Source organism: Lynx rufus, unplaced genomic scaffold, assembly GCF_022079265.1.
Source record: "Lynx rufus isolate CCGP_SWC_20201006 ecotype Redwood Valley unplaced genomic scaffold, mLynRuf1.p SCAF_9, whole genome shotgun sequence".
In the NCBI taxonomy this organism is placed as follows: Eukaryota; Metazoa; Chordata; class Mammalia; order Carnivora; family Felidae; genus Lynx; species Lynx rufus.
Genome location: NW_025814897.1, coordinates 76,349,373 through 77,502,805, shown reverse-complemented (window position 1 = coordinate 77,502,805; position 1,153,433 = coordinate 76,349,373). Strand labels below are relative to the sequence as shown.

Below are 1,153,433 nucleotides of genomic sequence, written 5' to 3'. Positions count from 1 at the left end.
ATGTTCCTTTTTGCTCTCGATTATGCTCATCCTTATCCTTAGCCATCAGGAGAAAGAAAATAACTTGCAGACATTTTGATAGGAGATCATTTCACCATAAAATGTATTTGGACACACAATTAAAAAAATAAAGTCTCTGTAGCTCAAAGGCAGATAAGCTACTAGCCATAAAACCAATGCTCTATGAACCCACAGACACAAAAAATAATTATACCCTAGTCACTAAGCCAATATCTAAAACTATAGATCTCTCTTGGACTCCCTTGTGATTTTAGATAGGGTCTGTATCTTCATCCAACTTAATGTTGCAAAAGCTAGTTAAATCAACAAATTACCAAGACCTTTTCTAACTGCTCTAGTTAAGAGTTTGACACTGTTTGTATTTTAAGCCTATTTGAATTAGTGAAAAAAAATCTTGCCATACTTGTACAGTTTTTGCTTATCTCTTTCCAATTTTCTTGGATAGTCACTATATATTTGGCAGCCAGCTTTTTTCCTGAATACTAGAAATAGTATACTAGAAATAGAATACTAGAAAATAGGCCACTTTATTTTATTTTAATTTGTTTTAGGGCTTCTTCAGTATGCAATGTCTATGCTAAGTGAGTGAATATGGTTTAATGAAGAGACCAAAGAATTTGAAATATGAAAGATTTGGGATTAAATTCTAGTACTGTCACTTCTTAGCTATAAGACTTTGGGGAAGGATCCAACTAAAGTTTCCTCATCTATAAAATGGTGATAATATCCATTCTTTCTTATGAAGGTGAATATGAGGATGATCTGAGTTTACATGTGTATCACGTTAGCACAATGCCTGACATAGCATATGTACTCAGCATATGGCAGTCATTAATCCACTGTTGGCTGGAACAATATTCAAAATATTTAAAATCACTATGACACAGGACATCCAATCAGTATGGGCGCCAACTTTAACAACAGAGACTGTCTGCTAGGTTGTATTAACTGATTAGCTCCAAGTAATAGGAAGCAGAAGGGATAAAATTGGAAAAAGCAGTTGGGAGAAATGATTTTTTTTTAATGTTTACTTATATTTGAGAGAGAGAGAGAGAGAGAGAGCAAGCAGGGGAGGGGCAGAGAGAGAGAGAGAGCATCTAAAGCAGGCTTCAGGCTCTGAGCCATCAGCACAGAGCCCGACACAGGACTCCAATTTGTGAACTGTGAGATCGTGACTTGAGCAAAGTCAGATGCTTAACCAACTGACCCACCAAGGTGCTCCTGGGAGAAATATAATGAAGTCCTCATTTTGTGTCTAGAAGAGCACTTAAGAGTGCTTCTGGACCCTTTACCAGGAGCCAAAGTACAGAAACCTGCAGCCCAGCCAGGGAGCAGCCTCTTTCCCAAGGTTGCTCAGCTTTAGAACTTGATTTTATTTATTTATTTATTATTTATTTATTTATTTTGAGAGAGAGAGAAAGAGAGAGAATTTATTTATTTATTTATTTATTTATTTATTTATTTATTTATTTTGTATTTGTTTTGAGAAAGAGAGAGAGAGAGAGAGAGAGAGAATGGGCAGGGAAGGGGAAGAGAGAGAGGAGAGAAAATCCCAGGCAGGCTCCAGCTCCACGCTCTGTGCAGAGCCAACCCAGGGCTCCATCTCACAACTGTGAGCTGAAATCAAGAGTTGGACACTTAACCAGCTGAGCCACCTGGGCACCTCAAGAACTTGATTTTAAAACTTTGTCTATGGGGCACCTAGGTGGCTCGGTTGGTTAAGCATCCAACTTCAGCTCAGGTCATGATCTCATGGTTCATGGGTACGAGCCCTGCATCCGGCTCGGTGCTGACAGCTCAGAGCCTGGAGCCTGCTTCGGATTCTCTGTCTCCTCTCTCTCTCTCTGTCCTTCCCCTGCTCGCCCTCTGTCTCTCCCTCAAAAATAAATAGACATGAAAATAAAATTATATAAAATAGAATATTCTAGAATATTCTAGAATATTCTAGAATAGAATAGAATAGAATAGAATAGAATAGAATAGAATAAAACAAAACTTCGTCTATCAGACTCCAAAACCCTTGCCCTTTCTTCCACACTGAAATTGATGACTTTATCTCTCCTCAAGTTTCAGATTCTAAAAGGGTACCATCACTTTCTTGGTCCAGTGGATTTCAAAATTGCATTCCTTGAAATATTACATTTCTGTGGAAATGATTAAAATTCTCCTAGAAAAAGTATAATGGAAGCTGAAGGGCAGAGTTATGTGTCTCCTGGAACACGGGCCTTCAACTTCAACTAGAACCTTCATCTCTTTCTTATACTATTTCATCCTACATAAAAAGGTTTTATTGTTTTAAAAAACGAATGTTGAGAATCCACTGCTCTATTCCAAACTCTTTTCTTTGTTCCTGCTTGTATCTCAGTGCAGCCTCAATCTAGGTCCTTGTCCATACATTTGGGTTTTTCAGCTCTCTGTGGCCTGGATCTCTGGTCACTACATGGCTGATTCTTATGCTGGAGTTCGTACTTCCCTTTAAGTTCAGAAAACTCACCTCAGCTTTACTACCCAAACTCTGAATCTCATTTGCCCCCATCTTGTGTGTTATTCTAAGAAAATACATTCAAACTCTGGTTTTCTTCTCAGGACTTCATGTGACATAGGGTCTATTTTCTCAATTTTCAGAGCCTCTGTCTTGATTGTTACTTACTCCACTCTCTGGCCAAGCCCCTGGCTTTGCATTTAGTTTATCTTGACTTACTGATATCAAAGGCAAGCCCATATTTTCTAATTTCAAGACAGATCTGGAGGACAACATGTCTAATACCTTAAAAGTGGCTCCTTTAAGCCAAGACATTATCTGCTGGAATTAAAGTTTTCAACATCATGAGGTTCCCCCCCTCCTCCAGTTCTACTTATTATTAGTTCTTTGATTCTTTTCCCCCTCACTTTGGCCCCTGCCTAGGACTCAAACTCTAATGACCATTCCACTGAAATCTCTCAACATCATCCATGCTGACTGCAGTCTGATGAGAGGGGAGGGCATTGACAAGGTGTTTGTAGTGGCAACCGGGACTGTTGAGGTGCTAATGTGGACATTTGAGAAGCCAAAGACATGCTGATAGTCCTACAGCCAGCATCTGCCACAGAGACAGCCCAGCCTGCAGCCAACTCCTGCTCCAGCTACCACACCAACCGGTTCACTTAAGTTCAGGAAAATCTGTGATTACAGGATAAATCAGTACAGATAAATCTGTAGTCACAGGGATGGGGTGGGAGCTGCTCCAGCCATGGAGGGCAGCCATGGGTCCACAGCAGTGAATTGGGGCCCTTCTTACCTCTGTGCCAACCTATCCATTGGTCCCCACATATGAGGTGTATAGCATGAGATATTTACAGCAGCAGCTTAGCTAAAACATTTTCTACTCTCTGTATGATAGTTTGGATGGTTTCTTTTAACACGTGTCCATATTCACTCATCTTTTGCTTTGCAGTGTCTAATCTGCTAAAAAGCTCTTTTGGTGGATTTTTTTTTTCATTCTATTCTATTTTTCAGTTCTGGAAATTCCATTTGTCTCTTTTCTGTAGTTTCTATTTCTTAGATGAGATTTTCCCATTTCTTTTTTCATTGGGAGTTTTTGTAAGTACTTAAGTGTATGTATGTGTGTATGTATGTATGTGTATATATGAATGAAATAGATTCTTTCAGGTCCTCTTCTTGTTAATTCCAATGACTGTGCTATTGCTGCATGTTACTGTTGATTGTTTGTTCTCCTGGTGTGGGTCACATTTTCCCGTTTCTGAGCATGTCTGGTAAATTTTAACTTTGTAATGGCCATAATGAGTATTACAGTGTTGAAAGAGGCGAATTTTTTTTTTCGCCTTAGAGAATGCTGAGTTTTGCTCTGGCAACCCACTAATATGTTGGAGAATCAGCTTAATACCACTGAACCCTGGTTTGAATCTTTGTAGGATTGATCCAGAAGAGCCCTTATTCTAATGCTAGCATTGCATTACTTCTAAGGTGTGGCCTTGCTAGGGTATCAACAAAATAATGTCTGGAGTGTCAAATTAGGTCTTTCCAGTCTCTCCACTCTGGCTGATTCCAGTGCTGTGTCACCTCCATTGGCTCTATTCAGTTCATACCTCCCAGTAGCTGTTCTCTGCCATACCGTGCAGAGTTTCACTGTATCAACACTCAGCTTAATATTTGGCCAAAACCTCAAAGTCACTGCCATACAAGTTTATAGAACTTATTTTATGCACAAAAATTCTCTTCTATGTTACCTAATCTTGTAAAATCTGCATATATTTGTTTATACAGTTTAATGAGACTACTGTGCTCTCTGTTTGGACTCACTGCCCTCTTCAGCGCTTTGGAAGTAGATCTAACTCTGTGTGATTTCCTTCTCCCAAGCATCCCTGTGATGTTGTCCAATATTTTATTATTTTCTTATTTTTTTAATGATTTTTAAAAATATTATTTATTTATTTTTGAGAAAAAGAGTGAGAGCAGAGGAGGAGAGACAGAAAATCCTGTGCTGTTACCGCAGAGCCCAATGTGGGGCTCAAACTCATGAACCACAAGATTGTGACCTGAGCAGAAACCAAGAGTTGAACACTTAACCAGCTGAGCCACCCAGGTGCTCCTGTGGTCCAATACTTTAAAATGTAGCTTCATATATTTTTCCCACTTTTTTTTAGTTGTTTCTGATGGAAGGATATCTACTTAGAGACTTTACTTTTGTATTTATCATTCGTCTAATTGTTTCAAAGAACTCTAGCTGGTTTTCTTTGACCTTCTTCGTTATAGTTTCTTATGGGCTGGACAGGAATCTATATCTTATTGAAAATTTTAAATAACTGACTTTACATTTAAAATTTTAGTAGTCCAATAAATTCAGATCCACAAAAGTGAGATCTTGTTTTGGGATCCAGAAAATCGAGATGGTGATAAATGTCTAAGGGTGCTATTTCCCACAAATATAATAAGAATATGATTCTGGAAAGTAAAAACATTAAAACACCTCCATCTTTCTGGACAGTGGTGAAACAGGATTTCTGTGATCTACATTAAACTCAGTCAAGAAGAAAAATTTTGAAAAGAGCTTGCTAAAGTCTCTTTTGTTTTCTTTCGACTTCAGATGTATAAAAACAGTGTCTAAGTTTCAATGGATAGATACTGACTTGGACATTTGTTTGTGTTGTTATTGTTGTTACCCTATGATCCTCAGGAATTCACAACTTCTAGGTCCCATATTACTGCCCCCATCAACTTTATTGCAATTATTTGTTTTCAAGTTGCCTGTGTGGATTGTGAGATGTCCAATAAACATTACTTGAGCAGAACCAAGCATTCATGGCCTAAAGGATTTCAGTGCAGTTTAAGAACCTCTATATAGCTCTAAAACCATTGACAAGGTACTGACCAGGAAATCTAGCTTACCAACTCTTCAACTAAAGTGTTCTAAGAATATAGAGGTGTCAATAAAATGTTATGCTTCTAAACAAGATATTCCTCTCTCATGTACTCCGTAAAGTACTTATAGAGGACTAATGTAATTGTTAAGAAAGCACAATACTTCCTCTGAATAGTATTTTTGTAATGCAGATTCTGCAAAAGTCAACCCCAGCTTTTGAAAGTAATGTGTGTAATTTAAGCAAACAGCAGAACAGACACTTCCTGAAAGTGGAGAAGGGTATTGCTTATTGCAATTCTAATAGCTGCAGAACCTCACTATAGAATATTGTTATTCTCATCATTGTGAATCTTGTTCTTCTCTGTTTAAACCAGGAGTAGAGCTTGATATAACTGTGACTCACAGAATGAAATAAATACTTGATGCAGCCTCTCAAGATTAATTCAGAAGATGGAGTCATCAGGCAGCTGGATAATGCTTTCCTTCCTTTTCTTCCCACCTTTGTCCTTCTTCCTTCTCTTTTCTACAATATAGAACCTTGGGTACTCATATAACTTTCCGATTCAGCTTACTTATTTGCCAGCTAGACAAAGTAAAAGATATTTCATGGTTTCATTTTTTTATTCTGATGATTATGGGTCCTTGAAATGAAGTTCAAAGTTCAAAGCAGTTTATGAAACCATTGAATGCTGAGGCTAACCCCATCTCAATGGCAAGTCATGAAGAAATGAATAAAAATATCTGTGGTGTAAGAGGTCATACTAACTTTACATTTATTATTATTTTATTATTTTATTACTTTATATTTGCATACCAGTCAGGATTCTATCAGACAGACAGAATCAGTAGGAGTACGTATTAAAAGATATTTTGCAAGATACTCATTTAAGGGACTGTGGAGACTGTCAAGGCAAGTCTGAAATCTCTAGGGCAGGCTGTCAGGAAGGGCAGGCTAGAACTCTGGGATGAGCTGAAGTTGCTATTCATGATGGAATTTCTTCTTGCTCAGGAAATGTGCTCATGAGGCAAGGCCTTTCCACTGATTGAATCAAGACCACCCAGATTATGTAGGATAATCTTTCTTACTTAAAGTTAACTGATTGTGGACCTTAATCATGCCTACAAAATACTTCTACTGCAGCAGCTTGATTGAATAAATGCAGACTGTTGCCTACTGAAGTGGAGAGATAAAAGTCATCATTACCATTTGTATTACAATAGTCTTTATTTTTCACACCAGTTTAATAGTTGTATACTTTCTTAGTAAAATAGGAATTTAAAAATTATAATTGGTTCTTCAAAATAATTTTCTGAAATTTTTATGGGTCCATAAAAGCCAAAAGTCTAGCAGCCACTGCTGAAGCATAAGATTCTTCCTTGCATTCGCATTCCACAGATGGGAAGATACTGAACCCCCAAGAGATACTTTATTCATAAATCAAGGGTAATAAATATTAATTACTTTTAGGGAGTTTAATCTACTAGTATATTGGCTTACCTTGTTACCTTTTAGGTTAAATTAGATTGTATCAGTTTTCTATTGCTGCATGATGAATTATGGCAGTGAATAATGAATATCCATAATGAATTATTCTTTCACAGTTTTCTGTGGGTCAGAAGTCAGGGCACAGACTTCTGCTCAGGGTCTCACTAGGCTCAAATCATGGTGTTGTCTGAGGCTGTGGTATTCTTCATAGGAAATTTGGTATTCCCTTATAAATTCACTGGTTGTTGGCAGAATTTAGTTCATAGTGGTTGTAGAAATGAGGTCTTTGGCTCCTAGGCCTGCCCACCATTTCCTGAAATGTTATTTTCTCCACAACATGGAATATTGCTTCTTCAAGGCTGGCAGGAGAGAATCTATGATGGTTCTTATCATTTTGACTTCCATCTCTGACCTCTGAACCATTCTTTAATGGACTCACCTAATTAGGATAGGCCCACCCATTATAAACTCTTTTGATTAATTTACTATTAATAAATTAGGGGCCTTAAATGCATCTACAAAATCACTTCACCTTTACCACATAACACAGCCTAATCAGGGGAGTGATATCTGCTCATATTCACAGGTTCTGCCTACATTCAAGCAGAGAGGGTTATATAGTGCATGGACACAGAGGGGCAGACATCTTGAGAGTCATTTTAGAATTTTGGGTACCACAGGGTCAAGTACTTTTTCAATACTATCTTATTATTTACTTTAACTTGGGGCAAGGTGAAAGTAAGAAGAGAAAATTTAATTCATTCCATTCAGTACATTTGGGAAGGTACTGAACCGAATAAAATAGGTTAAAATTAGGCTTATAAAAGCAGTAATCACCGAGCATTATTTTGTAATAGATTTTGTTCAAATAAATCAATGTGTAATGGAACCTAGATAGTATTAAACTGTAAAAAGTACAGAGATTTTTACAAGCTCTAGAGATAATCATAAGAAAATGGGATATAGATCATAGACTGACATTTTTGCATCTTCTCAGCCTATGAAATTGGGCAGCTAGATTTGCTAAAGGGTAAGGTTTCTTCTCATTTGGCTGTCATTCAAATACACAATTGTTCATCGTGAAAATTTTTTAAGTATAATGAGGCTGGATGTGATGAAATTAGAGCAACAGTCAATTAGAATATGGGTGAGCAGTTCTTGTCTCAAAGTTCAAAGATAAGCACTATTTCATATCTTCTTTGGCTTTCATTCTTCTCCCCAGCAGTGGAGTTATGAAGCTAAAGAAGTAAAACATCAGGGTCTCCCACTTGCCCCTTCCAAGACCCTAGAGACCTTTGTGATATGCCCATAGGGTTATATACTTCCATAAAAAATTTTAAAATACAATATTTCAATGCAATAGGTTAAGACTGTTGTCTCTTTTCACTCCAACTTCCCCTTTCTTATACTGGATGGGATGGAAAGATCTATGAGCATGTTTAGAAACAGTAAAGTGGAAGTTGAATTGAGGGTCCATTTATTTGGGACTTGGTGTGATATATGTACATGGCTTATAGTCATCTGGCATAGTTATTCCACATCATCCCAGGAAAACAATAGCTTCCAGGTGCATTCTTACCACTCACCCTGCTAGCTCACACAGGAATATGACATAAGGACTTCGACAACAAACCTTCTGTTTTTTTTAAATTTTTTTAAATGTTTTTGTTATTTATTTTTGAAGGAGAGAGAGAGGCAGAGAATGAGAGGGGGAGGAGCAGAGAGAGAGGGAGACACAGAATCCCAAGCAGGCTCTAAGCTGTCAGCACAGAGCCCAATGCGGGGCTCAAACTCACAAACTGAGATGATGACCTGAGCCAAAGTCGGACACTCAACAGACTGAGCCACGCAGGCTCCTCTTGACAACAAACCTTCTAATGAGGGTTAACAACTAAAAGAATATTTAAGATCTGTCACTTTAAGTAAAGAAGACTTGATATGCTTTGAAATATGTCAGCTCGTGTATGAAAGATACTTGACCAACAGTTCCCCAATTTGACCAAAATTTGCAAACACTTATACAACACAACTAAAAACAAATCATAAAGCTGAAATAAATGTTTTTAAATTATTATTTTTTTTCTGCTCAATCATGCTTAAGGCCAAACTTTTTTTAGCAATATTCTACTTACTACTGTCTGTAGAAAATGATATTATAAAACCATTGTTATCTTGCGGCACCTGGGTGGCTCAGTCAGTTAAGTGTCCAACTCTTGATTTCAGCTCAAGTCATGATCTGATGGTTCATGAGTTTGAGCCCCACATCGGACTCTGGGCTGACAGTGCAGAGCCTGCTTGGTATTCTTTCTCCATCTCTCTCTGCCCCTCCTTCTCCTATGCGTGCATGCTCTCTCTCTTTCTCTCTCTCTCTCTCAAAAATAAAATAAATAAAACTTTAAAAAATAAAACCACTGTTTTGTCAAGAGGTAATCAGTGAGTATATAAATAATCAAATAATAAATGAACAAACTCATATATGAGATAATAAAAATTGCTAAATAAAACAAAATGTTATATTTATGTTTCTGTGATCTTTTTCATATTTGTCATATTTTTACAAAATTAATTTCTTTTTTATTTTTCTAAATAAGTATTTGCTTTCATATTTAATTTTTTCTTTATACTTTTATATTATTTTTCTTAGGGACTCTAAATCTTATAAGCTTTATTTAGACTTCTCTAAATCTGAACTTACCCCTAAATGTTCCACTTTGTTATCCCAAAGAACACATTTTATAGAAGGTCATAACCACTCTCTAATAATGCTGTGCTATTTTATGACTATATATTTTGTATTGACATGGAGCATTTGCTTTCTTTTGTTTTCCTATACAGTTAAACACCAAGCAGCTCTCTAAATTTTGCTGTGGCTTAACTTCTTTAAATATCAATTCCCTTATTTGTAAAATTGGCATCCACTTGCTTATATCATATAGCAAGCCCCAAATAAATGTAACTGTCCTTGTTTTTTCACTATTACTATTGTCATTATTATTCTAATAAGTGGTAGACTTTTAAATAAAGGTTTTCACTTATAGTTGAAGGAGGTTAGCCAAGTAAACATTCAAAAAATAAGATTAGCAAATAAAGGTAAAATTAGAATAATTTCCTGAATGAGTTAGACTTCTAGATAAAAGAAAGTGTTCGAGATAACTTGACTCTAATAAGGGATTACGGTTCTTGCCTCCAATATTTTTTCCTAACATGGCTTCTCTTAGGCAGTGCTAGCTGTACCCTGGGCATAAGCATGTTGATTGAACTGATCTCATTAATACTGTTAACATACTTGGCCTGTTCACACAAATGCAGAAATTGGTGTAGTGAACAATCTATTTGTGCAGTAGGATGCATAAAGGTGGTGATTAAAGAGTGGGAGACTCAGGGAGTTTGCTCCAAACTTCAAAAGAAATATGGGCTTAGAAATATTATCTGTGTCTTCAGAGGGAAAAGGGGCTGAAAACAGCTATAAAATGCACCTATAAAGGAAAATCATTTGGGGGCGCCTGGGTGGCTCAGTTGGTTGGGCATCCAACTTGGGCTCAGGTCGTGATCTTGCAGTCTGTGAGTTCAAGCACCATGTCGGGCTCTGCACTGACAGTTCAGAGCCTGGAGCCTGCTTCAGATTCTGTCTCTGGCTCTCTCTGCCCCTCCCCCACTCTCACTGTGTCTCTCTCTCCATAATAATAATAATAATAATAATAATAATAATAAAATAATAATAATAATAATAAAATTAATAAAATTTAAAAAAGGAAAATCATTTGGAATTTAAGTCGATAGCTAAAAACATGGTTATATCTCACATTTGTGTGGCAATTTGTTGCTTTCTACGTTGTTTTCACAAACATCATGCCATGTCATTCATTCAAAAACAAAATAGGGATGATACAGAGATGATGGATGTGTTGTATCTGGTGATTGTTCAGTATCTCACAGATGGAGCTCGTGCCTTCTTTTACTGATGGGGGTGTGCAGTAACTGGGCACACATGACCTCGTAGTGAACAATGACAAGCGAAAAGGGGAAAGGAAGGGATCAAGGAAAGAGTAAATTCTAGTGAGGGTCAAGTAGAAAATTGGCATTTCAGCACATCCTATCTGATTCGGAGTGACTCTTTTTGGCCATTCTCAGTGGAGGCTTGGGCTGGGCTTAGTGGAAACACCCTCTCTGTGGGTTATGCCAGGGTTAGACAGGTTGCACCGCTAAACTGAAAGGATGAAAGCATTTAGAAGAGGTAATCCAAAGCAGTATAATTTGGAGAAAAGCAAATAGCTATGGAGAAGAGTCAAGGTCAAAGGTTATAGCCAGTGAAAAATACAGAGTCCAAAGGGCAAGACAAGACAGAAATGAGACATTAAATGTTCTGGCTGTATCACAAAAGTCACTAACAGGTTGGAATTACACATAATGAAAAGTGAAGGAACAAGGTTCAGAAATAAGGCTTTTAAGGTTTGTGTTTGTACTGGCCTTTCATAGTGGGTTCAGGAGAAGCATGTGGTAGGTGTTAACATGGCTTGAAGAGATAATATAGTTCAGGCAGTAACTAAATATTTCTCTAGACCAATAGTTTTCTAACTTTTGTTGGTAGTGAAGCCCTTTCTTCAAATGACTCTTTTGCAGAAAGCTCATATACAGATGGATAAAAGGAGAATTGATCTTACTCAGGTAGAAGCAAAATTCAGGGTTGTGCCACTGGCCATCAGCTGGGCCCACAGTGCTTTGGGACCCCCTGGGTACCTTCCCAGAATATTAGGTCTTGCCTGATTTGAAAACCACACTTCTAGATTTTCTAAGACTTGTCCTTATCAAGTCAGATAAATAGAAAGCTATATATCTGGGCTTTATTAAATTGATTTCTAATACATCACTGACCAGTGATTTAATATGCCTTGAGTTTTAATTAAGGATCAGCATAAGAAGCAACCATGATAAGCATTTATCTTTAGCAGAACTACGTTGAAACATTGTCCACTTTCTTGCTTAGTTTCTCAGAAAGATTTCATGGGATATTTCTCTTAGAATTTAAGACTCCAGGTCTGGCCAGGCCTGATTTTTTCCCCCCTTTGTGATGAAAGGTATGATCTGATAGTGGTAAGCACCCCCTCATTTCTTAAATGATTTTATTCTAAACAACTCGGTTAATTAAAATTTGATATTCAGGGGCACCTGGGTGGCTCAGTCAGTTAAGCATCCCACTTTGGCTCAGGTCATGACCTCACAGTTTGTGGGTTTGAGCCCTGCGTGGGGCTTTATACTGACAGCTCAGAGTATAGAGCCTGGTTTGGATTCTGTGTCCCCCTCTCTCTCTGCCCCTCCCCCACTCATGCTCTCTCTCTTCCTCTCTGTCTCAAAACTGAATACACATTAAAGTTTTTTTAAATTTAATTTTCAATACAATATTTATTCAGAAAATTACTTTTGATGAATTCTGTTTGTCAGTTTCAGTATAAAGTCTATGGAAACAGACATGAATTTGGTTCATGCTGTCATTTTCCCTGTGCATTGCTCTGCCCCGGTCTCATTGGCCTCCTGTTCTCAAACCCGCCAACTTTCCTTCTGTATCAGACCATGTCCCCTTCTCTGTCCTCTCACAGAGCCTCACTGGCTGGCTCCTTCTCATCCTTCAGATCTTGTTTCAAGAACCATCTTGTCAGAGGGATCATCTCTGCTTTAACATTGCTTTTTCCCATCTATGTCACTATCACTTCATGGATTGCTTTGCTACAGACATGCAATAAATATTTCTTGATTAAACAAACACACACACACACACACACACACACACACACACACACACACACAAACCCTGGAAAATGAAAACTTAATTCCTATCACCAGCATCTCCCTATATTGGGTAAAAACAAACATACAAACAACAAATAAATAATATTATAAACTCTGTAATGAAAAGATGGGACCAAGGGCTACTGATACAAGTAATGTCTATGCCAGAGAATTTGGGGCAAAGGCAAAAACAGTTGAGTTGAGTTTTGGTGGATGAATAGAAGGTCACCAAACAGGGAAATAAGAGAATGCTCTTCTAGGTAAGAAGGGGAAAGGGGACCCAAAATACAGAGCTGGGGAAGGGCAGAGGGAAAATTTCAGGGAGGTAAGGTACTATGAGGTTTGGGATTTTGCAAACAATGCTGAAAAGCATGAACTTTATTCTGTAATAGCTGAGTAATTTTGCAGGATTTTAAGTGAACGAGCATCATGATTCCATCTTAAGATAAAAACAATGTTGGGTTTGTGCAACAGCTGAAAGAAGAAGAGAATGGGTCTTTCTCAGCCTCTTCTGAGGGGAGGGGAGCAGAATTTCAGTCAAAAGGGAAAATGTCCCTTTGAAGCAGGGTTGAGGGCCATTTGTACAGATTTTTTAAATAAACATACATACAATGAGCTTAAAAATATGAGCCACATAAAAAGTCCAAGTGACGGGGCGCCTGGGTGGCACAGTCGGTTAAGCGTCCGACTTCAGCCAGGTCACGATCTCGCGGTCCGTGAGTTCGAGCCCCGCGTCAGGCTCTGGGCTGATGGCTCGGAGCCTGGAGCCTGTTTCTGATTCTGTGTCTCCCTCTCTCTCTGCCCCTCCCCCGTTCATGCTCTGTATCTCTCTGTCCCAAAAATAAATAAACGTTGAAAAAAAAAATTAAAAAAAAAAAAAAAAAAAGAAAAAGTCCAAGTGACATAAAACTATCAGTAAAAAAGGTGAGGGACATGACATCTCTAATTACAAAGGCTTTTCTTTTTTTTTTTAAATTTTTAAGTTTACTTATTTCTTTTGAGAGTGACAGAGACAGTGCAAGTGGAAGAGGGACAGAGAGAGAGGGAGACACACACACACACACAGAGAGAGAGAGAGAGAGAGAGAGAGAGAGAGAGAATCCCAAGCAGGCTCTGCACTGCCAGCACAAAGCATGATATGGAGCTTGAACCCACGAATCTTGAATTCATGACCTGAGCCGAAACCAAGAGTCAGACACTTAACTGAGCCATCCAGGTGGCCCAAATTGCAAAGGCTTTTCTAGCTTAAAGACAAGTGGGAACCGTTTTTATTTATTTTTTTCTCAATTTTTATTTAATTTATTTTTTAAATTTACATCCAAGTTAGCATATAGCGCACGATGATTTCAGGAGTAGATTCCTTAATGCCCCTTAACCATTTAGCCCATCCCCCCTCCCACAACCCCTCCAGAAACCTTCTATTTGTTCTCCATATTTAAGAGTCTCTTATGTTTTTGTCCCCCTCCCTGTTTTTATATTATTTTTGCTTCCTTTCCCTTATGTTCATCTGCTTTGTATCTTAAAGTCCTCATATGAGTGAACTCATATGATATTTGTCTTTCTCTGACTTATTTCACTTAGCATAATACCCTCTAGTTCCATCCACGTAGTTGCAAATGACAAGATTTCAGTCTTTTTTATTGCCAAGTAATACTCCACTGTATGTGTGTGTGTGTGTGTGTGTGTGTGTGTGTGTGTGTATACCACATCTTCTTTATCCATTCATCCATCAATGAACATTTTCGCTCTTTCCATACTTTGGCTATTGTTGATAATGCTGCTAGAAACATTGCAGTGCATGTGCCCCCTTTGAAACAGCATCCTTGTATCCCTTGGATAAATACCTAGTAGTGCAATTGCTGGGTCTTCGGGTAGTTCTGTTTTTAGTTTTCTGAGGAACCTCCATCCTGTTTTCCAGAGTGGCTGCACCAGCTTGCATTGCCACCAACAATGCAAAAGAGATCCTCTTCCTCCTCATCCTCGCCAACATCTGTTGTTGCCTGAGTTGTTCATGTTAGCCATTCTGACAGGTGTAAGGTAGTATCTCATTGTGGTTTTGATTTGTATTTCCCTGATGATGAGTGATATTGAGCATTTTTTCATGCATCGGTTGGCCATCTGGATGTCTTCTTTGGAGAAGTGTCTATGCATGTCTTTTGCCTGTTTCTTCACTGGATTATTTGTTTTTTGGGTGTTAAGTTTGAGAAGTTCTTTATAGATTTTGGATACTAACCCTTTATCTGATATGTCATTTGCAAAAATCTTCTCCCATTCTGTCAGTTGCCTTTTAGTTTTGCTGATTGTTTCCTTCACTGTGCAGAAGCTTTTTATTTTGATGAGGTCCCAGTAGTTCATTTTTGCTTTTGTTTCCCTTGCCTCCAGAGATGTGTTGAGTAATAAATTGCTGCAGCCAAAGTCAAAGAGGTTTTGCCTGCTTTCTCCTCGAGGATTTTGAAGGCTTCCTGTCTTACATTTTGGTGTTTCATCCATTTTGAGTTTATTTTTGTGTGTGGTATAAGAAAGTAGTCCAGGTTCATTCTTCTGCATGTCGCTATCCAGTTTTCCCAGAGCCACTTGCTGAAGAGACTGTCTTTATTCTATTGGATATTCTTTCCTGCTTTGTCAAAGATTGGTTGGCCATATGTTTGTGGGTCCATTTCTGGGTTCTCTATTCCATTCCATTGATCTGAGTGTCTGTTCTTGTGCCAGTACCCTGCTGTCTTGATGATTACAGCTTTGTAATACAGCTTAAAGTCCGGGAGTGTGATGCCTCCCAGCTTCAGTTTTCTTTTTCAAGATTTCTTTGGCTCTTCAGGGTCTTTTCTGATTCCATACAAATTTTAGGATTGTTTGTTCTAGCTCTGTGAAGAATGCTGGTGTTATTTTGATAGGGATTGCATTGAATATGTAGATTGCTTTGGGAGTATTGACATTTTAACAATATTTGTTTTTCCTATCCAGGAGTATGGAATATCTTTCCATTTTTTGTGTGTCTTCTTCAATGTCTTTCATAAGCTTTCTGTAGTTTTCAGTGGATAGATTTTTCACCTCTTTGACTAGATTTATTCTTAGTAAAGTGGCAGTATATAAAATCAATGCCCAGAAGTCAGCTGCATTCCTATACACCAACATGAAGCAACAGAAAGAGAAATCAAGGAATCGATCCCATTTACATTTGCACCAAAAACCATAGTTTTCAAGGTTTACCCTAAAACACCTCAGTCTTCATGACCACTTAGTCAAATCTTTTCTTTCAGATGCGCTTTCATGTCACGTTCTAGCCTGCAGCTTAGGACTTCTGTTGGAAACATGAATAAGCCCTGATGTATGTGGTTACTAACAAATTCTCATGTAATTTTCATACTGTATGGCCACTTTACCATTTATACTGGAAAGAATGATCCCTTTTCCCTGACTGCCACTACCCAAGAGACTCAACTTCCAATTATTTCCCAATATTTACTCAATGGATAATCATCATCACATTAACTTTCAGTCATGCAATGTGTAATTAAAATGTAAATCAAGGGTGCCTGGGTGGCTCAGTCAGTTGAGCATCCAGCTTCAGCTCAGGTCATGATCTCATGGTTTGTGAGTTCAATCCCTGCATCAGGCTTTGTGCTGACAGCTCAGAGCCTGGGACCTGTTTCGGATTCTGTGTCTCCCTCCCTCTCTGCTCCTCCCCGCTCATGCCCTGTCTCTGTCTCTGTCTCTCTCTCAAAAATAAATAAACATTAAAAAATTAAAAAAAAATTTTTTAAATGTAAATCAATAAAATGCCATTGTGGCTAGCCACACTAACACTTACAAACGGTTAAATAGCAACTGAATGAAAAGAACCATTTTTTGTGTTTACATTTAACACAATTGTGAGGGTTCTCTCCTAGAAAATCTATATAATTTATATGCTGATTTGAACTGTCTGATGCAAGACTCATGCAATAACTACCATTGACCCTTGTACAATGCAGAGATTAGGGGCGTCAACCCCTGTGCAGTTGAAAATACACACACAACTTTGACTCCCCCCAAACTTCACTAAAAGCCTAAGACCAAAGGCCTTATCAACAACATAAATAGTTTATACATATTTGTATATGTATTACATATAGTACTCTTACAATAAAATAAACTAGAGAAAAGAAAACCACAAGGAAGAGAAAATATATTTATGGTACTGTACTGTATTTATTTAAGAAAAAAATCAGTGTACAAATGGAGCCACACAGTTCAAACCTGTTTTGTTCAAGGGTTAACTGTACTTTTATATAAAAGAAACTTTTTGTAAAATATCTCACAATGTTTAACTAACCTCTCTAGGATTTGTGGTGGCCTTTCTTTGCAACCTGGGGCCTAAAAAATAGGTTGAGACTTTTCTTAAGGCTGTTTCTGGAAGAGTCACCTGTTTCTTCTCCTTCCCTGGAATGTTGATTCCTTTTACGGTTCTGGTCAAGACTTCAGGAATTGACTGAAGCAGCTACTGGCCTTCCTTCTACTCTTGCCCCTCCTATGTTCTATTTCATGTACTGAAGCCAGAGTGGTATCTTTGAAGCATAAATCAGATCATGTTATTGCCTTGTTTAAGATTCTCCATTGGTTTCCCATTATGTTCAGAATAACTCCCAATGTCCTTGAAATAGCCAATTCTGATATCCTGGGGGTTGTAAAATTACAAATGAAGTTGTGTTTTTCAAAAGATTTTCAGGATGCCTGAGTGACTCAGTCAGTTGAGAGTTCGACTCTTGATTTCAGCTCAAGTCATGATCCTAGGCTCCTGGGATTTAGCCCCACCTCACGGTGGGTGCGGAGCCTGCTTGGGATCCTCTCTCTCCCTCTGTCCCCTGCCGCTTGCACTCTCTCTAAAAAAATAAAAATAAATAAAAAAGACTTTTTAATATATATGGACATAATCATATCCATTTTCTACTTAGATCTATTAATATATGATTAATATATATCATAATAGGTTTCAAAATACTGAACAAATAACACATTCTTCTAATAAATCTTACTTGATCATGGGGTATTATATTATTCTTGTCATGTTGGGTTCTATTAAAAGTGTTTTCTTTATTTTTTAAGTTTATTTACTTTGAGAGCCAGAGAGTGGGGGAGGGGCAGAGAGAGAGAGAGACAGAGAAAGAGAGAATCCCAAGCAAGCTCCCTGTTCTCATCTTGGTGCCCAATACAGGGCTGGATCTCACAAATGGTGAGATCATGACCTGAGCAGAAATCAAGAGTTGGACGCTTAACCAAGTGAGCCATGCAGGCACCCCTTGTTTTTATATGTGATATCAGTGTATAATTTTCCTTCTTTCTGCAATTTTTATCAAGTTTAGGAATTAAGGTTTAAAAAAGGAATTTGAAAACATCCTTTGTTTTCTAAAGTTCTGGAGCAATTTATGTATCATTGGGACTATGCAGTGTTTGGAGATTGGTAGAATCCAACTGTGATACTATCCAGGCCTGAGTTTATTTGTTGTTCTTTTTTTTTTTCAATATATGAAATTTATTGTCAAATTGGTTTCCATACAACACCCAGTGCTCATCCCAAAAGGTGCCCTCCTCAATACCCATCACCCACCCTCCCCTCCCTCCCACCCCCCATCAACCCTCAGTTTGTTCTCAGTTTTTAACAGTCTCCTATGCTTTGGATCTCTATTTGTTGTTCTTAAAACACTGTTTCTTCAATGGGAATTGATGTGGTTAAGGTCTTCCATCTCTGCTGTGATCTCGATCTATATAGTCTCATGATTTTACATATTCCTTCTGTTTCAATCTTTCTTTTCTCCTTGTCACTTCTTAGTTTGTATAGTTGAGATTTCTTTTTCCTTGGATTGACTAGTAGTTTGTCTTCTTTGTTCATCAAAAAACAAGATTTTGATTTATTAAATTACGTCTATTGATTTTTCTATGTTCCACCTTAATTTTTGCTTTTAATTTAATCACATGCTTATTTCTATTTTTTTTGGTGGGGGGGGCTGCATTATTCTCTTTTTTCCCTAGTATTTTAGTTGGGGCCAACTTCACTATTTTCACTTAATTCACTGGTTATTGAATTTGTTTTTTTATTTTTTCTTTGATCATTTAAAACATGTCCCATTGATTCTTGTCATTATTCGGTTTCAAAAATTCTATAATTTTGTTTCTTATTTTCCCTTCCAGCCAAGATTTATTACATGCCTTTTTAATTTTTAGGTTGAAGCATTTTCTTTTGTTTTTATAGTGCTATGAGTTTCTAGTCTTATTACATTGTGACCAATGTGTAGTATTTCTACTTTATAGAACTTACTAATGTATTTTGTGCCCTTCATATGACTAATGTTTTTAAGTTTATTTATTTGAGAGGGAGTGCGCACAAGTGGGGGAAGGGCAGAGAGGGGCAGGGAGAGAATCCTAAGCAGGCTCCACACTGTCAGCGCAGAGCCTGACACAGGACTCGTACCCACGAACGTGAGATGATGACCTGAGTCAAAGTCAGATGCTTAAACAACTGAGCCACCCATGCGCCCCCATATGACTAATTTTTGTTCCAAGTGTTTTTGAAGTGTATTCTCTATTATCAGGATTCCCAGTTCCATATACAGCCATAAGACTGCCTTTATTCACCATATTGTTTAGATCTTCCATATTCTTGTTTAATTTGTGGGCACTTGATCTGTTTTGTACAGAATGGCATCTAAAACTATTCTATTATTAACATATTTTTATCTATGTATTCTCCTATGTCCTACAGACTTTGCATTATAGAGTTCCTATCATTTTTTTTTTGGTACAGATATTCATAACCATTATATACTCATTCTGGATTGTGGTTTTTAGCATTCATAAGTGTCCTTTGTTGAATTTGATACTTCTTAATGTAAATTCGATTTTGAAATCAGTGGAGAAATGCTGTCTTATTGTTTCCATTTGCCTAGTATAACTTTGCCCAGGCTTTTATTTTTTACCCTTTCTGAATTGTTTTTTAGGTGTTTCTCAAGTATGCAGATTATATTTGGATCTTTGTTTCCTTCAAGTTGAAAATTTTTCTTTTACTAGATAACTTAAGCCTATTCACTTTTATTGATATGACTGATATATTAAGTCATATTATTTTAAAATCTTTGGATTAGGCAAGACCTCAATGATCATATGGCTGAAATATTTACTAGAAGTCTTAATGTGTTAAATCAATTCAGAGACTAAATCAGACACTCTTGTAGCCTCCCCAAACTCTTAATTAGAATGGTAGAACATAAGTAATATATATGGATATGATATTGTCATGTGCATTTTTAGAGCGATTCTTCATTTTCCCTTTTCCCCAATAATATGAGCAATTTGAAAGCAGGCATCTTCATGCACATTCTCCTCCCCACGTCTCCTCATTCTGCTATCACATGCATGCAAACCTTTGGAGTACCAGGCACGTGGTAGGTGCTCGGTAAATATTTGTTAAATAATTAATACATGAATAACTCACGGAAAGGAGCCTCTTGAAAGTTAATTATATTTATTAAATTATGTGAGTTCATTGTTCCATTTCCTGTGGAGGAAAATTATAGACATATACAAGACATTTATCTTCCTGGTTTGGGCAGAAAATCGTCTAATTGTTTTATCCTGTTTTCATATAAATGGTTTCAGTATAACAGTTTCCAAGGTCATATAACTCTTAAGTGTTCAGATATGAACCCACATTTGTTAAACTGCCCTGCCTAGTCTTTTAACCTTACCACAAAATCACATCTCATTTGGAAAAAATTATACTGCTGTCCTGGTTCCTCAACACATACATTCTCATAACACTTGGCATATGATTCAGATCCCAGCCTCCACCTTATTATTTTGACTAACATAATTGCTCTTTTCAATGAACCCTGGGGATCTGAAATTATGTTGATTTATTGGCTCCTTAGAAAAGCACTGGTACCCCTGACTTGATAGTGAGACCTCCCTGGCATGCTTTCCCTCAGCTCTTTGTGTGCTGATTTTGTTTCCAGAAAGGACGACAGAGGTTTTAACTTTCATTTTGGATCATTAATTTCACTAAGTCATTTGGGCAGCAGGGTGCTTAAAGCTTCCTCAGCAATTTCAATGAAAGAAAGCTTTGAAAGTGCCTCAGTTGGATGCTTCTTATTCTAAGCTAGAGGCTTTCATTAGAAATAGACCACACTGTCCGTGGAAGATTTACAAGTATGTGATTGAACTGGGAATGACAGATACGGTTATGTGTGAGACTCTCACAGATGCATAGGTGAAAAGACAATCATTTCCAAAATGCCATGAAATGATATTGGAAATTTAATTAACAACAACAACAAAAAAAGCTATTGGAGGAGTGTCTATTGTGTCCAAGTAGGATATTCCTACCAACCAGATGGAAGAATTAAACGTTATAAAAATACAAAGCAATGATTAAAGATGACTGTGGTGATCATTAAATTTTTAAAATTTATTTATTTTCAGAGAGATAGAGATAGCATGCATGGGGGAGGGGCAGAGAAAGAGAGACAGACAGACAGACAGACAGAGACAGAGAATCCCAAGCAGGCTCTGCACTATCAGCACAGAGCCCGATGTGGGGCTCAAACTCACAAAACTGTGACATCATACAACCTGAACTGAAACCAAGAGTCAGACACTTAACTGACTAAGCCACCCAGGCACCCCAGTAATCATTTAAAAATCATTAAAATAGTTTTCTATTAAAAAAGCTATTTCATTGTTTAAAATATTTACAATATACTGATTAGTAAAAGAGGGGGAAAAATAATGCCTCAGCTGATAAGACTTTGGTATTACAATCTTCTGAACTTTTTAAAGAATTCTTAATGAATATATGTTTTTGATTTGAGATCTTATATTTTACTCAGTATACCCTTTTCACTGTACCCCATAAGTTTTAATATGTTGTATCTTAACTTTCATTCATTTTGATTGATTGATTGATTGATTGATTGATTGATTTGAGAGAGAGAGCATGTAGGTGACTGGAAGGGAGGGAGGAAGGGAGAGAGAGACAGAGACAGAGAGAGAGAGAGAGAGAGAGAGAATCCTAAGCAGACTGCACATTCAGTGCAGAGCTCAACACAGGGCTCAATCCCACAACCCTATATTATGACCTGAGCCAAAATCAAGAGTCAGATGCTCAACTAACTGAGCCCTCCAATCACCTGCATTTTGGAATGTTTTTAAATTTAGTTTATGATTTCTTATCTGATCCATTGATTATTTAGAAGTATGTTGCTTAATTTGCACATTTGTGTACTTCCTAGAGGTATTTCCATTATTTCGGATTTCATTCCATTGTGATTGGAGACAGTACTTTGTATGATTTCAACCTTTTTAATTTTACTAAGCCTGTTTTATGGCCTAGCAAATGATGTATTCTAGAGAATGTTTTATGTGTACTTGAGAAGAATTTGTATTATGCTTCTTGACTGGAATGTTCTATATATGTGTGTTAATCTAGTGAGTTTATAATGTTCAAATCATCTATTTCGTTTTGGTCTTCCACATACTTATTATAACAATTATTAAAATTAGATTATTGAAGTCTCCAACCATTATTACATTATCCATTTCTCCCTTTAGTTCTGTCAGATATTGCTTCATATATTTTGGAGCTCTGTTATTAGATGTATTTATGTTTCCAAAAACTATAACTTCCTAATAAATTGACCCTTTTTATTACTATAAAATGCCCTTCATAGTCACTAGTATCAATTTTTAAAGTCTGGTCTTCTTATATTGCCTTTTCCTACCCCAACCCTACAAGTGCCATACAGTGGGTTCAATGGCAACACAGTATTCTCAGCCTGTCATACTTGGCACAAAGCCTCTGCCCTATAAATGAGGGCCATGTGGGGAAAGGAGTTCCTGACTTCTCAGTTGCATAAACCTGGAATTTGGCCTTTGCAACATGGAGCTTGGGGAAATATGAAAAGATGGTAACTTGTCTCTCTGAAGGAGTTCCCACAGTCCTTGAATGGAAACTTTGGGAAGTGAGAGCCCCATTTTCTTGGCCTGACCTACCTCGAGTGGAACTTTCATCATGCTGAATTGCAGTGGGAAAGTGAATCATGGCTCAAGAGTCAGAGACTCTTACTATTTTTATAAGACTATATAGATTTTTTTAATAAACGTGTATTCATTTGCTGCATAATCGGGAAAAATTTTAAGTATTAAATAGTTATTAATATTATTGTTATTTTTATAATTTTTTATAAGTTATAGTTTTTTGGTTGATGTGGTTTTTTGTTTTGTTTTGTTTTGTTTTTTGTTTTGCTGCAAAGTGGTTTCATATTCTTTATACTGTCGTCATTCCAGAGGCTATTGTCTAGCTCATTTCATGTAATAATTTGCCTCTTCTGCATAAATTAGCTAGAGTTGGTTTTTACTGATTGCATTTAAGAAGTTTAAATCGCACACACCCGTGCACACACACACACACACACACACACAGAAACACAAAAAATGGCCAAACTGAATCATTACTTTATGTATTTATATACTACCTATATATTTATATACTTTATATATTTCTGTTGGAATATATGCTCTTTAGTGAAAAGTAATAAAGCTCTCTGTTTTTAATGTTTATTTATTTTTGAGAGAGAGAGAGAGAGACAGACAGACAGACAGCATGAGTGGGGGAGGGGCAGAGAGAGAGGGAGACACAGAATCCAAAGCAGCCTCCAGGCTCTGAGCTGTCAGCGCAGAGCCCAACACGGGGCTCTCATGAACCACGAGATCGTGACCTGAGCCAAAGTCAGATGCTTAACTGACTGAGCCACCCACATGCTCCATAAAGCTCTTTTTTTTTTCTTTTTCATTTAATTCATAGGTAATTGAGCATTTTTATTGGTTTTAACAAACCAATAAAAAGGAAAAATTGAACTTCTGAGGAAATAAATCAAATGTTAAGATGTGATTTCTGTCCCTTAATGGTGGGCAGGAGGAGGCCTATGCTGTTGAATAGGATATTTTAGGGATCATAATAATATAACATTCATGTGTGTATGTATATATATATATATATATATATATTTAAATTACAAAGGAATCATGCTGCATATATATTACATATTATGATTTCTTAAACTTAATGAATTATGAATATTTTATAATCCAGTGGCAATTCATGTTGGATTTTTAACTTTGTATCCCTACATGTACTGTGGGAGGTCTATGAACTTTCTGGCATTTTATGCCAAACTCTGGGTATAAATTTAGGTCAATTCATTTACGTTTTAGAACAGGAAAGGGCCTATGGTATTCATCTGACTCTAAAAAATGGTTTGTGACCCTCAAATGTTTAATATTATAATGTACAATGTACATATAATGTACAAAAATAACTAAATAGTATTCCCTTTTGCCTTTTATTGACATATGGTAACCAATTATTTATATAGGAAGTATATTGGTTCTGATTTTATTCTTATGACAAATGATGGCATGAACAGCCATTCTTTAGACCATTTTTTAAAAATAAATGTTTATTTATTTTTGAGAGAGAGCATGAGCAGGGGAGGTGCAGAGAGAGAATGGGGAACAGAGGATCCGAAGCAGGCTCTGTGCTGACAGCAGCAAAGCACGGCTTGAACCCATGAACCGTGAGATCATGACCTGAGCTGAAGTCAGATGCTCAACTGACTGACCCTTCAGGCACCCTCTTTAGACCATGTTTGAACACAGCCTCCTTAAAATTAATTCCTAGGATTAAAATTTTCCTGAGAAAACATACGAACATTTTAAGGCTTTTGATATGTTTTGCTAAAATTATCCTCTAGAATTGTTGTCACCTTTTTTCCTGAAAATTCTACAACCTAGCTAATTTGACAGATTAAAAATGGTTCCTGTGTTTTTAGTCACATGTGAGTGAAAGCCAGCCATCCCAATGAGACTTACGGACTTCTGCTCCTCTCCTGCTATGGATATGATACATAAACTCCTTCCACTGCAACAATATTAAAAAACTCAGCTTTAACTGCAAATATCTCTTAGGGATGGCAGCCAGCCGCATTCATTGTAGTGCTTACCTGCTGTGGATCCGTGCAGGGTAGAGGCTGGCCTCATCATCCTTAGAATTCCTCATGACATACTCCTAGAGGCAGCTATCTCTCAGCTACACCACAGAATACATGCATTTATAGCTTTGGCACACAGCCCCTGGCTTTTGCCTGCTGCTGGGATACAAACACTTCTGTACCATTGGAGATCCTCTGCTGTGATGAAAACGTTGTCAAATAAATAGAAGGCCAGATAAAGAGGTATGCTACCTGCCTGTGTAACATGTTGACATTATGGGAAATATGTATAGGCCTCTACAACTATCTTTGCCCAAGATACGAAGTCCTTTCCTTCATAATATTCATTTTGAATAAGAATTTTAAGGAACCAACTTTAAGATCTACAGTTATCCAGAATTTTAAGGGACTTGTAAGTTTTCTTTCTATGTGTAACTGCACACACGATAAAGTTTTTTGATGACATTGCAAGTAGTAATTTCTAGACTTGAAGAGTTTTAGTTTTATAGGTTTTCCAGTTCAACATCTGAGTATCTAAGTGCAATTGATGATAGAGTTTTGAACAAAAAGACCCACTTTCTGTCTCCCATTTATTGATGTTTATGACTTTTTCCCTGTCTCACATAGCCAACAACTCTCTGGCATTTTCATGCATTTCTTCCCGTGTAAACTTGGAATCACAGAAGTGACACCTTTTTTTCAGCTTTTTTTTTTTCAAAGCTAAGTGATAGATATATTTCGTAATACTTCAGTGGAATATGCCTGACTGAAAGAAACATCAAAGATTCTCTCACTAAAGCACAAAGAAAACATTCTGAACATCTATTATCTGACTCTATTATTTTTTAATGTAAAGCAGAATGTTTAAATTTCTATTGTTCATGAGTTAATGTAAAATAAAAATGCCTTTGAACTTTCCAGGTGGGAATTTTCAATTGTCTTTTTATCCCATTTTCATTCCCATTGTGGTCCATAAAATGCTGGATGAAGCAAGTTTATTTCAAAAATTGAAGTGAAATAAATTTCTCCCTTTGTTGATTTTAGAGAAGTTTATAGAGTTTAATTAAACCGTGAAGAAGAGTAAAGACTCTCAAAGAAAACTGAGTAGCAGCAGAGCATTCTGTTTGAGAGCATAGCCTCTAGAATGGTGCAGACCGAGATTTGAACCTGATTTCTGCCAAAAACTACCAAGGATCTGTCTTTGTTAAGTTACTTTATCTCTCTGAATCTCAGCTTCCTGAATATGTTTAAAAGGGTATATTAATAGGGGTGCCTGGTTGGCTCAGTTGGTTAAATGTCCACCTCTTGGTTTCAACTTAGGTCATGATCTCACGGTTCGTGGGTTCGAGTTCGATGTTCAGCATTGAGCTGCCAGTGCTGAGCCTGCTTGAGATTCTCTCTCTCTCTCTCTGCTCCTCTCCTGTTGTCATTCTCTCTCTCTCTCTCTCTCTCTCTCTCTCTCTCTCTCTCAAAACAAATAAACTTTTTAAAAAATAGGTATATTAATCCTAACCATATACACTGTTATAAGGATTGACTCAGACAATTATTTGAAGATATTAAGAGCATTATAGGATCTCTGGCATATAGATGTCTTTCCATAAAGGACAACTAACATCTTTGCATATATCAGGTGCTCAGTAAAGGCTTGCTTAATGATAGAATACAACATCTTTCCTAAGGAACCAAGATTGAGAGTAAAGTTTCAATTTTGCCCTTCCACATTGTACAGAATATGTGAAAAAAAAATCAAGAGGTCTTCCTTCTTGCCTGGTGCTCTCCATTGGTGTAGTCTCCTGCACTGCACACTTAGAAATTTCCAAGAAGATTTTCTCTGCCACCATTATAGTCTCTAGTTAATTTCATACTGTCTGTGGTAAAATGGATCTGTAATAACCGTCTCTGAGATCACCTACCAGCCTGACTGCTGCTGCCTCATATTTTGATTGCTTTTATTTGGTATTTCTTCAAGTATCTTGAGGGAAATAATATGAAGAATTATTGAAATTCATATTAATATATATTTTTTAGAATTTTAAAAGTGCTTCCTTCAGCCTTGTGTCTTGTAATCCTTAGATGAACTTGCAAAGTCTCCCATTCATGGATGAAGAAATTGAGATTGCAAGAAGTTGTGACACATAGTTACGTGTCTGTAGAAAGTAGCAGAGCTTGTATCTCCTAATTTCTAGTTCACTGACTGTTCTCTCCATTTTAGCCCCCGAATTCCTCAGACCTACCCATATTGCAAGAATTACGACCATGGAATGAGTTCCTAGAGGGCTTCCTCTGCCTAATGCTCAAATGTTGAATTACAGTCATTCCCTTTGAGGTAAAAGCTTTCCTTAAGGGGCAGCTCTCCCCGGGAGAAGAAATCCTAATTTCTGAACTTTATTTGTGGTGCTCATATGAAGATTCTGAAAGCAGATTTACAGTTGAAACAAATACATGGGTGTGGGAAGCCAGAGCATAGAAGGCTTGGAAGTCGGCCATTTTCTCCATTACGAATTGGCCTGGACTTTTATTTCCCTTTCCTTGTGCATATTTTCAGAGAAGCCTACTCAAGGAAAAAGGCAGAAACAAAACCAATCTTTAATGCTTTCCAACGTTATGCCAAACTCTTTCAGTCTATTTTTTTGCCTTCATTTGATTTTCAAATCACATTCATGTGGTAGGTAGCATTATCTTTCCCTACGAGTTGCATAAGGTAACAGAGGGACAAGGATGCTAACTTGCCCACAGTCATCTTTCCATTAAGTGTCAGAGTCAGGATAAGAATCCATATTGGTCTAAATGTGACGCTTGTGATTAGTCTAAGAATATTAGCTGCTATTATGTTCATGCTAGGTTTTCTCAGAATCTGAATACGAGGTTATTAGTGACTATAAGAGCTTTCGCCATAAATCATAAGCAGTGCTGTTTGACAAATGTTAAGTGAAACTTTGGACTGTCTCTTCCTCACCTGCACAATGAATAAATAATGCCCTTCCTCTGGCTCCACAATATGCAAAGATGGAAGCCAAGATGCTTATAGTCTCACTCCCTGCTATCATTCTTTACAGATAATAATTTAGCTCTCATGTGCCAATCAACATTCAAGGCATAGGGCTTGGTATTAAAATATGAAAAAGATTTAAATAGCCAGCAGAAGTTTGAAATTACAAATTCCTCAGTTGATGGTACATTATATTGTGTGACCACTTAAAAACCAAGATTTCCTAGTAAAACAAAACAAAACAAACAAAAAATCCGAACAGAAACACTTTTCAGTAGTAAGGTGTTTCATAACTTTCAAAGGCTCCCCATTTCTAAGAGGTCAAAGTTCTTGTTCCTGGTTCTATACATCTCACCTAAATACCCTTTTGTAGCTAATTTCCTAGTTACTTCACTCCAGCATTGTTAATATTTTGTCCATTCTTTAGTACCTTTATGTTGTTTTTTCTCCCTTGCCTAGAATTCCTTCAATGTCACTGACTGTCCCCATGGCGACAAATCCTACTCTTTATAAGAACTCATACCACCTGTATCACATTGCTTAAGTATCGAGAACACCTGTGTCAGTAAGACTTAACTGTTTATTACTGGAAGATTTTAAACTGATAAATAACTTCACTGTTTGCTTCAGGATATTCTTCCCTGTCCATTTATCTGAACAAACAGTTTGCTCATCTGGGCAAACAGTTCTCATAGGATGATGGATTGCTCAACTAGGCAAATAGCTTGATTTTCAAGCAAGCAGTTTACTTATCAAGGCTTGCTTCAAGATGCTCGCCATGCTGTGTCACCAATCTTAAGCAATTATGTCAGGTTTCTGTCCCAGTCACAGTTACTTACCATTAAAGGCCTGATTTAAATGACTAGAGCTTAAATCCTAAACCTTATAAGTATCTTTGACTGTAAGAAATTACTAAGGCTCTGTCAAGGTGCTGTTAACTGGTTTCATAAACTTAACTTTGCTTATTTCAATCCATTATTGTGGGGTTTTTCCTTAAGTCCATAGTCAATAATAAAATACTATGTTATGCAGAATTATTCCAGAGGCAAAAAAGGCAAAAAAAAAAAAAAAAAAAAAAAAGAAGAAGACGAAGAAAGAAAGAAACCTAACTGAAATTCATTTGAAACAAAAAAGGGAATATTTTGGCCCACATAACTAAAGGTCCACAGAATCAGGACTTAAAGGGACATTTAAACATTGTCACCAGTGGGCACCTGGGTGGCTCAGTTGGTTAGTTGTCTGACTAGAGCTCAGGTCATGCTTTCACATGGGTTCAAGCCTTGAATTGGGTTCTCTTCTGTCAGTGCAGAGCCTTCTTCAGATCCCCTGTCTTCCTCGCTCTCTGCTCCTCCCCCACTAGTTCTCTATCTCAAAAATAAATAAATATTTTTTAAAAATTGTCACCAGAACTCAACTCTGCTCTGTCAGACTTTACGCCTGGATGGCTTCTTCCCAGGTCAGCTTTCTTATTATAGAATAGGTTGTTTGCAGTTGACTCCTAGCCTACAATCTCTCTAAGTTGAATTTTTCCCAAAACAGACTTTGAAAAACAGTTTCAAGTCCAAGTAATTTATCTGAGAGGTACAGGAGACATCAGTAGGAACTGGGGAAGCAGGACATGGAAGGTAAAGGAACAAATAGGGAGTGCATTATAAATCAACTGCCACCTTGGGCAACCGAAGTCCTACCCTGAAGGGCAACAATGTAAAAATACATGTCACAGTTATACCACCTAAAGGACCAGGAAGATTGGACCCTTGTACACCAGCTAGTATTGGTTGTTGTTTATGAGAAGAGTGTCCAGGCTGAGGTACATGAGGCTGCTGGAACAGACTTAAATGGCTTTAGATAAAGCCCTTAGGCAGGAACCAAATGTAAATATCCACTAGTAGGAGCTGGCAGACTTGCAGTGAAGCCACAAGGCCCTGGGGATATGGGCAGTGCCCCTCAAAAAACTACCATACTCAGACCTCAAACCCTCAGCATTTACAAAAGTCAAGTCATTTTTCTTAGGACCGGATCAAGTTACATGCCTTGACAGAATCAATCACTGCACAAACTACAGGCTTAGTGATATCAGCTATAAATAGCAGAGTAAGGACTTCCAAAAATCCTATCATTCATAAAAGCAATAAGAACACTGGCAGAAATCATCACAATCAATGTTTTCAGAACTCTGGATATTAGCTAAAAGTTTTCAGCCACCTGGGGAGCATTCATTCAAGAAAAAGTTCTCGATAGGGGAAGAACAGTAAGATTTATAGTATTTTAACCTCTCCTATTCCCATCCTTCTCTTCTAAGCTCCACACCAACATCAAAAACTAACATACCACAATCATGTGGGCAAATAGCAGTCTGGAACCACTGGAAGGAAAAGAATAAGATTGAAGCTTCTTACAGTCTGCTCAGAGAATTGCTATTATTTTCCCTATTACACATAAATATGGCTTTATTGTATGAGCCAATGATTCAACTCAAATCATAGAGCCAACATAATTTACATCCTATATTCCCATAAAAACTCGTACATGAATGTTCATGATAGCATCAGTCTTATAGCTAAAAAGTGAAATGCCCATTGGAATGCCAGGGTGGCTCAGTTGGTTAAGCATCTGACTTTGGTTCAGGTCATGATGTCACAGTTCAAGGGTCTGAGCCTCATGTTGGACTCTGGGCTTACAGCTCAGAGGTTGGAGCCTGCTTTGAATTCTGTGCCTCCCTGCCCCCCACCTTCTCTGGCCCTCCCCTGCTATGTTCTCTCTCTCTCTCTCTCTCTCTCTCTCTCTCTCCCTCCCTCCCTCCCTGTCCCTCCCTCCCTCAAAAATAAATAATTTCTTAAAAAGTGGAGTGCCCATCAACTGATAAATGAATGAACAAAATGTACTATTACCATATAGTGGAATATGATTCAGCCATAAAAAGGAATGAGATATTGATACTACAACATGGATAAGCCTTGAAAATATTCTGTTAAGTGAAAGAAGATAGATATAAAATATTATATATTATATGATTCCATTTGTATGAAACATCCATACAGGAAAATCTATGGAGACAGAAAGTAGATTAGTGGTTGTCAAGGGCTGATGGTGGATGGGAATGAGGAACAACTGCTAATAGGTACGAGGTATTTTTGGGGTGAGGGGATGATAAAATTCTTCTGGAACTAGATATTAGTGATGGTTGCACAGCTCGGTAAATATGCTGAAGATCAAAGAACTATAGCCTTTAAAAGAATGAATTCTGTGGAATGTATGTCTCAATTTCTTAAAAAAAATATTCAAAAAATTTTACAGTGCTCTGTTTTGTCGGGCCTGGGTTAAATCCCTACTCCTGTGGGAGGAGGGAAGTCCCAGCATGAGCTGACAGTGGAGTGGTTACAAAGGAAATTCAAGGTGCTGTTACCAGAAGAAAGGGGAGTGGGTGTTGAACTAGCAAAAACAAGAAATATTTTTCTATTCTGGCCATCTCATCAAAGGATAATCCCACAAACCCTTTGGTCAGAGCCCTTTGTCAGTGCTGCCAGTTCTACTGGTACGTTTATTAAAGGACTGTTTTCTTGCTACAAAGTTGCCACATGCTCCAATGTTGTTTTTCGCCATTTCAGGTGTTAAGACCCTGTTGGTTTCGCATCTTTCTCAGATATCTGTATCCCAAATCACCTCTCTCTCTCTGTAGCAACAATAGTAGCAATCATGGAGAGTCCAGTGTTCTCATTACTAAAAACCCTCCAAACAAGGTAGGTTTCTCCCCAAATTCTTATGCAAACAATTAGTGTAAATATGCTCTGAGTGATGGAGGAGAGTGATGGTAGACCCCTAAGCTAATTTCTTCCTAATGTTCAGCTGAGTCCCTTCTTGCTACATTAGCATGGATGGGAAAAGTAACCCTGTCTCCTGACTTTCTCTATCAGGTATCCTTCAATAGAAAGTCCTATAACTGAGCATGTGAACATGGATGTTGAAAAGGAAAAAATTAGCCAAAAAACCCCCCCCCAAAACCAAACCAAACCAAACCAAACCAAAACAAAACAAAACAAAAACAAACAAAAAAACCTTATTTCTTCAAAATGTAAGCATAAAATGGTTAGCCAATGTTCTGGGTTATTGAATTTTGGATATCTGTATACATTCTTTCAAATATAATGCAATATACCAAAATAACCAATTATCTTTAAATGTTCATTTTGTAGGTGTTTAGTAGAGTTGGAAAAGAACACAACCATGACTGGTAATAGGAGCTTGGAAATTACATTGGTAAGTAATTAAAACTATTCTCTGTTGCATGGAATTTTCTAAACTTTTTCTGTTCATTGACATTGTCCTTGTCCAGAGTGTGAAAGTTTTGTCTCAAAGGAATAAACAAAAGAAAGAAAACTATTGTCTCCAAATCTGAAGTTCCATTTTTGTGCTTAAAAAGAGAAAAGAAAAAAGAAAAAGCTACACATTCTGAATAACTCTGAAGTGAAAATTTTCTCTCCTTTTTAGTAAATGTGTCTTAAAATGCAATAATGTAGCAAAGAATGGGCCAAATTCACTTCCTGAAACCAATTTTTATTGTGCTATCAAAAGCACAATATTGTGCACAACATTTATTGTGATAGTAAGATTTTTATCTTTTGCGTGGATATTGGGAAATCAGCCAGTGCATGGAAAAAGATGAAGGCAAGGGTATTGGTGTCAGAGCATAAATAAAGCTGGTGCTTGAATGATCTATTTTCTCTTTGGTTTGCACTTACTTGCAATACCTTGAAAGCACAAAAGGTGCTTAGTCCCAAACACAAACAGCCAAAGATTGATTATGGAAATGGCACTTGACATAGAACAAAAATTGATGGATGGTGGAGAAGGATACTGATACTGAGTCATTGACATATTGTTTCCGAGCATGAATGCTTATTTATTTTTTTTAGTCTGATACAATGAATTGGAAAGTGCATTTCTGAGAGGATTAGGGAAGAGACTGAGAGTTTGTACATATTTCTCTGATGGCTTTTTTTTTTAAGATTTTATTTTTAAGTAGTCTCTATATCCAATGTAAGGCTCAGACTTACAACCCCCAAGATCAAGAGTTACATGCTCTACCTACTAAGCCAGCCATGTGCCCCAGTGGCTTTTTATCTTAACAGTGGTGCTGCCCACAAGTTGAATGGTAATCAGATATGATTTGATTTCTGCTTCAAAATCAAATCAGATACACTGTAGAAAAAGTACTACCTGAACATTTTCCTGATCTTTAAACTTAATGGGACTAAGAATACTACTCCACTTAAAAAGAAAAAAAATGACTATTGAAACTCAAAGTTTGAATATTTTGAAAATAAATATGTTCTACTCTAAAAAATAGAATCAGGCCAAGATGCTGTAAATACACACAAATCGCCATAATCTTATCGTGGAAAGAAATTATGTGGATTTGAATTTATAGACCCTTCAGAATGTGGAAGGACTAAGCTCATTAAATTTAGAGGAGCTGAGTATAAACATCTCACGCACTTTACCTTCTAATGTAAGCTCATTTTTTCAGTCGATTTGCTCCTTCATGATGCCCTACTCTTAAATCTTGCCTCCTTGCCCTGTTCAAAAAATTCTGCCTCTTCTTTCTATCCCTGTGATGATTTTAACTTATCCACATAGTACTCACTATTCAAAATAGAGTTAAAGAGCTATCTTCCCCATAAAAACTTCTCTGAGCCCATATTTATTTATCCTTTTTTTTAATTTTATTTTAACATTTATTTAATTTTGGGAGAGAGTGCATATGCACGCAAGTGCAAGCAGGTGAGGTGCAGACAGAGAGAGGAAGACAGATTCCAAAGTGGGTTCCATGCTGACAGCAGAGAGCCCAATGTGGGGCTTGAACTCACAAACCATGAGATCATGACCTGAGCAGAAGTCAGACACTTAACCAACTAAGCCACTCAGGCAGCCCTATTTATCCTTATTTTATGAATTTCCACAGCCTTCATTCTCTGTACCACTCATCAAACACTTATGTATTTTTACTCTTTGCAATCCAATTCTGTCAGTGTAACTGTGACCACCCAATACTCAGACCAGATTTAATTGGTATTGAAATCCAGTGAAAGATAAAAGTGTTCTTGAAAGGGAATTGGAAGTTTTAGGTCATCAGAACCGCTGTGTCAAACTTTAGATGTTGCCTCAATTTCCCAGGGTTGATCAGATTCCAACAAAAGAACAGGGACTGATATCTTTGAAGAAATGTTTTGTAGCATAAATTTTGCAGTGTCTTCCCATTACTGATGAAATATGTCCAGACCCCTCAGCTTAAAGTATGGCATTCAAGCACCAGAAAGAAGTCCATTGTGGCCAGAGATGGGTGAATCAGAGAAAGAAGGGCAGAAGAAAAGGCCACAAAGTCAGCACAGGAACAGTTTGTATAGGATTTTATAGGTTAATGGAAGGACATAGGTTTATCATGAGGGAGATAAAACAGTGAAGCAGCTTGAGAAGTGGTAAAATCTGACTTATGTTTGCAAGTCTCCAAGATTTTATTTGGCCAGATCAACTTGAGGGATTAGTTACAACTTACAAAGTTAGGGAAGATTGTGGAGAGATAAGTTTGGGTAGATAGGAACAGTGAATCAGGAGTTCAGTCTTAAGGTTCAAAAGGCATATTAGATATCTAAATGGAGATATTATGTGGGCCATAACTGTATGGAGCTCAGTGAAAAGGTCCAAGTGGAGATGTAAATTTGGGAGTACGTGTACACTTGGATGGTTTTAAAAATGATGAGCCTGAATGAGATTACATAAGAAAAGAGCACAGAGAGAGAAGACATCCAAGGAATGAGCCCTGAATCATTTCCATGATTAATGGTTAGGGGCATGAAAAGAATCAACAAGGAGACTAAGAAGGGCCTCTAGTAAAGCACTAGAAAATTAGGAAAGAATAGTGACCCAGAAGCTACGTGAAGAAAGATTGTTTAAGAATGAAACTATGATCAAATGTGTCAAATGCAGCTCCATTGCATAAGGTGAAAACAAAGAAATGTCCAAGGATTTAGCAACATGGAAGCCACTAGAGTTCTTCACAAGTCCTGTCACAAGTGATAGGGAATGGTGGGAGAAAGGTCAGAAAACAATACATTCAAGAGTGAATGCAAGTAGAGGAACTTGAGATAGGGTGCATAGACAGCTATGTCAAAAGGTTTGCCTTCAAAGGGGGAAAATGGCACTATAGCTGGAGATGGGGAGTGGAATTAAGGGGCAACATTTATGATGTAATCTTCTGAAACAAATTAAAATGGTGGTGGACATGACCCAAGAAAGAAGTAAAAAATGATGCAGAAGCTGAAGCAATATTCTTGAGGAGGCAAAAAGAGAGAAACACTGAAGAAAAAAAAAAAGAGGAAGCATCTCCTTCAGAGTCAAGGTAGGGCATAGGGGTTGGGTATAGTATATAGGTACAGATGAAGGTGGGTTGGTAGCAAGTGGTGAGAATGTATGGAACTTCTCTTCCAATGCTTCTACTTTTCAAGTATTTATGTTGTATTTATGTCAATTATGAGCAAAGAGAGGAAAGTAGGTGTTGAAGATTTGAGGAGAAAAGAATACAGTGGAAAATAGTTTACTTATCTAGCTGAGGGAGGAAATGAGTGATTAAAGAAGCAGTTTTAAAGTTGTCGCTGGGGGGCTCCTACAGACCCACAAGGGCCTTTACATGGGTCTGGAAGGTCAAAACTATTTTCACTATAATATCATTGGGGCGCCTGGGTGGCTCAGTTGGTTAAGTGTCTGACTCCTGGTTTCAGCCCAGGTCATGATCTCATGGTTTGTGAGTTCAAGCCCCACGTCAGGCTCTGCAGTGACAAGGTGGAGCCTGCTTGGGTTCTCACTCCCTCTCTCTCTGCCCCTCCTCTGCTCTCTCTCTCTCTCAAAATAAATTTTAAAAAGCATTAAAAAAATAATATTATTATTTGCTTTTCCACTCTCATTCTCTTGTCAGTATACACTGGAATTTTTCAAAGACAGCATAACATATGGGGCGCCTGGATGGCTCAGTCGGTTGGGCGTCTGACTTCCACTCAGGTCATGATCTCATGGCTCATGAGAGCCCACATTGGGCTCTGCTGACAGCTCAGAGCCTGGAGCCTGCTTCGGATTCTGTGTCTCCCTCTCTCTCTGCCCCTTCCCCACTCACACTCTGTCTCTTTCTGTTTCAAAAATAAATAAACATTAAAAAAAGATAGCATGACATATGGTAGTGCAAGAGATTCAGTGCAGATGCAGACAGGGGAATCTAGCTGTCTTCTCTTAAGCCAGACACTGCAGAGATTTGCAAAGTATAAAATAATACTCTTTTCATCAACTTTTTTTGTTGTTGCAAGGTAGAATTTATTATTCATAACATATTTATGTTAACGTGTAAAGGATTTATTTTATTCTTAAATATATTAAGAAATGTTTCAAATGTTCTCTACTTTAATTTCTAATATAACAAATATTGGTAGATACAACCCACATAAGTAGAAGCTCTTGATTATATAAATTTTTGGAGAAGAGGGTCTTGAAACAAAATTTCAGAAACTATTGAACTACAGAAATTTAGTTTGATTCCTGTGTCACACTTAAAGTGCTCTTAAAAGGAGTGATTATATATTTAAAATAAAGCCAGAAAAAACAATCCGACAATTTGTATGGAGCCACAAAAGACCTGAATAACCAAAAAAAAAATCTTGAGAAAGAAGAACAAAACTGAGAGCATCACACTTCCTGATTTCAAACTATATTACAAAACTATCATAATTAAAACAACATAGTATAGGCGTAAAAACAGATGTGTTGATTAATGGAACAAATGGCACAGAAGTAAACCCATGCGTATATGGTCAATCAATTTATAACAAACTAGCTAAGGATATGCAATGAGGAAAGGATAGTCTCTTCAATAAATGATGTTGGGAAAACTGGAGAGACACATGAAAAAGAATGAAACTGGAACCCTATCTTACATCATACACAAAAATAAAGATTTGAACATAAGACTTGAAACCATAAAACTTCTAGATAAAAACATAGGTGATAAACTCCTTAACATTTGTCTTAGGAATGATTTTTGGATTTGAAACCAAAAGCAAAGATATCAGAAGTAAAATAAACTAGTGTGACTACGTGAAACTAAAAAGCTTTTGCACAGAGAAAGAAACCATCAACAAAATGAAAAGACAACCTATGGTATGAGAGAAAATATTTGCAAATTGTATGCCTGATAAGTGGTTAATATCCAAAATAGATAAATAATTCATATAACTCAATAGCAAAAAAAATACAATTTAAAAATGGGCAGAGTAACTGACATTTTTTCCAAAGGAGATATACAAATGGCCAACAGGTACATGAAAATGTGCTCAATATCACTGATCATCAGGGAAACACAACTCAAGACCATAATGAGATGCCACCTCACACCTGCTAGAATAGCTGTCACCAAAAGATAATATGCACACCTCAGTGGCTCAGTTGGTTAAGCATCCCACTCTTGATTTTGGTTCAGGTCAGGTCATGATCTAACAGTTCGCCAGTTTGCCCCATATGGGTCTCCATGTTGACAGTACAGAACCTACTTGGGATCTTCTCTCTCTCCTTCTCTCTCTGCCCCACCCCTGCTCTCTCTCTTTCTTAAAATAAATAAATAAACTAAAAAAAGACAACTGATAACAAGTGTTATCAAGGATGGGGAGAAGAGGGAACTCTTACACACTGTTGGTGGGAATATAAATGGAACAGCCACTATGGAATACAGTACAGAGTTTCCTCAAAAAATTAAAAATAGAGCTACCATATGATCCAGGATTTCCACTTTTGGGCATATCTTCAAGGGAAATTAAACCGGTATTTCAAAGAGATATCTGCATCCCCATATTAGCTGCAGCATTATTTACAATAACCGAGACATGGAAACAACCTAAGTGTCCATCGACAGATGAGTGGATAAAGACATGTGGTGCATGTATATATGTGTGTGTATACACATATATGTAAATATACACATATATTTATTCACACACATATATGTATATGTACATATACTATATACATATATGTGTACATACATACATATATATATATATACACACACACACACACCGTATATTATTCATCCATAAAAAGAAGGAAGGAAATCCTGTCATTTACAATAACATGAATGAAACTTGAGGGCATTATGCTAAGTGAAATAAGCCAGACAGAAAAAGACAAATATTGTATGACCTCACCTTATGTGTGGAATCTAAAGAAACCAAACTCTAAGAAACAGAGAACAAACTGATGGTTGCCAGAAGTAGAGGCAGGGGAGGGAAGGGATGGAGAAAATGTGTGAAGATAATCATAAGGTACAAGCTTCCAGCTAGAAGATAAATAAGTTCTAGGGATGTAATATACAGCAGGATGACTATAGTTAACAACACTGTAATGCATATTCAAAAGTTGAACATTGCTAAGAGAGTAGATCTTAAAAGTTCTCATGACAAAAGAGAAATGTGTAACAATGTGGGTGATGGATTTTAACTAAGGTTATTGTAGTGATGATTTTGCAATATAGACATTTATCAAGTCATTATGTTGTACCGCTTAAATTAATACAAAGTTGTATGTCAATTATATCTCAATAAAATGGGAAAAATAATGGAGCATTGAAATTATCCAAGGCTAGATTTTGCCAAGAATTGGCTTCAGGTCAGTGAATGGATTACTGAACAGAATGGAAAATGAGATCTTTGGAGAAGAGTAGGTTATGGAAACTGTCAAGAACTAAGATACTGATCTATATGCAAACCTCTTTAAGGAAGGAGAGAAGACAGAGGAGGAGATAAGGTTGTAAATGTGAAGCTCTGGAAGGAGCTTCTAGTCACCAAAAGGTCAGGGCTATTTGGGAATTTCAGAGCCCCACCAATGGGGAGAATCATGAAGACCCACCTGTGGTGAGGCAGATGTGTTAGTAACCTCCCCAGCCTCCATCACATATCCTTGGGAAAGTGCCTCAACCTCCCTAATCCTCAATTTTCTTACTATGAATTGGGTAGATTAGTTATAGGGTGATCATAAAAATAAATGAGATAACATGTATCAACAATGTACTACAATGCTTGACACCTAGTAAGCACTTAAAATACATTAGCCATCATCATTATGATTATCTCATCAGCAAAATTATTCTCTCCTTGAGGAAAAGCATCCTGTTTCAGCCACATTGATGTCCCCCTATGTAACTGTGATCGTGCTGGGTATTACGAATGTTTGTTAAATTGAATTTGTATGTCTCACTCATTTTTTACTTCAATCAGCATTTTTCTTTTTTTCTTTTTTTCTTTCTTTCTTTCTCTCTTTCTCTCTTTCTTTCTTTCTTTCTTTGTTCAGAAAATGGTAGTAAATGAGACATTTGAAGGTATACCTTATCTCCTAGGACACTCATCAGTACCCAGTAGCAGGCCAAGAAATGCTTATTTGCCTGAAAACACTAATCTCCTATGCTTTGGAGTCTCCGTAACACAAGGATAATGATACAGTACATGTTTTTAATGGTTTCTGAGTCTGTAGATGAATGTAGCACTAACATTAAATTGTCACCAAATTTAAACTAGATCCTCTTTAATGCAAGATGCCTCATAAACTGTTGTTTTTCTATTTAAGTCCAAAGCAAACCTACAGTTTTACCTTGTAATGAATGTTTTACCCAAGGAATTTTATATTTGGGTTCAGAATTGTGTCTTTTTCCATAATATTTTTAATATGTCTATGATTCACCATAATATGTAATTTTAAGGGCACAAATGTGACTTGAAAATGAAAAACACATTACTTTCCATAAAATCAAGTGCTTTACTATATTTTGCCATTTTTTTGTCATCTCCAATTTTGTTTTTGAACACTTGATTTTGGCCAATGCCTCAGTCTTCTGTTGCTAAGATCACACATCTCTAAGTGATGAGAGATGGGACATTAGGGAGAATAAAGGACATTAATAATAACAGTAGTCATCATATCATGTATTTATTGAGTGCTTACTGTGTGACACAATTTATTTTTTAATACATTTAATTCTCCCAGAAGCCCTAAGACAGAGAGGTACTCTTATTGGCTTCATTACGCAGATCAGAAAACTGAAGCAGAATCATACAGCTAACAAGTGAGCAGCCAAGATTCAAACCCAAGTAATGTAATTAGCGCAGTCACATTTTCAACCAAGATCTGAATGCTTTGACACTATCCACTGCCACCTCTTTGATATGCACTTATTTCTAGGTGGCACTGTACTCACATCTTGATATTTAACATCGCTTGTGTCTTTTAAAAGGCCTTGAACTAATTATAAAGTTTATTTTAAGACTGCTTTTTTTTTATATCTGAGGGGACTTCCGCATGTGCTAGATAAGTATTAACCAAATAAAAAAAAAAAGGAATTAATCAGAAAGTACATTCTGAGAGTGATTTTCACCCTTCAGTGAGATGGTCAACTATTCCTTTGTAGTGAGGTTGTTGGACGATGAAAGCTGAAAGCTTGGTGGAGTAATTCTTTTTTTTTTAAGTTTATTTATTTTGAGAGAGGGGGACAAAGACGGGGAGAGAGAGATCCCAAGCAGGCTCCGTGCTGTCAGCAGAGCCTTATGTGGGGCCCAATCCCACAAGCTGTGAGATCATGACCTGAGCCTAAATCAAGTTAGATGCTTAACTGACTGAGCCACCCAGGCACCCCTGGGGTAATTATTCAAGTGTGGTTGTAATGGAATTTCACTGAATATGTATAAGATTTTGTCTTATGGAGATATATTTGTTATTATGATTTAAGTAGTTTAAGGGGAAAAATCTACACACCCTAGATAAATGATTGGGTTTCAAAGTGACCCAAAACTTGAGATAACCTAATTCCAGGCTTAAATGCTTCCTAATTTCATTAATTTTTTGTATATCAAAAATGTTCAAAGGAAAGTAGAAATATCTATTATAGGGACAGAAAAAAATATGATTCCTGGATTCAGTGGAATGAACACTGAATTGGAAGCTCCAAAATATTCTTTCAAATTTCTGCTTTGCCTTTAAGTAGTTGATTCTCTTGGGGGAAAAAATGTCTGTATTTTCTTTTATAAAAAAAATTTTTGGGCTAGATGCTCCACTGTTCTTTCCAACATCTATTCTAGTATTTCCTTATCACTGATACTCAATGTACAATAAATACATCTGTTACTCTCTCTCACTTTTTTCTTCCTCGCTTCATCCCTCTTTTCCTTCCTTTCTCCCTCTTTTCCTTCCTTCCTTTTCTTTCTTTTTTCTTTCTTTCTTTCTCTTTCTTTCTTCTTTCTTTCTTTCTTTCTTTCTTTCTTTCTTTCTTTCTTTCTTTCCTTTTTTTGAATCTCATGTCTGTAGTCCTTTCAAAATAAATGAGAATTTCAGTTTCCAGATGGTTTCCTCTAATGGTTTTTAAGGAACATACATCTGAAAATTAGGACTTAGAATTGGGAAGCAAGTGAACCATATAATAGTTTAACCACCATATGAAGAACATCATTTGTCATAACCATTCAATATATCATCCATGAGCTACCATACATTTTATATTCATGAGTTTATTGAATTAAATACTAAATAATTGGCTTATATCTAAATATTCACCTTTTGAGAAATAGAATTATGATCTTTTTGAAATAGACCCTGTTTGGGGACCACATTTTATTATAGTATCATAAATCCATAATCCATTAGCAAATGTATTTAAACAGGTAAGTTTTTAAGCCTTTGAAAGACTTATGCCCCTGAGCATTACTCTTCCATTTTTTCCCCCTAACTTCTCATGATCAGTTCAGGTTAGCATAATAAGAGAATGCCAGATAAATGCATGAGGCTTACAATTCTTCTGACAAATTTATTCCAAGGTTTTCTGAAATGACCCAACTTTCCCACCCACAATTTAATCCTGATAAAGTGTCAGTGAAACTAAAATAGATACAAGGCTTATTTCTGAGTAATATGGCTGACTGAACAATGTAAGTGGACAGTTATTGATTACCTGTCTAAACTGATTGACACTAATTTTAATAAGCGGGGACCTTTCTCTCTTCTTTAAGACAGTTGTTCATGAGGTTCAAGACTTTATTTCTCCATTAAGACTAATAGAATGACTTGCTGACTTTTTCTAAGGCTTTCTATGGTCAGAGAAACAAATTATTATGAAAGCCCAGAAGCTGAATTGTAATTTTATAAAGATGCTTTTGGTCTTTTAATGTTTGATTTGCTGTTTGACTGCTTTCCAGATAATTAAAATGTTCTACATCCAAGCCCCAAATGTGAACTAAAGGACCTCTGAGTATTTCACCTTCAGTAATGTGGATCATTGTTAGTTATGAGATTGTATTTACTGGTGCTGTGTAAAAATAGCTGGCAAGTGAGCAAATTAACTGAAAACAAGTCTGCAAGCCAAAGAATGCAGCTTGCATTTGTGACACCAACTTGATAAGAAATTATATATATAACAAACGCATGTGTTATAAAGCCATACCTCTTCTATCTACACAATAATTTTTGAAAATATCTTTGACAGCTAAAAATAGGATGATAAATGGGAGGTCCAAATACAGATAGTGGTTAAATCAGCCAGTTTAATGACTCTCCCTCTTTCCACTACCACCTCTGCTCCTTATTTTAATCATTGGATCATGGACCAAAAGTTGGAATGAGGGCTCCTATTGCAAACAATAGCATCAAAAATTAATACCAATTAGCTTGATCTTGAGGGGATAAAGCTCTGTAATAAAGGGATGAATCATTAGAACATGCTGAGTTAGTTTCATCTTTCTCCCTTCTGGGAACCTAGCATTTAAATGAGATGATTACATTCCAATTTGTGCTCCTGCAAAAGCAACGAATTTGATTGTATTTGTTGCTTACTTCTGAGAAGAGAGCATGATAGCTAGTGTATTTCCCCACATATGATTAGTAATGAAGGTGTCCATTTTCATTTCATCTTTGCAAAGAAACAGCCTTGCCAAATGCTCCCACCTGCAAGTATGTTTACTAACTCCTCATTTTCTTCTCTAATTACTCCTTGATTGTGGGGTAAATTCTCCAAGCTGTAGTGCAAAAGAAATCATTGTCTTTTTATCACCTCCCTGGGGAATTCATTCTACTTGTTTACTGATGTGTATGGCTGACTGACTAAAGTGATTTCTAATTAGAATATATGAAATAATCATTGGTCTATCTAGAGCCATAATTAATGCATTAGGAAATTTTTACTGAGCGTTAAGATAGGTATTAGCATAAATGAGTTTATTTTATCTGCTTTGAAACACAAAGGATACCTTTTAGATACAGTGTTTACTAAAACAGAGCGATAATTTTATGGCAATTTGCTATAATCATTATTGCATGTCATTGAAAATATAGATTATTGTCTCTAGACTCCCTTCTACATAATGTACCACAGTGAAAAGAAAAAAAAAGCTGGTTTGATACCTTAGTAAAATGTAAGTGAAGGCTTAAGGAAAGAAAAAATTCAATTGTTTTTCTGTAGTGCTTTGTTGATAATTGATATGATCTTTACTTAGCATTTTCCTGGGCTTGAGGGAAAAAAGAACCCTACTAAGGAAATTTTATATTCACTTGGGAAGGTGATCAACATCTTTTGATTGCTTTAATTATATGTTTCTGGGTAGGAGATTGTAAAGGTTTGAAGCTAAGGACACAGAAGGATCAAGGGCCTCAAGGAAAAAGCTGACTGCTGGCTGCCAAGGGGTTCACAAGATGTCCTTGGCTTGGAGAATTCAGCATGGTCCAGAGGGTGGCCTTCATTCAGCCTTGCCAGTCCACAGATACAATTTTGTTAGCATATTGAGAGCATATCTGTCTTTTTGGAATGAATTCCCACAAATCAAGCTCCAGATAAATGATGTAAAAAGCAAAGGCTATCATATTGAGTTACAGTGAGAAATTTAACTGTCATAAAGCTGAGCACATTTGCATCAATATGACCAGTTCATCCCCTCACTAAGAAAATCTTCATGGGAAGTGAAATTACTCACTGAGTTTGATTGCTGAGCACGGAAAAGGGTCAGGTCAGTCAGTGAGTTGTACGATTTTGTGTATCACCAGACATACTCTTTGATGTCTTAATGAAACCATGTCCACAGTAGAGATCAGTTTGCCACAGGGACTGGGCTGTGGGGACCTATATCAAGACACCACTTCATAGTAGATGGGGGAGGGCAGGTATTACCAGTGTTTACTGCTCCAACCCTTCCTTTCTGCACTTCCTTGCAAATATGCAGCTTCCTAATTGACACATTCCTCTATGGAGAAGTTAATCCCTTGGGTCAAGTCCTTGCGAGTTTTTCCATCTCTTTCCAACATTTTTGCAAATCTTGGATCTCTGAAATTATGTAGCAACTCTACATTTTAACTATCAGAGGTCATAACTTTTTATAATTTCTTGTAGGAGAATCTATTGACCCATGTTAAATTTCTTCATATAAAAATCTTTTGAAAAAAGGAATATTCTTAGGACAGTCTCAGTTATATAATTGTTAGAACTGAAAAGTCAAAGATAATTTTGCCAAGAAGCCATTGTCGCAGCACATACACGCATGCTCTATTTTTGACACTGGCCTTCAATACTCTCCCTACTCTGCCATTTCTATACTCCTCTTTGTGGTTTTTCAGTTGCTCTCCTTTATTCCCTTTCTCTGCCCTAGCCCTCACACACATATATACCACATCAAGGAATTCAGGAGGAAGGGGCTTTACTGACGGTCAGGGTAGTCTTGTGGAAAGCTCCCTGCACCGGCATTCAGAATGCTGGAATTCTAAGTTGTAACTCTGCCACTAACCAGCACTACTCCTGGCAAAGACTTAACCTTTCCCGAACTTCAGTCTCCTTATCTTTAAAAGTGGGTTTGGACCTGGCAAAATTGTAATATGTCATTGAAATTTCAGTGTGAAGTAATTTTGTGAATTGTTGACAATTAAGGAGGAATGAAATGCTGATGAAATTCAGTCCCTGATCTGAGAGAGACAGTGATTTGAAAGTTATGTTTCTCCCTAGAGATAGCCTTCTTTGAATGCTTATGGAAATAATCTTCAAAGTAGATTGTATCTATTATATCTATTACTTTTGTTTGCCCCAAATTCCTTGTTTCTTTCTTCAGGAACATCCTTCCTGTGGAGAACCTAGTGTAGGAAGACTTTCCTACACAGTTCATGTCTCTTACTGATCCCAAACTACTCATTCCACTATTGTTTGGTTCCTTCTTACTTGCTTTTTAGAATCAGCCCACTTACCAGCTTCATTTCCTACCCTTTTCCCACCTCCAGCTGGAATTCACCCCATTGACTCTCTCGCTGTTCTCAGCATAACAGCCCGTGCCCTTCATGACTGAATGTCTTTGCACATGCTGTTCCCTCTCTGTTCCTACCCCGTCTTCAAAATCCTGACTCAATTTCAGTAGTGAGCCATTGGCATAGCCCTCCATGACTTCCCACACAGGTAGAATCAGTCACTCTTTCTCTTTGTACCTAACCTGTACCTCCCTATAGACTCTCCAGTATAGCACATCTCACCCTGCACTGAAATTACAACTGCACTGTTCAAGTAATAAGCAAAGTGCCAAGCAAAATTTCACCTGGCTTCTTACTCTTCTTCAGCAAGTCGTAGCTTATACCTATATGACTCTACAACAGATCTATTGGAAAGCATGAGCATCCAGGCTACCTAACTCTGCTATGTTTCACACATCTGAAAACCTTAGTCTCCTGAAGTTATAATGTACCAATATTCATAATTTAATTGAGCACTTACTATGTCTAAGGTGCTATATTAAAAATATATGTGCCTTTTTTTCTCATTGCCACGTAGTAGTCCATTGTGTATATAAACCACAATTTCTTTATCCATTCATCAGTTGATGGGCATTTAGGCTCTTTCCATAATTTGGCTATTGTTGAGAGTGCTGCTATGAACATTGGGGTACAAGTGCCCCTATGCATCAGTACTCCTGTATCCCTTGGGTAAATTCCTAGCAGTGCTATTGCTGGGTCATAGGGTAGGTCTATTTTTAATTTTCTGAGGAACCTCCACACTGCTTTCCAGAGCGGCTGCACCAATTTGCATTCCCACCAACAGTGCAAGAGGGTTCCCGTTTCTCCACATCCTCTCCAGCATCTATAGTCTCCTGATTTGTTCATTTTGGCCACTCTGACTGGTGTGAGGTGATACCTGAGTGTGGTTTTGATTTGTATTTCTCTGATAAGGAGCGACGCTGAACATCTTAACAGGAACCCATGGGGGAGGGGAAGGAAAAAAAAAAAAAAAAGGACGTTAGAGTGGGAGAGAGCCAAAGCATAAGAGACTGTTAAAAACTGAGAACAAACTGAGGGTTGATGGGGGGTGGGAGGGAGGGGAGGGTGGGTGATGGGTATTGAGGAGGGCACCTTTTGGGATGAGCACTGGGTGTTGTATGGAAACCAATTTGTCAATAAATTTCATATATAAAAAAAAATATGTGCCTTATCCCATTCAATATTTCCCACTTGAGAGATAAGGAAATTAGGCTTAGAGAGTTTAGCAATTTGTTTTTTGTTTTTGTTTTTGTTTTTGTTTTTCCTGCAACTTCACTTTAATGAAATTTAGACCAGGAACCATGGTTCTGGTCTGATCTGGGTCCAGAGGTTAACCAATGACTGCTCACTCAAGCCCTTAGAGAACCTTGCTTGAGCCTGAGTCATTCTTTGTGTGGAAGGTCCTCTGAGTCTGCTCCTGTATTGATTTGAGCTGTGGTTTTTCTGCAAATTAAGACCTCTGGCAATCCTGAAGACCCAGAAAAGATAGACTCATCTTGTCCAGATCTTAACATCCAAATTAATCTTGAAATTGAACCTTCTTTGAATCCTCTGAATCATAATGATCCTCAGGCTTCAGTTAGCCAGAAGATCAAGGAAGAACTAACTAGAGTTTAAAAGGAAAGGGGAAGGCACTTTCAGCTAGAGCAAAGCTTTGAACACTGAGAACAAGTCTGAGCCACAGTGGGTTGTGACAGCTATTGTTTGGATCAGAGAAGGCTTTTTGAATCCATGGTCAGCAGCTCTTGGTGTGAAAATAACAGTTAAAATAACAGCTGCCCCCACACTCTGCTAACTCCTAGCCACTCTAGCTTGTGAACATGGCCGGCTCCTGTTGGAGCCAGAGCCAGCTTTTCAGAACCATGGCCAGCAGCAGCCCCACACACTAACAGCCCCTGAATAGAATCTCCTCTGTCCTGGAGCAGTTCTTTGTTAACATTGCATTGAAAATCACTCCGCAATATAACCCCTACTCATCTGGATACTTGGCTGTTACAGAACTTTTTTTTTAAATTGTATATACAATTTTTTTTATTTTTTTTATATATATGAAATTTATTGACAAATTGGTTTCCATACTAAATGTCCATCAACTGATGAATGGATAAAGAAATTGTGGTATATATACACAAAACTTTTTTTGTCTTAATATAGTAAGTCTGTCACTTTCCAGCCTTTCAAAGGAGGTGTGGCATATCACGATCTCAATCAGGATTTTACAAGGAGTGTCACTGCTCTCTGGGAGAGAATGATGATGTCCTGTAGATCACATGTCCTGTAGATCACATGTCCTGTGACCATGACCTGATTCCCAGTGTCTGATCTGCTCTGCAGATCATATGATCTCCTGAATATGGATAAATATTGAATCATGACATTTCCTGACTCTGTTACGTAGCAAACAGAAGTCAGTAGAAAGACACCAGAAGTGAGGGACCAAGGAAGTGAGTTTGGCTACATCGTTTCTTACATAACCTCTGCCAGACTATTTCCTATTCATAATAAAGCACTTTTTTCTAATAGTCTGTGACTCAGACAGAATGCTTGTCCCCTGCATTATCACAGTATTATTCATAATACTTTTTGAGTGCATACTATCTGCAAGGCACTATGCTAAATGCTTTATGTGTATCATCTCATTAATTCTCATAACTTTAGTTCTGTAAGATAGATAATGATATTGGCCCAATTTTATGTCTATGACTGAAATTTAGAGAGATTAAGGAACTTACTAAATGTTATGTATGCATCAGGTGGTGGAGCCAGGAATTGTGAAACTATTCTTCCAGACACTGTGCTATATTGAGAGCTTTTCATTTTAGCCTCTTCTCTCCTTCATGACTTCTTTCAAAGATGGAAACAGATTTGATTTTTAGAATATGCCTCATATGGATATTGGTGATCTCATGTCTCATTTGGTTTGTGATTTTGGCCTAGGCAAGTTTCAGCTAGAGAGTTTAGCAATTTGACCAGGGACACACAGCTAGTGACTCAGTGGAACTAAGATCCAAACTAAGTGGATTAACTTGAGTCAATGCTTACAACACTGAGTCTATGCTTACAACACAACACTGTCTTCTACTCATCATCTATACTCCTACAAACTCCCTTCTCTGCATTTCCTCCTCTTTGACCTCCCCCGAATCCTTCTCTCATCCCCTTCTATTTCTACTATGCCTTCTGGAACCCTCTGCAATGCAAATACCCTTATTTTAATCTTTTGATGTAAAATGTACTTTCCCTTTGTTCTAACCAAACCTGACTCCCTCTCTGTAAGTCTTATTCCCCCTTGTCCCCATTTTAGGAGAAGTGCTCATCCTCCCTTAGTCCACATACCTATGGTATGGTTTCTAGAACAATGTTCCTTCTCTCTTTTGTAAAATTCCCTCTTCCTTCAATGTGTATGCTGCCATGTTCTATTACTTTTTACCCCTCCGTATTACTGTCTTCTGTTGACATACATTGCTGCCTGACATTTTTTTCCTATTCAAGTATTTCTATCCTCTTCAGAGCCTTTAAAATTCTAGGTAGATAACCTATTTAACACCCAGCTCACTGTTGCTTCTCTAACTCACTCTACTGACCATTGATTCCATCCCATTTCAACCAGATAAATACTAAAACATGCCATCTTGGGCCACCTTCTACCCACAAAATCTAACCATTTTATATGTCAGAGTTTAACTACAACCTTCAATCCTTCTAGGTGTCTCCAGCTGACTTATTCTTCCACTGTATATGGTCCTCCATTTCCTTCACCGTCTAATGGCCAATCATTCCACCTCTCAGCTTGTCAGCTCCCACCCACTCAGGTTCTCCTCCCTACCTGCCTAGACTTCATAGTTAAATATCTGAATCACTTTCTCACTAAAGCTATCAATTTCCAGACTCTTTTAGGTTTATGCGGCATCTTTCCAGGAAATGGCAACACTAAATCGTTAGTACATCTGTCCTCTCTGCATCTTGGGGCTTCTGGAGAATATTATACTGTAGTTATTATAAATGCTCATACCAGGGCAAGATAGTGGGGGGGGGTTGTTTGTTTGTTTTGTTTTGTTTTGTTTTTAACTGAAATGTGGGGCGCCTGGGTGGCTCAGTTGGTTAAGCATCCAACTTTGGCTCAGGTCATGATCTCACGGTTTGTGAGTTTGAGCCCCGTGTCGGGCTCTGTGCTGACTGCTCAGATCCTGGAGCCTGTTCTGGATTCTGTCTGCCTTTCTCTCTATCCCTTCCCCACTCACACTGTCTCTGTCTCTCTCAAAAATAAATAAACACTAAAAAATTTTAACTGAAATGCTATACATGCACTGTAAGCACCTCTAAGGGACGTGCAGCCTGTCCCAGGTAAGAGGATTTCCCCTTCCCCAGATCCACGTATATATTTCTTATCAAAAGATCACTGGAAAAACTCTAACTTTTCACTGTTAATTTTTATGTGGCTTTGAGAAAAAAATCTCTGCTGTTCTCTATGCCTCATACTAAAAACTGAGGTTACTAAGTGACTTTAAAATTCATATATTGTACGAGTTTCCTTTTCACAAGTTCATGGGAACAATTTCCCATGAACCATTAGACTTGCAGAAGAATATTTTTCCATTAAATTAATCTGATAATTGTCTCAATAATCCGCTCAGGTGTGTACCTGTGAAATGTTTGCATGTGTGTACATATATATATACATACAGATACAGAATTGTATGTAGACCAATATTTCCAAAATTTTATCTAAGCTGAAAAGCTTTGAAAACCAATGTTTACCATAATGGGAAGCTAAACCCTTTGCAGTTCTCGATTGTGTAATGTGACTGCTTTGACAACCCTTTAGGCAGTGAGATCCCATACCTTGTGGTGTGATCCCTCATCTAAATCTTCTGAAACGGAGAGAGATGTCTATGAGTTTTAATTCATACTGCAGGACCTAAAAGTTTTAGATAATGTTTGTAATTATTAAAACAAATAGCACAATTCTAGAAAAGAAAGGTGGATAGAGACTTAGCAGGTAGGGAATGGGGAGAGAGGGAAGAGAGAAGCATGAGAACAGGAAAGAATGATCTGATCATTGCAACCTCATGTGTTCAGGGGAGCATTGGAACAGAGGGGAATTTGTTGCATTTCATCGTCATAACCAGACACTAGAGATCTTCAGTGCAAGCAGTAGGACACAGAAGGAGGCTACTTGTAAAGATCACTTAATTATCAGGTAAGAATTTGTTTGGTGAACTCCAGATACAAAACATATTTATTTATTTATTCAGTAAAGGCAGTTTTAGGGTTTTAGGGTTTTAGGGTTCTCCTTACCTATGTGTTTTCACAAGATCCCCAGAGCTTACTGTTCTGGAAAAATAGAAGACGAGGAGTTCTTAGTCCTTAGCAGTTACTATCATTACTATTGTTCTCTCTGCTACACAGTCCTCCTGTGGCGTACTGGTTGTCCACCATCTGTTGGGCACTGCTTCTCTGAATAAGCTACATAGATAAATTCTGCACTGTGGTCCTTTTCTGATTATAAGCTCAGCCATGGTCTGACCCATGCTACTGCTAGGGTAATAGCCATTAATTTCAGTCTTCCACAGATATCCACATAGCCAGCACCCCCTTAAAATAACAAAGGAGTAAACCCTAGATCTCCATTTATTTTCCAGAATTCGAGTGGTAAGCAGTGGAGATGTTATTTGAACCTAGGGGACTCCAAGACTCATACTCTTATCCACAGCTAGATAGCATAAATCTGAAGGGTTGAGGCATTCTGTCTCTTTTATACAAGTCCAAAGGAACTATAATAGATATGTTCAAATTGACAATTTTAAGACCTACTTTCTTAGCAAGTTTCAAATTTGCAATAGTGTTAACTATGGTCATCACACTGTATGTTAAATCTCCATAACTTATTTATTTTATAACTGAAAGTTGGTACCTCTTGACACCCTTCACTCATTTTGCCCACCCCTCACTCCATGCCTCTGGCAACCACCAATCTGTTCTCTGTTTCTAGGAGTTAGTTAGTTAGTTAGTTAGTTAGTTAGTTTGTTTTAGATTCCACATATAAGTGAGAGCATAGGGTTATTTGTCTTCTTCTGACCTACTTCACTTAGCATAATGCCCTCAAGTTTCATCCATATTGCCATAAATGGCAAGATCTCATTCTTTTTTATGGCTGAGTAGCACTCCATTTGTGTACACACCACATTTTCTTGAGCCATTCATCCATTGATGGACACTTAGCTTGTTTCCATATCTTGGCCACTGTAAATAATGCTGCAATGAACATGGGGATGCATATAATTTTCTGAATTCATGTTTTCATTTTCATCTTTAAAAGAGGCTCATAAAGAAGTTTTAATAAAAAATATTTTTCATTAATTATTTCTTCTCTCAGGAGCTCCCTGGAACTCCTTATACCACTATTCTGGAAGTCAGCTCTATGAGAAATTAATATTCATTGAGAAATTATGCTTTTAAGCACTGAAATAAGATCTTTGCATCCTTTATATCTTTTCATACTTAAAACAATCCTAAGAAGTAGCTACTAATATTATTCCTATTGTATAGAGGAGGAGGCTAAGCCCACAGATGTTAAGTCATTTGCCTGAGCTCCTTTGGGTGCCAGACTTCTGACTTGCACCCAGGATGATCCATCCTAATCCCCATATTTCTGGTCACATCATCACTGCTGCCTCCCATGCTCTACTACTCTGCCTTAAGAGTTAATTCTAAGAGTGAGGGAAAGAAAGATATAACTAATGGACATATTCAGTGCCAGGGTTTTTCCATGAATGGGTTGTTCTGTGGAACTTGCCTGTGCCGCAAGAACTTAACTAAGTGGTTTCTGGGGAAGCCAAGCCAGCTGCTGGGAAATTGTGCCCTTGTTTGGAGAATCAGGTCCCTTTTTTATTTCTGCCAGCAGTCTTTGGGATTTCTATATTCTGATTTGATTCTGCATTCAACGTATAATTGCAATACAAGATTGAAAATGCTGTTTACAATGTAATTCTAAAGTAGTTTATACTTTTGCATAATTGAAATGGCTTGCTTGAAACAGCTCACTGCACCCAAATATGCCTACTTAGCTAAGCGGGAGGACTTCCAAGTCTATTCTTTACAAAACATTAGAGCAACTAGACAGAGTGTACCCTGTTGCTGGCTGAGTGTTTCTAGTGTTCTTATGTCAAGGTTGTCCAGTTTAGGGTGATCATTCCTTCCTGTTCATTAGCATAGTATTGTAGGAAGGTGCATTTATGACTTTATTAATGAAAACCACTCCTTAATTGAAGACAATTGTCAAAATATGTCAAAAATTTTAGAGTTTTCCAGATGCAAGTTTTTTCATCACTTCTCAAAGACAGCCCAACAGTTCATATTGCCAACATAAAATTATAATCCTTTCTGGGATGAATTCTCCAACTTTTTTCAAAATACACTTCATGGAAATAAGTGATATGGATATTCTGTAGTCTTATCTAGTTTCTTTTTCTCTTCAAGATTAGTTTCCATGCAGTTTCAGCCTCTAAACCTTAATAAACAGATATGTCTTGGTCACCAAAGATTTATAGAACACCATGAACACCATGCTAAGCACTGGAAAAAAAATACCATGTAAAACATTGTCCTCAACCTCCAGATCAAGGATGTTATGTTAGTTTTAGGAAGATAGCAGCACATGTTTGAAAGAAGTTCAAAGTTCAAATTCCAGCTTTAATACTTACTAATGACAGGACTTTCAGCAAGTTATTTAACCTTTCTGAGTCTTAATTTCTTCATCAATAAAATGAGCCACACTAATAATTATTTTGAAACTATTTATGATTTAAGCAATTTGTATAAAATTTATGTAAAAATTAGCACCATATCAGACACAGAGTAGAGTGTATACTTCTGGTGATAATGATAATAGTGATGTAATAATCATCTTTATTATTTTATATACATATATATATATGTATATATATATATACACACACACACACACGTATGATGAATACTATACATTTTCAATGGCAATGCCAAATTCAAAGCTAATTTCAGGTTCTGAGTTTTTAAATATATTAATGCATAAAAATATAAGTGATAAGATTAAATATTTTTAACTTCAAATAACTAATACTATTTATGCATGAAATGCTGGTGGGTATAAATCAAAGCATCCAACTTTCGTTTATCAAGTTAACCCGAAGTTAATCTGATTACACATCTGAGAGTCTAAGGAATGGCAGTGGAAAGGGATGGAATATTGATATTTAGTAAGATGTAGAAATCATAAGAAGACGTTAAAAATAACACTAGAGCAGACGTTTGGTCACTGAGGACCTCGGATTTCAGTTGAGACTCTAATTGTTTCTAGCTTTGTGACTTAAGCACCTAATGAAATCTCCTTCTTCCTCAGTTTCCTCATTTTGAGAAAAGGTGTAATATGTATAAAATGCTCAGCATGGGACCTGAAAAGAGTAACTGCTCAAAAATTGGAAATTCTTGTTCTCTTAGCTATTTTTTACGTTATTAATTGGATTGAAATTTGGTTTGCATTTCTGACCAAGAAACATCAATCAAAATATATCCCTGGGTTTCATAGGTTCAGAAACTCGGGCAGTGATAGATGGGTACCAAAAACTGGATTAGGATGCCCTCATGAGATATCTAGTGAAAAGTGATACTGTGCCAGACTCCTGAGCCACAGGCACTGTGAGAAGAAATTAATTTTTGTGTTGTTTTAAGAAACTAAGCTAGTGGTAATTTGTTATGCAGCAAAAGAAAATTAATACAAAGCTCACGACAAAGAAGTGCAGATTTGCTATGTTGGACTTCACATTTAAAGACCCGAATAGGTGTAAATGTACCATAACTGAGCATTTGTATGTGCATTATACGTTTTTAATTAGAACATGATGAATTTCTCATACAGCTAATAAACCAAGGCCTCGTAAATGTGCATATATGTGAAGTAGGTTTGACTTCCACCTTCCAAGGAGCTAAGAAGTTAGTGGGTGGAATACACATGGTCCTAAATTTAAAAATATATAAAGTGGGGTGCCTGGGTGGCTCAGTTGGTTAAGCATCCAACTTCGGTTCAGATCACGATCTCACAGTTCGTGGGTTCAAGGTCCGCATCGGGCTCTGTGCTGACAACTCAGAGTCTGGAGCCTGCTTTGGATTCTATGTCTTCCTGTCTCTCTCTCTTAAAAATAAATAAGCATTAAAAAACTTTAATAAAAAATATACGAAGTGAACAATTAAGGTAGGACAGAAAAGGTGCTAAGTATGTACTAAGGAAGGAGGTATCCATTTTCCTAAGCTACCAGGTAAGATAGTGGCTCCATAGTATAGATGAAAGGCTCAAAAATCAGACTCCAGAGACATTGCAATGATTAGAGGCTTCTCTTCTGGGCTTTACTTTCATTTCCACAGAAATCACTTATACCACATTTCAATTTGTGAACAACAAAGCACATCTTTGTTCCAATTTGGGGGAGGGGTATTCAGTAAATGTATTATTGGCCTGAAATCATAAGAGTAATAGATTAATTCACCATCCCTTTTGGCTTGCATAAGAGCCCAAATGCAACAGAATCTGATGTCATAATAAAAAATTATATAAATAATACTGAAAAAGCACTGCCCATGGAAAATAATATAAACAGTCGTATGTGAAGGATGCTACCCTAATTTCTGAAACTCCTTCTTTATTCTTCTCATTTTCAGTGGAATCTAATTATATGCCCCTGAATGATAGGCATTCTATGAAAAGGGTGGAAAATGGCAATAAAAAGCTTATGTGGCACTAATGGATGCAATTCATGTTTAACCCTCCCTCCCCCCCATTAATTTCCAAATCATGGAGTTGCAGTAATTTATGATCATTACTCTACAATTTAGTGCTGCTTCCCCATGCCTTAACATAATGCTTGCTCCTCCTAACCTCACTTACCAGGATGAAAACAATGAGAAGGCTAACAATCCTGCATGAGAATGTGCATTTAACAGGAATAAATTGGCAATCCTATTGGGGTTTTCGCTTTACATAAAGAGCTGAGATTTTCATGCTAGGGGAAAAAAAGGTAACAACTCATTTGGAAATTCTAGTTTCTAAGTAGATTATGATTTGGAAGAGGCAGAAAATCTATCATTTCTAAAAACTATTTGTAAAGAAATGGTCAAGAAGTCAGTTCATTCTTTCATGCATCCATTCAATCTACATCCATTTCTACATATAACATCTGCTGAGGGTAAACTCTGCTGGCTGTTGAAAAGATAAATATGGCTAAGATATGTTTCCTATCTTTAAGAGCTCTCAATTAAGAGGAGAGAATTATGTGCCCATATTACTAAGACCAAAATGATAGGAACTATATGGAATTTGAGGGCACAGGAGGCATATACTTGATTCAGACTGGGAACGGAAAGAAAGGCTATTTTGTGTAGAAAGTGCTCCCTAGGAGCTTTTAGGCATGCCTACCATGACAATATAGGATCATTAGAATGGGTTTCAGGGGAGCTGAGGATAATTATTTTACAGCTATGGTAGCTCAATGTGCCTTTTGTGTGAAACTGACTAGAAAGGATTGGGCAGATGATTGGCTTCCATGACCAGAGTCAAACAAGCAAGGGATATGTGCTATTCTTAAGTATCATCCAACATTTAGAATAGGGGAAGAAACTCAGCCTAGCTTTGTCTGGGACAGTGGTTGTGCTCTCCAGAGGGTGTTACCTAACTCAACCCTGGGGAGATGGGACATGGGCTACTTATTGCATAAGAAGCAATATGAGTTGGGTCACTGGAATAAAATAATAAATAGGGAATGTTTGAGTTTTAATACAAAGAGAATTAAGTCTATTGACACACCAACAGATGAATAGGGAAAGAAGAGCTAGTTCATGGAAGTTAAGAGGCACTCAAATCACTCCAACTAAACATGAACTAAGCAAAAAACAGTGTCCTATCTATGCAAATACAGTTTTAAATGAACTTCCCCCTTTTAACCATAAACCCTTCATATATTTAAAAAATAAGGAACGACTTCTCACTCCTCAGTATGTAGTCTCTTAAACACAGAATAACCTAGGATAGTGGCAGGCTAAAAGGTCCAGGGGTCCTTAAGTAGTGCCAGAGATTGGAATGCTGAAAGCAGCCCCCACTCCAAATCCAGATCATTACTACATATATACTACAAATTTTACCTGACTGATAAGTTATAAGAAAAAGGAAATATAAAATGAACTTAATGATAACCATTAGGGATACCTCATTCAAGAAAAAGAGGCATTGAAACATGAATTCTAAGAAAACTGTGGTGGCCAGACTAAACTAAATCAAATATCCTGTTGGCTGATTCAAACAAGGTATATGTATTAGGTTAGTTTTCCTAGACAGAACCAGAGATGGGGATTCTGCCACAAATGATTCTCTTGGGTTGTTTGTTTGTTTGTTTGTTTGTTTTGTTTTGTTTTGTTTTTGAGGTTTTATTTTATTTTTTTAATATATGAAATTTATTGTCAAATTAGTTTCCATACAACACCCAGTGCTCATCCCAAAAGATGCCCTCTTCAATGCCCATCACCTACCCTCCCCTCCCTCCCACCCCCCATCAACCCTCAGTTTGTTCTCAGTTTTTAAGAGTCTCTTATGCTTTGGCTCTCTCCCACTCTAACCTCTTTTTTTTTCCTTCCCCTCCCCCATGGGTTTCTGTTAAGTTTCTCAGGATCCACATAAGAGTGAAAACATATGGTATCTGTCTTTCTCTGTATGGCTTATTTCACTTAGCATAACACTCTCCAGTTCCATCCACGTTGCTACAAAGGGCCATATTTCATTCTTTCTCATTGCCACGTAGTACTCCACTGTGTATATAAACCACAATTTCTTTATCCATTCATCAGTTGATGGACATTTAGGCCTTTTCCACAATTTGGCTTTTGTGTTGCTATAAACATTGGGGTACAAGTGCCTCTATGCATCAGTACTCCTGTATTTCTTGGGTAAATTCCTGGCAGTGCTACTGCTGGGTCATAGGGTAGGTCTATTTTTAATTTTTTGAGGAACCTCCACACTGTTTTCCAGAGTGGCTGCACCAGTTTGCATTCCACTGTTGGTGGGAATACAAATGATTCTCTTGTGCAACAGAGCGCTTTTGGGAGAAAACTTTAAGGAAGTCAAGGTGAGAGAAGATGAGCAAAATGGCGGTTGACTTTAGCTTCCTTTGACCCAAAGATAAATGCTTAGTAAAACTCACTTTAGTCTATATTTTTGATACAACTAGAATTCTGACCTCATCACCACATAATTCTTTATTTAATTAATTAATTTAGAGAGAGCACAAGTGGAGAAGGGATAGAGAGAGAAAGAATCCCAAGCAAGCTTCACGCTGTCAGCATGGAGCCTGATGTGGCGCTTGAACCCACGAACCATGAGATCATGACCTGAGCTGAAACCAAGAGTCAAACACTTAACTGACTAAGCCACCCAGGTGCCCCACTACATAATTCTTTTTAATAATACCAGTCAATATCTATATTTTACTGTTAAACTCTTCAAATCTTCTTATGGAAGCAGGATATAAATACTAAAAATATTATATAAATATTTTTCCTAAATACATACACATTTTTATATGCTACATAGTTTTATATACACATTATATAAGTATACTTTTTCGAGTAGGCTCCATGCCCAACATGGAGCCCAACATGGGGCTTGAACTCATGATCCTAAGGATTAAGACCTAAGCTGAGATCAAGAGTTGGACACTTAACCAACTGAGCCACCCTGGCCTGGTGCCCCTATACTTATTTTTGTATATATTTGTAAATACAAAACTTTTTTATATTTGTAGTTGGTTATACAAAACAAATACATTTTTGCACATATAAATATATATATACTTATAAATGTACTCATGTTAATTTAAAACTGTATAAATATATACATATATACTCTAAAATGGGTCATCAGATTAACAAAATTTAGCTTCAATGTAAAAGATGTTTGCACTATCATCCCAAGTCTGTTTTTGCAAGAATTAGAAGTTTTCATCAAATAAGTTTTTACTGAAAACCTCAAAAATATTAATATACCCATGTTTTTATTAATCAGCAAAGCCGAACGATGCAGGATTTTCCACTTAGTGTATAGACAAACTGATGGGTACATGGATGGAAAAATTGATTGATTGTTTGTTTTATTCATTTAGTAATTAAGAAATACTGAAAGTCCATTGCTAGACTCAGAAATTAAAAATGAGTAAGTCTCTGCCTTGCCTTTGAGGAGCTCAGTATAGTGGGAAAGTTAGAAAGTGATCAAGTATAATTAATTGTGTTAAATGCAAAAGAGCCTCTGCGATGCAAGCACAGAGAATATTAGTAGTTACCAATTAATCCCCCATTAGATGCAATAATAATAGCTATGAATTGATGTACTTTTACTAGGAATCAGGGCTAAATCCTTTATCTGAGTTAATCTCAGATACCCTGTACAATAATCTTATGGAATTAGCTACTGAAAGTAAGTAAATTTAGCAATGTTAAGTAATTTGCTTAGAGTCAAACTGCTTGTATTTGTTGCAAAAATAGTTCTGTCTTCTGCAATCAAAGACATCTCCCTGGAGAGAAGATATTTGATCCAGGTTTTTAGATATAAATAACAACTTTCCTAAATATGAGTTTGGATTCGAATGAAGACTGGATAAAAATACACTGTAAACTTTTAATGTACAGCTAGATAAAGGTTTGGTGTTAATATGGATATATTTAACTTCCCACTGACCTTTCTTTTTCTTTTTTTAAATATAATTGACATTCTATTGGTTTCATGTGTACAACAATGGTTCGACATTTGTATTTACTGCAAATTGATCACAATAATAAGTGTAGTTACCGTCTGTTACCATAGACTGTTAATACAACATTATTGACTACATTCTGCATGTTACACATTACATTCCCATGACTTATTTATTTTATAACTGGAAGTTTTTACTTTTTGATCCTCCTCACCCTTTTTACCACCTCAATGCCCTTCCCCTCTGGCAACCACAAGTTTTTTCTCTGTATGTAGGAGTCTTGGTTTTGTTTTGTTTTGTGTTTTAAATTCCACTTAGAAGTAAAATCATGTGGTATTTATCTTGGTCTGACTTATTTCACTTAGTATACTGCCCTATACTATACCATATTGTTACAGATGGCAATATTTAATTCTTTTTATGGCTCAATAGAATTCCACTATGTATATTATATATATATATAATATACATAAAGCTATATATATTATATTCCATTATATATAACTATAATACAATATATATAATATAATATAATATAATATAATATAATCACATTTTCTTTATCCATTCATCTATTGATGGACACAGGTTGTTTCCATATCTTAGCTATTATAAATAATAAATGGACATACAAGTATATATATGTTTCTGAATTACAGTTTTCGTTTAAGTTGGATAGATACTAGAAGTGGAATTGCTGGATCATATGGTAGTTCTAGTTTTAATTTTTTGAAGCTCCCTAGTATTTTCCACAGTGGTTGCACCAATTTACATTCCCACCAACAATGTACAAGGGTTTCCTTTTCTCCATATCCTCTCCAGCACTTGTTATTTCTTGTCTTTGTGATAATAGCCCATTCTGACAAATGTGAGGTAATATCTCATTGTGGTTTGATATGCATTTCTCTGATGATTAGTGATGTTGAGCATCCTTTCATGTGCCAGTTGGCCACCTATATGTTCTCTTTGGAAAAATGTCTATTTGGTCCTTTGCCCATTTTTTAATCAGCTTGTTTGGGTTTGTTTTTATTGTTGTCATTGAGTTGTATGAGTTCTTAATATGTTTTGGATTTTGCCCTCTTATTGGATACATGATTTGCAAATACCATCTTCCATTCAGTAGGCTGCTTTTTCATTTTGTTGATTATTCCCTCGGCTGGGCAGGAGCCTTTTAGTCTAATGCAACCCCGTGTATTTGTTTTCACTTTTGTTGCCCTTGCCTTTAGAGTCTGATCCAAAACAAACAAACACACACATTGCTAAGACTGATGTCAAGGACCTTACAGACTATGTTTTCTTCTAGAATTTTTTTGGTTTCATCACTCTGTGTGTTCTTAGTTCTGAAGTGAGCCTCTTGTAGGCAGCATATAGAGGAGTTATGTTTTCTAATCAACCACTCTGTGCCTTTTTGATTAGAGAATTTAGTGCACTTACATTGAAAGTAATTATTAATAGGCATGTACCATTGTCATTTTATTATTTGTTTCTGGCTATTTTTATAATTTTCTCTGTTCCTTTTTTCTTCTTTTTCTTTCTTCAGTTTTGATAACATTCTTTGGTGTTATGTTTAGCTTCCTTTCTTATTTTCTTTTATGCATTTGCTATAACTTTTTCTTTGTGGTTAATATGAGGTTTACATATACTGTCTTATGTATTTAACCATCTATTTTAAGTTGGTAGCAATGTAAATTTGAACACATTCCAAAGCTCTACATTTTTAATTTTCCCTCATATTTTAAGTTTTTTAGGCACTTACATCTTTTTATTTTAAGTATCCCTTAGCTAATTATTATAGTTTTAGTAAATTTTACTACTTTTGTCTTTTGACTTTCATTCTAGCTTAATGTTGAAAAAAATTTCAACCAAGGATAATCCACCTGACTAGGTTTCTTCCTTTCAGCACTTTGAACATGTTATACCACTCCCTTTGGCCTGTGAAGTTGTTGCTGAAAAATCAGCTAATGGGGTTTCTCTTATATTTAACAATTGTTATTCTCTTTCCTTCCCTAAAATTACCTCTTTTTCTTTAATTTTGACATTTTAATTATATTTTCTTGATGTGGATTTCCTTGGGTTCATCTTATTTGGAATTTTCTGGGCTTTCTGGGCCTGTATGTCTGTTTTCTAGGACATATATTCTAGGACACCTATAATACAAATGTCACTCCACTTGATGTTGTTCCTAGATCCCTCAAGTTATCTTCTCTTTAAAATTTCTTTTTCTTTTTGATGTTCTGTCTGGGTGAGTTATATTGCTTTATCTTCCAGCTCCTTGATCCATTCTTCTGCTTCATCCAGTCTGCTATTGGACCTCTCTGGTGTATTTTTCAGTTCAGTTGCTATATTCTTAAGTTTTGAGACTTCTGTTTGGTACTTTCTTATATTTCTGGCCCTTTACTGAAGTTCTCATTATGTTTACCCATTCTTTTTCCAAGTCTGAGCATTACATTGAACTTTTTATCATCTCCATTTTACCTATCTCCATTTTATTAAGGTCTTTTTCTGAGGTTTTATCTTATTCTCTCATTTAGAACATATTATATGTCTCATTTTGATTATCAACATTTGTTTCTATGCATTAGGCAAAAGAGCTACCTCTCCCAGCCTTGAAGGAGGGACCTTGTAAAGAAGATGACTTAGAAGCACAATCCTCCTGGCCCCCAAAACCAGGTGCTTAAGGGGCATCCTCTGTGTGGGCTTTGCATAGCCATCAACTGGCAGAGCCGTGGTTGCAGGGGAGCAGGGTGTGCCCAGCAGTGCTAGCATTTTGGAGGGAGATTGCCAAAATAGTGCCCAACAACACCAACTCTATAGCAAGGTAGAATGAGAGAGGAAAATGGCACCCACTAGCACTTTTTTTGCTGAGAGAATCCCAAAAACTTCTTGCTTACCCAGCAGTTGCATTAAGATTAATAAGTGTTACATTAAATGTTGTCTTTCCATATGTGAATTTATATATACAAACCTAAAAATAATTATATTATTATTATATTATTATATATACTAAATATTATTTTAAGATAATTATAAATATAAATCTATAGATTCACCATGTTCTATATAAAGAATGTGAAGTTCATCAATTCTTTTTCATCCTGCCTAGAAAATATAAGCACCCAAGGCTTTACTTCCAATCTTCCATCTTTCATTTTATGGTTGCCTAGTATTTTAGTTTGTTTTTCCTTTTATTTTTATTTAGATGTATATTTAATTTTCACTCACAGATTGAAACCCAAGGCTCCAATTTTTATTTTATGCCTATTTGCTCCTCATCACCAAATTGTACACAAATGCATACCAATATATAACTGCAGGGTAAGATTTATATTGTTTTCACTGTATAGTTAGTAGATTTATTTCATGAATATATATTAATAAATCAAGTTTATAAGATGAATTTTTATAGACTTTTATTTTTATATATTTTAAATCAACTTTTATTCTTAAAGTAATACATGCAGATGGTTTAAAAACTTAAATAATACACAAAAGCTTCTAACAAATATAGCCATTCCCATCACTCTCCTACTCCTGCCTTTGGAAATGCTCCTTCTAATTATTTCTTTGGATTGCCTCTTCTCTTATTTACTTTTTAAATTGTGAACACATGCACACACACACACACACACACACACACACACACTCTCTCTCTCATCTCTTGAATTGTCTACCATACTGATTGGCACAGTATTATGGTATAAGGTAAAAATATCTTACCTTTCTTATGGCTATAATTCCCTCCCTCACCCATCCAATATAATTAATTGTATTGTAACTTTTAGTTAAGTTAATATTTGGTGTTTTAATTATAACTTTTTTTTAATTGATGAAGCAATTTGCCTTTCTTGAACATCTTTTGATTATTTACTGGAGTTAGTGATTTTTAATTTTCTTATGCTTCTTGCCAAATATCTTCACTCCATCCAATAATTCTGTAAAAAACATTTGAGGTAGTATTTCAAGAGTCAGATCTGTCAGGTAAGATAGTCACTCAGAAATAAACTCCTTAACTACTCCATTCTCCTGCTACAAAGTTGACTTAAAAAAAAATAGATGACTTTTTCTACCCTCATGCTGGATGGATATTTGGGCTGGATTTTAGATTCTAGATTGAAAAACAATTTTCTGTCCAAATTTTTAATATGTGGCTTTGTTGTCTTTAGGTTTCTGACTTTAAGAAGTCAGAAATTGTTCCTATTTCTTTGGGGTCCTATGATAGCACAAATCTCTATCGTTTCTCCTTAGTCATCTCAGGTTGGATGGAGCTGATGAAAGATTATAGAAAAGTTTGGGTTAGTCAAGTAGAGAGTGAATTCCAAAAGATTTAAAAATTGACTAAAATGGAAATAGAGTATGAGGTAAACAAGAGATGTAGAAAAGTACCATTACCTTTATTACCAATAACACTGAAATAGGAGACTGTGGCTTAGGTCTATGTGTGGCAACAATCACTTTCCTAATAATAAACCCAGCGAGTAAACATATTTACATGCCCCTTCATAACTGTGCTAAAAAATAATTCTCCTATAACTTGGAACATGGGGAGGGGGGGCAAAGACAGGGTTTCTGATGGAAACTAGCTCCCAAAGAAAAAGGGAAGAGGAAGAAGTGAGGCCATGCATGCCCAGATACTATTCCTAAATATACATTCAGGCTTCACTCCCTTCCCCAAGATATGAATAAAATGAGGAGGCAGAGAAAAACCCAAATTTACATTAAATGTTGTCCTTCCATATATGAATTAGTTTCCTAGAGCAGCTACAACAAATGATCACAAACTCGGTGGCTTAAAACAACAGAAATTTAATCTCTTACAGTTCTAGAGGTCAGAAGTCTTAAATCCAGATGTCAGTAGGGCTGCAGTTTCTCTGAAGGAAGGCTCCACTGAGAGTAATTCCTCTCCCTTGGTAAATGGGTATGAGAACACCTTGCCAAGAGAGACCCAACTTTTTTGAGATGTTTTGATATACCTTCTTCTGTGTAGATGCTGAGCCCCCAGAGTCTGAAAATGGACCTGTTGACGCCTAGACTTTAAAGAAGTCAGGAGCTCTCTGTTTGAGACTGGCAGAGAGATTTGTTTTGCATTTAAAGGAAGAACAAGTGGGAAGGAAGAGGCTTATATTGGCATGAAGCAACAAGAGGAGAAAAGACACCATGGCAGTGGTGATGGAGTGGAGGGCTATAGAGAGACCTTGAGGGAGAGAGAAATGACCAAGGAGATTTTGTGGTTCTTAACTGTGGTGTATGTTGTGATGTTGTCCTACCTCATCTCCTTAGGGGAATCTCAGTAAAGTCTACAGTGGCATTAGTGTATCAGGGGACAGAGGGTTTTTCTGGAAAAAACAAGGAGGTGGTAAGCTTTGGTTCCAGACTGGCACAAAGTTAAATCAGAGACTATTCACTTGGGAGCAGGAGTCAGAGGACAAGGTGACACTGATTCTGGGGACCAATAGCAACAAAGTTTAAACTAGAATGACTGATATATAAGATCATGGAAATATCCTTGTAAAAGGACAAAGTAGAAATTTTCTTTGTCTTTGAATTGCCAATCAATCAGTCAATCAAACTTATGCCTAACAAAATCAACATGAAGATTTTCTATCACAATTGTGGGCACATAAAAGGAATTCGTTATTAATCTTCTTCTAATTTTATACCAGGATAAAATAGCAGCTGATGAAACCAGCTTAGAGTCCATAGCTTAGCTTTTTAGTAAAATCCTTGCCAGTTACTTAAAAGCTCTGCAATTTCCCACGTGTCTCCATGAACCCAAATATCCAGGTTTTTTTGTGTCTGAACTAAAGCATCGAAGTAATGATGGAGGGAGTTGCTTAATATTACACTTTATTACTGCTACATTTTCTTGATCAGCAGCAGCAAATACAACACTCTGCTGTAATGCCACTATATTTTACTGGTCAGCCTAATTTTTTCTTACTACAAATTCTTTCTTACTTTCAAATTCTCTCTTCTCAAACTTCTACCCTTCCCAACTTGTCACTCATCCTCAGTGGATTTCCTTACATACTCTATGGGAAAAATCAAACTCATCAGATAAGAGCTCCCTCAATTTCTTGCTATCACAACCTTAAATTTAACTACTTCTAAACCCATTACTTCCTTAGCTTTTCCTATTAAAATAAATCTATCTATTTCATCCTTTCTACCCTTTTTGGGAGGTTGTCTTCTCCTGCCTTTTCTGGATATCTGCAGTATCAGTTTTCTCTAATTTTAGTTTATCCCTATTAATGTGTTCTTCCTGTTGGTATTTGAAAATGCTCAAAATCAAAACTAAACAAAATAAAACCTACCCCATTTCCCTTTTCTTCCACTTTATCTATATCTTCCTGTTAAGAGCCAAATATTTGAAAAATATCTGTGCTTTGTATCTCCAAAGTTTTCACCAACATCATATATCTCAATTTATTTGAAATGGTATCTGCTTCAACAATCAATTCCCAGCGATGCTATCCCCTGAGTTCCTGATGAGCTGGAGTTAATCAGGCTCCTAATTTGTGCCCTCATTGCATCATGTAACTTTTATTTATTGTTCATAACCCAGTTTCATATTATGTGTGTATTTGTTTGACTTTTTCTATGAATAACTGTCTCCCCACACTAAACCTAAGGTTTATGTGGATAAGAACTGTGGCTGTCTTTGCTTACCATTGTGTCATCAATGCCTATAACAGTGCCTAACATATAGTAAGATGTTAAAAATTGTTGTTGAAAAGTTATGACGAGTCGTAGGATCAACATAAACTTCATTTCATGCCACAGTTAAGAGCCAAGATTTAGTTTATCCTTTGTCTATTGCCAATGATGTTTGAGTGTCCGGTGTGTACTGAAAAGAAGTGGGCTATTGCTATAAAAGATAGGTTTTCAAGGGAAACCTTCCTGGGAAGGATTGCAACCTTGCCCTCATCCCATTCAAATATTTCAATTTTATTGCAATCTTGCTTTTGTTTAGAACAATTCATTCATTCATTTAAATATTATTATTTAGTACTTAATAACTGAAAAAAACATTTTGCCAATCACTGAATTAAATGTGCCTGTTTTTTCCAGAAAAATTCTCTCTGATTCTTTGCTTTTACAGAGAGATGCCACCATCCCTCATGTTATCCTTTTCATAGGACCTGTGTTAAAACAATGCATTAAATGTTCACTCCTGTTTGCCTCACAGAGGCCCAGATAAATGTTTGGATGGCAATGGTGTAATTATCTTTGATTAGTGACTGAGCTTCCTAACCCCCCTTCCTTCATTTTATATGACAACAACAAAAAGAGAGGAAGTAGATGTTGATTATGAGGCACTAATGTAGAGCATTTATGCATTGCTATAATTCCTCTCATGAATATGCATAGTTTGTGCATCAGTTGTTGTTCTCAACAGTATAGAAGGTACCTCAACCAATGCTATACTCATTTAGGATTAGAAAACAGACGGAGATATTGGAAAGCAATTCTGGAGAAAATATTGGGTGGAAGCCAAACTCTCTTGCTTGTGCTCCATATGGAAGTGGTCCCTAGGCCTTTCATCATATAAAACGTGGCTGCTGATTTAAGATACCAACAAAGGAGTTATAGAAATCTTTAGTGGCAGCCTGGAATAACGCTGATGTTGGGGTATAATGCAACAACATTCAGAGGCAAAACAGTACAGTGGAAAGGCTCTGGCTTCAGGCAGCCCTGATTTCAAATTCTACTTCTGTTGCTTTCTAGTTGGGTTAGCTTAGGTAGACAATTAGCCTTTTTGGGCTTCAATATCCCCACTTGCAAAACTGTAATGATAATGTCAGCTCTCAGGATGTGTATTCAAATTAAAAGAAAAAATACATTTAAGATTCATATATATATATATATACACACACACACACACACACACACACACACACACACTCAGCTAATGTTTGTGGGATGAAATCTAAAGCATGTTGGTGACATTTCATTTCAATACATCTCATAAGTTACTATTGTTTTAAAGATGTATTTATTTGAGAGAGAAAATGAGTGGGGGAGAGGGAGAGGGAGGGAGAGAGAGAAAGAGAGAGAGACAGAGAGAGAGAGAATATCTCAAGCAGACTCCATGCTCAGCACAGAGCCTGATGCAGGGCTTGATCCTACAACTGTGGGATCATGACCTGAACTGAAATCAAGAGTCAGAAGCTCAACCAACTGAGCCCCCCAGGCACCCCACATCTCATATTATGAAAAATATACATTGTCTAAAAAATTGGCCTAGTTGAAACTATTTTGTTCTCTCTTAGTCAACTGGCAAGTATTTTACCTGTTATCAGAATCCTGCCCCCTCCATAAAACCAAAGTTCTTTCTCTCATTTACTCTATCCTAGATGCAATAGATTATTTCACATACATATTAAGTCCACATCTCCCTTCCTGAGAATTTTCTATCACCAGATTAACTAGCAGAAATGCAAGCCCGTCCTCTGCTCTGTTGGCTTTGTCCCCATCCCTGCTACAGCAGGTATTGTCTGCACCAGCAGACAATACCTGACATAGGATTGCCAGGTAAAGTACACGATGCTCGGTGAAATTTGAGTTTCAGGTAACATATAAATGTAGCATAAATATGTCCCAAATGTTGCATGCACACATTTATTGGCTAAATCTGGCAAGTTTAACCTGACACAAAAAGAGTCCATCAGATTTTCTCCCCCCAGGATTTGGAATTGGGATATAAAAGTCCAGTTAGTCCACAATGTATGTTGGAACTGGTAGATCATGTAAATCAGACTGTGGACAATGAGAAGTAAAGCAAGCTGGTATACAGAAGCAAAAGGAAGAATAATACAGACAGTGAGGTTGAGAGGCCACATGGCCATAGAGAGATGGAGAGAGTTACTCCAGGTTTAACCTACTATTTCCTTCATTCACTTCTTTCCAAATCCAGACTTTATACTTTCTGCTACTGCATTCCATGAAATGACCCTGTATCTAATAAATTCCCTTCTTTGTTTAGTTAGGTGCAATGAATTTTTGCCTCTTGCAAGAAATATTCCCATCATTAAAGGATCAGTTTTAATTCACTAACTATACCCTATCCTACCATGTCCAATAGGGTTCAGAAGAGCCAGAATCCAAAACTGTTTATCATTTGGCATGGAAGATTGCCAACCTGCAGACCTGTGCCTTTACCTGCGTCCAGAAAACACAACGTGAAAATTGTAATTAGAATTAGTAAAATCTATGATTTTATTCAAATTGAGAATGTTTTGAAATATTTTAGATTTTGAGAGAGAAGAAGAGACATTATTTGGGGAGAAGCAGAAAGCCTATTTTTTAATAAGCATTTAAGCATCAGGATATGATTTTTCCTGAGTTCTGTCATCTGATAAATGTCTTTAAATATTAGTTAGAAAATCAGATTTCAGCCCAATTAGGCCTGGCCAAACTAGCCTTTCAGTTCACTTCAGTTCCTCATTCTTTCCCACATCAGATCTTTACAATTGCCATTCTGTCTTCTGGTGAGTCTTTCCAGAGAATCATGGTTGTATCTGAAAACTTTAGTTGTTAATAATTTAAGGAACATTAATGTTCATGTCCTTCTGTTTCTTTTTCCTCCCTACCTCTTGTTGTATTTTATGTTGTTTCCCTACCCAAGAACCTGAGATTACTAGTGGCTGTATCAATATCAAAAGTATTCATAGACTAGTAAATTGTAATGATATTTAATATATTTTTCATTTTGAACACAAATTAAAACATCGATTAAGTATAAATAGGCCAGGGGCACCTGGGTGGCGCAGTCGGTTAAGCGTCCGACTTCAGCCAGGTCACGATCTCGCGGTCTGTGAGTTCGAGCCCCGCGTCGGGCTCTGGGCTGATGGCTCAGAGCCTGGAGCCTGTTTCCGATTCTGTGTCTCCCTCTCTCTCTGCCCCTCCCCTGTTCGTGCTCTGTCTCTCTCTGTCCCAAAAATAAATAAACGTTGAAAAAAAATTTTTTTTTAAAAAAAGTATAGATAGGCTGAATAGTAATGAAAGAGGTTATGGGAAAATGAACTGAAACATCTAGGATAATGTTATCTTGTATTTTATTTATTTATTCACTTCTTGTACATCTTTAATTATCCATTGTTTGTCAGGCATCTACTTTTTTGTTAAAAATTAGAAGATCATGCATAAGAAATTATTCCTGTGTTGAAATAACTGGCAGGCTAATGGCAGAGAGAGTCAAGTAGGCAGATAATTTAGGGTTGATTGAGAAAAAAAAAATGATGGAAGAAACAACACCTACAGAAATGAAGAGAGTAAAACAAGTAAAGAAGGGAAATGAAAACACTTTCAAGCAGAGAAAATAACACTTTCAAACTGTCAGAGGCCTAAGAGCACAGAGAAGAACTTGGAAACTAAAAAACATGTGATGAATCCAAGCTAGAATACTGCTTTATTCATTCAACAATGCATCTTGGGACAGAGTGAAGTCTGGAGTAGAAGCAGAAGGGCAGGTCAAAAGGGGCTTTGGGTACATGATAAGAAGTTCAGAATCTGTTCTGACAGGGGAAGATTTTAAGCAGAAGAGAGACATAATCAGATTTGCATTCTAACAGGATCACTTGGGTGGCACACGGGAACGCTTTTAGGAAGGAAGAGACTTATTGCAGAAAATCTGATTATTCCAGTATAACAGGCAGACATGATGCCTGCCTAGAGTAGGACAGTGGTGAGCTAGCAGTTATGTGTGTGCTAGAGGGTGGGCTGGGTACTAAGGGAGTAGAACAAACACATCTTGGTGACTTCTTATTAGGATGGGAAAAGAGAGAGGATACAGTCTGCTGTGACTTCCAGAGTTCTGACTTGGACGACTGAGGACATGTTAGGGCATTTCTCTCTGTTTCTTTTTCTTTCTTTCTTTCTTTCTTTCTTTCTTTCTTTCTTTCTTTCCTTCCTTCCTTCCTTCCTTCCTTCCTTCCTTCCTTCTTTTCTCTCTTTTCTTTCTTTTCTTTCTTTTTTTTTTAAATTTATTTATTTATTTATTTTAATGTGAAATTTATTGTCAAATTGGTTTCCATACAACACCCAGTGCTCATCCCAACAGGTGTCCTCCTCAATGCCCATCACCCACTTTCCCATCCCTCCCACCCCCCATCAGCCCTCAGTTTGTTCTCAGTTCTTAAGAGTCTCTTATGGTTTGCCTCCTTCCCTCTATGCAATTTTTCCCCCCTTCCCCTCCGCCATGGTCTTCTGTTAAGTTTCTCAGGATCCATCCACATAAAAGTGAAAATATATGGTATCTGTCTTTCTCTGTATCACTTATTTCACTTAGCATAACACTCTCCAGTTCCATACACATTACTACAGAAGGCCATATTTCATTCTTTGTCATTTCCAAGTAGTATTCCATTCTCTCTGTTTCTTTCTACCTCTCTTTCTGTCTGTTTGTCTCTGTCAGTCATACCCCCTCACTCTGTCTCTCTCTCTCTCTCTCTCTCTCTCTCACACACACACACACACACACACACACACCAGTCTAGAAAGATAAACTGGTTTGAGCAAAGGCAAAGAAGTCATTGTTAAATGTGCCATTTAAGGTACTTTGGGGTAACCAGGGAGAAGTGTGCAGCAAACATATTTGAACATAAGGGGCTGGAGCTAAGGAGAGAGAAATACACAGGAATGATGGCTGATCATCACTAGTGTGTCCTCGCTATGCACCATGGAGCATTTTTTATAGTAAAAACTATATATAAATTTGAGTTATAGCAGTGATTTCTGAATTTTTAGAAAGGGGATTATATCTTTGGAGTTCTAAAGCGAATATAAGTACATTTCAGAAAATGCAGAGTCAGCTTATCAATAAAAGAGTGTCAAGGACTCATTATTTACCTTCCTCTTTCTCTCCTTTCTGTATGTCTTCTCTTTTTCTTTTTTTCTTTTCAAATTTTGCCTCCCCCTACCTCACACTTCCTTTCTGTCTTGTTCCTTCTATAGACACCATTAATTACAGGGCATTTCAAGTCACCCACTGTTCAAAACAAAAGTTGATTTTAATAATTTGGGAGAACACTTGAATATGTATATCCCAAAGGCTTATGGGAACCTCATGGGAAACATGTATCTCAGTGTGATCCCCTTTCTTCTCATTTATCATGTCAAGAAGGCAATATAGAGTTCAGCACAGAGATGTATGCAGATTCTGGGCTTAATGAAAATGAGTCTTCCATTTTACCAGTGTCTCTCAGGCCAGACCAAACTCCACCCTGCTAATTTAAACTTTTTGGTTAGATCATGAGAGCAGTTAAAGAAATCACAGTGCCTGTCTGACGTGATATAACCTTTCTAAGCTAAATGTTCGAAATACTTAAAAGCTTCCAATTCTGAATGAGTAGATCATAGAAACTTGAACTCAATTTTCCTTCCTTTCTCCCTGTCCACGGCCCCAAGCTATTGTAGAAAGACCAGATCACATTCAAAAGTCTCTTTTAACTATAAAAAGAACACACCCTAGAGTATCTGCTCTTCTCAAAATGTTTCTTCAGGCTATCTCTGGGGCTTTGTGAAATCAAAGAGAACTTTTAGCTTGAGAGTGTGCAAACAGGACTTTGAAATTCATACACTCCTTTCCAGTAGTTTGGTTTGGAGCAAACTGCCTGGTTTTCTAGCCCTTGGGATTGTCCTAGTCCTGAAAAGCTTCTGTATCTTAGTGGAAAAGATAAGAAAAGGATAGTGAAAAGGATTAACATTTCAGGAACACCTTTCTAAGCCAGGCGTTTTTATGCTTTTACTTGTACATACATCCTCTCATGAAATCTTTATACTCATACCGCCAGGTGGGTTGTACTACCTCTGGTTTAAAATGGAGAAAGCCAAGAGTTAGGGAGTTGAGTGACTCATCTGAGGTCACACATCTTGTTAACAGCAAGCCAAAATCCCACCCCAGCTGTGAGCACCACTGAAGTGTTCTGACTCCCATATTTTCATGCTGAACACTTGATGAAATATTCTACCTAAGGAAAGCTTATTTTCAGATAGGTACATCTGTGAGAGCCATAGGGAATCCATTTGAAAGAATTACTAAAAATAGGAGGAAAACATGTAAAACAATGCTGCAGATGTTTCCAGATGTTTCTGTTTAGCTCCTGAGACAATACTTTTGTGGAAGACAAGTTGTTAACAATGTGTTCCTTGCTACAGCAAAATCTTGGACAGCAAAAGATTGTGAACTGTTACTTAATCATCCACAGATAACAGGTGTTAGAGGATTTAGAATGCTTTGGAATTAACTGCTTCAGCCTGGGAGCTTTGCCTTTCTTCACGGTTACCAGATAAACTTTATTACTCCTGTGGAAAGCTGAGAACTTTCATGAACCTCTGTGGTCATGGTGTGCTGGTAAGTGCTTAACAGTGGACTCTGTGAGAAAAAAGAAAGGAGCTCCCTGGTTTGTAGCATTTACTGATTTCCGTGGTGTAAGTACTCCCCCCATGGCTAATTTCAAGCTGTCAACAAGACGTCACTAAACATGGAGATGGGAAGAGGTGCTCTGTAGCTCATCACTATATAATATTTCCTTATAAATAATCAAAAGAGCATAGATAATAGCAAAAATAATTAAGAGGTGATAAATTTTGAGTATTTATGAACTTTTTAAAAATGTGATTTGTTTAGGGTCTCCTGGGTGGCTCAGTTGATTGAGCGTCTGACTTCAGCACAGGTCATGATCTCGCAGTTGACAAATCTGAGCCCCGTGTCCATCTCTGTGCTGACAGCTCAGGGCCTAGAGCCTGCTTCAGATTCTGTGGCCCCCTCTCTCTATGCCCCTCCCCCGTTCATGCTCTGTCTCAAAAATAAATATAACCATTAAATTGTTTTAATGTGATTTGTTTATATATATACATATATATTTTAATTTTTAATAATGGCTGTGCTTAAAAATCGACTTTTAAAAATCCTGAAAATGTAAGTCTGCTCTTAGGAGTTGGCACGAGACAGCTCTAGCGCTCCATCCTGATGCTTTTATTCTACTTTTGGCTTCTCTGGGCGCATCTCCTTTCAGTCTGTTCCTATCAGCACTCCATACTATTCAGCTGTCTGCCTGCTTTGTCTCCCGTCAAAATTGGCCTGTCCAGCGTTCCCTCTTTAACTGTATGGAGTGATAGCTATGTTTGAAAATTGTCTAATAGATTAACTAGCCCCAAAGCATTTATAGCCTTAACCCCATGCATAAGAATAGTAATTTCTTAATTGAAATGAATGGTTGGCTAATGGTAGAAATTTCAGGGACCATAGCATAGCAGTGGGTAAATATCTTAGGCTGGCAGAAGTTCTCAGTAACCTGAAAATTACAAGGACCACCTAGTCATCAATGCATAATATAGGCCTTAATTCCAGATAGCCAATGCCATTGTCATGTGATATTCAAGTCATCCAATTTTTTTTTCATTTTTTCACTTTTCTCTTTGAGAGGGAAAGTGAGTGGGGGAGAGGGGCAGAGGGACACAGAGAGAGAGTCTTAAGCAGGCTCCATGCTCAGCACAGAGCCCCACATGGTGCTTGATCCAAACGACACTGGGATCATGACCTGAGCAGAAGTCAAGAGTTGGACACTCAACTGACTGAGCCACCCAGATGCCCCCAATTTTTAGTTTAACATAAAACCAGTTCTGGATTTATATGAAATCAAACTCAATAGTTCTAATGCTTCATCTCAAATTTCTTGAGTAAAGTGGTCTTTCAACTCTGCTTTGACTGAACTGATAAACTGCAGATGTCATCAAGAATTTAAATAAATAAAAAGCCTAAAATGGCTTCTAGATCTTAGATCTAGAAGGGATGCTGTCAGGTTATTGAGGTAGAATGAGTTGAGACCTTTTTTTTTTTTAATTTCTTTTGAAAGAGAAAGAGGGGAAGGGCAGAGAGAGAGAGAAGGAGAGACAGAATCCCAAGTAGGCTCTGTGCTGTCAGCGCATGGCCCACCACGGGGCTCAAACTCACAAACTGAGATCACGACTTGAGCCGAAATCAAGAGTCAGACATGTAACCAACTGAGACATCCAGGTAACCTGAGATCGTTTTTCAAAAATAGGACAGTGCTTTGATCATTCCAGACGTGTGAGAGTCTCTTTCTTTAAAGTCCAGAGGAAGATAATTAACAGCTGCTCTTGTTCAAGTTCAAGGAAGAAACTTGCTCAGCAATAGAAATTACTTCTTCATTATCCATCCAAATTCAGTCCTTCATCCTTTAGTCTCTTCTGCTTTACTTTAAATTTCATACTCTTCTCCCATTGACACAATTGAGAAGCATTGGACATTGCCATCTGAGGTTATAAAGCAGTCATCTCTTGAAGATTGTTAATTAGGCTGCTTGCTACCCTTCTCTTTCCATGTTTGAACAAACTCAATCCCTTTTACTTTTCCATGGCAATCTTATTTTCATGTTTCCCTCTGTGCAAACATTTCAATCTCTTTGAAACTAATTACATGGTGAGGATTTACCATCACCATCACCACACACCTACCCATATTCATTTTTTTTGCTAACTGCTGTAGCATTTCACTTCTGGGATTCCATGAATGGCAGCAACCTGTTGGCACCAAGAAAACTGAACCATCCCCTGAACCGACTTATAACTATGCGTCTCCTCTTTGCTACCTTAAAGACCGAAAGAGGAAATCTGGAGCCTGCGGCTAGTATGCATCTGTCAGGAAACCAATGATACCAAGAGGTGACTGACAACAAAGTCCACAGGGGGATATGCAGATTCTCTTGCAGAAATGGTAGTGGTTGTAATATCAGCTGTGAAATGTTCTAATCTTAGTGTTATTAATAATGATGTGGGGCGCCTGGGTAGCTCAGTCAGTTAAGTGTCCGACTTCAGCTCAGGTCATGGTCTTACAGCTTGTGGGTTTGAGCCCTGCATGGGGCTCCATGCTGACAGCTCAGAGCCTGGAGCCTGCTTCGGATTCTGTTGTCTCCCTCTCTCTCTGCCCCTCCCAAGCTTGCACTTGCACTCTGTCTCTCTCTCTCTCTCTCTCTTTCTCTCAAAAATAAATATTTAAATTAAAAAAATAATGATGCTATTTAACAAAGAAAGCACTGAACTGAACTTGATCACTTTTAATATTATATTCAATATAATTGACCTATAGTAGAGGTCAGGAGATTTGGTTTAATCTTGGCTCTGTCTTGATGGGTGACTTGAAAAATTTAATGCCATAAATATTATGAAGCACCTACATCATGTAGAGCAACATGTGTAGTACTAGGAATGAAAAATAAATGTCTTCTACTTTCAAAGTACCTATGCTGAGGTGGGTCAAATTAATCTCATTTCCAAGATTTATAAAATTAGGGTTGACATTAGATTAAATGATCTCCAGGGTCACTTTGAATTTCATATTACCAGTACTCGAGTAGCATAATCTTGAACATTGTTTGCCATTTAATTTCTTTTCTTGTTTATGAAGAAACTTAGAAGTCCACAAGTTACTTTCACCAACAATCTTGAAACCAATAAGCTGCTGTGACCTTAAAAACTTTCCCAACACATCCAAGCCTCAGGTCCCTCACTAGCAATGTCAGAATATTAATATCTACTTCTCAAAGATGAAAGAGCCAGAGGAAATCATTTAAGCAATCACTGGCACATAGGAAGTACTCAATAAATTATAGCTATTATTAAAATAGTTAATAGATTTTTTAGAAGGATGAAATAAGATAATTTATATGAATTACCTAGTACAGTGTTGAATACATAGAAAGCTCACAAATATGAGAGTTAATCTTATTGGATTATTATTGCTATTATTTTAAACCATACTCATTATCTCATTTACATTCATTAAATTCATTTACAAACCCATATGTGAATTTTTAGTATATATTGAGAATTAGACTCATAGAAAATAAGCTACTTGTTCAAGATTACACAGTTTCACCTTCAAAAAAAAAACAAAAAAAAAAAAGCCTGGGGCGCCTGGGTGGCTCAGTCGGTTAAGCGTCCGACTTCGGCTCAGGTCATGATCTCACGGTCTGTGAGTTCGAGCCCCGCATCGGGCTCTGTGCTGACAGCTCAGAGCCTGGAGCCTGTTTCGGATTCTGTGTCTCCCTCTCTCTCTGACCCTCTCCTGTTCATGCTCTGTCTCTCTCTGTCTCAAAAATAAATAAACATTTAAAAAAATGCTAAAATAGGAGAGGAAATAAGGAAAATGTTGAGTTTAGAAAGAACATGACACTCCAACAATTATTAAAGTACAAAATCAGTTTGGCTGATCAACCTCAATCTCTGGTGGAAGACCAGAGTTCTGCCTGTAATCACAGGTAGTGAAGGCATGTGAGTGTCATTTCCTTCGCTCCATCAACACATTCCTGACCACTACAACCAGGCACTGTGCTGATGGTGGGGATGTAGTGAGAATAGGTCTCTGTTTCCATGAAGCTAAAAGTCTAGCAAAGGAGAAGTGTAATAGCCAAATTATGACCCCCAAATTGCAACTTGGATCTAGGAGAAGGTATGTTTGTATGAGTAGGAGGCTTTGGACAACAAGTGAGAGAACTTTTACATGAGTAAGTGTTTACTGAGCCACCAAATTCTGGGGAATAAATAGGAATTGTTGAGGTGATGGGAGACCTGAGAGAAACACACGATGGAGGGAACATAGTGTGTCCTAGTAATAAGAAACCATGACAAGAGCAACGAGGCAAAGGTCAGAGTGATGTGAAAAGAAACTGAGAAAGAAAGGGTCTGGAGGAAGCAAGAGTATAACATCTTGTGTTTCTTGTTACATAATCAGTCTTTATCACAAAAGCAACAAGAAACCACCAAAGGTATAACTTGCTGGGGATATGATCAGACTTATGTTTTGTGAAGTGCAATAAGGGTGTGACGGGAAGAAACAATTGGCGTGTATAAGTTTGTTATTCAAAGGGACAGCTCCAACTATCCCTAGATTTGACCTGATAAGGGATAGGGCTATAACATACAGAATAACACGTTACCCATGTCAAAATTCTTCTCCCATCACTAGGGCCTCTTAAGACCCTGGTAATATAGAGAAAATAAAAATCATTATAGATCACCAGTTCTTTAATTAACCTGATGTCTGGCAGGATGTCCTCAAATGTGTTTCAAAGGACATTCCAATGCCACAATATTTTTGCCAATAGCTGTGCTGACATCACATCATTAATTTATTTTTTCATTCATTTATTTATTCAGTGAATATATATTGACAGTCTATTAAACCCACAGTGTTTTAGGTCATAAGAGTTCATCCATACATTAAGAAACAAAAACCTCTTTCTTCAGGTAGCTTATCTCTTCATGAGAGTATGGAGGCAATAAACAAATAAAATAAGGTAAATCTCAGATGACAAATCTGTCAGATTATGATTAGTGCTCTGAAGAAACATAGAGTGCCAGAGAGGAAATATGCCGCAAGAGAAAACATCACTGAAATGATGATATTTAAGCAAAGAACTAGAGGTAGATATCTAGGGGAGGTGGAGTGTATTTATTGAGAATATATAGCATGTGAAAAGGCTCTGGGTTGGGAAGATGTTAAGGGAACTTCAAAGAAGCCAGTGTGTCTGGAGCAGAGTGAATGAAACAGAATGTACCAAATGAAGTCAGAGAGATAATGGGGGTGGGAGCAGGTTATGCAGGAATTTGGAGACCCTTCTTAGAGCTTTAGATTTTATAATTTATATGCAAAACCATGGGAGATTTGTTAATGCCACAATTGGAATTTAATATTATATTGGATTGGAATTTAATATTATAACAATTACTCTGCCTGCTGAGAAGAGAGATGGGAATAAGCAAAGAGTGGAAGAAGGACAATTAGGTAAAAGGTAATTGGTGTAATACAGGTAAGAGAAAATGGTTACTTGAATCAGATTGGGAACAATGGGTGGAACAAGACGTGTCAGATTTTGGATATATTCTGTAGGCAGAACAAAAAGGACTTGGCAATATATCAGATTTGGGAGGTAAGATGAATAAAAATGACTATAAGATCTTTGATCTGAGCAACTCAATGGAGCTCCCATACAGGAAGTGGGAAGATGATGGAAGAGCAGGTTTTAGAGGAAAGAGCTGGAGTTTGATTTTGGACTTATTAAGTCTGTTTTGCCTATTAGATACCAAAATGGTGATTTTGAATTGCCAATTGGATATATGAATCTGGAGTTCAGAGGACAAGCCTGTCGTTAAGATTAGAATTTGGGGACCCTCAGCTTTGTCATTGATTGAGATCACCAAGGAGATGAGTGTAAACAAAGAAGAGGTCCTAAGTGTGATCACTACGTCATTCAGTGTCTTATGATAAGGGGGATGAGGGAGAATACACAAAGAATAAGAACTAGTTGCCAGTTTTATAGGAGGATAATTAGGGACTATTTTACCTTGAATTCAAATGAATAACTTGCATCAAAAAGGAAGGAGTGATCAACTAAATTAAAAATGATAGATCAAAGAAGGTAAGGGCAGAGAGTTGACCAACCACATCCTCCAGGGCATGTGGGTAGAAAGGCTTCTGAAATTTGTCCCTCACAGCAGTTTTATGACTCCAAGTATTTCAGAATTACCGCAAGAATCATAAGAATAAGTATGCCTTCCTGTGTATACTTCCAATCCAACATCCACATATCAAAGATGCCAGTGGAGGGACATAGGCAATATTTGCTTTTCTCTTATCTACACTATTAATCAAAATGGGTTATAACTATCCTTAAGCAAGAGTGTCTGCAGCCCCTATCCTTGAGATAAAGATTCTTCGTTTTCTTTTTTTTAATTAGAGTGCAGAAGATAGTCATTATGATAAAAAAAAAACTATTGAGTTTTAGGGGAAAATGTAAGATTCATAGTTCTAATACCAAAAAAGAGCAGATGGAGGCAGTTATATAAATCCTGTACCATTCAAGCTCAAGAACCAGCAAAGTTTATTCTAATTGTGTTTGAATATTCTCCTTTCTAAGTTAGTTAAACAAAAGAGTGAACTTTAACAAAATGGGTTTAAAAAAAGATTTCTGCTTCTTTGCTTTCAAGTGAGATGACTTAGTGACATAAATGGAAGATGCTGAGATTTTTGCACATGCGGACAAGCCTAGGGTAACTGCATCTGCAGCGGAGCCCATTCTTGCCCCTCCATTAAGATCTGGTTGTCTTTATTTTCTGGAATCAGGTTGATTCGTATCTCTGACCTGCCCACGTTGTCTTTCAAACTTTGAGTATTGCTTGTTAACAAACATACACTTTAATTTCCTCATCAGGAAAAGGGGATAATATATAATATACCTCAATAGGATTTTACAAGGATAAAATATATGCAAAACATGTTGAGTAATGCTTGGCCTAAGAAGTGGCTTGTTCAAAAAGGACCCCAGAAATACACTGGGTGTTAATGAGGCAGTACTTGGAAAGGTGATGGTAGATAGGAAGAACAAATATGGCCAACTCTAAAGTTATCCCTAAGGTCTACCCTGGCACCTAACTATATGTATCTCTCTTCAGTCATGGCTAATAAGCATCTAGATGTCATCTTTATACACTTCACAGTCAAAGAAGGGATACCTCAAAGACTAGGATTTGCTTATGTAATATGTCGGAATGGGAATTTAAAATATCAAAGTGCTAAATGATTTCAAAGATGAACTTCATTATCCATATTCACCCTTCAGGATAAGGGAGAGGTTCCATGGAGGTCCTTCCTTCTCAACCTGTTATTGCCCATCCTCCAAAACAGATCCCCTCTACTCTGCTACAAATTGCTCAGCAGAATGGGGGTCTCATAAATAAAGGTTTCAAATCTGTTAGCCATCAAACAAACAAAATCAGACACTAAGATGTTAATTGGGTAGAGCAGAAAGGCCTTTGAGGAAATGAGTCTGAGAGCCGGAGGAATTTGCGTCTGTATTTCTTAAATTTCCAGAGCTTTGTGGCCTTAGGCAAGTTGCTGAACTTTTAACATTAAGGCTCCCCATCTGTGAAAGTGAGATCATTTTATCTATATCTTAAGACTGCTCTATGATTTGAATTGAATAAAATGTTTAAATGCTCAATATACAACTTGACACAAAGTAAGTGCTCAATAAATGCTCTAGTCATATGTCTTTTGTGCAACTTGGATTTGAATGAGTTGTGCTTGTAACTAGCCCAGTCACTAGACTGAAAGCACCTGGAAAGTGATGACCATCTCTTACTTCTCGTTGCATCCCAATTAGTTTACAGTTCACTGTTTGCTCAAAATAAATCATACATGCTTTTAAATAAAATCAAACATTTGCTATTGGATAGTGACCTATATAGACATACACTAAAATAATTTTACTTTATTCTCAGATTACAGTTGGCTGCAGAGCAATTAGCTTTAATAAATTAGTACTATTACTTTCCAAAAAAAAAAAAAAAGTCATCCTTGATCTAATTCAAGATTGCATTGAGCCTGGCTTGCTGCTCACCAGGACAGGCCAGGAATGGGCAATACTCAGTAGAATATTGACACTAACTAGAAGGGCTCATTGACGAATGATTGTGTCCAAAGGGTACAGCAATCTTAACTTGCGTAACATTCAAAAATAAGAAATCTGAGATGACACTGGGGTTGAAAAAGTAGGGCGAGAATAGTACTAAGTAATCTGGTATAGGAGTTATTTGAAAGCTCATAGGGACGGCTTGTTCTAATGTGCCTTAAGATCTCATCTATAGAATTATATTTAGGGTCATCACTGTAGCCTCAGCATGGTGGAGGAAGAGCAAGGCAGGGCTCTTCGACTTTTTGGGAACCAAGACCTATCTTCTATTTTCTCACAGGTATGGGTACAAAGCATTTAGCTTAAAGGACTCATCTTCCTTTTCTGAGTTTCCTTGGCCCTATCAGCATCCTGGGGTAACTTCAAAGAAAAAAAAGAAGAAAAATCTCAGGTGATTTTTCCAGAGTCACATAATGTGAAAATAGGCAGTTCAAATAAAATACTGGAAGAGAATTGCAGAAGAGGGTATAAGGACAATAAAACACAATCCTCTGAATGAGTTTTAGAAAAGAAAAATTCAGAAGTACAAGCAGAACAAGGGCATTCCTTGTCAGGATTGATCTATCCCAAACATGATAGTGTATCCACAGAATAGATAGTGCCATAACCAGCAGAGGCTAATGCAACTGAGACTGGGTTTGTAGTGAAGAAAATTATGGATTCAGCTCAAAGGTAAAAGAAGGCTGCAGAAGCTGAGTGAAATCTTAATAGAGTTTGCAATGAGTGCAACATATTGTTAATCTTTTATCTCAAATAAAGTGAGGTCATTCCTCAAAGCAATTCAACAACATTGTAATTTGAGTAAATATTATTTATTTTCAAGCATTATTATCTGTATATAAACCTATATATGCCTTGCTAACATTTTAAACTAGTATCATTAAGTTTCTCCACAGCACATTATTAGGTAGATATCATTAGGTTATAGTAGTAACAGTTTTCTGTTCATCTAGTATTTTGATTAGTTCAAATATATTAAATACATAAACTCCCTAAATCTGTAACATACCTTTGAATAAAGGAACCAAGATTTTTATCACCTTTCTACACTGAGTCACAGAGCAGTCAAATCATTATCCAAGGTCATGTAATAGGACAAATTTCAGCTCTGTTGAATCTTCCCACAAAGGTTACAATCAATAGTATTACTATAATTTAACAGGATTTTTATTTTATTTTTTCAATATGACTACTCTTTAGTAGAGTGATTTATTTCTTTATATTTATTATTTCAACAATCATGATATGGCTCTTACCTCACAGATACTCTCTGAAAGTCTTAATGAGAGTGTGTGTGTGTGTGTGTTTGTGTGTGTGTGGTGGCGAAATGGAGAAAATTGTGTTGTAAAACTAAAACAGAAAATTATCTCTTTTTTACACATCTGTGCTATCTTCATGAGGTTCTCATAAGTCACTTTAAGTAATGAGAAAATAAGAACATTAACCCAGCAAGATACTTTATCTGAAAAGATAAGGGAACTAGCTTATTTGTAGCAACAGTAGTATCTGTTGGATGAGCTTTTTGTCAAGGTTGAAATTGTTCATTATTAAAAATTTTACATTTCCCAAATATAAGGGACTAATTTCAAAATGGGGTTATAGATAAGAGATTTAGTATCTAAAAAGACTGCAGGTCTAGCAAGATTGAGGGCACATAGTCAAATGTAATTTTCGATATATAATTGGGCTGTTAAAATCTGGAAAGGTTAAATTCAGAATAGTTCAGGAAAAAAATGGAAAGGTCTTAGGTCAAAGACTCATCAAGCAACACAAGAACACTTTAGGGCTATCTCAGGCATTACCTATGGTATTAAGCATAGAGCCTTTCTTTCCCTGCTATAAATTTTTTGGTAGCTGAGGTCTTTCTTCTATTTCCATAATTCTGGATACAGAAGATTTAACATAAAGGGATGACCCACCCTCCTTTACTGGGTCACCCTGGCTCTATCAGCATCCTTAGGTAACTTCAAAAACTATGGCAGAATCTCAGGAGATTGTTGGAGCCACGCAGTGGTCAGCATAAAATGAGAATCTCATAGTACACCCATCCAAGATTTTCTCAAACATGTGTAAGCCATAATGTTTTATTAATTTTCCAAATCCTTGGCCAATTCTGACCCTGTCAATAGAAACATGATGGGATTTCAGACTATATTTATTTGGTGCCTTTATATCATTATCATCACATTATCATCACAAATTCTATCTTCACAATAATCATCAAAAACATAATTTATCAATGGATTATCTTGTGCCTGGTCATTTTACATCAAATATGTAATTTAAAACCCCTGCAATAACTTAAATAGCATGTGCTGTTGTTTCCATTTAACAGGGAAGCAAATAGAGGCTGCGAGTGATAAGATAACATGCCCAAGTTTACACATTAACAGGAACTAGAGCATGGATATGACTAGGCAGTTTTACTGCAGAGTCAATGCCCTGTTACCACTAGTACAAACTGTCTTACATGGCTAAGCTATCTAAGTTTAGATGGACTGTTCATATGTTCCAGGTACTGAGCTAAGCCTATTACATATATTAACTATTTAATACTTTCCCCAAACATCCTGAGATGAATCTAGTAGTACTCTCATTTTACAGATAAGGTAATATAGGGATATGACAGAAAACAAATTACTTTTCCAAGGTCCCACTGTTAATAAGTTGAAGAGACAGGATTCATGTTCAGACCATCTATTTCCAAAGCCCATGGATGAGTTCTAAACATTAACCATCATTGGATATGAATAGGTCCCAGTTATAGATATACTGTAGGTTGTATGCCAAGACATTACATTTGAGATTCAATGAAGTAAAAAGCTCATGGAAGAGGGCCCCTCAGTGACACATGCCTCAGATTCCAGTGGGGATAAAGAACATCCCTTTAGGCAGATCCTAGCTGCCTACACAGTTAAGTATCCAGGATACCTAGGCATCTGGCACCACCAAAAGTAGCCCTCACATTCAAGGGACTTAGGAGGAATAGAATATAGAATTTTTTTAAAGTACAAAGACTCTATGATACATCATCATGTTCCTAATGTACATGATTCTCATCAGCATGGCACTGTTAGTAACTTGATTCTAGTTTAGGAATAGATAGGACTTGCACATGAACTTCCACAGAATGACTAGTGGCCATGAGGACATTGTGTAAAGAAGTCTCCTCTGGCCTCCTCTGACTTCACTGGGGAGGATCTCTGTGAGGCTTGCCATGGGCACAGGGAGTGGGCATAGTAGGAGAAGGAACTGGAAGAGTGACTGTTCCCATGATACACATCACTATCTCTTCCTTAAACCTCAAGACTGCCCAAATCACTAATATTCCTGATTCTTTGCACGTGGTTGGTGCCATTTAATTCTCTATCATCTGTCTCAAAGGAGTAGCTTCATGAACCTCTTAATTCTTTCAAGAGTCTAGTTCAGAGAAATTCCCTTACTAACCCAGAAATCTTTCCACTGGAATTCCCATACACTTTTTTCCTGGTTTTCAGCCCAAGGAACACAGCTCAAATCCCACTATTCATAAGGACAAGATGATTGAATCATCAGATTATGAATTCTAGTTAGGTAGAATCTTCTATATTTACTCAAATAAGTTCATGCCTTCCATTTCATCCCCTGATGGGCATCAGAACTGGCTTGAAAGCTGACCCAAAAATATAATAGTCAGTTGTGCTATTAGAAATATTTACCTGTTAGCATAAAACCTTTCATGCATTGGATGTGTGTGTGTGTGTGTGTGTGTGTGTGTGTGTGTGTGTGTGTATGTGTGAGAGAGAGAGAGAGAGAGAGAGAGAGACAGAGCTGTGCCTTAATGTTAAAGACAGACAGATGATGATAAATACATAGATAGAAAGAGAGAGGGAGGAGAAGAGAGAAAGAGAAAGGGAAGGAGTGAGAGAGAGGGGGAGAGAGAGAAAGAGAGGAATGAGGAAGGAAGGAAGGAAGGAAGGAAGGAAGGAAGGAAGGATGGATTAACCAATAAGGAATTGTAGAGCTAGGGTAGATTTAGCATAGAAGCAGAGAAGAATATGAAAGACAACTAATATTGAATGCCTATCATGTGTAAAATAAAATATGTGCTAGATTCCTTATATACTGTGCTCAATGGTCACAACAATACTGTGAAATCAGAGGTCAAGAACATGGTCACTGGAGCCAAACTGCTTGGGTTTGAATCCTACCTCCAATACTTCTAGCATTATGACTTTAAACACATTAACCTCATTGTTTCTCAGTCCTCTAGAGAATGTGGATAATAATGTTACTATTTCACAGGGTTATTGAGTCCTTAGAACAATGTCTGGCTCAAAACAAGTATTATATGAATATTAGTTATTGATATTATTACATTGAAATTAGCCAGGGATATCACAAAGTGGTAATGAATCCTGATCTAATTCCAAAGAACTAAATCTGAAATGATCCAAGAATAATCCTCAAAATTTAATTTTTTACATTATTTTCCTTTATGTTATCCACTATCAATTCAACAAATATCAGTGAGCACCTACTATGTACTAGGCACTTAGAGTACACCAGTGAACAAAAGAAGACAAAGATCCCTGCCCTTTTGGAGATAATCTTCTAGCTGAGGTCTAGGGAAGGCATACAGTAAACAATAATCATAATAAGTAAGTAAAATACATATTATATTGGAAAAGAGATAATTGTTATAGAAAAAAAAGCAGTAAAGTGGTAGAATCCAGGAGAGCAGGTAAGGTGCAAATCAGAATTTTAAATATTGTCATCAAAATAAATAAGAAAATGAGGACACTTTTTTGCTTTAAACTTCTTCATGGTAAATAGTAATTGTTCCCAGTGGTAATTGTTAATCTTAGCTAAACATTGAAGAAATTAGGATATCTGTTACAGTAGTTTGGAATAAACAAACATGAATTTGAATACTGTTCCCAGAACTTAACTAGTATATGGCTTCGGGCAAGTCCTTTTTTTTTTTTTTTTTTTTTACATTTATTTATTTTTGATAGAGACAGAGCACAGTGGGGGAGGGGCAGAGAGAGAAGGAGACATAGAATCCAAAGCAGGCTCCAGGCTCTGAGCTGTCAGCACAGAGCCCAACACAGGGCTTGAACTCACAAACCGTGAAATCATGACCTGAGCTGAAGTTGGAGGCTCAACCAACTAAGCCACCCAGGGGCCCCTGGGCAAGTCTTTAAACCTCAATTCTTTCACCTATAAAGAGAGATAATAACATCTACAATGCAGAGTTGCTAAAAAGATTAAATAAGATAATTTAAGTGAGGTGATTTTCTCAGTGCTTATTAAGTACTCTCTGACTACAGTTAATGATATAGCCATGGCCCTATATATGATGCTAAAATGTGACATAGGGATCTAGGGTTCACCATATTTAAAGCTCCAGTGTCTTGTGCGTGAAGATGTTATTTTAATCTACCCATGGATGAAAAAGCATGATGCAGTTTATTTTATTTTTTTTATTATTTTTTTAACGTTTATTTATTTTTGAGACAGAGAGAGACAGAGCATGAATGGGGGAGGGTCAGAGAGAGAGGGAGACACAGAATCTGAAGCAGGCTCCAGGCTCTGAGCTGTCAGCACAGAGCCCGACACAGGGCTCGAACTCACAGACTGTGAGATCATGACCCGAGCTGAAGTCGGATGCTCAACCGACTGAGCCACTCAGGTGCCCCGCATGATGCAGTTTAAATTCCTGGGCAAGGATCAGAGATTGGAAGTTCCTGCAGAAAGAGCATATTGTGACCACCACCATAGACCCAAAAGCCTGACACTTCAGAATATGAACCCAAGACTGGAAGTCATGAACGGAGCCCTTCTTATAAGCCATTCACTGGATTATCCTTTGCACACTTACCTGCATTCCTGAGTTTAGGCTTTGTTTTAAAGTAAAAGCCTGTTCTACTGGGGACTTGCTTTATCATGGCTACCGTCTTCCACTAACCTGAGGGAAATGAATGTGTCCTAAATTTTACTTTGGAAAAAAGTGCAACCTAATTTCTATAGAGAAAGACAGAATAAATGAGATTTGTTCATATAAAATCTGAAATATATGCCCTGTGTGCTCACTGTGTGAGGAGATTGGGCCCTAATGGTTTTCTATTGTAAATTCTCTAACAAAAATAAAAAGTCCCTCTTTCACCTAGGACAGCTAGTAAATGGAATTGGATTGGTTTGAGTACTCTACTCATGATAGGGGAAAGTAGGTCTTCAAATGATTTGCACTTGTATTCTTTGTTACTAAGCTACATAGTAGTGAATTCCCAACTGGAACTGAATATTTATTTGTTATATGGTGAGACATCCAGATCCTATTCCCCCTAAATGAAATTTCCATTTTGATTTAGATTTTAATTAAGTTTCTTTAGGAGTCTTTATCTTACCATAGATATTTGAATCAAAGTACCTTTTATTTTCATTTATTTGTATTAGGGCTTCAGTATTTCTTCTCTACAAGACACAATTGTTGTAGACTGATGGAGTATAGCTAGCATGCAATGTATCTGATGAGTAGCAACTTTGGAGATCAAGCAGGAGATCCCCACCATAAGTCATGTGTTAAGTTCCTTGATGCCAGAGAGATATTTATATTTTATATTGTCATGCGTAATTAAAAGTTACATATTTCAGGAGGGTGGGTGGCTTGGGGAGGAGGCAAAACATTACCTTTGTTAAGTAGCTACTATATGTCCCACGCATTAGGCTAAGCACTTTATATATGTAATTAACTCATTCCAAATAGCCTAATGTTATATTCGCAAGGCTAAATGTCAAATTAGAGAGGCTATCATTTCACAGAGCTGGAAATAGGTTATTCTGGGTTTTCAACTAGTTTTGCAACCCCTCCCCTCACAAAAAACTCTTCTCCTTGTACTGTACCGTGATAAATCTGACATTACTCGATTTATGTATGTGTTTTTCAGTCAAAATATTGGAACAATTGCAAGGGAGCCCACTTTTTCTTTGTGAAAGACGTGAACTTAACTGCAATGTGTTCAGGATTCATAATACACCTGTTGCACACAAGACACCCACCTGCCACTCATGCAGTGCTAAGTCATACCATTTCCTTGGTTTTAAATCCCACCAATTATGTGCCAAACTTCTCACATAATATACCTTTTCAAATCATTTTTTACTTCTTTTTTGTGATAAAATACATATATAAAATTTATGGTTTTAACCACTTGAAGTGTGCAGTTCAGTGGCGTCAACTACATGCATAATGTACGACCATTGCTACTGTGCAGTTCCAGAACTTTTTCACTGTTCCCCAAAGGAAACCTTGCACCAGTCACTCATTTGCTTCTTTCCTTAGCCCCTAGAAACCATTAATCTCCTGCCTCTATGGATTTGTGTATTCTGGATATTTCATATAAATGGAATCATACAATGTGTGACCTTTGTGACTGGCTTCTTTCACTTAGTATATTTTTAAGTTTCCCCTATGTTGTAGCACATGTTCTATCACTTTTTATTGGTGAATAATATTCCATCAGATAGCTATATCATTTATGTTTACCCATTCATCACTTGGTAGCATTTAAGGAGAGGGGAGAGATACTATACATTAAATGTATAAATTAATTGAAAGAGGCATCCACATCTTCAAAAGGTTGGGATTGAAGTATTGGGATCATTTACTGAAAAATTCGAGCTGTGTCCCTTTGTGTATTATTTTATAGGGTTGAATCAGAGACTGGATATAGTGGCTGTTCTAATATATTTTTGTTTATTGGTTAAACAAATATATTTTCATGTTAAAAAATCATTAGGGAAAAAGAGCTAGCAAATAAATGAGCCAAATTTCTGCTTACCTGACACCTGTTCTGGGGTTTCATAAATCCTAGGAAAGCCATATATGCCCCTTCCAGATGCCAGAAAAGTGCTGATTTAATTTGCATCCCTGCTGTGAAATATAAAATACATAGGAAATTAAAATGTGCATCCTACTGATGAATGCTCGAAGCAGCATTATTTATGATATCCCCAAACTGGAAACAACTCACACAGCCATGCACAGGTAAATGGATAAACAAGTTGTGTAACAGCCATATCATATACTACTCAGCAATAAAAAGGATCAAGCTGTTGAGACCTACAACAGTGTGGATGGATCCTAAAATAATTATGTTGAATGAAAAAAGTCAGATTTTTAAAAGAGTGCATACTGTATGATTCCATTTTGATAAAACTCTAGAAAATGCAAACTAATCTATACCAACAAAAAGCACATCAGTGGGTTTTGGGTAAGATGAATGGGGAGGGGCTAAAGGGAGGAGTTAAGAGAACAAGAGGGGAGCCTGAGTGGCTCAGTCCGTTAAGCACCTGGCTTTGGCTCAGGTCATGATCTCACAGTTCATGGGTTCAAGCCCCGCATCTGGCTCTGTGCTGACAGCTCGGAGCCTGGAGCCTGCTTTGGATGCTGTGTCTCCTTCTCTCTGCCCCTCCCTTGCTCACACTCTGTCTCCTTCAGTATCTCAAAAATAAACAAATGTTATTTTTTTTTTAACAGAACAAGAAATCTCTCAGGAATGAGGAGTATGTTTATTCTCTTGATTGTGGTGATAGTTTCACAAGAGTATACATATGTCAAAACTTAAGTTTTTAAGTTTATTTATTTTGTGTGTGTGTGAGAGAGAGAGGGGGTAGAGGGGCAGAGAGGGAGAGGGAGAGAGAGAATCCTAAGCAGGCTTCCTGCTGTCAGTGCAGAGCCCAAAGCAGGGCTTGATCTCATGAACCGTGAGATCATGACCTGAGTTGAATTAAAGAGTCAGGTGCTTAACCAAGTGAGTCACCCAGGTGCCCCTAAAATTATACACTTTAAAAATGTGCAGGGGCACCTGGGTGGCTCAGTCGGTTAAGTATACAACTTTGGCTCAGGTCAGGATCTCACTGTTTGTGGGTTCAAGCCCTGCATCAGGCTCTGTGCTGACAGCTCAAAACCTGGAGCCTGCTTCAGATTCTGTGTCTCCCTTTCTCTCTTCCCCTCCCCCACTCACTCTCTGTTTCTCTCTCAAAAAAATTTTCTTGTTAATGTTCAGTTTATTATATCTCAATTAGACCTTAATAGAACTGTTTTTAAAAAATACACAAGTAAAAAAATAAACACATAAATAAGTAAATGCAGGTTCCAAATTATGCCTGTGAATGACTTTCATCCAGATAAAAAAGTGAGACAAGTTATTACTATTAGTAAAAAGAGAGGGGACTATAGCTGGCAATTAGCACTTTTTATTTTATTCATTCTGTTATTGAAGTATAGTTGACACAAAATAGCAATTATTTTTTTAAATTTATTTATTTTTGAAAGAGAATACAAGGAGGGGAGGTCAGAGAGAAGAGGGAGACACAAAATGTAAAGCAGGCTCCAAGCTGTCAGCACAGAGCCTGACATGGGGCTCGAGCCCACAAACTGGGAGACCATGACTTGAGCTGAAGTCAGATGCTTAACTGACTGAGCCACCTACGTGCCTAAGCAATTATGATTTTTAATAGGAGCACTAAGACCCATCCTATTGGCTATGTAGAGGGAAACAATTTCAAGTATACACAATCTGCTGATTGAGTTCTTTGGTAATAAGTAGGAGCCTATGATTAGGCTCCCAATTTTTTTTTTTAAATTTTTTTTCAACGTTTATTTATTTTTGGGACAGAGAGAGACAGAGCATGAATGGGGGAGGGGCAGAGAGAGAGGGAGACACAGAATCGGAAGCAGGCTCCAGGCTCTGAGCCATCAGCTCAGAGCCCGACGCGGGGCTCGAACTCACGGACCGCGAGATCGTGACCTGGCTGAAGTCGGACGCTTAACCGACTGCGCCACCCAGGCGCCCCTAGGCTCCCAATTTTTAACCTTACCAAAAGTGTCCATGCACTCCATTTCTCCATGAGAATTAAAAAAAAAAAAAATTACAGGACCGGATGCCTGGGTGGCTCAGACCCTTAAGCAACTGACTTCGGTTCAGGTCATGATCTCATGGTCTGTGAGTCGAGCCCTGTGTTGGGCTCTGTGCTGACAGCTCAGAGCCTTGCACCTGCTTTGGATTATATGTCTCCCTCTGTCTCTCATGCTCTGTCTCTCTCTGTCTCTCAAAAATAAATAAACATTGAAAAAAATTGTTTTAATTACAGGACCAATGGGTCTATCTTACTATCATAAGCAAATTAAAGCTGGAAAGCATACCCACACAGAAAACAGTCATACTGTGATGCTACTTTTGGGCAGCTAGACATACCACAAACCTGGTTAATTCAGGATTGAGCCTGATAAGTCAGTAGTGAGCCTGATAAGTCAGCCTGAGTAGGTCAAAAATGCATAATCCACTTATGTACATGAAGAAAGGAAAGTGTTCAGCAGAATAAATTAGTACTGAACTTGAGCCTACAGCTTTCTGGTTTTACCCAGTCTAAACAATGGAATCTTGAAAAAATGGTCAGGTATGCAGATTTTATAAGTAACCAGAGTGTTTCCTTAGCATGGGATTTTAGAAAGAACAGAAAATCATTTACTGAGGATGAAGACACCATACCGAGAATCATGCTGATGGTACAGAGTCCAACCCAACCAGCTTTAAACCATGTTTGATGTGTTTCTACCCTAATCTTAGTCTCCTTCACCTAGGAAAGTGGATTCATAACACAGACAGCTAAGGATATAGATCTGACCCATTTTAAAAACATTTTGTACCCCGCTGGTGTGAATACTCTGAGACCTTACTCTTATAATGTCTCTTCTTGCATTAGGACCTCTAGTGTAGTTGTTTGTTCTTAGTCATTTCGTGTTAATCTCCAGAATGTGTGCTGCTAGAGCACTGTTTAAGTTGTTTTGGTTTTAATTCAAGCTATCTTTTTAATTTAATTGTCTTTTAGGATCAGCATTAATTTCCCGTTCCCTGTCCTGTGCCCTCGTTCTTCTTCATTATCCCCTTGCATGCACATGCACACACACACACACACACACACACACACACACACACAACACCTCAATGGGAATATTCACTTTTTGCTTCAAGTCTTGCTGAAAACCCATTGCCTATTGGGCAGAAACATGGAAACATCAATACCACAATACCTACTTATACAACTCCACTTCCTGTTGCCCTGGCAATAGTAGCTCAGGGAGTTATTACTTATCCCTTCATTATGGGATTTTTGCAAGCAGAGTGGGAATCTCCTCTACATATTGGAGGTCAGGGTGCTGTGCCCACTTGTATCTCGCACAGAGTAATTTTCTCCCAGTGCTGGATCCCAATATTCTAATTATGTCTCAGCTATAGGAAAAAAGAGTGCTTCATCCTACAACGTGTTTCAAATGAAATTTTTAAAACCCACATCAGGCAAGAGACATACTGAACAGAAAATATTATCTAGAATTTCCAATGTCTCTGCCTTTTGATTTCCATGTGCTTTGGTAATTGGAAGGGGAACAGATGGTGACAATCTCATTGAATATGGTGTGCCCATTATAATAGCCCATGCTGCCAAGCAATTCTTCACAAGCAAAGGATACATTAAAAGGGACTGTGGCTTTCAAAAACCGATGATGAGCTCTGTGGGCCGGGGATTAAGCAGGGGGTAGAATGGACAGTTTATGGCTCTTAGATGCAGCTGTTTTGTAAAACTCACAACACCTGTTGCAATCCACAGAGGAGGAAAAGGGAGGCATCAAAGTGGATGCTGGTCTGACCCATTATTAGCACACAACTCCAGCTCAGAAAAGCATCCAGATCTTTTCTCAGTGAAGCCCTTTAATTCTGGCACTCCCTGAGGATGAAGAAAAACAACACCCAACTATGTGTATGCTTCATATTTTGAAAAAGGAGCCAATTCAACCACAGGCAACCCTGTACAAAATATGCATGGAAATGGTTTTGTTCTGACTCATTGGATGACTTTCAGGATCAGGCAACAGGTAGTTGTTGAAATAACCCACCTTTCCACATCTACTGTCTCACTGCAAAAATCCTCTCTAATTATTATAGCAAGTGCAACAACTTAAAATGAAATTCAATTAATAATTCATAAAATGCCACAGGTGAATGGAAATCAACATGCTTGTAAATACTCTGCCTTTGTACATTTTCCAGTTTGCTAGGAGTCTTACAGAGACTTAATTAAGCATTCTTGGGTTCTACTTGATACGGTGGCATTTGTTATCAATTTATAGGTTTGAATTTGCAAGACAAGCAATCAAGAGGCTAGTTATTTCCTTCTGGGTGTTTTGCACATAATTGGAATAGGCAGAAAGAGAGGGGAGGTGGCAGTGGGTTCTGCTGATGTGTGTATGAGAAACACTGTCTTTTTCCCTACCAAAAGAAACAGTATTCCACTCATAAAACAAAACAGAAAACTTCTCTGCTCCCCATTATATGTATGCATGAAACTTATTTGTATTGCTTACATGTTCCATTTCCCCCTTTATATCCACACTTACAAGAAGTCTCTTTTTTAAATAGAACCAGGCAGAGATTAATATTTATTTTTTGATGACAAAAATTGTGCATGCTTACTTACTAAATAAAGTGGGACCACCAGGAATAAGAAAACACAGAAAAGCACAAATTTGTACAAGTCTGTCCATTTTACATTTTGATGTATTTTTCCAGTTTTGTTTCCTACACATAGGTTTTCAAACATATTTAAAAACCATGACAGAGATATAAGTCTGAATGCTTTATTTTATACATACACTTTGTGAATGAATATTTAAATTGTTGAATAATATTCTATTGTTTAGACATTATCCATTTACAATTTTTTTAATATAATTTATTATCAAATTGGCTAACATACAGTGTGTAAAGTGTGCTCTTGGTTTTTGGGGTAGATTCCCATGGCTCATCACTTACATACAACACCCAGTGCTCATCCCAGCAAGTGCCTTCCTCAATGCTTATCACTCATTTTCCGCTCTCCCCCATCCCCCCCATCAACCCTCAGATTGTTCTCTGTATTTAAGGGTCTCTTATGGTTTGCCTCCCTCCTTCTCTGTAAAATTACCCATTAAAAAAAATTCATTGTATTTAAAAAAAAAATTAATGTTTAGTTTTGAGAGAGAGAGCATGAGCAGGTTAGGAACAAAGAGAGAGGGAGACATAGAATCCAAAGCAGGCTCCAGGCTCTGAGCTGTCAGCATAGAACCCGATGCAGGGTTCGAATCCATGAACCATGAGATCGTGACCTGAGCTGAAGTCAGAGGAGGCTCAAAAGACTGAGCCACCAAGGCACCCCAAAAACACTCATTGTATTTTTGAATATTTAAGAAGTTTTTAAATGTTCTGATGTTATAAATAATACTCTGATGGAGAGTTTTGTGCCCAAGACCTTTCTAGATTACAATTATTTATTTAGAAACAAATTTCAAATTTAGACTTTATATTTTCAAAAGTGTTGCAATTTTACACCCCATTAGCAATTTATGAAAGCTACCATGAATATGTTTACATGAATATATTAAAATGTTTACATATTTGATAAGCAAAAGTGGTACTTCATTTGCATTTGCATTTCTTTGATGACTAGTGAGGTTGAGTATTTTTCCACTTGTTTGTAGTCTAATTTTTTCTGTTATGAATTGTCCGTGTCTTTTGCGTATTTCTCTGTTAGAGGCCTTGCGTTCTTCCCTTGGCATGAGTGCTCTGTACTGTAGTACAGGTGCTGTCATATTTGATGTTTGTTATTCCCTAAGTTGTTGCTTTCCTTTTAATTTTGGTTATTAAATTTAAATTTGCTTAGATCAATGTTAGTCTTTTCTTTTACACTTATTCTGGGACTTTTAAGCTTAGAAAGTCCCCACTGACATCCACATTCAGAAGCTCTACAGTTGAGGAAAAGATTATATGGATTATTTTTATGTATTTAACCCTTAATCGATCCAAAATGTATATTCTTGATAAACTGTGGAAACCAATATGGATTAATTCTTCTCCAAGTGTTAATCAGCAGTCCCAACAGCAGTTACTAAATAATATTTCTCTTTGCCTCTGATTGGGAATGCTTCCATAAAACACACACGCACATGCACACACACTCACACACACACACACAATAAAGATAATTTATTTCTGTTCCTTTCACACAGTGAAGTTACCCCAATATGAAGGATTACTGCCTTAAACTCAGATGTTACTAGGGCTGAGACTCTTGTCAGAGCGTTCTATGTGCTGAGCCAGGCCTGCTCAATGCTACCTAGATGAATATCAGAGTTCACCATTTCCCCTTGAGCCCTTCATATTAGAAGTGTGCACTACCCAACTCTCTTGAGTCAGCTCCCTAATCTCAGCAATGCCATTTCTGTTTCACCTATCCCCATCAACTTTCAACAATGTTTTCTCTGAAGTGACAACATACTATCCAAATGAGCCTCCCTCCAAACCCAAAGGATGGTTCAGGGACTTAAAAACATCCAATGTAGACTGTCCCCCAACCCTGGCCAGGAAGAAATCCAAGACTAATTATTTTCCCATTCTCCTATCCAAATCTGTATCTATTTTCTATTCCCATAGGGAAGATCACACTCTCTACTTAGCCCAGTAGCAACTAATCTATCAAACCAAACTTCAAATCTGACACTAAATATGCATCAGAGGCCACTATGTCTGACATATTAGCTTCCCATTGCTGCCATAACAAATTTCTCCAAGCCATAAACTTAGTGACCTAAAACAAAACAAATTTATTCTCTTATGGTTCTGGAAGTTAGAAATCTGACCTAGATTTCAATGGGTTAAATTAAGATGTTAAAAAGGCTGTTACCCTTCTAGGTCCTGGGAAGAATTCATTTCTTTTCCCAGCTTCCAGAAGCCACCTTCATTCTTTGGCTTATGGTCCCTTACTACATTTTCAAAGCCAACTGCCTACAATATTCAAGTCTCTCTCTGATTCTTCTTCCTCTTGGTTTTATTTAGAAAGATCCTTGTGATTACATTGGGCTTACTTTGATAATCCAGGATAATCTCCCCATCTCAAAATCTTTTTTTTTTTATTTTTTTTACATTTATTTATTTTTCAGAGACAGAGACAGAACCCAAGCAGGGGAGGAGCAGAGAGAGGAGACACAGAATCCAAAACAGGATCCAGGCTCTGAGCAAGCTGTCAGCACAGAGCACAATGCAGAACTTGAACCCACGAACCGTAAGATCATGACAAAGTCGGACACTCAACCGACTGAGCCACCCAGGTGCCCCTCTGTCTCAAATCTTTAATCACGTCTGCAAAGTCTCTTTTGCCGTGAAAAGCAACCTGTTCACAGGTTACAGGGATTAGGAAGTGGGTTAATATTTAGACTTTTTTAATGTTTAGTTTTGACAGAGAGATTGAGAGAGAGTATGAGCAGGGGAGGGGCAGAGAAACAGGGAGACAGTATCCGAAGCAGGCTCTGCACTGAGAACAAAGAGCCCACTGCAAAGCTTCAACTCATGAACCATAAGATCATGACCTGAGCCAAAGTTGGATGCTTAATGGACTGGGCCACCCAGGTGCCTGGGCTGATATTTAGATATCATTGTCCTGCCTACCGCTCTAAAGTTGGAGTGAGAAAACAATGACTCCATAGACGTGATGATTTCTGGTCACAAACAGGATCAGTATGGTCATAATTAAGTGTGTGTGTGTGTATATATATATATATATATATATATATATATATATATATATATATGTGGGGGGGGTTGCCCATTTTATTCTTCCATTAGTTTTTCTTTTACTCTTTCCAGAGAGACAACGTAGAAGTATTTAATTGACTATTTGGTAGTAACAGAATGTCCTATTTATTCCTTGACTCTGAGTCTTACTGACTGGCAAGTTACTTAACAAATATGCCATGTCTCAATTTTCTTATGTATAACATGGTGATAATAAAAGCATTTTTGGGGCGCCTGGGTGGCTCGGTTGGTTGAGCGTCCGACTTCGGCTCAGGTCATGATCTCACGGTCTGTGAGTTCGAGCCCCGCGTCGGGCTCTGTGCTGACAGCTCAGAGCCTGGAGCCTGTTTCGGATTCTGTGTCTCCCTCTCTCTCTGCCCCTCCCCTGTTCATGCTCTGTCTCTCTCTGTCTCAAAAATAAATAAACGTTAAAAAAAAAAAAAAAGCATCTTTGTCACAGAGATTCTGTGTCCATAAAATGAATTCATTCATGTAGAGAGCTTAGAAAAATGTCTAATAGATAAAAAATACTCAAAAAGTTAGCTGCTGTCATCCTCATCATCAGCATTATCATTACTTATTCTCTTAATAAATATTTTTCTAAGTCTGGGTATAAGGCTATGTACTAGGATTTATATGCACTTTTTTCCTCAAAGCTCTCAAAATCTAGGAAAAGTGACAGGCACTTAAATAACTGAGTGACAAGCCATACTTTACTAAAGCGAAACCATTTATAGATCCACAGAAAAATGCATAACTGATACTGAGGCCATTGCACTGTGTGGTGTGTGTTTGGTGGGGAGCAGAGGGCAGTGGAAGAGGAAATCTTCAATGAAGATGTGTCATTTAAGTTATGCATGGAATGTTGGCAGTATGAAGAGTGAAGACTTTAACGTGTGCTTAAGTCTTCTCTCTCTTAGCATAATCAGTTTGATCCTACATTGGCTTGCAAAACACCTATAATTATTGGCCTCATCCTGATTGCATATGCAGTGGGAAAGAGACTTAATATAAAACAGAAGAGAATTGCCGTCACCAAGGAGACAAGGCTTACATGCTCAAAACCATGAAGACACATGTGTCTGCCTTCTTACTTTGGGAATAATCAAAAGAAAGCCTGGAGGGAGCAAGAAGATTTAATTTTTCCAGAATACTGAAATAACCAATCCATAGTATACAAAGGAAGCCTTTCATTTTGTGAGTGAGGCTGAAATCTAGATTTGTCTAAACTTCTAGCTCTTAGATGGAAGACCCATAGTGAATCCTGGTCACGTGATGCTTGATCAAGCGCTCTTTGGGCAAAAGTAAGGTGCTTCAGCTTCAAGCTATAATCTTTAACAAGTTTTCCTCGGTCCTGCCCACATTTTTACTAGCATAATACACACTTCTGACACAGCTTCACTGCCTTGGTTAAGGATAACTACTCTGCTGATGTCCTGAATAGGCATCTTTACTTTCAATATTGAATTTTTAATAATTTAATAATTGACCATAAATAATAAATCATTGTAAGAAGTGCAGGGCCTTTGCTTCTTGCTTCAAGATGTGTGTGTGTGTTCAAAGAATGAAACATTCATTCAGGCTCACATGAGACTCTGTGGCTATTGTTATCAGCACAGAGATTTAAAATGGTTCAATAACTCGCTCAAGTTTACATTTCTAGCAAGTGGAGGAGCCATGATTTGAACCTATTTCTGCCTGTTTGAAGAATGTGTAACCTTACAAGTTTAATATGGTGATGGATGAGTCTGTTTCCTAATTTAAAAGTTTTCAAAGATGAATGGGATATTGAAGAGGGGAAAAAAAAACCACTGAACCTTTATTGATTCTATTGTTGTGGCTATTTTTTTCCCCAGCAAGATCCAAGAAAGGAGCACCCCTCAGCTAGACCCAATTTAGGTCAAGTGGGAGACCAAGGAAGATGATGATTAATATGCTCTTCATTGACAGAGGCAATCAGTGCCTTCCTTTCAGTCTGCTCTCTAGAAAAATACAGCCAGAGGAACATGTTACTGGCTGCCCAGCAAAAGTGCACAGGAAATAACGGTCATCTCATCAAACCATCGTCTCCAACAGCTGACCTCTCAAATGGTCTCACCTTTGATAACAAAGAAGTTTTTATTTTTATTTTATTTTTTTTAGTTTAAATTCAAGTTAGTTAACATATAGTGTAGTGTTGGTTTCAGGGGAAGAATTTAATGATTCATCACTTACATACAACACCCAGGGCCTCATCCCAACAAGTGCCATCTTGAATGCCCATCACCCACTTAGCCCATCCCCCCCCCACCTCCCGTCCAGCAACCCTCAGAACAAATAACTTTTTTTTTTAAGTTGCTAAATATCTGGTAATTTGTGAGACATCACTCTTGTTACAAATATTATATGGGGGGGCGCCTGGGTGGCGCAGTCGGTTAAGCGTCCGACTTCAGCCAGGTCACGATCTCTCGGTCTGTGAGTTCGAGCCCCGCGTCGGGCTCTGGGCTGATGGCTCGGAGCCTGGAGCCTGTTTCCGATTCTGTGTCTCCCTCTCTCTCTGCTCCTCGCCCGTTCATGCTCTGTCTCTCTCTGTCCCAAAAAAAATAAATAAACGTTGAAAAAAAAATTTAAAAAAAAACAAAAAAACAAAAAAAAACAAATATTATATGGGATTTAAAGTTCACTTCTCTTGAATACCTCACTAATATTTTCTCAGAAAGGGCATAAACAGCAATAATGTTCCACATGACTTCATTTTATTTTTGTCTGCATAGAATCTTGCTTTGTCCCAAGTCCTTCTTTTTAATATTGTCTCCATTTATTCTAGTAATTGTTTAAGAATGGTGGTGAACTCTGGACTTATCAGAACTTTTATTCTTAGAGAAGATATATCATAACATTATTATGTCTATGTAGGTTAGAATGTTTATTATTACAGTTAAGGAAAGACCAAAGACAGTGGTAGTGTGCCTTCCAGTAGGTGAAGATCTGTCACGTGAAGAGGACAGATATGCTGTTCCTAGGACCAGCAGCAAAATTCACGGAAAGATAGAACCTTTGGAGAAAGCCTTTGGGCAGGCAAAGCATGTTATGAGGAGGCAGGTTTGAGGTCAGACAAGGAAATATATTTTTTCAATAATTTTTTAAATGTTTATTTAGTTTTGAGAGAGAGAGAGAGAGAGGCATAGAGACATGAAGACACAGAATCTGAAGCAAGTTCCAGGCTCCAGGCTCCAGGCTCTGAGCTGTCAGCACAAAGCTTGACGCGGGGTTGAATCCATGAACTGCAAGATCATGACCTGAGCCAAAGTTGGACCCTTAACTGACTGAGCCACCAAGGTGTGCCAGACAGGGAAATATTTTTTACAAGTGGTAAAATTGTATTCTACAACAAAATCTGCTTCCTCATGAGGTAATGAGCCTTTCATCATGAGAAGTATGTAAGCTGAGGAGGAAAGATTATCTGCTGGGAATGATATAGAGAATATTCCTACATTGATAAGAAATTGGAACAAGTGACATCTAAGGCCCTTTCCAACTCTGAGCTTATGAGTCTGTGTTGTAAACTATAGAGAATAGAAAGATATCTATGTCTAAGATATGGCTAGCATAGCCAAAATCTTTTATATAAACACTTTTTTGCCTATAGGTACTAAAAAACCTTGCTTAATTAAGAATTTCCTCATTAATAAATGAACAATTGACAATTCATAGTTGTCAAATGATAGTATCTAGAATATTGAAAGAAAGAAGAGTGCTGAGAAAGAAGTCTTTTTTTTTCCCTTTTTGCTACAATACAGCAAGCCAATTTATCAACAACCTTTTTTTTTTTTTTAATCCCTTTGTTCTCTCCAGGAAGCTCTTGGAGACAACAGTGAAAAAAGGAGGCGAGTCTTGAGGAGTGTCTAAATTTACCAGACCAAATTCAGCAATTTTGGTAACAGCAAGTTATTCATAGAAAAACTTGAGCATTTGAAAGTTGGAAACTGATTCATCTTTCCCCACATTCTTAACACACAACTAGTTATACATTGTTGTATAGCAAAACTTTGTGACTTTAAGCAACACAGAAAAGGTGAAGGGGGATGGGAGGTACAGGTTTCTGGTTAAGTAAAGAATAAGTCACAGGAATAAAAGGCACAGCATAGGGAATATAGTCAATGTACTGTTAATAGTGATGTATCAGGACAGATGGTAGCTGCATTTGTGAACACAACATAACATATGAACTTGTGGAATCTGTTGTATACCTGACGCAAATGTAACATTGTGTGTCAACTGTACTCAAATAAACAAACACACTTAAATTTAACTCACAATGCAATTCGAATTGGGTTTAGCTAAACTGTTCTGTGGCTCTCTGTTAGCCTTTCTCACTGAGTTCACTGCGAGTCACTTGGATGTCTCTGCTTATGTTGGTGAGCTGTGAACTTGTCATGGGGGCAAATGGGTCATGATTCTCTCAGATTCAGCAAGCTAGTCTCAGAGATGGTAGTAGCTGTCTAAAGGTAGGAAGAGAGAGCAAGCCCCAAAGTACAAGCACTTTTCAAACCTCTGCCTCATCACCTTTGCTATTACCTTACTGAACTAAGCAAATGGCGTGGGTTTAATTGTGTCTTTCCAAAATTAATAGGTGGAAGTCCTAACTTCCAATACCCTCACAATGTGAACTTATTTGGAATTAAGTTTGTTGCAGATTTAATCAGCTAAATTAAGATGAGGTCATATTGGAGTAGAGTGGGTGACTAATCCAATATGACATTAAAAATATGATGTAATCCACTATGTCCTTATAAAAAGGGGAAATTTAGAGATAGACACACACACACACACAGGGAGAACACCATGAAGACTGGTATCATGTTACCACAAGCTAAGGAACTAACAGAAGTTAGAAGAGAGGCCTGGAACAGATTCTTTCCTAGCATCTTCAAAAGGAACTTGGCCCTTCTGATATCTCTTGGTCTCAGGCTTCTAACCCTTAGATTTGTGACACAATAGGTTTGTGTTTTTTTAGGTCACCCAGTTTGGGGTACTCTGCTGTGGCAGCCCTAGAAGACCAACACAGGAAGTCACATACCAAGTCCAGAGTCAGTATGGGACTGACCAAGAGCATGGATACAGGCAAGCATGAGCAAACTGGGGACCAATTCTGCAATAATACACCCCAGAGAGTAAAGTGGTAGGAGCCTCTATACCATTCCTAGTATATTCAACTAAGTATGTGCATACAAATAGCTGTGTTTTAAAATTATTTTTAATCCTTCCTCTGTATTGCTATGCCATCAACTTGACCCATAGGTTCATTTGTTTGTTTCTTTCTTTTAATTTTAGGGATTATTTTTAAAAAATTAATATTATTTCAGAATTGAAATTATTATTTACAAATTATTTACATTGTTTATACTGTCCCAGATTCCCATCTATAAAACAAAGCGTATTCTAGGAATTTTAACTTTTATGCCTATTCCTACCCTGGGGGCAGAAGTGACCTATAGCTTGCTAGCAAACCGGAGTCCTTTCCTTCTTTATTTTTTTTTTTTAATTTTTTTTTCAACGTTTTTATTTATTTTTGGGACAGAGAGAGACAGAGCATGAATGGGGGAGGGGCAGAGAGAGAGGGAGACACAGAATCGGAAACAGGCTCCAGGCTCTGAGCCATCAGCCCAGAGCCTGACGCGGGGCTCGAACTCACGGACCGCGAGATCGTGACCTGGCTGAAGTCGGACGCTTAACCGACTGCGCCACCCAGGCGCCCCAGTCCTTTCCTTCTTTATACCAACCTTTATTATAGCCCTCACCACACTGAATTGTAATTCTTGAACATTTCTATTTCCTTCCTAATCTTATAAGCGTTGCAATGACAGAAGTCATGTCTTAATTTTCTTTGTCTTTAATGCCTAGCTCAGATATTCATTCACTTAATTCTTTATAAAGTCAGAAAGTATTTCTTCAGGGCCTACAATGTGCTAGCACTTGGGGACAGAATGATGAAGAAGACAGACATGACTTCTGTACTTATAGGGCCTAAATTCTCAGTCCTTAAAAGACAGTCCCTAAAAGGATAGCTATGACAAATAAAGTATGGTGAATATTACAGAGGAGGAAGAAAGTGCTCTATAAATGCTTATTCAAATTAATGTTTTGATGCCAAAGCACTGCTTGGATAATTCTCATTATATTTACCTCTGTATGGTTGAATAGGACTTAGAATAGAATTTGAAATCACTAGTGTAGCTGAATTTGTGTTTTGGAAATTTCCTAATCTTTGCCCCCATTGAACTGAGAATGACCAATCACATAGCTGTCATGAGGAACAGAGCTGGCCTGGGGAATAGACAGTTTTTCAAATGACACTTTCTACAGTGTTGCTGTACAAGTTAGTCACATGTAAGCAGCAGAAAGAACGTCAGATTAAATGGGACAAGGGGCAAGAGTAATAAATATGGAAATTAATAAAAAGAAAAGCCAGCACCATTCAACAGATTAAGTCTGTTTACTTCTTACAGGAGGAGCCCAGGTCCCTTTAGTCACAGAAGTTAACGGGAACAGGAGCAAAGTAAGACTCTTCAATTATTCACGGACACACATCAGTAACAAGCAATTATTGCATTTGGTTATAGGGATGCAGTTGGCTTCAGACATGGAACCAGATGTCTTTACAGAAACTCATACAACCTCCAGAAGAAGATAGCATCAATGTCTAAGTAACAGCCATTGCATCCAATCTGTATATCCTGACAGTGTAATCCAGCCTGTCTCCATTCTGGCTGCACATTAGAATCACAGGAGTACAAAATAATAATAATAATAATAATAATAATAATAATGTCACAGACGATCCCTCTGGTTCTGATTTAATTGGCCTCCAGGGGGCTCTGAGCATCATGTTTTTAAAAAATACTCAGTGAGACCTTCCAATGTGCAGCCAGGTTGAGAACAATTGAGGTGGCCATCTGAGATCACCTTCGGATAAAAGTGATGAATAGAATCTTATTAACATTTATTTAACCTCTTTGCCATTTGTATTAAAATGACAATGAACCAATACTCCCAGTGGGGGTCATTGCTGGAATACTTGTTGGTACTCGAAAGTACTCATATGACCAGTACTGCTGATTCATCCTGCAATTTTGAGGAAGTCATTTGATGTCTCAATTTCCCCATCTGTATAAAGGAGGCATTGGCCTAGATGAGAGTCACAAATCAAAATGCCTACAGCAGAACAAAAGAGTATGGACTCTGGAGTCAGGTAGCCTGGATTCAAGTACCTTTTGCTAATACCATCTATATGCACTTGGTCAAGTTGTTTAAGTTCTTTCTACCTTAGTTTATTTCCATTTCTATAAAAGGGAAGTATTTTACTGCCGCAGACGGTTGTTATAAAAGTTAAATGAATTAATATACACAAAGTGCTTGCCGACAGTGCCCAGCTAGTGTTGTGATCATTTGCAAGGTAGTATAGCTTATAAGCATGAGCTGTGGAAATTAATTTATATTGTGTGAGCCATGATAGTTTACTTCTAAATAAGTCTTAACTTACTCTGAGTAAAACACTCCTCCTGGAGGGTTGTGTGGGCTGAATAGTTAATACAGGTAAAGCACTTGGACACTGACAAGTAGCGAACCTTGCTTAATAATTGAGCTTAATAACCCAGTGAATGCCACCTATTCTGTTATTATTTAGAACAGGGCAAGGCAGGTAAAGTAAATACTTGAAATGGCAGGAAGCCTCACATGCTAACCTAGGATGCTAATACTAAGCTTCAGTTGACTTCTGCCAAGCCAGGTCTTCTGATCTTTACCAGAAAAAGATTTTTATCTGAAATCTCTGGATTTATAATATTGACCACTAAATAATTTAAGTAATCATGTGAAACGAACAGGTCCAGTATCATCAGTTTGTAACTTATGGTCTAAGTTGTTTGGGGAACCTTTCTAGCAGCAGAACACTTAGCTGCAATTCTCAAATCCTCTCCAAATGGTATAGTTACACAGTGACTCTCTAATCACCCAGGAACTTGTTAGATAATGCAAATCCCTGAGTCCCATGCCAGACCTAATGAATCAGAAGCTCTGGGGGTGGTGCCCAGTCATCTGTTTTAACAAGCCCTCCTCAGATTGTGATGCATCCTCCACCACTTGAACCACTGGTCCAGTAGCAGTTCAAAGCATCTCTTTGAAAGAGATTTAAATCCCAGCTCCAAAGCCCAGGAGCTGTGCAACTTTGGTCAAGTTGGATGAGGTCTCTGAGGCTGTGATCTAGCAGAGTGTGGTTAGAAGATAAATACAAATTGCCCCTTTCAATTTGGTCCTTCCTTTCTGTTTTTATGAGAAAAGTCACCATCTTTCTGCCTGTTATTCCTTTACTTTCAGGATCATAGTCCTGGCAATTAAAATGTGCAACCATTGCCTTCCAGGAGTTTAATTCAGTAGCAGTCTACACATACATGAAACAACAGCTCTCAAAAACAGAAACAAAACACTTTCTGATGTGTTCTGGAAAGCTCTCAAGACACCAGAGCAGTTACATCCTAGTGCCTTGGCTACTTTCATTTCCAGACTCTTGTTTACAGGGAATTTCCATCTGTGATGATTAGGCTTCTGATATCTAAGGACCCATAAAGCACCTTCTCCCTTCTCAATCCTTACTTTTTGGACAGGTCTCATTTTCTTTTCTTTTGTTGTAAAACATCAAAGCAGTAGTAAAACAGTGAACTTATTCAGCTAGTAATTTAGATCTTTATATTGGCTCATAAAGAAACATAAAGTCAAAGAACAACTCTGCAATCCTAAACCACATGGATGATACAAGAAAAATGGAAGAAAATTACACTAGTTTTCCCTTTCAGCCCTCACCTCCCTCAGTTTCCCGCTTTTGGGAGAGGAGACATGCAATGAATAGAGGGCAAGGAAGGTACAGGAACACAGATACTAAGTCTTGCAAAAAACTGCAAAAGGCACTTAGTTCCCAAACATGAATATTCAGTGAGAATTAACTGGAAAGAGGTCTATTAAAAACAAATACAGGTTCCTGGGCAACACTCCCGATTTACTAAATTGTAGATGGTTACAATGGAACTTCAGAATCTGAATTTTGTTTTTAAACTCTGACAGAGTGGATTGGTATTTGGAAATCTTAATCTAGTTGCTCCTGCTTATTTAATGCTCTGGTCTCCATTTGAATAGTCAGAGAGACAGGAAACTCCTTACCAAAAGAGTAATATGCTAGTATGTCCATGAATCTGGGTTCTGAGCCAGACTGCCTGACTCTGCCACTATAGCTGCACAATCATGACCTTCAACACTTTACTCATCTCTGTGTTCCTCCATGCCTTAGCTACAAAATGGGTCTGATGCATGTTTTAGTACCTGCAAGAGTTTCCTGTGGCTGCCATTACAAATTACTGCAAATATAGTGGCTTGGAATAACAGACATGTAAACTCTCACAGCTCTGGAGGCCAGAAGTCTGAAATCAAGGAGGCAGTAGGCCTACCCTCCTCTGGAGACTCTAAAACAATGTCCTTTCTTGCCTCTTCCAGCTTCTGGTGCCTGTCAGGCTTCCTCGGCTTCCTTGTCTTGTGGTCACATTACTTCAATCTCTGCCTCTATCATTACATAAACTTCTCTGATCTGTGTCTCCCACAAGGACACATGTCATTTGATTTAAGGACCACTCTGAAAATCAGGGTGATCTTTTCATCTCAAGATGTTTAAAAGAGAATTTTTAAAAAAGAAACCATTCATAGGTTCAGGGGATTAAGACATGGGCTTGTTTTTTGGGGTTCCATCATTCAACTCACCAAAGCACCCAAAGAGCTAAAGCATTTAGTAAAGTGCTTAGTATGTACTTGGTACATGGCAAGCGCTCTATAAATATTATTCCCAGTCCCTCATGCAGTCTCTCTCATATTTGGGGACCTTTGACTCTAGAAATCTCTGCTTTATCTTGAATTAAAATAGCTCTGTCATATTCCCTTTTTAGCCCCAGTCCTGCCTTCTGGGGTCAATTAGGCCATCCAAATTGCATCTTCCACATGACAGCCCTTAAATAATTTGAAAGCATAGTTCACATTTTCAAAGACTTGATGGCAAACACATTCACGTGAATGGCGTCTTTCTCGACTCCCTCTGAGAGGAAGCATCTCTAACCTTTGTTGTTTATCTCCCTCCCACATTAGGAAATGTTAGCTTCAGTTAATATAAATGAGTTTAGGATGGCATTCCAAAGACCTTTGTAATAAATAAAAGCTCTGCTCCTCTCTGAAGTTTTCAATTCTAAAAATAAGAAGCCTGCAACCTGGACAAAGTATATACAGTTAATAATTAGGGCTACATCATATGAATTTCTAGAGCTAAAACAGTGATTTTCTTGGAAGAGAGATTAACATGACATGCTACTACCTCTATCAGAAATGATCAGAAGAGAGGGTAAAGACCTAATCCAATGTTATCTCAAACTAAAAGATTAATACATCTTTTTTTTTTCAACGTTTTTTTTTTTATTTTTTTTTATTTTTGGGACAGAGAGAGACAGAGCATGAATTGGGGAGGGGCAGAGAGAGAGGGAGGCACAGAATCGGAAACAGGCTCCAGGCTCCGAGCCATCAGCCCAGAGCCTGACGCGGGGCTCGAACTCACGGAGCGCGAGATTGTGACCTGGCTGAAGTCGGACGCTTAACCGACTGCGCCACCCAGGCGCCCCTAAAAGATTAATACATCTTAAGAAATAATATAAACAACCAATTCTGACAAAAAGTAAGGTTTGGTTACTAGACATGTAAAGACCCAAATAAAAATACATAATAATAATAATAATAATAATAATAATAATAAACAGGTTTTTTTCTAATTCCTAAAAATTCCCATCAGACAACATAAGTATTGGACTGAATAAGGGACTGTCTAGCATGAGAAAAAGTAAGAGCTAAATTTCTAGACTAGCTCCCATCCCTTAAAATTCCTACCTCAGGACTGCACGTCTTATAGTGTATCCACATGTGGGAACTAAGTGCCTTTTAAAAAACTACAAGTTTTTTGCAACCCTGAGTATCTGTATCCCTATACCTCTTCTTGCCCTCTACTCATTGTCTATCTTTTGTCCCTTTTAAAAGCAGGACAGACTTCGGCTCGGGTCATGACCTCATGGTTTGTGAGTTCAAGCCCCACGTTGGGCTCTGTGTTGACAGCTCAGAGCCTGGAGCCTGCTTTGAATTCTGTGTCTCCCTCTCTCTCTCTGCCCCTCCCCTGTTCACACTCTGTCTCTCTCTGTCTCTCAAAAATGAATAGATGTTTTAAAAAAATGAAAGCAGGACACTGAGGGAGGTCAGGGCTGAACAGGAAAATTACCTTGAGATGATCACTTTGACCACTGGTTTCACCAGCAGTAACAATACAAGGCCATCGTCTCCACCAAGAGACACTGTCCTGTCTCAGACCACTACACTCACTGTAGCATCTTTCTCCTGTTTAATTATTCCAGCAATTATTCCCTGCAGTGAGACTGTGATACCCAGCATATAAATCTCATCAAAGCACTAAGGCTGGGGCGCCTGGGTGGCTCAGTCAGTTAGGCGGCCGACTTCGGCTCAGGTCATGATCTCGCAGTCCGTGAGTTCAAGCCCCGCGTCGGGCTCTGTGCCGACAGCTCAGAGCCTGGATCCTGTTTCAGATTCTGTGTCTCCCTCTCTCTCTCTGACCCTCCCCCGTTCATGCTCTGTCTCTCTCTGTCTCAAAAATAAATAAACATTAAAAAAAATTAAAAAAAAAAAAGCACCAAGGCTACATTTGTGGAAAAAAAAGACAGGGAGAGGGTTGGGGTGAGCATGGAGGGGTTAGAGCGAAAAGAGAAATGAAGAAAAACAGGGAAAAGAGGGAAAAGACTGGGCTGGGAGGAGAGATTGAGGAGAGAGAGGGAGAAGCAAAGCATGTCAGAGACAGACTGCAGAGAGAGAGGGCTAGATGCTGGGCAGGGAAGGGAAGAGGGGAAGGGGAATATGTCATGGAAGAAGGTCCTGGAAGAGAGATTAGCAGGAAGACAAAGGGGAAGGGAAAAGAGAGAGAGACTCAAATAGCCTCCTAACTCCTGTCACTTTTAGTAGGGTTTAGATTAGATAAGTGATGTTTTAACTTCTTTATTCTCCTACAGAGCTTGAAACTAACTGAGAGATAGTCACTGGAGTCAGCCGGACAGATATCAAAATGTCAACTTGATAATGGTTAAAGCTAAAAGACAAATCTGGATCTACATCTGCCTCCAACCCAGCACTGAACTTTCCCCATCCCCAGCAGGAGGTGCTGGGTACTGTAGCAGCAGCCCCACCCCCTCCCCAAGGGACAGCCTGCCCTCCATGCCATACTTACGACACGGTGCAGGGCTGGGCAGCACACATGCTTTTGGAAAATAGGAAGCTCAGCTGGAAAGCCCAAAGGACTTCTTTCTCACAGACCTGCCAATCAGGTAAGCCACACTGACTCCAGGTGGAAAGTCAGGAGGGTTACTTTGATGAGAGGTTCTCTCTCCTGTTAGCAGCTGTGTATTGAAATCACCCCACTGCTGTATTGGCTCCAGATTTCAGGGATCCTAAAGTACTGGGACTATATTCAACCCTCATTTTTATCCCCAATACCTGGCATTAGTTCTAACCTATGAGCAGCACTCAGGAACTGAATTCTTGTTGAATGAGTGACTGATTCCATTCTAAGATCTAAAGAGGCAAAGAATGAAGTGCAAAGAGTTAGTGGCCTAAGGTGAAAAGCTTGGACTTTGGAACTGGGCCAAAGTGGGGTAAAATTTCAGTTCTAGCATTTAGGAGCTGTGCGGTCCTGGCAATTCTTGAACTGTTCTTAAAAATTAGGGGGCGCCTGGGTGCTCAGTGATTGAGCGTCTGACTCTTGATATCAGCTCAGGTCGTGATCTTGCGGTCATGGGATGGAGCTCTATGGTAGTCTCTGCACTGAGCATGGAGCCTGCTTGGGTTTCTCTCTCTCCCTCTCTCTCTGCCCCTCCCCTGCTCATGTGCTCATGCTGTTTCTTTTTTTCTTTCAAAATAAATGGATAAACATTACAAAAAAAATAGTACCCACTGTTATGAAAATAAAACGTGATTAAAAACAACAACAACGAAATGTTGGCAGAGAGTTGTCACTTGTTTGTTTCTCTCTCACTCTTTGGTTTGTTTCGTCAGGCATCTTGTAGCTAAACCTCTTTTATCTTCAGGCTAAGTCCCCTAAGAGGTGGAATCAAGGGCTTCTTCCCACTGCGGAAGTTGCCAGAAGGGCAGATATTCCTGCATTCCACTCCCGGATGGGAGGGCAAGAGTCTATGGCCTAAGCCTGAGTAACCAGATGCTTCTGCCTGAGACTGCCAATGAAAAAAGATGTAGGGAGAGCTAGAGATTATTCCTGATGACAGCAGCATGGTCTACCATCCCGTGTTGCCACAGCGAGATCAGTGGTGATCTAGTAGTGAGATCTCATAATGAATTCTAGTCACTCTTTTAGTGGCATGGCTTTGTGTTTCTTAGTGTTGGAGATGTCATCAAAAAGAAGTGAATGGGAGGCCGTGGGTGAGTCAGTCGGTTAAATATCTGACTTCAGCTCAGGTCATGGTCCCATGGTTTGTGAGTTTGAGCCCCATGTGGGGCTCTCCGCCCTCAGCACAGTGTCTTCTTCAGATGCTCTATCTCCCTCTTTCTCTGTCCCTTCGTGCCCACCTCTCTCTCTGTCAAAAATAAATAAACATTGGGGCACCTGGGTGGCTCAGTCGGTTGAGCGTCCAACTTCGGCTCAGGTCATGATCTCACCGTCTGTGGGTTCGAGCCCCGCATCGGGCTCTGTGCTGACAGCTCAGAGCCTGGAGCCTGTTTCAGATTCTGTGTCTCCCTCTTTTTCTGACCCTTCCCTGTTCATGCTCTCTCTCTGTCTCAAAAATAAATGAATGTTAAAAAAATTTTTTTAATAAATAAATAAATAAATAAATAAATAAACATAAAAAAAATACAAAACATTTTAAAAAATGGAGTACCTGCCCATTGACCTGTGAGCTGGACCCAGGTACTTGGAGGCTCCTTATCCCCTCCCTTGTCCTTGGAATGTGGATTCTGCTGCCCCAAGAGCACAGCCTTGAGATAGTGATATGGTGCTGAGAACACCTGCACAGTAGACCTGACTGAACCTAGTGAAGACCTCTGTAAACTTTTAGATCTGGTAGACAGGTGTAGGGATCCATTTGTCTTGCTGCCTCCCAAGAGAAGCCTCATATGTTAGTCCTGTTTGCTTATTAAAACTGCCACTTGCCAGCCTGGAGTGGCCAGCCTCTTTCGTCAGTCTCTCCCTGTCCTCTGGGTTCAGGAAGCTCCAGGAAGCGTTCGAAACCAACGCTTAGCTACTGCTCCATTCCCTGACCTCATTGTCTCCCCTCCTTGCTCCCTGAATTTTTGTGGGTGTGTGTCACTCAAAGTATTTTAATAAACTCCTTTCTTTTCAGCTGAAGTTGGCTAGAATTATGAATTAAGTATGTCATTTGAAAAAAAATAGGAAATAAAGATCGTTATTCACAAAGAGAGCAACAGAAGGCTATCTGGCCTATTTGTGATTCAGAAAAAATTCTATTTGTCTATTGTGATTCAGAAAAAAAATTCACACATAGCAAATATTCCATCTGGAACTGTCCTTCCTTTGGGAACTTGCATACATGGGGAGTTTCAGAAAACTTTGTCCAAAACCCACTAGAAAAAAGAGACTCAGTTTAAATGACTCTCTACCAATCTCCCTTTGACCAGTTCCAAGAAGCCTCATTCTGTAGGACAGCCCCAACAGTCCCCAGCAAAGATTCTCCACGTTAAATGTATTGTCCCTTATACTTTGAAGCACAGTTTGGAAAGTGAACTGCTTGAGCACTGCAGTAAAGTCTAAGTTATAATGTAAGCACATCTCAGTAAAGATGACAGCCAGGTCTACCTTCCTGCAACGAGTCAGGGTTAGGATAAACTGTCAAACAATGTAGCAGAGCATACAGCACCTCGATAAGCCACAAATGCATATATAGGATAATGGCACAGATGGAAGAAAATGATTAAAAAGAAACTATCTTTAATTTCCCTTAAATTAAGTCACCTGTACTAGGACAATAGTGTATATATAAAGAAATTTCAGCATTTATGACCACAGAGTAAGTACATTAAAATGCATTCATGGAGGAAGGAATAAAGAGAATATTTCTTTCCTAAAGAAATAAATGACATCATGAAATCATCTTTCTTGGGGTGCCTGGGGGCTCAGTTGGTTAAGTGTCCCACTTCAATTCAGGTCGTGACTCGTGGTTCGTGAATTCGAGCCCCATGTGGGGCTCAGTGCTGCCAGCTTAGGAGCCTGCTTGGGATTCTGTGTCTCCCTCTGTCTCTCTCTGCACCCCCCACCCACCCCTGCTTGTGTGCTCTCTCTCTCTCTCAAGTAAACATCAAAACATTTTTTTAAAAAAGAAATGATCTTTCTTGCAATCCTTAATTTGTCCCTGGTAGTCAATGAAAACAAAGCCAAGTTTCCTGCATTTTATTAATCCTCTTAGGAAATTCAAGGTCATTGCTTAGGGTATGGGAAATATTTGTCTTTTTACTGACAATATGGCACAAAATAAGATCTCCACTAGACACTGCTTGAACACTTTAGAAAAAGCTTCACTTTGACATCAGGGCTGGGGTGCTGAGTCTCATTAAGATAGTCAAGGATTGTTGTGGCAGTTCAGGATGACTGTGAGATTTGAAGCATCCTGAGGATGGACCCTGCTGTGCTAACAGCAAGTGGGACCTACTCAGCTCTTCTAAGAAAGCCTATTGTAAAATCAAATGTACAGAGAAGAGCAATCTGGCCTCTCAGAGCAGAAGTTCAAAAAGGGGCTGGAAGTCAAAGAAAGTCAAAAAAAGAAGCTCATTATAAAAATCTATACCCCGTGGGTGATGCTTTTGTATATATTCATCAGCTGCATACAATATTTAATTAAATGTGTTCTCTCACCTCTAGCTATTTTTTTTGTACTGAATTAAAATTGAATTAGGACAGTAAAACCAGTGGAATTAATTTAGGGCCTCTATTTTGGGAACTATGTGCTGTATAAAGTCAAGTGTTAGTAAGAAATGCTGGCCCAAAAAGTCCTTGCCATATGGGGGAACCTGTAGGCAGTTCATGCTTCAGAAATCTGTGGGACAGGCTGGATTTGTAGAGTTTATGGACTAGAAAATGTTAAGTGATCCATCCCTAGGGGAGGAGTGGCCTTAAGGACACATGTGGCTTCACGTAGTGATGGAAATTGTGTCTAAAAGCCTAATTGCTATGGCAGGTAATAAACTATGGTTATCTCCAGGATAATTTTCCTGGACATCCTGAGGTTTGTAATGTGCTTTTGCTATGTACTACCTTTAGCAAACTGTAATTCCCCTGTGACACAGTTGTTTTTGGTCTCTCACCTCTCTCTATTAAAGGCAAGGATTACAGATACTTTGTTCTTATATTATTAGTGCTTATCACAATTCCTTACCCATAATAGATACTTGGATAGTTACTGAAAAAAAGAAGAGTAGGCAGAAGAAAGAGATCAAGGAAAAGGAAGGAAGGAAGGAAGGAAGGAAGGAAGGAAGGAAGGAAGGAAAGAAGGGAAGAAGGAAGGGAAGGGAAGGGAAGGGGAATCCAAAATGTACCTAGGTCTGGAGTCAGCAACATCAGAAAGTTCCAGGAATCAGTAAGTTTTCAAGAGGCAAGATAAATTAGTTGCATGTAGAGATAGAAAGGTAACCACCAATATGATAACTTGGTTGCAGAGACATAGCCATGAACTGAGATTAAGGAAGAAACTTTCCAGGGCCTGTTAAGAATAATAAGAGAGAGAAATCCCATCCTTAACAAGAAGGAGAGTGTGGGTTAGACTGCATGGGTGACATCAGGAAGAAGGGGGAAGATCAAGTATTTTAATAAGGACATGGGAGCAGAATTTAGAATAGAACAAGTGTCAAAGGTAATTATTTTCACAATATTTTGTTTCTTCACATCCTTTAAATCGACTTACTCCCTTTTCTTTTGTTTATTAAGATGTTAGTTACACACAATAAAATTCACTAATTGAGAACTTCTGCTCCTAAAAATATTCTCTTAAGAAAATGATACAATCAACCAAGTCTGGGAGAAGACATTTGAAAATCACTTATCTGATAGAGGACTGGTATTCAGAATATATAAAGTACCTCCAATACTCAGTAATTAAAAAACCAAGTGACCCAATTAAAATGGGCCAAAATGTGTTAAACACTTCCTCAAAGATGTATGAAAAGCAAATAAATGCATGGAAAGATATCCATCATCATTTAGTCTTTATGGAAATGCAAAAAAAAAAAAAAAAACCCAAACAACACAATTCAAAAATGAACAAAAGACTTGAATAGACATTTCCCCAAATAAGATATACAAATGGCGAATAAGCACATGAAAAGATGCTCAGAGTTACTAATCATTAGGGAAATATAAATCCAAACTACAGTGACATACTACCTCATACTGGTAGTAGGCTAGGATACTGGATTAGGATGGCTACTATAAAAAAAAAAACAAAAAACACCAAACAAAAAAAATAATAAATGTTGGCAAGGATGTAGAGAAATTGGCACTCTTGTGCACTCTTAATGGGAATGTAAAGTGGTGTAGCCACTCTGGGAAAGAGTATAATTACCCAAAAATTTAAAAATAGGATTACCGTGTGATCCAGCAACTCCACTTCTGGGAAGATACTCAGAAGAATTGAAAGCAGGATCTTAAAGAAATATTTGTACACCCACGTTCACAGCAGCATTATCCCCACACTAAAATATAGGAGCAACTCCACTGTCCGTTGACAAGTAAATGGAAAAACAAAATGTGTGCGTACAATAGAATGTTATTCAGCTTTTAAGAAAGGAAAGAAACTCTGGCATATACTACAACATGAATTAAAGTTGAGGACTTTTTGCTAAGTGAAATAAGCCGGTCACAAAAAGGAAAAATATTGTATGATTCCAGCTACATGAGATATGTAGAGTTGCCAAATTCATAGAGGCAGGAAGTAGAATGGTAGTTGCCGGGAAAGAGGGAGTTATTATTTAATGTGTACAGAATTGCAGTTTTACAAGAGGAAAAGAGTCTCTTGATGATAACACATTATGAATATATATATATATATATATATGATATCATTGAACTGTACACATAAAGATGGTTAAGATGATAAATTTTTTATTTACATATTTTACCACAATAAAAAAATTGGAAAAAATACAATGAGATGGCACTGCACATCTATTGGATTGTCTAAAATTTTTATTTTTTTATTTTTTAATGATTTATTATTTATTTTTGAGAGAGAGAGAGAGAGAGAGAGAGAGAGAGGCAGAGCATGAACAGGGAGGGGCAGAGAGAGAGACACACACAGAATCTGAAGCAGCTCCAGACTCTGAGCTGTCAGCACAGAGCCCGAGGCAGGGCTCGAACTCATGAACTATGAGATCATGACCTGAGCTGAAGTCAGATGCTTAACCGACTGAGCCACCCAGGCATCCCGATTGTCTAAAATTTTTAAACTAACCATTCCACACATTAACAAGGATGTAGAACAATTAGATGTACACAGTACTGGTGAGGATGTGGCATCCCATAAAAACTATGAAAACTAGAAATTTCTTAAAAGCTTAAATATGCACCTATCATATAACACAGCCATTCCACTTTAGGTATACCTATAAAAAAGTGGAAGTTGTGTATCTGAGGCCTTTCTTCCTTCTCTAGGAAGGCCTGGATTGCTATATACTTTCCTGTTATGACCTCCTTTGCTGCATCCCAGAGGTTTTGGGTTGTGGTGGTACTATTTTCATTGCCTTCCATATACTTTTTTTGCCTTCCATATACTTTTTAATTTCCTCTTTAACTTCCTGGTTAGCCCATTCATTCTTTAGTAGGATGTTCTTTAGTCTCCAAGTATTTGTTACATTTCCAAATTTTTTCTTGTGGTTGATTTCAAGTTTCATAGTATTTGGTCTGAAAATATGCACAGTATGATCTTGATCTTTTTGTACCTGTTGATGACTGAGTTGTGTCCCACTATATGGTCTATTCTGGAGAATGTTCCATGTGCACTGGAGAAGAATGTATATTCTGCTCCTTTAGGATGAAATGTTCTGAATATATCTGTTAAGTCCATCTGGTCCAGTGTGTCATTCAAAGCCATTGTTTCCTTATTGATTTTTTGATTACATGATCTGTCCATTGCTGGGAGTGAGGTATTGAAGTCTCCTACTATTATGGTATTAGTATCGATGAGTTTCTTTATATGTGTGATTAATTGATTTATATATTTGGGTGCTTCCATATTTGGTGCATAAATGTTTACAGTTGTAAGGTCTTCTTGGTGGATAGACCCCTTGATTATAATATAATGCCCTTCTGCGTATCTTGATACAGTCTTTATTTTAAAGTCTAGATTGTCTGATATAAGTATGGCTACTCATGTTTTGTTTTGTCAACCATTAGCATGATAGATGTTTCTCCATCCCCTTATTTTCAATCTGAAGGTGTCTTTAGGTGTAACGTGGGTCTCTTGTAAAGAGCATATAGATGGATCTTGTTTTCTTATCCATTCTGTTATCCTATGTCTTTTGATTGCAGCATTGACCCCATTGACATTTAGAGTGAGTACTGAATGATATGAATTTATTGCCATTATGATGCTTGTAGAGTTGGAGTTTCTGGTGGTGTTCTCTGGTCCTTTCTAGTCTTTTTTGCTTTTGGTCTTTTTTTTTTTCATCTTTTCTCCCCTCAGAGAGTTGCCCTTAAAATATCTTGCAGGGCTGGTTTAGTGGTCACGACCTCCTTTAATTTTTGTTAGTCTGGGAAACTTTTAATCTCTCCTTCTATTTCGAATGACAGCCTTGCTGGATGAAGAATTCTTGGCTGCATATTTTGCTGATTCAGCACATTGAATATATCCTGCTACTCCTTTCTGGCCTGCCAGGTTTCTAGGTATCCTGCAAACCTGATCTCTTCCCTCGTAGTTAAGGACTTTTTTCCCTTGCTGCTTTCATGATTCTCTCCTTGCCTCACTATTTTGTGAATTTGACTATGATATGTCTTGTTGATGGTCGGTTTTTGTTGAGTCTAATGGGAGTCTTCTGTGCTTCCTGGATTTTGATGTCTGTGTCTTTCCCCAGGTTAGGAAAGTTTTCCGCTATGATTTGCTCACCTAACCTTTTACTCCCATTTTCTCTCTCTTTATCCTCTGGGACCCCTATGATTCTGATGTTGTTCCTTTTTAATGAGTCACTGATTTCTCTAATTCTTAAATCGTGCTCTGTTGCCTTAATCTCCCTCTTTTTTCTGCTTCATTATTCTCTATAAATTTGTCCTCTATATCACTGATTCTCTGTTCTGCCTCATCCATCCTTGCCGCCGCGGCAACCATCCATGATTGCAGCTCAGTTATAGCATTTATTTCATTCTGACTGTCTTTTAGTTCTTTTATCTCTGCAGAAAGCGATTCTAATCTATTTTTGACTCCAGCTAGTATTCTTATTATCGTGATTCTAAATTCTGGTTCCCACATCTTGCTTGTATCTATGTTGGTTAAATCCCTGGCTGTTGTTTTTTTCGTGCTCTTTCTTTTGCGGTGAATTCCTTCTGTTTGTCATTTTGAAGGGAGAAAAGGAATTAATGAGGTAGAAAAAATAAAATTAAAATAAATTAAAATTAAAAAATACTAAAATTAAAAAATTAAAAACACGCACACACACAAAAAATCAAATAAATGATGCTAGATCCTAGTTGGGTTTTGGTCTGGGTGTTGAAACTGGTTTGACAGATTAGAGAAAAAAAGGGCAGGGAAAGGAAATCATCTGAGAATTTGAAAAAAATGAATACACAGAAGTAGAGTAAAATGAAATGATGGGAGTAAAGTAGAATTTGAAAAAATTTGCACAAAAGTAAAGAATATAGTAGAAAAAAATTAAAGGAAAACATTTTTAATAAAAATTAAAAATAAAAAGGAATTTTTTCTCTTTCTGTACAAGAAAAACAAAAGTAATGAAAAAGGGAAAAAAGGGGGGGAGGAAATCATTTGAAAATTTGAAAAAGTAAATAATACACTGTAGTATACTAAAATAAAATGATGGAAGTAAAATAGGATTTGAAAAAATTTACACAAAAGTAAATAATATAGGAAAAAATTAAAGAAAAATATTTTTAATAAAAATTGAAAATAAAAATGAATTTTTCTTTCTGTATTCAAGAAAAAGAAAAGAAATGAAAAAGAGAAAAAAGAAAGAAAGAAAATTGAATAGATGGACCTGCTAACAGATTGAAATAGGACTGAAATTATTTTGCTTTCCTCTAGAAGTCAGACTATGAAGCACTTTATAGTCCATAAACTAAGTAGACTATGAGATTTGTGTTCTTGAAGAGTGAGGTTGGCCCAGTTGGGCGTGGCTCAGTGTAACGGCTCCGTTCTCCACTATATGGTGCTGCTAACCTACTGGGGTGGCGCTCATAAGTGTGTATGCGCATGTACAGGAGCAATGAAAATGGCATCACCCACCTACCCAGTCTCGAGTATCGAATCTCTGTTCTCCCCGATCAGTAATCTCACACCCGTCCTCTGTCTTCAAGTTTCGTCCATTCCCTGCTTTTTCACTGTCCATGACCAAGCCCCAGGCAGCATCTCTCCCCCGAGTTTAGTCTCAGATGCGGCTGTTTTCCCTGGCCCCTTAACTTCTGAAGGACTGCAGCTTTGACCTGTTCCACCCCTCTGTGGGAGGGTCTCACCAAGCAATGGCCAAATGAGCAATGGCTGAGTGTTGGCTGCACCCAGGAACTCTTGCTGGACCCTGCTGCTGCCGGTGCTCTGAGACTGTGGCCAGGTGCCAGCCCGCCCCAGAAAATGTTCGCGAGACAGTGTAGCAGCAGCATTTCAGGGATTATGGAAGATCACGACACACATCTGGCACCAGTCTTCACCCTTAACAACCTTGTTCCAGCACCAGCGAATGTGGCCATTCTCTGGGGTCTTCTTAGACCAGGTGGCTTCAAAAGTCTCTACCAAATGTCCTTCCAGCAGTGGAACTGCTTTTCACTGTGTGGCCCGAGAACCTCCTGGACCCCACTCTGTTCCTGGGGATTCGCCCTTCCCACCAGTGCACCGCCAGGTATCAAGCTGCGGAGTTGCACACTTTGTACTCCCCTTGTTTACAGTCTTGATGGAATTTAAACCCTCTCCTTTCTCCTTTCTCCCTTTTTAGTTTAGTCCCTGTGGCTGTTTCCAATTTTCCGCTTTCTCTCCAGCTGCTTTTGGGGAGGGCTGCTTTTCCCGTATTCCCCTTCCCCCCACCCCCGTCTCAGTCCTCTCTCCACCCTCAAAAGCACCTCCCTGCCTGCTGTGGCTTCTCACTCCCCAGGTTCACCGCTCTTCCCTGTGCACCTGCTGAATTCTGTGGTTCAGGTTGTGCAGATTGTTGTATTAATCTTCCAATCAGTTTTCTAGGTTTGCAGGATGGTTTAGTGTTGGCCTTGCTGTATTTCATGGATGTGAGACGTGCAAAAAACTTCTTGCTGTTCTGCCATCTTGGCTCCTCCCCAGAAAATAAACCTTAAAAGATATGTTAAGTAATGTCTATGCTTTACCCTGCTGTTTAGTGATGCAATAGGGATTTGAACCATTGTCTGTCTGGTAATCAAAGCCTGTGGTTATTCAGCTGGCATGCTGCTGGACTGTCAGGTATATAGTACCTTCACGAATATAAGGAATTATTTCTATTGCTATTATAAGCCTATTGCTATTATCATTTCCTATTGAGTGAAATCGTGCGTCTACACTTACTTTAAAGTTTTTACATCTCTTCTCATTAGTTTGTCTTGATATTGCCACACAGAAATGTTAAAGTATCTTTGGTTATGGTCATAAAGATGATTTTTTACAATGTGTTCAAAGAAAATGGAATAAAATTCAATATGCTAGCATTAATTTCTTCTAAGTTGTAAAATATGTTCTAATTGGCTTTGTTCTAATAGGGGTGCAACGTCATCTGTCCACAGCGATTTAGAGTAATAAGTAAAATATGGTTAAGCTAATAACATTTAATAACTAACTATTTGGAATCTTTAAAAAAATAATAGATGACCATTAGTTCATTCTGGTGAATAGAAAAGTTGTTAGACATACCAAATTTTGTAAATTGAGAAATGTGATGAGATATGAGATAAAATTCCAAAAGCAAGGACACATGTGTCAACATGAAGCTGTAAACTACAGCCTTGACTATGATGGGCAGTACAAATTCATTAGAATCTCCACTATTCTATGAATCTCAAGAGGTAGTAGCTTGATTGTGAAGAAAGGCACATTAATTTTTGGCTGACTTAAGCATATTAACTTTTTCTTTGTTCCATCATATGTGCCTACCAGTAGTGAGAAAAAATGCAAATGTCTTTAATCTCTTTCCTCCTGCTAGAGAATAAGTTAATACAAACAAACAAAAAAGCTGCAGATCACATGATCAGATGAGGTGTACAACTACCAGGAGTGATTTGGAGAGCAGTTTGGACCAATTAAATTTGTTGTGGTAGAGAACACAGACTTCAAGATTACAGACTACATTTGAATCCTTATCCTAACACATACTAGCAGTATAAGTTAAGGAAATTTATTTAAGCTTTATGCCTTCCTTTTCTTAGTTATAAAATGATGCTAATAATTTTCCCTATTTATAGAATTTGGGAAAATCAAATAATATGATTTATCGTTATTTTATTTGAAAGTACTTATATAGTGCTTATTATGTACTAGACTGTATTCTTTGCCCTTTACAAATATGAGCTCATTTAATCTTGATACTGCTTATAAAGTATTTATAATAGTGCCTGGCAAAATTTGATGCTCAGTACATAGCATCATTCTTGTTTTCTGATTCTAATGGCCTAGGCTTATTTAAGAAAATTTATAAAGTGCATTTAGTTATAAAGAAGGATATAAAAAAATTACTTCCATAGATTCAAAAGAAACCATTTGAAATATTTAGGCATATTTCTCTTAATCTTTCCCTTTATTGGTAAAAGCAGAGCTTATACATGTTATACAGTTTTATCCTGCCTTTGATGTTTACTTTGTGTCTTTTTAAAATTTTAACTAAATGTTTGATTTCCAGATAATTATAGATTCACATGCAATTGTAATAAATAATACAAAGATTTCTCATATACCCTTTCTGCAATTTTCCAAAATGGACATACATTGCAAAACTATAGTAAAATATCACAGCCAGGATACTGACATTGATATAGTCAAGATACAGAACAGCTCCATCACTACAGACATCCCCACATATGCCCTTTTACAGCCACACCCACTGTTCTCCCACCCACTACATTCTACCCACCCTGTCTAGTGTTCCCAGGCAACCACTAATCTCATCTTCATTTCTGTAATTTTGTCATTTCAAAAGGTAATATATGTGGAATAATAGTATTTAAGCTGTGGGTGTTGGCTTTTTTACTCAGAATAATGTTCTGAAGTTTCAACCATGTTGTAGTTTTTTAAAATATTTCATATCTTTTTACCACCGTGTAGTATTTCATGGCATAGATGGACCAGAGCTTGTTCAAGCATTCTCTTGCGAAGGACATCTGGGATGTTTCCAGTTTGGGCTGTGATGAATAAATCTGCTATGAACATTTGTATACATGTTTTTCTGTGAACATAATATTACATTTCTACAGAATAAATGTCCTTCTGTATAAGCCCTGGGCTGTATGTTAGTTGTATGTTTAGTTTAGTTTAGTTTTTTGCTTGTTGATTTTGGTTTGTTTGTTTTAACTTTTTTTTTATTTTAAAGAGAGAAAAAGAGAGTGCACTAGCAGGAGAGATGGGAAGAGGGAGAGAAAAGAGAGATTGAATCTTAACCAGGCTCCACGCTCAGGACAGAGCCTGACACAGGGCTCAATCCCATGACCCTGGGATCATGACCCTAGCTAAAATTGAGTCAGCTGCTCAACAGACTGAGCCACCCATGCACCCCATGCTTAGGTTTTGTTTTGTTTTGTTTTTAAGAAGCTGCCAGACTGCTTTTTCAGAAAGGTTGTACCATTTTATATTCCCATCAGAAATCTGTGAATCTATGAACATAAAGAATTCTGGACCTGGGAATTTCTTTTTTGAGATTTTACAAAATTATGAATATAATTTTATTAATAGTTATAAGGTATAATTACATACATAATTAGATAATTAGAAGTCCAATCACTGTCTGGGACACTGAACCAATACAATTTAAAATATATAGATGGCAAGAGAAATAGAATGCAGGGATAGGGAATAAAAGAGGTTTGCCTTTCATGCACATGTTCCTCCCTCCTCAGAACACTACATATAACTAAGATTATATTGTTCTAGTTACTACTTTGTTCTTTCCTGGGATGATTGCTTTCCCTTTATAGGAGTCTATTTTTAGACCTCTTAATAAGTATTTATAGTTTTCAACATATAATTCATACATGTTTCATATTACTGTAATTGTTTGTATTCCTCAGTGTTGTTGTTTGAATTATTATTTTTACTAGTTCTTTTAATTTTCTCTTGCTAGTGTATAGTACAGTATTTTGTTTTTGTTTTTGGGTGTAGATTTTATTTCAGTCAGGGTATTAAACAATCTTATAATTTTCTCCCTGTTGGTTTTATTGAGTTTTATAAGAAGACAATTAAATCTCTTGCAAGTACTAATAATTCTGTCTGTTTTAGAAAAGTAGAGAAAAAAGATAATTTTATTGCTTGTTACTTGTTTTATGCCTTACTTTACTTTTTAAAACCTCTAACAGTGTTAGGTAAAATGGTTATTTGTGATTTCACTGGAAGTGCCTCTGGTATTTATTAAGCAGGAGATTGGTAGTTTGAGAAAAAGAAATCTTTGTTCCACCATGTAAGTTGGTTAGTAACCCTCCTGGAACTTTCCCAGGTGTATTCTGAAACTGACCGCTGTACTCAGAGGGCAGGGAGAGAACTGAGAAAGAGGCAGGCCACTCCAGGCTGTTGGTGGCAATGTTTAATAATAGCAAAGGGAACTTGCATACGAGGCTTGTCTTGGACAAGAGCAAGATGCATGGGTCCTACACCGGTCAACCAGATCTTAAAAGGTTATATACAGGCCCTGACTGGGCTCAGTCGTGTATGCCATCAGGTGTTTTCAACACCATATCACCATCTCAAAGCTGTGTCCTTCGAGCAGCCCCTGGGAACTAGAAAAGACAGCAGGACCCACATTCCAAGGACCGGGTAGGGGATGAGGCACCTCCATGTGCTTGGGGCCAGCTCGTGGGTCAATCAGCAATCATGTCTTTTTGATGATGTTCCCCAACTGAAGTATCTTCAGTCTAAAAATGGAGCTATGCATTATATTTTTTAAAATAACAAAAAAGGAGAGTTTCTAGATACAGGCTGATAGAATCTTAATACTTTAAAGAATTCCCCCAAATCCAATAAAAATTAAGTTAATGTTAGGTGGACCCCAAATCTTTCCTATGTAAATGCAATCTGGGGCGCCTGGGTGGCTCAGTAGGTTAAGTGTCTGACTTCAGCTCAGGTCATGATCTCAGAGTTCATGAGTTGGAGCCCCACATAGGGCTCTGTGCTGACAGCTCAGAGCCTAGAGCCTGCTTCAGATTCTGTATCTCTCTCCCCTCACTCTCTCTCTCTCTCTCAAAAATAAATAAACATTAAAAAAATTTTTTTAAACCCCACAATCTGGAGACATTTACAGAACTACTAAGGAAAATATGTGGGACTCCACAGTTCTATACCTAGCTAAGTGGCTGTTTATGCAGTTAGCAATGCCTTCTGAAGCACATCATATTTTCTAAGTATATACACTTTTAAAATTTTTCTTAACTTCGCAATTTTATGAAATAAGTATATTTTAGTGTAACACTACTTCATTGAAACTTCAGAGAAGATTCTTTGAACTTCAGATTCTTTTCATCTTTCTGGAATGTCCCCCCTGTTTACCTATCTTTACAGATTTCTATTTGCCTCCTAGTGGCTTATAGTGAACCAGAAGCTGAATTCATTTCTGGTAGAGGAGTCTGCTAAAATAAAACCGTTCACCTGCTAGATTCTGATCAAAAGAAATATTTAGTCAATTATTAATATGGGGAACCAGTAGCTGCAGGAGCAGAAGAGCATCAGTAATTCTCAAAGAGGGGCCCTAACACCAAGCTTTATGCTCTGCTTAGTGTGCATGTTTGTACCAGAAACAAAACTCAGGTGTTCTCCCATGAAGCTGCTTGTTGGGGTGGAAAAGCAGAGATAGACAATGCATGAATCAACAGCATGGCAGTGTTCCCATTAAACTGTATTTTCTCAAACAGGTAGCAGGCCAGATCTTTACATTGATTCCTCTATAGGTACTGAGTTACCATGTGGGGAACTTTGAGAGTCTCCACAGAATCATAAGACATTATCTCCAATAGGAGGGAGTTTGTGATCTGTTAGGGAAGAAATAAAATGCAATGATATGACATAATAAAATAATATAGTGAGGATCAATGGTTGCTAACTTTAAAATGTTGTAGGACTTTTCTGAAACAATTGATCCACATGGGAAAGTTGTTACTGATGGGGCAGATTAACTGGGTCTTAAAAGAGTTGTTTGAGGGGCGCCTGGGTGGCGCAGTCGGTTAAGCGTCCGACTTCAGCCAGGTCACGATCTCGCGGTCCGTGAGTTCGAGCCCCGCGTCAGGCTCTGGGCTGATGGCTTAGAGCCTGGAGCCTGTTTCCGATTCTGTGTCTCCCTCTCTCTCTGCCCCTCCCCCGTTCATGCTCTGTCTCTCTCTGTCCCAAAAATAAATAAACGTTGAAAAAAAAATTTTAAAAGAGTTGTTTGAATTAGGGAGACAACATAGGACAGAGCAAGAGTTTAAGTGTGAAATTCAGAGACAAAGATTGAATCCTTGCTCTTGTGCTTGCTCGCTCTATGATATTGGGCAAATATTATGGGACTGAACATTTATGTCCCTCCAAAATTCATATGTTGAATTCCTAACCCCTAACATGATAGAGATGGTAGCCTTGATTAGGTCATGATGGTGGAGCCCTCATGAATGGGATTAGTGCCCTTTTAAAAGAGACCTGAGGGGTGCCTGTGTGGCTCCGTTGGTTGAGAGTCTGACTCTTGGTTTAAGTTCATGATCTCACAGTTCATGTATTCGAACCCCACATCAGGTTCTATGCTGACAGTGTAGAGCCTGCTTGGGATTCTCTCTCTCTCTCTCTCTCTCTCTCTCTCTCTCTCTCTCTCTCCCCCTGCCCTTCTTCTACTCTCTTTCTCTTTCAAAATAAATAAATTAACATTTAACAAATAAATAAATAAAAGATACCCCAGAGAGCAACTTTTGAGGACACAGGAAGAAGACAGCACTCCGTGAAACAGAAAGCAGGTTTTCACCAGAAACCAAATCTGTGGACATGTTGATCTTGGACTTCCCAAATTCTGCAACAGTGAAAAACAAATGTTTGTTGCTTAAACCTCCCAGTCTATGGTACTTTTGTTACAGGAGTCTAAACAGATTGAAACAGTAAGTTATTCAGTCTCTTCAATTATCTCATCGATAAGCTTGTATCAAAACATTTAACTCATAGAATTGTAGTAAGAAAGAGGAAACATAAATTTAAGCAGCTGGTTCACAGTAGTTTCAATGAAAAACTCAGGCATTTATTGAATTGCCTACAATATGTCACATATCGTTCTTAGCTGTTGAAGATATAATAATGTACTACACAGAGAAAGTATTATTAGGGGATGGATGTGTTAATTAACTCAATGGGGGAGTCCTTTCACAATGTAAACATGTATCAAATCATCATGTTGTACACTTTAAATATGTTACAATATTATTTGTAAATCATACTTCAGTAAAGCTAAGAAAACCAGAGAAAAATACCTGAGGAAATTTATATTCTAGGACCTCATAAACTATGTTTATGATCATTCTATTATCCCCATTGTTTTTAATCTTTAAAATATGAGTTCAAGTGTAGAAATCTAGCATAAACAAACAATACAGAACTAAGAACAAATATGGACATGAGTGCTCTTGTGTAGAAAGTATAAAAACCTAATTGGAATTGCCACCTTAAACAGTGTTACCATGTATAGCCATGTAAGCTATACAATGTACAGAGAGCTATTTAGCATAAAAGCCCAAAGACTGTTACAGATGTCTGAGAGATAACGTTCCATTTTGTGAGAGAGGTTAAAAAAAAGACCTGAACATCAACCAATCTAAGGAGTTTGAACTAAAAGTATCAAGGAGCTCAGAGCATCCAAGCCCTCATACCAAAGCAGGAATTTTCATTCTCCCTTTAGATGTTGCTAGTGCTCACCTGCAAATTGCAGATACATTTCAGTCATGAAGAGCAGCCATGCCCAGAGACAAGCTGATTTCTGCTCTTATTCCGCACTGTACATAGTGGCAGTTGTTATTCAAATGGTTATTCAACTAGTGGGCACAACCAGAATTAGAACAGCTCTGCCTATGTTAAGATGATAGATACAGCAAAGCCAGATGATACCTACATACAAACTTAGTTATTGATGAACAAATTAAGAAGTAATCCATAATGTATTCCCATCAATTGTTTCATTTCCCATCAATTTTATTCCCATCAATAGTTGCTACTTTCTAATGCTTCATACTGAAAGTATCAAATATTTATGTTTAATTCATTATCCATTCATTTTCTTATTCATAGATTTATTAAGCAACTGACTATTGAGTAATTACTATATTCCAGACAAATTCTAGGAACTGGGACACAAAAATGGAAAAAAAAATGGATGAAAATCCCTGCTGTCTTGGGACTTAATTTATTTCCTTCCTTCCTTCCATTCTTATTTCCTTCCTTCCTTCATATTTTTTATCTTCTTTATTTAAAAATAATGCAGTTACTAAAACTAAAACAATTAAAATAGATACAATTAAATAGGAATATGAACAAAAACATCTGCTTTAAGTTAGAGTTGAGGAGTACACACCAGACCTTCATTCCTGTTGAAACAAGAAAAGCCAGCCAAACAAGCAAACAAAACAAACAAAACAAAAACCCATACATTTTGATGGGGCTAGTTAAGATAGGTAGATGCAAAGACATTTGCTGAATTAAACTCCCATAAGAAATAAGCCTTTAGTAGGTATGCAAGAAGTCATTCAGCCATACTGGTGGTAGTGAATGTCTGGGTTGGGTACAGTTTGGCAGGCAAGTGAGACTGAGCATTAAATTATGGTGCGGGCTAGTGGGATGGTCCCTTGAAGAAGCCCAAACACAAAAATTAACCATTCAGCCTGACAATTCTCCCCTCTACTACATCCCTTGCAAAATTTTGTTGGACAAGTGACAGACGAAAGGGAACTAGAAATTAGTAAGCAATCAGGTGCTTTGGTGTATATTTCTAGCGCTCAGATGCAGACTCCCTGTCAGAACTGAATTCAGAGGAAACCAAAACTATCTGAAAATGAAGCCCACTCCTCCTCCTTAGCGCTAGTAAGATGACAAGGGCATTGCTGGTAACAGGAAGTAACGATTGATCAAATCACAGGTGGATTCAGCATAATTGTAACTGTAGTCCAGCCCAGCTTAATTCAACTCCAGGAGAAAACAGAATGAACAGCCTCTTGCCCTGCCAGAGAACAAAGGCTTATAGTCTCTTTGAAATAAATAAGACAAAACAGAATAAAACAAAATGTGATACTTTACATTATTCTATGATGAACAATATTCAGAATATAATAAAAATTATGAGACATGCAAAGAGGCAGGAAATTTTTATCTTTACTCAAAGAAAAACAGTAAATAGGGGCACCTGGGAGTCAGTTAAGCATTCAACTTCGGCTCAGGTCATGATCTCACAGTCCATGAGTTCGAGCCCCACATCTGGCTCTGTGCTGACAGCTCAGAGTCTGGAGGCTGCTTCAGATTCTGTGTCTCCTTCTCTCTCTGCCCCTTCCCCACTCTCTCTCTCCCTCTCTCTCTCAAAGTTAAATACACATTAAAGAAACAGTAAATAGAAATTGGAACTTAAATATTTATCAACAGGGAAAATAAACAGGTTGTGGTATATTCTTACAATGAAATACTACTTGTACTAAAAGAAACAAATGATGATACACATAACATTAACACACCTCAAAAACATGTTGAGCCATAAAAGCTAAACACAGTAGAATACGTGCTCTATTATTCTATCCACATAAAGTTTTAGGAAAGGCAAATCCATTTTTTTTTTTAATTTTTTTTTTTCAACGTTTATTTATTTTTGGGACAGAGAGAGACAGAGCATGAACGGGGGAGGGGCAGAGAGAGAGGGAGACACAGAATCGGAAACAGGCTCCAGGCTCTGAGCCATCAGCCCAGAGCCTGACGCGGGGCTCGAACTCACGGACTGCGAGATCGTGACCTGGCTGAAGTCGGACGCTTAACCGACTGCGCCACCCAGGCGCCCCTGCAAATCCATTTTTTAATGCTAGAAAGGGAGAAGTGGCTACCTCTTTGGGTAGAGGAGGGTAGATTGACTAAAAAGTGATATGAAAGGGCTTCCAGGGACGATGGAAATACTATATATCTTGCTTGGGAGGTGGCTCATGGGTGGGTATACATTTGTCAAAATTCGTTGAAATATACACTTAACAGAAGTCCATGTCACTGGTTTTAAATGTCACTTTAATTTAAAAATTGAAAAAGAAATAATATAGATAAAAATAAAACTTGAAAATCATTACCAATGAAAGTAAAGTAGATTTATTAAGAAGGTTAACACTGGAGGAGGAAACCAGAATTCAGATTGGCTTTGTCATATCCAATAACAATAGTTCACAAGCTTTCATATCTGCCAATTCCTACTTAGAGTATTCGATTGGAACTTGCAGAAAGAGGAGGCAGCACACTCCTGTTTGGCATGTTTGTCTACTTATGGGTCTGCTCTGATTCTGAGGAATCTCTTCCCGTTTCCATTATGCCCTACGTCTACAGCATGGCCTCCCATCTGCATCGCCTTTCTCCTGTGTCTTTATGTACCCTCCAATCATTTTCCCAAGGATCTCCCCCTTTTCTTACATGTGACTCATTTTCCTTCTCTAAAGCTTTAGCTATTTTCAGGAATGTACATTTAAAAAATATTGAAAGGAACGCCTCAACAGACTTTCCTCAACAGTCTAGTTTTGAAGATGAGCTCAGAGGAATACAATCCACAGGATGACTGAAAGGAGAGAGTTTGAACAGATGTAGTTGGAGAGCAGAAGGGAATTTTTGCTAACTCAATTTTCCTCCAGTGTTAGAGGCAAGTGAGGTAACATTAATGGAGTAATTTTGGATGCCCGCATCTATGTTCATAATTATTTTTAATATTGAAGCTGTTGTGTTCTTAGAAGCAAATAATAGAATCCATTCTGTTCAGGTTAAAAACATGAACTTATGAAGGAGTATTTGTAGTTCATGAAATTACTAGAAGGTTTGGGGAAACCAACCCAAGTCTAAGCTTTCAAGAACCACCTTCCAGAATGAGAAAGATGCTGCCTCCTCCAAATCAATCCAGAGCCACACTTTCTCTGCTACCTCTCATACAGGCCTGAATCTAGCCTGTTTCCCCCTGTAGTTAAGCTCTGAAAAAGAAATCTGGGATGGAATAATATGCTATTGGCAGAAACTAAACCAACTGCTTGCATCTTAGTTGTGAGGCAGCCTGGGAGTTTTGCTTTTTTTTTTTTTTTTTTTTTTTTTAGTGTAACCTGACGTTGTGAGAACATATAATATGGTAAGATTCTAAATCTAGAAAAGGTGTTCAAAAGTCTTGGGAAGACACATGTCTACTACAAATACATGGTCATATTTCATGCTTGCAAGACTCCCTTGTCATCTCCATTTTTCTAAAGATAAACAGTGGCCCTGAGAAATTAATATGCCCCAAAGCACACAGACAAAAATGGATGGAATAAGATTTGAACTCATCTGTTTATCACAAAAAGATTATGATCTCTTTGTGTTGTCTTCTAGTCTATGGAGGATGAAAACACTCTACCCAGACACAAGCTGGTGAGAAGAGTCTGAACATCTCATGCTGGGGTGTCTTTCTTAAACAATGACATTTCTTCTGGCTTTTATTTACTGGTTATTTTTTTTTAATTTTTATGTTTTTATTTATTTTTGAGAGACAGAAAATGAGTGGGGGAGGGGCAGAGACAGAGGGAGACACAGAATCTGAAGCAGGCTCCAGGCTAGCATAGAGCCTGATGCAGGGCTTGAACTCACAAACCACAAGATCATGGACCCAAGTCAAAGTCAGACACTTAACCGACTGAGCCACCCAGGTGCCCCTACTGGTTATTTTTTAAGCTAATAATGAAAGGAATGAGATGATGAAATCTAGGGAAATTTTTTGCATTCCAAATGTAAGCACCCTACCAACACAACAGAGACTAGATGTATGATTTTCAGTTCCAAATTGGTGCTCAATTAGGGCCATTTTACTTACCTTCAGTCTTGAGGTTGGAAAGACTTTATTTCTATAGTGCAGGAAGTAACATTTATTTGCCAGACACATAATTGGATATAATTCACAACTACAGTAAATTATAATAAAAGTCACCTTGGTATGTGACTAGTATTTCTGAATGTTTCCCCAATTTTAACTCCAGCATTGCAAAAACTAAAGTGATTTTTTTTTTTTTTTTAGTAATTAGTAAGTCTTTGTACAAACCTAGAACAAGGATCCAATTACTGGGGACTCTTTTTAATACAAGTTCTTGGTACTCTTACCATATTGTGTTACCTAAAGAATATTACTACTTTCTATGCTGATAGAACAACAAAAACATCTGCTCAAAGTCTTTACTCAGAAACTCCTCACATGGGCTGTTGGGTAAGATTCACATATTAAAGAAGTAACTGATTTTCCTAGAAACAAAAACCAAAACCACTAAACAAAAACTCTTACTCTTCAGAAGAGTTGGGTATCAGATAACTCCATATTAGATTATTAGAATACAGAAAAGATCCTAGCCACCATGGAGGATAGAGCAGACCTTTCAACTTGAGGATAATCTTTGCGCTTTCTCTAATTCATGCTGCGAATGATGTTTAGAAAGAAAAAAAAGAACTGGATTTAAGTCAGACTAATTGATTTCATAGTTATACCACTTGGATGTCCTTAGGTAAATTGCTCAGCATCTCCAAGTGTAGGTGTCCTCATCTTATAAATGAGCAGGATACTGTGATGTTGGGCCAAAAGTGATTGTGCTCATGAAAGTAATTTAACGTGCTCCCGCGATTTCCTTCTTTTCCACATCATCAACTGCTCCTACTCTAATGGATCTTGAGACAGAGAGGAGGAGGGAGAGGAGGAGGAAGAAGAGAAGAAAGGATGGAAGGGGGGGAGAAACAGAGGGAGGGAGGAACAGACAGTGAAAGGAGGAGGGACCCACATTTCTCATTAGCTAACACTCCTCACTAGTATCCAGTACCCTGGCCTATGTGCTGTTTTGAACACATTGAGTATGGTCCTCTTCTCAAATTGATGTACTATGTACTCCCTCTTCCTGAAAGCCTTTTTCTCTCTATATTCTTTTGACTGACTTTTTTTTTAAACCAAATTTGAGTCCCTGCTCAAATATTGCCTGAGCTCCACTAGGCATGAACTTTTAGATTTTTTTGCATTACCGTATTCCCCAGTAGCTCAAACAACATGTGGCACATAGTTAATAAGCACTTATTGAATAAATGACAGGATTTCATTAACAAAATTAATAGATTTAAAATTCTTTAAGTTTTCAATTGCCTATTAATGCTTTGGAAAATTCTGGGTCTGTGCTGGTGGTAATTTCTTTACTCATCTCTTTACCAACTTGATAATGAATACATGCGTTGTACTTTACTTGTAAAAATGCCAATTTGGCTCCCAGAGTGAGGCTTCTTGTAAATCACACAGTAGAAAATGTTTTTCTATGATTTTCAAAGATTTATCCTTGCCTCTTTATAATTAAAACTTAACTGTTTAGTGTCCCATCATTTCCTGATTTGCTTAATTAATTAATCAATTAATTAATCACTACACGCCAAGGTTTAATAAGACATCCATGTTATCTCTCTTAGGTAACTGGCTTGCATATTAAAGTAGCTGTGCCTTTATTTACTTGCTCCTTTACCCATTGGTCGCAACTTTGCTATATAGTAGAAACACCTGGTGAATTTAAGTAATCTCCAGGCCCAGTTTGCACCCCATACCAATTAAATCAAAATGGCTGAGAGTGGTAGCCAGGTGTCAGTATTTCTTTAATCCCTAGGCAATCCCAATGTACAGCAAAGTTCGAGACCCATTCCCTTAAATTAAATGAATAGGAGTTTCTAACACCGGAGGGAAATTAATAATTTGTGATTCTCTTTCCTCCTAGAAAGGTTAATACTTCAACATATTCTTGTTCTCATATAGGAGCTAGTCTTCTGCTTTTCCATGGAAAGTATAGCATACCCATAGAATATACCTTGCATATCTCTAAAATGCGAACTTATGGATGTACTCTGAGGGCTCCTTCCTGCCTTTGGGTCTCAGTTCCCACCTGTCCCTCTGAATGGAGTGTCCTTATTACAATCTATCCTTGTTGATAGACATATTTTAAAACCTTGTACATATGGTGCCTCCTATTTTATTCCTTCTTTCCCTATCAGAATTAAGCTTACCATAGTTAGTCATTATTCTTCTTGTCCCTCGTTTATCACAGTCTGGTATCCGTCAGTGAATTGGGTTAAGTCATTATGTTTGGACTGAGTTTAATCATCTGTTAAATGAGGGGGTTGGGACTTGAACTCTCACCTCTTTTCTGGTTCTAAATTGGTATGAGTTCTTGTATCCTGCATGCTCTCCTAGGAAAAACAGGCTTTGTCATTCCCATGTATGCTGAGTATCACAGCACACCAGTTTTCAGCTGAAAATTGCTTTTTGGTTTCTGTCAGGAGTACAATTCCATACATACATCTTTCTTTTCTCAAAAAATAACAGTAGTAATTGTGATGATATTTGATATATGTGTATATATATGTGAATATATACACATCCACACATGTATATATACCATACGTATACGCCATATATATATATATATATATATATACACACATATATATACGTGTGTGTGTGTGTGTGTGTGTGTGTGTGTGTATATATATATATATATATATATATATATATATATCAGAAGTATACCACTTGGCAATTCCTGTGTATGTATATATGTGTATATAGACACACCATATGTATACATCATAACTATAATATATATATTATACACACACATATCTGTTATAAACCACTTGACAATTCAAGCGGCACTTTTACATATGTTTGTTTTTTTTTTTCATTTTACTCATATTAACAACATACAAGATAGGTGGGCAGGTAAGCATTGCACCATCTTGCAGGTAATTAAGACTCAAGAAGGTCAAGTGATTTCCACAAGGCCTCATATCACTAATGTGACAGGGCTTTTTCTGCAATGGTGTCTTCTACTTTCTTAGTTCAGAGTTGTCTCTATTCTACCAGAGCTCCTTCTTAATTTTATAAAAGAATAAATAGGACATCCACTGACTGTGGTCTACTTTACTCCATATTGTCCATTATTTTTCCTCAGAATTGGGAACTTAAAACTGAAGACAATGTCAAGGTTTGGGAGTTTGTGTGTGACTAGCTTTGAGAAACTAAAGTCATATGCTATTTGTGTGACCTCCACATACTGATGAATATCTGAACCAGGGAAAGTGTCCTTCAGTTTTCTCTGTCAAATCAAGCATATCTGACACTAGTTGTTCTTCTCTGTCAGGCATTTCACAGCTTTGTGCCTCAGAAATCCAAATTCCTGTCATCCCTCAACTGTCTCTCAGCAGGGCACTTTATTTTCAAGTTAACAATAATGTAGATGTTCCTTGAAAAGAGGATGGGTAGTTACTGCTAAGTAGAGTTTATAGAAGAGGAAGAGACTCCTTAAACAATCTTCTACCATATTAGCATTGGATTTTAACCTTTACAAAGTGATCTCCCATGCATTATTCCCATTCAACAAATAAGGAAACAGAGGCCTCAGACTGCACAGTCATAAGATCAGAAATGATAGAGTCAAGATAATTGCCCATGTTTTCTGGTGGCTAATCCAAATGAGAACAGAATGATGAATTGCCTATCCCACTCCATTCTAATGATGAAGAGGATTTTTTTTTTATTGATTGCTCTCTTCTGGGCTTAAAACTAAGTTTTTCCAAGCAAAGATTTGGATACTCTATACCAAACACAACCAAAACAATTTGTGCCCAAATCAAGAAACTTTGGGCTCAGCTAGTGCCTTTGTAGAATATTTATTGCCATTTTTATGCTTTCCATATTTTTCCTTTTTAAGCTTTTATGTAACCATCAAGTATAGGTGTATAGGCTTTGTCTAAAAATTGATTGTTAATTATAGATGATGAGTAGGAGGGTAGGTGTGAGTGTAAAGGAGTGTATAAGGGAGGCTTGTGGTGATGGAACATTTCTGTATCTTTATTGTGGTGATGGTTATACTTGTGATGAAATTGTAAAGAATTAGAGAACTAAACAGATACACACACACACAACACATACACACACATATACACACATTCAATTTGGCATGTAAAACTGGTGAACTCTGAAAAAAGTCTATAGATTATAACAGTATCCATTTTCTGGTTTGATATTGTACTGTATTATACAAGGTGGTACCAATGGGGGGAAATTGGGCGAAAGGTACACCGAAAGTTCCCATAAATTTTTACAACTTTCTGTAAATCTATAAATTTAAAAACATTTGAAATATAGATGATGAATTAGAATTTCCAATTTAAAAAAAAAAGGAAATTGGATTGTTCTATAGAAGTGAAATTTTGGTAGTGCAAATTTCTGAGTTAAGCCATGAGGGATCTCGGTGATGTCTTTCTGTCATTAGGAGGATGGAGTTGATTTGTAGGGGATGGAGTTTGCCAGTTGAAGCTCTATCAAATGCTGTGGAACTGAAGAACCAATGTAAATGGGTTCAAATCCAGGTTCTGCTGATTACTAGATATGTAACTTCAGAGAATTTACCTCGCTTCTTTGAACCTCAATCTCCCCATCCATAAAATGAGGCTATAAATGTATCTTTTTCATAGAGTTAGGGCATAAATAAGTAATCATATTGCAACATATAAGTATATCAAATCAACACAGTGCACATCTTACACTTACACAATGCTGTATGTCAAATGTATTTCAATAAAAATGTTATATATAAATTACTTAAAAGAATTATAAGGATACGTATGTGTATGGATAGATAGATAGATAGATAGATAGATAGCGTTCAATGAAATTTTACGGTGATCATTGTTGTTTTAACTCCGTTTCTCTGAGTAGAATTAATGTAGCATTTTTTGTGTTGAATAGAAGAAGAGTTAGGGAATTATCTTGAGTGTTCAAGCAGTTTTTCTCTAACTTGACTGAAACAACAGTCCTTGGTCCTACACAGTCCTTGTAAGGTAGTCTGGAGCTGAGACACACCAGGAGGTGGATTGGGATGTAAGGTACCCAATATCACTCAGATCAGCTTCTCCTGTATCTGAGAAGATTCCTTTTATCTGCCCCTTTTTCTGTGTTAAAGCATCCAAGTCACCTTTATGGGGACATACAACACTTAAACATTGTCTTCATTTCCAGTGAGATAACGAAGAGGGATAGCATGCACAGATAAACATGCACCAATTATAAAATTATATGTAAAAATGCTTGTATACAAAACACGTAACACTTCATCAGGAGATCTTTGGTTCTATATTAGCTAATGCCATTCATTAATAACTCTTTGAAAAAGGGCAATGATTGACAAAGCAGAGTAATTGGAGGTGGAGGAATTTTCTTGGAGTGTAGGCCTTGGAGTGTATTGTAGGGGAGAGAGGTAGTGATTCACTGAAGTGTTCTGGGATGTTGCTGGGCATCCAGATATGTTAAGGGAAGGATGTTGATAGGAAAATGCATGGGAATTAGATGGTAGAAATTGCATAGTTGGTGGAAAGGTACTATTCTGGGACTCCAGAAATCAGTTTTTGAATCTTCCTTATGCCAATTACCTATTAGTACAGCAACTTTAGATGCAGTTACATGACATAATTATGGCTCAGTATCATTATATGTATAATGGGGACAATAAGATGTATTTACCACATTCTGTGAAATTCAAATGCTTCGTCATGTGAAATAATGAATGTGAATATGCTTCATGGACTATTGAGTGTCTCTTTATATTGGGACTTTCTTAGTCACTTTTACTCAGACAAGGCCTTCTTAATATAACAGCATAGGTGTCTGCATTACTCTGTGTGGGGACCCTCTAAATTTCTTTTCTTTAAAAGTGGCCTTAAAGATTTTTTCTTAATGATATTTGTCTTATATTGGTAACTGGCTATCTCAACTCAAGAGAATATTATCCTCTTGAATCATCTAATTCTGTAGGATAAGTATTTTATTTTGTAAACTCTTTTAATGTTCATCACAAATGAGTCAGATAATGCTTATTTCCATTTCACATACAGGAAAACTGATGTTTAGATAAACTCAGTTACTCATAATTACACATCTGACAAGTGGTAGATTTGTATTCTCATCAATCTGGCTGCAAAACCTGTCATGTTTCTACTGTTCTCTAAGGTCAAGGTAGTGTATCTTGTACCAAAGTCACATCATCTTCACGCAAATTATCTTAAATCAAACAAAAATAACCTGGACCATAATTACACCTGAAAAGATTACAAATACTAAAATTGACAGATATAAAATATAAAACAAATCTTTTACATGTTTAAATGCTTATTTATTTTTGAGAGAGAGAGAGAGAGAGAGTGCAGGGGAGGGCAAAGAGAGAGAGGGAGACAGAGTATCCCAAGCAGGCTCCGTGCTGTCAGCTCAGAGTCCAAGGCGTGGCTCCCAATTCACAAACCATGAGATCATGGCCTGCTTGGGTTTCTCTCTCTCCCTCTCTCTCTAGGACCCTCCTTCACTCCCACAGGCATGCATGTGCATGCTTTCTCTCTTTCTCTCAAAATAAATAAAAATTTAAAATAAGAGTCAGATTTTAAAATATTCAAATAAAACAAAAACCTGATCACCTTCAAAGGACTGACATAGACTAAGAGCTGACTTCTCAACAGTAAGAGGGGATGCCAGATAATGTTTTCGATGTGTTGAGTGAAAGTAGCTCCCAACATAATTTTTTTCCCTCTGTAAAATGTATTTGAAGAGTCAGAGCAAACTACTTTCCAGTTAAAGACAAAATGAAGGCATATGTTCTCGTTAACTATTGCTGTATAATAAGTTATTCCAAAACCTAGTGACATAAAACAACTATCATTTGATTATATCACACAGTTTTTGTGGGTCAGGAATAGGATGGGCTAGAGTGATTATCCTGCTCTTCATGACCTGAAATGGAGTCACTTGGTGGTACTTCGCTTGTGACTGGGAAGGTCTGAAGGGTCCAGATGACTTCCCTCACATTTCTGGTGCTTTTGGGGTAGAGGTAGAGCTGGAAAGCTGAGCTCTGCCACACTACACCCCTCTCCATGTAGTCATCCATCCTCTACATGTGGTCTCTCTGGCAAGGTAGGCATACTTACTCCATATCACCACAGGGCCCTTAGAGAGCATGACAGAAGGTTCTAGTTGTCAGAAATGCCCAGAAATGGCGTGGTATTACTACTAGATTGGGACTTTCTACTACAGTTCTACCACAATGTGCTGAACAGAACTGTCACAAGCCAGCCCAGATCCAAATGAGAAAAATTATCTCCACGTCTTCATAGGAAGAGCATGAAAGGATTTAGTGATCTTTATTCCATCACAGATTTTAGGCAGAGACAACTTGATTCCAAATGGAAAGTCAGAGCTGTAAAAAGGAATTATGAATAAAGAAACTAATAATATCTGGGTATATCTAAAATATACAAAATTAGTGTATAACACATGTACAAAACAAAGATAGTGTATTACACATGTAAAAAGTGAAAAGAGAGAAAACTAAAGTATACAACAAAAATAATGAATAAGTAGAGAGAAGATGAAGAGAATTAAAATACTCTGAGGTCTTTGTATTATTATTCAAAGAAACAAAAAGATGTTAATTAATTGCTTTCATAAGGGAAATATGTACGCAAAACTTCAGGGTAACTTCTAAAATACTAAAAACAGGTTGTATAGCTCTCAATCAGTAAAGAAAAAGAAAAGGGTTGAGAATAAACCTATTTATTATGAAAGAGAGGAATAAAAAGCATATAATAGCAAAGAGGAGACAAAAGAAAGCAGAAAGTAAAATGGAAAAAAATCCAACTATGTCAGCAATTATAAGTGTAAATGGACTAATTACATTATCTTAAAATCTGACTATACATTGTTCATAAGAAACACAACTAAAACATAATAATAAAAATAAAATATACAAATAATTTCAATTCCCTATAATGGCAGCATACTGTTAGAAAATATAATTTACAAAAAACAGAAAATGTAACTTATAAATTTATATAATTTATAGATAAAAATATAATTTACACAATTTACATTAGTAATAAATATATAAAGTCTTTAAGAATAAACTTAATACAAGATGTACAAGCTATGTACAGGAGAAGACTATAAATTTTTACTTAAAGACTTAAAAAACCTAGGAGTGTCTGGGTGGCTCAGTCGGTTAAGCATCCCACTCTGGATTTTAGCTTAGGTGTCTCTCTCTCTCTCTCTCTCTCTTTCTCTCTCTCCCTCCCTCCCCCTTCCCCTTACTCTCTCTCTCTTAAGATAAATAAAGATTTTTTTTTTAAAAAAGACCTAAATAATTGGAGAGCTTTATCATGTTATTAAAATGGAAGTCTCAATATTGTAAAGGTACAGTTCTCCCAAATTGATTTATAAATCCAGTGTAAAGCCAACCAAATCCCAAGAAATTTAATCTTGTTTGTTTGTATTAACTTCTCAGGTGATCCTAAATTTTAAATTAAAGATCAAAGGGCCAGGAAGAATCAAAGGACTCTTGAAAAGAAAGGAAAAGGTTATGATTCAGAAAGCTAACACATCCAAATATCACAACTTATAAAACTTTACTAATTATGACAATATGATGTTAGTACAAAGACAGGTAAAACCAGTATCAATGGAGTCCAACAGCAGATCAACTATACATAGAAACCTGGTTTGTAATTGGCAGGAACAGAAAGGCAGTAGTACAGCACCTCAGGCTCTGGCTTTAAAGGTTCAAAGTGCTCTGGATGCAACAGTTCTCAGGCCTCCTCATAACAATTGGCTGGACCAAAGATGGGGCTGGGGATGCATGCTCCTGGAAAGACCCTTCCAACCCTGTCCTCAATACTCAGACCCTCAGCGTCAGTCAGGAACAAATGAGTAAAACAGAAATGGCCCTAGCTGTTTAAAAACAGGAAAAATTTAATACATGGAAATGCTTACAAAGATGTTCGAAGGATTGGAAGAATCTAATTCTGAAGTGATTACACACACGCACCCCCAAAATAAAAAACCCTGCTCATCCTGAGTCACTGTCCATCACAGTAAATGATATCTAATTACTCAGCTGCTCAGGCCCAAATCCTCAGAGTCATCCTTGCTTCCTCTTTCTCTCTAACCTTACATCAAATCCATCCACAAAAACTTGTTGGCTCTACCTTCAAAACTTACCCAGAATTCAGTTAATTCTTACCACATCCTCTGTTACCTCCCTGTTTGACTTCCAACAGTGGTACTCCCTCTTGCTGCCTCTGCCCACCAGCAATGTGTTCTCAACACAGCAGCCAGATGTTAGTAAATGGTGCTATCCACTGGATACCTCTGTTCTCTCTCCAGCACATAGAAAGATTGTACTTCTCTGCCCCCTTGAAACCTAAATGGATGTGCCATTTCCATTGGCCAGTTAAATGAGAATGGCAATGATGAGTAACTTCTACACATCACATATGAATGGAAGCTCCAGTGGCTGGCACATCTTTTGACTAGTCTTTTTGTCACTGTCATGGAAACTAGCAGCATTCACAATGCTAACTACTCTGCCAATCTGGGTCCTGAAGTAAGGGGAACATGGACTGTAGTACCTAGATAATGTGTAATGAGTGTAACATGGGGCAAGAACAAAACATTCATGATTTGAGGTTACTGAAAATACGAGGTTACTTATTACCAAATTATAGTATTTCTGACTGATATTCATTTATGGATACAGTGATCAATGTAATTCAGATCATGTCATACTTCAGAGGCTTATAAACTTGGCCCCATGTTCCCTCTATGAACTCGTTTTCTTTTTTTTTTTTTTCTTTTTTTAAAGTTATTTAATTTTGAGAGAGAGAGAGCATGAGCAGGGAAGGGACAGAGAGAGAGGGAGACACAGAATCTGAAGCAGGCTCCAGGCTCTGAACTGTCAGCACAGAGCCCCACACGGGGCTCAAACTCATGAACCATGAGATCATGACCTCAGCCGAAGTCAGACACTTAACTGACTGAGCCACTCAGGCGCCCCTATGAACTCATTTTATATCTTCTCCTTGCTCACATTCTCCAGACAGACTGCTCTCCTGAACATACCAGGCACACTTCGGCCTCTGGAGTTTTGTGTTTGCTCTTCGTGTCTGAAATATTACCCCACCACCCCAGACATTCACATAACTTGTTCCTTCACTTTCTTCAAATCTTTCCTCTAATGGTAGCTTCTTAGTAAAGTCTCTCCTGATAATCCCATGAGAAAATCCCTCCAAACCCACATTTCCTATTTTCCTCTTTTTATTTCCTTCATAGCAATGATTACCATCAAAAAAAGTCAGTTTTACTTTTATTTGTATATTTGTTATTAGCTGTTACCTATTCCCTCAACTAAAATGAAGGCTCCCTTTGAGTAGGCGTTTTAATCTACTTTGTTTCCTCTGGTTCCCTAATCCCTATGGTGGTGCCAGAAATATATTAACCACTCAGTGAACATAAGCTGAATGGATGAATACCAGGGGTGGCATCGGAAGGGAGGAAAGAAATAAAAGCTTATAATAAATGATGTTAGGACAAGTGCCTGTGTATATTAAGCCAAAAAGGAAACTGGACTCAAACACTATATCACATACAAAATCAGGTCCAGCCAGATAGAAAAATTCAATTTGAAAGGCAAAAGTATTCAATTTTAGAAGTCTACATAAAAGCATTTTATGTGCCAGGGAAAGATTTCATAAATAAATAAACAAAAGGACAGAGCACAAAAGAAATTACTGAAAGATTTACCTACCATAAAATTAAGAACTTCTGTTTATTAAACATCATAGAGAGAATGAAAAGATAAGTGAAAAATAGGAAGAAATAGTTTCATTATATATATAATGATAAACTAATAAGAAGAACAATTCAATAGAAAAATAGTGAATAACAGACACTTCACTAAAGGACAAACATGCAATAAAAGGTCAATTAACGTCCAAAAATGTGCTCCTTTTCATAAGTAATCAGGTAAATGTAAATTAAACCACAGTATTATCCTATTTTGCATCCTCCAGATGCACAAAAATGTTAATGCCTGACAATATCCAGCACTGGTGAAAATGTGGAAGGCCTGAAATTAGTGTGCAAATACTTTAAAGAACAATTTGGCAAAAATTTCGTAAAGTTGAAAATGTAAATACCCTATGAAACCACAAATATATGAATATGTTACATAAATGTATGACTATATTATGAATATACATAAACTCTCACTCATATACTCCCTGTAATATGTGTGGGAATGGTCGTATATAAGAATATTCATAGCAAAATTGCAAAAGGACAAGAACCACACAAGTTTCCATTGACCAGAAAATGATAAATAAACTGTGGCATGTTCATATAATTGAATCATATAGAGTAATGAAGATAAATCAATTATAGCTATAAATATCAACATGGATAAATATTACAAATATGCTGTAGAGGAAAACATATAAATCACAAAACAATCCACACCAAATGATTCCATTTACACATGATTCAAAACCACTTAAAGTAAACAATACCTCACGTCAACCTAAAATTGAGTACAATGTTTATGATTACTTCCAATGAGGGAGGATGTAGAATCAAATCTAGAAGAAGCAGAGAGGAAATTTCAAATGAAATTGTTTTGTTATGGTTTTTTTCTTCTTAAAATAGATGGTTAGAATATAGGTTTTTCTTTGTTGTTATTTATATTAATTTACATATATCTTTATAAAAATTATTTCAGATCTATTCAACATATAATAAAGACGTTTTTAAATGTCTTTGCACTTAAATGTCATTGCATTTGAACGCACCTTTCAGAAAATGCTATATTTATTTGCCACAATAACAAGCAGGAAACCTTTTGATTATCCAATTGTTTCGTATCTCTTTGGGCAGACTGAAACTGTGCCACTCAGCATTATAAACTGCAAGTAAAGGCCTTTTGAGAAAGGCAACAAATCAGAAATGCAAAATGCCATTTCTGATTAATTTATGAAAACGAAGTTTTCAGTCTACAAGAACCAGGGGCAAAACAAAACAATAACTCAACAGGGGTCCATGAGCCCCGAAGTGTGGCGCTTGGTCATGTGTAACTATTTATCACTCCGGGTCTCAAATCTGAATGCTATCAATCATGCTGCTTGCCAGGGCACCAACTGAATATAAATTGGCCTTTCTGGGCATCAATAGGCCTCGTTCTACCAAGTGATTTGATAGTTCTTTTATTTTAAAACACTTAGGATGGATTATAGAATGAAAGCACACACTTTGGAGCAGTTTAGAAAAATCAATTCAACCACACTTAAGGACAAAGAAAAATCCTTCTGTTCTTTCTGGTGACATATCTTACTCAATAGAATAGTCCCGTGGAGATGCAAATACTTGTACAAGGTAAATTTCGACAGCAATGTGATCATTAGCACATGTATCGTCACGATATTTGCACACCGTGAACCTGTACATTTTCTCCAATGATGCGGGGAGTGCTTAAAACATTTTTGGAACTCTCACCAGGGAATAGGTTCTCAAACCTTGAATAAATTTTTACAGTGTAGGAGTGTATTTCTTTGCTTTTCAGAAAATGCCAAAAATCCTTTGGAACCAAAGTTAGACAACAAAAGGAGTTTTCAAGGACAGGGAATTCTCCATTTAACTTATACACAAGAGGCAGCTTTGTGGAGAAACTAGTTTTGTATGTTAATAAAGTGTCACTGACGCCAATTCCCCATGACAGGGTAGATGTAGCAGAAAATCTAGACTTCGGATTCAGGTCTCAAAGGCAATCCTCCCTCTGCCTGTACCAGGTCCAGAGCAAATGACAAATTACTGAACACTTCAGGTCTCAACTAACCCCCCCCACCCCTCAAATGAGGATGCATATGGCTACCTTGAAGGATTGTTATGACAATTACAAAAACATACACATGGCTTCTAACACATAATAGTCTTTAATAAATGACAAATGCAAGTAAAATGAAAACAGTTGTAGTAAATCAAATTCTGAGCTCTTGAATTTAGGCAATACTGAATAGCAGTTACTTAGCTGAGCTTTAGTTAGATTCACCTGAATTTAAGTCACAGGTTCTCTCTGATAGGTAATTTACATAATTTTCAGAAAGCTCTTTAATGTTGGCAAGACTCTGAAAAATGGGATTCTATCAGTGTTGATTTGGCATAACAATAATCATATAGATATTTATTATTAAAATGGAATTATAGGAAATTCAAGTAAAGTAGAGATTTTAAACTTTTAAGGTTTATCTCATTCATAAAAGAGGTGCATGACTTAAAGCAGCTTGGCTTGGAAGGCCAAGGCATGGACATATAGGTTTTCCTCTTTAGCTTTCCAAGGCCATGCAGAGTAAAAGTAATAGAGAGTGTACTCTGGATCAGGAGAGTCTGGGAATGAGTCTGCCTCTGTCACCTCACTAGCTGTATAACCTTGGGCAAGGTGCTTAAATTCTCTGTGGGTCTCCCTACCCTCAAGAATCCACTTGGGGTTGGGGGCCTAAGGCTTATACAATTGTGAAAGTGTCCTTTAGGGAAATGCATACAAAATTACAATGTAAACTTGGGGACCTGATTCTGAGATTTAAGCTTTGTTAACTCCAGGGTAAATTTGCCTCTGAAACCTTATAGAGTTTGGGGAGTGGGGGTGGGAATCAAATATAAATGTTTTGAACTGTGCCTGGAGCAGCTACCACTATGGAAGTGTTTGTTGTTATCTCAAGGCCACAAAGATATCTCTAGACCCTCTCTATCTCTTAAAGAAATCTTTCAAGTAGAAAAGAAGAAATAGGTCTGTTTTCCTCTACCAACCTACATTATATATTTCAGATTGTCATGGCATGCTAAATGCTTAGCTATGCCCAGGACAGTACTGATTATGGGTGGGTGCTAAAGACAAAAACAAACAAAACAAACACCTAAAAAACAGTAACTTATACAAGGATAAGAAAAGATCCCAGGGGCGCCTTGGTGGCTCAGTCGGTTGAGCATCCGACTTTGGCTCAGGTCATGATCTCACAGCTCGTGAGTTCGAGCTTTGTGTCGGGCTCTGTGCTGACAGCTTGGAGCCTGAAGCCTGCTTCTGATTCTGTGTCTCCTTCTCTCTCTGCCCCTAACCCACTTGCATTCTGTCTCTGTCTCTCTCAAAAATAAACATTAAAAAAAAAAAAAGATCCCAGAGAACCCTCTTTCACTGTTGGTAGGAATGCAAACTGGTGCAGCTGCTCTGGAAAATAGTGTGGAAGTTCCTCAAAAAATTAAAAATAGATCTACCCTATGACCCAGCAATAGCTCTACTAGCTATTTATCTAAGGGATGCAGGAGTGCTGATGCATAGGAGCACTTGTACCCAAATGTTAATAGCAGCACTTGGAATAGCCAAAGTATGGAAAGAACATAAATGTCCATCAACTGATGAATGGATAAAGAAGATGTGGTTTATATATACAATGGAATACTACTTGGCAATGAGAAAGAATCAAATCATGCCATTTGTAGCAACATGGGTGAGACCTGAAGGTATTATGCTGAGTGAAATAAGTAAGTCAGAGAAAGACAGATATCATATGCTTTCACTCATATGTGGATCTTGAGAAACTTAACAAAACCATGAGGGAAGGGAAGAGGAAAAATAGTTACAAACAGAGAGGGAGGGAGGCAAGTCATAAGAGAATCTTAAACACAGAGAACAAACTGAGGGTGAATGGGGGATGGGAGACAGGGGAAAATGGGTGATGGGCATTGAGGAGGGCATTTGTTGGGATGAGCACTGGGTGTTGTATGTCAGCGATGAACCACAGGAATCTACCCCCAAAACCGAGAGCACCCTTTACACACTTTATTGTAGCCAGTTTGATAATAAATTGTATTAAAAAAAAAAAAAAGATCCCAGAACTCCCATGGGCAAATCACCTTGCTAAAGGGTCTCCTCCCTTTTCTTACTTGAGGTTAGAGTGTTTAGTGGGAAGGCCAGGGAGAGTATTGTGCCTCTCCCAGGCTCACAGAGGCGATGCTCAGGAAAGTTAGTTAACTTTTTGGCTTCACCCTCCATTCCCCTTTACACCCCACCTCACTTCCACCCTCCGTGGTTAACCTCCACACCTAAGGAATAAATCTGACCAAAATAGCTTGTTCCACAGTGTTCTGATTGTCATTAATTTTGTGTTCTCTTCTATGTCATGCATTAATTTGTACAGAGGCAACAGGAGGTGATGATTAATACATAAAGTACTTTTAACTACTGTTTAACAGAACTAAAGAAGAAAATTAACTACTGTCTGGAAGCTAGGTAAAGCACATAGGGTCATATGTTTGATCATTTTTTTCCAGATAGAAAAATTTTTTTACTGCCCTCATGTGTTTATCTGTTTTGAGCCTAAAAAGCAAGAACTATCCAATTGGCCTCTATCAGCTTTCAACTACAGAATCTGTAACTGAATGGATATATTCTATTTTTTTGAGATTTACCAGGTTTATCAAAATTTCTGCTCTACTAATAAATGACATTCTTCACTAAATATAACTCCAAAGCATAGAACAGGTACTGGATTGACTTCCTGGGTGGACTTTGAAAACATTCTTTCTATATAAGAAATGAAGGTCTTGCTCCTGAACAGCAGGTTTGTCCTATCCGATCAAATACAATTTACTGTCAAATGTGACATTTCTGGCATGACTATGGTTATAACTCTGGTTTCTCCATTTAGATCTTGGTAGAAATGAAGTCAGATTCTTATTGCACCTTTGCAAATAACTACATTATCATGGAAGCATGGAAATTAAAGGGAGTTAGTAAAGACCCAGATAATTTTGCAAAGTCAGACATGCTCTCTTTTCTCTTCTCTTCTTTTCTTTTGTTTTCTTTTTTTTTAATTTTTTAAATGTTTATTTATGTATTTTGAGAGAGAGAGAGTGAGTGCAAGTGGGGGAGGGACAGAGAGAGAGGGAGACAGATGAGCCATGAGATCGTGACCTGAGCTTAAATCAAGAAGTAGGATGTTCAACTACGCCATGCAGGTGCCCCAGATATTAATTTTTAAGACATCTCTTTGGTGGCAGGAAGAACACAGAAAAGACCATCCTTATATTTACTGAAATATAATATATCAGGTGATTTCTGAAGTTTTGCTTATTTTTCATAACAGGATTCCAAGTTAAATATCAATATGCCCATCTTACAAATGAGCAAGTTCAAGTTCATAAAGGGTAACTCACTACTCCAGTGTCACACACATCTTTAGGAGCTGGAACACAGTTCTACAAATCTATAGATACATATCTAGATATAGATATAAGACAATATGTTCATTTACATATGTTCTTTCCCCAATTAATTATATTATACATATTTTAAGCAGCTTGTCTTTTCCACTTAGCCTCATAGCCCAGCATATGAATTTGCATTCCTTTATAGATTATAACCTGGCATATTTTTAAAGTTTAATAATTATGTATATTGTTTGCTATATATGAATATTCTGTTCATATCATTCACCATTTCTCTATTCATTAGTAATACTTCATTCTATATCAAAGATATAAAGCAGGATAGTCAAGGATTTAGTACAAAAGTAACATCAGCACAAAACAACTATTCTAAATACTAAATAAAAAAGGAGAGTGAATGAAACAGAGTCTGGTAAAGAGTATATCATTTTTAAAAATATAATTTATTGTTAAATTGGCTAACATACAGTGTGTAAAATTCTGTATTTTCTACAGAATCATCATCTTGAGGTTCTTCTGATGATTCATTAGCTTGTAATATACATTACATTTTCTAATAAAATATTTTTCCTGAATTCTGAGGATGAGTTGAAATAAGTTTCAAGAAATTTCCCTTTAGTGTTCACATGTATATCCAGCTATATTAAGGTTTAAAGATAAGTCAAGATGAATGAAATGGGTTTCTCCTAAAGCCCACTAAAAAACAGAACCATATAACAATACCATCAATATGCAACAATAACAATACAATTAGATTTTTTCATTAGTTTAATTCAGTTCTGCAAAATTAGTGCCTATTTGAGAAGCTATACTATAATACTAAATTGTGTACAAAAATGCCAATGAAAACTATTGTAGGGATGGCATAGGGTAATCAGAGTTAAAGCATTGTTAAATCCTTTCATTGTTTAGAATTATAGAAAAGACAAGGATAAATTTTAGACTTCATAAAGTTAAGTATAGATGATAACATTTCAAGGATAATTGTTTGGAAATCAGTGATAAAAAGTTGGAAGAGGAAGAGAGAAAAAAAGAAGTGAGGCAAAGAATAATGCCATTAATAAAAGAGAATGTACTGGAGCGCCTGGGTGGCTCAGTTAGTTGAGCGTCCGACTTCGCTCAGGTCACGATCTCATGGTCCGTGAGTTCGAGCCCCACATCGGGCTCTGTGCTGACAGCTCAGAGCCTGGAGCCTGCTTCAGATTCTGTGTCTCCCTCTCTCTCTGGCCCTCCCCCCATTCATGCTCTGTCTCTCTCTGTCTCAAAAATAAATAAATGTTAAAAAAAAATTTTTTTTTAAATAAAAGAATGTACTAAGGAAGGGAAAAATAAGCATTGAAAAGGTAAGGCAAAAAAAGGTCAAAATGGGAACTATGAATTAGAGATTAAGGGATGTGGAGGATAGGATGAGAAGGCTTAGCACAAATCCATTTGTGATTCCGGAAGAAAAAATGAAAAACAGGAAAAAATCCAGATATGTGTGTAATGATAATAAATATAACTGCTCTAATTTTTCTTATGTAGTACAGATTTGTAGAACATTTCATGTCAGAAAGTTCTATTGGACAGCACTGTTTCTATTCAGGTATATGGACACTGTGCATAAAGAGGTTAAGACAAAAATGTTCATAGTCAAGTATTCAAACAAACAGACAAGCAAATAACCTGCATATTTACCTACAGAATAAGGAAACATCCACTGTGACTAATACAAACAATGTAATAGTAAACAATAGTGAAGAGAAAAGAAAATCAGCTACAAATATCAGCATGAAAGACTCACAATATTAAGTTAAAAAGTAGATTGCAAATAGTATATACAGTATGGTACAATTTATATAGAGACAGAACCCATATAAAATTAGGCAGCACATTGTTTAGAACTCTATCAGGGAAATAATGAATAAAAAATTCGAGATAGCTTGTATCTCAGGTGAGAAGAAGATGATCAAAAAGGGGAATTAAATCAGAGGGGAATCCTCTTAATATAAATCATTATTCTTTTTCTTTTGCTGCATTGTATGTACAAGGAACCGTAAGGGTACATTGTCAATAGTTTTATATGTATAAAATATTTCATTGTGAAATAATAGTGCATGGTGGTTTTTTTTTTTTAAGACATTGAGTGTACCTCCTTTTTTTTCTTCTAAATGTTTATTTTTGAGAGAGACAGACAGACACAGAGTGTGAGCGGGGGCGGGGAGAGAGAGAGGGAGACACAGAATCCGAAGCAGGCTCCAGGCTCTGAGCTCCGAGCTGTCAGCACAGAGCCTGATGTAGGTCTTGAACCCACGAACCACAAGATCATGACCTGAGTCGAAGTTGGACGCTTAACCAACTGAACCACCCAGGCGCCCCTAGTGTATCTCCCTTAACTTTGACATGACAATTTTCAGATAGATATCATAATCAAAATATTTTAGACTGGGGTGCCTGGGTGGCTCAGTTGGTGGAATGACCTACTCTTGATTTCTGCTGGGTCATGATCTCACAGTCATGGGATAGAGCCCTGCGTGGGGCACCATGCTGAGTGTGGGGTCTCCTTAGGATTCTCTCTCTCTCTCTCTCTCTCTCCCCCAAAAGTCTATACATATCTATATTTATCTAATATATATCTCTATTTATATCCATATCTATTAGAGTAATTTTGATATTTATAGTTTTTTAAATCAGACTAAGGGTTGAAACTTCTCAAATGATTTTTAATAATCAATTGGGATGTTTACTTTTTGACCTATTTACATGATTTAGATTACAAAACAATAAATCATATTTGCAATTCAGTAGTGAATCCTACTTTCTTTTTGGTGCATTATTCTCTTGATGTGCTGTTGGATTTGATCCACCAGCATTTTATTTTGAATACTTATAAGTCTCTTTGATCCATGCTTTCCTTTTATGTGCCATCTTTGTAATGTTTTGAAATCAGTTGTACTTGCTTCATGACGTGAATTGACCCAATTTACATCTTTTATATTTCTGGAAAAAATAGATTTATATAGCACAGGGATTGACTATTACAAGGTGAAAAGACTCCAAAATGAAAACATCTGACCACAAAAGACTTTTAGAAAAATTCTTAGAAAACCTTTAAAATATTTAGCATGATTATTCAAATATTGTTTTCCAACTTTATGCTATTTGTTAATTAATTAATTAATTGTTTGAGTTGTAAAGGTCATTTTTATGTTTTTATTTTTTTAGGTGACTTATTTATTTATTTTTATTATTTCATTTATTTTTTTTAATTTACATCCAAGTTAGTTAGCATATAGTGCTATAATGATTTCAGGAGGAGTTTCCTTAAAGCCCCTTACCCATTTACCCATCCCCCCTCTCCATAACCCCTCCAGTAACCCTGCTTGGTCTCCATATTTTTTTTAATGAATAAGCATGGCTGTGTTCCAAGAAAACTTTATTTATGAATACTAAATGTGAATTTCATAGATTGTCTACCATGCCACAATATATTATTCTTATTTTGATTTTTAAAAAATATTTTATTATTTTTCTTTTGAATTTCACTTTTATTTATTATTATTTTTTTTTAATTTACATCCAAGTTAGTTAGCATATAGTGCAACAATAATTTCAGGAGTAGATTCCTTAATGCCTCTTACCCATTTAGCCCATGCCCCCTCCTATACCCCTACCAGTAACCCTCTGTTTCTTCTCCATATTTAAGAGTCTCTTAGTTTTGTCCCACACCCTGTTTTTAGATTACTTTTGTTTCCCTTCACTTATGTTCATCTGTTTTGTATCTTAAAGTCCTCATATGAATGAAGTCATTTGATATTTGTCTTTCTCTGACTGTATAATTTTTCTTAGCATAATATCCTGTAGTTCCAACCACATAGCTGCAAATGACAAGATTTCATTCCTTTTGATTGCCAAGTAATACTCCATTGTGTGTATATGTGTGTGTCTGTGTGTATATACATATATACATGTGTGTGTATATACATATATGTATATATATATATATGTGTGTGTATATGTATATATATGTGTGTATATATATCACATCTTCTTTATCCACTCATCTATCAATTGACATTTGAGCTCATCCATACTTTGGCTATTGGTGACAGAGCTTCTATAAACGTCGGGTGAATGTGCGCCTTCAAAACAGCATACCTGTATCCCTTGGGTAAATACCTAGTAGTGCAATTGCTGGGTCATAAAGTAGTTCTATTTTTAATTTTTTAAGGAACGTCCATACTGTTTTCCAGAGTGGCTGCTCCAGTTTGCATTCCCAACAGCAGTGCAAAAGAGATCCTCTTTCTCTACATCCTCGCCAAGATCTGTTGTTGCCTGAGTTGTTAATGTTAGCCATTCTAACAGGAGTGAGGTGGTATCTCATTGTGGTGTTGATTGTATTTCCCTGATGATGAGTGATGTAGAGCATTTTTTCATGTGTCAGTTGGCCATCTGGATGTCTATGGAGAAGTGTCTATGCATGTCTTTTGCCCATTTCTTTACCGGATTATTTGGTGTTTTGGGGGTGTCGAGTTTGATAAGTTCTTTATAGGTTTTGGATACTAGCTCTTTATCTGATATGTCGTTTGCAAATACCTTCTCCCATTCCGTTGGTTGCCTTTTAGTTTTGCTGGTTGTTTCCGTCGCTGTGCAGAAGCTTTTTATTTTGATGAGGTCCCAATAGTTCATTTTTGCTTTTGTTTCCCTTGCCTCCAGAGACTTGTTGAGTAAAAAGTTGCTGCAGCCAGGATCAAAGAGGTTTTTTCCTGCTTTCTCCTCGAGGATTTTGATGGCTTCCTGTCTTACATTTAGGTCTTTCATCCATTTTGAGTTTATTTTTGTGTATGGTATAAAGAAAGTGGTCCAGATTCATGCTTCTGCATGTCCAATTTTCCCAGGACCACTTGCTGAAGAGACTGTCTTTATTCTATTGGGTATTCTTCCCTGCTTTGTCAAAGATTAGTTGGCCATACGTTTGTGGGTCCATTTCTGGGTTCTCTATTGTGTTCCATTGATCTGAATGTCTACTTTTGTGCCAGTACCATACTGTCTTGATGATTACAGATTTGTAGTACAGCTTGAAGTCCGTGATTTGTGATGCCTCCAGCTTTGGTTTTCTTTTTCAAGTTTGCTTTGACTATTCGGGGTCTTTTCTGGTTCCATACAACTTTTAGGATTGTCTCTTCTACCTCTGTGAAGAATGCTGGTGTTATTTTGATAGGGATTGCATTAAATATGTAGATTGCTCTGGGTAGTATTGACATTTTAACTATACTTTTTCTTCCTATCCAGGAGCATGGAATATTTTTCCAAGACTTTTTGGTGTCTTCTTCAATGTGTTTCATAAGCTTTCTATAGTTTTCAGTGTATATATATTTCACCTCTTTGATGAGATTTATTCCCACATATTTTATGGGTTTGGGGGCAACTGTAAATGGGACCAATTCTTGATTTCTCTTTCTGTTGCTTCATTATTGGTGTGTAGGAATATAACCAATTTCTGTGTATTTATTTTATATCCTGCGACTTTGCTGAATCCATGGATCAGTTCTAGCAGTTTTTTGGTGGAATCTTTTGGGTTTTCTTTTTTTTTTTTTAATTTTTTTTTCAACGTTTATTTATTTTTGGGACAGAGAGAGACAGAGCATGAATGGGGGAGGGGCAGAGAGAGAGGGAGACACAGAATCGGAAACAGGCTCCAGGCTCTGAGCCATCAGCCCAGAGCCTGACGCGGGGCTCGAACTCACGGACCGCAAGATCGTGACCTGGCTGAAGTCGGACGCTTAACCGACTGTGCCACCCAGGCGCCCCTGGGTTTTCAATATAGAGTATCATGTCATCTGTGAAGAGTGAATGTTTGACCTCCTCCTGGCTGATTTGGATGCCTTTAATTTCTTTGTGTTGTCTGATTGCTGAGGCTAAGACTTCCAATACAATGTTGAATAACAGTGGCAGGAGTGGCCATCCCTGTCTTGTTCCTGACCTTACGGGGAAAGCTCTGTTTTTCCCCATTGAGGATGATATTAGCATTGACGCTTTCATGTATGACTTTTATGATCTCAAGGTATGCTCCTTCTATCCCTACTTTCTTGAGGGTTTTATATCAAGAAAGGATGCTATATTTTGTCAAATGTTTTCTCTGCATATATTGAAAGGATCATGGGGTTCTTGTCCTTGATTTTATTGATGTGATGAGTCACATTGAATGTTTTGTGGATATTGAACCAGCCCTGCATCCAAGGTATAAATCCTACTTGGTCGTGGTGAATAATTTTTTTAATGTATTGTTGGATCTGGTAGGCTAATATCTTGTTGAGGAATTTTGCCTCCATGTTCATCAGGGAAATTGGTGTATAGTTCTTCTTTTTAGCGGGGTCTTTGTCTGGTTTTGGAATTAAGGTAATGCTGTCTTCATAGAAAGAGTTTGGAACTTTTCCTTCCATTTCTGTGTTGTGGAACAGTTTCAAGAGAATAGGTGTGAACTCTTCTTAAATGTTTGCTAGAATTCCCCTGGAAAGCCATCTGGTCCTGGACTCTGTTTTTGGGGGGAGATTTTTGATTACTAATTTGATTTCTTTACTGGTTATGGGTCTGTTCACGTTTTCTATTTCTTCCTGTTTCATTTTTGGTAGTGTATATGTTTCTAGGAATTTGTCCATTTCATCCAGATAGCCCATTTTATTGGCATATATTGGCCCATTGTGCTGTCTTATTATCGTTTGTGTTTCTGCTGTGTTGGTTGTGATCTCTCCTCTTTCATTCTTGATTTTATTTGGGTCCTTCACTTTTTCTTTTTGGTCAAACTGGGTAGGGGTTTCTTAATTTTGGTAATTCTTTCAAAGAAATAGCTTATGGTTTCATTGATCTATTCTGTTTGTTTTGTTTGTTTTTGGTTTGAAATGCATTGATTTCTGTTCTAATCTTTATTATTTCCTGTCATCTGCTGTTTTGGGGTTTTATTTGCTGTTCTTATTCCAGCTTTTTAAGGTGTAAGGTTAGGTTGTGTATCTGAGACCTTTCTTCCTTCTTCTGGAAGACCTGGATTGCCCTATACTTCCCTCTCATCACCTCCTTTGCTGCATCCCAGAGATTTTTGGCTGTGGTGTTATCATTTTCATTGGCTTCCATATACTTTTTAATTTCTCTTTAACTTCTTGGTTAGCCCATTCATTCTTTAGTAGGATGTTTTTTAGTCTCCAAGTATTTGTTATCTTTCCAAATTTTTTCTTGTGGTTGGTTTTGAGTTTCATAGTGTTGTGGTCTGAAAATATCCACAATATGATCTCAATCTTTTTGTATTTGTTGAGTGCTGATTTGTGTCCCAGTATGTGATCTATTCTGGAGAACTTTCCATGTGCAATGGAGAAGAATGTGTATTCCGCTGCTAGGATGAAATGTTCTGAATATATCTGTTAAGTCCATATGGTCCAGTGTGTCATTCAAAACCATTGTTTCCTTGTTGATGTTCTGTTTAGCTGATCTATCCATTTCTCTAAGTGGGGTGTTGAAGTCCATTACTATTATGGTATTATTATCAATGAGTTTCTTTATGTTTGTGATTAAATGATTTATATATTTGGGTGCTTCCATCTTTTGAGCATAAATGTTTACAATTGTTAGGTCTTCTTGGTGGATGGACCCCTTAATCATGATATAATGCCATTCTTCGTCTCTTGTTACAGTCGTTAACGTCTAGATTGTCTGATATAAGTATGGCTACTCCAGCTTTGTTTTGTCGACCATTAGCATGATACATGGTTCTCTATCCCCTTACTTTCCATCTGAAGGTGTCTTTAGGTCTAACGTGGGTCTATTGTAAACAGCATATAGATGAATCTTGTTTTCTGAATTATTCTGTTACTTTCTCTCCTTTGATTGGAGCATTTAGTCCTTTGATGTTTAAAGTGAGTACTGAAAGATATGAGTTTTTGCCATTATGTTGCTTGTAGAGTTGGAGTCTGATGGTATTCTCTGGTCCTTTATAATCTCTGTTGCTTTTGGCCTTTTGTTTTTTTCCATCTTTTCTCCCCTTGGAGAGTCCCCCTTAAAATTTCTTGCAGGGCTGGTTTAGTGTTCATGAAGTCTTTTATCTTTTGTTTGTCTGGAAAGTTTTTTATCTCTCCTTCTATCTTGAATGGCAGCCTTGCTGGATAAACAATTCTTTGCTACATATTTTTCTGATTCAGCACATTGAATATGTCCTGCCACTTCTTTCTGGCCTGCTACGTTTCTGTGGATAGGTCTGCTGCAAACCTGATCTCTCTTCCCTTGTAGGTTAAGGACTTTTTTTCCCTTGTTGCTTTCATAATTCTCTCCTTGCCTGAGTATTTTGTGAATTTGACTATGGTATGCCTTGTTGATGGCCTTTTTTTTTTTAATCTAATGGGAGTCCTCTATGCTTCCTGGAGTTTGATGTCTGTGTCTTTCCCCGGATTAGGAAAGTTTTCCACTATGATTTGTTCACATAACCCTTTTACCCCCTTTTTCTCTCTCTTCATCCTCTGGGACCCCTATGATTCTGATTTGCTCCTTTTTAATGAGTCACTGATTTCTCTAATTCTTAAATGCTCTTTTGCCTTAGTCTCCCTCTTTTTTCCTGCTTCATCATTCTCCATAAGTTTGTCTTCTATATTGCTGATTCTCTTCTCTGTCTTTTCCATCCTTGCCACCAGGGCATCCATTCAAGATTGCAACTCAGTTGTAGCATTTTTATTTCATCCTGACTAGGTTTTACTTCTTTTATCTCTGCAGAAAGGGATTCTAATCTATTTTCAACCCCAACTAGTATTCTTATTATCATGAATCTAAATTCTGGTTCAAACAACTTGCTTGTTTCTGTGCTGATTAAGTCTCTGGCTGTAATTTCTTCCTGCTTTCTTCTGGGGTGAATTTGTTCATTTTGTCATTTTGAAGGAAGAAAAGGAATTAATAAAGTAAAAAATTTTAAAAATTAAATACAACAGAAAAAATTATATAAATGATGCTAGATTCTAGGTGTATTATGGTCTGGTTTTTGAAAGTAGTTTGATAGATTAGAGAAAAAAAGGAAAGATAAAAGAAAAAAGGAAAAAGAAAAAGAAAAAAGGGAAAACGTTTGAATATTTGAAAACATGAATACAATGAAATAGAATAAAATGAAATTATGCAAGTAAAATAGAATTTGAAAAATTTACAAAAGAGTAAAAAATATAGCAGAAAAAATTAAATGAAATATTTTTAATAAAAATTGAAACTAAAAACAATTTTTTCTCTTTCTTTCTGTATTCTAGAAAAAGAAAAGAAAAAGACAAAAATATTGAATAGATGGACCAGTGAACAGACTGAAATACGATTGAAATTATATCATTTTCTCCTAAAAGTCAAACTATGGAACACCTTATAGTCCATAAACTAAGCAGGCAAAGAGACTTGTGTTCCTGAAAAACAGCGTTGTCTAGGTCGGGCGGGGCTTAGTGTAACAGCTCTGTTCTTCACTAGATGGCGCTGCTTAACTTACTGGGGTGGATTGTTGTGGTACTTGTACGTGTGTATGCATATGCACAAGAGGGGTGAAAATGGTGTCACCCAGCTACCCAGTCTCTAGTATCAGAAGTCTGTTCTCCCGGATCAGCAATCATGCACCCATCCTCTGTCTCCAGCTTCTGTTCACTTCCTGCTTTTACACTGTCTATGACCAAGCCATCAGGTTGCCAGGTGGCACCTCCCTCCTGAGTTTTATCTCAGATGCAGTTGTGTTTCCCAGCCCCTCACTTCTGAGGGACTGTGGCTTTGTCCCGCTCAGACCTTCTGGGGAAGGGTCTTGCAGAGCAATGGCCAGGTGCCAGCCACATTCAGGAATGTTTGAGGGACCATGTTGCTGTCAAGGCCCAGAGACTGTGGCTGGGTGCCAGCCCGTCTCCAGAAAATGTTCACGCCATGGTGTAGCAGCAGCGTTTCAGGGATTATGGTAAGTCACATCTGACACCAGATGGCATCTCCCTACAGCTGTTTCCACTCTTCCACTTTCTCTCCAGCTGCTTTGGGGGGGGTGTGCTTTTCCCATACTCTCCCCAACCCCCCCCCATCTCTGTCATCTCCCCACAATCAAAAATAGCTCCCTGTCCTCTGCAGCTTCTCTCTCCCCCAGTTCACCTCTCCATGCCACATACCCGCTGAGTTCTGTGGTTCAAGTTGTACAGATTGTTGTGTGAATCCTCAAATCAATTTTCTGGATGTGTAGAATGGTTTAGTGTTGATCAGGCTGTATTTCATGGATACGATATGCAAAAAAGACTTCCATGCTGTTCCACTATCTTGGCCCCTCCCCTTTATCAATGTATTTTAAAACAACGTCGCTTTTCATGTTAACATAAACAATAACATTTTTAATTAAAAATTCTATTTTAGGGGTGCTTGAGTGTCTCTGTTGCTTGAGCATCCCACTTCAGCTCAGGTCATGATCTCGTGGTTTGTGGGTTTGAGCCCCACATCAGGCTCACTGCTGTCAGTGCAAAGCCTGGTTTGAGTCCTCTGTCCCCCTCTCTCTGTCCCTCCCTGGCTTGATCTCAAAAATAAATAAACATTAAATTTTTTTCTATTTTAAAAAAGAAAAAAATTAGCAAGAAGGAAAATTAGTGACATTGTTTTTTACCTTTTTGCATTTGTCTTTAATGTCTGACTTACTGGAAGACCCTGGATGCTTATATCTGCTTCTGCATTCAATCTGCTGTGATATCACATGTCAGACAGTTTCTGGAAAACTCTACTGTGTACATCCAAGACGTTGGGAGTCAGAAGGGCAAATAACATCTGAGTATTATTATGAAAATAATGTTGAAGATGCAGGTCCCCTGAGAGAGTTTTGGGCTGCCCAGAAATTTGGTACCAAAGTGAGACTGTGGAAGATTTCCAAGGTCTCTTCAGGAGGCTAACTTCTGTTCCTGACATAAAGTCTGTCTGGAATCAGTCTTTGATAAAATAATAGTGGGAAAAGAAATAAAAATACCATTATACAGATGTATGACTTTTCAGTGTGAATCATCCCTAGAGAATAGGTAGAGATGGGAGCAAGGAGAATGTGGAAGACTTGAGGGTTTTAAAAAAATGATTCATTAAAACTTTTATATAATTAGTGATCTCTATGTAATTATTAATAATATTCTTCAAAAATTTCCCAGGTTCCCACAGTCATTCAGTGCCATAGCCAGAATGAGAACATTGTTCTTCTGATCTACTAACCAGGTGCTCTTTCACTTATTTCATTTTTACTTTCCTGTAAAGGGAGCCAAAATACAACAATCAAATTCAAGAGTTTTGCTGGAGCAACTCATGTTTTTATATAAAATCAGGATAAGTGCATGTACCGGAGAGGGAGCTTTGTAAATAGAATTGCGCTGCTTTGGAGACCTTCAGCAGCTCTCTCCCCTTTGAGTCTCTGCTCTCTCCTATGTAGGATGTAGATAATAATAGTAAATGCTTAAAATTGTTGCAAGGAAATTACTGATCACAGTGGTAATATTCACTGAATGTGCTTGAGAAAGTTTAGTTTCTTCCTAAACCTAAAAATTGTATACTATCACGACTGAACATCTATGGCACTCTATAGCCAAGCTCCTTAGTGTAATTTTTTTCCTAGAATAAATTTTGCCTCTGAAGGAATAAAGGCTAGAAACACCAGGAAAGCAAAACTCTGAATTGCATAGGCCCAAAACATAAACTCTCTGTAGGGTCGGAAGGAATTCAAAGTTAAAAAAAAAAAAATCTCTATTCCTTAGCTTATTGAGTGAGTTGGGGTTTGTTTACAAAGCAAGAACTTCTTATGGATGGCCAGAGGAAAGGAGATACATGTTCAGCTTATAAGGCTGACAAAGTATTGTGAATTCCCTACAAAGTAAGCTGCCTAAATCTCTATGAGGTCAGAGGTCTCTGCTTGCTCTCCATTTTAGCCTATGTTTACAGGTCAAGCATAATTTACACGTCACTTATTAACATTTTACATAATGGATGATTGGAATAGCTAGAAAAGTTTACTGAAAATATATAGAAGCAGCCAACAGTGACAAGAAGGGCCCTAATGTTCTAGAACACCTACTTTCTGCTAGGCACTTAAAAGTAAAAGCTATCCAACAGATTTCATTAAGAATTCTGTAAAGTATCGCTTCTCGGCCTTTTGGCTAAGATCAAGTGAAGAATTCTGTAAAGTAGATTTTATTGTTCACATTTCACAGACATGAAAGTAAAACTCAGAGATGTTAAATAATTTGCCCAAGGCCCATAGTCTGTCTATCTGGATCAAATTCTTGTGCTTATTCCATCTCACATCTTTGCTTCTGGGTATGAAAGGTACTTGCAAATCAATGAAGGGTAGTCATGATGAAAGGAGAAATTTGACTGATCTGTTGGCCTAAAGGGATAAAACCAAATGCATTTAAGTTTCAACTTATAGAGATGGATTTCTGCTCAAGAAAGAACTATGTTATATAACAGTAGAAAATAAAGTGGGACAATTTGGGAGGTAAGCACAAAGCACTGAATGGTCGATTGGCAATGGGAATGTAAACTGACACCTCCTGACAATGATTTAGAAGAGAATAAATGAATTTTATTTTTCAAAATAAATTTTGAAATACTTCCTAATCTAGAGACTTTATTTTTAAAAAGTGATACTTTTTCTATGAAACACTTGCTAACTCCTCTCACCTGTAATATCCTCTCTTTTTGTTCTGGGTTCTTTGAGCAAAACCAGGAATCACATGTAAGAAATAGAGATTGTCTAGTTCCATACTATGAGTCTGGACATAAAAGGAACTGAGGAATAAAAGAGTGGTCTTCTTTCTGAGGGATAGTTGGTCCCAAAGAGTAAAACCAACCAACGGTGAGGAATAGTATTACTACTTCTGCCAAATGGGTTGGACCTTTTTTAAACAGCTTTATTGAGATATGATTCATATACCATACAATTTACCCATTTAAAGGGTACAATTCAATGTCTTTTAGTATAATCACAGAATTGTATATCCATCATCACAACCAACTTTATCATATTTTTATTATCTCAGAAGCTCCCCACTTTAGCTCCCACCCACAAATCCCATCACTGCTCCAGTCCTAGGCAAATAATAGTCTACCTCCTGTCTCTAAAGATTTACCTATTTTGGACACTGTAATAGAAAGAGAATCACAAAATATGTGGTCCTTTGTGATTGTTTTTTTTCACTCAGTATAATATTTTCAAGGTGTATCTATGTTATAGCGTGTATCAGTACTTAATTTCTTTTTTATTGTAAAATTTTATTCAATATATAGATATGAATGGGTGCTGGATTTTGTCAAATACTTTTTCCCTGTGTATTGAAGTGACCATGAAATTTTTGTCCTTTATTATATACATGTGGTATGTTATGTTAATTTATTTTGTGATATTAAACCAACCTTGCATTACTAAGCTAGATTCCCACATGGCCATTGTGTATAATCCTTTCTTATATATTGCTTGGCTCAATTTTCTAGTATTTTGTTGGGGTTTTGCATCTATATTTATAAGAGTGAAATTATAAGTAAACATTTTGCCACTGAAGAAAATTCTAGGTAGGAAATCATTATGTTAATATTTCTGGCATATGGTTTAAGCTGATTCAGATTATATAAATGGCATTCCAATCGCTACTTAAACTCAGTCCTTAAAAATATTTTAGGAGTGACTTTTTCCAAGGTAGTAATTTAAATAACACTACAGCCCCATTGCTTGTGTTATGGATTTCATCAGAATGTGTAATTACTTACCCTGCAGAGAGATAATGGGCTATCCTTGTCTGGTGATGACAGAGGCAAAGAAAGATAATAATTAGAAGCACAAACCTTCAGACTAAAACACATAGATATGAACCCTGGGGTTTACAACTATTAGCCATAGGACACTGGGATATTCACTCAGTCTTTGAGTGTTTAGTTTCCTCACCCATAATATGGGAGTAATAATAAAACTCAACTCAGTTTTGTTAAAAGGATTGCACAGTATTTAACACAGTTTTATATACCTGTATATACTAAGAACGTAATAAATGTTAGTGCATATTGTGAAATAAGCCAAACCACTAGGACCGCTCACAATCACTTGAAGCCCCAGTGGTCTGAGAGACACACACCATTGAAGAGCATATGGAAGAATCATAGAATATTTATTAATAAATGGTCCTTATAGATAAGCAAGTTCAATCCTATCATAATAAATGAGAAACTGAGGCCCAGAAAGAAGAAATGGCATTCCTAAATTCACAAAAATTTGCCATAAAGCTGGGAGAAAAATTTACAATTTCTGACTTTTGGGATGCCCCATTTATGAACATCTTTATATTTGTGGACTCTAACCATGTATCTTCAAGCCAAATTAACCTACCCAATCTTGGTATAGTCACTTAGAAATTAAGACATATTACAGTCACCTAAGTAGTGTTTATGGCAACTACTCAAGACTCTTCTACCTTGACAGTTTACACTGAAGGAGTACATGTGCCTCTGTATGAAATACATCTAGATGGGAATTCTGGTTTTGCTACTTAAGAGCTGCATGACCTTTAGGCAAGCACTTTAGCTTAAGTCCCAATTTCCTCAACTATATCTTGAACAACCCTAATACATATGTGGCTCACACATTTTCCTAGAAGATTAACATATGCAAATATATGTAAGAACTTAACATAACGGCTGGCAAGAACAACCTTGCTTTTTGTTTTTTTCTTCTTTTGCTATTTTTAAACTGTCCCTACACGCATGTGGTTTGTTTCATAGTCTTACAATCTCAAAATGTTTTTTTAGACTCAGTGCTTGCTATTGGTATCCTCTCTCAACTTTCCTTAAAAACTTTGGAGTCCAAGTAAAATCTTGGATTGTGAGTTACTTGTCCCCCGAGTGTTCTGCAAGGTGAACAAACATTTTAATAAGTTTTAACTTGATAAGTGAGTGATCTCTTGTAATACGAGTAGTATATGATGCTGAACATCACATGATCAGAATTGAGCCAATGGTTCTTGAAATTCACTTTGATATACAAGTGCTTTGGATTACAAGCATATTTCTGGAATGAATTATGCTTGCAAACCGAGGTTTTACTGTACTTTCACTTCTGCTGCTTTTACTCTGGCTCATCTAACCTCTCTGAGACAATCCATTCCCTGAGATGATCCACTGACTAGTGCTCAAACTAAGTACTCACAACCACTTGCAGAAAAATGACAAAGTCGTAGAGAAAGTAAGTCACCAGTCACATAATCAAGCACTTTTTTGTGTCTCTACTAAGTTTATCATAACAAACAAACTGTAAATTTGGTGGTCTCCACTCATGTTATTAATGAGGTGCTTTTTCACAATGCTTTTGCTTCCATGGTCATCTTGTAAAATTATATTGAATTTTATTCCTCTTTTCCAATCAGTGGTAGTGCAGATGGTCCATTTAATTCCAATTATTTTTCCCCCGAGGGATATGCCCCAGTTAGACCTCAGCTGTTTTCCATGTAGTTAAAAGCACCTTTCTCTTTTTCATGCCTCTCTTCTGAATAGCTGCCTTGAACATGATCAAGAGTCACTCTGCCTAAATGCATCTTAACCTGCATTGCATTAAGAGATGATGCAATGTAATTTTCAAGCATATAGACTTGATTGCTCAGGGCTTCCTTTCTTAGTTCTGATTATTGGAGCTGGGAAGTGTGTGCTAGGGAAGGAGCTTAGTTTTTATATCTCATTCAAAAACAAAACGTCAGTAAAACGATCTCTAATTCAGAACCAGGGACTATTCCTTTCCTGATTAGGTGAATTGATACAGAAAACTTCAAAGATCAGTTGGGATTAAAAAAGTAAAGACCTTCATTTTGCCAGGTCAGGTCTTCTACAAAGTTACTGCCAGATATAAGCTTGTAGAAAGCAAAGAGAAGCATTAATGAGCAAGCCTGAAGCCCACATGCTGCTGATTGGGGTGTTCCTTGTGGTATCCAACCTAATTGCACACATCTGGCTTGCTACCAGATTCCGCTAGCCTCTGTAAATTCAATAAGGATGATGGTTTAGTTTAATTATAAATAACTAAATATGCAAGTAATTGAGGAAAGATCCTTGATGGTGTTGGGGGTAAAATCACCAGAGAAGCAGGAAAGACTGAGTAATAAGTGAATGTTTTAAGAGACCTGAAACTTATCTTGTGAAATTTAAATTTTAGCTAAGTACACAATTGACTTCCTTCACTAGAAAGAGAAAATACACAAAGGGGAAGAAATTATTGGTCCAAACATTAAATCACACGTAAGGATATTTTGTACTTCGGGATATTTCCTTCTTGGCTTGGAGTAGACATACTAGAAAGTGAAAGGGCTTTGTCTCTACCTATGTGATGACTATGGCACTTGAATCCTCTGACAGTGATTTGTCTCATCTGTGAACTGGGCATAAACTGTTTTTCATCTCAAGCAGTTACTTTGAAAACATGTATCTAGGTTAGATAGCAATTCTTCAACGAATGTGTATTTCTTCCCTTTCATCTCCTTCCCTTGGAAACCAATCTTCTCCAAACAACATGTTTCTATATAGTGACTTGTTCAAGTTAACTCTGCATTCTCCCCTTCATTCATGGCTGAACTATTATTGAGGCTTACTAAGAGCAAAGTCTTGTGCTCAGTGCTAATGATTAAAATAGAATATTCCATGTTTTTAGAAGTTCACAGGCTAGTAGACAGACATGTCATAGAAATAGACAAGCAACCAAATTTTATTTAATTTGTCATTCACCTACTAAGTACATACACAGTACCTGCTATAACTCTCATCTAAGCATTGAAAATAGAGCTATGAACAAGTAGTCTAAGAACCCTGACTTCATGGAGTTTACATTCTGGCAAGGAGGCATGAAAAAATCATAGCAAACACTGAAGATGATAAATGTTAGGAAGAAAGATAAAGCAGGGAAAGGGAATAGGAAGGCTTGGGAGCAAGGGTTTGCAATTTTAAATAGTCAAGAATAACCTCCTTGACACGTTGACATAAGCACACCTAAGGTGAGGGGGCATGTCATGTAGAAATCTGAGGAAAAGCATTCCAGGCGGAAGGATCAGCCATGCAAAGACCTTGAATAAAACTGTTCCCGAAGTGTCTCATGAATAGCAGAAGCTCAGTGTGACTGGAGCACAAGAAATGGGGGTAGAGGGGAGGAGGAACAGGAGAAGACACCAGGTGGTAAACAGAAGCCAGATCATATACAGCTGAAGGCCATTGTTGGGAGTTCGGCTCTACCTCTAAGTGAAATAGAAAACCATAGGAGAGTTTTTAGCAGAAAGGTGACTGACGTAGATTTTAAAAGGCCCATTCTGGCCACTGAGTAGCCAACAGCTTGTAAATAAATCAGAATAAAAACAGGGATACCAGTTAGGAGACTGGTACAGTAATTCTGTGTGGTGGTTAAAAAGAGTCAACTACACTGACATTGGGAGGCATTGCCAGATTCTGGGTAATTCTTACAGACAAGTCTAGAGGGCTGCCAAAGTAAATAAATGTGGAGAGTGAGAGAGTTGTCAAGGAAGAATCTGCATGATTTGGCTTAAGCAACTTTAGACATGGGGTTGTCATTAACTTAAATGGGGGAAAACTCAGGTAAAAGAGGGAACAGAGGCAGAAGAAAGAGGGGGACTCTCAGAAGCCCAGTTTGAGACATGTAATATTTAGCAAATTACAGTGCTATGTATAGGACATATGAGGGTGCAAAGGAGAAATACTTATTTCTGGGTCAGAAAAAGCAAACTTAAGTTGGGTAGTTGTCTTCATTAAAGTCATCCAGAACAAAACTCACTTTTACTTTTGGATTTCATCAAATGCCCTTTTTTTATTAGTCCCTCACCTCCTAGCCAACCTGACTTCCACATTCCATTCAAGGTCTTTTGCATAAAGCCATCTTATGTCTTCCATTTTTCTGAATCCTTCCAGAACAACCCTTCACTTTGCAGTCTTAGAACACAAAATCCAGAACTTGATTGGAATTTTGCCAATACGTGTTTTCCTAGATTCTTCTTCAGTGGTTTCTTATTCCCTACCTTCCAACCTAAGACTCCTTGAGAGCAAGAGCACGTATGCCCCATCTTTTCTACCTTCTTGTAGTCCCCTCACACTCTTTTTGTCAATGGTTTTTGTTCACACCAGGTTTCTAGACTGTGTCACAAATGCAAAGAGAGCAAGTAAGGCACACCTTTCTTAGGTTCTCTTGCCCAGCCTCATGCTTCTCCCTCCCAGGCTATTGCTACTTGTTGGTTGCCTCTGTGCCTCAGTGATGTGGGCTGCACACTGGCCATGCCATTCAATCACCAGAGGCCAATCAGTTGCAGATCAGTCTCCAAGTGCTCCTGTCATGCCACACTACAGTGTGTGGGACCTGGCTGCCACTCACCATCTAGCTGGATGATGCAACCCTGAAATACAGGGAAAGTCATTTCCTAAAAGGAGAATTTCAACAAGTAGGAGACAGGAGATGGAAGGAATCTAGGAAGAAAAATTCTCTATCCCTTCTTCCCTCTAATGGCCTGTTTTGAGGTTTCTCAGCACAACACCCAGAAATAATTCCAAGTAACTAATGGCTGCACTAGCCAGGAGACCAACTGATTGTCTTGGAACACTAAAATAAAATATGTCAATACATTACAGGTTCTGAAGAATTTGTAGTACCACTGGACTGTGGAAAGCATTCTTTGTCACACAACATCTAATATCATCCTGGAGCACACACTTTGAGAAGTTGTGCTTTAAATTATCCTCAAGAGTCACAGTCCAGACATGTGAGAGGAGCAGCTGGGAGTCCCCTCCCTGCTTCAGTCTCTAACTTTAACTCCCCTTGCTCCAGTGGGTCTACAGCAGCTCTGCAGGAGAATGAGGGGTGAGCAACAGAAAGATGGATCAGCCTAAGGCACTGTGGGTCATGAGCCTTGCAAAGTCTCCAATGAGGCAAAATGCTTCAAGGCAATATTGAGGAGGAGAACAAGGATACGTTTTTAGAACGAGAATACATTTTTTAGACTTGATTTGCATGCTTCTGACAGATAGTTGCTATGTGTGTGGGCATCATTCAGAGAGTGGTTGCAAATTTTCTGGGTAAGAACAAGGATTCTGCCTGTTTATTAGAAAGTTTCTGTACTTTGACTCCAACTACTATGGATGAGGAAGTATGTGGTGTTCCTGAGAACTCCAAAGAAGGGTTTATGGCCCTTCTGAATGTATTTTTCTGTAGAACATCCAGTGTGGATCACTTTTCACATTGCTACCTTAGCTAACAATCTGCAGTTCAGGCCTCTGATACAGAAACATGAACACCAGGGAACTTGAGCCACAGAGAACATAAGAAACCTGTTTCTACCAGACCATGGATTAGCCCATTGACCATCAGTGTGTTTCACAAGAACCATGACCTGTAGGAGAAACATTCATCCTTGGGAAAGCATTTCTCAATCCATCACAAACACTTTTTCTTACTTTTAAGGGATTTCATTACTAAGCATTTGGTTGCTGATTGGAAGTAGATAGGTAATTTTATGTACCTCTGAGTTTGGAGAAAACATTACATTTTCTTCCTCAGTTATCCATTAGGCATGCATGGTAACCATGAATGGTTTTTAAGGACATTTTAAGTCTTCTGACCAGAGAGGATGAAATGTGCATGAGTTGTGACATAGTGCAGAGAGAACGTAAGAGGTTCCACCGTAGAATGTTTTCAAATAAATAAAGCATTAATGGAGGAAAAAATAGAAACCTTCTTAAGATTCTGCTTGCCTGAAACACAAATCTGTGAATATCATTCTGTGTGCTTAGCCAATCTCTTGACATTGTTAGAACAGTAACAGCAGTGGTGCTAATAGCATCTACTGAGACCTCATTCTGGGCCAGGCACCAACTCAAAAGCTATGGTTCATATTACCTTCAAACTCCACTTCAGGAACAACTGCTCCATCATTGGTTGGGGCTGCTCCAAACATAGCTCTAATCAGGACAACTGCAGATGAAACAGATACCCATGTGGGGTTATTTTGTTTTGTTTTGTTTTGTTTTGTTTTGTTTTGTTGTGTTGTGTTGTGTTGTGTTTTGTTGTGTTTTTGTCACGTAAAGGTTGCCAATCTGGGTCACAGACCATCGCCCTCACAATTGTACAATAATTAACCTCTTGGTGTTTCACTTAAGTAGTCCCTTTCCCTCAGCGTGTTAAGCATTATTTCATATTCTATTATCGGTGTCTGTTTGCATTTGGTGCAGCTGTTTCATTATTAATGTAAAGGAGCAATTCAGAATTTCATGATTAATTTTAATGTAGATCTTCCTTCTGTAAATAATTGATGAGAAAGATGATCAGAGCAGTACCAAAGCAGGAGCTGATATTCTCTCTGTCAACTCCTATCTTCCCATATGCATCCATTTTCACATTTCCCCTGAGAACCTTCATTTGGTTGCGGGTGTTTTGTATTCCCTAACTTCTTGTCATTTAGTTCTTTGGTTATATGGATACAAATCCTATGATAGCTTCATAAAGAAAATAAAACACAATTCTCCCCCATCTTTCTCCAACTATTTATAGGAAGAAAACCTGAGGCAGCAGAAATAAAGTTATTTTTATCCTCCCGGGTTACTGAAACCAGTGGCAAATGAGTTAGGGGGAATTGGAGACAGCAAAAACAAGTTACGTCTGTACAGCACATTGCACAGTGTTTTTAAAATTAAAGAGCGAGGTGCCAGGGCTCATAGCTCCGTAAATTATAAGATATCTCATTCTTCCTTCCTTCCTGGGCCATTCTCCCTTCGCTGCTGCATTTGTAATCACTGGCATGTGTTCTTTGCCTGGAGTCTGGTATAGGTTCCAAGCATTGCTGGAGAAGAGACTGCCAGCCTGTCAACACTACAGGACACAGCACCCTTCCAATGCACACTTGTATTTTTATGATAAAAGGTTGAAGTGGGTTAGAATCTAGGAACTACATACTCTGTTGGAGTCAATGATAGGAATAACCTAAGAGATACGTAAAAGTCACGGGTTTCCTGGTACACATGTTTGTCCCACTTGCCATTGGATCTGGTCTCAGCCTTCTTAGGACTTCCTGGTTCTCATTCTGGAATATTAGCCTCATTTGGCTCTCCATCTTTCCTTGTCCAACTTACAGAGCAGAGGCCTCATTTGACTCTGGCTTCAGATCTGTTTGTGGCAATTAATCCCCTCCTACTTCCACCCTTGTCTCTTCATCCATCTGGATGTACTCATATTATTCATGGAGTCCAGCTTCAGGCCAAAATCCTGTGTGTGATCCTCCAGGCCTGACCCTGACAGTTATAAGGTTTTGCCTGGCTGGCCTCAAAAGAGGGTGCTGCTTTCCCCACAACAGACTCTGTGCACAGCCAGTGCATTGTGGCTTTCTGGAAGGAGTGGCAGTTGAGGACTCAGTTCACCAGCCCCACGAGGCCAGCTGTGCTCATATGAATAGAGTATCCACATTCCTAACTCAGAGGCTTCCCAGACTCTTTAAGGACGGAGTGAGGGAAGGACTTGACCTAGGCAATTTTTCCCCTCTGACTCAGTACTTTTTTTTTTTGCATTTATTATTTATTTTTTTTAATATATGAAATTTATTGTCAAATTGGTTTCCATACAACACCCAGTGCTCATCCCAAAAGGTGCCCTCCTCAATACCCATCACCCACCCTCCCCTCCCTCCCACCCCCCATCAACCCTCAGTTTGTTCTCAGTTTTTAAGAGTCTCTTATGCTTTGGCTCTCTCCCACCCCAACCTCTTTTTTTTTTTCCTTCCCCTCCCCCATGGGTTTCTGTTAAGTTTCTCAGGATCCACATAAGAGTGAACACATATGGTATCTGTCTTTCTCTGTATGGCTTATTTCACTTAGCATAACACTTTTCAGTTCCATCCACGTTGCTACAAATGGCCATATGTCATTCTTTTTCATTGCCACATAGTACTCCATTGTGTGTATAAACCACAATTTCTTTATCCATTCATCAGTTGATGGACATTTAGGCTCTTTCCATAATTTGGCTATTGTTGAGTGACTCAGTACTTTTTCATCCCTAGCCCTTTACTCTGTCTGTCTCCTGCCCTACCCCCAACCCTGGGTTGATAAAAAAAGCAGAGATATTTTGTGCTGCTCCCTGACAGTGAAATAATCCCTCCAGCTCACTGCTGTCATCTGACTCTAGCAGTTTCTTTTCATGGGGAAAATGGCACCCTGGATAGCCATTGCCTTTTTCTTTATCTCTTGTCTGTTTTGTCACACTAAGGGAATAGAGGCTTGACTGTAACTGTGAGTTGGCTCATTGACCTAATTGACTATCTCCAACCCTTGACAAATGGGCACAGTAAGCAGGGTGGTCAATAGAACAGTATACCATTTTGGAAGAACAAAAAGCCAGAGTATTATTCAGATCACCTCACAGGTGGGCTGCAGGAGTGCTAGCAGGTTGTTTACAAACACTTTTCAGTTCACTGGTCCTTCTCTTTAGCCCTGGATGCTGTGGCTGAACTCACCCAATAGGTCAAATTAGAAATCCAAGAAAACTGAGGAGCAGGCCCTAACCACTGCTTAGGTCCTCTGACAATGAGACCAGAAACCATCGGGGGCTCTGAGCGAAGTTGTGCCTCATAACTATTATTAACTCTAAGCAGCTCTCTGTTGCTAGTAATGCCTATAGTACAAAAGGTTGCTGAGACTCATGACTTCATTAAAAAAAAAAAATAGTGCCTCTGAGGGCTTGCCCAGTGGCCAAAAGAGACCTTAGAAATCTGGTTATCTTGTCTTCTGTTAATGGAGGTCATCTTGTTCAATTTAGGGAGGGAGCGTAGTGTCTTGTGGCTGTGTTACCACAGATCCCCTCCTTCAGGCTGCCAAAGACAGCCGAACATTGTCCAGTGGCTGAATAGGCCTATGCTGCACTCACTCAGGCTTCATGGTACAATGGAGAGGAGACTCCTCAAAAGGCTTCCAGAACCTTTCACCTCAGTTTGATCATCAAAAAAAAAAGGGTGATGTAAGTCTGACAACTGGGCTTCCAGGCCCAAAGCCACACAGTGCATTTTGGGGGTAGGGCATTTGTGCCTTCCAGCCACTGACTTCTGGGTGTGACCATTTCCCCATGGAAGCCAGGACTGTGACCAAACTGGCCCACCCTGCACTACCCCAGGGGGCCCAGCAGGGAACAACTTCCTGCCTACTTACCCCAAGCTTACTGGTCTACCTGATTCTCTGCTCCCACCCTCCTCCAGATAATTCATGGCCAGACACCAATCAAGTCATGAGGGACCCCATGGGCAGCCACCTTGGGGTATGGACATGAAGGCCTCTGTGATTGACACAAGAACTATTCCTGGTGCTCTACCCAATGGGCCCAGATATGAGTCAGAGAGCCCTGACGACCCTTACTCAGACTTCTCAGCTTTCACAAATAATCAGGATTAGGGGTTAGGCTAAGGAAAAATATGCCCCCTGGGTAAACCAGAAACACTATGTCAAGGTCAAAGTTCCATGGGAGGTGGAGGAGAATTGAACTTCTTGGGATTTTGGCATCCTGGTGCACAGATGGCTATAATTCCTGCATCCCCTGGCACTAAGCTAAGGGAAAGAAGATAATGCTCTTTGGTTTTTGATCTGAAGCCACTACCAGGAACTTTGCCTAGGGCCAGCTATGGGTGGGTTCCTTCATGTCCTTAAGATCTCCATTGTTATGGCTCCCACTACTGAATACTTTATTTCTGTAGATACACCATCCACATGCATTCTCACTTGCCTTCATCCCCAAGTCCTGATGGAAAAATCCTGCAATGAGGGTCATCTTAGCAAAGTATGTGGAGGACTGAGATTGCTCTGTGACTAATGGACTTGTCATTTGGTTGGGCTACTAAGTTGTCTTGGCATATAAAATAAGCCCTGCCCTGTGGGGAGATGTTTGGGTAAAAATCAGCTCTACTCCTTATAGGCTCTTTGTTAACCTATGTGGCTTCTTATCAAAAAAGCCCCTGCATTGACCATACAGACCACTCATGTCAGCTAAACCTGGAGATTGCCTTCTAGCTCCATGAGAGGATGGCCCATGGAAATTCAGACACCATCCCAGACTGGGTTTACATGCATGGACTATCACTGATGTGAGAAGATGCAAAACATAGCATGAAAAAGCTATCCTATTGGCCAGATCCTGGCCTTGGCGCAAAATCTTGTCCCAAAGATCTTTTGAACCAACAGGCCAATACTCTCAATGCTCAGTGTGTTCCAGTCTATGAAGAGGTAACCCATGCTTTTCATCTGGATCCTCCACCTGGGTGGAGTTGAGGGTCCAGCTTGAGGCCAAAATCCATGCATGACCCTTCAAGATTGACTAGAGACAATAGAAGGTTTTGCCTCATGAGAGTAGCCTGTCCTCCCCACACCAGACTTGGTGCATAGCCCTGTGCATTGCAGCTTTCTGGAAGGAGCTGTGATCCAGGATGTGTGCTTCCCAAGCCAGCTGAGCTCATATACATGTCTGCTTTCCTAGCCCAGACACCTGTATTCAGAGGCCTCCTTCAGGCACTTCAGCTGAGCCACTTTTCTCCACTCAAACACAGTACTTTTTTACCCCTAGCCTTCTGCCTATCCCTTCTCCCAAACCCCAGTCCTTAAAAAGGCAGGGGCCTCATTAGATGTTCCACAGCAATAAGAAATGCCTCTTCCACACCTCCCCCCAACTTGGGTGTACTGCCTGTAATCAGCCTCTCCCTGGTCTGTGCTGTTCTGTGGTGAAAAATAGAACACTAAATAGTCAGTGTCTTTTCTTTTGCCTCTTGCCTGCACTGTTGCTATAAGTGAATAATGGCCTGTTACTTTGGTTTGGCTCACTGTCCTAATTTATGATCTCCACACCTGACTGCCCAACAATTTGTTCCTGGGTTACAACCCCCATCACTCAAGATGAGACCATAATGTATTTGAAGACATGAATATAAATAATAATTTTTTGAATCAGCATGCATTTACTGAGCAACTATTATGTTCCAGATGCTGAAAAATACTGGAAATTTGTCAGTGACAATTACACATTATCATACTAGTACAGATATGAGTCATTTATAGCCAGAAACAAATATAATGCCACTGAGCAAGGGAAATACAGAGACTCTGCAATCGTATACATAAATGGACTTGAGACATAAATGTGCTTCCACAGTAAGGTAATTTCTGTTCAAGTGGCATGGTGAAAAGGCGGCGGGGGGGTGGGAGGTAGGAAAAATGCTCTGGGCCAATAGAGGAGTGGGTATGAAAAATGAGACATGAAAGAGAACATGGAATTTTATTTATTTGTTTGCCTATTTATTTATCATTTGAGAAAGAGAGAGAGAGAGAGAGAGAGAGAAAGAGAGAGAGAGAAACCAAGCACGGGAGGGGCAGAGAGAGAGGGAGAGAGAGAACCCCAAGTAAGCTCCACACTGTCAGTGTAGAGCCCCACACAGGGCTCCAACTTAAGAGCCAAAATCGAGAGTCTGACATTTAACAGTCTAAGCTACCCAGGTACCCTAAACATGGCATTTTTAAAAACAGAAATATATGTTTTATATATTTTGAGATATATATGTTTTATGAAACGTCATGTTCCCTTTCATAGGTATGCGTGTAGCCAGAATATAGAGTTTAAGGGAGAAAGGAGGAAGCAGTGAATATGAAGGGATAGGCAGGCCCATATCAGGACACATTATACAGTGATCAAGATTTCAGTGTGGCATTCAATCCATAGTGTTTCAGGGAAAGCCTTCAAATTATGGATTTTAAATATTTTATTTTATTTTAAATTTTATTTATTTGTTTCTGAGAGAGAGAGAGGCAGAAAGAGAGAGACAGAGAATCCCAAGAAGACTCCATGCTATCAACACAGAGGCTGACATGGGGTTTGAACCCATGAACCGTGAGATCATGACCTGAGCCTAAATCAAGAGTTGGACACTTCACCAACTGAGCCACCCAGGCACCCCTAAATATTTAAAAATATACTATCTTATTTAATACCCACAACCTCCCTTTAAGGATGACAGTGTGCAGAATAGTATAATACATTCTTATAGAAAGGAGAAATTAGATGTCCCTGAAATGTGTGGCCTTTCTGACCTAGTCATAGTCACACAGCTGATAAATGTTAAAACTGGGAGTCCAGCCTAAGTCTCTATATTTAAAAGCCACTACTATCCACTGTCTCATATTATATTGTTCTCCCTAAGTCTGGTACTTGTTTGGAGAGATCCCTCTGACTTTGGGGGCATGGAAAAGGACAGTTTTTTCTAAATTCCTTATATGTCACTAATTCCCAGAAAGTAACTGTACAACTTTTTTATTCAAATTAGGGATCCTGTTCTGATAAGGATGGGAAGACAGACTTAAACTCAAAGGATCTGTTGTCCCATCTCATTTCCTGTGCCACTTTTGGTTATATTCTCTATGGTTCCTCTTTTATTCCAATAGTTCCCATTGGACTATTAGGAATAATGGCCACACCAATTATTCCTGATTACCTAAGTGCTGCTTCCTCCTCTTCTCTTGCCAGAGTAGAATTACTTAATCTCTCTGGGCCCACAACAGTAGTCACATTTAGTAATGTATTATCAGAGGGTCATTGGTTATTTTCAAATTCAATCAGACCTACTTATAAAGGAGTAAAAGCAGTTGAGGGCAATGGCCTTCACATTTTTTCACCATGATCTATAGTAAGAATAATATCTTAAATCATAATCTAGTACACACATGTAATAACACTAGTAGTAGAAATTGAAAAAAGTTTAAAAATAGTAATGAGTGCTTCCTATGTGCATGCTAAGTATGGTGCCTTTATATAAGCATATATAAATATATAAGCATATGGTGCCTTTATATAAGCATATATAAATATATATATTAATTTCTTGAATTTTCTCAATAACTTTATGAGGTGGTCATTATTATTAACTGTAATTTACAGATAAGGAACCTGAGGCATGGAAAGGTAAAGTAAGTTATACAAGGTCTTGCAGTTGGCAAATGGCAGATCCAGGATCAGAACTCAAGTGACCTGGCTCCAGAATCTGTGCTCCCAGACATTATATGATGTTGATACATACACACACACACACACACACACACACACACACACACATTTTTTAGAGCAGCATTTACACTACTTCATGGTGTATAATGCACTTGGATGTTTTCTATTTTACATTGTCTAATGAAAGTTTAGACTCACAAAACTAATTTCATAACCACTTGGGTCCCTGTATGATGCATAGAAGTGGAGAGTGTCTCTGGCATTGCACAGGACAGTGTAGTGACCCTGATGCTAATGCCTTGACACAGGAAGTTTGTACAATTCTGGCCAAGTGTTTAAGACCTTCAGCTTCAAAATCAGACAGATCTCACCTATACTACCAATTTAGCTGTGTCTTAACTCTATGATCTTAAGAAAGTCCTATTTAAGTTGCAACTTTTTAAAAATGTTTACAACTTCTTTTTTTTTAATGTTTTGTGTATTATTTATTTTGAGAGAGAGAGAGTATGAGCAGGGTAAGGGCAGAGAGTGACAGGGAGACAGAATCCAAAGCAGGCTCCAGGCTCTGAGCTGTCAGCACAGAGCCCAATGCGGGCTCGAACTCATGAACTGTGAGATCATGACCAGAGCTGAAAACAAGAGTCAGACTCTTAACCGACTGAGCCACCCAAGTGTCCCTAAGCTGCAACTTTTATGACTATCTGTCTCATAGGTTTAGTAAGAGAATGAATTATGTAACTAGTTACTTCATTTAATTAAATTCCTTCATTTAATTAAAAATCTAGCAGAAAATCCCAGCTATATTTATTCTCAAAATTGGAGTAGATGCTATTTTGTTTACGATTTTTGGCATGGTCTTGATTTGATTAAGTCCAACTGGGAATTTTGAGATTAGACTAGGCTAAAGACAGAAGGGGCTACCTCAAGATCTGCACCAACAGGTTGGAAGCAGAAACTATAGCCACAGGGTGAGGCTGTTTTTACTGGGGATTCATGCATTAGGTGAGGCTGGATTTGAAGTAGAGACTCTGAAGATACCAGTAAGTGAGGGATGCACCAGAACTAGCCCTATGTCCACCAGCATCCTCAGCCATTAGTGAGGCTCCATGCAAGCCCTGTAGTATCCTTAGGTGTCATGCCTCACTCAATGCCAGCTCCACTGGCACAGGAATGAACTCGACTGATGAGAAAACGCTAAGAGATATGAGCTATTCTTAGACCTGATCTTGTGATCTAAGCGCAAGCTTAACCACTATTTAGATGAACCTGGACAAGTCTCTTAGGAAAACTCAGACACCATTTTCTTGTACATAAAATAATATTTGTCTAAACTCCACAGGGCTTTTGTGGGAATTTATAGGTAGTAATTATTACAGACAAGGAAACTGACATGGTGAAAAGCTAGTTAGTTTTCCAATAATGGAGAGCTAGTAAGATCACAGCTCTTTATTTTGGAAATGTTTATTGAATACCTGTTATATTAAGGCACAGTGTTTTTAAAGGATGGAGCATAATACCAGTCAAATAGTAGTCACATGATATAGTTTCTTCTCTTTCTCTATTTGCCACAAATCTCTCAATGCAACTACAAACAGATCCTGGGTGGTTGGTGGTAAATCAGGTGGCAGATTTCTCAGTGCTCTAGACTGCATTTATATCAGAAAATGCTGGGGGAGACTTTTCCTAAGTCATTATTACCTTTAGTAAAACAAGACAAAACAAAAACAAGGGAATTGTGGTTCAGTGTGGATTTCATATAAAATAATACTTCAGCATTTTCCTAAAGCGACTGTCAGAATTTTTCATTAAACCAGATGGAAAATTTTCATAATTTAAGAAGTTCCCACTTAAGGATATCTTTTCCCGTTTTCAAAACTGTATTTCTCTAAACAAAGGGTGATGGAGCCTATGAAAATTAAAACTTTCACAAAATGTTGTGAAAGAGAATGTTCGCCACACCAGCTTTTATGAAGCAAAATCATGGAACAATTTGTATGTCCAACAATAAGAGATTAAATAATGGTATGTGTTACTATGTGTCTAGTACTTTCAAGACAATCAATAAATATTCACTGAATGAATATATAAATATATAAATACATATAAAAGGTACTCCTCATGTCTGAATTTTTTTTTTATTCTCAGATTGGTTAACATATAGTGTAGTCTTGGCTTCAGGAATAGAAACCGGTGATTCATCTTTTACATGTAACACCAACAAGTGCTCACACTGACAAGTAGCCTTCTCAATGCCTATCACTCATTTCTCCGTCTCCCCAACCCCCACCCCATCAACCCTCAGTTTGTTCTCTGTATTTAAGAGTCTCTTATGATTTGCTTCCTGCCCTGTTTTTATCTTATTTTTCCTTTCCTTCCCCTATGATCATCTGTTAAATTTCTCACCTTCCACATATGAGTGAGATCATGTGATATCTGCCTTTCTCTGCCTGACTTATTTTGCTTAGCATAATACCCTCCAGTTCTGTCCACGTTGTTGCAAATGACAAGATTTCATTCTTTTTCATCACTGAATAGTACTCCGTTGTATATATAAACCACATCTTCTTAATCCATTCAACAGTTGATGGACATTTGGCTCTTTCTATAATTTGGCTATTGTTGAGACTGCTGCTATAAACATTGGGGTGCATGTGCCTCTTCGAATCAGCACTCCTGTATCCTTCGGATATATTCCTAGTAGTGAAATTTCTGGGTCATAGGGTAATTCTATTTTTAATTTTTTGAGGAAGCTCCACACTGTTATCCAGAGTGGCTGCACCAGTTTGCATTCCTACCAATGGTGCAAGAGGGTTCCCCTTTCCCCTCATCCTCACCAAGAGCTGTTGTTTCTGGAGTTACTAATTTGAACCACTCTGACCACTGTAAAGTGGTATCTCATTATGGTTTTGATTTGTATTTCCCTGATGATGAGCGATGTTGAGCATCTTTTCATGTGTCTGCTTGCCATCTGGATCTTTTTTGGAAAAGTATCTATTCATGTCTTCTGCCCATTTCTTCACTGGATTATTTGTTTTTTGGGTGTTGAGTTTGGCAAGTTCTTTATAGATTTTTGATACTAAACCTTTATCTCATATGTCATTTGCAAACATCTTATTTTTAAAAGAAAATATGAAATAATTAAAATTAAATATATTATATATTACATAACAGGTATGCAATACAATAATATATGGGCATGTATAGATGTAGGTGGTAGGATAATGGGTGTTTTCTATATCTTTTTTTGGACTCTTCAGATTTTCAACAGTGAATTTTATGTGGGATATAAAGAAAACTAGCATTTTTTTAAAGAAGGTATACTTAGAAAAACCCATAAGCTCATCAAAAGTCTTGGCAGTTTAGCTGTTCTAGCTTAGTTACTGTTCTAGCTTACACAAATGTTTTCAGCTTAACTCATCAAATACTCTGAATGCCTACTAGTAAGTAAACTAGGTAATGTTGCTTCAACAGTGAATAAATGAGAACCTCTGACTTTGATAGACTTAAGACCTAATGAAAGAGATATAATGACATATATAGAGAATTTAACCCATGATGCTATGCTATGCAAACACAGAAGAAGCCCAGGGAAGGAATTCAAAACAGGCTTCTTAGAGGAGAAGATGCTGGAGTTGAATCCTGAATAATCATAAATAACCCAGTGAAAAGAAGTGGAAAAACATTTTGCAACAAAGAAGCATTCAAAGTGTAATCTGGACATATTCAACCACCCCAAGACAGGAGTGTGGTTCAGGAAAAACAAGCAAAACTTTGTGAGAGTTTTGACCCATTAATGATTTATTCCAATTGAACGTGAGATGTCAGGATTAGCCACAGAAGCTCAAAAGAAAAAAATAAAGTTGTAAACAGCCACAAGGTGCCCAGTTGGGCTATGTGGGAAGGAGAATGGGGTGTTGTCATCACAGGGCCAGATCATCCTAGATAGATGCCACACAAGAACATTAGTTCCTGATGCCACCCTGTTGTCCCTGCCCAACTGTTGCCTGAGGGGTACACAGTCACCAGTGGTTGGGTGTGTAATTCTAACCCCCATTTCACATGGCTGAGGATGACTCTACCGAGCTATGCACACCCTAGAAAGACACTATGCAGCTTTCACTTCCACTGCTTTCACCCAAGCACATAGAAGAATGTCTTGCACAGAGTAGGTTCTATGCAGAATAGTAAGTGTTTGTTAAATAATGGGTGAGTGAACAAATGAATTCAAAATATGAGAACAAACAATAATAACTGACAGACTATCAGGCACAGTGTTTCTCAATGGAATGGAATAGTAGTTCCAATGAATATTAATACATGCCGGCTAAGCAAGAAACAGAGAGAGAGGGAGAGGGAGAGAGAAGAAGAGAGACAGGATGAGAGAGACAGAGACAGAGAGAGAGAGAAAGAGAGAGAATTTTAACCAGTTTTTATTTATTTATTTTTTCAATATATGAAATTTATTGTCAAATTGGTTTCCATACAACACCCAGTGCTCATCCCAAAAGGTGCCCTCCTCAATACCCATCACCCACCCTCCTCTCCCTCCCACCCCCCATCAACCCTCAGTTTGTTCTCAGTTTTTAAGAGTCTCTTATGCTTTGGCTCTCTACCACTCTAACCTCTTTTTTTTTTTTTTCCCTTCCCCTCCCCCATGGGTTCCTGTTAAGTTTCTCAGGATCCACATAAGAGTGAAACCATATGGTATCTGTCTTTCTCTGTATGGCTTATTTTCATTTAGCAGCACACTCTCCAGTTCCATCCACGTTGCTACAAAGGGCCATATTTCGTTCTTTCTCATTGCCATGTAGTACTCCATTGTGTACATAAACCACAATTTCTTTATCCATTTGTCAGTTGATGGACATTTAGGCTCTTTCCATAATTTGGCTATTGAGAGTGCTGCTATAAACATTGGGGTACAAGTGCCCCTATGCATCAGTACTCCTGTATCCCTTGGATAAATTCCTAGCAGTGCTATTGCTGGGTCATAGGGTAGGTCTATTTTTAATTTTCTGAGGAACCTCCACACTGCTTTCCAGAGCGGCTGCACCAATTTGCATTCCCAACAACAGTGCAAGAGGGTTCCCGTTTCTCCACATCCTCTCCAGCATCTATAGTCTCCTGATTTGTTCATTTTGGCCACTCTGACTGGCGTGAGATGATACCTGAGTGTGGTTTTGATTTGTATTTCCCTGATAAGGAGCGACGCTGAACATCTTTTCATGTGCCTATTGGCCATCTGGATGTCTTCTTTAGAGAAGTGTCTATTCATGTTTTCTGCCCATTTCTTCACTGGGTTATTTGTTTTTCGGGTGTGGAGTTTGGTGAGCTCTTTATAGATTTTGGATACTAGCCCTTTGTCCAATATGTCATTTGCAAATATCTTTTCCCATTCCGTTGGTTGCCTTTTAGTTTTGTTGGTTGTTTCCTTTGCTGTGCAGAAGCTTTTTGTCTTCATAAGGTCCCAGTAATTCACTTTTGCTTTTAATTCCCTTGCCTTTGGGGATGTGTCGAGTAAGAGATTGCTACGGCTGAGGTCAGAGAGGTCTTTTCCTGCTTTCTCCTCTAAGGTTCTGATGGTTTCCTGTCTCACATTTAGGTCCTTTATCCATTTTGAGTTTATTTTTGTAAATGGTGTGAGAAAGTGGTCTAGTTTCAACCTTCTGCATGTTGCTGTCCAGTTCTCCCAGCACCATTTGTTAAAGAGGCTGTCTTTTTTCCATTGGATGTTCTTTCCTGCTTTGTCAAAGATGAGTTGGCCATACGTTTGTGGGTCTAGTTCTGGGGTTTCTATTCTATTCCATTGGTCTGTGTGTCTGTTTTTGTGCCAATACCATGCTGTCTTGATGATTACAGCTTTGTAGTAGAGGCTAAAGTCTGGGATTGTGATGCCTCCTCCTTTGGTCTTCTTCTTCAAAATTACTTTGGCTATTCGGGGCCTTTTGTGGTTCCATATGAATTTTAGGATTGCTTGTTCTAATTTCGAGAAGAATGCTGGTGCAATTTTGATTGGGATTGCATTGAATGTGTAGATAGCTTTGGGTAGTATTGACATTTTGACAATATTTATTTTTCCAATCCATGAGCAGGGAATGTCTTTCCATTTCTTTAAATCTTCTTCAATTACCTTCATAAGCTTTCTATAGTTTTCAGCATACAGATCCTTTACATCTTTGGTTAGATTTATTCCTAGGTATTTTATGCTTCTTGGTGCAATTGTGAATGGGATCAGTTTCTTTATTTGTCTTTCTGTTGCTTCGTTGTTAGTGTATAAGAATGCAACTGGTTTCTGTACATTGATTTTGTATCCTGCAACTTTGCTGAATTCATGTATCAGTTCTACAGGCTTTTGGTGGAGTCTATCGGATTTTCCATGTATAATATCATGTCATCTGCAAAAAGCGAAAGCTTGACTTCATCTTTGCCAATTTTGATGCCTTTGATTTCCTTTTGTTGTCTGATTGCTGATGCTAGAACTTCCAGCACTATGTTAAACAACAGCGGTGAGAGTGGGCATCCCTGTCGTGTTCCTGATCTCAGGGAAAAAGCTCTCAGTTTTTCCCCATTGAGGATGATGTTAGCTGTGGGCTTTTCATAAATGGCTTTTATGATCTTTAAGTATGTTCCTTCTATCCCGACTTTCTCAAGGGTTTTTATTAAGAAAGGGTGCTGGATTTTGTCAAAGGCCTTTTCTGCATCCATTGACAGGATCATATGGTTCTTCTCTTTTTTTTTGTTAATGTGATGTATCACGTTGATTGATTTGCGAATGTTGAACCAGCCCTGCATCCCAGGAATGAATCCCACTTGATCATGGTGAATAATTCTTTTTATATGCTGTTGAATTCGATTTGCTAGTATCTTATTGAGAATTTTTGCATCCATATTCATCAGGGATATTGGCCTGTAGTTCTCTTTTTTTACTGGGTCTCTGTCTGGTTTAGGAATCAAAGTAATACTGGCTTCATAGAATGAGTCTGGAAGTTTTCCTTCCCTTTCTATTTCTTGGAATAGCTTGAGAAGGATAGGTATTATCTCTGCTTTAAACGTCTGGTAGAACTCCCCTGGGAAGCCATCTGGTCCTGGACTCTTATTTGTTGGGAGATTTTTGATAACCGATTCAATTTCTTCGCTGGTTATGGGTCTGTTCAAGCTTTCTATTTCCTCCTGATTGAGTTTTGGAAGAGTGTGGGTGTTTAGGAATTTGTCCATTTCTTCCAGGTTGTCCAATTTGTTGGCATATAGTTTTTCATAGTATTCCCTGATAATTGTATCTCTGAGGGATTGGTTGTAATAATTCCATTTTCATTCATGATTTTATCTATTTGGGTCATCTCCCTTTTCTTTTTGAGAAGCCTGGCTAGAGGTTTGTCAATTTTGTTTATTTTTTCAAAAAACCAACTCTTGGTTTCGTTGATCTGCTCTACAGTTTTTTTTAAGATTCTATATTGTTTATTTCTGCTCTGATCTTTATTATTTCTCTTCTTCTTCTGGGTTTAGGCTGCCTTTGCTGTTCTGCTTCTATTTCCTTTAGGTGTGCTGTTAGATTTTGTATTTGGGATTTTTCTTGTTTCTTGAGATAGGCCTGGATTGCAATGTATTTTCCTCTCAGGACTGCCTTCACTGCATCCCAAAGCATTTGGATTGTTGTATTTTCTTTTTTGTTTGTTTCCATATATTTTTTAATTTCTTCTCTAATTGCCTGGTTGACCCATTCATTGTTTAGTAGGGTGTTCTGTAACCTCCATGCTTTTGGAGGGTTTCCAGACTTTTTCCTGTGGTTGATTTCAAGCTTCATAGCATTGTGGTCTGAAAGTATGCATGGTATAATTTCAATTCTTGTATACTTATGAAGGGCTGTTTTGTGACCCAGTATATGATCTATCTTGGAGAATGTTCCATGTGCACTCAAGAAGAAAGTATATTCTGTTGCTTTGGGATGCAGAGTTCTAAATATATCTGTCAAGTGCATCTGATCCAATGTCTCATTCAGGGCCCTTGTTTCTTTATTGACCATGTGTCTAGATGATCTATCCATTTCTGTAAGTGGAGTGTTAAAGTCCCCTGCAATTACCACATTGTTATCAATAAGGTTGCTTGTGTTTATGAGTAATTGTTTTATATATTTAGGGGCTCTGGTATTCGGCACATAGACATTTATAATTGTTAGCTCTTCCTGGTGGATAGACCCTGTAATTATTATATAATGCCCTTCTTCATCTCTTGTTACAGCCTTTAATTTAAAATCTAGTTTGTCTGATATAAGTATGGCCACTCCAGCTTTCTTTTGGCTTCCAGTAGCATGATAAATAGTTCTCCATCCCCTCACTCTCAATCTAAAGGTGTCCTCAGGTCTAAAATGAGTCTCTTGTAGACAGCAAATAGATGGGTCTTGTTTTTTTATCCATTCTGATACCCTATGTCTTTTGGTTGGCGCATTTAATCCATTTACATTCAGTGTTATTATAGAAAGATACGGGTTTAGAGTCATTGTCATGTCTGTATGCTTTATGCTTGTAGTGATGTCTCTGGTACTTTGTCTCACAGGGTCCCCCTTAGGATCTCTTGTAGGGCTGGTTTAGTGGTGACGAATTCCTTCAGTTTTTGTTTGTTTGGGAAGACCTTTATCTCTCCTTCTATTCTAAATGACAGACTTGCTGGATAAAGGATTCTTGGCTGCATATTTTTTCTGTTTAACACATTGAAGATCTCGTGCCAATCCTTTCTGGCCTGCCAACTTTCAAAAGAGAGATCAGTCACGAGTCTTATAGGTCTCCCTTTATATGTGAGGGCACGTTTATCCCTTGCTGCTTTCAGAATTGTCTTTTTATCCTTGTATTTTGCCAGTTTCACTATGATATGTCATGCAGAAGATCGATTCAAGTTACGTCTGAAGGGAGTTCTCTGTGCCTCTTGGATTTCAATGCCTTTTTCCTTCCCCACTTCAGGGAAGTTCTCAGCTATTATTTCCTCAAGTACACCTTCAGCACCTTTCCCTCTCTCTTCCTCCTCTGGGATACCAATTATGCGTATATTATTTCTTTTTAGTGTATCACTTAGTTCTCTAATTTTCCCCTCATACTCCTGGATTTTTTTATCTCTCTTTTTCTCAGCTTCCTCTTTTTCCGTAATTTTATCTTCTAGTTCACCTATTCTCTCCTCTGCCTCTTCAATCCGAGCTGTGGTCATTTCCATTTTATTTTGCATCTCGTTTAAAGCATTTTTCAGCTCCTCGTGACTGTTCCTTAGTCCCTTGATCTCTGTAGCAAGAGATTCTCTGCTGTCCTCTATACTGTTTTCAAGCTCATCAATTAATTTTATGACTATTATTCTAAATTCACTTTCTGTTATATTATTTAAATCCTTTTGATCAGTTCATTAGCTGTTGTTATTTCCTGGAGATTCTTTTGAGGGGAATTCTTCCGTTTGGTCATTTTGGATAGTCCCTGGAGTGGTGCGGACCTGCAGGGCACTTCCCCTGTGCTGTGGTGTATAACTGGAGTTGGTGGGCGGGGCCGCAGTCAGTCCTGATGTCTGCCCCCAGCCCACCACTGGGGCCACAGTCAGACTGGTGTGTGCCTTCTCTTCCCCTCTCCTAGGGGTGGGATTCACTGTGGGGTGGCGTGGCCTGTCTGGGCTACTTGCACACTGTCAGGCTTGTGGTGCTGGGGATCTGGCGTATTAGCTGGGGTGGGTAGGCAAGGTGCACAGGGGAAGGAGGGGCAGGCTTAGCTAGCTTCTCCTTAGGTGATCCACTTCAGGAGGGGCCCTTGGCAGCGGGAGGGAGTCAGATCCGCTGCCGGAGGGGTGGCTCCGCAGAAGCACAGCGTTGGGTGTTTGCACGGAGCAAGCAAGTTCCCTAGCAGGGACTGGTCCCCTTTGGGATTTTGGCTGGGGGATGGGCGAGGGAGATGGCGCTGGTTAGTGCCTTTGTTCCCCTCCAAACTGAGCTCTGTCGTCCAGGGGCTCAGCAACTCTCCCTCCTTTGTCCTCCAGCCTTCCCGCTTTCTGAGCAGAGCTGTTAACATATGACCTCCCAGATGCTAAGTTGCGCTTCCTGTCGGAACACACTCCATCTGGCCCCTCCGCTTTTGCCAGCCAGACTCAGGGGCTCTGCTTGGCCAGCAGGCTGCCCCTCCGGCCTGGCTCCCTCCAGCCAGTCCGTGCAGCGCGCACCACCTCTCTGCCCTTCCTACCCTCTTCCATGGACCTCTTGTCTGTGCTTGGCTCCCGAGACTCCGTTCTGCTAGTCTTCTGGTGGCTTCTGGGTTATTTAGGCAGGTGTAGGTGGAATCTAAGTGATCAGCAGGACGTGCAGTGAGCCCAGCGTCCTCCTATGCTGCCATCTTCCTCTTTAACCAGTTTTTAGGTGAAAAAGAGGGCTTAAACAGAATTCAATGTATTTTTTATTGTAAGAAATTTTGAAAACCTAACATACATTATACAGTGTTTTCCCACGTATTAAACCAATCCTCCCTAATTTTATAGACAAGATTAAGGAGATACTGATCTACAGAACATAACAACTTAGTTGACGAATTTGTCCTCTGAATTAGTGCTTCTCATGTGTAATTGTGCATATGATTCAAGTAAAGGTTTTGTTAAAATGAAGATTCTGGTTAAGTAAGTCTGGCAAGAGACCTACAATCCTGCATGTCTAACAAGTTCCTTAGTGATGCTGATGCCACTATGTTCAAGAAATCAATTTGTCCTCTGATTAGGCTAAGGGAAAGTGGAGAATCAAGTATCTCTCCGAGGGTTTTGACCTGATGAGTTGGGCAATGTTGGTGCCATTCACTGAGATGGAAAATCCTGATTGAGGAATCAGTGTGAGGACAGAAATTGATTTTTGCTTTAAACACATTGAGTTTGAGTATTAGGTACTCAAGGAAGACTTTGTGATGATGCCTGAATCCAAAGCTTTATGAGACCAGGAATGGAGGTATGAATTCAAGAGTCAATGGTATTGAGATAATATTAAACCATGGAGCTTATGGATATTATGTATGAATAGAGTATAAGTCAAGAAGAGGTTTGAAAATTAGGGGTCTGACTTTTTAGGGTGAAAGGAAGAAGTGGCAACAAAGAAGAATAAATAAGAACAGGATAATTGAAGTAGGAGGAAAACCAGGATATGAAGGTGTCCTGAAATTCAAGAAATGAAAGCATTTTAAATAGTGAACAACTGTGAGAAATATTGCCTAAGACAATTTATCATTGCATTTGGCAAGATTAAAAATATTGGTGATTGTATTAGTTATCTATTGCTGCATAACAAAGTACCCTAAAACCTAGTAGCTTAACACAATGAATATTTATTATTTTTACATGGTTTCTGGGGCTCAGGATTCTAACAGTTCAGCTAGATGGTTCTGGCTTAAGGTTTCTCATGAGGTTACACTCAGATATTGGCTGGGGCCCTAGTTCTCTGAAGGTTCTCTGCAGAGGATCTGATATCACGTTCATTTACATGGGCATTGGCAGGCTTTAGACCCTTACTACCTGTTGGCCTCATTCCTGAGTTCCTCACCATGTGGATAGCTTTCCATATAGGTGGCTTGTTTGTTCTCCTGTGATAGCTGGGTCCTCTCAGAGTCAGTGAGAGAAATAGAGAACATGATGGCCAACATGAAAACTGCAGCCTTTGCAACTCAATCTCATAACTGACATACCATACCTTCTGCTATGTGTTATCAAAGGGACCAAGAATGGGACAATGCAGAAGGGTGCATAGACACTGCACAATAGTAGGATGTGGGAATCATGGAGGACCACTTTGGAGGCTAGCTACCGCAGTGACTTTTCCAGAACTGTCCAGTGTCATGTTGGGGACTAAAGCCCAAAGAGGTTACAATGAAAAGAAAATAAAGGATGAGAATGTAGAGATAAATAATATGGATATTTCTTTTATGATGTTTAACAGAAGAGGAGAGCAGAATATTGGGGCAGTGCTGAAAGAAGATGTGGAATCAAAAAATATTTTGTTTTCCTCTTTCTTTAGTATTCTCAGAGGGATTAATCCAGTGGAGCAAGTTTTGGACGTTTGAAATTAGAGGAACAAAATATATGCTACAGACAGTACTGGACTAGTTGTCAGCAGAGGTGGATTCTAGTTCTTGGACTGTCACTAGCCAAGTAACCTTAGGCAAATTACTTCTTGGAGCTCAGCTAAATAACTGATGAAATGAAAATGATAGTGTACCTGTTCCAGATGCTCTTATAAGGTGCAATTGATATTATGTATGTAAAAGTGTTTTATGAACAGGAAAGAGCCCTCCTAGTGTGAGGGAAACCAGCAGCTACTCATCCATTTGTTTTTACCAGTAGTCATTTTCCTAAGAGAAATTTGGCTTTGTCCATAGGGACCCCCTCTGCACAGAACAGCTGTGTCCCGATCATCCAGTTGGTAGTACATGACTTTTATTCAACTTGCAATATAAGTAGATGTACTTCTGGTATTTTATTTTATTTTTTTTTTATTTACATCCAAGTCAGTTAGCATATAGTGCAACAATGATTGCAGGAGTAGATTCCTTAATGCCCCTTACCCATTTAGCCCATTTCCCTACTCACAACCCCACCAGTAAACCCCTCCCTCTGTTTCTTGTCCATATTTAAGAGTCTCTTATGCTTTTCCCCCTCCCTGTTTTTATATTATTTTTGCTTCCGTTCCTTTATATTTATCTGTTTTGTATCTTAAAGTCCTCATATGAGTGAAGTCATATGATATTTGTCCTTCTCATACTAATTATGCTTAGCATAATACCCTCTAGTTCCATCCACGTAGTTGCAAATGGAAAGATTTCATTCTTTTAGATTTCTGAGCAATACTCCATTATATATATATGATATATATATGTTATATATATCATATATATATAGTGGCATATATATATCATATATATATATCATATATATATATCATATATATATATCATATATATATATCATATATATATATCATATATATATATCATATATATATATATCATATATATATATCATATATATATATCATATATATAATACCACATCTTCTTTATATATATATTATATATATATATGTTATATATATTATATATATATAATGGCATATATATTATATTATATATATATATGTTATATATATTATATATATAATGGCATATATATATCATGTATATATATTATATATATGATATATATAATATATATATATCATATATATAATACCACATCTTCTTTATCCATTCATCCATTGATGGACATTTGGGCTCTTTCCATGCTTTGGCTATTGTTGATAGTGCTGCTATAAACATTGGGGTGCATGTGCCCCTTCAAAACAGCATACATGAATTCTTTGGATAAATACCTAGTAGTGCAATTGCTGGGTTGTAGTGTAGTTCTATTTTTCATTTTTTGAGGAACTTCCATTCTGTTTTCCAAAGTGGCTGCACCAGTTTGCATTCCCACCAGCAGTGCAAAACAGAACCTCTTTCTCCACATCCTCGCCAATATCTGTTGTTGCTTGAGTTGTTCATGTTAGCCATTCTGACAGGTGAGAGGTGGTATCTCATTGTGGTTTTGATTTATATTTCCCTGATGATGAGTGGCATAGAGCATTTTTCATGTGTCGATTGGCCATCTGGATGTCTTCTTTGGAGAAGTGTCTATGCGTATCTTTTCCCCATTTCTTCACTGGATTATTTGGTTTTTTGAGTGTTGAGTTTGGTAAGTTCTTTATAGATTTTGGATACTAATCCTTTACCTGATATGTGGTTTGCAAATACCTTCTCCCATTCCGTCAGTTGCCCTTTAGTTTTGCTAATTGTTCCCTTCACTGTGCAGAAGATTTTATTTTGATGAGGTCCCAATAGTTCATTTTTGCTTTTGTTTCCCTTGCCTCCAGAGACTTGTTGAGTAAGAAGTTGCTGCAGCCAAGATCAAAGAGGTTTTTGCCTGCTTTCCCCTCGAGGATTTTGATGGCTTCCTGTCTTACATTTAGGTCTTTCATCCATTTTGAGTTTATTTTGTGTATGGTGTAAGAAAGTGGTCCAGGTTCATTCTTCTGCATGTCACTATCCAGTTTCCCAGTACCACTTGCTGAAGAGACTGTGTTTTTTCTATTGGATATTCTTTCCTGCTTTGTCAAAGATTAGTTGGCCATATGTTTGTGGGTCTATTTCTGGGTTCTCTATTGTGTTCCATTCATCTGAATGTCTACTTTTCTGCCAGTACCATACTGTCTTGATGATTACAGATTTGTAGTACAGCTTGAAGTCTGTGATTTGTGATGCCTCCACCTTTGGTTTTCATTTTCAAGATTGCTTTGACTATTCGGGGTCTTTTCTAATTCCATACAACTTTTAGGATTGTCTGTCTGCCTCTGTGAAGAATGCTGATGTTATTTTGATAGGTATTGCTTCAATATGTAGATTGCTTTGGGTAGTATTCACATGTTAACTATATTTGTTCTTCCTACCCAGGAGCGTGGAATAGCTTTCCAAGATTTTTTTGTGTCTTCTTCAATGTCTTTCATAAGCTTTCTGTAGTTTTCAGTGTATATATTTTTCACCTCGTTGGTGAGATTTCTTCCCACGTATTTTATGGTTTTTGGTGCAATTGTAAATGGGATCAATTCCTTGATTTCTCTTTTTGTTATTTCATTATTGGTGTAAGGAATGCAACCAGTTTCTGTGTATTTATTTTATATCCTGCGACTTTGCTGAATCCATGGATCAGTTCTAGCAGTTTTTTGGTGGACTCTTTTGGGTTTCAATATAGAGTATCATGTCATCTGCGAAGAGTGAAAGTTTGACTTCCTCCTGGCTGATTTGTATGCCTTTTCTTTGTTTGTGTTGTCTGACTGCTGAGGCTAAGACTTCCAATACTATGTTGAATAACAGTGGCAGGAGTGGTCATCCCTGTCTTGTTGCTGACCTTACGGGGAAAGCTCTCAGTTTTTTCCCATCGAGGATGATATTGGCATTGAGACTTTCATATATGGCTTTTATGATCTCAAGGTATGCTCCTTCTATCCCTACTTTCTTGAGGGTTTTTATCAAGAAAGGATGCTGTATTTTGTCAAATGTTTTCTATGCATATATTGAAAGGATCATGGGGTTCTTGTCCTGGCTTTTATTGATGTGATGAGTCACATTGATTGTTTTGTGGATATTGAACCAGCCCTGCATCCCAGGTATAAATCCCACTTTGTCGTGGTGAATAATTTTTTTAATGTATTGTTGGATCTGGTAGGCTAATATCTTGTTGAGGATTTTTGCATCCCTGTTCATCAGGGAGATTGGTCTTAGTTCTCCTTTTTAGTGGGGTCTTTGTCTGGTTTTGGAATCAAGGTAATGCTGTCTTCATAGAAAGAGTTTGGAACTTTTCCTTCCATTTCTGTGTTGTGGAACAGTTTCAAGAGTAGGTGTGAACTCTTCCTTGAATGTTTGCTAGAATTCCCCTGGAAAGCCATCTGGTCCTGGACTCTGGCTTTTTTGGGAGATTTTTGATTACTAATTCGATTTCTTTACTGGTTATGGGTCTGTTCACATTTTCTATATCTTCCTGTTTCAGTTTTGGTAGTATACATGTTTCTAGGAATTTTTCCATTTCTTCCAGATAGCCCATTTTATTGGTGTATAATTGTCCATAGTATTACCTTATTATTGTTTTTATTTCTGCTGTGTTGGTTGTGATCTCTTTCATTCTTGATTTTATTTATTTGGGTCCTTCACTTTTTCTTTTTAATCAAACTGGGTAGGGGTTTATCAATTTTGTTAATTGTTTTAAGGCACAAGCTTCTGGTTTCATTGATCTGTTTTACTGTTTTTGTTTTGTTTTGTTTTGTTTTGATAGCAGTGATTTCTGCTCTAATCTTTACTATTTCCTGTCTTCTGCTGGTTTTGGGTTTTATTTGCTGTTCTTTTTCCAGCTCTTTAAGGTGTAAGGTTAGGTTGTGTATCTGAGACCTTTCTTCCTTCTCTAGGAAAGCTTGTATTGCTATATACTTCCCTCTCATGATCAACTTTGCTGTGTCCCAGAGGTTTTGCGCTGTGGTGTTATCATTTTCATTGGCTTCCATGTAGTTTTTCATTTCCTCTTTAACTTCTTGGTTAGCCCATTCATTCGTTAGTAGGATGTTCTTTAGTCTCCAAGTATTTGTTATCTTTCCAAATTTTTTCTTGTGGTTGGTTTCAAGTTTCACAGTGTTGTTGAGGACTGATTTATGTACCAGTATGTGATATATTCTGTAGAACATTCCATGTGCACTGGAGAAGAAGGTGTATTCCACTGCTTTACCATAAATGTTCTGAATATATCTGTTAAGTCCATCTGGTCCAGTGTGTCATTCAAAACCATTGTTCCTTGTTGATGTTCTATTTAACTGATCTGTCCATTGCTCAAGTAGGGTGTTGAAGTCCATTACTATTATGATATTATTATTATTGAGTTTCTTTATGTTTGTGGTTAATTGATTTATATATTTGGGTGCTTACATCTTTGGAGCATGAATGTTTACAATTGTTAGGTCTTGGTGGATATACCCCTTAATTATGATATAATGCCATTCTTTATCTTTTTTTACAGTGTTTAAAGTCTAGATTGTCTGATATAAGTATGGCTACTCATGCTTTTTTTTGTCGACCATTAGCATGGTAGGTGGTTCTCCATTTCCTTAGTTTCAATCTGAAGGTGTCTTTAGGTGTAACGTGGGTATCTTGTAAAGAGCATATAGATGGATCTTGTTTTCTTCTCTACTCTGTTACCCTATGTCTGTTGATTGGAGCATTGAGTCCATTGAAGTTCAGAGTGAGTACTGAAAGATATGAAGTTATTGCCATTATGACGCTTGTAGAGTTGGATAGAGTTGGAGTTTCTGGTGGTGTACTCTGGTCTTTTCTAGTCTTTGTTGCTTTTGGTCTTTTTTTTTTTTTTTGTCTTTTCTCCCTTTAGAGAGTCCTCCTTAAAATTTCTTGCAGGGCTGGTTTAGTGTTCATGAACTCTTTTAATTTTTGTTTGTCTGGGAAACTTTTAATCTCTCCTATTTTGAATGACAGCCTTGCTGGATAAATAATTCTTGGCTGCATGTTTTTCTGATTCAGCACATTGAATATATCCTGCCACTCCTTTCTGGCCTGCTATGTTTCTGTGATTAGGTCTGCTGCAAACCTGATCTCTCTTCCCTTGTAGAATAAGGACTGTTTTTCCCTTGCTGCTTTCATGATTCATTCTTTGCCTGAGTGTTTTGTGAATTTTACTATGATATGCCTTGTTGATGGCCTTTTTTTATTTTTGTTTTTTTTTTAATCTAATGGGAGTCCTCTGTGCTTTCTGGATTTTGATGTCTGTGTCTTTCCCCAGGTTAGGAAATTTTCTGCTATGATTTGCTCACATAACCATTGTACCCCTTTCTCTTTATCTTCTGGGACCCCTCTGATTCTGATGTTGTTCCTTTTTAATGAGTCACTGATTTCTCTAATTCTTAAATCATGCCCTTTTGCCTTAGTCTCCCTCTATTTTTCTGCTTCATTATTCTCCATAAGTTTGTCTTCTATATCGCTTATTCTCTGCTTGTCTCATTCATCCTTGCCACCACGGCATACATTCAAGATTGGAGCTCAGTTACAACATTTTTATTTCATCATGAATACTTTTTACTTCTTTTACCTCTGCAGAAAGGGACGCTAATCTATTTTTTTACCCCAGTTACTATTCTTATTATCATGATTCTAAATTCTGGTTCAGACATCTTGTTTGTATCTGTGTTGATTGAGTCTCTGGCTGTCCTTTCTTCCTTGGCTTTCTTCTGGGGTGAATTTCTTCATTTTGTCAGTTTGAAGGAAGATAAGGAATTAGTAAGGTAAAAAAAAATTAAAATTAAAAATTAAAAACAATACACAAAAAATCAAATAAATGATGCTATATTGTAGGTGTATTTTGGTCTGGTTGTTGAAACAACCTTGATAGATGAAAGATAAGAAAAGGAAAAAAAAGAAAAAGAAAAAAAGGAAAACGTTTCAAATTCTGAAAAAATGAATACAATGAAATAGAATAAAATGAAATTATGGAAGTAATATAGAATTTGAAAATTTTACACAAAGGTAAAAAATATAGTAGAAAAAATTAAAGAAAAGTATTTTTAATAAAAATTGAAAAAATAAAGAGCTTTCCCATCCCACCCACAGGCCATTCCTAGACCAGAGTGGGTCTGAGGAAGTTGAGGGGCCACTTCCCGGCTGCACCATTTTTGCAAGCCGATCAGGAAAGTACTGGTCAGAGAGGCATCATCAGCATCACTAAGAAGTTTGGTGGGAGCTCTCCTCTACAGGCCTGGCATAAAGTATATTTTACTGAGTTCCCATCACCGAATTTTCTTGCACCACACAAAAGCCCAATATTGTGCTTCTGTGAATCCATCCCTCGGAGAGGCCTGCCTCCCTCCCGATGATGCAGGGCCCCTCCCACAGGGGACCACCAATGGCAAAACGAGCTAAGCCAGCCACTCCCGCCAGGTGCATCTTGCGGATCCACCCCAGCTAATACGTCCTTGGCCAGATCCCATCAAACCAGCACCACAAGCCTGGCAGTGTGTGGGTAGCCCAGACAGGGGCCAAACCGCTCCACAGTGAGTCCTGCCCCTAGGAGAGAGGAAGATAAGGTACACACCAGTCTGATTGTAGAACCAGCGGTGGGCTAGGGGCAGACATCGGGTCTGACTGTGGCCCCACCCACCAACACAAGTTACTCTGGACAGCACAGGGGAAGTGCCCTGCAATTTGGAGCTACCACAGGGACTACACAAAATGACAAAACGGACAAATTCTCCTCAAAAGAAACTCCAGAAAGTGGTGACAGCTAATGAATTGATCAAAACCGATTTAAGCAATATAACGGAAAAAGAATTTAGAATAATAGTCATAAAACTAATCGCTGGGCTTGAAAAAAGCATAGAGGACAGCAGAGAATCTATTGCTACAGAGATCAAGGGACTAAGAAATCATCATGAGGAGATAAAAAGTGCTATAAATGAGGTGCAAAATAAAATGGAGGTGGCCATAGCATGGATTGAAGAGGCAGAGGAGAGAATAGGTGAATTAGAAGATAAAATTATGGAAAAAGAGGAAGCTGAGAAAAAGAGAGATAAAAACATCCAGGATATGAAGGGAGAATTTGAGAACTGATGCAATCAAATGGAACCATACCCATATCATAGGAATTCCAGAAGAAGAAGAGAGATAAGGGCTGAGGGGTACTTGAACAAATCATAGCTGAGAACTTCCCTGATCTGGGGAAGGAAAAAGGCATTGAAATCCAAGAGGCACAGAGAACTCCCTTCAGACGTAACTTGAATCAATCTTCTGCACCACATATCATAGTGAAACTGGCAAAATACAAGGATAAAGAGAAAATTCTGAAAGCAACTAGGGATAAACATGCTCCAACTTACAAAGATAGACACATAAGAATAGTGGCCGACCTATCTACTGAAACTTGGTAGGCCAGAAAGAAATGGTAGGAAACCTTCAATGTGATGAACAGAAAAAAATATGCAGCTGGGAATCCTTTTTCCAGCAAGTCTGTCTTTCACAAAGAAGGAGAGATAAAGGTTTTCCCAAACAAACAAAAATTGAAGGAATTCATCACCACTAAACCAGCCCTACAAGAGAGATCCTAAGGGGGATTCTGTGAGTGAAATGTTGCAAGGATCACAAAGTACCAGAGAAATCATTACAAGCATGAAACTTAAACACACTGCAATGACTCTAAACCCATATCTTTCCATAATAACACTGAATGTAAATGGACTAAATGCTCCAACCAAGACATAGGGTATCAGAATGGATAAAAAAAAAAAAACAAGGCCCATCTATTTGCTGTCTACATGAGACTCATTTTAGACCTGAGGACACCTTCAGATTGAGAGTGAGGGGATGGAGAACTATTTATCATGCCACTGGAAGTCAAAAGAAAGCTGGAGTAGCCATACTTATATCAGACAAACTAGACTTTAAATTAAAGCTTGTAACAAGAGATGAAGAAGGGCATTATATAATCATTACAGAGCCTATCCATCAGGAAGAGCTAACAATTATAAATGTCTATGCACTGAATATGAGAGCCCACAAATATATAAACGATTAGTCACAAACATAAGCAACCTTATTGATAAGAATGTGGTTATTGCAGAGGACTTTAATACCCCACTTACAACAATGGATAGATCAACTAGACACAGGATCAATAAACAAACAAAGGCCTTGAATGATACATTGGATCCGATGGATTTGACACATATATTTAGAGCTCTGCATCCCAAAGCAACAGAATATACTTTCTTCTTGAGTGCACATGGAACATTCTCCAAGATAGATCGCATAGTGGGTCACAAAACAGCCCTTCATAAGTATAAAAGAATTGAGATCATACCATGCACACTTTCAGACCACAATGCTATGAAACTTGAAATCAATCACGGGAAAAAGTCTGGAAAACCTCCAAAAGCATGGAGGTTAAAGAACACCCTACTAAACAATGAATGGGTCAGCCAGGCAATTAGGGAAGAAATTAAAAAATAGATGGAAACAAATGAAAATGAAAATACAACAATCCAAATGCTTTGGGATATAGAGAAGGCAGTCCTGGGAGGAAAATACATTGCAATCCAGACCCATCTCAAGAAACAAGAAAATCCCAAATACAAAATCTAACAGCACACTTAAATGAAATAGAAGCAGAACAGCAAAGACACCCCAAACCCAGCAGAAGAAGAGAAATAATAAAGATCAGAGCAGAAATAAACAATATAGAATCTAAAAAAAACTGTAGAGCAGACCAATGAAACCAACAGTTGGTTTTTTGAAAAAAATAAACAAAATTGATAAACCTCCAGCCAGGCTTCTCAAAAGAAAAGGGAGAGGACCCAAAGAGATAAAATCATGAATGAAAATGGAATGATTACAGCCAATTCCTCAGAAATACACACAATTATCAGGGAATACTATGAGAAATTATATGCCAACAAACTGGACAACCTGGAAGAAATGGACAAATGCCTAAGCACCCACCCACTTCCAAAACTCAAGCAGGAAGAAGTAGAAAACTTGAACAGACCCATAACCAGCAAAGAAATTGAATCAGTTATCAAAAATCTCGCAACAAATAAGAGTCCAGGACCAGATGGCTTCCCTGGGGAATTGTACCAGACATTTAAAGCAGCGATTATACCTATCCTTCTCAAGCTGTTCCAAAAAATAGAAAGGGAAGGAAAACTTCCAGACCCCTTCTCTGAAGCCAGCATTACTTTGATCCCCAAATCAGTCAGAGACCCAGGAAAAAAGAGAACTACAGGCCAATATCCCTGATGAATATGGATGCAAAAATTGTCAGCAAGATACCAGCAAATCGAATTCAACAGCATACAAAAAGAATTATTCGCCATGATCAAGTGAGATTCATTCCTGGGCTGCAGGGCTGGTTCAACATTCGCAAATCAGTCAATGTGATACATCACATTGATAAAAGAAAAGATAAGAACCATATGATCCTGTCAATCGATGCAGAAAATTCATTTGACAAAATTCAGCACCCTTCCTCAATAAAAACCCTCGCGAAAGTCGGGATAGAAGGAACATACTTAAACATCATAAAAGCCAGTTATGAAAAGCCCACAGCTAATATCATCCTCAATGGGGAAAAACTGAGAGCTTTCCGCCTGAGATCAGGAACACGACAGGGATGTCCACTCTCACCGCTGCTGTTTAACATGGTGTTGGAAGTTCTAGCATCAGCAATCAGACAACAAAAGGAAATCAAAGGCATCCAAATGGACAAAGATGAAGTTCAGCTTTCACTTTCTGCAGATGACATGATCTTATACATGGAAAACCCGACAGACTCCACCAAAAGTCTGCCAGAACTGATACATGAATTCAGCAAAGTCGCAGGATACAAAACTAATATGCAGAATTCAGTTGCATTCTTATACACTAATAATGAAGCACCAGAAAGACAAATGAAGAAACTGATCCCATTCACAACTGCACCAAGAATCATAAAATACCTAGGAATAAACCTAACCAAAGATGTAAAAGATCTGTATGCTGAAAACTATAGAAAACTTATGAAGGAAATTGAAGAAGATACAAAGAAATGGAAAAACCTTCCATGCTCATGGATTGGAAGATAAAATATCGTTAAAATGTCAATTCTACCCAAAGCAATCTACACAGTCAATGCAATCCCAGTCAAAATTGCATGAGCATTCTTCTTGAAGCTAGAACCAGCAATCCTAAAATTTGTATGGAACCCCAATAGACCCTGAGTAGCCAAAGAAATAGTGAAGAAGAAGACCAAAGCGGGAGGCATCACAATCCCAGACTTTAGCCTCTACTACAACACTGTAATCATCAAGGCAGCATGGTATTAGCACAAAAACAGACACATCGACCAATGAAATACAATAGAGACTCCAGAATTGGACCCACAGAAGTATGGCCAACTAATCTTTGACAAAGCAGGAAAGAATATCCAATGGAAAAAAGACAGTCTCTTTAATAAATGGTGCTGGGAGAACTGGACAGCAACATGCAGAAGAATGAAACTAGACCACTTGCTTACACCATTCACAAACATAAACTCAAAATGGATGAAGGACCTGAATGTGAGACAGCAAACCATCAAAACCCTAGAGGAGAAAGGGGGAAAAAGCCTCTCTGACCTCAGCTGCAGCAATTTCTTACTTGACACATCTCCAAAGGCAAGGGAATTAAAAGCAAAAATGAACTATTGGGACCTCATGAAGATAAAAAAGCTTTTGCACTACAAAGGAAGTAATCAACAAAACTAAAAGGCAACCAATGGCATGGGAAAAGATATTTACCAATGACATATCAGACAAAGGGCTAGTATCCAAAACCTATAAACAACACACCAAACTCCACACCTGAGAAACAAATAATCCAGTGAAGAAATGGGCAGAAGACATGAATAGACACTTCTCTAAAGAAGACTTACAGATGGCCTACAGGCACATGAAATGATGCTCCATATCACTCCTCATCATGGATGTAAAAATCAAAACCACACTGAGATACCACCTCATGCAAGTCAGAGTAGCTAAAGTCAACAAATCAGGAGACTAAATGCTAGCAAGAATGTGGAGAAACGGGGACCCTCTTGCACTGTTGGTGGGAATGCAAACTGGTGTAGCCACTCTGGATAACAGTGTGGAGGTTCCTCAAAAAATTAAAAATAGATCTTCACTATGACCCAGCAATAGCACTGCTAGGAATTTACCCAAGGGATACAGCAGTGCTGATGCATAGGGGCACCTGTACCCCAATGTTTATAGCAGCACTTCCAACAATAGCTAAACTATGGAAAGAGCCTAAATGTCCATCAACTGATGAATGGATAAAGAAATTGTGGTTTATATACACAGTGGAGTACTACTTGGCAATGAGAAAAATGAAATATGGCCTTGTGGAGCAACATGGATGGAACTGGAGAGGTTTATTCTAAGTGAAATAAGTCATCAGAGTAAGACAGATGCCATATGTTTTCACTCCTATGTGGATCCTGAGAAACCTAACAGAAGACCATGGGGGAATGGAATGGAAAAAAAAAAAAAAGTTAGAGAGGGAGGGAGCCAAACCATAAGAGACTCTTAAAAACTGAGAGTAAACTGAGGGTTGATGAGGGGTTGGAAGGAGGGGAAAGTGAGTGATGGGCATTGAGGAGGGCACTTGTTGAGATGAGCACTGAGTGTTGTATGGAAACCAATTTGACAACAAATTTCATATTAAAAATAAATAAATTAATTAATTTTAAAAATTGAAAATAAAAATATTTTTCCTTTCATATGAAGAAAAAAGAAAAAATAATTGAATAGATGGACAGAGTGAGTACAATTGAAGTTACATCATTTTCTGCTAGAAGTCAAATCATGTGGCACTTTATATTCCGTAAACTAAGCAGGTGAAGAGACTTGTGTTTCTGAAGAAGAAAGTTGGCCAGGTTGGGCGGGGCTTAGTGTAACACCTAGTTTCTCCACTAGACGGCGCTGCTAGCCTCCTGGGGTGGATTGTTGCAGTGCTTGTAGGTGTGTATGCGCTTGAGCGGGAGGGTTGGAAGTGGCGTCCCCCAGCTACCAGTCTCTAGTACCCGAAGTCTGTTCTTCCTGATCAGTAACTCTGCACCTGTCCTTCGTCTCCGGCTTCCTTCCATTCCCCGCTTTTATACCGTCCGTGGCCAAGCTGTCAGGTTGCCAGGCGGCACCTTCCTCCTGACTTTTATCTCAGATGCGGCTGTGTTCCCCAGGCCCCTCAGTTTTGAGGGATTGTGGCTTTGTGCCTCTCAGACCTTCTGGGGGAGAGTCTCACCGAGCAATGGCGGGGTTCCGGCCACACCCAGGAATGTTTGAGGGACCGTGCTGCTGCCAAGGCCCAGAGACTGTGGCTGGATACCAGACTGTCCCCAGAAAATGTTCACGCCGTCGTGTAGCAGCAGCGCTTCAGGGATTATGGTAAGTCATAACACACATCTGACACCAGATGGCATCTCCCTGCAGCTGTTTCCACTCTTCCACTTTCTCTCCAGCTGCTTTGGGGTGGGGGTATGCTTTCCCCATACTCACCACCCACCCCCATCTCTGTCCTCTCCCCATAATCAAAAATAGCTCCCTGCCCTCTGCAGCTTCTCTCTCCCCCAGTTCACCTTTCTTTGCCACCTACCCTCTGAGTTCTGTGGTTCAGGTTGTGCAGATTGTTGTGTGAATCCTCAAATCAGTTTTCTAGGTGTGTAGAATGGTTTAGTGTTGATCTGGCTGTATTTCATGGACGCAAGATGCAAAAAAAACTTCCTTGCTGTTCCGCTATCTTGGCTCCTCCCCCTGTACTTCTGGTATTTTTAATAGAAAAAAAAATTCAGACCCACCATGGTTTAATTTCCAAAATGTGATTAAAGAACATGATTTATGGGGCACCGACCAAAGGCTCTGTGGTTTGTTTGCCCCTCACAGTCATTGCTGGCAACACATTACACTCATCTGAGAACTTTTTAAAAAAATACCTTTCTGTGTAATTTAGCTGCAGAGGTTATGATTTAATTTATCTGGGATGGCATGTGTTCAGCAGTATTTTCTTAAAGTACTTCACGTGTTTCTAATCTGCAGTCAGGGTAAGAACCACTGGTCTAAATTATGTATGATCTACCTCTGTTCTGAGCTGGATCATCAGAATCCCACACTTGCTGCATCATATCACTCAAACTCAAATTCTCTCTGGGAAATTTTAAGTGGTTTAATGTGTTCATAATTGGAATGATGGCTGCTAGCCTACACTGAGAGGCATTACATGAATCAGTTCTTTTAAACTTATTCTATATTTAGAAAAAAGATTTTGCTCATTATGTTACAGGGTATCCCATCTTTTAAAAAAATGGGAGAAAATGTGTCCTTCTGAAACCATGTAAAAGTTGCTTTTCTGAAGCCACTGGTTCATTTTCTGGCTTTTGACCACTCTGAACCATGAAAACAATAATGTTTCTCTATGCCCATTGGTTGCTAGAAAGCTTGAAGGTAACTTTGCTCTCTGCCTAATGCAAGAAGCAAACCATTACTGTATTAAATTGTTTTCAGCCCACCTGAATTTTCCAACCTCCATTTTCTTCTGCCTCCATTTTCTTCTGCCTCCATTTTCTTCTCAAATTTCCTGCACCTACCAAAATATATGTGTTATTTTAACCATCTTATATCTTTCTGAGAACAAGGTAGGCTATGTTCAAACCAATTGGTAAACTAAAAATCTACATTGATGGTTCTATTCTTTAGGTTATAAGCTAAAATATCTAATTCAATTCTCTTATTTTCATGGAAATAAGATGATCTGTTCTCCAACTTCAGAAAGAAATTTGGATGGCTTAAGTGTTTTTAAATTCTGCAGTCTCTAGTCACTTTGAAAGCACAAGTATACCAGATTTGTAGAACAAAGGGAAACCATGCAACTCAGAGATGGTCTATGAGAGACCATCAGACTCTTTCTTAACCTTGTCTTTCTATTGTGTGTCTTTCCCATGGACATTTTCTCCTTTGAAAATGTGTTTTACATGTTGAAAAGGACAATGTTTTCAGCAAGAAGTAAGCCTAGTAGAGATATAAATCTCTCTCTCTGAACATTTAATACACCTGCTGTCTCTTTCTGCTCAGGGGTATTTTCTCTCAGGTGAATTTTAAAATTTAGTCCTAATCCAATTCAGTCAGACTACCTGGAAGGAAGACCTTAGGTTAAGTCTGTTCCATATTAATGTGAAGAAATAACTGGCTCACCACCAGGTATCCAAGCAGAGTAGCCAAAATGGGAACACTGAGTTGCTTTCAGATAATTTAATTAGCAAACATAGCAAGTGTCTGTGTTTGGTGGTGGGGTGTGGTTAGTGGAAGATTCGACTAGCATTTTCAATATCCTTTCAGCTCTTTAATTAGTGCCACTGAAATGACCTACAGTCCCACTGTAAACAAAATGACACTGTAATCCAGGAAGCGTTAAAGTCTGTGTTTATGTAACATGTCCCAGATGTATGCTGAGTTAAATCTAGGAGTTGTGAGAAAAGCAAATCATAGCCTTATACCTTAGAAATCTTCTAGAATTAAGAAAACAAAATTCTCATCTTGAATTCCATTTTGGCTTTTTGGCAAAATAGAAGGCTGCCTGGCTGAGTAGTTGGGTTTAGTGAACGAGCAGGGAATTTCTTACCATGTATCATCTAACTAGTACCTGCCAAGAAAGCTGTGTTCACCTTTTCTAATTGTCAACCTTTCCTTGTTTCTCTCTGCTTTTGTTGCTCCCAGCTTTCCCCAGCTGTGTCAATTGCCAGATTCTAAGTGCTCTCTACCATTGTTATATCTGGTGTGTGATGAATGCCTAGAAGGGCTGCTAGGGTCTTCTGGGAAGTGCTGGGGACTTTCAGGAGTTGCCAGATGCAAGGAGGCAACCAAGAAGCAACAGATGCTGTGACTTAAATTTGTATCCTCTCTCTTGTTAATACCAATTAAGTAGTGGCCACATTTCTTCTCATATTAATATCAAAAGAACATCCACAAACTCATCTATTTTATTATATCGATCCTGTTATGAGGAGGGGTTTGTTGTTCACTTCAAGTGTTAATCATTTCCCATTTGAAAGGCCATTTTCAACTTTGTTCAAATACCTAGTATTTCCACACTTTCTGATGTGTGAATTCTAATGTTTCAATTTAAGTTTAAAATGGCACAGTTCTAATAGAATTCTAATCAATGCTAATCCTACACATTTTTGTATGCAGTGATCATTCCTACTGGGCACAATTCTGTTTTGGAAAAATGACCAAGGCAAAAATCAGTAAACATGTTAAGTTGATAAAGATCTGACAAGCATTGTTGATCTCATGATGCTATTTATTGGTCCTCTGCCAAAAAAAAAAAAGTATATTTCTATTTACAAAAAAAAGTAAATATATAAATTAAAAGAACACGTATATGAAACTAAGTAGCTGAGTTTTGATTGCTTAAACAATGACATACAATTGTATGTTCTCTTGGCTGTAATTCATTTGAAATATAAATATTTTTCTATTTTTGTCATTTAATTTGAGTTACATTCAAGTATCAAGGTGCTGACCTCTTTTTCCAGATAGACACAGTGGTTGTGTGGCCATGGGAAGACTTTGCAATGAAGTGACACTAGAGCTACATCCTGAATGAATGAAAGCCAACCATACAATGACCTGGGTAAAATGCATCCCAGTGGATAGTCAACTGGTATCACATAGGCCCTTAGGTGGGGCAGAGTTTCCTCCTGTGAGGGTCAGAAGGAGAATTAGAGGTTTGTAAGCAAGGGGGTGACGGGTAAGAGACAACTATGGAAAGGGACAAGATACTAATAAGAAGTAAAACCCATGGGATAAAGTTTGGATTTTATTCTAAGAACCGAGGTAAGCCATTGGCAGGTAAAATTTTCTAAGAGATCCCCAAAATAAACTCTATTATTTAGGGTCCCAACAGGAGGTGGAAATATTCAGTAGGCATACCATCACCATTTAGTGCAGGTGAAAATCTGATTAATTGTGATACCACTGCATGCCATGCATTACCAGCATCCAATTTGCCATTGGCAACGTGTTCAACTCTGCATTCAAGCTCAAGGACATCTCCAAACCTATCTGCAATCTCATCTTGGATGGTGTGGGCTTTGGTACCAATTTCTATAGCTACAAGAGGAGAAATAAATCATACTAGCACTTTTAGTGGAAAGAATTCACTATCAGGATAGTGAACTACATGTTCAACTAACTAGGTGACTAAAAGTGTAAAAAAAAAAAAGACAAAAAAGTTTATTCTAAGGTAATGACTGCAGGAAGCAGCTACCCTGATTGGACTGGACAAGAGCAGGAGGTTGGGCTTATCAAAGCCTGAAGGAGGGGTCCTGGGAGTGGAAACTCAGAACTGTGAGGAGATTGTTGCCTGGGTTGTGCTGGCAGCACTGGTTCTGTGAGCCTGCAATCCAGCTCTCTGTGGAGGGAAGGCCAGTAGCTGCTGTGGATGTCTTCAGAGGGCTTGATGAGGCTCTGAGACTGCAAACTGGACTCAGCTGCTCCTTTGGAAGCCACTGCTGCCATGCAGGTGAAGAAGCATTGATGATGTGCTGACCGTAAGAACAGAAAACATAAAGAACAGTCGAGAAAGGAAGGAACAAGTTGATGTCAATTCTTCTCACTCTTGAAAAGATGAGGTTCGCACAAAGTGTCCCCATCATGTGGAGCAAAGCATAGAAGTTGCTGAAAGACAGAAACAGATGACGTGTCCCAGGAATGTAATGCAGGACAAATTAGTACAGCAGATAAGAGATACTGACTATGGCCCCCCACTCCCTAAGCTGAGCACTAGACCTCTCACCCCAAATTAATTGACTACCCTCCTTTAAAGTTTCTCTAAGAGGCTTTGGAGTTCCAGATTCATCAACCCCTACAATTCATGTGATTCTGCTTATGCTGAGCCTTCTCCCAGACCCAGGTCACACAGGTCATCCAGACAGAGAAGGCCTAGGTGGTTGCTGGCCTCAGAGTGGCCCTAGGACAAACACAGGGCCTTTTCCTTCTCACTGCTCTCATTCTCCCTGCTCATCAGTTTATTAGATTAGAGCCATTGCACTGACTGCTAATCAGAAAATAGTTGGTTTAGCCTCAGGTGGTCATTTTAGGTAATTAGCTCAGGCATCTAACACCTGATTCTTCATCTTCGGAGGCAAAATTTCATGCTTATGGGTGCATCTATTACGATTAGCACAACCTGCTGTGTCTTTTGTTCACATTCAATATCATCGAAGGCATCCTCGCTATTTTGAGCCTGGATTGACTTTGTCCCAAGAGGTCCAGAGGCAAGTGTCCTTCAGAAACTTCTCCCAAGTTCCTGGGGGCATTAAGCACATGCCAGTCACCAGCTCACAAAACTGGTCTCTGCATGTCCAGCTTTCTAGGAGGAAGGCAGGTAGCGACAGAAGCCAAGAGATCAGAATATAACATTTTCTAAAAAAAGAAACTGAGGTAGGCAATATTTTCCAAAAGAAAAGTGTGTACTAGGTTATCCTTAAAATTATCCCGAAAGGAAGTGTGGAACCAGAAATTCAAGTCTACCTGGCCAAAATACTCATACCCTTTTCACCATACCAAGTCAACTACCCCATGCGGTGGGACGAGGGTGGGAGCATATGGGTTGTTAAAGAACATCACTCACACTGTGAATACTTGTCTTGGGTCTTCTTTCATATCTCATCAACTCTTTAGGGGAAACAAAAGCCCAGATGAAAGTCCTTGGCTATATATGATGACTTAATATCCCACACGCTTCCCTTTTAAAAGTTTTTTTTTCTTTTAAACCACAACAAAGATTGCAGTGCAAATGACTTTCCTCTATGAGTTCTTTAAAGCTGAGATGTTGCTAAAGTCTTAATTTGGAGGAGGCCTAATTGCAATCTGAGTGTGTTTAGAGAAACATCTGGACCAACAGTATTCCTTGCAAGGATGCACTAGTTTCCGTTGATTTTTCATGCTGCTCACAGGTAAACTCTATATTCAATTTGCAAGTTTTCTCTCAGCTCTGGACTGATAAGGAGTCCTGTGATTTAATCTAACAGGGTAAGCAAAAGGTCTTCATGCTACAGATTAGAAATACGGCTTCCTTAAAGGAATGGGGAGCTCGAAAGATAACCACCCTGAAATCTCCCTCTGCACAAGGTGCTGAGGCATAGCACCAAAACAGCAGCAAGATTGCAGAGGTAGCTTAGCCTAAAGCTTTCATCACAGTGGCGGTGGCGGTGGGGGTAGAGTCAGGGGAGATGGACATGACAGCAAGCTTACCTTTTCAATGTTTTCAAAAGGAAATCATTAAAATTGAAGAGATCCAATAATAATAAGGCTTCTTTTGGTTTGCACACATTTTCTTTGTGTCTTTTTCAAAATCTCCGTGGATAGCAGAGATAATTACTCCGGAAAGTCAGTCTTAAAGGCTAACTGGAAAAGCTCAAGCCCAGGAATCAAGAAACCATGTTTCTTGTGTTTTGTGAATATCCTTTTCTTTTACCTTTGTTTTTAAAAAAAATATATAATTTTATTTGATCTTCACAAAAGTCCCAGAAAGTGGAGAAGGGATATTGTCCTCATTTAGAGATTAAAAGCACTGAAATTTACAGGTTATGCCTAGAGCAGAGATTAAGTGGCAAAGCTAAACTTTTGTCCAGAAGGCTTGGCCCACACTTTCCTTTTATTAAGCTGCTTAAGGTGAAGACCATTCATCATCAAAGACGTGGTTACATCAATAGCTACAAGGAACCAAGGGCTCACAGGGGAAAATATTAAGTACTCATTCCATACAGACTCATTTAATCTTCACTAAAACCGCATATAATGTTCCTTGGTTACATCGTACAGAGTAAACCCCTCAAGAAAACTAACTGAATGTAACAATGTGGAACCTGAACCAGAAAGCCCTTCAGGTAGGTAAATTATCCTTACTATAGAGTGGTGGTAAGGATCAGAGTTTGGTATCAAATGCACCTGGCTATGGACCACAGGTCAAGTACTTATTCAATGTATAACAGCCTGGGGCAAATTATTTCACCAGCTTGAGCTTTCCTTCCCTCATCTGTAAAAGGGGCAAATGACAATGCATTGCCTTGTTTCATGCATCCTTGGTTAAAGCTAAGATCTGTGTTTCCCAACATCCTTTTCACCACATGGCTCTAGGTTATTGGCCAAAAGAAGAACTTACTTGGGATTGGGAAGATGAAGTGAAGGAGAAGTCATCACTTTTAGTACATCACCATGATCAGACATGCTCAAGGATGAATGTGGAAATGTCTGGTGGTTTCAGCTTGTTCTATCTTCCATTCCACATCTAACTCATTTTCCTAGTTGCTGGCCCTGATGACCAACAGAGGCTGCAGGCCTACCACCAGGTGTTTGGCTGTGACTCACAAAAGCAATAGCAAAGCAGAGAGCAGTATCCCATAGAGCTACCCTACTACAGGCCTGTTTCAGTGGCCAGATGTGCTTGGCATCTTGCAACAATCTGAAAGATGTGTCCATCTGTACCAGTCCCTCAGGCTGACTGGTCAGTGATGGTTTCTCTGGTATCCTCATACCCTTCTCTTTCAGATTTTGACTTTCTCAGCTCCTCTCATAATTGTGTAAGGTCTAGTTCATATAACGAATGCCTTAATTCCTTAGTATTTACGATGACTCTTTTCCTGTCTCTGCCTTGACTACGTGAAAGATCTCTACGGTTGTCTAACGACTGAATAATGCTGTGTAACAAAACTTGGTATGTGGTAAAGGCACAATAGATGGTACTTGTGATTATTGTTATCTAAATGTTAGATGAACTTCAGCTCATTATGCTTTTCCTTCTCTTTATGCTTCTGCTCTATTATGTTCCCTCTATCAGATATCGTCTTTGTAACTTCAGCTTGCACATGGGGATAGCTTTCCATTTATGTCTTCTTCAATTTCTTTCATCAATGTGTTATAATTTTTACTGTACATTATCTTTATGTGGAGTAAATCATTATCTACTTACTCCACAGAACCTGTTTGAACAACAGCTAAAAAGCACTGAGAAAGAGAGAGAAAGAATCAATCCAAAAAAACAAAGAAACTCAAAAAACAAACACAGCCCCAAGAATTCCAGAACAAGGTAGATTAGATGTTGTAGCCATGGACATCCGTTTGTTGTTTTCTTTTTTTTTTTAATTAAGTCTATTTATTTATTTATTTATTTAGAGCATGCACAAGCAGGTGAGGGGCAGAGAGAGAGGGAGAGAGAGAATCTCAAGCAGGCTTCACACTGTCAGCACAGAGCCTGATGCTGGGATCGATCCCATGTCTGTGAGATCATGACCTGAGCTGAAATCAGGAGTCAGGCCCTCAACCAAATGAGCCACCCAGTCACCCTGTTTTATTTTTAAAAGCTTCTCTTGCATATATTAAAATGGCCATATGCCCCCGCCCTGCCATTTTCTTTCTGTTAAAGTAAAGTAGAGAATTCCACTGAGTGATTTTCAAATGTTAAACTAATCTTGCATTCTTGGAATAAACCCCACTTAGATATAATGTGTTTGCCTTTTTATATATGCTGGAATTTCATATGTAATTTTTGAAAGATGTTTGTGTTAAGGTTATAACTTCTTGAGATGTTTAGTGATTATTTTTCTTTTCTAATATTCATTTACAGCTATAAATTTCCCACAAGGTATTGCTTTATATGGATACATCATATTTTCATTATTTTATAATCATTTCAAAATATTTTATGATATTCTTTTTGATCTCTTTCATCCACTGGTAATTTAGAAGGGTTTTACTTTAGTTGTAAACATTTGAATATTTTATTCTTATTTTTCTATTATTGATTTCTAGTTTAATTTCACTATGGTAAGATATATTCTATGATTTAATCCTTAATGTTTCTTAAAGCTTCATTTACATCACAACGTTTAGTCTATTTTGGTAAATAAATATTAGTGATAAATATTATGACACCCTAAGTTTATAATGATAAATTTCAGTAGAATTTATGGTTGATTTCATATTATGCTCTTTAATTAGGTTACTAAGTAGGAGACCAGTAAAAACATGTTTATAACTATGACCAACAAGATGAGTTTTATGCTACGAATTAGAACAGGTCTCTTAATTTCAGCCAATTCTTTGTTGCAGGTTGCTATCCTTGGCCTGTAGCAGTATTCTTGGCTTTTATCCATTAGGTACTGTTAGCAGTCCTCTGATCCCCCATGTGACAATCAAAAGTGTCACCAGACATTGCCAAATGTCCCTGGAGGGGCAAAATCACCTCTTGTTGTGAACTACTGATCTATATAAACAACCATGCTTTTATAAAACCAGTGTACCTAGATAGATCTATTTTTATTATAAAATAGTCTGGGTTTTATTGTGAGAGCATGGCTGCATATCCAACAGTAATTACTATTTCTAGCTGAAGGCATGTGCAGTAATACTTGCATGACAGAGCAAAGCAATAAACAAATCTAAATAATTTAAATGAAACCATATTTATGTCTGTCAAGAACAAGCTCTAGATTTCAAGATGATGTAAACATTGATGAGGAATAGCCATTGATCTCTGAATGAAAATAAATGCTATAAAAACAAATCTCTGGAGAAAGAGAGGGTGAACTTCATGGAAACCAAATGTTAAACCTGAACATGTAGTGCATTTCTCTGCCTAAGCTTTGCCTGAGGATTTGGTCCTTTCTAAACAAACCACCCACGGTGAGTTTATGAACAAACTGAAAGCTTGATTGTACTAGCATATATTTGGTGATAAGGAATATAGCAATGTCTTAATTACTAAGTAATATCTATATTATCTTGGTAATATGTTCTAAGCCCTCTTCCTGGAGGTTCTACATTAGAAAAAAGAGCATAAGATTTCTATATAAAATGTTAACTGGATGGTATGCAACATATCAAAATGCTCCAATAGCTAGGAAACAAATGTAAGAATTGTATGTGTCATGGGTCGGAACTATGTGATACATACTATTCTATGCTTGGATAGATATCACAATCCAATGTGGTATTGCTTTTCCAAGGTGCCTGCATGTGTCCTCAGCATCCTTTTCAGTATGAGATTCCAGGAAGCTACCACCATTGGATCAGAGTGAGGGAACATTTTGTCATCTCTGCATCCTTATATATGGCCTTTAGATTCTTATTCTTCTCCTCATACTCCACTTCTCATTTATCAATGAACTTTGAGAGGAGAAAGGGCATCTGTTTACTCTCTAAAACAATACAGCTTCTCTGTTTGAGGATACAACATGGACCACCAGGTTGGGGTGACAGGGTTTAGGAACCCTGTTCTGAACAGTGATATAGCTGTTGCAGCTAGAGAACAAATTGGTTTTCGAATATAAATACACTCTTCTGGTGAGAGGCTATAATATTTTCCCAAATTGAAAGTAACCCTCCTAGCTATATGAGTTGTGGATGCCAACCATGGAAACACTGGTTTGTCTTGGCATAAATTGATTGTGTTGCCCAGTATCACACAAAATCGTCCAGCTTATCAATAGAATCAATGGCGGAATGTATGGGGACTCAGAGCACATCCAACAGGAGGGAGAAAATCTTGCTAGAGGAGTGACTCAGAGATCCATGTAGTCTTCCCTGACAGAATGCCAACTGCATGAGAGAAAGGGGAGGGAAAAAAGCTTTGATTAAAGAAGAAAGACAATGGGGAACCTGGGTGGCTCAATCCTTATGCACCTGACTTTTGACTTTGGCTCAGCTCATGATCTCAACTCGTGACATGAGACAGAGTCCCACATGGGGTTCTGCACTGACAACACAGAGCCTGCTTAAGATTCTCTTTCTCCCCCCTCTCTCTCTGCCTCTCCCCAGCTTGTGCATTCTCCCAAAGAAGGAGGAGAAAGACAAAAACAGGTTTTTCTCCAAATCAGTGCAAAGTCTTCGCTGAAGAATCATTTTCAAGCTGTGTTTCTGTATCTTAATACTTTTCCTTTTTCAAGAAATACAAGCCCAGAAAAGAGCTTATATTTTGTCATGGAAATGACAAATTGTTAAGAGCCCCAGAGTGCTTCTTTAGCATTGTGAGGTAAAAGCCAATTATGCATTATTCCAAAATAAGAGCAGTAGCGAAGAATTGAGGAAGTAACACCTAAACGACTGGAAAATAAACAGGGAGAATTGTGAACTTTTTAATGTGGAGTTTTTAGCCTGAGCTCAAGTTATAAATATCAGCAAATGTTCTACCGTGCTTTGTTGCATGCCTCTAGTGCAATTTGTTTAGTGCTTCGAGATATGAGACAGCCATATATTTTACTCTCACTGCTAGTAGCCAATTTGCAAGAAAGCAAGTAATATAAAAATGGCTATTTACTCTGTTACAAGTGGTATAGTCCATTATCACTCTCCACTGATGTCGTTACAAGGATAGCAAATCAATAATCAGTTCTCATTCCCTAACTCTGTAAACCATCTGCTTCCATTATTATATACCAGGCTCAGTTTGAATACAACCTTTACTGCTATGCTAGAAGCTGATTCATTTGCTAAGACCACAAACATCACCAGGGGAAAATTATTCCTTAATTACCTTTCTCCAAAATTTAAATGGTTAAGTGCTAAGGAATTTCTTTGCAATAGGGGAAACTGAAATTACAAGACATTGTAAATGTATCACCAAAGAGAAAGATTTTGAATTGTCAAATTACAGAGTCCATCTTGCACAGCTTTTTCTGAATTAAGATTGCTCAACTAAACATTGGCTTTACATGGGAAGCTTCGGTTAGACATTTTATCACAGCCAATGGGATATTGCTTCCGGAACAGCCATTGAGATCAAGTATACACAATCCTGAAAACTAAGATGGAAATTGTTGGATACATTGCAGATTTTTTAAAAAATCGCTAGAAACCCAAGATTATGAAATAATTTCTTTGTTTTATTTTGTTTAAGTGGTGATTCTCAGCCTTCATTCTGCCTGATAGAGAACATGTCAACTAGTAGCTTCCAGGTAGATTCACTACAATTCTAGGTTTTCTTAGTCAATTCACATTTTAAATTCTGTCACCACCCTCCCCAAACCCAGTCTTCTCTTTCCTCTTTCCAGGGTTCATTACTGAATCCTGAGTGTCATAACTTACAAATGTTAGGGTAGGGCAACCATTCTAGTATCAGTATTCTGTTTTATGTTTTTAAGCATCTTTTAAGATGCTGCTTGTTATATCTCGTCTCAAGTGTGTTCCTTTCAGGCAGGCAGCACACAAAGAAAACCAGAGGAACAGAGATGAGCCTATCTTGATTTCTTGTCAACTTCCATTTACGTTTCAGGTGTTCTCCTTCTGGTGTTCAGGCTCTCTCTTACAGCTAATTTCTGTGCCCCCTTTCCACAGGCAGAGGAGTAATCAATTGCTGTTTTTTTGTCACTGTAGGACTATGGGTGGAGCCAGAGCAGAGAAAATATTCACACTGCAACTACCACCCACCTTCCTATTTTTTTTAATATGAAATTTATTGTCAAATTGGTTTCCATACTCAGTACTCATCCCAACAGGTGCCCTCCTCAATGCCCATCACCCACTTTCCCCTCCCTCCCACCCCTCATCAACCCTCAGTTTATTCTCAGTTTTTAAGAGTCTCTTATGGTTTGGGTCCCTCCCTCTTTTTTTTTTCCCTACCCTCCCCCATGGTCTACTGTTAGTTTCTCAGGATCCACATAGGAGTGAAAACATATAGTATCAGTCTTTCTCTGCCTGACTTATTTCACTTAGCATAACACTCTCCAATTCCATCCAAGTTGCCCCAAAAGGCCATATTTCATTCTTTCTCATTGCCAAGTAGTATTCCATTGTGTATATAAACCACAATCTCTTTATCCATTCATCAGTTGATGGACATTTAGGCTCTTTCCATAGTTTGGCTATTGTTGAAAATGCTGCTATAAACATTGGCATACAAGTGCCCCTATGCACCAGCACTCTTGTATCCCTTGGGTAAATTCCTAGCAGTGCTATTGCTGGGTCATAGGGAAGGTCTATTTTTAATTTTTTGAGGAACCTCCACACTGTTATCCAGAGTGGCTGCACCAGTTTACATTCCCACCAACAGTGCAAGAGGGTTCTCTTTTTTCCACATCCTCTCCAGCATCTATAGTCTCCTGATTTGTTCATTTTAGCTACCCTGACTGGTGTGAGGTGATAGTGTGGTTTTGATTGGTATTTCCCTGATGAGGGGTGACATGGAGCATCTTTTCATGTGCCTGTTGGCCATCTGTAAGTCTTCTTTAGAGAAGTGTCTATTCATGTCTTCTGCCCATTTCTTCACTGGATTATTTGTTTTTTGGGTGTGGAGTTTGGTGAGTTCTTTATAGGTTTTGGATACTAGCCCTTTGTCCGATATGTCATTTGCAAATATCGTCTCCCATTCCATTGGTTTCCTTTTAGTTTTGTTGATTATTTCCTTTGTAGTGCAAAAGCTTTTTTATCTTCATGAGGTCCCAATAGTTCATTTTTGCTTTTAATTCCCTTGCCTTTGGGGATGTGTCAAGTAAGAAATTGCTGCAGCTGAGGTCAGAGGGTATTTTTTCCTGCTTTCTCCTCTAGGGTTTTGATGGTTTCCTGTCTCACATTCAGGTCCTTCATCCATTTTGAGTTTATGTTTGTGAATGGTGTAAGCAAGTGGTCTAGTTTCATTCTTCTGCATGTTGCTGTCCAGTTCTCCCACCACGATTTATTAAAGAGACTGTCTTTTTTCCATTGGATACTCTTTCCTGCTTTGTCAAAGATTAATTGGCCATACTTCTGTGGGTCCAATTCAGGAGTCTCTATTCTATTCCATTGGCCTATGCATCTGTTTTTGTGCCAATACCATGCTGTCTTGATGGTTCCAGCGTTGTAGTAGAGGCTAAAGTCTGGGATTGTGATGCTTCCCACTTTGGTCTTCTTCTTCACCATTTCTTTGGCTATTCGGGGTCTTTTGGGGTTCCATACAAATTTTAGGATTGCTGGTTCTAGCTTTGAGAAGAATGCTGGTGCAATTTTGATTGGGACTGCATTGAATGTGTAGAGTGCTTTTGGTAGTATTGACATTTGAACAATATTTACTCTTCTAATCCGTGAGCATGGAAGGTTTTTCCATTTCTTTGTATCTTCTTCAATTTCCTTCATAAGTTTCTATAGTTTTCAGCATACAGATCTTTTACATCTTTGGTTAGGTTTATTCCTAGGTATTTTATGATTCTTGGTGCAGTTGTGAATGGGATCAGTTTCTTCATTTGTCTTTCTGGTGCTTCATTATTAGTGTATAAGAATGCAACTGAATTCTGCATATTAGTTTTGTATCCTGCGACTTTGCTGAATTCATGTATCAGTTCTGGCAGACTTTTGGTGGAGTCTGTCGGATTTTCCATGTATAAGATCATGTCATCTGCAGAAAGTGAAAGCTGAACTTCATCTTTGTCCATTTGGATGCCTTTGATTTCCTTTTGTTGTCTGATTGCTGATGCTAGAACTTCCAACACCATGTTAAACAGCAGTGGTGAGAGTGGACATCCCTGTCGTGTTCCTGATCTCAGGCGGAAAGCTCTCAGTTTTTCCCCATTGAGGATGATATTAGCTGTGGGCTTTTCATAACTGGCTTTTATGATGTTTAAGTATGTTCCTTCTATCCCGACTTTCGCGAGGGTTTTTATTGAGGAAGGGTGCTGAATTTTGTCAAATGAATTTTCTGCATCGATTGACAGGATCATATGGTTCTTATCTTTTCTTTTATCAATGTGATGTATCACATTGACTGATTTGCGAATGTTGAACCAGCCCTGCAGCCCAGGAATGAATCTCACTTGATCATGGCGAATAATTCTTTTTGTATGCTGTTGAATTCGATTTGCTGGTATCTTGCTGACAATTTTTGCATCCATATTCATCAGGGATATTGGCCTGTAGTTCTCTTTTTTCCTGGGTCTCTGACTGATTTGGGGATCAAAGTAATGCTGGCTTCAGAGAAGGGGTCTGGAAGTTTTCCTTCCCTTTCTATTTTTTTGGAACAGCTTGAGAAGGATAGGTATAATCGCTGCTTTAAATGTCTGGTACAATTCCCCAGGGAAGCCATCTGGTCCTGGACTCTTATTTGTTGAGATATTTTTGATAACTGATTCAATTTCTTTGCTGGTTATGGGTCTGTTCAAGTTTTCTACTTCTTCCTGCTTGAGTTTTGGAAGTGGGTGGGTGCTTAGGCATTTGTCCATTTCTTCCAGGTTGTCCAGTTTGTTGGCATATAATTTCTCATAGTATTCCCTGATAATTGTGTGTATTTCTGAGGAATTGGCTGTAATCATTCCATTTTCATTCATGATTTTATCTCTTTGGGTCCTCTCCCTTTTCTTTTGAGAAGCCTGGCTGGAGGTTTATCAATTTTGTTTATTTTTTTCAAAAAACCAACTGTTGGTTTCATTGGTCTGCTCTACAGTTTTTTTTTTTAGATTCTATATTGTTTATTTCTGCTCTGATCTTTATTATTTCTCTTCTTCTGCTGGGTTTGGGGTGTCTTTGCTGTTCTGCTTCTATTTCCTTTAAGTGTGCTGTTAGATTTTGTATTTGGGATTTTCTTGTTTCTTGAGATGGGTCTGGATTGCAATGTATTTTCCTCCCAGGACTGCCTTCTCTATATCCCAAAGCATTTGGATTGTTGTATTTTCATTTTCATTTGTTTCCATCTATTTTTTAATTTCTTCCCTAATTGCCTGGCTGACCCATTCATTGTTTAGTAGGGTGTTCTTTAACCTCCATGCTTTTGGAGGTTTTCCAGACTTTTTCCCGTGATTGATTTCAAGTTTCATAGCATTGTGGTCTGAAAGTGTGCATGGTATGATCTCAATTCTTTTATACTTATGAAGGGCTGTTTTGTGACCCAGTATGCGATCTATCTTGGAGAATGTTCCATGTGTACTCAAGAAAAAAGTATATTCTGTTGCTTTGGGATTCAGAGCTCTAAATATATGTGTCAAGTCCATCAGATCCAATGTATCATTCAAGGCCCTTGTTTGTTTATTGATCCTGTGTCTAGTTGATCTATCCATTGTTGTAAGTGGGGTATTAAAGTCCTCTGCAATAACCACATTCTTATCAATAAGGTTGCTAATGTTTGTGATTAATCGTTTATGTATTTGTGGGCTCTCGTATTTGGCGCATAGACACTTATAGTTGTTAGCTCTTCCTGATGGATAGACCCTGTAATGATTATATAATGCCCTTCTTCATCTCTTGTTACAACCTTTAATTTAAAGTCTAGTTTGTCTGCTATAGGTATGGCTACTCCAGCTTTCTTTTGACTTCCAGTAGCATGACCCCTCACTTTCAATCTGAAGGTGTCCTCAGGTCTAAAATGAGTCTCTTGTAGACAACAAATAGATGGGTCCTGTGTTTTATCCATTCTGATACCCTATGTCTTTTGTTTGGATCATTTAGTCCATTTACATTCAGTGTTATTATGGAAAGATATGGGTTTAGAGTCATTGCAGTATCTGTAGGTTTTGTGCTTGTAGTGATGTCTCTAGTACTTTGTGGTCCTTGCAGCATTTCACTCACAGAATCCACCTTAGGATCTCTTGTAGGACTGGTTTAGTGGTGATGAATTCCTTCAGTTTTTGTTTGTTTGGGAAGACCTTTATCTCTCCTTCTATTCTGAATGACAGACTTGCTGGATAAAGGATTCTCGGCTGTGTATTTTTTCTCTTCCTCACATTGAAGATTTCCTGCCATTCCTTTCTGGCCTGCCAAGTTTCGGTAGATAGGTTTGCCACTATTCTTATGTGTCTACCTTTGTAAGTTAGAGCGTGTTTATCCCTAGCTGCTTTCAAATTTTCTCTTTATCCTTGTATTTTGCCAGTTTCACTATGATATGTCATGCAGAAGATCAATTCAAGTTATGTCTGAAGGGAGTCCTGTCCCTCTTGGATTTCAATGCCTTTTTCCTTCTCCAGATCAGGGAAGTTCTCAGCTATGATTTGTTCAAGTATACCTTCATCCCCTTTCTCTCTGTCTTCCTCCTCTGGAATCCCTATTATATGGATATTGTTCTGTTTGATTGCATCACTGAATTCTCTAATTCTCCCCTTATAGTCCTGGATGTTTTTATCTCTCTTTTTCTCAGCTTCCTCTTTTTCCATAATTTTATCTTCTAATTCACCTATTCTCTCTTCCGCTTCTTCAATCCGTGCTATGGCCGCCTCCATTTTATTTTGCACCTCATTTATAGCATTTTGTAGCTTCTCATGACTATTTCTTAGTCCCTTGATCTCTGTAGCAAAGATTCTCTTTTGTTCTATGTGCTTTTTTGAAGCCCAGAAATTAGTTTTATGACCATCATCCTAAATTCTTGTTCCATCATACTGCTTAAATCTGTTTTGATCAATTCGTTAGCTGTCGCTACTTCCTGGAGTTTCTTTTGAAGAGAATTCTTCTGTTTTGTCATTTTTGGTAGTCCTGCATTAGCTCCAAAATGCAGGGCACTTCCCCTGTGCTGTCTGGAGTAACTTGTGTTGGTGGGCAGGGCTGCAGTCAGACCCAATGTCTGCCCCCAGCCCACTGCTGGGGCTGCAGTCAGACTGGTGTGTACCTTATCTTCCCCTCTTCCAGGGGCAGGAATCACTGTGGAGTAGTGTGGCCCCGTCTGGGCTACTTGCACACTGCCAGGCTTGTTGTGCTGCTTCGATTGGATCTGGCCAAGGGCATATTAGCCGGGGTGGATCCACAAGGTGAACAGGGGAGGGAGGGGCAGGCTTAGCTCCCTTTGCCATCAGTGGTCCCCTGTAGGAAGGGCCCTGCAGCACTGGGAGGGAGGATCCACAGAAGCACAGCATTGGGCGTTTGCATGGTGCAAGCAAGTTTGGTGATGGGCACTGTTTCCCTTTGGCATTTCAGCTGGGGGATGGGAGAGGGATATGGTGCTTGCCAGAGCCTTTGTTCCCCACTGAGCTGAGCTCTGTCTTCCGGGGCTCAACACCTCTCCCTCACACTGTCCTCTCACCCTCCCACTCTCCAAGCAGAGCTGTTGAGTTTTAACATTCCAGATGTTATGTCCCACTGGCTGTCAGAACTCATGGAGTCTGGCCCCTCCACTTTTGCAAGCCAGACTTTGGGGGCTCTGCCTTGCGGGCGGGCTGCCCCTCACTGCCCTGGCTCCCTCCTGCCAGTCTGTGTAGCGTGCACCGCCTCTCTCCCCTTCCTACCCTCTTCCGTGGGCTTCTTGTCTATGCTTGGCTCCAGAGAGTCCATTCTGGCAGTTTTCTGGGTTATTTAGGCAGATGTGGGTAGAATCTAAGTGATCAGCAGGATGAGGTAAGCCAGCCATCTTCCATCAGACATGTGTAATTTCTAATATGTCCTGATTTAATCTGTTCAGGCTTTTAATAATGGAATTCATGATTTGAAACATTTATTCTGTTTCCTACACTACCAATCCTTATATAATAGGTGTCCTATGTGCATGGAAGTGTAGGAAAGGCATCTATAAATGGGTTAGTATGAGAAAGAACAAGCTTTTTATTTTTTTATTTTTTAACGTTTATTTTTTTTTTGAGACAGAGAGAGACAGAGGATGAACATGGGAGGGGCAGAGAGAGAGGGAGACACAGAATCGGAAGCAGGCTCCAGGCTCTGAGTGGTCAGCACAGAGCCCGATGCGGGGCTTGAACTCAGGGACTGTGAGATCATGACCTGAGCTGAAGTTGGACGCCTAACCGACCAAGCCACCCAGGCACCCCAAGAACAAGCTTCTTAATACTTAGATTCCTGCTTCAGGCAAAGGTTAATTGGTAATTTATATGTGTCATCTCAGAAGAAAGGACAATCCTATCATAGCCTTTATTATACTCAACCAGTAAAAAGTAATTGTTTTTCACCTTGGTCCCTTATCAGATTGAAACTATTTCAAAGGCAAGTCTTCAACATTTCCTTTATTTTTTTTGGAGGGATGAGATACCATCTTTATTTAAAATAAAACATGCACTGAAACAATCCTAACTTCTAAGTGAATAGTTAATGAATTAACTTGTATAAAACCACACCTATCAAGATTAGAATGATGTAAGCATACCAGAGACCCTGACGTCCTCCTGTGTTGCCTTCCTGATTACAAACCCCTGCTTCACTCTATAGGTTTATCATCTTAATTTTAAAGATAATCACATTTAAGTATATATGTGTATACACACATACCATAATATTAGTTTTGCATATTTTGAACTTCATGTAGATGGAATCATTCTGTATATGTTTTTGTGTGTGTCTTCTTTTGTTCAAATTTATGTTCTTAAGATAAGCTATGTTGTTTTTGCAGCTGCATTCATCTATTTGTGTTGATGTATACAATTTCACTTTATACAAACATACTACATTTTAAATCCACACTAGTGTTAATAAATTTTTTTGTGCACTTCCAGTTTCAGGGCATTTTGAGCAATGCTGTTATGAACATTCTTATCCATGTATCTTGATCCTCAAAATCACAAGTTTCTTTAGGGTAAATACCTAACATTGAAACTCTTGGGACATAGAATATATGTATCATTAGTACTAGAAGGTAAGGCCAGCTTTTACAAAAATGTAAAAATTTATACTTCCAGCAGTATAAGATTGTTTCTGTAACCCTAAACATCTTATAGTTCTTGTCAGATTTTTAAATTTTTGTCCGTCTAAGTAGGGATGTACTAATCATTTCTTGTGACTTTAATTTGCAATTTCCTGACTAAGAATGAGACTGAATCCCCTTTTACACGCTGTTGGCTTTAACTTTAATCTTTGTTGAAATGCCCATTCAAGTTCATTGCTAATTTTTCTTTTGGGTGTATGTCTTTTTCTTAATGGATCACAAAATGTATTTATAAATTTGAATACAGCCCCTTTTGTTGATGATGCATGCCTCTCTCCTCACTTACTTGCCTTTTCACATTGTTATAGTGATTTGTAATGAACGAATTTAGTTTTAATATGGTCAGGTGTATTCATTTTCTTCTCTATACTTAGGTGCTTTTTATAGCTTATTGTACAAAACTATGACAATATTCTCATTTGCTCACATTTGGATCTTTGATCTGGAATTTGTTTTGTGTATGGTGTAAAGTAGTGAACCAACTTTCCTTCACATGAATATGCAATTCCTTCAGCACTATTTATTGAAAAGCAGAGCTCTTATCCATTGCTTTGCTTTGCAATGCCCCCTTTATAAAAATTGGAATCCATATATGTGCGTCTATTTCTTGGCTTGCTGTTCTCTTCTAATGATTTGTCAATAACACATTCTTTTTTTTTTCAATTTATTTTTGTAATTTACATCCAAGTTAGTTAGCATATAGTGCAACAAGGATTGCAGGAGTAGATTCCTTAATGCCCCTTGCCCATTTAGCCCATGTCCCCACTCACAATCCCTCCAGTAACCCTCTGTTTCTTCTCCATATTTAAGAATCTCTTATGTTTTGCCCCCTCCCTGTTTTTATACTACTTTTGCTTCCCTTCTATTATGTTCATCTCTTTTGTCTCTTAAAGTCCTCATATGAGTGAAGTCATATGATTTTTCTGTTTCTCTGACTAATTTCGCTTAGCATAATACCCACTAGTTCTATTCATGTAGTTGCAAATGGCAAGATTTCATTCTTTTTGATTGCCAAGTAATACTCCATATTGTGTGAGTGTGTATGTATGTATATATATACACACATATACATACACACACACACACACACACCACATCTTCTTTATCCATTCATCCATTGATGGACATTTGGGCTCTTTCCATGCTTTGGCTATTGTTGATAGTGTTGCTATAAACATTGGGGTGCATGTGTCCCTTCGAAACAGAATACCTGTATCTCTTGGATAAATACCTAGTAATGCAATTGCTGCATCGTAGGGTAGTTCTATTTTTAGGTTTTTGAGGAAATTCCATACTGTTTTCCACAGTGGCTGCACCAGTTTGTATTCTCACCAGCAGTGCAAAAGAGATCCTTTTTCTCCACATCCTCGCCAACATCTGTTGTTGCCTGAGTTGTTCATGTTAGCCATTCTGACAGGTGTGAAGTAAAATCTTATTGTGGTTTTGATTTTTTCCCTGATGATGAGTGATGTTGAGGATTTTTTCATGTGTTGGTTGGTCATCTGGATGTCTTCTTTGGAGAAGTAACTATTTATGTCTTTTTCCCATCTCTTCACTGGATTGTTTCTTTTTTGAGTGTTGAGTTTGATAAGTTCTTTATAGATTTTGTATACTAACTGTTTATCTGATATGTCATTTGCAAGTAACTTCTTCCATTCTGTCGGTTGCCTTTTACTATTTTGATTGTTTCCTTTGCTGTGGAAAAATAGAAATACCCTACGACCCACAGGCTTTTTATTGTGATGAGGTCCAAATAGTTCATTTTTGCTTTTGTTTCCCTTGCCTCCAGAGACTTGTTGAGTAAGAAGTTGCTGCAGCCAAGATCAAAGAGGTTTTGCCTGCTTTCCCCTCGAGGATTTTAGTAACTTCTTGTCTTACATTTAGATCTTTCATCCATTTTGAGTTTATTTTTGTGTATGTTGTAAGAAAGTGGTCAAGGTTCATTCTTCTGTATGTCGCTGTCCAGTTTATCCAGCGCCACTTGCTGAAGAGACTGTCTTTTTTCTATTGGATATTCTTTCCTGCTTTGTCAAAGATTAGTTGGCCATATGCTTGTGGGTCCATTTCTGGGTTCTCTATTGTGTTCCATTGATCTGAATGTCTACTTTTCTGCCAGTACCATACTGTCTTGATGATTACAGATTTGTAATACAGCTTGAAGTCCATGATTTGTGATGCCTCCAGCTTTGGTTTTCTTTTTCAAGTTTGCTTTGACTATTCGAGGTCTTTTCTGATTCCATACAACTTTTAGGATTGTCTGCCTCTGTGAAGAATGCTGATGTTATTTTGATAGGTATTGCTTCAATACGTAGATTGCTTTGGGTAGTATTCACATGTTAACTATATTTGTTCTTCCTACCCAGGAGCGTGGAATAGCTTTCCAAGATTTTTTGTGTCTTCTTCAATGTCTTTCATAAGCTTTCTGTAGTTTTCAGTGTATATATTTTTCACCTCGTTGGTGAGATTTCTTCCCACGTATTTTATGGTTTTTGGTGCAATTGTAAATGGGATCAATTCCTTGATTTCTCTTTTTGTTGTTTCATTATTGGTGTAAGGAATGCAACCAGTTTCTGTGCGTTGATTTTATATCCTGCGACTTTGCTGAATCCATGGATCAGTTCTAGCAGTTTTTTGGTGGAATCTTTTGGGTTTCAATATAGAATATCATGTCATCTGTGAAGAGTGAAAGTTTGACTTCCTCCTGGCTGATTTGTATGCCTTTTCTTTGTTTGTGTTGTCTGATTGCTGAGGCTAAGACTTCCAATACTATGTTGAATAACAGTGGCAGGAGTGGTCATCCCTGTCTTGTTCCTGACCTTACGGGGAAAGCTCTCAGTTTTTTCCCATCGAGGATGATATTGGCATTGAGACTTTCATATATGGCTTTTATGATCTCAAGGTATGCTCCTTCTATCCCTACTTTCTTGAGGGTTTTTTATCAAGAAAGGATGCTGTATTTTGTCAAATGTTTTCTCTGCATATATTGAAAGGATCATGGGATTCTTGTCCTGGCTTTTATTGATGTGATGAGTCACATTGATTGTTTTGTGGATATTGAACCAGTCCTGCATCACAGGTATAAATCCCACTTGGTCGTGGTGAATAATTTTTTTAATGTATTGTTGGATCTGGTAGGCTAATATCTTGTTGAGGATTTTGCATCCATGTTCATCAGGGAGATTGGTCTATAGTTCTCCTTTTTAGTGGGGTCTTTGTCTGGTTTTGGAATCAAGGTAATGCTGTCTTCATAGAAAGAGTTTGGAACTTTCCTTCCATTTCTGTGTTGTGGAACAGTTTCAAGAGAATAGGTGTGAACTCTTCCTTAAATGTTTGCTAGAATTCCCCTGGAAAGCCATCTGGTCCTGGACTCTGTTTTTTAGGGGAGATTTTTGATTACTAATTTGATTTCTTTACTGGTTATGGGTCTGTTCATATTTTCTATTTCTTCCTGTTTCAGTTTTGGTAGTGTATATGTTTCTAGGAGTTTGTCTATTTCATCCAGATAGCCCAATTTGTTGGTGTATAATTGCCCATAGTATTGCCTTATTATTGTTTTTATTTCTGCTGTGTTGGTTGTTAACTCTACTCTTTCTTTCTTGATTTTATTTATTTGGGTATTTTCCTTTTTCCTTTTGATCAAACTTGCGAGTGGTTTATCAATTTCTTAAGATCTTTCAAAGAGATCTGGTTAAGATCTGGTTTCATTGATCTGTTCTAATGTTTTTTGTTTGTTTGCTTGTTTTTGTTTTGATAGCATTAATTTGTGCTCTAATCTTTATTATTCTCTGTCTTCTGCTGGTTTTGGGTTTTATTTGCTGTTCTTTTTTCCAGCTCTTTAAGGTGTAAGGTTAGGTTGTGTATCTGAGACCTTGCTTTCCCTCTTTTGGAAGGCCTGGATTGCCCTATACTTCCCTCTCATCACCGCCTTTGCTGAGTCCCAGAGGTTTTGGGCTGTGGTGTTATCATTTTCATTGGCTTCCATGTAGTTTTTAATTTCCTCTTTAACTTCTTTGTTAGCCCATTCATCCTTTAGTAGGATATTCTTTAGTCTCCAAGTATTTACTATCTTTCCAATTTTTTTCTTGTAGTTGGTTTCAAGTGTTATAGCATTGTGGTCTGAAAATATGCACAGTATGATCTCAATCTTTTTGTACTTGGTGAGGGCTGATTTGTGTCCCGGTATGTGATCTATTCTGGAGAACGTTCCATGTGTATTGGAAAAGAATGTGTATTCTGCTTTAGGATGAATTGTTCTGAATATATATGTTGTCCATCTGGTCCAGTGTGTCATTCAAAGCCATTGTTTCCTTGTTGATGCTTTGATTACATGATCTGTCCATTGCTTACGTGGGGTGGTGAAGTCCCCTAGTATTATGGTATTATTATCAATGAGTTTCTTTATGTTTGTGATTGATTTATATATTTGGTTGCTTACATCTTTGGAGCATAAATGTTTACAATTGTTGGGTCTTCTTGGTGGATAGACCCCCTAATTATGATATAATGCCCTTCTTCACCTCTTGTTACAGTCTTTAAAGTCTAGATTGTCTGATATAAGTATGGCTACTCTAGCTTTGTTTGTCGACCATCAGCATGATAGATGGTCTTCCATTCCCTTATATCAATCTGAAGGTGTCTTTAGGTCTAAAGTGGGTCTCTTGTAAACAGCATATAGATGGATTTTGTTTCCTTATCCATTCTGCCACCCCATGTCTGTTGATTGGAGCATTGAGTCCATTGAAGTTTAGAGTGAGTACTGAGAGATATGAATTTATTGCCATTATGTTGTTTGTAGAATTGGAGTTTCTGGTGGTGTTCTCTGGTCCTTTCTAGTCTTTGTTCCTTCTGGTCTTTTTTTTTATTTCCATCTTTTCTCCCCTTAGAGAGTCCTCCTTAAAATTTCTTGCAGGGCTGGTTTAGTGTTCATGAACTCTTTTAATTTTTGTTTGTTGGGAAACTTTTAATCTCTCCTTCTATTTTGAATGACAGCCTTGCTGGAAAATAATTCTTAGCTGCATGTTTTTCTGATTCAGCACATTGAATATATCCTGCCACTCCTTTCTGGCCTGCTACGTTTCTGTGGATAGGTCTGCTGCAAACCTGATCTCTCTTCCCTTGTAGAATAAGGACTGTTTTTCCCTTGCTGCTTTCATGATTCATTCCTTGCCTGAGTGTTTTGTGAATTTTACTATGATATGCCTTGTTGATGGCCGTTTTTTGGGTTTTTTTTTTTTTGTTTTTTGTTTTGTTTTGTTTTGTTTTTTTAATCTAATGGGCGTCCTCTGTGCTTTCTGGATTTTGATGTCTGTATCTTTCGTCAGGTTAGGAAAGTTTCCTGCTATGATTTGCTCACATAACCCTTGTACCCCTTTTTCTTTATCTTCTGGGACCCCTCTGATTCTGATCTTGTTCATTTTTAATGAGTCACTGATTTCTCTAATTCTTAAATCATGCCTTTTTGCCTTAGTCTCCCTCTATTTTTCTGTTTCATTATTCTCCATAAGTTTGTCTTCTATATCGCTTATTCTCTGCTTGTGTCATTCATCCTTGCCACCACGGCATCCATTCAAGATTGCAGGTCAGTTACTGCATTTTTATTTTATCCTTACTAGCTTTTACTTCTTTTATCTCTGTAGAGAGGGATTCTAATTTATTTTCGACCCCAGCTCGTATTCTTATTATCGTGATTCTAAATTCTGGTTCAGACATCTTGTTTGTATCTGTGTTGATTAAGTCCCTGGCTGTCCTTTCTTCCTCGTCTTTTTTTGGAGTGAATTTCTTCATTTTGTTATTTTGAAGGAAGAAAAGGAATTAATAAGGCAAACAAATTAAAATTAAAAAAAATTGAAAACAACACACACACACAAATCAAATAAATGATGCTAGATCTTAAGGGTGGTTTTTTTTGGTCTTTTTAAAAGAGCTTGACAGATTAGAGAAAAAAGGGGGGGAAAGAAAAAGAAAAAGTTTGAAAATTTGAAAAAAATGAATACAATGAAATAGATTAAAATGAACTGATGGAAGTCAAATAGAATTTTAAAAATTTACAAAAATGTAAAAAATACAGAAGAAAAGAATTATAAGTATTTGAATAAAAATTGAAAATGAAAATATTTTCTCTTTATGTATTCTAGAAAAAGAAAAGAAACGAAAGGACAAAGATAATTGATATACCAGGGAACAGACTGAAATATGATTGAAATTACATTGTTTTCCCCTAGAAGTCAAGCTATCAAGCAATTTATAATCCATAAACTAAGCAGGCAGAGAGACTAGTGGTATTCCTGAAGAGCGAAGTTTGCTAGGTTGGGCAGGGCTTAATGTAACGGCCCCGTTTTCCACTAGATGGCACTGCTTAGCTTACTGGGGTGGATTGTTGTGGTGCTTTAGGCATGTATGCACATACACGGGAGGGGTGAAAATGGTGTCACCCAGCTACCCAGTCTCTAGTATCAGAACTCTGTTCTCCCCAGTCAGCAATAATGCACCTGTCCTTTGTTTCTGGCTTCCATCTGCTCCCTGCTTTTACACTGTCTGTGACCAAGCTGTCAGGTTTCCAGGTCGCTCCTCCTTCCTGAGTTTTGTCTCAGATGCTATGTTTCCCAACCCCTCACTTCTGAGGGACTGTGACTTTGTGCCACTCAGACCTTTTGGGGGAGGGTCTCCTGCACCCAGGAATGCTGTGGGACCATGCTGCTGCCAGTGCCCAGAGACCGTGGCCTGGTGCCAGCCTACCCCAGAAAATGTTAATGCAATCACATAGCAGCAGGGTTTCAGGGATTATGGCAAATCACAACATGCATCTCACACCAGAATTCACCCTTAATGACCTTGTTCCAACCCCAGCGAATGTGGTTGTTCTCTGGGGTCTGCTGGGACTGGGTGGCCACATAGCCTCTACCAAATGTCCTCCCAGCAGGGAACCACCTCTATGGCCCAAGGACCACCAGACCTCACTCTGCTCCTGGGGAATTGCCCTTCCCACGAGAGCACCATCAGGTATCGAGCTGAGGGGCTTCAGACTCTGCATTACTCCTGTTTATAGAGTATTTTTGGAATTTAAACCCTTTCCTTTTTCCCTTTTTAGTTCAGTCCCTGTGGCTGTTTCCACTTTTCTACTTTGCCTCCAGCTGCTTTTGGGGGGTGTTTTTCCTGTACTCTTCCCCCGTCTCCATCCTCTCTATGCACGCAAAAACAGCTCCCTGCCCTTTGAGGCTTCTCTCTCCCCCAGTTCACCTCTCCATGCCAGGTACCTGCTGAGTTCTGTGGTTCAGTTTTGTGCAGATTGTTGTGTTAATCCTCAAATCAGTTTTCTAGGTGTTCAGGATGGTTTAATGTTGACCTGGCTGTATTTCATGGATGTGAGAAGCAAAAAAAACTTCCATGCTGTTCCACCATCTTCGCTCCTCCCCCAATATCACACATTCTTAATTGCTGTTGCTTTATAGTAAACAATGACATATGATGGAACAAGTCTTTTACCTCATTATTTTCTTCTGACATATCTTGATTATTATTTGTCATTAAATATCTGTAAAAATGTTACAATTACTTGCCAAAACACAATTTGGGGTTTTGATTGGGATAATATTGATTCCTTATACCAATTTGAGAAAAAATTATAATTATAAAATTTTGACTCTTCAAATCCTTAAATATATTACATCTCTTACTTTGTGTTCATTTTTTTCTCAGTAAAATTTTATTATTCTCCCTTGAAGGAATTTCAAAAGTTTTGTTAGACTCTACTAGATATTTACTAGATTTTGATGGTGCTATAAGTCTTATTTAGTTTTTAGTTGTTTTTGTTTAACCTATTCATAGCTAGAATGTAGTACTAAAATTTATTTTTCTATCTTGATTTCATAACGAATTTTGCATAACTTTCTTGTTTAATAATTTAAACCATATGTTAGTAATTATTCATAATTTATAAAAAATTAATAATTTACCTCTTCTAATTATTCTTCTATAGATTCTTTTAGATGTTCCATGAATATAATATTAATTAAAATTTTGATAATTTAATAAACATTCTTTTCTAATTCTTATATTTTTTGTATCATTTTATTCCCAGTTCAGTGTTAAAACTTAACATTTGAAATTAAATAGAAATGGTAATGTGGATATCATTGTCACATTCCAGGTCACAAAGGGAGAATTTTTAATATTTCACAATGTAATATTATATTTACACTACTTCAGTTGTAGTTGTGTTTTGGCAGATCAATGAAATCCTCCTTTATTCTTAGTTTTGTATTTTCTTTTAATATTAATGGATGTTAAATATTATCAAGCATTTTTTCTGCCTCTATTGAGTATTGAGATATGCTTTTTCTCCTCTAATCTGTAAATAAGATGAATTATACCAACTTATTTGCTATAGTTAAATCACTTTTCATTCTTGAGATATTAATCTTGGATAAGATGTATCATCATTTTCACATACATATTTCTGGATTCAGTCTTCTAATGTTATGTTTAGGATCAGTTTTGGGTGACTGTCAAAGGAAAACCTCAGTTTTTCCTCCTATGAGTCTTTCTCCTGGGAGTCTCCTTTGGTACTTACACAGCACACTTCACTTCTGACACTTCTGGTCACCAAATGTGTGAGGGTTTTTCCCACAGCAAGCAATTCTCCACAATACCAGCTGGCTGTCCTATAATTTAACTCAGTTCTGACACTGTCTTCCTGAAGGTAGTGTCAGATCCCACAGGTGAAGGGCTTAGTGGTGCAAGACTCTTCCTATACACTTCAGATGCCAATTGCAAGCAGTAGGTACCCAGGTTATCCACAAACTCTGTCCAATTTGGTGACATATCAGAGATTCCTATGACCCCAGCCTCAGTTTCACTAATTTGCCAGAGCAGCTCACAGAACTCAAAAACACTTATGTTTAACAGTTTATTAAAAGATATGATAAAGGATACAGATGAATACCCAGAAGAAGAGATACATGGGATGAGGTCTGAACACAGGAGCTTCTGTCCCTTAGAGTAGTGGCACATCACCCTCCTCAGGTGGATGTGTTCACCAGCCTGAAAGCTTATGAGCACCATACTATTGGGATTTTAGGGAGGCTTCCTTACATAAGCATGACCAATTATTAACTCCATTTCCAGCTCTCTCTGGAGGATGGCGGTGGGGCTGAAAATTCCAAGCTTCTAATCATGGCTTGGTCTTTCTGGGGACCAGTCCCTGTCAGGAGCCTTCCAGGAGCCCATTCAGAGCCTCAGTAGAAGAAAAGATGGTTCTAGTGCTCTTACCACTTAGTAATTGACAGGTGTTTTAGGAGTCCTGTGTCAATGTTGGTTTACAACCTTGGAAGTTCCCTGGATAAAATCTAAAACTGGCCCCATACTAGAGACCAAAGAAAAATACAGGTCACTCCACATTGATAGGTGGCAGGTTTAATAAGCAAGGAAACATAATACACAGTTTGGGGCAGTCACAAGACAAGTAGATATCTACACCTGCCCACCAGAATCTTAAAAGTTTATGTAGAGGTCTTAATGGGGTTCAGTCACATGTACTGTCCAGATGTTCTCAACAACACCTTACTCTCTTAAGGCTATATCCTTGAAATGCCTCCTAATGTGGGGATTGTGGATGGAGCACACATTCCAAGGAAAGGGGAGGGGATGAGGAGCCTCCTATTGGCTGGGTCCAGCTCATATTTCAACCAACAGTCACATCCTCTTAATGGCCCCCTCTGATAGTCAGGAATGGGGTCAAAGACCAAATATTAGAACAAGAGATGCTTCTAGTACTCTTATTACGTAATTGCAAGGGTTTCCAGAGCTCCGTGGCAGGAACTGGGGGCCGAGACCAATGCATAGTTTCTATTATCTCGCAGTGGCTTTGTCCTTTAATTTTTTTTATAGTATCCTTGTTGGGTTTTAGTATTAACATTATGCTAGCATCACTCATATTCCTTTTTTTGAATAGTTTACATAAAATTAAAATTATTTCTTCCTTGAATGCTTGGGAGAATTTAATGGGACAAAGTTGGCCTAGAGTTCATTTTTGAGAAGGATTTGAGCATGAGTTTACATTTTTTTATTTATCTATTTTTTTATATATATGAAATTTATTGACAAATTGGTTTCCATACAACACCCAGTGCTCATCCCAAAAGGTGCCCTCCTCAATACCCATCACCCACCCTCCCCTCCCTCCCACCCCGCATCAACCCTCAGTTTGTTCTCAGTTTTTAACAGTCTCTTATGCTTTGGCTCTCTCCCACTCTAACCTCTTTTTTTTTTTCCCTTCCCCTCCCCCATGGGTTCCTGTTAAGTTTCTCAGGATCCACATAAGAGTGAAACCATATGGTATCTGTCTTTCTCTGTATGGCTTATTTCACTTAGCATTACACTCTCCAGTTCCATCCACGTTGCTACAAAAGGCCATATTTCATTTTTTCTCATTGCCACATAGTATTCCATTGTGTATATATACCACAATTTCTTTATCCATTCATCAGTTGATGGACATTTAGGCTCTTTCCATAATTTGGCTATTGTTGACAGTGCTGCTATGAACATTGGGGTACAAGTGCCCCTATGCATCAGTACTCCTGTATCCCTTGGATAAATTCCTAGCAGTGCTATTGCTGGGTCATAGGGTAGGTCTATTTTTAATTTTCTGAGGAACCTCCACACTGCTTTCCAGAGCGGCTGCACCAATTTGCATTCCCACCAACAGTGAAAGAGGGTTCCCGTTTCTCCACATCCTCTCCAGCATCTATAGTCTCCTGATTTGTTCATTTTGGCCACTCTGACTGGCGTGAGGTGATACCTGAGTGTGGTTTTGATTTGTATTTCCCTGATGAGGAGCGACGCTGAACATCTTTTCATGTGCCTATTGGCCATCTGGATGTCTTCTTTAGAGAAGTGTCTATTCATGTTTTCTGCCCATTTCTTCACTGGGTTATTTGTTTTTCGGGTGTGGAGTTTGGTGAGCTCTTTATAGATTTTGGATACTAGCCCTTTGTCCGATATGTCATTTGCAAATATCTTTTCCCATTCCGTTGGTTGCCTTTTAGTTTTGTTGGTTGTTTCCTTTGCTGTGCAGAAGCTTTTTGTCTTCATAAGGTCCCAGTAATTCACTTTTGCTTTTAATTCCCTTGCCTTTGGGGATGTGTCGAGTAAGAGATTGCTACGGCTGAGGTCAGAGAGGTCTTTTCCTGCTTTCTCCTCTAAGGTTCTGATGGTTTCCTGTCTCACATTTAGGTCCTTTATCCATTTTGAGTTTATTTTTGTAAATGGTGTGAGAAAGTGGTCTAGTTTCAACCTTCTGCATGTTGCTGTCCAGTTCTCCCAGCACCATTTGTTAAAGAGGCTGTCTTTTTTCCATTGGATGTTCTTTCCTGCTTTGTCAAAGATCAGTTGGCCATACGTTTGTGGGTCTAGTTATGGGGTTTCTATTCTATTCCATTGGTCTGTGTGTCTGTTTTTGTGCCAATACCATGCTGTCTTGATGATTACAGCTTTGTAGTAGAGGCTAAAGTCTGGGATTGTGATGCCTCCTGCTTTGGTCTTCTTCTTCAAAATTCCTTTGGCAATTCGGGGCCTTTTGTGGTTCCATATGAATTTTAGGATTGTTCTAATTTCGAGAAGAATGCTGGTGCAATTTTGATTGGGATTGCATTGAATGTGTAGATAGCTTTGGGTAGTATTGACATTTTGACAATATTTATTTTTCCAATCCATGAGCAGGGAATGTCTTTCCATTTCTTTAAATCTTCTTCAATTACCTTCATAAGCTTTCTATAGTTTTCAGCATACACATCCTTTACATCTTTGGTTAGATTTATTCCTAGGTATTTTATGCTTCTTGGTGCAATTGTGAATGGGATCAGTTTCTTTATTTGTCTTTCTGTTGCTTCATTGTTAGTGTATAAGAATGCAACTGATTTCTGTACATTGATTTTGTATCCTGCAACTTTGCTGAATTCATGTATCAGTTCTAGCAGACTTTTGGTGGAGTCTATCGGATTTTCCATGTATAATATCATGTCATCTGCAAAAAGTGAAAGCTTGACTTCATCTTTGCCAATTTTGATGCCTTTGATTTCCTTTTGTTGTCTGATTGCTGATGCTAGAACTTCCAGCACTATGTTAAACAACAGCGGTGAGAGTGGGCATCCCTGTCGTGTTCCTGATCTCAGGGAAAAAGCTCTCAGTTTTTCCCCATTGAGGATGATGTTAGCTGTGGGCTTTTCATAACTGGCTTTTATGATGTTTAAGTATGTTCCTTCTATCCCGACTTTCTCAAGGGTTTTTATTAAGAAAGGGTGCTGGATTTTGTCAAAGGCCTTTTCTGCATCGATTGACAGGATCATATGGTTCTTCTCTTTTTTTTTGTTAATGTGATGTATCACGTTGATTGATTTGCGAATGTTGAACCAGCCCTGCATCCCAGGAATGAATCCCACTTGATCATGGTGAATCATTCTTTTTATATGCCGTTGAATTCGATTTGCTAGTATCTTATTGAGAATTTTTGCATCCATATTCATCAGGGATATTGGCCTGTAGTTCTCTTTTTTTACTGGGTCTCTGTCTGGTTTAGGAATCAAAGTAATACTGGCTTCATAGAATGAGTCTGGAAGTTTTCCTTCCCTTTCTATTTCTTGGAATAGCTTGAGAAGGATAGGTATTATCTCTGCTTTAAACGTCTGGTAGAACTCCCCTGGGAAGCCATCTGGTCCTGGACTCTTATTTGTTGGGAGATTTTTGATAACCAATTCAATTTCTTCGCTGGTTATGGGTCTGTTCAAGCTTTCTTTTTCCTCCTGATTGAGTTTTGGAAGAGTGTGGGTGTTCAGGAATTTGTCCATTTCTTCCAGGTTGTCCAATTTGTTGGCATATAATTTTTCATAGTATTCCCTGGTAATTGTTTGTATCTCTGAGGGATTGGTTGTAATAATTCCATTTTCATTCATGATTTTATCTATTTGGGTCATCTCCCTTTTCTTTTTGAGAAGCCTGGCTAGCGGTTTGTCAATTTTGTTTATTTTTTCAAAAAACCAACTCTTGGTTTCGTTGATCTGCTCTACAGTTTTTTTTGGTTCTATATTGTTTATTTCTGCTCTGATCTTTATTATTTCTCTTCTTCTGCTGGGTTTAGGCTGCCTTTGCTGTTCTGCTTCTATTTCCTTTAGGTGTGCTGTTAGATTTTGTATTTGGGATTTTTCTTGTTTCTTGAGATAGGCCTGGATTGCAATGTATTTTCCTCTCAGGACTGCCTTCGCTGCGTCCCAAAGCGTTTGGATTGTTGTATTTTCATTTTCGTTTGTTTCCATATATTTTTAAATTTCTTCTCTAATTGCCTGGTTGACCCACTCATTCGTTAGTAGGGTGTTCTTTAACCTCCATGCTTTTGGAGGTTTTCCAGACTTTTTCCTGTGGTTGATTTCAAGCTTCATAGCATTGTGGTCTGAAAGTATGCATGGTATAATTTCAATTCTTGTAAACTTATGAAGGGCTGTTTTGTGACCCAGTATATGATCTATCTTGGAGAATGTTCCATGTGCACTCGAGAAGAAAGTATATTCTGTTGCTTTGAGATGCAGAGTTCTAAATATATCTGTCAAGTCCATCTGATCCAATGTCTCATTCAGGGCCCTTGTTTCTTTTTTTTTTTTTTTTTAAATTTTTCTTTTTTCAATGTTTATTTATTTTTGGGACAGAGAGAGACAGAGCATGAACAGGGGAGGGGCAGAGAAAGAGGGAGACACAGAATAGGAAACAGGCTCCAGGCTCTGAGCCATCAGCCCAGAGCCTGACGCGGGGCTCGAACTCACGGACCGCGAGATCGTGACCTGGCTGAAGTCAGACGCTTAACCGACTGCGCCACCCAGGCGCCCCTCAGGGCCCTTGTTTCTTTATTGACCGTGTGTCTAGATGATCTATCCATTTCTGTAAGTGGGGTGTTAAAGTCCCCAGCAATTACCACATTCTTATCAATAAGGTTGCTTATGTTTATGAGTAATTGTTTTATATATTTGGGGGCTCCGGTATTCGGCGCATAGACATTTATAATTGTTAGCTCTTCCTGATGGATAGACCCTGTAACTATTATATAATGTCCTTCTTCATCTCTTGTTACAGCCTTTAATTTAAAGTCTAGTTTGTCTGATATAAGTATGGCCACTCCAGCTTTCTTTTGGCTTCCAGTAGCATGATAAATAGTTCTCCATCCCCTCACTCTCAATCTAAAGGTGTCCTCAGGTCTAAAATGAGTCTCTTGTAGACAGCAAATAGATGGGTCTTGTTTTTTTATCCATTCTGATACCCTATGTCTTTTGGTTGGCGCATTTAATCCATTTACATTCAGTGTTATTATAGAAAGATACGGGTTTAGAGTCATTGTGATGTCTGTATGTTTTATGCTTGTAGTGATGTCTCTGGTACTTTGTCTCACAGGGTCCCCCTTAGGATCTCTTGTAGGGCTGGTTTAGTGGTGACAAATTCCTTCAGTTTTTGTTTGTTTGGGAAGACCTTTATCTCTCCTTCTATTCTAAATGACAGACTTGCTGGATAAAGGATTCTCGGCTGCATATTTTTTCTGTCTAGCACCCTGAAAATCTCGTGCCAATTCTTTCTGGCCTGCCAAGTTTCAAAAGAGAGATCAGTCACGAGTCTTATAGGTCTCCCTTTATATGTGAGGGCACGTTTACCCCTTGCTGCTTTCAGAATTTTCTCTTTATCCTTGTATTTTGCCAGTTTCACTATGATATGGCGTGCAGAAAATCAATTCAAGTTACGTCTGAAGGGAGTTCTCTGTGCCTCTTGGATTTCAATGCCTTTTTCCTTCCCCAGTTCAGGGAAGTTCTCAGCTATTATTTCTTCAAGTACCCTTTAAGCACCTTTCCCTCTCTCTTCCTCCTCTGGGATACCAATTATGCATATATTATTTCTTTTTAGTGTATCACTTAGTTCTCTAATTTTCCCCTCATACTCCTGGATTTTTTTATCTCTCTTTTTCTCAGCTTCTTCTTTTTCCATAACTTTATCTTCTAGTTCACCTATTCTCTCCTCTGCCTCTTCCATCCGAGCCGTGGTGGTTTCCATTTTGTTTTGCATTTCCTTTAAAGCGTTTTTCAGCTCCTCGTGACTGTTCCTTAGTCCCTTGATCTCTGTAGCAAGAGATTCTCTGCTGTCCTGTATACTGTTTTCCAGCCCAGCGATTAGTTTTATGACTATTATTCTAAATTCACTTTCTTTTATATTATTTAAATCCTTTTTTGATCAGCTCATTAGCTGTTGTTATTTCCTGGAGATTCTTCTGAGGGGAATTCTTCCGCTTGGTCATTTTGGATAGTCCCTGGTGTGGTGAGGACCTGCAGGGCACTTCCCCTGTGCTGTGGTGTATAACTGGAGTTGGTGGGTGGGGCCGCAGTCAATCCTGATGTCTGCCCCCAGCCCACCGCTGGGGCCACAGTCAGACTGGTGTGTGCTTTCTCTTCCTCTCTCCTAGGGGCGGGATTCACTGTGGGGTGGCGTGGCCTGTCTGGGCTACTTGCACACTGCCAGGCTTGTGATGCTGGGGATCTGGCGTATTAGCTGGGGTGGGAAGGCAAGGTGCACAGGGGAAGGAGGGGCAGGCTTAGCTCGCTTCTCCTTAGGTGATCCACTTCAGGAGGGGCCCTGTGGCAGCCGGAGGGAGTCAGATCCGCTGCCGGAGGTTTGGCTCCGCAGAAGCACAGAGTTGTGTGTTTGCGCGGAGCGAGCAATTTCCCTGGCCGGAACCGGTTCCCTTTGGGATTTTGGCTGGGGGATGGGCGGGGGAGATGGCGCTGGCGAGCGCCTTTGTTCCCTGCCAAACTGAGCTCTGTCGTCCGGGGGCTCCGCATCTCACCCTCCCTTTGTCCTCCAGCCTTCCCGCTTTCCGAGCAGAGCTGTTAACTTATGACCTCCCAGACGCTAAGTCGCGCTTGCTGTCAGAACACAGTCCGTCAGGCCCCTCCGCTTTTGCAAGCTGTACTCGGGGGCTCTGCTTGGCTGGCGAGCCGCCCCTCCACCCCGGCTCCCTCCCGCCAGTCCGTGGAGCGCGCACCGCCTCACCGCCCTTCCTACCCTCTTCCGTGGGCCTCTCGTCTGTACTTGGGTCCGGTGACTCCGTTCTGCTAATCCTCTGGTGGTTTTCTGGGTTATTTAGGCAGGTGTAGGTGGAATCTAAGTGATCGGCAGGACGCGCGGTGAGCCCAGCGTCCTCCTACGCCGCCATCTTCCTGTCTCTCCCGAGTTTACATTTTTAAAAGGATATAAAGTATGTAGGTGATCTACTTCTTTTGTCACTTAGTAAGTGTTTGCAATATCCTCTTTTTTTTCTTTTAAAACTGCAGCATCTCTTGTGATGTCACTTTATTTCCTGATGATAATTATATGTGCTTTCTTCTCTCATCTCTCTCACCTTGGTAGATCTCATCAGAGGTATAGTGGTCTTATCAGATATCCAAGAATTACTGCCTGTGTTGATCCTTTTTATTAAATGTTTGCTTTATTTTTATTTTCAGTTTTTTAATATTCTCCTTCTCCTTTCTTTTAATTTTCACCGTCTTCCTTTGATACATTTTTTCTAACTTCATGATATGTGTTCTTATCTTGTTAAATTTAATCTTTCTTCATTACAATGTATTCATCTGTGGTTATAATGTCCCCTCTACTTAACTGCTGCATCCCACAAATCTGAACATATGGTATTTTTATTAAGTTCAAAATAATTTTAATATGCATTATGCTATCCATTCCAATAGATAAGATGCTCTTACTTCAGCTAGTTAGAAATAGTTTTAATTTACAAACACATAGTAATGTTTTTAAATTGATTTTCAGCCTAATTCCATGGTTGTTCAGACAATACATCACATATAAATCCAATCTTTAAAAAAATTATCGAGACTTGAATTATGAACCAATGTATGGTCAATTTTGGTAAACATTTTGTTTGTGCTTAAAAAGACCTTGTGTTCTGAGGTTTTGGGATACCATGTTCTATATAATTCTTTTAAGTCAATTTGTTTCTATACCAAACACTTTATAGTTGTTGCACCTGCTTTGAAGGCTCTTTTCCTATACATTTGCATGGACACTGGTTCATTTCACTCAGACCTATGCTTACAGATGGTCTCCTCAGCCAGATCTTCCCTCACTACCCTGTGTTATTTTTCTTGAACCCTGAGAGTACATTATGTCTGTTTGCTTATTATCAATCTCCCTAACTGTAATAGAAACTCCTTCAGGCAAACACATCTCCCCTCTTATTTACTGTGCTACTGTGCTATCCCCAACACCCCCAACACTTGAAAAGTATTACATACTTTTCAATAAATGTGTTTTGAATGATTAAGTGAATGAATTAAAATTAATACCCAACAGAGAACTCACTATGTATGTATGTATGTATGTATGTATGTATGTGCATGTAAATATCCATAGTATAAAAGCTTAACCCCACTTTTTTCCTTCAATAGATTTGGCATTGCTCACATAGGCACAGGTTAAATATGGAGGAGGAAATGGAGAATAAGAAGATTCTGTTATAGAGATCATCTAAAGCAGGTATTCAATAAATATTTGCTGTATAGACTTTTTAAAATTTATTTATTTATTTCTAGAGGGAGAGAGACCTGGGGCAGGGCGCAAGAGATAGAACCCCAAACAGGCTCCACACTATTAGCACAGAGACTGAAGTGGGACTCAAACTCACGAACCATGAGATCATGACCTGAGCTGACACCAAGAGTTGGATGCTTAACCCACTGAGCCACCCAGACACCCCTGCTGTATTAAATAAATAAAATTGACACCAAAGAAGAATGAAAAGAAAGAGGAAAAGGAAGGAGGAGAGAACAAGTTGTAAACTGAATAAAAGATGACACTGACAGGATGTAACTTGCTGTTCCTTTTTTGTAGAAGCACCTGACTTCTTTTGCCCATTTACCTGCTACATCGCAAGAGAGAAGGAATTACTAATATGATTAGTCAGGTAAGGAAAGAAGCTACATGCATGCAAAGCTCAGTCCTTTCCTCCCTCCTTGCATTTTGGCACTAGTCTCCCTGCAGACAATGTGCGTTCTATCCTGTTTCTTCATGCATTAAATTTCACAGTGGCAAGCTCTGCACGTGTGGGAGATCTGATTTTGTCCAAAACCACATGAGTAAATCTACTTAATTCTGGGAATTAATTTTATGAAGCCACTACTGCTATGCACCCAATTCTCCAAACAGTTCTATCTGAAATAATCCAAAATTTTAAATCTCTTTTTTGTTTCTTTACTATTGTTCAGTTGCTTCCAAACTCAGAGAACAGTTTCAATAAACTTAGGATTCTCTATAGTGTATTTTCACTGATATGCATCAGCAGTTCTAAGGTATATCTTTCAAACAAGACTTCCAAAATGACTGAAACCGTGAATTTCTATAAAAACAAGACCAGACTGAGAAAGCTGAAGGAGGAAGCAAAATAAGTTCCTGTTTCAGAAATTCAGCCAATTTGCGATGTCAGTCTTTTCCCATTCCATTAATCAACTATGTTAAATGTCCTCAAGCTGTCTACACAGGCAAAATGAAATGCAGTGATGCAGCAATTACTCATCTAGCAAGTTTAGACACAGAAAAAGACAACACACTAAGAATATAACAGGGATTTGCTAGAACAAATTACTCTTTGAGTTCTAAGTTATCCTTACAAATAGTCTATTTCTAAGTAAGTCCTTCATAGAGGCTTCTGACCAACTGGATTGGAGAAGACTCTAGTGAACTAAGCCATTCAAGACATGCTCATCTATAGTAGTGAGTATAAACACAACTAGAAATGAAAGTCTTTGGAAGTAAAGGATAGCGTCAGGTGGTGGTCCAGTGTAATGCAATGCTAATAAGGAAGTTTGGTAGGAGGGCTACTTCATGCAGACTTTTTCAATCAGAACTTTTAGTGACAACAATATCACCAGGGGTATTACAAAAGTGTAAATGTAGCTAAATGCCAAATTTTGGAGGAGACAGAGAGAGAGAGGGAGAGAATCTTTTACTAAGTCTTATCTCAGACACCCTGTGGTCTCTTACATACTGTAGAAACTGTTCAAGAAGGCAGCTAGCTCTCTGTCTAAACATGTCAGTATATTGTCAATCGTGCAATAGCAAGTGCCCTCTAACTTTCACTCAGGAACTATGTTTTTCTTTTCAAATATATGCCCATATGAAATGTTACATGATTTGCCACTTTAACATGACAAAATTTAAATCATTTCTGCCACGAATAGTGATGCCCTTTGGGAACCTACTTTAGAAGTGGTGGAGGAAATACATACAGAGGTTAATGACACAATATGTCAAACTGTGTCGTTGAAAGTGAGACTTAACTTCCTTAGATCATTAAATTTCAACAAAGATAACATTTTCTTATCTCTTTGTAACTTGTATCACTGGCAAATGTTACTGGCTGCCATCCAAGGGAAAGATGACCCTGTTTCTTTCAAAAGTGTGCATAACGGTATGGTGTGTCAGCAACCATATCTTTGAAAATAGATGCTTGAGTTTTACTATTTATGTGCTGCACAGATATGCCATATCTGTGGTTTTATTGAGAAAATGGGCTGATGGAGCAAACTGGTCAATCAGCCCTTTGGGGAACCTGCCATTTGCTGATTTGTTCTCATAGTCCTCTTTGGTCCTTCCCTTGTTGTATTACATTTGCAAACTTCCTTTTCCCTCTGACTTGTAGATAGGTTGTATTAAAGGGAAGCATCAGAAGACTAGAATGTAGGAGGAGAGAAGAAGCCAGGTTTTTCTCTTGTCTCTGCCTTGAGCAATGTCCTCTGTCACTCTAGCTATCACCAGACAGGCTTTGTGGTTCCTATTCCAACATGGCAGCCCCCACCTTGCTTCCGGCTTCTGCCATTTGGCCCTGGTTCTGGATCCTGCACTTTGCTAACACTACGTCCTCTTGTTATCCTTCCAAAAGCTTCAAGATGCTGTTAATCTCTGATTTGGTTTCCTCTGTTTAGCTTCAGAGTTATTCCAACACATGTGTAAATAATCTCCTGTATTAAATTCCTTCTGCTGGAAATATCTAACGTGGTTCCCATTTTGTTTTGTTTTGTTTTGTTTTTCTCTCTCTGGACCCCGATTGAAACATTCAGTGATCAGAGGAAAAAGGACAAAGTGAGGTTGGGTAACATAGTGGAAAAATAATTTAGGTGAACAGAAGAAGCAAAATTGAAAAATTATTTTCTAGTGTAGGAAGAGGAAAAGCATAATGGGGTCCCTTGGTCAGATAAAGTTTAACTCTTCTGGTAGATTCATCCCAAATCTGCCTCTTGGGAACTCTGCAACCTTAAGGAGTATTATTTAATCTCTCTCTGCTTCAGTTTCCTCATTAGTAAAATGGAGTTAAAAATAATACCTCTGCCAAAGGTTTATTGTGACCATTAAGGAAATTACCAGCAATGCTAGTTCATAGCAAGACATTAATAAATGTTAGTTACAGTAAGCCCTTTTACCTTTTTAGTGTTGTAGTGACACTTAGGAGCTTCTTGGTTAGTTTTAGTTTATTTACACTGCAAATAGATATTGAAATTATCTTAAGTAAGGAAGTAGAATAATACATGAATAGAAAATTGCATAAAGGAATAAACAAACACATGTATGCCTGAAACAATTAAAGAGAGAATAAGTGCATACGTTCCCTATCTTCAGAGACAATCTTGGGAATACAGTTGATTCTTCAAGTACACTCTCTTTATCCTCAGCATGAAGACTGGAGGGGAGATGATCTCTGGCCTGTTTACTCACACCTTCCTCCATTATTTAAACCTTCATGCCGCTTTTCTTTCACCCTTCCACTTAGTCAAAAACACACTTTCTAACCTCAACTGACAATATTCTGCTAGAGCTTTTACAGCCTTAGAAACCCAAAGTAGCAAGGACATAAGGACAGAGGCCAAGGTAAGAAGAATGTATTGTAAAGGACTATAACCGGAAAGTTTCGTCAGTCTTTTTTGTTTGTTTGTTTTTTCTGGGATCACCTGTGCTCTGCTTTCCATAATGTTGCTTTTTCTTCAAGTGTGCTTGACCTGTCATTCTTTAGTCTTCTTGGCTCCTTTATTTCAAAAGACCTGAAGCAAAATTCTAGAGTATTTAACACTTCTGTGGCAGATGCTCATGGTCCAGGAAGTTGTCATGGTCATCAGGATCTTACTTGAAATGTCAACACTAAAGTATTTTTTCCCATTTTTAATTTCAAACTTGGATTATGAAATCATTTTTCCTGCTCATTGTCCAACTCTTTCATATGTTCACAAACAAGACCCTCCAAAACTTGGCCCCTGTTTCTCTCTTCAAATGTCCTTACCATCTCCCCCTACTTTCCATTTCACAATTATGTCCCAGAAGTATGGAACCACCTATGGATGCCACTCTATCACTCTCCCAGGTATTCTCCCATGTTATTCTCATCTTCTGGAACACTATTTATTGCAGTATTCCCTTGGATATTTTCATCTCCACCCAGTCCTTTTTTTTTTTTTTTTAAATTTTTTTTTCAACGTTTATTTATTTTTGGGACAGAGAGAGACAGAGCATGAACGGGCGAGGGGCAGAGAGAGAGGGAGACACAGAATCGGAAACAGGCTCCAGGCTCTGAGCCATCAGCCCAGAGCCTGACGCGGGGCTCGAACTCACGGACCGCGAGATCGTGACCTGGCTGAAGTCGGACGCTTAACCGACTGCGCCACCCAGGCGCCCCTCCACCCAGTCCTTTTAAGGACTTCCCTGACAACTTTTTACCCAAAAAGGATGAGTTAAGGTTTCCTCCTTTCTACTCCCTTAGCATCTTATGGTGGCCTCAGTTGCAACCCTTAGCACACCGATTTTAAAGTCCTAGTCTATAACCCCTTACACATTTTAAACTTCTTCAGAAACAAGGGCCATTATTCCTTCATTCTCTTCCTTTCCTGATCAACACACAGTTGGCACATAATAAATACTTGTGGCTGCAAACCAGGTCAAACTTTGTGTTCAAAAAATCTTAGCCCTAGAGATTCAATCTACAATTTCCCCCCTATAATGTACACAACCTGAGTGCTTATTTTTGTTGTTTCTTCCTTAAATTATCTAAATAATTCTATCAGGAAAAGATAATTGAAGCATCTCACACCTGTGCTTTTAATATTATGTGAGCTGCTTCCTTCCTCTAAAAACAATACCTACACTTTATCAAATCTATCTCTGGGAAATAATAGTCATTTGTTGATTCTTTGCCTTTGACAATGAGTATTAAAATCTGGGAGGGAAAGGAAGTGACTTACCTGTTTCAGTCACTCATTGGGACTCTTTTAGCAAGCCTTCATTCTGAACTCTTGCATTTGGTTTTTACCAATCTCCATGGAATATAGTTGAGTTGTGAGCACTCAGTGGCTACTGGCTGATCTGACTTGACTGTACCACTGCAATACAGACCACCTGACAGCCTTCATGGACATGAACACATACATGGTAAGAGCTGGGAGATTTGTGGAAGCCACCAAAATAGGGAAAATTTGAATTAATCTACTCAGTCTCATCTGTTGTTCAAAACTCTCTTCGTCCTGTTATTTGAAAAGTGCCACCAAGCATATTATTTCTTCAGAAACTCCTTCCATTTCTTAAGTGTGCAGAGGAATAGGGTATTCTGCATGTGCCTTCAAAGGTTAAATGTTTCTTTCCTTGAAGGTTTTCCTAGGGAAACAATACCCAGCCTTTTCAGCTGCATAATATTTGTCAGATCAAATGACTTCAAATTACCTGACTGCTCTTCACCATTAGATTTTGGTCCTTCGGCCAGTAGATAATCATTTCCAATCATTACCTACCTACTGTCGTCTATCGACAACACACCCGTTTATCATTGTTCCACTGCCCCACACAACCTGACAGCAGAATTCAAGTGCAGAGCAGTTGTAAGATTTACCTGGCTTGTTAGCAGTTTGTCATCCTTTTAGAATTTTTTCCTCCCTCAAAGCACCTTCAGATGTTTAAGTTACTCATTCATATCCTTGGAGGGAGGAAAAAGAAAACTGGATAAGCCGTGTATTTTCTTGATGGCTCATCAATATAGCTAAGATGTTTTGAACTCTCAAGAAAGGCATAACTCAATTTCTGGCCAGCAATTTACGCAGTTGCCTAAGAGGGTGAGGCAAGAGAGGGCAAGGCATCTGAGGGCGTCAGTATGAGAAAAAACGTCAAAGGAGATTTTCCAAATAACTACTATTCATTGAGCACCTATAACGTTTATGAACTTCATAAAATCCCTCTTTGGTGTGTGGTATTAATCCCCTTTTTTGGTAAACAAGGATGTTGCTTTTTAGACAGGTTAGTAACTTGGTCACAGTTGACTGGACTAAGAAGGGAAAAAACTGGGATTCAAACCCAGGCTTGTTTGGCTCCAAGACATATGCTTTTTCCACTTTGTCTTGTGTCTCCCTGGTATGGTTTGTCTTCATTATTCTTCCGCTTGTCATTTTGTTCCCCACTCTGTACGGTGCTGGTGGCTTCGTTCAGACTCACTACGGCATCAAAATCATGTGCTGTGACTTCATCCCCTTGCACCAAACTCTCTTGTTAGACACCTCTTACCTTATAACAGTGCAGCACATCTGCTCAAGTGTCAGCAAACTTCAACTGATGCCATTTCTTTCTTTCTTCATTTTCTGTTGCTGACCCCCAGTCTCCTACACACCTGCTGACCGCCCCCCGATTATGCTACCAGATCTTCAGGAATGCCTTATTTGTCTAGTTCCAACTGTACTGTAACACCACCACCAGTTACTGCTCATGCCTTGCTTCCCAGAGCTCCTTAAAAATAGCTCGCCTAGTCTTTGTCTTAAACATTAGCAAAACGAATGCCCAGCCTTAGGAGCTGTTTTACCCAGCAATGTCTTCTTCAATAGTGTAATGCTGTGTATTGTACCCTTTTGTCTGGAAGTGACTTCTTTTTCCTCCGAATGCCTGTACCTTGCCATTTTCATTCCTGTTTCCCCAGATAACATTGTCCAAAATAGGTGTTCAGTAAAATAACATTCGATACCTAGAATACATATAAGTTCATAAATAATTGAAAGGAAAAGCATAAACTATTGGCAGCTGGTTTCTTAATGAAGAGAGTTCTTTGGAGCCAGACATATGCATGTGCTCAGGGAGGACATTCTCAAGATACTACAATTCTCATTGTCTTTAGTTTGGGGGCTCCAAAGCTTGAGCCAGATACACTGATTTGTTATATGAGCATTTAAGCCACTTCATGCTCTCACTTTTGCTATTGTGCATTGCATGGGAAGTTCTCAAAGGCCAGTTAAACTATTTTCTTGGTCTGAGTTCCCCTGTTTTACTCTTAAAGTTTGAATTTTCACAATATATCATTTCTTTCATGCTCCAGACAGTGGGCATTTTTTTTTTTTTACTAGTTTTGCCCATTGTGGGGGGAGAGTGATTTCTCGTCTTTTCTTAGATTGCTATGTAAAGTGACTAGAAAGATAAATCTCCCCACTGAAAGGCAGTGTGATTAAACCATCTAGATCCAGACTAGAAGGGCAGATGATGAACAGGCTTCTGCCAGGGACTGGACAGCTGGATGCATTTCACAGCTCACAATGCAACCCTACTCATGAGAACAAATGAAGAGTCACAGGTCTGCAGGAAGGCAGAAGCAGGATGGTTGCAGACAGCTGAATGTAACTACCCATCTTCCATAGAAAGTGAAAGTGAAAATTAACAGCTGTTGAATCTTGGAGTGAGATGGCCTTCTCGCCATGCACGTGCCAGGCATAGCAAGGTCCTACTGCGAATTACAGTTAAAATTGTGGTCCTACTAGAACCAGAATGCATCTCAGGTCCTGTACAACCCAGTCCACATCACTCAGCCTGACATAAAAGGCTATTCTAATCTTTACTCATGCTGCCTACTTTCAGTACCCACTCTCCTCCAGCCGATTTCATTCCTTGTCCTTATTCTGGGAAAACCTTCCTGTTCCTAATCCTTCAAGACAACTTCAAGTCTTCCTTTCTAAATATTTCCCAGCTACTCCATATAGCTTTAGTTTCAGAAGCACAGAACCCCTACACAGAGCTGTGTGTTATAAAACATGTTCATGTCTTCATTTTCTCATCAGTAGAATGTGGATCACTATCCCCAGGCTTTAGGAGTGGTTTAAGTATGAAATGAGACAACATTTGTGTGCCACTTAGTACCATCCTTATTAGATAGCACATTAATTCTATATTAGTCCTCTTCTCTCAGCTCCAAAAATATAGAGCCTGTTAGGTTGCCCATTAAACATTAATTTGATAATTAATTAAAATAGGTTTGTGAGTCTATTTCCTGGTACAAAATGCCTACACATCTTCACAATGCCCAGAGATAGGTTCTTTTAAACTACCTTTGAATGAGATGAAGGGAAGAATGTGTGATAAACTATAATTTAACCAACACCACTGCACAATCCAGAGAGGAAATTGATATGCTATAGTGCCATCAGGTATACTAGGGAGATCTGTTACCTTGGTGAGAAAAGGGAGATATTTGCAACACATACTCACATACAGGGCTTAAAGACCATTAGTCTCAAGCTTTATCTGGAGTACTGTTAAGTCTGAGAGAGAAACCTGAAATTGACTTTCACAGAATTAATGAAGATTTTACAATGTGCTTGAAATTCCAGATAAATATCTGACGGACTATTTTTTTGTTGTATGGTCAGAAGGTTTTTCTTTTTCCAGAAGTCCTTTTTAAAAAGAGAAATGAGCATTTAGCTGAACTTTCTACTTCTTAATTTTTGCAATGTTGTTGATGGACTGTGAATGGACACCAAGTACTATCCAAGCATTATTGACTAAAGCCAAGCATCCATGACCTCATCATTCCCTTAGTTTTTATAATTGCCTACTGGATTCCTTTCATGGTTTTTTTTTCTCCCTTAGACCATAAATTTAATTTTCTGCAGAAAATAATTACTGGAATATGTAAGTTCCAGCCTATTGGTCCCTTGGACACTGTAGATGGAAGGGCGTCTTCTCTAAATGGGAGTGAGGATTACACAGACATCGTTCTACCCCAGTGCATGAGAAAGAAGGACTCACAACTCTTTGACACATACAGGGGTTAAATCAAGATTTGTTTTCTGGCCTTCTTGATCAAAGTGTGCTAAACTGAATTGTGGCTTCCCAAAAGTTATGTCCACATTCTAATCCCCAGAACGTGTGAATGTTACCTTCTTTAAAAAGGGCGTTTTGCAAATGTAATTAAGGGTTTCGAGAAGAACTCCTGTGTTATTAGGTTGACCCTAAATCCAATGATGAAAATCCCTGTAAGAGACACCTAGAATAGAGACAAACAGAGAAGAGGAGGAGGCGAAAATGTGGCCAAGGTGGCAGAGAATGGTGTTGCAGCCACAAACCAAGATCAAGTAGAGCCATATGAAGCTGGAAAAGGCAAAGGATTCTCCCTTGGAGTCTCTGGAGGGAGAATGGCTCTGTTGATACTTTCATACCTTTCGCCTTTAAAACTGTGAGAAAATAAATTCCCGTTTTAAGACACCAGCTTTGTGATAATTTGTCATAGCAGCCACAGGGGACTCATACCCAAGGCTAGTTTTAGTCTGATACTCTCCAATATCACTTTTCACTCTCTTTGATAGCAAAGAATTTTAAGTCTGTTTTATTTATACTGATTGTCCACATTTTTTCTCACCCGTTGAGTAACAGAGAGAAATGACAAACATTTCTTTCTCGGATGTACTGCAGCTGCCAAGATGCTCTGCCATTGTTAATGAGAAGGTATTCTGTGTTTCTCTTTATCTCTGCAGATGACACTCCAAGAGCCTGCCAGCAGGTCATATGCTTTCTGCTGCCATAGCCTACCTGGGGTACCCTCGTCTGCTAGGATTTGTCAGGTTGTGAATCAGAGTGAAGCTGGAACAGGAAAGACTGTGAGTCTAGTTGTCTTGTTCCTCCACCAAGCGCGACAACACTTAGTCATCGTCAGTGCACTTGTGTGAATTAATCCATATCTGTGGCTTGGGAAATGAACAGTTTTGATAAAAAGTAACATATTCCTATTTTAAGCCTTCCAAATGAGTACTTTCTACACACGCATCATTGGTTTCAGAAATGGAAATATTTAAGATTACAAATGATGCCTTCTAAAAGGTAGGATGCTGATGTTCCACTCATTTAAGAAGTGTTCTAGTTCCAGTAGAATTGAACTAATCAGCAGAAATGTCAATACACACACTTTGCAGAGGCAGATATAGAACACACCAAGGAAATTCTGGGGCTTAGATACCATTCAATGCCATACGATTAAAGTGAATGATAAATGGGAGGGAGGGGGAGAGGGGGTAAAGAGAAAAGCAACTGTTTTGCTGACCTATAAATTCTGAAGTAGCATTAGTTAACTGAAGGGTTTCCTGTGGCTCTCAACCAGAGGTCTGTGACAAATTGATTCTACGAGCTACATCAGTCCACCAACATGTTTTGTATGTCCTGAATTCATTCTTTTAAAGTTGGATTCAGAATTTAAGACTCATAACATCACACAGTAAAATCCCAATTTGCAGCTTCTCTGAATAAAGTGAAAATCCTGGGTCCATATAGTCGACTATCAACAATTGGCTCACAATATACTGAGACCTTTGAGATGCACTATTTATGTCACTGTACTCCCTCCAACTTACTCTGGGTACTTTTCTACAGTGTCCCCAATAATAGTTGAGGTTTAAAAATCTGATTAAAACCTTTGTCAGTCTGATTTCTAGTGCAGTGACTCATTCCTTCAATGCCGTTTTCAAATTTTATATGTAAAATTATCTAAGAAAAATTCTTCCCTGGCCCACAATAGAATCATTAAAGCTCTGTTCACAGACATGATTGAAGGTAATACTTCACCATTTGTAAATATGGAATGTAGTACCCCAGATTTTTGTTCTATTTTCTTTACAGTATCTTCATTTCCAAAGCTGCATGGTGTTTGATGTTTTGATCAAAAGAATATATTTTTATTTTGCATTTAAAAGAAGTATTCCCACCTCCCTCCTTTATATTCATTTGCCTCTTTACTAAAGCAATAGTGTGGGGTGCCTGGGCAGCTCAGTTGTTTAAACATCTGACTCAATTTCTGCTCAGGTCATGGGATCCATGGTGACAGTGTGGAGCCTGCTTGGGATTCTTTCTCTCTCTGACCATCTCCCGCTCATGATCTCTCTCTCTCTCAAAATAAACATTAAAAAATGTAAATGGGCAAATGAATAATATCAGAAAGCAGACTATACGCAAGATCGCCTTTCAGTGCCAGGTTTTGTAGTATTCTGATGGGTGTGTGTGTGTGTTAACTTTAAGGAGTACAGTAAAACCTTAGATTGCGAGTAACTTGCTGATGCTTGGTCTCAGGCTCTGGTGTCTGGCATAAATTAACTTTTAAGAATGTTGGAAGGTGCCCACAACTGGAACTACTGTATTTTTTTGTCACTTCAAAACACCTATGGATAGTCCTTTGCTTTTCCATACAAGAGTAAGCTTAGGAATGCTTTGCTTCATTCTAGGCCAGGCTGCCTACAGATATAAACCCTTTCCTCTGCTGCCTTATTGACAGTTACATTAAATACAGTATATGACAAGAGTTTATTGTATACAGTGTCCCCCATGCAAAAAAGATTCCATTGAGCCAACAGGTAGCAGTGGTTCTATTAGTGATAATGAAAGTCGTCCTACACAATAACCCTCCTCTCTCTTGTCTCCCTTATACCAGCCATGAAGGTTTTCAGAGGTAAGTGCAGGTTAATTTATTTTGCTTTATATTTTATATGTTCTTTATTATTTTGTATTATATTGCAGTATTATAATCATTTTTATATGAATATTTTGGAGTTGTGGAATGAGTCATCCGAGTTTCCATTATTTTTTATGGGGAAATTCACTTTGATATACAGGTGCTTTGGATGACAAGCATGTTTCTGGAATGAATTGTGCTCACAAAAATTGTATTTTAAAATTTTCCTATAGAGCATGAGATTGGGTAAAATGGCTTGTTACTACTGTGGGTTTAGGCATGCTGTCAGATGGCTTTTAATTAGAATGTTTCTCAGTTCTTAGTACCTGAATTTCATAAAGCAGTATCACAATCAGGAGGAATACAGAACACAGAGACAATTACAGATATTGAAGTTCCTCCATGATTGTCTTTTAATGTCATCCATTTAGAAGGAGTAAGAAAAGCTCACTTGAAAATGAAATGTGGGAAAACATTTGGGGTCATTAGCAGGACGGCACAGGGCAAACCGTGTGGATTGGGTGGTAGCTCTAGGTCTATGATGAATTATGAACTCTGGGCAAGTCACTTAACCTGAGTGTTGGTTTCATCTGTAGAGGTGAAGATGAAGTTCAGGTCAATGACTTTGAAACCGTGCTGTTGAAGTTTGTGAGCTATGGTGTGGCATGTGTGAAGGGGTTCTCAACCCTTGCTCCAAACAGAGAAACTGCTTTTACTGAATTTTTATATTGGAGCACAGAATACATTTTGATTTTTCAAACAGGTCTTACCGCTTAAGAACATTTGAAAGCCACTAGAGTGGATTGTCTCCACTCTCTGATGATAACTTTTTGATACTGTAAAAGATGATTATGAATTCAATTTTTACAATTAATTGAAGATATACTCTATGCAAGGCACTATGCTGGATGGTATAAGATGAAGATTGTACATAGGCTAGCCTATATAGTCTGTTAAAAGTCCACAATAGTGACATAAGCACAGAAGTATAAAGCTCAGAAGAGGGGAAGTCTGGTGATATGTATGTATGTATGTGTGTGTGTGTGTGTGTGTATATATATATATATACACACACACACACATAGACATATTATATATGAATATAAATATTAAAATATATGCATTATAGGTCACACATGAATATATATATTGATATTCTACTTATTATAAAACATATAATACACATGCATATATGCATATATTTCATATGCAACATAGAAGAATGAGGTAAATTTTGTTTTAATAGATTTATCTAGTTCATAGAACTTTCATCTCCCCATATTCTACTCTCCTGAATCACAATGTTTTGACACTATAGGTAATTGGAAGGTAGCTAAACACTTATGTATTGATCATTGTTTCTTACCAGACTGTGCGTTAGCTTCTTGACCCTTGTGGTGGAGCAGACAATGGTTAGGGTCTGTAAGGAGGCAGATCTGTTAAATATAGTTTTGTTTCATTAAATGGACACCCATTTTACATTCCACATCATAGAACAAGACTTAACCAAATTCCATCAAGAGATTTACCACATTTTTTTTAAAAAGTAACTTTTGTAAAATTTCTGAATCAAGAAGGTATTTCAAGCAGTTATTTCAACTGGATCCCCTAATAGATTCAAAGATCCTCAACACCTCTAAAGGCTCACATAATGGTGAACTTTAACGACAATTTTTTTCATCTTTATTTTCTGAGCAGAGCGTAGCAGAGTATCTTATGTATAAAGCACTCAATAATTTTTGATAAGAAAATGTCATCAATTATTTGATAGGAAGCAAACCCCTTATTGATAGGAGCTGGCAGTAGTGTAAATTGTGCTACTAAATATCAATAACATGTTATCAACTTGGCACAGGTTACATTTACTCACCAGATCTAAAATGAAACGAAGAAAATACTGACATTTTAGGATTGTAGTTGTATAAAAACAAAACAAAAAAAAACACCCTATTTTAGGATGAGCCATCAACACTGATGGCTGTGCAATAAAGACAGTGGTGAAATTTCGAAAATTCATTGGTAAAAATGGAAACCCATTCTAAAATACACAGCAGTGTTAGTCATTTTCTTTACCAGAGGCTGGTGAACTTTTTCTGTAGAGGGCAAGACCAAGTGAGCCACGAGGTCTCTGTTGGAACTACTCAGTTCTGCCATTCTACCTCTTCAGCAGTAGAGAATGTATTAATGGTCCCTGCTGTGTTCCAGGGAAGTATAGAAGCAGATTTAGCACCAGGGCCATAATTTGCCAACACTGACCTATACAGTTATGAATGATTCTCGTAAATGTCTTAGTTTTTCCAATGAAGATTAATTTTTTAATTTTAATAATTTTAAATTAACATTTTTTAAAAAATTAATTTTTTTTGTTAATGTGATTCATTTTTCAGAGACAGACACACACAGAATCTGAAGCAGGCTCCAGGATCTGAGCTGTCAGCACAGAGCCTGACGCAGGGCTCAAACTCACAAACTGCAGGATCGTGACCTGAGCCATCCAGGTGCCCCTTAAGATTTTTTTTTTAATACTGGGTCATAAATATTTTCTTTATTATTTTTAAGAGAGAGAGAGAGACAGAGAAGCAGAGAGTAAGCAGGGGTAGGGCAGGGAGAGGGGGAGACACAGAATCTGAAGCAGGCTCCGAGCTGTCAGCACAGAGCCTGATGCGGGGCTCAAACTCGTGAACCACAAGATCATGACCTGACTGAAGTCGGATGCTCAACTGACTGAGCCACCCAGGCACCCATATTTTTAAAAGAATCATTTTCAAGTTTTCCATTCCATGATTGCATTTAAGGAGTTAAAGGAGAGATATCTTCTAACTTAGCACATTTTAACAGTAGTTGTCAAATACAGTAAACTATTGACATAATTTAATTCACATGGAATTAATTTCATGTAGTGAACTCCATCTTTGCAAAAATATTTGATATTGAGTAGAATCTCTGGCAAATATCAATGAAAAATGGTAATCTGAGCTTGTCATTTTTTTTTTTCAACGTTTATTTATTTTTGGGACAGAGAGAGACAGAGCATGAACGGGGGAGGGGCAGAGAGAGAGGGAGGCACAGAATCGGAAACAGGCTCCAGGCTCCGAGCCATCAGCCCAGAGCCTGACGCGGGGCTCGAACTCACGGACCGCGAGATCGTGACCTGGCTGAAGTCGGACGCTTAACCGACTGCGCCACCCAGGTGCCCCACGAGCTTGTCATTTTTAATGAATAATTTTATTATTTTGGGGGATTTAAAATATTGTTAGCATGAATGACTTAACATCTTTTTTGATACTAGGAAAGTGAATAAAACTTCATGAAACAACTTGGTTCAGAATAATGAATTCAAGAGCCTTAGGTATTATAAACCACTATGACGTGATTTAACTGAAACTACAACCTAAGTTTGAATTCTCAGCTCAGATAAAATGTTATTTACACATTTTATTCGTTTTGTACCACTCAATAACTGCCAACTCTTAAAAATATGCTGGTGGCTCAAATAAAAACATTCACTGTTCTAAAAGAACTATTGAACATACAAGTAACTTTTCTTAAAGGTGCATCCTTCACCACCTGAGAGGTGGTGTGGTCTAGAAGAAAATAGCACTGGGCAGGCATTAGGAGAGCTGGCCACCAGTCCCAACATGATATAAGTCAACCAAACTGTTGTTCAGGAGCCATTAATTTACTATTCTGTAATGCAGGAACGTAATGTAATGTAGGAATTACACCATTCACCTGTGCTAGGATGATAACTTGAATTAATAGATATGCAAGTCCCTTGTAAGTTATCAATTTTTCAGTGCCTGGAAAGGTGGTAAGTATTGCTGCTTCTAAATTGTGACTTAAGCTTTTGTCTTATTTGCAAGAGGGAGGAGAAAGTTCTTTTAACAATAATTATATAATCATGTTTGTGGCCTTGCCCCTCTTTACTATATCAGAATTTCTTTCACCTTGTTTAAACTGAATGAGTAAGCATCTAAGTGTGTTCAACAGTCTGAAATGTAAGTATGATTCAGTTAGACTCTACATACATTCATCAAAACATTTCACACGGGTCTCGATACTAAGTATGCAGTGGATGGGACAGAATCACAACAGGCAACTTTATTTGTAGAATTTGACCCAAAACTCAAGAAAAAAATAAAAAGAGCCGAGTCTCTATTATGTTAGTACACAAAATAAACCAAAAAACACATCAACATTTACCATGAGATCATTTAAATGTATTTGCAAATGATTTGATGAGGGAAACGTGATTTACAACACGGGAAACTTCTTATAACAACCACTGTAGGTCACCTAGACTAGGTATAACAACCACTGTAGGTCACCTAGACTAGGTTAGCAAGAATGAACAAAGTGATAGATCCAAAAGGCAACCCCCAAACACCTTCCTCAGATGGAGACTTTGGTAATTGTGGTAAAAAACAAAACAAAACACCAATTCCTGTTCTTCACCATGCTGGATGGTCATTTCGTCCATTTTTCTCCCGCAATGATGAGTCCATTTTAAATACTTCAATTATTATGAAGACACTCCAAATCCACAGAACAGCAGACACTTCCATTCTGTGCATCAAGACAAAAGCGTTAGCCAACTGAGACAGAGGATATAAATCAATCAGCAGTGTGCATTTTCATATCCAAAATGACCATCTCCATTTTGAGATAAGCTCCATGAATGCTACTGAAAAACTACCAGAAAAATGCTAGAGGAGGTGGGGGAAGGAAAGACATAGGAGATCCTCTTGAGTCCCTTTGCTAGCTCCTGCTGGCAGTGCAAGTTTATACCTCCCAAACCATGTTTGGGATTCGTCCCCTGTATTTCCAGGTTGTTCACGCAACTTAGTCACCGGACTTATTCTAAATAAAATTGTTTTCAAAAACATACCCCTCAAAGATAATTTGTCATTGACAAAGCAAATCAAAAGTAGAAGAACATGAAGGCAACTCCAAAATGGGTTCCAGAAAGGTTTGCATAATAGGAACAGAGTCTCTCAGTGGTGACTATGAAGGGAACAGTACATATTTAGATATATAAATTAATGGAAATTAATGTTAATACACCTTGATAATCTCCCTAAATGAATCTCAAACCTGACCTCAAAGAAATACTAATACATTACACAGGTCTCCACATCCCCTGGTCGCTAAGTTTACTGGGGCTTGAAAGTACACACGGGACTGTGGCTCTTTTGCTATGTGCAGGTTGATATTGGCCTTTTCCTATTGGGGCTGAATTTAAAGATGGTACTTTCCAGAAAAAAGAAAAGAATCCACCTTTAGAACAGCCATAAAGAGATGACTTGGGAGCCTTCCACTGATAGCTGAGCCAGGATTTGACAGAACCAAATAGACTAATATTTTAAATGTGCTTCATCAGGAGAATCTTCAATGTTTTGGCAGAGATGGCTGCCTAACCCCAGCTTCAAGTCAGCTGTAGCCATAGCTCTTCTCAAGCTTTGTAGGGAGGAAGGGGTCAGTTTTTAATATCAAAGACGTATGAGGATCGCTCATGGGAATTCCTCCAAAATGACAGGAAAATAATCACAATTAAATCCTGCAGCAAGAGCTTCAAGTCCCTGCATTAGATACTGTGATAATTAAAGCAAACAACTTCATAGAGCACTTTCTTCTAACACTGACAGTTTCATGAAAGGGCTTTTAAATTTTTCCAGCATGAAAAAGAGATCTTTTTTCTTTCTTTCCTTTTTAATATGCAGGTCAAAATAGCTTAAATCAGCCATAATTGGACCTAGTGTCAATTGTTAAAATTCTGTAGTTCAAAGGCAAGAGAGAGGACTGTTTTAGTCCATGTTCATTTGGAATTTATCTATATACACAGTGTGGCTCCGATCCGCTCAGACATATTAACCTCCCTTGAGATGGAAATGCCTGCCTGTGTTTCCATCATGCCCCTCAGAACCTGTGCATTTAGAAACATCAGGAATGAACCTCCCGCAGGTACTCTGTGACAACTGTTCAAGGCCCAGTTGTCCTCAGGACATCCAATTACCTTGCATTTGCAAGTTGTGCAGGGAGATCCAGCCATTGTCCACACTGCGCCGCTCAGCCTTGAAATGCCATAGCTGTCCAGACAAGTTTTTCTGATGTCGTAGGCAATGTTATCAGCCAGGCAGGGGTCACTGACACAGCGGGGACAACACTCCCCTTCCAACATGGCTGTGTACTCACAGCTCAGATTGGGGCAAGTGAGTGGCCAACAGTCTACCTCTCCTTCCTGTAGAGAGAGAGCCAGAAATGGTTTATCTTTATTCTTATGAACAATTATGCTCCCAAAGTCCCGCCGGGGGTGGGGAGGGACAGTAATTATCATCACTGTCCTCACTGTATGTTTCTACTTCCACCTTTATGGGTATAATGTGCTTCCTCCTTGAAGAGCTCCTATAGATTAGATATCACCTCCTCCATGGTACTTTTGCTGACTGTCTATACTGCAGCCTGAGAAAGAGGCAGGTCCACATCTGTGTACCAATGGCACCCCATAACTATTTTTTATCATCACATTTATGTTCCTTATCAGTACAACTCCAGATTAAGTTTTGAGCATTTAGGCTTTGGGCTTGTTTCTTTATCTCCCTGATGCTTAGCACAGTTTTGGTCAAAAAAATGCTAATTGAATGAACAAATAAGTGCATAGGTGATAAGGTGATGGCTAGTGTCTTAAGAGAAATTAACTTCTCTTAAGGTCAAAGCGGAACCTGAAGCACTGTAATATTTCAACAACATCATAAACTGAGTTCTTAGTATCAAATTTAAAATTGAGACTGGGAGAACTACTTCAGAATGGTTTTGAATGTGACATTTAGCTAGTGACATCACTAACATGTAGCAAGGTATGGAACACAGATGGAACCTCTGTGTGTTTCAGAGTCTGGCAACTGTGGCTCCACTGAGCTGCCTATAACTATTTCTCTAGCCGCCTCTTCAGTTATCATGGAAATTCATTATAATTTATGAAAACTCACGCCTAACGATTTGGTCAGCTACATAACAGACAAGGTCTATCATGCTCACCATTATATCATCCAGAGTCTATTTAGTAAATATGACCCACAGTATACTCAAATAATTATTAAGCTACGTGTTCAACATCTTCAGTTTTCCCAGGAGATATTAGCCTTAGGGGCTAGGGATGGACATGGAAACACTTCTGAAATTCAATGAAAATTTCATGTCTGAAATTAATCCCAATTCTTCTAAGTGCCTGATGACTGACTTCTTGAAAAAGAAATGCAATTTTCCAGACTGATATAGTTGTGTTGGGTTCAGTTGCCCTCATATGGGAGCTTGAAAAAAAAATGGCTTTGATTTGAATATATCTGAATTCTACTCCTCAGTATTAGGGGTGATTCAGAAGAATGTATTCTACTAAGATGATCTGCACATTCACCAGGAGACTTTAGAAAATCTGAGAGAAATTTACAGTACAATTTCTCTAAATGCTTATTTTCATACAGTATTCACGGACTAAATCACTAATTTTAGAAAATGTTAAAGTATGGAATGCTGCTTATAGGTTCTATTACAAGTAGACTTGGTTGTGACTTGGTTCCAATAGTTATGACTCCCTCAAAGAAGGAACATAAGATTCACTAGGATTATATAGCCTAACAGTCTTTGCATCCTTTGAAAACTTTGTGGTATGATTTGAAAGAGAAAGAACTAGGTCCAGAAATTAAGCCTTTTCTTCGGACATTCTCAGATCTGATTATACCATTAGTATCTTTATATGAAGATCCAAAATTACCTCTACTTGTTCTATATGAAGGTTTAGCATCTGAAACATCTAGAAAATGTTATCAGTAGTGACTTCTGTATGCTAAGTACCTTCTATGTGCCAAGCACTGTATTTGCACTTCACATATGTTCTCTCATCTTCCTGACAGCCCTACAAAATTGGTATTCCACTTGTGTACAAGGAAAGAATGATCAGTGCAAGGTGAGGATTTGCCTGAGTTAATAACACAGAGCTAGCAGGTGGGAGAAGCAAGAATGAATTCTAAGTCTCTATGACTCCATCCCTGATATTTCTACCATGTTCTGTTATGTCTCCTATTGAAACTTTTAATGGTTAGGTCCCAAGAAATCAAAGATTTGGCTCTTTAAGAACTACAAGTCCCGGTCAAGGCTTTGAAAGTTTTCTATCATGCAGAGATTTTGCTTCATCTGGATTTGCCAAAAAGTAGGTGTAAACTAACATAAGTTGAGCCAAATCTGACCCATAAACACATTCTTTTAGTCTTGTATATTGATTTTTTTGTTTTGTGTTTTAATTCCAGGACAGTTAACATACACTGTTATATTGGTTTCAGATATACAGTATAGTGATTTCAACTATTCCATACGTCACCCAGTGCTCATCAGAAGTGCACTCCTTTGTCCCCGTCAGCTATATCACCCATCCCCCCACCCTGTCTTTGCATATTGTTTTAAATAGTAGAATCTGAATGTCTTTAGGCAGAGCATATGCCCCGTAGTAGCCACAAGACTCAAGTTTCCTGAATAGGATCAAAAATAGCAGAAACTAAAACCCATAAGCAACTGAGTTTGCAACCTTTCCAGAGTAAAAGGAGAAAACATTCTAAGGGAAGCTGACATACCAGACACCGGCACTGCTGGCAGCTATGAGTCCAATTGTCTCCGCTTCGATAGAGCTTGTGTCCTTTTTGATCTAAACATTGGCTTGTGACCCTGGTGTCACACTCTGGGCAACAGAAAAGGTCAACGCTTGGATTCTGGCAATCACAAGCTGTCCGTCGGCAGAAGATCTTTCCATCCTGTTTAGAGATGAGGTTAAGGAGGTTACATCATTAGGGAAACAAGGTGGCTGCACTAGGAAAGGGAAACCTTAGAGCACATAGGAAGGATTTCTTAGAGTCCAAGTACTCCCCTGTCCACCTTTCATTTTGTTTAAAACAGATGCACGTGTGTGCACTCACACATATACACACCCTGTCTTTCCCTAACTTTGCCTGCAGATCAGCTCATGTAAAAATGGAGATATTTCTGGGGCGCCTGGGTGGCTCAGTCGGTTAAGCGTCTGACTTCAACTCAGGTCACGATCTCGCGGTCCGTGAGTTCGAGCCCCACGTGGGGCTCTGGGCTGACGGCTGGGACCCTGGAGCCTGCTTCCGATTCTGTGTGTGTCTCTCTCTCTGCCCCTCCCCGGTTCATGCTCTGTCTCTCTCTGTCTCAAAAATAAATAAACGTTAAAAAATGGAGATATTTCTAAATTCAAAAAGTTGTATGTTCCTTGAAACTCTTTTTTTCTTAAATGTTCCCAAAAAATTACATTTCTAAGTAAAATTACAATTAAACCAAGGATTTAAAAATGCATATATGTTCAAGAACTCGTTTAATGGGAAAACTATGCTCCTGTGTTTTTCCCAGTTTACAATGATACCACCAAATGCATTAAAATGTATTCATCTAATTTTATCTCTGTCTCAACTCTGGGAGGAAGTCTGACTTTACCCTTTTTTACAGAAAAATTAACTGAGGCCAAGAGAGGCTAAATGACTTATCCAGTATGGAGTTAAAGATCTCTAAGGAGCATCACCAGGGCTTCTGGTTTCAAAACAATTTTTCTTCTACAAGATAGGCTTTAGGCTATTTATTACAAGGGGCTATATCAGGTGCCCCTTACACCCTAGGTGTCCAAATAATAGGCACAGTACAATTTCTGGAGTAATGGCCCTGAACACTCGTAAAGACTTGAAGTTCAACAGCACTCAAACATTAACACAGTACATTTGCAGGGGTGCCTGGGTGGCTCAGTAGGTTAAGCCTCTGACTTTGGCTCAGGTCATGGTCTCATGGTTGGTTGGTTCGAGCCCTATGTCGGGCTCTGCGCTGATAGCTAAGAGCCTGGAGCCTACTTTAGCTTCTGTCTCTCTCTCTGCCCCTCCCCTGCTTGTGCTCACTCTTTCTCTCTCTCAAAAATAAAATACAAAAAAATGATAAAAATAAAATACAAAAAAATGATTGTACATTTGCAGCATGCACCCATTATACATCTGTTGCTTACAATAACTTCTCACTTCAGACAATGAAGACGCTGAAAATGTAAGACGTGTGGCCACCATGTGTGGTTATGACTGCTTTGCTGAATATTTAAAAACTAAAGAATCTCAGAGCCAGGACACATAACCAAGCTTCCTGGGTCTACACTTGAAACTTCTCTAGAGCAACCATATCAAGTCATCAAGCCTATGCTTGATGTTCTCCAGTCTCAAGGAAGCCACTACTATGGAAGGCATTCAATGTATATATCTCTATTCATGTATGAACGTTAAAAACTGGACTTCTTGTTGCCTCTATCCACTGATATTTGTTCACACTGTTGCTAATCACAGAACTCCCAATCCCCTCTGCTACACTTTCAACTTTCAACTCTTCCGTTTGTAGAAGAGAGCATTATGTTTCCACTGAATCATCTCATCTCTGGATTATCTCTTAATTTTTTGACTAGTACCACTAGTTTTGAATCCTTTCATTGTTATAGTTGTCTTCTTCTTCAACAGTTTAAGTATTTCCAATATAATAATAACAATACTCTACCTTGATTTTAACATTTATTTTGTGCCATACATTGTGCTGTCTTTTATATGCATTAGCACATTTAATCTTTTAAGGTTATTTTAATTTTTGAGACATACACACACACACACACACAAAGGATCTGACGCAGCCTCCACGCTAACAGCAGAGAGCCCGATATGAGGCTTAAACCCAGAAATCACGAGATTGTGACCTGGATCTGAAGTTGGATACTTAACCCATGAGCCACCCAGGCATCCCAGCACATTTAGTCTTGATAAATCTGTGGAGTACAATTTACACTCCATTTCTCAAATGAGGTAGCTGAGTAAAAGAACTAAATATAATTCTTCAGTAACAGTCTGACCAGCAGTGAATTGGGACTCATGGTCACCTTGTTTTAAGCTCTATGTGTTCTTTAAAGTAGCCTGGTTTCAATATTTACTTCCCTACTTACTATGGTATGTCATGATGTTGATTTATATTGAACTTAATGAAGACTAAAACCTCATTAAGCACTATCCCTATCTTGTGTACTCAGTTGTTTGGGGGCAGCAACTATAACACCTGATATTTATCCTTATTGTATTTTACCTTGTTAGATTCATTTCATCTCTCTTCCTGTCACAATGTTTTCTAAATGCTGTTTCTGTCATCCACCATAGTTCGTCCTCCTTCATAGCCTAGTGACATCTGCAAACTTGATGGCTCTGCCCTCAGGGTCTTCATCTACTTCATCAATAACAATGTTGAATAGGACAGCGTTCACTGAGACAAGTTTACTGTCAGCTGAAGTGGAAATCTTTAAATGCTTTACATTTTTTTATGGAGAATGGAAAGGAGACCTGCTGGCTGTGTATATAACGACATAACAGGTTGAAAAATGCTTTTCCTCAAAGCATGTGCATTTTAGCTACTTTTGCATAAAATGACAAGAAATAATTTTCTAACTATCAAGGGATGACAGATTATACAAACACACACTCAAGTTAAGCAAATGCATTGAGTCAGAGATTATAATTAGTCTGGACAAAGGACTCTCCAGATTCTAGGACTCTTCCAACAATAGGCCCTTATTTTAACTCAGTTATATATTTTGCTCGTGTAACCATTGCCCAGAATGACTCTCTAGTGATTTATTTTAACCAACAGAAGTTGAAAAAAAGTAACAGTAGCTACCATATAAAATCATATGGTCAGGTCAGCTACCGAGGTCACAGTATTACTCTCCCCAAGTATAGAATGATTGGGCCTCCATAACCTAAAAGCTCTATCCACAAACCACGGTAAACCGGGATGCATTGCTTTAGAAGAGGCTATTGTACCACAGGCAATAAGGCCCAATCAGAATGTTAGGTTTCTCTCTGAATGTGGGGATTAAAAGAATGAATAAGAATAAGTGGATAGCCTCCAGGGTTAGTGCAAAATAAAGCAATTTCCTATCTCATCAATTATGTGAAAATGCCAAACAGGCCCCTCTTAGGTTCTAACATATTTTAGAACAATGGCTATGTTCATTCTGCCTTTTGAATTACAGAATAACTGTCAAGAAAATCATTTTTAATAATGAAAATGTCACAGGTGGCTCCATTAATTCAATGAGAATGCCATTACAAAACCTCAGCTAACAGAACACAGCCACACTAGCATCTAAACTTGGCAAGACAATTGAGCTCAAAGTTGGTGAGTAATCTTTCTCATGCTAGATCTCTGGGGTCATTCCCAGAGCCTGACCTCAGTCCTAGCTGGATTGGTCAGAACAAGCCCCATCTAAATGCCAAAGATGTATTTTTTCACCCTTCTGCTGTAGAAGCTAAATGCTTTTATGTAATTTTGTAATGGATTTCAGCTATAAACAATGACTACTATATTATTTATATTGCTCCTGAATTTTAAGAAGCAGGGACATACACTTTCCCATCAAATAAAAAAGGGATTTATTCTTACACCATGGAAAGTTACAGGTTTTATACTATAAATTACACATTTTATTACTGAATTGTTAACACATTATTTACTCCAAATTGCATAATATCACTTTTCTGCCACAGTTTTGAAACTTTTAAATCAAGAAGGTGGAGGTCTTGGGGTGCCTGGGTGGCTCAGTTTGTTATGTGTCTGACTTGATTTCAGCTCAGGTCATGATCTCACAGTTCATGAGACCAAACCGAACATCAGGCTCTGTGCTGACAGTGTGGAGCCTGCTTGGGATTCTGTCTGTCTGTCTGTCTCTCTCTCTCTCTCTCTCTTTCTCGCTGCCCCTCCCCAACTTACGCACATATGCACACTCTCTCTTAAAATAAGTAAATAAAAACTTAGGTAAGATTATTTATGTAAATTCAATTATAATATAACCTGGGTTTGGCAAACTGACACCTACAGTCTAAATTCAGCCAGTCACCTGTTTCTGGAAATAAAGTTTTATTAAAACACACCTTCCCTTGTTCATTTACATATTTCCTTTGGCTGTTTTCACACTCTAATGGCAGAGTTCAGTACATGAGACAGAGACCTGACAGTTATGCAAAGACCATCTGGCCCTTCATAGAAAACATTTTTTGATCTTTGATATAAAGAGTAAAATTAAGAGTGGTACTCTAGACCCATCTATTCTACCTTCTCACATACAAATTTTTGTGTTGTGATATCCAGTCTTTACAAAATATTAATTTGGCTTCAGGTTACACCACACAACCAGCCCTCTCTAATTAGCACTTCTCTAATAAAACTCTTAACAGTCATTGATTCCAAATGTCTCATTTTAATGAAGAGGAAATCAGGTCCAGAGAGGGGAAAGCACTTCTCTCACAGAGCAAATTAATGACAAAACAGGAAACAGACCTCACTCCAGACATTCATAGCAATGATTTTCCAATATGCTAAAGGGTAGGATAAAAGGACTTCACACAACTCAAATCAGAAGGATTCTTGAGGCAATCGTTCTCAAATGTGGTCCTCTGACAAGCAGCATTAGAATCTCCTGGAAACTACTTAGAAATGCAAATTGTTGTGCCCAAACCCAGACTCACCAAACAAGAAAGTCTATGGGGTAGACTCAGTGATCAAAGTTTCACAAACCCTCCAGGGGATTCTGGTCCAAGGAAGAGTTTGACACCTCTGATGGAGAAACAAAGCAATGAAAAGGCAGGATTTGGAACTACATGCAGTAGAAGTATGAAGTGAGGAGAACAGAAAAGAAGACCCTGTTCCTTGACAGGACCCCTAGAGTTTTGAGGGTGAACTAAATTTGCCAATTTGTTCATGTTTCAAAGAAAAGGAAGCACAGCCAACTCCTTCCATCAAGAACACCCTAGAGAGGAAGGTATTGACAATGTCACTGGTTAGGTTTAGAGAGCAAAGCAAAGCATTTTTAGGAGTAAACTGCAGGATTTCAGAAAGCTAACCTCTACCCTGGCCCCAGGCACAAGCTGATTCATCCCTGTTCTTCACTCTACGAATGGGTGCCACAGGGAGAACGGCAGGGTTATTTTATTGTCAGCTCCTTGCAGACAGGGCTTTCTTCTTGCCTGAAGGAAACACAGGAACCCCTTAGGTTTCCCTAATCTGGCCACCTTCCTCAGTTTCTGAGCAAAGGCTTGTATGAGGCCAGGTCACGTGGTCAGCATTCCAGACAATCTCATGGCAAAGATCCTCTCCACTTTACCCTTCTTCTGTGTTGCCACAGGAATTTGGCCCTCCACTTGCAGAGCGCAGGTGGTTATTTATGGTATCTATTTCCCTATCCATCTCTAGTACTACATTTAGTTAAAGGATGAATGCTATTCACTTTTCAACTAAGAAAATGAACAAAACAAAACAATCCTGCAGGCAGCACAGAAATAAAATCTGGTCCTCACAGCTTGTTTTCTCCCACTGGATTTTCCAGTTACTACTAGAAGTAGATGAAGGTGTAGGAATAAATGCAAGCCTAACTTGCAACCCTGGCTCCTTCTCTGATCATTGGCACCGGAACACTTTTGAGCCAGGAAAATGGGGCAGTTAAGTTGCAAATATGCCACTCTGGAGCTTCTGCCCACAGAATGAGGGCACACATGGCCACAGGGAGTGAGTGTCTGACATTATCATTTATCAAGACCCATGACTTAATTTCAGTGTTATCTTTCATGTGATCTGTCTCTAACCCTCCTTCGGGTTCTCATCTTTACTCTCCTGAACCTTCAATTCAGTCTAAGTGGTACCTCTCCATTTAGTTTGGATCTCCTCAGTCCTTCTACTGTGCTGTCGATCAGACTTTGGTTGGGCCATGCCAATCCTCAACAAAAAGTCACTCATGATACTCTGCTGCCCACAGAATAAAGTCTGAATTCCACTGTCTGGCTCTATCTGTAACCTTTCTCTCTTGGCTTATTATCAGTTATCCCCCTCCCATACTCTTCTTTTTTTCTGATATTCTAAGCCCACCATTTACTTCATATTTTTCTTAACACATGCAATGTTTCTGCATCTTTGTTCTTGCTATTCCCTCTGCTTGGGATTCACTTTCCGCACATCTCTACTTGGCTAAATTTCTCATCCTTGAAGGTCTCACTCAAAGGTCAATTCCTCTGTGACATCTTTCCTTATTCCTTTCTGCATCCTCCTAGAATACAATAATACTTCCCTTTTCCATGTCCCTATAACAAATCATTCATGACTACAGGGGCATGTCAGGTGACTGTGTATCCATTTGTCTGTTCATCTCCATAATCAACAATATAATATGACCACTCATACTAAAATGCTGCAGTTTCTAGGAAGTTAAAAACCTGAGACCTCTCTATCTTCCCATGTAGCACAGGTAGAAAATAAAGATGTCTCCTAAGGCTCTGGACAAATTTATGGATGGAAGAGCCACAGATGGGCATCTGTGAAAAGAAACTGGGATATAACTAAGATTTAGAGGTCAAGCCTAAAGAGACCACCATTTTTCACTCTGTGGTCTGGATAATGCTAGAAGAACATGGGTTCCAAGCAATTTAGCAATCTTTCTGGGCCTAATCAACTAAGTGGTCTAAAGATGCATAAAATTACTGTCACTGTTAAGGAAGCACATGGCATCTAAACAAAATCCCAAATCCATTTGGGTCTACTGTTATTGCCGAACTCCATTAAGTTGTGGACATGTTTCAAGACTTCTTTTTCAATTGGCATGAAACACTAGTAGCTAACCTGGTGTACTGACTCTCAAGGGGGAAAGAGGCCTTTAAAAGAACTTTGAGTCTTCTTTGGTAAGTGATTAGTCATGGAGAGACAGCTCTCTGCAAGTCTCTGAGCTAGGTACTTCAAATTTATCTTGATCTTAATTCACTCTCACAGCAGATGTGTCTGCAGATATTAACCCAGTCTTACTGATAAAAAACATGGCTCAGAAACATGAATCTTGCAGAGTTCACAGAACCACACCCATGTGGAGCAGTAAGGCCGGGAACCCATTTCTCTAACTAGAGACCTTGGAATTTTGTCATGGATATCTCGGTTTCAGGTCTACTGCCACCACTTACTTGTGTGAAACTTGAGTGTCTTGTTTCTTCTGTAAAGTAATAATAATATTTACTTCATGAGGTTGTTTTCAAAGTATGAGAAGATACTTATAAGTACCAGACACAAAAAAAATGTTCCCTCATTTCTACCTCCATGCTTAGGACAGAAGGAAGATCCTGGGGCTGAGGAAGAGATTGCCAAACCGGATCTATACAGAATTATCCAATAACATTGTTCCCCCTACCCTCTCTTCCCCACCAGTTGTCTTAATTTCCATGTGTCCTTTATAAATCATATTAACTTTTCTAAATCTTATCAGAACTTCAGATAATATGTGGCTAAGTTACAGGAGAAATTATTTGGGCTATACTATGTACTATCATTCAATAGTACCTATTTAAACGCCCTTCTTCATGGATGTCCTAATTATTTATTGCAGTTTCTTTATCTTTTTCTTGTCATGGTAAGCCTGACCATAAATTATATATTGAACCAGGGGCACCTGGGTGGCTCAGTCGGTTAAGCGTCTGACTTCATTTCAGGTCATCATCTCACATTTCTTGAGTTTGAGTCTTGTTTTGAGCTCTATGCTGACAGCTCCGAGCCTGGAGCCTGCTTCAGATTCTGTCCTGTCTCTCTCTGCCCTTCCCCCACTCACTCACTGACTCTCTCTCTCTCTCAAATATAATATTAAAAAAAACTTATATAGAGAGCCAGCCAAAAACTAGGGAAAGAATTTGAAAGTTTTCACTCCAAGTTTACCATTTTTTCTAGTATTTATCAATCCTTTCTGTTGAATATTTATCATATTAACATAATATTTATAATAGTGATTCAATATAATAATTTTCAGGGTGTCTGGGTGGCTCAGTTGGTTAAGCATCTGTCTCTTGATTTCGGCTCAGATCATGGTATCATGGTTGTGAGTTCAAGCCCCACGTCAGGCTCTGTGCTTGAAATCCTCTCTCTCCCTCTTTCTGCCCCTCCCCTGCTCTCTCTCTCAAAATAAATATACTTAAAATAATTTAGCATTATAATTTTCATGCTGTATTTCATATTTAAAATATATAAAATAACACAATTAGATGACAGAATACAAAAGCAATAAATATTCAGCATAGGTTTGAACCTTTCCATGTAAAACTTATGTTTTAAGAAAAATTCCTACTGTTATGTACGTAAAATTAATGGACTCAAAAGACTAATGCTGGTGTACTCAGCTCTATAGTGATATTCAGACATCCTGAAGTGCCTGACATTTTTAAGCAGGTGTTAGAATAGCTGAAAACCTTGTGGAAAAATGCCATGTTGTGAAATCCGGGTTACTTTTAAACCATTTAAATATTTAAACCCTCAAATATGAAATTGACCCAAATTATCACTCTTTGTATTGTAGAGAATTTGAAAGAATAATTTGTACATGATGACATACTAATCCTATTTCAATGTATAATATGCAAAGAAATGTATACATAATACTTATTGTAAAGTAAATGTAGAAATGCCAGCTGCTGGCAAGAAACAAAAAAGAAAATCCTGGAAAGGATTTGAAAGGTCTATATGAATAATGATACTAAGCCACAAACTAAAACATTTTGGAAAGGGTGAGAGAGAAATACTGAGGGCATAAATGTCACTAGCAGTTTCCAGACTTACAGAATTTTAGAGACAGAAAGAATTTGATTATCATCTAGCCAATTGTACAGCTGAGGAAAAAGGCTCTGATGCTAAGTTGTTTGCTCAAGGTCACAAAGCCAATTACTAGCAATGCCTGGAATAGAATCCAGGTCTTCTCATTCCTGGTGGAATGCCTTGAAGTTGCATATTCCAAGGAGTTTAAGGGAAGAGAAAAGAACCCAAGAATAAGAGTAGAGTGAGAAAGGTTGATTTCTGGCTTTGTCTAGGTTTAAATTCAACGTTCTTCTAAGTCTAAATGAGGGAGATGATATTCCATCTTCCAAGTATAATATAGGAATCATATAGCAGAGTATTTATTTTGAATACTATCTAAAGAGGCGTATTGTCCTTGGATAATATAAACACTGGGTCAAAATAAGATAAAAGCACTTTAATTTAGTGGCTAATATAATCTAGGGGAAAATGCACCAATTTCACCTTTAGCATGCCAGGACACATTTCATTTATAGTCTCTCTTTGAAGGACAATTTTGAAGCATCGTAAAGAAGTTATTAATCTCTTTATGATATGACAACACTGGTTGTGTATGAGATTGAGTGGCTTCTGACATCTGGCTTGTATAGTTTTTTTCTCTTCATAGTCCTACATTCTTTGATTCTTCTTTTAATATGCATTCCATCAACTAAAGCCTACAATGTAAGAAGTATTTGTGAGTGCCTAGCTCAAAGACTTTCCCTACCATAGTCTGCAAATAATTTTTCCACTGTCTTTTGGCATCTTGAGTTTTGGAGGAAAGTCTGAAGCCAACCTGAAATTTCCCAGGATACGCTGACCTTATGCTGTCCTGATGCTTATGGCACTAGTACTGGTCCTGATGGCTTTATACTGATTGGTCTTGTTATAGTAAGAGAATCCTTTTGGTGTACAAATCAGTCATCCTTCTCCTTTATCTATGAAATTGGTTTTGTTGCATTTGTTGTGTTCTCTTCAGGAAAACCCACTACGTGTTAAATCATTACTGTCAGCTTCCGTATCTGTCACGTAATCATATTTCTTCTCCACCTTTCCCTTTCATACTTAGTGGGTTTTCCCCCTCATCTCTGTGGCAGCAGTACTGGTTTGATTCCAAGAAGCTTCTGAGGTAGTCTTCATAGTGCAGAGATTTTCCCCTCAGTTCATTCTCCAGGAGCTGCTTTCCTTCTTCTCGTTTAATGCTCTTGCCTTTTTGTCTATCTTGTTGGAATTCTTGCTTTAATTGCTTTGAGGGTCTCAAGAAGTTTTATCTAAATGTTTCTTCAAATGTATGATCTAATTTTGTTCAAGTAAGTATTCTTAATTTGTACTCCACACTCCCATTTTTGTAATATCTATGCCTAACTCCCATGTTTGTTTGTTTGTTTTCTTTCTGGTCATCATTGAATGAAGGTGGCTCTTTCTGAAACTGCCTGAGAATTTCATGATGCTGCCACTTTTTCTCCTGATCACCTGAGCATTTTTAAAATTTCTAATTGAAGTATAGTTGACATACAATAATATATTATTTTCGGGTGTACAGCATAGTGATTTTATAATTCTATACATTACTCAATACTCTCACCACAATAAGTATAGTCATCATCTGTCACCATATCATATTATCACCATATTATTGACTATATTCCCTATGCTCTACTTTTCGTTTCCATGTTATTTATTTTATAACTAGTTTACACCTCTTAATCTCTATCTCTAATTTCACCCATCTGCTCAACCCCCTCTCCTCTAGCAACCATCAGTTCTCTTTATTATAAGGTTTCTTTTTTTGTTCATTTTTTTTTCCAGATCCCACATGAGTTAAATCATATGGTATTTATCTTTATTTGACTTAGCCTAATACTCTCCAGGTCCACCCATGTAGTTGTAAATGGCCAGATTTCATTCTTTTTCATGGTTGGGTAATATTCCAACATTTCATACATGCACATGCATACCAAATCTTCTTTACCCATTCATCTATCAGTGGACACTTGGTTTGCTTCCATATCTTGGCTACATTAAATAATGTGGCAATAAATACAGGAGTGCATATATATTTCCAACTTAGCATTTTCATTTTCTTTGGGTAAATACCCAGTAGAATTACTGGATTATAGGGTATTTCTATTTTTAATTTTTGAGTAACTTCCACAGTGGTTGCACCAATATACATCCCGACCAAGAGTACAGAAGGGTTTCCTTTTCTTCATATACTTGACAACATTTGTTATTTCTCGTCTCTGATACTGGCCATTCTTACTGGTATGATGTGATATCTCATTGTGGTTTTGATTTGCATTTCCCTGATGATTAATGATGCTGAGCATCTTTTCATGTGCCTACTGTCCATGTGTATGTCCTATTTGGAAAATGTCTACTCAGATATTTGCCCATTTTTAATCAGATTATTTTTGGTGATCAGTATCTGTTCTTTGTATATTATGATATCTCTTTATCAGATATATTATTTGCAATATCTTCTCTCATTCAGTATACCTTTCCATTTTATTGCTGGTTTCCTTTGTTGTGCCAAAGGCTTTTATTTGTTACAGTCCTAATAGTTTATTTTTGCTTTCGTTTCCTTTAGCATGAGGAGACATGTCTAGAAAAATATTGCTAAGGCTGATGGCAAAGAAATTACTGCCTATATGTTCTTTTAGGAATTTTATGGCTTCAGGTCTCCTATTTCGTTCTTTAATCCATTTCAAGTTATTTTTGTATATAAGTGTAAGAAAGTGATCCAGTTTCACTCTTTTGCATGTAGCTGTCCGATTTTCTCAACATAATTTATTAAAGAGACTGCCACCTTTGTTGTAGGTTAACTGACCATATGACTGTGGATACATTTCTGGTCTCTCTATTCTGTTCCAGTGACCTATGTCTGTTTCTGTGCAAGTACCACACTGTTTTGATCAATATAGCTTTATGGTATATCTGAAATCTGGGATTGTGATACCTCCAGCTGTGTTCTTTTTCAAGTTTGCTTTGGCTATTTGGGGTCTTTTGTGGTTCCATAAAAATTTTAGGGTTATTTGTTCTAGTTTTATGAAAAATACTAGGGACTTCCCTGAATCCGTAGACTGTTTGACTCTGCTTCTTTGAATAGTAAACCTTGACCCTTTGCTGGCTTGTATAATTCTGCTATTATGTGATTCAGTTTTATTTGAATTTGAAAACAAGAGTATGGTTTAACAGCCAGTATTTCTGTCTCAATCTTGACTTCTTAGCCTCAAAGATGATGATGCCATTATAGTCCATTTGGATGCTTATGTGTTGGAGCTACTACTTATGAAATTGGATTAAAATATTTCTAGATGCAAATAATAGAAAAAAGCAGGGTCACAAATTCATTTTTTTGAGAATGATCTACAGAATTTGATTTAGGGTTTTTAATTTAGTTTCTTTTTTAAAGAACTTTTTGGAGATTTTTTTAACTTAGCTTCTTTTTAAAAAAAAGTTTTATTTCTTTTGAGAGAGAGAGAGAGAGAGAGAGAGAGAGAGAGAGAGAGAGAACATGAGAGTTGAGCGGGGCTAGGGAGGCAGTTCAGAGAGGGAGAGAGAGAATCTCAAACAGGCTCTTTGCTGTCAGCACAGAACCCAATGCAGAGCTCAAGCTCACAAACTGAGATTATGATTTGAGTCAAAACCAAGGGTCGGACGGACACTTAACTCACCAAGCCACTCAGGCACCCCTTTAATTTGTCTCCTAAATCAAAGCTGTCCTCTCCTTCCACAAGTTCTTGGAAGCTATGCTATTAATGAGTAATAAATGCAATTGGAAAACAAAGAAACAAAGAAGGAAATCTTCCTTGCACTTTATTCATAAGGTGGTGGGGTGGTGATAGAGGTGCCATTATATTAACAATATAAGGTTACAAGGATTGTTCATTTTTTTGTGGAATTTCAGTCTAATCCTCTGACTTTGGCAAGAGTTTAAAGAGTCAAAGCAGAATAAATCAACTTATATTGCTTGGATTATTAGCATAATTAATTAATGAAACTTTGGGAAGTTTTAATGATTGCTAAGTTCCCTCCCATGGGCCTAAATAAAACAAAAACTGAAAAAGATATTTTGGTTTCACACACTACTCAAGACTCAACAAAAATCTCTTATTGATTCCAGAGACTGGGGCTCTGCAAATCCTAAAAAGGATTTCCGGGTCAGGTTGTGATCATCCTCGTAAGTTTGGGAAAAACAATATTTTCTAGAAAAGCACTAATAAAGGAATTCCTTCTTGTTTTGCTGGCTGAATGGAGACCTAACTGCCAACCTTTGCTATATACCTTTCTCAACTATTTTAAACCACAACAAGCTTTTCTTTCTGTTAAAAACTTTGCCCTTTGTGTCACTAATACAGTACTAAGGTTACAGTTTGAGCTCAATCAGGTTAGATTGCCTATTTAATCAGTTTTAAATACATGAGCAGATATCATCTGTGGAGAGTTATAGGACTTGTGGCAGAATAAGAAAACTATGAAATTTGGGGCAAACTACTAGAGTTCAAGTCCCAGCTTGGATATTTATGTATTGTGATATTTAGGGTACATTACTTGCCCTAAAACTCAGAAACTGTATCTTTCAAAGCTGTGCTATAAGAATTAAGTGTGATGCTGTTTTTAAATTACAGGGTGCTTGGAACAGAGGAGGTGCTCAGTAAATGGGGTCACTGGACCTGTGTTTGGATGTGTGGAACCAGATGCATGTATAAGGTAAAAAGTGAGCATGATGGAGTAATGATCTAAACACTTGGTAATGTAGCTCTCCTAAATGGGTGCTCCCAGGTCCTTTGGAGATGTGGTAGACTTGAAGACAGGTGAATGAAGGTTCATTGACACTCTATTCCCAGGGAGCTCTCTGAATTTATCAGGACACCAGCTCCCTAAGAGACGACTAAACAAGTCATTTCTTGTGGTTCCCATGCCCATAAAGCCCAAGATTAAAAAGTCCCATCCACAGACATAAAAATACAATGCAAGAGCTACAGTAAAGCAGTTTCAAAGGAAAATGAATAAGCAAGATCAACAAAAGAAAAAATAAAGCACAAGGAAATCAAACATTTTAATAGGCCCATTTTGCAAAGCATAAAGCTAAAACCGGGGGATGACAGGCTTATTTTCATAAGCATTAAACTCACTTCCAAACAACTTAATGTAAGAAATAGCCAGCCCAGCAGTGAGAACAGAAAGAAGACATCATTTATCAGAAGGCCTCATACTATCATTTCCATTTGTTGAGAACAGAGGTCCACCTATCTCTGACCGCTGGAAGCAAGCCTATGTGCCTTGCTTTTCTGGATGATGTTACCACAAAAATAAGCAAGTTCATGCAGGTGATCATTTCAGGCAAAGAGTAGTTTTAATCAGCAAGTCTGTGTAAGTGTGGAATGAGAGCTCATTAAATCTCTCACCCAACCAACCTGAAAGGCACTGCAGGCTCTCGGTGGGAGCACCAACATTGGTTTCTCTGCCCTACTCCCCCCGTGCTCTGCAGTCTCTTCTCAACTGCACACCTCACTTCTCACTAATGGCATGATCAATTCAAAACAGGTTTGCCTGCCACTCAGCATCATCATTAGCTGTAGCATGGATTAGAATGAGAGAAGCCTTTTCAGAAACTACAGGAGACCAGCAAGTCAACACCTGGGGAAAAGAGGTGGGGCGGAAGAGAAGAGTGAAGGGAGGAAAAGAACAGTTACAATTCCTGCCGCACTGTATTAGTCTCACCTTGCAGGAACAGACAGAGCACCTGTCTTCTTTCAAGGTCCACACTTGTCCATTGCGCTTCAGTCCTCCTTCATGAGGGCAGTCACCAGAGCAGGAGGGCCCAGAGGGACAGAGGCAGTCAAAGCCCCCTGCCAGGTTGATGCAGGCAGAATCATTCCAACAGGTATGGGTTCTTAAGGCACATTCATCAATGTCTGCAATAAAGAAGGCACAGAGCTTTACAATTTAGCCAAGACTGTGATTAGAAAATAGTCATTTACAATAGCATTAATATTACTGAGCATTTACTTTGTGCCAAGCTGTTCACATGCATTATCTCATTTACTCTGCAAAGCAGCTCTGTGTAGGAAAATCTGTTCCTATATTTTGCAAATAATGAAGCTGAGGCTCATAGAAATGAAATAGCATGCCTACGGTCATATAGCTAATAGGTGGCAGGTCTCATACTCAAACCTGCAGCTGTTGGACTCCAATTACTAAATTATCCAGTAGCAGCTCTAATCCAGTTTTAGGATATTCTCGAGAGCTGTACCATCTAGAGGCCATAAATAGTCCTAATTCATTAACAGTGGGGATACACCCTATACAGATCTGGGTCTTTTAGAAAAGGTGTGAATAGATCATCCACTGAGTAGGAATAAGTGGGCAATTAGGGCAACCTTGAACCAATCAGACTCCCCCAGATCCTGGGGCCAAGGGTGAAAGAAGAGGGACTAATTCTTGGTAGTTGCCTTGCCTAATCAAATCCTCTCCATCCTAATGGTCAGAAGCATTTTTGTCCCCAGAAAAAAACATCTTAGAGCTATGGTGCATATAGCACGGATGAGGATGGAAGACACACATATATCTTACGGTTTTTTAGTGACAGCTAAATATGGAGGGAAAGCAAAAATCCAGTCAGCTTTCCCAGACATTCAAAGCTTGAGTGACCTTAACATCTCAAACACATAGCTGTCCAGTCCTGGATTGAGCCTCTTCCCAGTGGGCAATCTATTACTTCAAAAGGCAGCCAATTCCATCGGATAACTCTTTTAGAAATGTCTTCCTTAAATGAAATGAAATATATTTTCCTAGAACTCCTACTTATTGGTGCTAGTTCTGACACCACTCAAGAAAAGTCAACTTGAGTTTTCTTATTTGTGACAATCTTTACACAATTTAAAGATATTGGTCATTTGTTTATCATAGTCTTGTACTCCACTGGTCAATCTAGTGCTCTGTCCTTCAAATATCCTTCAGATGATCCTTCTGTGCACAAGGTTTTTTTGAACACTAGGTATTATAAATGTTAACAATGACATTTAAGACATTGTCCTTATGTAGGTGACAAGGAGAAACACTAGAAGGACATATAGGTAACTATTGTTAGGCATCTGATCAGGAAGTTTAATCCCTATAGTAAGTTAAAATAAGAACATTATAAATTGGGGTGCTTGGGTGGCTCAGTTGGTTAAGCGTCCGACTTAGGCTCAGGTCATGATCTCACGGTTTGTGAGTTCAAGTCCCGTATTGGGGTTTCTGCTGTCATTTCAGAGCCCACCTCAAATCCTCTGTTCCCTAATCTCTGCCCCAGAGATTTTTGTTTAAACAAACGTAAAAAAAAAAAAAAAAAAAAAGAACAGTATGAATTAACTTACTCTACTTCCTAAATTTCATGTTAAATATGTATAGGTTGTGGGCATTTGGTTAAGGGTTATGAGCTAAATTAAAGAAAAAATAATTCTAAGTGGCATTTTCTCCTAAAGTACTCAAAGCAACAGTGCTTAAAGGCATAATATATATTTACTGTTAGTGCTTTATACTTATATAGTGTGTCAAAGTTTTTTGAAGCTTTTACAGGAGTTATGCCATATAATTGCAAGACGGAAATACTTTCGTTTTACAAAATAAGAAACTAAGGCACAGAGATGAATAAGTGGTCACACACCTAGTACCACGTTGAAGCAAAGGTGGTATCCTGGGCCTTCTAACACATGCTCTAGAGTTCTTTTCTGAACCAACTCAAGGTCTAAAGTCATCTTTCAGAATACTAGAATGTTCTGTGGTTTTATCTACTTTCAACTATTAACCCTCTAGATATTGCAACCCACTTCCAAGCATAAGATCTTATATGGATCCTCTTTAGTATCCTTAGTTGAAATTCTGAGAATTACATAATTACTCAAAGTTTTCTATAATTTTGCAACTACTGTGACTTAAAAATAATGAGAAATAAATGACCTATCTTCTATTACTGACTGCATGCACTGTTGGAAAATTTGGCTTCACAGTAAAGGTACAAAGTAGAAAATGTTATGGAGTTCAAATACTTTATTCCAAGATTTATTTTTGTCTTTGTCTCATTAAATGTAGTCTCAGTCAAGACATTTAGTTAATTAACAACTATTCCTCTTTTTGTTGTTGTTGTTAAGTTTATTTATTTATTTTGAGACAGACAAGCACACAAGCAGGGGAGGGGCAGAGAGAGAGGGGGTTGGAGGATGTGAAGCGGGCTCTGCGTTGACAGCAGAGAGCTCGATGAGGGGTTGGAATTCACAAACCATGAGATCATGACCTGAGCCAGTCAGACACTTAACCGACTGAGCCACCCAGGCACCCCATGATTCCTCCTTTAAAAACTGTGGAAATGAACCCAAATTATAATACCCAGATTCCCAGTCAACTACAATCTGACCTCAGTTATGTCTTTACTGTTCCATTGTGTCCATGCTATTCTCCACACATTTGACCATATGGTGCTCCTACCTGGAAACCTTTCTTGTCTCCCAAGTCTTCTTATTCTAACTCTTCTCAATTAAGGGTGGCATTGGATGTGGGAGTCAGGCAACCCATGTTTGAAAACAAGTTCTCAATTTAATTGAGTGCTTACTACATAAAAGGCATTTTACATATCACTGTATGTCCTTGGTCACATTATTTAGCCTCTCTGACACTTATTTATCCCCTGTTTAAAACCATACCCAATGAATTTCTGGTCTTTTAAAAATTGTAGATAACATAAGAATTCACATATTTCTTAATGTAAAGAATGTGGATATTTAAGACAAAGTTCAAGCCCTACCTCCTCAATTAAGCATCTCCCAATATTATGCCAATTCATAGTAATCAGTCACTTCCTTAAACTCCCACTGCAGTGACAACGTTGGTGGTAGATCCTATCTTGGAACAATACTAAACTGATATGTTTGCATTATCCTCACTCCTTGGCTTTTGATCAAAGTGGCAATGAAAATATTTGGTCTTACTCTTCTCTAATCACATATACAATCTAGTTTGGATGTCTGGGAGATACAGATAGAGAGTAACTTGATAGATAACACATGGAATCATAAAAAATAATATTCAGATTTCTCTGAACTCTGTGTTAACTCAAATCTTCACACCAGTCCCTGACTACTACATTAGCCTCCTATCTGGTCTCCCTGACTCCAGCGACTTCTCACTCTAATCCAATGATTTTCAATTGTGGGCTCAGTAGACACATTTGAGGAGCTCTTAACAAGTACTGGTGCCTGGGCTCACCGCCACTAGAGACTGATTTAATTGGTGTATAAAGTAGGATCCAGATATTGGGGCTCTGTTCAGTCAGATGAGAATGACTGCTCTAAATACCTTCCTCAAGGGACTGGTGTTCTAAAAAGCAAATTTGTCCATATCACGCCCCTGCTTACCACCTCTCAGTCGTCCTCTGATGTCTATAATAGATGATTTAAGCTCCCAGCATATAAGCCTTGATCTAACATTCCAGTTGTTAGCTTCTGTCTCTTCCCCTTTTTGTCCAAAAGCAATGGGTTATCCACAAAGAGTCCATGTTGTTTCCTCTATGCCTTTTCTCATTATGGGAGTACTCTCCCTCTCCCTTCTCTCCTTCCTCTTAGTCTGCATGGAATGGGTTGGTGTATAAATTAATTTACAAAGTAAGCAGTTCCCTTCCTATAATATCTTCATTCCTATGTCATGTTCAAAATCAAGATCAAGCATCACCATTCTTCATTCTGTGAAAGAGTCACTATTGACTCTGTACTCTATATACAATGCTATCCTTGCATTTAGCTCTTACACACTTAATATATCCATCTCCATAGATAGATAGTGAGCTCACTGAGAACAAGGACTAAATCTTTTTTCCTTATTCTCTTCTCAGTGCCAAGTACTACAGAAAGCACTGTGGTTGTACAATGTTTTCACTTAACTTACTTAATCCGGGAAGTTTATAGACCATTACTATTATAAAGCCGATTTTACTAAAATTTGGTCTCTTGGGTGTTCAGAAAGCAGAAGACAGAACCACAACCTTCCCCTTCAGGGAACACATTTTATTGTTAAGTTTTCATCTGGGGAAGCCTATAAGTCTGGTTTATAGTATAATAAATATGGCAAAATAGTAACCACACTGAAACAGGAAGGCAACCTTCCCTCCTCCCTCCCCACTCCAGCTTCCTGTCAAATGCATGAGGACAAGGACAGAGGAAGGCCCATTAACAAAGCACTTCAGAAAATCTCTGGAAGAGTAATTTCAAGATTCCAACCAGTAGCTGCAAAAGAATCTTTAACTTAAGGTCTTCTCTGAAATCCTCTCTAAATTGGCAATTAATGGCCAACTATAACACGCTTTTCTAACATTTAATTATTTTTTTCATTTACAAAGTTGTAAGCATATTGGCAGTGTTTCTCTCTCAATTAAGAAACCTGAGCATAAAGATGAACACACCTAGTGTGCGCAAAAAAAACCTGGATTTGCTTTTGCTGCTCCAAAATGAAAGGATTTTGCAGTTGAATATAGGACCATATTGTCTACAAAGTTCCATGTAATTGCTTTACTTATGACACAGAAATCTAATTCAGCTTCCATGCAGTTTAACAGATTTATGGAAAGCCAGATGTTAGCAATTATGGAAACCAACATCATTCATATTCTTGGTAATACAGACCTGTTTGCTCTGCACAAAGCGAACTTAATCTATTATACATATCCCAAGGCATCCAAAGGGAGGAGGCACCCTATTTACATATTGCAACTGTTGTTCTCTGCTGAGCAAACACAAAGACATTCACCCATGATACTTACCAAAATCATCTGACAGGCCTCCAATGACAAAGAGGCAATGAAACAAAAATCAGGCAAAATATTCCATACTCAAATCTATAATCATTAAAGTGTACTTGTTTTTTCTTATTGTAAGTAATGGCTTTTTGTGATTTCCTTGTGTTTCTCCTTGTAAATTCATTATTTAAATGTTCCATGCTCAGATGAGAATTTCCTCAATAAAATTCTATGGCTAAGCTTACATTAGAACTAATTCTCTTGCATTGACATTTTCACAATTTCTGAAAGCTGTTATTATTATACTCAATTTTGCTGTTAAAAAAAGTCTGGTTGTGCCTAGTCAATCTGCTTTGTTCTTTAATTTGAGGTTCTTAGGTTATTTGGGCATGTAAGAAAACACAATGCAGAAATGTTTATATCAGCAGCAATCAAACCAATCCCAACCTAGCCTCGAACAGTTTCCCTACCCTTCGAGAAAAATGGCTCTGCAGAAATTTTAATAGCATAACAACTGTAATGGTACCTGCCTCAGGAGCTAAAAGTTCTGCAGGTTGATTTCAGAGATCAAGAGAAACATTTTTGTCAGGGGTTTGGTAGCAGGTCAATTTTTTCATTATCCCATATTCCACTTTCTTGAATAACTTTCATATCCCATCTAGTCTTCCTTTCAAACTCAAAACAGGTGATGTGTCAGAAAACAAAATTTAACCTGGGGTTTGAATATCCAGCTGTGTGTGTTCTGACTTGGAAATCATTACCAGACATTAATAGCTTGGAAATGAGAACAGAGCTTGGGGGTTTATTAATGATAGACCAGATAGAGTGCAGCTGCCTCTCCCATAGCTAAAGTAACATTGCCTCTTTTACAGTGGCAGTGAGAAAATGACAGGGAAAAATATACACACTGCGCATCAGCAAAATTAAGTGGAAACAAACAAACAAACAAACAAAAAACAAAACAGGAAATCCAAGGTCTGAAGTGGCTTACAAAATACAAAGCTAATGAAATTTTAACCTGCACAGAAAGTTTCAGGTCCCAAACTAGAACATAGACTATTAAAGATGGGGTTGATACACATTGGAACCATCAGAAGCGCTCCATCAGCATGAAGAGGGATTAAACTCATGTCAGTTTAATGAAACATGAGGTGTTCAGCCTGAAAAGGTAAAGACTAAAAGAAAAGTAAGCTACAGCTTGGTCTCTTTGAGATGCTGTTATGTACCCCTTGGGAAGAAGTTCCAACGTCCCTCCAGTGTTAACTCCTCTTTGTTCCAGCCTCCTCCAGGAAGAAACCCTTTCCTACAGTGTGTCTCTTACCATCAGTGTGTAATTCTGTTACTCTCCAATGAGTCTTCCCTTTTTCCTTTAACTGAGCAGACCCTCTCTTTAAGCAAAGGAAAAAGAAAAACACCTTGTTTGGGCTCACCCTTTCCTAAGCCATTCCCTAGATCCAGGTCTTTTTTTCCTCAGTGTCCACCACTGGCAACTACCTCCATTTACACATCTTCACCCTCTCCTAAATGTTTGCAAGCTTCCATATGACCCTCTCTATGGAGCCTAAATCCTGAAATTTCTCACAATTCTTAGTTTGCAAAATCATCACCCTTTAATAAATTATAATATTTGTTATATTATAACAACTCAAAATTATGGAAAGAGCCTAAATGTCCTTCAACTGATGAATGGATAAAGAAATTGTTGTTTATATACACAATGGAATACTAGGCAATGAGAAAGAATGAAATATGGCCTTTTGTAGCAACTTGGATGGAGCTGGAGAGTGTTATGCTAAGTGAAATAAGTCATACAGAGAAAGATACCATCTGTTTTCACTCTTATGTGGATCCTGAGAAACTTAACAGAAGACCATGGGGGAGGGGAAGGAAAAAAAAAAGTTGGAGAGGAAGGGAGCCAAACCATAAAAGACTCTTAAAAACTGAGAACAATCTGAGGGTTGATGGGGGGTGGGAGGGAGGGGAAAGTGGGTGATGGGCATTGAGGAGGGCATCTGTTGGGATGATTACTGGGTGTTGTATGGAAACCAATTTGACAATAAATTTCATATTAAAAAAATTAAAAAAATGAAAAAAAGTTACAATATTTATTATTTCAGTCTAAATGCTCTCTTCTTGACCCTTGTGGGGTATGACAGTGCCCTGTTCATCTTCTTACCTCTTTATTCCTCCAATCACTAATCATCAATCATTAATTTACTAACTACAAATATATTTATTGAGCATCTACTCTTTCCTAGACATAGTGCTAGGGACCGGGGATAAAATAGGCAAATACAGATACGGTCCAACAAGTAAGGACCCTGTGTGGAGACGTCTCCAATTTTTCTAAGGTTCCATCTCTGGTTGTTGCTTTCTTCCCCCTCAGAGGAAGCAGCATAACATACCAACGAAAAGCCTAAGTTTTGGAATCCAGCAGCTTTAGGTGCCAGTTAATGTGACCAGTTGTCCCAGTTGGTCTAGGACTGAGGGAGTCCCTGAGATAGGTGACTTTCAGTGCTAAACCTAGGAAAGTTCTAGGCAAATGGAGACAAATGAGTCACCTGCACCTTAGTCCCATCCCTGCAACTGTAGTAGATTTACCTAACATTTCTGAACCTTGGTCCTATCATTTGAAAAGTGTGGATAAAAAAATACCTCCAGGGATAATCTGATAATTTGAGTAAGCATATAAGACAATGCTTATCATGTAGTAATTTCTCAAAAATGATTAGCTGCTATTATCATTGTTCTTGTTCATACTGTGTCTGTATTTTTCCTCTTTCATAGCATTCATTTCATCTCATGAATTCCCTTGGCCCATCTTTTCAGGATATACTCAAATCCTTAACACCAGTCCTGAGCTCTTTATAAGCTGACACCTTCATCTGTTCACTGAGGATTTCCTCTTGAATTCTAAATTCTCACACAAATTCTCATGGATTTGATCAGTACGTTGGCCAGCCAAAGCCAGAAATGCTAACACTCTAAGCTCTCCCTGAACCCTGATCAGTAAATCTGGTGTTAATATTGACTATTATTTTTTTAATTTTTTTTAAGTTTATTTTTGAGACAGAGAGAGACAGAGCATGAACTGGGGAGGGTCAGAGAGAGAGGGAGACACAGAATCGGAAGAGGCTCCAGGCTCTGAGCCATCAGCCCAGAGCCCGACGCGGGGCTCGAACTCACGGAACGCGAGATCGTGACCTGAGCTGAAGTCGGATGCCTAAACCGACTGAGCCACCCAGGCGCCCCTCAGTGACTATTATTAAAAGGATATAGTTTTTTTTTTTTTTTTTTTTGACACTTGATGAAGGTGGCTTGGTCACAGACCACATTTATAGGCTGTGCAAATTTGGGTGTTCTAATGCAGATGGAGAAAACAATTCATTCTAGGTTAGAAAACAAGAGTAGCAAAAAAGCAGAATAGCTTCCTAAATTAACCAAGTTGGTTTACGTTCTGCCATGAATAACTCATGCTTCTTTACTTAGTGATTAAATGTGTTCAAAATCAATACGATTCTGACCAGTGGCGAAAATAAAAAATCTATAAATATTGAAATACTTGCTATCCAAAGAGAATTTTACTGCATACAGAGGCTACAGTGCTGATGCCAGCAACCCTAGATTTCTGTTTTTATATATCTGCTTATAGGTTAGAGGGTGGATTATGTTCTAGCGGCCTCTGCATCCCTGAGTGGAACAGTTATGTTTTACAAGTTGCTAAATGCCTAACACTGGGCCATACATGTTCTATTGTTATATTCATTTTATCGTGTAACAAAATTTCACCCTCAACTGAAAAAAATTACCCTCTTCCACTTTAATTTTATATCTCCTTTATGTTACCTTGTATGCAGAGCTGTGTTTTCTATCTTCCTTATTCATTCAGAAGGCAAATTCTGGTCTTATGTATCTTTGTGTTTCCCACAGCATCTTTATAGGGTCTGTTTCTTACTAAGAAATGCATAAACGTGTTAAATTTGAATCTGGTTGAGCTGTGATTTAAAAAAAAACCCTGTCCTTCAGGGACCTCCGTTTTCTCTTTGGTAAAGTATAGGAGTTGTAGAAGGTATTTTCTGAGATCTTGTCCATTTCCAGATGGTATGATTACTTTTTCCTTTGTAGGACTGAGCCTCTAATTCCAGTGTTAGAATATGAGTGGTAATAGATGGAGAACAGGAAAGAGGAGAATGGAAGAACCCAGCTTCAGGAGGACAAAGAGATTTTTTAGAATTAAACAGTTTGCTTAGACAGTCAATATTTATTGAAACACCTGTCTCTCTTAATGAGTGTTTACAAGCAGGTGCCAAAGAGGGAAAGTAATGAAGAGAGAAACATGGTTTTTCTGTCTGCATTGAAGCCTTGGACAATGTAATCCTTGGGGACAAATACACATGGGGAATCCAGGTGGGGTGAAACCGAAACTATTTTGACAAATCATTCTTTCAAACAAATTGTCAGATGAGAAAGAATTTCTTCTGTATTCTGTGCCAAGGGAAGATTTTAGGCACAGACAGGTTACAAAATAATTTCATTTACTACCAGAAACATCCTACAATTTACATAGAATTCAAAGGTCAAAAAAAAAAAAAGAAAGAAAGAAAACAAAAAAAAAGAAAAACACCCACCTGGGTGGCTCAGTCAGTTGACCGTCTGACTCTTGATTTTGGCTCAGGTCATGATCTCACAGTTCGTGAGTTTGAGCCCTATGTTGGGCTCTGAACTGACAGCACAGATCTGCTTGGGATTCTCTCTCTTCCTCTCTCTCTTCCCCTCCCTAAAGTCACTCTCTCACTCTCAAAAATAAATAAACAAACAAACATTATAAAAACCAAACATTGTCAATGGTACAATTCTAAAACCAGATCTCAGTCTAAAGAACAAGAGGGTCAGATTACAGCACCTAAGAATTTAGAACCTTCTATGCCTATTATTTATTGTCTCCTTCTACCACTCTGTTTATTTTGATCCCTAACCTCTAGGAAGTTGTCAAGTTCTTCCAAAAACTCTTTTCCACTAGAAGGAGAGTTAGGACACTGATGAAGGATAACAATTTGGACAACTGTGCTAAGAAGGCCAGTATCTACTGAGAGAACCAACAAGCTAAAAATAAACCTTAATGTCATCTCATGGTGTGTTTTCTTGGATGATCTCTTTTTTTGGATCTTCTTCTCTTCATATTGCTTCTCCTAATTAACTGAATTAGTGAAAACAGATTTAGGGCTGCCTTCTATTTTGAAGGGAAATTCTCTGGAAGGATCTAGAAGGCATTTGGTGGAGTCAAGGGAAAATGAAACAAGGAGTAAAAGATTTCAGCCCACTCTGCTCTATGCTTTTAGGAGACAAGTTCTGTTTATTATGATTTTTTTTCTGTGTTTTTTACCCTAAGGGAGGTAAAACTATAAAGACCAAAATTATGTTGGTTTCCAAGGAAAAGCAAAGGAGGCCACTAACATAGATTCTCTCTTTGAGCAAACTCTCATCAGGCTCCTCTGAGCCCTCCTCTTGACTGGGCCTCAACCTTGGCCTATAAACACAGCAGACTCTCAGCACAAATTATTTTGTCCACCACATCCCTCCATGTTAAAACGTTTGAACAAAGAGTAGCATAGCTTTTACATTCAAGAGTGGATCATTAAGATCACGGCTCAACCCCCCCTTAGGTTCCTGCATGGGAAGGCTCACAGCTGCCCAGAAAGCTCCCTATTTATTTCAGCCAACACCTGTACATAGTATGGCACCTGTGTCCGGTCTCTGTGGAAGATTAGGAGCATAACTTCAACAAGAACTGGTTAATAAACCCAGATGGGATTCACCTGGACCAATGGCCTTTCCTGCTTTCTGTAAATTTCCCCTTCTCCTGGCTCTACTCAAGCCCCCACTATTCTCCCCACCCCAACTCCTTCAATCTCCTTTTAAAAAGCCCAGTAACCTTGCACAAATCCAAGTTGAGTTCAATTCATGCTGGACCTTCTTCCGTGCTGTAATAATTGTTATTGACTAAAATCTGTCCTTACCACTCAGTAAAGAAAGTATAAAGTTTTCTTTATACTTGACACCACTCAAGCTGCTAGAGGATAAACAAAATGAATTGTTGCAGTTCCTCTGTGGTCCAGCTCAGCTCCTCAGAGTAAGTAGCAATTAGGGACCAATGTCCTCATTCATAACAGAAATGATTTCTAAGTCCCTTTATTAATTTAGTTATTCAACAACTATTTATTGAGCACATAGGATAGGCCAGTAATTGTTCTAGGCATTGGGAATACCACAGCAAATAAAATAGAATTCTTGCTCCTGGGAATGTTAAATTTTAACAGGGTGAGGCAGATAATCTCTTCCGTGTATCTGACTCAGGGACCTGCAGAAGCTTTGGTGTCCCTGCCATCCCCAGGTACTTTTATTGCATCATTATTAACACATCTTTGTGAAACAAAGATTTGTATCATTTTATTGTGTATAATGATAATTTACAATACTTATACCCATATTCTTCAAAGTTTCAAAATCCTTTAAAGTTCATGATTTAGTTCTTTAAAAAAAAAAAAAAACCACGTAGAATGTGAGCCTTACCATCATCTCTACTCAAAAGATAATTGAACTGAGGGTCAAATAATCATTGCTTCTCAAATGTTTCTACCAAATTTACCTCTATGGCAGAACGGAATGACCACCCATTTCTCAGAATCCTGGACATACACAAAGGGGAAACAGTGAGTCTGAAATTATTTGAAGCTTAATGTTTTCTATTAGAAACTATTTTTGTCTGCCCCTCTATATTCAGACTGTTTTGATAGATCCTTTTTTTCTCAAACCACTGAGTAGAATAAGATTCCTCTTTTAGATTGATGTATCTTCTCATGTAGCAGCATGCTTTCAGTGACAATTGTACCCCAGTATAAGAAGCACAGCAGAAGGCAACACATGGTCAAGTAACAACATGCATAGGGCCATATGGCCAGTAAGTTCCTGAGTCAGGATGCAAATACAGGCATCTTGACTTTAGGTCAGGCTTGTCATCATGTGGTAGGGTCTCCTCCCTAAGAAAAGAAAAGGGATAAAAAAAGCCAAAACCCTCAAGGCAACCTGGCTACACGCGTATGTGACATCTCTTACGACCTTGTAACATGAGACCATTTAATCAGACTGCAGGCTTGTGTGTTACCATATATGGGAGACAAAGAAGTAGAAAAAATATAAAAAACTACACCACGTGGTATTCAGGGGTTCAGTTTTTCGGGTACAAACCTAACAGCCATGTTGGCACGAATAAAGTTGCTTCCTGGAAAGAGAAGCTTCGGTGTCACAATTCTCTGTGTGAGAATCCTGCTACAATCATACTATGGGGGGTTACCAATTCTACAGAAAATGAATATAGTGATATCTTGCAAAGGCTAAATGGTCAATTTCCAATACACCAACTGGTCCACAGATTCTCAAAGTATTAATTAATGCTCACTATATGTAAAAATTATTATTAAAAATAATAAAACAAGGACAGCAAGCTTCCTCTCTAAAAAACATAATAGTTAATGGGACCAATTAGAATCCTCACCACCTACTCTAGGAATGCGGCTTACACTCCTCTCTGTTTCTATTGCTGGGGCCATTATAATAGCATCTTAACTGTTTTCTCTGCTGATATCTCCTCAAACATTAACAACCTGATCATACCACTCTCTCATCTCAAGAATTTTTTTTTAAGCAGGAAAATGACCCACTTGGAGTTGTTACAAAGCAACCATCCAGGAATCTACAGAAAATTAAACTTGAACCCATATTCTATGTAGATATTGCCTCTAAACTGACTGCTTCGGTAAGTCACTTCACAACTTCTCGGCTGAGAAATTGTTACTTGCTGTGTGGTAGACCTCTGTGTTCTTCATTTTATCCTTCTGTAAAATGGGGAATCATACCCCAATAGCAGGGTTGTTGTGAGAACTTTAGTACAAAATGTGATCACACAGTAGCTGCGTGTTAAGGATCACGATCAATAGACAGCTAATTCTGTCTCGCTTTTCTCTGAAGAGACATTCCAAGCAAAAGGAATAGGAAGAGCAAAACCGCATAGGTGTGGAAAATCACAATGATACACATATGAGAGAGGGTTTAAAATCGTGTAAGAAATACTACTTATTTACAGCTAAATATTTATAGCAATTTATACAGGTCAATAGTTCAACATTGAGAGACAGTGATATTGTGAAGTAAGATTCACAACTTTCAGCTCCTTAGCTTAGAAAACAAGACCCTTTATCATCTGGCTTCTAGCTCTATTTACAAGGCTCCTTTCTTGTTCCCCACCTACAACACACTCACATATATATCAAGTACTTTATCCACCCTGGAAATGTCACCACCCTTTGGACACATTTAGATCTCTTTCATGACTCTGCTCCAATCAGACTGCTATTCCTGCCTGGAAAACTTACTTTAATATCTACTCTTCCCTGGAAAAAATTCCTTCTTATCCTATAAACTTGGTGAAAAAAAAATCCTACTTTCTGTGAAAGATTCCTATGTACATTGCCATCCCCATATGCCCTCACCCAAAAAAACATTTTTTTTTCCTACGATTCTTATTTTTATTTATTTATATATCTAACTGTTCGACAGTTCATCCTCCCCCAATTCCTGCCCCTTCCTATTTCCCAGTTTCAGACCAGAAGGGTGAAATGTGTGTCTCACTGTGTGCCTAAAACTTAGCACATGGACCAGCACAGACCAGACCCTCTCAACAGTTGCTCACTGAAAAGGTGAATGGTGATTTTTATGTTGACAGTGCTTTGTTTGGTTTGAGTATAATCGTTTAAAATTCCCTGCTCGTAAATCCAGAGGTAAATATTTCACAGCAGCATAAGTAATCTCAGACTAAAACAAACAATTCAATATTTATTTCAAAGAAGTCATAGATGCTGATCTCTGAGTTGTTGCACAGACATGATCTTTGGTTCTAAGACATCCAAGCCAGAAATTTCTGTGATGAAACAATTGTTTACACTGTGCTATAAGAGGCAGGAAGCTGACACCTACATGTAATTAATTCAATACCAAAAAGTGTTCAGAAACCGAGAAAGGCAAGTGAACATCCCCTGAGATCAAACTGTAGATCCCCAGGTGAAAAACAACAAGAAGTTAAATCAGGGTGGTGACTGGAAACACCGAGGCTGGATCCTGGTATTTCAGTGGTGGTTTTTACATGGCTGGGGGAAGATCTGTGACTCTAGTGAAAAATTATGGTTCCCCTTCCTCCAAAGGATTCATGTAGACACAAATACACAAACTTGCATTCAGTTTCAGGGCATTCACAGAGCCCTCTGAAGGCTTTCAATGAAACCTCCAAGACAGCGATCGTCAAATGTGAGTGGGCATCAGAATCAACTAAATGGGGCTTGTTAAAAAAAACAGATCACCAGCCCAGACCCCAGACTTGCTGAGTTAGTAAGGTCTGGGATGAGGTAGAAAGTTTTCATTTACAACAACTTTCCAGGCGATGCTGCTGCTACTGGTCTAAGGATCACACTTCTAGAACCACTGCCCTAAGCTACATGGAATTGAGTTCACAAAAAGTAATGTTAGGAAACTCTTTTTTAGGAATACTGCACTCATTTTGTTGTCACCCAGTTGAGACTATCAACTATTCAGGACAAAAGTAAAACAACAACAACAACAACAACAACAACAAAAACCCAAGTCATTTCAAACATACTAAAGATTTGGCACATTGCAAGCTTCAAGATTCTATGCAGTAGAAAATCAAAGTTGCCTCTACTGTACCTTAATCCTTCCAAAAAAGGCCAAGTTCACAATGACAGGGAAGACTTAAAGAAAACTGGAACTGCACTGCAAAGCACCTTTTCAGGGAACACACCAGCCTTTTCCTTCTGTGTTACCCAACTGCTACTCCCTCCATACCAGGCCCCTGCATGCTCTACACTCCTTACATGTTTCCCTTTCTCAGAACTCCCACTGGAACTGTTCACGCAATGCAAAATCGTCCTCCATGGCCTCTGGAACCATGCGCCATCACTCTTTACGGCCCCAGAGTCTAAATAAGCACCAGGCATCTAAGTATTGCTTTTGAATTCCTGTGACCCAAGACATCACAGTACCAAGTCTTCATTTACCACAGTGTTAATGCAATCTTTTGGATGATTATTACCAAACAAGAGGTCAGGAGAGCAATATGAAAAGGAGATAAAATATCCATTCCAAAGTGAAATATATTTATCAAAAATATAGAGGCTGGCATTATAGGGCTTAGGGACAAACCAGCAATATCCCAATAAGCCTTTGGGAGATCACTCAATAGAGGAGAGTTCAGTGATTTCATTTTTAACGACCACAGTAAAAAAGAAAGTCATAGACAAAAAGCCACATTCTTTACAACAAAACTCAATGACAGTATAAAAACTACAGGTACTTAAAGGACAAGTAGTATGCTCAATAACCTGTTGTTATAGAACTTGAAAAAAGCCCTCTTTTGAGCAGATCATTATTCAATGATACTGAATAAATGAGGTTTTCTGGAAATTCCTAAAGCAGGCTATTTTCATCCTTGAGTTTTCATTTAGTCTATTCTATAGAGTACCAAATCCACTTCAGGACACTAATGTCTAGTAAAGGCTCTGACAAGTCTTGCAGTTAGTACACCAGGTTAATTATATTTCATTTAGGATTTTCCAAATATATTTGCTACTAAAACCTTTCTCTGAAAAATACCCTAGCATTAGTGTCTAGCTGTAGACTTTGCCAAATGCTCTGCTTGAAGTCTTGCCCCACTTCTGTTTATACAAAGTATATATATAAAAGTATATATATATCCTATAAAGCACAGCTGTTCTTCCTAGTTCAATGCAGCTGGGGAAAGGAGGTAGCAAACCACTCAGGCCTCAGCAGCTGAGCCAAGGATGAGCTGGCTTGTTCACCTGCACTGCTACTGCTCTTCAGGTATGCCTGCCATTTGAACTCAGGAGCTTTTGATCCCCCCGACTGCAACTGGCCATCACGGAGCAATACTAGACGTTCCCATAGCCTTGGGGCCAGCTCTGGGCAGAGGAGCATGTTGATGTATGCAGGTGGCTTCTCAGATGGCCACCATCATTTGTTGAGATACATGAGGCTCTCCTGAATACACTGTCATGGAGTCAAATCTTAGTTTCTCGTGTACACACGTGTAAAACAAACTAAATTTAAAAATCATGGACTTGATGTATCTGCAAGCATACAGTGAAAGTAGAAGATGGTGTGATTATCTGAATGATCATCACTTAATCTAATCCTTTCATAAATTATCTTTAACTAATACACAATTGACTGGGGCAATTGGGGGAGCAGAAATAACATGGGCTCTTTCACACACGGACAAGCTACCTGTGTTTCCCCTCACTTGCTACCTATTTCACAAAGGAGTTTTGGAGGTTAACTGGCACATGGTTGGCATTTGATAAATAAAAATATTAATGTTACCATTTGTGTAGCAAGACTTTAGCAGGCAATAAAGCAATATTTTGTTGCTTAATATTTCAAAAATATTAAACATGTAAACTCTTTGAAAAGATGTTGGTTAACACTTTCAGGAAAAAGAAAGCTGCCAATAAATAGCTTTATGACCGTGAATAATTTATTGAATATCTCAGTGTGCCTCAGTTTGCCTATTATGCAGAGATTATAATTATACTTACCTGATAGAATTGTTTTGAGGATGAAATGAGTTAGAAAATATAAAGCTCTAAGAAAAGTGCCATCACATGAAGTTATCAAGTAATCTTAACTACTACTAATACACCAAAACCTTCCCACCTTTCATGTCTAATTATCACCATGTGGTTACAGTGATGGTTCTCTCTGATCACTCTCTTTCCCAATTACCTATTTTATAGTTTTGACCACATAATTTTGCAGTTAATTATAACCTGTTTCAGAATGCTATTGGTTGTTTCATGTATATTGGTTTTTATCTCCAACTTGGTGTTTTAAAGTTTCCTACGGGATGGAAAAAAAAAAAGTCCCTAAGAGATGGATTTTCTGCATCTTCCACATCACCTGTCTCAGTGCTAAGACCACTGCAGGCTAATTTTTATGGATAGAAAATTTGTAACATTGGTATGCTTATAAAGGGTTTTATAATTGTTTGTTCAAATAGCTTATTTTCAACTTCTTCCTTTTTGCCCATGTGATCTTCACCTGAATGAGAAGTGACGTTCCCTGGCTCCCCATATAACAAAGAACTGCTCCAAAGCACAAGTCCACAGTTGTTTTATCTGCTCTACGGCTGATCACAGCTGCTGTTAGGAAGGTATTTGAACATTGTCACCAAAAAAGATACTAAATAGGGCCAAGGTGGCCTACAGAACAGACCCTCTAATTAGTTTGAGATCCTGTTAGAATAATTCCCAAAAAGTGTCTGGTTTTAGTCTGAAACTGAAGTGGAGAACAGTGCATAGGCCCGCTGTGTCAGCCCAGAAAGGCTAAAGGTGACCACGAACCTCAGGTTCATACCTGAGTTTAGTGCAATGAATTCTACTCTGACATCATTGTGTGAAGTATTTATCACCAAAACTTGAGTAGGTGCATTGACCTTTCCTGAGCAGCCTCTAGAATATATTCAATTTATCTTATGTGCTGATCTGCTCCAGGCTTACATATGTAGGTATGTATGGCTGGACTTGAAGGGGAGCAGGAAGCTTCCTGAGAGTCCAAAGGGACTCATTTTCACTTGCTTTCACTTGACTCACATCTGCAATTGTGTGTTAAGATCCACTGTGAGGCCATGCTCAGGTATGCAGAATATCACTTCTATTAGAGGTTGGCAAATGTTCTTAACCTCTTCATCTTGCATCCTGACTATACCAATCTCTTTTTGTATCCATTCCCTACCCAGGTGCTATCTGCAACTGGTCTGTCAATTTGATCCATTTTGGTGACATGTGGCAATTGTTTGTCACACAACTGAGGTCCTTAAGTCACAAACCACACTTCATACTGTTTCTAGCTAGAAACAGCTCCATGGGCCAGGTGGCATCTGCCTTTGGGAAGGCTCTTCAATAATAGAAAATCTATTATTTGGGGCGCCTGGGTGGCTCAGTTGGTTAAGCGTCCGACTTCGGCTCAGGTCATGATCTCACGGTCCGTGAGTTCGAGCCCCGCGTCGGGCTCTGTGCTGACAGCTCAGAGCCTGGAGCCTGCTTCAGATTCTGTGTCTGCTCTCTCTGACCCTCCCCCGTTCATGCTCTGTCTCTCTCTGTCTCAAAAATAAATAAACAAACAAACAAAAAAAGAAAATCTATTATCTGGCTGAAAACCAAATCTAAAGTTTCTAAAGTTCTTTGGCAACAAATATCAATTTTGAAGTCAATGAGACCTCACTAAATACTAACAAGGAAGAGTGGGGTGTTGTTTAACTGAAAATACTTTCATATGCAAGGGGGGCATCCTTATTTGCAAAGAGAGAAAATCCAATGACTATCCCAAGATTGGGGTGTATGCCTCTGTCTGAAGTCATCTTAGTCTGAAACAGCCTGGTCCACAACGATGCTTTTACCACCCTAGCATGCCTCTACTCTGAAATAGAAAAAAAAAAGCACATTTGAGCCTACTTTCTTAAGGATTTTTTTGAATGCAACTTTCTTTCATATTAGAACAATTTGTATAACTCATGTTTCCATTTTGGCTCTGGACACCAGGATAGTCACAAGCGTCTTTGCTGACTTTGATGGTAACTAGAACTTCCTTATTTTTCAAATATTTTTATTTTAATAACTCTGTTGAATATGTTTTCTTTATATATAGAAGTAATTGCTTCTAAGAGGCAGAGGATAAATAAACGAATGGAAAAAATCAGTATAAGTTAGTTGAAAATCTATCCACCAGGGGCACCTGGGTGGCTCAGTTGGTTAAGCATCTGACTCTTGGTTTTGGCTCAGGTCATGTTCTCATGGTTCCTGGGTTCGAGCCCCGCATCAGGCCCACACTAGTAGTGTGGAGACTGCCTGGGATTCTTTGCCTCCCTCTCTCTCTGCCCCTACCCTGCTCTCTTTCTCTCTCAAAACAAATAAATGAACATTAAAAAAAAATCTATCCACCACCATTTCTCATACTCTTTATTCCCAACCCTTTCCTTTGCTTTTTCTACTCTGGATTCATATGGTGAAAAATGCAGCAAAGGTAATGATATCAGTGGATAGCCAGCTGTTAAAAACCTGCCACCTTGACATCCTGTCCCCCGGTCTAGCAGGATGACCCAAGACACAGGCCGTGAGTCCACCCAATGCAATAATTCCCCCGTGCTGTTGATTCACACAGAATGTACCAAACTGTCCATCTGGGTCTCATTCATTGTCTCTCATTTTCTCTTTGCCTTGTCTCCTGGAATTCCAGCTTCCCTGCTTAACATCTTCAGTCATGGGCTTATAGCTGGCCTCCTGCCTTACCGAAAGCATTGCAGTGTTAATATATCAAAGGCAGAAGCTTTGGGTTCACACAGATCTGCAGTATGGTCTCTGTGCCATTTCTCAGATGTGGAATTTGGGACAAATTATCTTAATCCTGAGACCTTATCTTCCTCATCTTTAAAATAGTAAGAGGTCTTCCCACTTACTGGAGTTGTGAGAACTGAATTAGATAATGCATGAAACTCCCTGGCACAGTGTCTGGCACACAGCATGGGTTTTCAGTTCGTGATAATGGCTGAGAGCTACCAAGCACTTAAAACACAAGTGCTGAATGCTTTTTTCCCCTGTTAGCTTATGTAATCCTCACAATTACTCCACAGCAATTTATGAAGATGGCACTTCTGTAAATTGCTTAGAGCAGTGTCTGGCACCAAGTAAGCTCTCAATAAATGTTAGCTCTTATTAGTATTACTGTTGCTGTCTTCATTTGACAGGTGAGGGATTTGAGGTGAAGTGAGGTTAAATGTTGACTATTATTATCTACTACTTGCCAGGATATTTGCATATAAGAACACTTCTACTACAAAAAATTCGACCAGCAAGTATTATTTTAATCATTGTATGCCAAGGAAACTAAGGATTAGAGAGGTTAAACATCTGGCCAAATGCCACTCAGCTAGAAAGTGGCCAAGTTGGGATTTGATTCCAGGCTTATATGCACTTGAAACCTTCCTCCCCTCTGTATCACACTGTCACCCACTAAGCCTTCATAACTCCCACCCATCAGGAAGCACATCCAGGTCCTAGCCCTTTTTATCTCCACTCCCATGAGAACCAGGCACTGGGCAGTGAGAGCAGAACCCAAACCATTCTCAGAACATTTCAATCCACCCTAACCTATGAACAAGTTAAAAGTGAAATCTTCCCGAGTGATTCCAACAGAACCTTTTCTGGCTGTTTTATGTTTCTTTGCAAGCTGATGACAGTTGCAGCAGCTGTTCTGACAAGTAAATCCTTGTTGGCTTGTTTCCAGTGATCAGAGAGCAGACTCCAGGGTCTGGGGACCTGCCTCACTCAAGCAAGTTCTACAGAAGCAGCATTAATAGAGGCCGAGGAGCCATGCCCCATAAGAAGAGTCGTATGTCACCCCTCAGTATGCTGCTTCATCAACAAAACAAATTCTACTGGAATTTGAAAATTCTGTTCAATAAAAACAACAACCAATGTGTGACTAATACAATTCAATACAAATCTATAAAGGATATCAAAGTATCAAAATATCAACCAACTAATGGAGAGGACAAGGCTTATCTGGCAAGTTCCATAAGAGATTGCAAATAAATGGCCATGGGGATGCATAGAAGGGAGATGATGAAGATGAAGATGAAGATGAAGATGCTGATGATGAAGATGATCTTATAGAAATTCTATGATGGTAGTTCTCTAAATTAACTCAATATTCTTTCTACTGACTTGGAGACTTTAAAAAAACCACAACAGATGACTCTGTCTATGTCCCCCAAAAAGTCAACTAAATCAGAATCTCCAGGTGTGCTGGCCCATCATAAGTATTTTTTTTTTAAAGCTACTCAGGTGAATCTACTGTGAAACAGGTTTGAGAATCACTGGTTTAGGAAGCAGGACTTCATCAGGATTTTGACAACTGGAAATGAGGACAGAAGGATGGTCAGAGAGAAGCATACAAGTAAAGGACTTAAGGAAAGAGAGTCCAGGGTTTGGGAAGAATGGAAGAGGGATTTGAGCAGGCTAGCAGATCCATGCACAGTGAGAGAGGAACCAGAGGAAAATAAAGTTTCATTTGCAGGAGCAAGATCATGGAGACTGACATCGAGGGAGTTTGAATCTCCTTTTCAAAATATGTAAACCCCTGCTCTTTACATATGCCATTGTTAATTATACACTAGTTCCTATTTCTAGATGACCCAGATAATTATGTCTAGATAAAAAAGCAACAGCTCAAAACTTCTATGTTGCAACTGGGAATCCCTGACTCCCACTACCGCATCTAAACAAAGAGCACGCTGCACTGCACCCTACGGTAGCCACTGTAGGTAATCGTCCTGTGTGTAAATACCATTGGGCAAAGTTTTGTATGCACAGCTCTCCTGGAATTATAAAAATAAACAAGCATATGAGAAAGGGGCAGATAGACACACAGTCTGTTAGACTCCTCAGTAATGCTGATTCTGTCTGCCTCTATAATACCTAAGACTTATCGTTTCTTCAATTAGATGATGCACTTTAGGAGAAAGAGGCAAATGTTAAGCATTTTTCTCATGACATAGTAAATGTGCATGTGTGCTGGTTCTTCTGACATCAGTAACATGCAATGCTTACAGCAACTGATGCATCGATCAGGTGTTATTATTTCCATCTGACAAAAATGGCATGGAGTGGCATGCAACTGTTCTCCTGGACTGCCTCATTTTGGCTTCTAACAAATGCCATTCCCAATATTATTTCAGGAAAAAGCATAGTTGAATCTACGTTGTCAAACACCTTTATAAAAAGTTTTATAGGTTGTTTCAGATGCTATTTCTTTATGTGTAAGAATTAATAGATGATGTTATTTAGGGCCTGGTGTGATAGAATAATTTCCAATGCTATTAAGGTGTATTTTGATGATTCAGAATATTTCAGGTCATAAATCACTCAAGAAGAGAGATCTTACCTGATTCATACCCACATTCCCAAAACTCTTAACACAATGCTAGTGTGATGGCTGTTCTCAATAATTTTTTTTTCTGAAATAAAACTCACATGATTTTGTGATATTTAACATCTTATGTATTAACCACCATCCACACAACTAGTTATGCCAAGCCAAACAGAAAATAAATCCGACTTGATATGGTTTTTATTACTTCTAGTCCTTCAAACATTTGACATATATGCATTACTTATCCCATTTGTACCTACACTGTTCTAGGGGCCGGAGGGACAGTGGCAAAATATGAACAAGGTCTCTGTCCTCAATTTGTACCCTTGTGGCAAAAGACAGTTACACACACAGGTATGTACAACAAATTGAGAATTAAAAATGTTACAAAAGATAGCAAAGAGAGTGATTTAGTGAAGTCACCAGAAAAGGACTACTTCAGATAAAATGGTCAGGGAGTGGGATTTGAGCTGAGAATTATATAAAGAAAAAAGACAGCCATATAATGACAGGCAATGAGTGTTCCAGACAGAACAGCAAAGGCAAAAGCTCTGAAACTGGCTGAGTTCATTGTACGTTCAAGGCATGAAAAGATTAAAAAGGCTAACATCGATAGGAGTTAAATCCAAGAAGTAGGTAGAGGCAATATTACCTAAAGCCTCGAAGTCCACATGAAGATTTTAGAAATTTATTTTTCATTCAGTGGGAAGGCATTAGAAAGGTGTAATACAAAAATGAAATGATCTGACATATATATATGTTGCACCATGAACAGAACAGAGCACCATGAGAGCACCATGAACAGAGTGCTCTCAACTACCAAAGAAAAACTGAATGATGGCCAGACTTCTGTTCTTATTAAGACCCATTCACAAAGTTACTTCCAAAAGTGTGGAAATGAAAGGGCATTCAGATTAAGAATTACCTGAATTTAAAATGCCACTAATAGGGGCGCCTGGGTGGCGCAGTCGGTTAAGCGTCCGACTTCAGCCAGGTCACGATCTCGCGGTCCGTGGGTTCGAGCCCCGCGTCGGGCTCTGGGCTCACGGCTCAGAGCCTGGAGCCTGTTTCCGATTCTGTGTCTCCCTCTCTCTCTGCCCCTCCCCCGTTCATGCTCTGTCTCTCTCTGTCCCAAAAAAATAAATAAACGTTGGAAAAAAAAATAAAATATGCTTTAAAAAAAATAAAATAAAAAAAAATAAAATAAAATGCCACTAATAAAAACAACTCTACTGCCTTGTCAAGGAATCGAGTTTGCTATAGTTTTCCTGTGCAGAACAGAGATCAGTTCATGGAAGAAGAAAGTGCCTCCTCAGGGAGGGCAGGAGATTTGATCCCCAGGCATTCAACTTAGCATGGAAGAGAAGAATCCACAGATGAGGTGACCATGACATCTGTCAACTGAATGGGGACATTTATGGGAGTCACAGGGTGCTATGGATAATTACATCAGAACAACAGGCATAAACTGGAACTGTACCTGGTATCTGGGGTGTAGAGTTACCCTTCATTTAGGCTTGAGTCTCAACCTGTATCGAACCAACTATGTGGCTAGGAACAAGGTGTCACCTTTCTGAGACTGAATTTCTTTATCAGGCACATGAAGTGGTTGCATTTTTCTCAGTGACTGAATACTAACTAACTACTAAAGGGTCTTACTGAAGAGACAGAAGAATGAAGTCCATTTCACACTCACAGAACAAATACACTGACAGTGGTACAGCATGTCAAGCCACAGAAACATACATCAGGGTAAAGCTACAGTTAGCAGAGGACAAGAGTGAGAGCTCCTATGAAGACATCAAAAAATGCCTCATGGGGGTCTCGTGGCACATGAGCTGAATTGAGGAAAAATAACAGAAATTTGTATATGAATCAACATGATCAAAGAAAAGATAGGATCATCTTCGATTCAAAGTTCTGTTCTCTCCCAGCCAGAAGGGAGAGCATAAGCAAAGGCACATAAGTGTGCAAGGCCATGGCAGGTCCAAGCAGTTATAAAATTGGTTTAACTAGGTGATCTCTCAGCCCCTTTATCCAATAAAAAGCCAAGAGTCTCCCATTTAGTGAGGTCAAATACACTGTTTAAAAATGACATTTTTATTTTTAGTGCCCAAATATAACACCACATATGTCAGTATTCCATCTCTCTACCTCCATTTCTCAGTAACAACTGCCATTCTATCTATGCCTATTCACGTAACATTTATTCACACTGAGGTACACACATACAGAAGTTCTTGGCCAATGTAAAGGAAGTATCTGAAGACCCAGGATAAATGTAAACCTCTCCCTAAGGTCACAGATCTTTATTTTAAGAATAAAAGAAACATATACAGAGCCGGGGGCAGAGTGCTGAATATGTAGGAAGATTTAAGATAACAGTAACTAACATTCAGTCCACATTTAACAGGTGTCAATTCAACTAGTTCTCCCAGCACTCCTCTGACCTAGATAGAACATTTCCATTTTTCAGATGAGATAACTGAGGTGTGGACTAGATAAGATCTTGGCACAGGGAACTTAGAAATGACAGAGCTAGACTCTGACTGCAGGGAGTCTGGCTCTAGGATCCATGCTTTTCACAACTACACTGCATGCCTCTCAACAGTGGCGTCAAACTGTGGTGGACAGTTCACGCTGTGCACCCACTGTTCCTAATTCATCTTTACTGTAAAACAACCTCAGGGGAGAAGTTGGGAAAAACAGAAAAACATTAGATGGATCTCAGTAGCAACCATTAAAAAAAAAGATATGCAACGAGCAAAGACAAGAGAATGAATGAATTTTCAAAATCAAATTCGCATTTTCTAATTCAGCAGTCTGGACCCAAAGCCAGAATGCTTGCCCTTTAGGTCTGTCCAAATCAGCCTAAAGAATTTAGCTGAGTTCACAGGACATGACATAAGTGGAATGGCCAAGGTTCTCACGGAAACAATTAGAGTTTTGATCAGTTGTTTGTATTTTATGAAAGTTGTAGGGTCTTGAAGAAGAAAAACTGTTAATTTCCTCTGTTCAGCATTTAACAGAATCTTAAGTAGAACAGTGGTGAAAGGAAACTTTGTAAGGATGATGGTGGTAATAACAATAATAAGGTTAATGCAGCTATATTATGTTTGCATAACAATGTAAAGCTTACAATTTTTAAATGTGTGGTATCCCACTTAATCCTGGCAACACATATATATCATTATTCTACTTTTATCACTTTCACAGAAGAAGGCTCACAGAGGTGCAGTATAAGAGCTGGAATTTAAACTAAACTTTCTCAGTCTAGTAGTATTTCTTCTTCTCCCACTTCTGTTTCTCAAACTGTTAAAAATTTCAGCAAGCCATCATGATTTTACTTCAAAAGAACTAAAAGCCACAGCATACAGACTCAGGCTTTGATACTCTGACTGCCCCAGTTTCCATATAAAAATCCTAAAACCCCACACTGCATAATCCCTACCTAATCCCTGAATTGTTGAGGGAGGAAATTTGAAAACTAATGAGTTTAACCAGCAAGGGGTCATATTTTAACACGGAACCTGAAAAGAGTGCCAAAGCAGGCTGCCCCTCCTGCAAAGGTCCAGAAGGATGAGGGCATGACTAAAAGCTGCTTACCAATACAGGACTCCCCGGACAGTGAATAGGTCCCATCGTCATGGAAACCGCTTCTGCACTCACAGTGGTACCACCCTGGCAGGTTAACGCAGCGGGAATGGTTGTGGCACTCAATGATTCCCTCTGTGCATTCATCAATATCTGCCTCAGAGAAAAACACAAGCCCACCAGGACATTAAATTCTTTTGACACTAACCTTTCAGTAAACACCTAAAACATGCTCATGTCAACATAGCAGTTAAAACTGGTTAGTCACCCAAAATGAAAGTCGCAGGAAAAATCAAATCCCATTTTTACCCCCGAATCCAAACAAATTGAATGCTATGGGTGTGTTCTCATATACTAAATAATAAATGAGAGCTGATGATCATGAAGACATCCTATCCTGTTTTGTTGGCTTCTGCATAATCAAAAAGTAAATTGAGGATGTTTGGCACACTTTAGATATTGAGTATATATGGCTTTTTCTTTATGGTTTCCCAAACAGTAATTCCAGATATTGTGTGCTGCTCCTTGGAAATATCTATGAATAAATAAGCTCAGGAAACTCTAGGTTAAATAGTGTTAAACGGGTTTCTTTTGTACAGCGGTATCAAAGAGACAGCATATTCATATGTCTTGCAAAGCTCAGAAAGAAGAAGAATACTACGCACTGTTTTCCAAATTTCTGTGCCTGAGGGTTACTTTTTCTTGGGATACCTCTAGGATCCTGTGAGACTAATGTTTTGGAAAGCATAGTTGGGTAACTACTGCTCCAATTACTTTATTTACAATTTTTTAAATATTTATTTTTGAGAGAGAGAAAGAGAGAGAGAGAGGCGGGTAGAGAGACAGGTACACACGGAGAATCCAAAGCAAGCTCCAGGCTCTGAGCTGTCAGCACAGAGCCTGACGCCAGGCTTGAACTCACAGACGGCAAGATCATGACCTGAGCCAAAGTTGGATGCTTAACCCACTGAGTCACCCAGATGCCCCTGTTCAGAATTCTTTTAAAGCTTAAGTACTTGATTTATGAGAGTCAATGAGAGATCCTCATTCTTCAAATCATTCCTGATGGAAGGACATGTTCTGGGCTTTGTTTGCTCTAGGATCTGGCTTTTTCACATAAGCAAATGCCTAGATCATGCACAGATTCTCTAGCCCAGAGGCTTGCCTCTGAGCTGAAGGAGTTGACACCACTGTAGAAAGACGAGCTGTCAATTGTCATGCCAGGGTCAGCTCATTTTTAGAGAATCTCTCCATGTAATTATTTGTTGGAATATAGCAATTGTTGCCTGGGAATCTTTTACCAGTTCTCCTGTTAATATCTTAACTATGACAGTCTTATACAAATAGAAATCTAATTAATATTGGGATATAACACATCACGAATAAAACACATTTTGGAATCTTTTTCAGCAGTGCCCTGCTGTAGGCATCATCTCAGGGGCAATCAGCTACCAGTGTTTCTATTACCTTGACATGTCCTAAGGTGTGCACAGGGCTGTGAATGTAGCTTGCAACCTGTCAGTCTCATGTCATGGCATCCCAGCCAAGTAAAGAGAGAAAAAGTGCAGCTCTTTATACGAGGCAAATCCAGCTTTGTGTTGTTGCTGTTGTTGTTGCCGGCTGCCATCTTCCTCCTTTACGATTTGTTATCCTACAGTCCTTCTAGTTCTTTGACACATAGCATCCCTTAGGTTTCTTTTGCCTCATTATTTTTTTCATTTTAATTTCAGTATAGTTAACATACAGCATTATATTAATTTCAGGTGTACAACATATTGATTCAACAATGCTATACATTACTCAGTGCTCATAATGATAAGTGTACTCTTTAATCCCCATCAGCTATTTCATGCATCCCCCCTCCCCCCTCTGGTAACATGAGTTTTTTCTCTGTAGTTAAAAGTCTGTTTTTTGGTTTTCTCTTTTTTTTCACTTCCTTGTTTGTTTCTTAAATTTCACACATGAGTGAAATTATATAGTATTTGTCTTTCTCTGACTTATTTTGCTTACCATTATACTCTCTAGCTCCATCCATGTCATTGCAAATGGCAAGATTTTATTCTTTTATGGCTGAATAATACTCCATTGTATATATATATACCACATCTCTGTCCATTCATCCATAAATGGACACTTGCTTGGGCTATTTCCATAATTTGGCTATGGTAAAATACATACACTGAAATACTAATACGACATCATGCTGCAATAAACATGGGGGTTGGTGGGGGCATGTATCCTTTTGAGTTAGTGCTTTTGTATTTTGGGGGATAAAAAACCCAGTAGAGTGATCACTGGATCATAGGGTGATTCCATTCTTAAATTTCTGAGGAATGTCCATAGTGTTTTTCACAGTGGCTGCACCAGTTTGCATTCCCAATACATGAGGGTTCCTTTTTCTCCACATCCTCACCAACACTAGTTCTTTCTTGTGTTGTTGATTTTAGCCATTCTGACAGGTGTGAGGTGATATCTCATTGTAGTTTTGATTTGAATTTCCCTCATGATGAGTAACATTGATCACTCATGATCTCTTCATGAGTTTCTCTTCTGTTTGTCATCTGTATGTCTTCTTTGGAGAAATGTCTGTTCATGTCTTCTGCCCAATTTTTTAATATATTTTTTTAAATGTTTATTCACTTTTTGAGAGACAGAGACAGAGTATGAGCAGGGCAGGGGCAAAGAGAGAGGGAGACATGGAATCCGAAGCAGGTTTCAGGTTCTGAGCTGTCAGCACAGAGCCTGATGCGGGGCTTGAACTCGCGAACCATGAGATCATGACCTGAGCCAAAGTCGGATGCTTAACCAACTAAGCCACCCAGGCGCCCCTTCTGCCAAATTTTTATATTGGATTATTTGTTTTTTGGGTGTTGAATTGTATTATTTCTTTAAAAAATTTTTTAAATTATTTATATGAGAGAGAGACAGAGACAGAGAGAACGAGTGGGGAAGGGGGGCAGGGAGAGGCTCAGGGCCAGCATGGAGCCTGATACAGGGCTTGAATTCACGAACTGTGAGATCATGACCTGAGCTGAAGCCAAGAGTCAGACAGTCAACCAACTGAGCCACCCAGGCACCCCTGTATTAGTTCTTTATGTATTTTGGATACTAACCCTTTATTGGATATGTCATTTGAAAATATTTTCCCCCATTTCATAGGTTGCCTTTTAGTTTTGTTGACTGTTTCCTTCACTGTGCAGAAACTTTTATTTTGAAGTAGTCACAATAGTTTATTTTTGCATTTAATTACCTTGCCTCAGAAGACATAGCCAGAAAATGTTGCTATGGCCAATTACAGAGACATGACTGGCTATGCTCACTTCTAGGATTTATATGGCTTAAGGCCTCACATTTATGTCCTTAATCCATTGTGACTTTATTTTTGTATATGGTACAAGAAAGCAGTCCCGGTTTTTTTCCATGTAGCTGTCCAGTTTTCCCAGCAACATTTGAAGAGACTGTTTCCCATTGTATAGTCTTTCCTCCTTTGTTGAAAATTAATTGACTATATAGCTGTGGGTTTATTTCTGGCCTTTCTATTCTGTTCCATTGATCTTTGTGTCTTTTTTATGCCAGTGCCATACTGTTCGACTACTTCAACTTTGTAATATAACTTTAAGTCTGGAATTGTGATACCTCCAGTTTTGTTACTCTTTTTGTGAGATTACATTGGCCTTTTGGGGTCTTTTGCAGTTACAGGCAAATTATAGGATTGCTTGTTCTGGTTCTGTGAAAAATCCTATTGGAATTTTGATAGGGATTGCATTAAATGTGTAGATTGCTTTGGGTAGTATAGACATTTAAACAGTATTTGTTCTTCCAACCCGTGAGCATGGAATACCTTTCCATTTGTTTGTGTCATCTTCACTTTCTTTCATTAGTGTTTTACAGTTTTCAGAGTACAGGTCTTTTACTTCTTCAGACAAGTTTATTCCTAGGTATTTTATTATTTTTGGTGCAACTGTAAATGGGATTGTTTTCATTACACTCTCTGCTGTTTCATTATTAGCCTATAGGAATGCAACAGATTTCTGTACACTGATTTTGTATCCTATGATATTAGTGAATTCATTTATCACTTCTAGTAATTTTGTAGAGGAATCTTTTGGGTCTTCTATATATAGGATCATGTCATCTGCAAATAGTGAAAGTTTTACTTTTTCCTTACCAATATGAAGGTCTTTTATTTCTTTTGTTGTCTTATTGCTATTACTAGGACTTCTATTACTATATTTAATAAAAGTGGTGAGAGTGGACACCCTTATTTTGTTCCTGAACTTAGGGTAAAGGCTCTTGGTTTTTCCCATTATGATGTTCACTGTGGGTTTTTCATATAAGGCTTTTATTATGTTGAGGTATGTTTCATGTAAATCTACTTTGTTGAGATTTTTTTTTCAAATAATGAGTGAATGTTGTACTTTGTCAAATGCTTTTTCTATATCTATTGACATGATCATGTGATTTTTATACTCTTATTGATGTGATGTGTTACACTGATTGGTTTGTGAATGTTGAGCCACTATTGCATCCCAGGAAAAAATCCCACCTGATCATGGTAAATGATTTTTTAAATGTATTGTTGGATTTGATTTGCTAGTATTTTGTTACAATTTTTGCATCTCTGTTCATCAGTGACGTTGGCCTATAGTTCTCTTTTTTGGTGTTAACTTTATCTGGTTATCATATTAGGGTGATGATGGCCTCATAGAATGAATTTGGTACCTTTCCTTCCTCTTCTACTTATTGGAATCATTTGGGAAGAATAGGTATTAACTCTTGTTTAAATGTTTGGTAAAGTTTGCCTATTCAGCCATCTGGTCCTGGACTTTTGTTTGTTGAGAGTTATTCTGTTTCTTCCTCCTTAAGTTTTGGTAGGGTATATGTTTCTAGAAATTTATCCATTTCTTCTAGGTTGTCCAATTTGTTAGCATAAATTATTTCATAGTATTATCTTACAATTGTGTGTGTGTGTGTGTGTGTGTGTGTGTGTGTGTATGTGTATCTGTGAGGTTAGTTGTTATTTCTCTTTTCATTGTGATGTTGTTTGAGTCCTCTTTTTGGGGGGGATGAGTATGGCTGAGGTTTATCAATTTTGTTGATCTTTTCAAAGAATCAGCTCCTGGTTTCATTGTTCTGTTCTATTGTTTTTCAGTTTCTACATCATTGATTTCTGCTTTTATTTGTAACTATTTACTTTCTTCTGCTGGCTTCAGTTTTTTTTTTCTAGCTCCTTTAGGTATAAAGTTAGGTTTTTTTATTTGTGATTTTTCTTGCTCTTGAGGTAAGCCTGTGTTGCTATAAATTTGTCTCAGAACTTCTTTTGCTGCATCCCAAATACTCTGGACCATTGTATTTTAATTTTCACTTGTTTCCATGTATTTTTTAACTTCTTTTATTTTCTGGTTGACCCATTCATTGTTTACTAACATGTTATTTAACTTCAATGTATTTGTACTCTCTCAAGACTTTTTCGTGTGGTTGATTTCTAGTTTTATAGAGTTGGGTCAGAAAAGACACACAGTATGAACTGGATCTTTTTGAATTCATTGAAATTCCTTTTGTGGCCAATTTGTGATCTATTCTAAAGAAAGTTCAATGTTCCCTTAAAAAGAATGTGTATTCTGCTTTAAGATGGAATGTTGTGAATGTATCTGCTAAATCCACCTGGTCCAGTGTGTCATTCAAAGCTACTGTTTCCTGATAGAGGATGGTGGGGAAGATGGAGGCATAGGAGGATGCTGGGCTCACCTTCTCCTGCTGATACCTTAGATTCCACCCACATCAGCCTAAATAACCCATAAAACTACTGGAAGACTAGCAGAATGGACTCTCCAGAGGCAAGTGTAGACAAGAGACACACGGAAGAGGGTAGGAAGGGCGGAAAGGCAGTACATGCTACACAGACTGGTAGGAGGGAGCCAGGGTGGTGGAGGGGCAGCCTGCTGGCAAGGCAGAGCCCCCAAAGTCTGGCTTGCAAAAGTGGAGGGGCTGGACTCCATGAGTTCTGACAGCCAGCGAGTGGGACTTAACATCTGGAATGTTAAAAGTCAACAGCTCTGCTCTTGAGAGCAGTGAGGGTGAGAGGATGCCTGGAGGGAGAGTTGTTGAGCCCCGGAAGGACAGAAATCGGTGGGGGAACAAAGGCGCTGCCAAGAGCCATCTCCCTCTCCCACCCCCCAGCTACATTCCAACGTGAACCAGTTCCCATCAATGAACCTGCTAGCACCACAAGTACACACAACGCTGTGCTTCTGTGGATCCATCCCTCCCATGGGACTGCCTCCCTCCAAATGCAGGACCCTTCTCACAAGGGACCACCCAATGGCAAAGCGAGTTAAGCCTGCCCATCCTGCCCCTGTGCAACTTGCAGATCCACCCTGGCTAATACGCCCTTGGCCAGATCCCATCAGAGCAGCACCACAAGCCTAGCAGTGTGCAGGTAGCCCAGACAGGGGTCATACCACTCCACAATTCCTGCCCCTGGGAGAGAGGAAGATAAGGTACACACCAGTGGCCCCTGAGGTAGGCTGGGGGAAGACACTGGGTCTGACTGCAGCCCCACCCACCAACACAAGATACTCTGGACAGCACAGGGGAAGTGCCCTGCAGTATGGAGCTACTGCAGGGACTACACAAAATGACGAAATGGAAGAATTCTCCTCAAAAGAAATGCCAGGAAGTAGCGACAGCTAACAAATTGATCAAAAACGATTTAAGCAATATAATGGAAGAAGAATTTAGAATAATGGTCATAAAACTAATCGCTGGCTTGAAAAAAGGATAGAGGACAGGAGAGAATCTATTGCTACAGAGATCAAGGGACTAAGAAATAGTCACAAGAAACTAAAAAATGCTATAAATGAGGTGCAAAATAAAATGGAGGTGGCCATAGCACGGATTGAAGAGGCAGAGGAGAGAATAGGTGAATTAGAAGATAAAATTATGGAAAAAGAGGAAGCTGAGAAAAAGAGAGATAAAAACATCCAGGAGTATGAGGGGAGAATTAGAGAACTAAGTGATGCAATCAAACGGAACAATATCCATATCATAGGAATTCGAGAAGAAGAAGAGAGACAGAAAGGGGCTGAAAGTGTACTTGAACAAATCATAGCTGAGAACTTCCCTGATCTGGGGAAGGAAAAAGGCATTGAAATCCAAGAGGCACAGAGAACTCCCTTCAGACGTAACTTGAATCAATCTTCTGCACAACCTATCATAGTGAAACTGGCAAAATACAAGGATAAAGAGAAAATTCTGAAAGCAGCTAGGGGTAAACATGCTCTAACTTACAAAGGTAGACACATAAGAATAGTGGCTGACCTATCTACAGAAACTTGGCATGCCAGAATGGAATGGCAGGAAAACTTCAATGTGATGAACAGAAAAAATAGGCAGCAGAGAATCCTTTATCCAGCAAGTCTGTCTTTCAGAATAGGAGAGATAAAGGTTTTCCCAAACAAACAAAAACTGAAGGAATTCATCACTAAACCAGCCCTACAAGAAAGATCATAAGGGGGATTCTGTGAGTGAAATGCTGCAAGGAACATAAAGTACCAGAGACATCATTACAAGCATGAAACCTACAGACATCACAATGATTCTAAACCCATATCTTTCCATAATAACACTGAATGTAAATGGACTAAATGCTGCAACCAAAAGACAAGGTATCAGAATGGATTAAAAAAACAAGACCCATCTATTTGCTGTCTACAAGAGACTCATTTTAGACCTAAGGACACCTTCAGATTGAAAGTGAGGGGATGGAGAACTATCTATCATGCTACTGGGAGTCAAAAGAAAGCTGGAGTAGCCATACTTATAGCAGACAAACTAGACTTTATTTATTTATTTTTTTTTCAACGTTTATTTATTTTTGGGACAGAGAGAGACAGAGCATGAACAGGGGAGGGGCAGAGAGAGAGGGAGACACAGAATCGGAAACAGGCTCCAGGCTCTGAGCCATCAGCCCAGAGCCCGACGCGGGGCTCGAACTCCCGGACCGCGAGATCGTGACCTGGCTGAAGTCGGACGCTTAACCGACTGCGCCACCCAGGCGCCCCAGACAAACTAGACTTTAAATTAAAGGTTGTAACAAGAGATGAAGAAGGGCATTATATAATCATTACAGGGTCTATCCATCAGGAAGAGCTAACAATTATAAATGCCTATATGCTGAATACGGGAGCCCCCAAATATATACAACAATTACAAACATAAGCAACCTTATTGATAAGAATGTGGTAATTGCAGGGGACTTTAATACTCCACGTACAACAATGGATAGATCAACTAGACACAGGATCAATAAAGAAACAAGGACCCTGAATGATACATTGGATCAAATGGACTTGACAGATATATTTAGAGCTCTGCATCCCAAAGCAACAGAATATACATTCTTCTCGAGTGCATATGGAACATTCTCCAAGATAGATCACATACTGGGTCACAAAACAGCCCTTCATAAGTATAAAAGAATTGAGATCATACCATGCACACTTTCAGACCACAATAATATGAAACTTGAAATCAATCATGGGAAAAAGTCTGGAAAACCTCCAAAAGCATGGAGGTTAAAGAACACCCTACTAAACAATGAATGGGTCAACCAGGCAATTAGGGAAGAAATTAAAAAAATAGATGGAAACAAATGCAAATGAAAGTACAACAATCCAAACGCTTTGGGATATAGAGAAGGCAGTCCTGAGAGGAAAATACATTGCAATCCAGGCCTATCTCAAGAAACAAGAAAATCCCAAATATAAAATCTAACCACACACCTAAAGGAAATAGAAGCAGAACAGCAAAGACACCCCAAACCCAGCAGAAGAAGAGAAATAATAAATATCAGAGCAGAAATAAACAATATAGAATCTAAAAAAACTGTAGAGCAGACCAATGAAACCAAGAGTTGGTTTGTTGAAAAAATAAACAAAACTGATAAACCTCTAGCCTCTAGCCAGACTTCTCAAAACAAAAAGGGAGAGGACCCAAAGAGATAAAATCATGAATGAAAATGGAATGATTACAGCCAATTCCTCAGAAATACACACAATTATCAGGGAATACTATGAGAAATTATATGCCAACAAACTGGACAACCTGGAAGAAATGGACAAATGCCTAATCACCCACCCACTTCCCAAACTCAAACAGGAAGAAATAGAAAACTTGAACAGACCCATAACCAATGAAGAAATTGAATCAGTTATCAAAAATCTCTCAACAAATAAGAGTCCAGGACCAGATGGCTTCCCTGGGGAATTGTACCAGACATTTAAAGCAGAGATAATACCTATCCTTCTCAAGCTGTTCCAAAAAATAGAAAGGGAAGGAAAACTTCCAGACTCCTTCTATGAAGCCAGCATTACTTTGATTCCCAAACTAGTCAGAGACCCAGGAAAAAAAGAGAATTACAGGCCAATATTCCTGATGAATATGGATGCAAAAATTCTCAACAAGATACCAGCAAATCGAATTCAACAGCATACAAAAAAAAAAAATTATTCGCCATGATCAAGTGAGATTCATTCCTGGGCTGCAGGGCTGGTTCAACATTTGCAAATCAATCAATGTGATACATCACATTAATGAAAGAAAAGATAAGAACCATATGATCCTGTCAATCGATGCAGAAAAAGCAGTTGACAAAATTTAGCATATTTTCTTCATAAAAACCCTCGAGAAAGTCAGGATAGAAGAAACATACTTAAACATCGTAAAAGCCAATAATGAAAAGCCCACAGCTAATATCATCCTCAATGGGGAAAAACTGAGAGCTTTCCCCCTGAGATCAGGAACACGACAGGGATGTCCACTCTCACTGCTGTTGTTTAACATAGTGTTGGAAGTCCTAGCATCAGCAACCAGACAACAAAAGGAAATCAAAGGCATCAAAATTGGCAAAGATAAAGTCAAGCTTTCGCTTTTTCCAGATGACATGATATTATACATGGAAAACCTGATTGACTCCACTGAAAGTCTGCTAGAACTGATACATGAGTTCAGCAAAGTCACAGGATACAAAACTAATGTACAGAATTCAGTTGCATTCTTATACACTAATAATGAAGCACCAGAAAGACAAATGAAGAAACTGATCCCATTCACAATTGCACTAAGAGTCATAAAATACCTAGGGATAAACCTAACCAAAGATGTAAAAGATCTGTATGCTGAAAACTATAGAAAGCTTATGAAGGAAATTGAAGAAGATACAAAGAAATGGAAAAACCTTCTGTGCTCACGGATTGAAAGAGTAAATATTGTTCAAATGTCAATACTACCCAAAGCTATGTACACATTCAATGCAATCCCAATCAAAATTGCACCAGCATTCTTCTCGAAGCCAGAAGAAGCAATCCTAAAATCTGTTTGGAACCACAAAAGACCCCGAATAGCCAAAGTAATTTTGAAGAAGAAGACTAAAGCAGGAGGCATCCCAATCCCAGACTTTAGCCTCTACTACAAAGCTGTAGTCAGCAAGACAGCATGGTATTGGCACAAAAACAGATGCATAGACCAATGGAATAGAATAGAGACTCCAGAATTGGACCCACAAAAGTATGGCTAGCTAATCTTTGACAAAGCAGGAAAGATACCCAATGGAAAAGACAGTCTCTTTAACAAATGGTGCTGGGAGAACTGGGCAGCAACATGCAGAAGAATGAAACTAGACCACTTGCTTACACCATTCAGAAAGATGAACTCAACATGGATGAAGGACCTGAATGTGACACAGGAAACCACCAAAATCCTAGAGGAGAAAGCAGGAAAAAAACCTTTGACCTCAGCTGCAGCAATTTCTTACTTGACACATCTCCAAAGGCAAGGGAATTAAAAGCAAAAAAGAACTAGTGGGACCTCATGAAGATAAAAACTTCTGCACTGCAAAGGAAACAATCAACAAAACTAAAAGGCAACCGATGGAATGGGAAAAGATATTTGCAAATGACTTATCAGACAAAGGGCTAGTATCCAAAACCTGTAAAGAACTCACCAAACCCCACAACCGAAAAACAAATAATCCCATGAAGAAATGGGCAGAAGACATGAATAGACACTTTTTAAAGAAGAAATCCAGATGGCCAACAGGCACATGAAAGGATGCTTCACGTCACTCCTCATCAAGGAAATACAAATCAAAACCACACTGAGATATCACCTCATGCCAGTCAGAGTGGCTAAAATGAACAAATCAGGAGACTATAGATGCTGGCGAGGATGTGGAGAAACAGGAACCCTCTTGCACTGTTGGTGGGAATGTAAACTGGTGCAGCCACTCTGGAAACAGTGTGGAGGTTCCTCAAAAAATTAAAAATAGACCTACCCCTATGACCCAGCAATAGCAATGCTAGGAATTTACCCAAGGGATACAGGAGTGCTGATGCATAGGGACACTTGTACCCCAATGTTTATAGCAGCACTTTCAACAATAGCCAAACTATGGAAAGAGCCTAAATGTCCATCAACTGATGAATGGATAAAGAAATTGTGGTTTATATACACAATGGAATACTACTTGGCAACGAGAAAAATTAAATATGGCCTTTTGGAACAACGTGGATGGAACTGGAGAGTGGTATGCTAAGTGAAATAAGTCATCAGAGAAAGACGGATACCATATGTTTTCACTCTAATGTGGATACTGAGAAATTTAACATACGACCATAGGGGAGGGGAAGGGAAAAAAAAGAAAATGTTAGAGAGGGAGGGAGGCAAACCATAAGAGCCTCTCAAAAACTGAGAATAAACTGAAGGTTGATGGGGGTGGGAGGGAGGGGAAAGTGGATGATGAGCATTGAGGAGGGCACCTGTTGGGATGAGCACTGGGTGTTGTATGGAAACCAACTTGACAATAAATTTCATATTAAAAAAATAAATAAAAGCCCTAGTTAAACATACAAACAAACAAACAAACAAAGCTACTGTTTCCTTGTTGTTTTTCTGTTTGGATGATATGTCCATTAATGTACGTGGGGTGTCCACTATTAATTTGTTACTGTTGATTACTTCTTTTATGTTTGTTATTTTGGTGCTTTCATGTTGGGTGTTTAAATATTTACAACTGTTTATCTTCATGTTGTCTCCATTATTATCACATAGTGTTCTTATTTATCGCCTGTTACAGTCTTTGTTCCAAAGTCTATTTTGCCTGATGTAAGTATTGCTACCCATGCTTTGCCATCCACTTGTATGACAAATGTTTCTCTATCCCCCCACTTTCAATCTGCAGGTGCCTTTCTTTAGTTTTTATTTGTCTGAGAATCTATCTCTCCTATTTTGAACAATACCCTTGCTGCATAGAGTATTCTTGGCTGCAGATTTTTCCCTTTTAGCACCTTGAATATATCATGATACTCTCTCTTCGGGCATGTAACGTTTCTGTTGAAAAATCACATGAAAGACTTATGGGATTTCCCTTGTATCTAACTCTTTTCTCTTGCTGCTTTTAATTTTTTATCAATACTTTTTAATTACCATTTTAATTACTATATGTCTTGGTGTGGATGTCTTTGTGATGATTTTCTTGGGTGGATCTCTGTGTCACCTGGATCTGGATATCTGTTTCCTTCCCCAGATTCAGGAAATTTTCAGCTATTATTTCTTTGAGTAAATTTTCTCCCCCCTTTTCTCTCTCTTCTTCCAGGAGCCCTATAATGCAAATGTGATTTTGCTTGATGGAGTCACTGAGTTCCCTAAGGCTAGTCCCAATTTGCATAATTTTCCCCCTCTCATTTCTTCAGGTGATTACTTTCATTACTCTGTCTTCCAGGTCATTAATTCATTCTTCTGGTTTTTCTAGCTTTCTCTAGCTATTTATTCCATCAAGTATACTTTAAAATTTCATTAATTGTATTATCTCTGATTGGTCTATCTTTTCTCTTTGTTAAATGTCCTCCATTTGAAGTGATGTCCTCTGCTCTTTTCTCAAGTCCAGCGAGTATCTTTATGATCATTACTTTAAATTCTATCAGGCATATTACTTGTCTCTTTTTCAATTAGGTCTCTTGCTATGATTTGGTCCTATTATTTTCTTAAAGATATATTCCTTCCCCTCCTCATTTTGTCTAACTCTCTGTATCTGTTTCTGTGTGTTAGTAAAGTCAGCTCTGTCTTTTGTCTTGAAGGTAATGGCCTTATGAAGAAGAGGTCCTATAGTGTCTTGGAGTGCAGTGTTCCCTGCTCCTTAGGATCTGCTGCTTCAGGGACTGTCTCCTATAGGCGTTGGGTGTACCCTGCTGTAGCCCTGGCCTTTTCTTCCTTCAGTTTAATTGTCTGAAGAGGCTCTCTTTGCCGGTTGTGGATAGTGTTTGGTTCCCAGCTGGGTAGGGCCTGTTTTAATAAGTTGTGTTCTGATCTGCTTGCAAAATGCAACCTGCTGTCACCACCACCAGAATTAAGGTCCTGCAGTAAGTGCTATTGAGGAGATGGGGTGCTGGCAAAATTTAGGCTAATCTTCTGGGTAATGCAGTGCTGGGACTGAGGCAAGATTTAGTAGAAATATTTGATCTGCCTAAGTGTGGGGTCAGGGCTTGGTGCAAGCATGTTTGCTGGTGAGTATTGGCACCACCCTGGTTCCCGCAGGTGGCCCTATGTTTATGTTGAGGGGAACAGGTAGAAATGGCTTGCGCCAACTCCTTTGTTCCTGAAGGGTGTCTCTCTGTGTTCCCTGCCTCTCTGGGACAGTCTCTGAGATGAGTAAATCAGTCTCCTTCCCATGTGTCCCAGGCCTTTTTCAAACTTTTACTTCTATGCTTTATCTCTGTGGGTTGTTTATGTGTTGTTTCTTTAAGGGCAAGGCCTCAGCTTCCTAAAGCCCTCTGAACTACTCCAGAGTGGAGCCTGCTGATTTTTAAAATTTCAGGCTTTAAGTATTACTGGTTGTAAGAACTCATGAAATTCAGCCCCTCTCACTTTCAAAGCCAAATGTTATAGGGATTTCTCTTCCCCAGTGTGACTATTTCTCACCCTTCTCCACAACCCAGGCTCTCTCTGGACCACAGGTGGTGAAGGTCCATTTTTCTCCCAAACCACATCACCACCCTTCCTACCTTCTTCCATGTGGCCTGTTCTCTACTTTTGGTGATTGAGTTTGTTCTGCCAGTCTTCAGGTTATTTATGCTGATGTGAGTGTTACCTATTTGTGGGGCAAAGTGAGTTTAGGGTCCTCTTAGTCAGCTACCTTCCCAGATCCCACTTGCATCCCTTAGGTTTCTAAATGTCATCAGCCCAAAGGACCCAGGCTTCTGTGGCACCTTCCGTTATGGCTGTCAGGTTGTCATGTATTATAAATCCCTAGAAAATTAATCTTAAACAGCTATGTTGTAATTTCTGAAATTTTACAGATGGGTGTTTTGGAGGACACACCTTGGATCACTTAGAATTTCAAAAATTGAAACAGAGAGGTAACTTGAGGCTATGCCTCAGAAACAAAGGGCTAGTCCCAGCTTATGGAGTCAGTTTAGCATTTTTAAATGCAGTCACTGAGAGAAACAAGGGTAATGAGAAGACTGATTTTCAGAGATAGCTTCTCCATGTTAAGGCTGAAAGACAACTGTCTGCAATGGAGCAGCGACAAATTCTACCTAAGATAACGATTTCCAAAGCCCCCAGAGAGGCAGTCATGACCCCCCAAACATCCTGTCAGCATCTAGACTGCCGACAGTCTTCAGGTAACAACTGTCCAGGTAGTCAGCATTTTAAGAAATGAGGGAATACACAAGCCAAACCTTCTCAGATAACCAAAATAATCGCATGTCCTGATTGACCTGGGACAAGCCTAGTTTACACCTGCTGCCCATGTCCTTCTCAAAAGCATACCAGTTTGGAGGATAAATTATCTGAACATCTTTCAATAATTCCTCCAGCCCTCAATTCAATGTTCAGGTTCAGAGGAGCAAGAGTGGCAAATCACGTGCAAATATTTTTTTTGCCAGTTCACAGATATTTATGTTCTCAGAATGAAATAATATCTGAGACTATTAAAGGCTTCTATAATTAGGCAGGACAGAAGTTGTCTGTGTGGCACGAGGGATGCTAACAAGAGAATGAAGACAACCAGATGGTTATATCTATGACTGCCCCCAGAAACACTGAGGAACCCCTGGCTTGCAATGAAAATGAGTAACGTGGTAGAGATGCCCCTTGCCTGGCAGCTGCACTGCCCGTAGCAGATTCTGGTGACTCAATGGGAATAACCAGGGTTCCTCACATACTGGCATCTGGTAACAAAGCTGCACATTTCTGTTCTGTAAGGTCTACAATGTAAGCTAACATTTTCATTTTATATGCAACCAGGCTACACGTGAACAGTGCTCACATTTTCATGGTGTTCATAAACCTGGCTGTTTTTTCTACATAGTCACAGTAGTATTAAAAGCAACGCCTGCAAACCCAAATACAGAAAACACTTAGATGCTTTTCAGTGACACTTGGGGGACTTTAAAAATAATAAATGGGTTGTGCTGCCTTTGTCCTCAGAGATTGGTTCCTCCCAGTCAGCACCTGCCACAGGCAAACAAACAAGACAGATGCTCTGGAAATAGGGTTTCTGTGAGTTCACTATGGAATCCAACTCTTTCTCAATGAATTCTGATTAACTACTGTAAGCTTGTGTTGGGGAAATTCATTGAGAGGACATAACTGCTGATTAGAGACCTGGACATAGACAGAGATCAGGACAGAGATCAGGACATAACTGATCCGAGACCTGGACCCAGGCAATCAGGTGTTCCTCACTCCCTCTCCTTTCCTTGGAATATATATTCTGCCCACTGTTCCCAGAGAGAGAGAGAGAGCTGTTTTAAGGACACAGCCTTGAGAAAGCAATGTGTTAAGACCATATGGACAGTATACATGACTGAGCCCAGTGAAGGCCTCGATATAAACTTTTAAGATTCTGGCAGATGGGTGTGGAGATCTACTCATCTTGTAGCTAGCTGCTCATGACAAGCCTTGTATGTTAAATTCCTTTGTCTATGAAACCTACCACCTACTGATTTTCAGTAGTCTGCCTCCTTCTTCAGCCTCTCCCTGCCCTATGTGTATGGGAAGCCTGGCTGCATCACCCAATGTGTTACCTATTCCAAAGGAAACAGATAAAAAAATATATATATATATCATTTTTCCTTCCTATACCAAGTCCTAGAATTTTGTTTAAACCTCAGTTTAACCCAGAACAGATCTGAAAATGTGGCAGAGGAAACAATAGATGCTGGGAGATTCTTAAGAGTGGAACCTAACAGTATTCATTTCTGTATCCTTAGTGCTACATGTCTGCTATGTAAAAGCTCACATTATAACCTGGGTCACACAGCAAGCAAATGGTGAAACCAGGTTCAGAACTAGCTAGAATGTGTATTTGTCTCTACTCTATCATATCATCTTGTTGACAAATGAAGAAAGGAAGATTTGCACAAAGATATAGCATTTATTTAATTATCTAATGCTTGTTGAGCTGAAAGTATGATGTGCTAAAGAGGATATTTGTGTTGTGGTAGATGCAAAAGGAAAGACATTATTCTGGAAATCCCAGGGCTCATGATCAAGGGAAGGAGGTGTACATGAGCATCCTTTAAACCCCAACCAGTATCACCTTCTCCAACTCCTCCAGACACCCAGGTCCTCCCTCCCCTAGTGGCTCAGTATATATGCACACATCTATTTAAGCACATGTCTTGCTCCATGCCAGTAATTCCCCTTTTATGCCCTTCATTCAAATGCAAATTTCCCCAAGAACAGAGACAGCATCTTAGAATTACATTTACAGTAAGAGAATATCAAGTAATATGAAGGTATTCAATAACAGTCTGAAAAGGAATGAATGTAAAAATAAATGACCATGGGCTGAATGAAAGGAACAATAAAAGAGTGCCTGAACAGATTCAAAGTACCACAAGATTTCCTGCTGTTTGCAAAGCACAAAGATACAATGTCAATTCATAGAACTAAATATAATGGGGTTAGTTTAATCTTTATGTGTTATTTACCTCTAAAGGGCACCATGTAGTTTCCATTTAACGCTTTGTTTCTACGTCTAATCTTTAGAGAGTTTTTCAAGGCAGCATAATAGGCAACAAAAAGACACAGAGCTCCTACTGCCGTCAATCAACAACACTACCTGTACCTGGAGGTTTTTATCACAATGAAATCCAAGTGACTACCAAAGTTTTTTGTTTGTTTCATTGTTTGTTTTAGAGGGGGGGAGGGGCAAAGGGAGAGTGAGGGAGAGAATCTTAAGCAGGCTCCACACTCGGCTATAACCCTGAGATCATGACCTGAGTCAAAATCAAGAGTCAGACATTTAACCAACTGAGCCACCCAGGCACCACCCCCCCCCCCCCGCCAAAGGTTTTTTCATAGGATATGTCCTAAGGAACACCTTGAATCCTATTTGGAATGTACAATAAACTTGCTATCAAAAGCCTTTCACAAATAAATCCTTGGATTCTTGTATAAATCTATACTCTTGAGTTGGATGAGTCTCTTCCTTCATCTGATCTCTTCTGTCTCAGATATGCTATCTGAAAATTAACAAAATCAATAAAGTTTATCTCAAAGCTTATTTTCAAAGAGATACTATTGTAGTTCACAGTGAAGTAGAGGCTCAAGATGCAGTTGGGTTTTATCTTTTCTCAGGATTTCTAGAGTCAGGAGGTTGAGACATGAGAAAAACTGTGACACTTTCAATGACTCAACACAACTATATTGAGCACACATATATGAAATGATGTACATCACACCCTGTGATAGAGACGAAAGCAAAGTGTCCTGTGCCCCATGCACTTACAGTCTATCAGAGCAAACTGGAATGTTAACAACAACAAAAAAGATAATGATGGTTAATAGAATATGGACTTTGGAGACAAGCATGACTTCAAATTCCTGCTCACCAACACACTATATATTGTAAAGATTTTTCCAAATCTTTGTCTTCTCATCTGTAGATGTTGGGAAAATAAAGTCAAACTTTATAGGATTAATGAACAAAAAAGACTCTTAAGCAAAACCTATTCTATTTCTCCTATTATACAGAATACTAACCTTGAACTCTATACACTGCTAAAAAACAGAAAACAAAAAATTAATGCTAACTTGTACTCAAAAAACTGATTAGGGTGCAGAGGTGATTTCTGGATCTTTAAAAATATTCATTTGGATTTTGATTCATTTGAATTTTGAGATAATGGTGACATTGTAAAACACTCAGGAGTAGAATCTGAATGTATCATATACACCCCATAAAAACATGGGTTCTCTCCCCCCAAAAAGTCACATGAATTTAAGTGGAATCAATATCATTAAGTGCCAAAAATCTAGTAAACACAAACCTGATTATTAGCTAATATTGGCTGACTTCCAGGATTGTACTGAACATATAGCATGCATCAGAATGTTTCAGGGAAAATAAAAAGATACGTAAATGAAACAGAGAGACTATGTCAAAGGAACAGGCTAGCTCTTTATCTCCTCTTTGTGGACTCCCTATGGTGTGTCCGGGGAACACCTCCTTTGCAGTCGAGTGAGGCCATGTTTCTGAGATCTAGCTCTAGAACTAGAAGTAATGTCATTTCAGTATGGTCCACAAAAATGTCTCATGAATGTCCTTACTATTTCTATCTGCCCACAGAGGGCTACAATACAAGGAAATCTTGGAAGCCACAAATGGCTTAAAAATGGTAAAGCCTTTGTCTGCCTGGTTCCCTGCATGATTATGCAGAGTGGAACCCTTCCACAGACCTGGAACAGTCATGGACTGTTTCTATGAGCAGAAATACGTTTATCTCCTATGAGGCACCACACTGTTTGAGGTTGTTTTATTGCTCCAGCCAGTATTTCCTACCTGTTTTGATAAACCTCTTTCCATATTAAGTGGAAAGACTGCAGAGGTCAGAAGTCATGTGGACACAATCTCTAAAAATAAAAACAAGTAAACAAGGAAAAAAAACCCTCAGCACCAATCACAGATCATGTAGACAGCAAAAGAGGTGGGAGAGAAGTTTTGTTTTAGAATGTGACACAGTTGTAGTCAGATGCACTTGAGTTTGAATCTTGGCTCTGTTAATTCCTAGTTGTGGGACTAAGCAAGTTATTTATCTTTTTTCAGCTTCAGTTTCCTTGGTTCTTAAATGAAGATGGTTTTACCTAGCTCATAATGTTGCTTAAAGGATTGAATGAGATCAATGTAAAGCTACTCTATAGAGCCAGGCAGGCATTCATTAGGCTTGCAATAATTAACATTCTCTCATTTTTATTCCTTATTTGGTCACAGAGGAGCTATGTGTTCATGCCAAGACAGTCCAAGTCTCCAGGCCTCCATTCTTACAAGAAAAATGAAAAGATCTTGTTATAGCCTACCTCAGTGCTCTTCTAGGTTTAATACCCCAGAAGATGGGAGATCTAGGCTTTGGGATTATGCCTTCTTCTGCTACTAGCCAACTGAATGGTTGCTATAAGTTTTAAGAAACCTCAGTTTCTTCCTTAGTCAAATTAAAAAAATACGTTTTGTGTGTATCAAAAACAAAGCTCCAATAAGATATGAATAAACCCTGGAGTCAATTAACTGCTACACAAATTATATGGTGACATCATTCTTACTGTTTCTTCTTTGCAAGTTCTGATTATCAACTAGTTTTTAGTCCATTAAACGTAAAGGTACTGGCTATTAACAATGGTGCCAATGGCAATGGTGATAGGGCTCTCTGTCTTCTTTAAATATCCTTCTTTACTGACTCATCACAAGAGAATCAGCCTCTTGCTGGTTGAACCCTTCCAATTTTATCTCTGAAGTCTTTCTTTTATGGCTAAAAAGTCATTCCCAAATTCTTCCATAGAGAGCCAATCCATTTGCACCCTAACTCTTCTCTCTAGTCTGGAGGCTCTCTGGTCCACATCTCTAAACTGGCCTCTAACACAAGTTCATGCACACATTTACTACTGCCTACAGATTAGCTAACCTCAGGGGTCTCTCTTCCTTCTGCCCAAAGCATTTCATGACATGTATCTTTCTACATTTCAAAGTCATTTGCCTCCTCAGCACACCTTCCCTGCTCTCATTCCTCACAATCAATGAGTAAAAGGTCAAAGTTCTTTTGATGGCTTACAAAGTTACATGACCTGTCTGTTCTTATCTCTATAAATTCATCAAACACTATTTCCTTTGCTAGCCACAGCAGCTACACTGGCTTCCTAGCTATTCCTCAGGCATACTAAGCCTGCTCTGGCCTTGGCACATATTGTTCGTATATGCTGTTCTTTCTGCCTAGAGTGTTCTCTAGGATAGCTCCTGTGTTTAATCTCTCAACCTCTGAGTCTTTGTTCATATATCCATCTTCTCAGCAAGCCTTTTCCTGGCCACTGTCTCCAAAATGACAACCATGCTTATCCCAGCTCAAATATTCCCTATCTTCTCTCTTGCATTTACTGCCACCTAATTGCTTTGTATTTTACGTGTATATCTTAACTGTCTCCGTTTCCTTGCCTTCATAAGAAGGTAAGCCCCATGGGAGTAATATGATTATATAAGAACAGAATTGGACCTTAAATTTAGTGGGCACAAAATGAATACTTGCTGGAAGAGGGACAGAAGAAGGGAATGAAGATACACTGGAAATTCCTTCTTTGACGTGGTTTACTAACCTGCTTTATATTCACTCTTGAGATCTGTTGCCAACACCATGCTCTAGTTTCTTATTTTCTCAGACCTGAATGAATGCAATGTCTGCTGGAATGTCTTTCAGTCACTGACCTCTCCAGTCCATATAAATATTAAGTTAATGTTCCCCAAATATTAAGTTAGTCCCCAAACTGATGACTCAGCAACACTTAGTTAAAATAACACTACCTATTCTGGCATTTGATAGTTACTTGAGCTTAGGTAAGTCACTTTCCAACTCGATACATCAATTCTTTTATTTTTATAATAAGCAAAGATCAAATAGGTCAGTGTTTTTTAACCAGTACTGTAGAGAGTACTAAGTTTCCATGGAGATTCTCTTTTAGAAAATTTTTTTAACATTTATTCATTTTTGAGAGACAGAGAGAGACAGAATATGAGCAAGGGAGGGGCAGAGAGAGGGAGATACAGAATCTGAAGCAGACTCCAGGCTCTGAGCTGTCAGCACAGAGCCCAACCAGGACTGGAACCCATAAACCATGAGATCCTGACCTGAGATGAAATCGGGCACTCAACTGACTAAGCCACCCAGGCGCCCCTTCATGGAAGTTTTCTTAAGCAGATCAGTTGAATCTCCAGATAGGTCCACCTTGAGTGATCATTGAGAAGCTATACATCTCTGTAGCATAGATCTATTAAAGTTTTACTGCTATGAACTTTAATCACTTAAAAAAATAAAATAAAAAAACACACTGAACAAGATCATATTCACTCCCAGCCTGAAGTTTTTATGATTCTGTGATTTCATTCTATTTTGTTCCCCCAGTACTTACAAATGATCATTACTATAAAAGCCTCCCACTAGGCATTCAAAACAAAAATAATCTGATGTCACTTTACCTACCATTTTGCTTTTATTTCTCAGAGTTACTAGCCTTTACACACTCTGGTCTGGTTGCCTGAGTATCTCCATATTCTATATGCAATTTCATCTCATGTTTCCCAGCCTGCATGTGATTGTTTTACTTAATTAAAATCCAAGAACAAACATTAAATAGACAAAGAAGCCCACTTTCTTTTCCCTGAATTCCTATGGTGTTTAAAAATTCTACTTCCCTATTTAACTCTTACATCTATCATATTTTAGAATATTCTGCTTTTTGCTATAGTTTCTCTCACTACCAAATAGAATTTTAAAACTTCTACCTGTTAATTTTTGGTCTCAGGCATTCTGACAAATGCTTTATATTCACTACTTCATTTGATCCTCTGAATAGCTCTGATATAACTTGAACAACCTTAATTTTATAGAAAATGGAGGCTTAGATGTTTAAATAATATGCTCATAGTAAAACATCTGGAATGTAGGAGAGTGGGAATTTAAACCAATGTCTATTTGACACCAAAATACATACTATTAGCCATTATAACATATAGTCTCTGCATATTTTAAAGATAGCAGCTTCTCTCCCCCTCTTTCCCTCCCTCCCTCCCTCTCTCTCTCCCCCACCTGCTCCCCTCCGCCCCCCCACCCAGCTTATCAACAACAGAAATTTATTTTTCACAGTTCTGGAACTGGAAGTATGGAGATCAGGATGCCAGCATGGTTGGGTTCTAGTGAGAACTCTCTTCTGGGTTGCAGACTGTCTACTTCTCATGGTAGTCTCACAAAACATTTCTCTTTTATCATCACCCATGGCTAAGTACCATTTTAGGCCCACCGCTGATCTAATTCATTGTTAGCAATGGATTTCCCTGTGAAATATTTCAATGGAAATATCAGCCAATGATTCCAGAGTGGGCAGAGTTTGGAGTCTGAGACTAACTGATTCAACTGCCTTCTATAATGAAAATAAACTCCTCAGAAGAAAACTATATCTCTACCAAGAAGGAACATAATACCCAATACACAATAAAGAAAGCATTATACACATAAAGAAATAAGAAAATGTGACCCATGCCAAAGAGAGAAAGCAGATAATAGAAACCAAACCCAATCTTATCCAGATGTTTGATTTAGTAGGTAGAACTTAAAAAAAAATTAGGGGCGCCTGGGTGGTTCAGTCAATTAGGCGTCCAACTCTGGCTCTGGTCATGGTCTTACAGTTTGTGGATTCAGGCTCTGTGTGGGCTCTGTGATGACAGCCCAGGGTCTGGAACCTGCTTTGGATTCTGTATGTCCCTTTCTGTCTGCACCTACCCCACTCATGCTCTGTCTCTCTCTGTCTCTCAAAAATAAATAAAAATGTTAAAAAAAATTAAAAATGTGTTCAAGGACTGAAATAAAAACAGAGTTGAAAACTGAATAGATTTTTACTTTTAATGAAGATGAGGTTCTACATGGTGTCCAAGTATTCAGTAGAGTACTGATGAGAAAATATGAGTGATTAAAATACCCAAATCTGGAGAAAGACAACCAGAAGGGATTAGAGAAAAATAGTACCTGGGCTCACATAGGGAGGTAAGAGTGCATACTTCCATAAACTGGATGGAATTTTTTTTAAGTTTATTTATTTATTTTTAGAGAGAGAGAGAGAACTCAAGAGAGAGCATGTGTACACATGAGCAGGGGACAGGCAAAGAGAGAGTGAGAGACAGAGAATCCCAAGCAGGCTCTGTACTGTCATCGCAAAGCCCGAAGCAGGGCTTGAACTCATGAACCATGAGATCATGACCTGCGCCAGAATCCAAGTTGGACACTTAGCCAAATGAGCTACCAAGGTACCCCCGGACTAGAAATTCTAATTCACTGGATAATACTAGATCGAGTACACTAAAAGATCTTGCCTCAGTAGTGCAGAATAATTAGCCCTATATTAAATACTGCTCTGGCCCCAACAAAAAATCTTAAAAGCAATATCCAAAAGGATCTAATTGTGTATAAGTGTCTTAACTGTGGCCAAGAAACAAAGCTTAGGAATACTTATAAAAATACAAAAATATCCAGTATCCACACAAGGTCAAATCAACATTGGCTGGCATCCTATCAAAGATTATTAGCATGAATGGAAACAGGAAAGTTTAACTAAAAATGAAGAGGAAAATAAATCATTTGACACTAACACAAAACTAACACAGATGTTAGAATTAAAGATAAAACATTACAACAGTTATTATAACTATTCATATGTTTAAAAAGCTAACCAGGGATGTTAAGAGTGTGTGTGTGTGTGTGTGTGTACACATACAAATAGGATATTATATATAGAGAGAATATATATACAGACACACATATAACTAAATCAAGCTACTAGAGATAAAAGCTACAATGTATGGGATGAGAAATAATCTGAATGGGGCTATTGGCAGGTAAGATATTTCAGAAGAAAAGATTAGAGAACTTCAAGATAGAGAAATAGAAACTACCTAAAATGAATGCAAAGGAATAAAAAAAAATTAAAAGGGAATCAATGAACTATGATTGAAAATTAAGTAGCTTAATACATCTGTAATTGAAATCCTTGAATGAGGAGCAGGAAGATAGGGAAAAACTTGAGGAAATATACTTGAAATGTCTTGAAAACTATAAGCAAACAGACCCATTAAGTTTAATGAGCCCCAACTTCAAGAGATAAGAAGAAAAAAACATGAAGGCACGCCATATTAAACTTTCCCAAATCAGTGATAAAGTTAAAAAAAACAAATCTTAAAAGCAATCAGAAAAAAAGACATGTTACATGTAGAGGAACAAAGATAAGAATGTCAGCAGATTTCTTTGGTAAAATAACACCAGGGAAAAGACAGTGAAGTAATAGCTTTAAGACAATAAAAGAAAGAAAGAAAATAAAAACTGTCAACTTAGGATCCTATACCTCGTAAAAATAAATTTTAAAAAATGAGGTAAAATAAACCTTTCAGATCTATAAAACCTGAAAGAAAATCACTTGCCTTTTTTTGCACTACATCAAATGTTAAAGGGAATTCTTCAGCAGAAGGAAAATGATAACAGATAAAAATAAAGCTGTACATAAAAGAATAATACTGGAAACAAAATTATTTCTTTTTTTTTTTTAAATTTTTTTTTTCAACGTTTATTTATTTTTGGGACAGAGAGAGACAGAGCATGAATGGGGGAGGGGCAGAGAGAGAGGGAGACACAGAATCGGAAACAGGTTTTTTTTTTAAATTTTTTTTCAACGTTTTTTATTTATTTTTGGGACAGAGAGAGACAGAGCATGAACAGGGGAGGGGCAGAGAGAGAGGGAGACACAGAATCGGAAACAGGCTCCAGGCTCTGAGCCATCAGCCCAGAGCCTGACGCGGGGCTCGAACTCAGGGACCATGAGATCGTGACCTGGCTGAAGTCGGACGCTTAACCGACTGCACCACCCAGGCGCCCAACAAAATTATTTTCTCATTAATTTTTTGAAATTAATTTTTATTTAAAAATTTTAATTTTAACTTGTTTTCTTATTATTTAAGCCTCTTTAAAGGAATTTTGGCTGCTTATGCAAAAACAATATATTCTTGGGTTTAATTCATGGAATAAAATGTATGACAACAATATTAAGTTGAACAGGGAAAAAATGGAAGTTTACTATTGTAAGTTTCTTATATTATAGACGCAGTAGTATAACATCACTTAGACTAGAGTCACTTACAGATGTATACTATAAACACAAAAGGCACCAGTAAAATAAAAGATTTATAAGTAGTAAGGAAATATGGAGACAAAGGAATTCTAAAAAATACTCACTGCAAAAAAAAATACATTAAAAAGGAGCAAAAGGGAACAAAGAACAGATGGAGCAAATAGAAATCAAATAGCAAGATGACAGACTTTAACCATATCAATAATCACATTAAGTGTAAATGGTTATACATCCAAAATTCCATATGCAGTAAAACAACTTCTTAAAAAAAGGTAACATAAAGATATTTTCAGATAAACTAAAACAGTGAATCACAGCATGCTGAATGGCGCTGTAAGAAATACTGAAAGAAGTTCTTAAGACAGAAGGAGAAAGGAACCAGATGGTATCTCAGATCTAGTGGAAGAATAAAGCACATTACCAATGATAAATTGATGTGAAAATATAAAAAAGATAGGGATTTTCCTTTTTAATTCTCTTGTTTAAAATACAAATGACTTTAAATAAAAAATTACAACACTATTATAGAATCCACAATGTATGTAGATGTAACAAATAACAATAGCAAAAGGAACAGGTAAGTGGTAAATAAAACTACACTGAAGTATTACAAAATTAATTTTAAGCAGTCTGTGAAAAGTGGGACTATATTGATCTAGTACATTAGTAACTCAAAGTAGATGGATAAATTAAAGACGCTTAGAAGATCCCAAGAAGACCCACTAAAAACAATGAAAAAAAAATCATTTGATTAACCCCCCCAAAAAGCATAAATAAAAGGAATAGAACAATAAAACCAAATGAGACAAATAGAAAAGAAACTGCAAAATGGTAAATTCAAATCTAAATTCAATATTGCAAATATTGATATTTGCAATAAATGTATATAGGTTTTCAGGGAAGACAGCAGAGTAGGAGAATCCTAAACTCACCTCATCCCAAGAATATAACTAGATAGCACCTTCATCAGTGTAATTAACCCAGAAAATGATCTGAAGACTGGTAGAACAGACCCTACAGAGCTAAAAGTAGAGTAGAGGCCAATCAGAAAGGGTAAGAAAGGGCAGAGACATGTTGGGGAGCTAAAGAGACCCACAGGAGTGTCCAAGGAAGGGAAGGGCATGGAGGGTGTGGAGAGGGAAAAGGAAGACGCTCCCACACCTCAGGCATGGGGACCTTGGGCAGGAGGAGGATGACCCCTATAACATTTGGCTTTGAAAACCAAAGGGGCTGAATTTCATGAGTTCTTACAATCAGCAGGGCTCAGCTGGAACTTTAAAAATTGGCTCTAGGAGAGCCAGGAAGGTAAGAGGAAAAATAGTCCTTGCCCTTAAAGAATCAGCACAACAAAAAGTCCCACTGAGGTACAGCATAGAAGCAGCAATTTGGAAAACACCTGTATTTATTTACCATTGGCAGAGCCTGTGCTAGAGGGGCTGGGATCTGTGGGTGACTTCTCAAAAAAAAAGTGCAGACAGGTGCCATGTCCCTCCCTCACACCCCAGCCTATATACATGGACATCTGTGGGAGCCAGTGCAGTTCAACACTCTACACCTAGCTTGCTAACAGTGCTCTTTTCCCCACACTCTCCTGTGGATAAGGAACCTCCAGTCATGGTGCTCTTGGTAGAAATTTTCCAGAACAGATGCAGGTCCCCTCCCACAGTGGACAATACATCTGCTCTCATGAGCCCTGGGGTAGGAGTTTTCTAAAGTGGCTCCAGGTCCCCTCCCACAGTGAACCTGGGCAAACCTAGCTAACACAGCATGATCTGCCCCCACATTCTCCTGGGGACTTGCTCCCTTCCATCCACCCTTGGCTGGAATGCATCTAGAGTTGTGTCACAAGGCTGACAGTGAGCAAGCAGCACTGATGGACCAGCACCACTCCAAAGTGACTCCTGCCCCAGGGAGGGGGGGAAATGACCACATACACCAGTCCAACTGCAGTTCCAGCAAACTGACGAGCCCACCAAAGAAAGCTTCTAATGGGACAACACAGGAATATGTCCTTCAGTTGGGTGCTACTTCATCTCTGGCAAACACCTGGTCTCAATTAACTCAAGTCCAGGGAAGCCTGAGACTGGCCCACTAACAACACAGTGAGAAAACATTGCTTATTACAGGCAAAGAGAGACAATGCAGATAACTGGACTGAAGACACAAGCAGTTCAGCCACAACAGTAGGATGCATGCAACACTCTAGGAGACACCTCTGAAGTGCCAGAGTCTTGTGTACAGGCACTACACTGCAGGGGACTACAGAACCTCTTCTTCATGTGGCTATTACCTTCAAGACAAGTCATACAGCTCACTTTTGTAAGGCATGGAAATAGAGAGAGACTAAAAGAGAAGACAGAGGAATATGTCCCAAATGAAAGAACAGGACAAAACCACAGCAAGAGACCTAAACAAAAGAGAGATAAGTTACATGCCTGATAGAAAATTTAAAGCAATGGTCATAAAGAGGATTTGAGAAAAGAGTGGGAGACCTTAGTGAGACCCTCAACAAAAAGAGAGAAAACATAAAAAAGAACCAATCAGAGACAGAGAACTCAGTAATTGAAAGTAAAAATACACTACACAGAATACATTAGAGAAAGCAGAAGAATGAATCAGTAACCTGGAGGATAGGCTTATGGAAAACAATCAAGCTGAACAGAAGAAAGAAGAAATAAACAAAAATATACTAAAGGAAATCTGCAACATCATCAAGTATAATACTATTTGCATTAAAGGGATCCCAGAAGGAGAGGAGAAAGAAAAGGGGACAGAAAATTTATTTTAAGAAATAACAGATGAAAACTTCCTGAATCTAGGGAGAAAACAGAAATCCAGATCCAGGAGGCAGAGAATCCTCAACAAAATCAACACAAGGAACACACATGAACAACACCATGAAACACAATAATTAAAAGGGCAAAAAGTAGTGATAAAGACAATTTTAAAAGCAGCAAGAGCAAATAGAATAGTTACATACAAAGGAAATCCCATACAGCTATCAGCTGATTTTTCAGCAGAAACTTTGCAGGCCAGAAGGGAGTAGCATCATATATTCAAAGTACTGAAAGAAAAAAAAAAAACCCTGCAACCAAGCATATTATATTCAGTAAGGATATCATTCAGAATATAAGAAGAGTTAAAGGGTCTCTCAGACAAAAGTTAAAGGAATTCATGGGCACTAAACCAGGCCTTCAAGAAATGTTAAAGAGGTATTCTTTCTTTGGAAAGGAAAGACCACAGGAGTAAGAAAAGGAGAAACCACAAAACAGTAAAATAAAATATGTCTATAAAATCAGTCAACGGATTCACAAAATAAAAGGCTGCAAAGTATGACATGTTATACCTAAGACATGGGCGGGGAGAGGAGCAAATAGCTTTAAACTTAAGTGACCATCAACTTAATAAAGACTGCTATATGCATAAGTTATTATATATAAACCTAATGGTATCACAAATCAAAAACCAATAGTAGATGTACAAAAAACCCACTAACAGATATGCAAACGAGGTGGGGGTGGGAAGGAATCCAAGTATATCACTAAAGAAAGCCAGGAAACCAAGAGAGAAGAGACAAATATAAGGAAGGAACAGGGAAGAACTACAAAAACACCCATGAAACAAGCAACAAAGTGGCAATAAGTACATACATATCAACAGTTACATTGAATGTAAATGGACTAAATACTCCAATCAAAAGACACAGGCTGACAGAATGGATAAAAAGCAAGACTGATCTACATACTGCCTACAAGAGACTCATTTCAGACCTAAAGACAAATACTGATTGAAAATGAGAGGATGGAAAAGCATTTATCATGCAAATAGAAGTGAAAAGAAAGCTAAGGTAGCAATACTTACACTGGACAAAATAGACTTAAAACAAAGACTGTAACAAGCAATAAAGAAGGACACTATACAGTAATAAAGCAGACAATTCAACAAGAAGACATAACAATTATAAATATTTATGCACCAAAAGTGAAAGCACCCAAATGCATAAAGCAGTTAATAACAAACATAAAAGAAGTAATCTAGAGTAATACAATAATAGTAACGGACTTCATCCCTACTATTACATCAATAGACAGATCGTCTAAAAGAAAATAGACAAGTAAACAATGGCTTTGAATGACACACTAGACGAGATAGATTTAACAGACATAGAACATTCCCTCGTAAAGCAACAGGGTACACATTCTTTTCAAGTGCACATGGAACATTCTCCAGAATAGATCACATGTTAGGTCGCAAAACAAGTCTCAACAAATTCAAAAAGACTGAAATTATACCATGCATCTTTTCTGACCAAAATGCTATGAAACTAGAAATCAACCACATGAAAAAAATCTGGAAAGAGCACAAATGCATTGAGGTTAAGTAACATGCTACTAAACAATGAATGTGTGAACCAAGAAATCAAAGAAAAAATCAAAATTATATGGAGGTAAACAAAAATGAAAACACAAGGATCCAAATCTTTGGGATGCATCAAAAGCTATTCTAAGAGGAGAGTTTACAGCAATACAGGGTTACATCAAGAAGCAAACAAAACAAAACAAAAACAAAACAAAACAAAACAAAACAAAAAACACCAAACACTACAGGTCAATATCCTTGATGAAAATAGGTACAAATAATCTTCAACAAAAAATTAGCAAACCAAGTTAAATAACACCTTCAAAAAAATCGTTCACCATGATCAAGTGGGACTTATCCCTGGGATGCAAAGTGGTTCAATATTTGCAAATCAATCAACATGATACATCAAAGAGAAAGGTTGAAAACCATATAATCATTTCAACAGATACAGAAAAAGCATTTGACAAAGTACACCCATTCATTATAAAAACCCTTAACAAAGTAGGTTTAGAGGGAATATGCCTCAGCATAATAAAGGCCATATATGGAAAGCCCACAGTGAACATCATACTCAACGGGGAAAAACCGAGAGCTTTTCCCAAATATCAGGAACAAGACGAGCATATTCACTCTCACCACTTTTACTCAACAAAGTACTGGAAGTCTTAGAGCAATTAGACAACCAGAAGAAATAAAAGGCATCTAAACTAGTAAGAAAGAAGTAAAACTCACTATTTGCAGATGACATGATAATATATACAAAAAACCTGAAAGGCTCCACCAAAAAACTACTAGAACTGATAAATGAATTTGTAAGATCGAAGGATATAAATGCAATGTACAGAAATCCTTGGCATTTCTATAAGTAATTAGAAAGCAGCAGAAAGAGAAATTAAGAAAACAGTCCCATTTACAATTGCACCCAAAATAATAAAATATCTAGGTATTCCTTAATCTAGGATGTGAAAGACCTGTCCTCTGAAAACTATAAAATACTCATGAAAGAAATCAAAGACAACACAAAGAAATGGAAAAACATTCCATGCTCGTGGACTAGAAGAACAAATATCGTTAAAATGTCCATACTACGTAAGCTATCTACAGATTCAATGCAATACCTGTCAAAATACCAACAGTATTTTCATAGAACTAGAACAAACAATCCTAAAATTTGTATAGAACAAAGTAATATTAGGAAAGAACAAAACTATGGGGTGCCTAGGAGGCTCAGTTGTTTAAGCATCTGAGTTTGGCTCAGGTTATGATCTCATGGTTCGTGGGTCCGAGCCCCACATCAGACTCTGTGCTGACAGCTCAGAGCCTGGAGCCTGCTTCTGATTCTGTGTCTCCCACTCTCTCTGTGCTTCCCTGGCTCGTGCTCTATTTCTCTCTTTCTCAAAAATAAATAAACATTCAAAACCATTTAAAAAATTTAAAAAAATAAAGAACAAAACTGGAAGTATCACAGTCCCAGGTTTCAAGATATACTACGAATCTGTAATAATCAAAACAGTATGATATTGGCACAAAAAACAGACACATAGATCAATGGAACAGAATACAGAGCTCAGAAATAAACCTACAATTATGTGGTCAATTTATCTTCAATAAAGGGCAAAAAACTACAATGAGAAAGAGTCTTTTCAACAAATGGTGCTGGGAAAATTGGACAGCTACATGCAAAAGAAATGCAATTGGACCATTTTCTTAAATAAACTCAAAATGGATTAGGGACTTAATTGTGAGGCTTGAAACTATAAAAACTGTAGAGGAGAGCAGAAGCAGTAATTTCTCTGACATTAGCTGTAGCAACATTTTTCTAGATAGGTCTCCTGAGGCAAGGGAACAAAAGCAAAAATAAACTACATCAAAACAAAAAGTTTCTACATAGCAAAGGAAACAACAGAATGACAATCTACTGAATAGAAGAAGATATTTGCAAATGGCATATCTGATAAAGGGTTAGTATCCAAAATATATCAAGAACTGATACAGCTGAACACCATAAAACTAAATAACCCAATTAAAAATGGGCAGAAGACATGAATAGATATTTCTACAAAGAAGACATCTAGATGGCAAACAGCCTCATGAAGAGATGCTCAACATCAGTCATAATCAGCAAAATTCAAATCAAAACCACGATAAGATATCACCTCACACCTGTCAGAATGTCTAAAAACAACAAGACAAGAAACAAGTGTTGTTGAGGGTACGGAGAAAAAGGAACCTTCCTGCACTGTTGGTGGGAATGCAAACTGGTACAATCACTGTGGAAAAGTTTGGAGGTTCCACAAAAAATTAAAACTAGGATTACCATACGATCCAGTAATCATACTACTAGGTATTTACCCAAAGAATACAAAAATACTAATTCAAAAATATATATGCACCCCCATATTTACTGCACCATTATTTTCAATAGCCAAATTATGCAAGCAGCCCAAGTGTCCATCAAAGAATGAATGGATGAAGAAGATATGGTGTATATATATATACACACACAATGGTCTCAGTCACAGCCATAAAATGAAAGAAATCTTGCCATTTGCAACATGGATGGAACTAGAGCATATAATGCTAAGCGAATTAAGCCAGAGAAAGATACAAACCATATAATTTCCCTCCTATATAGAATTTAAGAAATAACAAAAATAAAATTTAAAAAGAGACAACCAAGAAACAGACTCTTAGAATAAGTTGATGGTGACCAGAGAGAAGGTAGATAGGGGGATGTGTGAAACAGATGAAAGCAATTCAAAGGACACTTATCTTGAAGAGCACTGAGTAATGTATAGAATTATTCAAAGTGTATTGCACACTTGAAACTAATATAACACTGTTAACTACACTGGAATTATAAAAAAAATGTATATATATTAAACACTCAGCTGAAGGCAAAGGTTATCAGGCTAGATAAAAAAAGAAGACCCAATTATATACGGTCTTCAAGGGAAACACTATAAATACAAAATTAGAAACAACTTAAAATAGAAGTATGGAAAAAGATATACCATGTAGATATCAACAACAGAAAGGTGGAATAGCTATATATATATATACATATATATATACACACACACAATTTTTCATATTTACCGAGATATAACAAATAAAATTGTAACATATTTAAAGTGTACAACATGATGATTTGATTATGTATAAAGTGTGTGAAAGGATGGATTAGCTGTATGAGAAAAAAGTCTTCAGGATAAGGAAAATTAGCAAAGATTAAAAAAAATTTCATAAGACTCAGTTCATCAGGAAGATATACCAATCTTAAATATTAAAAGTGCTTAATAGCATAGCTTCAAAATACACAAAAGATCTAAAGGGAAAAGTACATATGTGCAGAGATTTTAACATCCATATTTCAGTAAATGATAGAATAGACAGAAAAAATATCAGTAAGAATATAAACCTAAAAAACTCACTGACATTTATTGAACATCATACTCAATTAATGCAGCATACATATTTTTTTTTGCAAATGCACACGGAATGTTGGCCAATATATAACACAAATGTTTAATAAAACAATCTCAAAAAATTTCAAAAGACTGAAATCCTACAGTGTTCTCTGTCCACTAACATTAAATTGGAAATAAAATAACAAAACATATCCAGAAAAGGTGAAAATATTTAGAAATTACACCACTTCAAAAAGCCCATAGAAAAAAAGACATCACAAGGAAAGCATGAAATACTGTAAACTGAATTTTAAAAAACACAACACGTTACAATCGGTGGGAATTAGCTACAGCAATGTCTAGACACAAAGGTATGGCTGCAATGTTTATATTTGGAAAAAGAAAAGTTTAATCCAATGATAAAACTTTTTACTGTAAAACAACTAGTAAAAGTATGGCAAATAGATTTTTACACTATATCTGGTCCTTCCGGCAGGGCTGGTATATGTGAAGCACGGTTAGTCACATCATAGGAACCTCTCAAAGACTATTATACTAGAAGGGATATTTCTTTCTTTCTTTTTTTTTTTTTACCATTTATTTTTTTAAGAGACTGAGAGAGACAGAACATGAGCAGGGGAGGGGAAGAGAGAGAGGGAGACACAGAATCTAAAGTAGGCTCCAGGCTGGGAGCTGTCAGCACAGAGCCCCATGCGGGGCTTGAACCCATGAAGAGTGAGATCATGACCTGAGCTTAAGTCGGACACCTAACCCACTGAGCCACCCAGGCGCCCCTAGAAGGGATATTTCTTAATATAACCTGATGCACAAGAACCAAATGCAAATTTTTGATACTAAGAATTAGATGAAACACAAAAATATGATTCTGCATATCACAACCAAAAAAAAAAAAAAAGAGTCATGGACAAGGGTTGGAGGGGTAACTGTGAAATACAGGTCTACGAGAATGGAAAGCAGGTCAGTATGGGGTGTAGGCAGCAGGCACAGGAAAGAGGCACAGGAATTAGTACTTAGTAAATCGTGCTGAAACACCTTTTGACTTTGGACTGCTAGTTGCAAGTTGTATTTTAACCTTGCTTAACACTCCCTCCCCTGAAACATACTGTCTCACATAATGGAAAAGTCCAGTGGCCCTTGGATCTATGCAATCTAGGTATATCAAACAATATCATTGGGATATAGAATGCCTCTTCTTTCCATTCTGCTCTTCCAGCACATTAGCTTCATTTCAAGCCAGAGCCTTGCCATGCAGTGCCTCCAGCTGTTCTAGATTAACATAATTCTAAACCTATTGAAAGAGATTCTTTTTTTAAATTTTTTATTAAAAATAATTTTTTATGTTTATTCATTTTTGAAAGAGAGAGACAGAGCACAAGCAGGGGTGGGGCAGAGAGAGAAGGGGACACAGAATCTGAAGCAGGCTCCAAACTCTGAGCTGTCAGCACAGAGTCCGACGTGGGGCTCGAACTCACGAACTGCGAGATCATGACCTGAGCTGAAGTTGGATGCTCAACCAACTGAGCCACCCAGGCGCCCCTATTGAAAGAGATTCTTAACAAGCATTGCCAAAAATCTATGATTTGAGCTTCATTAGTCACAATTTGGTCACTTGCTGAGTTCTGAAGTAATTACTGTGGCTATGTCTGGATTACCAGTCTATTCTTGGAGCAAGATGTAAAATCAGCTCCATCTGAGATATCTTGAACTGAGAATGGAGTTCAATTGAGTATTTATGCAACAACTGCAGTATACTGTGAGATGGATATACTGGTTTATGAAACCATGCTACTCAGGATAATCTTCAAGCTTCTGTTTGGAATGCTTCTGAGGATGAAAGGGCACCTTCAATTTTCTGTTCTTCTCTGGGTATCAGGTCAAAGTTCTTGGTATCTGTGTCCATTGTTATCAAGAAGGCAAATAAAGCATCCAATGTCATTCTCTGAACCAAGCATAAATTTTTTAAAGTTTCTTTTTGAGAAAGAGAGAGAAAGAGAGAGAGAGAGAGAGAGAGAGAGAGAGAGAGAGAGAGAGAAAGGACAAGAGTGTGTGTGTGTGTGGGGGGGGGGGGGTGGTGTGCAGAGAGAAACAGACACAGAATCTGAAGCAGGCTCCAAGCTCTGAGCTGTCAGCATAGAGCCCGATGACAAGGGCTCAAACTCGCGAACCATTAAATCATGACTGAGCTACCCAGATGCCCCATCTGAACTAAGTATAAAAGAAGCCTCTTTGAGGACTCTAGCAAGGTAGTAATGTACATTTCCTACCCTTACGGGTCATATAATGTGTTCTGGCAATTCTCTGGGGATCATTTCATTCCATGATCACCATTTAACTGGAACCTTGTTGTGTAACTAGTATGGTGTCAACTACTCTAAATGTTTTAAAATTCTACTATCAACCTTGTATAGAGCAAACATTTGTGACTGACTCATCGTCTGCATCCTCCCAACTGCTGTGCCAATCATTCATCTATTTTCTGTTGATTCGGTATCTGCTTTTCCTCTGCTAACTCCTCACAGTTATATTTCTTAGACTCTTGCTAACTGGATTTTGATTACGTGTGGCTGGTTCGAGGCTGGCGACTTGGAAGGGAAGGAAGGAGGGAGGAAGAGAGAAGCAGGATATTTCTTCCCATATGCTCCACCTTGCTGGCATCTCTGACAACAGCTATGTTTTCTCAGCACAAGCTATGGTAGTGGCTCCCTGAGATGCTCATTTCTAGATTACTCCAACTCCCCCCCGTTGTTCATTAAGCTGTTCTAACACTTTTGTAAATAATTCTCTCTATTATCTCCCCAGAATTATCTACTGAGGTATCTCCATTGTCTTCCCATGTTAACTTTGACTTGTTTACATAAAGAGTAGTAATTCCATAATCTCAGAAAAGAGTAGCACCCTTATCAGAGCCCCAGGGATTGAATCACTCCTGATCTAAATAAGTGGTTCAAAGAGTGATCTTTGGACCAGCAGCATTAACATCAGCAGGGAATATTTTGGAAATGAAAATGATCAGACCCAACTCCAGCATAATGAACCAACTACTCTGGAGGTAGAGCTGAACAATGTGTATTTTAACAAGCTGGACAGAATCATCCTAAGGGCCATACTTTGAGAATGATAGGTCTATAATAATAAGGCTATCCCTCGTCCTTTCCCAGTGACATGTCTACATCTGGGCATGTGACCAACTTCTGGCCAGTGAGAAGTAAAAGAAAGTCTGCTGGGGATGGAAATGAGAGTGAGGTTGCCTTTCATGGTAAAAATAACAGAATTTCTGACACACTCATTTAGCAATCTGGGTGGAAGAGTCGGTAAGTGGAGGTGTAGCCATCTTGGTACTATGGGAGAAAATGCAGTAAAATCATGGACACACCAAACTAGCCTTCTGGTAACACTGAACTGCTGAGCCAACCATGGAGCTACATACTGCCAACTTGCTTATCATGAGATGTAATTAACAATTTTCTTATTAAGTCACACTTACCTGAGTTTTCTGCTACTTACATCCAAAATTCTAAGTAATACAACATTCTATTTTGCAGATAAGAAAACCAAGCCCAGAGTGAATAATTTCCATAAAGCAATAGATCTAGTACATAATATGCTAAGACTCAAACTTATTTGTTTTTAGATCCCAAAAGTTCAATAAGCTACTCTACCTTTCAATACACCACACTGTCTTTCTCACCAAACTGCATGCCTGATGTGATGAGGGAACCAAAATAGCTATGTTTTACTTTTCACCCTCATGCTATTATATCTAGTCCTGAGTATCTTTATCGATTTAAGAATTCTAGGTTAAGATACTAATGAAGTCATCTTGAACAAGTCTTTGTTTTCCTGCTTTTAAGTAGGAGGAACGTTTATTCTTGCAAGATGTCCCTATCCCAAGGACAGGTCCATGCTTTGAGTATTCTAAAAGACTATATTATCCATAATGGAGGTATTTACGCAGACATGATACATAAGATAATTTACCTCCAAATAAAACAGAGAGGCTTCAGCTCCCAATGAAAAATGAAGAACTTAAATCAGTCCTTTAGAAAACTTTCCCATATTTCTGTCATCATCTGATTATACCCAGAGAAAATTCTTTTTTGTTGTGTAATGGCAGGATAGCAACCATCATATAATGAAAAAGTTATTTGTGGGAGAAAAAAAAGCTTTTGTCAAATTCACAGTGTTATAATTTGTGTTTCTGAAAGGGAGAAAAGTATCTTTTTCTCTCTTCTGTGAGTTGGGAGAAGAAATGCATAAGAGAACAGATAGAAGGACCTAGGGTTAAGATACCCCAAAAGCATTGAGGGGGTATCTTGGCTGGTCATGACTTCATAGAGTCCTAGATACATATGATTTGAAAATGTCTTTGTAGGACTATTCCTGCTATCAAAGGATCCAGACCCAGAGCTGGCCCCTACTGAGTCAAACTGACAACCTGTGACTTGGGAAGTTCTGAGTCAAGACTAAGAAACTACAACTGGAAACAAAGAAAATGAATGATTTCTCTTTGAATAAACAATCATTCAACTTAAGAAACTGTTTAGACAGACTACTAACAGCATTTCACACAGGATGAGGATCAGTCGAAAACAAATTAGAGGATACTGTCATTGCCTACAGTTGCCATATATTTCTTTTCAATGCCTAGAGAGAAACAACTCCTTTCAGTTCTGTGGTTAGCCATTGTAATGTTGGTGATGATGAACAATTTCTAAATTTCCTGTGCTTAGAAATCACTGAATCATAGAGCGACAAAGGAATGGAATTTTTATATGCTACTATATTCAAGGACATACACTACAAAAATTAGAAGATCCAAGCAGGCAATCTAAATGAATGATGAAGCCCAGGCATTAGTAAACTGGTGAAAGTACATGCCCTGCCTATGGGGAGTTGCTGTTGCTTAACTCTGGGAAACATCACCATTATCATTCCATGGTGGACTTTGATACATACGGTTTGAAAATGTCTTTGTAGGACTATTCCTGCTCAGCAAAGACTGCTCCCTCATCCTTCATCACTGGTTAAGTCTGCCTGTAAGGTTGGTTTTATTCTTATTTTTTAAAAACACCAGTTGGGCCAATACGGGACAGAGAAAATGCAACATTTTTTTCATCAAACTTGAGCTCTCAGTTTGCAAACTGAGTCCAATTACCATCCTTTTATATGTAGGAAAATTAAGTACCAATAAGAGACTTATCAAAGGTCTCCAGGCTGGATTAACAAATCCTTAATAGCATAAATCAATTCAAAGGCTGTTTAAAGAGTAGCAATGCCAAATTGCTACACATATTTTACACACACACACACACACACACACACACACACACACACACATAAATTTATCACGTGTCCAGAAATTTTGATATATACCGAATATAAAAAAGGAAGAGAATAAACATTTCTTCAATGTCTATTCAGTGCCCAGGCACCATGTTTTAGTCTCCATGGCAGCTTGAGAAGCACAATTTACTCTCCCTTCTCCCTATTTTACATATCAAGAAATCCAGGAGTATAGTCACTTTCTCAAGGCCACAGGATAGTACATGATAGAGCTGGGATTCAAGAGCAAGTCTATCTAATGCCAAATATTCTGGCCCTCTTACTAATACAATGTTGCCTCTTCTACCTCCTTCTGTGACATTGTAAGTAACCACTCATGGTCTCTTCCCTGGAGGATGTCACAGTCTGTTGGGGTAGACACACATAGAAAAAAAACCCACTTCTCATGGAAACCCAGGGCCAACTACACGGAGAAACGATAGCATTTGCAGGGACACATCCAGGGCCAGCTTCACTTTCTCTCCTTCCCTAACCTGCAGTGAATCAAGCGCAGGTACCAACCTACCCACTGCTATCTCCAGAGAATGTTCTGGCTTCAAACTCAGACCATAGAGTATCTGAGGGAGTCTTTTTGATGTGAAATGCTGTACCTTGTGGGCTTGGCAATAACGATCTCTTAGGGCATGTGTAGCACAGAACCATATCCAATGTGCTATAACATACAGTATCTTGCTTGATCCACACAGTTCCACAGTGAGGTGGGACCTTTAGAATTCAGAGTCTCCCTTCAAGCATGAAGAAACAGAGGCTCAGAGACAAAGTACTCAGAGAAGAGAAGCCCTGCCTCCTAGCTATGTTCTTTGTAGCCTAATATGCTACATCTTCAGGCATTTGGGGAGAGAAAAAAAGGAAATCAGTGGCAGGAAAGAAGAGGAAAGTTCCCCCAGACATGGGGACTGGATTCCTACTGGTGATATGTCTATGGGCTCCTCTCAGCTGAGCACTCACTCTTGTGTCTTTTCTCTTTATTTTTTTTCCTTTTTTTTCAATATATGAAGTTTATTGTCAAATTGGTTTCCATACAACACCCAGTGTTCGTGTCTTTTCTCTTTCAGCAATCGGTACAAGCTACTTCCATCTGCCCCTCCTCTCCCTCGTCCCTTGGCTTGCACCAAAGACTGAGATTTGGGGAAGTAGGTAGAAACACAGCAGCCACAGAAGTCCACAGATGGTTTCTATTGAGGGCTACACAAAGGTCAGTCCTGTAAAAGTGATGCAAATGTCTAAGGTATAATTAAAAAGCAAACATAAAAGAAGAATTCTTAAATGATTGAATTTTCCATCCAAGATTGGCCAGGAAGAGTCAAGTCTTCCGTCAGAGCATTTCACTATTTCTGGTGGCTTCACCTTCAGCCCTAGCAACCTTCAAGCTACAGGAAACCCTTTTCCTAAGAAGGATTCCATCAACCTACTGCTGTCATCGCAATCGCTGGAACCACCTTCATCACTTAACTCCTTGCTTCCCAATAATGATACTGGCAAAGGAAGAAATACATTGAGAACCAGTCCTCAACAAAATGAAGTCCTAAAGGCAGGGCTTTCCTGTCACAAACAAAACTGTACAACTCCCTGTGCCACACTTACTTCTGTGGACTTATAACAGATGACCCAAACAGTCAGCCCTGGAGCAAGAAAGCCCACACACCTTGTATGGATTTGGTTGGCACACAGGGAGTAATATTAATTTTGTTAATGTTTATTTTTGAGAGAGGGAGAAAGACAGACAGATTAGACAGAGAGTGAGCAAGGAGACACATTCTGAAGCAGGCTGCAGGCTCTGAGCTGTGAGCACAGAGCCTGATGTGGGGCTCGAACTTACAAACCGTGAGATCATGACCTGAGCCGAAGTCTGACACTCAACTGACTGAGCCACCCAGGCACCCCAACAGTTGTATTTAACAACTGAGCCAGATGCCAACATTAAGAACCTGGGGTTTTCCCATATAGGTTCTGGATTCCTGGCACCTTAAAAAAATTAATCTGTCATGGAGCCTGCTTTGGATTCTGTGTCTCCCTCTCTCTCTGCCCCTCCCCTACTCATGCTCTGTCTCTCTCTGTCTCTCAAAAATAAATGTTAAAAAAAAATTTTTTTAAAAGAAGAGGCTGCCCTTGTGGTGGCAAGGGCAACAAGATCTCTAAACTTTTCGAAGAGGCAACTGTGACATTATGAATACTTTTAGCATGCAATCTCTATATGAATATTTTTAAATACAAACATATACAAAGGTTAAAATATAAAATCATAATGCAGAATACTTTAACAATTTAAATGAGCAATGTTAACTACACTGCTTTCACAAAATGTTTGCTTTAATGTATTATTTTTAATATTTGTAAAATGATGGAATATGTTTAGTTGTTTCTGAAAATCTTTTTTTTTTTTTTTTTTTTTTGAGAGAGAGAGCATATGAACAGGAATAAGGGGCAGAGAGACAGAATCTTAAGGGAGTTCTGGTAGCAGGGATCAATCCCATGACCCTGGGTGACCTGAGCCAGAATCAAGAGCCACCCAGACACCCCTGAAAATCTTTCTTTTAATCTTGTTCCACTTTATATACTAATTAACTGATGTCACATCAATGGTTTGCAATCAAATCATTTACAATTAAAAATTAGTAAAGTTTTGGGGCACCTGGGTGGTCAGTTGGTTAAGCATCCAATTTTGGCTCAGGTCATGACCTCATGGTTCATGAGTGATCTCACGGATCTTCTGTGAGCTTGGAGCCCACTTTGGATCCTCTGTCTCCCTCTCTCTCTGCCTCTCCCCCACTCATGCACACATGCTCTCTCTCACAAAAATAAATATTAAAAAAGTTAGTAAAGTTTTGTTTTTATTTTTTATAAAATAAAAACTAATATAAATAGAAATTCTAGTAATTCAATACCAATGGATTGATATAGCACATGCATGGCATGCTGTAAGGCAGAGGGGGGATGTCCTATTACCGTTCTAATACTTGCCAGGGACAATGGAATCAGGGCATCTCAGACTCTGAAATTCATGTTCTTGAGTCAACCAGAACCAAGCTTGAACTCTGCCTCTACCTCTTACTGGTTAGAAAACCATGTATTATCTGTTTCAATCCAAGGGAATAAAAGGGAGAAAATGATGACTATATCATTGTAATATTTCAGTAAGATGATACCTGCAAATTGATTGTTGAATTCACAGCCTATGTTCAATAGCAGCTTTTATTTTTCTAAATTTTATTGTTTATACTCTATTTTCACTTATTTAACAACACAATTATCCCTGACAGACTCAGTCTTGGGCATCTCTTTGTGAAATCTTGACAATTCTGTTTCTTTACTTCCTCCTTTTCTGTTTATATGTATTTTTTAAATTAAAAAAAAATGACTTCTGCCAATGGAATAATAAAGAACTGCATCATCAAAATCTAGCCAGTTTTTCTTTTCAGATATCTAGCCACCAATGCCCCCTCCCAAAGGGGGCATTCACAAAGAAATGACTTTGCAAAAGCAAAAGACCAACTTCATACTATTTTTGGGAAAATGAAAATACCCTTACAAGTTAACAAAAGTGAATGTATAGTAAATGCTCTTCCCCTTAATCAAGCCTCATTTCACAGGCATTAATTTTTCCTGTGGTGTTGACTACAATTCAGTAAATGGTGAGGGGGGAAAGTTATAACCTAATTGAACATCAGGGACTGACTGATTGACATTGGCAAGTTCCTCTGCTGTGGCAGCAACAGCAGGACTTCCTGGGGTCCCAGACCTCAGCTGCCTGTGGACTTAATGCTTGAGAATAAATTTTGTATCCAATCACCTTGAATGCTTATTTTGATTAGTCAAATAGGGGTCATTAACCCCACTCTGTTCCTCTAAAATGGCCGAGTATGCTTTTCATGTATACCCCACCAATCAGCTACATACCAGCAACCTGCTTGGGTGTTCAAGGCAGTGGATCTGGTGAGGCGGAATGCAAATGGGCTTTTTGGTTTACATCAGGTGCACAGATTACACCCCGCCCCCCGCCCCCCGCTGCCAAAAGCATGTAAGCTTATATTTTCAGATGGTTTGGGATTGAATTCATAGAAATGTTCTTTCCTTATTTACTGTATGGTTTTGGATTCATCCTCATCTTCAAAAGAGACATAACGAAAAAACCAGACATAATAATTCTCGCCTTGTAGACTTTTTGTTGAGTATTAAATGAAACTTGTACTATTTGTAGTTAGTGAATAAAAATGTTGGTTTCTTTTACCCCTTTGCTACCAGGATACAAAGATGCATAAGACTTCTTTCTGCATTTTAGGAGTTCACATTCTTTGGAGGAGACAAGTACATATATAATTAAAACATTAGACAATAATATAGTTATAAGTCAAACACAGTAAGTACCAAACCAAAGCTCAAACGTCATCCTAACAGTAAAACGCTGGGGTGGTATACTCCATGACAACATGATTTCAAATATAATGTTATTTCTGAGTGGCAATTGGTGCTCATGCGCTGACAAGCCTTTATTTTCAAACAGAATAAAGCGCTTATCTTTTTGGGAGGTGGAAAGAGAAGAGAATGTAAGGCCAGCAGTAAACAAGAACCGACCCTGCTTTGAGAATGAGAATGGGTCCCATGTGCCCAATACTCTCTTAGGTCTGTCTTCTGGGATCATGAACAATCCTCAATGAGCACCAACTCACTAGGACATTTCTGGAACAGCTGCGATGTTCCAGCCAAGACAAGGAACGAGAAGTATTTTCAATGTGACATTGAAGCCAGAGGACAATCGCCACCAGGTGGCACCAAGCAGCAGCAAAGTCTGGATGAAATTAAATCCTGGAGCTGTCTCACCTGGGTAGGCTCATATTTTAAGCCCACTTTCTCCAATATGTGGGTTTTACTGTATTTGGATTTTGTAGAAGTTTTGAACTGTATTACAATTCCCTGTAAGATCTGGACTTACCCCTTTTCTCATCACATTCCACTCTCCCCTTAGTTCACTGCACTCTAGACAACCTAGCCTTCTCCAATCCATCATCTAGCAAAAAAAAACATCCCTAGAGATTATGCATTACTGGTCTCTTCTTCCTAGAACACTGTTAATAAACACAACAAGCAACTTCTATTATTTAGGTCTCACCTCCAATGCCATCATCTCAAAGAATCATTCTTGACCGCCATTTGTGAAGTAGCTTTCTCTGTTCAGTCTCTCTCTATTCCATGACCATGCTTTCTTTTCTTCACGGCATTAGTCAGTATCTGGTGATCTGGCATATACATTTGTACATTGTCTCTTTTCCTACACTACAGTATAAGCTCATGAAAGTGGGAACTCCTCTTTCTTATTTACCATTACATCCCCACAGCCTTCTAGATGGTTGTTGATAGGAATGGCAAGCTCAGTGGAAGGCTGCTTTGGGTCACTGCCCGCACCATGCTGGGGCATGCAAAGTAAGCCAAGTAGTGACTCCACAGGGAAAGCACAAACAATAAAGTTGTAGGAAACCAAGGTGGGTTGGAGAACCTAAACAAGGCCATATTCCCGTGAACACACTTGTTGGAGTATATTGGAGATAATATCTTAATAATGATAGTGAAAACAACAACCACCAGCACATATTAAGTGCTTACTCTACCAAGCACTACATGTATTAGCTTATTTAACCCTCTCAACAACCTGATGATATAAATATTATTATTACCCCTATTTTACAGATGAGGAGAAGTTATGGGACTTGCTCAAAATTATGCAGCTAAAAAGATGAAGGAAGTGAGATATAAACCATGAGAGTCTATTTCCATTCTCTTAACTAAAACTCTCTTTCAAATGAAGCCATGGAAATAACAAACACACATCAAAGTTAATTTTTAAAAATACATGATTTTTTATTAGGGATAAAGAGAAAGCCCATGAGAGGGGGAGGGGGGGGGAGGGGGAGAGGGGGGGAGGGGGAGGGGGAGGGGGAGGGAGAGAGAGGGAGAGGGGGAGAGGGGGAGAGGGGGAGAGGAAGAGGGAGAGGAAGAGGGAGAGGAAGAGGGAGAGGCAGAGGGAGGGAGGGAGGGAGGGAGAGAGAGAGAGAGAGAGAGGGGAAGAGACAGAGAGAATCTTAAGCAGCCTTCACACTCAGCACAGAGCCTGATCTCAAGATCAGATCACAGAGCAGGCTCGATCTCAAGACCCTGGGATCATGACCTGAGAAGAAATCAAGAGTCAAACACTCAACTGAGCCACCCAGGCACCCCAAAAGTTACTCTTAAAGAGAAAGAATGGCTATTGAGGTCTCAGCTAGGAGAGACAGGCACGGCTGACAAGTCAAGAAGAGGTAGGGCAAGTCACATAATAGGAAGATCACATGCAGGGCAGTTAAAAGAACAGTAAATAATAAAGCAAGAGGGTTGAGGTGAATAAAGAACTCTTGAGAGGGCTCAAAAGCTCAGTTGGGGGGAAAAAGTACTCACACACAGGTGTACCTTTAAATATGTTCTGCCAGGTTTGAATCATGGCATTTTGGCAGATTTGAGCATGAACAAATGAACTGTAGTTTGTCTCCTGAAATTATGTCCAGGTTTAGCCCGCAACAAATGTTTATACATTAACTGAACCAGAGAATTGTGAGAGAGTAAGACTGACACCAAGAAAAAAAGACTAGATTGAGCTTTTCTACATGCTTCTATATAATTCAAGTAAGGGGCAGATATGGGAATTTTTCCAGATCTGCTTAAGAAAATGCTTTACAAATTCCACAGAGAATATATAAATTGCATTTGGATTCTGTGCTCTACTTCACCATGGTTATTTATGGTGTTTATTGAATACAGCCACTATTCTCTGCCTCCCTGCACATTTATAAATACAATTTGTAAAAAGCATACATTATGGGTTATGATCTATAATTGAAACAAGATGTGACCAGTCGTGCATTCACCCACATTACAGAATGACATAAAATCATCCTGGCTCACTCCTAGCAGGCTGGAGAGGTCTTCTCATTCAACACAAGTGCCTGAGATGTTATTAGGCCTCAGTCCATGGACTTTTCAATGAAACTTTCAGCTCATGGGTTATCACTGTGTACATGGATTCACTAATAGATCAAACCCAAGGATTAACAATATACACCATAGTAGTAAATCCACAGCAGTTTGGGAATTAATTTTAATCACCATCAAGGCAATGAGAAAAGTAACAATCTTTTTGGCTCACTTATATAGATGCCTGTCATTTTTATGAAATTCTAAGGTAATCCAAAAAAGTATAAAAGATAATACAATAAAATCTCCAATATCCCAGCACCCAGTTAATAAAAGTTACTAATACAGGTGAAGACACCTCGTAAAGCTACCTTACCACATCTTCCTAGAATTAACATGCTGAAAGCAGTTTTATCACTCCCATGAACTTCTTTATGTATGAGTCCCTAAACAATGTGTACTGCTCTAAATGACGTAAACAGCATCAGGCTGCAGATATTTTTCTAACTTATTTTATCACTCAATATTGTTTTGGCATTTAGTGATGTTGAGAGGAGTAAGCCTACTTTGTTCAATTTCTATTATTTCATTCTTTATTTGATGGAGATTTAGCTCCCGGATTTTTGCAATCACTATCAATGAAGTTATGAACATTGGTTTTTGGGTTCTTGTGTGCATGTCCAAGAGTTTCTCAAGTATATTTCTATAAGTGAAATTTCTGGGTAAGAGAGTATGTGCAGTCACCTTTACCAAAGTACTAAAGAATTCTCCAAAGTGCTTATAAATTTATATAAATACATGCTCCAGCAAAAGTGTGCAATTTTTCCTATTGTTTCATGGCTTTGTCAATACTTGGTATCGTCAGAAGTTTTGTTACCACAGTGGGTGTGAAATACTATTTCATTGTCGTTTTATTTAGATTTACCTGATTACTAGTGAAACTGAACATCTTTCCATATTTCTTCTTTCTATAACTTATGCTTATAATTTTTGTCCACTTTGTTTTCTTTTTATATAGATGTAAAAATTTTAAATATCTACATATTATTTTTGTTGGTTTATAGATTTTGCAAATGTCTCCATTTATATAGCTTATATATTCACTTTTCTGAGAAGGTGGTTTGATGAATTGAAGGCAATTTATGATAATGTAAAATGATTTTCAATATTTTCTCTTTGTTGTATCTTTTTAGGGGGTTTCTATTGATTCACCATTGAATATGACACTTGCTATAGGTTTTAGTACAGATTCTGTACCTCAGTTGCTAATATCTTTTTTCTTTAACACGGTAAATGAATTTTATTGAAAGCTTTTTCTCTTTGAGAAGATTCTAAATATTTATTTCCTTGTATCATGTAATGTAATTATATTGTTATATTTAAATATTGCTAAATTATCCTTGAATTTCTAGGAAAAGGCAACCTGTTAATGAGATTACAAAAAAAATCATTTCAGGTTGTTTTACTTACATTTTTTCTGAAAAAAATTTAAAACATGGGTGATAGGAAACTGATTTTCTCATGTATTTCATCAAAGTTTTCAAATTATAACATAAAATTATTATTTTAAAAAATGTTTATTTACCCTGAGAGAGAGCACACACAGGGGAGAGAATCCCAAGCAGGCTCGTGCTGCCAGCACACAGCCTGACACAGGAATTGAACCCATGACCTGCTAGATCATGACCTGAGTCCAAATCAAGAGTCAGCACTCAACCAACTAAGCCACCCAGGTGCCCCTAAAATTTGTTTTCAGAAATATTTATTGGATTTATATTTAAGTCTCAGGTTTTACTTCTAATAATGATTATTTTTATACCTTGTCTCTTTTGTCCTTGATTAGTGCCACTAGGATTTGGTTTATAAATCCTTCCAAAAAAATAGCTTTAGCTTTGATCATTTAGAAATTTTCATTTGATTTAGTTTTGCTATCTTTATTTCTTTTCCTTTGATTCACTGTTTTGTTCTGTAGTTCTTTTTGTTAACTCCATAAGTTGAATGCTTTTATCATTAATTTTAGTCTTTCTTCTATTCTCACAAAAGATCTGAGGTACCTCAAAAAGCCTTATCAGCTATATTCAACAAATTTAATTAGCTATTACAATTCCTGAATTATCTGTTGGGATCCAATAATTCTATTTTCTGAAACCCTTGTACATGTTATCTGTTGTTCATTATTTTTCTGACTCCAATTCATATTAGATAGAAATGTTGAATGGAAGATTTTGTTCAATGGCACTATATCTGTGGGAACCTGGTAGGACCAGAGTTCGTGGTGAGTTTTTCCAGGAAGAATGAGCTTTTGTCCCAGGAAGATAAATCTTTAAAAAAAAAAAAAAAAACTTTAACCTAATGTTTAAAATTTGGTTTCTCCCAGATCACAAATGTAACATAAATCCAAACTTTTTTTTAGAAATGTATTTTATATGAAGGAAAAGATAGTCAATGAAGAAGAAAAAAACTGAAGAACCACTTTGTTCAGGATGTCCCAGTCACTATAACTTGATAGAAAGAAATGAATAGTCCTGAGTCCATTCTGACTTTGCTTCTTGCCAACTGTGACCTTGAACAAGTTTCTTTTACTAGTTAGAATGTGAGCCTGATTATTTGTGTCTAAAAGTATGAAGAACATATTATTACATTGAGAAGTTGAAGATTAAATGTACAAAACATAAACCCACCTGAGTGTCCAGAAAATAATGCATGTTCAATATGTGATGTGATAAAAACGTGTTTTGTTCTTCCATTTCTTCTTTGGGAAAGAGAGAATGACACTGTAGCCACTGAAAGGACCCCCAGTCTATGGTCTCTCTGGCCATGATCCTAAAACAATGCTACTTATTCAACAAATACTTATTAACTATCTCCTCCATGCTAAGCAGTGAAAAACAGGGTTACATGGTAGGAAACATCAGAATGGGTCTAATACCTTTCTGTAGAATTAGAACTTAACAGACTCAAATTGGTAAGTGTTTTGAACTAATAATGCTCACTATCCTGTATGCTTTGAATATATGATCATCCTTAATATTTCCATCAATCACATGACACATTTGTGTGATTTGCCAGATGATGAAATGAATGTTCCAAATCACACAGTGAGAACGCATCGAAGCTGGTTAAAACTCATGCCATTTCACTTCAAATCCTACTTCAAACGTCTTAAACGGTGGCTTCTACTAGGAGTACAAAATTATCAGGACCTATTAGGCCAGAAAGGCACAAACACATCATCCCAACTATCCTTCAGTGCTATGACTTGGGGCAAAGGTGGACCTGTGAGTTGTTGGGTCAACTAGGGGCAATACCATGCTGAACATCAACTGCACTGTGCCTCTGTAGTTCTGGATCACCATTATCAGGCTGCTTTAAGTTTTCTGAGAATGTCAGAATAAACTCATAAATTAGAAAATGGCAGCCAAATTGACAATTCTATTTTTTTCTTTTTCAACTTTTTATTTCAGTTACAGTTAACATAGTTCAATACTAGTTTCAGGTGTAGAATTTAGTGAATCATCACTTACATACAAGACTGACACAGTGCTCTCCCCTTTAACCCATCCCCCTGCCCATCTTGCCTCTCCAGCAACCCTCAGTTTGTTCTCTACAATTAAGAGTCTGTTTTCTGTTTGTCTTTTTTTTTCACTTATGTTTATCTCTTTTGATTATTAAATTCCATATATGAGTGAAATCACATGGTATTTGTCTTTCTCTGATTTACTCATTTTGCTTAGCATTGATACTCTCAAGCTTCATTTAGTCATTGCAAATGGCAAGATTTCATTCTTGTCCATGGCTGGGTGATATTCCATTCTGTATATATACCACATCTTCTTTATCCATTCATCAGCTGATGGACATTTGGGCTCTTTTTATAATTTGGCTATGGTTGACAATGCTATACTTCAGGGTGCATGTGTCCCTTTGAATCAGTATTTTTGTATCCTTTGGGTAAATACCTAGTAGTGCAACTGCTGGATTGGAGGGTAGTTCTATTTTTAACTTTTTGAGGAACCTCCATACTGTTTTCCAGAGTGGCTGCATGAGTTTGCATTTCCACCAACAGTAAAAAGAAGGTCCCCTATTCACTGCATTGTTGCCCACATCTTTTTTTACTGTGTTGTTAATCTTAGCCATTCTGACAGGTTTGAGGTAGTATCTCATTGTAGTCTTGATTTGTATTTCCCTGATGATCAGTGATGCTTAGCATCTTTTCATGTGTCTGTTAGCCATCTGGATGATTTCTTTGGAAAACTGTTTATTTCATGTCTTCATCCCATTTTTTACCTGGATTATTTGTTTTTTGGGCATTGCATTTGGTAAGTTCTTTATAGGTTTTGAATACTAACCCTTTATCAGTTATATCATTTGCAATTATCTTCTCCCATTCTGTTGGTTGCCTTTTAGTTTTGTTGACTGTTTCCTTTGCTGTGCAGAAGCTTTTTATCTTGATGAAGTCCCAACAGTTCATTTTTGCTTTTGTCTCCCTTGCCTCTGGAGATGTGTCTAGTAAGAAGTTGCTGCAACCGATGTCAAAGAGGTGGCTGCCTGTGTTCTCAAGGATTTTGATGGTTTCCTGTCTCACATTTAGGTCTTTCATCTATGTTGAATTTATTTTTGTGTATGGTATAAGAAAGCAGTCCAGTTTTCCCAACATTTGTTGAAGAGTCTTTTTCCAATTGTATATTCTTTCCTGCTTTGTCAAAGGTTACGTGAGCAATACTTGTGCATCCATTTCAGGATTTTCTATTCTGTTTCACTGATCTCTGTGTCTGTTTTGTTCCATACTGTTTGATTACTACAGCTTTATTATGTAACTTGAAATCCAGAATTGTGATGTCTCCAGCTTTGCTTTTGTTTTTCAAGGTTTCTTTGGCTATTTTGGGTCTTTTGTGATTCCATACAAATTTTAGGTTTGTTTGTTCTAGCTCCTTGAAAAATGCTGGTGGTATTTTGATGGATGTTGCATTAATGTATAGATTGCTTTAGGTAGTATAGGCATTTTAATAATATTTGTTCTTCCAATCTGTGTCACCTTCAATTTCTCTCATCAGTGTTTTGTAGTATTCAGAGTATAGGTCTTTCATCTCTTTGTTATTCTTAGATATCTTATTGTTTTGGTGCAACTGAAAATGGGACTTAATTTTTCTTTCTGGTGCTTCATTATTGGTGTATAGAAATGCAACAGATTTATGTACACTGATTTTGTATCCTGTGAATTTATTTATCAGTCCTCACAGTTTTTTTTGGTGGAGTCTTTTGGGTTTTCTTTTTTTTTTCATATTTATTTGAGAAAAAGTGAGAGAGAGAGGGCATGTGAAAGTGGGGGAGGGGTAGAGAGAAAGGGAGAGGGAGAATCCCAAGCAGATTCTGCCAGTGCAGGGCTTGAACTCACAAAGAGCGAGATTATGACCTGAGCTGAAATTAAGAGTCAGACACTAAATCAACTGAGCACCCAGGCACCCCAAGTTTTCTATTTAGAGTATCATAGATATCCTCTGCAAATAGTGTAAGTTTGACTTCTTCCTTATTTTTTTTTTAATTAATGTTTATCTACTTTTGAGAGAGAGAGGGAGGGAAGGAGGGAGGGAGGAAGGAGAGGGCAGAGAGAGAGAGGCAAGAGCAGAGAGAGAGAGGGAGACACAGAATCTGAAGCGTGCTCCAGGCTCCATACTGCTAGCACAGAGTCCTGACGTGGGGCTCAAACTCATGGACTGCAAGATCATGACCGGAGCTGAAGTCAGACACTTAACTGACTGAGCCATCCACATGCTCCTACTTCTTCCTTGTTGATTTGGATGTTTTTTATTTCTTTTTGTTGTCTGCTTGCTGAGACTAAGACTTCCAGTGCTATGTTAAATAACAGCGGTGAGAGTGAACATCCCTGTCTTGTTCCTGACTGTAGAGGAAAAGCTCTCAGTTTTCCCCCACTGAAGATGATATTAGTTGTTTTTCTTATATGGTCTTTAGTATAATGAGGTATGCTCCCTCTCTCCCTAGTTTCTTTAGGTTTTTTTAAATCAAGAATGGATGTTGTACTTTGTCAAATGCTTTTTCTACAACTATTGAAAGGATCATGTGGTTCTTATCCTTTCTTTTATTAATGTGGTATATCACATTGATTGATTTGTAAATATTGAATCTCCCCTGCAACCCAGGAATAAATCCCAATTGTTCATGGTAAAGGATTCTTTTAATATTCTGTTGGATTCAATTTGCTAGTATTTTTGAGAATTTTTGCATTAATGCTCATCAGGGATATTGGCCTGTAGTTCCCTTTTTTCGTGGGATCTTTATCTGATTATGGAATCAGGATAATGCTGGCCTCATAGAATGAATTTGGAGTTTTTCCTTCCTCTTCTATTTTTTGGAATAGTTTCAGAAAAATAGGTGTTAACTCTTCTTTAAATGTTTAGTAGATTTCTCCTATGGAGTCACCTGGCCCTGGACTTTTGTTTGTTGGGAGATTCTTGATTACTGATTCAATTTTTTGCTAGTTATCAGGCTATTCAAGTTTTTTTTATTTCTTCCTTTTTCAGTTTTGGTAGTTTATATGCTTCTAGGAATTCATCCAATTCTTCCAGATTGCCCAATTTGTTGGCATATAATTTTTTATAATATTCTTTTATAATTGTTTGTATTTCTGTGGTTTTGGTCATTTTTTCCTCCTCTCATTTGTGGTTTTATTAATTTTGGTGCTTTCTCTTTTCTGTTAAATCTGGCTAGGGGTTTATCAATTTCATTAAGTTTTTCAAAGAACCAGTTCCTGGTTTCATGGATCTATTCTACTGTGCTTTCTGTTTGTTTCTATATCATTTATTTTGTCTCTAATCTTTATTATTTCCCTTCTTCTGACTTTAGGCTTTATTTGTTGTTCTTTTTCTACCTCCTTTATTTGTAAAGTTAGGTTGCATTGAGATTTTTCTTGCTTCTTGAGGTAGACCTGTATTGCTATATACTTCCCTCTTAGGACCACTTATGCTGCATCCCAAAGGTTTTGGACCATAATGTTTTCATTTTCATTTGTTTATATGTGGTATCTTTTTAATTTTTTAATTTCCTGCTTGACCCATTTATTCTTTAGTAGGGTGTTGTTTAACCTTCATGTATTTGTGGTCTTATTAAATTTTCCCCTGTGGTTGACTTCAAATTTCATAGCGTTGTGGTCTGAAAATATGGATAGTATTATCTCAATATTTTTGTGTTTGTTGAGGCTAGATTTGTGATTTGGTATGTGATCTGTTCTGGAGAATGTACCATGTGCACTCAAAAAGAATGTGTATTCTGCTGCTGTAGGATGAAATGTTCTGAATATATCTGTTAAGTTTATCTGGTCAATTGTGTCATTCAAAGCCATTGTTTCCTTATTGAGTTCCTGCTTAGACAATCTATTAATGTAAGTGATGTGTTAAAGCCCCCACTATTATTGTATTATTATCAATGAGATTCTTTATGTTATTATTTTATATATTCGGTTTCTTCCAAGTTGAGGGCATAAATATTTACAATTATTAGATCTTCTTGGTGGATAGACCCTTTATTATGATGTAGTTCCCTTCTTCATCTCATGTTACAGTCTTTGGTTTAAATTCTAGTTTGCCTGATATAAGTATTGCTTTCTTTTGACATCTGTTTGCATGGTAAATGTTTCTCCACTCCATCACTTTCAATCTGAAGGTGTCTTTAGGTATAAAATGAGTCTCTTGTAGGCAGCATATACATGGCTCTTGTTTTTTATCCTTCTGACACCCTAGGTCTTTTGATTGGAGCATTAAGTCCAATTTCATTCAGATAATTATTGACAGATACAAATTTAGTGCCATTTTATTACTTGTTTTGTCATTGTTTCTGAAGATTTTCTGTTTCTTTCTAGTCTTTGTCACTTTTTCTCTTTCTTTCCCACTTAAAGGGTCCCCTTTAATATTTCTTGCAAGCCTGATTTAGTGGTCACAAACTTCTTTAGGTTTTGTTTGTCTGAGAAACTCTTTATCTCTCCTGTTCTGAATGATAGCTTTGCTGGATGGAGGATTCTTGGCTGCAGATTGTCCCCATTTGGCACATTGAATATATCACGCTGCTCTCTTCTGGTCAGCAAAGTATCTGGGGAGAGATCTGCTGCTAACTTTGTCTTCCCCTGTAAGTTGGGGAGTTCTTTTGTCTTGCTGCTTTAAGGATTATTTTCTTTATTTCTATATTTTCCAAATTTAATTACAATATGTCTTGGTGTTGGTCTGCTTTTGTTGATTTTGATGGAGTTCTCTGTCCCTCCTGGATTTATAAGTCTGTTTCCTTCCCTAGATTAGTAAACTTTTCAGCTATAATTTCCTCAAATAAGCCTTCTGCCACCTTTTCTCTCTTTTCTTCTTCTGGGACTCCTATAGTACAAATTCTATCACAATTCATGGAGTCACTGAGTTCCCTAAGTCTGCTATCATGATCTAAAATTTTTCTTACCCTCTCTTGTTCAACTTCATTATTTTCCATAATTCTATTTTCTATATCATATTAATTCTTCTGCTTCTTCCATCCATGTGGTCATTACATCCAGTTGGTTTTGAATCTTTGTTATTACATTTTTCATTTCAGCCTGATTGGTGTTTTAAGCTCTTTTTATCTCTGCACTTGAGCTATCCCTGATGTCTTCTATGCTTTTTCTGAAACCCAGCTAGTATCCTTGTGAGTGCTGCTTTAAATTTTGGATCAGGCATATCACTTACATCTGTTTCAATTAGATCCCTGGCAATGACCTTTCCTTCTTCTTTCTTTTGGGTTGAATTCCTCCATCTTGACGTTTTGTCTAGGTCTCAGTCATCTTCTCTGTGTTAGGAAAACGTTTTATGTTTCCTTCCCCTGAGACTAATGGCTTTATGAAGAAGAGGGCATATAATGTCCAGGGCCTAGTGCTTTGGGAAGTGTCCCTGGTGAATGCTGTGTGCACTTTGCTGCTATGTAATGTCTGGTCTATCTCTCAGGTTAATCCTCTGCAGTGTTTTTCCTTGCCAGGAAACACTTGCAAGGGGAAGTTTTGGACCTTGGCCAGAGTGTGGCCAGTTTTAACTAGTTGTGTTCTGGTCTGCATGTTGAAGACATTTGATTTTGTTTCCAGTAGAGCTTAATATTTGCATAACTCTATAGTCAGTGGATGGTGTGTATGGGATTTTGCTCTGGCCTTCTGGGATAGGGGCTCACTGAGCTGGTTCTCAGGAACACTTGCCCAAGAAAAGCAGTGCTGGCAGACCTCAGGGGGGCAGGGCTTGGTGTAAGCAGATTAAGCAGAGTGTTGGCACTGTGCTATTTATTGAAGTTAGTTTATGCTGAGGGGAAGAAGAGGGAAACGGTGCCAGTCAATTCCTTTATCCTCAGGGAGGGGCGTTCATGCTTATTGCTGTCAGAAAAGCCCTCCCAGAAGAGCCAATAATTTCCCCTTGTGCATCCTAGGTATTGTTCAGATCACTGTTTTCACATTGTGTTCAGGTTGCTAGTCTGTCTGGAGCAGTGCAGGGGACTTTGGACTCTATCCCAGGAAGGCTGGCTGACTTTTAAAACTCCAAAATTTAAGGACCTGGTGTGGTGGGGACTTGCACTGGTCTTCTGGGAGAGGGTCTTGCCATGCTGGCATTGATACAGATTTGACTCAGAAGGGCAGCTGAAGCCAGAGCACAGGAATGTAGGATTTGGAGCAAAGCACACTAAAGAGCCAGTGTCCACGTTAGCCGCTCTCAGCAGGTGCCACTGTACCTACACTGAAGGGCAAGGGAGATAAATGTGACCTGCTGGCTCCTTTGTTCCCAGAGAGGCAACACCCTCTCTCTCAGATGCACTCCAAGAAGAGGGAACCATCTCTCTCAGTTCGTTTTAGGTGATCCTCCTATTGTGGCATCTGCTCCCCTGGGTTATCTGCCTGCTTTCCCTACATGACTACTGCAATGCCTTGAGAGCTCTATACCAGCCTCACTGTGGACCTCTAAAACTCCTGTCTTTGAGCCTCACTGGTTGCAAAAACTCAAAAACCAGCCCTTCTCATATTTCCCAGTCAATGGCCTCGGGGAAGTGTTGACCTTGTGGAACCCCCCATGCTCCTCTATCTGCAACCAGCACTCCCCCCCTCCACAGCACCCACAATCCATTTCTCCCCCAAACCCTGTCTCTGCACCTCCTACCTTCTATGATGTGACCTCTTTTTTCCCTCTAGCTGTTCAGTTTGTTCTGTCAGCCCTCAGATCAATTTCTTGGGTATTCAGTATGATTTGATATTCATCTAGCTGTGTTGCAGGGATGAAGCAAGCCTAGGGTCCTCCTACTATTCTGTCAGCTCCTTGACAATTCTTTAAAGTATAATAATCCAACCCATTTTGAGTGATCTTCCAAAATAAATCCTTATTTTAAGATAGCATACCTATTTTGCAAAAATGTGTTTTTCCACACATGCACCATTATGATTTTTTAAATTAATTTCCAGCCTGTCTTATCATGTAAAGATATTCCTATTATGAGACTCTGGCATGGTGCTGGTGGCTCTGCACTGACCACATGGTTTTTGAATTTTGGTGTATGCACACACAGGAAAACCTAGACTTCCAACCTCTATTCAATCATCATTCATTTAATGAAAGGCTATGATTAAGAACAAGACACATAACACATATATAGGAAAGACATGGCCTTCACACTTGAGATTTCATAGTTTAGTGGAGGAGAAATAGACAAACAATTATATAATAACAGACAATAATTACATTTAGAAAAATTCCCAAATAATAGACAAATAATTACATTTAGAATAAAATATTCTGTAAGTTAAAGTCAAGGGGATGATTCTTATAAGGTGATATCCCAAGTCAGTATGACAAGGAAATTTTAGCTCATTTATCTCACTTATTGATTATTTTAGAAAACTCTTCACTATAGAAAATTTTAACTCTGAATCCCACGATATTGAAACAATCCGAGGAAGAGATACCAAGGGTGTTAGCCATGGAGTCTGGAGAAAGGAAGGATTTAAGTGTGGAATCAATGGGATTTGATGGCAGGCCGGGGAGAGACAAGAATGAGAAGCTGAACATGATTTTGGAATCTCTGCTTTGAGACAGAGAGTGGATAAGTTTAAAATAACTAAAAACTCCTTGAAATTAAAACTACAGTAGTTTACATCCTCTCTGGAAGCCAAACGAAAAGCAGAAAAATGACCAAATGCCTATGACCAGGATAAAGGCAAGATGAGAAAGAATCAGCAATTTTGAAAACCAACTTTCCCACAGCGTATTATAGGTACATCGTGATAAGCATCAAGTTAATTAAGACAAGCATGACAAAGGCACCCTGCAAGTTTATTCAATCATGCACATACATTGAAGTCAGATGGTAGAAGCTGTGTAAGTAGAGGAAAGTAAATAGGCCTGTGATCAAAAGACATGAGTTCTAACTCCTGCCCCACTGTTTACTCACCTAAGCATCTGCCTCTGCATCTGAGTACATGAAATAATCTCAGCATAGTGCTGATGTGAAGATCTAATATGATAATGGATGTGAATGCACATGTCAACTAAAAAGACCTTGACAAATGTGAGTTATTATTAAGATAGTGTTCTCACAATAAAAGATAAATGCACTTAGGAGAAAGCACCCTAGCTTCCAATTACCCTGTCAAAATATCTACTGGACACTTACATGTCAGTCAACTGCTTTAAGCCCTGGAGGACAAACAAGGTCCCAGCTCCATGACAGACAGAGAATACCTAGCCAGGATTCGCACAGTGAGAAAGGAAAAAGTCACCAGTTATTCACTAATTCGGTGTGGCTTGGGCAAAGAAAAATCCCTGATGAACATTCAGCTCAGTAGTTACTGGATTTAGCACTGTGCAGGAGACACAATACATATCTCTCAGTAACATCACAGCATTCCAAAATTGGAATCAAGGAAAAATATGGAGGTGAAATGGGTTCAAGGATTAACTATTGGATGTCAAAAAGTAGAAAAAAGAGCCAACCATCACACCCACAAAACAGAATCCAAAATTAAGAACTAGATTGGGCAAGTGAAGCACCTGTATATGGTGTAAGTCTGAGGAACTAGGGCACGGTTTGAATTAGGCATCATTTGCAGGGTCTGACAGAGAATAGCTTTTAAATGAATGGGTTTACACTCAATCAAGTTGAGAAGTAATATAAAAGTTACCTATTACCTGAAATTCCTTCAGAAAGGAACTGAGCCTAGTAAGGGATTGACCCTGGCCTTGTAGTAAACACACCATTGGGACCTTGCCTCTAACTCTCCAGAGAAATGTAAGACTGTCCTCTGTGCTGCAAGCGTCAGCTCTCAGGTTGAGGCATCCTCCTGTGCTATCTAGAGCGGTGCTGCCCAGTTGAAACATAATATGAGCTAGATGTGGAATATCTAATTTTCTGGAAACCACATTTAAAAAGTTAAAAGAAATGACTTAAATTAATTACAGTAATATATTTTATTTCACTCACTCTATCTAAAGTAGTATTATTTCAACATGGAATCAATATAAAACATTTATCCATGAGACACCAGACACATCATAAGAAGCCAACAGTCATACTCCAACAATGACTATCATTTTAACATGATGCAATACAGTGAAATACAGTCTAAGCACCATGAAGTTGTGTTAAAGGGAAAGTATTTTACCCTGCATCAGTTTTAAAATTTTAGTGAAACAAATTTGTTAAAAATTAAGTTGCTCAGTTGCACTGGCCATATTTCGAATGGTAGGCTAGTGGCTACCATTTTGGACAGCACCGTCTAGAGTTTAGCAGGAGTATTAGAACTTCAAGGCAACTTAATGATCATGAGATTCAGTCTCCCTAGTTTACACATGCTTATGATAAAGGAAGGAGACTGCATCAAGTATTGTGCTGTACTGACACAAGTTTTATCACTGTACACTCCAATAACCCTAAGGAGGATTCTCACAACTGAGGAGATTGAAACTGATACAGATACAAGGGCTTGCCTGAGACAAACAGCAAAAGTACTATAGAATAAGACAAACTCAGAATTTCTCATTATTTTTTGCTGAAAAACTCACTTCCTTATTTGATTACAACATTGGTATATGCACATGTCTCAAACCCTGTGTTGTTTTTAATATGAAATTTAATGTCAAATTGGTTTCCATACAACACCCAGTGCTCATCCCAACAGGTGCCCTCCTCAATGCCCATCACCCACTTTCCCCTCCCTCCCACCCCCCATCAACTCTCAGTTTATTCTCCGTTTTTAAGAGTCTCTTATGGTTTTCCCCATCCCCTCCCCCATGGTCTTCTGTTAAGTTTCTAAGGATCCACATAAGAGAGAAAACATATGGTATCTGTCTTTCTCTGCCTGACTTATTTCACTTAGCATCACACTCTCCAGTTCCATCCACATTGCTACAAAATGCCATATTTCATTCTTTCTCATTGCCAAGTAGTATTCCATTGTATACATAAACCACATCTTCTTTATCCATTCTTCAGTTGACTGACATGTGTGTGGTTGAGAGAGGAGTTTTAATGTACTCTGAGAAGATAGCAGAAACCTGAGACTCTCTTCATACTCATTCCTGTTTCCTGCATTTTCCTGCCTGTCATTCAAGATATGTTGTTTGTGTTCTTTCTTTGGGAACAAAGCACAGAAAAGCAATCATTCTATGAACATAAACAGCAACCAGCTTTCCAAAGACCTGTTAGAGGAGGAAAACCATGCACATTTGCTATACCAGTTTTGTCACTCCTTTGTACAGTCACAGTGTGGGTGTGTAGCCAGCAAGGGTCACTGTGATATATCTGCTTGCCAAAAGGATCCTAAAACTCAAAAGTGTCTGAGAGACAGGAAACTTTCATGAAGACCATGAAGAATAAGGCACTACAAGGCAAGAGATATATTTTTGGCAGAAATTCCTTCAAAAAAAAAAAACCTGAATAAGATTCTGATGAGCCAGGCTGCAGGAACACCAGGAGTGCTTAGTTTCTCCAGGGCCATGTGGTAAATGTTGATGATAAAAGAGTTGCCTGAATCTGGTGGAGAACATTCCAAACAATCAGGGGGAGAAAAAATGCAGAAACTAGTTTTTAAAGCAAATTCCTGCCTTCTACAGTATTTTAAAATGAATAGATGATGGGGTTTAAAGCCAGAAGATCTTGCTAGAATCCTACCGCTCCCTTGTCATGTGGCATCTCTCTATTCCTCAGTTTTCCCATATAACCTGGAATCAAACAATCAATAGAAGTTCCTCAGTCAAGACTAGTTACTCATCCAGAGTAACATCCTCCTATCCTATACTGGTAATTCTTATTCACCTCTCCATTCTTTGTGATTTTGATCATACCACCTCCTACTTCCATAATTGATAATATTGTCAGTAATATATCAATGGAGTGGCACCTGTAGAAAATCAGTCAATGTAAATCAGAAACCACTAGCATCTGGCTTCCAAGGCTTCAGCAGATTCTGTGCCTGGGAGAGTTGGCAACACATATAACAAAAAGGCAGGATTTCAAAGCTATGGTCACTGTCAAAGACAGAGAGCAAGAGTGTTAATGAGCTTTGTCAAGGGCTGATGTGGGACAAGATTAAACTTCTGGGACTTGGAAGAAAAGTATGAAATATTGACAAAGAGGGATGTGCTAGAGTGGAGCTCGAACATGTAAATACATTGGTTCCTAGACACTATATGCATATGTCTTACTCTACTTAGTTCATTTACCCCATCACAAATAGATCATTACTCAGGTGAATGGTGGACTAAGGCCACAAACTGGAGATTCTGACCTACTCCAGAATATCCTTGGCTGAAAAGTAATAAGCTAGAACTCCATTTTTGTCATTCATGACAGATATATAGTAATCACAGCAGATGAGATGAATCAGTTTAAATCCCAATATGGGATTTAATATGGGCACATATTATTGCCCATAGTCCATTACACATTCTTTTGTCCAGTTAATTGTTAACAACTTAAATAATGGGGTTGCCTGCTATTTGGCCTCATGGCATAATCAGATGAGATATGCAAATGAAGTGAAATAGTTGTCACAATGTCTTCCATATTAATAAATGCCAAGAAAAAGTAAGCCCTCCAATGTAACTTGTTAATGTGACTCTTTATACACAGTATCCAGGAAGTGTGAGCCAACCTCTACCTAACACCCGGTCACATGCAAGATAATCACTGCAGCTGTACGCCAGTACAAAATCAAATATTCTCAGTGGTTTTCTAGTTGACCAAGAATGAAAATGATAGGGCAATAGAACCAGTCTTTATTAAACTGCCAAACCCATAAGAGACAAAAAATTTCTAACCATGGAAAAAATTTGAAATAATATTATCAGTAAGAGAAAATCACAAAAACTCACACAAAACACACACACACAAAACACACACACACACACAATTATGCATATTGGCAGAGTCATATTTACCTGCAGGGACTAATTTACATTAAAATATTATTACATGACAATGTTCATAGATGGTAAGACACATCCTCGACCACCATCAGGACAGTGACTGACAAAAATTAACCCTCTATAACAGTTAAAATACTTCAACACTCTGTACATTAGACTTTGACACAGGGGAGAAAAGCAATGCTGAAATAAGTCAGAAAATAGGACTTTAAGCCCTGTCTTATATTTACTAATTGTAAATATGATGTTGGATCTCAGTTTCTTTTTTCTAATTGAGAAAATAAATGCTTTCTTCGCAGAGTAAGAATAAAGTTCGAATGAGATATCTGAAAACACATTGTAAACAAACTATAAAGAGTTTATAAACATAATATTTCATGTAAAGCTTCCAACAATACCCTAAGATGCTTAGTATTATGTCATTGTTAATAAGGATAAATTTTAACATAGGTATGCTGCACAAAATCCATATTGGGACTAGAGCAGTGGTTCCAGGTACTAGAAATAAAAAGAAAGTGTAAATAATTGCCACCCAAATGTATATACATTTCAAAGACAAAGCAAATTATTGAGAACGCAGTTTCAATTGATTATTAATATTGTGGGAGGAATAAAACACTAAAGCTATCAAAGGCAAATGATAAAGCAGGTATTCCTAAATAAGCTAATATCTTGCATAAAGAGCAAACAAGTTTAAGGGACATAATAATTAGATAGCATATTCTGCTTTAGTGCTTGGTGAGAATTGAGAAATAATTTAAGGAGACTTATAAAACTTATTACTGGAACTATTTTTGGGTCAAACAGTACACTCTAAAGTAGCATATGTAAGAATTCTGATGAGAGGGGAAATCTCAAATTCTATAAGGTTTTGGAAGCAGTATGTTCTTACTAAGTAGTCACAGTTAATGAAGCTAGTGTAATTACCTGGTGAAGTAGATGCCATAAAAAGGAAGATAACCCTTTAATGCCATGCTGAACTTGTTTTTTTTTAATAATTTACTTATTTTTCAGATAAAAGTAATAAATTATCATTACATAAAATTTGGAATAAAAGATTATAGAAAGATAAAGGCCTAAAAGTATCCCTTTTCCCTCCTCTTTCAACTCCAATCCATCCAATTATGTCTTCTCATGAGGAATGCAGGACTGATTATGGCAACTAGTCAGGCCCTTGTAGATGTCAGCAAGCTATATCAGGATCTAGAGTCCCAACTTAAATTGTGGACATATGCTTTCCCATCCTAGGTTTGAAATGTAATTAGACTGGTGCTAGATAGACTTGAGACAAGGATAAAAACAAAATGATTCCTGGAAATTGTGGTATTATGATCCTTGGACTCATATGAGGAAGGACATTATTACACTTATGCAAATAACCCAGAAGCACCTGCTATTCTCTGCCCTTGAGAATCATGAGAAGCAGAGTTGGAGGGTTGAATCCTCTTACACCAAGAGTAGGAGAATGCTCATCTTGACAGCAGGGTTGACCAACACAAAGAACCTTCCTCCCATTGCTTCAATAGTTAACTTACAACTTGCCAAAACTCACACTATTTCTGGCAATGGGAGCAGAGACAGCTAGCCATCCCAATAAACAAACTTGGATTCTATGAAAAAACTAAGAAGAAATTTTCAAAATAAAACAAGGTGGGAAATGCATGCTGCCAGATAACCTATAGTTTTTCAAAATTATAGTAAACAAAACAATGTTTAGATAACCTATAGTTTTTCAAAATGATAGTAAACAAAACAATGTTTAGATAACCTATAGTTTTTCAAAATGATAGTAAACAAAACAGTGTTATTGGGCTATTGTTATATGAAGAGCAAATAAATCAATGAAGCAAATAGATCAATGAAGCAAACGGATCAATGAATATGGAATATCTGGAAATAGACTTAATAATATGTAGGACTGTGATTATAATGAAGTATTACAGAATACAGGTGCACTAGTCAAGTACATGGGACAACTGACTATTCCTATAGAGCAGAAGCAGTAAATAGGTCTCTATTTCACACCAAACGAAAAAGAATTCTAATGTATTAAAGACTTAAATAACAAATGCAAAATTGTGTAACACTGAGAAGAAAAAAGTGAGATAATGCCTTCGTGAACCATGTATGAAAGGAATTCTGAACTATGATGTAAACAAAAAACTTAATCAAAAGAAAATAACGAAACAGCATTAATAATGTAACAAGATGTTTTATGAACCAAGATATTCACAAGGATGACATAAAACAAAGAATTAGTATCTATTATGCAATTAAAAATCTTATAAATCCATAGGAAAAATATTAATGACAATATAAACATGAACAGTAACTACATACTGGAAATAAACTGAATGGCCAACAAATTAATGAAAAGATATTCGTTCTCTATATCAATCATGGAAATGCAAATAAACACAACAATAAGAAACTAATGTATATGTCAGATTAGAAAATCTGTCCATACTAAATATTAGTGAAATGTGTATAAAATCAACTCTCATATGTTGGTTTAAATTGGTAAAACTCTCTGGAGAATAATTTGTCAATATCTAATAAAATTGAAGATAGTACTACCCTATGATGCAATAATTCCAACTCTAGATAAGTACCCTAAAGAAATTCCTGCAAAAGCTTACAAGGGGACTTCCACAAGGATATAATTATGACACTCTATGTAATATTAACATTGGAAACAACCTAAATACTGATCACCAGAAGAATGTAAACTAAACAGTATCTACTTGAAATAGAATATTATACAGCAATTAAAAAGCATTAGAAATCCATCTACCTATATGTATATATCTAAAAAAAAGAGTGAATGAAAATTGTAGATAGAAAAAAATCCAAGAAGATGGTGGTGGAAAAGGAGGAGTGTAGGCTCATCTCATCCCACAAATACAACTAGACAACTATCATATCATCCTAAATACCCTAGAAATCAACCTGAAGATTGACAGAACAAACTCCACAACTAAAGGAGAGAAGAGGCCACATAAAAAAGGTAGTAATTGCTGAGATGTGGTTTAAGGGAGAAATGGATCATGGGTACTCCTGAGGGGAGGGAGCTGTGGTCACAGAAAAGGGCAAGAGAGAAGAGGACATGAAGAATGCATAAGGAGGATGATTCCCAAAGACATTGGCTTAGATGGGGCGCGTGGGTGGCTCAGTTGGGTGAGCATCCAACTCTTGATTTTGGCTCAGGCATGGTCTCCTGGTTTGTGAATTCAAGCCCCACAATGGGCTCTGCATTGACAGTGTTGAGCCTGCTTGGGATTCTCTCTCTCCCTCTCTCTATGCTCCTGTCCTGCTCGCTCTCTCTCTCTCTCAAAATAAAGAAAGAAAGAAAAAAAGACATTGACTTGGAAAATGGGGGGGGGGGGCTAAATTTCATGAGTTCTTGCAACCAATAGGGTATAAAGCCTAAAGTTATAAAGGTCAGTGGTACTGGCTGGGAGAGAGCCCAGAGGGCACTGCACTGCTCCTGCAGAAAAGGCAAGCCAACAACAGGGGCAGACAGCATGAAACAGAAACCTGAGAAATGTCTGAGGCCCACAGTGGGGAGATTATTCACTCGTCTCAGAGCAAATCCCTGAGGGGTAGCCCTCACAGAGACACCTCCCCTAGAACAAAGGAGCTGGTTGACCCCATTTCCCTCTTCCATCCTTCGGTATAAACACAGAGTGACCTGCTGGAAGCAGTGCAACACCAACAGTGGCTGCCTAATTTGCTTACACTAAATCCCAAGCCCCTGCACTCTGGAGGGACTGCCCTTCTCAGTCACACTTGCCCTAGTCCCAGTGTGTGGACCCTTCCCCTAGAAGACCAGTAAAAGCTTATGATCATGCCATGTTTCCCTACCAGAGAGTTCTGCAGGGCCTCAGTTCTGGTGTCAGGTATCATTTAACAAGCAGACCAGAGCACACCTAATTAAAACTGGCCACATTCAGGCCAGGGATCAAACACTACCCAGGTAGGCAAGGAGAGCCTCTGCAGAAAAATGACCTGAAGAACAGAGCAGCCAAAACAAAACAGCAGAGGGCATGGAGCACGCAGCAGAGACACTCCCTGAAGTGCTAGGCCCTGGGCACTACATGGCATCTTCTTCAAAAAAACATTACTTTCAGAAGAAGGAGATGTAAGTGGCTTTTCTAACACAGAGAAGAAGGCAGAGACTTAGACTAAATGCCAAGATGGATATTTACTCAAATGAAAGATAAGATAAGGCCATGGCCAGAGATCTAAGTGAAACAGATATAAACAATATGCCTGATGGAGAATTTAAAGCAACAATAATAAGGATACTCACTGGGCTTGAGAAAAGAATAGAAGATGTCAGTGAGGCTCTTACCACAGTGATAAAAGAGTTAAAAAAGAATCAGTCAAAGATGAGGAATGCAATAACCAAGATTTTGGAAACAGCCTTAATACAATGAACAAAGTCCGGAGGAGGAAATGAAGGAATTAGTGACCTAGAAGACAAGATAATGAAAAATAATAAAGCTGAACAAAAGAGAGAAAGAAGAATTTTCCAATATGAGAATAAATATAGAGAATTCAGTGACTCCATCAAATGTAATAACATTTGTACTATAAGAGTCTCAAAAGAAATAGGATAAAAAGGGACAGAAAACTTATTTCAAGAAATAATAGAAAACATCCCTAATCTAGGGAAGGAAATAGATATCTATTTCTAGGAGGCACAGAGAACCCTCCAAAAAATCAACAAAAGCAGGCCAACACTAAACATATTGTAATTAAATTTGCAAAATAAAGCAATAAAAAAATCTTAAAACAGCAAGACAAAAAAAAAAAAAAGTCCTTAATTTACAAGAGAAAACCCATAAGGCTAGCAGATTTCTCAGTAGACAACTTGGCAATCCAGAAGGGAGTGGCATGCTATCTTCAAAGTTCTGAATGGGAAAATCTGTAGCCAGGAATACTCTATCATTCAGAAAAGAAAGGGAGATTAAGAGTTTTTCAGACAAAAACTAAAGGGGATCTTGACCACTAAACCAGCCCTATAAGAAACGTTAAAGGAGAATCTTTGGGAAAGAAAGACTGAAAATGACAGAAAGAAGAAAGGATCAGAGAAAATCTCCAGAAACAACAAGTAATAAAAATGGCAATAAATACGTATCTATCAATAATTACTTTAAATATAAAGGACTAACCACTCCTATCAGAAGTTATAGGGTGTCAGAATGGATAAGAAAACAAAAACAAAAACCAAACAAGACTCACCAATATGTTGCCTACAAGAGACTCATTTCTAGACCTAAAGATACGTGCACATTGAAAGTGAGGTGATAGAAAAATATTTATCGTGTATATGGATGTCAAAAGAAAGCTGTAGTAGCAATACTTATCTTGGACAAAGACACAAAGAAAGGCATTATATAATCATACGGGGGACAATCCAACAAGAAGCTATAACAACCGCAAATAACTGTGTACCCAACATGAAGTCACACAAATATGTAAAATAATAACAAACATAAAGGAACTAATTGATAATAAGACAATAATAGTAGGGGACTTTAACAACCCACTTGCATCAGTGCACAGATCATCTAAACAGAAAGTCAACAAGGAAACAATGGCTTTGAAGGACACACTGGATGAGATAGACTTGACAGATATATTCAGAATATTCTACTCTATAGCAGAATACACATTCTTTTCACGTGCACATGGAACATTCTCCAGAAGAGATCACATATTAAGTCAAAAACAGGCCTCAACAAATACAAAAATACTGAACTCATACAATGCACCTGTTATGACCACAACACTATGAAACTTGAAGTCAATCACATAAATACACGCACACACCAAAAAAAAATTGGGAAAACCAAAAATACACAGAATTAAACAACATGTTACTAAATAATGAATAGGTCAAGCATGAAATTAAAGAAGAAATTTAAAAATACACAGAAACAAAACAAAAACACAATAGTCCAAAATCTTTGGGATGCAGCAAAAGTGGTCCCAAGAGGGAAATTTATGGCAATAGCCTACCCCAAGAAGCACAAAAAAATCTCAAAAAAACAACCTAACTTTTCACCTAAAGGATCTAGAGAAAGAACAAGACATGAAGCCTAAAGACAGAAGAAAAAAGGAAATAATAAACATTAGAGCAGAAATTAATGGTATAGAAAAAAAAAAACAAATAAAACAGATCAATGAACCAGGAACCAGTTCTTTGAAAAAATATAAATAAATGAAACTGATAAACCCTTAGTCAGACTTATCAAAAAGAAAACAGAAAGGACCCAAATAAATAAAATCCTAAATAAGAGAGGAGAAATATTATAAAAGAATTTTATGAAAAACTATAGGTCAACAATTTGGACAACCTGGAACAAATGGACACATTTCTAGAAACATATAAAGTATCAAAACTGAAAGTGAAGAAACAGAAAACTTGAACAACAGACTGATAACCAGCAAAGAAACTGAATCAGTAAAACAAACAAAAAAACCAAAACAAACAAACAAACAAACAAACAAACAAACCCTTCCAACAAACAGAAGTCTAGGGCCAGAGGACTTCAGAGGGGAATTCTACCAAACAAAGAACAGTTAATACCCATCCTTCTCAAACTATTATAAAAAATAGAAAAGGAATGACTACCTCCAAATTCATTCTGTAAGACCAGTATTCATTCTATAAGACCCTGATACAAAAACCAGATAAAGAAACCGCTAAAAAAGAGAACTACAGGCCAATATCCCTGATTAACACAGATGCAAAAATTCTCAATACAAGGAAACCAAATCCTTCAAAAAAGTCATTTACCAGGATCAAGAGGGATTTACATCTGGGTTCCAAGGGTCACTCAATATTTATAAATCAATCAACATGATATATGACATTACTAAAGAAAGGATAAGAACAATATGATCCTCTCAATAGCTGTGGAAAAAGCATCTGACAAAGTACAACATCCATTCATGATAAAAACCCTCAACAAAGTAGGCTTAGAGGGAACATACCACATAATACTAAAGACCATCTATGAAAAACCCGCAGCTAATCTCATTCTCAATGACGAAAAACTGAGAGCCGTTCCTCTATTGTCAGGAACAAGACAGGGATGTCCATTTTCACCACTGTTTTTTTAAACACAGTACTAGCCACAGCAATCAGAACAAAAAGAAATAAAAAGCATCCAAACAGGCAGGAAGAAGTCAAGTCAAACTTACACTATTTGCAGATGACATGATACTCTACATGGAAAGCCCAAAAGACTCCACCAAAAAACTGCTAGGACTAATAAATGAATTCAGTAAAATCACAGGATACAAAATCAGTGTACCTAAGTCTATTGCATTTCTATATACCAATAATGAAGCACCAGAAAGAGAAATTAAGGAATCAATTCCATTTTCAATTGCACGAAAAACAATAAGATACCTAAGAATAAACCTAACCAAAGAAATGAAAGACCTGTACTCTCAATACTACTGAACACTAATGAGAGAAATTGAAGATGACAGAAAGAAATGCAAAGACAAACCAGGCCCATGGATTGGAAGAACAAATATTGTTAAAATGTCTATACTACCTAAAGCAATCTATACATTCAATGCAATCTCCATCAAAATACCACCATCGTTTTTTACAGAGCTGGAACAAACAAACCTAAAATTTGCATGGGACCACAAAAGGCCCAAAATAGACAAAGCAATCTTGAGAAAGAAAAACAAAGCTGGAGGCATCACAATTCTGGACTTCAAGGTATATTACAAAGCTGTAGTGATCAAGACTGTATGGTCCTGCGGGCTCTGTGCTGACAGCTCAGAGCCTGAAGCCTGCTTCAGATTCTGTGTCTCCTTCTCTCTCTGCCCCTCCCCCATTCGCGCTCTATCTCTATCTCTCAAAAATAAATAAATGTAAAAAAAAATTTTTTTTAATAAAAAAAAAAGAAGACCGTCTGGTCCTGGAACAAAAATACACAAATATATCAAAAGAACAAAATAGCAAATCCAGAAATGAACAAACAACGATATGGTCATTTAATCTTTGACAAAGCAGTAAAGAATATCCAATGGGAAAAAGACAGTCTTTTCAACAGATGGTACTGAGAAAATGGGACAGCAACATGTAAAAGAATAAAAATGGATGGCTTTTACACCATACAAAGAAATAAATTAAAAGTGGATTAAAGACCTAAATGTGGGACCGGAAATCATCTAAATTCCTACAGGAATACACAGGTAGTAACCTCTTTGTCATCAACGGTAGCAACCACTTTCTAGATATGCCTCCTTAGGCAAGGGAAACTAAAGCAAAAATGAACTATTGGGACTTCATCAAGATAAAAAGCTCCTGCAAAGTGAAAGAAAGAATCAACAAAAATAAAAGGCAACCTTGAGAATGGATGAAGATGTGTGCAAATGACAACACTGGTAAAGGGTTAGTATCCAAAACCTCTAAAGAATGTCTAAAACTCAATACTGCAAAACAAGCTAATCCAATTAAAAAATAACAAGAGACATGTATAGACATTTTTCCAAGGAAGACATTGAGATGGCCAACACACTTGAAAAGATGTTCAACTTCACTTATCATTAGGAAATACAAATCAAAACTACAGTGTGACATCACTTCACACCTATCGGAATAGTTAAAATTAACAACACAAGAAATAATGGGTGCTGGTGAGGATGTGGAGAATGAAGAACCTTCCTGCACTTTTCGTGAGAATGTAAACTGGTGCATCTACTCTAGAGAAAAGTATGGTAGTTCCTCAAAAAGTTAAAAATAGCACTACCTGCAACCCAATAATTGTAGTACTGGGTTATTTACCCAAAGGATACAAAAATACTACTTCAAAGGGAAACAGTCACTCCGATGTTTGCAGCAGCATTATCTATAATACCAAATTACGGAAAGAGACCAAGTGTCCATTGACCAATGCAATCAGAAAACAAAAGAAAATCAAAGGAACAAAAATTGGCAAAGATGAAGTTAAGCTTTCGCTTTTTGCAGATGACATCATACTATACATGGAAAACCCAACAGACTCCACCAAAAGTCTGCTAGAACTGATACATGAATTCAGCAAAGTCGTAGGATACAAAATTAATGTGCAGAATTCAGTTGCACTCTTATACACTAATAATGAAGCAACAGAAAGACAAGTAAAGGAACTGATCCCATTCACAATTGCACCAAGAATCATAAAATACCTAGGGATAAACCTAACCAAAGATGTAAAAGATCTGTATGCTGAAAACTATAGAAAGCTTATGAATGGAATTGAAGAAGATACAAAGAAATGGAAAAACATTCTGTGCTCATGGATTGGAAGAATAAATATTGTTAAAATGTCAATACTACCCAAAGCAATCTACATATTCAATGCAATCCCAATCAAAATTGCACCAGCATTCTTCTCGAAGCCAGAACAAGCAATCCTAAAATTTGTATGGAACCACAAAAGACCCTGAACAACCAAAGTAATATTAAAGAAGATGACCAAAGCGGGAGGCATCACAATCCCAGACTTTAGCCTCTACTACAACGCTGTAATCATCAAGACAGCATGGTATTGGCACAAAAACAGACACATTGACCAATGGATTAGAAGAGAGACTCCAGAATTGGACCCACAAATGTATGGCCAACAACTAATCTTTGACAAAGCAGGAAAGAATATCCAATGGAAAAAAAGACAGTCTCTTTAACAAATGGTGCTGGGAGAACTGGACAGCAACATGCAGAAAAATGAAACTAGACCACTTGCTTACACCATTCACAAATATAAACTCAACATGGATGAAGGACCTGAATGTGACACAGGAAACCACCAAAACCCTAGAGGAGAAAGGGGGAAAAAGCCTCTCTGACCTCAGCTGCAGCAATTTCTTACTTGACACATCTCCAAAGGCAAGGGAATTAAAAGCAAAAATGAACTATTGGGACCTCATGAAGATATAAAGCTTCTGCACTGCAAAGGAAACAATCAACAAAACTAAAAGGCAACCGATGGAATGGGAAAAGATATTTGCAAATGACTTATCAGACAAAGGGCTAGTATCCAAAACCTGTAAAGAACTCACCAAACTCCACATCCGAAAAACAAATAATCCAGTGAAGAAATGGGCAGAAGACATGAATAGACACTTCTCTAAAGAAGACATCCAGATGGCCAATAGGTACATGAAAAGATACTCCACGTCACTCCTCATCAGGGAAATACAAATCAAAACCCTGCTGAGATGTCACCTCACGCCAGTCAGAGTGGCTAAAGTGAACAAATCAGGAGACTATAGATGCTGGCGAGGATGTGGCGACATGGGAACCCTCTTTCACTGTTGGTAGGAAGCAAACTGGTGCAGCCACTCTGGAAACAGTGTGGAGGTTCCTCAAAAAATTAAAAATAGACCTACCCTATGACCCAGCAATAGCAATGCTGGGAATTTACCCAAGGGATACAGGAGTGCTGATGCATAGGGGCACTTGTACCCCAATGTTTATAGCAGCACTTTCAACAATAGCCAAACTATGGAGAGAGCCTAAATGTCCATCAACTGATGAATGGATAAAGAAATTGTGGTTTATATACACAATGGAATACTACGTGGCAATGAGAAAGAATGAAATATGGCCTTTTGGAGCAATGTGGATGGAACTGGAGAATGGTATGCTAAGTGAAATAAGTCATCAGAGAAAGACAGATACCATATGTTTTCACTCTAATGTGGATCCTGAGAAACTTAACATAAGACCATAGGGGAGGGGAAGGGAAAAAAAGAAAATGTTAGGGATGGAGGGAGGCAAACTATAAGAGACTCTTAAAAACTGAGAATAAACTGAAGGTTGATGGGGGTGAGAGGGAAGGGAAAGTGGATGATGGGCATTGAGGAGGGCACCTGTTGGGATGAGCCCTGGGGTGTTGTATGGAAACCAATTTGACAATTAATTTCATATTAAAAAAATAAATAAATGCCCTAGTTAAACATACAAACAAACTAACAAACAAACAAATAAAGCTACTGTTTTCTTGTTGTTTTTCTGTTTGGATGATCTGTCCATTAATGTACGTGGGGTGTCCACTATTAATTTGTTACTGTTGATTACTTCTTTTATGTTTGTTATTTTGGTGCTTTCATGTTGGATGTTTAAATTTTACAACTGTTTATCTTCATGTTGTCTCCATTTTTATTTATTATATAGTATCTTCTTTATCGCATGGGATTTACCTAAGGGATACAGGGGTGCTGATGCATAGGGGCACTTGTACCCCAATGTTTATAGCAGCACTTTCAACAATAGACAAATTAGGGAAAGAGCCTAAATGTCCATCAACTGATGAATGGATAAAGAAATTGTGGTTTATATACACAATGGAATACGACTTGGAAACGAGAAAGAATGAAATATAGCCTTTTGTAGCAATGTGGATGGAACTGGAGAGTGTGATACTAAGTGAAATAAGCCATACAGAGAAAGACAGATACCATATGTTTTCACTCTTATGTGGATCCTGAGAAACTTAACAGAAGACCATGGGGGGGGGAGGGGAAAACCATAAGAAACTCTTAAAAACTGAGAATAAACTGAGAGTTGATGGGGGGTGGGAGGGAGGGGAAAGTGGGTGATGGGCATTGAGGAGGGCACCTGTTGGGATGAGCATTGGGTGTTGTATGGAAACCAATTTGACAATAAATTTCATATTAAAAAAATAAACAAATCAATAAAAATAAAAAAATAAAAGAATCTTGGTACATGAAATCTTTTATGTTTTTCTTTATATTTTTTGTGTGGTTGTACTGTATCATTAAAATGTAAACAAGAAAGAATTAAAATAATGGGCCAAAATTTACCAGGCTATGCAAACAAAGTTGTAATGGGAACACTGGCATCAGATACGTTGTAATTTAAGAATAAGATATAAGATGTAATAAAATTTAAAAATTAAGGAAAAACCCTGCTAAGAATATATTACAGGAATACACCTGGGTACAGCATAAAACAAAGCAAGTAATTATAAAGAGGAAATTCAATTATGAATGCAAGTGAATTTAATGTAAAATTATTGTTGAAAATCTTATAATACTTCCTTAATAACTGGAAAGATGTAATATATATAAGAATAGAAAAATATTGATGATAAAAATTAAGTTTATATGTGTATACATTATATATTTTATATATTTAATAGCTTATAAATCAATAATACATTTTATCTGTGAGAGACATAAACTTGATTAGGCCTTTGGTATTTAATAAAAAATATTTTTAAAGCAAACATTTTATAGTTCACAATTTCTAATATAATACAATTAAATGAGAAATGATGAATTTTAAAACTATTTAATGCTTATTAACTACCTGAAATTAAGAAAGACTTTCGTCAACCAGCTTTGGACCGAAAGAAAAATTAAATCTGAAATTCTATAATATTTCTATCCAGAAAACAAAAGTTGAAAACTTTAGTAAAAAAATTGTGGGATATGGCTAGAGAAAAAGACCTGCATTTAAATTTTTAAAAAATGGTCAAATAAGAAATAAAAAATTTTTAAATAAAAAAACAGAATGAGTCTGTTTAAAAGCTAACATTTGTGAAATTAAATTAAAAAATAAAAATACAAGAAAGAAATTGCCAGATGCCTAATTATCAAGTAAGCGCAAAATCAATACAACTAAGAATAGAAAAAGGCATAATCACAGATATTAAAAGATTAAAATAATTATATGAGAAACCTCGGTAACTGATGTGTAAATCCTAAGGAAATGGATATGTTTTCAAAAAAAGCAATTACTATAATTGTCCATAAAAAAATGTATTGAAAAGAATGCATCTTATAAGAGATTGGAAAAGTGAAAAAATTCTATCATTTTCAAAGGCTTTCAGATTACATGACCGTATAGATAAGTCTATTGACATTTTAAAAAACAATTAATCTTAATATAGTTTATGTTTCTGCATTAAGAGTAAGGAATGACAGCTCTCAAATGTAGTTTATAAAGTAGCATCACCAGGTGTAGATAAATAAAAAACCATAGACTAGCTCATGTAAGAATGAAAATTCTAAATTCTTTCATTAAAATTCTATATATTAATACAGTATACAGAAACATATCAGAGATGTGAATAGACATTTCTCCAAAGAACATGTGCAAACAGCCAATAAGCACACGAAAAGATGCTCAAAATCATTAGCCATCTGGGAAATGCAAACCAAAACCATAATGCAATACCACTTCATAACCACTAGGACAGCTATAATCAGAAAGCCAGATAATAAGTGTTGGTGATGATGAACCACTCATACATTGCTGGTAGGAATGTAAAATGGTACATGCAGCCAACTGTGTAAAATAGTTTGGTAGTTACTCAAATAGTTACATGCAGAATTATCACATGACCCATTAATTCTACTAGTAGATATAAACACAAGAGAATTAAGGCACCCAGGGGTGCCTGGGTGGCTCAGTCGGTTAAGTGACTGACTCTTGATTTCGGCTCAAGTCATGATTTCACAGTTCATGAGTCTGAGCCCCATGTCAGGCCCTGTGCTGACAGTGCAGAGCCTGCCTGGGATATAATTTTTATTCTCATTCTCTCTCTCTCTCTCTCTCACTCCCCCTTCTTCCCTACCTCCCTCCTGTACCCTCCCTCAAAATACATAAATAAACTTAAAATATATATATATACACACACACACACACACACACACATACTTACATATGTATACTTATATATACATATATTTATAAATGTATACATATATTTTGATAAATATATATATTTAAAAAAAGACTTGTACAGAAATATTTATAGTGGCTTTATTCATAATAAATGTGTGGAAGCAACTCAAAATCAATTAACTGATGAACCAACAAACAAACGTCACATACACACATGCATGCACATGTACACAACGGACTACTATTTGTCCATGGAAAGCAATGAGGTGCTCATACATACTAAAACATGGATAAACCTTGACAAGATTACTTTTACTGAAAGAAGCCACACAGGAAAGCCCACATACTGTATGATTCTATTAAAATGCAATATCCAGACTAGGCAAATCCAGAGAGCCAGGAAGTAGCACAGTGTTTGCCAGAGGTTGAGGGGAAGGGGTTAAGGAGAAGGGGTAATGGGTGTGACTGCTTAAAAGATTTGCAGTTTCTTTTTCAGGTGATAAAGGTATTCTGAAATCAGAAATTGGCAATGGCTGCACAACTTTGTGACTGGATGAAAAACCCACTGACAAACATATAGGGAATTTATGGTATTTGAACTGTATCACTGAAAAATATGTTTTTAAAAAGAGAATATACTATGAATAAGCTGGGTTGAGTCAAAGAATAAAAAAGATGATTCAACATCACTAATAAAGAAAACAATCAACACAATCCTCAGCATCACTACAATATGGGAGAGAAATCAATAGATGCAGACTTTTAGGGCTTGCTTTTTTTCCAATGAAAATATTTTAATAACACTCATTCATGTGGTCAGAAATATCTGTTGTTTATTTCTAATAATTACATTAATCTTAATTTATATTGTATTGTATGAATATACCATACTTTATCCATCTATTCTTCCATTAATGAATATTTAGACTGGTTATAATTTATTGCCATTATAAATAATACTGATGATATAGATCTCCAGAACACTTATATAGGAGTATCTCTAGGATAAACCGAGGAGTAGGATTACTAGGTGGCAGGACAAGCACATATTTTACAAAATATATAGTATGATGCCATTTCTCTAAAGTGCAAAAACCAGTAAAAATATAGAACATATTTATTTAAGTGTGAGTGTTTGTGTTGAAATGATTTTTAAATGCAAAGGAAAAATAAATATGCAATTCTGGAAAGACTTTGCACCCAAGGAAAAGGGACAAAAAAGAACAGAACACTGAGCAATGAGCAAGAATAAGATAACTTTAAATTACGGGTAATGTTCTTTTTATTTTAAGTTGGGCAGTTTATTCATGAATGTTTACTTTATATGCCTCCCGACATATTTGATGCATTACAAATGCTCTTTTCTAAGAATATTCTAAAACAATAAATGTTTAAACGACATTTGATAAAATTTGGTTAACTATCCCAACTAAAACTCTACGTAGATTTAGAAAAGTACCTGGCTGTGCTAACGTCTATCTACTAAAACACAGCAGCAGCAATCTCGATGGATAGAGATTTGTTGAAAAATAAACAGTCAGACTTGGCCATTATCATTATTTTTCAGTAGAATTTCTTTTTTACATTTCAGCCAGAAAAGGGACAAATGTAAAGTTTTGCAAATATCAGAGAAGATTATTTGAATTTACTTATTTATTTTGAAAGAGCAAGAGAGCAAACATGAGCAGGGGAGGGGCAGAGAGAGAATCTCAAGCAGGCTCCTCACTATCGGCACTGAGCGTGATGCAGGTCTTGATCTCAGGAACCCTGAGATCATGACTTGAGCCACTTAATCTTAAATTAACCGACATAACCTTAAATTAACTGACTTAACTGACTGAGTCACCCAGATGCCCTCAGAGAAGATTATTTAAAATGTCTTTGTTGGGGGGCATGGGTGGCTCAGTCGGTTAAGTGTCTGACTCTTTTTTAAAAATTTTTTTTAATGCTTGTTTATTTTTGTGAGAGAGACAGACAAAGAGAGAGGGAGAGAGAAAGAGAGAGAGCGAGCATGAGTGGGGGAGGAGCAGAGAGAGAGGGAGACACAGAATCGGAAGGAGGCTCCAGGCTCCAACCTGTCAGCACAAAGCCCACCACAGGGATCCAACGCAGGGACTCGCGAGATCATGACCTGAGCCTAAGTTGGATGCTTAACCAACTGAGCCACCCAGGCGCCCCTAAGTGTCCAACTCTTGATGTCAGCCCAGATCACAATCTTGTGGTTCACGTGATCAAGCCTCAGGCCAACTCTACGCTGACAGTGTGGAGCCTGCTTGGGATTCTCTGTCTCTCTCTCTCACTGTCCCTCCTCTCTGCTTGTGCACTTGTTTTCTCTCAAACTAAAACAAAACAAAACAAAAAGCTTAAAATATGTCTTTGTTAATAATATATATAAATAGTTCTGGTTAAATAAATATCTATCATACACAAAATAAATCACTTAAGTATAAAAGTACTGCTGTTTCACAATATATGTACAGTGATGATTACTGGACAATTGTTTTGGCTGACAATAAAGTGAATGTTATCAATGAGGCAAAGACTGAGTAAACTGGTTTGTCCAAACCATGCAATATCATTTAATACCACTACAATGAATGAGCCTATTAACTTGAAGAATATATCACACAAAACTGGCATTTTTGTAAGTCAAAAGCAGTTGGAGACTGGCAGTTTCATATTGATATCCATGTATCTGTATATATAATATATACTTACATAGGTATATATAGACATATATATCAAATGCTACACACATATTCATATGTATATACGTAATACAAACATATGTATATAAACAGAAACCTATACTTACATAATATGGAAGTGTCTATTTGTAAATGTGTATATTAGGTGGTTACATGGGAAGGAGGTCCAATGGTAGAAATAAGTGAAAGAAAGGAAAAAAGAGAGAGAAAAAAAATACTCAAAAAAACACAAAGTTGCCCAGCATTAAACCAGCATTATGAATACTTTTTTAGGGGGTGCCTGGGTGGCTCGATCAGTTAAATATCCAATTTTGGCTCAGGTCATGATCTCGCAGTCCATGAGTTCCAGCCCTGCATTGGATTTTGTGCTGACAACTCAGAGCCTGGAGCCTGCTTCAGATTCCTTGTCTCCCTCTCTCTCTGCTCTTCCCCCACTCATGCACTGTCTCTCTCTCTCTCAAAAATAAATAAATATTAAAAACATTAAAATAAAATAAAAACCTTTAAAAAAAAGTATATAACACAAGTCTATATGCAAAAATAAATGGCCATGGTTTCTCAGGGTATGGGGAAATGAATTTTATTTTTCTCTTTAGGTGCTTATGTTTAAATTTATTGTATTAGGAAGTGTTTTCTTTGTTTTTAGGAAACAAAGTTTTAGGAAAAAAAGCTAAGGACCATTTACATTATAGATCAAAAAGTGCGGAAAGCTTGGACATTTATGCGACAAAAAAAGCAGGGAGAAAATCACCCTTAAATTCCACTACCCAAGCTAACCACTATTAACATTCATATGCATTCTTTTATAATGAAGAGATATGCTATATATACCATTCCATAATTTGCTTATTTACTTAACATTATATCAAAATATTACAGCCATACAATATTTCATTATTTGGGCATTCTAATTAACTTCATTATACTTAATGCTAAAAAATACCTGGTTACTTTCATTTATACTCTTTTGATTAACGACTAGCAGCAAAAGGTACATTTTCCATATAAATACTAGTTTACATTTCATAGTTTCCCTAGGAAATCCTCCTAAAAATAAAATCCTGACTCCTAAGTTGTGAAGATGTTTTAAATTCTTTTTAAAACTTTGTTTAACTGTTTACTTATTTTTGAGGGAGAAAGAGAAAGCACAAATGGGATAGGAGCAGAGAAAGGGAAAGAGGGAGAGAGAGAGAGGGAGAGAGGGAGAGGGAGAGGGGGAGAGAGAGAGAGAGAGAGAGAGAGAGAGAGAGAGAGAGAGAGAGAGATAATGTCTCAAGCAGGCTCCTTGCTGTCAGCACAGAGCCCACACGGGCTCGAACTCACAGTGAGATCATAACCTGAGCCAAAATCGAGAATCTGATGCTTAACTGACTGAGGTACCCAAGCACCCCCAAATTTTTAAAAATTCTTAATACTTATTGAAGAATTGCTTTACTAGCTGTTTTACATGGTAGCTAAATTAGTTGATTAATTACTGCCCAAATGTGCACCCCTGCCTCAGACATGATAGTATTTAGATCATTGTATTTGGGAGATCCAGACCTACACTTAAGTGGACAACCACAAATAACCCTGCGCAACAATTCATTCAGTTAGGTTGTTGAAGTTGTACACTGTAGGAAGCTTATATTGGCACATGCTTCAAACAAGAAATTTTTCCATCCTTTCTTGGGGGTACAGAGTAGTGCACAAAAAACATTGGCTTTCCCAGGAAGGGGCCTTTCCAACTGCACTCGTGCTGAAGTGATTTGGCCTCTAAGTAATTAAACAAGTGGAGTTCTTTTACACTAACAAAAGGTTAATTTGATCTTATTTTCGGCACTTGAGTGAATTTGGCTTTCACTTGTAGTACACAACAGCTGTACTACAGGTACTTGTTAGAATTTCAGAACATAGTGCTGGAAAGGCAGTGGCAGGCATTCCTTTACTATCTATTAAGATTATAGATGCCAAATAGGATTCATAATAAGGCCAGCCACCATTCATCATATGGGATCCATAAATCCAGGAGTATACAGAAATGAGTTTTCTGATGTTTAAAAATTGTATGATAATTTTGTTTTGTTCCATTTAATGATAATCCTTTAAAAATGTCACATTCCTGAGGTTAAAAGACACCACATTCTCTTGTAGTGGTAAACTGCAATTGAGCAATATTTTTCACAAAAGAAGTATTCAATTCTTAAGTAACTATTATTCTAACTAGTAACTAAACCTTGTGACAAGCTTGGCCACATTCCAAGGAAATAATGGGGACAAGAAAGAGTAAAAGGAACACCTCTCCATTTTGCCTCACTGCTAGAATTTTGATAATCACTTTATCAGTCATAGATGCATGCAGACTTTGTTTACCCTTTATAATACTGTACTAATTATTTAGAATATCCAATATGGGATATGTATCTGTTTGTTAAATACTCATTCATCCTTAAAGATTCTTCAGATATTAACCATCCATATTATTATAGTCTATAGACTTTGGTGGCCCTAGTAGAAGTTCAAGTCCCCTCTGGCATGTAAAATGAGATAATGTAATTCTTTCGACATCAGATGCTGTTCAGACTGCAGAACATCTGAGATGTTGACAAATTTTTGGTTGGAAATGTTTGGCATAAAAGTCAAGAAGTATACAAAACTCTGTAAAAGGTGGATATCAAAAGCCTTCCTTCCTTGTATAGATTTAAAAGAAGCATGTTTTATCATCGATATGAGAGAGGAGTTAAAATGTTAGAGAGTGTAAAAAAATTAGAGACCACCTTGAAACTTCTGGTGTCCCTGTTCCATGGAGAGTCAGCGTTAAGAGGATAATAAAAAATTCCAATGTACGCTACATAGACTACAGTTTTGTTCTTTTCAGGATGATTCTGGAACTTTCAAGAGTTCTCAGGGGCGCCTAGGTGGCGCAGTCGGTTAAGCGTCCGACTTCAGCCAGGTCACGATCTCGCGGTCCGTGAGTTCGAGCCCCGCGTCAGGCTCTGGGCTGATGGCTCAGAGCCTGGAGCCTGTTTCCGATTCTGTGTCTCCTTCTCTCTCTGCCCCTCCCCCGTTCATGCTCTGTCTCTCTCTGTCCCAAAAATAAATAAACGTTGAAAAAAAAAAAATTAAAAAAAAAAAAAAAAAAAAACAACAGAGTTCTCAGTTGTTGAGATAAAGACCACAACGCATACTAGCAACCTGCCCACTACCCTCCTAGTTCGGTTTTCATATTCAGATAGAATAACCATTCACAAGCCTGGCTATACCTTGCAACAAACAGAAATGCCCATGCACCACACCCAGAGATTTGGATTCCAATAGTCTCATTTGAATCATTGACTTCAGGGTTTGTTTTTTTGTTTTTTTTTTTTTAAGCTCCCCAGGAAATTCCAATGTACAAGCATGACTGAGGGCCACTGAGCTTGAACACTGGATGGTAAGCAACCTGCCCTCACTGAGTTCATAACTTAGTGAAAATGGAAGTTATCTAGTGCCTACCCTACAATGTCTCCTCCTACTACCACCACAATAATTTGTATAAAGCTAGCTAGCATTTGCCATGTTAGCATATGTCATGTGCATCAACCATAAGCATAACCTAGTGTTTCCATTTTTCACAAGAGAAGAGGAAAATCTCTTTAGCAGATACTTATCACCCATTCATGGTGAACCAGGTACTATTTGGGGCATCAGGGGCTTAACCCAGATTAAGAGGCAAAACATTTTGAAAAATATTGAGCCACCAGCTATCCAGATCCTGCCTCTGACAAGCACAAAGGCAGGGGAGTTTTCTCCTTGACTCCAGCCTCAGTGTCTACTATTGTTAGCAAGAGAAATCTATTTCATCTGCTTATGCTCTTAGGAAATAATCCAAAAGGTCTTGGAAAAACAGTAAGAATGTATTTCCACTTTAATGCAACCCTTCCATTACTCTTTCAGTTACCAACATCAATCACGCTTGAAGACCATTAGTAAGTCATGCTGCAATCTTCACATGCCCAAATTAAAGAACCCATCTCCTCTAACCTTTTCCTCAGAGCAATGACCTCATGGACCTTTCATCATCTTCACTGTTCTTTTCTGAGCTCTCTCCCACAGTCATTAAGTCCTGTATGAATAGAAATGATGAATAATGCACATAAGCCCTTTATGAAGGGGTCTTTGTAGTTGGCCTTATAGGCTCTTTGAATCAGGACAGACTTTACCTGTAAGGCATTCAAATTAGAGGAATTTAATATTTTGTACAGCCTGATTTTGATTTAAACACCATTTATTAAGCACTTACTATGTGCTAAGCAGTATCTTAGGGGACTTTCACATGTCATCTCACTGAATATTTACAATGGCTTTTGGAGGAAGGCACTGTAAATTCCTCTTTTATTGAGGAATAAACTAAAGCTTGAAGAAGTTAAGAGACAGGTGATCTATCTAAGACCATCGAGCCAAGAGCCAGAAAAGCAGCTGTGAAGAAAGACGTAAAAGGCAGCAAGCTACAACAGTAAAAACTCAGTTTGAGGGCTATTACCCTGACTATTCATACCACTCTACTTGGTATAGGAGGGAAATATTAAGGAAAATACTAAGTCAAAGCTATTTGAAGGGAATGGAATACCATAACGTTATAATTGGCTGAACTACTTATTTCTCCTCTCTCAGGGGTACTGGTCAGGCACATGCATAACACTAATGAGCAATTTTTAGAGGTGAAGAACAGACTCCCTCCCACCCTACACACAGGGGAGCTTTAAACAGGCACTCATTGCAGAGCAGTCCAGTCAAATTCCTGGTAGCCAGAGAGGTCTGAAGGCTGTTTTAACTCAAAGAAGGAATTACTGCCCAGGATTTTCTGTTAAAGAAGTGTGACAATTTAGTACGTTTGTGGCTGACACTGTCAAGTCAAATGGAGTCTAATAGTTTTCCTTACAAAAGAGTCTTCCAGGTTGTGTGACAGGTTCTTCCCAGACAGTTAAGATGTCCTACTTCCCTGCCCTATTTGACTAGGTCCTGCTGCTACAACCTCCCACTTGACTGATTTGCAATTTTTCTTGATGGGAACAGGAAGATAATTTATAGGAACAGTAGCCTTGATCCATTCTTGGTCATGGAATGGTTAAAATAAAACTAGCTCCTAGGCTTAGGACAGCTTAAAATTTTGCTGATCCTAAAGCCAACAGTAACAGCTTCAGGAAAACCTATATTTCATAAAGGGAAGGATTTTTATTGTTGTAGCGGATGGAATCAATTATTAGACATTTGTTGTTTTCCAAAGTCCCCAATTATGCCCTAATTAAATTTGGGAGACAGGGGAAAAAAAGGAATTTTACACCAGAGGTTTCTAGACCAACTCAATTGTTCAAGGGTGAGTTCCTCTCACTTTTGCATCAGAGTGAAGAAACCAACAAGGGGAAGACAGCCAGGGTAGGGAGACTGGCACAGAGCCATAGAAAGCACAACACACAAGGAAAAGCTGAATGACCTGAAGATGTTTTCCCTGGAGAAAAAAAAAAAAAAAAGACTTAGGACTGTGGGGAGAGGTGATATAAAAGTGGGAGAATTAGAATTTTATCATCTTTTCATCAAAGTCAATCCCCATGATATCAATATATTAGCATAAAAGAAGTTGTTGAAAAGGCTTCCTTCTGGATTAACTGTCTTTGAGAAAAGTGATGCTCCCTTTGCTTTATCCAGTTTATTTTCTGGTGTGCCTTCCTGATGGGCCACAAAAAGGCACAGACTGAACAGCGCCAAATAACATAGTAAGTTACCCTTTATTAATTTCTCTTTCCATCTTTCTGGTAACAAGAAGTAGGGCTCAATTTCTAACACTTCCTAATAATTCTTATGAACAGAGAAAAAGGCCTATCGCCATAGGAATTGATAGAGCACAGGCAGAATTGCTAATATTGTTTCAGATCTATAAATGTATGTATTTTTACCTAATGACCTGTTTAAGGCAAGTGAAAATGGGTGCCCATTTCTGGTAGTGATAAACAAAGTATCCTTGTTATATAAACTTATTTAAGTATAAAAATTAACTAAAAAGAAATTATTAGTAACTAATAATTTAGTAATAATTAATAATTAGTAAGTAATTGTACAGTTGCAACTCAGATGATGTCACAGATGTAGCAACATTGTTAAGGTATTACGTACACACAATGAGATTCAAAAATGCTTGAGTACTTGATAAGACAGCTTCTTGAGAGTAGAGACTTTGAAGCAGTGAGTGGCTTGGTGGCTGTTTCATAGGATACTCTGTAGTAACTCCCATACTGGATAGAGGCCAGACCTCTGATATATCTTCAATCTTGAGATGTAATTCTTTGCTCTATTTCCTTGAATCTCTATTATTCAAATTTTGCTATGCTAACAAAGAAACTCAATGTCTCTTAATGGATCAAAACAGTGACAATAAACCATTTGTTTCTAGTACATACTACATGAAGGCTGAAACTCAGTTCAGGCTTTGTTCCAGACATACTACAAATCTGCTCCACATGTCTTCTCATTTTGAACATCAGGATGGGAAAGCAGCCCCTTTGTACAATATGCTTCTTCTAGTAGCAGGGAGCTTCTCCTTGGATGCAACCTATATCTTATGGACTCACATACTAATGGCCAAAGCAAGTCACAAGGCCAGTATTGGCAATGGAGCCTACCGGAGGCCCTGTAAGTGATGTGACAAAGGATACAGATGTAGATTCCTCTTGGAGTGGAAAGGAAATGGATAGCTATGAACAACATTGCAATTTACCACAGAACCATTCAGGCTGGGAATATGTGGAACATAATTAAAATTTTCTCAGCAGGATTAAACTTTAGACATCGATGCTTGCTATTAAAATAATACTGAGATATGGCTCTGTCATGTCTTCACATAATTAAAAAAGCATAGATAAAATAAATAGAAGAGCTTCTAATAAAGTTGGGTTACGACAAATGTTAACATGAAGCAAAGGAAAAATTTAGGGCATTAAGATATATTTTGCTTTTAACTTTTTTTTTTCTTTCTCCTTTTGTTTTTCTCAAATGCAGGCTATAAGGCAACTGATCATATCAGAAAGCGGAAGGAACATGGAGACTCACTTCCCAGATATACATGACATTGAAAGAATCCCTTTCTACTCTGGGTTTCTAAGATGCCTTCCAGCTTGGATATGCATTGAACTGATATAAGAGATGTGGGAAAAAAAACACTGTCAAATAGAGAATTAGTATTATTAGTATCAGCTAAAGTTAATACACTTGGTGTATTAATTAATGATTACTATGTGTAGTAAAATATCCACAATTATTCTACGGAAGATGACAGCCACAGGTTAAGAGATGACCACTCTAGGCAGAAGATACAGAAGTACAAAGACCTCAAGGAAGCAACAAAATGATTATAGTCAATGAACAAAGCTGATGTGACTAAAGCAACTTAAACAATGAGACAGTGATAGGAGATGAGAGAAAATAAAGAGGTAAACAGAGGCCAGATTATCCAGGATCTCACAGGCCCAGGTTAAGATTACACTTTAATGTGAGTGGGATGATGATGTGCCAGGAGGTAGTTTTGTAAAGGAGAAATTTCCTACAAATATTACATGGTATCTAATGTTATTTAAGAAATTTAAATATCTATTTGCCTTCCTTGTCCCCTGTAAAATAAAGCATCCTTTTAGAATATCTGGATAAACACTTTGAACCATGAGGCTCTTGGAACACAACTTTTCAAGGGATATTTTGTCTTAATACGGAGTTAGTAGAATGAGCAGATTTCTAAGTCTTTTGACTCAAACTACAGGGTGCCCCATGTAAACCTCACAATCCACACCCTCCCCCAACATTTGTCTGCCAAATAATTAACTGGCTACATGCAAATTATCTTTCCCACAAAAAATAGATCCAGCTCAGGGTTTCTTGTGCTCAGTAACATTTGACAAAGGGAATGCCAAGTTACCTATAGATCTCTCTCTACTCTAAGGGAATGTTGATTATCTCTTACTTCCCTAAAGCACCAACAGGCATCTGATCATCTAATACTGTATGAGTAGAATTGAGGTCACATCACAGAGATTTTTGTTAAAAAATGAACAAGTAAATGAATGATATAGAAGACGAGTGTTATTTCAGCATGGACACATCAACAGATTAACTAGTTGGCCACCTAGCATATTCATCCAAAACACAACTAATGACTTTGATCCGGGAAAATGAATGGAAAAGGGTTGAAGAGGTTAGGGCTTAAGGACTGTTGGCCTAGAGGCTCAGAGGCATGGGGCAGAAATGAGGGAACTGATGGCAACCTGACATTTCTCTCATTCCTCCCACCTAGAAATTTGGCTCCATCCCAACACTCTTACATTCTTTTAAGAGTCCAGTTCAAATGCTGTCATAGTCATGAAGATTCCCTGATTCCCCAGCAGGAAAAATTTCTCATCCGAACTTCTATATACATATCTGTGCCTCTCTACGACACCAAGCACTTCCTACCTTGGACTATAGTCACCTTTCTGCCCTTTACATTTTGCCTCACCTAGTGTTATAAGAACAACTTGAGACTAAGTTTGATTGATCTTTGTATCTCTATTCTCTAATTTGGGGAGCTTTGAACAGTGCCTTATCCATAGTAGATCGACAGCACTTTATCATGTAATAACTAGGAATAATATGGATGATTTAAATGGAAGGAAGGGAAGGAGTAAGCAGAATGAAAGAAGGAATTGTTAGCAATATTTGACTGTTTCTTCTAGGATGCTTCTTTCACCTCAGCAGATATCAACAACACAGATTCTTCACATTGTTCAAGAAAAGCAGAGCTTGTCATATTTTTTCCAGGAAGCAATCCCCAATTTTTCATACCAACCCACCTGACTTGATTCAAATATTACACTGATCCTTCTCCTTCTCTCAGTATAATGAAGTAACAAGACAAATATACAAGTAAAGGAAAGGTTTATTTTCCAAGAGGCATCTCAGAGTATGCTCTCAACAGTTAACTGCAAACTTGGCAGTGGGTAAAGGCCAAGGAGTGATTTATGACTCAATAACAATTGAAAGAGTAATGTGCTTAGTGGCATGAGTTAAAATAATGTTGTAATGTTCCAAATCTTTAAAGTTCAACAATGTAGGATAAGGGAAAGCAAGTTGTACCTGATAAGCAGACAGTGTCTCAGGTATCTGGAAATAAAATCAAACTAATGATGAACGGAGTTGAAGGGAGAAGGGAGTTTGGTAATCAGGCAAAAGAGTAAATTGAATTTTTCAGGAGACTGGAGGTATTGCTGAACAATGGGACATAGCTGGGGAGAGAAATTCTGAAACAAAACAAAACAACACAGTGAGCCTTGTGTCTTCCTTCTAGGAGCTTAGACAGCTCGAAGGCCATCAGGAAAAAAAAAAAATACCAACCTTGTTCTCCACTGACTCTAATGCTGAAGTCACTCCAGAAATTGAACTCAATTGAATGCCATGGTCTCTAGGACTAGACTGCAGTAATTGTTTTAAACCTTTTTTTCTATTTGTTGACAGAGCCAAAATGGACCCTTGTTATGAAACAAAAAATTTTCTTATATTTCAATTAAAACTTCAAATACTCAATTAGGAGCCTAAATCTACTGTTTTTCTCCCCACCACCCACATATGCATGTATATGAATAGGTCTTTAAGTAATGTATTCAGTGAAGTAATGAAAAGCATGAACCTGGGAATCACACAGAACTGGTTTATTGTCTCCAGTTTGCCTCTTTATAGCTATTGACCTGAGATAAAATCCTAAGCTTAACAAGCCTTTCTTTTTTTTTTTTAATGTTTATTTTTATTTTTGAGGGAAAGACAGCAAGCATCAGCAGGAGAGGTGAAGAGAGAGAGACAGAGAATCTGAAGCAGGTTTTGTGCTGACTGCAGAGAGCCCAATGTGGGGCTCAAATGTACAAGCTGTGATATCCTAGCCTGAGCTGAAGACAGATGCTTAACCGGCTGAGGCACCCAGGTGCCCCTCTTTATTTTTATAATGAGAATAATGATGGCATTTTCCTCCCTGAATTGTTGTGACTATTAAATAAGAAATGTAACATGCTCATCACAGAAAACCATAAATGGTAGCTATCATATTAAACACATTAATTTAATCTTTGAAATTATTTTCAGTTCTTTAAAGTATATCATTAAAGGGAAATCTCATGCTAATGCCATTTATTTACCAATATTTTTAGCTCACTACATAGGAAACATGGATCTTTGGATCAGAAAGACCTGGAAATAAATCAGAAAGGAACACAGACTGAAGTAATTTTATTAAAGTGTATTCTAGTGGTCAAGATCAAAAAAGTGGCAAGGCTGATAATTTTATCTTAGGCTCAATTTTATTCATCTTCCTCAAGCTACTTTCTCTAACCCTTGTGAATTCATTTCTATGCCTGTAATCTTTTTAAAATATAGAGAAAAAGACCATTTATGAGAGAGAGAGAGAGAGAGAGAGAGAAAAGAGTGATATACAATGTGATCCATGTATACAGCCATTTTTTCTTTGCAGATTCCTGACTTCAAGGAATGAGAAACTCCAGCAAATGCAAGAAAGTAAATCTGGGAAGAATTTTCCTGAAAGTTTTTGTAGTTTTAAATAGATATGTTGTATTTTAGAAGACTGGGGTCTCAGCCTTTCTGAATATAATGATGAGGACTGTGGACAATTACCATTTATAAGTGATTATTATGTACATCTGCTTAACTGTGCCAGATGCTGACAATATCAGAATAAGTAAGGCGTGAGGAGTTCATGATCTGTACAGAGGAGAAACACTTAAATGAATGTCCACACAGTGTGGTAAGTCCTGGTCATAAAGATGCACAGACTGCCAGGTATTGGACAGGCACTATCACTGAGCTGGAGCTAGTAGGAAATGTATTAGAATGGGTGACAGAGGAGCCAAGTCTGCAAAGAGCAGGGGGATAATAGATACATACGACACAGCTTAAAATGATGGCCAAAAATATGAAAACAGGTGTATGGGAGACCCATATGTATGGCCGGAATACATGGTTCAAGATAAGAGAAGGCAAAAGGTGAGACCAGAAAACTTAAGGTATCACATTAAGGATACTGAATTTTACCCTCTTGAGCCTAGGCAAAGGGAGCCATTGAGGCTTTAATCAGCAAAGTGTTATGATCATATTTAAATTTTAGATGCATTTTGCTGGAGATAGTAATCTAAGAAAGATTACTTTTTGGTACCAGCTTTGGTCATGCTGTTTTATATATCTTCACCTCAATTCTCCATCTACAAAATGGGAACCAAAGGGTCCTTACCTCATAACATAGTGGTAAGAGTTAAATGAGTTCTTGGGGCACCTGGGAGGCTGTAAGGTCAGTTAAGTGTCTGACTCTTGGTTTTGGCTCAGGTCATGATCTCATGGTTTGTGGGATCAATAGTGCTGAGCCTGCTTGGGATTCTCTCTCCCTCCCTCCTCTCTCTCTCTCTCTCTCTCTCTCTCAGTAAAATAAACATTAAAAAAAAAGAGTTAAATGAGTTCATGTAGAAAATCACATAGTCAAGTACCTGGCACAGAGTAGTCCCTCAGTAAGTCTTAGATACTGTTTGCCTTTTATGGATGAATGCTGGAAACTATGAATCAAATTCCACCCTTCATTCAACAGTTGAAATGAACTCAAAGAAGGGGTGATATACGTCATTAGTGATAACACTTGCATTCAGAAAGACCTATTGTGTGTCTCCCTCTAATTTAAAATCTAAAATTAAAGTCAAAAGGGAAAAATCTGGCAATCTGCAAATGCACAAAGGACTATCTAATCTCTTCTTTTTTTTTAATTTTATTTATTTGTTTGTTTCTTTGTTTAGAGAGTGAGCAAGCGAGCAGGGGAGGGGCAGAGATAGGAAGAGACAGAATCCCAAGCAGGCTCCACACTGTTAGCAAGGAGTCCCATGCAGGGCTCAAACTCACAAACCATGAGATCATGACCTGAGCCAAAATCCAGAGTTGGGTGCCTGACTGAGCCACTTGGGTGTCTCTATCAAATCTCTTTTTTTTTTTTAATTTTTTTAACGTTTATTCATTTTTGAGAGATAGAGAGAGACAGAGCATGAGTGGGGAAGGGGCAGAGAGAGGGAGACACAGAATTTGAAACCGGTTCCAGGCTTTGAGCTATCAGCACAGAACCCAATGTGGGGCTCGAACTCACAAACTGTGAGATCAGGACCTGAGCCAAGGTCAGACGCTCAACTGACTGCACTACCCAGGCGTCCCTCTATCAAATCTCTTCTTAAACAGAGCAGTGGTACTTACACTTTCACAATGTCTTAGAATTCAACATGCTGCAGCCCAACATCCTCTACTTCCTTAGTGCACTTTACTCATCTCAAGCACAATTCTTACTCTACTGCATTATCACCAGTGTCATTTGTGTGTACGAAGACATCCCTGGGCCTTGAGCAGCTTGAAATCAGGTTCCCTATCTATGCATCCTTAAGCCTATAAAAATGTGTGCCATACAGATGGTCTTCAATTCTTGTTAGTTTAATGAGTATGGATAATTTGCATTTTAATTCAAATATAAGTGAAAGGGAATGGGGAATGAAGTCCATCTTTCCAGGTTCTTCTCCAAACTACAAAGAGCTATGGCAAACGTTACAGTGAGAATAATGGGGTTAGTAGAAATCTCCTAATTTCTTTTGAAAATATGGAATTTTAGGGCTGGATGAAAATCCAGGACCATTTTTCAACTGAGGCTGCAAGACTTTGTTTAGGTGGAGGGAGGATACTAGGTACTTCTGCAAAACCTTTCCTTGCAAGTGGAGTTCATTTAACACTGTCATCATTTCTAGGACTCATAAAACATCTACTGAAAAAAACAAAATCGTACTATAATTACACAAGATTTGGACTTCTGGTTGTATGGCAGCAATTTTGCCACACCAAGATACATCTCTTTGGTATATTACTTATTCTAAGCTGTTTATTTTTTAGAAATTGCAGACACAAGAGAAGCTTGAAAAGCTGGATAAATGTTACCCTTTTGTAAGAGATCTTTTCATGTATAAGGGAAATTCTCATTTGTAAGGGTGCCTCCCTCAGTACCAGGAAGAGGGGAATGATTCTAAATCTCTAGAGGGGCACTTGGGTGGCTCAGTTGGTTAAGCGTCTGACTCTTGGTTTTGGCTCAGGTCATGATCTCTCTCAGTTCATGAGTTTGAGCCCTTCATCGGGCGCTGTGCTTACAGTGCAGAGCCTGCTTGGGATCTCTCCCTCTCTCTTTGCCCCTGCTCCACTCACTCTGTCTCTCTCAAAATTAATAAGCTTAAAAAACATTTTAAATCTCTAGAGACTATTATAGATGGAGAAGACATGTACTTAAATCTTAAAGTTGTTACTTTACCCTGTTTACTGTGCTTTTCTTGGTAACTTCCCATAACTGACTTCCCACCCCTAATGTCTTTTTTTGTCTTTAGCTAGAGATGGTGTTTAAGGTGATGACTTTGGTCACTTCAGTAAACTACTCAGTTTTCTTGTGTCTCTTGCATGTGTATGCAGGTATACATGTTATTAGATTTTTTTTTTTAATTTTCTCCTGCTAATCTACCTCATGTCAATTTGATTCTTAGATCAACTAGGAGAACCTTTCAAGGTACTAAAAAAATAAAAATAAAAAGATAGGTCTAAGGTAGAGTCATTTGCCCCCAAGACAACAAAACCAAGACTAATTGCAGTTTCAACCTGTCCAGGAATAGAATTTTAAGCCAAACAATTGAGAATTTTCTGGTCAGCACCTATGAGGTAATCTGACACAAGAGTTCCGTCCATCTCCCAAAGGAAGAGAAGTTAATCTGCATATTAAGACCTCCTGCCTTTCCCCTAAGGGAGGATGACCATGGTAAAACAATCCTTTCTTTTCTTTTGCTAATAACTCCCAGCCCACCCTCTTTTGTATAAAACCCTTCCATTTTGTACAACTCCTTGGAGTATCTACTTGCTAGATGGGATGCTACCTCATTCATTAATTGCTTAATAAATCCACTTAGATGTCAGATCTACTTAGTTCAATTTTGTGTTTTAACAAAGGGTACAGGGAGATGTTTTTTCCTCCACAACATACTCCTCCTACTTACATGTTATGTTACTTTAGAAAAAAATGTGGTTCTGGATGTGTATTGATGGAAAGTAAGTAGACCCCTAAAAATTCCAGGTAGTTTTATCTATAATCTGACTAACCTGTACTCCTATTTCTATTACGATAGAGATCCTTGGCATTCCTGGTAAGTCCTGGAAATGTCTGTTTTCCTTGCACATGCATGAATGGCATCTGGCTAAAAAGTCCAGAATCCCCAACAGAAAAATATCTTGCACCTCAAAGCAGAGAAGTGCTATTTCAGATCTGTTCACTGTCTTTCCAGGCAGAGTTCCTCAGGAGAACTCGGGTTCATCAGTAAGTTTAGCAGGCCTGCTGTGTTCTGCAAACATGCTTTCAGATAAAAAATAATCCCTTCCATTAACAGAATCTGTCTCTGGGTGGACATCCAATTTCTCTATCTTTCCTGCAGGGCATCATGTTTCCTGGGTCTTCTCTGTATCACCCTCAGCCCAGGTATACCTTTCTGGTGTAGAGAGGATTCTTAAATGTTATCAATCTTGGTCCTTTTAGGTAGCTCTCAATTCTATCCAAGCCACTTCATCTTTTTTTCACTTCCAGCCAAGGAGTAATTTGTTATTGAATTGACAAGTATAAATTTACCAGTCTTAGAAGCAAATTGAGACTGGGTATAGATTATTCATACTTTAACTGAAATGTAAGTACCTAAAAATCTGGTTATTGGCAAATTATTGGCCCCAAATAATACTATTACAATAGAGCATCACTATATAAGGTTAGGAAAAAAAAAAAATCACAAGAAATGAAGCTGATATTCTATGTGGAAAGCAAAGGCAGAAAGAAATGGTAGATAAAATTAAATTTCCTTATAACCTGTAGCCCATTGACAAATACTTGAGGCAGGCAGAGTATAACATTTCTCCAGGAACTCCCTACTGTCTTAATGTTAATGCCATGCCAGAGAGAAAAACAACCTTACCTTAACAACACTTAGGCCTCCAGAATCCTGTGAGTTTTCTTTAGCATATGAAAATCCTTTTGGAAACTTCCTCTTGACTTTACCTCCTCCAACTCCCAAGTATAAAATCAGTCACTCCTCGTATTCCTGGCTCAGCTCTAGCCCATGCCTCCTGTCCCTGTGCTTTAATAAAATCAACTTTTTGCACCAAAGATGTCTTAGGAATTTTTTCGTGGCCATCACCTCTGAACCCCAATATTTCCATATCAATATTGATATAACTAATAATGACTTACAATTAAGAATCAAGAATAACAGGGGCGCCTGGGTGGCGCAGTCGGTTAAGCGTCCGACTTCAGCCAGGTCACGATCTCGTGGTCTGTGAGTTCGAGCCCCGCGTCAGGCTCTGGGCTGATGGCTCAGAGCCTGGAGCCTGTTTCCGATTCTGTGTCTCCCTCTCTCTCTGCCCCTCCCCCGTTCATGCTCTGTCTCTCTCTGTCCCAAAAAATAAATAAACGTTGAAAAAAAAAAAAATTTAAAAAAAAAAAAAAAAAAAAGAATCAAGAATAACAGTAATTAAAACCCATAACCAGCTTAAAACACTTCTGTTAACAAAGCATCATCCTGAAACCAACACATTAACAAATAAATGATTGACCGTTCTACTCTAAGAAAACTCCAGCTAACCTGATTTATGAGCCAGCCGGTTTTGCAGAAGTTGACAGACCACTGATAAGACTAGTTAAGACTGGAGCAAACTGGAAAAATTATTGCAGTTGCACAGAAGGAGCCAAGAGTAAAGGAAACTCCATGAAGACATAGGCTGAGATCTCCCCCCATTTGTCTTAACTGGTGTCATCATCTTTTGTACACATAACCATGGACAAGTATGTTACTGGGTGGTGCCCGTGCAGTGATATCTTTCCTCTTATTCCACCTTCTTCCAACCTCCAATCACCTACATCTACCCCCTCCAAACCCTGCCCCCTCTAAAATCCCATAGATAGTAAGCTCCCCTACTCTTAGGGAGGCAGATTTGAGAAATTTTCTCCTATTTCTTTGTTTGGTGCCCCGCATGAAACCCTTTTTCTCTGTTGCAAAATCAGTGTCAGTGTTTGGCTTACTGTGCATCAGGCAATGGACCCTTATCTGGTAACAGTTCCCTCAAATTGTGAGAATTTCGTCTGTGACTTGAGAAGTGTTTCAACACGGCCAGGTGTTAGCCAGATATCTCAGTAGAATAATGAACTGTCTCTTGAACAAACTTGAAAAATGTCTAGCTTTACGATATAGCAATCATTAAAAACAAAAAACATCTTATAGCTTATTAATTGCTATGGCACTAAGAACAATTCCATTTTTGGCTTCTTCTTAGTCTAGTAGGGAGCTTGCTGGTGAGGCTTAAGACAGAGCAAGAGAGAGTGTGTATACATCTCTGTTGCATTTTTTTTCTATTTTACTTTTTAAAAATGTTTTAATATTTATTCTTGAGACAGAGAGACAAAGAGAAAGGGGGGAGAGGCAATGCGAGAGAGGGAGACACAGAATCTGAAGCAGGCTCCAGGCTCTGAGCTGTCAGCACAGAGCCCAATGTGGGGTTTGAACTCACAAACTGTGAGATCATGACATGAGCTGAAATTGGACGCTTAACCGACTGAGCAACCCAGATGCCCTTACATCTCTGTTTTAGAGTTATTTTCAAATTGTGTTTACTGTAGCCTTCAAGGTTGTATGAGGATTCAGGGGGAGAAAAAGTGGGCTGGAGAAACCTCTTGTTATCAGCTTTACCCAGAACAACTCTGATTTCATTGATATAAACTCAAGAGTTTCAAATGCTTCTCATTCATCTGCCTCCGTAGCTCTGCATCTGATCATGCCCCATGCACCTCATTCCTAGCAAGTATTTGTAATGCTTTCTATGTTACCCTGAAATGAAATTTAAAAATAATTTAAACTACCTATACACATATTCTGTAAAAAATCAACATAAACTCTAAATTTAAGATACAAAAAGAAAGTTATGATATATAATATGTAAAAGGCTGGGAATGGCTACCCTAGAAAATGTAATTAAGCAGTTAGATGCTTACTCCTGCTAAGTTCATATTTAAGTGAAATAATACAACATTCAACTGATTTATTTTCAACACTTTTCCTTCCAGTTGATATTTTTAAGAAGACATAAATATGCATATCCATATATATGTCATAATCACCAGGCATGCTTGGATAGGATTTTCTAAGATAAAGTGAGAGCACTCACTTTGTGCCAAGTACTGCTCTAAGCACATTACATTATTGATTCATCTAACTGTCACAACACTGAGAGAGATAGATACTTTTACCATTTCCAAGGTATAACTAAGGGAAGTGAGACACAAACTGGTTAAGTACTTGGCCAAAGTCACACAAAGCTAGATGTGTAGCATCTGGGATGCAAAGCCAGGCAGACTGGCTCCAGAATTTTTTATTTTAACCTTTTTGTTATGTTTCTTGGTGAACAGTTTCTAGTAAAGCTCCTAAGAAAGCAAAAAATACACTCTTCCCCCAATTAGCCCAGTTCTTGCATTTCTGGAAGATGTAGAATATATTTAAACTGTGTAATAAATACTACCTGTCATATGTAAAATAGGATTGGATTCTAGGCTCAGATACTTAATAACTGCTTTTTCATCTATGTGAATGTCTGGGGAAATATTCATACTGTAGAAGAGGAAATTTTGCCACCCCAAGATACAACTCTTTGGCATAATCCTTATTCTAAACTTATTATTTATAAGAAACTGCATATACAAAAGAAGCTCTAAAAATGGAGAAATTACCCATTGTAAAAGACATTTACATGTATACAGGAAACCTCTACTTGTAAAAAGTGTCTCCTTCAGTACCAGATGAGGATGACTCTAAATCTCTAGAAACTGTTATCAATAGAGAAGGCATGGACTTAAATCTGTATAACATCTTTACCCTTGTTTACTGTGCTTTTCCTGGTAAACTCCCATAACTGACTCCCAATCCCCAACAGCTTCTGTCTTTAGCTGGAAATACTATTAAAGGTGATAGCTTTCGACACTTCAGTGAGTTACTCAGTTTTCCTGGTTCTCTCTCACGTATGTAGTAATTACACAAGTTATTAAATTTTTGTTTGATTTTCTCCTGTTGATCTGTCTCACATCAAATTAATTCTTAGACCAGCTAGAAGATATTTGAAAGAGAAATTTTTTTTTCCTCCCTAACAATATCCATCATGTAGGATATGGTATAAGTCTTCAATGTCTAGAGCCATCCTCCACACTTATCAGGACATCTGACATCCCTGACTCCTACCAACTAAGTAACAATAGTACCACCCTTCTAATTATTAAAACCAAAATTATCACCACAGATTTCCAAAATTATTCCCAGTGGTAGGTTCTCCTCCTGCTAATTATTAATATCTAAATTCTGTTGCCTCTTAGAGCCTCAGAGGACATCTTATTCTCTCCCCAAATTAAACCAAAGAAGCTCTGTTTTCATCCATTTTATTCACTGGGGTTCTAGGCAAGATTTTGCCTAGGAAAAAGATCTTTTTGCTACTTAAAAAAAAAAGTTTTAAAATACTGCTCCAGACTAGGACTCATTGCTCATGTGTTTTCAGTGGGAATAACAGAAACACCTGTCTGCAGTCCCTACCATCTGTTCCTGTCTTCTCTAGATGAGCACACTGTTAATGCCTCAATCAACTGTCACAACAGAGTTGAGGTGACAAGCTGCAGGCACAGCTAGAATGAACTCAACCCCGGATATTGCTCGGTATCTTGACTGATACCCACTGGGCCCGTGTGTGGATCCACACCTGTGTGCCTCTCAGGACTTCAGCTTGTTGGGTGCCATGTCTGATCCTTTGGGCCTCAATGGTCCTATGGAATACTGGGAGTCTGTTCTGCCACTAGAGTTTCATCTGAAGGATACTGAATTGGACTGGAAGCAAAAATACACTTGCTATTGCTAATAGTGTCCTGGAGTAGGGATCAAGAGACAGTTCTCTGTCACTAATTAATTGTGTGGCCTTGAGCAAATTATTCCAACCTCTCTGGGTTTCAGTCTCTTCGTGTGTAAAATAAAACTGGATTTCAAGGTTCCCAAAGCCTTTTTCATCTCTGGCCCTCTCCACTTCTCTGATCCTCATAGTCAGCTGAAGGTAGAAAGGTAATGTGTACAACTCCAAGGCAAGGTCAGATGTACAGTCAGCTGAAGATGAGCAAGAAATACTTATCTTGGGCTAAGACTTGCATTTTTTACATGCAAGTAAGCTGGGGATATTTTGACCTCTTTAAAGTATCAGCAGGAGATGGTAGCTCAAGGGAACAGACAGAATAGTATGAGCAATAGCAGTGATATCAATGCTTCAAGGAAGATGTGTTTTAGAATGAGCTTTTGCCTGGATTTTATTGTCTACTTTCCAATGCATCCTCCTTGCTCCCTTCTTCTTTATACCAGAAAATAATTTGTCTTTGAGGCTTTTCAAGGAATTAAAAAATAAAAACCAAAGTGAATGAATAAGGCTCAAGGAGGAAGAAGAAAAAAACTGAGGCAGGAGGGAATTTTATAAGACGATGATTGAAATGTCAAGTGTTGCTTCTCAGAAAGAAAATGAAAATGCTATAATAAATTCTGGACAGTTGCCAAATGCTATTGTCAGGAGATGGTTAGGAGAACATCACAGCAAATTAGGGGCTGAGTTTTCAGGGAATCTTAAGCATATTGCATTTAGAAACAGGTCAGGGCTCAGAGTGGGAAGCTTCAGTTTGGGTGCCAGCTTGGTCTCTTACTAATTGGGTGATTTGGGGCAAATTACATATATATTTGGGGATCTCAGTTTCCTCATTGTAAAACATTACTATTGATCATATTTCCTAGTATTAACTGTCATATTTTCTATTTGTAGAACACCTTTCAAAATTTATGTCTTTGTTATTGTCTGAAATTCTGAAATAAATAGAAGGGGAGCTGCTTTAGGGCCCTTGCTATTTCCTGCCCACTGATCTCCAAGGTGGCTTCTAGATCACCTCTTCAAGAGCCTTAGGAATGCTTGAAAACCATCAGATTACATCCCCCTAAGGCCTCTTCTAGGCTCAGTTACTCTTTATGTACTCAACAAATGTTTACTGTGAGCCTCATCCACATCAGACAGTGGTAGACATTGAGTATATAACATAATCATGACATCATACCTGCCCTTCCAGAATTTTGTCTAATACTCACCAAATTGGCTTCTAATTATTTGCTTTTTCATTCAGGGTACCTCCAGGGAGAGCCTGGAATCCAATGAATGAAAGTATCCCTAGGTAATTATAGTTCTCCATATAAATTATTAAACTGGTATCTGCTTATACATTAGCCTCCTACAACTAGCTTCACATGATCTCATCACTAAGAGTATGTGCTAACAAATACTGAATTTCAGATTATGCAAGTCTGTGAAGAAGAGAGAGCTCAGATTGTGGTGAAGCCAGTATAGTAAGCACCTATTTGCAAGGTCCTACAACACCAGAGTCAGTACCCATGTTCAATAATCCTCTGTTATAATTGGCCTGTTAGTCCCAATATTTTGTGGTATTTTCAGAGGCAGCAAAGCCCCCTACTAATTTGCAGACAGCTAAGATGCCTCATGTGAAGTCCAGTGATCAAGATATATGGTAAAGCTAGGGAATGTCTTCTGGCATCCTAAGAGAAAAATAACTACAAATTAATAAGACTGGTACTCTCCTGAGCTTCTCAAATTGGCCCTGGGCTGTTATTCTAATTTTTTTTTTTTTTTAGCCATGGATATATCCCTAGAATATATGTCTAGGACCAAAGTAGATTATGGTGAAGGATAATAGTTATCAAATGTGGTAATTTAAAAATATAGTCAAAGCTTCTTTGAGACTTTCTAGCAAGAGGCAGTTGTTTACCGTACCTACTCTTGATTCTGGGAAGGCTGTGACTGCTTCTACTTTTGGAGCATGAAGAGAAGTGAATTTATGTGGTATCCAAATCTAGGTTATACAGGCTACTATTTACTAAAATATTGAATTTGGATACCTGCACACCATACAAGAAACCCAACTACTCTGAGGGCACCATGCTGTGAGGAAGCCCAAGTCATATGAAGATACCACATGTAATTGCACCGGTCAATAGTCCCAGCTGAGCTTAGCCTTTAAGTCATACCAGCCCAGGCTCCAGACATGTGAGAAATGAAGGTTAAAGATTATTCTAGATTCAGCCATTCAAGCCACATCCAGTATTTAGAGTTTTCTAGTTGAGGCCTCAGATATCATGGAATAGAGACAAGACCACCACCCCCCAATTCCTACTTGGCCTTATCTGAAGTTTTGATCCAAGGAGCCAGGAGAAGCATTAAAATGTCATTGTTTTATGCTACTAAGAGGTGAGGTGATTTGTTATGCAGTAATAGATGACCAAAATAACATATGAAGCTCTCAGTGACACGTATGGTTCTTATCCCTTAGCTTAGGAATTCAGAAAAGAAATCGTTCTTGAGTAGACTCTACCAAACTAAAGACAGAGGACACATCTGTTGTGGAAATACAGAACCTTTACAAAATTCCCCATGACTTAGATACTCAGTCCCCAACAACTAGAAAGCATAACATTAGGGTAGGAAACAAAATAGTCCTGAGTTGTAAAAGGAGAAAGTCCCACATTTGTCCATACTGCTCTGTAACCCTCATTAATGAGGCTGATACTGGGCTCTAGTTCAATATAGCCAAAAATTAATTTGCTACAAATAAATATACTAAAAATCATGCTATCAAATGACCAATTCTCCAAAAACCATCAAATACCTTACACTAGGTGTTGGATAACTCACTGCTCTCGTTTTGCTAAAAAGGAGGAAGTAGAACCAACCATCACCCAAATGGCAGAACAGGTTATCCCCTTTGAGTACACTGTTAATCCATTTTCACTCCTGGACACGGATCCAGCACCATGCTTTGGAAGGGCAGGCAGAAAAGAGTTCCTAGAGCTGGGCTCCATAGTACAGTTAAGGTAATTTTGGATAGGTTCTAGACAATTACTAAACAAATATATCAAAGAACCCATTAAAATTGATGACATATTCCAGTCACACTTTTTCCTGCAGTGGTTACTTGATTCATTCAGCCCAACGTAAATGATATCCAAACTGCTACTCCACTCAGGGATAGGAGCTTTGCTGTGATGAAAGTTTTTACCTTTGGCAATTTCAGAGAGTAATGGGGTGGAAAGGAAAAGAAGCACCCAACTCTCAAACTGTGTCAAGTTTGGGTCTCCGGGAATATGCACACTAGCCTATGTTAGCAGATATGGACAGTTTCTTGGCAACATGTGCGCAAATGAGGCTACTTTAACTCTGAGAAGTCACCATTGTGAAATGAGAACCCAGCTTCTGACAGTATGTACATGATGGACAATGGATCAAGAAGAAACCTATACAAGACAGGTAAACCAAGCCTTGGTAAAATGGAGTGACAGATTCCACAGTAGCTCCTCCTCATATCCAAATGTGGTGCTTCAAACCATACGACACCCCTCTGTATGAATCAAATCAATTTTTTGGACCATTATATGGTTTCCATATCCCAATAAAGGAATCCTCTTAACACCAGAGGAATGCCCAGTCTTAAGGAAAAAGAAAAAACACAAATAACAACAAAAGTATTCATTGTAATCATTCTTCCTTAAATTCACAAAACCACAAACCCAGCTAAAATAAGGAATTGTGTTTAATAGCTGATTGGGCTAAGCCAAGTAGCAAGTATGGCTTACTGGTATCCATCATGAGGCAGTAAGTAGATTCCTTCACATAAATAATTAAAAAAAACCCAAATGGAATGTAGCAATGCTTGCTGCCTTCCTACTTATATTTATTTGACTCCGTATGATTTTCTTTAATTCCAATTGTATCAATCTACACACTAAAAAGAGTTCCATGGACCCATTTAATAAAATTCTCCCATTTGAACCAAAATGTCCATTCTATTATTGGTCTTTTAAACTCAGCAGGCTTACCCACACAGAAGACCATGAGTGACAGATAAAAGCAAGCCCCTGACAGCTTCCAGCAGCCTACAAAAATGCTCTACACTTCTCCCAGTTTATTCTCAGCTCACTGCTCTTGCTTTTGGCTCTGTTTCCTAGCTTTTCCTTGGCTTCCACACTTTCCCTGGCCTTTGGGAATATACCACTCTAGGGGGTTCCCTTTTTAGTTTCTTGGTCTTCACTTTCTATTCAGCATCCACTGAACTACACTAGCTGATTAAATCCCAAAGTAGCATTGTGATTACACAAACTGGCTGTCTTTAAATCAGCTTCCATTGCTTCTTAGTTTTGTTATCTTCAGCAAGATGCTTAAACTCTCCACATCTCTGTCTTCTCAGCTTCAAAATAGTGTGGATAGTAATACTGACCCCTGAAGGATGTTGTAAGAATTAAGACTTTATAGTTAAAAGTCCAAAGATGGAACCCAGCTTATTTTGATCACCTAATAAATGTCAATCTGCTCCTAACTCTAAGCCACCAAGTAGAGAGAGACTGTAATCTTGTATCAGTGTTCCCTAAAGTGTTCTTTTTTTTTTTTTAATATATGAAATTGTTCTAAGAAACTTTGATTCCTTAAGACATGAATACGTTTCATAGGGGAGAAAGGTCTACCATTAAACATATTGGGAAATAATACATTAAATAAAATCAAACTGATTTAAGTTCAGGACAACCCAAACCTTTATTGTAAAAATAGGTTGTCCTTGATCCTCAAGATAGAAATTTAAGAATTAAAAAAAAAATTGAATTGTCACAAGGGGTGGAGAAAATGACTGAATATTGCATACTGATAACCTCTAGGGCTGTTTTATATTCAGGCTTCATATGTTAACTTCAGGTGAATTTTTGAGGACTTGCCTGGTACCAGGAATTGTGCATTGTTTATCCAAATGCATATTCTTATTTATTTTTCGTATCAACCTTGTGAAAATAAGAATTATCCTCACTTTATAGATTAGAAAACTAAGGCTTAGGGAAGACAGATGTTATGTCCATGCTAATAAGTGGTTAAGCCTGAAATCAAACCCAAGTCGTCTGACTCTAACCCAGTCTTCACTGAATGACTCAACTTCCCACATCACTGAGTGTTTCTCTTAATAATTTAGAGCATTTGCTCTCTGAGATAATTAGTGAGCTATGAGATGTTTCTGTGTTTCAGAAGTAATTGTTATCAATTATGGAATTATTAACAATGCTTCCCATCTGCCTCTAGTTTCCAGCTAAGAATGTTAATTAAAACACAAACCCATCCAGGAATTTGGGGAATTTATGACCAAATATATGTACCAATGATTCTGGTAAAAATGCCCAGCATGAGTTCAGTAAATAATACAGATATTGATTTTACATTTCACTACACGTCGATAATTCTTCCTTCAGAAAATTATATTACCTCAATGACAACATGAGGAAGCTGTGGGTATTTCCCTCCACAAGTAATTCATCTAGTTCACCTATATGTGCCTCCAGACTAATATATATTATCATATTTTTATATGCATCCTACTGACACATAAGCTACAGAAGAGAGATTATACCACCTCAAAGACTCTCACCAAATTTTTGGAGCAAAAAAATAGAACCAGGCTCATGATAGAACTTGAGGCGTTAGCCTTTTAGCAACCTAAAGTATACGTCCACATCACCGAGGGATAAGACATTAGAGAAAACAACCAAATTCATCCCCAACTATGTAAAAAGAGCTTTACTTAAGGGTAGATGCACCCAAGCTGCTCTGTCATACCTAATTCCTGTCAGGAAAATATCCTGTTCCATGGCTACCTCAAAATAACAATCCCTCTGGGAATGGAGTTTAAAAGTCAGCTCGGGGCGCCTGGGTGGCGCAGTCGGTTAAGCGTCCGACTTCAGCCAGGTCACGATCTCGCGGTCTGTGAGTTCGAGCCCCGCGTCAGGCTCTGCGCTGATGGCTCAGAGCCTGGAGCCTGTTTCCGATTCTGTGTCTCCCTCTCTCTCTGCCCCTCCCCCCTTCATGCTCTGTCTCTCTGTCCCAAAAATAAATAAACGTTGAAAAAAAAAAAAATAAAGGTCAGCTCATCATTTCCAATAACCATGACAGAATTAACTTGAAAAAGCACCATAAAATCATCTCCACATTTTGCCATGTGAGTACTGAGCAAAGATGGCAGGCCTCTAATATGCTGGCTTCTCAGAATACTTAGGGTTCAGTTGTTCTCGTCTCAGGGATCACAGCAAAATCAGTGGGAGTAATATCTGTCATGCCTGCCATCTTTAGTCACCAGCCAGTACACCATTCCTTCTCATTAACAAACCTCTTGTGACTCACAACCATCTACCATTGTGTACATTTTCTCATTATGTTCTTTCACCCATTTCTGGCCTTTACAGATACTGTCCATTATGCTCACTGGAACCCCTGCTCCAAGGTCGATAGACCCCAATCTACCACATCCTCAGCTCTTCCCAATCCCTCTCCCTCCTGGTGTGGACTCATTAATTTTATATTCATTCATCTATAGGGTGAGAATGAGTTCTCATTCAACATTAATTGTGCATCAGGCAATGTTCTACACATGGGACTACAACTTGCTTCTTCTTTAAGAAAATCCCTCTTCCTACGTCCCCATGCAAATAAAATCCAGGGTCATTCTCTTAGTGCTCTTTACTAATCCTAGATTTTGATTTCATTGGTCTTCATGCAAACCTTCATCCATTGAGGTTCATGTCATTTCACTTGCCCACCTCTGCTCTACCTCACATTTCTATCACCAAGAGATCCTCTGGCGACTCCATTTCATCTACTAAGCACTCTGAAGCATGCCTCACAGTCTTCATCTCCACTCTTGGTTTTTATCATCACAAAGATGGTTTAATCATTTTTTTCATAGAACTTTCGACAGCTCATCTAACCACATAACTTTAAAATCCTCACCCTTCTTGATGCCAACAAATTGTATCACCTTTCCCCTTTGACCCTTTTCACTATATCCTTACCCTCCTCAAGTCCTGCAGTCTCTCCTTCCACCTTTCCTTTCTTGTGAAAACTCTGTAATTTATATCAAGCTTAGATCCTATTTAGCTTCATTTATTGCCAAACACCTTCAAAACTTTCAAATCCTACTCTTTCTGTTGACTTGCCTTACTAAACCATAACTTTCAATTAATCCAACCTTCTCTCCTTTTGTTTCCTACACCAAGGCACGCAACTGCATTTGGAGAAAATGATATAATTTTGTGAACTGGTAGCACTCCAAATAAGTGATCTTAAGAAGACCCTTGGTACCATTCAGCCATTTCTTTTTCTTATTGTCTCCAGTCAGCTTCAATTTCCTTACAGTGCTATTATATGTTTTAAGTCTCTCCTTATCAAGGTTACTCAGCTCCTCTCTGCAGAAGGCTGGGGACTGCACTATGGTGACAAATAGAACTGGGCATGAATCTCAGCTCCACCATGTCCTAGTGTGTGGAGAAAGTTTTTACTTTCTCCAAGGCTTGGTTTGCTTATCTTTAAAAGTAGCTACTGTGAGTATTAAAAACATATAACACAGGACACAAAATTAGCTTTCAGTATATGTTATTGATATTGGGTGGTTGTGATGGTGATACTGAAGATTTACCTCTCATTAAATGGAAAAAAAAAACTCTTTTCCTTTCTTTCCCTACATCCACAAATATCCTTTTATTTCTCATTTAGGTAGAGGTATCTCTCTACCTAAAGTTATTTTTTAGGTCACTACTGTAATCTAATCTTCTTAAGTCTGTGCTTAAATATTTCTCAATTTTCTAGTTTATTCCTACTCATTTCTATATTTTTTCATTTAAGTGTTATATTTCTATTTTCAACATGTGAATCACTCTCTATATTCAGCTTTTTTCTTCATTTCTCATTTTTCACTCAACAGGGTAATTGCAAGAGCATTTTGCCCAATAATTTGAAAGTCACTGAAAATAGGATTTTGAATGGTTGTTTAATACTCTATGAATACACTATAATTTATATAACTATGCCTCCTTTGCTGGGCATAAGGATTGTTTCCATTTTTCATTAATATAAATGATGCTGTGATTATTATCTGTGTACATGAATCTTTATCTGCATGTCTGATTCTACCTATAGAGTAAAATTTATAGAATTTTAGGGTCAAAAACTACATTTTTTAAGGCTCTTTACACATATCATCAAATTGCTTTTCAGAAAGATTACGCCAGTGTATACACCCGCCAGCTGTGTATGAAAGAGATCTCACTATACTCACACTGCCATTAAGAATGTTTCCTGCTAAATTTTCAACATTTCCTTTTCTACTAGCTCTTAAAACAGAGGCTAAAAATATACTTAAGTGTTTCACTTTCTAAAAATAATAATTTCCTACCTAGGGTCTCTCTTTGGGTATGCTCTTACTCTTCTTCCCTTCACAGACAGGTTTCCTGGGGAGTGATTAGTTTTCAGCTTTGGTTTCTATTACCTAATCTTCCTACTGTCATCTTAATGGGGACCTCATGTCTCCACTTCACAACTGTTACCAATGACGATCTAACTACCCAGTCCAATGGAGTCTTCTGTCATTTATCACATATTAAATTTAAGCATGTAACACTGTTAACTTTTCCTCTAGAAATTCTCAATTCCCTTGACTTCTGAGATACAAATTTCTTCTATTTTTTCTCATTTCTCTCTAACCATTCTTACCCTATTGTAGGTAGTCTATTCCTCCTCACCTTTCCTCTCAATTATTTAACCAACACTAATGGCTTTGGCAACAATCTATAAATCCTAAAACTTTACATTTAGTCCAACTTCTCCTGTGAACGATAGCAAGAACATTATACTCCCATATCATTTGGATTTCATTAAGTGGATATCCTGGAGAACCTAAGGTCTGAAACTCTAAGATCAAATTCACCTTTCCCCCCAAAACTTCCTACTTTAGTATTGACTGTTTTGGTGAAGAGCACCCCTGTCCATGCTTATGTTTGAGAAAGCAATCTGGAAATACTGAATTTACTTCACTGAATTTTACAGGATAACGTTCAACCCTACCATTCAATCTTGTTTCCAACTGTATTCACCTCCATCACACCCTGACTCCTTTAAATATTTGTGTATACTTTGGAGCACACAAATGTGATTCATGTAGCTATGACTTTTCCATTTTTTTCCCCATGATGTTCTACCCACAAAACATACAACACACCAACCTACCCAGCAAAAAGCTACTCAATTTTCAGAATTAGGACTACAGAAAATTCCTTGGTCAAGACTTTCTGCTTGCTCAGCTAGAACTCGCCCTTTCTTCCTTTGTGCTTGAAATCCAACACTTACATATCTAGTTCTATTTAGTCTTGGAACATTTCCCTGAATTTATTTATTTACATATTTTCCCGTTCTACTACACTGCCAGCCCTTTAAGGGAAGCATCCTTTGCTTGTCTTTGTAACTCTATCAAGAGGATTTTTCAACGGATTATAAGATTTATCCTGGCCTTCTGAAGTCAATACATCAGGTTAAAAGAAATTGTATCTTTAAAAAGAGTCACCTTTTTAAAGAATCTTTATCTGGTCTCACAATCTCATGGAAAACAAGTGTATATCTTCCTCTGTTGTCTTGCTACCTAAGGACGAACGTAGGTTCTTATTCATCTTTTTGTTTCTATAAAGTGTAGCTTAATAGATTTCCAGTGAATACCTGTTCATAAACGTGATTGTCAAAAGTGACAAGATCAATATGAAGAAAATATTACCAAAACCTACCGAGAGAATACCTTTACTCTACCCTAAAAAGAAATGCATTCTTGCACTAAAAAACTTTTTGTCTTTGTTTGTTTGTTTGTTTATTTGTTTTTGTAAAGTAACTTGGACTATAGAGAACAGGCAGGGCAGGGCAGTGATTCCTAGAGAAAAAAAAAGAGAAAGTCCTGTTATTTCTAGCATTCTGCCAGCATTCAGGCTACAGTGTAGAAAGAAAAAGAAGGCAAATATGTCAAACAGCAGATTAGGTACCGCAAATGATAAATCAGTAAAACTGAAGACACAGCAATAGAGTCTACCCACAATGACACAAAAAAGAGAAAAAAAATGAAAAGAATCTGCCTGAGTAGCCTGTAGAGCAAGATAGCAGACAAATAACTAGAGTTCAGGGAAAAAGAAGTGAAAGGGGTTCAGAAAATAACTTATTTGAAAAAATAATGGCTTAATTATAGTCATAATTTTTCCAAAGTTGATGAAAACCATAGCATTACTACCTATAAACTCAACAAACCCCAAATAGAAGGATATTAACAATAACAACAACAAAACCCACCGAAGCACATATTGATCAAATGGATAAAAACCAGGGATAAAAATGTATCTTAAAAAGCCTCCATATTAACACATACATAATCATATAAAAGGAAAATATGATAAGAATGATCTCTTATTTTTCATCAAAAACCATTCAAACAAGAAAGACAAGCTAATTTTTTAAAGTACTGAAAGGAAAAAACTGTCAACTTTTAATTCTACATTCAGTGAAATATCTTTCAATAATGAAGTTGTAAAAAGGCATTTTCAGGTAAACAAAAGCTGAGAGAATGCATTACCAACCAAGTTACAGAAAAATGAATGTTTAAAGAAATTCTTCACACAGAAGAAATTTGGATCCTAAAAGAGAAAAGATTGAAAAGTTCTGGAAATGGTAAACATATGAATAAATATGAAAGGCACTTTTTTCTCATTTTTAGCTTTAAAAAATTGGCTGCCTTTAAAAACCTAATATTTATATGTTTTAGAGTTTACAACATATGTAGGAATAAAATGTATGACAAAAATAGCACAGAGGATAAATAGGGGAAAACAGAAGTTTATTACTGTAAAGTGTAAAAGAACCTGTGATAACTTCTTATACTATATGTGAAGCAAATTAATGGTAGTTGGTATGATGGTAAATTGTGAGAAGTTAAAGATATATACTGTAATCCCTGGAGCACCATCTAAAAAAATAAAATAAAGAGTTACAGCTAACAAGAAAGAGGACAAAATGGAATCATAAAAATAATCCTAAGTAAAGTGGGAAAAATAGGGGCAAGGTTATGAAGAACCGATGATATAAGTAAAATACAAATAGCAGTATGGATAAAATAGCAATAGATTAAATGCAACCATAAAAATAATTGCATTAAATGCAAATAGCCTAACTAGCCCATTAAAAGGCAGAGACTGTGAGACTGGATAAAAAAACTAAGACTCGACCGGAAGATGGCGGCATAGGAGGACGCTGGGCTCACTGCCCGTCCTGCTGATCACTTAGATTCCGCCTACACCTGCCTAACTAACCCAGAAAACCACCAGAAGACTAGCAGAATGGAGTCTCCGGAGCCAAGCGCAGACGAGAGGCCCACGGAAGAGGGTAGGAAGGGCGGAGAGGCGGTGCACACTCCACGGGCTGGCGGGAGGGAGCCGGGCAGAGGGGTAGCCTGCCGGCCAAGCAGAGCCCCCGAGTCTGGCTTCCAAAAGCAGAGGGGCTGGAGGGAGTGTGTTCCAACAGGAAGCGTGACTTAGCATCTGGGAGGTCATAAGTTAACAACTCTGCTCGGAAAGCGGGAATGCTGGAGGACAAAAGGAGGGAGAGTTGCTGAGCCCCGGGATGACAGAGCTCAGTTTGGTGGGGAACAAAGGCGCTCGCCAGCGCCATCTCCCTCGCCCATCCCCCAGCCAAAATCCCAAAGGGAACCAGTTCCTGCCAGGGAACTTGCTTGCTCGGAGCAAACACCCAGTGCTGTGCTTCTGCGGAGCCACCCCTCCAGCAGCGGGTCTGACTCCCTCCGGCTGCCACAGGGCCCCTCCTGAAGTGGATCACCTAAGGAGAAGCGAGCTAAGCCTGCCCCTCATGCCCCCGTGCACCTTGCCTACCCACCCCAGCTAATATGCCAGATCCCCAGCACCACAAGCCTGGCAGTGTGCAAGTAGCCCAGACGGGCCACACCACCCCACAGTGAATCCCGCCCCTAGGAGAGGGGAAGAGAAGGCACACACCAGTCTGACTGTGGCCCCAGTGGTGGGCTGGGGGCAGACATCAGGTAAGACTGCGGCTCCGCCACCAACTCCAGTTATACACCACAGCACAGGGGAAGTGCCCTGCAGGTCCGCACCACTCCAGGGACTATCCAAAATGACCAAACGGAAGAATTCCCCTCAGAAGAACCTCCAGGAAATAACAACAGCTAGTGAACTTAACAAAAAGGATTTAAATAAAATAAAAGAAAGTGAATTTAGAATAACAGTCATAAAATTAATCGCTGGGCTTGAAAACAGTATAGAGGACAGCAGAGAATCTCTTGCTATAGAGATCAAGGGACTAAGGAACAGTCACGAGGAGCTGAAAAACGCTTTAAACGACATGCAAAACAAAATGGAAATGACCATGGCTCGGATTGAAGAGGCAAAGGAGAGAATAGGTGAAGTAGAAGATAAAGTTATGGAAAAAGAGGAAGCTGAGAAAAAGAGAGATAAAAAAAATCCAGGAGTATGAGGGAAAAATTAGAGAACTAAGTGATACACTAAAAAGAAATAATCTACACATAATTGGTATCCCAGAGGAGGAAGAGAGAGGGAAAGGTGCTGAAGGGGTACTTGAAGAAATAATAGCTGAGAACTTCCCTGAACTGGGGAAGGAAAAAGGCATTGAAATCCAAGAGGCACAGAGAACTCCCTTCAGACGTAACTTGAATTGAACTTCTGCACGACATATCATAGTGAAACTGGCAAAATACAAGGATAAAGAGACAATTCTGAAAGCAGCAAGGGGTAAACGTGCCCTCACATATAAAGGGAGACCTATAAGACTCGTGACTGATCTCTCTTTTGAAACTTGGCAGGCCAGAAAGGATTGGCACGAGATCTTTAATGTGCTGAACAGAAAAAATATGCAGCCGAGAATCCTTTATCCAGCAAGTCTGTCATTTAGAATAGAAGGAGAGATAAAGGTCTTCCCAAACAAAAACTGAAGGAATTTGTCACCACTAAACCAGCCCTACAAGAGATCCTAAGGGGGATCCTGTGAGACAAAGTACCAGAGACATCACTACAAGCATAAAGCATACAGACATGACAATGACTCTAAACCCGTATCTTTCTATAATAACACTGAATGTAAATGGATTAAATGCGCCAACCAAAAGACATAGGGTATCAGAATGGATAAAAAAACAAGACCCATCTATTTGCTGTCTACAAGAGACTCATTTTAGATCTGAGGACACCTTTAGATTGAGAGTGAGGGGATGGAGAACTATTTATCATGCTACTGGAAGCCAAAAGAAAGCTGGAGTGGCCATACTTATATCAGACAAACTAGACTTTAAATTAAAGGCTGTAACAAGAGATAAAGAAGGGCATTATATAATCATTACAGGGTCTATCCACCAGGAAGAGCTAACAATTATAAATGTCTATGCGCCGAATACCGGAGCCCCCAAATATATAAAACAATTACTCATAAACATAAGCAACCTTGTTGATAAGAATGTGGTAATTGCAGGGGACTTTCACACCCCACTTACAGAAATGGATAGATCATCTAGACACACGGTCAATAAAGAAACAAGGGCCCTGAATGAGACATTGGATCAGATGGACTTGACAGATATATTTAGAACTCTGCATCCCAAAGCAACAGAATATACTTTCTTCTCGAGTGCACATGGAACATTCTCCAAGATAGATCATATACTGGGTCACAAAACAGCCCTTCATAAGTATACAAGAATTGAAATTATACCATGCATACTTTCAGACCACAATGCTATGAAGCTTGAAATCAACCACAGGAAAAAGTCTGGAAAACCTCCAAAAGCATGGAGGTTAAAGACACCCTACTAAAGAATGAGTGGGTCAACCAGGCAATTAGAAAAGAAATTAAAAAATATATGGAAACAAACGAAAATGAAAATACAACAATCCAAACGCTTTGGGATGCAGCGAAGGCAGTCCTGAGAGGAAAATACATCGCAATCCAGGCCTATCTCAAGAAACAAGAAAAATCCCAAATACAAAATCTAACAGCACACCTAAAGGAAATAGAAGCAGAACAGCAAAGGCAGCCTAAACCCAGCAGAAGAAGAGAAATAATAAATATCAGAGCAGAAATGAACAATATAGAATCTAAAAAAAACTGTAGAGCAGATCAACGAAACCAAGAGTTGGTTTTTTTGAAAAAATTAACAAAATTGACAAACCTCTAGCCAGGCTTCTCAAAAAGAAAAGGGAGATGACCCAAATAGATAAAATCATGAATGAAAATGGAATTATTACAACCAATCCCTCAGAGATACAAACAATTATCAGGGAATACTATGAAAAATTATATGCCAACAAATTGGACAACCTGGAAGAAATGGACAAATTCCTGAACACCCACACTCTTCCAAAACTCAATCAGGAGGAAATAGAAAGCTTGAACAGACCCATAACCAGCGAAGAAATTGAATCGGTTATCAAAAATCTCCCAACAAATAAGAGTCCAGGACCAGATGGCTTCCCAGGGCAGTTCTACCAGACATTTAAAGTAGAGATAATACCTATCCTTCTCAAGCTATTCCAAGAAATAGAAAGGGAAGGAAAACTTCCAGACTCATTCTATGAAGCCAGTATTACTTTGATTCCTAAACCAGACAGAGACCCAGTAAAAAAAGAGAACTACAGGCCAATATCCCTGATGAATATGGATGCCAAAATTCTCAATAAGATACTAGCAAATCGAATTCAACAGCATATAAAAAGAATTATTCACCATGATCAAGTGGGATTCATTCCTGGGATGCAGGGCTGGTTCAACATTCACAAATCAATCAGTGTGATACATCACATTAATAAAAGAAAAGATAACAACCATGTGATCCTGTCAATCTATGCAGAAAAGGCCTTTGACAAAATCCAGCACCCTTTCTTAATAAAAACCCTTGAGAAGGAACATACTTAAACATCAATAAAAGCCATTTATGAAAAGCCCACAGCTAACATCATCCTCAATGGGGAAAAACTGAGAGCTTTTTCCCTGAGATCAGGAACACGACAGGGATGTCCACTCTCACCGCCGTTGCTTAACATAGTGTTGGAAGTTCTAGCATCAGCAATCAGACAACAGAAGGAAATCAAAGGCATCAAAATTGGCAAAGATGAAGTCAAACTTTTGCTTTTTGCCGATGACATGATATTATACATGGAAAATCCGACAGACTCCACCAAAAGTCTGCTAGAACTGATACATGAACTCAGCAAAGTTGCAGGATACAAAATCAATGTACAGAAATCAGTTGCATTCTTATACACTAACAATGAAGCAACAGAAAGATCCCATTCACAATTGCACCAAGAAGCATAAAATACCTAGGAATAAATCTAACCAAAGATGTAAAAGATCTGTATGCTGAAACTATAGAAAACTTATGAAGGAAATTGAAGAAGATACAAAGAAATGGAAAGACATTCCCTGCTCATGGATTGGAAGAATAAATATTGTCAAAATGTCAATACTACCCAAAGCTATCTACACATTCAATGCAATACCAATCAAAATTGCACCACCATTCTTCTCGAAGCTAGAACAAGCAATCCTAAAATTCATATAGAACCACAAAAGGCCCCGAATAGCCAAAGGAATTTTGAAGAAGAAGACCAAATCAGGAGGAATCACAATCCCAGACTTTAGCCTCTACTACAAAGCTGTAATCAGCAAGACAGCATGGTATTGGCACAAAAACAGACACATAGACCAATGCAATAGAATAGAAACCCCAGAACTAGACCCACAAACGTATGGCCAACTAATCTTTGACAAAGCAGGAAAGAACATCCAGTGGAAAAAAGTCTCTTTAAATTTTTTTTTTCAACGTTTATTTATTTTTGGGACAGAGAGAGACAGAGCATGAACGGGGAAGGGTCAGAGAGAGGGAGACACAGAATCGGAAACAGGCTCCAGGCTCTGAGCCATCAGCCCAGAGCCTGACGCGGGGCTCGAACTCACGGACCGCGAGATCGTGACCTGGCTGAAGTCGGACGCTTAACCGACTGCGCCACCCAGGCGCCCCAAAAGTCTCTTTAACAAATGGTGCTGGGAGAACTGGACAGCAACATGCAGAAGGTTGAAACTAGACCACCTTCTCAGACCATTCACAAAAATAAACTCAAAATGGATAAAGGACCTGAATGTGAGACATGAAACCATGAAAACCCTAGAGGAGAAAGCAGGAAAAGACCTCTCTGACCTCAGCCGTAGCAATCTCTTACTTGACACATCCCCAAAGGCAAGGGAATTAAACGCAAAATGAATTAGTGGGACCTTATGAGATAAAAAGCTTCTGCACAGCAAAGGAAACAACCAACAAAACTAAAAGGCAACCAACGGGATGGGAAAAGATATTTGCAAATGACATATCGGACAAAGGGCTAGTATCCAAAAATCTATAAAGAGCTCACCAAACTCCACACCCGAAAAACAAATAACCCAGTGAAGAAATGGGCAGAAAACATGAATAGACACTTCTCTAAAGAAGACATCCGGATGGCCAACAGGCACATGAAAAGATGCTCAACGTCGCTCCTTATCAGGGAAATACAAATCAAAACCACACTCAGATATCACCTCATGCCAGTCAGAGTGGCCAAAATGAAGAAATCAGGAGACTATAGATGCTGGAGAGGATGTGGAGACACGGGAAACCTCTTGCACTGTTGTTGGGAATGCAAATTGGTGCAGCCGCTCTGGAAAGCAGTGTGGAGGTTCCTCAGAAAATTAAAAATAGACCTACCCTATGACCCAGCAATAGCACTGCTAGGAATTTACCCAAGGGATACAGGAGTACTGATGCATAGGGGCACCTGTACCCCAATGTTTATAGCAGCACTCTCAACAATAGCCAAATTATGGAAAGAGCCTAAATGTCCATTCAACTGATGAATGGATAAAGAAATTGTGGTTTATATACACAATGGAGTACTAAGTGACAATGAGAAAGAATGAAATATGGCCCTTTGTAGCAACGTGGATGGAACTGGAGAGTGTGGTGCTAAGTGAAATAAGCCATACAGAGAAAGACAGATACCATATGTTTTCACTCTTATGTGGATCCTGAGAAACTTAACAGAAACCCATGGGGGAGGGGAAGGAACAAAAAAAAAAGAGGTTAGAGTGGGAGAAAGCCAAAGCATAAGAGACTGTTAAAAACTGAGAACAAACTGAGGGTTGATGGGGGGTGGGAGGGAGAGGAGGGTGGGTGATGGGTATTGAGGAGGGCACCTTTTGGGATGAGTACTGGGTGTTGTATGGAAACCAGTTTGACAATAAATTTCATATATTGAAAAAACAAAACAAAAGAAAACAAAAATAAAAGAGACATCTCTGGCACCAATATTTTAAATTTTTTATGTATATGACATCCTAAAAAAAAAACAAAAAAAAAAACTAAGACTCTATTATGTGCTATTAAAGTTAGTCACTGAAATACAAAGACACAGATATAAGAGATATACCATGCATATAGTAATTAAAAGAAAGCTACAGTAACCATAGTGATATCAGACAAAGTAGACTTCAAAACAAGTAATAAGGAGGCATATTAGGTAATGATCATAAAGGTCAATTAATCAATAAGAGAGAATGGATTCTAAACGTGCATGCTCGTACTAACAGATTCAAAGTACATGATGCAAATAACTGATAGAACTTTAGGAAGAAATACACAAATCTATAATTACAGTTGATATTTAAAACTAGTTTTTTAATAATGATGGAACAAGCAGACAATAAATTAGTAATGACACTGAATACTTTCAAAACACTATCAGCCAATCTGCTCTACTTGACATCTATAAAATCCTCCACCCCAAGTTCCTTTGAAGCACCCATTGAACATTTAACCAATTAGACAATATTCTGGACTATTAAATAATTCTCAATAAATAAAAAAATATTTAAGTCAGATAGATAATGTTCTAAGACAAAATCCAAATTAAAATGGAAGTAAATAGGGGCGCCTGGGTGGCTCAGTCGGTTAAGTGTCCAACTTGAGCTCAGGTCATGATCTCACACTCTGTGAGTTCGAGCCCCTCATCAGGCTCTGTGCTGACAGCTCAGAGCCTGGAGCCTGATTCAGATTCTGTGTCTCCCTCTCTCTCTGCCCCTCCCCTGCTCATGCTCTGTCTCTCTCTCTGTTTCAAAAATAAATAAAAAAACATTAAAAAAATTTTAATGGAATTAAATAATAAAAATGTATATGGAATATTCCAAAATATTTGGAAACTCAACATACAAACACACATATCCACCCACCCACCCATGGATAAAAGAGAAAGTCACAGGTAAAATAATAACATCATTTGAATGAAATAAAAATTAAAACAAATTATGAAAACTTATGGAATGCTGCTAAAGCAATGATTAAAAGGAAATTTATAGTACTGAATGGCCACATATGAAAAGAGAGATGTCAAATCAATGATCTAAGCTTCTACCCTAAGATTTAAAAATAAGAACAAATTATATTCAGAGTAAACAGAAAGAAGGAAATAATAAAGAGCAGCAATTAGTAATACAGGAAATGGATAACCAATAGAGAAAAATTAGTAACTTCAAAATTCATTACTTTGCAAAGGTCAGTGAAATGAATAAACCTCTAGGCAGAATTATTAAGAGGAAATAAAGGACAAACTACAAGTACAAATTTTAGAGAGGTCAAATCAATAATCAGGTGATATAAACAACTATAAATTAAACAACTTAGATCAAATGAACAATTCCTTGAAAGACATCAACTAGTAAGGTCATTCAAGAGAAAAATAAATAGCTTTCACTTCTGGCCAAAATAAAGTAATAGGGGCTAGGTTTGCCCACCTGCTATAACCAAAATACCCCGGCAAAGTACATGAAATGACCATTTTTTAGACATTTGATATCAAGCACTGAAAGACAGTGAGTATATTTTGCATTGAGAGTTTTCATCTTTCAAATAAAGGGACTTCTTACTTCACATACACTGTGAAGAACAAATGAGGATTTATATGCAAAAATCTCTAGTGTGACAGAAACATTAATAAATGTTTCTCAACTTTTCCTGTTTAGTTGTTTTCCTGTTTGCAATAATTAACTTCCACATGCCAAAAGAAAGAATATTATGTGTACTACTTCAGGCACAAAAGTAGTTCTGACTGCAATTAAGTACCACATTTAGACAATGTTGCCCTATTTTTTACGTAAACACATACACATGTGTATAAACATGTACACACACACACACACACACACACACACACACCCCACAAAGGAAATAATTAAGAAACTTCTGAAAAGGATTTTATTTCTTAGGGGAGAAAAATCAGTTTCCCTATTTATTGGCTCCAAACATTTTAGCACCTGTCAGGCTGAGTTAAAATATATGTCATTGTCTTTTAGACCACCGAATATCACTAAATGTGAATTCCTGATTCTATTTTCCCAGAATAGTTTACACGTTTTTGAAGGAACTGAACCTAAATGGAATTGCCAAGTTGGTAGTCTGAACACAGCCTCTGAAGAAGAGCCTCCTTATAATGTAGGCCACAATTATTTTATAGCAATGTATTTGGATAATTGTCTTTGGGAGAAACATAGGCTTTAGAATCACAATATCCTCAAACTTAATCCCATTTCTAATTCTTACTAGTTTTGAGTTCTTGAACCAATGCATCTCACTCAGCCTTAATTGCATAATCAGTAAAGTGACATATCAGCCTTCCTAATGTTTTTCAAAGAACTAAATCAGAAGATATAAATGAAGTATTTAGTACAATGCATGGTAAAAACATCTATTCATTTCCTACTATTTCTAAAATATATATGCAGATATTTAACAAAATACATGCGTTTCAATAATCAATGTATTCTAAATACAAAATGAAAGGAAGGTCACTGTAATATGAATGCTGAAAGAGGGACTATTCAAATTATTTCATTAGTGAGGGGAAAATTCAACAAGAGGATGTAACAATTGCAAATATCCATGCACCCAACACAGGCATACCCAAACACATAAACAGTTAATAACAAACATAAAGAAAGGAACTAAATGATACTGGCACAATAATAGTAGGGAACTTTAACACCCCACTTACATGGATGGAAAGATCATCCAAACAAAAAGGAAATGGTGACTTTGAATGACATACTGGGCCAGAAGGATTTAACAGATATATTCAGAACATTCCACCCTAAAACAGAAAACTAAACATTCTTTTCAAGTTCGCATGGAATATGTTCTAGAATGGATTCTATATTACTCCACAAAACAAGTCTAAACAAACTCAAAAAAAGGAAGACATACCATGCATCTTCTCTGACCACAATGCTATGAAACTAGCAATCAAGTACAAGAAAAAGTCTGGGAAGAGCACAAATACATTGAAGTTAAACAGACTACTAAACAATGAATGAGTCAACCAATAAATCAAAGAAGAAATCAAAAAGTACATGGAAACAAAGGAAAATAAAAACACAATGATCCAAAACCTTTGTGTTCCAACAAAAGAAGTCCTAAGAGGGAAGTTTGTAGCAACACAGGCCTACCTCAAGAAGCAAGAAAAAAATCTGAACAAACAACATAACCCTACTCCAATAGGAGCTAGAGAAAGAACAAATAAAATCCCAAACCAGCAGAAGGAAAAATAATAAAGATCAGAGCAGAAATAAATTATATAAAAACTAAAACAAACAAACAAAAGATCAGTGAAACCAAAGGCTGGTTATTTCAAAAGATCGACAAAATTGATAAACTAACCAGACTCATCAAGGGAAAGTCCTCACATAAAATCACAAATGAAAGAGGAGAAATAACAAACAACATTACAGATACACAATTGTTAAGAGAATATTATGAAAAACTACATGTCAACAAATGAGACAATCTAGAAGAAATGGAAAAATTCCTAGAAACATATAACCTACCAAAACTAAATCAGGAAAAAATAGAAAATTTGAACAGATTACCAGCAAAGAGATAGAATCAGTAATCAAAAAACTCCCAATGAACAAAAGTCCAGGACCACATGGCTTCACAGGTGAATTCTACCAAATATTTAAGAATTAGTAACTATTCTTCCCAAACTATTCCAAAAAAATAGAAGGAAAACTTCCAAACTCCTTCTATGAGGCCAATATCACCTGATACCAAAACCAAATAAAGACACAAACATGTACACACACAAACACATACACACAGACAGAACTATAGGTCACTATCTCTGATGAACATAGATGCAGAAATCCTCAACAAAATAATAGCAAAGCGAATCCAACAATACATAAAAAAATATCATTCACCACAATAAAGATGGATTTATTCCCAAAAGGCAAAGGTGGTTCAATATTCACAAATCAGTCAACATGACATGTCTCATCAATAAGAGAAAGGATAAACCCTTATTATCATTTAAATAGATGCAGAAAAAGCATTTGACAGAGTGCAACATGTATTCATCCATAAAAGCCCTAACAAAGTAGGTTTAGAGGGACATATCTCAACGAAAAGGCCATATATGAAAAACCCACAGCTAACATGATACTCAGCAGGAAAAAAACTGAGAGTTTCCCTTAAGGTCATGAACAAGACAAGGATTTCCACTCTCAGCATTTAGATTCAACATACTATTGGAAGTCCTAGCCACAGCAATTAGACAACAAAAAGGAATAAACGACATCAAAATTGGTAAGGAAGAAGTAAAACTTTCACTATTTGCAGATCACACGATACCAAATATAGAAAACCCAAAAGACTACACCAAAAAAAACCCTACTAAAACTGATAAATGAATTCAGTAAAGTCACAGGTACAAAATCAATGTGCAGAAATCTGTTGCATTTCTATACACTAATAATGAAGCATTATAAATAGAAATTAAGAAAACAATCCCATTTACAATTGCACCAAAAACAGTATGATACCTAGAAATGAACCTAACCAAAGAAATGAAAGAACTGCACTGAAAACTACAAAACACTGATGAAAGTTTCTTTCACTGATGAAAGACACTGAAGACATAAAGAAATGCAAAAACATTCTTTGCTCATGGAATCAAAGAACAAATATTGTTAAAATGTCTATGCTACTCAAAGAAGTCTATAGATTTAATGCAACCCCTATCAAAATACCAAAAGCATTTTTGTGCAGAACTAGAATATTAAAATTTATATGGAACCACAAAAGACCCTGAATAACCAAAGCAACTTTGAAAAAGAAAAGCATAGCCAGAAGTATCTTAATCCCAGACTTCAAGTTATATTATAAAGCTGTAGTAAACAAACCAGTATGGTACCAACACAAAAATAGACAAGAGAAGAAAACAGTATGGCACTGTACAAAAATAGATCAATGGAACAGAAGAGAAAACCTGGAAGTAAACCCAATTATAATTATATGATCAATTAATCTTCAACAAGGCAGAAAATAATACCCAATGGGAAAGAGTCTCTTCAACAAATAGTGTTGAGAAAACTGGTCAGCTACATGCAAAAGAATGAAATTGGACCACTTTTTTTTATAACATGCATGAAAATAAATTCAAAATAGATTAAAGACCTAACTGTGAGACCTGAAACCATAAAATTCCTAGAGAAGAGAACACGGAGCAATTGCTCAGATTATCAGGCATAGCAACACTTTTCTAGATGTATCTCCTAAGGCAAGGAAAACAAAAGCATAAAAAACTTATTGGAAATATATCAAAATAAAAAACTTCTGTGCAGTGAAGGTAACAATCAACAAAACTAAAAGACAACCTACAGAATGAGTGAAGATATTTGCAAGCGACATACCTGATAAAGAGTATCTAACATATATAAAGAGCAAATACGACTCAACACCCAAAAGACAATCCAATTAAAATTGGGCAGAAGATATGTACAGACATTTCTCCAAAGAAGACATCCAGATGGCCAACAGACACGTGAAAAGATGCCTAACGGCACATCAGTCATCATCAGGAAAATGCAAATCAAAACTACGAGATATCACCTCACAACCGTCCAAATAGCTAAAATGAACAACACAACAAAAAACTAGTATTGGCATGGATGTGAAGAAAAAGGAAACCTCATGCACTATTGGTAGGAATGCAAAGTGGTGTAGCCACCGTGGAAAATGGTATGGAGGTTCATAAAAGGATTAAAAATAGCGCTATCCTATGACCCAATAAGCACATCACTAGGTATTTAACCCCAAAATACAAGAACACTAATTCAAAGGGATACACTTACATCCTTAGGCTTATTGTAGCATTATTTACAACAGCCAAATTATGGAAGCAGCCCAAGTGTCCATCAATAGATGAATGGATAAAGAAGTGGTATGCATATATATATATATATATATATATATATATATATATACACACACATACATACACACACAATGGAGTATTATTCAGACACCAAAAAATAATAGAATCTTGCCATTTACAAGGACATGGATGGAGATAGAGAGTATAATGCTTAGTGAAATAAGTGAGACAAAGACAAATACCATATGCTTTCATTCATATGTGTGGAATTTAAGAAACAAAACAAAGGAACAAAGGAAAAAAAAAAAAGAGATAAACCTGAACAGACTCTTAACTATAGAGAACAGATGGTTACCAAAGGAGAAATGGGTGGGGCAATGTGTGAAATAGTTGATGGGGATTAAGGAGTACACTTGTGATGAGCACTGGGTGATGTATGGAATTCCTGAATCACTATATTGTATATCTGAAACTAATGTAATACTGTATGTTAACAAAACTGAAATTAAAAATATTTTGTTAGCAATAATATATACAGAAGGAGCCCACGTTGTGTATAGTTCCACTCTTCCTTTCCTGTGTGTCAAATTTTGTTTTCTTCCATGTATGTGAGTCAACATACAGCCTTTCTTCCAAACTCATCATGTAGACTTAAAATTAATATGATAGTGTTTCAGGATAGAATTTGTGTCTCCAGCAGCTTTGTGCAATAGTAACTTTTTTTATTGTCAACTGTACTTTTAAAGTACAAAGGATATCTAAGATATGACTCCATCATCTGTAATTTTCATCCAGATTGTAACTAGTATCATCAGATGACGTATCAATTATACCAGCTTATCCCTCAATAGGATAAATCATATTTCTTTCTATAACTATAAATACCAATATTCAAAGTGTGATGCATTTTCAAAACACACTCTATAGACTAAGCCTGAAAGTATTTCTTTTTTAAATTAACAATGTTTCTTGGTCTTTAAAGATCTGCAGAAAATTCATTGGATATCTCCCAGATTTATCCCACAGAGTGATTACATGAAATTATAATGAAAAGAAAAGGACACAGATGGCTCACTTCTTTTTGAGCTGTGCTATCAGATCAAAAGAGTCTATATATTTTTGGATGGATATTTTGATTTTTAAAATTAAATGAACAATAATAAAATAAAAGATTTCTCCTTTTCCGACCTCCCAGAAACTACAGATGTATCACAACTATTCATTCTCATTAGTGTTAACAGGTCACCAACAAGGCAAAAGGGAAATGTGTTGGAAAGCTTTTTTAAAAAAAAAATAAAATAATTCTGAAACAGAAAAAATATAGAGGGTTCACTCTACCTTATTTCAAGGCTTATTATTAAGTAACAATGATAAATTCCTATAGTGCTGGTTTCAAGATAGACAAATAGATCAATGAAAAAGAAGAGAGAGTCCAGAAATAGGCTAACTTATACATGGCCAACTCACTTCTGACAAGGGTGCAAAGGCAATTCAATAGAGAAAGGTTAGCCTTTACAACAAATGATGATGGAAGAATCAATATCCACATCCAAAAGAAAAAGAAAACCCTGATCCATACTTTTCCTCATTTACAAAAAGTTAACTCAAAATGTATCATATGCTTACATACAAACAAACAAAAAAAAAACATTAAAATTTCTAAAGGAAAACACTGGAGAATATCGTTATGACAATAGGTTAGTCAAACATTACCTAGATGAAACACCAAAAGCACAATCTATAAAAAAAATACATTGGACTTCATCAAAATTATAAACTTCTCTTCAAAGAAACTAAAAAGGCAATCCACATACTGGAAGAAAATATTTACAAAGTATATATCAGATAAAGGAATTTATCCATATAAGGACCACTCAGTTTTTGTAAAAAAGCCCAATTAAAAAAATGAATAAAAGAGAACAGAAACTTGACAATACAAGATATATGAATGGCAAGAAAAAAAAACACATGGATGCATGCCAAACATAATTAGTCATTAAGAAAATTCAGATTATAACCACACAAAATAGCGAGATACCACTAGAAATGAGGAATAATTATTCCGAGTGAAATGCATCAGACCAAAAAAAGAGTACACATTACGTGGTACCACTGATACAGAACTCTAGAAAATGGAACTAACATAGTAAGAGAAAACAGATGAGTGATTTTTGGTTGGAGGGGAAGCAGAGAAGAGTGGAAGAGAAAATCACATAGACAGATGAGGAAGCTTTAGGGTTGATTTATACTTTTACCATCCTAATTGTGGTAATGGTTTTACAGGTCTGTATCTATATAAAAACTTACCATATTTTACACTTGAAATAGCTGCTTTTTCTATGTCAATTAGACCTCAATAATGTGCTAAAGATAATACATACATACATGTATGTGTCTGTCTGTCTGTCTTTGGTGAATTTTGCACATACATTTGATTAATAGTATGCAACACTTAAACTAATAATTACAAATAAATTATAATAACATGATTTTAAGAAGGATTAGCAGATTAAAACAAAACATACAGACTTACTGGGTAAAATATGAACAAAATGCAAAGAAAATGTAAGGAAATGTAATGAATAGTAACATCAAACTTTCTAAGATCAGTAAGATGGATTCTTTCATTAGAAATATGTTTTTAATTGAATTTCAATTGTAAATTAGCAAAGACTCAAAATAATGAAATTATCCCATGTTGGTGGCATGCTGAAATGGGCATTTTCTTATCCAGCTGGTGGGAGTATTAATAAGTATAAATCCTAAGGACAACAATTTGGCTGTGTATAATAACATCCTTCAATTTGTGCACCCTTCTGGAACAATTTCCAGAAATTTTATTCAAGGATCAGGTCAAAAAATATGCAGAGATGAAGTAATTCCTCAGCTAGTAAGCCATCAAAATGTTCTTTGCTGTTCACCAGTAAGAAACTGCTTAGGGTGATGACAATGTAGGTCTGTTGCCTAAAAATATATTCATTATATTCTGTTAAGGGGAAAAGTTTAAAACTTCTTTGTAGCATGATTTCATTTTTAGTTTTAAAATGTGCCATCATTTCTTATGTTGTCAGGAGGTTGCTATCGAGAGAAATGTGTATATGTACATATGGAGAAATGTAATTGTACCTATGAAATGTTAGGGTGTCTCTGGTTGGAAGGACAAAGAGTGATAATTATTTTTCTATTTATGACTTGATATATGCTGAATGTTCCACAATAAAACTGCTCATTTTATAATAAAAAAAGAAAATTTCCATTTTCAATGAAATAAAAATTTAAAATAACCCTCCATTTCAACTATGAAGAAAATTAAAAAAGACAAAAGACCCTCCAATTTCATGCCTATCATGTTTCTCTTCGCACCAGGAGCTCTTTAGGTAAACAAGGGCACACATTCAATAATACAAATACTGAACATCATTCATTAAGCACTAGCCATCCTAGTACTTTATAATTAGGATACAAAAAGGAAGGGTACAATGAAAACAAATAACAAAAAGCAAAAGACAACAAACATTTCTTACAGGGAATAAAGCTAATTGTGGCCAGTTTCTACTCCAGGGTCTTAGATTATCCGTGTCTTCATCCATATTCACTGTTTCCACTGCTAGTCTCACCTCTCATGTAGGTAAACTCTCCAGTGTGGTGCTGAGGTGTCAATGTCATGTGATGCCTCAGCTCCAATGCTGCCCTAGGGCCTGACTCCTTTCAATCCTGTGCTGAACAGAGACTTGTACAAAATATCTCTGAAGACAAGAGATGCTTCTGCTGAACCTATCAGAGTTCCATGCACATAATAGGTGCCCAATTAATATATGTGAAATAACTCAATATGCTTAATATCTGAGGGACTTTATCTAAATGCCCCCAAAACCTAATTGCAGTGCTTGATATAGGTGGACTACCGTGAATAACTGAATTTCTTGTTTAATTAAAATTCATTTAGTCCACTTTCTTTCCTGTCTTCAACAAGTGCTTGCTGAGTGTGCCTCTTCTGAGAGGTTTATGGTGCTAAGTGTTAGAGAATGATCAGTGATCAGGATGAAGAGGAACAATGCAATTATGAAACTGTTGGATGGAGACAAACCAGGAAGGATATGGCTACGGTTAATAAAGGGTTGATTCATAGGATTCCAGAAGCGGGACTCTGAATCACAACCCTAGGAAATTGGAATAGGCTTCTTATAATAGATTTATCTAAACTGACACCTGAAGAACGAATAGGCATTAACCAAGTACACAGGTGCCAGGGTGAATCCTGTAAGCCATTTTTTAAAAAAATCAGTCAATTTTCTTTTTTATTTTAGTAACTGAAATAAAAATAAGTATTTTCTGATGACTTGGGATCAGAGTAAAGAACTTCAAGATGAACTTCTATTACAGGGGCCTATAGATAGATATTTCTATTTGTTAGTTATTTTGATTAAATAATGTATTTTCATTTTTAAAATGGAATGTTAAAAGTAACAGCAAAACTCCTGCTTATACATTCCATGTAGCTGGACTTTTCTTAATCAAGTTTTCATGGTGTATCCAATGAAGAAACAAGGTCAAAATTAACTTAGTGCAGATCTACTTGTTTAGCCAAAGTATTAACAAAACATCTTGCTGAAGATGTGCTGCATACTGATGCCAGATTTATTAAATTAAATGACAAGGACAGAGAACTAACATTTATAAAGAAACACAAGTGCCAAATAATTAACACACATAATTTCAATTTTCACGGCTTCCCTGAGAAGCAGGTATCTCTGTCCCCAATTTACAGCTGGAAAACCACCATGTGGGAGTTAGGATTTAAGTACAAATCTCTTTCAAGGAGGAGCTTGGAAGGATGGGAAGAGGAGGAGAGACATGAAGAACATAATCCCATTTATAATTGCACCAGAAGTAATAAAATACCCAAAAATTTTAATAAAACTTATTAAATTTAATAAAATAAAGCCAGATGGCTTCCTAGGAGAATTCTACCAGATATTTAAAGAAGGGCCAAAACATATTCTTCTCAAACTGTTCCAAAAAATAGAAATGGAAGGAAGACTTCCAAACTCATTTCTATGAGGCCAGCATTACCTTGATTCCAAAACCAGACAAAGACCCCACTAAAATATACAATTACAGGTCAATATCCCTGATGAACATGGATGCAAAACCTCTCAACATGATACTAGCAAATTGAACTCAACAATACATTAAAAGAATTATTCACCATGACCAAGTGAGATTTATTCCTGGGCTGCAAGCCTGGTTCAATATTCACAAATTAATCAATGTGAAACACCACATTAATAAAATAAAGGAATAAGAACCCTATGATCCTCTCAATAGATGCAGAAAAAGTATTTGACAAAACACAGCATCCATTCTTGATAAAAACCCTCAACAAAGTAGGGATATATGGAACATACCTCAACATCATAAAGGCCATCTATAAAGACCCAGAGCTAATATCATCCTCAGTGGGGAAAACCTGAGAGCCTTTCCCCTGTGGTCAGGAACAAGACAAGACAGGATGTCCACTATTTAATATGGTACTGAAGTCTTAGCCTCAGCAAACAGAAAACAAAAATAAATAAAAGGCATCCAAATTGGCAATGAAGAAGTCAAACTTTCACTATTTATAGACAACATGATACTCTATGTAGAAAACCTGAAAGACTCCACCAAAAAATATCTAGAACTAATATGTGAATTCAGCAAAGTTGCAAAATATAAAATAAAAAAACAGAAATGTGTTGTATTTCTTTATACTAGTATTGAAGCAACAGAAAAACAAATCAAGGAATGAATCCCATTTGCAATTATACCTAATACAACTAGAGACCCAGGAATAAAGCTAAGGAGATAAAACACCTGTTCTCTGAAAAAATATAGAATACATATGAAAGAAATTAAAGAGGACATAAATAAATGGAAAAACATTCTATGCTCATGGATTGGATGAACAAACACTGTGAAATGTCTATATTATTCAAAGCACTCCACACACTTAATGCAATTCAAATCAAAATACCACCAGCATTTTTCACAGAGCTAGAACGAACAATCCTAAAATCTGTATGGAACCACAAAAGACCCTAAATAGCCAAAGCAATGTTGAAAAGGAAAAACAAAACTGAAGGCATCACAATTCCATATTTAAGCTATATTACAGAGCTGCAGTAATCAACAGTATCGTACCAGCACAAAAACAGACACTTAGATTGATGGAACAAAATAGAAAATCCAGAAATGGACCCACAACTATATGGTTAAGTCACCTCTAACAATGCAGGAAAGAATGGCCAATGGAAAAAAGACAAACTCTTAAACAAATGATGTTGGGAAAACTGGACAGCAACATGCAGAAGAATAAAAACGGAGCGCTTTCTTACACCATACATAAAAATAAATTCAAAATGGATGAATGACCTAATGTGAGACAGAAAACAATCAAAATTCTAGAGGAGAACATAGATAGTAACTTCTTCGACCTTGGCTGGGGAAACTTTTGACTAGACATGTCGCCAAAGGCAAGGGAAACAAAAGCAAAGATGAACTATTGGGACTTCATCAAGATAAAAAGCTTCTGCACAGTGAGGAAACTACAACAAAACTAAAAGGCAGCCTACAGAATGGGAGAAGAGATTTGCAAACAAGATACCCGATAAAGGGTTAGTATCCAAAATCTATAAAAAAAAAAAACTATCAAAATCAACACCCCCCCCCAAAAAAATAACCCAGTTAAGAAATGGGCATAAGACATAAACAAATACTTTTCCAAAGAGACATCCAGATAGCTAACACACACATGAAAAATGCCCAACATCAATTATCATCAGGGAAATACAAATCAAAACCATGATAAGATACCACCTCAGGCCTGTCAGAATGACTAATATTAACAACAGAGGTGAGGATATGGAGAAAGAGAACCCTCTTGCACTGCTGGTGAGAATGCAAGCTCATTCAGCTACTCTGAAGAACACTACGGAGGTTCCTCAAAAAGTTAAAAATAGAAGTACCCTATTATCCAGCAATTCTACTACAAAGAATTTACCCAAAGGATACAAAATAATAGATTTGAAGGGGTACATGCACCCTGATGTTTATAGTAGCATTATAAACAATCATCACACTATAGAGAGAGCCCAAATGTCCACCAACTGGTGAATGGATAAAGAAGATATGATAGATAAACATACGGGAATATTACTCAGTCATCAAAAATAAAATCCTGCCATTTGCAATGACGTGGATAGAGCTAAAGTGTATTATGCTAAGTGAAATAAGTCAGCCAGAGAAAGATGAATACCATATGATTTCACTCATATGTGGAATTTAAGAAGCAAAACAGATGAATATATGGGAAGGGGTTAAAAAGAGAGAGAGAGAGAGAGAGAGAGGGAGACAAATCATAAGAGGCTGTTAAAGACGGAGAACAAACTAAGGGTTGATGGAGGGGGGATGGGCTAAATGGGTGAAGGGTATTTGTTATGGAATACACTTGTTATGACGAGCACTGGGTGTCATATCAAAGTAATGAATCATTAAATTCTACTCTTGAAATGAATATTGCACTATGTGCAAGCTAACTAGAATTTAAATAAAAATTTGAAAACAAAAAAATAACATATGAAACTCAATACCCAAAAAACAGAATCCAATTAAAAAATAGGCAGAAGTCATGAACAGACATTTCTCCAGAGACGACATTCAGAGCACCAACAGACACAGGAAAAGATGCTCATCATCCCTTACCAGCAGGGAAATGGAAATCAAAAGTACAATGAGACATCACCTCACACCTGTCAGAATGGCAAAAATCAACAACACAAGAAATAGCAAGTGCTGGCAAGAATGCAGAGAAAAAGGAACCCTTAAGTACTATTGGTGAGAATGCAAAGTAGCCACTCTAGAAAACAGTATGGAGGTTTATCAAAAAGTTTAAAAATACAACTACCTTATGATATAGCAATTGTACTACTGGGTATTTACTCAAAAAATACAAGAACACTAATTCAAAGGATGCATGCACCCTATGTTTAGTGCAGAATTATTTACAATAGCCAGGCTATGGAAGCAGCCCAAGTGTCCATTGATTGATGAATGGATAAAGAAGAGGTGGGGTGTGTGTGTGTGTGTGTGTGTGTGTGTAATGGAATATTATTCAGCCACAAAAAGAATGAAATCTTGGCATCTGCAACAACATGGATGGAGCTAGAGTATAATGCTTAGCAAAATAAGTCAGTCACAGAAAGAGAAATACCATATGACACTCCTATGTGGAATTAAAAAAAACAACAAAACAAAACAAATGAGCAAAGGGAAAATAAAAGAGAAATCCACAAACAGGCTCTTAATTATAGAGAGCTGATGGTTACCATAGGGGAGAGGAATGGATGGTAGGGAGAGTTAAATAGGTGATGGCAATTTAGAAGTGTGTTCATCATGATGAGCACAGAGTAATGTATGGAAATAGTGAATCACTATATTGTACACCTGAAACCAATACACCTGAAACGAATTCCAGTATGTTAACTGGAATTAAAAATAAGAAAAGAAAAATCACATCTCATGCTAAAAGCTACATCATCACACAGCCTTTAATGATTGTACATATAATCACAGAATACATGAAAATACAAAGTACAAAGCATGATCTTCACTCCAGAGAACTATGTGTTACAGCCAAGAAAATAAAGCACACCAAAGTTAATCTAGAACACAACAAAGTATGTCAGGTGACAAATGAGCGGTAAACATACTCACATGGCCCAGAATGAGAAAAGATACGCCATTTCAGTGTTGTCCTAGAAAACATTATAAATAGGTACTTCAAACTAGGCAACTTTCTGAAAGGCAGAACAAGAAGAACATGTGAGACAGAAGAAACAAGGGAAGCCAAAGTTTGATTTGGGAAAGCAAAAGTGGTTTAGAAATGATCCTAGTAAGCAAGATGTGAACAGTAAGATGGGAGAGATTTAACAACAAAGGAGTTCCAAAGGTTTGCAAAGACGCAGAAGCTCTGTACAACTGTAACTACAGATAATACCTATCAAGTCCTGCTTTTCATAAATTTTACAGATCTTTTAACAACTCGGTCAACTAAGTCTGGTTGTCGGAGGTAAAATCCCGTAACGAATATTCTGGTTGATGAACAATAAATGAAAGTTGCAGACTCTTCTGAGGAAGGCAAGCAGTCATGTGACCTCAACACTGCAGAAACTGCTCTCACAAAGTTGTGCTCATGTCTTTGTCTTTCCCAAATTCCAGGGGCTTGTTCCCCTCATTCTCCTTGACTGCAGCACTGGATGCTTGCTTGTTGCTGCTTCCTTCTTGACACACAAATTCTTCTGCTACCAACACACTTTAACAGTGAAATAATAAACATTTTCACACCTCCTGTGTTTCAGGCCCTAACAATGTTCTTTCTGTGCTCTGTAGAGAGAAATTCTTCTTTATTCTAGTCACACTTCTGGAAAAAAATAAAGCCTCCTCAAAGGAAAAAAATTTTTTCATTCTTCACGAAAGTTCAGTTTTGTGCTCTAAATAGTGTATTATTAGCAACAAATTGTGGGGCGCCTGGGTGGCTCACTCGGTTAAGCGTCTGACTTCGGCTCAGGTCGTGATCTCGCGGTCCAGGAGTTCAAGCCCCGCGTTGGGCTCTGTGCTGACAGCTCAGAGCCTGGAGCCTGTTTCGGATTCTGTGTCTCCCTCTCTCTCTGCCCCTCCCCCGTTCATGCTCTGTCTCTCTCTGTCTCAAAAATAAATAAATATTAAAAAAAAAGACCTAAAAAAATTGTGAGACAGCTCAAGAATGTGATTTAATAACAAATTGACAAAATGGGTAGTACCAAAAATGGGTAGCTAGAAATGGTCATAAATGAGTGGCTTTAGGAAATTCCAGAAAGAGGAGAAAAATCTAGTAAAATGCTTACCACTTTGGAGAATGGAATGGATGAAAACCATCTTTAAGTCATACCCAACACCTAAAACACTGAAGCTGAATATGGTCAAATTGGGATGCTCCCCTTCCTTGGCTAAATCCAAGAAGGTATAATATTAACGAGAAACAGTCCTTAAAGTAGGAGCCTAGGCTCCAGAAGACATCAATTATTTATTATGCTTTACCTCAGTTAACATTGATCAAGTGACCACAGTAACAATTTGGGCCTTATTGCTTCCCCCTCCCTTCTAAACCAGCTCTGCCTGCCTCTGCTAGTGCCATTTGAGTCCTCTCTGTACATATGTAATCAACCAGTGATCAGAAATAAACCTTCTTCTATATAATCAGAAGATATTATATACATTTATTGAGGTCCTCTGCACATTTTATAATCAGATTGCTTGTTTTTTTGTTTTTGTTTCGGTATTGAGTCGTGTAAGTTCTTTAATACATTTTGGATATTAACTGGTTATCAAATACATCATCTGCAAGTATCTTCTCCCATTCAGTAGGTTGTCCTTTTGTTTTGTTGATGGTTTCCTTTGTTGTGCAAAAGCTTTTTTTTTTTAATTTTTTTTTAATGTTTATTTATTTTTGAGACAGAGAGAGACAGAGCATGAACGGGGGAGGGCCAGAAAGAGAGGGAGACACAGAATCTGAAGCAGGCTCCAGGCTCCGAGCTGCCAGCACAGAGCCTGACGCGGGGTTCGAACTCACGGACCGTGAGATCATGACCTGAGCCGAAGTCGGACGCTTAACCGACTGAGCCACCCAGGCGCCCCGAAAAGCTTTTTATTTTGATGTAGTCCCAATAGGTTTTGTTTGTTTTTGTTGCTTTCCTTTCCCTTGTCTTAGGAGACAGATCTAGAAAAATGGTGCCATGGCCAATGTCAGAGAAATCACTGTCTTTGTGCTCTCTACTAGGATTTTTATGGTTTCATGTCTCATATTTAGGTCTTTAACCCATTCTGCATTTATTTTTAAGAAAGTGGTCCAGTTTCATTCTTTTGCAGGTACCTGTCCCAGTACCACTTCTTGAAAAGACTATCTTTTCGTCATTATATATTCTTGCCTCCTTTGTTATGGATTAATTGGCCTTATTATTGTAGGTTAATTTCTGGATTTTCTACACTGTTCCATTGATCTTTGTGTCTCTTTTTGTGCCAGTACCATATTGTTTGGATTATTACAGCTTTGTAATATATCCTGAAATCTGGGATTGTGATACCTCCAGCTTTGCTTCTTTTTTTCAAGATTGCTCTCACAATTCGTGGTCTTCTGTGGTTCCATACAAATTTTATTATTATTTGTTCTAGTCCTGTGAAAAATGCTGTTGGTATTTTGATAGGGATTGCACTGAATCTGTACACTGCCTTGGGAATATGGACATTTTAACAGTATCAATTCTTGCAATCCGTGAGCACAGAGTATCTTCCCATTTGTTAGTGTCATCTTCAATTTCTTTCATCAGTTGTTGTAGTTTTTAGAGTACAAATCTTTCACCTCTTTGGTTAAGTTTATTCCTAGTTTGTTAAATTTATTCTTTTTGGTGCAACTGTAAATGTTTTTCTTTTTTTATTTCTCTTTCTGCTACTTTGTTATTAGTATATGGAAACACTACCGGCTTTGCACAGTGGCAGTATCGTAACCAATGAGGTTTATCCGAAGCATGACTATTGCTAGTAGAAACACTACCAATTTCTGGATACTAATTTTGTATCCTACCACTTTACTCAATTACTTCTAGTAGTTTTTTGGTGGAGTCTTTCAAATTTTCTATGCATAGCATCATGTCATCTGTGGACAGTGACAGTTTAACTTCATTACTAATATGAGTGCTTCTTATTTCTTTTTCTTGTCTGACCATTGTGGCTAGGACTTCCACTACTATGTTGAATAAAAGTGGCCAAGAGTGGACATCTTTGTCTTGTTCTTGACCTTAGAGGAAAAGCTCTCAGTTTTTCACCATTGAGTATGGTTTTAGCTGTGGGGTTTTCATATATCTCCTTTATTATGTTGAGGTATGGTCTCTCTAACTCAGCTCTTGACCCCTTTCCCTCTTCCTCCATGAATGACCTGGATTGAAATATGTCTTATTCTTGTGGATTATTCATTTCCTAATATTTTATAATACCCAGGGTTGGGATCTACCTTCAGAACGAAAGGCTAGAAGTTCAGTTAGTGTCTTTCCACCTGTCTCAATATCCACTAACTTTCTTCTTCCATGTCATGGTGTTTTACTACATCTTAGGTCTCATTATTCTCAGTAGACTTGTCCATAGCCTAGATTCCCACTTGTGTGTTTTTCCCATACCCTCCTTTACCTTTTGAGCCATACCTCCTCCTTCCATTACTTCAAGTTTAGTCTGTGTCCCACTTAAACCCTAAGCTGTAGTTGACAGGACTGTCTCTGGATTTCAGTCTCTCCTATGGTGTCCTGTCTCCCATGAACCAACCTTACAAGTCTATGATACGGTACGTAGGAAATGCTTATTTGACTTTCTTTGGATTCAGTCATTACCACTGATGTTACCTATATAAAATTTAGTGGGAAAAGTAAAAAGGAGAATTAACAATTCATAGCCACTTCATACAGCCCTACTGAGGCACACAAAGAGGTTTGTGCTATATAGTTTAAAGGATGTATTGATGTATATAAATAGGTATATATAAATATGTATATGTATATAAATTGACGTATATAAAAGACATATTCCTCATCATGTTTAATTATGTGGGAGGCAGGTAAAAAAGAGACAAGAAAAAGAAATTATGTTTTTAACCAAATAATAATTTTATGTTGTTGAAACTGTCTCTATTTTTAATGTCAAGTATTTAGTGAATCCAGTGAATTATGAGACATTATACATTTTGAGCTCAAACACAGTTTTCAAAATTTGCTCTCAATAGCAGACAAGATTATTGTTTTATACACAAACAATAGTAAGAATAACTCCTCTTTCCAAGAGGCTTTTGTTTAACTATTTTCCTTTCTTGTCTTTGTAATATAAAATATCAAGATTAGGGCAAAATTATCCAACCAGACAACAAATCCAAGTATGTGCATTTTTAATGCTGTGACTGTTGACCACAGGTGCAGATTTCTCAAACAGAACAAAACAGACTTGAAAAAAGGTTTTATTTATTTATTTTGAGGGGGTGGGGGGAAGAGAGTGTGGTAGAAGGGCAGAGAGGGAGGGAGGGAGGGAGGGAGAGAATCCCAAGCAGGCTCTGTGCTATCAGCGTGGAGCCAGTGCAGGGCTCCATTTTACCAACCACAAGATCATGACCTCAGCTGAAATCAACAGTCAGATGCTCAACTGACTGAGCCATCCAGATGTCCCCAAAACACACTTTTTATTTAGTACATTTACTTGAATCTCTTAAGAAAGGGAAAATTGACGATTTTGCCCAACTGAGATGTGAAGAGAGGATATGACTGTGGAGTGCTCATGGAAGTATTTAAAACAAGCTTTGGGAAGGATTTTTGGAGCCTCATCCCAAAATAGCACATACTGTCAGCAACTAGATTCTCTTTAATGAGTTATGACAAATGAATGGGGAATGAGAAGCTTACAGAAAATACAGGGCTACAGGAGATGTAAAATAAGAATAGAAATTTTATACCAAGGGCTTTTATCTATCTATATAAAATATGTAGTAACAGAATTAATTAAGCTGCCTTTTTTTCCTTTTTCTTTCTGTTTTACTTTCCTGCATTAAACCAAAATATAGTAATTATTATCAGGAAAGAACTGGATGGAAGGTGGTTTATTCTCATAGTGACAATAAGTTTTCTGTTTTCTGGTAATCCTGCCAATGATTTTGTAAAGTATTTCTTGATTGTCCTGGCATGCTCATTACTGTATTACATGTTGTGAGGGATAAATACAGACTTGGTTCCTGTCTACGGGAAACATCATGGCATTTGGGTGATAAAGTAGATAAGTCTAAAATGACCAAAAACTACACAAGAGTGTATATGAACTCATGGTTTGGGCAGGTGATCCTACAAGAGCTACTGAAGTCTTTTTAGCACCATCTGGTGGGAAGAGAGAGAAGCTGATGAGTCTCCAGGCTTCCTGTCAACTGGGGAAATCAATAATCTGGTCCAGATGGCCAAAGAGATGGAACTATTTTTACCATAATTTGAGGCTAATCAAATACTAAAGAGAAAGGTCATTTGTGGGGTGAGGCATAGAAAACATGAACAAGTCTAAGGAACCAATAATCTAAGGAAGGTTACATGTCCTTGGTTAGGATTATCAGAGCAAGACTAAAATTAATTCCTGGGAGTTTGAGGAATGAAGTACAAAAGCTGACAAGAGTAAGTTGTAGAAGGCTGACAATTTTCACCTGATATCTGCCCTGACTTTAATATTAAGGCAAAGGTGTTCTCCTCCTAAACAATCTCACATAAATTTGTTCAGTGATCATAATAGTATGAGACCAAAGTAATATCGCAGTTAAATCATGTATGAGCACAGTTATGAATACAGCACAAACAAACCCCAAACATTCCCCACTCTCAGGTAACAATGACTACACTGCTTCTTAACCAATTATAGCTTTATATCCACTCAATTTCTAATTCACAGATAACAGTTGCTAAGGTACCCCAATCATGCATTTGTCCCTTCCTCCTTGAAGCACTCAATCCAGAAGAGACCTCTCCTTCCTTGAAACCTCCACAAATCACCTCATACAAACCAAAATCACATAAAAGCCATGCCCTAAAATTTTCTTGAAGTAACTACCTCTTGAAAAAATGTCCAATATCTCTATTGCAGCAAGTAGTAAATCCAACTACTTGACTAGAGTTATATCCTGGTGTCCTTTATCTGTCAGGATTTGAGCTGAGTGATGTAAGGTTTAGGGCTGCGAAGGGTTTGCTCTAAGAGTCAACAATGACAGGTATATTTGCTCCAGGTTCCTTAAAAAAATACTAGTATAATAAGAACTAATACCATCAGTGTGTGAAATTCATTTTTTTTTGTATTTTCTTACTTATCTTTAGGGATAACATGAGATCATGTACCTTCACAGTAGGTAGAATCAACCAAACAGGACATTGCAAAGCTAATGAGTCACTCAGTAGACAGGCATGTTTGCTATTAGGCTCTCTGTAGAGCATACACGGACGGGTAAGAAGTTTGGATGGTCCTTATACGCGAACTTTCAGTACACTTAAGCCAAATCTAAAACAGCTTTCATTTTATTCCTGAGAATTTACTGTATGCTAGACACCACTATAAGTGCTCTATGTAGGATCTTATTCATTCATAAAACAGCCCTACAAAGAAGATGCAAGGATTTTCCCAATTTTGTAGATGGAACATACCCCCAGCAGGATAGGGACAGTGCATAATAATTAGAATAAAAAATTTTGTAGATGAGAAGAACACTGAAGTACACAGCAGCAAAGAAAAATAGCCCAGAGTCACACATCTAAGGAGTAAAGGTGTGTTCCAGGCAAAACCCCAAGCGGTTCCAATTCAGAGCCCACCATTCATAAACACTTAGCTGTATTCCTGTTAAAGACCGTTAACGGCACAAGACATAGGTGGTCATGCATGCAAGTGTGCAGAAGTAGTTTGAGCTGAATGGCAAAGGGAGAGGAGAGAAGGGAGACAGAGCAGGACATGGGTGATGGCCACTCAGAACCCAGGATTCCCTTTTGGTGCTAGCACAGAAGGAGACCCCTCTCAACTATAGCAAAACTTCTGCAGATCACACTTGGGAAAAATGGATAATTTTCTAATGACAGACCGCTCACTATTCTAACCTCATTATGGTAAATCTGTATAAAAGGTCTAAACCCTAACTCCTGCCTTCCAGGCATATTACAGGTATAAGAACTGATATCTGTTTTTTAAGAATCTTGTATTTATATCTTTTTTAAACAAACACTTACCAAGTCCTATTATGTGCTAGACATCATGCAAGATACACGAGACATATCACTGAACAAAACATATCAACAGATCTGCTCTAGTGAAACATACCTCCAGCAGGATAGGGACAGTGCATGATAATTAGAATAAAAAATTAGATAATGTAGAATTCTGAGAACAGTTAACAGGCACTGGGAGTACTAGGGGTGACTCAAGGGAACACGCTGCAATATTAAATAGGGAGCCAGGACAGGCCTCTCTGAGAAGGTAAGACACAAGCATAAATTTGAATGAAGTAGAGGAATTCAGCCAAGCAGATATTGGCAGGAAGAAAGCAGGTATCTCAAATGTCCTTCTGAATCAAGAGCACCATTAAATTAAAATGTAGTCTGTTCCATAAGTTGAAAGAATTAGGTCAAATGCGTTTTGAATTTAGAAGTCACCCAAAGATTTTTTTAAATATACATATAGTTTCCCCCCTAATCATCTGCATCTTGTTTTGAAATTGATTGAGGACCTCCTATACTCCAGACCATAGTTGTAAAGGATACAGAAATGAATAGGACTTGAAAAGTCCCTTCAAGTTGCTACCTCTGGTTGGGAGGAATAACGGTAAAAGAGTGTGACAAACAAGGAAATGGAAATATCGAAGTGTCGCAGCGGGCTGAGGAATGGTGAGGTGTGCATACTCCTGAAGTTAGGTAGGATTTCTGTTGGCTTGTGCTGCAGGATGAGGTGTTTTCTATTTTGCTACGTATTATCTGAAGTTCATGACGCCTGAATGTGATCCCTTTTCACCCCACGGATAATGTTCTATGATCTAAAAGGCACTGCATTGTCTCTCAGAAGGTCCAGGTTCTTTTACGGGGGATGAAATGCCTATCTGGGGTGGTAACAGAGCATTTCATCACAAAACATTTCCCTAAAACAAGTTATAATGTTCAAATAGCCTCTAAACAAAGCAAAATAGCAATTTAAATTTAAGATTAGTTGTAGAAGATTAAAAAAAATTTTTTTAATGTTTATTTATTTTTGAGAGACAGAGCATGAAGAGGAGAGGAGCAGAGAGACAGGGAGACAGAATCAAAAGCAGGCTCCAGGCTCCGAGCTGTCAGCACAGAGCCCGTCGCGGGGCTTGAACTCACAAACTGCAAGATCGTGACCTGAGCCGAAATCAGATACTTAACAGACTGAGCCATGCAGGTGCCCTTAGTTGTAGAAGATCTTAGATGAAATGACTAAATGTCCTGTTTTCCAATGTGCATGAAGTAGAAAAAAATGCTCAAAAGAATTCACAGCATTCTCATTCATAAAATACTCCAAAACCACACACACACACACACACACACACACACACACACACACACACACACCCCAAGTAGGAGATGTCTTTAGCCAAAATAAGTACAACTTTAAAAATATAGTGGAAATATCAAAACATAGTGGAAAACCAAAGGGACGCAAGAATGATCAAAAAAGTTGGATTTCATGTAAGCTTTTCATTGTAAAGATAGAACAAATATAGTCAATAGATTATTTTAACAGGCAGCGTATCTAGGCAGGTGGCATGTTTAGTTGTGATACCAATAGCTTAATATCTTTTGTCCTCCATGTACCTGCTTCAGGGATTCATGTTATCTGCCAGGAAGCACTGAGGAAGGCAAACACCTGTGACAATGGATGAAGAGAGCATGTAACAAGCATCTAAGCTGTCCCAAGAACTGTATAGAAATTTTGCTTCTTTTATCTCATCTTCACAACTAAGAGAGACATTACTTTTATCATTTTACAGATCAACCAATCAAGGGACTAAGGCAGAGAAGCACTAGGATCTTCTCCTGTCTTTAAGGAAATGGTGCCCCTGAGGTTTTCAGTGTTCCCAGCAAAGGCACTCTCTGAAATCTTGTGAACCCACATCCCAAACACCAACTTGGTCAATTTATCTTACAGACAAGTAAGAGACTATCCTGCTTACCGCCTTTTCTAACCAGTAAACATGCAAAGGTTTTGTCATCAATCCAGTCGACAAGGGAAAATGCATCATAATATATTTTCCTCTTCAAAAGTGACTTCCAAATGATGTGGCATTTGAATTTCAAAGCTGGCGCAGCTCGGAATGTGTGGGTTTGGAATAGCAAACTTTCTTGGAATAACAAGTCATACTTTTGCTACCCGCTGCACTGAAGTCGTGTTGTTTACAGCCAAGACAAGATTGAAGCCTCTTTGCCTGACATGGTTTCCATACCCATAATAGATTAGCTTCCACATTCATATGCTGGTTTTTAAAAAGTCAAAAATTTTCCCCTTTATCAGTATAAAAGCTAAAATAGGAAACTCAGATTCAAACCCTTTTTTTGAATATCTGCTATGACATTTGTATCATCTTACATTCCTCCCAACTTGTCGGTGTTACTTTAATATTTAAGCCCATGAGCTTTATAGAATTGTCTTCAAGATGTTTTAAAACATTTTTGACTTTTCAGTTTAATATTGAGTGTTCTAAAATCACTATTTCAGTGAACAAAGCAATCAAAGTATTAAACCAATTTCTTTCTTCTTGCATGAGCAAATTAAAAACGCTTCCTGTGAATGTAAAAGTGGAACTCATGTTAGCTTTAAAATTTCTATATCATTAGGAATTATTGGACCAGAGAATCAAAATGAACCAGTGTGGGATCCAAGGCCTCAAGTGTTGTCTATGAATCAGACACTGCAATATGGAGGCTTATCATGGAAGTGACCATGAACCTATTAATCCCCACATACAAAATTCCAATAGCAACACTAATAGGTCTAAACACCTGATGAGAACATCCATAGATCTTTCACAAGTTATCACAGACAACAAAGTCATTTCATGGTGCTGCTTTTCATACCTTCCAGAACACCTACATCACAATGCATGTGCTTTAACAGGCACTGGGCCATACTCTATCATCTGTGAATTAGATGCATTTTCCTTCTCTTCCTTTCTCAGCACTTTCTCACAGACATCACCACATCTCTTCTAAACAGTAGCAGGTCAGCTATGATGGGTGGTTCTTATGGTTCCTTTAAGAAAGCAAAATGTGTCTAAGTAAAAATCCTATGAATATAGATGTTTTGTTGAGGTTTTCAAGTAAAGCAGGATTATTATTCTTTTCAATCTGAAACATTCTATCAGAGGAAAAAAATAAATGGGAAGGTTGGAGGAAAAGTGAAAGAAATAAGCGTTTTTGGAATGTTTATCCATCAGTAACTAAATCCAAATCCTTTGGCCAGGTTTAAAATAATAATTTCATCAGAAACCCCAAATGAATTCATGGCTTCAAAGACTTAAATTGGCTGAGAATGGCACCAGAAAAACACCTTTGTTTCACTCCTTTGCCAGAAAAGTATATGTGCTAATGATTATTCTCCATGAAGGAACATAACCCTGGCTTTACTGGGGACTCTAGGAAAATGGACAAAACATGTTAGCTCCCATGTTCTCCCTCCACCACGGAATACTAACACCCTGTTAACTCTCCCTTACTTCTCTCTCAAGGAAGTTCTGTTCTAGTAAGTCTGTTCACTGAAAATCTGTACCATTTTATCTACAAGACAACAATTTCTACCTATGATTATAGATACGTGCATACGCGGCTTTTTCTACCTACCTTCAGCACTAGCTGATTAAGAGCACAAACCAGGTCAGATTCATCAGTATAACCTTCTCTCACCTGTATCTGACTTCTTCTGATTCCTCTTCACCCCTTTACCAGATCCTGATTGAACAGCTCTTCCACATTGGTGTAAGATCAATTTACTATAATAAAACCCCTGTTGTTATAATATTTACAATAGCTCATCTTTCTTTCCCTAACTGGACCCTGACTGATGTATACTCCACTGATGTTGGGCTTGACCATGTAATTTGACCAGTGACAGATTAGAGACTGAAACACAGAGAATTTAAATGTTCTTGCTTGAGCTGGATTAGCCACCACCATGAGAATGTGTATAAAAAGCTGAAAGTCCAAAAACAATGAATAAGTATCTGGAATATACCTAAACCTAACCAGTACCTGAAGTCCAGCTGGTTTTTGCTGAAACCATCAGAGCCCTAGCCAACCTGCAGGCCTGGGTGAGTCCGAAAAAAATAATGTCTGCTGTTGTAAGCCTTTGTGTTTTAGAATTGTTTACCACATAGAATTATTCCAACAATAATTGATAAACACAGTCACAGAAGTTAACAATTTTTATAAAGTTGGAATTTGCATCCAGGTCTCAAATCCAAGTCCAGAATGCCACTTACACTGTCTTGGCATCCAATGATTCAGTAAGCCTAATCACTGGGGCATAAGAGAACTATAAATTACTTTAAAAATATTATATAATTGAGCTAAGTAGACTGAAATCATTGTAATCATCACAGACAGTTCATATCACTGCCAACGTTGGCAATTGTCATGAGGAGTACATCACAATTACACAGGGAAATCTATTCCCAGTAGCTGGTCGTATGGTACTGTGTTTAGTGACTGACATCACCAACAGTGATTCAACTGCAGAATCAACCTGCTGAATACAGTACAAAAGTACCTTGTTAAAAGTATACATAATTATATAATGAGCTTTGAGATTTTGAAGGCGAAATAATGCATGTGCCTATACAAAGATAGGCAATTTCTGCTAGCATTATCTCCTCAAGAACATTTCAAACGCCATTTTCCATGAGCAGCCCTAAAAGTATCTTCTTTTCTCATATTAATCTGTGATTTATGATGCTCATAAAATTGTAATAACGATTATGCATTCATTCATTTTTCAGCCAGAATTTCATTTATTCAACCACTATATATTGTATGCCAGGGATTTTACTAGATTCTGGGATAAATGATGAATGAGACACAGAATTCAGCCTAAGTAGATCATATGGCAACTGCATGCCACTGTACTCGTACCGTGAATGCAGAGCACAGAGACTAGAGCTGGCAATTGTCCCTCCCATGCTCAGCCATTTAATTTTACAATGTAAGAATATGGTTGAAAACTTAATTGCTTGTAAACGTTTAAAAATTTTTTTGAGTTTATTTATTTATCCTGAGAGAGACAGAGACAGCATGAGTGGGGAGGGGCAGAAAGCGAGGGAGAATCCCAAGCAGGGATTGCCAGCACAGAACCTGAAACTGTGAGATGGTGTCCTGACCAAAACCAAGAGTCGGCGCTTAACCGACTGGGCCACAGGTGCCCCAAAAACTTAATTTCAAGGAAGAGTAGAATTCCTAAGAGGAATGGAATTATTAAAAAAGGGGGAAAAAGTGACAGAAAGGTTTTCTCCTCTCCAATCTTACTGTATTTCTTTTAACATTTTTTTTTTTTTTTTGAGAGACAGAGAGAGACAGAGAGAGGGAGACAGAAGATCCCAAGTTGGCTTTGCGCTGACAGCAGCAAGCCCCATGCAGGGCTCGAAACCATGAACTGCGAAATCATGACCTGAGCTGAAGTTTCACACTCAACCGACTGAGCCGCTCAGGGGCCCCTCAGTGTATTTATGCATTTCTACATAATATATTAACACATAATATATCAACAGTGTTAAGAGCATCAACTCTTTCCCATTTCTGACTCTTAGCCCCTAAATGTAAGCATATTCTTCATTTTAGCTATGCCTTCTGGTATTTACTTCCACAGTTATAAATAGCTTGTTTTTAAATGCTCATTTCCCAATTTTACTAATTGTTAACACTGTTACTTGATGTCCCCGTTTGGAAGACGAAGACACCTATTTGTTTTCTTCTACTTGCATGCTCTAACACAGTTTATCTCAAATTTTGTCAAAATTTAGAGTTTACGTTATTATAACTATGTAAACATTGTTTTTTGTTGGCACAAGTTAATTTTATAATTATTTTTCCCCATCCTATAAAATTTCTCTCCTGTGGATACTCATTTTGGCAAATTCCATGTATTCCATGATTTACAACCTCACTTTAGAGGAGCACATCCTTAGTAGCTTCCTAAGAAAGAAGACATGGAGGTACTTTTGGGAATTGGCTTCAATATCGAGCACTGTCTTTATCTTTATAATTGATTAATACGTAGGTAGTTGCAGAACTATGGACTAAACTTCCCTCAAAAGTGTCTTTATCTTTTTACTTGTTTCCTATTGCTTCTGTGGCAAATTGCCACAAGCATAAAACAACACAAGTATATCATTTCAATCATTCTGGAGATCAGAAATCTAAAATAGGTGAGAGACTGCATTCCTTCTATAGTCTCTGGGGGGGAGAATCCATTTCCTTGCCTTTTCCAGCTTCTAAAAGCTGCCTACATTCTTTGGTTCACTATCCTCTTCCAGCAGTGACATCACTCAAACATTGCCTGTGTTCAAATCTTGTCTGATTCTGATCCTCCTTCTTCCCCCTTATAAGGACTTTCTGTTTACATTTGGTCCACCCCATCAATTCAGGATAATTTCCCCACCTCAAGGTCCTTAATTTAATAACATCTGCAAAATCCTTTTTGCTACAGAAAGTAATATATTCACAGGTTTGTAGAATTTGGACATGGACAACTTTGGTAGAACATTAGTCTGCCTACAATACTTTTCATTACTAACTGATATTTAGTTGTGTATACAACTGTGGTCTCTAACTTCCCTCAAGATTCTGAGTACATTCTTCTATTGTCTTCTAGTTTCTAATACTAGTGGTGGGAAGTCAATGCCATTCAGATTCTATATCCTTCATATATGACCTGTTTTCTTTTCTGGAAGCATTTAGAATCTTCTCTTTTTTTCTGTTTAAAAAAGTCATACAATGGTATGACTTTTAATTGTACCTATTTAGTGAGTTCTTCATGTGTGAAAATTCATGTTCTTGCATTCTGGGGAATTTTATTCATTAAATCTTGGTTAATATTCTTCTCTTAATGTTTTCTGCCTTCTCTTTCAGTAACTTCCATTATCCAGAATTAACCTTCTGAACATATCCTCTAATTTTTCTTATTTTTGTCCCCCCATTTTCCTTTTCTTTTTTCTTCTTTTTTGGCCTTTATCCTCTTTCCTTGAGATATCTTCAAATTATCTTCCAACTAGTCTAATGAACTTTTGTATTTTTATCATATTTTTCTAATTTCTATAAATTCTTTCTTATTCTTTGCATGTTTCATTTTATAGCATGTTATTGTTTCATAAATGCAATGTTTTTTCATCTTTCTGCAAATATTATAGACTTTCCTTGGGCATTTTTTTTCTGTTCACACTCATTCTCTGTGGATTTCTTTTATCCATTTTGATTGTTTTGTTTCTGTCTTTCATTGTTTTAGGCTTTTCTGGCTACTTTGTTGTTATAAGATATTCAAATTCTAGTATGCCTAAGGGTCTTTTATTTTGAGATCGTCATTGTTGTCAGAAAGCAATCACTGTCATCGCCTGGAGAAGTAAATGCCAGACTGCCAAGCAGGGGGAAGGAATTAGAGATGCGGCAATTTTACGAGTTCGCCTGTGCTTACTTCCTTTGATTTTCTTTTTACATCCTCACCCTGCCTTTTGCTGCACCTTGTGTTCCCACGTCTGGAGGTTTCCTGGAACAATTTCTCATAAGAGCAAACCTTCAGTCTTCTGACGGGAGGGAAAGATGAAGCCTCTGTGTGCAAATGGGAGGGAAGGGAACCTGTGTTGGGGGGGGGGGGTGTCTCACTGCTTCTTAAACAAGTTTTTATCCAATTCTCCTGTGTTTATCCCCCCACTTGATCTTCATCTTCAGGGGTAGCATATGGTACGAATTCCTAAATCTTCCTAGATGTTAAGTAACTATGCAAACACTTCAGGGTCATTTTTCTGTGATCTGCTATCAGGTTATTTGTCCATATAACCTGTATCCTCTGTTCTCAGCCACTCGGATAGCCTCTCCTTTTTATACTTGTGGATTTGTGCCATTTTCTTATCCCTTTATCATCATTTATATAATTTTGTTCCTTTCCCAGGGATATGAGGACATATGCAGATAAAAATGCGTATGTTTAATCTACCATGCTTAATTTGAATCCTCTTGCATTTAGTTTAATATTAAATGAGTAGGTAAATACTGCAGGCACACCTTCATTTTGCAAAAAAGAATGAGACTCAAAGACAGAATTCTTAACGAGATGTGCTTTGTATATATGAAAGCTAAATTTCTCTTAGACTGAATGAATTACTCTCTTTATCAACTTCCAAAGCTATATATTTGCTCTCTCCCATGTATACTCCTACTTACATATTTTCCTTTTCCTTCTTCAAAATGAAACCTAGATGTTTTTTTCCCTAAGGGATTAAGATTATATTCCATAGTCATATTATAAACATGTGCATCAAACTCATAGTTTCAGTGAAAACTTCTCTTTCTTGGGACCAGCAATACAGAATCATCAGAGAAGAGTGTCAGGTTTCTCAATGAATTACAGTATTTGCTTTTGATGGTAATGCTGCAAAAATATGAGAAAAGTTGAATTCATGACTGTGACTCTATTTCTGTGACCCATCAAAACTCTTCGATCTGCAATTTAGCAGTTTCTCTCTGATACCCCGGTTAACATTTAATTGTCTCAGTATCATACAAACAAAAGTGATGGTTTCCATGACAACTGATGTAGAAACTTACGGATAGGATTTTTTTTTTTTCCAATTTTATGTGGCAATTTCAGAACTCTGAAAATGGTCTCAGTTAAGATGCAAAAAGCTCATTTTGGACTTTTTTTTTTTTTTATCATAGAAAGCCCTTTTTCTCACTGCCTTTCACCCTTACCAAGATTTGCTGCCTCTATTTTATGTACTTGGGTAGCACAATTGGCCCTCAAGTACAAGGGGACTTGGTCAAAAGCATTATATTACAGTGCAGTGTAACTAAAGGAATCCCAATCTTCCCCTCATTTCATCCAGACTTCCTTGAACAGGCAAATGTGAACAGGGATCTTTAAGTGGAAAAGCAGGTGGAGGGGTGTCTAGGTGGCTCAGTATGTTAAACATCTGACTTTGGCTCAGGTCATGATTTTGTGGTTCATGGGTTGGAGCCCTGTGTCAGGTTCTGTGCTGACAGCTCACAGCCTGGAGCCTACTTCGGATTCTGTGTCTCCCTCTCTCTCTGCCCCTCCCCCCCTCAAAAATAAACGTTAGAATATTTTGAGCGGAAAAGCAGGTGGGAATATTCCTCTCTGTTCTTGGAAAGTATGCCAGTTATCTTAGGGAAGGTATGCTGCAGTAATAAACAGTCCTAGTATCTGTGTCTTTATAGCAATAGTGGTTTAATTCTCATTCATTTAACATGTTTGTGCAGGTTGCCTGCAGCTCTACTCTCATCCTCTCCACTCCGGAATCCAGACAGAATGAACAACCTGTATTTCAGACATGCTATCCTCAAGGCACAGAGAAAAAAAAGCTGAATCATGCAATGGCTTTTAAAGCTGTGGTTTGATGGGGGGGTGCAGGGCAGAGGGGAAAATGGGGTATTGAGGAGGGCACTTGTTGGGGTGAGCACTGGGTGTTGTATGTAAGCAAGGAATCATGGGAATCTACACCTAAATCCAAGAGCACACTGTATACACTGTATGTTGGCCAATGTGACAATAAATTATATTTAAAAAAAAAAAAGCTTCATATCAGAAGTGACACAAGTTGCTTCCATTTATATTCCATTGGCCAACTCAAGTCATATGACTTATGATGTCATCAGAGTGGGAAGTATAATTCTTTGAGGAGGAGAAACCTAATAAGGAATGGTTGAGGAAAAACCTGAAAGGAAAGGGCCCCCCAAAAAAGGGGGAGGAAAAAATTTTGAACTAATAATATAATCTACTACAGGGAAGAAGATACTTTTTTTTTTTTAATTTGCGGAAGGGGGTTCTCACTGATTTTCTGGCTTAAAAAAAGCCCTTATCCTGGCTGGCACTGTCTTTCTTCTAATAAGACAAAGATACTTGGGTCTCTGATCTCAACTACTAGACTTAAGTATCAAAACATTTCAAAGCTGCCTAATTATAATTGGTGCCCCTGTGCCCTACTAAATTCCTTGAAAGAAACGGATTGTTTCTTTGTATCCATGGTATCAAACTTTGTATTTGCTGCAAATAAATATTTATTGGACTGAGCTGAATGGCATTGCCAGAGAAGAATAAGTTCTAGTACATCTTTATTCATCTGTTCATTCACTCATTTATTCATTCATTCATTCATTTTTGTAAACCTCATTTATTTAAAAGCCACTGAAAACATACCATGCATAAATAAAAGACACAGCATTTGTCTTTAAGGAGTACATAGGCTAGGGGAATCAATTTTTTTTTTAATTTTCTCTAAAATGTCTCAAAAACATTTTACAGTTCTTGTGAAAAGATATACTGCTTACATTTATCATGAAGGATAGCCTTAAGTTAGGGCTGGAAGAATGGAAATAAAGGAAATACAGACTAAAAAGACAACAGAAAAGATAAATGAAACTTAGAACTTGTTCTTTGAAAAGATAAAACTGACAAAACTCTAGCTACACTCACCAAGAAAAAGAGGGCTGAGATAAATAAAATCAGAAATGAAAGAGAAGTTACAACTGATACCACAGAAATACAAAAGATCATGAGAGAGTACTGTGAACAATTACATGCCAACAAGTTGGACAACCAAGAAGAAATGGATAAATTTCTGGAAAAATACAATTTTCTAAGACTGAATCATGAAGAAATATAAATCTCAGTAGACCAATTACTAGTTAGAAGACTGAATCAATAATCAAAAACCTCCCAACAAGTAAAGTCCATGAACAGATGGTCTCAGTGGTGAATTATACCAAATAATCAAAGAATATTTAATACTTATTCTTCTCAAACTCTTCCAAAAATTGAAGAGGAGGAAATGCTTTCAAATTCATTTTACAACGCCAGCATTACCCTGATACAAAACCCAGAAAAGGACGCCACAAAAATAAGAAAATTATAGGTCGATATCGCCGATAAATACAGATACAAAAATCCTCAATAAAATATTAGCAAACTGAACTCAATAATCCATTAAAAGGATCATACACTATGATTAAGTGGACTTTATTCCAGCGATGTAAGAAGGGTTCAACATCTGCAAATAAGTCAATGTGATACACATTACAAAATGAAGAATAAAAAGCATATGTTCCTCTCAACAGATATAGAAAAGCATGCGACAAAATTCAACATCCATTTATGATAAGAGCTCTCAACAAAGTGAGTATACAGGTAACATATCTTGCCATAATAAAGGCCATATAGGACAAACCCACAGGTAGCATCATTCTCAATGGTAAAATGTTGAAAGCTTTTCCTCCAAGATCTGGAATAAAGCAAGGATGTCCATTCTTGCCACTTTTATTCAACATAGTATTGGAAGTCCAAGCCAGAGCAATTAGGCAAGAAAAATTAAAGGCATCCAAATTGGAAAGGAAGAAGTAAAACAGTCACCATTCACAAATTACATGATACAGAAAACCCTAAAGACACCACCAACAAACTGTTAGAAGAATCAAATTCACTATAGTTGCAAGGTATGAAATCAATATACAAAATCTGTTGCATTTCTGTATACTAACAAACTATCAAAAAGAGAAATTAAGATAACAAACTCATTTACAATTGTATCAAAAAGAATACCTGGTAACAAGTTTAACCAAGGAGCTGAAGGACCTGTCCCCTGAAAATTATGACACTGATCACAGAAATTGAAGATACAACTACATGGGAATTTATCCCATGCTCATGAACTGAGAGAATAATGTCAAAATGTCTATATTATCAAAAGCCACCTACAGATTCAAAGCAATCCCTATCAAAATTACCATGGTATATTTCAGAGAAATAGAACAAATAATCGTAAAACTGTTAAGGAACCACAAAAGACTGGAATAAATGCAATCTTAAGAAAGAACAAGGAAGCTGAAGGCATCATGTCCCTGATTACAAAGCTACAGTAACAATATGGTATTAGCATAAAAACAGACATATACACTAATGGAACAGAACAGAGAGCCCAGAAATAAGCTCAGGCATATATGTTTAATTAATTTATGACAAAGGAGCTAAGAATATGCAATGGGGAAAGGACAGTCTCTTGAATAAGTGGTGTTGGAAAAACTGGACAGCCACATGCAAAAGAAAGAAAGAAAGAAAGAAAGAAAGAAAGAAAGAAAGAAAGAAAGAAAGAAAGAAAGAAAGAAAGAGAAAGAATGAAACTAGACTACTATCCTACATCACACACAAAAATTAAGTCGGAATTAATTAAAGACTCAAATGCAAGACCTGAAGACCTTGTAACTCGAAGAAGAAAACATAGGAAGTAAGCTCCTCGATATCATTCTTGGTGATGATTTTTGGGATCTGACTCCAAAAGCACTGGCAACAAGAGCAAAAATACATCAGTCGAACTATATCAGACTAAAAAGCTTCTGTACTACAACAAGAAAAAAACACCAACAAAATGAAAAGGCAACCTCTTGAATCAGAGACACTACTTGCAAATCATATATCCCAGGAAGGGTTAATATCTCAAAAACATAAATAACTCATAAAACTCAACAGCAAAGCAAAAACAACAGAACCCCCCAAAAATCAATTAAAAATGGGCAGAGGATCTGAATAGACACTTTTTCCCAAAGATGACACAGATGACCAAGAGACACATGCAAAGATGCCTAACATCACTAATAATCAGAGAAATGCAATACTGTAATGAGATACCACCTCACACCTGTCAGAATGGCTAAAATCAAAAACACAAGAAACAACAAGTATTTGCAAGGATGTGGAGAAATGGGAACCCTGGAGCATTGTTGGTGGGGATGCAAACTGGTGCAGCCTCTGTGGAAAACAGTAGGAAGCTCCCTCAAAATGTTAAAAAGAATTACCCTACGATCCAGTCATCATACTCCTGGGTATTTACCCCCCTAAAACAAAAATTCAAAGGGATACATGCACTCCTATGTTTATTGCAGCATTATTTACAATAGCCAAATTAAGGAAGCAGCCCCAGTGTCCATCAGTACATGAATGGATAAAGAAGAAGTGGTATGTATACGTAATGGAATACGATCCAGCCATAAAAACCAGTGACATCTTGCCATTTGCAACAAAATGGATAGGACTAGAAAGTATAATGCTAAGCAAAATAAGTCAGAGAAAGACAAATGCCATATAGTCTCACTCATGTGGAATTTACGAAACAAAACAAATGAATAAAGAAAAAAGAGACAAACCAAGAAACTGATGGTTACCAGAGGGGAGATGGGTGGGGCGATGGGTAAAATAGGTGAAGGGGATTAAGAGTATACTCATTATGATGAGCACTGAGTAACATACAGAATTCTTGAATCACTATCTTGTACGCTTGCAACTAATATAACACTGTATGCTAACTATGATAAAATTAACAACAATCACAAAAAAATCAGGCCTGACTATGGTAAGAAACCAGATAGGAGAGTTAGCATAGGGTCAGATATTGGGGGTGAGGAGAAGGGAGTGCCCATGACAATCATCTAATCCTGGAGATAACCAATCAAGCCTTCCCAAACCACCAACTCCTTTGTTCCTTTTTAAATGTTGCATATATAAACCTCATGTGATAAAACCAGTCTCACTCATAATAACACTAACAGGTACATCACAGATCATTTGCTAGTCAGAAGGAAAATAACCTACAGATTCATAATTGGGAGATAAGCAAATCATCATGTTTTGGTTTGGGAAGCTCTTTAAACAAGGATTCTGAATTTTTTAAATCAAGAAATCTCTGATATAAAAACCAACAAATACGTGGGATGTATATGAAACTTTAAATAATGCATGGGGACATCTCTTAGTAATTTGTGAGTCAATGTCACAAAAAAGGTACCAAAGGCAGCAACTTATTAATGCACATCTGGCACACCACATTGTTAAAATAAAAACTTTAATAATTATTATAAGTGAAGGAGGAGGAGGAGGAGGACAAGGAAAGAGGAGGAAAAGGAAGGAAACGGGGGAGGGAGGAGGAAGAGGAGAAGAACGGAAACAGCAAGAACAAGAAGACAGTAGCAACAAGCATGAGCAGTAGCAGTAGCAGCAAATGTTCATGTAACAGCACATTCTAGACTCTAAGTTCTTTACGCATATTAAGTTATTCAACAGTAAGAGGCAGTGTGTCCTACTCCATGAACTTGGAGCCATGCTATCTGGATTTGTGTCCCCACTTACCAGCTATAGAACTTGAACAAATTATGCAATTTCTTACTGTGTTGTTTTCCTTACCTATGGAAAGGGATAAACTCATAATTTTTGTGAGGATTAGACAGGCTAAAGAAATCACCAACATGAAATAAAGGACAGAATCTAAATGAACTAAAATGCACTTTACGCAACGGTTGTCCTGACTCGACTAAATGTCAAAGGAAAACAAAGGTCCTAGCATTTACGCAACAGGTGTTCCAGCAAATGGAGATCAGTGAAGCTGCCCACAAGTTGCCTCCAGTGCCATTCTGTTTGGATCACTTGTCACCAGCCTCCTGATTTAGATGGAGGATTCCGAAGATCCAATTTCCATTATGTGGTTTTTGTGTCAGAGTAGCAGAGAAAGATTCTGTTTCTAAACACCACCACCTTAAGATCATCCAGTTTGAGTGAAGGGAAAGTGGGAAGATAGAAAATCCACTCAGCGTTCTGTTACCTGAATTTTCTTCAAAGAATTCTGACTTTAGGGCACCTGGGTGGCTCAGTCAGTTAAATGTCTGACTCTTGATTTCAGCTCAGATCATGATCTCATGGTTTGTGAGCTCGAGCCCTATGTCGGGCTCTGCACTGACAGCACAGAGACTGCTTAGGATTCTCTTTCTCTCTCCCTCTCTCTCTGCTCTCCCCCCTCCCCTCTCACACATACACACACTATCTCTCCATCTCTCAAAATAAATAAGTAAACATTTAAAAAATAATAATTCTGGCCCTATTACATGATCTGAAAAAGATATTTGCAATCAAGGGTCAATTTTATCTTCTTTTTTCCTTCTCATTTTCCTTTGCAAATGACTAATTAATGTAGGGAGTATAGGCACAGAGGCTGAATGACTTTTGAAGGGAAAACGAAAGTCCACAAAGGCCAACATTTATGAAACCAGCCCTTCACTACTAGGGAGAGAGCCCCACCCCAAGGTTAGAAGCACTAGGTTGTCCCATCCAAGGTAATATTCATTTTAGCCCATCACGCTGCTATGAGGACCAATTTTTTAATCTCTGTCTTAACTCATTCCAAGCCTGAACAAGGCAGATCACCTGCGGTCGAGAAGTGGGCAGAGAAACAATCATCTGTGTTTTTAGTGGAGTCAGCATTTGGAGACAACTTACCTAGAGTTTTATTTTCTCTCTGAAGAAAGGTATTTGCTTCCTAAAGTGCTGTAGCAGCAGGGGCTCCAGGAGACCAAAACATTGCCTTGTTCAGTCTTTGCAATAGGCATAATTTCTTTGGAAGCACACAACACGAGAAGTCGGTTTACCAAGAGGCTTCCCTACATCCCCTGCCACCCCCTCCTGCAGACTGTGGAAACCCAGTGAATGTAATCTAATCTAATTAGTGACAACTAAAATGTCACTTGGCATGGGTCTCTGAGTCCCAAACACATGGCTTCTACGTCTGTTTTCAAGTGTTAGTGCCAGAGATGGAAAAACTCCAACCCTTCTCCTTTGCTTAACCTTCTTTTAGTAAGGCATATGAAAGGCAAACATGTTAGGCAATACTTTCTTGCAAAGTAAGGGATTAAAAATCCCAGATTGGGTGCTCCCCTGTCCCTAAAAGGAAAGACATCATAGTGACAAAGTTACTACCCTAAACCAGTCCTGTAAAAAAAAAAAAAAAATCAGGAGGAAAGCAAAGGAATGAGAAGCCAAACAAAGGCAAGAAACAGAGATCAATAAACCTAGCATCATCATTACATTTTTAATCTGGACGCACACAGATTCAATAAAACGAGAAACCTGTCAATCAAACTGCTAAAGAAATGAGATGGCCTGGTGTTATCAAACTCATACTGCGAAATTCAATCCTTTTTAAGTCTGAGAAAAAGGAACTTACCCTACTTTACCTAAATCACTTGTTTCTCTCTGGGGCAACTAGCTTCACGGAAGCCACAGGCTGTGCACCTCTGAACACAGCTGGCAGCAAAGGTGCATTTACCCATCTTTTCTAACGACTCTGCTCTTCCTTTCCGTACAGTTGCTGAGAACAAGGGCAAGGGAAGGTAGAAGCAATGATGCTACATTTGTGCCTTCAGGGGTAAGTTTCCCAGACAAGTTCAGCTTCTTTAGTCACAGCTCTAACTCATTTAGTTTCAGATAGTTAGAACAGCCCTGAAGGAGTGAGCAGCATTTACTTGGCATGGTTAACTGAGTAATTCAGGTGGTACTTCCAGGATTATCTTGATGTTATGGTTTTCTTCATTTTCTGCTGATGCCTCCCTTTGGGGGCACTTCTTTATTCTTTAATGCCTCATTCTAAGCTTCAACAAGTGGAAGGGGGGATGGAAACCATTGTAGTAAATGTGGTCGTCCATTAGAAGCTCAGGGTGCGAAGGAAGAGCTCCTCACTGAGAAAGGTTGAAACTATTCCAGAATTATCTGTGGAGTCCTTTTACCCGAAGTAACCCATATTAGAGATTTGATAACCAAAGGCTCACTTAAAAATAGCCCTATTCCCACTCTGCAAAATGTCCTTTAAACTCCAAAGGGTGCAGTGAAAGGAAGCAAAACAATAAAAAGAAAAGATTAACATATTTATGAAAGATCTGGAGATTTAGAAGGGGGTTGATCAGGTATAACGGAAACCAAATCACACCTGGTTTGTCTTTTGCTGTATCAGTGATTCTAAGGCTATGATCCATGGATGCCCATGGGATAGCCTAGCAAGTCACTAAAGTCCTTACTCCTTCTCAAACATGCTCAGGGTATATATGCAAATATTTCAGAGGAGATTATTCATAGCTTCCATCAACTTCCCAAAGCAGAATATGTGTGTGAGGGAAAGAGAGAGAGAGAGAATCAGAGTGTAAAAAACGTGAATACCCTGCATACTACTCTACTCCCACCAGTTCTTTCTTCCTTGACCCACTCCTCTCCCTTACCCCTCATTCATAAATATATTCAAATTAACTTGATTTCCAGAGACCCTTTACCAGACCCAGCGGCACAGAACTCTCATGCATCTTCCACCTGCTTTAAGCTCATTAAACATATAATTAGTCTCTCTGGACGATAATCATAGTTGCTCAAGTTCATGAATTTCTTTCTCCCTAATCTCTAATTCCAGGTAGGTTTGTGCCGTAAGGCTTCAGAAAGACCAGTCTGTCATTAAACGGAGGGCTGTAAAGATTTTACTACCATCGTGCGCAACAAAAGCCTTGATCATGCTATTATTGCCTCTATAGCAGGAACATAAACCAAAATGCCGTTTACATGCCCCCGCTGAGGCCCCTGACTTCCTGACAGCTGACGAAGTATGTCCTGCATTTTACCTCTGGAGAGACTGGTTCAAATTGTGTCAGGTCATAGGAGAAAATAAATGTTGATATCTTGCCATAGAGCCTCAAAAAATATTTTTCTACATCAGAGGAATTGCTCTGCCATTCCACATGGATGACAAACAACTAATATTTCAGGAGGTTGGTGACAAGGCAGTTGGGATGCCTTGGAATAGGTATCCAGACAAAAACAAGCCCAAATAAGGAGAGATACGTGAAGCCACATGTCAAAATATCTGGGTTCCTATTTGAGTCTCTTCGTTAATCCAGTGTGAGGCTGAGGCAAAACACCTAACCTTTCTGGGACTTCATAAAAGTAAGATGAGGAGATAGGGACTGGTTAAAGATTTATTTAAGCTCATCTTGCTAAAAATCCAAATTTTTCTTCAAATGTACATTGGGGTAGGTGCTGAAAGCCCGTTTACTACATCTCACTACTCCCTCCAGCAACCCCTGTCATTTCTTCATAATATAGTTTCAAAACTGCTTTAGTAGGTAGTTCACCCAGATTTGACATCCTGGGTTATAGTTTTCCTTGCATCCCATCTCTGAGAATTCTGGATGACTCAGCAGTCCTGAACAGCTGTCATCTAGTGACACTGATACTTAACAACAGTGACAGCAAACCACTGCAAGGGACTGAGGTACCCTCTGAATTGGCAATTAGAGTTTTATTAGATTTAATAAAGTTTCTCATGCGTTGGGGGACTGCACACTTTTTTTATTACCCAAAGTACTGATCACCTGGAATACTACATTCCATACACACGGGGGAGGAAAGAGAGTGTATCATAATCAAAGGCCAGGATCGCTGCCCAGGATTGTCTGCTGAACTAGAGACTACAGGTAAATTAAAAAAAAAAAAATTTAATGTTTATTTTTGAGAGAGAGAGCGAGCGAGCAAGTGGGGTAGGGCCAGAGAGAAAGGGGGACAGAAGCTGGTGCAGGTCTCAAATTCACAAACAGTGAGAACATGACCTGAGCCGAAGTGGGACATTTAACCTACTAAGCCACCCAGGCACCCCAGGTTTTTGGTAACTTCTTAAATGTTGCATCAGAAGTGAGAGCCTCCCTCACCTTAGCCTAGTTTCAGGATGAGATGGCTGTGGATCCCAAATCACTTTTTAACACATCTCCACTCAAGTGTTTATACTCTCCCCCACCCCGACTATGGGTGATTGTTACTTATTGTTAGACACATATTGAGGAGGAGTGAACAGTAGGCAAACAGTCCTCAAGCAATTTCCTGAGCACTGTAAAAAAGGCAAAGCCCACAGATGGGTTTACAAAACCTCAATGAAACCACAAAGTGTTCTTTGGTCGCTCACTTGTGGTTGATGTCTCTCACTCTCTCCCTCCATACATGGCAGGATACCAACACTTTCCTTGCCTTTCTCGAATGTCTACTGTATGGCGGACAGGCTAGGCACTTTACACAAGTCCCATTTAATTCCCTCAACTTGGAAATTAGATATTCTATTTCCTTCCAGGTGAGGAAAATGAGAAGCAGAAAGTTCTGTACCTCCCTTGAGGTTAGGATACTAATTTGTGAGGGAACCGATGTTTGACTTTGGGTAATTTGACCTCCAGATTGGTACTATCTCTGTCACATCTGGTATATTAAGAGAAACAGAATGGCCAGGCTATATTCTCTTCAGAAAATATCGCCATATATACCATCTGCTGGGGGAGGGAGGGGAAGAAATTGTGGGTTTACATTAAGCCAATTCTCTCCACAACGAAATTCCTGTTTATCAGCCACCAGCGCATAGTGTCTCTAATCCCACAGTCGGCACACACCGTATGCTCTAGTGCAGTGGAGGGAGCTTGCCAAGCACACGACACCACAGGGACTTCATGGTAGGCAAACTTGTATCAAATATTCTCTCCACTGAGATAAGGAAGACGCAAATCATTTTCGTGATCAAACAGCATGAAGCTTTTAAATAGGCAGAGATTACATATTACATCTTATTGCTGGAAATCTCAATAAAGATACCATAAACACAAATCTACACATATAACAAATCACACTTAACTGTGACGGGTATCTGATTTATGTTAGGTTATAAATCACTGAATTATATGAATATAGTGCTGGAATGGAGCCCAGAGCAGGAAATGTTTAAAAAAAATAAAATTAAAAATATAAATAAAAACGATAGCGAAAGAAATCTCTCCTTTCCTTTCCCTACTCCACTCCCTCTCTCAGTTTTAAAGCACAACATGATAGAACCTGAAATTTACTCAGGATGTATTCCCTCCATTGGCAATGTACTTTGCCAATAACTAAAGGCTTTTCTGTTTACCATAGAATAGAAATGAATTATACAAGTAGTGAATACTCAATGCATCATAGACATTAATCTTCTTGTTCTCTCAAATAGGTTTGTTTTCTTGCATCTACGTGATGGAACAATGAAAAAGGAAAAGCAGTTGACATTTCCATTGTATCAGAAGGAAAAAAAGAGTCCCACATAAAAAAGAAGGGGGAAAATAAGATAATGCATAAAGTAGTTAAGAACAGTGATAAAGCAAGCTCACTTTGTTGCTTTTTAAACACTCATCTGAATTATGTAAAAACAAGCTCATTTTGTTGCTTTTTAAACACTCATCTGAAATATGTAAAAGCAAGCTCATTTTGTTGTTTTTTAAACATTCATCTGAAATATGTAATTACTGTAAGTATTACTTTTAACAGAAATGAAATCTTAACAGAATTTATATCCTAAATTTAAAAGCACAAAACCCATTTGAATGGGGGTATTTTCCTGACTTTCATTAATTCTTTACTGCCTTCTTTCATTCTTTGTATGCTTATTGTCATGTGTGTATGTGTGTGCCCATGAGAGAGTGACACATAACATGTTCCTCCAAATGTCAAGTTATGACCTGTAAGAAGGGGACAGATTACATCTAGGCCAGTGTCTGCTCACCTAAGATAACAATCTGACCAGCTGTAATGGGAATAAGTGTCATGTCAAAATAACAACCTTCTAATTTGCAGATTGGAAATCAATGCTCACACTGAAACATGTGTTTTGATTTTCAGGTTCTTTAATAGGCTAGTTGCCTTTCTTAATGATCAAGCATCTATATCTCTTTAAGTAGGGCTAGGGAAAACTGCAGCAAAAAGAGTCAAAGCCCTGGAACATGTGGCCTCCCTTCCTTTTTAGCTTAAAACAGTGTGCTGACCAAAGCAAATGGAGAATTAGGAGATAGGCAGTCCTCAGTCAAAGCTCTGGAAGATTCTTACAGCTGTGCTGTGTCCAAGGCCAAGTACTAGGTATAAAGAGTAGCAGGAGCTACTATAATGAGGATACCAGTTTAGTTCCATTTTGCATGGTGATTCTAATTAGTTGGAAGTGGCCTCCTTGAGTGTTATGTTAGAGGGATTCTAAGGTAGTACCCGGGATCCCAGTAAAGAGAACTTCAGTGAACTCATGCTGTCTTCCATGGGCGTAGTAATCATATGTATGCCTAGTACTTGCCACCCCTATATGTGCAATTAACAACTCTCTGTATCACAAGGAAGGGGAATTACATTAGAAGCATATAAGACACTTCTTAAGGGTTCTAAAGGAGAGAGTGAGTAATCAAACCCAGTGATTCTAGTGAAGAATCATTAAATACTTTACAGAGGAGAGGACACTTGAAATGGATTATAGAAAGTTAAAAGGATTTCAACTGGTAAAGAAGAGGAAAGTATTTTTGGGTAGAGGAAACTGTAGAGACAAGACAGAAACATCAATGTCCAAAGACTGGAGAAATAATGAATGGTTTTGTTAAGAGGGCAAGGTAAATAAATGCATAAGAGTGATGAGAGATAGAGTAGCAATGTTAATCTGGGGAGATCCTGGATAAGGCATTGATACAGTGTAAAAGTGTTATTATCAGTTTTGACAGATAATGGGGATCCACTGAAGAATTCCAAGGGGTAGAGTCAGACGATTATAGTTGGGCTTCAGAATGATGAATCCGGCAAACAATTCACAGAATAAAATTGATGGAGAGATCTTTATAGAAAATAGACCTGGCCACTGCAACACTGTAAACTCGGGGTATTCAAATGCTGAGAAAAGGATAGAATATTTCAAGAGAGAATTCAGAGAATTTGCTGGATGTTATTATGTAAAATAAGTACTTTTTATAAAGGTTGAACTTTTGAGCCTGATAAAAAGTAGTATTAACAGAAATAAGCAAAAATAAGGCTCATTGCCTAATTCTGGTGTCAGACATCAATTTAAAAGACCTTGGACAAGATGCTTGATTTCTCTAACTCATTCCCTCACCTGTACAAAGAATATACTCCTTACTGTATAAGAGTGTTTGAATATTAAGACGTAAATAATCTGCTTGCTGTGGTAATTATTAGAAAATTCAGGAAAAGGCGTGCCTCAGGAATAATTTGGTTGCCACGGACAAAACCCCATATAAATAAATTCAAGAGAAAGTATTATTAAATAAGAACATGTAGAGAACTTTCAGAACCCAATACATTAAGTATTGCTGATCTCCCCGGGAACTAGGCAATCAAGAAATTTACTCTTCCATCTCTCTCATTGTCTTCTTTCTTCTCTTACTAAAAACTGACTTCCTCTACAAAGCTCTTATTTCTGCTTCTCTGTGAATTTAGTTTTCCTAGCATCAACTCTGTTCCTATATGCATATGACCTTAAAGTTTGTGTGGCCAGCACAGCCTTACTGACTCATTCTCTTTTCTGCATCCTGTTTTGAAATCTCTGGAAGACAGAATCCAGTTGGCTCCACTTGTGTTCAGTGTCCGTCTTGGCTCAGCAGGCATCCTCCTGGGTCTTGGAACTAAAATTGGTTATAGGTCCATAATTTCTGGCTGTGGCCAAAGGCAGTATTCCAAAAAAATGAGTTAGTGGGAAGAGAAATGGGGATTTTTAGCAGAAAGAATTAGTTCAGGACAAGAAAGGATGACATGTCCATTTTTGACTAGGTCAAGGGTCTTTCAACACAGTGAGAAGCCAATTTCAAAACAGCATGTGTATCTAGAGTTTGGAAAGGATTAGGTCCAGGAACATAGACTGGTAAGTTAGCTCCTTAGGAGGTGATAATTGACACTGCAGAGGAGCTAATGAAAATCCTAGGGAAACATATAGCACCTGAAAAGAACAGTTTTTTTGGTCAACTTTCTTATGGCCCAGAATCTGATTTCGTATATTACCTTCATTGGAAACATCTTCACTGACCTCAATTACGTCAGGCTACAGACCTTTGTGTTCTGTTATTCCAGAACACAACAACAGGTCTGAAATATAACACACACACACACACACACACACACACACACACACAGAATCCTGTTTCTTTTTATAATGGTAAAAACAAAACTACAAAACAGACTAACCAAAGCTATTCCTATATTCTTTGCAAAATTAGGTGGGGCTATCCATTTGGTCATTGTCAGGATACTAAACAAGCCATCATTAAAATGTGTGATGGCAATTCCAAGAGGAGACCAAGAAGCAGCAAGGCCTAGGGCAGCAATATAGTTTGTGTGACCAAAGAGGAACTTGGTGGGGCCAACTGGTCTATGGGTAGAACCACACAACCATCAGAAGTCATACTGAAAGTGCCCTAGGGATCATGAGACTCGGGGTCTGCACAGATTTTTACTGCAAAACCTTTCTTCAAATACAAAGTTGCTTGCCATGCACTAATCTAAGCGATGAATAGGCATGACACCTCAGGCTCAAGTAGGAGGGGAGGCCTAAGAGTAAGCTCTTTGGCTCCCACCTCACCCCAAGTGACTAGTAAGGTGACTTTGCTAAAACCCTCGAGCTCCAATAAGCAGAAGAATTTGAAAGCCGATGACAAAGACTGATCCCTCTCATGCCACTGAGGAAAGTCCTCTGGCCTGAGATTCAGGTGACCCAGGTACAGATCCTAACAGTAGTACTGAGTCTTGGGTAATGAAATTTGGAGTAAAAAACAAATATATACATATACATATATATACACCTTATATATCGTTATATATATATATATCATATATATTACATATCATATATATATCATATATATATATATGATATATAATATATATATGATATATATATCAAGTTTAATCCCAGTGCTGGGCCATACCAGTGATGAATAGCTAAGCCTCTTCATTTATTATTTTTCATCTTCATCATTATTATTTCTGTTTACATGGGCTCTCATGATGACTCAATAGTAAGAAGTGTCATTCTACAGTGCCTGGCATTACAGCAAGCCCTCAGAAAAGTAGTTATAAGTCTTCTTGCTTCTTGACCAAGTCCTAACATCTTTGGTCTTAAATTTGCCTGTAAGATGAAAAATTAGGACTAGATGAACCCAAATCAGAATTTCTAGGGGTTTATAAAGCTGAACTGGACAAGGTAAGTCAGAAAATCCTATCCTACTACAATTGTTCCAGTAGGGACCACATACTCAAAAATTCCTGATAAAGCCTTTGAACTGTACTACTCTGCCCTCTCAATTTTATCTGAAAGCAACTAATTGAAGAACAGCAATAATTAAGTCAGTCTGCTGGTACATTTTGTTTTTTGTTGTTTAATTTTTTTAATGTTTATTTTTTGAGAGAGAGAGAGAGCACAAGCAGGGAAGGGGCAGAGAGACAGGGAGACACAGAATCGGAAGCAGGCTCCAGGATCTGAGCTGTCAGCACAGAACCTGACGTGGGGTTCGAACTCACCAACAGAGAGATCATGACCTGAGCCAAAGTCGGATACTTAACCGACTGAGCCACCCAAGCACCCCAGCTGGTACATTTTGAGTGTGTGACCTACTATGGATCAAGTAGAAGAAAATATGATATAGCATAAATGAAAAACATGGTAGGAAAATGTGTTAGATATTGTTTACAATCTCTTTCTTGTATTCCCCCCCTTTATTCCTTCTAAAAATAGCTAGGTTCTTTCTATATTTCAGGCCTGAGAAAGTAACTTGCAGGTCGCACACTCTCTCTGAAAATTGAAGTTCAGCAACAAGGTTGAACAAATGCATCTGGGGAGGCAGGGAAATCCCAGAGCTTTTGATTGCAGAGGTAGAAGCAGGAAAGAGAGATCTTTTATGCAACATTGATAAAGAAATGGAAGAGGATGCATTACACAGATGGTGGAAGGCTTTATCTACTCATTATCAGCAACCTACAGAAAAAAACAGCTAGAATTTCTGGAGATAGCTGAATGATGTGCCTGCGGAGACAGGACTCTAAAAACTGGGCTCCTAACTTTGAAAAGATTCTTATTTTCCATGCTCAAATACACACTCGTTGCTTTTGCATGTTCAACTCTGTTCTTCTGATAACATTCTTGACTTTCTATTATGGACTTCTCCCACTCTCAGTACCAAGGATTCATGCAGAATGATCTATCAGCAACACTTAACCTAAACATTGCAATGAAAGCCAATTAAGGACACATTTGTTGGAAGAGCTAAAGAACTCTTTTATATCCACTAGTAGGACCAGCAACTGAAAATGGGTGCCTCGGGTGGCCAGCAGCACACATTTCACCATGAGGCAAGAGCCCACTGGTAATGAAATTTAGCCCAGATGAAAACAGATATGAGAGACATAAAGACTCTTAAAATTGTTTGAGCACCTTTATCTATCAACATCCTAGCACTGCCCAGTGTAGACTATACAACATGTTCAAATGCTTTTTGGGGTCCATAAGACCCCGAGATCTTCATAGGACTCTAGGAAGGAATCTTCTTTATTAAAGACTGAATTCCCACCAGTCTACATAATGGGGGCTCAGAATAGGAATATGATTTAAGATAATAAAAACAGAGTATGTGGCTTTTCCTATACACCTGAGGCTATGTGGAACAATTTAACACCCATTTCAGCAGCAAAGAATGTCCTCCACAGGAGGTCAGCTACGTCTTCCCTGATTCTTTTGGTGGCTTCCCTACAGATACTGATAACTGAGCCACTGCTCAATTCTTCAGGCATCGGCCAATATCAATAGGGGCCAGCTAATTCTTAACTGCTCTCACCTCTGCATGATCATATAATTAAAAGACAGCTGCAATGATCAGCTCTATGTCATGGTGACTGTAGAGGTGAATGGGAAAGGTACAGAAACCAATAGGCTTTACATGCTGCTGATGGAAGACCTTTCTTCAGATGACTTCTTAGGTTAAAGAACTGTAGCTCAGCCACAGGAGACAAAGCCTTATTTACTCTTTAGTAGAGTGGTAAGAGACCAGTATTCCAAGAGCATCTTCTAGAATAAAGGTAAATTTTTAAAATAAAGAATGGATATTTCCATCAAACATTAGAGGACTCTCTACTTCCAGGTATCCTTTTTAATTCTGCCTTTCTCCTTGGATGGCCACACCTAATGGAGTGAGACTACATTATAAGGAAATCTAGATGTACAGGCCAGAGCTGGCACAGCATAAATTTGTGACATTGCCTGAGAATTTATCATTAGAACACTGGCATTTCATTCCAAAATTGTAATTTCTATCAAATGCAAATATTGTGGGTGGATCTCTAGCCTAAATTCTCCAATACTTACAAATGAGAGTATCCAGTTAGGTGACAGTATCCGATAGTATCCAGAATGAGGAAAACAGAAGACTGAAAATATGGATAGAGACCAAAAAAGAATGGTTCTAGAGTGTGGTTTTCAAACTCACGTGCATCAGATTTTCAGGGTGGTTGACACCAAGAAAGCTGGATGAGAAGCCAAGCATTAGAATGGCTGTTGCTTGATAACTAAAAGGACTCGAAGCCAAGGTGAATTATAAAAGTCTACATCTGTATAAATGATTAAATCTGAGATCAAATTTGAATATCTTTTCTAACATTTAAATGGCAAACTCTTTCCCTGTTTAAAAATTAAATCAAAGAAGAGGGATGGAAACTAATTTAAAAATATGCTATTTTGAAGGCACAGTTCCACACCTACTCTGTCCTATTTATTCCCCACTACAAAGTTGTGAAGTAGAGTTTATTATTCCATTTTAAATTTTAAGTTCAGAGCAATCATAGGAGTTTGCAAATATCACAGTCACTGGCAGATGGGGAGGCAGGATGCATACCCAGGATGCCTGACTTGAAATTCACTCTCCTTCTGCTCCAGCCACAGGTGCTTTGTGTGCCCAATGAATGGGTTAAGTCAAAAATGCTACAGAGTGGGCCTTGCTCTCTCTGATTGAACATGCTATAACCCCTTTCCTTAAGTTTCAGTGATGCAGGTTTCCTCTAGTCAGCTACAGTCTAACAGACCCTTAGTACAGTTCTGAGGTTATGAACCACCCCTGCCCCAGAAGACACTCAGAATAATTTTTTAGGTCGATTTTCACTTTCTAGGGAATGTAACCATAGGGAAGATAGTACAACTTACCCACATTGCTGATGTTAGCAGGACACAGGACAAATACCTAACACATAAGGTCTTACAGTCCTCACCTGGGCACCAGCTTGCCATGTAAGCATTTTGCATTTAAGTATTTGGAAAAAAGAGATTTTGTTTTACATTTTTTCAAAGTAACAAAACAAAATCTTCCCAAATGCCCCTTTTAATTATCTGTTGTTGTTGTTTTTCCCTAATGTACCCTGGACAGCTTCATAGTTTGTGGCTGACTTACACTGGGTGAAACAGATATTTTTCTTCTCAAGGAGCTCTGGCTGAAGATTCTATATCGTCAATCCAATAAAAATCTTTTACATTTTCACTGAAAAGATACTTTGTATGTTCTATTAAGATGGCTTTATAGCAAGTGGTATTTCAGCTTTAACAGCCGATGCTACAGAAAGGGTTGTATAATTTGAAGTAGAAAGGAATAGAGACTAAATATGGTGCTTTTCTTTGCCATATTCTTTCTATAGCTCCAAGACGTTCGAAGACACACTGTGAAATGTGTCACTGCTGCCATCACTGGTGTCTGAAGTGTGTTATTTTCTGTTTGACTGACAGGCCCTTTCAAAGTCAGTATCTCTCTTCCTCTCCCTCTTCTCCACCTCCTTCCCTCCCTCTCATCTCTCTTCTTAACATTCTCTGTCTTCTTAGGATTCCTACACCTAGTGCTTTATCATGGCAGTGATTTGGACAGGGACCATTAACCATGGAACGAGGGGAGATATGGAGAGAGAAGAGCTAAAAGCATCACAGTCATATGAGAAGATACATGTGAAAGGGCAACATATTAATGAAGCGGAACATCTCACTCTCCTTTATTTGTGGCCTAGACCAGTCATAAGTACATGACCATTGAGCTTTCTAATGGGATCTGATTTTGGGCAGAGCACAAACGAAAGTTACCCTCCATTCAAGAAATGGAGAGACACACAGAGGGCACTGCAGATTCATCAACTTTAGAGATAACAGGAAATTGGCAGGAGGGCTGTGAATATACATATATATGGTGGCAGACTTAATGACCCCAATAAACCTGGTGGCGTGAAGGTATATGTCAAATCCAAAAGGGTAAGTTAAACGGGGAACAAATTTAAGATTAGCCACTTTGCTGCTAGGAAGCTGTTACATGGAAGGGACCAATAGCTGAATTACAAGGAGGCAGATTGCATCTGAAAATAGGAATTACTATAAAAATTTGATGAAATGTGCTGCTTCAGTGGGAATGAGTTCCTTTCACAGAAAACAAACCACCACCACCACCACCACAAACAGACTAGAATGAATTCATAAGGAAACAAGCTTTGGATGGAGTGGGGGATGGGGTAGGTAGTGAATAACAGATCTGCTGTTAATCTCCAATCTTGAGATTCTAGAAAGGATTCTATGAATCAAACTACAGTTTTGTTAAAGTTGACGTTCTTAGAGAAGCATGAAAATTAAGGGAGGAAAGAAACAGAACTAAAAGTTACTTTAAAGTCATATCTAATCAGAGTAGGCCACCTGCAACACATACACAAATAATCTTTCATATCTGCACAGACATTCCATCTGCGAAATTCTAAACTAGTGGGAAATGCTACTTGGTAGCAGCTATGAGAAAGAAACGTACTTGTCCAGGGTAGGGATGCCAGTCATGTTCCTTTCTTGTGGTAACACCACCGTGTCTATCAACTTCCCGTTTCAGCATCACAGCTTTCACAGATGGGAGACCCTAACACAGCAACAGACAGTGCAGTGCAGCAGAAACCAGGCTCTGTAGCTGGCATGCCTTAACTCAAACCCTGGACCTGCCACATTTCACCTTAACCTAGGTTAAATGACTTATTACCTCTGTCTCAGTTCTCTCATCCCTCATCTGTAAGGGGACACTTCCTGTCTGCATTTTGATGCACAAATAGCAAATACATGGAAAAATATGGGAAATAGAGAAAACATGGAAATACATGGAAAATATATGGAAAAGCACTTGAATATGCATCTGATATGGTGAGTGCTCAACAAATGTTATCTACGATAATTTTTATTTATCCTTTAAAAATTCATTTGGCCACTGTTATTTTAACTTGACAAGTGAGGAAACTAAAACCCAAAGAAGGTATGGGACTTGCCCAATGATACACAAAGTTAAGTGATGAAATAAGAATTCAAAGTCATCTCTAGCCTCATCCTAAAACCCATGCTTTTCTTAGCTATTTACCTTAAGTTCTACCAAATGACAATAACTGAATACCATCAAAATGGGATAGTCAACAACACAGCTTGACAAAATGCATACTTACTAATAATGAAACCAAACACCCAATTCACTGTTTCTTAGCTACTCGCCAGTCATGGAGTATTTTGTCCACTTGTGGACATATGACTGACCTCAAATAGGTTTCATATTCTATCACCATCCCTAATCCTTTCTTTTCCTTGGGCCTTTATGGCTAATTTCAAGAGAAGCATGTGGAAATACAGCTGTCACACTTACTGACGTCGTCTGAGTTTTTTTTTCCTTCAAAAGAGAGATGACTTTTATCTCTAGCAACATACAAATCAGAATATTGTGATGATATAATAACTACTGAATAAATGAATTATTTGAGGGTTATTAGTTTCCATTAGTGCTATGAAAAATCAATGACTCTATGTTCTCCACTTATAGTGTAAGGAATCAGAAAGAAAGAGAAATGGAGAAATGAGTATACAAGGTAAAAATGGAATAGGAGTCACCTTTTTAAACAAATAAATATTCATATAAGTCAAAACAAAAAGTAGATTTTTAAACACCATCTAAAGGGATTTAGAATTCAGTTCAGAAGCCATTTTCTTGAGTATCTATTGTGTACCAGACACTGTAAGGGTCATGTGGCCAATGATAAAACAGATTTATTCTCTGTTGTAATGAGATCTTGTCCTCCTTCCAACTGCCTTCCTCACACTGGACCTCTCTGAGGCTACACAAGGATCTCTGCCTTTGCCTGAGGCCAGTGTCCTTTGATCCTCCTGTTGATGCTAATTCTCTCCAACATAAATAGGTGGCACCTCTTACATCTCTGTCTCACCAAGCAAGTACGTCTAGTCCCATGGCTCCAGAAACTTTGCATAAAGCTAAACTCATGCACATTTATGAATCATCTAATGTGACAGCAGAGATAGGGAGTGAATCATACAAGGTTTTCAGATTGCTAGAAAAGGAAGAACCACAAATGTCATATTTTTAATGAAAATTTGAAGAAAGAGAGAGGCTCAGGGGACATAGTCTGTACAGGTTCAGAGACTGGTGCTTGGAACTACAGTGCACAGCTACAAAGCCCACCCATGGGCAGTCCAATGAAAGACACAGTGAGTAAGCTAAGTCTATTATTATTTTTGTTATTACTATTAATTATAAAACTCTTCTGTAAAAAGTAATGGTTTATGATTTGCTATTAATATAAAAACAAGACATAGTCTAATATCTATAGTCTGGACTAACTTGTTAATTACAAATATGTTTTAAAGTTGATACAGAATTTGTATGCTTTACATAAATACAACATTAATGTTTAATATATATAATTTTATTTTAGTTTTTTTAAGTTTGTTTATTTATTTAAGTAATCTCTACATCCAACGTGGGGCTCAAACTCACAACCCCAAGATCAAGAGCCACATGCTCTTCTGACTGAGCCAGCCATGTTCCCCAAGTATGCATAATTTTAGATAATTTAAATGTGGTTTTAGAGAACATATGGCTGTAAAATACTACTTGTGTAGTTATATAAGGTTTGGGGTAAATGAACATTTATTATATAATTTATATATTTTACAGGACTCAAAATTATAAAATATGCATATTTTTAAATTGAACTTTTTTAGAAGGTGCACATACATAATTATGCTAAGTGAAAGGAAACAGAGTACCATCAGTATTTTCTCCCTTGGTATAAAGGTTATGAATAATTTAAATTTTCTCTTTACTTTTCCATACTTTCCATATTTCTAAAGAAAATATATTATTTTTTTAACTCACAAAAATCAGTGGAACCTTTTAAAATATATGAAAAACGGTGAATTCATGCATGCCAAAGGCTTAGCCAGTCCTCACTTCTTTGACACTGATATGTTAATTTTTAAAAGAATTACAGATCGCGTATGTACTTTGCACAAAAATATGAGTGCAATATTTACTGTGGTCTTTATAGCCCTCATACATATGTATGTATATACACACACATACATTTCTTATACATGTACATACACACATACACGCACACATATTTTTTCATATTTATGGTCCCAAAATAGAACTTTTTGTATCAGAAGTAATACATCAAAGACTCACTGCAAACGTAATTAATGAAAAAAACCTTATGATACATTTTTTTTTTTTTTTTACGACCGGGAACAAAATGATCATGTCCCATTTCTGCCACTATTTAACATCATTCTAATATATACTCCTTAAAATCAATAAGGGAAAGATAGAAGCCACAATAGAAAAGTGGGCAAAACAGATCAATAGGTAATTTTTTAAAAAGATAATCTAAAGTCTAGGAAGCATAGGAAGAGATACTCAAACTCATTAGTACTTTGCAAAACCAAAAGTTAACAATGATCAATCACTTACATATATCAGATTGGCAAAGAGACACCTGGACAATGCTACATATACATTGGCATGATCCTGCACTGTCAAAAGAAGTGTGGTCTGATGCAGCGATTGTGGAAACAATCTGCTATTACTTCATCAGACAGAGTTTACTGATATATCTTCACCCATCACTTTAACCCTTTTTTGGTCTATGTTCCCAGGAGATTTTCACACAGGTTCACAAGGGGACAGTTCAGAGGCTGTTGATAGTAACAGTGGCTGTGGTTGAGGGGGGATGGTGACTGTGTGGGTTTTATTTTGGAGGGAAAGGTAAGAGAACACGATGGGGGCACAGAAATAGTACCTTACCATGAAGCATTGCCAGTCAAAGTGACCTTTTAAGCAAACAGGGCAATCAATCTAAATTTTGTATTTAAACAAAGGTGCTGAGTTTTTAAAAGGAAAGAATGGTACTATATACAGCATTTTATACCACTTAAATAAACTACAAATCAAAATGCAAAGAACTGAAATTCACATATAAAGGAACACATATGAGTAAAGAGAACTATTGGGTACATTAAACGGTTGTGTAGTAGAGTGAGGAATGAGAATAGGGAGCAGTGACAGAAGAGATTAAATAAATGCACAAGAGAGAACGTACAGTAATAGCATGATGGTGTGAGGCAACTGAGATGATTAATTCATCTTCCTGCATCGAGCTTAATATAAGGAAATCTAATCCCACCTACCTTTCAAAGTAGACAGCTCAGCTCTCACAAGACGTTCCTGTAATTCCACACTGTAATATTCTGTTTATGCCATTCTGTGTGGAATGCTGCTTCTCTACTGCGAGTTGGAAGTGTCGGGATCATTCCTTAAGGTTCTATCCAAACACCTATCATTCATGACAATTTTCTTGATCCTTCCTCCATTCCCCCAAAACAGAAGTAATACTCTGCCTCTAAAATCCTACCAGAGCTTTTTTTGTGACTCTTGTACAGAATTTATCACTTTAAAATCATGTATTAATAATTATTTATATGCCTCTCTTATCTCCCAAGATAGCTCATGATCTGGATTTATGTTAAGTCATTTTTGCACAGAGCAAGAACTTGGTAACTATTTATGGGCTAAATGAAGACACACCGATTCTGCAATTCACAAGTGGCCCTAGCTGCCCAGTCTTTCTTTGTATGTCTTTAGACCTTTCTTTAGAAATTCTTTGTGCTACTGGGATGAAATCCATTTCTGCTTTTACTTAGCATTCTGAAGCCAATTTTTACTTAAAAAGGAATCACAGATTATAATGTTTTATATGTGAACGGGTCAGGTAATTCTACAAAAGAGATTTTGCTTACTGGTAGTAACTGCTTTAGAAAACATGTGCATCCCAGGCTCCCTTCCTATAAGCTTAGTTCCCTTTATATTTTTCTTCTTGGGAAAAAGGTAACACTGCAGGTGGTGAGCAAGCTCACAGAGTATGGCTTACTGATACTTTGATGACAAGTATCAGGGCAAAAATTAATTTACATGAAGGAGGCTTCATCGTCAGAAGTATGTGCATGTGGAAACTGCTTCTGCCAAAACTCACAACTGGATGTTTCTGGGATTAAATAAGGGACTGAAAAGACATTTAAAGTCTGTATGAAATGACCTGGTCTCTCTAGATTAGATTTCATCTCAGCTAGTATTTTTTTTTCCTTTCCTAATCAATAAATTCTCATACTTGGTTGATTTTGGGGATTGATGTTTCTTTTTTATTATTTTTTCAGGTTCCTTCATCTGTGTGCCTTCGATTCAGGTATTATTTTCAGAGAGGCCAATGTAATTTCTACTGGTGTCAAAAAGTAGAACTATGTTCTTAATATTTCATGCTTTTCAAAGTTCTACATTGTAACATGACCTGTGATATTTCCCATTGAGTGTTAAATAATGGACGAATTACTATTACTAGAACAATAGAAGGGATTCCACTCTATCATGAAAAAATTTGTCCACAGTCACTGATGCCATTTTAGTGAGGGAAGTGAGCCCTAGAAATTGAATGAGTCATTTAAGTCAATGTTAGAGAGAAGGATTTCTTTGGTCTTTTGCCCCAGGGACCAAAACAGGATTTTCTTTCTCAGTATTTTATTTGGCCACATATAGATTTAAAAGTTAGAAAAGTATTGTTACTAGCCTGCTAAAATCATTTAATAATCTGCTTGATCTCTCTCAGAAGAGATACTTGACTTTCCTAAATATGATTAAGTTTCATTTCAAACCACCTCATTTTTATTACAAATACAGAATTCTTCTCACTTGGAGATCTCACTCTCCAGAAATGAGGAATTTTGATCAGTTACAAAGAGATGGCAGACATGAAGAGACTAGAGCAATCAGTTACCACAGACAACTCTTCTCAGTGTTCATTGGGATTTCCCCCTCATATCTTGTTCACTTTCCGGGAAAGCTGCTCACATTTTATCCCCCATTTTTCTATTTCTTAGTGGTTTTCAGTACACTTTCACGGGAGTTTTCCCAATCTAGCTGCTTCCAAATAAAACTATGAAGTGCATCTTAATTCTCTCAAAACCACATAATTCTCCTTGTATTTATCTCTACAAAGTAGCTCATTAGCTCTAAACAAACCCATACCATCTGGTCCTATTAAAATTGGTGGCCTAGTAGCCTTTATGCCAGAAACTAGTAATCCTTATTCCTTCTAGGTAGAGAAACTTGTAGGTGGAGGACAGACACACTTTCAATGTATTTCCTTAAGTTTGTAGAGTATCTGAGTATTCTAATGTATATAAGCATTATGTCCTGAAAATATTAATTAATATTTAAATTTTAAAATATGGTTGACTCTTAAGAGTTTATTTCGGGTAACAATAGTCAGAAATGGCATTATCAAATTATAAAATTTTGGCTACATATTAATGAGTTTCTGTGTCTTCCCTCCCAAGACACATAATCAATTAACCCAGGTACAAAATACTCTGCCTTTAAAATGATTTTGTGCTGGAGACTACAGATGAATTCTGCTCACACACTTTATATACAAGAACAGCTGTGTCCATAAAATCCCATAAGAAAAAGTTTTTTTCTGCCCAGGACGGGCACCTAAAATTCTAAAGAATAACAAACACGTACACACATGAGTTCTGCATATATTATTTATGCTAATACTCTATGAGAGATGGTGTAGGAGAATTGAAAAAAAAAACACACAGATCTTAGAAGCAGGCAGCCTTCGGTTTGAATTCCAGTTTCCCTGTGCTTATTGGCACTTAACCTTAGATGATTTTCTTAGAGTTTCTAGGCTTCAGTTTTCATGATTTCAAATGGGGGGTAAGAATAATGTCTAATCTTGTAGGAGGAGCCTGGGAATTAAAGGAGTTCATTTACAGAAGTGCTTTGAACAATCCAGACAAGGGCAAAGTATTCAATCAGTGATTGACATCTTGCCCACAAAGAGAGGACTTCTGTTCTCACATAATCCTTCTACCCCTATTTCTCTCTCTTCCTCCTCTGGGACCCCTATGATTCTGATGTTGTTCCTTTTTAATGAGTCACTGATTTCTCTAATTCTTAAATTGTGCTCTTTTGCTTTAATCTCCCTCTTTTTTCCTGCTTCATTATTCTCCATAAATTTGTCCTCTATATTGCTGATTCTCTGTTCTGCCTCATCCATCCTTGCTGCCGTGGCAACCATTTGAGATTGCAGCTCAGTTACAGCATTTTTTATTTCATCCTGACTAGCTTTTGTTTCTTTTATCTCCACAGAAAGGGATTCTAATCTATTTTCGACTCCAGCTAGTATTCTTATTATTGTGATTCTAAATTCTGGTTCACATCTTGCTTGCATCTGTGTTGGTTAAGTCCCTGACTGTCGCTTCTTCCTGCTCCTTCTTTTGGGGTGAATTCCTCCGTTTCATCATTTTGAAGGAAGAAAAGGAATTAATGAGGTAGAAAAAATTAAAATTAAAAAAATTAAAATTAAAAAATACTAAAATTAAAAAATTAAACACACACACACACACAAATCGAATAAATGGTGCTAGATCATAGGTGTGTTTTGGTCTGGGTGTTGAAAGTGGCTTGATTAGAGAAAAAAGGGGAGAAAAAGAAAAAAAAGAGAAAAAAACAAATCGTTTGAAAATTTGAAACAATGAATACACTGAAGTAGAATAAAATGAAATGATGGAAGTAAAATAGAATTTGAAAAAATTTACTCAAAAGTATAAAAAAAGTAGAAAAAAATTAAAAATATTTTTAATAAAAATTGAAAATAAAAATGAATTTTTTCTCTTTCTGCTGAATTCTGTGGTTCAGGTTGTACAGATTGTTGTGTTAATCCTCAGATAAGTTTTCTAGGTGTGCGGGATGGTTTAGTGTCAGTCTGGCTGTATTTCATGGATGTGAGGGACACAAAAAACTTCCATGTTATTCCACCATCTTGGCTCCTCTACAGAGGACTTCCATTCTAATGGTTACACTCTAACTTCATCCAGGCTTCTCTACTGCCCCCAGGCCTTGGTTGGATTCTATTCTATTGACCAAACCATTGATCTCCAACAAGTTTTACCAACACCCAGACCTGAGAGGGTTGACCTATTGTGAACAGTACTACTAGGACAGGATATAAATTTACCCACCAGTCTTCCCAAACTCCCATCACAATCACTTAATAGTTGAAGTAAACTACTACATAGTCCCCTCTCAATATTGCCTTCTGAATCATATCATTCTTCCCATCATTTCTCAATCGTAACCTCATTAATCCATGGCAGTATATTTGTGAGATTCTGCACTGACAGTGCATAGCCTGATTTGGGGATTTGACTCACAAACCATGAGAACATGACCTGAGCCAAAGTCAGATGCTTAACTAAGTGAGATACCCATGCATCCCTATTTGTGAGATTCAAATCCACATACCTTACCAGAATGTAGTTTTTGTACATACAAATCAGTGTTTGTAATGCCAGCCTTCCTGTGACTAAATGTTTTGTGAATGTTAGGCAGACAACAAATACATTAAAAAGTGCATTTGCTTTTTAAAATGAAATTTGTTTTTAGAGTCACAAAGCTGCTCTTGTCTAAATAATCTGCTCATAAGCCATGGAATTTCTTTTAGCTTTACTATTTTTTATTCAGGATTAATTGTTTGCAGTTTAACTCCTATTTTTTTAATCGAACAAAGGGTATTCAATTGCAATTATCCTCCCCAAATTTAATTTTGCTCTTCTGCGCCCAAAGCTATCAAAGCTTTTGACCCTTAGGTCTTTCTATATTATTTTTCAGTTCTCCCTGGTATTTGTAACTTACACTAAGGACCATCTGTAGATTTAATTAACTTGTTGAATCTTTCTTCTTCCAAATCATTAATGAAGTTGTTAAATAAGTCTGAACCCAGTGCTCATCTCTGTGGTATCTTGATGGTCCTTCAACCCCAATTATGTACTACATTTCCCTCTACCATTTTCTCTTATTTACATTCTCTCGGTCATTTCCCAAGCCACTGAAAGGCTCACTTCCAAATCACCTAATACTGTATTTCAAATGAAATGTCATGTGAAATAGGTCTTGATTTTTTAAAACCCTGACTTAACTATCCTTAGTGGAAGAGTAATTTATAGTCCCAATTTCCCATAACATCCTGCCAATTTAAGGGAATAATTCAGACATTTAACATTTCAAATAATGCTCTATTGGTCTTTGAAATTAAATAGATATTCCACTTCCAAAAGGGAAATGTCCATCCTTTCAGGAAGTCTCTTCTGATATATATTTTTACAGACAGTAGATGTCATGGGATACTTATAAATAGTATCTCTTCTCCCAATCTTATTTCTTCAAAAAAAATTATATTTTATAGCATCTAACTGCATATTCAGTTATAATACTGTTACTGTATACACATTTCCATGTTAACCTGGATTCCTTATTACTTTTCATCTATGACTAAGAAACAATTTCAGAACTGAGGGGCTACTTTCCAGCTAAAGACACTAGATTGAATACTCACATTTGCCTCTACTGTCTCCATCAAACACTCATAAAATAATATTAGAGATAAATTATGAAGATCATAAACCCTCAAAGACAAAGCACATTGGAGAAGAGACAAAGTCAACATAATTTTGGAAGCTAGGAAAGAGACGAATGAGTGTTAACTCACACTCAGAAGACATGAGAAAAAAATGACTCACAGCCTGCAGTGGAGGAAGCAAAGAAGCTACTTGATTCGCACCACCCAACACAGAAATTGGTGGCATCATCTATCTCTGGAATTGCTCGCAGAGAGTAAGGCAAGGGGGAAAATTAATTGGAAATTATGTAAGCAGTTAGAATCCTCAGCGATGCTCCTTCACCCTTCTAGACTGCTGTTTTTCTCCAACTCCATCAAAGATTAGAGTTTTATTTCCAGCAGAGGGTACCACAAAACCTGGAAGACAGCTGGGAGCAAAGATACTATAGGGACAAGGGCAGGTTGCCCCAAGATGAGCCATTTTGGCATAAAAATTATTTTGGGTTAAAGAGCAATCCAAACTCAGCAAATTCAGGAAAAGCTCCTAAACCTCCTCCTCAACTGCCTCTAAGAAGTTTTGATAGAGGACCAGCTCCAGGAAGAGAGCCATAACCAAAGATAACTACATTATGATATGAACTAGGCATGGTACATAGGGAGGAACCTAGCAAGGCCTGTTTGATCACAGTCCTCTATGCTCCATTGTTTCTAAGTTTGGCCCAGCAAACATTTGTTTACTAATCGTTTCTCTTTTTCATCTTCCCATGAATTGCATTCCTTTCCTTCAAGTTACAAATCCTTACTCCCTCCCTCTCCTTAGTTCAGAATGACATAATACCTCATGCTGCCTCAATGTCTCTGGAATCTCATGTCTGTGTGGACTGCCTGTACATATGAAATTAAATTTGATTTTCTCCTGTTAACCAGTCTCATGTCAACTTGATTTTTAGTCCACCTAGAAGGACCTTGAAGGGCAGAAGAAATTCTTCTTCCCTGACAATACCACACTAAAAATAAGGGGATTAGCCTCCTACCTGGCTCTCAGAATGCAAGCAATGAATTATAACTTCCCTAGAAATTTAACTATTTCCTTCCATTAGACTGGAAGAATCTTCTGTGTAAGATTGGAACAGCTCAAAATGAATGAGCCTAAAATCATTTACATCAATATCCCATACAGCTAAACTGAGGTTTCCACCAATATTTTAACGTCTCACTCATAAAAATGAGCAGGTAGCTAAGGCTACCAGATGCATGAGAAAAGGCACAGATGAACAAACAAACAGAAAAAAAATCATGATAGAGAAAACAGACATATTAATTTAAAAAACTTTAAAAACTCTTGGTATCTGCTAAAAAATGAAGAAGATATTATCTACAAGATTTGGAAACAATATAAAAAGAGTATTGAAAAACAGTAGTGAAACAGGACAGCAGAAATGAATAACAATAAATCTGGAAGATAAAGTTGATGAAATAACTCTGCCTCCCAAAGACAAGTGAAATAAAAAGGAGAAACAGATGAAAAATGAAGCAGGAGTAATCAATTAGTCCAATCTAAAGGTCTATCACCCAAATAGTAGGAATTCCAGAAATAAAGAACAAAGATAATTCAAGGGAGTAAAATATCAAGGATTTTTTTTTATCCCAGAAACAAAACCAGGAATTTTCAAACTGAAAGGCTCTTCAAAGTTCTCAGTATGTTGGTTTAACGATAGGCCCTCACAAAGGCACATCATCATCAAATTATATAACATGGACAAAAAAAGTCCAGAATTTTTAAGAAAAAGAAAAGTAGATGCCATACCAATAATCAAGAATAGAATGGCACTGCACTTCTCAAAAGTTACACTGAAAAATTAAAACAGAGTTACTTCTAAAATGTTAAAAAAAATATTCTTTGTAATCTACAATTTTAAAGCCATCCAAACTATCAACTAACTACAAACGTAGAGTAAAAACATTTTCAGACATGCAACATTTGAACAATTTATCTTCCAGGCACTTTCTCTCAGGAAGCCAATTAAACATCTTTTCTATAAAAATGAGGTTGTAATCCAAAAATGAGACACAGGCAGGATTTAGGAAACAGAAGATCCAATAAGAAATAGATGATGTAGAAAGGCGATCCAAAGAAACAGTTGTGTTAGACAACTACCAGGATAGAATGGAGGAGGTCAGAAGACTTTGGAAAAACTTCCTTTGAATTAAACTTATAAAATATAAAATGCATTTCAATGTGTTGGGGGGAGGATATTATTATTTAAAGAAATTTTAGGATTGAATCAATGTTGAGTGAATGAAAAACTGGGTGGATAAACAATACCAAAAATGAGGTAATAATTAAATCCAGATACAGAAAGTATTTGTGTAATATAGAAGAACTAATGATAGCTAACTGTCTAGCTCAAGTATAAAGGTCATTTACATTGACATATTAAGGTGAACACTGAGAAATGATAATCACAATCAAAGATGAGGGAAACGGGAAGTGTGTGTGTGTCTATGCCTGCACTGTGGGTGAGAAGTTGAGAAAGAGATGAATCTTTTGTCTTCCAAGGTGGTCAACAGATAATGACTAAAATGGAGAAACCAAGAAATGATAATATATTATTATTAAAGATATGAGGAAGAAAATGAAGTACTCTAGAGAGAAGGAATGGAGTAGGACCAGAGGAAAGAATTGCTGTGTGTTTTGTTGTTTTTTTTTTTTTCATAAGCAGCCATGTAGAACCATTTGACTTTTTAAACTCGGTGCATTAGCAAAGAACAGATAGTTCAACAAACAAAAACAGCAAAAGACTAAGTACTACATAAAGTAGCAAAATCAAATGGACAATGAACATATAATACATGTTCATCAGAGAAGTGCACATTAAAACCATAATATTGGGTGCCTGGGTGGTTCAGTAGGTTAAGTGTCCAACTCTCGGTTTCAGCTCAGATCATGATCTCATGGTTTGTGAGATTAAGCCCTGCCTCAGGCTCCATACAGACAGCATGGAACCTGCTTGGGATTCTCTCTCTCCATCCTTCTCTGTCCCCCCCCCACCACTCTCTCTTTCTTTCCTAAAATAAATAAACAACAAAAAAATCACAAAATATAGTACCACAACAGAAATAAGGATGAAATAAAAAAGAAAGTACTTAAGTACTAATAAAGTCGTGGTGTAACTGGAATTTTCACTTATCACTACTGGAATATAAATAAGTACAACCACTTTGGGAAATAGTTTGGTACTCTCTGTTACTCTGTTACAACTGAACCTAAGCATACCTAGCAATTCTATAGATATACCCATATATGGAATTTTTTGTATATAGTCACCCAAAAACATGTGCAAGAATATTTATTGTAGCAAAATAAGCAAAATTATAAAGAATTCAAATGTCCAAGGATAGAATGGATGCATACATTTTGGCATATCCAACAGAATAGAATGCCATTCCAGAAGAATTTAAAAACTACAGCTGTAAGCAACAGCATGGGTAAATCCTACATATCGAATGTCCAACAAAAGAAGTCAGACAAAAGTAGTCATATATTGATTCCATTTGTATGATGTTCAAAAAGAGACAAAAGTAGTCTATGGTGTTAGAATGGCTCATCTTGTTGGGGTCTTGGAAGAGGAAGGGAGACAGGACTTCTGGGATGCAGATCATCTTCTCTTTTTAAATTTTGGCTCTGTTCAAAGATTTTTTTAACTTATGAAAATTCAGTGAGTTATATATTTGTTTTGTGTTCTTTTCCATCCACGTATCACATTTAAATAAAAGCTTATTATCTTTTTTGTGTGTTTTCTGGACTTTCTGCTTTTCCCTCTTCCTGCACTCCCAGGATTGTTTCAGGGCTTTGAGATCACCCTTAAATAAGAGAAGCTGGAATGCGACATTTATCAAAGGTTTTTACTAGACAACTCTGCTAAATATTACAGAAACTGAACAGAGAAAGGGAGAGTGACTTAAATAAATTAGTTTTCAGAAATCCCTTCAACAATGCAGAAAGCCAAGAACTTACATTAGAACAAAAGAAACTACCTATTGTGCTATAGAAGCAAATTTCAATCTCAAACCTAACAGCTATTGGAGCTTCATTTTCCTCACCTATAAAATGAGGATAATAGTAGTATCTACCTTATAATCCATTTAAGTAATCACTATAGGAGGTGGCACATAGTCGCCTCAAAAATATTGGCAAAGGGTATGTTCATAGACTGAAGAATAGGGAAAGGGTTTCTCTTAGATGCCCAGCACTTGTATGCTAATAACTATCAAAACATAAAAAAGTTCACTTCATGAAAATGTATTTACTTGACATTAAAGTTTTCCTTGATAAAAAAAAAAATGAAAGCTGTTAAATCACAAAAAGATCTGCAGATATAAACAAAACAGATACCAGATCTCATATAATCCTTGCTTACAAACTATCTGTTCAGAGATCTTGTTTCTTTCTGATTTTTAAAGTTCCATTTTTCTGAGGATGTGTTATGTCACACCTTAACATGTGAGAGGTTTTTTTTTTTTTTTAGAATAGTATCCTTATTATTAATCTCTGCTGGAGTGGCATCACTGAGAGGCTCACATTGTTTTTATTCTACTTCAAGTGAAAAGGTTGGAGTGGGGGATCTGAAAGCCCTCTATTGGAAGAGCGGCTCAATGTTTATAACTCCCTGAACTCGGAAAACTCATTTGAACGTACAGGAACATGTTTTCTTTGTAAGATTTAAAGGATGCTTATTTCACAATGGTTTCTTGAGATGCTCTAAAACAAAAATGGCTTTGAAAGATTCTGTCACTGAAGAGTTGTATTAGCTACAACTGATAACATTGCTTTCATATACAGAAGCTATAGAGGGCAGTGTGTATACTGCTGATTCTTTACAACCTACTAATTTATTATCATCTACTATTTACTTATTGGACCTTCTCTCGTTCTTACAACATTGTGAGATTCTTGCAGCTTAAGAAGTTATATAACGTGGTCAGTGACACGTGGAGAGTGGCTGAGTTTGTCCAGGTTGAAAAGTTGTACTGTGCCCCATTGTCCTGATGTAAGAACACGCTAAAGGTAAAAAATGTATTACAGTGGCACTTCCTTCTGGCACTTTCAAGATTAAACCCCGATGTTAATGAGTTTGGGAAAAAGAAATGAACAATCTTCTAAATGAAAGACTACGGCTGGCAGGACAAAATAATGAAGTAAATTTTTTAAAGTATGGAATTTTAAACCACCAGAGAAGAATTCAAGTCCCAGATACCCTCCCTTATCAGCTTTACAAACTTGAACAACTCCTTTAATCTCTTAGCCTCTATCCCCTCATCAGTAAAACCAAGATGATAATACAGCTATTATAGGATTAAAAGAGAGATACCATAGTGCCTGGAAACAAGCAATGGAGACTGTAAAGACCTGTCCTCCATGAAATACGTCTATTATACCAGTCCAATTCTAAAGAACAGAGTGTAAACTAAAGTAGAGGAAAGCTAGTCTCTCAAACCATCAATGTGATGGTTTACAGAGGTAGGTGGTTTACAGAGGAATCATGGTGGTACCCTCAGAATTCAGAGTTCAGTTAAAAAAAAAAAAAAAAAAGAGCCACACACACCAGAGATGAGCTCTGAAAAACTGTCAAAGCCTTTTTAATCAGCTTTGCCTTTCTGAAAAGGATAGCAAAGGATGGTGTTTAAAAGCCTGGGCTTTGAAGCACAAGAACCACTTAAACCACAGCTCTGACCACTTGTTAGCCCTATAATCTTGGGTGTATTACGTGACCGTTCTTAATCTCAGTTTACTCAGTAAATGAGGATAATCATTCACTTACACAGTAAGTATGTTTTAAGTGCATGCTAAGTGCCGGGCACAATGCTGAGAGCCAAAGCTACGGCAGCAAACACTGACAGAAGTCTCTGTCATCATGGTCGTCAGCCTTCCACTGGGGAAAGACATGCTAAACAAGACAGATGAGTGATATATCCAATGTCTTAAATGGTTATAAGTACAGTGAAGGCGGAAAAAAAGACAATGGAAATGCTGTTTGGGGCAAAATTTGGGGGTTGCAATTTTAAGAGACTGGCAGGCAAGGCCTCCCCGACAAGAGGTATTTGAGTTGAGACCTGAAGGATGTAAAGAAATGAGGCATGTAGGGGCGCCTGGGTGGCTCAGTCGGTTAAGCGGCTGACTTTGGCTTAGGTCATGATCTCGCGGTCCGTGAGTTCGAGCCCTGCGTCAGGCTCTGTGCTGACAGCTCAGAGCCTGGAGCCTGTTTCAGATTCTGTGTCTCCCTCTCTCTGACCCTCCCCCATTCATGCTCTGTCTCTCTCTGTCTCAAAAATAAATAAATGTTAAAAAAAAAAAAAGAAATGAGGCATGTATATGAAGAACAGTCCAGAAAGAGAGAACACAAGGAGCAAAAGTCCTGAGGTATGCTTGAAAAATGGTGAGTGGGAATAGTAGACAGAGTCCTCAGATGGAATTAGATAAAAATACGGGACTTGAAGATGCTAATCAAGGACTGGCTTCTGGGTTATGAGGTTTAGAGAACATATGTCAAGTGCTTAACACAAGATCTAGCCTAAGCATTAAATAAGAAGTATGGAGGCACCTGGGTAGCTCAGTCAGTTAAGTGTCTGACCCTTAATTTCGGCTCAGGTCATGATCTCATGGTTTTTGAGATCAAGCCGTGCATCAGACTCTGCAGTCAGTGCAAGAGTCCATGGGGATTCTCTGTCTCCCTTTTTGTCCCTTCCCTGCTTGCACTCTCTCTCTCAAAATAAACACGTGATAATAATAATAGGAAGAAGAAGGAGAAGAAGAAGAAGAAGAAGAAGAAGAAGAAGAAGAAGAAGAAGTAGTAGTTGTTGTTGCTAAAGAGTTTCTTCACCATTCTGACTACAGTCTTCAGAGACTAGAGAAATTCTGCAAGAGACATTGAGAAAAATTATGTAGAAAAAGAAATGTAAACGTCTCCAAAATGCTAATGTTATTATACCAGTCTAATTCTAAAGAACACATAAGTGACTGTGGCGTTTTTCCGTATATCTGAATACCAAGCATCTGGAAAAATTAAAGCTTGCCATTAGTTGCTTGGCATCATTTACTGAATGAAAGAGAGTGTCATAATAATTTGCTGACAGTAAATCAGAAAGTACTTAGAAGTATAGTTATAGTTCTTTAACTGTTTCATTCAAGTGGTCCAATCCAGAAGGGACTCCTTGTCAATTTAAGAACCTGGGAAATGTATTTGGCCACACTTACTGGGGTCAGCGATGTGCTCTGATAGGCCAGGGATAGTCTGCAGGGGGAAAGGGTAAAACGTACCATCCAGTTAATGTACCAAAGTTTTTTCCATAGATGCTAGTGCTTCTGTCATTCAGAAACATGTTACACAAATCCCATATGATCTCATTTATATTTCTTATCATTAACACCTTGGTGTGAGAAGAATAGGACCAGCAGGACAGGAATGGAAACAAAATGATTAGGGCATGTATAATTTTGGTTTTAAGATGCTGTGGGATAATAATTGCTGTATCAAATTAGTACTTTGTAGGTTTTTGGGAGTCAGGGGAGAGAAGTTAAACATATATGTCACCTATGCCTCAGGGATGGGTGGTAGGAAGAAAGGGGAGAGACAGCAAGTCAAGAGGCAGTCTTTTGTGATACATGCTATGAAAGGGAAATCCAGATTGCTATGAAGAATGCTGGAAGGGGACTGACCTTGACTAAGGAGTGGGAAGCTATTTCTGAACAATAGCTTAAGTTAAGACCTACGTGAAAGAATGAGGGAAGCTGGGGACTGGGTAGTGGGTAAGAAGGAAAGTGGAGAAAGAGAAAGCCAAGAGTTCTAGATACAGCAAATATCAGAGGCAGAGATCTGAGTGTGAAAGACTTGCTCTGAGAAAATCTGAAAAAGGACAATGATTCTAAGGTGGAAAGGGGAAGTAGCTGAGAGAGAGTCATTGATACTAACGAAAGGAGGCCAGGGTTTATGCCAAGGGCACCGAAGACCATTTAAAGTTTTTCAGCACAGATATAATTTGATTGTATTTATATCTTATACGGTTTATATTGGCTGTAATACAGGAAGAACTGTTGTTTCTTGTTTGTTTTTTTTAATGAGGAAGGAACAGGACTTGGGGTCTACAGATTTGCCTTCTAATCAATCTAGGCCAAAATCATTCCAGTAGTTTAGACTAGGCAGTAGGATGGAGAAGGGAAAAAAAAAAAAAAAAAAAAAAAAAAAAAAGAACGCAGTGACTGATTGAATGGGCAAGTGAGCGCAAAAGAGAAGTCAAGGATAACTTTTACTCTATATGACCTAAAAAGGTCAGGGATGAAGGTGTGTCACTGACAACAATAATTTTCTCATTCTCCCTGAGATGTGCCCTGATGACAGTGTTGTCTTTGGAGACTGCCACAAAATGTAAGTGATTCTTATTACCTATTGATTCAATAAATATTCTGACCAATTGCTGTGTGCCAGACACTGTGCTAGGTACTGGAGACGTAGTGGCAATAAGACCAACCCTCACTCCCCCCTGCTCCCCCCCACACCGCACCGTGGAGTTAACACTCTGGCTAGGCAGTCAGACCATACCAAAAAAAAAACAAAAGACAAAAAACAAAAGAAAACACCCCAAAGCAAAACAATCATCATGTCAGAAAGTGATAAAGGCTCTGAAGACAAGACAGTGACCAGGAAGAGGGATGAGGGTCTCTCTGAGGAGATACCTCTTTTTTTTTTGTTTGTTTGTTTTTTAATGTTTATTTTAGAGAGAGAGAGAGATCGAGTACAAGTTGGGGAGGGGCAGAGAGAGAGGGAGACACAGAATCTGAAACAGGCTCCAAACTCTGAGCTGTCAGCACAGAGCCTGACATGGGGCTTGAACTCAGGAACAGAGACCTGAGCCGAGGTTGGATGCTTAACCGAATGAGCCACCCAGGCTCTCCGTCTCTGAGGAGATAACTCTTGAACAAATACTTACATGACATGAAGGAGACAAAAATTCTATGCAAACCAAATATTAAGGGAAACATGACTAGTACGTTCAGAAAATCAAGGAGACCACTGTGTGTGGATAAGAAGGCATACAAGTGAAGGGGAGTACAATGAATGAAGGGGGCAGACAGGTAACAGGTAGGGGGCACAGAACATGTAGTCTCAGAGATCATGGTAATGATTTTGACTTTTCCTGTGTGAAAATAGGGAGCCATGGAGGACTTGAGACAGAGGAGTCACTAGATCCAGATTATATAATATTGTCCCCTTGATTACTTTGTTGAAAAGAGACTCTAACTGCACCATAGTGAAAGAGAGGTTAAAGCCTGGTTTTTGTTTTTGTTTTTGTTTTAACGTTTACTTATTTTTGAGAGAGAGACAGCATGTGAGTGGGGGAGGGGCAGAGAGAGAGGGAGACACAGAATGCGAAGCAGGCTCCAGGCTCTGAGCTGTCAGCACAGAGCCCGACGTGGGGCTCAAACCCATGAACTGCGAGATCATGACCTGAGCCGAAGTTGGCCGTTTAATCATCAGAGCCACCCAGGCACCCGGGTTAAAGCCTGTTTTTACATTCATCTAGAGGAGAGATGATTATATCATGTGCAAGAGCAGTGGTGGTAGAGATGTAAAGTTTGGGTGCTAGATGTATTTTGGAGGCAGCACCAAGATTTAGATATGCCCTGAAAAAGAAAAGTCAAGGACAAGTTCAAGATCTTAATCCAGGGAATGTGAAAGACTAGATCCTGCCATCAGCCAGAATAAGGAAGACCAGAGGAGGAGAAATGTGAGAGGGAGAAGGATTGGAGGTATACTAGGTTATTGGAGACCCTCAATAACCACTCTTTTCTATTATTCTAAATTAATATCATATATTTGTGATCAACACATATAAGTCTGTGTGTTGCCAGCAGAGAGAACATTATCAACCAGAGCTTGGGGATTTGTAAAAAATAAATAGATAAAATACACATTTCACTGATCAGAAGTAGTTTAGAACAGGCAGGAATTTAAGATGTATGTGAAGGAGGAGGAGTAAAGCTAGAGGGGTAGGCAGAGAGCAGGCATGGGGGTCTTTATATATCACGCCTTGCAATCTGGCTTTATCTCACAAGCACTGAGAAGGTACTGAAAAGTTTTCTTAGCAAGGTATTCTTTAACAAAATAAAATCATGATAAGAAAACCTTTCAGTACCTCCTCAGCGCTTAGAAGATAAAGTGTCCCCTCATGGACTCAATCTACTTTAGCTAAAATTGTGGCCACTTGTAGATAACTTTAAGGTCTCTGTTAAACTGGAGAATGCTTTAAAATCACATTAGCCCACCAAGCCAGAAACGGCTTATCTCCTCAACCATTACCAGAATGAATGCATACATCTTGATGTTTGATTCATCATATTTTGGACCCAAGTGGACATTTTCAGGCAACCACCATTCCTAATCAGTGGATTCTATTAGAAGAGAGTGATGCAAATCGCAAGAGTTATATTTCTCCTCAGTCTATTGGCTTCGATTAATCTTTTTCCACATGATCTATAGTGCAATACATAGTCTTAGATACAAAGAATTCTTAGATACTAGTTACTATGGCAAGCTCGTAATTTCTGGGTTCCAGTTGGTCATATTTTCACAGACACTTCATTTCCTTTCTGGTTAGCCATTGTGCTTCAAGTTATGGTGGTGTCTGTATTCCGCAGGGCATAGGATTAAAGAGGAATATATGAACCAAACTCCTGACTTTCACAGTTCAGTAGTGTGAGCTTTCCTGGTGGGAGCAGGCACTGCTTGTCATATAAGTAGTCAGGAATTATTTTCTGCCTTACTAACTAGACAAGGTAATACCTAATAGCTTTCATTTATCTGATGGGGAATGTCAATCTATTACAAATACGGCTCCCTTCACTTTGCTTTCTGGAAAGGCATTCTGACAATGGTACTGGAAATTCACAAAATTTTTAAACTAATGGCATTTCTGTCTTCCATCCTCAGTATGATACACTTTAAATTAGATGTCTTTTATTTATTTTTTTTAAAGTGTATTCATTTTGAGAGAGTGTGAGCTAGCATGAGTGCGGTAGGGGCAGAGAAAGGTGGGAAGAAAGAGAGAGAAAGAGAGAAAGAATATCCCTAGCAGACTCTGCTGCTAGTGCAGGAGTCCAAAGCGAGGTTTGAACTCACGAATTGTGAGATTAGGACCTGAGTCGAAATGAAGAGTCAGACGCTTGACCCACTGAGCCACCTAGGTTCCCTGAAATTAGGTATCTTTTAAATGAGATTTCAAAGGGAGTTATTACAAGTTGAAATTTACAAAATGATAACAGTGGACCATGTGAAATTGAAGGTCCTTGACTGTACTCATCCATTTATCAAGTATTTACTGAACTCAAATGTAATAGGATATTTAAACTGGACTTTTCCCATGTCAGAGTGTTGGCAGATGATAATATATTAAGGATTTCTATATTCCAAAGCTGAGTGCTCGACTACCTTTATAACACTTCCAAAACCAGCTATGCTTACATTAACCATTAACCACCTTACATCTCTGTAAACAAAGGCCTAGAGATGTAGCAAGAGATGTGGGCAAGGCCAAAAGTGAGGATCTTGTTAGAGAAAGCTGTTTGGCATGCTGTCAGTTCTAGGTCACTTTTGAGGGTGGGTATGGGGATAGAGGTAAGAACTTTCTCTGAAAACTCATCTAAGGGTGACAGACTTCAAGTACACCTAGAAATGTCCCCTGGATGGTGAGGGACATAGTAACTGGCATTTGACATGCCTCAAAAGTCTAAAGGTCAGTGCCTGGATCTATGGGTGCCTCAGCCACATAGCACAACAAAAACAAACAAAAACTACATCAAGAGAGGGCTGCACTTGGGCCGATGGAGGGGAAAGGTATCGTTTCCTACAGAAGAGAGTCAGAGCTTCCACTTAATCATATGTGAATCCTGCAGAGCAAAGGATCCACAACAGGGGAGGGGACCTTCACAAACTTAGAGCTGCAGAAGGGTGAAAGGATTGCCCATGTCAGAGGAACTTCATTTGGAAATCCCTAGTGACCAAAGACCCTCACCAAAGCGCCTCATGAGGCAAACACTAGCCACTGCACATCATCTCCCATCCAGAAAGCCTCAAGGCTGGAAGACCACTGTACCTGTTATGTGAGGCTGTGTCCTCTTTCCTATAAATCTCTCTCACCCTGAGGAGGATTGATGATATATATGAACTTTAAAATTGGATATTGAAGGGAAAAGGAGGGAAGTTGCCCATACCTGGCTTCTTACTGCAGACTTCTCAGACTGAAGCAGGTCAATGAGTGTGAACAGTAAAAAGCTTCTACTTGGCATTAACACAATATTGACTTAATTGCTTAACTGAGATAATTTTTGGTCCTTAAAGCCCCCAATAACACAAGGACCTGATAAGCCATAGTGAGATCAACATCTTCCCAGCATTCTATCTGTGTATAGTGCATGTGTGTCTGTGCATAAAAATTGGACTCCTATTGAACATGCCATTTTTAATTCATAATGTCTAAGGCACACCAGATACCAGGAAATTTTAAAAATACTTTCCTTTTTTGTTTTTTAATTTAGTTATTTAGGGGCGCCTGAGTGGCTCAGTCAGTTAAGCAGCTGCCTTCAGCTCAGGTCATAATGATGGTTTGTGGGTTTGAGCCCTGCATCGGGCTCTCTGCTGTCTGTGCAGAGCCTGCTTCGGATCCTCTGTCCCCCTTTCTCTCTGCCCCTCCCTCACTTGTGTTCTCTCTCTCTCCCTCTCTCTCAAAAATAAACAAAATTTTATAAATAAAAAAAAGTTATGTATTTATTTTTGGAGGGAAGGGGTAGAGAGAGGGAGAAAGAATCCCATGCAGGCTCTGAGCTGTCAGAATAGAGCCCAATGTGGGCCTTGATCCAACAAATGGTGATATCATGACCTGAGCCAAAATCAAGAATCAGATGCTTAACCAAATAAGTCACCCAGGTGCCTTAAAAATACTTTCCAGTGGGGCAGTACTGTTTTTATGCATATTTTTTAAATCAAGAAAGGAAGGCACAAAAGATTGAAGTAACTTTCCAAGATGATAGAGTAAGGCCTTAGAATTAGACAGAATGTTCCAGAGTTTATGTTCTTGACTGTACATTATATCCCCCATCTCATTAAATACTCTTCTTCCTTCATAGGTTTGAAAGGTCCCATACAATCGTTGCCTATAATTTATTCCACTAATTCTCCACTGTTATAAATCTAGGTTTCTTCCAATGTATTATTTTTTTTTAATTTTTTTTTCAACGTTTATTTATTTTTGGGACAGAGAGAGACAGAGCATGAACGGGGGAGGGGCAGAGAGAGAGGGAGACACAGAATCGGAAACAGGCTCCAGGCTCTGAGCCATCAGCCCAGAGCCCGACGCGGGGCTCGAACTCACGGACCGCGAGATCGTGACCTGGCCGAAGTCGGACGCTTAACCGACTGCGCCACCCAGGCTCCCCTCTTCCAATGTATTATTATTTAAAATACCATCCTTTGAAGATTGTAGGTATGTCCTCAAACCTCATTTATGTGTCCATCTCTGATTATTCTCTCAGTATAAATTCCTAGGCAAGCTTGATGAATGAGTTCAGACCACTTTCAGAGTTTTCTAAGAAGATTACTCTCATTTTACACTAAAAAACTAATGTTGCCCCCATCACATAGCTAGTAAAGCATAGAATTTGGGAATAGCATCCAGGTTTCCTGATGCCGAACTGAGAATCAGAATGTTTGTTTTTCCTATGTGAATTTGGAGAATCCACAAAGGTATAAGGAAATATTTGTAGATGGAACTGTGGGTAGCCTTTTCAATGACGTCTCACATCTGCCTAGGTACAAAGTCATCTATGCTATCAAGAATATTGTGAGAACCTGGTGTGAAATCTTCAACACCAACAAATGGGAAACAAACAATGGCAAAAAAAAAATAATAATTCCCAAGTGTCCTTGGGGAAGTAGCCTATTGTTTCTGAATCTCAGTTTTATTACTCGTAAATTGAGAACAGAATTAATGATAAATATCATTTACAGATACCTATTGTATGCCAGGCACTCTACCAAGTGATTTAAATAGATTATTTCATTTAATCTCACCATAATATTATGAAATAAATGATAGCGATATTCCTTTTTTAGTGGTAAACAAGCTTAGAAACATTACGTATATCTGATATCATATCATATATTCTGAAACCCCAACTTAAAATGAGCTAGTGTGGCTTCAGAGATTGTACTCTTTATCCCTATTTTCTTTATTCTCTTCCTGCCTTAGGCACACCAAAAATTTTGCAAGGAATATGTAAAAACAATGCACATAAGGAAGTAGGAAATTATGGCTCATTCTTCACAGGAAAACATAATTTATTTGGCCTCCTATAGAACTCGTTTGGTTCAACTGCCCTTGGACACAAATAATGTGATCAAGAGGAAACAGATTAGGGGCACCTGGGTGGCTCAGTCGGTTAAGCGTCTGACTTCAGCTCACGTCATGATCTCACGGTTCATGGGTTCAAGCCCCATGTTGGGCTCTGTGCTGACAGCTTAGAGCCTGGAGCCTGCTTCAGATTCTGTGTCTCCCTCTCTCTCTGCCCCTTCCCCAACTCGCACTCTGTGCTTCTCTCTCTCAAAAATAAACATTAAAAAAATTTTTTAAAAGAGGAAACATTACTGGAAGGTGTATGAACTTTGGATTTAGTAATACATGGGTCAGAACCCCAACTCCACTAGTGACTGGCTGAATACATACATATGTGTTCTCGTAGATGTTCAAAAGGCTGAAACTAGCTGCCTCACAAGAAGTAAATGAAAAACTTTGGGGACTTACAATAGATGGGAGATGGGCTAATGTAAGTTTCACTTCACAGAGGCTAATTCGTGAAGCAGATCTATTATCAGAACTTAGGCCTCTGTCCTTTACTCCAGTCCTCTATACTACCCTCTATACTACTAACCTAATTTATAGTCCATATCCCTATTTGTGAACAAAAGGTATCACTCCCAAAAGTTGTACTGATATGACTTGAAAACTTGCTCTGTATCAGGGAGATGAGAATGAAAAATGGCTTGAGAAATTTTTCCCCATGCCTGAAACCAGACAAAATGGCGACCCTGGCAGGTAAAGGACAGGGTTTTGACATAGCTCCAAATAGCTCCAAGACTTAAGTGGCAACCAGCATTTTGGAGCCATGGGAAAGTATGTTAGATATCAGGCTGAATTTCTCCATCATAGCTGAAAGAAGAAGAAAAGTTGAGTGGGTGGAATTGAGGACAGGAAGAAGGTACCAAACAAGGTACTCAAGGTGAATGATCTTAGTGATGGTGGGTCTGGGCCCGTCTCTCCCTCCACTACAATGCCTCTTCTCTGCTATTCTCTATTTCTGGAAACCTTCAGAGAAGTGAACAGCTCCTCAAACCAATTCCCAGTCATCTAACTTTAATGAAATTTTAATAGAGCATCTGTGTGGTTCAACTCAGAGAAACCTCAGATCCTTATATTTCCCTTTTAAGTGATGCCACAAAAGCACTGCTTACTCAAGCAGCTATTGGTTGTACAACAGCAGCAATTTTAGGAATAGAAGCTGCCATTTACCAAGTCTGCACCATGTGACAGACAACCAGAGAAAGCTCATGATGAGAAACGGTAAATAAATCTCCTGACTGCTAGGAATTCGAAGGGGCACATTTACACTCTCTTTCCACATGCCTTCCCCACAGTCTCGTAATACCTGGAGAAGAAACTGAAAAAATACTCTCTTTTCCACTGACAGAATGGAACTATTATCCATCTTCTTAAAAGCTCTAAAAGTTTTTCCTGAAACAAGAGTGGGCAGGGAAAATGCATACAGATGAATGCCAGCAGAGCTCTCTCAAAATCAGAGCAATATTTAAAATTTGGAAGACTACAGAAGTCTTTGTTTCTTTTTACTTGGTGGATAGATAACATACTCAGGGCAAACTGCTACCCTCTGTCTCTATGTCTGCAAGTCCCTGTGGCACAGGGAAAAGAACAAATTATCTGGCAAAAAAGTCATTTCCCTTAAAGGAAAAGCTAAAAGACTCCCCCCTCCCCCCATAACTAAGAAAAATGAAGTCCTTTATGTGATTTTTTTATGTTCTTTGTAGCAAGAAATTATTTTTAAAAGTTTAAAATAAACACAAATAATATTTATTATATTAGAAAATCCAGATAATCAAAATAAGAAAATAGTTATTGGACATTATATTGCCAATGGATAACACACTTAAACTTTTTGCTATTTATTGATTTCCCTGAATATTCTTAAAATTTTTTTTTGTTTTTTAATGCTTATTTATTTCTGAGAGAGAGACAGTACATGTGTGTGCATGCATACAAGCGGAGAAGGTTGGGGGCTGGGAGGATGGGCAGAGGATCCAAAGCGGACTCCACACTGACAGCAGAGAACCCAACACAGGGCTCAAACTCATGAACCGCGAGATTATGACCTGAGCAGTCATCAGATGCTAAACCGACTGAGCCACCCAGGTGCCCCCCCCCACAACTGAATATTCTTGATCAGGTACTTAATATACTTTGGTAAGGTTTTCAGATTATGAGAGGTTCAATGGTTATGTGAGTTTATTGAACAATATTTACAATAAAGGAACCCATTTCTGAAGCAATGTGGGAGAAAGTCAAGGTCTGCTAATTTTAGGATATCAGTATAATATCTCTATAATTTTTTACATTAGACTATGGTCTAGCCTATAGTTTGATAAGTACTGTCCAACTTTGTCTGATTCACAAGATCCTGGTTATAAGTGCTTGGGTATACAGCTTAGAATTCATGAAATATACAAGTAGGAAAATGTAGTTAAATTAGATGCCTTGTCTGTACCACCACCAGATGAGAACATCTTCATTTATATCCCAGTCAAAACGTTTTCTAAAACTGACTGCCTAGTATCGTCAGAGAGAAATCATTTTAGAGAATATTCCATTTACGATGTGTGTGTGTCTAAGTTTTATATTATGAGACATTATCTTCTTACTACACATACTAAAGCACTTTGTAAAAAGAAAAAGAAAGAATAAAGGGTTTTCTCTTCCTTTAGAACACAAAGGTTAGAGTAACTTACTTGTTGAGTGCGGTTAGAGCATTCACCTGTTTGTTCTGTCGGGGTGAGAAAGTAGACCAAGCTTCCACATCAACCTGGTGCCTATGACAATAAGAAGGTGCATCTCACAGAGCACATGGTGGATATAAGCCAGATTCCGGTTCTTGGATGGTCAAGAATTTTCTAATTATAGTGGCTCTGAGCACTTCTAAAAATGTTTTATCTGCCAAAAAATGCTTATAAGTTGTATATTATCAACTAGTACTGAGATACATTTACCTAAAATACATATGTGTGTGTGCATACATACATAAAATTTTTGTAAAGATTTTTAAAAATGCTACATCTTAACCTGGTGTTGTCAGTAGGCATTAATTCTGCCTCCCAGGCAATATTTGGCAATGTCAAGAGACATTTCTGCTTGTCCTGGCTGGGGATGACCCAGTTAGTGGTATTTGGTGGGTACAGAGTCCAGTGATGCTGCTAAATAACCCACAATGCACAGGACAGCCCTCCACAACCAAGAACTATCTGGTCCACAAGGTCACTATTGTCAAGTTCATGAAACCTTTAACTGGACATAATTTGATACCTTATATGTACTGTCTACTTGTTCTTGCTTGCACATTTGCTTAATGCCAAGTAGAAAGCTTATTCTCATTCACTTCTCAGAAGATGATGTTCTGCTGTTTTCTGGTAGGTTACCTATTTTTGGATTTAGTGCAGCTCCTTGATTTCACACTGAAAAGTCTCTGGGAGGACTTTGTGTTGTTTCATTTTGTTTTATGTTCATTTTGTTTCATTTTAGGATAGCTGCTCTATCCTTAAAAAGTAGCAAAATGACTTCTGATTCTTCACTCATCTCTCATTACACATCTCAATGTTTATGCTGAAACCAAATCAAAGGTAAGGGCATAGAGAAGGACCAACATAATATACTGTCCAAAAACCAAGGAAAATAAAATTTTGCTTATCCTGAGTGGGGTTATAAAAAGCTTACATTTACTAAAATCTCATCAATAGAAGATAAATGCAGGGTTATCTTTGTGGTAACATAAAAAAACACAGGTGGGAGTCTTAACTTCATTAAATTCTAGACAGGCATTTTTTTTAACAAATTATTTCAATGATTTAACTAAATGTACTTATGTTCTGAAAGGCTGAATATCACAATGGATAAAACCAATAATGGGGGGGGGCAATGGAAACATTTTTAAGACGAAACATAAGTGAATTCTATATAGCTTGAATGGGACCGTTTAATTAGCCCTGAAATTGAAACAAACCAAATAAAAGATGTAGTCTAATCATGCTATGAGACATTCATAATGTGTTTGCATTTTCCCTTGTACTCTGAGACTCAAGGCATCCAACATCACTATTCAAAGGCAAACAGAATTACTTAATGCTTCTTGCTAATGATCAATGTGACAAAATAATTCAGATAAGATATGGCATAGGTTTTCAGTGTTTATCCTAAATTCATCTAGATCCCTTGCACACAACTGACTGGAAAATGTATACTTGATCCTACTCACAAAAAATCTCACAGAATTAGAATACTGGCCAGCATTACGGGGCACCAGGGTGGCTTAGTTGGTTAAGCATCTGACTTGGGCTCAGGTTATGATATCACAGTTTGTGAGTTCGAGCCCCACATTGGGCTCTGTGCTGACAGCATGGAGTCTGGAGCCCACTTTGAGTTCTGGGTCTCTCCTTCTCTCTATGCCCCTCCCCTGCCCCTGCTCACACCCTGTCTCTCTCTCTCTCAAAAAGAAGTAAACATTAAAAAAAAAAAAAAGAATACTGGCCAGCATTTAATGGAATGGCTTTGCTACTGACGGCAGATAGCATCACACGTGGAGAACCTTGTTTATTTTTTTAACCTTATAATAACTGCAAAGATTCATGAAAATGCAATTGTCAATCTCAAATTTAACAACCATAACATTTATGTAGGAACCCATGTCCTGCCTGTCCTTGTTTCGTTTTTCCCCTGGTCTTTTCTCCTTCATCTCTATTTTTCCTGCTCCACGTTATGGACCAGAACATAAGCACTGATTCAGTTAACCCCTTATCAAGCAGAGAAAAGGCCAGAGGTCAAATCAACAAGTCATCAGAAACGACAGTTAATTTTTCACGAGCGGCCATTGACTCGGGCATTGGTCTAAGATAAATGCTCTCCCCTAATTCTTTAAAAGGTAAAAAGAGTAAGAACTTTACAGATGTTCTGGCTAAATATCTCAATAACAATTTAACAATTAGTTTATAACAGCAACCTGAAGTGCCTGGTGAAAGTACAGATTTGTGGGCCCTCGCCCAGACGTCCTGATTCACCAGGTCTGGGGTGGTAGCCCAGGAGTCTGGATTTTAACAGGAAGTCCATGTATTATCCTTGAGAAACACACACAAGGGTTTGTACCACAGGCTTTGTGCAATGCAACTTATATTTCATTCTCAGTTCTAATAGTGGCTCTGTAGCACTGCAGAAGTGGCTAGAGAAGCTGCCAACCTGGATAAAGCTTTAGTTTACCATCTGTAAAATGGGAGCAGGGATATCAATCTCTTTTGTGTGTTAATATTAAAGCACTCATTTTAAAGGCCTGACACATAACTGGTACATGATAAATGGTCTATTGGTAGGAGTGGTATCCATCATTATCAACATCATCACCATCACCATTCTGTCCCCATTAATCCCTGGATACTCATTTTAGGGAAACACAGCAGTTCTAGAGGAAAAAATGGGAAACCTTCAGATTTTTTTTTTAATTTTAGAAAACGTAATCAAAATCAAATGTACTACAGTAAAGACATGTGTGCTAAGTTACCATTTGGTGTCTTTGCTTTTGGCAAGAATATTTCAGCTCTGTGGGGTAATGTTCTCATATGCTGCTCAGAAGTAGAACTTGGCTTCTTGACACATTCTTCTTAAGGATAAGCCAATTAATATTATTTAATAAATGTGACTTGATTTGTGGATAATATCACAAAATTTGGAAACGATGGTGTGCATGTCATTGACTTCCTTGTTGAATAATTTATGTAAATTTTGAAATATTTTTATAAAGACTCAGGCTGCCTTATAAATATATAGGTAGTACAATGTAGTCTGTTGGACAGTTTGGGCTCATTAAAAATATGAAAACTTTAAACATGAAGGAAAGGAGCTTTGCTTCGATCTTTGGCATTACAGGAAGACACCCTCAAACTCATCAACTAAGAGGAATAATGATGACAACATCGTGTTTCCATTTTTCTATGCTCTTCTATGGTAAGTGTCAAGTGTGACACTCCCTTCTCAGAAAAACACAATACAGTGGTTTGACCCTAACAAAACTCATGGGCAAATACACTGAAATGTTCATCCTTACATGGCATAAACCCCTTGCCTGCACTGACTGCACACACTGGCACACTGACATCGAATGGCACTTTTCACTCACACAAAGGTAGGAGGACGTCTTCAATTAATAAGAGAGCTGGATTTCACCAGATAGCACCAAGTGTAAACATTACATTTATTGCCAATAGAAAGATGCACATAATGGAATCTTACCAATACTAATCGGCTTATATTATCAGGTCCATGAACGATAATGTTCATTATAAACCAATATTAGAATAAAATTCCAAGCACACCAATAAACCTGCTGCTAGAGTTATTTAATGTGCTTTTACGCAAAGAGCATGTGGTTCTAATCTAGATTCTGTTGATGCAGCAGATTGTTACAACTCCAATAGTTGCATGTTATGCTACCCAATAGATGATAAGTTGGGCAGGTCAGTTCATCAGGCTTTATCTCCAATTAGCACTAAAAATGCACACAGCAAACTATAGCAGAGAAAAGACTCGACCTTGCTAAATTAGACACGCTGGAGAGCGGGCAAATGAAGCCCTATTTTCAAAGGGAGGATCCCTGATACTCTGTAATCAAAATGTACCCTCTTTGGAAGAGGAACACCTACCATCAAAACATAAGGTACCAAGTTAACCCACAGTACCATACTTAGAGAAAGAGTTTCATTCTCTATGAAAGATTCTCTCTCTGTCTCCACTCCCTATCCTCCCAAAATAACAAAACAGGCAAGGTTACCTTTCTCACAGTGGCTTCCTGTGAATCCAGAAGGACAGACGCATTTGTTAGGAGACACACATGTTCCACCGTACCTGCAGCCCTCTTGGCAGAAAGCTGTCACAAAAAAAAAATAATAATAAATAATAATAATAGTAAGAGATTTCTCTTAGATAAGATGGCAATAAGGAAACTCATGGTGAACAGCATGAACACAGAAACAATTCTTTCTTCGTTGCAGAAAGAATACTTATGTGTTGACATATTTAAAAGTTTCTGTATACAAAAAGAAATAAACATAATACCTATTTCACTGGTTTATATGAAATCAATTGAAATAATGGATATTAAGTATTTAGCACAGGGCTGGCATGTGCTAAGGGGTAGTTAGTATGAGCAACTATTACTATTGCTATTATTCTGATTATTGATAAATTTTAAATCAAATAGGAAACTAGAAAGGATAGGGTAGGGTCAAAGGCAAAGGCATTTTATTTTATTTTTTTAAACATTTATTTATTATTGAAAGACAGTGAGAGATAGAGCATGAGCATGGAAGGGGCAGAGAGAGGAGGAGACACAGAATCTGAAGTAAGCTCCAGGCTCCGAGCTGTCAGCACAGAACCCGACGCGGGGCTCGAACCCACAAACCGCGAGACCGTGACCTGATCTGAAGTCGGATGCTCAACTGACTGAGCCACCCAGGTGCCCCAAACGCAAAGGCATTTTAAATACGATTTTGAAACTACTCTTTGTAACTATTTTTAAAACATCTTTTATTATAATAAAAACATTTGTATATTACTTTAAAAGATTTGGAATAGTCTATATAATTTTTGATGACATAAATTTAACTAAGTGCTTACTGTTGAATATTTAAGATGTTTCCAACAATTCGATAGTAAAACATTACCTTGTCCTTATAGCTAAAATGCTCAATACACCTCAAATTATTCCTTTAGGAGAAATGCTTCAATGTGCAAATGCTGTTTCAAAGGATGTATTCTTTGTTAAGTCTTTTGATAAACCAAACCCAACTCAGTGCTGCCCTGTTAACCTTCAGAGACCAGGTTGGTTTCCCATATTACCCACTATCTGTATAGCTCCATGAACCCCTCCTTAGCAGTACCACCTATAATTGTTCACTTATGTATAATTAGTTACCACCTTCTATTTCATCCACTGGCCTGTAAGACCCATCAGGACAAGTAACTGGATTGTTCTTGCTCCCCACTGTACTGTAGTTTTAGAACCTGAGCACACGGTAGTTGCTGAATGAACTGACCTATATTCTGCAGATTATTCTGACAAGAAAATTCTTTTTCTAACAATTCCTCAACACTTCCATGCTGGATAATTTATGATCAAACCCTTCAGCATAACCCATAATATAGTGTACCAAAACTGCAAAATTTGTCATTAATGAAGATGATTGCAACTTGTTACCACTGAGTTTCTTTCATTCACAAGAGACCTAGGTGAGCAAATGCTTTTAATTGCTGCTAGAAATATGCCACACTGGAAAAATGTCATCGTTATATTTTGCCATCATCACCCAAATAATATGGGTTTAACTTTTAAAAAGCTACATAAAAACCTCTGGAGAGTTGAACACTAGTTCAAATACATAGAACTTCTCACAATATTACCATTTTCCACATCATTTAACATCCCCTGGATAATTTAACATTCTGTAGCTTAGTAATTAATCGTGAGCTCCTTTGCATCTGTCAGAGGACAGACAGCGTGTACCTTGCTATTCAAATACGATTTCCCATTTTCTAGCATCTTAGTACCCTAAGACTATGCAAAACACATTTGGACCACATCAGCCTTGGTATGTTCATCACAAACCAATATGTATATAAACATATGCATACAAACGTATACAAAATCTCTTGCAAAATCACACATTTGGCCTCTGGTGACTGACATTTCAAGTAGGATATTTAACATATAGCTCTGCACCAGAGCTAGTAACAAAAAATAAAGTGTTGTTGCAGGCTGAAATGGCAGATGGAAAGCTGGTAAGGAGCAGTTTCAAGTGACCCCAAAAGACGACAGGAATTAGGAAGCAAGAAGCTCAGCTTGGGTTTCTTTAGTGAAACAAACAGCACTTGGGCCAGAGCTGTATGCGCATGCGCACACACACTTAAACAGATTCCTAATAATATGCGTGCGTGCTCCTGACTTACTCAACTCTTATGAAGAAATGATCGAGGTTTTGTGGCAAGCATAATGTTTGTAATGTTCTAAGAATGCAGATGTCATAATAAATAGGGTGCTGTGAGGACGAAATGAATTAGTGTTTGTAAGGGCCTTTAAACAGTGTGTGGCACATAGTGTTAAATAACTATTTTGTTAAATAAAATTGATTGATGGCAATATTGTCATGACGGTGAAGCACGGAGTGGGAACAAATTGCCTAATACCCAGACAATATAAGCCCATTCGACAAGGAGTAGGGCTTCCCCAAGATGGGTTAAAGGCATCCCTTGTTGTTTATGCTTGATTTAGTTTCTAATAATGGTAGTAGTGACCTTTATCATGGAAATGACAGATAGGTGTTACTGTTTCTTTCACAAAAAAGGTAAAAGCAGGGCTCAAAAACAAAGTACCCTGTCTAAGGCCACTCAGGTAGCAAAGCAGGAGAGCAAAGATTCAAGCAGACTTCTTTGGCTATAGGCCTTGCCTTTTCTTTATATGTTACAGTGCAGGTTAATCTGCAATCTGGTATTCACATGGGCAGCTTTGTTCTTTTTTGGATAGTTCCATAAGGGCTAAGTAAATGGTCTATAAATTGAAAGAAAAAATAAATATGTCCAAATTGCACGTATGGCACCAAAGAAGGGGGGTAGGGAGCTGTTCATGCTCATCTTATCTAATCTCCATTTGTGTCTGAGCCTAGTCACAATTTACGAAATCTAGGCACACGGTACTTTTTGATGGACTTTATCTGGAACAGAAATTCATTACCTACTCAAACCTCAGAGAGTATGACAAAGTAATTAAAAAAAAAAAAAACAGAAAAGCAAATAAAGAAGGAACATATCATCCAAAACTTGAACTACCCGAAATCAAGATCAATGCAAAGTATTTCTTTGAATACTTTACAAGACATCAAAAGACACTGGCATCCTAAACTAAAGGTTGTGGATAGATTATTTATATCTGGTTCTTCTTGATCAACTATCAGCCCAACATTTCAAAAACAAAGATTCTGATGCTCAGAGGACCTATAATTTTGCACAGCATTACTTAGTGGATGGTATAACCAAAACAAAAAGCTAAGTCAGCACTACATTTCTTTCCAGTTTCTGGGAAGACAGGATAGGAGAACCACATGACTCAAACCCTTGTTCTGCATTTAATAGCTATGTCACCTACAGCAAATTATTTCACTTCTCTGGACCTCAGAGAACAAAACAAACAATAATGACAAAAACACCTACACTGTGCAGGTTACATTGAACTGCCAATGCAAACCACCCAGCACAGGGCACTACAGGTATAGTGTGCTCAGGACCTGGAGGTGACTGTTGTTATTTATCACTAGGATTCTGTTTTCCCAAAGAACACTACTATCATGCACCGGTTTTTGTTCTAGATGTGCCAAGGATTACACAGAAAAGATCCCTATGCCATGGAGCTTATTCTTTAATGAAGGCTCATGGTCATTCCTTCCTTGACTTGATGAGTTTAGTTCTATCACATGGTTTACAGTGAAACTTGGAATCATAGCTACTTTGCAAACTCAGGAAAACTCAGGCATCGTGGGTATGTTGCTCTTTTGTCAACCACTAATTCGAAGCATGACTTGAATAGATTACAAATATGCAATGAAATTAAAAACCTGATTCTGCCATTACAATGCCATTTGTTATTAATGTCATACCCTGGGGGAGATGTTGCCCTGGACCAACTCTGAAATGGTATTATTCTGTTTTTGAAGGGACTCTCTTCATTGTGCAAGAAAACCAGAAAACTCAAAATTGAGGGAGCATTAATCCACAGAAAGACTACTTGTTTTATATTCAAAAAGTCTCAGCATGTGAAACAAAACTTGGACATGTAGGGAACAAAATGAGAATATAGGTTTGCAGATGCCCAGTATCATCATCATGTGTTCAATGTGACAATGCTGGTTTTACACTAACAAAAAAGTAATAACCATTCAAGGTCCAAACACTTTGTAGGATCCTCAGAAAGTTTTCTGGGCATATATTTAGTTTCCAGGGATACTCAGTATGCTGACAAAATATAAGGAAACATACAAGTTTCATTCAGCACCATCTGATAAAAGGAAACTCTTTTCTTTCCTCCTGGTTTCCTTGAGGAAGCATTTTCCTCGAGCTCATTTCTGACCTGTGCAGGCAGAGGAATTAAGTTCTGTTGGTAAATTTGGGGAGAATATGTATCAGGGTGATGATTCTCAGGTAGGAGAAGCAGGAAACAAGGCTGGAAGCACCATTAGAAGTATGTAATTTTTACATTTCTAGCTTTGTTTTGGACAGTTACTAGATGTGAATTACAGCCTTTAAAAATAACCATCAAGATACCTCAATAAATAATAGCTGACTACCATGGACCAATGATTACATGGTATTATGAGCCAATGATTATAATTAAGTTGATTATGTGCACCTAAAACCCCAAATGGGGAGGAAATATTTAAAACCTATTCATGCTTACCAAAACTCCATGGCCACCCCCACTTCTTTCTTGGGAATGAGCTGCCTTCATTCAGATGGAATCAATTTTCCTTACCTCCCAGATGATGCCTTCCTCCCTGGAACCTGGTTGGTAAGTCAGCCTTCTTCTGTGTTCATTCTTAGCAAACTAACTTGTCTTACCGACTTAAACTCATCTTCTTCAACCCAGCTGTCAGTAACAAAGGTGATATCACCTCTATGTTTGCTTTTTGGTTTATTCCTCATTTCTTTCAGAACATGGTACATATCAAAGACCCTCTCAAACATGTCTGGTTGTCACAGATGGCAGGTAGGGTCAGTGCGGTAATGACATTTGGTGGGTAGAGGACAGGGATGTTGCTAAACGTCTTGTAATGCATAGGTTGGCCCTGCATAACAAAGAATTATCTGGCCCAAAATGTCAACAGTGTTGAGACTGAGAAACTCTGCTCCAACTGTACAATGTAAGTCTATTAGGTGTCTCCAGGAGCAAAATTCTGTTACTTTAACCCTTTTTTTTTTTCCATTTCTATCTCCTTAATCTCTTCCCCCCTGCAAAAAAACAGTTAAAATGCAGAAAAAACCTAAGAATAAAATCATCCAGATGGCTAGTCTGATACATAAAACCAAACATCCAGATGTCTACAACTCTCCATTTTCATATTATTCTGGTCTTAAGCACACAGTATACTGCACAAGTTGATATTTAACTATTGCCTCCAGGTCACCATCACCCCTATTACTTACTATGTGTGTTTGTATCCACAACTGTAACAGCTCTTTGCACTCTCCTTTTCAACACTAATAATACTAACAATAGTAATGGTGAATTCCATTTATGGAAGACCTATTAAGGCCTTAAAGACTATATTCCATTTCATCCTAACAGCAGCAGCACTGTGGATTAGCCATGTTATCCTCATTGTCAGATGAGAAAGCTGGCTTAGAGAAGTGGAAGGTCACACTGCTAAGTGGTAATCTGGGTTTTGAGTCCAGCATCAATCACCTCTTTCTAAGTCATTACCATTTTGAGCTTGCCCACCTACTGTGTGCAGAAAATATGCTGGGTGCTGAGAAGTCTATAGCTAGGTGAGAGATGGCAGAGACATCTAAAACACATATAAAACCAAGAATAAAATGCAATAAATGCTATGATAGCAATATGAATAAAATGTCGACAGAAAATAGAAGACAATGTGATAAATTGTGCATGATGGACTTAGGGCAAAGCTTTTCAACAGAGCTGGCATTTGAGTTGGGTCTGGAGGAATGAATGGGATTTTTGCCAAGAAGAGAAGCACAGGAAAAGGGACACTTCAGGTCAAGGTTTGTCCTGCGGAAAGGTATTGAATAGAAGATGAAAATGAGTCAGTGTTTATAACTCACATCAAGGTTAGAGATGGAGCATTAGAAGAAAATGCAGTTAGTCATGCAGGCAAACAGGAGCATGTTAGCACCTGCAAACCATCCTCTCCATCTTCCCATTTCCCATCCACTTCCTGGATTTGTTAGTGACCTCAAGGCACAGTAGTGTACTGCCTGGATATCTGCATACAGACTCTTTTGTTCTGTCCATCATTCTAGTTATTTGGTTTAACATAATGCTTTGCTAATCTTTTTTACTACTCTAAATAGTAGGCTGTAAGTTTTATTCAGAAACCTTCACATACACACAACCAGTAATATAAAATTGACTCTCAGTATGTGTAATGCATTCCGATGTTTTCTACTGTATTGACTTCCATTGCATTGCTTTGCACTGTACTCTATTCTCTATCATTTTTAAAACAAGCTATCATTCAATGACTTACTTCTCCAGCCCACTAAACCTGCACTTTAAACTAGGCACTTATTTCACACATCCTTGGTAATCACTGTATTCTTCTAGTCCACAGCATTCTGTGACAGTATGTGGGGCCACAGAGTCACTTTTAGATTAATCTTCAGATTTTGGTCTTAGCTCTAGAAAGAGTGATACAAGTAAATGTTGCTATTCTCTAGGGATATAGTTGCAACAGAGGCCATGTGGCCTGAAAAGTCAAAATATTTACTATATGAGCCTTTATTGAAAATCTCTTTCAGAGGAAAAAGTAGTTGGGAATGACCAAGGTTGAAAGGAGAGATAGTGCATCCTTTTGCATTTTGTTTTGGAGGGGAGAGGCGGGGTGAGGCTGTATATATGCTTCTCTGACTGGACTGTGAGATTCTTAAGGATGAGGGTCATGTTGTTTGCAATTCTGCCTTCCTCTCTATCATCTTGAATTCTGGTGATATTAAACCTGTGTATTTTGGTAGAGTACATCAATTATGTAAAGAAAACAAAGTTTGAGAAGTCAGTTTTGTGTCATGAACTGTATCATGAAATTTGAGATCAACATTTGACCAAGTCAGATCAATTCAGTTTTAAAAATGGATCATTTACTATGTGTTCAGACACTAGACACTCTAGTAAGACATGATCCCTATCCTCCAGAATCTGAAAGTCTATTATAACGATTCTCCCTGAGGCAATCCTCCCCTCCCCAGGGGATACCTGGCAATGTCTGGAGGCATTTTCCGGGGTCACAAATGGGGGAGTGCAGTGGTGGGTGTACTGGTGGGCAGAGACCAGGAATGCTGCTGCTGAACATCCTGCATGCACAGGACAGCCCCAAAGCAAAGAATTATCCAGCTCAACATGTCAACAGTGTCAAAGGTTAGCAAAGGTAGACAGTCCTTTTTATTTAGTCATTCAACAGATACTTACTGAATACCCTCTGTGCCAAAGATTATTCTGAGAACCAAGAATTACAAAGAATAGATAAAAAATACTTCAACTTATGGCTCTATATTCTAGTGGGAGAATATATACAATAACAAAATAAGCATGTAAGTGACACAGTAAGGTAGATGATGACAAGCGATATAGTGAAAACCACAAGAGAGCAAGAGAGTGGGGTAGGGGGAGGTGACAGCGGGGGAGGTTTACAGTTAAACAGGGCAATTGTGGAAGGTGTAGCTGAGCAGGTGACAGCTGAGTAAAGACACAAGCAGAGAAGGAGTGAGCCATCAAGCAGAAAAGTGTTCCAAGCAGAGGTTACAGCAAGTGCAGAAGCCCTGAGGGATAGAGTGTACAGATCACGTCGTGCTTTATATATCCTAGCAATACGGCCTGCGCAAACGTCTTTCTAGAAGATCAAAAAGAGGTCCACACAACAGCAGATGCCTAAGCTAAATCAGAAAAACAGTAAGGAACAAGGCAGGTTGGGGCCAAGGAGGGTCAAGTCAGGGGTGGGGAGCAAGAGCACATGCAGAAGGACAGACGCATGGAGCACCACTGGTGGAACCAGAGGAGCACAGAGCTTGCTGGGAGATGGGCCATAAGGAAGGAGATACAGTGACTGTGACACAGTGACTGTAGCTGGTATTCTTTTTTTTTTTTTTAATGTTTATTTATGTTCCAGAGAGAGAGTGTGTGTGAGCATGGGAGGGGCAGAGAGAGGGAGACACAGAATCTTAAGCAGGCTCCAGGCTCCAATCTGTCAGCGCAGAGCCTGACGTGGGGCTCAAACCCACAAACCATGAAATCATGACCTGAGCCGAAGTCAGACGCTTAACCCACTGAGCCACCCAGGCAACTCCCCCACCTTTTTTTTTTTTTTAAATATTTGTGAGAGAGAGAGAGAGAGAGAGAGAGAGAGAGAGCGCACAAGTGGAGGAGGGACAGAGAGTGGGGGACAGAGGATCTGAAACAGGCTCTTCACTGACAGCACAGAGCCCGACACAGGGCTTGAACTCATGAGCCGTGAGATTATGACCTGAGCTGGAGTCCGACACTCAACTGACTGAGTCACCCAGGTGCCCCTGTAGCTGGTATTCTACTAACCCAGGCTTTGGGCTATTTCACTGAAGAGCCACTTCTACTTTGCCTTCCTCCTCAGGTACTCACCGCTCTTACGAATGATTCAGAACTGCCAATATTGTCTTATTTTCCTGCAATTCCAATTTCATTCAGAATAAAACTGGTGGCTTTTTCCTAGGAAAGCACAGACAAAATGCTGAATATGAATAAGTTTCTTGAGTTTAAAGTCTCTGAAATGTAGAAATGGAAGAATCACATAAAAGGAAGAGCAATGCAGCAAAAAAATCTCTAAAAACTTGGGAATGAGGAATATTCGGCCCTGATTTTTTGCACGTAGGGGTCAATCATTCACACATTAAACAACATGGGTGTCTGTGGAATTCTTGCATAGAGCCTACGGCTTGGTGCGTGGTTATGACTCTGGAAACAGGTCTAGGTTCCAGTCCCGGTTCCAACCCTTATTAGCTGATTGATTCTCACCCCTCAGCTTGGGTGAGATATAACTGACATTAAAAAAAAAAAAAAAAGCATTGTGTACATTTAAGGTGTAAAATATGTTGATTTATTACATGTTTATATTACAAAAGGATTGCCACCATGACCTTATTTTGAAAATTGCTTAGGGGCGCCTGGGTGGCGCAGTCGGTTAAGCGTCCGACTTCAGCCAGGTCACGATCTCACGGTCCGTGAGTTCGAGCCCCGCGTCAGGCTCTGGGCTGATGGCTCGGAGCCTGGAGCCTGTTTCCAATTCTGTGTCTCCCTCTCTCTCTGCCCCTCCCCCGTTCATGCTCTGTCTCTCTCTGTCCCAAAAATAAATAAAAACTTTAGAAAAAAAAAAAAAAAGAAAATTGCTTAATCTCCTTAAGCACCAAATTCCTTATCTGTATAGTTAGGTCAATAAGAGAACCTATGGCACGCTGATATTACTGGGATTAAATAAATAGTGCATATAAAGTATTTTTCACCGTGCCCATGAACATAAGTGCACAATAATGGTCAGTTCCTCTTAAATCTGTCAGTCTCTTAATATAGGTTAGAGACTATAGGACTAACCTATAGGTTAGGACTAACCTATAGGTTAGGACTAACCTATATTAATATAGGTTAATATAGTCTCTTAGGTTAATATAGTCTCTTAGTGCAGCAATTTCTTCCCAAATGTGAAAACTTGTGATCTGTCTTCCCTAACTGGCATATAAACTGATGCCAGAGTTCAGGAGAGTTTGTTGAAGACTAGAATCAATAGGAAGGAAAATAATAAGGGATTAAGACAAAAACCTAAGAAGAGGAACAGAGTAAGAGTTGGTGTTCAAATCTCAAAAAGCAAAATTCAGGAAGCTAGTTAAGGATGTCCCACAATGTAAAAAACTAAGACAACAGCCAAGTTTTATCTTTGCAACAAAAACTCTGAAAGCAATTCAAAATGTGGTGTTCAGCATTTACAGGAGTGCTAAAAATGGGATCCTGAAAGTGCTATCTGTGAAAAGCAGTTGAGGAGAATGCCCAGGGTGAGGAGGTCAGAAGGTTTCCTGCTGCAGGCCATATTGGAGTCAAGACCTATATTATACTGTGACCTCTGGAGGTCACGGTCTGGAAACTTTTAAGAAACAAATTCCAGTAACCTCTCCCCGGGAAAAGCATTCTGTGATTTTATATAACCACATGGAATGAGATGTTAAACCTTGAGTGAGATATGAATCCAGGCTGCAGTGATAGTAGCTGGGTCATCTGGGTGGAGCTGAGCTCTTGAGAGGGTTTTTCCATTTCCTACCTCCACCTTGAAATTGGAGCGATTTCTCAGACTCATAAAGCATTCTGTGCTTTGGTTTAAAAAGCGCTCCACAAGAATCTCAAAAGGCAATCTGCAATGGAACCATTCTGTAATGAATGAGGACATGAAGAGGACAGGAACTAGATGACATGCCCAAGCAAAAGTTAATTACAAGGCAGAGACTGAGAATTCCAGAATTTCTCCCCAATGGGAGAAAGCTTGTTTGCGTTTTTAAAGGAGTGGAGAGGGAAAGAGAGAGGGTAGAAATAAGGGAGGAGGGAAAGATGAAAGGAGAAAAAGAAGGAAGAACTGCAGCGTTTGCAGTTCTCCCCACTCCTGCCCTTTCAAATACCTAACACAGATGGACATCTGGACGGTCAGATGACTGGCTCTGGGACATGGGCAGCCTGGCTACAAATCTCCGGTCTTTTTCTAGCTGTGTAACCTAGAACTTACCGAGACACATTTGTAAACCTTATCTTCCTCATGGAAAAATGGGAAATTAAAACAGCACTTTCTTTATATGGTTGTCATGAGAAAAAAAATTTACTGCAGGTTAAGCGTTTACAGTCAGGTGCTCAAAAGATAATAATTATTGATATTATTATCATTAGTTACATACACAGAGAGGAAATCTATCTAGGGGAAAAAAGACACTGACTTGGGGAACTAAAGGTAAATGAAATGAAACCCTACCTCACAGGGTTATCACACTGTTGTTTGTATTTTGTTGAAGAGGTATAATTTTTCAATTCCATGCTTCAAGTTCCCAAGGAAGGAATACAGAATTAGAATTATTAATTACCATGTTGTAGAATGCAAAGAATTCCAAAGAGCTCTGCTTGCTGGAGGATTGAAAAACATATATTTGACCTTTCTTTGGCTGTCTTCAAAGTCAAAGCCCAGGGTCCTCTTAAGTGAGCTTGTCTGATTAATGGCTGGCTTCATGCTGCACATACCCGCCAGGCCTCGAGCCTTCACCACTGCCTGGTTATCTGTCTTTCTAGATGTTTAGTGATAGCTCACCTACAACACTAGCTGCCCTCATTCCTGAGCTAATATTATTTTTGAAATATCTAGGCTCAAGTCCCTCAAAATGTATTTCTAATTTATAGAGCACAGTGGAGGTAAAACAGCACAGTCCCTAGAATCAGAGATACCTGGATTCAGTCACTAGCTGTGTGACCTTCAGCAAGTTACAAGCCTTCTCTGAGCCTCAGTTTGCCCACTTGTGAGATGAAGACATGACTACCTCTTCTTCAAGTTGGGGTGAAGGTTAAATGACAGGATAAATACAACAGCAAGTGGCACAGAGCCTGTACACTGCCTTCCTCTGCAGAAGGCTTCCTTGCCACTTTTCACCAGCAGCCTTATCCCACCAGATGCAGTTCCCCAAACATGCTGAGCTTGCTTGCATATTCATCTGGTGAGCCCACACGATACCGAACATGCCGGGATGAGGCAAGCCACCACTGCTGTTTCCTGAGGGTGCTATATAGGACTTTCTTTCTTATATAAAGACACCAATCACTGGATTTAGAGCCCCTGCTAAATCCAGGATGGTACCACCTTAAGGTAAGATTTGCAAATCTTAACTAGATTTGCGAAGACCCCATTTCTAAAGGTCACATTCACAGGTATTAGGGGTTAGGACCTAGAATATCTTTCAGGGGGCCACTATTCGACCTACTCCAGGTATCCTCCTTTCTTCCTCCAGAGGACCTTTAGCACATTTCATCATAGCACTTATCGTACTGTCCTCTAACCATCTTCTCACTAATCTGTTTGACCTAATAGATTTGAACTTCTCAAGCAAACAGACCATGTCCTTCATCTCTCTGTCTCCAGTTCCAAGTGTAGCTCCTGGCACATAATACACACTCAATCGCTCCTTACTGAATAAATAAATTACAAATCACAGAGTAGACTTCTAAAACCAGCAAAGGATTTAGTGGAGTATCACCAGGAAGTTTAACCTTCCCATTATCATTGGTGAAAACAATCAAGTGTTTGCATCTAATGTCGGGCTTTTACAAATGCGTTGGCTTCTATTTTCAACAGAATGCAACACAGGGTCAATGAAATTATATACCTATGCATTGAGCAATGGAGAAGAATTCTTAACCATAAGAACAGAGGCATTTGTTCCATATTAGTTGTTTCCAAACTTAAAATCTACATCAAGAGTTAAATCATTTCCTTCTTTTGTTAGCCATTCATGGTGGTGTCGTTTTCCACTTGCCATTTTTCAAGAGTGCAATCAGGACCCTTCAACCTGCAGAATGATACCTTATGCAATAGTCATACCCAAGAAATTACTGGAGTGAGAAAATATTTTCAAAGCAGTAAGCAAGACAAAAAAGGTAGCCAGATAAAGTGAATGAGATAACCATTCAAAAGTGTGTTTTTATTGTGTCTCAAATTAGGAAAAAAGGAATTGATGATCGGTAGATATAAAAGCTGAGAACTTGAGAAGTAGGAGACAGGAAAGAAAGAGAAGGAAGACAAGAGATTGGCTATAGCAACAGAAGCCATGCCAAAGAGAAGAAGAAGGTGTAGAGGGCTGATGATGTTTCTCAACATGGAGATGAGAAGAGCACAGACAGAGGAGACAGAGGGGATCCAGTCTCTCAGACTAGGAGTCCCCTGAGCTCATAGGAGCAACCTTCTGGGCATGACTCCAGAGATGTCCCACTATCTATCAGACTTATGGAATCTGACGGCTAGATAGAGGCAGCAAGTAAAAGGATGGTCTCATTTATTTCAAGAGTCACAGAGAAAATGCTAATGATTACCATCTAGCGGATTGTGAAACATTTAATGAAAGGCCAAACTAATTCATGTTCATTTTATTGGTTTCATAGGACAGTGCTGTGATCAGTAATACCAGATACAGCCATACTGAGGACACAGTGATGGCCACTACAGTAGAGTATCAAGCTTAACTGTGATACAATAATTTACTTTGTAGCATTACAAAGCAGCAAACACAAAAAGGTACCTCTATCAAAGACAATGTAACACAGACATTCCCAAACTCAAACGATCAAAAACATTTGGTTCACTGATAAATGAAAGGGGGGAGATTTTTCCCAAGAAAACATAATAGACTAAGTTCTGTGTCCACCCCCCACCTGCAAAAGAGTCTCAAAGACAAAGCACTATAGATAAAAACAACAATAATCAGAACACCATGAAGTTTCAAAACCATTTTCTAGGGTTTCAGCAACCTCTTTCCTGAATGTAGTACATTCCCTGAACAGTTTTTCATGCTGATAAAACTAAGGTTGATGTTGCCAATACTTGCCAAACAGAGTCAGGCAGGTGCTGGCGAATTACATTTCCCTGCAACTATACAGAAAATGGACAGGTTGACTTTTCTCAGATGCGTTAATGCTGTCAGCCTTCATAAAATACCATCACTGATGAGCGGTAAATTTCATCAATTACAGTCATCTACGGCATCACACACATACCTTCTGCTTTCAAAGCAAAAACAATTGGTTTCTTCCTGCTGTGTTCTTTTAACACTCATCTAAGGGTTGTGGGTCTAACAGAGAATCACCCTCCATCATTCCACACACACACACACACAGTCACCATGTCCTTGTGTCCTCTCCTCCCCATTTCATTGCTACTTGTTTAGACATGTATCATTTCCAAGTACCCCATTCCTCTTCTTAAAAACTTATGAAGACTCATTTTCATCCAAAGAAGTCTTCCTTGGAATGCTACACAAAGCCATCATAATCTGACTCCACTCTGACTTTCCTCAAGTTTTTTTTCAATATTTCTCAATATGTTTTACCTAATTCTACCATAAACAAAATTCTCTCCTAGAACACTACATAGTATTTCACATGATTCTCCACCCTGTAATGCCCTTGCCTCACTTATCAATTCATCCTTCAAGACCTAGTTCAAATGGCATACCTTATATCGGGATTTCCCAGGCCCAGATATTTCTTCTATTTTGCTGTAATCACAGCCCTTAGAAAAAGCACTGCACATTTACTATATCCAGAAAGTGCATTAATCATTTAATACTGTTTATATCTTTTAACCCCACTCCAAAGTGCTATAAGGTAGGTGTATTATTTTGACTTTATAAATAAGGAAATAGAGGCTTAAAGAGGCCAAATACCTTTCAAATTTACATAGCTCTCATGTGATGAAGCACCTTTTACACTGTTTTCAAATGATTGGTTTACATGTAATTTATTACTATCTAAGCTTACAAAGGAGCCAGAGCCCTGAAATCCTCATTTCTGTATTTCTCCCAGGGCCCAGCATGGGGACTGCTACACATTAGATAAATGGACACCATGTGTTTAATAACTGGAAGGATGACAAGAACAAAGAACATTCTTTGCTCTAATCTGTACTACCTTGTTTTTGTATTTTGTCTTGTGTCCAAAGTCTTGATCATACTTAAGAAACAGATCAAAGAAAATAACTTCATCATGTTTCTGCCACCTAATGTTACCTTAATGATTCCTTCTGAGGAAAGGGGTCTTACTCTACACAGAAAGACATTTCCCTGAAGACATTTCTACCCAACTGACACAGCAATACTTCACTCTGCCTCTGAACTGCAGCCATATTGAGTCATTTTGATACTCCATGTTCAACCAGCCCCTGTTGTCTCTACCTGTTCAGGTTAGAAGCCTTATCCTCCACTCTCTTTCCAGCTCTTAAGAGCTTAACCCTCTTTTGAACCAATTACCTCAAGCACAACCTAGATACTCCTTCTAGGCACATATTATTCCATAGGCTCTATGTGCCACCACTGCCAATGTAAAACACTTGGTGAGTAGTTTATACTCGGACTTCAGAATTCTGCCTGGTAAAACCTACCCTGAGCTCAGCTCAAAACTTCTAAGAGAGATTAAATGGCTAGAGATTTCTTGCTAGCAATAATGACTTAGTGCTTAATGATATGTGTGTCTATCATTCTGCTAAAAGGTACAATTGAATATCTCTGGGGAAATCACACTTCTGGGTAAATATCTTCTTATGATTCTACTCCTTAAAGAAGCCAAGTTCTTTCCCACTTTAGGGTCTTTTTGTGTGTTGTTCCCTTTGCCTAGAATATTCTTTTTCAAGCTGTTCAGATGGCTCACAGCCTCATTTCATTCTGACCTCTACTCAAATGCTACTGCTTCGGAAATCCCTTCCAAAAATGGGACCTAAATGAGACCACTGCCACTCGATGCCTTCACCCTACTTTATGTTTCTTCACAGCATTTGTCTCCCCAACATGTCACAGTGTTTGTGGCAGTGGTGGAGCAGCATGGTTGCAATTTACAAACACTTAATCTTGGCCAAAGGGTATTCTATGTACTTTGCATGAATTGGGTATGTAATCTCCACAACTAGCTAACAGTTGGTTATTTCTATTATATACCATGTTGGAGACAAGAACACAAACATATAGAAGTAATTTACCTCCAATCGTCCAGATAGTACACAGCTTGTGAGTAGGATATAGAAGGATAAATAGGAGTTTTTTAGGTGAATAAGATGGAGCAAGACATTTTGGTACATGTTGTGAATATATACATATTTTTGTTTTTGTCTGTTCATTATCCATTCTCCTTTTATAGTAGCACCATGTACTGTTTTATTTCAGAAATCCCTCTTATCTCTACTCTTAGTTCTTGTGGTTTGGGTTGAGTTCATTGCATGTTCTATTCCTAAGAATGGATATATATAACTAAGCCAATTCAAAGAGAACATGTTCTTTATGCTATTGTGGGGTTGGGGTGGTAGGAAGTGCCGTCATTTCAATGGAACTGCTGAGCTAATATAAGTGTAAAACTGCCAAAGGTTATTTTTCCTTCCACTTGAGAGCTGCCTGAGATAGAAATCTAACATAGAAAACTTCAGACTGTAGGAATGGGGTGAGTGTGAGGGTGAGTGTGAGGGTGAGTGTGAGGGTGAGGGGGAGTGAGGGAGGGAGGGAGGAGGGAGAGAGTGAGAGAGAGTGAGAGAGAGTGAGAGAGAGAGAGAGAGAGAGAGAGAGATTTTTCTCATATTAATGTGGAAACCTTGAGTCCAGCAATGCCTTTTCTATCCCTTCCATGTTAGTTTAATGAACCAATAAATTCCCAGCAATGCTTTAGCCAGTTTGAGTTGGGTTAGTATCACCTCTAACTGATATATTTCTTACTAATACAGCAAAAACAGGCTTCCACGTACTGGGAACTTCAACTAAGTTAGTATTGGTGGACCCTAAAGTGCTATGAAAAAAAGGGAAAGGAGATGAGGCTGGAGGCAGAAGCAGTCTGTAAGCTTAAGTGGATAAAAACTGATACGATATTAAGGTGCCTGCCACTGCTATTGCTCGTAGTACAGAACTTACAGTTAAGGTTTCACGTGCTGTGAACAGTGCAGAGAACATCAACAGCCACAGTGAAGAAACTGCTCTGAAACACGAGGAATTCTCTGGAAGAAGACATTTTTTAGGAAGAGTATTTAGAGCAGTCAGCAAACCCACATTGCCCCAGAAGTCATGTAGCATTGATACTGCATGCTAGAGTAGACAAGAAACAGCTCAGGAGTGTGAAATATGATGGCTTTGAACACAACCAGGACTGTGGTCAGAAGGCATGTGTTCACAACCCCAGTATTTTTTCCTGATCATATAGCAACTGGGTGGCCTTCACTTTGCACTCTGGAAATGGAGGGAATGACCCCCTACCCTATCAATGTCACAGGGTTTCAGAGAGGTCCAAAGAAGATACGGATTTTCAAATGCCTTGGAAATTGTAAAGCTCCCTACAAATTGCATTACTGTTAAAGTAGTCAGGTGATCAGAGACAGAGTATAAGTTTTGACATTCATTTTCTGTGTGTTCCCGATCAAGTCATTAAACCCTTGGGGTTTCATCTCACTTCTTTTTAAGATACCGAAACTCAATGGTATTAACATGTTCTTTCCAACTAGAACATTATTTTCGTAATTCTCCAAGTCTGCACTTCCCCTTTGTGGAAAGACATCAATCGCCTAAGTTTATAAAGTGGCAAATTGGGATTTTCCAGAAAGCAAAAGCCAAGCTATTTCTGAAGTCAGAGTCCAATCCCAGGTAAGTACCATAGCCCAGCAGCATCTACAGCTTTAACACTGATAACAGAAGCATAATTCCCAGTGTTAATTCAAAGCAACAAATGAGGTAAATTCGCACGACTAGTGGGTTGAATAAAGCAGTTAGTTCACTATGCATTCGAGAAATATTTCCATATAAATTCTTACAATTAAACTTCTGGCACTTAAAAGATTAAATTACAAAGAAAATTCACTTACAGTTGACACATCATTTCCTGGAGAAGCAGAATAGCCGAGGTGTTCATAATACAACAACTATCATTACATAGCATGTTCACAGCCAAAAACTGCTTTGAAATTCACTGAAACAATGTGATAAGGAAGTCAGGCATTATCCCCATTGCTAAGGTAGGAAAACTGATGCTCTGGATATAACCTGACTTACACTCAAAACACATAGTAGGTGGAACTGCTAGAAATTTCTACTTTGGGTCTTTTGATTTCCGAGTCTCTATGGCTATATTCCTTCATGGCAGCCACTGTACCAGGGTTGCTATTAGATGCCATGACTTTTCATTTTATGTTATGCAAACAGAAGAGACTGTTGAGTTTTTGAAGGGGTGGGATAAAAAAAAAAAAAAAAAACGCTTGTTATGAGAGGTCTAGACCAACTGAGTGCCATTCAGCAGAGTTCAGATGAGTGTGCTGTCTGGGTTTACACACCCAAATACACATCACACAATGCTATTGCTTCTGTACCAAATTTCAGGCCCAATGCCCACATGTGTGATTGATGGAACTCAATTAATACTTCTCTCTGCCGCCTGATTTCTTAGTGACACCACGTTATCCCAGCATGTTACAGCTGCCCTGAAATCTCCTCACTGGCTCCTGCTACAATTGGGTATTGATTGAAAAATTCTATTACTGTACTTAGTTACACAGCTTTCAATAAACAGGTCACAGACGGCACTGTGGCTGGTTTCAAGGAGAGCTGAAAGACCTGAGGGCAATGAGATACCTAAGAAAATTAGCAAGAAGCCTTAAATGCTCAGGCGGAAGGCACAGATCTCCTTATCGGCATGTGACCTGGTAATTTAGTAAGTACCGACTCGCTTCTGGTCCTCAGATGAGGCACACCTGCTGGATACAAAATTAAAAATATTTAGCCTAATGGTACTTCAAACCAAAACAAGAACTAAGGGCTTGGCAGGTGATGGTTTGGAGAGGCTAACACTCCCAGTTCAATTAATATTGAGCAAGCCCTTTATCCTAGGCATCAAGCTAGATGGAAATATTAAGAAACAGAAAAAAATGATTCCCATTATCAAGAGTTGGCAAACTACAACCCACAGGCCAAATCCAGCCTGCTATCTATTTTTTGTGAATAAAGTTTTTTTTGGAATACTGTCAAGGTCATTTGCATATTGTCTTTGACTGTTTTGCTGCGATGACAGAGTTGAGTAGTTGTGGCAGAGACCACATGCCCCACCGAAGTTAAAATATTTATGACCTGGCTTTTTACAGGGAAAAACAAACAAACAAACAAAGCCAAAAAAAAAAAAAAACCCAAAAAACAAAACTTTGCTGACCTGTGGGCTAGACTGCTGTGGGAGCAACAGGTACCAATGGATAGTTTGAATATAACATTCTACATTTCTGACAGAACACAGGGTGATAAGAAACCTTTAAGGAAGGGTACTTAGGCTTTCCATAGGGTGCCAGGCGGAGCCTAACAGCTTGAGCTATTTCTGAAAGAATGAATGGGTTTGGCTAAGTGAAGAAAGATAAAGGGTGGGAAGCTATAAGCAGGAGCACCTGTGCAAGGAAGATTGCAAAGTAATAGAACGAGATCATGCTGGTGCATGAAATGCCATCTACATAGGAGCTGCTGAACTACGTGAGTCTCAAAAGGAAGGTAGGAACCTAGTCACAAAGAGTCTTATATGTTATACTGAAAGTCTGGGCTTTATCTAATCCTAGGCTATCAAAGGGATTAAATAAGGGGATAGTCAAATTAGTATTTTGGATAGATCTCTTTTGGAGTAAAAAGGCGGTAACATGGATGGATCTAGGGAGTTCATATGTGGAATTTAAGAAACCAAACAAATGAACAAAGATCAAAGGAGACAATCCAAGAAAGAGACTCTTAATAATAGAGAGCAAATTGGTGGCTACCAGAGAGGAGGTGGGGGTGGGGATGGGTGAAATAGGTGATGGGATTAAAGAGTACACTTACCACAGTGAGCACTAAGTAATGTACTGCATTATTGAATCATTATATTGTACACTCATAGACACTAATAAAACTAATAGAACTAATAGAACACTGTATGTTAACTATACTGAAATTAAGAAAATAATAAAGTAAAATTACACTAAGGGAGTATGAATTGAAAGAGACAATTACAAGCTGTTAGACACTGGAGATAATTCAGTGGTCCAAATGACAGATATTACAGGTCTAGGCTCTGCTTGCAGTAAAATTTCCATTCAGTAATATCAAAAGAAAGAGACTAGTGAAGAGGAAGGTGGTATTTTCCTTAAAAAAGTGATGCTAGAGGTGTCTGGGTGGCTCAGTCGGTTAAGCGGCTGACTTCGGCTCAGGTCATGATCTCGCGGTCTGTGGGTTCATACCCCACGTCAGGCTCTGTGCTGACAGCTCAGAGCCTGGAGCCTGTTTCGGATTCTGTGTCTCCCTCTTTCTCTGACCCTCCCCTGTTCATGCTCTCTCTCTCTCTGTCTCAAATATAAATAAATGTTAAAAAAAAAAATGATGCTAACCAAAAACATAGCCAGCATCTCTGACTGGCTTTTATGCATCTAATCTAAGCAGGGGCATAGAAAATCACTGGCAGGAGTCTTAGGCCGATGCTCAATGTAATAAAGGAAAGAGGAGGAACATAACTGAAAATGTGCTCTGTGTCAGACATAGTGCCAGCTTCTTCACATAGGTCTTACTTGACTCTGCAGAAATAAATAAATAAAGCAAGCAAGCAAGTATACCCATTTTAAAATGAAGGAAAGGGTCTCCTTTGGGATTGTATCAATACACTCCCTGGTAGGGACCCTAGAACATGACAGGCACTCGACAACATTTGGTGTCTTCCTTATTGGAATGCCCCGACACATCATCCTTACCGAGTCCAACAGCTTTCTCATTCCACAGATGATTTTATATACCTCCTTTTACCTAAGCTTTTTGCAGGTATTCAAGATTCAGTGGAGACAGGATGGAACTAGCCTTGGCATCACAGACATTATAATGCATGGTACTGGGTTGCGGGAGTTTGGTCGGGAAGCAAAAATCAGAGATTCTGAGTCAATTCTAGATTTTTATCATTTATATACACAAACAAGCTCACACGGCCCCCTAACTACAGAGCTATGTGGAAACAATGAACAAAGAAAATGAGACCTCAATTGGTTTCTTCTCAAAAAGAAAAGGTATTATTAAGTTTACAAGTTTCTTTATCTGAAGCTCTAAACTCCACGTAAGGTTGGTTACTGTCTCCTCCACACCTGCGCAAATGATACTGTCACGTGTTAAAGGAATCAAACAAGGAAGCCATTAGACTGAGGTGACATCCCTGTACCTACAGATTATGCAACCATGTGAAAACCTGAGCCAGAGTCAATTCCTGTCAGCACCTCAAGGTTAAGAAGTGAAAACTTAAGAACAACCGATCACAACCAGCCAAGTAGGCTTTCCCAAATAAGGCAAGCACTTAAGCTATCGCCAATCAAATGATTTCCTTGTTTTGCTTCCCTGTGTGGTCTATAGAAGCCTTTCCCTTAGTTCCTTGTCAGCAGAGTGCTGCTCCATTTGAATTGATGTGTGCTCAAATAAACTCTCATAAATTTTCAGGTGCCTCAGTTTATCTCTTAACACGAGGGAGGGGGTTCCAAGAGCTACTTGGTTCAGCATTTAACATAGCGTGATGTACAAATAAGCACTTAATAAATGCCTTTTCATGGGGATAATGGCTTGGTCTGGGGAATAGTTTGAACGACTGGCCATGTGTACTTAGCTGGAGAAATTATCTTTCCTTACCCTCCAGTATCAATTCACTCCCAATTAATACCATTCATCACATATACTCCAGACTCCCACAGTCATAAACTCTGATTACTTTGTCTGAATTACCAACATGGGGCCTTGTTCACAAATGCCTGAGCTTCCATTTGGAATAAGACTCCCCTTTGCCTGCCACAAATCCATTGGTGAGAATTCAAAAATATGTACAGAATACACTAAATAGGAATTGGTGCCTTTCTGGTGATGGCAGGAAGCCACACAGCTAAACACAGCTCCCCGGAGCCAATAATTTATTTTGCAGTTCTAGAAGCTTATGATGTGACTCTCCCTTTCCTGAACCGTTACAATAGAGATGTATAATATGCAACATTCTGCCTTACGGGATTCCTAGTGTTTTATAAATTAGACTTGTCTTGCTTAAAATCATGAGCTTTTCCAAGAAAAGGGTATATCATATCTCTTCTTTATCAGCACCCAACCCAGGGATAACCACACACATATTAAATTCAAATTAGGAGTCAAAGTTATATTATCTTACGTTTATGGAAAAAGAGCCTGGGACAAGTTTGAATGGTTCTGACAGGGAGTTGGTACAATCGAGTGAAAGCAGGAAAGAATGAGAGTGAATGAAAAGAGAAGTAGAGAAGTAGGTGTGTCAATTTGCCAGCACTGCAATAAAAAGGTACCACAAATTGGATGGCTTAAACTACAAAATTTTATTGCTCATAGTTCCAGGAGGCCAGAAGATCAAGATGAAGGGCTGGTAGGTACTTCCAAGGACTGTGAAGGAGAATGTGTTTTCTGCCCTTCTCTCTTAGCTTGTGGTGGTTTGCTGGCAATCTTTGGCATTCCTGGGCTTGTAAAAAACATCATCTCAAACTCTGCCTTCATCTTCATATGGTATTGTGTGTGTGTGTTGTGTATTCAAGTTTCCCATCTTTATAGAGACACAAGTCATATCAGATTAGGGGCCCACCACACTCTACTATCACCTTATTTTAACTACATTACATCAGCAATGATGCTATTTCCAAATGAAGTCACGTTCTGAGTTATTGGGGGTTAGGACTTCATGAATTTTGGGGGTATGCAATTCAACCTACAACAATAGCTGTGGTATTGTCATATAACAAAAACGTATCTATATCTGTATATCTATATCTGTCTGGTCTTCATCCAGTTCTTGGCACATAATTCCTAAAACCCTTGTAATTTTCTAAATAACAGCTATAGGGGCATCTTTAAAAAAATATTTAGTTTTGTTCCCAGCTCCAGAGCTTAAACATAAACTGGGTGTAATCTGTTATTCGTAATGAATTCCCTTCACCCACACCTGAGTTTATGTTAATGAGGTGACTTTTGAAAAGCCCTAAGGATAGGGCTGGCTGCTAAGGGTAACCAACCACATGATTAGCTGGATAGAATTTTCAGCCCTGCTCTGCCCCACTTCACCCCACCTCTAAGGAGGGGAGAGGAGCTGAAGATTGAGTTCAATCACCAATGGCCAATGACTTCATCAACCATGCCTACATGAAGCCTCCGTAAAAACCCAAAAGGATGGGGTTTGGAGAGCTTCCAGGCTGGTGAAAAAGTGAAAGTCCAGGAAGGGTAGAGCTCAGAGAGGGGACTGAAGTTTTCTTACCCTTTCCTACATACTCTGCCCCATGCACCTCCTCCATCTGACTATTCTTGAGTTATACTCTTTTATAATGAATGAGTTATCTCGTAAGTAAACCATTTCCCTGAGTTCTGTGAGCCACTCTAGCAAATTAACCAAACTTGAGGATGGGGTCACAGGAACCTCTGATTTATAGCACAGGGGACAACCTTGACTTGGAATTGGCATCGGATGTTACAGTAGAAGGTGAAGTCTTTTGGGACTGAACGCCTAACCTACAGAATCTATCTCCAAGTAGACAGTGTCAGACACCCCGCTGGTATTGTAGAGTTGCTTGGTATGGGGATACTCCACACACCACACACACACATTTTGTGACCAAAAATGTTAGGAGTACAGTGAGAGTCAAGGAGAAGCATGAGTCTTTCCTTTATAGTACATAAAGCAAAAAGAACATGGTGCATGATGATCTGACCATATTTTCCCAAGAAAATACCACTGATTTCTTGGTGACATGGGATATGTCAGAAAAGCCAGTATAGAATCTCTGCATCTTAGAACCATCTATATGATGGGGAGCAAAGAAAACAAATCCTGCATTATCTCTTTATGATTCCTTTCTTCTCTTGGTCAAAGTTTGCTCAAAGGAACATTAACTACTCTGTAATTCTAGCTGAAGTCATCCTGCCCTTGTGAAGGTACTGGGGAAGCTAGAGTTTCCATGGGTCTAGTTAGGTTGGACTTAGACACAGAAGCTGCTACAGGTGCTCCCAGAGGTAGACCTAAGGCTGTCACTTAATCCCAAAATAGGTGAGAGAATCAGTAAATTATGACCGGTGGCTAGAATTCTAAGACAGAGAGAACGACAGGAGCCATTGCCCAGCTATTCAAGCCAGGAAGCATGGCAAATAGCCAAGACCCAGAGAACAGATGGGCCCTGAGAGCCTTGGGAGGTACATAAACTAGGACTGGTAAACACGTATTTAAAAACACAGCAAAACATGATTATCAGCATTGGCACCAATATGATGAGAATTAATGTACTGATATGGAGAATTAGAAATGAGTGAGTGTATTCATTTCCTAAGACTGACATAACAAACTATACAAACTTTGTAGCTTAAGACAACAGAAATGTATTCTCTCACAGTTCTGTAGGCTAGAAGGCTGAAATCAAGGTATTGGCAGGGCCATGCTCTCTCCAACGTCTCTAGGGTCTGTCCTTCCTTGCCTGTTTCAGCTTTTTGTGGTGGCCAACAAACCTCAGCATTCTAGAATTTGTAGATGAGTAACTCTAATCACTGTCCCTGTCTTCATATTACCATCTTGTTTTGTGTGCCTGTCTTCCTCTTCATATAAGACACCAATTATACTGGATTTGGGTCACCCTAATGACCTCATTCTAGCTTGATTACATCTGTAAAGACTCTACTTCCAAATAAGGTAACATTAACAGGAACTGGGGGTAAGAGCGTTAATAATGTTTGGGGGATGGGGCACAATTCACTCATAACGGTGAGGCTAAGAGGCATAGGGTTCTAAAAATAGATTTATTCCTGATTACTTGCTCAATCTCAGGTGTGTCTTTAAATCTCTTCAAACTGCAAATTCCACCTCTGTAAATGAGGTTAGTGGCTCTTAATATTTTAGAGATTGGCCCTTCTCCATAAAATGCACAAAGCTAAATACATACAAATGTTTCAGGGGGTTCACAGGCCTCCTGAAGCCCATCCCTGCACCCCTGAGACTAATCTTTGTCCCAACTGATCAAGATCTCTTCCTTCTTTGCCTATTTACAGTTTTATTGTTTATTTACATGCTTTATTAACATTTCACTGAAGGTTTATGAACTTTTCCAAGTCCGATAACAGGAATAGCTCTCTTTATACATTGAAAAAAGAAAGGAAATGCTTCTTTCCTCCTTGCAAGACTATCAATGCCAAGTATTTCAAGGGACAAATGATGCTGTATATTTTCTGATAAGATGGAGTACCTTTGTTCCTATAAGCCTGGGGTAAAGTCTCATGAAACAGAAGGGCAGTTAAGGGTCTGTAATCCACCCTCAGAAATTCTGGGGTAAATAACCTCAGAAGCTTTGATGGATCTGGACCTTATACCTTCTCCTGGACCAGATGATCTCACACATTTTAGGCTTCACTCAGAACCCCGTATCCAGCCAGCAAAGTCTGAGAACCTCTGACACAATGTACATACCTATTTAAAATATGCACGATGGACAATCCTTTATGTTTTCACTAATGTCCTTCAATTGCAATTGCTCTTTCTAAAGCAAGAAAATTACAATTACTTTAAGTCTTTAAGACATGGCCTAGCAAAGTGCTCTGATTAGCATTTAGCAAATGCTACTGGGTGTAAAACACCACTGAATCAATGTCCTCAACACATTACCGGTAGAAGTCGTATGACATACATTTTTTTTTTTAATTTTTTTTTCAACGTTTATTTATTTTGGGACAGAGAGAGACAGAGCATGAATGGGGGAGGGGCAAAGAGAGAGGGAGACACAGAATCGGAAACAGGCTCCAGGCTCTGAGCCATCAGCCCAGAGCCTGACGCGGGGCTCGAACTCACGGACCGCGAGATCGTGACCTGGCCGAAGTCGGACGCTTAACCGGCTGCGCCACCCAGGCGCCCCCGTATGACATACATTTTTAAAAATATTGCACTTTCTGCTCATCACATCTCTCTTACAAGACTGTAAGCAACTGGAGGTTAGGAATCACGTTTAATTCTTATTTATTCCTCAACTTAGAAACCACCTGGCACATAACAGCTAAGCTGGGACAAGGATGAGGCAAGAGAAACCTGTAAGGCACATAACTGAGGAGGCACTCACCCTTAGAATCATCCAAGTGCCCTACAAAATAAATATATCACTTGTTAAAGAGTGTCTGAAAGAAGAGGAAACAAGTCAGATGAAGGAATACCAGATTGGAAGAAAATCAGGAAGAGAAGAATGTAAAGTGGGAGGTGAAAAAGTAGGGTGGCAGAAAGAAGAGAGGGAAGAAATCATAGTTAACAGTTCAGAGACATCATTCATCAAATAAGCACCAAATCTTCTACATTTCTCAGCCTCTACTTCAGTTGGCTGGGGTCATGTGATTAATTCTAGTCAATAGGTTGTAAGCAGAAGTGACAGGTGTCATAAGAGAGTTGGGGTGTCTTGTCTACCCCTCCTTTCTGTTGTCATAGTTATCTTGGAAGCCCTGTGGACCACAGGGCATAACTATAAGATAGACAAGGGTGACTCAGTGCACATCAGACTTTATGGCAATAAGAAATAAACTTCTGTGGTATAATCTACTGAGACTGTGTGCTTTACTACCAGGATGGCATAGCCTTTCTATCCTGATTAATAAAATGACACACCGAAAGTAATGAATGGAGTTATATTGATTTTTTACATTATCTTTGATTGAGGAGGAAAACAAAAAGGGTCCAGAGAACAACCTTTATTATGAATAAATTACACAGACTGACGACTACTCCCTGGCTCCCTCCTTTTCAGTTCCATTTTTTTTTTTTTTTTAGGAAATACTATACTCAATGCTCCCAAGCCAAGTACCTTGAAAACTGCATTTCATTGAGAAGAAACTGAGCACCTGCCTAGCCCCAGCTTGCAGGACTTCTCTGCATGGAAACAACTTACAGGAGAGCCCCTTCTCACAAATCTATTCATCACATGCTGTTTAACTGAGAATACTTGCTGACTTTTCAAATGCAAAATTGGTCTCAAATTTCGACCTACTTATTTCTTTATTTAGGCTTTACCCTATCAGAATCTCAATGAGATCTTCAAAAAGAATATCTTTTATTTCCTGTGATTTTTTTGGAATTTAACTTGCTCTTGCTATGATCCTTGAATGTAAATGTAATAACCTCAGCAATTAGAAGTTTTAAAGGGCCACCTGAGTAAAGCAATGAAAAACAGGCAGGAAACTTTTTAAACTCTAAATAGGAAATATTTTATTTTCATATGCTTACTATATTTGTATACTATGTGTACATGTATGAGACTCAGTAAGTATAGTGCCCAAACCAACACAGTAGAATCTAGTTGACCTGAATTCTAGTGCTATCTATGCCTGTTATAAATTTGTGATCTTGAGCAAATCAGTTAAACTGTTTCTGTTTTGTTTTACAAGAATTTGGGGACAATCCGGCAAGACTGAAAAGCATGGTGGCAAGATCCTAAATTCTGAATTGCACAGTCCTGAGAATGAAACCTTGCTTCCCCATTTATCAGTTCTGGCTTGGACCAGTCACTGGCCTCTACAAACCTCATGTGGCTCAGCTGTACAGATGAGGATAAGTTACCTCCATATAGTAAACTTCAACAAAGTAATATATGTGAAAAGGTTTGACACAGGGAAGTAATACCAAATAAATGTGTTTCGGTAAGTGCTACACAGATGTAGAGTGTTATTATTATTCATATGCACACAAAAGTTCTAGTTAATATTCAAGGGCGAGTTGATGTCATACTGAGGAAGTTTATGAGAAAGTATTTGCTATCACTATTACAGTTTTGATAATAAAGGCCAAGCTAAAGAATGTTAAAATGTTTAAATGTTAAATGTTAAAATGTATTGGATAATATGCATTACCTACTGTTACATAAATGTCAGTTGATTTTGCATGGAACTGGCATGAAAAAAAAACTTGGGATACACTGTGGTAAGACCTAATATTCAAACAGAACTGAAGCAAACTTTGCTCAAGAATGGAAGGCATTTGAGTATATCATCTCTGCCTTTGGGCTTAATTGTGATTAGACATATGAACTGATCTGATTAAGACAGTATGTGCAAGTTCACATAACTAGTATCTATGAATCTCTGTTTTCTCCTATGCCAAATGTGGAAATCAATAGTACCTAACTTGCTGTTGACGAGACTATCATAAAGAAAAGAGCTAAATCACTTAGCAGAGGGAAGACTCCATACAATAAACAATGGCCAGAAGCCATGGTTTCTGTAGCTATGTGGGGATTAAGACTGTACTTGCCGGAATCAGACTGAAACCACAATTTATTGGGTGCTCGATCTTTAAGTATTGCTTAAACTGTCTTGGTATCTGTGTCTTTACCTAAAAAAAATGGGGAAAATATATCCACTTCATAGGGTTCATATGAGAATTAGATGAGCTAATACATGGAAAATGTTGAGAATGGTATCTGACTTCCAGTCAGTAAGCAATGTGGGGACAATGATGATCATTAGGGCAGGTTAAAATTTACTTCAAAAACAAAACAAAATAAAACAAAACAAAACAGGGGCACCTGGGTGGCTTGGTTGGTTAGGCTACTTCGTTCGGCTCAGGTCATGACCTCGAGGTCTGTGAGTTCGAACCCCGCCTTAGGCTCCGTGCTGACAGCTCAGAGCCTGGAGCCTGCTTTAGATTCTGATTCTCCTTCTCTCTCTCTGCCCCTCCTTTGCTCATGTTCTCTCTCTCTCTCTCTCTCTCTCTCTCTCTCTCTCTCTCTCTCTCTCCTCTCTCTCAAAAATAAATAAGCATTAAAAAAAATTTTTTTAATTTAAAACAAAACAAATAAAAGAGCATTAGATGCTATCTCTCAAAAGGGAAAAATAAAAGCTTTCACTTCCACCTTCCATTGGAAAATGAAGAAGAGGTAGATGGAAACAGGGAGGAATTGGGAGTGGGAGGTAAGGGCTCATCTGTAAATCCCTGTGGAAGCCTCTTCTGCAAGTTAGGCTATAGATGGGATACAGCTGGTCCTCAGGGTGGCAACTGGCATCATTAGGTCAACTGAACACTCAAAGGCTTTGCCACCACTGCCCAGCAATTTTTGGTAACTGTGATGGAAATGCTTCGTCATTTACAAAGCAGAACACAAATACTACTTTTGGTACTATTGCTAGCCAATGCCACACCTATAGGATATTTCTCACTCATTTTTCCAACAGATATTTAGTCACTGCTTTCCCGCTGTGTGCCAGCTACTATCCTAGGCTTTGGGAATGCAGCAGTGAACAAAATACCACAATCTTGCAGTCATGCAACTTGCAATCTAGGGAGGAGATGGACATGATAAAAAGATGCACACACATCCCCCAAAAATACAAAACTGCAAATCTGAAAACCTCTGTGAAGGAAGGAGACGGGGCTGGTAAAGCGTTTAAGAGCATAAGCTGTGGAGACTGCGTTCAAATCTTGGCCCTCCCATTTATAAATAGTGTAACTCTGGGCTGATAACTTCTCTATACCCTAGAAATTCTTTTGCAAATAGAGATAATGAATTACTTTATAAGGTAATTGAGGAAATCCAATGAAATAACACATGTAAGTAAAGGAATTAGTACCTAGAACACAGCAAGTGCTCAGAATAGTAGTTATATTACTTGAATTGCAGGAGTTTCATGGACAGGCTCTTTGTTCACTTTGTTAAACAAATACATCCATATGGTAAAACACACACACACACACACACACACACACACACACAACATTAAGATCATCATTCAACTGTTCTTTTTTAATTTGTTAAGATGTATCTGCCATCATATACAAAACATGTGTTGACCACATTTTCACTTTCTAACTGGATATTGTGTAGAAATGGATTCAAGTTTTTAGGGAAGAAAAGGACTGAGTATGCCATCAGCTTTATGTGGCCATCTTCAAGCAGGCAGCTTCCCAGCTGCCCTGACAGTGAGGATCTATCCTTTTCTGAAAGATCTCCTGAGAAGGGGACATTTTAATCTACATTGGCAGATAACAAATAAATGGTATTGAAAATTTCACACCCAGGTGAAGGGTGATGCTTAATCCAAAGTGATTTATGACTTGAGTCACATGGTTATTATTGACAATTCCTTGATTAGATCTTTGGCATTTTCCCCAGTCATAGCTTTTTTTCCCTAGTTTAAGTAAGACACAATCAGAAAAAGTCAGACACTGAGACGATTAAGGGGAAAGTGGGAGAAAAAAAAAAAGCAAGAGAGGAAAAGAGAAATAAAGGAAATATTTGATAGTCAAACTGACTTCATTTGGATTTATTTTTCTCCTTTTCTAGTTCTCAGTGTAACTGCAAAAAAAAAATAGAGGTATCTATAAGAACATTTGAATTAAAACTTACAGTAGTATGAATAAAATTCAGAATATTTTAAAGTGTTTCAGGCATTTTAAGTAACATTAAAAAAAATCTTGGCTTTTGTATTTGGCGAGATTATTAATATCATGAATTTTACAACATAGTAAATGTTGTCTTGTTTTCTAATTGAATTTGATTGGTCTTTAGGGGCCTTTCCAAATAGCTTAGTGTGTACACAGAAGAGATCATGCCTCTGATTCTATTAAGTAAAAATAGATTTTTTTTTTTAACCCATGAAACAATGGAGAATCTAAACTAACACCTTTGCTAATCCTGGTCTAAGACAGCTAGGTATTTTACCTGTTTTCTTCTCTTCCTTGGTCTGCGCCCTCAGTATCTGCTCTCAATCTCCCTCCAGCTGCCTCTGCAGACACAGCCCAGCATAATGATGGATGGACCAACCCAGCTGTTATTACAGAATCTACACAACTGCACAAACTAAACCACTACACTCCCCAGGACACTGTATGAAAACTAACTAAATGGTTAAATCCTCTTTGAGAGGAGACACATAGATGACCAAATCAAAATACCAAAAATGTACTGGTAAGCATGACTGCATGTATCCCATTTGTTTTTGAACTCTATGAAAACATGATGCAAAGACTGATATACATGGAGTTAGAGAAAGATGGAAACACTCTGCACTAAGAGAAGGGTGACCATTAACATTCCCTGGGTAAGGATACAATGCCCAACAGACTATATTGTGCATTACATACTTGGTCTAATCAGGGATCAGCAGACTACAGCCTGCCATATGTTTTTGTAAGACCCATGTGACCCAAGGATAGTTTTCCATTAAAAAAAATTTAAGTTTATTTATTTATTTTTGGGACAGAGAGAGAGAGAGAGAGAGAGAGAGAGAGTGAGTGAGTGCCCAAGTCAGGGAGGGACAGAGAGAGAGAAGGAGACACAGAATCTAAAGCAGGCTGCATGCTCCAAGTTGTCAGCACAGAGCCTGATGCAGGGCTGGAACCCATGAACCATGACCTGAGCCGAATGAGCCAAATGAGCCACCCAGGCGCCTCTGGTTTTTCACTTTTTAATGTAAAATATAAAAAAGACTATTGGCTATTTGGGAAGAACAATTACTCATTGTGTGTACTGGCCTGAAAATCCTAAAATATTTACTCTCTGTCCTTTTGCAGAAAAATACTGCAAACCACTGGTCTGCACTATCCATCACCCATGACACCTTGCATTTCTCCTTTACCACATTCACTATACATGTGCTCACTTAATTTATCGTCCATCTATCCCTCTAGATAAACATTCCTTGAGGGTAGAAACAAAGACAAGCTCTGTGATTTTTACACAGCTGTGTCTCCAGCACCAAACACAGCACCTAATGCATAGAAATCATTCAAGTTTGATAAAAAAAAGTTAATAAATGAATAAATTCACATGCAGGACTTTCTCCGGCCTAACAGCAAAGTGGAAACCAAAGAGAAGAAGGAAACTGCCTAAAATTGCACAGCAAAAGAGTGAAGAAAAAGGATTTTCAATTCAGTGATTCATACTCCTATTCCAGTGCATTTTCACTACAAGCTTCCTTTGAGCAAAGCAGGAAAGAGCCAATTTTGTCTAATATGGTTTACACATGTGTCTACAGAGAATAGATAAACCAAACAGAGCACTTACCGGGATAGGGGAAGTCATGCAAACAATGCCAGCTATCCTTTCTCTCCCCATTATCCACCCTCTTCCCCACCCAGTGCTTCCATGCTCAGTATATCTCTGTACAAAGGTCAGGAAATGAATCTATGGTAATTCATGGTAAGAGTAAGTCAGAGAGACACATATAGGGGAGCCACCTAGTGATGCCAAATGTATGCATACATACTTATAATCACACAATTTGTATTGTTCTGCTTATTATAACGAGAGGAAAGGCTAGATCATACTCCTTCATCCTGGCCCAAACACGTCACTCAAACTGCATCTCTCCATCTCTTTGTACTTCTTTCACCACTCCAATCACAATAATAGTGAGCACAGTGGTGATGTGTCAGGAACTGGTTTATCTACATGGTCTGATTTCACATTAAACACAACCTAAAAAGAATGGAGTTGAAGATCACAAAGGTCATAAGTGGTAGAACCAGAATTCAAACATAGGTCTTTCAGACTGCGAGTCTGGTCATTGTAACCACTGCCTTAAATTACAACTACCCAGTTTAGCTGCTGCTTTGTTCCTTCATGTCCTCATTTCCATTTTTATTGATTTTATGCATTTTTTATCTTTTGAAAAGAAACTTACAGTATGATCTGTCATAATCTCATATTACCCAAGAATGACCTTAAGTCTATGATACAGGATATGCATGAACTCTAAAATAATTGATAATAACATTTAACCACTTTTCAGCGTCATTTAATTAATTTCTTTATACATTTTTTCTACAAATGATTTGAATGAAATTGGAATAAAAGACATACAAAACCATCTTATAAAAATACCCAAGCTTATCTCAGTAGAACTACAATTAAATAGAAAAAAATGAAGCCCCCCCCAAAAAAAACCCATTAAAGAAACTCTAGGCCAATGCTTAAATCTCTAATTGGAAGAGATTACAAAGTCAATACCAATAGATTCAGTTATGTAAAAATTAAAATATGAAGATCTTAAAACAGCACATAATAATGTAAAGGTAAATGATATAAAAGGAAACTATCTGCTAATCTAATAGACAAAAGTCAAGTTTTCAGAATTTCAAAGTGCTCACTCCAATAAATAAGAAAAACACTAAGTTAAAAAACAATGGACAAGACATCTTATGATGACAGTTTAGATGACCTAACACTATCTCTCCTACCATAAACAACTATGCCTGTATAAAAGAGATAAAACAACTATTTTCAGATTTCAAACAATGGGAAGCACAGGTGATAAGGCCCCATGGAAGAAAAACAAATAAGGTAATTCCTAAGATTGCCTCAATCTGTAGGCAACGGTGTAGGACAAGGAAACTCAGGCAGAGCACAGAACCATTCATGGGGTTATGGGCCAAAGATTCGAGTTTGAGGAAGTAGAGGTAATTGGAATTTGAGGGTACAGTGTCCCAGAGGAGGAAAGTGAACAGAGAAGAATTTGGAAATCTGCATAGGGACCCCCTTGAATCTTTGTACACAAAGCTGGGCATCCTTGGAGAAATACTCCAAGTAGCCAGCCAAAGAAGAACTAATGGAGCATTGTTACCTGAAGAAGTTTTTGCAGTTTAATAGGGTTGAAAGACATTCAGGTTCTGACCAGAAAAAGTTGAGAGATCTTGTTGAATACTCAGAGAATTTTGTAGAGTCCCCCAAAGGACCAACTTTAGAAATAGGGTTAAATTATCTCTAGGGTAAAGGCTATATTAGATTCATTCAAACTAAGCTTAAAAACAAGCCTTAACAGGCCACAGGAAGAGGGAACACCAAGCACTGCCTAAAGGAAGGATTTCATTTAGAAGAATGTGGAAAATTTCAAGCTTTAGGGTACACTCAAAAAAAGAAATGGAGATTTTGATGGGAAGCAATAAAAAGGAGGCCGGTACCTCCATATGAACAATAAAGCTAAACCACAGGTGAGCAATTTTACCAGAGAGAATCAGGAAAGAGACAGCAAAGGAGAGACTTCCCCTGGTCAGAATATACTTCAAAGACTGGCCTCAAAATATTCTAGCTAAGGAGTCTGAAATTAAGTGAATCAAATTGAGGAGCAAGTTATATTCCATAGCATTGTCAAAAACAGAGCAATCAACTAGAAATCAGTGGAGCCTAATACCCGTTTGTGTTACAAACAGAGGCAGGGAGCTTATAAGAGAAATTAGAGTCAAAGAGAACCCTGATAAAATACCTGTCTCCCAGGGTGACTATGAGCATACTCAAGGCTACACCTCTGAGGAGCATGATCAGTGGCTTCACACTATGGGGGAAATTGGCTTCACTAAAAGTGTTTAAACACATAAAGCAAATGACCAAAAAAAGGAAAAATCATAAGAAGCCTTGGAGGAGGAGATTGATATCCAAGGTTGCTATAATATATTATCTAAAATGGGTACTTTTTCACCTAAAACATCATGAGATACTCCACACTCAAGAAAACAGAAAAGTGAAACCTACACCCAGAAAAAATACTGAAAAAGCAAGGAAAAGAAACTCCCTATGGGAAGGCTAAGGTTTTACACTTAAAGCCTCCAAAGCAGTTACAATAAATACATCTAAAGTCCTAAAGAAAGCCTTGTTTTTTTTTTTTAATTTTTTTTTTCAACGTTTATTTATTTTTGGGACAGAGCGAGACAGAGCATGAACGGGGGAGGGGCAGAGAGAGAGGGAGACACAGAATCGGAAACAGGCTCCAGGCTCTGAGCCATCAGCCCAGAGCCTGACGCGGGGCTCGAACTCACGGACCGCGAGATCGTGACCTGGCTGAAGTCGGACGCTTAACCGACTGTGCCACCCAGGCGCCCCAAGAAAGCCTTGTTTTTAAAGGAAGGTATGATGACAAAGTCTCATCAAATACAGAATGTCAATAAAGAGATAAAAAAAAAATACTTAAAGAATCAAAGAAAAAGTCTGTAGTAGAATATTACAAATGAAAAATGTGCTAGGTTCCTCACACAGGATTTGAGTTGGCAGAAGAATCGAAATACTTACAGAAAGATCAAAAGAGATCATGAGGTCTGAAGAACAGAGAAAAAAACTGAAAAAAAAAAAAAAGAACAGACGCATAATTTTTTAAAAAAATTTTAATGTTTATTTTTGAGAGACACAGAGTGTGAGTGGGGAAGGGGCAGAGAGAGAGAGAGAGAGAGAGAGAGAGATACAGAATCTGAAATAAGCTCCAGGCTCTGGGCTATCAGCACAGAGCCCAATGCAGGGCTCGAACTCAGGAATGGCGAGATCATGACCTAGGCTGAAGTCAGACGCTTAATGGACTGAGCCACCCAGGAGCTCCCAAACAGCCTCATAATTAAAAGTCACCATTAAGTACACAATATTTGCATAACTGAGAGTACCAGAGGAGAGGAAAAAGTAAAAGCAACAGAAAAACATTGGAAGATATGGTTACAACTTCCCAAATTTGATGAAAAATATTAATCTACACATCCAAAAAGCTCAACGAAGTAAAAAAGATAAACACAAAGAAATTCATACCAGTCAGATCATAGAAAAAGGGTTGAAAAAAGATGACAAATAAAAAGATCTGGATAGCAAAGGAAAATGACTCATCATGTAGAAGAAAAAAAAAATCTCAGTAAGATTAACAGCTGACATCTCAGAAACAATGGAGATCAAAGGACAGTGAAAAGACATACTTAAAGTGCTAAAAGAATAAAAATGCCTATCTTCTTTTTTAAAGTGTATTTATTTTGAGAGAGGAAGAAAGAGTGCAAATGGGGGAGGGGAGAGAATGGGGGTGGGGGGAAGAGGGAGACAGAGGATCCCAAGCAGGTTCTGTGTGTGGTCAGTGTTCAAAGCCCGATAAGGAGATCGAACTCACAAAACTGTGAGATCATGACCTGAGCCAAAATCAAGAGTACGTAACTTAACCAACTGAGCCACCCAAAAGCCCCTCAAAATGCCAAACAATCTTACATCAAATAAAAATATTTCATGAATAGACATTTTTCCAAAGAAAATATACAAAAGGCCAAAGTACAAGAAAAGATGCTTCACATCACTAGTCATTAGGGAAATGCAAATTAAAACCACAGTGAGGTATCACCTCATACCTGTTAGAATGGCTAGCATCAAAATGACAAGAGGAGAAACCCTGGTGAGGATTCGGAAAAAAGGGAATATTCATGCACTGCTTGTGGAAAGGTAAATTGGGACAGATGCTATGGAAGACCCTATGGGGATTCTGCAAAACAGTGAGAATAAAAGTACTACATGGTACAGAAATTCCACTTCTGTCAATATACTGAAAGGACATAAAAATACCAACACTAACTTTCAAAGATATCTGCAAACTCATGTTCACAGCACCATTATTTACAATAATAACCAAAACATGGAAATGACCTAAGAGTCCATCAACAGACAAATGGATAAAAAAGTTGTGAGATACACACATACACACAATGGAATTTTATTTAGCCAAAAAAATGAGGAAACCCTGGTATTTCCAACAATATGGATGGACCGTGAAGCCATTATACTAAGTGAAATAAATCAGATGGAGAAGACAAATATTACATGGAATCTAAAACTAACTCCAACAAACTCATAGGAAAAGAAATTAGATTTGTGGTTACCGGAAGGGGGGGTGGGGGTTGAGGGAATGGGAAAATGGGGGAAGGCACTCAAAATGTACAAGTGCCACTTATAAAATGAGTACGAGGAATGTAATGTATAACATGAACACTACAGCTCACATTGTGGTGTGATATACAGGAAAGTTGTTGAGAGTGGAGCCCCATATTTCCCATTATGAGGAGAATTTATTTTTTCCTTTTCATTGTATCTATATGAGATGAAGCTATTGTGGCAATCACTTCACAATACACGTAAGTCAACTCATCATGCTGTTCCTTAAATTTACATAGTAATCTATGTGACTTATCAATAAAACTGGGGGAAAGGATTAGATAACAAAAAAGTTTCTGCTAATGAAGAAAAATAAAGACATTTCCAGAAAAACAAAACAGAGAGGATCTGTTGCTAGCCAACTCATTTTCAAGAACTACTAAAGTAAGCTGTTCAGTTTAAAAGTGACCTCGAGGTCCAACTCTTGATTTTGACTCTGCACTGATAGTGCAGAGCCTGCTTAGAATTATCTTTCTTCCTCTATCTGTCCCTCCCCTACTCACTCTCTCTCTCTCCCTCTCTCAAAAATAAACAACAAAAAAGTGACCTCAAATGAAATTCTCATCTACATAAAAAAGTAACAGAATTCTTATTCATGTATAAAATTGTATACTTATAGAATTACAATATAGTATATATGCATATTCTCCTTTTTCTCTTGATTTAAGATCCAATTGTATAAAACTGTGTATGGGATGCCTGGATGGCTCAGTCAGTTGAGCGTCTGACTCTTGATTTCGGCTCAGGTCATGATCTCAGGGTTGTGAGATTGAGCCCTGCATTGGGCTCAGTGTTGAAAAAGGAGCTTCTTTGGGATGCTCTCTCTCCATCTCTGCCCCTCCCAGTTTGCATGCTCTCTCTCTCTCTCTCTCTCTCTCTCTCCCTCTCTCTTAAAAAAATTCTTTTTAAACAATATATATGGAATTGTATCATCAGGCCTATACAGTATGAAACTATAATGTATTTGACAGTAACCACACAAAGGTGAGTGAGAACAAAGCTGTACCGGGCAAGAGGAATTACATTTGATGGTAACTGAAATCCACAGAAATAAAGAGAACCAAAATATGGCCAAGAAAACTTTATAACAAAACTTTATATAATTGCTCTTTTTATATAAAATTGCTTTCTTCTCTCAGTTATATTAAAAGACATAAAATTATATAAAGAAATAATTACAACCATGTATTGTTGAGTTGACATATATGTAAGATGTAAAATAATGGCACAAAAGGAGGTGGGACTGGAGCTATGTATAAGTAACATTTCTACATAGCACTGTAATTAAATGAGTATAAATCTGACATAGATTCTTCTAAGATGCATATGTAAGTCTTAAACCAACCACTAAAAAGGCAACTCAAAAGGTCTAAGTGAAAAAGTCATTAAAATGCTACAACAGAAAATATTCACTTAATTCAAAAGAAAGCATTAAGAAGAAATAGAGTAGGGACACAGGCATATATAAAATGAAAAGTGAAATGGAAGACATAAATCCAACTATTAAAATAACAATAAATGTGAATATATTAGACATCCAGTTATATGACAAAAGTTTTCAGTCTGGAGTAAAAAAAAAAAAAAAAAAAAAGCAAAAGCAAAACAAAGAAAAAGAAAAAACAAGCCAGAGGACAAAAGAATTGCCTATAATTCTATCCCCAGCAAAAAATATCCTCCAAAACAGCTCAACACCAAAAATTAAACAAAATAACACAAAAAACAAGTAACCTGATTAAAAAGTGGGCAGAAGATCTGAAGAGACAGGTTTCCAAATAAAATATAGAGAAGGCCAGCAGATATTTGGAAAGATGCTCATCAGGAGTCATCAGGGAAATGCAAATCAGAACCACAATGAGATACCACCTCACACCTGTCATAATGACTAGTGTCAAAAGACAAGAAATAAGAAGTGGTGACAAGGATGTGGGAAAAAGGGAACTCTCATGCACTGTTGATGGGAGCGTCAACTGGTGCAGCCACTATGAAAAATGGTATGCAGCTGCCTGAAATACTTCAAAATAGAAATACCACATGATCCAGCAATGCCACTTCTAGGTAGTTACCTGAAGAAAACGAAAACACTACTTTGAAAACATGTATACATATACTCTTATGTTTATTGCAGCATTATGTACAATAGCCTAGATGTGGAATCAACCTGTGTCCATCAATACATAAATGGATAAAAAGGGATTTTATATATATAAATGGAATATCGCTCAACCATAAAAAAGAATAAAGAATAAAATCTTGCCATTTGGGACAACATAGATAGATGATGGTATTATGTTAAGTGAAATAAGTCAGCGAAAGACAAATACTATATAATTTCACTCACATTTGGAATCTAGAAAGCAAAAATGAACAAACAAAAAAAAGCAGAAACGGACTCATAACAAAATACCCTTCAAAAATGTAAGCAACAGTAATGAATTTTTCAGGTTGACAAAAGCTGAGATTTCACCAGCACAGCTATATTTTGTTAAAAGAAGTTCTTCAGGAAGAAGAAAATGCCAAACTGAAAATTAATTCTAAAGTTCAGGGATGGCAAATATGTGGGCAAACAAAGTATTTTTACTTATTTTTAATTTTTTCAAGTTAATGGACAATTTAAAACAAAGATAACAATAATGTATTTCAGGGTTTATAACACGAGTAGACATAAAATGTATGACAGTAAGATATTGGGAGGAGGAAACTGAAGTATATACTCTTTAACAAGATTTTAAGCATGAACTAGTAGGGCAGTATTTCAAGTTTGTCTATGGTTAAGTTAAAGACGCATATTACAAGCCATAGTGTAACCACTGGAAAAAAAATATCAAAAAGAGATTCTATCCATCTAAAAAGGCAGCAGAACAGGAGTAAAGGAGTAAAGAATAGTTAGAACAAATATAAAACAAACAGCAAGACTGTAGATTTCAACCTGAAAAGAGCCTTAGCATGAGTATTAATTCCAGCTTTACTCCTAATTGTCAAACAAAACAAACCCACTGGAAAACTGGAAGCAGCCCAAACGTCCATCAGTGGAAGACTGGACCAACAAATTTTGGTATATCCATGCCAATAAATACAATGGAATGTTCATCAATAAAATGGGATAAACTATTGATACACTGAACCACATGGATGAACCTCAAAAACATTATCCTGAGCTTCCAGCGGCTTGTTACAAAACAGTTACACGGTGTATAGTTCTATTTATATGAAATTCCAGTGCAGGAAAGATTCTTGTGAAACAAATCAGAACAGTGATTGCCTCTGAGTGGAGTCAGTGACTGAAAAGGGACATGGGGAAATTTGGTGGACTGACAGGCATGACTTACAGCTTGACAGTGATGAGATTAAACAAGTATAGGCAGGGGCGCCTGGGTGGCGCAGTCGGTTAAGCGTCCGACTTCAGCCAGGTCACGATCTTGCAGTCCGTGAGTTCGAGCCCCGCGTCAGGCTCTGGGCTGATGGCTCAGAGCCTGGAGCCTGTTTCCGATTCTGTGTCTCCCTCTCTCTCTGCCCCTCCCCTGTTCATGCTCTGTCTCTCTCTGTCCCAAAAATAAATAAAAACGTTGAAAAAAAAAAAAAAAACAAGTATAGGCATTTTTCACAGGTTGAAAAGTACATTTATGATCTGTGTACTTTATTATATGCAAATAATACCTCAATTTAAAAATACTTATAAAACAGGCAAAAAAAATTTTAACATAAGAAGCCATGCAAAGACAAATATACAAATGGGAAAAAAAATACCAACCTTATTAGTAATCAAAAGGTTCATTAATTTAAAACAATGGACTACTGGGGCACCTGGGTGGCTCAGTCGGTTAAGCATCTGACTCTTGGTTTTAGCTCCGGTTCACGAATTCAAGCTCCACATCAGGCTCTGTGCTGGCAGCACGGAGCCTGCTTGGGATTCTCTGTCTCCCTTCTTTCTGTCCCTTGCCCACTCATGCTCTCTCTCAAAACAAGTAAGTTAAAAACAAAAACCAGAATAAAACAACGGACTACTAATTTTTAACCCTCAAAGCAGCAACAAACTTAGCAGACACTATCCAATGCTGAAAAAGAACGGCAAGACAGCATTCTCATGCAATACTGGTGAGAAACTAAATTGGGTTAGCTGTTGTGGAAAGTTCTGATCAAATTATTCTATTTTCAAAGCATTTATTCAGAGGAAATGAATCAGAGATGTAGACAAAGATGAACATAAATAGATCTCATCTGAAGCATTATTTACAACCGGGCAGCATTGGAAACAACCTAAGGGTTTAATAAATTCCAAGAGGCAAAAGTCAGAAAACAGAATTATACATTTATTAGAACAAAACATGATACATAAAAGAAAAAAAAAGTAGACTGGAAAGAAATGGTTAAATTTCAGTTGTATTTGTACTGTTTCATATTTTTCAAGTTTTTACAAAGATTTCTTTCTCTGAGCAGGGAAAGAAACTCCTATTTAAGAAGGCACACAGAAAGACTAAAAAAGAGAAAGTCAGAATCAATTTCCAAAAATAGAATGTAAATATGCTATTAAAAAATAAGCAAATGGAAGATGATTCTTGACAGAAAGGGAAGAAAATGCATGTATGTTACATATAACTCTCTTTAACCTAAAGGAGAAAGAAAATGCATTTCTCAGCGAAGATTAAATGTTTCCAAGAACTCCCTAACGTTTGCCTTCCTGTTCTAACTTCTGGCTCTCAGCCGGTTTTCCCCCTCCCACCTGCCTACTGCATTTCCCCTTTTGTTACTTGTGTCTGGAACTTACAGGCACCTACTAAACATCAATGTTGTCCGAAAACCTGTCATCTGTTTCAAGGAAGTTGCCACCAAGGCTTCTCTGGGAAGCAGGAACTTTGACCAGCACCACATTACCTGAAGAATGTATAGAAAAGAAATAGAAGGAAATGTAAGATCCCTCACAGGAAGTTGACAGTATTACTCTTGAGATTTGAGATGGAAGCTCCTTTAAAATTTTCATTAATGTCTGAAACACTTACAAATGATTCTCCATGCAGGGCTCAAAGGGATATAAGAGAAAATAAAGTAGAAGCAAATGCTCCTTTGTCTGAATCCCAATTCTGCCATTTACTAGCTAAGTGAATTGGACATCTCTCTTAAGTTGTTAAGGCTGGGATCCTCACCCGCAAAATGGGGTAATAATGACTATTTCATATGGTTGTGGTGAAGTTCAAATAACATGGTGTTAGCAGTTTCCAGCACCATGACTGGCCCCACAGGCAGGTGATATAGGTCAATTTCCTAAATAAAATGTTGATCTTCCCCTTTGGGAACTTACAACCTAGCAGAAGATGTGAATATTTACGTAAGAAATGACCATCCAAGGAAAAAGCAGTGTAAAAGCAAGTTCTTCAGAACTGGAGAAAGGAGGGATTATTTTCAGTTTGGAGTTAGGAGATGGGCAGTAAACACCAGCAGGATACCACATATTTTTACTGACCCTGACTCCTGCAGGCAATGTTCTAGTTTTAAGATTCAATGGGGAACATACTCCTTACTCCCAGGGGAACCTATATGCTACTAGAAGGTGTCAGATAATAAACATTTATACAAACGAATAAGTACATTTCAGATAGTAGCAACGTGATGTAAAATAAAAGAGGGTAATATGGCAGAGAGACTTGAAGCTCGTCCAACAAGCTAGTCAGTAAAGGCTTTTTTGAGGTGACATTTTAGCTGAGCTGTAAAACAGGGTAGTCGTCTTGGAGCCATGCCAGAGATAACATGAGAGGCAATACCAAAAGTACCATGGCTAAAGCAGAACACCCAACAGAGCTAAATGTCTCACTGAATATAAAGGTGTTTCCTAGGTCGCTAAGAATTGGGATGAAAACAAAATGGCATCCATGATGAATAGAAACAGAGAAGACAACCAGAAATTAAATATCACAAAAGGATTGGCTACATGACTACTTCCTTCTCCCCTGCCCGTGTTAGCAGCTTCTCAAGGAGGTGCTGTGAGAAAAAAACTTCACAGAGAGAACAGCTAGTGAGCTTTAAACACAGTGTTCTACCCCACTGGGTAAATAGTCCCTATCTGGGATCCCTTGTTTTTAGGCCTCTCAGCCTCAGTTTACAAATCCATTAGGTTAGCGCAATAATTTCTCCATCAAGCAAAATGGAGACCAACCTACTAGTAAAAAAGCCACTTCACAAGCCGCAAGTGCTTTGACTGTGTTGTTGTATCCTGACAAAATAAGGGTGATTACTTTTTCTTTCCAGTTAAGCTCCATGAGTTAGGGAATTTTAAAGAGCTCTTTGATGACTGAGTGAAGCAGTTTTATTCCAGGCTGAATTGGCCTATCACTTCTTCATATAACAACGGCTTGTGCTTCTATCCTAAGGGGGCACTTTTGATTCACTTAAAGGACAGCAGAGGGTCTAATGCATCATGGAGGCAGAGCAAGAAATTGGGAGAGATTGCCCGCTTAGGCAAAGAGGGAGGAACAACCATCCCAGAGGGCAATGGGGTATTTGCTCAGCAGCCCAAGGAATAAATATATATGTATTTTAATCATCCAAAGCAAGTGGAAGGCAGATGTGGCTTACCCTTGAGAAACTCTCCTTGGCGGCCTGGTTTTATGGAACCAGACATAGCTAGTGGGTTATGAAATCAATTATGAAATGAATTTCTTGGATCATGGTCAACACCTCTACAAAAATAAATAAAATAGACTTGAACAGAATACATTATTCAAGAGCATAGAAGTAATAATATTTTTATGAAAACTTTGGTCTGACATGTATATATATGTGTGTATGCTTATATACTGGCACAACGTAAAATATATTTCTTATATATATTATATATATTCTGATGATAGTAAAAAAAAAAAAAAATCAAAGCCACTGTTGTAGGGGACATCCTCTCCTAAAGCAGACCCATAGGTGTATGCCCTCCAATCCCAGGGCATATACATACTTCATTCACAAACTCAGAATCAGAGCATTTGAGCTAGAAGGTACCAAGGCTACCTTCTAAACATGGTATTTTGCAGATGTGGAAATGAGCTAAGGAAGTAAAATTACTTTCCCAAGATGGTAAGGGGTTCAAGACACGAAGCAAATTCTAACTCACAGTCTAGTGATCTTTACCCTATAAAGTTATTGCTTAACATTGGAAAGGAATTGTTCTGAGAATCAGAGGTGTCACTCAAAAGAGGGAAGCTGTCTTAGAGTCGAGGAGCACAGAACCCACCATTCCATGGGACTTCCCTGCCCACATATCCCACAGAAAGCGAGTACAGTGTGGCTCATTTTGGACACATCTGTTCCTTTCAATGTGTCATGTCTTCCTTGGGAACTACCTCAAAGATAAGATCTCCGGGTTTGGTGTTTGGAAACAATATGGTTTAAGAGTTAAGAGCTCAAATGAGGCAGTCACACAGACCTGGGTTCAAATCCTACTGCTCTATAAGCCCCGCCCCGTGAAGATGTTATATCCTTCTTGTGTACTGCTGTATCCTCAATACCTTATACTGCATGTGAGACTGTGCAGGGCCCCATGCAGATTTGTGGAGACCAGGGAAAGGACTCCTGGGTCTGCCACTCACTACCCGTGTGACCTGGATAAGTGACTGCACATCACTGAGCCTCAGCATTCTCATCTCTGACACGGAAATACTCGTAGGGTTAGAGAATCGAGTCAGAGAATACAGATCCAGAATTTAGCACAGTTCCCAGACTTTTGCAAACAGTAAGTAACAGCTGTTATAACTAGCTCTCTCCTATTTCTTGTTCAATGGTTTTTGACTTTAAACTCAGCGGAGCCCCGCTCCCCTTTTTTTAGGATAATAAATATATAAGAGATTAAAAGCAAAACTCTGGAGTGCTACTGGCTGGCCTTCCTCTTGCTCCCAGCAATGGCCCCTGATTCACCTCTGAGGAATCCCAGAATTGATCAGAATTCTGCATGAAAATTACTCCCTTGGGCCATGACCTTTCCCTCTCCCGGCAGGATTACTGCTGAGGCTGTTATGGATAGCTGAGGCCAGGCAGGAAATGAAGCCCTGCAATGAGCACCTGTCAGAGCTACATAATTACCAATCTTCCTGCAGACAGCAGCCCATTGCTCATGTGCAGCACAGAAGATGCATTCTCAGAGCCAGGGAGTTGCAGAGTAACAAAAAACATCAAGTCCTGTAAAGGAAGACAACAGATGAAGGAGGAGCTCTCAAACCAACCCTAGGACCTACAGAAATGAATGTCAGAGTCATGTGCAATTCTACTAAATTTCCGGAATTTATTGATGGCCCCGTGTCTAACAGCTTCCTCCAGGCACACATTTGCATATGGAAATGTGCAATGCTTTTTATTCATTCTCGTTTCTTTCTTAACGTTAAATTAACTGGGCCAATAAACCGCAGGAAGTATTACTTGAGATCTGACTTCAATCACTATTAACATAAAATATTTAAGTGTGCATGGAAAGCATACTTCAGGGGGCTTGTCGTAGAGAGCAGCAAGTAGAAAAGAAAGAACTTCCTGTCAGGTAAGGGAAGGTGTTTAATGCTGTTCTTCAGAGGGCAATGGGACCAAATGGAAGCAAATATGGTAGCTTCTCCTCCACTAGGAAGAGTCAGAGACACCAGGAGAGCCATTACGAGTCTAGGCTCTCCCGGGATAAACTCTGCGGCTTGAGCCAACCTCTTCAGTACAGCTTTGTCTGTCAGTGGGAATTCTACCGTCTACTTTCCAGGGACACTCTGAGCACAGGATAATGGATGAGCAAGGACATGGAGCCCCTTGCCAGCACAGCACCGCATTCACACCAATATTTTCAGTATTTATTCTGATCCTTCATCACCATCTCAGGGAAGCTGTTAGTGCCTCTCAGACTGTATCAGGGTGATGTAAGTGCAGAATGTAAGGTTCTAAACATTCTAGTGAAGGATGAGGGCTTCCAAACTCTTCCCATGCTCTCTGGAGCAGTTTGCTGAGCAGTTTAACATGAGATTTCCAGAGGGTAAAGGAAAATAATTATCGTAATTACTATAAATAATGCCAATGACATAGTCTCATGTTCAAATATATTTGCTTTAAACGGGACCTTGAGCCAATGCTGTGAATAAAAACATGCCTGTTGTCAGTTGGAGGAGAGGAAAGAGGATGCCAGCCTGTCCCAGTTTGGCAGTGGGGCGCTGGCAGGAGTACAGATATCTGCAGGAGACACCAAGCCTGGTGATATACTATCCAGCATCTTTTTGGGGGTTTTTGAGGTGTATCCCAAGCCCCTTTAGCCCCTCCCTCCCATCAGACTTCATACTCCCAGGTTCTATTCCCTCTGTTTCCTGCCGAATTTTATCAACTAGCTCAAATTAAAACTATTCTCAAGAACCGCGGAGGCAAGGACCGGTCTTGCATAACTGAAGGTCTTTAGCATGGGGTTTGGCGCATGCCAATCAGCCAACTATTTATTATATGATCAGCACATAAAAAGCTTATGTTAGCTGCTGGGTATACAAGATCAAAAAAAATAAATAAAAGCACACAATCCCAGTTCTCATGAGGTCTGCCATCTAAAGCAGTTCGTAAGGTTAACAAGTTTAAGTTACCAGTGCTTTGACAAGATGAACCTTCCAAATTACTATGTCAATTATGTTTAATAAATATTGCTGAGACCTCACTATTAGTAGAGAACTAAGATTCAAAGCCAAATGAGGTTCTATTTTAAAGAAGCTAATTCAATATATCATATTAACATGCATACAAGTAATGATGAAAAAATAGCACGTTCTAAGCTCATTATAAGTATTCTCATTTAATCTAAAGAGCAGTCTTATAAAGTAATCCCAATTCTACTTTGCAGATGAATCAACTGAGGCACAAAGAAGTTAGCATTTTGCACAGTCTGTCACACTGCTCATCAGAGCTAGAGCCAGGATTTGAAGGCTAGATCCTAGAGTCTGAATCTAGGGCAGGTACACTTACCTATGATGTTTCACTCCTAGCAGAAACAGAGTATAGTAGGAGCAAAAAGGAAGAATAATTCTTACGCAGAAAATGGATCCATCCTTTATTCTTGTGTCCATTTAACAAACATTTACTGAGTACCTACCACGTGCTGGATGTTGGGAATGCAAAGATGAATTGGATGCATTCTGCTGTGGCGTTTACACACTAGGTCGGAGAAGAATAAACCAACAATAAGCTGATGGATTAAAAAAACAAGTATCATGGGGATAATTGCCTTTCTGGGAGAGACATCACTTCGGTGGGGACTTGAAGGATAGAGGAGACATTTACGGTGTGCTAATGACCCTGTTTCAAATAAATTACAAAGGTAGTAACTTCAGAAACATGGATTAGCCCCTGGAAATTATTTTCTAGGAAGAGGGGAGCTCTTCTGTGCCCTCCAAATACACAACGTGAGAGGAGGGCTGACTGTGGATGCCATCCTAAAGCATTACCTCCCTGACCCCAAAGAGCAGACGGTGCCTCCTGGATTAAGAACATGGATTTCACACTGCCCTATCTCTGTATGCCAATGTCAGGTTTGACTTGATTTATGTTTCCTCTAATTTTATAAGAAATTCTCTCTACAGTATAAGAGAAAGAACATGCTGTGCTATAGAATCCAGTCAAGGTCAGGGAAACAAATGAATATCCTTATAGGCTGTAGAGAGGAACAAGAACTTTAAAGTTTTAAATTGTTCACAGTTGACATACACCCCATGAATCTTCCAGGATTATTAGTTATCTTCCGGAAATAATGGCTTTCACTTAAAATCATACTGAGCCTCTACCTCCTACCCCATAAGAAATATGTATTTTTAGAATTCAAGCAACATATAGAATTTCTTTTTGGAGATATGGGGGGGGGCTACTTTATTTAACTTATACAGTTATAGAATAATTAATATGAGAAGTCTAAGGAAGCTTATAATCAACTAATCGAATCTGTTGGCTTTATATTTATAGCCTATCAAGTGAATGCCCAGAGATCAGACTCTTTGTTCGAGTTATTCGACCCAGAAACATTAAGTCAAATTAAATTTGTGTTTAGAAAATAAGGGCTTTACTTTACAACATCTGTTTTTGCTCGTGTTTCCTCTGCCTGAAATTCATTCCTTCCCCTATGCCCCTCACTTCCCATGGCCAAATTTACCTATATCATGTGCCAAGTAAATGCCTAATTCCCTGAGGGAAATATGAAACATCTTCCACGACAGCTAGCACCTAACAGGCATAGCATGAGGACCACAGAGATAGACACCAAATATCTAAAGGAGAAATTCCCACTAATCTTTGATGGCAGTGTGAATTAAACCACTCTGACTAGAAAAAGCATTTTGGCTTATCTATCAAAAGCCACAGACTTGTGTATAAATTTGAGTCAATAATCCCACTTTGATGAATGAATCCTAAAGGAAAAAAATCCAAGGCAATGAGACAACAACGAAGCTTTATCAAGGTGATCACAACAGCATCATTTATAATTGGAAGAAGAAGTAAACCCTAGTAATAGTTCTTTACTTCAGTAAAGAATGGCTACTCATATTTTAACTTATGTAATCAATGGAATATTACATGGTGCTTACAATTATGCTTACAAGGAGATCTATCCGGTGGTAGCATTTATGGCAAGAGCATGAATACTAGTTCTGATCTCCACTTCACCCCTTACTAGCTGTGTGGTGTTGAGCAAGTTTCCATAAACACTGTATAAGTACAAATATTATGATTATTATCATCAATGCCATTATTTATGCTAGCCCAGGAAAATGAAATGTTTAGACTACATGGAATATATTGACAAGAATAAAACACCATATAGCTAAATAATGATACTGGTATTGTGATCACGATCATAACTACAGAAAGAAACCATTATATCAAGATATAATTTATGTGACCCCATCCTAATTTTTGTGCTCAGGAAATGTTCGTTATTGCCTGAGGGCCCATGCTTTTCTGCCCTTCCCCCAGGTCTACCTGCAGGAGGGAGCCACACCCACAACCAGAGATTCCGAGCAGAAATGGCCACCCACGCATCTCTCTCTTTGCTGTCCAGTGAGGACCAACTGCCTGCACTTTTCCTGAAAATAATCCAGCAGGAATGCCACTCACTAGTATCCTTTTCCTTTCTCTACCTCACATCTAATCCAAGTTTTATGGGAATGACACTCCACTTGGTGATTTAGGATACTATTTAGTCCCCGGGATCAGAGAAGGGAGCTCTGCACACCTTAGGGGTATAGGAAGGGTTGGGACACCTGAGACTAGATGAAATCAACTTGAGATTTCTCACCACGACTGAGAAGTAGATCATGTGCCCTCTCACCGCCCACCCCCCCCCCCCACAGCTGGATGACCACCACAACTGTGACACTACACACAGAAAAAAGATTGAAAGTTAATTTATCACCCTGTAAACAGCGGTGATCTCTAAGCAGTGGCAATATGGATATTTAATTCCTTCCTCTTTTTCTTCAGTATTTTCAATATTTGTTTAACTGGCCATACATTAATCTTCAGAATGGAGACAAACTTTTTAAATGTGTAAAAACACAGGTCTCCTTCAAAGTTTAGATGGCATGATGCCACATGAAAGTCCTAACTTGACATTTTTTCATGTTAAAATTTTTCCAAAAGAAGTCCCCTGTGTATCAGATTTAAAAATTGCGGATTTAGCAGTAGGAACTGAGAGGATTAGGGCTGTGGAAGACACAAAGGGAAGAGAAAGTTGGCATACTGGGGATATTACTAAAAGCCAAGACATTTTTGACAAACTCAGGTTCAGAAAATTTCCCAAATGTGTACTGAGAAATATCAAATCCTTTAGAATGAGAAGCAAACTCAACTCATTCACATGGTAAGAGTATCATAGTTGAAAAGTCATTGTACTTGTAACTTCACATTGCCTTTTAAACTTCTCTATAAGCAATAAAAAGAAAAACAAACAAACAACAATAAAGTAATGCCTTTAACTGGCTCAAACTTTTGAAACTGACTCAAAAGTTTGAGCTCTGCAATACACTTAAAAGGGAAAAAATTTTCCATCGCTAAATACATTGAGGGGGGGATGTTGTTTATCATATCCAACTTTGAGGGTGACTGACTCTGCTGGCGAAGCAATTAAAAGGTTCTGAATATTCTCCAAAAATGTGCCAAGCATTTAGTTACAGAGGATGTCCCAAGACCTTTGCAAATATCCAAGATTAGGAAGTACATTTTTAATAATACAATTGAACTCACCTAATGCAGTGACATATGAATAATTTCAGTGACCTTCATCAGACCCTTTTTACACATAATTTAAGGTTTAAGTAGAATCACATAGAGAGACAGCCTGGCTTGTGTGTTATATCCAATCCTTCATGGAGTTCTGTCTGTTCTTGGACCCAAACACTGTTTGAGTCTGTGTCCTGCTCTCTATCATCATTATCCCTATACTAGTCCCAATTCCCATTGTGTCTCGCCCAGATCACTTACCAAGCAAGATCATGTGGCTAAAAGCACGGACTCTGGCTCCAACCTAGTTCTCTACTTACTACTTGTGTGATACTGAGCAACTCATGTTTTAATGAGCTACAAAATGTTTCCGTTATCCATCCCTAGCTGTTACACTTGTCCATATCTGCACTGCATACACGTGTCTACAGTTGTGGCAATTTCATATTGGTTGACAGCTCTCTGTCATCAACTGCACCCCTCTCCTGAGCCATCCACCCATCATCCAGTAATCTTTCCAAATATGCATACAAAACATCACCTCCCTTTTTTAATCAGCCCAGTTTTCCATTGCTTTGAGGATGAAGGCTAAATTTTACATTTACAAGGTTCCTAGCTCCTTCTCCATTTTCATCTACCATCACTTCACCCACTTTCGGAGCTGCAGTCATGCTGAGTCTTCCTTCAGCTCTTCAAACACTGGCTTCCTGAGAACAGGGGCCACATCTGGGTTTGCTTGTCATTTTATTTCAGCACCCTGTGGAGTACCTGGAAAATGCTTCTACTGATAGTAACAGCTAACATGTACCAAGCCCTTACTGTGCTTCAGATACTGTCCTAAAGTGCTTTATTTATATTACCTCATGACAACAGTATGGCATCAGTTCGATTACTGTCCACATTTCACAGATGGGGAACTAATGCTGATAAAGCCGGGGAACTAATGCTGATAAAGCCAAGAAACTTACTCCAGGTGGCAGGGTTAGTAACAGGAGGGATCTGAACCTGGGAAAGAGGATTCAGGAGTATGTGCTCTCGGCCACTACGAGAAACGTTCCATAAATGTTTACTGAAGGATTAAGTGACTGTTTCCAGAATGCTGGATGGCTTGATTCTCAAATGTAAAAGATCCATATGAGTGTATCAGCAAAATAAGAATGATCTCACATGAGTGGTCTTTGAAATTGTTTGAAAATAGTCCAAGTCAAAAGGTTAAAGCCGAGGAGGTGCCTGGGTGGCTAAGTCCATTAAGTGTCTGATTCTTGATTTTGGTTCAGGTCATGATCTCATGAACTGCGAGGTCAAGCCCCACTTTGAGCTCTGAGCTGACAGTGAGGAGCCTGGTTAGGATTGTTTCTCTTCCTCTCTTTCCTATTCATTCTCTCTCTCTCTCTCAAAATAAGTAAATAAACATTTTTTTTTAAAAAAAGGTTAAAGACATGAAAACAAGACTCTTATCATAGAGACTCTAAGCCATCTTTCTGATAGGAGATTCAACTGATCACGTATACTCTGGGTTTTCTATCTCTTTCATTGAATCCAATTGCTTCTTAGAAGAAAGTATCACACCACATTCACTTCTATGAATCTTGAATGATAGCTGACATTGGTCCTGTCCCATGGTAAGTGCTGAGGGACAAGTAGTCAGATTATCAGGCTCCATTACCGGTTGGAGGATTTTAAGAATCTGAACATTAAAAAGGAAACTGAAGACACTAGCAAGGTCTTGAGAACTGGCTGACAAATACCCTAACTGGAAAAAAAAAAAATCAAATGGATTCAGGGACATGAACAGTTTCAGGTTCATTCATCATGGAGAAGGAAGGCTGTGGAGGAGAACCTCTAATATAGAGGGCTTCTTATAAGAAGGAAGGACATCCTCTGATCTCCACTTCCCCAGAGAAAAGGAAATGGCTTAATAAATGCAATGATATTTGGGTTATAAAAAACTGCAGTGCCAGACCTCATATTTTGATACTCTATAAAATATTTCTCTTACCCATCCATTCTTTTCATGCCTATCCACACTTGCAGTAGATGCAAACATGTGTAGAGTTGAGACCATCTTGTGTACTGGGTTAGGGGCATGGACTTGTATGTTGCTCAGATGTAATCTATGTTCTCACCTCTGCCACTCCAAGGACAGATTATTTCAATCCTCTGAGCTTCTGAGTCCAGTGGACACTGAGCCCAGTGTCCAGTATATAATCAGGATTTGAGTCATGGGAGCTCCTATCATTCTCATCATCATCTGTGCTATTATTCAATTATTTCCTTCTGCAGGAGTTAGTGTCTTTGAGGGAAGAGGTGTTAACATCAAGCCTCACAAAGTAGTCATTCCAAAAAGAGAGCCAGAAAAAACTACCCTATGAAAACATCCTTTCTAAAAAAGCCATTCCACATTGGATGGTTACTGCCAGACAGAAGCTAAAATCATGGACTCTCCTGTCAGACTGCCTGGGTTCATATCCAAACACAAACTTACTAGCTGTGTGGACAGAACATGTTATTTAACCTTTCTGTGCTTTAGTTTATTCATGTATAAAGTAGGGTAATAATGACACTTATTCTCTTCGTTTGTGATGATTCAATGAGATGATATGTAAGGGTCTAGTACACAGAAGGTGCTGAGTAAATGCTGTAATTTTTGTAGGTATCAGAAGAGGTTATTTAACCTCTTTTTATGCAAAATCTTAGGACCACACATTACACAGGGGATGTTCAGAGTGCTTGGGGGATAGCTCCAATTTTTGCATTGAAAGTTAATCTAGGCATCAGTGGCTATGATCAATTTTAGAGGTATTTAAAACAGAATCCTGGCTACACAGGGACATGGTAATATTTATGTAAAAGGAGATTAAAAATATATTTGATTTTATGCTCATATACCAATAAAAAAGTAATTCCTAAAATGAATTTGCCTTCAAAGCCCCAAATAGACATATGCAGGCCTGAAAGACAGTATGGGTAAACGAATGTACATCTTTTTCCCACGCATGGAAAACACACGTTTGTAAAAAGGTAATTAAAACCTGCCTATCGATATGGGGCAACTAAATAAACTTCCTAAAGAAATATATTTCTCCTGGATTTATGCTGCTTTTTTGCTCCAATATAATTTTATAACGTTTAGTTTACAAAAATTGACTAAAAAGGTATTTAGTACATTGTTTTGCAATGCAACATTTAATTTTATAGCATAGATAATGCATTTCTTTTTACAAATGTATCAGTTTCCTGATAGCATCAATAAGCTGCTGCAGAGTCATTAAACACTATGTGAGAAATGAGTAAAGCTACAGACCTTGTTGCTGAAACACTCAGATTGATTTTCAGCTCATAAAGCCAGTACATGGGTTACTTGCCTAGTGTCTGCAGTCCACACACTGAAGTTGAAAGGAAAGCTCTGTCAACTTGAATGACAGATTGTATACAATTTAAACCTTTCAGTGGATTCTCAGTGCCCATTAGACACAGATGAGACCGCCTAACATGCACTCAGTGCTCAGCAGGAGCCCCGTTACCTCATCAGCGTCTGTACCCCTGCATGCCAACATGCAAAGTCCTTCCTGCTTCTTAACCTGCAGAGAGGCTACATCACCATTCTCTGCTTGGCCACCACTCTTCCAAATCACCATCCTATTAAATTCCTATAAAATTACGTCAATCGTATCAGAAGATCAAAAGGGACATAAGTTCAACTAATTTCCCTTTGATAGCCTTTGTTGACCCAGGAACTAGGTCAAGTTTGCAATCACACACTCTCCTGATACCATGCATTACTTCACAGCATGTATCACAACTGTCATTATTTAAATTCATCTATGTCTTCCTATTACATTATAAAGACCAGGAGGACAGGGACCACATTTGCTTTTGCTTTAGATCCAATGCCTCTGATAATGCCTGACACATAGTACCCAATCAATGAATATTTGCTAAACTTATATTATTCTTGAAAGAATGCTAAATGTCAAGGTATTACTGTAATTATCAGTCTGTCTGAACACCCTAATTCACAGTGAGAGTGAACCCAAATGTTATTTCTTATGATGAGGGTAAAGCAAAGTGCACATATTTAAGGGCCACATTGATCTGGTTTCAAATACCAGTCCTGTAACTTACTTGTTCTACATACCTTGAACAAGTAAATAGTTCCTCTGAACCTCACTTTTCTCATCCATTAGTTTTTTTAAGATTTTATTTTTTAATTTTTTTTAGCATTTATTCAATTTTGAGAGAGAGAGAGAAAGAGCACCAGCAGGGGAGGGGCAGGGAAAGAGGGAGATGCAGAATCTGAAGCAGGCTCCAGGCTCTGAGCTGTCAGCAGAGAGCTCAATGTGGGGCTCGAACCCACAAACCGTGAGATCATGACCTAAACCAAAGTCAGACATTTAACTGTCTGAGTCACCCAGCTGCCCCTAAGATTTTATTTTTAAGTAATCTTTACACCCCACATGGGGCTTGAACTCATGACATAAAGATCAAGTGTCTCATGCTCTACCAACTGAGCCAGCCAGGCACCCCTATTAAATTAGATTTAATACCAGTTTTCTCACATAGTTCTTGTGAATTTTTTTTAATGTATATAAGGCACTTATTATAGCCCCTTATATACTAGAAAGATTAAGTAGAACTGCCTTTATATGATGAAATTATAGCTCCTATCTCTATCCTGTCAAAAATAAACTATGTCATTAAGATCATAAACAGCATTTTAGAATAGTGATTGGAATAAAGAGAAAGTTGGTCTCTATCATGAAAGGCTTAAAATTAACTTATATTTTCCAAAAACTCCCATCTACTCATCCAATTGGGAAGGGCTAAAGATGAATTCTTCCTGATGAACTATTTGTTTTCAAATCAGTTCCTTTCAGGGAGGTGGAATTTGACTAGTAAAGAACAGGAACGTCAGACATTTTAAAAGTCAATGTAAGGAATGATATAAAGTGTCACTCATGTTCAGGAAATATGTATTTAGAGTGTTGTCAGGTCTTAAGGAACAGGATAGGTTGAGGGAGAGAGCTTTGGAGTTCGACCTGGAATCAAAGAGAGGTCACACCCATTGCTTGTTATGTCACCTTGACAACATTACCCTAAGATTCTGGGTTCGGTTGATTCTTCAACAAAATGAGGATAACACACTTGGCTCCAAAGAAGTGAAGTAAAGCTAAAATAAAAATCTGTGCTAAGTGTCTAACAAGATGTGTAGAACACAGTCTAATGTTCTAAAAAAGGATAGCTACCTGCATCTACTCACAAGTAAACTCTGCCTAGAACTTTGCTTTCTTCAAGGCATTTTGAAGCCTGCTTGCTCCCCAACTCTTTTCCTTTTGATGAAACTCCTATGGTGAGATATCAACCCCATGGGATGATCAAAAGGAACACGTCTGACATAAAGTACATAAGCGGTTCAAGAAGGAAATTAAGCCATTTACTGTGTGTATAATTAGAAATAATGTCAGCACATTATATAATAGTTACAGGGTCTATCCATCAGGAAGAGCTAACAATTATAAATGTCTATGCGCCGAATACCGGAGCCCCCAAATATATAAAACAATTACTCATAAACAGAAGCAACCTTATTGATAAGAATGTGGTAATTGCAGGGGACTTTAACACCCCACTTACAGAAATGGATAGATCATCTAGACACACGGTCAATAAAGAAACAAGGGCCCTGAATGAGACATTGGATCAGATGGACTTGACAGATCTATTTAGAACTCTGCATCCCAAAGCAACAGAATATACTTTCTTCTCGAGTGCACATGGAACATTCTCCAAGATAGATCATATACTGGGTCACAAAACAGTCCTTCATAAGTTTACAAGAATTGAAATTATACCATGCATACTTTCAGACCACAATGCTATGAAGCTTGAAATCAACCACAGGAAAAAGTCTGGAAAACCTCCAAAAGCATGGAGGTTAAAGAACACCCTACTAACGAATGAGTGGGTCAACCAGGCAATTAGAGAAGAAATCAAAAAATATATGGAAACAAACGAAAATGAAAATACAACAATCCAAACGCTTTGGGACGCAGCGAAGGCAGTCCTGAGAGGAAAATACATTGCAATCCAGGCCTATCTCAAGAAACAAGAAAAATCCCAAATACAAAATCTAACAGCACACCTAAAGGAAATAGAAGCAGAACAGCAAAGGCAGCCTAAACCCAGCAGAAGAAGAGAAATAATAAAGATCAGAGCAGAAATAAACAATATAGAATCTAAAAAAACTGTAGAGCAGATCAACGAAACCAAGAGTTGGTTTTTTGAAAAAATAAACAAAATTGACAAACCACTAGCCAGGCTTCTCAAAAAGAAAAGGGAGATGACCCAAATAGATAAAATCATGAATGAAAATGGAATTATTACAACCAATCCCTCAGAGATACAAACAATTATCAGGGAATACTATGAAAAATTATATGCCAACAAATTGGACAACCTGGAAGAAATGGACAAATTCCTGAACACCCACACTCTTCCAAAACTCAATCAGGAGGAAACAGAAAGCTTGAACAGACCCATAACCAGCGAAGAAATTGAATCGGTTATCAAAAATCTCCCAACAAATAAGAGTCCAGGACCAGATGGCTTCCCAGGGGAGTTCTACCAGACATTTAAAGCAGAGATAATACCTATCCTTCTCAAGCTATTCCAAGAAATAGAAAGGGAAGGAAAACTTCCAGACTCATTCTATGAAGCCAGTATTACTTTGATTCCTAAACCAGACAGAGACCCAGTAAAAAAAGAGAACTACAGGCCAATATCCCTGATGAATATGGATGCAAAAATTCTCAATAAGATACTAGCAAATCGAATTCAACAGCATATAAAAAGAATTATTCACCATGATCAAGTGGGATTCATTCCTGGGATGCAGGGCTGGTTCAACATTCGCAAATCAATCAACGTGATACATTACATTAACAAAAAAAAAGAGAAGAACCATATGATCCTGTCAATGGATGCAGAAAAGGCCTTTGACAAAATCCAGCACCCTTTCTTAATAAAAACCCTTGAGAAAGTCGGGATAGAAGGAACATACTTAAAGATCATAAAAGCCATTTATGAAAAGCCCACAGCTAACATCATCCTCAACGGGGAAAAACTGAGAGCTTTTTCCCTCAGATCAGGAACACGACAGGGATGCCCACTCTCACCGCTGTTGTTTAACATAGTGCTGGAAGTTCTAGCATCAGCAATCAGACAACAAAAGGAAATCAAAGGCATCAAAATTGGCAAAGACGAAGTCAAGCTTTCGCTTTTTGCAGATGACATGATATTATACATGGAAAATCCGATAGACTCCACCAAAAGTCTGCTAGAACTGATACATGAATTCAGCAAAGTTGCAGGATACAAAATCAATGTACAGAAATCAGTTGCATTCTTATACACTAACAACGAAGCAACAGAAAGACAAATAAAGAAACTGATCCCATTCACAATTGCACCAAGAAGCATAAAATACCTAGGAATAAATCTAACCAAAGATGTAAAGGATCTGTATGCTGAAAACTATAGAAAGCTTATGAAGGTAATTGAAGAAGATTTAAAGAAATGGAAAGACATTCCCTACTCATGGATTGGAAAAATAAATATTGTCAAAATGTCAATACTACCCAAAGCTATCTACACATTCAATGCAATCCCAATCAAAATTGCACCAGCATTCTTCTCGAAGCTAGAACAAGCAATCCTAAAATTCATATGGAACCACAAAAGGCCCCGAATAGCCAAGTAATTTTGAAGAAGAAGACCAAAGCAGGAGGCATCACAATCCCAGACTTCAGCCTCTACTACAAAGCTGTCATCATCAAGACAGCATGGTATTGGCACAAAAACAGACACACAGACCAATGGAATAGAATAGAAACCCCAGAACTAGACCCACAAACGTATGGCCAACTCATCTTTGACAAAGCAGGAAAGAACATCCAATGGAAAAAAGACAGCCTCTTTAACAAATGGTGCTGGGAGAACTGGACAGCAACATGCAGAAGGTTGAAACTAGACCACTTTCTCACACCATTCACAAAAATAAACTCAAAATGGATAAAGGACCTAAATGTGAGACAGGAAACCATCAAAACCTTAGAGGAGAAAGCAGGAAAAGACCTCTCTGACCTCAGCCGTAGCAATCTCTTACTCGACACATCCCCAAAGGCAAGGGAATTAAAAGCAAAAGTGAATTACTGGGACCTTATGAAGATAAAAAGCTTCTGCACAGCAAAGGAAACAACCAACAAAACTAAAAGGCAACCAACGGAATGGGAAAAGATATTTGCAAATGACATATCGGACAAAGGGCTAGTATCTAAAATCTATAAAGAGCTCACCAAACTCCACACCCGAAAAACAAATAACCCAGTGAAGAAATGGGCAGAAAACATGAATAGACACTTCTCTAAAGAAGACATCCGGATGGCCAACAGGCACATGAAAAGATGTTCAGCATCGCTCCTTATCAGGGAAATACAAATCAAAACCACACTCAGGTATCACCTCACGCCAGTCAGAGTGGCCAAAATGAACAAATCAGGAGACTATAGATGCTGGAGAGGATGTGGAGAAACGGGAACCCTCTTGCACTGTTGGTGGGAATGCAAATTGGTGCAGCCGCTCTGGAAAGCAGTGTGGAGGTTCCTCAGAAAATTAAAAATAGACCTACCCTATGACCCAGCAATAGCACTGCTAGGAATTTATCCAAGGGATACAGGAGTACTGATGCATAGGGGCACCTGTACCCCAATGTTCATAGCAGCACTGTCAACAATAGCCAAATTATGGAAAGAGCCTAAATGTCCATCAACTGATGAGTGGATAAAGAAATTGTGGTATATATACACAATGGAATACTACGTGGCAATGAGAAAAAATGAAATATGGCCCTTTGTAGCAACGTGGATGGAACTGGAGAGTGTGATGCTAAGTGAAATAAGCCATACAGAGAAAGACAGATATCATATGGTTTCACTCTTATGTGGATCCTGAGAAACTTAACCGGAACCCATGGGGGAGGGGAAGGAAAAAAAAAAAAAGAGGTTAGAGTGGGAGAGAGCCAAAGCATAAGAGACTGTTAAAAACTGAGAACAAACTGAGGGTTGATGGGGGGTGGGAGGGAGGGGAGGGTGGGTGATGGGTATTGAGGAGGGCACCTTTTGGGATGAGCACTGGGTGTTGTATGGAAACCGATATGTCAATAAATTTCATATATATAAAAAAAAAAAGAAAAAAAAAGAAATAATGTCAGCAGCCTATGATACTATCACAAGATAACGTCATGAGAAAATTGTTTCCCACTGCTAGATAAACTTCAAAGTAAAGTTGAAGAACTGATAGTGAGTTGGAAAAGAAGGAGAGAAAATGAATACAGAATTTCAGAGGGAGGAAAGAAAAATAAGGTCTTGATGTTCTCTTCAAAAATTGCTTTCATGGGGTGACTGGGTGGCTCAGTCGGTTGGGTGGCTGACTTTAGCTCAGGTCATGATCTCGTGGCCTGGGGGCTCAAGCCCCACGTCAGGCTCTGTGCTGACAGCTCAGAGCCTGAAGCCTGCTTCAGATTCTGTGTCTCCATCTCTCTCTGCCTTCCTGCTTGCACCCTGTCTCTCTCTCAAATAAATAAATAAATAAATAAATAAATAAATTTTAAAACAATTAAAAACAAAAACAACAAAAATAGCTTTCTTCCTAGATGACACAGTAATCTTGGAAATGGAACCACAGCTCTATGATAAGCAAATGTTTATTGATTATTGCTTATACAGATAGCTTATGTGGTTCTCTGCACAGTTCCATACCTATACACTTTTTAGACATATTTCTTCAAAAGCTAACAAAGAAATGCAGTGTTCTGCAGGCTACAAATCTCCTAGTGACCTACTATCAGCCTTCTCCAAGGGAGAGTTCAGGGAGGCTTAATTTGCCCTTATTTTCTGCACCTTGTTTTCTTGACGTGTTAGCTCAGAAAAGAGATTTTCAAATTTGGTTGGCTTCCTTTATTGCAAGTGCTATATTCATCGACATTGTTATCTTTAATAACTCCCTACACCATAACACACACTACCTTCTTCTACATGTGTTATCTCCTTAAGCTCTACAACCACCTCATGAGATGTTTACTGTTTTATCCCTATTTTTATGGATGAAGATACTAAGACTTGAGCAGTCTCTCAGTAGTAAATGGAAAAGGCTAAGGGTTCCAATTTAGAGCTGCTGGGTTCTGTATAACACATGCTATTTCCTACATATGCTTAATAACGCTAAGTATTTGGTTTCACATGAACTTTGTGATTAGCTTGGTGTCTATCCATGACAAATAGCCCTGAATCCTTCTGAGATAACATAAATAGAAAACCATACTCACTTAATAATTAAAAAATAATTATTATTCTGAATACAAGGTTTATTTGTTTCATCACTTACCAAATAAAACGTGAATCTTGAGCACAACTTGATCATTTGCAACAGCCAGGCTGTTGAACCACAGTTTAATCTGTTTAAAGCAGAGGTTGTGATGGACCTCTCTTCTGAAATAAAAGGCCTTTGGCTTTTCATTTGGAATTAAAGTGAGGGAGATATGTCCCTACACTTTACCATGGTGCAGATTATAAAACCAGTATTTCTGTCCTGGGCTAGGATTTGAGGGACAAAGGTTTGGGGCTCAGATGTGTCATTACTGCTGGTGGGTGTTCAGAACAGAAAGCCTAGAAAGAAACCATGGCTAGTTGAGTTCAAAACAATTATATCTTTATTTTGAGCCGCTGCTCTGTGGTGCGGTATTATCTGGATTTAGTTTTGTCTTATGAAAACATGCACAAGTTTGTATGCATACATGTATGTGTTTGGGGCTGGTTGTACATCCTGGGTTAAATGACTGAAATATTTTCATCCATAGCAGATAGGTATAATCCTATACCAAGGGTTACCAAGCCCTATTCCAGCAGAGCAAGAATGCAGAGTATCTATTTTTAGAGCAAATATTTTTTTTAATATGAAATTTATTTTCAAATTGGTTTCCATACAACACCCAGTGCTCATCCCAACAGGTGCCCTTCTTAATGCCCATCACCCACTTTCTCCTCCCTCCCACCTCCCATCAACCCTCAGTTTATTCTCAGTTTTTAAGAGTCTCTTATGGTTTGGAAAAAAAAAAGTTAGGGAAGGAGGCAAACCATTAGAGCAAATATTTTTAAAAAACACTTAAATAAGTTCTATAATTGAACAGGAAGTTACAGGAAAAGGAACGCTATTAACACCCTAATTTTTCACAGAACAAATCTGTAGTTAATCTAATTCACATTTATGGTATGGGACAAGATTAAAAGAACTCAGACAGCTTTTATGCTTGCTGACCTTGGCTCCTAGTACCCCTAAATGTCATTAGATCTCAGGGTGATGGTGGCAAAGTTAGGAGATAACATTACTAATACAAAATCCCCACACTTGGGTAGAAATAAAACTATCCTCCCTTTTCACCTCAAGCTTAGTAACCTTGCACTCATTATTTCAGATAGTTTTCTGTAATCTCCTTATCTGTAGATCTGGCTTCAATCCAACTGCAGAGGACAACCTATGAAAAATGAGGGAACAAGCTTCCTCATTTATTAAATTAAGTCGATCAGAGTTTTCATCTGGCAAAGGGTCACTGAAAGGAGAGAATCCAGGCTGTTAATTTCATGGGGAAGATTGCTCTCAACATCTCTTTAGAAAGCAGATAAAAATACTGACATACTGCAATTAGTGCAGAGGCTCCTAATGTACGTGGCGAAACACCATGTTTCCTGAACTTTCCATCATCATTATACTTTGGAAAGAATCAAAACGGAGGTGCCTGTGAACTCATGAGCAAGTCACGAACTAGTCTATGCTTTGATTTTCAGCTCTACTTCCAAACATGATTTATTGGGTGCACCTTTTCCCAGCAGATGTTTCACTAAAATGATCCACTTGTACAGATGAAATGACCCATCATACCAGAAGATTGACCAACTGTTCCAATGAAATGATTAATTGTTCCAGAATAGTGACAATTTAGCTTCACTGAAAGACTTGGCTTTTGCATATGCAGAATTCTGAGTGTGATATCCAAATGAAAAACACTAAGCTCCAATAGATAAAACGTCCAAGGGCATAAGAAGGCATTTCAGAGAAGAGGAAACAACTGGCTAATAAACACAATCTCAATCTCATTAGCAATAAAAAACAACAACAAAAAATAAACATTAAGTACCAATTTTCACTAGCCATGTTAGCAGACAGACTGATACAAATTCATACCCTTTGACCCAGTAATTCCACTGTATGATCTCTTCAGAGAACAATCCTTAATATGGAGAACAAAAAGTGCACCAAGATGTTTACTGCATTAGTTAGGGCTATGAAAATTTAAAAGCTGAAATGTCCAAAAGTGTGTAAGGCTAATACAACTATTGTAAATGTTCAAAATAGAATAATATTCAGCTTTTTGAAAATGCTTATAAAATATTAAAATAGATGTGATATACATGAAATCGACATTCTCTAGACTATGTTGTGTATACAGTTTGGTAGCTTCTGTTTACCACATGGCTTCGTAACATAAACCTTTTGCCCTGCTATTTATCGTGTTCCTTTCGTATCTTTCAGAAGCGTCCTTTTGATAAACACATTGCTGTATTTTACTTGCTAGAATGGCAATTATGATTAACTTGGATGCATTTGTGCTTGTCACCCATCAGGCATCAAATGCTTCTCTAAGTACCCCTAGAATCTATGTGCTTCTCAAGTCTTTTACAGTGCAACAATCCTTTAAATAGCAGATTTTTACTGCTAAATTAAATTTAAAATTCAATTACCATAAATAAGGAATAACACATCTGCATCTGCACATTTTTCTCACTGAGCTCAGAGTATAACAACATCATTCCTTATTTTCTTGATGGCTCTTGTCATTTCCCCGGAAAGAATGACCATACATTTGAGCAGAAGGTTAAATGTTACTTCCACATACAATTAAGCCTAAAGGATTGTCTCTCAGAACCCACCACCATATGCCCTGGAATTTTGGTGTCCTAACAAGTCTTGGTGATCAAACTGGCTATAAACAAACAAAATCTGAACAGTGATGTGTGACACACAAGACCCTCTCCATCGTGCAACCTGCCCAGAGTACAGTCTTCTTCTCTCCTGGCTTCCTCACAAAAATGAAACTACTTAAAAGACCAGGACACCCAATGTCTTATTGCCCTTTCTTACACCATATTCTTCATCGTGCAATGCCTCTTCCTATCTTCCACAACAATATCCCTTGAGGAAAAAAGGATACCATGTGTTTATTGGGGTTTCCCATGTGCCAGGAAGTTCTGGAGTCACTTGGGATAGATCTTTATGCAAAACAGACAAAGACCACTGCTCTCACTAGCATTTGCATCCCAAAACAGCGGAGACAGACAGTAAAGAATGACTAAGTACATGATATAGAATATTAGAAAGGGATAAATGTTCATTATAAAAAGAAAGAAAAAGAGAACAGGGTATAGGAGATCAGGAGTATGAAAGATTCACTGTAAGCTGTAAAGAAAATGTAGGCTCTAAATTAGCATAGAAATCTGGGCTGCAAATGTCTGTGTTTGTAGAAAAGAGTTATCTTTTTTTTCTTCAGGCAAGAGAAGTTGGTTTGTCCAGGATCACATAGCTAGTTAGTTCAGCCCAAAGGACTAGATCTCAACTCCCCTGAAGACTATTCCAATGCTTTTTCCACTGCTACTTTTGGATTACACAGTGGTAAATGCAAATGGTACTGGGAATCAAAATGACCAGGGTTCAAGCCCTGACTATGGCCTTTGGGCAAGCTACTTAACTCTTTTGCCTGCAGCTTTTCTATCTAGATGAAGATAATTACAGTGCCAACAATCACAAACATGTACAAAGGCAAAGGCAATGATACACAGAAGGCATTTAGATAGTGTCTAAAATATCATAAGCACATGTTCAATGGTATTATAGCTTTGTTTTTAAATCTCATTAGAATGCCAAACACCTATAAGAACTAACAGCAGGTCCTAGCTTAAACATTAACATTAAATGAGCATCTATTATACTCAAAACTTTTTGTTGCTCAAACATCTGTTATACACACAATGAGTAGACTGGGACTTTTCATTCCACTGGCTATTTGGTGTTTTTTTTTATAGAAAGTTGACTTCAGGAAAGTTTCAATGAAAAAAAAAAATCAATATTGTTTAGTGACCTAAACCAGTCAGAGATCAAACAAAGCTGGAGGTCAAGGTAGCAAATGCAATTCTCCTTCTTCAAACACTGAATTGACCTGGACATTAGTTCACTTTTGAGAAAAACTGATGTTTCACAATGCCCTCTAATTTTCTGGGAGAATAAATGCTTCAATTTCTTCCATTATATAGAAAATCATAGCAAGTCAGAGAAAAGGATACATTTCATAGGAAGAACATCTTTCTGAAATTTACCCAGGCCTCCAAGAATAGCAATTTGAAATATATCTTAAAGTCTATTTTCTATCCCCAAACATTTATCTGTTTTTTCAAGCACCATCATCTGGAAGCATAATCTTTTCTTCTAGACTGAACGCACCTAGAGGGAAGGACCTGTATCTTACCTAATTCTTACTTTTCCACATTTCCCAGCAAAGTACTTCACTCAGAGCAGGGACCCAATAAATGCCTAGTCAACACATGAATCTGGACATATCTGATGTCCTTCCTAGCCTATCCTTAAGTTGCTGAGAACAGTCACAGAAACAGAAATAGTTTTCGCACATTTCTGTATAAAGGCGGAAGCTAGGATAATAATGTCACAGATACTGGCAGATGCTAATGAACTTACCTTCCATACATAATCTCTTTTCACTTCAGTTCTGGGCTTGGCTCTAAGACTTTCTCGAAGGTAATGGTATCAAATGCAATACATCAGAGCTTGATAAGCACTTGCACATTGGGGCTTGTCTCTCTGGAATGCTCCCTCTTGGAACCCATCTACCATGTGGTAAGAAAGCCTGTCTAGCCTAATGATAGTTGAAATGTCACATAAGGGAGCACAGAGGCACTGCAGCCAATTAGCACCCATTGCCAGCCACGGGAATGGGGTTATCTTGAACATTTCAGGCTCTGATGAGCTCAGAGCCTGAACGTTTCAGGCTCTGACTGCAGCCTCACGCAAGATCCCAGCCAACAGTACATGGAGCAGAAGCCCTCAGTGAGCCCAGGCAACCCTCAAATGATGAAAAATAATAAATCGTTGTTTTAAGCCAGGACACTTTGGGTTGGTTCGATGTATAATAATAGAAAACGGAAACATAAGTAAACATATCACATGTTTAAGACCTGGACAAATATGGGTTGTAGGGTCCCTCTGCCACCTACCAGTTTTGAGACCTTTTGGCCTTACTGCAGAGCTCATTAGTACTTTAGTTTCATCTCTGTTGTAGAAAGACACCTTCCTCACAGAACTTTGAGAATAAAATAATGCTACAGCTAGCGTACCCCCAAAATAGTTAGCTGTCATTGTGAGCATTAATAAGGTAAAATGGAATAATATAGACTTAACTATTTGTGGCACTCTTGATACAAATCTCATTTGGTAGTCCAACCCAAGCTGTATATTACATCACTCACCTTCTCCTTAGCCTCTATCAGATTCACACTTCAAGTGTTACAAGAGTAAATGTAAAAGCCTCTATTTCAGACTAGCCTCCTGACTGCCCTCCTGGTCTCCACTATTGTTCCCAACCCACAGTCCCCCATCCACTCAGTGACCTATCCAAAGTCCTAAACCACTTCCTATCCCTCCCCGGCTTTAAATCTACCTATGGTCTAGTACTGAAACCTGAATAAATCCCAAAACCCTTCACCTGGCCCAGAATCCTACAAGCACTTGTCACTGTATTTCTTTCTTATGGTGTGGCTTTCCCTTTCCCCTCTGTAATGTCGTCTCCAGCTATGCTAGTGATCTTAATTCTTCAAACACCCTAAGCTCACTGTGACTTGGGCCTCTGCCTTCACCATTCCATCTACTTGGACCAGATGTCCACATGTCTCCCTGTCACTATTTGGAGTCCAACTCAGATGCAAAGTCAGAGAAACTTTTCCTATCAGCTAAAGCAACGCACCCCCTCAGCCCCTCCCCTACCAATTGCTGTCAGTCCCAATATCCACGTTTTGTTTTGGTTTCCTTTCTTCTTAGTCCTTAAAACTTGACATAATATTCATTGTTTGTGTGTTTGCATACTCACTGTCAGTTTTCCCTCTCGGTAAACAAAAGTCACCTGAGAGCTGGGCTTCTGTCTTGCTCACTACTGGAGTCCCCCTCTGCCTACAGCAATGTTCGGAAATTACAGTCCACAGGCTTGTTTTTGTATGGCATGCAAGCAAAGAATGGCTTTTACATTTTTTTTTATGGTTGGAAAAAGTCAAGAGAAAAACAGTATTACATGACATGTGAAAATAATGTCAAATTTAAATTACAGTCAGTGTCCATAAATAACATCTTCTTAGAACACTGCCACATTTATTGTCTATGGTTCCCATTGCTTTAAAATGGCAAAACTAGGGGCGCCTGGGTGGCGCAGTTGGTTAAGCGTCCGACTTCAGCCAGGTCACGATCTCGCGGTCCGTGAGTTCGAGCCCCGCGTCAGGCTCTGGGCTGATGGCTCGGAGCCTGGAGCCTGTTTCCGATTCTGTGTCTCCCTCTCTCTCTGCCCCTCCCCCGTTCATGCTCTGTCTCTCTCTGTCCCAAAAATAAATAAATGTTGAAAAAAAAAATAAAAATAAAAAATAAAATGGCAAAACTAAACAGCTGCCACAGAGACCAGATGGCCTGAAAAGCTTGCAGTATTTACTTTTTGACCCTTTACCCACACAGACAGACAAAGAGCTGTCTGTGGCCTTAAGTATCGTATGATCAATCTGCATGGGTCCAAGGAATTTTTTTTAACAGGAAAAAATATCCGACAGGGAAGATTTCCCAAGAACCAGGCAACATCTGACCAGGAATTCTTGTCCCCATGAAAAGCCAGTTGAGTACAAGTTTTTGATGAGGCCCTTGGAAGTCTTCCAGATTCTTTACTCTTCTCCAAATGAGCTGCATTGCTGCAAGGAGCAGAATGCAAGGTCTGCATTCTCATCAAGTGCTCTAACGGATCCACACATAGCGAAAAGCTAAATGAACAGGAATGGAGATGTTTGGAAAAATTAAACACAGATTTCTTAATAAAGCTGAAAATAGCTTAATAAAGCTGAAAATAGGCTCCTGGCATCCCAAGGCGTGTTTATTTCTGTTTAAATAGATGACTTCCCCATAGACTGTTATCAGCTCAGTGGGGATCCTAGGAGAGAAGTACTTTCCTCCTCCTGTGCATTTTAAGCTCTTCTCAGATGAAATTCAGCCAGAGACTATAAAAAGCATCTGTCAATCTGGATGAAAACAATAACCATGGTCAAATAATGCTAATACTCTTAGCTGCCCATTTCTGGAGTGCTCTAAACAGATACCAAATAGCTTCAGAGGACAAGATGGAGAGATTGACAATCCCTTTTGCAGAAAGGTGGCTTCTTGGGAGAAGATGATGAAAGTATCAGGTGGACGAGCGACAGGGTCATTCTCACCAGGAAAGCTGCCGTCACTGGCTTCAGTCAGAAAGAGGGTGACTGTTTCAGCCATGGGCAAGAGTGGGTGGCACGTGTCCTGATGCCACCAAAGACAAGTGGTAACTGGAACTATGACACACCCCAGGTAAAGAGGGTGGCGTGTGGGCAGCTTCAAAGGGCACTCAGGGGAGCAGGTTGTGCCACTGGCAGCAGAACCAGGGATGACAGAAAAGGGTCACAGATGGGATTTCAAATGAACACCAAGGCCCTTTCCAAAGGGAATAGGAGATCAATATTGTATCAGAGCACGGGGTACACTCTGGAGCTCAGCACCAAGGAAGAGAAGAGGATGTGTTTCTAGAGATCTACTAGGAGATGGAGGAAAAAAGAAGTGTGCTGGGGAAAAAAAAAAAAAAAAACCTAAATGATGAAACAAGCTCACAGACAGACTGACAGAAACACGGACAAGAAGAGAAAGGCTCTGAAGAGACAGCAACGGTGCTGCAAAGTAGCTTAAGAGAAATAGTAAATCTTCCTAATCACAAGAATTAGAGCCTACTACGATGAGGGGTCTAATCAGGTTAATTAATCAACGTAAAGGGCTTATCCTTCCAAAAAAAATCACTTCACAGTTCAGATGTGCACCTTAAATGTTCAAAATCCCGCCTTCTAGATAATCAGTGCAAGTTCTGGTAGATAAAACGAATTCAACAATAACTATATACTATAACTTATATACTATAAGAAATGATGGGGGGAAAGTAAAAGCTTTAACCACCAGGTAATAGGTGATGACTTATGATGGCATTTCTGGAAGCTGTAAGTCTCTCTTGGGCTTACTCATATGCCCTCCTCCCCCTCTGCCCCCCCCCACTCACCCCTAGAGGCACAACTTACTCTGGGGAGCTCTCTGTTGTCCCCTCTTGTGTGTTCTCACAGCACTCTTGCTTATGCTGCTATTGTAACACTCATCACATTCCGTTAAAATTGCCTGATGATTATTGATTCTCAGTCCTCAAGACAAAGGACATAAATTCTCAAAGCTGCATCCTCAGAGGCTTGCACAGTGCCGAGCTCAAAGCAAGAACTCAGTGGAAGAAAAACATCATGGAACAAGTGAATCAGAGAAAGAACAAATGAAGTTACTAAGTAAACAAATGAATCAAGTGTCTTGCTACTAGCAAGAATAAAACTGGGATCAAAATAACCTAATTCCATTACAGCATGAATATCTTGAACAGGATCAACCTCAGAGAATTTTCTTACCCTGGAGAAAACAAGTTCTTTATAAATCAGGGTTTTCAACATCTTTTTCTGATGCTTGGTGTAAAGTTGATTTTTAGCACCATACCTTCTCATGGAAATGACATCTTTTGTCAAGTTGAAAGATCAAAACTATAATGAGTATTTTAGGTATGCTCTAGCCACTGCCTTAAATAGTTAAAGATAATTTCATTTGAAATTCCTTTGCATTTTGGGGCACTCTGGATTTCGACACAGATCATGATTTCATGGGTTTCTGAGTTCAAGCCCCACATCGGACTCTGCACTGGCAGCTGAGAGCCTGCTTGGGATATTCTCTCTCTCTCTCTCTCTGCCCCTCCCCTGCTCATGCTCTTTCAAAATAAATAAATAAAAACTGAAAAAAAAAGAATAAAATCTTTTTTAAAAATTCCTTTGCATTTCTTTTCATAGTACTGTTTTCAAATCCAGAAATCTACTTCTTCGTTATTATAGATTTCTGCACAGTAACTTCAAAATCTCTTTTCTTTCCTTTTTCCACAGAATGTCCATTTAAGAGATCAGGTAAATACCTGAATAGGAAGCAATCTTAAATATAAGGAGAATGATTCCCTTTTTATCAATAATAACATCTAAAAAAGAAAGAAAAATATTCTCGGCAAAGTTGAACAACTTTGAGAAGCATATTAAATAGACACTATGTATAAAGTTTGATTGATGGATTTAGTTATCATGCATAGTTATATTAAATACATTACTTAATAGGCTACATTAAATAGATTAATTTAGAATGATTATCCTTTACCATGATATCAAATAATTTTGTTTAATCTCTTCCCATGCATCTTGACTTCAAGGTCTTCCCCAATACAGAGTCATTTTTCACCTTCTCTAAAATTTTCCAAACCTATCATCATCGTACCTGTCTGTTTGAGATAAAGCACTTTTTGAATCTGTGTTTCATGCCTTCGTTGGAAATTTCCAGTGAAGTCACAAGAATCGAATTGCATAATGTTAAGACTTCTTGTTTTCTCATTTATCTAACAGGTAAATATTTGTGACCTCTACATGGTGACCAAAATTGAACTGCGTTATTAAGTGATTTTTAAAAGGCATATAGGTAATAACATTCAATACTTGCATTTGTGAGAACACACTTCCAGGAATAATGACTAATTCTTTGTTAAGTGATTTTTTTTGCCCCCATTTAACCTATATGCTACAAATAAATTCTATAAAAATCCTAAACTGGCATAGTTCATGTCATTTTTCCCCCGTCCTCCAAAGAGCTTCTTATTGTTCAAAACAAAAGCCCGGTTCTCTAGTCATAAGAGAACACTTATAAGGACTTGAATTTAAGGCAATTCTTTTTTGTTGAGGGATAGAAAAAAAGGAAAATGCCTTGTACTTGGAAATATATGATATTCTCTCTTTTGTGGCAATATTCATTCATTTATATCTATTTTGCATGAAGGAGATTTGGTACTAAGTGTAGCAAATCAGATGTGTAAACTGATTAGTGCCCAGGCTAGTCTTCCTCTGAAATACTGTTTTTACACTCAGGCTATACTGGTCTTAAGCATTTGCAACATTGGTAACAAGACATTCCAATTTTTTTAATGTTTGTTTATTTTTTTTGGGGGGGGGAGAGGGAGAGAGAGAGAGCACAACCAGGGGAGGGGCAGAGAGAGAGGGAGACACCTAAAATAGGCTCCAGGCTCTGAGCTGTCAGCATAGAGCCCGACGTGGGGCTTGAACCCATGAACCACAAGTGAACTGAAGTGGGATGCCCAACTGACTGAGCCACCCAAGTGCCCCTAGGTATTCCAATTTTTCTTAATTGCTTTTGTAAAGAGCAATTTTTTCCCACTTAAAATATATCTACTTTCTTTGTTCCGTGTTTCTTGGGGCAATCACAAATGCAATGTATGTAGCTTCCCATATCAGTGTAAGCAAATTCACTTTGATGTAAAGAACACTTTACCACATTGGGTACCCATGTTATTCAAATTGCCAGGGAAACTCCAAGGACCAAGTGCCTTCCTCCAAACAATTTCTAGCTCTGTAATCAGCTTCCTGCAGATATTTTGCATATTCCCAACTGAGCCTATGGTAATACTATCTTTTTTTTTTTTTTTTGCAACCTCTGTAATGATCCAGAACTGGATACATTTCTTCAAAATTCTCCTATTTGTTTTTTTTTTTTAATTTTTTTTCAACGTTTTTATTTATTTTTGGGACAGACAGAGACAGAGCATGAACGGGGGAGGGGCAGAGAGAGAGGGAGACACAGAATCGGAAACAGGCTCCAGGCTCCGAGCCATCAGCCCAGAGCCTGACGCGGGGCTCGAACTCACAGACCGCGAGATCGTGACCTGGCTGAAGTCGGACGCTTAACCGACTGTGCCACCCAGGCGCCCCCAAAATTCTCCTATTTGTAAAGTAAACCATCCTTTTTGTTTCCACTTCATATAATTACCTGGTAGAAGAACACAAATTCATGGTGAAAAACTCAAGTTTTCCTGGTTCTCAGTTCTGAGGGGAATCTTTTCTGTTGGCCTTTTAAGCAGATTCATTGTTTTCAGAGCTGTCCCCTAACAAGATTTCACATACCAGACCTTGAGGAAAGCTGAAGTAAGAACATTAAAGCATCCTTCTATAAAAGTAAGCCTATGGAGATGGTGGTAGGGACAGGTAATTATGAAGTGATACAGTTTAGTATCTTTATATTGATATTTATGGACATCAGGATTTGAGATTATTCTTTTTAATAGCCCTCAAGAAAGTATACTGATGAGAGAAGTATCATCTGATCACTCGACAGACTCATGACAATTACTTGCTTTCAGCCACTAAATTTTGAACTGGTTTCTTACACAGCTGTCGCCAAACCAAACCACCTTATTTAATTTTTGTAACAATCTTATGAAGCAAAGTAATTACTTTTATTTTACAGATTAGCAAACTGGAGATCAGAGAGGCTAAGGAATTTATCCAATGTCACAGAGCTCCTATGTGGAAGAGCTGAGATGAATGTCAGCTATGCAACCTGAATGATTTGCAAGGCCATTAAAATAGAGCCATAATGGAGAGGAGTTAATTTAGAGAAAAATAAGACAATCTGTAGCTGCTGTTCTTTATAGCATCAGGACTTTAAGTGAAGCAGAGTAAATTGATAAAGCCTAAGATAAAAGTATCCATTAACGTAGTACAGAAAGCTTCTCAGGAAACAAAGGCAGCCTGCCAACCACCTATTTTACTGCCTTGAGGGCAGTAAAGTTCTTTAGAGAGGAGCAGTCTTATAAAGAAAGGTTCATAGACTGAAGCCAGACAGGAGTATTTTGCAATACAGTAGTTCTTCCAGTCCTCCAGTCCTATCTGTGAATTCAGGCCAGTCTTTTCTTTCCACCTTTTTTATCTGCCTTCCATAAATACTGAGTGTGAGCAGCAAGTAAGAGTTTATCCCTGTCTCAGGGTCTGATGTTGTAGGGATGAATGACTCCTTCATTCCTGTAGCCAAAGAATGGACTGTATAGTAAGGTTGATGGGAAGGAAAGCGCATAATGATAACCAGAGATATGCATACTAGGTAGGATATACAGAGCTCTCTAGGAGAACTGGGAGAGCTACTCCCCTCCATCTCAGCAGGGAATGGAAAGAGAGTTAGTCAAGGAAGCTTCCCAAAGGTGGTAATGATCAAGTTTAGTCCTCTAAAATGAAAAGGCCGTCATCTCCTGAAGGGGAAAGGAACCAAGGCCATGTGCAAAGGTATGACCTCGAAAGGATACATGGCTCTTTAAAAATGACCTCTGTCTGCACACTTTTTGGGGTGCCACACTGTGTTGTTACTGGAGTGAAGAGAAGGGATGGAAATGGTGAACCTAGAGAAGGAAGCAGGTCTCACACCATGGGAGGTCTTTCATGTATACTCAGTTGACTTTCTCTTAAGGCCAAAGGGAAGCCACTCAATGAGAGGTTTTAAGTAGGAAAGTGACATGATACAATTTTCCTTTCAGAAAGATCTTACCGAAGGCATTGCAGAAAATAGATTTAAGGGGGCTCAATTATAGGCAGGACACAAAATCATTCATTTTTTGGTGATTCAATAAATATATATTGTTTATTTTGTCTGTATCAGTCATTATGTTAGGGGCTACACAGGACAAGGAAATAGAATACATAGCATTTGTCCTAGAAATGCTCATAGCTAAGTGGGAAAAATCTAACACTGATAAATGGAAAGTTCCACGATGGTATAATAGGTGCCATCAAGGTAGTCTGACCTAACAACTGTGGGAAGACTCTGGAGACAACCACCTTTAACAGAAAGGCATACTGTAGCTCAAATGTACTTATCAGCATAAACTCCCACTGTCAAATAGAAGCCAATAGCCAGGTTACTGTCTGCATTTGGGCTGGTTGTGCCATGAACAAATTCCCCTGGTCATGAGAGAAAAAGATAGAGCGGGTAGTGTGGGTTAAGGTAGGATGGGGTTATGTGGCATTGCAGGGGGGAGGACTTCATGCCAAAAATTACCCCTTGCTGTATCATCAAACCATGCCTCTGGTGCAGATCTAGATCTGTCCAGAGCAAGGCATCACATTGTAGGCCAGTGGCGGCCCTGGCTAGCAACATGTGTAAAAGTCCGCTAAAAGAATACCATGATTATAACTAACTTATCTCTACTAGCTTTATTCTTAAAGACAGACTCACAGATAGGTAGACAGTCACTTCCTCCTCAAATGAAGTCCCTGCAAACTAGCATTTGGTTTTCCAAACCCGGACCCTGACTTTATACATAATGAAGCTAATATAAGGTAATATGTTAAGGCAGAGACTTTTGGGAACCATAAGGAATTTTTCAAGTCTAAGTCCACTGTCTTTAACTTGTGGTTCATGAACCAACCACAGTGAAATCCAAAGGTTAAAGCTGAGACACAAAAGTTTCCAAAATACTTTAACTATGCACTCTTTTCTCAATTTTATTTTTGTCTGCAGGCCATTCTTGCAGATGAAGCCACCGCAAGTTCTCATAACCATTATTTTCATTTCCAACTTAAATAATAACTATTTCTGAGCTCTGATAAAATGATCATTTTTCTTTGTGTATTTCCCAACTAGGGCCTTAAAAATTCTGTAAATAAACTGACAGCAAACATTTAAATTAGCCCAGTGCTTTTCGTTTCTTTTGCACACTCTTTCCTCAAAAAAAAAAAAAAAAAAAAAAAAAAAAAAAAAAAGATTAAAAGAAAGTAAACTATCACAGACTATGAAGCAGTGAACATGGAGTTACAGTGCATGGTTACATTTGTACAGTGAAGAATTATGGGCCATGTGCTTCTTCACTGGGGAGTTGACCTCTAGACTCTTGAGTCCAACTAGAAGGAATCCAAGAATGCGCTTTCCAGGAGAGCTCAAGTACTCAGGGATGTCCATGTGTGAAAAACTACACAGCGAAAATTCCTTAGGAACATAAACATGACCATGGAAAAGATGAGAGATCTAGGAGGGAGTGGAAGCATTCTGTACTAGCTCAGCTTTACGGTCCTTATTTATTATTAAGGTTACAATGTATATTTTGTAGGCAAATTTTATTGCACTAATTAACTCATTAACAACCTCTAGAGAGAAGCCAGACTTCTCTGCAGGCTGGTTTGCTGAATTTTAATGACCCAGATAAAGAGAAAAATGAGCGTTCTAGGTTCTGTGGAAGCCCTGGGACTCTACAAACAGCTCTGATCTACTTAGTGTATCATATCATAGAGAAGTGTGAATTGTGAATTAAAACAGAGAAGAATTCCTCAATACGTATACAACACAATAGGTTTGACTAATTTAAATAAGCAATGCTTATGGCATTTATGGCATTTTAATTTAACAGAAAAAATCAGCTTTGATTTGCTTCCCCTGCCTCTTCTGAGTTGGAGCAGGAGCCAGTTTATTCCAGAGTCCACACTAGCCAAGCAGGCTAGGGTTTCTAAGTGAGAAGAATAAGGTGAAGAGTGAGAAGGACTTGGAGGTAGCTCAGCCTGCAAGGCATAACCATTTAATTGACAGTACTGATGTGATTTGTGATATTCTGAATGATATCTGATGTGGTACCCTGACCTCCGATGTCTGGAGTATGGACATCTTTGTTCTCCATGGACGCCAAGACTGCATTGCGAATGGAGGTGGCATAGGAGTGGAGCTTGAGGTAATCTAGCAAAATGCAGCCTGCCAGAAGTATGGCAGTAGGGTTGGCCATATTCTTATTGGCTAAATTCTTGCCTGATTGCCTTGAGGCTGTTTCAAACACTGCGTACGTATGGCCATAGTTTGCACCAGGCACGAGGCCTGCTCCCCCAACCAACCCTGTGCAGATGTTGTTGACTATGTTGCCATAAAGATTGGGCATCACCATTACATCAAATTGCTGGGGCCGAGATACCAGCTGCTTGGTGGTGTTATCCACAATCATGCCTTCGAAAGTGAGCTGAGGATAGCGGGAGGCCACCTCTCTGCAACACTGTAGGAAGAGACCATCTCCCAGTTTCATGATGTTGGCCTTGTGCACAACCGTCACTCTCTTGCGCCCCATCTCCTGGGCCAATTGGAAGGCATATTCAGCAATGCGCAAAGACCTGGCCTTGGTAATGATCTTCAGGCTCTCGATCACTCCTTTCACACTCTCATGCTCCAGGTTGCTGTATTCACCCTCTGTGTTTTCCCGAACAACTAAGATGTCAACATCCTTGTGCCTTGTCTCCACTCCTGGCAGACTCTTAAAATGGATAACATTGGCATAGAGATCCAGCGTGGTGCGAAACATATTGTTGCGGGATTTGTGAGAGGGTGGCAGGTTGTGGTCAGTTTCGATGTTGCCCTTCAAGGCCACGCAGTTTCGACGGACTGCCATGATGGCATTGTGAACGTCCTCTTCACCAGAAGTGGAGTTAACTATCACCTCCTCGAAGTCCACAGGCACACATGCATGTCTGAACACAGTCTTAACATGCAGCATAAGTTCAGGCCCGATGCCATCCCCAGGAATCATAGTCACAGTGTGTCGCCCACCATACTTGGCTGATGGAGGAATACCATGTTTAAAAGAGAAGCTCCTCAGTGAGGTCTCACGGCCAAATAAAATCTCCCAAGAATGGCAGAGAGGAGAAGGTCGCAACATGGCCTTCACAAAGCAACTGGCAGCTGTCAGCATCTTCAGCGCCATGATCATTAAGGAGAGGTTAACTTATGTAAAAATACACAATCTTCCTCTTGTTTTAAATTGGCTTCTTCTAGCGGAATTCTAGATCCATAATTCTTGTGTAGGTCACAACTGTCTCTCCTGCTTGGTATTCTATTCTGACAGACATTCTACTGCAGTGAGAGAGATGTGAAGTATCATATAGAAAGTATATTTATTCAACGTGCTAACCTCTGCATGATATACTTTTTTTAAAAAATAGGCTATATCAGGCCTTCTGTAATATCACACAGAAGTTTTGGGTTCACAGCAAAACTGAATGGCAGGTTCAGAGATTTCACAGAGAGCACCTACATCCCATTAAATTCCCTCCCACTAGCAAAATACTGCACCAGAGTGGCACATTTGTTACAACCGATGAACCTACATTGACACAACATTTTTACCCAAAGTCCATAGTTTAAATTAAAGTTCACTCCTAGTGTAATAATTTCTGAGTTTGGACAAATGTATAAGGAAGTGTGTGTATCTACCACTATTGCATCATACCGTATAGTTTCAAAGCCCTAAAAATTCTGCTCTGCTTTGCTTACTTATCACTGCCTCCCCCTAGCCCCTGGTAACCACTGATCTTTTAAGTGTCTCCATAGTTTTGCATTACCCCAGGATGTCATATAATTGAAATCACATTGTATGTAACCTTTTCAGATTGGCTCCATGGATTTAGTAATATGTATTTAAGGTTACCTCATCTTTTCATGGACTGATATTTCATTTCTTTTTAGCACAGAATAATATTCCATTGTCTGGATGTACCAGCTTATATATCCACCTACTGAAGGACATCTTGGTTGTTTCCAAATTTTGATAATTATAAATAAAGCTGCTATAATTTTGGTAATTATAAATATGTGCAGGTTTTGTGTGGACATATGTTTTCAACTTACTTCAGTAAATATAAATAACAAGGACTTCTGTACCCTATTGTAAAAGTATGATTAGTTTTGCTAGAAACTGATCAACTGTCCTCCAAAGTGGTTGTACTATTTTGCATTTCCACCAGCAATTAATGAAAATTCCCATCGTTCTACATCCTTGTCAGAATTTTTTGTCAGTGTTCCAGATTTTAATCATTCTAATAGGCACCTAGGGATAGTTCATTGTCTTAATTTGCATTTCCCTAATGAGATATAATGTAAAGTATCTTCTCATATGCTTATTTACCATATTCTCTGATGTGTTATCTTTCAAGGTTTTGGCCCATTTTTTTAATTGTGTTTTTGTTTTCTTATTGTAGAGTTTTAAGAGTTCTTTACATATTTGGAATGCCAGTCTTTCATCAGATGTACCTTTTGCAAAAAACTTCCCCCAGTCTGTGGCTTCTCATTCTTTTGACATTATCTTTTTTTAGAGAAGTTTTTTAATTTTAATGTAGTGTATGTTTTTAAATATTTCTTTCATGGATCCTGAATTTGGTGTTGTATATAAAAAGTCATCACCGGGGCGCCTGGGTGGCGCAGTCGGTTAAGCGTCCGACTTCAGCCAGGTCACGATCTCGCGGTCCGTGAGTTCGAGCCCCACGTCAGGCTCTGGGCTGATGGCTCGGAGCCTGGAGCCTGTTTCCGATTCTGTGTCTCCCTCTCTCTCTGCCCCTCCCCCGTTCATGCTCTGTCTCTCTCTGTCCCAAAAATAAATAAACGTTGAAAAAAAAAAATTGAAAAAAAAAAGTCATCACCATACTCAAGGTCATCTAGATTTTCTCCTACATTATCTTTTAGGAGTTTTATAGTTTTGCATATTACACATAAAGCTATGATTCTATTTGGAGTTCATTTTAGTGGTGAATTTAAGGTCTGTGTCTAGATTAATTTTTCTGCATGTATATGTCCCCTTGTTCCTGGCACTATTTGTTTAAAAAACTATCTTTGCTCTAGTATGTTGGTTTTGTTCCTTTGCCAAAAATCAGTTGACTATTTCTGGGCTCTCTATTCTCTTCCATTGATTTATTCATCTGTTTTTCTGCCAATAACAGTATCTTAATTAGTGTAGCTTTATAGTAAGTCCTGAAGTTGAGGACTATAAGTTTTCCAGCGTTTCTCTTCTTCAATACTGTGTTAGCTCTTTGTGGTTTTTTGTTTTGTTTTGTTTTGCCTCTCCATATACGCTTTGGAATTGCTTTGTTGATATCCACAAAATAACTTACTGGATTCTGATTAAATTTGTATCGCATCTACAGATCAAGTTGTGAAGAACTGATAACTTGACAATATTAAGACATCCTATCCGTGAATAGAAAACATCTCTATTTAGTTCTTCTTTGATTTTATTCATCAGAGTTTTGTAGTTTTCCTCATATAGATCTGGTACATATTTTTGATTTATACCTAAGTATTTAATTTTGGGGAATGCTAACATAAGTGATATTGTACTTTAAATTTCACTTCTTTATTACTTGCATACAGGAAAGCAACCAACTTCTGTGTATTAAACTCCTATCTTGAAATATTGCTATAATCACTTATGGGTTCTAGTTTTGTTGATTATTTCACATTGTCTACATAGATGATCTTGTTGTCTGCAAACAAAAACAATTTCTTCCTTTTTAATTTGTATACCTTTAATTTCCTTTTTTTGTCTTAGTGCATTAGCTAGAAATTCCAATATAATATTGAAAAGGAGTGGTAAGAGGAGACCTCCTTAGCTTGTACCTGATCTTTGTGGGAAAGCTTTGTGTTTCTCAAGTATGATGTTAGCTGTAGATTGGATGTGGCTCTTCTTCATCAAGTTAATGAAATTCCCCTCTAGTCCTAATTTACTAAGAGCTTTTATCATGAATGTGTGTTGGGTTTTGTCAAATGCTTTCCTGTATCAAGTGATATGATCATGTGATTTTTCCTTTTTTATCCTGTTAAAGTGATGGATTACATTAACAGATTTTTGATTATTGAACCAGCACTGCACACCTGGAATAGATTTCAATTATGGTATATAATTCTTTTTCTACATTGATGGATTCAGTTTGCTAATATTTCGTTAACGATTTTTGCATCTTTGCTCATGAGAGAGATTGGTCTTTCATTTTCTATTCTTGTAATGTCTTTGTCTGGTTTTGTTAGTAGGGTAATGTTGATCTTACAGAATGAGTAGGGAGTATTTTCTCTGCTTCCATCCTCTGGAATAAACTGTATAGAACTGCTTTTCTATCTTTTTTTTACAGTTCGTTTATTTATTTAGAAAGAGAGTACATTATTGGGTTAGGGGCAGAGAGAAGGAAAGAGAGAATCTTCACTGTCAATGCAGAGCCTGACGTGAGGCTCAACCTCACAAACCCACAAGATCATGAACTGAGTTGAAATAAAGAGTCAGATGCTTAATTGACTGAGCCACCCAGGCACCTTGGTATAATTTCTTTGCAGAGTTGACCAGTGAATCCATCTGGGTCTGGTGATTTCTGTTTTAGAAGGTTATTAATTACTGATACAGGCTGACATATATATATATGTATATGTAATGTATATATATGACATATATCTATATGTATATGTAATATATAAAATATATAGGTTGATATAGGTTTATTCAGATTGTTTCTTCTTATATGAGTTGTGACAAATTACATATTTTGAAGAATTGTTTGATTTCATCCAGGTTATCAAATTCATGGGCATAAAGTTGGACATAATATTCCTTTATTATCCTCTTTAATGTCCATCGTATCTATAGTAATGTCCCTTCTTTCATTTCTGATATTAGTAATTTGTGTCCTTTCTCTTTTTTCTTAGTTAGCTTCTCTAAAGGCTTACCAATTTTATTGATCTTTACAAAGAGGCAGCTTTTGGTTTTATTGATTTCCTTTACTGATTTTCTATTTTCAAATTCATTGATTGCTCCTTCCATTCTTAATATTTTTTCTGCTTACTTACATTGGGTCTTCTTTTTACAGTTTCCCAAGGTAGAGCCTTACATTACAGATTATAGATCTTTCTTCATTTCCATCAAATGCATTCATTACTATACATTTCGCTCTAAGAACTTCTGTTACCACATACCGCAAGATTTTGATAAGCTGTGTTTTCTTTTTTTTTTTTATAAGCTGTGTTTTCATTTCCATTTTGTTCAAATATTTTTATATTTAAATTTCTTGAGATTTCTTCTTTGACCCACATGTTATTTAGAAATGTGTTGTTTAATCTCCAGATGTATTTTGGGATTTTCCTGCTATCTTTCTGTTACTGATTTCTAGTTTAATTCCATTGTGGTCTCAGAGCAGACATTATTTGTTTCAATTATTTTCAATTTGTTAAGGTGTGTTTTATGGCCCAGAATGTGGTCTGCCTTACTGACTGTCTCATGTGAGTTTGAGAAAAATGTGTATTCTGCTGTTATTGGGTAAAATAGTCTCCTGATGTCAATTATATCCCATTCATGATGATGTTATTTAGTTCAACTTTGTCCTTACTCATTTTCTGCCTGTTAGAGTCTGTTCCTTTTTATTGTTAACCCTTTAAGAAACTGCCAAACACTGTTCTAAAATGATCGTACTATTTTACATCTCCACCAGCAATGAAAGAGAATTATAGCTTCTTGACATCCTCACCAACACTTGATATGTATTCCTAATTTTAGCCATTCTAATGTGTTGTGGTAGTATCTCACTGTTTTTGATTTGCATCAAATCACTGTGATGGTCAGTGTCTTTAAATGCATGTTCTTATCTCAGAGTTACAAGCATTAATATCTAGGTATTGCTAGAAATCAACCATTCAACCCTGCAAAGCAAGCAACTTCTGTGCTTCCCAAAGTCATCCCAGCTATTCCATTAAATTAGAAATTAGGCATATCTTTAATTACAAACCAGCCATAATCCCATTCTTATTTAACTTTCAGGCATCAATGCCCCCCTCCATGCAAGTTTTTGGGGAGGTAGGGGTCTTATTTATGAAGACTTCCAAAAGGCTGTTAAAATCCAAGAAGATGAAGATACAGACTTAATAATGGCTACCACTAAAGAACACTCACCACGTCTAAGGTGCTGTGCTGGATATTTTACATGCATCATCAGAATTCACCAAGTAAGCATTACAGTCCCCATTTTACAGATGAAGAAACTGGCTAGCGCAGATCTTACAAATTCATACAATTATGAATTAATAAAGAAAGCTAACAGGTAAGGTGAGCATGTCCAGGAGCCATAGAGGCCTAGGCCAGTGCTTCTCAAACTTGACCACCCTAGGATCTCATTGAAATGCAGATTCTAATTCAACAGTTCTGTTGAGGGAAGATTGCAGATTCTGCATTTCTAAAGGGCTCCCTAGTGATACAGATTCTACTGGCCTCCTTACCACATATTGAGTAGCAAGGGCCTATCTTTACCCCCTCACAAGGTCCAGTCAGATAGGGCCAGCATTTGGTGTGCTTGAAGGCAGCCTACTGGGAGTCAATAAACTGCTTCCTAAACATGATATAAAACAGGTGTTGAGTAGGAACCAGCTGAGTACCTGCTTATCACTTAATATGTCACATAAGAAAGTTAACAGCTGTCCACCACCAGGGCCAAAGACTAGAGCAGAGGACAATCCCAGGGGAGAATACTGGAAGAGAAATGACTCAAGCTCACCTACACAATTTTGTTTCTACCAATGGGCCAACTCTTACATAAGGATACAGAGCAATCCTCTTCCTCACATGGGGAAAAAGATGCACCTTTCAAAGATGTGAATAAAGCAGGAAGCCTGAGAATGGGATTATAAAATGGACAATGGTTGAGATTTTAATAGCCGGGCTGATCTACAAACATACATGGACAACTGAAAAAGTTCTTCACCTCAGTGGAACAAAAAATATATGTTGTACGGGTAAAAGAATAAGCAGAGTGCTATGATTTCACATATTCAAGGGATAAGAGTTCAACCAAATCTAATGTAAGAGTAATGTGAAGACAATATAAGGGTTTAAGTCAGGGACAGAGATAATATGACTTGCATTTAAAAATATATCCTTTGGAGGGTAAACAGCAAGGTGGCTAGCATGGCAGCAGGGAGGCCAATTAAGAGGCTATCACTACTGTTCTCTAAAAATGATCCCCAGACCAGCAGCATCAGGGTTACCGCAAACTGGTTAGAAATGTATTTTCTTAGGACTATCCTTAGACTTACTGAATCAGGAAGTCTGGAGTTGGAACCCAACAATCTGTGTTTTAATGATTCTGATATACACTGAAATTTGAGAACCACTGGGCTATGAAACGGTCCCAATAGCAAATCATGAGCAGTTGTGCTACAGTAAAGGCAGTGAGGAAGGAGAGAAATCATTTCAAAGATATTTTGGAAATAAAAACAGGACTAGACTAGTGGCCTGAGAGACACTGAATATTATTCTTAATGTCTTTAGTGGACAGGGTAAATGAGATCATTGATGAAAATGTATGACACTGGGGGAAAAAAAAGAGTTGGGCCTGGGAACAGGACAGAAAATGAGCTCAGTTTCAGGTATTGACATGTTCAGGGAGCCTGTAGGACATCCGCATAAAGATGCCCAGTGGGTAGCTTAATAAATGAGTCTACAGCTCCAGAGAAAAGATCGTGGATCATGACAGAAATTCAGGAGTCATCAACATAGGGAGAGAGTTAGTCACAGAGGAGTATATGACACAGCCTCGAGCAGAGGGTTTCAACTTTTCTTCTGCTATGACAGATGATGAACGGCAACCATAGGAGGCACACTCCTAGGAGCACACTCAGATTGAAATGAAAACCAAACATACACACTATGAACAAAAGCAACTGACCACATAAAGCAGAGTGCTCCTAAGCTGTTTTTATAGGACATACCTTCATAAGCATTTTAATAGTGAATGATTAGTAAAACTATCTGTTAATACTCTCAAATCATCATTTTTTGAGGGAAAAAGATATATGACTAACATAAAAACTATGTAAAACTATATTTTACAAATCAAATTCAGAGCTCTACTAGTAATATGAGAAAGCACACATTAATAAAAATAACTCATTTTATGATTAAAAAGTGTAGCACATAATATTTATATTTATTCATGATGTTAATATAAATAATCTCACACATGTTATTTGGCTGATCATATTGCCTTTGATTTGGAATTGTAACTAGAATGCATTCTCATTTCTAGGCTATGCAGAGATAAATGCATATGCATGCTTTCTTCACCTGTTATTAAAAATGTATCCATGGGTAAAATCAAGGAAACAAACACAACTATAAATCCACAGTTGACTAATAATATAAAATTGCTGTAACTATCAATGACACACCAATAACCATAGTCCATAGATACTTTCAGCAAATATAAAATAGGCAATGAATTATAAGCAAGTCACTTCCAGCTAGCTGTAATCCCACCTTTCCTCACACAATCAAGCACATACTACTGACACGCAAATGAGTTTGACATCCTTATAATGGTAATTCAGAGGTGAGTCTATTTCAAAAAGTAAATCACTTGCAAGTGCTTGTAACTTAATGCTTTATGAATAAGTGAGTGGTTTTGACATTATGTCATGATTGATTCTGACACTGTAATGTGTCATACCACTGAGGTCAGGAAGTACTAGGCTAGAAAGAGGATTGTAGTGAGAGCACAGAAAAATGATGGGGACAAAACTGAAGACCATCAATTTTGAACTGTTAGAGGACTAGAGGAGAAGTGATCTGGGAGGGAGGAGGAGAATAGAGCTAAAAGGATGTCACAGAAGCCAAGAGAAGCGAAACATTCAAGGAATGAGTGGCCAACAGTATCAGTATTGTGTTGACAGAATAAGTAAAATCAGAAATGGCAGTGACAGAGTCACGGACAACCACCATTAGGCTGCACTGATTAGTGATTGAGAGTGTAAGTCCCAGAGCCCAACTGCCTGCCACATATGACCTTTGCAGCTTTTGCAATATTCATGACCTCTTTTGGAGCTTATATTCTAATGAGAGCAGACAGCAGAAAATACATGACAGATAGATACACAAGTAATCAACACATAATTGGATCTTTCAGCATCAGAAAGAAAAAAAAAGCTATGGGACAAATATAAAACCTGCTGCCTTCTAGGAGCTTACCTTCCAGGCAGAGTTAAAGGAAACGTGTCTAGGTAGAATGTGAACTGGAAGTTGATGCTAAATGGGTCCTGAGTGACACAACTGGGACATGCAAGTTCAGAGGATGGACTCACCATGTCCCCGAGAGAGGGTGGTTAAGCAAAGGGCTCTGACCAAATCTTAAAGGAAGGCTAGCAGTGGATAAGTACAGAGGAAAGGAGAAAATTTGTGAGATGGGGGCAAAATTGAAAGGCCTGTAGGGTACACTGAGCCTCCCCATTTGGCTGAAATGAAAGGGTTAGGTAGAAAAACGGTGGCAGACAAGTGGGTAAATTAAATTGGGGTCAGAGGGTAGAGAACCCTGAATGGAAAACTAAGGAAACTTATGATACCCTGAAGGCAGAAAGATTTAAGGTTTTTGAAATAAAAATACAAGATATTGAAAGATACCACTTTAAAAAGGAAAACATGCACTTAAAAAAGAGACTATAAATTTTCAACACCCAAGAGCACTTTATACCAAAGCTGTGCCTCACTGAAAGCAGAAATTTTAACATATGCTAAGAAAACTCTTGAAATCTACTTCATGTCGTCCTACAAAATCAACCGATAATGAATACTGTTTTATCAATAATTTTTCTGAAAAGATCAACGCACAGAGACTTAATTTTTTCCATTCTCTCTACTGCACAATTGATGCAATTTCCCTCCAGTCATTCCAGCGCTAATAACCACAGAAGATCTAACAGATGCAGCCAAACTTAATGTAATCCCAAAATGTGCTCCTCGTTTTCCAAGAGATTCCACATGATACAATAACCAAATCCACTGCAGAAACCATCTGAAGAAGAGCTACACTTATTTTTACACTAAGAGCTTTTTGGATATAGTTTTTATTAGTAAAGGTGAAAATCCAACCCTAGCAAAAAGGGTATTGAGGTGGGAATGGGGAGCTCACATTATTCATGAGTTTTTGTTTTCTGGTTGTTTTTTTTTTTGCTTTTGTTGTATATAAAACAGTGAAATTTATGAATGTGATGCTTAAGCAACAACCTGAGCCTTCCTTGAAAAGAAGACAGGTAAATACTCCAGATTACAGGTAAACTGAAAACAATTTATCTTTTATCTTCCCTTCTCACTAAGCGTTACAGCCGCATGAACAACTCTATTAAATAATTTTCTGTTACCTAGGGCCTTGGCTCTGCCACTCTAGATTCTTTCTCCCTACCTAGGAGGATTGCAGTCTTCCAAGAACTATTCACAAGTGTGATTATCATACTTTTCTTCAACTGCTCTGCACTTCAGAGGCTTTCCTTTCAACCAGGATCTGGCACACACACAAAAAAAAAGCTCTTTGAGTTAATAGTGATTGGAACCATAAATCAATGAAGTCCTCCTCTCTGTTCAATCCAATTTTTTAGTTCAAAACAGACACCGATTCCATAATTCTTGACACCAGCTCAGGCAACCATACACTGTGGGTTTTCTCAAAAAGTCCCACTTTCAATTTGCCCTAAATCATAGTTCCTGTAAAGCATACTCTACACTTGTTAAGCCAACATGGCTCAATTTTTTCAATACGGTTATCATAGTAACTACAGAATCTGGAAATTAGAGGAAACTTTCTGAAGCCAGCTAGTTTAGCCAACTGATTTATACCTGGTCAAGGTTACAAAGCAGGTGCAATTATGCAAATGTTCTCAAATGGATTCCCTTCATCCCCTGCCTGCAAATGCCCTCCCTTAACTCAAGATGGAAAATGGCCTCTACTGGGCACCATATCCAGGGCTGTGTGTGAAAAATGCAACAATGAAGTAGGTGTTATTCTCATCACATTATAAATAAGGAAAGTGATATGACAGGAGGATTAATAACTCCTGCTAAGTGAGGGGGAGATTCAAACTCACATTTCTTCCACCTAAGCTTGTCCTCCTTCCCCTATATAATGCTGCCTTTCTTCTTCTGCGTTTTTTCTTAAATATTCACTTATTTTGGGGAAAGCACATATTGGGGAGGGGCAGAGAGAGGAGGACAGAGGATCTGAAGTGGGCTCTGTGCTGACAGGAGAGCAGTAAGCCAGATGTGGGGCTCGAACCCATGAACCATGAGATCATGACCTGAAGCAAAGAAGGGTCGCTCAACCATATGAGCCACCCAGATGCCCCTTCTTCTATGATTTTTTATGTCTCCATGGGCTCCCATCCTCCTCCCTTTCTCCTTCCCATCCCTTCCCACTGACAATTAAGTGTCTACCAAAAGAACAGCCCAGATCACTCTACACTGAATTCCACTGTCAACCATCACATCCTCATTTGCACAGAACTTTCAACTTGTTTTTTTTTTTTTTTAATTCAACTCTTAAGTATGAGCGAAGAGCCAGATTCAAACATGTGGGGGAAGCTTCTATTATAAAAGCCACCAAAGTAAATCAGTAGAAACAAGGACTCCATTAAGAGAAGAATATTTCAAATGAACTATCATTAATGTCTTCAGAGAACAATGGTACTGCATTCATGAAAGAAAAACAATATGCTATGAAAAAACACGGAGAAAAGGTGGTCTTGAGGTATAAAAAGGACAGCAGAAATGAAAAGTTTCTGAAGAAATAAAAAGGGTTGGAAGATAAAATATAAGAAATCCCTGGATATTAGACAAAAGTGATAAAATACATGAAAATAAGAAAGAAAAGAATATTGGACAACTAGGGAGTATGGGATCAGAATAACAGAAGAGCCAGAAAGAAGAGACAAAAGACATATGGGTGAGGAGATGGGACAAGTCAGCAAAGACTATTCAAAAACATTTATGACTTGGGGCGCCCGAGTGGCTCAATTGGTTAAGAGTCTGACTCTTGATTTCAGCTTAGGTCATGATTTCATGGGTCGTGAGGTCAAGCCCCATATTGGGCTCCACACAGGGCATAGCGTCTGCCTGATTCTCTCTCTCCCTCTCCCCCTGCCTCACTCGCACACACTGTCAAAAAAAAAAACAAAACAGGGGCGCCTGGGTGGCGCAGTCGGTTAAGCGTCCGACTTCAGCCAGGTCACAATCTCGCGGTCCATGAGTTCGAGCCCCGCGTCAGGCTCTGGGCTGATGGCTCGGAGCCTGGAGCCTGTTTCCGATTCTGTGTCTCCCTCTCTCTCTGCCCCTCCCCCGTTCATGCTCTGTCTCTCTCTGTCCCAAAAATAAATAAAAAACGTTGAAAAAAAATTAAAAAAAAAAGAGAAAAACATTTATGGAGTTGAAAGCTATGAGTATCTAGATTGAAAAGGTCCACTAGGTGCCCAGCAGAATGAAAGAAAACAGTACCCCTGTTATCATGAAATTTAAAATAGGATTTCAACTCCAATGTTTATAGCAGCGTTTTCAACAATAGCTAAATTATGGGAAGAGCCTAAATGTCCATCAACTGATGAATGGATAAAGATGTGGTTTACATATACAATCGAATACTACTTGGCAATGAGAAAGAATGAAATCATGCCATTTGTAGCAATGTGGATGGAACTAGAAGGTATTATGCTGAGTGAAATAAATCAGTCAGAAAAGGACAGATATCATATATTTTCACTCATATGCGGATCTTGAGAAACTTAATAGAGACCATGGTGAGGAAAGGAAGGGGAAAAAATAGTTACAAATAGAGATGGAGGGAGGAAAACCACAAGAGACTCTTAAGTACAGAGAACAAACTGAGGGTGAATGGGGGGGGAGAGGGGAAAATAGGTGATGGGCATTGAGGAGGTCATGTGTTGGGATGAGCAATGGGTATTGTATGTAAGTCAATTTGATGATAAATTATATTTAAAAATTGGATTTCAAAACAGAAGATAAGAAGTCAGAAAGGTGTTAGATTTCTCAAATTCCATAATGGAACCTAGAAAACAATGGAATAATTCTTCCAAGCTTCTGAGAAAAAAAAAATTATTTACAACCAAAAATACAGTGGCTTTTCAAATTATCAGGCAAGGATGAAGGTAACATTATTTACTAGACATATTGTCTTTTGCTTATTATGTGCCAGATAGTTTTTCAAGCAGTTTTTAAAGTATCAACTCACTTAACAAAAGAAAGAAGTTTTCAGAGAAGATCTCAAAAGTTTTTCTCCCATGTACCATTTCTCATGTAATTAATGGAAAATGTATCCCACCAAGCCAGAGCAGTAAATCAAGACAGAGTATGCGTGGTTTTCAGGAACAGGGGCTACCACCCCAAGGTGATGCAAAAGGGATCTCCAGAATCATGGTGCAGAGAGAGATTCCCCAGACATGAGCTGTGTGACAAGCCTAGAAATCAACCATCCTTTGGGTTGAGTATTGATATAACTGGTGAGAGTTTAGGGATAAATTATGATAAATCCACAGCAAATTAAGCAATAAAATGAATGACTCAATGATTGTTAATGACAGGTGAACGAAGACCTGTGCAAGAAAGGAAACCAAGTACACTTGATAATTCATTCATCAGTAGCACGCGCACAGTCATGGTAACTCAAACACAGAATACTAATTTAATGAAAAGATGTGTGGTGTGGTGTATTAAAGACAGCCAAATCTCCATCTTATATGGTGGGAAGTCAATAAAAAATGTCAAAATTGGAAATATGGAGAGGTAGCAAAGAAGCATGCTATTTAGAGATATGGATGAAAACACCAAAAGAATCTCTTAAAAGCAGTGGAAGTGGTTGCCTCTAGGGATAGGAAATGGGGAAATTCTCCAAGGGGATTAATCTTCTTTATAAAATCTCCTAGAACCATTTGGTTCTTTAAACTACATGTATGTATACATTTCACAGAAATACAAATTGATTTTTTGGTGTCCACAGATTTTTTTCATTGAGGCAGCAAAGTATGAGAGTTAAAAATTAGCAGACTGCTTGGGTTCTAATATTGGCTCTTATAACTATTTGACCTTAGGAAAATTGCTTTAAAAAAAAACTCTCTCTGCCTCAGTTTCCTCTTGCATAAGAGTAATAATACCTTCCTCAAAGAGTTTTGTGAAGATTAAATACATATAATCTGAACAGTATGTAGCTCAATGCATGTCCATAAATCATTTTTATTTGTGCAAATACAATATTTGAAGTGTTCTATATCATTCTAAATAATAAAAATAAAGATAAAACGGTGTATCATTTCATTCCAACTCCATATTACATTTATTAGCCAAAATTATAATTTTAAAAATTCTAAGAACCAATAAGCTAACATTCTAAATAGCAGTGATTTATTAGCAAACCCTTTGATAACTGAATATAGTTGATTAGTATGGTCACTTCTTCAATGTCTATTCAGTAAAGTATAGAAGGTTCTTCAATATTATATCCACTTAAAGAATATTTACAGCCCTTAATATTCCAACCTTCCTCTACTTAGTAATTTGAGAAGTTGATGGCAAGTATTAATATGTCTTCTAGGGGAAAATGAATTAACTTTCATTTATAATTCTTCCCTTTACCAAAAAGGAACTATTTAAAAATCTGTCTTCATATTTTGTGAACACTGACTAATTTTTTAGTATTTTTAGGGCAAATATAAGTGTGAGTTAAAATTCATTCATCAGAAGTATGCTGAGGAAAAAGGGCAAGGATCCGCCATTGCCCTCAAGACAGAATGTCATTTCCCCTCATGTAGATGAGTACTCTGTCTGCCGCCCATTTATCAGTCAGTTGGGTTACCAGCTAGAAGACAGATGATTCTTCAGCAACTTAAAATACTTCTCTTCACTGAGCTGCTGTTCGGTAAGGGATGTCAAAGGATGAGAATGTGCATACATAAGTTGTCAACTCAAGATGAATGTTTTATATGTTTTTTGTCCCAAACTGCCAAAGATGGTGCTAAAAATGAAATACACACAAAAAAGCAAACAATCCAATTAAAAAAAAATGGGCAAAGACCTGAATAGATATTTTTCCAAAGACGACATACAGATGGTCAATAGCACAGGAAAAGACGTTCAACATCACTCATCATCAGAGAAATGCAAATCAAATTCACAAAGAGAAATCACCTCACATCTGTCGGAATGGCTAGTATCAGAAAGATGAGAAATAACAAGTATTAGCGAGGACGTGTAGAAAATGGAACTCTCCTGCACTACTGGGGGGAATGCAAACTGGTGCAGCCACTGTGGAAAACAGTATGGAAGTTTTTCAAAAACTTAAAAATAGGACTACCACACAATCCAGCAATTCTATTTCTGGGTATTTATCTGAAGAAGACAAAAACACTAACGCAAAAAGATACATGCATCCCTGAGTTGACTGAAATATTACTTATAATAACCAAGATATGGAAGCAACTTAAGTGTCCATCAATATATAATAAAGACACACACACACACACACACACACACACCACAGAATATTATTCAGCCATAAAAAAACACAATGAAACCTTGCCATTTGTGACAACACAGATGGACCTAGAGGGTATTATGCTAAGTGAAATAAGAGAAAGACAAATACTATATGATCCACTTAAATGTGTCATGTTAAAAACAAATGAACAAAACAGAATCATAAACACAGAGAACAAAATAGTGTTTTTCAGAAAGGAGAGGTGTGAGGGGTAAGGGCAAAACAGATGAAGGGGATTAAAAGGTGAAAACTTCCAATTATAAAACAAGTCAAAGGGATATAAAGTATAGTACAAGAAATACAGTCAATAATTTTATAAACTTTTGATGGTGACTGACGGTAATTAAACTTATTGTGGTGATCATTTTGCAATGTATATAAATGCTGAATGGCTACTGTGCATCTGAAACTAACAATGTCATATGTCAACTCTACTTTGATTTCTAAAAAATTGAAATACATCAGAATGCTCCAAGTACTAATGAGCCATATTTGAATATTCATGGTTGAGCCACATAATCCTGGGTTCCTCCAGCTGTACAAAGGGACCACTAATGAAGACATTCTCATGATACTAAAGCAGCCTCCTGGACAGTAATCTTTCTGTTTCCTGAGGCAGCTTGCAATACTACCTGTCAAATCTAATTACCAGCAAAAGAACAGAAATCTATCACTTGTCTAGTACCTTGTTAATATTCCCCCAATGAGCCAATGTGAAATGGGTAGTCCACTTGAAAAAAACAGGGAGACAGTGTCAATGGTGCTCATCAAGGTCTGGGTGTCAGAAAGAATACCGTAATAAAATCAAGTAATGATTTCTGAATGAAGATATAATGGGCCAAGTTTGCTAAAATTAAATTCAGTCACAGGTGATTGTGTTTTCTAATACTTGTGTGTACTACTTAGGTACTGCTTCATAAAAACATTTTGGGAAGTTGTATGTGAGCTTTTAATCTACATAAAATGTATGGACATAACTAAAGTTTCAGACTGTGCATCTGAAAATTAAGAAGAGCATTTTACTTTTGACTCATCTGGAGAAATCCTAGTTCCTCATCTGTAGCATTTAACTTAATCATAGCATCTGTTAATGTATCAAGAAAAAAAGTTCCACTCGCACCAGAGTAACATTTGTACATTTGGTATCATGCGGATAGCAGGGGGTAGAGAAAATTTGGAAGAAGGGGAGGGAAGGAAGGAAGAAAACACTGGGAGAAATATCGTAGACTGGAGATAATTCCTTCTGCTATTTCCCTTCACTTCAAAGAGTTTTTGCCATAAAATGAGAGTTTGAGATGGAGGATGGAAATCTGTTACTGCTGAAAGCAGACTCCATTCCTCCTTTATGCTTCTAGTAGCACCGGTATTTTACTGAATCTACTTTTAATGTTGAAAGACACAATATTTATTTCTGGTTATCTTCAATGTGGCTCCAAAACACAGTACACTCTTCTGGTGCTTGACTAAAGAAACCTCAATCTCTTCTAATTCTGCAGGAAAACCTGATTCTGTTCAACTCACTGAGTTTCACTGCTCTTCTTTCTGCCATCTTGTCCATCTCAATAAATAGCCCTTTGGTTTTGACTCTCACCAAAAGCCTTAGAATCATCAGTCTTGGACCTCATTGCCTCTCATACACTTCATCCATCAATAAATCCTTTGGGTTCTAAATTCAAAATACTGCCCAAATTAACCATGTTCAATACCTCCAGTGCTACAACTATAGTCTGCCATCATCTCCCACATGAGCTATCGCAATATCCTCCTATCTGGTCTCCCTGCTTCCACTTTTGACTCCTGGTGGTCTAAAAAACTCACAGAAGCAGAAGTAATCCTTTCAAATATACAAGTCTAATCAGGTCACTACTTTTTATTTTATTTTATTTTTTTAAGAGCAAGATTAAGAGAGAAAAAGGGTGAGCGTGAGCGGGGGGAGAAGGGCAGAGGTAGAGAGAATCTTGAGCAGACTCTATGCTCAGCTTGGAGCCCAATGCAGGGCTAATCCCATGACCCCAGAATCATGACCTGAACCGAAATCATGAGTCAGATGCTCAAATGACTGAGCAACCCAGGCACCCTTGCCACCGTTCTTCTTGATCACTTGCTCCAGTCACCTGGGTTTACTCAAAGTTCCTTCAGGACCTCCACCCTTGGGGACTTCACACTAGCTACGCCTTCTGCCGGGAAGAGTCTTCTCAGATATCTGTGTGATTCGTCTCTTCACTAGCTGAAGTCTTTCTCAGATATCACAGTTTATATCAAAGAAAAACCTCCCTTAATCCTTCGCTCTAGTTTCTTATCCTGCTTTAGTTTTTCTTCTTGATATCACTGATTGAAAGCATATCATATACTTATGTGCTCATTTGTATTGTCTAACTTTCCAGCTTCAGGGAATCTGCTTAGTTTCCTGCTACACTCACCACATCTAGAACAAATTTTGTCAGTAAGCATCTGTTGACTAAATGAACTGAGAAATTACACTGAGCTGTACTTTGTAGGAGATTTAAAGGATCTGATGTTAATTTTGATCATACATAAATCATATCTCAGAACTTACTGCCTACATATGACTCCACTCTAAAGCATATGATCAGGATAACTCTATTCAAACTCAATTTAAAGAAAAATGCGCTAAGCTGGGAGCATTTCTTCACTGATATAGGCTGGGTTCCCAAGAGCCAGGCAAGCTAAATTCTGGAAGATAAATCATTTCTGGGAAAACAAAAAAATAATGGCCTTTTAACTATAGTAGTATCAAGAAACTCTTACCTGGTAATGTTGTATCTTCTCTTCTCGGTAAAACACCAGTATGGCCATCATTCTTCTACTCTATACAGGGACTGCATTCCAAACTCCTTAGTAGAGCATTCAAGACTTCCTGGATACCAGCCCAGCCCACCCACTGGATCCCTCCTGGAAGCATTTTCATTTTCTGTTTCTCACTAACCTTATTATCCAGCACAATCACATTATACTCTATTCCCCTAAAAGACCATGGACAAATACACCTCTGTGACTTTGCTCATGCTATTCTTCTGCCTCAGACATCTACCCCTGACACCCATTTGGCAAACCCCTATTTGTCCCACAAAATTCACATAAAATTAGATCACTTCTTATAAAACTTTCCCTGACTCCTATTATAGCAAGTACACTTGCTTTAGAATGATTACTCCTTCACAACACAATAGAATTGTGAAGTTACCAAGTTTATCCATCACAGATTATAACATCATCAAGCATGGGGATGACACCTTATTCATTCTTGAATGAATGCAGTATTTGGTGTACAAGAGATGCTCGACAAAGGTGGGTAAGGGTGTTAAACCTTGTTTTTCCTGCTTGAACAGGCACAATACAAGATATTCATTGCTGAAAACCAGAATTACTTTAGGTCCAAGTTTCTCTCATTTCAGGGGTATTCTTTTCTTACTCCCCTGACTTCTGGCCTACATTTGATCCCAAGAGTTTACTCCTCTGAGTTCTATATTTCCTAAGCTTGGACCAAACTCTTGCTTCTCTTAATGCTCCAATTGGTAATAATTATGGCTACCATTTTCTGACCCTCTAACTCTGCCCATGCTTCATAGACTTTCTCATTTAATAACTGTTCAACCCATGAGGTAACAAAATCAATTCCTAAAGGGTAATTGTCCTGGTTAATCTTATACGTCAACTTGACTGGACCAGGAGGTACCCAGATATATGGTCAAACATCATCCTGGTGTGTCATGTGAGGCTGTATCTGGTTGATATTAGTGTCTAAATCAATAGGTTGAGGAAAGCAGATTGTAAGCCGCAATATGGGTGGGCCTCATCCAATCAAATAAAGACCTGTATTAAACAAAAGTATGACCCTCCCTCAAGTAAGAGAGACTTCTCCTGCTTGACAGCCTTCACACTGCATCATTGGTTCTTTCTGACAGATGGCTTTCAAGCTAAGACATCATCAGCTCTTCCTGATTCTATGCTTTCAGACTTTGGACTTCAATTAGGAAATTGGTTCCATTGATTTTGGACATGGCCAACCCCCATAATCATGTGAACCAATTCCTTATAATAAATCTCTTTTTAAATATAAATGTCTGTGTGTGTGTGTGTGTGTGCGCGTGCGCGCACGCGTGTGTGTTTTTATCTCCCCTACCGGTTCTGCTTCTCTGGAGAAAGCTAATACAGTGAGGAAACTTTACCAAGTACACATTGCCAATAAACTACAGAAAAAGAAATCCAACAAAAGTCTGTTTCCAAAGTCTACACTTTAACAAACACCGCCCATGGGATATAATAAAGAAACAACTTTTATTTTTCTCCTGACTCTAAAGAAAGATATTTCTCTTGCCCCTGGATGAAATCTTGGTCTTTGTCAAGTTCCATAACTTTTTTCCTTACTCTCAGATAACAAAGTCATGTGAACAACTGTTCAGTCCCAGACATTAATGCAGACTCCAAACTTGTTTCAACATCTAGTCACTGCTGGGGTCTACTGGGGTTGGGCACTTATAGTGGGAGAAAGGGACATGGTCCCTTCTCTTGTCCCACCTACATATCTCCCTTTCCCGAGGTGGCTATTTTTGTTCTCCTTCCAGGATCAGGTTGACAGAAGATACTAAGAAAAGAGGGCATGTATTAGATGGCAGGTGCAGTTACCACTTCAGGTAGGAGCTCTGGTGGACTATGCAGAGTTCTGGATTCTCTCATGGATCCTCTCCCGCCCCACCCCCCTACTGTTGTGGACGCTGTCTTTCAGAAGGCCACTACAGCCTCAACTCCTGTCTCTCTTCCAATCCCCTTACACTCTTGTTGTTCCACTGCCACTTCCTTAGCAACACTGAAAACAGCTCCAGTCTAGCATATTGGCCATGGGAAGACACTCATGCCTCTTCCTACTGCTTTTCGGAGAGTGCTGTTGTTTTCCATCACAGCTGTAAGCTCACATCTGCTTCAACTCCAAAGCAGTTCACCAGCTTGTTTTTTCAACACTCTAGGTTTCCTCAGGAGGGACTCAGATTCAGGTTCATTGTGTCACCAAACTTGAGAACACACATATCAGGCTCTTCAAGTGATCTAGTAACAGGGCTCCCAGGCTTGATAAGAGAGAAGTTGCAAGCACATCTGGGGGTGAAGAGGCTCACAGGGCAGGTTTCTTAAAAAAAATTCTCTTTAGAAATCCTAACCATGCTCCCTTAAACTTTCCATATCCTTAAAGTGGGTGAGGAATTCAAGAATCATGAAACTGGCTCTAAAATATCTACTTAGAAGTATCCTCTTAGTGGTATGGCATCTCAGTTTGAAGTTGTATACTTACTGTACCTTGGGGCCACACTAGAAAATGAAGAGTCCCATTCTATCTTCTTAAAGGGGACACTCTTGTCCGTCTCCTACATCTTCTTGGGTCTTACCATTTTGTCACACACCTGTTCGATTGTGCACTTCCAGTATCTACATCTTTGAGCCTGAAGGGCAGGTGGCAGTAGACCAGAGCTGGAAATTAATTTTTCCTGGAGCAGCCATCCACCAACTCACCCCTGGGTAAGATACACCAAGAGGACAGTTTCCAATTGGGATTGAGCTCCTGTTGTCTACAATTGTAACTCACGTCTCTTATGTGAAGCACCAAAAACTGGCCATCTTCCCCTTCCTGTCTGACTCTACCAATCCCTTATCAGTGTTTTCTGTGCTTGTCTCCTAAAGAAGAACCCAAGAACTCAAGTCTCTTGCTCACAGTCTGCTTTTGGGGGAACCCAAACTCAGATACTCTTAAACTCTTAATCATTCTGCTACATTGTTGTTGTTTTGACACACCAGGTCCTTCCCTCCCTTCCCTTGCACCCACAGCCCAGAGCAAGAGCCGGAGGAAAAAGGTAGTCACTTATGAGAGCAGTCAACTATCCACTGGAAGATGGTTATAGGTTCCACAGTCTAGCAAACTGAGCACTTTCAGGTCACTGACAGGTTGATACCATGAATATACCTGATCCCAGGAAGTCAGGCTGAGACCTGCTCTATATTTCAGGCTGACCAAGCAGTCACACCATGGTGATACTTTATGCTACCTGTGACCTCCAAAGGCCAAAGTGAAGAGTTATGTTGCCTTTGAGAGGAAAGAAAAAAAAAAGCCAACATCAGTAGATCCAACAGTATATCTGTCTCTAGGTCTTAACTGTCACCACTAAGGGCAACCCAGTGGGATTCATTTTCTACCTAGCTTTAGACTCAGATCAACAGCACTTCACTTCTGACTGTTAACTACATAGTGCAGAAGTAAATCCACCCAATGGAGCATTAATGTGTTTAAGTCAAGTCATACCAATTTCTATCTATCTTTGGTTTTCAACAAAAGCTAATACATAATTATATAGAGATTGGTCAGTAGAGGTAAAAATTACATATCATGTGGGTATGAAGTGAAGGAACCTTAGAAAATAAGTGCCATAAACATAAATGGGTAATATTGGACATTCGCTCATTAACTGCTCTTTATGTACTGAACACTGAACTAGGCCACAGACATAAGAAAGGAATGTCTACTTTAAGGGAATCACAGCCTGGTAAGAAGACAGCTCCATAAAGAGAAGATGCTATGAATGTGCTAAGTATTGATATGGATTTAAGAATTCCTTACAATGGAGTGGAAAGAAAGGAGTATGTTTGAATGATAAGGGAACTGGGTACATCCTCAGAGAGGAGGTAAAGCTTGAGTTGATTCTTAAAAGAGGAAGGAAATTTTTCTGAACAGTTAAAACCTAAAGAAATAGCAGCAGTACAAAATGATAAAAGTCAAGAGAGCATGGGGAGGTAACAAGGGTCAATAATGAATTTGAACAGGTAGGCACAAGCAAATAAAACCTTTTTTTTTTTTTTAGAAAGAACTGTGTCTGTTTTAAAATTTCATTTTGCTACCCTATTCTTGTGGGCATATTTAAAAACAGAAAGAAACTGCAATCAGGAAACAATAATCAGATTGTTTCAGGAAACCAGAGGGAAAAGGAGGGAGAGGAGACACAGAATGACTACTACACAAATGGATGAGAGCAACTTCTTTAACAACACATCTTCATTTCCAGTTTCCCAGCTACAATGAACTGGTTTCCTCCTCCCACCCTGGATGTTTGTCTAGATGTAATCTTGTCAAATTGCAATCCAATTCTCCCTCCAAATCTATTTCGGAAAGGGCATTTTACTAAGAAACTTTGAGTTTTGTTTTTAGCTCTGCAGTAGATGATTCAAGCAGAAAAGCCTATTTTGCCTTACAATATATCCTGAGGGCTTCCTAAGGAGAGCTGCTCTGTTTTTCAACCACTAAAAACAAAAACAAAAACAAAAACAAAAACAAAACAAGGCAATTACTTTCCTGGGAAACAAAGTCTGAAGAACAGTTTATCAACCAACTTAAAGCTGAAGTGTCAGATTTAGAAGGTTAGTTTCTGTGGACAAGATAAACCCCTGCTAACCACAATATTGAAAATGTTGTGGGAAAATACTGATGCCTCCAACCATTCTTCCAAGACCAATCCCCCCACTGTTCAGGATACTCTCACTTGGCTCCATTAAAGGCTTAAGGACAACCCACAAGGCCTTTATTCTCTTTGTTCTTCATTTGTAGGCTGCATTTCCCCCTGTAAATTAGCTCATCCCCACCCAGCATGCCTGTCATTTCAGATCATGACCATCTTCTCCCACTCCCTTCCACATCAGAGAAAGGGAAGGAATGTGCTTCTGGAAAGCAATTCAGCAGATGTCTGAAGGCTGTGAGGCCTGCTTAGCAGCTCTCAGACATCCAGGCATCCCTGAGCTACTGCATCCCCCCTGAGTGGCCATCTCAGCACAGCTGGATTCTTTCAGAAATAGTTGTGAAATGTACTGTGAAAAGAAGGGATGGTAGAACTCCACTTAATGGCAAAGAAGAAGCTTACCAACCAGGCGGCACAGTTCAGTTTGTTGGTCTTTTCATCAATGATCATCAGCGTGTCTGCCACCTTTACAGCCAAGGAGTCAGCAACAAAGACAAGCTTGCCCAGACACTATTGAAAGTGGCTGGTGGGCAAAGATGACTATCCAGACAGTTCACAAAACTTCAGCTCCCTTCAGCACGTGCATGCTTTCCTGTTATCCAATTTCCAGGCTTCCTTTTCACTCAGCCCGTTCCCTCTGTGCAAAATCCTCCTTCTACAAACTGAGCAAATGTTACTATAACATCCCCTTTATTCAAGATACTTAATTTATGCATTTGTTTGCTGGGCACTAAATTTTTTTAAGCCAGCTATTAATTCATTCTGATTGTGCAATTTCCACAATGTAATTCCCTGGGTAGCAAGGAAATGGCTTTTTTTCCCCATTGTGACATTTTTTCCAGGTACCATTATGAGTGTACCATTTAGTTTTGCAATTAGTCTTATATTTAACATAGGCTGGTTTCACAGAGACACATTTATTACTTTTGTTGCATCATTCTATAAAGAGAATTTTTTGGCATCGGCCTAATTCTCAGTAAACTTTGGTAGTTGAACGACCAGGCATATGAACAGGGAGTAGTTCCATATACATTCTATGCTCTTTCTTTCAACTGCTCCACTTACATGGACACATCTTTCTTTTTTTCCCCATGCCACCCGCCTCTGCAAACCTCTGACCTTTGTCTACTCATCCTTATTTGTTAGCTTAAAAATAACTTGTTCACAATTTGGCTATTGTTGAAAGTGCTGCTATAAACATTGGAGTACAAGTGCCCCTATGTATCAGCACTCCTGTATCCCTTGGGTAAATTCCTAGCAGTGCTATTCCTGGGTCATAGGGTAGATCTATTCTTAATCTTTTGAGGAACCTCCACACTGTTTTCCAGAGTGGCTGCACCAGTTTGTATTCCTACCAACAGTGCAAGAGGGTTCCCGTTTCTCCACATCCTCTCCAGCATATAGTCTCCTGATTGGTTCATTTTAGCCACTCTGACTGGCATGAGGTGGTATCTCAGTGTGGTTTGGATTTGTATTTCCCTGATGAGGAGTGATGTTGAGCATCTTTTCATGTGTCTGTTAGCCATCTGGATTTCTTCTTTAGAGAAGTGTTTATTCATGTCTTCTGCCCATTTCTTCACAGGATTATTTGTTTTTCAGGTGTGGAGTTTGGTGAATTCTTTATAGATTTTGGATACTAGCCCTTTGTCCATCAACTGATGAATGGGTAAAGAAATTGTGGTTTATATACACGATGGAATACTACTTGGCAATGAGAAAGAATGAAATATGGCCTTTTGTAGCAACGTGGATGGAACTGGAGAGTGTTATGCTTAAGTGAAATAAGTCATACAGAGAAAGACAGATACCATATGTTTTCACTCTTATGTGGATCCTGAGAAACCGAACACAAGACCATAGGGGAGGGGAAGGGGGAAAAAAAGTTACAGAGAGGGAAGGAGGCAAACCATAAGAGACTCTTAGAAACTGATAATAAACTGAGGGTTGATGGGGGATGGGAGGGAGGGGAGGGTGGGTGATAGGCATTGAGGAGGGCACCTGTTGGGATGAGCACTGGGTGTTGTATGTAAGCCAATTTAACAATAAATTCATATTTAAAAAAAGTAACTTGTTCAAACCTTGCCAGGTCTCTAATCTCCAAACTAAGACCAAGAATTTGTTTTGACCATTACATCCCTAATTTGAAACATCTGACATAAAATTTTCATCATTATTGGATGATCAAGTAGCAGAAGGTGAATTATAAGATGACCATGTGTTCTATAGCAGTGTGTCCAGCAGGGCACCGTTTTACCAGTGACATCATTAATAAGCCCCCTCTTTCACTTTCAAAAATGTTACAAGGTAGATGTTACTACACAGTTGGCTTTATTATCAAATGTGGGAGGAGAAGTCTGTTCTATATTCAAAGAATTTTCATTTAAGGCTGAGCTCTAGTAGGTCCTTGTTGTGTGGCCTTGAGCAAGTTACTTCCCCTATTTAAACTCAGCTTCATCATCTATAAAACAGTGTCTAAGACAGTATCTCCCTCAAGGATTAGCTGGGAAATAAGAGTGAAAATTACTTTGATAATAGGCAAAGTGCTATGCAAATCATAGTTAACATGCCATCACTATACCTGTATGCATGCATGTGTGTGTGTGTGTGTGTGTGTGTGTGTGTGTGTGTGTGTATGTGTGTGTGTGTGTATGTGTATAGGTAGATAAATAGACATTTACATAGTCATATATAGAGACAACTGTGAAACAAAGTCTAGAAAGATACCAGAGAATAATGAAAAGATTTCTAAGAATTAGAAACTTGGGCTCTCAGCATCATTCTGTTAATAAGAAATTATAGTCATATCCTTTCCCCAGGATATCCTGACCTATAAATAGAAGAAAAGATTCCTAAGGGTACTTCCAGCTCTAAAATGCTTTGATTGTCCATCAAGGTATCTCATACTATTTCTAGATTAATCCTGATCCACAGAGATGTTTGATTTTCTTAACATGATGTGATTTGTATAAATTTACTCACATGTAAATGTTTCTGAATATGGACTAGAGTATTCCACCTGTTATTAGTTATACCTTCTAAGTTCAGGAATTACTCAGTTGGTGAAATTACTGATCAAGAGGTAGGCGCTGAGAGGCCATGGAATGCAAAACTACATTTAAGTGATCAATAGCTACCTTCAAAAAGATTAAAATCTAAAATTCAAGGCTTTAATATCATTCTCCCTGCCCTCTGACTTATTTCAAGTGTTTTCCTTCTTTTGATAGCTCTTTTAGCAGACCACACACATAAAAGCAAAGTCTCAAACAGTACATATTTTTTCAAGAAATAAGAAGCTTCTATTTAAGCTCCATTTCTGATTAATTCCCAAGTGTCCAGAAATTACAGAAGCAATTGACTTCTTCTTTTTTGAATACTACTAATTTTTTTGAATAACTTTTTAAAACTTTATTTCAAGAGAGAGTGTGTACACATGCATGAGCAGGGGAGGGGCAGAGAGACAGGAAGAGACAGAATTCCAAGCAGGCTCTGTGCTATCAGCACGGAGCCCGACATGGGGCTAGATCCCATGAATAATGCGAGATAATGACCTGAACTGAAATCAAAAGTCAGATGCTTAACTGACTGAACCACCCAGGTGCCCCTTGAATAACTTTAGTATGGGATATCAACATATACCTAGGTGCATTTTGAGGCTCAGTCTGATGCTGTAAAATATGCAACATGACACAAAGTTTTCAAATTGAAGCAGCTTCCTTCAACTGCATCAGATTTGGAGAAAAACATTGCTGCATGATTACAGGATAGGTCAGGGATAACTGGGTCACAAACCTACCTTAAATTTTTATTCCACAGATCAACCCCAACCTAAGGCAGAAGGCATACATGTCCTCCAGATTAGTATTAGGGTAATAAAACTGACCGGATTCCACAAATCTTATTCAGTGTTTGGTCCATGTTCTGCAGGTTCTAGCTACTTAACCTCCCTTGCATACCAGTGAAGAAAGAATGGACTTTGAAGTCAGATAGACCTGGGTTCAAATCCTGGTTCTGCCATTTGCTAACAGTGTGATTACAGGTGGTAGTAACATAAGCCTCTGCTGTCTTACTTGTAAAAAGGATAATACATGTCTTTTGGGGATTTAATAAGGATTAAATGGAAGTGTGTGTGTGTGAACATCTGGACAGAGCCTTACACTTAAACACACTATATACATTCATTAATTTCTGTGTGTGTCCGTGTGCATTCAACAAACACAGCCCTATTCACAAATCCTATTCTTGTCCTTGATCCTCTGATATATGGAAGCATTATCCTTGAACTTTGTCCTGCACTACATCCTAGTATCTAGAAATCAGATACCCCAAATAGGGCATCTTAACACCAGAAATATGCTTGGTTCACTATTTCCCACTTCAAAGTCTTCCTCTCTGTGATCTATTCCATCAGCTTGAACCTCCCTTAGGCCATTCAGACTATGATGACAAAATACCATAGGCTGAGTGACTTAAAAACAACAGAAATTTATTTCTTATAGCTCTGGAGGCTTGCCAGGGCTAGAACAAGGTGCCAGGATGGTCATGCTCTTCCTGGTTCAGAGTCAGCACCTCCTCACTGTGTCCTCGCATGGTCGAGGGGCTAGGGATTTCTCTGGAGCCTCTTTTATAAGGCACTAAACTAATCCCACTTATGAGGGTTCCATCCTCGTGACTTAAGCATCCCCCAAGGTGTCCACCTCCAAATGCCATCACCTTTGGGGTTTATGATTTCAACAAAAATTTGAGAGGGACACATTCAGACCACAGCTCTCCCTCACACCACTGCCAGAAGTTTGCCTAGACTATGATCACTGACTGTTGATTCCCTGCACCTGGGGTATGCTCACCAGCAAAGACATCCCCTGGTGGCACTAGTAGTCTTTTCTACTTCCTTATCCTCTGATCATTTGCCCCCAAACATCCCTAGTGGGTGGACCTAGTGCTGCCTGGTCCCATCAAAGTGGTCAGTCCCTGTTCCTGCTGGGTGTTAATAGGTTATTGATACTGACATGTCCCTAATTCGATGTGCTAAACACCTGGCTAAGGAAAAGTAGGTTTGTTAATAACACATGGATTATATATTTATATGCTTTTCTTTTCGTGCTATCAAAGGACAATTGCAAGTTGGTCCTAAGCATCCTCAATTGTGTGTTTGCATGATGCTCTATACAAATATTCTCTGACAATTTTAAGAGAATCTTCTTTTGTATTTGGGGAATTATCTCAACTCTTCCTTTTAGTTCAGAAATTCTATGAATAATCTCTGTGTAAATGACCCAGGCCCTAACACTCTCCATCATATACTGTATTACAGGTATCTTAAATAATGTAGGCTTTTTTTTTTTTTAAAGAGTAGGCTCAGCAGAAATTAAACAGATCTAAATAACGATCTTCCTGCTGGTGTTTTCATGCTTAATGCCTCAGTGCATCTCATAAACCTTCATTTATCAGGTCCATTAATGCTCCAAATATGCAGTCATTTACATCTGGACTAGACCTCACATTCCTCACTTAAGGATGCAATGTGAGGACCAAAAAGGAAAAGACAATGGCCTAAGGACATAGTTTGGGTGAGTGGCCACACTAGGAACAAAATCCTGCCCATATAGTTTGCAAATCCAGGAGCTTTCTGATCAGCATTCCAGAAATAGGATCAGGTGTGCTGAGCTACCAAACCCCTCAGCCCAGCCTGGCAATCCTCAGCAGTTAGCAGCCTCATCTATTTACACTCATGTACCTATCAAATATTCTAGGTATATCATGATGTAAAAGAGGTTAGGAGGTACTGTTTTTACTCCTTTCCCCCCCATACTTATCAGCTGCAATGTCAAAAAATAGAGTGTTTTGCTCAAGATAATACAACTTATGGAATGATGTGAATTATAATCATTGGTTTAATCTTACCCAAAGGGTACCTCTTTTGAGTTTATTTGTGTTTTAATTCCTATCAGAGACAAAATATGACAACTTTCCCCTACCAATCTGGGTAATTAGGCTGTAGGCCTTCAAATCCAGCTGGCAGCTGATAAGGAATCAAAATAGCATCATTCTAAAGAAGAGGGAAATGATACTTTTAATTCTAAAAGCCAGGGGCAAGGAAGAACCCTGCAGGTTCATGAGGATGGTATGAATGTTGCAAAGTGGTGACTGTTTGACCTCAATTGATGCTCCAGAGTATAGTGGAGAGGAGAAAAGCATCTACAAAACCCTACGTATGTATTTACACAATAACTGACATTTTTAGTGAATAAGAAGAAAAACCTCTCATTCAAGAGTACTGCGATTGATAATCATTTGGCCATGCCTAAAGGGAAAAAATGTACAAGTTTATGATCAAATCTGCTGCTTATTTTTCCATTTAAAACACTGCCCCCCACCTTTGGCTTAATAATTGAAACCCTGACCACCCTGATTCACATAATCTTTACTCCAAATAGATCTTACTCTCATAGCAATACAAAGATTTTCCCATTGCGAGGTTCGTAATTCATACTGCTTTCCTTCTTAAAAAAGCTGAGTTACCATACCAACAGTTAGCATTTTGTTAGAAAACAACAGAAAAACCAACTAGACAGGATTAATCAAAACTAGGGGTGGTCCTGCTTCAGGTGTGGCTGGGTATAGACGCTCCAACAGTGTTTTCAGGATCTGGTACAACTTTGTCTCCTCACACAATTCTGTGTTGGCTCATTCTAAGAGAACTTCACCCCTATAGTCCCCAAATGGCCACGACTGCTCCTGGTCATAGCCTTCCAGATTCCCTCCCAGGTAGCAAAGTGAGACACTGTGTCCAATATAACCAGAGAAGGAATGGGGTGGGGGTGGTATAAGAATAACTGGAAAAAAAGAAAAAAGAAAAACAAAATTTATCTGCTTATGTAACTTCTCAAACCCCGAAGTAATCCTTGTGGCCAGGAGAATGCCCTGCTCTAATTGTCTCAGAGAAAGGTGATGGGCTTCAACGCTAGGGCCATATGGACTGAAAGCAAGGGTAGGTGGCTTCCAGAAGGAAATTTACCAACAGGCAAAAGAATTCTGGGTGGCAACAGACACCCCATTCTAGCTGCCTTTATTTTCTCTTCACTTGTCCATACGCTAGATTCTGCAGCTGTGATTCTCTTGACTCTACTTCAGGAACCACCACTGGGATACTCAGATGAGGCCCCACAGTCCTCTGATGCACACTCCAAAAATGCAATCTCTCCCTGTATCCATCTCAGTTCAAACTCAACATCATATCTGCTGCTTCCCTTCTCCCACAGATTCTGGCTATGACTTCTAGAGCTTCTGCGGATGGGAAACCAATTTCCTTAAATTTTCATCCTTTTCAGGGAATGCTTCTTCACTACCCAGCAATAACCACATCTTTTGTCTATGTCCCGAAAGTCCGTTTCCCTTATTACTTTCTCAAGAGAAGTGTATTTTCCTCACATGACCTATGTCCCATGGATAGTGCATTCTTCAAGCTTGACCCACACACGTGACAACTCCAGGGCTACATAATACCCTTTTCTCATTATCTAACCTCAAAAGGAAGTCTGTAGTGTGGGTGAGTGGTCACAATAGGACCAAAATCCTGCCCATATATATAATTTTGCAAATCCAGGAGCTTTCTGATCAGCTAGACTACATAGCTGGCCCACACTACATAGCTAATCGCCTCAATCATCCTTTCTAAGCTCCAGTTGCCTCATTCACACAGTGGGGACAATAATCCTGCCTTCTTCATTGAGAACTGGTATGGCTAAAATGAGAGAGTTATGCGTTAGAAGCTTCAGCACGATGCCTGGCTCACAGGTGTTGCATACATACTAACTGTTACTGTCATAGGGGTGGGGCCCTCATGGGGTAGTTGGCCATCAAATACTTGTGCTTTGAGCAGGATCTTAATTTATTGACTTTCTTCATTTTCTCAGAAAACTGTAATGCCCATTTCCCACATAATAAATACCTAAAAGTAAATTTTAAGGGAAAGGAAATTAGTATTTAGTGGATTCCTACCATGTGTCAAATACTCAACATAAGTTATTTCACTTAATCTTCACAACTATTTTGTTGGTTATTTTCTTCAATGACCATTTATCAAATGACCTCTGTGTGTTAAGCTTTAAGGGCACAAAGATGACAAGGACATGCTGTCTGCCTTCCCAGGCCAATAAGGGAAATAGATTAAGCAAATTAGCAATGACAGTCAGTGTGATAGGAGGGGGACAGAGTGCTAGGTGGGGACAGAGAGCAGGGGCAGAAGTAGGGTCCTTGAAAGAGCTAAAAAATAACTCCATTTTGATGGACAAGCAAAAGCCAAGTGAAAATGAAGGGAAAGATATTCCACTCAAAGTGAGGACATAATAACTAAGAACATAACATGGAGAAGCCCTTTATTTAACCCTCAAGTCAGAGATGTTTAAGTAACTTTGAAATTCATGGAATTATGATGTGCTGGAGACTAGTTCTGAACACAGCAGACTGACTCCAAAATCCATACACTTAGCAATTAAGCTCTTTCACAGCAATAAGTGATTTGACTGAAATACATGTTTTATTACAGTGGAAGTGGCAGGGAATGAGTCTAGAGGTAGGTGGGAACTAGATCCAGAAAGGCCAATGTGCCATGCTAAGCAGTGCAAATCCCATTCTGAAGGTCAAATAGATACCCAGGAGGCTCCTCAGCAGAGAATTACAGGATAGACAGACAAACACTCAATAACAGTACTCATTCTGTGCCAGGCACTGCTCGAAGCACTTATACCTGATCTAACCATGGAAACAACCCCTGGAAGTAGATACAATTATTATCTCTAAGTGTAAAAGTGAGGCGCAGATTGGCTAAGTGACGACCCCAAGATGGCACAACTAGCTAGGCAGAAGAGCTGGGCTTCCAGCCAGTCAGTCTAGCTCCAGAAGCTCTGCTCTTCACCACTCGGACATCCTGCCTACAAGTCGACCACAGAAAATCACTCTAGTCCTGGATGTGGGATGGATGAACCGGAATGCAGCCAGATGGGAAAAGACAGGGATGGTAATACCTCCTGGGAGGTTAGTGTCCTATCCTCCATATTCCTCAGGCAAGCAAGCAAACTCCGAGAAGTTAAGGGATGTTGCCTTAGCTCACACAGTGTGTGTCAGAGTTGAGATTTCATCTCAAGTGTCAGACTCTAAAGCTCTTATATTTACAAAGTTTGGGACTTCTTGCTAATTCAATTTTAGTAACACCATTCCAAATGATCCGGGTCTAAAATAAAGAGGTTTCATTTTGTGTGGATTCAGCATTCAAGTATGATCCCACTGAGTGACATGTTTAAGCATATCAGAAAATTACCCAAAGTGCCAGGCTTTCCTATCCTTGTGATTTGCATAGCTTTCCTCTGGCTAATGACTGTTAAGAAGAGACTGCAGAGTATGTCACTATTTAAAGTTGATAAGCAGCATCATCACAGTAAGCAGGTCATTAGGAAAAGCATTATGTCGGCTCTTTTACAAATCGTTTTTAATCTAGAATTGATCTTGAAATGCAACAAAGGTAAATGTTATAGACTTGTTTTCTTTTTCCTTCCACCCTCTTATCTTAGTATAATTTGAGCTTTGATGAATGTTACCCATTTCTATTCAATATCTGACTTTACGGTGAAATTCCATCCTGAGACAGGAAATGTTATACTGTAGAAGGAATTAGATATTCTCAACCCCTGGTATATGGATTCCAGCCATCTGTCTGCTTAATGCTATCGTTTTGCATTCAACTGAAAATCAGAACTGCCTTTTAGTATAACAAAATCATGGAAAGTGCGATTTCCTACTTTAAGGGCAGCATGTTACCTCTCCAGAGATTTCCTGTGTGTGCTCAAGGGTGCAGATTCAAGAGTGTGCCATAGTAATTTTTTACTAATTGAAACCTACCCTGAAGGTTTTATAGTTGCTGATGTAGCCACTAGCCAGAGGTGACTGCTGGGCACTTGAAATCTCTGATCTGAGATGTGTCAGACCTATTTTATCTTACCTTTGTTAAGGCAACTCTTAGAAATTTAAAATAACATGAATATTTTACATTATATTTCAACTGGACAACGCTATTCTAGAGCCATAATGTCTACTAATTTTAGAACATACACCTGTGAATAGGCATGTTTTACTCTGTTGTTAAGCATAAAGCAAATCCTCTTCTGAGAAATTTATTACACTTTGCTTTTCTTCTCCTTAATAAAGTCTTCAAAGAGATACTTTAAGTGAATATACCAACATTCAATTTCCTTATCTGTGTAGAATTTCACAAATCAGCTTTACACAGTCTAGGGAGGCTGAAACCAAACCATTTTCCAATCTCATCTAGGCACAGCTCCAAAAATAGGTTATACTTTAGAGGGATATCTAGAATTCCTCTGTCATCTATATAGTCACTTATACAAGCTAAATAACCATCTTATGAAACTAAATTCTACATACAAGAAAATATATTAGTTCAGTACTCCTAACACAAACTTAAAAGTATAGTTAATTTAGATCTGAATAAATACTTGAATTTTTGCCTTATCCCTGTCCAGTATCTTTCAGGATATGCCACATTAAAGTGGCATTATCCACAAATGAGTAAAGTGACGCAAAAACGCAGTGCAAGAGAACGGACACACAATTTCTAGGTTTTAAGTTTAAAAATGGAAAATTTATCAATTTTGGAAGAAATGATCACTGACAAGAAGAAAATTGTCATAGTAACATGTTGGAATCACTTATTCGAGTAATAGAATTATGAAGGGTCCAGGGCTCAGGAGGAGTTACTTTACTGTGTCCCTGGCAGTTCTACTCAAGAGACATTTAATGACTTTGAATTTTTTTCCACTGCTTTCAAGTGACCCATGAAGCAGTTTCTCAATTGTTCTTCAAACTAGCAGGATCAGAAGCTGAGACACAAAGTCAACTGTCTAATTTGACTGAATCCAGATATAAGTGGTGATGACATGTTTGGAAAGAATGCAATCACTCAACTGGCAACATTTTTAAGCCCTGGATACCCCCAGTCTTTCTTACCTGAAGGCCTACAAAAGATCTGCACAGTGCATCAGCCAGAATCCATTTCAAAATTGCACAGAGGTTTATTTTCTACAAATAGTAATGCAGCCACTCCTAAGAGTGGCACTTAGAATTTTATTCACAACAACGATATGGCAGAGAAGGCTAGTGCTCTCCGACAGCTGTGTCCTCCCCCTTCCCGGTGTTCTGCTTCATTCAATATGGCCACAGACTGAGTTCTGCCCAATGCCATGCGAGCCAAAGTGTTATGTGCAACTTTCAGGTCTGGCCCATAAAAACCTCCCCTGTATGACTGCTTTTTCCTCATCTGATGATGGAGTGGGAAGGATTCTGAGAAGCAGGAAGAGGTCACAGCTGTAAGATGGAAAGTGAGCAGGTTCCTGTCCAACTCTACAGAGCAACATCCCAACTCACCATCCACTCTGTGCGCAATGATAGGAGTAATCAGAATTTATTGTTTTGGACCTACTGAAATTTTGGAGCTGTCTGTTACGGCAGCTACCACTATTTCCTTGCCTTATACAAGTAATTTTATGTGTGTTCGCCCTTTTGTGTTATAGTTTTCCCATTTAAAAGCTGAGAGAAGAAATTGGGAGTGTCATTATACCTAATAACAAATGGGGAAATGAGCAGCAAAAGGTCACTTGATGGGTTCATTTCTCACAGGACACTGTGTAAAACAGACGCCCTGGCAAATAAACATCTAGGTATAAATGAAAAGAGGAAGCAAATGCAATAGAAACAGACATGAATTCAGTGTGGTTGAGTTGTAAGATAACTGTATTTTAAGGAGTAAGCTTTAAGCAATTATCAACAGAGCTAGGGCACTCTGCCATGAAAACACCTGACTTTATTCTAGCAAGCATAAGGCTGAAATGAAGAAATACATCATTGTATTGGGATAGAATGAGGCAGAAATGCAAAACAGGCAAGCGTGAACCACAGCACATTCTACTGGTCAGCAGTAGTTAAGCACTCCAACCAAGATACTGTTGAGGAAGGATTGATATTAGCACTACCCCCAAATTCTGTTAACATTTGCAGATTATATGTAAGTGTTTCTCCATTTGTCCTTTGTGTCTTTAATACAAATCGGAGTCAAGAGCAGTCTCTAAGGTAATATTAAAGTAGTATCTGGGCTGGGTAGACCCAGTAGCAGTACCTGGCCTAGGCTCCTGACTGCTGCTTAGCTCTCTCATAGCACAACCATCATTAAAAGAGACCAGATCTCTTGAAGCTAAACTTGTCTTAAAATATGGTGCTCAGCCGTACACCATAGTTTTGTGGTCCTACATAAGATAAATACTCCTTGCGCATATTCTGAGTTGCTATGGGCATGTCAAGTATAACTGTCACCATTCTATAATACTAGTTGTTAAATACTTTGATTATTTTGCAAATAATTGCTCCCCCAAACACATCTTACTCCAGAAGATGGCCTAGAGATTGACTATGATATCTGCAATAATGTCGCCTAAAGAAACATCAGGAAACATGTCCTGGTCCATTGAGAATTGTTACTTAGGAAAAAAAAGACCGTGTTATCTTGATTTCTGAACAGAAAGTCAATGTTCAGTAGACTGTTTTAAAATAAAATGGACTGCGCGTCGGGCTCTGGGCTGATGGCTCAGAGCCTGGAGCCTGCTTCCGTTTCTGTGTCTCCCTCTCTCTCTGCCCCTCCCCCGTTCATGCTCTGTCTCTCTCTGTCCCAAAAATAAATAAACGTTAAAAAAAAAAAAAAAAAAAAAAAGGGGCGCCTGGGTGGCGCAGTCGGTTAAGCGTCCGACTTCAGCCAGGTCACGATCTCGCGGTCCGTGAGTTCGAGCCCCGCGTCGGGCTCTGGGCTGATGGCTCAGAGCCTGGAGCCTGCTTCCGTTTCTGTGTCTCCCTCTCTCTCTGCCCCTCCCCCGTTCATGCTCTGTCTCTCTCTGTCCCAAAAATAAATAAACGTTAAAAAATAAATAAATAAAAAAAATAAAATGGACTGAAATATATTTATAGGGCTCTGCTAATCTCATGAGTCATTTCAGATGTGACAATTATGGATAACAAACATCTATGTAACTCACCAAAGTACAATCCTCAAAATGCACTCAAAAGAATCAGCACTTGTCTAAGCATCAGATTCCCACTCCCTCTGTGATGCAAGCTGGTTTAAAGTTTTAAGCCCCCAGGGATATAGCTATTGTCTGCAAACTTTAAAAGGTAAACACAGACTTTGGTAGGTGAAAGTGCTTTAGTGCATCCCAGAGACTCTTTTTGCCCAGTAAATATGCACTTGTAGCAAAAGAATATTAAAGGTCAGGACAAGACTATATCAAGTCTGCCTTATTAAGCCAAACTACACAACCAATATATTGTATCTATGCCACCCGAGTCCCCTTCCCTTGCCTGGGGCTTGTTAATGCTCTGTGTTAGCTTCAAGATTGCAAAACAGGTTCTGTGTCCGCTTGCAGTTCTCCATCGGGCTGATGAGCAGAACATCTCTTGATAACTTAGAAGAGACAATCAGTTTCATTTTCTAGCTCCAGTCATTTTTTTTTCAAAGGAAACATATTGAAACTTTAAGCATGAGAATCCCCTCCAGGCATAGACACTCTTTTTTTCTCTTAGGACTATAACAAATACACCCACTTCTAAATTTAGTACCAGCGCTTGCGGGTAAGCATTTTTAGGGTAGTGAGTTTGCCAAAAAGGTTTGAAGTTATTTTAATACTGCTTAACACTGCAGTTGTAACTCAAATACTCTTGTGAACATTACTACCAATGTCCTTTTACTATTACTAATGGTGCATTTAAAAGGGGTAAGCACTTCTGGGGGGTGGAGAGTCTTAGCAGGCTATCTTAGCAGGAGGGAATGATAACGGAATGATTGTATTAAGTTTCTTTGTTTCTATGGGCATGAGGAGGGCACCTGTTGGGATGAGCAATGGGTGTTGTATGGAAACCAATTTGACAATAAATTTCACATTAAAAAAAAAGTTTTTCGTTTCTATATTCAAGTAACAGCTCTTTCCTTTATGAGAAGTGTTCCCTTACCAAGTGACAAACTGATTCATGTGTGCCACAAAGACCATGGCTCCAGCATGACACAAACCATCACTTCTCTCAGACCTTCTGCATCAGGCATAGAGAGAGCCCCAGAACTTCCCATCTCTATGCAATCAGTAAAGCAGAGATTTGACCAGGTATCTGCATCCTCTCATCAGCTTCTACCCTTAAAATTAAGACAGTATGAGAGGCAAGCCCTGAAATGGGGCCTGATTGTCCCAGAGAGCGCAAGATAAGGTCAACAGTATGATTCCTACATTGTCCCATGTCTGTTTTGTACTGACTTGAACCTATAGGAATGGAGACAAAAAATGGTGACACTCTAAACCTCCAAGAGGCAGTGGTACAGTAATACTCCATTTTTATAAAACAATGCGATCCTAAGTTTATCAATGGTTCAAAGTTAAATGACCCAACAGAATAATTGATTTCATGCTGTTTGGGGCCACAAAGTGAAATACTGATCTGAGCCTCATGAATGTTTCCCATTGGTCACACGGGAGCCAAGAAACAATATGAAAAGACACTATCCTACTCAACAGTACATGCCAAGATACTATGAAAGTCTCTTGGACATTGAAAGGCAGAGTTCTGTGTCTAGTAATTTGTAATGTTCCCCATGTTGCCTTGACTTGGCACTTGATAAGTGCTTTCCAGGTCTAAATCTAGCTCTGGTTGAGATTACTGAATAAGTAGTGGATGAGTCTAAAATGGAGCCATTTAAGATTTTGAAACAGATGCAAAAAAAAAAAAAAAAAAAAAAAAACAGATGCAAGAAAGATACCTCACTTGGGCTGCCTATAGACTCTTAAATTAAGCTAAAGGATTTAATCATTCCTGGTATAATTATGTTCGGTATCCACAGGACATGGGGTATTGATGGGGTATTCAGAATCAATAGGAATGAAACATAAAAGAGAATAAATGAATTTTCTATGTAAATAGATAATGTATCTGAACTTAAATAACAGATCCATTGATGGTTTTCTGACGTATTAAAATAGATATTACACAAGCATTTACAATTTTAATTTTTCTTTGATTATCTAAATGGTGGTTTAGACTCACAGTAATACACGAAGCTACAAGAGTGGATTTGTGTGAGATGAACTAGCCAATTCCTATTTCACATCAATATATATTTACCTAGCACCCAAGAAGCACTACGTCTTATGTCAGTGGGAAATGCTGATATGTAAACAGCTCAATTTAATAATGCATAACACATTAAATATTACAAGTAGAAATGAGAGAGGAAGCCATTTTTTTCTGACTGAGAAGATCAAGGAAAAATGGGATTTGAGTGGGACTAAGAAGGATAAACAGGATTTCAACCGGAAGAAAAAGAGGATGGAAAAGTGTCTCCAGTATAATAAAGGATCCCAAGGAGAGGGAAGGAGGCATGAGACTGCCTGGCCTGGCCTGTTAAGAGAATGGTTAGTGAACTGCCAAGTGTGAGTGGTAAGGTAATGAGGAGAGCTACCGTAAGAGATGAGGCTTGAAATATCCAGATATGGCAAAGCTGATACAAGGTCTTAAGTGCCTTGCTGAAGAGTGTAGACTTTAATCAATAGGAAATAGCTTCTTTAGAAGAAAATCGTGTCATAATTCTGTAGCCCATTCCTCAGGTTTATGAATATTTAAGCATGGCATTACGGTTTGGAGTGTTCCTAATAAACTATTTCTTACCACTGTATGTTACAATTTATATCCCTGTGTTAAGAACACTTTTTGGTAACTGGTTGAACTGCAAGAGATTTTGTCATCCACATCCACATCAATCTTATCTTTGTTTATGCTTTATGGTTAAATCATCAAATAGTCCTAAAAAAATTTGAAAGGCACATATTTTTAAGTTTATTTATTTATTTTGAGAGACAGAGTGGGGGAGAGGCAGAAAGAGAGAGAGAGAGAGAGAATGAATCCCAAGCAGGCTCCCCACTGTCAGCACAGAGCCCAACATGGGGCTCAAACTCACCAACTGTGAGATCATGACCTGAGCTGAAATCAAGAGCCGAACGCTTAACTGAGCCACCCATGTGCCCATTTACATTTACATGTACACCCATGTGTACATTTCTTATAGTAATCTGATCTGGCCCAATTATTTCAATATGATCCTGAAATAAAAGTCTTAAACAGTACCAAAGGGACACCCTCTCACATCATCTTCTTTAGTTGGAAAATTTTAAGTGGTTCTCATTGCTAGAAGTACAGTCCACATTCATTGCAAAGATTCTTCCTATTGACAGAGTCTGATCCTGAGCTTCCTCTATCTACCTGCTTCCTGATTTTATAAATGAACCAATTGTAGGGTAGAGTTTCAAATCCCTCCTTGAAATGTTATGAAATTGCTCTATAAACAGAGGTGCACTCTTAGACATATATTCACCACCTTTATCTATTTATCAATACAAATGTGTTTTTACAAACGGTTCTGGCTCTAAATGGGTCAAACCAGCCTATAATGTCAATCTTGCCTCTTGCCATCATGTCCAACACTTTGTACACCTAAAGGCAGAATTTTAGATTGAGACCTTCCTGAATCCTTCCTCATTACATTAACCACTTTGAAAACCACGTCTGGAGCGCTGTGAGTACTCTTGCCAAAGGCTTTCCTATTCCCCTTGCGTGTACTTCAAAATCCCTAAATATCATCTTCTCTGATTCATAGCCCAGCAGTTTATCAACTTTATTATCTTCAGTGATATCATAGTAAAATAACTTACTTTTCTATTCTGCCTCTCCCTCATCCTTCCTCCCATAGTGCCTCTGAGTTTCTGAAAACAACTCTGTGCATGTAAGGTACCTATATTACTTAATTCAGAATTTCATCTACATCTTTAGCATGTACTGTCACATTACTCTGTCTATATTAAACCTTCTCTAGCCTTCTGTTACTGACTTTCTTGGTTTTTCTTGTACAATTTATCCAGCCTCCCATGAAGTAGAATTTCTGGGGAACAGCACTTCTGCAAATGTACCTCAATGCAAACACACTCATAAATGACTTCAGAGAACTATAGGATTCTGAGGTGCCTCAGAATAAACATGCAGCTATGTTCCAAGAACTTTTACAGTGAAGTTAATTTTATTGTAATGATCTTCTCTGAAAGTCAGTTATTCAATTAGCAAAGCCAACTCCACATCAAAATCCATTTGCATATCTACCTTTAGGAGAGGTGGTATTCTCAGGCTGGGGGCAAGGCTCCAGTGGCCTAACCATCTGTGTCCCATGCAGATTTTTGCTTTGTTGCAGAATCTTCTAGATACACAAGTGCATGCTCTATTAGAAAGGAATCTTAATGTGTTCACTCATCAGGAAATTTATGAGTACTATAACATGCTCAGCTCTATGCTAAATGTTGGTTAAACCAAGATATGTAGCCTTGGCCTACAGGAAGCAGGCGAGTAAAACCATCAACTGCAACATAGGATTATGGGGACTGGAGCAGTGTTTGGAGAGTGTCTTTGGAGCACAGAGAAAGAGCACTCACCCAGCCTGAGATCAGGGAGGGCTTCCTGGACTTGAAAGGTAGGAAAAAAGTGAAGGTACATTTCCATAAATTATAAAATCATTACAGAGCCCACTCACATGGTTTGAAAATAAACACTGGGCAAGGGGAAGGTTAGTTACTATATTTCTCCAGACAACAAAAGAACATTTAGGGGACACTAGGAGTGTAATATCACCCATTGTCTCCTGAAATACTGGAAGATTTTGAGCAAGTGCATCACACTACGTTTAGAACAGACCCCAGATCACTATACCTACAATGGAGAGAGTTGCAGCCAGGGAACAGATATTGAGGTGATGAGCCAATAAAATCCCAGACTAACTCCTTAGCTCTGATTTTTCACTTAAATAATTCAGAATTTATTAAAAAAAAAAAAAAGGGCTCCCTGTGTATCTTTCATCTAAGAAAGACAGTGAAACTAGAGACACAAACATTGTGACACTTCTTAACAGAAGTTGTAGGTGGACTTGGGGAAGGGGGTGCTTCTTTTCCATTTATCTGATTTCTCTTAAGAAACGTTTGCCCTAGGCTACTTGCCACGCCCTCTCATTCTTCCCTGATTGCTGGTGAGTGAGAGAAACCTGGCCTGCGGAGCCTAGCTGTTCCCTCACTTACTCACTAGGGATTAGGAGGAACACAGGAAACAACCCTTCTGGACTTTTATTGCCCTACAATGTGAAAAAGTCCTATGTGGAGATAAACACAGGAAGCCCTAGGTGTCTCCTTGGCCCACCGTGAATAGATGCAGAACTCTGTCTAATTCAGGGGTTCAATATTACAAATACCAGTGTTGAATACATAAACTGTGCTCTCTGGTATAATTTTTATCAGTGCTCATATCGACATTTTAGTTCCCGCTGCTCAATTTATTTGTCTCTCAACTGGTTTTGAATGCAGGTGGTGGGGTGGGGAGAGCTATCATTTTTAGGCTTTCCTCAAACCACAACAGCTTATCATAAAAAATTAGTATATCAGTGGGGCGCCTGGGTGACTCAGTCGGTTAAACGTCTGACTTCAGCTCAGGTCATGATGTCATCGCTCGTGAGTTCGAGCCCCGCATCAGGCTCTGGGCTGGCAGCTTGGAGCCTGGAGCCTGCTTCGGATTCTGTGTCTCCCTGTCTCTCTGCCCTTAACCCATTCGCATTCTGTCTCTGTCTCTCTCAAAAATAAACATTTAAAAAAAAATTTTTTTAATAAAAATAAAAAAATTAGTATATCAGTCCCAAGAGATTGATCATCTCTGGTACTCTGACAAGGCCAAGTTTTGAGTCTACAAAACAGAGGATCTGATCCTCAACCACATGGACAAACATAAAGCCTGCCTGTAAGAAGAGAGAAATATGAAGCCAATCCAGAAAGAAGCATCAAGGAGACAGCGTATAATCAGCATTCCAGCTTTTAGAGAAATCTGTTCCTAAATCCCAGCCACCTTTCCGCCCTCAGGTCATATGACACACCTGGACAGTGAAGGCTAGTTGACACTTCCAACTTCACCAGCATGCAGCCAAGGCAGTTGCATGGGGCCCCTGACTCAGAAGGACCCTTCATTTGGGGATTCATGTTCTGTGGTCACCACATTAACATTTTTACTAATTTCATATTTGAATTTGTTCTGTAAATTAGGTCTAAGCAGACAACAGAGCATGCACTGGGGCTTTGGAGCCTTAGCTCATGTGTGGTCTCACTCCCATAGTCTACCCCCCTCTCCAGGATGGGTTCTCAGGTCTCCATTCTTCTGACCCCTGGGCTCTGGTCCCTCAGAGCCTCTCTCTTCTCCACTAAGCAGCAATTGCCCCCTGCCCCCAACAGGGTCTTTGCACAGGGTAGGGGTTAGGAATGCAGTCTCGGAGTTTTCCAGGTGAAAGTATAACTGTGTCATCCTCCCTGTCAGCACTTAGGTGCATTCCACAGGTGATGTGGGAACTGGTGGGGAGATTGCAGTCCCTTAGGTTGACCATCTGTTGTGGATTGGGGTACAGGGCTCAAGGGAAGGGGAGCCACCTGGCTCAACCTCCCTGCCCCACTGGTCAAGGCAGAGAGGAGCCCTGCATTCAGTGGGCCAAGTGCATGTGCCAAGTTAGGGGATGGGCTTGAAGCTCCTCTGAGTGTCTGCACTCACCCCAATTTTCTTCTACTTTTTCCCCCCAGTCTTTTATTTGACTCTGGGCTCTGACAGTCACATAGCCAGTCTTGCCAATAGATTTCTCTTACTCGAAACCAAAGGAGTCCTAACTAACACATAATAATACCTTTAATGTAGCTCTAAATTTTGAGTAATTTTTTTCTTTATTTATTTTGAGAGAGTGAGAGCTCACCCAAGTGGGAAAGGAGCGTAGAGAGGGGGAGAGAGAATCTCAAGGAGGCTTGGCACACTTAGCATAGAGCCAGATGTGGGGTTAGAACTCACGAATCATGAGATCATGACTTGAGCTGAAATTAAAGGGTTGAACGCTTAAGTGAGCCACCCAGGCACCCTTTGAATAATTCCTTATAAGCCTTTTGCACACGAGATAATACCATTTTGTAAATAGTTACATTGGGTGGGAAGCAACTGTTCAAATCTTTTTCTCATACTAAATGGTGAAGTTTCCAGTGACCTTCTCTTATTTGCCTTTTGCTCTTATGGCGCCCAGAACTATGCTCCAGACACAGAATTTATTCCCACTGTATCTTTACAGTCTAATAAATTGACTAATAAATGTCAATACTATTAGTCATGAAGATGATAGTGTTCTCAAGGATCATCATATCTTACCCAGCCCTTAGGGACAGACAAGGGAGAAGGCCCTGCCTATTACCTACTAAGTGGAAACTGCCCCAAACTCACCTTCAGTTCTAGGTTAATGCAGGACTGTGAAAGCAGATAAACATTCCACAGACCACCCGAACCTGTATGCCAGGTTGTGCAAATCAGACCTGAAGCAATTTGCACGTGTTCTGTCCATTTAACCCCAAATTTTTAGCAACAAATCTTGCACAGTTTCAAAGTATTTTAGTCTGTTTATCAAAAATATAGGCAAATTTAAAAATTATAGATTGTCATTGTACTGTTTCTCTTCCCTTTCTGATTTTTTTACAGTCTCTACTTAGAATATAAGAAAAAAGAAAAAAAAGAGAGAGGCTTAAATAATGAATAGTTAGGGAGAAAGAGGAAGAGGGAGAAAGAGAAAAAAAAAAAAATGGAGAAGGTACAGGAAGGGGCCTGGAGGGAAGAAACTAAAAGTAGTCAGTAGCACTAATCCAGGTAAATTGGATTCAGCTATGTCTTATTCAAGATTTGCCTGTGAGCTGTAACGATGCTATCAAGCTCCCAGGGATATGGTGGGAACTAATGAGATAACATATGTGAACATACCCAGCAAGGCATCTTGCACCTACTTTGTGAATGTTGAAGCTGAACAGGTATTTACCACCCGTGTGAAAAAATTCCAAAAACACCTTCCATGGGCACTGACCACCAGGAAAACCCATGTGAAAGAATTCACACCAACTGGTATTGTTTGAGAAATTGCTGTCTCATATTTTGTTACTAGTAGTGTTAATGGTTTTCATTTCTATGCAGATGTAGTCAATTCCATGAACAATACCACGTCCAGAAAAGCTTTTACACGTTAAAAAACAGTTCAAGTGATCTAGTTATCCTTGTCCAACTCCTTCTGTAAATGTTTCGGTTACAGGTGGAAAAGTCAACTACAAAGTGTATGTCCTCAAATGAAGACACAAATTTGGGCAACTCAGGCAGACGGCTGAGGTTCAAGCCAACTCATTAACTGCCTCCACCTCTTCCCTCATTGTACTGCTACTGTTTTACTACTACTAATAGTGTTTTACATTTTAGAGCCTGTGATAGTCTAAAACACATTGAGATATATATATATATATATATATATATATAATATATTATATATATGTGTGTGTGTACGTATATATACATATATATACGTATATACACACACATATATATATTCCTTTCATATATATACATACATACATATACATACACACACACACACACACACACACACACACACATATATTCCTTTCATAACTCTTTGCAATAACATTGTTGGAAAAACACGGATGGGGATATTCACCCAATTTTAGTATGTAAAAATACAGAAGTTACAATTCGGCAGCAATGAAATCCTGTCTAACCCCTAGTTCTCTAAATTTGCAATCCAGTTCTTGAACTACATTGCACTGCCTCCCCAGGCAACATTTATAAACACGAGATTCTCCCCATCTTATTGATGTCCACCTAACTGACCACGAAAACCACTTGAAGAAAACTATTGTCCTTGATTTGTAACTTTCAAGCGAAGATGTATTTTCAGAGCCTGTGGACACCAGAAACATTATTTTAACTCATAATTTTTTACAATCAGAGTTTCAAATTCCACAAAGGTGAAGCCACTACTTATCACAATGGCATGAGAGGGTTGGGCAAACACAAACTCACTGAACTAGGGTAATTAATATTATTTTATGAGGTAACATAATTCTGAAGAAAAAATGCATTAAAATCAAATCCCTATGTGCGCCTCAGATTTATAGCATTAGCATGAAAGTGCCAGCAGTGGGCTGGATAATCCATGGAATTATATTAATGTTTATGTCTTTTTACTTTACTTTTGAAGTATCTTCAGCCTTCTTTTAAAAGCTGAGCACTGGTATTTTTATTTGCCTCATAGAACTTAAAAAAACCCCACAAATATTATATGTATAAATTCCCATTGTAAAAGATAAAAACAACATTGAATTCATAATACATGAACATTCTTTCTCTCTCTCTCTCTCTCTCTCTCTCTCTCTCTCTCTCACACACACACACACACACACACACACACACACACACACACACAGACGGGCAATAACATGAGCAGTTTGCATGTCCCAGTCTTTATGCTTTACAGAAGTATGCATATAGGTAGTTATAAATAATAAATGAGATATGTGATGATGCTACAGGTAATGTCCTATAGCTTTATTTGATTTTTCTCGAAAATGCATCTTGGAGATCATTGAGTATGTACGTGAACACACATACACATGTGTGTGCATACAGACACTTAAAGTTTTTTAAACCTTTATATTCTCTTCCACAAAATGACATGTGAAATAAATCATTCCATTACTGACAGATTTTCTGGCTGTATCTGGCTTTCAATGAATATATACAACACAGCAAAACACCTCTGTATGTGCACATTCCCCCCTCATGGGCATGTGCCTTTCCCAGAATACATTTCAGGAGATAAAGTGAATGGAATCAAGAGAATCCCTTTATTACTCTTCACATTCACTTTAAATGTTGATAGGTTTTTCTCAAATTGCCATTAAAAGTTTCACTAATTTACACTCAGGCATGTACACAAATAAAAACAAATCTGTTTACACCAACCTCACCAACAGAGAATAAAGTCATTTTTTTTTTAAATTCTGCCCAATTTAGGGCATGATTATGGTGACTTATTCACTGTATATTACTTCTGTCTTCAAGCTACTCAGCCTTCCTGTGTCTCAGTTTTGTCACCTCTAAAGTGGGGATAATTATAATAATGCAGAACCCAAAGGATCATTTCCTGTCTTTTGTACATTTTGCCTCCTTTTCAATGTAATGTTGTCACTTTCCTCTGGTTAATTCAGTAAGGTAACACATATTTAATGAGCACCTACAATGTGCCAGGCATCCATCTACTCGCTGGAGACACAGCAGGGAGACAAAACCAAGCGGTTGCTCTCAGAGAGCTTACATCCCAATGGGGAGGCAGACAATACAGAAGCAAACACATAAATGTATAATGTTCTGTTATGTTGTGTTAATGAAAACAAAAAAAATAAAGTAGGGTGTGAGGCTAAGAAATATTAAGGATGCTATTTTAGAGGCGGCCTAAGAACGTTACTCTGATAAGGAGATACTTGAGTCAAGACCTGAAGGAAATGAGCACATCCAGGCTGAGGGGAAAGCAAGGGCAAATCCCAAAACTGGAAGCTGGTTGGCATGTCTGAGACACAGTGAGGGATAATATGTTGGCATAAAGGGAATGAGGGGAGAGAAAAGAGAGATGCCAGCTGAGAGGAGCCAGAGACTGGATCCTGAAAGCTCTCATAAGCCACAAGGAGAAACTTTAATTTTATTCCAAATGCAGATGGAAACCAAGGCACTACATCTGAATTGCTGAACTGCTACCACACAGAGGCTAAAACTTTCAGCTTCCTATGCAAGCAGAACCTGGAGTATGGCCACTGGCAGTGCCCACTTGCCCTCTGAGCAAAGCACACAGGGAATAAAAACCCACGTCAGCACTCAGAGTGTCCCTCACAAACTCAGGCCAAGAGGCAAAGCTAAACAGAGCCATGAAGGTGTAGAACCATGCCCCAGACCCAAATGCATACCTTTTGCATTCAATCCAAAATGTAGACTTAAATCATCATTTTTCTTCTCTGATGCACAGTGCCCTCACCAGATGACAGACCAGGAACAGAACCCCAGCCATGCTCAGCTACCAGAATGGTGACAAGGGTCTACCACATGAGTACCAGAAGCCCAGGCAGGGAAGCTGTTCACAGCTCACCTCAAAGGCAGCAAGCCTACCTCTGCAGATGGTCCCATTTCCCACATAGCCCGGTTTGCAGGTGCAGCTGTGTCCCTGGACAGTGTTGGTGCAGATGGCATTCTCGTCACAGTTGTGCTGCCCGCTGCCGCATTCATCATGCTCTGTTTGCAGGGTGAGAAAAAAAGAAAGAAACACCTTTTCTTAAGTTGGAATCACAGGTGTTAGAAAAGTAAGTTGAGACTCACCACATAAGAATGGCATGACTACCATGTATGGGGATCTTACTATATACCTGGAAGTTTCTATCCCTGATGTGGTGGAAATCTCAACAGGTCTCAAAGATAGATGTCATTATCCCCACTTTGCAGGTAAAAAGACTAAGGGTCAGAGAAGGCAGCATCTGATGCAAGTCACATGACTGGTAAGTACTGCTCTGAGGGCATTGCCTTTTCCATGCTCTGCAAATGTTTCTATAGAGGCTCCAAGGCAGTGTCTCAACAGGGGGTAATTTTGCATCCCATCCCCACTGGAAACATTTGATGATGTCTGCCAATACCTTCGGTTATCATGGTTTGAGTAGGAGTGTTACTAGAATCTAGTGGATACAGGACAGGCAGGCTACGAAGCATCTTACAATGAACAGGAAAACCCAACACAAGAAAGCATGAACCAGTACAAAATGTCAATGGTTCCTGGGTTGGGAAACCTGCCTCTAAGGTTAAAAAAGGAAAAAAAAAATCCCACATGTGAGAATCCATAGTTTCTTTAGAACAAAGAGAGTAAAATTGAAGAGGGAGACTCAGCTGATAAAACTTGGCAAAGAAGGGCTGACTAACAAGGAATTTCAAAGGAATTTGGTCACAGGAAATGCTGGCAAGCATGGGGTTGTGCTGAGTCTAAAAGGGATTTACTCTTAGGACCTCTCTTCAAGGGTCTTCAGCAGGGCTCTTAACTCTAGTTTTCCAGGTAGTCCAAGTTCACAGGGTTCGGCATTCAACCCCTGGGTTGATACCTGATGGGTAATCACATGGTTATATATTTTCAAATAGCTACAGCATCCTTAACCCACAAAACATGAGGGAAATAGGTCTAACACCTTACAAAATACACTGCAAGAATCCAAGTTAGAAATCAAGGTTTCACAGACAGCGATACCTTCCTGTCATCAGCAGGAAATTTAAAGAGTCATCTAAATGGCTACTCTGTAAATAAAGAGTATTGAAAGGTTAGGCCTTATTCCCTTTAACATCTGCTAGTATAACTTGTTAGAAATTTTAAGAAGAAAATTAAGATAGGTTTAAGTCACAAAGGTTATAATACAAGAGTTGAAATCCCAGCTAGCAACCCCAAAGAAATAACACTAATTGAACAACACTAAAAAATTCAATATAGTTTGTAGTGTGCTGTTACAAAAGTGTACCAATCAATAGAAATATCCTCTTCCTTCGTTAATTTTTACTCTAAATTTCCTAACAGAAACTCAGTAATGAGAAAGGTTAAATTCTACAACCTACAGCTGTTTTGGTCACCCATGTGTAATTAAAGTAAAGCATACATAGGCATATGACTGAACACCTTCCATTTTTCAAAACAAAAATTTTCTTTTGGCCATAAGACCAATGCAAATGGTCAGTGAGAAGCGTGCACAGGTTACCATGCAGGGAGAAGAGAAAATTTATGAGAATTCACATCTAGTCTGTGCTAATGTTATTTCCAGCACACTCCAGAAATAGTATCACCCTGTGGATGTCCAATCAAATTTACAGACCTATTAAACACCTAGTACATGCAGTTACACCAGAGGATGTCGGGCACACAAAGTCTAAGAACATAGACTTTGACACTGAAGTTTTCAATCCCTTATTTAAATTAATTTAATAATTATTAGGGTCTGTACTGGGACTACAAAGGTGAGTAGGTATGTCTCTGTTCACACGAACATTTTAATAGAGGCCACCAGATGTCAATATGCAACTAGGCAGAACAGAAAGGAGAAGTGATAAGAGTTACCAGGAGATGACTTTGTATTTTACCTAGAAAACAACATATTTTAGAGTGAACGGGGGGCTCTATTAATAATTACACTAGAATAACAGCATTGACTCAGGATGACCTAGGCAAACTGGCACGTGTGGTCATGCTAGATAGGAGGAATAGACTGAAATAAGAGTCCACTGAGGTAAAGAAATTTCAGCTCACAGGGAGAAAAGTCTTCTTGCAAAAGGTAGTATTTGAACTGGTCTTTGAAAAATGGTCATAGTTTTCTCAGTCAGGATTGCCCATGAGAGGCACTACAGGCAAAATAAAGGCATGGTTTTACGCAACATTTCAAACATCTGATACATCCTTACCTACCTGGTCTTTTCCCCCCCAAGCTCTGTTGAGGCATAAGTGACAAAACTAAGTTATTTAGAGTGTACAACGTGATGATCTGTTGTATGTATACATTGTGAAAGGATTTCCCTCATCAAGGTAATTAACATATCCATCCTACGTAGTCTTCTCTCCCAATATTCTTGAAGCAAACCCTCTTCTCTGATGAGATGGCCCCAACATGGCCCTGCAAATGCAAGAGTTCATTCCTACCCCTCTCCAGTTTGACATTTTATGTCCATGACTTAAAATACAGTCTCCCAATGTAGTTGGACTACCTTTGCCCCCACCTGGCTTCAAACACCATTTCATGCACATACTTTTGCCAGGAAAGCCTTCCATACCTCCTCCCCATACCACATAAATTTCACCCATCTTGGAATTTTTACCAAATTTGGTATCTTTACCTCTTTGGAGGCAACCATATCACAATACATGGTGATATTTGTGAGTTTTATTATTATTGCCTTATTAACTAACTTTGAAGAGAGGAATTGGACCATATTTTATACAACCCTCACTTTGCCTATCATTACTTCCCATAATGGTATTGAGACTAGAAAGTGCCAAGCACTGAGCTAAATATTGCATATATCATTTAATTCTCCTAACAATCACATGAAATGAGTTTTCCCATTTTACAATGAAGGAGCAGATACAAAAACAACAACATCAACAACAGCAAACAAACAAACATTAAAGAATCTGCCCAAGATCACAAAACCAGTAAGTGAGGGAGCTCGTATTTGTGACACTAGACGCCAGGGTGACCACATCAGTCAGCAGCTACAAGCAATCTGGATACGGTTGAAGTTAAACCAAGACATATGGAAGTGATTCCATAGAGCCAGGAAGGAAGACGGTCTTTTTGTATATACTAGCCCCAAATTTCCACTGAAGATCTGACCTATGTTGGACAACAATCATCAAATATGAAATGCTCTCCTTCCAAAAACATCAAATTCCCTTCCAGCTGTTGGAGATACTGCAAAAGGGGGAGGACAAGCGCTCTGAGAGGTGGCACAAGGCAGTTGAGAGCACAGACTCCAGAACCACGCAGCCTGGGTGAGACAACCCTGGGTTTGCCACTTATTAGTTTCCTAATATGGAAAATGTGGATAATAATAGAACCTATCTTCTGAGGTGGTTGTGAGGATTACATTAATTAATGCAAGTAAAATGCTTAGAGCACATGGCAACTAGTACGTGCTTCATAAATGTAAGCTATTTTTATGACCATTATTACTACTATTACTAAGACCACCACTACTGCAATTATTTGTGAGCAGACTTTATTGTTGGATGGTAGTAAAAATTGGTTAAGAAAATGTTCTCTTTCCTTTATAGTTCAGGCAGAAAGGCTACGAACAGATAGGCTTTTGAAGATAATTAAATTAGAATATCTCTTTGAATACCCAAGGAAGTTATTTGCTTAGATTCAATTGTCCCCAAGAAACAAGACTATAAATTGGAAAGGTGAAAGATGTATGTTTAGAATTGTTGATGTCTGACTAGAGTTTGATTAGTATAATTAGAGTATCCAACCTCTCAGGACAAAGAATAATGATTACGGCAGCATGCTGTTTCTCCACTAATGATGATAATTATTGTTATGCTGGCTAATATTTGTTGAGCACTGATGAGGCACTGTCATTATCACATAGGTCCTTTATCCTCCTCCTTTTCTTCCTTTTCCTTCCATAGAATGGCTCAGAAAGACTCTACCCTACCTCTGTAATAATGCAATCAAATGAAATCAATAGCCATTATCAATTAAATACCATGTTTTCGGGGCGCCTGGGTGGCTCAGTCGGTTGAGCGTCGGACTTCGGCTCAGGTCACGATCTCGCTGTCCCTGAGTTCGAGCCCCACGTCGGGCTCTGGGCTGATGGCTCGGAGCCTGGAGCCTGCTTCAGATTCTGTGTCTCCCTCTCTCTCTGCCCCTCCCCCGTTCATGCTCTGTCTCTGTCTCAAAAATAAATAAACGTTAAAAAGAAAATTAGGGGAGCCTGGGTGGCTCAGTCGGTTGAGTGTCCGACTTCAGCTCAGGTCATGATCCCACAGCTCGTGAGTTCGAGCCCCACATCAGGCTCTGGAGTCTGCTTCTGCTGCTGTGTCTCCCTCTCTCTCTGCCCCTAACCCACTCGCATTCTGTCTCTGTCAAAAATAAATAAACATTAAAAAATTAAAAAAAAAAAAGTAAATACCATGTTTTCTTAGTAGACTAGTCAGGACCCAAACAAGGTACTGAAATAGTCACTTCAGCTGCAAATGCTCCATATTTGGGGTCTGGTGGGCTTACAGCTTTACTTTGTCCAAAGTCATCTCTCATGCATTTTACAAAATTGTTACAATGACCTCACTAGGAGGAGCCAAGCACATCTCATCTGACAACGTTTTATAGATAAAGAAATTGAGGTTTGAAGCACCTGTGAGGTGTCAGTACATATAATATGTTGGGCATACAGTACATACAATAGGTTGTATGTCTGGCACTCAAACTTCCATCTATCTTCCTCATCTCTTCTCCTGTATTCTTTCCAAAACTCCACATTACCGTGTGATCAAAAGGAACTTCTAAAGTGTTGGCCACAGTGTAGGTTAATTTTTTACTTTTTAAAGGAGAATAATCACAGACTTAAAGTAAGTTGCAGAAGTAGTACAAAGAATACCATTACACTTCACCCTGCTTCCTTCCCTCAATACTGCCATCTTATATAGCTGTAGTACAACATGAAAACGAGACAACTGACATTGGTATATTACTGTTAGCTAGTCTACAAACCTTATTCAGTTTACACCTTTTTTTAAAAAAACAGTATCTACCTCCTTTTGGGGGTGTATATGTGTATATTTGTGTATAATTCTAAGCAATATTATCCTATGTATAAGTTCAGGTGCCCACCACCATATTCACGCCATTGCTTTTTGTTTACACCTACTCAACACTCCCCCAAACCCACCTACCCCCCAGTCCCTGTCCCTTATTGGCTACTAACATGTTCTCATCTCTACAGTTTTGTCATTTAGTGAATGCTGTATAAATAGAATTATACATACAGTAAGTAAATTCTGAGACTGACTTTTTTTCACTAGATGAAATGCCCTTGAATTCCATTCAAGTTGTTGTATGTGTCCACAGTACAAGTTACTTTGTTGTTGAGAAGTATTCCATTGCATAAATTCATCACAGTTTGTTCAACATACACACACTGAAGGACTCTTGGATTGTCTCCTGTATTTTTCTATTATGAATGAAGTTTCGATGAACATCTGGGTAAAGGTTTTTGTGTGAATATATACTTTCATGACTCTGGATTAATATGCAAAAGTGTGAACACAGGGTCATACGATAAATGCATGCTTCATTTTGTAATAAACTGCCAAACAATTTCCTGGAATAGCTGTACTGTTTTACATTCCCATCAGCAACGTGTAAGTCATCAAGTTTCTCCACATCACTGTCAGCATTTCGTTTTGCCACTTTAAAAATTTTAGCCATTGTGATAGGTGTGTACGTGATACTACATTGTGCTTTGCACTTTGCCAATGGCTGATGATGTTGAACATCTTTTGACAAGCTCATTTTCGACCTGAAGCTTGTCTTTGGTGAATTATCTGCTCATGTCTGTTACACATTTATACTTGGGTTTTTATTTTACTGTTGAATTTTGAGAATTCTTCATATGTTCTAGATATTAAGGCCTTTATTATGTGGTTTGTAAATATCTTTTCACAGTCTGTGCCTTGTATTTTCATCCTCATCATTTCACATGCAAAGGTTTAATTTTTTATGAAACTCAATTTATTTTTTATTTTATGGATAGTGCTTTTAATGTCATGTCTAATAACTCTTTAACCCCAGGTCTTAACGATTTTCTATTTTTTTTAACAGTTTTACATTTTACATTTTAAGCCCATGACCCACTTTGAGCTAATTTTTGTATATGGTATATGGTATACAGTTTCAGTTGAGGTGTTTTGTTTTGTTTGCCTACGCTTCTCCAATTGTTACAGTGCAAAAATTGAAAAAGCTATTTTCCTCCGTTAAATTGCTTTTGTACCTTTGTCAAAAACCAATTGGTTATATGTACGTTGGCCTATTTCTGGGGTTCTCTATTCCATTCCAATGATCTAGGTGTCTATTCCTTTGCAGATACCACACTGCCTTGATTACTGTAAGTATAGAAAGGCACATAGAAAGCCTTAATGTCAGATATAGTGATTTCCCCCACTTTACTCTTCTTTGGTCAAAATTGTTTTCGTTATTCTAATTTCTCTTTCCACATAAATTTTATTTTACTTAAAAACATTTTTTTAATGTTTATTTAATTTTGAGAGAGAGGAAGGGAGAAAGGAAGAGGGAGAGTCAGGGGCAGAGAAGGTGGGAGACACAGAATCTGAAGCAGGTTCCAGGCTCTGAGCTGGCAGCACAGAGCCCATCATGGGGCTCAAACCTAACAGCCGTGACATCATGACCTAGCCAAAGTTGGAAGGGTAACTGACTACGCCACCCAGGTGCCCCTACATAAATTTTAAATTAAGTTTGTTCATTTCTATAAAAATTCTTGTTGGGATTTTAATAAGGGTTTGTGTTATACTTACAGATCAATTTGTGGAGAACTGACATCTTTATCATATTGAGTCTTCTTCTATGAACATAGTATATCTACCTATTTACTTACTCTTTGATTTATTTCCTAAGTGTTTTGTAATTTTTAGTATACAGATCCTACACATGTTTTGTTAGATTTATTTCGTTAGGTATTTCATTTTACTTTGGAGCAACTGTATGTAATAGTAATCTTTTTTGTAAATTTTGGTTTCTAGACGTTGGTTGCTAGTATATAGGAATGTAATTGATTTTTGTGCGTTGATCTCATAGATTGTGACGTTGCAGAACTCACCTATTAGCTCTATAATTTTTTTTGTAGATTCCTCAGGATTTCCTACCTAGATAATCATGTCATCTGTAAACAGAAATAGTTTTAATTCTTTCTGCCCTCTATGCTTTTTATTTCCTTTTGTTGCCTTATTGTGCTAAGACTTCCAGTGCTATATTGCACAAGAGTCATGAGAGTGGACATCACTGGTTTATTATTAATCTAAGGGAGACAGTGTTCAGTCTCTCATTATTAAATATAGTATTAGCTCTGCCTCATACTACTTTGTCAATGCTGGATGAAGTTCAGCTCCGTGGTGAGCTCCCCTGACAATGAAGTTGGGAGAGAGCAGAGTGCCTATTGGCCCACCTTGCACTGCCTTGTTCAGTCTCCAAGCTGCTGGTAGGGAGTGGAGGCCCAGGTCCATGCTGAACCCCACTGACATTACTACAGGGAGACAATCAGCAGGTTCTCTCTGCCAAGCAGGTTTCCCATTGAAAGATGGCTAAAGTAGAGTTGGTATTTTCAAGGTTTTCTACTCCCTGAAGCCCCCTTTTCCCCAGAAGTGGGGTGGACTTTTTTTGGAAATTTTATAGTATGTGGTTGGTGGTGTATTGGTGGTTTCAAGGTTGCAGTCTGCTTCAGCTCCTCAACTAGGATGACTAAGATTCAAAAATAAAATGGGGAACCCACTCCATGTGGCTCCTCAAGTCCCAAAGTTCCCAGGTAGTTCACCTTCCGTTTATCTTTCAGTCTTCCTGGGTATTTGTTGTGTTGTGTCCAAGGGTTTTCTTTTGGTTATAGAAGAAAAGACCCGGGAGAAACAGGGCTAGTCCGTCTTGGCCAAAATCAAAAGTCTTCTGTATATTTAATTTTTAAGAAATTAGTGACTTCCGGGGCGCCTGGGTGGCGCAGTCGGTTAAGCGTCTGACTTCAGCCAGGTCACGATCTCGCGGTCCGTGAGTTCGAGCCCCGCGTCGGGCTCTGGGCTGATGGCTCAGAGCCTGGAGCCTGTTTCCGATTCTGTGTCTCCCTCTCTCTCTGCCCCTCCCCCCGTTCATGCTCTGTCTCTCTCTGTCCCAAAAATAAATAAACGCTGAAAAAAAAATTTAAAAAAAAAAAAAAAAAAAAAAGAAATTAGTGACTTCCCTCCTCTGTTTCTTTTCTAAAGAGCACTAACAATTGGGATTTTTCATAAGTAACATTTAGTGAGCACATACTACGAGCCAGACTCTGACCTAGTTGTATCATAGCATTCATATGAGTTAAGAGTTATTATTATTCCTATTTTCTTTTTTTTTTTTTTTTTTTTTATATGAAGTTTATTGACAAATTGGTTTCCATACATCACCCAGTGCTCATCCCAAAAGGTGCCCTCCTCAATACCCATCACCCACCCGCCCCTCCCTCCCACCCCCCATCAACCCTCAGTTTGTTCTCAGTTTTTAACAGTCTCTTATGCTTTGGCTCTCTCCCACTCTAACGTCCTTTTTTTTTTTTTCCTTCCCCTCCCCCATGGGTTCCTGTTAAGTTTCTCAGGATCCACATAAGAGTGAAACCATATGGTATCTGTCTTTCTCTGTATGGCTTATTTCACTTAGCATCACACTCTCCAGTTCCATCCACGTTGCTACAAAAGGCCATATTTCATTTTTTCTCATTGCCACGTAGTATTCCATTGTGTATATAAACCACAATTTCTTTATCCATTCATCAGTTGATGGACATTTAGGCTCTACACTTCTCTAAAGAAGACATCCAGATGGCCAACAGGCACATGAAAAGATGTTCAGCGTCGCTCCTTATCAGGGAAATACAAATCAAAACCACACTCAGGTATCACCTCACGCCAGTCAGAGTGGCCAAAATGAACAAATCAGGAGACTATAGATGCTGGAGAGGATGTGGAGAAACGGGAACCCTCTTGCACTGTTGGTGGGAATGCAAATTGGTGCAGCCGCTCTGGAAAGCAGTGTGGAGGTTCCTCAGAAAATTAAAAATAGACCTACCCTATGACCCAGCAATAGCACTGCTAGGAATCTACCCAAGGGATATTATTCCTATTTTCTATATGAAGAAATGGGAACAAAGAGGTTGTGGCCCACGGTTATAAGGTGGTAGATTCAAACCAAGACAGTCACTGTCAAACCATGACAGAAGAATTAGAGTCATGTAGTTATCAGCCATTCTTGAAACTCCTTTCTCCCTAATCCCTTATAATAGATCCATCACCAAGTCTTGATTTTTCTCAAATTCATTGCTATAACCCTTATTTCCATTGCCACCACCCTCATCCAAGCCACCATCATCTCACCCACATCTAAGCTGCCATTAATTAAGTTAGAGCTATTACTTCTCAATGAATCTCCCCACACTCAGTATTGCCCACTTTCAATTTATTCTTCATATTACATTTAAAGCAATCTTTTAGGAAATCAAATCTGATCATCTTGCCATCCCTGCTGAAATTTTCCAGCCAGTTACTTTCCTCTTATCTCAAAATGTGGACATTGTTAATATGATCTCCTGGTCCCAGCATGGTTTCACCACCACCTAACTGCCTAGAACCATTTTGCTTCATTTTCACTCTTGCCTGCTCTGTTCAACCACCCTGCCTTTATCTCCTTCCCTCAGGTCATAGGGACTTTCATATAGGCTTCCCTCTTGGCCCAGTTACTGCTTGCTTATCTTTATTATCTCAATTGAGTCCTCAGCTCCTCAGAAAAGAACACCTGATTTCCTTGATGGGGAAGTTTCCCCTGTAACCTACTGAGGTAAGCACTCAGCACCTCCTCATAGGGTTAATCACAGTTACAATTTTATGTCTATTAATGTATTGCTATTTTTACTAATACCTACCTTTTCTACCAGAACATATATTGCTTGGGAATATATGTCAAATGTATCTTTATTTACTTTAGATCCAGCTCCTACCAGAATTGCTGAAACATAGTATGTCCCTAACACAAATACTTATTAGAGGGGACAGGAGGGGAGGGGGAAAAGAAAAGAAGAGAAAAGAAGAGAAGAGAAAAGAAAAGAAAAGAGAAAAGAAAAGAAAAGAAAAGAAAAAGAAAAGAGAAAAAAGAGAAAAAAGAGAAAAGAAAAGAAAAAAGAAAAGACAGAAAGAGTAAAGCAAGAAACAAAAGAGTATGATTGCCCTTAGCATCAAAAGTTACAGAGAGGTCAAAGAGAAGTAAGATAAGAAAAAAGTAATTGCATCAGGTAGCTGAGGGAAACTTAGAAGAATTCAAAAATAAAATACAACTTGGTACTGATGTGTTGATGTGTTTATCACGTTGACTTTGTGGGATGAGAAAATAAAGTGGTTTCAGGAGCTCTGAGGCAGGCTATTTCTTTCATGAAGAATTGCTAAGGATTCTGAGAAAACCTAAGCCTTATAAGAAAATATCTATAAATCATTTACCTGACAAGAGACTCGAATCAAGCATATATAAAGAACCTTTACAACTCAATAAAAAGATACCGAGAAAGTATTTGAATAGACATTTCTCCAAAGAAGATAAACAATTGGGTAGTAAGCACATAAAAAGATACTCAGCATCACTAGTAATTAGGGAAATCCAAAGCAAAAAACACAATGAGATACCATGTCACATACACAAGAATGGCTATAATCAAAAAGACAGACAATAACCAGTGTTGATAAGCATACAGAGAAACCGGATCCCTTTCTACATTGCTGCTGGGAACGTTAAATGTTTCAGCCACTTTAAAAATTTCCTTGGTAGGTCTGCAGACTGTTTAACATAGATGGGGTTACCGCATGTTCCAGCAATTCTACTGTAAGGTATACATCCAAGAAAAATGAAAACATATGCCCACACAAAGGCTTGCACACAAATGCTCATACAAATGTTATTCATAATAGCCAAATGGTGGAAACTCAAATACTCATCAACTGATAAATCCATAAAGAACATGTGGTATATCCACACATTATTATTGCATGTTATAATTTGATGTACATTATTCAGTAATAAAACAGAATGAAGTACTGCTATATACTACAACATGTATTGTGCATGAACTTCAAAAACACTGTGCTAAGTGAAAGAAATCAGTTCCAGAGATCATGTGTTATATGATCTCATTTACATAAAATGTCCACAATAGGCAAATCTATAGAGACAGGAAATGGAGGAGTAGTTACCTAGGGTTAAGCTTGAGGGAATGGAGAATAATCCTTCATGGAAAGCAGTTTTCTCCTTAGGGTGATAAAAACGTTCTAAAATCAGATAATAATGATTGTGTAACTCTGAAAATATACTTAAAACCACTGAATCGTACACAATAAAAAGTAAACTTTCTGCTATGGCAATTGTACCCCAATATTAAGTTGTTGCAAATTATTAACATTTATCTCTCTGTCCATGTTTTAATGTTTATTTATTTTTGAGAGGGAGAGATGGAGAGAGAGAGAGACCAAGAGAGAGAGAGCACTAGCAGGTGAGGGACAGAGAGAGAGGGAGACACAGAACTTGAAGCAGGCTCCAGCCTCTGAACTGTCAGCAGAGAGCCTGATGTGGGGCTCAAACTCACAAACTGTGAGATCATGACCTGAGCCAAAGTCATTTGCTTAACCAACTGAGCCACCCAGGCGCCCCTCTCTGTCCATGTTTTAAGATGAGAATGTAATTACTCATGAGAAATCACTCCCAGATAAAATGTTCTTTTGCACATGGATACAAGAAGTGTTCATCGTTTTTGCTAACACCCTAGGAATATGCCATATTACCTTAACTGAAAATATTATTTATTTCAGAGGAATATTTTTAGGGGAGAAAGTAATTATGTATAAAATGTATGTGTCAATTACAAGATGATCCCTAGTTTCCTCGATGTCAAATCTGAAAATCTACACTTTAGGCCCAAGGACATGTTATTTATAATCTAAAGTGGTGCTTGAATTCAAGAAACATTTTTCGAAGTCAAAATAAATACAACTCTAAGCTCGCTATTTGCCAGAATGGACAGCTAAATTTCATTCATTATTTGGTTACTTTCCAGTCCACTTTGTACTCAGCAGGATCCCACTATGGTTCTCAGGATTTTACACAAAAGTTCATGATCAGACTGAGTTGCACATTGGCTACTACCATAACCCATTAAAAGGCAGCTTGAAGTTCTGCTGATTCCCTGCTAAGATCTTTGCCAAGGACAGCTACCCTAATATCAGGGACCTGAATCTTTGACTATACCACAAATCCATTCTCCTTGTTGGAAATGACCCCACTGTCAGAGACACCACTTTAAGAACCTACAGGTCTCCATCTTCTCTCTCCAGGGTGTAGCCACTTTAGCTTAGACCCCTTTTACTTCCTCAAATACCAAACCCTCTAATGCCAGCTCCTTCTGGGTAATTCAGTTTCTTTGAAACTGTGCATTAACTCTGCTCATTGGCAAAGAGGCACTGGGTCTCCAGAACTGGACAGACAGGACAGCTGTCCTTCACTCAAAGCCCAGAGTAGGGTTATGAGCCGAGTGGCCAGGGGGATTACAGAGAACAGGTCGGAATGAGAAGTAGAAGGAAAGTAATTCTAATCCTTTTCAATTTTCCCACAGCAATAAGAAACAAAACATAAACCAAGTGCTTTTCTACCTGGATATATAGTATTATATATTAAATATGGCAGGTTATATATAATGTATATTAATCATTTATATATCCATCCAAAGAAAGTCTGTTAAATGTATGTATGTTAAACTATTACCAGTGTTTTGTGATGGGGAGGAAGGGGTGGATAGAGGACAAATGGGAGGCATTTATATTATTTACTTTATTCACTTTATACTTCTGAATTTTTTTCAACAAATGTATCTTTTATTACTAAACAAGAGAGTTGTTTTCATTTTTTTTTAGAATGAATAAAATGGTTTCATATCCATCCAATTTTATACAGAAAAACAAAGCTTTGGAGGCTGACCAATCTGGATATAAATCCCAGCACTAGATGCAAATCCTAGAGAGACTGGGCAAATTCTCCACACTCCAGTTTCTGTGTGTACAATATGTGGACAATACCGTAACAAATGAGTGGAAAATTTGGCTTGGTGTCTGTGCCTTCACATCTGAACAGATTCTGCTACAGAAGAGATGTTCAAGAAATGTTTATAAAATGAGTGCTCATGAAAATAAACTTCCTAATCCCTCTGCTATCATTCTGGGCACATAGTAGGTATTCCAAAGATGGCAGAGAACATCACCACCATCATAATCATAATCAACATCAATACAGCACAGAGTTGCCTGCATTTTCCATGAAGTCTTCTTCAGTAATTATGGGAAGATTTTACTAGGAGCTGTATTACTTTCCTCTACATCCCAGAGACTCTGGGTCCGAGTCCAGTTTTCTCACTTGCTCACTCTGTGATCTAAACGAGTATACTTAATGTCCCTGAGCCTCAGTGTCATCACCCAAAAATAGAAACAGTAAGACACATCACACAGAGCTGTTGGAAAGATTAGCTGAAAAGGCATGAAAAAAATGTCTAACAGCATACCAAATGAATAATACAGATGCAGTAAATGTTCGTTTTGTTCCACAGGGTTAATTTAGAAATGCACCATTAAACTAAAAAATAAATGAAGAACTGAACTGTGGTCTAATGTGTCTGGGTTTCTTTTAAAATACCTAGTACAATAGGAATATCCAGTGTGAGACTAAAACACGCAAAACTGTTGTTTGACTTTGGTTTTAAGTAGTGGTCATGTAAGCATCCCCAAAGTGACCGTTTTTTTGAGGCCCTTTGTCTCTCTACTGTGAAGATGCTAGCTTGCGATTTTTTTTGGTTCTACAGTTACCCAAAGGAACTCTGAAGAAAACTGTTTAAATATAAGACATGGCAAAAAAGAATAATGCTTATCCTTATCATAGAAGTTTGCCTATTCCTTCCAGAGCCTTGTTATGTATGTCTTTTTGTTTTTCATTCTGAAGCAAGAGGATGGTACAAAAACACAAAGCAAAATGGAGAGAGAGACTGGCAAAAGAGAAAAATGTCTTTTCCTCCCTTTCCATTAGTGATTCTAACTCCTTGTCAAGCGCCCTGGGTCTCATTTGATGTACAAGGTCCCATAGAAAAAGAAGCTAGAATCAAAGGAAAGCCAGAACCTTGAAAATGTGCTAGTGCTGTTGCCCTGCTTTCCAATAGGCTTCATTCCTATGGAATTGCCCTCCATGCCCAACTACAGTGGGGTGTGGTGTCTTCCACAAAATGCATGTCCACTGGAACCTCAGAATGTGACTTTATTTGGAAATAGGGTCTTTGCAGATGTAATTAGTGAAGGTGAGGGCATACGTGGTTCAAGTGGGCCCTAAATTCAATGACTGGTACCCTTGTAAAAGGAGGAGACACATCAAAATACACACAGGGAAGAAGGTCATGTGAAGACAGGCAGAGATCAGAATTACGCACCCATAAGTCAAGGAACATCAGGAGCTACCAGGAGCTCCAAGAGGAAAGGAAGTGTTTTCCCATAGAGCCTTTGGAGACAGAATGACCCTACTGACTCCTTGATTTTGGATTCCAACTTTGAAAATCCTGAGAAAAAAATTCTGATGTTTTAAGCTACCCAGTGTGTGGTAATTTGTTATAGCAGTGCTAGAAAACTAATATACCAACATCACATACAGTTTTTCACACCCTAAGTTCCGAAGAGGACACTGAAGGGCCAGGTCCTGAAGCCCATCACTGTCTCCCAGAAAGGAGACACTAGAGGATCAAGGGAAAAGGGACATACAAGTCTATAATGAAATTATTACATGGTACTTAGGGTGGGGGAATGGTAAATGGAAGACTGAGTGATGGACATACTGAGTCTGAACCACAGACCCCGCAAAAAGAAGCTCTAAGATATCAGTAAATTTCTTAACCCTTGTGAGACTCAATTTCCCCATCTTAAAATTTTTTTCAACATTTATTCATTTTTGAGAGACAGAGACAGAGCATGAGCCCAATGAATACGAATGAGTAAGGAGGATAAGTTTCTCCCCTGAGTGAAGAGGAAGACAAAAAAGAAGGAAAAGGAAGAGGGTATGGGAAAGGAAAAGAAATACATTATACAAACTTTCTGTCCTTGGTTGCCTTTCCCTCCTCCAGATCAGATGCTTAAGAAGAAATTTAAAAAGTAGCTTTCTTTAGGGTGCCTGGGTGGCTCAGTTAGTTAAGCATCTGACTCTTGGTCTCAGATCAGGTCATGATCTCACAGTTCATGAGTTGGGCAGAGAGAGAGGGAAACAGAGAATCCACAGCAGGCTCCAGGCTCTGAGCTGTCAGCACAGAGACCAACGTGGGGCTTGAACCCACGAACCGAGAGATCATGACCTGAGCTGAAGTCAGACACTTAACCAACTGAGTCACCCAGGCGTCCCTCAATTTACCCATCTTTAAAGCAGACAGTATACTACCTGGCTTGCTGTGGAACAATATTAAGAAAAATATGATTCAGGCACCCGGGTGGCTCAATTGGTTAAGCATCTGACTCTTGATTATGTCTCAGGTCATGATCTCACACTTGTGAGATCAAGCCCTGCTTTGAGCTCCCTGCTTAAGATTTTCCCTCTCCCGCTCTGCCCCTCTCCCCACCCCCACCCCCTCACATTCTCTCACTCCCTCTCTCTAAAATAAAACAAAGGAAAAAAAAAAAGAAAAAGAAAAATGTGATTAAAAATATTTGCCCAAGGGGGCGCCTTGGTGGCTCAGTTGGTTAAGTGTCCGACTTCGGCTCAGGTCATGATCTCTCGGTTCCTGAGTTCGAGCCCCGCGTCGGGCTCTGCTGACAGCTTGGAGCCTGGAGCCTGCTTCAGATTCTGTGTCTCCCTCTCTCTCTGGCCCTTCCCCTCTCAAGCTCTGTCTCTCTCTGTCTCTCTCTGTCTCTCTCTCTCTCAAAAATAAACATTAAAAAATAAAATTAAATAAATAAAAAAAATATTTGCCCAAGGCCCACTATATAGTAGATATTCAATTATTGTAAGTTTTGTTTTTGTTTTGTTTTGTTTTTTGTTTTTTTTTTTTAATTAACTAGGCTGGGACTATGAAAATTACAATACTTAAAAATTTTTGCCAGGCCAACTACCAAAGGAATTGCCACTTTGGAAATACTCAAGATATTGAGATATTGAAGATACTGAAATATTGAGACTGAAGGAGGCTTACAATAGGTTTCTGCCACCACAACTCTTTGAGGAGTATTCCTAGGAATCTGTATCAACACGAAAATCTCTGGAGCACAGGAAGACCCTAAGCTTTATCAGCCTCATGGCCTAAGGTGAAGGGGGTATACTTCCTAGACCTCCCACACAAGTGGTTGGTTTCCTTCTTCTTCGATGCTGGCAGAGTCAACTCACCATAAAGGATATAATGCCAGATACTTCCCCACTGCTCTCTGTACAGAGCTGGGAGCCCAATGGATAGGAGTAAGTATGCTGGGAGGTTTCTAGAATTACTGTCTTCACTGAGTGAAAAGGAAGACAAGAAAGAAGGAAAAGGAAGAGAGTATGGGGAAAGCAAAGAAATACATCATACAAACTTCGTGGCCTTCTCTCTGTCCGTGGTTGCCTTTTCCCCCTCCAGTTCAGATGCTTTAGAAGAGAATTAAAAAGTAGCTTTCTTTGGGGCACCCGGGTGGCTCAGTCAGTTGAGAGTCCAACTCTTGGTATCAGCTCAGGTCATGATCTCACAGTTTGTGAGATCCCCGTGTGGGGCTCTGTGCTGATGGTGCAGAGACTGCTATGGATTCTGTCTCTCCTTCTCTCTGCCCCTCCCCTACTTGTGATCTCTCTCTCTCCTCTCTCTCTCAAAATAAAATAAATACATATTTTTTTTTTATTTGGGACCTCTTCATTAGCAGGCACAGAAGATATATAGGCAGAGACACAGATTGGTCCTGTCTTCATAAAGTCTACCATCTAGAGACAAAACAGGCCCTTCTGTTCCCAGATAATACATGCTACATATAGTAATGCACAACAGGGGAACATAATCCAGGGAAGGGGTCAGGGAAGCCTCCCTGGAAGAAGTGACATATACTTAAAAGACTGAATGGGAATTAGACAGGCAATTGAGCCTGGGGGTTAACTTTGAAAAGAAATGTAACCAAACAGTCCAAGCTGCCAAGCAATACCAGAATGTACACAGTGAGTCATTACAGCAAGGTGACAGGTCTACAAAAATGGCTCCAATTGAACATGGGATGGAAACACAAAGCAGAGAAAACAACCCCATTCATACACGTAATGTGTATACCATAGGACAGTGTTGCTTCCCAAAGAAAAATGAAGCCGCCTGATAGAAGTCTGATGTGCCTCTCTACTAGGGGTCAACTTCTGGCAATCCAAGGTAGTACAAAATATTATTTTCTTCTGTGTCTATGGAATAATTTCCAAGAATGTCCAAAACATGCCATTCCCAATGTAACCTGACCCTTCCCCATCAAGAGGTCTAGTTTCATTACCCTCCCTTTGAATCTGGACTGGCCTTAACATGTTTCTGACCAAGGGAGTGTGGCACAAAGTAGGTAACATCATGTCCAAGGCTAGGTCAGAAGAAGTCTGTCAGTTTCTGGAATGCTTGTCATCTGGATGCTTCCTCTCAAGACATTATCTCTTAGAACTCAGCTGCTATGTCATAAAAAGCTGGGCACATGGCCAGACATGTATACATAGTCCAGTCAATGGACCCATCTGAGTCCAGCCTTCAAGGAGTGTCAACCTAGGACCCAGACATGTGAGGAAAGAAGCCTTCAGAAGATTCCATTTCTCAGTTGTCTGAATCTCCCCTGACACCTATGTCTTCCCAACTGAGGCCTGGATATCAATGAAATACAAGCCATCTTTACTGGGCCCTGTTTAGATTATTCATCCAAAGAATTTATGAGCAGAGTAAAATGGCGGTTTTATACCAAGTTTCAGGTAGCCATTTTTACAGGTCAGTATCCCTGGCTCTATACCAGGGCATGATATGAAACAGGAGCTCAATGAGATTTTGTGGAACTGGGCTGAAATGAAAGTAAAACACATGGAAAAACTCTTTGCTCATCTGAGGCAGACTTCCACCCTCAAAGTGAGCTCTAGGAAGGAATGACTGTCAGTTGCACACTATTTTTACTCTACAAAGTCTTCAGTTATCACTTAGCATAAATGGGCCCTAAAATGGAACCAAATAAGGGCAATTCTGCAGCAATCAAAATATGCTTTCATCAACATCAACTAAATGATTGCCCTGGGCTCATCAATGCATATGTGGATAGCACTGTCGAAACCTGTCTCTAAATCCTACGTTCAGTTCCTGTGGTTGGTGATGTCTAATGATGTATGAATAGAAGAGGAGGAAGAAAGTCATACCAACAAAAGCCAAAAGGTTTTCCTAGAGAATTTACAGGAAAACAGAAGCATAGATCAAGGTCAGAGACTTTTCATCCTCCTTAGAGGTGGGAAAGTACAGTAATTAGAAATATGAGCTCTGGACATACACTACTAGGTTAAAGTCTCAGCTTTTCTACTTAATGATTGGGTGATGTGTGATTTCTCACTCTCCTTTAGTAAAAAAGGCTGGATAAAGATTCAATGAGAAAATATGTATGTGATGTTTTTCAAATAGGTATCATGCACCTGCTATGTGCTTGTTCTGCTCTAAGCACAGAAATGTAAATGGTGAACAAAGATAATTTCCCTGCCATGTAGAGATCACATTCTAGTGGGGTAGACAACCAACAAATACACAAGAAATAGGCATATAATTTGGGATGATGGTAATTCATATGAGGAAAAATAAAGCAGAGTGAGGGGAAGGAGAGTGATAAGGGTGTTAAATTAGGTACAAAGATCTAGAAAGGCTTTTCTAATGACACATAAACAGAGACTCAGAGGACATGAAGGAGTGAACCATATAATGATCTGGGGCAATAGCATTCAAGGCAGAGAGAAAACCAATAAAAATATTTCAGGTGGGAAAAGGAAGAGGCAGGAGGCTGGGATGGCAGAAGTGAAGTGAGGCAATAGGACGATGGTAGGAAATCAGGTCTTCCAGGTAGCCATGGGTCAAATCAGGTAGATCCTTTTAAGCCACAAGCAGTGTATTCTAAGTGTGGTAGAAGCCACTAGTGGACTCTGCATCACCCTCTACATGAATTGCTTAGCACAGCACCTACCATATTACAGCATAAGCTCGTTAAGTGGCTATGCTGTCAAGTTATTATGGACTAATGTCCAGGCAGGACAGTAGAAACACATGCCTCAAGAGGAGCATGGAATCAAACCCTCACTCAAAGCAGGTGATGAGGTCACAGAGTGTAAGACCCAAAGGCTCCAAGTGGAACCGACAGTTCCTGTCAGACATGCAAGATGGAGAAACAAGGAAATGAAACAAAGCCTGAAGAGGTACCAGGCACTCTGCTCTCACACAGACTACATTACTCTGCTCTTCATGAAAATCCAAGGTGGGAGCTAAAAACACCCTGTTCAGGAAAATATTACTTCCTTGGGACTGAGTCACTGACTACACAGTTAGTTGAGGCGATGGACACACCTTGTTTCCATCCATAACAGGAAGATCTGGTGCTTCACTGTCCAATATGACAACCACTAGCCACACGTGACTATCAAGCCCTGAAAATATGGCTAATCTTAAGGGAGATGCACTCTCAGGGTAAAATACACACAGGAGTTCAGGACTTAGTTCCATAAATAAGAAGGTAAAATATCTCAATAATTTTATATCAATTAACACGTGGCAGTAATAACGTTTTGGACATATTGCAGTAAATAAAAATGTTAAATTTTATTTCACTGGTTTTATTTTATTGTATTGTATTGTATTTTAAAGAGAGAGTGCATGAGAGTGGGGAGAGGGGCAGAGGGAGAGAGAATCCCATGCTGGGCATGAAGCCCGACCTGGGGCTCGATCCCACAACCCTGGGATCATGACCTGAGTCGAAATCAAGAGTCGGACACTCAACTGACTGAGCTACCCAGGCATCCCTCATCTTGTTTTATTAATGTAACTACCAGAACATTTTAAATTATGCATGTGAATAGCATTATATATCAACTGGATACTCACATATCAGGTGTTCCCTAAACGTGGACAGGAAATAAATAAATCAATAAGAATAGCTCTAAGAAGATGTTTGCATTCTTAACCAGGGATGACAAACAGTGTTCATGTTGCAAGCCAGGTCTGATTATCTAATTATGGTTGCCTGGAGTGCTATTTAGAAAGCATTCAAGGTTCCAGAGAATGCAAGAAAACTTCTGGAGCTAATTTATAATATTTGCCATGGACACAGGAGGAGAATGCGACAATCCATGTTGTGTAAAATAATGCAATGACTATTTCTTGTATGAGAATAGTATTATCAATTATTTGCGAATGCATTTTGCACTGGACGTGTACTGAACATTTACTCTTGCTGGATATCCTCCCTCTATAAGTTCATTCTATTTTTCACAGCACTGAAAGATAGTAATTACCATCCCTGTTTCACCTAACTGAAAAAAGATATTCAGAGAGTCAGTTACCTAGGTTATTTAAAAATGTTCAAGGTTTGAACCCAGGGCAGTCTCTCTCCAAAACTCACTCTCCACGCACAACGAGCTGGGATCATGCACTACCTTCTGAAACCCCAACCCCCTGGGATCCTGGGCTGCCAACATGGATCTCTGTATTCTACTTCCTCCTTAAAGGTTGGTGCCTGACTTATTCCTCAGTGTGTGTCTGTGTTGATTCACCTTTTGGATATAATGGTATCAACAGAGTACACCCTCAGCCCTTTCCCTATCTTAGTAGCTTAGTCTAGAGCAGTAAGTTCTCAGACCTGGCAGGCATCAAAATGTGGAGGGCTTATTAAAACACAGAACATTGAGTCCTACCCCTAAAATGTTTCTGATTCAGTTGGTTTTAGGCAGGGCCTGAGGATTTGGTTTTCTGAATGTTCCCAAATGGTGCTGATACTACTGGTCCAGAAACCATACTTGGAGAATTATATGTCTCATCCAGCTTCCAGATCATCTTGGCCACATGTCACATTAATATATCTGGGGAATTCTTAAAATGAACCAATGCCCAGCCATAGGTAAGACCAACTGAATTAGAATCTTGATGGTGGAGTTCAGGCACAGTATTTTTTAAATCTCCCCCAGGATAAACATGAAGGTTGAGAACCACTGAGCTATCAGTTGCTCCTGTTTAATCCTCCCTTCTAGCTATTCCAAAGGGTAAAACTGGGAAAAGATAACTAAGCCCATTCCAGTAAAGGAGCCAAGCCTTACTTATTCACTGAAAACAGGTTCAATATCAGGGCTGAGCTCCATCCTGGGAGGTTGACAGGTAGGGGCTGTGGGGGGTCTGGAGGCCACGGGACAGGGACAGCAGCAGAAGACAGAGCCCCTAGAAATGCCACCCAGTAACTGACAGTCTGTCCTATAGAGATATTTAAATAGAGGTTAAAGGTCAATATGTATTTCATCTCTGTCCTTTGCTTCATAGCTGGAGAATCTTCCAATGTGAAGGACACTGACATTATAACTATCTGGCTCAACAGGAATGAAATTAGATGGAATGGAAATGATCCACATCTATGAGCCTCCCTAAAGGGGAGACCCAGTGCAGCTGGCATCTAATCGTGTAAAATCTACAAAGCTAGGAATTTCAAGTATAAACATAATGAGATTTTTTTTTCAGAAAAGTAGGGCAAATCCTAAGAATCTAAAATCTGATATTGACTTCTCCCTTTGCAGTGCCAAAAGTGAAAGCAGCAGACACAGTCTTTAAAATCTTCCCTTTATCCCTGTCACTCAAAAAAAAAAAAAAAATCAGGAATATCAAGTGAAATGACTTCTTATCTGTGAATGTTTCCAGTGTTAGGTAACTTTGCAGAAACACAGTCCAAAACTACCCAGCATCTCTTGGACACAAAGTTCCTACAACACTTCTGTGTTAGATTTACTCACAGGAGGATTCTTTTTCCTCTATAAAGACACCTTCCACTCTTTTTAAAATGCTCCTTTATTGGCTGTGGCTATGCCAAACATGCTGACTAGCTATAAAATGCAAACACATTTTCAAATATTTATTGACTTGATTTTTCAAGACTTCTGTAACAAAGTGCCTTTTATTTATGCTGCTCCCTCTGCAGGGCCTGAATTCAGACCCAATCCTTACAAAGTTCTTGAAAAATTACCCAATTCCCATCCGTTTGCCATATAGTATCAAGGGATACTTTCCTTCTTTATTTATGACTAAGTTTTTCCAATTTAACTTTTGAAAAGCAAAACATTTCAAATATAAGTTTTTCTACCCTCCAACCTCTTTGAAAAGAAATTCTATGCTTGCATAAGGTAAATCACCTACTTGCAACATTAAAAATTACTCCATTTACTTATCTAATCTTAACTTTTGGATTTTCACATATTAGTAGTCAAATAGAACCAGATTTTCCTCCTCGTATTCCTGTTTAGGGAAGAACTGACAAGAAATAAACTGTCAGGGAATGCATTAGAGCCATATTTATTTTAACTATTTAAGTATTATAAATTACTATCATTCATCAGTGATAAATGGTCTAAAAACAATGGTTGAAAGTTTTGCAAAAGTCATTAAAGACTAAAGATGTCCATCTTCATTCCTTCTCTTTGTACTGAAAGATGTAGTAAGTACATTTTGTGATAAGTTTGCCCTCAAGAGTTGACACAGCTCAAATGCTAGGTCTGATATAACCACTGTTGACTATCCAGGAAACTGTGAACACACCCCCTTCTTCAGCATTCTGTTTATGTTTCTGATATGCTTCTGGTATAGAATCTAAATGAACCTCTACTTCATAAATTCTCCACAGGAAACATCCATTTTTAAATTTGCCACTATAGAATGTGCCCTTTAACTGTGCCTATGAGTCATCTGAAGAGTAAGAACATGAAAACAATATGCCCGTAATGGTACATATTGCCATGGTTTTGAAAACAGAAATACTGACAACCAATTATAATAACAGCCTCACATGCATGTTTCATTCCACAAACACACGCATGCACACTCACACCTGATACACTGTTGACCTCAAGAAAGGAATACTTTGAAAAGCAAACAAGGGGTGCCTGGAGGGCTCAGGTGGTTAAGTGTCCAACTTCAGCTCAGGTCACGATCTCACAGTTCATGGGTTCAAGCCCCGCGTCAGGCTCTGCGCTGACAGCTCGGAGCCTGGAGCCTGCTGAAGATTCTGCATCTCCCTCTCTTTCTGACCGCCCTCCCCCTGCCCCCCCCCCCCCGCCGCTTATGCACTCACTCACTTGCTTGCTCTCTCTCTCTGTCTCTCAAACATAAGTAAACATTAAAAAAAATAAAAGAGGGGCGCCTGGGTGGCGCAGTCGGTTAAGCGTCCGATTTCAGCCAGGTCACGATCTCGCGGTCCGTGAGTTCGAGCCCCGCGTCGGGCTCTGGGCTGATGGCTCAGAGCCTGGAGCCTGTTTCCGATTCTGTGTCTCCCTCTCTCTCTGCCCCTCCCCTGTTCATGCTCTGTCTCTCTCTGTCCCAAAAATAAAATAAACATTAAAAAAAAAATTATAAAAAAAAAGAAAAGAAAAGAAAAAAATAAAAAGCAAAGACGACAAGTCTTAATTTTATTGTCCCGAATTTACCTTTCAACTGTTTATTCAATAAAAATTGACCAAAAATATTTAAATGTTTAATCAGTAGCAAACAGTGCAACAAGAACTTTGCCATCCTACTTACTGAAAATTAATATACCTTATAAAACACTCACAGTGTTGTTAGGGGATGTGTGATAATTATATCGTGGCCAAATATGTGATGCTTCCACTTCATCCTCAAATTAAATACATATAATTGCACCTATATTCAGACATTGTAAGCAGAGGTTGCAATTAAAAGATAACACCCATGTCTGGGATTTAGAGTAAATAACTATAATTATTACCCCAAAAGCAGGAAATGCAAAATGCTATAAATATAGAACTAAAAGGAAAAACATATTACTTATTGCCAGTCATTGGAATTAATATCACCGATTACTCCAACATTATCTCCTATAATCAAATAGTAATATTCCTATAATCACAAGTAATATTTTGGCTTTTCTTCATGTATCTTTGACACACAATCTAGTAAGTCCATTTCACTTCTATATCTTTAATTAAAAATAGAAGTTAATATTAGGTTCTCACCATGATTCTGGAAGAAAGGCAGAAATTTACTATGGTCAATATTTTGCCTGAACCGTGACCAACATCTCTTGACTTCTAGTCCAGAGAATGAGTCTTCCCAAGAGTAAGCAGAGTATCCTGCACAAGCACTTACATTTTAGAACCACCAAAGGAGGAAAGTATTGTCACAATCATCTTTTTATAAACTGAGAAACTGAAGACAGAGAGGTGAGGGGCACTGTTACAATTTCCTACTCCAGCCATTACAAATTACCATTACAAATTATCACATGTTTCCATGACTTTTCCAGCTTCTAGAGGCTACCTGTATCCTTGGCTCATGACCCTATTCATGCATCTTCAAAACCAGCAATGTCAAACCAATTCATTCTCATGCTTCCATCTGTTTCCCCGATTTCTACCTCCCTCTTCCACTCATGGACCTGTGTGAATACACTGGAGCCACCCAGATAATCCAGGATAATGAAGCCATTTCAAAGTCATTTGATTAGCAACGTTAATTCCATCAGTAATCTTTATTCTCCTTTGCTTTTTAACCTCACACATTCACATGTTGCAGGGATTAGAATGTGGACACCTTCACATGGACCACTATTTTGCCTACCTCAGTGACACATACCTAGGAAAGAGTATGGCCATGACTTCAACACAGACATAGCTACCCAGGCTCTCAAACCACTCTATTATATTGTTAACCTTAGAATAAGCCCAATATGACATGCAATGGTTTCCTTGCCAGGGGCAGAAAGTGCCATCTCAACCATGTTATCTCTCCACTTCCTTCCTGAATTGCTGAGGCTTAGTGACCAGAGACAAGATAACAAATAAGAGTTAATGACTGGGCTATAATCTCCTCCTCCAGCCTCTGGGAATGCTTGAGGGGTATCTGATTGCTAGTTCAATTTTTTCTGCAATATCAAATGAAGAAACATACTGACTAGAGAGCAACGAGGATCTCGCTAGGTTGGCCACGTATGGATTACTGGTCCAAGGCTGTCCCTGAGCATATGGTGTTTAGTTGTCAGAATATGCAGAATATTACTTATGCCTGCAGTTGAACTTTAGAATGGGATCTGGACAGACTCCCCTTTAGATACAGGGGGACTGTCAAGGTTTACATGCTGAAGGACTGTGGACCCTCCAGCTTCCCTGTGCATATGTGATCCAGACTAGGGTCACCTCCTAACCCTTGAAAGCAGAACAAACTGCATACTGTGAATGGACACCAGAAGCTGGGTCTTGGTGGCTGAGGCCTCTGGGATGTTGTTGGTTGTGCAAGTTCAGTATCCCCTGTTCTATATCCTTTCTTTTTTTTTATTTTTTAATGTTTATTTTTGAGAGAGAGAGAGAAAGAGCTAACGTGAGAAGCAGGGGAGGAGCAGAGAGAGAGGGAGACACAAAATCTGAAGCAGGCTCCAGACTCTGAGCTGTCAGCACATAGCCCCATGCGGAGCTCTAACTCAAGAACCAGGAGATCATGACCTGAGCTGAAGTCAGACACTTAACCAACTGAGCCACCCAGCCATCCATGTATCATTTTTTTTTAATTAATATAATTTATTGTCAAATTGGGTTACATACTACACCATCCAGTGCTCATCCCAACAAGTGCCCTCCTCAATGCCCTATATCCTTTCTGAAAGCTAATTAAACTTGCTGCTGGGCAAACCCATTAGGTCTTGTGGATTTGACTGACAACAAAAACTGAAAACATGACCTGCTGCCTTATTCAGCCAAAGACTGAGTATCTTTCCACACAAGAGTCATTCCTCGACTCAAGTATCAATACTACTGAAGATGACAAGCTAACATCTGTATTACATACACAAAACAAAAAGTCTTCTTTTTCCTGTAATAGTTACATTTTGTGCAGCTAAAAAATATAACCAGAGGACTCTATGACCAAGGCAAACTTATTAAAAATTAAAATATATCTGAATCCTAAGCCATATGTTTTTCTTATAATGCCAGAAGCACTCCAAGCAAAAAACTGAAAAAATGGTAAAAGGCCAAAAGATTTTAAGGTAATCTGCTTCCACTGAACTTAAAATGGCACTAAATTACAATAGCCTGATGGACTGAGCAGATATTCTTACTATTATATATGGTAATGATTATATGTGCAGATGGCTCACGTACAGTATAGGATTTGTTGCAACCGGGTTATCATGTCTTTCTTATTTTTATATTTAGTGTCGTACATTGCCAAAGAGAACATACAATGCTTATTGAATGAAGATACTCTATTTAGGATTCTTAACAGTGGCTACAGGTACCAAGCAAATACTAAATAAGTAACCTAGTAATAAGCAATTGCAACAATGGTGTTCCAATCTTTAAAAGCAATTTGACAATATCAAGGCAGGTTAAAGACGGACACAGCAAAAGGAGACCTATGCTGGTGTATTAATTCCAGCATTATCTGTGTGTGTGTGTGTGTGTGTGTGTGTGTGTGTGTGTGTGTATCAGTTAAAATGAATGAATTAAGCCTATGTAGGTGAACATGGATCAAAAACATTATGTTGAGGGGTGCCTGGGTGGCTCAGTCGGTTAAGCCTCCAACTTCCACTCGGGTCAAGATTTCAGGGTTGGTGAGTTCAACTCCCGCTTCAGGCTCTGTGCTGACAGCTCAGAGCCTAGGGCTTGCTTTGGATTCTGTGTCTCCCTCTCTCTCTGCCCCTCCCATGCTCACGTCTATGTCTATGCCTATGTCTATGTCTCTCTCTCCCTCAAAAATAAACATTAAAACAATTTAAGATATAGTATCCCTTTTATGAGGTTATAAACATTCCAAGCAATACTACATATTGTTTACAGATATATAAACAGACAATAATAGCAATAAAAATATGCATGGAAATATTAGGTATCAAATTCAAGAGAAAACACAAAAGGAATGAGATCCAAGAAGGATATACAGGCACTTTAATTCTGGGTATGACTTTTCTTACAGAAGGTACATATGGCAAGACTGAAACATCTTAAGATATGAAAAGAATTGATGGTGGGTACAAGAAGTCGTTTGTTAAATCATACTCTTAAGTTTTTCTCTATATTTGTAATGGTTTATGTAAAAGATTATGCCAGAATAGACCCTAGAAATATTCAAGATCAGATGGCCAAGGTCACACGGCTAGAGGCTGCACAACAGGTAAGTGGAGACTCTGAACCTTAAATCCAGTTTCTTTAATTTGCACCCACGTTCTCTAGCCACTGTGCCTTAGGGTATACTATGCTTTGCTTTCATTTTTGGTTTAGTTAAGTGAAAAAATTTTAATTTTTAATTAAAGGAAAAAAAAACCACTCCAGTTCAATAGTTCCTTCAGTTCTGTACCACAGCCTCTGTGAACGTCAGGGCTGTAAATGTCAAGACTGCAAGAATAAGGTGAGAGAGAAAAGTCACAGGGCCATGTGAAAGTCTTTACATGCCTGTGTTGTAAGAAATCATTTCACCAAAATGACCAACACATAAACCTTCTATGGGAGCTAAACACATTTGCAGAGTTGTGGATAAAGGGCTGAGGTGCAGTTATTCTTAACAGAGAGAACAGCCATCTGTCTCACCCCTTAAATGTCAGCCTGAATTTCTACCAGCATCACGAGGAGTGTCCCAGCCCCAGATGTAGTGACTAAGGAGGAGATGTTGTTCACCTCCTTCCCACAAGGATACTGACTGTAGACAATGAACAGAAGCAAAAAACATTTACCCTTAGGTTCCTTCTGTCATTTTGCTTTTCCCTTGGTGTTCCTCCCCTAAGGGATGGCACAACTCCTTCCTTAAATTCTAGAACATGAATCCGTTCCAAAAGAAATGGGCAAGAATACATTTATTGAGCCATTCTGCCAGGTGTTCCTAATTTCAGCCTCACAACCACCTTTGGAGGCAAGTATTGTTGACCCCATTATACAGACAGGAAACCAGGGTTCCAAAGGTCAGATGACATATCCAAATTCATGCATTTAGTAAGGTATCAGAAACTGATCTTAAATCCATGGTTTTTCGACTATACAAGGCTTCCAAAAGCCCATGTTTGGCATCTCACATGCTCTCTCAGGTCCTTAGTTTCTTCATCTGAAAACTGGGTAGGTGAGAGTAGCTGAACTTGAACATTCCATAGGACTCTCTGAATTTAGCAAGCCTGGAGCAGACACAGAGTTACAAATCACGTAGGCAACTGGGACAGAAGGAGTTAGAATACTGCCTGTGACAACTAATGGAGTCAGCACCCTTTATCAGAGGCACTGCGTGAAGTTTAAGAATAGGCAAAAATTTGAAATTAAAGTATTCATTGCTTAATAGTCTAGTCAATCTACTTCTTGAGATAGGCCAGGTTTTCGTGGCTGAATTGATCATTTTCAGTGTTACTTTGATTTTATGCCTCCTGGGCACAGAAACCTCTCAAATCAAACCTCATCTCCTTAACAGGCCTCTCTCCACCATCCCCCATCCTTTTCTAACCAGCCACTCGGATGATCACAAGGAAAACTGGTAATCTTCCTGACTTCCAGTTTTCAGACATGTCAACGCTTTTCTGTTCATGCTCTCATCCCTTCCTTTGTGGAAGTCATGTCGCCTCTCTCCCTCATAGACTAGCTCTAGGCTCACCTCTTCTGTAAAGTCTCCCCCTGAACTAGCCCCAGTATGATCCCATGATCTCCATTATTTCAGATTTCTCTAGTCTCCCTGATGCAAGGGGAAGAAAAAAGTGGGACTTTGACATTCTATTTCTACCATGTGGCAGATACGCTCCCCAAACGTTAACAATCTTGTCAAGCTAGGAATTATTATTCTTATTGCACTGAAAACCCAAACTCAGCAACATTAAAGTGACTTGTTTAGGGTCATACATTTGAAAAGCCAGAATTGGCAACTGAATAAACCTGGATCTAAATCCCAAACCAAAGGGTTTATGTCCTCAAAGAACAGATTTGGGGGAGGGGGAGCAAAGGAGGGTTGGGAACATATTGAGGGTGTGTAGAAAATATGAACCTTTAATTTTTTTCCCTTCTACCAATAGTGTCAAGTAACACCATTGTATATTCATACTCTTCTGTTTCTAAAATGCTAGGTCTCCCCAGTGCCAGCAAGGCTTACACTGCTGGATGCCCCAGTGATATAAAAATGAAACTTATTATCTTCCAATAAATAACATTAGTGTTGACTAAGGATATTGAACATAAAACCAAACACATTATCCACTCTTTGAAACCAATCATACTACATCAGCACACAAAACACTGCGCAGCTCTGGTTGCCACAGCTCAATAAAGACTTAACAAGACTTGGAGAAGGTCCAGGGACGAGCAATTAAAACATCACAGGAGATGGGAAAAGGCTGTCTTATGAGAACAAACTAAAATCAATCAAGACCCTTAAGTTTACCAGGATAAAGGCTGAGAACTGATGGATTCAGAGTCTGTAAAAACATGTGAGGATAGATATGAGTATAAGCATACATATGCTGTCCTTGACATGTGCTCTAATTGACCATCCAGTATCCATTTCCCCTTCCTGCTGGTACCTCAGGTTCCTTACCAAGAACTTCATGTCCTTCACCGCTACTGTGTGTACTGGGGTGGAAGAGTAATTCCACGAACTCCCCTCCTATTACCGGATCTGAGGAAAGGGGACCCTGCTTTCAACATGCCACATAATGCCATGGAGAAGTCATGTGAGCTAACATCAGGCAACTTGACACCCCCTTCCCTTCAACTGTGAATTTTGGGAGATAGATAAGAGAACAGAAAAAGTGGGTAGGTTTTACCACCTATTCATACCTATTATGAGATGATTCCTTTCTTCCTGTACCCTGGCCATCAGGAACCTCTTTGATTCCAATCTCTTTCTAGGTTAGTTACTCCATTCTAAGGAGCAAGTTGTGGCCTCTTGGTAGCTTTGTAATAAGTCTCTTTTGTTTAAGTTAGACTCAGCTGCAGATACTTCTCAAAAATAGATTCATCAAAGCCCAGATATGGGCAACCCCTTTTTCATTAATGATAATAACCAAGAAGCATGTTAAACACATGGGGGGAAAGAAGTGATGCATGCCAGACACTGCACTATGCCTTTTACCTACTCTCGCTCTTAAATCTCATGGCAACTCTGTCAGGTAAGAAGGAGGGTCTCAATTTTACAGACTGAAACTGAGGCTCAGGAAGGTTGAGTAGATTTTTTTTTTTTTGGCCTAGGAAAAGGTAAAAAAAAAAAAAAAATGAAAGAACCTGGAATTAAATGCAAGTATGTGCCTACTTAAATTATTTTAAAAATGTGAACTGAAACTCCTATTATTTGGACTGTTTATAATCTCAGGGAGTGGACACCAAGAGAGAAAACATTCTTTTATACCACCTCTGGGCATTCCTGTCAAATATAAGCCCTCAGGAGGGATGGATGGATGGATGATCTACAAGATGACAGACCATTAGTATGACTCAAGAGAAGACAATTCTTATCAGATTACCTGTTATAGCACAAGTAACAACTGGCGCTAATCCCAAAATGTAAAAAATTCTGGATCTGAGGTTTCTATTTGAAGGTGTAATATAGGTTTACTTCATATTACATATAACTTTTTTTGAACATTATATTTAGAGGAGTGAAAACATTCACAAGTCACTAAACTACTAAATGGCTTCAAAATTTCCATCTCAACAATCAGAAGGCACAGATCTACATCACTTAAACATGATTTCATTTCAATCAAAACCCACTCATCAGTAGGACTGGCAATCTTCACTTCAGTAAAGTATATCATAAATTAAATCATTTTATAAAAACTAGTATGCTTTTGGGGATGGCATGTGTTTTTCAGAGACATTGGCATTTATCTTGAAAATGTGAGGGTCTCCTCTCAACTGACTCATTTGAAATAAAACACATTACCATACCAAGGAAACTAAGACAAGGGATGAGTCTGAAGAATAAGGTTTGTATATGGGGGGAGAGTGTGGGATGTTGATTACCACAATGTCTTCACTTTACAAATCAGAAAACTGAATACCATTGAAGCCAGCTGAGCTATCCAAGCTCCCACAGCAGTTCCTTGGGGCTCATGTTCAGCATTCTGGTTTAGACTGGTGCTACTGCCTCTATACCAAGTTGCCCACACTAAACATGGAAACATATTATGGACCAAACATTAAAAAAAAAAATCACTTATTCCACATGTGATTCTTAAAAAAAAAAAAAAGAATCACAGTAATAGGAATACAGCTGTTTCTCTTCTTTTCAGAATAAAGGAGTTATTTTTTCTTACCTTCCCTTACACCCATTTGTTATGGTTATTGTTCAAAGACATAATTGATTTCCTAATCCTGTTCAACTTGGCACCACAAAGCTGATTCCAATCACATTATTAAAATGAAAGAATACCTACGGGGTCAGTGTTATTCCCATTACTGGCATCCATTATCCTTTGACAGGTAACATGAAGGATCAAAATACCACTAACCACCTGGGAACCATCCCAGAAATACAAAGGAAAATCTTAACCTACCTTTTCACAGGCCATGACTCTGCTGATGGAATGCCATCAAGCAGATCGATGCCTCCATTTCCTTAATTAATGATCATCTCACCAGGGGAGAGAGAGAGAGTGGATACTGTTTAAATCTTTGTAAATTTATCTGCAAACTCACAAGCTCTCTCAAGCATTCACAGGGATATAGCACACCCATATCCTCAATAATATACTCATTCACAAGCTTTATTTGTTCAGCTGACCTTATGAACAGATGTTCTGAAACCTATAAAAATGATTTTCAGACTCCCAGGGAAGATGGCAGAGTAGGACACTGAGCTCACCTCTTCCCACGGATATACCTAGATAACACCCACATCAGTGTAAATAACCCAGAAAATGATCTGAAGACTGGCAAAACAGACTCCCTACAGCTAAATGTAGAGAAGAAGCCATAGCAAAGAGGGTAGGAAGGGCAAAGATGTGGTGGAGGAAATAAAGAGACCCCCGGGACTATCCCCAGAAGGGAAGGATTCCACCACATGGAGAGGGGAGACAAACATCTCCACACCAGGCACCTCAGGCACTGGGGACCCACACTAGGAAGGAGAATCCACCTAACATTTGGCTTTGAAAATCAGAGAGTCTTGGCCTCATTAGTTCTTACGATCAGTGGGGCTTAGCACCTAGAACTTTAAAAGCCAGTGAACTCAGCTCTGGGAGAACCAGGAGGGGAAGAGGAAACTGATTTTCTGTCCTTAAAGACAGAACAAATGACCCCACTGAAATACGGCATACAAGTAGCAGTCTGAAAAATTACTAAGGTGTATGGAAAGGAGGTTTATTTACTAATTTCACACCCTATGCTTGAGGAGCAGGGAACTTTGGGAAATTTCTCCAAGAATGAAAGAACTGACAGGTGCCATTTCCCTCCTGCACTCCTCCCCCACACCCCCCGCCTATCCAGGCTAGATACACAGACACCTGTGGGAACCAACATAATACCAACACTCTCCACCTAGTTTTCTAATGGCTCCTTCCAACCTGGCAGCCTAGGCAGGAGTTTTTAAGGCAGCTGCAGGTCCCCTATTGCTCTGGACCAGGGCGGACCTTGCTGGTACCATGCACGTACCCTTTCCCACCCCATGTTCTCCTGTAGACCTACCCCCTCCAATAGGTCCTTGGCCAGTCCATTCAAAGTAGTGCCACAGCCTGGCAGTGTGCAAGCAGTCGTGACAGAGGCCAGAACCACTCACTCCAAAGTGACTTGTGCCCTGGCAATAGGGGAAGATAACCACATATACCAGTCTAATTGCAGCCCAGCTGTGAGCTCAGGATAGAGAGTGATCTGACTATAGGCCCCAGCCACCAGTCAAAGCTTCTCAGGGAACAACACAGGAAAAGTGTCTACAGTTTGGTGCTAATGTATTTCTGGAAAACATCTGGTCGACCCAACTTAAGCCCAAGGTGGCCCCCAGACTGGCCCATTAACAACACAGGGACCAAACCTACCTGCAACAGGCAAAGAGAACCATTTAACAATACTGGCCTAAAGGCAAATGGGGCTCAACTACATTAGTATGGTGCATGTAACACATATAGGAGATGTCCTGAAGCACCAGATTCTGGTGAACTGGGGACACTGCACTGAAGGTCACTATAAGACCTCTTCTTCCTAACTACATTAAAGAGCAGGACATGTAGCTGACTTTCCTAACACACAGAAATAGACACAGAGAGTTAGACAAAATGAGAAGACAGAGGAACAGGTCTCAAATACAAGAACAAGACAAAATCACAGTAAGAGCACTAAAACAAAGAACAGTAATATTTCTGATAGAAAATTTGGAGTAAACATCATAAAGATACTCACTGGACTTGAGAAAAGAGTGGAAGATTTCAGTAAGGCCCTCAGCAGAAAACATAAAAAAGAACTAATCAGAGATAAGGAACTCAATAAATGAAGTTTATTGGAATAAATACTAGAGCAGAAGAAGCATAAGAACAAATAAGCAATCTAGAGGACAGAGTAATGGGAATCAGTGAGGTTGAACAGGACAGAGAAAACATGGTAATAAAATGTGACACCTTCAAGTGTCATAACGCTCACATTATAGGGATTCTAGAAGAAGAAGAGAGAGAAATGGGGGCAGGGAATTTATTTGAAGAAATAAGAGCTGAAAACTTCCTAAAGGAAAGGAAACCGAAACACAGATCCAGGATACAGAGAGTGCCCAAAATATCAACCCAAGGAGGTCAACACCAAGACATATAATAATTAAAATGGCAAAAAAAAAAAAAACACAAAAAACAGTGATAGAGAATTTTGAAAGCAACAAAAGAAAGCAGATAAATAGAAGGAAAATCCCATAAGGATATCAGCTAAATTTTCAGCAGAAACTTGGCAGGCCAGGAGGGAGTGTCATCATATACTCAAAGTGCTGAAAGGAAAAAATATGCACCCAATAATACTCTATCCAGCAAGACTAACGCTGAGCATAAAAGGAAAGATAGAGTTTCCCAAACAAAGTTAAAGGATTTCATCACCACTATATCATCCCTACAAGAAATTGTTAAAGGAGACTCTTTGAGTGGAAAGGAAAGACCATGAGCAGGAGTAAGAAAAGGAGGAAGCACAAAAGCAGTAAGTATATATATAAAAATGAGTCAAGGAATTTACAAATCAAAATGATGTAAAGCATGGCACCATATACCTAAAATGTAGAGGGGAGAGAGTAAATAATAGGTTCAAACTTAAGTGACCATTAATGTAATATAGACTGCTATATGCATAAGATGTTATGTATAAACATAATGGTAAGCCACAAATCAAAACCCAGTAATACATATGCAAAAAGTAAACAGAAAGGAATCCAAGTGTATCACTAAAGAAAGCCAGCAAACAGAGAAAAGACAGAGAAGAAGGGAACGGAGAAAAACTACAACAACCATAAAACAAGTAACAATACAGGAATAAGTATGTACCAATCAATAATTACTTTGAATGTAAATGGACTAAGGGCTCCAATCAATAGAAACAGGGTAAAGGAGTGGATAAACAAGGCAGACCCAACTATATGCTGCCTACAAGAGACTCATTTCACACCTACACAGGCACACTGAAAGTGAAGGAATGGGAAAGCATTTATCATGCAAATGGAAGTGGAAAGCAAGCTGGGGTAGCAACACCTATATTAAACAAAATACACTTTAAAAGAAAGACCATAACAAGAGACAAAGAAGGACATTATATAATCATAAAGGGAATATCCACCCAACATGGGAGCACCTAAATTCATAAAGAAGCTATTAACAAACTAATCGAGTGTAATGCAATAAAAGTAGGGGACTTTAACACCCCACATACATCAATGAATGTATCATCCAAACAGAAAATCAAAAAGGAAACAGTGGCTTTAAATAACACATTGGACCAGATGGTTTCACAGATATATTTAGAACATTCCATCTAAAAAGAACAGAACACACATTCTTTTCAAGCGCATATGCAACATTCTCCAGAATATCACATATTAGAGCACTAAATAAGTCTCAACAAATTAAAAGAAGATTAAAGCCTTATCATGCATCTTTCCCAAACACAACACTATGAAACTAGAAATCAATCACAAGAAAAAAAATCTAAAGAGAATACAAATACATGGAGGATAAAATAACATGCTACTAAACAATGAGTCAACAAAGAAATCAGAAAGAAATTTAAAAAATATATGGAGACAAGTGAAAATGAAAACATCATGGTCCACAATTTTTGGGATGCAGCAAAAGCTGTTATAAGAGAGATTACACCAATAGAAGCCAACATCAGGGAGCAGGAAAAATCACAAATAAACTACTTAATATTATACCTAAAGGAGAAAGGAGCTACAATAAGAGCAAACAAAACCCCAAAGGAGTAGAAGGAAGGAAATTATAATGATTAGAACAAACATAAACAAAATAGAAATCAAGCACCAACAACAAAACACAGTAGAACAGATCCATGAAACCAGAGCTGGTTCTTAGAAAAGACGACCAAATTGATAAATCTTTGGCCAGAATCACGAAGGAAAGAGAGAAGGAAAGAAGGAAGGGAAAACTCAAATCAGAAATGTAAGAGGAGACGTAACAACAGACACCACAGAAATACAAAGGATTATAACAGAATATTATGAAAAATTATATGCCAACAAACTGGACAACCTAGAAGAAATGGACAAATTCTTGTAAACATAACCTCCCAAAACAGAATTAGAAAGAAATAGAGAATCTGGAAGACTGATTACCAGCAATTAAATTGAATCAGTAATAATAATAATAATAATAATAATAATAAACTCCCAATGAACAAAAGTCCAGGGACAGATGGCTTCACAGGTGAATTCTTCCAAACATTTAAAAAAGAATGAATACCTATTCTTTCCAAACTATTCAAAACAACAACACCACACCAAAAGGAAAGCTTTCAAATTCATTCTATGAGGCCAGTATTACCCTAATGCAAAAAAACAGATAAAGACTATAAAAAGAACTACAAGAACAAAAGATGAACAAAGATGAAAAAATCCTCAAGAAGATATTAGAAAACCAAATCCAATATATTTAAAAAAAATACTAATTCACCATGATCAGGTAGGATTTATTCCTGGGATACAAGGATGGTTCAATATTTGCAAATCAAACATCATGCTCCATCACATCAACAAAAGAAAAGATAAAAACCATATGATTTTAATAGATGAAGGAGGATTTGACAAAGTAAAACATCCATTCATGATAAACCCTCAACAAAGTAGGTTTAGAGGGAACACACCTAAATATAATAAAGGCCATAAATGAAAAAACCCATAGTGAACATCATACTCAATGGTAAAAAACTGAGAGCTCTCCCCCTAAGATCAGGACCAAAACAGGAATGTCCACTATCTCCACTTTTATTCAATATAATACAGGAAGTCTTAGCCACAGAAACCAACTAAGAAAAAGAAATAACAGGCTCCAAACTGGTAAGAAAGAAGTAAAACTTTCACGATTTGCTGATGATATACTATATATAGAAAATAAGTTCCACCACAAAAACTACTAAAACTGATAAATAAGTTCAGTAAAATCATAGGATACAAAACCAATATACAGTGATCCATTGTATTTCTATACACTAATAATGAACTAGAAGAGAAATTAAGAAAACAACACCATTTATAACTGTACCAGAAATAATACCTAGGAATAAACTTAACCATGGATGTGAAAGATCTGTCCTCTGAAAACCATAAAACATTGAGAGAAGAAATTGAAGATAATGTAAATAAATAGAAAGATATTCTATTCTCATGGATTAGAAGAACAAATAATGTTAAAATGTCCATACTACTCAAAGCAATCTACAGATTTAATTCAGTCCCTATTAAAATATCAACAGCATCTTTCACAAAACTAGAACAATCCCAAATTTGTATGCAACTGTAAAAGACCCCAAATAGCCAAAGCAATCTTTAAAAAAGAAAAACAAAACTGGAGGTATCAAAATCCTAGATGTCAACATATACTACAAGACTGTAGTAATCAAAACAGTATGGTACTGACACAAAAAGGGACACACAGATCAAGAGAACAGACTAGAGAGCCCAGAAATAAACTGATGATTATATGGACAATTAATCTTTGAGAAAGGAGGCAAGAATATGCAATGGGAGAAAACAGTTTCTTCAACCACTGGTGTTGGGAAAACACCAGCCACATTGGGACAGCCACATGCAAAAGAATGAAACTGAATCACTTTCTCACACCATATGCAAAAATAAACTCCAAATGGATTGAGGACCTAAATGTGAGACCTGAAGCCATAAAAATCTTAGAAGACAGCACAGGCAATAATTTCACTGATATCAGTCATAGAGACATCTTTCTAGTTATGTCTTCTGAGGCAAGGAAAATAAAAGCAAAAATAAACTACTGGAATTACATCAAAATAAAAAGCTTCTGCACAGTAAAAGAAACAATGAACAAAACTAAAAGACAACCTAGTGAATGGGAGAAGATATTTGCAAATGACATCCAATGAAGGGCTAGTATCCAAAAAACATAAAGAATTTATGTAATCAACACCAAAAAAAAAAAAAAAAAAAACAACCCAAATAATCCAATTAAAACAGAGCAGAAGACATGAACAGATACTTCCCTAAAGAAGACATACATGCGGGCCTGGGTGGCTCAGTTGGTTAAGTGTATGACTCTTGATTTCGGCTCAGGTCACCATCTTGTGGTTTGTGAGACCAAGTCCCACATCAGGCTCTGCACTGACAATGCAAAGCCTGCTTGGAATTCTCTCTCTTCAGCTCTTCCCCTCCCCAATTCTCTCTTTCTGTCTCTGTCTCTCTCTCTCTCTCTCTCTGTCAAAAAAAAAAAAAACTTAAAAAAAAATGACATACAGATGGCCACCAGATGCATGAAAAGACTCTCCACATCCTTTATCATTAGAGCATCAAAACCACAATGGGATGTCATTTCACACCTTTTAGAACAGCTAAAATAAAAAACACAAGAAACCAGGGTTGGTGTGCTTGTGGAGAAAAAAGAAAACCTTGTACAGTGTTGCTGGGAATGCAAACTGGTGTAGCCATCGTGAAAAACAGTATGGAAGTTCCTCAAAAAATTAAAAATAGAATTATCATATGATCCAGTCATTCCACTACTGGGTATTTACTCAAATAATACAAAAACACTAATTTGAAAATATATATGTACCCCTATGTTTATGGCAGCATTTAAAATAGCCAAATTACAAAAGCAGCCAGTGTTCATAGACAGATGAATTAGAAAAGAATGCATGGTGCGTGTGTGTATGTATGTATGTATGTATATATGTGTATGTACATATGTATGTATATATGTATGTGTATATAAATAATGGAATATTACTTAACCATTAAAAGGAATGAAATCTGCCAGTTGAAACATGGATAGATCTAGAGAGTATATGCTAAATAAAGTAGTCAGAGAAAGACAGGTATCATATGATTTCACTGATATATGGAATTTAAGAAACATGCCAAAAGAAGAAAAAAGGAGACACCAAAAAACCAGGTTTTTAACTACAGAGAATAAACTGATTGTTACCAGAGGGGAGGTTGGTAGTGGGAGAGGGGGGGAAATAGGTGAAGGGGATTAAGAGTACACTTATCATGAAGGGCACTGAGTAATTTACAGAATTACTGAATCACTATATTGTACACATGAAACTAATAAAATGCTATATGTTAACTATACTGGAATTAAAATTTTAAAAATAAATAAAAATACAGGTGACCATTATCCAGTGAAACCAAAAGAAGAAAAAAATAATTTTTAAAGAGAAATCTACACAAATCTTTCTGACATCACTTCAGCAACAATAATTTCTTTTGCTTCTACTATGTACGTGGTACATGGCTGGCTCCTGAAAAAGGTTTAAGTCAGGTAATGCTTGAAGAAAATCTGTAATGGGAGAAGCAGACCATATTCATTAAAAGTATATAAGATTTCACTGTTCTGAGGAAACCAAATAAAATTCTCCAGTAACACATTTTTCTTCCTAAAACTTGAACTGATTTCTCTATTTGAAAATTGGGTTTTAGAAATGGTACTCTGAGAACCACATCTCTACCTTGTCAGCGCTCCAGGTTGGGCTCTGCCCCTAGGGTGCACAAGGAGAATTGCAAGGTTTCAGAATAAAGAAGGGACTGCATCTTTTTTGTTTTCCTTTAGCTTTCATCCTATGAGGGTCAACCCAGCAATTATTCTTCAGTCCAAGAGCAGTAATTTTTTGCCAACAGTAGCATTTGGTTCCAGCTTACAGTTTTTCCAGTGTTTGAAGAACCGTTGTTATGGCACCCCCAAGTATCAATACCAGCTCGTCAGTACCCCCTCCCTAGACATCCATGAACCAGTCCTGGGACACCTCTTTGCCACTCTCAGGGACACTAGCACCAGTTAAGTAGTGCCCCTTCCTCACATATCTGAGTTTGAACTCTGTGAAGCTCCTTTTCCCAGCTTGGGAATATTAGTAATTCCAGCCTTATCCTTTTCCTCTCCCAGCCCAAAGTGGTAGCAGCTTCCTGAGGAGGCTTTATCAGGGATACCTCAATGTTCTCTTTTTGCCATTTAGTTCTTTACTGTAGAGTTACAGTTCATTATATTCAGTCTTTCTTTTAAAATAATTGGTATGGGTTCTATCTTCTGGGTGGACCCTGATTGCCAAGTTCAGTGAATCCATTTCCTTATGGTCACAGACCCTGAAGTCTGACTGCAAGAGACTGAATTGCAACTCCTCTATTTGGTAGTTGTATGAAGTTAGTTGGGAAGTTACTTCACCTCCCTGTATTCTCATCTGTTACCTTGAAATAATGGTAGTACCCACTTTGTAAGGTTGTTTCGAGAATTAAATGAGTCGATATATGTAAAGTATTAGAATGCCTGACCCAAAGAATCACTAATAGAAATGTAGCTACTATTCTTACAGGATGAATCACACACACTCAAAAACCAGCCTCTCCCTGTTGATGCACTAGAAGGGAAGAAATGATGTTAAGTTAAGGTGTTGCATTTTCTATTATTTAAATGAAAATCTGAGGTTTCTGCAATTTGGCTGTGGTCCAGTCAGGAAAGAGAGAACACTCGGTTTGCTGCACCAGAGAAGAAACAAAAGAGCAAATGTCAACAAAATTAAGTAGGTATATTTCCTATATCCAACATTATAAAAATTCAAATTTATTTCTATGTAGGTCAGAGACAGTAAAAGAAGAGGTAGAATTCTCCAGGTGTTTTCCTAAAATCAGTATGTAGACTACTATGGGATGTAGAGGAAAAGAATGAATCTTGAAATCAGAACTAGGTTTCAAATCCAAGTTACTAACGCCTTAGCCTCAAATTACTCGGAGCCACAGAGCCCTGGCACTTAAGGTGCATTCGATGACTAGCAGCTACTTTTCTCCTTTGATTGAATATTCCCTGAATAAATCCGCTTGCCTAGTTTCACCTCGTGCTATTTCCCCTGCTTTTGCCACAAATGAAAAATATAATTATTGCTCATTCCCCTCATCAGTCAAATGAAAGCCAGCAGAATCTCCATGATGACTAATAAATTAGGTTTCAAAGGTCAAAAGTTGGTCCTGCTCCGGTGATGTCATCTTAGAGCAAGATTCAGCTCACCAAAGACTTGTGGTCTTTAATAGGGAAGTACAAGCACTTAGATGCAGCCTTACTTTCAAAGAAGCTTCTATGACGTGGTGATTACTTTGTCTACAACATAAATGGTGACATAAGAATAAGAAACAGGGGTAGGATTCAGGATTTACCTAGAAAGTGCAATTTTCTAAGCACAGAACACTTTTTGAAATAACGTGTTCAATTACTAGAGGAACCTAGGGGACAGGTTTCTTTAAAAGTGCTAGAAACTTAAACAAAAGACTGTGATAGGGCTTCAAGATGATCTGACCAAGACAGTGATGCCTAAGCCCTGGCCCAAAGCAGGGATGGGAAACACACTAGAGACAAACAGAAGAGAATGCAGAAATCACAACCAAAGAGCTTCTGAGACAAAATTCAGAGAGAAGACTGGGCTGGTGTGTTTGCCGCTAAACCAGAGGAGGAACAAAAATCCCTCTTCTAAATTGAACCCTAAACAGCTCCCAGCTGTTAATAGAAATGGATGATTTATTTCAATATTATTTGCCAACTCATTTCTCTTCCACAGAAAGGAAAATTGTCTGCTTTTGATCTTAAAGTATGTTTCGACTGCTTAGAAATCGTATCAGAGGCCAAAAGAGAATCTCTATGTAAATTATCTGATAAGAATCATGAACAGCAGCATGGCAAACAGAAGCGGGCACAAATTAGTAACTCCGGATTAGGAAATATTTCAGTCATCTAAATATTTGTTTTCCAATTAACATTCTCTAATTTGCATAACAAAAAGAAAGCATCTACTATGAGCTCAGGTTTGGAAGCAGCCACAGATTTGTTTTTCTTCCAGATGATAGGATATAAATCAGAGATTATGTAATACAGGTAATCTAACGCCATTAAGAAAGGAAAATGATGTGGCCCAAAACCTATGTACACACCACTGTCTTCTAATCATTTGTCTGCCTGAGCTAAATATGGCCCTTGAGCTCTGTCCAGCTCCCCAGCCAGCTACTTCCTTTTGTGAATAAAGTTTTATTGGAACACAAGTACACCGATTTGCTTATATATACTCCATGGTTGCTTTCCTGAGGCTACTATCCCAGACTTGAATAGTCACTACCCAGACTGTATGGCCTAGAGAGCCTAAAATATTTACCATTTGGCACTTCAGAAAGTTTGTTCATTCCTGTCCTAAATTGCATAAATATTTTCCATATTTCAGTTGTAAAGAGAGAAGGAATAAAACTGCTCCTAACTCAAATTACATGTGAAATGTGGCTCAAGGAAGCAAATAAAAGGCTACTCACAGAGTTTCCTCTTTAAGTCAAATTCTAGGGTAGTCACATTGTGTCTAGGAATTTGCTGGATGGCAACTATAGCTACTAGGTAAGCATACATTAAGGAAGCCTGGAACCACTTTGGTCCTAGAAACATAAATAAAGAATAATCTTTGGGGCTCCTAGGTGGCTCAGTTGGTTAAGGATCTAACTCTTGATTTTGGCTCAGGTCATGATCTCACAGTTTGCAAGACTGAACCCCACACATCAGGCTCCCCTGCTCATGCTCACTCTGTCTCTTTCAAAATAAAGAAACTTAAAAAAAAAGAATAATCTTTATCAAAAACCAGTAATAGTAAAAAATAAAGCTCTGTGTAATTGTCATCATTCTATGTCCTGCAAATAGATGTTGAGTTCACACACAAAGTAGGTTTTCTCTGTACCTTACCTCTAAGTACAATCTGTAGTATCCTTCATTGAAACTTATGGTTTATTCTAAAGAAACTCCTAGAAAGATTCCTACCTTCATAATATCCAATACTGATTCACAAACTTAAATAATCTCAGAATTTTTTTAATGTTTATTTTTGAGAGAGAGAGACAAAGCACGAGAGGGGGAGGGGCAGAGAGAGAGACACACACAGAATCTGAAGCAGGCTCCAGGCTCTCAGCTGTCAGCCAGCACAGAGTCTGATGAGGGGCTCAAACTCATAGACTGTGAGATCATGACCTGAGCTGACGTTGGATGCCCAACTGACTGACCCACCCAGGCACCCCAATATCTCTCAGTATTTTTACAAATGTTTTTATTCATTTATTTTTGCGAGAGACTAAGACAGCATGAATTGGGGAGGGGCAGAGACAGAGGGAGACAGAGAATCCCAACCAGGTTTTGCACTGCAAGCACAGAGCCTGATGCAGACCTCAAGCTCATGAACTGAGAGATCATGACCTGAGCCAAAATCAAGAGTCAGATGCTTAATTGAGTGAGCCACCCAGGCACCCCTCTCAGTATTTTAAGGCAGGATGATAAGAGTCTTTTACTTTTGTATTGTTTATTTTTCAAAAAAACATTTGAAAGAATAGAAAACTGGAAGATGGTAAGAAAGAAGCTTAGTCTTTAAAATTGGGCTCCTTTTTTAGGAGATGTTGGTCAAATGACTTTATTACTTAGATCTTAGGGACCCTTAATAGTTATGTTAATTTTTAACTTTGATATTTAAACAATTACCCAAACTGTCTTATTCTATCCCTCTGCAAAATATAAAAAAGCTAGAAAATAATACATTGATGAAAACTGAGCATCCTTTCAAGATTGTATTGTACTCCGTGAAATAGAGATAGATAATACAAGAAAACTAATCTTTGAAATACCCACACTGCATGAGTTTAATCAGAGAAATGTGAGCACTTATCAAATGTGCCAAATATTAAATTTACACCAAAATATACATGAGATTTTGCTGAAGCTGACGAGTATAACCTGAAATTATCAAAAGTTCAAAAAACAGAGCTGTCAAGTTCAAGAAAGTCGTAAAGTGAGACAGGTTTAGGGTATAAACTCCAAGAGTCCCTTTCTGGTTCTATCCTCCCATGTTAATGGAGCAAGAAGGAATGGGCAGCAGGTGTCTGCCCATAGGCAAGGAAGAGAAGAATTCAGAATGTTTTCCTTAATAACAGAGATGAAGAAGGAAACAGCCAGAAGGAAAAAAAAAAAAAAAAGCAAAATTGCAAACCATGAATGCCAAAGAGAGCTGTAGCAAATTATAAAAACATTCACTGATAGAAGATACACTCTACATTTAGTAACAGCATATTTGTAAACATGCAAATACAGAAAAGCCAAAGACTAATGAATAAGGGCAAGAAGTAGAGGAGATTAAGAATCAATGGCAGAACACCCAGCAGAATTAGCTGCATAGGAGGGATCTCAGAGAGAGTGATAGGTAAGAAAGAGCAGTTAAATTACTGCAACGCAATTAAGTGGTGAGATGGATGGGTATCAAATTTACTTTTCAGAAATATTCTTCACCACTCTTATGGTCAAGTGACTACATTAAAAATCACTGTTATTCCTGTTAAATCTAAAATCACGGACTTCCAGTTCTTCCATCCATACACATTCATGTAACACTTATTAAGCATCTATTATTACTTATAGAGCGATTACTTATCAAACATTAGCCCTAATAGCTCTACAACATCATTTCAGTTTTAAATTCAATGACTAGCACATGTTGAAGTCTATCATAGATTGCATTATTAGTCCCAATTCTTCATAATTCTCTGTATCTCCACCCTTTGCCAGGTAACTTTTCAGTTCTTGCCAAGGGAAAAGTGCATTTCTTTGCCCTTTTGTTTTCTTCTCTATGTTAATTCCTTTGGCTAGTGGAGGTTAACAGATAGGACGCAAGCAGAAGCTTAAAATATGTGCACCTGTATGTTTGTGCTTGTCTTGCACTGTCCTTTACCATAATAGCAGCATAACTCTGCCCCATTGCTGCCCCAAGGAGACAGACCCATGAGGACAGGCCCATGAAGGAGACATACACTAGCAGACCCACATTATGAACCAAAGCCACTCCAGCCAAGCCCCATGTCCTTAAGAATAAATGATTTTTTAATTCATGGAGCTTTGAGTTGTTTTGTGATGTATCAGTATTGTGGCAATAGCTAACTAGATCAAATTCTAACCACTCGCCCTCATTCTACTTCAAATATGTTATTTCCTCTACATCTATATTTCTGCTAGTTTCCTGCTTCAAATATTCTCTTTACCACTTTCAGATTAAAAATATTTTATGTTTTCAGGACCTAGCTCTAGCACAACTTTTCCAGGGAGATGTCCTCAGCTATTGAATTCATAATGCATAAGACTATCACTGAACTCCTATTATACTTAAAGGCTAGAACCCAAACAATAACTGTCCCATCAGTCTACAAGATGCTGGGTAGTTTGCAAAATGTGCTCAGGTACCTGTGATGTTATGCACTTTTCCCATGCATTGCCCAGCCAAAACATAACTTCTCAGCATTTCACAAATCACAATCCTTCATAATGTCACAGCCATTCTTGTCCATCTCTGAAATCTTCCACAGGCTATCTTCTAATTTTTGTCTTATAAACCAAAAGTCTCTAGTATTACTTATTTAATATTTTCCTTTAAATGGATTATCTTTTTTTCTTTTTTTCTATTTTTTTCCCAACTAAATGTACTAATAGAGAAACTTTACAATTGAAAAAAGGTCATTTGTCATAATGACATCCATGGTAATACTATTAATTTATGCACTAGCAAAGTGCCTTGAAAATAATCTGGTGTACCACCTGCAATCTTAGAATAGAGGGGAGAAGGCAGTGCTCTCTCTAGGTGATTCCACAGTTAATTCCATACGTTCAACTAGATTGAAAATTCCTTGAGAATGAGGATCAAATCTGCTTAAGTATTTGATAATTGGTGGGCTCAGTCATGGCTAGCAAAATGGCAAAACAGTGTGAAACAAAGAAAATCCTTATTAGAGAAGTAGGACCATAATAAAACAGTAGCACTTCCCTTACAGGTTCACTAACTATTTTGGGGAAACTCCTATTAATGTCTAAGAACTCAACTTCACCAGATACCATGTTATCACTCTTTTAACCTGGAGTCCATTAACAAGGCTTTTGGTGAATAAGGGTCAGGATAGGGAAAGAGGAAGGTAAATACTCAGATACATTATATATTCTTTGCAATGAAAAGGACACAGTAGCTTTAAAGAGGGGAGGATTTCGATCTGAATCCCAATTCTATGATTCATTAGTTGGGTGATCTTGGACAAATCTATGACCTCTATGAATTTGTTTCTGGGTCTGCAAAACAGACTTGTGTCATAGAGCTGTGGTGAAATAAACAACCTAAGAAAAATCGTAACAGAGTCTGACTCCTACCCAATAAATACCTACATAGCCTCCCTCCACCTCTATTATAAAAAAAAGCAAAGCATGAAGGGATTTTCAGGGCCATATAGTCAGAAGTTCTCAGACAAGAAGTTATGCACTTGAGGAGAATCAATGAGGATTTGATTAAGGAGAATCAAAAAGCAGAAGCAGAAGCATACATCTTTGTGCTTCCCACACTGTAAGCACCAAAACTGCTCCACAGTCCTTGGGACATTTTCAAAATGTAAAGAACTTGCATCAAAAACATGAGGGAATCATTAAAATTTAGATTCCAAGGTCTCACGTGCAGTCTACTAAATCTATATCCCTGGGGTGGACACTCCTGAATCAACATTTGCAACAAGTTCTGCCTATATGATTGTGAACCTAAAGTCTGTGCATCACTGCCACTGTGAACTATTAATGTAACTCTTAAAGAATCTAGAGTCTTTGCCAAAGCACATGGACTATAGTTGATGCCTCTTGGCTTTGGGGAAAAGGCAATGTTAGGCAAGACTGTCACCTACAAGGGGTCTCTTACTGCATCTTGCATCAACGACCCTGCCGCTAGGGGAAAAAGCACATTTAGATAATTAAGGCCTCAGCATGGAGCCTGACGTGGTGCTCAATCTCATGACCATGAGATCACGACCTGAGCTGAAATCAAGATTCAGACACTTAACTGACTGAGCCACCCAGGTGCCCCCTTACTGGAATTTTTAAACACAGACAGAAATACAAAATGTTTCAGTCAAGATCCACAACATCAGAAATTCACATTTTGCGCTGCCAACTAAACTTTTGATTGATGACAACAGAGAGGGGCCCATGCTTGCTTTGCATCTACCGGATGTGACACAAACCTGGCAAAGTGCATAAGGATGCTGAGCTCACCTCTTTCTCTTTTGTAAAGAATCATCCATTGTTCCTCAATTCCATGAGGTAATTCCAGTGGAATCAAATTTAAAGGCTTAAAAATGCTATAACGACTACTCTAATGCAACAGCAATTACTAATCGGTTCACACCTACTTGCATGACACTCCCCCAGGAAGCTGTCACATAGTCACGCTGTGCACTCCAAATCTCAGATGGGCTCATAGACAGCTTTTTAAGGTCCCCCTATGGTTTACAAATGTAACTGTTATCGCGTCTCCAGCATTCCCCATGAAGAAAACAAAGAGGCTCTTGGGACAAGCATCTTTTCAATCACCCCAATCCCACCATCTCGAGAATGATCTCAACTCTCCTCATGGGAGAAACAAATTTTACTTCGATGGAACAACTTAGAATTAAGAAAAGAACAGAACAGAAAGGAAAAGAAAAGAAAAGAAAAGAAAAGAAAAGAAAAGAAAAGAAAAGAAAAGAAATGACAGCACTGGAATTCTAAGCTGGATGGTGTAGAAAGTTCCTGAGACAGAAAATCTTCATGGCATCTCCACTTAGGTAGCACTCACTATGTGCCAGGCAAGTGTGCTAAGTTGCCTTACACGCATTAACTCATTTAATCCTCACATTACCCATGAAAAACATGAAGAAACCCTAATCATTACCATCTATTCCCTCCCTATCAATACAAACATGGAGGACTGGAATTACCAAGAAGGAAATAGTAGGGTATTCTAATGGAGGATAGAGGGTCCTTTAGGAGCAAAGATCTAGAAGCTGGAGTAAATATGGTAGGAAAAGGTCAAGATTAAGGAATGGAATGGAGGGGCACCTGAGTGGCTCAGTCGGTTAAGCATTTGACTTCGGCTCAGGTCATGATCTCATGGTCTGTGAGTTTGAGCCCTGCATCGGGCTCTGTGCTGACATCTCAGAGCCTAGAGCCTGGAGCCTGCTTTGGATTCTGTGTCTCCCTCTCTCTCTCTGCCCCTTCCCCACTTGTGCTCTCTGTCTCTCAAAAATAAATAAATGTCAAAAAAAAAAGTTAAAAAAAAAAAAAAAAGGAATGAAATGGAAGCCATGGAGGAAAACATGGGAGTTCAGGCTAGGTGAACACAAAGGATCAGTTGACTAAAGACCTTGAATGCCAACCTTGTCAGCCAGAATTAGACTACGCAAAGCCTAGCTGTTACCGTTGGCTATGCCAGCAGTTGTCCCCAGGGGAAAATCTGCTCAAACTGGGTTCTGATATTTAAATGTGTTCAAGAACAAAACACCGTTGAAGAAATATGTAGCAATCCCATTATCATGATGATCTGAAGTTTCTTCCACAACATAGCTTCAGAACAGTTACCAGTTACCATTTCATCAGTCCGTGTGTGGAAAAGCTAAATGGAGAAAGATTGATTTCTATCTAGCAACCCATTCTTCATCTTAAAGATGCAAAAAGCCTAACTTTAAAACCAGCACTGTCACACATTATTTCAGTGGATTACTTCTGAATTCTAAATTGGACCAATTAAGGACATTTTCTACCTGATTAAAATTCATCATGAATTTGAACAGGAAATATTTACAGTGATTAAGTATGCTTTGCCAAAAATCCCTTCTCATATCTCTTTGTATCAGGATATAACATATGTGCATTCACAATAAAATTGAGCTCTAACACCGACTCTTGAGTTGGAGAGAAAGAGAGAGAGTGCACAAACATGAAATTGAAGAATGGTTAGAAATGAAAATCCAGCCATGCAGAAAGGCCCGGAAACCAAACAAATAAGAAGATGTCATCTACAGGTGCTAATGGGACTACTGGCTCACAAAGCCACCCAGAATGCTGAATTGATAGAAAAGAGCTAAGAAAAATAGGATATTTCTTTTAAAAATGAAAGAAAGCCAGGGTAACACGCTTCCAATTTTAGACAGCAACTCTGTAAACCTGAATTTCTTGCAAAATATTCCACCTGTAGCCTGGAACAGGATTTTCAGACATGGTGCTGGGGCATATTTGTCCTGGCATGGCCCGTTTGTATGGAAAATGAGCAACAAGCAATTTGCAACTACTCATAATTCAGGTGCAGAAGTTTGGAATGATTTACTTCTTGAATGTCAATAAGAAATGGATTCAAGTTGATCCTAATTATAAGTTCCCCCTCATTCACTTGCCTTTCAGTTCTGGAGAGGAAGTGAAGTTAGATTACAGGGATTAATTACACACAAACTGCTGCCTTTCTTATCTACTCTGCAGCCCATATTGAGAAATCATAAATGACGTGGGGTTACAGCTAATCTTCGCACACCCAGGGAATTTATTCATCATGTGAACTGCAGCACAAAAAAGACTGAGAACGATGGGTCTCAAACAGTCTCCCCATCTGCACGGACAGAATAAATTATCACTGTTTCTTTTTCCTTCCCTCCTCCAAACTTCCCACATGCCACGTGCTTTGCCACAACTGTAGCAATTTTTCTCCTTCCTTCCATCCCCATTTTCTGTCCTTCCCTTCCATTGTTTGAGACAGAGAATGCATTTAATCAACTAGTTCATAATTTGTGAAGACAAATAGTGACCCAGCCCTTCTGATGACTTCAATGTGGCATCGAGGTGTAGCTACTTTTCAGTTATCTACCATACGCCCCACACACCATCCACAATGGTGCTAGAAGTTACAGCGGATGGGGACGAGTAATTTTCAATACTTGAAGACAGAGTGTTTGCAAGCCATCATAAATATTTTATGGGAAATGTGGAATTTAATAAGCAGGGACTCTTAGGTCAGTTAACGGTCCATTCTATAGCTCTCAGATCAAGCATCGCTTCCCCAGGGAAACCTTCCCCGGCCCCATCCTGTCCTACCTTGTACACCAGTCAGCTGCGTGTAGGGTTAAGCCTGCTGCTGCTCAAGCTGCTGGAGTTAAGTCCCCGTGCATACATATCTTGTGAAAATATAATTTACTTAGCCAAAATGTTATAGTTAGGAGTGAAAAGAATTTAGAGGAAAGCATCTGAATATTCTTAACCTTTATAATCTCCATTAGCCAGAGAGACATTTTTTAGTTTTCACAGAAAGTGAGAACTTTAGGGCCACACAAATCGTGGCCTGAATGTTCTGGCTGACAGTCTGTGTAACGGTGATGTCTATTGCCACATGGCAGGTACTCTTCCAAATGCTTTAGTTAGATTTACTTAGCCCTCACATGATTCCAGGGAAGCAAGCACTATTGTTCCCCTACTTTACACACAAGGAAACTGAAGCACTGAGTGCAGAACCAACTTGTCCAGGATCCTCTTGCCACAGAAAGGTTTGGAGCCAAGATCTGAATCCAAAAGACATCAGCTCAAGTCTCTCCTACCCCCGAGTCCCTGCTTTCTCCCCACTGTATACTACACAGAATGAGTAGGCTGGGACATGGGGAGAAAGTGCTGAAAAGGGCCAATCTCAGTTTCGTAGAATTTTCAGGCAGCAAAACCTGATGAAGGATATCACGGCCTTCTCCTGGAGTGACAAGGAAAGATTTCATGAGGAAAGCAGAACTCATATTGGGTATTAAAGTGTGGGAGGGTTTTGATAGGTAGGGAGAGAGACAGTGTCATTCTCTGTGTGACAAAGTGTGTAAGCTGTGAAACTAGAAAAAGAATGTTCAAGTGTTTGTAAATCTGAGAGAGCTGTACATCTTTAATTTTTAAGCAAAACATAACTGGAAGTTAGGCTAATGTTTCTAAAAAGTGTGCCAGAGTGTCTATAATTTACCTTTTGCCACCCTGGCCTCTACAGCGAAGCTTTAAATTTACCCCACCTGCCTCCTCCTGTCAAATAACTCATCTAAACAAGGATGCTTCAAACATCATGTATTTCTTACCACAGACTTGTTCTGCACACATCTTTCTGAGAAGTTGTAGGTAAATCAAATTTTTGTAAGTCTAATCAAATTTGAAATACATAGGTGAGGGGAGCTAGCTGTATAGTGAGTTCTTTTATAAAGGGAATTTAACACATTAGTAGAGAAAATCACACTCTATAATCCCCATTGTTTCTAAACCTGAACTTATTCTCAGAGACTCTTCAATCAAATCAAGGCAAAGTAGCAACACACACACACACACACACACACACACACACACACACACACACACCTGTCAATGAGTCAAATCTTGTAAGTCCCCATGAACTGACACATTAAAAAATACCTAGCTTTCCTCATCCTCATTCCCCAGAAGTATCTAGATTGAGCTACAAGCTGTCCTTTTTAAAACCAAAAATTTTTAATTTTTATTTATTTTTGAGAGAGAAAGAGAGACAGAGTGCAAGCAGGAAGAGGCAGAGAGAGGGAGAGAGGCAGGGAGATGGAGAGAGGCAGGGAGAGATGGAGAGACAGAATCCAAAGCAAACTCCAGGCTCCAAGCTGTCAGCACAGAGCCTGACCAGGGTCTTGAAACCACGAACGCTGTGAGATCATGACCTGAGTGGAAGTTGGACACTTAACTGACTGAGCCACCCAGGTGCCCTACAAACTGCCTTTAAAAGGGAATTATAAAAGAGTTATACTTCCAAAAATGTGCAGAAATAGCCTCAGCCTTCAACATGTACATAAAGTATTTGGCACAGTGTATGGCATATGCTAAATATTCTATGAATGTCTTTTGTATAGTAATATCATTATTAAATAAAGACAATAGACAAAAAAAGAGATTAACACAAAGGCCATGAGACTAAATCCCTCAGGAAAGGGAACAGGACACACCCAGGTAAGAGATGTAAATAAAATTCCTTGGGAAGAAATACCTGAAATAATGGCTATTTTCTCAAAGCTAAGAAAGGAGAAGAGACAGTGATTTTAGAGCTGAGAAGAAGCATGTTATCACCAGTCAAGACACACTGCAAATTCAGCCTTCTGTCATTGTACCTGGGACCTGACTGGTTGAAATGTGGCTTTTCCCCCACCGGTCCACATAGGATAAAGAAAATGAGAAGCCTTGAGGAAAACCACTGAGAGCTAACAAGCTTTAGCTGAAACTTCACATTCCCTTGGTCTACTGATCTGGTGCTGTCCTGTAGAATTGCTACTAGTTATAATCTAATAATACAGACTCCAGAATTTTAGATTTGGAAGGAGCTGAAGAGACATATAGGCTAGATGAGACTCTACAGTGTTCAATAGGTAGGTCTAAAAAATAGCCTTTGTGGTATAATTTTAAAATGCCCATCTTGGACTTTCACAGCACTGATGGTTGAAAACCAATCTGAAACCTGATTGTTTGGACCTTTGAAAACCAGATCATCATAAAGCACATTTCACCAGGTTCAAGGGAAGTTCAGAAACATGCAAATGTAATTTCAATTGCCGGAGTCATAAGAAAAATCCTTTCTTTTCATCGTAAGAAAAATACATGACTAAAAAATGATCAGTGTCAATGCAGTAACATAGCATTAAGGGAGATTGACCTGATTTAGAGAAAAACTGAGAGAGGAAACTAAGGGAGGAGCAATGGAAATACAAATGCATGCCCTGCAGCCCCAGAAGAATAACGTGGCATTGAATTAATATGGGGACCTTCCACTTGGACCCCAGAAAATACGTTAGAGTAATAAGGTAGGTTTCTGGAGGAAAAAGTTACGGCAGCATATATATCACTGATTCAGAAATGCAAAGGAACCCAAACCTCAGGGGCTTTAGACTGTAAGGCAAAAGTTAGACTAAGAAAACTACTCATCCAAGAGTTGTAAGCAGCTTATGTAAATATCCCAAAATAGAGAAAATCCATATGGCATTAAAAATGCTGATTATGCATAGAAATGCCAGCATTTTGTAGGTGAAAAAGCAATTTCTAAAAGGATCTGTCATTATTTTATTAAAAAACACAAAGTTATGTTTATTTTGTACACAGAAAGAAATAAAAACATACATGACAAAAAGTTAATAGTTATCTCTGGCATAAATTAATAGTTGCCTCTGTATACACATATGTATACATACATACAAGTAGACACATCAAAAGGTTACTATATACATAAAACTCCAGGCAGCAAAAAAGTTAACAGTTATCTCTGGCTGAGATTATACATCAATTTTGTTTCTCTCTCTCTCTCTCTCTCTCTCTCTCTCTATATATATATATATATATATATATATACACACACACACATATATATTATTATATATTGTTATATATTATATATTATATTATTATATTATATACAAGTTCCACCGTAAGCATGTATTTCTTTTATGATCAGAAAAATAAATCTAAAACAGGCTGAAAACTGCACCATTTGTTAGGAGTTCTACAGGAACTAATAGCAAACTTTAGTAAGATCATTCTATTAGTAGGATGAAGAACCACGGAAAACATGATGCTTCAGAAAGGAAAATCTTTTGGATGACAGCCATAAAGTCAAGGCTGGATAGGTTTGAATTCACTGGTGAAAAAGAACCTGACCCAAATCCTAATAGGCTGTACTTACCTGTAAAGTGGTCTTTAAAAAGCATGTATATGCCCCAAATGTATTGTGTATCATTTTGGTCAATGATTTACATAGACATCTAAGTTATATATTGATAGATAACATGTTACTAAGGAGAGGAAGTATTAGATAATAGGATTTAGATCCAAAAAGAAACAGAACAGGCCAAGAAGATGGGAGATTAGTGCACAAAATGCAGTTATGTATAAATGTAAATTTGGTCATACACACACACACACACACACACACACACACACACACACACACACTGACCCTCATTCAATGAAGTATTTAAGGAAGTTTACAAAATACAGTAAATTTTAAAAGACCATATTATATATTCGGTAACTATGCCAGAAACCAGATCCAATTTCTTTCAAGGAGAAATAGGTATATATTGTTGCACAGAACTGTGACATATAAATATAGCTCTACCTTCAGTCCTAGTTAGATCTCAACCACTAATTTCAAGGTGCTCTCAGTCTCTATTTCTCTCTCTCTCTCTACCATCTTTGTTTGCCAGTTTCTATTTGCATATCAACCTCATTCTCTGAGATCACACCATCTTATCAAAAATCTAGGAGAGCACCATGTGGAAGGATAAACATGGCCACCAGGGGTGCTAAGCCTACACCCTTGTAGTTACGAACCAAAAGCACAAAAAGTTTTTCCAACATTTTCAACATAGGTGATTTGGGATCACCTAATTGACCTGGCTTGAATGAAATGCTTACCCACGTGGCCAAGAGTCAAACTAGTCACATGGTTACCCTGTGCCAAAAGGTGACCAAGGGATTATGTGCCCCAGTAGGCACAAATAAAGTAAGGAAGTTCTACAAAAACACTAGGATAAAGGAGACAGGAGAGTGCATACAGAATAAAACTTCAATTAGCATAATTTATCACATGATAGAAAATTATAAACCAAATCTAATGTTTTAATGCTTTAATGTTTCTTTAATAAAAGAAATAGGAGTATGAGAACAGTCAACAGTAACGTCAGCTACAGAAATGCATACCATACAGCTCTGCATAGTTACCATGTGTAAGCTGGAATATAGCTGTAAGCTTCCCAACACTCAAATGAAAGGGAAAAACCAAGACAGTTACTAGATACACAATATCACAAAATAAGAACAAGTCATCCTTTCAAGAGAGCATCAAGCTTTTTGTTCATTTTGATACTGAAACATGAGAAAAAAATTCTCTCTTAGATCTTCATAAGAAAAATAAGAGTTCTATGTGTGGTACCTTGAACAACATCCTTAACGACATCCCTACAGCAGAAACAACACATCTCACTTCATTGTCCCCTATTACATCCCTCAGTGTTGATTACTGGTATAAGCCCAAAAACCACTTGACACAAGCAGTTTTATAAGGGGGAAAAATAAGCATCAAGGTCCCAATAGATACTGCTCCAAATGATCTGGCAAGATTAAAAGGTATAATTTAGAGCACTGGGAATGATGGATGGGTTGAATATCCTTCAGGCAATCCGGAAGTTTTTGATAAGAGTTATATAATAGTAGTGTCGAGGTTTTATCTCTTATCAGAATTCAGAGAGTGGATATACTGCATCATGAGCAGAGAACTGAATCATATGCTCTGACAAATATTTCAGAAGAAGGCAGCAATAAAGTCCCCTTGCAAGACTCAAGGAATTTAACCAATGCAAGTGCCTGAATGGCCACCTGACCTCCTTACAAAACCTTCCACAGAAAACAATTCTCTGCCTATTTCAACAACAAAAAAGATGACTCATTGAAAAATATGCATAATTTTACAAGTTGATGGCCATAAGGCTTGACAGCAGCACTTGAGAAAAATACTTCGGAGTTTTAACTTAATGTAAGTTCAACTGAAGGCAGTAAGTCAGAGATATTAAGAGTATTTAAGAGAATTACAGTATCTAGGGGCACCTGGGGGCTCAGTCGGTTGAGCATCTGACCCCGGCTCAGATCATGATCTCGCGGTTCGTGAGTTCGAGCCCCACGTCAGGCTCTGTGCTGACAGCTCAGAGCCTGGAGCCTGCTTCGGATTCTGGGTCTTCCTCTTTCTCTCTGCCCCTCCCCTGCTCATGCTCTGTCTCTGTCTCAAAAATAAATAAAACATTTAAAAAATTTAAAAAAGAGAGAATTACAGTATCTAAAACAAGGCAGAGAAAGTTCCTCTTCAATGCACAATGAATAATATTGGGGATGCTAACAAGCACAGGTTGAAAGTAGACAAACTAGAGCATATTAACTGATGAGTCGCTAGAATGGTGAGGAAAGTCAAAATCTTGTTCGATGAGAAATGGATGGAAAAAAATAGATTTAAAGAAAATAAAATATAGTAAGGGAGGAGGAAGTGATAGCTATCTCCCACAACTTGAAAGAATATCATATATAAATTAGACTCCAAGAAATAGAACTAGCATCAGCATATCTGAGTCAGAGGACACAACATTTTTTAACTCAATACAAAAAGAAAGAGTGTTCTAATGGTCAGACATGTCCAAGGTTGACAGAGAATGCCCAGGGAGATAATAAATTCCATGTCACCAGGAGTGTTAAGGCAGAGATTAGATGGCCATCTGTCAGAGGACATTTTTTAATTTTCTCTCCAACACAGAGGTTTTTATAGATTTAGGAACCCATTCATTTTTGCTTTATAAATACTTATTAAACACCAATTATGTTCTTACACATTTTTCTACATGCTAAGAATCTAACACGGAATAGGACTGATATGATCTTTCCATAGGGTTTAAAATATAATGAGAAACTGGACAATAAATATTAAGTAAGCAAGTAACTGAGTTATACAGTATTACAGATTTGTTATGAATACTATAAAGGAAATAAAGAGGATAATGTAAAGTAATGAAGGTGGGTAGAGGGTAGGTAGAAAGCACTATTCAGTCTATTCTACATATATAGTCAAAAGAAGGGTATTTTAAGCATGTTATTTTAAGCTAGGATCTGAAGGATGAGAAGAAACCAGCCATGTAGGGTGCTGGGGGAAGAGACTTCCAGATAGAGGAAACAGCTAATGCAAATGCCTTCAAGTGAGAACAAGCTAAACTTGCCCGAGGAATAAAAAGATGACCAACACAACTGAAACATAATGAGCAAGGGAGAAGACTGGTACCCCAGAAAGTCAGAGTCACAAAGGGATGCATTAATATCTTTGAGGGAAGTAATGAGTATTTGCCAACTGTCAACCTCACAATCAAGCCATTCCCTCCTTTCTAACAATATCCTAAATTGTGTTTTGTTGGTGTTTGGGAAGAACTGACCGAATATCTACTCCAAGAATGGGCCCTGCCTGGTTTAAACCAGTCATAACGCTCCATCCCATTGTCTACAGTTTTCACAGAAAGGCATAGGACCTAAGGTCAATTCAGGCCAACAACACTTAATACTAGTACTTTTGTTTTAATTGTTCCCGAAGTAGATTTTCTCTTTCCTCTTAGGACTTAAAACCGAAAGACATGTGGCTACTCACAGAAATTTTCAGACCACAAAGACAGGTTTAACCTCAGATTGGAGCCAAGTACTATATTATTGAAGCCAAGAGATGAAGAAAAAGAAAATTACTCATGATGAGATCATTGATTCATTGGGTCAACCCTCTCAGAAAATCAGTATCATGTCTGGACTTTCCAGGTGCTTGAGTCAGTATGTTTTCTTTGTTATTTAAGTCAGCTTGAGTTGTTTCCTACTACTCAATATGTACAGATCCCTGATTCATATACAATGTAAGTGTTTCAACTTTATCCTATGAATAAGGGAAGCTACTGATGACTTTTAAGCTTGAGACAGAATGATTTTATTAACATTTTTATTTTTTAAACTACTCTTCAAGTCTTTTTAAGAATTCCATCTTTTTTTACATCCTGTGTCCAGCTGATATATTTTATTTATTCCTTCATCTGTATATTTATCATGTTTTATACTGCCCCATGCTTTTTCCTTTTTCTTTCATTTGATCAAAAGGTTTGCCCTAAACTCCTGAATGGATTATGGTGCTATTCATAGAAACAGGAATGACTAGAGAAGAAACAAGTTTGGGAGGAATTCAAGAGTTCACTTATAGACAAGTCTGAAATGCTTATTAGATATTCAGGTAGACCTGCCAATTTGACTTTTGGATTGAGAAGATTAGATCTTAAGAGAGAATCCAAAATAGGAGATCTAAATTTTGAAGTCATCAGCACATAAAAAGTCCTTAGAGATGAACTACAGGAGATCTCCAGAGCAAGGACGTTCCTATTATTAATGTAAGGAATGGACATATCCCAGGTCATAGACCTCAGCAATTTGGAATAAAGAACAGAAAACCACAGGACACACCAAAGACAATCAGAGTGAAAATCATTACAGGGAAGGGTCTGCCTCTGATAACAGCATTAAGAGACCATTAGCTACAAAATACTGTAATACTTTTTGAAGTCAACCTTTAAAAATTGGTAACAACACAAATAGTTAGACCTGCTTTATCAATGGGATGTCATAAATCAAATGATAAATTATTTGAAATAAGGAAACAAGGTCTACCTATGAGAAGAAAATGTCAGTGACAAAATAATGGAGGTCAATGGAAGTAAGAAGAAAATGAAAAGTTCCCAGTGAGGAATGTTTGCTAAAAATGAAATCATCTACAGAAGGACCAAGAGATAAGACATAGGTATGATTCCACTTAAATCCTAGGAAGTGGCTTTATAATGGAAACAGAGTACAATACTTTAAAATGAGGCACAAACCAGAGGACTTTAGATCTCCTTCCATCCTCTTGACAAGAATCATCACAGCAGGGGATTCTGAATGCTCGAAAAAAGAAATGTACGTTTTGACCTTACTCTATTTTTAAAAGCCATAATAGCTAATGCATTTTTATAGTACCATAATTTCTTTCAGAAGTGGGGTCACTAGGTCAATTTTGGATGAGAGATAAAAGGCAATGGTATCTAGTGTATACAGCATAATGTGCAAAAACAGGACTTGACCAATGAAGGTGACTGGCTAATCAGGTTGATGAAACACTCCCACGGTTATCTAGGGAGCTGATATGGGTATTAGCCATCTCAGATTTGACTGTGAAGGCTGAGAAGAAATGTGTGCACAATTCTGAGACTCACACAGCTGTCCCAGTATCCAACTAAGATGTCTACTATAGCCATTTTATCCTCTTAAATTCCATAAGGTATTTAAGTAATCTTGTTTCTTAGACCACTTACAAAGTAGAGTATACAGAATGTAATGAAAAAGTCCATAAATGAAAACTATTCACAATTTACATCTACTTAGCATATAGCTCCTCTATTAGTCTTCTATGGCTGCCATAAGAAAGTACTGCAGACTGAGCTTAAATAATAAATTACTTTCCTCTTAGTTCTGGAGGGTGAAAGTCCAAGAACAACATCCTTACAGGCTGAGCTTCTCTTGAGGCCTCTTTCTTTGGCTTGCAGATGGCCACTTCACCTCTGTATTGTTACATGGCCTCTTTTCTGTGATCATACACTGCTGTTGTCCCTTCCTTTTCTCATCAAACACCAGTCCTATCAAATTAGAGCTCCATCCTCATGACTTCTTTTGACTTCAATTACCCCTTAAAGGCTCTATCTCCAAATATAGTCGTATTGTGGTTAGGGCTTCAACCTATAAGATTTGGGAAGGAGGACATAATTCAGTCCCTTAAATCCCCAAGTCCTAAATGTCTATATTTTAAATGGTAATATTTAAAATATAGTATTCACATCACTTATTTACTCCTGGCTATCACTGTCCTTCATCTAGACTATCTCAACAGCTTTAAAATAATCAAGGCTATCACTCAGAACAGAAGGACAGATAAAGAGTTTCCCAGACAAATAAAAACTAAAGGAGTTTATGACCCCTAAAGAGGGAGTCTCTGAGTGGAGAATAAAAACAAAACAAAAACCAAAGGCAACAAGGACTACCGAGGACCAGAGACCATGACCAGAAACACCAACTCTATAGGCAACAGGATGACACTAAAATCATATCTCTCAATATTTACTCTAAATGTAAATGGACTAAATGCTCCAATCAAAAGACATAGGGTATCAGAATGGATTTTTTTAAAAATTCAAAAACAACAACAACAACAACCAAGACCCATCTATATGCCCCCTACAAGAGACTCATTTTTGACCTAAAGACATCTGCAGATTTAAACTGTAGGGAGGGAGATCTATCATGCTAATGGAGGTCAAAAGAAAGCCAGAGTAGCCATACTTATATCAGACAAACTGCATTTTAAAACAAAGACTGTAATAAGAGATGAAGAAGGGCATTATATCATAATTAAGGGGTATATCCACCAAGAAGATCTAGCAACTGTAAATATTTATACCCTCAACTTGTAGGAACCCAAACATAAATCAATTATTCACAAACATAAAGAAACTCATTAATAATAATACAATAATAGTAGGGGACTTTAACGCCACACTTACAGCAATGGACAGATCACCTCAGCAGAAAACCAACAAGGAAACAATGGTTTTGAATGGCACACTGGACCAGATGGACTTAACAGATATCTTCAGAACATCTCATCCTAAAGCAGCAGAATACACATTCTTCTCAAGTGCACGTGGTACATTCTCCAGAATAGATCACATACTGGGACACAAATGATCCCTCAACAAGTACAAAAAGATCAATATCATACCACACATATTTTCAGACCACAGTGCTATGAAACCTGAAATCAACCACAAGAAAAAATTTGGAAAGACCACAAATACTTGGAGATTAAATAACATCCTACTAAAGAATGAATGCATTAACCAAGAAATTAAAGAGGAAATTTAAAAGTACATGGAAACCAATGAAAAGGAAAACCTAACTGTCCAAAACCTTCAGGATGCAACAAAGGCAGTCATCAGAAGGAAGTATATAGCAATTCAGGAGCTCCGAAAGAAGGAAGAAATGTCTCAAATATACAACCTAAGCTTACACCTAGAGAAGCTGGGAAAAGAACAGCAAATAAAGCCCAAAACCAACAGAAGAAGGGAAATAATAAAAATTAGGGCAGAAATCAACAATACTGGCCAAAAAACAAAAACAAAAAACAACAAAAAAAAACAGATCAATGAAACTAGGAGCTGGTTCTTTGAAAAAATTAACAAACCTCTATCCAGATTGATCAAAAAGAAAAAGACCCAATTAAGGAAAATCATGAAATAGAGGAGAGATTACAACCAACACCACAGAAATACAAACAATAATAAGGAAATATTACGAGCAATTTTATGCCAACAAATTGGGCAATCCAAAAGAAATTGATAAATTCCTAGAAACATATAAACTACCAAAACTGAAACAGAAAGAAAAAGAGAATTTGAAAAGACCCAAACCAGTAAAGAAATTCAATCAGTATCAAAAATCTCCCAACAAACAAGAACCCAGGGCCAGATGGCTTCCCAGGGGAATTCTACCAAACATTTAAAAAAGAGTTAATACCTATTCTTTTGAAGCTGTTTCAAAAAATAGAATGGAGGGAAATCTTTCAAGCTCATTCTATGAGGCCATCATTTCCTTGATCCCCAAACCAGACAAAGACCCCTCCAAAAAGAAGAATTACAGACCAATTCCCTGATGAGCATGGTTGCAAAAATTCTCAACAAGATACTGGCAAATCAAATCGAACAATGCATTCAAAGAATTATTTGCCATGATCAAGTGGGATTTACTCCTGGGCTGCAGGGCAGGTTCAATATCTACAAATCAATCAATGTGACACATCACATTAATAAAAGAAAGAATAAGAACCACATGATCCTCTCAATAGGTGCAGAGAAAGCATTTGACAAAATACAGCATCCTTTCTTGATAAAAACCCTCAGAAAGTAGGGATAGAAGGAACGTAACTCAACATCATAAAGGCCAGATAGGAAAGACCCACAGCTAACATCCTCCTCAATGGGGAAAATCTGAAAGCTTTCCTCCTAAGGTCAGGAACATGACAGAGATGTCCACACTCACCACTGTTTTTCAACCTAGTACTGGAGATCCTACCCTCAGAAATCAGACAACAAAAAGAAGTAAAAGGCATCCAAATTGGCAAGGAAGAAGTCAAACATTGATTTTTATCAGACGACATGATACTTTCCATGGAAAACCCAAAAGACTCCATCAAAGAACTGCTAGATCTGATACATGAAATCAGCAAAGTTACAGGATATAAAATCAATGTTCAGAACTCAGTTGCATTTCTACACACCAATAATGTAGCAGCAGAAAGAGAAATCAAGGAATCAATCCCATTTACAACTACACCAAAAAACATAAAATACCTAAGAATAAACCTAACCTCCAAAAGGTAAAAGATGTATATGCTGAGAAGTACAGAAAATTGTGAAAGAAAGTGTGGAAGACATAAAGAAATGGAAAAACACTCCATGATCATGGATTTAAGGAACAAATATTGTTAAAATGTCAATACTGCCCAAAGCAATCTCTACATTCAATGCAATCCCTATCAAAATAACACCAACATTCGTCAAAGAGCTAGAACAAACAATTCTGAAATTTATATGGAACCAGAAAAGACCCCAAATAGCCAAAATAATGTTGAAAAAGAAAACCAAACCCAGAGGCATCACAATTCTAGACTTCAAGCTGTATTACAAAGTTGTAATCATCAAGACAGTATGGTCCTGGCACAAAAACAGATGCATAGGTCAATGGAACAGAACAGAGGATCCAGAAATGGACCCACAATTATATGGCCAACTAATCTTCAACAAAGCAGGAAAGAATATCCAATGGAAAAAAGACCGTCTGTCTCTTCAGCAAATGGTGTTGGGAAAACTGGACAGTGAAGTGCAGAAGAATGACCTGGACCACTTACTCACACTGTACACAAAAATAAACTCAAAATGGATGGAAGACTTAAACATGAGACAGCAAACCATCAACATCCTAGAGGAGAAAACAGGGAACAACCTCTCTGACCTCGGCCACAGACTTCTTGCTAGACACATCTCTGTAGTCAAGGGAAACAAAAGCAAAAATGAACTACTGGGACCTCATGAAGATAAAAAGCTTCTGCACAGCCAAGTAAATAATCAACAAAACTAAACGGCAGCCCACGGAATGGGAGAAGATACTTGCAAAAGACATATCAGATAAAGAGTATCCAAAATCTATAAATAACTTCTACATGGTGTATATATATACAATGGAGTATTACTCAGCAATCAAAAAGAATGAAATCATGTCATTTGCAACTATGTGGATGGAACTAGAGGGTATTATGCTAAGTGAAATTAGTCAGAGAAAGACAAATATCATATGACTTCACTCATATGAGAAATTTAAGATACAAAACAGACGAATACATGGGATGGGAAACAAAAATAAAAACAGGGAGGGGGAAAAATGTAAGAGACTCTTAAATATAGAAAACAAACAGAGGGTTACTGGAGGGGTTGTGGAAGGGGGGATGGGCTAAATGGGTAAGAGGCATTAAAGAATCTATTCCTGAAATCACTGTTGCACTATATGCTGACTTGGATGTATATTAAAAACTCAATTAATTTAAAAAATAAAACCTAAAGATAAATAAATTTGTTTTCATTTATAAAAAATGTTTATTTATAAAAAATAAATTTATTTATTTTTGAAATATAATTTACTGTCAAATTGATTTCCATACAAGACCCAGTGCTCATCCCAACAAGTGCCCTCCTCAATGCCCATCACCCACCTTCTCCTCTCCCCCACCCCCATCAACCCTCAGTTTGTCCTCAGTACTTAAGTCTCTTATGGTTTGCTTCCCTCCCTCTCTGTAACTTTTTTTCACCCTTCTCCTCCCCCATGGTCTTCTGTTAAGTTTCTCAAGATTCACATATGAGTGAAAACATACAGTATCTGTCTTTCTCTGATGTATTCACTTAGCATGATACCCTCCAGTTCCATCCACATTGCTGCAAATGGCCGGATTTCTTTATTTATCCATTCTTTATTTATTTCATTCTTTATTTATTTATTCTTTATTTATCCAGAAGACATGAACAGATACTCTTCCAAAGAAGACATCCAGATGGCTGACAGACACATGAAAAGATGCTCAACTTCACTCATCATCGGGGAAATACAAATCAAAACCACATGAGATAGCACCTCACACCTGTCAGAATGGCTAAAATTAACAACTCTGGAATCAACAGATGTTGGCAGGGATTCAGAGTAAGGGGAACAGCTTTACACTGCTGGTGGGAATGCAAACTGGTGCAGCCACTCTGGAAAACACTATGGAGGTTCCTCAAAAAAACTAAAAACAGAGCTACCCTATAACCCAGCAATTGCACTACTAGGAATTTATCCAGTGGATACAAAAATGCTGATTTGAAGGGGCACATGCACACTAATGTTTACAGCAGCACTATAACTAATAGCCAAATTATAGAAAGAGCCCAAATGTCCATCAATAGATGAGTGGATAAGGAAGATGTGATACATAAATACAATGGAATATTACGTGGCGATTAAAAAGAATGAAATCTTGCTATTTGCACAACGTGGATGGATCTAAAGTGTATTATGCTAAGCCAAATTAGCCAGAGAGAGACAAATACCATATAATTTCATTCGTGTGGAAGTTAAGAGATAAAACAGATGAACATAGGGGAAGGGAAGGAAAAATAAAAACAGAGAGGGAGGCAAACCATCAAAGACTCTTAAATACAGAGAACCAACTGAGGGTTGCCGGGGGATGGGCTAAGAGGGTGATGGATATTAAGGAGGGCACTTGTTGGAATGAGCACTGGGTGTTATATGTAAATGATGAATCACTAAATTCTACTCCTGAAACTATTATTACACTATATGCTAACTAACTTGGATTTACAAATAAGTAAATGAATGAACGTATAAATAAATCTGTCTTTAGAAAGCCTTCTCTCCATTTATCATCAACAAAACTGCCAAAGCATTATGTTTTAAAATAAATTTTATACAATGAGCCCCAGCCCCTCAGGACCTATGTCATCCTGTCTTCCCATCTTCCTTGCCTGCCACTCCTTTTTGACGTTGTCATCTCGTGATACCAGCTTACTTGAAAGTTTCCTAATATCCCTCACCTGACTGCTCTGCTCAGATTACCTTTCTCCATCTCTCAAGCACATGGTCTTTTTTTTTCCCCTTTTTTCCCCAAACAAGGCACCAGTATCATTAACTCAAGAAAGTCTCATTGTCCCCCTACACAGGTCTGATTCCTTTCTCAGTAAAATCTCTTTTTAAGTTATGCCAATTTCTATTACTGTACTTTTACAGTATGACACTTCTCCCTTTCTAGGCTATAAACATGTTGGGTATTTAGCTGCTGTGATTTATGTCTTTCTGTATCTTCATGTCTCAATTACACGGTTGAACTTAATTATTTAAAACATAAAATGATACAGAAAGGATATATTGCACAAATTCCTAAACTAAGAGCTATTATCCACAGTACCCAAAAGGGTGGCCAAGGACATAAACAGATTTTGGCTCTGCTCAGTCTCTGCTTAAGACTCACCCCCAGCCCTACCAATGATTCACTAATGTCTAACAGGTTTAAGATCTTTAAGGTCAGACTCTACCAATTTCATTTAGAAACTAATCCCAAGCCCAGTACTTTCGTGAGGGCATAGCTTCAGGCTTTTTTTTCATGACATAGGAACTATCCAGAATGTTAAAACTTGGCTAGATCTATAAAAAGATAACTGTACAAACACACTGTAACTACTCTAACCAGTGAGATCCATCTAGAAGGGTTATATCTTTATATTAATCTAGTCATCCCCATTAGATCCCCTGTCCCCTCATTTCTCTCACTTGTGCTGAGAGAGATCTCCCTCTCAAACCATGCTCCACCCAGCCCCACCACCTCTCCATCCAGCTCACACTAAAGCAGAAAAACAAAAGAAGCCAAAACTCTGATCTAAATGTGAGATAAAGATTCTCTTCGCAGAGGTGAACTTAGGGAAATTTTACTTCTTAGAACTGAACTGTCCGATATGCAGCCAAATGTGACTATTCCAAATTGAGATGCACTTTTTTTTTAAGTGTATTTATTTTGAGAGAGAAAAAGTGCATGTGCACATGCATGCATGCAAGCTGGGGAGGGAGAGAGAGACAGAGACAGAATCCCAAGCAGGCTCCTCATTGCCAGCGAGGAGCCCAACGAGGGGCTCAAACTCATGAACTGTGAGATTGTGACCTGAGCTGAGCAAGAACTGGACGCTTAACCTTCTGAGCCACCCAGGTGGCTTAGTGCAAAAAGACTAGTGCAAAAAGACCCCAACAACATAAAATATCTTGTTTATCATTTTACATTATGGGAAATTATAATATTTTAAATACAATAAATTAAAATGTATTATTTGAAGTGGCTGCATCTTTTTTAATTTGGCCAATAAAAATTTAAATATATACAAATATAAAAATGCAAAAATTTAAATACATAAATATATGATTCTCATCATATTTTAACAGTTCTGTCCTAAGAGACTTAAGGGAGAGGAGAGAGAAGATGGTGGCAGCTCTAAAGAGGAGAGGGAGGGTGATCAGAAGAAATAAACAATAACCCAGATGGAAGGGAAGTGCTCTTTCCATCACAGAGGGTCAGGGAGCAGAGGAAAAGGGTCTCTGAGATGAACTGTTCATACCATTATCCCTAACACCTTTTATTCTGTCTTAAATATTTCTAAATAGATTTGTAAATTTAAAAATGTTAATAAATATCAATATATGTGTGAAGGGTAGCAAGGGGCTAAAATAATAGTTAAAATAGCCCATCCATAAAAATTATACATGTTTAAATTGAGTAAGTTATTTAAAATCAGTATGCTAGATGAAAAGGACCTTAGGTCCCAAAGAGATTGCTGTAATACATTCAGATAAAAAAAGATGACCTTTCCATTTGTACAGAACTAAAACAGAACATGAATTGGGTAACAAATACCACAGAAATACTAATGTATACATTTCCTTTGTTTCCATGAAAACACACTATTAATCTAGATTCTTTTGCCTTGATATAAAACAGCCATTGCTCAAGACTTGCTAAAATATTCATAAATTACTTTCCCTAGAAGCCCCATTTCATTTTTTCTTTTAAACAAAAGAATAAAGAGATTTCAAATGTTATGATTATACATACACAGAAATAAGCACTAGTTGTGGAATACCAGAAAAATACAAATTGCTGATGGATTCTAGCATCCAGGAAAGCTGGGAAAATCCTATCCCCTTTAACTATTATTCAGGAAGAGAAGGGCATACGATAAAATTAAAACACACCACACACCACAAAGTGATTTTAAATAAAACTGCTTTCCATTCTGAATAATTAACCTAGAGAACACAAATGTCAGATAATATTTACAAATAGGAGACATTTCAAAAAACACCCAGGCATTTGTGGCAGGGTTTAAAGAAATATTAGCTAAGAAAAATGTCCTCGAACCACAAGAGAAAATAGTCTCCAGCTGAGGACACACAGTGTTTCCCACATGGTACACCACTGAGGTTTCTGATACTTTAAATTACCCCCTGAGGCTTTCACCTGTCCTCAATTTTAAAACAAGTGTGTGGAAGGGGGAGGGAAGGACAGACTTACATATGCATTCTCTGTATTCGTTAAAGAGATAAATGTGCTCACACTTAATAAAATCCAAACGTAGTTCTCCTTGGAATAAAAGAAGTTTGCTGTTTTTGGGTCATATGCAGATTAGCTAGCAGGATTAAGAGGTGCCTGGGGAAACTGCTAAAGTCATTGGGAATAATTGGGTTCTAGTTGTTAGGTCTTGGGACATCATCCAGTCCTGAGAGTTGACCACAGCAGAATAGAATACATGAAAAAGGTCTGAGTCTTAAAAACTGACTCAACAGGTGGCTCAGGGAAAAGGGATATGAGTGCTATCACAAGCAATGAGAGAATAGTTGGTGGGCATGCTTCACTTTCGTGTTTAACTGTACAGCAACTAAGCACCCTTACATTGTGACAATTATCTCAGGATTGGTTGTAGGCAAAGCCCCAGCTGGCACTACTGATGCCAAAGAGGACAGATGTTTTCACTGTCCATACCTGGACAACTAGAGCATGGATGAGTGACTTCAGGAGAAACGCCCTCTCTTAGGACCTTGGAAAGCTAAGGCATTGGCCAATTAGTCTTATCCACTACAAAAGAAATTTATATTTGAGATTTCAATGTCATGATCCTGAGCGTTCAGGGCTGGCAAAAACAGATGCAAAGTCACAAGTATTCAAGTGCAACAGTACTATCCATGTCACCCTAATCAGATCACTCTTTTTTTTGGTGGGTGAGAGAAAGTACAAGTGGGGGAGAGGGGCAGATGGAGAGAGAGAATCTTAAGCAGACTCCATGCCCAGTGCAGATCCTGTCATGGGGCTTGATCTTAACACCATGACATCATGAGCTGGACGGAAATCAAAAGTCAGTCACTTAACCCACTGAGCCGCCCAGGCGCCCCCTAATCAGACCATTCTTAAAGCAAGATTTTTGATACGCATTTACTCATTCGGTTCACATCTCCCACCTACCTACTCTCATATCCTTCCAATATATTTCCCTTGTGATCAATCACAGTCTATTAACACCACTGGAGAACTGAGAAGGATATAAAATGTAGAGATCTAAGGAGGCAGCTTCAGAGAAGTCTGCCAACAGGCAAAGGGGTTCAAACCCTAGGTCAAAGTCTAAGGACTTACAGTGACTGATAAGAATAAGGCAGGTACTCAGGTCCAAGAGGATACAGAGTAATGGGTAAGTTATTAAGATGGAGACTCTGCCAGAGAAAACAGCTCCACCAGAGCTCCAGGAGAGCCAGGATCTCAGTCTCAAGAATAAGAAAGGCATTAGAACCAAGGCATGAGATCAAAACCAGACCAGGGGCATTCCCCATGGTACGTTGAGTATAAAAAATGTACTGATCATTATGTGACCGTGGACAAGTCTAACAACCTCTCAATTCCTCCAGCTCATAGTCTGTCAATAATGTTGCTACTACATGCTCAAATGCAGAAAACAAAGGAGATCACAGACATGAAAACATGAAGCCTTCCGTAGAAAAAAAAATGCATACTGATGGAATACATACTATTTAATAAATTCAATAAAAATATCTAAACTAAAAACTGCTTGCCCACCCAGTCCCATCGTAGTTATAGGAAGTTTGAATGAAATGTAGATAGCATATGAAGACTGAAAAAAATATTTCCCAAACACAGACAAAACTCAGCCACAGTAGGATGTGTTTACTTCCTATGGAGATGTGCTCATTTACTGTGGAGACTCTAAGACATCACATGATGAGACTAAGAATCAAGGTAAAAGTATGGAATGTCAAGGTGGCAGAATCGTATCTAGCATTCACGTGATTATGCATTTATATAAAGTATAATTAGAAAATAAGAATGGGGGGGGGCACCTGCATGGCTCAGTTCGCTGAGCATCCCACCCTTGATTTCACCTCAGGTCATGATCTCACTGTTGTCAAGAGCCACACCTCAGGCTCCATGCTGGGAGGGGAGCCTCATTAAGATTCTCCTCTTTTCCCCATTCCCTTTGCCCTTCCACAAAGAGAGTGTATGCGCTCTCTCTCTCTGAAAAAAAAAAAAATAAATAAAGAGAAAAAGAAAAGAATAATAGGTAACACTCCTACAGGATGGCTAGCTGCTGTCTTCAGTACTAATATAATCCTCACAACTTATTTAATCCTTACAACTATACTAAGTGGTGGGACTCTGGTTATACTCATTTAAAGATACGAACACCAAGGCACAGAGAGGTTAAACTAGTTGCCCAAGGCCATGAAGCAAGGGAGGGGTTGCAGGCAGAATTTGTACCCAATACCCTGGCTCCAGAGTTGATGTTCTAAACTATATCATGATGCTTCTCAAAGAAGAAAACATGTTATTGAAGAGCAAGGACATCAGAAACATGAATTCAAAATTGAACAACGAACAAATGGAGTCAGTTTAAAATTGTAGTTTTCATTTGAGGCAGAGACAATTTGCTTTCTCATGTCTCAGCAAGAACTGTTATACCAAGAAGTATAAAGATAAGTGTGTGTACAATGTCAATCTTCAGTGTGTAATTCTCAAACATGCACAGAAGTTGATGATAAACATTTTAATTCATTCAACAAATACCAAATACTTGCTTTCACACACAATGCATGTGGTTATATGCTTGCATAATTTTCCATTACAAACAAATATATCTAATACTACATGTTCTATTTATGTGAGGAGGAAAATGAAATACTGTAGAGATAGACTGAATGAGTCAGCAAGGACAAAGCATATTACCAGTCAAAGGCAAAGAGGTTGGTTGGGTCAAAAGAGGTTGGTTGGGATTTTTTTATTCTTTCAATGTGGTGTGTATTAATAGCTAGCTGCCTCAATGATTTTACCCCAACTTTTGGGCTAAATGATTTCAACGTCGCTACGCATGACCCAATAACCACCATATTTTCAGTTTGGGATCTCTTCAAATCTAATCATCTTTACCTCCTTTCCACTTCAATGTCTTCTAATAATCACCTCTTAGGAACTGCCATGACCTTGAAGTGATCCTTACCAGTAACCTTAAACTCCACTACCCTAATCCCTGACCATAACTTTCCTTCCAGGTCTTCCACTTTCCTAACTCCTACTACATCTGCCCTTCAAACTATGGACACTGGCCCCACCCCTTTTCTCCTGGTCTTCTGACCATTTAGCCTAGATAAGCCCATGGTTCATCACTTAAACTCCTGCCTCTCGGGGCGCCTGGGTGGTGCAGTCGGTTAAGCGTCCGACTTCAGCCAGGTCACGATCTCGCGGTCCGTGAGTTCGAGCCCCGCGTCGGGCTCTGGGCTGATGGCTCAGAGCCTGGAGCCTGTTTCCGATTCTGTGTCTCCCTCTCTCTCTGCCCCTCCCCCGTTCGTGCTCTGTCTCTCTCTGTCCCAAAAATGAATGAACGTTGAAAAAAAAAAAAAAAATTTAAAAAAAAAAAAAAAAAAAAAAAAAACTCCTGCCTCTCTCACAGACACATTCCCTTGCCCCCAGCCAGAGCTCTATCCTATGTCAGTCTTCTCAGTTCCAAAGTGCCCCATTAATAATGAGCCAGTAGCAGTAAACTCCCTCAGTCTCCTACCTTCTGTCTCAACTACAAATTTCCATATCTTTAGGATACCCTTAAATTCCTCCTCCCCTACTGATTCTCAGGATGAAGAAGTCCTATTGTATTCAATACCACATTAGGTGGGCTCATTAACCTGTGTGCTGTTCAAGACTGTCCTGTCTTCAGCCACTGCATTGCTAATGAAACCTTGCCTTCGTCTAAGGCTCAAGTTTCTCCCTATGGAACCAATCTCAACCCCTCCTCCCTATCCCACATTCTTCTCTTGATATCATCCATTCTCTCATTTCCTCCTACCCACACTCTTTGGAAAAATGGTTTCCACTTGCTGTCTTCACTTCTCAGTCACCCACCCACCCATTCATATAGCCTTCTGGCTTCTGCCCCGGTCCCTAGCACTTCCCTGGCAAGGGTCACAATGCATTCCTAAATGCTAACTCAAGAGATGATTTACAGTAATGCTACTTGACCTTTCAGTTTCCTGTTCTCTCCTTCTCCAAACTCTTGCCACCTTCACTTCAAGGACAACACTTTCCTGGTAGTTTTCCCACCTCTTTACTCCATTTTCTTGGCTATATTCTACTCCTTAAGTGCTTATTTTCCCAGAGTTCTGTTCTATTCTCTAAAGGGGAGTTCAAGTATTTCCACATTTTATTTTTTTTTAATTTTTTTTAACATTTTTATTTATTTTTGAGACAGAGAGAGACAGAGCATGAATGGGGGAGGGGCAGAGAGAGAAGGAGACACAGAATTGGAAGCAGGCTCCAGGCTCTGAGCCATCAGCCCAGAGCCGGACACGGGGCTCGAACTCATGGACCGTGAGATCGTGACCTGAGCTGAAGTCGGACGCTCAACCGACTGAGCCACCCAGGTGCCCCAGTATTTCCACATTTTAAAATACCATTCTTGTCTTGACAAAACCCCTCCAAAAATATCCAAGCCTAGGGACTAAGATTCCAGGCACATCCATTTACACAACCCTAATCATTTCCATAAGAGCTTCTAAAATTCCCCTCACCCAACCTGTTCAAATTGAAGAAACAATCTCCCATTATCAAACCCTCCTTTTCCTAGACGCCTATATTATTAGCACACCATCTACCCAGTCCCATGAGTCAGAATCTGAACACTACTGTCTGTTGACTTTTCACCCACACATTCCCATATCACAATAATGTCCAAGAACTGCAACCATTACCTTGAACCAAATCTGTACTATCTTTCCTAATTGCCTTAATTCAAACTGCTATATCTTACCTGAAATAATTCAACAGCCTTTCATGTGAATTTTCTCCCCCTAGTTTCCCCACAAGACACCCATAGACCAACTGCTAACAACCCAAGGCTATGTATTATGCTATGTAATGAAACGTTCTTCACAACATGGCCTGCAATAAGTTTCATCACTCACCCTTATCATTCTCCTCTTTCCACATTTTGTGCAGTAATGACAAAGAAGTCTAAACATCTCCCAAACATTTCTTAAAGGCCTCCATTTCAAATTTTGTCTCCACTGCTTAGAAAATCTTCTCACCTGTCCCAGGACTGCCTGGTTTATTTCTTGTTATCCTACAAAACCCTCCCTCTGGGAAGTTACACATTCTCCACCCACCAGGAAGGTTTTGTTCAGTTCCTTCTCTCTCCCTCTGCTAATCTCTCCTTCCTCTTGGCTACCTAAGAAACTTGAAAATTTTTATATTTTTGCCATTATCACCCTGAAAGAGAATCTATAATTTTACATGTATGCCTCACCCACTGGACATGTACTTCTTAAAGGAAGACACTGTGGCTTATTCATCTCTAAATTCTCAAAACTTAGAATAAAGTCTGGCAGATAATAATGACTCAATGTCTGATGGATTAAATTGGATTGGATTTCACCATTCATTTTCATTTTACAGAGGTGGCTGCAGTGAGAGATTTCCTTAGCCATGTCAAGTCCTGAACCAATCATCTTTCAACCCAGATTCAATGTCACCAACCCTCCACGGTGAGAAAATATTCTCTGAGATGCATGTATTGTTTTTGATCAAAGACTTCAACAGATCTAAGAACAGGACCTTGAAGGGTGCCCTGGTGGCTCAGTCAGTTGAGCATCAGACTCTTGATTTCAGCTTAGGTCATTATCTCAGGGTTTGGGGGATTGAGCCCCGAGCTGGGATCTGTGTTGACAGCGAGGAACCTGCTTGGGATTCTCTCCCTCCACCCCTCAACCCTCCACCCCTCGACCCTCCCTGCTCATGCTTTCTCCCTCAAAATAAATAAATTAAAAAATAAAAATAGGATATTGAAAATTATCCATCCCCTCCCCCCACCTCTGGTTAAGATAGGTGGCAGTTCATTTATTAAACAGCCTTTTTAAAAAACTAACATTTTGCCCACAATAGGTCCCAGCTCAATTGAGGCTTTCAGCCAATGCCACAGATCCACATGGCTTATTCTTCAGGCAATATAATCCCATTTTCACAGCTCTTTTCATCTTGTCCAGTAAGTGGGAAGATAGAGCCATGAGTTTAGTCACACATGAATTCTTTAATGCTGCCCATAGCATGGTTCTCAGTCCTACTAAAAAAAACGGGAAAAATCAATGGCTGCCTCCAGGGACTGAAAGTAGAATTTCTATGGGGTAAGAACCCTTTTTTGACTTAAAAGAAACAGCACAGTGTGGTAGAAAGGATACAGATTTTGGAGTCAGATAGTCCTAGATTCATCTCTTACTAGTGGTATAATCTTGGGCAATTGATATTCATCTCTAAGCCTCAGTTTGCTTCAGTAGTAAAATGAGGATAACGTCTGCTTCATTGGCTTATATATTTATAACTATGATAAATAAGGTGATAAAATGTTTTAAATTGTGCAACAGAGTTACAGGCACCTTCCAGGCACTAAATAAGTGATAAATCCTTTCTATTTCCTTAGTTCCATCTCCCAAAAGTCCTATTGAAGATGAATTACATGATGGCAGAGAGACCATGTCTGGTCCACTACTGGATCCTCAGTGCCTAGTAGACTGCCGGGTAAATAGCAAGAACTCAGTAACTGTTAAATGAACTTTCTAGAAGTCTGTTCTACCCATCACCACCAAAACATAATTATTCACAGCCACATTGATGTGTCCCCTCTCTCACCATCATGTACAAATACACATCATTAATTCATACACAAAACCCAAACCAAGCTTCTCATTTTTGAGAGCTTGTCTCTCGACCTCAGATGAGCTTAATGAATGATCCATCTGGCTAAATCAAAAGGGTCTCTTTAACACACTACCAATTTTATGATTTATAAAATACTTGACAAAATCACAATTGTACTGTAAATGCCTGAACTAAATCCATCTTATTTCAGAAGGTTAAGGGGAACATAAAAAGTCCCAACCAACTATGCACCATCTGCATCAACAGGAAGGAAGCATCTCATCAATTTCAGAAAAATAATTTAGAAAGGTCATTCTAAGGTGCTAGGAAGTAACATAAATGAAAATTACAGAAAACAAATATGAGCTGGAATTAGACTTTTCTGTGACAAAGTTTATAAATACAGAAAGACAGGGAAGCTGTTGAGGCCAAATCACTAAAATCACTCAGGATATAATTAGGTAGAAGCCCGTGGGAATAGACAGCTTAAAAACAGAACACAAAGATATGAGGTACCTTGTGCCTGGAATATTTCATCCTCATGCTCATTCTTGGAAGAGAAAAACACACTTCTAATTTCTTACTGTATAGGTTTGTTTAATTAAAAGGAAACCCATTTAAGGAAATTCTAACTTTAAGGACCACCTTCAGTTGTCAATTGCATAGACAAAAGCTGAGTTTGAGACCTCATGAAATGGAAATGCCGATAACTTTACATATAAGAATCCACAGTATTGGCAGGGCTTATATGAAGGTCAGTATTATCACAAACCCAGTTCTGCCCTTTCTTTCCTTCAACTGCCAACATGCCCAGACTTTTCAGACAAGAAAACAAAACCACACTAAATTTAGGGGAAAAAAAACGTATTTGAAGCGATGTCTCTCAGTCAAAAATATGGTCATCTTTGCTGGTTCCACATTCAGGATGCACTTCATTTTGAGCAACGTAGTTGGAACTTTAATCAATGTCAAGTGAAAACACACTTGACCTGTCAAATGGCTGCACTGGGAAAAGTAGGCAGAGATGAGAAGTGGCGAAGGGGGTGAACTGGGATCAGGAAATAGATTAAAAGTGTAAATTCTCTCAATCACATTGATGCTACTACCACTTCTGGACAACAAATGTTTTTTGCAAACAAAAAGCTATCAACCACCCCCCTGCCCAATGACATACACACACACACACACCTTGCCTTCCTTTGCCAGAAAACACACAGAACCAGGACAAGGCAGAACAGGGCATTAGAAATAGATTTGCCCAGGTCCTTCAGAAGGGGTCTATTCACCCTGATATTCCAAGCACATTAAATCAAGCACTACACCTTGAGGGAGCATTAGTGCCCATATCTACATTAACATTGTCAGCCAACATTACGGTCAAGACTGGGAAGAGACAACAGACCTCTATTTGTTTGGAGCAAAGAAATCAGTCCTAATGGATGAAAGAAGATTTTTCAATAAAGTGAAGCTTACAGACATATCTTTGTGTACCACGTTAACCTGGAATAGATATTGAGGATATGAACTTGTTCGATTTTTGCAAAACACTGTTAGTAATACTTATCCCCATTTTACTGATACATAAAGGAGGACTCAGAAAGATTAATCAAATTCATCAAGATTTTGTCTTCATCATGTAACTTTTATTAGCATGACTCACTCTGTGCTAGGTAAAATGCTAAGGAATTTTATTTTATTTTTTTCAATATATGAAGTTTATTGTCAAATTGGTTTCCATACAACACCTAGTGCTCATCCCAAAAGGTGCCCTCCTCAATACCCATCACCCACCCTCCCCTCCCTCCCACCCCCCATCAACCCTCAGTTTGTTCTCAGCTTTTAAGAGTCTCTTATGCTTTGGCTCTCTTCCACTCTAACCTCTTTTTTTTTTTCCTTCCCTTCCCCCATGGGTTTCTGTTAAGTTTCTCAGGATCCACATAAGAGTGAAAACATATGGTATCTGTCTTTCTCTGTATGGCTTATTTCACTTAGCATCACACTCTCCAGTTCCATCCACGTTGCTACAAAAGGCCATATTTTGTTCTTTCTCATTGCCACGTAGTATTCCATTGTGTATATAAACCACAATTTCTTTATCCATTCATCAGTTGATGGACATTTAGGCTCTTTCCATAATTTGGCTATTGTTGAGAGTGCTGCTATGAACATTGGGGTACAAGTGCCCCTATGCATCAGTACTCCTGTATCCCTTGGGTAGATTCCTAGCAGTGCTATTGCTGGGTCATAGGGTAGGTCTATTTTTAATTTTCTGAGGAACCTCCACACTGTTTTCCAGAGTGGCTGCACCAATTTGCATTCTCACCAACAGTGCAAGAGGGTTCCCGTTTCTCCACATCCTCTCCAGCATCTATAGTCTCCTGATTTGTTCATTTTGGCCACTCTGACTGGCGTGAGGTGATATCTGAGTGTAGTTTTGATTTGTATTTCCCCGATGAGGAGCGACGTTGAGCATCTTTTCATGTGCCTGTTGGCCATCCGGATGTCTTCTTTAGAGAAGTGTCTATTCATGTTTTCTGCCCATTTCTTTACTGGGTTATTTGTTTTTCGGGTTTGGAGTTTGGTGAGCTCTTTATAGATTTTAGATACTAGCCCTTTGTCCGATATGTCATTTGCAAATATCTTTTCCCATTCCGTTGGTTGCCTTTTAGTTTTGTTGGTTGTTTCCTTTGCTGTGCAGAAGCTTTTTATCTTCATAAGGTCCCAGTAGTTCATTTTTGCTTTTAATTCCCTTGCCTTTGGGGATGTGTCAAGTAAGAAATAAAATGCTAAGGAATTTTATATGCATTCTCTCATTTAATCTTTTAAGCAAGCATATGAAGCAGAGATACTATTGATATTCCAAATTTCAGATGTGGAAATGGGGGCAGAAAAAAGCAATTTAACCAAGGTCACCGCACATGATGAATGGCTGAAATAGTCTTCGAGATCCACGAGAGATTCACACACCATATGCACCAACAGCACACAGCAGGCACACAAAAATACACACGACTCACACATCAGAGACACATACCACATGCGCCCCATACAAACTCTATACCCCACTTACACCACATACACACTCCATCTACACTTACCACCTCCCCATACTCACCTCGCATTCACACCACCTGAGCGAACACAAAGCGTGCACGCATCAACACACATTATCACTTCTATCACACACCAGAGACACACATGCACCATCCAGACCATACATATCCTCCATCTACACATACCATATACACACCTTGCACACCACACACATACGCCTTATACATATAATGCATGCAAGTCCTCACACTGCCTATACATACCACACACCACACAGAACATATAAGTGTGCCATGCACACAGACACAATTATACCATATACACGGGTCACATGACACAAACGACATACCATCAACATACTACATACACCTTATGTATGCACTGTATCTGTGTCCTCACATTACATATACACATGCCACATACATGTGTGTTCATGTACCCACATGTCTGCAGGTTGCTATCAGAAGCCCCTGGGTTGCTATACCTCCACTCTACTTTCTGAGGAGCAGGTCTTTTGTAACTTGGTAAAGGACCCTGGTTCTCAAGTCAAAGACGTGGTGAAATGTCTTAGGAAAAATACACAATGAAACAAACAAAGCAGCCAGTTGCATCCCTCTAGACCAGTAATACAAACTTGGTTGCAGGACCAGACCATGTAGCATTCTACCTGGGTACTCTGAGAAAAATACTAAGTCTGGGTTTCATTCTAGACCAATTAAATAGAAAACCTTTGGGCAGGAGGGTGGGGTCCTGGACCTCAGCATTTCTAAATGCACCTACTTCAGAGAATTCAATTTTACAGCCAAGGCTGAGAACTATGCCTTCTGTTCTTCTAGGTACACTTGGATGTCAGTGCCTACTGCCCAGGCCCGAAGTGAGACCTGTCACCAATCACTGAGGCAAAGTCAACAGCCAGGACCTACCCACCTATGTTGCCTCCATGCCAGCAGTCCCTCATGCCCCTCTCCTGGCTTTTCAGCAATTGGAGGAAATCCCTGAGAATGGGGCTCAGGGACATTCTGACAGGCAGCCTTTCAGCCTGCCTAAAGCTGTAAAACTGAACCAAATCAACAGGCTGTCACAGTCACCAAGTCAGAGCCCGAAGCCCCTCTGCCTAAGGACCAGCCTGGGAAGCCCCCTTCTTGTCTTCTTTTTGGGTAAGAGCCACTGGAAGCTTGCCACTTGTGCATACGTGGTTAGCTGAGAGCAGACCCATTAGTGCTGACCACAAATTCTCCTGATTTTAGTTCAAAGGGGCTCCTTCAGCATCTTTCCAACCTGAGTAACCACTAATGGACCTCACTGCTACAGAACCTTTGCAAGTACTCTTCCCTCTGCCTACAATACTCTCCTCCCAGGTCTTTGCAAGGCTGGTTCTTTTTTTTTTTTTTTTTTAACGTTTATTTTATTTTTTTTTATTTTTGAGACAGAGAGAGACAGAGCATGAATGGGGGAGGGGCAGAGAGAGAGGGAGACACAGAATCAGAAGCAGGCTCCAGGCTCTGAGCCATCAGCCCAGAGCCCGATGCGGGGCTCGAACTCACGGACCGTGAGATCGTGACCTGAGCTGAAGTCGGACGCTTAACCGACTGAGCCACCCAGGCGCCCCGCAAGGCTGGTTCTTATAATTCTTTAGCTCAAAAGTCACCTCCTCAGAGAGGTGTTCCCAGACCACCCTATCACACAGTAAACAAGTAAGCCTGTCTACCTGTCCTCTCTCATCACCTAGAACGTAAACTTCACAAGGAAAACAATTCTGTGCATCTTGTCCACATCTATGTGCCTAATGACAGCACCTGGCACATAGCAGGTACCCAATAAACATTTGACTAAATAAGTAAATGATGAGCATCACTCTTCCTCTAGGTGTTAGGAACTCCAAGACAGAAAACATAAACCTATATGCTAGAGGGGGAAGGGATGTGTCTAATACTAAGATGCAGACGTGAATTTCCTTAGTAGCCAGGCCACCAACCAAACAGAGTCAAACTCAGGTCCACCCAGTGACAAAGTGGTGTTCTTCACAGCTGCAGTATATGGTCTCTCTTTCTAAGTAGAACCTCAGAGGGTGAAACTGCCACAAAAATCTCATGATTTTCCCTGGGGCTCTTTTCTATATATGTGATTGGTTTAGGAAGAGGGGATTGAAAACTAGCAAAACCAGACAAACAAACCAAATATCCGTGGGTCTTTATTTCTCCATACACAAGATTTATGTTCCAGGACTTCAGTGTAGGACCCAAGTTAATGTAAGATAATGAGTTATATGATCATAGCGTTCTATCATACACACACATTTTAAAAAGAAAGGCTTCCCTGTTCAAATTCAGAAACTCAGAAGGCTTCTATTCTGGCAATTTCTCTGCGGAAAGAAAATACCTCGAGTGAAATTCACCCTGGTCCCCAATCCAATTTACTGGCTCCTTACAGATGGGTCTGTGTGAAAGGTGTGCAGGGGGTTGTTTCCTCTAATTAAGTTTCAGCGGGTGAAAAGTACACTAATAGCCCCCAGGGAGGAGTTGAGCTCACACTGTTCATCAGCAACTCAAGGAACTGATGGCAGTAAGGCTCATAAACCCTGTGAAGCAAAATCCACCACGAACAGAATCAGTTTGGCTGCAGAAGTGAAACAGCCTGGTCCTCTCCTTCCAAGAATCCATCACCTGAAAGAAGATATGCTTTACGTGCTAAACCCTGTTATTCCCATTCTTACTGCTGCTTCTCTCTCTCTCCCTATTAAAATCCCCTACCTGTGTGAGTCCCAGGTGCCGCTGTACAACCTCTGAGAAGACTTCTTTATTCACAAGCACAACCACAACCAATTACAAAATATCCCTGGGTTCTGCAATGGGTTTTTTTTTCTGTATCTTTTATATATATATATATATATATATATATATATATATATATATATGAAATTTATTGACAAATTGGTTTCCATACAACACCCAGTGCTCATCCCAAAAGGTGCCCTCCTCAATACCCATCACCCACCCTCCCCTCCCTCCCACCCCCCATCAACCCTCAGTTTGTTCTCAGTTTTTAACAGTCTCTTATGCTTTGGCTCTCTCCCACTCTAACCTCTTTTTTTTTTTTCTTCCCCTCCCCCATGGGTTTCTGTTAAGTTTCTCAGGATCCACATAAGAGTGAAAACATATGGTATCTGTCTTTCTCTGTATGGCTTATTTCACTTAGCATCACACTCTCCAGTTCCATCCACGTTGCTACAAAGGGCCATATTTCATTTTTTCTCATTGCCACGTAGTATTCCATTGTGTATATAAACCACAATTTCTTTATCCATTCATCAGTTGATGGACATTTAGGCTCTTTCCATAATTTGGCTATTGTTGAGAGTGCTGCTATGAACATTGGGGTACAAGTGCCCCTATGCATCAGTACTCCTGCATCCCTTGGATAAATTCCTAGCAGTGCTATTGCTGGGTCATAGGGTAGGTCTATTTTTAATTTTCTGAGGAACCTCCACACTGCTTTCCAGAGCGGCTGCACCAATTTGCATTCCCACCAACAGTGCAAGAGGGTTCCCGTTTCTCCACATCCTCTCCAGCATCTATAGTCTCCTGATTGGTTCATTTTGGCCACTCTGACTGGCGTGAGGTGATACCTGAGTGTGGTTTTGATTTGTATTTCCCTGATAAGGAGCGACGCTGAACATCTTTTCATGTGCCTGTTGGCCATCTGGATGTCTATTCATGTTTTCTGCCCATTTAGAGAAGTGTCTATTCATGTTTTCTGCCCATTTCTTCACTGGGTTATTTGTTTTTCAGGTGTGGAGTTTGGTGAGCTCTTTATAGATTTTAGATACTAGCCCTTTGTCCGATATGTCATTTGCAAATATCTTTTCCCATTCTGTTGGTTGCCTTTTAGTTTTGTTGGTTGTTTCCTTTGCTGTGCAGAAGCCTTTTATCTTCATAAGGTCCCAGTAATTCACTTTTGCTTTTAATTCCCTTGCCTTTGGGGATGTGTCGAGTAAGAGATTGCTACGGCTGAGGTCAGAGAGGTCTTTTCCTGCTTTCTCCTCTAAGGTTCTGATGGTTTCCTGTCTCACATTTAGGTCCTTTATCCATTTTGAGTTTATTTTTGTAAATGGTGTGAGAAAGTGGTCTAGTTTCAACCTTCTGCATGTTGCTGTCCAGTTCTCCCAGCACCATTTGTTAAAGAGGCTGTCTTTTTTCCATTGGATGTTCTTTCCTGCTTTGTCAAAGATGAGTTGGCCATACGTTTGTGGGTCTAGTTCTGGGGTTTCTATTCTATTCCATTGGTCTCTGTGTCTGTTTTTGTGCCAATACCATGCTGTCTTGATGATGACAGCTTTGTAGTAGAGGCTAAAGTCTGGGATTGTGATGCCTCCTGCTTTGGTCTTCTTCTTCAAAATTCCTTTGGCTACTCGGGGACTTTTGTGGTTCCATATGAATTTTAGGATTGCTTGTTATGGTTTCGAGAAGAATGCTGGTGCAATTTTGATTGGGATTGCATTGAATGTGTAGATAGCTTTGGGTAGTATTGACATTTTGACAATATTTATTTTTCCAATCCATGAGCAGGGAATGTCTTTCCATTTCTTTAAATCTTCTTCAATTACCTTCATAAGCTTTCTATAGTTTTCAGCATACAGATCCTTTACATCTTTGGTTAGATTTATTCCTAGGTATTTTATGCTTCTTGGTGCAATTGTGAATGGGATCAGTTTCTTTATTTGTCTTTCTGTTGCTTCATTGTTAGTGTATGAGAATGCAACTGATTTCTGTACATTGATTTTGTATCCTGCAACTTTGCTGAATTCATGTATCAGTTCTAGCAGACTTTTGGTGGAGTCTATAGGATTTTCCATGTATAATATCATGTCATCTGCAAAAAGCGAAAGCTTGACTTCATCTTTGCCAATTTTGATGCCTTTGATTTCCTTTTGCTGTCTGATTGCTGATGCTAGAACTTCCAGCACTATGTTAAACAACAGCGGTGAGAGTGGGCATCCCTGTCGTGTTCCTGATCTCAGGGAAAAAGCTCTCAGTTTTTCCCCGTTGAGGATGATGTTAGCTGTGGGCTTTTCATAAATGGCTTTTATGATCTTTAAGTATGTTCCTTCTATCCCGACTTTCTCAAGGGTTTTTATTAAGAAAGGGTGCTGGATTTTGTCAAAGGCCTTTTCTGCATCGATTGACAGGATCATATGGTTCTTCTCTTTTTTTTTGTTAATGTGATGTATCACATTGATTGATTTGTGAATGTTGAACCAGCCCTGCATCCCAGGAATGAATCCCACTTGGTCATGGTGAATAATTCTTTTTATATGCTGTTGAATTCGATTTGCTAGTATCTTATTGAGAATTTTGGCATCCATATTCATCAGGGATATTGGCCTGTAGTTCTCTTTTTTTACTGGGTCTCTGTCTGGTTTAGGAATCAAAGTAATACTGGCTTCATAGAATGAGTCTGGAAGTTTTCCTTCCCTTTCTATTTCTTGGAATAGCTTGAGAAGGATAGGTATTATCTCTGCTTTAAACGTCTGGTAGAACTCCCCTGGGAAGCCATCTGGTCCTGGACTCTTATTTGTTGGGAGATTTTTGATAACCGATTCAATTTCTTCACTGGTTATGGGTCTCTTCAAGCTTTCTATTTCCTCCTGATTGAGTTTTGGAAGAGTGTGGGTGTTCAGGAATTTGTCCATTTCTTCCAGGTTGTCCAATTTGTTGGCATATAATTTTTCATAGTATTCCCTGATAATTGTTTGTATCTCTGAGGGATTGGTTGTAATCATTCCATTTTCATTCATGATTTTATCTATTTGGGTCATCTCCCTTTTCTTTTTGAGAAGCCTGGCTAGAGGTTTGTCAATTTTGTTTATTTTTTCAAAAAACCAACTCTTGGTTTCGTTGATCTGCTCTACAGTTTTTTTAGATTCTATATTGTTTATTTCTGCTCTGATCTTTATTATTTCTCTTCTTCTGCTGGGTTTGGGGTGTCTTTGCTGTTCTGCTTCTATTTCCTTTAGGTGTGCTGTTAGATTTTGTATTTGGGATTTTTCTTGTTTCTGGAGATAGGCCTGGATTGCAATGTATTTTCCTCTCAGGACTGCCTTCGCTGCGTCCCAAAGCGTTTGGATTGTTGTATTTTCATTTTCGTTTGTTTCCATATATTTTTTGATTTCTTCTCTAATTGCCTGGTTGACCCACTCATTCGTTAGTAGGGTGTTCTTTAACCTCCATGCTTTTGGAGGTTTTCCAGACTTTTTCCTGTGGTTGATTTCAAGCTTCATAGCATTGTGGTCTGAAAGTATGCATGGTATAATTTCAATTCTTGTAAACTTATGAAGGGCTGTTTTGTGACCCAGTATATGATCTATCTTGGAGAATGTTCCATGTGCACTCGAGAAGAAAGTATATTCTGTTGCTTTGGGATGCAGAGTTCTAAATAGATCTGTCAAGTCCATCTGATCCAGTGTCTCATTCAGGGCCCTTGTTTCTTTATTGACCGTGTGTCTAGATGATCTATCCATTTCTGTAAGTGGGGTGTTAAAGTCCCCAGCAATTACCACATTCTTATCAATAAGGTTGCTTCTGTTTATGAGTAATTGTTTTATATATTTGGGGGCTCCGGTATTCGGCACATAGACATTTATAATTGTTAGCTCTTCCTGATGGATAGACCCTGTAATTATTATATAATGTCCTTCTTCATCTCTTGTTACAGCCTTTAATTTAAAGTCTAGTTTGTCTGATATAAGTATGGCTACTCCAGCTTTCTTTTGGCTTCCAGTAGCATGATAAATAGTTCTCCATCCCCTCACTCTCAATCTAAAGGTGTCCTCAGGTCTAAAATGAGTCTCTTGTAGACAGCAAATAGATGGGTCTTGTTTTTTTATCCATTCTGATACCCTATGTCTTTTGGTTGGCGCATTTAATCCATTTACATTCAGTGTTATTATAGAAAGATACGGGTTTAGAGTCATTGTGATGTCTGCATGTTTTATGCTTATAGTGATGTCTCTGGTACTTTGTCTCACAGGGTCCCCCTTAGGATCTCTTGTAGGGCTGGTTTAGTGGTGACAAATTCCTTCAGTTTTTGTTTGTTTGGGAAGACCTTTATCTCTCCTTCTATTCTAAATGACAGACTTGCTGGATAAAGGATTCTCGGCTGCATATTTTTTCTGTCTAGCACACTGAAAATCTCGTGCCAATTCTTTCTGGCCTGCCAAGTTTCAAAAGAGAGATCGGTCACGAGTCTTATAGGTCTCCCTTTATATGTGAGGGCACGTTTACCCCTTGCTGCTTTCAGAATTTTCTCTTTATCCTTGTATTTTGCCAGTTTCACTATGATATATCGTGCAGAAGATCGATTCAAGTTACGTCTGAAGGGAGTTCTCTGTGCCTCTTGGATTTCAATGCCTTTTTCCTTCCCCAGTTCAGGGAAGTTCTCAGCTATGATTTCTTCAAGTACCCCTTCAGCACCTTTCCCTCTCTCTTCCTCCTCTGGGATACCAATTATGCGTAGATTATTTCTTTTTAGTGTATCACTTAGTTCTCTAATTTTCCCCTCATACTCCTGGATTTTTTTATCTCTCTTTTTCTCAGCTTCCTCTTTTTCCATAATTTTATCTTCTAGTTCACCTATTCTCTCCTCTGCCTCTTCCATCCGAGCCGTGGTGGTTTCCATTTTGTTTTGCATTTCATTTAAAGCGTTTTTCAGCTCCTCGTGACTGTTCCTTAGTCCCTTGATCTCTGTAGCAAGAGATTCTCTGCTGTCCTGTATACTGTTTTCAAGCCCAGCGATTAATTTTATGACTATTATTCTAAATTCACTTTCTGTTATATTATTTAAATCCTTTTTGATCAGCTCATTAGCTGTTGTTATTTCCTGGAGATTCTTCTGAGGGGAATTCTTCCGCTTGGTCATTTTGGATAGTCCCTGGTGTGGTGAGGACCTGCAGGGCACTTCCCCTGTGCTGTGGTGTATAACTGGAGTTGGTGGGCGGGGCCGCAGTCAGTCCTGATGTCTGCCCCCAGCCCACCGCTGGGGCCACAGTCAGACTGGTGTGTGCCTCCTCTTCCCCTCTCCTAGGGGCGGGATTCACTGTGGGGTGGTGTGGCCCGTCTGGGCTACTTGCACACTGCCAGGCTTGTGATGCTGGGGATCTGGCGTATTAGCTGGGGTGGGTAGGCAAGGTGCACGGCGGCAGGGGGGGCAGGCTTAGCTCGCTTCTCCTTAGGTGATCCACTTCAGGAGGGGCCCTGTGGCAGCCGGAGGGAGTCAGATCCGCTGCGGGAGGTTTGGCTCCGCAGAAGCACAGAGTTGGGTGTTTGCGCGGAGTGAGCAATTTCCCTGCCAGGAACCGGTTCCCTTTGGGATTTTGGCTGGGGGATGGGCGGGGGAGATGGCACTGGCGAGCGCTTTTGTTCCCCACCAATCTGAGCTCTGTCCTCCGGGGGCTCAGCAGCTCTCCCTCCCTTTGTCCTCCAGCCTTCCCGCTTTCAGAGCAGAGCTGTTAACTTATGACCTCCCAGACGCTAAGTCGCGCTTGCTGTCGGAACACAGTCCGTCAGGCCCCTCCGCTTTTGCCAGCCAGACTCGGGGGCTCTGCTTGGCCGGCGAGCCGCCCCTCCGCCCTGGCTCCCTCCCGCCAGTCCGTGGAGCGCGCACCGCCTCGCCGCCCTTCCTACCCTCTTCCGTGGGTCTCTCGTCTGCACTTGGGTCTGGCGACTCCGTTCTGCTAATCCTCTGGCGGTTTTCTGGGTTATTTAGGCAGGTGTAGGTAGAATCTAAGTGATCAGCAGGACGCGCGGTGAGCCCAGCATCCTCCTACGCCGCCATCTTCCCTCGAGCCTCTTGCAATGGGTTTTACAATTTGATCAAGAGTGATCTGGAATTCTTCTCCAAGTGGTATGTGTTTACATCCATTTACAACAATATTTCCGGTTCCTTGGTGACACGGATGGGTGTCAAACCCTTTCTGTATTCTTCAGTGTCACACAGTTGGCTTGCCTGAGGAGGCCCATTAGGAATACCACCTGGTCAGCAGTGGCCTTAGCATCAAGACCACTATAGGTACAGCTTAACTTTCCATTAGGATACTGGTCCTAATGCCAAACAAATGCAAAGCAACCATCTCCCTCAAGGGTCAGGGAAATGAAAAGACTGTCTTACACAAAGGCATCTGTATCACCAAAAGCTGATCTACTTAAGGCAACTGAGGGTTCTGACCCTGCAAGATTAAGCCCCAGCTTGCATTTGAAAAGCAGAAGTAAAATGGTCATAGATTTCTCCTCTGTTGTAAGTCCAAGATCAGAATTTCCTTCAGCATATTCCAGTATGTACCTATGAAATGCTCTAAGAAAAAGATTTGGGGGGTGCTATACATTGTATCTCCCACAGGAAGATTCCAAAAGCTCCTTAGTTAGCAAAGGCTCTGAGAAACCTTTCCATAAATAATTTAACTTTGTTCAACTCGGCATTTTCCACATTCACTTAAGCACAAAAACATTTTTTTTTCAAATATTGGCTATTAAAAGTCCAACAGAACTAGGATTGCTCTAACTAAAAGTTATTTTAAGTCAATTCCTTCAGAACCACATTTAGAAGGCCAATGCATTTGGATCTCTCAGTTACACAAAGTGGGAAAGGACAGGTTTCTAGATGATTACAGGTAAGTTGTATTTTCTTATTATGTTTCTTTACTATTTGGTATGGGTACTGGTGTGTCCCCATTTTCAATCCACCCACCTCACACCCACATCTATTCTCATCCTTCTCTGCACTGTGCTGAGTCGCCCTGGATTGCCCTCTAATGGCTAGCCTACAGTTGGAGGATGGGGGAGAGGGAGGTGGGGTGATTCTTCCCAGTTTTTTCCCTTATTTGGTGCCACTTCCTCTGTTAGCATCTATATGCATTCAGCTCCGTGATTCTGGCTTTCACTTGCCTCAGACCTGAGGATAGCAGAAGCTTCCCACCAATGCCAGCACCGAATGTTTCATCTTGCTTTTCTATGCCCTTCACCCCACCCATGCTCTGTATGTAAACATCTATCTATCTATCTATCTCTATATATACACATATACATATATTATTCAAATTAATCCTTATAACCTTCGATAATACACATTATTTTCCCCATTTTACAAATGAGCAGAATGAACCTGAAAGGCAGTAAAATTGTCCACGTTAGCTTACACAGCCCAAGAGTGGCGGAAGAAGATTCAGTCTGGGGGCACTCAGTGTGTTGATACATACGTTCTATGAATCTACCATGTTCTAGGGCCTAGGTTAAACCCTGGAGATAAAGTGGGGAAGAGACCAAAAAGAAAACAAAAAATGGAGTGGAGGAGAAACAGAGACAGATTCCTGCTGTTATAAAAGGAAACTCCTTTCATTCTCGAAATTCAATGCTGGAAAATGAGAGTTGACTGAGATCCGACTCCTGGTACATCTGGCCTTACACCCTGACCATGCATGACATTGCTCTCAAGGAGTACACTGTAGAGGGCAAAGTCTACCACCAAGGTCAAACAGGGCCCCCAAACCCAACTTTTTACTGGATCTGTCTTACTCAAACATCTCTGAACACCTGACCAAGAACATACTCAAACATCTCTGAACACCTGACCAAGACCAAGTTTATTTGGCTCTTGAATTGTATCTCTTACGTGACCAGATAATTAAGAGTAACAGCAGCACCAACAATTTGTGCTCAAACGTTACTTCTGACATCTCTCTTCTGTATCTGACATCTGATCAGTAGGAGGTATTACCAAAACATGTCTTTCTTTCTCAATCGCTTGGATGAACTCTTTACCTCTACCCCAGACCAAGTCCATTTCAAATAATTATAGGAGTATCTATTGTTTGCCATGCCATTAGCATGTGTTAGGTACCTGAGCACTTTACACAGTGAAGCATTAGGATGCTCTAGATTTGGCTTGTGTAGGATTGGGAACCAATTCCACCACTTACTGCTTGCACTAACTATTTGATTTCTCTAAATCTCATCTTCTTCCTCTGTAAGATGGGGTTAATAACAACACCTTTTCATAGAATTGTTATGACAATTAAATTAGATACCCCATATTAAGCACTGTCCTTTGTGTCTGGCACATAAGCAATAATGACTATAATAATAATAAACATATAACTACATAGCACTTACTATATACCTGGCATTTTTCCAAATGCTTTACATGTACTAACTCGTTTACTCATCATAAAAACCTGACTGATCTATTAGGTATTACTATTACTATCCTTTAAGTTCTGTGACTGAGGAAACAGATTGAAACAATTTGCCCAAAGGTACATGCCGATATTTGATGGAGCAGGCATTCCTATCAACTCTGCCTGATGCCAGAGCCTGAGATGAAGAGCAATACGGAACAGTGTTTTAGGGACTTCATGTCAAGGGAGACCCTACCTCATGTCTGGGTTTCAGGGCCTGTCAGCCTCTCTCCCTTCTCTCCAATTAAAGGATGCTCTGCTGCTAAAACCCTGATCAAACTTAGGCCAAATCTTCAGTGACTCTCTTTCAGCCTGTGGATAAAGTTTAGTTCTTGAAATGGTTATTAGGGCCTCCCACCTGCTGTGACCGCTATCTTCAACTTACCATGCTCCTGAGTCAGCCACGTTAAAAGCAACAGACCTCTGGGGTGCAAATATCCACTCTGTCTTGTTCCACCAGGAGCTTTACCCTGGGGATTAATGTCCCAGGGACATAGCCTAAGAGATAGGATGCTCCCACTAACAAACAAAACCTGTATTCATTCTCTTTTCCTTGTTTTTGCATGCTCTAAGTTATTGACAAACTTGAAAACCTAAAGCTTCACACGTGTTGTTTCATAAGAGCTATTTTCTAATTCAAAGACAGATGCAGGGAGGTGACCATGAATGCCTATGTCACATATCTCAGTATATTTGACCAAATCATAATGCCACTCTTAGATAAAAAAATGGCGGTTTCCTTCTAATTTCCATTTCACAGGAGCTAATCCCAAGGTGTTCCCATCATCTCCCCACAGCACCAGGCGCTCATCCTACCACATGACCCACCTGGGGTTTCCTGGAAGGGATATGCTGCTCTGTACATGTCATGCTGTTTCTCTTACAGACGTCCCTGTCCCCATGCCTCCAACACATACATTCTCCCTAATGCTCCCCAGAATACTCCACTGTCCCACTCTCCCTCACTTGTTTTGAGATCGCATTTTGAGATGTGGGGTGTATTCTTCTTTCAATCTGAATTTTATACTTACCCTTTCCTACCCTTCTGGGCCGATCCCTTATTTATCTTCCTTCCCTCACTTTCTGTCACTGGTGGCTTCCTGCTTCATATCCTTTCACTGCTCTTGACAGACTTCTCTTACCTAGTCGATCTGCCCGTCTTTTACCTTTTCAAGTCTCCATGTTGGAACATTAATGGATACCCAGTCTCCCTGAGACTTTATAACGGAGAACCTGTCTACAAACAGTCCCTTGGGGTGGGGGGGGCAGTCAATCTGACCTTTCAGATTGGCCCACCCCACTACTGCACAACTGTACAAGTCCAACGCCCTATGGGAGATTTATGCAAATTCCAACAGGTTGAGGATGAGGCATATAATTTGAATGAGTGAGCCTATGGATAGTTTTACTGTTTGAGGTATGCTGCTATTTTTGCTGCCTATGAAATAAATTTAGATCTGACACTCAGCCTTTCCCTTAATTTCTGAAAGAATGAAATGAAGCAGAAAAGGAAAGAAGGGAAAAGGGAATGCACCCTTGTAATATGCATTTGCATGAGCAGATGTATTTATTTACTTTTTAAAAGGGTCTTACATGGTGGCTCTGCAAACTTCATGCCTAGAACAGGGGACACCTTTGTTCTTAGAAGTTTTTTGCTGGCTGTTTCACCCCCAAACTGTGTCCCAACATCACATGCCACTGGCTGTTCTCTCCCCTCCCCTCTCCTTTCTCCCTTTCCATCAACTCCACATTCCTGTCCCTTTCTATGGCACAGTGCTCCATCTGTTTCATTCCCTCAATTCCAGCCACGGAGCTTATCAAATTATTTTCCTAAGCAAAAATCCTTAAGAGCAATTATCTCGCCAGCTAGTGAGATAATAAAAACGCTGACCTGCTACACAGAGGTTACCCAAAACTGTCCTGGAGCTCTAGTGACTCAGGGCAAAGCAACCTTTGACTCTTGTGCTTAATGGCCAAACACCTACTCAAGAAGGTAAATACTAAAGGCATAAGGAGGGAGTTTGGCCTGGAAATTCAGGCACACGGTCCTTCCATAAATGATTCCTCAGGTCCTCCTTTTCTCCCTCCAACCGCCTCAAGCTGCCCTTTCGAGAATATTCATTAATTTGTATGTATTTCAACCTCATTTTACTTCGTACAACTCAGGACCCAGAAGGAGCCACACTCAGATCCCAGATGCCTGGGAACAGATTTATTTGTACCCTACTGCACTCCCCTTTCCATGAGGGCTACGTATCTGGTAGGACTAGGTTCGGCAATAAGAAACAGTGACTAGACTACGAGGGCTTAAATACTGAAGTGTCTTTCTTACATAAAGCAGTTCAGAGGCATGTGCTGGCTCCATGGGTCAGCAGGATCCAAGCGCCTTCACTGTGTTCTATTATAAGTGAGAAGCAGGGGGCAAGAGGGAGAGGGTGAAGAAACAGGTTCCAGGCTTAACCTCCAGCAACAATTCCCCAAACCACATCACAGAAATGAGATGCCAAGGAGGTGTTGCCTTTGCTGCAATCAGGAGGCTGTAGACTCAGAAAGCCACCATCATTTGACAATCACCCTAACTCTACCAGCATCAAGAAGTTGTCAAATCAGAAAGTCTCCAGGAAAAGCAGGAAGCAGACACCCTGTCTCTGCCATGATTTAAGCCAGCCCAATGGAAGCTTCTACTCCTGCCTTTCCTCCCACATAACTCAGTTTTTGATCAAAGCCTCCAAGAATTCATCTAGTTGGCCAGTTGGCCAAGTCATACTTGGTTGGGCTTAAGACCCTAATGGCAGGGGAACCTGGGAAGCGTTCTCTTTCCCAAGGGAAATGGATTCTAACATTTCAGCCAATATATAACAGGAAGGCATCCCTGCCCAGGGTTAGAGCAAGTGTTAAGTGAAGCATTCCACTGTCTACCAACTGTATTCCATTACCATGCAATGCATCACTCTTGAGAAGAATAGAAAGGCTCATCCTAATAGGAGATCTCCTGCTGACCAACTGACATCCTCAGCTGGCAGCATTTGATAGGAATGGAAAAGAAAGTGAGAACTGGATTCTGGTTTCACAGCATTTAATCTTTGAGTCATGGCTCTATAGAAGAGGGATAGGAGAGACAGAGAAAGAAAAAGGAGTAAGAAGGGGAAAGGAAATGATGTTCTCGCCGTTCCTTTTTGCATTGCTAGGCACTTGGAGTTTGCCCTCTGTTGTAAGTTACTGTTCTATTTCCTTAATCACCTTCCTTATCATTCCTCCTTGGATTTATAAGGTTCAACACCACCATCCATTTATCTTCACAGATTTCTTATTCAAAATTCACTGAAGCATAATTTATCTTTCCACATATCTGTGGGGTAGGGAGGGATTGGCCTTTATTATCTGAGGCACAGAGAGGTTAAATGGCTCACTCAAGGTCACATAATGAGGCAGAAGTATAAAACACCCAATGAAAGGTGTTTCCCAGAGAAACCCTCCAGCTCTAAATGCTTAGAGAAAACCTACAGAGCAGGAGAAGCAGCTAGCTTCAGACTGTGCCACTGAAGGAACAATTAACTGAATATCAAGAATTAAAAGTTGTCTAGCAAGTTTTTTTTTTTATATTTCTTTTGAGCTTTAAGATCCCAGGTTTGATTTTTAAGATCAGTTAATCAAGCAAGATTTTTCTCTAACAACACATTATGTGTGTGTACAATGGATGTGTGTATGGGCACAAGATGAAATAAAACTAAGCCTCCAATTTCTCAAAACGATAAAATCGACCATTTTTCATCTGTGGAAACTAAATCTTCCAAAGCGCTTAGTTTCTTGCTCTCTTGGGACACAAGAAAACTACTTCGTGGGGTCTATAAAAATAGTCATTCATGTATTTTCTCCAATGTCAGTAACAGAATATTCTGACATAATCTGGAAAAAAGAAAAAAAAAAACAGTCTGATGATCTGGGTTCAAATCCCAGTTCTGTCACTAATTACCTATGTAACCTTGGAGTAAATTAATTTCTTTGGGCCTCAGTCTTTCATCCATAAAAGAAAGATGGTAGTTCTGTAACTACCATCTCCTTTCTAACTTAAAAGTGTCCAATTTGATACTAAGCTAAGAGAGGTTTTTACTCAAGAGCTGGAAAGATATTATAAATCTGAATTCAAGCTATTTAAATCTCACTTCTATTTATGATAATGACCTAAACAGGCACTAATTGGATAAATTTTATCCTGTGAGAGCCTTATGAGCTGAAGCAAATGCCTTGGGGTTTAGTAACTGCTGACTTTCAGCACTGTGGCTCAAGCCTGGAATAAAGCTGGTGATGGTCAAGATCATCAGAATACCCCTCCAAGCCTTCTCTGTGTTAAAATAATCACAATACGAGTAATTTCAATAGCAGTAATTAAACCCCAATGTGTGTGACAGTTCTAAGTGCTTTATTCCCATATTCCCATCACATGGCAGATAAGTCTAATTACATACTGATTCTTTCAGTAGACCATAGGTTTTGAGAAACACGTGATGTTGTATGTTTCAGACGGTTTTGTAGTTCTCTCCCAATTATCCACTTCTTTTACTTTTATCAGTATCCTGATATTCATTAGGGTACCCATACATCCCTAAAACACATATAGCCCAGGTGTTTTGGGGAGATACTAAGTCCAAACCAGGCTTTGGGGATGAGGCATGTGACTACAGCTAAGCTAATCACCATAATCACTGGCCACAGTGTTTGGTTTGGGAGTGGACATGTGAGGTGGCGGCTCCTGAGAAAGAAGCCTTCTGACACTTCTGATACAGTTTCTCAGAGACAATCCTCTTTCTCCCCAAATGTGAAAGATAGGGCTGCTGTTCACACCGACCTTAGAATCACAGTGAGATCCCAGGAAGCTTAGCATGAAGTTGAAACCAATCAAGTCAGAGCAGAGAGATGGAAAGGAAATGAACCAGGTCTGTCATAACATCCCTTTGCTTTTGTATCAAACCAGCCTTCAAGGGGTGCCCTGATGGCTCAGTCGGTTAAGAATCTGACTTCTGCTCAGGTCATGATTTCATGGTTTGTGGGTTCGAGCCCTGCATCAGGTTCTGCGCTGACAGCTCAGAATCTGGAGATTGCTGTGGATTCTGTGTCTCCCTTTCTCCCTGCCCCTCCCCTGCTCATGCTCAGTCTCTCTCTGTCTCTCAAAAATAAATACGACATTAAAAAAATTTCAAAAAAAAACCCCAGCCTTCAAAACAGTTCAACCGCTGGACATATGTGTACATGAGCCACTAATGCCCCCTCATTGCTTGGTCTAGTTTTATTTTATCTTTTTACATTTATTTTTGAGAGACAGAGAGAGATAGAGCACAAGTGGGGGAGGGGCAGAAAGAGAAGGAGACACAGAATCTGAAGCAGGTTCCAGGCTCTGAGCTGTCAGCACAGAGCCCTATGCGGGGCTCCAACTCACAAACCGTGAGTTCATGACCTGAGCCAAAGTCAGATGCCCAACTGACTGAACCACCCAGGCACCCCACTTGGTCTACTTTTAGTTGGATTTTCTGTTACTTGCAACTTAGTGTATCTTTAGTATCTACCACACTGCCCAATACATACAGTTTTGATTGGTCATATTTACTGATCATCTATAACATCAAGAAATATATATTAAGTATCTATCTACCAGACACTATTCAGGTACTAGGACATAGCATTAACAACAACAACAAAAAAAAAAAAATGACAAAAATCTCTGCCCTCATAGAGCTTCTAGTAGGAAAACCAAACCATAAATAAGGTAACAGAGTGAAAGCATGGTGAAGGAGGAAAAAATACAACAAAGAGAAAAAGAGAGGGACTAAAATTTCAGCAGGGACTAAAATTTCAGAAAGGTAGCCAGGAAAGCCTCACTGAGCTGGATACTTTTGTTAGAAGTGAGGGAGCAAGCAGGGCAGTTATCAGGAGGAAGCACACAGCAGGCAAAGAGAACAGCAAGTGTTAAGGCCCCAAGGCAGGGTGGGGACTGCATTGGTGGTACCATTTCAGACCTCACTCCTCACTACATGTGTCAAGATAGCACATTTAGAAAATAGCCCTGAGAGAATGTATGAAAGAAGATCAAACTGTTACTTTAGGAAGGCAGCCCTTTCCCCTATGTTAAGACAGTATTTTAGGAGGTAGAGATCCTAACTCATCCTGTTCTGATTCTATCCATGTCATCTCTTTATTACCTAGAAGATCTCGCTCACGCAGCCTCCATTAGAAGCACAAACCCTCAACACTTCCCGCTCCTATTATTCTTGCAAAGGCACTCCTCCAATGAGGATAGTGCATAACAAACTGCACCATCAGTAGTTAACTTAATTGAAATTGAACTGACTGAAGTTGAAATACTTCCTAGAGTAAGATGAGCTACAGGCTGGGATCACTAGTCATCCAGGAGCCTTGACATGAAACCACACAAAGAGAACCCCTTATAACAATGTACTGCAAAGAGGAAGGACCTCTCCACTGCATATACTCTCAAACAGAAGCCATAACACCTTCCTAACTACAATTCATCGTGTTTTCTACTTCACTGTTGTTTGAATGTGATTTTTAAAGTTGATAAGCACTCATTCATAAATCATGCCTACTCACAGCTGGATTTCAAATTTCATATGTTGACATCTCAAACCCAGCATGTCCCAAGAAGCATTCACATCTCGTTTTATTTTAAATATTATTCCATCAAGGTAGGGGGCAGATTTTTGTTTTCAGGGGAAAATTTCACAACAGGCTCTACACCCAAAACAACATTTAGGTCAAAACCAACCACATATTCACTTTTCGTTTTCTTGCTGTTATGTCTCGAGGTGATAGATGGTATGCGTCTGTCTTTGCCCTAGCAGAGAAAGCATAATCTTTTTACAAATGCACAGGCTATTGCCACGGAAATGAACATGAGGTAATAAATATATCATTATGAGTGCCATCGTATCTAGTAGGTGGGTAATGATTGCACTTCACATTTAGAATCTTTTTGGTGATTTATAAAACATTAGCTCAGTAATCCCCTTAATGCCCTCAGGAGGAGAAGGGCAGTTTTATACCAGTTCTGCAGATGGGGAGACTGAGAGAGCAATTATGAGATTTCCCCAAGAACAATGAGGGAATAAGTATCAAATGTCATTCATGCAGAGCTGGCAACCCCAGATTTAGTTGTTTAACAATCCCATCAGACGCTCCCCATCCTCAGATAACAAAACACCTTCACAAAACAAAGCATAGAGAACATGACAGAGCAATCAAGTGTATACTACGTTTCAAAGGTCCCTCCAAGGGGAAAGCCTTACATTGTCTATTTACATAAAGTAGAACTCGTTTTCATGGTTTGTGAAAGACAGAGGAAGGAAAATGTGTTGCAGAGAAGGCACTGAATGAAAATACGGAGTTAATGCACTGCCAGGCATGGATCTCCACACATGGCTTTCACAAAAGACCCCTCTCCCTGCCCCTATCCTTGAACCCTTCCTTCCAGCCTTAGCATAAAAGATTCCCATTCTCTTCCATAAAGCCAGCTCCCCCATTTGTGCCCCACTTTCCAAAAATGATGCCTTCCGATTAAGTACCTTTAATCTCTTCCCATTTAGCCTTTGAATACTCTTCATCTTAGAAGTTGGCTTGAGGTGAACATGACGTCTTTCACGGGGTCTTGCTGCTTTCCCTCAGGTTTCTCTACAATTTTTTCTAACTGCGTGACTGCCAAGATCCTCCAAATTCTAACCACTGTCCAATTTCCTACAAAAATCTTTTTTTTTTTTATCCTGTTATTGGATACAGCAGTGATTCTGTCCTTTGGAACATTGCCAATGACTCTCATCAAATATAGTGGAATTTTCTCTGTATAATCTTTTAGCAATACGGCCAAATATCAACTCTTCTCTCTCTTTATTTCCACTTTATAATCTCTTAATTTTATGCCAATTTCAGTGCTGCTTCTCTCCTCACTGCCCTTCCCCACAAAGACCTCCACACAGGGGTCTCCTCCAGCGCACTGGCCTTGCACACTTTTGTCTACACACTGTCTTATCCTTATCCACCTGTTTGTATCAGGAGGACTCATGTCTCTATCTCCGATATCTCACCTTCACATGTAATCCAGTTCAGTATTTCCATCCATTTATAGGATGAATTCCCCTTATTGGGAAGGAGATTTCCATTCTCATCCCTCTCTCCTCTCTAGAAGTAGGGCATACTAACTCCAGGTGGAGTTAACTAACCAGGTGAAACCACATGCTAGGGCATCAATTGGGCCATGTGAATTGCAGACAGAATTACTGCATCGAAAGATAGGTCCAGCCAACCCGCCTTCTCTTTGCTTCTTTACTGGTAAGCATTAAGCATTTTCATCCATAAAGGGAGAGCCAGTGACACAATTTGGACTTGACCGGTGAAGAAGAGGTCTCCACTTAAACTTGTGTCTACACTGTCTACACAGTAGTCTTTTATTGGAGAAAATGGACACGAACCCAAATGATGGTGATGGTGATGATGATGATGATGATGATGATGACAAGTAACAGGAGTTATCGAATCCTGAATCCTCTGGTTAAATATCATCTAATGTCATTTCACTTTATTAAACCCCACTGATGAGAAATACCTGAATAAACAACCCAATGTCACTACAAATGTGACTCATACTGTTCTATTCCAGAATGACTCATTTTTTCCAATAATTCCACTTTCATGCATTGAAATGAATTTCATGCATTGTCTATTTCTAGTCCTATAAAATATGAACACTGAAGTTTTTAAATGTATTTCTCTCCCTTTAATCTCCTCTACCCAACCTGCCACCATAGCCACCAGCCCTTTCTGGACTTCGATGCACAAGTTTATTGGGCAATACAAACTAGACTCCGAGAATTTAATCCTTCTTCTTCCAAAGCAAGAACTGTCAGATCAATCACCTAAATACCCAGTTCAGGAGTTTATAATGGCTCCTGATTACCTATTCAAGTCTAATCTACTCAGGAAGCTTTATAAACCCTCCACACCTGGTTCCTCAAAACTTCCCAGACATTCTTTATAAATTGCTCCAAACCACAAGGCATCCTCCTTCTTTTATCTTCTTTTGTACTTAGAAATACTATGATAGTTTAGAGCATCACTTTAAAATTATTCCATATATGTTAGATTTGTCCCTCTACTTCTTTATAAGTTCCTTATAGACAGAGGCATTTCCTGTACTACCTGTCTGAACTCAACAATACCCCACAAGCGCTAACCACCTCAACACTGCTGAAAATATAGAAAATGCTACATAAATCCATTTATTAGTCAATAATGACTAATACTTGCTATAGTTGGATCAACTTTCAATACTTTCCATACCATTTATAATTAAATCTAAACTTTCCAAGGTCCACATGGCCCTACATGCATGACCTGATCTGACCTTACCACCTACCCCTCTCACACTAGGCAGGAGAGCCTTCTCTCTGTTCCTCAAACATACCAAGGTCAATCCTTCTTTAGGAATTTAGCACTCTCTGTTTCCTCTGACTGGAATGTTCTCACAGAACTTTTCATCACTTATACTGTCCTCTTATTCCAATTTTGATTCAAATAGGCCAGTGCCTCCCTACGCCTGCTCACACTGTCCTTTAAAGAAATAGCCCTCGTGGGGGCACCTGAGTGGCTCAGTTGGTTAAGCGTCCGACTTTGACTCAGGTCATGATCTCTTGGTTCATGAGTTCGAGCTCCTTGTTTGGCTTTGCGCTGACAGTGCAGAGCCTGCTTGGGATTCCCTCTCCCTCCCTCCTTCTCTCTCTCTCTCTCTGCCCCTTCCCTGATAATGTGCTCGCTAGCTCTCTCTCTCTCTCAAAGATAAACATTTTTAAAAAAAACAGCCCTCTTGGTCACACCAAAATATTTCTTAATCCTTTACACCTTGCTTTGTTTTTCTTCACGGCACTTACAACTCAAAAAGTTTGTTTGTAATCAACTGTTTCCTTATCTGGAAATATAAGCTCCATTATGGCCAGGATTTGGTCTTTCTTATACCCTGCTGTACATCCAATACCTTGAACAAAGTCCAGCACACAGCAGATACTTAAATATTTGTTCAATAACTGATTGATATAAAGATCATTAACATCTGTCTTGCAACTCCTTCAATTCATCTGACTAATAATAAAGCACTAAACATCTTTGTTTAAGGTCATGTACATACAAGACAACCTACATTCCAGCCATGGTAGTGGGGAGGGGATCAGACATTAGAATTGGCAGATAGTTTGCAGGGATTCAGGCATAAGAATGAAACGTAAAGTTTAGGGACCAAGAACCGATAAATCTTCTCAAAAGGCAAAAAAAGCCAGTGTTTCCTGTATTTTACTTCAACTTTACACAACCAAATTAAAGCATATAAAATGATTGAGGGGAAAAAGGAGTCCAAAGTTTCTTGAGCAACTACCATGTTGCAGATACTGTGAGATATCTGGTTATGCATTTTAGTTACTGATTCTATATACCATAGTTTACATGCATTAGCTCACTTAACTCTATTACGACATGATAAAAAGTACTGCTGCTGTTATCAGCCCATTCTGGAAATGAGAAAACAGGCTCAGACAAGTCACAGTGGCCTGCTGCAGGTTAGATGATTTGTGAAGCTACAATGCAGATTCACCTTTCAGGTTCCAGAGGCTGAGTTCCACTCTGTACCATGTGTCCCCTTCCAGTGGGAACATTTGGTCATATCAACAATGCTTCCTGAAGCATCTTCATCTGATCTTTGACTTTCTGGACCACACCAGACACATTTGTCTGGTTTGGTCCTTCACAAGCTAACACTCAAAGGACTGGTCCGTCCCTTCTAAGAAATGCAATCACCATCATATCTAAGAGAGAAATCAGTTTCTTTCCTTCCTATCACTCAAGGAAGCTTTACAAAGCGATGCTTTCTAAAAATGATAAAATCAGATTGTTCATCTGATCCACATTCTCCCAATAGCCAAAGAGCTCTCCTGGTTTCATAGAAAGCAATAAAGGTGACAGTGTGCTGCCCCCCTCTTTAAGAGGTACTATAGTTACATGTTAAATATTAAGTGAAAAACAAAATGAAAATTATAATAATAACACTAACACCTAACATGCATTGGGCACAGAGCATATGTTAGGAACAAGTGAAGTGTTTTATATTTATACTTTATTTAATCCTCAAAACCACCCAATTACATAAATAGTAATACTAAGCACATTATATAAACGAGAGATCAAGCCCAAGGGAAGTTAAGAATTTTGCACAAGTTCATTTAGTTAGTAAACCTAGTTCTGCTAGCTTTAAGCACTATATGACTGTGTATCATATCTTCAATACTCATGTATTTGGACTCTGCATTATAAAGCATGCTCTCTTAAATTCAAGCTTATTGAAGCCTGTAAATACACGTCTCTCAAATGATCCTGAAAACTGTGCCCAAGTACCTTCCAGGCTTGTGCCGATTCCCTAGAGCAGATATCATAACTAATCACAAAGGTGGCTGAAGTTTCTAAGAAGTTTCTTATTCAAGAGCAGGGACCCTGTGCCCTCCACACTTTATTCTTAGCACATAAACGAGAATCTGAAACACTGCTTACAATCAACACATATTTTTTGTTTAATAAGTGATTATCAGAATTGTCAAAATTAGGGATTTAAGAACAAAAAAGCCAAAGCAGCAAAGAAGTCTTTGGTGAAGGGTGTCCCACCCTTTCAAGAGCTGTCTGTGCCAGTGAAGTTAAAACCCTCTCCACTGCCTTGGGCCTTTCTCCATCCATGCTTTGACTCCTGCCCGGTCCATCGTCAGTGTTCCAACCATCACCACAAAATCCAATTTCAACTCCAAAGCTACCAACTCAATATTTTCTTCAGTCATCCCAATCTCAAGTACTTTCCTCTGTCTTTCATGATGACTCACAACACTGAAAATCACAGAAATCCGGGGACCTTAAACCAGAGGCCTCCTCCCTCATTTAGCCAAGAAGAAAGAGAATAGTTATGTACATCATTTTGTTCAAAGTCCTAAAACTAGCAACAACCAAAGCTGAGACTTGAATGTAGGTCTTCTGATATTTAGTTTCTACTCTTCGGGGACTTTCATCTCCTCTTCTCCCCACCTACCCACCCAATGCAGGCCAGTCCTCGAGGAAAAGCCAAACTGGAACCCATTACCATTACACTTAAAGCAGTGGTATGGCTGCTTGGGCTCTGTGGGCGCTGCTTAAACAAAGAAGCAAGGTAAATGCCAGAGGGGTGACATTTGTCAACAAGCATTCAAAAGCATCTACAAACGAAGCATGAAAAGGACTTCAAAAGGGAGGCCAGCTGCCCATCCTGAACCCATGTCTATGGCTCTCCTTCACAGAAATCTCCTGATGTGCAAAGGAAGGTTCTTTGATCATGTGTATGATAATTCCAAGTCACGAGTCAACAGTAGTTAATAAAACATCATTACGGCATGAGTCAATGCGCAAAAGTTACATAAATATTCACTGAAACAAATACTACCAAAGGGAAAAAAAGTGTCAGTAGGATGTCCACATTATTGTAACAATTTGTTAAAAAGTTTTAAATACAAAACTAAAAGGCACCTATAAAAATAAAGTTCTATTGGAATGCAATGAATTGCTATTGCTATTGCAATGCTATTGCAATGCTCTAAATGATTGAACATAGGCATTTAGCTATTAAAAAATAAAACAGGAAGGAAGGAAGGAGAAAGGGAAGAATAAGTATCTATCATTATGGCAGGCACTATGGATAAAGAAATGCAAGGCCATGATTCTTGACTTCAAAGACATAAGAATTTAATGGCATGTCTGAAAGTCAATTTATAATCTAATATTCTATTATAGATGATTAAACTGAGACCCAAAGAGGTAACATGACCTGCCCAAGGGCATGTAGTGTATTAGTCTGGATTTTTCCCCTCTCTCCCCTATTTCCTGTGGCAAACTAATCACCAGCATTCACTGTGAATGTTAACCCAAATTATTTGCTTAACATATGAATAGTAATATTCTTTCTAAACATGAATCACCCAACATTTAAATCCACATAATTTAGTCTTTAAAGTCAGTTTATGAGGGGCGCCTGGGTGGCGCAGTTGGTTACGCGTCCGACTTCAGCCAGGTCACGATCTCGCGGTCCGTGAGTTCGAGCCCCGCGTCAGGCTCTGGGCTGATGGCTCAGAGCCTGGAGCCTGTTTCCCATTCTGTGTCTCCCTCTCTCTCTGCCCCTCCCCCGTTCATGCTCTGTCTCTCTCTGTCCCAAAAATAAATAAACGTTGAAAAAAAAATAAATAAATAAAGTCAGTTTATGAATTTATGTCTTATATACATACAAAAACATATATATTATGTATTATATATCATTATTATACTCACATTAGAAATGATTTTCAGAAGTAAATAGATACCATACTTGGGCTAGCATGCACAGACTAGTTGCATGAGGAAAAAGTTCCCATGTGAGGCATTCTGATATCTCTCCCTCCCTGCCAGCAGGTACTGGTTCCCAGATGCTCAGTGTGGCACTGCAGCCATGTTCACTTTGGCATCAAGACAACTGATATAATCAGAGGTCCCAGATAATCTTTTCCTTCTTAGCTAAGTTGCACAGCCTACCTGTTGCTGAGAAGCCCACTTAGGGACCATGACAACATGACAGCATTAGCTCTGTGCATTTCACACACGTAGTCCTCACCCTTTTACTAGTTACAAGAACAAAGCCAATTGATTGCAAAGCCCCGAAGAACATACTGCCAACCAACACATACAAATTACTGACCTTCTTGTTTAAAAGCCCGTGGGTGTTCAGGGACCAATCGCATAATGTATTGGTCCTCTGCATGAAAAAGTCGGGGCTGTAAAATCCCTTTCTTTTCTGAATTATTTATCAACAGCAGGGAAAATGGAAAACTAAAAATGTACGCGTAAAGCAAAAGCAAGGCTCTTTCAGGTCCCTGGTTGCTTAGAGATATTTTTTGGCCCTGACTCTAGAGTTGCTACATTTACCCTGTAGAATTAAACGTGGGGGCCTTGTCAACAGTAATGGGACATGGGCACTGAATTCCCTACATGCTGTGTTCAAAGTGTTCCTTCCTGAACTCTGTTCTTCAAAAAGGGGTATTGTCCTAGTTAGTAATGGCTGGAGCCATTAAAGCTTCCCTTTCCATTTATAGGAAAAATACAGTAATGCCTCATTTATCCAATGGCCTGACTTCTATCATCTTAAATTCTTAGGAAGACAGCCATGACCCTGGGAAAGGAGACTCTGAGGCAAATAATGGCCACGAATCCCCCGTGCTTTATTCTACCAGAGAATACTAGAGACACTTGTAGGCTAGAGAAAGGCAGGTTAGATTTTACTGATTGAATAAGCCTTCCTATCTAATCCTGAGTCATTGAGTAGACAACGTTCTTTCCATTTGCTGTGCCCACAGCCTGGAACACCGCTCTTCCAGATACCAGCGTGGTTTGCACCCTCCCTTCTCTCATGTCTTTGCTTATATGCTCTTTCTCAGGGAGACCCTTCCAGACCATCCCATATAAAAGTGCATCACGGGGCATCTGGGTGGCTCAGTCGGTTGGGCGTCCGACTCTGGCTCAGGTCATGATTTCGCAGTTCACAAATTCGAGCCCACGTCCGCCTCTGTGCTGACAGCTCAGAGCCTGGAGTCTGCTTTGGATTCTGTGTCTCCGTCTCTCTCTTCCCCTCTCCTGTTCGGGCTCTCTCAGAAATAAACATTAAAAAAAAAAAAATTTAACTGCATCATGGCCCATGCAGCACACCTATCTGCCCCCCCCACCCCCCCCCGTCACTTCATTTCTCTCCAGAGTTCTTATCACTGCCTAGCATACTCTAGATTTACCTGTTTATTGTTTGACTCCACCCAACTAGAACATGTGCCCCACTGATAACAAAGTTCTGTTTTATTCCCTGATATAAGCCTGCCTTCTAGAACAATACCTGATGCTTAAATTTCTCAACTGACATTTGTTTCATGAATGAATGAATGAAGGAATGAACAAATTGTTACCTGAGCTCAAAAAGCTGATGCGTAATATGTGCCAAGGAAAACCACGGTAAATATTATTTCTAAAGCTGATTTAGTAAAAGTGATCTCTCCTCAATGGCATTTTCCCCCAATTTTTAAACATTGTGGTAAAATACACCCTAACATAAAATTTACCATCTGACCTAGTTTTAAGCATATGGTTCACTAGTATTAAAGACATTCACGTTGGTGCTCAATCAGCAACACCATCCATCTCCAGAACTCTCTTTGTCTTGTAAAACTAAAGCTATATACCCATTAAATAACTCCCCTCCCACCTAGCCTGTGGGCACTACCACTCTACTTTGCCTCTATGAATCTGACTATTCTAAATACCTGGAATCATACAATATTTGTCTTTTTGTGAGTGGCTTGTTTCACTTAGCATAATACTCTCTATGGTTTACCCATATTGTAGCAGGTGTCAGAATTTCCTTTCTTTTTAAGGCTGAATAACATTCCATAATATGTATATACCACATTTTGCTTTTCCAATTATCAGTCCAGGGACACTTAGGTTGCTTCTACATTTTTGCTCTCGTGAATAAAACTGTTATGAACACGGGTATGCAAATCTCTAAGAGCCTGCTTTCAATTATTTTGAGTATCTATCTAGAAGGGGAATTGCTGGATATGACTTTTTATCTATTTTTAATTTTTTGAGGAACTGTCAATTTTCCACAGTGGCTGTACAATTTTAACATTCCCACCAACAGTGCAGAAGAGTTCCATATTTCTCCACATCCTTGCCAATACTTCCTTTTTCTGTCTTACAGCATTTTTTGACCCTCAGTCTTTCATTTAAACCATCATTTGTCAGGTTAAGCTATAAATAATAACACACACATTAAAGAAGCAAATATAAAAGGTAAAGAAAATAAGATTTAAGGATAAATCCTATAATATGCCCCAAAGTAGAGAGCTAAGAGGAAGAAGGATGAAAAGAGATGAAATAGAATAAATTACATCCAAATGAGAGTAAATTTAAAACTCCAGCAGCTTCGATGGGGAGCCTGAGCAGCTCAGTCAGTGAAATGTCCAACTGCTGGTTTCGGCTCAGGTCATCATTTCACGGTTTCGTGTGTCCGAGCCCCATATCAGGATCTGTGCTGACAGCATGGAACCTGCTTGGGATTCTCTCTTTCCCTCTCTCTCTCTCCTGCCCCCCTCCCACTAGCACTGTCTCTGTCTGAAAATAAATAAATAAACAAACAAACAAACAAACTACAGGAGTGTTGAAAGGTAAACATGGCAGCCATGCCAGTGCTATTTTGTGATTTGTTGATTTTCTAAATCCTAAAAATAGATAAAGGGCACAACTCTCTAGCCTCCCTCATGTCTTGGCTCCAAAGCCATAAGCTGTTCCAACCTGCCCTAAAAAAAAAAAAAAAAAAAAAAAAAAAAAAAAAATAAGTGGTTTGCTTGAGGCCAAGAAAATCATCACAGGATATACTTACACTTGATTCCCTCCCCTCCACTGTAAGCTGCTCAGCCTAGGTGGCTATGACATGAATGTCATTTAATACCATACACTCTCTGGGTGAGACGGGAATTATCCCTTTACCTCCCTACCTCACTAATAGGCAGGGATGATATCTGCCTCCTCTGATCAATGCCACATTTTTAACATAACGAAGTTAAAAGGACTACCTGCTTTGGGGGGAAAAATAGCTTTCTTGATGAGAAAATTTCCTAAGGTTTTGGATAATCCATAAGCAAGATTTCTCTGGGCACACTGCCTCAAAAATTCATCAAAATTCATACTCAAATGAGTATAATTTGAAAGCATTTTCTGATGTCTTTTAGGTCTCTAATATCCCAGCTATTTGAACCTTCTGATACTTTAATGCTTTCTCTACATTTAGCTTACCAATCAGAATGGGAAAATTAATGCCATAAGTGGGGAAAAATTGCTAGCTGATCTAGTATATACATACTCTTTGAATTTTAAAGGACAAAGAATTCAAATATCAATTTGGAAAATATACATCATAAACTAGGCAGGGGCTTACTGGAGCACCTCTGTCTTGTTACAAAGTCTTTCTTACATAACTAGGCAGGGTCCTTATACCACCAAGGTATGTGCTAATATTTCACAGCTCTTTAGGGATCTACTTCTCCCTGAAATGTCCCTTAATGAATAAAACTTGAGAAGCTGACGTCTCTCTCTCTCTCTCCATGAATCCTTAAGCATGTATACCCCTTGGGTAGGGCTGCTCTGAGTTTTGTGTTATAAATCACTCCTAAGCTAAAGTGAGGAAAGCATTGACCACTATCATAACAGAGGAAAAATAAAAACATGCATGTGATAAAGCTAAACAAAGACACAGAGGCAACTGGATGTTAATACTTCTCCAAATGGCAAAAGCTATAATCATACATCCATAGCAAAGTATATTTTGTAGCCATGAACAGTTGTATTTTTTAAGTAACTTTACTAATCTGGGCAATGCTCATGAAATAAGTAGAAAAATTAAACTATCAACTGGTAGCTGCAATGTGAATTTCAGAATGTAGAATACAGACATAGGCATAGAAAACTATATGGGAAGAAATATTCCAAACAGGGCTATCTGAATATCTTAATGTTACTACAACATAAATATAATTATGATCTCTTTTATAATTTTATTAAACTTGGTGTTTTCTTTATACATCTCTCTGTGTGCTGCAAACTCCCTCGAAGGACATTTTTCAACTGCCAAAGTCCCCATCCTGGGTTCCAATGTACACCAAGCTTCTGACCTTCCATGCTCCTCCTGAAAGCAATGTGTCCTATGGCCACCCCAAAGGAGTAACTAGATGCCAGCCATCTGGTCTGATAAATGCCAATGGCATTCACAGTTTACGGGGCTTCCCTTTTCAGGAAACAAACTTAACTTTTTAAAGATAATTTACAGAACATATTCCAGAGCTCTGGTCCACAGCAACTTACAACTAATAACTCCAGAAGGCAATTATTTTCCTTGAAATAAAAGAATTTATTCCTTGCTCATTATAAGCCACTGGAAAATCTACTTCTCACTGGTCTCCTTAACCCATCAGCATGAAGCATCTGACAACAAGTCTGTACATCCAGAGAATCTGGACACTGTCTATAGAGATTGAGTTTCTCAGGACAAGCAGCTTTCCAAATGTATTCCAAGGTACCATGGTGTCCTCTGAAGTGATTCACGAGCCATTTGATGAGAAGAGGGAGGATAAGGAAATTCCGCAAACAGGTTTTAGGGCTTCAATATTAAGCACCATATAAAGTCAGTCATTGGGTTAGGCTCTTCCATATGTTGCAACCTTAAACACAACCCTCTCTCTTGGTGTTATAAACTGAGACATGGAACACTGAAAGGATCTCCCCAAGATCCCAAAAACTTGTAAATGGCAGACTTGAGAATAAAATAGGATTCTCTTGGCCCCAAACCTCAGGCTGCTTCTTTCTTTTTTTTTTTTTTTTTTCAACGTTTATTTTTATTTATTTTTGGGACAGAGAGAGACAGAGCATGAACGGGGGAGGGGCAGAGAGAGAGGGAGACACAGAATGGGAAACAGGCTCCAGGCTCTGAGCCATCAGCCCAGAGCCCGACGCGGGGCTCGAACTCACGGACCGCGAGATCGTGACCTGGCTGAAGTCGGACGCTTAACCGATTGAGCCACCCAGGCGCCCCCTGACTATACTCTTAATAGACACTGCCATTGCCTACACAATTGTAGATCCGTATACACACACGTGTGCACAAAAACACACACCCCCTTCCCCTTTGTTGACAATGGAACACAAATTCATTTAGATATCAGTTAGCTAAGTACTAAAAAGGAAGCTGAGATCTACCCCAAACTTAGGGATAAATCTTGATTCAAGCTATTTCTTTTTTTCCATGTTTTATTAGTAGGTATATTAAACAGTTTTGACCAATGAAACATGAAAACAAATCTGCTGGGGACAGCCTTCTGATAAAGTTCTCTTTGATATTAAAAGAAAAAAAAAGTATTCTAAAAAGGGAATCCTCTTTCCCTTCTGACTTTGGGACACAATTATGTCAAAATGTGATGCTTGGAGTTACTTAGCCCTTTTGAGACCTTGAAGGGAGCTATATCAAGTTTCAAACTACCATGCTGAAAATAAAAACTCAAAAAAAAATCTGTGTTGCTGATGATGTTATGGAGCAGCCGAATTAACTAACTCTGGAAACACTGTCCCTCTAGACTTTGTTATGAGAGAATATATTTATCATTTAAGCCGGTGGAGTCTATTTTTTTTTCATTCTTTCAGCTACAATTATCTGAACTGATATGCCTACACTGTCCTACTTTATCCTTCACAACTCTGTGAGGATGTATAGAGGATACTGAAGAAGCAGCAGAGAACTCAAGTGGTTTTCCAATTCATAAAGCAAGTAAGTGGCAGAGCCAAAGCTTTCAGCCTGTAAAATTTATACACTAATTTATACACTAGATTTTTAACCATGAAAATTTAGAGCTTTCACTCTGGCCCAAGAATAAGTAATATATTCTCAATTACCCTGAAAAAAATCCTAAAATGCCTCACTATACCTTTAAAAAGTATAGAAATACCTATGCATATGCATTTATCAAAATCTTTGAGATGGAAACAAAGAATATAAGATAGCTTACTAGGTTATTAAAGAGAAATGTCTATGCACTGTGTCTACTCAAATGTGGACACAGCAGGGTTACAAGACCAGCCTCAATAATGTCATAAGTGCTAAGGCATCCTTAATCAAACTCCTTTTATGTGAAAGCTTAATTGTGATTCTGCATGCACAATTCCAACAATAGAGTGTACAGAAATATTAACAAGGCTTCCTGATGAACTTGGATCAAGGGCAACACAGTACTTAATAGGTTTGTGCACAAACACCCTGGGGGCAAGCCCCATCATTCATCCTAGCTGCTCTTCAGCAGTCAATGGTCCTAGATACTTTACAGTAGTGCTGGTATAAGAACTCCCTCCCATTTAAACCTCGCAAAGAAGCCAAAACTGCACAAATCCTTCAGATTTATTTTCACCCTGAAACCTCAAGGGAAATGCCTTTCGGGATCCTAAGATATATTTGCTAATTAAAAAAAAAAAACACTTTAGCATTATTTTAACACTACTATTACTAAATGCAATAAATATTTGGCCTTTGACTTTTCCAGGATTACATATGGAAAACTGAAGTTGCCCTCAAACACCAAAAGTTCCATGAATTTGTACCCTACACAATCCCTGTTTAGAGGAGCCTCTTCATTTTTTCCCTTTTTTCTCCTTTTGTTGACTTTGTTTCTTTCACATGCCATGGCAGGGAAGGAAGCCTAGTCACAAACATATGTGCAAGTAATGTAGGTTTCTATAATTTCCTCAACTTAATGAATTTTTCTCATATTCTTCTGGACAAATAGGGTCACATAAATGCTGTCTCGGTCATTTTGAGAATTCTCTTCTTCCATCAGGTTGTGTCATGACTCTAGGGGACTCCAAATGAGCAAGACACTAGCAGAGAAGAAGTCTACTTCTTTACCCAGAGAACACAGGTCGCCCCAGAGAGGTCATCTATCTTTCAAGCTCTTTGAAGCATTACAACAATCATGTCACAGAAGATTCAGAATCTCCTCGAAAGGCCCCACCAACAGAGGCATCCCATAGCCTCTCTCTCTCTTCAGTCCTATTTTTTATTTGTAACTCCAGTATAGTCAACATACAGTGTTATATTAGTTTCAGGTGTACAATATAGTGACTGAACAATTCCATACATCAGCCAGTACTCATCACAACAAGTGCACTCCTTAATCCCCATCACCTATTTTTACCCATCCCCCCACCTACCTCACCTCTGGTTCTCTGTATTGGTTCTCTGTAGTTAAAAGTCTGTATCTTGCTTTGTCTCTCTTTTCCTCTTTTGCTCATTTGTTTCTTATATTCCACATGAGTGAAATCGTACAGTATTTGTCTTTCTCTGACTGTCCTAGTAGTTCACTGAGCATTTTATGCTGTAGCTCCATTCATGTTGTTGCAAATGGCAAGATTTCAGTCTTATTTGTGGCTTACTTATGGTATACATATACCACCTTTTTATCCATTCATCTATCAATGGACTCTTGGGCTGTTTCCATAATATGACTATTGTAAACAAGGCTACAATAAATAGAGGGGTGCAAATTAGTGTTTTTGTATTTTGGGGGTAAATATCCAGTAATGTGATTTGAAGAAGTTCTTTACTGTTTTCCACAGTCATTGCACTAGTCTGCATTCCCACCAAAAGTGCAAGTGGGTTCCTTTTTCTCTATGTCTTCGTTAATACTTGCGTTCTTTTTTTTTTTTATTAGTAGCCATTCTGACAGGTGTGAGGTGGTATCTCATTGTGGTTTTGACCTGCATTTCCCTGATGATGAGTGATGTTGAGCATCTTTTCATGTATCTGTTTGCCAGATGGATGTCTTCTTTGGAGAAATGTCTATTCATGACTTCTTCCCATTTTTTAATTGAATTATTTGCTTTTTAGGGGTTGAACTGTATCATTTATTTATATATTTTGTATAATGATCCTTTAACAGGTCATTTGCAAATATCTTCCCCCATTCTGCAGGTTGCCTTTTAGTTTTGCTGATTGTTTCCTTTGCTGTGCAGAAGCTTTTTATTTTGATGTAGTCCCAAAAGTTTACTTTTGCTTTTGTTTCCCTGGCCTCAAGAGATATACCTAGAAAAACACTGCTATGGCCAATGTCACAGAGACTTCTGCCTGTGTTTTCTTCAAGGATTTTTATGGTTTTGGGTCTCACATTTAGGTATTTAATCCAATTTGAATTTGAAAGTGGTTCAGTTTCATTCTTTTCATGTTGCTGTCCATTCTTCCCAACAACATTTGTTGATGAGACTGTCTTTTCCCTTTGCATATTCTTTCCTGCTTTGTTAAAGATTTATTGACCATATAGTTGTGAGTTTATTTCTGGGTTTTCTGTTCTGTCCCACTGATCTATGTATCTTTGTGTGTGTGTGTGTGTGTGTGTGTGTGTGTGCCACCACCATGCTGTTTTGATTACTACAGCTTTGTAATATAACCTGAAGTCTGCAAAAAGTCCAGCTTTGCTTTTCTGTTTCAAAATTGCTTTGGCAATTCAGGTTCTATATACATTTTAATACTTTTTTGTTCTAGTTCTGTGAAAAATGCTGGTGGCATTTTGACAGGGATTGCATTCAATGTGTAGACTGCTTTGGGTAGCATAGACATTTTAACAATATTTCTTCTAATCCATGAGCATGGAAAGTCGTTTCATTTCCTTGCATTGTCTTCAATTTCTTTCACCAATGTTTTATAGTTTTCAGAGTATAGTTTCACCTCTTGGTTAGGTTTATTCCTAGGAATCTTATTACTTTTGGTGCAGTTGTAAATGGGATAGTTGTCTTAATTTCTCTTTCTGCTACTTCATTATTATTGTATAGAAATGCAACAAATCTCTGCATATTTTGTATCCTGCAACTTTACTGAATTCATTTATCAGTTCTAGCAGTTTTTTGGCAGTCTTTCATGGTTTTGTGTGTGTGTGTGTGTGTGTGTGTGTGTGTGTTTACAGAGAGAGAGTGCAAGGGAGAGGCAGAGAGAGAGAATTCCAAGCAGGCTCCATGCTATTAGTGTGGAGCCTGACCTGGGGCTTAATCCCAAGAACCGTGAGATCATTACCTGAGCCAAAATCCATAGTCGGACACTTAACCGACTGAGCTACCCAGGTGCCGCTTGTGGGTTTTTTTTTTTTCCTATATAATATCATGTCATCTGCAAATAGAGAAACTTTTACTTCTTCCTTCCTGATCTGGATGCCTTTTATTTCTTTTTGTTGTCTGGTTGCCATGCGTTGGACTTCCAGTACTATGCTGAGTAAAAGTGGTGAGAGTGAGCTACCCAGGTGCCGCTTGTGGGGTTTTTTTTTTTCCTATATAATATCATGTCATCTGCAAATAGAGAAACTTTTACTTCTTCCTTCCTGATCTGGATGCCTTTTATTTCTTTTTGTTGTCTGGTTGCCATGCGTTGGACTTCCAGTACTATGCTGAGTAAAAGTGGTGAGAGTGAGCTACCCAGGTGCCGCTTGTGGGGTTTTTTTTTTTCCTATATAATATCATGTCATCTGCAAATAGAGAAACTTTTACTTCTTCCTTCCTGATCTGGATGCCTTTTATTTCTTTTTGTTGTCTGGTTGCCATGCGTTGGACTTCCAGTACTATGTTGAGTAAAAGTGGTGAGAGTGGACATCCTTTTCTTGCTGCTCACCTCAAGGGGAACACTCAGTTTATCCCCACTGAATATGAAATTTGCTATGGGTTTTTCATACATGACCTTTATTATATTGAGGTATGTTTCCTCTAAACCTACTTTGTTGAGGGTTTTCATCGTGAATGGATGTTGTAATTTGTCAAATGCTTTTTCTGTATCTGTTGAAACGATCATATGCTTTTCATTCTTCCTCTTCTTGACGTGATATATCACATTGATTTGTGAATACTGAACTCCCCTTGCATCCCAGGAATAAATCCCACTGGATCATGGTGAATGACTTTTTTTTAACGTACTGTTGGATTCTGTTTGCTAAGATGTTATCTTACATATCCCAGAATGCAGCCCTGGAGGCAGGGCCCTTCCTCCAGAAACTGTCCAAGTCTCTCCCTTCATTACCTCCTGACCCTATACTACCCACTCTGGTTTTTCCTGTCTATAGTAGAAAGGACAATTCTCCTCCCTTTGGATTCTTCTCTGACATTCTCTGATTTACAAAAAGCAGACTGCATAACAGAATTACCTGGACCTTTAAACAAACTGAAGCCAGGTCTCAACCCTACACCAAATGAAAATCCAAAGTTCTAGGAGTAGATCCCATACTGACTTTTTCCTCCATGTATGTATCTATGTGTAGATATATAGGTATATATATACACACACATATATATGTATGTATATGTATATATATGTATATATGCTGAGAACCTCAGCACTAAAACATTAGGATTTTGGAATCCTGCTTTTGTACTCACATCGCTCCTCTAGATGGGGAGGCAGGTAACACCGTCAACCACTTATTTAAAGTAAGGGAAGAAAAAAAGGACATACTGGCCAAACAAATCAAAACAAAGGGAAAATGTCTCATATTGATTATCAGAGCTTTTGGCTGGGTTATGGAATATCCAAAAGTACAGGTCTTATTTTGACTCTCCTTATTCAATATATCAATAAATGTTCTTGGTCATCTTTAATAAAAAGTAGATTTGCATCCTAAAGCATCTGATATAGCATTTTTCACTAAAGTGAAGGCAGTCTACAGATCCATAGCTGGAATGTCATTCTTAAACCTGGATCACCTCTTCTGAGACTGAGAACCAAGCAATTAGTAATCTGTCCCTTTAATGCTGCCAAATAGTCAAAAGTCATTAAGAACAAGCATGTCCAAAACAAGCACATGCTGTGTGTTTTATAGGTAAGGATAATCAGTATGAAATTTACTACCATGCTCTTTCAAGTTGCAGAATGTTGTATTTTGGTCCTATTTCATATGGCTCTGCTCAATAAATAAAAAATCAGGTACCTCATAGTTAAAGTGTTCTGTGTATCATCCTTAGGAAAAAAGCATTTTCCAGAAAACGTCTCAAATTTCTAACAGTTAATTTTTACTCCTAAGTGTTTTAAACTGTTGCCTCACCTCTTTTCATTACAAGGTACTTAACTTAAACCATTAAATTAATAGACTATTATTTATCTCTAATTTCAACTAAGCTTACTTGAAGTATTTCAAACATACACTTCCTTCAAGCTTTCTTCCATGCCAATATCAAGAAAATAAAAATCCTTTTAGTGAGGTAATAGAAATCACATGGGATATATGTTATCTCACTTGTTCCCTTTATTTCTTACCTTCATGGGAAGTTTTTGGCATAAAAATGAATGCTTCCCCATTACTGTCAAGTACCTGTCTTATTGCTGCGGCTTTTGTCATAAATCACAAGTATCCTCCTTTAAAGCTGCCTGAGTATCCAATGATAACGTCTTATCAAACAACCTCAACACAGGGAGTTTAACTGGGGATAAATGAAGGTCAGAGACCAATAAATCAAGCAGGCTGACCACTCCAAAAATCAAAAGGTACAGAGAAGATAAAAAGCACCCCACCAAGTCAATTTCAGGGAATCCTCCCGTTTCAAAATTCACAAAAGAGCAAGGGCAACTCAGGGTTCCCTTACAGGAGAGAAAGTGATTTAGACTCACACAGATTCTAAGGCAAAAAACTAGTCCAGTGTCAAGAGTCCAATGCTTCAGACTTCACCCTTTCAAAGGGCAATGGAAACTTTCCTAGAAAAAAGTACAGAGCCTCATCTATAATATATGGTCATGTCAGGGAATCCCCAGCCTCTAAGGGTAAAAATGAAATTACAGTACATTTTAAGTTACAGGCAAGCATTCTCAGTGTTGAACCCTCCTAACTTTATTATCCCATGACATAGAATTTCTTTTTCAATTTTTAACAAGATAAAGGAGGAAAGAGTTAAAGCTTCTTTTCTGTTTGACATACTGTCTTTCCCCTCTGGCATCAGGTTTGGCATCTATTTATTGTCTCAGGTGCAATCTTTCTGAAAGGGCTGTGGTTATTGGCATAAACCCTGGAACAGTTATTTCAGGGTTTCTTCTTTGAAACTTGTAAGAGACAAACAGCTAACATGGGATTAAACACCCAATACTCAACTAAATTCTACTAAAACTTTCAAGAGGGATTGATTTGGCAAACACTGGAGTATTTTTGAGAGTGAATGTACATTTGAGTTTTTTCATGTGAAGATGTTGCCTCATTAACCATGAACTCTATGGGCACAGACGTCATTTATCACTATTCTCAACCACCATATTTCCTAACACTCATGACTGACACTAATTATGCATTAGATTCATGAATAAATGGATGAAGCAATCAGTTATTGAATAATCAATCTATTACCAAAGTTACTAGATCATCTTTAATTCTAGGCTAATTTTTGGTTGAATACAACTTTTCAGTATTACTACTGACTTCTAGGAAGCTAAATGGCATCCTAAAAGAAAGAAAAAAGTGACCTAGACATACTTAGAAGACCAACTCAACAGTGACAGGAGAAACTGATCCAGGACAGAGTCTAGGATGATCTTTGGAATTCAGGAATGCCAATAATGAGAAATACTCTATCAGGAACGTGGGGCAAACAAAGGATGTCTTCAGGCCTGTCAATTTCTCCCAGAAATTTATCTTTGGAAAATGAAACATCTGAAAAGACATCTTACAGTGGCTGATAGGTAGTACATACCTTACTTACTACCACATGCAAATAATCACTTAGAGGAAGAAGTTTTCTTTGCCAATAAAGAAATGAGAGGGATTGGCAGTGGGGACCTGATCCACCTTGGAGAGTGAAGAGCACCTTTGCCCTAACAGGCTCACTTTCAGGATGCCAAGGTAAACGTCAGAGTTCCAGCTTAATATGAAAGCATCTAATGGAGGCCTTGGAATCTGGTCTAGAGGAGAAATGGCAGGGAGAATGCTTGTCTCTCATCTCTCCTCACTAGATCCACATTCCACACTGTAAAATCCTAAGCTAATCCATTCACTGCATGCTAACAAGCCCCAGGAAACTCAAATAGCTCCTCTTGGTTTGCAAAAAATATTCCAGACACTCTGTTCTAGAAATCAAGCACCTTTTCCTTATTGCATTTTGCTTGTCCATCAGAGCACTTAGTACAGAAGTGCTTAATATCTTTATCCTTTTGAGACTACTTTCCCCAACACATTGTGAACTGCTGTTGAAAAAAAAAAAAAGGGTTATTTTAATGAACAGCTTCTCGTGTCAAAGGAAACAAAGTTTGTTGAGAATCTATTAAGTGTAAGTCACTATGGTATTCATTAGCACCATTCACCAAATATTTTGGTTTTCTAACCCTTCCAAGCACAAAGTAGGAATTGCATTTCCTCATCTCCTTGTAGTTAGTTAGGTACTGGTGATTAGTTCTAGTCAACTAGCAGAGGATAGAAAGGATATGTTGTTACTCCCTGACAAGAACAATATAACAACTGTTACAAGACCCTCCAGGCTCTCTTTTCCCCATCTTGCCAATATTCCCAATACTGACTATTCCATCAGTCAGTATTATGATTACTACAATCAGTAGTAATTATGATGAGCAGAGCATACTTCCTGTTGACCAGTGAAAAGCAAACAAAACGTTGTTATTTTAAATCAGTAATATTTGGGGTTTTCACTGCAGAACATCCTATCCTGATGGCACTGATGACAGTGCCACGATAAATGTTTTCACATATACAATTTGGTGTCCTCAATAATCTAACAGTTACGATACAGCAGATATGAGCCATTTTTATATAAATGAAATTTAGAGAGGTACATAAGCGCAAGCCTAAGTAGTTTTGCACATTCCTTCATTCAATAAGCATTTGCTGAGCACTGCTCTCTGCCCAGCTATGTTCTCTACCTCACCCCACAGCCCCCACCCCTCCTGCTCCCCGCCCTTGGCTGTTTTAAATAGCCAAGATAGGTAGTGAGCAAATGGGAAAAGACTGCGGCTCCCGGATGTTACGTTCTAATAAGAGACAATTTTTGAAAATCACATATAAAAAATGAAAATTCTACATGGTGATAAGTGATAAAGAATTACAACCAGGAGATAGGATAATGGGTGGCTAATTATACAAATCAGAGAAAGTCTCTCTGGGCCTATCATTTTTAGGTTGACACCTGCATGACAAAGGAAGAGCCAGTTATGGGGCTATCAAGAGGAAAAAACTTCTGAGACAGAGCTCACGCAAAGGTCCTACAGGAAAACAAGCACGTTGAATGGGGAAAAAAAATAAAAAACCTCCAAAAGTCAGTGTGGCCACCACATAATGGACAAGGATGGAATTGGTACAAGATAAAGTAATAGGGACAGGAAGGAGAATAACCACATAGAGTTTCATATAAAAGTAAGTATGGATTTGATTTTCTGTGTAATAGGACACTACATGAGAAGTTTAAGCATATTTGTAGAATTCTTATTTTTAAAACTTTGCTCTTGCTACTGAATGAAGAGAGAGTTATAGTGGAGCAAGAATGGAACACAAAGTCCAGTGTGGTGTCAGGGGTCTAGTAGTTTGGTAATAAAGCATATGGGCAGAAGTGCACACATTTAGGACAGGATGTAGAGGGTAGAGTAAGACTGGTGTTTGGACTGAAGGTGGAGGGGCAAGAGAAGGAAAGGAATCCAGTATAACTTAGCTGTCTGGCTTGAAAAACTGGGTAGATGAGGCTTTCATTTGCTGAGATGGGGAAAATTGAAAGAGGAAGTTTACCAACATGGAAAGAAATCCAGAGTTCATTCTTAAACATGTTAATATGAAATGCCTCTTAAACATCTACATGTGGGTGTCAGTTTGAATAGGATTCAGAAGCTCAGAAAAAAATATTGTACTCGATAGAAACTGAGAAAGTATCGACGGAGTGCTGTGAAAGTCCTACGTGAAATGAAGGCATCTAAAAAGTATATGTAGGTGAACAAAGAAACAGGATCCAGGGCAGAGCTCTGCAGCACTCTAACCTTTAAAAATGTGAAAAGAGAAAGAAAAACAGCTAGGGAGCCTGGGCAGGACCGGCAGTGATGAAGAAAGACAATCAGGAAATAGGGAAAGGCAAGAAAATAATGTGTTTAGAAGAGAAAGGTGTGGTCAACGCTCAATGCTGTTGAGTGGTCCCAGAAGATAAGAACACTGGATTTAACAAAATGGAGTTCAAGGCTGACCTTGATAAACACAACCTCTGTGGAATAGTGAGCATGAAAGCCTTCTGTGGAGGAGGTTAAGGAAGGTATGCCAGGTGAGCAAATGTAAACAAGAACAGTAATCACAATTAAGAAGTTTTGCCATGAATAAAAGAAAAAAGATGGGGCAGCAGGCAGGATGGAAACTGGGATCAAAGAAAGTTTCTTAAAGAAAAAGACCTTACTCCCAATTCCAACCTATGGAAATTCCAAATCCCTCCTCAAGACTTCAGAAACTCCTAGAAGGAAACTGTTGTGATAGTGATGTAGAAGTTTACGTTGGGTGCACGGATAAGGGACAGGAGTAATTACTTCAGAGTGAGTACCTCTGTCTCTGAGGTCTCAACATCCTATACACACATTTCTGCCGTCCACCAGGGTAGAAGGGGAAGGGCTCATCCAGCATGCAGGATAGGTACACTTTGCTGAAGATTTGAAAGGCATAAGGAAAACTTGCATTGCCTACTGAATAGCAAAACAATGAAAAAAACCTCACATTAAATATTCCCACCCTTAAAAGTCCTTTCAGTTCTCCTTCCATAGGGAGGTTTTCACTGGTCCTCTGTCCTTCACAGCACCTGGTCTTCTGTTCTCCGACTAGTGACTGTTCTCTGACTCCCTCTTGTTTTTCTTTCTTTCGCTCTAACTTACCCATTCCCTCTGAGACAAAACATACACACACACACAACAAAAACTTCGTGCATGTGTATGATGTGTGTTTGTAAAGGTTTTTTTCTGCAGAGCTACACAGTATCTTGTTTTGTTTAGTAGGGGGGATGCTTGGGTACCCACTGATACCCACATCCTTATCTTTTGCTTTCTAAAAGCAGTTGTGGAACCAGTTCTATAAACAATACATTTTCCATCTCGTTCCATATATAAACCACCAGGCAGGGCACCTATCCCTAAGAGGCTTTCAAGAACCACCAAGCTCTGGTCTTCCTCCCTTAATGAAAAAGTAAAAACAGGCAATATTCTGATACAATTTCAACAAGCTCTCTCTACACAGAAGGACCTTCATCAAGGTTTATCAAGTTGCATGATATGTGATGCTGTGTTGGGAGAATACTCACTGGTTCCTTCTAACCATAGGGTTACGGTAAATCAGGATGACCTGGATTTACTAAGAACAGAGAAACCATCATAGAGAACATCAGATTTTCATATTGTGTTGGTTTACAGGTCGCACAGAGTTTTGTCCCCTGTTAAAATGTTTAGATCTCAGCATGCTATGTTTACACAATCTCTTTTTTCTCCAGGAACTTTAGTTATACTACATAAAAGATAGATAAATGAGACTGGCCACCTGTGGCCATCAGAAACCTGCATCAATCTGGAATCACTAGCTCCTTAGCCAAAAAATAGCAACCTATACATATACAGAAATAAATGGAAAAGGTTGCATGGACATATAAACATGCTTCCCTAACTTTTGCAACTTTCTGCACTTCTGAAAAGGTCATTTGCAATAAAATACAGTGACAGTGGCTGTCCATTCTGAGTGAAAAATTCAGTGTAAAAAAATTTTTTTAAGTTTATTTATTGTTGGGGCACCTGGGTGGCTCAGTCGGTTAAGCGTCCGACTTCAGCTCAGGTCATGATCTCACAGTCCGTGAGTTCGAGCCCCATGTCGGATTCTGTGCTGACAGCTCAGAGCCTGGAGCCTGCTTCAGATTCTGTGTCTCCCTCTCTTTCTGCCCCTCCCCTGCTCATGCTCTCTGTCTCAAAAATAAATCAAAACATTAAAAAAATTAAAAAGCTTATTTATTTTTGACAGAGAGAGAGAGAGCACAATGGGGGAAGGGACAGAGAGGCAGAGGGGACAGAATCTCAAGCAGGCTCCAGGCTCTGGGCTGTCAGCACAGAGCCCGACGCAGGGCTTGAACTCACAGACTGCCAGATCATGACCTGAATCGGAAGATGGAAGTTTAACCGACTGAGCCACCCAGGCGCCCCATGAGTGAAAAATTCAGTCTATATGCAAACGTTATTGGGACACATGAAGATGCAGGAGTCAAGGAAAGGTACAAAATGACTGACATTTTATGTTTAAGGGGCAGTTTTCTTATAGGTTACAAACTGGTTAAAGATATTTGACCAAAAGAAGAACTTTCTACAATCCCTAACCAATTTACAGTTCATATCTCAATATACATAACCGGAAGTACATTGGACCCCCCCCTCCCCCCACCACCAAACGCCTCACAAAGCCAGCATTACTCAATGAAGGCACTGACCACACAACCTTGCAGTTCCAGTTTAGGGCTGACAGCCCCGCCATATAGGGGAGACACCATCGGTATTTGTCAATCAAGAGTCTTGAGCAGCTCCCCTATTTGCCCAATCTCTGCTCACCAGATACTCCTTCTCCCCCTCTAAATCAAATCTTTGTCTTTTCCAGTGGGAACAAAGTACATTTTCTTATATACGAAAACATTTCATCATGATGGAAGGAAAATAGATTGATACTTTTCTATTCTTAAAACTGATGTCTCTACGTCCCTCAACGTTACTATAGGCAACGGGGGACTTCAAATTCAAATCAAAGACCCAAGCACGCATGCGCACACACACACACAGAGAGAGATACTAGGAGTAGAAATAAATTGCGCAGATAAAATTTCTTTTATCACTTTTTTCTCTAAAGGTGAGGGTAAAATAATGCAAGAGAAAAACCAATTAGGTGACAACACTTGGATCTAAATTTAACAAAACACAGATGGGGCAGAGAAGGGCTGAATCAGAAAAACAGTGTTGGTTCTTCAGGCTCACCTGTACAGGAGAAGTCATCCACGCGAATGTATCCCGGGACACAGTCACAGCGATATAACCCAGGCAAGTTGACACACACAGTATTGGCATGACAGTAATGCATCTTAGCTGCACACTCATCAATATCTGAAGGAGGAAAAAGAAAAAAAGAAGCAATATCACAGTGAGGTGAATGACGGAACTATCATGTAACCATGTTGCAATGAAATTTAAAAAGGCAAATGCCCAACAAACCTAAGAGAAAATGCAAGATGCATTAAACACAAAATCTTAAATGCAAATTCAGCTGCATTCAAGTGCATCAGATCCCATCTTGAGCTGAAAGTATTTCCAGAAAGATGCACAGTGAGACGCAACAGCTAAGAAACCTAGAGGTATGAAGACTGAATCTACTATTACTAATCCCTCACCACGGAGGATGCTGGATTTAAACATCCAAAATCAAGGAGTTCTATGTCCAATGAGTTGATACCAATTAATATTTATTAGATGTCCACTGTACATGGTGTAGCTTTTATCAGGGAGATCAAGGGAATCCAGGCTTCTCTGCTCATGTGTCTTACTAAGACATGCTTTAATCCGTTAAAAAATGATGGTGCAGCCAGTTTCCCCCATGGTGTATTTTGAATACAGACAGCAGCTGTGGTCTAATGCAAACTGATGCCTTTCATCCCTTGACCTGGAGATTCATCCCATGAGACAGAATAATGGGCTGATTCAGCAAAAACATCTTTTTCTTTCTGGAACAGAGGTCAGAGCATCCCCTACTTTCTCATAAGCATTCATGGGAAGAATTAGAATCACCTACAACCTTAGTACAGAGTTTAATTGAGTCTTTTCTGGAAGTTGTTTTCAGAAATGGCTTTGCGTTCATTTTACTCAGACTGCTTATGTGTGAAGGAGAGGAAGGGGGAGCAGCACAGTGTAAGAACCTAAGACAGACAATGTGAGTTCTGGTTCTGGTTCTTCCACTGACTAGCCTGTGACTTCCATTTAACCAGTATGAGTTCCAGAATTCTCGTGAATTGGTCATGCAGGCCAGTTCTGAACCTACATCTTTAAACTCCTTATCTAATTTAATCCACAAACAATTCCACGATCACAGTACAGCACTACCCACATTTTGCAGTGTAGACAACTGAGGCTTAGAGAGGTTAAATATGTGGCAAAAATATATACCATCCTGTTAGAACATGCTACACCCAGGAGTGGAACTCAGAAGTCAATCGTTTATGATGATTTACTTAATGAAAGCACCTTGAAGATGATAGTCAACCACAGTGTTACTATTAAGGTAATCACTGAAGTCCTAATACGCTTCATGTGTAGAAACAGAAGACAAAAACACCTATAATCTCACTTATCTATATTAAAAGTAAAAGTAGATTGACTTACTTCCTGATAAAACACACTGAAGTAACACCAGATTCTTTTAAGCACTAAACATCTCTCAGCCTATAAACAAAAGTTATTGTGCAGTAATCGAGGTCCTAAAAGGACACTTGCAGTTAGCAAGACTTCCATAACTATAAAGAACACCAGAAGTTAGAGAAATGATTCAGGCAATAAACCAAGTGTTATACTTGCACAAGATCATGTGCTTTCAAAGATGATCCAAGACAATGCGCAATTAAAATAAATGGACAAAAGGAATATTAAAACTATATAATAAGATTACATCAAGCTAAGGTGTGGAGGGAACTCTCCCACAAACTTAAGACAGAATAGTAGCTGCACATGAGCATGAGATACGGTTTGGATCTCTCTGGCACCCAGGACATTAGAATTCTTTTAACAAGTTGGTTCCTGGCATCATTTAAGCATTTTTGCTTCACAGACCGGCGGATACCATAAAAGTCGAGAGGAGTATTTCAGGAAAGGACTAACGATTATTTTTGTCACCTGCTGAATAAGGTAAAGACATAACTAACCACTGGATTTGGCAAGAAGTAGTTCACTGCTGACCTTGACCTAATAAGAGTAGATTTGGGAAAGTGGTAGAGAAAAGCCTGACTGGAGCCCATTAAAGAGAGAATGGAAGATGAGGGAAGAGAGAAAAACAAGGCAAACTTTTTGAGATTTTTTTTTTCCCATAAGGAAAAATGGAGGAGCAGCTCTGGGGAGACTTGGTGTAGAGACAGTCTTATTTACAGATGGAAGAGATCACAGCACATTTGCAGGCTGTTGGGAAGGATTCAATACAAGTGAAGCGAACTGATGATGTTGAAGAAAGAGATCACTGGAGGAGCAAAGTCCTGGGGAAGAAGGCAAGAGGGACTGTGCTCCAGCATGCAGATGGAACACATCACCTTCAAAACAAGAATGAAGCTGAGAGAAGCAAAGAGGTGGAGATGGCTGGCTTATTTGGTGGCTGGGAGACAAAGTAGTTCTCCCTCACTTATTTTTATTTTCTCAGTGAAATGCAAAGAGAGGGTAACATTTGAGAATCAAGAAAGGGAGGGCATATCGGATATTTAAGGAGAGAGGAAATGGTATTAAAAAACAGTCGTTTTGAAAAAAAGGAACAAAAATTTACTAGAGCATGTGGGAAGGTGGCTGAAGAGCTACTGTGATTTGCAGTCAAAAGTGCATTAAGTGACAGCAGTCAGCATGGCGATGTGTTTTCTCCAGTCTCATTCAGATATTTTGGGGCAATAGCACGGTAGGTGGAAAGTTAAAGGAGTTTTTATGCAAATATAATGGGTAAAGACAGATATGAGGGAATTGAGGGTATTAAGAAAGAGGTGATGATAATGAAGTAGGAAGGAATCCCGGCTATTGAGGAGAGATGTGAGGACATGAAGAAGGAGGTAGACAGCTGTAAATGCATTAAAATTAGGGGTGGACACTGTGTTACACTCCTGAGATCTCACTTCAGAACTAAAGAATTTAATCCCCCAGCTAAGGGGAATACTGCCTGCTAACAATCTTCAGCTGTTATCCTTTTAAGGAAATTGTCCTTGGCCAATGAGAGATTATACAGTCACAGTCACACTTCCATCCTGGGAGCGACCTACAAAGATTAGTTCTCATTCATCCCGAACTCAAGAGAATTCTAAAGGACCATCCAGATTTCAGAGCACTCAGTGAGACTGAGCTAACTTTTCCCTCTGCCCAATCCTACATTATTCCCTTCCCCAGAGGCATTCATCCCTACAGCACTCTCTAATAAACTTCCTGCACTCCAGTCTCCATTGCCAAGTTTGCTTCTGGGGGAACCCAAACTGCCGCAGCAATCCTAATGGAGGCAAGGTGTAGTTACAGTGAGGGTCTAGAACACATGAGCTAGAAAGCTAGAGGAGGGGTTACAAAGCAGTGTGCCTAACATTAATATTTTGAAAGTGATTCAGTTATTGGTGATTACAAGGTCTTTCCCAGGACTATGGGGGAGTGGAAGAATAGATCGTTGTAAGTGAGAGGCTGGGAACACCAAGAGAAGCCAGGCACTGGAGGAAGTTGGTTGGCATTAGTGCTGTTCATCGAACAGATATTAACAGTTTTCCTCCTCCTGAGCACATCACACAACTGTGCTTCCCCATCCTCTTGGAAGCTAAGCAGAGCTGTATGAGTGATCATGAAGTCTGAACAAAGCACAACACTTCCAGGTGGAAATATTAAGAGCCAGCGCCTGACTTACCACATTTTCTTGTTCTGGCGTTGGAAATCATGGCAGCACAAAGATGGAGACTCTTTGAGCCTGGGTCCCTGAGTGAGGCGTAGGCAACCACACAAGCTTGGTGAACATGTTGCATGAACTAGAAATATGCTTTCACTGATTTAAGCCATTGAGCCCACCCTGGCTGGTATAGAGGGTGACTAAGAATAGCATCTCAAAAATGAGATCCTTAAGCTTGATCTTAAAAGATGCACAGAAATTCACCACGTAGAGACTGGAGGCGGGGGAAAAGAAGGGAAACTACAGAGACTAAACTTTTTGTCTGTGCAGAGTCAGGAAGGGAGAGAATCACTGAGTCGTGAACATTAATTAGCCCTCTGCCAAGCCCTGAAGCAGAGGATGAACAAAATGCCACCACAAACCTCACAGCCTGGCAAGACATTGAGCAAAACTTGTTAAGTCCTACCAAGAATGTGAGATCTTTTACCAGGGGGCTTTGATCCAGGCTGAGAGGGCCAGAGGAGCAGTCTCTGTGGAAGTGAGGCTTCATCCAAGACCTAAAACACAAGTCCAACAGGTAAAGGGGAGAAGAATAACATACCAGACAGAGAAGAATGAGAAGCATTAGAGGAAGGAGCTTTGTCTGTTTAAAGTACAACTGGAAAGATAAGCTCAGGCCAGATCCTGCTGAGCCTTGTGGGCCATGGGAAGGAGTCTAGACTTTAATCAGGGTGGTGACATAAACCAATTTCTGTTTTTAAAATATCAGTCAGCTGTACTGAAGAAAATGGATTGGAGCTGGGCAAGCTGAAGGCTAAACACATTGGTATTTTACTCACAGAGAGACGGCCACACGGAACTCCATCTCATTCTGCCGGGGTGCCCAGGCATTCTTTAAGATGAGAAACTAGTCAGGACTTGCCTTAGAGGCAATTCAATCTTCAGCCCATGGGCCACAGCCACCAACCAGGCTGCTGACTGCAATGAGTGTTTCCCTGTCATGGACCCTTGTCAGCTCCACCCAGAGAGAAACTCCTGCTTCATTTCCCTGAGGCCTCTGGATAACTAATGAGAGGTATCTGCCTCATCTAGATTTGAAGGACTTACTTGGCTGCAACAAGCTTATTTTGATTCAAACAGCCGAACCATTGCTCTTTTTCATAGATTTCAAAGGCCCTAAATAAAACTATTTTCAAAAACAGAACAAGGGGATGGTGAGAAAACCCCAGTGAGAATTTCTCCCATAGACTTACCCAACCTTTACTCTCTACATGCATGGGGTCTCACACAGGACCCCGGGTCATACATCCCTGCTGCTATGGTGAAGTGTCTTTCAGTTGGTTTCGTTTTCAATTCATATCACTGATAATCTCAGCTCTTGCATATGTCCTAATTTCCAGGTACCATTCCAGAAAGAGACAGCACCAAATAAAGCAGAAAGGTTGACAAATGTACCAGAAAATTCAACTGTTACAACCTTATCTTTGTTGCTTATCCCCCATCATGCAAACACCAGATATAAAAACCACCTCGTGGTATAACTAATGCAGAGGGGAGAAAAACAAAAAAACTGTAAAGTGTTTAGAATCAGCTAGCTGGTTCCCTTGGGACGAGGAGCTAAAAGCAAGGAAGGAATTGAGAACTTCCCTGGTTTTAGGATGGGGCTGGAGATAGAATGGCAACACATTTGCCAAAAGAAAAATTGCCTCTCTATCGTCAGGGAAAGGCACAACCCTGCAGACAGTTTCAGTAGGACTCAAGAGTGCTTCAAAAGCAAATCTGATTATAGAAAGAATCAAAACAGAATTAACAAACATCTTCAGAGAATTGAGATATCCTAAGAAAACAATCTTGAGAACTAGTGAGCTGAGATTTTTAAAATGAGCCGAAGACGAACGTTGGCTTATTGTTCACAAAGATTCTGAAAGGTAATGAATAATTACAAAAACAAGCACATGAACACACGAACACAACTGCCTAATGAAAGAATGAACTGAAACTCAGAGAAAGAAACTGCATACGACCCAAAGCACCAAAGATTTTAACCTGAAAGCCATCCGACCTTTGTCCAGGTGGTGCTGATGCTCTGCCTGAAGCAGATTTCTTTCTCAAACAATGGTCTTTCCAGGTGTGATATTCACCCAAAAACCAGAAGACAAGAAAAGGCTAAGCCTGAGGCTGAACCTCAAGGTGTGAGTTGGACACACTCCAGTCCAGGTTCAAGCTAATAAACGTCTCAAACCATCTAGGAAGTTGTTATAAGAAGAACCACAGTTAACCTGACTACTGGAGGGATGAATGGACTAAAAACAAAAACAAAACAAAACAAAACAAAAACCCCACACCATTAGGCCCAGGGTAATACCAAAATGAGTAAGAGGTTCAATGTATATAACCTCATAGGATAAAATTAGGAACAGCCCCCCGGCACCCGGCTAATCCTCAATAAATAGCTGTCATTTCTTTGTATCAGATACTATGCTAGGTATTTCACAGATGGCATCTCATCACTTCATGTATTCCTCTTGAATTAAGTAGGTGGCCCCACACCATGATGAGGGAACTGAGGCTCAGATTATTAGGTCACTTGCCCAAGGCACGAAGTCAGTAAGCATAAGAGCCTGGGCTTAAATCCACATAGTCTGACTTCAAAGTGGGCACTGTTCTCACGGTGCCAGTTCTAGCCCTCACTAACAATTCCATCCTAGGACTCTGTTACATACACCTGATGCTGCCAGGAAGCATATGTAAACAAGAAGATCTTCAAATTCTAGGTCTGCGTGCAATGCCGTTCATAACATTTGGTCTGGTGTTACACTCTGTTAAAATAGCAATGCTACATCATGTATCACTGCTTCTTCGGCTCTTTTAAAGAGATCTTAACACTTTCACACTTAAGGCTCCAGTGACCCGGAGCCCCAAAACAGGTAGGCGCCTTCTGCTCCCAGCTTTTTTAGCCCACAGCTTGATACAGTCTTTATGCTGGTAGCTTAAGACTGATTGCCTCCTATAGAATTAGAAACTAGAGACAAAAGGCCTGGTTGTTTTCTTCTTTTTAATATTTTTAGAGAAACATCTATAAACCCGACTGCAGTATATATCAGCTCGAGTATAATGGGGCTCGAATTACGATTTATTCGTATAGATTGCTTGTCACCTTTGAAATATTAGAGCTCATCTTCTGGTGGTCTTTTGAGGTAATAAAAATACATGATTTATGTCCCTCCCCAGGATGGTGAAGTAGTTTGTTTTCATTTTAAAAAGGTGTACTTATGGACTTTAAAACAAAACTTGATGTGGCGTAATGATTCTTCATACATCACCAGCCTCCATCTGCATAAGAGTTCAGAGCAAACACAGACCCAAATTTGGCATTATCATCATTAAATTAGAGTTCAAGGTCTGGGTAGCAAAGACAGAAGCAAATGTAAATAATTCTTTTAATAAAAATGTGTGATCTACTCAGACTTGCTCCTAAGAATTTCCTAGAAAAAGGCAACGTCCAAAGGTTGGACTCAGGGGGTTGGTGGGAGGTGGTTATGCCTACTCTTCATGCACATTTAAAAAAAGAAACAGAAAGAGGAAAGAAAAGCAAGATTTACTGAGACTGTGCTCTGTATCAAGCACTGTGGAGATCCTATCTAATTATTTCCATCCCATGCACTAGCATCAACAACTACATATAGGGTACCTAGAATTTCAACTCAGATCTCGGTGACTCCAAGAAGCATACTTGTTCCACTCTGACTGCTGGACCAAGAGCCCTGGAATGACAGTCAAGAGTAAAGCTATCCTCCTGCTTTTTCTGTTAGCTAACTATAGACCTGGCAGGTCACTTCTTCTTCTCTAGACCTTGGTTTTCCCATATATAAAATTAGGGACTTGGACCAGAGAGTATCTAAAGCCTACCAGTTCCCTGTTCTAAAGTTCTTGACATATTCAAGTTTTTCTGTCCACAGATCATAAAAGCCTGCTTCCAAAGCACTTTCTCTTGAGCTACCCATCTCTTCTCCTGTTTTAAGAAGTTGACAGATGCTCCAGATGCCTTTCCCAAGATACAGGTCCTAGAAAATACTATTCAGATGACCTAAGTCTTCTCACTGTTCTTTCATTAACTGTATCAACTGAGTTGGCATCTCCCCTGCAAACCAAAAGCAGCCAGAACTAGCAAACATATATTCACAAAAAGCATGGATCTGGGCAAATTCTCCATAGACAAGTAAGGTAACTTGCAGAGCAATTCTACCAGACTTTAATCTCCTGTCTTCGCAGACATCATGACTTATAAAAACATGGTGGCATTGGCCAGTCAGTTGTTATATTAGAATTGTGAATACTCTCCATCTGTGTCATACTGGATATTTTTTTAAAGTTGGGGCCTATTTTATCTCTGACTTGCACTTATAAAAATCCAGTCAGGCAGAAAAAATAGGATTATGCCCTTTTTCAGATGAGGGAACAGAAGCCCAGAGAAGATAGAAACAGAGCCCCAAACATATACAGATAATCATTGAGCTGATAACAGAATCAAGGTCTTCTAGCTGTGAACTAGTGCTTTATCCAATGTTCCATGTTTCTCTATAATTACAGTTTTCTTCTGAAGCAAGGGGAGAAAAATAAAATACCTATAGAATTTAGGAATATAAACAAAATGCCTAACAGAAGCCAGGTAGCTGATATCTATGCAAAATACGCCCCTCCCACAAAGAAATAAAGTCTCTCATTATTCATAAAACATACATCTATCTTATTTTCCTACTTCCAAGAACAAAGAAATGGCTCTCTTTTATAGGGAAAAAGCACAGTATGAGGCCAATAACACATAAAAAGGGACACTGAACCTCAGTGGTGGAAAGATGACAGCAAGAGTTTGGACTGTGGACAATCAGAGCTCCTTCTGGATAATGCCATGATGGAGTAATAAGGGACATCATTGCATAGCACTTACTATGTGCTAAGCACAGTTTAGAAATGTTTGGGGGGCACCTGGGTGTCTCAGTCAGTTAAGTGTCCAACTTAGGCTCAGGTCATGATCTCACCATTCCTGAGTTCAAGCCCCATGTCGGGCTCTGTGCTAACAGCTCAGGGCCTGGAGCCTGCTTCAGATTCTGTGTCTCCCTCTCTCTCTGCCCCTCCTCTGCTCATGCTCTGTCACTCTCTGTCTCAAAGATAGATAGATAGATAGATAGATAGATAGATAGATAGATAGAAAGAGAGAGAGAAAGAAAGAAAGAAAGTGAATGTTTGGTAAATTGTCTCAAGTCACATAGCTAAGAGATACTCCTGAACTGCCAGCAGAGCAGGTAGGATGGGTCCAGAGTTTATACTCTTCACTCTAGAGTACTACCTCTCAGAGATTGTGGGCTAGATCTATGATCCTTCTAGAGAAGTTGCATATCCAAGCATTAATTTTTTAGAAGTTTTGCTCCAGTTTTTCCCCAAATACTTCAAATGAGGCAAAATGTATCTATCAGCTTCAATCCACGAATGCCTATTCCTTAAAGCACGTTATCACAAGGAGCTTTAGTGGCAGAAAGAAAAAAGGTACAGAAGGGAGAAAGGAAAAAAGGAAGAAAAGGAGGAAAAGGAAGAAAAGGAGGAAGGAAGACAAGAAGGGAGGAGGAGGACAAGGAAGAAAGAAGGAAAAGAAGGAGAGAGAAGGGGGGAAATGACAAGACAACCCAGGGAGGTGTCTAGATAATCTCTATGGACTGAACTGTGTCCCCCCAAATAGGTTGAAGCCCTAACCTTCAATACAATGGTATTTGGAGACGGGGCCTCTGGGGGGTAATTATATTTCGATAACATCATGAGAGTGGTGCCTCAAGATGAGATTTGTGCTCTTAGAAGAAGAGATTCTAAGACAGATACTATATGTTTTCACTCTTATGTGGATCCTGAGAAACTTAAGAGAAACCCATCGGGGAGGGGAAGAAAAAAACAAAACAAAACAAAAAAAAAGGTTAGAGTGGGAGAGAGCCAAAACATAAGAGACTCTTAAAAACTGAGAACTGAGGGTTGATGGGGGTGGGAGGGAGGGGAGAGTGGGTGATGGGTGTTGAGGAGGGCACCTTTTGGGATAAGCACTGGGTGTTGTATGGAAACCAATTTGACAATAAATTTCATATACTGAAAAAAAAAAAAAGAAGAAGAGATTCTAGATAGCTTACACCCTTGCTTTCTCCCATGTGAGGACACAAGGAGAAGACAATAAGCTGCTGGCCAGGAGAGCCTTCACAAGACATCCAACCATGGTGGCACCCTAATCTCAGACTTCTAGCCACCAGGAGAGTGAGTCAATTCATTTCTGTTATTTAACCACCAATCTGTACCATTTTGTTATGGCAGCTCCAAAGCTAATGAAATTACTTGTTAAATTTCTCTGTTGCCTGGTGAAATGGGTTTTTACATCATCTTCTAAGGTATGTGTCAAACAAATAGCTCGCCTGCCAAGTCAAATATTTGCAGATTAAAAATTCAAGTAACCTTTTGGTCATCACATGCATAGTAAAGGAGTGTTTTTATAGTTAAATACACCATAATGCAGAAATTAGATTGTTGGATTTTCTGACATTTAAATGTATTTTCCAAACATAGCTATGTCAGATATTTGAAAAAATCATGCTAATATGTTTATTTTCCCTACTGTGCTCAATTTCAGAATCAAATTTTGTCATAAAACAACATATCTCTTTGTGCCATTGGAAATCAAAGCATACCAATTTCTAGCTGACAGCGCAAAAGTATTATAAGACAGCACCCTCAGATTTTTTCCCAGCCTGACATTCTGACTTTTGAGAGTGTCCATAACCTTATTCGGAGTGTCTGCAAGGAAAGCAGCATAGTGAGTGAAAGTTAATCTACTTTTGGCCTCAGGCTGTGCCCAGCCTATCTGAATCCATCAGTATCTGAATTCTACTTCAGCCAATGGTACCAACAAAATCAGTGAGTTCTTCCAAAGAGGTCCAGGGTTTTCTCATGAGTTATCAGTTGGATTAACCAAAGAAAACACTGGAAATGTAGAAGCTACAATGGTCTCTTGTCTTCCCTACATTTGGGAAAGGAAATTCAAGAGGTATTAAGAGACTGCTGGATTCCATAGGCAGTAGATCCAAAGGTCAGAGGGATGTGGTCCCTGTTTTCTGGCTTTCATGCTAAGTAAAAAAGCCAGCCCCAAAAGAATCAAATCTAGCAGAGAGACAGTCACATGAACATGAAGCTTGTTAGTGCAACCTAAGTTCTACTACAGAAAGAAGTGACTTTTCCAACAAGGGGAAAAATTCACCCACAAGGTATTTGAGTCTTGAGAAGGCAACAGAATGTCTTCATAAAATGCTGATCACCTTCTCTTATCACTGATTGAATTAGGCAGCAAATCTTTGTTTCCCCCACAGCTTTATTGAGATATAATTGACATATAACATTGTGTAACTTTAAGATGTAAAACATATAAGTAGGATACACTTTAAATATTGCAAAATGATTACCACCATAGCCTTAGCTAATGCTTCTATCACATTACATAACTGCCATTTGTGTGTGTGTGGTGATAAGATTTAACATCTACTCTTTTAGTAACTTTCAAATATATGAAATTATTAACTAGAATCAGCATGCTGTATATTAGATACCAGGAACTTATTCATCTTATAACTGGAAGTTGGTACATTTAAATCATCAAAAGATGAATGGATAAAGAAGATGGTGTATGTACCTAGATACACAAAGGAATATAACTCATCCATGAGAAAAAAGGAAATCCTACCATTTGAGACAACATGCATGGACCTTGAGGGTTATTATGCTAAGTGAAATAAATTGAGAAAGACAAAAAATTGTGCAATACCACTCATATATGGAATTTTTTAAAAAGTCATATAGAAACAGAGGCTAGAATGGTGGCTTTCAGGGGCTGGGATATGGGCGAAATGGGGAGATGTTGGCCAGCTATTCTCTTGCTTTACAAAGATAAAGGAAAGTCACCCAAGAGTAAATGAGATGGAAAAGTGTCATACCACTGGCAAAGCCATCTATATCCTCTTATCTCTGGTTGCAACTATTCTTTATAGTGAGTAGAATTTATTGGTCACTACTTTGTGCCAAGCATCATTTTAAGTACTTTGCATGTATTCATTTCCTCTTCACAAGTACCATACAGATAGGCATATATTCATATTTTTGTCCTATGGAGGCATAAGAGGCTAACCAGCTGGAAGGTGACCTCAGGGAATTTGAACCCTTGGCATCTAATCTATTCTTCTTCTCTACAAGCCACCTTAGCTTCCCTCTTCTCAATATCTACCTTCCTTGGTTGCCATTTAATTAATAGCAATTTCCTGTAGTCACAAGGGGCCAAATTATTTATTCACTACTCTTCCCATGCAGTCAAAATAAAGTGCACAGGCTTTAGTCTTTTAAAAATAAATGATCTGGTACCAGAAGTTTACTGATTCACTACAGCATCAAATTAACCAGTGATTAAATACCAGACTGTGAATTACACAAATAAACAGGGTCCTATAGACATATGAGCATGTAGTTAATGAACCCAACTTGGATTCAATAAAACTAATACCTGTGTTCCAGCATCTTTATGACGAATGACTATCAGCTGAATGTACTCAGAAGGCAAGCTACTTCTTGTGTGTTTCTTCCCACATGAGATTCCCTAGATGAAATAATCTTCTTGAACAGAAATCAACATTATTCCGAATCCCAAATTCTTACACATTTGAATAAATCCATTTACTCCAATATGAAAATCGAAGCCATATAGTATTTAGGCTGTTTCTTAAAAATCACCAAGTCCAGACTCCTATACAATGTGGTTGTTGAGAAAATATAAAAATGGGGCGCCTGGTGGCTCGGTCGGTTAAGCGTCTGACTTCGGCTCAGGTCGTGATCTCACAGTTCGTGAGTTCAAGCCCCGCGTCGGGCTCTGTGCTGACAGCTCGGAGCCTGGAGCCTGCTTCGGATTCTGTGCCTCCCTCTCTCTCTGCCCCTCCCCTGTTCATGCTCTCTCTCTGTCTCAAAAATAAATAAACGTTAAAAAAAATTAAAAAAAAAAGAAAATATAAAAATGAATGAATGGGGAGAAAAGAGGGAAAAAAACAAACACAGAATAATGACTCAACCCATTTTCCTCTGAAAACGCAATCCAAAAGTAGAATGAAAACCACCACTCAAAAGGCAGGAAATGGAAGATAATCTGGTTTCCATTTAGTTCATTACTTAAACTATTTTTGAATGAAAGAACTCTTTCAAAACTGACAGCTAACTGGTAGCCCTCACTGTAAGTACCAGGCAGCAGCCTGCGTATACCAATTCATTTAATGCTCATAATAACTCTCTGAAGTAGGTTTTTTAGCATCTCAAGTCTATAGATAAGGAAATTAAGGCATGGAGAGACTAAACAACTTGCCCAAGGTCACATATCAAGTAAGGGGCAGAGCTGGAACTCAAGTCCAGGCAGACCTGGCTCCGGACGTGGTGCTTTAATCTTCATGCCATTGCTCTCAACTAGGGTGAAATCATTTGTAAGGGATTAAAAACACGGCTCTTGGGAGAGCAAAAAAATCTCAGATATTATAAAAGTATGTGATTTCCCCAAGGACAAATATACATGAACAGATATATGGATTCTCTGTGGTATTAAAATTTCATGGGAGACTGATAAGGAAAAAATGTCTCAAAGACACCTTAGGGGTCAGATAATGAAAAAAAAGTTTACAAAACACTTCTCTATACTGAATTGCCTCTATTTGAAATAATACCTAACTTGGAAACCCAGTACATAAAACAGAATTAAACACTACATCAAACTAAAAAGCTTCTGCACAGCAAAGGAAGGCATCAACAAAATGAAATGAATCTACGAAATGGGAGAAAGTATTTGTAAATCATTTCTGAGAAGGGGTTAATATCCAAAATATATAAAACTCAATAGAAAAATGTTCTATTAAAAATTAGCCTGAGAATCTAAATAGATATTTTCCTAGACATACAAAGGACCAACAAGTGAATAACAGGTGCTCAACAACATTAATTGAAGAAATGCAAATCAAAGCCACAAGGAGGTATCGGTTCACACCTGTGAGCGGCTATTATCGAAGGGATACATGCACCCCATTGTTTATAACAGCAAAATCTACAAGAGCCAAATTATGGACACATCCCTGGTGTCCACTGGTTGATGAATGGATAAAAAAGGTGTCGTGTATGTATGTGTATGTATATATATGTGTGTGTACGCCCATGCATAGGAATATTACCCAACCATAAAAACAAATGAAAAGTTACCAATGGCAACAACATGGATGGAGCTAGAGAGTACAATGCTAAGTGAAAAACTCGGTCAGAAAAAGACAAATACCATATGATCTCAGTCATATGTGGAATTTAAGAAAACAAAGCAAATGAACAAAGTGGGGGGATGAAAGAGGGAAATCAAGAAACAAACTATTAGAGAACAAACTGATGGTTACCAGAGGGGAAGTGGGAGAGAGGGGCTCGTTAAGTAGGTGATGGGATTAAAGAATGTACTTGTGATGAGCACTGGGTGTTGTATGGAAGTGATGCATCATGCACTTAAAAATGGTCCACTTAAAAATGGCTAAAATTGACAATTTTACTTCATACATATTTCACAATTTGTAAAATAATGCAGTGTATCAAAAAATACGCTGATTTTTAGACTTTAAATCAACGAAATTTTTGGTATGTAGATTAACTCCTAAAGCTGTTCTTTAGAAAGGGGAGTGGGGTTGTGCAGGACAAATCCAAGCCTGCAATTCTCCTTTCTCAGGAAGGAAAAAAGACCCATGCCTCTGAACAGCTGAATGTCACAGAGCTAGAAAGAAAGAAAAAAAAAATGTGTGAAATCTCAGTTCAAATCCCAGCTTTGCTACCAATAGTGTTACTCTGGGAAAGTCACCTAATGTTTCTGAACCTGGGTTTCCACATCTGAGAAACAGTGTTTTAGTGAAGATTCAACGAGATAGTCTGCATCACACACATATATGCACCTTGCACAGCATCTCAGACCTCAATAAATGCCTTTAGCTGCTGCTTCTCTTTTGGTTAAAGGGTAGATGTTCTTGACAAACTACCAGGCCAACTCTCCTCTCCAGTCAGCCTGAGGGACTCAAGCAATAATGAGTACCCCTTCAAGTTACTGTCCTCTTCCTGTCAGTGACTCATCCACTGAGCCAGCTGAGGCCCCCTGACTCATTCCTTCCCAAAGTAAAAAGAGCAAGTCATTTTCCTCCTCGCCCTACAGCTCCCTACGTGCCACTGGTGACAATAAGAGTGCCACCTTCTGCCCAGACAAATTCACTTTTCCTTTCCCCTGCCTGGGATCAGGTGCGCCTGCTTGGAGTACATGATGGGGTGGAAGTTTTGTTTTGTTTTGTTTCCTGTGGTGGGGTGGGGGGAGTGTTCTGTAACGTCTTACTCCACTACGTTGTGAAAAATTACAACACCTATGCTTAAACACTCAAAATTTCTGTGTTTTGAGTGGAAAGCTCTTTCAGGAGTGGCAAAATAACATAAGATTTTTGACTACATTAAAGGCTGATAAAGATGAATCGGTCTTCCTACTTTAGGTAAATAAAAAATTTTGGAAAAATAAATTTAAATACCCATGATGTTACAATGATAATAATAATAGCATTTCCTAGGTTAGAAAAAAATGCTGAGATCCGTCCTTTTAGATAGATTTCGAGGTCTAAAGCAGAGACATGCTCAAGAGTGGCAAACAAATTTTAGAATTTTAAAATCCACCTCGCTCCACAGAAGAGAGAGTGAGCAAGAGAGAAGGGGGATAGAAACAGAATTGGAAGGTACTGATTATCTAATGCTTACCTACAAAAATGTACTGGGTAAAAAGGCTGGAGAAAGAAAGCAGGACCAGAGCTCAATCCATGGCAGCCTCTTCCTCGGGTGTTACCTACCTACACCCCTGGAGCACCTAATTCAAGGCGAAGATTGTTCTACCAAATGGTACCATCCAGTCTCTCTAAAAATCTCCACTAGGAATTGCCACTGGGCTTCCCAAGGACAGCTACACTGTCATAGGTGGAGCAGGACAAGGCAGGCGGTTGTTTTCACTGTGAGTTCCTGAGGGACAGCATGCTCACCTGGGCCCAGCTATACTGGGTGGTGTGGTTACAGAGACAAGGCAAGCTTGGTCAGGACTTCCACATCTCAGGGGAGACAGAAGCATAAATGAAGAACACTGCAAGTAGCATAGAGGAAATAATGCAAGGAACAGTCACACAGAGGTAAAGAGCAATTCTATCTAGCAAAGGGCATGGACACAAGTGGTCATAAAAAACAAAGAAATGTTCACAAGATTGATAAGGGAAAAGGCAAGACCTGGAAAGGCAAGGAATCCCTGGAAGAAAGAGTACCAAAGGAAAGACCCAGGGCATGAAGTAGACACATCAATGAACGTGACTTCACAGCACAGAAAGGTAGTAGGGGAACCAGAGAGAACTCAGGAAAGCATGAGGAAGGGGGACCACAGGTCAGATCAAGGCAGGTCTTCAACGCCATGCTAAGGAGGGTGCACTTCATTTCTGAGGCCAATGGGGATATCAGCACTACATGAAAATACAAGCTGCTTTTTTTAATTTTCTGAGGAACCTCCACACTGCTTTCCAGAGCGGCTGCACCAATTTGCATTCCCACCAACAGTGCAAGAGGGATGGGGGGTGGGAGGGAGGGGCGGGTGGGTGATGGGTATTGAGGAGGGCACCTTTTGGGATGAGCACTGGGTGTTGTATGGAAACCAATTTGTCAATAAACTTCATATAAAAAAAAAAAAAGAAAATACAAGCTGCTAGAGGGGTAGCAGTTTGGGGGAAGGGGGAATTTAGAAATATTTTTATGTCACTCCTAAATAAAACAGTAATGAGGTGTGTGCAGGTGTTGAGAACAGCAATTTCTGACTGCTAAGTTCATTGCTTGGATTTGTAAAATGAATGAATAAATTAACAAAGAATTATGACAGGGTTTTAAACTAGAGCATGATAGGATCAATGATGCATCTTTTTAAAGACCCTTCTGGCAATGTGCAGGGTATTGATCTGACAGGGAAGCATCAGTGATCACATTAAGAAGAGCACCAGTAGAGGGGCACCTGGATGGCTCAGTTAAGCATCTGACTCTTGGTTTCAATTCAGGTCATGATCTCACAGTTTGGAAGTTCAAGGTCCTTGAGCCTCTCACCTGGAGCCATGCTAACAGTGCAGAGCCTGCTTGGGATTCTCTCTCCTTCCCTCTGCCCCTCCCCTGTTTGTGCTCTCTCTCAAAATAAATAAACTTTAAAAGGGAAAAAAAATTAACAGTACCAGTAGAATGGGGGTAGAAGTACGGCTGCCGTGAGTCGATGTGTGGAAAGAGTGTGTGCACAAGCTTGAGGCTGAAAGATTCTACCTAGGATTCAGAGTTTATGATATTAGGGATAGAGCAGTTTCATAAAATAAAGATCAGGAGCATAATGAAGAGGTATGAGAGTGAAGGCAATAATAATCTCCAAGGTAAAATCTCCAAGATAAAAATCTCCAAGGCTGGACTTTTGCCCAGAACAATGGCACAGCTCCACATGGAGATAAAGCCCAAGTAGCTAGGTACCAAAGACTTCAGTGAGTGAGGAGGAGTGGCCAGGATATTTGTCACTGACTAGAAGGGATAGCAGGTGTTATGACCAGATGGCTGGGACTTCAAAAGAAGATTGTGTATGAGGAAGGGAGATATTACTTCAGATGCAGCAAAGCTGTCTTTGGAAAAGCTGATGCTGTATCTGGGCTCCAAGGTACATTACATGTTGAAGAAAATGCAGCCTCCACTCAGAGAGCCATTGGAGAGCTGTATCCCCAGAAGAATTCAAGGAAGCTAAAGATGGAAGGACATTCTGCAAAGACTTTGAGGATATGAGGGTGTTTGTTTGTAAGGCAGTGGAGCTTCCAGAGAACACAGTGCAATGGGAGGAAAAAGAAGCAGAAGGAAAGATCAGATCAAAGGACACACAAAATAGGATTGGAAATAGGGACTTAAAAAAGCCAGTTGATAAGAAGGCTGTCAGTTTGTGCAGTGGGTAAAGATGATAGAAATTGGAGGGAATATGGCCCCAGTGGGCTCAGGAGTTGATTGTAAGCAATGTGAAAGTCCTGACGAAGCCATTCAGTTGACAAGTACAGCCTTTGCTGAGGGACCAAACTGAATGTTCCAGGGTTGTTTGACCAAGGAAGAGGCAGAACTAGTGGCGACATCATCATGATAACTAAATAGCCCCCAATCACATCCCCAACAAGAAGACTCTGCTCAGGTGATAAAAGATGGAATTTGTGGGTCGCAAGGATAATCGCTCTCATTTGTCATCTGAGTTTTGAGCTGGGGTCCTACTGTCAGTGGGGTGCTGCAGCTGGTGTGAATGAGCTCATGAGATCTGACCATATTGTTTATGTTCACACCTCTAATCGATGACTTCATATTGGTAGCAGTCTTTAAGCCATGGAAATCAACAAACTCTAAAACCAAGGTCATCTGCTCCCTTAATCCCTGAACCAATCAGTGATGTTGAACATTTACTTGCACACCACTGCCTGCCCTGCCCTCGTTCCCAGGCCTCATGGGAAACAAGACATACCTCAGATTCTAACAAGCTTCTTCTCTAATCGAATTCCACCAGACCACTCTGAGGAGCATGGCCTCCCTGCCTACATTTCTGCATTGAATCTGTTCCTACATCCTCACTTTCAGGTATGCTCATCCTAGACCTTTCCCTGGCATCCCAGAGCCTCCCACTGCCTGCCTACCCCTAAGTTCTCTAGCTATGAGGTCTCTGCATGTCAAGAATTAACAGCAGATGAAACGATCTGGATGAAGACCCTCTCTCAGTACCTTGCTATGTATATGACCTTGGGCATCTATCTACAAAAGAGCTATTGTGTAGAAATACTCACATTGGATTGTTTTTGAGAATGGATCAAATATATAAAATGTCTATAGAAGTGTGCCTGGAACGCACAAGGGCCTCAGGTTTTCTCATTCTCTCTAGGGGGCAGATGCTTTACTGTTGCTGTTACTGGAGTACACAGTACTTCTGTGTGCCAGACACTGTTCTAAGCTCTTTACGTATATTAACTCATTTAATCCCCATTAGAACCTTAAATAGTAGCATTATTCATCCCATTTTATAGACGGGGAAAACTAAGGCACACGATAGTTAAGTAACTTGAAGGGATTATGCAGCTAATACCTACCAGGGCCAGGATTCAAAGCTAGGCAGGGAGCTTCAGAGTGCTCCCTCTTCACTGCCGAGCTATCTTCCCAGTAATCCTCATTCCCTACTATTCTGCCGCCTAACTTGCAATCAAACCCAAGCCACTCTTGAGCAAAATCCTCAGCTACTGAGACCTAATAACAGACTTCAATCAAGAGAATGATAAAGTTATTCAGTAAGTCTTATTCTTAAAGAAACAAAAACGAATTCAAGCCTCATCACCTTGGAATACTTTATGCCACTCCTCATGCGGTCCCTTCAACCTGGGGTGCTCCACTCACCTGTCCTTTTAGCCAACACAGGCTTACCATTCAGAGCCCATTCTGAATTTCACTCCACAAAAAAGCCCCGCCTTCTCATCCTCTGTTTTTCCACTGGGTCCTCCATGACACCCTGTACATACCACTCCTGATTCAGGACCTACCCTGACAGAACTGCCGTATGTCCTCAACTTTGATGAAGTCAACTTCTGTAGAGTTAAATCACATCATCATTGTTCATACAGGTGTCTACTCCTCTACTGGCCTGATTTTTTCAAAAGCAAAGGCTGTCTTACACTTCTTTGTCTTTAACACCCATTACAAACAGTACCTAATATCACATACGAGCTAAATAAAATTTGAAAACAAGTCATTGAGGGGCGCCTGGGTGGCGCAGTCGGTTAAGCGTCCGACTTCAGCCAGGTCACGATCTCGCGGTCCGTGAGTTCGAGCCCCGCGTCAGGCTCTGGGCTGATGGCTCAGAGCCTGGAGCCTGTTTCCGATGCTGTGTCTCCCTCTCTCTCTGCCCCTCCCCCGTTCATGCTCTGTCTCTCTCTGTCCCAAAAATAAATAAAAACGTTGAAAAAAAAAAAAAAAAAAAAAAAAGAAAACAAGTCATTGAGTGTGAATAATTGGATGTATGGATACCTGGATGACAGCCATGGACAAAACCTATGATGCATATCTTCGATATTAAAATAAAATTCAGAATTAGAAGCATGATCAGATAAGAACTGGTCCTATAATGAATACTTTTTCTACTGCTTAGTTCCTTAGTTGGAAACCAAAAAAATAAAAAATTCGTTTTTAAATATTTGCCTCTAAAATTGAAAATGAACCTCCACAGATTATCACCCACTCCTATCTATGCTCCTGTGCATTTGCTATCACCTCTAGAAATAACCTCATTTTTTTCACTCAGTCCCCTTTCTCACATAACTGGGTTATTTAAACCAAAGTTATATGAAGGTCAGTTTTCAACTTAGCTGGAAATTCCCATAGGTATATTTTATAATGCTAAGAAAATGTTCTGAGGTGTTCATCTAAGCTTTTTAAATAGCGGGGTAAAATCTTTTGAGTAATGCGATTTATTTCCCAGCTCCAAAACAGGTCTTCCTTCAGAGATGGGGGGACTTATTAGTAAGAAGATATTTGGTCCACAAACTGCCTGACATTGGCTAAGATAACATGTATGCCATATAAAAACAGCTTCAATTTACTGAACACCTATTATGTGCCAAGAAGTGGGTAATCATTAGCTTTAATCTATGGGACTCCATTTGTACAGAAAATGAAATTGGGGTTTGGAAAAGTTAATTCAATTTCCTGAGGCCATATGACTAGCAAGTGGCAGAGTGGGGGTTGCAAGCTGTGTCCATTTTGAAGCTCCAGCTCTTTCAGTACATGATTCTCATAAAAAAGATTATACCGGGGGCGCCTGGGTGGCTCAGTTGGTTAAGCGGCCGACTTCAGCTCAGGTTATGATCTCACAGTCCGTGAGTTCGAGCCCCGCGTCGGGCTCTGTGCTGACAGCTCAGAGACTGGAGCCTGCTTCAGATTCTGTGTCTCCCTCTCTCTCTGACCCTCCCTCATTCATGCTCTGTCTCTGTCTCAAAAATAAACATTAAAAAAATTAAAAAAGAAAAAAAGATTATACCGAATAACAGAACAATTGGTTGGGAGGTAACATATTATAACAGCGTTCTTCTTACCACAACGAATATATCCTATATCTAAGTGAAACTTTGTGATTTGTCTTCCAAGGAGCTAGACGTTTTGCCTCACATCCAAATCCCACCTAACAGAAAAGATCCCCCATCAGACACACTCATCAAGATGTTCAATGAGTTGTCAAAGTACCATGCTGTAGACCTGAAACTGAAGTAATATTGTGTGTCAACTATACTTCAAAAAAAAAAATTATGTTTGTTAAGGTCCATATAAAAACCAATTTGACAATAAGTTTCATATTAAAAAATAAACTTATTTACTTTTCAAGTAAGTAGGCCAAAAATGCCCAAGTTTAAGAAAATGTTCTATGCACTAATGGCACTGATCTGATCCCTAATTTGCCCTTCTTAAAATATCAGACCCTTCCATGAGTTCAAGGTCAAGAGCCGAAAAGTGATGGACCCAAGCACAAATCTCAGGTACACTGACCTCAAGGTTCACTGCTGTTTGTCAGAAATGTGCCACCACATCATCAACCAAAATACCTCCATTAGACCTGGAGAGATAAAGCAAATAGGGAGAGCCACTATGCCCTTTTCCATTATTTATGATTCATATCATGGCTGTCTTCTGCTCACCTTCCTAGAAAAGGGTGTTAACCATAACTTTATGGCTAACACCCACACCATCACCCACGACAAACGATGCTACTCAATACTTCGAAGACGAACTAGCCTTTAGAAACCCAGAAGAGACCAAATGTTTCTGGGCCATTTAACACCATTCTGAGGCCATTTCTGTTCTTTGTGGACTCCCTTTATTTTCTCTATCATTGTACATCTCAAACTCCAGGAAGCAGCAGAATGGAAGTCGAACTCACATAAGAAATGAACAGTTAATTCATAAATACAACATGTTCCACAAGAAGCCCCGCCTCCTCCATCCTCCACCACAGCTGCAGAGAAATGAGCATTGAGAAACTTTCCACCACGGTGGCCCCCTCCCTCAAATAAGAGCCATCATGAAAATCTGACTGTAAAAAAGTACCTCTTCAGCCCACACTTGTTCCAAGAAACAACCGGCCATAGAAAGCCTTCCATCCCTAACACTGAACACTCCTTCCTCACTTGAAATACCTCTAAACTGCTCTCTTGCTATAAGCCAAGGACCACCAATGCTCCTGAACAATTAGAAAGTCTCCCACACTCCCAAAATTCCTACCTTAATAGAATGCTTGCCAATCAAAGACTGCCTCAGTCTTTCCTCTTTTTACTCTGTAAAACTGACTCTCCTTTTTTTTTTTTTTTTTTTTTAAATTTTTTTTTTCAGTGTTTATTTATTTTTGGGACAGAGAGAGACAGAGCATGAACGGGGGAGGGGCAGAGAGAGAGGGAGACACAGAATCGGAAACAGGCTCCAGGCTCCGAGCCGTCAGCCCAGAGCCTGACGCGGGGCTCGAACTCACGGACCGCGAGATCGTGACCTGGCTGAAGTCGGACGCTTAACCGACTGCGCCACCCAGGCGCCCCCTGACTCTCCTTTGTAAAACCTTTGAGTCCTTTTAGCAGAACTCAAAGTAATGACAGATGGCTTCCCTTGCCACAAGTTTTTGAATAACAGCTTTGTTTGTTTTGTCTTGGACTGAGTTGTGTTTCCTACACAATTTATATAGTTGGCAACACTAATATGTATCACAAACGAGATCATAAATGAGGGGGGATGCTTTATAGCCCACTCTTTCTGACTATGAGAAAAAGCTACTAGAAGAGGGATAGCATGGTCCAAAGGTGGGAAGAGATTTATCCACAATTTTTTTTTCATTCTAATATAAGTGACAATTGTATTTAATACTATTCAAATTTTTGTATGAATTTCAAGGGATTACCGCTTTGATATTTTTATACATGCCCTTTTACCCACCTGGAAGATGAGAATGGAAAGTATTAGTATAATTAAATATATTAATATAATTAAACCAATTTCCATATGTTTAATATGCACATTTACTTTTGCAATCTCTTAGACTGATTCTGCTATTGGTCCAGGATGAACATGAGATTATGACACTTGAAAATGAGTAATTCCTGCTTTAGCATTGCTTTACACTGAACAATTACGTTAAAGTAGCTGTCACTCAGCATTTTTAATATATTTCCCATCCCCCATCCACTTAGGGGGCTTCGCTTCTTTTTTTATCTCTAAAACTCTCACACCAGCTGTGTCCTATCTCTGTGCTGTGATATTGACCAGCCTCTCTTTAAATTCACATAGATGCTATCTTCAAATGATAAATCAAAGCAGGCTACCCATATAATTGATCTCAAATTCCCCGTGCCCCCAACAACCTTTAGCTATGGCATTTGGAAGGACTTTGCACCTCTTTGAAAAATTAAATGCTGAGGAGAATTCTTACGGGAAGATGTCTCTCTCTACGTAAAAAAATGCTGCAAATCTCCCAAGAAGTGTGAACGCTGACCTCTATAACCATTTTGAAGATACATTTTTTTAAAAATTAGACGTGAGCTATGAATAGCAGTCTGTGGTAAGAAATTAATACTTTCTCACTTTGTAGCTGGGAAAAAAAAAATTGTATTTACTTGACCTGTACATGCAACATAAGATAGGGTGAAGTTAAGAAAAAATGACTTGTTGCTATCAGTACAAATCTGTAGAATTTGTCTAGCTTATGGATACAGCTTACCCGTGAAGAGGCAACGAGTTGTTAGAAAGGACATATACAGGCTTTAGGCTCAAATTCAGGTTTGAGTCTGGGCTTACTCACTAGGTTTTTTTTGCTTAAAGCAAATAAACTTCTCTGAGCTTCAGTTTCCTTATGTGAAACCCTAACTCTACCTTGCAGAGTAATTGTGATAATTAATGAGAAAAAATGTACCACACATATGCAGATATACAGAAGTACTGTTAACATTTGCTTCCTTCCATCAAGATTATTATTTTGTCCAGACCACTATGTATCTTCTGAAGCTCAAATTCCATCTAATAGCTGCAGCAATGATGACCCGAAAAGTCTCTCAAACTCACCTACTCCGAACTTAAAGATAACATTTAGCGACAAGAAAACACTAGTGCTGCTTTTAGTGGACAGCAAAAGCAAAATCATCTTATTCTAAAATACGTCATATGCCCAAAATGAAAACCACCACTTAATGTCATGAAGTTCATCGCTTAAAAGTCTAGAGGATGGAAAAGGGTACAGAGCACTCTTGTCCTGCTTTCTAAATCTTTTGCCATTTTTTTTTTAACCTTGGGAATAGTCATTCAAGTTACATTACAGAGAACAAAACAAGTGGGTTTGGGCAGGTGTTGGGGTGTGACACAGACCTTGTCTACAAACCCATGGGGGATAAGATGCTTCTCACACACTGAATTTACTGAGGTTTCTCATTCATTTCCTTTATTCCTCCTTCCAACAAGCATTTCCTAAGCCAACACTGAGTTTCAAACATGGAGGATAGAAAGATGCAGCAGTTGCCCTTCAGGAACTCAAGGATATAAAAAGCTACATCAGCTTCATGGTGTTCCCACTTCTACTTTTGGCCTTCAAGGTCCACTCCTCTCCAAGGATCCAGAGCTATTTTTAAAAAAACAAGATCAGAGCACCTGGGTGGCTAAGTCAGTTGGGCAGCCAGCTTCGGCTCAGGTCATGATCTCACAGTGCATGAGTCCTTGAGTTCGAGCCCCACATTGAGCCCTGTGCAGGCAGCTCAGAGGCTGGAGCCTGCTTCGAGTTCTGGGTCTCCCTCTCTCTCTCTGTACCTCCCCACTTGCACTCTCTCTCAAAAATAAACAAACATTAAATTTTTTTTTTAAAAAAACAAGAAGATTATATCCCTCTCTTGCTTAAAACTTTCCTTTGCTTTCCTTTTATATTTAGAATAAAATTCAATGGGTTTTCTATGGTCCTTACATGACCCAAGTCCCACCTGTCTTTCCTACAATTCTGTCGCAAATTCTACTCGATACCAAATTTCTATCTGTTCTTTCAACATATGAAGTGCATTCCTGCATTTCTGGTTCTCTCTGAATAAAATAATCGAGAATAATCTTTGCCCAAAGCTGGTTCCTTCTCATCCTTCAGGTCTTAACTCAAAGATCACCTTCTCAAATGGCCTCTCTGAAGACCTGGGTAAAGCAGCACCTTCCCCAGTCACTTCTCATCCTCTCTACCACCTGAAATATAGGGTCCATTGATCTGTCTTGTTTGTGGTCTGTCTCTTCCCATAGCATGTGGCTTCCATGAGAGTAGGAATCTTGTCTTTCTAGTTCACCACTGCAATAGGAACTCAATAAATATTTTTAATGAATAAAATAACGTATATACATGTGTTTAAGAATACCTAACATGTATTTTTATGTTAGACATGGTTAGAAGCATATGATCTGAATAATCTCCTTTAATCTCCACATAGAAAGATATAAGTACTTCTTCTACTCGTTGTATAGATGAGGAAACTGAAGTACAGCACTTCTGAGTTCTAATCCAAGGCCACATACCAATAAAGGGCAAAGCTAGGATTCAATCCCAAACAGTCTAACTTTGAAGCATGTTGTGTCCTTAACCATCACTGCTATGAGGAGAAAGTTCTAGGTGATGTGTGGTTAACCTGGCGTGAATGTATGCACATACTGCCATCAATCCCTTGCAACTACAGTGCTGCAAGAAAGATTAGTCATGAGACACAAGTAGACTGCATTTGGGCCATCAGGACAAAGGGCACCACATAGAGTGAGATGATGAGCAGTCTCTCATAGACCACTTGCTAACAAATGGCACCTATCTAGAAATAACCTTGGTGCCTATACCCACTTGATATCCCAGCACAGCTGGCCCAGCAAACTATCATTCCACTTTGGGCTAGAAAAAAACCTTGATCCTAATATGGAAAGCCTGGACTACTCAGCTTAGAATCAATCTCATTCATCAATAAATCAATACAACTAACATCTATTGAGCCAAATGCCGTGTTTAGAATGTAGTCATTTTGTTTTATCTTCCCAACAGTCATATGCAATAGGTGTTATTCTAATCACTCCATCAGTAGAAAAAACAAATGTTGCTTGAAAAACATTATTTTACATCAATAAAACTACCAGAAGGCCCAGGAAATTGAGGTGATGGGTAAGTAATTATCCTTGACTCTAACCTTAACATTCATATACCTGGGTCCTCAGAGCTCAAGAGCTGCTCAGAAAACAACCTCATTGCTGTATGCAACCACAGCCTTGTACAAAAAAGCGAGGCAAAGGCACCCCTTCTAAAAACATTTCAATGTCATCCACCTGGAAACCACAATAACAATACAAATCTACCGTAACTATGATGAGAACAGCAAACCCCCTGGAGTTTTGCAAAGTGTAACCTGCACAATCCTGAGTAATGTCACTGCCATGCCGGGTCTTTTTTGAGGCTTTTTGTATTTTTTTTTAAATGCAATTCCAAAATAAGATTATAAAAATTATGTTTATCTTACAGTAACGCTTTTAACAGTAACAGTGCATTTTTATTGTGTCACTGGCAAGAGAATTATCTTTACAAATCGAATGTATGTTAATTTACAGTATATTATATAGCAGTGAGGTCTGGTAATAAGACCCAAGTGTAAAGAGGTGTGGTGGAAGCCAACTTCCAATGCTGTCAGAATGTCTCTGCCACTGTAAATATAACTTTATAGGGAGATTTCTACAGTCAAATAAGAGGTTCTGTGTGAATGGGCCTTCCACTCTGTGATAGGCCCAGAATCCTACCACAATTCATAATACAAATGCAAGTAAAAGGTGCTCTAAGGAGCAGTGTATACTCTAGCGATAATGGCACCATAATGGGCACAACTAACAGTGTGACTTGAAGCACGTTATTTTTTTCCCAAGCAAAGTTTTCTTCCAAAGGTGTCTTATAAAAGAAAATTTAACGGCAAATTTGGGAAGAGTGATCCTTGCCTGGGCAAAACCTTTCCTAACAGCTTCTGATCTCAGGTCATCTGCTGCCTCAAACGGTAACACTAAGTAACCTGCTGGCCTCGACCAGCTGTCTACCACACACCTAACCATTTTAACATGCTACGATCTGCACCTCTGATATTTCTGACCTTCCCAATGGCCCCATAAAAAACACACTGACTTAATTCTCATCTACAAACTTGCTCCCTTCTTCCTCCTTCACCTGGGAGCTGGTCAGATATCCATTCTTGTTGCCAGACTGGTGATTCAATGATCTCCATCTGAATATTTATTCTCTAAGGCTGAGGCTCCAGCTGCCCAACACAACCCAGCCCCAGCTCTCTGCATTCCCACTAACCCAATCTGTACCAAGGACTCTGAAGTTCTCCATCTCTGCCTTGCCCTCCACTTCTCTGAGCCCCTCTTCTACTAAGGCATGCTATAAGAAAACAAAGAGTAGCTAATAACAACAATCTAACACATGCCTAACACCACGCCATATGCTTTTGTACCTTGCATAAGGGCTTTTAAATGCAGACACTGGGGAGCACGAAGCATTTTAGGCTAACAAAGCTAAGAGAGCAAAGAAAGGGAATAAGAAAACAGGCGAAAAGCAATTAGGGAATTACTTATTCTTCTTAGGGAATAAGAATATAGGGAAAAGCAATTAGTGTCACTGTTGACAGCACGTTATATATTAAGGGAATAAGCAGAGATAAGACAGGGGTGGAAATAACACTGGAACCAGGTCTCAGAGGGTCTTATGCCAAAATAAGAGAGCCTAACCTTTGTTGTTCAGCTGGCAGTGGGAAGCCACAGAGGTCCCCACTTGCTAGAATTGCTGCATCTGGGCTGTACTTTAGAAAGATGAATTTGGCAGCACAGGGAGGATGGACTGGAGGAAAATTACTAAAGGTGCTTGTTTTTCTGCAGACCTTCATGGGAAAATTGACATACGCTGACAGCAGTCTGTATCTGCATCTTTGATTACTATAATTAACTGATAAGAAACCAGTGAGTACTCTGCAATTGCAGAGAAAAGAGGATGTAAATATGTTATTTCTATAGAACCACCTTAGTGCTTTTCTAAGTTAATCTGCAGTTTCAAAGAGTTGTTGTTGTTGTTGTTATTGTTGTTATACTGAGTCCACATCAACAGCCTCATAAAATAGCCTGTATAAAACCCCGTTCACTTGAATGGAGCCCTCTAGCGTTTGATGAAGCCCCAATAAGCTTGTCCTAATTCAGCAACCTAAAACAAGGCTCCCTTTGATGTTAAGTGCCAGAAAAACAAATGTTCACCATTGCAAAGAATTTGGCTGGAATTTTCAAGGTCTCCAGAGAAGATGCATATGAGATATTAAGCTGTAAGTGTTCAAGTTACTATTAGAGAGAAAATGGTCTATTTCTGTGAAAGAGAATTGGCTAGTGGTTCAGACTGTGGGCTCTGGGGTCAAGAAGCCTGGGTTTAAATCTCAGTTCCTTCACCTGCTACCCAATGTCTTGAGTAAACTACTTAGCTTCCCTTAGGGCAATAGTAGTACCAACCTCATAAGGTTTGAAGAATAAATGAGATAATGCACATAATTCTTTTTTTTTTAATTTTGGTTTTTTATTTTTTTTAAATTTACATCCAAATTAGTTAGCATATAGTGAAACGATTTTAGGAGTGGATTCCTTAATGCCCCTTACCCATTTAGCCCATCCCCCCTCCCACAACCCCTCCAGTAACCCTCTGTTTGTTCTCCATATTTATGAGTCTCTTCCGTTTTGTCCCCCTCCCTGTTTTTATATTATTTTTGTTTCCCTTCCCTTATGTTCATCTGTTTTGTCTCTTAAACTTCTCATATGAGTGAAGTCGTATGATTTTTGTCTTTCTCAGACTAATTTCACTTAGCATAATACCCTCCAGTTCCATCCACATAGTTGCAAATGGCAAGATTTCATTCTTTTTGATTGCGAGTAATACTCCATTGTATGGATGGATGAATGGATGGATGGACGGACGTATGTATACACACACACCACATCTTCTTTATCCATTCATCCAGTGATGGACATTTGGGCTCTTTCCATACTTTGGCTATTGTTGATAGTGCTGCTATAAACATGGGGGTACATGTGTCCCTTCGAAACAGCATACGTGTATCCTGTGGATAAATGCCTAGTAGTGCAATTGCTGGGTCATAGGGTAGTTCTATTTTTAGGTTTTTGAGGAACCTCCATCCTGTTTTCCAGAGTGGCTGCACCAGCTTGCATTCCCAGATAATGCACATAATTCTTTTTTTTTTTTAACGTTTATTTTTGAGAAGAGAGAAACAGAGCATGAGCGGGGGAGAAGAGAGAAAGAGGGAGACATAGAATCTGAACCAGGATCCAGGCTCTGAGCTGTCAGCACAAAGTCCGACGCGGGGCTCGAACTCACGAGCTGTCAGATCATGACATGAGCTGAAGTCGGATGCTCAACTGACTGAGCCACCCAGGTGCCCCAATGCACATAATTCTTAATCATATGACTTGATTTCTATTTTTTACAAAGATCACTGAGTGCTGGGTGCAGACTAGATGGGATAAAGACAAAGGAGAAATGTAGAGAACAAAAGGAAAGCTACTTCACTAGTCCACAAAAAAACTCATGGCAGTTTGAATGTGGGGAGTAGCAGATGGATTTGAGATCGATTTTCTGGGCAAACTGGATAGAACCTGCTAATGTGGACTTGCTTGATGAAGTCAAGACTGACTCTCATGCTTCTAGCATTAGAATTGGATGGGTAATGGTATAATAAGATAGTAAAGACTGACAGGGACATGTTTACAGTAGAAAGATGGAAGTTTAGTTGAGGACACATTATGAATTTAAAGAGTAACTGAGCAATTGGATACCAACTCAGAGCTTAAAAAAGATTTGGACTGAAGATATTAATATGACCACATCTAATGTGAACTAATAGGCAAAGAAGAAGAAGAGGAAGGAGAAGGAGAAGGAAAAAAGGAGGAGGAGGTCAGGTTTCTGGGAAAACATCAAAATTTTGAGTTTGGAGAGAAGAAAAGTTTGCGAAGAAAAAGAGGAGGAGGAGGCCAGGTCTCTGGGAAAACATCAAAATTTTGAGTTTGCTGAGAAGAAGAGTTTGCAAAGATAAATAAGAAAGAGTGACCAGAGAGACGGAGAAGGAAATAGGAGAGTAAGTTATCAAAGAACAGAGTGTCCCAAGGAGAGATGTGGTGATTAACATCAAATGCTGCCAAGAGATTGAAGCGATGACAGAAAGCTGTCCTGTGGATCTGGCAACAGGTAAGTCAAAGCAGTAGCAGGGCTGGAAATGGGATTGGAAAAGAGCAGATGTCAGCAAAGAACTAGAAACAGTCTATAGAGACAATCCTGAGAAATGGCTTTGAAAGTAGATACAGATGGGAGGCAGGAGCTCTAAGAAGACAGGGACAATGAAGAAATTTTGTGTAGGATGAAAAGGAACGATAGTGTACTGATGGAAATAATCCACGAGAGAGGGTGGAAATGCACAGGGGGAGGGTTCCTCGAAAGCTGAGAGGGTATGGGGTTCAGAACAGGGAAGTGCTGGCCTCTGAAGCTGAGAGGCACCTACTGTAGCAGAAGAGTATTTAGGTGCTGAAATGGGTGGATCCCGGAATTGAACAATAAAGTAGTTCTCTTCCAGAGACTTCCATTTTTATCAATAAAAAGTAAGAACACAAACCAAGGGTGGGAGTGACAGCATAAGGAGGGCAGGTGGAGAGTTTGAGGAGTAAAATAAACGATTAAACTTACAAACAGAAGGTTAGTTGATGATGGAGTCATGCGGAATTTCTAAGAGAAAAGCTGTGATCCTCACTGCAAAATGTAACCCATTCACCTGGACACACTGCTTTGTCTGGTAAGGTCAGCAACTTGTGAACAAATGTGGAGAAGCTGGATAATTGGGTTCATCCAAGGTTAAGATAAATATAGTATGGAGGAGAAGAACAAGGAGATTGGGAACTATGTTCCCGAAAGTGATTACAATGATGAGCCAGACGGAATTTCATCTGTACCAAGACGGTACAGATGGAATTTCATCTGTACCAAGAAGCAAAGGAAAAACAAGAGACCTAAGAATCATGAAAAAAAAGGTGAAAGCAATAGATCAAGCCTTTCAATGAGGTAAAGTAAGTTTGCTATAGCAGTAGTTGAGCAAGGAAGACAGACGTGTAGAATTTTCTACTTGAAGGATGAAATGATTTAAAATTTCAGAAGTGTTTCCATTTCTGATGACAAATCCTTGGGCATCCCCATGGGAATCATAAGTATATAAATATTGTTTAAACCATGAGAAGGGGTATATGGATGGCTATGAGTGAATGGAGATAAGTTCAGGAAACTGAGGAATCAACATGGATAGGTTCACCATATAGATGTTGCAGTTATCAGAATCATGACAAGAACTGGCATAAAAAGAAGGACACTGAACTAGAAGCTACAAGGGGAAATAACTTCAGATGACTGCAAGAGCAAGGATAAGTTGGTATAGTCAGATGGTATGGATTCCAACAAAGGGAGAGATTTTGTTACCAAGTCTTGAAAGGCAAGTTGGCAACCTCTACCAAAATTTGAAATGCACGTACTTTTAACATAATCCATTTGTAAGATGTTTTTATATAGATGAACACAATCGTGTACCATATACACAAGAGATAAGTTTATGGATATTCACTTTTTGTGGAAGCAAACCTGGAACTAACAAAAATATTCACCAACAGTGGTCTGATTAAGTAAATCATGCCAGAGCTGCACGAAGGAAACAAAAAAGCATTGCTCTTCAATTATAAGAATATGAGAATTCACTGAGGTAATATTTGTAAATCACTTACCACAATGCCTAGCAAATTCCAAGTTTGTAATAAAAAATATTAGCTGCTACCATTGTCGTTGCATTATAGTAATGAAACAGAAGCCAACATGTCCGAACCTAGGTCTCCACTTTCTCTAACAATCAACTTTTCCCTTCTCATATAGAAATCACTTTCCAAAGGTGCCACCTCCCCACTATTTAAGAATCTCTATCTTCCCTTCTCCAACCCACATTTATAGCTCTTCAGCAAGTAACAACTGCCCCCTCAATTTTCCTCATCTTCTTCTCATAGCGGCTTTCTGCTCTCTTCAATCCTACAGGCTACCTTTCCAAACATAACAAAAGTATGTAAAAAATATTAATTTACATCAAACCACACATTTGACCCCATAGCATAAATCAGCAGGCAGTGCTGTGTTCAGATTACATATTCCAACAATTCTAAATAATTCTCAACAATCAGTTGCTTATGTTTTCATTTTTCTTTGAACAGTACTTATTCAGGAGATGGTTTTAACATACATTTCTGGGTAGTTGAGGTTTTTAGGTTTCTGAGATGACTGCCATTCTTTCAGAGTTTTACTGTGTCAGATATCCAAAGTGTCCCTGCCTAATTTCTGGCTTAGGGACTTTACCAGTATTTTACTACTATCATCGCTGGTAATGTTATGAGAGCATTTGAAACATAGGTATACTCTTGAAAGGGTACAGCTTTTGATACATATTAATTCGCCTTTATTAATTGTTTAATCCTTACGCTCATCTTTCTGTTTTATTTGTCACAGGCTGAGAGTAGTACATTAAAATCTGCCACTGTAATTATGTTCCTGTCAATTCCTCCTTGTTTGTCTAACAGATTCTGCTTTATGTGTTTTGATGTTTTATTAGTAAACACAGATTCATATCTACAATGTCTTTATTACAGATTTTTACCTTTCATCAATATTAAGGGACTATTCCCATTTCTCTTAATGTTTTTTGCATGGAATTTTACTTTGATAGATATTAATAATGCTTCCCCTGCATTCTTTCTGATCATATTTGTTTGCTATACCTTGTCCCAACTCTGAAATGTTATTTTATTTTTTATTTACAGCTTTTAAAACCTGAATATGGTTGTTTTTTAAATATAAGCCTTTTGTTTTAATCATTTATGTTTAATGTATACCTTATCTTGTGTTTGACTTACTACGTTTTAGGCTCCCTCGCCATTTGTCTGTTTGTTTATTTTATTAAGAGGACTGTGATTAGTTTCCTTGGGCCTTCTGTGGTGATTTGGAAGACTGGCCCTCAATCTTTAATTTTGCTAGTATATTTAGATTTTCAAAACCACAATCATATCCCTCTCGCCATTTCAGCCTCTCATGTTACTATTTTGTAGATAGATAAATATAACAATAGATCTTTTCAGGGTCACATGTGAAATACAAAATTTAGTACGCTTTCACTTCATTTTCTATGGAACATTATTCTCTTCAGGTTTACATTTTCATATATATAGGTTTTTCCTTACCAATTAGTTTTCATTAAAACTTTGATATTCATTTGTGTTCTTTTATAAAATGATTACTCCATTCTTGAGCACTGTATCTTAAATTTCTTCCTTGGGGCGCCTGGATGGCGCAGTCGGTTAAGCGTCCGACTTCAGCCAGGTCATGATCTCGCGGTCCCGGAGGTCGAGCCCCGCGTCGGGCTCTGGGCTGATGGCTCAGAGCCTGGAGCCTGTTTCCGATTCTGTGTCTCCCTCTCTCTCTGCCCTTCCCCCATTCATGCTCTGTCAATCTCTGTCCCAAAAATAAATAAAAAACGTTGAAAAAAAAATTAAGAAAAATAAATTTCTTCCAGTGTGTGGATTTTGTGCCTTTAGACACAAAAGAACAATTTGGCTGAACAGGTATTTCCTGGATCACATAATTTCTTCCATCAAAAGAGTTTTTTTGTTTTTTTGGTTTTTTTTTTTTATCTTTTGATACCTTCTTTTGCTCAGGAGAAGTCTGAGACCCACTTGATTTCTGTTTCTTTGAGACTATACTTTTATTTTCATTTCTTCCTCGACAGGATTTAAATTCTTTATCTTTGAAAAAAATCATCAACATATTTTTAACCATAAGACTCTTTCTGTCATTGTTACCCAGAGTCTTTTGTTCTACGGATGAATATACGCTTTACTTTTATAAATCTTTATTATATAATTAATCTATGATGTTTGAGTTTTTCACTTCAGAAACACTATTATGGCTGCATTTTTTTTTTTTTTCCTTTGGACAGGAGATAGAGAGACAGAGACTCTTAAGCAGGCTCCATGCCCGGCCCAACTTGAGGCTCCATCCCACGACCATGAGATCATTACCTGAGCAGAAATGAAGAGTCAGACACTTAACTGAGCCACCAAGTGCCCCTATCATGGCTGGATTCTAATACCTTCTTACCCCTCTTATTTTTTTTTTTTTTGTTCTTTTCCTCTGCTTGCGAAGAGTATTTCAAAATTTGAAATAACGACCAATGATTCTACTTTCTACCATGTCATTTACCTTACGGTACAGGAATTTTAATTCTGCTCTTCAAATTGTCATCATTCTTGAAGTGGTTTTCCCTCTCAGTATGTCTATCATCTTATACTGCACTTCAGTTTATTGACTTTTTATAGCATTTTGATATTTCCTTGTGATCATACAATTTTTTCTCCTATCTTAATGAGATACCACGTAAAATTGCCTTTTGTTTCCGTGGAGCATCATTTACAAGAGTATGCATTTCCTCTAGTCTTTAGAATAATACAATCTTATGTAATTCTGATGAATTTTTAAATAAGCTCATTTCCTTTCCTTTTTATACATCTTTGAACAAGCAGAGAGCAAGTCAGAACCAGAGATTACTGGGTGCAAGTAACCCTTGCCATCACTACTTTTATCCTCTTAGGTACCTGTTATTTGTCCTTGCATATTTAAAATTGGAAGCGGGAATGACATGGACAAAACCTAGCCCAGTTTCTGCTAACACTCACAAATACAGCTCTGCTGGCCTGAGATGGTGTCTTCTAGTACCTTTCCTGCCTGGTTCTGTGATTCTGAAAAATATTTTGTCCTCGGAAATTCAGATGGCTAGTAGTCTTTCTTTAACGTTAATTCAGCCTATGAAAAACTGTAATTCCTAGCATATATATGACTCCAGTTCATCTTCTGCATCAGTCTCTGCCTACAGCATTGTTTGTAAAATAACCACAGATGCCAGCAATGTCTCATGCTTTGCTTACAGCTGTAGTTACAATTGCTAGGGAAGGAAAGAGAGGAGCCAATAAGGAGCAGCTGAGGAAAAAACTCAACTCTGTCCACCTGAGAACATGAAATCCATGTCATTCAGGGCCAGCCCCATTTCTGGTTGATGCACACTTTACATCCATGCTAGACACTGTTGGTAGGGACTGGATGACGGTGCTTCCAATCTTTTTCCTATCAGCTGCGCTGATCACAACACACACAGGGAGTCAAAGATTGTCTTCACAACTGTGTTTTTCAATGCAACCCATAAATATTAGAATCAAAAGAATTTCTTCCAGATGCTGGAAAACTCTTTAGTCATCTTAACAGTTTAAGAGTGCAGTTGTTCATGTGTTCATAAAAATTGTCAAGAATCAAAATGATGAGGGAGCACAGGGCAAGCTGAGGGCAAAGTACAGGCTAACAGAACCCCAGGTGAAATACGTTTGATATTCCTCAGACACTCCTGGCTACCCAAGAACAAAGGAATGGGGTTTAAGTGCTTGCCATGGTGATGCGGGAAACTAAGGCAAATGAAAAATTAAATTCCCTTACCACTGACAAGTCCTTGATACTGGCAGAGTGACCTCCCTCTAGGAGCTCAGCTGCTTTGAAGATGACACTTTGCTAGGGCCAAAAGGGAATCCTGGCCTACCGTTATCCCAACCTCAAGGATCTTGTAAGTCCACTTTAACATAAAATTCCTTTGGAAACTTCCTGTATCTCAACTGCCCCAAGATATATGCTGGCAATCATACTCCAAGCTTACGGCCCCTTGATATACATCTGAAGGGTTTCATGACTGAGGTTTTACTCAATGATAACAAATGGCATTTTCCTAACAACACCTAACCTCTCAAGGTCCTGGAAACCTTGCTTCCAAAATTCCTTAGAGACAATCTATCCCTAACCCCCTTCCAACCTGAGGGTATGTAATCAGTTACGCATCACAACCCCAGTGCAGCTCTTTCTGCCAATGGGTCTGTCCCTGTGCTTTAATAAAATCACCTTTTTGCACCAAAGACGTCTTCAAGAATTCTTTCTTGGCTATCAGCTCTGAACCCCACACCATCACCCTAAAACTTCATCAATAAGAACCCAAGAGAGAGATAATCAAAGAAACTAAGAGATTCCAACTTGTCCTAGGATCAGGCTTCTCTCCTTTCCATTCTCAATAACCAAGTATCTTCTGACCTCTGTGCCACATAACCCATTATAGAAAAATGGAAAGGTAAGGAAAACACTGCAGGAAATTTACATTCTTATGAGTTTCAGAGTGAAATGAGCCAAAAACACTGTAGAGCTGAGATCTTGGCTAATACTGATCTGATCCTATACCACTTGTGGTTATTTCAAGCATAAAGATCCTTCCTCTTGCTTGGCATTATAATAGGAACAGGCATGTATAACTTAAGAGCATTCAAGAATGGAACAACACATGTACTCATCATCATAGCTCACTTTTAGGGAAGGTATCCAGGCAGGTACTAGGAAGGGTTTGTGCAATATACTGACAATGGAGAGATCAAAAAAGGAGACTATCTTTGACTGCAAATTTAAAAGGTACTAATGTGAGGGGGCCTGGGTGACTCAGACAGTTAAGCATCCAACTCTTGATTTTGGCTCAGGTCATGATTTCACAGTTCATGAGATTAAGCCCCTCATTGGGCTCTGTGCTGACATTGCCCACACACTTTCTTTCTCTAAGTAAACAAACAAACAAACAAGCAGGTACTAATGTGTTCAGGAATTATTAATGATATAACTTGTTTCTCCTGAATTTGGTCATACTGTAGATAATCTAAAGGTCTAAATATCCATACATCATTTTGTCTCCCTGATTTCTGAATGAAAAGACACCCTATGTAGAAAAGAGACAAGGAAGTCCATCAAATGAAACTGATGTAATCCTAGACTCCTGAAATACTTCCCTACCCTATGCAAAATCAATCATTAAATCCTGTTAAAACCCCAGAAAATTCTCTTAATTCCTCCATTTCAGCCTACACACCTTTACTTGTTGACATGGTCCAAATTCAAATCTTGTGTTTTTCATCTGGAAAGAATAATAGCCTCCTACTGGTATTCCTTCAGGGGTTCTCAAGTTTGGCTGCCCATTAAAATTATCTAGAAAGCTTTTTTAAAAAAGTACTCATATATGAAACTTCATGGTATATAAATTATATCTCAGTAGGGCTGTTAGAAAAATACGCATGTATAAACTTCACCTTGGCCAATTAAATCAGCATTAAATCTCTGGAGGTCTGGCCTTAGCACTGGGGTTGTTTTTGCTTTTGTTTAAAAAAAAACACGCAAAAACAAAAAATAAAACTACAAGAAAGGATTCTAAAGCTGTCAGGGTTAAGAATCACCGCTGGAGTCTCATACATCAGTACCTTCAAAACCTGGATTATTAGAATGTCTGGGAAGCTTTTTGAAATATAGAAAGCTGTACGCAAACTCCACAATCTGCCCCCAAATTCATTAGATCTGAGTTACTGTTTTAACAAAAAAAACAAACAAACAAAAAAAGACACCTACCCAAGTGATTCTGATGATTGTCAGCTGCTTGCAGGATGCCTCTGCATTACAACAGGCGGCCCAGCTAAGACTGCAGCTGCTTTCCATAGCAGTGCTTCTCAAATGTTAAAGTGCCTACAGATGACCTGGGAATCATGTTAATATGCAGAATCTGATTCAGTAGGTCCGGGAGGCTCCTAAGAATCTGCATATCTAGTAGATTTCCAGATAATGCTGACAATACCAGTCCTGGACCACACTTTGAGTAGCAAGGTCTTTGATCTCCCAGAAATGCCATTTTCTACAAAGACTCATCTTCAAGTAATAAGGCTTAAAAGACTTGCCTTCCCAGCCTTGCTCTAGTTCTCTAATGTGATTCCAAAGGTCTGTTTTCTCCAATCCCTGACTACTTTATATGCAACAGCTATTGGAAGAAGTTAGCTTCCCATTTCTCTCCAGCTAAGTTTTATTCTGTTTGGCCTAGATGAAGCCTCTTTAAAATTACTTCCTCTCTCTTTATATTTCTTGACAGATAATAGGCAAGATGTATTCCTTATTTACAGCACTTGAATTAATTGCTCAAATCCAGCTACAGAGACCATTTTTAGAAATATATTACTAAAGTGTGAATAAAACCCAAGTATTTTTTACTATTTTCATTTTACTTCCTTTAAATTTCAGCTTAAATACTAGTTCCTCCAGGAAGCCCTCTCTGACTGCTTGCTCATAAACGACCTTTACTTCTGTGAGTTGGCATATTACCTTCAGACCCACCAAGAAGTCTTTGATAGCATACAAATGTGATGCCATGTATTGGCTTTATGTATCAAAGTCTTACTCTATCCATGAAGACTTACAGACCTGAGGGGCTGACATCTCTTTTGGCTCAACACTGCACAGTTGCACTAAGACTCAATTTGAAAATCATCAATTCATTTATTAAATTGTACTTACTGACATCCATGTATATCCAACCACAGATTCCCAATTTTGTTAGAAAACAAGAGGCCAACTTTTGTAGCAACGTGGATGGAACTGGAGAGTGTAATGCTAAGTGAAATAAGCCATACAGAGAAAGACAGATACCATATGGTTTCACTCTTATGTGGATCCTGAGAAACTTAACAGGAACCCATGGGGGAGGGGAAGGAAAAAAAAAAAAAAAAGAGGTTAGAGTGGGAGAGAGCCAAAGCATAAGAGACTGTTAAAAACTGAGAACAAACTGAGGGTTGATGGGGGGTGGGAGGGAGGAGAGGGTGGGTGATGGGTATTGAGGAGGGCACCTTTTGGGATGAGCACTGGGTGTTGTATGGAAACCAATTTGACAATAAATTTCATATATATATATAAAAAAAAAAGAAAACAAGAGGCCAAAAATTGGTCTGTATCTGTACTTTTCTCTCTTCCATTCAGGAAACAGACCCAAGGTATTCTGGTAATTGCACATTCTGATTCTTTCTTTAAAATCTCCAGGAATTGAGCCTCCAGATCAATCCTAAATCATCCATTCAAAGATAAGCCCATGATGATTACCAATGATTATCTGCAGAATACTAGAGCTAATTAAGATTTGTTATCTGTTTCAAAGGTGATGAGACAAGACAGACTTTCAACATAACTTCCAGGCGTTGAGAGGCACAGCTCCTAGACATCTTCGACCAAATCGGCAAGGAGCAGCCTACAATGTCAACAGCAGAGAGTAAAAGGGAGGGATGTTGCCTAGGAAGAGAGGGTTCCGGGAGTTTTGGTGTTGTAAGTGACAGGGAAATGAAGGAAGAAATAGCAAGCTGTGTTAAAAGGTCAGGGACATATTCTTGCATGCTGTGTTTTGAGCAGGAAGTAAAACACATGTTAATGAAACGTGGGCGACAGTCATACTGCTGACTAAAGATGTACACATATGGCTAATGGCACATATTCTGAATAATCAACAGAAAAAGAAATGTTTTGCTTCTGAGACAACAAAATTAGGGCATGTTATTCCTCACTGATGTTGCCTAAGGCGGCCATGTCTCATTATAGCCTTGAAGCATACGTTCTTTGTTCTTTTTCTGTTCCTCTTTACTGATTTCTCCGGCATGAGCAGTAGTTCTGTTTCTCTGTATAAATCTCTGCCAAGCAATCTTTATGTGCTGGGTTTTGTTACAACTTAACCACCTATCTTTAGTCTGTCATTTTTTTATATCTCCCATCCGTATAAAGAATTGTTACTGTGTTATATTCCCCACAGAAAGTGCCAAGAACGTTCAGGCCGAAGAATGCTCTTACACAATGAACTATTGATGTTTAAAATGAAAACAGAATTCAAGACAGAGTTCTGCAGCTGGAGGAAAAAAAAAAACAATTTAGCTGAGAATTATAAATAAAATTCAGAGATCATCCTGTACAGAACAATGATAGTGAGAGAAACTGTAATATATGAAGTTTCAATATTTCAACTTGTATTGTTCTTTCTTTCAAGTAACAATGGAGTAATTTACAGGCACTTAGTTTCTATTCCAGACCATTGCACTTGCGTGTGATAATTCCCATATTTATTGACTTGATTATTGCATGCCATTTGGCTATTAGCCGCATCAGCTACCCAGGAGTTCACCTGCCACGTTAGAGACTCTAATGGCTTCCATTACAAAGCTAAGCAAGTTAATAGACCAAACCTTGATAAAGATACCTTAGTTGCTGGTTTAAATTCATTCTCTTCTGCATATATTGGTGTCAAGGCAATCCTATTCCCCTGACCATGAGAAGACTGGGGCTTCCAATTTCCTGTGCTTCTCAGGAAGCTTTCTGCTATCCAGTTTGGCAGCCTGAAGAAGATCTGATCATTATGGTGAAACAAACCGACCATCAGAAATAAAAGAAGCCCCACACAGACATCAAAGACACCAAGTCTGAATGAGAGCTAGATACTCCCAAAGACAGTCATTCTTTAAGAAAGACAACAGAAATGCCTTCCTGAGTGATCATCTCATTCGTTACCTACTCAGCTAAAGGACTCCAAGAGCTTTCCATCTTCTCTCATAGAGTCAAGACTTGAGTTCAGATATTTGAGTCCTTGAGCCACCTACTGCTTCCAAGAGCCACCCTCAACAGGCTGAAAACACAATGTTAAATAAAGACAGATTACAAGTCAGGTCAACCTCAAGGTCTGGCCTGATGAAATTGCACAGTTGACCAGAGACCTGTGCAAAAGCACACTGATGATATGAAAAGGCTCTGAATGATAGGCTGCTTTTTGAGTTGCCATTTTAAAGGCATTATTTCAGTGGTTTATAAGAGTTGCCATTTAAAGGCAGCCCTCCTTTTGGCTATAGTTCTTTGGAGTTTTATTTCAAAGGACGCAGTAATTTAATGTTAATGATTCAACAAATACCATTATTAGCATTTATTAACCATCCTTAGCATTTATTAACAGACCAATACATGCCAGATATATTGCTAAATGCTTAATATACATTATCCATTAATTCCCTTAAGCAATATTTATGGAGGATCTTCTATGGGCACTGGGGTTATAGTGATATTCAAACCAGACTCAATCCACACCCCAAAGAGAGCAGATATAATGCTTTATTAATTTAATACATTTAATCTTCACAAAAAAACTTCCTAGATAGGTACTATTATTTATACTTTGCAAATGAAGAAATTGACTCAAAATTTTCCACGGATTTTACACTGAAAAATTGACAGGGCAGGATTTAAAGCCAAGTCTCCCTGATTTCAAAGCCATGCTCTTGACCTCTTAGCTATGCTGATGTTCTGAAATTCTGAGGAGGCACAGCTAGACTATATAGTATGGGAGGGCTAAAAACAAGATTAGCTCTTAGAGTATGTGGTGTCTTTACAAGGGGAGATATGTTGGTCAGTTTTTAAGCAAGCAGGATAAGGAGGGCTTCCAACCGTCAGAATGATGGAAACATTGCCTGATATTTTTCTTCTGGCAAGTAGGGCTCTTTGCAACTCGTCTGGTAAACAACTGAAAAAAAAGTATGGAAACAAATCTTTCAAGTAACCACATTCTGTGCAGTAATGTACTTTTATAAAAATTACAAAAATATCAATATTGTTCAATTTTAGTAGCAGAAAATGCATGAAGCCCCCAGAACAGCAAGAGACTCAATGGTCTTAGATCAGCCGTACTGTCTGGCTTTCTAATTCCTTTGCCTCCAACTGCAGCCACTGAGAACCCAACCTCACAATACCATTTGGAGGGAATAAAGAACTCTAGTTTATAAAGTTCATCCAGGATCCTCAACAAACCCAAAGTCTACCAATATCAAAACCTTCCTTTGCTTACAGGGCTTCTTAATTTCCAAAATTTCCTATCCCTATTAAACAAGAAAGCCCCAGAGGAGAAATGGCATATATAAATATTAGTGCATACACAGCTTCTTTTGAGTTTTCTTCTCATTTAATCTAGCACAATGCTGCACGTTGGAATCACTCTCAGTATACCTTTGGTACCAGCCTTGGAGTGAGCAGGTGAGTAAGCTATTTAGGGTGGGAGATGAACAAACATGGCATTTCATTCAGCAGGAAAACTATCTGGTTCCTTCAATTTAACTGACCGTGTAGTCCCTGACAGCACCATAACTGTGTGTAAGTGCCTATAAATCTAAGAGAAGAAATGAAGAAAATGAACATTTATAAGAGCACCTACTGTGCGGTAGGCATTGTATCCACACACATCATCTCTTTTAAAGCTTGCAAAGACCTGAAAGCTCAGAGAACTTAAATAACTTTCCCAAACAGGGTCAGACAGTAAGTAGTTGAAATGAATGCCCGACTTTCTGCCTCCAAAATATCTATTTTCCCACGATATTCCACTGGCCTTCAGTCGGTGATTCCCAGTCTACTGTATCACAGTCAGCTCAAGAAAGAATCTAAGAAGCTCCAAATAATACTGTAAATCAAAAATCAATCTAATTTTAAAACACGAAATAATAAATGTATGCCACTACAACCATGGTGTGGAAGAACAGGCCTACACGAATAATATCAGGTTACACAACTTCACAAAAGACTGGGGCTTCCTGAGCTAAATATGCAGATCTTCTTCACCTTGATTCCACTCTGGCCCCCACCCTCCCAGAATAGTATCATCAAGCTATGTGCCAGCAATAATACTCTCAAGGTTCCACTTCTTGAGTTCGTTTAGTGCTGACAACTTCTAGAAGCTCTCACCGCAAATGGAAAGTATACTGTATAATAATCTTCCATGCAAGAAAAAAAAAAATACTCAAAGAGCTTAAAAAACAAATCCATCTGTCTCCAGAACTAAGGCCTTCTATTCTTGCCAAGGGGACACAGATATTCACTGCTTTCAATTCCAAATGATAAGAGCCAAATGGAGCGTTACCAGAAGAAAGAAAATTCTGAATGAAAGGCAGGGTCTGGTTCTGTTCTGTAGGAATCAAGACTCTTCAGATTCCACAGGAACGCATGCCTACCTGTACCCACAGGAGTTTAGAGCTAATCTGTCCCCTCTGCCACTGCCTGAGTTCAGGGGCTCACGCGGTCCTAAAATTCTCATTTAATAAACATTAAGCAATTTATGAGACATTGGGGATTTTCCTTCAGGCAAACTTAAGGTATTCAGAAGGCAGTCCTACACAATCAATAGTCCCAAGATTGAGTTATTCAATTCATGTCCAGCCAAATTGCACAACTACTCCAAGTATTTGGACTCCTGAACCTGTTGGTCAACAACAGACTATATTACCAGCAGACTGGCCTTGTGTTTTCTTCTTTCAAATCTTCAAACTAAAGATACTGATTGCATCCTCTCCACAGCCCCACCCATTGGCTACACCCATTTATTTTCTGCTGATGAATAATCAATGCTCTGGAAAACACACATGTTTGAATATATGCATACTTCTGCATGTATGTGTGTGCTGAAAGGCAAAGAGGAGTGAGGAGAGAATGAGTAAGCCCCATACAACAAGCTACTATTCAATTTCTATACTCATTCCAGGCCAGACAGTGGAATCTAATCCTTACAGAATTGTCCACCACTTATCTCACTAAGAGTATACTCTAGACTCAGATGGTCCTGCTTTAAATTCTGACTTTATTTATTAATGAAATGGCCTTGGGCCAATTAAATTTTCTATTTCTAAAAGGAGAGAATATTTATTGTAAAGATTAATTGCAGTAATACACGTAAAACATCTGAAACAGAACATACCACACAGTAGGCTCTCTAGAAATGTCAACCACTGTTCACACCATTACTCTGTTCTATAATCAGAGCTCCTTCTACAAAAGGACTTACATTTGTCCTGGTGAAGTATCTAGGAAACACCCAAAGTCCACCCAACACCAGATTGAGCATATTACCCTCTATGGGCAAGACTTAACACAAGGAAAGCAACAAATTTGGAAGGAAAAGAACATAGACTATACTAAAATACATCTTATTCATGGTACATACCAAGCCAATGCTCCCCCAAGCATTTTGCATTTGCCTCTAGTTCATTTCCAGACTCCTTTGTTAATGTGTTTTTTTCTCAATGGAGAGAGAACCTCCTCTCTGTGAAACTTTTCACTTTTTCCCTTGGTCAAAGACATTCCTGAAGATGCTTCTCTGGGCATTATGAACTGTCTTCCTCCCAGTACCTGGAGGGTCTCAGCAGAGCAAGCCTTACTCCAATTAGACACAGTGTTTCATTCCAGGCTGGGCCAGGGAGATTGAACACTACTTTAAAATGCAAGACTTTCTGAAAATATGTCTACATATTTGGAAGGTTTCAACTCTCACATGCAGTCAGAATCTAGGACATCTGACTTAATGTGCTGTCCACAAACCTCCCTTGATCATCTGCATTCTGTTTGTACTTGTTAGCGACTCTCATGTTTAAAAACTATGACTTCACCACAACTTCCCCTTTCAGATTTGAAACCAACAAAAACAAAACAATAAAAAAAAATTAAAAACAAGGGGTGCCTAGGTGGTTCAGCCAATTGAGCATTCGACTCTTGATTTCAGATCATGACCTGAGATTTCTCTCTTAATGGTCGTGAGATTGAGCCCCGCATCTGGTTCCATGCTGGATATGGACTTCGTATTCTCTCCCTCTGCTCCCCGCTCCCTCCCTCCCCCATTTGCTCTCTCTCTCTCTCAAAAAATAAATAAAATATATTAGGTATATGTATATGTATATGTATATGTATATGTATATGTATATGTATATGTATATGTATAAACAAAAAAATTAAACCTTCACTCTAACTTAATCCCTTCCTGTGGAAGTAGGGAAGGTCAAAGCAGTGGCATTGTATTTAGGGACTAATATGTGTCAGACAGCTTCATGCCCTATCTCACTCAAGCCTTGATAAAAGCTAAGTTCCAAGAGGGCTGGAACTTTCTTATTCGGGACTAAGTACCCAGTGCCTAAAACATTGCCTGGCACATAGGCATTCCCAATAAATGCACACTGAATGACTAAATGACACCAACGGTCATTTTACAGATCGGTAAGCTGATAAACATCAAGAGAAGTAAATTAACTTGCCCCAAGTACCCAAAGTACGGAAAACCTGCTGACTGAAAATTCTAAATTCACAACCTGTTTTTCTTCTACTAGTTCATGTTGTACCTTTTTGTGGCATATTAAAAAAACAAAGCAAAAAAGAAATCATGTTAGTGGCTCCATTGATAATAGTACAAGAAAGTAAAACACTTGTCGTGCACACCTGTCAATGCAAAATGTGAAGCGATCCGATGATGCCCAGGAATGTCATCCCAGGGATGCCTGTTAAGGGTTTCTGTCACAGTGACGAAACCGTGTACTGAGAACTGCGAGAAATAATGTCTTGAATGAAGAGACTGGCAGCTCCAACTAAGGCCAAGGGGAAAAGGGCGTCATTTGTCATTCAGATATCCAGGTGGAAAAGCTTTTTGTTTCACTACCAGCAAGGGCTCCAGAGCAAATGAGCACAAAAGAACAATCAAATTTGATGAACTATATTCATTTAAAAGTAGAACTAGGAATCCCACTCACGAAATAGGCTACAAATCAGATAAATTGTAATACCCAAAATTATAACTGAATTAAAGATACCTAGGGCAGACATGAACGAGTTCCCTTACAAAGGGACAAGTGTTTATAAATGGTCCTAGCCAGAGCATTCTGATAATAAGGGAAAGATATGTGATTTTTAAAGACTACTAGTTTGATTTTTTCAAACTGATATTTTCTCTTTCTCCTGTAGCACACAGAATATCAGAACATTTAATCACTCAAGCACTTATTCAAATTAATGGGGAAAAAAACATTTCTTCTGAGATTCACTGCAAAACCTTTTGCCCTGTTTTATAATAACTTCGAGTGAATTCAGAGTTAAAACAAGCAGAATCCCTTTAGAATTATCTACTCCACAGTTAACATCTACCCTATAGAATATAGCTAAGACTAGGTTTCTTTTTTAATTCAATACATGCAATCCAATGCCAGGCTACCAGGAAAAAATGAAAAGGTAATCCATTATCAAGGATGGTAAAAACAAAATCAATGTTCTGTATTTTTTTAAGCCCCTTAATGATTCTCTAGGCATCCTCACTGAATCAGGACAGAAAATACCTCCACAGTGAAATGAACAGATCATATTAGAGCAAATTGAGTCAAGTAGTAAAACCACCAACTCATTCTAGCAAATCCAAGATCAGTGTGTCCAAAGGACACAAGGTGACTTCTGAAAAAAGAAATTTAGAAATTATAAAACAAAGACCAGGCCACCCTATACCCTTGGACTCCCCTAAAATCCTGTCTTCATCAAGCCAGTGGGAACCAGACACTTTTAAAAGTTTCCCTCAAATAAAACAGCTTCCTAACTATTCTCCTGGCATCCAGGGTCATTTAATCCATTAGGCTTATGAGTCGATAAGCTTTTTAGGAACCTATAAAAATCTCTCAGTCCTGGGGGGGGGGGGGGTAGAAAAAAAAAGTACATGCTTAAAGGAAAAAAAAAAAAAAAACAAAGAAAACTACACAATCATTGATGAGTTGATTTGTCTACAAAAAGTACCATTATACCAAGTACATGAGCTGGCTGGTTAAATTCTGCATTTGTATAATATCTTAACAGCTAAAAACAATTTGTAGGTTAGATTTTCTTAATTACCACAAGTATGCATGAGGATCGCTGAGAAATCAGCCACTCATGAATCGAATGTGTCACTCAGGCCAAACGATTTCAAAAGCAAATTTACTAAACTCCTTTAATTTTTTTACAGCAAAAACTGCTATTTAATAGATGATGGGGGTGTGTTTTAACATGTTTAATGTGAAGTGAGTTGGGTCCCCTAGATTAGCAGGGGTTAACACCTATTAGGAGTTTAAATGCTACTCCCTGCCCCCAGCATCCTCCACTCCTTTCCCCTTTCCTCCTTCTCCCCCATATCCTGGAGAATAAGGTTTGTAAAATATTAACATAATCAGAGAACTCGTCTGCTTACACTCTTAACTGGCTTCTCGATGCACTTAAAATAAAATCTGAACTCCTTACCATGGTACATGATATACCCAGTTCCCCATCTGTCTCATCTTAGGCCACCCAGTTCCCCCCCCCCCCAATTTTTGAGGAAATCCTATGAATCCTACCTGAATCTGCCCATTTCCATCACTTCCTCTGCTGTCACCTTATTCTGCCCTACCATTATCTCCCGCCTGGATAAATGACAATGGCCTCAAAGCAGGTCTCCCTTCCTCTATTCTTGCTCACTACAGTCAACTTTTAGCAAAAAGCCTAAGTGAATCTATTTAAAAGTAAGTTAGTTTATGCTGTTCCTCTGCTCAAAATTCTCCAATGAGAGAGGTCATTCAAAATAGAATCCAGAGAATGTACAACAGTCCATGAGGCCCTACATGATCCAGCCCCTCGCTGCCTCTACTTTTCTCCTCTCCTATCTTGGCTGGCTCTTGCTGCTCTGTTCACACTGTCCCTCTCACACTTTCCTGACCACACCAGGAACATTTCTGCATTCAGGGCCTTTACATTAGCTGTTCCCTTGGTCTGGAACATTCTTCCTCCAGATTTCTGGAGAGCTAACCACCACCTCCCCACCTCCCTCCAAGTCTTGGCTTCAATATCACTCTCTTACAAGACCTAACTTGAGCACATATTACAAATTACAATCCATCATTGCCATTCTCACCCCAAAAGCCCTGGAAATCCCTGTTGTACTTCTGCTTTCTCCCATTGCACCACTTGCTAATATACTCTTCAGTTGATCTATTTATTAGGGTTTTAAACTTGTTGTCTGTCTCCCCCTGCTAGAATGTAGGTTCCAAGAAGGCAGGAATGTTCAATGTTGATCCTGTATTTCAAGTTTCTAGAACAATGCCTGGAAACCCTATATACGTTAGTTGAATGATGAATCCATCTCTTTGCTCTTCCGACACTGGCCTTTTTTTTTTTTAATGCACAATTTATCGTCAAATTGGTTTCCAACTAATACCCAGTGCTCATCCCAACAGGTGCCATCCTCGATGCCCATCACCCCCTTCCCCCTCCCTCCCACCCCCCATCAACCCTCAGTTTATTCTCAGTTTTTAAGTCTCTTATGGTTTGCCTCCTTCCCTCTCTGTAACTTTTTCCCCCTCCCCCTCCCCCATGGTCTTCTGTTAAGTTTCTCAGGATCCACATAAGAGTGAAAACATATGGTATGTCTTTCTCTGTGTGGCTTATTTCACTTAGCATAACACTCTCCAGTTCCATCCACATTGCTCCAAAAGGCCATACTTCATTCTTTCTCATTGCCAAATAGTATTCCATTGTATATATAAGCCATAACTTCTTTATCCATTCATCAGCTGATGGACATTTAGGATTTTTCCATAATTGGCTATTGTTTAAAGTGCTGCTATAAACATTGGGGTACAAGTGCCCCTATGCATCAGCACTCTGTATGCCTTGGGTAAATTCCTAGCAGTGCTATTGCTGGGTCATAGGGTAGATCTATTTTTAATTTTTTGAGGAACCTCCACACTGTTTTCCAGAGCAGCTGCACCAGTTTGCACTTCCCCCAACAGTGCAAGAGGGTTCCCGTTTCTCCACATCCTCGCCAGCATCTACAGTCTCCTGATTTGTTCATTTTAGCCACTCTGACTGGCGTGAGGGGATATCTCAATGTGGTTTTTATTTGTATTTCCCTGATGAGGAATGGGTCAACCAGGCAATTAGAGAAGAAATTTTAAAAATATATGGAAAAAAAATGAAAATGAAAATACAACAATCCAAATGCTTTGGGATGCAGCAAAGGCAGTCCTGAGAGGAAAATACATTGCAATCCAGGCCTATCTCAAGAAACAAGAAAAATCCCTAACACACTGGCCTTTTCAAGTCTGCTATATAACAAAGAATTTGTCTAGTCCTTGTCTTAGGTTCCCAACATGGAGCTTCTAAAACTCGGAGTTTCCCAAGTAAAAGTGTCTTTGTTATTTATAAGCCTGTATCACAGCTAAGTTTATGCTCACTCTTGGTGGGTCCCTAGGTAACTTCACAATGGGTGCTGGTCACTAGAAAGACCAAAGAGAATTGGAACCCTGAGCTGTACTGACCTCCAGGGAGGAAAGGGGGGCTGTAGACGGACTTCAATCCTATAGCAAATAATTCAATCATACCTACATAATAAAATCCCATTAAAAATTCTAGACACCAAAGCTCAATGGACCTTCCTGGTTGGTGAACATACTGATGTGCTAGGACAGTGACACAGTCTGACTCCTTTGGAAAGTGGCAGAGAAGCACTGTGTTTGGGACCCTCCCAGACCTCACCCTCCACATCCCTTCATTTGGCTATTTCTGATTTGCATCCTTTATAATAAAACTACAGCATAATTACAGAATGTTTCTGAACACTGTGACTTGCCTTCGTGAATTATGGGACCTGAGGAAGGCCAGGAAAACCCCCATATTTGTAGCCAGTTAGTATGAAGTGGGGCATTGTGTTGTGCATCGTACCCTTTAACTTGTAGGGTCGGCTGACTCCAAGTGGGTAGTGCGAAAACTGAATCACAGTACACTTGTTGATGTAGGAAGATAGTCCCTCAAATATACTGGACACGAATGGCCTAAAGTTTATTCTTTCTACCATTTGTTTTTTCACTGGCTTCATAAAACAGAGAAGGAGCATTAGCCAAAAGGAATCAAATGTGTGGATTTATAAAAAACTGGATTGAAGCTTAGATCTAAGGGTGAAAGGGAAGCTCCTAGTCTTCTCATAATCCTAGACCAGCACCATCCAAGGGAAATATATGTGAGCCTCAAATCCTATGTAATTTTTATTTTTTGGTAACCACTTTTTAAAAACTAAAAGGGTACAATTAATTTTAATTATTTTATTTAATTCATTTTATCCAAAATATAATCAACATAAAAATTACTGAGATGTTTTACTCTTCCACACTAATTCAAAATCTGCTGTGAATTTCACAGGTTAGCAATCTCAAAGTGAACTAATCATATTGCAAGCACTATCAGTAGCTACATGTGGCTGATAGCTACCACACGGAACACCTTAGCTCTAGACATCAGAAAATGCCTTGAAAAGAATAGACAAAGCATTAACAAGGAGAAAAATCATAGAACGGCTGCTCTGAGGCAGGTCCTGCCTAACATACTTTCTTCAATAAAGAGCCTAAGGCTAGAAGCTAGGGAGGGATGTGAGGGTGGTGTTGGCCAATTCAAAAGAACAGGGCCCAAATCTGCAGAACAGGGAACAGATTTCGCTGCTTTTAGAGGAACATGACCCCATGAATGCCACGGACACTGACCTGTCAAAATGCAGGGATAAGTGGGGAAGTGGCAGAAATCCCATTACCTCCATCTTTCCAGAAGGGAGGTAAAAACAAAACAAAACAAAACAAAACAAAACAAAACAAAACAAAACAAAAAACAACTTTGCTTCTCTACTGTCCACTGCCAAATCAGGAGTACAGAGACTGTCTCCTTTTCTCTGACTGTAAAGTCTTTGCAAATGTCAATGACACTTAACATTTCCTGAGCAGGGCACCAGACCAATTTAACAATTATATTTCTTTTAATCTTTAGAGCAAACCTCTTTTTCTAATAAATACACTAAGGTGTAGCAAGGTTAAATACCTTGTCCAAGGCCAGCCAGAAAGAATGGGATTTGGAAACCAAATCTCTGATCCTCAAGTCTAACTTTCCAACTAAGTCCTACAACGTAACCACTCTTCCCCTGGCCAACTGCTGTGTACACTTCAAAGCTCAATTAAAACACCAATTCCTCCACGAAACCTTCCCTGATCTTCTTGCTAAAGTTTATCTTACTCCCAATTTCATCACAGTCACTTATCTCTCATTACTCTGGTTCATCTTGTTAGTGTCTTTTCATGACTTGAAATATTTACACACATACACACCTTCATGAATTCATTTGCTCACTATCTGTCTCCACTAGACTTTACAGGAGAGCAAAGACCTTTTCTGTCTTGTTAAGTGTTGTACCACCAGAGTTTAAATCAGTGATTTATGCACATAGGAGGAGGAACCAACAAGTCAGTCAGTAGTGTCAGGTTGGTTATAAGACTTTGTGATGCCAAAGTCTCTGTAGGTATAAAAAAGATAGGAGGTCTACAAACTGAACCACTTTCAGTAGAGACATCAGAAATGGTCCTAGATAATTCAAGAATTTTCTTCTTTTGTACTTTAGTCTTCTCTACCTTCAGGTCCATTATTTGTTACATAATTGGATTCTGAAATCAATAATATTTGACCAGATGTGAGCAAGTATAGCAAGGGTTAGGTTGAGACATTGTATTAAAACAAATATAAATGCAAAGACCACCCCCACCATGATGATGGTGTTACCAAACCACAAATTCATAAGAAATTAAATAATCTAAGTTATTAAGAATGACAGCTAATAGTTTTCAGTGCTTTTAATTTCCAAGGTTTTAACCTTATATAATTTAATCCTCATAAATATCTAGGAGATAAATACTATCATTTCCATTATGCAAAAGGTGTATTAGCCAGGTTTCTCCAGAGAAACAGAGCCAGTAAAATAGACAGAAGAAGAGATTTATCAGAGGAAATGGCTCACACTATTGTTAAGGCTGAGGAGTCCCACAGTCTGCCAACTGCAAGCTAGAGAGACGGGAAAGCCAGCGGTGTATGTCAGTCTGAGCCCTGCAAGTCAGAGAAGCAGGGGAGCCAACAGTGTAATTCCTGGTCAATGGCTGAAAGCCAAAGAACCAGGGGACCACTGGCCTAAGTCCTGGGGCCTGAAGGCCCAAGAATCTGTCTAAACAGCAGAAGATACACATCCCAGCTCAAGAATGGACAGAGAATTCATCCTTCCTCTACCTTCGTGTTCTGTTCCAGCCCTCAACAGATTGGATAATGCTCACCCACATCGGTGGGGGTGGTCATTGTTACTCACCTCCTGATTCCAATACCTTCACAAACACACCCAGAAAAACTGTTTGACCAACTCTCTGGACATCCATTAGCCCAGTGAAGATGACACATAAATTAACCATCACAGAAAGGAAAACTGAGATTCAGAAACATTAAGTGATTTGCTCAAAAATCCACAGCTATGAAGAAGGCGAATCAGGATTCAAATCTAGAGCTGTATGAGTCCAGTGCCACAGCTGTACTAAGTGAGGTATGGAGATGACTCAAGGAAATGAATGGTGATGCGAAGGCCTTCACAGGAGCAGCAGCAGAAGAACGACACTAAGGTCCAATTCACCTAGTGAATGTGCCTGACCCTATGTGGTTTACTAGCATAAAACACTGTTTGGAATGGCTGGCCTGCTCGGCCCATGCAGGTAAACTCTTGAAGATGTCAGAAGATAAACCATTTTTTTTTTTTAATTTAGAAACATAGATCCAACCCCTGATCCAGCAATTAGCTGCTGCACTTAATTCCAGGGGGAGCCATGGTAGAAGCACAAGTGGAAAGAAGACCTATTTATTCATCCTCCTGCTGCCGTGGGTCTCACAGGGTAAAGAACAGAGGACAACTGTCTCCGAGAGTATGAGAAGCCAGCCATGTTATGTTAATCATTTTTAGACCCTGGTGCATATCAGAAAGCAAAAAGCTCGTCATTTCTCTGAGTTGGTAAAATACTCATTTTTGATCTATGTGGTGAAATAAAATATTACATCAGAATCATTAAGAATTCCTTGTTGGGATGCCCGTTGGTATCATTAGGACTAAAACACGGAATAGGCACTATTTCTATGGTGGGCAGGTGTGAAGATGAGAGGTGCCATTGGAGGAATTCTGGAAAGGTCCAGAATGCAGGACCCAAAGTACACTGAGAAGTCCCCTCCCCCGCCACAGTTCTACTCAACAGAAGTAGCAAATATTCACTGAGTATTTTTAGACTATGGGTTAGGCACTGAAGGTAAAATTTTGAATAACATTTGGTCCGTGCCCTTAAGCTCAGAAACTCAGAAAATATATGTGGAGATGGGGAGTAAAGAAAAATGAGCTGCCACCCAAAGTGAAAAGCACATAAAAAGAGGTATATGTAGAATATTACCAGAACACAGATGAGGGAAATTTTTGTTCTACTACAGAGAAGGGTACCATATAGGCTGAACCCTGAAAAACAAACAGGATTTCACAATTCATCCTGTGCTTTGTAAAGCATTAGGTGCTGGGGATGCAAGGGCCAACAGGAGTCACCCAGAGGAGACCAGATAAAATGGGGATTGTCTGACAATTGCCCTTCGAAGCTGGCTGTAGTCCATATTCAATGGAATTTAATTTTCTCCTTGCAGAGAAATCATGAATCTCATTCTGGAACCCGTCACAAAACCAAAGAGATGCCACAATAGTGAAAGGGTGGGAAGAAAGAAATTAGGTTGTACTGGTCCTTCTTTTCAAAGCCCCCATAGCTCAGAGACCCTCTGAAGCTTGCACGCAAGACCAAGCACTCACATTAAAACCAGATGTCACATTTCCATAAGATGTTCTAAAGCTTTTAAAGCCGTATGTATACAAATAATCCACTGCTACATCTGAGTTAATTACATCTCCCCGAAAACCAACAGGAAATGCACTTGGTACTGTGGATAAAAAAAATAAATAAAGCTCATATTACCATCTGGGACATCACCTTGCTTTACTAGTTAGTGCAGGATAAACACAAATATCACCATTAGGGTTCCAGCAACTAGTGGCCTATGTGTCAACATGAAAGCAGGAGAAAACGTTAAGAAGTCTACCACCCTGCTTCCAAAACAAACCTCAACACACAGTGCAGCAAAACAAGAAATGACAGAGTGTGCTTGCTAATAAAAGCAAGAGAAACAACAATTTAATTTAAACACGCTAATCCAAACATTTGCTTCACTTAAAGCTTGGAAAATGCCATTTCATTAAATCATGTTTTCATTTCAGAAGATGACTGCCAGACCCAAACTATTTTATTACACTAGAAGATACAAACATATAAAGATAATACATTTCTAGATGAAGTAAATTAAATTGTGTTTGATTTCTGTTTTTAGCAAATTTTAATAATGAACTTCTGGGTCTCTAAGCCTAAACCATTGAAAACCTTGTACAAACCTGCTTCACATGACACCCACAGACCCATGGCCACACACCCACCCCTCTATCTATAACTTTGCCAGCTATATCTCATGGGAGCTATGCCTACTGGTATGTGATAAAGTCTCCTTAAAGAGAGAACTTGGTGGGACCCCTGTATGGCTCAGTCGGTTAAGCGTCCAACCTTGGCTGAGGTCACGATCTCGAGGTTCACAAGTTTGAGCCTCGCATTGGGCTCTGTGCTGATGGCTCAGAGCCTGGATTGGAGCCTGCTTCAGATTCTGTGTCTCCCCCTCTCTCTGCCCCTTCCCCGCTCACACTCTGTCTCTCTCAAAAATAAACATTAAAAAAATAAAAAATAAAAGAGAGAGAGAGAGGACTTGGTCTTGTACACAATAACACTGCTTATACTCCGAGATCTTCTATAGCTTAGATTTTGAGCTCAACCTTAATCTCCTTTGACTGAAAGAAAGCAAACAACTGACACAGGTTTTAATCAACAAAGCCTCCGAATTTAAGGGAAGGCATTAAAAAAATAATTATACTTTCTTAAACCTTTTAAGTCTTTGAAAATAATTCAAGTACTAAACTTCTCCCAGATTATAAAAACAATTTTTCATCATTATGGAAAAAGAAATGTAAATCAATAAAAATTTAGAAATCATTCATAATCTATAAATTTGGTTATGAAATTTCCCAATATTGACATAATTTTCAAAAGAGGGATTTCATTTAACACCTCATTTGTAGCTTTCTTTTTGTACACAGAATAATACAAGGATTTTTTTATACTGCACTATTACTAGAAATTTTTTTGTTTCAATCTTTATCTTAAACAACAGGTAGAGTGCGCCTGGGTGGCGCAGTCGGTTAAGCGTCCGACTTCAGCCAGGTCACGATCTCGCGGTCCGTGAGTTCGAGCCCCGTGTCAGGCTCTGGGCTGATGGCTCGGAGCCTGGAGCCTGTTTCCGATTCTGTGTCTCCCTCTCTCTCTGCCCCTCCCCCGTTCATGCTCTGTCTCTCTCTGTCCCAAAAATAAATAAAAAACGTTGAAAAAAAAATTAAAAAAAAATTAAAAAAAAAAAACAACAGGTAGAATATCCATATATTGACATACTTATGCCTCGTCATATCCTAAAAGATAAGTTCTTAAAAATAAAATTTGCAGCAGTGCCTGGGTGGCTCAGTCAGTTAAGCATCTTGGTTTTGGCTCAGGTCATGATCTCACAGTTCATGAGATTGAGCCCCACGTTGGGTGCAACGCACTGACAACACAGAATCTGTGATTCTCTCTCCCTCTCTCTCTCTCTCTCTCTCTCTCTCTCTCTGACCCTCCCCTGCTTGTCACACATTTTCTCTGTCTCTCTCTCAAAACAAATAAACACTTTTTAAAAATTTACAAGAAAGAGGAAATGCAAATTCTTAAGACTTTTGATGAACACTGTTAAATTGCTATGCTATGCTATCCCATCCACTTCCCAGACAGAAACTTGTGAAGATGTCCATTTCTCTGTTCCAGCTATCTTCATCTTAATCTTGACTTATTTTATGGATTGAAAAATGGGACCTAATGTTTTAATTTGTATGTATTTAATTACCAGACAAGATCAACAATTTTTAATGAGCCATTCATATTTCTTTTATGGAATCCTTTCTTATAGGTTTAGTTTTGCCCCATTTAAAAAATTTACATGTTTATCTTTTTCTCTTACTGATTTGGCAAAGTTCTTAATATATTGAGGATATACTCAATCATATATACTGCCAATTTATTCCCCATCCTTCAAAATGAAACCCAAAAATCCCCTTTCTTATCATTTTTCCTAGAAATTTCTTGAGTTTTTTAGGACTCTGCTACCCCAACATTTTTTTTTAATTTTTTTTAACGTTTATTTATTTTAAAAAAAAATTTTTTTTTTCAACGTTTATTTATTTTTGGGACAGAGAGAGACAGAGCATGAATGGGGGAGGGTCAGACAGAGGGAGACACAGAATCTGAAACAGGCTCCAGGCTCTGAGCTGTCAGCACAGAGCCCGACGCGGGGCTCAAACTCGGGAATGGCGAGATCATGACCTGAGCCGAAGTCGGACGCTTAACCGACTGAGCCACCCAGGCGCCCCAACCCCAACATTTTTAACAGAGAAATCATTGCCATAATATAGGCTGCAGCTAGCAGCCAAACATGGTCTTGAATCACATTTCCGCCAACTCATTACTGTGTGATCTCAGGAAGTAATTCAGAATTTCTGAGCTTCAGTTTCCTTAATTGTGCTGGACAACTTCTAATGTATTTTCTGGTTCTAAAATTCAGTGATTCTAGGAACTAACAAATATTGACATTTTCATTTGGTATACATTTATATTTTAGAGGAAGATTTACTTTAAACTTTAACAAAAAAATATAATGTAATTTAATGGAGAGAAGAGCTTGCTAAAGTAATCGATTTATTAAAGGAATAAACTTTCTGCTCATTAAGAGAATACAGATGGTCTCAAATGAACGCCCATTTCATAGGTAGGCCTCCCAAAATATTTTATTATCACAGATTGTTAGAATTACCAAAAAGTTCCCTGCAGCTTACATAATCTATCCTCACTATTCAGAGGTTGACACTGAGACAGAAAGGGAAGGTGACTAGTAGGTCACTCAAGAGTCAGATGAAGAGCTGAATATGGACCCCAACCGCCTCGCCTCTGAGGAAAAATTATTCTGCTACACTACATCTTTAAACATCCTTGAAGCTTGAACGCAATTATTAGAAACATGTTCTGTAAAAATCATTAAGAAAGAAGAGCCAAACAACTTTTAAAATGAAAAAAGAATATAGAGAGAGGAAGGAAGAAAAATTTAAGCTGAAAACTTATATAGCCTGATATTTAAAATACTATGTAAAACTACAAAAATTGAAACAGTAACTTAAATATAAGTAATTTTTTCATATGGTAAAAGACACTTTAATTTAGCAATATCATTATTTAGTAAATAGCTCTAATACATTTGATCTATTATTGGACGAAAATATAATGTTAAAATTCTATCTCACACCACAAAGAAAGGGAAAGCATAAATGAGTAATTGTTTAAAATTAAACTGTAAAATAGCATAGATATTAAAGTAATCCACACAAGCAAAGAAAGAAGCAATGATGTTTAAGATTGAAAAGATTTGATATAAATGAAAAAAATTCTGCAATCAAAGAACACAATAAACTACACTAAAGGTAAATGACATACTTGGAAGATAACTGAACATGTTCTTATGCCATAAAAATTAAAAAAATATGAAGATGAACATATTAAACAAGCAAAGGACATGAATTTGCAATTCAAAGAAAACAATGCATGTACGTACTATACATACAAAAAATATTTAACACATTTCTAATCAGAATAATGTAAATTAAAACAACAATGAGCTGTCACTGGTTTAACCCATCAAGTTAGAAAGACTCAAAAAGCATAATATGAGTGAAGATGACCTGACTAGGGTAAAAGTACTTTTATCAACTATAAGGTATGAACAAACTGTTTTTGAGGACAATTTAGCAATATTTCACAAAAACCTTATAATAGTGGAATCTACATTTAGACATTCCTATGTTCACAAAAAATGTGTATACAAAGTCACCACAACAGTTGTTTAAAAAATACTAAACTTTAGAGAATTATAGAACACAGAAGATACAAAGCAACAAGCCACTTAAACCTATGTTCTTGGGCACCTGGGTGGCTCAGTCGGGTAAGCGTCTGACTCTTGGTTTCAGGTCAGGTCATAATCTCACAGTTCATGGGTTCGTGCCTCACATTAATGCCTCTGTCAGTGCAGAGCCTGCTTGGGATTCTCCCTCTTCCTCTCTCTCTGCCTCTCCCCCCCCCCCCCCGCTACTTGAGCGCTCTCTCTCTCTCTCTCTCTCTCTCTCTCTCTGAAAATAAACAAACATTTAAAAAAGCCAACAACAACTATGTTCTTGTGGAAAGGAGAGGTTCAAGATGGCAATGCAACATAGGAAGATCCTGAACTCACATCTACCCATGTATACAACAAATTCACATCTATATATGAAATCATTTTCTTCTAAAAAATACTTGAGAACTGGATGAACAGTCTCTCCACAACAAAAGATAAAAAAAGACATGAGAGAAGTATGAGAGGAAGAAACTCAGTCTTCCCAGGGAACTCACCCCAAGCACAATGACTGACAATTGGAAAGGGATCCCCAAAATATGGAACTTTAAGGAGTGAAGGGACTGTGCCCCACCTCAGAAAACTCAAATATGAGTCTCCAAATGCCTGGTTTTGAAAATCAACAAGATTAAGTCCAGGGGAACCATAAAACTGTAGGTAATGAAGAACTTACACTTAAAAGGTTTGGCTGCAGATTCCCTTGCCCTGAGTTCCAGGGCAAAATCAATAGTTTGCAAAGTACCTAGACCATAAGTAAGAGATTTACTTACTAATCATAAAATCTCTGCAAGAGAGGCAAGAATGTGCAGTGACTTTCTCCAAGGAAGAAAGAATGGGGTGGGGGGACAGCATTTTTGCAATCTCATTCTAACTTACTGGTGAGGGAGCTGATGGGCACCAAAACCGCCTGGTAATTCCAGTGACTCTCTTTTTTTCCCTGCCCACATCACACAGATGTGCCACAACCAAGCCCAGTGAGCACCCAGTGCCCTGTGATGCCCACACAGCATCAGTGCCACAACCAGACTGGCTAAATGACACAACATCAAGCAGAATAACATTCACATTATAGGAGTCCCAGAAGGTGATGAGGGGGAGAAAAGGGAAAAATATATATTACAAGAAACAAAGGCTGAAACTTCTCTAAGCTAGGGAAGGAAACAGACATCCAGGACTAGGAAGCCCAGAGACTTCCAATAAGAACCCAAAATGAACCACACCAAGACACATTATATTTAAAATGGTAAAAGGTAAGGATAAAGAGATAATCTTAAAAGGAGCTAGAGAAAAGCAATTTATTACATATATGGGAAATTCCATAAAGTGATGAGCAGATTTTTCAGGGGAAACTTTACAGGCCAGAGAGAGTAGCATAACATTCAAAATGCTGGAAGAAAAAAAAATCCAGCCAACAATTTCATATCCCAGGAGGCTATCATTGAGAATAGAAGAAGAAATTAAGGGTTTTCCAGATAAGTAAAATCTAAAAGGTTCACCACTAAACAGTTTTACAATAAATGATAGAGTTTCTCTAAGCTGAAAAGAAAAATAATCTCACTGGAAAAGGTAAATATATAGCAAAGGTAGTGAATCATTCACTTATAAATCAAGTTTACAGGTAAAAAAAAGTATAAAATTAAATTTATAATAAAGAATTCATAAAATAAAAAGATATAGTCTGTCATAAAAAATAGAGGAGAGAGTAAAAATGTAAAGCTTTAGGATATGTCCAAATTTAATTACTGTCAACTTAATAGAGACTGTTTTATACATAGGATGTTATATGTAAACCTCATAGTAACCACAAACACACACACACAGACACACACACACACACACACACACACACACACACCTACCTTACAGTACACACAAAAAATGAGAAAGGAATCTAATCATAACACTGAAAAAAGCCATTAAACCACAAAGGAAGAAAGAGAATTAACTTCAAAAATGGACACAAAATAATGAACTAAATGGCAATAAGTACTACAATCAATAATTACATTAAGTGTAAAAATTAAAAGACAAAGTGGTTGGATAAAAAAACAAGACCCATCTATATGGTGCCTACAAGACTCACTTCACAAGTGAAAACAGACTGAGAGTAAAGGGATAGAAAAAAATATTCCATGCAAATAGAAACAAAAAGAAAGGTCGTCTAGCAATACTAATAAGAGACAAAATAGACTTTAAAACAAACTACAATTAAAGGCAAATGGTACTACATAATGAAAAAGGGGTCAATGCAGGAAGAAGATAAAACATTTACAAGTACATATGCACCCAACAAAGTAGCACCAAAGTACATAAAGCAAATATTAGCATACCTAAAGGAAGAAATTGAAAGCAATACAACAATAGTAGGGGATTTTAACACTCCCTTTATAGCAATGGACAAATTATTAGACAGAAAAACAATAAGGGAATATTGCTTTTAAACACCACATTAAACAAGATGGACTTAATAGATATATACAGAACACTCCCTCTAAAATCAGCATAAAATATCTTCTCAAGAGAACATGAAACACTCTCAAGGACAGATCACAGTTGGGCCACAAAACAAGTCTCAATAAATTCAAGAAGACTGAATCCTATCAATCATCTTCTCTGACCAGAGTGACATCAAACTAAAAATCATTTATAATCAGAAATGAAAAAACTTAAAAACACAAAAATTAAACAACATGCTACTGAACCAATGGGTCATCAAAGATATCAAAGGAGAAATAAAAATACCTAGAGACAAATATGAATTAAAAAATAGAAAATATCAAAACTCTATGGTGTCAATCTCAATGGGCCGTGGACCTGGGGCAGCAAAGGAACTGAGAAAAAGAGAGGACAGTATAAGGAGGTACAGGGGACCCCAAGCCAACAGCCGGAGGCCCTGAGGTGTATTGTACATCTTCTTATATACTTTTTCAAGAAAAGCAAATCAGCAATGATTAACAACATAAGCTTAGCGAAGCATGTCGACAATGTACATCTGATTCAGCTATCTTAAGTATCTTGCTTATGAGAGCAGTCTTGCAGATACAGATAAGTATGTTCTGATAAGAATCTTTACAATAGAAGCAAAGGCAAAGAAGGGAGTAAATGCACTGTGCTATATACAGCTAGCTTCCTTTAAGCAAAACATCCCTATCTGCGTACTAAAGAACAGACCACATTTCCCAAGGGCAATTCACTCAAGTCCTTTCAGGTTATTTTTAACCTTACACTCTCAAGTTTGCTCAGAGATCTTGGAGCCTGAATGAATATGCCCCTGTGGTCATTGTGGTGTTCTGTTTCCCACACTAGGGGAAGCAGCAAACTGATCCTGAGATGAACGTTCATAGCAATATAGGCCTAATTCAAGACACAATAAAAATTTCAAACAACCTAACTTTATACTATTTTTACTAGAAACAGAAAAACACAGTCCAAGTTAGCAGAAAGAAGGAAATAACAAAAATCAAGGTGGAAATAAATGAAATAGAGGCTAAAAAGGCAAGATCAATAAACTACGAGTCAGCTCTTTGAAATAATAAATAAAATTAGCAAACCTTCAGCTAGACTCACAAAGAAAAAAAAAGAGAAGGCTCAAATAAGTAAAATCAGGAATGGAGAAATTACAACTGATACCACAGAAATACAAAGTATTAAAAGAGACAACTATGAACAATTATATGCCAACAAATTGGACAACTTAAAATAAATCAATAAATTCCTAGAAACATACAATCTTCTAAGAATGAATCAGAAAGAAATAGAAAACCTGAACAGACCAGTAACTAGTTAAGAAGACTGAATCAGTAATCAAAAACCTCCTAACAAAGTTCAGGACCAGATGACTTCAAAGGGGAATTTTTCTTAACATTTAAGAAGATTTAATATTAATCATTCTCAAACCCCTCCAAAAACCTCAAGAGGAGATAACACTTCCAAACACATTTTTACAAGGCCCATATTACACTGACTCCAAAACCAGACAAGGATACCATTGAAAGAGAGAGAGAGAGAAAGAAAGAATGACGGTCAATACCCGATGAACACAGATGCAAACACTCTCAACAAAATATTAGAAAACCCAATTGAACAATATAGTAAAAAAGATTGTACACCACAATCAAGTGGAATTCATTATAGGGATACAAGGATGGTTCAACACCTGCAAATCAACCAACTGACACTTCACATTAACAAAATGAAGGATAAAAACCATATGACCATCTCAATATCTGTAGAAAAAGTTTTTGATAAATTCAACATCCATTTATAAAATCTCCCAACAAAATGGGTATAGAAGGAACATACCTAAAAACCTAGGGGTGCCTGGGTGGCTCAGTCGGTTAAGCAGCCGACTTCGGCTCAGGTCATGATCTCGCAGTCCGTGAGTTCGAGCCCCGCGTCGGGCTCTGTGCTGGCAGCTCAGAGCCTGGAGCCTGTTTCAGATTCTGTGTCTCCCTCTCTCTGACCCTCCCCTGTTCATGCTCTGTCTCTCCCTGTCTCAAAAATTAATAAAACATTAAAATTTTTTTTAAAAACCTATTAAAGGCCATAAAGAATAAACCCACAGCTAACATGATATTCAACAGTGAAACACTGTAAATTTTTCCTCTAAGATCAGAAATAAGACAAGGATGCCTACCCTTGCCACTTTTATTCAACTATTATTGAAAGTCCTGGATGCAGCAATCAAACAATCAATAAATGCTATCCAAATTTGAAAGGAAAAAGTAAAATTCACTATTTGCAAAGGACATGATACTACCAACAGAAAAATCTAGAAACTACAAAAAAAACCCTGCTAAAATAAATGAATTCAGTAAAGTTGAAGGATATAAAACTAATATACAGAAATCTCACTAATAACTATCAGAGCAATTAAGAAAACAATCCCATTTATAACTTCATCAAAAAGAACATAATATCTAGGCATAAATTTAACCAAGAAAGTTAAAGATTTGTACACTGAAAGGTTTAAGACACTGATGAAAGAAACTGAAGAAGATACAAATAAATGGAAAGATACTCCATGATCATGATGGATCAGAACAATTATTATTCAAATGTTTATACTACCCAAAGCAACTTACAGATTCAATGTAATACCTCTCAGAATTCCAAAGTCCTGTTTCACAGAACTAGAATAATTCTAAAATTTGTATGGAACCAGAAAAATTCCATAATAGCCAATGCACTCTTGATAAAGAAGAACAAAGTTGGAAATGTCACGTTCCCTGATTTCAAAGTATACTACAAAGCTCTAGTAAGCAAAACAGTATGGTAGTGGCACAAAAACAGACACATGGATCAATAAAACAGAACTGATAGCCCCAAAATAAATTCACACATATATGGACATTTAATTTAGGACAAAGAAACCAAGAACATACAATGAAGAAAGGACACTCTCTTCAATAAATGGTGTTGGGAAAACTGGACAGTCACATGCAAAATAATGAAACTGGACTACTTTCTTACACCATACACAAAATTAGCTCAAAATTGATTAAAAACTTGAATTTAAGACCTGAATCCATAAAATTCCTGAAAGAAAACCTAAGTGGTAAACTCCTTGACATTGTTTTTTGTGGATCAGACTCTAAAGGTAAGGTAAACAAAACAAATGGGACTACATTACACTAAAAATCTTCTGCACAACAAAGTTAACCATCATCAAAATGAAAAGCCAACATACCAAATTGGAGAAGATGTTTGCAAATCATACGTCAGATAAGGAGCTAACATCCACAATATACATTAAGAATTCACACAAGCCCACACAAGCCCACAGCAAAAACAAAATAAACAACCTGATTAAAAAAAAAAAAAAAAAAAAAAAAAAAACACTGTAAGTTCACTAAATTGAAATTTTAAAAATTTTTTAAAAAATAGCAGAAGATCTGGGGCGCCTGGGTGGCACAGTCGTTAAGCGTCCGACTTCAGCCAGGTCACGATCTCGCGGTCCGTGACTTTGAGCCCCGCGTCAGGCTCTGGGCTGATGGCTCAGAGCCTGGAGCCTGTTTCCGATTCTGTGTCTCCCTCTCTCTCTGCCCCTCCCCCGTTCATGCTCTGTCTCTCTCTGTCCCAAAAATAAATAAACGTTGAAAAAAAATTTTTTTTTTAAAATAAAAAAAAAATAGCAGAAGATCTGAATAGACACTTTTCCAAAGAAGGCACAGATAGACAACAGGCACATGAAAGATGTTCTGTACCACTAATTGTTAGATAAATACAAATCAAAACCACAATGAGACACTGTCTCACATCTGTTAGAACGGCTATTATCAAAAAAGAGAAAGGGGTGCCTAGGTGGCTCAGTTGGTTAAGTGTCTGACTCCTGATTTCAGTCCAGGTCTCACAGTTTGAGGGACTGAGCCCCGAGTTGGGCTCTGTGATGACAGTGAGGAACAGATACTTGGGACTGTCTGCCTCCCTCTCTCTCTTCCTCTCCCCTACTTGTGCACTCTCTCTAAATAAACATTTTAAAATGTTTAAAAAATGGAATAACAAAAGTTGGAGAGGATGGTGTATGACGGTTCCCTTTTCTCCACATTACTGGGTTTGTAAACTGGAGTAACCAGTATATAAAACAGTATGGAGATTCTTCAAGATTTTACGAATAGAATCACCCTATGATCCAGGTATTCCACAAGTGGGTATTTATCTAAATATGAAGACCCTAATTCATAAGGTATCTGCACCTCCATGTTCACTGCAGCATTATTTACAATAGCCAAAATATGGAAACAACCTAAATGTCCATTGATGGATGAATGGATAAAGATGTGACATATACATACACAACAGAATACTATTCAGCCATTAAAAAGTCTAAGATCCTGTGGTTTGTAACAACACGGATAGACTTTGAGGATGTTATAGTAAGTGAAGTAAGTCAGAAAGAGAAATACTGTATGATGATTTGACTTATACATGGAATCTAAAAACAAATTAACAAGCAAAACTAAAACTCATAGATACAGAGAACAGATTGGTAGTTTCCAGAGCAGAAGGGGTTGGTGTGGGAAGGAGGGGTGAAAGCAGTCAATTGTAGAATGATGTGTGGTAACTAGACTTTTGGGAGTGATCACTTTGTAGTGTATTGAATTATAATGTTGTATACGTGAACCATAATAAAATTATGGTCTTGAATATTTAAGGTTTATATTGAAAATATTTTACCACATAATAAGTACAATATGGTACTACCTTTATAAAAAAGAGACTATTCACATTGGAAAAAGAGATACAGAGACAGAGAGGCAGAAATTGGAAGAGTCCATATCACAATGTTAACTGTGGTTTATCTCTAGGCAAAATAATTATAGATATTTTTATTTGCTCTTTCGAGATTTTTCTACATTTCAATTTCTCTGCACTAAAAATGTACTACTTTTGAAATCTAGGAAAGCAATCATATTTTGAAAGATGCATAGGAAGAACCTACACAACAGTAAATGGGAAAAAATATCAAGTTTTCTGTTGCTGATGTTATTCCTATTGTTTAGATTTCATATAAACAGGAATTGATTTTGACGGAGAATCTGGTTTATCAGAGAGACACATTCACTAAAGTAAGGCACCCTACAGCCTGAGGGAGACCTATTGTAAACATGGACACATATACAAAGAAAAGCAATTTTGCCAAACAATTATGTTTCAGGTAAAGTTTCCCAGGCCTGCCAGTTTCTCCAACTGCCTCTGTTTTTGACTGATGGAGACTATGGCAGGAGGCTCTTGAAAGTGATAGAAACAACTGAGAGCACAGCTGATGGATTCTTTCCCTAACTGTGCAGAACGCCAGGTAGTTGATTCTACACCTTCCACTACTTATAAGCTAACATGACAGTATCCAGTGCTGAGTGTATGCCTCTGAGCTCCCTGGGGAGAACACCTGTCCCGAACTCTCAAAGGTTCTAAGCAGTTAGAATGCACTTACACAGAATGGGTTACACTAACACAGACTACCCAGCTGTAATTGATCAATGGCTGCTGCTTCATCTCACTGGTCATTTGGGATGGATGGGAGCCTTCCTGAATATGGGCTTGAGACAGCTAGCATTCAGCTCCATAAATGTGGTTCCAACATCCACCACAGAATGCCTGTTTTCTCCCTTCAAGCTGTCTGATGTCTCTGTCCCAACAAGCCTCAGAGATCCAACTCCCTCCCCGATCTCCAATCTCCCACTGATTTGGCCCTGCCTACCTTTCCAACTTCACCTTCTATCTCTAACTCCCACCCTTTAGACTCACTTACCCACACCATACTCCTCACTTCTACAAACAGGCTAAGCTTGTGCCTGCCATAGGGCCTTCACATCTGCTACCCCACCAGCAATGGAATGCCCTATCACAGATGTTTACACAGGGGCTTCCCCTTATTCAGATCTCAGCTCCCTCTTCAGTAGCCAAACTAAACAGACCAATGCTCTCACCCACTCACTCTTCAGAGACCAAAATATAGCCCACTTTTATTATCTTCACAGCACTCCTAGAGATTCCCTTGTTCGCTCTATCTCCATGCCTGGAACTGTAGCCAGCATATCAAAGACCACTCAATAATTATTTGTCAATTTATTTACTAAATTAGTAAGTTGTTGGCTATACCTCCCAAATCTATGCAGCATGTTACACTCTCAGCATCTCCACTGCTACCTTTGTGGTCCAACATACCACCATCTCCTCCTGGATTTTTCCAATAGCTTCCTAAGTAAATCTGTCTGCTTTCACCCTTATCACTCTTCTGCCACATCCCCACACCGAAAAGTCTATTCTCAACAGAGCAGCCACAGGGATCCTGTGTAAATATGTCAGATAACGTGACTCTTTGGCTCAGACTCCTCAGGGGTCCCGATTTCACCCAGAGCTAAAGCAAAAGGCTCTATGATACACAAGGCTTTGGAGATCTCACTCACCCTGACCTCCCCACCTCACTACTCCTCCCCCTCTCGCCACCTTCCAGACACAATGGCCTCCTGGCTCCTCCTTGCTCATGCCAAGAACATTCCTACTATGGGGCATTTGTACTGGCTATTTCCAAGCCTACAACTCTCTTCCCCAAATCCTGAATGGCTCACTTACTCTTTTCAAGACTCATCAACTCACATCCTCTTCAGGGAGGACCACCCTTCCCACAGCCAGCAATGCCCATCTGTCTGACTCAGCTTTACTTTTCTCCCTAATTCATACCATCTTATAATTTACTATGTTTATTTTCTATTTCCAATTGCTAGGATGTAGACTCTACAGAGGTAGAGATTTTTGCCAGTTTTGTTCATCCCCCTCCCCAACACTCTGAAACAATGCCTAATGCATTGTAGGCTGTCAATAAATACCTGTCGAACAAATGAAAGAAACAGAAGAAGAAGGAATAAAATAGGTATTTATTTTTGGCGCCATTTGTGCCAAATGTGGTGAGGACCGCTTCCTTATCCCCCTATCATTCCTGACCTGGAGCTTCTAAGTGAAAAAGGTCACATCCCATAGAAGGAAGCTCAAAATTAAACAGATTCTAATAAAAAGCAACCACTGGATTTTGTTGGGTGCAGAATCCAGAGACCAAGAGGTGTTCCTCTCTGAGGCTTCTGTCACAGAGAACCCTTTGAGTTTACAAGGCTTAGATCTCAAGAGCTGTAACCATCTTGGTGAACCAGTAGAGTGGCAAGGAATGATAAGGAGTAGCCCCCTAAGGCCCCAAATCTAAAGAGGCACAGACATATGGCTGTCTAGAATAGATCTTAGAATCTTTGACAGAATGTCAAAATCAGATCGAATCTCTGTGGCCCCAGAGTCCAATCCTCTTACTTTACAGAGGAGGAAACCAAGTCTCACAGAGGTTGAGGGACTGTGAGGTTACCCTGGTATTTCAGAATCCTAGTTAGATAAGAGGACAAACATTAAAGCAGAAAACTTTTCAAAAAACATTTATCTCAGATAGAGACTCTTGCTGACCCTAACCCAAGCCTTGGAGACTGATCCAGGATGTAGGTCTGCATATTTATGTGTCACAGCAGATTTAGAAATAATTCCTCTTGTCTGAGTCAGACAACACTGCATATTTTAATTCTCCCAGTTGCTTCAGAGCCTGTGCCAACAGGCATGTGACATCTTATTAAATCAACTATAAGGAGAAAAAAAGCCAATCTAAAATAGACTGTCTCAAAAATTTCATTTATATAATTTATGAGTTTTAAGTAATCTCTATTCAGATTGTCACTCCCAAGAATCTGATTAAAATTATTAGTTTACAGAAAAAAGACTGAAGCAAGCTTTAAGAGAAAAAAGAAAACCTTGCAGGTTTTTCGTTTGATTTTCCCATCTACCCTTGGTATTGTGATGCTAAATAAAACCATACACATCATCTCATGTGATGGGAGTGGGGTGGGGGGCAAGCCAAGTTAATAATACTGCCGACAAAGGCAGACAATTATATCTTTATTCATGGGTTCTGAAAGCACTTAAAATGCAGCACAGCCATTCCCAATGGCAGACATCTACATCTGTGTTTGCTTGTGGCATCAGTTGTCTAAAATTTCATTAATAGATGTATTTTTTCAATATAACTTTCAAAGCATTGAATTCAGACATGCAATGGGAAACTGCCATGGCTTACTGACAATATCAGTCTTCCAAAGATTGAGCTTGTGTCCAGCAACAAAAAGTTGAGATCTTTGTTGGTGATGGATCTGTATGCTCTGAGATCCATGGAGCTTTGGGAGAGGGCTTACAGCCACGTCTGTAAGATAACATGCAACCTTAAACAGTTTCCCCTCTCCCTCCGTGGCTTAGCTGAAAAACACCTAGGAGGCATTGTATGTACAAGTACGTCCTAAAAATGCAGCTCGAGAAACTTAAATACAGTTCGCTTTAGTGTGGAAGGAGGAAATGTGAATGAACTAGGGACAAGAAGAGGATCTTAGAAGTGGAGCTATAATGTGGTCCTGGGTGACCCATAGCATACAACTTCAGAGGGTACCATCCACACTATCTTCCATGTGAATAATGCTCCCAGGAGTCACACAATGACCCTCTCCTAGTTGATCTCCCTTCCCTATTTTCTATCTCTTTCCATTATCAAGATACTGGCATTTTTAAACCAGTGTGATCATGCCCAAGGAGAAAGACCAAAAACTTTTCTCTTTACTATAAAACAAGCCCTGGGGTGCCTGGGTGGCTCAGGAGTTAAGCGTCTGACTCTTGATTGTGGCTCAAGTCACGCTCTTGTGGTTCTTGAGATGGAGCCCCATGTTGGGCTCTGTGTTGACTGCATGGAGCCTGCTTTACATTCTCTCTCTCTCCCTATCTCTCTCAAAACAAATAAATGAACATTAAAAAAGTGCTGTCATCCATCAGTAATCCCTTTCACACACTCATGTCCTTCATTCACTCATCCATTCCATAGTCACTGACAGCTTGCATTTTGCTACGCAGAAAAGCAGAAATCAAGTTGAGCTAGCATTCTACATAAAGACAAAGAAACTTTATCTAACTAATGTGCTAAAGCACCTCAGATACCAAAGAATATGAAGATGGACCATGAGGTTTCCTGTTCACATAAAGGGAAAAAATAATGAAGTGTAAACAGAGTCATACAGATTGGCTCTAAGACATAGAAATTTTACATTCTGCAACAACGATGGAAGAAGTCTGTTCCATCCTCTGAAGATGGTACCCATGGCAGATCGTTGGGAAAAAAATGCCTTTAATAATTCGCCTCATTATAGACACACCCTTGGGTAGTCCCTACCACACTAATTCTGGTCTTGGCCATGTGGCTTGTTTGGGCTAATGGGACTATAGCAACCATTACAAAGATAGAGACATAAAACATGCTTATGTGTTGAACTGCCCTCTCATACTGCTCTTGGGAACGCTGAAAACACTACCATGTGACCAAGCCCAAACTAGCATACTACAGGATGGCAGATATACAGCTAATTCACCCCACTGGCCTGCCTGACATTAAGCCAATTTTTAGTCATGTGAATGGGGCCTTCCTAGACCACCCAGCTCTGGCTGACCTAAAGACACAAAAGGAATTACATATTTCTCTGATGTGATACTACATTTTAGGGTGGCTTGTTATTCAGCAAAAGTTACTGAGTCAGTACCTCACTGTAAGGCAGTAGAAACTCAAAATATACATCCTACGACAGAAGCCCTGATTAGCAAATAAAGGGTTTATGTGCAAATCTAGACATTTTAATCAAATGCTATCTAGGTCAGATATTGAGGGCAATTTGTTTTATGTTTCTTGAATCATGAACATTTCACGTGGTTAGAATTTCCAGAATCATCTTGAAAATAAATCAACTAAAGTTGTTGTAAGTGATGTAATTCTGGAGGAATAGATAAAATTTGAAAACACTTAAGGCAAAAATGGCTGGTAAGGAGAAGTTTTAGCCAAAAAAAAAAAAAAAAAGCAAATGTTGAAAAGGGATGACATTGCCCTCAATACTGAGGCTCTCTCTCATTCCCTCAGAGTCTAAGAGTGTTGGCAGCTGATAGCCCTTAGCTGAATATCTCCTTGGGCATTTCCCTCAGCTGAGAACTGCCTTGCCCAAAGTCATGTCCTCTTCCTTGACTTGCTGAAGGTGGCATCCAATGACATCTCTACTGAATTGATACAATCCTTTGAATTTCCTTTTTATTTTTTTAATGTTTTATTTGTTTTTGAGAGAAAGAAAGAGACAGAAAAAAAAATGAGCAGGGGAAGGGCAGGGAGAGGAGACACAGAATCCGAAGCAGGCTCCAGGCTCCGAGCAGTCAGCACAGAGCCTGACAAAGAGCTCGAACCCACAAACCGTGAGATCATGAGCTGAGCTGAAGTCACTTAACCAACTGAGCCACCCCACAACCCCAATCCTTTTAATTTCAATGCAGGACAACAGCCCAGCCACCCCAGCCCCAGAACTTCCCATACATTTGGCTATGGCTTTTATTGTGACTACATGGCATTTCAACTTCTTTCTTTTTCCAGTCCTGCTTCCTTCATTTCTTCACACATATGTACCCGGAGAGCACTGCTCAATGAAATCCCTGCATGCCATTCTCCCAAGTCACAGTGTGCTTTCTGGAGAATCAGATCTAAGGCACTTTCAGAAACACAGCCTTGCCAGATGGAAAAAAGAGCAGCAACCACAGAAGGAAGGCATCACACACATAATGGGATAATGCCAACAGAGGAAAATGATAAGAAGGCGTCAGACGCATGAACACAGCATACAGGAGAAGAGGAGGAGAGGGAAGCATCCCAAGGGAAAAAAGTCATTGATAAACCAGCTCTAAACATCCTTGTGACTGTGTCCCATGTTTTTTACAGCCCTGAGAATGCAAGAATCATGTTTGTTCACAACATCACAAAGACCAATGTTACATCCCGGGAGTCAGAAAATCAAAAGGAACCAAGTAGGTGAAAAACTTCTCTGCTAGAAGAGAGAAGAAGAAGAACATGGTCATGTTATCTAAGAGAGAATCATAAGCAGCAGGAAGATGTCAAAAGACTGAATGAGGCAAAGACACAAATCTTCATAGTGAGGAATACAAATGAGAATCTAACAAAAGACTTCTTTAAGGCATGAAAATTGTAAGGAATACTTTGTTTTTAATGGATATGAAAACTTTGAAGACAGACAGTTTTCTAGGCAACATATGACCACACATAGGTTCAGAAGTATTAAACCTGACTAAATCAAAAAGCATGTAAGAAAAGACATCCAATAATTACTTTCAAAAAAGCTGGACCTACTTTCACCAGAAAGTTGTTTAAAACTTTAAAGCTGTCAATAACCCCTGGGCTATATAGCATCCCAAGTTAAAGGAAAAAATTGATGGTCCCTGATGAGCTATAGCAGCCTTCTCTAGGGCTAATGAAAAAGTAGGCAATACAAAAGTAGCAGCTGAGTGTAGTAGAGCAAGAATTACAGGGTAACGAGACTAACCCTTCAGTGTGGATTTGAGTTCTCCTTCAGCCAAAGCATGTAAAGGCACCCCTCGATTCTGAGCTGCTCTAACTTGGAAAATTCAGCTTCTACATGGGTTATGTTAATCACCCCAGTTTGGGCATGCTTCCCTGGAAAACTAGAAAGGTACTAGGGCATGTATCTATTCACCTGCTTCCTCAGCTGTTGCCTTTAGATGACATGTTAGCTGGTTCAGTAGACAAACCAACAACCCTGAAGTGAGCGTTAGTTATCTTTCTTAAACCTAAACCAGCCCTCACCAGCTTGGCTAAACTTTCTTCCTTATCTTTTTTTTTTTTTTTTTTTGGCTCTCAAATCTTGATACCAAAACCTAAAACAACAACACAAAACCAGTAAAACAGCTTTAGATAAAAGCCAATTTTATTAAAGTATAAAGTTGTTAAATACTAGGAAAAAATATTTTAGAAATTTAGGAATTCTAGAAATTTAAAACCCTAAATGTTAAATTATATGCCACTATTAAAAAGGTGCCCATTCAATAAAGCTCTTAAGAACAACTTAATATTAAAAAAATCTATTACATATTATAGGACATCATGAGTTCATCTGTTAATAACCAAAAGGATGAGCTAATAAATACCTAAAATGAACATGATAAAATTTGGCAAAGATGATAGTAAAACACTAGGGGAATTGCCACTAAAATCACAAACACATGGGTGCGCCTGGGTGGCTCAGTTGGTTAAGCATCCAATTTCAGTTCAGGTTATGATCTCATGGTTCATGAGTTTGAACCCTGCATTGAGCCCCCAGCTGTCACCACAGAGCCCGCTTCAGATCCTCTGTCTCTTCTAACTCTGCCCCTTCCCTGCGCCCCCTCTCTCTCTCAAAAATAAGTAAACATTAATTTTTTTTATCACAAACACATGAACAATAACCAGGACACCTACTCTCACTATTTTAAACATTAGTTACCATCAGAAAGTTCTGATAGTAAGTTATAAAAAGAACAACTGAAATTGAAAAAATGTAATCGATAACTTTTTGCATAAAATATATGGGTTGTTTGTTTTGTTTTACCTACATTTCCCAAAAGTAACATTTCTAATATTTGATTTTGTAGAACCCTCAATGTTCATGAGTCCACAGGGATCCCTGAATGGTCAACAGTAATTTTATATTTTTATTTCTCTGATCATTTGAAAGATTATTTTTTAAAAAAACTAGAATAAATGAATGGGCAAAGTTGGATTTGGCCTGCAGGTCAAAGATGATCATAATTGTGAATGGCCTCATGATTTGGTCACAATTGTCCCCAAGTATTACTGTTTGAATTGTTGGTTCTGATAAGACCAAAGGGGAGCCTAAGTTCTGCATTTTCATCAAGTGATGCCATAAATGGATGCTTTGCAGTAATGGAGAAAATAAAATCGAGGGAGAGAATGGAGCCTTCCCAAAGTGCACCATACTTGGTGCTGAATCCAATGACCCTGGGCTGAAGCCTTCAGTACACAGTCACATCACAAGCAATGGTTTCAACTCAGCAAAATATTATCAATAACATATAATGAATGCTGCTAATTTGCTGTTTATGGTTTCATGGGATATAATTAAGAGCTACCATAATAAGAAGCATATTCCTGGTTAAGTTTTCATATTTTATGAATGTCATTCTAATTATCTTTGAAATTCATTTAAGTGATCACAAGTTGTTCAAAATATTTTTCCCTTTAAAAACTGGTCTACACTTTTCAGAGATTTAGAAACATTGCCTTGGAGAATCAATTAAAATGCCATTAACACTAATAGAAGAGTTCAGTAATAAAGAGATACAAAGTAAATACACAAAAATCAATAGCATCCTTAAACACCAGCAATAAAAAGGTACAACATATAATGGAAAAAGATAATCAACATAATAGCACAACATACGATAACCAGGAATAACATTAACAAGAAACATTAGGAAGGACATATGTTGGAAGGAAAAAAACAAAACTTTACCTGGAGACTCAAAAAAGTACTTGAATAAATGGAAATGTATTTGTGATACAAGAAAGTAATATTTAAAAGGCAATTATCCTGAAATTTGATTATACATTTAATTCAATTTCCACTAAAGTCCACACAAGATTTATTACTAAAATGTGACCCTGTTGGTCTGGAGGAATAAAATTGTGAGAATAGTCAATAAAGTGTAGCAAAGGGTAAGAAATGAGGATGTGGCCTGAACACAAAGTTCCAAAATAAAGTTAAATTAACTTAACAACTATCTTTCTACTAGAACTTCTTAGAGTCTCCTATGTACTAATATGAACATTATCTGAGGAAGAGGATGAACAGAAAAGTATGTGGTATTTACCAAGTATATTTGCACAGGAAACTCTTTCTTACAAAAGAGCTCATGTACCCATCTCTGATACATCACAGAATACAGTTTGAGAAAAGCTAAAAATATTCCAACAAATGAATGTCTCCTGGACTGTTTCTTGACCTCAAAGCTCTTTTGTTTCAGTCTGCTTCAGCTTTTCACACACTCACATCTACACCTCAGCATCATCAGAAATCATACTACCTCCAACCATGACATTTCATACCTCTACATGCAACCTACAATCTCTTATACTTGGGGCTTACTTGCACTGCTTGAACTCTGCCATATTTTTTCCACCTCATGGAGGATGTCAATCCACTAATCTACTCTGCACTTTCTCACTGTTCACCTGTTCTCACCTATCTCCCCTGTCTTCACTTGCTCTGTATAGCTTAGATTCCCCATCTTTCTTTAAAATCATTCACTTGACCTCAATCAACCCCCTTAGCCATCTCTTCCTCTCTATATGTGTCCAGACAAAAACCCTAAACGTTGTCAGATACAACTCTCCACATTTCTCTGCCTTCAAACAACTCAAAGTTTTAGAAAAAACAAATTTATACAACCTGCTTTATGGAATGTCAAAACAATACTCCTACACGTTCCTTTCAACCTCTCTTCCCCATCTCTGAGAAGACCAGTCAAACCTTCTCTTCTTATCTCTAGATTCCAAGTATTTATGTGCTCTAGCTGTCATCTGATGTCCCCAGTGCACACTCCATACAGAACACAAACTGTCTAATATAGAAACACTTGTCTTTCTACCACCAAATCAACAACTCCTACTCATACCCATCTTTTACTTGTTCAAAAAAATGTCCATCCCCCTATCAATGGGCATTTTCCCTACTTGTCCTCTAGATGTCATACCACTTACCCCCTAAATGACACCCTCTGACATCAAATTTCTCCTGTTGCATCTTTTCTATCCATATTTGTAACATGCTCTAATGCCTCTCATCTTAAAAAATGAACATAAGTACATACAATAACCAAACAATAACAAAAACAAACTTCAACTTGTTCCCCAATCTGTCCTCTGCTACCAGCTCATTTGTACATCACTCTTTACCATCTCTCAGAAGAGGTGTCTACATGTTCTTTTGCCACATTTTTATCTTTAACTCACTCAACCTACTCCTATATGGTAGCCTTCTGCCTCCACTACTCCCAAAGGAAGTGCTCTTGTGTTAAAATCATCAACCACTGCTTGCCCAATCTAATGGATACCTTTCTGATTTCCCAATGTTTCTCAGCAACCTATGACAGACTTATCTCCACCTCTTTAAAATTCTGTCCTATGTTCCCACCTTCTCAATGAAGGCAACTTCTAGCTCACTGTGCACAATTTATCAGTCTGCTATGCTGGTTCCTCCATCTCCACCCAAAATCTCAGGATTTGGTTTGAGCCCATATCATCCTGTCTTGATAATCTCAACCATTTTTATGGTTTCAAGTAGCACTTATATCCTGATAAGTCACCAAACTATGTCTCCAGTAAAGACTTCTTTGAACTTGAGACTTCTATATCCAACCTCTTAGTATTCATCTCCACTTGAATTTCACAGATATCACAAATAAAACTCGTCCCAAATAAAATTAATTTTCCCCTCTCAAAGTGATACTATCATCCACATAATTACTAATACAGAACTCCCTGGTCATCCTTGATTCCTCCTTTTCTTTTACTCCACTCTATTGAATCCATCTGCAAGTATTATCTATTTAAATATATCTCAAATCCATCCACTTTTCTCCATCTTCACTGCTACTATTCAGTCACCACCCTCTCCCCCTGGAGAGGTCTCTCTGGCGCCCTTGCTTCCATGGTGACCTCCTCCAATTCATTCTTCATATAGCAGTCCTTGATCTATAAAATCCAAATCACATGTTCTGCCTCTGCTTACAATCTTTTAATAGTGAATCCTTACACTCAGAAAAAAATCAAAATCCCTTAAAATAGCCCCCCAGACCTTTCAAAATATGGTCTCTGCCAGCCTCCTCAATTTCATGATGTGCCTCTTTCCCCCTTTATCTCCAAACAACAGCCACACTCCCTAGAACACGGCATCATCTTCCCAAACAAAAAGCCTTGACTTCTATAGTCATTAAAATCTATACCATTTTATTTTCTCATTTGATATCCATCCTCCACACCAGAATATAACTTTAACAAGTTCAGGGCCAGACTATGTCAATCTCTTACTGTTCTATCTGCTGTAAAGAACACAGGTTCTCAACCATCATAGATTCACAGTATTTTAAGTTAGTAAATGAAAACAAGCACTCTTCTTGCCCACACACTCTTTTTACCCCAAATAGGGTATCATCCATCTTCACTTGTTTTTGAAAAGTTGATTTTTTTCAGAGCCATGCCCACTGTCCACCATGGTGAGTTATTATTGGTACCATCAGCTACTCTCAGTGTGCTTATGACAATTTCAAAGGCTGCTTCGATGCCCTGGTCTGCAATTACTGTTCATTCTAGATCTTTAATTTACCAAAAGACATGTGAATCCACTAAAAATGAAAAAAGGATAGGCATTTCAGTGAAATGAGATTTCACAAACGATGTTCTGTATCATGAAGCTACTGCCACAATGATACATCCAATACTGAAACTTCAGTGTCCGATGGTGCTGGAACACATGGATTGCAATTTGTGTCAGGAACAGTTCCCTGACCTCCTATTCACCTCTCATCAGATGTTTCCAGATATCATCACCTGCAAGTCCCCAGGCCAGCATGGCAAAGGACTGGCTCTCAGCAACAACAGATGAAAAGAAAAGCAGGTGCAGTGAGGAAGCTGCTGTTTGCAGAGCAGCCTTCCATTTCAGACACCTGGTACTCAGACTTCTTACTTGTGCATGTGTCCAGGTGAAGATTTTTCCAGAGATTGTAGATGGTTTAGAGTAGGACCTCTGGTGACTATCTCCATGGATACTGCTCCATGGCATTTCTAAGCTCAATAATAACTGTGAATACTTATTTTCCTAGCCCTTGCCCCCTGAGACCCTGTCCTTCCTATGGGATCCTGAACAGAGCAGTATGGCCCGGCGACCTGGAAAAGGGCCTATGGAATATTAGGCATATGTACATGTTTTCAGCGGTCTACGAGTCTCATTCGATATATTTCAACAATAAGATTAACATTTTTGTGTAAGTGTATTTGGAATTATCTGGACGTATGCTTCATTGCTGAGTACTTCTATGTGATTTTTGTGCCCTTTTTTTTATTTACAATGCACTGTGCTGAGAGGTTATATTTTAAGTACTGTTAACAAACGACAAAGAAGTGGACTTGACTGATAAAGGACGTATTCAAGCCAAATGTTATTTACAGAATGCTTTTCAAAACAGTGGTTCAAATACAGAAAGTGGAGACAAATGAAGTCATCATGCCATAGTTGATGGTGCACACATGCCAAATCCAAATAACCTGTTCCTCAGAATCCATGATGCACACATATTGCCAGTGTTGATTTAATTTCAGCGAAATACCATCCCTTCTCATGTTAAATCAGTGTAATTCATTTGAATTTTTTTGGCTCGTGGTTTTGTTTATACCTAACTAGTAAACTGATTTGCCTTTATAGTGGTACAAGAGCTATAATTATTAGGAATATATGCCTAATTTATGTTTATACATATTTAAGAACTATGAGAATAAACATACAAATCTAGACCTATTTTTTGGTTGTTTGTTCTCCTTTTAAAATTTTGTAAATGCTTATCTAGTATAAAAAAGCACATTCAGAATCAGACCAGTCTGAGCTCAAACCCTACCTCTACCAGCAATTTGCACTGTGGTCTCTACAATTTACACATTCCCTTCGAACCACAGTTTCTCCGGGTTGTAAGCCTATGAAAGGCGATAGGGGCTAAGCACCCAACCTACAGCTGGTGAGATGTAAACTCACTTGCTGCTATGTAAGATCAACTTAAAAACTGAATTTCATATCCATTGAGTGGTCACTCATTAATGTCACAATATTATGTTGGTGTTAAGCCTTTTGATTTTTACAATACTTAACTATGTCAACTCATCAGAAATATTCAAAGTAAGTGATTAAGACATCATGACCCAAGTTTAAATTTTAAAGTAGTTAAGACACTTACTGGGAGTGACCCACTGATCACTGGTATAGTCTGGACTCAGCTCCTCCAAGTCTTTTTAGTCAAGTGTCACCCTTCTCTTCACTATACTATGTCCAGGTTACAATCAAGTCCTCTAAATTCTTCCAATGTGATATTACATTGGCTTGCTGATGGGTACAAGAAAAGGCCTGGTTACTTGATAAATAATATACACCCTTATAAAACAACAGAAAGTTAAGAAAGAGTAGCTAGACAGCCGTAACAGGGAACACTGGTTTTAAAGCAAAGACACTGATTACTGACTTTGACAATTTCAGTTTTTCCCTCTCTCCTTTAATCATTCCACTCACAATTGCATCCTTTTCTATTTTAAAGTCTATTATCAATTCATGCTGCAAAGAGGTTGTGTAACGTCTTTAGAAATGATATTAGGTCAGTGAACAAGTTGTTTTTTTTTTCCTAATGACCCAAGATAATATGAGTGGTAAGTGGTTTAAGCTTTTGCCATGAAAATATAGACAGAACTGAATTTTCACTGAAATTAGGAAACTTCTCATGCTCATCTTTTTATCCAATAATGCTGTGAGAGCCAAAGAAGTCAAAGACCGGCTGACATTATTGACAGAGAAATCCCATTGTTCAGGCAAGCATAAAAATTCCCTGTTAAGAGTCTACCAGGTCCTTCTCTGTGCTCACATCAGAAAGGGTCCAAGCCCTCACTGCCAACAAATTCATAGCTTCCAGAGCACAAAGATGAAAGACACAGGAACACTATAAAGATTACAGGGCTACAAGGCTATAACACAAGATGCCACATTTGTGTACAATTGTTTAAAATGATTTAATTCCTTCAAAATGTAAACAAAGATGGGCCAAAAGACATTTCTCAACTCAAATATATGATAGGGAAAAAAATTAAAGCTACCTGAATGTTCAAAATTATTGGGATGATTATATAATTCACTCAGGACTTGTGACAGGTTATTGTTCAGCCATTAAATTGAGATTTACAAAGAATTCTAAGGACATAGAGACGGGCTTTTGGCATGATGTTTAGTAGTTCTTAAAAAGTGTAAACTATGTAAAAAGAACTATGTAAAAAGAAAGTATATGAGTGCACAGAAATAAAGCTGGAAGGAAATACATGAAAATACTCATAAGTTTAGATTGTTGAGATCAGAAGGATACATGGTTTTATTCATATTTTACCTATATTTTCCATTATGTTTCAAGTAATTTTGTTAATATTTTTATCAGTAAAAATTAAATTACACACTCTCTGTAAAACTATTAACATTTATTTCATCCATTGCAAAAGGGATGACTTTCCCTCAAAACAGGACTTTGTAGCACCAAGGATGAAAGAAAAGTGTGTACCAATGGAATAAAAGCACTGGAGACCTGTTACCTCACAAAAGACTCCAGACTACCTTTGGGAATTCCCACACTCCAATTTCATGTATTTTAGAGAAGGGTTTTCTTCTGTGTTATCCCCTGCATGGGGATTCAATAAAGCCAAACCTGCCATATTATTGCCCCTTTTGTTTTGCACAATGAAAGCTGAACCACTAGAAATGATGATATTGGAGATTTTTAACAGAGATTGTATGTGGTACAGACCTTCACCAGAATACTGAATTTTGGGGGCACCTGGGTGGCTCAGTCGGTTAAGCATCTGACTTTGGCTCAGGTCATGATCTCACAGTTTGTGAGTTCAAGCCCCACATCAGGCTCTGTGCTGACAGCTCAAGGCCTGGAGCCTGCTTCAGATTCTGTGTCTCCCTCTCTCTCTGCTCTTCCCCTGCTCACATTCTGTCTCTCTCTCTCTCTCAAAAATAAATAAAGATTAAAAAAAAAAAAAGAATACTGAATTTTCCCCATATAAAAAAATCATCCAACAGTGGTAATTTTTTTCCTTTGGTTTTAAATAAAATCTAAAGTGAGAGTAAGTATGAGGTTTAAAAGGAAAGCCCTACAAATCAAAACCACACTCAGGTATCACCTCACACCAGTCAGAGTGGCCAAAATGAACAAATCAGGAGACTATAGATGCTGGAGAGGATGTGGAGAAACGGGAACCCTCTTGCACTGTTGGTGGGAATGCAAATTGGTGCAGCCGCTCTGGAAAGCAGTGTGGAGGTTCCTCAGAAAATTAAAAATAGACCTACCCTATGACCCAGCAATAGCACTGCTAGGAATTTATCCAAGGGATACAGGAGTACTGATGCATAGCGGCACTTGTACCCCAATGTTCATAGTGGCACTCTCAACAATAGCCAAATTATGGAAAGAGCCTAAATGTCCATCAACTGATGAATGGATAAAGAAATTGTGGTTTATATACACAATGGAATAGTACGTGGCAATGAGAAAAAATGAAATAGGGCCTTTTGTAGCAACGTGGATGGAACTGGAGAGTGTGATGCTAAGTGAAATAAGCCATACAGAGAAAGACAGATACCATATGGTTTCACTCTTATGTGGATCCTGAGAAACTTAACAGGAACCCATGGGGGAGGGGAAGGAACAAAAAAAAAAAGAGGTTAGAGTGGGAGAGAGCCAAAGCATAAGAGACTGTTAAAAACTGAGAACAAACTGAGGGTTGATGGGGGGTGGGAGGGAGGGGAGGGTGGGTGATGGGTATTGAAGAGGGCACCTTTTGGGATGAGCACTGGGTGTTGTATGGAAACCAATTTGACAATAAATTTCATATATAAAATAAAAAAAATAAAATAAAAAAAATAAAAAAAAATAAAAGGAAAGCCCTGAGGTGTCTCTCATCTAGAACTCTTCCTATTCCCCTTAAACATAGCACCTTCCATTGACCTCTGACCTGCCATCTATGCTCCATTTAGTCTTATTCCAACTCCTTCTTACTTCTTTGATCTGTCAACCCTTCTAGCCCAGAGTTACTCAAAATGGTTATTTTGAGTACTTTTATTATAGTCCACAAGTTAAAAAGCTTATATGGAAAAGTAAATCAGCACACTACATCCTTAACAAAGTCTTGAAACAAATAGAAAAAAAAAAAATAATTAAAAGAGAAAATGGAGGGGCGCCTGGGTGGCGCAGTCGGTTAAGCGTCCGACTTCAGCCAGGTCACGATCTCGCGGTCTGTGAGTTAGAGCCCCGCGTCGGGCTCTGGGCTGATGGCTCAGAGCCTGGAGCCTGTTTCCGATTCTGTGTCTCCCTCTCTCTCTGCCCCTCCCCCGTTCATGCTCTGTCTCTCTCTGTCCCAAAAATAAATAAACGTTGAAAAAAAAATTTTTTTTAAAGAGAAAATGGAACAAAAGGAAGTCATTTGAAATACGCAGCATACATAGTGATTTTGTTGATTTGTATTCTTGAGTAAGCTACTTTTCTTTGTCACAGACTACTAGCAAGCATTTACAGATCAACATTAACCCACATACCACAAAGAGTTGCACCACTCTACCCAAAATTTTAGTTGACTGTGTTCAGACAGTGATAAATGCACTACATAAAAGACATAGGGCAATAGACCAAAGACAGCAGTGAGAGACTGGGATGCTCAGTAAAGAATTCTATTAGAAAGGGACAGATGAGTTGGTAAGAAAAAGCTAGTCAAGCAAAGATCTGGAAAAAGAATTTCCAGGTAGAGGAAACAGGTGGGGCCAAGAGTCTCAAGTGCAATACAAAAGTTAAGTAAAAATATGATCGAATTATTTTGTAGTAAATGAATTTTGGAAGTTCACCTAGTCTACAGCACTCAAAAAGGGTGCTACAAAGGGGAACCTGGGTGGCTCAGTTAAGCCTCCGACTTCAGCTCAGGTCATGATCTCACGGTTTGTGAGTTCGAGCCCCACTTCAGGCTCTGGCTGACAGCTCAGAGCCTGGAACCTGCTTCGGATTCGGTGTCTCCCTCTCTCTCTGCCCCTCCCTGCTCACTCTCTGTCTCTGCCTCTCAATAATAAACATTTTTTAATTTTTTTTTTTAAAAAAGGGTGTTACAAAACACAAACTCCATAGGCTGTTCAGTGGGATTCATTTACAAAACGTTCCCTGGTCAAGCAAGTTCGGAAAAAGTTGAATTAATTACGTTTAAACCATTAAAAAACAAAAACAAAAACTCTCTGCTCCTAACATACATTGTAAATCTCCATGTGTTGTCTGAAGTACAAGTGGAGATATGCTATCTAACAATTTAATTTTACAAATGAAAATACTAAGGTCTGAAGATGTTTGGTGATGTCATCCATATCCACTAATGTGCTGGTAAAGGTTTAAGAACCAGTTCTCCACCCCCATTACCCCAAAGTACATGCATATTAAGATATGCAAACTCTAAAACGACCTTCATGATCTCCATCTCGTGGTGTTCATAACTTTATGTAGGCTATTCATCCTTGAATATGGGTACAGCCTGTAACCTGAAAATTGAATAGAATGCCACTCATGTGCTTCACTTACATTATACGAGACTCCATCTTACTAGAAGACTCACACTACAGACTCCTTTTCTCCATAATTGCCTTTAAAAAATAAGTGGCCAACACAGCCAATCTCAGCTACAACCACCCCACAAGGGTGCCCTCTGTGCAGAGAGCCCTGAGACACCCTGGCTTGCATGCACTTCAGCTTCAGATGTCCTGCCAAAACACCCTGGGTGGACAGCCCTGGGACCACTCCAGCCCAGACCCACTTCAGCAACTGCTTTCTCACTGGGGCAGCCCCAGCCCATGCCAACTAAAGTAACCAGGCACACACAGTTAATACGAAACAAACCTGCATAACACCATTACTTCAAGTTTTGGAGAAGGAACTATTCCACCTAACACATGGAAACAAATAGAAAAGTCACACAAAATGGGGAGACAGGGATATGCTCCAAAAACATGACAAAACTTCAGAAAATAAACTTAATGAAACAGAGATAAGTAACATGCCTGATAAAGAGTTTTAAGTAATGATCATAAAGATACTCACTGGACCTCAGAGAAAAGAACTCAGTGAGAACATGAAAAAAAAAAGATATGAAACATAAAAAAAAAGAAGCAATCAGATCTGAAGAATACGGTAACTAAAATAAAAAATACACTACAAGGAATCAACAGATTAGTCAATGCAAAAGAACAAATCAGCAATCTGAAGGACATGGTAAAGGAAAGCCCCCAAGCTGAACATCAAAAAGAAAAAAGAATATTTAAAAATGAGAAGAGGTTAAGGGATCTCTTGCATGACATCAAGTGAACAAACATTTGCATTAGAGGGGTCCAAGAAGAAGAAGAGGGAGAGAAAACAGAAGAAAACAAATATGAAGAAATAAGAGCTGAAAACTTCCCTAATATAGGGAAGGAAACATATCCACATTCAGGAAGGGCAGAGAATTCCAAAGAAGATGAACGCAAGGAGGTCCACACCATGACACATAATTAAAATTTCAAAAGTTAAAGATAAAGAGAATTTTAAAAGCAGCAAGAGAGAATCAAAAGTTATATACAGGAATCCCCATGAGGGTAAGCAGCTAATTTTTTAGCAGAATCTTTCCAGGCCAGAACGGGGTGGCATGCCACATTCAAAGTGCTGAAAGGAAAAAAACAACAACAACAATAATAAAGAATACCTGGAACAATTATCTTTCAGAAGAAAAAAAGAGATAAAGAGTTTCCCAAACAAAGGCGTGTAGGTGGCTCACTCCATTAAGTGTGCAACTTGAGCTCAGGTCATGATCTCACAGTTTGTGGGTTTGAGCCCAGTATCAGGTTCTGTGTTGACAGCTCAGATCCTGGAGCCTGCTTCAGATTCTGTGTCTCCTCTCTCTGCCCCTCCCCTGGTCATGCTCTTTCTCTGTCTCTCAAAAATAAACAAACATTAAAAAAAAAAAAAAAAGATTTCCCAAACAAAAAAAGTTAAAGAAGTTCATCACCAAAACAGCAGCCTTACAAAAAATGTTAAAGGAACATCTTTAAAAAAAATAAAGTTAACAGTTAAAAGTTAAACTTAAAAGTTAAAAAGAAAAAAACATAATTAGAAGGAAATTATTAATAAAAATATGTAAAGTATGGTTTTATACATATAATATATATAGATATGTAATACTGTATGTGGAAGGGGAAGTAAAAATGAATTTCTTTTAGTATGTTTTTTAATGTGACAATCAACTTAACACAGCTACATACTTAGGATGTTATATATGAAATTCATGGTAACCACAACCCCAATATCTGCAATAGCTACACAAAAAATAAAGATAAATAAAGCCAAATATAGCACTATAGAAAGTCATCAATCACAAAGAAAGAGAGCAAGAGAAAAATAAAGGAAGAGAGAAGAATTACAAAACAAAACAAAATAGAAAAACAGAAAACAACAAAGCGAAAAGAAGTACTTATCTAAAATGATTATTTTTAAAGTAAATGGTCTATATATTCCAATCAAATGCAGAATGCACTAAGAAGAAGAACACCACCCACCTATATATTGCCTATAAGAGACTTACTTCAGACATAAAAACACAGACTAAAAGTGAAAGGTGGATAAAGATATTCCATGCAAATGGAAGCAAAAAAACTGGGGTAGCAAGAAGGGCATTACATAATGATAAAGGAGTCACTTCAACAAGAGAATATAACAATATTGTAAATATCTACACATCCAACACTGAAGAGCCTAAATACAGCAAATATTGACATAAAAAAATTGACAGTAATACCCCACTTACATCAATGGATAGATCATCCAGGCAGAAAATCAATAAGGACACAGTGTCTTTGAATGACACATTGGACCAGGTGGACCTAACAGACATATACCGACCATATTCCATCCAAAAGCAGAACACACATTCTTTTCAAATGCACATACAAAAGTCTCCAGGATAGATGACATGTTACACTACAAAACAAGTCTCAATAAATTTAAGAAGACTGAAATCATATCTTTTCCACCTACAACAGTATGACTCAAAATCAATCACAAGAAAAAAAATGGAAAAACACAAATAGTGCAGACTAAAAAAGGTGCTACTCAACAGCCAATGGCTCAAAAAAATCCAAGAAGACACCAAAAATGCACGCAGACAGGGAAGTAGCCCCACCAGTCATATAGAAAACTGAGAGTGGGGACTTTCAGAGAAGATGGAGGAGTAGAAGGATCCTAAGCTCACCTCCTCCCATGGATACCACTAGATTACACCCACATCAGTGAAAATAACACGGAAAATGGCCCTAAGACTGGCAGAATCGACTCTCCACAACTAAATATAAAGAAAAAACCAGGTAGAAGAGCATAAGAAGGGCAGAGATGTGGCTTAGAGCCAAAAAGACACATGGGTCTGTCCACAGGAGGGAAAGACAGAGAAAAGAGAGAACCAGGGCCCACATCAGGCATTCCAGGCACAGGAGACCCACATGAGGAAGATGAATCTGCATAACATTTTCCTTTAAAAACCTGGAAAGCCCAATAATCAGTGGGGCTTAAGACCTAGAACTTTAAAAATCAGTGAATTCAGGGTGGCTCAGTCAGTTAAGTGCCCGACTTCAGCTTAGGTCATGATCTCACAGTCTGTGAGTTCAAGCCCCGTGTCAGGCTCTGTGCTGACAGCTCAGAGCCTGGAGCCCACTTCAGATTTTGTGTCTCCCTCTCTCTCTCTGCCCCTCCCCTGCTCATGCTCTGTTTCTCGCTGTCTCTCTCTGTCTCAAAAATCAATAAAACATTAAAACCAGTGAATTCAGCTCTGGAAGAGCCAGAAGGGCAAGAGGAAGCTAGGTTTCCACCCTTAAGGAGATAGTACAACGAACAGCCCCAAGGAGATATAGCATAGAAGCAACAGCTTGAAAAATGGCTCAGGTATATAGGAAGGAGATTTGTATGCCAATCTCAGAGATTATTCTAGAGGGACAGAGTTTAGGTGGAGACCTCTTCAAAAGAGTTGGCAGGTGCCATTTCCCTTCCCCATAACCCAGCCTAGACACAAAGACACCTGCAGGAACAAGTTGAACATCAATACACCACACTTCGCTTGTTAACAGCAGCCCTGTGTCTGGTAACAGCAGCCCTGTGCCTGATTTCTCCCACAGAGAAGCCCCCATCCACCCCAGCCTGGGCAGATTTCCATGGCAGCTGTAGCTCCCTACCCATGGTAGACCGGCACAGACCTTGCAGATACCATGTACCCCACTCCATCATTCTCCATCAGACCTGAACCCTCCTATATGCTCTAGGTTGGGCCCATTCACAGCAGTCCCACAAGCATGGAAGCGTGCAAGCAGCTCCAACAAGGGCCAGAAACACTCCAAAATGACACATGCCCAAGGTTGAGGGGGAGATAACATACCAATCTGATGGCAGCTGCGGCAGACATCTGGTCTGAGTCAGGCCCTGCCCACCAATGAAAGATTCTGAACAGACAACACAGGAAAAGCAAGCTACAGTTTAGTACTACTGCATCTCTGGCAAACACCTGGTATGACTCAACTCAAGCCCAAGGCATCCCCAGACTGGCCCACTGACAACACAGGGACTAAACCCTGCCCACAAAAGGCAAGGGGATCAATTGTAGATGACTAGATTAAAGGCAAAAGTGTCTCAGCAACAATGTAGGACATACACAATATACATAGGAGACATCCCTGAAGCACCAGTTTCTAGTGCAACAGGGATATTTCACTGCACGTCACTACCTTCAAGAACAGGAGACATAGATGACTATCCTAACAAATAAAAAAGGATACAAAGACATACAAAATGAAGAAGCAGAGGAATATGTCCCAGATGAAACAACGGGACAAAACCACAGCAAGAGAGCTAAATGAAATTGAAATAATATGCCTGTTAGAGAATTTGAAGTAATGGTCATAAAGAGACTCAATGGACTTGAGAAAAGAGTGCAGGACCTCAGTAAGACCCTCAACAAGAGACAGAAAGCATAAAAAAAAAATCAGAGATGAAGAACTACATCACTGAAATTAAAAATACACTAAATGGAATTAATAGCAGACTAGAGGAAGCAGAAGAATGAATCAGTGACCTGGAGGGAACGGTAATGGAAGGCAATCAAGCTGAACAGGAGACAGAAAAAAGAAAATAGACTAAGGGAACTCAGCAACACCATCAACCATAATTATATTCACATTATAGGGATGCCAAAAGGTGAAGAAAGAGGAGAGGGGGCAAAAAATTTATCTGATGAAATAATAGATGAAAACTTCCAAAATCTAGGAACGGAAGCAGAAATGCAGATCCAAGGGGCATAGAGAGTCTCCAGCAAAATCAACCCAAGCAGGTACACACCAAGATACATAATTAAAATGGTAGAAAATAGTGATAAAGAGGGAATTTTTAAAGTGGCAATAAAAAAAAAGTTACATACAAGGGAAACCCCATAAGGTTATCAGCTGAATTTTAAGCAGAAAGTTGGCAAGACAAAAGGGAGTGGTATTATATAATCAAAATGCTGAAAGAAAAAAAAAACTGCAACCAAAAGTACTCTATTCTATAAAGCTATCATTCTGACTAGAAGTATAGATGAAGAGTTTCCCAAACAGTAGTCAAAAGAATCCATCAACACTAAACCATCCCTAGAAGAAATACTTAAGGGGACTCTGAGTGGAAAGACAAAAAGTAAGAGTAAGAAAAGTAAATGAAAGCAGTAAAATTAAGAATATCTTTAAAAATCAGTCAAGAAATTAACAAACTAAAAGAATGTAAATTATGACACAGTACCTAAAACGCAGGAGGAGAAAAGTGAAGAAAGGGTTCAAACTTCAGAAACCATCAACTTAATAGAATCTGCTATATGCATAAGATGCTATATACAAAACCTAATGGCAACCACAAATCAAAAACCAGTAACAGATATGCAAAAAAGTAAAGAAAAAGGCATCCAAGTATATCACTAAAGCCGACAAATGACAGAAGAGAGCAAGAACAGAGAAAAACTACCAGAAAACATAAATCAAGTAACAAATAAATGCACATCAATAATTACTTTAAAAGTAAATGGACTAAACACTACAATTTAAAAAAATCAAAGGGTGATAGAATGATTAAAAAATTAAGACCTGGGGCGCCTGGGTGGCGCAGTCGGTTAAGCGTCCGACTTCAGCCAGGTCACGATCTCGCGGTCCGTGAGTTCGAGCCCCGCGTCAGGCTCTGGGCTGATGGCTCGGAGCCTGGAGCCTGTTTCTGATTCTGTGTCTCCCTCTCTCTCTGCCCCTCCCCCGTTCATGCTCTGTCTCTCTCTGTCCCAAAAATAAATAAATAAAAATAAATAAATAAATAAAAAAAATTAAGACCTATCTATAAGCTGCCGAGAAGAAACTCATTTCAGATGTAAAGACACATGAAGACTGAAAGTGAAGGGATGTGAAAGCATTTATCATGCAAATGGAAATTAAAACAAGGCTTGGGTAACAATACTTATATCAGACAAAACTGACTGTAAAACAAAGGTTGGGAGTGCCTGGGTGGCTCATTTGGTTAAGTATCTGAATCTTGATTCTGGCTCAGGTCATGATCTCACAGTCATGAGATCAAGCCCTGTGTCAATTTCCATGCTAGGCCTGGAAATTGGTATTTTCTCTCTCCTTCTCCCCCGGTTCCCTCTCTCAAAAAGTAAATAAACAAATAAAACAAAGCCTGCAACAAAAGACAAAAAAAAAGTCACTATATACTCATAAAGAGAATGGTCCAACAATAAGATATAGTAATTGCCAATATCTGTGCACCCAACATGGGAATACCCAAATACAAAAACAAAGAAAGTAATTGAGAGTAACACAATAATCAGTAGTAGACTTTAATGCCCCCTTGCATCAATGGACGGATCATCTACATAGAAAACCAACAATAAAACAATGGTTTTGAATGACACATTACACCAGGTGGATTTAACAAATATAATCAGAATAGTCCATCCTAAAACAACAAAATACACACACTTTTCAAGTACAAATGCAAAATTCTCCAGAATAGATCACACATTAGGCCACAAAACAAACTCCAACAAACTGAAAAAGATTAGAGTCATACTATGCATCTTTTCCAACCACAACTCTGTGAAACTAGAAATCAACCACAAGAAAAAATCTGGAAAGAACAGAAACACATGGAGGTTACAGGACATGCTACTAAACATGAAATGAGTCAATCAAGATCAAAGAGAAAATAAAATAACACAATGGTCCAAAATCTCTGGGATACAGCAAAAGTTGTTGTAAGAGAGTGTTTAGAGCACTACAGGCCTACCTCAAGAAGTAAGAAAAGTCTCAAACAATGTAAACTTACATCTAAAGGGGCTAGAAAAAGAAGAAAAAGAAAAAAAGAAAACCCAAAGCTGTAGAAGGAAGGAAATAAAGATTGGAAAAGAAATAAATGAAATAGAAACAGAAACAAAACAAAACAAAGCATCTCAATGAAATCAGGAACTGGTTCCTTGAGATCATCACAAACATTGATAAACCTTTAGCCAGACTCATCAAGGAAAAAAGAAAGGGGATTCAAAATTGAAATGAAAAAGGAGATAAATACAACCAACAATGCAGAAGTACAAAGGATAATAAGAGAAAATTATGAAAAAGTATATGCCAACAAATTGGACAAACTAGAAAAATGGATAAAGTCCTAGAGACATACAATCCTCCAACTTAAATCAGGAAGAAATAGAAAATTTGAACAGAACACTTTTTTTATTTTTTTAAACACTTTTTGAATTTGAGACACAGTTTCAGCAAGGAAACTGAATCAGTAATCAAAAATACTCCAGCAAACTGAAGTCTAGGGCCAGACAGCTTCACAGGTGAATACTACCCAACACCTAAAGAACAGTTAATACCAATCCTCAAACTATTCCAAAAGAAAAGAAGAAAGCTTCCAAATTCAATATATGATGCCAGCATTTCCCTTACGCCAAATCCAGATAAATACAGACAGACAGACACACACACACACACACACACACACACACACGGAACTACAGGCCAGTATCTCTGATGAACATAGATGCAAAAATCCTCAACAAAATAAAAGCAAATTGAACCCAAAAATACATTAAAAACCTCATTCACTATTATCAAACGGAGTTATTCCTGGGATGCAAGGGTGGTACAATATTTGCAAATCAATCAATGTGATACATTACATCAATAACAGAAAAAATAAAACCGTAAGATCATTTCAATAGAGGCAGAAAGAGCATTTGACAAAGCACAATATCCATTCATGATAAAAGCCTTCAACAAAGGTTTAGAGGGAACATACCTCAATATAATAAAGGCCATATAGGAGAAACCCACAGAGAACATCATACTCAATAGTGAAAAAGTGAGAGCTTTTCCTCTAAGATCAGGAACAAGATAAATATGACTACTCTTGCCACTTTTATTAAAAATAGTACTGGAAGTCATAGCCACAGCAATCACACAAGAAATAAAATGCATCTAAATATGTAAGGAAGAAGGTGTTCACTCTTTATCAACAACATGATACTATATATAGAAACTGTAAAGACTCCACCACAAAACTAGAACTGATAAATAAATTTGGCAAGGTCACAGGATACAAAGTCAATATACAGAAATCCATTGCATTTTTATAAGCTAATAATAACTAGCTTTATCCAAGTAGCTGAAAAATGTATACTCTGAAAACTACAGAATACTGATGAAGGAAATTGAAGAAGACACAAGCAAATGGAAAGATACTCCAATGTTGTAGAAATGAAGAACAAAAATTGTTTTAATGCCCATACTACCAACAGCAATCTGCAGATTTAATGTCATCTGTATCAAAATACCAAGAGTATTTTTCACAGAACTAGAACAAATAATCTTAAAATTTCTATGGAACCACAAAGACCTCAAATAGCCAAAGCAACTTTGTTTTTTGTATTTTTGGTTTTTTTTTCAATATATGAAATTTATTGCCAAATTGGTTTCCATACAACACCCAGTGCTCATCCCAAAAGATGCCCTCCTCAATACCCATCACCCACACTCTCCTCCCTCCCACCCCCATCAACCCTCAGTTTGTTCTCAGTTTTTAAGAGTTTCTTATGCTTTGGCTCTCTCCTACTCTAACCTCTTTTTTTTTCCTTCCCCTCCCCCATGGGTTTCTGTTAAGTTTCTCAGGATCCACATAACAGTGAAAACATATGGTATCTGTCTTTCTCAGTATGGCTTATTTCACTTAGCATAACACTCTCCAGTTCCATCCACGTTGCTACAAAGGGCCATATTTCATTCTTTCTCATTGCCATGTAGTACTCCATTGTGTATATAAACCACAATTTCTTTATCCATTCATCAGTTGATGGACATTTAGGCTCTTTCCATAATTTTAGCCAAAGCAATTTTGAAAAAGAAGAACAAAACTGGAGGTATCATAATCCCAGACATCAAAATATACTACAAAGTTGCAATAATCAAATCAGTATGGTACTGACACAAACACAGACACAGAGATCAATGGAACAGGATAGAGAGCCCAGAAATCCAGTGGTCAATTATAATTAAGTTTAATTACATGGTCAGTGAATATTCGACAAAGGAGACAAGAATATGCAATGGAAAAAAGATGGTCTCCTCAACAAATGGTACTAGGAAAACTGGACAGATACATGCACAAGAATGAACCCGGACCCCTTTCTTACTAAGTACACAAAAATAAACACAAATGGGTTAAGGGCTAATTTTGAGACCTAAAACCATAAAAATCTGTGAAGAGAACACATGCAGTAATTTCTATGACATTAGTCATAGCAACATTTTTCAAGAGATGTCTTCTGAGGCAAGGGAAACAAAAAGAAACTACTGGACTATATCAAAATAAAAAGCTCTGCAAAGGCAACAATCAACAAAAAGACAACCTACTGAATAGAATGAGATATTTGCAAATGACATATCCAATAAAGGGTTAGTATCCAGAATATATGAAGAACTGATAGAACTCAATACTCAAAGAAAAAAAACAAAAACAAAAGCAAATAAACTGATGGTTGACAGTGGGGAAAAGACTAAGCGCATGACCAAAATGGGTGAAGGGGAGTGAGAGATACTGGCTCCCAGTTATAGAATAAGCCACAGGAATGAAAGGTACATCAGAGGGAATACAGCCAATTTATCGTTGCACGGTGACAGATGTTAGCTACACTTGTGCTGAACATATCTTAACAGCTGAAAACAATGAAACATAGTGTGTTAACTGTAATTAAAAAAAAAATGAAAGTGGCCATGTAGTAGCCCACATGTCAAGGATCTGAGGGTGGCCTTTAGGAAGTGAGCACAACCTTTAGCTTACATTCAGAAAGAAGCCAGGCCCTTCAGTCTTACAGCTCCAAGGAAATCAATTCTGCCAACAATCTGAGTGAGCTCAGAAGTAAATTCTTCCCCCAGTTGAGCCTTCAGATAAGAACACAACCTACCTACCACCTGATTTCAACCTTGGGAGACCCTAAGCAGAATATCCAGCTAACCTGCGCAGGACTCCTGACCCACAGAAACTGTGAGATAATAAATGCATGCTGTTTCAAGCCAAGAGTTCTACAGTAATTAATTCTGTAAAAATCAATAACTAATATACAAACATATTTTGAGATTATTTCATAGTTTTACTGCTATGAACATGTAGTACTACAAGTAATAAAATATACAGTAGTCTTTTATTGAAATTCTATACAACCAGTGGATTCTCACAAAATACTTTTCTTGGGTTTTGTTGAATTCTTGTATTCATAACCAACCTACGGTTACAATTGATGAACAAGTAAAATTCCAACAAGAATGCTGGTTTATATTTTATTTACACTAGTAAGAGGTTAAATGAAACAACAAAGATATGTTTTAAGACCTCATTCATTCTCTAGGGCTGAGAGACTTCTTTCCTGACTTAGCAAATTATTTTTGAATGCCAGAAGACTATTTCCTCAATTTTTTGTACTACTCACAACATAACGACTACAGACACAAAAAGCTGTTAAGTTTATTCTGTATTATTAACACTTTGTCCCTTTGCTTAGGCTAGAAGTCAATAAACTTTTTCTGTAAAGAGCTAGATAGGAAATACACTAGGCTTTGCAGGCCACATATGTCTATACCATTTATTACTCATCATGCTTTTTTATTAATTCGTCTGTTGCTACAACCTTTTATAAATGTAAAAAAAAATGCACGTCTAGCTCTCTGGCTATACAAAAACAGTCCTTAAAAAATAATAAAATAATAAAACAGTTCTGGGCTCAGTTTGTTCCATGGACAATCATTTGTCAACGCTAACCTAGACAATCAACAAAACAATAAATCATATAAGCTCTGATTTGTAGCATTTGCCAATTTCTGTGATGTAAATATTTCCACCATGGCCAAATTCCAGCTACTGACATGATGTCACTATACGCGGAAGAGGGAAGAAATTCACAGCAACACATCATTTGTCTTAGTCTGCTCAAACCGCCATAACAAAGTACCACAGACTGGATAGCTTAAACAACAAAAATTTATGTTCTAACAGTTCTGGAAGCTGGAAAGTTTACGATCAAGGTGCTGGCTGCTATGGTTTCTTTCTGAGAGCAATCTCCCGGGCTTGCAGATCGCCACCTGCTCTCTATGACCTCACAGGCACAGAGAAAGAGAAAGACAGCTCTCTGGTGTCTCTTCTTATAAAACACTTATCACATCAGGATCCCACCCTGATTACTCCATTTAACCCTATCCATCTACAAACACATTTACATTGGAGGACAGGATATCAATATTTGAGTTTTAGAACACAATTGAGTATGTAAAACTTTTATTCAGTATTTTCACCATGTAATTATGATATCATAGAAAATGGTGGTAAAATGTTAAAAAAAAGAGTAAGTGATGAGTTTTTGGTACTTATTACCTTTGTTATTAATATAATCTAATTGTATACTTATATAATTTAATTTTTAATATGAGCTATGTTAACTGGCTCTCAAGATTCGTGAAAATATAATTGGTTCTCAGGAGCTACTATGGGCCAGTTCCAGCACACCACTGCCAAAGCAACTAAGTACCAGAGCAGGTACTAGAAACCGTATTTTTTTAAATCCAGTGTTATTTCTTTTTCCTTCAGTAAATCACCAAACAATTATTAGTAGATATACTGCCTAAATCAAAAGAAAATGTAACTAAACTCTTAGTGTTTTGACCACTCATTTCTCTTCCCTGCCCCTGCCTCCCCCCACCCCACTTTCAAAAGGTATGAAGATTAACAGATTTTTATACCACAGCTTATTAGTGGCTGGTTTGCTCATTAAACACATGATGCCTGTACTAGTTTACTATTTGCTTTCTTGCCAGTCCAGAATTTTCTTAGCCAGATTTTGATGAAGTATCATAGAAGAAATTACACAGTTTCCCAAACAAATATGCACTGGAATCAACAAGGAAACTTTATAAAACTACACCACACATATTCAGTAATATATCAGAAAGTGGAAGGGAAGAGCCCAAGAAATCTCTATTTTTTAACATATGCCAATGGTGATTCCACTGTAACTAGGCCAGCATCCTTTGCCAAACTTTTGAAAACTATTAGCACCAAAGGCAAAATTACTCTAAAAAAACATGCCTTCGGGCAAGCCCAATATTTCTTATTCTTTCATATACCTTTCTTGGGGTCTTTTTCAATTTTATCTGTATCAGTATTTATAGAAATGCTTTGTTTCAGTCCTGTGGATACCATAAAATATAATTTCACTAGTTTTTCCCTAAAAGTTAATAAGGTGAAACAGTAAGCATGATATCAATCTAAAATATTTCTACTCTTTTCTGTTTCCTTTTCATCTCCCTGAATTCTTTATTTTCCTTTATCAAATTTTCCCTGAGAGGGATTAAATGTGCTTATTCACACTAACATGTAAATAACTAATATGAGATTAAACTCAATCTTACTCTTTCTCACACACTGTGTCCTATGTCATCAACAAATCCAATCAGCTTCATGGTATATCCATCCAGAAACTAATCATTTGTCACCATACTTCCATTAAAACTCGAGTAACAGGATACTATCCTCTTGTGCTGTACTATTTATACCAGCATCATAATGGATTTTCCTGCTTCTACCTTTGCCTCCCATCAGTCTATTCTGAACATACCGAGTACTTTTAAGGTATAAGTAAGGTATGTCATTCTCCTTCTGGAAACTCTCCAATTTTTCCCTTAGAGTAAAAGCCAAAGTCTTTAGTTACCATGGCCTACAAAGACCCACATGATCACCTCTCTGTGCTCCACTCCAACCCTTACCCCTCTATCATGCTCCATCTACATGGCAACAGCTTGCCTGACCAGTCTTTCCAAGATAACACACACACTCAACGTTTTCCCAACATCATGTTTTCCTACCCGACCACATTTCTTTTCCATAGCACCTGACATCTTATTTGTTATTTTCTATCTCCCCCACTAGAAAGTAGCCTCCGTGAGAGAGGAAATTTTGTGGGTTGGTTTTATTCACTGTAGTTTCCCAGTTCTAGGCATAGTGTCTAGCATGTATACTAGTCAATTAATATTTGTTTGAAAATCCTGAATAAAAGGTAATTGTTGTTACCTTCCTACAGGTATTTCTTTTTTCAAAAACTACCTACTTCTCCAGCCACCCCAGTAGCCACCCTTCCGCATGCTGGATTCCTCTCAATCAAGAATGGCCTCATAATTGGTGAAGCACAGTACAAAACAAAAACGCTGAGCCCTCCTGTTCAAAGAACTTCAAGAGGACAGCAACAGAGCATTAAACCAAGAGTGAGGCCTAAGTGCAAGGTCCTGTGTAACTGTGCATGCCACTCGCCCATGAAGCCAGTCCTACTTGCTGTTCCCTGGCCCTACCATTCTTGCCCATGTTCTAGACCCAAGCTGCCTGACCCAAATTCCCCCATCTCTCAGCTAGCAGTCTCAACCTCTCCCTCAGGGAGACATTTCCAAGCCTCATGAGTTAGCTCAGAGCCCCTGCATTGCCACTGTTTATTACTCCCTTGATAAAACCTTTGCCCTGGAGGTAACTGTGTTCCTTTTGATCTTCTCAGCTAGCATATAATATAGACGGTAATACGTTATGTGACTGTGTTCCCACCATAGAGCCTGGAACCTAAGAGGTGCCAATAACTAAACTGGGTAAAATAAGGAACTTGCTAGTTGTGAAATTTTAGATATTGGAAAGCGGAATGGAAGGTATCTGAATAATAAGAGAATTCTCAGGCCACATTAAACTTGGTTAGTTAGAAGAGACTAGGACCTAAACAGTCTATTGGCCACCTCTGTGTCAGGCCTGGGAAGGGGTAGGGGACCTAGCACAGCTTTGATTCTACAAATTGATACAGCCTGGGCAGCCTTGACAGGGAAGCAAGTAACAAGACAAAGGATAAGATGTGAACGTCAGAAAAGGTTAAGCCTGAGAAGAGGACAAATAAAATAGGCAATATTCCTAAGTCACGTTGAGCCTCAGACAGCCCTGTTGGCATCTTGATTTAATACGTAGGTGGGAACTGTGGCAGTGAGCCCAGCAGCCTGAGCTTCCTGGCAGTGATGGTGTCATAATTCACCACACAGCATCAAAAGGGGAAGCCTACATGAATCTAATCCAGGTATCTGAACCTCAGTCCAGCATGCTGGGGAACAACAAGAGTATTAAGTACAGAGGAAAAGTCAAGGTTGAAAATGAGTCAGAGGTTGGAAAAACCCCTTGGCGCCTAGAGAGAACAAGAACACTCAGCAAAAAGGTGGGAGCTAGGGTGTCAGCCATGCATTCCAGAAGCCTGAGGTTAGGACAACAAGATTAATTCCAGATCCAAGTTATCTGCTAGTGCCTATGGGCCTGACTCTGATAATGAATGGGGCTGGGTCTGCAGATGAAAGCCCTCAAGGTCTATATCCATATATACATGCAGAAGGCAAAGCTGATCCAAGTGGGCCTTCCTGGCTCCCACTACATGACTTTCTCATCCAAGTGAGTGATAGATTTCATCTAAATTTCCAGCATCACACTGTAGCACTGTTAATTTAACTATCTCAATAACTATTCACAACTCCTTCCTTGCCTACCTTCTACGAGAGTCTGAAAAGAGTGAGACATCCAGTTTCCCATCACCCCTTGCAGCCAGAGGCAGCCATGTAATACAATACCATCCAACCAGACAGAAGAGTGTTGCCATGGGAGCTTCAGGGAAAGGCTTTTCTCTCCTGATTAAAGTTTCAGAGGTTCCATTTATTTTCCCTTCTTCCTACCTTGGACAAGAATGTTATGTCTAGAGTACAGAAGCCATCCTGCAAGCATGTGGTAAGCCTGAGGATGGAAAAAAAACATGCTAAGAATGAGGGGATGACAACAACAAAAGAGAGCCTTGATCCTTAAGGACATCATTGAGCCAGCATCCCGACATCTTGTAGCAGAAAGCACACCTAAAACATTCACTTACACTATTGATTCTGTAATTACAAAAATCAGTATGTGCAACATTACAGAGTATTTCTAAAATTCTGTATAGTAGTTAAGATTCAGACACTGGTGTCTGGGTTCAAATCCCAGCCTTACTGCTTACCAGGTGTACGAATTTGAGCAAGTTTCTCAATCTGGCTTTTTTCTTCAACTGAAAGTATTATATAAGACGTCCTACATTACATAGTCACTAAAGAGTTTCAAAAGAAAGCTAATAAACTTTTAGAACAGTACCTAGAATATTCTAAGTATTACACTCTGACACTGACAATTACAATCATGGTATTGACACATTGAAATTAAAATATTCAGAAAATAAACCATCAATGCCAGTCCTTCCTGGTTTTTTATAAACCAGAATGTAGTCCTGAACTTCTCTTTCTAGTGAAGATCGCCCTGAGCCTTCTCTCACATTATATGGTCGTTTTTCCTAACAACTAACTAGCATCTAAGTCACATATGCATTTTAAAAGAGAGGGATAGAAATTCTTCTATTGAATACTTATCACTAATAGACTCATCAAACCAGTATCCTTTATCCAAAAACAAATAAAACCACAAAAGCATTTATAACCTATTGCCTAGCTAATTTAATCTCACTATTAGCTTCCAGGCTTCTCATACAGTTGAAATAAAGTAATTTCATCTTCACAACATGGACTAGCAGCTCACCAGTTCATAATCCCGTGGCCTTGGTGCAGCTAGAAGAAGATGCTTGAGGGTTACCCTTAAACCAGGAATGTTAAACTCTAACTATAAACAAGTAAACAGTATTTAGTTGCCAAAACCAAGCAGCATGTTTCATCTATTGTTATCAAGAACTCAATGGCCTGCGAAAAAGTCCTCTTTACATTTCTGTTCCCTTACTTACCTACCAACAAATACCTCCTCGTGCCCAGTAAGAAAGGCTTCCAGTATCTGTCCAGTACAAATCAGCCAGTCAAAAAGAATTGGCAACACTTTCCTTTCCAGCAATAAGGCAGAATAAATGTCCTGACAACTTCCCATTTTGTAACAATTAGTAAATTTGGATAAAATAGAACAAACCCTCCTCCAAATGACTATCTGAGCTTGTGAGAAAGTAGTGGAAATTTACAGGGGCCAAAAAAAGGAGAGGCAAAACAAAACAAAACAAAACAAAACAAAAGAAAACAAAAACCACACAGACATGTAAGTGTTTCCTGAGCAAATAACTGTCAGATTTCAATGTTGGGCCAAGAAGAGGAATATTTGGATTTTCCCAAGATTAGAAATGAAATCCTTAAACAAAGCAAAGACAATTTGGATAAATTAAACAATGAACAATAACTATGCAGTCTAATAATATAAATAAATTAATGTATAGCAAAAAAATAAAAAGCATAGTGTAGTAACAAAAATAGGCATAAAATTCTGAGAAAAAGTAACATAAAAGAAAAAAGTGTTTGGACTTACAGCATTCTAAGTAAGTCTGTTCAGAAGGAAGGTGAAAATATTAACTTTAGATGTTGTTGAGCTAAGTCTGGATGGTACAACGTTTAGGGTAACAACCTGAAATACAGAAATAAAATGTCTAACTTCAAAGCCAGTGAAGTTATAAAGATAAACTGAGAACAATAAAGACCTAAATGGAAGAGTAATTTCTTTGGGGGAGGGAGAGGCAGTGCAATTGGAGTGGGGTACAATGCCTCAATTAGAGTAATAATTAGTACATAAAGAAATGTCTAACTTCTTAAACTTCCTTAAAATTTTTATATCTTTCCATTTAAAAGATACAAAAATGCTGATTCAAAGGGGCACTTGTGCACTCAATCTTTACAGCAGCACTATCAACAATAGTCAAATTATGGAAAGAGCCTAAATGTCCATTGACTGATGAATGGATAAAGAAGATGTAGTGTATATATACATAATGGAATATTACTCGACAGTCAAAAAAAAAAAGGAAATCTTGCTGCCATTTGCAACAACACAGGTGGAACTAAAATGTATTAAGCTAAGTGAAATAAGTCAGTCAGAGAAAGATAAATTTCATATGATTTAACTCATATGTGGAATTTAAGAAACAAAAGAGATGAGCATAGGGGAAGGGAAGGAAAAATTAAATAAAAACAGAGAGGGAGGCAAACCATAAGAGACTCTTAAATATAGAGAGCAAACTGAGGGTTGCTGGAGGGGTGTTGAGTGGGGGGTTGGGCTAAAGGAGTGATGGGCATTGAGGTTGTCACTTGTTGGGATGAGCACTTATATCTAAGTGATGAATCACTAAATTCTACTCCTGAAACCACTATTACACTATACATTAATTTGGATATAAATAAAATTTTTAAAAAACTTAACAAATTAAAACAAAAAATGATATGCCCCACTTGAAACAATACTTGCTGTACAAAGAAATATTAAACAAAGCCTCACAGAATTAAGCTCTTTAAAATATACCAAGTGCTATTTTCACTACCTCCTTTGATCCTCACAAGAAGAAGGAAAAGATGAATTTCACATCTTCCACTGTGCAACCAAGGAAGAAAAAATAATCAGCATAGTGAACCGCCTTCCTCAAGTCATACAAGTAAGGAGAACTTGTCCTCAATTTATGTCTTTAAACTCAAATCCAGTTTCTTCCCAGAACACAATGCTACTTGCATCTATCAACAAAATTTAAAAATTACAGAATTATCCAGTCCCATTGAAATGATATTTTACCTGAAAAAAATTCTGAGTATTAACTTAAGAACATATTCAAAGAGAACAGTCAGGGATTTTAACAAGGTTTTATATACAAGGATGTTCACTGCAGCATTATAGATAAATGTGAAAATGGAACATGACCCCAATATCTACTAGAGAAATGCAGAGAATGATATATCTCTATAATACAATGTTACACAGTTATTACAACTCATTTTCTAAAAAAATATATATAGCTTAGGAAAATGCAAATACTGTAATATTAAAGAGGAATATGGATGGTATTAAAAGTATGACAGCCATTTTGTTCAACTACAGATGTTGATGAAAAAACAAACCATGAGGATACTGACACTCACACACACACACACACACACACACACACACACACACACACACACGTATTGAAAGCCTGGAAGTAAGTGTGCCAGGAGATGAATGGTAATTATTTCTGGAGTGGAGGAGTCCAGAACATTGGCGAGTCATATCTTCATTCTCTAAAATGAAAATATCTTAGTCTTCTAATCTGAACAAAATAAAATTAATAAGTATGTTTCTGAACCTTTTTACAAAAGCACGAACAACTTAAAATATCACACTCCTTCACTGAGTTCAACAGGTAAAAGCTAACATGAGAGAAGAAAATAAAGTCGAAAGAAAATAAAGGATCAAATGAAGATCAAAAATGAAGATACAACATGTCCGAAATGGAGTTGTGTGAGGTCATAGACTGCTTCTCATTATTCCTGGGTCTTAACGAAACAAGTTAACTGGCCTCAGATACATAACTAAAAGCCAATCACAGAAGGACCCTAGCCCCTAAGCTGCTGGTTTAAAATAGCATTAGCCAAATACTAAAAGGCTGCCAAAAAAAGGTGCTCCAGCCAAGACACTTCATCTATAACAGTTGTCTGGGCAATTGAAAGGTCAAATGGTGTCTCAGAAAATGCAAACCACCCAACCACAGGGGTACCATCGTATCTTTCAATCATGAGAAGGCTTTAACCTGAACCATGACAAATTGGAGACCCTTCCTAACCATCCACAGTTCCTTCACCCAGACACATAAGGGCAGTAACAATTTCCTTACAGACCACACCTATTCCCCTCTTCTGCTGACTGCTAGAGAAACAGCTAATGAAATTTGAAAGTTTTATTCACAAGCCAACAAGCAATACTATAGGCTCTAACTTTCCCGAACCTGTGTGCACCTATCATCTACTATATTGTGATGAGCCTCTGATCACTTCGTTTAGTCCTGTGCTGGCAATCTCTCAAGTACCTATTCAGCAGTCACTAGAGGTCTTGCTGAGGATGGAGAAGTTTTGAGATCTTTAATCCTGTTTTCAGGTAGAATGTACTTGCCATCAAAATAAAAGCAGCTCCTGGTTTTCCATTTCTTTTCCATTAGTGACATGGATGAATGGAGAAAGGACTGAAAGCTGGAAGTTAACACATTAGGTGACTCTTCCCTTTATTCGCGTTCTTTTGTGCCCTTTATTCAACCCCTCTCCAGCTCACTTCTTCCTCTCGGGACTGTGAGCCTGAATCCAAGACTCATGCAGGAAGCAGTTCAGAAAAATATAAGTTTGCAACTCAGAAAGTCAAATTAATCTAGTTTAAGTCATTAAAGGGGAGTTTTCAGACACAAGCCTGATAGGTCAGATTTTTGCACAGGGACTCAGAGATCAGCTAGGTTTTGCTAGTGCCTGTGGGAGATCACCCTGGCAGTGCTGGTAATGAGGGTGACGGTTAGGATGGGGAAGGGAAGGAGGGATACGCCAAGGAAGAAGTTATATGAGCTGGAAAACCCAGGAAGTTAAACCAGTGAAACAAAACAAGTTGGTTATACAGAACCCAAATTCTCACACACACACACACACACACACACACACACACACACACACACAGTGAAAGGAAGACAGTACAGACCTAATAATGGTGTGAAGTTTAAATAACCTTAACTTTGCTATTTATTGAAACCAGAACCCCAGTCTCTTCCACCTTCAATGAATGTCAGTAAGGTATAGCACAACAAACACATCCCAACATCCAGACAAGACGCTTACAGGGAAGCCAACTGTGCTTGGTTTCTGAAACACCAAAGTTAACACTTAAGAATCTACACATAGTAATACGAAGGAGGAGAAAGGAGTATCTGCCAGCTTAGGTGATTCTAACTTAACTTGTACTCTGCTCAGTGAGGCATTCGAGTTCTAGGAGGTTCCAACAACTCAAAGGAGGGCAAGGGCAGAATTTGGGGATGCCAACTTTTCAAGACAACGTGTAAATTTATAAAATAATGACTTCAGGGCTTTTTAAGAGAAATAGAAACTTCCCAGCTAATTTGCCTTAAAATAAATCATTGAGGATATAAATTCCTCAATAAACACTGCAGACAACACAAAATACATCTCATCTCATACTCTGGCCAAAGAGAGAAATAAGTACAGTGAAAGTGAGAAATATAAACCAAAGAAGAAAGGTAAAGGAAGAGAGAAAGAAGGAGAGTGTGTGGATACAAATGAGAGAGAAGGGGAGAGAAGAATAGAGAGGGGAAAACAGACTAGAATAAATCAGCCTGGGAGACAGTATCACCAGATGCTCAAGGAATATATAATTAATTAATTAATTAATCAATCTGGTTTTGTCAATCCTGGCCTCTCATTTCATCAATGGGTACTACCTGTTATCACTGCTCTTTGAGATGCTGACTAGGTCTTTAACGTGGAGTCATTAACTAGCACCTGTGTTTCCTTAAAAAAAAAAATTTAAGCTCTGAATGGGTTATACCTTCTCTTGCTAAGGCACTACATTAAATCTGCAGGAGGAAATGATTCTCTTAGCACTCAGGCCAGAGATTGCTTGAAACAGTAGTTCTCAATCCTGGCTGCGTGTTAGAATCACAGGGAGAGCTTTAAAAGAAAATACTGATGCCCTCTCTAGCCTGGATTAATTTAATCAAAATCTCCCAGGAACCACCCCAAACAAGGAAATCTTATGTGCTGGGTGAAAAAAATTCTTATAATGTAGAATGGCTTCTGGAGCATAGGTACATAAAATTTTTATATAATTACATTTTGTTTTGTCTCTATTTTCAGCTGGGTTCCACAGGGAACACATGAGTTTCTAATAACCAAGTGTAGAGATATGGTCTCCCTGCAGACTTGAATCCAACATATATATATATATGTGTGTGTGTGTGTGTGTGTGTGTGTGTGTGTGTGTGTGTGTGTACACACACATCAGCACAAGAGGAGCCAGACAGTTGAAAAAGACACGCTGCAGCAAGAATTCTGCATAAAATGACACCTATGTCATAGTTTGGCTTCACTCTCTCTACTGCCAGGCCCACACTAGCAGTACAACTTCTTGTGACACCTTTGAACTGCTCATTTTTGTCCAACAAATGAACTTTTCATGAAGAATGCTAAGGTTTAAGGGAGACTAAACTGCACCTTGCTAAAATGATCAACACAGGAGGAAAAAAAGGTCTTTCAGGGAACTGTAAGCAGTCAGAGAATTCTCTTTCAAACTGACCCTCTGTGTCCTCTAGTCCCATTTGAAAACTCCCAGAAGCTAAGAGGCAGTTATTGCTGACACGACCCAATGCTGAAACAACCACAACATCCTTGAGAATTAACTGTACAGTGTTGGAATCAACAGGCATCAAGTTCAGCATCAGCTCTAGGCCAGGTGTGAGGATTTTCAAAGAGACGAGGTTCAGGAATTGACTTCATGCAGTCCTGTGTTCCTTCACTCTGCCAGTTTCGAATTAGTTTTGTTTGCTTTTGTGAAGCGTCATGGGAGCTTCACTCACTAATAAGAAGACATGGTCCCTGCCCTGCGAGAGCTTTAAAATTAGGTGGAAAAAAAACAGAAATAGAGATGGAACAGGCAGGCTGTCCCCAAAGTAAACAATGGAACCACGTTTTGAACCCCCATCAGAGGTGTCTGGTGAGATTGGCTGGCACTCTCAGACATGGCAGATTATTGCTTTGCAAGAACTGAAACAGGTGGTTAACAATTTTCCTGCAAATGTCGTTTAAAATAAATGTTGATCTCCGCCCCCCCCCAACCACTCCCTTCCTGAGCTCGGTGAAAGAAAAATAATCGTTAGCACTGATTCTCTTCCTTTACCCCAAAGAATGCCTATTAATCCCTTGCAGGAAACTGAGAAATGCCGTGTTACAAGCCCACCAGAAGGAAATGTCTCAAGATGGCTAAAATTACATGAGTTTCTTAGAAGGGGCCAGGGCCGGGGATCTGGTCTGGCATACCAAAAACTTCAGAATGTAATTGTTTGAAGCAGGGAGTTCCAGGTGAAGCAGACCCATGTCTACACTGGAGCAAGATATGTAATCTCTCCAAGCTCAGGTGTCTCATCATCTCATCATCATTATTTAAATGAAAGGATGATGGTTGAATATTTTGAGTTTAATAACGAATCCAAAATGCTCAGCACAGTTACTGGCACAAGGTTAATATGCAAATTATTCATTCATTTACTGAGTGTATAAAATGTTCTAGGGGCTGGGATAATAAACCCATTCAACTAAAATCCCTGCCTTCATACTGCTCGCCATGAATGGTTAAGTAAATTGTTTCAGATGGTGATGTTGCTATGAAGGATATAAAAGGGAAGAGGGGGACAGAGAGTAAGAATGATATGCAATTTTAAACAGACCTTACTGATTTCGTGACACAGGGGTAAAAAACTGAAGGGGTGAAGGAAAGATGATATGTGCCGAGGAAAAAGTCACTGCAAAGTCCTAGAGAAAGAACCTTGTCTGGTGTGTTTGCAGATCAGCAAGGAGGTCAGTGTGGCAGGAAGAGGCTAAGTACAGGGTAGATTAGGAGGAGAAGAGCTCTGGCGGCGGGGGGCGGGGTGTTGAGAGCACAGAAGACTAGGAAGGGGTCCAAAGCATGGCTTTTACGAATTAGGAAGCTGCTAAAGAGGTCTAAGAAGACAAGTGACATGATCTGATTTACACTCTAAAAGGAGCCCATTAGTGGCTGTGTGCAGAAGAGGTGAAGCAAGGAGAGATGTGTTCAAGAACAAAAACAGAGGTGTTTAAGACACTACTGCAGTACAAAGGTGAGAGCTGATGGCAGCTTAAAGCAGATAATGGCAATAAAGATAGTGAGCTGCAGTAAGACAGAGTATGGATTTATTTTGAAGGTTGGGTCTACAGGATTTGCTGATGAATTAGATGTACAATGTGAGAAACAGAAATCAAGGATGACATTTGACGTTTTAGCCTAAGCAACTCAAATGATTGCCTTTAACTGATGGCAAAGACTGAAGGACAAGGAGGTTGAGGGAGAACAGGTCACCAGGAATATAAGGAGCTCAGTTTTGAATGTCTTAACTTTTATGAGCTTTCTGCATATCAAATGGAGATATAAAGTGAACAGTAAAATATCTGAACATAGGAGAGAGGGATCAGGAATGGACGCAAACGTAAACATGGGCATCACTCGTACACAGATGCTCTTGGACACTAGACGATTGGATGAAATCATCAAGAAAATAAAAAGAAAGAGAAGACCAGGTGCCCTGGGGTACCTCAATGTTTAGAACTCAGTAAGGGGAGGAAGGACCATCAAGGGTGACTAAGAAGTAGTGGCCAATGAGGAAAGCATACGAGATACAAACAAAACTGAATACATACAACATATGTATAAATACACATAAAACTGAAATTTCCTTTGGGTCAAATTCATTCACCTACTTTTGCATGCACACATGCATCTATCCATCCAGTACAGCACAACATGTTAGAGCATGGATGTTAGAATGAAATATACCTGGATTCAAGTTCAGATTCTTCCACTATCCAGGTCTGTGATACTGGGAAGTTATTTTAACTTGCTGAATCTTTACTTCCTTGACTCTCAAATGAAGAGAGTAAAACCAACTTCACTGCACTGTGAGGAATGAGACATTGCCTAGGAAACATAAAGTCTGGTACTCGAAAGGTTCAGAAAAGAAGGGCTACAGTTTCTATAATTATTACTCCTTGAGTACTTTTTAAGCACCCATAGAGGATGCAAAAAACACCATGTCAAGCCCTGGAAAGAGAGTAACATCCAGAAAAGAGTAAAAGACGATACATGAAAATTTTTAAAATAATATATAGGCCATGGTCCTGAACACAAGCTCATTGGGAGCAGTAACTTTTTCTGATTTATAGAGCACTGTTATTAACATGTGGGACAAGCACGGCCTCAAGTGTTCCATGAATAAGTAAGACTGACATGAATCAACACTTAAAGTTTGTGGCAGAGAGATCACTGCAAGTTGTAATGAACAGAAAACACTTCATTCATGAGATGGGAAGATAAGTTTTTGGTGAATTTTTCTCATTGAATAAGCCACAATTTACATAAACAGGTAAGATGAAAAAGGAAGGAAACTGGGTTACTCAAATCCATGGCAGTTGAAACTACTGAACAAGTCTTTGAGCCTAAATAGAGAGAGGATCCTGTTGCCTTGCCACGTCTTATTTTGGGAGATTTGTTTTGTTTCATGTTTTTCAACCATAAAATGCAGCCTCCTTAACGAGGGGTAATAAGAATAGAAGCAAGCAGTTGTTGAGATCTGACATGTGCAAGGCACTCTTATAAGTAATATATATGCAGTTACTGATCAAAACAATCCTACAAGATAGAAACTATTATTATTTCTACTTGAATGACGAAGAAGTTGGGAAAGTACAATTTTAAGTGGTAAAGCTGGGACTTTACCTAGCTATTAATTTGTGTGTGTGTGTGTGTGTGTGTGTGTGTGTGTGTCTTTTTAATGGGTAGGAAGATATCAAAGCTTAGCCTAATTCTTCCTACAATGGCAAAATGACAGCTCAAAGAAGGGAAAGGACTTACTCAAGATCAAACAGCTGCTTGTCTATCAACAGAACCATTGCTGGGCTTCCAAGGCCAGGTTCAGCACTCCCTCTCCTAAACCATGCAAAGTGAAACCTCACCTTTACAGATCCATGACCTTGGTCTGTATGGCATTTTGTTTTTGTTGCTTTTTAAACAGTTTCCTATAAATTGGAACTATCCTAGGAAGGGAGGAATAGCTTTAGCTTTGGGTTACAAAATTTCAGTGAATATTCTTTTCAGATGCAGGCCCCTCATGGAAGCCACAGGACAGTGGCAAGTCACCCTTGCTAAGGACCCTTCGTGCCTATCACCACTTTCCTTTATATCTTGAAATCTAATTACCAACAATTTACTGAGTGCTTAATACATGTCAGCCACCATACTACACATATGTTACCTAATTTAATGCTTATGATAGTTGGGTTCAATTATCATCTCTATTTTATAGAGGCACAAATAGAGGGGGGCACATTCCCAAGGCCACTGAAAAGTAAAAGCTGAAACTCAGATTTGATCCTAGGATGGACAGCCCAACTCTAAATTCTCTCTTCTCCCTTCTGGATGCTGTGAAGGATGAACTCTTCCAGTATCTTCTACCATGGATAGTCTTAAAAGCCTGTTAGTATTAAGAGCTACTATAGATCACTATGGGGAAATCAGGGGAAAAAAGCAAAACCACCAATAGTGCTTAGGACTTACACAGTACTGATTTCAAGGTTTAGCAACCCAATTTAGTAGCTGTACGCCCTCACCTTTGATAAATCTCTTGAATTTCTGAGCTAATGCCCTTTTCTGTAATTACACCTTGCTCAAAATTCAATTGCCTGGAAACTTTATAATTTAAATCTGTACATTTTTGAAAGTGAAAGGGGGTACTATTAACAATTTTGGTGGGACCACAGGTATAAAATATGGGCTGCGTGGACCAATCAATATATACGATTCACTGTAGATAACTGTGTTAAACAACCTGGTGCACCACCTGGCATATAACTGAGAGTCATGGTGTAATAGATTTCTTTCTTTTCTGTACAAATGGAGTATCAAATAGCACAGATGTTTCCAAATGGGGGCAATTTTGCCTCTTAGAGAGCTTTCTGCAATGTCTGGAGACATTTTTAGAGGTCAGAAGTGGAGGAGTGCATGCTACTGGCATCAAGGGGATAGAGGTCAAGTATGCTACTCAACACCCTCTAATGCACTGGGCAGGCCCTTATAAAACAAAACGGGAAAAACAAAACAAGAAAATGAAAAAACAAAAACAAAAACCAGCAATCATACCGGGTTACGGAACCCTGAAACTACAGTTTTCATTAAGGCAGAAAAGAGAGTGGAGAAGGTCTGATATCAAAGACAGAAGCTTACTTTGCTTCTTAGTCTCACCGTGGGTCAGCCCAAACATGGTGCTAATGAAATCAGTCCCCTTGGAATTCAAGTGAAAATAGCACATGCTTTTGATAGCATAACTACTATAAACAAATTTGCAAACAGGCCTGTCACCACTCTGAAAGTACCATGTCACATCTCAGAGGTAACTTGCAATGCAAGAAAAGAGGCCAAGTACTGTGTACATAATGCAATCTGCATGCATTCAAAGGAGAACAGTCACTAGCAAGCAATCAACACAGGTGTTTCTCCAAAGGTATGAAATCATCATTAGCAATAATAAAGCTTTCATCTGACTTGCCTTCCACGAGCCTTGCTTGCATGACAAAAATAGGTTGAATTTTTAAACCCCGTGCCTAAAATCAAGCAACTACTTGGGGGACCATAGTTTTTTTGAAAGAGAATGAGCAATTATCCACAACTGCATGCGCCATAATTAATTGATGATTCACTCACATTTTCACACTCTCAGACAAGCATGAAAGAGATATTAAAGTTTTAAAAGCTCTCTTCGGATTGACACCCGTCCCCTCCCCCAACCCCATCAAGCCAAACCTCACTATTTAACGTTGTATTCAGGATGTGCGGGTTGGCTTAAGAGACTGGCTCTAAAACTGGATATGTAAATACATCGATCTCAACTCTTAAGGCAAATGTAGCTCATTAAAATACAGTCGCAAGCAAAACATAATCCCTGTTTCTCTGTAGTAAGGGCACTTTGCAGTTTGGGAACCTTTTTGAAGTCCTAAAAATTACAGGAAAGAATTTTTTTTTAAGTCCTAACTTTCCCTCTATACTATCAGCCAGTGGATCCCTACCAGAAAGAATTTTTTTCCTGGTCATCATGAGGGTGAACCAGATTAAACATTTCCACAGATCACTGACGTTTGAAACAACGTCCAGCTGGTCTACTGCATGGGTTCCCAAAATTAGTGGTCGTTTGGGGGCTTCCTACAGTGGTATCTCTTTCCAACCAGGAAAGGGATGAAAGGAGGATGTTCAGAGGCCCTCCTACACAAAGATGTCTTTTCAGACACAAGTCTATTTATTAAAGCATAGAAAGTGGAAAAAGACAAGAAGAAGTGACATCTTCCTGCTATTGCGGAGCAGAGGAGGATTCAGTGACACCAGTCATGGAGACTAAGCAGCTTAGAGGTGGACAAGGTTCAAGAGATACACCATCGTGGGTGTAGACAGTAAGAATTTTCCCCTTTCTATGTGGAAACCCATTCTCCCCATCTGCTTTGCCATCTTCTAAAAACTAACCTTCTAAAATGGAAAACAACAACAACGACAACCAACTTTATTCCCAGATGGCTGCAGACAGAATTAACCACTCCCAACTTGGAGCTGCCACAGCAGAGCACATGCAGGTTGGCCAGACTCACTCGACTCAACAGTAACACGTTTACTTCCAAGCCTGCTGGTTCCTTAGGGAAATCTTTTATTTCTCCCTGCTCAGCACTGCCTGGCACAAAGTAAGGCATGAAATAAGGTTTTGGCCAACTGAACTGAAATGATATGGGGGCCACATAGTGGTGCCGTATTAATGTGTACTGGCTGTGGAAGATAGTCATGTACTTGATGGTTAACATCTGTTAATCCTTACAGAGTGCCAAGTACCAGTCTAGCTATTTATTATTTACCCTATATTATTTCCATGTGTTAATTACACTACAACTGTATGAGATGGATAGTAGTATCTCCATCTTACAGTCCAGCAAAGCCACAGAAAGTTGCCTATGGTCACATGGCTGGGTAGTAAATAACAGGCCAGGATTCAAAGTAGGCACTCCATCTGCAAAGCCCATATTCTTAATCACTAGATTATACTGATAAAAGACACTATTCCAGGGTGAACAATGAGCAAAGAAGAGTCTAATGCAAGTTCATGTCGTTAAGTATTGGGCTCCTTAGGCTGAAAACCTGGAGAATTCAGGAGTGGGGTCCCGGACCAAACCAAGAAATGGCCTTCAGGCAGGGCACTCCGAGTGCTCATCACCTCCTCTGGGTTCTCTCCATCCTGATGCAACTCATCCTGATTGGTCCTACAACTGTGGGACAGGACTAAATAGGACATCAGTGTTCCCCAACCACAGCACGACTATTTGCACTTGAGTCCAGATAGTTCTTTGTTGTGGGTGCTTGTCCCACGCATTGCAGGATGCTTAGCAGGATCCCTGGCCACCATCTACTAGATGCCAGTAGCATTCCCCCCTCCACCTTTTCCTATGGTTGTAACAATCAAACATCTCTTCAGACATGGCCAAATGTACTCTGGGAGGCAGAGTCTCCCCCAGCTGAGAACCACTAAACTACATGTAGTCCCTAACCAGACAACAAGGACTTCCAGCATACAATGACTCTACTCTCCCCCTTCTTCCATCAGAGTAAACCATATTCCTCCTGGGATGGTGGAAATCCCTAACCTCCAAACCCCACATACACTCACCCTTTCTTCCACCACTGGATGTTAGCAGGAAAGGATGTGGTGTCAAAATACCGCAGTGTCATAATCACTGCTTGGAAGTCCATGTTCCCTGTATAATGGCTCGTTCCTTTAAAAAAAAAGAAGTACTGGACCTAGTTCTGCCCTAGAACTAGAAAGCCTTTAATCAGAATAACATACCCTAGGAGTTAAGAAGACTGATTATAATCATTGTCATTTAAAAGAGCATGAACATGAGACTCAGAAAGGTTAAGTAATTTGTCCAAAGTCGCAAAACTAGTTCATGGTAGATCTAGGACTCAGGTCCAGACCTTTTACATCTAACTTTACTATAGCTCCCCGCCATGCCCCAGGGGAATAAAGCATTCCAAAGACCAATTAAAGCAGAAAGCAAAGTGAAAACTTCTCAACTGCCTTCCGATGACTAAATTATCTTGAGTAGAGAGTGGGAGATGTCCAAACATTGGCGATACTTGAAGTGGAATACAAGAGCTGAATTGGAAGCAGCCTATGCAAATGAGAAACGAACAAAGATTCTGCCACACTTCATCCATCTCTAACTCGTACCATCTGGTAAATAATAGATCTAAGCATTCCTACAGTAACACACTTGCTAAAAATTTCTAAGTAGGGCTGAAGAGTCACTAAAAATATACATCTTCTCTTGCACCAGCTTGTAGGGAAACAGTAGCACATTCCATTACGCTTTGGTTTTACCTTTATATCATTAGCCAAGGACCTCTTTTGCTACCAGGCAGTCATGATCTCAGGTGCCTGACACTCTGAAACAGCCAGTGGCAATAGCCAGACTGGTGGAGTGGAAAACAACATACCCTGAAGAATCAAACAGTGTCCTAGTCAGGAAGATCAAACCCAAACATCTGAGACTGCTAGAGCCACAATAGCATTCACAGCTTGTTTCCAGCCACTATTGGTTTAACAGATCAGTCTTTGTACCCACTGGCCAAAATATTTCCTATTGTTCCATGTCCTCAGACACAGCCTTAACTGGATGACAGAACCTGTAACACCATGGCCTCTAACCCCTGTGGCCAAGTGTACTCCTTTGGAAGCTGTAGGATCTATGTTCATACGAAAGTGTTTGATCATTCATTCATTGAACATGTATTATTGAAACCTATCCGATCCTAGTCCCTGGGCTAGAGATACCAAGAAAAATTAGAAAAAGCTTTTGACCCAAATATCATACATAATTAAGGAAGACCACATGTAAATATTTAATTTGAATACTCTGAGGTAAGCATGGTATGTTTAAGCAAAATATTAAAGATGGAGAAGTTAAGCAGGTGGGCAAAAGACAGAAGGATCTTCCTAGCAGATGGAACAGCATGTGCAAAGGCACATGTTCTAGAATTGTGAAGAAGTTCAGTAGGGCTACAGCACAGGCTATGAGTAGACAAATGGTCTACCATGGCCAACTTTTGTCTTCCATTCCATGGAACCATTAATCTTCTCACACTTCACCTAACAGATAATGGGAGCTATTGATAGTAAGGAGAAGACAGGCACGGTCACATTTGCATTTAGAAGTGTCAATCGGCTGGAAATGTAAGGAACAGATACATTATGCAAATAAGACAGAAAGCAGAGAAGGTTCCCAAGAAGAGTGTCTAGAATGTAGTGGAGTTCAAAGCCTAAAAAAGAGAATGGGGGAAACACACACAAAAATTAATAAACTAATATAGAATATGTTCAAAGAGCTCTGGGTATCTAATTTTTTTTTCATTTAATACTATAAGGCAGCCACTATTATTATTTGCATTTAACTAATGAAAATACTATGTCAGGTATGAAAAGGAATTAATTACAGGTGTTCATACAGTTTGGACGATGGCAGTAAAAGCTAAGAAGGAACCACCAGTGATCTCAGACTATCTCAGTAAAGTCAGTTATTTCAGAAGCTCACCAGGAAACCACTCAAAGTGTAAGAATCTCTGGGTAGCTCCTACCAGTGCCCGAAGCTACAGCAGCAAACAGGTCCCTCTCAATAGCTTACTGGAAAATTGCTAAGGCTTTCACATCCACCCAAGTGTCCATTGTAAACGCTTCTGGAAAAGAGTAGCTTCTCTCCAGCCTCCCAACACGTGTACAGGTGCCTGTAATTGGCTGCTTCTAACCCAAAATCATACAGGAAAAGGGAACTTGGGGAAAATTTTCCTTCCTCTCTGTAATATGGTGAAGATAGAGCCTCTAAGAAGGGATGATGGTAGTGGTGCCAGGTCCACCACGAAGAATCCAGCATAGAAAGGGAGGCACAGAAAGTTTAGGCGACCTTATGGAGAATTAAATAATTTTCTCAGGGTGACACAGCTCATCGTGAGTAGAGCCAGAACCTTGGAGCTAGGCATTCCAATTACAAGGTCTCCCTATTTAACCACTATGCTGATATGAGAAATTAGGGAAGAGACCAAGGACAACTTCCAGGTTTTGGTTGGATAACAGCTTTACAGGCTGGTAAATTAAGATTGTTTTAATGTTCTTTTGCCCAAATAAACCATGTGAAACAAGACAGAAAAAAATGCTCACAGGCTACACAATCTTCACCTTAATGGGACTCCAAAAAGCTCTTGGTTAATGGTCTCTGGACCTTGTAATTGGTCAGCACACCTGAGACTCAGTGACCTGGAGGGAATGCGAAGAGAAACCAATCTGGAAGCTCCCCTATTCTTTGCCCTACAAGGGCCCAGCAGAGGTGGTAGGAGAGGGTCCTCAAAGCTATTCTTTCCAATCTCAAGGAAAGGTCACCCTACCAGTTTCAGGATAAAATAGCTTTCCAATTATATTACTGTAAAATATTACTACTACTACTACTAATATATTGAATAGGATATTCCTACCTTTCGAAATAATGTGGTTTCTCCATTTCATAGTCCTTTACTCAAAGCTTCCACCTTGATCAAATTGCTAAGGGACGTGAATTTTAAATGCCTCAAGTAAAAACAAAGGAAATAGATTGTTATAGGCTTTTTATAAGTTTTGAAACAATTTGTCATAAATAAATCCAGTATTTATACTCAACTGGGATCCTACATAATGCTTCATGCATTCCTGCAGTGACTGCTCTGCACCAGGCATTGTCGAAAGGGCCAAAGCTAAAGAGACAACAAAGGCAAATTCAAAGAGACCAAGGAGCAGCAAACTCTTTCTGTAAAGGGTCAGATAGCAAGTCGGGGAGCCCAGGTGGCTCAGTGGGTTAACTGTCCGACTCTCAATTTCAGCTATCATGATCTTGCAGTTTGTGAGTTGGAGCCCCACATCGGGCTCTGCACTGACAGTACAGAGCCTGCTTGGGATTCTGTCTCCCTCTCTCTCTGCCCCTCCCCTGCTCTTGCACATATGCAGTCCCCCCCCCACCCCGCTCTCTCTCATACACACACACACACACACACACACACACACACACTAAATAAAAACTTTAAAAAATAATAACAAAGTTATTTTTGGCTTTCCAAGTCATGATCTCTGTTGCAACTACTCAACTCTGTCATTGTGGTATGAAAGTAGCTGTATACAATGTAAATGATCTTTTAATACAACATATTCAATGATAGGTAGCTGGTTAAATTTAGCCCGGACGCTGTAATTTACCACACTGGTCTAGACCACTAGTTTTCAAAGTATAAAGCCTCAATCAGAAATATCAGCATCACCCAGGAACTTATTAAAAATGCAAATTATCAAGCCCTTCCCTAGACCAACTGAATCAGTAATTCTGGGGTTGAGCCTTAGAAGTCTGTGTTTTAATAAGCCCTCCACGTTATTTCAATACATGGTAAAGTTCAAAAACTATGGTCTAGAACTGAACTGTCCAATATGGTAGCAACAACCAACTATATAAAGTCTCAGTTAATTTGTATTTGCCACATTTCAAGTGTTCAACAGCCACATGTGGCTGCTGGTTACCATAATGGACATATTCCCCTCATTGCAGAAAGTTGTATGGGATAGCAAGGGTTTAGACAGACACATAGAGGAAAAAATTGTCAGGTATCATGATAGGTGCAACAATGTATCAAGCAGAAGTGCAGCATGAAGTTAGGAATGGTTAATCCTACACATGGGGAAGGAGAGGGCCACTGAAGGTTTAACAAGGATGGGTCTTGAATGCAGCTTGGAGTTTTTCTGCTGGTAATACAGACCGAGAAACTACAGTGTGCAGAAGTAACTTAAGGTAGGAGCACAGCAGGTGCAAAGGCAGTAAGAGGTAAAGGGCAGGGTTTGTTACAGGAACCTGGATTTCTCCACCATGGCTAGAACAAAGAGTACCTGCAGGTGAGAATGGAGAGAGGAAACTAGAAACATAGTAGAACTAAATCATGTCACATCTGTGTGCCTTTCTTAGAGATTTAGGGACTTACTGGCTATTCAAAGTATGATTGGTTGGCGTTTACAAAGTGCTTCCAACCAAATGGTTCCAAGGCATAAAAAAGAGTAAGCAATGTTTACTCATAGGATATATTCCAAAGCTTCTCTAGGTAATTCCTTTATCCTCAGCTATTGGAAGGGAGATAGTGAATTAAACCAAAACTGATCTGCCCTTAAAAAGAATGTAATTACACTCACCTTACCCTGAATGGCCCTGTCAGTCCTAACACAAAATGTGACTGGAAAGGTTAGGTTCTGATATATTATCTGGTATCCATCCATTAGTGTCCAGTAATGCCAATAAGCACCACAATAGAAGAGCCTCTTTCCAATGCAGGATCTGCAGGGCATAGTTACTTTCTGCCAATACTGGAAGCACACAAGGCAGACGCTTACAGGATCCTACTGCTTTTGTGCAGACACAAAAGCTCCATACATTATATCCACAAAAATGAGGCCTATATGGCCATTTATGTAGCCAAACAGTCACCTGGAAATGGTGACACTACAAGGATAATTACCAGGAGGTTTGTGGGAATGGAGAACATACTGTGTTTCCAACAGGATGTGCCTGCTTAAAACAGGCCAATGTCATATTTTACTTAAATGCAATGTTAACACCTGTAAAGAAGAACCATTTAGATGGAAAGCACAGATGGGGCTCTGGAATCGATTCTTAGTGGGAGGGGAAGGAAAAAGGGGGGTGGAGGGGAATCTTGAAAATGAGCCTTACATTCCATTACAGTCCTAAGGCATTTCAAAAGCTACTGACCTTTTCACAACCACATTGATTCGTCCGCAGGACAAAAAAAAGACGTGAAGCAAATAAAGTCACCTCCCAGTAACAGGTTAAAGCATACTGTGAAGGGAAGAAAGAAGCATGACCTTCAAAAGCTAATATATTGTCATTCCAACACAACCTGGACAGGTATTTATCACCAAGGTCTCTCCCAACTAGGAACTGCTATCACCACAGGAAAGCGAGCACTGATTTGCAGAGCAAGTCCGGAGCCCATGATCTGCTCATACCAAGTAACAACAGCAGTTAATTTCAACAGCGGGAACAAATCTCTTCCTTCCCTTCTGGGTCCCTCATTGACAACCTTGCTTCATTCACACTTGGGTCTCAGAGGCTTGTTCATTCTTTATATAGACATCCAGCAATAAACAGAGCTAATATATTCATCAAACCCCTTGATGTTAAAGCTTGAAAGAAACTGAGCAACACACTCCCAGAGTAAGAGAAAAGGAGGGGGGAGAAGAAATGAAATGGTAAATAGAAAGAAAATTGTTCAAAAGATGGTTACCTTAAGAAAAATAGCACTGACAAAAAAAGGTATAAAGATCTGAAAAAAAAATGGGCAAAGTACTGACAAATGAGAAAATTCAGCAATAGAAAATGAGTACTAAAATCAGTGTTCTTTTTTCAAAAGTGCTTCAAGAGGTAGATAATAAAATACTACAACATAGGAAGGAAGGGGGACAACCTAAGACTTTCCTTAAATGTAAGTTTTATTACATATATTGATTGTAAGATTTTAAGTTCACCAAACCAGGTAAACAAATTACTTTTCCAATCCTGACTTCTTCATTTAATCAATTATGTAAAGCCTCTAATACAGAACTGTGCTAGACAAAGGATTCACAAATACGTATAAAATACAGTCTCTGCCTTCTGGGAGCTCACACTGTCCTGAGATTAGAGCGAATCTGCAAGCAAATAATTAAGGAAATGGAAACCAGGAGTTATGCATACATTGAATTATGGGTTCATCAGCCCCATGAATGTAAAACTTACCTGGGAAATAAGCCTGTCTAGTGCTTCGTTAGAAAAGTTTCAAACTATAAGAAATGCTAGCACTGTGGGGCTAAAGAAATGGTACATTAAACTATATTTCTTCATTAATCTTGCTCCTAGAGTGGGTGGCTCTTTCCTAGTTGTTCAAACAGAATTTACAATGTGAACAGGGAGAGGAGATAAGGTAACAAAGTGAACAAACCTGACTCTACTCCAAGAATTTCCATGTGTAGAGGCTAGAAAAACCTGCAGGGGACATGGCTTGACACATTCTGGCAAGTGGAAGAATCTAATCATGGTCAAAGGCAGACCCCAGCTCAGAACCCCAGCTGCCTAGTTTATCAAATCCAAACAAGTCATTGGGTTGATGAAGTTGAATCAAACTTAAAATTCCTGTCACTGTAGCCAGCTGAGAGCTCCCATCTGACAAAGCTGGTATGATTAGAGCAACCAGAAAAGGTAGTACTAGATTATAACCCAAAGTATAAAAAAAAAAAAAATCCATGAGTCTTCCTCCCCCAAACATATAACCCCAGTTTAAAAATGAGAAAAACATCAGAAAAATCCCAACTGAGGGACAGTCTATGAAATACCTGACCAGTACTCCTCAAAACTGTCAAGGTCATCAAAAAGGAAACTATTAACTACTGGGGCTTCCAGTCCAAGATGGCGACATAAAACGACTCTGGACTCACCTCCTCCACAGAACTCACCAAATTGTAACTATTTATGGAGCAATTCCTCCTCAAGAAGAGCTGAGGGCTGACTGAACAGCTTCTGCACAATACAAGAGAGACTGGGACATGGTAATGAAGAGAAGCCCCACCCCTGATGCTGAGAACTGCAATAGGGAGGGTTAGTACTGAGGGACTGGGAACAGATTTGCCTGTCCTTGGGCACTGAAAAAAAGCTAAAGTTTAAAAGAGCATTAAGTTTATAAAAGATACATCCTTCAAATTCTATCAAACTGTGGAAGAGTTACTGGAACACTCTCTAGGTCAGAAGGACTGGTGAGCAGCAAGGTTAAAATCCCCCCTCCCCATTGAAAGCAAACACCAGAGCAGTGTCTGGATGCCAGGGCTGGCTTGCCACTTAAGCAAGTACTGGGTATCTAAGACACACCAGCCCCGCACACTCTAAAAGGATAAAAGAACTATAAAAGTATTTAAAAAGCCAGCCCTAAAACTCTGTCAAATGGCTAAGAAGCTGTTGGAACTTCCTCTGGATGAGAGGGGCTGGCAGACACAACTTACACACCCCATCCACCTGGAAAACACAGACCAGGGCAGGATCTAGGCACCCTAATCAGCCTGCTTCCTTGGAGTCCAGGGTGCCTAACCCATACCAGTCACAGCCTTCCCAACAAGGTGGCCACTGGGCAGTGCAGACAGGATACCCCTGATCAGCACTCACAAAAGCTCCAACCTTCAGTGACACAAGTGCACAGCACCCTGAAACACTTCAGACCCACCATTTCAGCTTCAGATGCCTTGGAGGGCACCCCTGGAACAAAGTACTCCCAAAACTCCCAGCTTACACCTGATTTGGATCCAAGTGTCCTGTCAGGGTGCCACGTGCATGGAGCACACCAAGAACTCCCAGCTTATACCTGCTTTGGGTCATGCCAACCCACCAGGGAACCCCCAGACAGAGCACCCTAGTACACCACTGCTTGCATTGGCCTAAGTTCCAGTTGTCTTGCCAGGGGACACCCTGTGCTAAGTACTCTGGGACACCCCAGACCTCACCCACTTCACCCTCAGCTGTCCCACCAGGGACCCTGGATGTGGAGAGTACCGAGACACCCCAGCTCACATCTGCTTCATCTTCATCACAGGGGGACACCCTGTGCTAAGTACTCTGGGACACCCCAGACCGCACCCACTTCACCCTCAGCTGTCCCACCAGGGACCCTGAATGTGGAGAGTACTGAGACACCCCAGCTCACATCCGCTTCATCTTCATCTGCCCTGCCAGGGCACACTTTGCACGGAGGACCCATGTACCACATCAACCCACACCCACTTCATCTTTAGTTGTTCTGCCATGGCATTCTCAGTGTGAAGAGCCTTGGGACCCCTCAGCTTGCACCCCCATCAGATATACCTGTCCTGCTAGGGCACCACCTGTGCAGAGAGTCTCAAGACTGCCCCAGCCTGCACCCACTCCAGCTCCAGTAACCTCACCAGAGCAGACCTAGCATGGAATACCCATGACCTACAGCTCTGCAAGCCACAGCTCCCACCAGTCAGGAGAAGTCACTAAGCACACACTGTCTACAGAAGGAATGACTATATACAAGACCATTGCTTCAAGTTTAGAAGAACAGTTCCACCTACTTCATAGAAACACAGAAAGTCAAGTAAATGAACCAGAGGAATATGCTCCACAAGAAAGGATAATATAAAACCTCAGAAAAAGAACTAAATGAAATGAAAATAAGGAAGATGCCTGATAAAGATCTTGAAGTAATGATCATCAAGAGGCTTGCCCAGGCTGGAGAGAAGAGTGGAAGAACTCAGGGAGACTTTCAATAAAGAGAAAAAAAATTTTTTTAAACCATTCAGAGGTGAAGAATACAATAACTGAAATGGAAAATACACTAAAGGGAATCAAGAGTAGACTAGCAGATGCAGAAGAATGGATTGGAGATCTGGAAGACAGGGTAATGGAAATGCCCTCAAACTGACCAGCAAAAAGAAAAAAAAAATTAAAAAACAAGGATAGGTTAAGGGATCTTTTGGACAATATCAAGTGAACAAACACTTCCAGAAGGAAAAGAGAAAGGGGAAGAAAATGTATTTGAAGAAATAGTAGCTGAAAACTTCCCTAACATAGGGAAGAAAATAGACATCCAGGTTCTAGAAGAACAGGGTTCCAAACTAGATGAACACAAGGAAAACCACAACCCATGATAATTAAATGTAAAATGTTAAAGATAAACAGAGAATTTTAAAAGAACAAGAGAGAAGCAAAAAGTTATGCACAAGGGAAACTCCATAAGGCTACCAGCTTATTTTTCAGCAGAAAATTTTCAGGTCAGAAAGAAGTGATATGATATATTCAAATTGCTGAAAGCAAAAAACCTACAACCAAGAATACTCTACCCAGCAAGATTATCATTCAGATTTGTAGGAGAGATCAAGAGTTTCCTAGACAAACAAAAGTTAAAGTTCATCACCACTAAACCAGCTTTACAAAAAATATTAAAGGGTCTTCCTTAAGTGGAATGGAAAAAGGCATAATTAGAAGAAAATTATGACTAAAAAGATGTAAAATAGGACAGCCTATACAAAAAACATGGAGGAAGTTGATAAAAAAAATATTTTTAGAAGGTCTCTGAGCCAAAGCATAAGAGACTGTTAAAAACTGAGAACAAACTGAGGGTTGATGGGGGGTGGGAGGGAGGGGAGGGTGGGTGATGGGTATTGAGGAGGGCACCTTTTGGGATGAGCACTGGGTGTTGTATGGAAACCAATTTGTCAATAAACTTCATATAAAAAAAAAAAAAGAAGGTCTCTGAACTTCAGTGACCATCAACTTAATATTGAATGCTATATATTTAGGATGTTATATGTAAACTTCATGGTAACCACAATCCCAAAACCTCAATAGGTATACACAATGTAAAGTCATACATACCACTACAGAAACTCACCAATCACAAAGAGAACAAGAACTACATAAACAACCAGAAAAAAATTAACAAAATAGAAAAGAAAATTGTTCAAAAGATGGCAATAGTACATATCAATCAATAATTACTTAAATGTGGGGCATCTTGGTGGCTCAGTCTGTTGAGCATTCAACTCTTGATTTCAGTCCCAGAGCTGTGGGATCAAGCCCCATATTAGCCTCCATGCTGAGCAGGAAGCCTGCTTAGGATTCTCTCTCTCTCTCCCTCTGTCTCTCTCCCCCACTCACTATCTAAAATTTAAATAATAACAATTATTATTATTATTATTATTATTATTATTAAATGTAAGACCTAAATGCTTCAATCACAAGACATATGGCAGAATGGATTTAAAAAAAAAAAAGACCCATATATACACTTCCTACAAGAGGCTCATCTCAGACCTAAAGACATACAAACTTAAAATGAAGGGATGATAAAGCATTTACCATGCAAACGGAAACAAAAAGAAAGCCAGGATAGCAATACTCATATCAGACCAAACAGACTTTAAAACAAAGACTGTAACAAGTGACAAGGGCATTTCATAATGATAAAAGGATGAATCAAACAAGAAGATTTAAAAACTGTAAATATCTATGTACTCCAGAATTGAAGCACCTAAATACATAAATCACATATGAATGGACATAAGGGGATAAACTGACAGTAATATAATAATAGGAGGGAACTTTTAACACTGCACTTGTGTCAATGGACAGATGATCCAGGCAGAAAGTCAAGGAGGAAATAGTGTCTTTGAATGACACACTCTGTATACATCTGGACATAACAGATATATCAAGAACATTCCATTCAAAAACAAAATACACATTCTTTTCAAGTGCACATAGAACATTCTCCATGGTCAATCACATGGTAGACCACATAACAAGTCTCAATAAATTGAAGAATGAAATCACACCATGCATCTTTTCAGACCACAAATGTACTCAACTAGAAATCACATGGAAAAAAAAAAACCACACTAGAAGACAAACACATGGAGGCTAAATAACATGCTAGTGAACAACCAATGGGTCAATGAAGAAAACAAAGAAGAAATCAAAACATAAATGGAGAAAAATGAAAACAAGTTGCTCCAAAATGTTTGGGACACAGCAACTGCAGATCTAAAAGGGAAGTTTATAGCAACACAGGCCCACCTCATGAAAGAAAATTTTAAAATATACCATCTAACCTTACAAGTTACTAGAAAAAGGAGAACAAACAAAACCCAAGAGGAGAAAGAATGAAATAATAAAGATCAGAGCAGAAATAAATGACAGAGTCTAAAAAATACATAGATCAATGAAACCAAGAGCTGCTTCTTTGAAAAAAAAAAAATACTTAGTCACAGTCATCAAGAAAAAGGGAACTCAAAATCAGAAAAAGGAGAAATAACTGACACCACAGATACACAAAGGATTCTAAGAGGATACTGTAAAAATTATATGACAACAAATCAGACAACCTGTAAGAAATGGGTAAATTCCTAGAAACATACAATCTTCCAAAATTGAATCAGGAAGAAATAGAAAATCTTAATAGACCAATTACTAGTAAAGAAATAGAATTGGTATTCAAGAAACTTCCAAAAAACAAACCTTTCAAGAGTAAAAACTTATTTTCCTCAAACTATTCCAGAAATAGGAGAAAAGCAACCAAATACTTTCTGTGAAGCCAACATTACCTTGATCCCAAAACCAGACAAAGACAGCACACAAAACAAGAAAACTACAGGCCAATATCCCTGATCAACATACATGCAAAAATCCTCAAAATATTACCCAACACCATTCAACAAAATATTAAAAGGATCATTCACCACGATCAAATGGGTTTATTCTGATGATGCAAGGATGGTTCAATATTTGTAAATCCAACAACATGACATACCACATCAATACAGTGAAGGGTACAAATCATAGGATTATCTCAAAAGATGCAGAAATTGCATTTAACAAAATTCAACTTCTGTTCATGATAAAAACTCTCAACAAAGTGTCTGAAGGGAACATATGAAAACACAATAAGGCCATATATGAAAAACCCACAGCTAACATCATTTTCAGTGATGAAAAACAGAGCTTTTCCTCTAAGGTCAGAAACAAGACAAGGATGTCCTCTCTTGCCACTTTTATTCAACCCTACCAAAATTCCTAGCCACAGCAATCGGCCAAGGAAAAGAAATAAGAAGCACATCCATAATGATGAGGAAGAAGTTAAACTGTCACTATCTATATGACAGTATAATAGAAAACCTAAAGACTCTACCCAAAAAATTATTAGAACTGATAAATGGACTTCAGTAGAGTTGCAAGATATAAAATATACAGTTTTGTTTCTATACACTAAGAACTAAGTAGCAAAAAAAGAAATTAAGAAAACAATTCCATTTACTTATGTACCAAAAAGAATAAAACATCCAGGAATAAAATTAACTAAGGAAATAAAACACCTGTACTCTGAAAACTATAGAACACTGATGAAAGAAATTAAGGACAACACAAACAATTGGAAAGATATTCCATGCTCGTGGATGGGAAGAATATTGTTAAAATGTCCACACTGCCCAAAGCAATATATAGATATAATGTAATCTCTATCAAAATATCAACAGCATTTTTTCACAAAAGTAACCCAAATAATCCTAAAATTTGTATGGAACCAGAAAAGACCCCAAATATTTATATTTTGGATATCCAAATATCCAAAGCAAGTTTGAGAAAGAACAAAGCTATAGGTAACACAAGCCCAGATTCCAAGATACACTACCCAGCTGTAATAATCAAAGTGGCATGGTACTGGCACAAATATAGTCACATATATCAATACAACAGGATAGAGAGCCAAGAAACAAATTCATACTTATATGGCTAATTAATTTATGACCAAAAAAAAAAAAGGCAAGAATATAAAACAGGGGAAAAACAGCCCTTTCAATAAATGCTGCTGGATAAACTGGACAGCCACATGCTGAAAGAAGAATGAACCTCGACCACTCCCAAACACCATACACAAAAATAAACTCAAAATTGATTAAAGACATAAATATGAGACTTGAAACCATAAAAACCCTAGAAGAGAACATAGCAATAATTTCTTTGACATTAGCCTTAACAGCATTTTTCTACACATGTCTCCTGAGGCAAGGGAACCACCAGCAAAAAAACAAAAAACAAAAAAAAAAAAACCACTATTGGGACTACATTAAAACAAAATGCTTTTGCACAACAAAGGAAACAAATCAGCAAAAACAACAACCTACTGAAAGGAGAAAATATTTGCAAATAACAGGTCTTTGCATCAACAGTTAACATCCAAAATATATAAAGAACTTATACAACTCAACACCAAAAAACAAACAAACAAAAAAACCCACAAACAATCCAATTTAAAAATAGGCAGAGAACCTAAACAGACATTTTTCCAAGACCTATAGATGGCCAATGGACACATGAAAAGATGGCTCAACAGTGCTAATCATCAGGGAAACGTAAATCAGAACCACAGTGAAAGATCACCTTACACTTGTCAGAACAGCTAAAATCAAAAAGACAAGAAATAGCTAGTGTTGGGAAGTATGTGAAGAAAAAGGAACTCCCATGCACCGCTGTTGGAAATGTAAATTGCTACAGCCACCTGTGAAAACACTACGGAGATTCCTCAAAAAACTAGAAATTAAAATACCATATGATCCAGCTATTCCACTACTAAATACCCACAGAAAACGAACACTAATTCAAAAAATTCAATGCACCCTTATGTTCACTGCAGCATTATTTACAACAGCTAAGATATGGGAGCAACATAAATGTCCATCAGTAGATGAATGGATAAAGAAAATGCCAAATACATAGATATGTGGAAACACACACACACACACACACACACACACACACACACACACACAGAGGGATACTAATTACTCAGCCATATAAAAAGATGAGATCTTTCTATGTGCCTTGGATGGACCTAGAGGGTATTATGGTAAGTGCAGTAAGTCAGACGATAAAGACAAACATAGGATCTCACTCATCTGTGGAATCTAAAAACCAAAACAAATGAACAAACAAGTAGAATTGTAAATACAATAAACTGATAACTGCCAGAAGAGAGGGGCTGCAGGGAAGGGGAAATGGGTGACAGGTAGTGGGAGATACAGGCTTCCATGATGGAATGAGTAAATCATGGGGATAAAAGGCACAGCACAGGGAATATAGTCAGTGATATTCTAACAGTGTTGGACAGTGACAGGTGGTAGCTACACTTGTACTGAGCTTAGAATAACGTATCGACTTGTCAAATCACTAAGTTGTACACCAGAAACTAAGGTAACATTGTGTAACTGTACTCCAAAAAATAACAATCAAAAATGTTTTACTATTAAAAACAAAAAAAGCAGGGGCACCTGGGTGGCTCAGTCAGTCCGACTTCGGCTCGGGTCATGATCTCACGGTCCATGAGTTCGAGCCCCGCGTTGGGCTCTGTGCTGACAGCTCAGAGCCTGGAGCCTGCTTTGGATCCCGTGTCTCCCTCTCTCTCTGCCCCTAACCCACTCACATTCTGTCTCTGTCTCTCTCAAAAATAAACAAACATTAAAAAAACAAAAACAAAAACAAAAACCAAAAAAGCAAGTAAACTGCTACATCAAGGGAAGCACAAGGACAGATGGTGACTAAATAGAAGTGGTATCCTGGATGGGATGGGGTACTGTAACAGATAAAGGGCAGTAGATAAAAACTAAGGAAACTTGAATCAAGGTTTAGACTTTAATTAATCAAAATGTATCAATATTGTTTAATTCATTATGAACAAATGCACTAAGAAACGGAAAACTCCATGCGCTCTTTGCAACATCCCTGTGAATCTAAAACTGCTCTATAATAAGAAGTTCACTTAAAGAACAAAAGGAAGGAAAAACATCCTCAGGTGATAACGTAGAACCATTTAATCCTCACAGCAACCCAATGAGATAGCTACCTAATTGTCCCGATTTTATAAAGCAGAAAACTACACAAAGAGTGGTTAAGTCACTTGCTCAAGGTCACACGGTGGCGGAGTGTGGATTCAGATCCAGTTGGACCTCAAACCAAGCCTTTAGTCACCACTCTGTACTGACACTGTATACTACATTAGAAGTGCCTTCCCTTCTGCACACACTGTTCAGACTCACCCCTTCCAGGGACAGGCCTTTCTCCAGCCCAGACTGAGATTTTCCCCCACCAGGTTGCCGCTTTTGTGCCACTCCCACAGCTCTGTCCCCAGCCACCTATTTTTATCACATGCCTCACGATTTGGAGCCAAACTAGCCCCTTTCTATATACCCTCCCTAACCCCGGATTTCTCTAATTTTTCTAGCACTAATATCCTCAGCACTGCTTTTCTAGACCATGGGTGAAAGAGAAAAGCTGAGTCAAGCGAGTGTCCACTTGAGTATGGGGCACAAGCCAGCAGTCTCAGGGTATGGCTGGGGCTCTGCCTGAATAGAAGGCATACAGAGAGGCTCAGAGGAGGGACAAAGAATGAAAGGCTGATCCTGACAGATGCCAGTCAAGACTTCCATGCAGAATGAGGGCACAGGGGAGCTTCTGATGCCCCTAACTCCAACACAATGCCTACTGGGGGAGAAAGAAAGAGCACCCAAAGGAAAACTTTGGGGGTCTGAATGCAAGGCTGGCAAGGGTAACAGCTCTGAACCTAGAACACAGGCAATAGCTGGAATATGCTCTTGGGGCTGGAACAGAAAGAGCAAAGCACAGGAAGATTTGGAGCCCCAGGATGCTTGCTGTAAGAAACAGAGTATTCTGGTTACAGGAGAGTGTTCTTACTTCAGTGTAGCAGCAACCTAAAAGTAGAGTAGCTACAGTGATGCTCAACTTGGGGGTGGCCTGTTGTCCTTTGGGTTCGAATCTCAATATGGAAGCCAGAAGAGACCCAGGTCCTAACCCAGCATTCTCTCACCAGGGTGCCTGGAAGCCCAGCCTCACCAGCATCTGGGGGTGGGGGTGGGGGGCAGGGTACAGAACACTGGAAAACTAGAAGGTCCTAGAGTCAGAGTTGCTCCAATTCTCTGAACTACATCTCTTCAGTGGTCAAGTGGGTGCAATAACTTCATCTTGCAAAGTGGTTGTGAAAACTAAGTGACTTTGCAGTTGGATGCAGTGGTTGGCATCCAAGAGGGGCTCAGAAAATATGAGTTTTCTGCTCGTCAGGTTATAGGGATGACTGGAGTACTAGAAATAACTCCAGACATTGAAATCAGAGATAAGTGTATTTATGACTTTTTACTGCATCCCCATTATGCACCAGAAGCTGGAGATGTGCAAAAACACACATAGCTCCTGAGTTTAGGGGATGACAGTCTTGTGGGGAAGTCAGACAATAATCAAGGAACCAAGCACATGAGGGTGTTGGCTAAGAAACTGACACTAAGGACTCTGCATATGTGATAGACTTGAAGACAGAAACCAAAGATCCCCCAATGAAGGAAGGACTTGCTGCCCAGATGCAGAGAGGGTGGTCAGCAGATGGTCTCAGTGGTCAGCTCTTCCAGGGTCCACCTTGGCTGCTCTGCAGACATTCTCTTCCCAGGGCAGCGTGTACTGGGGACAGAGCCACGTGGGGATATAAATGGCAGGTTGTTTTGGTCTAACATGGCACAACTTGGACATGCAGTATTTGCTCCAGATCTTTGTCATGTTGGCACTATAACTTCTCTCTCTGCCCAATCCTGCTTCCTTCCCTTTGCTTTCATAGGTGTTGATCCCCAATCAACATTTTACACCCCAAACTCCATCTCAGCAGTGTCTGCCTCCAGAGAGCCAAACCTGTAACAGGAAGAAAGGGGACTGTTCTATACAATGGACAGCAAACATACATTGACCAGACTGGGGACTACAGAAAGGCTTCACTAAAAAGGAGATTCTCAAGTTGATTTCTGCAACAAAGTTAAATCTTAAGAAAGCTAAAAGAAGGGAAACAAGGTTGACACCTGAGGACTAAATGTGTGAAATCCACATTCGATGGGGGAGATTAGCCGTCTGGAGAAAGAAAATGTTGAGAATTCTGTAAATGAGTGACTGAGGAATTCAAGAGCACCGAAAACTCCAATCAAGGTGACTTGGGAGTAATTTCAAAGAATGAGAACTACAGTGTTACTGTAATTGACTACGCAGAAGGAAGCCTCATCAACGGCAGTGTTCCTTGTTGAGCGAAAGACCCTCAACAGAAAGGGGACTGGGCAGCCAAAGCAGTCAAAGTACTCCAACAAGGCCATGACTCAAGCTGGGCAGCTTGGAACTGGGTGAAACTTTTTTAAAAAATGATCTGGGTCGGGAGAAGACGGGAAAGGTGTATTTTTACCGGCTTTAGTTTCTACAGCAAAAAAGGTGTCTTGCCAAGCTTTGTGATACCTCACTGTTCAAAAGAGCCCCTCAGGTCTACCCTCCGCTTAGCCTATTTTTAAGGCATGCAGGTCTAGGTACTTTACATACATTAGATTGTATTATTTACCCTCCACTTCTAGATGTCAAGTATTACCACTTTGATTTTGAGGAGGATAAAATCCAAGGTCCTAAATTTTAAACGACTCATCTGCGGTATTAGCTGTTAGGTCAGAGCATGGCAATTTGAACCAGGTCTGCTGTGCTCCAGTCTTTGGCGATTACAGCCTGCACACTCAGCCATAGTTCGGCCCTTTCAAACCTGAGGTTTTCTGTGAATCCTAGTTCTCTGAGAAGGGAGGGAAGGGAAAGGGCAGGCAAGGTTGGGTGGGGAGTAGTTAGCAAGCTGAATCCTCATTTACTATAAGAGAAAAACAGTAGAAAATAAAGCTGTGTACAGGACAGCAATACAAGCACATCATGAAGAAAAATAGTTCATGAACACGAACTGTGAACTTATTATGATTTCTTAAATCTTCTGAGTCACCAAACTCAGCATCCACATTTGTCAAACTCTTTAGAGATGCTCATCTTCAAGCTCAAGTTGCTTTCCCAATTTAAAGCATAAGCAAAAGAGACTAAACTTTTCAGGTTTATAAAATCCTGGAGAAAATGAGGAAGTAATGCATTTAAAATTCAGAATTACTAGGGCGCCTGGGTGGCTCAGTTGGTTGAGCGTCCGACTCTTGATTTCAGCTCAGGTCATGATCCAAGAGTCGTGGAATCTAGACCCACATCGGGCTCTGTACTGAGCATGGAACCTGCTTAAGACTCTCTCTCTCTCTCCCTCCCTCCCTCCCTCCCTCCCTCCTCCTCTCTCCATCCCTCTCCCCCACTCATACACTCTCTCTAATAAAAGAATAAAGAAGCAGAAAGGAAAATTTTGCCTCCTTTTTTTATTCTCAAAGTTCCGTAGATGTATGAAGTTATTTAATTCAGGAAGAAGTGAAAGGGAGCCTCAAGGAAAATAATCGTGCCTTTACCCAGTATGTCACTTAGTGCTCCTTCTAGATCTGGTCCAGACATACTATGGGTCTGACCCATTTATCCATTTGAAACATTTTGGGGAAGAGGGTGGGCATTCTGGATCCACATTAGTTGTGTAGATATAAGAAACTAGAAAGGAAGAATTTCCCTGGAGGGGCTGAGAATATTGGAAGAGACATTCAAAATCAACTGTGAAACAATGTGTGATAAGTTCCATAATAGAACCACAATGCAAAGCACTATGACAATGCAGAGAAAGGAGTTTGAGTCCACCAGAGAAGGTTCCCACCAGGGCAAGAGAGGTTAGCAATCTGCCCAAGGTCATAATGCTGGTAAACTGGTCACGATTCCATCTCTGCCACCTACCACTTCCTGATACTACTGGGAGATACGGGACTCTAATACATCAAAGACCAGCTTTGATAGATCCATTCAAGATACCCCCTCAGGCAATTAAAAGTCTAGATTACTATTGAAACCTACTTAACTTTGTGACACGTATGACAAAACTAATATGTGATCATAACAAATAAAAGACAATTCCCTCAAATTATTATTAGATTTGGTAAAACAATCAACCCAAAAGACTACTTGGTATTTTGGCAACACAAATATTGATCCACAGCCATTCGACAAAATGCTTACGGAGAAAACAAGTCAAGACATTCTCGTTCTCAAGAAAGCAAAACTTCCATGCGTCTCTAAAATTCTGCAGTCCGTGTTTACTTTTTCTAGGAATTTTCACTTCCCCTGCTTCCTCTGTGTCAGTGGTTTGTATTTAGAAGAGTAACTTCAAACTCCATCATAGAAACAAAGAATTAATAAAGTCTACCGACTACTTTCGGAGGAACAAAAATATTTTAATTCCACAGAACTTAGTTCGTGTACATGTGCTTTTTCCTGTCATGGAAGCTAAGAAACCCAGGCACCAAAGTATTGCTTGAAATGATATTGCAAACACAGGAGTTAAATGAAAATCCACTTTTCGCATCAAGTTATCAAACTCTTTAAATACCCAAATGAAGAATTCCAGAATTAGACTAAGGGTCAGAGAAGCGCAAACCCCAGCTTCCCCACTAACTGGTTGTGGGATTTCAAACGAGTCAGTTAATCTCCCTCACGGGCTTGGGGTCCACAACCAGAAAATGGTGATTTTGGATAAATCGTTTCCAAGGACCTTTCCCATCCTAACAGGCCATAAGTCTTTGAAATACCAAAATAATTCTGCACCCATAATAATCTCTTGGGTTTTTTTCTTTAAAGCTCCATCTATATGTTGCTATTATTCAAGACTTATAATTCTACCTGGAAATTTGGGAGAAGGAACAATTATCACTATCAGCCAAAGACTGCTAATTTTTGTGGGGACACAGAACTAGTGTGACCTATTGACCCTACCCTCAAATAATTAGTGCCTAGGTGAGATGGCAAGGCAAACGATGACATCAATTCACTAACAAGGAAAAGAGAGGATAAATAATGCAAGGAAATATGGAAGGAATTTCAAAAGAAACTTCTTAGGGCAGGAGTGGAAAGGGGTGAGCAACAGATTGTTTCCCATCAGAAGCCATGTCAAACTATGTCACTTTAAAATACATATTTTAATAGAAATTAGTAGGAAACGCAGTGCTCTACTTGGAGAACAAAATATTCCCATAGCACACTTTCAAAGGCATGCTAGTCGATCCATTCCTCTAACTGCTTCACACCTCCATGCCTGGATTAAGCCAGAACAGCACAGCCACAACCCCAGGGCACAAGGAAAGAACTGGGAAGTGGGCAGGGCTCACTGTAGGGAGAGGGGACTCTCATGGCCACTCAGGTACAGCCATCTGCTGATAGGGCACGGGTATCTTCCAGAAAGACTCACCAGCCTACCCAAGCCTGCTCCGAATACAATCTTCCCCAGAGCACATGCCTGTCAAGGGATCCTCTGATCATTTTTCCTTCCCTTCAAGGTGAGAATATGCTGGTCTGTCTTAGATAAATGCCTGAATTGCCTGACAGTTACCGTAAATTATTGAATTGACATTCTGAAATATCCTGTATAAGCACGTTCTATGAGCATGTCAAATATAAGCCTGTCTGTAAGCGATGGAACTCTTCTCCACAAGCCGGCAAAATCAGATTTCTGAGGCAACAAGATGCACACCCTGTGCAGTAGCGATTTGCCACAGAGGAAATGCCACCTTGCATGTGATTTCTGGGTAACCTATCATGCATCCTTCCTCTTGTGATGCTCTCTGCTTCACTGCGAGCCACAGGTTTGTCATACAAGATATAATGAAGTCTAATCAAGGCTTGGAGTTTTATTGTTCTCACCAGTGTGCACCATGGACACGGGCAAGGGGTTCCCCACCTTCATAACCTCAGCTTTTGTGCTCCATCCAAGAAATAGAAGACCATCAACAATTATTAGTGAATGAATGAGTGATGCTAAATGCCAGGAGGCGACTTAGATGTTGATGTGAGACAACTGTGGGGATCAATGCCAAGGAGTATGCTGAAGCAGGTGAATTGGTAGGCCAGGAATTTTGCTGGCGGCAGCTCAGAGTCAGAGATGATGAGTAGCAGGACTGATCATAAGTGGCTGTAATGTTTACCACAGTAAACGGAAGTACAATGGTTTGGGAACATACCAAATACATGGAGGCCCAAGGACATCAAAGTGTTACCAACATTCATCTCCCACCAAACGAATTCTCACATTTGTACCCTACCCTGTGAACCTGCTTGGAGCCTGTTGAGTCTACCTTCCTTGGCATTCTGAATTGCCCCAGGTGATGAGATAATGAGGACAACAACTTCACCTTCCCCTGCACCTTAAATTCCACTTTCCCTTTCAAATGGCCAAGGTTAGTGAATTGGAAGAACAGGCACTACAATACAACAGAAAGACATCACTGGCTCGGGCCCCCAAAAGAAGACCTCTGGAGTCGGCCTGTCTCACACTCAGGCATAGGATACGCATGACGGTGAGCATGGCTATCCTGACAAGTCAGCCTCTCCCGGTACACTTGCGCTTCTCCCCACCCATCTGTCCGTAGCTTTTGTTCCCGATTGGTTCTTTTCCCACATTTTTCATTCATTTACTTGTTTCTTTCACTTATTCAACATTTTTCAGCACCTACTATGTAGCAGGCTCAGCAAATTTAAAAATTACTATAATAAAACAGCCTTTGCATCAAGACACTCATAGTGTTGATCCCATTCATATACAAGAACCTAAAGCATTCCGATAAATTTTACAAATTGTCCTAGATCCTTTCACTTAGAAGCATGTAGGCAAAATACCCAGATAGTTCACTCAACAAATACTTTACTGAATCTTTCCACTAACTTATTAGTACCCATCTGTCTTCAGGACAGAAACACTTTAGGATGCAGCCCTTCCCCCTCAACATATTTTCAGTGAAATGGGTTAGTCAAGTCCACAGTTGGGAAACAATCAGCAATGTAAGAAGTTCCAGAATGTGAGATCCCACCTCTACTTATTTGGGGATTCAGAGCTGTAATTACTATAGGAGTTGAGAAAAGGCAAATGGGAGCTGTTTCGAGAGAGCCAGTGAGTTCTTCCACTATGAAGCTAGAGGTGGTTACACTTCACTTCTCTGGGCACCTGTGTCTCCCATAAAATGAGAAGGTTGGCTTAAATCATTGATAAACTCACTTCTAGCATGGAATTCCTCAGTGTCTCTCTAGTACAAGTCATAGAAGGCTTCATGTTGGAGCATGAACCTCATCTGTACCTTTAGAAATATGCGCATTTGCTTCTTTGCATTCAGATGTACATCTTTAACTATATATCCAAAGTGTCACAAAAATCACTTTTGATCATAGGCCACACCTTAATTTTACAAAGTGCTTCTTTTTAAGTGGGCATCTTGATCCTATTATCATTCTTTGAGAATCGGAGGATGTGATGAAATTACTGCTTAATCATAACGGCAAAGCACCTAAATTGCAAATGAGTGCATACAACCCTCCCACACAAATCTAGCACTGAGACAGTCACCAAAAGGATGAAACCTGGCTGCCTGGTTACTAACAAAACAGAGAAATATCTAAGAGAAGGAAGAGAATGCCGGTGAGAAAGGCTGGCAGGAATGTAAAATATGCATGCAGAAAGCTCCAAACAAGACTTGCAGCAGTTAAAGCAGAGAGAAGCCCCAGGCTAGCAATAACTTTGATCCCAATCATTTCTGCAGTTTCTCACCCCATGTCCGATACAGCTGTGAACGCCCGATCATATCAATATGTCACATGTTAGCATGTCTTCTGGGGAGAATATGTCACAAAGAACTGACATTCGTAACAAGTTTAAATGTTCTAGTAATTTCAAATACACCTGCCTCCAGGGGCGCCTGGGTGGTGCAGTCGGTTGAGCGTCCGACTTCAGCCAGGTCACAATCTTGTGGTCTGTGAGTTCGAGCCCCGCGTCGGGCTCTGGGCTGATGGCTCAGAGCCTGGAGCCTGTTTCCGATTCTGTGTCTCCCTCTCTCTCTGCCCCTCGCCCGTTCATGCTCTGTCTCTCTCTGTCCCAAAAATAAATAAACGTTGAAAAAAAAAAATTAAAAAAAAAAAAAAAAAAAAAGAAATACACCTGCCTCCACCCCAACTTGGGAAAACAAAACGTAACCAGACAATAAGGGGATAAGGGAGAGATGCTGAGTTGACTGCTCTCTCTCATTTCCCAAGTAAAGGGACAGGATGGATGACTGTATCTGGAACACCATGCTGCCTTGATCAAAAGAAGAGATCTGCGAACTTGTGTTCTAGTCCCAAGAATAAAGCAGGATCAGCCCACCTTCACCAAGCATCGTTATATGTAAATATATCACCTGCTACCCCATTGATAGCTTGACATCCATCAAAATTAACTCTGACCTTAATTTTGTGTTTTGCTTCCCCAGTGATCCATAGTGCTAGAGATGATGTTTATTTCACTCAGAGACCAAGGAATTTACTTTGGCTCAGCCTGCCTACCTCCCTATGAAATTATCAGAAAGCAATGGCCATGTAAGGGACAATGACAAAGGGAAAGTAATGCCCCACAGTGGACACAACTCCACTGCAAAGCTTTTAGATGAATGCCATGTGGTTAGCGCTTTCAACCCAAGAGACGTCTTGGGATCTTAACCTGCTCCAGCTGGCTGCATCAGAGACTAGGTCATGAGAAGCTGTAAGCACTGAGAAAAGAACAGTCTCAGGACCAACAATAGCTAGACCTGTTCAGAGAGCAAGGCCAGACTCAGTCACCACATGGAGGGAAGATGAGGCCCCATGACTAAAGTATAGGATGACCCAGTCATATTAATGATCTTGCTTCTTGAGAAAAACCCAGAGGGATTTGGAGAGAGGGTCAAGATCTCCATATCCTGAATCCCCCATAAAGAATGGAGATTCTACTTTTGGAGACCATACTGAGAGAGCAGGAAGGCTTCTGACTGTCTACACTTGCTGCCATTCAGTCTTAGCTATTCCAAGCAAAGCACTTAATTAAAACGACTTCTTTGAGTGCCACCAGGAAGAAAACACACAGGACAGACGCCATCCTAGTATTTTGCCAGATGCTAAGTATGTATTCTTTTTTTTTTAATTTTTTAATGTTTTATTTATTTTTGAGACAGAGAGAGACAGAGCATGAGCAGGGGAGGGGCAGAGAGAGAGGGAGACACAGAATCCGAAGCAGGCTCCAGGCTCCAAGCCATCAGCACAGAGCCCAACGCGGGGCTCGAACTCACAAACCGCGAGATCATGACCTGAGCCCAAGTCTGACGCTCAACTGATTGAGCCACCCAGGCGCCCCAGTACGTATTCTTTTTTTAATCTTCCCCTAAAGTCTATGAAGTTAGTACAGTTACATGTATTTTATAAAGGAACTAAGACTCAAGGTTAAGTGAGCTGCCAAAGGCCACTGGCAACTGACACAGGTGGACCTCAAACCCAAGTCAGTCTAAGCCCAAAGCCTGCTTTATTCTCACTTTATTGTACTAATATCTCGGGACATGTCCCTAACATCATGAAAAACTGTAAGCCAAGAATAAGCCCACCAAGGTGGCACCCACCAGTTTGGTTTGTATTTCTAGAGTATCCATCACTGTTAAGTTTGCCTCTGCAAATTAAAGTCACTTGAACTGTGATGATTCAAGCAAGCCTGCAGAAGCAATATTAAAAATGAAATGCCATTGTGAGTTAATGAGACATTGGAAAGCTTTTAACCTCAGGGCTGCAAAACAGTACCATTAATGCCGACACTCATAAACACCGTCTTTATCTAGGGGAGATTGGAAATTCATGCTACTCATTCGTAAAGACAAGGGCCAAGAGGCAGCAAAATGCCAGTGATCAGACAGCAGTACCCCAGTACTGCGAAGTGGGCTCCAAATGCCACCAGTCTGATGAGCCATCAATGTTCCTTTCCCTGACTCTGACTCTGCCAGAGTCCATCTCAACAGCCACACACAGTGGGAATGCAGACTGAGACCACCACACTCATCTTCCGCTCCTATTACCAGCCTCTAGGGCAAAAAGAGGGGACGCTTTGGTGTTATCTATTTTATAAACACAGAGAAAAAGGTAATCATCCAGGATGTTCTGGAAATAGAATATTATTTGAAGATGAAGCTTAAATGAGAAGTAGCAATAAACCTCATTTTAATCTTACTGTGGAAAATCCTCATATAAATGTATTTAACTACCCCTAAGCTCCAGCAAATAGCATAATAATAAAATACAAGCTCATAATAATAACACAACTATCCTTATTCTGAATATGAACCCTCACTTTCCAGGGCTGTAGCTAAAGCAAATTTGAGAAAAGAGATTTGGTATATTCTGATTCCAGGACATGCCCTAGATGGTTTTTAGACGGATGTTGTCTTAATTAAATTTTTGTATGAGCTTGTTTGCTCGTCATTTGCTTCCAAAATACAAGTATGGAAAAAATTAACTGGTTGACATATTCCGCCAAGGTAGCTGTGGTTCCTAGGCTTTGAAGTTTAGCAGACTGGTAATAAGCACTTCAAAAAAAATTGTTTTTAAGTAATATATGTCTTACAAGTTGTAGCTAATATTCTTTTTGGACAGTAAAGATTTAACATACCATATGCTACCACTATCATTTTATTTAAAAAGGACATTTTGAGGCAAAAAAAAAAACCCACAAAGGATGATCCTTCAGTTTAAGCCTAGCATTAAGGAAGTTCACTTCTTACTCTTATTTTTCTCATTTGATCATGGGCATGTGAAAACAATCAACCTGGCAGCGGCCCATGCCTGGCATTTGAAAATTTCCATGGGGAGTCTGGAGCCAGGACTCTTGCGTTGGAATTTCAATTTTCCAATTAAATAACACTATATAACAATGGCTCCTCTGACACTCTACCTTCCTATGACACTGGGGAAAATAATACCTCCTTTATGGTAGGAGGTGGGGGTGTATAAAGTAAAAATATAGTAAAAAAAAAAACGAAGTATAAAGGCAATAAACAAAAATACTTTATAATCAAAGGTCTGCATTAATGCTCATTATTATTATGTTATTATGTCAACTTAGCATGCCATTCTAATTAGATTTTATCATCTATCATTTCAATTAGTATATACTGACCACCCGTTATGTACCACAAAGATAGAGAAATGGAAAATGAAACCCCAGGGTCACAAGTGCACATGGTAACAGGCACGATGAAGAGCAGTGGAAACATAGGTGGGAAGACAATCAGCTCTACAGGTGGGATCACAGAGCACTATTAACAGATGCGCCAGATATGCCTGGGTCCTTCCCTTCTTCTCACGTCTGTCACTCCACTCTCCAGGAGAAACATTCGTCTACATTTTGTATTTAAACACTTGTCTACCTCAAAAATTGAGCCTACAAAGTTTATAGGCAACTAATTGAATAACACGTAAAGTGCCAAAGCTAGTTTGGCATCAGGTCTCGTAGTCTGTTTCTTAGAGTCAAACAGCTCTGAGGATTCAGAGCTGGGGATCCTGGACCCAATTCATCCTGCAGCTCAGATGATGGCAAACTCCCTTCTAGCTTCTCTGGCAGAAGGTCCACTGTCTGTGCACCAACAGAAGTCAGCACAAAGGGTGTGAAGAAGGAGCTGGAGTCCCAGCTGTCTCATTTACGGGCTCCCTGACCTTGAGCAAGTCACTTGCCCTCTCCAAGCTTTGGTCTTCAAGACACAAAATAAAGATTCTGAGCTAGATGACTTCTAATGCTCCTGTTAGCCTCAACTTTCCAGGCTGTCCGATGCACAAGGTTAACGTGACTTAGAAAAATGGCATTTTAGTAACCACTGCATTGCTAATGCTCTTTGGGCCTGTTCTTTCCATGGCATATCTTGATGGAAGGGTAGCCAAATATGTCCCCACTCTGTGAAAAAACAAAACAAAAACCCAGGAATCGATAAAGCTAAATAAAAAAATATAGTTCTATGCTTGTAGGCATGATTTATGGAAAAATGTAAAGACTGTGGGGGGCCTCCTAAAGTCAGGGACTAAATCTAAAGTACTTTATTCCCAAATGTAACCCAGAGCCTGGACAAAGGAGATGGCCCACACACACTTGTTCAATTAATTAATTAATGAAGAGTACATTTTAAAATACAAAACGTACCAATTGCATTAGTGGATAAAATATTAATCTAATACTCTTCTGTTTGTGATTAAAAATTACAGTCATGCTTTTGAGGATTCAGGGCAACACCCTAGGGACAGAGAACCTAGTGGCATTAGGAGAAACTCTTAGCATTCAAGATTACTCCTGGAGTAGCCAAAGGTTGCAAAAGTGAGTCCGCTGCAAGTGGACGTGGCAGGAGACTGCACGTGACAGCTGTAGGAGGCAACAGATTGGCAGAAGAGCAAGCTTACAGACAGTACGCCTCACCAAAGTGACTTAGCAGAGGAGGAAAGTTTCCCACTGGCTGGGAGCCATAAGATTGGGGAGCTCTCACAGTCAAGCAGTCCCTGAGCAGTCACACCTACCACATTGAATGCCACACTCTTTGAAAGGAGCAGGAGATAGGACTCTTGGGGGGAAATACGGGAGGGACATTTGGTGCAAGTCTACAGGACTTTCTGGATGAAAAAGTTCCCAAGTATAGCTTCCGCTTGCTCTGTGTAATCTTTATTAAGATTAAAGCTTTTTGGTACAATAAAATGGAATGAACTGCCCAAATAAGCAAGAACACTCTCCATTCCCCCTAGCCTCCAACCATTACCAGTTCCCATTCACTGGTGTGGATACAACATTCATCCAACACAGAATGGTCAGAACGCCCACATATCTGCAAAGCCTTTCCTTTTGTTAATTAATGTAGGGAACTGTCATAACACATTCTTGCTCAGCCTCCATATTCCTCTGATCTGAAGCCTTTTATGGCCCTAATAGGTGCCTAGAGTCTCCTCAGAAATCTGACACGCAGAGATGCTGGAATGTTTGGGGAGCGTACAGAGAAGCAGTTTGTCATTCCTGGTAGCCACAGAGATGTGCTTCTCAGCTCTCTTCAAGAAAGATCTTGCTGTTTTGGGGCGCCTGGGTGGCGTAGTCGGTTAAGCGTCCGACTTCAGCCAGGTCACGATCTCGCGGTCCGTGAGTTCGAGCCCCGCGTCGGGCTCTGGGCTGATGGCTCAGAGCCTGGAGCCTGTTTCCGATTCTGTGTCTCCCTCTCTCTCTGCCCGTCCCCCGTTCATGCTCTGTCTCTCTCTGTCCCAAAAATAAATAAACGTTGAAAAAAAAAAAAAAAAAAAAAAAAAAAAAGAAAGATCTTGCTGTTTAGTTGTGAAAAGCCCAGTTAGCCAAGAGCCCCTATCTGCATCATCCCACAGCAGCAGCATTAGAGCTGACGTCACATTCTTCCTGGGCGATCTCCAGGCGAGGCCTGAGCACTGCAGAAGCGTGAGTGAAGGCCATTAATGACCAGCATGGGATTCCTTCTCTCAGACACTCTATTCGGGATTTCTCCACTGACTGGCCAAGACTCCGCCATGTGGTCTGCAGTTGTTCCTGCCCAATGCTGCTGCTTCCTGCTTCATTTTTCACAGGCCTTCCCCACTTCCGCAATAAATGATTTTCCCTTCTAACTGGATCTCAGAAAACCCAAATGACACACCAGGGATTTGTGAAATGTGACTCAAACTGGGAGTGCAAGTCTTTCATTTGGAGCCCCTTTCCCGGCTGCCCAAGGCACTTACTCCAGCTCTCATTCCTCAGGTTGTATAAGGTGTGAGTCAGACACCAGGACACTGACTTCCCCAAGTTCCCAGAAACACAAATTCTCTTGGGGTATTCTTGAAGTTCTTCTCACCAGGCTCAAGAGGAAGAAGAAATCCCCCTCTCCCCTTCCCAAAGGTAGAAAAGTTTAACAATGTTGTCAAAAAAAAAAAAAAAAAAAGGCTCCCAGCAGTCTTTGATCTCTTTCTTCCTTCTCCAACCTTTTTAACGAGATGCAGTGGGTGGTCAAGGCAATTTCCTAGGCACCACCTACCTCTTCATAAGTCCTACTTAAGTGGTCCAACATCTCCCCCTGGAAATAGGGAGTTACCACTTATTCTGTTCTATGCCTGTGAGCTTCCCTCCATGGGACAGAAAGAGTAGTATTTTAACATCCTGCTACATAAAGAACATTTATGTCCAGAAAGAATGGCTATCAAAAGCTTCACCTTCTGCTGTAGCTTGTAAAAAAGCAATTTATCTGATCTATATAAACCCAGTCATATGTACTCTGTTTGGAGGATATAATGTTTTCTCCTATGGAATTTCTTGCTTTCAAAAAAATAAAATAAAAATTGGAAAGTTAATAAGAGCTATCTTTATCTTTCCCATGTTTTCTTTAGCTTTTTTTAGAGTATGTACGTCCATAATTGCTAGCACAAAGAATATTAAGAACACAAAGCCTAAGAGAAAAAACAAAATCCAACACCTTCAGAGGATTCTGACCAAAGATCAAAGGCCAGTAACGACTCTGAAGCTCTAACTCTGAGCCCCAAAAGACAGGATTTAGATGACTGGACAATTCAAGAAGTAGGTTACACTCAAAAACATTTTTAGAATGACCTTGAAACTCAACACCCTTCAGCAACATAAGAAACTGGATTAAGGTTTTTATTCAAGGTCAAACAGTAACTATGAATTTCAGGTGATTAGGAAAGAAAAGTTTCCCAAGGCCAGATCCACATCTTTCATTGTTGATTTAGTCAATCACTGCCAACACCTTTTGTCCACCCCTATTTATTTGCCCTGTGGGGATGGGAGGGACATCATCCATCAACACTCTAAACATTGCCACCCAAACACATACACTCAAAGCCTTCATATGACCTTCCAAGTAATCAGATATAATTAGCCAACACACTCTGGTGTACTGATGTCCTTTACAGAGCAGGTGGCAGATCAGAAGCTAAAACTTTGACAGAATAATGAACAGAACAACAGAAACCATCTTATTTGAAGCTGAGACATTTCCAGTTAAAACAGCTTAAAAATTAAGTTAAAAAAAATAACCTATGCCCTTTAAAAGTTAGAGATAAAACTCAAGTAAAGGAAGTTGGGGTTTTTTGCAGAGGTTTCAATGTTTTATCAGTGAGTTTTTAAAAACAAAACAGAACAAAGTCCAGAGGAAGAACATTAGTAAGCAAGTGATGCTTTAACAGGTCACCTGTTTTCAATGCCACCATTAGTGTTGGACTTGAAGAGCTAGTACTAATTTAGCCACTAGAGGAAGGGGGACTATTTTGAAGAGTGAGTTCAATGGACGCTCCTCAGCTCCCCTTAAAGGCTCCATAGTCTGGCCTTGGAAATATAAATAGCATGAAATCAAAGAAAATTCAAACTGGAGGTGTGAATTTTTAGGGTGGAAAAATCCAAAGAACCAGCTGAGTGTTCCTATGTGCTGTAATCACTAAGTGTCATACAACAGAGTGATGCCAAGATGCCAATCACTGGCATGTAGGACCAAAGCAAAGCTGTAGACTAACATCAGGATGAAATGGTATCATCACATGTCAAAGCCTAATGGAGTCTTAACTCTTTGAAAAGCACCAACAATGATGGGCAAGTAGAGAAAGCACAGTAACAGAACTAAGCAGCAGGCTGCAGTACATGTTTTATGTACAGTACTCTTCCATAACAGGGTTTCTGCCAATCTTGCAGGGTGGGCACCCTAATCCTGGCATTTGACATCCATCACTCGTTTAAGGTAGGGACACAGCACAGAATATACCAAAAACCACCACGTATTCCAAAGTTGGACACCATGAGCCTTTTTGCAAACCTGAGTCTAGCCTAACATATAATATAATCTCATTCATTTGACGTTTCAAGTTAACTTTGTTGTTTGTCAAGTGATAGGAGTGTCTGGTTCCTACTAAAAATGTGCATTTCATCTTAAGCAAAGGTGGCATTATAGAAAGAAGAAAAAGTTCCATAAAAAGAGTCTTTCCAAGAAGGAAAGACATGCAATTTTCATCATCCCTGGCATTATATAGATTGAATTTAATCCAATCTCCTCTTACACAGAGGTATATACCGAGGGAAATTTTGAAGATAACTCATTAGACTGCCAAGTTAATAATGCTCACCGGCAGGAAGACAGAAGACCGTGAATGTTTTCCTACTGGTCAACATTATTGACCAAACCAAAGCTGTTAAATTAGCCACTGCTTCAGCTCAATAGCTCACAAGATGTATTTTGTGTCACAGGGTTTACACACGTAGGAAAGAAGATTAATTTTGGCAATAATAGGACCAGAGGTCATAAAGATGGTAGAAGGCGATGTATGCGGTGCTTAATGGAAATTGTCACCATCATCATTGCAGAAAAAAGATTGTAAACTGAGAGCATAAAAATACAACCTTAAGAAAAAACTTCAGAAACAGCAACAGCAAAAAAATCAGCTATAGCTAAAAGAAACTGGAAAAAAAAAAAACTTAGATTATCCTGAATCTCCTAAATGCAGGATGGTTTACATTCTTATGGAGGATCAGTCTATCAAAAGTATTGGAAGAAAGGTTTTTCTTTTTTACATATCTAAATATCTAAACACATGTAAATAAAACAATGAAATATGTATACACATATACATGCATGTATATACGTGTATGTGTGTGTATGTGCGTGGGGGGGGGGATGTGCGTGTGTGTGTGTGTGTGTGTGTGTGTGTGTGTGTGTGTATCTCCAAAGAAAGAAATTTAAGGGCTTTATTTAACATTCTTATAATTTAAAAAATCTGAAAATACCAAAACAGGAAACAAGATTGTAGCAATCAGTGTAACAGTTTGCATTTTGCCTCTTGCTTTCTGGCTTTCCCGTAGGTATAAGTAACATATTTAAAATAAACTTTCTATTATTTTTAAGGAGGTGGCTCAGTTGGTTAAACGTCTAACACCTGATTTCAATTCAGGTCATGATCTCACAGTTCATGGGTTCAACCCAGCATCAGGCTCTGCACTCTTTTTTTTTTTTTTTTTTTTAATTTTTTTTTTCAACGTTTATTTATTTTTGGGACAGAGAGAGACAGAGCATGAACGGGGGAGGGGCAGAGAGAGAGGGAGACACAGAATCGGAAACAGGCTCCAGGCTCTGAGCCATCAGCCCAGAGCCTGACGCGGGGCTCGAACCCACAGGCCGCGAGATCGTGACCTGGCTGAAGTCGGACGCTTAACCGACTGTGCCACCCAGGCGCCCCCAGGCTCTGCACTCTTAGTGTACAATCTTCTTGGGATTTTCTCTCTCCCTCTCTCTCTCTGTTCCTCCCCCACTTGTGTGCTCACTCTCAAAATAAACAAACAAACTTGAAAATTTTTTCAATAATAAATAAACTTTCTATTATGGAATAATTTTAAACTCATGTAAAAGTTACAGAGATAGTCCAGAGAGTTCCTAAACACCCCTAATACAGTTTCCTCTCATGTTAAGATCTTACATTACCACAGTGGATTTGTCAAAACAAAGAAACCAACATTGACATGTTACTACTAACTCAACTCCAGACTTCATTCATATTTCAGTTTTTTCCACTAATGCCTTTTTTTCTGTTCCAGGGTTCCATCAAAGATAACATGTTGTATTTAGCATTATTCTCTTTTTCAGGCTGTTTCGGGAAGATAGACTCCTAATTTGACCCCAGTTCTCTGGGTCATAAAGTACAGAGGAACTGCTGAGCCCTCCTGTCTCATCCTTTAGCTGTCAGTGATGCCCAACATCTAGTCTTGTTCTATCTCACAGATACAACTGACTTGGTGTCAGGGTACCGCACATCTTAAATCCAAAGCGGCTGCCATCTTCACTATGCTATTGAATTTTAAATCAGAAAAATACCGTTGGGCCCATTTGGTCATACATTGTACTTTTTAGTAGATAGATTTTGTGAACTATTTCTTGATGTATGTTTCCTCTTGATAATCTAGTTTTGTAGTGGCAGCTTTTCTTCTCCTACAGTTTTTCTCATCATTGAAGATACGAGCTTTTTGCCAAAGCAAAATGCAAGTAGGCCCATGAAGTAGGAAAACAAAGTCTGACATTGGGGAATTTCCTACTACATAAAAAGGAAACTGAAGCTTTTCCAGTGGGGGCAACATGGAGGTGGAGGAGATTCAGAGAGGATATATGAAGAATGAAAGCATTAAGGACCTAATACCCCCAGCTCCTTAGTTTTGTGGGGGCACAGGCACCAAGAAGATAAAAACTCTACACAGAACAGGGTTCTCTTGAATTCAGTTCAGGTCATCTCAGGGTTCATGAGTTCGAGCCCCATATTGGGCTTTGTGCTGATGGTGCAGAGCCTGCTTGGGATTCTCTGTCTCCCTCTCCCTCTGACCCTTTCCTTTTCTTTCTTTCTTTTCTTTCTATCTCTCTCTCAAAAATAAATAAACTCTACACAGGATAGAGGAAGATATAAGAACAAAGAATTCACCGCTCAGTTGGCATTTGGAAGTGTCTAAGGTGATCCTCCTACAGCGAGCCCCCACACCAATAAAGGAGTTGCAGGTGAACACAAATGGTGGTGTGGCAGATTTAGGCAGAAAGAGTATCAACAGTTCCTCAGATCCTAGGTATAAGCAGGAAGGAATCCACAGTTTCCCCACCATGAAAAGTTTACACAGCATGCTAGCTGGTGAGATCATCAGGAAGGGGCCACAGGAGTGAGGGGCAGAATCATCCCAAAGTCGGCTGCCCAGGCAAGTGAGCAAATGGGAGCTGCAATTAGGTCTCAGAGAATCAGCAGCTCCAGTGACAGCAGAGGTGGAAACAATAGGCATCAGGATGGAAAGGCTTTCTGGGAGCGCTCATCTTGCATGGAAACCTCCACTAGGATACAGAAGAACAGAGACCACCACCCAAAGATTATGATGAGCTACTACTTCCCCAAGGTAAGATAGAATAAAGCAGCTTGGAAGAATAATGCTCAGACCAGACACCCCAACTCATCTGCCAGAAGAACAAGGGTCACCTTGAGAAGATGAGGGGAAAGGGGAAGTGTCCAAAAGCTGTGAGAGAGCTTTCGACTTTGAACAGAGATCCAAGGAGTGGCACTTCCTCCTCCTTTTATCAAGAGTAAGTCATGGGAATTGGATCACACTGAAGAAAATAAATTCTCATACAGTGGTAGCTGCTTATCTGCAGATAAGACCACTCCGTGGATGCCTGAAACTGAGAACAGTATCGGTATCCATAGACACTAAGTTTCTTTCCTCTACAGACACACCAATGATAACATTTAACTTGGAAAGTAGGCACAATAAGAGGTTAACAATAACTAGTAATAGAACAACTATTATACACTGTAATGAAACTTATGTGAACGTGGCCTTTCTCTCATAATATCTCATTGTACTGTACTCACCTTCTTGTGAAGATGTGAGATGCTAAAATGCCCACATGAGGAGATGACTGGAGGTGAATGACATCGGCCTCGTGTTGCGGTGTTACGATACTATTGGCCTTCTGACGGTATGTTGGGAGGCGGATCATCTCCTTCCAGACTCCCAGTGATGGCGGGTAAGTGAAACCGTGGAGAAGCAAGGGTGGGGCTACCATACATTGAATAGTAGGGCATTGATTTCAACCCCGGTACCTGAAGATTACCATATTAGGATAAACCTCTGCAGAATGAGCAAAAAATCTCTTCCTTTTTCCTTCCATCCAGATCTTGTTCATTCTTCAACTCACCTTCTTCATGAAACCCATGTGGTTCAGCTCCCAGGGACCCAACATTTGTCTGAATTTTCTCTTCCACTTACATTCTGTAGCATTCCAGGGAGCCTGACTAGCTCTAAGGAAGTGATTTATGAAAGGCAGAAACCATGTCTTACTCTTCTTTCAATGTCCTACACTGCCCAGCATGGAACAGGGCAGCACATAAATATGGGTTAATTGACTTACTGATGGACACCCAGTAAGGCAAAGAAAGATGGGTGAAGGGATAACAAAAGGAAGGAGTGAGATAAGGAGTCACTTTGCTCTTCTGGGATGTGAAAAATGAAACTATTTATGGAAGGTGATTTTTTTTTTCTTTGCTTCCTCTGACTCTTATTCACAGTTACTGAAATTAATAACTATTAATCACAGGGAAAGGATGAGCCAAGTTAATTCCTCTGGACAATTCTTATACACCGTGCCTAATGTGATCAATTTTCTTTGCAGCGATTAGGAGTGAAAAAAATAACACCAAGTCTGTGGGATACCTGCCTCCCTTGTGGACCTCGTGGTTCTAAAATAAAATATTATGTAAGTGAGCAGAAAGAGAAAAGTTTTGAGGGGGGAGAATCCATGACCCCGAAATATGCCACTTTGGCATGTGAATTATTTTGACCTGAAAGCAATTAAGTTCTAGCCGACTCAGGAAAATCTTTTACCTCTCCCTTAACCACCTAAAGGAATTTAGATAGGGGGCCTGTACCAGAACAAGAGCTATTACCAGAGTTGACCTTTATTTCAAAGACTTACCCACATGGCAAGGCAAACTTCCAATTACCAAATATCTACTCTTCTTATGGTCCCATGACCTTGACCTCCTCTCCCCTTTGAAGCTCCAAGGTCCTATCCCATCCCTTAGGGACAGTATAAAACCCTCCACTGTCTAACCTACCCTTAAGTCTCCTATCTTTGGGACTTCTGTACGTACAAAATTAAAACTTGTTTTTCTTCTGTTAATCTGTCTTCTGTCAATTTAACTATTTGGCCAAAGAACCTAGAAGGGAAGAAGGATGTTTCTGCCTCTGTGGTTTCCACCAGGGTAGCTCTCCTGTCATTATTTCAAGATCGGAAGAAAAGCATGGTGGAATATGGCAAGAGCTAAAATCCAGGTCTAATATGAGTGGTGCAAATAAGGTCTGATGGTCGCATGGTTGAGTGTGTTAGAAACAATAATTATTTATGACACTTTATGCAACACCCTCCAAAGCATACGGTTACCTTATTAGAAATTAAAATTCATTTTCATATAAATCTCAGCAGGATATTACACTGAAATAACTAAAGTAACTCCAGGGGACAACAAATAATTCTAGTTCAGCTCCTCTAAGGCTGGCCCTTGTAATATAAAATTTAAACTAATTCACTTGTAAGTACAATGGCAGATTTGGAAAACGAGGACCATGGACTGCAAGCGTGGACATAAATATCCTTACTGTGCCACTGTGGGAACACGTATAATTTTTACATTTTCCCCACAAATTTCCACTGCTTGGCTTTACGTTTTTCAGCATGAGAAACTTTCCGTTCGTTGGCAAATGCATTTGCTGTCCTTTCTTACTTTTAATTGTGGGTACTTAGAAAGCATAGCTTTTAGCTGACTTTCTGCTCTTTCAACCACAGTGAACAATAAATCAGATCATAAAAATAGGCATGCTACTGTGAGCCTGTCCAGGCACTGCTGCACTATAGATAGTTCTGTTAGATCTCACCAAGGTTACATCACATTTCTTTTATTGCAGTATTTGGCTGTTCAGGGAATCTTCATGTTTTTTCATGACAATACTCTGTGCTTATTTTCAAAATTGGCCTGCTGAGTTTGTATCATGATTGTTTTTGATAGTGTGCCGTATGTGGGGGAAATGGGTGTATGTGTATCTAAGCCCAGCATCCAAATGCTCAGCTGCAATGACAAAGTAAATGAGACTCCTTAAAAGTTGTTTTAATTAGCCAAGGCATTATTTGTAAGCTAAATAGAAATTATATGACTACCACAGCTTATTTATCTTTACACGATTATCTCTGAAGAGATGGAAGGGTATAGGAATCACACTTACTTTATAAAATTTCACTAAGAATGGAGAAAGTGGTGATTGCTGCCTAAAAGAAAAATGTAATCAAAGGAAAATCCCTCATTTCCTGTACTCACAAAACACTTCTCATCCAAATGTATGAATGTTTTTTCCCCACAGTGATCAATTCCCCAGACACCAGTTGGGGCTCCTGCAATTCAATTCTGACACTATCTACCCGGAGGTAAAGTCGGGTCCCACAGGTTAAGTACTTAGTCCTACAAGAGGCTACACCCATCTGTGACACCAACAGCAGGTCCAGAATGACTGACGGGCTGGCTATAAATCGGGGATTTCCACGACCTCTTCCCTTGGGTTTGGTAAGTTTCTAGAACAGCTCCCAGAACTCAGGAAACTTACTTACTATTACTAATTTATTAGAAAGGATATTTTAAAGGACAAAAATGAACATCCAGATGAAAAGATGTGCAGGGTGAAGTCGGGAAGGGTCCTGAGCACAGGAGCTACTGTCCCCACAGAGTTTGGAGTGTGCTACCCTCCTAGCACATGTTCTTATTCACCAATCCAGAAGCTCTCCCAATCCATTCAGTTAGTTTCCTTTTTTAAATTTTTTTTATGTTTGTTTATTTTTGAGAGAGAAGGAGACAAGGGTGTGAGTGGGGGGCGGTGGGGAAGGAGGTGCACAGAAAGAGAGGAAGACACAGAATCTGAAGCAGGCTCCAGGCTCCAAACTGTTAGCACAGAGCCCAACCCAGGGCTCGAACCCAAGAACCACAAGATCATGACCTGAGCGCAAGTTGGACACTTAAACAACTAAGCCACCCAGGTGCCCCTTTTCTGTTAGTTTCTTATGGAAGCTTTAACTTCCAGCCCCTCTCCTATATAAAAGGTTGTACAAGACTGAAAATTCCAGCTGTCTAATCATATGGTTGATTTCCCTGGCAACCAGCTCCCATCCAGAGGTTACCCAGGAGCCCCGAGCCACCAGTCATCTCACCAGCATACAAAAAGACATTTATCATTTTAGCAGATTCCAAGGCTTTTAGGAGCTCTGTGCCAAATGTGCCAGGAAAGGAGAGGAGCAGAGAACAAACACATATTTCTTATTCAGTCACACTGGCTCATACTGATTTTTTTTTCTTTTCAACAAAGTACATTAAATATATTCATCAAGACTCTCTTTGGTGGCCAATCTGTTGGACACTAGCAAACGGCTGTCCACAGCTGCTATGTCTAAGTAAGAAGGGATGGCAAGTTCCCTCGTGTGTTGCAACAAAAGTCTCACCAACATCCTGGCCACAGCCCAGCACTGCTGTGTATTCATTTAGTCAGCAAACAGGTAAAGGCACCAACCCTAGGCTTGTGAGTGCCCTCAAGAAACTCCTAGCCCACTGCAGGGAGTAACATGTCACCCATCAGTCACAGCATCACGATTATGGTATAATAAGTAGAACATATAAAACAGAAAGTCAGTCAAGAGAATACTGAAGTCTGTCTGGGGGAGTCAAAGAAGGCTTCATGGAAGTGGCATCTGAATTCAGTCAGAAATACCATGTAAGCATTTGCCAGGCACACAAGAGGGGGCCATTCTAGGCGGACAAAATTCCCTTCCCCAAAAGCTAAGGCACTGATGAGCACCATGCGTGGGACTCAGTTTCTAAGAAGTGTGAAAAATGACAAGTCAGCTGGGGGAGCAGCAGTCATTCTGACCCAGTGGCAAGAGCCCCAGACATGGGACAGGTAACATTTTGCTCCAGGCTGTACTGATTACCCAACACCTTAACTCACATCAGGCCAGAACGGCTACCATCTTGTAAGTGACAGAAACTACAACGAATACCCAGCTTCTTAACTTCTTTGGATCTCCTCTCCCAATCTATAAGATAAGCAGATTGAGCCAAATAATTTTCAAGGCTCTAAATTTCCAAAAAACATTCAGCCCTCTGGCAGACTACAAACCCTAGCTTCCAGCATCCTAGACAGCAATGAAATATGCAAAGAATCCAATTTAAAGGAAAGGCCAGAAATTAAAATCACAGCCTGAGCAAGAAACCCAGAAATCCAGTCATATTTGTGAGGTGTGAGTACAGTAATTGAGATCACACGGAAATGAAAACAGTCTCCTGCCTGGCCTCCTCATCTGCAAAGCCCTATTTACAGAGCTGCCCCAGGAACTGTTTTTACTTACATATTCAGCAGCCTGTAACTCTGAATTAATAACCTTGCATGTAAGTATCTTTGTCTTCATAAAAATGTTTTTGGGTTAAATAAAAATATTTTCAGCAATTTTTTTTTTTTTGCACTCTACACAGGCTTTGGAGGAACAAAGGAGGGAGAAGGGTTGCTGTGCCCTTTCTGCACAATACCTATCACCTTGGGAATGTGATTCTCCTCAAGTACAACACTTCTGGGGGAATGAAGAATAAGAGACGAGTTTAATTTCCTTCTGCCAAATTAACTTCCTCTGCTGCTGCGAGTAATGTGCATAATGATAAGCTTGGAGATGGAAAGCCAGGGTGGAGTAGCAAGCATCTTTCCAGAGCAGGTTCTAGTTCGAGAGCAGCCACTCCTCAGGCCAGGAACTAACATTCATGTGCTCCCGGGAGGTAAGTGCCAGTGCCAAAAGCTGTTCCCTGAAGCCCATGCCAGTTTATACAACCACCCTAACGCTGATGCCAATGTGCTGGCCTGGCCCAAAACGCCTCCTCTGACATCTTTTCATTTTTATGTAGGGCAAAGACCTAAGGATTTTGGAATGAGAACAATCTGAATTTTTATTCTAGCCCTGACTCTAGCCAGAATGGGCATGTGACTTAGATTTCTCAGAGCCTCGAGTTACATCTCCTTAAAATGGGAGTAAGATCATCTACCAAACACAGCCATTGGGAAAATTAAATGAGAACAACTGTACAAAGGTTAGTAGGCACACAATGAAGGTGAATTTACTTTGCCTTTCCCTTCTTGAAAATACACCTCAGAGGGGCGCCTGGATGGCTCAGTCAGTTAAGTGTCCGACTTCAGCTCAGGTCATGATCTCAAGGTTTTTGAGTTTGAGCCCCACACTGGGCTCTGTGCTGACAGCTCAGAGCCTGGAGCCTGCTTCAGATTTTGGGCCTCCCTCTCTCTCTGCCCTCCCCCCGCTTGCCCTCTGTCTCTCAAAAATAAATAAACATTAAAAAAAAAAACACCGCAAGAGTCCCAGTAACAGTTAAACAGTGGATTTATACAGTCAGCCCAGCCTACTGATCTACAGGAACCAAGACAATGTGTTACAACAAAACCATCGGTTGCCATAAATGTTGGTGTCAAACAGAAATAATGAGACAGCAGAAGACATTCTAGGGCATGTACCCCCCTCAGTAGGCAAGACTTCCCTCCCCTTGGGTATATGGCTCTAGGCTGTATCACCAGACCAGTGGTCACTCGGACCCTCTTTGGAGAAGTTAAGATTATTCCCTCTCTAAAAAGCTGGAACATATATGGAAAAGCTGGACCAGTTGGGCAAACATTGGAGTTTTTTTCAGGAATCAGAGCCTAGTCCAAAAAATAGTAAAATGAGAAATCCAGGAGTGGAAAGCACCAGAAGACGGGCATGGCCAAGGAAGTAGCTGGGACACAACAGAGAAGCGAGTGCCCTAAGATGCTGACCAGGACTTCCCTTCTTAACCAGAATCAGTCTCAAAGTAGAGGACAGAAAGAGATCAAGTACTAAATTTTTACAAACATTAAAAACAAGTGGGTGCCAAATACCGTTCTCCAGGTTCCCCTCCCCGCTCTCTAGAAGCAAAGGATTAAGGAACAGGGAGACAGGATGAGGTGCTGTGACTCATTACCACCATACCAAATGCTCTGACCGCTTAAGGATGCTTTTCAAGAGATTGGGCGCACTACCAAGGAGGAGAGGCTGGAATGCTATTGTTCAGCTGGATCTATTTATGCAATGAACTTACTCATCATCTCTGTGTCTGAGCAGAGGGGGGAAGAGCACTGGAAAGAAAAGGCAGGGCAGAAAGAGCTGTTAGCAGAGAAGCATCCCACACTCCTGGTACTAGCATGACAAGAACGCATGCCTCCTCGGTGTCCAGTGAACGTGTGAAAAGGTAGCCAGACCTGAGCCATGTGGACTGGGCCACATCCAAGAGTTGTCAATTGAGTAAAGAGGCCCTGGCAGCAAGAAACTGTCACAGTGTTCAGCTCAAAGAGGAAGAAGAAAGGGTGTGGTGGTTAGCTAGGAGAGACCAGGCAGAAGGGAATCTCGATGTTAGGAATGCCAGCAATGGGAGGGAGGCCCAGGAGACTTGCCACAGACCTTACACAGCCTCATGGAAGGACTTGTATTTGTATGCCCAAGAGGAGGCAGAATTGAAAAGCCAGGCTACACTTCCTCAGGCCAAAGCTTAAGCAGTGCTAACAAGGAAAAGAAAAGCATTAAATTGGATAGGAGATCCCAGTCCCAAACTATACTGAGCTTTTTATACATAGAAGTCTCTAGAAAGCTGTGAAATCTGCCCAGGATGTTGTAGAGTCAAAAACTGAGGGCAGTGACTACAGTTCCTTTCCACCCAACTGATTTCACACTGTTCAAGGCGCCAGTTACATTCAATTCTCCCTGATACTGGATGAGTTCAAGGCCTAAAAAGAAGGTCAAAGTCAAGAAGGCAGTGGAACAGAAAACATAACAGCAAAGTGGAAGAACCAAGACAATTAAAACCAGTTTCAATGTTTGTATCCATCACCCTTTTTGCAATGAGTCTGGGAACAGGCTTCTTCTGTCAGCACAGAGCTGGAAGAGGTCCTTGCCCAGGGATGGGGCCCACCTAGCTTATCTGCTGCAACCAAACCACTGGGACAACAGCCCTTTCTCAGGGAGTCCCAGGCTTCATTCATCTCACAGATATTTAGAACCACAGACCACAAACCACCCACCACCCTCTTCAGAAACTGCAGAAAATATTAAATGAGAGGCTTCTGTGTCACATGCACCTGGATTTATACCCAGTTCTGCCACTTGTTGGCTGTATGAGTGTAGGCCAGTGACTCAACCGACATGTACTTCAATACCATGAAAGGGCACTATAGATGGAGAAACTGAGGCTCAGAGAGGTTAAGCACTTTGAGGCTAAATAGGCAGTGGGAAAGTCAAGTGGACAACACAGGTCTGTTCAACTCCAAGCTCTATGTGGTAGAAACTCAAGAAAGTAACAACCTCCCTGAGATGTTCTGACAATCCGGTAAGAAAAAAGCTCTGGATAAAAATATGTAAGTATTATGAGCATAAGATGTTGCCAGTATTATCTACCAACCGATGATAATAGGGCTTGTGGGATTAAATTCACAGCTATTATTTACCATGATAGGTCGTTCAATTCTGACTCAAATGACTAACGTCTGCTAAGAAGGGATGTTAAGTCTGAAATGCAGTCCACCCCGATGTGATAAAATAGCAAGGAAAGCAAGGAAAAAAATAGCAAGGGGGAATTTATCAAATTAAGGAAACATTTCTTTAAACAACAGGGGATTCCAAATACCAAATAGCAGAGTGAAGATACCACATCACAGTCATATTCTCTAATGGAAGATATAAGTGAAGCCCAAGCCAGACAGCCGAGCTGTGGATGATTACTAGTCTTTATAAGAACAGACAAATCCAAATCTTTCTTACACCTTAGTTTTCTTTAGGTGGGAAACAACAGATTGTGGTTTTCAGAATCAGAAAGTCACTTCCACAAAATACCCTATGCCCCGGAAAAAGGCAAGAACTCCATTATACTAAAATGCCTCAAGCACTGCTCGAACCCTTTACATGTATTATTTTACCCTTAGAGCAGTGGTGTAAGTGCTATTATTAACACCATAACTCAGATGAGAAAAAATGAGGCACAAAATAACTTGCCCAACATGCACAGCTAGTAACTGATAAAGGAGAGATTTAGACCTGCACACTCTGTCTCCAGAACCTATTGTGTACAGATTTTTATCAGATAAGAATACATATAACACGGGACAAACTAGTTGAGGAGGGTTGCAAAGGGAGAATAATAAACAGAATGCATGTGGAGCAAACTCTACCCTCACTAAAATGACTTTGACCTTTTTCATTACAATTAAAAAAAAGGGACGCCTGGGGGGGGGGGGGGCGGGGGCTCAGTCAGTTGAGTGTCTGACTTCAGCTCAGGTGATGATCTCACGGTTCTTGAGTGCAAGCCCTGTGTGGGGCTGTGTGCTGAGAGCTCCGAGCCTGGAGCCTGCTTCAGATTCTGTGTTTCCCTCTCTCTCTCCCCCTGCCCCTCCCCCTGCCCCTCCCCCACTCATGGTCTGCTTTTCTCTCTCTCTCTCTCAAAAATGAATAAACATTAAAAAAGAAAGAAAGAAACCCCACAGGGGTGAAACATTGCCTGTTTAAAAAAAAAGCCATTTTGATTATCACCTACCATATGCCAGAAATTATATGAGGCAAGTATTGTATCACATGTTCTGCAGTTTTCTTCTGGATTAATTTTTTTTTATATTTATTTTGAGAGAGAACATGCAAGTGGAGCAAGGGGCAGAGAGAGAGGAGAGAGAGAATCTCAAGCAAGCTCTGCTGTTAGCAGAGCCTGATGCAGGGCTCAATCCCACTAACCGTGAGATCATGACCTGAGCCGAAATCAAGAGTCAGATGCTTAACTGACTGAGCCACGAAGATGCCCTTAATTCTTTAAAATACTTAACTCTTCAATCCCATTAAATTTTTTGTGTAATTTTTTTAAATTTTATGCAGGAAAATGATTTTATATATAATGCTATGAAGGCTATAAAATTAGAAGGATAAAAAGAAGAGCCAGTAGGCCATCCCTGAATTTTCTAACTCTCTGAGACAGTGCTATACTTCCCTATCATTGTGGTGTAAGGCCTATATGAGGCCCACAGTCATTTGTTGTATTGATATGGGCTTAAGAAAGGTAAAAAGGAACCCAAATTTCTAGAACAGTGTACTAAAAGTGTGTTCATGCCATCAGGAATGAGGGAGGATACTGTATCACCTGAAAACATGAAAAAATGCCACATTATCAAGCTCCAAATTATTACCCTAGACCAATTCAATCAGAAACTCTGGGGGGCCCAGCCATCTGGCTCTAGATGACGATGAAAGCTGAAGTTTATAAGCCGCTTATACCTAATAAAATCAGACACTTCTGGGTCCTTGAGCAGGTCCTGAAGATTGCAGTTGCCAAAGGCTCACGGGGAGAAGACAGAGGAAGACAAACAGGATAAGCATCTCCCAATTATGGGAAAAGGGGACAGTGGCCAGTTGACAAGTGCCATATTTCTGAGTCATCTGACCTTCATCTCCCTCTGGGATGTGGACAGTCAACTCCCTGGGAGAGCGCTAGAAATGGGGAAGGATTACAAAATGGTAGAACATAAAGGAGGGCCTGGAACCCTGAAAAGTCCTGATCAAACACCCACTCCTTTGAAACTAGCTTGAGGCACTGCATGGCCTGCATTTCTGGGGCTCCCTGGAATCCTCTTCCAGAGGAGAGAGCCCAGTGTACCACAAGAGCCAAAGGCAAACTGACAGCCTACAAACTGTGCCAAGAGGCATCAAATGCAAGTCTCTCTAAAATGCCTTATAAGACAGACAAGTCTGCAGGCCAGATTTGTCCCACAGAACACCAACTTGTGACTTCTAATTCTGATTACAACTTCCTCATGACAAAGAAGGAAACAGAGATCAAAGAGGTGAAGTCCTTCAGTAGAGCCTCACAAGACAGTGGCAGCTATCTAAAACACTCCCTCTTCCCAGAAAATGGCACCATTTTGAGCATGGACAGCATGAATTTGGCAACTAATCATGGTTCCTCTTTTGTGCAATAAACATGTACAGCTCAATTTTACTAATTACATAGCCTTATGGGCAGAAGTTCAGGTATAAAACTTCCTGTCTTTCTAATCTAGCTATGATTTTACTGCCCGGTGGGATTTTAGTTTAGAAATCATTTCTACTATTTTACTGTACTTTTATATTCTTGAATGTTGTCTTACATTCTTGGAATGAAGCAGGATCTATGCAGTGAAAAGCAACTATCTGACCTCATCTCCTCCTAATGGCACATCTACTCTTCTCATTCATAGGTACTCGACTACTGATGTAATCGTTCTGGTAAGCTGACTAGGTAAATCAGAAAAAAAAAAAAAAATAGGTTGTTAACATTTTCCAGCAAATGGAGTTGACCTAATCAACCCAGAACCTTGAAGAAACTAGGGACACTGGGAGAAAATCACTAACTTGGTCAGGATAGTAGGGTTTGTTTTTTTTTTTTTTTTTTAACTCATTGAAACCTGGCTTGCAACCAAAGAGAGTTCAAGTAAGAGATGCTATTTGGGGACTCCAAAAAGAAATTTAATCATCGGGTCTTAGTGACCAAAGCAAGTTAATGTACCTTCAAAACTAAGCAAATTACTCCCATCTCTCGGCAAATGGCCCATCATCATAAATTGAGGCTATTAAGGGGCCATGTGATCCTGCACGGACCAAGAGGACACATGATGGTGATGACTCATCACTAATGAATTGAACAGCCTCCAGTAAAAGTCATGCAGATGCCCAGTCTAGGCTAAAAAAGATGGCTATAAAGATAAGAAAAATGTACAGAGAAGAACTTCCCAACTTTCCAACATTTATGAAATATAATGTGTCATACTCGAAGGGAAGTGCAAGGGGAGAAGGAAGGGAATGAATTTTTTTTTTTTTTTTTTTTTTTTAGTTTCCACCATCTATCAGGCTCCATACGAGGTAGCTTACTACATTATCTCATTTGATTCCAACCTATGAGGTAGAACTGGTAGTTTTTTGAATTAGTAGTATTTTGCAGATGAGGGAACCAGAAACCTACATATTTCAAGTAATTCGCTCAAACTGGGTAACTAAGCAGCAAGGCCAGGATATATCCAAATCTGACTGTCTTTAGAGATCATGCTTTTTCACTAAAATAAGAGATCCAAATATTTGTTACCCAATATGACAAACACTTTATTAGATGCTAAGGATACAATGTTCAGGGGTGGGGTGGGGAGAGTGAATTCAAAAGAATGGCATCATCAAAAAATCATGGAAACAAATGCACAATTAGCACCATAAGAGTAAAACAAAGCAAAGACATATGGCCCCAGGAGAGTATATATCAGCAGCGTGACCCAGGTGGTGAGTTCTACTGAAAAGGTAAGTAACTGATCTGAGATCTAAAGAAAAGGCAGCAGATAACAATGTCCAAGTTATAAGGAACTAGGAAGGGATGCCGCATGCAGAAGGACAGGCAGATTGTTAGAGAAAGCTGGTATGGGTGGAGAGAAATGGGGAGCAAGATGCAAAGTGAGATCAGAAGAGAAATTCTCAAGTTCCTTGAGGCCTGTGATAAGGATGCATCTTTCTCCTACAAGCAATGGGGATCCATGCACTAAGACTAGGGAGGACAGTACCATCGGTTTTGTATTTTAGTGTGCAAAACCAATCACAGCCAGAATGAAGAAGCTACTCCCACAGTTGGGATGAGAGACAAAAAAAAAAAAAAAAAAAAAAAAAAAAAAAAGCTGTGTCTAGAGGGAGTCAGGGAATGTGAGCAGAACTGGATGAATTGAAAAGACACCCAGTAGATAAAATCAAGCCAACTTGGTGATGGATTGGACATTGGAGTGAAGGAGAGGAAAGCATTAACAATGTCTCATAAATCTGTGGCTTGTGTAACAGGATGGCTGGTACTATCATTCACAGAGGAAACACTGGAAGAAGAGCAGGTGTTCTGGGGGAAGGTAATACATCTGTTCTGGCCACACTGCATTTGAGGTGCCTTTGAGACATCCGGGTAGAGCTCTCAAGAATGTAATTAGACATGCAGGCATAAAGTTTAGACAGAGATCTCAGCTGGGGGTCCAGAGTGTGTCATTCATTCATCAGAGCTAAACAAACAAGGCACTGACAAAGATGAGGCAAGGGAGACAGGGAATAGGGACTGAGCACAGACAATGTCTAGGATCAAGCCTTGGAGAGCCCCACCACTGAATGGCTGAAGAAAGAAACAGGAGCCAAGAGGGAACAAGAATTCCAAGCTTCAGGTCACAGCACCATGTGTCTTCAGAAGGTGCAGGTGGGGCGAGAATTGGAAAGGGTAGAATGCTATTAAGGGCAGTAATAGGAAAAACAACCAAGGATGAACATGCACAGGCTCACAGAAACTCAACAACTTTCCCACAGCAACAAAGTTTATAAGGAGCCAAACAGAAACAGACCCCGTCTTTCTGATCCCCAAGTTTGTTCTCTTCCCACTACATTACGCTAAAACAATGAAAATCAAGATTGAATCTTAAAATAACGTAATTATACCTGATCTTCTCTAAAGGTGGTATCTGAAAAACATTTATCAAAACAAAGTAAATTGGTTAGTTGGGTTTTTTTCACTTAAAGAAATTCTAAATAATTAACCACAGAAATCCTTAAAATGGTAAGCACTGCCCTTCTAAAATCATTTGACTAACCAAAATTCCACCCACAAACAACTTTTTAGAAACAGAAAATCACATTGGCATAATTCTTCAAGTTTTCCAGAGTACTTTCATGACTGCTGTTAAAATATTCTGGCTTTAATGCTGGTAGACTGAGACTCCACTTCTAGTTCTGCCCTTAGTGACCATATGACCTTGGTCAAATCATTGGTAATATCCTGTTATCTCATACCGGCATGTTGCTCAGGCCATCATGCCACCAGTCAGCAGACAAGGCAAAGAAGCACCTGGGGATTAGATCACAGGGCCAGAGAGTAGTAAATGGGGGCTTAAATCTCGTTCTCCTGAATCTTAATTCAGTGCTTTCACCACATAATCATTATCAAACCATTATCATTTTTACAGTTCCCTTATCTGCAAAATTGAAAGACATCATAGTAGAGCACAGGTGTTGTTTTTTCCTCCCCAAAATCCATCCTCACACTTCTGACAAAACACCCTGAGCTTCCTTTGAGCAACTCACATGACTGACTGGAAGTGACCCATCCTGTGCCAGGCACGAGACTGTGCCCCAGGACTGGCTGATCAGGATGCCACAGCTTCCTGGATACTATGAGTGGTTCAGGGCCAAATATCAGACCCAAACCACACCAGTGAGACTCAATTCTCTGACTCTTGCTAAAATGAGTGGGATCACTTTATAAAGACAAGCGTGAAGCTGGTGGTAGCAGTCGAACAGATCCGCCTATGAATCAAAACAACAAAATCCAGAGATAAATACAAATAGTCCTGGTGACATTGTGTGAGCCCTGGATCCAGCCTCCCTTTAAGGCTACTTGTAAATTTTCAGTTATTTTGAGTCCATAAATTTTCTCTGCTTACACCGTTTTGAGTTTGGATTTCTGCCACTGGCACATCAAAAAAAAAAAAATCAGTACAATCAGCACACTTCTACATCACCACTGGGTCCTTATTTCATGGGTTTCTTAGAGGGAAATTTTCTGACAGGCAACTCTGAATCTAATACACATCTAAATTCTTAGCTTATTGATATAAGGAAAACTATAAGTGAAATATCAGAATAGAGCCAAGACAAGTGTTACACGCTTAAATGAGTTTGTCAAAGGTCTAATGATTTTTACAAACTATTCATAAAATTAAGACAGCAGGTCTATGAGGTGCCAGGGTGGCTCAGTCAGTTGATTGTCTGACTTCAACTCAGGTCATGATCTCACAGTTCTTGAGTCTGAGCTCCACATTGAGCCCACTACTGTCAACACAGAGCCCCCTTCAGATCCTCTTTCTCTCTCTCTGCCCTCCCCCCACTTGCACTCTCTCAATCAACCAATCAATAACATGGAAAAAAAAAAAAAAGACAGCAGGTCTGACATGGCACTGTGCTGCTCCAAAGACAAGAGGTATCCAGTAGGCACCGGTAATAACCATAGTTAAGAACATTAATTGCTTATCTTCTACCACTTGCCCACGTATAATTCACATTCTAGGTATAATAAACTACCCAACAGTATTTCCACATCACATCATGCCCTACTCACCAACCTATTTTCTGTCACACCCATTGATTTGCCTTTGAGATATCCAAGATATCCCCAGATCAGCAATTCATAGTCCCTACTGAAATTCTTTTCTCAACTTGTATACTTTCCTCTCATGAAAAAAGAGAATGAAAAAAGAATTCGATGAATCAAGTTTCAAAATACAGACGTCTTTCCTTCTGTCTGCCATCCTTTTCCCTTCCTATCTGTCCCACAAAATACTACACTCAGTTTTCAAGTATCTTGGATGACACAAAATGGTGGTTTCCACATATGGCTATCCCTGGTTTTAGCTGAGTAACAAATAACCCCAATATCTCAGTACCTCAAATAACCAAAGTTCATTTAACTCAAGTCACATCTTCACTGCAAGTCAGCAGAAATCCTGCATCGCTATAATCCTCTGGAACTTGGGTCCACAAGGCAGCCCTTATCTGGGACTGCTAGTTGCTACTGCCAAAAGGAAGGAATTGTAAAGGTTCTTACCCAACAATTACCCAACATGTTGTGGTTTGGAAGCTAGACACATCACTTCCGCTTATAACTCCTCCCTGCTTATAACCCATTCCCTGGCAAACAGAGGGGGTAGAATCAAAAATATCTGGCAAACTGCTCCCTAGCTGCACCTCAGAATCCCAAGGTCTAAGAACTGCTGAGTTATCCAATAGCCAGACTATTGGGTAGGGAATCAGCAACGTAAAGGTGTAGAGAGAGAGAAATAAATTTGAAGACAAACTGATATATAATGTTCTCAAAGTTCTTAAGGAATTACCCTAAGAAGAGTTAAGAATTTCACAGGACCTTTTTATGATTATAATTTACAAAAATATCAAATTACCAGTGGAAGGCATACATCACAGACTTCTTGGTGGCTAGGGTCTCTAAAGATTTTACTCTGACTCTGAGTCAGGGAAGGGCCCTAGCAAATGGAATCTTTGTAGAAGTTTCCAGGAGATTCTGCTGCTCAGCCATTCAGGAAACAAGGATGAAAGAACAGGTATGCAATGAGCTGACCTAAATGTCAATCCTAGCCCTAATCCTGCTGGGATTTAGATCCTCTTCTTTATTTTTTTTGAAGTTTTTTTTTTGGGGGGGGGGGAACCTGAGTAGGGGAGGGGCAGAGAGAGAGAGAGAGAGAGAAAGAGAGAGAGAGAGAGAGAGAGAGAGAGAGAGACCCAAGCAAGCTCCCTGCTGCCAACGCAGAGACCGACACAGGCTCGAACTCTCGAAACCATGAAATCATGACCTGAGCTGAAACCAAGAGTCAGATGTTTAACCGACTGAGCCACCCAGGTGCCCCTAGATCCTCCTCTTTAAAAATCCGAACTTCAGAATGTACTGTACAGTGTAATAGGACCATTAGATAAGCTGATATACGTTAAAGCGCTCAACACAATATCTGATGTGTAAAAGGGAGTATGAATCTCCTTTCTTGGTAGGCCCAGCACCTGGGAGAATATTCAAAAACAAGTGCTCAGTAACTGCAGAGAAAGAAAGGGAGGGAGGGAAATCAACTATCCAAAACATTTAACACATCGGTGATTCAAATATTTCAATTTTAAATCATCGGATATTCAGGAAAACTGCCATGAAGAGTACTAGGTGCTGGAGAGGCAAAAAAGAATAAGACATCCTCTCCGACTTTAAGAAGATCCCGTTCTTCCACTGTTATGTGCCACTTCAGGGAAAAAAACCCCAAATGTTGAGGAGGGCAAACAACCCCCTCCCAAGCTGTGTCTTCAAGCACCCACACCTAGCATTATGAGTCAGAGACTAGGAATCAATGGCCACGTTAGCCTGGTGGCCTTGTGAGTATTCTCAAGCAAGCATCTCAACTAAGCAGAAATTCAACAACAAACATGCCCATGTGCACCCTAAAGCCAGAAAATGTATTCAGGAATTCAAACTAGATTTTTTTTAACAATAAAGGGGTGCACCAAGGGGCTTTCCAAGACATTCTCCTCAGATAATCAAAATGCCCAGTTAACCAGAATAAGCCATTCTCTGAGCACGTCATTAATCCGTTTCACTGTATTCTCATTATTTACAAGTTTAAGGTGCCTGGTTTAAAGCAGATACAATTTCAAGGCAAAGATTATTTCATTCCTTTGAGAAACATTATAAAATATGCTATTTATGTAGAAAATAACACAAGCAGGCCCAGGGGTATGAGTTTTTTCTTCTAACACAAAGCACACATACCTTCCACACAGGAAAAGTTGGTACTGACAGTTTCTTATAGTTTTAGTAGACCAGGTTTCCTTTTATGGTAACATCGGTTGTGTCTAAAGAAAGCCACAGATTTACGATGTTTGGCCCTGTACTAAATGAGCTGAAGGGAGATTTATAAGGCAAATAAACAAAGATTTACAGTTCCTTTCACAGAGCAGCTAAAAATTATGGAAAAACTCACTGACCTTTCAAGAGAAGAACCTGGTTGTGTTGACCAGAAATGAAGTGCACCTATGAGGTTTCCAATTAATCCTTTAATTTAAATCCTTTGTCTTTCCCAGTAAATATGGAGGGGGGGAGAGGGAGGGGGGCACTAATCTCATTCCCTCTTTTTGTAATGGAACTATCTGTGGCTATGATAAACAGTGTGTCCTATCACACTAAGCATCAGTGATGCTGATAATAATTAGAAAGTGGGAAATTGGTGGGATTAGAAAGTGAAAGGAAACGGAGCCAGTGGAGAAGCAGGAGTAGCTGATTTTGTAGGGTAACTTAGGGAGGAAGATGAGGCAGAGGACCCCTGGGCCTTGGTGGAGGAAGGAGGAGATGACAGTGAGAAGGCAGACAGGTCTAGGCCAAGTATTCAGCCAGTTTCTTCCAGGAAGTTCTCCACAGGGAGGAACTGGGAAAGGGATCTAGGAAACAGGCAAGCATCTACGACAGGGGACTATTCCTTAGCTGTGTAGCCTAGGATCACGAAACAAGTGTTGTCCAAACTCTTCCCGACCCACTACAAGGAAAGAAATGTAAAAACAGCATTAAAACAAAGCTCATTACATTTATTACATTTCTTTGAAACCTGCTCTCTGCTTTTGTTCTTTTGTTTATGGATACAAATACATCTGAGATGAGGGTTGTGGGCATACCATTTATTAACAGTGTAACCTTGGGCAGGTCAATCATCTTCTTAATAGGAACACAGCAATAATAGTACTTAGCTTGTGTAGGTGGGAAATTTAAGGAAACAACACCTACAAAACGCTTAGCACACTGACTGTCATTGAAGAGGTGCACTATGTTCATCATTTGTCTACCCTAAGGCTGAATTCGGTCCAGAGAAATGACGCAGTTTGGTACAGAAACAGCCGGATGAGGTAGAAGACAACACAGGTTTAAGTACATCTGAGCTTCAGTTTGCTCCTGCAGAGCTGAGAACGAAGCTTATGGACTTAAAGAGGCCTAACTCCAACACTTAACTAGCCAAGTAACCTCAGGTAAGCCCTTTGACTTTTCCTAGCCTCAGTTCTTCATCTGTAAAATGAAAATATTAGTATTTTTATCAGGGCATGATATGAAAAACATGACACAGCATGTGAAGTATTTAACATATAAACATATAAAGTGTAGGAACAAATAGCAGCAGCCTAATTACTGTGGTTCTTCCATCCCTTTATGCACTCAACAATTACTCATCCAGAAGCTGCTATCTGCTAGAAACTCCACAGGGGAGAAATCAAACAAAAATGGCTGACCTCGTGGAGCCTATGCTCCATGCTAATAAAAGTGCCTTGTGTACTTTAAGTGTTCAACAAACAACATATGTTTCAAGAGAGGACAACAGGAAAAGAGCCATAAACTTGGACTAAGATTTAATTTAACTGGGTTCAATGCCTGGCTGTGGATCCTGGGTGTGCCATTTCACCTCTCTGGACGTCTATCTCCTCCTCTACAAAATAGTCTAAGAATGAGAATCCCGGGGCGCCTGGGTGGCGCAGTCGGTTGAGCGTCCGACTTCGGCCAGGTCACGATCTCGCGGTCCGTGAGTTCGAGCCCCGCGTCGGGCTCTGGGCTGATGGCTCGGAGCCTGGAGCCTGTTTCCGGTTCTGTGTCTCCCTCTCTCTCTGCCCCTCCCCCATTCATGCTCTGTCTCTCTCTGTCCCAAAAATAAATAAACGTTGAAAAAAAAAAAAATTAAAAAAAAAAAAAAAAAAGAATGAGAATCCCTATCTTATGGGAGCTCATAGGAGATTAAGGAAATAATGTATTTTTAAGCAGTTTATAAACGACAATGCACACACAAGGTTAATGGTCACACATTCAGCATCATCACACCCAAACTTTAACAGAGGAGGGAAAACATGAGACACTATTCTCAATCACTATTCACAAAAATTAAATTTATAATGCATAGGTCAGGAAAATTATGAAAGATCAACAGATTTTGTAGAGTTTGCATTAAAGTAAGTTCTACAACTCATTATACTCATGTTAGAAAATCCTTACATTTTTAAGGTAACTGTCCAGAGATTTCTAGGAATCCCCATATCTGTAAATAGTATTAGAGCCAATAATTATGTAGTAAACACATAGTAACACATTATGTAGTAAACCATTTTCTACAAGGTGTTCCACAAGACACTAGGTTTCTCATGTTAAGAAGATTCCATGTACAGATAAGTTAACAGATGCTAAGTTAAACATTGCTACCTAAGGGCTTTTCAAAACCATTAGATGCAATTTAGGTATCCGGTAGACAACAGGTTCTAAACATATGTTTGAATAAAAAATCATATTTCCATCCCTATTTAGGACAAGTGTAATGAACTTTAAGAATGCTACATTAAAAACTGAAGCATTTAAGTTATCCCCCTATATTTCACCAAAAGGGATACAATACTCAGGCACCAGGGATTAATAAATACACTAGGGGGGCGCCTGGGTGGCGCAGTCGGTTAAGCGTCCGACTTCAGCCAGGTCACGATCTCGTGGTCTGTGAGTTCGAGCCCCGCGTCAGGCTCTGGGCTGATGGCTCAGAGCCTGGAGCCTGTTTCCGATTCTGTGTCTCCTTCTCTCTCTGCCCCTCCCCCGTACATGCTCTGTCTCTCTCTGTCCCAAAAATAAATAAACGTTGAAAAAAAAAATTTTTTTAAAAAAATAAATACACTAGGTGAGGATGTAGATACCAAATGGCCTGCTTCTGACTCAGTGGGTAGTTTACCGGGTCAGTTACTATGTTTTGTGAACACTGTCTGTATGAAAATGTATTACAAATTAGGTTTGAAAATGAAAAACCCAACTAGAACACTATATCTGTATCTGGCTATATAGATAATAGAGATATATACACACAATAAGGAAAGTCTACTTTTGCATCTATACCAGAACTAATCACACACTAAGTGGTATATTTCAGTTGTGTCTTCACGAAAGGCCAAGCTCTTATTTGAATGCGCACTTAGATGTGTCCAAGCTCTTATTTGACTGGGCACTTAGATGTGTCCAAGAACACTAAAAGAAATGTTGTTTTTTTTTTATCACCTATGAGAATAGCATTAATGAATAACAATGAATAATTATTCACTACAAATGAATTGCAAATTCATTAAATTGGATTTGGAGAAAAATCCACTTTTTGGAAATAGATGGAGACACCAAGTATGTAGAAAGTCCTAAAGCCACTTTTCTTCTTTAAAATTTAAGAATTTCAAACTTCACATTAAACAGATTCCCTTTAACTGTCTATACTCAGAGCAATAAGAGATATTAAAGCCTCAACGTGAAAGTGCCCAATGTCCTTTGGATTCCCAGAAGAATAGCCCAAGAAGGAAGAGCTAACTAAAATTTCCCAGGGATCCTGAGAATTGCTCTTTATCACAGCTTCTCTGCAATTGAGAAAGGATGCTCGGTTTACCCTGCCTGCTGTAAATCCTGATGAGCTGGTGCATCAGAAAGACAAATATATATTAATAGAACATAGTATTTGTGTGTAAGAAATTTGCCATAGACTAGAAATAGAAGAAATGGGACACCTAGTCAGATGTATCCTGGCCAAATAAAAATGTACAACAGGAATCAACTGTAATTATTTTTTCTCTGCATCAATGCACAGGACTTTGAATTCCTTTTTGTGTCAGGAGGACTGGAGATTAAACCCAGGCTCTGTCATTTACTAGCTGTGTCATATTAGATTTCTTTATTGACCAAGTAGAGACAGGATTAAATAAGTGTAAATACCTGCTCAGCACACTGCCTGGCCCTTTACAAGGTGCTAGAGCTAGAACAGTGAACAAAAGGAATAGCAATCCCAGCCCTCATTAAGCGTACTTGCTGGTGGTAGGAAGAAGAACGCTCATTTCCATTCTTTCCTCCCAATCTTAAACAAATACACTTATTACTCTGTTAAACACAAAACAGAAGTTTGCACAATGCTACAAGCATTGACAGGTAAACTATAATCTATCTGATACATCCAATTTCTTTAACAAGGCTCAGAAAAGTTCCCATTAGTAGAGTTCTAAGGAGCCAGGTGTCAGTATCAAAAGACAAAATTCCGCAGCAAGAAAATAAACATCCAGAAATGAATAGGAAGAAGTCCACAAATCTCTATAGCAGCTCCTTAGAAGTTATTCGCTAAGACTGGGCTTTTGGCAAATCCTTTCAATGGTAAAAGAAGGAAGGGAAGGTTCTTATAAAAAGATGTGCAAGCCCCATTTGAAAGGCATTTTGAGGTGGCTTTTCCCCACTTGGAGAAGAAACAAGATCTCTCTGTGCAATTCTAAATGTCTTAGTGGAAAGAAGGCATAGAGCACTGAAGTCTGTTCATGGAATCGTGCCTTCGTTTATCCACTGGTTGATTCAGAAAGTATTCTCTGTGCATCTACTTCCTATGTTCCAGGCCCCGGGCTGCATCTTGAGCATACAAAGATGAATCAGACACAGGCCTGACCTTTGAGTAGCTCTTAACCTAGAAAAATATGTTGAAAAAGTGACTAAAATCCTGTGTGATGAGCACTCTAATAAAGGTTTGAACAGAGTGGCATCAGAGCCCAGAGGAGGAAACCACAAACCCAGCCATTAGAGTTTGATGTGGTATAAACACAATAACCAGAGAATTGATTCTAAATTCCCTTTTTATGTAATATCCAATCTGCCCCTCACATCCAATCAACCAACCAATCCTGTTGATTTCACCTCCTGCCTCTTCCCACCTCCATTTTCACCATGATCTCTTGCATAAGTTAGAGCAACAGACTGACGACTGGAACTCCTGCTTTACATGCCGGCCTCCACTGCAACCGGAATGATTTTCCAGAAATATCTATTCCATCTTATCACATCTCTTCCAAACTCTTCAACTTCCCATTGCTGCTAGAGTAGCATCCAAACTTCGTCACGTCTGTAAGGCCTCCTAACTCTGCGCTCACCACTCTCCATCTCCCACCCTGGGTTACAGAAAAACTAAACATTCCATTGCTTTCTGGCACCTCCAGGTCTACATAGATGCTGTTCTCAACTCTGGCAATGATCTCCTTCTCACCCTCCCCCGAGGTCCGCGAACTCCATCACACCCTATGTTCTCAACTTGAGTCTCCCATAGCATCCCATGCTTCCCAATCACATAGTCATGATCCTTTGTAGTCATTGTTGTCCCGGTCTTTCAAGATCCCTTTGAGGGCCTCTTTTGCCCTAATTCTAGGAATTAGCCTTCTCCTTCCTCCCTACTCACTGACACACATCCTGAACCATTTAGGACTTAATTATGTGTGATGGAACATTTATTAAAACCTGTTTTACACTAAATCCTTAGACTTTTTACTCACTTGAGGAGGAAGTCATGGTCAAGAATCAAACATAACACATTGGGAAGATTTGGGGAAAGGCACCAAGCAAGGCCAAACAACCATATCTTGATTATTTCAATGATGAGTATTCTCCTCAGTAGCCACTGTGGCCAAGGCTGAGAACTCATGAAGATACCAATTATTCAAGCAGTGTTGCCTAATCTGGCTCCATGACTCCAGCATCTCCACAATGTGGCCTCTCTATATGGCTATGAATAGAAATTTCCTAACATACCAATCCAATAATGTCATCCAACCAGAGACCCTCCACTGGATATTCTGTAGCTTATACTAGTGATTTCTGGTTTTGATCATGCCTCCACATAGATAACAGTTTGGGAATATGTACCTCCTATATGAAAATATTTGTCTATTTTACACATGTATTATACTAATATGTACATTATATATCTTACACCAAAGTGAAAATTAAAAGACTAAGATGAAATTAAAGTCCCAGGGGCATCTGGGTGGCTTAGTCAGTTAAGCATTTGACTCTTGATTTCAGCTCAGGTCGTGATCTCAGTTGTGAGATCAAGACCCACATCAGGCTCTGTGCTGGGCATAGAGCCTTTTTGGGATTCTCTCTCCCCCTCCTCAGCTCACATGCACACACTCTCTCTCTTAAAAATAAACATAAAAATTTTTTTTAATTAAAGCTCCAATGTTTTTTCCATATCTCAATAGATCCAGTTTTCTACCTGTTGTGATGCCTGCATCCTATATGGATGCACACCAGCCTACAGGATAAAACTGAAACTCCTTAGCATGCCTACACTACTCTTTACCTTTTGCCATCAGCCAGATCTTTTTCTCATCTCCTACCAAGCTCTTTATGTTCTAACCATGCTAAACTTTGCACGTTGTACTTTTATATATGCTAATCTCTCTGCTGAGGATGGCCTTCCCTCATATTTCCTCCTAAAAAACTGGACTCAGCTCAAATACCCCCTCCGCTGGGCACCCTGTGCAGATTCTAGTTGGCAGAATGCATTACTCCTACTACTGTGCTCCTAACACCCAATTCAATTCCTAAGATAAAACAAATCCTACTGTATTTTCATTATCTGATAACAAGGCTCTCTTTGCCTTTAAACGATAACTTCCTTGAGGAAATGAACTATGATTTAATCATCCTTGAGTTCCCAGGGCCCAATATATAACCCAGTGACAGTAGGTGCTTAATATTTGCTGAAAGCATGAGACAAGACTCTAGGTCTGCCTCTTCCCTATGCCCTTGATAGGGCCACTCTGTACAACATTTAAGACTTCATACTGCGTAATTCTAGCAGGTGCCATTCACCCAGAACACTGCATGTATCCTCACTTCCATGAAGTCCATAATGACTAGCAGAGGGTTAAACATAAAACAATAGCTCAATATACATGTTGGAGATGTATTAGTCAGGATTCTCCAAAGAAACAAAACCAACAGGAGATAGACAGATAATCAATACAGACTGACTGACAAATATACAATCAGGACGTTTATTATAGGTGTTGTCTCATATCATTATGGAGACCCAAAATCTGCTACCTATGAGCTGGAAAACTAGTAAAGTGGATAATATAACTCAGTCCAAATCCAAAGGCCTAAGGACCAGGAAGCTGCCTGTGTGAGCCGAGAGTCTGAAAGCCTGAGAACCAGGAGCTCCAATGTCCCCTTGGAGAAAAAGATAGATGTCATACCTCAAGAAGAGCAAGAAGGAATTTAGCCTTCCTTTGCTTTATTGTTCCATTCAGACCCTGAATGGATTGAATGATTCTGACCCACAATGGTGAGGGCGGATCTCTCTACTCAGTCTACTCAACCAAATGTTCATCTCTTCCAGTATGCAGGAAAAATGTTTTACCAGCTATCTGGGCATCCCTTAGCCCAGTCATAAGGATACAAAAAATTAACCATCACAGTTTGATAGATATTCAGAGTGTGTGTGTATGTATCTCAACCCTAGATAGCTGAATACCAAGTACTAGCCCAATTACTGTCAATGCTGAAAATATTTATAGTAACGATTATATAATGTGTAATTATATAATTACCATAAATAATGTTACAGTACATAGCTATACTGCCTTAGCCTTTACAAAATGCTCTCATATTCAGTCTCTTATTTAACATTCACAGCCAAATGGTACTATATAAGTCTTGTTTAAAGTCCTGTTTGCACTTTGAGAAAAATCAAGACACAGAAGAACTGAGTGACTTTCCAAGGTCACCCAAGTGATTAAGTGGTAGAGCCAGGATCAATCAAGATCTCCTTATCCTTAGAGTTCAATGTTCTTTCACTACATCACTGTCCTGAGAGTTGTCAAGAAAAAGAGGAGGGAGGGAAAATGCTAGAAAGGAGGAATATTTAAGGATAGCAGACTACCAAGGCAAACACCCAGGCAGGGACAATCTGTTTAGTGCCCATGCCTACAAGTGCTCTCTTCCACATACACATTGGTTTGATTTTTCATTTCCTTTTGCTATGCTATTTGAAATTTAACTGTTTGGGGATTTTCTTAATTAATAAGCAACCTATTTAAAGAATACATTTACCTCTGGGAACATTATGTGGACATCAATCTTTTATAAATGTGTGTAAGCCTGTTCCATGAATTGCTTTCCTTCTAGCATAAAACTCAGAACTCTAGCATGTGAGAGGCTGTGAATTTTCTATGGAAGGATGGGTCACTTTGGCATATAGGGTATACTGGGGACAGAACAAATCCAGATGATGTGATACAATGAAAGCCACAGGGAGGCCTGGTGATAATGCAAACAACAAAGTACAAGTAACAGTTTAGTTAAATCCTATCCAGTTTCCAAGTAAGCAAGTTTTAATACAATCAATTGAAGCCAGAAGTCCATTTGGTGGGACACAGGCAATAAAAAGTAAAAAACATAAAAATAATGGGGGGAGATGTTTTCATCGAGAAACTGTGGCAAGACTGTAAAACCATTCACCAAAACAAATTCTTTATCCTCCTGGGCACAGAGCTAGACAACATTTACAAGCCTCTCTTCCAGTTAGGTATAGCCAGTGCCTAAGCTCTGGCCAGTGGAATGTGGCCAGCAGACTCTATAAAAACCTCACACTCATCACCTGCTAATCCCTTTCCCCTTCCATGGCAACTTTGGAAGCCACATATTATACATGCTAGAGCAAAAGAGGACAACAGCCTGGGTCCCAGAATCCCAAGTATGAGGAAATCTACCTGCTAACCAGGAACATCCATCTGAAAGAAAATGAAAGTTTCTATTGGGTTAAGCCACAAGAAATTTTTCTGTAATTTTTAAAATGTATTTGTACTGAGGTATAATTGACATATAACACGGTATTAGTTTCAGGTGTACAAAATGATTTGATATTTGTGTATACTGCATACTGATCACAAGATATATAGCTAACATCCATCATCATAGTTACAATTTTTTTCTGTGTGATGAGAACTTTTAAGATCTTCTCTCTTGACAACTTTCAAATATGGGATACAGTATTAGTAACATAGGCACCACGTTGGGCATTATATTCCATGACTTATTTCACCACTGGAAATTTGTACCTTTTGACCCCACTTCACCCCTTGGATCCTCCACCCATTCCCCATGCCCAGCAACCACCAATCTGTGTTTATGAGCTCAGTTTATTTTGTTTTTTCTAGATTGCATCTATAAGTGAGATGATACACTGTGTGTCTCTGTATGACTTATTTCACTCAGTATAATGTCCTCAAGGTCCATCCACATTGTCACAAAGAGCAAGACATTTTTATGGTTGAATTCCATTGTATGTATGTACATTTTCCTTACCCATCCATCCCATCAGTGGATACTTTTATTTTCATACCTTGGCTATAGGAGACAATGCTGCAATGAACAATGGGGTGCATAAATTTTTTAAATTAGTATTTTCATTTTCTTCAAATACCCAGAAATGGAATTGCTGGATCATACTGTAGTTCTCTTTTTAATTTTTTGAGGAACCTCCATATTGTTTTCCAAAGTAGCTACACCAATTTGCATTACCACCAATAGGGCACAAAAGTTCCCTTTTCATCACATCCTCACCAACACTTGTTACTGTTTGTCTTTTTGATAACAGCCATTCTATCAAGTGTGAGGTGAGAGCTCATTGTGGTTTTGATTTGCATTTACATGTTGCTTAGTGATGTTAGCATCTCTTCATATGCCTCTTGCCATGCGTATGCCTTCCTTGAAAAAACATCTATTCAGATCCTCTGCCCATTTTTTTTTAACCTTTATTTATTTTTGAGACAGAGAGAGACAGAGCATGAACGGGGGAGGGTCAGAGAGAGAGAGAGAGACACAGAATCCGAAACAGGCTCCAGGCTCTGAGCAGTCAGCACAGAGCCCGACACGGGGCTCGAACCCACATACCACGAGATCGTGATCTGAGCCGAAGTCGGCTGCAAAACCGACTGAGCCACCCAGGCGCCCCCTCTGCCCATTTTTTAGTTGGACTGTTTGGTGATTTTTTTTGCCAAAAAAAGTGACCAAAATTATTGTGAAAACTGACTCTCCTGTCAGGCTTCTTTACACGGACTCAAATGAGCAGGCAGCATTTCAGCATTATATGCAACTGAATGTTAGCAAAATGAGCAGACTCTGCACTCTAAAAAGAAGCCCTTACCATACTAAGACAACAACTCTCATACAAGAAAGAAAGCAGTGTCACAGATACAGAAAGGCAAGCATCAGCTTGAGATTTCCATCCCTTCATAAATTTAAAACATTGTTCTGTGTCTTCAATGTACTCTGCACGTTTCCACGTGCTAGAGACACAATGAATAAGATAAAACTGCTACCATCACGCAGGTTATATTCGAAGGAGAAAACATCACCCACCTTTAGGCAGGAAAACACCACAATTTTAGACAACAAGTGCAATGAAGGAAATAAAATGCTACAGAGAGTAGCTAAGAATAGTAACAGAGCTAACTTGGTGAGAATGGTTAGGAGAGGCCTTTCTAATGTGGTGACATTTGAGCTACAACTTAAATGATCACTAGAAAGCAAATTAGGGAAGATGTGGGTGAAGAGTATCCCAGGCTGAGGAAAGAATGATTTTATCGCACAAGCCTGTTCAAGGAACACAAAGAATTATGGTGTGATGAGAGAAGAGTGGGCGTCAGAAAGAGTGGTAGGAGATGAAGACAGAAGTAGGTAGGTTCTGGTTCACATACAGCCTGACGCAGGACCTAACTGGGATATTATTCTAAGAGGCGAGAGAACCATTAGACCATTGTCGACAATGAGAAGAATGTGATTTACATGTTATTTCCTTTTTTAATGTTTGTTTATTTTTGAGAGAGAGCAGAGACAGCATGAGTGGGGTATGGGCAGAGAGCGAAGGAGACACAGAATCTGAAGCAGGCTCCAGGCACTGAGCTGACAGCACAGAGCCTGATGCAGGGCTCAAACCCATGAACTGCAAGATCATGACCTGAGCCCAAGGTAGACGCTAAGGGACAGAGCCACCCCAGCACCCTTGACTTACATTTTAAAAAGCCCAATCTGATCAATGTTTGGAGAATGGATTCCAACAGACAAGACACCGTCACAATCACTAGCCAAGAGATAAAGGAGGCTTGGACTGGAGTCATAGCAAGACATGGGTGAACTTGGGACTCATTTTGGAGGGAATACCAGTAAGACTTCCTGACATAGCAGATATTGGGTGTGAGGGGAAGAATGGGACTAAGAACTTCTACACTTTGTGAATGGATCAAGTCTGTGGATGGAAGTGCCATTAATGGAGATTAGGAGAACACAGTCCTCTGTTCTCAGCATCCTGAACTCAGCCGAGCTTTGTAGTATAACACTTCAGGGGCATAATGAGTTAGCTAGGCTACAATGAGCTAGCCTGGAAACCTCATCAACACTTACAACACTTTTACCATAAAGAAATAACTAAAAATTCCAAACAATATCCTACAAATGATCTTTTGAAACAAAGTTTGAAGAAACAAAATAGTGCCACTTTAACATTAGTCCTGACAACTGTTCCACTTGGATTATCTGGGGCTCCTTCCTGAGCCCCAGAGCTTAACAATTAACCCAGTGGTTTAACCCAAATGCAGTAACCAAGATTTGGATTTGGGCTTTTTCTTTTCTTCAATAATTCCAAGAAGAGAGTTAGGGGGGAAAGATGGTTGGTAAAAAGCAGCAAGAGCTCAAGAGGGTGGGAGAGAAGAAGCTGATGCCTTCCATCAATACCCTCGACAAAGCAGCAGAGACAAAATCAACACCAGGAATAAGGCTCATCTCTATCTGGTGCTGGGAAGAAGGTGACACATGGGTTATTATGAGCAAAGCAAAGGCCAGATAGAGATCACAGTCTTGGAAAGATAGGGCATGGGGCATGGGGTTGACAGATAACTAGGTACCGGAAGATCTATTAGTCATGTAGGCTAAATGGGGGTAAAAAGGATACTTCAGGGTATTCTTATTTCAAGCATTCTGAATCCCTGGAAATAAACAGGAGCTGGAGCTTAGAGTTAAGATTCTATTAACATGAATACTCAACAGAGCCTTATGATCCTTATGCTGTCCAAAGCAGGACTTCAGGGGACTGAAGCCCAGATTCAAGTATAAATTGGGCTACATGTATCATGAAGCTCATGCATTTTATAACAATCAAAACAACAAGAGTTACCTGATTAATCCTTGCATAATTAGAAGTATAATTAAGCAACTAGATGTTCTCCCATGCAGTCTCTTCATCAAGAGTTTACAGCATCTTGTTTCTATGGAATTGCATACATACTAGCCTCTGCATCCAATAAATATGTACCACCTTAGCTATTCTGAAATCATCTCATCTGACCACTGACCTTTCTGCCACTTTACCAGCCTCTTAACACTTTATCACCCCTAGTTACGCGAAAGAAGTTTTCAATCACCTTGCTTACCAGTTGCTGTGTTTCAGACATTTCAGTGCTTTTGTTACATGAAATTGTTAAATTCATACCCATATAGGTTATTTTGTTCCACAACATTTTCTTGAATACAATCCCACTCATGTTTAAAAAAAAAAAAAAAGGATTTTATCATTATAAATATGTTTCCTACCCCTCCGCCAACAATACACTGTGGACAGAACTGATAAAATCTAATCCTTCCATCTAAGAACACTCTCCCACAAGATGTAACGACGGAAGCCCACTTTCACAAAGTATTGGCCTCAGTGAGTACACACTCTTCAAATCCTAAGATCTTCATAAGTGTTAATGATGTAAGTTAATGACGATGATAATGGTATCTGTTGTGATCCATTAAATGTTTAGTGGATACCAGACAATTTGCTAAGTTTCTGACATGCACTGTTTCATTATGGTAATTGGGAAATCCAATTTCCCATATTGGAATCGGCCATAACAAAACACTAATTTACAACTTGTGGTCTGCAAAAAGTCTATTGTGTGGCAGCATAGCCAGAACAGACTATTAATGATCCACTCCACTGGCACTTTTTCCAGTAATCTTCAATGCTTGTTCCATTAAAAAAAAAAAAAAATTGCTTTCAGTCATGGGCACTGAGCTAGAGGTATCTTTCTGAAACCACAAAACTTCTATCAAATAATTCAGGCAGGGTAAGGTAGACTTTGGCTAAGTTATGCAAAAGCAATTGCACCCTCAGATAATTACACCTTCCAACATTTCAGTGATTTACACAATTATTTCTCCTTCATGCCACATGTCCATCACCTGTCAGTTGTCCCCCTGCTCCTTGTCCTCTTCATTCTGGCACTGCAGCCCTGCCCTGGCATACTGCCAATTTTGTGTTACAGAGGGAAGAGAATGAGGTGGAACCCTACAATAGCTCTTAAAGCTTCTACCCTGAAATACAGGTCACACCCACTGATATTTCATTGGCTCAAGGAGGCAGCTAATATTTTAAACAAAAATACAACATTGAAATGGGATGGGGGGAGGGAAGGTAGGGAGTAGAAGCAAGTTGAGTATTATCTTTACTTCATTTCTCTGAGTATGCGTGTCTGGCACTTGTACAACATAGTTAAATATGGTCAATGCTGCCGCTTTCTTCACAGATTTAAGTCTCAAAGAGTACAATATACATAAAAGAAGTCTGAAAAATTCAGAGTAGTCTGTAAGTAGAAGTTACTGTGACTTAATGTTAATTGTAGTACTTCCCATGCCTGGCAGACGGCATGATGTATATGACATCACATTGTCCTTTTCTTTTTCTAAATAACTTTTGCTCCAGCAAGAAAACGTTAATGAGACTATTTATACAGACTCCAAATTCAAGAAGATTATGAGTAGACCTCCAATTGCTATACTTTCCTCAGAAACTGCCTCTAATTTAAGCCAATGTATCAGAAACTATTTAAGACCAACTCAGTGAAAATGTCATCGCAGAGATCAAACACCTCAGCAGACCAGATACATAAAATACCAAAATCCAACTAAAACTATCTTCAAAATGGGGAATGTTGGTGCTGAGTTGGACGAGGCAAAATGAAACGATCTCCTGTGAATTGTATCAGAGCTGACAAAAGGTCTTATTATCCTCCATTGATTGGCTAAGAATTCCGATATCTTTATGGCCGTTTCTCCGGCAACCTCTATAGAGCAGGAGTCTTTAATACTGTATCTCTGCTACTATCCAAGGAAGTTAAGAAAATTGAAAGCCTTTTGTGCTTCTTTTTCCACTGAGAGCCTTGAATGGGCTTTTCAAGATAGCCTGGACAATGTGTGTAATATTTTGTTTTAATTTGCAAGGCAGTCTTGTTCGTTGTGGTTTGTACCACGGGTCATTTTCACTCCATTTACTCAGAGTAAAAAAATAACTTGCCTGAGGCAGTTCAAAAGTATCTACCTCTCTCTAGACTATGGCAAGACAATGAACTCAGCCTGAGAGTCCCTGGTACCCAGGTGGGCACTTGGTGACCTCTAATCTTGTCCATCAGACCATCGCAGACCATCTGAGGACAGAGCTGGGAAAATGACCATAAACTGCATTTAACCATAAAACAATGGGATAGGCATTGCTTTTTGCCCACCGAAAACCACTCTCCTCCTCTCACTGCCACAGTCCTAAGTGGTTCAGGTAAAGGGCAAAGATCATTTGGTTTCAGAGAAGGAAAACCCCTACCCCAGCTCCCAAGAATTGAATACAACCCAAACCAGTAACAGCCCTCTCATTCTCCTTGCCCAAAAGTTGGTCTAGGGCTGAAGAAGATGTAACCCAGGTCTGAAAAATAGGAGAGTGGAAATCTGCATGTGGGCAGAGACAGGGGGTTACAGGGAATCTTCCAGGAAGGACTTTCCTTAAACACAAAAAACAGAACTTCACACAGAGAGGGTTTGTAACCCATTCATTCCCCTTCCTTCTTTGCTTGCTTGTGACACTGGTATTAGGACACTATGCCTAGGGCCATGGCAGTCATCAGCCACCGGAGGAAAATAAGCCCCTAGTCCAACGTGCTGAAGATGGCAGGATGGAATGAGAAATGGGCTTCTGCTCTAAATGTTGATATTCACTCTACTTTGTTCTCAGGGCCTCCCATCCAGATGAGTTCTATTCTTATCCCATACATGGACTCTAATGTTTGGTCATTTCTTCTTGGGGCTCTCATCCTCTCCATGTACAAGCCTGCTGGGACTTGTAGAAAGTCTCCACAGCAAGAGAGAAAGGACTGAAGCTTTAGCACATCACCATTACCAAAGGTAGCACCGCAGTGCACTGTGGCCCAAAGCCAGGTACATACACTAGGCTAAAAAGAAGTATGTCCAAGAAAACAGTGATGAGACCTAAAATCACTTACTAACAAATAAGGCCTCTCACACAAAGGGCAGATTTACTATCACAAATGGCTACTCATGGAGTTTATTCTATGCAATTAAAAATGGCATTGATGAGGAATGAATCAGAGTCCCAAACAGCTTGCACAGCAGTAAATTTCTCCCATATTCTGCTAGCTCTCAATAGCTAAGGGGAGCCAGGAGTGGTAGGTGTACTGGTTCTGCCAGTGGGAGGATCAAGATTCAAATGATTTTGAGTTTCCTCTGTCATTATTATAATTATTCATAGTCTATCCCCATAGATAACAGAAGGGGACAGTAAAATTTTTAGAACATTACCTGCTTTGTAGGATCTTCCATGGAAACTGAGGGGGAGAAAGTTCAAATTTTAAAGTTCTGAAATTAATTTTCTGACCAAAAAGTAAAAAACAGCCTAAGATTAAAAAAAAATAAATATTAATATGAAGTACTGACGTTATCAGTCCTCTTCCTCACAACTGACAAATGAGTACCAGGATATTGAAGGATAGATGAAAAAGGATTCATAAAGCAAAGGGGAAACTTCATCCTCCCAAATGGCATGTTTCTCTAATCAAGTTCAAATCAATAAAAGTAAGCAAAGTTGGAGACAAAGATATAAAGGAGAAAGGGAAAAGACCTGTTGGTTACACGGTACCGTTAATGAGAACCAAAGCAGTAATGGACAAAGTCTTTTAGAAGAGATCAAAACCAAAGGCCACCCACCAGGTACTGAGCACCAGCGAGCATTACACACATTTTCTTAACTCAATAGGTTTAATCAAAGCCAAGAAATTAAGCAGGGATCAATGATACAAATGGAATGGAAAAAACCATTTTCATCATGAATCATCTTTACCTTGAGACGTGAGCCAGTGGAGAACCAAACCAATTAGAAGAGCATGACCAAGGATTTACAGCATTCATTCCATTCCAGACCTCTACCTTCCCAATTAACAGAGCACAAGGTTCAATACATTGTTAGTGAATCGGACAGGAACGATTGGGTCCAACCAAGACACAGAAACAGCTTCGCCCCCACTTTGCCCATTAGAACTTCTCAAACTGATGAGACCGAGCCAGCTAGAACCTGAGAAATGGATGGGCTGGGATCCTAGGGGATTACACAGGAGCAGGAGTATGCATTGCTCACCACCATCAAGGTGGAATGCTAAGCCTGGAAAGAGGCATTCACATAGAGTTGTTCTGCTCTCTAGAGTGGAAATGGGGATCACTGATGCCTGAAGCCACTAACCCCTGTAATGGCATCCATCCAAGTGCCAAAGTTATGAGTCCATCTGTCACTGTGACTTTTAGTATAGTTTATGAATTAGCAACCCATGAATCAGTCGTTTAGAAACCCAATTGAAAAAAAAAACTTCTGACCTTGGCAGGTGAAGAAAAAGGCAGTCAGGTATAAGCTAGTATCAAAGCATTCAAAAAGAGGACCCACCCTATAACCTTCAGTTGAACTTGGAAATACTAATTCACTCAAATAAGGCAAAAGAACATCATGTGTTTATGGTTTTGCCTGTGATTATTACATATAGTGAAAGCAGAACATGGGATTTGACATGGCCCTGCCACTTCTGTTGCTTTGCTGTGTTTCAGAACTACCTCCAAAGGTCTGGCTTTCCACATGCTACTGAGAAGCCTGGATAAACCAGGAGAACAGAGCACCCAAGTAGTCGATATAATTTCTGGTAGGATCCCAGAAGACCAGAGCCAAGTGACAGCTTTCAATTTCAACCATGTCTACCAGGAGTACATTTCTCACAAATGACTTTATGATAGCTTACTTACCTTCGCAGTAGGCAGAGTCTCCCTGGACAGAAATGTAGCCATTCTTGCACTCACAAGTAGCTTTTGTATTCCAGTTTTTACACTCTGAGTTTTCACCACATGTAGGTCCTTCTGCACAAAAGTTATGACCTAAAGAAGCAAATAAAATTTTACATTAGAACAAAAGACTTTCAAGTAATAAACCACGAATTATCTTTACTATTTTGTCACCATGCATGAAAACATACACTGGCAATATGCAAGGGTAGGCTAGGAAGGGGGTGGGAGAGTAGGAATGGGAAACTGGACTACCACATGCTTGAGATGTTTCTCTTTAATGCTTTTCAAAGTATGTTTGATCCAGGCTGACCCTGAATCCCCTTCCCACCACTTTCTTACATAACCAATCTTTTTATAATCGCCTTATTGTAAAACTTATGACTCACAGGAAATATGCAAAATGAATCTACATGAATATATAAAATGAACACGACCAGATTATCAGTACCCCTTGATTACATCTCCCCAAGTCCCCTCCCAGCCATCAAAGAGGACTATCCTGAATTTTGTGTTTATCACTCCCTTGCATGTTTTTATCATTTGCCATATATAGGTGCTTATTTCTAAATAGATCATTCAGTTTATGCCCATTTTGAACTCCACATGGAAGAAATTATATTTTACATATTCTCTATGGTGTATTTTCTATTCATCCCTGCTACTGTCTGTAGCTACAGTTTATTCGTCAATGCTGTATAATACTCTGTGGCATCAATATTCCACCATCTATCCATTATACTACAGATGAGCACTGGGGATATTTGCAGGTTTTGAATCACAAACAACGCGGCAAGAAACATCCCCGAGCAGGTTTCCCAGGGCATCCTTTTTAAACCGTGTGTTCCATATTTATTTTCCCAACATTCCTTTTTGAATCGCAGACATGGCTTCCAGGATAATTATTTTTCTCTCTCAAGTGCCCTTTACAAATTCCTTTAGTGAAGATAATTTGAAAGTGACTGTGCTCAGTCTTAATTTGTTTAAATGTCCTTTTGTATTCTTTAATTTTACTCCAGGGTAAGTTCATTTTTATTTCTTCTTCCTATGATTCCTTGGGATTTCTGAATCTAAAGATCAAATCTTTCATCAATTTGGAACATTCGCAGGGAGTGTCTCTTCAGAACCTCTCTTCACCATTTTCTCTATTCTCTCTTTTCAGAACTCCAATCAGATAAATGTTATTCCTTCTCAAGCTCTTCTCCATGCTACTCAGCCTTCCTTTCCTATTTCTACTCCCTTTTTCTCTCTGTACTGAATTCTGTGTAACTTCCAGACATATCTTTATTCTCTTTTGGCCTGGGTCATGGTCAGTTTCACTCATCAACAGCATTTTTATTTCACAGATTTTCTAGAATTCTTATTTTGTCTCCTTGGTCAAATCCCACAGTCCCTTTTTCATCTTTTAATTTCTTTTTATTTTTTTTGAAGAGCTTTTATTTTTTAACATTTATTTCAAAGAGAGAGACAGAATCCAAGTGGGGGAGGGGAAGAGAGAGAGGGAGACAGAATCTGAAGCAGGTTCCAAGGCTCTGAGCTGTCAGCACAGAGCCCAATGCAGGGTTTGAACTCATGGACCAGGATATCATGACCTGAACTGAAGTTGTACGCTTAACTGACTGAGCCACCCAGGTGCTGCTTAATTTCCTTTTTTAAAAAAGCACGAGACACGTTTGTCTTACATCAATAATTCCAGGATCTTCAGTTTTTGTACATCTGATTTTGTGGTTTGTGGTTTCGCTAAGTATTGTGCATGACTTGTTTTCAGTGATTCTTGTTTTCAGTGATTCCTCAGTTTGTGAGCACATATTTTTTTATAATTTAATCTGTGGGAATTGAGATTTGGGGTTTAAAATGGCATTTCTTCAGTGAAGGTTTGTGTTTGATTCCTTCAGGTTCCCAAAGGAACTATCAACCCAAGAACACTTTGTATTTTGCTTTGGGACATGATGATTGAGCCACACAGGTAGAATAAATTCAGGCCCTAAGCTTTCAGGAATGCAATCTTTTCTCCTCCATACCCCCTTATCTAGAGTCAAGACTGATAGATCAGTCTCCTTTTGCAAAGGAGGTTTCTCCTAGCCACCCAATGAGGATTCTCCCCTCAAGGTTCTTGATTTATGCATCTCACACAAGCCCCAGACTTTGTCTCCCATCTGTTGGCAGTGTCTATTAGAGGCAGATTCTACCACCAGGGATTAGACATTGCCCTCATGGCAAATCCCAACTCCAGCGTTCTTGCTTATCTCGATGGAATCACTTTTTTCAGTATTTCTGGTCTCTGATTTTTCCCCTTATTGCCAACTCCACCAAATTTGGGGAAATTTATGGTGCAGCGTTTTTAGGTGAACTAGGAGGAATATGTCATTCCTACCACAAAAGTTCAAATACAATAAGGTTATGAATGTGCTTTATCAACTTGAACTCAGTACATTTCAGTGAACTATATTGCTAGATCACATAATTGTGGTCTCATAGACAAGAATGGTTCTTGGAGGAAGGAGATTTCATTTCTAATACAGGTTCTGCAGCCACAAGCACAATAAATCACTTCACCTACCTAGACAGGTACACTGGGAAGGGACAACATCAGTGATTTTGAAACTATTGCTCAGAGCCTGGGGCACAAATGAGTGGTCAGGTAGGGCTCAAGTCCCCCACCCCGGATTCAACCAAAATAGCTCTGCTTTTATATTTTGCATATTTATCATGTGAACAATAGCTTCTGGCTTTAACCAAGATAAAACTCATTGAATTATATAAACTCCAAGCTTAAATCCTTTTGGTGATGGCATTCTGTTAACTTTTTTCTTCCTTTGAAACAGAATTTTAAAAGATACTATTATTAAATAATAAGATTCACACACCTACAATATAATATAATGCATGGCATTACACTTCCTAATACATGTGAATTAATGAGTTAAACTGGCTACTCCACGTAGCACACTTAGAACAATCCTTGGTACATACGAAGAGGTCAACAAATGTTAGCCACAAAGATGAGAAGGATTATGATAACGTTGACAACAACAACTACAGTTCAAAGTAACTTGGTAACAATGTTCGCCTCCACTTCTAGATAAGGAAGGAGAAGATTAAACTATTATCTAACTAGTAGATGGAGGATGGAGATGCCAGGGTTCTAAATTAGGTCTGGTGAACTCCAAGGCCCATGTACTTTTCACCATATCCTATATCCTCTCAGACAACAAAACTTCAGGATACGAAGTGAAAGATGTAGCTGTTCCTCAGGACGTCAGAGAGTGAATCCATAGATAGTATCAGACTCAGCCTCACTACTTATGACCTGTTAACTGCCCCAAACAAAATGAGAGCAAAAACTTAACTTGCTGGAAACCTACCACCTCTGTCAGTCAAAAACACTGCTACTACGGCTTTAAAGGCTTACAATAACCATTACAAATAAAAAGACTTGAGATTTTGCTACCAAAGGGACCATTTTCAGACATCTTAGCTCAGTGCCAGATAAAGGGGCTACACTTTCCTCCCCGTGTCAGAATTGATCAATAATTAAGTTGTCACATTTTCTTTCATTGTGAAGTTCGACCCAAGGTCACATGTGTATCCATTATGACATGTATTCTTTGTTTCTTTTCTCTTTTTTCCAGGAGACTGCAACTGTCCTTTTCCTTCTGCATGCATTTGACAGGCAGGAAAAAAGCCACTCAGACAATGTTGATATCCCAATGCATCTCTATCAAGCGCATGCCACGTCAATTCACAATGCAGAATGTTGGGTAAATTGTATTTTCAAGGACAATGAAGGGCCCATGGGACAAACCAACCTTAATGTCAAATCTACTTTGGCTGGACCTGACCACTGTGCCAAAAGCATGTGTTTAATTAATTAATCCAGGCTTCCTTTCAAGCAGTATTTATTCACTATCTGCTTGCCTTCCTGCAGGAGTGAATAATCAATATTTATGGGGCATCCATTTCTGTGGACTGAAGCACCCATGCAAGCTTCTGAGAGAAAAGTAAAGATGTTTGAGACATAGTCTCTGCCAGCAAGGAAATTACAAACTAAGGGGAGACAAGCCAAATACAGGGGTAGTATAAATACAAGGCAATCTATGTGAAGTGAGACGTGAATAGTACAAATAATCAGTGTTTCAGAGAAGGAGAAATCACTTCTAGATGATGCAAAACTTGACCTTGAGTTCATCCCAGGTAGAAACATGAGAAGGGGTGGGCACAAATCCTAGAAAAAGGAATGGGACTCCAACCCCATGAGGAAGAAGGATACAGTTGGAGAGTGTCAAATAATCTGGCAGAAATGTAATAATAATAATTAACACAAATGGTAGGCACTCAGCTAAGTGTTTTTACATGCATTATCCCATGTAATTCTATTAACAACCCTACGAAACTGAAATTATTATTTGTACTTTATAGATTCAGCAGATGGAGTTTGGAGAAGTTAATTATGGAAGGTACACAGAGCCAGAAGCCAGAGTCTGAGGCCAAGGTTATCCATTGCCATGTTATTTCACTGCCCTCCCCAAAGCAACAAATTCCTAAGCATTCCGACATCCAAAATATTAAGAAGATATCCTTTTGCACATGAAGACACAAATGGATTACAATTTAGGTTTCTTCTCATCCTCCATATATCTATTTTCTGTGAAGTAATTTCACGTATTTTTTTTAATGCTTGTTTATTTCTGAGAAGGGGGAAGGGCACAAAGAGAGGGGGACAGAGGATCTGAGCAGGCTCCATGCTGACAGCAGAGAGCCCTATGCAGGACTCAGACTCACAAACAATGAGATCATGACTTGACCTGAAGTCGGATGCTTAACTGACTGAGTTTACTTAACTGTCTGGGTTACTCAGTTACCCCAATACCAGACACCCCAATACCAAATATTTTTAACAAAATATCCTATCTTCAATCACACTAACATCTTCAAAGTCTAGGGTCTAGGTCTGATTTATTTCTCTCAACCAAAGTTACCCACACAAGGGTAACTGGATGGATGGCTTACAGATGGATGTCCACACAAAGTTACCCACACAAGGGTAAGTGGATGTCTGGCTGGACACACAGCCAGCCAGAAACATGGGAGGGTAAATTAATGAGTGAAGGAACAGAGAAATTAATCTATAGTGGCATTTAATGCCTCTACCCTCCTAACCAACTGGAAGGCAAATATGACTGGTTTGCTAGTTACCATTTTTCTTTCTTATAGAGGTATGAATTGCATCTTATAAAATTCACCTATTGTAGATACACCTTGATGATTTTTAATCAGTTTACACAGTTTTGCAGCCATGACCACAATCCAGTTTTAGGATACTTTCACCACTCCCAGCTGGACATCCTCATTCTTTAAACTCCACTCCAGGATCAGAGTTGGCTGACAAATCATAAATCCTCAATTCTCCACATTTCAGAATCCTTCTAAAGACTTTGTCTTTCTTATCTGATGTGTCTCCATACCATGACATTGGGATACAGATTCTTCCCTTCCTGGATATCAGTCTTCAGTTGCTACCTATAATCTCTTAACAAGCCCTCTAGCTAGCCCTTATATAATTTTTCCTTCAGCTGGTTATCAACATGGTCTGATGCATGAGACTACTCAAAGTTACCCTCTTCCTTAAATCTTTTTTTTTTTCAGAATTAGAAGCTGTGACCAGATTGTAGACTACACACACACAGCCCAATATTCAAGTTCTTTTACTTGACTTTTTTTAAAATATAATTTATTGTCAAATTGGCTTCCATAAAACACCCAGTGCTCATCCCAACGAGTGCCCTCCTCAATGTCCATCACCAACTTTCCTCTCTCCCCCACCCCCCCCCATCGACAGTTGGGGGAAAGTGGGTGATGAGCAATGAGGAGGGCACTCGTTGGGATGAGCATTGGGTGTTGTATGGAAGCCAATTTGACAATGCATAGGGGCACATGTACCCCAATGTTTATAGCAGTGCTTACTTGACTATTTTGAATAAGTGACTTGAGCCTCCAAAATTATTCTCCTATAATAGAAGCATATAGTGAGTTCTTTCGACTAGGACTGGCCCAAATACAGAGAACATCTTAATTACAAAAACTGCTATTTATTGACTTCTTCCAACATGCCAGACATAGTGCTAAGCATATTAAACACCTTACCTCACAAAACCCTTAACACTGCTAAAAATCACTATTATCCTCACTTCACACATTAGGAAAATGTGGTTGAGACTCACTTTTTTATCCAAGTTAACATAGACAGGATCATGATTTGACTCTGAAGTTCTTGTTAAGAACACTGAGGAAATAATTCTTATACAATTTCAATACTTGGAAGTTTAGACAACTAATGCTTACACTCAATGGATCTCAACCCTTCTATGTCTTACAAAATGTTTCTAAATAGGTCCACTTAGGACCCAACCCCAGATTCTGCCCATCCGTTCTTAGCAAAACTAAGTGTAGGTCAATGCCTGCACCCTATCATTTCTGGCACATGGTTGAGAATATCTACCCTTCCCTAGAAACAAGAATAAAGGCTCAGAGTCCTCTGTAAGGGCACAGGAAATAGCACTGACTATCCAGCATACCCCACTTTACAGGTTATCATAGCCAACAGCCACCTGACAATCCATCTGGATGTCCTCGCAGGCACTCATAGCTCCCCCAGCCAGAACTAAACTCTTGATCTTACTTCCCAAATCCAAGCTCCCAGACTCTCCATACCCATCTGCCACACCTTTATCCACCTAAACCAGAACACTGGGAATCATCTTTGTCCTGACCCCTCAAATACTGAACCTTCCCAAGTTCCTAATATGGCAAGAGTCTAAGTCACTTCAAACACTTAAATTTATATCATATCTAGGTACATGTGATATGGAACAAAGGAATCTATAAATATACAGAGAAGTACACCATGTTTCTCTGGATGCAAATATATGGCCAATTTCTCTAACACAATTCAATCTTTATCACTAGGTACAGAGTTGTGAAATTATAATAAAAGTATATGGTAATGCCACGTGTTGTTCTTCACGTGCTTTGCTATTAGGAAATATAAATTGAAAATACAGAGTCAATTTTTTAAAAGGTAGCTTTTTAAAAATTTTTTGAGGCTTATTTATTTTAGAGAAACAGAGACTGCACATAAGCAGGGAAAGGGCAAAGAGAGAGGAAGACACAGAATCTGAAGCAGGCTCCTGGCTCTGAGCTGTCAGCACAGAGCCTGACGCAGGGCTCGAACTCACTAACCGTGAGGTCATGACCTGAGCCAAAGTTGGACACTTAACCGACTGGGCCACCCAGGCACCCCCTGTGTCAATTTTTACAGACATCTTTTACATGTAATATAGTACATCCACCTAGATAAACCCACTGAAAAGATTTTCTTTTTTGAGAGTTCCACCTTTTAGGTTTAAACCACAAAACTACCAGCCCAAGCCTAAGTTGCTAATAATCAAAATCACCTCAACTTCCTTAACTTTAAAATATAAAGAGTAGAGAAAAAAATCATCAACAAAACCATCCTGGAATGAAACTTAGGGGAAATTTTTTAAACACCATGAAAATGAGACCCTGACACTTCTCAACAGTGGTGAGGGCTAGAGAGAAGAAAGAGAAGTTGCCTGCTCAGGTCAAGCTACAATTTACCACAGCTGTACATCACTGGGCAGAGAATCAATGTTCTAAAACTGGGTTGTGTTTATTAATTTTATGTTGTATGTATCTCCTGAACATAACATTTTCTCCTCCACAACAATAAGAAAAGTCCATTGTACTCCAAACTATTACCATCTCTCAAATAGACAGGACCTCATGTGCCTCCCTGTGCCCTTTTTGCCCAGTCACTAATCCATTTTATACACAAAGGGATCCTTTTAAAACACATATCTGAACGTGTCCTTCTCCCCCTTAAAAACCTTCCCAGGGCTTCCATTTTACTTGCGAGAAATACAAAATCTTTAACTTGGTCTCACAGCAACAAAGAAGGCCCTTTCTCTCTCTCCATCATTTCTCTCCAACCACATCAGTCTTTCTTTCAATTCTTCTACTGTTCCAACCTCTCCCAATTCAGAGTCTTTGTAAACTTGTTCCACCAACTCACAACACTCCTGCCAGAGTAATTTCTACTCAGTCTTTAAGTCCCAGCTTAACCACAAGCTCTTCAGAAAAGACTCCCTGGTCTCCCAAGTCTAAAGAAATCCCCATTATTTTCTTCCATACATCCTATTATTCTTGTTCATAGTAGTGATCACAATTACTGTATATTTATTTCTGTGTTTATTCAATGTTTACCTCCCCATTAGAAGCTCACTTCTTCAAAGGAAAGGACTATGAAAGATTGGTCACCTTGTGCCCATAGCAATATCCAACAGATTATAGGTCGTCAATAAATATTTGTTTAGTTAATGACTAAATCCTCTCAGTTCTCCAGAAGAATTAGAAGTATTTTAAAGACAAATATACCAAGGCTCAAAGATGTTAACTACCTCCTCCGTGGTTACATAGCTAAACGGTGATGGGTGAAATAGAGATATAAATCCAAATATGATTCTAACACCTGTCTCTCCACCCCACCCCACATGACTGCCCAGACATGATTTTAATCATCAAGGGACATTCCAGGAATGATAAGAGATCAGGACTCCACCAGCCATTAGCATTTTCGAATCCACGGCACACCTCGATTTTACCAAAAGAACAAACTTTGTTTCTTTCTCCAGGTCACACATTCCTTGACAACTTGCTGCCTGGACACTCTACGTCAGAAGTTAAACAACTTAATCACACAACAGAACATCAGCCCTCAACAAGATACTAATCTGAGTGAGACCTACTTGGAGCTCACGTTCAAATGGTGAACATGAGCAGATCCTCAGAGGAAGGCACATAATCTGCAGAAATCAGGTTCCAACGTTTACTCAAATACCTGTTTTAGTTCCCAGCAGAGGCACCATGCATTCATTTGACAAGTATTTATTGAGCACTTAGCAGGTGCCCAGGCACTGTGCTAGGCAATAGGCATAGAATTTAAAAAATGCTGTCAACAGCATAATGATGTTCTTAGTCATCTGACCCTCTAGCAAAAATGACCGATGCTGAGTATCAGATTAGAAGGAGATGATGTGATGGAGAACAAGGTGCTTCAAGAGCATATCACAGAGAAGGGTCATAACACAAGATCCGAAGCAATTTAAAGGCTGAGTGAAGCTGACCAAAGGATGGGAGTTCTAAACACATGAAGCCACATGTACCCATAATATGTTCAAGGAAATTAATGGAGTGACAGAAACCCTGAGGTCACATTTTTTTAGTTGGGAGTAATCGAAAATGTGGACTCTGCCTAGTGGCCCTGTATCTAGAACTCTGCTGTCAGTGAAAGACCATAACACCTGTCAAACAACTTGCTGTCTTTAAAGCCATTGGCCTTATCTGCATATGATAAACCCCACCTATTAAAAGGAGCCCCCACACATGCACTGCCACTCTCTAGATCCCACTCCATACCCTTTTATAATTTTACCAAAACCATCCACCCATCCTGCTTCACCTCTGGCTTCTACAACCAGTAACGGACAAGTACCTTTATGATCTGCTACTGTGACTTCTTCCACAATAAGGAACGAATAGGCCACCATCCTTGGGCAAGATGGTTTCTCTAACATAAAGTTGGATTCCACATACAGCACCTTTTTCTACCCTCAATCTCCTACCACTAATGTGCCCCCCAGCAGGTAGGCAAGTTGCCTCTGAAACGATGTACCTCAATGATGTAAAAATGCACTCTTAACTCAAATCCTAGAAAGCCAGTACCTCTCACATCACTGATGCCAAACCTTGGCAGTTATGTAGGGGCTAAGGTATACTAAGTACAGTATATTGCATGTGCCTCATTGGTATGGAATCTCTCCCCCCATGGACCAGCTAGGAGGGATATGGCCCAACTATATCCTATGACAATTGAACACCCACATGTACTCCACAACCAACACACACACCATAGAAGCCTGGACCCTATGGGGGTAAAGACATTCCTTTCTCCTTGTCCACAATGGACCCTTACAGGTTCTGTCTTAGAGAACAATCCATTTCCTCTGCAATAGTCGGCACTTAAGGGTCTATTTGTCCAAGGCAGCCTGACCTTAGTTTCAAGTCTTCTGTCTGGGACAACGTGCCCTCTTCCAGAGGCTCTGTGGGTCCCGATATACTGCAGCACTTCTGGGGCCACAGATGTCACAGACTCCAGAGACAGTACTCTTCAAATGCCCTCTGCTCCCAGCCTCAACGGTTAAACAGAGAGCCCTGTCTTTACGATCCACTTCAGCCCATGGCTGCAGGGATTTTGATCAGACTCCATCTACCAGTACACACAGAACCTGCCCCAGCTGCTAACTGCCAGTTCCTCCATTTAGGTGCTAGATGATGTACTCATCAAGAGCCTCTTTTGACCTCAAATACCCTAAAGTCCTCTCTCTAAAACCATTTCAATTACAAATTCTGCTGGAGACTAGAATGACGAGGAAGACCAGGGGGGAAAATCATACGATGCCAAGAGTGTGTGGGAGGATTTAATTGAGGGCATAAAATCTTAAATACTACAAATAATCTCAACTCATTTCAGTCCAGACCAGATGACAAGGCAAGTGAGCATGAATTAAAATTACAGATAAACACATTGGGAACAGATGTTGGCAAGAATTTTTTCCCCAACACCAAAAATCTTAAACATGCCACAAAAACCCTCCAAAGTCACTGGCAACCTTGAAGATACAATTAGAGCGAAATTATGAGGGGAATAAAACCCTGAGGTGTGTGTCAAGAATTCTGGAATGTGTCAAATGATCAGTGTCGTTTCCTGGAGCAACTGGAGGATGCACAGTCAAGGTTCGTAGCTTTTTGCCCCCCTTTAACTGAGACCACTGCCAATTCAGGGGCATGCTTTTTTCTGCTGAGGTTACATTCACACTTTTATTACTTCTTCCGGGCACAGGCATCGGTGTCACTCCGGGGCCCACTCCCCCTTCACCACCTTATGGGCTCACACTTTACGTGGTCAGGCTCCTGCTACAATCATTGCCTTAACGTCATGAGGAAGGTAAAGAAATTTCACACTGCCGGCACAAACTGTCCTGAAGCATCAGAGAGAAACTGCAACGGGGAACGGGGATGTTCTGGGTGGTACTGGATACCTTGGGACCTCAGCAATTGCAAAATGGCCTCTTCCTGCCAACGTCCATCACTTCGGGTCTTTTGGCAGGTATCTTCCCTAACTGTCCTATTGTCCCTTTCTTGGGGACATCCTGGGTGTACCAACAGCCATGTGGCTTTAACCACCAATTCAGCTGATTACCTTCATTTCCCTTTAAAGGGCCCTGGGATTCCTTACAGCATGTGGCATGGCCCAAGATTTATAGAGACAAAGTGCCACGCCCCTAGAGTCTGGATATCAGTTGTGTTGGTACAATGAACATCGTAAGTCAGTCCGAGCCTGTTACTCTTAACTCTACAGTCTTAGGTTTAATTCCCACAAAGAGAAAAACTCAGTGCAAATCTCTCTCCTGGATCAGTCAGGGGGTGGGGGGCAGAGGCAAAATGTGTAACCATATAAGAAAATAGGCATGACTCGAATAAAATGAGTTTCAGAATCATGTCACCAAGTTATAACTCGAGCGAAATGGTCAGAACTCAGCAAAATGGGTTCAACGTTATTTCCTATGTGAAATATACAGAGTCTATTGAATATCTGGTACTGAAAATCATTTCCTTCGAAGTCACTGACCTGACAGTGATAGAATTATTCTATGTGGTAAGAATGTATTTTCACCTACCTTATCTCCTACATTTAAAGAATTCATAAAATATAATCATTAAAACAAATGCAATTTTAAAAGTTAGAGCACTTTATGCATATCATATAGCCAGCCAACTGGGGTCAGAAAGCACAGAGCACTCTCTGTGCCTTCTCAAATTCCCAGTCTAAACCTCCTCAGGTAGGACGGCTCATCGGAGGCCTAATGAAGACAAACCTCAGAAAACTTCCATTCCCTAAACAGGCCCAAGGAAGATTGTGACTCAGATTGCTAAGGAATGATAAGCTCTCATGGGGTGATTTTCCTCAGACTAATGACCTGACATCAGACAGAGAGAGATGATAAATATGCTAATTGAAGGGCCTTCATGGAGGTATTGAGAGAGGCTACAACGATTTCAGTTTCTGTAATCAATAACAGCAGGGTGGCAGAAACCATACATACAGCTGAAATCACACCACTGTGGTCATCCCTGAAATACGCATCTCAGGTCATCAGAGGCCCGCCTCTCTGCTCACTTACTGCCTGCCCGTCAGGAGACAATTTCAATTCACAAAGCAAATGGTACAGCCTCTCCATATGCAGGGTAAAAATTACTTTACATAGAAATTGAGTGTTTTTCACCTTTTCATTACTTTCTGTTTTAGAGAGGGGAAAGGATGGTGGGGCGGGGAGTGGTGAAGAACTGAATAATATGCCTTAGAAGAGGCCCACTGGGCTTTGCATGTCTTGTCAGAACAGAAACGAACCAACCCCTCCTCTTCTTGCAAGACACAGGAAACACAGAGGAAAAGGTAAAAGACAACTATAAATCCAAGGAGAAAAATATTTCCCATGGTATTAGGAAAGACTATTATGCTACTTCTAAAGATGTTCTTGGGAAATAATTGGATTAAGAGATCTGGAATAAAATTCATGGAGAGCACAGTTTGAGACAGCAGACCTTAGAGGTCTCCTGAGTTGCCTTTTTGTCAACCACCATATAAATTTTGTGTTTTCATAATAAAGAGAATAACCCACTGCACAGGAAAATGCACCTTTTCTGATTCTCTGCTGTGCAGAGCAAGCCCCAGCATGTGGACCGGCGAGCAGGATGTTCTGGGCTCTGCTCTACTTGGGGTCAACAGAGGTCATGGTACAGAGTAAATGGTGCTGAAAAGGCCCTTTGTCTAACATAACGTTCTCTTCACTCCAGTGTCTGAACGCTGAGATGGGAGTCAAGAGGAGAAACCTAAGAAAATCCAGATATCCAAATGGGTCAATTCAACTCTTTCACCACCGTATCTTTCCTGAAGACATTCTCTCATTCCTATCAAAATGCAGAGTTGTCGAAAAGCATAAATAACCCTGTCTGATACAGACACCTCCGAAAGAACTATCAGCAAGCAGCCCCCTCCCAACAAAGCCGGTAGTTTCCCGCCTCAGAAAGCAGCAGATAGGAGAAGGAAGAAAAGCCCCGATTTCACAAATTGGTCCTAGCTATGATCTAATCTAGGAAGTGTTACTCCTGCCTCCCACTTTTCCCTCAAAGCCATGTCAGGTTTGGTCAAAGCCACCAGGTTGCAGCAATGGGGCCTTGAATGAGTCTATTTTTCAATGAGAGGTCACATCTGTCAACATCTTCACTGGTAAAGGCGTGCACGCCTTCTGGAGAAGTATTAGCAGAAGCAGTGGCACGAGGTCTGTTGTAAATTGGGTCAGAGCAATGACATTCCTCTTGAATTTCTGTGGGATAATCAATGATTCTGCTCTAATGAAACCATAAATCAGGAAGGATTTACATAAACTGAGTCTCACTTGGCACTTCAACAAATAGCAAGTAACGGATTTTGCATTAAATTATAAGACCTACCTAACAACCCTATCCGTTACCAATAAATGCATCCCTCTGAAAATTCCAGTCAATCTTTAGGTGTTTCTAAAGCGTCCTGGCTGCAAACATGCTTATTTCCAAAAGGCAGAAAAATCAGGGCAGATTTTCTGATGGCATCGTTAGCTACTCTTGGCTATCAACACACTACGTTTTCCTAGGAATTTTACCAAAATACAACTTTCTAAAGACCAGGCAGAGAAATCTCTGCATAAGCTGAACACTCCATGATAAAATATACAATATTTCTATAGATCAGAAGATGCTAGAGGAGAGGATCAACAAATTACAGGTTGCTACCTGTTCTTATAAATAAAATTTTATTTGAATAGCCACACCCATTTATTTACCCATTGTCTCTGCTACTTTTGCAAAACAGCTGAGTTGAATATTTACAACAGAAACCTTCTGGCCCACAAAGCCTAAAATGTTTACTTTGTGGCCCTTTACATTAAATATGTGCCAACTCTTATGCTAGAGAAAAACGAGAAAAAAGTGAAATATAAGGTAACCAGAGCTAAATCTGCTATGCTGTAGAAGCTTCAAAAGGAGCCAAAAAGGATCAACTCCACGGGTATTTGAGAATGTGAAGAAAGATGTGTGACAGGTATAGTTTCCAAAAAATAGATAGGAGTTTAACCAGATTTGTTTTGTAAGATTTTAAATGAATTTTAGATTCTCCTAATCCATGTAAATCTGCCAGGGCAAGACCTTTCAGAAATGAAGGGATAGTTGATCCACAATTTGAAGAGGACAAATTTTGGGAAAGGAGAAAATTCCAGGAAAAGGAAGCAAAACAATTTCTGCTCCAGAATGAATTAGCAATTAGGTGTTACTTAGCTAAAGCTTTTTTCCTTGCACGAAAGTAAAAAAGTTGCATATAATCCTATAAATAAGGATCCACTAGAAGTCCCTGTCTGCTAGATACAGGAATTGGTCCATGGGAAAGGCTCAACAGTCTGCTTGCCAATGCCACTCATGAGAAAAATGTAATAATGATAATGGTTATAATAACCATTATTGCAAGAACTATCATTCTTTTTATAGGAACTGTCACTTATGGAACATTTATCACATGCTAAGCATGATGCTAGGTACTTATGCATTTTTGCATTTAACCCTCCCAGCAGTCCTGTGAAACAGACAATTATTACCCTCAGGTTTAGAACTGCTCAGACTATGGCTGAGAAAGGTAAATAGGATATGCAAGTTTCCAAATAGCAGAGTTTTGCACCCATGTTACGATCTTCACATTATTCATTAAGCCCTCATGCCCCCCACCCTCATCCCAAGCACCGCTCCACCACCAAGCCCACTTACCTCGACAGACACTGCAGCACTGATTCTCTGGGAGAATGTGGTCCTTTTCTGAGCAGTTCAAAGGAGGGCATGCGTCTGTAATTTTTACTAAAACTCCACCCTGGAAGCCAAATAATCAGGAAACAAAAAAACATTCACATTTCTTAGTTGATGACACAGACATAAAATGCTCATTGTTAACAGCCTGCAGTGATAACAAGTTTCAATAAGTAATAGTACTTCTAGGAATTCCACAATAATGACAAAGTCGCAAATAGAACTTCCAGGATGACACTCCTGGAAGAGAAGGCACATTTCTTTTTCTAGGTCTACACAGCCCCAACTTCAACAAATAAGTTTCGAGTATCTTCTATGTAGCAGAAGGTCACTCTACAGTGGTATTGCTGGGAAGTTCACAATGGGCTGCTGAATGGGGGAGCCTTACTTTGTACGGTTTGCTGATTTCTGTGATATGAATACCGCGATGATGACCAATTTTGAATTACCAACATAGTATCACTGACTGGAGTCGGGAAGTTATGAACAATGAGCTCTCATAGGCTGCTATGAGGTAGTTTCAGTGCTCCTGGATCACACAAACCATTAATGCAAAGATAATTTAAGACCTCTTCCTTGCCCTTGAGGAGTTCCTAGTCTGGATACAGGAAGGAGGGGGGCAAAAAAAAACCCAAAACAAAACAAAAAAACTCTCTTAACCATTATGCAGTACAGTAAGTCCTAAAAAGGGTATGATGATGTATCATGGGAGAATGCTACTGCTTAAGTGGGAAGAAATTATAAGGAAGATGCCAAAGATGAATAAAGAAATGGGGAAGAGGAGACTTTCCTGGCAGAGGAAATAGACAAGAGCCAAGGTATCCAAGTACGAATGAACTGAATGGAGAGTTAGAGGAGTATTGGATTTCTCCCTATATGTAAGTAAAATCACTTACAATAGATTTTTAAATATTCACCTGATGAATCTTTAAGACCTCATTTCACCAAAGGTTGTCTTTGGTGGCATTACTAGCATCTGTATTTAGTTGTACTGTGAACTCTAAATATTAGTCCATTAATTACTATAAAAAAGGGTTTGAGAGTCTTTTATTTTATCTAAAATGTTTAGCTTTTCTCTCCTCTTCCTAAGAGGCTATTTAAGTCAACTAAGAAGCCAGCTTGAGAAAAGGAGTCTCACTTAAGACCAAAAGGTACTTCTCAAAATAAATGAGGGAATGGGATGGAGCTGGCTAGCCAGGAGAGATGGGGGCGATACAGAGGTTTCCATTTCTGAGACACTAGCATTCCAGTGGCCCCACGGTCCACTGGTTTCGCAGGAAACCATTTCATCAAGCACATCTACTCCTAACTATGAACCTAAACAAAACTCTAAACATCGGGGCGCCTGGGTGGCGCAGTCGGTTAAGCGTCCGACTTCAGCCAGGTCACGATCTCGCGGTCCGTGAGCTCGAGCCCCGCGTCGGGCTCTGGGCTGATGGCTCAGAGCCTGGAGCCTGTTTCCGATTCTGTGTCTGCCTCTCTCTCTGCCCCTCGCCCATTCATGCTCTGTCTCTCTCTGTCCCAAAAATAAATAAATGTTGAAAAAAAAATTAAAAAAAAACAAACTCTAAACATCAAATATAAATTTAATTTCTAAACGACTCATCCACCATTTGGAAAATTTGCACCATGGTTTCCTCTCCTGTCTCATTATTTTCAGCCCCAACAGTCCTGCTTCCGATATTCCTTGCAGTGTCTTCTTTTTGTCCTCCTTGCCATTCATTTTTCTATCTGTCCCAAGATATCCAGATCTCTTGCTTTTCTCCCATCTTAAAACGGGACTTAAGATGTGAGAATACAGCCTGGTACCTGTGCACCTTCACTCTCCATCACAGCTATGTTCCATTCTCATCCAGGCCATACTGGGGAGCGCACCTAACCTTGAGAGTGGCACTGGTCCTAGGCCAGGGTGCCTACCAGCTGTGCCTTAATTTCTGCAACAGGACACTGAACCAATAGACATTAATAACTTTATGATCAGCAGCATAAGCTTTCATGCACAGGAAAGCAAAATGCTTACTTACTGTTAATGCCTCTACAATATCTTTCAATACCAATGTATTTATTATCTACTGCCTCCTTGCAAAAGCAGGAGTGACAGAAACTGCTGAATCCCCTTTATGAATTCTGTGTACCCAACCCCCACCATCTGAATGCTTTTCTGCTAATGGCTCATCCTTGCCACCCTCAGATAGTATTCTGGGCATTGGCACCACTTTGACACACATAGAGCAGACAGAGTTACCCACAAGTTGTACATCCCCACTGCCACAGCCCAAAGCCAGGGAATGACAGGCATGGGAGGCTCTTTACCTCAAGGGGACACAATAGTTGGGGTCCAATTAGTACTCCAGCACCCCTCCTGGAACCAGGGTATTTGAGGCCTTTCAGCCCAAATCCCACCCTCGCTCAGTTCCTTGCCTTACCCCATTCTGCATCCTCCACACCCTTACTGGTTGCTTCTGAGAGCCCTACCTTGTTCTGAAATCCTTAGTTCAGGGTCTGCTTTTAGCGGAACTCAAATTGAGACAATAAGATAAGTTTCATTCTTGCTGTCAAAAAGGCAACTGTTTAAAACAATTATGTCTAGATGGTGAGATCCTGGGGCGATTTTCTTTTTCATCCTTGTAATTTTCCTCTATGTTCAAAATTTTTTATCTAGAGTGTATATTTGCTTTTGTAAAAATAATAATAATAATAATACTTAAAATGCCATGAAGACTTTTTTAATATAATCACTCACAAAAGTTTTTTTTTTTTATGAAAAGGGCTTGCCTTGGCTGATTAAATCAGACAATTCTAATCAACCTTTAACGTATTTAATGAGCAAGATCGTAATTTGAAATGTTTAAATAGAGACAAACCCCGTTGCATGATCTTGTAATAGTACGAACTGTGATTACAGTACCGAAAGTGCCACCACATCCATTAGTCCAGCCAGATAATTAGGCACAAAACCTTTTTTAACTTTATTTTTAAAACTATTTCTAGTGAGAAGTATCTGATAATTAACATTTTAAACCCTCCTGATTATGGTATGTTATTTTATGACCCCTAGAACTCTGTGTTGGTAGAAAAATACAATGCCTCCATTCTTTCTCATTTAGAGTGACACTCTCTAGGTCATTGGTCAAATATAAACACTTTCAAGTTCTTTACTAATCACTGTGCTTCAGCCTGAATTTCTAATAACAACTCACACCGTTAAGTCAAAAATTGTTGCTGGCCTGAAGAAATGTTGCAGGGCAGCAATAATTGGACAAAGTAAGCAAGACTACTAGAAGAGCTTATTCATCTTTAAAAAAAAAAAAAAAGTATGTTAACTTCTGAAAACACTTGGTGAAAATATTGGAAACAAGAGTTTGTTTCTTATCTAATTGGTGTTGCTAAGGTTTTAAAATGATCCTAGGAAAATGAAAATGAAAGGATCTCTAGGCAGCATTTTGTCAAATGGGGATCTGCACTTGAACCACAGAAGACCAAGAATTAATTACTTGCTCAGTTCTCCCAAGGACAGTACTTATATAGTACCAGTATAGACGCCTAGGAGAGACGTTAACTCTTTACATGCAACAGGTACCACTGGGCATCAGGGTTTAAATCTTAAGAAAGGCTGCCTGGGAGGGACTCAAAGCCTTGGCATCCTATGCCCATCACCTCCTCTACCTGCTGACAGCATCCATTAAATGTGTCCCAAGGCTGTTCTATGGCCAGTTATAAATACTACCCCATTCATCAAGAGAATCAATGAGCCATAGCCTCACCAACCTGGTATTCTCAGACAGACTAAAGAGTGATCATTCAATGCTTCTGGATCTAGCTTCTAAAATTCAGAAATGAGAATTATTTCCAAATAAGTCTAACACCATCAGGAGTGGCAGTAGAGAGGCTGAGAAAGGAACCTGTAAAGCCAGACCACACAGGTTTAAATCCAAGCTAGCTCACTGACTACCTATGTGACTGATCTTCTGTGCCTCAATTTTCTCATCTGTGAAATGGGAATAATCATAGCACCTACCTAGCAGGGTAATTATGAGTTTTATAGAAGATAGTATGTTTAAAATGCTTTAAAAGAAGTGTCTAAAAAATACTAAATGCTCAAGAAATATAGTTGTCAATGACCCTTTTCCATACACAAAGGAAACATTTAATAAATAACTGTAAAAAGAAATTGATGACTTTTTAAAAGATGAAATTACTCACGTGCACATATATACACACACATACCACGCATGCAAAGGGAATAACCTGTCTACCCCAACTTTTATAAACGGTAAAAATCTAAGCAAACAAAAGCAGTAAAAGACGAACCCAAGCAGACAGAGCATCTACAATGTGCTATTAGCAGTACTAAGTGCTATTCCAATAAGCTGGCATTTCAATCCAGGCCCACATCTTCCAGAGGTCTCCAAAGTTCTCTGCCTTGATCCTCTGACAAAAGATCGAGTCATAATTGGGACCCTTGCCAGAGTCACCTACTGTTTCTATATAAGAGATAAAGGGCATTGCTATCTCTAAGTGGCAACATAAAAAACAGATACTGGCGGGGGGGTGGGGGCCAGGGAGTGCCTGGGTGGCTCAGTTGGTTAAGTGTCCGACTTTGGCTCAGGTCATGATCTCACGGTCCAGTCCATGGGTTCGAGCCTTGCATTAGGCTCTGTGCTGACAGTTCAGAGCCTGGAGCCTGCTTTGGATTCTGTGTCTCCCTCTCTCTGCTCCTCTCCCACTCGCACTGTCTGCCTCTCTCTCTCTCTCTCTCTCTCTCTCTCTCTCTCTCTCTCTCAAAAATAAATATTTCTTTAAAAATTAAAAAACAAACAAACAAACTGGGATCATCAGCAGAGTGGGCGAAATTGCTTTTAATCATCCCAGCTGCCTCTAAAAAAAAAAGGTTTTAGAATCCAAATCATTTTCTCTCTCCTAGAAGTGAAACAATCAAGGCTTCTGGGTGGTTCAGGTGGTTGGGCATCTGACTCTTGATTTCAGCTCAAGTCATGATCCCAGGGTCATGGGATTGAGGCCATGTTGGGGTCCACACTGAGTATGGAGCCTGCTTGAGATTCTCTCTCCGTCTATCTCTCTCTGCCCCTCTCCTGCTCATGCACACTCTCCCAAAAAGAAAAAAAAAAAAAGTTAAACAATTTACAGAGAAAAGGACCTCTATCAATCTTATATTCAGAGAGGACATGTATGGTCATGTGGTATAAGAAGAGCTCACATTTACTGAGAACCTACTTTGTGCCAAACACTCTACCAAGTACTTCACGTGCTTTATCTCATTTAATCCACCCAACATCCTATGTGGTAATGTGCCAGCCTCAGGTTGGAGAAAACCCCACCGGCTCCCCCATGCCCAGGTCTGGTAGCTTGCCTTGCTGATTTGAGAGATCACAGAACCCTAGCTGCCACACCATCCCTGCCTCTGCTGCAGACTACGGAGCCTCAGGGCACAGCATCTACCGTTGCACAAAGACCACCACACCTACGTGCCCACCAGACTGTCTGGAGACACAGATCTCTGGCATTCCCAGTGCAGCCAAGAAAGTGGGAATGGGAAATACAATGGGAAAGTCTGAGGGTGTTAGCCCCTGGGGTAGAGTCTAGTCCCAGAGAGACAGAAAAGAGCCTTTCGTCCACCCACCTCCAACCAAGGCCCCCATAAAGAAATGTATTCAAGCTCCTTGAGAGCTTCTCCAGGTCTCTAAATGCCTCATTCTCCTCAATCTTTACAAAAGAGATTCCTTTCTTTTCCCCAGGGGTGTGATGAGAAGCACATGAACTAATGTAGTAGCAAGCACTTGTAAAGATGGCTATTGTGAGATGCAGTGGTTCCACTCAGCCTCTCTGGAGATGCCCCACAACCCCAGCTGTGCCTCCTCAGTGGAAGGTGGCTGCTCTGTAATGTACCACCTTGTATTTGTGCACCCTCCTTCCCTCCGTCTCTCACTCTTACATTCCTAGGATGGCTCCCACACTTTGTTCAAATATTACCTCCACAGAAAGGCCTTCTCAGACCACCCACACCTACCCAAAAGCTCTCTATCGTCTCAGCATGATTTGGCACTACACCATACACTTATTTAGTTCCTTATTATCGGTCTCTCTTACTAGACTGCAAGTTCTAGAAAAACAGGGACTTTGTTGTGTTTACCATTATATACCCAGAATTTGGTACCATGCTAGTATGCAGCAGCTGAGCACGGGAGGTTAGCTGACCGACTATTGAAGATCTATGCTTCTACACGTCTTATTTCAAGAAAGAGACAGACGAGGGCAGGCAGGAGACAGGCATTTTCTCACAATATATAAGACACTTGTGAGTAGAGATGGCACCATCCAGAGCTGGCATCACAAACTGATTTCCCCAAAACCAACTCAAAACCCTTTCCCAGGGCCACCTGCCAACCTCACTGACTTATGATAGTTGTTGGCTCCCTTTGCCTTCTCACATCCTTCAGTACTTTTTCCCAAGGCTCTATGTTCCACAGCTGATGACCACCCAGCCACACAATGACAGTGGATGGGACCTTCCCATCCCAGACAGCAGACCACCACTCAGACACCCACTCAGGCCAACATGTTCCACTCCAGATCCCTATCTAAGCCAATCTATCTATATGTTAATTCCCCCCAAGGGATGGGGAACGTAAGATTGAAACTTACTCTGCATTCACGGCAGCTCTTAGTTAAAATCCGCTGGCCTTCTGCAAGGACTTTTCCTCCATAGATACATTTTGCTGTAACAAAAACAGAAAAATGGGTCAGTCAGGCTATGCAACAAATTGACCTCCATGGAGCCATCCAACTTCAACAGATTCCACAGATTCTCTGATTCTAAACAACAGGAAACTGTTCCCATAAGTCATGGGAAGAGTGTCAGGACAACTACTGAGTCCCCATCAAATGGTCATCTTCATTACATTTGCCATGAGCCCATCAAACTCAGGATACACAACTATTTCAACGTCAGATCTGTCAAAGGAACTACAAAATGAAGTGATGTGGATAGAAGTCAAAACAAGGAAGAAGCGGTTGTCACATCACCATGGAGGATAATAGCAGTAGCTTTAATTCATACACTCCAGACATAAACAGCTGGGTAAAAGGAGACTCAGGTGCCATTCATCAGAACCTAAGCCGCCATGCAGAAGGACACCATTTTTTTTTCCTTGTCATCATGGGAAATGCATGTCCTCACATTCTATGTTCCTATGAAGTTCAGAAACTATTCAGAAATACAAGCCAAACCAATAAAGTACTTATCAATGCACTAGAGAGACTGCCTTTGGGAAGGTGAGCTCTATAGGTCACTAGGAAGGGCATGGAATAGACAGGCTCTGTAGCAAAGTTAAAAGCATAAATAGAACTCCCACCATTCAATTTAGATTCCCCTGAGACTCAGTCCTCAATTCAACTTGCTGACCCAACTTTAAGCCAGTGCAGAATATGTTAATTTGATCTGACCCTCATGTGTCTCCACCCAGTTCTCCAGCCACATCAAACTTTCCAGGAACAGGAAAGCAAAGGCCTGATGACTCCCTCTCCTGCACAGAGGAGGATCCTTCTACCCTAGTCCTCAGGAGAGGCAGAAGTGAAAACATGCCCTCTAAGACATCTCTACTACTCACTGTCTTACAAAAACCACCTTACCTCTCAGAGCCTCCATTTCTGCATCTGTTAAAAACAGGTTAATTACATTTGGTAGCTTCTTAGTTCTACAATCCTCCAACTCTCATGGAATGTTCAAGTATATACATACCTTCACAATCAACTTGTCTAACTCCCTCTTGTTAGCCACAGAAAGAGGAAAGCCCAGAGATTTGGTTATACTTATCATCATGATCCTGTAGTGGATATTGTGACATGCTACCCAGATCCCCCTCGATGGCCAAAGGACTCATTCCTGCAGCTGCTGGGACAACTGATGACCAACAGCTCAACTGAATAATGATCCAGGACTTGCCCTTGGTTGAAAGGAGCCACTTTATCCAAGCTCAAATGTTCTTTCTAGGGCAGCCCACATACAATGAGTGGTTGATGAAGGTAGGACAAAGTTCCGGCCCCTGGCCCCAACTAGGAATCTCTCTGAAAGGTCATTCCAGCTCCGGAACTCCCTGTAGGAATGACTGAAGTGTTTATTGTAACTGCATTACAGTTCAACCCCTTCATCTGGTCAATTCTGCTTCCTTCACTATCTCACTCCTACCCCCGAACCGATCCTGACAAAAGTTCCTAATAAAGGACACGCAAATCTCCATTTCAGAGTCTGCTTCCTGTTGGAACCAGACCTACAACCAGCCACACCAAACTTGAATCTGTTCTAGCCTAATATGTCCTTTCTGTGAATGGCACCATTATCTACCCCAGCACTTACACCCCACCATCTGGGGTCTTTCTATCCTCTCTTAATTGCAAATATGAGGCCATGCTTTAAAAATCACTATGGGTCACGAAAGACCCTCAGAATGTAGTCCAAATTCCTTAATTCAGCAAACAAAGCCATTCATGTAGCTTTTCCTTACTTCTCAAGTTTCACAGCTCCACAGCTCACCAATTTCTCTGCATTTACTCACCCTCCCAAATATTCAACTTCCACATATACCCCAGCCATGCTTTCCTTTGCTTCTACACATACTATTCTCCAGGAATAGGCAGCCTCATCCACCTTCCCCTGGAAAACCCCCACCCTCTACACCCATCAGTTGCAATGTAGGCCTGACACCCAGCACGAAGCTGTTCTTGATTTCCAGCACTGGTGAAGTGCCTTCACTTCGCCCTTGCATTGTACTCTGGACCTAGATCCAACATAGCACACCTCACATTTTCTCTCAGTTGCCCAATTCATTATACACATCTCCTGCTAGCTAAAACCTCCATGACGGCCTAGGTCTATTTCATCATTTTATCTCCAGCCCCAAGCTCAGTGCCTCTCTGGGCTTACTGTTAATAACAACAAATAATTTTAGAATTAATGTGCCTATAATTGATAGCAAAAACCAGTCAAAATTTCTGGTTCCCAAATAAGAATTCTTTCTGCTATTCAATGCCCTTTCAAACATTAAAAGCAAATACAAAAGTTCTGCTTTTGTTCCAGAACAAACACAAAAAATAGAGAGTTTTCTAAAAAAACCTCTCCTCCCTTCCTTCCAAAAGAAAATATTATTGGGGTGCCTGGGTGGCTCAGTCAGTTAAACATCCAACTTCTATTCAGGTCATGATCTTGCTGTCTGAGTATGAGCCCCGCGTCGGGCTCTGTGCTGACAGCTCAGAGCCTGGAGCCTGCTTTTGATTCTGTGTCTTCCTCTTGGGTTCTGTATCTCCCTCTCTCTCCGCCCGTCCCCAGCTCTGTCTCTCAGTCTCTCAAAAGTAAACAAACGTTAATTTAAAAAGAAAAAGTTATCCACAACCATCTTTTGTGCCTCAATTTTCTTGACCATGACTCACTGGTCCCAGTGATGATGTGGATTCCCCAATATACCTGCATGGGGAGACCGGACATCCACCAAGCGCCTGGAATTCCTGTCCAGGAAACCCCCACACTCCCAGATGCAGCTGCTGCCAGCCTGGCAATATGACTTATTTCAGAGTGACAGTTCTGCTAAATGCACTGCTGTCACATCTGCCATCTGCTTCTCGGCCCAGGCTTGGAAGCAAAGAAATCTTCCTCATTTTGCCCCTTGTCACCCACACATTTGCTCTTTAAGAAATTTGCCTGATTCCTCTCCGCTGGCAGGAGTTCTGGGGAGGAGTCTGTCTGCAGATAGGGACGTCTTACTGTTTACACTCATGCCACACACAGGGACATACCCATCTCTCAAATTCACCAGCGCCCCGTATAAAAATTAAATGTCCACTGAACTTTATGTCCTCATGCAGCAGGGTGCTTTGAGGGCTATGAGCGACATGGACACATGCCACGTGCCTCGGCCATTTGCAGCTTTGGCACTGGCGCGGGACGCATTTATGATTCCAGCGTCAACTGTCGACAAAATTATCTTAGGACAGCTTTCGGGATCACCACTCGAGGTCACAAGAATATCTGCTTTCTAACACTCACCCCCGTTTCTCCCACAGTACCCCTCCTTCTCTGCCACTGCCCTCCATACACCTAACATCAATCCTCATTATCTAACCTCTTGATCTACAGCCAAAGGGCTTATTTTTGATGTCTGAGGAAATTCAAGCAGAAGGTGAGTCAGGCTCCGGTGCCTTTGGCTGGGGCATTTGGGAGTCTGTTCCAACAGCTTTTGGTATGGGTAGAAATGTAAATGGATACCTGAAGTCCTTCATATCACACCGGGGACATGCAAACTAGGATATTTCACAGTGTATGACCATGAAATTGAAACCTGGCACCAACGCACACACTTCTCTGTGATGGCAGAAACAAATGGACTGGGGACTTAGAGAAATAGTTATTCAATTGTATCTTTTTGCGCCAGCAGATGCTGGGCCCTTCAAATTTGAGCCTCGTTTCTCCAGTGCAGTGATTGGACGCTTTTGCCGTTTGGGTGCACAATGAATAAACAATGCACAGGTGGGACTCGGCCCCCCTGTCCGATATGGAATTAGGCTGCTCTATCTTTATTTACGTACTTGTACCCTACACACACTCCAACCGTCCCTTGGCAATCAGTGGGTTCGAATATCAACATCGGCACTCTGTACTGCACCTTAAAGGAGACTGGCAGATCAGAAAGGCTGAATACCCAAGAATCCTTCCTGCCTCAGGGGGTTCATTCACAGACCTGGCTTCAGATACCACCTCTCTGAGCAAGATGCCCACATCACACTGGTTGTCCCTCAAGCATCTCCAACCCACACATGCCAAACAGAATGTATCACTTCCTGAGCTACTTCCACCTGTTTTAGTTCTGTTAATCACACTATGAGTCTCGCACAGGCTCTTGTTCAAAACCTGGCAACTTCCCCCTTACAGACACTCTGTCCCTGATTCATCGCTCTCAAATACATACATATATATATATATATATATATATATACACACACATATATATATACACACATATATATACAAATATATATATACACATACATATATATACACATACATATATATATATGTATGTGTATATATGTGTGTGTGTGTGTGTATAATGGAATACCTACTGTGTGCCTGGTCTTTTGGCCATCACTCACGTTCATCCCTTCCTTTTCCTCTCCCCAGGCAGTGCCTGCCTATCGGCCTCATCAAGTCTACCCAGAATATGCCTGAATCCCATGCCCAGCCGCCCTGCTTCCAGCTCTCCTGATGCAGTGGCCTTTGTAAATCGCTTTGATTATGTCACAACCTTGCCTCCAAATCTTGCTTCGGACTACAAAAACCAATGCAATGTTTGCTTCCTTGAGTTTGCACACAGGATTCTCTTTGTTAGGTGTGTTCTCACCCATCTTGTCTACACAGCAAACTCCTATCTGATAACACCCTCTTCAGCTGTTACTTACCCTGTGAAGCTTTTCTAATGCACACACATTTCTAATGGAGTCAATCCCTCCCCTCTCTGTGCTACCTCTGCTTCTTGTAGTGTGTGTGTTACACAATAGTCTGCCATAATGACATGATACATTTCCCTGGACAGCCGTGGAGAGGAGAGGAGTTAAGAGTTTCAAGCAGCTCTGGAGCCAGAGATCACGTAAGTGTTACTTTGTCTCCACCAAGGCTGAGAGACCTTGGATAAGTTACTTCTCTGTGCCTCAACTTCTCATCTATAAAATGGGGACAATAGTGGGGACTGTGACTTTGGGTCATTAGAAGGGCTCAACACAGTGTCTGACATGGAACAAATGATCCCCATGTGGGGGGTTGCTCCCGGAGGTAAGGACAGTATTGGGAGGGAATCTCGGTAAGAATGAATGCATGAATTCAATGATACAATTATCCTCACCAATCCTCAACCCACCCTTGCAACTTTATTCTACTTGTCACTTACGGAAACCCTGTTCCCAAACAGACTCCCTCTCCGTCATCCTTCCTCTCTCCCATAGGATACTTCTCCAATCCATCTACCAAAAGAACACCTTACAGGACACCACTGTTTGGAGACTGACTTGGTAGGTCAGAGTGGGGCCCCAGGAATGAGCTCCTGAACATCCACAACCAAGGAATGTACCAGGCTCTCCTGAGTCTTTCCTGATGCCTCCAAAAGAGAGAGAAGAACAGGGTAGCATCAGGACCCAAAACCTCCACTACGAAAGCTGCCTTGCTCTTGAAGACAGAAAGAGTGTTTTGGCCTTTTGATCAAAACAGAAGGACAAAGCACTTTTCTCAAGCAATGAACTGAGACCCTATTTCCAAACAGACACCCCCATCGGTAAGCACTGCAGCTCCTGAGGCCATGACAGCTACATGAACACTTAATAAGTCAGCTGCCAAAACAATTTGCTTTTACATATTCAAGCCCCTTTTATTTCAGCCAGATCCTCACCTTTCCTCAGAGTTTCCAGAATCCTGCTCCACCCAAACCCAGAGAGTAGGTTAGGAAACTTTATCTGAAAGGGACAACCTAAGTAAATATTCTCCATCCTTTTTCTGATAGGCAGGTATTGGAAACTTCTAGAAATTCTGTTGACTAGTGTTGGCACTCTGCTTGACCAATCCTCGTTCTCCTCTCCTCCACCCGACTGCTCAACCCACCAACTGTCATCAGCTAGAAGCCTAAAAAGGTTTAGCTTGGTTCCCCTTCCTCCAGGGAGCACCCCGAGCCTATTTCTGATGACCCCTGAGCCCCCTCAGCACTGTCCCACAAGCCATCATTCTGTGTTCTAACAGTGCCCCAGCCACACGCCTAACAGGACGACACTGAGAATTCTAGATACCCTAAGTCACCTAATCTGAAAGTGAGCCCTCTGAGGCAGAGAGGGCTCCTTCACCACTGCTCCAGGGACCGGCCCGAGGGAACTGCCCAGTGTGTATTTCAATTAAAAACTAAGAAGAAATGGGGCGCCTGGGTGGCTCAGTTGGTTAAACATCCAACTTTGGCTCAGGTCATGATCTCCCGGTCCATGAGTTCGAGCCCCACTTCAGGCTCTGAGCTGAGAGCTCAGAGCCTGGAGCCTGTTGCAGATTCTGTGTCTCCCTCTCTCTCTCTGCCCCTCCCCCCTTCTCAAAAATAAACATTAAAACATAAAAAATAAAAGACTATGAAGGAATGAAAACCCTCTATGCCAGAGGTTCTTAACCTTTTAATTACCAGAGGTGCTGTGTATCATGTTTGGTTTTTTTCATTTTGTTTTTTTTTTAAACTAGTGTTCATGATTTGTATTGCCATTTTGTTAAACTACAATCAAACTGCCAATCATAGCTGCTGAAAAAATTAGTACTACGTAGCTAAATTGCTATGAATTCCAAACAAAAGGATTGTTTTGTTTTAGTTAGCCTGCCTATCAGCATGTTGGTAAAGTTGGGTAACTTTCTAAAGTATTTTTCAAAGTTTAAAAACTCTCAAATTAATTGGAATCAAGAAAAGAGACTACCTTCCCCACACACGCTTCTACTGAGGGGATAATGCGGGGCCCACTGATTCTACTCTGGAGACCTGCATGTTAATATACAATACAAAAATATGTTTTCTATACAAAACACATTTCTGAAGAGTAATTGATAATAGTGAAAAGTGGGAAATCTAGATATCCAATGATTGGGGAATGGTTAAGCAAGTCATGCAAGCAACAGCCCAACATTGGAATGACATGAAGCTAATTAAAATGAAGTTTATACAGTGTTCTTTAAAGCACAGGGATACACTTAAGTGATAATAGTAAGTCAACGAAGTGGGATAAAAATTATCTGCACAGTAAGATCTCAACCACACATAAGATGGGAAGAAAAAAATGAAATTCACTGAAATTTCAAGACTGACTATTTTCAAATGGTGGTATCATGAGATTTCTCCATCATCTTTATTCTTCTCTGTGATTTCAAATGTTACACAATAAATACATTGCTTTTATAATTAGAAAATCAAAAGGTTAAAACACCAAACAGCCGAAGGACCCATCTACTCCCATGTCCAACCACTTCCACGAGACTGTATTCACAGATCTATCCAAAAAACTCAAAATAATAGACTAAAAGTATGTCATATTTTTAAACAAATTCCCAGTAGTGTTTCACCCTCACCCTCTGCTGTTATACAGAATATCAAAATTGAAAAAAAAAGAATCCATACCTACCTAAATTTCCCTCACGGGAGCAAAGTATCATTTTAGCATCTTGGCACCTAAGCTACCTGTATGGCCAGACAAGACTTCCAAAAGTGCTCAAAATAAAAAGAAAATCCCTCTTTTTAGATTAACTCCAAGGACCACCTTCCACAGTAATAGGTATACTGTGCCAACCATAAAGAGGAAGAATATTGCAAAGTCCCTTTTGAAAAAAGTGCAAGAAAGGTTTGGGCTGCTGTAACCAAACCAGCTATCCCCACCTCCACTGTCAAATTAGGAGACAGGCTGTTCTTGGCAAAAAGCTAGACCACTATGTTTTGAAGACCCATGATACTGGTATTTTTAATAGAGAAACAACCGTGAGTGTTACCCAGAGGATGCCACGCATCTAACCTAAACTCTTGCTACGGAAGACCCTATAGTTGGATGAAAAGACAATGGGCCTTTCAGTCAGGCATCACTAGTTACACATTTCACCGCTGTCACTTACCAAGCTTGCAGCCTTGGTTAAGTTAACCTCCCTAAGCTTCCTGTGAAACAGGAGTAATAATCCTCACCCAAAAAGACTGCAGTAAGGAGTCAATAAGCTAACAGAATTGAAGCATCTACATAGTAACTGGCAAATACCAAGCATTCTAAATGACAGCTTTTACTCTTACTGCTGGTCTCCAGGCTCATTTCACTATTTCATCTGAAATAAGTGACCTTGGCAAAACAGTAAGAATTTTTAAATCCTTTAACTTGGACAAATCAACTTTGAAGGAATCTGTGTCAATATTTTAACTGAAGTTGATCCCAAAATTTCTAACAAGGCATTTCAGTAACAGGAAATCTGGCCAAGACCTCAGAAAGCCTAAACATCGAATCTGGCCCTCAACTTCACCATTCAGAATGAGAGAGACCAGAGGTGCCTGTGTGGCTCAGTTGGTTAATCATCTGACTGGGGCCCAAGTCATGATCTCACAGTTCATGGGTTCAAGCCCCATGCTGGGCTCTATGCTGACACCTCAGAGCCTGGAGCCTGTTTTGAATTCTGTGTCTCCCTCTCTCTCTGCCCTTCCCCACTCATGCTCGCTCACTCTCTCAAAAATAAACAAAATTTTTAAAAATAAAAAAAAAAAAGAATGAGAGAGACAAAATCGTGTGGAGCTTTGCAGTTGTGACTTTACAGATCAACACAACCCATTACCAGTTGTTTGACCCTAGACAAGTACTGAATCTTAATCCCTTCAAATATCAGTTCCTTCTACAGAGAATGGGAAGAATAGTAATTAGAGTTGATATGAGGATTAAAAAAGAAAAAAAGCCTATGTAAAGTATCTGCACATCACAGCTGATTAAAATATAGAAGCTCTTCTTGTCATACATATAGTATCAACTTCTGGTACTTCATGGGATCAATGTTCATCAGCTACACAGGACCACTCCGACCCTCAGTCAGTACTTACGTCGGCAGACCTTACAACACTGGCCAGCAATGTGCACGGGGAGGGAGTCTGGGGAGCAATTGAGAGGGGGACAGGACATCCTTCGACATTCGACAGCACCACTCTGAGGAAGGAAGGACAGGGAAAGGAATCTCAGAAGTGCCCTTTCAAAGTTCCCTTTGTGGAAGAAGCTCACATCTCATCCCAGAAACCTCATCAGGGAAAGAGAAGCAGTGGGAGGAATTGCCAGTCTACTCCAAGATCACAAATGAAGTATTTTCTCCAACCCAAATGAATCTGTGCCACCTCAATTACTTTTCTGATATACATCACTGGCTTCATTCCATCTGCCCGTGTGGGCTAAGCAGATTAGGCAGAAAACAAAAGCCTATTTTTACAAGAACATAAATGACACCTTTTGCAGACCCTGTCAATCATTGTGGAGGCTCTAACAATCCATTATGTATTTTCCCAAACAGTGGCATTCTTCAGATATTTATCAAATAATTTCAACTGCACAGAGTTTACATACTAATTTTGGGGGTACTCATGAATTCTCTAAAACAGATGGAGTATACAAATGACAGATACCCTGAAAGTCAGGGCAGTCTTGTAAGTCTCTGAAACAGATGAAGGACACCTTCTAAAATATAATAAAAACATCTAGAAACTAATTATACTCTCCTCTTAAATTTTTTTCTAGCACAGAAAAGTTGTGAAGTTGTGAACGACTAAAAAGCTAGGCTGCTTGAAAATCAGAGTCCCTTCCTCCCTTTGATAATCTAATCCTCAAACTCCAAACAGTAAGTTTGTTAGCAACAACATTAGATTGTACTAGACTGTGTTGTCAAATAGAAGCACACTGTAATTTCCAAGTATTTGTATAGGACATGACACTTTTCCAGGTTCCCTTCAAAATTGTTCAGATTGCTAAGTAGAAGCTTAGAAAAAAGATCATACATACTTCTCAGAGTCGGCATTAGATAGTACAAGACCAGATTACACAATCACTAGTGAAAATGCTCCCTTAAAACGGTATTTTTTTTACAAAGAGGCTTACTTTGCATGTGCAGTTCCTGCAGTGATCGCCATCAACCCAGGAGTCTTGGTCTCTATAGAGAAGTCCACTCACTTGACACGTCTTCTCACAATGACAGTTTTCCAATTGATTAAGTCTCGTCTCTGCGTAATTTAACTGCAAAGAAGAATAACTTGGTGTAATTTCTTTATTTCAGTTGCATTGTCCTAACAAAGCTAATAGCGACAAGAAAAATACAAGCCAAGTAGGAGAAAGAAAAAATGCTCAGAGCAGCTGACTTACTCTTAGCCAGATTTTTTTTTTTTTAAACATGAGGTGGAATCATTCTAAATTGAAGACATATTGGCTACTATGGTCTGATGAGTACCAAATGAGACATTAAACTGTATCTCAGGGACCTCATGGGTGTACATAAACATATGTGTTTTCAGCTCAAGCCCACACAGAAACACTCATAATGAATGTATTCTCAAGGACTCATTATAATGTTTACCGGAGATCTAATCAGGAACTCCGATGCACTTACATGAATCTCCCATCATTTTCTCCGTGTTCACACACTAGAGTGTCAGTTTTTAGGCTGGGAAATCACTGCTTCCTCTCTTATGAGAAATTACTGGGAGCTGGGGCAAGGAAAAGGGAAATTCATATAAGGATCTAGTTTCTCCCCAGCCCAGGATCCCCCAGGACGAACATCCAAGGAATCCACGTTGGTGTTCAAAGGTGAAGACAGGCAACCAAACCCCCAGGTGAGGTTGGGATTCTGTAGAAAAACTTTTTTTCATTTTCCTAGGTCACCCAACTATTACCAGCAATCACAGAATCTTAGAATCTCTGATCCGAAAATAGTTTTCAAGCTTGAACGTCATGACAAGTAACCCCTTGCAGTGATTCACCAGCCTCTCTTTGCGCATCTACAGTGGCAGGACGTTATCTTTCAAAACCTTTTTTGGGTTAGCTCTGGATGCTTGAAACATCTTTTCTTGGTGTGAACTATGAAATCTCTCCTCGCTTTTTCTGTTTGACCTAGTTTTGCTCCGTAACTTGTCCTAAGCAATCTACTCTCTTCAAACATTTGAGGTTATCCTGTCTTCACACCTGCTCTTGACCACATGCAGCACCACCAGGTTCACTGAAGAGCTCATCATGAGAAGAGTCCAATCCTCTTTTGATCACTTTCCATGCAGCCTACTCCAGTTGCCTTCAAACATATGGTACGAAAAAATTGAACTTTGGTATAATCTCACACATACTCAAGTGGAACTCAATCTGATAGCATTATTACCATTTCCCCCTTTTCTTTAGAGACTACCTTGATTGCAAAACAAACGCTACTTTTGTACTCCCTTCAGCAGCATATATACTAAAACAAACACTACATCCTAAAATTTCAAGTAGTTTCTCTTTTCCTTCTCAACCATACTTACACCTCCATGTCTTGAGTATTTTCCCTATATAGATGATCGTGCCAATCTCTGAGCCAAGTAAGACCGTTTCAAGCCAGTATTTTAGATATAATGGTTGAACCTGGATAATAACGACTCCCAACATCTTTCTGTACTAATTATGGTTCCATTCCATAGATGCTCCTCTCATTTACTCCCACCAGCACCACTGAGCACTACTCTCTACAAATGGAATCGAAATGGAATTCCAAACTTTGTTGTTGTCATTTACTTCATTCTCCTTCTCCAAAATTTTAGAATCTCTCAAGAAAACTTGTTCCTTCTGCCTTTTGTAGGCAGTTCCAATGGGCAGGGAAAAAAGCAAATAGGATGCTAGACAAATTGCATGCACCAAAATCACCCCTGAAGAAACAGAGCTAACTATGCCTGAAATACTAGCTTCCTGTGACCCCTCCAGTATACACAATCTTCCAAAAATTCAGATTACATTTATATCTCTAGCCTAATTAGAGTTTCTGGAATCTATCATAATTAAGCTCTTTGGGAATTCTTTAGGAAACACATTAAATACACTTCTTAGAGTTTGGTGAGGTCAAGTGAGTAAAACCACATATAGGTGAGAGATAATAAGAAATGACAACTTATCACACATCACCTTTACTTCATTTCTAAAGCCCCCATAGTTCCTACAAAAGGCAGTGATTGATGGATGACTTGGGGTTGAAAAAGTGTTCAGCTAGACCTGCATCCTTACTAAAACTGGCTGAGAATGGGTTATCTGTGAGAAGAAATGAGCCTCACTCTGAAAACCTGGAACAATCTAGTGCCTGTATCACTGCAAGAAACTTCTTAAAGACTAAATAACCCAAAAGGAAATTCTGTGACTGCTCAAGTTTCCTGAACACCCAGTAATGTGCCTAAAGGCAGTATTGTCAATTTCCCATACTGTCCAACAAAACTGAGCTATGCTCACCTACAAAAGTCAGTACCAAGAAAACCTTGGTTTTAATATAATGGAAGCTATTCTCAGGGCAAATGCTTCCCTTCTGAACTCTGTCTTTGCTTTTCTAACATATTTAGACTTTTTGACAACACTGAAGAGCCCTTATCTCTATAATAAGAGTGCAGGAGACAGACACAAAAGCAAAGACTAATAAGGCAAAAAGCTAATTTTTCAAAGGCATTTAACTTTACCTTCCTTTCCCCCAACCCTGCTAAATACTGGAACAATAGAGTAGAAAACAACTCTGAATCAAAAAATGAATTACAATTTCTGTCACTGGTATTAGCATGCTGAATTTACACAAAGTCATTTTCAAAAGCTATTTCCACACTACCTGCCATTTTCTCCAAGAATGTCTACAGATCCAAAATAGATCCAGTAGCAAATCCACATCTCTATTCAGTCTTACCTTTGTTCATGCATTTATCTAAGCAACCATGGACAGAATCATTTATTCTTAACTCTGCACATTCACAGACAGACATCAGAGGTCTTTTTCACGTAAGAGGTCAGTGAATGGATCGGAGTACATTAGTCGCGCTTTTTTTTTTCTTTGAAATACTATTTGGCATTTGTTAAATGGAAGGGAAAAATATTTCACTGTGTTAAACGTTTAAGCTTCACTAAAAAAATAATCACTATTGAGTTTCTCAAAACAATGAAAACCTCAAAATTAAATATGTTACAAGCTGAAATGCTATTCCAAGTGTTGCTTGGTTTGCATAAACAGATTTGCCAAAGACTGAAACAGAAGTAATCAAGAAATTCCCAGTCTCCAGTGTTCTCTTCTTCCTGAGCTTGGAGGCTGAATGTGATTCCAGCACAGGTGGGATGCAAGAAAGAGCAAGCTACAATATTCCTGGCCCAGCAATGGGGTAGCCCCAGAGGAAGCCAGGGACTGGTGGTCTCTCATGGATGGCTTAGGGAAAATGACAGAAGACAGCTTCCCTGTACCTTCTCTACCTGGAAAAAGGTTAATCCTGCCAGAATGCCAGAATTTTTCAAGAGGGCTCTTACGTACCCTGACATATTACCTGAAAGTGCATACAAGCTGCTCCCATGATATGGTCCGTATTCAGCAAGGTCGTGGTCATTCTCAAGCACCACCACCCCCCCGCAATGAAAAAAGAAAGAGCAAGTCCTCTGGGGCAGACCACTGGGCAGACCCCTGGGCTGATCTGGTGTCTGCATCTTTTTGATGTGATTATGGTTACCAACTCCTGTCCAGCTTGTGCACTGGGCTTCCTCTCTGGTAGGATTCCATGGCTCCTACTAGCACACAAGTGTAAAGACTTTCTGCTTTCCAAGACCTCCTGGCACCTACCTCTAGACCAGGACCCCAACGGCAACTTGTGGCTTTTGCCAGGCTTAGTGATGCCAAGCCACTGGGAAAGGTGTACATTTTCTTAAGGGCCATCTTCCCCTCATGGCTGCCTATTTCTATCTAGGTTTAATAATACAAAATGAACAGCTACAGCTTACTGAATGCCTATTGTGTGCCATACACAAAAGCAGGCCTTCAAATCTCACTTGCCTGGACTCATGGGATCATTACAAAATCAAAAATAATTGTCACCATTTTACCTACAGGGAACCAGCAACTGGAGAAACGTCAATGAGCCCCCAAGCACCCACCTTGATGGCTACATAGGATGCAGGGAAGAGGAGTTAGGGAACAGGGTCTGCCCATGCTGGGATGTCTTAAAGGAAACTCCTACATGAAGATGCGACCCCAAAGGCCTGTATCCTCAGTTTAAGAGTAAACAAAAAGGAGACAAGGCTTCCACGAGGCACAGAAAGAAGACCTTCCTGTTCAGACATTGGCACAGGCAAGAGGGAAAGATCTTCTGTGAGAATTCTTCAAGAATTATTTGATGAGAGTTCACCTGGCCCATCCTAGGTTTGCAGTTTGATTCTGAGCAGACTTTAAGATCTGAAAACCTTTAAGGAGATCATGTAATGTAAGGTGGCCCTGGATGGTCCTGGCACACACCAGGACTCAAAATGTCACGGATTCCCAGGGAAAGCAATCAACTGTAACCAAAAGAGTGAGTTCAGGGGCTTTGTTCTTGCCCTGACCTTCCCCCTCCAAAAGCTACTATACGCTCTATGTGCATGTTTCACTGCCAAGTTACATTCTGAATACACATTCCTCTCTTCCACTTGCCCATTGTTCTCACTGATCCCTCCATCCCCAAACTCCCTCTCTCCATTAGTCATTCCTTCTTTATATCTTGTTTCTCTTTCCAGTCCTCCCTTTTCCAACTGCATCAGTTATGATGCAGCTTTCAGAATTTGAGTTTGAATCCCAGTTCTGCCATCCGTTGTCTTGGGGAAAGTCACAGAACATTCCTGGAACTCAGTCTTCTCATCTGGGAAGGGGGCTAATAAATCAATCCCAGTTCACAGGACTGTTGTGAGGTTTAAAGTGACAGGGAATATAAAACATTTAAGCATTACATCTAACACATAGCAAATACTCAATAAATATTACCTAGTACGACTGACTTTCCAGCTTCTTCCAAATCAGGGGTTGACAAATTAGGGCCCATGAACTAAACCTGGCCCACCCTTCCTTTTCATATGGCCTGCGAACTAAGAATGATTTTTACATTTTTCAATGGTTGCATTTTAAGTGATTCAACAAGTATATACATAATATTTTCTATTTTGCCTCTTGGCCTGAAAAGCCTAAAATCAACTAGCTAACCCTTTGCAGAAAAAGTTTACCAGCTCTCCTCTTATCGATTATTACACATTCCAAAATTCTGCAGTGAAAATGGAAGTCCTCGGTTTTCTAATTATAATTCTATTCATGGTTTGGAAGAAACAGACTTCTAAATCTTCCAAAGTGCCAGAGGCGGGGTTTAGAAGGTGGGTGAAACCATTTTCTGCTTGCAATTGCCCACAATTAGATATCTCCAGCCTCACAAACGCCCATTTTACATAATACTGTTTGGAGGTCAGAGCTCAATGTGGCTCCTAGATAACATATGGCTAAAAAGGGAAAAATGACATCCCCTGCAAAAGGAAAGAACAAGAAAGAAAGGGGCATCGTTGAAGCTGGGAAACCACAATCACCTGAGACTGAGTGGCGTATTTCTCATTCCAAAAATTTGGTGGCAAGCTAAAATATAATTAATGCTATTGTGATCAAGCTGCTCCAGACAATATAAAATACAAGCCTCTATATACCACAAGCTGGGAAGGCAAATAATTGGCTGCAATTCGCATTTCCACTGTATGCTGAAGTGAAAAGTGCATGTTTCAGCTCTCAAGTCCCAGGTTCTCTTACGAAAGTGTTCTGTCTCTCCTTTCCAGACAAAAGGGGACTTAGCCAAAAACCTAGTTTGAAAGAGAAACCTGATCTTCAGCAGCACAACCATCGGGTCCAAAACAGCCCTACCCCCCTGCCCGAACACTTACCTACCCACCAGTTTTTGTTTTTTTTTTCCCCTGTGCCATGGTTGATGGCTGGGAGCAGTCATAGCCACTGGTGCAACAAGATTAATGTATCATTTTCACGGTTATTAAAATTCTTCCTTTTGCAGAGCATAATAATGTCTCTTAAGCCCAGCCTAATTCTTTCTTCACCCTAGGCCAGGACTTAGGTCCACAACTGATTGGTATCATAACAACGGCACTAGCCGCATTTTCTATTTATTCAGTGCCTTTCTCCACAAGGCTCAGGGCTTTTCATTATGAGTCTAAACGTTATATATTAAAGCCCATAATAATTTACATTTTTGTGTCCGCCACTCAATATGAACAGCTTCTGGGAGAGAAATAATGTCTTGCTCATTATTGCCTCCTTTGTGCCTGACGCAGTACCTGGCAAATAACAGATCCTTGAAAGATGCCTGTGAAGTGGATGATCCATTGCAAACACTCACAATTATAAAACCGAATGTGTGAGAAGGCAAACTTTGCCTCCTCCACTATTTAACTCAGGACCAGTCCCGAAATGAATCACATCTTAGAAATGTGATATAACGCCTTCTGGTGACAATCATCTGTTGCTAACAATGGCTCTTTTGTCCCTTCTGATTATTGGCAATTATTCTGACATCTAAAATGCATTAGCTTATGAGCAGCAGTACCTCTGACCATATATCATCTCAGTGTTACTAGTTTGATGGCCAGCACACAAATTCCTTTTCCTCTCCCAGGGCCTCTTTCTTCCAAACATTCTTCAAGTAAACATCTTGATGCAGCCTAATAGTATCAAAGAGCTAAACGGTTATGTTCACTATAGGTAGCCTTATTTCAAGTAAGAATAAACCATTTCCACAGTAACATACTGCAAATGCCAAGGCTAAAAATGTTTCCATTATAGCATATCACTGGAAATTCCAGATAGGATGGAGAAAGAAATGAAACATCACAAGTGAAATTTAGATACCTACTTTTGCAGTCATCTTGGCCAAAAGCTCTTGCAAATCCATTATTCCTTGCACCAGGCTTAAGAAATCACTGCAAGTTGGACAAGCTCAATAGAGAAAATATAAGAAATGTTGATAAAGTGCTAATACAATAAAGAAATTTTTACAACAGTAGTTGCTTGGCTATGTCCAAGGCTTTTTGCTTTTCTGGTTAAGTATTACATTGCAACTGGAGTGAAATCACCCCGGATTTCAGGTCTACATCTTTTCCTTTTATTAAGGAGAAGAAAGAAAGGAACTGGAAAAAAGAACTGTTAACTGAAAAGGCAATGGGAAATTTTTAAATTGAAATTAAGTCCTCATTGTTACTGAGATACGACTGAAAAAATGTGAATTGTTGTAACAGTGGAGAAAGTAAACTCACATCTAAGCCCAGCTATTTAAATCATTGTTTACTATAAATACTAGCATATTAAACCTATCTTCCTCTATCTACAGAACCCCAACTGCTAATGTACTTTTTCTTACCTTCAAATGGTAATCCTATCAACACAAGCTTTTTTAAAACTTCAAAGACACAGAACTATATAATATAGACAATAACTTACCTCCCTATTCCCACTACCTCAGAAGTCAACATTTTTTACACTTTGTGTGACATGTTTATTATCAGTGAGTTATATAATATTAAAAATTCATAAATGCTTCAAGCTGCTACTTACTGCGATTTAGGTTCGGACATTGAGTTATGTATCCATTTGGCATAAAGATGATTTTCCCATCTTGGATGATTCCCTTGATAACAGAAGAGAGAGGTGGTGATCAAGATTATAGTTACCAGTTCCAATGGCCGCTGTGCAGTCACATGCACATGATTTTTTACAACACTGCTATCTTCATTCAAAAGGTAAGTCTCCCTTAGTCCACAATGAACTACTACTCCAAACCATCCTCCTCCAGACATCTTGGAAACTACATTCATCTTGAGAAAGCTGTCATTAGTTGCCACGAGTTGTTGCTAATGACATTACAACACTAAGGATCTACCAGTGACTGTTCTTAAACTATTAGACAAGGGGACCTGGGTGGCCCAGTCAGTTAAGCATCCAACTCTTGATTTTGGCTCAGGTCATGATCTCGTGGTCCATGGGATCCAGCCTCAGGTCAGGCTCCGCACTGACAACACTGGGCTTGCTTGGGATTCTTTCTCTCCCTCTCTCTCTCTGCCCCTCCCTCACTCAATCAAAATAAATAAGACATTAAAAAAAAAAAAAAAAACTATTGAACCAAAAAGGCACTGATGCAATAAAAATTCCTCCAAAACCTTAGTCCTTCTGGAACATTAAATTTTGCTGACTTAGAGGATTTTTTTAAACAGCAGTGAACAATAGAAACATATTAGACTAAAAATTTAACTGATTCATTTAATCAAGGAAAGAAAATTAGACATGGAGAGAATTGCTTAACAATATTTGTTCTCTGCTGATTATTATGATTTTTTGTTGGTGAGTCTTAAAACTTACTCAACATCTCACTGTAAAAAGTGGCCTTTTAATTCTCTAACTTAGTCAGGAAGAACAGCCCTGATTTAAGAAAGTCATTGGGGTTGCCATCTTGCAATGTAAATACTGACTTGGCCTTTGGATTTTTTTAAGTCGAATATCAAAATTCTGGTTTTAGGGATTTTTTTTTTCTTCCTGAGTTGATGGAAGAAATGTTACAGAACAGATGAAAGATGTGGGACCTAGTTCAGAATACTGAGATTAATCCATAAATAAAATAAAGGCCTAAGATCATGCCACAAGTCTTTAGAGGGGGTTTACATTTATCTGTTCATCTTCTAAGCAGAAAGTCATTAGCAAATGCTGTTTTCTGCATCCTATTTCAAGGTAAATTATGAATGGGAAACATTAACAGAAATAACAGGATCATACGACCTCTCCCTCAGAATTGGATACATTTTCTAACTGCTTCCTCTTCGAGGATGATGGAGTATTTGTGATTCCAAGAGGAGACAACCACCCCATGGGTGGAAGTCCCTGCCACCAGGTCCTCAATATGAATTCATAGACTCTAGCAGGAGGATTCCAGAGAGCAATTGATAGAGCACCATGGAAGTCAATCAGCTTCTTGCTTGTACAAAACTGCTCAGTTTCTCAAAGCAAGCTAATGCCTCTAAGTACCCAGGATACTTTTCAAACACATTTGAAAAATACGAGAAAAGCATGGGATTGGAAGTCAGGAGACCTGGGCTCCAATTCTGGATTCATCTCGAGCTGAGTGAACTTGAAACAGTAAGTCAACCGCCTTCTCTGAGTTTCAGTTGCTTCATCTGGAAAAAAAGCCTGGATGCAAAAACTAAAGATCCTTCCGACATTCAAGTTCTCAGTCCGTGAAACAGGCATCCAAACTGAAATTGTCACAATTTAGTTTCTATGCTTTCACTACCTTTCAAGTTAAACAAAAAATTAGAAAAGCTGTAAATTTCCATCAAAGACCATTACAGAGAATGCAGCGACACATTAGACAACATTTGTCTGATCTGAATAGGTTGAATATGGATAAATTCATAGTAATCAACTATCCAGGTATGCTCAGGATTTACAGTTTCCAGGACACAAGACTTCCAGTGCTACAACAGACTCCTGGGCACACGGGGACAATTGATCACCCCACGAGACATGAAAGTGAAGAAAGCACAAGTACCAGGAAGGATCAGGACCATCTATTACCTATTCATCAGAAAAGCCTACAACATTCATGGAAATGGCACTGAGAAACCTACGGCACGCTTGTCACAGTATTAATTGCCTTTCTAAGAACGAATGGAAAATACACTTGAAAAGGATACCCCTCCACTCACTCTGTAGCAACATAACTTAGAATGTACATCAGTTTTCCTTTTCCTAGTTTTTTAAAGTGAATACTGACTTTAGTTACACTGTAAATTACAAATGGCCTCCCCCACGCCTTCCTTCTGCCTGCCTCTATCATCACTTCTGCCTTTCTACGTTTAACCTGAACCACACAGGGGTGTTACACAGATTAGGTCAAGGTCAATGGTGTTGACTTGATCGCAAACAGAAATAAGAGCTGAGGACTTCTCAATGCCCATTAACACCAAAATTCAAAGCACTTGGTGTTTTTTTCTAAGGAAAGGCAATCAGGGTCAGCCCAATAGTGGCATGAACACTTCTTCTTGCCAAATAAATCAAGATGGAAATGTGATTTATTTGAATGGATGTAATTCTATGCTAGACTAAAAGAAGGATGGCAATACACTATACAATACCAACTGTAACCCAAAGAAGTCTGAGCATGTATGTGTGTGTGTGTATGAGTGTGTGAGTGAGTGTGTATGTGTGTGTGTGTATCCATCCTAGCACCATCCCCAGAACAAGCACCAGAAGGTCTTGGGCATTAAGGTGCCATATGAACTCTTCCGTACCTGGATGTTTGTCAATAAAAGCAGCATTTGCTAAGCATGGGGTTTTCTTCAGAGAATGAGAAGAGTTTCATAAAGTATAAGCCTATATAGAAGCTCAGTCTTATCTCTCACAGAAAAGTCATCTATGAGGATTTCTATAGATAACATGCCTTCAAGTGCTGCAACTTCTCCCAAAGATGAAATAAGAATAAGCAGAATTTCTATTAGTTCTTATTTAACTTTAAATGTATTTACACGTAACTGAAAAAAGGCAACTCTAGTAGGGCATGTATTAGCTGACCTCACTTGATCTCATTTTTTCAGACCTATGCTGTGTTTCACATCTGTCATGGCAGTGTTTCTCAAACTTTGAGTGTCTTAATAATCACCTTGAGTAAACACCTTGAGTTTGAGTAATAACCTTGCGTTTAACATTCAGACTCCTGGGTTACCCCTGAAATTCTGTTTCAGTAGGATTGGAGTGGGCCCTGGAACCTTGATTGTTAAAAGCTACCCAAGATGATTCTGATGAAAAGTCAAAAGGCCCCACTTTGAAAAACCCTGCTATTTTGTCAGTCATTTGTAGGTTTTCTTTGGGGGGGAGGGGGTGGAGAGGGGCAAGGAGCAAGAGGGTTTACTCATTAAAAGATCACAGTGGTGAAAACAGCATCCACATCCTAATGTATGAATAAAACCTCAGTGATTTGGAATCGAATACCAGTCAACAGAATTATTAGATTATAGACACCACGAAGGCAAAATCATATTTTCATCTCTAGGTCCCCTTGTACTCCCTGTTGCAGTATATTTCACATAGCAGGCACAAAAAACACTTTAAAAGCATCAAATTCCTAAAACCTATTAATTATATAATATTGAACAATATTTTCAGAACTGGTACACCTGTAAATTATCTTGTAGGGTATCAGTTTTTTAAACTAGGGATACGAGGGCACCTGGGTGGCTCCGTTAAGCATCAGACTTTGGCATAGGTCATGATCTGTTTGTGAGTTAGAGCCCCACATGGGGCTCTGTTGTCAGCACAGATCCTGTTTCAGATCCTCTGTCTCCCCATCTCTCTGGCTCTTCCCTATTCACATTCTCTATCTCAAAAATAAATAATAAACAATTGGGGTGCATATTAGAATTTTAGAGATTAGGGAGAACATCATATAAATTTTGAAAAAGCTTCTGAGGTGACTTTGATACACCCAGTGAGGACTCCTGATCCAGGGCCATATCACCTGGTCATTTGACCTATGAAAAACCTAAGGCTTTGACACTAAATAGCTTTCCTAAAGGACACCTTAATCCTAGGCCATTAACTACAGGCCTACTAACTCCATTACCAGTGCTAAGCCATTCCAACATGGATTAAAGAGAAAATAGATCATTTGAGAAAGTCTCATAGTTACATGAGCTAACAAGATGTTGTTACAACAAGGTCCTGTTATCAAAACGAGGTTCTACCTTAATTGCTTTAATGGATACTTAATCAACTGCACATAAATTATTTGCATTAGATGTAACAGTTTGCTGAAATAATTTTTCAGTGCTGGCAAACAGAGATCCTTTTAGGTAGCCAGTATCTTCCTCTGCAATCTTATTTACACTATTAATTTGCTAAACAATCCGTTTTTTCATCGGTCTTGCAATGTTAAACTTCAGCCAAGCTGAGAGTCTAAATAAATCCCTAAGATGCAAAGCCCAAATTAATAAACTTTCACTCTTAGTACCGATGGAAAGAGGAAAAATGGATAATTTTTTTTCTTTGTTGAAACCACCTGTTGCCACCCTCTACCTCCTGTACTCAGCTCACCATGCACTGCAAAATAAATTTGCACCAGGTAGGTTGTACATTATGAGTTTTTGTTTCGGGAATGAATGCCCATCATTTCCATTGTTCCAAGAACACTCCTCATTTCACAGGAAGAAATCTACGAAGATGCAATAAAGATTAGAAAAAATTATACCATTAGGACCCTCTTCTGTATGGAATAACTAAGATTAGGCAAACGCTTCTAACATTCAGAGCTTTCTGACAGAAATATAAGCAGCTTTGCCACCAAACAAATGCTAATTCTTTTTTAAAGCTCTTATTTCCCTGCAGATCTCTGTTTACATTGAAGAAAATGGTTCTCTTTTTGTATGCTAAAACATTGAAACAAATTGCTTTGAAAGGGAAAGGGGGTGGGGAGAGTTCCTGCTGGGCATGTAAATATATGGATGAAGATGTGTTCTGTTTATAAACTGGCAAGGACCCAAGCTTTGGCAACAGGCTGACAAAAAGTAAGACCTGAGAAACTCACAAGGAAGATTTTCAAAATGCAACCAATTATGTATTTCTGCCCTGAAGACAGTTAATAAAATATTCCAGCTTGCATAAAAGCCAAGAAAGACACTTGTCGACTTTCATTACGATCAATAAAAACTGTCAGCTCATTAGCATATCATTAGCTGTCCTGCTGTTTCCAAAGTCTTAATGCACAGAAATATTAATCTACAAATGTATAAGATTCCCCAGCTCTGTGACTTTGACTTTCTGCATGAAAGGAAAAATAAAAATTAGAGAGGGAGGAATCCAATATAGCTTCTTTTCCTCTGTGCCTATAAACATATGTTTACCATCTGTGGAATTATGGGAACCAGCTGAGGTAAGAAACAACAGCTGTGGCATTAAAAAAAAAATTGTAATCAATTTCACTTCCCACTGACAGCTCAGCTGTTAAGGAGACAGTGATGTCCAGGTAAGGGAAAGGTTTCAAACCCAAATCCAAGGGACACAGAGAAAGAGAGACAGAGACAGAGTGAGTCTTGGCCTCAGTGAATGGCCTTGGGATGGAAATAATGTAAGAACACCCAAACCACTGAAGCATCCTGTAGCTCACTGTGAGTCACCTAAACTTCTTTCTTTACCCTCTGAATAATAACAGCATAATCAGCTCAGAACTGATCAAAAGGAAATGGAGTGGTAGTCAACCATCTCAATAATGAAAATCTTTGACAATCAGAAGATTCAGAGAAGCCTGTCACTACCAATCACCTATTTTCTCCGATGGATGCTATCTTGAAAGGAAGAAATCCCCACCCTGTGTTCTGGATCTCTGATGGGAATCACCTCATGCTAAAGGCTCCTGGGCCAGACACCAAGTGTGATTTCCTCCCCCTCTTTTTCAGCAGGAGCACTTTTACTCCACTATCCACAAGGATCCACCAGCACCCAGAAATTAGGTTTGACAAAGGAGGAGATTTTGCTTTTACTTTGCCTATGAAGCGACATATTAATATTTAAAACAGAGAATGATGTTATTTTAGCCTAAAAATACATCTATATGTATTTAACCTAAAAATACAATACTAAGCGTATTTAGTTCTGGAGCAATAAAGCAGGTGTGGTTCTTGGACCCAGGAGGCAGCTTTTACAAGATAAATATTAATTAGAAGCCTGAAGATAGCCTCACTTAAAGGATGCCTGCCTCTTTTACAGAAAGGGTGATTTCTGCAGCAGTGGATTGATCAAGATAATGTTTCTATAAAGAGACACTGACATGTTACCCTTACCGGTGCCATCTCACCAAAGGATGGCCAGAAGCACTGACTGACAGATAAAATTCTACGGGGGAGAGGAGTTTTGAAAAGTTCCTTCGAAAAAGCCATTTGATGAGGCTACTTTGTTGGACAACAAGGAGAATCACATTGCTCCCTAATGAGAGGATCAGGGTGGAACTGGCAAACCCCTTCTGGTGCTTCTCACTGGTACCTTTGGGCTGGAGCTCCAGAAAAAGACAACAGGGTGTGTCTCCTCCATGGGATGCTGAGAAGTGAAATGTGTTCACCATCTAACAGTTACTAGAACGGGGTAAGTAAGCCTAAAAAATAGATGTTGAATGAATGAATGAATGAATGAATGAATGAGTGAGCGAGCATAAGCTCAACGGAGGGGGGGAAGGCTAAGTTTAAATCCCATTTCTATCACTCACAAACTATGTAAGACTGACAAGTTGCTCAACCCCCAAGTCCCATTGTCTCATCTATACAGTTCGGATAATAGCTACCTCATTAGGATGCTCTGCAGATGAAATGTAATTAACAGAGAGAATATATGTAGGGCAGACAAGATAGAGAATGCAGGAAGCATTCAATAACTGTCTACTCTTCCACCACCTACAACCCACCTCTGCAGCAAAATGATTCAGTCTATGAACACTCCTTGTGTTTTCTGCCTGTATCAGGTAGCTGGGCTCTTAAGCACAAGGTTCCTGACAGCTACAAGGCAACACTCAGCAAGCTTACCACTCTCTCTCTCTTACTTAATTACCAGCTCCTAACTGAAACCGAAGTCCCTCAAAGGCAGGAAAAGTGCCAATCACTTCTACAATGTAGTGTTAACGTTAAGCACACAGCGAGTATTAAATGTGTAACCAAGAAAGGGGGAGGATGCGTGTTGTAACCCACTAAGCATTAAGTGCTTTTAATATGTATTCTTATATAATCTGCATTACTTTTGTGAGAGAAAACTTGGCCACTCTGCCAGGAATATGACAGATTTGTAGTCTGTACTTCAGAGTATGTTGTCTGCCAACCACATACCTTGTACTATTCTCTATTTTTTTTTTAATCTTTATTTTTGAAAGAGAGACAGAGTGTGAGCAGGGGAGGAGCAGAGAGAGAGGGAGACACAGAATCCGAAGCAGGCTCCAGGCTCCAGGCCCCAAGCTGTCAGCACAGAGCCCGACGCAGGGCTCAAACTCACGAACCGTAAGATCATGACCTGAGCCCAAGTTGGATGCTCAACCGACTGAGCCACCCAGGAGCCCCAACCTTGTCCTATTCTAAGCACTTGCTGAATAACACAGACCCAGTTCTCACTCTGGTAAAGCTTACAATCTAGTGTGTCACTAATAAACACCCATATGAGTTATATTCAGGACCAACTACGTAATTGGCAGAGCCCTTTGTTCAAAATTTATTGAAATGTTAAAGATAGCAACAGCAGAGAATGAAGCCCATCACGGGCCTTCTAAGTTTAGCACCCCATGGGACTGCACAGGTCAACTGCCCATGAAGTCAGCCCTGCCTGTACTCAAGACCACACTAAAAGTGATGAAGGCAGTGGAGGCAGTGTCGTGGGAAAGAGTGTGGTAGTGGTAGAATGATTTCAAACGGATTCATCTCCCGGTACCCACATTTTTCTTTCTGCAGCTCACAATGGTTAATTTCAATGGTCTTATCTTCAAGTCCAATGATGCTCCAGCCTGCCCAAATCTTTCTTCTAGTCAATTTCGCATTTCAGTTGTACTTCTTAGCTGCAGACTATCTGTCTGGCTCCTTTTTATAATTCCTGTCTCTTCATGGATATTCTCATGTATTCATACCTAATTTTCCTAACTTCTTAGTTCTTCATGTCTGTTTTCCTTTATAGCTCCTTAAGCCCATTTAGTATGGTGGTTTTAAAATCTTATCTAGTAAGTCCACTGTCTAGGCTTGCACAGAGTTGGTTTTTGTCTATTTTATTCCTGTGAATGGCAATACCTTGTGATTTTATTTAAACACTGGCCATTTGAATACTATAGTGACTTGAGATCTAGAAAGAGAATTCTCTCCCTTCTCCAGGGATTCCTGGGTTTTGGTTTTGTTTTATTGTTGAATGCTCTAGCAGTGCATTTGTTAAAGGACTTTCCCAATTTTTTTTTAAAGAGACTATATTCCTTATCTTGCCTGGTCCTGAGCTTGTGTTCATATAGTTTTTAGACTGACTTCCTTGAATGCTAGAAGGAGAAGGGGGGGGCGGGGTGCAGAGTAGCAAAGGGAGAGGAGTGAAGGTGGAGACAGGGAGAGAGGGAGGGAGGGAGGGAGGGAGAGAGAGAGAGACGTAGGGAGAGAGGAAGGGAGAGAGGGAGGGAAAGAGGGAGATGAAGAAAGGGAGGGAAATAGAAGGAGGAAGGGAAAGAGATACTGGATGCCTTCTCCTTTAATACTTAGACATGCTTGCACTAATCCTGGAGATCAGCCCAAAGACCCAGCTTAGAGTGTCTGAGCCTTTTCTGAACATGTATTTGGCTTTGGACAATGCATGTGCACTTTCTATGCACAGGTGCTGTTCAATACCATGATTTCCCAAAGACTCTCTCTCCTTAGCATTTCATCCTGGCTTTATGTGGTCTATTATGTGTCAACAGCACTTCTTTCCTGAAGCAGCTGCAAATTATTTGTTACATTTGCAATATTTTCAGGCAACACCTGCCACTTTCCTGACCCAGAAGAGTTCTTAGACAAGTGTCTCATACCAGTCCTTCAGGTAGTTCCATACAGAATGGATATACCTCATGATATGTAAATAAGGTCTCCGCTCCCTCCAGAATCAGGGACCACTGTCCCACACTGAGAACACAGACCGACAATGAGATGCCACTGAGCTATGACCAGTATGAGGCAAGGATAAAAAGATATCACAAAGCTTTCCTACTACTTTAATGTTGCATTTATTCTTGATTGAGAATTTACTTAGTTTGCTTTAAACCTTTGACTATTTTCCTAAATTTTAACAAAATTGGTTCTGACAATTCCTGCTTATTTTTTATGTTTCTACAGAGGGACAGAGGCTCAGAGCTAGCTGTCTACAATTCCATTTTGCAATCATCCAGCTACCTATGTTAATTGTTGAACATATATTACAGTTTGTGATCATTCTAGAGACCAAGGTAAAACTCTAATGTAGACCATCATCAACACATGTTACTATGTCTCTGCAATAATATTTTGAAGTGTTCCCGGACTTGGGAACCAGTGCTGTCCTTCATTTCAGACCCAAGTCCCGAAGGAAAGTGTAGCTTCACCAAGAAATAGCTAACTACAGAACAAGAAAGAGCATTAAATGTGAGTCAGTTTAGAACTGAGAAATCTGGACAAATTTCCGTGGATTCTTAGAAACATGGAAAATAAGGGAACGTGGAAAAATCATGCATGTATATATTCAGATGTGTGTGTATATAGGTATATATACTTACATGTATATGTGTGTGTGTGTGTGTGTGTGTGTGTGTGTGTATTGACTTTAAAGATTTATTTTTGAGAGAGAGCACACACATGCACACAAGAGGGGTAGGGGCAGAGAGATAGGGGGAGAGAGAGAATCTCAAGGAGATTCCACGCTGTCAGCACAGGGCTCTATTTCAAAAGCGGTGAGATCATGACCTGAGATAAAATCAACAGTGGGTGCTTAACTGACTGAGCCACCCAGGAACCCTGTGACATGTTTTTTTTTTTCTTTTAGTATCTAGGACATACAAAAGAGTTGAAAGCAAAATAAAGCTAATGCCTGCAAATGTAGCACCCACCTTAAGAAATGAAAGATCACTATAGTTCAAGTCTTCTGAGTGTCCATCCTTAAATTTCTATTCCTTCCTCTCAGAAGTAAACTTGTAAATTTAGTGCTTATTCCCATGTATTTATTTTTTTACATATGTGAATGTATAAATAAGCAATAAATTGAAATGTCTTGCATTTTTAAATTACTTAATACTATAATTTTCTCCTGCTACTTTAATTTCAATGATTTTGGTGTTTATTTATAGGATTCTACCATTTATTTAAACATCATCCCACTGATTGAAAACTTTTTCTCCTATTTTTTTTACATTAAAAAAGCTCCTGTGAGGACTGTACATCATATCTTCTTGGCTACATGTCAAACTTTCTTCAATGTGTATAGAAGTTGGGGTCATGTGTCATAAGATATGCATGCCTTTAATTTTATACAAAAACTCCCAAACTGCCCTCCTTAGTGGCTCAACCAATTCAAGTTTCCACCACCGTGGCTCGATTAACCTCTCCCACACTTAGCATCATCCTATTTTTGTTTTCATTTTTGCCAGGCTGAGGGGTAAGAAATGGTATTTCATGGTGTTTTTAGTTTGCATTTCCAAGATAACTACTGAAATTGCATTTCTTTTAATAAATTCATTGGCTATTCACATGTTTCCACTTTGGGAAACTGCCTTTTTATACCTTTTGCCTGATTTCTTATTGATTTATGAGCATCTTACTGATTTTAACACTTCTCTACTGGATATGCTCTACTAATTGATCTGGTTGCCCAGGTCATCTTTGAGAAACATACTCAACTTGTTTTATATATTAAATTTGTCAATAGTATCTTTAACGGCTTTATACTTATTATTGCTTCTTTCCCACCCCGTGATCATGAATATATGCTCCCATATTGTCTTCTAAAACTTGCAAAGTTCACACTTAGGTATTTTGTTTAATGCTTATTTATTTGGGGGTGGGGGCGGGAGGAAGGGAGGGAGAGAGGAAGAGAGTGAGGGAGAGGGAGAGAGAGAGAGAGAGGAAGAGGGAGAGAGAGAGAGGAAGAGGGAGAGGGAGAGAGAGAGAGAGAGGAAGAGGGAGAGAGAGAGAGAGAGAGAGAGAGAGAGAGAGGAAGAGGGAGGGAGGGAGGAGGAGGGAGGGAGGGAGGGGGAGAGAGAGAGAGAGAGACAGAGAGAGAACAGGCACTGGTACCTAGTGGAGGGGGCAGGGGAGGGAGGGAGATAGAATTCCAAGCAGGCTCTGAGCTATCAATGCAGAGCCCAACTTGGGACGTGATGCCATCAACCATGAGATCATGACCTGAACTGAAATCAAGAGTTGGATGGTCAACAGAGTCACCCAGGTGCAACACATTTATGTATTTAATTGTAATTGATTTTGGTGTATGGTTTCCAAATATATTAAAGCTTTTCCTGACAATACACACCAAAATCAATTACATCAATTAGTATATACATGAAATATTTAAAGCAGTGATTTTCATAACCATTTATTTATGAATACATCCCTTCCTCATAGATCAGGAATGCCAATTCAGTTATGTATCAAGTTGCCACAAATAAAAAGTCCCTTTCTGGCCTCTCCAGGCTATTCTCTTGATTCATGTTCCAATCCTTACATGGATATCAAACAGTTGATTGCTATAAGCTTATAATAAGATCTGAAAGCCATTCCTTTTACTTCTTCAGAAATATTATTGGTCTTTATTCTTCCATATCATTTTTAAAATCAGCTTGCAGATTTTATCAGAAAATAAAATCCTTTGGGGAATTGATTATAAGTTCATCCAATTGAGAAATCAATTTGGGTAGAATTGCCATTTTTAATCCTTCTCCAAGCACCTGTCCTCATTTAGGTCTTCTCTAATGATTTTTAATAAAATTTTATATTTTTTCCATAATCATTATACATATATTTTTATCCTTAAGCACTTTATAAATTTTTTGATCTTATAAATGAAATATTCTATTTAACTGCATTTTGTTGATGCTACTTTTTTCAGCAATGCAATTGATTTTCTCTCTGGTTTTTATATCCAGCACTGTTTCAGAACAATCTTGGTAACTGTAATAATTTGTGAATTCTATTTTCTATGCAAACCATTATATAATTTCTCACTGTTTTTTTTTACTAACGCTTGTGTTTTGAGGGGCACATGGGGACATTTTGGGGGTTGGGATTTGTTTTTCTGCCAGAAGGACCTACACTATCATGTTGAAAATAAATTATGGTAATAAAGATTCTTGTAAGATTCCAGATTATAACAGGAATTCTCTTAATATTTAAACTATAAGAACAATCGTTTTTGTATGTTTGCTTTATGCACACTTTCAGTTTAATGAAGTTTCCTTCGATTCCTATTTTGCTAAGAATTTATCATGAGTCAGTACTGAATTGTACCTAGTGCTTTTTCTGCCTCTGGAGATAACCATAGATTTTTCTGTTTAATGTGACTTGTATTAGTCGATGTATTGATAAAAGTAGTTTAGCATTGTTGAAATCACCAACTTGGTCTCACACACATCCAGACACACACAGCTAGATTTGGATTGCTAATTTACGCTATTTTTTTTTTTTTTAGAATTTTTAATCTAATCTGTGTTCAAAAGTACATTGTATTACAAAACTCCAATTTTTTTTTTTAATTTGAGAGAGAGAGAGAGAGAGAGAGAGGAGAGAATGCATGAGAGCTGGGGAGAGGGACAGATGGAGATAGACAATCTTAAGCAGGCTTGAGGCTCAACCTGGAGCCTGATGCAGAACTTGATCCCATGACCCTGGGGTCACAACTTGAGCAGAAATCAAGAGTTGAATGCTCAACTATCTTCATAAATGAGATGGGAGATATTTTCATTTATTCTCTTCTCCATAAGGATTTATACAAGATAGGAATCATTTCCTTGGATGTGATAAAACTCCCCTGTAAAACTGTCTGAAGCCAGTGGTTGTTTGGTGGAGAGACATGGTAAATTGTGAAAATCGGTCACAATCCTTTGCTCCTTACCAGACTGCTACCCTGTGCAATGGGAATTTGTAGTATTTCCCATCAAAAGATGGAATCTATTTCCCATATCCTTGAGTCTGGCCTTAAAACTTGCTTTGGCCAATATAATGCAACAGAATACAATGTGCAAGTTTTCAGCCTGGGTTTCAAAAGACCCTACATATTTCTACTCCAGCTCTGGAAACCCTCATCAGCCGACTTATAAAGAAGATCAGGCTAGAATGCTGAAAATAAGAGATCACATGAAGGAGAGATGTGCCATCCCAGCTAAGTCCATTCCGGTATAGCCAGTCCCCAGAAAACCAGAAGCTGCTCAAACTGCATGGGTGAACCCTCAGAATACCAGAATCAGTCCTCTCAGCCCAACCCAAAGCACCAATGCACAAAATTGTGAGCTAAATACTTGCTGTTTCAAGCCACTAAGCTTTGAATAAACTTGCTTTGCAATGAAAGCTAATACAGATTTTGTATCATGAATTCCTTAGAATACTTTATTGATTCTAAGACCGTTTCATTTCCAAAGTCCATTTTGATAATTTATAGTTTCAGGAAATTGCCCATTTTTCTCTAATTTTCCATTTTATTATATAAAATCAATGATTAATTACTGTTTTAGTATTTGCAGTATTTTTTTAATGCTTTCTCTCATTTTTTCTTGCTCAAACTTCCAGATTTGTCTTTTCAAATAATCAAATTGTGTTTTTCCAGATCTTGTCTATTGTATCCTACTCCTTATTTTCATTTCTATTCTTTTTTTTTTTTTTTTCCTCAACGTTTATTTATTTATTTGGGACAGAGAGAGACAGAGCATGAACGGGGGAGGGGTTAGAGAGAGAGGGAGACACAGAATCGGAAACAGGCTCCAGGCTCTGAGCCATCAGCCCAGAGCCTGACGCGGGGCTCGAACCCACGGACCGCGAGATCACGACCTGGCTGAAGTCGGACGCTTAACCGACTGCACCACCCAGGCGCCCCTCATTTCTATTCTTACATGTTTGTTTTTTCATGTCTTCTTTCTTTTATTTATTTATTTCCATTTGCTAACATCTCAAGTTGGATACTTTACTCATCGATTTTTCTGCCTTTTTGGCCTTTGTAGGATAGAACTAATTGGATAGTTTCTATTTTACTCTCTTACATATTTGCGGTGGGGGGGGGGGTGGGCTTGCAAATTTTAAGTACATCAAACTTTCTCTTTGTAGTTATTTTATAACTTATTTAAGAAATATTTTTCCTACATCAAGGCCATAACGATATTTTTCTATCCTATCTTTTTAGGCTTTACTGGTTTACCTTTCAGATTTGCATCTATAATCCCCCAGAATTGATTTTGCATGTAGTGGGAAATAAAGTCCAGGATTAGTATTTCCCCATAGGGATATTCAGTTGACCTAACACCCTGCAGTGAGAACACCATCCTTCCGGAGTATTCTGTAATGCTGCAATGTATATTTAAGTTACATATCAGGTGTATGCATCTTTAAAATTGTTTATTATGCAGTAACTTTGGGTGCCTTGAAGTTTGATCATGCCAGAGCATTCTACAGCTCCTTTTTCTTTCATTTGGCCTGTTTCTTTTTTTTTTTTTTTTTTAGGCATTTCACTACCAACATTTATGAATCCCTTTTTTTTCCCTTCATTTTCACAGTTTTTGTTTAAAGTTACATAGAAGATTACTTTATTCTTGCATCTTCTCGGTTGTTTCTACCTCACATTTGCCCTTTTCCTTTCCTACGTTCAAGCATCTTTTTGCGGTCTTCATCCAGTTTCAGTCTAGTGATAGACCTTGCTAGGGTAGATGCCCACGTGGACACTGTGCCACCTGCCTTCTCTTGCTGTACTCATTCAATGGAGATGACATATTTCTCCCTGTAAACCTGGACTACTTTGCCAGTTTGCTGACCTTTATAGTGTCCTCACACAACCTGTGTTTCATCATCCTTTTCGGGTGGGCATGAATCAAATGTTGTACTTCTGTCTCAGTTCTTTGGAAGGAAAGGAAGACCATCTTTGTGGGAATTTGGGAATGTGCATTGAAATGCCTTTTATGGTCCTTGCTCCAGTCAGAAGTCAGAAAGGGACTGAACTTCCTTTTGGCCACTGGTGCTCCAGCAATGGCCATAAAAGCAAAAAATAAATCTTTATTTTGTATTGTTTCAATATAAACAATATACATCGGGATTGGAGTTTTATGAATCCAATATAGTACTCAGACTTTTACCCAGGAAGTGTAAATCACTTAATTTGTTAGTAAATATTATGCACTGGAATTATATCTAGTTTATATTAAAACTTTTTTCTCTTCTTGCCTTATTCTGGGTTGAACTTTATTTGGTAAAGCTTATTTATTTAATTTGAGAGAGAGAGAGAGAGAGAAAAAATACACGAAAGGGGCAGAGAGAGAAGGAAAGAGAATCCCAAGCAGGCTCTCCCACTGCCAGTAGGGGTAGAATTCACAAACCATGACATCATGACCTGAGCCAAAACCAATGGTTGCTTGCTTTACCAACTGAGCCACCCAGGTGCCTCAGGGTTCATAGAACTTTTTACAAATATCTCTTTCTCAAATACTTAAATGTGAGGGCACCTGGGTGGCCCAGTTGGTTAAGCATCGGACTTCAGCTCAGGTCATGATCTCACAGGCCATGAGTTCGAACCCTGTGCCTGTTAGGTTCTGTGCTGACAGTTCAAAGCCTAGAGCCTGCTTCAGGTTCTGTGTGTGTGTGTGTGTGTCTCTCTCTCCACCCCTCCCCCCCCCCACAGTCTGTGTCTCTGAAAAAGTGAATAAACCTTAAAAAAAAATTTAAATCTGGAAGCAATATTTTTATTTTGGTGTTGGTGAATTTTTAACATGTGAACTTAATTTAATATAGTTAGCCAATTTCTCTATTCATTTTCTAAATACAGGCCTTATAGTACTTTAAAATCAGATAGCCCCAGCATTTTGTCTTGTAATATTTTTAATTTTATTTTTTCCAAAATTGGGCATTATTATTTAATCAAGTAATGATTAAGGTTTGTGTATACTCCCCATTTGTTCACCAATTCCCCCTTGTATTTTGTATGTCTTTTCTTTTGCAAAGTTTCTTTAACGAGCACCTGTTGGTCATAAAACAGTTTTATTTAGCTATAAGTTCTTATCTCATGCTCATTCTCAAATGAGAATTAAGCTGGATATATGCTACTACATTTGGGAGTGATTTTCTTTGAAAACTTTGAAAAAAATTCTTTCTATTATCACTGTCTTCTGCTGTTACTGATTAAAAGCCAGCTGTTCCATCTGTTACTCTTCTGTGGAAAATTTACCTTTTAGGAGCTATTGTTAGTATCTTTTCTGTGTCTTTGGGGGGGTTCTACTATTCCAGTAATATGTCTAAGTGTGGCTATCTTGCTTGTGTAATAGATTAAAATGGTCCAAACTTCTTCCCTTCCTCACATCCATATCCTTGCAACGATATACAGAATAGTCCTTCAAGAGATGGACTATGAGTTTGGCTCTTGGTTATGACTTGCTCTGGGCAATAAAATATTAGCCACTGTGTAAGGCAAGGCGAGCCTTGAAAAGTACTAATAAGCTCAGGCTTGCTGTCTTCTTACACTTGGACTCTTAAGACTGTCATGTGGATAAGCCCCTAGACCACTAGAGAATGAGAGACCATATGGAGAAGAACTGAGGTACACTAGTCAACAGCCAGCCTACAACCAGAGATGTCAAGAGGCCATCTTAGATCATCCTGCCCCCTGCTGATCTGCCAAATGACCACAGACATGTGAGAGCCCAATAGATAATAGCATAGCCAGGCCAGACCAGAAAAATCATCTAATCACACAAAGAATTGTTATGTAGCGGCGTCTGGGTGGCTTAGCTGGTTAAGCATCAGACTTTGGCTAGTAATCTCTAATGAGATTATGAGATGAGACTTTGGCCTGTGAGTTCAAGCCCTGCATAGGGCTCTGTGCTGACAGCTCAGAGCCTGGAGCCTGCTTCAGATTCTGTGTCCCCTCTCTCTCTGCCCCTCCCCTGCTCATATTCTGTCTGTATCTCTCTCTCTCTCAAAAATAAAAAATAAAAAAATAAGAATTGTGATCTAAAGAAAAAACTCAGAAGCTTAAAAAATAGCTCAGTTTCTTGATAGACAACAATAGCTAATATATACTTTGATTACATTATAGTTGCTATAATCAGAATTAGTGTTTTATCAATTTTAGAGAATTCTTAGCCATCATACTTCTAATGGAGCCCATAACCCCTTCTAATTATCTTCTGGATTTTTCAAATATATATGTATGAATATAAACACACTAAGCACATATGTAACATTTTTTTTCTATATTTCTTCTCTACATTTTAAGCTTTTTTTCTATTTCCCTCTCTTTAGCTTCCCACTATTAAGGTAATTACTTTGACAATATTTTCTACTCTACAAATGCTCTCCCCACCTGTGTCTAATTTACTGTTTAGTGGGTTGAGGTTTTTTCTTTTACTTCAATACCTATATTTTTCTTTTATGGAACTTATTTTTGGTTCAGATCTCCCTCATCATATTTATACTCTCTAGTCATCACAATTGGTTATTTTGTTGCATTAAACATTTTAAAACATCAGGATTTTCAAAATTTCTTTTCTTGTAATTTCAATTTCTGCAGCCCTTTGAGGGCTAATTCAAAGTTTGTTACTCCTTCTAACTCTCACTCATAAGGACTTAAAATTCTATTTGCATGATCTTAATCTGTGGGAATCCTGTGAGGTCTGCATAGAAGGAAAACTTCTCCAAAGATAATTTGTATTTTCTTCATCCAGAATCCCAAGGTTCCCAATCCAGGAATGCTTTACGACAGTTTCTTGAACTTCATGGGCAAAATAAATCCAAATTTCCAGGCTGCATGATAGCAGGACTATGGTTTCAAATTCTCATTACAGAACTGTGTGAAACTGAGGTGGAGAAAGACTAGTTACTGGATTGCTTCCTGTGGCTAAGTAATAGACGCTTCTGTCCACCCTTGGCTAGAGATGTAGTCTTCTAAATTGTGGCTTGGTTTTAGAAGTTTCTGCTCCATTTTCCAATCTTGCATGAGATCTAGGACATTCTTCCCATCCTGCACAGACTGTTGAAATTTAAAGCTCTAACTGGGACTTCCACGCATCGTTGTAGCATTGCAAAATAGTATGGCCACTTTGGAAAATGCAATGGCATTTTCTTATCCAGTTAAACATACGCTTCATAAACAGCCTAGCAATCCCAATGATACATACCCGAAAGAAAACTTGTGTTCATACAAACACCTAGGTGCAAGCATTTTTAGTGGCTTTATACGTAAATGGCCAAAACTCATAACTTGAATGTCTAGTAATTGAGGAATGGATAAACAAACTGTAGTACACCCATACTACAGAATTAGAGTACCATAAAAAAGAATCATTGATGCATATAACATGGGTGAACCTCAACATACATACATATATATATGATTTCATTTATAGAATATTCTGGGAAAGGCAAAACTATAGGGCCAGACAATAGATCAGTGGTTACTAGCCATTCAGGATTAGAAGAGATGAATCAAAAGTGTTACAAGGGAATTTGGGGAGGTTATGGTATTGTCCTTTATCTTGACTATGATGGTGGGTATGTGACTCTATCAATTTTCTAAAACTCAAAACTGCACATTGGAAGGAATGACTTATGCTTTATGTAAATTATACCTTCAATTTTAAAGGAAAAGAAAATCCCAGGACCAAATGGGTTCATCGGTGAATTCTACCAAACACTTAAGTATAATTTAACACCAATCCTTCTCAAACTCTTCCAAATTTGAGTCTTCCCCAAATTCACCAACTAATTTAAGAGGACCAGCATTATCCTATACCAAAATCAGGGAAGAATACTACAAGAAAACTACAGGCCAATAACCCCGATGAATATAGATATAAAAATATATTAACAAGCTGAATTCATGACACATTAAAGAATCATACATCATGATCAAGCAGATTTATCCCTAGAATGCAAAAAATGGTTCAACATATGCTAATCAATAAATGTGACTCATCCTAATAGAATGAGATTTAAAAAATAATATCATCTCATAGATGCAGAAAAAGAATTGACAAAATAGAACTCCCCTTCATAATAAAAAGACTCAGAAAATTGAGCATAGAAGGAATATTCCACCAAAAAACTTTTAGCACTAATCAATGAAGTCAGTAAAGCTGCAGGTTACAAAATCAACATACAAAAATCAGTTGCATTTCCATACACTAACAATGAAATATCTGAAAAATAAAAGAATCTTATTCACAACAGCATCAACAACAGTGTAATACTTAGGAAATTAACCAGAAGGTGAAAAATCTGTACATTGAAAACTATAAGACTTTGATTAAAAAAAAGAAAAAGAAAAAAATTGAAGTAGACATAAATGTAAAGATATCCATATTCATGAATTGGAAGAATATTGTTTAAATATCCATACTACCAAAACCCTTTTACAGACTCAGTGCAATCCCTATCAAAATCTGACTGGCACTTTCAAACAAAAAAGAAAAAAATTGTTTCAAACCACAAAAGACCTAAGAGCCAAAGCAATCAATCCTAAGAAAGAAGAACAAAGCTAAATGCATCACATTTCCTGATTTCAAACTACATTAGACCCTTTATCAATGCAGGGGTTAGTAACTCCTGACTCCCCCAATACTTAACTACTAATAGCCTACGGTTGACTATAGTCCTACCAATAACATAAACAACACATATTTTGTAAGCTTTATGTATTATATACTGTGTTCCTACAATAAAGCTAAAGACAAATGTTAAAATCCTGAGAGAAAATAGACTTACAGTACTGTACTGCATTTATTGAAAAACATCCCTGTGTAAGTAGGCACATGTAGTTCAAACCCCTTCTGTTCAAGAGTCAAATGTAGACTACAAAGGTCTAGTAATCAAAGAAGTATGATACTGGCAAAAAAAAAAAAAAAATAGACCAAAGGAACAGGATCAAGAGCTCAAAAATAAACCGCTGCACATATAATCAACTACTCCTTGACAAATAAGGGAAGAATGGTCTCTTCAACAAATGGTTTTGGGAAAACTGGATAACCGCATTAAGAACAAATTGGATTCCTGTATTACCACTCACAAAAAAATTAAAACAGATTAAAGACTTAAACGCAAGATCTGAAACCATAAAACTCCTAGAAGAAAACAGGGGAAAAGCTCCTTGGCATTGGTCTTGGCAATTATTTTTTGGATAGGACACCAAAAGCATAAGCTATGAAAGCAAAAATTAATAAGTGGATCTACAAACAAAAAGCTTCTACACAGCAAAGGAAACAATCAACAAAATTAAAAGGCATCCTATGGGATGGGAGTAAACATTTGCAAATCAGCAATCTGATAAGAAGTTAATAACCAAAACATATTTAAAAACTCATATGACACAACAGCAAATAAACAAATAAAAGCTGATTATAAAAGGGCAGAGGAACTCAATGGTCATTTTTCCAAAGATGTGCAAACGGTCAATAGGTACATGAGGTGCTCAACAACACTAATCATCTGGGAATGTATATCAAAACCCCAATGAAATATCACTTCACACATATTAAAATGGCTATCATCAGAAAGACAAAAAATAACAAGAGTGAATAAAAAGGAACCCTTGTACACGGTGGAAATATAAACTAGTATAGCTATGGAAATTCCTCAAAAAGTTAAAAATAAAACAACCATACCATCCAGCAATCCCACATCTGGGTGTATTATTGAGTATATAGCCAAAAGAAATTAAAGCACTTCCTCAAAGAGGTATTTTCACCCCTATATTCATTGCCACAATACTCACAACAGATAAAACATAAAAAAATTTAAGTATATGTCAACAGATGAATGGCTAAAAAAGTTGTGGTATATATACAATAGAATACATTCAGCCACGAGGGAAAAAAAATCCTGCCATTGTCAACATTTCCGAATTGACTCGGAGGGCATTATGCAAAATGAAATAAGATAGAGACAAACAAATACTGCATGATACCACTTATACATACTATCCAAAAAAACGTAAATTCAGAGACAGTGGAATGCTGGTTGTCACGGGCTGGGGGAAATGGGGAGATGCTAGTCTAAGTATACAAACTTCCAGATATAACACACATAAGGTCTAGGGATCTAATGTACAACATGGTCATTCTAGTGCCTAATCCTGTATTATGTAATTGAATTTTGCTAAGAGAGTAGGTCTTAAATGATCTCATGACAAGAAATGATAATTATGTAAGATGAGGGAGGTGTTGGTTAATACTGCTGATAATCATTTTGTAACATACAAGTCTATCAAATCTAAAAGTTATACATCTTAAAGTTACAAAGTGTTATAGGTCAAGTATATCTCACTCAAATGGGAATAACAGAAAAGACATTTTCAAATTCTTGGTACTGGCAGACATCCCTCCCTCTGGTTTTCACTTTTCTCCACATATTTGGCCTCTAAGAATTTCCTTTCTTATAAGTGCAATGATGGGTCTTCAAAGATTTTTGTTCCATTTTATCCAACATTTATAGGCATTCTGAAGCAGAATTTTTTAAAATATCTATTCTACCGCAATGCCAGAAGCAAAAGTCTGCCATTCTATTGAAGAACAAGACTTTCTTAAAATTTCATGAAGTTTTTAACTTCTTCATTTTATCAATGTATCCTGTTTCTATAAAGTATAATAACACAGTTATTGTATTACTCTCTTTATAGATAAGAAAAGCAAAAGCTCAGTGTCCATGCACCCCAAGATTCTGAGAATGGAAGCCAATTTGAAGATTATCCTGTCTCCCAGAATTAGGTCATTCAGAAACATGTGGAGGATGATTTACACTATGCATCATCCTATGCAATCTTGAACAAATCACTCAACTCTGCCTAGTTTCAAAGCACCTACTTCATAGATTTGTTCTGACAATTATTCGTGTCAAGCACACAGAAAACTACATGGCAGAAGTAGAAAGAAGTGCTTACTTTGAATAAGCCATGCTTTTGATTGCGTTGACCAAGCCATACATTGCTTCCTGGGGGAAGGTTGGTTTCAGGAGGGTCTATCACACGTTCATAAATCCTGTAGAGGCAAAAAACACAGTTACTAGTGAAGAGGCTCAAAGCAGAACCAAAGGGTATGTATGTTGTTTGAAGCACTCATGGCATTAGCTGCTGGTATGGAGAGATAGAAGCAGTATGTGGCACATTTCAGATTATGGGTAACATGAATGTAGGGATCTACTTCCTGACAACACTTGGACATGTTAACTGGACCTCTGTTGGCTTTCTGTTGTCACCCTTTGGGCAGGGAAAGGAGGAAGAAAACATTTTTAACTGTCTACTTTGAGTAATAAACCTTACACATGCTCTGTGAGTAAAGTGGTCTGATCCACATTTGCAGGTGAGAAAGCTGAGGTTCAGAGAACATAAATGGGTCAACCAAGTTAAGACAGGGAGTAGTAAAGTTGGGATGAGGATCTCCCTCTTCCTGGCTGCAAAGCCCAGGTACACCCCTTTGCACTCTACTCCTCCCTGACTTTGGTTTATCTAGCTGCTCCTCACTTCTACATTCCTCTTAACAGAAGAGTAGTAGTTGCCCACATGACAATATCCTTAGTGCACAAAATCATACAACCAATACTGATTTATTGAGCACTTTTTTTTAATGTTTATTTTTGAGAGAGTGTGTGCGCAAGTGGAGGAGGGTCAGAGAAAAGCCCAAAGTCGGCTCCACACTGACAGCAGTGAGCCTGATGTGGGGCTAGAACTCACAAACCACAAGATCATGACCTGAGCTGAAGTCAGACACTCAACCGACTGAGCCCCCCCAGGCACCTCTTTTGATACAAGCTCCACACAAGGCAACGAGAGATAAAATAAGCCAGACCTACAAAATCCTGCCCTCAAGGAGCAAGAAAAGAAAGTTCTGTACATGAAAACAAAACCTTCCTAAGATATATGAAGACAAATAACTTGGAGGAAGCAACAGCCCCAGAATCTTTGAAGGTACCCACAGAACCTAGTGAACAATGGCATGGTCTCAATTGTTCTGCCCTACTCACAAATCCTGAGATTTTTGCTCTCTTTAGAAACAGTCTCTGCAACCACCAGCTGATCACAGGCCTCCACCTCACCTCTACCAAGTGCCTCTCAACACTGTCTCTGCTGAGAAGGGGAAGGAAGAGTTTGCCTAAGAATTCGACTTATCCTTAGATGCTCAGAAGGTTCTGGATGGGGTGCCATAGAGACCGTACACGAATTTCAATTCCTCCTGATGGTCTATCCTTCCTTGCCCTCTTCAGTACGTGCTCAGAGCAGTTGCGTGAGGAGCCAGCTCCAGGTACTGCCAGAGTAAGGAAGTTCTGACAACTCATCAGGTCTCCGTGCTGGAAGGGAGCTGACTGTCCTCTGCCAAAGAGTGGCACATTCCTCCACTGGTTCTCAAAAGGCAAGAACTGAGAGACCATCCAGTTGAGTCAAGGCCAATGAATGAGTGTGACAGTTGGGAGTCGGGAGCAGTCACACTGCAGCCTTGGAACTTCGCTGTACTGTCCATCACTCCCTTATTCTCCACTAGAAATGTGCTATTTCCTAATAATATATGGAAGGTATTCAATGGAGAAAACTCTAAATATATCAGCTCCATCTCAACTAATTATCTTTCTATTATAAATGGATGCTCAAACATAAGCAAGGAACAATTCTCCCTTAAAAAGGCAGGGTGTGAGGGGCGCCTGGGTGGCGCAGTCGGTTAAGCGTCCGACTTCAGCCAGGTCACGATCTCGCGGTCCGTGAGTTCGAGCCCCGCGTCGGGCTCTGGGCTGATGGCTCAGAGCCTGGAGCCTGTTTCCGATTCTGTGTCTCCCTCTCTCTCTGCCCCTCCCCCGTTCATGCTCTGTCTCTCTCTGTCCCAAAAATAAATAAAAAACGTTGAAAAAAAAATTAAAAAAAAAAAAAAGGCAGGGTGTGTTTTCTCCACAGGAATGCAACCTTTTTCACATGTTAGAATGAACAATTTTAGATGAAACAACCTGTCAAAACTGCTTTAACCGAAGAAGCTGTTATATATCCTCCCTTAAAAAAGGATCTTTTTTTCTAATATTCACAAAAAACTAGGAGCAAGCCAAATTTACAACAAAAGAGAAATGCGTAAATTACAGTAGATCAGCCTGATGTAATTTACTATGGTCATTAAAAGTGACAAATATGCAGGTTGTGAAATATGGGAAAGTATATACAAAATAATTTCCAGTGGAGGAAAGTGGCATGCAAAATTATTTACGAACTATGGAGAGAACAATGCAAAAATTATGTTCCCTGTTGGTGAAGTTCAGAAGAAACCAGAAAGAAATGAAAATCTCTGTATTTAGGTAAAGAGTCAGAAGCATAATTTTCTGTAAGGGTGCTTCACTAACACAATGAAAAACACTGTCAAACTATTTATCTGAACCTTTCATTGTGAAACATTTGCATCTGTTGGAGGAAGAGCTTTCAATTTAATGCTTTCTTTTTGATTTTCGATAGGCCAGAAGGTGAGCTCCAATGAGCAGACGAGGCCCGTAATCACTGGTTTATTAAGTGCATGAAGAAGGATGGATCAAAAAATCAACTTCCATCATGCCTTATCTTCGCAAGCATAATCGCTCCTTCTGCCCTAGAAATACTGGGCCTCAGACGCTTGCTTTCTCAACCATCAGCCCAAAGCAAGGCAGGGACCCTGATGCCTGTATCAAAGGTGTGTGCTGATTTCCAGTGTCACATAGCCCCCATAAGGATCCTCTCCTGATGCCAAGGAAAGTCTGCTGGCTGCTTTCCCACCAGCCTGGACAATTCACTCCAAATGGCAGACCTCACTGGAGAATTCCATGTAGCAGACAGAAACAACGAACTGGATTCAGACATAGCAAAATGAAGAGAGCTTACAGTGTTAAAAAAATAAAAATAAAAATAAAAATACATACCCACACAGGGGACCCTTATGTGGAAAAGCAGACAAACCCAATTTAAGGGACATTCTATAAAATAACTGCCTGTCCTCTTTCAAATGCCCATGTCATGGAAAGTAAAGACTGAGGAACATTTGCCAATTAAAAGAGACCAATGGGACATAAAAAATAAATATGAGACAGAATCCTGGCATGGAGCTGAGAGCAGAAAAAAATAAATCCTATGCCCAAGATTAGTAGGAACTTGGTGATACTGGAACTGTAGATTATATAACAGTATTGTATTGATGTTCAATTTCCTGATTTTGAGGCTTGATCATGTATATTTAAGTGTCTTGTTCTTCACTAATATCCACTGAAGTATTTAAGGGTAGAGTCATGATCTTTGCAACTTCCTCTCAAAGGATTCAAAAGAATGATGTGCTTAAGTACAGACATATGTAAACACATTATGTAGAGAGAGAAAAAACAATCTGGGCAAAGAGTGTATGATTTTTTGTGCCATTCTTAATAGTTTCTTTTAATATTAAAATTATTTTAAAATATGGGGCCCCTGAGTGGCTCAGTCTGGTTAAGCGTCCGACTTCGGCTCAGGCCATGATCTCATGGTTCGTGAGTTCGAGCCCCACATTGGGCTCTGGGCTGACAGCTCAGAGCCTGGAGCCCGCTTCAGATTCTGTGTCTCCCTCTGTCTGTCTCTCCGCTGCTTGCACTCTGTCTCTCGCATTGTCTCAAAAATAAACAAACATTAAAAAAAATTTTTTAAGTTATTTTAAAATAGTTTCGAGACTACGGCAAAAAAGCCAAAGGGTTGTAATGTATACAAACTAAAAATACACACATTTAGAACAATTTTATAGCTATTAGCCAAAGACACATACAAATTTAAAGCCTCACATAAGGTATGTGGTAGTGTTTTCCTAAAGGAAAGGCAAAGGGAGGAAAAAGTGAACGAGTGAAAGATGAATGACTGAATGAAGCAAAAGTATTGTGCAGACTACTGCTTTGATAACACATCATAAACTAAGAAATAAAATGATCACATCCCTATCTATTCCTCTTTTACAAAAGGAATTATGCCACCAACATGCCAAATATAATCAGAATCTTCACAGAAGGGCCGACCCCAGGGGTAGGGTTTAGGTGGGCTGGCTCATGCAGATAGGGCACAGTGATCTGTGATCTGTCACTTAAATCTAGGATCACCCAATTCAAATGAAAAGTCAAAGCTAATAGAGTGAACTCCTTGGTTTCCAATGTTGTCAGGAAATGGAAACTTGATATTCTAGTATTTTGTTTAATGAGGTCTCCTTCACATCAGTATCGGATTGTCTATCATCTGTGTGACACCGTGTTGGCTACGGGAACCCACACGGCAAAATTAATGTGGCCAAGTCCTTGTCCTCGGGTCAAATGCCTGAGCCAGGAAGACAGCATGCATGCACACACGTTATTCAGTGAAGTGCAATGATCTATGAAAGCAGAGAGAAAAACAGATTGCTGTCTGCCATAGTCAGAAAACACTTTCAAAGGCGGAAACACTGGAGCTCAGGTTTGAACGGAAAACAAAGTGGAGCTAACACACAGACAGAAAAAGCCAGCACTTCTACAGGCACTTAACGTGTACCCAACTTCTTTTCCCCTACAAATTCATTCAAAGAACATTCATTTCTGTTTAACCTTTTTAAAGTTGTACAGCCAAGTAACAGCTTATTTAGATACTAAAATGTAGATTAAAAACAATTTTTGGACCAAGTGTATTTTCTATGATATCCTAAAATTTCAGTATTTTCATTTAGTTTTAAAATATTCATTAGCTTCTTTTAAATGCTTTCAACCCATAAATCAAACTTTTCTATATTACTCTAAATTCTAAGCAAGCATCCTACGATCTTTTACATTCTTCAAAAATAGGTAATTCTCTGACATTTACACAGGTTTGACTTCTGTTGAAAGTTCATCATAAATTCATGTAAGACTGGAAAAAGATTCAGCAAAGAGAGGTAGATGATTTGCAAAGTTATTACAGTGTGTGTGGATACACAACCACTAACCCAATACCAACAAAAAATACACTTCCTTTTTTAGGAGTAAAATATGACAGGCTGCTATTCCTAACACTTTTGCTTAGTCCAGTACTAGGCACATTCCTAGAACACTTGGCACCTGAACTGGTTTTAGTCAATCTATAGGAAAGGTTTCTGGGAAAATGAAAATAGCAGCAATGAGCAGGGGCCCGCACTCTAAATTCTTATTTCAGACTGTCCTCATGCATCCTTATCAAAATATGTATCCTGGAATATTACTCAGCCATCAAAAAGAAATCTTGCCATTTTCAATAATGTGGATGAAGCTAGAATGTATTATGCCAAGTGAAATAAGTCAATCAGAGAAAGACAAATACCATATGATTTGACTCATATGGGCAATTTAAGAATTAAAACAGATGAACATATGGGAAGCAGGGGGAGAGGAAAGAGGGAAACAAACCACAAGAGACTCTTAACTACAGAGAACCAACAGAGCTGGAGGGAAGTAGGTGGGAGATGGGCTAGAAAGGAGATGGGTATTAAAGGCACTTGTGATGAGCAATGGATGTTGCATTTAAGCGATTTATCACTGAATTCTGCTCTTGAAACCAATATTGCACTAGATGTCAACTAAAATTTAAAATATAGATAGATAGCAAGAAAGCAAGCAAGCAAGCAAGAATCTTTATCCTGACTGCCCTATATGTTAGTTCTTCACCAATCTCTGAGACTTTCCCCACCTGGATGACCCATGTGGCCCTACACTCCAGCATTTCAACATAGGACCACATACCTCACACTACTCACTCGAGTCTCTACGATTTTGGTCCTGGCTGAGCCTGCTTTCTCAGACCTCCATGCCAAGGAAGAAGGAATTGGTCTTTGCTGGTACCTCTAGGCCCAGCACTTTCACCCTCAAGTGGCACCTGCGCTTCCTAACTGCTACAATCGCTAAACATCTGCTGCGTGTGCAGTAAATAAAACCCCCAACACAACATTCTTGCACCTGCTCAGTGGTCTCCTTCACCTGGACCTTCCCTGAACATCCTATATAAAGTAGCTACTAACTGCTAATCACTTAGCTTATTCTCTTATCAAAGCAAGTAAGTCTCCAAAATTGTTGTAGCTCTTTGCTGAATGACTGTCTCCTCCTACCAGAAGCAAGAAAATCTTGAAAGCAGGGACCTTATCAGTCTTATTTAAGTCAGTATACCTAGTATCTGGAAGAGGGATAGTCAAAGTAAGGGCTTACTCCATCTATTTATTTATTGAATAAATGAATTCTCCCTAATACTATCTTCAGAATAGGAGGGCTATAGTTATACAAGTGCTACAGTAATACAGCCCAGAGATCATGATGAGCAATGAATGCATGAAACTAAGTAATATAGACTGAAAACTCAGGTGGTCAAGTGACATCTTTCTGCAGATAATATAGTTACTGGAAACAAGTGAAACATCATGACCCTTTTCAAGGGTCTTCCTCCACCAATCCCCAGTTCATGAGATCTACACAAGGCAGCCAAAAGAGCAAGATGAACCCCTCTCAGCTTTTCATCCACAAAAAAGATTGGGATAGCAAGTTTGAACCATAGGGCAGATCACTAACAGGAAAGCCAGACAGAAGAATAGGAGAAATAGTAATGTGAAAATTAATTAGGTCAAGCACAGTCCTTTTAATAAGCACATGATTTACTGCTTAAATCGACTGCATTATAATCGGTTCAAATTAGTTCACGTTCCCATAGGCTATCCGACACAAATAATGTATTTACTCTGCAATCATCTAAAATCTACCCTCCTTTATGGCTAAAGAAAACCCAATTCCCATTTAGTCATGTTTGTAGGCCCTGCACTCAAATGAGATCCTGCCTCTTAAGCTATATGCGGAGAATTATGGGAATTTTGCATGCCATTAGTACATATTGGTATTTTAACATGTATCTAATTTCTAATACAATACCATGCAAAATTAAACATCCAGTCAAACATAAAAACTGCTTGAGAGGAATGAACAATGCAAAGAGTAACTGACACTCCTTGTCAAAGTCACTCACTGAATCAAGGGCTCACATCAGAAATTTTCTTCACAAGGTACAACCTCTCTTTATTCATGACTTTGGTTAAGAATGCAAGTGTCCCATCCACTTAAAAGATCAGTCAATGTTCTATGAAGAACTCGATTTTCTGTTAACAGATAAAACCCTCAGAGTTCTATACAAAGCAATGCAGTGGTTCAACAATACTACTTATGAAGGAATATTGAATTTCTATTTACCTGGATGAAGAAAGACCTCTGAAGGGACAGCAGGGTACCTTTCCCAATTATATACAAGAATTCATTTCCAATGTAAACCATGTGAATCGACGTGTATTATGCCACTGTTTAATAAGACAATATGAAGCCCAAATGGCATGCTAAATGAAGCAGTTTATCTTGGGCTTTGCCTTGAATTCAAGAACGTTCACACTCTTCCTCAAGAAGAAAGTTGCAATGACCTTCCCTTGCTAGACAGAGCCTCATCCTCCCCTGCCTCTTAGCTGGCACTAGTGAATACCAAGGCACTTTTTGGAGAAAGTTCCCTATAGAGAAAACAAGGCAATTCCCATGCTGTTCCCCTCCTCACTAAAAGGTGGGGAATGACCTTGCACAGGAGGCTAAGTCCCTCTTTGGTCTTATGGTAAGAAAGGCATAATACAACCTTTCCAGTCTTCACATCATAGGGCAAATGTGAGAACAGATTTCTTCATGTAGACTGGGGGGAAAAAAAAGGCATCTATACTATCATTAGCAGTATTCTTGGCCCTGACAATTGCTGAGCATTCATGGAAATCTACAAAATACTTCCTCAAAACTTAACTTGACAGGAGTGTCTGCCAACTGCGTACATTGGTGAGCTACTTGTTGAATTTCCATGTCAGGTTGTCTGGCTGTTAATTATGTGCTAATATGGAATACATATCACACAGGGATTTGTACCAAAAACAACAACAAAAACCATGAAATGAAAGGAATGCCCCAAAAGAGGAGCTCTGCAGTCTCCTCCTACCCATCTGTTTAGCAAAAACAGCTGACAACAAATGACTAGATTAAAAAATACACCTCTGGCATTATACAGGAGAAAACAGACTAGACAGGGAGATGGATTATAGAAATGAATAGAGTATGCCCCCAACATGTAAGAACTGAGTTCCGAGCTAAATCCATACAGAGCTCAGGAGCAAGGACAGTAGCAGGGCTCAGCAGGTTTCCAAACTGTTCCTTGCCAGCTGACCGCAGAGTAAATACAAATGCAAACAAAAAAGAGGCAGCAAAGTTGAAATCTGGAAGGAGATACCTTTGTTGTGGTAAATAAGGAAGGCAACAGTTCAAATTAAATTAACAAATACTTCTGGGAGACTTTGCCAGAAAAAGTCTCTCCAGAGAGAGGAGAGGTCTTCCCAGAGACAACCAAGTCCTCAGGTGACCTGCTTCATCCACTTAGAAAACATGTATCAAATTCATCCCTTTTCTGGGTTATTATCCAAAATATATGAAGAATGTCTATAACTCAAAAACGAAACAATAAAGCAATAACGAGATGGGTGGCAGACACGAATAGACATTTTTTCAAAGAAAACCCAGAGATGCCAAACAGACACCTGAAAAGATACTCAACATCACTCATCACGGAAGCGCAAATCAGAACCACAATGTGATCATCTCACACCTGTCAGAATGGCTAAAGTCAAAAATAAATAACAAAAGTTGGCAAAGATATGGAGAAAAAGGAACCCTCATGCACTAGTGGTGGGAATGTAAAACGGTGCTGGCATTGAGGAAAACAGTATGGAGACCCCTCAAAAAATTAAAAATAGAATTTCCATATGATTTAATAATTCCACTGCTGAGTATTTACCCCCAAAAAATGAAAACACTAATTCAAAAAGATACATGCACCCCCTGTGTTTATTGTACCATTATTAACAATAGTCAAAATATGAAATCGACTGAGGTGTTTAAGCACAGATGAGAAAAGAATATGTGGTATAGGGAGTTAAGATGCAGAAGTGCAGGACCCTGGGCTTTCCTCATCCCTCAAACACAACCGTATTGAGGTCGTATCACTTGGAACACCAGAGAAATCGATCTGTGGAGTGGCAGAAGTGTCTGCATAGTTGGAGGGAGACAGAGGGGCGGGTGCCAGGGGCATGGAAGTGAATGGGGGGAGGGAGAAAAATGGCAGTGCCGCAGAGAGGAGGGAACCTTTTCTGTGGAGAGACAAAAGAGAGAAAAAGAGAGGGGTTGAGAAAGGGCAGCACTGAGTTCGCACAAGAGGAAAATATCTCTAGACCACGGACTGGGGAATGAGAAGTAGTGAACATCACAGATATTTTGTGTGTGTGTGTGTGTGTGTGTGAAGTGTTTAGAGCTCAAACTCTGAGGTTTTGGGAGTTTAAGAGTTTCTCTGGAGCAGAGCTATGGTGCGCACCCCTGGGGAGGAGGGAGCTGATCCCAGAGTGCACAATGTGGTGTAAACACCTCCATGACACACTGGGAGAGAACATTCCCCTGCTTCCTGGAGTACTTTTCGAAGAAAGTATAGAGCCTCCCCAAGGATAAAAGACCCTGCAGGCACCAGCAAAAGGCCTTTCATTGTCAGGGGACAGAGGCACATCAAGAGAGACGATAACCTTTCCTGCTTTTAGTGGTGCTACACATGGATTCCACACACTGTGCAGGTGTATTTTCGGGGACAATGGACATTAGACACAGTGCAGAAAGGCTCTACCCCAGAGGAGGCAGCAGACTGCATGGTGCCTGGTCCATTAAATCTCACACACAGGAGGGGCGCCTGGGTGGCTTAGTCAGTTAAATGTCTGACTCTGGCTCAAATCATGATCTCACGGTTTTTGAGTTCGAGCCCCGCATCAAGCTCAGTGCTGACAGCTTGGAGCCTGGAGCCTGCCTGAGATTCTATGTCTCCCTTTCTCTGTCTCCCACTGCTCGTGTTCGTTCATTCTCTCTCTCTCTCTCTCTCTCCCTTCCTCCCTCCCTCCCTCCCTCCCTCCCTCTCAAAATAATAAACATAAAAAAGAAAAGAAAAAGAAAAGAAAAAAAAACAAGAGAGTTATGCCACAAGGCAAGCTGACTGCCCTTGCTATTCTGTGAGGGCTGCCTGAATACTGAGGGGTTGAGATCCCCGGTCTGGGGACCAAAGACTGGGGTGGCGTCATTTTCACCCCAACAGCAACCCAGTGGGGCTTCAGAAAGCAGCACAGCAGCCCCCAGTGGAAGCAGGAACTGCTTACACCAAACCCTGCCCCGCATCCCCCCTCTTGCTCCATGCCTGGCAACTGTTTGTTTACTGGAGCAAGACTGACTCTGAACCAATGCAGTGGGCCTCTCCTCCACAAACAGGTATAAGCAATATATCTGAACAAAAATTTAGAATAACTTTCGTAAGACTATTAGCTGGGCTTGAAAAAAGCATAGAAGATGCCAGAGAACCCTTGCTGCAGAGATCAAAGACCTAAAAACTAGTCTGGCTGAAATTTAAAAAGAAAAAAATGCTGTAACTGAGAGGTAAAAACCATCTGGATACAGTCACAACAAGGACTGAAGAAGCAGAGGAGAGAATAGGAGATAACAGAAGATAAAATTATGGAAAATAATGAAGCTGAAAAAGGGGGGAAAGGAAATTATTGGATCATAAGGAGAAATTTAGAGAACTTGTTAATTCCATGAAACAAATCAATATCCATATCGTAGGAGTCCTAGAAGAAGAAACATAGCAAAAACAGACAGAAGGTTTATTTGAACCAATTATTGCTAAAAACTGCACTCACCTGGGGAAGTCCAACAGGCAGAGAGAACTCCCGGTCAAAATCAACATAAACAGGTCAACACCATGACATGAAACTTTCAAAATACAGAGATAAAGAATGAAATCTGAAAGCAGGTAGGGACAAAAGGTCCTTAACCTACAAGAGTAGACACATAAGGATAGCAGCAGACCTGTCCACTGAAATAGGGCAGGACAGAAGGGACTGGAAGAAAATATTTAATGTGCTGAATGGGAAAATATGCAGCCAAAAATTCTTTATCTGGGAGCCTATCAGTCAGTAAGAAGGAGAGATAGAGTTTCCCCAAACAAAAAATATAGGAGTTTTTGGGTACTAAACCAGCCCCGCAAGACATTTTAAGAGGAACTAGAAAAGACCAGAGAATATCAGCAGAAACACCAACTCTACAGGTAACACAATGACACTAAATTCCTATCTTTGAATAATCACTCTGAATGTGAATGGACTAAATGCTCCAATCAAGACAGAGTATCAGAATGCATAAAAAAAAACAAGATCTACGTGCTGTCTACAGAGACTCTTTTTAGACCTAAAGACACCTGCAGATTAAAAGTGAGGGAATGGAGAACCATCTGTCATGCGAATGGACATCAAAATAAAGCCACAGTAGCCATATTAATACCAGACAAACTAGATTTTAAAACACAGACTGTAACAAGAGACAAAGAAGGGAATTATATCATAATTAAGGGGTCTATCAAGATCTAACAACTGTAAGAATTTATAACCCCAACTTGAAAGCACCCAAATATATAAATCCATTAATAACAAAGCAACTCATTGATAAAGTCCCCTAATATTATGGTATTATTAAAACCCCACTTAACAGCAATAGACAGATCACCTGAGCAGAAAATCAACAAGGAAACAATGGCTCTGAAAGACACACTGGATCAGATGGATTTAACATATATATTCAGGACATTTCATCCTAAAACAGCAGAATACATTCTTCTCAAGTGTACACGGAACATTCTCCAGAACAGACCACATATCAGGTCACAAATCAGCCCTCAACAGGTACAGAAAGATCATACCATGCGTATTTTCAGATCAAAATGCTATAAAACTGGAAATCAACCTTATGAAAAAAGTTTGGGAAGTCCTCAAATACATTGAGGTTAAACAACATCTACTAAAGAATGAATGGATTAACCAGGGAATTAAATAATTAAAAAATACATGGAGGCAAATGAAAATGACAACACAACAGTCCAAACCCTTTGGGATGCAGCAAAGGCAGTCCTAAGAGGAAAGTGCACTGCAATTGAGGCCTATCTCAAGAAGCAAGAAAAGTCCAAAATATACAACCTAACCTTAACACCTAAAGGAGCTAGAAAGGAGCATCAAATAAAGCCTAAAGCCAGCAGAAGAAGGAAAAGAACAAAGATGAGAACAAAAATAAATAATATAGAAACAAACAAAAACAACAAATCAATGAAACTAAATGCTGGATTGTTTTTTAAAAAATAAGCAAAATAGGAAGATGGCGGCGTAGGAGGACGCTGGGCTCACCGCGCGTCCTGCTGATCACTTAGATTCCACCTACACCTGCCTAAATAACCCAGAAAACCGCCAGAGGATTAGCAGAACAGAGTCACCGGACCCAAGTGCAGACGAGAGGCCCACGGAAGAGGGTAGGAAGGGCGGCGAGGCGGTGCGCGCTCCACGGACTGGCGGGAGGGAGCCGGGGCGGAGGGGCGGCTCGCCGGCCAAGCAGAGCCCCCGAGTCCGGCTTGCAAAAGCGGAGGGGCCTGACGGACTGTGTTCCGACAGCAAGCGCGACTTAGCGTCTGGGAGGTCATAAGTTAACAGCTCTGCTCGGAAAGCGGGAAGGCTGGAGGACAAAGGGAGGGTGAGCTGCGGAGCCCCCGGACGACAGAGCTCAGTTTGGCGGGGAACAAAGGCGCTCTCCAGCGCCATCTCCCCCGCCCATCCCCCAGCCAAAATCCCAAAGGGAACCGGCTCCGGCCAGGGAAATTGCTCGCTCCGCGCGAACACCCAACTCTGTGCTTCTGCGGAGCCAAACCTCCGGCAGCGATCTGACTCCCACCGGCTGCACAGGGCCCCTCCTGAAGTGGATCACCTAAGGAGAAGCGAGCTAAGCCTGCCCCCCCTGCCGCCGTGCACCTTGCCTTCCCACCCCAGCTAATACGCCAGATCCCCAGCATCACAAGCCTGGCAGTGTGCAAGTAGCCCAGACGGGCCACGCCACCCCACAGTGAATCCCGCCCCTAGGAGAGGGGAAGAGAAGGCACACACCAGTCTGACTGTGGCCCCAGCGGTGGGCTGGGGGCAGACATCAGGTCGGACTGCGGCCCCGCCCACCAACTCCAGTTATACACCACAGCACAGGGGAAGTGCCCTGCAGGCCCTCACCACACCAGGGACTATCCAAAATGACCAAGCGGAAGAATTCCCCCCAGAAGAATCTCCAGGAAATAACAACAGCTAATGAGCTGATCAAAAAGGATTTAAATAATATAACAGAAAGTGAATTTAGAATAATAGTCATAAAATTAATCGCTGGGCTGGAAAACAGCATACAGGACAGCAGAGAATCTCTTGCTACAGACATCAGGGGACTAATGAACAGTCACGAGGAGCTGAAAAACGCTTTAAAGGAAATGGAAAACAAAATGCAAACCGCCACAGCTCGGATGGAAGAGGCAGAGGAGAGAATAGGTGAACTAGAAGATAAAGTTATGGAAAAAGAGGAAGCTGAGAAAAAGAGAGATAAAAAAATCCAGGAGTATGAGGGGAAAATTAGAGAACTAAGTGATACACTAAAAAGAAATAATTTACGCATAATTGGTATCCCAGAGGAGGAAGAGAGAGGGAAAGGTGCTGAAGGGGTACTTGAAGAAATCATAGCTGAGAACTTCCCTGAACTGGGGAAGGAAAAAGGCATTGAAATCCAAGAGGCACAGAGAACTCCCTTCAGACGTAACTTGAATCGATCTTCTGCACGACATATCATAGTGAAACTGGCAAAATACAAGGATAAAGAGAAAATTCTGAAAGCAGCAAGGGGCAAACGTGCCCTCACATATAAAGGGAGACCTATAAGACTCGTGACTGATCTCTCTTTTGAAACTTGGCAGGCCAGAAAGAATTGGCACGAGATTTTCAGGGTGCTAGACAGCAAAAATATGCAGCCAAGAATCCTTTATCCAGCAAGTCTGTCATTTAGAATAGAAGGAGAGATAAAGGTCTTCCCAAACAAACAAAAACTGAAGGAATTTGTCACCACTAAACCAGCCCTACAAGAGATCCTAAGGGGGACCCTGTGAGACAAAGTACCAGAGACATCACTACAAGCATAAAACATACAGACATCACAATGACTCTAAACCCGTATCTTTCTATAATAACACTGAATGTAAATGGATTAAATGCGCCAACCAAAAGACATAGGGTATCAGAATGGATAAAAAAACAAGACCCATCTATTTGCTGTCTACAAGAGACTCATTTTAGACCTGAAGACACCTTTAGATTGAGAGTGAGGGGATGGAGAACTATTTATCATGCTACTGGAAGCCAGAAGAAAGCTGGAGTAGCCATACTTATATCAGACAAACTAGACTTTAAATTAAAGGCTGTAACAAGAGATGAAGAAGGACATTATATAATAGTTACAGGGTCTATCCATCAGGAAGAGCTAACAATTATAAATGTCTATGCGCCGAATACCGGAGCCCCCAAATATATAAAACAATTACTCATAAACATAAGCAACCTTATTGATAAGAATGTGGTAATTGCTGGGGACTTTAACACCCCACTTACAGAAATGGATAGATCATCTAGACACACGGTCAATAAAGAAACAAGGGCCCTGAATGAGACACTGGATCAGATGGACTTGACAGATATATTTAGAACTCTGCATCCCAAAGCAACAGAATATACTTTCTTCTCGAGTGCACATGGAACATTCTCCAAGATAGATCATATACTGGGTCACAAATCAGCCCTTCATAAGTTTACAAGAATTGAAATTATACCATGCATACTTTCAGACCACAATGCTATGAAGCTTGAAGTCAACCACAGGAAAAAGTCTGGAAAACCTCCAAAAGCATGGAGGTTAAAGAACACCCTACTCACGAATGAGTGGGTCAACCAGGCAATTAGAGAAGAAATCAAAAAATATATGGAAACAAACGAAAATGAAAATACAACAATCCAAACGCTTTGGGACGCAGCGAAGGCAGTCCTGAGAGGAAAATACATCGCAATCCAGGCCTATCTCAAGAAACAAGAAAAATCCCAAATACAAAATCTAACAGCACACCTAAAGGAAATAGAAGCAGAACAGCAAAGGCAGCCTAAACCCAGCAGAAGAAGAGAAATAATAAAGATCAGAGCAGAAATAAACAATATAGAATCTAAAAAAACTGTAGAGCAGATCAACGAAACCAAGAGTTGGTTTTTTGAAAAAATAAACAAAATTGACAAACCTCTAGCCAGGCTTCTCAAAAAGAAAAGGGAGATGACCCAAATAGATAAAATCATGAATGAAAATGGAATTATTACAACCAATCCCTCAGAGATACAAACAATTATCAGGGAATACTATGAAAAATTATATGCCAACAAATTGGACAACCTGGAAGAAATGGACAAATTCCTGAACACCCACACTCTTCCAAAACTCAATCAGGAGGAAATAGAAAGCTTGAACAGACCCATAACCAGCGAAGAAATTGAATCGGTTATCAAAAATCTCCCAACAAATAAGAGTCCAGGACCAGATGGCTTCCCAGGGGAGTTCTACCAGACGTTTAAAGCAGAGATAATACCTATCCTTCTCAAGCTATTCCAAGAAATAGAAAGGGAAGGAAAACTTCCAGACTCATTCTATGAAGCCAGTATTACTTTGATTCCTAAACCAGACAGAGACCCAGTAAAAAAAGAGAACTACAGGCCAATATCCCTGATGAATATGGATGCCAAAATTCTCAATAAGATACTAGCAAATCGAATTCAACAGCATATAAAAAGAATTATTCACCATGATCAAGTGGGATTCATTCCTGGGATGCAGGGCTGGTTCAACATTCGCAAATCAATCAACGTGATACATCACATTAACAAAAAAAAAGAGAAGAACCATATGATCCTGTCAATCGATGCAGAAAAGGCCTTTGATAAAATCCAGCACCCTTTCTTAATAAAAACCCTTGAGAAAGTCGGGATAGAAGGAACATACTTAAAGATCATAAAAGCCATTTATGAAAAGCCCACAGCTAACATCATCCTCAACGGGGAAAAACTGAGAGCTTTTTCCCTGAGATCAGGAACACGACAGGGATGCCCACTCTCACCGTTGTTATTTAACATAGTGCTGGAAGTTCTAGCATCAGCAATCAGACAACAAAAGGAAATCAAAGGCATCAAAATTGGCAAAGATGAAGTCAAGCTTTCGCTTTTTGCAGATGACATGATATTATACATGGAAAATCCGATAGACTCCACCAAAAGTCTGCTAGAACTGATACATGAATTCAGCAAAGTTGCAGGATACAAAATCAATGTACAGAAATCAGTTGCATTCTTATACACTAACAATGAAGCAACAGAAAGACAAATAAAGAAACTGATCCCATTCACAATTGCACCAAAAAGCATAAAATACCTAGGAATAAATCTAACCAAAGATGTAAAGGATCTGTATGCTGAAAACTATAGAAAGCTTATGAAGGTAATTGAAGAAGATTTAAAGAAATGGAAAGACATTCCCTGCTCATGGATTGGAAAAATAAATATTGTCAAAATGTCAATACTACCCAAAGCTATCTACACATTCAATGCAATCCCAATCAAAATTGCACCAGCATTCTTCTCGAAACTAGAACAAGCAATCCTAAAATTCATATGGAACCACAAAAGGCCCCGAATAGCCAAAGGAATTTTGAAGAAGAAGACCAAAGCAGGAGGCATCACAATCCCAGACTTCAGCCTCTACTACAAAGCTGTCATCATCAAGACAGCATGGTATTGGCACAAAAACAGACACACAGACCAATGGAATAGAATAGAAACCCCAGAACTAGACCCACAAACATATGGCCAACTCATCTTTGACAAAGCAGGAAAGAACATCCAATGGAAAAAAGACAGCCTCTTTAACAAATGGTGCTGGGAGAACTGGACAGCAACATGCAGAAGGTTGAAACTAGACCACTTTCTCACACCATTTACAAAAATAAACTCAAAATGGATAAAGGACCTAAATGTGAGACAGGAAACCATCAGAACCTTAGAGGAGAAAGCAGGAAAAGACCTCTCTGACCTCAGCCGTAGCAATCTCTTACTCGACACATCCCCAAAGGCAAGGGAATTAAAAGCAAAAGTGAATTACTGGGACCTTATGAAGATAAAAAGCTTCTGCACAGCAAAGGAAACAACCAACAAAACTAAAAGACAACCAACGGAATGGGAAAAGATATTTGCAAATGACATATCGGACAAAGGGCTAGTATCTAAAATCTATAAAGAGCTCACCAAACTCCACACCCGAAAAACAAATAACCCAGTGAAGAAATGGGCAGAAAACATGAATAGACACTTCTCTAAAGAAGACATCCAGATGGCCAACAGGCACATGAAAAGATGTTCAGCGTCGCTCCTTATCAGGGAAATACAAATCAAAACCACACTCAGGTATCACCTCACGCCAGTCAGAGTGGCCAAAATGAACAAATCAGGAGACTATAGATGCTGGAGAGGATGTGGAGAAACGGGAACCCTCTTGCACTGTTGGTGGGAATGCAAATTGGTGCAGCCGCTCTGGAAAACAGTGTGGAGGTTCCTCAGAAAATTAAAAATAGACCTACCCTATGACCCAGCAATAGCACTGCTAGGAATCTACCCAAGGGATACAGGAGTACTGATGCATAGGGGCACTTGTACCCCAATGTTCATAGCAGCACTCTCAACAATAGCCAAATTATGGAAAGAGCCTAAATGTCCATCAACTGATGAATGGATAAAGAAATTGTGGTTTATATACACAATGGAATACTACGTGGCAATGAGAAAAAATGAAATATGGCCTTTTGTAGCAACGTGGATGGAACTGGAGAGTGTGATGCTAAGTGAAATAAGCCATACAGAGAAAGACAGATACCATATGGTTTCACTCTTATGTGGATCCTGAGAAACTCAACAGGAACCCATGGGGGAGGGGAAGGGAGAAAAAAAAAAAAGACGTTAGAGTGGGAGAGAGCCAAAGCATAAGAGACTGTTAAAAACTGAGAACAAACTGAGGGTTGATGGGGGGTGGGAGGGAGGGGCGGGTGGGTGATGGGTATTGAGGAGGGCACCTTTTGGGATGAGCACTGGGTGTTGTATGGAAACCAATTTGTCAATAAACTTCAAAAAAAAAAAAAAAAAAAATAAGCAAAATAGGGGCGCCTGGGTGGCTCAGTCGGTTAAGCAGCCGACTTCGGCTCAGGTCATGATCTCACAGTCTGTGAGTTCGAGCCCCGCGTCGGGCTCTGTGCTGACAGCTCAGAGCCTGGAGCCTGTTTCAGATTCTGTGTCTCCCTCTCTCTGACCCTCCCCCGTTCATGCTCTGTCTCTCTCTCAAAAATAAATAAACGTTAAAAAAAATTTTTTTTAAATAAGCAAAATAGATAAACCCCTAGCCAGACTTACCAAAAATAAAACAGAGAGGACCCAAACAGATAAAACTACAAATGAAAGAGATCACAACCAACATCACAGAAATACAAACAATTATAATACTATGAAAAATTATATGCCAAAAAACTGGGCAATCTGGAAGAAAGGGAAAAATTCCAAGACACTCATGCACTACCAAAATTAAAACAGGAAGAAACAGAAAACTTGAACAGACCTATAACCAGCAAATAAATTGAATCGTTTATCAAAAATCTCCCCCCAAAAAAGAGCCTGAGTCCAGATCACTTCCCAGGGGAATTCTACTAGACATTTAAAGCAGAGTTAAAAGCTATTCTTCTCACACTGTACCAAAAAATAGAAATGGAAGTAAAGCTTCCGAACTCATTCTATGAAGCCAGCATTACCTTGATTCCAAAAGCAGACAAAGAATTATACTACAAATGAGATTTACAGGCTAATTACCTGGATGCAAAAATTCTCAACAAGATACTAGCAAATCGAATCCAACAATACATTAAAAGAATTATTCCCCATGATCAAGTGGGATTCATTCCAGGGCTGCAGGACTGGTTCAATAATCACAAATCCATCAATATAATAACCACATTAATAAAAGAAAGGATAAACCATATGATCCTCTCAACACATGCAGAAAAAGTATTAACAAAATACAGCATCCTTTCTTGATAAAAACCCTCACAAAAACTGAGACAGAAAAAAACACACCTCAACATCATAAAGGCCATATATGGAAGACCCACGCTAATATCATCCTCAATGGAGGAAAACTGAGAGCTTCCTTCTAAGGTCAGGAAGATGACAGGGATGTCCACTCTCACCACCGTTGTTCACCATAGTACTGGAAGTCCTGACCTCAGCAATCATACAAAAAGGAATAAAACGCATACAAATTGACAAGGAAGAAGTTAAACTTTCACTCTTTGCAGATGACAGGATACTCTATGTGGAAAACCCAAAAGACCCCATCAAAAACTGATAAAACTGATACATGAATTCAGCAAATTTATTCAGGATATAAAATCAATGTACAGAAATCAGTTGCATTTCTACATACCAGTAATAACGCAACAGAAAGAGAAATCAAAGAATTGATCCCATTTACAATTGCACCAAAAATCGTAAGATACCTAGGAATACCTAGAAGACATTTGCAAATGACACATCAGACAAAGGGGTAGTATCCAAAATGTATAAAGAACTTATCAAACTCAACACCCCCAAAAAACAAATAATCCAGTGAAGAAATGGGCAGGAGACATGAATAGATGCTTTTCCAAAGAAGATACCCAGATGGCTAACAGATACATGAAAAGATATTCAACACTGCTCATCATCAGGAAAATACAAATCAAAACCACATTGAGATACCACTCCACACCTGTCAGAATGGCTAAAATGAACAACTCGGGAAACAACCAAGGTTTGCAAGGATGCAGAGAAAAGGCAATGCTTTTGCACTGCTGGTGGGAATGCAAACTGATGCAGCCGCTCTAGAAAACAGTGTGGAAGTTCCTCAAAAAATTAAGAATAGAACTACCCTATGACCCACCAACAGCACTACTGGGAATTTATCCAAGGGAAACAGGAGTGCTGATGCATAGGGGCACATGTACCCCAATGCTTATGGCAGCGCTTTCAACAATAGCCAAATTATGGAAAGAGCCCAAATCTCCATTGACTAATGAACGGATAAAGAAGTGGTATATGTATACAATGGATTATTACCAGCCATCAAAAATAATGAAATCTTGCCATTTGCAACATGGATAGAACCAGAGTGTATTATGCTAAGTGAAACAGAAATATCATAGGATTTCAGAGCAAGACAAATATCAGAGAATGACAAATATCACATGCTTTCACTGTTATGTGGAATTTAAGAAGATAGATGAACATAGGGGAAGGTAAGGAAAAATAAGATAAGAACAGAGAGGGTGACAAACCATAAAAGACTCTTACAGAGAACTGAGGGTTGCTGGAAGGGAGGTGGGGGGTTAAATGGGTGGCGGGCATTAAGGAGGGCACTTCTGGGGATGAGCACTGGGCGTCATGTAAGAGATGAATCACTGGGTTCTACTCCTGAAGCCAAGACTACTCTGTATGGTAACTAACTCGAATATAAATTTTAAAAGTTTAAAAGAAATTTTTTAAATGCTTTAGAGTAAAAATATACATATATATGTGATATATATACACACAACAGAATGCTATTCAGCCATAAAAAAGAATGAAATCTTGCCATTTGCAACATGGATGGATCCAGATATAATGCTAAGCAAAGTGAGAGAAAAACAAATACCATATGATTTCACTCATGTTTAGAAGCAATAGCTGAACGAAGAAAGAAGAAAAACAAAAAAAGACAGACTCCTAAAAACAGAGAAATGGTGGTTGCCAAAGGGAAGTTGGGGGGAGGGAATGGGTGAAATTGGTGAAGAAGGTTAAGAATATACTTATGATAAGCACTGAGTAATGTACAGAACTCTTTAATCATTGCATTGTACACCTAAAACAAATACTGTATGTTAATTGTACTTGAATTTTTAAACAATTCATACCTTTATTACCTAAATTTTACTATCTCCATTTTCTTTCCTCATCTGGGTCTGTATACCAAGGGTATTTTTCCTTCTTAACCATATTTTATGCCCCTAATATCTCTCTCCCACTACTTCTTACCAACCCTTACTATCTGCCTAAAGTTTGTAATTCAGCTGTTACTCCAAGTTGATGCTGACTGTGGATCAGGGTCAGAAAACCAGCTCCAGTAGGTCTGTCCTATTTTGCATTTTTTTTTTTTTTTACAGTTTAGTTATTTGAGAGAAAGAGAAAGTGAGTACAAGTGGGGGAGGAGCAGAGGGAGAGAGAGAAAATCCCAAGCAGTCTTCACACTGTCAGCACAGAGCCCAATGTAGGGCTTGAACTCACCAAGCTGAAGGACACTTCTCTGACTGAGCCACCCAGGCATCCCCTATTTTGCATTTTTATCTATGGTTTAGCAGTGCAATACCAGATGTGCTTGAGTTTCTGGGAAAATAGAGGAGTTGGTGTGATTCTTTCAATCATACTAGATTTAGAGCAATACCACCAGGGTTAAAAGAGACATTAATAGGCAGGAATTACAGCCAAATAGAATGAAATTAAACATAATAAACTGAAAGGTCCCATGCTTAGGGACCGTGCTTGTCAAAGACAGAATCTGAGATCTAAGACTTAACAGAAATACATACTGAAAAATATTTAGCCATTGTGGCCAAAAGTGAGTGGAGATAAGGCTGTCGAAAAGGGTGTTGCAATCCTAAACTGTACTGTAAGATAATTATCTCATTCTAATCTGAGCCAATCTGTCCAGAAACCATCACATTTAGGTGTAGAAACTTCTGATGCTGAACAGGCACACTTTACTAAAAACCAAGTAAGACTGTGAATGCCTTGTGAACCAAATCAAATGATGAATGGTTGAAAGAATAAAGGACGTTCAGTCTGAAGAAGATTAAGAAATAGCATGATAAAGTCTTCAATTATTTGGAGGATGGTCATGTAAAAGAGGGATTAGACTCATTCTATGTAGCTAAAAGAGGTAAAACGTATACCAACAAGTGTAAGCTACAAAGAGGCATTTTTGACTCAAGATAGGAAAAAAATTTCTAACACAAAACCCAGAGGGAAGTAACAGCCTTGGTAGGCAGTGAACTGCCAGTCTCCAGAGGGTGTCCCAGCAGTGCTGCAGGACCACTTACCTGGCAAGCATAGTAAGGCTCAAACTCAGACACTGCCTAAAATGTCAGAAGAGCTGCGTAGGAGTATCTACTAAATTCCAGAACTTTACATACTTTATAATCCTTGAAATAACCCTAAAAGTCAGGCATTGGTATACTATACTCAATTGACAGATGTTCAGAGGTTAAATGACCTGCCTAATAACATTCAATAAATAGTGAAGCCTAAATTCAAATCAAGATATAAATTTCTACCATGCCATAGTGCCTTATAATTCTCTATGGATTCTGCTCTTAAAAAGTCAAATACTTTGGGGCGCCTGGGTGGCGCAGTCGGTTAAGCGTCCGACTTCAGCCAGGTCACGATCTCGCGGTCCGGGAGTTCGAGCCCCGCGTCGGGCTCTGGGCTGATGGCTGGGAGCCTGGAGCCTGTTTCCGATTCTGTGTCTCCCTCTCTCTCTGCCCCTCCCCCGTTCATGCTCTGTCTCTCGCTGTCCCAAAAATAAATAAACGTTGAAAAAAAATTTAAAAAAAAAAAGTCAAATACTCAACAAGGAGCTAAACAGAAGATACAGAAAGATCACTGGTCTATAATCAGAAAACCTCCGTTTGTGTCTTACCTAACTAACTATTTGCACTTTGTGACCTGGGGAAAGTTATGGAACCTTTCTGGACCCTAAGTTTCTTCAAACTTTTAAGAAATAATACCTATTGCACAGGTTTTCAATGAACACAAAACAGATAATCTAAGTAAAACTATGTTGCAAATTATAAATGCTTTTTTAAAGGAGATTGTTAATGTTATTAGGCCAGATCAATGCTCTCACTTTCACAGAACAATCTAAAAGATATTTTAATTTGAAACATTTTCAGGAAAAAAAAAAAAAAACCCAAAAACCTCACGTAAGCCACTTGGCTCAACAGCTTTGAAAACAGTACCCAATGTCAGCTTTACCATTTCAGTAAGAGCATGGGGCAGCAACTTTAAAGGGTAGTGAGTGTTTCTTAAATCATTCCCCTACGTGTTGCCAATGATGGCACTCTGAAGCCATCGTCAATGGCCCCATGTTTCCCATGAGTTAAGACAAAATGCACTGCTTATAGCATTCAATTATACCCTAGGCTAGCTGCCTCCAAAATATTTGCTGATACTCCTGAATGGGTGACAATTTAGTCTAACGGCATTTTATTATGCACCTAGATGAAAATTTAAATGTTATGTTAAATGCCTGCTGCTCACACAAAGCACACATTGGTAACCAGGATTCTCAGGGTCGGAAAAGGACATTGAAGGTATTCTGATCCAACGTCCATCTGCTACTTGTTATGTTAATATATAAACACCCAAAAGCCATCTGTCATGCATAGAGTGTATGTGACATCCTCATGTAACGTTTTAAAGCTTCACAGAGCAAATGGATGTCTCCCCAAAGGCTTCATGATTGACCATTTCCAAACAATCCATGTGAAATGTACCAGGGTCTAGCAGCTATGGTAAGGGACCAGGGGAATATTTTTCTCTCTCCATGAAGTCTGATACAATCATAGACCACTTCTGACCCGTAACCTTAGCATTCCCAAGATTCAAGTAAACAGGGATCTGTATTCTTTGACGTTTTTACTTTTTCAGGACCTTTGAAAGCACCAATAAAGTCCACAGGCAGGTCCAAATCTAAGGAGACATGACAACCTAGTAAGTTTTTGAAAGATACAGATTCCTAGGATCCTCATAAAACCAGACTTATAGGTACCAGCCTGGCCTCACTGTAGAAAAGAATCTCTGATAGAAGCCTTATTTGATATTGTGTTCCCTCAAGTAACAAAGTCAGGGAACTCCTCCATGGGTCTGTTTCTAGAGATTTTTCTAATTAAACACAAACAAGAAAGCAGTACAAAGAAAACTCCTCCAACATCCCATCTCTTTGGAGTACGTACAAATAAACAAAAGTTTCCCTGATCATGCTCCATTAATAGCTGTGTAGATGATAGATGGGTGGATAACATACAGGCAGGCACTTAAATTTTGACAAGATTTTATCCCTGACTTCCTGGAGCCTGCATTATAGCGTAGATGAACAATAAACAACAAGCAACATGATAATTTCAAATAGTGGCAAAGGCTATAACTAAATTAGGTTGAGCTGGATATCCCCATTTACCTCCTCCAGATACAGTTTTTGCCCTTCTTTGTGCCAAAGCAGACTTACAGGTTCCCCCCCCCCATACCAGTTGGCTTCAGCCAAGGGAAAATGCCAGCAGGAGGGCAGGGAGAACTCACATTGAGGTATTAACATGTAGAGCACTTAGTGCTCTGTGCCAAGCACCATGCTAACTGAATAATGGTAGCTACTCCTATTAAGACCAAAACTAATGAAGAAGGCCCTTGAATAAGTGGTACTTTCATGTTTTGTTTTGTTTTTCTCTCAGTGGCTGTCTATAGCCTTCCCAATATAAATGTGTCAATACAAACTTGATTGTTTTTTAATAATGTTTACAGAGAGGACAACTCATGGGTCTTGACTTCTGCTTTGCAGCAAGTACTCTGAATTATTCATTTAGTTTGAGTCCCTTTCTTTTAAAAAGTAATCGTCACCTTCTTGAGAGAAATTTTTATTTTTTCATGCTATCAGTCCTGTCAGACTTTAGAAGTTCACAGTCACCGAAGAGCAAAGTCATTTAGATAAAATTTCCTGTTCTGAAGGAAGACTTTTGTTATTAAATGTGAGGCATTCAATAGTAACTGCCAGCTGTTTAATCAAAAAGTTATTGTTCATTGTGGAGAAAAACTGGTGTCTGGAAAACAATGAGGCTACAGCTCCAAGCTCAGGAAGTGTCTGATGGAGTTTCAAACCCCTTTCAAACTCCGTTTCATCATTTAAACTGCAAGGCCCTGTTTCTGATAAGGCGTTTCATGGGAGATGAACAAAATCATGGAAACGACTGAGATCTCCCACTCACCTTCTTAATTACCCCCTTTCCTGGTGGCCCCTTCCTGTTCACATTAATGGTATAAATTCAAGCCAGTTTTCAGAGAGGTCTCAAATAAGGCTATTAGTAAGGACATGCAGGGGACTTCTTTAATTCCGAAATTAAAATCTATGGTAAAATTTAAGAGGGTGAGAAAATTATGAGGGGAAAATTTGGCATACGAACAAGAAAAGAATGTTTTAAGTAAGACTAATGGGAAAAGAACAGGTCCAAGAATAAGAAGGACTGTATTGTAAATTCTAAGTTTAATCCATACACTTGGGATGTGGCCTGGTGGCGGCGGGGGTGGGAATCACTCCATCTTCCTGATTTCCTCACCTTTTACATAAAGAAAATGACACCTGTTCCACTTATTTCTTTTAGGCTCAATGACACACTATACAGTAATTGCTTTGAAAACTACTGCCCACTCCTGCTATGAAACGGTTAATAATAATAATTCATATACAATTTATCCATTTGAAGTGTACTTCAATGTGTTTTGGGGGGTATATTACATTATTAACCTTACATTGTCATTAAATAGTTAACATAAAATTTGCCATTTTAACCATTTAAGTAATTCAGCGGCATTAATTACATTCACAATGTTGTACCTCCACCATTTCCAAAACTTTTCCATCACACCAAACAGAAACCCTGTTCTCCTACCCTTCAACCCATTAACCTCTAATCAGCTTTGTCTTTATGAATTCAATTACTATAGACATTTCATACAAGTACAATCGCAGAGTATTTGTCCATTTGTGTCTGGCTTATTTTACTGAGCATAATGCGTGGGCCAGCACTGCATTCCTTTTTATAAAAAGCTGAAAATATTCCATTGCATGTATATTCCACACTGTTTACCCATTCATATGTTAACAGACATTTGAGTTGTTTCTGCCTTTTCACTATTGTAAAAAATGCCACAATGAACATTGGTATGCAATTACCTGTCCAAGTCTCTGCTTTCAATTCCTTCCATGTATACCTCTGAATGGAATTGTTGGGTCACTTCGATTTTTTGAGCAAAGACTAAATTTTTCCACAGCAGCTGCACCATTTTACATTCCCACCAGCATTGTACAAGGGTTCTAATCTCTCCACATTCTAACAGTTATTTTCCTTTTAAATTATAGCCATCCTAAGGGTATGAAGTGGTATCTTAGGATTCTGATTTACCCTTTTTTTTTTTTTTTAAGGATGTTGAGCATCTTTACATGTTCTAATTAGCCATTTGTGTATCTTCTTTGGAGAAATTTCTATACAAATCCTTTGCCCATTTTTCAATAGGGTTGTTTGTTGAAGAGCTGTAAGGTTCTTTATTCTGGATATTTAACCCTTGCTAGATATAATATTTATAAATATTTTATCCCCTTCTGTCTTTGATGCACAAAAGTTTTTAATCTTAAGTCCAACTGATTTTTTTTTTTTTTTTTTTTTTATTGCCTGGGCTTTTAGGTGTCCTAGCCAAGAAATCATGGTCAAATTCAACAGCATCAAGATTTTCCCCTATTTTTTCTTCTAAGAGTTTTATAAATTTTAGCACTTACCTTTAGGTCTTTGATCCATTTTGAGTTAATTTTTATTTTTTAGGTTAATTCATTTATTTTGAGAGGGAGGTGGATCGGGAGGGGCAGAGAGAGTGAGAGCAAGAGAGAATCCCAAGCAGGCTCCACACTGGCAATGCAGAGCTCAACACGGGGCTTGAGCCCAGGAACCATGCCATCATGACCTGACGCAAAGTCAAGAGTCAGACCTGAGCCCAAGTCAAGGGTCGGACGCTGGGGGTACCTGGGTGGTTCAGTTGGTTAAACATCCGACTTCAGCTCAGGTCATGATCTCAAAGTTTGTGAGTTTGAGCCCTGCATTGGGCTCTGTGCTGACAGCTCAGAGCCTGGAGCCTGCTTTGGATTTTCCATCTCCCTCCCTCTCTGCCCCTCTCCAACTTGCGCACTGTCACTCTCTCTCTCTCAAAAAATAAACATACATTAAAAAAATATTTTTAAAAAGGAAAGAAAAGAGTCGGATGCTGAGCCACCCAGGTACCCGTGGGTTAATTTTTAGATGCGGTGAAAAGTAAGAGTCCAAATGCATTCTTTTGCAAGTGGATTTTCAGTTTTTATAGCACCATTTGTTGAAAAACTGTTCTTTCCTCATTGAATGGTATAAGCACCCTTTTTGAAAATAAATTGACCATATAGGGGAGGGTCCGTCCGGGTTCTCTATTCCATTAGTCTATAGGTCTATCTTATGCCACTACCACACTCTTTTGATTACAGTTTCATAGGAAGTTTTGCAGTTGAGAACTTTAAGTCCTTCAAATCAGGTTTTCTCATGTTCATTTTGCCTTTCTTGTATTATAGTTACAAGGTTGAGTTGTGGACCAAGAGCTGGGACCCAACTCTTCTCATCTACTGGCTAGGATTCAGTGATTTACTTCATAACATTTCCCCACTCCTCCTTTTACTACTGCTACTATTACTACTGTTAATAAAAAATTAACATTGACTAAGTGCTTACTATGTGCCAAACACAGATCTATGTACTTTCCACATATTACTCGGATTAAACCCATGATGTGGGATTTTTTTTTAACAAATAATAAATCTGTGGTTCAAATAAAATAGGCAAAGGAAAACAGCTGCAAACAGAGGATCTAGATATGAACACAGCAGTCAGGCTCTAATTACAGCCTCACTCAAACCACTGTTGATTCTACCTTCCTCATTTCCCCGTAAGTCAATTTTGCCATATTCAAATCCTCTAACAATTGACCTGTGTCTTTGCTTCTGTTAGGGCCCTGAGCATTTGAGGTCTTGGAATCATGGGTTCATGCCAATCTCTTCAATGCTGTCAAAAGAATACTAGCCATCAGCTCCTTTAAGGCCTCGAATTCTCTTGCCTGTCCAACACAGCCACTTATGCAAAGGATTCCTTCCCACATTTGTTCACTCACTTGTTAATTCAACAAATGCAAAAACATCTGGCCAGGTGCTGGGGACAAAGTATTACAAGAACACAAGTGGAAGTTGCTAACGCTATTCACTGGAGATGAGGCTATAGGTCAGAAAGACTGAGACATCATAAAATTGTAAATAGGTAAATGATTGTGATTTCACACAGTGGAAGTCCTTTAGAGACAATAAAAGAGGAGGAGATGATTGACTTCGTAAAGACTGATCATGATCAGCTAGAGTCAGAGCTACATCCCTCTCCAAGTTCAGGCACAAGACCTTCCAAAGCAATTGCCAATATAAATGCCGCTGCCATTTCTGTTTAGCAACTAGTGTCAGATTATCACAGACACAATAACTGGATTTACTCTTGCCATTGCTGCACTCTCAATAGCAAAAAACAAGAGCCAAAGGATCGGCCTTTTCATCTATGTCTCTTAGCACCATTTTGACAATTTCCTCTTTTTTCACCACATAATTATATTTACCACAGGCCTTATCTGAAAGCCCATCTTACAGAGGCTAGTGTCATCACAAAATAATTTGTAATTGGAAGGGATCTCATCTGTATTCTGGAAGAATTGGGCTTATAGACTAAGATGAATGGAAGAGGAGGTCCCACAGGCTCAGCTTTGAAGGATAATCTGTTGGGTCCAGTCTCCCTGTCAAATATGTCTCTCATTAACTGTGCTGGAGAATCAAGGAAGGAGGCAGAGCCCTCTCTGGAGACCTACCTGCTCCATCCTCAAAGCTTTCTGCTTTCCCCAAGCTCCTGGCAAATCACAGTGCAAACACCTCACTGTGCACATTTTACACAGTTTCTTCCTGCTGGGTTAGAAGAATAATTGCCACCTCACTTTTACTGATGAGCAACCCCGGACTCTAAGAGGTTAAGAAATTTGCCCAAGGACACACAGCTATGAAGTCGTAAAGGCAGAGAGTGATCCGGGGTCTCTAACTTTGAACCTATAACAACCAGGGTCTTGATGGAAAATATAGAGGTAACTTGGTAATCTGAAGCGAGTATAATAAATTGATTACTTATAGAAGTATGAGTGGAGAGTGGATAAACTACAAGGGATGGTGTACAACCACAGAGTTTATAAAAAGGGGGCTAGGGAATCTCTCTTCTGGGCATGAAAAGGCCCACAAAGGGCTATCTGATAGGGCCTGTGGCTTTCAGTCAAGAGTCTCAGTCAGCCCAAGGTGACCCCACAGAAAAAGAGGTGAGGAAACTGAGATCTTATCCTCTCTTCCCTCTCTCTCACCTCCTTCCTGTTTTTCCTGCTGATGAAACTCCAAGAATCTAAATGAAGAAGAAACCTGCTGATGCGAGCCACACAGGTCAGCCTGACAAGACGCAGCGAGTGAAAAAGAGAGGGGAGACAAAGTTTCTGGAAAAGCGAACGAAAGATTCTTAGCCCAGACTCCAAAGCTTTTTCCACCACCCCACTGTCTCCCCCTTGAGGGAAGACTGGAGCCAATACCTAAACACACTCCCTTCTGAAGGTGACATTTTAGTTAATCCTCATGATTGCTCACCTTTCAAATAGGAGATCACCTCTTTCATTTGCCACTTAGCAAAGATGAGCTTTAGGGCAAAGCTCAGTCACATAACTTCTATGTTGAACAGTTTCATGGATTCTATAAAGGCTGTATTCTATTCTCCACTGAAATCCAGAATCCAGATTCCAGAGTTACTCCAAGTGAAACCCTCGACCCAACTGTAAATGTCGATTCCATTGCTGCCTGGCTCACACTCCAGCAAGGTAAGCAGCACCCCCCACCAAGCTGAGGATCCCATCGACAGCTTAAGTATAGTGAGGAAACAAGATCCAAGTACAGCAAGGAGTCAGCATCAGGAAATCTGTGAAAACCAAGGTCTGAATCTCCCCCGAGGGCAGGAAAGGGCTATGCTGCCAGAGGGGTTGCCAGGGGTTAGGGCTGGCAGGGGTGCCCTGAAGATCTGAGGTCAGTAAACAGAAGGAAATCTAACGATTTGCAAAACTGATTGTGTAAAGTCGCAAACATCAAAAGCCAGAGACCAGTGGACCAAGAAGGTAAGAACTAGGAGCATGAGGTAGTGAAGAAGGGGAAGGCAGGCCTGGGGAGAAGCTGCAATCAGGCACTGGCTTCCATGGGTCTGCCATTGCACTTCACGTGGAAGGGGAAGCAGCCACAGACAGAAGCCACATTTCCCATAGTAAAGGCCTAACAGGAGGTTTCTTGGCCACCAGGGTTGATGAAGTCAAGCAGGAGCCATGCTGGCCACTCAGACCCACTCATATCCTTTCCTGTTTGATCACAGCCTTAAAGATGCCCTGATGGCAGGAACAGCCATGTATAGAAATGACTCCTGGTATCACCTCCTTGTATTTGTCCTCCTCTTCACTTCCCCTCTGCTCAGATGTGTAAGAACCATCATTATCAAAATCAGCATCAGCAAGCATCATGGAGGTATGCCTCAAACTCTTACCAGGAATTGCACTAAACCACTGATAAGCTATGGCCACACTGCTGACAGCCTACCCAAGAGCCATTTCCCCCTCTTTCTCACAGTACCTCAGTTTTGTTGGAGCAATGTGCCAGCACCATGGAAGAATGGTCAGTCTAGGACAATCATAGTGACCTTTTTCCCCTTTGCCCATGGAAAGCATCCAGAGATGATGCTGAGGATAACACAGTAGAAGGATATAAAGGATCTGTCGGTCCCAGATGACCTGAACAGAAACTCATCTCAGGCACTGCCTCATCTCAACTTCAAGTGATCATTATCCTTACAGTTTAAACCACTTTTATTTGCAGCCTACGGTGTCCTAATACATGTGCGTGGTCATATTTAATTCTAGCTATCCATTAAGGAAGGCATTACATTTGCCTTAGGATCAAGGTTTAGGAAAGTTAAGTAACTTTGCCAAGAATCACATATCAGAGCCAAAGTTGAAATCCAAGGTTGGCCAACTCCAAAAGCCTGTGCTGTTAACCACTAAACTATACTTTCTCTCATCGCGTTCACCCAATGCCTGACCCAGGATAGCACCAGTTCTGCATCAGCCACACAAGATTTAGCACTCTGCACATGCTCAGAACATCTGACCCTCATTATATACCCATTTCGATGTTGCAACCCTTATCTCAACATAAGCTAATTGCCATGGTCTCCTCTAGCTACACAGCTGAGACAGGACATGCTGATCAAGGGCAAGGGTTCTTGGCTCCCTGCCCCATTTCTATAGTCACTGCTGGGTACAGCCCAAAGCAGGAGGCTACAGACCTACAGGTGAACACTGCTACATACTTTGCCAAAGCTCAGAACTGCCAAGGCACAAGAAACAAAGCAGCCCTAATTCCTCCTGAATACGTTCCTCTCCACACCTGTGATGCAGCAAGGGTTTACTCTGTTCAGTGATAACACAAAGTGAAGAACGATGCATACAGTGCGATCTCATCATGGAGGAAAAAAATGCTTGTGTATGCAAAGAAAAAAATCTACAGAATGCAAATATAACAGTTAATGATCACCACTATGCAACAGAATTAAGGACAGGGTGGTAAGTATTGTAGGGTTGTAAGTAGTTTGTGCCTTTCTGTTTTTATTATTCACTACTATAACAGATCATGTAGTTTATACAGGAAATGCATTGATAAATTTATCAGATATTCCATCATATAAAGCTAAAAAATGCCTATTCTGTAAATTTTCACACCAACCTTCATATGGTTGCCTAGAATTTCTGTCCACATAGCTTCTTACACATTTTATTTTGTGAATCTGGCCAGCACCTTTTATAATTTAAAAAATTGAAGAAAAAAAATCTGTTGAGCTTCACAATAAGTCTATACCAAAATAGCATAAAATACTCATTGAAAAGAAAAAGAGAAATACTCACGAAACCCTGCCCAAAGGGCTTAATTTAACAGGCTTGATAGGAGGCCCTTATCGCAAGCTTCAAATGCAGTTTCAAAAAGGAGCCCCACAGAATTTTATAATGGTGATACAGCAACCTTACAGGACACACACATGTACCACCCAACTGTGTTTGCTCTCCAGCAGAAGGGGCACATTGGCCCTTAATCCTACCTGTGATGGGTTTACGTTCATACCCTACCTGTAAATCACCTACACTCATTCAAGCCTGCCCAGAGCTCCTGCAGACACAGGACACATGTAAATTCAACTTGAGAGTGAGACATGGTTCAACCTTGTGCTGTGAATCAGACCAGGAAATCACCAAAAGCCTTTTTATAGATTAACTGCCTTCCTCTAGAAAAGAATATTCCTCCCAAGTTCAAAGCAGAAATTTGAGGATTACTTCATCTTCACCATTCCCTGTGCCTAATATTTACAAAACACATTGAAATTTACAACACACATTCCCATGAAGGTTCTCACTGGATCCTCCCTATTACCCTGTACAAGCAGGCTGGGTAGAAACAATGCCCATACTGCACAGAGACTGAGGTGAAGAACAAGGAGACTTAACTAATGGAACCATTTAGAAGGCTAAGATCACAGGTCAGAAGCCACAAATGCAGACCCCTAAACCAGAACTCTTCCATTTATTCATTATTCAGGTATCACAAGTATTTGTTGACTGATTACATGACAGCTGTATAATATGTACTGGTGATACAGTGGGGAGTTCTCAGGGTGCTTACAGCCTGTGGGAAAAGCAGACATCAATCAAATGACCAAAAACCACTCTGCAGGAAAATGAGCACTATTTATGGCCCAAGTATAAAACACAAGAGACTACTTTTGTCCTAAAGATTAGGGGTAAGTAGGATTTAGCTTCATATTCTAGAAATGCCATGTACAGGATCCTGTGGCATAAATGAATATGGTTCCCTTAAGGAACTGAAAGAAATTGAGGTCTGAGAAGTGGGAAAAGCAGTGCAAGAGGAAACTAAGGAGGGAAACTTAGGCCAAACCCAGTAAAATTTCTGAAAGCTATATTGAGGATTGTGACTTTTATCTTAAAAGTTACAGGAGGTCATTACATGCACTTACCTACATGTTAGGGACAATGGTAATCATGTTTGCAAAGCGAAGTCCTTACGTATCACCCTAATGTCTACGAAAAATTGCTATCTGTGAAAATTACTCTGAATTCAATGTGCTCACTTACATCCTGTGCCTCACTCTTATTAGCTCCTGCAGGCTCCAGTATGTATCTAATTTGATACTAATAAAAGTAGCAATAATGACATAAGTCCTCTTAATGGGGGTCCCCCACCCAACTCTCTATTTCATTTCCAGTGGTTTTTAATGAGACCTTGTGATTGCAAAGTCACCTTAAGGAACACAGAGTATATTACCTTGAAATTGTGAATATCAGAATTTATATTGAAACAGTACAAAACCACCCATGTAACACTGGGAACTCCTGTAATTCATCTCTCGCACATTTGAAGAAATGGCCAAATGGCTCATTTGCAGTCAGTCATGATTTAAGATTAGGTCCTTGGCCATTAGCACAGAGGCCCATGCAACTCATACAAATCATAAGAGGATGATGGGCCATTCGAAGGGCTGACCCAATATCATCTCTGTGGTATTGAAACCACAAACCTATGAACATTCAGATTCCAAGAAGGAAGGAGAGTCTTTAAATCTAAAAACAGAACCACAGAAGCCTTCAAGAGTCTGAAGACCAAGAGTGGTTAGAATGTACAAGACAGATTTTGGTCCGTCCAACAGGGAAGTGGCCCTGGGAGGTGACCACTACCCCGGTCTTAGAAAGTAGCACGTAAAACTTGGCCTTTGTTGTCTTCAGTTTATAAATGGGATACATTGTACTTTTTCTGTGAGAAGTTAAAAGTTTTCTCTTGTCACAAGGAGTGTTTGAAAAAAGAAAGAAAGGGGCGCCCGGGTTGCTCAGTCGGTTAAGCGTCCGACTTCGGCTCAGGTCATGATCTCATGGTTTGTGGGTTCAAGCCCCGCATCAGGCTCTGTGCTGACAGCTCAAAGCCTGGAGCCTGTTTTAGATTCTGTGTCTCCCTCTCTCTCTGCCCCTCCCCCACTCGCACTCTGTCTCCCTCTGCCTCAAAAATAAATAAACATTAAAAAAAATTTTTTAAAAAAAGAAAGAAAGAAAAAGGAGGGAAAAAATGGAAAGTTTTCATTTGGAATAAGCTCCCTGAAGAAATAAGAAAGGACCTCTGTACCCAGGCTCCAGTCTGCACAGACTTCCTGTATACTCCTGGATGAGTCACTTCTATTCTCAGCACCTCAAAAGTCCCCAACTATAAGATGCAATGTCTGCTTCAGAGGGTTATATTGAAGAACAAATGAATACAGGAATCAGCTCTAAAGAAATATGTAACACTAACCTCAACTCGCTAATGATGAAGCAGTCTGAGCTTCCCGCAGCACGGCACTGAAACTCTGAGGCTAAAATGTCAAAGAATTCAAGAAATATGAATTGTACATTCCCCAGCTTTTTCTTTTGCCTGTCCTTCAAAGATGGCATCAGACCTGGAGAGCAGGTATTAGCAAAAGTGCACTGAGTGAATGAGTGAGTCAAGTATTATGCTGAGAATGTACCAAGATGTCACAGCCTGGAGCTATCTACCTCTGGTGGAAATAAAATTCCATTCTGATTAATACGGGCATTCTGAGTATCCCAACAAAGCCAGCTGATAGCCCCAATGCCAAGCCTATAAGTTCGAGTGTGTGAAGTTTGCTGTCAGGAAAGTTATATCCTCAGACTAACAGACTCTAACGAGTAGAGATGCAGCATGACATTGCTGAGGAAGAGTTACAGAAAGCATCACACAACAGGTCCTCTAAAGAGAAGGGGAATTATTTCCACTCTAATCGCCCAGCAAAACCTTCAGGTGAGGGTCCAGGCACATTAAGCAACTGGCTTAGTGACTCTGGAACTCCTGGTGGTAGAAACTCACAAGAAATTAAGAAGGATGAGCTGAGGGACAAAGTCAACTGAATTTGGGGTTAGAACAGGGAAAACAATGTGCAGAAACATTTTCCCTGTAAGCTGCGTCATCCTTACACGACACTCCCACTCCTGCCATACCCCCTATAAAAAAGCAACCAGGGGTGCCTTGGATGGCTCAGTTGGTTGACTGTCCAACTTCAGCTCAGGTCATGATCTCACAGTTTGTGAGTCTGAGCCCCACGTCAGGCTGTGTGCTGACAGCTGGGAGCGTGGAGCCTGCTTTGGATTCTGTGTCTCCCTCTCTCTCTGCCCCTCGCCTGCTCATGCTCTGTCTCTCTCTCTCAAAAACAAATAAACATTAAATTTTTTTAAGCCACCAAACAGGCACAACTATACATCTGTTTCCTTCTATCCAACCACCCTGGCTGCTGTTTAGCATTGAGTTTCCAAAAAGATAGAAGAATGTCCTTACAACAGTGTAGAAAAGCCATTATTTTCAATGACCACATCAGTACCCCTGGTCTAACTAAAAAACTAACACAATATTTTTAAGTAAAAAGTCCTCATGGCTCATGCATTTTTTATTCCCCAATGCTCTATTCCAACGAGTGAATCCTAAGAGGAACAGAGACAATATATAAATGTATTCTTTAAAAAGACAAGGTTCCTTCCATCACATGTATTGTTCTAGTTTGACTTTTCTCTCCTTGCTTTCCTTTTTAAAAAATAACTACACATATCCACCAAAAACACAACAAAATTGTAACAATAAAGATGCAAGCATCGATATTTTTCCTACAAGAAAACATTTATTTCTCTTGTAGCCTATTTCCCCTTCCATTTATCTGGTATACACCCCTGTCCATGCAATACAACGACAATTCAGGATGTGTCTGAAGGCATGTAGATGAAATCACTGAAGTTGGAAATGAAGTCCTATTTCCCTCTCTATTCTAATACATCTTAGGTCTATGTATGCAATAAAGTGCCTTCTTGTCAATCTACTTATGGCCTCATGTAGCCAACAAACCACCAAATAAGGGATAGGTTCTACTGTATTCCTTTTCAGTCTTCTCCATTTACAAATCTAAAAAACACCAGAGTACAAGCTCATTAAGTCCACTGGGGAATGAGAGCAGAAGATGAAGGTTCTTGAGAAGACAAAATTAGAAATAGGTCTGCTACTGATTTCATTAGAAGACAAGGCAAAATTAAAGTTGGAACCTACCTAACAAGGTTGGAATGAATAGGCCACAGGGTAACCAGCATGGGTAGAGGTGTGAGGGGCTCAGTCAGAACGAGGCATCCAATACCCTAGTGTCTCAACTGCCTAACAATTAAGCAGCTACTCTCCACTCTGCCAAAGAATCTACAGCACTGGCCACCTGGATCTTTAGATCCAGTCTCCCCCATTATTTCTCCGAGCTGGCAGCAAAGGCTTTTTTTCCCTTCAGTGTTCAGAAAAATGTTTTTCAACAGCATAACTATACATCATCTGCTGGCTACAGTGCACTGCTCTATCTTGTAGATCATCGATCTACCAAGGCCTTCATTGCCAGGTCACCCGGCACCTCCCAAAGGCTGTCAACTGTCACATGTTGGGTAGAACACTCAGAAAAATAAGGAGCAGGAGAGAACAAAAGGCCAATATCCCTTAGCATCTAAAAATGTATATGCAGCATCTATTCCAGCAAGGAAAGAGACAAGTGAGAAAGAAAGATTGGGCATCTAGGGTAAGCAGTCTTTGTTCACCAGCTGCATGCTGCAATGTCAACCCACTTATCAATCCAGATCATTGCAAACCCCCTGCTTGTTTATACTACACTAAGGGCCTGTGATGACGGCAAAGCTGAGTTGCTCTCCAGGGTCCTGAAGATTGAAAAAAAGAAACATACGCCCTAAATACTGTGATGAGGTAAGATCAGAAAGATACGCAGAAGGTCAGAGTTAGAAGGAAACCCAAAAAGTATCTGTTCCCAAGCCCCTCACTGCATACCTAGAAGGGTGAGGCCCAGAGACTCTATACTACTTTCCGAGGTCATACCAATTTAACAATCTCTTTCAGCTCAAGTTGGCAGTGCACAACACTTTTGTGCTAAAAAGCCAGATTTTCCAAGTAGAAAAACTCATACTCTTTATTTTATTTAGGAAATTTTAACAAGTCAGTTTCCTCACTCAGTGAGACTTCACCTGGCTTTACATCCTCTCATAAAAACCGTGATAATTTTGGCTCCTGAGAAGGGGAGGGGGAACTAAGTTTCTGTACCTCCTAACAAATAAAAAGGGGAAAATGTCATGCCACATTCTCAAGGATCAACAAAAGACTTTATCACAATGGAATATCTTCTTTCCTATTCACCATAGTTACCTTTTTAGTGTTTATTTTTGAGGGTTGGAGAGTGCAAGCGGGGGAGGGGCAGACAGACAAGGGTGCAGAGGATCTGAAGCAGGCTCTGTGCGAACAGCAGAGAGCCCGATGTGGGGCTCAAACTCATGAACCATGAGATCATGACCTGAGCCAAAGTCAGGTGCTTAACCAACTGAGCCAGCCGGGTGCCCCATAGTTACCTATTTTTAAAGAGATTCTACAATTACATACCTGTTGAAGAGACTCTGTTGGTGTAAAAACCATTTTTGTGCTGCACTGGCAACCGTGGAACCAAAACTGTTGGAGAATGTTGCCTAAGATTTGGCCATCAGAAGAACTTCAAGGACCTGATTGAACTCAAATCCTACATTGCACCCCAGATCCACATTACACACTAGGCCCTGATCTATGCGACATGAGCTACTGTTTTTATACAGGTGAAAATCTGACTTTACTGCACTCTTTTCCAATATATTTTAACATCTTTTCTATATGATGGCATATATTGATGTTTCATAATGCTATGTGTTTACAAAGCAGCTTGAAATTATCAAGATGTTGCATACACTCTCTTGCTACATTACTACAATCTTATGTTAGAAGAGTCACTATGATTTCCCTTTTACAGATGCAAGTGCAGTTCCTGGCAAATGAGTGAATGAACAAACTAAGACTCTTCAAGGAATGTAAGACACAAATGGCCTGATTTCACACTCCTGCATAATGCATGGAAATCCCATTTTATAAATGGCAAAACCAAGACAAAGATTCAGCATTCCTTTCAGTCCAGATTAAGCCAGAGAGCTCATATGCCTCATCACACAGACAAGAGCTCTCCCTTTCCTTTTCTTCCCTCCCCTCTCTCATACTTCCTTTTCTGGCCCTCCCTGCAAGCTTTCCCTCAACTTGATACACTCATGCATATACACTCCTCTCTCACCGACACTATGACTGGCTTTGTAATACTTACAAGATGAGCCCTGTTCCAAGCCAAATTATCATGTGACTAATACAGAATCAGATCACACAGTGGCAAAACTGTAAAGCTGCAGAAACTGTAATTCATTTTCACCTGGGAAGGTAAGAGGAGTCTGAGAGGCCAGTCCACACCCCAGTTATCCCTCCTGTGATCTACCAGACCTGAGTGTCTCCATCAGGAATCCAGCAATCCATCATGAACTGCCTTACAACATCTCTTGTACTGGTGCCTGATATTGTTAAAATTTGCACACGGGAATATCCTCTCTCTCTAGCTTACTTGCCATCTCTTCCTGGACAGAAGGTCTGGAGCTGATGAGTTAGCTGGACCTGAGGCATATGCTGCTTTCTCAATTTTATTTTAATTTTGGTAAATTGTGCGCATGTGTTCCAGTTTGTGAAGTGAATAACATATCAGTTGAAAAGCCAGGAGATTGAGTCTTGGCCAGGATCTCTTGGAAGCTATAGCCTTTAATGGTCATCTCTTAATTTCCCCCTCCTTACTATAGTGAAAATGTTTGTAAAATCAACTTAGTACATTATACGTGTGGCTTAACTACATTAAGGAATTTAGGTTTAATAAGATGTTTGTAAATTCTTTGGGAGCCCCCTGAAATGAAGATGCCATATAAACATACTTCATTATGAAAAACCTAGAGAAACAGATGCTCATATCCTGAAGTTATTCTGAAATATTAGACACAAATGTTGAATTACTGGCTTGTTCAGTGATTTATAGTAAGTTTTCAAATTCTGCATGCTCCAGATCAGCTGTATGCAAAAATTCAATGTGCTCTGCAATAAACAAATAGCAGGTGTTAAAAAACTTAAGTGTGTTTGTTGTCTAGACCATGATCATGATGTTCACTGTCAGAGTGACAACTGCACTGCACACGTGTGTGCACACTTGTACAAATCTGAAGCAATGAGGTGAGGGTTCAGAGCTGTGTTGCAGTATGACTGTGTAAGAGAAATTTTTCCAGCAGTGAGGCAACAGGAGGTTTGCTTAGAGTAGGGTGAGGCAACAGGAGGTTTGCTTAGAGTAGGGACACCTGCATATTGCACAAAGTGCTGGGTGAACGTACCATTAGAATGATAAACACGTTTGAGCCTGTCCCTCAGCTGTTGAGAAGCTCAGCTCCAGTCACTTCAAGATGCTGGGAATGACTTTTTTCAGTTCTCTCCACTGCTCAACTGCTATTAGGAGTTGTCCAATCAGCCTGCTAATAGGGTTTCAGTCCAAGTCTATGCTTTCTCTGATATCTGGAGGCCAGGCCCAATCACTGTGGGGGGCCCTAGTGGTTTCAGAATTAAGAGTGAGTGAATAAGCCATGAACTTTCAACGGCTAGGACTCTTATTTCTTTGTATCCTCCACAGCCTGGCAGAGAGTGTGTCCAATACATTAATTTGATAGGTTGACTGAAAGTTAAAAGTTACTAAACAAAGGGGAGGAAAGTCTTCTGTGGTGAACAGAATGCTTATGCACTGAATCCCAGATGTCAGTGGATTCAGGGCTCAGAGTAATGGGAACAGGCCACAGGGTAAAAGGAGAATGGAATGAGACAATCTGAGGAAGGTTAGCACAGGCCTCATTCTTGTCTTTGTTGGCAGCTATTAATATAAAGGCAGCTGGAGAAAAACCCAAGGCAATGGAGATAATCAGGCTAGCCGCCCAACTGAATGGTTCCTTTTCTGTTTCTAGCTTGAGGTAATCTGCTACCCATACTTTGGGAGCTTCTAAAAGTAGGCCCAGCTCAACAGCTAAAGCAGGAAGAAAACTAAGTCTCCAAAGCAAGCAGGAAGTGTTAAACCACCAACTAAAATAGCAGTCACTTCTCTTGTGACAATTAATGTAATTAGGTCTGAAAAGGCTGTTTCTCAATTCTAAGCTAAAAAGGGTGGAAAATCTCACCACATACCACTTCTTCAGAGCAATAAAATTGCCAGGGAAATCTTCCTATTTCAAATGTCTTTATGGTCCAGAAAATTTTGGAGCATTTCTCCCCTCAGAAGACTCCCTAATGTGGTTGTGACTATGTCCTGGGAAGTACAGGTCATTAACACTTTACAGAGGTGGCGTGGAGGGACAGAAAGACTAAGGCTTGGGAGTTAGATCTTGGTTCAAAGTTTTAAGTTATGTATCTCTGAGCCGTTCTAATTCCAAACTTGTGCAACAGGTCTAATAAATTGTCCCCACATTAATATCCTAAGAAATATTATGCCCAGCATGTTACCTGGTCTGTAGTATTCAATAAACCCAGGTCCCTTCCCCCATGCCAATGCAATGGGTTCCATCAGGAAGATTCTGTATCCTACCAAACAACTCCAATATCAGCAACATAAGATGTGTGGGAGGAAAATACCAAAAGAGAGCAAACTGATCACATTGAACCAGGCTCTGGACTTCCCTCAGCTTCCAAGTCCAGTGCCATGGTCCCCCACATTGGGCTAAATGATCTAGCAGTTAGAACACTCCTGAATCAGACTTGATTCCAAATCCCAGTACAACCACTTACTAGAAGCAGGACTGCAGACTTATAATGTAATCTCTGGTCTATCATTTGAAAACAAGAAAGAAACAGCATGAGTATGGGATGAATTAACCTACATAAAAGCTTAGCACTGTGCCTGGCACAAGTCAACACTCAATAAATGTTACCACATCACTGTTTGTCACTTAACCAGCAGAACTCTAGTGGGTAACAGGTTGAGAAAAAAGTGTAACTCTAAGGGGAAAAGCAACCCAAAATAATCTCAGGTAGTATGAAATGAATAGTTTCAGGAGTAAAAATCAGCCTTTGTGACATTCACTCTCTGTGAGAGTGGCCTATAGAAGTGGTAGACCAGTATCATGATAAATGGACCAGGGCATTTGCCACTCTAGAATCAGCTAGTGCTAAGAAGAACCTTGTGAAGAAGGTAAGCCTATGTTATTCATTAGACAGTGCCCTCTTTCCTTAATCTTTTCTTCTTTCCTGAGGGCTCTGCTGCAGGTACTTGGTTTTCCAGGATCTCTCATGTATTCAATGCAGCCTAGCCTCTTCTCCAGCTTTCTCCCCCTCCCCTTCCACCTAAACCAGTGGTTGTGAAATACCACTCCATTTACCAAAGCTAGACCACCTGCATAAGAGCTACATAGAAAGCCTGTTAAAAATATAGCTTTTTAGACATTTCCACCCTCAGGGAATCTGATCCAACAGATCAAAGATGGGGCCTGGTAACTCCATCTTTTTTAAAAGTCCCCAAAACTTCTTACATGCCATCAGCTTTGGGAACTACACCAAATATCAGTTTTTAACCTCTCCTGTGGCCCAGTTGTTCTGGGTCTTTCTTTCTCCCGATCTATCTAAAAACCTCATTTGTGTTTGGGCCCATGAATCATTAACAGGCAAACAACTTTACATTCTCCTTCCAAGATCTTACATAAAGGACATGTTAGGTCATGAACCAAAGTATGAAAATTTTCAAGGGAAGGAAAGGAATATTCAGCATCCCCCTCAGTCCATTCCTTATAAATGAGGATGACCCTATAGACTATTGGGGGCTCCAGCTCTCCCATCCTCTACCCACTTTCCTCTTAAAAGGGCCAAGGTAGCCAAGAAGGACATACAGTGGCTGAAAGTTTGGAGACAAAGAGGTACCATAAACGTGCAGAATCCACAACAAACATCACCCTGAGCAAAGATGAAGCACCACTTCAGAGCACCTTATGTGGATTATCTAATTTAGCACTCCCATCTACTAATAGGTATTATCCTAGTTTAGAAATTTAAAAATGGAGATAAAAAGAAATTAACTTCCCCAAATTCAGAGCAGGCAAGTGGCTAAGGATGTCAGAAAAAAGTGTTTCATAGGAACCAGAGTATCTGTGAAGGTGTGAAACTTTAGATTAGCAGAGATCTATCCTTTCTTCTTTTTTCTCCTCCAGAGATAATATTAGAAAAACAGATAAAACTTTTGGAAGGAGGGATGAGCACTGGGTGTTGTATGGAAACCAATTTGACAATAAATTATATTAAAAAAGAAAAAAACACTTTTGGAAGGCAGAAGCAAAAAATTGCATAGCAAGAAACCAGCAATGTCTCCCAGACTGTTCAGGTGGGAATTACTAAACTAGAGCTTTGTGGCCTCTATCTGACCTGTGGCATAGGACATGCAGGGCCCTTCTGCTCTACCATTTGGGCAGCAATACAGGTGGGGGCTGGGGGGCAGCAACAAGAATGCTACTACCTAACTTCTAGAAAATAAGTAGCCAATGAGCTCTTTTTTACATTTATTCATTTTTGAAAGAGAGACAGGGCATGAGCAGGAGAGGGGGAGAGTGAGAGGGAGATACAGAATCTGAAGCAGGCCCCCAGGCTCTAAGCAGTCAGCACAGAGCCTGACACAGGGCTTGAACCCACAAACCAAACCGTGAGATCATGACCTGAGCCGAAGTCAGATGCTTAACACTGACTGAGCCACCCAAGCATCCCACCAATGAGCTCTTGAAGGTGGAAATGGACATGATGATGGCTGAGGGCTGGCTTTGTGCAGACTGCCCAAGTTAGGACAATAGGGTCACAAGGAACAAGTTGTTTCTATGAAAAATTTATCCAGGCACACTTATTATAATCTGGTTGAAGCCACAATTCTTCTCAAGGCCACAAACATCTTCAGCAAATCAAAATAGACCAAGACTAATTCAAGATGGCAGAACTTCCCTTAAGCCTGGCATTAATTTGTTCTCTGCCTTTCCAGGTCCTCTTCCAAAACAGACTGCAGAGCTATAATTATAAATACATTCAAATACCTCCTCATTAGAATTGTAGTCTGGAGCTGATTAACCTTGGATTATTCTTCCTCCTGTTTGGTCCCAGAAGGTAGTTTGTTCCCCACATGCCTGTTCCTTATCCTGGGCCTAATGGAACAAGTTAACTTTTTGTATCATTAACAAGAATCAACAATTCATGGGCACTGCTCACAATGCAAAAATATTCTCTGTAACATCACTATCCACAAGGATTTTCAGTGGATTCTAGAGAGGTCAAAACATTCCCCTTGACCACCATTCACCAGTTGTCCAGCCGCAAATGATCCGACAGACACTATCAGTCTTTCTTCAGCTGGAAGCAAACCTGACTCCAGTGACATACATGGGGGACAAGATCTCCTTCCCACCCCAGTTCACAATGCCCGATGAAATCCCCCAGATGTCACAAAGTCTTGCCATCCTCTGGCAAACTGAAAGGCTCATTCCTCTGCAGAGGATGGATGGCATTAATTCCAAAAGATTCAAAAAGCACAGCCTCTTTAAGAAGCCTCCATTTTGAAAAAAGATATTTAAGCAAAGCTGTGCTTGATGAAGTGAAATAGAATTAGCTGCTTCAGTGGCACAGGCTTCTCAGATTCATTCTAAGGTAGAATGACTTATTTGCCTCCAAGTGGAACGAACTCAACAACAATATATCACAGTTAACTGTGAGCACAGCTCCATGGAATTTCAGCTGGTGCCTGGAGTACACGGAGGCGCACTTAATATTCCCCAATCTGTAATCAACCTTTTGTACATTTGTTCCTAATCACACGATACTGTTTCATCTTAATGAACTGTTTTCTTAGCATATTACAGTTGGTCATTTCAGCACATCTAATGGCCCATTTGGTAGGTTAAATTACAATTAGGGTCCCTTGGTTTTTTTATTTCCCAGCAAGGCCTGGAGGGGTTTGATATTTTTCCCCTTCCCACTGCTCGATTTCAAGGACAGAATCACAAAAGAACAAAAGCACAGACGTACCTGTTGCAGTCGACGTGGAGCAAGAGATGAGAGGCACTAATTGACAAAGCGACCTTGTGCCACTGTCCATCTGCCATCCGGTATGGAAGCGCCTCGGTCCTGGGCTTCCCGTTATGTATATAGTGATATCGGATCTCATCCCTCAGACCACTGCTCTCTAGTTCAAAATAGCTGTATGGAGAGTAACAAAAATATGTTTGTTTTTACTTCTGGATCCCACAGTTATCAATCCTCCCTACTCACAAACTCACCACCCAGTTTCTCAGAATCTAAAATTAGCTAACAGGATACAAAGATCTAATAACTAAAAACCACTTGTACTGCATGGAATCAAATTCACCTATCATTGGAGAACCTCACAGTGACACCCTGAGCCTCTGAACCAGAGACTGTTTGATCCACTCTGACTTGACAGGCCACAAGCTAATTAGCAAAGCTTGGTGCAAGATCTCTCCAACACTTAAAGGTACAGTTCAGAACCCTCTACAGTCTAAAAACGGCCACTCATGTGAAATGGGCTTAATGATGCTTCATTTTATTTCTGGCTCCTCTACTTTTTTAAGAATTAAAGGAAAACAGAAGTCAGGTTGGGTATCAGGAACTGAAATAAATTGAGATAAGAAAACGTTACTAAACACATTGCCCCCTAGACAAAAAGCCTTAAGTGGACAACAGTTCCTATGTAATGGAGTAGGGGAAGAGTGGCTGAAGCTACTCACATATGGACAGTATCTCAAATTATCATGTCAGGAAACAGGCAATTGAGTCTTTTCTCTCCCCAGATTGTTGTCACATTTTCCAGATCCATGAAAAACTCAGCATCACCACTGCAGTCTGCACTTTTGTCATAAAATGCAGCAGTCAAGTTTGGGACATTCCTTCCAGACATGCTCCAGGGCTGATACTTTGAGTCCAAACCTCTTCTGAAATGCATCATCGTCATTAAATCAAGCCTAATCTCACTGCGAGGCATTGCACTAGGCATTTAACATATACTATCTAACTCATCACCCTGACAAACCTAAAAGGCCGACAGCATCCCTAAGAAACTGAAGTTCTAGAATATACCTACCATGATTTAAATTCAGGTCTAAATCTGACATGCATTTTTCTACCAGCCTGCTGTCCATCTCAGAGGCACAATGACAGTAGTAAAGATGGTCTCAACTGGCATGGTCTGTCAGCAATTCATCTGTACAGACAACTCAAGAAATACCTGCCTATGTAGGTAGCCAGGTACCATCCCTACATTCAAAAGGACCTACTGTTTCTCCTCTAATTAGCTGAGTTGGCCTGACCCCACTAGCCAGATCATAATTTAATCTAAAACACACACACAAAAAAAACATCTTCTATGAGCACCGAAATGAACAGATCTGAAATTCAGCCTCTATTATGAGAGACTCCCAAATCATATGACAATAACAAATGTGTATTTCTTGCTCATCTTTCACAGGGATCCTCCCAAGAGAGCAGTGCTGGCAAAGACTAGACTCTGACCTACCCAATTCATACTAGACAAAGAATCAGGCCCAAGGTCGTAAACTCAAGAGGTTACTTTTACTATTGCAGCCAGCTCCTGAGCCCAGGTACATACTTATTAGTAATAATATAATACATATTTTATAAAACTGCAAAAAAGAAAATCCTTAACATGGAAGACATTCATCTTAAGGGAATTCTCCAAATTGCTTCTAAGCAGCTGGAACACTAAAAGAATCAAAATCAGAGACTTTAAAAGGTCAGCAAGACTTTAGAGATCATCTGGTCATTCATTAATTCATTCAACATTTTGTTACTGAACACATAGTAAAGGGCTAAAAAAGGATTTAAAATATAGATCCTGTTCGGAAGATGCTTTCAGACTAGCAAAAAAGGAAATAAAATGTGTCCCTCATACAAAAGTTAGAAACAAATGGAAGACAAAGGAAGCTGCCATTTCATTTCATATGCCAGGAATGGACCAACTGCTTTCATAAACATCATCTCATTTAATTTCTTCAAGGTTAGTATCTTTATCTCCTTTCTGCAGAGGAGTTCACATGTGATCAGGGATACTAAGTTCCTTACCCAAGGCCAGTTTCTGAATAGAAAAGCAACACGATTTTGTATAAGAGACCTCACCAAGATCGTCATGAGACATCTCTCAATTACTTCACTTTGACCAATAAGCCACTGCTGCAGGAAGGGACAGGACCTTAAAAAGGATGTCAAAGACTTAGAATCCTCCTATAGATCGTCTGATAGAATGAAAAAAAAAAAAAAGAAAAAGACAAAGGGAGGCAGATATATTTAACTAGATTCAATCATTATTCCTGGGGTTATGGCTTCATTGAGCAAGGGCTCATTATAAGCATACCTTTTAAAGATTACTTTACAAAGTACTACAGCAAGCTGTTACCTCAGGGTAATCTCCACATACAGCTAAAAGAGAAGAAATCTGCCTGATTGTTAGGCAAATGGATACTTGGTTCTTAGGGTTAGGTTTCTGACAGCATAATGCACACATTCAGGAAGTGCTAGATTTCCAACAGTGTGGATGAAGTCAAGACCATGTTTTTGGGTTGGTTTTTTTTTGGCTTTTTTGTTTTTTTCAAATACATCAGAAAACTGCTAAAGTGGTCCTACACATGACAAGGAGACTGGAAGGCTAAGTTCTATCTGGGTAAGATGGTTTCGTGGGTGCTGGGAGGGGAATACGGCACTATTTCCAGACTGTAACCCTCTGCTAACAGAAGTGTGGGACTTAGTCCTCCGAGGACCTAGGAGGGGGTCATTTGGCCTAAAGACACCTGGAGGTAGCCTGCAGGGAAGAGTCATGAGTTGCAGTAGAGCCTTGTCATTCAAAGTATGGACCATAGACCAGCATCATCACCACCAGTGGAAATTCAGATTGGCCCCAACCAAGACCTGTGTGACTTAATCTCCATTTTACTAAGATCCCCAGAGGATTCACGCGCATGTTAAAGCTTAAGCAGCTCTACAGTCAAGTATACCAGGTGTTGCTTTACTTCCTGGCCAGCTGGTTAGGGTTGACAGAAGCAGCAGTTAGAGGCTGCTGTGCTGGCAGGGACAAGAAGGGCACTGGAGGTAATCATACAAACAAGAGTCGAGTAAGCTCACGGCCCCTGACCAGTCCTCTTTCTTCAGGCCTCAAGCACGTGAAGGTCTTCTGTGGATTTGGGGGAGGGGACAGCTATATGACTGATAAAAAAAAAAAAAAATCACCTGCCAGACTTCTAAGCAGCACTTCTCCCCTTAGCCTTGGACCTCAGCCAAGTACTCAGCCAATGAACTCTCTCGGCTCCCAGAAAAGTCTGTTTATCATCCTTCAAATAGTTGAAAACAGCAAGGACATTCACTACTGAGTTCTTTCAGACTGAACATCCCTAGCAGCTTCCTTAGACTCCCCACCTAGACAACAAGGCCCTCCTGGACATATATTCTCTGCCTTACTCCTCTTCCCAGATCCTTCCCCATGTTGGTCATCATGCTGTAGCTACAGTAAAATGAATCCTTTTCCCTCTTCAATGGAGCATCCAGCAATGCAGACACTCTCTGGGCTGTCCACAACTACGAGTGCATGCGAATAACGTTTACATCTAACCCTGCAAACCATTTCATACAAAATGTTATGAAACTGATGTTATGAAGGTAAGCATTCCCATCCTGTATTTACACAGCTAAATTTTTTTTTAAACTTAAGCCCTTGCCCTACTTAGACAGGCCCTATCCACCATCAGTGTAATTCTCTAAAAGTCAGCAGTGAGTATTATGAACATAGTTACTATAAACCGAAGTTTTACAAGACTACCTGAATTTCATGCTATTTTGAGGGGAAAAAAACAGGAATAATTCCAATTAACATCTATCAAGATCAGCCAAGTTACTTTTATGGAACTTTTTATCCTTTTCCCCCAAAACTTATACTGAGGTCCATTTTTATTGAACAAGAGAAATTTAAGATTTGAAGTTCATACAGCTGTAAGTGGCAGAACTAGGACTTGACCCCCAGTCTGGTAGACATAAAAGTGGATGCTCCTAATGGCAACACCCCATCACTTTCTACTATCTGAGAGGTTTTAAATGTATTACCACCTCTCATTTTGCCAACAGTCTTAAGTGGTACTTACGAAATTCACATTTTAAGGTAAAAACAAAAGGTTCAAACTGACAAAGTGCCTTGCCCAAAGTCATGTAACTCCTAACATTCAAATCCAGGTCTACTTAGTTCCAAGATTCATGCTCTTCTCACCACACTGTGCTCCTCTCCAGGTACAACTGTATGATCCTATCAAAGCCAGAGGGCAGAGAATTCAGGAAGACTCAGCTCCTCCGTCCTTGGTCCCAGAATGTCCCACCCAGCTAAAGAATCCCTCTGCAGATTCAAGTGCAAGACATCATTTCCTCATGCCATGAGAAATTTATCACAAGGAACAAATTCCATGGGTGTTCACACAGCAGCTCACTTCCCTCTTCTGGCTCTTTGCCAACTGCTGGGATAATGAAGAGAAGCTGCCAAAAATACCAGGAAGGTATAGTGTCCTACCTCAGGCCAGGAGTCTCAAGGACTCTGTGTACTTTAAAAAAAAAAAAAAAAAAAAAAAGGGCAATAGCATAAGTAATATTGCAAAGAACACTGGCCCAAGGCTACCAAGACTTGATTTCAACCTTACACCTGCTTCAAACCATAAAATCTTTGGCAGTTGTGTCCCTGCCCCTCGGTTTCTCCTACCTGTTAAATGATCAGATCTGATCCACAACACCCCAGGATTCCTTGAGAAAAGACTTAGGGTGTCTAAGACACAGAGAATGGATTAGGCATCAGAGAAACTTCACTCTCCGTTGTATAATTTGGAGTTTCCCCATAAGATTCAGTTTAGATAAAAGAAATCTGCTTCCAAAAACAATCTGAAACCACTGAACTAAGAAATCGTTAGGATCCAGCTCTTGTCTAGATTTCTGTAATCCATCACTATTCTGCAAACTGATCAACTTTAAAAGAAAATGAATAATTAGTTGCTCAGCTAGTTTCATTCTCCCCTGGATTTTTCTGGTAATGCTTAGGCTCCAGGCTCCTTAGCAGCTTGAAGGGGAGAAGAGGAAAGGGCATATACAACAGGCATAACTAAGATTCACACCTCACCTTTCTCCCTGGCACACACCAGGCTATTCCCCAGTCCCTCCAAATCTGTAGGGACCACATACCTACCTGTCACCAATAAAACATAAGCAGAGGTAACGTGGAGGACCAAGACTAGGCAGTTAAGAGAGAGTGTGCCTTATCCACGTAAGTTGCACATGATCCAGTAGAGAATTCTGAGATCTTAGTGGGTACTAAGGTCATTAGATGTAATAAACCTGGGTCCTTCAGAAACTGCATGGGGTGGACACTCCCTCGCTCACACAAACTAATACTGAATAGAGACTAACCAAAAATAAATTCTTACTAACAATCCCCAGAGATCTAGAGGTTATTAGACAACCTGAACTCATTAAAAAGAGACACAAGAACATGAAACTGAGGAAAGACAAAAAGCTGACAAGTATCCATGGTGATGAAGCGATTGCTAAGCTAAAAATAGAAATGGCAGGAAACATGAGTACAGTCATCTCCTGTCTTGTATAGGACACATAACCAAATTACATGGCTCAGAGTTTTACAAATGGTATTTTCCAAAAAACACTAATAACGTTATCTCCCACCTTACATGCTCTTCAATGTAATCTTGATATTCTTCCAATTGAAAGGCTTGGATATATATACCCAAATCTTGATCTGGGTGGGTTTTTAAGTGCTTTAAGAGCAGAAGCAATGCTTGGTAACTTCCAAGGCTGGGTCATAAAACCTCAAGCAGTTTCTACCTTGTCTGTCAGAACACTTGAGCCTGAAGTCATGACCCACCATGAAGAGTTCTAACTACCCTGAGGCTGCCATGCTACAAGGAAGCCCAGACCACATTGGGAAGACCACGTCAAATGCTGGAAAGCCCTAACTGGGATCCCAGCCAACACCACACATATAAATGGAAATACCTCCAGATGGTTTCCCCAGCTGTCCACTCTCCCCAGCTGATGCTGCTAACATTATGAAACAGAGACTAGCCATCCCTCTGGACTCTGTCCAAATTCCTGACCCACAGAATCTGCAAGCATATAGTAAGTTCGGGGGTGGTTTGTTACACATCAGTAGCCTTTGGAACACTAACTTTGTGCATACTGGTTTATATCTTTAAAATCTGAAACTATAATTTAGGTAATGTCCCTACCTAAATGCCTAGGGCCATTGGCCAGACGATCAAATCCCACTGTGCCAATTTTCTGCTTACAGGCCCACAAACTTATAACTATGCTTTTCTTCTATCAAAAGTGGAATTCTGCTCAAAAAATGCAATGTAAGATCAGTAAATCACTTCTTAAAATGCATGTTTCTCAGAGCCTATTTAAAAAGATAAATGCATTGTCTTTCTCAGTAATCCATTATTTCCCTTGTATCAAGTCCCAATACATTGGCCTAAAACTTCATGTTTCCTGAACTGGAAGTGGTCATCTCAGTGGTCCCTTTATAAATCAGTTACTTTCTACGGGTTCTAGCCCAAGTGCTCTTCCCGCCTACAGAGTTATTTGACAAAGGTAAAAGAAATGTCCCAATTTACCTGGACAAACTTCCACTACTCCCAAATTCTATTTCCTTTACTCAGAGCAATATGGAACAGTAGAAACAGCAGAAAATACATGCCTAATATACAAGAAGCTTCAGAATCCAGCCAACATGTGTTCAATCCCTGCCTCAGGCATTGAATCCCCAAGTAGAAACAGACAAGACACACCATTTCCCTAAACCTCACTTTCTTCATCTGTTAGAAAATAACATCTACTTCACAACTTTCTTGGGAGAAAAACATATGATACAGTGTTGGTAATTTCCCCACAAAGAGCCTACTGTCCACTAGTGACTATTCTTTCCCTTCTCTCTTTCTGCATGCATGGAAACAAACAGCCTCAGAGGTATGAAGCTGCTGAAAGGGTACACACACCCTGCCTTTTCTCAGAAAGTGTTTCTCTGCCTTCCCCTTTCCCTTGTTCAGACTTGACCCGGTGATCTTGCTTGCAGTTGTAAACTTACCCGTCAGTTCTGTATTCAACCCTCTTAGCAAATATCTAGCAGAAGATTAAAGGGGACAGTAATTACAAACTGCTGGTTATTGAAAAGAAAACATTCACTGTTAAATGAAATGTAAAAATAAGTCTCTTTGCATCTACTCAAAACCATTCCACTACAATCTTTAAAGTTTATTTGAGAGAGCATATGTAGGAGGGGCAGAGAGAGAAGGAGGGAGAGAATCCCCAACAGGCTCTGCATGATCACCGTAAGGAGCCCAATGTGGGGCTTGAACTCACAACCTCATGAGATCATGACCTGAGCTAAAATCAAGATATGCATGTTTAACCAAATGAACGACCCAGGCGCCCTGGCCCCCAATTACAGTCTTTAAAGCATGCAAGTAAGCCATGCTGTGCTTACTGAAGTAACAAGCACATGCTTCTAACTATCCCACATACTGACAGGAGACATGAAAGCTTGCAAAGTTAGGAGATTTCTTTTCCCAATTAAAAAACAAATTCTAAGATTAAAGCAACCAATGAGCTAGTTGACAACAGGGAAGAATGCAATGTTAGTTTCTGACCACAGATGCCTTCAAATACAGTCAAAGTATTAAATAAACAAGCCCAAGGCAAGGAGCATCTTATCTGCATCTTATCTGAAGCCCAAGGTATAGTTCCTTACCCCAGGAACTCACAATAAAGAGGTTTCTAAATATCAAGATCTAAGAAAAAGGAACCAATGATTGTTGTAGTTATGGCAAATATATATATAGCACTTGTTATACTTCAAAGTTTTCTTAAAGACTTAAAGAAACATTGTTCCCAACAAAAAAATAACAGTCTTCACTTTTAACTATAATATTTTAAGTTTAAATGTTTAACTTGAATTTTTTACTTCCATGTTCAAAAAGCAATTTATCTTTATGTACTTGGTGAAGAGCACCCAATATCTCTCATAGGCAACTATTGTTATCAGTTTCCTGTGTATCCCTCCAAAGTGTTTTGATTTTTTTTTTAAGAGTAATTTAGACTTCCAAATTGTAAATAAAGAACAGAGAGTTCTCATATACCCCATATCTGGTCTCCTTCTATTAACATCTTACATTCATATGGTACATTCATCACAACTAATGAGCCAATATGGATACAATATGATCCAAAATCAAGAGTTTAGTCAGATAACTTTAATTTTCAACCAATAGCCTTTTTCTGCTCCACAATCCCATCCAGGAGACATTAGATTCAATTGACAGGTCTCATTAGACACTTTTTAGTGGGGCCAGTTTAGACTTTGTTTTTTTATGACCTTGGAAACTGAGGATTACTGATGAGGAATTTTATAGAATTTCCCCCAATTGTGACTGGTCTGGTGTTGTCTCACATTTAGATTTGGGTTGTAGGTTTGGGGAAGGAAGTGTAATTCTCATGACAGCATATCAAAAATACATACTACCAACATGTCTTACTAGTTTTGATTATTAATCTTGGTATTAACCTTCCTGGTGAAATAGTGTCTGTCAGGTTTCTTCACTGTGAGGTTAGTCCTCCCTCTCCTCCCTTTTCATACTGTCCTCTTTGGGAGGAAGTCTACGGGCAGTCCACACTAACCTAGTGGGGAGTTAAGCTCTACCTCCTTGGAGTATCTCAATTATTTAGAATTCTACTGCATGGAAGATTTGTCCATTCTCTCATTTCTTTATTCAGTCATTTATTCAAAACTATTTACTCAGGTGTTTTATACTTTGGTTTACCATCCAATAGCAGTTTATTTGGTCACCAAAATGATTCCAGCATGGGCCACTGGAAGTTTTTTCAGCTGGATCCTATGTCCCTTTAACATACTTCCTTCACTTATGGTACAAGATGCTCAAGGCTGGTCTTACAGGTTTACTGACTCAGTTCTAAAATTGGCCATTTCTCCAAGGAAACCTTTGGAGAAATTTCTCATTAGAAAATGGTAGTAGAAACCAAGATCTGGCTGTTTGGTGTGCTCATTGGTACTGGGGTACCATCATTGCTTCTAGGCCATCTTAGCTGATAGAGCAAAGAAATGTATATGGTATAATAACTAGTGTATATATACAGGTCTGTATTTCTGTATGTGTGTGTATCTGAATTAAAATTATACTGATGCCTTCAACTCTAATCTGTTACCATATGGATTATTCTAGCCTTTTCCCATATTTATCCATAACCTCCCACAATCCACCCTCTATTACTTCCAGAGTACACATACCGTGATTTTACAACTGTTAAGCTATACCTTTGTGTAAATAATTATCTACTAGAATGAAGCATCTATATACCATTCCTTTTGCCTTTAGTCTTACTGACTCCACTTATTTCTGAAGTTACTCAGGTCAGCAATTTCTCCAACCCCCTTTTCATGAAGGTTGTTCCACCTATTTGTAATAGAGTTAGTCTGTTCAGTCACTTTCCACATTCCATCTCACAATCCCCCAATCTTCCAATTTTTTTTTTACAATATGCATAAAGTTTACTCTTTGTGCCATAAATTCCTATGGGTTTTAACAGATTCCCAGTGTCACCTATCCACCATTAATTAGGGTGTCATACTCCATAGTTTCTCTGCTTGAAAAAAAAAAATCTGTTTTTCACCTATTTAACCCTCAAAGCCCTGGAAATCACTCGTCTGTTTAACCCTTCTATTTTTGCCTCTTCCAGAATTTCATATAAATGGAATCATACAGTATACAGCCTTATCAGACTGGGTTCTTTTATTCAGTAATATGAATTTAAGGCTCATTCATGTCTTTGTATGGCTTAACAGGTTTTTCCTTTCCTTTAATCACTGAATAGTATCCCATTGCATAGACATACCAAGATTCATCCATTCACCTCCTGAAAGATACTTTGGTTTCCTCCTGTTTTATATGATTATAAATAAAGCAGTTTAGTAAATTTTGTATTCAGGTTTTTGTGTGAAAATAAGTTTTAGAAACAGCTAAGTACTCAGGAGTGTGATTTCTGGATTATGTAGTAAGACCACATTGAGCTTTGTAAGACATTAACCAACTATCTTCCAAAGTGGCTGTACTAGATTACATTTCCACCAGAAATGAGAGTGCCTGATGCTATACATTCTCCCCAGTAATTGGTTTTGTCAGTTTTTTTTTTTTACCTTTAGCCATTCTAATTAGTGTGTAAAAGTATCTTCTTTGCATTTCACTAATGAAAAAAGATATTTGCTCACTGTTGAATTTTAAAAGTTCTTCATATATTTTGGACACACATCCTTTAACAGATATATTTTGCAAATATTTCTCTGAGTCTGTGACTCTTGTTTTCACTCTTAATAGTGTCTTTTGCAGAGCACAGGGCTTTGTTTTAGTAAAATCCAACTTACCAAATTTTTTTCATGGATCATACGATTGATATTGTAAAGAACTCATCACCAAACCCAAGGTCATGTAGATTTTCCCCTCTGTTTTCTTCTAGAAGTTTTAAAGTCTTGCATTTTAAGACTTGTGATCAATTTTGAGTTAATTTTTGTGAAAAGTGTAAGGTCTGTGTTAAAATTCATTTTGCATAAGGACATCCAATTATTTCAGGATCTTTTAGTTAATAAAACCATGCCTTCTTACACAGGTTAATGCTATAAAAGTACTAACCTATTCTTTTTCCCCATCTTTCTAACATAAATGGTAGTATACGATCTTCACTGTTCCACACTTTTCATGACACTTTTTTTTTTAACACACAGAACTTACTCTTTATCTTTAGTTTAATAAACATTCTCCCATTCAAAATAACAAGAAAATAAATAATCAGTTACCTTCTTATAGCACAAATCTAAACTACAACTAGTCAAAGGCCCATTTTCTTAAGGCTAAGCCAGGCTTACATTCTGTGGAAGCAAGATTGAAAATCATATGTAAGACATAGCACTAAGTGTTACCTAGTAAGCACCAAGTAAGGCCTTTGATTTACATTCCTCCCTTCAAAGAATTTGCGTACCATTTGATAAGGTAAAATAAAAAACCTAAAGAAAAACAAACAATGAAGCCACACCTTTGAAGAAAGGGGGATAAAAAAAATTACTGACTTGTGATCCAGAAATGTTTCAAAAATGAAATAGAGACAGAAGAACTTTTTAAATTGAAGGGAGAAAAAACTGCTTCCCCATTGTAGATTCTTGCCACCTTTGTCATACATTAATTGACTAAATGTGGGTTTATTTCTGGACTCTATTCTATTCCATTGATAAGGTGTCCATGTTTGTGCCAGTACCACACTCGTTTGTACCCCATCTTAAAGTCTGGGATTATGCTATCTCCAGCTTTGCTATTCTTTTCCAACACTGCTTTGGGTATTTGGGGTCTTTTGTGATTCCATACAACTTGTAAGATTATTTTTTCTAGTTCTCTGAAAAACGTTGTTGGTATTTTGATAGAGATTGCATTAAATCTGTAGATTAAGATGTTCGTATGGCACAGAATATTAGTTCTACCAATCCTTGAGCATGGAATATCTTTCCATTTGTTTATATCATCTTCAATTTCTTTCATCAGTGTTTTATAATTTTCAGAGCACAGGTCTTTCACCTCCTTGGTTAAGTTTATTCCCAGGTATTTTACTCTCTGGTACAGCTGTAAATGGTGTTTTCTTAATTTATCTTTCTGCTGCTTCATTAAAAGTAGATAGAAACACATTTCTGTACATTGATTTTGTATCCTGTGACCCTACTGAATTCATTTATCAGTTCTAGTAGTTTTTTAGTCAAGTCTTTAGAATTTTCTATGCATAGTATCATGTCTTCTGCAACTAGTAAAAGTTTTACTTCCCTACCAATTTGGATGCCTTTTTTTTTTTATCTTGTCTGATTATTCCTTAAAAACTTAAAATTACCCAGGCACCTGGGCGGCACAGTTGGTTAAGTGTCCAACTTCAACTCAGGTCATGATCTCGCAGTTCACAAGTTTGAGCCCCCTGTCAGGCTCTGTGCTGACAGCTCAGAGCCTGGAGCCTGCTTCAGATTCTTTGTCTGTCTCCCTCTCCCTCTCCCCCCCACCTTGTCTCTGCCCTCCCCAACTCATGCTCTGTCTCTCTCTCTCAAAAGTAAATAAACATTTAAAAAAATTAAAATTACCATATGATGGAGTGATTCCATTACTAGGTATTTATCCAAAGAAAGCAGTGTGGAATTCCATTACTAGGTATTTATCCAAAGAAAGCAGTGTGCACTCGTGTGGAATTTAAGAAAATGAAAATGAAAAACAAAAAGCAGACTCAAATACAGAGAGCTGATGGTTACCACAGGGAAGGTGGGTAAGGAATAGGTGAAATAAAAGGATCAAGAGCACCTTTATCTTGATGAACACTGAGAAAAGTATAGAGTTGTTGAATCATACCATACACCCTAAACAAGTAAGTGTGTTAATTATAGCTGAATAAAAAAAATGGAGGTAGAAGGTGAGAAAGGTGCTTCAGGAAGGAGAAATGCAAAGGACAGGAGGAGGAAGTTTGACAGTCAGGCAACAGAAAAAGATCAAGTAAGGATAGCACTGAGTATGTGCAAGCAGAGTGCAAAGGAGCTGGGAAACAGCCAATGAGTCAACAGGTGCTGGATTCACAGAACCCATCTCTGACATTTGACCTTTACCCTGAACCCTCAGTTCTCAAGCCATCTTCTACCAGGACAAATAGGTGATTTCACAGGCATTTAACACTCCAAAAGATGTCAATTTCTGGCACATTACCCCTAACTTCAGTCTTTTTTCCTACCTCTCAGAAAGCACTTCAGATCAGGGGCTCCAATGTACCCTGAATCCACTAAAATACATTAGGGTATTTTTTTAACATAAGTTAATCACAAACTTTTAACTACAGTTTAGGCCTGTCTTCTGAGCTATATACTTGAATAGCCAATTGTCTACTGAACTCCACTTTGATCATTCAAATTCAGTAAACTCAAGACATAACTAACTCTCCATCTATACCCAGTCCTCACTCACTATGGTCTACATCAAAATGAGGGCTAGAAACCTAAGCATGGTCTTTTATACTTCTCTACCCAGTGCCTGATGTACAACCCCTTGTCAAGTCCTATGGCTTCTACTCCTGGGTACTCTATTCCTCACCTCCTCCACTGCTACCATCCTTTTCTAAGCCACCATCACCTCTTACTGGCAACTGCATAGCCTCACAACTAGCCCCCCTGAATCCACTCTGGTCCCTTCAAATCCACTCTACTGCCAGCCATCTTTTTTTTAAGTTTTTTCAACATTTATTTGTTATTGAGAGACACAGAGAGACAGAGCGTGAGCAGGGGAGGGGCAGAGAGAGAGGGAAACATAGAATCCCAAGCAGGCTCCAGGCTCTAAGCTGTCAGCACAGAGCCCAACATGGGGCACGAACTCACAAATCGTGACATCATGACCTGAGCCAAAGTTGGTCGCTTAACCAACTTAGCCACTCAGGCTCCCCGCCAGTCATCTTTATAAAACAAAAATCCCATCACTAATCTCTTCCAATCACCTCCCACCCTAAGCTTACAAATCAATGACTTATGGCTGCTAAGCTTAAGACTAGAATTCTTAGACACGGCCACCAAGAATCCACATGCTCTGGGCCCCTGCCTACCTGTCCAGCTTCAGCTTGTATACTCTCCATGTTGTTTTCTGCACACCAACCTTCTTTCAGGTCTTTGAACATACCCCGATACCTCCCACCAAAATGCAGCACTTACACATTCCACCCTGCAGTCCAAAACACTCTCACTCCCATTCTTTACAAAATTAACATGTACTCATCCTGCACTAATCACCTTGTAGGTCACCTGCCCAGGAAGACTTCACTAATAAGCACTTCTCACCACTGGCCAGGATTTTTCATAGACTATGTTCCTTTCCTCCATAGTACTTATTTCTAAATATGCATTTTTGTCTTTTTTTAATATCTGTCTTTCCCACTAGATTAAAAGCTCTATGAACATACTGACCAACCACGTCTGTTTTTGCTCATCACTGCATCTTCAGAGTCTACCATAGGGCCTAGCATAAAGACTTAATATTTTTGGAACACATTAATATCTGGTTTTTATTAACAGTAATAAATCATATATGGCACATCTCACAGCTGATTGTGATAGATTAAAATGCTTTAACATTGAATTTGAGAATCACTATTGTAGTAAACAAAAGTTCCCCAAAGTCATTTGATAAAAGCACCATTCAATTAATGACTATATAATAATAGCTAACATTTATCAAGTTTTTACCACATACCAGATTCGTACTTTGTAGTATTTCAGTGAATTAACAATCCAGTTAATAGGAATTTTATCTTCATTTAACAAGAAATCAAGTCAAAGTAACATGATCAAAGACAAAGCTAGGATGATGATACCTATGTGCCAGACTCCTAAAAAAACGAGAATCAAAACAGACTCACCTGACCTGTCCCACAACTAAAACCACCACAAGAATCACTGGGAAAGCTGATGTCATGGGTGGAGAACTGCACTGCCAAGGCCAACCATTCTGGGTTAGAAACAGACACTTTGAACTGGCACAGGGTAGGACCCTCCTTTGTCCATGAGGCTGATGTCCCCAAGTACTGAAGGCTGAGAGTGACTGCCACAGGAAACAAGGGTTAGTGATCTGACTGCTTATGTTATCAAGACTTGACCTCTCAACATAGTGAGGTATGTTGTACGTAACATACTTACAATGAGATTTCTTTAAGAACTCAATAAAACCAATGGCCAACAAAGCAATCAAAGATTAAAAAAAAAATACATGGAGAAAAATGAAAATGAAAACACAATGGTTCAAAATCTTTGGGGTGCAATGAGTTCTAGAGGGAAATATACAGCAATGCAGGCCTACTTCAAGCAACAAGGACAAGCTCAAACAATCCAAACTATACCTAAAGGAACTAGAAAAAGAACAAAGTCCAAGATGAGTAGAAGAGGGAAAAAACAAAACAGAAAAATGACTTAAAAAATGAAACCAAGAGCTGATTCTTTGAAACGATTACATGGATAAACCCTTAACCAGACTCAAAAAGAGAAACGACCCAAATAACATCAGAAACAATAGAGTGCAACGGACACCACAGAAATACACAGGATTTTAAGAGAAGAAAAATCTTACCAAAAAAATAAATAAATAATAATAATACACACACACATACACACACCAACAAATAGAACAACCTAGAAGAAATGGATAAATTCCTAGAAACATAAAACCTTCCAAAATTGCACCAGGAACAACTAGAAAACCTGAACATATCACAAGTAATGAAATGAACAGGTATGCAAAAAAACTTGCAAAAAACAGAAGTCCAGGACCAGAAGGAGGTACCAGTGAATTCTACAAAACCTTTAAAGAAGAATTAACACTATTCTCCTCAAAGTGTTCCAAAAAACAGAAGAGGAAGGAAAGCTTCTAAATACATTCTACAAGGCCAGCATTGCCCCAATCCTAAATCCAGACAAAGACAAAGACATTACAAAAAAGAACACTACAAAACAATCCCATTTACAATGACATCAAAAGTAAAATACCTAGAAATAAACCGTGCCAAGGTGGTATATAAAAAAAAAAAAAACCCACCTCTGCTTTCTTAAAATTATCAAACACTAGTGAAAGAAACTGAAGATGACAGAAACAAAAGAAAAGATATTCCATGTTCATGGGTTTGAAGGATACTGTTACAATGTCCAGACTGCTTAAAGCAATCTACAGATTTAATGCAATCCCTATCAAAATACCAAAAGCATTCTTCACAAAAGTGGAAGAAGTAATCCTAAAATTTTTTATCAAACCACAAAAGACCACTTTCTATCACCATATACAAAAATAAACTCAAAGTGGATTAAAGATCTAAATGTGAGCCTGAACCCATGAGAACACCTAGGAGAAAACATAGGCAGCAATCTCTTGGTCACTGGCCTATGCAGCATATTTATGGATAGGTCTCCTCCAACAAGGGAAACTAAAGCAAAATGAACCACTGGTAATACAGAAATAAAGGGCTTGCACAGCCAAAGAAACCAAGAAAACAAAAGGGCAACCTAGAGAATGGTAATGTAATTATTTTGCTGATACTTTTCTACCTACTGAATTAGAAGCTCCATGAACACACGGACCATATCGGTTTTTGCTCATTATTCTAATTCCAGAGCTTAGCGCAGAGTTTAGCATATAGTAGAAACTTAATAGTTTTGCAATTAATGACATTCACCAATCTCTGGTTTTCATTAATACTAATGCAGTGCATATGACGCACCTCGCTAATTATGATACATCACACTGCTTTGACATTGTAGTTGAGAATCACTAATGTAGAAAATAAAAGTTTCTTGTGAAGGTGATTCAGTAAAAGCAATACTGAAATAATAGTTGACTTTTTTTTTTTTTAATTAGCGAGTTTATTGACTCACTGTATTGGAAAATACAGAGGATATCAAGCTTCTGGGTTTCTCACAGATCTAGTGTTGTTTTCTGTCTGCCTTTCTCCTCTGCCATCCAATGCATTGTCTCCAACCCAATACAACGGAGTCCCAGAGAGGCTGCCAAAAGTAGATGGGCTATTTGCATTATACAAAATGCCCAAAGAGAATGAATGCTTTCCTCAGTCATCAGGCAAGGGATCTCAGCTCAATGCCAATCCTCTTGCCAGTAGAATGTCATGTGCTTCTTGTCTGTATGTCAACTATACTCAAACAAATGTTACATAGTTTCAGGTGCACAACTTAATGATTTAAACTTATACACTGTCCTATGTTTACCACAAGCTACCATGTGTCCCCATACATCGTTATTACACTATCTTTGACTATGTTCCCTATGCTGTGACTTTTATTCCCATACCTTATTAATTCCATAACTGGAAGCCTGTATCTCCCACTTTTTTATCCATTGTGCCCAATTCCCCATCTCCCTCCCCTCTGGCAACCATCACTTTGTTCTATATCAATGATTCTGCTTGTTGCTTATTCATTTTTTTTTAGATGCCACTTGGGAGTAATATATGGTGTTTTTCTTGGACTTATTTCACTTAGCATAATACTCTGTAGGTCCATCCATGTTGTCTCACATGGCACAATCTCATTTATGGCTGTATAATATTCCATTGTACATATATGCACACCACATCTTTCTTATCTCTTCATCTATTAATGGACATTTCAGTTGCTTCCAGATCTTGACTATCATAAATAATGCTTCAATAAACACAGGGGTGCATACATCTTTCTAAATTAGTGTTTTTGTTTTCTTTGAGTAAATACCCAGTGGTGGAATTATTGGATCACGTGGTATTTCTTTAAGGATCTTCCATACTGTTTTCCACAGTATGGGAAATTGGCTGCACCAATTCACATACCCACCAACAGTGGAGGAGGGTTCCTTTTCTTCCACATCTTTATCAACACTTATTTCTTGTCTTTTTGATTTTAGCCATTCTGACAGGTGTCAAGTGGTATCTCATTGTGGTTTTTATTTGCATTTCCCTGATAATTACTCACGTTGAGCATCGTTTCATGTGTCTGTTGGCATCTGTAGGGCTTCTTTGGACAAGTATTTTCCAGGTCCTCTGTCCATTTTTTTAATAAGATTGCTTTTTGGTGTTACATAAGCTCTTAATATATGTTGGATATTAAGCCCTTATCAAATATATCATTTGCAAGTGTCTTCTCTCATTCAGTAGGTTGTTTTTTAGTTTTGTTGATGGTTTCCATTACAGTGCAGAAGCTTTTTACTTTGATGTAGTCCTAACAGTGTATGCTTTTGTTTCCCGTGCCTTAGGAGATCTATCAAGGAAAATGTTAAGACCCACGTCAGAGAAATTATTGCCTGTGTTCTCTTCTAGGATTTTTATGGTTTTAGGTTTCACATTTATATCTTTAATCCATTTTTGAGTTTATTTTTGTGTATGGTGTTAAAAGGTGGTCCAGTTTTCCCAGCACCATTTATTGAAAAGACAGTCTTTTCCCCATTGTGTATTCTTGCCTACTTTGTCATAGGTTAACTAGCCATAAAATCATGAGTTTAATTCTGGACACTCTATCCTGTTTCCTTAACCTACGTGTCTATGTTTGTGCCAGTACCATACTCCATTTTGATTAATACAGCTTTATAGTATATTTTGAAACCTGGAATTGTGATTCCTCCAGCTTTGTTCTTCTTTCTTAACATTGCTTTGGCTATTCAAGGTCTTTTGTGGTTCAGTACAAATTTTAGGATATGTTCTAGTCTTGTAAAAAATGCTGTTGGTATTTTGTTAGGGACTGCACAGAATCTGTAGATTGCTTTGGGTAATATGTACATTTAAACAGTATTAATTTTTCTAATCCAGGAGCACAGTGTATCTCTTCATTTGCTACAAATGACATATCCATTAAGGGGTTAATATCCAAAATATATAAAGAACCCGTACAAGTCAGGCATCCCTGACTGTACTGCAGCATTATTTATAATAAACGTGATACAGAAGCAACCCAAGTGTCCAACAGATGAAGTGGTATATATACACAATGGAATACTACTGAGACATAACGAATGAGATCTTGCCATTTTCAACAACATGGATGGGCCTAGAGGGTATTATGCTAAGCAATAACTCAGAATAACAAATACCATACACTTTACTTTTATGTGGAACCTAAAAAAACAGACTCAAGGGGCGCCTGGGTGGCTCAGTCGGTTGAGCGTTCGACCTCGTCTCAGGTAATGATCTCATGGTCCGTGAGTTCGAGCCCTGTGTCGGGCTCTGTGCTGACAGCTCAGAGCCTGGAGCCTGCTTCAGATTCTGTGTCCCCCTCTCTCTGACCCTCCCTCATTCACGCTTTGTCTCTGTCTCAAAAATAAATAAACATTAAAAAATTAAAATAAAAAAAAAACAGACTCAAATACTGAGAACAAACTGATGGTTGTCAGGGGAGATGGGTGGGAGGATGGGCCAAAGAGATATGGGGTATACAAGTACAAACTTCCAGGTATAAAAGTCAGTCCTGGAGATGCAGAGAACAGCATGGGGAATAGTCAGTAACGCTGAAACAACAATGTATAGTAACTCATAGTGATTCCACTCATGGTGAGCACTATGTATGGAATTGCCGAATGGTTGTACACCTGAAATGAATAGCACTGTATGTCAACTATATTTCAATAAAAAATAATTACACCAATAAAAGTGAAATTGAACACAGATATGTACTATGAAGGAACAGAGCATAGTCACTTTAGGATAAGGCCACTCAGGCTGATTAGCACAGGGTAAATCTGAGCACTGTAAAGGATCTCTCATGAATGTGTCAGGTAACTGAAAAGAACCCATGTTTAGGGATAGCCCAGAAGATGGGGATCAGCTAACATTTTTTCATAGTTCAACACCCAACATACAATGGGCTGGCTATATGATAGACGTCTCAGGGGGCCATTAAGAAAAATGTAGCAGGTTCCCACCCAGCCCACTTGCCATTACAAAACCTCCGTTATAGCTAGTATCTCTGCTTGAACGAAGGATTCAACATTTCCATGGGTGAGGTTATTGCACCACCTGTCCTGCACTGACCCCTCCTCAAAAGCAAACACCTCGAATCAGGTGAACTCCTCTGAAATCAATCTACCTAGGGTTAATATATCTAAGTGAAAATTCACCTAAAGCAGCTTTATTTAAAACCAAATTTGATTAAAATCAATTTACCCTCCTATCACATGTGAATAGTTACGAATCTCACAAACATGAATTTTATGTCAGCAGGACCATTAGGGGAAATCATTATTAAGTAAACTGCTGCTCAGTAAATTGATTTCAGAATAATTCATTTTGCATCAACTGTGAGCACCCAAGCCTGATCTCTGGCAGTTCAAAAGGTAGAGAAGGTAACTGCCAGCTGCAGAGCTGCCTCTACCACACAAGCTTCAGGAAGCCAGTAAAACCAGAGTCCCTTCCACCTTCCAAAAGAACTCATGGGCTTTAAAATTCAATTTTTCTGCAATTCCAGAATTCCTGTTATGTTTCCCATCTCCATCATGCTTGCTAAGGGCAGAAGCAGCTTCCTGCCCACCATCTTCTTGCCTTGGTCTTAATCCCTGATCAGCTCAGACTACCCACACACCTGGGAGACAGAGCTAATGTGAAAGCAATAGCTTCTTTTTTAAAGTGCTCCAGGCTTTGAGGTGCCCGTTGGCTCAGTTGGTTGAGCTCTGATTCTTGATCTCAGCTCAGGTCATGATCTCACAGTTCCTGAGATCAAGCCCCTAGTCAGGCTCTGCACTGACAGTGTGGAGCTTGCTGGGGAATCTCTCTCTCCCTCTCTCTCTGTCCTACCCCCTCCACCTCCAAAATAAATAAAAACTTCTCAAAATTGCAGGTTCTGATTCAGTAGGTCTGGGCTGAGGTCTAAGAGACTGCATTTCTAATGAGCTCCATATGATGCTTTTGCTGCTGGTCTGCGGGCCGCAAACCCATGGCAAGGTCTTACAAGAGGAACATGGCCATTAAGAGTTCCAACCCCACTGAGGTGCCTGGGTTGGCTCAGTTGGTTAAACAACCTACTCTTGATTTCAGCTCAGGCCAGGATCTCATGGTTCATGAGTTTGAGCCCCATGCTGGGTTCTGTGCTGGCAGCGTGGAGCCTGCTTGGGATTTTTTCCCTCCACCCTCTCTGGCTCTCCCCTGTGCTCCCGCTCACATTTTCTTTCTCTCTCTCTCTCTCTCTCTCTCTAACCAAATAAACATTAAAAATTTTTTCTTTAAATTTCAACATACACATCTTAGTAGGGAGTATTTAGGAGGTAAATACTTCTCTGGTCTTGGACAGGAGGATTTAAGCAAAGGCAGACTCTCATTCTTCAACGTGGAAATGAACTACACCTTTCTCAACAACCACAAAGTTTGCTGAGCTATGGTTTGCAAATGTTAAGAACGTCGAAACTCCAGTCTCCCAAAAAGATGCAGTAATTGTTTTCTACATGAGGAATATCAGAACCATAAAATATTTTGGAAACACATTCTTAAGAAAAAAAAAAAAAGAGTTCCTCATTTCCATCACACCACGAGGCCTAGAAACACTTTTTTTCATGCTAGGAATGTCCTTTAACAGAGGACCTTACCACGAAATATACAAAGAAATCCTGCTGGCCTACTTAAACAACAAAGGAGTTAGATGAGCTAAGTGAAGGAAAAAGCCGCAAAGAGCAACGGGGTCACAAGAAGACTGGGTATTACCGAGGCATGGCTCCGAATCCATTCTTTCACCAACTGGCCCACACAACACACCTCGTCCTATGGACTCAAAAGCAGTTTCCCATTTGATGTGTGGAAAAGACCTTCATCAATTACTGCTTCTAAAGAAAGAACAAACTGGCCTCAAAAGGAAAAATGGAAACTTTACAGTTTAAAAAAAAAAAGCTATCAGGCTCCACTGTAACCAAGTGATCAAGCTTAACACGACCAATAATAAGATATACAGATATACTGACATCGGGAACCCCTTGATGTGATGCAGGAAAAAAAACCTATCAGTCCTCTAGTATTCTTGACAAAAAAATACATAATTTAATCACCAGGAAATGTGAGAAACAACTTGAGGGATATTCTACAAAGTAACTGACTGGTATTCTTCAAAAGTACCCAAATCATGGAACACAAGGACAGTGTGAGGAATCGCCGCATTCCGGAGATTAAGAAATAATAAATAAATGTAATGCAGGATCCTAGACAAGATCCTGGAACAGGGTTAAAAGAAAAAAAAAGATCAGTAGAAAAACTGGTAAAATTCAAGTAAGATGTATATTTTGGTTACTAGTAATGGAACAATGTCAATTCTTTGGTTTTGAGTTTTCCATAGTTATGTAGGAGGTTAACATTAGATGCAGTCAGGTGAGGGATACAGAAGGAATTTTTTTTTCCAACTTCCACCTAAGTCTAAAATTAGCTCAAAAGTAAAAATGAATAAAGTACTGTTTGCTCCCCCAAGAGGCAGAGCCAAGGAGGCCACACCAATGGCTGACATATCAATGGAAAAGCTTGACATTTTTTCTTACTTTCAGAAAAAAGACTGGATCCTCTAGGCAGTCTCTCTTCAGTCTACCTTTTCTCAATACCTTGGCTCACAGCTTCTCCTTATCTCTCCAAGGCACTGGATCATTCTTGTAATAAATCAAGGAAAGCCACCAACGCACCGTGGTTCCAATTGTGAAATCCACCTTCTACCCGCCACATAAAGTGAAACCTTACAAAGAACAGCTAGAACATAAGACACTAAGACTGACTGGAAAAGACTCCTGGGGAAATATAGCAAAGCAAAGAAATTAAGGCTTCTCCCATCCTGTGTGAGACTGGGTGGCCATCTCAAACCAGGGAAGGCTGACACACGTAGCGGGCAAAAGTGAGTACATCACCAACTACTAGGCAAGAGGAACCCCGAAGTAGTCCATAAAGCCCTCATCTCCAGCCATCCTGAATACAAGTGGAGTAGGCACAGGACCTCTATTCTGAACCTTGGAAAAGAGCTGGGCCAATGGCTCCTCAGTCACAAAGATCATGACAAACTTGTTTCATTACCACTAGTTTTACCATGAGTCACCAGTGTTTACAAGTTAGATATAGAGACCACATTTCAAACCTGACTGATCTCAAAAGATATGCCAGAATAGAACATACAAGATAAAGCCAGACATTAGGAAAGTTTTAACCATGCCCTTCGGTCTGAGAACAGAAAAGTACAGTAGCCACATAATAACCACCACCACCAACACTTACTGAGTGCCTACTGTGTGGCAGACATGGTCTCAAATTCTTAGAACAAGCCTACAGGGAAAGCATCACTAACCTTAGTTTACAGGTGAAGCTCAAATTCAAAGATCTAAAGTGATCTGACAACACAGCAAGTGGTAGGTATAAGATTTGCATCCAGAATTATGTAACAGTAACGATGTTCCTTCCTCTCTACGATACTATCTAGGATGTTGTGGAGGACATGAAGTGGCTGGAACCAGCAGAGATACAGAAACCACTGGTACTCTGTGACATGAAGGCGAGAGCTATTGGCAAAGCCTCCTTAGAGACTTCCATGTTCTTAATGGACTATGCCCATCACAACAGATGGAGGTAAAATAAGCCAAGTTTCTCTTCCACTACCTCACTATGAATTTCAAAAGTATGAAATGTGGTACAAATCAACTCAGCATGTAAGAGACTACTCACTTATCACCAAATCCATGTCCTTTCTTCTTGGCTCAGAGCTAGACTCCCTCTCTAATGTTGCTTGCTGTTGGGTATGGCCATGTACTTGAATTCCAGCCAATGTAATGTAATCAGAATGCTGCTACCAGCGGTGGTCTGAAACGTCCCACATGCAATCCACCTCTTTCTTGATGCTAGAAGGATGATAACCCCCAGAACAACTGTGAACACCACATGTTGAAGGGGGCAGAATGATCAAGTGGATGGAGATGGAGTCCTTGAATCTCCACTATAAGGGCTGTCTCACCAGAAATACTTGCACTGGTTATTACATGAACAAACACAGTACATCCATAGCTAAAGCTTTCCATGAGAAAACCGTCCCCTAACATAAGTTCCAAGAACCTGTTTAAGCTAGAGAGAAAGCTTCCTGCCACCTTATTTGATAACATGATGAGCACTGACCGTGTCGACAGAGTTTTATAGTTGTCTCATTGGAATTTAAATCCTCACAAGGATGAAAACAATTTTGACATTGGTGACATGGGCTCTTCAGATCATAGGACCATATAAGGGGATCCAAGGAATTAGTAATTACACATTAACATTCACATCTTCACAGGCACAATTAGAACCTCTACCTTACAGATGAGGACACAGACTCACAATCCAGGCCACCATTCCTTCTTCTGTGCTCCAGCCCCAAAACTCAAGGCTGTTCCTTGGCAATTCCAACGTACATCTCTCAGTTTTATAGTTAAACCAGCTGCCAGCAAGCAATACAGCCAGGTCTGAAATTCCAATCTGCTAGACAGATATGATACTATCCTCTATGTTAAGTATTTAACACATAAAAGCATAACCTCAGCAAATGCTGGTTTTCTCTACCTTCACTCAGCCACAAACTCTCTACAGACCTCCCACTCTGTCCCTCTCTTCTATGCAAACGTCATGTTCACAAAGCATAAGCGCATTTAAATTGTATCCATCCAATATCTAGGTTTGCTCCAGCCAAAGCGCTTTCTCCTATGGAAGGGTTTTATGGTGAGAACTTCTAGGAAAGCCAGCCTCCTTCCATAGCCAGGCTCTGGATAATTTTACTGGAGGGATAATTTCCCCTGACCAGGTCCTCACCGAGAATTGCGCAATAAAAATTCTCCAGTAATTCACACTCACCCAGTGTGACCTCTCTTCTCTTTCTGTTAGTAATAGGAGCTTAGTGGAACACATGGCTTCTCAGAATTAAGGCCACATGCTCCACCTTCCTTGCAACTAGGTGTGGCCTTGTGATCAAGTTCTGGCCATTAGGATGCAAGGAGCACACTCTCCACCTTCTGTTCTCCCTCATGCTGGCTTAGCAAGGGCTGAGGAGTGGACTGTCATGAACCATGGGGCAGAGGGTAACAGCCTAGAGACTGTGGGGCCAGAATACAGAAGAGCTGAGTGAGGTTCTCACAATCTCTCAACCAACTGTTTTCAAACAGTTGCAGGAGAGAAAATTAAGCTTTCCTCTTGTTTAAACCAGTATTATTCTGGTCTTCATTTCAGCCAACCTATATCTCAAACAGTACAGATTCCCCATGGCAGGTGCAGGGAGTTTCCTGGGGGATTTCCATGAGTCCTTGGCTTGTCTTCCAGCCCTGGTTGAATGGCTGTTTCCACTCTCTGGCCTTTGCAAGAGAGCGCATAAGGCATAGTTAGAAACACCTTGCACCAACACTTCCCCACACTTGTCCACAGAATGTGGGCATTAAAATCACCTAGGGATTTACTTAAAACCAAGATTCTTGGACTAAATTCCCAGGGATTCAGATTAGTGAAATATAGAACAATTCTTACATTCTGTAGTTCAAAAGTTCCTCATGTAATTAAAACATTTAACCAGGGGCGCCTGGGTGGCGCAGTCGGTTAAGCGTCCGACTTCAGCCAGGTCACGATCTCGCGGTCCGTGAGTTCGAGCCCCGCGTCAGGCTCTGGGCTGATGGCTCAGAGCCTGGAGCCTGTTTCTGATTCTGTGTCTCCTTCTCTCTCTGCCCCTCCCCCGTTCATGCTCTGTCTCTTGCTGTCCCAAAAATAAATAAACGTTAAAAAAAAAAAAAATTTAAAAAAAAAAAAAAAACATTTAACCAGACCTTCTGTGGCTTCAAGTCCACAGGGATGTGAGGCTGTGTGTAGACAAGGCTTCCTTAGGACCCTTCCCCACATTGCCTGCCCACTGCTTCCCCCACAAGACATTGTATGTTCCTCCCTTTCATGTAGTAGCTCCTTCACACATCTATAGTTCATGTCCCTGGGGCAAAGCTATTCTTCCTAGGTCAAACACCTTAGATGCACCTCCAGCGATCATCTTCCACATTGCAAATTGGACCCACTGTAAGCCTCTTGACTCCACAATGACTACTTGAAGAGCTCATTCATTCACCATGTATTATTACGAGTTCAAACTCTTTGAGCACAGCCAAGAACACAAGACTCCTGACGATGAGACCACCAAAACCTACCAGCATCATCTCCAACCTTTACCTTCCCACCCTGTATTTTTAAGCACTATTCTCCTTTCCTGGAATGCTCTTCCCATCCTGGATATCCAGCAAGTTGAACCCACTCTTAAAGATTCAACCCCAGCATCCAACAAATGACAATAAGTATGGTTAGTCCTCTTGACACTGGTGAACTGTCAAAATCTGGCAGGAAATCGAGCTTCATAATTTTAAATGAATCAATTCACACCTCTCTGAGGGGTTTCACGGTCTACATCTGCAGGCCTTGGGCAGACTTGCCCTTAGGGTGACACTTGACCTAGCAAAAAGTCTATCTCATCTATTCAGTCAACACATTAGGCATTTATGCCATGTCACACCCTTCAAGGGCCTGAGGACAGAAAATGAAGTTACCTTGCTGCTAATGGCTTATAGCTATAGTATTTGATTTCACGGAAGTTTGATATCCGTTACTCAAGTGTTCCAGAGTCCTGGCTACACCACTGAATGGAGCCATACTACTGACCTTGACCTTTTCAACTTCTGCATGCCCCCTGGGGTCTTTCTGTTTGGCTTCCAAGCCACTACTTGCCTAAAAATCCAACTTGGATGTGCCCTGACCCCCATTCTAGCCTTAACTGCAAACTCATCATCTGTTCCTGTCCATTCCTGGCTTGCCTTGGCCACCTGAACCTGAGGAAGCAGGGACCTGATTAAGCACTTCAATGCCCTTGGTATAAGCCTTAGACAAGAGCTGTACAGCAGTGCCTATGGTCCACAACACTGCATCGTTTACACGAAATTTTGGAAAGAGATTCTCCTCACAAGCAGTAATAATAAAGACATCAGGAGGAAAATTTAGGAGGCTATGGTTAAATTCAGGACCTAGACTGTGATGGTTTCACAGGTATGTATTTGTCTCTAGACTCATGAAGTTGTGTTAAATATGTACAGTTCTTTGTTTGGCAATCAAACCTCAATCAAGTACTTTAAAAAGAGAGGGGGGAGGGGAGGGGAGGGGAGAGGAGGAGCCTGAGTGGCTCAGCCAGTTAAGTGTCTGACTTGAGCTCAGGTCATGATCTTGAGGCTGGTGAGTTCGAGCCCCACGTCGGGCTCTGTGCTAACAGTACTGAATTCCCTCTCTCTCTCTCTGTCTCTCAAAAATGAACATGAAACAAAACAAACAAAAAAAAAAAAAAAAAGGAGGGAAATCGAAAAGAATTGGCCCTAATAGTACTGCCTACCCAGGGGAATGTAGGCTAGAGAGAGGCCCTCAGTTCATCTCCTTGAGGATATTTGAGAGCTTTCTGGTGGCTCATCCTCATTTGCTAAGCAAGTGCTCCCCAGTAACATGCAAATGAACAACAGAACAGCCCTGATAGTCAGATTAAGCAATACGTGAATCACTACAGAACACAGGCCGAGCCTGTTGGTATGTAGGTTACTGCTGCCCTTTTTGAAAATTTAATTACAGTGTTTGAACATTATCTCATTTTGAAGATCTAGCTACCAAGGCTCAATTAAAATTCCAAGTGTCAAAGTGAGAAACCCCAAGCGGAGATCTCACTTCATCCTGAGTTTTAAATGTATGAAAACAGTTGGACATTTTACAATCATAACAAGTCCTCTTGGAGATGGACATTATTACCCTACAATCAATTCGAGATGTTTTACAGCCCCTCTGCCAGCACGTGAAACCCCTGTGTACTTCATACGAGAAGCTGGTTTTAAGCTGATAATACTCACTGCAGAAGAATGAATACGTGCACCCCCCTTCCCCGGCCTCATCACACTCGTACTAGAGCTCCAGCAGGCACCTGATGCACCTGATTGCACTATGGGAGCCAGAGACGAGATGCCCGGGGTGAACTCTAAGCAATGACACTAGTCATCTGTACACTACAGGCAGCCAGTGGGAGAGCAGAGTGGAAGGAACAGGACACCATGCCTTGGCCATCATGACCAGAAATACCATGGATCCTTCCCTTCCTCCACCTCCCTCCCCAACCCACACATCCTCAGCCCGGCAAACTCCTCCTTCCAGTCCCAGGTTCCAGTCCAGTCCAGTTCCAGCCTCCTCCTCTATAAAGCCTCCCTGGACTTCTCCCTAGAAGAATTAGTGGCTTCCCGTCAGTGTTTCAACAGTTTTTTTTCCTGATTGATTCTTTTAACAAAATTTGGTTGGGCACCTAGGAGGTGTCAGGCACTGTTCAGGGTGCCTGGGATGCAGCAGCAAACAACTGAAGTTTCTGCAAGTGAGTTGCTTATCTAATGGATGAGAAGGGGGAACAAGTAAACATACACTACCTAAGAGGATGATAAAGTTTATAAAAACACACAGGAGGGTGGTGGGGATGGAGCATGGCAGGGGCAGGGGAGGGGGCTGTTTTAGGTAGAGCTGTCAGAGAAGGCTTCTTAGACAAGATATGAACACCAGGAAGGACAAGTGAATGAAGTGAGAAATGAAGCCTGCAGGACAACGGTGTTCTTAGACATGGGAAATATGTGCAAAAGCCTTGGGACAGAGGCAAGAGGAAGTGGGACCTGTTTGTGAAACATCAGGAAGGCCACTGTGGCTGACCAACCACATACGAAGTGCAAGCAGGGGATACAGCACATGGAGACTTGTAGCCATGGTCAACTCTTTGGATCTTCTCTTGGAAGCCATCAAAGGATACAGAGGAAAAGAACAACATGTGTGCTGTAATTACTAATGGGCTCATCTCCCGCAAAAGCCTATCTCAATCTCCCCAGTAACTGAAACAGCGTCAGGTTTATAAAAAAAACATTTAAATTTTTTTAATGTTTACTTTTGAGAGAGAGACAGACAGACAGAGTGTGAGCAGGAGACACAGAATCTGAAGCAGGCTTCAGGCTCTGAGTTGTCAGCACAGAGCCCAACGTGGAGCTTGAACCCACCAACTGTAGTATCATGACCTGAGCCAAAATCAGCAGCTCAACTGACTAAGCCACCCAGGTGCCCCTAGAAAAGACACTTAAGAACTCTCAGGAGAAGGAAGAGTGCAGAACAAACACCCTGAACTGGCCATGAGCATACACAGGCACACAGCACTAGCTGTTATCTACCCATCCTTCTCAGGACAGGATCAGCCTCATAAGTTCTGCATGTACCCATGGCTACCTTACATCAGGCCTCATTCAGAAACCTCACTGTTCTCCAAGCTCAGAAATAAGCAATTATTTTCATCTCCCCAAAAACAGAGCACCAAGAGTTCACTACTAAAAAAGCTTGCTCAAAATTCTTGGTCCATCAAAACAGCATTCAACAGTGTTGTGGAGTTCAAGTTCCATTGCTACTGTAGTCTGGACTGAGAAGTTCATCTCACCTCCAGTAATGCCCACTACAGAGTTTCCTGAACAGTCTTCCTGGAAGGAGCTCAAGGGATTCAGTGGATTAGCTCTTCATCCCTGAGGTACCATTCAGCAATCATACATAACTCTTAGAATCCCCAGGGTACTTTGCAAGATGAAATGTTATTTGGAACCCCTAGGAGTTGCTATACTTACCATATTTTAGAGCCTTTACTAAAGGAAGTGAAAAAAGATTCCTATAAATTCTCATGGCTTTCCTCAAGTTTAAAGTGTCTGAATTTTTCCAGACATTCCACTCATTTCCGAATTCTGGGATCCACACTGGCTTAAAGGAGAATAATTTGATATCAATAAAGCCTGTGGGTTGTGTTTTTCATGGCCTAGACAGCTCAGGAGTGATTTATCTTACCCTCATCTGAAACTAAGAATTTCTAACCTCTCATCTGACAGTCTATAAGCAGACAATTGCCCCTCTTCTACCTCTTAAACTTGACAGGTGGAGCATGTCCCAGGCACTGCCCTCAGTGCACCATCAAACACTGGTTGGATACGGGACACCTTTGGAGCATTTGAACAGCAGTCTTCTTCAGCAGGCATCTCATTGCCAACCACAGGGAGGTGGAGTGCAAGCATCAATGACTAATGAGACATTTTAACTGGGTTCAACCCCATCAAGCTTTTCTTGGTCTCCACCTGTCAGTTCTGACACCTGACCTATTCCATTATGTTCAGGGTTCTAAGACTCTCCAAGGCTGCCAAACTGCTTCCTTCTATACAGACAGCCCACAGTGGCCTTGAATCAATAATGTGCATGCGGTAGTTCCTAGTGTTAGTTAGAATGTAAGTTCAGCCAAAAGATATTAAATACCCCCCCCCAAAGCACTGTGTGATAAAGTTTGGGAAATGCCACAGTAAGCAACTTTAAGGAACCAATATACTACACTTGTTAAGAAAATGTGCGGAGAAACCAGACACCTAGGTGTGATCCCAGTTCCATCATTTTATTACCTGGGTGACCCTCAACAAAACAAACCAACAATCTCTCATCCATGAAGTAATAATAGTACTATTTTTATCATTTTGTAAGAATCCAAGGATGCATTTGAAGTGCTTAATATAGTGCCTAGTACCTTATTGCATGATTTTAAAGAGTCCTGAATATGCTACTATCATGATTCTCCAAGCAAGAGAGGGAGTGTGTCCTTTTTCCCAAGTTTATGTAATCTCATACCTCTGGTTTTACAAGACTATCTTGCAGGCCAGTGGTCCTTGGAACATATTTGGGAGAAGTCCCACACCAGTCAGTGATGTGTGCCCTGAGTCAGGCTGAAACTACAATCTCAACATGTCTAACTCAGCAACACTAATTATTCACATGAAGCAATACTGCAGTTAAGAGGTGAAAAATGATATTTAGCGGCACCCGGGTAGCTCAGTCAATTAAGCACCTGACTTCAGCTCAGGTCATGATCTCACAGTTTGTGAGTTCAAACCCTACATCGAGCTCTGTTCTGAGAGCTCGGAGCCTGGAGCCTACTCAGATTCTGTGTCTCCTTCTCTCTCTGCCCTTCCCACACCTCTGCACATGCACACACTCGCTCGCTCTATTTCTCTCTCAAAAAAAAAAAAAAGGAAAGGAAAGGAAAGGAAAGGAAAGGAAAGGAAAGGAAAGGAAAGGAAAGGAGGAAGGAAGGAAGGAAGGAAGGAAGGAAGAAAAAGAAAGAAAGAAAGAAAGAAAGAAAGAAAGAAAGAAAGAAAGAAAGAAAGAAAGACAGACAGGATTATTTAAAGATAACACAGTGGGTCAAAATCCTTAAAGACCCTCCTTGGCCTTATTTCAAATGCTCGTGCTTGGCTTTGTATTCTGGCTCTACTTCTTCTATTTGCAAGATTCTGGACAAATTACTCAACCTCCCTGAACAGCAATTTCCTAATCTCAAAAGGTGAAAAATAATCATCTTGGTGGTGATGGGGATAAATGAGATACTGAAGGTCAAACGGCACACTGTCGGTATCCATTTTCCCCCTTTCACTAGGTCTCAAGACAAGTGGAAATTCAGTCTAAAGGTAGTCACCAGTAAGGGTAATCAGAGGGTAATAGTTGCTAGCCCAAGATTTTCTAAGACAGAAGTCAAAAAGCACCAAAGGACTTCCTGTGTGCTTTTTAAAAGAAGGAATACTGGAAACCTCTACAAGGCGTTCTTACCTCTTGTGGTGTTACCTTGATTCTAAGACACTGAATATACGAGATCCAGAGAGAGATTATCCCATCTTCCCAAAGCAGAGAGCCAAGTACCCAGAGTCAAATCAGGAGACAAATGGCCCAGCAACGGTAATTTTCACCATCCCATTTAAACTCCTCACGCAGATCTGTTTTTACAAAGACAATTCTGCTAAAACTCCACTGAGGACTACGCAGCCCAGCTTTTCAAGGGCTGTTACCGCATGATCATTTGTTGGCCTATTCCCAGTTGGTCACTAACACTTCCCAAAGATTCCACGATTTCAGGAACCAAACATGGTCTTCCAAACTCAAAGTTACTCCTCGAGTCAGCCAGAAACTCCTCATCAGACTAGAAGTTTCCAAATCGGACTTCAGACAACGTGGTGACCATGGCCACAGGAAAATGAAATGTCTTTGAGGCGATTTGTAGAAAACAATCTAAGGCAGCTTCACACATAAATCCTGCTTGGAAGGTGTAATACTGTGTGGAACCCATGGAGCTCCCCGCCAGTTCCAGCTCCTTGCTCTTGTAGTTCTTTCTTCCTTTCTCAATTTGAAGAGCACCTATTACAAACCACGAGTCCTCGACTGCCCACCTCCTTTCATTAGCAACAAAGATGCCAGCACGGTAAAGGCATCCTTGCACAGCCACCTATGACCTCTAGCTTGGAAGCCACCATCTCCCCTCAGGAGGTCACTCTCCCATGTTTGGAAGCCCTCACCGGCACCACAACCCCTACAGAGGGGGCAGCTGCATCTCCATGGCTGCAAGGGCCAAGCAGGCATTTCACAGGCCTCAAGTGAACTAAAAATCACTTTGGGATTTGTGTCTTTTTTTAGCGGTTTATTTCTGAGAGAGAGAAAGAAAGAGACAGACAGACAGACAGACAGACACAATAGAATGAGCAGGGGAGGGGCAGAGAGGGAGGCAGAGGATCCAAAGCAGGCTCCACGCTGACAGCACAGAGCCTGACGTGGGGCTCCAGCTCACAAACCATGAGATCATGACCGGAGCCCAAGTCAGATACTTAACCAACTGAGCCACCCAAGCGCCCTCTAGTTGTTTTCTTCAAACAAGCGGTCCCTTTCTTTTAATTAAAACATGAGTACAAGAACTTTTTTTTTTTCTTAAGTCTACATTTAAAAAAACAAAAAAACAAAAAAAAAAACGGCTACCAACACATGGTCTCGCAGTCACATGGAAACAATCAGGACAGCCAGGGGCTGGCAATCCGAAGAACACATGGTCCTGTTTTTCCATGAGAAGCTAGAAAGCTGGATTTTTAGGCCAAATGACCCAATTTTTAAGAGTCAGCCATTAATTCGGAATTTTTAAAAAATTTTCAGTGGAAGAATGTCATAGGGGTCATTATGACGTGAGGCAAATGAAGTCCTTGTGCAAGTCAACTACAGGCCTGCCATTTTGACCTTTATCCTCAAGTCTGTGCTCATCAACAAATCCTGCAAGGCTACCCTTCAACGGGAGCTTGCCAAGGTCACTGCTGTGGCTCCGTGCAGTTTCTGTCCTAGGGTGTGCACACCAGCCACAACGATCTCCTCGGCGTGTTGCTCCCACATACCGTATACTCCCCCCCATTTCTGGGTCACAACTGTCTTGTTGGGAGGAGACCCTTCACCTGTCAGGGCAGGCTATTACTGGCTGGAATAAGTTTGTTCGGGTCATCTCCAGATGACCTGACAATGGCGCAGGTGGTAAACTGCCAATTCAGTCCTACCAAGCTATGATTATTGGCAACCAATTCAGTCAGTGAAGGGGGCAGATCTAAACAAACAGCACTAGCAGAGTTCATTTATTCAAAGAATTATGTGATTGCAGCTTCAAATTATGAAGTCATTTTGATTTCCAAGCAACAGTTCTCATGGATGGGTAAATTTTCTTGGCATATGGTTGGTGGTCAGTAAGTGATTTGGGACCTGAAATTATATGGCCTATATAAATATCACACCCGGTCATTTATGAAGCACTCATATACTGAAATTGTCAAGGCAGCTATTACTGTTAGCATCTCCTCAACTAGAACACCTCACTTTCCTCACCCTCAATTTACAAAGCTCCATACACACCATCAGTCTATCCCTTGAGCACAGCAGGCTGGATCTGTTGTGCTGCAGGACCACTGTACTTCCAGTCTCTTCTACCTAGGACACTCCTCTGATTTACTCATCATCGGCCCTTTCCTGGATTCAGTTTAAGTGTCTGATCCTCACGGAACCTTCTTTGGCAGTCTCCCTTCTCCACTGACCTGTCACTCATCCCTTGTCTGTTCTAGCTTCCTCCTTGACATTTGTCATTAGGTTTAACTTTGCCCACATTTATCTGACTTGCCCCACTAAACGCAAGCTTCCCGAAGACAAGTCACTTACATATCGTCTTCACCACTGCAGAGTCCAATGCTTCTGCCCACAGATTATTGTGTAACACGGCTAAGTAATTGATGAATAATGAATTCCCATGTAACAGGTAAGTAAGCTGAGGTGCAGGGAGGGGCCTGACCAAGAGCTCTTGGGTATTCACAGTCAGCACAGAGACTTGAGCTCATGTCTTCTAACTGTAGGCCCAGCAACCATGCCATGGCATCACCCACATCAATGGATTCACAGCCTGGAATGCCTTCCACCCAGAACTCAGCAAGTCACAGGATTAAATCTTTCATCTGTGAAGAGGCTTATCTGTCCATATTTCTCTCCACAGAACCAAATGAATGAATACATATTACCCAGACATGCAAGTGTTTTACAACTACTAATTCCAAGGAAAGTCAAAGACAATAGTTCCAGTTCTCTAGAATTCCAATGAACTTCAATGATTTTATGCATAAATATTAATGAAATTGTGACTTTTTTACTTAAAAAAGTAAAGGTTAATGGCTTCATTTGCTGTTTTTCCATTTCTCAGACACCAGGCAATCCAAAATCTAATATGCATACATACAAGCATGAGCAATTTGCCCAAAACATTATACTCTATTGCTATGATACTTCCACTCTTCAATTAAGGTTAAAAGTCATCTGAACAGCTTCATTTCTTCCGTCAAAGACTTAAATTTTACTTAATTAGTGTGTTCCTGAAAAACCTTATTTCCCTGTCGTGAGATCCTTCCACTCATTTTCATTTCGGTCTGAAAATGACTACTTGCTAACGCATACTACAGCCTTGAAACTGTCCCTGGAAGCAGTGTCTCCACTCTGCTGGGTGTAAAGGTAAAAAGGATAAAAACCCAGATTCCAGGTGTCTTGTCTCCTAGCATTTGGAAGAATCTCTAGATTAGTATTTTCATTTTAGCTGTTTCCTCCAAGGAGCCACCTCCATCTAAAAGCAAGTGATCCCATTTACCAGAGACTATTTCCCATGCTTTATTACCCTTTTTAGCTTTTCTAGGATTTAAGCTTATTTATTTATCAAGAGAGCGCGAGCGAGCGCGAGCGAGCACGAGCAAGAGCGCGAGCAAGAGCGCGAGCAAGCACGAGCAAGCACGAGCAAGCACGAGCAAGCACGAGCAAGCACGAGCAAGCACGAGCAAGCACGAGCAAGCACGAGCAAGCACGAGCAAGCACGAGCAAGCACGCTGGCAGGGGATGAGCAGAGAGAGAGGGAGAGAGAATTCCAAGCAGGCTCTGCACTTCCAGCACAGAGCCCAACCTGGGGCTTAATCCCACAAACCGTGAGATCATGACCTAAGCCAAAACGTGAGTCGGAAGCTTAAATGGCAGAACAACCCAGGTACCCTGCTTTTCTAGATTTTTAACTTTTTCAACTGAAAACTAGAACAAATTCAAGGAACTATGCCATGTGACATGAACACAGGGATAAAACAAGACCTGCACCTTCCTTCCCTTCCTGCTTAGTACAAAGAATTCCCAATAGCCTGAGCTAGAACCCTTGGTATCACCCTTGACTCCTCCCTGTCTGGCCCCCAACATCCCACATTGAACAACAACCAGTTCACTCTACCTATTATCTCTGAATTCACTTCCCTCTATCTACAACACCATTATCTGACCTAGTCTAGAACCCTGCCTCTTGGTTAAAACCTAGGCTCTTCACAGCTGCAGCCACCTCCTACTGGCCCTCTGGCTCCAGTCTTGTCCTCTCCAGCTGCCTCCACCAAGCAGCCAGTGTGATTCTTCAGAAACAAATCATGCCCACCTACACTTAAATCCCTTCCATAGCTCCCAATTGCTTCAAGAAGAAACACCAAACCCTTTTAACTGCCTAAAAGCCATTCATCATCTGGCTTCTTGCCTGACTCTCCAGGTTCCCTTCTTTCCACACCTTGCTCCTTCTGCCCTACCTATGCTCTCCCCACCCTCAATTAACACAGCATTTCCTTCAGTTCTTTGAAGGCACCGTGATCTCCCCCATCTCTTGCCCCTTCACTCATGCCCCATCCAGAACCCTCTCCCTCCCTCTCATCTTCTAGATGGATTTCTACTTATTTTGCCTGTGCCTCTCAGTGGGCAATAGAAGGCACCCCACACACTGATCCCTGAGTCCTCTCGTCAGAGGACTAACTATACATTTTGGGGTTTGACTATCTTCATCACTGTGTGCCTCACAATTGTAGCCCAGCATGTAGCACCACACAACAGTATTTGCAGAGTTTCCATTAACATTTCCTGGATGTCGAAAAGGGAGCTTACAGTCTAACCCAAGCATAGTCCTAAATCCAAGGCCTCTCCATTGTGTTTGGAATGTGGAGACTTGTCAGTAATACTTCCAAAGCAGCATGGCTAGATCCTGCTTAGGGCAAGATTCCAATGTGAAGGTTGTTCCCTACCTTTCCAAATGCAAGCCACATAACAACTGAAAACAGCTACTTCTTAAATACACCTTTACACTGGATTCTCCTCGAGGAAAGAGTTAAACTTTCAAGTTTACGTAAAAAGTTCAATTACTGGAAATGTACTTTTAATTGTCCCAGGCCAAAGTCCTCTTGGGCTGGCTTCACCAAACCATGTAACACTCTTTTAGACGGTCCTCCCCCCACCTCCTATCCTCCGTTCTGCCAATTCAATTATCTGAGAGTACAAAATAACTTAAATATTAGCTGAAATCATTCATAATTAAGAAGGCAAACCCGCTCAGAAATTATAGAATGCATTCCAGGAGAACAACCCATTACTCTGGATTATAACAACCTCCCGAGGTGAAAACCTAAGCCCTATTTCGAATGGTCAGGAAGTCCCAATACCTACCTTTTTTCCTTCTGAAGTGTTTGGGGGAAGAACTAGCAGATATGAAAAGCAGCCATGAAGAGAGGAAGGAGAATGACACTTGTGTAGGGCCTTGATAGGAGACGTGGGGGGAACCATTAACTCCAGCACTCCTGTTGGCCTCTGGAGGACTCCATGGCATAGTAATGGATACCTTCACTTTACACAAAAGGATTCTGAGGCAAATTAATTCCTAAAGCTCACAGATCTGGTAATTGATAGAGCCAGGAGTTGAACCCAGGTCTATCCAGCATCAAAGTGGAAAGTTGTTTCCACCACAATAACTCCAGAAACTAAAGGGTATCTTTTGAAATATAAAGTTTCATTCGATAAGAAAGAAAGGCCCTCTTAGGAAACCAAAAATGTCCTCTTAATCTTCTCACAGAAGTGTTCCACAGAAAGTTTTTTCTCAGACCCCTTGCTTTCAGCTTCCTAATTATGCTCAGACTTAATTTTATCTGTAATTTAGGAATAAAATAGAAAAGCAGAAGATTTACCATTTTATCTTATAGATTTGTGTACACTGGCAGAACGTTCAATTAGATTTAATCCATGTTAATTAAGCTTTCCATTTTAGCAAAGCTCTGTATTAACCCACTTGAATCAGGAAAAATAAACTTTAAATCTGCAATGATATTAAGAGTTCAGAAAGACAAATTCATCTTTGTTGCTCTTCCAATGTGCTCTATTGGTACTTTAAAAAAAATTCATGAAATTTGAAATACAGATTAGAATTAATAATGGAGTGCCCATTACTTGAAAGTATACTTCAACTGCTACCTGCAGGTACATTTTCAATCGTCCCTATATTTAAGTTTTCCATTTCATTTCATCTACTCACTTAAGATCTTCATGGGAACTCAACTGGCTCAGTTACCTAGGGAGTTTCCAAATATTGCTGTGCCAAGAAGTTCACTCCTGGTTTAAGGCATCAAAATCTCCCAGATGATCCACCTCTGACTGCTGGATCCCCGTCGGGTGAGAGAGATGTCTGCCTTTGGCTAGAGAAGAATTCAGCACTTAAAGAACTCTTTTGCCATTAATTCAATAATGGCCTTGCCTTAGAGTAGCCGGAAGCCTAGTAGAAATTGGAAACCATGATTCCCAGAACAGTAAATGCAGTTTCTCTGGCCCCCGGCTTTGGAAAAGGCAATTGGATGATTACTTCCCATGGAGCACATGATGACTGAGGAGAGTGTTCAGATCCCGTATGCTGTTCCCCCATTGTGCTTCATCAGCAAAGGGAACTTTTGACTGAAAATTGAATGCTACCAGAAGGTTTGGGTGATAGACATCATTTTCCTTTAACCACTGAACTAAAAAAAATTAACTGTATGTTTATCTGCCCTCTCCTCAGCATCCTGCTTTCCCTCAGTATCAAAATTCCACTTCAATGCCACAATCCTCATGGCTTTTGGGCAGGTCCTGTTAGGTACCAAGAACTATGCTAGATGTTTTACAAAAATACCTCTAATCCTCACAAAAAATTCCAAGATATTATTCATTTGAGTCTCCAGATATCAACACCTTTGCCCTTTTCACTGTCTTCTACAATATGTAGTCTATCCAAGGCAATATCTGTGCCTGGGAAAATATATTCCATGTGAACCTCTGAAACTGGTCATGAAATTTAAGCAACCCTAACCAGGGATGGAGAAAACAAATTGTTGATATAGTCAGTGTTTATTAAGTACATACTATGTACATAAAAGTACTACATGTTTAAAAAAAAAAAAACAACCCTGTGATACAATCTCTCACCTACACTACTTTCCTAATTTGGGCACAGACTAAACTGGAAACATCCCAAACAATCAAGACCAAGACTGTCTAGTTATTCCAATACCCATGTTCTCTCATCTTTGGCACAATTATAGACCAAATTTCCCAGTACTAGCCAATGAGATGTGGTACAGTTCATGCCTGACCTTTCCAGGCCTGACCCTTAAGCCCACCAAAGGAGAACAGGACAAAATTCTAATCATAGAAAGCTATTGGTCTACATCTCTCAGGTCATAGTTCAAGTGGCAAATAAGTACACAAGTGGCAAATTCAATAACACAACTGGGAAGTGTTACATATGAAGTTATATCTGTATGTATCGATACTCACACAAAGACTACCCATTCATTTAAATGTGCCACCAAAAACATATTTAACATGTACAAGTCACCAGAAAAAAAATTCATTGATCTCAAATCTATAAATGTTACAGCACTTTTTTTTTCTTCAATAAAACTAGAAGTCACACATTAAAAATTTCAAAGTGATTAAACACTTAAACATTCCATTATGGGTCAAAGAGGAAGTCAAGCTGAAATTAAGAACTACAGAAAAATACAGAAAAGGAGAACTATAGCAACGTCAATGAGCTGCATTCATAATAATACTCAGAAGAAAACATGAAGCCTTCAGTGATTTTACTAAATACTGAAAACATCCAAGCAGCTACTAAAAATACACAAAGTGATCAAAAAGGAGGCAAGAAGCAGAAATCAATGGATTTTAAAATGAAAAAAGACTTAACCAATAAAAGAGCAGTTTCATTAGAAAGGCCAATAAATTACACACCCCATGATAACCCTGTCCAAAAAGGAAATACAGGTATTTCCCATTACAAATGTAAAAAGAATATGATGTCCAACTATTTGCCCCCCCAAAGACACAGCTCGATGAAATGATTTTGACAAAATGTAAGTTGACCGATAAGAGCTTAAAATTATCTAAAATACCATAAGAGAAATGGAAAATGAACATTTTAGTAGTGAAAGATTTCCTAGCCTCCACAAAAAACAAGTATCAGCCCATATCCTTTTCAGGTCAATTCTACCAGAAACATTTATAGAAGAAGTATTACCAATAAACTTAAAGTCCAGAGAGGAATTCAAAAACCCTCAAATTAACACACACAAATCTACTATCTCACTTATTAATGAGTTCCTAAGTGTGTAATGAATTTCCTGTCAAGTGTTCAAGACCATGCCCCTTTTACCAGTGCTTGAATACTAGTTACTACTATTAGTGTTACTACTGTTTTTAATATTGTTGCAAAAATCCCAAAGACAACATTAGTAGATGTATTTAAGGATTTTCCCCAGGAAGAGTTCAACATTATGGACTCTAATGTGATTCTGTTACTTTCATGTTTTTCTCCCTTTCATAATCTCAAGAGGTACCCTGAAGAGGTATTTAATAAAATGTAACCACTATTCATTTTTTGGCCTTTCATTGTATCGGAAATAAAGTTAAATTTCCTTCACACAGGACTACATATATATACATACCTATATTCTTAGATGTAGGATAGATTGTTTAATATAAGGTCTGGTAGTTTCTGATCACATTAGGTACATATTAAAGACAGGATTATCAGCAGGCTTCCTGTCTTTTGCACGGACCTTTAATCTGTTTTTCATTCATCACAATTATAGAGATTCAAGAAAATGGGACACAAATGGAATAGCTGATAAAAATACTGGAATTGGAGAGACATTTTCAAAATACAAAATTGTATCCTTCAGTCAAAGAGGATCATCTTTAAAAAAAAAAAAAAAACTAAAACTCAAATGCCTGGCACATAGTACACAATCAGCAAGTGTTGGCTTACAAGGGGGAAAAAAAAAAAAACAAAACCCCTGCACATAGCTTAAAGTCAGGTAAAGATTCAATGCCAAAAGTAGACAAAGGCATCAAAAGAAAACTATAGACCTGTAGCTCTTATGAATATTAATATAAGAATTCTCAACAATATACTCTTAAGTCCAGGAATATAGAAAAAGGATTATAAAACATGACTAAGTGGGATTTATCCCAGAAATGCAAGCTTAGTGTAACATCCAAAATTCAATTAGTATAATACACCACATCAATAAGGAACAGAATAAAAGCATGATCATCTCCATAAATGCAGAAATAGCACTTGAAAAAATACCCTTTCATGATGAAAAACAAAAACAAAACAATAAAACAAAAAGGAAAAAAAATTTAAAAAACCACTCCACGAACTAGGAATGGAAAGGAACTTCAGCCTGGTTAACAGCATCTAATACAGAGCTAACATCAAAAATGAAACATGAAAAGCTTCTATTCAACATTGTACTCCAAGTTCTAGACAAGCCAATTAGGCAAGAAAATAAGAGGCAACCAAACAGATATAGTTTTACTTCTTTCTGTCCAATTTGCAGATGACAAGATCTTACATGTAATAATTAAGAGAAATCCACTAAAAACTAATCAAATTAGTGAGGTTAGCAAGCCTGCAGGATAGAAGTTCAACATGCAAACATCAAGTACATTTCTATAAAGTAGCCGTGAGCCAAATGAGATTATGAAAATAATTCCTTTTATCGTATAATTTTTTATGCCATTATAATCCAAAAAATAAACAAAACCCATGCAAAACTTATACTCTGAAAGCACAAAACATTGTTTAAAAAATAGAGAAAACCTAAATAGAAAGACAGTCCAGGGGCGCCTGGGTGGCTCAGTCGGTTAAGCGTCCGACTGCAGCCCGGGTCACGATCTCGCGGTCCGTGAGTTCAAGCCCCGCGTCGGGCTCTGGGCTGATGGCTCAGAGCCTGGAGCCTGCTTCCGATTCTGTGTCTCCCTCTCTCTCTGCCCCTCCCCCGTTCATGCTCTGTCTCTCTGTCTCAAAAATAAATAAACGTTAAAAAAAAAAAAAAAAAAGACAGTCCAGGTCTGGAGATAATTTATTATTACTAAAATGGCAATAATCCCTACATCGATTTATAGATTGAACATAATCCCTTTGAAAATCCAGCTCACATCTTTACAGACATTAAAAAGGCAGCATTATCTACAACAGCCAAACTATGGGAAGAGCCCATAACTGATGAATGGATACAGATGATGTTTTATATATACACAATGGAACATTACTCAGCCAGAAAAAAGAATAAAATTTTGCCATTTGCACCAGTGTGGATGGAGCTAGAGTATTAAGCTAAGCAAAATAAGTCAGTCAGAGAAAGACTCTATGATTTCACTCACATGTAGAATTTAAAAAACAAATGAGCACGGGAAAGGAGGAGGGGAAGAGAAAGAGAGAGAGATAAAAGAAACAGACTGTTAACTATAAAGAACGAACTGATGGTTACCAGAAGGGAGCGAGGGTATGGGTTAAAAGGTATGGGGATTAAGGAGGGCACTTGTGATGAGCACCAAGTGTTGCAGGTATTGAATCACTACACTGTACACCTGAAACTGTTAACAGGAATTTAAGTAAAACTTAAAAAAAAAAAAAAAAGTTGGTCCTAAACTCATTTAGGAATTCAAGGACTGGAGCATGCAAAGCAACCTTGAAAAACAAAGTTGGAGGGCTCACATTTCTTAATATCAAAACTTACTAGAAAGTTACAATCATCAAAATAGTACCAGCAGAAGGACACTTATCAATGGAACAGAATTCAGAGTCCAGAAATAAATCTCCCCATTATAATTAGTTGATATTTGATCTTTGACAAGGGAGCCAAGATAATTCACTGGGGAAAAAAATACTCCATATATGGTGCTGGAACAACTGGTTATCCACTTGCAAAAAGATGAAGTTGGACTGCTACTTCACACCAGACAAAAGTAAGTTATAATCTATCCAAGGCATAAAGAGCTAACCTTACAAAATTTTTAAATAAATTCTAGAAGTCTCTTTTTTAATATTTATTTTTGAGAGAGAGAGAGAGAGTGCACGCATGCAAGCAGCAGAGGGGCAGAGAGAAAGAGAGGGAGACACAGAATCTGAGCTGTTCGAACTCAGCTGTCAGCACACAGCCCCATGCAGGGCTCGAACTCATGAACTGTGAGATCATGACCTGAGCCAAAGTCGGATGCTTAACCGACTGAGCCACACAGGCATCCCAATCCTAGAAGTTTTAATAGCCTCATATGAAGAATGGCTTCTCGGAACAAAAGCAACAGCAACAAAAACAACAACAAAAAAAAACAGATATACTGGACATCCAATTTAAAAACTTAAGGTTTCCAGGAAGTAAGACAATCCACAAAGTTGGAAAAATCTAAGGTTTCTGAGAAAGGGAACTTGGATCTCTGAGTATTACAAATGATAAGACAACCCAATTAAAACAGGCAAATGACCTTAATAGTTATTTCTCCAAAGAAGATATATAAGCAGCCAGTAAAACATAAAGACACTCAACATCATCTGCCATCAGGAAATAGAACTCAAAACCACAGTGAGGGGTCATATCACACCTATTAGGATGGCAACATCAAAGAGAAAGACAGTTAACTAGTAAGGATATAAAAAAAAAAAAAAAGAACTGGGACTCTCTTACATTGCTGGTGGGAATGTGAAATGGTACAGGTACTTTGGAAAACAGATTGGCAATTTAGCAGTTAAACACAGATACCACTTGATCCAGCGATTCTACCTCTAGTTATACACCCAAGAGAATACAAACATATGTCCACAAAAAAAAAACCTGTACAGAAAACTTCACAGAATTATTATAATCACCAAAAACTGGAAAAAAATTCAATGTCCAATTGATAAATAAAACATGGTATATCCAAACAATGCAATATTCTACAATTCAAAAAAAATTAATACTGACACACACTATCACCATTAAAGAACCCTGAAAACATCCTAAATGAAAGCCAGTCACAAACACCATATGTTGTAGGATTCCATTTATATGAAATGGCCAAAATAGGCAAATCCACAGAGCTAGCAAATAGAGGAGTGTTTGCCTAAGGCTGGGTTACTAATAGGGAGACTCGTGAGTGACAGCTTAAAGGGTGAGATTTCTCTTGGAGGTAATGGAAATTTGTAAAAGATTGCATTGAATGCGTAACTCTGAGTATACTAAAACAAACAAAAAACAAAAAAAACTGAGACATAAAATTTTTTTAATTTATCTAGAAATCTAAGTGCCCATATCCCAATTGTTGCAAATATTTATTTAATTCATCTGGATCATGAATGATTCAATGCGGATCACGTGATTAAGAACTATAAAAAGAACCCAGGGAGTCTCGCTTTCCAGTCTGTCAGATCCCTGACAGATTCCAATTTATTTTTCCAATCTGCCAGGTCCCTAAACCCCCTGCTATGAACCAAAAACCTCAAAATCTTGGTCATCATTTACACCTGGTCAGATATCCATGACAAATGTCTCCAAGACAATTTGCTCCTCTAGACACAGTTATCCTGGTAAACAATAAGAAACCTGAAAAATGATTGAAAATTCTCTATTACAGATGGGAACATTGCTGGCTTCAAATTGCCTAATTCCTAAATATATACTATCGTATGTTCCTCTTCCATACCACAGATCTCCTTAACTGGATGAATATCTCTTTAAGGGTGGAAACCAGGTCTTCTTTATTACCCATAACCAGTATATCACAGATTCAGTCAATTCTCTCTTTTTTATGTTTGTTTATTTATTTGGGGGTGTGGGGAGAATGCGAGCAGGGGAGAGAGGCAAAGAGAGAATCCCAAGATGGCTCCATGCTGTCAGCGCACAGCCCAATACAGGGGTCAATGACACAGGCCTCGATCTCACCTACTATTCGATCATGCCCTGAGCCAAAATCAAGAGCCAAATTCTTAACTGACTGAGACATCCAGGTGCCCCAATTCAGCCAATTGGTTTTTTTTTCTAATTATTATTTTTAATATTTATTTATTTTTGAGACACAGAAACAGAGTACAAGCAGGGGGCAGGTTGGGGAGTAGAGAGAGACAGAGAGTGAGACACAGAATCTGAGGCAGACTTCAGGCTCTGAGCTGTCAGAACAGAGCCCGATGCAGGGCTCGAACCCATGGACCATGAGATCATGATCTGAGCCAAAGTCGGATGCTTATCCAACTGAGCCACCCAGGCACCCCTCCAATTCTTTATACTTTGCCTTGATTAGACCAAACATGGAAGAAGGCACCACAGAACTCCAAAGGGGAGGGGAATGTTCTATATCTGCATGTTTATTGTTTTTCAGTCAAGACCTGAGGTTTTCCTAGTACAATGAAAAATGATCAGATGATTCTCTATTCAATGATCCTCAGGTTCTATTACAAACCTGCTAGGGAAGAGAAGGTGGCATCAGAGGACTCTGTGGCAACACAAGTTTTTGGATTTTGGGGTTTTTTTAAACCTTTACTAAAAGGAGTTCTGTTTTTTAAAAGATTTCAAAAGAGGGGAAACCTGGGTGGCTCAGTTGGTTGAGCGTCCAACTTTGGCTCAGGTCATGATCTCACAGCTTGTGAGTTCAAGCCCCACATCAGGCTCTGTGCTGACAGCTCAGAGCCTGGAGCCTGCTTCGGATTCTGTGTCTCCCTCTCTCTCTGCCCCTAACCCACTCGCATTCTGTCTCCATCTCTCTCAAAAATAAATAAACATTAAAAAAAATTTTTTTGAAGATTTCAAAAGAGAAAAACCCTGAAAGTAGCTTTAAATATTTTGCTTAGACAAGAAGAAATGTGTATTTATTAAGAGCAGGCCACTTCGCGTGCACAATCATCTTTCACCTTACAGCAACCTGCAAAGTAGATGACCACCTCCCTTTTTCTGACCAGGAAACTAAGCTGAGACACGAAACAGTGCCGAAGAGCCTGAACCTCCAGTCTCCATCACTCCAACTCTGAGGTCTGCTCTTTCTACAATGGTTGGCCATTCCACTTCCTTCTCGCCTGTCTTTGGGAAGTTCCCCCCTCTGCTTTAATTGAGAATAAAGACTCTACATTCCACTCTCAGACACTTAGATGGCCCTCATACTGAGGCAGCCCTCACCCCCAATTCCACTACATTGCCCCAATGGAACAAGCATGTCACCCTTTCATGTCTGTGAAGCCGACACTGGCTTGACACCTCCACCTTTGAGTGACAAGAACCTATACTTCCTCCTAATCTACACCACACTTGGCCTCGAAGCCATACCTCCTCTCCAACGCATGCTACCTCTCTTTCTCTGGGCTGACCCACAAACAGCCAATTTATTACGCTGACAACATCCCTTCAGAAGAAGGAGCAGGGTCCATCACATCCCTTTGAGGCTGAGATCGAACTCAACGATTGAAAAGAGAACTTTCGGTCCTCACCTCTGCTGAAGATGTACATGGAGACCCTCTGCTCCAGCAAAATTGGTCCATTCCCTGCACCTCTCCACCTTGCCCCCAGAAGTTCCATTTTCCTGCATTTCTCCTGTAGCTGCCCACACCGTTCTTCCTGTTTAATACATCCTTCTGTTTCCTTGACCTGCCAGAATTCTGGCCCTTCCCAGAGCCATCACTCTGTGTGATCTTCCCGAGCCACCGGCCTAATGTATTAAAAGCCTTTATGCAGTTTTTGGCTCAGTTTTACTGCTACTAGATAGGTCAACCTAAATAGGTAAAGGAAGGTTTATCGGAACTCAGGTTCCCCAGAAGCAGACTCTGACACATGAATTTGGGAGCAAGTGATTTCAGCACTTCAAGGAAATGCTCCCAGGAGAGGAGGGGAAGGACAGAAGGAGCAGACATGGAAGCCTCAACCTACCTCCATTCCAGGTAGCACTTGAGGATTCAAACGTCAGAACTGGTCTGGCCTTAAGGCCTCCAAAGCAAGGGAACAAGGCTTCCAACTCCTACACTCTGTCAGTCATAGACTACAGGCTGCCTGGGGGATAAATGAACTCCCAGACACTTCTGTTCTCTGTGTAGTGGCTACAGAGGCCAACAGGCAGTGCTCTGAGGAAAGTTAGGTGCCAGCCTTCAGAAGCAAAGCCCATAAAAACCAGGCAAAGGGCACAGAGAACCTACAAGAGATCTGAGGGGAGGGTACCTACCATGTCTGCTGCAAGGTAGGTAGGGCCAGCTTCACAGCATGTGACCAGTGGGTTGCACAAGGTCCTGCACTCTGAAGGGTTCCACTGTGCCATCACCATCTGGAAATTCTTGGTAACTTTGCCTTTGACTTTGTGTTTTGTAAATCAAGTCCCAAGAGAGGATGGAACACTCATTGGGCTGGGAGCTTCTGTTCCTGGGAAGCTCCACCTCCCACCTCCCTGGACAGGTTCTCAGTCACAGGCTTCACTGTTCCCTGGTATCCAAGCCCACGGGTACACGTAGGCTGTGGACTACTAAAGTTAGTATTAAAAACTAAAATTGGCCAGGAGGCTCAAATTCAAGATGGTGCCACAGGAAGATCCTGAATTCAATTCTTCCCACAGACATGCGGAGTCTACAGCTACTTATGCAACAATTTCTTCTGGAAAAAAACCGAAGTCCAGCCGAGCTCAGTGAGCAAATAAGGAAAAAAGCATCCACATGGAAGCAGGTAGGAGAGGCTGGGACACAACCCCACTATAAACCCCACCCTTGGCATGGAGACCCACAATCAGGAGGGAACTCAAAACCCAGAGCTTCTACCGTAGGGGCTAAGGGTTTGAACTCCACATTGGGAAGCCTGGCTTTTGAGACCTGTACTTCTGAGACAAGCCCCCACGTCCACAAGCCCCCAAAGCTGTTATGATCTGAGAAACTGCTCTTGAAGGGCTCCTGCACTCAGACTCATGAGGTCGGGGCCCAGCTCAGAGGCAGCTGATCTGCCCAGACTTTGAGGAAAAGCAGCTCATTCGCGTATATTGAAGCATTGCCCTGAGGGGCTGGCATCTAATTTAACACATCCAGGAGCCTGTGGGAATACTCTCCAGGACCACGACTAGGGGGTGCCATCTTCACGCTCCTCCTCTGCTGTGCTCCAGCCAATGAGTGCCGCTTCACACCTCCCTCTGCCACATTCCTGAGCACCACCCTCTCCCAGAAGGGAGCTTTTACACTCATCTGGTGCCGGAGTTTTTTTGTGGCCGCTGCTCAGGGGACACTACTTGATCACCTGGTTCTAAAACCCACAGGAAGTTTGCATTCCCAGGTCCCAGGGGACTTAAACAATGGGAGAGAGGTCTGGGCAGACGGAAATACGCTGCCAAGTCTCTCTGTAAAAGAGGCCCATTTGTTTGCCCAGATGCTTTGGCCTGGGGGCGGGCTTCTGGATTGGCACACTTTAGAGACCTATGGAGGAGGCCTTCAGAGAGTGGAGGCTGATGGACAGTCTTTGCCCTCTCCTTGGCTACAACTCACCTATCTCTCTCAGGAAGCATCTATACTTGTCTTAGATTATCATTACTTTAAACTCCTAAAACAGAATCCTCTTTCCTCAAACTTAAAACCCTTACGTGGTTCCCACTATCTCTAGAGACATTAGTCCAAATTTTCAACATGGCCTCAAAGCTTTGAGATGATCTAGCTTCTACCTACCTCTATAGTACCACCCCTCACTGCCCACCCCAAACTCCTCAGCTTCCCCAACACATACAATGTGCCAACCACTGACCCCACCCCCTTTTTCCTTCCCAAAATCATAGCAACCAATTTCTGGAATGTTGTCTGCCCATCTCTTACTCCTTCTCCTTCAGCCTGTCCAATAGTCACCTTTATTTATACAACCACAATCCTTTCTGAAGGCTTCCTTAGCTTACCATGACCCTTCAGAATTGACCATTAATACCTTTATTCCTTAAACACATATTGCTACAATACTTCATGACATCTGTCCATCTTCCCTACTAGCTTATGTGATCCTTAGAACAGAAATTCTGGATTATTTGCCTTAGTATTCTTGTGTCCAGCACAGTTCCTGTATAGAGTAAACACACAATAATGCTCATTGAAGGTTGTTAAATATGACTTTCTTAAAGACTTCAAGAGAACATAGAATGTGGTTTCATAGGAGCAAAGACTACCAGAAGACAGAAGATAGGCGAGAAAGACACTCATGGGTGGTCTTTGGAGAGTTAACAAGAAAACCTCTTTGCCAAAGGTAAGTTCTTAGTGCAAAGACAATCTACCAATGTGTTCAACAGCAACAAGGCCTCAGCTAGGGGCATGCTCTCAAGGATACAACGTCCAAATTCCAAGGCATGTTGTATACTCCATCAATTGTAAATACATTTGCAAAAGTACAGCTTACCTGTGTTCTAGCTCTCGAATGGAGAGGATCACTCCTGAAGTCGATGGCTTTTGCTGTACAGTGGCCAAAAAGGTGAATTCGCTCTTATTCCGGAACAGCTGGATTAACTTCTCACTCACATGAGGGGCTGCGTGGATCTCTCTTTCTGTTTCTAGGAGTCAGGAAGGAAAAACAGAAACAGACAGGGACCAAGAGAACAAGGAGGAGAATGAAGGAATAAAGAAGAAGAAGAGGGAAAAAGAGAAAAGATGCAGTTAAAAATGTCCACAGGATCCCTATCATATCTATCATCCTCCCCCGCCCCCACCGCAACCCCACCACTCACCAATACTTTGTTTTCATGTACCATCCACCATTTCATACAGCAGCATTCATTCAATGCAAAACCCAGAAATGCCACCTCTGTCACTGTACCCCTTGTCACTTGGACAAGTTCACAATTGGTCAGCCAGTGATTTTCTGACAAATTTTGACAGGACACTGGGCAATGTGGCCTGCTGCAAACAGATGAAGTTGCTGTTAAAAAAACAAAAAACAAAAAAAAACAAAAACAAAAACAAAGGTGAGAGATAGGGGCGCCTAGGCCGCTCAGTAGATAAAGCGTCTGACTTCGGCTCAGGTCATGATCTCACAGTTCATGGGTTCGAGCCCCACATCAGGCTTTGTGCTGACAGTTCAGAGCCTGGAGTCTGCTTCAGATTCTGTCTCTCTCTCTCTCTCTCTCTCTCTGCCCCTCCCCCGCTCATACGCACTCACTCTTCCTTGCTCGCTCTTTCTCTCCAAATAAATATTAAAAATTAAAAAAAAAAAAGCGAGAGACAAATAAGTGGATCCTAAATTCACAGAGTCCTGTGTTTAGGATCCAAATGCCACTCAGCAGCTTCCAATTTCACTTTTCCCAGGGGACTCCATTTCTTTTGCTCCACAATTTGTAGAGGGAAACCTGTCCTTGTTTTGTACCCAGCAGAGATTTACAAGTGTTAATAATGCCAGACATCTCCATTTTTGCTTGAAAAATCAAGGCATGTTCATGACCCATAAGCGTGCCTGGAATTTCTCTGTAAACGTGGAGTGGATGACCCTGCTCATGAAATATTGAAGTTGAGGTCAATTCAGCAGGCTTAGAGGTATGGGAATCCAGCTAATACTGCTCCTGGCCAGGAATTCTACAAATTCTGCATGATAAGACAATTCATCATTTCATACTCAGACTCTCCCTTATCACGATAAACTAGGCACTCTCATTATTTTACACTATACTTCCTCAAATCAGAAACTGGCCACCAACAGAACAGAATTAGAGCAAACTATTCAGAGACAACAAAGGGATACCAAAGGCATGTTTGGTGGCCTTTACTCATGCCCTGAACACATCCTCTTTGGGGGAACTCCTTGGTTACTTCTCCAAGAGTCTGAAAAAGAAAGATCTTCAAAAGCTGTGTTGCCCAAGCTACATCACAGACTATATGGACCTTGAAGACCCTCATCCTAAAAGCAGGGCTTCTGGGGTGCCTGGATGGCTCAGTCAGTTGGGCATCTGGCTCCTCATTTCAGCTCAGGTCACGATCCCAGAGTTGTGGGATCAAGCCCCACATTGGGGGAGCTTGCTCAGCATGGAGCCCTTTTAAGATTCTCTCTCTCTGCCTCTGCCCCCTCCTTCTTTATAGCACAAGCTTTACTATAAGGTTATAAAATAAAATAAAATAAAAAGAGTGGCTTCCAACAGAAAAAAAATCCTCAAGTACCTGACCTTGGGCCTCAGTCTCCTCATCTACAAAATGGGGGAGATGGTGAACTAGGTCATTTCTCAGGGTCTCTCCATCCCGGTGTAATTCTACAAGTTGCTGTTTGAAGTTTGCAGCAAAGAACAGCACCATCTTCAAGCTGTAGAAGTCAGCTTTGCAAGTTGAGAAGCATGGTTGGTCCTCCAGAGTGGGGGCACCTAACCCAGGCACAGCACCCTACCAAGATAAAACCCACCTGGACATTTGCTTTCCTACCCAAAGAAAGTCCTTCACTACTGTGCTGTCAAGTGGCAAGCTTTCAACTTTTGTCAAGGGTAGAGATAAGAGCCACTTAGGCAATGTTTCTATACCTTCTCCAAAATCCCAGCCCAAGACTTGGCAAGATAATATTCGCGATCTATTAAAACATATGAACTCATCACTTTGTAAATTAGAGATCGTTAGCAAATGTTTGTTAACATTTTTATTACTGCTGGGTAAAAATCCTAATAAATTCCACCTAGAATTTAGTGCAGGAAGAAAAAAAAAAAAACACATCTGAGATTAACTTACATCTTCCTTTTTCCCTTTTTGCTATTTCCTTCTGTATTCATCTATAAGGAATTAGCTGGTTGGCAGTGTTGGCCCAGAGAGCTCATTAGAGGATTCTAAAGCTTGAGTCCAGTGCAAAGTGAGCAACGTTCAAGCAGCATGATAGTCATAACACTTTCCCCCAGCAGGCCTATCAGTGGCGAGTGTCCTCACCCGTCACTCCATTCTCTCAGACATCATCCCAGCACCACTGGCCAATGACACTGCAGTGTGTCTATGTGCCATCCCAACCTCTCCCTTAAGCTACAGATACATCTTCAATATCCTTAATATCTCCACATGAAGGTCTAATAAGCATTTCAGAATTTATATACCTATGACGGAGCTCTTGTTATTCGCCCCCGCCACCAACCCTCTATTTTCTCTTGGACTTCCCACTCTTAGCAAATGGGACCTCTCAGTTCAAGCCACAAAAACCAGAACTTGTCCCAGAGTCTTCCCTTTCTTCCACCCTCCAGATCCTACTCAAGAGCAAATCGTGAGGGCTCCCATGTCTGGAATCCGTCCACCTTCACCCGATTCCGCTCTGAAACTCTTACCTAAGCTGCCACCCTCTCTTAGTGGGGCACCTCCAACAGCTTCCTAACTGGTCTCCCTGCTTCTATTGCCTTCTCTTCTCCATTCTACACAGCAGCCCAAAGACTCATCTTAAAGCTTAGATCAGCATCCTTTCAGGCTCTTTCTAAAAACCCTTCCATGGCTTCCCAGTCCTCCCAGGATAAAAATCCAGGCTTTTTAGCATGGCCTGCAAGGTCGCACACCAATTGACTCTTGCCAAACTCCCCCACCCAATTCCATACTCTTCTTTCATACCCAAGCCCACTCCTGCCTCAGGGTCTTTGTGCTACTCTTCCCTTTTCCCCACAGAGCTCTTCCCCTCACCCTTCCCATGCCTGGCTCCTTTAGCTCGTACTGCAATTTCAACCTGCTGGTCACTCCCTCCAAAGCAGGTTCTCCTTTGATATCGAACACACCTCTCTGGTTATTTTCTCCATACCACTTAATTATTATGATCCATTTTTCCCTTCTATTACTCATGATCTTTTTTACCATATTTTCTTTCCCCTCTAGACTAGAGGCTCCACAAGGACAGGCACAGTCATTCATTCATTGTTGTATCCACAGTTCTCCGTGCCTGGCATGAAACAGGCATCCAATACAGACTTACTGGATTTATTTTCTATTTTATCTTTATCATTTCTATTATTATGTCAAGTAACCGCAAATATTACAGTCAGAAACCAGTAAGATACCCTTTGGAAAAGGAGAAGATAAATGGACACTTATCAAGTGTCAGTGGCTATCAAATTAAAGAAAATCACTTTCGGTGCCAATTCGACCCCTCCCATTTATAGGACACCCCATCTAACAGTCTAATCCAACTCAACCACACTGCTGCTCACCCAACCCCCCTACAGAACTGAGCATTTCCTCTGCCAGCTTCTCACTTCTTTTTGTAAATGAATGGCACACTGAAACAGAGATACCCCGTTAGCACTCATCAGAGTGAAATGTAAAGAAAATCATCTATTTTCAAACATTGAGACTTTATGTGCATTCTCATTTTCAGAAAAGCTCTCTCAAGTAAATGCTTACCATAATTCAGCTGCTAAAAGAACACCAGGACGTAATCTCACTTATTACAACATATAAGAACACTAAACCAGTTTTCAAGAGACTAAAGACTATGAAGTTTTATGGATAACTAGCTATGTGACCTTGGATAAGGCACTTTACCCCTCTGAGTCTCACATTCCCTATCTGAAAACTGAGATGACTAGAGATCAGGGAGTTCAAGTTCTTCCCAGGCCTCAACATTCCATTTCTATTCATGGAAATGAATAGTCACCTGGCAAAAGAGGGTACTGAAGGTGTTTCTACACATGAAACAACTAGATTCTACAATTTCTCTCCTCTGCTGATTTTCCAAATCAACATAAATGTAAAGTTGTCAATTACTGGAACCAGTGATAGGTCACCTACTTCGCAGTAAATGGGTCTTTCCCCCCTAGGTTTAAAAAAGCAACCAATGAAAGCCAATTAAGGAGAATCTATACTGAATATTGTACTGGCATATGCAACCACTATAATGTGCTTGCTATATTATTTAGGAATATTCAATTCTTCTAGAGAAAACAAGAAAAACAAGTGGGATGAATAAAGCTCGTAGGGAGTGTTAAATATAGACAGCAAGTTAGATACCTGTGAAACGTGTTAATCGTCGATCAAATAAATGAAACATAGGTGTGTTGAACATAGATAAAAAGGATTGACTAAGCATGTTACCTATAAATAGAATGAGCTGGGAGAACCAAGTCACAACGTACATATCACACCACCTTCAGGATGACAGCTATGTCAACCTTAAATCGGATAGCCATCTGTGACACTCATCCCATTCCCATTCTGGCCCCATTTGTACTCTGCCTGAAAAAATGCTAATCAAACCCATCACTCTCACCAGATTAACTGGTAACTAAAGCTGGGACCAGAAGTACTTGCCCTCTCCAAGACAGGATACACGTTAGCATCTGGCACCTCCCACTTACTGAAATTCACCTCCCACCACCACCACCACCCTTTATATAACCTCTATTCCTGTCCATGTAACCGCTGAATCAGCAAAGAAGCTGATGGGCCAAAGACTGAATACATGAACAATGCTAGACCCAGGAATCTGGTGGGGTGGCCCATCTTTCACCCAGCCTGTACCCTATACTCCTACTCCATTTCTTTCCCCTGCTTCCTCCTGGACATTTTGACTTTACTTAATAAGCTGCATGATTCAAGCATCTGAATTTGGTTGGTGAGGCGCTTTTGTGACCTCCGGGAGCATACTTGGACTCTACCATTGCATCAGGGTAATCTCCCATACAAACCACCACTTACAGTGAACATTTTACACTTAAAAAAAAAAAAAAAAAAAACGTCATTCCGAACATCCAGAAATTTTACACGATCTAGTTAAGAAGTGCTACATCAGCAGCAAGGGTTAAGTGCTTTTCCTTTCCTAGGATGAAATGGCTCTACCTAGTCATTTTTACAGGCTAAAAATGCTAATGTGATGATTAAGCATCAGTTAAAAAAAGAAGTACTGGGTGAAGGGAGGAGGTCAAAGAAATTATGGTATTCACACACTCTTGTCTGCCTGATACAGAAGCAACTTCATTTCCCTTTTGCTTGATGACAGGGTGAGGATTGTGAGCCAGTATAAATACGGCTCCTGCCTTTGAGGATAGCCGCAGAAGCAAGGTTGTCACCTGCGAAAAACAGGTAGAGCAGGGCAATGCACAACGGAAGGAGGGGACCAGCAGAGGCTGGGAAGGGCATGGTGGAAGATAGATCTTTGAGCCAGAGTTCAAAAAGATGACTAAGCATTTACAAGGCAGGAGAAAGAGGGTACTCATTGCAGGATTGCTGTGCAGAAGTGAACACCCATGTGTTTTCCATTATCCTGGCATTTTTCTTTCTCTGCAAGTATCTCTCTCACTGAAAGTCCAGTAGCACAGCAGCTACTCAGCCTAATATCGGAGGAAACTCTCCATTGGTCAGCTAGTGGGGGGGGGGGGGGAGGAGCAAGAACAGCAGCAGCCACAAACATGACAGAACAAACACCCAGGCAGCCCACCTCAGCCTTGATGGATGGAAGATGTAGGTGACATCTTAGTAATGACAACATGTTTACACAGAGAACCTCACAATTTGGCAGAATCCAGACAGAGATGCAGCACATCCTTCTAGCCTGTGTCCCAGGTAAGCTCACGGTAAGATTGGCCCCAAAAAGGTAAAGCAACACTTACCAACTCGAAATGGCAGATGGCTTTTCATTTCGGAGCACAGAGAAAGTTGGCCAATTCATAACTACCAACTGTCCATGGGGCAATTTGTGTGATTGGGGGCGGGGGACAGATGTTCCACAGTTAGGTTCTGCAGCCCTTCTTTAACAAAGTCTGAGGTGACTCACCCAAGCAGCTTTAAAGAAACTGAAATCACCAGCAGAAAGTAGTGGGGACGCTAGGAGACTCCCGGTTAATGTGTAAGGGATTTCTACCACCACTGGCAAATTCACAATGACATCCCATTAAACCTCCATTAGCTCCAGAAGCCAGAATGATAAGTAAACATGTGTACAGCTCATTGTGGTACCAAGTGCTGGGCTGACTGCTTTGCACATATCACTTACACTAGCCTTAGGAGTAGCCATTGTTATGTTTCCTCCTTTATACACGAGGAAACTAAAGCTTACAGAATTTAATTTTCTAAAAGACACTGGGCTAGGAAGCCATGGGGAGATTCCAACCCGGCAGTCTCGTTTCTCAAGCTACACTTATCACTCTGCTACATCTACTATTCACCAAGGTGCATGATCTCTATGCTTGATTTTCGCAGAAAAGGGACAAAGCATCATCATATACCCGATGGCTGACACTTTGTAGTCACTTGGGAAATATTTATGAGCAATCTATTTGCACAATCCCCGAACTAAGTATCAATATCCCCCCACCCATTTTTATAGGTGAAGAAATTGAGGCAAACAAGTTTGAAAGCTTTACAAAGCAAGTCAATGGGGAGAAAAATGGAGTCTTGCCCCAGCAGAGTCCTCCAAGAAACACCATGGCATTCGCCTGACACCCTTACCCACTTTTTCTTCCTCCTCTTTCCCTGCCCCCACCCCTCCTCACTCTTCCACTCCAGCCACACAAGCTTACTTTCTCTTCTTCCCAGGGCCGTGCTCCTCCACACTTAGCGCATTCTCATTCTCCTTCTCCATTCTCTCTTCTTTTGTTTACCAGCTTAATTGCTACTCCTTCAGGCCAGCTTTCTCTGACCACCTCAAGCCAGCTCAGGTTCCTGTATTAGGTGTTCCTCATATTTATCAGAGCCATCAAGGTTTTGTGTGTGTAATCATTTATGGTGTATCATCATTTCATTAACAGCCGTCATGCCTACCAGACTATAAATCCCACGAGGAATGGTTTATCAATAAATACCCCACACTCTGTACAGTGCCCAGCACATGGTAGAGCTTCAAATGTTTGTTGCCTTAATAATCTATCTTGAATCTCAAGTCTGGAACACAGTGTAACAAAGGAGGCTCACCAAAGACACTCAACTGTAACCCCAACCTGTTGAGAAAGAGCACATGAAAAAACGAGCTGCCTAAAGAATAATAAAGCTAGCTGAGCATCCCCAACTCTATTGGGGGACTCACCCTAAGAAATCCTGTGACATGTTTTTCATAATTACTGTGTGGCTCCATTGAAAGAGATTCTGGTGCCTCCATAATTTTACTTATTTGATAGGCATGGTAAGGCAGCTAAAGCTCTTCTTATAAACATTTAAAAATACCAGTAAGAACAATCAAGGAATCCACTTGTCACAAGAAATTAGCATACCAAGATCACTCCTTCTCTTTAGGCTTCCTCCCCACATGGGCACTGCAACCTTCCAGTGATCAAGCCTCCTCCCTGGTCTACCTCCCTCCACCCTCCGTCTCAGTGGGACACCTCAGAATATATAGAGAGAAAGCATGAATGCCAGATTTATCTGAATCCCAGGTCAGGAAAACAAAAGACTGATGAAAAGATGTCAATATGATTGAGGCTATATTATAAAAGGTTTGGACTTCATTTATTGGACATATAAGTCATGGGGATGAAACATACAGCATCGTGACTACAACACTGTAGTGTATATTCCAAAGTAGCTAAGGATAGATTTTAAAAGTTCTCATCAAAAGAAAAAAATTGTAGGGGCATTTGGGTGGCTCAGTAAGTTCAGCGTCCAACTCTTGGTTTGGGCTCAGGTCATGATCCCACAGTTCATGAGTTCAAGCCCTGCATCAGGCTCTGCACTGACAGTGCGGAGGGATTCTCGCTCTCTCCCTCTCTCTGTCACTCCCTTACTTGCACTTTCTCCAAAAAATAAATTGAAAAAGAAAAAGAAAAAAATTTTCACTGTGGTGATGGTTAACTTATTATCTAATTATTTTGCAATATATACAGATATTAAATCATTATGTGGTACACCTGAAACTGGTAGGTTATCAATTACATCTCAATTTCCCTGGAAGGGAAATAAGACTGCATTGTATGCCAAAGCTATCTAGCAGTAAGGAGTTTAGACTACATTCATCCGATGGAAAATTATGTAGAGAACAAGGGTATCAAAAGTATTAGAACATAGGAAATACCTAAGTGATAATGTCAAACGTGTACAAACATATAGCATATCAAGTACACATTAAGGTCGGAGTAACACATGGCAGAAAGACAGGAATGGCCATCCATCAGGAGGTCAACAATCAGGAGCTAACATGAAATTTCTCCTTTCCACATATCTCAATTTTTCAAATCAGAAAATTATCATTAAAAAGGTATGCTAAAATGGTCCAGCACATCATGGAAACAGAGGAGAAATAAGAGCATCCTACAAAAGAAAATAAGCACCAATCACCTTGCTTTTAATCACATAATTGTGTCCTTTAAGTCAGTGAGCACATCAGACTCTCTCCAGTCAATCTTAACCGGGTCTGGCTTCCTATGGAATACCGCATCCCTCCTTAATAGAGACCTGTCAGCTCCCAGTATATCCAGCTGGGGCACTTCAGCAGGGAGATGCTGCCCATGACAGCTCAAGATGAGGTAGATTTTGGCAGTAATTGAGAGCACAACCTCTTCAGGTATCATTTTAAGCCACAGTATCAAGAGTCTGATAAACCCAAGGGCATGCCCACCATAGTGCCTGAAGTCACATGCACAAAAGGTCATCAGGTGCAAGCAAAAACATTGTTCCCAGAGCATCCCAGGATGCTCTCCCGGTTCTTATAAAAGCCATGAGGGTAGTCTTTGTCCCTGCCCCCTATGATCTATCCATTCATTCACTTTTTCATTAGCTCATCTACTACCTTTAAAACTTTGAGCACTCCTCTAAACCAAGTACTATGAACAGATAACTAAGACCTCTTCCAGTCACAAGGGGTGAAGAGTCCAGGATTAAAGACACAAACGTACATGAAGGGGAACAGTTTAGTTCAGAGCCATAAGTGGGCATGCTCAAGAAGCATCGCAAGGCTGATGCTCCTCCTCAAAGACTTGACCTTCCCATTAAGGGGCAGTACAGGATAGTCGTTAAGGATTTGGCCTCTGGAGCCCGACTATTTGGTTCAGATGCCAGCTTTGCCACTTAGCAGAGAGGACCTTGGCCAAATTAACCTGTGCCTCAAGATTCTTCATCTGTAAAATGGGAATAAAATTGCATCTACCCCATGGGGAAAGTGTGAAGATTCAATCAGTACACATTAAGTTCTTGAAATAGTACATGTCACATAGGACACACATGACAATTTTTAGTTTATGTGGAACACAGCTGAGGCAGGCCTTGGGTCCTGGAGGGTTGGAGTAGAAGCTGTACCAGCAACTGCCACACCATGAGACACTTCTTGCTGCAGCTGTCATGGCTGTGGCCCGTTCAGAGGGCAACAGGCAGGTGAGCAAGGGTTGCCAGCCACAGTTGGAGGCAGTTAATAGCCATTCTCTCTTTTCTTAGATTAAAAACTGGTCATAGTCTATGGGGCTCCCAGCTCCTTCAATCTAGGTCTAGCCAGCCAACATCCAGAACATTTTTGAGTTTTTATGGTGTGCTAGATGTCAACCTGAATACTTGAAACTACCTGATTTAGTCCTCACAGCAGCCTAGTGATGTCAATACTACTACTTCCATTTTAAGAGGCACAAAGAGTTAAGAAGCTTCCTGCTAAATAGAATGGCTGGAATTCAAACTCCAGTCGAGGGCCAACTGCAATGCATCCCTGAATCTCTGTGCCATCTACGGGTCTCCGCCCTGCTGATGTTTGAATGCCAGCTCCACAGCGTAGCCTCTGCCAGAGCTGGATTAACCCCACTTCCTTCCTTCTTTCATCCTGGAGTTGCCTCATCTAAGACCCAGTGGTAATACCACCCACCTTGCACAGTTCAGGAAAAACACACAGACATGCCCAGTACCTCGCATGTGCTTTGTAAGTACTTCCCTCTCCATGCCTCTCTTTAGGACATATCTGAGATTTACAAAGGCGGCCCAGAAAGCTACACACTGTAGTCTGAGCTTTAACATTGGCCAGTGTGTTCACACACATGATCACATCCCAGAGTCCTAATAACCCACCAAGTGGACATTAACAGCCTCACTTCAAAGATGAGTCAACAGACTCCCAGAAAAGGGACTTGTCCAAGAGACCCCACCTTTATCAACAGCCAAAGATGTGCCCTGAGTCCATTTTTGCAGCTATTTTTTGCATGGCTTCCCTAATCACAAAAGAGAATAAAGACAAGAGAATTCTTCCTCCAAGACCCTAAGCTCCTCCGTATATTGAGTGCCATCTCTAGCCAGCTTAAGAAGTTTGGAGAGGGGAAAATGGGTGATGGGCATTGAGGAGGGCACTTGTTGGGATGAGCACTGGGTGTTGTGTGTAAGCCAATTTGACAATAAATTATGCTTAAAAAAAAAAAGTTTAGAGCAGTTAGCTGACCCAATTATAATTAGTTCCCTTTTGTGCATGGTCCTAATTCTCAGGCATAAAAGACTTTTTTAATGCTATACTTGCCTTGACCTTGCCAAATCTACTCCAATTCACTAGTAAACAGTAGGGCATCATGTTTAACTGCCAAGCTCTCTAATCTATGATTATTCATTATAAATCATTTTTATATGTTGCTTCAAATGCTGTTTTTCAAGAATAAAATCTGCCTGCATTGAAATGCACAGTGATTTTAATATGCAAACCTCCTACAGAGATGATGTCTCATTTTAATTATTGTTTCGGTTTAATGGGTTTTCATTAAATTAGAGGATAGAGCAATTACTAGGGTGAACAGCTAATGTTTTAAAGGTAAGCTCCCGTGGCTCTGTGGGCAAAAAGACAGTTGTGGCAACAAGAGGCAAAAAGCAACACTCCTCTGGATGAGCTTGTGTTCAGCCTGATACGAAACAGCACTGGCTACTTCTTTTCCCAGCTTCAAACTAGAGCTGGCTCCCCTCGTGGTGATACGCAAACAATATAAGCTTCTGTTCACCTTGGGGTATCTTCACAGAACTTTTCAATCAGGAATCTGGGCTCCCCGTCATCAGACTAGAAAGAGCTCTAGAAGTATACAGCCTGCAAAGCGAGATGTCAAACCACAGGAAAATACTTCTGATGAAACGGTCTCCTCTCACACACGAGTAATTTAGTTGCTTTAGTGGATTAATGTCGGACTTCCCACCCCTGGGAAATTGGTCCAACTTCAACACAGGCTGCAAGGACCACAATCATATTAATTAGCAAACTGTCAGAGGCTCAATGAGAAATGACTTTGGTGGCCTGGGCACTATCTCACCCCAGAAACTGCACAAATTCAGCACTTGGGGACCAACGGGGCAGCATTACCTCAGACGGAGTGAGGGAATGAATGCCAACTAGAGAATGAAAGGTAGAGGCAGAGAGGTAGAATCGATTTTATTGGGGTCCCAGTGGTTAGAGGTGAGGGGCAGGACTTAATAGGAAGGATACCCCCCCTCCCATTGCACAAGTCTGCACCTGGGGAGAGCAAGGGGGCTTGCCTGGCAAGCTTCAAACATGCAATTTCATTTTCTCCAAAAGAGCTGAAGGAGAAAGAGAGGGCAGCTGCAGGGGGTCCTTCCAGAAATAATTGGCGGATTACATTACAGCAGGCCTGGTCACTATGTATGCCAAGAAAGTAATACGAGAGTATCTCACTAGGCTACGGGAAGGAGGAAAAAATCTTTTCCACAACATTCTACAACAGGGAGAAATCATAAAGCAGCTGTGGTCCCAAGTAAGCCAGCAGGAACTAAGTGATGATTAAAGCACCCTCACCTGCTAGGCAACACAAACAGGCCACCTGTCAGGGCTGCTGGAGGAGGTTCTTTGCTCCATTATTGCAAGTGCCCTGAAGATTTCTGATAGGAGTGCTAATTTGTAACTCAATATAATGCATTTTTTTTTCTTCAGCTCCTTTATTTCCACCATCCCAAAAAGTAAACGATCAGCTCTTAGACCACGTGCATTAATCTAATTACATGCCTACTTAACTAATTTGTTCCAGAGTCACTGCTGGGGAGGTTTCCCTTGGGATTTTTCTATCTGCATTGGCCACAGGGTGTCTGTGCTTTCAGGTTCCTGGGGAAACCATGCAATTATTGGCCTTTCAACCCTGTGCTAAGCAGGTATACTAAACCTTTATGGACACCTCAAACTCCAGGCTTTGAACAGGAGCTCCAAGAAATGGGTGCGTCTGTCCAGAAAGGAGGCTTTGGGTGCCGTTTCTTGCTGTGCTTCTTTGAAAACTGACCTCCTCTTTAGAGATTTTATTCCAATCATATTAAGTATTAATGTCACCCCTAAAAGGAATCACTGGAAACCAGCTTATTCCTGAACTCAAATTGCTATCTGGTTCTCAGATCCTTCTCCAATTTTCCACTACCACCTTGACGAACAAGCTCTACAACTAAGAGCAAAAATTCCACTCTCACCGCTCGCTGTGGGTTTACATAGTGTTGGAAGTCCTAGCCTCAGCAATCAGACAACAAAATGAAATAAAAGGCATCCAAATTGGCAACAAAGTCAAACTTTCACTTTTTGCAGATGACATGACACACTCCATGGAAAACCCAAAGGACTCCACCAAAAAGCTACTAGAACTGATACATGAATTCAGCAAAGTAGCAGGATACAAAATCGATGTACAGAAATTGGTTGCATTTCTATACACCAATAATGAAGCAAGAGAAAGAGCAATCAAAAAATCGATTCCATTTACAATTGCACCAAGAACCATAAAATACCTAGGAATAAACCTAACCGAAGATGTAAAAGATCTATATGCTGAAATCTATAGAAAACCTATGAAGGAAATTGAAGAAGACACAAAGAAATGGAAAAACATTCCATGCTCATGGATTGGAAGAATAAATAGTGTCAAAATGTCGATACTACCCAAAGCAATCTACACATTCAGTGCAATCCCAATCAAAATTGCACCAGCATTCTTCTCAAAGCTAGAACAATCCTAAAATTTGTATGGAACCACAAAAGACCCTGAGTAGCCAAGGTAATGTTGAAGAAGAAGACCAAAGCAGGAGGCATCACAATCCCAGACTTTAGCCTCTACTACAAAGCTGTAATCATCAAGACAGTATGCTATTGGCCCAAAAACAGACACACAGACCAATGGAATAGAATAGAGAACCCAGAATTGGACCCACAAATGTATGGCCCACTAATCTTTGACAAAGCAGGAAAGAGTATTCATTGGGAAAAAGTCTCTTTAGCAAATGGTGGTGGGAGAACTGGACAGCAACATGCAGAAAAATGAAACTAGACCACTTTCTTAAACCATACACAAAAATAAACTCAAAATGGATGAAAAACCTAAATGTGAAACAGGAAATCATCAAAACAGTAGAGGAGAAAATAGGCAACAACCTCTTTGACCTCAGCTGAAGCAATTTCTTGCTCAACACATCTCCAAAGGCAAGAGAATTAAAAGCAAAAATGAACTATTGGGACCTCATCAAGATAAAAAGCTTCTGCACTGCAAAGGAAACAATCAACAAAACTAGAAGGCAACCGACAGAATGGGAAAAGATATTTGCAAATGACATATCAGATAAAGGGCTAGTATCCAGAACTTATAAAGAACCCACCAAACTCCACATCCGAAAAACAATCCAGTGAAGAAATGGACAGAAGACATGAATAGACACTTTTCCAAAGACAACATCCAGATGGCCAACAGACACATGAAAAGATGCTCAACACCACTCATCATTAGGGAAATACATATCAAAACCACACTGAGATACCACCTCACACCAGTCAGAGTGGCTTAAATTAACAACTAAGGAAGCTACAGATGCTGGAGAGCATGTGGAGAAACGGGAACCCTCTTGCACTGTTGGTGGGAATGCAAACTGGTGCAGCTGATCTGGAAAACACTGTGGAGGTTCCTCAAAAAATTAAAAATACAACTACCCTACAACCCAGCAATAGCACTGCTAGGAATTTACCCAAGAGATACAGGAGTGCTGATGCATAGGGGCACATGTACCCCAATGTTTATAGCACCACTTTCAACAATAGCCAAATTATGGAAAGAGCCTAAATGTCCATCAACTGATGAAAAGGATAAAGAAGATGTGGTTTATATATACAATGGACTACTACTTGGCAATGACAAAGAATGAAATCCTGCCATTTACAGCAATGTGGATGGTACTGGAGGGTATTATGCTAAGTGAAATAAGTCAGAGAAAAACAGGGATCATGTTTTCACTCATATGTGGAACTTGAGAAACTTAACAGAAGACCTGGGGGAAGGCAAGGGAAAAAAAAGATAGTTACAGAGAGGGAGGGAGGCAAACTGTAAGAGACTCTTAAATACAGAGAACAAACTGAGGGTTAATGGGGCGTGGGGGCGAGGGGAAAATGGGTGATGGGCATCGAGGAGGGCACTTGTTGGGATGAGCACTGGGTGTTGTATGTAAGCGATGAATCACAGGAATCTACCCCCAAAACCAAGAGCACGCTGTACACACTGTGTTTAGCCAAATTAACAATAAATTATATTGAAAAAAACAAACTCATGTTCCTCAGGCAGTGGGATTATTTTATCCAAAGATAAAATACCAATCCTGTGTAAGTTGCACAGGTTTTCTAAGTTACTTTAGCAGCCTCTTAAACTTTATCTCTTAAAATCTGTGTATAACAGAAATCTCAAAATTAAAGAACTCTAAGTATAAATACAAACTCCAGTGCCCATATGAATAAAGCTAGCAATATTTTCTTTAAAAATAAATAAAATAAAATTACAATCCCCATTTACAGAAACTTTTTTGAAGAAATGAAACACTGATTTGGGGAAAAACTGGTCTTTTACCACTGCTGCAAATAATTTGGCTCTTGCGTGTCTTAGGGTAACATACCTGAGTGATCAGCTTTCGTTAAATTACTCCTTCGGGGTTTAAATAGAGTCTTTGTGATACTTCATCTCAAAGCATGCCTTACCCAGTTCCCGAGGAGTCTTTTCTAGTCAGGTACGGTCGGACTTGGCCAGCAGATACTCTTTTTGGCTCCTGGAACTACCCCTTCCAAGACGGCGGTGAGTTCCTCCCCCGTGCAAGCCCTCTCAACTTCTCCCCCCTGGAGCTCGAACCAACCACCTTCTTCTCCACGCCGATCCAAACATTGCTCCTGTCTCTAGGCCCAGACCAATACCTGAACCGCCATGAGGCTCTGTAGCCCCAGGTGAGGGAGAATTTCCCTTTCTACTCCAAAATTCAAGCACATATGGCGGAACATGTTCTCTGCAGTGGGCTCTGTACCACGGTGAGTAAGACACATGTGGTCTGGAGGGAGACCTCCAGCCAGTATTTTTGGCTGCATTGACCAGTACCACTTATTTGGTCACATTTTGCATTCTGCATCTTGCCAAATCCAACGCCCAGTTCTCAATCCTCAGCCCAACAGACCTCCCCACAACCTCCCACACAGTTGTCACTTCCCTCCTTTTTGAGGCATTCTGGTTTTCCTTCAACTTCTCGGGCCACATGGAGGCTTCTTCCTGCCCTCCACTGCCTGCTCTCTAGTTACTTGTCAGGGTCCCTCAAAGCCCATTTCCTGCCCCCTCCACTCCTCCTACTCAGATGGACTCCTCGGCACCCTATCTCCCTCCTGAATAAGGACGCTTCTGATGACATTGGGCCCACCTGGGTAATTGACAGTCATGTCCCCACCTGAAGATCTTTAATTTAATCACATGCAAAGTTGTTTTTGTGATGTAAGGTAACATATTCACAGGTTCTGGAAATTAGGACATGGATCTCTTGGGGGAGGGGGAGTATTATTCAAACCACCACTCTGCCCATTGCAATTTAATCAAAACCCTAACACCTCACCATTGGTCTGAAAGACCCTACATGATTTGGGGCTACAGCTGAGGCTGAAGTAAAGAAGTTTTTGCTTTGGCCTTGGGTATGCTCCCTGGCCTCTTCTGGTACCCCCACCCACAGTGGCCATCCTTGAGCCCCTTAAACTTGTTCGAACCTAAAGGCTTCTGTAACACTTGTTCGAAGAATGTGGCCTCTGGAGCAGAACAGCTAAGATTCATGGGTCACCTGGGTGGCTCAATACATTAAGCGTCCAACTCATGACCCCACAGTTCATAAGTTTGAGCCCCACATCAGTCTCTGCGCAGGTCAGCATAGAGCCTGTTTGGGATTCTCTGTCTTCTTCTCTCTCTGCCCCTTCCCCACCACTCTCTTTCTAAATAAATAAATAAGCTAAAAAAAAAAATGCTTAGATTCAATTCTCAGCTTTGCCACTTACTGGACCTATAACCTTGGCCAAGTGATTTCACCTCCCTGTGCCTCTGTTTTCTTTTCTGTAAAATGGGGCTCATAACATCCATCTGCCTTTGAGGAGTACTATAAGGATTAAATGAACTAATGAATATACAGAATTTAGAACAGTGCCTAGCACATGAAGAGTGTTCATCATTAACAGCATAAGAGATCATTAGCAATACCAGCTTTGCATGGGTGACTTATTATCATTCAGGCATTGCTCAAATATCACCTCTGCAAGAAAGCCCTCCTAATCCTTCCTAAAGTCAGTCTTCTCCAGCTCTTTCCACAATATTGCTACTTTATTTCCTTCATAGTACATAGTACATCTAAAATTACTAACTTATATAATGATCACCCACCTCTGCTGAACATAAGTTTCATGAAAACAAAGACTTTGCCTTTTCTCTGCTACATCTCTGACACCCAGAATAGTGCTTATCACAGGGGTAAAATAAATATTTGTTGAATGAATGAATGAATGAATGAATGAACACAATATACTGCTGGCTGTCTCCTCCCTGCACCTAGACCAAGGGCCCCACAAGGGCAGGTGTCCGTCAAATTCTTCTTGTACAATCAAGACCCAGGAAAGTGGCTGGCACATAGCACACCCAGGTCTCAGTTAATGCTTGCCAATTAATCGCTACGTAAACAAGCTGTTGAGGCCCCTTCAAAGATAAAGTCTCAACAACAACAACAAAAAATGATCTTCCTACAGCCAGTCTCTCAAAAAAGGGATGCAAAGGATTCCAAAGTCACGTGTTGAAAACAAAGCAATTCAAAGCAGGAGTTGAGCAACTTCTCTCTCAATCCTACCCTGTTCTCAACACACATGCTGAAGCACATGCTAGTGGGTTAGACAAGTTCCCAATTATGGTGAGATCTTCCCTTTAAGTGAAATAGCAAAAAGGATACTGTGGCTAGAAGATACACGAAATACACAGCTAAAGCCAATTGCTGGAAAAAGCCAGGCTGAGCTTCGAATACCAATCCTGCTGTGTCTCTCTTTTTGCAGCAATGCCTGCAGCTCATAAGTTTCTTGGTAGATGGGGACCTTCTCCTTTAAGGTGCCTCATCCCCAGAAATTCGGGAAAATAGTCTGAGGTAAAGCCAGCATCAGGATTTATTTTAGTCTTGCAAATGATTGTGACAGGCGGCCATGGCTGAGAACTGGGTCCTGCTTGGTGTCCTGGCTCCAGGTCAAAAGTGGCAAACTGACCAGCCTCAGGCCAGATGGAGCATCACCATGTTGGCTTAGCCCCCAGTATGACATATCACTCTCCCAACCAACACAGCATATTTCATCAAGCCCAAGGTGCCACAGTTTATAAGATACACCATTATTTTACGCCCCTTGAAAAAGAAAACAAAAAGCTGTCAATTATAACTTTAAGATACTACTGATTGTAAGACCACATATGACATAATTATGAAAACGTGAATAACGGTATGTGTGTTAGAATCCTAGGATACAGTACACAAATTGGGAGATTTCAGATCTCCAGTAAGCAATCAGATGACCTGGCAACATGGGGCCCACATTCCCACAGGCAACAGCGCAGTGAATGCTGACCTTGAGGAAATGCAGTGCATCACACCATGTCTCCAGTTGGCTGCGTTCCCTTGCTCAGCAGTCACGTGGCTGACCCTCCAAGCTTGTGGCGTTGTGGCCCCTCCCTAGCACATCTCTGGCTTCCGCTCATACCCCACAATCTAGATACACCTAGGCCACACACAAACCCCCTCCATCCCCTGCCTTCCCAGGCCCTTCCTGGCTCACCCAGGAGCTTCTGAGCAGATGCTGGAGACCTGGTAACAGGAATCACTAAGACGTGGATCCTCTCAGCCCTTGGTGTGGCCAAAGAGAGCACTTTAGGCACACACACACACAAAAAAGTATCTTTTTCCCCCCAGTGTAATGTACAAATACAGCCGCTTTCCTTCTGTGCCAATATATGGAAAAGATTGGAAAACACTGCCCTGTGCTGCAATGGAATGTGGGATCGGAAGATTTGGAATACACTGTCAGTCCTGACACTTAATGTCTAAATGACAGGCCATTTAATCCCTCCAAAACTCTGTTTCTCTCCCATTAAATGGTAATATAATCATGATCCTTCTATCACAGAATCTACATGACAAATACATGCAGTCATCTATATGGACAGTTTTAAAATGTTTGTCTCCATCACTTTCTTCCTCGTCTGAGTGCTGGGGTTGGATGGCACCCTGTGAGCCACATACATGACACTGGGAGGGTGTCACCCGCTTGCTTGAGGAGCTGACAATCTAGCAGTGTGAACAGGTGGATAGAACCCAGTATGATGAAAATAAACTGGGTGAATAAATATCTTGCACTCAATCCATAAATAATTTGCACTAGAGATGGGAGGCCATGAGCATAAGGACGGCATGGGTTGCTAGATGTCTCTGGATAAATCAGTGAGTGAGTGAGGAACAACAAACCCCTGTGTCAAAGCCTACGGAACAACAGTTAGCTTTTTTTTTTTCCAGTGAAGTTGATACATCTTTTTTAAAAAGTGTTTCATCTAACTTTTTCAAATTCATGACGTAAACCAACAGTTTCTTTCTTAAACTCTTTACTGCTGTCCCACATCATCTACAGGGTAGAGGTATACTTTTAAATGGGCTTTTCTAGCCTCGATTCCCCTAAATCTCCTCCTACCAGGGGTACCAAACAATCCAGACCCCATAGTCTAGTTTAAAAAAAAAAAAAAGATAAAAATGAAAAAGCAACCACACAATATTTTGATCAACCACGGAGCAATAATGCGAGCATGATAAACGCAAAAATGCCTGTCAGCGTTTCTATTTACATTTAACTACTGATGTAGCCCTCTCCTTAATTATGCTCTTATTCACTATATGCATAGTGTCTGTCAGTGTGGGGCCGGGTGTAATTGAGCCCGGGAGCCCCCACCAGCATAAATATGTGCCACACACCCAGTCATTCTGTGCAACTTTTTTCAAATAAATTACTGGAGAGATTTAAGAATTCTTCAAAAATGTCACAATAATAACTATTTTATCTTTTTTGTGCCATAATTATGATTTGGAGCTTTGCTTTTCTTATTTCATCCAGGCACACCACAACTCATGAATAAAATATGACAAGTTTGATAGCAGCCATTGGAGAGGGTTCATCCGTAACTGCAGACGTGCTCAGTGTACAAAGAGCTTTTGTATTCCGACAGCCTTTGTCTCTGGGATGGGCTTTTATCTCAAAGAAGGACCACATGCGTTCTCCCATCTTCCCCGTCCCCCTCCCACCACCCCACAATTCCTGCCTTCAGCACAACACCTGAAACCATGTTTACTTTGTCTTTTAATAAGGACATTTCTAAACAATTAGGGAACAAATCAAGAAACCAAAGGGCGCTCTGCTTACTATGAAACTGGCTTGAAACAACACATCAAGCAACTGACAACAAAGAGACACAACCAGAACCACAAACTAGTGCACCAAGTATGTGACTTTACATCTTGAAAATCATTCACATGACTGCACCCAGCTGGCAAGATATTTAAAGCACCCACAAGGTTCTCCTTTGAGAAGTTTCCTCTCCTCTGCAGAGGCTGCCAGGTCCCTTCAAAGTTCAGGCTCTGGCATGTCTTTCAAAGAAATAAATGTGAAAAGGAAAGGATAGGAACGTGTGGCTCTACGAAACCATCAGCATTTATCATATGGCCCCAGGGACGTCAGACTTCAAGTTTCAAGGTTTCATTTTTTAAAGCAAATCTCTGAGCATCTTGTTCTATCACACGTATAAAACTAGCCAGCTTCCAAGTTTCCTTCCAAACACAATTTTTTTTCCCAGAGTTTGTTTCAAAATATGTAAGTGCAAAAAGACATTTTAAAGTCACTGCTTGCCTAGAACTTGAAGGATGGAGATTTAGACCTCCGAGATGAGCAATTTGCCAAACTTCCAAAGTCGTGGGTTTGTCTGTGGAACTTGACAAACAAAGCTGAGATTCAGCTGAGACTATAAAACATTTCTAACACTCTTCCAGAAAATGATCCCTGGAATCATCAGGCAAACCAGAATGCAAATGCTTAAGCATATGTTGTTTTCTTGTGTTTATTGGGCAAAATGCACAGCGAGAACTATTTGGGGAAATTGTAGGTCTACATTTTTTTTTAACTGCAGCCAGGTACTCCAAACACAGGCAGTCTTTAACGGTGCCCCCTTCTACCCACTAGAACCAGCCAAAGCTTGGGTGAATGGCTACTTCATTGAGACAGGGGTCTCTCAGGGGGTAAGTTTGATCACACTGTCTTATCTAATGCATTGTTGCATTGAACTGCACCCTGCCACCTACTGACAGACACTTCATGACATCAGGCGACCCGAACAGGGTGAGGTGCAGATGAAAAGTGAAATTCTTCTGCCACCACTCTGCACCCCACACCCCCACTTACATGCCAGACATGCCTGCAGTTTGTACAGCAAGAGGATTCTAAATACTTGGCAGATAAACATGGTGGCAACTTGAACACTCATGGAGAAGAGCTAATTTTTATTTCCACAAGAAAATACACAGTCACAGTATTTGCAGCTCTGAGAAGGTGACCATTTGGAGATGCTGGACTGAACCTCCCTTCCTTCAGACCTGATATTGGAAAGAGGCCAAATGAGGCCAGGGAATATGGCAGCAGCATTTAAATCTTTAATAGACACTTTCAAATGAGAAGAGACCTCAAATTTCAGGTTTAGTGGTAAAAAAGAAGAAAAATAAAAAGATTCCCAAACAAGTTGCATGTATACTGAATTTAACAAGAAACTTTGATTTTTTAACATTATATTTTTGAAATTTATTTATTTTTGAGAAAGAGAGCAAGGGAGGGGTCAGAGAGAGAGGGCGGGAGAGAATCCCAAGTAGGCTCAGCACTGTCAGGGTGGAGGCTGACACAGGGCTTGAACCCCCGAACCATGAGATCATGGCCTGAGCCAAAAACAAGAGTCAGATCCTTAACTGACTGAGCCACCCAGACGCCCTGAGAAACACTTATGTTTAACTCAAAGGATCTCAAAGGGCAAATCTCAAGTTCTTGCCTAATAGAGCCGCAGCTGACTTCTGTCACTGCGGGCCCTAATGGGTCTTTCACTCTCTCTTCCACAGGCTGGGCACTACCTTCTACACTCCATTTGCCTTCTTCTTCAACCCAGGCCTTGAGGGCAAGGTACAACACTCTTCAGATCTACTTCTCCAGATAAAGTCCAAGGACTCATGGTCTGGGACATAAGACTACTGTGCATTTGTGTCAACTCCAGTGTGCACACAAATGTTTCTGGGGCTCTCCAATCACAGCATTAACTATAATTAACCAGTGGCATCCTAAGCACAGCCTAAGTAGCAGAGAATTGGTCACACTCACCAAGTCAACCAAAAGGATAAGTCAAACACACTTCAGAACATTACAACTACATGCACTCCAGCCTAAACCTTTTACTGATGGCACAGGAAATGTTCGCATTTCTCAATTCGAGTCTTAAATACCCATTTTTATTTGTGTAAGAGGACATGGTGGCTGGCCAAGTGGAGACCCAGATGCTATAAATATAAGCAAGCTCTCTCCCCACCCCACACCATTTAGCCACTATATGTTGACTTTTGTTTGGCAACTGAGGAAGAAAGATTCTGTTTTTGTTATAATGGCAACCTAAAGGTCAAGAATGATGATTGCTCCCTCCTCTCCAGGCCTTTGGGCAGGTTTTGAGCATCCATGTCTATAGGGATAAGATTTCACAGAAGATGGGGTGTTTTCTTGAGACATTTTGTGGATTCTGGGCAAAGCAAGGATAATTGGGGGCCATGAAACAAAGTGTGGAGTGATTGGAATAAGAGTCCTTCTCCTACTTCAAGCAAGGAACATTCTGCTCCTCCAATGGGCTGAGTCCCAGGCCAGAGCAGGCAGGACAATTCTGTCCTCAAGTGGACCAAGTGCCTACTGGATCCATGAAGGCTGGCATCTCTGGGGTCCATCATGCACAGCATAGACAGAAGTATTGATTCATAAGGGGTTCTGTCAGGTCTGGCAAAGACAAACCTCCTAGCAGATTCCTGAACTTACCACAGTAGAGAAAAAAAAACAACTTGCCCAATGGTGAATGAAGCTATCAGACTGAGTGGTGACGTGCCCTCTAAGGGACCCCACAAAGATCTGGAGTTCCTGAGATTGCATGCAGAAAAGCCAAAGGTTCTTCTTGGGCAGGATGGAACAAGAAAAGATGTTTCATGGTTATTAGCAATACTGATAATAATTCACAGCTCTGTGAATCCTCATGACATTTGAGTCTCCCTTAAAATAAGCCATGAGTGCAATGATCAACAAGTATTGGCGATGATGTGAAGAAAAGAGACTTCTTGGTTACTGTCAGTGGGAATGTAAGCTAGTAGTACAATCAGTAGGGAAAACAGTATGGAGGCTCCCAAAACATTAAAAATAGAACTACCAGGGGCGCCTGGGTGGCGCAGTCGGTTAAGCGTCCGACTTCAGCCAGGTCACGATCTCACGGTCCGTGAGTTCGAGCCCCGCGTCAGGCTCTGAGCTGATGGCTCGGAGCCTGGAGCCTGTTTCCGATTCTGTGTCTCCTTCTCTCGCTGCCCCTCCCCCGTTCATGCTCTGTCTCTCTCTGTCCCAAAAATAAATAAACGTTGAAAAAAAAAATTTTTAAAAAAAAAAAAAAATAGAACTACCATATGATCAAGCAATCCCCCTTCTAAGTATATATACACAAAGGAAATTAAATCTCCACCTCAAAGAGATATCTGCACCCCCATGTTCACTGTAGTATTATTCATTAAAGCCAAGACATGGAAACAACCTAGGTATCTACTGACAGATAAAGAAAATGTGGTACGTATGTATGTATATATGTACATACACACAAGTAAATACAATGGAATATTATTCAGCCATAAAAAAGAAGGAAATCCTGTCATTTGCAACAACATGGATAGGCCTTGAGGGCATTACACTGAGTAAAATAAGTCAGACACAGAAATACAAATACTGCATGATTTCACTTATCTTAAAAAGCCATACTGATAGAAAGAGGAGAATGGTAGTTACCAGAGGCTGGGTGGGAGAAAAGGGTAATTTGGGGTGCAAAGATTCAAAGATTACACAAGTAATCAGTTCTGGGGATCTAATGCAGAGCATGGTGACTACAGTTAACACTGTATTATATACTTGAAAGTTGTTAAAAGGGTAGATATGAAATCGCAAAAAAAAGATAATCATATGAGATGATAGGTATCAACTAACCTTATCGTGGTAATCATTTTGCAGTATGTTTACATCAAACCATCATATTATACACCTTAAATGTACACAATGTTATATGTTATATGTTATACATCAATAAAGTTGGGGAGAAAGCCATTAGTGGCATTAAGTAGGAGCAGCCAACTACTAAAGCATTTCAATGTGGGATTCTTCCATGAAGACCGTGGATGCTCCGAATATCTGTGACTCTAGGTTAGCCTAAGGGGGAGCACTCAGCTAAAGTGGAAAATTACAAGAAACAAATACTGAAACACCCTCACATTCTGAATGTGAGGCTCATAAATGGAGGCAGGTTAATCAAAGATTTGAGTTTACATGCAATGAGAAACACGCTCAGGTAAGAGCAAGGGGGAAGAAGGGGGAAGAAGACAGAGTTTTTCAGGCAGGTCCACATTTGAGACCCAGCTGTGCTACTTACCAACCACATGACTTTTCTGAGCCTCAATTTCCTCATCTATAAAATAGGGGTAAAACTCCCCACCTCACAGAGTATGACATATGGCAGACTCAATAAAGATCAGTTCCTTCCCCCATTACAAAACTCCCAGTGTCTTTGAGATATTTGTTATTTAGACAATAGAAAAACAAAACATTACCTTCATAGACTCTCACCAGTAGAAGGGGCCCCAATCCTCAACTGGAGTGATTTTTTCTCCAGGGGACATTTGACAATGTTTGGAGACATTTTTTATCACTACAACTGGGAGGTGCCACGGACAGCTAGAGAGTAAAGGCCAAGGACGCTGGTAAACATCATAGAACACACAAGACAGTCCCTCACAACATAGAATTATTCAGCCCCAAATATTAGTGCCTAGATGAAGAAACACTGCCTTAAAGGACCTCATATCCAACCTCCCACTGAATCAGGAATTCACTCTATAATATCTCTGAGAGATGGTCTTCCCAGCTTCTGTTTGAACACCCTCAGGGACAGCACTCATTCCCTCCTGATGAACCCACCCTTTGTTGATGAGCTCTAATTCAAAATGCCTCTCCTTAGATTAAATCTAAATAAAGAATTTTCAGCCAGTTGGGCCCATGCTGCTCTCTTCTTCTCCACAGGCTAAACTGAAAACCTCCCACATTTGTCAGGTAACTGGTATATCATAGGTTCATAAGGGTGCAAAGCCCTGGGGAAGAACCAAAGGTCAACAGAGTCCTTGCGCTCAGGAAGCTTACACCTTAACTGAGAAGACAGACAGATGAACAAAGTGTAAAATGAGCAGAATAAAAGGTGGGGTAAATAAAATTTTAAGGAATGTACTGAATCTTCCAGGAGAAAGAACTCATTTAATTCAATCTGAGGTCATCCAGGATTGGTCAAGAAAAGATGTGGTACATATGGAGGAAGTCAAAGAGGCTGAAATGGAGACAGGGGCACCTCTAACTGACAAGAGACCAAAAGCAAAGACTGGCATCATAAAAGTGCAACACACACACCAAGGTCAGCAGCAGGATGCACAAAGTTTACAATCAGGATAAGTGATGTTGCGAGAAAAGAGAACAGAAAGTGGGTTGGAGCCAGATTCATGGAAGATCTCAAATGCCATGCTAAGAGGTTTGGATTCTTCAAGCCACACTCTGAATAGAACAGTGCCATGATGAGTCCTTAGGGAGGATAACACTGGCCACAGCTTACCATATGGACCAGAAAAGAGGGAGATGAGCAATGATATGAGGGGAAATCAGGATGAGGGATTGTTCCAGGTTTTAGGAAGGAAAGAGATGGGCATATGTTCTACACTGAACTGTGTCCCACTGAGATTCATATGTTGAAGCCCTAACTCCCAAAGTGTTGGTAACTAGAGACAGAGCTTTCGGAGATAATCAGGTTTAGATGAGGTCATGAGGGTGAGGGTCCTCATGATGGGATTAGTGCCCTTATAGAACAGACTAGAGAGCTTGTGCTCTGGCCATTTCAATCTAAGTATCTCAACCTCTCTCCCTCCCCTGCCATGTGAGAATACAGCAAGGCACTAGCCATCTGCAAGCCAAGAAGAGGATCCTCACCAGAACCGAACCATGTTGGCACCTTGATCTTGGACCTCCCAGCAGCCAAAAGTATGAGAAATAAAGGGCCATTGTTTAAGCCTCCCAGTTTATTGTATTTTGTTACAGCAGCCCCAACTAATACAAAATGTTAAGAAGACAGAAGGAGGAATATACCAAAATTTCAAGAACGAGAAGGCATGGTTTTACACCAAGTTCTGAAGGCAAAAGATATGACTATATGCCAGGGGGATAGGTAGCTTGAGAAAGATCACAGGGCCTGAAGGACCAAGCCTAAAGGAAGAAAAGATAGGTGATGACAGGGTAAAATTCTGGAGGAGAAAGAGCTTAAGAAATTCATTTGAGATAAACCCAAATAATGAACTATAGGCAGTGAAGTATAGGAGGTATAATAGGAGGATGGGGGTAGGCCAAATGAGAAAAATGGGATAGTTTGGAGCAGGTGCTGGGGAGTACGGGGCGGGGGGGGGGGGGGGGGGGGGGGGAACCACGTGGGACAAACAAGCACTGAGGGTAAACACACTGAGCCCAGCTGAGAGCAGCTAATAGGAATTTGAAAGGCTATGAGCAGCTGAGTCTCACCATCCCTGCTGAGCATGGATGGTGGGATTTATCCAAGGCGATCACACCAAGGCAGCTAGTGGAGGCCCCTCTGTGCCCCCCGGTGATGGGTCGGAGATAAAACCGGGTGGATTCCACTTGGGATGATGACAAATCTCGGCAACAGTGGTGATGGCTGCACAACACTGTGAATGCAATTTAATGTCGCTGAACTACATACTTAAAAAATGATAAATTTTATATTATATGTATTTTATCACTACAAAAAAAATAGCATACAAAAAAGTAGATGGGAAGGAAAAGTGGAGCCAGGGAAGAGAGAAAGAAGAAAAAAGAATGATAGGAAAGAGTTCCAGAGGGAAAAAACAGTTGGAAGAAAAAAAGAGAAAACAGGAAAAGGAGAGGAGGGAAGGATTTAAGGCTGGGCTATCCTTCCCCAACACAAGACTCTACCACCACTGTCACCGGAGTCCTTTCTCTTCCAGTCTAAATAAACAATCTCCAACACTCCAATGGCATGGCTTTTACACACCTCACCCTCGCCCATCCCACTGTTCTGGAATTCATTCAGACTGTGAATTTTCCCCATACAATGGAGGGCCGAGACCCGAATACACTTGTCACATGGCACATGCAGGCTAGAGTCCAGTGCAACGGCTTCTCGCTGGAGGCATTTCTGCAGTGTCCGGAGGGGTATTTGGCAACGTACGGAGATACTTTTGGCTGTCACACTCAGGGGAAGTGCTACTGGCATCAAGTGGGTGGGGGCCAGGGATGCTTCTAGTGCACAAAACATAGTAGCAACCCCCACCAAAATAAAAATCATCTGGCTCAAAATAATCCTGCTGTAGCACAACTGTTATCTCCCACCATCCGGACATTATGTTCCTACTAAGGTAGCCTATGACTGATGGCACAGATTCTTCTGGCTCACACTAAACTCGAGTCAATGAAAAACCCCAGGCCTTTTTCACATGAACTGTTCTCGAGATAGACTTGTTCTTCTGTAACGGAGGCTCCGAGCCACTGGGAAGCACTTTATATTAGTTCCTGTGAAATTCCACCCTGTCAGGTTTGCTCCTGGTTCCAGCCTGTGGAGATACCGAGAGCCCGGTTTCTGACATGCACTGACATCCCAGCTCCTCATCACCTCCAGCAACAGCTCCCAATGAGGGGACTGCCAACAGGTTCTGCACCACTGGGGGCTGGGGGGAAGGATAGTTCAATTTTTGCTGGTTTGCAGCATCCCATTCAGCTGCTTTCCTGCTTGCTTTGCTCAAGACGATGAGGTAGGGGAGCACCCCAGGTTGGGGCTGACATCTAGGTGAGAACACCCCTCTATCATCCCTCCTGCCTCCTCCACCATCCTTCCTACACAGCTCACTGCCAGACGCACAGCTTCTTCCCTGCCCTGTGGGGAAAAGAAGAAAGAAAAAGAAGAAAGCAGACATGGCTGAGGTGTGTCAGGCCAGAGAAGTGCACGTACATGGTTTGGGGGTCAGGGGACTTGTTTCCCTCCATTGGTGTGCTGAAAAATATCTGTATTGGGTGAAACAGCATAAGGGTGTCATTCTTTTTTGTCAGCAGAGCCCTGATTCTGAACTTTCCACAAAGTTTTAAAAAAACAGTCAAGTCCACATGAAAGCTCCGTGCCATGATGCACTGTCAAATGTAACTCTAAAATGACAAATCTATAGAGAGAAAATTACAGAAATTAGATTCACTGTAATTTTGAAAACTGAACTTTTATGTTGCAATTGATTGTGCTGTATCCATTACATTATTTTCCTTTAATGTCAGTATAAAGCAATCGTGCCTTCTTGGAAAGTGTTGTATTTTGGATTTTCTTTATTGAGATCATGGTTTTCCTTTCTTGATGTAATCAATGTCTTTCCTTAGTGAAATATTGACAAAATGAATAGCTGGAAGTTAATAGACTTGCATCCTTCCTTGGCAAAAATAAAAAGTTTAAGACCCTGCATCATTTACTAAATTTTTTCTGCAACCTTACCAAACTGCGAAACCCAAAGGTTTGATAAGTAATCTATGATGTCTTTATCCAAGTCACTGATGAAAAATGCTAGCCCAGAAAGAATTAGGTACAAAATCAGACAGCATGGCCCTGGGGACCACCCTTCAGGTCAACCTCAATTCACAAATCAAGATTTTTAGAATATGTTTGTTCAGGAAACTATAAATCCACCTAACTATATTACCAATAAGCTCACATTTGATGATCTTGCCCAAAGAATATCCAGAGAGACTGTGCTAAAGATCCCACCAAAATCAAAGGATACTTGTCTACAAGATAACAACAGATAAAATTGGTCAAGAACTCAGAGGTAATTGGATTTTTTTTTCTGCTGATCATGCACTTTCCCCCTTTTTTAGGTAACTACACCATGATGTTCTTTTGGAGAAGCATCACTCACCAACTTTCTATCTGTATGCTTCAGGTGTTGACTTCACCCACAATGGCATGAGAGACATGTAACCCAGGCCTGGCTAACCAGCCAGGCTAACCATCTATCCTCCTGAAGCACAGCATTTGGCTCAGAGATGGGTATATAACCCACGACAGTCCAATGAGACATGGTTCCAAAACTGTTGTTTTACTTATTGACAAAAAAGAGGCACCTTTCCACTAAGGTTCTGGAAAGAATGTGATTTATGCCTGGGGTCCTAGGAACCACCTTGCTCCCCAGAGGAGCATTCGACTTACATACAGCCAGTGCAAAACAGAGCAGAGCTAAGAGATGAAGAGAAAGTGAGATGAAGTCATTATGACTCTTTAATCCAGGAGGACTCAAGCCACTTCTATCCCTAACTTTGGTTACATGAGCCAATTAAATTTCTCCTTTTTACTTAAGCCCTGAGTTGGCTATTGATCTACAAAAGTACAAAAGTTTGGCTGGAACATAAGATTCTTTTAAAAATGTCAGTTTGGCAAGTCCTATCATTTCATTTATCACACGCACATTTATGTGCACCTTCACAGTTCCAGGCACTGTGCTAAGCTCAGAGATAACACAGAGAAGAAATGTGGCCCTGGCCTTTAAAGAGGTAGTTTAGTAAAGGAGGCAGAGAGCTAAGGACACAAATTACAAGAACATATGTGGTCAGGGCTAGAGTTAAAAATAATTAATGGGGGAGCACACAGACCAAACTGAACCGATTCTGCCTTTCTGAGCCCAAGAAGCCATTAGAGAAAGGTGACATTTGAGTGGATTCTTGAACCAGCTCCAGGGGAAGTTAACAATTTCTCTTCTTATGTTTCCATCTGTTTAATTAAAAAAAGAAATCTAGAATTTTGCCAAAAAGAGATATTAAGATCAGTAAGCTATCCTTTCTGGAATCCACAACTTCTCCTTTAAACATAATAATAATTGGGGCACCTGGGTGGCTCAGTCAGTTAAGCATCTGACTTCAGCTCAGGTCATGATCTCATGACTTATGAGTTCGAGACCCACGTCAGGCTGTGTGCTGACAGTTCAAAGCCTGGAGCCTGCTTCATATTCTATGTCTCCTTCTCTATCTGTCCCTCCCCAGCTCACACTCTGTCTCTCTCTCCTTCAAAAATAAATAAACATTTAAACAATAATAACAATAATATTTATCCAGCCCTTCAGCACCTCTCTCATTCTCCACGAGTTCCCTAAGATCACAGGACAGAGGCTGGGTGATCAAAACTCAATCTGTCCTATTTCTCTCAATGGGATTCCTCTGAGCCTCAGGGCTAGAACTTGTTTAAAGCACTTCAAGACTCTCTTTCCATTTCATAACTAAATTGGGCTATAATTTTCCCTTATTCCTATTTGGTCCACACTGCCCTATATAAAGATCACTTACTGAAATGAGAGAAAGTGCCTCTGTGTCATCTGCTAGTCTTATATTTTCTATTTCACGCACAGTCCCCATGCCTACCTTTTTCTTTTACTTCTCCCAGACTCAGTTGATGCTAAGATGTTAAAGCCATGGCAACTTCTGGTACACGAGACATACCTCTGAAATTTTCTGTTTAAAGGGCAGTAATTAGGGTAAAGAATAATTTTGTGGTCGTACCAGCTACACCTTTAGTTCATAGAGAAAATTCTCAAAGAAGCCTCAGTTTTTCTTTTCCATTTGTACAAGACATGCTTATAAATTTTTGACCTCCCACAGTCCTGCTGTTGAAAGAGCTGCTCCCAATGCTGGCTCAAGCTAGAGTTGGCACCAAATCATCTCAATAAATACAGAAAAAGCACTTCATAGAAATGAAACAGCCATTTATGATGATGAGGGGAAAAAAAACTCTTAGCAAATAGATCTTAAAAGTTCTCATCACAAGAAAATTTTGTAACTATGTATGGTGATGGATGTTAACTAGGCTTGTTATGATCATTTCACATGCATACAAATATTGAATCATGTACACCTTAAACTAATCTTTTATATACCATTATACTTCAAAAAAAAGAACTCTTAGCAAACTGGGATAGATGACAACATCCTCTTTCTGATACAGGGGATCTACTAAATATATACACACATACATACACATACATGCACGTACACACATACATAAATACATACATAAATACACACACATATATGCATACACATATACATATACACATGCATACACAAATACATACATACATACATACATACATATAGGTAACATCAAACTTAATGTAAAACGTTGCTTTCCTTCTAAGATTAGGACAAAAATGTTCAGCATCCCTTCTATTCAGCATTGTTCTGGAAGTTTGAATCAGTGTAATAAGGCAAGTAGGAAATCAAAGACCAAAGACTGAAAAGAAAAAAGTAAAACTGCCATTATCAACAGATGACATCATTATAAATAAAGAAAACCTTATAGAATATGTGAAAGGAAAAAACCAGAGTAAGTGTATTTAGTAAGGTTTCAAGCAAGATAAATGATCAATATATAAAAGTGAATTGTGGGGCGCCTGGGTGGCTCAGTGGGTTAAGCGTCCGACTTCGGCTCAGGTCATGATCTCGTGGTCCGTGAGTTCGAGACCCACGTTGGGCTCTGTGCTGACAGCTCAGAGCCTGGAGCCTGTTTCAGATTCTGTGTCTCCCTCTCTCTGACCCTCCCTCATTCATGCTCTGTCTCTGTCTCAAAGATAAATAAACGTTAAAAAAAAATTTTTAAGTGAATTGTAATTCTACAAAATAGCAATAAACAATTAAACAGTATTACATTTAAAGTTAAACAGTATTAAAGTTAACAGTATTACATTTAAAGTAGAAAAAACTCCCAACATCAAAGAATAAATCCAATGAAAGATGTGCAACACCCCTACACTAAAAACTATAAAATAATGATGAGCAATATTAAAGAAACCTAAACTGATAGAGAGGTATATAATGTTCATTGATTGATTCATGGAAAACTCAGTGTTTTTTTTTAATTTTTTTTTAACGTTTTATTTATTTTTGACACAGAGAGAGACAGAGCATGAACGGGGAGGGGCAGAGAGAGAGGGAGACACAGAATCGGAAACAGGCTCCAGGCTCTGAGCCATCAGCCCAGAGCCCGACGCAGGGCTCGAACTCACGGACCGCGAGATCGTGACCTGGCTGAAGTCGGACGCTTAACCGACTGAGCCACCCAGGTGCCCCGAAAACTCAGTGTTTTTAAAATATGCATTATCCCTTTAAATAAAATTTAAAAAAGGATACTGCACTTAAAAAAAAAGATACACATTATCCCAATTGATACATAGATTCCATACAATCCATACCAAATGCCAGGAGAATGGTTTGAAGAAATTGAAAAGCTGATGCTAAACTGTAAATTAAAATGAAAAGGATGCAGAACTACCACACAACCATGCAGAAAAGAACAAAGTTGGAATTACTACACTATCTGATTTCTTTTTTTTTTTTACATTTATTTATTTTTTTTATATATGAAATTTATTGACAAATTGGTTTCCATACAACACCCAGTGCTCATCCCAAAAGGTGCCCTCCTCAATACCCATCACCCACCCTCCCCTCCCTCCCACCCCCCATCAACCCTCAGTTTGTTCTCAGTTTTTAACAGTCTCTTATGCTTTATATACACAATGGAATACTACGTGGCAATGAGAAAAAATGAAATATGGCCTTTTGTAGCAACGTGGATGGAACTGGAGAGTGTGATGCTAAGTGAAATAAGCCATACAGAGAAAGACAGATACCATATGGTTTCACTCTTATGTGGACCCTGAGAAACTTAACAGGAACCCATGGGGGAGGGGAAGGAAAAAAAAAAAAAAAAGGACACTATCTGATTTCAAGACTTACAATAAAAAAAAAAAAAAAAGACTTACAATAAAGCTGCAGTAACCAAAGGAGTGTATGGTGTTACCCTAAGAAAAGAGCTATGGATGAGTGAAACAGAATGGAGAATACAGAAATAGACCCACACATACACAGTCAAGTGACTGTTGACAAAGTCACTAAGTCAGTGAAAGAGGAAAAGGAAAGTGTTTGTAACAAATGGCAACAGAACATCTAGATATCTGTATTTTAAAAAAATGAACCTCAACTTTTATCTCACACCACACACAAAAATTAATTCAAGATGCATCACAGACCTACACATAAAAGCTGGAACCATAAAGTTCCTAGAAGATAAAATTACCTCATAACTTTAGGCAAAAGGATTTCTTAGACAAGACACAAAAAAGCAAACCCCAGAAGAAAAAAATAGTATCTTGGACTCTATCAAAATTTAAAATTTCTGCTCATGAGAACACCCATAGGAATATGAACACGTAAGCCAGAGACTGGCAGAAAAATTTGCAATGCGTATTTGCAGTGCATATATCTGACAAAGAACTTATAACCAGAATATATAAAGAACTCCTAAAAGTCAATAATTAAAACAATAATTGTAATGGTTAAAAGACCTTGGTAGCTCACAAAGATATAGGAAAGGGACACGGACACACACACACACACACACACACACACACACAGATCCTCAATATCATTAGTCATCAGAGAAATGCAAATTAAAACCACAATAAGATACCACTAAATACACTTTAGAATAGCCAAAATCAAAGGAACTGACAATACTAAATATTGGCAAGGATGTAGAACTGGACCTCTCATACTTTGTTGACAGGATGGAAAAATCAACAAGCACTTTGGAAAACTCTTTGGTGATTTTTTTTTAATGTTTATTTATTTTTGAGAGAGACAGAGCATGAACAGAGGAGAGGTAGTGAGAGAGAGACAGACCATGTGAAGCAGGCTCCAGGCTCCAGGCTCCAAGATGTCAGCACAGAGCCGGATGCAGGGCTCAAACTCAGAAACTGTGAGATCATGACCTGAGCAGAAGTCAGACGCTAAACCAACTGATCCACCTAGGTGCCCCTGGTGATTTCTTTTAAAGTTACACTTACCTTCCGACCCGGAAATTCCACTCCTAGATATTACCCAAAAGAAATGAAAATATATTCATACAACAGAAGACTAATTGGCAATAAAAAGGTACCACTGATACATGCAACAACGTGGCTGAATCTCAAAAATACTATGTTGAGCAAATGAAACCACATACAAAAAATACATACGGTATGAATCTATTTGTTTGAAATCTAAAGACAGGCAAATCTAAGCAGCTGGACAGGGTGGGAGTGGGGGTTGTTAACGGAAATTTCTATATCTTGTTTGTGGGTGATGGTTTTATGGGTGCATATGACTGTAAAAACTCATCAAACTAAATTAAGATCTGTTCATTTTATTCTGTGTTAATTATATCTCAATTTACCAAAGACAAAAATTAGCACAAGAAAACTAGATTTTCTTTGCTGTTTTCCAAAAGATGTTAATTTCTTACCCACCATAGTCCCTGATGTTTATCATAGCCTGAGACATTACCTTGTCCCATCCCTGCTCTCAAAGGTAACCAAATCAGGAATTGTCACTCAACCAAGGTCAGATACCCCTGGGATAGCCAAATCACACAACAATTTTGCATTATTTATAATTATTTATTATCTATCTTTTCCATGACATTATACATTCCATGAGAATAGGGACTTTGGTTCCATATTCTAGCTCCATTGCCTATTATAATTCCTGAAACATAATAGGCCTTCAGTAAATATATGTCAAATAGAACATGGATGGTAGATAAATGGAAGGAAGGAAGGAAGGAAGGAAGGAAGGAAGGAAGGAAGGACGGACAGAATTAAAATATATTTGAAGATTATCTGGTCTGGTTCTTTTCATGGGTATACAAAGGAGAGGGACTCAGGAAATGTTAGTAATTTGAGATCAAGGTCACACAGCCAATGGCAGAAATCATAACAGATCTCTCAGCTGGTAACAAGAGGCATACCAGAAGAGATATGTTCTCTTCTGCTGATGTATGTTGTGCTGTTTACATGTGATGCCTGGAAAAGTGGCAACCTTCTTGCATGCATGAGGAAAGCGAAACCAACATGCTGAGAATGGTGGGATAAAAAGATGCAGGGGGAGAGGAAACCTTGATTTTGATGTCACTGAGCTACTGAATTAACCAACCTGCAGCTTCCCTCCTTTAGGATTTCTTGTTGTATGAGATAATAAGTACATCTTCCTTTTTATTTAAGCTAGTTGAGTGTTAGTTACTTGGAGTCAAAATATGCAGAACTTACACAAGAGGCATGAGAAAATAGAAGGCATTCAAGGAACTGAAACAGGAATGTGGCTGGAGTGAAGAGAGCAAAAGGGTAGCAGTAAGACACTACTGGGCAAGTAGGCAGGGCCCATACCACACAAGCCATCTAAGAATTATGGTTTTATCCCAAGGGTGATGGGATGTCATTGAAGGAATATTAGGTTTTCTAACTCCACCATGGATAAGCAGGAGGAAGAAATCTTTGGCCATGGAATAAGGGTTTTGCATCTGGGCTAATATGTTGTAACCCTGGCTCTTGGTACAAACTCAACCCATTTCGGGTTATGGCAAGAGTAAGGAGAACAACTGGTTCTGAGCAATCTAACCTATCAAGAAGTCACTGAGAGTCTAAACTGCATCATCTCCCAGACTGGCCTTCTCTTCATGCACTGATGCCAACAGACGGACAGATAAGGGCATATGGCTATTGACTACCAAGTACACAAGCAAAGGAAACCACACACACATAGCTACCAGGATCAAGCAGGTCAGATGCTCACAAACTACAGTTTACCTCTAAAATCCAGGTCACTTTTATCTCCCTCCGATCATGAGATCTCAGGTATTGTCCTCTGCAGAGGTACAGCCTAGAATGGTGTGACTATGGTGTTGACTTCCGTCATAAGGATGGACCAAAGTTCTTTCAAAGGTTCTTTCCAGCCTTCAGAGTAAATGGTGTACAACCAGAAACAAACCACAATGGAAGCTGTATGTCCTAGATATCCAGGATTTCTACCTACTAAAATCACCACAGACAAGTTATCTAAAAATTGGCGAATGGACCAAGAAAACTGGCCTAAAAATCATCCAAGTTGTATCATGTAAATAAAACTTCACTCTCATTATCTCTATCTGAAAGTCCCATTTGGCATTCATGACAGACTCAGAAAAGGGCATTGCTTAAGAGTACATGAAATAATGAAAACCACTATTTACTGAGTGCCTACTATGCACCACATGCTTAGATGCCTTACTACACATCTAAAGAGGGGAGGCTATAATATCCCTGCTTTGCAGATGAGGAGTTGGGGGTCAGAATGGTTAAGTTACTTGCCCAAGACCACCTAGTAAGTGGACAGCTAGATTTGAACGTAAATCTGTCTGACTCCAAATTGCATCTTTCCACTAGTCCGTGCCATCTAGAATACTTTTTTTTTAAGTTTATTTATTTTGTGAGAGACAGCACAAGCATGGGAGGAGCAGCGAGAGAGAGAGAGAGAGAGAGAGAGAGAGAGAGAATCCTAAGCAGGCTCTGCACTGCCAACAAAGAGCACGACACGGGGCTCAAACCCACAAACCACGAGATCATGACCTGAGCCAAAACCAGGTACCCCTTTGCCACCAAGAATTCTTGAAAAGCTCAGATAACATTCTCTATTCCCAACAAACTTCAATCTATGGATGGTTGTAAGAAGTAAGATCAAAAGTCCCATAGATTCTGTGCTTTACTCTCTGCCAAATGACACTGCTAAAACATAACCCCCACCTGTGGCCACAGTCCGCATGACCAGATCAGTCTTCCCTAACTCAGGAGATGTATGTCTAGTGGAACTCTGCCATTGACTGGACCCTTCGGTCTCAGTTTTCATGCCTAATAAATAGGATAATATTTGTTCTTGCCAGCCTCATGGGTTCATGGTGAGTTAAATAATTAGAGTGAACAGGCTTCAGACAGGTAAGAAATTCCCAATTGTTGTTATGACTGCTTAGAAATTAATATTAATTAAACTCTCCATAGTTATCAATTTAGATTGTAGTGGGTCATCTGATTAACTCTACCACATGTGGTGATACATATTTGGATCCACAGTGTTTGAGACCTATAATTTTCAATAGTTAGGCTTCAAGGTATATAAAAATTGGACAGCTGGCCAAACAACAAATATTTATTGAGCGCTTATTAGATGACAAGTTCTGTTCCAGGCACTGGAATACTTATGTGAACCAAGCAAGGTCCTGTCCTCCAAAACTGTGCATTTCATCAAAAAATAAACACACAAACAAAACAAGTAAGCGAGGCAGTATCAGGCAGCAATAAAGTGAGATGAAAAAGATAAAACACAGTAATGTAGTGAGTGAATGACAAGGTTACTTTACCCAAGACCAAGGTCCCTCAAGGGCTTCTATGAGGAGGTAACACATAGCAAAGAACTGAATAATGAGAGGCAGGCTGGTGAACATCCCAAACAGAGGGCACAGCAAATTAAAAACTTTGGGGCAGAACAAGCTTGGAGTGTATCACAATCTGCAATGTCATTCAGCAAATGCATTCATGCCCTGCTCCCACCATGGGTAGAATACACTACCCTGCCCCCGGATGTTGAGATTAGACAAATGACTTTGCTTTGGCCAATGGAGTATGAGCAGGTATGATATGAGCAAAGGCGTAAAATGTGCCTGTGCACTTGCCCTCTTGGGCTTGTGCCTTGCCCCAAGAACAGCATGCCCTGAGTACTTGTCCCTCCTACCTGGCTCTCAAAAGACCACACATGGAACAGACTTGAGCTCAAACTGCTGAGAAGAGCCAAGTCCAGCTGTATTTTCAGCCTGAAGCAGAACCTCCCAGCTGAGCTCAGACTAGATCTGCAGATCAGCGGATCCAACTTGTAGTTCTATAAAAGTGAGAATAAATGCTTATCATTTGATGCTCCTGAGCCCTGAGGTAGTTTACTGCGCACAAAGGCTGACTGATACAGCACATTCGGAGAGAAGACTGGTCTCATTTATTACAGTGAGCAAGAAAGACCGATATGGATGAGCCGGGATGGAGCCAAACAAAGTAGAGCTTTATTTTTTTAGTTTTTTTAATGTTTATTTATTTTTGAGAGAGAGACAGAGCGAGCATGAGCAGGGAAGGGGCAGAGAGAGACAGCGAGACACAGAATCCGAAGCAGGCTCCAGGCTCTGAGCTGTCAGCAGAGAGCCCGACGTAGGGCTAGAACCCACGAACTGTGAGATCATGACCTGAGCCAAAGTCGGATGCTTAAATGACTGAACCACCCAGGCGCCCCTAAGGTACAACTTTATAAGGAAGGTCCTTAGTGTGGAATTTAAGTATATTGGTAAGCCACTGGGAAGTTTTAAGCATGAGTAACACTACCTGGCTGCTGTCTGTAGGATGAACTACCAAAGTACAAAAGTAGAGGCCAAGATTACCAGTTAAAAGACTATTGTGATATTCCAAGGAAGACACAATAGTAGCTTAGAGTCAGGTTGTGGGTATGGAAACAAGAAGTGATATAATTCAAAATGTATTTTGGAGAGAGGAGATCTCAATTGGTACCAATTAATGAACTGGATTAGGGATACGAAGAGAAGAGTGTTCAAGGATGATCCCTAAATTTGAGGCCTCAGTAACTAAGTAGATGATGGAGCTATTTGTTGAGATGAAGAAGTCTTGTAATACGTGTCCAGAGATGGGGGTGGAGAGGGTGGGTGGTTTTGGTATCTCATGTTTGAAATCCCAACTACACAATTAGCTATCCAGCTCTGCCTTTCAGGAAAGTGGTGCGGGCTAGAAATATAAATTTAATGTCATCAGTGTATAGGTGGTATCTGAGGCCATGAGATCAAAGAGGTGGAAAAGATAAGGTACCTGAGAACAGAGCTTAGTCCAACATTTGGAGGTAGAGGAGCTAGGGACAAGTCCACAAAGGACAAAGGGAAATATGGGTGTATGCAAAAGGGAAAGCAGGCAGGGACAGCAACAGGAAACCTCGAGAAGAATCATGGTTCAAATTTGATTCATGCATAGCTCTGCATTATTGCTAAAGAAGATATGCATCTAATTACAAAAAAAAAAAAAAAAGAAAGGTCAAGAAAAGCTTTGAAAAGTAGTATATCATTGTTATGATACCCCAGCTCTAGAAATTAGGGATCAGTTTGTCAGGGCATCCATGCGTCTTGTGCCCTGTGTAAACGGACTTCAGTGGGAAAAGCTTCAGAGTCATTGGAGCCCTTGGAGCTCTGTAGAGTCTTTGGCTAAATACTGTTGGGAAACTACATTAGCTCAGCAAGGCTTACCTGATGCATAAAGTTACTGGAGAAGTGTTCACAGAGCCATTGTAGACAGAAAAGAACAGAGTGCAAAGTAAGAGTGCTTTTCCTCCTAACCTCTTCCACCTCCAAAAAGAAACACTGCTATAGATCGGTGATACAAAGAGGGAGAGAGTAGAGTTTTCAGTGTCCATGAGAAGTAAGGACTAGGCCTTGGAGACCAGTATCTTGAGTCTAGAGGAAAGGCACTGTGTTTGCTCCTGCCTGAAAGAATTCTCAGTCATTCCCTCTTGGTTTCTCTTTATACCTCTTTGAACTGCCTTCCTTACCTATAGTCATTAAAGTAAGGCATAGCCCAGAACCTTCTCCAGCTTGGCAAGATGTGTTCTCCACAGCATTTCATCCCGAAGAAAGCCAAATAAGAACCAGGCTGATACTAGGGAAAGAACAGTCTCCACTTGGAAAAAGAAGTCCTTCTCCTGCAAACTCCACCTCAATGGAGGAATGCATCAGAACTGGGGCCAAACTCCAGCTAATCATAAAAGTACTCCTTTGCTGGTTTGTTGTTTTTCTCCTCAAACTGTGATCCATGGACCAGAAGCATCAGCACCTCCTAGGGACTTGTTAGAAATGCAGAGTTCAAGCCCTACCCCTGATCTACTGAACTAGAATCTACATGTTGCCAAGATCTCCAGAAGTTTCATATGCACATTCAACTTTGAGAAGCATGATTCCAGCATATATGCCCCTTAGGGGCCTTGTAGGAAGGGGTGATTGGTTGATCAGAGAATTATGTATTCTTCAGTTCCCTAGCCAGATACCCCACCCAATCTCCATGAGCACAAGGTACCAGAACTCCAGGAGTTAAGAAAGGTTTATCCAATACTTAGGGTACTCTGTGGCAGAATTAACCTTGATGGTTTTGGGTGGCTTCTCTGTATTTTCTTCGAAGTACCCACTGCCTACAGAAGTCACTCTAAGGAAGCCCCAATCTCTGGAAAGTTCTTAGGGGTATCAACAGAGATGAAAAGAAAGACCCTAATTATTGTGGTGGCTTGACAGGAAGGATTCCAAAATGCCTCTGCCCCTTTTTTCCTAACTGGGGATATTAAATAGGTCCTGATGATATTCATGGACTTCAGAGACCTGGGGGGAGGGGGGAGGGTCAATTCAATTACAATGGGAAGGTAGCATCTTCTAGAAACAGAGAAGAATGAAAGCCCTTCTACTGGGTGATGCATTGTGACACATTCTTGAGAGAGAAAAAAGCCTAGTGGTAGTGGCACAAGGCTGTTCCAGGAGGCAAAGGTAAAAAGTCTGTGACTGGAGTGCTGATTCAGAATAAGACCCAAGGCACAGGAAGAGCACCACTGGGGGCATGAAGGCTTCAAGCTTTAATGTGTGCAAGAGAAAGTTACTGTTTGGACTTTGGAATGAGAACATCAGAAACCCAGAAAGGACTGGAACAGCCTAAAAATTGGTTTTTTTCTTGGGGTGCCTAGGTGGCTCAGTTGGTTAAGCGTCCAACTGCAGCTCAGGTCATAATCTCGCAGTTCGTAGGTTCGAGCCCTGCATCGAGGTCTGCCTGGAACCTGCCTCACATTCAGTCATTCATTCATTCATTCATTCTCTCTCTCTCCCTCTCTCTCTCTCTCTGTCTCTCACAAAAATAAATAAATAAACATTTTTTAAAAATTGGTTTTGCTCTTGAAGTCAAAACAGGAAGAGTGGGAAAGAGAGTAGAAAAGGAGGGGGAAGAACACAGTACCAGCAAACAGAGTTAGGCCTTAAATTGACAGAGAAAGAACGGAAGAAGCAGGTTGAAGCCATTTCAAAAAAAAGTTAAACCTGCAGAAAGGTGGGAAAGAAAAAGGGAAATTTTAATCCCCAGAGGGAACTGAAAAAGAAATATTAGAAAAAGTAGATCCAGATTCCTTTTCTGCAGGCAAAGAGGTGCTAGAAAAAGAATATTCCTGACATCACTGACACAGAAAAGTTACTTAAGCCTGCAGAAATCAAATGCTGAGGAAAGGCAAAAACTATCTGTGCTGCTCCCTGGGGCACCAGCACCCACAGAATCTGTGAAGGGGCATCAGGAAGGAAGGACTCCTGGATGGAAGGAACTTCAGGGCCAGGGACAGCCATGGACGCTGCTGTGCCCTAAACGACATCACGAGGCTAAGAAAGCTTCGGGATCCTGCAGATTTGGAAAATGACACAGGAGAGAAGAGAAAGCCTGGGGGCAGGGAAATGCAGGGCTACACAGTCACAGGGGGCTCACGCTCCAACAAAGGCAGGGACGGCTCAGTCCTTCTGTACCCACAAACACCCTTGCCCATCCCTGCTTGTACAGCAGCAGTAAAGCTCAGGGTAAGACTGGGAGCATGAACTGGAAAGCCCAAGTGCCTGGACCAGCCCCGCCACTCCCAAGTTGAGTGACCCTGGACAATAACTTCTGAAAAAAGGGGGTAATGATAGTGGGCATCCAGTAGGGTTGCTATTGGTTGGGGCAGAGAAGGGTGGGGGAGGGACTGAGCTGGCTTGAAAAGGCCTGGCATACAGTGAGTAATCAGTAAGTGCTGGCTCTCCTTGCCTCACTGCAACATAAATCCCATGAGGACAGGGATTATGGTCTGTGGCTGCTGTACCTGGAACGGTACTCGGCAAGTGGTAGTTGCTCAACAGATATTTGTTGGGTGAATGAATGGTTCTCGCTCTTGACTCTTCCTCCTAGTATAAAGGTGGTGCCTGAGGGTGAAGTCTATCAGGATTACGGTTTCTTTGTCTCATCGTCTCCTTGGAGAGAGTCCTTTAAAAACCACCCAGGTGGCTCAGTCAGTTAAGCATCCGACTCTTGATCTTGGCTCCGGTCATGATCTCACAGTTCATAGGTTTAAGCCCCACATCTGGCTCTGCGCCTCTAGCCTTGGGATTCTGTCTCTCCTTCTCTCTGCCCCTCACCTGCTTGTGCTCTATCTCTAAGTAAATAAATAAACTTTAGAAAATAGAATAAAAATAAGTAAATAAATAACACCCCTCCAGGCCAGTTGAGTTTTCTGGACCATTTCACAACTTCCTTCCTCATTCCACCCGCCACCGGACGTGAGGCACCTGCAGACACAGAGGAAGGGTCCCTTCCTCACTCCCTGCCCAGAGAATGGCTGGGGAGGACATCCATTACCATGACTGGCAATTGCCCAGCCAAAGCCCACCCAAAGGCCAATGCACATCAGTTGAGCAAGAGGCCCCTGTCACTTCCCTCCCTGGGGTTTTTAAGAAGGCATCGTCAAGAGAATGACAGAAATGGGGAAGTGCTTTTCCAAGCCGCAGCTCCCACTGGCTCTGCCTACACAGAAAATGTAAATATGGGCAGACAGGCGCCTGGGTTATTGTCTGCTGGGATCATTTAAGGAGCTACAAAGCACAGCAGGAAGCCAAGAGACAGCATTCATTTCTGGTGAGCACGTGGCTCCCAAGAAGCAACCTGACAACGTGTTACGTGTCCTGCCCATCCCCAAATACAGCACAGGGGACAGACAGAGTGACATGGATGCTACATGAGTTCACTCTCACCCAAAGGCTGTCTCCTCTGCAGGCCTCACTGGGCAATGCCAGCAGACCCTGGGGGCTGCTCTCTGCAGATCCAGGGCGCAGGCAGGACATCCAACAGAGCTCTCCACAAGGCCAGCCGTGCTGCCAAGAAGTAGCCAATACAGTGTGACTACTGAGCACTTGCAGGGTGGCTAGTACAACCGAAGAGCTGCACCTCGTATTTTATTTAATCTGCATTAGTTTAAATTTCAATAGCCGTACATGGCTTGTAGCTATCATATCGGACAGGACAGCTCTAAGTCTGAACCCCAGTCCCCAGTTCTGATGCCTCAGGGAGTTCCTCCCCCAGTGAAAACCACACCTTCAACGTGTATGCTAAATTAAGCAACATCTGGCTGCACTTCTGGGGTTAAGGGCCAAGTGCACTGCCACCCCCAGGAATAAATTTAGAAGCCCCACCCCTCACATCTCCACAGCTCTTAACTAGTTTACAAAGTTCTTCCTCAGACATTACCTAGTGGCAATGCATAATACCCTGAGAAACAGGTGTTATTTCCCGCACTTGTAAAGTGAGGAACAGGGTCCAAGGTCATGAAGTTAGCTTTGGCCACGCTGGGACTTGAATCCAGATCCAAGTCCAGAGCCCAGGCTATTATTCAACTTTACCAGAAAAGAAGGAAGGAAACAAGAAACAGCTTCTTTGAAAACATGAAAGTTTCTTAGAAGAATAGGAGCAGCAAAGTGACCCAGATTTTGATTCCACAGCAGCTCCAACCATCCTCCCCCAGGACCCTGTGTCTACGCTGAAGCGCTCCTGCTCAAAACCATCAGTAATTCCCCATCATCTGCACTCCCTGGGTGCCCCTCCCCCCACAAACCCAGTGACCTGACAGCACCTCAGTGCCTCTCCCATTCATTTACTCCTTCGGTCTGTCAGCACTGAACACTTCTATGTGCCGGCTCTCTGCCAGGCAAAAGTGTCTCTGCCCAGAATGTCTCCTGCCTGCTTTTCAACCTGGTGAAACATCTCTCACCTGCCAGGGGTCAGAGCATCCTCTTCTGGGATGCTTTCCTGGAAAACAGACAGTAGCCCCCCACCCCTCACCTTATCCTCCGTTTCACCTTCCTCACGTCAGTTACATGCAATCAACCTAGGACCAGAAGCAGATGATTCTCCTGACCTATCATCAGATGGTCAATCGTACTCTAATGCTAGGTCACATGCCTACATCATCCCCGTCACTGCATCTCATCACGTAGGCATTTTATCACCTCACAGGATTACAAGAAGGGTGAGCACAGTACAATGAATTATTCTGAGAGAGAGACCACATTTACATAACTTTTATTACAGTATATTATCATAATTGTATTCTGTTATTAGTTCGTGTTGTTAGTCTCTTACTGTGCCTAGCCTATAAATTAAACTTTATCATGGGTATGTGTGTATAAGAAAAACAGTATGTATAGATTTCAGCACTATCCATGGTTTCAAACATCCAACCAGAGGTCTTGCAACACATACCCCACAGATAAGGAGGTGCTATTGTACACATGTGCACACATACGGGAATACACACACATGCACCCACACACGCACACGCGCGCGCACACACACACACACACACACACACACACACACACACCTCCAATCTGCAGTAGAAATATCTGCTATGGTCTTACAGTCCTATTCCATTTTCTCACACTGCTTATAGTTTGCATAAATACCCCTCTCTGCTACTCAACCGAGTGCTTTTCATTGCTTCATTTATTTAACAAATACTATGCCAATTGCTAGGATACAGCAATTGAACACCAAAAAGAATCTACACTCACAGAGCATATATCTAGTGTGGAAGAACAACATCAAATAAATTCACATATAAATATAAATTATTATTCCTGATGGTTCCAAATCAGAGCATTGCACAGTGCCTAGGAAACAGCAGCTCTTAATAAATATTTGATTTGTTCCCAGTCTGAATTTTTGCACTTGGAGTATTTATCATAGAACCTTGTAGAGTATTCTGTGGAAATGGTAAAACGAATAATAATGTGAATCGTGACTGACACTTAACGTTACATGCTAACTGCTTGCTAATGCCTGTGCAAGAATTACACACCTTAATCCTTACAGCAGTCCTAAGAGGTGAACACCACTATTACCTCCCTGTCTTACAGATGGGAAAATTGAGGCACGAAGAAGTTAACTTGCTTGGGGTCGTATTCCTTTTGAGGATTATCATGTATTCATGGATTTCTGGAAACAACTTCTATCAGACAAGATCGAGTTCATTCAGGGTGGTATGGTGACAGACTCGAAATAATTTATATCAACTGACGGCAATAACTGTTCCTTTTTTATGAGTAAATTGCCCCACCTGACCGCTTTTGGGGATAACCCAAATATATCTGAAAGCAGATACCCCAGAGCCATTGTGAAGCTCCCTTGCCCCAAATTTTGTAATTAGCTACATCCAGGGAGGTCTGGTTCCTTTCAATGGAGAACAACATTAGAGTTTGGGCACAGACTCAAGAGCCTGCATGAGCTCTGGGTGAGGTGGGGGGATGGGGAGGGGGGGTTGGGGGTTAGAAAAAAGAGTAAGAAAATAACTGGGGGATGGAGGTGTGGCGGAGGGAGAAAAGGTCTAGAAAGTATTAACTTTGGCTTTATACACTTAGGATTATTTCCTTTGTTGCAGCTTGTAAATTTTACAGTTTAAGAAATAAATACAGAATATTCTGTAAAGTAAATAAACTAATGCCACATTTTGAACAACAGCCAATGGAGAGCCGCCTGGAGAACTCCCATGGACCAAAGAGATCAGTCTTCTCTGCAGGAGAAAAGCCGAGAAGTTCTAGAACTTAAAGACCATTCCAAACCATGCTGAGGGGGCTCAGCTTCAACCCTGGGCTGAGTGCCCAATTTTTTTCCTGACTTGGGGCAGCTTGGAATCTATGTTTGTGCCATACCTGTGTAGAAATAGATGGCCCTCCTCAGCCTATGAGTCCTTGGAGCTGCTGGGGGAAAGACAGCCCCTGTGGACGAAGCTCTAAACCCTCCCTCATGCACCCACTGTGAGGGCATAGAGAGCACATGAGGAGGCATGCTCTATCACATCATATCACCCCATTTTATTTTCTTCTATTTTATACCTTCTTCTCTCACCTCAGATCTCCACCACCGCTCCTTGCCCTCGGATGATGACCTCACTGAGAAAATTTTTTAAATGACCTCATCTTTGCACCTGTGAGCCTGCCAGCCTCAGGGCCCTATGTTCACTATCCTCTGTTTCCATCATTCTCCCTATCTGCTATCCCCTGCCTTCCTTCCGGCTGCCAGGGATCAGTTCACCCTGTTCCTAACACCAGTCCCTCCACTCATGTATGGGACTGCAGTCCCTGTCACTTCTTCTAGGACCTCCCTCCTGGTCTCAGCCCCCTTCTCTCCCGCATCATTCTAAATTGTCTCTATGACAGGATTACTACCCATTTTCAAGTACGTTATACTATCTCCTACCTTGAAACGAAACAAAACCTCCCTAGACCCAAAATCACCTTCCAGCTGCTGCCCCTTTCGCTGTTCTTTACAACAAAATCCGGTAAAACACTTGCCTATACTTGCACTCTCTGCTTCCTCACCTTCCTTTCTCTCTGAGACATAACCCCAAACAAGCATTTACTCCAGCCACGCCAATGAAACTGCTCTAGTCAAGAGTAAGGAAAGATGTTTATGTTGACTAACTCACTGGACAATCGTTGGTCCTCATTTCCATCAATCCTCGGCAGCATTTGACCCAACTATCAACGACCTTCTTCTTAAACATTTGGCATCCGTTGCAAAACACTGAGTTTTCCTCTGAAGCTCCAGGTTGGTTCTTCTCAACCCCCTTTGTTGACTCCTTCTTCTCCTCCTGATTTCAATTGTCAGAGGGATCCAGGGCTCAATCTTTGGACCTTTTTTCTGTCTACACTCATTCCCCCACCCTCAATTTGAATTTGCACCAGAATTATCTGGAGGGCTTGTGAAAACACACATCACCGGACCGTCACCCAGAGTTTCAGATTCAGTCAGTCTGGAGAAGAGCTTGAAAATTTGGAATTCTAATAAGTCCCCAGGTGCTGCTGCTAGTGGTAGTCCAGGGACACCAGTTTGAGAGGTCGCCCTAAATGATCACATCACTCCCTTCACCTCATGCCACATTCATGCTGATGACACCCGGAAATAATGCCTCCAGCCCCCTCTCTGCCCTTAACCCTGGACTTCTAGAACCCAATGCTTTCCTCACATCTCCTTGTGCACATCCAATAAGCTCCTCAAACACAATATGACCTAATAAGACTGAATGAAGCAGGACCCCCACTAGTCTTCCCAACAACAATAATGAGGAGACAGCCTTGACGCCACCAGGTCCCTCATACCCACACTCAATCCATCACAAATTCACAAATCCTAGTGTCTCTACCTGCAAAACTTATCCCAAACCTGAATGATATTCCTCCTCCATGATATCCTAGTCAAAGCGATCACCTCCCTTGTACTCCTGCAAACGACTTCCTAGCTGATCTCTCCAGTGCACTCCTGGCCCTCTGCATTCTATGCTCCACAGAGTAGCCAGTCATATTTCAAAAATGCAAACTGGGGTGCCTGGGTGGCTCAGTAGGTTGAGCATCCAACTCTTAATTTCGGCTCAGGTCACGATCCCCGGGTTGGGGGATCGAGCCATACATGGGGTTCCTCGCTGAGTGTGGAGCCCGCTTGGGATTCTCTCTTTCACCCTCTGCCCCTCTCTCCCTCTGCCCCTCTCCCTGGCTTACAGGTGCTCTATCTTTCAAAAGAAAAAAGTACAAAACATACATCACTGCCATGCTCAAAATCTTCCAACTGTTTCTCACCCCTGGAAAATAAAACCCAAACTCCTTTCCATACTTCCCAAGGCCATTTATGATCTGGCTCTTGCTTCCCTCTTTGACCTTAATTCATGCTATTCTCACTCTCACCCTCCCCATGTCAGTCACACTGACCTTCTAGACTTGCCTCTAACTCACCAAGCTTGAGGCCTTTGTACCTGCAGTTCCATCTACCCAGAATGCTGTTCCCCCAGTTATGATATGGCTACTTCCACCACTTTTCAGGCAGGCAGGTCTCCACCCTTAAATCACCTCCTTCCGGAGGCCTTTTCTAAGCACTTGATCTAAAAAGCACCCTCTTGTCACCCGTACTCTGTTATCTTCCTCTTTTTTTTTTTAATAGCACTTATCACTAGCTGAGCCTTATTATATATTTTTTGTCTACTGGTTAATAGACTGTGTCACTACCAGAATGCAAAGTCCATGAGGGCAAAGACTGTCTCCTTCCTTGTTGTATTCCCGGAACCCAAAATAATAACTAGCAAATAGGAGACACTCAGGATTTTGTTGAATGAATGAATGGATGGATGGTCCTCAACTCTATTCAACATTTTGTTATACTGTCATTCATGTACTCATTATCGGTCTCTTCTGATTCTGATACCCGTAAGGACAGAGAATGTGTTCTCTTGTTCACTGATACAGCCTCTGCACTGTCCAGCAGCTGGACAGTGGCAGGCATGTGGTAGGCATTCAACCAATACTTACAGGAGTTAAAAATAAACTTCTGCATGGGGTCCACCCACACCTATTAGAGTCTTCCCCTAGACCTGGGCCATTTATCTCCTCTCATTTCCCATTCTCCCCTCCTTGGATCCACTTCCTATCTCCACTGTTCCAGCCCTTCCTGGCCTGCACGCCTAACCTGGTTCTCTCTAGACATGGTCCCACCTAAGCTCAGACCATACTCTGATCTTACAGTCATCCTGGGGAAACTTCAAGGGTTAGTTTACTTCAGTAGGTTAATTTCCACTGCTGATAAACTGTCTTGATCTATACCAATTTGCAGTCACTTCCAGGAGGCAGACACATGAGGCCACATGCCTGTGGAGATCACTAAACTGTAACTGGCAGTCTCAGGGGTAGTTGAGAAGGTGAAGTGCCCTTCTCCCAGAGCAGCAGGTACATGCAGAGCCAATGACTCCCTACCACCTATGGAAAGAAGGTGAGGAAAGTAAAATGGCAAGGAGAAACAGGAAGGGGAAAGTTAAGACTACTGTGATACCCACTGTGTATCAGGCAATTTGATTTACATTATTTCATTCAGTTATGGCTATCCCAATTTTACCGATGATGAACTGAGACCTAGAAACTTTACGTAACTTGTTTATGTTTGCCCAGGTAGTAAATAACAAAGCTAGGACTGACACCACTAGACTGTAAGCTCTGCAAGGGTAGGGGCCGGTCTTCATGCTCCCCACTGTGTTCCCAGCACTTGCAAAGTTCCTGGCATTACAATAAATGTGTTATTGGAAGAATGAATGAATGAATGAATGAATGAATGAACGAACGAACCCAGGTCTCAATGATACCAAAGCCCATGCTTTCCCCACAGTAAGTTCCTAAAAGCCTTATACCCAAAGCTTTTCACAGCCAAGCCCCAACCTGCCTTTCCAGACGTCTCTCCCACACACTCTCACATGATCTCTTTATGGAAGCCAAACTGTCCTCTGTAGTGTCCTCGACCATGCCTCCCTACGCCTTTGCTCAGGCCATTCCCCCTGCATCATATGCCTCCTCCACTTCTCAGCCTAACCCAACCCTGCTCAGTCTTCTACTCTTCTTGCAAGTCCTCCCAGATCCAGCCAGCCCAAATCGGCTCTGAATCCTCAGACCTCCAAGAGCGCTCGCCACCTGGCAGTCATTCAGGAACACCAGCAACACCCCATGTGACTGTCTTCACACCTTCCGGTATTGCCTCCCCAACTAGATTCTTCTTGTAGTGACCTTAGCAGCAAAACTATAGTAAGACCCCAAACTATTAACGCAGAATAAGGACCAAAGCCATAGTAAAGGGAACAACTGAGGCTCGCCAGCATTTTGGGCTCCTTTAGCGGGGAACCATGACTTATCGAGATACCCATTCAAACCAGCCTGTGTTCAGCATCCACAATGGGCCAGACACTCTACTTGGGACCCATGACCAGTCCCATCTGCCCCACACTTGTCCCCAGTGTAGCTGGGGAAACAGTCCTCAAAATGGAAAATTGAAATATAAGGTTATGATTACCGAGATGGAGGTCTAAGAAGCCATCCATTCCAAGATGCACAGTTACTTCAACAAAAGTTTCAGGGACAAAAAACATTACCTTCAATCACTATATGTGTATAATGAATACAAGGTATATCATGTTAAAAGGTAAAATACGAATCTCAAAATTGAGAAAATGTGTTAATACCCACCATGAAAAATTGATGTGAAGTTTCAAGTTGGACCTTAACACGGGGGCAGGGGGTGGGGGGAACTCACATGTCCCCTTCCACTCATTTACATCTTCAAAGCACAAGAACAATGGGCAGGAGGAAGGGACAAATCTGTGCCTAGATCTCAGGTGGTAGCAGGTGGTCCCCACATAAATTGGATTGCTCATCCCTCTGGGTCACCTCCTCCCTCCACCAATGACACTGGGAAAGAACTTGGAAAATGATAGCTAGTGGGGAAAAGACTCAAAAAAGTGCAAAAACCATGAACAATCCCAAAGAAAATCAGGGCAAATCCTAGAAAGGACGGGACCCAGGGGGGACTCACTGTGCAATGCTTCTCTGGAAAAGGAGGTCTGGAAAGCATACCAGTGATCTTGCATGAGGGAAAGCCCCTCAGTCACAGAGAGACTACTCTCTGTGGGACAGCTGGGGACACAACTAATGTGAGTGCACGCACCTATGCACACCCTCATCATGTTTGCACGTACCTACTACTACAACAAACACCACAGCTCCCATTTATTCAACACTAAGTAATGCCAGGCATGTATTTACTTGTTTTCATGCACGGTTTTTATTTGGATCCTTACAGCCACTCTGTGAGATGAGAAAACTGACATGCAGAGAGGCAAATTAACTAGCCCACCTTGCTCGTAAACAGTGGGTCTGGAAATCAAACCCAGGTCTTCATTACTACACATACACAACCCTATTCCTAGGAACACACCTACCCTCAGCCCCATGTCCACATTCACACTCACAGAGCCACGATGTGCACTCACACACATATCTCGCCTACACCACTCAGCACCTCTGTGAACCTGCCCACAGCGATGCCCCTTCCCAACCCAACCCAACCGCATTTCTCTATTGCTAGAAGTTTACTTATTTCAGCCAAGAGTTCCAAAGGCTCCAGCTCCCTCCTCCTTTGCATGCAGCCAGCACCATCAGTGTAATAAACCCAACAGAATGATTGCCCTGTGGGGTCTCAATTCACACAACACAACCTCAACAGCCCATTTCCCAAGTGCGTTAAGCCCATTAAAGCCTTGCAGCTTGTCAAGGTGTGAAGGAACTCACAGAGCAGCTGAAGTCCCGGGGGCCTCGCAGAGGTACAGACCTCCTCGGGCATGTACAGATCTGCATTTCTCAAGGTGAACAGCAAAGTTAAGTGTTGTGGGTGTCAGATGCCTCTGCTGGGGCTGCAGCTTGAGGAAACCAGAGAATCCAGGCCTGGACACACCAATTCCCTCACCACTGACCTTTGCACGTCAGGAAAATAAAACAGACTTTGAACTGTAGAGAAAAAGAAAAAAACTGACCAAGGAAAGCGTCTGGGATTTATGTATCTTTCCCCCGATTTTAGACAAAACTTTGGTGGATATAACCCCTTCTGCAGTTACCCACTTTGAAATCAGGAACTTCCTCCTTAGGTATAAACTACGCTCCTAGTGCAGCCACGCACTGGCCCTCGCCTCTGTGGAGACAGACACAGCTGCTCACCACCACCCTCCTCTACCCAACGGGAGACACGATGTCCTCAGACCTCCGCTTTCCAAGCTGAGTGATCCGAATCTCCCGTCTGCCCCTGAAGCACTGACTTTCTGCGCAAGGCAACAGTCACACACCCTTTCTGGGCACAAATAGGAGGTGGGAGATGGGACCAACCACGGTGTGCCTCAGTTTCCCCTTACTAATGCTATAGGAATACACCATGGCAGAGCGGGTCAAGCACGGAGTTTAAGGTCAAAGAGGCCTGGGTTCAAGTACTGATTCTGCCACTTAACCTCTCCAGGTCTTGGTTTCCTCATCTGAAAAATGGGGTTGCTATAAGGATGAAATGCCACAGAGCGCTTATGTTTGCGAGAGACTACACACAAGTCTGGGCTTGTGATGCAAGCAATAGGCCTTTTCCCAAGAAAAAGGTACAAATGCAATTTAGGAGGTCCACAGGCTCACAAAGTCTGTCCATGAAATGTAAGTCAAGGTCACTGAGATACAAGAGGACCCTCCTAGCCAAGCACAATAACTATTAGTTATTAATATGAATGGTGCAGTGTTATTAATAATCTTTTACAGATTTGCTCATCTTCCAACTACACTTACATTTCCTTTAGCATATGATTTCATTTACATGTGGAATCTGAAAAACAAAACAAACAAATAAACAAACAAAAGGCAGAATCAGACCTATAAATACAAACAACAAACTGCTGGTTGCCAGAGGGGAGGAGAGGGTAGGGTATGGGCAAAATGGGGGAAGGGAATGGAAGGTTCCAGACCTCCAGTTATAGAATGAATAAGTCACAGGGATAAAAGGAACAGCATAGGGAATATAGTCAGTGATACTGTAATCACATTGTATGGAGACAGATGGTAGCTACCCTTGTGGTGAGCATAGCATAGTAGAGATTTGTTGACTCACTCTGTGTACGCTTGAAACTAATGTAACACTGTGTGCCCACCCTACTTCAATTAAAAAAAGAAAAAGAAAAAGAAAGAAAAAGAAAAAGGATAGGAATCATAACATGGACCTGTCTGTAATTCACAGTTTCCACACAGCGCCTGGCAGTTAGTGAGCCAGTAAGCCTCTTTGATGGTTAGGTTTCACAGGGAGGCTATGTCTAAGATCCTAGGGGATTCACAGAAGCCAGATGTCCTCCTTGGAAATCCACCTTCCCCCCTACACTGCAGAGCCACTGCCAATACACTGGAGCTCAAGCCAGAGATGGAACCATTGTCTTCCCTTCTCCCTGGCCCAGAAAACATTAGTCATTCCATCTATCAAGCATTCTAAGTGCATCCAATTTCCTCCCTGGTGGCTCAACTCCACAGACAGCTTGCCTTCCCAACCGCCACAGCAGAAAAGAGGCCATAAAGTGAGGAGAAAGAGGCAACCCACAGTTCCCCTCTCTTAGTGCCCCATTCTTGTGTGAGAAGTGCCCGGCCCAGCACAGCACGAGATATAAAGGAGGTCTTTAATAAATGCCAAGCACAGAGATGATGGATGGATGGATGCATGCATGGATGGATGGATGGATGGATGGTCAGATGGATGGATGAATATGGGCTAGAACTGAATCAGAAATCCAGAGATCAGTAAACCTCAGAACTAACTCTTCATAAAACCTGGATTCTAGTTTTTACTCTGCAACGAACAAGCTATATCACCCTAAATAAGCCTTTTCCCACTCTGGGTATCAGTTTCCTCACCTGTAAAGTGAGAGAAGGAGGCAAAATTGCCGACTATATTTATAGGACACCCCGGATTCACACACTTGCATGGCTTTCAGGCCAGAGTGCCCCAGCAACTGCTCCCGCTATTCCCATGGTGACTCAGCCAGATGGCTGTGGCTGCCACACCACCACTGCAGACTCCAGCCTGCCTTGGAGACTGCTCCCAGTTACTTTCACCACTCACATATGTGCTCCATCAGTTCCTAACTCTGCATCATGCCACACCCCTTCATCTCAAGCTCTAGGGGTCTCCCTGATGCCACTGAGGCAGGAGCTCTCTCAGCTCTCATGTCGTATCCAGGCACATGAAGCCCAGAAGTGTAGGGACATAGATGCTTCATGGAGGGAACTTGGATCCAAGGGAGTTGGAAGTCAACAGATAAATTCTTCTCCTTGCCCCCATCACTGCATTGACCACAGGGAGCTGTGACTATGTGACCTTTCTGAGTAGTCTGTCAGGAAACTGTGGCCTGCTTGGCAATGAGCTCTTGTATTTGTTCTCTCCCCTTCTCTGCTTCAGCCCTCATTTCCCTGACTCTGGCTTCCTAGACTTCTACTCCTCAATAAAATGTCGGTGCAGAAAGCGATTACCTCGTCTTTGTTGTGAGTTCACCATGTGTCTGGCACTGTTGTCACCTCAGCTGATACAACTACAGGAACAATCAGCATTTGTTGAGCATTTTCTACAAGGCAGGCACTGGCTTAAATGGTTTACATCATTAAATTCTTTTAACAACTCTACGAATACATATTATTACATCTCCATTTTATAGATGAGGAAACCGAAGCATATAGAAGTGAAGTACCTTGTCCAAAGATACACGGTTACTACATGGGGGGGATGAAATACTCAGAGCACTCCCTTGAGGAGGATGATACTGCTGTCCCCTCTGACAGATGAGAAACAGAGACTCAGAGAGGTCAGGTAACCCGACAAAAGTTACGTAGCCACTAAATGACAGAGTTGCAACTTGAAGATCTGAGGTACAAACCCTCTGATGCTCCCTTTGTCTCTTTCAACACTGGCATGTTAACCTGCCAGGTCTCTGATGCAAGACAGATTCCACTGGTGCGAACTCCAGTTAGATCTCAGTGCCAAGGCCAACATCCTTCTCCTCACCCTTGGCTCAGGTCTTCCCACCTGTCTAGTCCCAAAAGGTCAACTCTGTCTAGTATCTCTCTCAACTTCTCTAAAAATATCAAAACAGCCTATGTGCTTGTCTGTGTGCTCAGAAGTACTTACTGTCTGTGCCTGGAGGAGAGCTGTATTCTCCATCTCCTTTGACTAAACGCTTGACTATATGACTTGCTTTGGCCAATGAAGCTGGAGCAGAGGTGACACATCTCACTTCCAACCTTCAGCTTCAAGAACCAGTGAATGCGTCACCATTCTTGTTTTCCTTTTGTCACAGCAATGGCCAGGCTACTGGTAGATGTTGCACACAGTCTCACAGAGAGGAAAATGGGAAGGAGAGAAAGATAGCCAACTCATGATGGACCTGTGGCATGAGCAAGAAACAAACTCTCGATATTATAAATCACTAAGAGCTGCTTACTCTAACCTCTAGCCTTCCTATCAATACATACAGTGGTTCAAGAACTGGGGTGCTACAACAACAATGTAACAACAACAAAGTAAGAATATGTGGCATTGCTTCTGGCAGTGGGAAGAAAGTATTAATAGAGGCTGGAAAGATGTTTATTCATATTATGCAGTGATGAAACATTTGGTAAAACTGTCATCTGAAATAAACTAGAAGAGAAATGTAGCTGATGAGCCTGAAAAACAGAAAGTTAGTATGTGCCTTGATTACTATTGGCTGCATTTGACAAGAACTAGAGGAAAGAGACGTGCTTTGCATTGAAATATATCCCTCCCCACCCACATTCAAATTTGAAGCCCTAACTCCCAGTAACTCAAAATGTTTGGAGATAGGATCTTTACAGAGGTAACAGGTTAGTATGAGGTCTGAGGGTGGGCCCTAATCCAGTATGACTGGTGTCCTTGTGAAAAGGGAAAATACAGACAAAAAGATGCACTTAAAAGGAAAATGAAGAGGCACTGAGGGGAAACAACCGTCAACAAGTCAAGGAAAGGGCCCTGGAACAGACCCTTCCCTCACAGCCCTCAGAAGGAACTAACACTACCATCGCCTTGATTTTGGACTTCTGGCCTCCATAACTGAGACACAACACATTTCGGTTGTTTCAGCCACCCAGTCTGTGGTACTTTGTTATGGCTGCCCTAGCAAATTAGCACAAGGTGAGAGAGAAAAGAATTGGCCACCTTGCTGATGGAAATGAAAGGGAACAGAGTCAGAAATTCCAGGGCTTCCAGGGTTGGAAGAGACAACTTTTTCTCATCTCCCTACAATGACAAATAAAACCCAGAAATACTTTGAGCAGGCCAATCAAAAGTCCACCTTGAGATGAGAATCAAATCAAGGGTTGGACGCCCCACTCGTTGTTAAAACATCTGAACAAATTAAGGCAGTGCCGGTGAGTCCTTTCAGTTGGACAAAATGGAGAAATGGAGAAAAGGGTCTGGCTCTTCCATGAAAATCTGATAAGTTTAATGTAACAGAATAAATTGTCAGTGCAGCTCTTGGTACATACAGCTGACTGGAATTAAATCAATGACAAAAATGACCAAGTTTTATTCTTGTTTCACAGCCAGAAAGCCACACTAGCTCCAACTAAGAAACTATGACTTTAAGCAACAAAACAACATTTGGCCCCCAACCTTCTATGGGGAAGAAGTGGAGTGACAGAGTTTTTCAGCCACCAAGGAGGATAATGGAAGAGGAGGGACTCCCAACAAAGTGAAACCAAGAGCCATAGAAAACAATGGACTGGAAATCTACTTCCAGGGAACAAAAGAACATGTCCAATTCCTAAGTAAGGGATGCTTCTAACATCTCCCGCCATCAATTCCCAGAATTATTATAACTGTGTATCTCCCATTCTTCCCCTTTCCAAAAAAAGTATTTATGTAAGTTATTCTCCCCCTGATCTAACATTATATATGAGGTACATGGGAAGCACATAATTTGCCTTTTTTGTTCATAAGTATCTGAAGCAAGAGGAGCAAAATGAATATCTGATAGAAAGACCCATCACAGGATCCTAGGCTTTGATTCTATTACATGACTGGATAGAATTTCTGTCTGGTCTCCCTAGAGAGAGGCAGGGGGAAAAAGTGTGTTTGGGAGCCAAAAGGAGGCTGAATCAATATTTGGGATGAGAAGGGAAGACTATAAGAACCCGTATTATCGTTCACAAATATTTACTGTCTTTCTCTGGGGAAGGTCACTTCCTTACTTGGTCGTGAAATTTTCTTTGAGCAAAAGTGATGTACTTCCAGGCAGAAGCTTTGAAAGTCAGCTCATGCTTTGTCATGCCTCTTTTCCCTCAGTCACAACAACCAGCAATGTTCCACATAAAGGATGCTCTGTCAGCCTGTTCCAGAAGCCCCACACGTTCCATGACGAACACGGAGAAAGAAGCCAACCCTTGCTGTTATTAGCCACAGCAAAACCCACACTGTGTCGAGTGATACAACCATAAATTTCCTCCTTGACCATTCCAAGTCAACATTCCTTCCGCCTTGTCAACATTTGGTTCCTCACTCTTCTCAGCCCACTGGGGCTGAGTTCTAGTCTCAAATTCGAGAATCTCAACAACTGAAAACTGTAAATTAAAAAATAGAATAGAAACCCCAGAACTAGACCCACAGACGTATGACCAACTAATCTTTGACAAAGCAGGAAAGAACATCCAATGGAAAAAAGACAGTCTCTTTAACAAATGGTGCTGGGAGAACTGGACAGCAACATGCAGAAGGTTGAAACTAGACCACTTTCTCACACCATTCACAAAAATAAACTCAAAATGGATAAAGGACCTGAATGTGAGACAGGAAACCATCAAAACCCTAGAGGAGAAAGCAGTAAAAGACCTTTCTGACCTCAGGCATAGCAATCTCTTACTTGACACATCCCCAAAGGCAAGGGAATTAAAAGCAAAAATGAACTACTGGGACCTTATGAAGATAAAAAGCTTCTGCACAGCAAAGGAAACAACCAACAAAACTAAAAGGCAACCAATGGAATGGGAAAAGATATTTGCAAATGACATACTGGACAAAGGGCTAGTATCCAAAATCTATAAAGAGCTCACCAAACTCCACACCCGAAAAACAAATAACCCAGTGAAGAAATGGGCAGAAAACATGAATAGACACTTCTCTAAAGAAGACATCCGGATGGCCAACAGGCGCATGAAAAGATGCTCAATGTCGCTCCTCATCAGGGAAATACAAATCAAAACCACACTCAGATACCACCTCACGCCAGTCAGAGTGGCCAAAATGAACAAATCAGGAGACTATAGATGCTGGAGAGGATGTGGAGAAACGGGAACCCTCTTGCACTGTTGGTGGGAATGCAAATTGGTGCAGCCACTCTGGAAAATAGTGTGGAGGTTCCTCAGAAAATTAAAAATAGACCTACCCTATGACCCAGCAATAGCACTGCTAGGAATTTACCCAAGGGATACAGGAATACTGATGCATAGGGGCACTTGTACCCCAATGTTTATAGCAGTGCTCTCAACAATAGCCAAATTATGGAAAGAGCCTAAATGTCCATCAACTGATGAATGGATAAAGAAATTGTGGTTTAATGGGGCGCCTGGGTGGCTCAGTCGGTTGAGCGTCTGGCGTCGGCTCAGGTCATGATCTCACGGTTTGTGAGTTCAAGCCCCGCGTCGGGCTCTGTGCTGACAGCTCAGAGCCTGGAGCCTGGAGCCTGTTTCGGATTCTGTGTCTCTCTCTCTGCTCCTCCCCTGATCATGCTCTGTCTCTGTCTCTCAAAACAAATAAATAAACATTAAAAAAAAAAAAAGAAATTGTGGTTTATATACACAATGGAGTACTACATGGCAATGAGAAAGAATGAAATATGGCCTTTTGTAGCAATGTGGATGGAACTGGAGAGTGTGATGCTAAGTGAAATAAGCCATACAGAGAAAGACAGATACCATATGTTTTCACTCTTATGTGGATCCTGAGAAACTTAACAGAAACCCATGAGGGAGGGGAAGGAAAAAAAAAAAAAAAGAGGTTAGAGTGGAAGAGAGCCAAAGCATAAGAGACTCTTAAAAACTGAGAACAAACTGAGGGTTGACGGGGGGTGGGAGGGAGGGGAGGGTGGGTGATGGGTATTGAGGAGGGCACCTTTTGGGATGAGCACTGGGTGTTGTATGGAAACCAATTTGACAATAAATTTCATATATTGAAAAAAAAAATTGTTTACACCAGCATAAAAAACAAATCTTTATAATCACCTTTACTGCTTGTGACTTGCATAAATGCTTTTTTCCTGTTCAAATACTGAACAATATTGAAATAAATTCAATATTGAATTAAAAACTATTCAATATTGTATCCAATATTGAAATAAAAAGTTCGAGCATCTTCTACAAAAAAATAAATAAAAAATAAATAAAAATAAAAGTATGCATATAATATATATATTATAATATTTTATTATATATTATAAACATTATATATATTATATATAATATATGTTATATACATATTAAAGGAAAAAAAAGCTCCAGACAGAGAAATCCAGTTTGAAGACTAATAATAACATTTTGAAAGGAGACAGAGTTTACAGACTGAGAATAGTTTGCAGACTTGACACTATTACACAACAAATAAGCCTATGTAATTGACCTCATGGAGCACCATGTTTCAGGCCGCTAAAGGCCTTCTTTTGGTGGGGATGGAGGGTTGGGTTGTGTCAAGTGGGCATCAATTGGGAGATTTCAAAATATGCAGCAAACCTCCCCATCAAAGTGGAAACTTAAGCATGACTCTCTCCCCTATTTATCAGGAAGGATACTTACTTTCCCCTAGACCAGAGATTCTGAACCTTACTACCAAATAGGTTCACCAGTGGAGTTTTTACAAGACTATCCAAGTCTAATGTGGGCCCCCCATTAGATCAAATAAATAATAATCTCTTTTTTTTTTCATTTTAGTTGACACACAATGTTTTATTTATATTGGTTTCAGGTATACAACTTAGTGATTAGACAATTCTCTATGTTATGAAATGTTCACCATAATAAGTGGAGCTACAATCTGTCACCATACCAAGTTATTACATATTATTGACTATATTCCCTATGCTGTACTTTTCATCCCCATGACTTATTTATTTTATAAGGAGATCAAAATCTCTTAAAGGTTGGTCCTCAGCATAAGAATGTTTTCAAGTTCCCCAAATGGTTCTAATACGACACCGGGGCTGAGGACCACTGCACCAGATAGAAAGTCCAATGAGAGCAAGGGCGAAGATTGTCTTTTTCACAGCTAAATCTCCAGCACCTAGTATTGTGCCTAGGACGTTGCTGATGCTCAATGAGAAAAGAAAGAAAAAAATCTATTAACTAAGTAAAAGACCACTGAGTAAATGAATCCTGACCCTGAACAGGCCAGTCTATCCCCATGTTGGTTTTTCTAAATACATTATACACACCATCTCATCTTTTAAAATTCTGTAAGTTTTTCTCCAGAACTGTGCTGTCTAATACAGTAGCCACTAACCATATATGGTATGGTACTTAAATTTAAAGTGCTTCAAATTAGGGGCACCTGGGTGGCGCAGTCGGTTAAGCGTCCGACTTCAGCCAGGTCACGATCTCGCGGTCCGTGAGTTCGAGCCCCGCGTCAGGCTCTGGGCTGATGGCTCAGAGCCTGGAGCCTGTTTCCAATTCTGTGTCTCCCTCTCTCTCTGCCCCTCCCCCGTTCATGCTCTGTCTCTCTCTGTCCCAAAAATAAATAAACGTTGAAAAAAAAAAATTTAAAGTGCTTCAAATTAAATAAAATTTAAAATTCAGTTCCTCAGTTATAGTAGCCACAATTCAAGTGCTCAGTAGCCACATGCGGCTTGTGGCTACTGTCTTGGACAGTGCAGATCTAGAACATTTCCATCATCATATAAAGTTCTATTGGATAATGCTGTTCTGGAATAGCCAATTCTAATTTTTTTAATGTTTCTTTATTTTTGAGAGAAAGAGAGAGAGAGAGAGACACAGAGGGTGAGTGGGGGAGGAGCAGAGAGACAGGGAGACACAAAATCTGAAAAAGGCTCCACAGTCTGACCTGTCAGCACGGAGCCCGACCCAGGGCTTGAACTTGGGAACGGCGAGATCATGACCTAGGCCAAAGTTAGAGGTTTAACCAACTGAGCCATCCAGGCACCCCGCCAATTCCATTTTTAAGAACTGCAAGTGACCTTGGTGATTTAACCCAGCCTCTCCCTTTTACATAGTAATAAAATCTAATGGTAAGGAACACAAGGATATAAACATGAATCCAAAAGACCAACTGCATAAGATCTAGAACCGAGAACTGAGAGAAGAGCCATAGTAAGTGAGAACAAACAAACCTCTGTGGGGTTTTGGCCCATAATAAGGAACTACTGAAGTAATCAGAGATGTTTAGCCTGAAGAAAGTAAGGATGGAACACCTTGAAAGCTGCCTGCAAATACCTGAGAGGTTATTTCATGGGAAGAGGATTTACACTTACTCTGTGGTCACAAGTGCCTCTACCTGCACGAATCTTTCCTGAGTGCCAACTATAAGTGCCAGGCATTGACATCATGCTGGGTAATGATTTATAACAGAAAACAACACAAGCGGAGACACAGACTGATCTATGATAGACTAGCAGACAAACAAAGTGAAACGAAACAAAGAGAAATATATCATTTCAATTACTGGTAAGAACTCTGAAGGACTAAACACCAGGCAGTAGTGGTTGATAATAAAACAGGGGACCTCATAGGGAAGAGAGTAGGAGAAGGCCTCATTAAGGAAGTGACATTTAAGAATGAGAGCCAGGTACAGAAAGTGCAGGGACAAGGAGGTCTTCTAGGCCTCTTGCAAGGAGGAATGGTGTGGGTCAGGGAACATCTTGGTGTGCTCATGGAACCAAAAGGTGGCCAATGTGACTGGAGTGATTTAGGTGGGAGCAATAGAAGGCCATTGCATTAACCCAAAATTTGTGTTCCTTTAAACTATTTCTGAGAAAGTAGCCTAAAAACAATATGAGCTGACTCATGATACAATGTTATCTCCATCACTGGAGGTGACCAACCACAGGACTGGACTAAAGGTTTGTTGGACAATTAAGGATTCCCTTAAAGAATGTTCTCTATGGAAAGGTATATATACTAAGAATTTAAAAACCATGGGCAAGGAGGCATGCACAAAAACGCACACTGAAAAATCTGAACCAAGCCAAGTCTCCATCAATAGACAAACGGATGAGTGCATTGAGATGTTCTGGATCAGTTCAAACTAATGAACAAAATCTATATGTCCTCAAAAGAATAATTGTGAGTGAAATAAGTTCCAGAAAGATCCATACTGAATGATGCCATTTATATAATTTTTAAGCCACACAAACCAATAACTCACAAACCATTCACTGAATGTTTACTGTATGTCCAATAATGAATCCACTTACTTAATCCAGAGAACAATCCAGGAGACAGATGCTTTATTATCCCCATATCACACATGGGAAAAAAAATGAGGCAAAAAGAAGTTAAAGAACTTGCCCAACGTTATATAGCTAGTAACAGTGAGAGCTAGGATTTCAATCTGAGCAGTCTGGCTCCTAAGACTATACATTTAGCCACTATACATATGCCCTCCTTATTATATTTCTCATATGTGAACACATATAAATGTGGTCACACACACACACACACGGACTGAGTACTCATCAACCATGTTAGTGACGGCTGGTAGAAAGGTTGAAAGAAGAAAGGCACTGAGAGGGGAACACAGAGATTTCAAATTATTCTGAGATTTTTTTAAGGTTCTAAGCGAATAGACAAAATGTTAACATCTGATTCTGGGGGACAGTGACAGCATCATTGCTTCTTTTATCCTTTGTGCTTGTACGTGTTTTTCTTTTGTTTGGCAGAGTAACTCCTAGTCAAGTTAAAACATTGTTATGACCTTAAAGACCCAAGGCCCAGAGTAGTTACGTAATATACCAGCAGTCAAGTGAGGGAACCATGCTAGAACCTGCATCCCCAGGCACGGGGTCCTATGCCTACTGTGCAACCCTGTGCTGTCAGGCAGCTCATGGGCCGTATTTTTTTACCAGGATGTAAGAATGAGGGCTGAGCCAGCCTAGCTTATCAGCACATCTTGGCTCCACTTCATGCACTGGCTACATCCATGAAAAGTTGTATTTAAATAAAATATTTGCATATCAAATCATATTTTTCCACTGATTTACATTCTAATTTTAGAGATGTGTTCCCACAGAAAGGAATTTAGTCCCAATATGTTAAAACAAATCCCAATTAAGAATCACAGCATGCATCAGACAGCATTGCTGTCTATGCTGATCTAATTCTCCCACAAGGGTCTCTCAAGAAAACCCTGGTCAAGGGGCGCATGGGTGGCTCAGTCGGTTAAGCGTCCGACTTTGGCACAGGTCATGATCTTGCGGCTTGTGAGTTCAAGCCCTGTGTCAGGCTCTGTGCTGACAGCTCAGAGCCTGGAGCCTCTTCAGATTCTGTGTCTTTTTCTCTCTCTCTCTCTACCCCTCCCATGCTCACACTCTGTCTCTCAAAAATAAATAAACATTAAAAAATTTTTTTTAAAGAAAACCTGGTCAAAAGGCCACAGAGACTACATTTTAAATGGATACACTTTTAAGTGTAGCCCCATTGGTTAGTTCTGACTTTTGCAAGTTCTCTTTGGGCTACCAAACAGATCACCAGGTATTCATCTGCAGGTATTCAGCAGGCCCCTCCCAGTGAAAGAATCATAAAATTCTATTAAATGGAATTCACCAACTGACAAGATCGCCATCTGTCCTAGTGGATTGAAAACACCTGCCAAAGAGATTTTGGCAGATGTACTTTGCTTTCTCTTAAGAGAAGCTGTATCTTTATCACATTACATTTATTTATCCACTCCTATTCTGATATCCTAGGGAAAGAAAACCTGGAGGTGGAGCAGGGCTGAGACACAGACTCTGCAGGAATAGACTCCTGAATTCAAATCCCCTGTCTGTCCCTACAGATAATGTGAGTTACTAGAACTCTCTAGGTCTTATTTCTTCATCTGTTCGAAGGATATGAAAATAGTACAAAAGTAATAGGGTTGATGGAAGGATTAAAAGACAAATAAACTTTAGGGGTTGAGACAATAAAAAAAAAAATCCAGTTCAGACAACTGATCCATCCTCGTTACAAAGTAAATAGATAATTGCAAATACTCTTTGGGAGAAAATAACACAGAAATATCTCCTGCATTTAAAAACATAAATTGTTTAAAGTTATCTGAACTTAAATAAATGAAGTTATCTGAAATTACTCTATACTTACTTGCTTATTGTCTGTTTCCCCTCAAGAGCCAGACTTTGTCTAATTTGCTTACCGTTATATTCCTTATACTTGAAAGAGTGCCTAGCACATAGTAGGTATCTGCTAAATACTTAATGACAAAGTGTATACTTGCTGAACTCTTAATAATAATATGGATTAACATTTAAATTTGTTATTGCTAACGATGAATTTATGTTATCTAAATTTACCCTTAAAATATTTTGTATCATAGACATTACCATTATTACCCAATGTCCAGAGAGAAAACACATCCCAAGAGGTAAAGTAATTTGCCCAAGGTCAATATGTTAGCTTGGAAGTGGTGCATATACATAGCAGTTTCTAAAAGCATTACTATCTTTTTACATTCTCTGCTATCTCTCTCCTTCTCCACTCTCCTTAATGTACTATTTGATGGGAGAAGGAACATGACTGAGAAAACAGATTTAAGTGCAGATGTTAACAAGTGTGAAGATTTAGGAAATTATTTATTTTCTCTCTGATATACATTTAGTCACACAGCCACTGAATGATTTTCCCAAATATGCCAGTGCAGGTGTTAATTTGCCTAGAGAGGAACCTGAAAAACCCTCTCCATTCCCACAGCTTGCTTGAGTTTTATTTCGGCAAGAGCAAAAATACCTATATTTGAGAGATGCTGATATGTGAACTGAATCACTCCACTAATTGATTAAATGCAGAGTTATACTAAATCACTCCACTCCAAGTGAGGTTGCCTTGTAAATGCTCCCAGAGGTAATTAGTGACTAGGCGCATCCAATCAACAGAAAAAACAATTCAGACTTGGGCAATAGTGGGTGGCAGGAGAGGCGGATGATCAGCATTAAACAAACCCTTTGGGTAACTCCATCTTCCTCAGAGTTTCCGAGCATTAAGAGCTATAACTCAAGCTTCAAGTACCTTTTTGTGAAAATGAGTGCCCATGAGCAGTGCGCCTATGAACACAAACTGCATATATTTAATTCCTGTCCATTTTTCAAGGTCTGCTTGAGATGCCACCTCCTCCAGGGAGCATTCCCCAGGTCATCCAGTGAGAAGTTTCTCTTCAACGTACTCGGGACTTTTTCTATAACCCACGACAATCCAGCTCTCTTCTCCTCTCCATTCGAGTGTCCAAGGGCATTCTGTGTTTGCCCTTCTCGGCTATAACCTCACTGGGGTCAAGATCTTTGCCTTTGTGTCTGTGTCTCCCACAACATCTAGCACAAATCCTAGAATGCCTCCATCTTCTGGAAGTATCCCACATTAGCCTCTGTTCTTTCTTGTCACAGAAAACATGCTACTTGAAAGATACTTTTTTCTTTAGAAACTCTTCTAAGATAGAACTCCTGTAAGGTAGCATTTTACTGGCAGAAGAAAAAAAAAAACCAACACATTAAAGAATCTTCACCCATGCATATTCTAATTCACTTTTATAAATGAGACACCAATGGACAGACACATCCTCCCCACCAGGTAACACCAAGGTACAGTCAAGTCAGGGAGAAGTAGAGTTCCAAACCCTCAGGCCTTCTCTGAGTCCCATTCAAGGGAAAGCAGAGGTATTCCAAAATGACTTTGACACTCTAAAGCTAGTATTTAGGGTGTTTTTCAGCTTAGAAAAGATCCATCCCAGTCTTACACATAGCCATTCATTCTCTCTGCCCCCAACCCCAATTCCTAATATAATTGGTTTCAAGTAAGAAGTGGATAAAAATCGTACTTATTCAATTGTCTGCACTACACAAAGAAGGCAGTGACAAAGACAACCGTAAAAGGCTAGCTAGACCCCAAATAATCCTATCAGGCTTTGGAGCCGGTATGATAGAAGCGTTTCCAGTTAAGCAAGCTTCCTACTGAAATTCATCAATATTATTATCAGGCTAACCAATGAAATGAAGGTTTTCACTCCCTTAATATACATCAACTCAGAGCTAGACTTAGAATGGTGAAATAGGAGGAGGAATAAAAATAAATGCAGGAAAGAATGATGAGTTTGTTTTTTACACTTTACGCATTTCAAAGTACCTTCTTATAGTTTGTCATTTAATTCTTACACTCAGTCTGTGTACTCTTCCCATTTCCGGATGAGGAATCTGACCCTTGAGAACATTAAGTGACATATCCACTAGTACCCCTAAGTACTCCCTCAAGGTACTTTCATTTACTCATTGACAAAATGGGGCAATAAAAGTACTTACCTTATGTGGTTGCAGTGAGGATGATATAAACTATTACATATAAAGTTCTGAGCCCTAATCTTCTGCCCCTTCCCCAATCCTCTGCTTTTCCCACTATCCCAATATACCTCTGCACGTTAAAATCTGACGCTAACAATGCACAAGACAGATGATATACATAGGAGAAGGCAGCCACAGTCATATTCTATTATTTAAAATGTATGAACTCACATCTAATGAGAGCTCACCATGTACCAACTACAGGTGTGGCTCTTTATATGTATTAATTTATTTCATCCTCACTACAACCATATATACCATATATATATAATATTACATATTACATATATATAATATATAGATATTATATAATATATATAATACATATTATATATATATATAATATCTATATATTACATATATAATATACATATAAATACAATGTATATATATATGATCCCATTTTATCAACGAGTAAATGGAAGTACTCTAAGGCAGTGAGCTTAAGTAGCTTGCCAGTTACTATCATGTATTCATATTGAAAGACAGAATTTTGAGGGCACCTGAGTGGCTCAGTCGGTTAAGCATCCAGCTCTTGATTTTGGCTCAGGTCATGCTCATGATCCGTGGGATGAAACCCTGAGTCAGGCTCTGCAATGACAGTGCAGAGCTCAACGTGGAATTCTCTCTCTCTCCCTCTCTCTCTCTGCCCCTCCCCCACCTGTGCTGCACTCTCGCTCTCACTCTCTTTCTCTCTTAAAAATAAACATTTTTTTAAAATATAAGAATTAGGGGCACCTGGGTGGCTCAGTCGGTTAAGCATGCAACTTCAGCTCAGGTCATGATCTCACGGTTCGTGGGTTCAAGCCCCGCGTCAGGTTCTGTGCTGACAGCTCAGAGCCTGGACCCTGTTTCAGATCCTATGTCTCCCTCTATCTCTGCGCCTCCCCTGCTCAGGCTCTGTCTCTCTCTGTCTCAAAAATAAATAAACATTAAATATATATATATATATATGAATTAAAAAAAAGAAAGACAGGATTTTGCAACATGCCCATATTAAATGTGGTGTGGTGAAACAGTAAAAGCTCAGAGCCTGTCTAGACCTTCACAGTCCAATATCGTAAACCCCAGCCACATACAGCAATTGAGCACTTGAAATATGGCTAGGGCGGTTGAAGAAATACATTTTGAATTTGAATTTGAATTAATCTGAATTTAAATTTAAAATGAATATTCAATGAAATAGCAGTTTTCCACACATTGGTTGTCATTCAGTGAAGGGCAGTGATCCTTGAGAAATGGAAAACAATAGAGATGAGTGCTACCATTACCCAAGCTTATTGCTCCAAGAGAGTCCCCACGCTGTGTCGGAGGGAGGAGGAACTCAGGCAGAGCCCAGCAACTTCCCTGAGTTGAGGCGAGGAAGTTGAGAGTTTGGGGAGACCAAGGCACTTAGATTTCACAGGACAATATACATGAGAGGAGATGACAGCAGACAGAAAAAATATGGATCTCTCTTAAGATCAGTACTCAGTGGATTGCATACATGTGATAAAACTACCAAAAAACACAGAACCAGAGCCCAAAAGGTAACAGTGCTCAACATACACACAGGACTGAGAACACTGCCTATTCCCACCACTTGAGCCAAAAAATCTCACGATTTATAGGGAACTGGGTAGAGTACACACAAGGACTTGCTTTAGTGATGGGAAATAATTAGCTCTACTCTACCTATTAGCACTAGCACTGCTCTTGGCCATCTAAATGTAGGATCCAAAATGTAGGATCCTTAAATGTAGGATCCAAAAAGATCAAATTGTTTCCCAGTAACTTAACTGTGTCCTAGAAAAATACCATGAATATTTATAAGAATACAAAAATAGCCAGCACCAACAAGGTAAATAACAATGTCTGGCATTCAATCAAAAATTACCAGCCATGTAAGGAAGTAGTAATGAGAAGAAGAATTAACCAATCAAAATTAACCCAGCACTGATATAAATATTAGAATTAGCTGTCACAGAAATATAAAACAGTTATTGTAACTGTGTTCCATCTATTCACAGAGTTAAACAGAGGCATGGAATATTTTTTAAAGAGTCAAAACTGAACTTACAGAGATGAAACTATAGTATATGAGATTTTAAAAAGCACCAAATTATAATAATAAAAGAAACTACAGAATAAAAGCTCAGTGACCTTGAAAGTGCAGCAATAGAAACTATTGAAAATAAGAGAGAAAAGAGAATTATGATTTTTTGAAATGAACAGAATATCAGTAAACTGGCACCACTAAGCAGCCCAACATACATGTAACTTGGAGTCCCTAAGAGAAACAGGGACAGAAAAAATACTTGAAGATATAATGGCCAAATTTTTTCCAAATTTTTTGATGAAGTACAAGAGATCTCACACAGAAAAAAAGATGAAGAACACCACACCAAGATACATCATAGTCAAACTGCTCAAAATCCATGATAAAGAGAAAGTCTTAAAATCATGAGAAAGAAAATTACCTAGATACAAAGATAGAATGATACATATTTCTTGTTGGAAACAATGCAAGTGGTAAGACAGTGAATCAACATCTTTAAAGTACTAAAAGAAAAAAACTGTCAACACAGTATTCTACACCCAGCAAAAATATTTCTCAAAAAATAAAAACAAAACACTTCTTCAGACATACAAAATCCAAAAGAATTCATCACCAGCAGACTGGCACAATAGGAAGTGTTAAAAGAAAGCCTTCAGACAGGATGAAAATGATACCAGATGGAAATGAAAAACACAGGAAAGAGTAACTACATGGGTAAATATGTGATTGATTTTCTTATCATCTAAATCTGTTCAGGCACTTGGGTGGCTGAGTCAGTTAAGGATCCAACTCTTGATCTTAGCTCAGGTCATGATCTCACAGTTCCTGAGTTCAAGCCCCGCATCAAACTTGGGATTCTCTCTCTGCCCTTTCCCCACTCTCTCTCTGTCTCTAAGAAATAAATAAATAAATATTTTTTTAAAAGATAATTGACTGATTAAATAAAAATAATAATAATGATGGGGCTCCTGGGTGGCTCAGTCGGTTGAGCATCCGACTTTGGCTCAGGTCATGATCTCACGGTCCGTGGGTTCAAGCCCCGCATCACACTCTGTGCTGACGTTTCAGAGCCTGGAGCCTGCTTCAGATTCTGTGTCTCTCTCTCTCTGCCCTTTCCCCACTCGTGCTCTATCTCTCTCTCTCTGTCAAAAATAAATAAACATTAAAAAACTTAAAATAATAATAATAATAATAAAATAATGTCGTATGAGGAAGTAAAATGTGTGACAAAACAATGGCCAGGAAGAAAAAAGCAAATGATTGAAATGTTCTTAAACATAAGGTTGCATACTCTCACTTGAAGGTAGACTGTAATAACCTAATGTTGTATACTATAAACTCTAAAGCAAAACTAAAATAAAAAAGAGTTATAGTTAATAAGCCAACAACAGAAATTAAATGGTACCATTAAACAAAAAACTTCAGTTAATCCAAAGGAAGCCAAAAAATCGAAAAAATGGAACAAAGAATAGAGGGAACAAGTAGAAAACAAATAGAAAAAAGATGTATTTAAATATAAACATGTTGGGGCGTCTGGTGGCTCAGTCGTTTGGGCATCCAACTTCAGCTCAGGTCATGATCTTACTGTTCATGGGATGAAGCCCCACTTTGGGCTCTGTGCTGACAGCTCAGAGCCTGGAGCCTATTTCAGATTCTGTGTCTCCCTCTCTCTCTGCCCCTCCCCCACTTGTGTTCTCTCTCTCTCTCTCTCTCTCTCTCTTTCTCACGAAAATAAATAAATGTTAAAAAAATTTATACACACACATATATATATTTAAATCTGTCAACAATGACATGAATAGTCTATGAATAGTCTACATACCTTGATAAAAATATAGATATTGTTTTACTGGTTGCAAAGGAAAAAGGAAAAAATAAAGCAAAGACCCAACTACACTGCCAATTAAAAAAGCACTGAACATGCCACACCACATTTAAATCTCAAAATAACTATGATCAGTGAAAGAATCCAGACCCAAGATCATATTGTATGATTCTATATACGTAAATTCCTAAAAAATGCCAGCTATTCTATAGTGACAGAAATATCAGGAGTTGCCTGGGGATGAGGGCAGAGAAGTGCAGGAAGGAGGGATTACCAAAGGGAAAAAGAGGAAGCTTTTGGGGTGATAGGTATGCTCATTGTCTTGATTGTGGTGATGGTTTCATGGGTATATTCATATGTCAAAACTACCAAATTGTACACTTTGAATATGTACACTTTATTATTACAGAATATGTCAAGTGTACTTCAGTAAAGCTGTTTAATTTTTAATATCTGACACTTACCTGAGTATGTATGGAATAGCTTGGCAAATCTACTTTTCAATTTTAAATTTTATTAAATTGAAATATAGACCAATTGTTTCAGATGAAAATTTAGCATCTAAATCAAGGTATATTATAAGTATGAAATACAAAACAGATTTTTGGAGACTTTGTAAAAACTTACAAAATATCTTAATAAATTTTTGTATTGGCCATAGGTTGAAATAATATTTTTAGTATGCTAGGTTAAATAAAATGTAGAATTAAAATTAATATTAGTCATTTCTTTTTACTCAACATGACTACCACAAAAATTAAAATTACAAATAGGCCTCATCTTGCGTTGCTATTAGACAGGGCTGCCCAACAGTGTTAACCATCCTGTGGTTGACAAAATGAGGCGCCCCCCTCCCCCAGCAAAGACGTCCACCTCCTAATCCTGTGAAATTGTAAATATGTTACCTTTGCATAGCAAAAAAGACTTTGTGGGTGTGATTACATTATGAATCTTGAGATGAAAAGATTACCCTGGATTGTCTGAGTGAGCCCAATATAATTATAAGGGTCTCTATAAGGGGGGAGAAAGAGGTAGAAGAGTTAACATCAGAGAAGACAATATGGTAACAGAAAGAGAGAAAGAGGGAAATGGGACAACAGAGCAGAATTTGCAATGACACTGCCATGATGCAAGGAATGTGGCAGCCTCTGGAAGCTAGAAAAGACAATAAATCAAAGACCCCAGAAGGAACACAGCTCTCCCAACACCTTGATTTTAGCCCTCCTGAAGCCCATTTTGGACTTCTGACCTCCAGAACTATAAGATAATAAATCTCTTTAAGCCACTAAATCTGTGGCCATCTGTTACAGCAACAATGAGAAACTAATACAGACTGTGGCGCCTGAAAGTGGGATGCTACTGTAACAGATAACTAAAAACGTAGAGGTGCCTCTGGCATTGAATAATGAGCAGAAGCTCAAAGAATTTTGAGAAGCATGAGAGAAAAAGCCTAGACCGCTAACAGACTGTTAGCGGAAATATGGATGTTAAAGACCCCATGGGTGAGGACTCAGAATGAGGTAAAGAGCATGGTACAGAAAACCTGTATCATCTTAGGGAACACTTAAATCGTGGTGAACAGACCATTAGTAGAAACACGGACGTTAAAAATACTGCTGGTGGAGTTCCTGGGTGGCTGCGTCAGTTAAGTGCCCCACTCTTGATTTTGGCTCAGGTCATGATCTCACGGATCATGGGATCCAGCCCTGTGTCGGGCTCTGTGCTAACAGCATGAAGCCTCCTTGAGATTCTCTATCTCCCTCTCTGTCCGCCTCTCCCCTGCTCACGCGCTCTCTCTTTCTCTCAAAATAAATAAACTTTTTTTTAAATACTGCTGGTAAGGGCGAAAAAGGAAATGGAAATGGGAAGACACAGGATCCTTGTTACATAGTAGCAGAAAGCTTAGCTGAATTGTGTCCTGTAGTAATGCGGAAAGCAAAACTCCCAAAAGATGAACCTGAACATTCAGATGAGATTTCCAAGCAAAGTATTGCAGTTACAGACTGGTTTCTCCTTGCTGCTTATAGTAAAAGACAACAGGAAAGGGAGACGGAGGGATGAGCTGACAAGCAGAAGAAACGAGGGCCCGAGGAGTAGGAGAATTCTCAGCCTATTTGGACTGCAAAAGATGATAAAATTAGGAGATTCCCTGTCAGGAAATTCTGCTCTGGGAGAAAAGCCACAGGCATAGCTGAAAAACTTTCTGCTAATGCCTCTGATGATCAAAAGTTCAGAAGATACAACAACAGGAGGGCTCTTTGAGGAGATCGGGTATGTGACTCATGGCTCCCCTCAGTCATCTCGGCATAGGCCAAGAACAGAGATGGGGGTATCTAAGATAGATCTGTGGGGGCGCCTCTTGTCCGATGCACCGGAGGCCCTAAATGTTCCTGAGAATGTTATACCAGCAGAAACACTGCCAACTTGGACTGAAGAAAACTGACAGGATGAAACGAGAAAAGGCTGACAGACTTCCAAAATACTACAAGCAGGAAACAGGCTGCTAAAACTACTCAGCCACACACCCATGCTACTCTGCCTGAAAAAGGAAGAATAACTCAAAGGAATGAGTCACGAGCCCAGAAGGCAGAGCCAAGGACCACATGGGATTATTCCCTGGCCCTGCTAGATTTCAAAATCTCTTGGGACTCGTGGCCCCTCTCCTTTCTATTTCTTTCCTTTGGACAGGACTGTCTATAACGGGCACACTACACCTACACAACCACTGTATTTGGGAAACAAATTACCTGTTTCCTACTTTTCAGAGATCCACATATGGAGAAGAGTTTTGTCCCCAAATGTATGATACTCAGAGACACAGTCATACCTGATGTAGATTATTTAGATCATCAGCTGACAAGATTGGATAAGATTCTGGACTTTGAGCAGATGCCATAATAGGTTATGACTTTGGGAGATACTGGGATGAGGTGAATGTATCTTGCATGTGGGACAGAAATTAACCTTTGGAGGCTAGAGGGCAGACTGTGTGATAAGCAAAATAATGGCCCACCAAAGATGTCCATGTCCTAACTGCCAGAACCCACAAACATGTTACCTTACGTGGCAAAAGGGATTTTAGCATGTGATTCAATTACGGATCTTGAGGTAAAGAGATTACTCTGGAATACCCAGGTAGGCCCAATATAACCACAAGGGTTCTTAAGGGAAAGTCCTCCTCAGTCAACCTCCCATAATGAAGTTACTCTTCCCCCAGAAGTGAAAATCCCTCCCCATGGCTGGAGTCTGCTAGATGTCCCAGAGGTAGTTGGCCAAAGCAAAGAGTACACATATTAACAGATTTCTTGCCTAGGAAGACCACACTTGTGGAATAAATAAGTAAGTAAATGAACAGTGAGTAAAGTAGGCAATAAGGCTTTTACAGAGCATATTGGGCAGAGGACATTTTAATTCAATTAAAAATGTGTATTTGTCACCTACTACACGCCATGCATGGTACTTGGTTCTAGAGATCTAGGGGTACCTAAACAGACAAGACTTCTGCCTTCATGAAGCATGGCCTCTCAACAGTAATTGAGCAGACCGACCTTGTACAATGCAAAAAGAAAAGTCATCCCATCTTGTATACTCTTAACCATACCCACCTTAGGGACTTCACCAATTCTTTAGTAAGAGTAAATGGAAACTAACATGTCCATAGGCTTTTTATATATCATCATATAAGTCTGTAGGTTTATTACACGTCATTAACAAGGCTTAAGTTATCTCTGCAGTAAATATGTAAATCTCATCCCTTAATACTGGTCCAGTCATTCTAAAATGATCCTTTTGCTATCTTCACAAAAGGCTGAGTTAAAAGAACCCTGCCAGGAATTTTCACAGAGGAATACCGAAGCTGCCTATCACATCTAATCAGGTCACTCCCCTACAGCAAGCTCCGCAAAGGCCCCCACAGCACAGAGAGTAAAGTAAGAGACCACGAACCCGGCACTCCAAGCAGGGGTAATAATTACAAGAGCTAACAAGTATACACGGCCTCCCACCTATCAGAATGGATACTGGCCATAAATCATCAGTGTACCTAAACCCCTGGATATCAGATCTGCCTACAGGGTCCAGCATAACCCAGCCCCTGCCTGCCTCTCCAGCCACTGACCACTCTTTCCAATACTAGCCACCCTTCTATTGGTTTCTGCCTTAAGACCTTCATACATACTATTTTTCCCTGACCAGAATGCTCTGAACCCCCACCCCTTCCTACACCGGGCTTTCTATTCATTTTTCAAGCCTCTGCTGACACATCAATTTTCAGGGTAACCTTTACCTGACCACCACCATTTCTCCCTATACTACTTTTTGGCAGGCTATACATCCCCTTCACAGTAAGTACAGCAATTGTCATTCAATGATTCCTTGGGTAATGACTGTTTCTCTCATCACATTTTAGAACAGGGGCTGCACCTTTCTTATTTACTCTTACTGGTACCTGGTAACCCTATTATTAGCATGTTGCCTGGTCCAGAGCAGGAGCTCCAGACTAACAGCTAGTACTTATTAAGGATCCACGGTATGTGTTAGACGCTGTCATAACCACTCCGATGGATTAGCTCCTCTAATCCTTGTAAGAGCCCCAGGAGGTAGGTACCAGTATTTTAGACGAGGACATCAGCACAGTTAGGCTAAGGGACTGCCCAAAGTCTCAAAGCCAATAAGTGGTAGAGTTAGAATTTGATCTCAGGCAGTGGGCTTTTAAGAAACATACTATACTCCCTGGGTTACTGAGAACCAAGTAAGCTGCACCCCTAAGAGAATTCATCCATAAAACATCCTCTGTGCTCACATGCCCATTAAATGAGGGAGACAGAGAGAGAGAGAGAGAGAGATCTATGAATAAGGATAGGTGTAGGTATAGTATAGGTACAGGTAAAGATAAAGATAACAGTTAAAGAAATATCATGTAAAAAAATAATATGGCTGGCCAATGGCTTTCAAGGGCTTTGCAACTTCAAGCGACTTTAGATCCCCCCCAAAAAAATACCCAAGGAAAAATTTCACCACCAAACCAAATATTTCACAACCATGCCTCTAGTGCCCCTCCTCCCACCCACAGAACACACCCCCTCGACTATCTAAACACCTTTGGCATTTACGAACATTCCTCATGACAATAACACAAGAGAAATAGCAGAGATGATCTTCCGACAAACACACACCATATGAACACTCACCAGACAGATCCTCCATCCCCAAGCTCTGCCCCCGTGCAAAGGAGGAGGTGTCTTTACCTTGAAATAAATACGCTTTGCTGGCATTGTGCAGTCCGGACACCTGAGTGACTCCAGCGGTGGTGTTCACGAGGTCGAGCTCAGCGATAATATCCACCTGCAGGTCAGGGTCCGTCCCGAATCCCACCACTGAAAAAAAAAAAAAAAAGAACAAAAACACAAAGAGCTGTCTTGGCTTCAAATATAGACTGCTGGCAGCAATATGGAACAGAATTATAGAGGCCAAGAGTGGCACGGTATACCAGGAAGCCAGTGATGAGTGCGTGCATATGCTACCTTCCAGAGGGAAAGGAGGGCAATTCTTTGCTCCAAGGGCCCAGTGATACTGTAGTTTCTTTGTCCCCACCCCCACCCTCATCCCCCATGCATTAAGGATTGATGATCTCTTATCCAAAACCCTCAGGGCCAACTACATTTCAGATTCAGAATGTATTATCATATCAGAATGTATTATCATATCAGATACTGTGGCCTATATACATTTGATGGAACACCCTGAGCAAAGTCTGAATCAGTACCCCACAATCAAAACACAGTCTTTCTGGAGCAAAAACTATGAAGTTGTCCTCTAGTTGGCTAAACAAAGACCATACCTAGCCTCCTATCAGTTGAGGTCAAGTTTCACCACCAAATGAGTTCAGCTCAGGGGTAGTAGCTTCTGCTGTCATATGAATTTTGAAGGAACTTTGTGCTTCCAAGCTTTTTCAGATCTGGGGACTGAGGATACTGGATAGTAGCCCGGATCTACCTGCTTCAGAAACTGACGCAGTAGCAAACCCTGACACCAAGAGGACAAAGAAGAGGGATCCCAGGGGCGCCTGGGTGGCTCAGTCGGTTAAGCGTCCGACTTCAGCCAGGTCACGATCTCGCGGTCCGTGAGTTCGAGCCCCGCGTCGGGCTCTGGGCTGATGGCTCAGAGCCTGGAGCCTGTTTCCGATTCTGTGTCTCCCTCTCTCTCTGCCCCTCCCCCGTTCATGCTCTGTCTCTCTCTGTCCCAAAAATAAATAAATGTTGAAAAAAAAAATTTTTTTTAAAGAAAAAAAAGGAAAAAAAAAAAAAGAAGAGGAATCCTGCCCTTGTTTGAGATGGGGGTTGGAGGGAGTGGCCAAAAAAGAGAAACAACAGAGAATTCCTGCCAAGGGGATTCCTGAAAGTTAAATACCCTGACAACAATGTTGGAGAACCTTAGTGCAGGGAAACATGGCCCTGAGCCTTACCTAAGAAAGGCAAATGCCTGAGGCTTTCTCTCACCCAGGGGCCTTCTGTGCAATGGCACGCTTGTGATTGCAAAGTGACTTCCGATTACATGGATTCATAAGGCTAGAGACCACTGTACCGGACTGTGTTTAAGCCATAAAGGCAGCATCTATCTACACTTAGCATCTCAGTAGTGCAATTCTGATCGCACAGTCAGAAATGTTTTAATCAGCAACAGCTGTCAACTTTCGTCTGCTGGTAATGCAGTTGCTGATGCAGGATTTGGAAAGTTCGCACCGATTTGTCCCAGAGAGGCTGAGTGAAGGCTCATCAGGACATCGTGAGCTATTACAACCTCATCAGCTCTCTCACCTTCACCCCTTCCTCCACAGATTTGAGGAAGGAAATCTACCCTCTCCTTACTCTTTTCCTATGAGGAAAAACAGGAGCTGCTGTAGCAACAGAAGGCTGGTCTGGCTGTAGCCTGTCATTGCCAAGGCGGACAAAGGGTTAAACTGAAGGCACAGAACGTAAACTGCCTTCTCCGTTTCTGTCAGGTTTCTCCTTGTCCTCTAAGCTAAAGGTTCAAATTTGCCCCTTCCAAATGCAGCCACTTATGAGACCAGTTTACTCAAAGACAAATCTTTCTTCTACTCACTCTGCATTCACGTGTTCATTTAATACCTTTTCAACAGGTATTACTTAGTTTTTACTATCTAATATGCATGGCTGGGCACTGGAGCTGTCTTCCTGGAGCATGCATTCCTGGGGAAAGGCGTGAAAAGAGGACCAAAAAAAAAAAAAAATAGATAATCTGAGATGGCAATAAATGCTATGCAGAAAATAAAACAAAGTGATGGAATACAAAGCAACTTGGGTGGGGCTTTAGAAAGCACAGTCAGGGAAGGTTCCTTTGAGCTGAAATGTGAATGCCTGCAGGGGCTGGTAATGGCAAGATCTGGGGAGAAAGCTTTCCAGGTGTGGAGAACAGCACACTGCAAACGATGTTCAGGGAACAGAGAAAAGTTGGTACAGTTAGAGCAGAGTGGGCAGGGGGAAAGTGGTAGAAAATGAGGCCAAAGACTAGACCCTTCCTTTTGAGCCACAACAAGGAGATGGATAGTATTCTAATTGCAATAGGAAATCATTGGAGGGCTTGGGGGGGGGTGAATTTTTTTTTAACATTTATTTATTTTTGAGAAACTGAGACAGAGTGTGAGTGGGGGAGGGGCAGAGAGAGAGGGAGACACAGAATCTGAACCAGGCTCCAGGCTCTGCTCTGTCAGCCCAGAGCCCGACACAGGGCTCGAACTCACGAACTACGAGATCATGACCTGAGCCGAAGTCAGAGGCTCAACCTACTGAGCCACCCAAGTGCCCCTTGAGGTGTGTGTTTAAGAGGAGGAGGAAGAGGATACGCTCCCACTGTACATCATGATCTCACTTAAGTTCCCATCCTACTTGCTCATCCCTCACACAGACTCAGTTCGCAAAAACTGATCCCAGAATACCAACTCTGTGCAAAGAAGCACTGAGCTGATGGGCGTCTATTGGCTCAAGTCATAGCACCATGAGCCTCTTGTGAGACTGGTGATGTTTTTCTCAAAGTGAGCTCAGATATCAGCGGTTCTGTGATCACCTTGAAAAGGCAGGAAAAGAACTAATATTTCAGTTTGATCTATAGTGTTGTACACCTATATGGCAGAAATTAAATCAAGACTTATCTCCAGAGAACCTCCAAGCTGGCCTTTCTCTGGCTAGGAATTTAGCAAGCGATCTGGGGAATGTGCCCTTAGCCGGACAAGAAGAAGGAAACGTCCCTGTAGCCCCAGTACCTCACACAGGGCCTGTCAACTGGCACACCCTGAATTTAGAACCTAATCAATTAACTGACGAGTGGATGCTGTGTCACTGCTTTAGGTGACAATGACCTCAGAGCAATATGCATATCTGGGGACACCACCAGAGGACAGGATGGTATTCAGGCCAAGGAGACGTTCTTTAAAAACTGTGGGTGACTGAATTATTGGAGTCAAATGTTTACCCCTTCCAGACCCATACCCTTTGGCGTGTGGCTTTGCAGTTCCTTCTACTAGAGTAAAAGTAAACTCCACATCCTTGGACTTTGAGCCTGGCCATGCAACCTATTTGGGTCATTGGGATGCTTGGGATGTTAGCAGCATTACACAAGCAGGGGCTTGAATGTGCTTGTGTGGTAGGGCTTGTTCTCCTGTGATTCTGCACCAGGATGAAAAGAACATGACTCTACTGGTCCACTGGTCCAAGGAAACTGAGACACATGGAGACACCCCACTTGAGTCTGGCACCATGACCGGCCAAATCTGACCTAAACGAGTCAAGACGACCAGAAGAGCCTACAGACACATGAACCAGAATAAATGTTTTAAGCCACCGAGTTCTGGATGGTTTGTTATGCAATATTATTGTGGCAGCAGTTGACCTAAGCAGGGACTAAAGACCCACTATAACGGTCGTTCTTAACATACTCCCAGACTAGGAGCCCTGCAACTAGACAAGCCTACAAGGCACCCAAACAGATTCTGTAGAACTAGCAGCACACCCCATCGGTGGTGCCCTTGGCTCCTTGTCCCCAAGTGAGAATAAGACACACTCCAACTAGAAAGCGTTGCGGAAACAACGCTAAACCAAGAGTCAACTTCAGTCCTGTCTCTGCCCCCTACTAAAACTTGGAAAAATCACTTCACTTCTCCAAGACTCAGTTCCCTCGTCTGTAAAATGGGGATGATCATATCTGCCTCCCAGCCTCATTAAGATTCCCTCATAAGGTTCTTTTTCCCACATAAACTATGGGAACACTCCTAGGACACACCTGGTGCCCGGCTGGGCTTTGCCACATCTGTCTCTCATAAGACAGCTCCCTGGTCTTCAACTCTATAGAATTGTACAAAATATACAGGTGGCCCCCTTCCTCCCAATCCCTCCACATGCCCAACTGACCTAGAAGGGCTTCTCATTCTGGCTGTGCTTTGGGAAATCTCAATATTAAGTCTACACTCATTCCTCCTCCTTGAGCCCACAAGTGAAGGGATTCCCCGGCTTTAAGGTAACAGTATTGCTCTTGTTATGAGAACATCCCATAAAAACAGAACAAGAGAAATCAATTAGGCTTCCAGATACAGTTTTCTTCTCTCCCTTTAATTGGTCTCCTTCAGAATGAAAATGCCTCGTGCCGATAGCAGGATGCGCAAATGATAGCGCTTTACACACTGCCGAGGGAATCAGAAAATCTATTAATAAGGTAGCATTTACGTGGCCTCTCCTGAACCTTCTGTAGTATGAGAGTGTCAGTTCCATAAAAAATAATTTTTTTTTATTTTAATGTTTCTGCTTCTTGTCCATGCATGGAGCTTCTGCCCTTTCCAAGGAAACTCTATTAAAGTTTTCTACTTTGGCCATAACTGCTCTATAAATGTCTGAGGCTGGGAATTGGAATTAAGTAGGATAAAAAGCTTCTAGGGAAGAAACATTTTTTAAAACCTGGAAGGCAGTGTGTCACCATCACAGAGGCACTTGAGGCCTGGCTCTATGATTCAGAACCTCCACCCTAATCTCCCAAGACACCTGCTATGGCTGGCCTTAGCCTTGCCCGGGGAATACTCAGGCCCCAAACCCACTCAGCACACCATCAGCACCCTGGGCCTAAGCTCCCAAGCAAATCCTCCTGGACCTGGCTCACTTCAATCTAATCCAGCTCATTGTCCATGATGACAGCTGCTTTCTCCTCATCAACACAGTGGAAATAGACGCTGTGTTGAGATGCTCCAAGACCTCGTTTAACTGCAAGATTTCACAACCAGTTGATCGGATTTGGACCCCTGGACTCCTACAAAGATGCTTAATACCCCAAAAGCAATATCTTTGAAGAATATGCTCTATGCCTGCTCTAAGTCAGGCAAATACTGCACATAATTATTGCAGGTTGGGGGCTCTGTTCACAGTTTTATGATTGCATAGTCAATGAATAGCCCGGGAGGTGCTTCAAAAAGAAAAGCTCTCCTTTCCAGCAGGTGGCAGCAAAAGGCAGCAAAAGGGGCCCGAGGGGCTCCCTGCCCATCCCCTCCACCAGGGCCCTGGTGACCAAAACAAACTACAAAAGAGAGTTTTGTATTATTCACACATCCAAGCTACTGGAGAAAAGCCACGGACATAATATCTTATCACCCTTATTACTGCAGCCTTCTAAATGTTCATTATCAATTATCAACGATGTACCTGAAAATCCCAGAATTATTTTTCACCTAGAAATAATAAGAACTGGAAAACAGCACCTCCTATCTTGACTCCATTTAACTCTCTAAAACAAGTGCCCTGAACAATGAGCAATTTAAGCAGCTTCCTGTGACACCTATCATTAGATCTTTTCATATGTAACTGCTACTGCAAGGCAGTGCTGCTTTAATTAAAATGTGCCTGATATCATCTATTCATTTCCATTAAAAGGCGGTGATATCTGAGAAGCTCACTAAGTGAACCACATGTTTATTTCATCTTGGACTGTTAACAGCCCAGACAACAATTGCCCCACTTGACAAATAAACTTTCCAAGCGGCTGTTCAGATCCTGATAAACTAATCACGAGCCAGGCTCTGCTGCCATAGAGGATGGATGATGGTTCCTGGGCAAATCAAAGAGGCTGTCCCCAGAAAACTGCTGATCATGCCCCTTCAAGACACAAGAAATTGTAAGTGAAACACTTGAGATATAATTCCACACCCCTCCCCAAATCCTGATTCTTCTGATAATTTTTGCAGAAGAACTATGTGGCCTCTGGTGTTTAAGTGCCAAGTGGCACAGAAAACCCAAGCTCCCTAAGCAACTGCCACAACCAATAGGGCAGATCCTACCGTGCTTCCCTGCCTGGGTACAGGCTGTGTCCTCTGCCTGGTATGCTTTCCCCAGTCTGCCCTCCTGGAAAACTCCCTAAAGCCTTCCAAGACACAACTCTCAAATGTCACCTCCTGATTAAAGCCTTCCCAGACCACCAACCACCCCTCCTCAAAATTCAAGCCTACCATTCCTCCTCTGTATTTCTTTCATTGAAACTTCTTATACTTCTCCCTCTCCTAACTCCCATCAATCTGTAGAATAAAAATGTTTTCCAGTTTCTACCTAGATTCTCAGCTAAGCTTTCAGTTCCTGGAAGTCAAGGACCAAGTTGTTTCCTCTTTGCATACACAAGGAATCCTGGCACCCAGCAAGGCGCTCCACTATTTGAACGAACGAATGAATGAATGAATGAATGAATCTGCCTACAACAGAATTATTACAAGATTTAAAAGAGGTTGGTGTGTGGGGAAGGGGAAAAGGCTGTGTTCTTAAAGGTATCCACTAACAACGCACCCCAGAGACACAGTCACTCATTCTGGGATGGAAGCACTTTCTGCCGACTTTTCAAAAGAGTAATGAGAACAAAGGATTTAGGCACACGATAATGATGTGCACCTGAGGATGTGAAATGACCAATAAGCTGCCCCCTCCCCCATCTAGTTTCTCTCTCTCTCTCCGTTCCTCGGTAAAATGCCCACCAGCACCAGATTGCCGCGCACAGGACTGGTAGCCCATGTTCTGCACTAGCCTCGCCCGTCCTGATCTTCCGGGGGCGCATTTCTTCCAATGTGCTCTTGGTTTTAAAAGACTAGTTCATCCCGATGTACCCATACCCAAGAAGCAACTATTCTCGGCTGGACTGAGCCCTGGCGTCTCTGCAGCCTCGGGAAGCTCAGGTGAAGATACGAAAGGGATGGGGATTCCTTTTGTCCCTGGAGAGTCCACACCCCTCGCTCTTCCATTAAGCAAAGGGAAAGCTGCTACCCCGCTGGGGAAATGGAAAAGGTCCGCGGGAACCTCCTAGACGCCCAACTTTGTATCCTCAGGCGGGCTAACTGCCAAAGAGAGGCGCCTGGGGCGCAAGCGGAGGGAACTTTTGGGCCAACCAAAGCCGAGCTCCCCTCCCCAGCCCTTTTCCAATAAACTTGCCACCTGGCCTGGGAAGGAGGCTTGTGACTCTAGAGAAGGGAAATGCGAGCGGCAAAAGAAGAAAAGATAAAGGGAGTAGTGACTACACGCCGGTTCTGGGTGCAAAGTCGACAGCGCGTACTCACGCTGGCTAGCCCAGGAATAAAAATTCGCTACGCTCCCGCCCCCACCCCCCGCATCTGAGAGCCGTATTTTTGCCCATAAAGTGCCTACTCCACCCCACCCCACCCCCATCTTCCCACCTCTACCATGAGACCCGTGGAGAAGACGACTGAGAACGGGTCTCCAAACCCCTTGAGATATAAGGGCTGGGGCAAGTGGGAGCGGATGGAAGGAGATGCGCTTGGAGTCCTCACAACTGCGTCTCTGGAGGCAGAACCAAGTGGGGGCTTCGGAAATTATGCCAGTTATCCTAGTCCTCCCTCCACAATCCAAAACCGCAATTACAGCAAGGAAAAACTGGTTTGGAGCTTGAGAAAATCTCCCTGGATTGTCTCCACGGTTCCAATTCACCCGAATTATTATTCGTCCAGCCCTTGAGGGCAGGGTGGAGGGGAAGAGAATGTTCCTGGAGTTCCCCTGGGGAGAGTCAGGAGGGAACGAGGCGAGACCGCGGAATCCCGGGGTTCGCCCGCAGCCCTCACCCCGCACCCTGCCCTCCCCGGCCGCGGCCGCGGCCGCGCCCGCCCGAGGGCCGGAAGCGCTCTCTCTGCGGGTGCGACTCCCACGGCTGTCCCTTCTCAACCCAGCCCGGCACTGGGAGAGAGGTTTTCACCGCACCTTTCAAGTTCGGGGGTGTAGGGTTTGCGGGCGGGACTTGCTGTGGGTTTCGACCCGGAAGCCGGTTACTAGCAGCAGGAGGGTGCGCCGGTTCGGCCGCGCCCCTCACTCCAGCGTCCGCGAGGCCGAGTCTCCAAGAAAGGGGGCACTCATGGGGACATCTTCCAGCCCGTGAGTCCCACTTCTCACCCTTTTATCTGCTGCAGGGCAGCAGAGATCCGAGGGACCCAACACGCCTCGCCCCCTTCCCGGACCAACGTGGAGCTCGTCTCCAGGTCTCCCGACGCCGGTGCCGGCTCTGGGCACAGCGGCGTGGCTCCCCCCCTTCCCCGGGATGCCTCCGACCGCCCAGCCGTGCTTACCTGTCCTGGCGGTGCACACGCAGAACCACACAACTAAAATCACATCCCTCGGCATCGCTCCCGAGGGTCCCCGCCTAACGGGGCGCGCGGAATCCAGGAGGAAACAAATGCGCCTCGATCCCGAGGCGCGCCGGGCACGAAGCTGCCAAACTTGCTAGCGGGCAGCGGGGGAGGTGGTTCGGCAGCGCTGGGTGCTGCGCTAGGGGATCGCGCCCGGGAAGGCGGCCCCGGCCGCCCCGCCTCCAGCCCGCCCCCCACCGCGGGCGGTGGCAACACCGGGCTCGGGCCCCGGCCCCCGCTGCGGCTGCGCCCGCCTCCGAGCTGGGGCGGGAGCGCGGGGCTCCGCCACTCCGGCAGGTTGCGCGGGGATCGGGTTCTCCTGCTTCGCCCGCGGAGCTGCGAGGCCCCGGGCTGCCGGCGCGGAAGCCGCTACTACCAGGGGCACCGGAACTGGAGTCCCGGGACGCGCGGCAGAAAGGGAGACGCTGAAGACGCAAGGCGCCCCCTCGGCTTCACGCGCTCCAGCCCAGCAGCGCTGGCCTTGCTGCTGTCGCCGTCTCTGCTTCGCCGCCGCTGTGGGGGCTGCCGAAGTTGCCACAGTGCATCCCGGCCGAGTCGAAGAACAGCCGCGCCCTCGCGGGTGGAATTTTTTCCCGGCGGGAACCCTGACCCCCGCTGCGCCACGGAGCGCGCCCAGCCCCTCCCCGGAAAACAATTACTCGGGATTTGCTTCGGCAACTGGGTGGGGGTGGGGAGGGGCGAGTGGACTGAGGGGGCTGGCGGCGGAGTCTGCGCTCACACCTGTGCCTTGTCCGCTCTCTCCGGTGGCCTCGGTCACTGGGTACACGCTTTAGGGGTGCGAGGGGAGGGCAATGAGGCAGGGGGTGCAGAAGGGTCCCCGCGCTGGAGTGAGCTACAGTGAGGGCTTGGGGAGTCTGTTTGCAAACCTTCCGGTTCTACAGGGCAAATGCTGCCACATAGGGGAAATTCCTAACCATTTTTTTTCTTGGTGACTTTCTTGATGGTTCTGTCAAAAGCCCTACTCTCCTTTCATAGTTATATTTTGGCCTGTCCTGCAGTTCCTCTGGGGCCCTCCCCTCACCCCCAAGGCTATTCCCTGGGGAGCAAAGTTAGACTTTGTTGTGGGTAAGAAGTCCACCTCCCACTATGTGACCCCCTTTCCGGACCCTGGGCCTTCCCTATAAAGATGTTCCACCCAGGTTTTGTCGCACTTCTCTATCCCGGGATGTTATTTATAACTAGGATGCAGAGTGGTGAAATCAGAGATGACAGAACCTCTGATTTAGACCGAATGCGCCCCGCAGGATTTAAAGCTCCTCGGCTCGCTCACACTGAGCTCCTGTGAGCCCACCCACCCCTTGAACATTTACAGGCTCAGGGGAGGAAAGAAACTTCTTTGCACAGCCCTCCCTCATTTCCTGGAAACCAGTTCCAACGTTTCAAAAGTCTCTTCACTGATAAAGATCTGCCCTTCTCACTTCTGCCACCTCCTTCACTTTCCATATTTCTAACCCCTACATAAGTATGACCCCAGGAGACCCCCACTGAAGGTCACCCAATTGGCAGCCCTGCTTAGAAGAGAGAAGCTTCTATCTACATGTTCTTACGATCTCTGCCCTATTTTTCTGGATATTTCTGTATGCCAGCCAATTGGCCCTTTACAGTGTGGTCCCTGGGCAGATGAAAAAGAAAGTGAACAAACAGGTAAATTCGAACCCCTGATGGCTGAGGAGGAAGAAGGGAAGTCACCAAAGAAGTGTATTGTGCTCTCTAGTAGTGGAGCTGAAAGATTAAGAGGTAAACTGATGTCAAAGCTAAACTGATTCTCCAGCTCTTCTGGGATTCAACTCAAGCCCACAGGGGATCTGTCTGCCTTGACCTGGTATTTTCATTACAGAGTCGGGACTTTTTCCTTCAACCTGGAGCAAGTTGCATTTAAAACTAGCATTAAAATCACACATCTTGTAGAATATAGGATTCCTCAAGTTTAGGTGGGCTTTGTGAATGAGAATACCCATAAACCATGTTGTATTGTGAGAGCCAGGCCCCGACTCGTCTGGATTGTTTACACCTCGACAGGAACAGCCTTTGGTAGGTTTGAACTGTTGTTTCAAAGACCTTTTTACTGATCTCAGAAATCCCAGGATCCCTGGAAGTCACAGTGACCCCAGCAAAGGGAAAAGGTGGTCTGGGTAAGACCTTTAGAGCTCTCTATCTTGAAGTCTCGGTAATTAGTTGGTCCTGTGGGATGGGGCTTTTAGCGTGTTCCATTAAAAAATAAAGCAAGACATATGTTCTGTCAAAGCTTCGCAGCATCACATCCATTAACAGTAACAAGAGTTCATCTCAACAAGGTCATAAATCTTCCTTGATAACTAAGTATTTCGATCTCCTCCTATAAGTGCATTTCTTGAGTGGGGGTTCTGAAGGTATAGACCTGTCTGGCTAAGGTAACTTTCACAGAATACACCCAGCAGATATCTATAGTGGCAACGAAGGGACCACATGGCTGTGTATGTTCTTGTTGTTGGGATATGGCAACGGGACCTGTGCTCAATACTGTCAGTACATGGATGACTCTCAAATGTGTATCCCCAGCCCCAGTCTCTCCTTGGAACCCCAGGCTTATATAGCCAACTACCATAAGGTGTCTTCAATGTAATATGACCCCGTCATCAAAATCAAAAACATTTGTGCTTCAGAGGACACCATAGGAATTGAAATGACAACCCCCAGAAACAGGGGAGAAAGTTGCAAGTTGTATATCTGATTGAGACTTGGAACTATTCAGAAACTATTACAAATAGACAAATAACCCAGTCTGAAATTAGGCAAAGGATCTGAATAGATGCTCCTCCAAAGAAGATATACAAAAAGCCAATAAACACATGAAAAGATGCTCAACATCATTAGCCATCTGGGAAATGCAGATCAAAACTACAATGAGCTATCCACTTCACAGCCACTAGGCCAGCTAAAATCAAGGAGACGGATGATAAGTGTTGACAAAGAAGAGGAGAAATTAGAACCCTCGTATACTACTGGTGCGAATGTAAAATGGTTCTTCGGATAAAGTTACTATATGATCCAGCAATTGTACTCCTAGGTACATACACAAGAGACATGAAAACATGTGTCGACACACTAAGTTATACATATACGTTCTTAGGAGCATTATTCACAATGGCCAAAAGGTGGAAACAACCCAGTGTCCATCAACCAATGAATGGATGCATAACATATGATATATATCTATGCCGGGGAATATTATTTAGCAATAAAGAGAAATGAAATACTGATGCTCACTAAAACACAGATGAATCTTGAAAACACACTAAGTGGAAGAAGCTGGTAACAAAGGACCACACATCTTATTCCATTTATGTGAAATGTCTGGAGTCAGCAAATCCCCAGGGACAGAAAGCATAGTGGTTGCCTAGGGCTGAGGGGAAGGGGAAGGAAGGATTAGCAGGTGACAGCTAAAGAGCACCAGATTTATTGGAGGGGGGGAGGGGGGGTAATGAAAATGTTCTAAAGTTGATTGTAGTGGTGGGTGAAAAAATCAGATATTCATAATACACTAAAAGCCACTGAACTCTATGCTCTAAATAGGTTCATTCTACAATAGGTAAATTGTATGCCAGTAAAGCTGTTTTTAAAAAACTTCTTTAATGACCATGGGGGAAAAATTATAATATGGCCAAATAAGGACTTTGGATTTTCCCTCCTCCCAAACTTGCTTCCTGCCACCTTCTGAGGAGAGAGTACCAGCATTCATTCACCAGGTGCTCCCACCAAAAAACCTGGGGTCATCTTTGACTTGCTTTCCCTATACTCCCACATCCAAGCCATCAAGCCCTTGTCACTATACTTTAAAGAAAAACCCCAAATCAACCACTTCTCACCGCCCCTGACTACTCCCACCTTGCTCCAGTACATCATTGTTCCTTCCCTGGCCTGGTGCTATCAGTTTCCCATCATTCCCTCTGCCTCTTCTCTTCCCCCTTACAATTAGGTCAAACCCCCACCCCCCCAGCAGTCATAGTCTGCTTTTTTTTTTTTAATATTTATTTATTTTGGGGCGAGTGCGAGTGGGGGAGGGGCAGAGAGAAGGGGACAGAGGATCCTAAGTGGACTCTGCTCTAAGCTGACGACAGTGAGCCCAATGTGGGGCTCGAAGTCACAAACCACGAGATCATGACCAGAGCCCATGTCAGACACTCAACTGACCAAGCCATCCCGGCACCCCCATAGTCTGCTTTTTAAACCATGTGTCAGGTCCCATTCCCTTGCAAAAATTCCCACTGCACTTTTCCACAATATCTTGAAAACATTCAAACATCTTACCAGGCCTCTGCCCACCCTCCCAGCTATCTCTCTCCCCCATCTCCCCCTAGCTCAATCCGCATCAGCTTTCTTGCTATTCCTCAAACATTCCAAGTGCACACCCTCCTCACGGACTGCTCCCACTACCTGGAACATCATTTCCATAAATCTTTGTGTGGCTCTCTTTTTACATGACTCCAATCTCCACTTGAATGTCAGATCCTTGGGAGGCCCCGCCTAAGGAAGCTTCCCACTTCACCCAGGTCTCTCTGCCTCCTTACCCTGCTTTTTTTTTTTTTTTTGTAGTGCTCATTATTATCTAATGATTTAGTCATTGACTTATTTCTTGCATCATCTCCCCAATATAAAGCAAGCTCCAAAGGAGTAGTATTTTTGCCTTTCTTGTTCACCAATAAATCTCTCCACCTAGAACAATACCTAGCACATTTTAGGAGCTCGATGAATGTTTGTTGAATGACTCAGTGGATGCCCTCTCAGGAAGCTGCATGGAGAACACACATTTCTCATTGGCCATCACCAAGGCGACAGACTACCTCATCCCACTGGCCCCCAGAGCTGCTCCATTGCTGACTCTTTTGGGGGCAGCAGATTCCACAGAGGGCAAGCAGGAAGGACTCTTTTTAATATCCAAAGTAAATCCATAAGCTAGAGGCAGACCCAAGACTGAGAAACTTCCTATCTCATTTACTGCCCTTGTCCCCTCCCCCAAGCCCCTCTCCTTTGTCCAAACAGCTTTTCAACTACCTTCGCATTTATGGACCCATAACAAGCTTCCTTATAAAACTGGAGAAAATCAGAGGATATGGTGCTGTTACAGATTAGATCACATCCCCCAAAAGGGTATTTGAAATCCTAACCCCCGATACCTGTGAATGTGACCTTGTTTGGAAATTGTGTTTTTGCAGATGTAATTAAGTTACGATGAGGTCATCAGTGCGGGCCTTAATTTGCTATGGCCTTATAAGAAGTGGAAAATGCCATGTGAAGGAAGAGACACATAGGGACTCTGAAACACTGTGGGACAAAGGAGGCAAACAATAGAATGCTAGAGCTGGAAGCCAGGGAGTGCCTGCAGCCAGCAGAAGGCAGGGAGGCAAGGAAGGATCCTCTCCCAGAAGCTTTGGTGTGTATGTGGGGGGCGGGGGGGGGGGGGATGCCAACACCTCGATTTCAGACTTCAAAGCTCCAGAACTATGAGAGTCTTTCTGTTGTGTTGAGCTTGTTCTGTGTTCAGTTTGAATTGCTATGATATGGCTGCCCTAGAAACTAATACGAGGGGCGCCCAGGTGGCTCATTCAGTTGGGTGGCCAACTTCGGCTCAGGTCATGATCTTGCAGTCTGTGAGTTCCAGCCCTGCATGGGGCTCCGTGCTGACAGCTTGGAGCCTGGAGCCTGCTTTGAATTCTGTGTCTCCCTCTCTCTGCCCCTTCCCCATTCACCCTCTGTCTCTGTCTGTCTTTCAAAAATGAATAAATGTTTAAAAAAAATTTTTTTTAAAGAAATGAGTACGAGTGCCAATGTGGTGGCAGAGCCTAGGAAAATGCAAAACCCCCCAGTCTCCTTCACAAACGTAGCAGCCCCAGTGCTCACTATGCAACCCTAACCTTTTCGTGGGCATTTTCATTTCCTGAAACACGCATGCAATCATAAAGAGGGGTTGAATGAGTACATCCATGCACATACTTCTGTTTCGATATAAATCTATGAATTCTACAGTCACTTCCAGTGACTACATTCAGACTTAACTGACATCCAAATTAGAGGGACTTTTATTTTCCTAAGTTAACTATTGTCCTTCAGCCTTGCAGCCACAAGCACTTTTTAGAACAAAGCTAGATGTAGATGTGCAGGAAGACAGAGAAATCTTGAGAGAGACAGATAGATAAAGGCACCTTATAATTCTCTAGATGAAACCCTCCTAATCTATAACACCAATAATCTTGGATGCGTTTCAAATGTCTGATGACACGAACCAAGGTATGCACAGCCCCAGGTTTTGTTAACTGTTGCACAAGCACATGTTGTCCATTCCTATAGACCAGGGAAAAGCAGACAGTTTACCCTCAAACAGGATAGTTTCCCCCTAGAGGCAGACCTTGCCTGAACCCTGCCCAGTATGAAAATGGCTCCATTTATTACATGTAACTCTGGGTGGGGTCACTGCTCTAATTGCTTTCCCTGGATTTACTCCTCAGAACAATCCAGTTAGGTAAGTGGGATGATTATACCCATTTCACAGGTGTGGAAACTGAGCCATTTGCCACATAAGTGGCTTAGCCATGCTTCAAACCCAAGCAGTATGCTTGCAGAATCTGTCCCCTGAACTGTTATGCTACACTTCGTCTCCTGGGATGACACCCGTGAATTTGGTCTCCTTGTTGAGGCCTGTGGGAAATGAATCAATAGCAGCTCTGTTCCCTGCATAAGTTTTGACCAGTCGATAAAATAAAAGAGTTAGCAGGAAGCAGAGCCTGACTTTCATGACGACAGAGACGATGCTGGAAGAGCATAGCCTGCCGTGGAACTCCAGATGGACTGACCATCTGCCCTCTCTCTAGGCTGGACCTTGGCATGGCCATCTGCTCCCGCTGCTATGGATAAAGCGAGAGAGTAGAAGAGAACCCATTGAGAAATGAGGACCAGTGGCTCCTGCTCATCCTCTATAAGGAGTAGGAGGAACAGGGAGTGGAATAAAAGGCAAAAAGGGTTTGAGGACCATTTCTCACCATGGAGATGAAAAGTGGGGGGAAGAGATGACGCCCCTTGATCAACTTTCAAACTTGCCTCCATGAAGGTTCCTTCTACCATCCAGTGTCGCTGGGCTGCCCACAAAATCGTGTACCCAGTCTTCTTCTCCAGGCCTTAAA

The 1,153,433-nt window shown here is 39.3% G+C and overlaps 2 protein-coding genes and 1 pseudogene across 4 annotated transcripts; 1 reads left to right on the top strand and 2 right to left on the bottom strand.

Moving 5' to 3' along the window:
* Positions 1 to 249,648: 249,648 nt before the first annotated feature.
* NELL1 (neural EGFL like 1) lies at positions 249,649 to 1,146,253 on the bottom strand. 3 transcript variants are annotated; one of them, XM_047071414.1, is made up of 20 exons: positions 1,146,199 to 1,146,253; positions 1,137,842 to 1,137,970; positions 1,062,652 to 1,062,802; positions 1,014,122 to 1,014,292; positions 969,936 to 970,032; positions 947,889 to 947,961; positions 947,191 to 947,273; positions 940,397 to 940,531; positions 939,358 to 939,460; positions 930,389 to 930,462; positions 923,690 to 923,789; positions 908,666 to 908,794; positions 729,874 to 729,999; positions 610,086 to 610,208; positions 488,317 to 488,412; positions 294,405 to 294,545; positions 268,685 to 268,878; positions 253,888 to 254,064; positions 251,280 to 251,504; positions 249,649 to 249,832 (listed from the first exon to the last, which is right to left on the bottom strand). In XM_047071414.1, exons 1-20 carry the CDS (start codon positions 1,146,251 to 1,146,253, stop codon positions 249,782 to 249,784), a joined length of 2,433 nt encoding a protein of 810 aa, XP_046927370.1. In that variant the 3' UTR covers positions 249,649 to 249,781. The 3 variants fall into 3 exon arrangements, with proteins under 3 accessions (XP_046927370.1, XP_046927371.1, XP_046927372.1); XM_047071415.1 differs by lacking the exon at positions 294,405 to 294,545; XM_047071416.1 differs by lacking the exon at positions 1,014,122 to 1,014,292.
* LOC124506622 (uncharacterized) lies at positions 425,382 to 425,510 on the top strand (annotated as a pseudogene).
* On the bottom strand, positions 562,827 to 563,996 carry LOC124505462 (isocitrate dehydrogenase [NAD] subunit gamma, mitochondrial-like). Its single transcript, XM_047071417.1, has one exon. The coding sequence runs from the start codon at positions 563,994 to 563,996 to the stop codon at positions 562,827 to 562,829; it is 1,170 nt and encodes a 389-aa protein (XP_046927373.1).
* Positions 1,146,254 to 1,153,433: the final 7,180 nt, after the last annotated feature.

Coding starts and splice junctions, on each gene's coding strand:
- LOC124505462 (XM_047071417.1), bottom strand. CDS start 563,996: ATGATCATGGCGCTGAAGATGCTGACAGCTGCCAGTTGCTTTGTGAAG.
- NELL1 (XM_047071414.1), bottom strand. CDS start 1,146,253: ATGCCGAGGGATGTGATTTTAGTTGTGTGGTTCTGCGTGTGCACCGCC. Junction 947,274..947,888: donor ATGTCCGAACCTAAATCGCA/GTAAGTAGCAGC, acceptor TTCTCTATTGAG/CTTGTCCAACTTGCAGTGAT. Junction 254,065..268,684: donor GCTCTGTCTGTTCCTGCAAG/GTGAGACTAATA, acceptor ATCTCTAAACAG/GATGGAAAGATCTTCTGCCG.